The 1,150,286-nt window shown below is 41.1% G+C and overlaps 8 protein-coding genes, 2 long non-coding RNA genes and 2 pseudogenes across 22 annotated transcripts; 6 read left to right on the top strand and 6 right to left on the bottom strand.

Moving 5' to 3' along the window:
* Positions 1 to 99,110: 99,110 nt before the first annotated feature.
* RDH10 (retinol dehydrogenase 10) lies at positions 99,111 to 127,759 on the bottom strand. The gene is made up of 6 exons (XM_070802697.1): positions 127,471 to 127,759; positions 125,611 to 125,846; positions 104,838 to 104,936; positions 103,502 to 103,647; positions 101,530 to 101,661; positions 99,111 to 101,423 (listed from the first exon to the last, which is right to left on the bottom strand). Exons 1-6 carry the CDS (start codon positions 127,757 to 127,759, stop codon positions 101,300 to 101,302), a joined length of 1,026 nt encoding a protein of 341 aa, XP_070658798.1. The 3' UTR covers positions 99,111 to 101,299.
* A 1,493-nt stretch (positions 127,760 to 129,252) lies between these two features.
* RPL7 (ribosomal protein L7) lies at positions 129,253 to 132,891 on the top strand. The gene is made up of 7 exons (XM_070802698.1): positions 129,253 to 129,397; positions 130,073 to 130,181; positions 130,450 to 130,616; positions 131,098 to 131,235; positions 131,335 to 131,444; positions 131,776 to 131,985; positions 132,553 to 132,891. Exons 1-6 carry the CDS (start codon positions 129,384 to 129,386, stop codon positions 131,982 to 131,984), a joined length of 747 nt encoding a protein of 248 aa, XP_070658799.1. The 5' UTR covers positions 129,253 to 129,383; the 3' UTR covers position 131,985; positions 132,553 to 132,891.
* A 4,289-nt stretch (positions 132,892 to 137,180) lies between these two features.
* Positions 137,181 to 167,807, top strand: C14H8orf89 (chromosome 14 C8orf89 homolog). Of its 9 annotated transcripts, XM_070802689.1 has the most exons (8): positions 137,608 to 137,872; positions 144,103 to 145,264; positions 150,529 to 150,695; positions 153,187 to 153,340; positions 156,386 to 156,482; positions 158,767 to 158,821; positions 165,473 to 165,511; positions 167,511 to 167,807. In XM_070802689.1, the coding sequence occupies exons 3-8, from the start codon at positions 150,569 to 150,571 to the stop codon at positions 167,657 to 167,659; spliced, it is 621 nt and encodes a 206-aa protein (XP_070658790.1). In that variant the 5' UTR covers positions 137,608 to 137,872; positions 144,103 to 145,264; positions 150,529 to 150,568; the 3' UTR covers positions 167,660 to 167,807. The 9 variants fall into 9 exon arrangements, with proteins under 9 accessions (XP_070658791.1, XP_070658796.1, XP_070658793.1 ...); XM_070802690.1 differs by lacking the exons at positions 137,608 to 137,872; positions 144,103 to 145,264 and adding an exon at positions 137,181 to 137,198; XM_070802693.1 differs by lacking the exon at positions 144,103 to 145,264 and having other exon boundaries at positions 137,607 to 137,872; positions 153,250 to 153,340.
* Positions 167,808 to 259,178: 91,371 nt separating this feature from the next.
* LOC109569462 (thymosin beta-4-like) lies at positions 259,179 to 259,778 on the bottom strand. The gene has a single exon (XM_070802687.1). It carries the CDS (start codon positions 259,741 to 259,743, stop codon positions 259,609 to 259,611), a length of 135 nt encoding a protein of 44 aa, XP_070658788.1. The 5' UTR covers positions 259,744 to 259,778; the 3' UTR covers positions 259,179 to 259,608.
* A 29,518-nt stretch (positions 259,779 to 289,296) lies between these two features.
* SBSPON (somatomedin B and thrombospondin type 1 domain containing) lies at positions 289,297 to 323,206 on the top strand. 2 transcript variants are annotated; one of them, XM_070802686.1, is made up of 5 exons: positions 289,297 to 289,602; positions 301,735 to 301,963; positions 313,119 to 313,209; positions 314,850 to 315,026; positions 319,360 to 323,206. In XM_070802686.1, the coding sequence occupies exons 1-4, from the start codon at positions 289,389 to 289,391 to the stop codon at positions 315,021 to 315,023; spliced, it is 708 nt and encodes a 235-aa protein (XP_070658787.1). In that variant the 5' UTR covers positions 289,297 to 289,388; the 3' UTR covers positions 315,024 to 315,026; positions 319,360 to 323,206. The 2 variants fall into 2 exon arrangements, with proteins under 2 accessions (XP_070658787.1, XP_070658786.1); XM_070802685.1 differs by having other exon boundaries at positions 289,303 to 289,602; positions 301,735 to 301,929.
* Positions 323,207 to 330,741: 7,535 nt separating this feature from the next.
* Positions 330,742 to 373,804, bottom strand: TERF1 (telomeric repeat binding factor 1). 2 transcript variants are annotated; one of them, XM_070802683.1, is made up of 10 exons: positions 373,448 to 373,804; positions 366,280 to 366,375; positions 359,551 to 359,672; positions 355,079 to 355,165; positions 351,541 to 351,690; positions 350,527 to 350,639; positions 347,414 to 347,473; positions 345,869 to 345,960; positions 339,896 to 340,002; positions 330,742 to 331,898 (listed from the first exon to the last, which is right to left on the bottom strand). In XM_070802683.1, exons 1-10 carry the CDS (start codon positions 373,752 to 373,754, stop codon positions 331,722 to 331,724), a joined length of 1,311 nt encoding a protein of 436 aa, XP_070658784.1. In that variant the 5' UTR covers positions 373,755 to 373,804; the 3' UTR covers positions 330,742 to 331,721. The 2 variants fall into 2 exon arrangements, with proteins under 2 accessions (XP_070658784.1, XP_070658785.1); XM_070802684.1 differs by lacking the exon at positions 347,414 to 347,473.
* A 7,750-nt stretch (positions 373,805 to 381,554) lies between these two features.
* LOC139187046 (U6 spliceosomal RNA) lies at positions 381,555 to 381,669 on the bottom strand (annotated as a pseudogene).
* Positions 381,670 to 408,087: 26,418 nt separating this feature from the next.
* On the bottom strand, positions 408,088 to 886,671 carry KCNB2 (potassium voltage-gated channel subfamily B member 2). Its single transcript, XM_070802681.1, has 3 exons — positions 886,079 to 886,671; positions 855,171 to 855,841; positions 408,088 to 422,575 (listed from the first exon to the last, which is right to left on the bottom strand). Exons 2-3 carry the CDS (start codon positions 855,747 to 855,749, stop codon positions 420,419 to 420,421), a joined length of 2,736 nt encoding a protein of 911 aa, XP_070658782.1. The 5' UTR covers positions 855,750 to 855,841; positions 886,079 to 886,671; the 3' UTR covers positions 408,088 to 420,418.
* A 69-nt stretch (positions 886,672 to 886,740) lies between these two features.
* Positions 886,741 to 933,310, top strand: LOC139186917 (uncharacterized). 3 transcript variants are annotated; one of them, XR_011570606.1, is made up of 5 exons: positions 886,741 to 886,822; positions 887,533 to 887,605; positions 892,309 to 892,413; positions 932,426 to 932,667; positions 933,001 to 933,310. It is a non-coding gene; the product is annotated as an uncharacterized lncRNA (long non-coding RNA). The 3 variants fall into 3 exon arrangements; XR_011570604.1 differs by having other exon boundaries at positions 932,426 to 933,310; XR_011570605.1 differs by lacking the exon at positions 886,741 to 886,822 and adding an exon at positions 887,068 to 887,426 and having other exon boundaries at positions 932,426 to 933,310.
* A 38,951-nt stretch (positions 933,311 to 972,261) lies between these two features.
* LOC139186810 (uncharacterized) lies at positions 972,262 to 975,892 on the top strand. Its single transcript, XR_011570417.1, has 2 exons — positions 972,262 to 972,548; positions 973,301 to 975,892. It is a non-coding gene; the product is annotated as an uncharacterized lncRNA (long non-coding RNA).
* A 118,231-nt stretch (positions 975,893 to 1,094,123) lies between these two features.
* Positions 1,094,124 to 1,149,673, top strand: TRPA1 (transient receptor potential cation channel subfamily A member 1). Its single transcript, XM_070802680.1, has 27 exons — positions 1,094,124 to 1,094,583; positions 1,099,979 to 1,100,138; positions 1,102,807 to 1,102,982; positions 1,113,733 to 1,113,840; positions 1,117,572 to 1,117,680; positions 1,117,865 to 1,118,010; positions 1,118,468 to 1,118,604; positions 1,121,306 to 1,121,354; positions 1,124,090 to 1,124,189; positions 1,124,828 to 1,124,928; positions 1,126,463 to 1,126,632; positions 1,126,719 to 1,126,883; positions 1,129,317 to 1,129,431; positions 1,130,683 to 1,130,849; positions 1,133,638 to 1,133,731; positions 1,135,651 to 1,135,710; positions 1,136,237 to 1,136,335; positions 1,138,022 to 1,138,092; positions 1,138,672 to 1,138,834; positions 1,139,971 to 1,140,060; positions 1,141,814 to 1,141,983; positions 1,142,538 to 1,142,667; positions 1,143,317 to 1,143,499; positions 1,145,388 to 1,145,456; positions 1,145,795 to 1,145,908; positions 1,147,871 to 1,147,971; positions 1,148,803 to 1,149,673. The coding sequence occupies exons 1-27, from the start codon at positions 1,094,476 to 1,094,478 to the stop codon at positions 1,149,005 to 1,149,007; spliced, it is 3,360 nt and encodes a 1,119-aa protein (XP_070658781.1). The 5' UTR covers positions 1,094,124 to 1,094,475; the 3' UTR covers positions 1,149,008 to 1,149,673.
* On the bottom strand, positions 1,110,843 to 1,111,575 carry LOC139186915 (ADP-ribosylation factor 4-like; annotated as a pseudogene).
* Positions 1,149,674 to 1,150,286: the final 613 nt, after the last annotated feature.

Genomic DNA, 1,150,286 nt, shown 5'->3' with positions numbered 1-1,150,286 from the left:
AAAGTGAATCAGCTGTAAGTATACATATATCCCTTCCCTCTTGAGCCTCCCTCCCACTTCCTCCTATCCCATCCCTCTAGGTCATCACAGAGCACCAAGCTGAACTCCCTGTGCTATACAGCAGCTTCCCACTATCTGTTTTACACATGGCAGTGTATACACATATATATATGTGTGTGTGTGTGTTAGTTTAATTGTGTCGGACTCTTTGCAACCCCATGGACTGTAGCCCACTAAGCTCTTCTGTCCATGGGATTCTCCAGGCAAGAACACTGGAGTGGGTTGCCATTTCCTTCTCCATATATGTATATATACATATATATGTACATTATAAAGCATGTATATATATATATATATATATATTTATATATATATATTTATATGTCAGTGCTACTCTAAAAAAAACTATTCAAACCAGCAATGGGAAATACGTTTAAAAACTACAGGGAGTTTCAGAGAACCTAAGAGCAAAAATGAAGAAGTGGACTGGAGTCATGAAGTACAAGGCTATGCGGAAACCAGGAAGCTCTCCTTCTCTCTCTCTCTCTCAATTCTCCTCCCCTCTCTGAATGTGTGAATCATTTCTCTCTCCATACCAGCTCCTGCTTCTCAATTGCACAAACCAGAGAACCTGGCTACCAAGTTCACAATCACCCGAGGGAACCCTGAGTCTCTCTGTTGATTTCATTCCCTGAGTTGTGGGAAGGAGCTCCTGCTTGGCTCACCTTGGACGGATGTTCACCCCTGACCCCTGTTGTACAGATATGACTGCCTCAACTCAGCCCCTTTGGAACAGGACAGAGTAGTCTTCAGAGAAGCAAGAATCGCTGTTTAGGGAGAAAACCCAATAGTTACCTGCCTTCTGGGAGGGAGTTGTGGGGGACAAGCTTCATTACAGTCATGTGCTAGTTCTTCCTTTCAGTGTAAACAGTGAAGCTTAAATCAGTGAGGAAATCTCTCCAAAGTCATAGACTGGTCAGAGATTTATGAAGGCTGTATTGTTTTGTTTGGTTTTCTTTAATCCTTTCAGTCTTTAGTTTCAAGGGTCTGATGAAACACAAAGTTATCTTGAGTGAGTCACAAAACTACCTAGGTTAAAAAAAAAGAAAGAAAGCTTCCCAGTGATCCCAAATTGGTGGTGGTGGTTTACTCATTAAGTCGTGTCTGATCCTTTGCACCCCATGGACTGTAGCCCACCAGACTCTTCTGTCCATGGAATTTCCCAGATAAGAATATTGGAGTGGGTTGCCATTTTCTTCTCCCGGGGAGTCTTCTTGACCCAGGAATCGAACCCAAGTCTTCTGCATTATAAGCAGATTCTTTACCACTAAGCCACAAGGGAAGCTGATCCCAAATTAGTCTATTTTTTAAAGCCCCCTTTCCTTCAGCATGAATAATGAGAAAATTAGGCAGTAGAGGGGTCATCCTTTGTTGGTGATAACAGAACCAGAAGCCTGACTGCCACATCCCTACTTTTGTCATCCTGAGTGGATTTTAAATGTCAGGGCATTGCTGATTGTTACAACTGAAGTGGCTACAGATGGAGGCCATCTTGGTTTAGTTTTCCTTCAAACTTTACTTCTAAGTATAAGGGAGCTCCAAGAAGAGAGGAGACTGCGTTATTTAAGTGGGTGGGAGAAAGCGGACAATAGAGATGATCAGAAATTTGGATTCAAAAGTATAAAGTAAAGGAAAAAGAGGTAACAGCCTTTAGGGAAAAAAAGAACAGAGAAAAGCTGTGAACAAAACTCATTTATTTCAACTAAACATGTTTTTAAAAGTAGATTGACGTCTGACATTAAATTTCATTCTGACCGATCACTGAGCAGCTGAAGATATTGTTTCAACCTGTGTTGTTGTTTAGTCGCGGAGTCCTGTCCAGCTCTTTTGCAACCACATGGACTGTAGCCCACCAGGCTCCTGTGTTCATGGGATTTCCCAGGCAAGAATATTAGAGTGGGTTGCCATTTCCTTCTCCAGGGGATCTTCCTGACCCAGGGATTGAACCTGAGTTTCCTGCATTGGCAGGTGGATTCTTTACCACTGAGCCACATGTGTAGGTCATAATTATTGGATGCAAAGATAATTAGAGTTTCTGGATTAGATTTTTTAGATTGTATGCAAATTATAAACAGAGTTTCAATAAAATATGTTTTCTGTGATGAGGGGGAAGTAAAGTGGGTGAGGAAGTCAAGATATGTTGGAGAAAAATGGAGGAAGTGGAATGTTCTGGAGAAAGTATCCATGATGGGAACAGATTCAGTGATCCCAGCAGGTAAGTTTCTAGATGCTTTCACCTCAACATCAGGAATGAGTGGTTAACATCTGTTTCCTTCCGAGCCTGCCACTAAATCTATATGTGTAGTCATTTTCCAGAAAGGTGTTTGGCCATTCAGCCTTCCTCATCCCCAGAGTGCAGGGGGAAAGAACTAGGTCCTTCTTCACCAACTTTAGAGCAATATCAAGCCCTCAGCTTTGGCACAGATCAGGCTTGGATGTGAATTCCAAGGAGAATTTAGCTGTTGGGGTTATCTCTGATATCAGAGAAGGTCAGGACTCTTTTTCGCCTGGAACCAGAGTAGCTTCCACAGTCATCACAACATAACACACAGCAGCTGTTCAAGGGTTCATCCCCACTATAGCCACTGCCTCTGTCTTAGGAGAAGAAGACACTACTAGCCTGGAAATGTCTGTCTAAACATATCTTTCTAACCATAATCAAATCTTAACATATCCATCAATCAGCAAATATAGATTGAATGTCTATCCCTGAGTTACTCATTATGGGGAACCCCTGAAGCTTCAAGTAATGTCCCTATCATAAAAGAGCTTCCGATCCAACTGGGAAGATAAAATGCCAACCAGATACACAGAGGGGGAAATGCAAGAAGACAGAAACAGATACACTTCATTAGAAATCAATTTCAGTTTCTTCTGCTTTCACAGTGAGTATGAGAAGCATCATGGGGAAACAGACCAGTGATCCAGGTTTTGATTTGAAAAGAATGTCTACTCTGAATTCCCGCTTTCCTTAATCTGGTGATCTGGTTCAACCAACCTGCAACCAAAGTGCTGTAGGAACTCAGTTTGCATGGTTCCTTTTCCTGGGGTAAGTCCCTGTGATAGCTGAGGCTTTATGAGCCACCACCCTCTCCATGGTCACAGCTTCTACCATCACCACCAGCCTTCCCAGCTACTGGTATATAATCCTGATCTATCCTTTACCAAGAAAACTGTTGGATATGGTTAAGAGTTGGGATTCCTAGACTGCCTAGGTTCAGCTCAGCTTTTCCACTAACTCCCCCTGTATTTTCAGGTTAAGTTCCTATAACTTTTCCAAGCCTCACTTTCTTCAGCTATAAAGTGAAGATGGCAGTGTTGTTACATGGGTTAAATAAATGAGTTTTATGAATGAAGACATGTAGAGCATTTTGGATTTCCCTGGTGGTCCAGTGGTTAAGAATTCACCTGCCAGTGCAGGGGACACAGGTTCAATTCCTGGTCCTGGAAGATTCCACAGGCCACAGGGCAATGAAATCCATTCACCACAACTTCTGAGCCTGCGTGCCCTAGAGTCCATGCTCCGCAACAAGAGAAGCCACAACAATAAGAAGCTCCCTGCACTGCAACTAGAGGAAGCCCAACCACAACACCGAAGACCCAGCACAGCCAAACATTTAAAAAAAACATGTAGTGTTTTGAACTGTATTCAGCACAGAGCAAGTACCTTATAACATGAGTTATTACAATAATTATGAATCAACCACTGTGTGCCAGATAAAAGTGCAGAGAAGAAAAATAGGCTGCGATGAATAAGGCACAGCCCTGTTTGGCATCGGGGAATTTTTGTTTCTTAAAGGCAGTCGTAAAATATGCACACAAGTAAGTACTACTCCAAACTGAATGTTCTCAGAGATGTGGGCCAGGGAGCCCCTGTGGACCACTCAGATAACAAGATCATCATTTTTGATATGCCTTCTCCACAAAGCCAAGTGTCTGCGGCTCCTAATGCCTCTTGGGATTCATTTGGTGAGAAGGACCCACAAGTGGGTGAATTACTTCTCATGAAGGGATTACACATTTCCCACACACCTCATGCTACACCTTCCACTCTAGATTCCTCAGACGACCAGGGGATGATGGCGGGCGAGGACTACCAGTGACCCAAAGAGGCACACACAATGTCAGTAGTCAGGAACCAAGGCTGGTGAACTGATACTGAGATACCAGGCTGGCCTTGGCTTTTGTCGTTAAGTTTCTTGGTGGTAAACAGAAAGAACTGTAGGGACTTCTCTGGTGGTTCAGTGGTTAAGACTTTGTGCTCCCAATGCAGGGGGTCCGGGTTCTATCCCTGGTCAGGGAACTAGACCCCACATGTCACAACTAAAAGATCCTGCTTGCTGCAACTAAGATCTGATAATAATATTCAAAAAGAGAGAGAGAGAGAACTGTAAGTAGCCCTGTCCTCATGGCCCATATGGAAGAGTCAGTTTATCTCTCTGTTCTTTCTGGTTACAAGTATGCCCTCACCATTGTGGTCCTTTTCCCTTGTTTCTTTAGTATACCGTCCTGAGAAGGAGAAGTAGAGGCCCAAGAAGTGGGTAAGCTTCCCAGGTGGCTCAGTCGGTAAAGAATCTGCCTGCAATGCAGGAGACGTGGGTTCCATCCCTGGGTTGGGAAGATCTCCTGGAGAAGGGAAAGGCTACCCACTCCAGTATTCTTGCCTGGAGAATCCCCATGGACAGAGCAGCCTGGCAGGCTGCAGTCAATGGGGTCCCAAAGAGTTGGACACAACTGAGCAACTAAACACACAGAAATGGGTAATAAAGGATATTTACAATGGAGTAGAGATAAAGAGGGTCCCAGTGAGGGTGGCAATGGGAGGAGGGAGAACAGGGAACATAAAGAAGGTAGACTGGACAGGCCCTGATTGCCAAATGGATATAGGGGTGGAGTGAGGGGGATCATCTAGGCTGGCTCCTGGGCTCTGGCTTGGGAAGCCAGATAAGTGGCAGTATTATTCATTAAGATAGTAAATACAGAGGAAGAGCAAGCTGGTAATGAGTTCAGTTCTGGACTTGTCAAGGCTGACATGCCTGCAGGGCATCCAGAGAAAAACCTTTAGTTGGTAACTGAGGATGTATCATGAAAGGTCAGGAAAGACATCACAGTTTAAGAGAAGATAAGCAATAGCATGTAGGTGGTAACTGGTGACATGTGTCTTAAGAAGATCCTCCAGACAGATCCCATAGAGTAAGAGAAGAGCAGAAGGTCAAGGGTCAAGACTTGAGAAGCACCATCATTGAAGACACAGAGAATAGGAGCTTATACAGGTATCTGAGAAGGAATGGCCCTGGTAAGAAAATGATGGCCAGGGGAGATCAGGATGGTTAACAGTGTCAGCTGCCACAGAGGGAAGTGACTAAGCAAGAAAAGACAGAAAAAGAGCCCCTACGATCTGGCATGAGGAGGTCATGGATGACCTTTATCAGACTGTTCAGAAAAGAGGAGGAGAAGGATATAAGGAAGGGTTACCTGACTCTCTTTTTGAGCGACAAGCCAGCTCCTCAAGCCAAATCTATGCCCGCTGTCTTCTAGCTACTTGATATACTAGTACATTGGATACAAGGACCGTACATTGGTAGTCTTGAGTCAGACGTGGCTGAAGCAACTTAGCACATGCTCACATAAGTTGGCACAATTTTCTGAAGGACAATTTGGCAATGTGTATTCACATATTGAGACTTCCCAGGCGGTGCTAATGATAAAGAATCCACCTCCCAGTGCAGGAGACGACAGAGACATGGGTTTGATCTGTGGGTCAGGAAGATTCCCTGGAGGAGGAATTGGCAACCCACTCCAGTATTCTTGTCTGGAGAATCCCATGGACAGAGGTGCCTGGCAGGCCACAGTTCATGGGGTCGCAAAGAGTCAGACACAGCTGAAGCGACTTAGCACACACATCCACATACTGGGCTTCCTTGGTGGCTCAGATGGTAAAGAATTTGCCTGCAATGCAAGAGACTTGGATTCAATCCCTGAGTTGGGAAGATCCCCTGGAGAAGGAAATGGCAACCCACTCTAGTATTCTTGCTTGGAGAATCCCATAGACAGAGCAGCCTAGTGGGCTACAGTCTATGGAGTTGCAAAAGAGTCGGACACAACTGAGTGACTTAAAAACAACAATTACTGTGCTTGCAGGGAGGCATGTAGTCCAGGCAGGATCCAGGCAAGGTCAGCAGTCAGTCAGAAGCTTGCTTTCCTACTTCTGAAGCCTGAACAAGACTACCCCCATTTTAACTTCCCTAACAATGGTTTAAACTCAATTGGGAGTCAGCCTGGTTTGGGGGTCTCCTCAGCAAGAGTGCTGAAGGTGACTGAGGTTGAGAGGATGTGGCTTGTTCGGGCAAAGATCAGGACACATTGATTTCTACAGAAAGGCAATCATTAGGATTGAATGGGGACTACAATGACTGTAAATGGTCACTCCCTCCACTGCATTTCTTTCCCCTCCCCTTGAGACTGGGCTGGCCCTGTTCTTGCTAAATCAATAGAATCTGGTAGAAGTGACATTGTGGCAGTTCCAGACCTAGGTTTCTGGGTCCAGCCTCCTGTTTCTTCTCTGTTGGGTCACTTCTTCTTCCAGCTCTCACTAGAACCCAGCCACCATGCTGTGAGAAGCCCAAGCCATGTGGAGAGGCCACAGCCATAGTCACAACACATCAGTCAATAGTCCTAGCTGAGTTCCTAGCTTGTCTCCACAAGACAGCCGGCATCAACCAGCAGCCATGTGAATCAGCCATCTTGAACACTCCAGCCCAATAAAGTCTTGGATGACCACAGCCCCAGCTACCATCTTGTGGAGAAGAGATACCACCCAGCTAAGTCTAGTCAACCCACAGAATTGTGAGAAATCATATTCTTCCATCTCTGGGGATGATCTGTTATGCAGTTTTCAGTAACTGAATAGTTTGATCTGTATTTTCTATGGATTTGAACCCAATGCTAGGGTAAACTGGCGAAAGCAACCCTGAAATCACGCCTTGGCGTCCATCTCTCTGCACAGAAGCCTCCCACAGTTCTCTGTAAGGAGCAAAACAGGACTGGTGTTCTCTTTCACTCTGTCTCCTTGTGAGTGAGTGTCTCAGACACAGGGGTGGGGGCACCGAAGGCCTGGGAAGTTCCAACTGGAGTAGAGGGGGAGGGGTCTTCTTTAAATGAGTGAGCAGAGCCACTCGGGGCTGGGGCTGTTTTTACTCAGGCAGTGAACGCAGTACTCTTTTTTTTTTTTTTTCAGTCAGTCTCCGTAGGAGAGGGCCAGATGCCAAGACTAGGTGAGCCCAGATGGCTGAGTTCCCATTCTTTCTTGCGTTGAAGGCCAGTTTCAGTTATGTGATGTGACACTTGATCACAACCACCGAGTGTTTGTGGCCTTAGTCAGCACCACTGATTGGAATCGCCCAGCCCCGGGTGGGCTGCGAGGCCCACTCAGCCCTGCAATCACTTCCAGCCTTTTGGCCACCATTAAGCTCGAGTGCCAGGCCACCATGATGGGCTGTCTCATGCTCTTAACTGCTGCTCTGTCTGTGTTAACGTTTCCTCAATATCTCATCTGTAAATTCCTCAAGGACAGGGTGGAGAAGGAAGTGGCAACCCGGTCCAGTGTTCTTGCCTGGAGAATCCCAGGAACAGAGGAGCCTGGCCGGCGACAGTCCATGGGGTCGCAGAGAGTCGGACATGATTGAAGCGACTAAGCATGCACACAAGGACAGGGATTCTGAACAGATTCATTTTGGATTCTGAACTCTGGGTTGGGTAGATCAGCAAGGATGACAAAAACTTGAAGCACCTCCTTCTTGTCTCATGGGAAAGGAAAGGGTTAGTCGCTCAATTGTGTCCGACTCTCTGTGACCCCATGGATTGTAGCCCATCAGTCTCCTCTGTCCATGGGATTCTCCAGGCAAGAATACTGGAGTGGGTTGCCATTCTCCAAGGGATCTTCCTGACCCAGGGATTGAACGCAGGTCTCTTGCGTTGCAGACAGATTCTTTACCATCTGAGCCACCAGGGAAGCCCTCATGGGAACCCAGAGTCAATACCAGTTCACTGGGAGAGGACAGTCCTATGGACCCGGGCTTGAGCTTGAAACAAGAGTGCCTCAGAAAGTTCTGGTTCAGTCACACTGACCAAAATTCCATTTTTCCTACTGGGTTGTGATACTGTTAAAAAGCATGCTTTGACTCATCAACTCAAACAAATTGGTTTATAACAGGCACAATTTGCCTAAAGCCCACACTACTGTTGTAACTCTTTGTATTTCAAATTTAATGTAATTTCCAGCCTGTTGGTTGTATTGTTTTCCTATTGTCTGGAACACAAATGATACCAGGAAGATCCTATTAGGAGGAAAAAACAAATTTAAACAAGGTGGTCTGTGGTGAGTTACCATGTATGGAATTAATTTCACATCCAGGTTTGGATGATCTCATGAATTGTTCTTTTGGCTGGCAATTTCACCCTAACCTGCTAGATCGAATTATTTCCTTGTAATTCAGACCCCCTGTGTAGCCCTTAACGAAGAACACATTGTATGTCTTGGCCAGCGTGGCTGGTGGAGGACACATGCCCACAGTTGTCTGAGAGCCGCCAGCACTGAGCTCAGCCTCAAATCCTCAAGGGACAATCCATGATACTGTCGCCAGAGCATTGTTACAATGTCAGGGCTGGGGAGTGGGGGTGGTGGTGGTATGCGGGGCCAAACAGAGACAGGAAGAGACCCCTAGAATGCTGAGACTGACACATTGTGTTTATACCAATGAGAGCTGTTTCAGAGAGTGTGACCCAACACCCATAGAACAATGGGGCCCTAGACTTCTATGGCATCTCAGAAAGACAGTGGTTCAAGACACCGATCATGCCAACCCCCACCACAGGGCAACGGGCTTCTGTGATTGCCTTTGGAGGCGTGGTCCTTGGGAATTTGGAGGACAAAAATGGGCTTTTTCAGGCCAAGAATCTCAGATCCTTCTACTCTAGCAGAGAGGAACTCACAGGAGAATGAACCTCTAGAAATAAAACCTGCGTAGCTGAGAGTCCTTTTGACTCTGTGCAGGCTTCTCAGCTGGTGCAGTGGTGAACAAACCACCCGTTAATGCAAGAGGCTCGGGAGATGCCAGTTCAAGCCCTGGGTCAGGAAGATCCCCTGAAGGAGGCCATGGCAACCCACTCCAGTATTCTTGCCTGGAGAATCCCATGGACAGAGGAGCCTGGTGGACTATAGCTCGTAGGGTCTCAAAGAATCAGACACATCTGAGGGGGACAAATTCTAACCCAACCCAGAACCAAACCTCTGAAAGCTGACCATGACCCGATCTCAAGCCCCGAGGTGAGAGAGCCCATCTCAGTGGATATCTTTTTCTTCCTCTGAAATTTGCAAATAAAACAGCCTTTTAAGATCTGTTGCCTCATTAAAGATGGTGGAAACTCACCCAGAAACCACCTCTGCAGCTGAACCCATGGCCCTGACTCCTCCTCTGTGTCCAGGTCCTGTGCTCACCATCAGCCCAGTTGGAAGAGGATCATTTTCTCCCTTCACTTGGCCACCCTTGTTGGGCAGGCAGGGCCTGATTTGGCCTGGGAGCTGTCAGCACATGCCTCTGAGATGGTAGAGAAACACAAACTCTTCAGAGAAAAGTGCTCCGTAGGAGCGTCGCCATTTATGGAGTGACTAATCTTCTCAGTTTGCCCAGGACAGGAGTCTCCCGGGATGTGGGACTTTTAGTACTAAAACTAGAAACACCAAGCAAACCTGGACAGCTGGTCCCCTGCACTGCCAGTGTCCATCCTCCAGGAGCAGAGAGAGGAAATCACAAAGGTGATATGTCTCCTAATGCCAGAGAAGAAGAATCATACGAGAAGGGTCTAGGTTATTCTCACCGTGGTTCTCTGCCGCCTCTTGGAGGGTGCACCTCCCCAGGATCGCCTGCTTCGTAATCTCACACAGAGGCAGTTTGGAGGCTTGGCAGCCCAAGGGTGTTGTAAGATCCACAAGAGCTGGTCAACAGATTTCTTGCTGCCTGAGGCCATCTGAGCATCTTTATAGGATTCTGAGTCAGAAACCTAGGTTTCGTCAAGGGTAGGACCTTTGCTAATTCTGGAAAAGATACACAGATTCTCTGGAGGGGAGACATTTGTTTTTGTCAGGAGATGGTGTGTCCTACCAGGAAAGAATGCACAATACAGGAAGCACAGGCTCTGTCACGTGGGAGCCCCGAGCCCTGTCTGCACATTCGAAGCATCTTATTCATGGCCCAGGCCACTGAGGATGGAACGCCAGCATCCCAGGTGTTCTCTTTTAACTACCTGCCCCAATCCTGCTTCACCCACCTCCAAAATCATGGACTACACAGAGTGCTCAAAGTCACAAACAGGGGCATTTAAGTAGTAATGACAGGACTTCCCTGGTTAAGAACCTGCCTGCCAATGCAAGGGATAAAGTTTCAATCCTTGGTCTGGGAAGATTCCACATGCTGTAGGGCAATGAAGCCTGTGTGCCACAACTACTGAATCCGGAACACCTACAGCCTGCGCTCTGCAACAAGAGAAGCCACTGCAATGAGAAGCCTGCACACCACACCTCAGCATAGCCCCCGTTCACCACAACTAGAGAAAGCCCATGTAGCAACGAAGACCCAGCGCAGCCAAAAATCAATAAACAAAGAAGCAATGACAGTGAGATTTCCTGCTATGTCCAGTTCTTGGGGGAGAAGGCAATGGCAACCCACTCCAGTACTCTTGCCTGGAGAATCCCATGGATGGAGGAGCCTGGTAGGCTGTGGTCCACGGGGTCAGGAAGAATCTGACATGACTGAGAGACTTCGCTTTCACTTTTCACTTTCATGCATTGGAGAAGGAAATGGCAACCCACTCCAGTGTTCTTGCCTGGAGAATCCCAGAGACAGGGGAGCCTGGTGGGCTGCCGACTATGGGGTCGCACAGAGTCAGACACAACTGAAGCAACTTAGCAGCAGCAGCAGCAGCAGCAGTTCTTGGGAAGCTTATCCACCTACCTGGCAAACTCAAAAGTTGGAACATCACTAGGGCAGTGCTGAAATGACATACTCGACTTTCTGCAACCAGAAATTCTAAGGAACATGAAAAATCTGCAGTCCTCTCTGGATTTTGAGAGTTTTGTTTGGGGACTAAAATTACTGGTCACCTAACTCACTGAGCCCCAGGAGATGAAGGAGGAGAATCTTTCAAAACCTGAAGTTCTGGGACCTGATGGTCAATGATCTGATCCCCAAACATTCTGCAGCCTGATTTTATGCTAGTCTTCTCTCCAGGTGTTCTAGGCCAGGTCAACTTATCTTCTCTTTGTCTTCTGAACAGGCCTGGCCCTGTCCTGCCCCCATATTTTCCTCACCACCTCCTGTCCAACTCGTCCGCCCCTCCCCCTTCCCTCCTCACCCTCCTCTGTGGGGGCAGCTCAAGCCCGCCTCCTGCATGAAGCTCTCCAAGATTCGCCAAACTCTGTCTGCCCAAACTCATGGCAGAGGCTGCCTTACCTTCTCTCCTTAGCAGATGGTGAGCCCCAGGTCCCACACTTTGGATTTTGTTCTTGTTTGTTTTGTTTTGTTACATTTCTTTATTTTGGCTGCACTGGATCTTCATTGCGGTGCACAGGCTCAGAAGTGAGCTGGCTCAGTACTTGCAGCTTGCCGTGGTCCTTATTTGCAGTATGTGTGTTAGTTGCTCAGTCATGCAACCCCATGGACTGTAACCAGCCAGGATCTTCCATCAATAGGGTTTTCCAAGTAAGAATACTGGAGTGGGTTACCATTTCTTTCTCCAGGAGATCTTCCTAAAGCAGGGATTGAACTCGGGTCTCCTGCATCAGAGGTAGACTCTTTATTGTCTGAGCCACCAGGGAAGCCCCCATAGTTGTAGTATGTGGGATCTTAGTTCCCTGACCAGGGATTGAACTGGACCCCCTGTGTTGAGAGCTTAACCACTGGATCACCAGGAAGTGCCCCACACGTTGTCCTTTAAGTGGCCACGTGTGCATGCCTGTCCCCCTCAAGAAACTGTAAGCTCTCTGAAGGCAAGGTCTGTGTGTCACTTTTCTGGACACATCCAGCCATATCTGACCCAGAGGAAGAACTCAGATGTGATTGCTGATATCATTGGATCAAATGGAAACCCCAGTTAAAACCCAGTAACATAAGCATCTGCTTTGTGACCCAGACATTCCACCCAAGAGAAATGAACATCCAAATGCCTGTCCAAGAATGTTCACAACAAATCTATTCTTAACTGCCCCAAACTGTAAACAACTCATCAATAGCAAATTAGATAAACATACAAAGGATCATAGAAATTCATCATTTGAATGAATCTCCAATGCATTATACTGAGTGAAGCCTTGCACAAAATAGTCCATACTAAATGACTTCATTTTGGCTTCCCTGGTGGTTCAGTGGTTAAAAAAAAATCTACCTGCCAGTGCAGGAGACACAGGTTCGATCCCTGGGTTGGGAAGATCCCCTAGAGAAGGAAATGGCAACCCATTCCAGTATTCTTGCTTGGAGAATCCCAAGGACAGAGGAGCCTGGCGGGCTCCAGTCAATGGGGTCACAAAAGAGCTGGACACAACTTAGTGACTAAACAACAGCAACCACAAATGACTTTATTTATGTAAAGCTTCGAAACAAGCAAACTTGTCTCATCTATGATGAAAACATTCAGAGCAGCGCTTGCTCCTGGGGGACAGGATGGGAGATCAACAGGGAAAGGGGCACGAGGGAAGTCTCTGAGGTGATAATAATGTTCTGGGTACATGTATTTGTTAGACCTCAAAACTAAATACTTAAGATTTGTTCATTGCATGGAAGATAAATGCTTATCTCAAAAAACTTTAACAAATATTGAATATTATTAATGTGCATGTTGAAGAGGGGAAATATACTGATGGGCACAATTTACTTGCAAATACATCAGAACAGAAAGTGTATTGATGGATGGAGAGAGGGCTGGATGGATAGATAAATGGTGAAACAAGCATAGTAAAAAAAAGCGTCACATAACAGCCGGTGCTGGTCACCACCCAAACCATCGCCTTTAGTGCTGCCTCTGCCAAAGAAGAGGAGTTGCAAGGAGAAACACCTCCTCTGACTGGGCTTTAGGGAGGAGGTGGGGTTGGGGGCCAGCAGGTTCCTAGGGAGCCAGGAGAGAGGCAGAAGGGAGGAGTGAAGCTGGAGTTTCAAGGGTGCAGGGAAGGCAGAGGGAGGAAGGAATTTGCTGGAGCATCATGGCTCAAGGATCTGATCTTCAGCTGCTGTCCAAGGGCTGCACCCTCCTTGGCACATGCCAAGTACAGAGAAATGTTAAGCAGATGGCATGCTTCTGGGCTCGCCCCATCACTGGGCCTACCGCCCTTGAAATCCAGGGTCGAATTCATGGTTCCGAGGACTTTTCTTAGGAAACACTGATAATCCAAACCACGTGTAACCTCACTCCTCCCTTTGATAGGGTGGCTGGGCTGGTAGATCAGAGTGGAGCCATGGATTCAGTCCATCTAGATTTCAGCAGAGGTTGCACACTGGCAGCCCTCCGGCTGGACCCAGCCCACAGATGTGCTGTGTGTTTTGTTTGGCCTCCCCTAGGTTTTTTTTTTTTTTTTTTTTTTTTAGTTTAGTTGCCAAGATTTTTTAAATCACAGAGGATCTGGATTGTCTGCATCTCTTGAAATGTTGGAAGATTCAGCAGCCAGGAGCCTGCATGATGACAGTTGGCAGGAAGAAGTGGCAGCAGCTTTCTCAGAGGCCTGGCCCTCTTTCACTCCTGTCCCACCAAGTCCACCCTATGGGCTGGGGCATACCAACCTGTGGGTCTTACGTCACTTGTGTGGACAAGTGAGAAGTCAGTGTTGGCTGATAGTAACACTAAAGTAACCTTAATGTGATAAATATTGACTGAGCAATTAACTACCCAGAGTGTTTGGTCCTGGGAACACAGTGGAGAACAACTTGGTCCCTTTTCTAAAGGAAGTTACATCCTAGAGGAATAGATAGAGGGAGAGAGAGAAGAAAGGAAGGAAGAGAGTAGACAGAGCTAGGGAAAGGAAGGAAGGAAGGAAGAGAAGGAGGAAGGAAACAGTCATTACAAGCTGTGGTAACTATTCTAAAGGGCCTAGAGGAAAGAGAAGATACTATACAGCAGAGTTTGGGGCCAGGAAGCTGGCCCTCGACAAGCCGATGGGGAAGATCTGTCTGGGGTGACATTTCTTTTTTTTGGGGGGGGTGACATTTTTAAGTGAAGCTCTGAAGGACAAGGAGATCTGGGAAAGATTGCTAGACGAAAGGCCATAAATGAGGAAGTGTTTGGGTTCTTTCAAGAGCTGAGAGAAGTCTACTGGCAAGAGTGAGAGATAAGGGAGCAGGATAAAGGTGGGGAGATGGGCAGTGGATGGGACTTGTAAACCAAGTGAAGTGCTTAAATTTCATTCTGAGTGCAGTAGTAGCCATCGAAGGTTTCGGGTCAGAGAGAGACACAATCAGATTTAGGTTTCATAAAACCAATCTTGTTATTAGTAGGGAATATAGCCAAAGGTCTCATTGCCAGTGGCAAGTAAGACATGATGGTGTGTTGGTTAATGGAGGAAAAAAAAAAAATCCCAGGGCATTCTGGAGGAAGTAATTTCATAGCTGGTTGCAGAAGGAGGTAAACCTGGAAATTCTATCCACTGGCTGCATCAACATGCAAATGGAGGGATTTAGACAAAGATTGACTAAGATGATACTGTTCAATCTTGGCTTCTTCCAAGATACAAGACATTTTCACATAAATTATTACTTCCTTTGGTAGCAGAATGTAATCTAAACCAGTAAGCAGTTCATGGCAAATAGAAACTGCCTGAAAATTCACATACATTTTGCATTCTAGTCTATAATTTTTTAAAGCTATAAATGACATAGTATCAACAACAAAACAAACAATAAAAACACCCAAATATTCCTCCCACTGACCCTGGTTAATGCCCTTAACATTGGCTGCACATTGGAATCACCTGGGAAGCTTTAAAGAAATGCTGTTTCCTGGGTTCCCCTCCCAGACATTCTGACTTAGTTGTTCTGGGATATATTCTGGACATCTGGATTTTTAAAGCTTCCTGGTGACTCTAATGTGCATGTGTGGTACAGAACTGCTTGTTAATCCAAGGCAGAGGTTCCCAAAGCAGCAAGGGCATGATGCAGAAATGTGCAAGAAATGCAATTTTCTCAGGCTCTACACCAGACTTACTGAACCCAAAATTCTGGGGGGTGGGTCTCAGCAAGCTGCGTTGTAATCAGTCCTCTGGGTGTTTTACGAGCACCCTGAAGTTTTAGAATATCCCTTTTGATTATGCTTTCTAGATCTGATAGACAGGGTGCCTGATGAACTATGGATGGAGGTTCATGACATTGTACAGGAGACAGGAATCAAGACCATCCCCAAGAAGAAGAAATGCAAAAAACAAAATGGCTGTCTGAGGAGGCCTTACAAATAGCTGAGAAAAGAAGGGAAGTTAAAGCAAAGGAGAAAAGTAAAGATATACCCATTTGAATGCAGAGTTCCAAAGAATAGCAAGGAGAGATAAGAAAGCCTTCCTCAGTGATCAATGCAAAGAAATAGAGGAAAACAATAGAATGGGAAAGACTAGAGATCTCTTCAAGAAAATTAGAAATACCAAGGGAACATTTCATGCAAAGATGGGCTCGATAAAGGACAGAAATTGTATGGACCTAACAGAAGCAGAAGGTGTTAAGAAGAGATGGCAAGAATACACAGAAGAACTGTACAAAAAAGATCTTCACGACCCAGATAATCACGATGGTGTGATCACTCATCTAGAGCCAGACATCCTGGAATGTGAAATCAAGTGGGCCTTAGGAAGCATCATTACGAACAAAGCTAGTGGAGGTGATGGAATTCCAGTTGAGCTATTTCAAATCCTGAAAGATAATGCTGTGAAAGTGCTGCACTCAATATGCCAGCAAATTTGGAAAACTCAGCAGTGGCCACAGGACTAGAAAAAGTCAGTTTTCATTCTAACCCCAAAGAAAGACAATGCCAAAGAATGCTCAAACTACCGCACAATTGCACTCATTTCACACGCTAGTAAAGTAATGCTCAAAATTCTCCAAGCCAGGCTTCAGTAATATGTGAACCGTGAACTTCCTGATGTTCAATCTGGTTTTAGAAAAGGCAGAGGAACCAGAGATCAAATTGCCAACATCCACTGGATCATCAAAAAAGCAAGAGAGTTCCAGAAAAACATCTATTTCGGCTTTATTGACTATGCCAAAGCCTTTGACTGTGTGGATCACAATAAACTGTGGAAAATTCTGAAAGAGATGGGAATACCAGACCACCTGATCTGCCTCTTGAGAATCTGTATGCAGGTCAGGAAACAACAGTTAGAACTGGACATGGAACAACAGACTGGTTCCAAATAGGAAAAGGAGTACATCAAGACTGTATATTGTCACCCCACTTATTTAACTTCTATGCAGAGTACATCATGAGAAATGCTGGGCTGGAAGAAGCACAAGCTGGAATCAAGATTGCCTGGAGAAATATCAATAACCTCAGATATGCAGATGACCCCACCCTTATAAAGAGCCTCTTGATGAAAGTGAAAGAGGAGAGTGAAAAAGTTGGCTTAAAGCTCAACATTCAGAAAACGAAGATCATGGCATCCGGTCCCATCACTTCATGGGAAATAGATGGGGAAACAGTGGAAACAGTGTCAGACTTTATTTTTCTGGGCTCCAAAATCACTGCAGATGGTGATTGCAGCCATGAAATTAAAAGACGCTTACTCCTTGGAAGGAAAGTTATGACCAACCTAGATAGCATATTGAAAAGCAGAGACATTACTTTGCCAACAAAGGTCTGTCTAATCAAGGCTAGGGTTGTTTTTTCTAGTGGTCATGTATGGATGTGAGAGTTGGACTATGAAGAAAGCTGAGCTGATGCTTTTGAACTATGGTGTTGGAGAAGACTCTTGAGAGTCCCTTGGACTGCAAGGAGATCCAGCCAGTCCATCCTAAAGGAGATCAGTCCTGAATTGGAAGGACTGATGCTGAAGCTGAAGCTCCAATACTTTGGCCACCTGATGCAATGAACTGACTTTTGGAAAAGACCCTGATGCTGGAAATGATCGAGGGCAGGAGGAGAAGGGGACGACAGAGGATGAGATGGTTGGATGGCATCACTGACTCAATGGACATGGGTTTGGGTGGACTCCGGGAGTTGGTGTTGGACAGGGAGGCCTAGCATGCTGGGGTTCATGGAGTCGCAAAGAGTCAGACACAACTGAGCAATTGAACTGAATTGAACTTTAGCCTTATAAGCTCAGACATGCAGTATTTCAACTGATCCTCACTTGGGAAGGTAGATTGGGCAAATATTGTCATTTCCCCCTGATCTACAAGATGGGCAGATAGAGGCAGAAAGAGATTCTGTGATTTGCCGTCAATAGCAGACCAGAGACCCAAACCCAGGTCTTTTGAAGGCAGAACAGAGGTGGGTGTTTACAACGACCTCTGCCTATGTGCTATTCTCATCAGCTAACAGGTCTGCAACTGCCCTCCACCCCTGCCCCTGCTCAGGAGGTGGATACAGAAACCTGGGCCTTGGGGAATAGGGTAGAGAGTCAGCAGACTTGTTCTGTAAAGGACCAGGCAGTAAATGGCCCTGTGGGCCACACTGTCTCTGTCAAAACTACTCAACTGGGCCACTGAAGCAATAATGTGGCCATAGACAGTATGTAAATGAATGAGTGGCTGTGTGCCACAGAACTTTATTTAAAATGTAGGTGGGAGCCTAGATTTGGGCATGGAACTAGGTTCTTCTTGCTCTGCAGTTAAGGCCTGGGCCAGGCTTCCACTTAGTAGTCACCCCCTGTCCACTTGTAAGCATTGTTCATGGAGCCCAAGACAGCCTGCTGTGTGTTGCTCCAAGCTGGGGAGTGGTGAGAGCTGAGACCCAGTGAGAGGAGTTGGAGACGTGGATGGAGACAGAGATGTGAATGGAGATGGGGCAGGAGATGGAGATGGTATTGGGGATGAGTTTTCTGGCATCTCTGCTTTAAAATATATATTTATTTTATATATTTATTTTTGGCTGTGTCAGGTCTTAGTTGCAGCATTTGGGCTCTTCATTGCCGTGTACAGGAACCTGTCTAGTTGCAGTTGCCCCTTCAGATCAGATCAGATCAGTCGCTCAGTTGTGTCCAACTCTTTGCAACCCAATGAATCACAGCACGCCAGGCCTCCATGTCCATCACCAACTCCCAGAGTTCACTCGGACTCACGTCCATCGAGTCAGTGATGCCATCCAGCCATTTCATCCTCTGGTGTCCCCTTCTCCTCCTGCCCCCAATCCCGCCCAGCATCAGAGTCTTTTCCAATGAGTCAACTCTTCGCATGAGGTGGCCAAAGTACTGGAGTTTCAGCTTTAGCATCATTCCTTCCAAAGAAATCCCAGGGCTGATCTCCTTCACAATGGACTGGTTGGATCTCCTTGCAGTCCAAGGGACTCTCAAGAGTCTTCTCCAACACCACAGTTCAAAAGCATCAATTCTTCGGTGCTCAGCCTTCTTCACAGTCCAACTCTCACATCCATACATGATCACAGGAAAAACCATAGCCTTGACTAGATGAACCTTTATTGGCAAAGTAATGTCTCTGCTTTTGAATATGCTATCTAGGTTGGTCATAACTTTCCTTCCAAGGAGTAAGCATCTTTTAATTTCATGGCTGCAGTCACCATCTGCAGTGATTTTGGAGCCCAGAAAAATAAAATCTGACACTGTTTCCACTGTTTCCCCATCTATTTCCCATGAAGTGATGGGACCGGATGCCATGATCTTTGTTTTCTGAATGTTGAGCTTTAAGCCAACTTTTTCACTCTCCACTTTCACTTTCATCAAGAGGCTTTTTCGTTCTTCTTCACTTTCTGCCATAAGGGTATGTGTCATCTGCATATCTGAGGTTATTGATATTTCTCCCGGCAATCTTGATTCCAGCTTGTGTTTCTTCCAGTCCAGCGTTTCTCATGATGTATTCTGCATAGAAGTTAAATAAACAGGGTGACAATATACAGCCTTGACGTACTCCTTTTCCTATTGGAACCAGTCTGTTGTTCCATGTCCAGTTCTAACTGTTGCTTCCTGACCTGCATACAGATTTCTCAAGAGGCAGATCAGGTGGTCTGGTATTCCCATCTCTTTCAGAATTTTCCACAGTTTATTGTGATCCACACAGTCAAGGCTTTGGCATAGTCAATAAAGCCGAAATAGATGTTTTTCTGGAACTCTCTTGCTTTTTCCATGATCCAGAGGATGTTGGCAATTTGATCTCTGGTTCCTCTGCCTTTTCTAAAACCAGATTGAACATCAGGAAGTTCACGGTTCACATATTACTGAAGCCTGGCTTGGAGAATTTTGAGCATTACTTTACTAGTGTGTGAGATGAGTGCAATTGTGTGGTAGTTTGAGCATTCTTTGGCATTGCCTTTCTTTGGGATTGGAATGAAAACTGACCTTTTCCAGTCCTGTGGCCACTGCTGAGTTTTCCAAATTTGCTGGCATATTGAGTGCAGCACTTTCACAGCATCCTCTTTCAGGATTTGGAAGAGCTCAACTGGAATTCTATCACCTCCACTAGCTTTGTTCGTAGTGATGCTTTCTAAGGCACACTTGACTTCACATTCCAGGATGTCTGGCTCTAGGTCAGTGATCACACCATCGTGATTATCTGGGTCGTGAAGATCTTTTTTGTACAGTTCTTCTGTGTATTCTTGCCATCTCTTCTTAATATCTTCTGCTTCTGTTAGGTCCATACCATTTCTGTCCTTTATCGAGCCCATCTTTGCATGAAATGTTCCTTTGGTATCTCTGATTTTCTTGAAGAGATGTCTAGTCTTTCGCATTCTGTTGTTTTCCTCTATTTCTTCACATTGACCGCTGAAGAAGGCTTTCTTATCTCTTCTTGCTATTCTTTGGAACTCTGCATTCAGATGTTTATATCTTTCCTTTCTCCTTTGCTTTTCGCTTCTCTTCTTTTCACAGCTATTTGTAAGGCCTCCTCAGACAGCCATTTTGCTTTTTTGCATTTCTTTTCCATGGGGATGGTCTTGATCCCTGTCTCCTATACAATGTCACGAACCTCATTCCATAGCTCATCAGGCACTCTATCTATCAGATCTAGGCCCTTAAATCTATTTCTCACTTCCACTATATAATCATAAGGGATTTGATTTAGGTCATACCTGAATGGTCTAGTGGTTTTCCCTACTTTCTTCAATTTAAGTCTGAATTTGGCAATAAGGAGTTCATGGTCTGAGCCACAGTCAGCTCCTGGTCTTGTTTTTGCTGACTATATAGGGAGAAGCTCTATACAGTCAGCAAAACAGAGATCATTCTGTCGTTTTTGAGACTGCATCCAAGTACTGCATTTCGGACTCTTTTGTTGACCATGATGGCTACTCCATTTCTTCTGAGGGATTCCTGCCCACAGTAGTAGATATAATGGTCATCTGAGTTAAATTCACCCATTCCAGTCCATTTCAGTTCGCTGATTCCTAGAATGTCAACATTCACTCTTGCCATCTCTTGTTTGACCACTTCCAATTTGCCTTGATTCATGGACCTGACATTTCAGGTTCCTATGCAATATTGCTCTTTACAGCATCGGACCTTGCTTCTATCACCAGTCACATCCACAGCAGGGTATTCTTTTTGCTTTGGCTCCATCCCTTCATTCTTTCTGGAGTTATTTCTCCACTGATCTCCAGTAGCATATTGGGCACCTACTGACCTGGGGAGTTTCTCTTTCAGTATCCTATCATTTTGCCTTTTCATACTGTTCATGGGGTTCTCAAGGCAAGAATACTGAAGTGGTTTGCCATTCCCGTCTCCAGTGGACCACACTGTGTCAGGTCTTTCCACCATGACCCGCCCATCTTCGGTTGCCCCACGGGCATGGCTTAGTTTCATTGAGTTAGACAAGGCTGTGGTCCTAGTGTGATTAGATTGACTAGTTTTCTGTGAGTATGGTTTCAGTGTGTTTGCCCTCTGATGCCCTCTTGCAACACCTACCGTCTTACTTGGGTTTCTCTTACCTTGGGCGTGGGGTATCTCTTCAGGGCTGCTCCAGCAAAGTGCAGCCATTGCTCCTTACCTTGGATGAGGGGTATCTCCTCACCGCCGCCCCTCGTGACCTTCAACGTGGGATAGCTCCTCTAGGCCCTCCTGCGCCCGCGCAGCCACGGCTCCTTGAACGTGGGGTTGCTCCCTCGGGCCGCCCCTGGCCTCGGGCATGGGGGCGTGGGGTAGCTCCTCCCGCCCACCACCCCTGACCTCGGACGCTGGGTATCTCCTCTCGGCCGCCCCCCCTGACCGCGGACGCGGGGTAGCTCCTCTCGGCAGTTCCTGTGCCGTTGCAGTCTGGTACTCTAGGCCGCTGCCCCTGACCTCGGACGTGGGGTAACTCCTCTTGGCCGCCGCCCTTCGGGCATGGGGCCTCCCAGCTTCTGCCCCTGACGTCGGACGTGGGGTGGCTCCTCTCACCTGCGCTTAGTGCGCCAGTCGCAGCCGCCTGCCTGCAAAAATGACGAATTCTGTTTTGTTATCTAATACATAGGCCATATTCAAGTTTCCACAGTGTTTTATAAATAATCTGAATTTTTGCCTTCATACCTACTTAACACAAGGTGTTGTGGGAATGAATTAAGTGACCAATACAGAGTATGTGACTGAAACTGATTCTGTCTTGAGGTCCAGTTTCTAGAGCTAGAGATCACTGTGAGAGGCAGCCCAGCTGAGTGGCTATGATCATGAGCTCAAGCCAGGTCAGTGCTTTCGAATCCCATCTTTGTGACCTTGAGTGAGTTATTTCACCCTTTGTGGCCCAGTTTCTTTACTCTATTGTAAAGTTGTGGTGAGGAGTAAATGAGTGATATATATTAAGTGATATTAGACACATTTTGTGTCTGGCATGTAGTAAGTTTTATTATGTTAGTTCATTAATAACGAAGCCTAAAGAATCTCTCCCTTTTTACCATTAAGAGAAGCCAGTGGAATTGGATGGAGAAAATCTACAGGCATAGTCAAAAGTAGTTTCTGTGTTTTAGGACTTCTTAGAGAAGGAAGTGTCAGAGCTGAAACCAACACAACTATTTATTTGAAAGGCCTAATTGTCTGTGAAGTGTGAATGCACATGGGAATTCTTTTAATCTCAGATAAAAGAAACAAAAGAATAATACCCCCAACACATATACACACATACATACATAAAACCATCTTGCTTATGTTTTACAGCATAATTAGTATCATTAGAATCTCAAGTATCTGAAATAGTTGCAATTTGCCTTTACAATGTCACTCAAGTCTTTAGGTATTCTTTCTTTCTGACTCTTACCATTAACAATTTGTTAAGGTATCTGTTTCAACACCAAGGTATAAATTCTCTAAGAGCAGAGACTACAACTCTTCATTAGTGCCTAGAAAATAGTAGATGCTCAATAAATATGTGCTGAATTAATATATGTATGTGAATGAATGACTATATTCTTAAACAAACTCTAGAGACACTCACTCCCCTCTAGGCCTGTGTGGGTATTTTCTTTCAGACTCTTTATTAGAGCAGTCAGTGAAGGAGATATTTCCTTGGTTAAAGTGAAAGTGGCCAATGTTGATTTAGGAGGACAAGCAAATATATGTGAGCCTTTGATGTCTATGAAGCATCCTGTGGTATCTGGAATAAAAACCATTTCCCAAAATAGTCCCCCATTAAAAGTAAAGAACACTGCGATGGTTCATTTTATGTGTCAACTTGAAAGAAGGGCTGAGGGAGGCCCAGAGAGCTGGCACAACATTATTTCTGGATGTGTCTGTGAGGGTGTTCCTGGAAGAGATTGTGCATGTGAGGCAGTGGGCTTCGTAGAGAAGAGAACATGTCCTCACCAATGTGAGTGGGCCTCATCTAGTCCACACAAGGTGAAGGAAGGGCGAATCCCTGCCCTGGGACATTGAGCTCCTGGTTTTCAGGCCTTTGGCCAACAGCAGATTGTAGAATTTCTTGGCCTCTTAACTATGTGAGACAATTCCTTTAATAAATCTATCTATCTATCTATCTGTCTGTCTGTCTAGTTACCTATGGATTCTGTTTCTCAGAGAACCCTGATACAAACACATCATGGTTGATTATCCAAAGTCTGTTTGACCTCATATAATTAGCCTAAGCCTTTTAGTCTAAACCAACTAGGTAATTCTGTTCTTTCAGTGATGGCTCAGGGACCCTCACACAAGTCAGTTCTGTCTCGTGGGACACAAAAGGAAGTCTCTAGAAGGCTGCTGGATAAGTTTCATCTCTCCCTTGAGAAATACCATGGTACTAGATGCTATTTCTTCTTCTAATGCACATTGTCTTATCTGGATACACCACCTGGAAGAGCTGTATCAACAGTATGAAAATGAAGCCAGTCCAGCAGGGGCAGAGCAGAGAGATGGAAAGAGCCTGAAATGCTGATCAGTGATGCCATTAAGGAATTAAATCAAATAACCTGAATCCAGGTCTACCCAGCTTTCTTCTTTCATAAGATAATAAATTTTCTAATTATTTAAGTCAGTTTGAGTTAGAGTGGTGTCCACATCAGACAAAAGCACTCTTAAATGCTAGGAAGTATTATATAATCATAGATTGTTATTGCTGGAAGAGAACTTGAGATAATCCAGTTTAAATGTCTCATTTTTAAAATGAGGAAATGAAGGTCCAGAAAGATTTACAGATTTGTGTAAAGTCACAAATAGAATGAAAAACAGAACCGGAGCTGAATCCAGTCTTCAGACTCTTACTTACTACTTGCTGAAACTTGCTGCTACTGCTAGGTCGCGTCAGTCGTGTCCAACTCTCTGTGACCCCATAGATGGCAGCCCACCAGCCTCCCCCATCCCTGGGATTCTCCAGGCAAGAACACTGGAGTGGGTTGCCATTGCTTTCTGAAACTTGCTAAGTAGCTTCAGTCGTGTCCGACTCTGTGCAACCCCAGAGACGGCAGCCCAGCTGGCTCCCCCGTCCCTGGGATTCTCCAGGCAAGAACACTGGAGTGGGTTGCCATTTCCTTCTTGTAATACATAATTTCAAGGTCAAGAAAAGGGTAACTAGAGAATAGACATGTTTTGATTATATTTACCTGTAACTGCTCTCTGGAAGCTTTTGGAAAACTTTTGCTTTTCTAAACAGATACAGCTTCATTTTTCTTCTTCCACTTTCTTTTCTTCTGGAAAGAAGACATGATGCCTGGAAGACATGATGTCAGCCATCTTGGATCCATGAGACATAAAGCCAATCCACTTAAAAGCAGAGTGAAATGATAGGAGCCTTGGAATCTCCTCACCAGTTCCAGAATGACTGATGTGAGAAACATGTTCACATTTGCACAAGTTAGGTTTATGAAACAAAGTCAAAAGCATTCTTAACTGATACTATTAACCATTTCTTTCATACCACACACATTCCAATAGATTGTCACTGACTCCACCAACCAGAACTCAGCGAGAAAAAATTTTAAGGATTATATGAATTTCCCCTGCATTTACTATTCTTAAAATGTATTTGATTCATTATTTTATTTTCTTTTGAAAAAATTTTAAACCTCCACAAAAATTGTGAGAATATAATAAACTCCTAGGTACTTTTTGTCTAGGTTCACCAATTGCTAGTTAATGTTTTGCTACATTTCTCTCTTTCTCTCTCTGTTTCAGTGTCTATTTATTTCTCTCTCTTTAATATGACATATATAATTTTTCTGAACTCTTTGAAAATAAGTTGCAGACATCTTGAAGTTTAACCTCAAAATATTTCTATATGTATCCCTCAGAATCTGCCTGCAATGCAGGAGACCCAGGTTCTATTCCTGGGTCAGAAAGATCCTCTGGTGAAGGAAATAGCAACCCACTCCAGTATTCTTGCCTAGAAAATCTCATGGACAGAAGAGCCTGGCAGGCTACAGTCCCTGGGGTCACGAGAGCCGGACATGACTTAGCATCTGAACCAAAACCATCCTTCAGAAACTAGGATCATTTCATGTAACTGCTATTTAATTCTGAAATTCGGGAAATTTAATTTTGGTTCAGTACTGTTACTAAAACATGGGTCATGTGCACGTTTCACAAACATCCCAATGCTGTTTATGGTGACTTTTGTCTTGAGGAAAATCCAGTCCAGGATGACACATTGCATTTAATTGTCATGTCTCTTTAGTCTCCTTTATGCTAGAATGGTTACTCAGAATGTCCTTGTATTTTACAAAAAAATTTTTAAAGAGAGAGAACTGGCTGGTTGTTTAGTAGAATTTCCCTCAACCTAGGTTGATCCTATAGTTTCATCGTGATTAAACTCAGGTTACACGTGTTTGGCAGGAACACACATTGGTGATGCAGCATCCTTCTCAATGCATTGAGTCAGGAGGGACAGGCCAGTTTTACCTCTTACTAGTGGAGTAAACTTTAATCAATTGATTGCAGTGGAGTCCAGCTTATTCTTATAAATCTAGTTCCTAAGCTCTCACTGAGACAGATAGTCATCTTTCTTGAGTAACTAGTAGCCTACATGGAGTCATTCCCATGGTTTCTGGGATAGACTTTGAATTACAGGGCCCTTAGGCAAGGGAGGGGTTCAGGATGTTCTTCAAAAGTGGGATTTGGAATAAGCAGAGATCACTCCCTCAAAATTCAATAAGCCCATTGCCAGATTGTTTTGCAAGTAGGTGGGAAAGGGTTAATAAGGACACAGGCCATCTGTTTTCCCTTAAGGAGAGTGGAGCTTCCCCAAATATCACTGCTTTACACCTGAAGAAGTTAAATGGTCTTGTTCCCATGGAATCCCCAACCAATGTAGCCCTGACCTGTGATTTATATAAAAAGTAGCTGTTCCTTAATTTTCCCCACAATGGCTTCATTCTTACCTTATGAACCTGCTTTGTCAGTGTTCACTTTGATTTATAGAAGATTTCAAACTCCCCAAATAACTATTCCTTTTCTTTTCATTAAAGTTAATCCCCACAAAGACACTTTCATCCGCTGATTAGTCATGCCCCAGTGAACCTTGCTAACCAGAGGCTAAGTTATTGATGTGTTAAAGATGTAATCTCTAAGTCTTGGGACCACTGAAGAAACCCCAACATGTTATTTGACAGTCAGAATCTCACAATGTATGGCCTCCTTTGAGTAGCCTTGGTTGCACGCGTTCCTTGGGGTCCATAAATCTCTCTGGCCCAACGGCCTGTGAGGGCTGAGTTATTGTGGGGCCGAGTTTAAGCTGCCAGCACACACTGCCCTGCACCCCAGGAAGTCCTGGTGCCTTCTCCAGACTCCAGTTTCCATTTCCAATAACATGTATCCAGCAGCAAATCTATTATTACACGAGAAGCAGCAGCTCATTGTTTTGTGCCCTGCCTGTGGCCTTCCTCATAAATTTGCACAGACCTACAAGTCAACTTCCCAGATGGCAACTTCCCTCATAGCTCAGTTGGTAAAGAACCTGCCTGCAATGCAAGGGACCCAGGTTCAATTCCTGGGTCAGGAAGATCCCCTGGAGAAGGAAATGGCAACCCACCCCAGTATTCTTGCCTGGAGAATCCCATGGGCAAAGGAGCCTGGCAGGCTATAGTCCGTGGGGTCACAAGAGTCGGACATGACTTAGTGACTAAACTACCACAAGGCAACTTCCCAGGTGGCACTAGGGGTAAAGGACCCACCTGCCAATTCAGGAGATATAAGAGACTCCGGTTCAATCCCTGTGTCAGGAAGATCACCTGGAGGAAGGAAATAGCAACCCACCCCAGTATTCTTGCCTCTAGCTGTGGCAAGCGGGGGCTACCCTCCTGTTGCGATACACTAGCTTCTCATTGTGGTGTCTGCCTCTGTTGCTGAGCATGCGCTCTAGGGCATGTGGGCTCCGTATTTGCGTCTCCCAGGCTTTAGAGCGCAGGCTCAATAGTTGCGGCTTAGTTGGATCTTCCTGGATCAGGAATCAAATCCATGTCTCTTGCATTGGCAAGTGGATTCTTGACCACTGAGTCACCAGAGAAGCCCTGACCCTGGCATTTGATCCAAGTTCTTGTTGTTTTTCAAATAACACTCATGCTATTAGCAGGCAGTTCTGTAGTCAGAGGGCAGGTGGGCTCCAGCAGGGTCTGTGCTCAGGGTATCACCAGGGTGAACTCCAAACGTTGGCTGGACTTAGCTCAAGGCTCAGGGGTAAAGTTGCTTCCTGGATCATTCAGGTTATTGGCAAAATTCAGGTCCTGTGGTTATAGGACTGAAGTTTCCATTTTCTTGTTGGAAGTCAGGACCTGCCCTCAGAGTCTAGAGGCCACTCACATTTATTATCAGGTGGTCCCCTCCATCTCACATCAGGAAATCTTAAATCTTTCTCACGTTGAATCCTTCTGCCTTCATCCTCCGCCAACAGTTGGAGCAAACTTCCACTGAGTTCAACAACTGGCCCACATTCTCTTTATTGAGATGAATCTATTAATCATGAGCTTGGATGCTGGAGTAATGTCAAACGGCTATAGAATTTTCTAGTGGCTTACTGTTAATTTCTGTACCTAACTCTTTGAGAACAAAATATATTTGTTCTTCATCTTTGGTTCTGGCACAGAGCTCCTAAAACCCTTGAAGTATACTAAGTGATGAGAGAGATAAAGGTTTCTGTTACCTTAATAAGATGACTTTTGGAAAGCCATTAGGTAACCCAAGAATGCAGACTGCTTTCCAGGAGAATAAAGCACGTGATTAGAGGAGTAGACTTTAAGTCCCACCCTTGACCTCTGGGGAAGGGAGAAGTCTAAAGATTGATTTCAATCACCAATAGCCAATAATTTAATCAATTGTGCATCTGTGATGAAGCCTCCATAAAAATCCAGAAGGACAAGGTTCAAAGAGCTTCCAGGCGGTGAGCATGTGGAGATTTGGGGGAAATGGGAAGCTCTGTGTCTCTTCCTGCGTACCCCTCCCTGTGCATCTCTTCCATCTGGCTGCTCCTGAGTTATATCCTTTAATGATAAACTGGTGATCTAGCAGGTAAATGTTTTCCTGAGTTCTGTGAGCTGCTGTAGCAAATTAATTGAACCCAGGGAGGGGAATTGTTGGAATTGCTGATCCTGAAGCACAGGTGATGGACTTACCTGCTTGTCCAGGGGTTAAGAATCCACCTGCCAATGCAGGGGACATGGGTTCGATCCCTGGTCTGGGAAGATCCCACATGCCAAGTAGCAATTAAGTCCTCGAGCTGCAGCTACTGAAGCCCATGAGTCCCAGAGCCTGTGCTCTGCAACAAGAGAAGCCACCAAAATGAGAAGTCCTCACACCGCAACTCGAGAGTAGACCCTGATCTCTGCAACTAGAGAAAGCCCTCAAGCAGCAACAAAGACCCAGCACAGCCAAAAATAAATAACTAAGTAAAAATTTAAATACATACATATATGCCGCTGCTGCCGCCAAGTTGCTTCAGTCGTGTCTGACTCTGTGCGACCCCATAGACGGCAGCCCATCAGGCTCCCCCGTCCCTGGGATTCTCCAGGCAAGAATACTGGAGTGGGTTGCCATTGCCTTCTCCAATGCATGAAAGTGAAAAGTGAAAGTGAAGTCGCTCAGTCGTGTCTGACTCTTAGCGACCCCATGGACTTTATATATATATATAAGAAGCATAGATGACAGCCTGGAAGTTGTCCTCTGAAATTGGGGATGGGTAGTTTTGTAGGGCTATGCCCTTAACCTATGGAATCTGACACTACCTCCATGTATATAGTGTCAGGATTGAATTAATTGCTTGATGATGGAGAACATTCCCACACATCAGCCTTGGGTGCGGAATGGGAGCTACAGATAACCAAAGTCCTCCTCGACCACCTTCCTCCAAATACCACCTTTTCTTTCCAGGACAAACCTGGTTGTAAATTGGAGGGTATACATCCAGCCCACTTTTAACACCTTTTGTGTGCTGTGTGCTAAGTCACTTCAGTCAGGTCTGACTCTTTGAGACCTCATGGATTGCAGCTTGCCAGGCTCCTCTGTCCAGGGGATTCTCCAGACAAGAATACTGGAGTGGGTTGCTGTGCCCTTCTCCAGGGTTTAACACCTTACATATGTTTATATGCACCCCCAGAAAATTCATAGAATTGTTTCATATAAGTGTCTTTATACAATTTATTTCCATACTGTACATATAACGGGATATACAGTGGAGCTTAGAGGACTACACTCTGTGAGGTTGCAAAGAGTTGGTCATGACTAAGTGACTGAGCATGCATGCACATATAATATGAACATGGCTTTTATCACCTAGCAGTGTATTTTGGGCTTCCCTCATAGCTCAGTTGGTAAAGAATCCACCTGCAATGCAGGAGACCCCGGTTCGATTCCTGGGTCAGGAAGATCCCCTGGAGAAGGGATAGGCTACCCACTCCAGTATTCTTGGGCTTCCCTTGTGGCTCAGCTGGTAAAGAATCCGCCTGCAAATCGGGTAGACCGAGGTTCAATCCCTGGGTTGGGAAGATCTCCTGAAGAAGGGAAAGGTTACCGACTCCAGTATTCTTGCCTGAAGAATTCCATGGACTGTATAATCTGGGGTCGTATAGTCCATGAAGTCGCAAAGAGTCAGGACACAACTGAGTGACTTTCACTTTCACTTTTTGTTGATCCATATAGATGTGATTTGTCTTCCTGAATATACTGTGTGTTGTTCTATTTAGGCATTTCCCCCCGTAATATACATTTATAACTTTTACATTTACAAGCAATGCTGCATTGGTCTTGCACATGCCCCCTTGAATGTCTCCAGAGAAGCTACCTAGACTTCTAACTGATGATCATGGAGTAGCAAATCTAAGTGTAATGTATACATTAAACAGCTGCCCCAAAGGGCCAAGTGACACTAATCTATGGATCTAATTGAAACTCTCTGAAGTTTCCCTGCCCCACATCTTCACCAGCACTGATATGATCCCACTTAAGTATTGCCAGTCCCATAGGTGTGAACTGAGGCTTCATTGTTTTATGTTTCCCTGCATACTAAAGAGACTAACTCCTTATGTTGTTCATTGGCCATTTATCTGTTTATATTCTTTAACCATTTTTTTAAAATAACATAATGGCTATCAACGTATCTACCTTGTTTGCTATGTATCTTTTAAAAACATCTTTTATTTATTTAGCTGCACTAGCCTTCAGTTGTGGCATAAGAACTTTTAGTTGAAGTCTGTGGGATCTAGTTCCCTGATCAGGGATCAAATACAAGCCCCCTGCATTGGGAGCCCAGCATCTTAGCCACTGAAACACCAGGGGAAGTCCCTTAACCATTTTTAAACTGATTTATTTGTCTTTTTCCAATTGATTCATAAGCATTCTTTATATTCTTTTTACAAATCCTTTGTTTGCTACATAGGTTGCAAATTCTTTTCTCACTCTGTTGCTAATATTTTAACATTATTAAGGGTGTCTGTTGTTGTAGAGAATCCTTCATTTTGAGGTAGTGAAATTTTTCATGCTTTCCTCTACAGTTTGTATTTGAGGGGACTGGAATACAAACAAAGAGAAATTGTTTTTGTCACCAAGTAAGGTGATAGACAAGGAGAAACGCAGACACTGGTACCCGAGAATCTTTGAGTTCTCTTTCTCATCATTTCTGAGGACTGCAAGTTGACATCCTCTTGGTTCTGAACTCCACTTTCTTCATGTCAAGCTCCCGATCTAATTGGCTTCCCAGTCCAGGGCTGGTGAGCTTGAGCTGGCAAACAGTTCTACCCAGAACCCAAGTCCTCAGCCTTGGTTTGGTCTGCAGCTCCATTTCTTAAGGTCTGCTGGTTCAGTCCCCAGATCCATGTTGGCAACTGCTGGTGATGCACTCCATAATTTCCCATTTTATTGGAAACCCCAGCCCTAACTTCTGTCCCCAGATTCCACATTGGGAACAGCTGGTGGCAGCTGCAATTCCCCATTTGTTTGGAAGCAGTCTGCTGTCCCCATTCTTTGGGGTCTGTTGGTTTAATCTTTCCCCCAGTCTCCAGTCCATGTTGAAAATTACTGGTGGTATGCACAAGGCCTTGTACTGGCCACTCCATAGTGACATCTGTTTGGTTAATGCTGGTGTCCACAGCCCTGTTTATTCACTTGCTGTTGGTTTCTCTTAATGTGCATGTAGGGTAAAGCCTAATGTAAATCTCAGAAGCCAAAAAATTGCAAAATTTGTGGGCACAGGTGGGGCATTTGAAAGCTGTTAGAGTTAACCAAGTGCAAACGTAAGACTCCCATGTTGGAATAAGTTGGTCATGAAACAGGTTAGATTGATGCGAGATCACCTGTCAATCTCAAGAAAATGTTCCTGCCACAAGTACACTGTAAAACACCACACAGTGCGGTGATACAGTGATACATCTCGTTCAGAATTAGTTTGGCTCAAAGGATAAGCTGATTAATTGATTGGTTGATTAAAAATAGTATTCTTAAATTCCAAAAAGTTGAGCATGCCACCTTCTGCTTATTTTGCATCTAAGAACTATAGTCCTGGAAGCTGTAAATATCTTGAAAATGTTAAAATATTACTAAGACAACCTAGAATTACACTGGTCATTATGGGAATGTTCCAGTTACATGGAATCTCTCATTTAAGAAGTGCACGAAAAAGCCAGGGTTCTCAAATTTTAAAAAACTGAGTAGGATACTTATTTTAACTGACATGCAGAAGACTCCAAAAAGGCTTCAAAAATCCAAAATAGCTACTTTAAAGGATTTGTTGCAAAAGGCCAATGAAACACTAAAATTTAAGAGGTGCCTAAAACCAACTATAAGAAGGGCATAACTCCTGTTGCTCTCCTCAGCGTCTGTGATTTGAGCACGCATGCTAGTAATCCTCTAGCTGAATTGCCCTTTCCACCCTGAGGAGACTATTAAACAGTTATCTTTTTAAAATAAGACCGTCACCAGGGATCCTTCTCAGGTACATTTTACTCTTTGGCAAAAGGCTGAACTAAGGGCCATAGTTGAAGAATTTTTTAAAGTCAGGAAGGATCCTCAAAATGTTTTGTAAATGGATCGTTTCCTGAGATAAGTGGATTCATAAAAAGGCAGAACTTAGGATGGGAGGGTGCTGATCTGATGAATGCATGACCGTAGCTGAGCACTTGGAGAGGATTTTGGAACAAGAGTGTAAACAAAGCCCACCAGCTCAGTGGCCTCTCAGGCACTCCTGTAACAATACTCCCAGGGGCCTCCCATATGGCCCCTCTCAGGGTTAATGAGTCTCTGAGGGATTTTCTGGTAAACTGCTACAGTGTTCCCTTCAACAGCCAAGGGAAACTACAATGAAAATCAATGGAAAACCCTGCCAAACTCTAGTAGACGCCAAAGCCTGCAGAGGGGTTCCTGGGAAAATTGGCAAAAGACAGCTAAAGGTAAGAATCCTTACCACAGTTTGCTCTCCCAAATCTCTGCCTATAATACCAGATAAAGAGAGAGGAAAAAAAAAAGCCTTTTGCACCCTCTCTGGGGATGCCTCTTGAGTCCATGGGTTGTCACAAGATAATTGAAGATATTGCCTGACAGGAATTTCTGTACACTTTCTCCCCTAAATTAAATGTACCCAGAGGGAAAGAAAAATATTCCAAAGAGAAAGCTGTAATTCTTTTGGTTTCCTTCTTAGTTGGAAATCTTCTCCCTGATGTAAAAAAGCAAATTAAGAACCATGCAGTTGCATGAGCATTCAGCCCCTTGGTATCACTTAGGCTACAACCCAGTTCTTCCTGTTTCTGTACAGGTGAGCGTGATTGTTTAAGAGGATAGTTGGACTTTGTTTTTAGAGCTGCATTTCTGGTCTTGCAAAGAATTGTAGGATAAAGAGCATGTGTGTGTGCTAAGTCTTCAGTCATGTCCGACTCTTTGCAACCCCATGGACTGTAGCCCACCAGGCTCCTCTGTCCATGGGATTCTCCAGGCAAGAATACTGGAGTGGGTTGCCATGTATGCCTCCAGGGGATCTTCCTGATCCAGGGATGGAACCTGTGTCTCTTTCGTCTCCTACTCTGGTAGTCAGATTCTTTACCACTAGCGCCACCTGGGAAGCCCGTAGGATAAAGAGAATTGCTTCTAATTCTTCGGAGAAACTTACTTAGAAACAGGAAGCAAAGGGTAGGACAAGCTCTGAGCAGAAAGGCACAAAAAACGGAATCCTTTATTACCTATCATTGGGATTGATCTTTTAAAAACCACTTTTGTAAACCGTATAATATACAAGTTAGATCTTAATTAGATCTTCAGTTTTGTAAAGAGGAACATTAAGAACTCTGGAGTCTGACAGATCTGTCCTTGTGCACATTATTTTACCTGTAAGCCTCATTTTTCTGATCTGTAAAATGGAAATAATCGCACCTTTTCGTTGGGTGATGATGATAAATGAGGCAATGCATTTTAAATTAGTTCTCTGACAAAACTGTGAGCCTTGTTTCTGAGAGGCAAATACCAACCTGATAGGGATGAACTACAGAAAATCTCAACGAAACTGTATGTTAAGCCTGGAAAACATATATTCCAAAACATATGGTTATCATCTTCATGAAAATCCTGGGTTTCTTTCAGCAACATAAATTTCATTTGGGGGTACCACTCTCACCCGGTGATATGAGCTTGAAACCTGGGACTCATGCTTGGAGGCTCAGCTCCCTCCTCCCCCTCTCCACCTCATGTCATCTACTCATCTATGTAGTCTTATCTCCAATATTAGTCCAAATACTAGTCACTTTTTCTCTCCACCTTCCAACCCTTACTTTAGACCAGGGATTGGCAAACTTTTTCTGAAAAGGCTCAGATACACAATATTTTTTGCTTTGCCAGCCTTATAGTCTCTGTCACAGCTACTCAACCCTGCAGTTATAACACAAACTTATAACACAAACAACCATGGACAATTATGTAAAAGGATGGGTATGGTTGTGTTCCAAAAAAACTTTATTTACACAAACAGGTGGAGGGCCAGATTTCCCCTGCAGAATGTGATTAGCTGACTCTTGATGTGATCTCTTAGGGATTAGGACAGTGGCCCCCAGGCCTTCCTGTAGGCCTGATCTAATCTTCTGTCTCCCAATTGGAAACCTTTCAATGGCTTCCCATTTATTTTTGCAAAAGGTGGTCTTGGACCACCACATTAAAACACTGAGCTACTTTTTAAAATACACAGGTCCAGGCTCTTCTCTGGAGCCACTAAAAACAGCATCTCTGGGGATGAGCTGGGGAGCTGGATATCAGTAAGCCTCCCGTGGAATTTGAATGCAGCAGTTCTCAAAGTGGGGTCCGTGGATCCCTGAGGGCTCACCATTGGCTTTGGAGAGGAAAGAATAATGGAGTGTGTTGTGGGGTGGGAGGAAAGCCTCTCAGAGAAAGTGATAGCTGAGCAGAGGCCTGAAGCCACCCTGGGCGTACCACTGGGGTAAGCGTTTCAGGCAGACAAGTTGAAAGCCCCTAGGTTGGTGTGTCTGGTGAGGCAGGCAGAGTGGCTAGTGTGGAGGGAAGGGGCAGTGAGAGAGGAGGAGATGAGGCCAGAGAAGGGACCTGGGCAGACAGAGTAGAAACAGCTTTGTTGGTGTTGCTCTTTGGGCTTCCCTGGTAGCTCCACTGGTAAAGAATCAATGCAGGTGACTCCCATTCGATTCCTGGATCGAGATGGGATTGGCTACCCATTTCAGTATTCTTGTTGCTGTTCAGTTGCTAAGTTCTGTCTGACTCTTTGCCCTAACTTAGCTTTAACTCAGAACAAAATGGAAGCCATTGGAGACTTTGAGAGGTCAAATTATGCGAGCTATTCCAGGAATTTAGCCATCTTTCCCTCCGACCTCACACGCTTCTTTCTTTTCTTCCTTGATATCTGAGCACTTCTCTCTCTCCCCTCTGTGGGCTGCAAGTGCCTTGAGAACCCAGGCTCTGTCTTACCTGCCTTCATCCTCAGCACGTGGCAATGCCCGAGGAGACTCAACCAGCACCGACGCAGGTAAAAATGCCTTGTCTTCCTCCGTGGCTAGGTTCTGATTTTGGTTTGGTAAGAAGTTCTTGAGAAAAAACTTGCACTCGTTTTCAAAAGAAGTATCAAAAAAAAAAAAGAATTTCTTTTCCTATGACTTGCTTAACAGATGACATATTATCTTTCTCCAAAAAATCCCGTCATCAGAAATACTTCACCAGAAAACCAGCAATCAACATGCCTTTCCTTTGTGATCACAGATACATGTGAATTAAAAATGAGTATTTTCCGGAAGCAATTCCGTGGCATTCAAGAAGTAAACCCCGCGCTTCTGGATCGGGTCATCTGGGAGTTTCACAATTCTTATTTCCGCTCTTCTCAGAACGTAGCTGACCTCCCGTGTCGGCGTGACTCCTCCAGCTCCCTGTGAGGATCTTTCCGGGCAGCGTTTTCCTCAGCACCCATCCGAGGATGGAACGAGACACTGTTTTCCCTCCTCACAGGAGCGGCTTCCAGGCCTGACACCCCAGCCTTGCAGGCTCAGAGCCCACTCTCCATTCTGGCTCCAGCTCCTCTTCCTTCCTGACTTGAAAGCCAGTTGCCACAGGATTGGAAGCCTAGGAGCCCAAACACACCTGCCTGTGCAAGCCACCGGGAGCCTGGTTCTCCACCCCTGTACTTCCAAAAATGAGCCGGGGGAAGAAAAAGTGCCCACATTCCTTTCCAAAGCTTGAAGCATCATGAACTCGAACGGAGGAAATTTTAGAAAGAGGAATGTCACTACTCAAAGAAATCATAGTACTTATTTTATTTCTTTTAAGAATTAAAAAAATTTAATTGGGGAAAGGATAATTGCTTTACAATGTGTTAGTTTCTGCTGTGGGACAAGGTGAATTAGCTCTAAGTATACGTAGGTCCCCCCCTCTTGAACCTTCCTCCCACTGCCCCCATAGTATTTTATTTAGCATATATTTGTGTGTATGCACGCACATGTGAGGTTCACACAGTGCTTTTGTTCCCACCAGGAGCTGTCTGTTCTTTTTATCTGTATTTATAAGAAAAAGTCTAATAGCTCCTCTTGTTCTAAGAAGTCATTTCCCTTTGGGACGGCAGCTTTCAGAAGAGCTGACTAAGAGCTTCCGTAGTGCAGGAGGATCTGTGATGCCTTCGCTCTACACTGGAAGCTGCAGTGTGTTAGGAGCCCCAGGGGCAGGGGCTGTCGCCCTTTTCTGTTTATCTGTTTGGTCCAGGGCCTGTTATGTGGAAGGGATGCTCCATTAATATCTGTAAATGGAGGCGTGTGAGATATTACATAATTTTAAAAGGTTAACCTATTTAATCCCTAATATTTCCCTCTACCCCATAACCTGTGTTCCACCCGCCCCCAGACAGGTAGCCATGGAGAGTCCTTCATTGTCTCCGGTAAGGTACATTGGGAAGGTAGGATTTTTGAGGGAGCTTTGGGCAGAAACCATTGATTTGGACAAGTTCCTTATGAATTAGATTTCCTGAATTACAGGAGAAAAAGTAGGGAAGTAAGGAGGGGCAGGGAAGTAGAAGCTCCCTGCCTTCTCTCTGCCGGTATTTCTGTAAGTCATATCCCAGGTTGATAGCTGATAGCACAAACTCCAGGTATGTTTGAAGAACCTGAGAGACAGGAGACTGGAGATCTGGCCTAAGGCTGAGCCCAGACGGAGTTGGATATCAAGGTCCCAGAGCAGATCTGGCTATGATGGCCTCACCTGGGAACTGAAGGATGTTCTCTGTGAGCAGAAGGCAGTGTTGAATGGGGACACTTGCCTGTGTGGGCCCAGCCACAGAACACTCCTGGGACTGTAGGGGACAGCCAAATAGCTGGCAGCCAGCTGACCTCTCTAATGGCTGAGATCGGAACAGAATCTGGCAGAAAGCAGGCATTTAATAAATATCCATTGAACTCATGTGTAGAGGTGCTCAATGAATATTTCCAGTTTTCTCCACTTTGTATACAGTTTAACCCACTATGGGGGCTTCCCTGGTGGCTCAGATGGCAAAGAATCTGCCTGCAGTGCAGGAGACCTGTGTGCGATCCCTAGGTCTGGATGATCCCCTGGAGGAGGAAATAACAACCCACTCCAGTATTCTTGCCTGGAGAATCCCATGGACAGAGGAGCCTGACAAGTTACAGTCCGTGGGGTCACAAAGAGTGGGACACAACTGAAGCGACTAGTTTAGTTCGGTTCAGTTGCTCAGTTGTGTCTGACTCTTTGCGACCCTGTGGACTGCAGCACACCAGACTTTCCTGGCCATCACCAACTCTCAGAGCTTGCTCAAACTCATGCCATCAAGTCGGTGATGCCATCCAACCATCTCATCTTCTGTCATCCCCTTCTCCTCCTGTCTTCAATCTTTCCAGCATCAGAGTCTTTTCCAATGAGTCAGTTCTTCACATCCGGTGGCCAAAGTATTGGAGCTTCAGCTTCAGCATCAGTCCTTCCAATTCAGGACTGATCTCCTTTAGGATGGACTGGTTGGATCTCCTTGCAGTCCAAGGGACTCTCCAGAGTCTTCTCCAACACCACAGTTCAAAAGCATCATTTCTTTGGCACTCAGCTTTCTTTACAGTCCAACTCTTATATCCAGTCATGACTCCTGGAAAAACCATAGCTTTGACTAACGCTTTTACTTTTCACTAACCCACTTTGTGTGTTACTCATCTATAAAGTGGAGACATTCTAACACCCTTTCTAGAGATGGAAGAAATAACTCATCCATTGGTTATCACCCAAGCACCCTCCAAGGCAAAGTAGGAACTGGTGTAAGACATGCTCCCAGAACTCAGTATTTACTGTTTGGGAGGACAAGGCTCGGGGAATAAAAGGAGAAAGTAAGAAAAGTGAAAGTATAAGAGCCAAACAAGGCTGATCATTATTATCAGAGGACTAGAGTGGAGGGACAGATTATGGAGGAGGGGAATACTGAAACATAAGTAGTATTGAAGTGAGAGAGGAAATTTCCTGGCGGTCCAGTGGTTAGGATGCTGAGCTTTGACTGCCGAGGGTCTGGGCTCCATTGCTGGTCAGGGAACTAAGAGCCTGCAAGCCCTGTGGTGTGACCAAAAAAGAATAGAAGTGAGAGAAAGAGGGAGAGATTATGGAGAGGAGGAGGGAAGGTGTGATTCAGGAGACTGGGTTTAACACGGAAGCAAGAATGGTTACCTAATTGGCAGGCCCCAATACAAAATGAAAATTCGGGTTCCTCTGTTCAAAAATGTAGGTTTCAAGACAGTGCAGTGGAGTACTGAACCAAATGTACTGCCCTCCTGCGTCCTTGGGGCCCTGTGCCACTGCCCAGCTGGCACCCCCATGAAGACCCTTACACCTCCCCCACCCCCGCCTCACCTTGTGTAAGCCTTGAGAACGCATCGAGAGATTGTGAGCAGGGAAGACTAGCTGTCTGCTGCCTCCTGGATAAACAGGGACAGGAAGTGGCCAAGAAGGGGCATTCAGTTCAGTTCAGTCGCTCGGTTGTTTTCGACTCTTTACAACCCCATGGACCGCAGCACGCCAGGCCTCCCTGTCCATAATGGACTCCTAGAGTTTACACAAACTCATCTCCATTGAGTTGGTGATGTCATCCAACCATCTCATACTCTGTCGTCCCCTTCTCCTCTCGCCTTCAATCTTTCCCAGCATCACGGTCTTTTCAAATGAGTCAGCTCTTCGTGGCCAAAGTATTGGAGTCTCAGCTTCAGCATCAGTCCTTCCAATGAATATTCAGGATTGATTTCCTTTAGGATGGACTGGTTGGATCTCCTTGCAGTCCAAGGGACTCTCAAGAGTCTTCTCCAACACCACAGTTACCTATTAGGAAATCAATGGACTTGGCAAGCACAGAGCAGGTTGGTGGTTGTAGAAATGGGAAGAGAAGGGAGGTTGTGTGACGTGACGGGATGTAACAGCCTCCATGGGCCGAGTTGGGGAAGGGCCCAGGCCCTCTTTGGTGACATCACAGCTTGAGCCTGGGTCTCAGAAAAAGTTGGAATCATCGAGAGAAAGAGGAAGTGTGGCAAAGGGAGCTGGCTTTGGGAAACCAGTGAGCAGGGAGCAGTTTTAGTCATGCTGATTATGAGATAAGGGAGGGCCTCCAGGGAGAAATGGCCCTGTGTCCCACTGGCAGCTGAAGATGAGACAATAAAGTCCAGGTTTGGGAACGCAGATTCGAAAGAAATGTGTTGTGTAACTGTTGAGATTGTGAGGCCGGATGCCATTTCTCAGAAATTGAGTGGATAGATAAGCAGGGCGCTAAAAAACAGATGAGTGCTTTAAAATAATATTATCTGCCACCACTTAAAGGAATTGGGCAATTAGCCACAATGGGGGTTCCAGCAGCCTGGTGGAAGGTTTTACCAATTGCTATTTCCACAGGGTGGTTGTGCAGAATAACAAAATCTGTTTTGATCTTTCAGGGCTCTGACGTGGTAAAAAGAAAAAAAAAGAAAGAAAGAAGGAAAAGCAGAAATATTGCTAAGAGCTTATGAGCATTAATTGTCAAAGGGCCCTTGTGCAGGTCCCCTCCACCCCCACCCCCCACCTTTTCCTCACTTTTTAATGATCCATTTATTTTTCAGGCAATTCTTTCAGGAATTTGAAAGTTTAAGCAGGGGTTACAAGAAGAACTAACAGGAAATGTCTCATCTTTCCAAGTTTATTGTTGAGAGTGGCCAGATGTCATTTGTTTGTGAGTGGGAAATGGGAAGTTAGATCACAGAACCTGAAATTTAAAACTTCGTGTTAAAAAAAAAAGAGAGAAAAGAAAAGGGAGTGGAGAGGAGAAACACACACAGGGAAGCCACTTTGCCTCCTGTGTCTTCTGTTAACAGTGTAAGGGAGCAGGGCTCCTAGCAAGATGCTAATATGAGAACATGCTTTACTGTCTGCAGGCATCGCTGTCTTCAAGGTCTATGTGCGAACAGCTGGTGTCCGCCTGGCTGGCCGGGGTGTTTGGGAGCTCTCTGTGGATCTGCTGTAATTATAAACCCCATGAAGGGCCAGGAATGGAGGCCAGCCTTCTTACTGGTCATCATGCCCCAGAATAAAGACTGAGAAAGCAACTTACAAAGAGTCGTTCAGTATTCAGCGCTTACAGAAGCAATTATATTAAATTTTTTAAAAGATTTATATTTTCAACCTCTGTGGTTTAAACTCTGGGTCAAACACTTCCAGACTGTTCGGGCTAGCTGGCTCAGATCTGGCCCCCTTGTCTCTAACTGCTCACTGACTGTCCCGGAAATACCCTCTTCCTTGTCCCTCCTCGCTGTTGCTCCAGTGGGTTTTGGCAGGCTCCCTCTCGGCCAGGTGTTTTCCCAGCAGTTGCTATGGCAGCAAGCTACAACAGAGGTTCTGAGGGGCTTGGAATTGACAGGCTGGAGGTGGGGCCCGAGTTCCTGTCTCCAGCCCACGATTTGCTGATCCATCTGTCTTCCTCAGAGAGAGAGCACAGAGTCCAGGATTGCACTTCCTTAGAAGATGACAGGCTCCAGACCAGACACACAGACGTGAACTTGGACTTGGTTACTGGATCGCTGGGCCAAACATGGGACACTTAGCTGGATGAGAAGATACAGAGCACAGGGATCCAATAGCAGAGCAGAGCTCAGACCTCCTTGGCCAATTTTGCAAAAGAAAAGGAAAAGCCCCCACCTAACCTGCCAGGCTTTCAAGGGCAACAGAAAAGATTTTCTTCAACCCCACCCCTCTCTTCCACTCAAAGGTATTGAGAGGGCTTTTCTTCCTTGGGCTCTGCCTAAGATCCTCAAATTCCCATTTCAGTCTCTTTTTGAGATTAAACCATTACAGTGTCATTTGTGCAAATACTGAACAGAAGACAGAAGAAGTCAGCCCATTGACCATGCTCATCTACCCCACCTTGGTTACCTTAGCACTGACTGCCATAGTGCCCAAGGGAAACACAAGAGACAAGTTCACATAATACAATCACACACACATGTAATATACATGTGAAAATGAAAGTGTTAGTCACTCAGTCGTGTCCGACTCTTTGTGACCACATGGACTGTAGCCTGCCAGGCTTCTCTATCCATGGAATTCTCCAGGAAACAATACTGGAGTGGATAGCCATTCCCTTCTCCAGAGGATCTTCCCAATCCAGGGATCAAGCCTGGGTCTCTTGAATTGCAGGCAGATTCTTTACCATCTGAGCCACCAGGGAAGCCCATAATATACAAATATGTATTCTATATGTGGTGGTATGTGTGTGTGTGTGTGATTGTATAATAAAATCTACTAGTTCAACCTTTTTTCAGTGTGCAATTCAGTGGTGTTAAGCCCGTTCACAATGTGCAACCATCACCACTACCCATCTCCAGAGCTTTTCATCATCCCAAACAGAGAAACTCTGTACCCGTTAAATAATAATTAACTATTTCTCACTCCCCCAAATCCCTAGAAACTCTAATCTGCTTTCTGTCTCCATGAACTTGGCTACTCTGTGCTGCTATGCTGTGCTCAGTTGCTCAGTCATGTCTGACTCTTTGCGACCCCGTGGACTGTAGCCTGCCAGGCTCCTCTGTCCATGGGATTCTCTAGACAAGAATAGTGGAGTGGGATGCCATGCCCTCCTCCAGGGGATCTTCCCAACCCAGGGATCAAACCCAGGTCTCCCACATTGCAGCTGGATTCTTTACCACCTGAGCCACAAAGGAAGCCCAAGCACACTGGTGTAGGTAGCCTATCCCTTCTCCAGGGGAACTTCCCATCCCAGGAATCAAACTGGCATCTCCTGCATTGCAGGCAGATTCTTTACCAGCTGAGCTACCAGGGAAGCACTTGCCTATTGTATGTACCAACACATAAGCTTTTAGAAATAACTTCGTTGTTTCTGTGAAAATAAATGCATTTTTTATACAGGCCTCAGGAACCTAGAAACATGCAAAGGAAAATCATTTCATAACGTACCATTGTCAACATTTGATGAACACCTTCCCCAATGTCTTTGTGTGTGTATAGACTTATAGAACCATAGGAAGAAAAAGGCGGAGTCAGATAGATAAGCTCTTATGATTTTTTAAAAAAAGATTTATTTTGCGGCTCCTCTGGTGGCTCTTTGGTAAAGAATATGCCTGCCAATGCAGGCGGCATAGGTTCAATCCCTGGTCCCGGAAGATCCCAGAAGCCGAGGAGCACCTAAGCCTGTGCACTACAGCTCCTGAGCTTGGGCTCTTGAGTCCAAGCACCACACCTAGAGAGCAGCGCTTACTCGCTGCAACTAAAGAAAAGCCCACGCAGCCATGAAAACCCAGTTTAGTCAATAAATAAATACATTTTAAAAATTAATTTTTTTTAAAGATTTATTTTTTTATTTATTTTTGGCCATGCCATGTGGCTTGTGGGATCTTATTTCCCGGACCAGGAATCGAACCCAGGCCCCCTGCAGTGGAATCGTGGATTTCTAACTACTGGACTGCCTGGGGATTCTCTCCTCTTTTATAAAGACACTTGTTATTAGTTTTAGGGCCTACCCTAATCCAGGATGAACTCATCTCAAGATCCTTAAATTAATTAGATCTGAAAAGATTTTTCCCAAATAAGGTCACATTCACAGGTTCCATGTCTTTTTCATTTTTGGAAGAGGGGGGGTGGACATTCAGCCCACGGTAAGCAACAACATGGTAAACAACGACAGTATCCATTAATGAGATAGTGGACAGAAAGGCTGTTGAGTTAAACTTCTTGGGCTTTTGAAGGTACCACCCTGTTGGAGATGGGCTCCACCTCCCAGAGTCATGACCATACCAGAAACTGCAAATGTCTCTACCTTTCACTCTTACATGTCATTTCTCTCTATGGGGCTAGAAATGCACATCCTCAGATGCTGACTAGGGGGAAAAATAAAAACAATAAAGCTCAAGCCCCCGGAATCTATGTCACAAGTCTATATATAATGCTCTCCTGATCACACAAATAGGAACAAAGGAGTTTTGTTTACTGTTTTGAACTGTCCCCAAGTTGACTGGATATCTATGGAGTTGGAATATCTGAAAAAATATTTTTGGAAAGTCAACTGAAGTCTGGTCTAGAAGGTACATGGAAACCTGTATCCCTTTGTCTGAGTTTGTGCCTCTTGCTAGGGATGTGGTGGCCTGAGGCCTGAGGTCTCCAGGTCTCCAGGAAGGTGATGCCAGTGGGTAGATTCTGGTTTTACTTTGTCCAAGAAACCCTTGCCCACTGACCCTCTGCCATAATAATCCCTAAAATTCTCCTCTTCTTTTCTTTCTAGTCCATCTCCTACCAAATTTAAAGAGGCTTAAAACGGATCCTTTTTTGGTACCAAAGAGTTTCTCTTGGACAAAGTCTTTTTCCTCATCTTGTCTGATTCAGAGACCATCACCTCCTTGAATCCTTGCCTACTCACCCCAGGCCTCAAAACTCAAGCCTTCCTCCAAAATCCCAGAGGCTTTACTGCTATACTGCCCACCAGAACTTAGCACACAACTCATCACTGATGCTGAAAGAAGGATGGCGCAACATCTTGTCTCCCTGTCTTCCATCTGGATGTGAAAACAACTGGGTGTGAGGAGTGTTGTTTGAATGACACCTGAAGTTCCCAGGTATTCCTGGAACCCCACCCCCACACCCCCGCAAGATCAGCAGGAAAATACTCAGAATTCAACTGCTTCATAAATTTAATTCATTTTAGAGTAGTTTTTTCCCACTGATTTTTAGTTATCCTCAAAACTGGTTGTCAAAGTCCCTAGCTTTGCTTTTTTCAATTTTATTTTTTTTTTAAGGATTATGGTAACCAACTTTGTGTTAACACTCTACAGTTTGCCGAGTATATATAGTATCAGATCAGATCAGATAAGATCAGTCGCTCAGACGTGTCCAACTCTTTGGGACCCCATGAATCGCAGCACGCCAGGCCTCCCTGTCCATCACCAACTCCCGGAGTTCACTCAGACTCATGTCCATTGAGTCAGTGATGCCATCCAGCCATTTCATCCTCTGGCGTCCCCTTCTCCTCCTGCCCCCAATCCCTCCCAGCGTCAGAGTCTTTTCCAATGAGTCAACTCTTCGCATGAGGTGGCCAAAGTACTGGAGTTTCAGTTTCAGCATCATTGCTTCCAAAGAAATCCCAGGGCTGATCTCCTTCAGAATGGACTGGTTGGATCTCCTTGCAGTCCAAGGGACTCTCAAGAGTCTTCTCCAACATCACGGTTCAAAAGCATCAATTCTTCGGCACTCAGCCTTCTTCACAGTCCAACTCTCACACCCATACATGACCACAGGAAAAACTATAGCCTTGACTAGACGAAACTTTGTTGGCAAAGTAATGTCTCTGCTTTTGAATATGCTATCTAGGTTGGTCATAACTTTCCTTCCAAGGAGTAAGCGTCTTTTAATTTCATGGCTGCGGTCACCATCTGCAGTGATTTTGGAGCCCAGAAATATAAAGTCTGACACTGTTTCCAATGTTTCCCTATCTATTTCCCATGAAGTGATGGGACCGGATGCCATGATCTTCGTTTTCTGAATGTTGAGCTTTAAGCCAACTTTTTCACTCTCCACTTTCACTTGCATCAAGAGGCTTTTTAGTTCCTTTTCACTTTCTGCCATAAGGGTGGTGTCATCTGCATATCTGAGGTGATTGATATTTCTCCCGGCAAGCTTGATTCCAGCTTGTGTTTCTTCCACTCCAGCGTTTCTCATGATGTACTCTGCATAGAAGTTAAATAAACAGGGTGACAATATACAGCCTTGACGAACTCCTTTTCCTATTTGGAACCAGTCTGTTGTTCCGTGTCCAGTTCTAACTGTTGCTTCCTGACCTGCATACAGATTTCTCGAGAGGCAGATCAGGTGGTCTGGTATTCCCATCTCTTTCAGAATTTTCCACAGTTTATTGTGATCCACACAGTCAAAGGCTTTGGCATAGTCAATAAAGCCGAAATAGATGTTTTTCTGGAACTCTCTTGCTTTTCCCATGATCCAGCAGATGTTGGCAATTTGATCTCTGGTTCCTCTGCCTTTTCTAAAACCAGATTGAACATCAGGAAGTTCACGGTTCACATATTGCTGAAGCCTGGCTTGGAGGATTTTAAGCATTACTTTACTAGCGTGTGAGATGAGTGCAATTGTGTGGTAGTTTGAGCATTCTTTGGCATTGCCTTTCTTTGGGATTGGAATGAAAACCGACCTTTCCAGTCCTGTGGCCACTGCTGAGTTTTCCAAGTTTGCTGGCATATGGAGTGCAGCACTTTCACAGCATCCTCTTTCAGGATTTGGAAGAGCTCAACTTGAATTCTATCACCTCCACTAGCTTTGTTCGTAGTGATGCTTTCTAAGGCCCACTTGACTTCACATTCCAGGATGTCTGGCTCTAGGTCAGTGATCACACCATTGTGATTATCTGGGTCGTGAAGATCTTTTTTGTACAGTTCTTCTGTGTATTCTTGCCATCTCTTCTTATATGTATAGTATATAGTATAGTTGTGTATAATTTGATTTTTTTTTTCAAAAATATCTATTTATTTATTCATTTGGCTGCCGTTTTAGCTCTGGCATGCAGGATCTTTAGTTACAGACTGAAAATTCCTAGTGGCAGCATGTGGGATCCAGTTCCCTGAAAAGGGATCAAACCCAGGCCCCTTGCGTTTGGAGCTCGGGGTCTTAGCCACCGGACCACTAGGGGAGTTCCAGCTTTGCTCTTTCTAAATACCCCACAGTGAGTTTTATTAGTATATTTGTATTTGTGTTGTTTCAGAATGTGAAGCTTCACATTCTGGGGTTTGATACCTCTTTATCTGTCACTGACACTATAGTCAGAGAATCAGTGTGATAGGGACTACTAGTCATGTATTGCTTCTTCTCAGCTCCTTTCTGCTGGGAAATGAAATAGAATTCTCTAACGTCCCACATGCTTGGTGTACCCACCACCCAGCCTTAGTCATCACATCACCTTCCTCAGTGGTCTCTACTGACAGCGCACACTGAACCCACTCGAGTCAGGCACTGTTCACCTGCTTTTACATGGAATTTTAAGAAATTGAGGTATAATTGACATATAACTGCATTGGTTTCAGTTGTACCACATGATTCAACATATGTATGTGTTGTGAAAATGATAACCACCATAAGTCTAGTTAACATCCATCACTATACATTTTTTCTCCTTATGATGAGAGCTTTTAAGATTTATTCTCCTCAGTTCAGTTCAGTTCAGTTCAGTCGCTCAGTCGTGTCCGACTCTTTGCAACCCCATGAATCGCAGCACGCCAGGCCTCTCTGTCCATCACCAACTCCCAGAGTTCACTCAGACTCACATCCATCAAGTCAGTGATGCCATCCAGCCATCTCATCCTCTGTCATCCCCTTCTCTCCTGTCCCCAATCCCTCCCAGCATCAGAGTCTTTTCCAATGAGTCAACTCTTTGCATGAGGTGGCCAAAGTACTGGAGTTTCAGCTTCAGCATCATTCCCTCCAAAGAAATCCCAGGGCTGATCTCCTTCAGAATGGACTGGTTGGATCTCCTTGCAGTCCAAGGGACTCTCAAGAGTCTTCTCCAACACCACAGTTCAAAAGCATCAATTCTCCTAGTAACTTACAAATATAATAATGTTAACTATAGTCATCACGTTGTATATATAGCCTCATGACTTACTTGTCTTATAATTGGAAGTTTGCACTTTATGACTACCCTCATCCATTTCTCCCATGCCCCCTACCCACTGCCTCTGCCAACCACAGATCTGCTCCTATATCTATGATTTCTACATCTGTGAAGTTTTCTGGTGTTTGGTTTGGGGATTTTTTTAGCTTTAACATGTAAGCGACTATATGGATTTTGTCTTTTTCTGTCTGACTTATTTCACTTAGCGTAATGCCCTCAAGATCTATTCATTTTGTCACAAATGGCAAGATTTTCTTCTTTTTGTGGCTGAATTATGTGTGTATATATATATATATGTATGTATGTATAGTGCTAGTCACTTAGTTGTGTCCAATTCTTTGGGACCCCATGGACTATGGACTACCAGGGTCTTCTGTCCATGGGATTGTCCAGGCAAGAATACTGGAGTGGGTTTCTATTTCTTTCTTCAGGGAATCTTCCCCACCCAGGGATCAAACCCAGGTCTCCTGCACTGTAGGCAGATTGTTTACTGGCTGAGCCATCAGGGAAGCCCGTGTGTGCGTGTGTGCATCCATGCTACTGCTTCAGGCGTGTCCAACTCTGTGTGACTTTATGGACTTGTAGCTGCCAGGATTCTCTGTCCATGGGATTTCCCAGGCAAGAGTATGGAGTAGATTGCCATGCCCTCCTCCAGGGGATCTTCCTGACCCAGGGATCCAACCCGAGTCTCTTGTCTCCTACATTGACAGGTAAAGTCTTTACTGCTAGCTCCACCTGGGAAGCCTGTGTGTGTGTGTGTGTGTGTGTATGTGTGTGTGTATATATATATATATATATATATATATGTGTGTGTGTGTGTGTGTGTGTGTGTATATATATGTATATATATATATATAATTTTTTTGCCATTCATTTATCAATGGATACTTAGGTTGTTTCAACATCTTGGCTATTGAAAACAAAGCTGCAATAAAATGGTGATGCAGGTATATTTTTGAGTTAGTGTTTGGGGATTTTTTTTTTTTATAAATACCCAGGAATTTATTGGATCATATAAAATGAAGAATTGTTGGATCATATTTTTATGATCCATAAAATATGGATTTCTAAATTTAAAATATTTTTATTTTTTAAATGGCTTTATTAATTTAATCTATTCTATTTTTAAAAATTAATCTATTAATTTGTTTAAATGGCTCTATTTTTAATTTTTTGAAGAAACTCCATACTGTTTCCATGGTGGGAGCAACAATTTACATTTCCACCAACAGAGCACAGTGTTCCCTTTTCTCCACATTCTCACCAGCATTTCTTTCTTATGGTTTTTATAATGGCCATTCTAACAGGTATGAGGTGATATCATCATTGTTTTGATTTCCATTTCTCTGATGACTAGTGATGTTGAACAACTTTTTATACACTTGGTCATCTGTATATCTTTTTTAGAAAAATACCTATTCAGATCCTCTGCCCATTTTGAAAACTGGATTGTTTGTTCTTTTTGCTACTAAGTGGTATGTGTTCATCATATATTTTAGATATTAACCACTTCTCAGATACGATTTGTAAATAGTTTCTCCCATCAATAGGTTGCCTTTTCATTTTGTTGATGGTTTCCTTTGCTGTGCAGAAGCTTTTCAGTTTGATATAGTACCAATTGTTTATATTTGCCTTTGCTTTTGGTGTCAAAAAATCATCGCCAAGATTGATGTCAAGAAGCTTATCATGTATGTTGCTTTTGCATGAATTTAATTCTCTCAGCACAGCAAGGTGGTGAGTTTCATTTTGACTCCATTTAAAAATGAGAACACTGGAGTCCTGCAAGGTTTAATCTCCCGCCCAAGGTCACAGAGTTGGACCCAGACACCTCGCCTAGGAGGCTGAGCATCTGGCCACATTTCACACTCTTGGTTGGCCCTGACTACAGTGTCAATCTGCTGTGTCATGAGCCCAACCCACTAAGGCAAGGGAGCACCAGCTATAAGGTCACATTTTGCCTCCAGAAGAGCTAGCAGACACCTCAGCAACATTCAACTGGGGTGTTGTGAAGTGGAATGTAAAATACAAGACACCTCAGTTAGTACAACTAGAATCCCATGGGTTAGGACGCAGGCACTGTTTTTATCCTTACTTCACTCATGAGGAAATTGTAGATTTGAGTGACTTGATTTGCCTAAGGTCAGCCAGGGAATAGGTGGTAGACACAAGATTTGAACCTAGTTCTTCTAACCCTGGTGGGCTTCCTGGTGGCTCAGCAGTAAAGAATCTGCCTGCAATGAAGGAGTCGTAGGAGACATGGGTTCAATCCCTGGGTCAGGAAGTTCCCCTGGAAGAGGGCATGGCAACCCACTCCAGTATTCTTGCCTGGAGAATCCCATGGACAGGTGAGCCCGGTGGGCTCTAGCCCATAGAGTCACAAAGAGTCAGGCACCACTGAAGTGATTTAGCACACATGCATGCTCCTATCCCTGGTGGGCTTCCTTGATGGCTTAGCAGTGAAGAATCCACCTGCCAATGCAAGAGACACAGGTTTGATACCTGGTTTGGGAAGATCCCCTGGAGAAGGAAATGGCACCTAGCTCCAGTATTCTTGCCTGGGAAATTCCATGGACAGACGAGCCTGGTGGGCTACATACAGTCCATGGGGTCACAGAGAGTTGGACATGACTGAGCAAGCTGGTTTTAGAAAAGGCAGAGGAACCAGAGATCAAATTGCCAACATCCGCTGGATCATCAAAAAAGCAAGAGAGTTCCAGAAAAACTTCTATTTCGGCTTTATTGACTATGCCAAAGCCTTTGACTGTGTGGATCACAATAAACTGTGGAAAATTCTGAAAGAGATGGGAATACCAGACCACCTGACCTGCCTCTTGAGAAACCTGTATGCAGGTCAGGAAGCAGCAGTTAGAACTGGACATGGAACAACAGACTGATTCCAAATAGGAAAAGGAGTTCGTCAAGGCTGTATATTGTCACCCTGTTTATTTAACTTCTATGCAGAGTACATCATGAGAAACGCTGGACTGGAAGAAACACAAGCTGGAATCAAGCTTGCCGGGAGAAATATCAATCACCTCAGATATGCAGATGACACCACCCTTATGGCAGAAAGTGAAGAGGAACTAAAAGCCTCTTGATGCAAGTGAAAGTGGAGAGTGAAAAAGTTGGCTTAAAGCTTAACGTTCAGAAAACGAAGATCATGGCATCCGGTCCCATCACTTCATGGGAAATAGATAGGGAAACATTGGAAACAGTGTCAGACTTTATTTTTCTGGGCTCCAAAATCACTGCAGATGGTGACTGCAGCCATGAAATTAAAAGATGCTTACTCCTTGGAAGGAAAGTTATGACCAACCTAGATAGCATATTGAAAAGCAGAGGCATTACTTTGCCAACAAAGGTCCGTCTAGTCAAGGCTATGGTTTTTCCTGTGGTCATGTATGGATGTGAGAGTTGGACTGTGAAGAAGGCTGAGCACCAAAGAATTGATGCTTTTAAACTGTGGTGCTGAAGAAGACTCTTGAGAGTCCCTTGCAAGGAGATCCAACCAGTCCATTCTGAAGGAGATCAACCCTAGGATTTCTTTGGAAGGAATGATGCTAAAGCTGAAACTCCAGTACTTTGGCCACCTCACGCGAAGAGTTGACTCATTGGAAAAGACTCTGATGCTGGGAGAGATTGGGGGCAAGAGGAGAAGGGGATGCCAGAGGATGAGATGGCTGGATGGCACACTGACTCGATGGACGTGAGTCTGGATGAACTCTGGGAGTTGGTGATGGACAGGGAGGCCTGGCATGCTGCAATTCATGGGGTCGAAAAGAGTTGGACACGACTGAGCGACTGATCTGATCTGATCTGATCTGAGCGACTAAACAACAGGAACACACTTTCCCACAAATGCTGGGGCAGAGCCTACTTGGTCTGCTTTGCTCATGTGGATGAAACTCACTTCTCCCAGAACATCTTTTGCTGCCCTCTTGTCTGAAATCCCAACCTGCACCATACTCCAACCCTGCAGGAGGTCTTCCACCAGACAAGGCTTGCTTTTTATTCCCAGCACCAGGCTGAAAGAATGTGTGGGTTTGCTTTGGGTAAGGAGTTTTTCCCCAGAAAAATCCCAGTTAACATGCAAATGTGTGGCCTGGCAGAGACACCTGAAATTTAATGGTTTCCTCCCAGAGAACAAGGATTTGAAGGATGACTTGATAGGACTGAAGTATAGAGGTAAGGGAAGCCCTCAAGTTTAGGGAAATGCCCAGGGAAGAGAGATGTGCCCTGGGGAATTCAGGTGCAGGTTGGGAGTCACGGACATTGTGAAAGAAGGAAGAGGAAGTAGTCCAGTCCCAGGGGTGGAATAGGCTCCACCCTCTTCAATGTCAAACCTAGACAGCATATTAAAAACAAAGATGTCACTTTGCTGACAAAGGTCCGTATAGTCAAAGCTATGGTTTTTCCACTAGTCACATATGGATGTTAACAGTTGTCCCATAAAAAAAGCGGAGCACCAAAGAATTGATACTTTCAAACTGTGGTGCTAGGGAAGACTCTTGAGAGTCGCTTGGACAGCAAGGAGATCAAACCTGTCAATCCTAATGGAGATCAACCCTGAATATTCATTGGAAGAACTGATGCTGAAGCTGAAGCTCCAATACTTTAGCCACCTGATGCAAAGAGCCGACTTATTGGAAAAGACTGATGCTGGGAGAGATTGAAGGCAAAACGAGAAGGGGGCAACAGAGGATGAGATGGTTGGATGGCATCACTAACTCAATGGACATGAGTTTGAGGAAACTCCAGGAGATAGTGAAGGACAGGGAAGCCTGGCATGCTGCAGTCCATGGGGTCACAAAGAGTCAGACAACTAAACCCTTCAATATCACCTGGGCAATGTCATTCTGGCTGGTCCTCAGGACACAGAGTCTGATCACCTCCTTAGATAAGGGGTGAGGCTCACTGGCAGTTCTTCCCAGTTCCAGAAAAAGATAAAAGGTTCAGGTTCCCCCAAGAGGGTCGTAGGAACAAGTTCAGTTACAAGCCCACTATTCAGTCAGAATCTCTTTTGCGTTCATAGAATGGCTGATCATGAAAAGAGGGGCAACATCACACAATCCATTTCTTACCCCCTCCTCAAGCTCATGAAGCAGCTCTGCCCACATCATCTGCAGGCAAATTTTCTCCCACACACACCTCTACTCATGGTTCTGAGGCTTATTCTTTCTGTTGAAACATACTGGACATCTTTCACTGTCAATTCACATAGATTTACTGTCATCTTTCAAAAATAGTTTCACTGTATTTCATCACACGCCATACCAGACATACCACAGTACCCTAAATCAGTCTCCCACTCATAGACACAGCTGCCTCCAACGTTTTTGCTGTTGCCAGCAGTGCTACGATGAACATTTCTGCACATGGAGCAGCCTTGTTTGTAAAAGAAATTCCACGAACCACTGTGCTTGTTCTTACCATGGCTTTTACTTACTCTTGGAAACCCGGCTTGGAGCTGTCCTCCAAGCCATGCCAGGCAACAGATGAATCATTTTGATAGGGTTCCTGAGCCAACGTCAGTGAAAATCCGGACCCCACAGAGTAGGCCGCCTGGCTGGCCTCTTGCCGGTCCTTCTGGGGAACGGAGGCACCCCTGAATCATTTTCTGTAATGCCAAAGGAAATCCCCAGATAAGACCGACACCCTCATGCCTCACAGAAGGCGCTCCCCGACTCCCACGGAGATAAACAGATGAGTGCTTTCTTAATCAGAATTCACGGTTTTCCACGGCCCTCGAGCGCTGCCAAAAAATCTCTCTGGGCTCATTGCTGCTGCTACTGCAGCCAGATTCTGTGCTTCCTAGAAAATCGTCATCCCATTTACTGTTTATTCTTGGGGTGGATTATTAGTTCCCAAAAACTGGTGTAGTGATAAAGGTAGTTTTTCAGTAAATCTCATGGGACTCCTACGTGATGGGGAAAAGATGTTCTTCATTTTATGTTTTCTATTTTGTTTTTAAGGTGCCAGAGACTAGGAAACCATAGCTCCATTTTTAGATAGTGATAAAAGCCAGTGATAGACAATTCTAGAGAACCCCATGCTGCTTTACAATCATTGGCATTAATTTGCTAAAAAGTCAGGATAGCGGCTGGATAGACAGAGAGGAGAGCCATTTGCTCATTATACATTGGAGTGTCCACATTTCTCATAGTTGTCATTTGCAGTCTTGATTTTTGCCACTTCTGTGAATCTGTGGTACCATTGCTGCTGCTAAGTCGCTTCAGTCGTATCCGACTCTGTGCGACCCCACCAGGCTCCCCGTCCCTGGGATTCTCCAGGCAAGACCCATTAGTTTCCTACTATTTTTAATAACTATTTAAAACACAGTTTCATCCTAATTAGTATCTTAAATAATAGGTTTGGCATGCTGGTTGTATTTTTCCTAAAGAATATTAAAATTAAAAATATTAAATATCAACTAAAATGTTATCAAGTCCTGAAGAGCGGCATACTTCGATCAACACCAGACTGGAGTGGATTCCAGATGTCAGCATCTTCTTTTCTTTGTTTTGACTGCGTTGGGTCTTCATTGCTGTGCTCAGGTTTTCTCTGGTTGCTGTGAGGAGGGGCTACTCTTCCTTGCAATGTGTGGGCTTCTCAGTGAGGTGGCTCCTCTTGTTGTGGAGCACAGGCTCTGTCTCAGGCTTCAGTAGTTGCAGCACGCGAGCTCAGTAGTTGTGGTCCATGGGTTTGGTTGCTCCATGGCACAGTGGGCTTTTCCCAGACCAAGGATTGAACCTTCATCCTCTGCATTGTCAGGTGGACTCCTAACCACTGGACTACCAGGGAAGTCTGCCAGTGTCTTCGAAGGTTAACAAAGGCTTGGGAACTCTTTGGCGGTCCAGTGATTAGGACTCGGTGCATTCTTTGCTGGGCTCTGGGTTTGATCCCTGGTTGGTGAACTAAGATTCCACAAGCCTTGTGGCATGGCCGAAATACATACATACATAAAAATAAGGTTTTAAATAAGGTTTGTGGATGCTAAGTTGCTTTAGTCGTGTCCAAGTCTTTATGATCCTACGGACTGTAGCTCAACAGGCTCCTCAGTCCATGGGATTCTCCAGGCAAGAATACTGAAGTGGGTTGCCATGCCCTCCTCCAGGGGATTTTCCTGACCCAGGGATCGAACCCAAGTCTCCTTCACTGCAGGCGGACTCTCCATCCACTGAGCCAGCTGGGAAGCCCAAGTAAATTTTAATAAGGTTAAAATAAGGTTAAGTGAAGTAAGGCTGAATACTGTTTAGACCTCAAAGCATTGCAGTGTCTATTTGCATTTAGACAACCTACTTTTGAAAGGCAGCGTAGCTAGTTGGAAAAGGCATGAGCTTTGGAGTCATGCCTACTTATAAATCTTTGTGGCATTAGACAAGGTTATTCATTTGTAAAGTTGGCATATTAAGAACCACTTTACAAAGTGTGTAAAGTTGAAATGAGATAATAAACATAGATGCCCACTGCAGGGAAGGTGGCCATACCCACTGGTGGGCAGCATGACCTGCCAGGCAAGTGCAGATGTGGTAATCACCCAAGTACAGACACATTCAGCTGATGGAAACGTGGACAAACCTGTCCCAGCAGGGCCTTCTCAAGATTAAATTTAAAACCAGAAGCCTCTGAAAGAGATTTGAAGTCATTGGAGGAGTCCTGCTCCCAAGGCTTAAGATAAGAAAACGGGACACAATCATAAACCCATCAGGAGGTGCTTGGGAGGCATCCTGCCTTCCAAAGCTTCCTTTGGATTACTGGAGTCGTTCTCGCTAATGCCCAGGGTTCTGAGCTCATGTGAGAACCCACAGATGAACTAGAAAGTGAGGTGCTATAGTTTGATATTACTGGGCATTTCTCCTGCAAAAGGGAAAGACGGAGTCCAGTGTGAAAATATTTAAATGGGAAAAAGCAGTAGAGCTTCACAGTAAAGAGTGTGGGCTCTAGACCTGATGCCTGGATTTGAATCTTGCTTCCACCAGCTACTAGCACTAGAACAGCAAGTGCAAATGCCCCAGGGCAGAAATGTGGCTGGGTGTCGGGGGACAGCAAAGAGGCTGACGTGGCTGGAGTGGAGTGGACCGAGCAGGAGAGTTGCAGGATCTTGAGCCCTATGCATCCCCAAGAAGAGGCACTTACAGAGACCACGATGGGAAATGTGTCCCCCACCTGTGGCTGGAGCTGGGTGACACACATGAGGTCGGTTGGACCTTGAAATCCATTATGAGGGCCTTGACTAGTAGCCTGAGATGAGAAGATATTCAAGATCTATGAGCAGAGGAAGGTGTGATCTGACCTACTCTATTATGCCGAGTTTATATTAGCCATATCGCAGAACTGGTCCCACCTGTTCATGGCAAATAGATGGGGAAAAAGTTGAAGCAGTGACAGATTTTATTTTCTTGGGCTCCAAAGTCACTGTGGACGGTGACCACAGCCATGAAATTAAAAGATGCTTGGTCCTTGGAAGCAAAGCCATAGCAAACCTAGACAGTGTATTAAAAAGCAAAGACATCACTTTGCTGACAAAGTTCTGTATAGTCAAAGCTATGATTTTTCCAGTAGTCAGGTCAGGATGTTAGAGTTAGACCATAAAGAAGGCTGAGTGCTGAAGAATTAATGCTTTCGAACTGTGGTGCTGGAGAAGACTCCTGAGAGTCCCTTGGACAGCAAGGAGATCAAACCTGTCAATCCTAAAGGAAATCAACCCTCAATCTTCATTGGAAGGACTGATGCTGAAGCTCCAGTACTTTGGCCACCTGATGGGAAGAGCCAACTCATTGGAAAAGATCCAGATGCTGGGAAAGATTGTGGGCAGGAGACAAGGGTGACAGAGGATGAGATGGTTGGATGGCATCACCAACTCAATGAATATGAGTTTGAGCAAACTCCGGGAGGTAGTTAAGGATGGGGAATCCTTCATGCTACAGTCCATGGGGTTGCAAAGAGTCAGACAGGACTTAGCAACTGAACAACAGCAACAACAACAGTATCACAGAGCCAGGGTCTATTTCTCTAGGTCTACAACAGAAGTCAAGGCATGGTGGTTCTAATACTATAACAGCAATAATTATGCAACTTTTTGTTCCTAAAAGGAAAAATATCATGGATTTTCTGGTCCCAATTAAGAGGGTTCACTGCAGAGTCTGGAAAGTAGAAACAGAGGGGAGCAGATGGCCTCAGAACACTGAGACCTGACCTGAGTCCACCGTGGGATATTGGGAGGAGAAAACAGAACCCATGGGCAAGCACACTGGACACACAGTAGGTCCTCGGAGCTCTTTGCCAGGACTAGCTGGTTTCTGAGTGTTATTAAATGGGGACTTCTTTCCTTGGTTTCAGGAAGTTGTCATGGTAAACATTCCGGCTGGCAACACCAGCAGACTGTGATAACCATATGAAATGTGATTGTAGATTCATGAACACACTGATGGAGTATGGCAGAATTCCAGACTCTCTTCACCCCATGTCAGTTTAAGTGCAGTGATATCTATTGTCTTTTTGAGCAAGGGGGTGGAAGAAACAAACAAAACTCAAGAAATTCGGGGGGGGCGGGTCTCAGGCACCCCCCCTTGTCAGCCTCCGTTAGATTTTGCTGCTCTGTGCTGGTCCTCTGTCGTCCTCCAACAGCCTCCACTTGGTGTGGGGTCTGCCCTCCCTGACCCCTGTGGGTGGGGTGGGACCGGGTGAGGGGCTGCGAAGGTTCCACACCAGCTGAGCAACCACAGCCCTCACGGAAGATGCGCTCAGAGGGGGTGCTGAGAAAACAACTCGGCTTCCTGCAGAGACTTCAGAAGCCCACACCCCGTCTACCGCTGCACATTTTTGCAGCTGAAGGAGAAACTGTTGGAAATGGGAGTTTCCCTGATGTCACTGGGATGAGGCCGGTTGTGTTATTGGAAGACATCAGGGAGCTGGCTCAGGAAGGGCTGGGTGGGAAGTGACGTAACGCTGCACAAAGGCTACGGGCTCTTTGCGGAGGCAGGTCAGGTGGGGCCCCAGGGTTCCGAGTTGACCGAACTTTCACCTGTATTTCCTGCAATGGAAAGTTCTAGTCCTAAGACTAGAGCGTACGGGGAGTGGAGATTCAGAGACACGGATGAGCAGGGCAGGGAGAGTTGTGTGAGGGTCTCTTCCTTTCTCCCCTCATCCCACCCTTCTCCATCCCCAAAGAAGAAAACCTTTGTCTTATTTACTCATCTTGGTGCTTCTAATTCCCAGTTTTATTCGATTCTGCTAGGGTAGGTATCTTACCATCCCAATGGGAGTCCTTTAAAGATGCCTGGAACACTGAAAGGAGCCAGAGCTCCTTGGAAAAAGAGTTGCTTTCTGATCGAAGGAAGAAATGTCCAAGATGAGTCTACATGATTGTGCCAGAAAGCAGGGAAGCCATCAAGAGCTGGCCCGGGGACTTCCCTGGTCCAGTGGCTAAGACTCCATGCTACTAATGCAGGGGACCTGGGTTCGATCCCTGGTCAGGGAACTAGATCCCACATGCTACAACTGAAGACCCCACTGTAGCACAACTAAGACTTGGCACAGCCAAATAAATTAAATGCAATTAAAAAAAAAAACCTGGCCCAGGAGCCAACTGGAGAGTTCTACTGGCCAAAGATGGGAAACTTTTAGCATCAAAAAGAATAATGACTGCAATGTATTGAAAGGTGGCAAAAACAGAAAACTCAAAATTTATAATGATTTAAAAAACAAGCTCCTTATTGGTCACTATTAGAGGTTGTTTGGGTACCAATGAAAATTGATAAAAATGAGAATATCCCACCTTTCCTTCATGAACAGTATGTCATAGTAGCCAAAGATCTGGTAAGATAAAGTTCATCTTTACATCAAAATTCTCCCTAATAACAAGGAATAACAGAACTAAAAAATCATGACTTTTGCAACCCCTGATAAGATAATGGATTTAGAAATGATCATCAATGGATGCTAAAACTATCTAGTGAAAGGTTAACAGGGAATTTTAAAATAGGAAAGCTAAAACAACATGGTTCATAATCTGTATGAACTCTTGTATTTGTCTTCAGAGAAGTAGGAATAGATAGTTACAATAAGACATTTTGGAAATGATCTGGGAAATTTGAACTTTGGAACTGAGTATTAGAGTATATTAAGGGTTTCTTGTTTATTTTGTTAAAGGTGGTAGTGGCATTATGGTTATGTCCTTTATTTTTATTTTATTTTATTTTATATCTTTTGGCCACACTGTACTGCATGTGGGCTCTTATATTCCAACCAGAGACTGAATCCATGCCCACTGCATTGGAAGCACAGAGTCTTAACCACCGGACCACCAGGGAAGTTCAGGTTATGTCTTTTAACACGTGTTTATCTGTTAAGGGCACATATGTAAGTTTTTGTGGGTAAAGTCATATGTCTTCTGGTTATTTTAAAAGTGCTCAGAGCAAAAAAGTGTAGGGGATGGATGAAACCAGATTGATTAAAATGTTGATTATTATTGAAATTAGATGGTGAGGATGTAGGAGTTCACTATATTCTTCTCTCTGTTTCTTATAAGTTGAAAAGTTCTAGAATTTAATTTTAACTAAATGACCTTTTGCTATATTTATAAATAATATACAATAGCTATTTCAAATCCTGAAAGATGATACTGTGAAAGTGCTGCACTCAATATGCCAGCAAATTTGGAAAACTCAACAGTGGCCACAGGCCTGGAAAAGGTCGGTTTTCATTCCAATCCCAAAGAAAGGCAATGCCAAAGAATGCTCAAACTACCGCACAATTGCACTTATCTCACCTGCTAGTAAAGTAATGCTCAAAATTCTCCAAGCCAGGCTTCAGCGATACGTGAACCGTGAACTTCCAGATGTTCAAGCTGGTTTTAGAAAAGACAGAGGAACCAGAGATCAAATTGCCAACATCCGCTGGATCATCAAAAAAGCAAGAGAGTTCCAGAAAAACATCTATTTTGGCTTTATTGACTATGCCAAAGCCTTTGACTGTGTGTACCACAATAAACTGTGGAAAATTCTGAAGGAGATGGGAATACCAGACCACCTGATCTGCCTCTTGAGAAATCTGTATGCAGGTCAGGAAGCAACAGTTAGAACTGGACATGGAACAACAGACTGGTTCCAAATAGGAAAAGGAGTACGTCGAGGCTATATATTGTCACCCTGCTTATTTAACTTCTATGCAGAGTACATCATGAGAAACGCTGGACTGGAAGAAACACAAGCTGGAATCAAGATTGCCGGGAGAAATATCAATAACCTCAGATATGCAGATGACACCACCCTTATGGCAGAAAGTGAAGAGGAACGAAAAAGCCTCTTGATGCAAGTGAAAGTGGAGAGTGAAAAAGTTGGCTTAAAGCTCAACATTCAGAAAACTAAGATCATGGCATCCAGTCCCACCACTTCATGGGAAATAGATGGGGAAACAGTGGCGACAGTGTCAGACTTTATTTTTCTGGGCTCCAAAATCACTGCAGATGGTGATTGCAGCCATGAAATTAAAAGACGCTTACTCCTTGGAAGGAAAGTTATGACCAACCTAGATAGCATATTCAAAAGCAGAGACATTGCTTTGCCAACAAAGGTCTGTCTAGTCAAGGCTATGGTTTTTCCAGTGGTCATGTATGGATGTGAGAGTTGGACTGTGAAGAAGGCTGAGCACCAAAGAATTGATGCTTTTAAACTGTGGTGCTGGAGAAGACTCTTGAGAGTCCCTTGGACTGCAAGGAGATCCAACCAATCCATTCTGAAGGAGATCAGCCCTGGGATTTCTTTGGAGGGAATGATGCTGAAGCTGAAACTCCAGTACTTTGGCCACCTCATGTGAAGAGCTGACTCATTGGAAAAGACTCTGATGCTGGGAGGGATTGGGGGCAGGAGGAGAAGGGGACGCCAGAGGATGAGATGGCTGGATGGCATCACTGACTTGATGGGCTTGAGTCTGAGTGAACTCCAGGAGTTTGTGATGGACAGGGAGGCCTGATGTGCTGCGATTCATGGGGTCGCAAAGAGTCGGACACGACTGAGCGACTGAACTGATACTTAATTATACAGTTGAAATACATATTTTCTATAAGAAAAATTACAATGATTTTTAACACTTCAAAAGCTATTTTTATTTTTAATGCCTGGGAAAGGTAACATGAGAATTGGTTTATCAGGTGAAGGTGCATGAAATCATAGAAGGCAGAATACAAAGAAAATGGGAAAGAAGCTAGCAAGACGCACACCCACCCCTGTGGGTACCAGGTTGTCCCTGGGTCTCCGGTGAGGAGTGCAGCTGGATCAAGGCCAGTGCAAAGGCACCAAATTCCTAAGGAGGGAGGGAGAGTTGGCAGGGCTGTACCACCTAAAGAAAGCCTGAGACTGGCTAGAGGGTCACCTGGGGCCTGCCAGTTTAGCATCCAGATAGACCTCAGTGGTGGGTCTCAGGGCTATTATTGGTATATCTGGATGTACTAGGCCCTAAGAAGAAAGCTGAGCATCATAGAATTGATGCTTTTGAACTCTGGTGTTAGAGAAGACTCTTGAGAGTCCCTTGGAGTGCAAGGAGATCAAACCAGTCAATCCTAAAGGAAATCAATCCTGTATATTTATTGGAAGGACTGATGCTGAAGCTGAAGTTCCAATACTTTGGCCACCTGATGTGAAGAACTGACTCCTTAGAAAAGACCCTGATGATGGGAAAAATTGAAGGCAGGAGGAAAAGGGGACAACAGAGGATGAAATGGTTGAATGGCATCACTGACTTGATGGACATGAGTTTGAACAAGCTCTGGGAGTTGTGATGGCCAGGGAAGCCTGGCATACTGCTGTCCATGGGGTCTCAAAGAGTTGGACACGACTGAGTGACTGAGCTGAACTAAGGCCCTAAGATGATGAAGTGTTAGTCACTCGGTCATATTTGACTCTTTTCGACCCCATGGACTGTAGCCTGCCAGGATTCTCTGTCCATGGGATTTCCCAGGCAATAATATTGGAACAGGTTGCCATTTCCTCCTCCAGGGGATCTTCCCAACCCAGGGATCAAACCCAGTCTCCTACACTACAGGCAGATTGTTTATCGTCTGAGCCACCAGGGAAGCCCATAAGATGATGAAAGAAGATGAATAATCACAATTTCAGTTTGGTCATTTAAAGGAGCTGAATCATTAAGAATCAGATAACTCTGTCCACTGAATTGCATGTTACAGGGAACCAATACCCAGTGGGAGAAGGTGGTGGTGACTGGTTTCATCAGGCTGGGACACTTCCTGATACATCTGTCTCCACCAGAGCAGATACTGCTCATCAGTGGCACATCACTTCCTTAAGACAACAGGGCCAAAAATATAGACATGTGCACTCCTGATTTCATCTGTTGTAGGAGTCCTCTCCTGGCCACCTAACCCTCTTCCTTTTTCCATATCTTTAATGAGGTCGTGGTTGAGCCAACCCCTCTGCTTAGAGGAACTTTTCTTTGTTATTTTATTTATTTATCTGGCTGCTTCAGGTCTTAATTGCAGCACATGGGATCTTTTGTTGCAGCACACAGACTGTCTAGTTGTGGCTCAAGGGCTCCGAAGCACCTGGGCTCAGTAGTCAAAGCACACGGGCTTAGTTGCTCTGAGGCATGTGGGATCTTAGTTCCCCCAGGAGGGATTAAGCTTTCCACATCCCCAGCATTGCAAGGAGGATTCTTAACCACTGGACCACCAGGGAAGTCCCTTGTAACTTTACTTTTATAACAGGTCTCAGGGGGCAAACCCTTTCCCCTCTCCAAGATCTGATCAGATCATTCATGTTGCCCTTCCGGGTCTAGACAAGGATGGTACTAAAAATTAACTGTACCCATGATTTATGTAGCCTAACATTAAAGAAAATGGGCTCTGGAGCCACATAGGGACTGTGTTGCAACCCTGCCTCAGCGGTTGAAGTGTGACCTTAAGCAAATAGCCCTTCTGAGACTTGGTTTCTTGGAACTTCCCTGATGGTGAAATGGTTGAAACTGTGCTTCCACTCCAGGGGGCACAGGTTCCATCCCTGATCAGGGAACTAATATCCCACAAGCCATGCCGTCAGAAACAAAACAAAAATATGTGGTTTCTTCAAAATGCATACCTCGACATTATTCTGAAAAATGGATTAAATAGAGCATCTGCTAAAATGCCTGCTGCCTTGTAGGTTCTTAATAAATGATAGCTTTCATACAATGACAGCTGTCAACAACAATGATAGTTGTTGTGTTATAACTGCCACCACATAAAGAGTTGACCCTGGCCTTAGTTTTGTACACGGAGGCTAAACTAAATGCCCAAACTAGGAATCCTGGATCTGCTTGCACACACTCTCCAAATGCAAATCTGGGGCATTTCCCGATGGAATTAAAAGTGTGACCAAGCTGTGGAATACAGGCTAATCCTATAAACAAAGTATATTTGACAGGTCAACTCTGCTTGTTTCTCTCATCTAGCAACTCCAGGTGGCTGCAGTGGGCAGGAAGGGGTATGAGAAAGAAATGGAAATGGTTAACCTCAACCACAGTGTCCAATCAGCACACTTGGAGTTAGTTTGGAAGACCACACCCCTTCTTGTTCCCCAGCAACTTGCACCCCTGTGTATCCTAAACCCCCACCATACAGCTGTCTCCTGCCCCAGTAGTCTCCTTGGCAAGATGGTATTAATGACTGATAACGCTTAGTGGATCATGCTCAAAGGGACAATTGCTTTTGAATTCAGCATAAAGCTCTAACTTAGTTCAAAATAATAAATGTGTAATGATTTGTGTCAGAATCCCTGAGTGCCTGGCACCTAGTAGGTGCTCAATAACTATTTGCTAAGTGATTAATGGGGGGAATTTCAGGCAGTGGAGTGCGTGGCTGAGGGACATCCTTTAGGCCTGGGGACTTTCCTAGGACCATTCCTATCACTCTACGGAGGGTGGTTTCCTGTTCCAGTTACTCAGAAGGCCAGCCCTTAGGAAGGGCACCAGACGAGCATTTCTTTAAGGGTTGAGGCTGTAGGAGCTGTAGGTTTCCTGCTTCACGGCCCTTTAGAGCCATTAAAGTTTCGCTTCGGTGGATGGCTTCCCAGTGGGAGTGATAGAAAGCTCACCACTTAAGTCACTTAGGCTTTGGCTGCCCATGCCTGAAAAAAGTGCCCTTGGGACTGATCCTGAAGTGCCTGAGGATAAGTTAAATGGCTTAATAGATCCTGGCAGCTTGAGAAGGGACTAATGGTCCCACGTTAATTGGGTACACAGAGTGAAGATGAATCTCTGAAAAGGTATTTCAGATTTGCCTGTTCAGCTCTCACTGGCTTCAGAGCAGCTCATTGCTCGACCCCAAACTGATGCTGATTATTAATGAAGTATAAATGCTTAGAGATTAATATTTGCATCGACTCCATATTCCTTATCCTCTTGTTCGCCCCTTCTGCAAACACGGAGTGAGTGCCTACTGTGTGCCATGCGTTGGGCCAGGGTGTAGAGGTAGATGACGTCACTATCTCTGGCCCCCTGAACCTTGATTCTAGAAGGCAGAGGAGGAGACTAAGAAACAAAGAGATGGGTGCCTTGTTGGGTGCAGATCCAAGAGAGGTGCAAAGGAAGGAGGAGGGGTGGTCCTGCCTGGGCTGGTGGATGGCAGCGAGGCTACCTGGTTGTGTGGGGACTGGAGGAACGAGGTGGAGGCAAGAGAGAGCTCCTGGCAGGGGCAGCAGTGCACCGACAGAGCCTGAGCGCTTGACTCTAGGGATGAGGAGTCGCAGGGGGCACACATGAGCCGAGGGAGGGAGTGCAACCTGGAAAGATGGGCCGGAGGAGTCTCAGGTGGGACTGTCACCAGAGGACTGGACCCGGACGTGCCATGCACTCAGCTTTGCATTCTGAAAGACACGGACCAGAGTGTGCAGATTGTACTTGAGTGGAGGTGAGACTAAAACCAGGGAAACCCCTTACAAGGGTCAAGGATGTGAAACAGGTTCTGAAGCAGTGTTGCAATTCTTCCTGGTCTTTCTGAGCTTGCTTAACCTCTTTGAGTGCCTTCTTCAAGGTGAGGAACACATGATAAGTAGAGGCATATCTCAGATGCTTTGGTTGCAATCTTGAACTGGCTCAGGCAAAAGAATTGATGGGAAATCACATGTTTCAGGGAATCCTCTGGGCGGTGGGAATGCTTGCTGCAGGGAGGCTCCTCCGTATCTCACTCATTTCTGCTCCCAGCTGAACATTAATGTTTTCCTGCATGTTCCCTTACTCTGCATGGCGTGCAAGCATGGCCCCTGCCATGACCACACCAGATCTCAGTGCTTCCCCACCAGAAGTGCCTGCAACTCTGCGTTTAGTTCCACTTGAAATCCACTGAGGAGCAAGGTACGAGATACTGGAAAACAGTGACAGCTTCCATTCCAAACTCAGAGTTGTATCCTGAAAAGGAGCATTTTCTAAAAGTATGGGTGCAACGGAGTGCAATTCCCAGAAAAAGAATAGAGATGCTGGGCAGATAACCATTAGGTCAACTTTATAAAAATACTTTATAGATACAAAGCACCCTGCAAATAGAAGACTTCATTCACTCTTTGAGAGTGGGACTTCTTTGGACTCATTTCTAGTTGCAGTGTGTAGAGTAGATACTGACACATTATAATACTGATTAAAATAGGGACTTCATAAAAAATTTGTTGTTGTTCAGTCTCTGAGTCATGTCCTTCTCTTGTGACTTCATGGATTGCAGCCCACCAGGCTCCTCTGTCCAGGGAATTCTCCAGGAAGAATACTGGAGTGGGTTGCCATTTCCTTCTCCAAGGGATCTTCCCGATCCAGGGATCAAACCTATGTCTCTTACATTGGCAGTTTGGTTCAGTTTAGTTGCTCAGTCATGTCCGACTCTTTGTGACCCCATAGACTGCAGCATGCCAGGCTTCCCTGGCCATCACCAACTCCAAGAGCTTGCTCAAACTCATGTCCATCAAATTGGTGATGCCATCCAACCATCTCATCCTCTGTCATCCCCTTCTCCTCCCACCTTCCATCTTTCTCAGTATCAGGGTCTTTTCCAATGAGTCAGTTCTTCTCATCAGGTGGCCAAAATATTGGAGTTTCAGCTTCAGCATCGGTCTTTCCAATGAATATTCAGGACTGATTTCCTTTAGGATGGACTGGCTGGATCTCCTTGCAGTCTAAGGAACGCGCAAGAGTCTTCTCCAACACCACAGTTCAAAAGCATCAGTTCTTCGGCGCTCAGCTTTCTTTAGAGTCCAACTCTCACATCCATACATGATTACTGGGAAAACCGTAGCTTTGACTAGATGGACCTTTGTCAGCAAAGTAATGTCTCTGCTTTTTAATATGCTGTCTAGGTTGGTCATAGCTTTTCTTCCAAGGAGCAAGCCTCTTAATTTTCTGGCTGCAGTCACCACATGCAGTAATTTTGGAGCCCAAGAAAATAAAGTCTGTCACTACTTCCATTGTTTCCCCATCTATTTGCCATGAAGTGATGAGACTGGATGCCATGATCTTAGTTTTTTGAATGTTAAGTTTTAAGTCAACTTTTTCATTCTCCTCTTTCACTTTCATCAAGAGGTTTTTTAGTTCCTCTTCACTTTCTCCCATAAGGGTGGTGTCATCTGCATATCTGAGGTTATTGATATTTCTCCCAGCAAGCTTGATTCCAGCTTGTTCTTCTTCCAGCCCAGCGTTTCTCATGATGTACTCTGCATAGAAGTTAAATAAGCAGGGTGACAATATACAGCCTTGACATACTCCTTTCCCAATTTGAAACCAGTCTGTTCCATGTTCGGTTCTAACTGTTGCTTCTTGACCTGCATACAGATTTCTCAGGAGGCAGGTCAGGTGGTCTGGTATTCCCATCTCTTGAAGAATTTTCCATAGTTTGTTGTGATCTACACAGTCAAAGGCTTTGGCATAGTCAATAAAGCAGAAGTAGATGTTTTTCTGGAATTCTCTTGCACTGGCAAGCAGGTTCATTGCCATCTGAGCCACCATGGAACCCTCATAAAAAAAATGGTATGGGGTTATCAGATACTGTAGATGGAGTTAGGAAAATTATCAGACAGCATACACACAGGGGAGTCAAACTTCATCAGGGATTAAACCTCAAGTTCACATGCACTGTGGAAATGACATGTAATCGAAATAATCCTTAAAACCCTCCTCCCTCCCCACAACCCAGGGAGACACCATATTGAAATACCACTGACCATCTCTCAGTAAGTTTGACAGAACTGTTTGCCCTCCAAGTTGGAACAGACCACTGTTTCCTTTGATTGAGCACCAGATAGCTTTTGTTTAAGAGTGATGCTTTCTGAAAAAACATGAGTCCCACTCAGCATGGTGAGATGCCCAGGACAGGACAGCAGATGCCGTTTGTCCATCTCATGCTTTCTCTGAGTGTGCTCACTGTTGTTGCAGAGCACAGGCTCTAGGGCAATGGTTTTGGACGTTGTGGCACGTGAGCTCAGTAGCTGTGGCTCCCAGGCTCTAGAGCACAAGCTCGGTAGTTGTGGTGCATGGGCTTCGTTGCCCTGCAGCACGTGGGATCTTCCTGGGTGAGGGATCCAACCTGTGTCTCTTGCATAGGCAGACAGATCCTTTACCACTAAGCCACCGGGGAAGCCCTTAAATGTGCTCACGGAATGCAATGGCAGATGGAATTGCTTGCCTGATGTCACTGTTATTTTTATTATTCTCAGTGTTACTGAGAGTTGCTGAACATACGTAGTTAAAATCATGTAAGTCTACTAAGTTCTCTCATTTGTTTGCTTGTTCATATACTGTCTGGTGCCCATCTACTAGAATGAATATTTAATGAGTTTGAAAGTGCGTCTGCCCTGCTCACTATAGACTCTCCTAGCATCGTTTAGTAAGACTTCAGTAAGTACATGTTGAAGGAGTGATCTTATTGCTCCAGACACCTTGCTTGGTACTGAAGGGATGGATGTGGAATGGGTGGAGGGATAAAAAGACCAGTGAAACTGGCCTTTCCCTTGGGGGCATGGTCAATCTGATAAAGTTCATCTGAACTACGAAGTGCCTGAAAAGACATAAAAAGACAATAGTAGCGAGCAGGAAGTGTTCACTGTCAATGAATAATAGAAGGAAAAGTTCTGGTGGACTCTTAGAGGAAGTAGGACCTATCTCTAAGGACCATCTTCCTGCTTTTCTACTCAACTCCATCCTGTTTGCTTCTCCATTCATCCAGAGAGGTGTCAGCTTTGCATCCTGGAGCAAGTTCAAGCCCAAGGATTTACTTCAAACATATGCTGGTGCTTGGAGCCTGCTCAGGCAGGGAGGAGTTCTCACACTGGCTGGTGATCAGTTAATATCAAATATCAGATTTCTCTTATCTGAGCTTGACAAAACCTGTCATTGCAAGGACTAGTTGTGATAATGAGGTCTTAACTTGGTGACCTCCTGGGGTAAGGGGGTCTTGCCTTCTTCCCCAACCATTGCACATCCCTACTTTGTGAGGAAAAACCCTGGGCTGTCCGACTGCCCGTGTGAGTTTACAATCCCTAATTCCGGAGGAGAGCTTCTGGGGACAGCCCCACCTCTGTCCTCACTAACCTGCCCATCTGCTCACAGATCCTCTTCTGCTTTCAGAGGCAAGACTGCGTGACCCACTCTGGTCTGGGAAGAGTTTCTGTGCTGGTGGCTGTGAACTCGTGTCCTGATGGGGACCAAGTAACTGGGATCCTGGGTGAGTACAAGGGTGGCCAGGTGTTCACCGTCTAGAAGGGGTTACTTGCTTTACCCGAGGGCCAGGTCACTTACAGCCCATGTGGAACACAAAATTTATTTTATTTAATTGCAGAAAAATTAGAAAGTATGCGTATGTAATCACTGTACACGGGTGTACAGTGTACATTTTGAGAGCATTTTTGAATTCTCTTTCTCTGTATATAAATATACAAATACAAAAAATAAGATATTGTCATTTTGTAACCTGCTCTGTTTTTACTTTTACCATATCGCAGAATCTTTCGATGTTGAGAAATACAGATTTGCCATGTTCTTTTTAACGGTTACATAATATTGTGCCATCATTTAATAGCCTCCTATCATTGGGTATTTCACTGTTTGGCATTTGGGGGCTATTATTAATAGGCAGTGCTGTAATAAATCATTTTGTCCATGCTATGTCATTCTTATTTGATAATTTCCTTAAAAGAAGTTCCTAGAAATAAGATTGTAGAAATAAAGGGTAGGCACATTTTAATGTTGGATCAATTTATATCCTGCCGGGATAGATTACAGGGCCACCAGTGAGGCACAAACATTGTTTCTGTCTTTACTGCTCTGAGCTCTTTTGTCCTTTATATATGTGTATATATAAAATATATATGTATATAATATTAGTATATATTATTATATATATTATTAATACATATATTGTATGTATATATTATATAGTATAAAATATATATAATATATATAATACTATATATTATATAGTATATATATATAATACATAAAATATATATAATATATATGATTATATATTATATATATTTTTGACTGTGCTAGGTCTTAGTTGCTGCCAAGGGCTTTCTCTAGTTGCTGCAAGCAGGGGCTGATCTCTAGTTGTGCATGGGCTGCTCGCCGTGGTGGCTTCTCTCGTGTGGAGCGCAGGTTGCAGGGCGCTCAGTAGTTGCCGCTCACAGGCTCTCAAGCACAGGCTCAGTAGTCGTGGTACATGGGCTTTGCTGCTTCATGGCATCTGGGATCTTCCCGTATCAGGGATCGGCCCCGTGTTTCCTGCACCGGCAGATGGATTCTTTAACACTGGGCCATCAGGGAAGTGCAGCTCTTGTGTCTTGTATCAGTTTTCACTTTTTACTTCTCGTGAGTTTGGCCATTTTTTCATACGATGAGTGTTTCTTTAACTCTTCTTTTGAGGATTGCCTATTTGCGGAGGAATTTTTAAATTAATTTGATTTATTTATATATTTAGGTCTTTATTGCTGTGCACCAGCTTTCTCCAGTTGCGGTGAGTGGGGGCTACTCTCCAGTTGCAGTGCAGGGGTTTCTCATTGCGACGGCTTCTATTGTTGTGGAGCATGGGTTCAAGGGCATGCGAGCTCAGTAGCTGTGGTGCAAGGGCTTAGTTGCCTCATGATATGTGGAATTTTCCAGGAATAGGGATCTAACCCATGTCCCCCGCATTGGCAAGGTGGATTCTTAACCACTGGACCACCAGGGAAGTCCCTGTGAAAGATTTTTAAATGAGAAGCAAAGTGACTCCAATTTATATGGTCAGACAATTTGAAGTATGTGGTTTTACTAATGTCCACCTTTTCTTTCCTGTATTTTCCACCTCTTCTGTCTGATCCATGCTGTTCCCATCCCCATCCCCCATCACTGCACATTCAACATTGGGTTCCCATCCCCTGGCCTATGCCTGCTGTGGCCCGTGGCCAGAATGACACACCACCCCCATCTCCATCCCCAAATTGCTTCAGGCATCCCCCAGGACAAGATTTGGTCCATATTTCAATCTGATTAATGCTGATAAGCCTGGACTGAGCTGAGCATGAAGGGGCTGAAAATGAATGAAACAAGGACTTCTCTGGCAGTGCAGTGGTTAAGACTCTGTACTTCCAATTCTAGAGCTGTGGATTCGATCCCTGGTCAGAAAGCTAAGATCCCACATGCCTCCAGGCCAAGAAACCAAAATATAAAACAGAAACAATATTGTAACAAATTTGATAAAGACTTTACAAAAAAAATGAATGAAACACAATTATTATTCTCAGGAGCTGAGCATCTATTAGGAGAGTCAGACAAACCATACATCACTAATGCAAGGCAGACTCTGAGAGGTCCACTGATACCAATGAAACAGATCTGAAAGAGGAGATTCTAATTTCCACTCTTGGATCTCAGATGATTTCTTACAGAAATTGAGATTTGAGGGTAAAGGTATTTTAGCAGTAGAGTCTAATAACAAGAGCAACCGCTTACTAAATAACTGCCATGTGTCAGGTTGGGACATATGTTATCATTAATTCTTTTAACAGCTACACACAGTAGGCATTATTCTATTTTACAGCTGAGGAAAGAAGGCCTCAGTGAGATTCAACAACCCGCCCAAGGCTTCTGGGTTGTGTTAGAGTGGGGATTTGAACCCAGGTCTGTCAACATTGTTTTGTCCTTTTCCAGTTACTCTTTGAACAAAAGTTGTAGGATCGAGACTATGTAGAGCACAGGATTCTTGGGGGATCTTGAGCTGGGCCTTGTCTCTTGTCCCTACTGCCATCAAGGCTCAATTCAGATATCACCTCCTCCAGGAAGCCTTCCCTGACTTCCTCAAGTTACCTAGATGTCACCCATATGCCTCCCTTCAACACACACATTTGTAGGTGTGACCATGTGTCTTCTTTTCTCATGGATTTACTCACCAAATATGAATTGCCTACTCATTGCTTTCTGCACATTGGATGGTAAGCTCCTTGAGGGTGCGGCTGCATCTGGTTGTCTTTGTATTCCCAGTTTGTGAGAGAATGACAGAGTCACAGGGGCACTGCGTGTGGAGAAGAGGGAATGAGTAGGCTTGAAGCGTCTTGGCAGGATTTGGCAACAGGTCATGGGTGGTAGATGAGAGCTTCCCTGGTGGCTCAGCGGTAAAGAATCTGCCTGCAATATAGGAGCCACAGGAAATGCGGGTTCAATGCCTGGATTGGGAAGATCCTTTGGAGGAGGGCATGGCAACCCACTCCAGTATTCTTGCCTGGAGAACCCCATGGACAGGGGAGCCTGGTGGGCTACAGTCCATAGTGTTGCAAAGAGTCAGACATGACTGAAACGACTTAGCATGCATGCATGCAGACATGTGTGCACACAGAGATGGAAGAAATCTCTGAGTTGCAGGGTAATGGGGAAGAGGGATGTGGAAGGAGGAGCAGGATGACTGGATGGTCCCCACCCCTCCCACAGGGGTAAGGAGTCCAGGATCAGGGAGGTGAAGCCATTGGTTTTATCTGTGTGTGTGTTGCTGCTTGGGCTTTTCTCTAGTTGCAGCGCGTGTGGGCTACTCTCTAGTTGCCATGGCTTCTCTTATTGCGGAGCTCGGGCTCTAGAGTGCGCGGGCTTCAGTAGTTGCAGCTCCTGGGCTCTAGAGTGTGGGCTCAGTAGTTGTGGCACGCCAGCTTAGTTGCTCCAAGGCATGTGGGATCTTCCCAGCCCAGAAATCGAACTGCATTTGGCAAGTGGATTCTTTATCACTGAACCACCAGGGAAGATCCTGTTTTGGTTTTATAATTATTTTTTAAATTAAAAAAAATCTTTTGGTAGTTCCTCGAGGCTTGTGGGATCTTAGTTTCCCCACCAGGAACTGAACCTGTGTCCCATGCAGCGGAAGTGCAGAGTCCTAACCACCAGACTGCCAGGGAATTCCAAGGTGAGGCCATCTGAAGTTCACAAGTCTAATGCCATCAGGGACCCATGATAAAAGTAATGTGGGTCTGTGGGTGAACTCCTTGCCTCTGGTCTGAAACTGTCTGGGTCCGAGTTCCAGTTCCATCACCTGACCCTCTTTGTACCCCTGGCAATGTGGAGACCTGTCTGTGTCTCAGTTTTCCTCATTTCTAAACGAGGCTTTAATCCTACTCTGACAGTGGGGGAGGATGGAGCAGAGACTGTGTGGGACCAGGGCTCACACCATTGTCCTCCCAGCACCTCAAGTTCTGCCTCAGGTGCAGAGTATAAGCAGAGTGTGCACTTCTACTAGGGGCTTGAACCGGCTCAGCCTGAGGCTGAGCTTGTGTTGCTAAAAGGCCTGTAGCTGAGGTGTGTGTGTGTTTGTTTAAGGTTTTGGGCTCTGGAATCACAAGTCCTGGGTCAAATCTCTGCTCCAAACTTACTCCTGTGGAATCTTGAATTTGTTAACTAACCACTCTGAGCTTCAGATTTGTTTTTTCCATATGAAACAGGGATGATAATAACAATAGTATGTGCCTCATAAAGCAGCCTATCCTTGGTGACTCAAATGGTAAAGAATCTGCCTGCAATGCGGGAGATTCAGGTTCGATCCCTGGGTTGGGAAGATCCACTGGAGGAGGGCATAGCTACCCACTCCAGTATTCTTGCCTGGAGAATCCCATGGACAGAGGAGCCTGGTGAGCTACAGTCCATGGGATCGCAAAGAGTCGGACACGACTGAGCGACTTTGACATTCACATAGTGTTGCCTGTAAGAGTTCACGGAGATGTTAATAGTATATGACTTCTCATTAAACTTGCACATTTCTCTGTGAGTCCCCTTGTGCTCTGACTTCTGTGCAGGAAACTGATGACTGCTCCCCTCCCTGCTGCCCACCCCTCATCCCTTGCACACAGATCTCCCCCCTGCTCCTCAAGTTGACTTTCATCTTGGGGCCTGTGCATTCACTGGTCCCTTGCCTGAGTTCTTCTCCCCTGAGGTCTTTGCCAATTTTTTAAAAAAATTATCTATTTAGCTGTACTGGGTCTTAGTCGTGGCTCACACTCTTAGTTGTGGCATGTGGGATCTAGTTTCCAAACCAGGGATCAAACCCAGGCCCCTTGCATTTGGGAGCTAGGAGTCTTAGCCACTGGACCACCAGGGAAGTCCCAGTGTTTGCCAATCTTTCTCCCTCACTTCATCAAGTCTGCTCAGTGTCATCCCCTTCTCGGAGCAGTTTCCCTGGATCTCCCTACCACACTTGTTTCCCTCCAGCCTACCCTGTCACTCCCTCTCCTTTGCTATTCTTTCTTGACTAGCCCTTACTTCATGCAGTATTCACATTTATTATTGTGTTGTCTCTCTCCTGGAATGTAAGCTTCATGAGCATAGGGACCTGGTCTGTCTCCTAGAAAAGCAATCGGCACAGAGTAGGTGCTTAATAAATGCTTGTGGAATGGACCTGTGAAAAAACAAATTTCTTAGCACCCGCTAAGAGCGTAACCGATTAAATGGTGGCTGTTGTGCCTCTCAACGTTGTCGCTACTCCTACAGAAAAGCAGAGTTAATTGGGTTAGGGAGAGAACTCTAGCGTATAGTGCGTGGTTTCAGATCCCAGCTCTGCCTTTTTCTACCCATACAGATGACTGTATGTTCCCCGGCCGTCACCTTCATGGTGTTGTGAGGAGCAGATAGGTCAATGGTGTGAGGCCCTAGGGCAGCTTGTGGGCAGAGGAGGCATGTTAGTCATTGTTATCATGGTGTCCATGGTTCACACTCGGCCACACTCACCCGAACACTCAGGTTTTCAGAAAAGCAGATGCCAAACTACGTTTCTCCTCTTTTCTATACTGTACATTTTGGTGTTACTTCTTTTTTCAATAAAGGTAAATTCAAATAACATTTGGACGTGAATACTTCAGTGGCATTTGGTATATTCATAACATTGTGCAACCATCGACTCTACAGAGTTTCAAAAGGTTTGAGTCATTCTAAAAGGAAACCATATATCTATTAAGAAAGCACTCCCCAGGCCTCTCTCCCTCCAGATCCTAGCGACCACAGATCTATTTTCTGTTTCTGTGTGCTTACCTCTTCCGCATAAGATATCATATAAATGGAATCATAGACTAGATGACATTTTGTATCTGGCTTCTTTCACTTAGCATAATGTTTCCAAGGTTCATCCACATTGTAGCAGGTACTGATACTTTGTTCCTTTTGATGGCTGAATAATATTCCATTGAAAGGATATAAGACATTTTGTTTTTGCCATTCTTCCATTGATGGATATTTGGGTTCTTTCTGCTTTTTGGCTATCTATGGACATGTGTGTACAATAATCTGTTTGAATCCCTGTTTTCAGTTCTTTGGGGGACTGTATCTAGAAGTGGAATTGCTGGATCATATAGTAACTCTGTATTTAACTTTTTGAGAGACTGTCAGACCATTTTCCAATGCAGCTGCACCATTTCACATTCCCACCATCAATGGATGAGGGCTCCAATTTCTCTACCAACACACATCTCACCAACACGCCCCTTCTGACTTATTGATGATAGCCATCCTAGGGGGTATGGAGTTGTATCTCACTGTGGCTTTGATTTGCATCTTCCTGTTGATGAATGACACTGAGCATCTTTTCCTTCACTATGTGTTGTTGAACCAGAGGCAGGACTTGACTCAATTGTCTGGTCTGAGGTTGTGCTTCATTGAAAAATGCACCGGAGACTGATTCTTCCCTTGGTTTCCCTTCATCATCAGACGTGAGACTGGCTTTCTGGGTCCTGTTTCACTTTCATGTGTGGCAGAGGAATTGGAGCCCAACCTCCTCTGTTAAACTGGGCCATCAGCCCCTGACTCAAAGTGTGGGCAAGTGAGAAGGAGGAGCAGCTGGGTGCAGACTCCGAAAACAGATTATGGGTGTTCTAAGCCTGGCTCTACATCACCTCTATGACTTTGGGCTGAATGAGTCACTGCCTGTCTCTGTGCTTTTGTGTTTGCCTGTAACTGGGCTTAATAATAGTAACTGCCTCATGGGGTTGTTGTGAAGATTAGATGAGTTACTATATGAAAGCCAGCACTCGGTCAGGGTGTGCAATTATTGTCCCCAGCATTCTGAATGTCAGCTTCAGCTAGCCACGGCCCATCTAGCTCAGGTTTATCCTGCTCAGCTCCCCAGCTTTCTTCAAGTTCTTTAAGGACCATCTTCCATTGAACTACATAGGGACTCTCTTATCTGTTGTTTGGCTGTCTTCAAAGCAAAAAAAAAGAGTGTGGTCTCAGTTCATAGCTCCTATTGTGTCAAAGCAAAACTTTGATGAAACTCTTTGAACAATGTGCGGCTCTGATCATCAGACATGGGGCCAGGAACATGGAATGGGAGAGGTAGAATGTGAAAGGCCAGTGTAGTCCCCTGGACCACAGCTGCCTGGGCATGATAGGCAGAAAGGAAAATCCACTCCCCCGCCTCTATCTCAGCACCCACCACACCATCTCTGAATCCTGCCCCGCCTCTCACTGGACCTCAGTCCCCTTGGCATGAGGGTTGGCCAACCTCACCTCTACTCTCAAGAAATGCTTCTGGGACTCCGCCTGGAACCTGTCCTAACAATGGCTCCCTATGCCACACCTGCGCTTCCTTCAGCTCCCCTGATTCTCTCACACCCTCCCCTCAAGCCTTAGAAATCCTAGGCAGGAAATCTCTTTCTTTGGGGAAGAGAAGAAAGTCCCTTTGAAGGTCTGCATTTATCATTCGTTTCACAGCCTGCTTTGCAGCCCCAATGAGCAAAAATTGTTTTAGCTGCTAGAGAACATTCTAGCCAGGAGAGGAAGCTAGGCAATGGACGGAGAGTGAAAATGAGGGTGGGATGCTACCCACAGCAGCATAACCAGTTCTGGTCTCAAAGGCACATCTGGGGTGCTTGGCTAGAGCCATCCATGCTCCGGGCGGGACAGGTCAACTGCTTCTGGATAATCCTTTCATCCAGCAGCAGGAGCTCTAAGGCTCTGGTCCAAATGCTTGCACACTTGTAGCCACGTCCTCATCTGAGGAGCAGGTGAATGAATGCATTCTGTGATCAGCACAGTGTCCCTCTGGCTCTGATTAGCTTCGTGAGCTCTTCAAGCTCAGACTTCTCCAATGACCCACCCACGAGAGCACAGCCCAGGCTCTTAATTCAATGGATACCCGTGGAGATCCAGCCTGGAGAACCCCAGCCCAAGGCAGGCAGGAAGATCCATGGCCTTCCCAGGGCAGGCCTGAGACTCATACATGGTTCCTTACTCTACTCTCTGGGCTTCCAGAACTTCCCAGATGCTCAGCTGTGTCCACCCATCTCCGCGTTGGTAAATCAGGGATGTGGGTTGCAAAGACTGGAAACCTCATTTTCCCACAGCTTCCAATTCAAGTTCCTCTACTAGACCTCACCTTGAACTATGTGTAGATTTATTTATTTTGAAAATATTTTATTTATTTATTTGGCTGCATCAGGTCTTAGGTATGGGACATGGATGTGCAAACTCTTAGTTGTGACAATGTGGAATCTAGTTCCCTGACCAGGGATCAAACTCCGGCCCCCTACATTGAGAGCACAAATTCTTAGTCACTGGACCACCAGGAAGGTCCCCTGGCTGTTTCCTTTGCTTAGAACACTCTCCCCCCAAATTTCTATATGGCTCATCCTCTCCCCTCTTATAAGTCTTTGCTCAAAAATCACCTTCTCAGTGAGACCCACCCCATTCCCCTTTATTTTCCTCCAGATCATGTAACATCTTCTGTGAAAGTGTTAGTCACTCAGTGGTGTCTGACTCTTTGTGACCCCCTGGACTGTGCCTCTGTCCATGGAATGTACCGGACAAGAATACTGAAGGGGTAGCCGTTTTCTTCTCTAGGGGATCTTCCCAACCCAAGGATTGAACCCGGGTCTCCTGTATTACAGGCAGATTCTTAACTGTCTGAGCCACCAGGGAAGCCAACATATTCTGTAATTTTACTTTCGGTTTGTGTTTACTGTCCATCTCACACCATGACCATGTGAGTTTCCTGTGGACTTGTTTTATCACTGAAGCATCCTATGGACCTGAGACCAGGCCCAAACAGCTCACAGTAAGCTTGCATTAATTATTTGTGAAATGAACTAGTAAATTACTGAATAATTTGTAAGGTACCTTTTAGTTCTGTGGGCTTCCCTGATAGCTCAGTTGGTAAAGTATCCGCCTACAATGCAGGAGACCCTGGTTTGATTCCTGGGTCGGGAAGATACACTGGAGAAGGGATAGGCTACCTCCTCCGGTATTCTTGGGCTTCCCTGGTGGCTCAGCTGGTAAAGAATCCACCTGCAGTGCAGGAGACCTAGGTTTGATCCCTGGGTTGGGAAGATCCTCTAGAGAAGGGAAAGGCTACCCACTCCGAGTTGGACACAATTGAGCAATTTTCACTTTTAGTTCTGTGAAGATGGGAATTTGGCTAGTGAAGGGAAAGAAGTCTGTATTTGGAACCAGAGGGCCTAGGATTGAGTCCCAGCTTTGCCACTCAAGGTAAGTTATCTGAAGAACTTTAGCTGAAAATGTAGGAGTCTCAGTTTCCTCATCTGTAAAAATGGGGTTGATAATAGACAATGTTTGTTTTGTGTTTGCTGTGTTCCAACACTTAAAAAGCACATTGCCATTCTTTTAAAAAATTATTTATTTATTTATGATTTTTTCAACTACACTGGGTCTTTGTTGTGGCATCCGGGCTTGTCTAGTTTTGGTGAACACGGGCCTCTCTTGTGGCCCACGGGCTTACTTGCCCCACAGCCTGTGGGAGATCAGTTACCCAACCAGGGATCAAACCCAAGTCCCCTGTGTTGGAAGTCAGATTCTTAACCACTGGACCACCAGGGAAGTCCTGCACATTGCCATCTTAAACAAGTTCTACCGGGATGATCCCATATTACGAATCTCCTGATATGATACAATATTTAGTACATTATCACCTATGATGCATTCTTGCCAAAAATATTTAACCTGAACCTAAACGACCCTTTTGGCCTAACTTCTAGTTTACAGGAAAAACAGAGATAGGGGGACATTAAAATAGTGTCAGGAAAAAAAGACAAATTCATAATTCAGGACATTCTTCAAGACAACTGAACCTGGAAGAACATCAGCTACATGAAATTAATGATAAAGATGAAGAGTTGTTCCAGATTAAATAATATAAAGAGACATGCAATGCATGACTCTTGCTTGGAAAGTAGTTTAAGAAAGCACTGGACTTCTCTGATGGTATAGTGGATGAGAGTCTGCCTGCCAATGCAGGGAACAGGGGTTCCATCACCAGTCCAGGAGAATTCCACGTGCTGCCGAGCAATAAGCCCGTGCACCACAACTACTGAGCTGGCATGCTGTAACTACTGAAGCCTGTGGGCCTAGAGGCTATGGTCTGCAACAAGGCAAGCCACTGCAATGAGAAGCGTGTGCGCCTCAACAAAGAGTAGCTCCCACTCATCGCTATTAAAGAGAGCCTGAGTGCAGCCACAAAGACCCAGCGCAGCCAAAAATACTAAAAAATTAATTAATTAATTTTAAAAAAGAAAACACCATTTACTTAGGCAAAAACTAGAAAAATAATACAACTGGTTGAATGGATATATAAACATATATATTTTATAATAGAATATGATGTAGCAGTACAATACATTATACAGCATGATATTCTGGTGTGCAGCCTCAGTTGCTTCATTTGTGTCTGACTCTTTGCGACCCTATGGACTGTAGCCCACCAGGCTCCTCTGTCCATGAAATTCTCCAGGCAAGAATGTTGAAGTGGGTTGCCATGCCTTCCTCCAGGGGATCTTCCTGACCCAGAGATCAAACTCGCATCCCCTGAGTCTCCTGCATCACAGGCAGATTCTTTACACACTGAGTCACCTGGGAAACCCACAATTTTCTATTTAGGTATATAATCGGTTAGATATCTGGGCCTAATCATATCAGATTTGGGGTATGTATGGCTCAGAAGTTAAAGCGTCTGCCTGGAATGCAGGAGACCCAGGTTCAATCTCTAGGTTGGGACGATTCCCTGGAGAAGGAAATGGCAACCCACTCCAGTACTCTTGCCTGGAGAATCCCATGGAGGGAGGAGCCTGGTGGGCTACAGTCCATGGGGTCGCAAAGAGTTGAACACGACTGAGCGACTTCACGACACAATGACAACGAAACAATGTACTGATGCATCACACTACGGATATGTATCTCAAAAGCATGTGAATTAAATAAATCAGACCCAAATGAAAAAAAATCGATGGGACATACATTTGAGAACATTTGAACATGGACTAAGAATTTAAATGATTTTAGGAAATCCTTAGGTTTTCTGTTTGTTTGCTTTTGATTTGGCTCTGCCTCACAGCTTGATCCCCTTCCAGGTATTGAACCTGCCTCTCGGCAGTGAAAGCACAGAGTCCTAACCACTGGGCCATCAGGGAATTCCAGGAAATCCTTGTTCACGTTGTCAGGTGCAACATGGTGGTATGGTTCTATTAGAGAAAAACCTTACTTTTAGGAGATTTCTAGTGAAGCATTTTGAGATGAAGTGTCGTGATATCAGCAAATTGCTTTATGGTGTTTCTGTTAGATGATAGATAAACAGATGATAGATAGATGACAGACGGAAAGTGTTAGTTGCTTAGCCATGTCTGACTCTTTGTGACCCCATGGACTGTCGCCCACCTGGTTCCTCTGTCCATGGGATTTCCCTGACAAGAATACTGGAGTAGGTTGCCATTTTCTTCTCCAGGGGATCTTCTCAACCCAGGAATCAAACCCAAGTCTCCTGCCTTGCAGGCAGATTCTTTCCTGTCTAGCCACCAGGGAATCCCAGATAAATAGATGTAAATAAAATCAGTATGGCATGAAGTTTGCAACTTTTGAATCTAGGGATAGGTGTATGGGTGTTTATTGTACTGTATGTTTTTTGATTTTTTGTGTGTTTGAAAATTTTCAAAATTGAACACTGGAAAAAGATTCCATGGAGCCTCTGTGTTTACACAGCAGCAGGAATCAGGGAGAGGAACACATGGCCCCAGACGGCAGCCCGTAGTGGTGCCCGGCTTGCCCTCCCTTGCCACCTGCAAAGCCCTGGGCAGCCCCTCTGCCACTTCTATAAAGTGCAATGATCAGTGACTTGTGTGATGTCCTAGAGGGGAGATCGGTGTGTGAAAGAGACATTACTTGTGTGTGTATTAGTCACTCAGTCGTGTCCAACTCTTTGTGACCCCATGGACTAGAGCCCACCAGGCTTCTCTGTCCATGGAATTCTCCAGGCAGGAATACTGGAGTGGGTTGCCATTCCCTTCCCCAGAGGATCTTCCTGACCCAGGCATCAAACCTGGGTCTCCTGCATTGTAGGCCGATTCTTTACCATCTGAGCCACCAGGGAAGCCCAACAATACTTGTGGTTACTTTTTAAAAAATTCTGCTCAATTTAAATAATACTTTGAGGAAAACCCCCTAATTTTCCTTAAGCTTTTAAGTTCAACTGACAACTCATTATTTTATTTATAAATCTAGTAAATTTTAACAATCACTCTTAAAGGGGCTTTTTACATTGTATTAATCAAATCCCCTTATATATTTTACATTGGATTTATAAATGTAACATATTTGGCTTTATTTATAAACACTTCAAATAGCTAACAATCAGAACATTCCCCAAGACTAAAACAATCCTAATAAGTATAATAAATTAAACTTAAAAATCCAATGCATCTCAAGTTCTCATAAACATTCCAATATTGTTTACAAACCTAGTAAAATCACAAATCTAAACAATTACTCAATTACACATTTTAAATTGGAATCATGAGGCTAATATATTAGATTCTTTAATGCCAACGCCTCTTAAACATTACAAACACTCAAGATGCCCAATATACACAAATCACTGCAAATCCTAATAGAGGAGTATTAATACTTAGGTTGAATCCCTTCCAAGGACAAAGACACTTACACATGGAGGAAACAGCAAAACTGAAACTAGCAAGTTGTAGTACCCATCTCAGTGGACTGAGGTGATTTTACTGTGGACTTAGGGTCCAGTTTTCCTTGTGACTCACAGATGCGTTGACTAGAATTCTTGCGTTGTGGAGGGGGTTGGAATCTCCAGGATTCTAGGTATATGTCACCCAGGTCTCTATGTGGTCTGAGTCTGTAACTTCCTGCACCAGAGTTGCTTCATCTTTTTTATTTGTTGCTTCGATTCTGTTAGAGGGGTTTCCCGGGTGGCACGAGTGGTAAAGACCCCATCTCCCAGTGCAGGAGACGTAAGAGACTCGGGTTTGATCCCTGGGTTGGGAAGATCCCCTGGAGAAGGGCATGGCAATCCACTAGAGTATTCTTGCCTAGAGAATCCCATGGACAGAGGAGTCTGGTGGGCTATGGTCCATAGGGTTGCCAAGAGTCAGACACGACTGTGTGACTTAGTACACACATACACTCTGTTCAGAATCCCCCCGCTCCCATATATTCTTCTTGTCTAGGAGGACCACAACTCTCAGAGCTACTTAATGACACACATTTGCATTGTTTGTCTAACTCCAGACTTGAGATCATAAAAGTCATGCTAGGGCTCTGAACCCACTTACTGCCTCTGTCTTATGCTAAGGCAGCAGCTTGCCCAGCAAAGTCTCTGGGGCAGGGCACGGGTCTCTTCCAACTCAGATCCTCCCAGACTATCTTGGCTGTTGCCACCTCCCCATAGTTCTGCATGGGTAGGAGCAGGAGGCTCTTTACCCTCAGACCCCAGAATCAATGTTCTTTCTCGACTTCTTCTCCATCTTCCCCCTGTGAGATCCTCAGCCCTGGGAGTATTTCTGTGGAATAAGGGTGAGTGGGATCACTTTACTCTTCTTAAACCCTCTGATCCCAAATGCTTTGTGTACGTTCTTCTTTCCTCTAAGGAATGTTTCAAATTCATACATTTTTAGAAGGCAAATGCAAGAAGGGATTCACGGATTTCTTTGCTTTTATATCTTCTGAATTTAGAAAACTAGGAAGTACTCAAACATGCAAAACAAGAATAAAAGTCAATATAAAAAGTCAGCATACTCCGTTATTCTACCACCCAGTATATTAGAGTTTAATGATTTTCCATTATTTCCTTCAGGTGTATGTGTAAATAGGATTTCCCTGGTGGCTCAGACAGTAAAGAATCTGCCTGCAATGTGGGAGACCTGGTTTCCATCCCTGGGTTGAGCAGACCCCCTGGAGGAGGAAATGGCAACCCACTCCAGTATTCTTGCCTGGAGAGGCTCATGGACAGGGGATCCTGGTGGACTACAGTTCGTGGGGTTGCAAAGAATAGGAAAACTACTGAAGTGACTTAGCACGAACGCACATATACATATATATACTTAGAAAAAGACCAAAAACATTATACAGTTGAAACCCCTGCACACTCAACCCTCATCTGATCCTATTCTTTTCTCTCTCCTGGGGCTAGTACTATCTCGTTTTGGTGCTTAGCATTTTGTGGATGCTTTCATAGTGATTCTTATATTTAATATATGCATCCAAGAATAAGCATAAAATAATTTTGCATATTTTTGAACTGTAAATAAATGACATACTGCATCTCTCTACAATGTCCTTATTGTATTCAATAATACATTTTGAGACTTACACAGGTTGACACATATAGCCATAGTTTGTTCCTTTTTTCACTGCTTTATAATAATCCATTGAACGAGCATATCACAGTGTGTTTGTTCTCCTCTTGAGGGACATTTTGATCATTTCCAGTCTGTTTATACAAGTATATTACATTGGTTGTTCTTGTTCGCATCCTCTTGTGCATGTATGTGAGGATTTCTCTAGGCTTTTTATCTAGGGTGGGGTTGTAGGGTAACGCTGTGTGTGCCGCTTGAATTTTTCTGGAGATGTCAAAGGTGGTACACTCTCTCCAGCAATGATGAGAGTTCCTGTTGCTTCACACTCTGGACAAGGTATTGTTAGAGTTGTTTCACTTTTGCCAGTAGTGATAGGCATGAAATGGTATCTCTTTGAGGTTTTATTCTGGTTTTTAATAAAAACAGTTTTTTTTTGTTTAGTTGCAGCGTGTGAACTCTTGGACTCCCCTGGTGGCTCAGATGGTAAAGAATCTGCCTACAATGCAGGAGACCCATGTCAGGAAGATCCCCTGGAGAAGGGGATGACTACCCACTCCAGTATTCTTGCCTGGAGAATCCCATGGACAGAGGAGCCTGGTGGGCTACAGTCCATGGGTTCGCAAAGAGTTGGACATGACTGAGCGACTAACTTTCACTTTCACACGTGAACTCTTGGTTGCGGCATGTGGGATCCAGTTTCCCGACCAACGATTGAATCCAGGCCGCCTGCACTGGGAGCTCAGAGTCTCAGCCACCGGACCACCAAGGAAGTCCCTCCTTGTGGTTTAAAATCCCATTTCCCTGATTATCAGTGAGATCTGCTTACAGCTCCTTTGCTGTGAGGTTTTCTTCTCCTGTGGCCAAGAGCAGGGCACAGCCCAGCTGTTTGAAGGTGGGGGGCAGACACAAGAGTTGGAAGGAACTGATAGCTTCAACAACATACAAAGGATGAATTTTGTTTTGTTATCCTGTAAGTATACAGTGGCTGCCTTGGCAGCAGGAGGGTCCACTGCCACTCTGTTGCTTGTCTATCTTTTCCTTATCACCCCTGCACTTCCCTCTCCAGCAAAGCTTCACTTTCCTAGTCGTCTATAACTAACCCGGAGTATTAGATGAGGCTTACTTGCCAAGGGCTGGGAAATCCTCGGCTCCACAGGTATGGTACCTGCATAGAAAGATCTTTATCTCCAATCAGTGAGCTTTGTTTGGGTATCAGTTCCAGGTTGGAGCCAATTTTGTGGGATAAGCCCTGCAAATCTTGACATTCTGCCTCTAGATTTTTTTAACAGCATGTAGGATCTCAGTTTCCCTGAAGAAGGATTGAATCTGCATCCTCTGCATTTGAAGCACAGAGTCTCAACCAATGGATAACCAAAAGAGTCTCTAAAAGCTAGGATTCTAAATACACTAGACTCATTGGAAAAGACCCTGATGCTTGGAAAGATAGAAGGCAGAAGGAAAAGGGGATGACAGAGGATGAGATGGTTGGATGGCATCACTGACTCAATGGACATGAGTCTGAGTAAACTCTGGGAGACGGTGAAGGATAGAGAAGCCTGGCATGCTGTAGTACATGGGGTCGCAAAGAGGCGGACACAACTGAGTGTAAACAACAACAACAGATACTCAATATTTCCTGGGAAGATGTGAAGACTTTCATGGAATTCTAACTCTTGGACAGTGTCACTTTTTTATACCTATAGATTTTTTAAAATTGTTATTTATTTAACCGGAGGATAATTGCTTGACAATATTGTGATCATTTTTGCCATACATCAACATGAATCGACTATAGGCATACATATGTGTCCCCTCCCTCCTGAACCACCCCTCCACTTCCCTCCTCACCCCATCCCTCTAGGTTGTCACAGAGCGCTGGCTTTGGGCTCCCTGCTTCATACATCAAACTCTCACTGGCTATTTTACGTATGGTAATGTATATGTTTCAATGCTGTGCTCTCAAATCGTCCCACTCTCTCCTTCTCCCACTCTGTCCAAAAGTCAGTTCTTTACGTCTGTGTCTCCTTTGCTGCCCTGCACGTGGGCTATACCTATTGATTATATGACTCCCTTCCCCACTGACTGGGGCCATTTCTTTTTCACAGAGAAACAAAATGGTATTAAAATTTCTATCACTTCTTCTCTATCTTAATGTACAAAAGCCATTAATGCCTTGTGAGTATAAAGGAATCTAGCTGGCATCTGGTCTTCTCATTTGGTCCAAGAACTCCCTTAAGTATGCCAGTTTCTTGACTTGTGGAATTCAAATTGGGCCCCAGCAAATTTTAAATAATGGCATGTCTTCTTCAGTACGCTGCATGAATATTCAAAACCACGAATGTGAAAACTTGAATGGTAAAGGTTTATTAAGCATGTTCACGTATTCTTTTTTAAAAAGAACTTCACTGAAATAAAATTTATGTACCATACAAATCACTCATTTAAAGTATGTAATTCAGGAAATTTCCTGGTAGTCTAGTGGTTAGAACTCGGCGTTTTCACTGCCAAGGGCTGGGTTCAATCCCTGGTTTGGGGACCTAAGATCCCACAAGCTGCACAGTGTGACCAAAATTAATAAATAAATAACGAGTACAATTCAGTGATTTTTAGTCTATACACAGAGTTGTGCAACCAACGTCAAAGTCCATTTTAGAGCATTTTTATCACATCAAAGAAAAACTTCATGCACTTTGGCCATCACTGCCCAGCCTCCATATCTGTTCCTAGTTGTAAGCAACTGTTGATCTAATTTCTGTACCTACAGTTTTGCCTGTTCTGGACATTTCATACAAACAAATGACATGGCAATGTGTCATCTTTTGCACCTGGCTCCTTAGAGTAATGTTTTCAAGGCTCATTCAAGTTGAAGCCTGTAGAGCACATTCATCTGTTGATGGAAACGCATATTGTTTCCGCCTTTTGACTATTGTGAATAGTGAGTGCTACAATGAACATTCCTGTACAAGTTTTCACTTAAATACCTATTTCTAAGTCTTTGGGGTATATACCTAGATGTGGAATTGCTAGGTCATGTGGCAGTTCTTGGGCTTCCCAGCTGGCACTAGTGGCAAAGAACCCACCTGCCAATGCAGGAGACATAGGAGACTTGAGTTCGATCTCTGGGTTGGGAAGATCCCTGGAGGAGGGAATGGCAATCCACTTCAGTATTCTTGCCTGGAGAATCCAATGGACAGAGAAGCCTGGCAAGCTACAGGACATAGGGTCACAAAGAGTCGGATATGACTGAAGTGACTTAGCACACACACACCCACGGTAATTCTTGGTTTAAATTTTTTAGGAACTACCAAATTGTTTTCCACAGCAGCTGAACCATTTTACATCTCCACCAGCAATGTGCAAGTGTACCATTCTCCCACATCCTTGCCAAAATTTGTTTTCTGTTTTTATTGTTATTTTTATTATGATAGCCACTCTAGTGGATGTGAAGTGGTATCTGATTACGATCTTGATTGGCGTTTCTCTAATGACTCATGACATTGAACATCTCATGTGCTTGTTGGCTGTTTGCAGATCTTTGGAGAAATGTCTATTCAAGTTCTTTGCTCGTGTTTTAATTGGGCTGTTTGGTTTTATACAGTTGAGTTGCATGTGTTCTTTCTGTAAACATTTTCTGAGCATAAATTTTGTGTGAGGCATGGGGGAGTTACATGGGAGGAGAAATACAAAGATGGATAAAGTAAGATCCCTACCTTCTAATTGCTTGCAGCAGAGATGTGAACAGTGAGTACCCCCAGCACAGACCTGGCACTCGGAGAGTTCAGTGGAGAGAAGGAGACTGCACTTCTGGTGGAGCAATTTGGGGGCCCCATGGAAGGTGTGAGCCTGGGACCCCACATTGAAAGTGGGAAAATGGTAGAAATGACCTGGCCAAAGCTCAAAGATCCCCATGTGGCCCGCATGCTCAGTCATGTCCGACTCTGCCATGCTACGGACTGTAGCCTGCCATGCTCCTCTGTCCTTGGGATTCTCCAGGCAAGAATATTGGAGCAAGTTGCCATTTCCTCCTCCAGGGGATCTTCCAGGCCCAGGGATTGAACCTGCATCTCCTGCACTGGAAGGTGGATTCTTTACCACTGAGCCACCTGGGAAGCCCAAAGACCCCCAGGGAGATAGTAAATCCAGGAGAATGTTGGGGACAGAGGTGGGCGGAAGCATGTAGGGGAGGAGGGATACATGAATGAGATGATACACATTTAAAAATCGACAAGATGAGGAGAAGGAAATGACAACTCACTCCAGTATTCTTTCCTGGAAAATTCCATGGACAAAGGAGCCTGGCAGGCCAGTCCATGGGGTCACATGACTGAGCATCCACGCATAAGGGGGGGTGGAGGGAGATGGATTGGTAGCAATAAACAGGTAGAACTAAAACAAGAAAAAAATGGACAAGATGAAGCTACAGAACACAGAGTAACAACAACATGAATGGAAGTTTCGTCTGAGGATTTTAAGTGTTCGGAAACTGAGTACCAACCTATCAGGAAGTGTCCCCTGGATGCGGCAACAGAGCGGTTGTACCAGTTTGTGGTGGGGCTGCTATGACTCAGGTATGTGAGTGTGGCTGAGAAAAGGCTGCCTGAAGACCTTGGAGCCCAGAGAAGTCCTGTTTCCTACTAGGGGACTTCTGTCTTAGCACCTGGACCACTCTGCAGAGCCAGGATGACTGGTGGTCTGCCCCTGCCTCTGGGTCCCCTCTCTGTTTGTCTGAGCCCACTCTGTGAGCTGTCAGTCCTGGCCAGGCCTCAGCTTAGTGGTTTCTGGTCATGCCTCGGGTCACTTCCAACCCAGATGAAGGGCCAGGACTCCTGAGAAAAACCACAGTGGCCTCATTACCTTCCACCCCAGACCAGTGAGAGAGCTAGCTCCCAACTTGGAAAACTCTCTCCTCAGTTTGGGAAGGAAAATAGTGGTGCAAAGCAATAGCTCATGTGCCCTGAAGGCCTTCTCGGTGCCAAGCCTTGGGAGGAAACCAAGACTCAACCCTGATTTGCAGAGAGCCCTGGTCAAGCTGGGATCAACCACATAGAGGTGTAAACAGCAGCTGAATTCCCAAGGTTGCTCAGAACCGGCTGTCCCTCAGGACTGAGGGGTGTTCCTAATGACCTGGGAACAGTCTCTGGCCGTGAGCACTTTCCTAGGAGCATCTCTAGAGACTCGTGGGGAAAAGGTGCTGTATTTCATGTGAACATGTTTGATGTTGTGAGTGGGGTGCAGTCTGGGAGCTGGAGAAGTCACTGGAAACTGGAGCCGGCAGTGTTAGAGGCTTAGAAAGTACACCTGGCAACAGCCTTTGCAGTGTTCATACAGCAGTCATTTCCTCTGAGTGTCCGGCCTTCCGTCCCCTAAGGATGTGTGTCCTGGTCACCTTTGCATCCTCACTGCTCAGCATGGGGCATCAGCTTGTAGTGCTTGCCCTGTGATTTCTTCCTCTCTTGTCACAGGCAAAGATAGCATCCCGTAAGGAGAAAATCTGCTATGGTCACTTACGGGTGAAATGTCACCTTCTTCATAGTGGCCCCAAAGGCCGGGCCATCCAAGTGTTTTTTGTTTAAATTGTAGTAAGATACACAAGTGGGGTTCCCCAGTGGTTCAGTGGTAAAGAATCTGCCTGCAGTGCAGGAGACTTGGGTTCAATCCCTGGTTCGGGAAGATCGCCTGGAGGAAAGCATGGCAGCCCACTCCAGTAGTCTTGTCTGGAGACTTCCCATGGACAGGGGAGCCTGGAGGGATACAGTCCTCAGGATCATAAAAACTCAGACATGACTGAGGTGACTGAGCACACACACACACAGATACACAGTTCAGGTCAGTTAAGTCACTCACTCAGTTGTGTCTGACTCTTTGTGACCCCATGGACTGCAGCACACTAACTCCTGGAGCCACGCAAACTCATGTCCATTGAGTTGGTGACGCCATCCAACCATCTCATCCTCTGTCGTCCCCTTCTCCTCCCACCTTCAATCTTTCTCAGCATCAGGGTCCTTTCAAATGAGTCAGCTCTTCAAATCCAGTAGCCAAAGAATTCGAGTCTCAGCTTTAGCATCAATCCTTCCAATGAATATTCAGGACGGATTTCTTTTAAAATGGACTGGTTGGATCTCCTTACAGTCCAAGGGATTCCCAAGAGTCTTCTTTAACACCACAGTTCAAAAGCATCTATTCTTCAGCACTCAGTTTTCTTTACAGTCCAACTCTCGCATCCATACAGGACCACTGGCAAAAACCATAGCCTTGACTAGACAGACCTTTGTTGGCAAAGTAATGTCTCTGCTTTTTAATATGCTGTCTAGGTTGGTCATAGCTTTTCTTCCAAGGAGCAAGCCTCTTAATTTCCTGGCTGCACTCACCATCTTCAGTGATTTTGGAGCCCCCCAAAATAAAGTCTGTCACTGTTTCCCCATCTATTTGCCATGAAGTGATGGGACTGGATGCCATGATCTTAGTTTTTTGAATGTTGAGTTCTAAGCCAACTTTTTCACTGCCCTCTTTCACTTTCATCAAGAGATTCTTTCGTTCCTCTTCACTTTCTGCCATAAGGGTGGTGACATCTGCATATCTGAGGTTATTGATATTTCTCCTGACAATCTTGATTCCAGCTTGTGCTTCATCCAGCCCTGCATTTCTCATGATGTACTCTGCATATAAGTTAAATAAGCAGGGTGACAATATACAGCCTTGACATACTCCTTTCCCAATTTGGAACCAGTCTGTTGTTCCATGTCTGGTTCTAACTGTTGCTTCCTGACTTGCATACAGATCTCCCAGGAGGCATGTCAGGTGGTCTGGTATTCCCATCTCTTTCAGAATTTTCCACAGTTTGTTGTGATTCACACAGTTAAAGGCTTTGGCATAGTCAATAAAGCAGAAGTAGATATTTTTCTGGAACTCTCTTGCTTTTTTGATGATCCAGCGGATGTTGGCAATTTGATCTCTGGTTCCTCTGCCTTTTCTAAAACCAGATTAAACATCTGGAAGTTTGCAGTTCATGTTCTGTTGAAGCCTGGCTTGGAGAATTTTGAGCATTACTTTACTAGCGTGTGAGATGAGTGCAATTGGGCGGTAGTTTGAGGATTCTTTGGCATTGCCTTCCTTTGGGATTGGAATGAAAACTGACCTTTTCCAGTCCTGTGGCCACTGCTGAGTTTTCCAAATTTGCTGGCATATTGAGTGCAGCACTTTTAGGATACACGAGTATGGTACAATTTACCATCTTGACCATTTATAAGTTTCCAGTTCAAAAAAATTTTTTTCTGACCGCCCTACATGGATTTGTGGGATTTTAGTTTCCTTACTTCCATCTCGGATTGAAACTGGGCCCTGGCAATGGGAGCATGGAGTCCTAACCACTGGACCACCAGGGAATTCCCAAGTTTACAGTTTAATAGCATTACACATATTCACATCGTTGTGCAATCAGTCTCTAGACTTTTTTGTCTTGCAGAACTGAAACTTTGTACCCATTAAATAAATTCCCATTTCCTTTCCCCGCATCCTGGCCTCCTAACCATTCTCTAACAACCAACATTCTACTTTCTGTCACCTTGAATTTGATTACTCTAGGTACCTCGTATGAGTGGACTCATACAGTATTTGTCCTTTTGTGACTTGTCTATTTCACTGAGCATCATGTTCTCAAGGTTCATCCCTGTCGTAGTATGTCTCAGAATTTCTTGTCTTTGTAGGGTGGAATAATATTCCATTGTATGTCTATACCAAATTTTGTTTATCCACTCATCTGTCAATGGACATGTGGGTTTCTTTCACTTTATCAGTCAGTCAATCAGTCAGTCGCTCAGTCTCTTTGCCACTCCATGGACTGCAGCACGCCAGGTATCCCTGTCCATCACCAACTCCTGGAGTTTACTCAAACTCATGTCCACTGAGTTGGTGATACCATCCAACTATCTCATCTTCTGTCATCCCCTTCTCCTCCTGCTTTCAATCTTTCCCAGCATTAGGGTCTTTTCCAATGAGTCAGTTCTTCACATTAGGTGGCCAAAGTATTGGAGTTTCAGCTTTAGCATCAGTCCTTCCAATGAATATTCAGGACTGATTTCCTTTAGGATGGACTAGTTGGATCTCCTTGCTGTCAAAGGGACACTCAAGAGTCTTCTCCAACACCATAGTTCACCATCAATTCTTCGGCGCTCAGCTTTCTTTGTAGTCCAACTCTCACATCCATACATGACTACTGGGAAAACCATAGCTTTGACTAGACGGACCTTAGTTGGCAAAGTAATGTCTCTGCTTTTCAATATGCTGTCTAGGTTGGTTGTAACTTTTCTTGTGAATAGTGCTATGAACATAGGTTACAAATACCTCTTTGAGGTGCTGCTTTATTTTTAAAATTTTATTAATTTTTTTGTATTTGGCTGTGTTGGGTCTCCATTGCAGTGCTCGAACTTCTCATTGTGGTGACTTCTCTTGCTGCTGGTGGGCTTTAAAGCATGGGTTCAGTAATTGTGGCACAGGGGCTTAGTTGTCCCAAGGCATGTGGGATCTTCCCAGTCCAGGGATTGAACCTGTGTCCCTTGCATTGGCAGGTGGATTCTTTACCACTGGACCACCAGAGAAGTCCTTGAGACCTGCTTTTAATTTTTTTGGATATATATAGAGAAGTAGAATTGCTGGATCATATGAAAATTCTATTTTTAATTTTTTGAGGGACCATACTTTTTCCATAATGGCTGCAGCGTTTTACATTCCAGCATGCAGCTGTTTACAATAGCACGCAGGTGTTCCAGTCTTTGAAATACCTGTTCTTCTAAGACTGAGGTGTGCTCTTTAAATAACTTATTTGAACTTAGAAATACAGAAACATTTTCTTTCTTTTCCTTTTTCATCTTCCCACCTCCCAGATTGTAGCTGGTGTGGTTGCAAATGAATCTGGTTTTTGGAGATCTTATACAATGAGAAAATACTAGAAATCCCAAGGCTGATTAAGGAATCTGCTTCAGGCTACAACACTCCACTGCCTGGGAGGGCCAAGTAGACTGGCCTGGGGAATCCTACAACTGTGTATGTTTCTGTAGTCCACCATCTCCTCCTCCCTTCCTCTTAAGCTGACAATGAACTGATCTGTGAAGTTTTTTTCTCCCATCCGTAGAGCACTACTTCTTCCCTTCTAAGAGAAGTAATTTCAAATGGACAGTTCTTCATTGAGAACCCAGATTGTGCACCCTTTTTATCCTGTGGCTCTCGGAGCTAAAACCTAGAATTGCGATTGAAACTTGTTCCTGAAACCTCCATCCCAGAGAGGGGATCCTGCTGGCCCCTCTCTCCAGAATGCGCTGCGTTGCATCTGGAGCAGGTAAGAAGGGATGGTTTCTGGCTTTCAGCTGGCCTCGGGAAGGTCCTCGGGGACAGACTCCAGGCGGTGGTGGAGCAGGAAGTCAGAGCAGCTGGAGGAACTCTGGTTAGGGAATCTCCCCCGGGGCCACAGCTTTTGCTCTGTCTAGTTCCTTCCGTGACAGCCGGATTCATTTCTTCACTCCCTGGCCAGGTTCTCTGTTTCCCCGGCTCACAGTCCAAGGTGGGCGGGGGTAGGGGGGTGGGGAGATGGCTTGAGGGGGCAGGGCAGGGGTGGGGGGAATCTCCCTCCGCTGCTTCAGGAATGCTGAGGGCAGCAAGTTGGACTCCAAAGGCTGTCATGAGAAAAGCATCTTCGGTCCCCTCCTGGGAATGTGGCAAAGATCCTCTAGCATCCATCTTGCTGTAGCGCCCAGAAAAGTCTGACAATGCTGTTGCCAAAGTCAGAGCAAAGCCATTGAAAATGAAAAGTCAGATTCTGGACAATAGAAGCATCTATTTCTTCTTTCTCTTTTCTTCTTCTCCTGAAAAAGATAAGCTTTCCATTGTCACTTCAAGACAGAAGAAAATGATGTGTTAGGGGTCCGATTCAACTTCTCTGTGTCTGCCTTAATGTTCATCTTTTACAAAATGTGGCTAACTTTTGTTTTTCTTTCTTGACTTTCCAAGCCTGGTGAGATACTCAGAGGGGTTGGGAGGGCCAGCATCGGTGGAACAGCATCTATAGGTGCTTCACAAACTTTTCTCGTCTTTAGAACCTTATGTACTGGTGAGGTTGATTGGAGTAAAGTCTACCAAGGGCACGTGAATACAAAATTCCTTTGTCCTCATAATTCCTTTAGAAGCAATAGAGCAGGAAAACAACTGCTTTAATGCGCACAAGATTTGGGAAAGTTCCTTTTTATTGCATGGATGAGATGGCCACCAGATAAGATGTGAAAAACACAAAGGTCATTCAGTCAACATTAACTGAGCGTCTAACTGTGTGCTTGGCTCTATTTGATCTGCTAGGACTAGGACGGTTGAGATGAATAAATAGGACGGTTGACCTCAGATGTACAAATAATTGCAACATAGCAGATTCCATGGGGTTACAAAGAGTCAGACAGGACTTTAGTGACTAAAACAAACAAAACAACAACAGATTTTTGTGTTATAATAAAAAGACATATATATTTGTTCTTTGCCCCCAGTTCCTGGCATAGAACTCTTAAAACCTTTGGAATTTCAGGAGTGAAGTGTCTTTTGTTATTCATAACAAGCCCCTTTCAACTAAGCCAGAGTTTATGCTAATGAGTTGACTTGAAGTTGGCAGTTAGATGGTTTCAAGGAGGGGGTTGGCCTTGCCTAGAGAGTTGGAAGTTTCAACTGCCATTCATCCCCTCCCACCAGCAACCTCTTGGGTAGGAAGAGGTGATGGAAATTGAATTCATCAGTGCCAATGATTTAGTCAATCTTGCCTACATAATAAAACCACCATAAAAGTTCTTTTTCTTTTTGGCCATACCATGTAGCTTGGGGGAATCTGAGTTCCCTCACCAGGGATCGAACCCCTCTGTAGTAGAAATACCGAGTCCTAACCATTGGACTGCCAAGGAATAAAAATTCTTTTTTTTTTTTTTTTTAACTTTTTATTTTGTATGACTTCCCAGGTGGCACTAGTGGTGAAAAACCTGACTGCCAATGCAGGAGACATGGCTTCAGTCCCTGGATTGGGAAGATCCTCTGGAGAAGGAAATGGCAACCCACTCTGGTGTTCTTGCCTGGGAAACCGCATGGACAGAGGAGTCTGGTGGGCTACAATCCATGGGGTCGCAAAGAGCTGGACAGGACTGAACTTCTGAGCAGGTTAGCCGATTAACAATGTTGTGGTAGTTTCAGGAGAATAGCCAAGGGTGAAAATTCTGGAACTATGAGATTTGGAGCGCCTTCAGGTGAGCATACACCTTGAATGCTGGAAGGGCGGTGTGTCTGGAGAGGGTACCACCTTTCCCCTCTGCATCCTTCATCTGTGCAACCTTTTCATCTGGCTGTTGATTTGTATCCTTTATAATAAACTGTTATCTTAAGTACAGTGTTTACCTGAGTTATGAGTTCCAGTGAAGTAGCAACCCCAAGGGGGTGTTGCAGGAACCCCTGACTGTGGAGTCAGCTGGACAGATATGTGGGTAACCCAGGGCTCCCATTTGCAGCTGGCATCTGAAGTGGGGGCAGTCTTGTGGGACTTAGCCTTTAACCTGCGGGTCTGTGGTCACCTTGAGAGGTGTCAGAATTGAAACTGAACTGTAGGACCCCCAGTTGGGGTCAGAGAGCTGAGAATTGCTTTGGAAAAACCAAACGGCATTACAAACAAGGCCTCTGTTCTTACCACCATGACTATCATTACTGCTAGGCTGAACCCTATGAAATTGCCTTTTTTGTAAGTAAAAATAATTGTCACAGCATTTTGATATAATTCAACCTAATGCCTTTTCTTCAGCATTTATAATTGGTAGCAGGCACAATACTGAGTGCTTTACGTGAGTCCGCTTGAATATTCCTCACAATATTCTTGAGATCAGTACTACTGTTATTCCCAGTTTATACTTGAGGAGACTGAGACTTCCAGAAGTTAAGGAAAAGGCCGAGGATAAATGGCCAGTGAGAGGCAGACCTGGTTTTGATCACAGGCTGTATGTCAGCAGACTCTGATATATGCTCCATTCCTTGGGCTGCCTTAGCAGAGTGTCACAGACTGGATGCTTTTTTTTTTTTTTTAATATTAGGAATGAGAGTAAACTTTAATAATAGTTCACACGTTAAAAAGAGTAAATCTACGATGAGTACATTTCTTTGTGTACCTAATGAAAAAACACACAGGGACTTCCCTGGTAGTCCAGTGGTTAAGAATCCGATCTGAAATGCAGGGGATCGAATGTTTGATCCCTGGTCTGGGAACTAAGATCCCACTTGCCACAGGGCAGTTAAGCCTGGGAGCATCCAGGAAAGATCCCACATGATGTAACAAAGATCCTGCATGCTGCAACTAAGATCTGACACAGCCAAATAAATAAATACAAATAAATATTAAAAAGAAAATATATACAATGAAGTGAAATTTAAATACATATACAAGGCGATTTTTTGTGCGCTAAATAAAACACATCATTTATAAATAAATGTACAGCATGTGGGATCTTAGTTCCCCAACCAGGGATCGAACCCATGCCCTCTGGAGGGGAAGCATGGAATCTTAACCATTGCACCATCAGGGAAATTCTTTTTATGCCTCTTTAAAAAATATATTTATTTATTTGGCTGCTCCAGGTCTTAGCTGTGGCATGTGAACTCTTAGTTTTGGCATGTGGGATCAAGTTCCCTGACCAGGAATCGCCCTCAGACCCCTTGCATCGGGAGTGTGGAGTCTTAGCCACCAGGGAAGTCCCCCTTTTATGTATTTTTGACCGAGAGGTTTATATTCTATATTAAATCATAAGATAAAAGAAGTTATAGATGGTTTTGGTTAAATGTATTCTCTCACAGTTTCAGAGGCTAGAAATCTGAAATCAGGGTGTTGACAGGCTTGATTCCTTTTTGTTAGGCTCTGGGGGGAAATCTGCTCCTCCTTTCTTTCTCACTGTCCTTGCTGGCAATCCTTGGCATTCCCTGGCTTGTAGCCGTGTCCCTCCCATTTTCGCCTTTGTCATCACACAATCTTCTCCCCATAGGTTTCCATCTTTCTCAGAAGAACTCCAAGTGATTGGACTGAGGGTGTCCCTTCTTATAATACAAACTCATCATGATTACATTTGCAAAGCCCCTATTTCCAAATATGGTCACATTTACAGGAACCAGGGGGTTAGGGGAGAAGGAAATGACAACCCGCTCCCATATTCTTGCCTAGAGAGTCCCGTGGACAGAGGAGCCTGGTGGGTGGCTGTCCATGGGGTCGTACAGAGTCGGACATGACTGAAGCGACTTAGCATGCGTGCATGCATTGAAGAAGGAAATGGCAACCCACTCCAGTATTCTTGCCTGGAGAATCCCAAGGACAGGGGAGCCTGGTGGGCTGCTGTCTATGGGATTGCACAGAGTTGGAGATGACTGAAGCGACTCAGCAGCAGCAGCAGGGGGTTAGGAGTTCAGCACGTTATTTTTTGGGGGGGTTGGGGGACACATTTTGATGCACACAACGTTGAGCTTCCATGGGGAATCTATGGCTTCAGGATGCTACATGCCTGTGTTGCTGCCAGGATTCCAACCTGCCCATTGGCCTCCTGGATCACACATGCCCTTTACAGAACCAGGCTAGCTGGGGTGACAGTGTGGGTACAGGCAGAGGGCTGGAAAGGAGGAGCCAGGCTCCTTCTCTGTGGGGGAGGGGAGGTTGCAGAGGAATCCAGGTGGACCACCCAGGACGTGTGGGCAAGGCAAGGGGGCATTTTTCATGGCTGTTGTGAACACACATCTCTCCCTGCAGTATGGTTTAAATCACCTTGACAGGAAAACCTCAAACGTAGAATCTGAGCTGAAGATGCTTTGTTTTTCTTGCTAATCAGTTCTCTTGCTTTCGGTGAGTGGTTAGAAAGATTTCAACATTTGACAGCTGAAAAGCTTGTTGGAAGCTCTTGGAAGACATCTTGGGAATGCTCTACAGAAATGCAGCAAGTTAAATGAGAACTAGAGACCCAGTGAGTAGAATTCATGACTACATATCCTCAATACTTGTCCAAAGAGACAGGGAAATGTGTTAAGCACTGTTGTATGATAGAAACTGCAAGGCCCAGGAAGAGTCACGAGAGAGTACTTAGGACTGTGGTCACAGACAGCTCTGGCCTTGAATCCTGGGAGAACTGGGGAGTCCCCGGATGTTCATCTTGATCTTGGGGACCTGCCTGGAGTAGATCTTGTGTAAGAGTTCAGTACTTGAGGGAACCAGAGAGGAGACTGTCTCGTTGAGCAGACTGATAGAAGTTGGTTCTGTCCCATCTTTTTTGGCAAGTCACAAGGAGTTCACTTGAACTAACAAGTATCCATTTGGTGGTACTTGGAAAGCACTTTGGTTTTCCCCCGGGTTCTCATGAAACATGGCCTCACGCATTTAAGCAAGTCATGCTTCTGAGGCCAAGCCAACAAAATGGTCAGACCACAGTCTCCAGCCTTCACATAGAAAGAAATTCTCCTCTGGTCATTTCAACAATGACTCAGTTACTAGGAGCCCAAATACTCCGGTAGATAGCCGCCATGTGCTATCTGTTAACACTGCCCTTCACCTTCTGGGCTTCTGCCCCAGGGCTGGCCACACAGACTCTTTTTCTTGGGCCAGACGGAGGTTTCTTAAGTGTGACTCAGACTGGAGATTAGGTCCAGGCAGAGGAGATAATTGTTTCTAGTCTGGTTTCTCCTTGGGAGGAGGAAGTTCCCGTTGGAACTTTGCTCAGACGTCAGCCTTTACGACTCTCCCCTCAGTTGCTCTCTCACGTTCCCCAGGTTTTGAGCCCTGGACCTTCTCATTCTGTGCTTCCCCACTCCCAGTTTCCGTCCAGAGTCCCAGCACCCACTTCTCTCCTGGGGGCCAGGGCTAATGTCCCACTTTCTGTTGGGAATGGAGTGTCAGCTCAAATGCAGTTTTTCTTAGATTCCCTGCTGGCTCGGCTGTTCCCACTTAGAAATGACCTGGCTCTGTCTGACTTACTTCACTTAGTATGATAATCTCTAGATCTGATATTCAATGTCTTCTGAGCTTCCCAGGTGGTACAGTGGTAAAGAATCCACCTGCCAATGCAGAGATGCTAAAGATGTGGGTTTGGTCCCTGGGTTGGGGAGATCTCCTGGAGTAGGAAATGGTGACCCACTCCAGTACTCTTGTCTGGAAAATCCCATAAACAGAGGAGCCTGGTGGTCCATGCGTCTCAAGGAGTCAGACATGACTGAGCACAGCAGTGTATAATGGAAAATCATATGAATCATATGAATAACTACATCTAGGCCAGCTAGAAGTCCAATGTGCTCTCCATTGTGCCACACAGCCAGTTAAGGAAAAGCATATGAAAAAGAAGATATATAGGTGTGTATAACTGAATCACTGCTGTACACCTGCAACTTATGCAACATTGTAAATCAACTAGACTTCAATTTAAACAATTTTGTAAGTTAAAAATAAAAACAGGGACTTCCCTCGAGATCCAGTGGTTAAGACTCTGTACTCCCAATGCACAGGGCACGGATTTGATCTCTGGTCAAGGAATTATTAATAGATCCCACATGCCACACAGTATGGCCCAAATATAAAAAAAAATAAAAATAAATTAAAAAGTAAAAACAAAACTAAAAACAACCTGGCTTTTGACTCGAGAGGCTCCAGTCACTCGAGCCTAAGCCAGATCTTGTGGGCAATCAGCTGTTCGGTCTTACAGAGTTCTCCTACCTCCTAAACTCTCACTGTGTTATTTTCCAGTCTCACTGCCAGGCTGGCTCGCAGGCCCGTCACCGCTCAGCATCACAGCTTCCCTCCTGACTGCTCTCCTGGCTCCCAGCAGCTCAAAATTCTTACAACAACTTGATTGATGCTCTTAACTCCCCAACTCTGCTCCTGTTACTTCCCTGCAAAAAAAACCTCCCTGAGCTTCCCTTTTCTCTCCATCAAATGAAGCACCCCTTCCTCCTCCCAGAATGAAGGCTTCTTTTCAAAATGGGCCTTTTGTCGTGGGGTTGCATGGCACTCCCTTCATATGTTGTTTCAGGCATGATGAGTGTTATATTTGTTTTTCAACCTCTGGGCCTTTCCTGATCATTTAATTTATCCCTTGCAGCATCACGCTCTCACCCTCATCTCCATCTGTTGCATCACCAACCTGCAGGGCTTATCTCAGGTGCCTCCCCACCTCACTAAGACCTTATCACACCTGAGGTTAATCTGTGGTATATGCCCAGAAAGGTACATGTATTTGAACTTGCGTGCAAACTGTATGCTACTTGAGTCCCTGGGCCTAGTAGATGCCTGGTTTATCTGTTAACTGAGTGTGGACAAATGCTGGCTTTATGCTCCCCGCCCCGTCCCAGCCACTTCTGGCCCATTACAGCCTTGCTTTCTCTACTCTTTTTAATCAGACACAGGCAATAAATTTGGCATGGAAAGGACTACACCCCCAACCCCCCAACCAGCCCCCACTGATTTTATATTTTGTTGGAGGCAAAAGCAAATTTCCAAGATTCAGGTCAACACCAATTTCAAATTCTTTCTGCCAGTTGGAAAAGAAAACTTTGAAAAAGACATTTGACTTTTTTTCTTCAACTTGGGGAAAAATTTGAAAGCTGTTAGCCTTTCAAGGAAACAGGATACTTAAAAACAACAACAACAACAAAAACCCACCCACCAGCCTGGCTTTATGTAATTCAATCCTGTCAAGCTCATTTAATCTTTTGTGACAGAACAACAGACCTGGTAGATCAAGGGGGGAAACAGTAGTTGGAATTTATCTTTGCTGCCTTCGAAACTTTTGATTCCTGGGTTCCACTCAATATGATTATTATTAAACTGCTTGAGAGGTTAGAGAGAACCAGTTCTAGCTAGGGGACAGAAGTGGCCTCCCTAGGGGGTCAGCCTTGAGCCCAGTTGCCCTAAACAGTGCCTGAAAGGGCCAGACAATGGAAAAAGGTAACGTATTCCAAGTCAGCATTAATCTCAAAGTGGAATTGGGGGTGTCAATGAATAATCAGCCAGAAAAGCAGCCTTGGCAGTTACTTAAATGATCAACAGAAGTGGGCAGGGTTGACTAGAATAGAATTCACTTTTGGGGAGAAGAGCATCATTAATGTACCTATAGCTTAAGAACAGGAGACTGAAGTCAAGCAGTGCAATAGGTAGGAATCCTGCAGCCCTGAGCTTGCTCTGACTCAGTCCCCTTCCCAACTTCACAGCTAAAGATGGGAAAGAGAATTTGGATGACATTCAAGGAAGAGTCACAGAGGTAACTGAACTAAGGCCGGGACATGGGAATTGAAGACTTATACCAAAAAGTTAACTAAATTTTGTTTATTGAATTTAGAGACGGACAACCTTGTCAGGGCAACAACAAACAAGAATAGAAAAAGGTTTAAATTACAACATATGAGAATGAAATTAAATGTAGGGCAGACTTGCTTTATTGGAACAGATATCTCATAGGATGGTTGGAGGGTGCTAGGAGTTAACTGACAGGCACACCTGGAGAACCCCTGAAAATACGTCTCCACCTCATGTTGTTATATGAGGTTTACTTCAAAGCACAGTTGACTCTTGAATAACGTATGTTTTGAACTGTGCCAATCTACTTACACACAAATTTTTTTTCAGTAGTAAATTCCATAGTACTACACAATCCATGGTTGGTGGAATCAGTAGATGGGGGTTGGGGGAACAGAGGAACCATGGATACAGGGGGCTGATTATCAATTATACATGGATTTTTCACTACATGGAGGGTTGATCCTCTAACCCCCATGATGTTTGAGGGTCAACTGGACTTAAAATCCAAAATGGAAAATAAGAGATAGTCAGTGCCTCAGTGGCTTCAAGTTTAGTTATCATTTATACAAAGAAATTTAAACACTGAATAAAGCTATTTCTTAAGACGAGTGCTGGGGACACTAGCGGTGAGGCAGTACTTTCCTATGTGTGGATACATGGCAGAACTCATCTGTGGTGCAGCCAGACAACACACAGGTAATGGGGTTCTTTCTATTTCCCCACCTTTAGTACCAACAAGCCCATGATAAAGTATCTAATCTGGGAAGATGGTAACATGGGAAATGTGAGTGCAGGGCTCCCTAACCTACCAGTGTCCCTGAACACAAGCCCGTTCAAACATGTTTCATTACTGAGTGATATGGCAAAGAAAATAAGGACACAGTGTCTGTCCCAATAACACTGCTGATAACTAATGATCACACAGTCATTTGTATGTAAGTTGTCTTTAAATTTAATCACTCCTTTATAAAATCTCCCAATTAATTAGTAAAAGATGGCTTATTTGAATAGCCTAAAACATTGGCCGCTATTTAAACAAGACATTCTAAAAAAGAGAGCAATCACATAATAGTTTATAGTAATTTACAAGTGGATGGTATACATTTAGATACAGAGGTAGAAGTTCACTTTTACAACGTTTCACTAATACACATTTACCAAATTCAAGGCACAAAATAGTTTGCTTTACAAAAAAATACTGTAAAAATGTCATTTGCTGTTCTACAATGTGAATAAAACTTTCAAAAGAATCTTTACACCTTTCCGTATGTATTCCATAGTGTAAGATTTTTTCCCCCTTGCTAATCATAGTTGGCACAAAAACAGGGACGTTTTTAAGTGCACAAGTTCTCACTTTTAGAAACTGTTTCTTTGCAGAGCTGCTATGTATTCTAGATCAAAGTCCAACCAAAGAAATGAAACACAGCAACTTTCTTAGGAAAGGGCACTTTCTGTATGCAGCAAAATTCACAGGTAGAAAATCTATGATTTTTTTTTTTTTTTTGGATAAGTAGGTCTCCGTAAGGAAAGACCTCAGATATACATTTTAAAATTCGACCAACAATTTGGTCGTTGTGACTTTAACAAAGAGACCTGATCACATGACTTTACTGTAACAATCAGACATCCTCTACTTCCAATTGATGGAGATTTCAAAATGCCTTTTTAAAAGGGCTGTATATATACACACACCATGAAAGAGCCACACAGGCTTTGCAAAGCTGAAACTTAGAAAACATGAGAAAATACAGCACTGTCAGTCCTTGAAGTTGCAAGGGTGTCAACTTGCTAGAGATTAATTACAAGAATTAATAAACTCTATGGGAATGAAGGAAAACAAACACATGAAACACACAGTCATTATCATCTTGAGACTTCCTGTTCATTCCAAAAATAATAATAATAATGGTGGCCTGGCGACGTCACACAGCCGTTGTCTAAAAGACTGGACTGGTCTTAGGGTTCTGCCTGCAAAGGACCCCGTTGGCAACGACTTAAGCTCACTTCTGCTGATCACGTTTTCCAAGTACTCTAGTCAGTTAATTTACACTTTATTTATTCTTGTAAAAAGCTGATTTGAAAAAAAAAACAAAAAAAACATGGATGTAGAATCCAGAGAGTATCAGTCAAGCTGATGTGGGTCGGACTAAGATATCCTGATCGTCTTCTGGTAGAAATGATATTCCATACAAAAAAGACCCTCAGATTCCGTTTTTCGCTTCGTTGTTGTTTGTGGCTTGTTTCCTTTGAGCGATAAAGGGGTACATACACTTGTCTGCTCCTAGGAACCGATACATGCACACAACTGCTTCAAAAGGGAGGATGCTGGAAAAGGAAGAGTCACAGTTAGCAAACGTGAGATATGTTGTGTTTGTTAAATTACAGGGTGGGTGTGGGAAGGCCCGCCGAGGGGGGAGGCCCTCACACTCACCTCTTCATGAAGGTCACGATGTACATGAGGCGGGGCGTGCAGATCATGGGCTGGTCGGTGAGGATGGCCTTCATGGCCTGCTTCACGCAGTAGTCGGGCTTCAGAGGGGGCAGGAAAGGCTCGATTTCTTTCCTGGGAGTTACACATTCAAGATTAAATTAAGAATTCACATAAAATATGGAAGGCTGGAAATACGTATCAAAACACCAAGGGTGATGTTATCTGAGCAATAGGATTTACAATCTGTTTTGTTCACTTCGTTGTGCTTTCACTGTATTTTCCAAATTTTCCTACTGGGAACATATTTTATTTGCATTGTCTGGAAAACAAGTTTTTTTTGTTTTTTTTTTAATAAAAGAAAAGCAGAATTGGTCTGCTTTTCTGTAAAGTGAGAAAGTTGTGTTTTCAAAATGCCTTGGAATGTATTTCAAATTATTATTATTTTTTTCTTTCAATTGAAAAAAGAGAGGGTGTCTGACATAACAAACAGTAAACCCAAACAGGATGCCAAATTAGCATTAAGTGTAGTTCAAATGATGGTGTGTAAACACCGACATAAACCTTCCTGAGAGAAAGAAAATTCAGCTGTGTGCCTCCCTGGATGCCTGGAGAGGAAAAGCCCGGGGCTTTTTGGGGGGGTGGGGGGAGGAGTGAGAGGGGTGGTGTCTCTGAAATGAAGTGCACGGGAGACAGCCTACCTTCAGCTGAATTCATCCAGTTTCCCGTAGAAGTAACTTAACAGAATTTACCCCCCTCACTTTTCATTGTCCAGCCCCCAGAGCAATGGACACCCGCTGTGATGCTAAATAGGAGACAGAGCTCCTCAGACCCTCTGCAACTGGTTCTTAAGTTTGTAAGAGGCAAAAGCCAAACCAACACACACACACACACACACACACACACACACACACACAGAAAAAGAGGTGGGGTCCAGTCCACTCCCAGTCTGGACCTGGACTCAGCCTGAGATTGAAATGATTCAAGCCACCTCCACTTACTTCACAGCCGGGCCAGGTTCAGGATGTGTCAAGATTGGCCCTGACCCACGGGGAACTGGCTCACTTATCTCACTTTGTCTTTCAAATTCATCTAAGCAAAGATCTCGCAGTGAGCATGTCTCCGCAAGTGTCCTCTTCGTGAGTCACGGCTTTGTTTATTCTATGTAGCTCGAGTCAGATGTGACTTGACATGGCTATTCCCACGTGCCTCCTTTCAAAGTGTGGGGGTGTTTTATTTCATTTGTAGAAAATCTCAATGTTTCTTCTCATTCTGTCAGAGTGACTCTAGCTACAGACACTCTCTGCAAAAAGGAAGTTCCCAAATGTGGGAAGGGTCTTTTTGGAAGAAAGGCCACCCTCCTCAGTGGCAGTGACACTGTTCTGTATCCAAACCAAAGTCACATTTATGTGCAAACATGGATGTTAAGGGGCTTCCCAGGTGGTGCAGTGGTAAAGAACTCTCCTGCCAATGCAGAAGATGCAAGAGACGCGGGTTCAATCCCTGGGTTGGGCAGATCCCCTGGAGGGCATAGTAACCTGCTCCAGGATTCTTACCTGGAGGATCCCACGGACAGAGGAGCCTGGTGGGCTACAGTCCATAGGGTTGCAAAGAGTCGGACATGACTGAGGGACTGTGCACTAACTACATTGATGTTAAAGAAAGAAAATCACTTCCAAAGTAGTAGCTTCTAAGTAAAATCCTAGGTATTTGCTCCCTGAAGGACAGAGAGGTCGTTTCCTACTGATGCTCCTTGCCTTCTGCAAATTAATACCAGCCCTTGCTTGTCAATCACACATGCATCAACTTGACAAACCTTGACCAATGAAAACTACACGTGAGCTAAAATGTCAGCTGTGGAAGTGCCAGGCTGCTTACGGTTGGAGATCTGACTGATTTCACATAGTCTCCCAAGATGAAAAGATGGTTTGTTAGAACTGCTAATCATCAGCATTGAGGCGGGTCCTTTACTGACCTGATTCGGCAGCCCCTGAACATGCCAGTGTCCACCAGGTAAGGGCAGACCAACGTTGTTTTAATTCCATCCTTCTCTGCGGCCTTTAACTCATGGCTCAGGGATTCATGAAAACCCACGACTCCAAATTTACTGGCGCAGTAGTCCTGGGGGCAAAGCACAGAGGGCAGAGGTACTCAGCATAGTGCACATTCCGGACCAAGCCCCAGGTTGCCCCGTTACTCAGGTTACAAGTCTGATACAAAAGGTTACAGGTGACTAAGCAAAAAAAAGGAGAGCATTCTAAAAGACGGGTATCTGATGTGGTTTGGTGCAGAAATAATATTTTCAAAGCAACAGCAGAAACAGATGAACACTTTTTGCCACATCAACGAAGTATCAGATTACTTTGGGGGAAGTTACCACAAAGGAGTCTATGAAAGCTAACAAGCTGGGGCTAAAAATGGAGAGAGGCTCACTTTGAAGTGTCTGGAAAATTTACAAATGGCCTCTTGTTCAGTAAAGGAGACTGAAAAACCAGTTTGTTTAAATTAATGCTAGGAGAACAAAGGAGACTAGAGCTGGAGTTATGAGCTGTTATGATCCAATTTTCTTTTTAAGGGCCAAGTGAAAATGGAAATGATAACTCCACCTTGTAAAACTTCAACTAGAACTCAACCTAAGGACTCACGGTATAGAAAAGAAGTTCTCCATTATCCAACTTTAAATGTAGGAATGGAAATGTACAATACAGAAGCCATCCTTGCGCATCCTTTTGCATATTCGCATGGGCTGATGTTTCCTATTTTCTGCTACAGGCACCCGTGGGACAAACACGGAACAACACACATATGCATGCTTTGTAACTTGAAGTTGGTGAAGAACAGGGTCTGATTAAGCCCAGTTCCACAGACTTAACATGCGGACACCTCATACCCACCCTAACCATCTCATCTGATGAGATAACACAAGATAGCTCACTTTTGACAAGCTGACCAAAACAGAGTGTCAACCTTTAGCCTCATTTATCTGTTCTCTGGGGCACTGCCAGTGCCCTCCAGTCTCATCTTGACCCTGTGTCTTCCCACTGTTGTCAAGTAAAACTGCTAATGAGAATGGGGCCACACTGAGGACCGGCCCACCTACTCCTGCTGCTGCCGCTGGTCTGTCAAACTAGTGTAAGTTTATGGCAGAATATGTAGAGGTGGTGGGTGCTGGGGTGCACTCCACAAACAGCACACAGGTAGCTTCCAGGGGCTCGTAGGAAAATGAGGGCAGCAGGCATGCTTCTAGGACTGTAGTGTATTTGTGACGAGATGAACTGATTGAAAGAAGGAGATGCTTTATAATGACAAACCTCAACTCCAGCAGTGCTGAACAATCCCAAGGAACTTGCAACTGTCACAATATGACCATGATTAATCTCCAGCATGGTAGGAAGAAAAGCCTTAGTGGTCTGCAAGAAAAGGAAGATGTAAGCTTCAGAAATGACCTATGGATTTCACCTAAAAAACAAAAAAACAACGAAACCAAACCAAACCCCACCAACTCAAGATCATGAAACAAAGTTTTATCCATATAATGCTACATTCCCCAATTTGTTTTAAAATATTTCCCATTTATCAAAAACAGACGATCCCTGAAGCGTCCTGGTTCACTTAGCACCGTGTCATTGGCATGGCAAGCCTATCACAAGCCATGACCCACAAGACTGTAACACAAGCGCTTTCGGGGACCATGTCCAGAGATGAAAAGAAAGCCATTAGGAGAGGCTCTTTATCACCTTTCAAGTGAGTTATCTGCTAATCTAAACTACTCCTGGGTCAGAGATCTTTTCATGCTTGTGACAGCTGAGTGCAGCATCTCATGGTCTGGGAGGGACCTCCCGCTGCCCACAAATAGGAGGCTCCTGTAATGTTTGCCTCATGACTACGTCTACTCAGCAACAGACCCATGAAGGCTGAGATATTCCAGCAGCATCTTCAAACATCCAAGCTGTATTATCAGAGTCTACTCACAGGAGGTAAAGTATTTTAGGTGTAAAGAAAGAGGGTAAAAGTACAGAATAGTTTTAATGAAAACTGTGTCCTAACGCTAACTTCACATGACAACAGCTCATGGCATCTGACTGACCCAGCTCTGCTGTGGGGTTTCCTGGGGAGTGTCTTTCCCGTGGAGGCAGGTGACCAGCCCTAGGGGGACAGAGCATGTGGCAGAAGCTCCAGGGCAGTGGACCCAGAGGTGGCATCCATTTCTCATTTCACTAAACTTCTCTTTTCCCTCTAGCTTTCATGCCTTCAAGACACAAAGCTGTAATTTTTCTTTTTTTAAATTACTTCAAATTGCTTAAGATAATCTATTAACTACTCCACTAGGCTCCCAACAGTTTTATAACCTGCTTCCTAAAAGAAAGCAGCAAAGAGCAATCCATCTACTGCTGAGTTATATCCCACTGCCAACACAGCTTCGCATGATTTATGAAGTTAAAAAAAAAGCCCAAACACTACCCAGTGGACTTAAAGAAGAGTTGCATTCCCTCCTCAGAGGATTTTCCGGTTAAGACATCACTGAATTTTTGCACACGTATATGATTTGCTCTGATAACTTTTGTGTGGACAAGATCAAACAGTCATTCCATTAATTTTGAAGTTTTTTCCATGTTCCAACCCGTGATGCATTGTCAGATGAAATTTTGTGAAGCAGCCCAAGGTCTTCCCCAGTCTGACTCCTGATCATCATATAACCCCTTGGTCCCCACTTACATCCATGGTGGGCTCTGCACTGTTGTTCCCTGAAAGTCGCTCAGTCATGTCCGACTCTGCAACCCCATGGAATTCTCCAGGCCACAATACTGGAGTGGGTAGCCCTTTCCTTCTCCAGGGGATCTTCCCAACCCAGGGATCGAACCCAGGTCTCCCTCATTGCAGGCGGATTCTTTACCAGCTGAGCCACAAGGGAAGACCAAGAATACTGGAGTGGGTAGCCTATTCCTTCTCCAGCGGACCTTCCCAACCCAGGAATCGAAGAGGTGTCTCCTGCATTGCAGGCAGATTCTTTATCAACTGAGCTACTAGGGAAGCCTGGGTCATGCTTATTCTCATCTGTACAGTTTTACCCGTGAACTCAACTCTTTTCTGACAATCTGCCCCCAAAGTCTTCTTATAAAACTCAAACTGTAATATCAATCACGTATTTACATAGCCTCTCATGCTTTTCAAAGTGCTTTATGTTAATTATGTCATCGGAGCCCCTTAAAAATTCTCTAACACAGGTAGTTAAGAGTGTTAAGTCTTCAATGTTATTCCACTCACCTTGACTTTGTCCATATAACCAGTATCATTCACTGTGACAAATAATTATATGTTCTGTGGTAATTTGGGTTTTTTTAATTGTTTTCAGTTTACAGCACCTGCAAACTCTAGGCTTTATAACTTGTACATGAGCACTATATCACAGAATTACAATAAAGTAACATCACAGGGAAACTTATCTACATCAATCTAAACTAAAAACACATCCTTCAGTACTCATGCCTATGAGCCTTCTTTTAAATATCTGATTATAATCAATTGTTTCTAGATTAGCTCAAAAGTATAAAATTTAGTCTTGACGTTATTCAGAGATCACTTCTAAGTATTAATAGTTTCCCTCGTCTTGGAAGAGAAGGATAGATTTAGCATGAAGGTCCTATTTTTAAGTTAAGAAATTAGAAGGACTTGAGAGTAAATCCTAAGCGATTACACACAGTACAGAATACTAGCAGGAATCTGCTATGTGGTTATAACAAATCCGAGTCGCTGACCGTGGTCATCCCCAGCCTGTGTCCATGCTAACTCTACCAGGTGGCCAGCCCTCCCCAGAAACCCAGATGCCCAGTGGGCTGGCTCTAATAACTTCTCCATGTTGGTGCTTGCAGGTGTTAAAGGACTAATCCATATCCCAGCACATATGAAGGCAGGTAACTGTTTTAAGTTCCTCACTGTTTTTAACTTCTTGCAAGGTTCTAAAACGGATTCATGTCCCCTCTAGCCCTGCTGGAATTAACTTATTCCTTCAACCGGTATTTCTTGAACACCTATTACATGCAGGACCTGATTACGATCTGGCCAAGCAATGATGGGGAACACGTGAGCAGGTCTCATTCCTGTCTCTAAGCAGACTTTTATACTCAGATGGCACCAGTGGTAAAGAACCTGCCTGCCAATGCAGGAGACAGAGGAGGTGTGGGTTCGATCCTTGGGTTGGAAAGATCTCCTAGAGAAGAGCATTGCAACTCACTCCACTATTCTTGCCTGGAGAATCCTGTGGACAGAGGAGCCTGACGGGTTTCAGTCCATGGGGTTGCAAATAGTTGGACATGACTGAAGCAACTTGGCATACTCACCAGCACCAAACTGTGTTACGTCAGTACAACAAATAGAAAACAGTTCTGGTTCATCCTTCACAAAAGTAGCGTGCTGCAGCTGCATATGCTAAAAAGTCTGATTTGAACCTGCTTCCCCTCCCACCCCACAAAGCAGTTTGGAGGGACATTTAAGCTGCTGGGTTTGTGCTTAAAGGAAATAAGAAAAAAGAACAAGAGAAACAAAAGGATCCAAATATAGCTATGTGACTAAAGTCTTTTCCAACTGTGTGTTGTAAACATATTTTTTAGGGAAACTGGCTTCATTTTAAGTAGCTAGTAAAGTGTGACACAGGTTTGTTTGTTTTAGTATGAAACTTTCTTTAGAGGGAGGGGTTGATTTTTTTTTTTAAAGGGGTGTGGCAAGTCAAAGATTCTTGTAAAATATGTGACTTCTTTTCCCCATCCAGGGACAAATTTGGCCTTCTATAGAAACAAAACCCAGTGTGTCATTATGCTTTTTTACCTTCCAAGGCAAAGGCCTATGTTCATCTAGAAAGGCTCACTACTTATAGGTCTAACACTACAGTTACTACAACTCCTAGCAGACCAGGGACAACACACCAGGCGCTGAGGAAACTGGGAGGGGAAGTGAGCCATTCAAGGGCTGGGTGGCCTTGGGACCCCTACTGATTGCCTTCCAAAGCTGGTGGCCACCACTCAGCTCCTCCTGGGTGCTGGGCGGAGGCAAGCCTGGGGGAAAAGCTTTCATACCAGGGCCGCTCAGGTTTCTTTTTAAACCCAAGTTTGCACGGCTCAGGCTGGAGCCTGATCCACGTGACTGAGCACTGAGGCTGTTAATCATTTCCTTTGCTGCCTGAATGGAGGCGAGCAATTACTGCCCAGGCGTTCTTTCCACAACCAAACCCCTGCCTTGTGTCTGGGGCGCATTACCACATACGCTTTGATCAACACGAAGCCTGGTCCTCATGTTAGGAATAAAAAAAAAAAAAGGCTGTAAATGGGTGGCGAGAAAGCATCGTGTTCTCAGGAACTTTCCAGAGTAACCCGACAAGTTTTCCTTTCTAATTACTCTTGCCCTCAACAGTCTGGTGGGTGACATCTGAGATAGCACATCATATTCTGTCCTTGACACGGTTTGACAGCACAAAGAAACCTGGCACTTTGTAATGAATTACTAATGTGCACAAATATCGTAGCACGCGTGAGGGGGGACCAGCAAGAGGCGAGGCGCTGGTTGCCATGACACCAGTCAGTTCAAGCTCAGGTTCGTGATCTTCAACTTTGTCTCAGACTCGTTAGAAGAACATAAAGAGCAAATCTGCGGCTCACACCCAAAAGGTGTGAGTGTAAATTCACGCACGGGCTGCTCACAGTGAATCTGAGAGGGGCAACTCAGAGAGCCTGCTGAACACCGCTGATGGATGAATTATCAGGAGTTACCAGCTAGTCAAGGGATCTCTAAAGGAAGTACATTTCATCAGTCACCAGAGTTAGCAGGTCCCAACGGTAGCTGGCAAGGTTAGCCTGATGCTTAGCCTAAGCCTGACTGTGCTGATGGGGACTTCAGGTCCTATTTGGTGGTGATGGTATAATCGCTGAGTCTCTTTGTGATCCTATGGACTGTAGCCGGCCAGGCTCTTCTGTCCAGGCAAGAATACTGGAGTGGGTTGCCGTTTCTCTTCCCCATCCAGGGATCGAACCTGGGTCTCCTGCACTGTAGACAGATTCTTTACTGACTGAGCCACCAGGGAAGCCCGCACTCCAAAATCTGTCCTCTTATTCAAATGTCTGAGACACGGGGGAGGACATCTAGTTTGTTATCAGGAAAACGTGATTGACTCTTGAGCAGGGCAGGGGTGGGGGGGCTGAGTCAGCAACCAGTATATACCAATTTGTATGTTCAGTGAGACAACTTAGAGTTGGAAGGGACCCAGTGGGATTAGTTTATCTGCAAAAGAGAAAACTTTTAGTAATGGACTCTGGCTAAAAAGTGTGATAAGAGACTTTTGATTACCTGTGTTGAATTTTATCACAAGACTCCAATATCATAACCTGCAACTGGCTGACAGGGTTGCTATGTGACTAAAAAGAAAAGAAAAGAAAGAAGAAGGATATTCAAATGGACACTGACATTGCTATGAAAACATGCTTCGCAAGTTTAATATCTCCATAGCTCCTCAGGGTTCCTCTTCAAAGCATTGGGACCTTTGAAAGATAACTGTAAAGGTCATATTTATAATATAAACAAGAACTTCTTAAACAGAAGTGTGACTGGACATAGACATGACATGTCATATCTTGAGAAATCTTTGAGTGTTAGGTTTACGCCAAATTAACTCCCAACAGTTCCAACCCTCCAGACCATTCTTGGTGCTCTTAATGACAGACTGCAATGCAGAGCCTGCAGCTGCACTGTCAGGACAAATTAACCTAAAGTTAAACAAAAGAGAATGTGAAGAAATGCGGTATCCGGCAAAGTCTGACTCGAGAAATTTCGAGATTGATGACATTTTAAAGGTATAGGTAAAACACTCAGAATATGTTTTCCATATTTTCGAGTTTTTCGAGGTTAATGGACACTGAGCGAGGAGCAAAGCTCATTTCTCACAGTAGGAAAAGGCTACATCCTCTATTTTTGTGCATTTACCTGACTGTCCTGCGGTTAATTCAAGAAAAGGCATCTTAAAAAAAAAAAAAAAATCATTTTGAAGTATTTCTCTCTCACCTGAATGTCCAAAAATAACACAGAAAACTTTCATCTCTAAGTGAAGTCGCTCAGTCGTGTTCGACTCTTTTAGACTTTATGGACTGTGGCTCGCCAGGCTCCTCAGTCCATGGGATTTTCCAGGCAAGAGTACTGGAGTGGGTTGCCATTTCCTTCTCCAGGGAGTCTTTCTGATCCAGGGATCAAACCGGTGTCTCTAGTGTCTCCTGCACTGGCAGGCGGGTTCTATACCACTGCGCCATCTAGGAATCCAACACAAATTCAGAAATTCATGTAATGCGATGACAGCCCTTTTTCCCCTTTCCTGTTTGGGTATGTTTGTAGAGACAAGAAGGATCTCCTGACAAACTGTGCAATAGAGTCTCAAAGATACTGAAGGCTGGAATGAGTCTCAGACTTAACAAGATCAAAGTCTCTATGTGCTTGATATAAAATATTCTCTCTTTAGGTATAGAGAATATGTCATAATCATCAAATTCCTATCAATGTTACATCTACTGTCCTTTTTCTGATTATTCTCAGCCCACAGGGATTGGTTTAACATTTAGAGGCATCAGCAGTTAATACCTAACACACATGCATGAGTCTACTCCTGCAGTTGCCCTGCAACCAAGAAGCTAATAAAAGAGCTGGGCTTTTCAAAGGAACACCTAGATGATGACACCATTAGTTATTCAGCAAAAATAAATGCTTCATTAACTTGCCTTCCCACTGTTAAAACATAGGATGGATCTAGCTTGAGGCAGGGATTCAGATATCAACATTCCCTGACACTTCAGAGTTCACTGTGCAGAAATGCCAGAAAGGAAAGGACTTAAAAACTCAATGTGTCTGGAAAGTACACTGGCCTTTACTGTCCAGAGACCACATAGTTCTGTCAATCACTTAACCTTCCTTGTTAATTGACCTCTCTTGGCTTAACTCATTTGGGAGACAAAAAGGAGATAGCCAAGATTTCTTAGCTCAAAAGTGTGATGATGGCTTATATCCAATCATTCATCCTTCGATTCCCACCACATGTTCAATACACAAGTCTTAACACTGAGGTATTACTTGCCTAAGACTCTCATAAATGACTCAGTAAGGTATCAACTCCATTAGCGCAGTTGCCAGCATCTGGTGAGCAGCAAAAATATCTGTTCATTAAACATTTATATGTTGTCATGACTGTGCCTTTTACAGTAAGATAATTTGAATCCATGCCTCTCATCTAGTAAAAAAAAATTACAATCATTTTTCTGTCTTTTACTTGAGTCCACAGATGCCCAGTGTGTTAAAAGAAACGATGGAAAAAAAAAAAAAAAAAAAGAGCAAGACAATGAATGCTGCCCACTGGTTCCGAAATGCTACATTCCCTGACCCTCCCCCAGCTGAGTTCTAGATGATCAAAGGAGTATGCCATGAGCTCCAGTTTGCGCCCCTTCCCCGATTTAATAACTCTTTATAGAACAGTGAAAATCGCCCGAAAAATTGCAAATAGTCTGCTAACAACAGGTTGTCATTAATCCCTTTGCTTTGCTTTCACATCACCGAAAGTGTAATAAAGACAGATCTTCCCAAGGGCAGGGGCTTCAATTCTGCTCCAGAGACTGGTAACCACTTCCGGGAGGTTCATCCACAGGCACAAGGGCTCAGCCACTGCCTAGGTGGCAGGACGCCCCCCACCCCCACCCCACCCCCGCCGCCAAACCACAGCCCAGCAAGGCCCCCATGATCACTTTCTGTCATCTCTTGTACTTCATATGTGCAAAGAGTTCAAATTCTTCTCTACCTTCTAGGGTGCTTATTGTAGGAGTCTTTGTAAAAAATCAAATCTTTACCTAAACTCAAGGTACATCTCATCAAGAGCTTACTCCTAAAAACTTTCCTTATTCTTAGGCATGCACTGTAACAATTCAGAACTCACTCACTGTGTATGAGGGTCTATGAGGCACCTGTATTGTGCTAGGTATTGTTTAAAAACATCTTTGCAATCGCATGGACTGTAGCCTGCCAGACTCCTCTGCCGATGGGATTTACTAGGCAAGAATCCTGGAGTGGGTTGCCATCTCCTCCTCCAGGGGATCTTGCTAACCCAGGGATCAAACCCACACATCTTCTGCACTGGCAGGCAGATTCTTTACCACTGAGCAACCTGGGAAGCCCTTCTGAAACAAACTTAAGGATTGTAAAAGCCATGTTTTCTAGAAATCGGTTCTCAAACTACGCTATACATTGGAATCATCTGGGGAAGTTCCTTCTGATGCTGGGGCACACCCTAGACCAGTTATATCCCGGAGGGAGTCCAGCACCGGAGCCAGCGTTCCCCAGGTGACTCTGTTGTGCAGCTGCATTTGAGAGCCTAAGAAGAGAGTCATCTTGCCCTTAGCGCCACTGACATTTTGTGTTGGATGATGTTATGCTGTGGGAGGGCTGTCTTGTGCATTGTAGGATGTTAGGCAGTATCTCCGGCCTCTACCCACTAGATGCCAGAAATAACCGCACCAGTTCTGACCCAGGAAAATGTCTTTAGATGTGGCCAAATGCCCCTGGGGAGGAAGAGTCCCCATGAGAACCACTCTTTAGAAGGAATTCGCACATTAGTAAATTAGGTTCCATGTGGTCCAGTGATGATTTTTTCTGAGCTCTAATTCTCATATTGTCATCACATTTTCTAGCTTTGAAAGACATTCTAGACTTTTAAAAAAAAATCACAACTTAAATTCACAACTTATATTCAATCACTTGTTGATTGGGTTAGGCTCAAAAGCCCATTCTTTCTGGTTTACATGTCAAAACCTTCACCACTGTAGCACTCACTTCAGAAATACTGTTGAAGGTAAATAATGCTGACAATTTGCAGGGACCAGGAGTGGAGGAGGGGGATGCACAAGAGGCAAGGCCTCTGCCCTCCTGCAACTTGTTTTCAGTTGTTTTGGTCCTAGGCAGGAAGAACATAGCTCTTCAGCACACTGTGAAACTCCACCCTGGGCACAGCAACCAAGGGGAGGAGTGGGCAAGAGAGCATCTTTTAACAATGGCCTGGAACCACAAAAACAAAACAAACAAAATCCTAGACAAGGATGGACCCCAGCATCCATGGTCTGGCATTTTTCTAGTCTACAAAATTCCTAAAGGACTAACTAGCTCTGGGGAAAAAACATGCAGAGACTACTGAGAAGGTGGGAACGGAAATACACGCTCAAGAGCAGCTCCTCCACTAACTGTGGTGCGACAAGAACCACTTGGCATCTAAATCAAGGGCAGACCCTGACCCAGGAGGTCCGGGAGAGGCCTAAGCCTCCTAATGTGCAGCCTGGCAGGTAACACTACTGCTCTGGACCGCAGGCTGAGCAGAAGGTTGCAGTGTGAGCCAGCTAATGTCTACTCCAAATGTCAAGTGGCTTCAAATAGATTTCTCCTAGAAATTCAACAAAAAAGGCAGACTAATTTCTCTGCCCTCTCTCCTATCTGTGTTCTCTGAACCAGGGTATCTGGGGTTGAGAGGTCCTGTTCTTCACTCCACACATCCTTTCCCCAATAATGTTTTGTCAGACAAACACCAGTTCATATTGATGTCAAGAGCCCTGGGAGATTTGTATGGACAACGATGGGAGCTTATAGGTTGACTGTTTGGTTTGAATGTGTGTGTCCCTCCAAAATTCATGCTGAAACCTAATGCCCAATGTGATGTTGCTGGGTCATGAGGGTAGAGCCCTCATGAATGGGATATGTGCCCTTGTAAAAGAGACCCTTCCCCCTTCCACCATGTGATACAGCAAAGACAGCTGTCTAGAAACCAGGGAATGGGTCCTCACCAGACAACCCATCTCCCAGAGCCTTGACTTTGACCTCGTCCAGCCTCCAGAACTGTAAGCAAAAAGTTCCTGTTCTTTATATGCCCCTTAGTCCATGGTACTCTGCTCAAGGTGCCCAAATGGACTAAGACACCCCCATCCGCATTAGAACAAGCTCTCAAAAAGAGATCCAGTAGACTTCAAAATCCTTTCCCCTTATCTACAGAGCTTTGATGGCTTAGTTTTCAAGGCAAGGAATTTAGACCTTTTTAGCCTCAGTATTCACCTTTAAAAATTTTCCACATTTATTTTTTGAGGTTTTCATGCTTTGATTAGCCTACGAGAAAACCCTAATAGGAAAAGAACTATTCCTTTAAAAATCAGATGCTTAGTCCACAAGTTGGGACACTATCAGCTGGCCAAAGCTGCACAATTTTGAGAATCCATGATTACATTTTCTAAGCAAAGCTCGTGGAGTTATCTGGAATTCTGATCTCATAAGATTATTATATAACAGAATAAAGGTTTTACATTTTCCAGGAGATAAGCCTAGAACAAACCAACAAAAACCAAAACTCAAATCACACTGTTAATTGACATTTCAGTACCAAGTATTTACAGAACTTTCTTCAGCCGGTCCATCTAGAAGAGCCCTTTTTATTCATTACTTTCTGTGTCTGTCAGTGCTGACCTGCAAATTAGGAAGAGAAGGAAGCTGGGTGGCTAAGGATATACCACACTCTCCTTAATGAAGTAACCACCTCAGCTACAGACGACAGAAAATTATGGAAAAACACATGAACTGGGCTTTAGTAATAAAATTGTAGTGTGGTACTGGTTTTTTATAATTTTACATGCTTATCTAATTTATGGAGCAGACTTTTGGGGATATTAGGGTTAATTAGTCATTGCTAAACTAACCATGCTAATTAAAAAAAAAAAAAAAGAACATTTAAAGGTGTATTCATACATTATACCACAGGGCACAAGCCTAAGTGACTCACAGGAGAATTTACCTTAGAACATGTGGCCTGGAGAAGTATCTGCAGAGCTACTACACTGAGGTCCTGGGCTTCCCTAGTGGCTTAGATGGTAAAGAATCTGCTTGCAATGTGGGAAGACCTTGGTTCAATCCCTGGGTCAGGAAGGATCCCCTGGAGAAGGGAATGGCTATACTCCAGTATTCTTGCCTGGAGAATTCCATGGACAGAGAAGTCTGATGAGCTACAGTCCGGGGTCGCAAAGAGCCTGACATGACTGAGTGCTCACACACAAACTAAGGTCCTGGGCTGAGGGTCTAGGTCCTAGATTCTTCCTTCCCCAGTGGAGCCCTTACGCAAGTCCCATAGCCTCTCTCGGTTTGTCTCCTCATCCATAAAAATGTGGATAATGGCTCTACTTAATTGAGAGTTGCTGTGAGGAGCAAATGAGAGAAGAGCGTTCATGAAAGGGTTTTGTAAAATTTAAGCGCTATATAAAAGTACAGTAAATGCACCCAAGGCTAATCAAGCATATATTTATAGGGTACTTGGGTTAGAAGTGCTATCTATTTTTGGTTATGTTGTTTCTTCAAGTTCCTGCCAGTTCCAGGTTCTTACCATGTATGGTTCCCAGGCCCCCTGCCCTCCGGGCAGTGTCAGACCACACTTCCGGCAAAAACCCCGCACTGGACCACCAGAAGCGGTCTCACACACCCGGGGCTGAAAGCTGCCCGCCCTCTTCCTCCAGGATCCTGGGAGATGCTCAGAAACAACAGACACTTTCCAGTAACACTTCTCTTCCTCCAGAATCCTGGGAGATGCTCGGGAACCACACACACTTTCCGGTAACACCTCTTCTCTTCCTCCAGGATCCTGGGAGATGCTCAGAAACAACAGACACTTTCCAGTAACACCTCTTCTCTAATCCTTTTCTTCAGTTCTGTTCTAAGGGTCAGAGAACTACCGTTTCAAAATACAAATGACACTGTTTGATGAAGGGGAGTCCAGCAAATATAAAAATACTAAAAGTCAGTCTGAACTATTTAACAATAATTTATCAGACCTGAGGTTTCTCTTTCCAGAGAGATTACAGAACTATCCTCATTAAAGAGAACCTTGAGAAATCAGTAGGGGGCAGTATGTTAATTACAATTTGCAGGTGGGAAAAAATTCAGGCTTTGAATTTGAAGTTTTCACTTGTCCTCAAGCTACCCATGTGCTTACATAAGTTACACCACAAATATTTTCCCAGTTACACTGATTTGGGAAGTGTTATTTTGAGCCTCATTGTTTAGAGTAACACTGAGAAGCTGAACCGTGTTAATATTCAGCAATTCCAGTACTAAGCCATTTGAAGGCAAGGCAAGAAATTCACATTTTTATGCAAGCGGCAAATGAGAAACACTTTGGTTTCCACAAGCCCCCCAAAATGCCAGTGCTTCCAATTTTAACACTGCTGCCACCTTTCACACATCTTTGTGGGATCTTTGGAAGTTTCACCCACCAAGTCATGTTGTGTTTCCAAATGTGAATTCACTGTAAGTGCCTTGTCAGTTGGGCTCATTTGACAGCACTCAAGTTTGCGGCAGTAATTGCCCTTCCTTGTTCAATATTCTAGCAGCATTTGCTGCCGTGTTGGAAGTCTTATCATCATTATGAGAGGATATTCATTTTTTTTTTTTTCTCCCTGTGGTTCACTTAATTTTAGCTTCAGAGCATTTAGGAAAATGGTCCCTGACAGGTGTGAACTTGAGTTTTGAGGGACTTGACAAATAAAGTGAAAAAGAAAAAGAAACACCCCGGGAGCAGGCCATGCTGGATAAGAGCAAGTAAAAGACAGTGGCATCCTTTTGTCAGAAGGCATGCCCGCCGGTGCTGTGATGGCGTAAGCCTGTGCAAACCCAGAGGTCCAGGTGATGGGAACTGGCTGGCCAGGTATGGCAGGGTGAACGAGATTAGGTCCTAAGGCCATGCTCTGACAACAATTACTCTAAACAGTGGTGTCTGATCAGGGTTAGACCACAATCTGGGAGGTTCTCTGAGACAGCCCTATCATGGGACCCAGCTGTATGCTTTACCTGTCTACTGTATATTTTCAAAGAAAGAATTAAAAGATTCCATCCTCTGAGTAACTTTCTGGTTATGCTTACAAGGGGTCTCTGCCTAGGTCAGTTGATAGAACTTTAAGAGGGGGTTAGTTCTTTGAATAGCCAACTACACCAGTAACTTCTGAGATAAGAAATCACTAATTAAACCAAGGGAGATTAACACATTTTAATCCGATCCCTGGAGTTACAGGCTCAAAACACTGGATTTAACCCCTGCAGCTGAGGCAGGGAACAGGTCCCTATTTCTTAAGGACTCTCAAGAGTTTGTCACACTCCAGAGATGAACAACAAAAGGCCCTTTATCTTGGAACAACTAGTGGCTCTGTGTGGGGAAGGAAGACATAAATTCACCCTGCCAGGACACCCCCTAGTGGAATTTCAGCATAGTACAATTTGGGGGTCCAAAACCATCCCCCGTGTTTTGGACTTAACACAGCCTCTGGAGCACTTTTCCAAGTCCAGAGGCTGTAGCTGCACCAATCATGGTCAGGAGCCTTCTTCCTCACTGAGCACTCCCACACAAGCGCACGAACCACACACATCATCTCTCCATCCAGTCACATAGGCAGATTGCCGGATTAGGCAGAGACAAGTTGCCTACTTATCATCATTTCAGTTTCTGAAAGAACTAGAACAAGAATTTTAGATGAATCTGCTATTAATATTCCTTAACTCAAGGGGGGAAAAAAAACATTAAAAAAGAGTTTCCTACTGAAAAAAAATTATTCCCCCTCCCTATTGAGGGTATTAAACTGCTTGGAAGGAGTTTTCCGATTGTCACATCTTACGTATGTTCAAATTACTCAAGTCAATTCACTAGAATTTGCCAAAGATCCTGAAAATCTGAAAAATGGTTAAGGTAAAGATAAATGTTGTTTTCAAACTGTGGTGCTGGAGAGGACTCTTGAAAGTTCCTCGGACTGCAAGGAGATCAAACCAGTCAATCCTAAAGGAAATCAACCCTGAATATTCACTGGAAGGACTGATGCTGAAGCTCCAATACTTTGGCCACCTGATACGAAGAGCTAACTCATTGGAAAAGACCCTGATGCTGGGAAAGACTGAAGGCAGGAGAACGGGGTGATAGAGGATGAGATGGTTGGATGGCATCACCGGCTCAATGGACATGAGTCTGAGCAAGCTCCAGGAAATAGTGAAGGATAGGGAAGCCTGGCCTGCTGCAGTCCATGGGGTCCCAAAGAGTCGAAGACAACTCAGTGACTGAGCAACAACAAAAGACAAATGTAGAAGAGAATACACTGAGAATGTGAGCAGTTAAGCATTTAAGCACAGGGTCTGCAGCCACGCTCTGGGCCACGGTGACCTGATCCTGCAGCCAATCGAATGGCTAAGGACTCTGCCAGGTGCTCCCCACTCAGTCTTTCTGAAAAAGCTAGTCCGGCAGTGTCAGCATTAGCGCAGGTTAACGAATGCTGCCACTCTGACGTGCCCTGTAGGTTAATGTCTACTTGGGCAGATACTGGATAAAGCCCTGGATGTAGAAATAATGAAGGAGAAAAGAACATCAATTTTGCTTCCAAAAACCAAGATTAAACAGCACATAATCAAACAAGAGAGTGCCATTCCCTGAACAAGGAACATGCAACTATTCTATTTCACAAAGACTGCCCCCTTTGGTATATCAAGACCCTATGAAGTTAATGTGAAAAGATTTCAAATGTGTTCGTTTTTCTTTCTCAGGAGTAGTGATACATTTTGTCTGAACTATTCAACTTTTGTCCCTGAGGAAGACGGGACCCAAATGGTAGGAGAGGTGAGTGTGCCGGCCCCTTCAGGCCCAGTGAGGCGATGGGCTTGGCAGGCAGGTGGAAATCGGCTTTGGAAGGCTGGAGCTGCCATGCTAACGAACCTGGACTTCACTCTGTGAACAATATGGTCACGCAAGGGCTTGGGGTAAGGTTCTAGTCAGCATAATCTTTAAGTAGGCATACGAGCAATTCAAGTCTGCTTAGGTACCCTCAGGTTGGCGAACAAAGGCTGGAAACAGGGAGAGAAGTTCACAGATTCTTTGCAGAGACCAGGCAAGAGGTGACGGAAGCACAGAGGAGGATGTGGCAATGGAAAGGAGAGGATCAAAGTACACAGTTTGGTGACCCACGAGTGTGTGCAGGATGGAGGATTAAAGACATTGCTGATGTTTCCAGGCCTGGCATCTGCCACACACCAGGGGATTCAAGACGGGGCAAAGAGGAATCGCTTTCCATTTTGAGATTTGCTGGTTTTAGGGAATGCATGGAAGAGGCAAGACAGTTGTATGAACTTGGGAACTCTCAGAAATCACAGTCAAAGCCACTGAAATAAAGAGACTACCCAGCTTGAGGAGCACAGTGAGAAGCGGTCTGAGCATGCCATACTAGACAGCCCTCAGATCTTGGAAGCAGGGAGAAGAGAGAACTGGGAAGATGAGAGGAGAAGCAGGAGAAAGTGGGCTTATCATGGCAGCAAGAGCGCCAGCATCTCAAAGAGATGCTTGACGGGCTCACTTTCGGTAGAAAGGTCATGCCACACACTGGATGTGGCCATTAAATAAGCCCCTGCCATTTTCTCATATGACATCGGTTACTTGGCAGTTGTTTTCCAAACAACTGAGATAACCAGATTACAACATATATCAAAGGTGCTAGGAAGATTTTTGTAGGATGGTTCCCTGCTCACACCGGTTACTTATCATGTCATAGATGTTTATTTCTAGTAGCACTAGATTTGGGTCCAGCATGTAATGCATCAAATATAGACACTTGAGCTCAATGAGCACGTGATCTTATTTTATGTTAGGAAAGAAGGCTATGAAATGACCCTGATAGGAATGTACAGAGTTCCAGGTACCCAAGCAGTTGCTATCTAAGAGACATTTTACTCGGTTTTTAACTGTGACCATGAGAATAACATGAAGTATGCTGACCCTATGTCAGTTTACAATTCGGTCCAAGACACAAAAAGTTTATTGCAGAAGCTCAAAACATTTGATGTTTATGCATATGAATTTATTTAATAACAAACGCCAGCTTTAGTACAGACTTGAAAATGCATTACGACTTTCACATTTTTAGTCGCTGTCCTAAGACAGGAAAACAATACTCTATAAAATATTTACCCTAAGAATTCTTAATATTACATTTTGGAGGAGGAAGTATCAGCTACATAGTTTTATAAGAATACTTTAGAAGTGATTTTTTTTTTAAATTCCAAATCCAAGAAGCCACAAACAAAACTAGATTTCTCTAACCAGAGGACAGAGGAATACAGTATTTGAGATTAAAAACCAATAAATCACGTAAGAACTTCAACATTAATGATTAGGGACCATTCATGAGATATTAGGTACAACCATAGCACTAATGTCTTTAAGTGCTACATTACTCAGATCTAACTGGTAGGCTTTTACTTTTCCTGGATGGATTTTAACTAAATAGACTTTAGACACTTGGATATAGATAAATGCCCAATTCAGTAATTAGTATTTTAAAACTGTGAAACCTTTTAAGTTAAGTGGTCTATTAATTAACTACCAATTATCTTGTCTGACTATCATATCAATAGAAGTAAATTACCGACTAGCAATTTGACAGATTTAGCCCTTTACCATGCAAAATTTCTTTAGAACATAAAAAGGCCTGGAGTTAAATGCTTTTGCTTCCCCCTTTTGGTTAATCGGGGATCAATTTGCTGCTCATGTATAAATGCCAAATGCAGCTCTTTGGTCAAAAAGGACCTACAGATAAATTCTGTCTTTTAGAAATGACAAGTTATGATTTTTTTTTTCCTTTTAAAGATTCCCTTTAAAAATAACAAGTGAAGCAAAATATTAATGTTTTTTGGAGAAACATGGGTTTGTAGCTCCTATGTGGAGGCCAGTTCTCCATATTTCAAAGGATACTAGAGAAGTATTTTCAAGTTTCTGCCTTTTACCCAGATACAGAGTGAGTCTGAATAGATATGGTTTCTCTGATTTATGCCAAAAGTCAAGAGCATTGTATTGCACACATTCCCATGTTCTTGTCCTAACTGAATGTTGCACAACAGATGATGCTGATTAAAACCTACCCACTAAATCTATTACTTCTTGACTGGTAACCAAGACAAGGTTCCGAGGAGAGCTGCTGGGCTAGAAGAACCCTGAGTATCATAGCTTTGTGAGCCCATGGACTGTAGCCTGCCAGGCTCCTTTGTCCATGGGATTCTTCAGGCAAGAATAGTAGAGTGGATTGCTGTTCCCTTCTCCAGGGGATCTTCCTGACCCAGAGATCAAATCTGGGTCTCCTGCATTGAGGGCAGATCTTTCACTGTCTAAGCCACCAAGTAAGCCCAGAGCAGACCGGAAGGCTGTGCAAAATAATGCTAAGTACTACAAATACTTCTAATGGGTATGGAAATAGGTCCAAGGCTGAGAAGCAAGAAAGGAATTGCATCACAGACTTAGAGAATGAACTTATGGTTTCCAGGGAATGGGGGAAGGATGGGGGGAAAGGATAGTTAAGGAGTATGGGATGGACATGTACACACTGCTGTATTTAAAATGCAAAACCAACAAGGACCTACTGTATAGCACATAGAACTCTGCTCAATGTAATGTGGCAGCCTGGATGGGAGGGGAGTTTGGGGGAGAATGGATACATGTACAAGTGGCTGAGTCTCTTTGCAGTCCATGTGAAACTATTACAACCTTGTTAATTGGCTACACTCCAGTATAAAAGTTTAAAAAAAAATCAAAAAAGAAATGAACCATGGCCAGAATCCTCTCCTTGAGGCTCAGCTAGAAACAGGAATGACTGCCATATATTCGAACTGAGCTGATTTAAACTTATCTATCAACCACCAGCCTTGCACCAACAAGCAGAGTCAATATACTATAGGAAAAAGCAAGCTTACAGGTGGGCCGGAGAATGGAAAAGTTGTGGATGAAAACAAAAGGAGAGACACGCGGTAACAAACATAAGATCCCTCACTTTGAGATCCTGTCAATCTTCCGCAGCTTGAATTAGTCCAACATAATGCTTACCTTTTGAAACTTCAGAAGCCAGACTCATGGGAGCATTCTCTGAGTAGGTGATCTTCTAAATATTTAAGCAGAAGCCTAGCCTCTACTATCAAACATTTACTAAGTGACTAAGAGTAGAGTTCTGTTCCTGGCAGAGGAAAACAAACAGAGGTCCGTAACAAGTTGCCTTCAGACAGCGTGCCATCTACCTGGGGCTCCGGGGGAGCAATGGATCAGGAGGTACCCCAGAGAGCACACAGCAGGCACAAAGGACGAGGACGACAACAAACAGCACGAGAGATCAACAGAAAGAAGAGCTCAGTTATTCAGCTGCAGCTTCATCAGAAAACAAAGGGCTGGACAAGATGGTCTCTCAGGATCCTTGTGGCTCCAACACATCAAAACACGAGAAAAGGGCCAGAGTGAGGATGCAGGTCATAGGAAGAACCTGAGCTAGCTCTGAAAAGATGTCTAGAGCGGAGCAGACGGCCTTCCAGGCCGGGGGAGTGGTACAAGGGGTGGTTTGAAATCGGAGCACCCACAGTGAACATCCACTCGGTTTCTAGTTCATTGCCTATGACTGTAGAGCTGGGTCAGGATCAACACACTGCTGATTATGTTATGAACACAGACATCAACTGCTACTTAAAAAGTCTGGCTCAAGGTGACCTGTTCCAGTCACTGAACGAGTCTTGGCTCAGATGATCCACTCTTTAAAATGTATGGGGCAACTACTTTTCCCCACCCGGATGCAGTAAAAAGACACTGTGCTAGTTACCTTTTTCTGGAAGGAAAGCAGCACACGACAGTACATCTTGGAACAGTTACCACGAACATTTTCACCTAAGGGGACTACTGGAAGGGAAGCTGAATTCAGGTGGTTCTTAGACTACTTGATGCCCTCCCCCAAAGAAATCACTATAAAATTATAGTAAGTTGTCTTCTAAATGTTGGCTTGCTAGATTTCTTCCTAAATGGTTTGTAAGTCTTGGCAAGAAGTCAGAAACTCCAACTCTTAAAATGAATTTTCTGACTCAATTTTGAAAATAAATTCTGAGGTTTAGATGCTTAAGGGAAAAACAGCTGGAGAATTCAGGAGCCTCCCATAGTTTAATATGAAGTGACGTCATTCCTGTCAAAGCGTCCAAGAACTCCCTAAATTGTGCAGTTAAACAACATTTCCAAGCAAAGGAAGGACTCTGGGAAGGTGGCACATTCCTCTTTGGTAGAGAGAGAGATTTGGTGCCACAAAAATTTTTCTGTTCAAAATTTAATTTCCTCCTTAGGTTAGAAAGTCTATCAACTGATGTGCATTTTTAAAGCTGAGGCTATGGATTTTTTATGCCTAAGATACTTGACTTGGCTCTCTTTTTATAGGATGTCTGACAAAAAGAAGCTTTCCTCTTACTAGTACCTAACTTCAGATTGTACAGGGTTTTTCTAAAAATCTGGTTATGTGTGACATTGTACAATTCAGCAAAATAATCAAGCAGGGCAATTGGGCACGGTGGTTAAACTTCAGAGTACTTTGTGGAGGTAAAGGTTCACAGTTTGGAAATGCATCATCTCAGAAGTGACTGGGAAAAAAAGAACAATCCTGGTGCCCATGGTTCATAACTAGTCAACTGATGGCTAGAGCTCTGTTTAAGAATGACAAATGGACTGAAATCAGATGCAGTTGCTAAGGCAGCCTCATCCTCACCAGGTTTTAAATATGAAAACTACAGTCTACCTGCAATTTATGTACATCTTTTATTTCAAGTGGTGGCTATTTGATTTACTCCAAATTATAAACACACAAGATTCCTGATGAACTGTGTTGCCAAGTTTATTCTCTTGCGCTGGCTTTTACCCACCTGATCAGCTGCCCCATTTCTGCGGCCCCCACGGGAACAGAATTTTTATTCAGTGTCCCATTCCCACTGCGCACCACACATACGCATCTACGTGTGTGCACGCGCACACACAAAACACACTTGAAGCCCTCCAAACTGTATTTGGCAACCTTACGCGCTTAAAACATAGGTATGAGTTAGCGTCTGTCATTTACACATTCATTTTTAGAGCTTTGGAAATGATTTAAAGCTCACGCTTGAATATACAACACTGAAATGAGCTTCTGCGGGGATCAGAGAAATGGCTTACTGTTCAAGGAGCAATGTTTCAACGAGTACTTCTAAAGCCAGATTAAGTTTTTAAGCAGTTGCTAAAAAATTAATGAGGTTTAATGTGACCTATTTAGGAGAAACAGTTCTTTATTGTGTTCTGTTAGAAGACTAATCCGCCTATGAGACAACAAATAAACAAAAATCCTATTTCCTTATCCCTTCTTTATTGGATCCCACCTGCCTACAAAAGTAAAAGGGGGTTAGAAGACCATAAAGTGGGTCAAGAGCGTACAGTTAAAGGGGAGAGCGTCACGCCTACTGTTAGAAAAGGTCAGCTGGCACACCGGGATAAGTTATGCCCCCGAGCAGAAGGCCCTCTCTCTCATCTATTTAGATGAGGTAATAGTTCTATGATGACTGGAGGCTGAAATGGTTCAAGTCCCTGTTTTGCCAGGTCTCAACCCCTCTGCCCCCTACAGAGGGACTCTGTGGTCCTTTCAGAGTGACTTCTTAGAGATATATCTTCTAAGCTGAGAAAGTTCTGAGATATGCCCCAATATGCCACAGACCCTGGGGATAGTCAGTGGATGGTAAGTGGCTGCCAGGGTGGCCTGACCACTCCCACCGGACCACAGATGCTGATCTCAGAATCTTTGGCGCTTTCTGAAATGTGGCTCAGCAGTAATTTGGAAGCCTAAACTCTGACTTTAGGAATTCATAAGAACAACTGATGTTTTACAAACTCAACAGAAAGTAAAATAAACAAACCCAGGGTTTTATACTCCCTCTTGTTATTTTTATGGCAATCTTTCAAACTAGTTCAAAATGTTCAGTCCTCTACCCTCTCCAGAAGTTCTGAATTGGGAGTGGGGGGCGGGGGGAGGAAAACAACCACTTAATAGTAACCAGCATACACTGTAATTCACCAGGGGGTGAAGAGAGAGTTGGAAGGAAGCTTTGTGGGTGAAAGAGTGCAGGTGGCTTTCAGGCTGGTACTGAAATCTTGCTCTTTCCCAACCTTCTTGCTGAGTATGGCCCAATAATAAAAACAAGGATGTTTATATTTACCCAGAAGTGTGCGTGGCAATTGACCATCATGGTTCTCTCAATGAGCTCATCGGGACATTCCAGGAGGTGATGCCCAGACACCACACCGGCGTTATTGACCAGGACAGAGACCTCACCGACTTCCTTCCGGACCCTTTCCGCTGTCAGGTAGACGTTCTCCCTCTTTCCCACATCACAGGTGTAGGTAAAAACCTGCAAGTTACAGTGGGGCAGAATTTCTTCCTCACCATTCCCAGCTGTCCTCAGAAGTCCAGATGAAGGGAAAAAAAATGGAACAGAGAAGGGACAGGAGGGGGGGTGCAAAACATGAGTCACGTGGCCATAGTAGGACAAAGATCACACAAAACAAAAATACTACAGTGAGCTTCAAGTTTCTAACACCATAAGGCTTGCCAATGACTGCACTTACAGCTGCCTTCCTCCCTCTAGTCTTTGGGAATTATAGCAATTTACTGGATAACTTTGCTTAGGGGAAAATCATGTAATTGTGACCAGCCCAATACAAGTCAGACCTCATGGGATTGGCTTTCTGGAGCTAAAGACACCTGGAATGAACAGATCTCAGCCCAGAGAGTAACACCTCCTCCTCCCAAACACACACACACAGACTCCTCTTTGGGGGGAACAGTGGTCAGAAGCAGCTCTTACTCTATTTAGTCTGTCTGCGAGCCCCGAGGCTCACAAATCAAAACTGTAATTAATAATCTGAACTCAGCCAAAGTCCAGAAATGAACCGAATTTGTTACAACAAAGTGAGGATCACACTGATTGGTCCTACCTGGAGTAGCTAAAACCCCCAAGCAGCAGCCTTACATAAACTGAGTTGACAGGTAAATGTGTGATTTTCCTGTATAAGAACTCAATCTAAAAACCTGATCTCTTCTCTGGAAAACAACCACCTTTCTCTTTTAGGTTTGGGCAGGGAGCACAGAAATCTGTTTGCTACCCTCATACCAATGGAGATGTACCAGTTTTAACCTTTGATTTTCTGACATAAAAGACAGGTGCCAAAAATTTTGGTGACAAATGATCGATATCGGGGAGGGGTGGTGTACAAGTTAATTCTCCCAATATAATTCGGTGTTTTCTCTGGAAATGAAAAAATTGTCAAAAAGCAAGAGCCATTATCAAATCCAGACCGATACTTATGGTCGGTTATGTTTTCCACTTTGGCTTTTTTTTTTTTAAGTCTCAGACTCAGGTTAGTTAATAAATACCCAGAAATGCAGATTTCCTAAGGTTATCAAAAACATGGAATTAATTTTACAATAAGGCTTAAATCCTTCAAGCGTTTTCCCTTAAGAGGCCGGGTGTCTTTCAGTCGGGCTGAGTATGTAACTCAAGCACTGACTTAACATCTCCGGTGCAACAATGTTAATTATTTTCCCGTGGCTAAACCTATAGTGAAATCATCAATGCTGCCCTCGTCTCAGCCCTTCAGACAGCAGTAACTTACGCGTATGTATCAATGAGAGAGTCTGAGAACAACTTCCCAAAGACACTAGTTTCTCCTTCCCAAACGAGACTGAGACATCTCTTTAGGATTCAAACCGGGGGTCCCAAGTTCCCTTGCCCTGCTTAGACTCTGAGGGCTTAGGAAAGCCCACAGTCTTCCCCAAAGGGACTGGACCTCCGTTAAGACCGGGCTTTGGCACACTTTCTCCCTTCTGATACAGAAGGGCTCATGCCCCTGATCAGGGGGCAAATTCCACTCGCGGAAGCCTGGGCTGCAGGGGGTAGGGTGCTCTTCCTCGAGAGCAGGACCGGCTGTGACAGTGGGGTTCCGGCGCCCTCAGGGGGAGGGCGCGGGGGTGGGAAGAGGCTCGACCCAACAATGCCGCGGGCGCCGGTCCGAGTTACCTTGCAGCGCCGCGGCGTCGGCCGCCTCCAGGTCGCGGTAGATGTGGCGCACCATGCCCGCCGTCTCCTCGTTGCTCTGGGTGTTGATGTCCCAGAGCACCAGCAGCGCCCGGCGTCGGGCGAACTCGAGCGCGAAGAGGCGGCCCAGGCCGCTGCCGGCGCCCGTAATGAGGCACACCTGGCCGGCCACGCTCTTCTCCTTGGGCCGCACCAACCAGCGCGCAGCGGCCAGCACGAACGCCCAAAGCACTTTGAAAGTGACCACGAAGAACTCCACCACGATGTTCATCGCGACGTCCCGGGGGAGCCCCAGTACGAGCCCAGCGCCTGCGTCCGCCCCCCTCCCCGAGCTGCCCCGGGGGCGCTGGTCAGAGCTGCTGGGACCCGAAGGCTGCGCCCCGCGCCCGCCCTCGGGGTGCCCGCCGGGCTGGAGTGCGCGGCGCCGCTCCCCGCTCGCGCGGGGCCACTCCCGCCCGGGCTCGGCGCGGTGGCCCCAGGCTGTGCCCGGCTCGGCGCCTCCTGCCGGCTGCCGCCCGCCGGTCCCGGAGCGCCCGCCCCGCCGGCCGGTCCCGCTGCAGCGGCGGTGACAGCCGCGAGTTAGGCGGCGCGCGCGGCTCTCATGGCCAACGCGCCGCCGCGGGTCCCTCTCACTCCGGGCGAGGGGCGCGCGGCGAAGACGGCACGGGTCGGCCGGCCGCCGCGGGAGTTGTCAACTTGACCCAAGTTGCGAGAGGATGGGAGAGTGGGGTGCGGGGCAGCGGGAGCGCCGGGAAGAGGGGACTCGATCGGCGCCGGCGAGCGCTCCCCCCGGCTTGCGGCTGCCTTCGCGGTCTCGTGGACCCTGGCCCTGCGCCCCCCCGCGGCTGTCACTCGGGCACCGGGTTCCGCAGCGCAGCGCCGCTGGCGAGTCGCTGAGCCGCCAGCCGCCGCTGAGCGGGCTCCACGCTCCGCGATATATAACCCGCGACCGGGAAGAGCCGGCGGCGGCATCGGCCCTCCCCCAGCTCGGCCCTCCCCGCCCGCCCGCCGTCCGCCGAGCTGCGGCGGGGCAGCCCCTCTCACATGGCCGTGGCCGCAGCCTCCAGCCCTCCTTGCACCTCCCATCGCGGTTCACGCCCCCACCCCCACCCCGCCGTGGGTTGTCCCGACCTCCGCCCGCCAGGCCGGACAGTCGGCAGTGCCCGGGCTGTCCTCCTCCGGCCGTCCGGTCCTCGCTTTTCCCCCGTCTAAGTCACTTTCGTTAACCCAGGGGTTCTGGACGGCTCCGCCGGCGATCAGGCGCTGCGGAAGACAGCCCTGCTGTCTGGAGGAACGAAGACAAGGACCTCGGCAGCGCGGCAACTAGCGTGCCGGTCGGCCTCTGGTGTTAGCGAAGGGCCGGGAAGGCGGCCAAAAGCCGGGAGCAGCCTAGAATCGTAGCTGGCCCTTTGGATCGAAGGCCTAGAGGCTCCCCATTTACCCGGCTCGGACCACCACCGCCGCGCTTCCCTTCAGACGCTGACCGGCGTTGCCCTTTCGGCGGGCGGGCCTTGAACGTGATGCATGCCGGGATTTGTAGTTCGCGCCCCGCCGGCGTGTCGTTCGCATATATCACTGGGTAGAAGTCGAGCCATATCCTGTCGACGCAGCCTAAAGATTAGGACCCCGAATAGTCAAGGAATCGGCACTCTTTGCTCTCATCGTATCGATTAGTCTAGCCAATGCATTCATTTTTCCCATACACATTTAACCCGAAACTTGATCGTAAAGAGGCTGAGTCAGGCAGTTCTTGGTTCTGCGTCTGCGAGTCGAGCTCTTAGTTCCGAGTTCTTTTCTGGCTTATCTCGAGACACCTATGAGTCGTGGGGCTTCACGCTCGCTGTCTTTAAGTGGACAGCGCGCATGCGCCAACTTCCTCTTTCCCAGCTGGAACCATGGAGGGTGCAGAGTAAGTTTCTCCTCGTCGTCTCGAGTATCCTCCTCCATCCCCGAAACCAGAGCCCTCCAGTCTCTGTCTCCCTCGATCCGTCTGTAGCCTGTATCTTTGACAACATATCTGTGTGTTTGTGACGCGCTGTGACACTACTGGTGGTCTCAAGCTAAAATGGGATTCAGGAGGCCTTGGGGAGGAGGTCTTGGAGGTACCGGGAACAAGGTGTGAGAGCTGAATATATATGGGGTTGGCGGATTATCCAGTTCCTCGTTCTAGGAGGGAGGATCAGAACCTCTGAATTGGGTTCTTCCTTAGCTGGCTTTTGCCCTAACCGTCCCTGGTATCAGGCCTTTGCTTAAACATGTGGAACTTGAGGTTTGAATCGGGGTGGTGGTTGGTGGTTTGCGAGTCGCACTAATAGTCTAGGGATCAGTGTCTTGGGGCAGTCTTTTACTCTGTGTTTCGCTGTCGCTATTTTTGTTGTCTTGGGACCCCGGCACTGATGGTAGGTTAAATGGGAGTTTATTGTCTTTATGACTCGTTTTAAAGACAGTGGCCCTTGTTAGACGTAAAGATTAAAGGCTAGCATACTAGAACAGTTGAAGGTACGTTGAGAGCGTGCTCAGTACTGAACGGGGAGTGATGTAGTGGTGTGGGCCTTTTAACTCTTTCTCTGTCTGCTGTTGTCAGAGAGAAGAAAAAGAAGGTTCCTGCTGTGCCAGAAACCCTTAAGAAAAAGCGGAAGAATTTCGCAGAGCTTAAGATCAAGCGACTGAGAAAGAAGTTTGCCCAAAAGATGGTAAGTAAACTTTTTGACGCACCAGTAAGGAAGAGGTCCTGTGATTGAAAATCAGTTGGATATTTTTAACAAGGCTTATTTCAGCTACTGTACCAGTGTGGTTAACTTTTAGAATGATGTTTTCTAATGAAGTTGGTGTCTTTCTCTTGGAATGTTAATATATATGGTGGTGAGAAAGTTTCAAGAGAAGAGTATTCTCTTAACTGGTATTGCTAATTGTGTTTGGGAGCCAAAAAGCAAATGAATAAGAATAATGTTGGTTTTTCAGCTTCGAAAGGCAAGGAGGAAGCTTATCTATGAAAAAGCTAAGCATTACCACAAGGAATACAGGCAGATGTACAGAACTGAAATTCGAATGGCTAGGATGGCACGAAAAGCCGGTAACTTCTATGTACCCGCGGAACCCAAATTGGCGTTTGTCATCAGGATCAGAGGGTAAGTTCAGTTTTTATTGCATTCTATTCTTAAAGGGAAAGCTGTCCACTCAGCAAAATTTCACATTTGTGGGGACCTTGGTTCTCATACACTGGAAAAGAAACTTGAATGGTAAGTGGAATGGGGTAGGGGAGTATTTTAGTGATGATAAGCCCTGTGCCCAAAGCATCTGTCCATTCTCTGAGCATTTGATTTCAGTGTCCTGGAGAATGACTTAAAAGAGATCTATACAAAAGGAAGTAATAAGAGCATTGGGGAAGTTTTTGAATATGAAAAATACATATCAAAAGACTGTTTCCTTGCAGGGGAGGCAAGTTGACAGGTGATAGAATACAGCTATAACTAAAGGAAAAAGTGGTCTTGTAACAGGAGATTATTCCTATTTGGGTGTGACGTGTTGCCCCAAAATGTTAGTTCCCTGTCTTTTGATTGTAAAAGTTTTGATAAAAGCTAAAGGAATTTTCTGTGTTTTTCCTTGCAGTATCAATGGTGTGAGCCCAAAGGTTCGAAAGGTGCTGCAGCTCCTTCGCCTCCGGCAGATCTTCAACGGCACCTTTGTGAAGCTCAACAAGGCGTCAATTAACATGCTGAGAATTGTGGAGCCATACATTGCATGGGGGTAGGTGTCTTGGACTTCTTTTTTGGTAAACGAATTATAGAGGTTTTGACAGTGATAGTCTTATTTAGTCACTATGCCTATTTTTCTTTTCGTATTTAGGTACCCAAATCTGAAGTCTGTAAATGAATTGATTTACAAGCGTGGTTACGGCAAAATCAACAAAAAGCGAATTGCCCTGACAGACAACGCATTGATTGCTCGATCTCTTGGTAGGTTCTGCCTTTTTGGGGAAAGGTAATTATTATAAAATTTATTGTATCAGACAAGCTGTTTTTTGGTGTCTTGAGAATAGCCTGGCTATTCTTACTGTTTAAGAACCTTCCCTTATTCCGTATACTGTTTATGGAAAAAGGGAAGGTGTGATTTTACTGGCTTGAGCTGTATCTTTGTATGTAAAGCCTCATATTTCCTTCTTTGTTAATTTCACTCTTGATTTACCTTTAACTCTGTTACAGCCTATATATACTCTTTAATGCTTAAAATGTAATAGTCTCAAAATAAACAATTTTAATAATCTTAAATAATTTTAAACACGTTCAGGGAAATATGGAATCATCTGCATGGAGGATCTGATTCATGAGATCTATACCGTTGGAAAACGTTTCAAAGAAGCAAACAACTTCCTGTGGCCCTTTAAATTGTCTTCTCCACGAGGTGGAATGAAGAAAAAGACCACCCATTTTGTAGAAGGTGGAGATGCTGGCAACAGGGAAGACCAGATCAACAGGCTTATTAGAAGGATGAACTAAGGTGAGCAACTACATCCAGAAAGAAGTTCACTTAATGCTAGAGTAAATTGAGGAGAAGGCAGTGGCACCCCACTCAAGTACTCTTGCCTGGAAAATTCCGTGGACGGAGGAGCCTGGTGGGCTGCAGTCCATGGGGTCGCTAAGAGTCGGACACGACTGAGCAACTTCGCTTTCACTTTTCACTTTCATGCATTGGAGAAGGAAATGGCAACCCACTCCAGCATTCTTGCTTGGAGAATCCCAGGGACGGGGGAGCCTGGTGGGCTGCTGTCTATGGGGTCGCACAGAGTCGGACACGACTGAAGCCACTTAGCAGCAGCAGCAGAGTAAATTGATCTAAATGCTGATAAGGATTTCATTGAGTTGGCATTTAGTGGGGGAAAATCAACCATGTAATATGATCACAGTTGATTTGGTTTTCCCTTTTGAGGACATTATGGAGAGAAGAAAAGTCCTGTTTCTTTTTTCTGTTTCCACTTTTAAGTAGGAAACAATTGGTATTGATAACTCCTGGTATATGTTAATTTTTAATTATTATGTTTAATGGGGTTTTTTTCTTTCCTTTCAGGTATCTACCAGGATTATTATTGTAATCTGGTTAATAAACAATCGAAACAAATTGAAATGTACTGTCTTGGTTGACTTTTATCTTTCCTTTGCAAATCTTGGTGCGAGAAGATTAAGTCAAATCAACAGCCTAGCCTCTTGGATGCAAAACTTAGGGTCCAGCCTGTGTCTTGTGAAAAACATTCCTTGGGTTTATTGAAAATTTTCCTGTACAAAAAACAATCCTGATTTTCCATTTTCAGTTGGCCAAACTGGGTCTAATCTAAGAAAGCCTATGTCACAGACTTTTGTGCATGATAAAAAGTTCAGTTTACAGATTAAAAATGTTGCAGAAATTCCATTTTCTCAGGTTTTGACTTGCTTATAAAATGGTAATCTTAATGTCAGTTTTCTTTTTGCATTTCACTCTTATTTTTGCTTTGCATCTTCTACCCATACTTCAGTGAGTGTTTAATATTTCTACTATGTATTGTGTGTAACAAGAAGAAAGGAAATTTGTGCCTGTGAATGTAATTTATAAATAACACTCCCTACATAACATGGAATACATATAAGTAAAAAGTTTTACTATCCTCACTGATTGAGCCAAGGGTATGATGCAGTATGAATTTTTATAATATTGTACCAGAATCATTACTTTTTAGTATGTGAAAGTTAAGTATATTTAAATACAGTCTTGGGTCTTGAAAGCTGTTTATCTGTGAGTTTAGGGTCGATGAATCCTTGAAGGAAATTAAGAAGGTTGTTTATAACCAATGTTACATAATGAGTATCAGATATTTTGCAAGAAATTTAATGTTTTGGTAAACAGTTGGATCTATGTTTAAAAATCATTAATTTCTTGGTGGAGCGTGAAAGTCTTAAGCTCTGAAATTACCTATTTCATTTTACTGCCTTGATAAGTAAATACACCTGATAGTCCCCAGTCTTTGCACATCCCAGTATCCTGAAAGGTTGAAATGGCTCAGAAGAAAACGCCTGGTTACTGTGACAGTGGTTCAGGTGGCGTTTGGCTAACTACCTTAGGCATGGGAGGGTGGGAGGGTGGAGGGAAACAATGTAGGATTTGCAATAGTAATAGGAATGGTGTTCTATGTGGGATGGTATTTTAACAATGCCTCTTATACAAAAAAAGAGCAGTTTGGGGTTCACAGCAAATTTCCCATGTATCTTCCTATGCCCAATACCCAGTCTCCCCCACTATCAACACTGAGGGGCATGTGTTACAGTCCTTGGATGTTGACACATCTCCCAAAGTAGCCAGGTTTTTGAAGCTGGTGAGGATAGGAAGATCCTAGATATATGGAGAGGAAAGAAACTGTTTGGGCTGTACAGGTCTTCTGCAGACAATCAATCCTAGAAATTGAACTCTCCACATAGTTTCCAAATGGGTTCAGAGGATAGGGAAGTGTATGAGAGTTTGTAAGTGAGGAGGATACCATCTGCCTTCACAGGAGTGTAAGGACTAAAAACACATGAGAATATTTTGTGAACTGTTAGAACCTGCTGAAATGCAGCTTAATGCCTTATTTTACTTAAACTCACCCAAAATCTTTCACTTGCTATGAGATCACCAGAAAGCTAACCAGCCTCGTTGAAGAAACTCTGGGCACCCAGGTTCCACTTACGCAAAGATTGATCTCACGTAAGGACATTGCAGTTGTAGCCTTCAAAGCTCCAGCTTTATTATTATTAGGTCATCTCCTGGCTACCCTAGCCATAAAGTTTAACTGTCTGTTGCACTCACTGGCTTTTAGCAGTGTTACCCTGGTCTTGGCTTATCTTTGAGGGTTTCTTTGTGGTAAATGATTAAGAGTGCTGGCTCTGGAGCCAAACTGCTTGAATTCATATCCAGCTTCCACTTAATTGGGCTTCCCTTGTGGCTCAGCTGGTAAAGAATCTGCTAGCAATTGCCGGAGACCTGGGTTCGATCCCTGGGTTGGGAAGATCCCTGGAGAAGGGAAAGGCTACCTACTCCAGTATTCTGGCCTGGAGAATTCCATGGACTGTAAAGTCCATAGTGTCGCAAAGAGTCAGACACCACTGAATGACTTTCACTTTTCCACTTAATAATTTGAGTCATTAAATTACTTCATCTCTTGTTCCTTTGCAAAATAAGGGAAATAGTGGTAACTAATATAGAATTTTGGTGAAGATTAAAGTATGTCAGGTCATTAGTGCCTGGTCCAAAGTGCTAAGTAAATGCTATTTGCTCTGTAACTTCAGCATTGAGAGGGATGTACAAAGGAAAATAGCTCTGCTTTCATGTGTTAGTCTAATGGGCAAAATAGACTTAAAGATGGTGAGATAAGTGCTACACAAGGATGTCCCAAGATGTGACAGATTCTTATGTCCTTGGAAACCACCTCCTGGGGAAGATTGACAACTTTCTGCCCCTGCTGTTTTCGTTGACAGATTTGTTACCAGCCAGCCAAAATCTTACTCTAAGTCAGTCAACTTTTTAAGGTGGGCAGTTTTTTTTTTTTCCAATCCTACACAGTGCCTGACATAGTTTACACTAAGTACTTGTTTTCTATTACTATAAAAAATTACCACAAACTTAAGTGACTTAAAGCACAAATTGTCAGAAGTTCAAAATCAGTTTCACTGGGCTAAATCAAGTCAACACCCCTTCCTACCACCTTAAAGCTCTAGGGGAGAATCTGTTCCAATTTCCTCTTCCTCCGTCTTCAAAATATAGTCTCTGCTTCTGTCATTTCTGGCCCTTAACCTCCTGCCTCCCTCTTCTGTGGTCTCTTGTGATGAATGCTGGGCCACCTGGATACCCAGGATAATTCCGAAGCTCAAATCCCTTAATAAAAGGTAACATCTATAAAGTCTACATAAAGCAGCTTACTCAAAACTTCTAGGAATTAGGGCAGGGAGATGTTTGAGAGGGCTTCTCCTTGATCCTCAGGCTTCCGTGATAGCTCAGTCTGCCTGCAATGTAGGAGACCCAGCTTCAATTCCTGGGTTCGGGAGATCCTCTAGAGAAGGGAATGGCAATCCACTCCAGTATTCTTGCCTGGAGAATCCCATGGACAGGAGCCTGGTGGAATCGCAAAGAGTCACAGACTGAGTGACTTACACACTCCTTGATCCTTAATTTATGACTCAGCTATATTTTCTTTTGTTCCTCAAATGATAAGCTTCTAATGTAGAGTCTTGGCACTTGGAATCTTATGTCTAGAACATTCAGCCACGAGATCTGTATACTTTTTTCATTTTGGAAAAAGATATCAGACACATCTCTTCATATATAAACTTTTTTGTATTTCATAGCATCTGTTACTATCAGAAATAAAAATTTCCATTTGTTAACTTGTTGCTTAACCCAGCCACTTCCATGTTTGAGTATAATCAGGTTTGAGTCTTAACCTCTGTTCTAGCAGTTAAAACAGTGCCTGGTGCCTTGCAAGGGCTTTGGTTTTTTAGATTGGCTCAAGCTTTTTAAGTAGCCATTTGATGATAGCCAAGGGGGAGGGGGGGCAATAGCAGACTCAAAACATACCTTTTAATAGTAAGCATTTGACACATTAAGTATTAGTGTATATTTAATACACTGATATTGATATTAACCATCTGAGTGGGTGGTTCTCCACTGTCTGAGTGCAACCCCAGAACTGAATTCTTAATTTATTCAGAGGTAGGCCTAGGGTTTTTCCCTTCAAAGTCGCCATATGATTTTTAATGTGCAGCCTACTAAGTATACCACTTTTTTGTTCAGTAGCTCAGTTGTGTCCAACTCTGCAACTCTGTGGACTGCATGCAGCATGCCAGGCTTCCCTGTCCTTCACCATCTCCCAGAGTTTGCTCAAACTCACATTGAGTCAATGATGCCTTCCAACCATCTCATCCTCTATCGTCCCCTTCTGCCTTCGTTCTTTCCCAGCATCAGGTGGCCAAAGTATTGGAACTTCAGCTTCAGCATCAGTTTTTCCAATGAATATTCAGGGTTGATTTCCTTTAGGATTGCCTGGTTTGATCTTGCTGTCCAAGGGACTCTGAAGAGTCTTCTCCAGCACTACAGTTAGAAGGCATCAATTTTTCAGCGCCCAGCCTTTTTTTATTGTCCAGCTCTCCCTTCGGTACATGACTACTGGAAAAACCATAGCTTTGCCTATACAGACCTTTGTAGGCCAAGTAACGTCTCTGCTTTTTAGTATGCTGTCTAGGTTTGTCATTACCTCATATTTAGTCAACGGACTAATAACCTTCCTGACCCCTGGGATCACACAACGAAGGGTTTAGGTTCCAGGTGTAATGTGAGTTGTAATGTGTAATGTGAGTCCTTAATCAGAGGAGCTAGGAAAGATTAGTATCGAGCTTAATGAAAACGGAAAAGTGGTATGCTGAGAGCAGTTTCAGCACTTCGGATTTTGTGGAATCCGAAGGGCTAAACTTGCAACCCCAGTGGAGAGGTCAAGAAATAGGATTTACAACAACTTGGTAAGAGCATATATAGGCTAAGTCAGGCTGCTAGGCTTCCCCGCCGAACCTTCTACCGAAGAACCTCGACAAAGGAGGCGTAGAACGCAGAATTCTTGAGGGCACGGTGAGGGAAACGAGAACTCGGGACGACGGAGTCACAGAGATTGGCTAGTCAGGTACTGCTGGTCTAGACTCATCAGTACTCTGGAGAGCCTGGTTAGTTTGAATCTTAAAATGCAACCCAGAGAGCCTCACCTCACCAACCTTGTCCAAGTGCCCACTACCCACTCCATCTATAGTACGTGGCACCACTTTAATGCCGCACTGACCTGCTGTCGGGACTGAGTCTCGTTTCCGCAGACTCCTCCCACCCCACCCCCTGCAGCCGTGATCTCGCAGGCGGCGGCACCCTAGAGTAGTTGTCCAGTAAGTCCTGGCTGCCTCCCGCCGCCCAAGCACCATCCTGGCGCGGCACCCTGACCCCCGCGGCACGCCCTCAGGTGACCGCCCGCCGGGAAGCTCCCGGCGCCTAGCAACGGGCGCGCGTAGCGGGCGGGCGGGGCGGCAGCCGTATCACCCGCATCCGGGCCCAGCAGGGCGGGGCTGAGCGGCGGGCGCGCCGCCCTCCAGAGCGTCGCCGGGCTGCCGGCCGCCGAGCATGTTCGCCCCAAGAGCGGCGCCCGAGCGAGCGCGCGGCCGCCCGCCCCGCCCCGCTGCCGCAGCTCGGCCCGTCCCGGCCGGGGGTTGGGCTCGGCGCCGGGCCGCCGCTGGCTCCAGCGCGGTTCGCTGCCCCCGCTGAAGCCGCTGCGGGAACCGCAGACCTGGGCGCCGCCGCCGCGGGCCGGGCCGGCGAAGAAGCTTCTCTCGTCCACGGCCGAGCTGCGGGGACAGTGAGTGCCACCGGTTCCGGTGCCGGGGGGGCCCCTCCAGGGACCTCCCGGGGGGTAGGGGTGGCCTAGAGTTAGGCCTGCAAGGGAGGTGGGTCGCTGAGGTCACCTGGTCCGGCCCCCTCCCATCCAGGGGAACCAGCTTCCTGACGCACGTGGTCTCCTGATTCTCTTGGCGAGGGGCTGGCCGGGGACCGGGCTTGAGGACCTGACGGAGGCTGCGGGCGGGGCCGGTGCAGAGACGTGCGAGTAAGACCGGGCGAAGAGACCTGCCTTTAGCATCGAGGCCTTCCCGCACTCCCAGCACACTCAGTGGGCCCTCGAGTGGACACACCCTTACGGGTTCGCCCTCCGACCCTCCTAGGGCTTAAACTGAAGAGGGGATTGAATGTGTTTCTATTTTCTTCGACTACTTTGGCATCTCCCTTCCTTCCCCAGCAGCACTTTGGATGCCGACCGTGTTAGTCACATAGCTCTGGCCCGCTTTTCATTGCCATTTTTCCTTGTCCCACTTATGATTTACCTATATAATTTGTGTATTTATTACTTTTTTTCCTCGAGGGATTAAAAATGCTAGAAAAGATTTGTGCGACGCAGGTGGTCTGTTCTGTCGTACTGGTCATCTCATTCTACAGCCTTCCTAGGGTCATAGACATGAAAACTGGAGCTTTTCCATAGATAAATGAAAATTTACAACCATTTTCAGGGCTTCCCTTGTGGTTCAGCTGGTAAAGAATCCGCCTGCAGTATGGGAGACCTGGGTTCAATCCCTGGGTTGGGAACATCCTCTGGAGGAGGGAGAGGCTACCCACTCCAGTGTTCTGGCCTAGAGAATTCCATGGACTGTATAGTTCATGGGGTTGCAAAGAGCTGGACACGACTGCGCAACTTTCACTCACTCACTCAGGGTATTATACTTTCTGAAGTGTAAGAATCCCTGTTTGTTATCTTTATTGACTTTTTATCTACATTGTTTTTTAAATCAATTTTTGTTGGATCATTTGGGCTTCCGTGGTGGATCAGACAGTAATGCATCTATCTGCCTGCAATGCAGGAGACCCAGGTTTGATCCCTGGGTCAGGAAAATACCCTGGAGAGGGGAATGGCTACCCACTCCAGTATTCTTGCCTGGCGAATCGCATGGACAGAGGAGCCTATAGTTGCTTTATAATGTTTGTTGAGTTAGTTTCAGCTGAACAGCAAAGTGAATCAGCTATAAGTATACATATAAAAAGAGGGAATATAAAAAAAATAAGTATACATATATTCCCTCTTTTTTTGGATTTTCTTCCCATTTAGGTCGCTACAGAGCACTGAGTAGAGTTCCCTGTAGGTTCTTATTAGTTATCTATTCCATATACAGTATTAATAGTGTATGTATGTCAATCCTAACCCCACAATTCACCCCATCTACATTTTTAATGGTGAGTTTAAATCTTACATTACATGGCATTTCTTCTAAAATACTTCTGACATTTTTTTTCAAATTCTTATATTTTTGAAATTGCGTTATAATACAGTTGTATTTCTTATTCAAACAGCACTGAAGTATACAGACTTAAAGATGAAACCCCTTAGTTTCTACTCCTTTACTTTCCAACACTTCATAGAGTTAATTTAGTATTTATTCTTTCATTCTTTTTACACTTATGTTTTTGATCATTAATGAAATCATATGGATTCTTTTGAGAAATTACCTTTTTAAGAAGATATGGAGAATACCTTTCATATCAGTTTGCTTGCATTCTAAGTTGCTTGCATCATGTCCAACTCTTTATAACCCCATGGACTGTAGTCCACCAGGCTCCTCTATCCATGGGATTCTCCAGGCAAGAATACTGGAGTGGGTTGCCATGCCCTCCTCCAGGGGATCTTCCCAACCCAGGCATCAAACCCACATTACGTCTCTTACATCTTCTGTATTGGCAGGTGAATTCTTTACCACTGGCACCGCCTGGGAAGCCCCTCATATCAGTTTACTTAGAGCTTCATTGAATATTTCATAGATGTGTCATATAGATGTATAATCATATGGTATAGATATATCATAATTTATGTAAACATCCTTAAGTTTGGTTCCAGTTTTTCTTTATCACAAACAATGCAATAGTGAACACTCTTACACATGGGAACAGTTTTATAAAGTGAATTCCTTGAAGCAGAATTGCTGGGTCAAATGTAATTAAAAAGACGTTGGTGGAATCTTGCTTTCCAGAATGTCTTTACTGATTTACATTTCCATAAACAGGCTGTGGTGAAAAAAAAACAAACAAACCTGTGTTTATTAGTATTTAAAAACAATAGTTCCCACTTATTGAGTGTTTATTACATGTCCAGCACGGTGCTGAGCACTTGGCATGCATTTAAAAATTTAATCCTCACCAACTCTGTGAGAGTCAGAGGCACTGTTAATTTTCCCATGACCCTATGATTATGCAGCTTTTAAAGAGCAGAGCCAAGATTAGAATCCAGGTTCATTTAACTGCAAAGCTTGTGTTCTTTGTTGGGTCTGAATGCCTGGTCAGTAGTTGACAGGGAACTGTTTCATTGGGTGGTTTGAGGATTCAGTGAGATGATGTGTTTGGTGTTACAGTATTATTAATATGTAGTTTCTTGCTCTACTAATTCCTGTAGAATTGGACATGATTCCGTTTTTTGCATGATTCTGGTTTCCTCTGGATTATTTCCCTCTCTAGTCACTTTTCTGCATCCTCTTTATCTTCCTACCCATCATATATCTTAAGGGAGTCTGGCTTTCTTCTCCCTCAAAAATCTCCGTTGCAAATCTAGTCCAATCTTGTTCTCAGTTCTCACCAGTAAATAGATAACTCTTAAAAACTTTATCTCTAGGACTTCCCTGGTAGTCCAGTGGCTACAGTCCGCCCTCTCAATGCAGAGGGCCTGGGTTTGGTCAGGGAACTAAATCCCTCATGCTGCAAGTAAAAGATCTCAAATAGTGAGATGACAATGGGAGATCCCTCATGCTGCAACCAAGATCGAAGACCCCACATGCTGCAACCAAGACCCAGTGTGACCAGACAAGTAGATATTAAAAAACAAAGCAGAACTTCATCTCCGAACCAAACCTATAGCCCTCAATTTTCTGTAGCTTAGATCCACGTTATATATCTCCACCCCCATGTCCTATACTCATTTTGTCTAAAACAGAGCTGCTTGGCGTCTTTGACTCTCCAGGGCTTTATTCACATCTTTTTCTTTTTTTTAATGTGGACCATTTTTAAAGCATATATTGAATTTGTTACAATATTACTTTTTTTTTTTTAAATGTTTTGATGTTTATGTCCATGAGACATATCAGATCTTAACTCCCAATTGAACCCTCACCCCTTGCATTAGAAGGTGAAGTCTTAACTACCAAACTGCCAAGAAGTCCCCCTCCTTTCACATCTTCCCCATCAGGGCCTCTACCTGCATTTCAGCTGATCTAAATTCTATCTAAGTGTCATTTTCCAGTTTATTTCAAGTATTTTGTGAGCCCCCTCATGAAAATTATATCTCCCTGCTTTGAACTCTTCTAATGTGAGATAATGTATGTATCTATCTGTCTAGCTCTCCTAAGACCTTAATGTGGCACTTTGCCTTATAGCTGTGTGAGTGGCTACTGTCTTTCCTTCTGGGCTGGAAATTCTGTGAAGGCAGAATCTCTAGTTCACCTTTGTATTTGTCATGCACGTAGCACTTTTATCGTGCATAGACTTGTAGATAGTATATGCTTAATGAACATGTTTAAGGAAGAGAGCTAATATATTCACCCTCGGGAATAAAAGATTGCGTGTATTTGTGTGAGTGCTAAGACACTTCAGTCATGTCTGACTCTTTTCGACCACATGGACTATATAGCCCACTAGGTTCCTCTGTCTGTGAGATTCTCCAGGCAAGAATACTGGATTGGGTTGCCATGCCTTCCTCCAGGGGATCTTCCCAACCTAGGGATCTAACCCAAGTCTCTTATGTCTCCTGTATAGCAGGCAGATACTTTACCATCTGAGCCACCAGAGAAGCCCTATGTATTAGGGTATTGCTAGCTATAATGACAAATAGTCCCAAACATTTTTTATATAATGTAGAAATTCATTTCTTACAGGTCACTTCCAAGGCAGATGTTCCTGATCAGCAGGCAGCTTTTTTCCCATTGGTACTAGGATCAAGGCTTTTCCATTCATTAGCTTCACTGTCGGTTTAAGTGCAGCCTGTGGGAGGGAAAGGAGGAAGTATGGAGGAAGCAGACCCAGGGGAATTCCCTGGTGGTCTAGTGGTTAGGGCGCTGCACTCTTACTACAGAGGGCTCGGGTTCAGTCCCTGGTCAGGGAACTAAAATCCCACAAGCTGAATGGCTTCAAAAAAAAAAAAAAGCAGGCCTGCTTCCTGTAAGCTTCTTGCAGAAAGTGTTACACATTGCATTCACCTGCATTCTAATCAAGGGTAGGTGGCCACTTTCTAGGAACAACTCTATTCTCCAGAGGAAAAAAGAACTTGGGGCATCCAGCCTTCTCTGCCACAGTTCATTTCTATTTATCAAAATCTGTGGGGCTTTGCTTGCAGATACCTTGCTCAAAAACAGAACAAAACTTGGGCTACCCTGGTGGTTCAGTGGTAAAGAATCTGCTTGCCAGATTAGGAGACACGGGTTCAATCCCTGCTCTGAGAAGATCCCACATGCAGCGGAACAACTGAGCCCCTGCGCTGAAACTGCTGAGCCCACGTGCCACAGCTACGGAAGCCCATGCGCCCCAGAGCCCGTGCTCTGCAACAAGAAGCCACTACAGAGAAGCCTGTGAACTGTAACTAGAGAGTAGCCCCCACTCCCCACAACTAGAGAAAGCCTGCACAACAAGGAAGACCCAGCACAGCCAACAATCAATAAATGATTAAAAAAAAAACCAAAGCAAAACTCTCCTACTGCCCTAATTTGGTTAGGTCAGCAAAAGCTCTGTTGTCCCACAAAATCTAAGCATAGATTTATCATCAATGTGTATCATAATGAACTGTAATCGTTCATTTACTGTTCCCCTGAGTAGAGTGTACACTTTGCATCTTATTCATTTTTGTATTTCAACTCCTAACACAGTGACTGGCATTGTGGATACATAAGCAACTAGCTTTCTCAATAAATCCACAGCTTGCCTTTTTTTAAGTTCATTTGATTATTTTGGTTTAATCAAAGCTAAAAATAAAGGTAATATTACCATCTACTCTTTGATGTTGGGCTGTTTTCAGTCTTTTTGCTTTTCTGTTATAAAAAATTGTTGGATTTGACGTCCTTGAAGGTAAATATTTGCATGTATCATTGATCATTCCTTTAGGATAAACTGGAAGTGGGATTTCTGGGTCCAGCGTATATTAAAAAAAAAAAAATCGACCCCATGGACTGTAGCCTGCCAGGCTCCTCTGTCCATGGGATTCTCCAGGCAAGAATACTGGAGTGGGTTGCATTTCCTACTCCAGGGGAATCTTCCAGCCTAGGGATCGAACCTGGTCTCCTGCATTGCAGGCAGATTCTTTACCATCTGAGGCTCTTGGGAAGCCCAAAATATATAAAATTATAAAGACATAAGTATGGCTAGGTTGCTCTCTGGAAATATCACACTAACACTTACAGTGAAATCTTCTGAGAGTACCTGCTTCCTTGAACCCCATCTTACACTGTCTAGTAGTAGAGAAAAAAGTCTGTACTATTTTCAGGACAGAAGTCATAGCTCATTATGTTATTTTGCTTTTATTTGAATATTAGTGAGGTCAAACCTTTATTGGCCATGTATGGGTTTTTCTTTTTTTTTCCTGTAACGAGTTATCTGGTTTTTTAATTAACACACTGTCTTGGGCTTCACTTGCTTATTGACTTTTAAGTATCTTTACATACAAAAGAAATTAAATTCTTCAGTTCTTCATGTCATTGTTTGAAACATTTTTCTGGGAACTTCTGGCCAATGTGGCAGAGGAAGCGGACATGGAAGAGACTCCACTTGGCTTCCCTGTATTTCAAATGAGGGGTAAAGTGTATTAAGATCATTTATGGGCATGTGGCTGAGCTAGGAACCAAAAGGAGGAAATCCCCAGGTGGCAGAAATGAAGGAAAGCTCACACAGGAAGGCAGTGCTGAGCATCTGCTGGGAGCTGAGAGTCACAAAGGAGTCCTGTTCCAGTTACCATGACTGCATCACAAACTTCTCCAAAACGTAATGGTACAAAACAGCCCTTTATTGTGCTCACAGATGCTGTGGGACCGTGCCGGAATTTGGATATGGCGGCAACAGCTTGCCTCTGCTTCGCCATGGCTGGGGCCTCGCATGGAAGATTTGAAGGCTTAGGTCTGGGAACACCTGCAGGCAGGCTCACTCCTCCATCTGGTGGCTGATCCTGGCTGTGGACCGAGACCTTAGCTGTGGATATCACATGGAACCTTTCTATGGTGGCCTCTCCCTGTCACTTAGCTTCCTCACAAAATGGTTTTTGTTGTGAAGTCACATTATCACGTGGTTCAGGGACCACAGTAGAAGAAATTGGTGTATTGACTGACCTGATACCTCTGAAACCCAGGGCCAGGCACAGACCATTTGAGAGCATATGGAGAGATGTATAGCGGTTTCCACAGCTCAGGGAGCACTGTTGTCCTGGAGATAGCAATCTCTCTAAAGATGAGCTTGTAGGGGCTTCCCTGGTGACCCAGTGGTAGAGTCGCCTGCCAATGCAGAAGACGGGTATTGAATCTTTGGTCCGGAAAGATCCCACATGCCCTGGAGCAACTAAGCTGGTGTACCACATTAAACCTGTGCTCTCAAGTCCAGGGGCCACAACTACTGAAGCCTGGCAGCTCTGAAGCCCATGCTCTGCAACAAGAGAAGCCACCACGATGAAAAGCCCGTGCACCACAGCTAGAGAGTAACCGCTGCTCGCTGGAGCTAGAGGAAAACCACGCAGCAAGGGAGACCCAGCACAGCCGAAAAAGCAAGCAAACCAGAATCCCACCTTCCAATGCAGGGAACTCGGGTTCAATCCCTGGTCGCGGAACAAGGATCCCACATGCAGCTAAGCCTGCAAGCCACAACTAGAGAAGCCTACACACCACATTGGAGGCCCGGTAGAGCCCAAAACTTTTAAAAAATAAAAATGAGCTTGCAGTCAAAGGTTATAAATCATACAAGGAATCCACAAGACCCAGTGGATGCAGCAAATGGGAGATCTGTGCTGAAAAACTGAAAATAATACACATCTTGGAAAAAAATGTTACAGTATTTAAGGAGATGAAGGGATGAAAACCATAAGGCAAGAATGGGACAGTGTGACTAAGAACAGGAAAAGATCTAAAACTGCACACTTAGCCAGAAGGGTAAAGCGGAAGAGTCACTGAGTCAAGCAGTGCCTCCTGGACTCCAGGTATTAATTGGTTCTTGACCTATAATAATAAGAATCATGATGATTATGGTAATAGCAGCTATCATTTGTTTCTATATGTAAAAATACCTTCTGTCATCTGTACTGAGATTCTTGTTTGAGAATTAAAGCAGTATACTGCTCATATTCTGCTGGACCATTGCCGAATAGTTCCTGTGTTACATCATCAGACTTGTGTGTATGTTCGTTCCCCCATCGTGTCCAGCTCTTTGCAACCCTGAGGACTATAGCCCATGAGGCTCCTCTGTCCATGGGATTCTCCAGGGAAGAATACTTGAGTGGGTAGCCATTTCCTTCTTCAGGGGATCTTTCCGACCCAGGGATCGAACCCTGGTCTCCCACAGTGCAAGCAGATTCTTTACCATCTGAGCTACCAGGGAAGCCCATTATATTATCAGACTTGGAGGGAAGTAATGACACGTTCTCATTTTTAAATTGTTACTTTGCCTTAGCCAGTGTGGCAGGCCTGCTAAGGTTTACTCACAGTGCCTATTCCTTCATCTTTCTAGTAAAAGGACCCCTGATTTTTAAGCTGGGTACATCATGCCCAGAGCGGATGACATTTTTCATGACCCTTTACAGCTCAGTGTGTCCACGTGGCTAAGTTCTGACCAATGGGATATAAGTAGAATTGTGTGTATGACTTCCCAGAAGTAGCTTTAAAGAAAGGGAGAACGCCTCTCCCTTTTCCCTTCCTTCTCTCTGTAAGCTGGAGCTCAGTTTGGTATTTTTTCAGTTGTGGAGAATGCCTATCATATCCAAAGGTAGAAGAAGTCAGATAGTCAAGTCCTCATCTGCTTTTTCTTTGTTTTGAACGCTCACTACCATTCACCTGAACAATTGCAGTAATTTCCTCATTGACCTTCTCGTTCCCATCTGCCTTCTAATATTGCTCAAGTTAAAGCAACATTTAAAAATCTTTAGGCCTAATCCTTCAACAGCTCCCACTGTTATATCTATGGCCTCCAAAATAGATGCATGAACCCCAAGATATAAGCCATTTGAAAAGAGAATAGAATTCCTGTTGCATATATAATTTACGTTTCAGAAATTTCACCTAGTAAGTACTCAGTAAAGGCTTATTGAATGAATTAGAGGAGGAGCTGACCAACTCTAGTAAAATATATATAGTATATATTTTAGACTTTATGGGCCACTGTTGCAGCTACTCAGCCGGGCTTATTGTAGGCCAAAGGAAGCTGTAGAAAATAGGTAAATGAACGGACACTTGTTTCTTTGTTCCAATGCATGTACTAAAACACGTAGCGGGCTATTGTATTTCATTCAACATATCCACAATTGTCATTTTAACATAAAATCAACATGAAAATTCTTAATGAGATATTTTTGCATTCGTGTAGTCTTTGAAATCGGGTGTGTATCTCTCACAGCACATCTCAGTTCCAACTGGCCACATTTCAAGTGCTCAGTAGCCACATGTGGGTGATGTCTGACAGCAGAGGTGCTGAACACACATCTTCTGCCTTTGAACGTGCCAACCTTATTCTGGTTTGTGGGCCCTTTGTACTCACTTTACGTGACGAGTGCTCTCACTCACTCATCATCTTCACACATCTCTGGCTACTTCCTGCCTGTTCAGATCTCAGCTCGAGATCACCTCATCTAGGAAGCCGCCTCTACCACCCCATCTGAAATATTCCTGCCCCTTGGCATAGTACCGCAATGAATTCCAGTCAGTCCTCATTATTCATGGATCCCATCATTGGCTAGTTCTCCCACTCATTAAAGCTTAATTTGTAATTCCAAAATCGGTATTTGTGCATTCCTGCTCATTTGCAAATGTGCAGAGTGGCAAAAATTGGGGTTGGTTGACATGTAATTCCTAGTGGAGGTCAAACAAGGCAATGCTCTGTCTTGTTTCACCTCACACTACAAACAAGTGTCCTTTTCACTGTCTGCTGCTGCTGCTGCTAAGTCGCTTCAGTCGTGTCCAACTCTGGTGTGACCACATAGACAGCAGCCCACCAGGCTCCCCCGTCCCTGGGATTCTCCAGGCAAGAACACTGGAGTGGGTTGCCATTTCCTTCTCCAGTGCATGAAAGTGAAAAGTGAAAGTGAAGTCGCCCAGTCATGTCCGACTCTTCGCTACCCCACGGACTGAAGCCCACCAGGCTCCTCCGTCCATGGGATTTTCCAGGCAAGAGTACTGGAGTGGGGTGCCATCGCCTTCTCTGTTTCACTGTCTATTCAGGGTCATATTTTTCACACTATTGTGCTTTTTGTTAATTTCACTGTATGTGTCGTACTCCAGTGCTGTATATTGTTCCTAAGTGCAGGAAGACTGTGCTGCATCTTACAGAGAAAATATGTGTGTGTTAGAGAATCTTCTTCAGGCCTCAGTTTTGGTGCTATTGGTTGTGATTTCAGTGTTGATGCATCAACAATATATATATTAAACAAGGTGTCTTTAACAGAAGCATACTCAAAAGAATGTTGTGTATTGATGGGTTGATTTTTCTGTATGGTATAAGATAAGGGTTCAACTTCATTCTTTTGCACTTGGAGATCCAGTTTTCCCAATGCCATTTGTTAAAGAGACTATCCTTCCCCTGTTGTGTATTCTTGGCACTCTTGTCAAAAATCAGTTTACTATATATGTATGGGTTTATTTCTGAAGTCTCTTCTGTTCCATTACCCTATATGTCTGTCTGTATGCTGGCGTTATATTGTTTTACTCACTTCAGCTTTGTGACATCTTTTGAAATCAGGAAGTTTGTTGTCTTCAACTTTCATCTTCTTTTTCTGGGTTATTTTGGATCTTCTTTTTCTAGATTATTTTGGTTATCTGGGGTCCTTTGTGGTTCCATATTAATTTTTATTTATTTAAATTGAACTATAGTTGATTTATAATATTAGTTTCAAGTGTTCAGCAAAGTAACTCGGTTATATGTATATGTATATATATCTTTTTTCAGTTATTTTCCATTTTAATTTATTATAAGATATTGAATATAGTTCCCTGCACTATACAGTAAATCCTTATTGTATATATATGGTAATGTGCATGTGTTAATCCCATATTCCTAATTTTTCCCTCCCTCTTTTCGCCTTTGGTAACCATGATTTTTTTTTTTTCTATGTCTGTGAGTCTGTTTCTTTTTTGTAACTAAGTCCATCTGTACTTTTCTTTTAGATTCCACATAGAGCGATATTGCATAATATTTGTCTTTGACTTACTTTCACACTTAGTGTGATAATCTCTAGGTCTATCCGTGTTGCTGCAAATGGCATCTTTCATTCTTTTTATGACTAAATAGTATTCCACTCTATGTAAGTTCCACAACTTCTTTATCCATTCCTCTTGTTAATGGGCATTTATGCTTCTGTGTCTTTGCTATTATACACACTGAGATCTTTTCTTTTCGAATTAGAGTTTTCTTTTCTTTTCGATTTAGTTTTCTCCAGATATATGCCCGGGAGTGAGATTGCTAGATCACATGGTAATTCTGTTTTTAGTTTTTTAAGGAGCCTGCATAACTGTCTTCCATAGTGGCTGTACCAATTTACATTCCCACTGACAGTATATGAGGGTACCCTTATCTCCACACCCTCTCCAACATTTACTATTTGTAGACTTTTTGATGATGGCCACTCTGACCGGTGTGAGGTGATACCTCATTGTGGTTTTTATTTGCATTTCCCTAATAATTAGAGATACTGAGCATCTTTTCATATGCATTTTGGCCACTTGTATGTCATCTTTGGAAAAACGCGTACTTAGGTCTTCTTCCCATTTTATAATTGGATTGTTTGTCTTGTTGATATGGACTTGTCTGAGCTGTTTGTATATTTTGGAAATTAAGCCTTGTCAGTTGCATCATTTGCAAATATTTTCTCCCCGTCCATGGATTACCTTTCCATTTTGTTTATGGCTTCCTTGCTGTGTAAAAGCTTATAAGTTTGATTAGGTCCCATTTGTTTACTTTTGCTTTTGTTTCTATTGCCGTGGGAGACCGACTTAAACATTGCTACAAGTTATGTCAGAGAGTGATTTGTCTACATTCTCTTTTCGGAGTTTTACAGGGTCATGTCTTATATTTAAGTCTTTAAGCCATATTTGGTTTATTTTTGTGAATGATCTGAGTGTTCACACCTCATTGATTTACAATCCATATGAATTTTTGAATTGTTTTTACTACAATTTTGAATTGCTTTACATTGGAACTTTGATAAGGATTGCATTGAATCTGCAGATAGTTTGTTTTTAGTGTATAGAAATGCAAATGATTTTTGTTTCTTGATTTTGTATCCTGCAACGTTCCTGAATTCCTTTGTTAGTTCTAAGTTTTTTTTTTTCCTGGTAGAGTCTTCAGAGTTGTATATGATCATGCCATCTGAAAACAGGGACAGTTTTACTTTTTTCTTTCAAATCTGGTTGCCTTTTCTTTCTAATTGCTAAGGCTAGGACTGCCAGTGCCACGTTGAATGGAAGTTGTGAGACTGGGCATTACTACCTTATTCCTGATCTTAGAGGAAAGCATTCAATTTTTACCTTTGATTATGATGTTAACTGTGGGCTTTTCATGTATAGCCTTTTTTAATGTTGAGATAATTTCTCTCAGTTTCTTGTTTGTTCAAAGTTTTTATCATGAAAAGATGTTGAATTTTATCAAAAGTTTCATGCATCTATTGAGATGATCGTGTAATCTTTAAAAAATCTCTCATTTTGTAATGTGATATATCATTAGTCAATTTTAATATATCAAACCATCCTTGCATCTCAGAGACAAACTGCATTTGGTCATGGTGCATAATGGTAATATTTTTGAGAGAATCCTAAGCATTACATTGTCTTGTAGATTATTACTTGCTGTTGATGGAGAAAGAAATGGCAACCCACTTCAGTATTCTTGCCGGGAGATTTCTATGGACAAAGGAGCCTGGTGGCCTACAGTCCATGGGGTCGCAAAGAGTTGGACACGACTGAGTGACAACACACACTTGCTGTTGGATTTTAAACGTTTTATGTTGCCAAATACCTGTAACCTTGAATTTGAAAGAATTCATTAAAATATTTAGAAGAAAAAAGTCTTACAACTTATTTTAGCTATATTCTTGAAGGCCTCTTGCTTTAAATTCCCAAGGGTCTGTATTTACATGTTATAAGTAAACTTTTCATTTAAATCTATATTAATATTTATATGATGGAAAACAAATTATAAAAATGTAATTTCTGAAATACCTTTTTTGTTCCTTTTGTATTTTGTGTTGTGAATCTGATGCAGTATCTCACTTTCATCAGCACTGTTGAAAGAAGAAGAAAAAATGCCAGTGCTGTCTCCTGAAATCAAATGTGAGCCTTCTAATGTCACCAGAAATACCCTTGGTGGTGGTTTTCTTTTTGAGAGTAGTTGGAGGAAAGCAGTGTTAGAAACACAAAAGATGAGGAAAGGTAACTTCCATATTTACTTATTTTACTTAATAAAATGTAGAAGTTGTGCCTCATTTACGTATTTACATATACCTTTTTACATATACCTTTTTAAGCAGTCAAGAGATGTTAAATAATTTCTGTAACATTTATGTAAGAAGGATAATACCTTAGGCTTATGGAAAAGAGAAATGGAAGCAGATTAGAAATAACTTACTGAAGGCATTTCTGTAAATCACGATAGAAACAAATTCTGAAGACCTAAGCTTGTTACCAGTGTAGTAGTATCTCTGTTGGATCATACTTCTTTTTATGCGTAGTGTTTATTTTTAAATACCTCATGTTGTTTTTTATATTTTAAAAAACCCAAAACTTTAGCAGAACCTTTTTGTATTAATAATTCTAACCAAAATTTTACTTTTTGAGTGAGTTATGTGGAAAGTATCTTATATCTTATAGTTGCTCACTAAAGACTAACCTGAGAACTGTCAAGCTGTATACAAATGTAAAGCTTCCCCCTTAATTTCAAACACAATTGTATTTCCTATTTACCCTGAATTCTGCCTTCCCCTTTATTGATGGAGATATAATTCTTGAAAGCAGCAAAATTCAGACATTTTTGTGTGTTGCTGTGTTTGTCAGTGTTGCCTCTAGTGTCCCAGGAAAGGTGCTCAGAAGACACCAGTGTGTCTGTTCTCCTACCTCCACATCTAATTGCTGAAAAAAGACTCTATGATTTTTGATGAAGAGAAACTAATTTTTTTCCAAAAGAAAAAAATCAAAAGTTGCAAAATAGCATTTTGAGCATATAACTCCAGTCCCATTAAATACTCTTTCTATTTCTGTGCTACATTTACTTAGTAGAGAAAGCTTGAAAAATAATTCTCCAAGTTTAAAAATCATCCAAAACTTTAATCTCTTAATCTGTTTTTTCCACTCACTGTCATCATTTTGAATTTGGTTGTTGTTAACATTTTGACAACCTGTTTTACCAGTGATGTGCAAGGTCAGTCGAAGAAGCCATCTTGATACTTCAGATGTTGCTCTTTATACGTTTGGTGTGGAATTTTGCAGAGAGAAAATTGAAATCAGTGCCTGAAATGGAATTCTTTTCTCTCTCATTGCTAGCTCAGATAATCCTATATTTGTGCCTCTTGATTATCACACAAAAGTAGGAAGAAGGAAAGATTTAAAGTACCAGATACTGTAAGACTCTTGAAAGTGTTTTTAAACTCTTTAAAAACTAATTTTTATTAAATAAATTTAATAATTTCATAAATTTAAATAAATTAATTTGCTTTATAATTTTGTGTTATTTTCTACTGTACAGCAGAATGAATCAGCTATACATATCCATACATCTCCTCCCTTTTAGACATCCTTCCCATTCCAGTCGCCGCAGTGCACTAAGTAGAGTTCCCTGTGCTCTACACTATGTTTTCATTAGTTGTTTATTCTATGCTATGCTAAGTCACTTCAGTCGTGTCCGACTCTGTGCGACCCCATAGACGGCAGCCCACCAGGCTCCCCCTAGGGTATATGTGTCAATCCCAATCTCCCAACTGCTCCCACCCGCATGTTCCCCCTTGGTATCCGTATATTTGTTCTCTGTGTCTGTGTCTCTGTTTTGCAAATAAGATCATCTATACCACTTTTCTAGATTCCACGTACATATGTTCATATATGATATTTTTCTTTTCCTGACTTCACTCTGTATAGAGTCTCTAGGTCCATCCACATCTCTACAAATGACTGTTTTGTTCCTTTTAATGGCTGAGTTCCTTTTTATGCCATATAAAGGAATGTATAGCTGATTCCTTTTATGGCTGATGGACATTTAGGTTGCTTTAATGTCCTGACTATATACTGCTATGAGTATTGGGGTTCATTGTATCTTTTTGAATTATGGTTTTCTCTGGTTATGTGCCCAGTAGGGTGATTGCTGGTTCTTTTTTTAAGTTTTTTAAGGAAGCGCCATACTGTTTTCCATAGAGGCTGTATCAGTTTATACTCTCACCAACAGTGTAAGAGAGTTCCCTTTTCTCGATGACTTCTCCAGCATTTTTTGTTTGTAGATTTTTTGATGGCCTTCTGTGTGAGGTGATTCCTCATTGTAATTTTGATTTGCATTTCTCTAATAATTAATGGTGTTGAGCATCTACTCATGTGTTTGTTGGCCATCTGTAGGTCTTCTTTGGAGAATAAGCTGTTTTTCCATGTGAAGGTATCTAATGTTCTGGGAATTCTGGTTGACCAAAATAATGAAGGCAGAGGACAGTGATGACTCTGGGAGATCTGTGAAGCTCTCCTTCCTTCTTCTAGTATTTAGCCCCATAATGAGCTCTTCTCTACTGTCCCTATTCTAGGAATTGAAAGATATTCTCTTGGAAAAGATGTTAGCTCAATTACAGTAGCTTAATTTTATTTTCTTAATGACTGATTTAGTGTAAAAGAAGTTATATACATTTAATCAAGAAATAATACAGATGGTTATAATACTATTTTAAATTAGAATACACCACAGCATTTGGTCTAGAAGAATTCAAAGAATGTGTCAAAATGCCATATTTACCAGGATTGCAAAATTGCCAAAAGAGTGTAAGTTCCACTCCACTAGAGTTTCGTAGAAGACTCCTGCATGCTGATACCGAGATGCCTCCTGTCAGGTAGGTTATTTCTACTTGATTTTCTTTTGTTGAATATTTATTTGAAGTAACACTAGTGAATACAGAGATTTTTCTGGCTAGTGAATCTAACTCTTTCTTGACAACTTTTTTTTTTGCATAAGGGATTTAATTTTTTAAAATCTCAATTAGCAATTTTTATTCAGTTTGACCAGTAGGTACTTTTTTCTGTTTTCAAGTAACATTGCCAGAAAGAATTTAAGAACTAACTTTAAAAAAAAAAAAAAAAAAAAACAACTTTTATTGCTCTAGCATAGATTGCTCATGAGAATATTGAAAGTTTTAGCAATATAAATAAACAAGGTCTCTACAATAGGAACCAGCTTCTGTACCCTAAATAGAGAACCTTGTTTCATTTCTAGTTTGATTGAAGTGGTGTGAGGGGAAATTCTGAATGAGAATTCAGCCTAATGAAGAGCTTGTATTGCCATCAGATGAAATGAGTTTGTCAACCAGAAAAGTCCCACTGACTTTGAATTCTGGCATTTAAAAACATTATTATGGATACCTTTCCTTCTACAAATCAGATAGCATTAAAAGAAAACTTCTTTCTCCAAAGGGACCTAAAAATTAGTAAGATAGTCTCATACCCCATTTGGTTCCTGCTTTTATTTATTTTTTCATGAAGTATGTGTTGAATGTGTAGTACTCATTCACTTTGCCAGCCTAAAAAAGATGAAGCATTTTCTTTTGTTGGATATTTATTTGTAGTAACACTGCTGAATGTAGAGGTTTTTCTGCCTAATGAATATAATTCTTTCTTGCCAGTTACTCTCTTTAGTGGAAAATGCAGATTTTCATATTTTCTCCTGCTGTAGGGAGCTTTAAAGATATCTAGTTATACATGGCACACACATAATTGGAATTTTAGAATATATATCTAGAATATATATAAGTTTTCAACTAGTGTTATTGGTCTTGTTAATTACTCTTGAAGTAAATTTTTATAATATAAAGAACTAGAATATACTAAAAATGAAAAGTTATAGTTTATATCTGAATTATGAAAATAAATAATTTGAATTTTGTAGAAAATCTGGAGAAAAAAATAAAAACAATTATTTGATAGCTTACCCATTTTAACATACCCATTTTTATTCTTAGAGCTTCTCTTCTATCATCCTCTATTTTCATGGATTTTTATTTGAGTTGTGATTTTAGTATAATTCCAATTTTTTATTCTGGCCCTTTTTACTTAATATTACATGTGTACAGTTTTTCCATATTACTACATAATCTTCAAACAGTCCTTACTGGCCACATTATAAAATATTTCATTGTTAGATTCATAGTTTATTTAATTTTATTTAATTTTCCTGTCATTGCTTTGACTTTTTTCACTTTGTAAATGACACCATAAATGAACAATAACACACATAAAGCTTTTGCCATTGTTTTTAATATCATCTGAGGACAGACTGTCAAGCTATAAAATATAAAAACCAAAATCATTCTTTCTGAAGTGAGGTTATAATGAAATAAGGCAGATAGTGAAGGACAGGGAAGCCTGGCATGCTGTAGTCCATGGGGTCACCAAGAGTTGAATGCAACTTAGCCTGAACAAATGCAGAATCAGAGAGGGTAGAAGAGAGACAGTGAGTTGCTAGTGGAGCAGATGGTAGCAGTTAAAGAGGATGGATGGCGGGGATGTAGAAAGAAGAGAGACCATTGAAAACATGCATGTGAAAGCTACTGAAGGACAGTGAGTTTCTTTTATTATCAAGATACCTGTTTCCCTGACACTCAGCTCACCCTTTGAGTAAAAGTGTGTAGGGCTGCACACTTGGCCTTGTCTCAGTACAGACCAGTCTTCTTTCAATCACATGACCATCTTAAAGAAACTGCAAACCCAGAAAGCATCCCCTGAATTAACCCATTTGATTTTTAGATTTTAAGTCTTCATTTGGCTTCCTACCTTTTTCATCGGATTTCAGTTCATTATTTTTTTCATTTACAATTTGGCTGTATGTGAAATGATTTCTTAATATTTTACATTAACTTGAGTGTGAATTTACTTACTTTAATGAAGAATAATTTGAATATATACATTCATGTTATGACAAGTGTTCTTCAGACACAGAATGGAAGAGTGGTGGCTAAGAACCATGCTGTTTACGAAGTGCTTCAGATCAGATCAGATCAGATCAGTCACTCAGACGTGTCCGACTCTTTGCGACCCCATGAATCGCAGCACACCAGGCCTCCCTGTCCATCACCAACTCCCGGAGTTCACTCAGACTCATGTCCATCGAGTCAGTGATGCCATCCAGCCATCTCATCCTCTGTCGTCCCCTTCTCCTCTTGCCCCCAGTCCCTCTCAGCATCAGAGTCTTCCAATGAGTCAATTCTTCGCATGAGGTGGCCAAAGTACTGGAGTTTCAGCTTTAGCATCATTCCTTCCAAAGAAATCCCAGGGCTGATCTTCAGAATGGACTGGTTGGATCTCCTTGCAGTCCAAGGGACTCTCAAGAGTCTTCTCCAACACCACAGTTCAAAAGCATCAATTCTTCGGCACTCAGCCTTCTTCACAGTCCAACTCTCACATCCATACATGACCACAGGAAAAACCATAGCCTTGACTAGACACACCTTTGTTGGCAAAGTAATGTCTCTGGTTTTGAATATGCTATCTAGGTTGGTCATAACTTTGCTTCCAAGGAGTAAGCGTCTTTTAATTTCATGGCTGCAATCACCATCTGCAGTGATTTTGGAGCCCAGAAAAATAAAGTCTGACACTGTTTCCACTGTTTCCCCATCTATTTCCAATGAAGTGATGGGACCGGATGCCATGATCTTCGTTTTCTGAATGTTGAGCTTTAAGCCAACTTTTTCACTCTCCACTTTCACTTTCATCAAGAGGCTTTTTCATTCCTCTTCACTTTCTGCCATAAGGGTGGTGTCATCTGCATATCTGAGGTTATTGATATTTCTCCCGGCGATCTTGATTCCAGCTTGTGTTTCTTCCAGCCCAGCGTTTGTGCTTGGTGGACGTAAATATTATTTCTTTTTCCTGTGTCTTTATTTTAGCCATTCTACTGAGAACATATCAAGTTGCCTACAAGTATTTTATTCTCCTCTACATATTGCACAACGCCCTGTGAAAGGACAGTCTTGGCAAAGCAGGAAAGTACTCATTTTTGTCTGTCTTGTATACAATCCCTTACCCTTTAAAAAAAAAAAAATCTCTGTATATATGGATATTTGATTTTATACTCTGATAAAAGTTTAATGTGTTTTTAATGTGTTTTTAAGTTTCTTTAGTGATAAAATTTTTCAGTGAACTGCAAGATGATGTATTGTGGTAATGTAATTGAAAATAGTCCTAGAGGTGAAGTGCATTTAAAAGTTACAGTTGACTATTCTGCATATGATATGATAAACTGCCATCAGCTGTCATACTAGCAGACCTGAAGCAATGATTTGTAAGTTTAATTCCATTAAATTAATATTATGAAACTGACACAATATGACCTCTCAACTCACCAGTGTTATCTTTAAAAGTTCTATGCAGCCAAGCACAAGATATTTGTTCTGATATTTGATACTGTTTTTTTAAAAATGTATGTTCTGTGTTTTTTGAGGACGTGACGCTAGTGGTAAAGAGCCCATCTGCCAAGGCAGGAGATGTAGGAGACGCAGGTTCGATCCCTAGGTCAGGAAGATCCCCTGGAGAAGGGCATGGCAACCCACTCCAGTGTTCTTGCCTGGAGAATCTCCATGGATAGAGAAGCCTGGTGGGCTGTAGTCCATAGGGTCGCAAAGAATCAGACACAACTGAAGCGACTTAGCACAGGCATGCACAAAGCCCTTCACACTAAGAAGATTAATCATAGAATTTCAATTGTCTCTCAGAAGGTGCAAGAGAATCTGAGGAGTATCTTTTTTTTTTTTTTTTCTGAGGAGTATCCTTAGGGACCACTAAAAGCTTATTACATAGCAATCAGTAAGGCTGGTCTTGAGTTCCAACCTCAGTGTAAATACTAGGTATACTTACCTCAACTGTACCCATATTTGATGTCTAGGAGAGGTGATGTTGCCATGGTAATAAGTTGCTCCGATACCTCCAAGCAGCCATGTAGGCTGACTTTGTTTAGTGTATTACATGGATTAAGAATGAATATATGTTTTGATTGGATAGAGGGGAAAAAAGTTATAGCTGGTTTGTAAGTTTAGTGTACTTACAAGAAATTTGGAATGCTTATGAGTTATCTTACCTACGGCCAATTTGATCATGATGTATTTCCTCTAATAACTTACTCATTATCTAGGTTATTTGTAGGAATAGAAGTTGATTATGACAAAATTCCAATTGTGGTAATTAATAGGTAAAAAGAGCACAAATAACTGATAGTTGGTATCTGGCTTAAAAAGAGTGAAAAGGCTGGCTTAAAACTCAACATTCAAAAAACATTGCATCCAGTCCCATCACTTCATGGCAAATAGATGGGGAAACAATGGAAACAGTGAGAGACTTTATTTTCTTGGGCTCCAAAATCACTGCAAATGGTGACTGCAGCCATGTAATTAAAAGATGCTTGCTCCTTGGAAAAAAAGCTATGACCAACCTAGACAGCATATTAAAAAGCAGAGACATTACTTTGCTGACCAAGTTCTGTCTAGTCAAAGTTATGGTTTTTCCAGTAGTCATGTATGGATGTGAGAGTTGGACCATGAAGTAAGCTGAGTGCTGAAGAATTGATGCTTTTGAACTGTGGTGATGGAGAAGACTTCTGAGAGTCCCTTGGACTGCAAGGAGATCCTAAAGGAAATCAGTCCTGAATATTCATTGGAAGAACTGATGCTGAAGCTGAAGCTCTGATCCTTTGACCACCTGATATGAAGAACTGACTCATGGGAAAAGACCCTGATGCTGGGAAAGATTGAAGGCAGGAGGAGGAGGGAATGACAGAGGATGAGATGGTTGGATGGTATCACCACACGATGGACATGAGTTTGAGCAAGCTCCAGGAGTTGGTGATGGACAGGGAAGCCTGACGTGCTGCAGTCCATGGGGTCGCAAAGAGTTGACTGAGCGACTGAACTGAACTGAACTGGTATCTGGCATATCTAAATATTATGCTAATTAATCTTAAGTCCCTTCCTCTAGCATTCCCTGAATCATGATTAGTTATAAGTTCAGATAAAGGTGGGAAAAGGATGACATAGCACTCACCCGTTGGTAAAATTTGTTAGCAAAAACCAAGATACTGAGTTGGTTCATATCTGCCTCTGATGTGGTTATTTGTGATGGAAGGAGTTTCCTTCCTTTAATGTTTATTTAATTTTTATATGATGTCCTTCAACAAGTGAATTTCACTGAAAGCAAGCTTCTTGTCTCAAAGTATTTTAAAAAATTAATGTACCCTGGATTTATATAAAGTGAATTTATGAAAATATATAATTTTAGGTTAAAGAAGACTAAGCCCACATGTACTGTGACACCACTTCAGGAGAAATCAAAAGGTAAGCTGGATCATCTTTTTCTCCTACGACTTGTCTTATGAAGGGTGTGAAAATACTTATCTTTTTTAAAACTTCCTTTCTTTCCACTGACTTAATTGTCTTTGTTTTGTCAATTTTTCTTTTAAGCTGTGCTTGTTTTATCAACTTAAGTGCATGTTGTGTTCACTATATACATGCCTTTATCATGTCATGTTGGAAGATGGAGCGAATAAACAGTACCTCTCAAAATGAGGAGGCACCTTGAGACCGAAAACCAAGGCAGACAGTGCCATTGAATCAATGGATCAGCTTATTATATGGTGACTTATTCACAGGGTGGGAGTTCCAGGGTGAACGACGACTGGAAACATCTGTAGCTGCACTCTGCATTACCGAGTGGCCGTTGGACAAATTTATAGTTAACCTAGCGTATGGGGGTATATGCTTAGAAACAGGAAGAACATTCCTAAGTCAAGATTTATGAATGGGTAACTATTCTCATGGGTGTCAGGAATATGTCAGGGAAGGTCTTCATCATTGTTTGGAGACCACCTGGTCCTTATGATTTGTTGTTGTTTAGTCACTAAGTCGTGTCTGATTCTTGCAGCCCCATGGACTGTACCCCGCCAGGCAATATGGAAAACAGTATGGAGGTTCCTCAAAAAAATTAAAAATAAAGCTACCATGTAATCCATCAATCTCAGTACTGGATATATTTCCAAAAGAAATGAAATCCATATCTCAAAGAGATCTGAACTCACATATTCACTGCAGCATTATTCACAACAGCCAGGATATGGAAACAACCTAGGTGTCCATTGACAGATAAATGGATAAAGAAGATGCAGTGTATATATATATACCCAATGGAATATTACTTTGACATAAAAAAATAAGGAAATCCTACCTTTGTAACAGTGTGGATGAACCCAGAACACTTTATACAAGTGAAATAAGTCAGATAGAGAAAGACAAATACCGCATGGTATCACTTATATGTAGAATTTTTTAAAATGTCAAACAGAGACAGGGTAGAATAGTGGTTATCAGTGAGTGGGGACTGAGGAAAACGGGGAGCTGTTTTGGAGATATAATGTACAGCATGGTGACTGAAGTTAGTAATACTATATGGTGTATTGAAGTTTGCTGAGCAAGTAGAATTTTAAGTGTTCTCATCTCCTCTGCTCCTCAAAAAGGTAAACAAGTAAGATGATTGATGTGTTAACTAACTTAATTATGATAATCATTTTACAATGTATATGTATATCAAGTCATCAGTGAGTGAGTGAGTGAGTGAGTGAGAGTTGCTCAGTGTTTGACTCACTGCGACCCTATGGACCATAGTCTGCCAGGCTCCTCAGTTTGTGGAATTCTCCAGGCAAGAATGCTAGAGTGGGTTGCCATTTCCTTCTTCAGGGGATCTTCCCAACCCAGGGATCGAACCCAGGTCTCCTGCATTGTAGGCGGTTTCTTTACTGTCTTACCAGGGAAGCAAGTCATTAGTGGTATATTTTAAACATACACAATTTGTATCATATATGCCTCAATAAAATTGGTAAAATATGGAAAACTATATTATAGGATTAGTAAAATGAAAGATAGAGCATTATGAAAGTACCCAATTAAAGTGAAGAGAGAAAGATAATACAGAACAGAATATGCAAAGACAATATGTGATAAGATAAAACTACTTTACACATGTATAATTCTAATTCCAGATTAAGAGGAGCAAGAGAAAGTGAGACAAGCAGTATTTACTTACTGGCTGAGAATTTCCCAAATTGACTGAAAAATACCAAACAATGGATACAAAAATTCTATGAACCTCCAGCAGAATAGCAACAAAGAAAATCATAGTTAGTCACATTATAGTAAAAAGGCTAAATATTAAAAAAAAAAAAGAAAAAAGATAAGTTCTCTTCCGCAGAGCAATGGTAAGACATACAACTGACTTTCCAATGGAGACAATGGAAGCAAGAAGACAAAGCAGTGGTATTTTCAAGTGCTGAATGACAGTAACTGCCAAACTCAATTTGAATATACAATGAAAATATCCTTAAAAGTAAAAACAAAATAAAGACATTATTATTCAAATGGAAGTTGAAAGATTTAATTGTCAGTAGAGCTACACTAAAAGAAATATTAAAGAAATAATGATACAAGAGGAAAGCATGACAACTTGTAAAGGAAAGAGAAGCAGTAGCAGTAGGATTATCTTAAGAAGTTTAAAATATATGTAGAAATGAAATACAGTAATACCACAGAAGTGGGATGGGGCATACATGGAGTTAAAATGTTGTAAGCTCCTTGCATTATTTGAAATATAGTAATTAAGTTAAAGTAGATTGTAGGGACTTCCCCTTGGTGGTCCAATGGTTAAGACTCTATGCTTCCTGATTGGGGAGAAGATCCCACACACCACATAGCACAACCAAGAAATAAAATTTCTTTTAAAAAGTCAATTGTAATATGTCAAAGAGGTATGATAAAATCTGTATGATAACCACTAAAAGAAAAGGATACAAGTAACAAGATTATAGGGAAATAGAAAAGTAAAAAATATTTAATCATCTCAAAGCAAGAAAAGAGGAAAAAAAGAAATATGAAATAGGACAAATAGAAAACAACTAGTAATATTAAAATTAAACATGCAATAAATACATTGGATATAAGTGGACTAAATATTTCAGCTAAAAACAAAACCCATCAGACTAATAAAAATAATTATATGCTGGTTATAAGAAGTGAAGTGAAGTGAAGTGAAAGTCGCTCAGTCATGTCTGACTCTTTGCGATCCCATGGACTATAGAGTCCATAGAATTCTCCAGGCCAGAATACTGGAGTGGATAGCCTTTCCTTTTTCTCCAGGGGATTTTCTCAACCCAGGTTATAAGAAGCACACCTTAAAAGGGCAGGAAAGATCGAAAATAAAAGGATAGAAAAATATAAACCATGTAAATGGTAATTAAAATAAAGCTTGTTATAGCTACACTAACATCAAACAAAATAAACTTCAAAGCAGGAAGTATTATGCACAGTAGAGTGATATTTCATAGTAACAGAAGGATTAATACAACAGAAAGATTTAACCATCCTAAATTTGTATGCTCTATTAACATAAAATACACAAAGATCAAAGGAATATAATGAAAAGGAAAGTAGACATTATAGGAGATTTTTAAACAAATATCAAATAAGACTGCAGTGGAATTAAACTAGAAATCAGTAATTAAAAATAATTATAAAATCCCACAGAGGTTTGGGTATTAAGAAATGTACTTTTAAGTAACTTGTGAGTCAAAGGAGAAATACAGTGGAATTTACATATTAGTTTGAACTGAAGGATGATGAAAATATGATACGTCAAAACTCCTCAGGTACAGTAAAAACATAGCTTTTAGGGAAACTTAAAGCATGAAGTACCTGTATTAGAAAAGATGAAAGGCTTAATAAGCAATGATTTTAATATTAATCTCAAGAATTTAACAAAAGAACAGCATATTAAATTCAAAGAAAATGAAAAAGTAATCAAGAGCAAAAATCAACAAAGTAGAAAACAAATATTCAATCAGGAAAAATCAACAAGAGCCAAATGTTAGTTTTTTAAAAACATGAATAAAATTGATAAATGTCTAGCAAGACTGACAGGAGAGAGAGATTATCAGTATCATATAAAAAAAAAGAAACCACAACCTAGCAGAATTGGCACTGGTAAATTCTTCCAGCATTTATATATTTATTTTTAATTGGAGGATAATTGCTTTACAACTGTTGTGTTGATTTCTGCCATACAGCAACACAAATCAGTCATAAGTCTACGCATATCCCCTCCCTCTGGAGCCTCTTTCCCACCCACCCCTCATCCCACCCTTCTGGGTTGAGCTCCCTGTGCTATATCGCAGCTTCCCACTGGTCACCTGCTTTACACAAGGTAATGCATGTATGTTGATGCTGCTTTCTGTCTGTCCCACCCTCTCCTTTCCCCGCTGTGTCCTCTAGTCCTTCCCCTGCACCTGCATCTCTATTCCTGCCTGCAAATAGGTTCATCAGTACCATTCTTCTAGATTCCACATATGTTATGTGTTAATATCCGATATTCGTTTTTCTCTTTCTGACTTACTTCACTCTGTATAACAGGCTCTAGGTTCATCCACCTCAGTTCAGCTGACTCACATTCATTCCTTCTTATGGCTGAGAAATATTCCATTGTATATATGTATCATAACTTCTTTATCCAACATTCAATTTTAAAAAGCTGTGTGATATAAATAATTCCAGAAAATAGGAAAAGAAGGAACACTTGAATACCCATTTTATCAGGTCACTAACCTTGATTCTAAAACCTAGCTTTGACCTTATAAGAAACTTACAATTATAGACCAATTTTTCTTAAGAAAATAGAAATAAAAATTCTAAACAAGACTTATCAATTCAAATTCAGTGATATATAAGAAGGATAATGCAACATACCATGTCAGATTTATCTAAGAAATGTGAGATTGATTTAACATTAGAAAAGCAATTGATGTCTATCATCTTGTTAATAGAATAAAGGAGAAACTGCATATGTTCTCTTTAATAATTGTAAAAGATATTTTAATAGGATTCAATATTCATGATTAAAAATATTTTTAGCAAACTATGAGTAGAAGGGAACTTTCTTAATTTGATAAAGATGGTCTTTAAAAAACCTACAGTAAACAGTACACTCAAACAACTAATGGGTCAAAGAAGAAGTCACAAGGGAATTTTGAAATATCTGGGAACAAATAAAAATTTAAAAATGCAACATACCTATAGATTGCAGCAAAAGCAATGTGCTGAGTGAAATTTATAGTGGCAAACACATTAAAAAAAAAAAGGATCTTGAGTGAACCACATAAACTTACACCTCAAGGAATTAGAAAAAGAAGAATAAATTAAGCCCAAACTTAGCAGAAGGAAGAAAATAATAAACATTAGAGAAAAGACAAATGAGCTTCCTTGGTGACTCAGTGACAAGAATCTGCCTGCATTGCAGGAGATGCAGGATCAATCCCTGGGTTGGGAAGATCCCCTGGAGAAGGAAGTGGCAACTTATTCCAGTGTTCTTGCCTGGGAAATCCCATGAACAGAGGAGCCTGGTGGGCTACAGTCCATGGGGTTGCAACAGAGTGGGACATGACTCAGTGACTAAACAGCAAAAACAACAAAGTGAAACAGAACAGAAAACAAATCAACAGGACCAAGACTCAATTTTTAGAAAAGATAAAGTTGACAAATCCTCGGTTACACTAGAAAAAAACAGAGAAGACACAAATAGTTAAAATTCGGAATTAAAGAGGAGACATCATAACTGATTACAGAAATAAAAAGGATTATAAGAAGCTACTGTGAACAATTATGTCAACAAATTGGGGAACCTAGAAAAAAATGGGTAAGTTCATAGAAACGTACAGCCTACCCAGACTGAATCATGAACAAGGGACAGGCTGTGCAGAGCTGTAGTAGAACTATTGAGGAGATTGAAGCAGTTATCAAATACATCCCACAAAAACAGTAAGTCCAGAAGTCTAGGATAAGAGGACTATAGTTTTAAAATTTGCACATTTGCTCATATCGTATTGGTTCACACTCACTAACAAAGCTATACTTAGCTCTAAAGCAAGCTGAGAAAGGTAATCTCTCCCTTTTAGCTGGCCTTGTCCTCAGCTAAAATTCTGTTTTGGAAAGAGTAAAAAGTTTTGAAAAGATCATTAGTAGTCTGCCATAATTCTTTTACGATTAAAATTTATAGCTTTCTCTTGCAGATATTTGGAAATGTAGTTAATTTTTACAATTTAATCTTCCAGTCATCCACCTTGATAAAGTCTCTTGTTATTTCTTGATTTATGTTTTATATTGTGTATATATATTAATATATGAAATATATAATTTTTTAGTTCTTTGTGTAGATTACCATATGTGAATGATGTCAGTTTTATTCTTTCTTTCCAAAGGTTTTTCCTACCCCCCACCCAAGCTTTCATTTCTCTAATTTTACTAAGCTGACTGGGACCACCAATACAGTGGTGGATAGAAATGAAAAATAGGCATCTTTGACTTGTTTCTGATTTTAAAGGAAACTCCCTCAATGTTTTCTCATAAAGAATGATGTGTAGTGTATGTTTTGCGTAGATATCCTTTATCAAGATAAAGAAATTCTCTTTAATTTGCTCAGAGTTTTTTATTTTAAAAACAAATGAAAGTTTAATTTTATCAAACATTTTCTTCTGAATTGATTGAAATGATCTTGTGATATTCTGTTTAATTTTCTAATGTGAAAAATGACATTTGTAGATTTTTTTTTAATGTTCAGCCAGTTTTACATCCCTGGGATACTCACATTTAAGGCATAATTCATTATCATTTTGTGTACTACCATATTTAACATTTTGCTAGGTTTTTAAAATCTATCTTAATGAGTGAGACTACCACTAATTTTCTCTTTGCCTGAATTCAGTGTCAAGATTATAATGCCTTCAAGAAATAAACTGGGGAGTATTCTGCTTTTTCTTTTCTCTGAAGGATATGACCTAAAATTGGAATGACTTCTACCTTGAAAGTCTGATAGAGTTCATTTGTAAAATTATTTGGATCACTTGTTTTCTTTAGAGGAATTTTTTAATATTAATTCAATCATTTTAATTTTAGGACTCTTAAGGCATTGTAATTCTCCTTCCATCAATTTTGGTAAGTTATATTTTCTAGAATTTTGCAGTTTTGTCTACATTTTCAAATTTATTGGCATGAAGTTTAGTTTTTGTTCCATCTGTACTTCTCCTAATATTAGTTATTTAGGTCTTCTGTTTTTTTTCTTAATTAATTGAACCAGAGAATTTCCCTTTTTTATTAGTTTTTTCAAGGAAGAATTTTTATCTTTAAAAAAATTTTTCTTTTTGTAAGTTTGTTTTCTACTTCATTGAATTTTCTTTCCTGTATTACATCTTTCTTCCATATTCTTTTGGAGAAGGAAATGGCAACCCACTCCAGTATTCTTGCCTGGAAAACTTCATGGCCAGAAGAGCCTGGTGGGCTATAATCCACAGGCTCGAAAAGAGTCACCCGCCACCGAGCGACTAAGCACATCCATATTCTTTGGGTTGTTCTTTTCCTAATGTATGTCTTATATTGAGCTTATTAATTTCAATCTTCTTTTCTAAAACAGGAATTTTAAGGTATAAACCTTTCTATGTACAACTTTTGCTACATCACACAAGTTTTGTAATTTTTCTTTATCAGTTAGTTATAAGTATTTTTAATGTTTATTACAGTTTATTTTTGATGAGTGAATAGTTTAGAATGTGTATATATTTCTAAATATTTGAGAATCTTAGAATTTATTGTTAGTTTCCAATTTAATTGCATTGGTCTGTATGATACCAGTTCTTTGAATTGTTTTGAGGTTTGCTTAATGCTTGCTCAGTGCTCAGTCTCTCAGTTGTGTCCGGCTCTTTTTGACCCCATGGACTGTAGCCCTGTTTTCTCCTCTGTCCATGGGATTTTCCAGGAAAGAATACTGCAGTGGATTGTCATTTCCTTCTCCAATAATTCTTAGAATCTACTTTTTGCAGCCAGAGACTCTAAGTGTCCAGTTCATTGTACTGCTAAGAACTGGAATCCTGCTCAGCTCTTCCCCTCTACTCTTTCTCTGAAATTTCCACTCTAATTACACACTGAAATAAAACAAACAAAAATACCAACTGCATTGGAGAACTGAAGACAGTTTTTATTTTTGGCACTTGAAACTGCAGTTAAATAATAGTATTTTAAAGAAATATGGATCAGTCTATTACTATTAAAGCCTTGTATGTTTCTAAATAGAAGAATTTATACATATTACATAGGAACTTTGAATGATGGATCTTGATTTAAATCCTGCCTCTAACAATTTCTAAACTCTTTTTTAAATCTGTAATCCAAGACAGTACTAGTTACTGACTTCATAGTATTGATGTGTAGATGATATAGATGAAAAATACTTGACATACAAGAGATCATTCAATTAATGTTATCTATTATTATTGTTATTATTCTCCTTCTATAATAGAAACTTCATTATTGCTGTTTCAGTGAGTGACTTATTTTATAACTTTACTGTTTTACTTCACTTAACATTTATGAGAAATGGTTTTATTTGGAGATGATAACAAACTCTGATTTAGTTTTATATCATTAAATACCGGCATTGAGCATTTTTGAGTTCAATATTTTTTGGATGACTTGTCATCCCTGTGGCTCAGGCGGTGAAGAATCAGCCTGCAGTGCAGGAGACCCAGGTTCGATTCCTGGGTCAGGAAGATCCTGTGGAGAAGGGAATGGCAACCCACTCCAGTATTCTTGCCTGGAGAATCCTCATGGACAGAAGATCCTGGCAGGCTACAGTCCATGGGGTCACAAAGAGCTGGACAGGACTGAACGACTGAATGCTTTCACTTTGCCATTCCACTCACTTAGAAACTTAAGTGGCTTTCATCTCTACTTCAAAGAATGTGTTATATGAAGAACTGATGTTGCTGCTGCTAAGTCGCTTCAGTCGTGTCCGACTCTGTGTGACCCCATAGACAGCAGCCTAGCGGTGTTTAATGGTCATTTGAGGAAAAGATATTTCATTTGTACTCTAAAGAGAGTATCGTTCATGTGTGCTTAATTCAATTGTAATAAGTGTTTTTTGTTTGTTGTTTGTTTACAGGTTCTGGCTTCAGCGATCCTCTCGCTGGAGCATCATCTCAGTACTTACAAAGACTTTCCAACATGGCCGTTTTGGAGTATGACACCATTCGTCAAGAAACAAGCAAAAAATCTAAAAAGAGCAAGAAACGAGAGCTTCGAGACTGCTGATTATCATACACTATGATGCTTTCTTCACTGACTTTTAAAGTTTATATTTTTCCTTTCTTTTCTTTTTTGATATGTGATATGATGTGCAATGATTTACATAAAAATGGAAATGTAAATAGGAAATAAATGTTTTCTGTTATATATGAAATATATTGTATTTTGTTAGTCTCACAGAGACACTAAGATAATTATTTTTATAGTTGATACACATAAGCATAAGAAAAATTTTAGTATGTCAATTTTATGCACATCAGTTACACCTTTGGATTCTATTTGATAAATGCTTTTTGAGTGTCTGTCTGTACGATGAGCTTTGCTAGAAGCTGCAACAGATACAAGAGTGAGTCTTTGTTTTGGGGGTTAGAAAGCACCCAGTGAGAGCCTCAACTTGTCCCTGCTTGAGTTTGGAAGCAGTTTTGAGATAAGTATTCAAGCAGATGAAAATGAGAATATTCGCTTTGTTTGCTGATAAAACTTGGAAAGGAAATGCTGCCTGAGATGTACGGCGGCAGTGGATTTCCTAACACTGAACATGAGAATTGAGCAAATGCACATCAGGTATCGCTGATGTGCGACAACCTCAGGCTCACCTGCTCAGTCAGGCCTTTACTGCCAGGCAGAACAAGGCATCGCTCCTGCATACATAAGGCATCCCTGAAAGGAAAGGGGATGGAAGAGAGACCCGCTGTACCTCTGTCGGGAGGAGGAAGGTCTAGGTCGAGAGGAGAAAACCTTCCTCAAGATAGCCTGAGGAAGGACTTGCCTGGCAGTCCAGTGGTTAAGACTTGACTTTTCAATGCAGGGGTGCTGGTTCAGTCCCCTGGAAATTTTTTCTTTCATTGCATCTTTGAGTATTCACTCTTTCTGTCCCATATTTTTGAATTCTCTACTTCAGGAACACCAAATATGCTTGAGATCATCTTTATCTGTTTTAAATATCTGGAGTACTAGAAACTTAAGATTTGTCAATATTTTTCTCTTTATTTTCCGATTAATCTGTGGGACTTTTTTCTCACCCAGCTGTGCTGGCCATTGATGATTTTAGCGTTTCTTTCAGGTCAAGAATTCGCCACTGTGTCCGGCAAGATGAGGGTATTATTTTCCCTTTCACAGACAGAGAAATTGTGATTTAATAACTTACCCAAGTTCCCAGAGCTCTCAGGTTCCACAGCCTGTATTTGAACCTGCGCTGTCCTGAATCCCATGTCCCTGCTTTCTCCATCACAGTACAGCTTCTTTGAAAATGTCATCTTGAATGTCCTTCCAGCTCAAAAAATGCTCATGGGCAGGTCCATACCTGCCCTACTCAGACTCAGCCATCAACAGCATCTAACTGATGGGCCATTTGTGTTGGGCACTTGAGGAGAGCTGTGTGAACAAAGTCAACTGTCCCTAATTCCTCCTTCTTCACTCCATTTAGGATGTGAAGCATCAGGGGAGAAAGAGTTTAACTTTCCCACCTCAGGAAATCAGGAGGAATATTATAAACCCTAAGGTATAGTTTAAAATTTAAATAATCACTGGCATCTTTGTAGTAATTTGTGGTTTACAAAGCACTTACAGTCACATGATCTCATTAGCGCCTTGAAAGATGAGGTTACATGGGGCTGTTATGTATGGACACTTTCACTGATGATGATAGTAGGGGGTTCCCATCGTGCCACATGGCTGCTGACAAGCAGCTCCACAGCACCTGGTCATCAGGAACACTTTATAAAGCTCCTTTAGGTCCATTGTAGACCCACATAATCAGTCATATAATTTCAAGTGCTTAACATGTATTTGTTTTTTCTACCCGGGTTTTTCTCCTTTGAAAATAAGCGTGGACTGCCCATTGGAATTATGAACTAGCTCCTATTGGGATAGGTTTGGGGTGTTGAATAGATGACCACTGTCAGCAAATAGCCCTAACTGAACTAAGGTCTGCTTTAGAATAAATATTTGTGATTCCTCAAGCAGTTTTTACCTCTTAATGTACAGCTTTTTCAGAATGCTTATTATGGTCTGTATCCTGATTGATGCCTGTGTTTAAAGAAGTATAGAAATTGCCACCAGAACCTGATGATTCCACCAAACTGTTGAGCTAAACACAGGAAATGTGTGAGTTCACATTTACGGACACAACTTACTTTCCTCGGAATATAAGTGGACACCTATATAAAATGGACACATGAGGGGAAGAATGCTTTTGATGCATGGAGTGTTTTTCTTGGGTCATTTGTTAATCTCATACTAAAGAGATATCAGCCTGTCATTTTTCTACAACTCCACAAACGAGAATAATCCAAGATAACATGCAAATGAAGAGAAACCAAAAACCTAGCTCCCAAAAATGACCTGGTGAAACAATGCCATCAAGGAGCTCATCCTAAAGTTGATAACTCTGGGGGCTGTGACAGATTTGAAGTCTATGCTTATAGAGCATTGTTTTGGCAACAATAAAAAGATGGATGAAAAGAAAGGGCATTCTGACCCATGACAAGTCAATGTAATTTAATACAAATGTATTTTAGAAGATTAAGTGCATTCAAAAATTGATTTACATTTTCGAAGATTTGGCACATAAACTTGAAACAATTTCAGATGACTATCCACCCCCCAACTACCAATCCTATTTGGACTATCCCTCCTGAGATCCAGCCCAGGGTCAGGGAGGTGGCCTCAGGGGGCCAGACTGAAGCCCCACATGGCCAGTTGGTTGCTGGCTGTCACGTGTGTTGCTATCAGAGTGGACTTTAGATCTTCTAGTCACATAGTATCTTTGCCCAGCCAGATGGAGTTCTGAGAGTCAGGTTAGAATAGAGGCTAACACTTGGGGTCTGATGTCAGGCTGCACGCTTACCAAGTTACTTCAGTTGTGTCTGACTCTTTGCAGCCCTATTGACTATAGCCCGCCAGGCTCCTCTATCTGTGGGATTCTCCAAGCGAATACTGGAGTGGGTTGCATGCCCTCCTCCAAGGGATACTCCTGACCCAGGAACTGAATTCACATCTCCCGGAAGCCCTGATATCAGGCTGCCTGGGGTCAAATCTCCACCCTGAAACTTGGTAGCTGTTTAACTGTGGTCAGGTTTCTTTGCTTCCCCAAGTGTCATCTGGAAAATTGAGATGTTAAAAAAAAAACACACATACAATAATACTAACACCTCCTTCTCGGGGGGTGTTGGGAGTGTTAAGGAAATAATGTGTATAAAGCTCTGAACCCCATGTCTGCCACTTGGAGTTTAATCTTTATTTTAATCCTTGAGGATGGTTCCCATCTTGGCGTGTGGGGAGGGCGGGTGTGGGAAACAGATGCCCTACAGAATAGCTCTGTAAGCCAAGAAGAGCTGATCAAACACTCTCCCCAATTTGGAAGGGGTTGAGTGAGATACAGTTACAAATTCCTGATTTTCTTTTCAATCTTGGCAGAAAGGGTATAATTTTAATAAGATGAAAGGGGGCTTGCAGGCTCCTGACAACAAAGAAAATCACCACTGTGTTTGAGCCTTCTCCGAATAGTCTTGAGGAACCCGATTAAGGAATCTGGAGTGAAGGGAGACCCTGGTGCTCCCCACTGAGACACGGTTTGCCCTTTGGGGTGCAGGGAGCAGAGAGGAACCCAACTGGAGTCCTCTTTTGATAACTGCTGAGGTTAAGATAGGGATGGTGGTGCAAGTGCGTTAAGACTTTTTCCAGTATTCCTGAGCTCTCCTGCCAGGCTGGCGGCTCTGATGTCTTAAATGAAAGTGAAAGTGAAGTTGCTCAGTCGTGTCCGACTCTTAGCGACCCCATGGACTGCAGCCCACCAGGCTCCTCCGTCCATGGGATTTTCCAGGCAAGAGTATGACCTGTTCACAATTGCGAACTTAGGGAAAAGTGAGTATGTCCCTACTCCGTTTTGGAAAGATAAGTAAATACTCGTATCAGAGTTCAAGTGTTGATACATACTCTCTTCAGTGAACTTTTACATTGGACGTTTTCTTTCCCCTTCACTTTCCAAGTAAAGAACAGCAATATCCAACTCATGTTATTTTGGTTCAAGAAAACAGCAGAGGGACTTCCCTGATGGTCCAGTGGTTAAGACTTCACCTTCCAATGCTGGGGGTTCGGGTTCTATCCCTGACTGGAGATCTAAGATCCCACATGGATTGAGCCCCAAAAAACAAAATACAAAACAGAGGCAATATTGTAAACAAATTCAATAAAGACTATAAATACGGTCCACATCAAAAAAAAAAAAGAAAACAGCAGAGAATCTGATTCCTTTACACACACTCCTGCCAGGCTGTCTCTTCCTTTCAGTGTTTTTCTTTTTTCTTTATTCACAGCTCTGTTGCCCGGTGTTTAACATGAATGCAAGAAAGACACATATGAACAATGCACTTGAAATTGTCTGTCATGAGTGACTTAACTATAGTATTCTGTTTCTGTCTTGAAAGCAGTTGTCTCCGCTCCCCACCCCCACTCCCTTAGTTGCCAAGGAAGTATTAATATTACTAGAAGTCTGAGAACAGTGAACTGTACAAGTTGTTACCTACTAAGAGGGAGTATGACATCTCCATGGAGACCTGTGAACTGAGGATGGATACAAAGCAGGTGACATTTACAGGATGCACAGATTAGTAATTACCATTGTTGTCTGCCCTTTTGATATCAGATACTAAACATTTAACCAACATTGTTTCATTTATTCCTCATAGCAGCCCAGTGAGCCAGGTATGATTGTTATCATTATTATTCTCATTTAATGACCTGGTTAACCACAACATCTAAATCAGACATCCTAGAGTGTGAAGTCAAGTTGCCTTAGGAAGCATTATTGCAAACAAAGTTAGTGGAGGTGATGGAATTCCAGCTGAGCTATTTTAAATCCTAAAAGATACATATTAGGGAAATAGGGAAGGACAGGGAAGCCTGGCATGCTGCAGTTAATGGGGTCACAAAGTATCAGACACAATTTAGTGACTAAACAACAACAACTGGATATGTAGGATCTTACTTCTCCAACCAGGGATTGAACTTCTGCCCCCTGCATTCGCAGCACAGAGTCTTAACCACTGGACCACCAGAGAAGTCTCTTTTCCTGTTACGGTTTAAACCCAGCTTCATATCAATAAAAGTGGGGAAGAAAGCAAGAAGTATGATTTTCATGATCACTCTTTTTAGAAAAAAGTTTATCTTTCCAAATATTCAAGAGCATAATTACTCTGAGTCATGGCGAATTTCTGGCCATTGAGTTCCCCACTAATGAAGGAGAGGAATCCTCTTTGTAATTATAGAGGCAACCCTTATAAGAAGTGTCTCTGGCAAGTGGAGGTGGGACTTTTGAATATTTCCTTTATCTTGGGAGGAAAGAAATTTTAAAAACACTTCAAGATAAAATAGATAAGAGAAAGAGTAAACTCATTGAGGTTTTTTTTTCTTTACTCTTTATCATTCAAATAACTTCCATGAGTTAGTGTGTGCCATGCAAAGAATTCACTGGAAAACTATTTGTGGCTATTTACAAGGTCATTCTATTTCATAATTGTAAGCTTTCAAATGGATGTTAATAATGAACTCCAGATGCCAAATAAAAAACTTACTGCATGTCATAACTCATAGGGCTTCCAGTGCATTCCAGTCTTTACATCCAGTACTCAATTAATGATGCCATTAAGCAAGTTAGAAACTACAGCCAAAAAAAAAAAAAAAAACTTACTTTGAGGATGCTCTTTGGGATAATGCTAGGTCTGCTGAAAATTCCCTGGATGGAAAAAATAGTGGAAGTTCTGAAACCCCCAGGACATCTCCTCACAAAGTTTGAGTGATTTGGTGCTTTAATTTTATGTTTGGTTCCCTGAGCCTCTCCCAAAGGATGAGTTCTGTCCAGTCCTGGCTCCTGACCCACTCAGAAAGGTCCTCAGAGAAAGAATAAGTTTCTGGAATGAAAGAAAGACAGTTGCAATTCAACCTTTCTTCTCTGGTGATCAGCACGAGAGGTAGACCACAATGCATGTGTGCTAAATTGCTTCAGTCATGTGCAGCTCTTTGCGACCCCATGGACCGTAGCCCACCAGGCTCCTCTGTCCATGGGATTCTCCAGGCAAGAATACTGGAGTGGGTTGCCATGCCCTCCTTCAGGGTATCTTCCAGACCCAGGGATCAAACCTGTGCCCCGTCCATCTCCTGCATTGGCAGTGCGTTCTTTGCCACCGCTAGCGCCACCTAGGAAATTCAGTCCACAATACTCCTAACAGAACGATTTCATTTAAGGGACAAGAGGAGATGATGAAACAGAAATACAAAACCATAATTCCAATGCCAAGGAGAGAAAAAAATTAGCATCAATTTCCCACTTCGACCTCTTCTGTTTAAGAGTCTGAACTGCCTGAGGAATCACAGGGCTGGCCATTATCTTGAAACAAGAATTTGTTAGGCGCATAATGATGTGCGTTCTCAACCATTTTGTGGATTTTGGTTTTCAATGCCCCTCTTTCACGTTCTCTCGAGTTTTTCCAGGCCAACATCTCTCCATCCTGCAGCCCTACACACGGCCAAATTCATTTGACATTGGATGACAAACTGCATTTGAATTTGCAAGGTTGAAAGGTCAAGGCTGTTCTCTATGAGTCAACCAGGCTCCCTCCCAGTGTATCAGTCATGGGGCTCTGTTGGAATGTTCTCTGAGCTGCTGCCTTCTTCAGTTATCATGAATACCTAATTCAGAACTGACTTAGATTTCTAATTACTGGCTCCATCTGAAGGAAGGGATAAAATAATGCCAGGGGATTGACAAACCTCAGCGCCTGGTGCATGCTAAGTCACTTTAGCCGTGTCCGACTCTTTGCGACCCCATGGACTGTAGCCTGCCAGGCTCCTCTGTCCATGGGATTTCTCTGTGCAAGAGTACTGGACAGGGTTGCCATTTCCTTCTTCAGGGGATCTTCCCAACCCAGGGATTGAACCCAGGTCTCCTGCATTGCAGACAGATTCTTTACCATCTGAACCACCAGGGAAGCAAAAAAATGAGGCTTTTTGGGAGGGGTGGGGGAAATGGGAGGGAGGTTCAAGAAGAATGGGACATATGTGTACATACATCTGATTAACTTTGTTGTACAGCAGAAAGTGTAAAGCAATTATACTCCGATAAAAGTTTTTTAAAATAAATTTCAAAAATGAGTTTTCATAGACCCTTAGTAGTATATCACAGATTATAAGTAAAATACTCAGGAAATTTTTTTCCAAATACTTATGAGCTCTAGCAGACAAACAACTGAAATGCTAATTCAAGTGATTTTTACATAGTCATTTATGGAGAACATTTCAAGACATTTACTAGGTTGTACTAAGATCTCTTTCTTCAACTAAGTAGTTATTCACGCCTTCTTTTCTTTTTAGCCTATGGCACTGATTGCCCTAAATTAAATAGTTTTTCAGAAATGTCTGTTGATAATTTTCTCAAACATTATGATAGTCACCATGTGTAGTTTAGTTATTACATGTATATTAGAGTAATAATTCTATAATAAAAATTCCATAATTCAAACTTTCCCCTTCATTAAGTATTTAATAATTGCTACCATTTATTAAGCCCATATTTTATTAGGATGCTAAATGCTTTATATCCATCATTTAAAAAAATTTTTCACCAGCCCTGTGATGTCAGTATAAATATGATATTGCAGAAGGGATTCAGAGAAGTTAAGTGACTTGCCTCAGCTCACTCAGCAAGTAAGTGGCAGAGGTGAGATTCAAACACAAGTCCTCCTGATCCCAAAGCCAGGACTTTTAACCACTGTGATGTACCACATTCATGACATGGTTAAACTCGTGTCTGAATGGGTAGAATTTTTACTGACCATATCTATGCCCTCCAAGGTATGGTCTCCATTCAGTCCTTCAGCAAATACTAACCCTGCCCTCATGGACATGTAACAATGAAAGGAGAACCAAGGTTAAAGTCAAAACAAAAGGTAATATAGCTGTGAAAAGAAAGGAAGCAAAAAGCAAAGGAGAAAAGGAAAGGTATACCCATTTGAATGCAGAGTTCCAAAGAATAGCAAGAAGAGATAAGAAAGCCTTCCTCAATGATCAATGCAAAGAAGCAGAGGAAAAGAGTAAAATGGAAGACTAGAGATCTCTTCAAGAAAATTAGAGATACCAAGGGAACATTTCATACAAAGATGGGCTCAATAAAGGACAGAAATGGTATGGACCTAACAGAAGCAGAAGATATTAAGAAGATGTGGCAAGAAGAACTGTAGAAAAAAGAGCTTCACGACTCAGAAAATCACGATGGTGTGATCACTCACCTAGAGCCAGACATCCTGCAATGTGAAGCCAAGTGGGCCTTAGGAAGCATCACTATGAACAAAGCTAGTGGAGGTGATGATGGAATTCCAGTTGAGCTATTTCAAATCCTAAAAGATGATGCTGTGAAAGTGCTGCACTCAATATGTCAGCAAATTGGGAAAACTCAACAGTGGCCACAGGACTGGAAAAGGTCAGTTTTCATTCCAATCCCAAAGAAAAGCAATGCCAAAGAATGCTCAAACTACCACACAATTGCACTCATCTCACACGCTAGTAAAGTAATGCTCAAAATTCTCCAAGCCAGGCTTCAGCAATAGGTGAACCATGAACTTCCTGATGTTCAAGCTGGTTTTAGAAAAGGCAGAGGAAGCAGAGATCAAATTGCCAACATCTGCTGAATCACGGAAAAAGCAAGATAGTTCCAGAAAAACATCTACTTCTGCTTTATTCACTATGCCAAAGTCTTTGACTGTGTGTACCACAATAAACTGTGGAAAATTCTGAAGGAGATGGGAATACCAGACCACCTGACCTGCCTCTTGAGAAATCTGTATGTGGAAAATTCTGAAGGAGATGGGAATACCAGACCACCTGACCTGCCTCTTGAGAAATCTGTATGCAGGTCAGGAAGCAACAATTAGAACTGGACATGGAACAACAGACTGGTTCCAAATAGGAAAAGGAGTACGTCAAGGCTGTATATTGTCACCCTGCTTATTTAACTTGTATGCCGAGTACATCATGAGAAACGCTGGGCTGGAAGAAGCACAAGCTGGAATCAAGATTGCAGGGAGAAATATCAATAACCTCAGATACACAGATGACACCACCCTTATGGCAGAAAGCGAAGAACTAAAGAATCTCTTGATGAAAGTGAAAGAGGAGAGTGAAAAAGTTGGCTTAAAGTTCAACATTCAGAAAACGAAGATCATGGCATCCGGTCCCATCACTTCATGGGAAATAGATGGGGAAACAGAGGAAACAGTGTCAGACTTTATTTTTCTGGGCTCCAAAATCACTGCAGATGGTGATTGCAGCCATGAAATTAAAAGACGCTTACTCCTTGGAAGGAAAGTTATGACCAACCTAGATAGCATATTAAAAAGCAGAGACATTACTTTGCTAACAATGGTCCATCTAGTCAAGGCTATGATTTTTCCAGTGGTCATGTATGGATGTGAGAGTTGGACTGTGAAGAAAGCTGAGCACCGAAGAATTGATGCTTTTGAACTGAGATGTTGGAGAAGACTCTTGAGAGTCCCTTGGATAGCAAGAAGATCCAACCAGTCCATCCTAAAGGAGCTCAGTCCTGGGTGTTCATTGGAAGGACTGATGTTGAAGATGAAACTCCATACTTGACAGAGGATGAGATGGTTGGACGGCATCACTGACTCAATGGACATGGGTTTGGTAGACTCCGGGCGTTGATGATGGACAGGGAGGCCTGGTGTCCTGGGGTCGCAAAGAGTCGGACACGACTGAGTGACTGAACTGAACTGAACCTTAGGAAAGACTTGTTAGCAAGTTTATGAATCAGATTTTGATAGTCAAGTATACAACAAACCCCCAGATCCTGTTTGCTTTTCTTGGAATGTGAAAGTACTGACTAAAAGATTTCAGTTCAGTTCAGTCTTTCAGTCGTGTCCAACTCTTTGTGACCCCATGAACCGCAGCATGCCAGGCCTCCCTGTCCATCACCAACTCCCGGAGTTTAACCAAACTCATGTCCTTCGAGTCGGTGATGCCATCCAGCCATCTCATCCTGTGTCGTCCCCTTCTCCTCCTGCCCCCAATCCCTCCCAGAATCAGGGTCTTTTCCAATGAGTCAACTCTTCACATGAGGTGGCTAAAGTATTGGAGTTTCAGCTTTAGCATCAGTCTTTCCAATGAACACCCAGGACTGAGCTCCTTTAGGATGGACTGGTTGGATCTCCTTGCAGTCCAAGGGACTCTCAAGAGTCTTCTCCAACATCACAGTTCAAAAGCATCAATTCTTCGGTGCTCAGCTTTCTTCACAGTCCAACTCTCACATCCATACATGACCACTGGAAAAACCATAGCCTTGACTAGACAGACCTTTGTTGGCAAAGTAATGTCTCTGCTTTTTAACATGCTGTCTAAGTTGTTCATAACTGTCCTTCCAAGGAGTGAGCGTCTTTTAATTTCATGGCTGCAATCACCGTCTGCAGTGATTTTGGAGCCCCCCAAAATAAAGTCGGACACTGTTTCCACTGTTTCCCCATGTATTTCCCATGAAGTGATGGGACCGGATACCATGATCTTCGTTTTCTGAATGTTGAGCTTTAAGCCAACTTTTTCACTCTCCACTTTCACTTTCATTAGCAGTTGTTGTTCATACTTTTGTAGAAGGCAGAAGACTTTCATTAAAGTGATAATTATGGTGAATGTGCAAACATCTTATTTTTTTGTTTTTCCATTACATTTTTTCTTTTTTTTTGGCCATGGCTCAGGACATATTGGATCTTCATTCCCTGACCAGGGTTGGAACCCACACCCTCTGCAATGGAAGCTCAGAGTCCCAACCACTAGATGCCCAGACAAGTCCCTTATTCATTTTTTTGAATGCACACTTTAGTTCACACTTTAGTTAAAGTGAAAGAACCTAAATCTGTCCTTAAAAGGTTCAAATTATAGATCCTAATAAATTCATTTTAATTGATCTTAATCTGTTCCTTGGACTTCCCTGGTGGCTCAGATGGTAAGGAATACACCTACAATGCGGAAACCCTGTGTTGGGAAGATCCCCTGAAGGAGGGCATGGCAACCCACTCCAGTATTTTTTCCAGGAAAATCTCCATGGACAGGGGAGCCTGGTGGGCTGTTTAGATACATTTCATATATGACGATGTGGGAAATTCAATTCTTCACATATTTCTTGATAGTCTACCTGTACCATTTCGTGAGATGGATGCTGGAGATGTCTTTCTTTAGGGACTCATAGGTAGCGAATCAGGTATATGCAATGAGTCTGGAATGGAATTTTTTAAAGGATGGTTATGAACATTATGAGTCATATAAAAATGTTGGCTTGAGCACCATCATGCCAATATTTGGCACCAACAATGAGAGAATAATAATAAAAACATGAAATACTTTCCTTCCTTCTGCTTGCTTGAGTTTGATTTATTCTTCTTTCTTTAGTTTGTTATGTAGTTGAAAGTTACCTTATTGATTTGAAATCATGGTTTTTTTTCCCATTTTTAATTTTCTCATATAAGCATTTTGTGCTATCAGTTTCCCTCTAACAACCACTTTAACTATGTCCCTCTAGTTTGGGGATGTTACAGTTTCTTTTTCATCTTAATAAAAATATTTTCTGATATGTCTTACTAATTCCTTTTTTAACCAAGGATTATTTACAGGGAGGTTGTTTAAGAAGTATTTATTGATGTTTCTGGATGTGATTCTGTTGATTTCTAGTTTTAAACTATTGTGGTCAGAGAACAGAATTTTTGAATAATTTTAATTTTTAAAAAATCATGGAAGCTCTTTTCAGGATATGGAAGCAACCTACATGTCTATCAACAGATGAATGGATAAAGAAGATATGGTAATATATACAATAGAATATTACTCAGCCATAAACAGGAGTGAAGTTGGGTCATCTGTAGTGAGGTGGATGGACCTAGATTCTGTCCTATAGAGAGAAGTAAGTCATAAAGGGAAAAACAAATATCGTACATGAATGCATATATACAGAATCTAGAAAAATGGTACAGATGAACCTATTAGCAGGGCAGGAATGGAGAAGCAGCCATAGAGACAGACGTGTAGACACGGGGGGGACGAGGAAGTTAGGACGATTTGAGAGAGTAGGACGGACATGTATACTTCGTGTGGGAAGTAGATAGCTAGCAGGAAGCTGTCAGAAAGCACAGGAAAACTCAGTGCTCTGTGATGACCTAGAGGAGTGGAATGAGGGGGTGGGAGGAAGGCTCAAGAGGGAGGGGATACATGTATACTTATAACTGATTCACTTTGTTGTACAGCAGAACCTAACACAGCACTGTAAAGGAATTATACTCCAATAATAAAATGAAAATCATGGAGGCTTTTCTATGACTCAGAATATGGTCTATCTTGGCATATGTTTCATAAGCATGACAGGTGACCATGTATTCATTCAGATGCTGTTGTTTAGCATGTTCTCTAAATGTCAGTTAGATCAACTTGCTTAATAGTGTTGGTTAATACAGTCTTATTGATTTCCTGTCTATTGTCTATCAATTATTTAGAGAGAAGTTTCAAATTTTTCAATTATAATTGTGTGTGTATATATATATATATTTTCCTTTTTGTTCAGTTTATGCTTCAGGTATTTTGAAGCTCTGTTAGGTGCTTGCACACGGGGGATCATAATGTCTTTTTGATGAATTGACCATGTTGTCATGACGCAAGGTCTCCCTTTAACGTTGGCAATATTCCTTTTTTTTTTTTGTCTGAAATCCACATCATCTGATATTAATGCACCCACTTCTGCTTCATTTCGAGTAGCAATTTCATGGCATATCTCTTTTTCCACTCTTTGACTTTGAACTAGTTTGTGTTTTCCTATCTTTCAAGTGGGTTTCTGGGACTTGCCTGGTGGTCCATGGGTTAAGACTTTGCCTTCCAATGTAGGGGTGCAGGTTTGATCCCTGGTTGGGGAGCTGAAATCCCACATGCCTTTTGGCCAAACACACACACACACACACACAAAACAGGAGCAATACTGTAACAAATTCAATAAAGACTTAAAAAAATGGCCCACATTAAAAAAGAAAGCTCTAAAAAAGTACCAAAAAATGAGTTCTGATGGAAAGTATTAATATATAGTTGGGTCTTGCTTTTTATCCAATCTGACAATCGTAGCCTTTGACTTTGGCTTTAGCGCTACACCTGTGTCACTAAGAGGGCCTCTCTCTGGTCTCTTGCTTTTTCTTCAATCTTTCTCATCAGCACCAGCTACAGGTCAGTGGTAAAGAGCTTGCAAGTGCAGAATTCTCCTGTGTCTTGTGGTCCTACCTACTCCAAACTGATCGGCTAGCCCACACTGGCTTTTAAGAATATGTCAAACTATTAAATAACGTCTTTCTACCCACTTGAATGGCAGCCACCTCTTCCTTCCTTACTTGGAACAATATTTGTGTCTCTACTTGTGACCTCAATTCCTTGATGTGTTCAAGAAAAGTTACGATTGTATAGATTATCTGCCATTTTCTCATTGTTGGGGAAGCTATGTTCTCTTGCATCCTAAGTGCAAGCTGAATCTTCCTGGAGAGTTTTAAGCAGCAAAGTGATGCTATCTGATTTATGAAACTGGAACCTATTATACAGAGTGAAGTAAGCCAGAAAGAAAAACACCAATACAGTATACTAATGCATATATATGGAATTTAGAAAGATGGAAACAATAACCCTGTGTACGAGACAGCAAAAGAGACAGTGATGTATAGAACAGTCTTATGGACTCTGTGGGAGAGGGAGATGGTGGGGAGATTTGGGAAAATAGCATTGAAACATGTATAATATCATGTATGAAACGAGTCGCCAGTCCAGGTTCGATGCACAGTACTGGATGCTTGGGGCTGGTACACTGGGACGACCCAGAGGGAGGGGAGGGGAGGGAGGAGGGTGGAGGATTCAGGATGGGGAATACGGGTATACCTGTGGCGGATTCATTTCTATATTTGGCAAAACTAATACAATATTGTAAAGTTTAAAAAAAAAATGTTTAGCTGAAAAAGCTCTCTCTGGCTGCTTTGTGCAGAACCCACTGAGGGCAGGTATGAGTGGAAGTGGGGAAACCATTGAGGAAGCAAGCAAAGCAGTTTAGTTATGAGAGTGGTGGCCTGCACAAGGGTGATGCCAGAGGAGAAAGAGGGATTTGAAACATAGTTTAGAAGTAAGTTGAGAGGATTTGATGATGGGTGAAGGGCAGAACTCAAGGATGGCTCCTAGGCTTTGTTTGACCAAAGGAGTAAATGTTGGGGCCATTTATTAATAGGAAAACCGATCTTGGGGTGGCAAGTCAAATTCTGTGTTGGAGATGTGAAGCCCTCAATTAAGGAGAGGGGTCGAGTCAGAAGCTAGATACTCAAGTTCAGAGTTCAGAGGAGAGTTCTAGGTTGACCATGTTCCTGTAAGAGTTAACAGTGTAGAAATGATATTTATAAAGTCCTGGGACTGGCTGAGGTTGCTCAGGGAAAGGAGATGACAGAAGATGTAGCCCATTTGGCATAGGATGGAGGAGGGAGCATAAAGGAGACAGAGAAACAGTGGCCAAGGGCACAGAGGGAAAATTTTAATACAACCCCTGGAAGGAAGATTTTAATCTAGACTTGGTAGGAATCCATAAGTCACAAAAACATTTTTTCATTCAAGAGAAGCTTCAGACAATGAAGCTCTATTCATTCATTTGCTTGTTAGGTAAATAAGACTGCCGATTGTTTTCGGAATCTTGGGCCCAGGCTCTTCCGGTGATCCAAGGCAGGAGTTGGCCACAGCTAGGAGGCATACGGGTGCTCTATAATAGGGTTTCTTGTAGTTCCATGTGTCCCAGGTGGTTCAGTGATTAAAAACCCGCTTGCCAAAGCAGGAGACACAGGAAATGCAAGTTTGATCCCTGGGCTGGGAAGATCCCCTGGAGAAGGAAATGGCAACCCACTCCAGTATTCTTGCCTGGAGAATGCTACAGACAGAGGAGCTTGGTGGGCTATAGTCCATGGCGGGTTGCAGAGAGTTGGACACGACTGAGCTACTGAGCACACAGCTGCATGCTGGGGTATCTGACCGAAACTCTATTAAACTTTGCAGGTAAGCTGCACGTGTCAGAGGCTTGATCCTCCTCTTTAAATTTTAGTCTCTCCCTCTGAGGCAGATGCTTCCTGGCTGCATCACGGATTCCTTCCTTGGTCTTTGCATGTGTTATTGTGAAATCTAATGCTTCTTCAGAGGAGACATGCTCTATTAAGTAAGAGAAATGTGGCTAAAGGAACATAATAATGAGGCTGGTTAGATGTTTTTGTTGATGGTGACCTTTCTACTTAACCCTGAGAATGTGTTGTTTTGAGTTTTAAAAATAAATCATAACTCTCACATTTCTTTCCTTTGACCTCTGAATCACATGCAGACTTGCACTATGTAACACAGGTTAGAGAGAAAAAAACGATTGGTATGAATCTGGATTATTTTTTTCCAGGCAGTTGAGAACAATATTATGCCCCTCTCAAACCTTCTGATTGAGACAATGAGACAGACTGGACGGAGCAGGGTGGGGTTTTTGTCTGAGAGCACTAGTAGGATCCAGGTGCGCTCAGTCGTGTCCAGCTCTTTTGCAATCCTATGGACTGTAGCCTTCCAGGCTCCTCTGTCCATGGGATTCTCTGGGCGAGAATACTGGAGTGGGTTGCCATGTCTTTCTTCAGGGGATCTTCCCAACCCAGGGATCAAATCCATGTCTTCTACGTTTCCTGCATTGGTAGGCGAGCACGAAACACCATGAATTCTGCTTCTGTTTCCCAACTACTATAAAAGGCCACCGTTTCGACACACCCCTAGTATACAACAGTCTATTCCAAGTACCTGTCAATAAACACATTAGAAATGAATTCTGTTTGGACTACCAGGCACTGCTCTACAGTCCAAGTTATCAGCTTTTCCTCCCTGAAGATAGGCATTTGAAACTCAATTTGATCTTTATCCCGTCCCTCGGCACCTAGAAAGTCATTTATTTTCAGACATTATTTTTGGTTAGTTTGAGTATCTCTGTCATCTTGTGCCATCATAAGGAGCTTGGTTCTCTCTGCTAACTCCAGTGAATGGACCACCATACCAGGCTGGTTACAGGTGGCATCCAGCAATTAATTTCCCAAGATGCTCTTCTTCACCCACTCTGTCCCTCCATTTCTGCCCAGGAGAGTGAGCCAGTGATGCGCCCGGTGGGACTGTAACGTAGACAGTAGGACCACAATGAGGGGCATTTTTCTCTTCTACAGAATCAAGATGCTTCACTCATTGTTTTGTGTATTGCTTCTCTTGGTGTTTTGTTTTGGTTTATTTGGCTTTTTTCTTAATCTCTGAGAAAAATATGAATAATTAAAAGCAAACTGTGATCACTAGCAAAAGTTTTATCACTTGGCTCTTTTTCTAGGAACCCAGAAAAGTTCTTTTTCAACTTCTTGGCTGAAGTTGGAATTTGAAAGAAAAAGCATTTCAGATTTTATGGAACTCAGATGTCCAGCTTGGAGGGGGTGGGGAAAGGTGGGAAGAGCAATTTCCTGTCCCATCTCTTAAAAGCTCCTTGAGTTTGGCTTGAATGTTATGGAAGCCTGTTGCTCTCTCCAACAGTGTGCAAATTCCCAGGGAGACAGAAGAAAGGGGGTCTTCTGGCTCCCCATTCTTGCTTCCAAACTGGTTCAAGTTGAAGGTCTTCTTGCCATCTGCGGGTGTTATTTTTGTTTTGTGTTGTGACAACACAGACTTGGAACTTTGCCCCTTTCTTTTGTTCACACATATGAGCATACACACACACACATACACAACCACTTGAACAAGACAGGTGGGTGAGTTGCAGACTGAAGATGTTTGATTGGAGTGGAGATAGACTTCAAGGCAGTACAACTTCACATTTAATATTAAACATCCTGGTTGTATTAGTCAGGATTCTCCTAAGAAACAGAACCAATAGGGTGTGTGTGTGTGTGTGTGTGTGTGTGTGTGTGAGTATGTGTAGAGAGAGGAAGAGAGATTGATCTATATCTATAATCTATATCTATATCTTAATCTACCTATCTAGAGATTGATTTTAAGGAATTGGCTCATGTTGACCAGGTTGGCTGCAGGTTGACAAGTCCTAAGTCTGCAGTTTAAGTCTGAAGGCCAACAGAATGAAATGGAAGAAAGATCTCGTGGGGCAGTTCAACTGCAAAGGCCACCCACTGGCAGAATTTCCTCTTGTTGGGGTGTGTGTGAAGGTGTGTGTATGTCAGTTTTTTCTTCTAGTCAGATCTTCAACTGACTGAATGAGGCCCACCCACACTATGGTGGGCAATCTGCTTTCCTTTAAGTCCACCGATTTAAATGTTAGTCTATCCAAAACACCATCACAGGAACATCACAGAACAATGTTTAACCACATATCTGGGAACCTCATGGCCCAGACAAATTGACATAAAATTAATAGCCACCCCAGTTTTCAAGTCTTTTCCTAAAGCACTGAGTTGGTTAATATCCCAGTCTCTGCTCATCTCCCACCCCAAATGCCTGCTTTTTAACCCTCTGAAGTCTGGCCACCTCTCTTGCTTACTTGAATCTTCAGGGTCTCATCTTCCATGCCCAAAAGGCTTATCCATGTATTTCCTTGAACAAAAATTGTTTCCTCCCTTAGCTTACCGGGGCCAGATGGCAAGATGACCATTTTCCCCACTCAGTTACATGTATAAAATTGCAGTCCATGTAATGGCCATTTAAAAACCTTTCAGGATGTCCTCTTTTAAAGAAACTGAACAGTCATTTGCATTTAATAAAACTGTAATAATTTTTAAGGAGTCTATTAAAAGGATAATTCCCTTGTACATTTAAAACATAATAGTGTATAAAGTTTGGTTCCCCTGCATTCTCTCAGAACACACTGATAATTTAAAAACACTGACAACTAAAGTTTGCCTTTTATCAAGCAAGAGTTCAAGGTGTGCAGCCTGAAAGCTCAAGTGCCCTCGTGTGCTTTGCTTCTGCACTGGGTCAGCTCTGCCTCATGCTCCCAGCTAAAAATACCTCACTCCTGGCCAACCCTAGAATGGCTGGGGATGTTAACTACTTAGAGGCAAAGATTTTTTTTTCCTATGATTTTGCATTTTTCATTATTACTCACATATATATGTATATGTGTATATATATATATATATATATATATAAAGATGATAACAGCCAACACTTTTGAGCGCCTGCTCTGGGCCAGGGCCCTGCATTAAGTACAGTATATGCTTTATCTCACTCGATATTTACAAGTCACTTTTTTCAAAAAAATACATTTTATTAAAGTATGGTTGACTGACAGTGTTGTGCTAATTTCTATTTTTCAGCAAAGTGACTCAGTTATACATATATATGTTAGTTGCTCAGTCATGTCGAACTCTATGTGACCACATGGACTGTAGCCTGCCAGGCTCCTCTGTCCATGGGATTCTCCAGGCAAGAATACTGAAGTGGGTAGTCATTCCCTTTTCCAGGGGATCTTCCCGACCCAGGGATTGAACCTGGGTCTCCTGTTCTGCAGGTAGATACTTTACCAGCTAAGCCACCAGGGAAGCCCCATGCGTATATACATATATAGATTCTTTTTCATATTATTTTCTATCATGGTTTATTATAGGATATTGAATATAGTTCCCTGTGCTAAACAGTAAACCTTTTTTTTAATCCATTCTGTATATAATGGTCTGCATCTACTAATCCCAATCTCCCAGTACTTCCCTTCCCTTTGACAACCGCAGGTCTGTTCTCTATGCCTGTGAATCTGTTTCTCTTTCACACATAAGTTCATTTGTGTCAGGTTTTAGATCCTACATAAAAGTGATATGTAATACTTGTCTTTATCTGACGTACTTCAGTTAGTAGGACAATCTCTAGGTCCATCCATGTTACTGTAAATGGCATTATTTCCTTTTTTTGTATGACCGGTATTCCATTGCATATATGTACGTGTGTGTGCATATATAAAGAAAGGCAATGCCAAAGAATGCTCAAACTACTGCACAATTGCACTCATCTCACACGCTAGTAAATTAATGCTCAAAATTCCAAGCCAGGTTTCAATAGTACGTGAACCGTGAAATTCCAGATGTTCAAGCTGGGTTTAGAAAAGGCTGAGGAAGCAGAGATCAAATTGCCAACATCTGCTGGATCATTGAAAAAGCAAGAGCGTTCCAGAAAAACATCTATTTCTGCTTTATATGCCAAAGCCTTTGACTGTGTGGACCACAACAAACTCTGGAAAATTCTGAAAGAGATGGGAATACCAGACCACCTGATCTGCCTCCTGAGAAATCTGTATGCAGGTCAGGAAGCAACAGTTAGAATTGGACGTGGAACAACAGACTGGTTCCCAATAGGAAAAGGAGTATGTCAAGGCTGTATATTGTCACCCTGCTTATTTAACTTATATGTAGAGTACATCATGAGAAATGCTGGGCTGGAAGAAGCACACCTGGAATCAAGATTGCTGGGAGAAATATCAATAACCTCAGATATGCTGCTGACACAAACCTTATGGCAGAAAGCGAAGAACTAAAGAATCTCTTGATGAAAGTGAAAGAGGAGAGTGAAAAAGTTGGCTTAAAGCTCAACATTCAGAAAACAAAGATCATGGCATCCAGTCCCATCACTTCATGGCAAATAGATGGGGAAACAGTGGAAACAGTGGCTGACTATTTTTTTGGGTTCCAAAATCACTGCAGATGGTGACTGTAGCTGTGAAATTAAAAGACACTTACTCCTCAGAAGAAAAGTTATGACCAACCTAGACAGTGTATTAAAAAGCAGAGACATTACTTTGCCAACAAAGGTCCATCTGTTAAAGCTACGATTTTTCCAGTAGTCACGTATGGATGTGAAAGCTGGACCATAAAGAAAGCTGAGTGCCGAAGAATTGATGCTTTTGAACTGTGGTGTCGGAGAAGACTTTTGAGAGTCCCTTGAACAGCAAGGAGATCCAACCAGTCCATCCTAAAGGAAATCAGTCCCGAAGACTCATTGGAAGGACTGATGTTGAAGCTGAAACTCCAATACTTTGGCCACCTGATGCGAAGAACTGACTCATTGGGAACGACTGATGCTGGGAAAGATTGAAGGCTGGGGGAGAAGGGGATGGCAGAGGATGAGATGGTTGGATGGCATCACCAACTCAGTGGACATGAGTTTGAGTAAACTCTGGGAGTTGGCGATGGACAGGGAGGCGTGGTGTGCTACAGTCCATAGCGTCGCAAAGAGTCAGACATGACTGAGCGACTGAACTGAACTGAAGTGAACTGATTTATATATACATATACACCACATCCTCTTTATCCATTCATCTGTCAATGGGCATTTAGATTACTTCCATTATCTGTCGTGAATAATGCTGCTCTGAACATTGAAGTGCATGTATCTTTTTGAATTAGTTTTGTCTAGATACATATGCCCAGAAGTGGGATAGCTGGATTGTATGGCAACTCTATTTTTAGTTTTTTGAGGCACCTCCATAGTGTTCTCCACCGTGGCTACACCAATTTACATTCTCACCAACAGTGTTGTCTCCAACAGGTGAGTTGACTCTCCAACAGGTGAGTCTCCACACTCTCCAGTATTTGTTATTTAGATTTTTAAAATCACTCTTGTTAGGTACTTTTATCAGCTTCATTTTAAGGATGAGGAAATGGATATTTGACTACTGTTTACAAGGTCACACTGCTGTTAGATCTTGAAGCTGGGATTTGCATCCAAAAGGATCTGCCTCTAAACTAAGCCAATATACCAGGCTCTCTCTTAGCCAATGTGGCGACACTCCAGGCTCTCTCTGATCATGCGCTGAGTATTCTGCTGGATTCTGCCTATAGCAAATCTGTTTTTGCAAAACTAGCGATTCAATCAAATCACATACTTAGCCACTTTGTAGCAATTTACAATAAAATTAAGAATTTTTTTCCCTCCTGAATCCCTTTTTGCAAATCAACTTTAGTGTGTGGGAGGGATCCCCTCGGGAGGACACAGCTCTTAAGACTCCAGCCTGCAGAGTCTCGTGGAACAAAATTCTGCCTCTTTCAGCAGCTTGGGGCCAGTGTTGGCATTAGCATGGTGTTTTTAATGGCAAAGGTTGAGGCATCATTCTCCAAGGCTGCCACCTGCTCACATGTCTCAGTGGGTGTTATCTGTCTTGTTCTGAGGGACTTTTAGAGAAGAAGATTCTTGGACAGCTTCCTCAGAAGTTATTCCAGAACTTTAGACTCTTAAGAGTCCTTTGGACTGCAAAGATATCAAACTGATCAATCCTAAAGGAAATCGACCTTGAATATTCACTACAAGGACTGATGCTGAAACTGGAGCTCCAGTAGTTTGGCCACCTGATGTGAAGAGTTGACTTATTGGAAAAGTTCCTGATGTTGGGAAAGATTGAGGGCAAGAGGAGAAAGGGGAAACAGAAGATGAGATGGTTAGATAGCCTTACCGACTCAATGAACATGAATTTGAGCAAACTCCAGGAGATAGTGGAGAACAGAGGAGCTTAGCGTGTTGCAGTCTATGGGGTGGCAAAAAGTCAGGCTAGACTTAGCTACTAAACAAAGCAAAGTGAACAAGAATTATCAAAGTCAAGACAAATAGAAAAACATAAGATAGAATGACAAGAAGAACATCCAGACTATCACACCAGAGAGGACTTGTGATGATATCCCTGATATCTACAGAGAAGAGAAAAATGAGAATTGTCACTTGGTATTTCTCTTGTTGCCCCCGCAGTAGGGGGCACCCCGTGGTTTAGTTGCAATACTATTGAGCTCCTTTGAGCTCTTGGGAGATTGAGAGGAGGCGAATGCATTGCACAGAAAGTATCTAGGCCGGAAGTGAATGATCCCAGTGTCGGGGATAAGAGCAGCCCTCTACTGCCCTGGAGAGAGAATACTGCCCACAACGGAGGTGGGGACCTGGGCCCACTGGACTGAGAAATTCAGCAGCCGCTCCAGCAGCATCACAATTCTCCTTCCCACCAAGGAGCATGGGAAGCTAGAGATCTGCAGGACACACTGAAGAGCAAGACGGCCTTCTGCTCAGCACATAGGAGACTAATCAAGAGCAATCAGAGCCCAAGAAAGCTGTAGTGACCACCGCAGCCTAAGGGTGGAGGGAGGCCCAGCTGGACCATGCTCCTCCCTTCTCCATGCAGATGTTGGTGAGGGAGGCTACCAGATGGGCAGGAGCAAATTAAATTTTAAAATTTCTCTAAATAGTTTCTTTTCCTTGTTATCCAAGTAAAACACAATGATTGCAAAGGAAAGAGTGAAGGAGGGAAGAAAAGGCAGGAAGAAAGAAGGAAGGAACGTAAGGAGTGGGGGGAAGGAAGGAAGACAGGAAGGCAGAAAAAAAAAGAAGGAAAGAAAAAAGGGGGTTGCCCCTGGGGGAAGCTGGATTGAAGGACATATGAGCCATATTGGCACCATTTTTTACAACTCCTGAATCTATAATCATTTCCAAATAAAAATGAAGAAGGAAATCCCATAATTCTACCCCACAGAAATCACCACCATTACTACTGCAGCATACGTCTTTGGTTACCTGTGCCTGTAAAATTTGTTATAATGAAACAAAGCATGATAAACTGAATGAGAGCTACTTACAGAGTAGGAGTTAAGTCACTTAGCAAATGTTTTGACTCGTTATAAAGTTTCCACTTTTCCTCCATGTAAAATGACATCTAGCTCTGAATTGAGAGGACCCCACCTGACATTAAAGACTGTTGCTTCAAATGGACAAAACCTCCATAAGCAGCCCGCTTAGGCAATTCTGCCTTAAAATGTGAATTTCTCTCTGGGTATCCTATCCTTCTCAGTTTCCCCCAGAAAATATTGCTTTGAGGCTGGGAAAACTTCCCATTTAGGGAGGAAACAGTACTTATACAAAAGCACCTAGTATAGCCAGTGAAGAATGACATAGCAAGAATAACAGGATTATAGAAAGAGATTTAAAAGAAACCCATTTCCTTAAAACAGAAGATAAAAAAGAAGATGTGGTGAGGGGTGTGTGGAATAGGCCTAAAAGAAGCCGAGATTATGTGCCACCTTAACATCTGAAACCAGAGGGCTTTGACTGGCCTCACCACAAGTTCCTCCCCATTCTGCTCCATGAATAAAGTGCCTTAGCCAAGCCACCCTCCAGGGAACCAGCCACAGTGCCTGCTTATCCCAGGGTACTGGGCTTCCATTCCCTGGGCGCCCATAGAATTATTCAAACAAGTCAATCACATCCTCCCTTGGGAACCAGGCAGGCACCCCATCCTCTTGATTCTACAAAACCTGCCTCCACAGCCCCTGCTAATTCATTCTGTTCCCAAGTGTGACTCACGGAGGGGTTCTGTGTGACGGAGTCCTCTTCCCCTGGGCTGTGAGTATAGGTGACTAATTAGGCCCTGCCCATCTCCTCTGTCCAGTGTTGCTATAGAGTGTTTGGCTCTCCCCCAAACCCTACGGCGGACCGGATCCTTCACCAACAGGTCAAAGAACCAGGGATCAAATCAGGGTGGGGTCTCCATCAGCTGTGGGAGTCTGACCCATCCAAAGAGTTTCATGGCCTTGGGCAACATGCTCCGTTTATCTGTGTGTGTCCCAATCATAAACCAGAAGCTGTTGGAGATTGTTGCATCACTTCTGTTTGCTTGATTTACTAACATTTCCTCCCTTTGTAGAGGAAATATCAACAAATCCAGGGTTTGCCTTTCAGGGGCGGCTCGGCCAGGGTGGGGAGAGCCTCTGCAGCAGCCTGCTGGCTGTGTGGGAGGCGGGGGCGGGAACCCCTAAGGGACAGCAGAGTAGCTAGCTGGGCTGCAGAGCTGGAAGTGACACATGAATACATCAGGGCCACAGGAGGAAGGCCGCTCATTATCCCTGAGTGTTCCTACTTTCTCATTAGTGAGGTTTTTCCACATTAAATGTGTAAAAGGGCATGATCACAGGCGTGCTTTGGAGTTCTAGGCATAGCTGAGTAATTCAGAACAGGCGTTTTCTATCCGAAGGGGCAAATAAAAGGAAAGGCTAGGAAAACAAGCTGCTGGGATTATCTTTCCTTCAAGAACCAAAGGAATGAGAGTAAATAACTTCACTAAAGAAGAAAATGTCCTCAGCTATGTTTGGGGATCATTAGTCTCATCCATCCTTTCAAAGACCTTCGTGTGTTTTTTTTTGTGGGGGCGGAGTGTCTCCCTTTGATCGTTTACAATAACCCTACAAAGTATGCGTGCCCAGTCGCTCAGTCGTGTCCGACTCTTTGTGACCCCATGGACTGTATCGTCTGCCAGGCTCCTCTGTCCATGGAGTTTTCTAGGCAAGAATACTGGAGTGGGTTGCCATTTCCTTCTCCAGGGGATCTTCCCGACCCAGGGATCAAGCTTGTATCTCCTGCGTCTCCTGTACTGGCAGGCAGATTCTTCACCGCAGTGCCACCTGGGAAGACAAAAACATTTTCCTGACTGGGAACTGAACCCAGGCCATGGCGGTGAGAGCACCGAATTCTAACCATTGGACTACAAGGTGGAGCAGCAACTTAATATTTGTTGAGGACAGTAGGAAGCAGCACAGACATTGTTCCTCTCAGATACCAGATAAGTTAACAGTATAAGCATAAGTAGAACTCCAGTTCCCTGCCACCATCCTACTACAAGGAATGCATGTGGTGCAGATTCCTTTGTAGACAGTGCCAATCACCACTGCGTCAGCGCCAGCAGGAAGAGATGTCATTGGGAAACGAGGAAGGCTGGTCCTCAGGCAGGGTCTCACGGACTGGTAGTGCCTTGGGGTCCCATGGGCCAAGAGATTCAGATGTGCAGTTTCAAAAACTGTTCAGGCCAAGGAGCATACCTCCTGCTCACCGAACTTACAAAGACTGACACATCAACCAGATTTCCAACTGGTTAGTTCACGAGCTGATCCACGGCTGCCAAGTGATGTGGAAGTGTTTGTCATTTGTCCAGTTTTAAGAGGCATTTCCCTCCTCGTGCTTTAACATTTCGGACACAGGTTTCATTCTACAAGCGCTGTCAGCCGACAGCAGCTCCAACATAGTTGCTGTTGCCTGCAAGGAGATGAATTTGGTTATTATTTCTTGTAATGTGCCTGGAAAACTGCAGCCATTCATACTTCAGCCAGCAAACCAGTGAGGACCTCTTAGGAGAAGGAATATGAGTCACGATTCTTTTGTTATTATTGTCATTTTGGGTTTTTCCCCTTTCTTTTTAAAATTTACTTTTTATTTTATTTTTTTGAGTCATTCTACTGACATCTATCTGGTAAGATCTAGAAAGCACTGGAACCAAAACCCTCCAAATTGGTGTTGACAGCTTGAGAAAATTGGAAGAAAATCTGAGTGGATTTCTTAGTAGAACACATTTTTTTTCTTTCTCATAACATTTTATTTTGAAAATTTTTAAACTTATGAAAAAGTTTTAAAAATTATTTGGTGAATACACAGATACTTTTCCCCCAGATTTTCTCATTGATATAATTTAGAGACATTTGCCTTGCCTCTCTATCTGTTTTGGGGGGTGTTTAATTGCTTGCTGGATCATTTTGAAAGCATGTATCTTTTAGGAACAAGGACATTCCTCTAGATAACCATATACTATTATCATATTCAAGAAATTTAACACTGATATCTTAATATTATCCTATATACAGCCCATGTTCACATTTCCAGTGGAACAAATAGGTTTATCAGTTTTATTCTCTTTTAAGAAATGCTATGTCACCTATATTGTTGAAAGGTAGAGGATGACTGTGTAGGAAATACCAGAGACATCAAAGACTTTGAATCTAAAAAGGATTCAGAGAATTAGACAGCAAATACAAAGAAGTCTTAGGAGGACATTTTGGCCATGTTATTTCCCTTCCATTTTTCTTCTCATGGATGCACAAGACTTGATGTATAGTAAAATCTGTGTCTTAGTAAGTCAGAAATCCTCTAAGTGATTACACACTGAAGTAATATGAAAGTGTCACATTCTAGTGTAATTGGCAGAATTGTTTTTTCTTTGTGGTAAAGCCCTGATGCTGAGAAAGATTGAAGGCAGGAGGAGAAGGGGATGACAGAGAATGAGATGGTGGGATGGCATCACTGACTCAATGGACATGAGTTTGAGCAAGCTCGGGGAGATAGTGAAGGACAGGGAAGCCTGGCGTGCTGCAGCCCATGGGGTCGCAGAGTCGGACGTGACTGAGAGACTAAGCAACAACAACAAAAAGAGGATGTAGCAGACAGCCTCTCAACTGTCTCCCCCCAACTCCACCACCCCTGGCCATAAAGACATGAGTACCTAGCCTGGGCTGAGCCAATGGGAGAATTCTAGGTTCTTGGATCCTGACCCAACTGGGGTTATTCAAAATCCTCCTCCAAAAATCAGTCATGTTCTCAAGGTGATGGAAGAGAGAAGCTCTGCAAATAGAAGCTCTTTCAAAGGGGTTTGTTATTTTTGAATTATGTATCTGGAGAGGCCAGTATGATTTGACTTTGCCGAGAGAGAGAGGGTGCTATTTCTTCAAAATAAAGGCAAGGATGGAGAGACAGAAGGAAACGGGTAGAGATGAGAAACAGGAAAAGAGAAGTCTGGTGGTGCTGGATCCTCTGTTCCTGAAGGGCCTCTGTCCCTGGTTTCTATAGAAACTCTTCCTTTGATATTATGAGGTAGATCCCACCCCTCTTTAAAAATCTGGCTTTAGTTGGTTTCTGCCACTTGCATCCAAAAGCCTCTTGACTAATGCAGCCATGGTATCCCTCTCCGAGCTAAACAACGGTCTCCGTGCACTGTCAGGGACACTCAGCAGTGCCTTTTGTTTGCTTACAACTCTGTAGTTTCCCTCTAACAGTTTTTGCCCACAAAGTATATTTATTTTTAAACAACTGAAAAGACAAACAGAAACTTTGCTCCTAGCCGGTATTCTTTTTATTTCACCACTGCTGAAATTTACACTGGTGCCTTCATTTACACACACAGAGGCCACATACACGTACTCACACAGCACACAGATACAACATGTTACTAGGTCTAGATCACAGGTTTCAAGCTCAAATAATTAACAGGGGTGAAGCGTGTAATGTCAAATGAATGAGGAGAGGCAGATGGACAGTCTGGTAATACAAGGGGCGGTGGAAAGGCAGCAGCAAACTGAAAGGAGGGTGCCCTGTCTAAAGGCAGCTAAATTCAAAAGAGAACAGCAGCAGCAGCAGCACGCAGGTCAGAGTAACCAAGCCTGTGATTCGGGCTGCAGGCCGCCTTCTTGCAACTCCCATCCTACACTGTGATTACTTACCTCCCTCTCTTAGAGGGCATTTGGTCATAAAGAACAGAGTTTCACTCAAGATAGCTCGTATAAGTGGCCATTGCTTAGAAGAGTAGAGCAGATAACTGATTGGACACAAGATCCAAATTATTACCCAGCCTCATGGGAACAGGAGTGGGCACTGTCTTGCGCCAGGGTTTTTCTCTGTTTCTGATTACTGTCTGCATAGGGTCTTCAAAGCCTCGAGGGAGAGTTGACTGGCTGCTGGTCAACGGACCAGACATCCATCCCTTGTCTGATAGGCGTATGTTGGAAAGGAGGTCATGTACAATCTTGGGCACCTAAGCTCTGTCTTCAGCAGAGGCTCCGGATGGGGGTTAAGCTGGGGCTGGGCTGGGGCAGGCGGTTAAACCTCATACAGTGGCTTTGTCGCTTCAAGCATCAACTCCAAAATAAGTTCAGATTCAGGGCATTTGCTAACTTTGCATATTTTCTTAAAACTTTTTTCCAATCTGATAGAACATGTGGGACTCTTTAAAAAAATTTTTGGGGCCATGCCTTGTAGCATGTGGAATCTTATTTCCCCAACCAGGGATCGAATCTATACCTCCTGGATTGGAAGTACAGAATCTTAACCCCTAGACCACCAAGGAAGTCCCCATGTGGGACTTTTAATAGGGAGTATGTATGTATACGTACCGTCTATTAGTCATCAGTGAACATTCTTCTGGACTTACACTGGGTCAGCTCTTACAGCCTCTTTTCTCTGTCCCCCTGGTGATCATACATCTCTCTTCTGCTTATCCCCACAATAGTCCTGCCTCATATTCTGCACAGATTAGTATAAAATGTCTAGTTTCTTCTACCTTAGGACAAACCTGAATATCATCTCTTAATTAATCTTTTCAAAGAGCCACTGCAATTATATCAGTCTTCTCCTGGGCATGTACTATGGTTCCCTACTGGTTTTTGGTCCTAGAAAAGTGAATTAACATCTCTGGATCTTGTACTTTATTATAAAATGGTACAATAATAGCAGTCTAGTAGAGCTATGGTCAGGACTACAGACAATGCCCATATGCCCGGGGCAGTGCTTGGCAGAGTACAGGTGTTCAATCAACGTTCGTTCATACTTCACATTTTGGTTCCCTTTCCTGAGTCCACATCATTTCCACAAAGACCTCAAGCTCCTTTAGAACATTCTCTTGCTTTCTTCCCCTTTATTACCTACAGCCTCGGAGCCTCTAGATGGAACAATCTGGCCCCCGGTACACACTCAATGAGGCTCAGGCAATGAAGCTAAAAAGTGAAAAACGAAAGTGTTAGTCACTCAGTTGTGTCCAACTTTTTGCAACCCCAAGGACTGTGGCCCACCAGGCTCTTCCAAAATGTGGCGAGACCAGTTATTAGAAGTGGAAGGGAGTGGGGCCCTGTGGCCAGGAAGCAGGTCACTGTCGTGTTTGGTCCAACCCAATGCCAGGGGCGGGGTGGGGGGCGAGGGAGAAGCCTATCGTTTCTGAGCCTGCAGGTTGACTCCTAGGCTCTAGTAACGTGCCCTCTGGTTTCCTGACCCTGCTCAAGGTCACACACACGTGTGACACCTTCCGTAGACTCATCACCCCAGGATGAGGACTTTGGACTCTTGTACCTCAACCCGGGTTTGATCCTTGAGTTGAGAAGATCCCCTGGAGAAGGAATGGCCACCCACTCCAGTTTTCTTGCCTGGATAATTCCATGGACAGAAAGAGTGGGACATGACTGAGCTACTGACATACGCACTTCTCCTCCCAAGACAGGACGAGGAAACTGCATGGTGGAAGATGAAAGAGCAGTCAGTGTAAACTGCCGACAAGTCTGAGTTTGCATCGACAAATCGCCACTGTGGTTTGGCCCCCTGGATACCTGGTGTATTCAATGTCCTTCCTGGGTTACTCACTTGACTTCAAGGGCACTGTTGTAGGGACACCATGGAAATAAGGACAAAGGAACCTCTGCCACAGGGCCCAGGCTTCTGGACACCACGAAGAGCTGGGGCTCACCCAGGATGGATGTGGTTTGGGAATGGAAAGGTCTGGGTTATTCTGGTGCCCTGCTAGTGGTATGAGTACCCCTTACCATGCCCAGATTGTTCTGTCTTCGTCTTTTCAAATAGTTTTTTCAACTTCTGCTCCTTCCTTCACTGTTCAAGCCTTTTTTATGTCTCCTGTTTCAACTCCTCAGATAAGAGGATTTGAGTAATTTACAAGGTCATTTTCATTCCTGAAGGCAGTTTTGCCCCAAACCACATCACAGGTGGCCCCTAGGTCCTGAAAGGGTTACCCCAGATCTAGTGCCCACCTGATCCAATAAGCTGTGGCCAGGGTGGAGGGGTCCCAGGCAGCACGAAGGCACCCACGGGGACCACAGAGAGGGAGTGGGTTTGTGACTCAGGACTCCCTATTTCTACCCTCATCCCACAAAAGACGTCAAGAAATAGTCAATACTTACGGAAAGTTGACTTCCCTGGTGGCTCAGATGGTAAAAGCGTCTGCCTACAAAGAGGGAGACCCAGGTTTGATCCCTGGGTTGGGAAGATCCCCTGGAGAAAGAAATGGCAACACGCTCCAGTAGTCTTACCTGGAAAATCCCATGGACGGAGGATTTTACTGCTTCCCCCTTTCAATTCAAGCTCCACAGTACTGCTAAAATGCTCTTTGTATATGCAGATTAAACCCCATCAAGAAAAAAAAAACCTTGCATTGGTTTTCTATTACCTTCAAGCTGAAATCTTAACTCCTTGACATGGCATTCAAGAGCCTTATGATCTGCTTACAACCTTTCTCACTGGTCACATCTTGAGACCACTTGCATTCTCCACTCCCCACAGTACACACCTACACACACACACGCCATGCATATAAACATCTTCTACGCTGCTGCTGCTGCTGCTAAGTCGCTTCAGTCATGTCCGACTCTGTGCGACCCCATAGACAGAAGCCTACCAGGCTCCCCCGTCCCTGGGATTCTCCAGGCAAGAACACTGGAGTGGGTTGCCATTTCCTTCTCCAATGCGTGAAAGTGAAAAGTGAAAGTGAAGTTGCTCAGTCGTGTCCGACTCCTAGCGACCCCATGGACTGCAGCCTACCAGGCTCCTCCATCCATGAGATCTGCCAGGCAAGAGTACTGGAGTGGGTTGCCATTGCCTTCTCTATGTCCAAATTTTGCAGGCCCCTGAATATATGGTATCCTTCCATGTCTGGAGGCCTTTCTAGAATCCTTTGCCTTCTGTCTCTCTGGTTTAACTCCTATTCATACTTTGGGATTCAAGTTTCTCTCTCTTTTATAAAATAATTTTCTTTATTTATCTATTTATTTATTTGGCTGCCTTGGGTCTTAGCTGCAGCACAAGGAATCTTGGTTTTATTATTGGGGGCCTTTTGTTGCAGTGCAGGGACTCCCTAGATGTGGCCTGTGGGCTCTGGAGCATGCAGGCTCAGTAGCTGGAGCACATGGGGTTAGCTGCCTTATGACATGTGGGAGCTTAATTCCCCGATGAGGAATCAAACCCGCGTCCCCTGCATTGCAAGGTGGATTCTTAACCATTGGACCATCAGGCAAGTCCCAGGGTTTAAGTCTCTTAACAAAATCTTCCCCTATGGTTCAGAGTTGACTGGGACGCCTTCTGTCGTGGACCCATAGCCTATGACCCCACCTGGAAAAACTCACCATACTTCTTTGTAACCATTGATGTACTTGTTATATTCTCTACTGAATTACAGATTCACGGGGGTCAGGAGCTATATTTTATTCACCATGATATCTTCCCATTTTGTGGGAGATCAAAGTTTTTTTGAATGAATGAATTGCCTCCAAAATAGGTTCCTGTCGCAAAAGCAATGACATGAAATTGAGAACAAAATCTTTGGAGTCTTGAGTCCCATCTCTTCCAGTCTCTAGCTGAGGGGCCTTGACCTCTGCGGGTCCTGCATTGCTTGTTGGGTAGAGTGAAGGGTTAGGGGTTGGGGGTGTGGCCTGAAGTCCTAGTCTCTGGGCTCTAGATTTCCAAGGACCTGTGTCCATGTAGGGCCAACCACAGAGCGTAAACAGACCTTCCTGGCTCAGGGCAGCTAGTCACCAGAGATAGGACAAGACGTTACTCCTTCCTCTCAGTATGAACGACATCGCCCAGTACTGCTTCTCTTTGGCATTTTTATGAAATAGTGCCTTGACTCAGTTTGTTTTCTGTAGTTGGCCTTTAAAAAGGACAAGCTTTGAACTTGGCAACTAGCAAAAAGGGAAAGAAATGGGACTCTGTCTACCCATCTATACTTTATCATTGTACCATGACTCTCACTACTGATTCCCTTTTCTTTTAAACTTTTCTTTTGAAATATTTTTAGATTTTTTCCACTTGATTTGGAATTTTTCTGGGCCCAGTAGTGTCCCAAGGGCTTTCTTCTTTTTCATGATCGTATAAAATTTCTGAAGGACCATGAAATAAATGGATCGCCCAAAGCGCATGTGCTCTAGACAAGGAGCAGTTAAAGCCACCCGTTGCCACGTCTGTTACCCAGAAAATGTTGAACTGAAGCCCAAGCAAGTGATTTCAGTTAGTTGTTGACTTCAAACCCATTGTCTTTCAAGTTTAATATTGGTCCGCCCGGTCACGGTGGCCAACCGCACTGAAGACAAAATGAAGACGAGGTGGATTACTGGCCTCCAAGTGCCCCTTAAAGGCAAACGTTGCCTTTGATTTGTGTTTTTATGTGGCTATTCTCTGCCATTACGGTGTTCAATACCCCTTGCCCTGCTTGCCAGAGCTGAGTTATTGGTGGGGGAGTGTTCACTCCCCTTCTGAGGATAAGCTTTTAATCACCTACAAAGAGCAGTTGGCTGCCTCTAAAAACACTTCAATAAAGTGGGATTCAGCCGTCGGCCGGCTCAGCCCTTGTCGGCCCCAGGCTGCCTTGTGCCAAGATGCATCGAAGCCAGAAACGAAGGTCAAAAAGTTACTAAGGGTTGGCACGTTTTGCTGGCTGGCTTGTTTGGTAGATCCTTATTAAAACATAGGTGAAGGTTGGCCGGCTTCTTTATCGCTTTTATAAATACTGTCCTGTCCATTTTCATTCCTTTCTTCTCTGCCCACTTCTGCCGAGATGGTTGTGACGGGGGATGGACGAGCTGAATGCATCGGTACAGCTGTCAGCTTAGAACAGGGATTCCGGGCGTCCCACACGATTAGTGCTGATGGTGCACATCAAGGGGGTGGTGTTATGAGATCACCTGATGGTGCACATCAAGGGGGTGGTGTTATGAGATCACCTGGAAGCTGGCCAGATGGACCAGAACAGTTCTGCCTAAACCCTTCCCTGGAATCCCGCGCTTCTGCAGGGTTCCGAACAGCGGCTAAACTCTGCGTCCACTAGATGGCGCAGTGATACTGGGCTCGCGCATCCGGGCGAGTCTCTGGGTCTCCTACACGTAGTGTTCCGGGCTTGATCTCAAAGTTGGAGATCAGTTATGGCAGGGAGCTGGGGACAAACTTCCTGAAGTTCTATATCTTGGATCTATTTTTTCATATACCCATTGTGAAAACTGTGTGGATTTCGTAAAACTCTGGACAATAATTGATGATGAAAGTGTAAGTCACTCAGTCCTGTCCAACTCTTTGCACTCCCATGGACTATACAGTCCATGGAATTCTCTAGACCAGAATACTGGAGTGGGTAGCCGTTCCCTTCTCCGGGGGATCTTCCCAACCCAGGGATCAAACCCAGATCTCCCACATTGCAGGCAGATTCTTTACCAGCTGACCCACTGGGGTAGCCTCTTCCTTCTCCAGCAGATCTTCCCTACCAGGAATCCAGCTGGGGTCTCCTGCATTGTAGGCAGATTCTTTACCATCTGAGCTACCAGGGAAGCTCTAATTAATGATGAGGAATCATAATACCTAAAACACTTGATTGTGTAGGAGAAATGCCATATAAACGGGATCTAGCCATCTCTGATACTTAGAAAATGCATTCTAATAGTTTTGGGGGAAATATGTGGCTTAACTAACTCTTGTGTTATCCCAGGTAGTAAGTGCTTTATTGGCATTCATTCTGTTAATCTTTATAATAATTTATGTGTGTGCGCGCGTGTGTGTGTGTGTGCTCGGTAATTTTGGACTCTTTGTGACCCCATGGACTGTAGCCTGCCAGGTTCCTCTGTCCAAGGAATTTTCCAGACAAGAATACTGGAGCTGGTCGCCATCTCCTACTCCAAGAAATCTTCCTGACCTGGGGATCAAATGCAAATCCCTTTGTGTCTCCTGCCTTGGTAGGTGGATTCTTTACCACTGCACCACCGGGAAGCCTATAATAACTTTATGAGGGAAGTGCTATTAACATACTCATTTTACAGACAGGAACATTGAGGCACAGAGAGGTTATGTTACTTGTGTAAAGTCACAGAGCTAATAAGTGATGAAGCTGAGACCCAAACCTTGAGAGTTTCAGCTCCAAAGTTCATGCTCTTAGAGACTAGACTTCACAAAAGAGAATTCTAGGGAGCTCCGCCAAATAAGCTTTTATGCTCTCTCATGACAAAGGAAAAAGCTTAGGTTCTAAGCACCTTCCTCCCTATATCTTCTCTTTAACATTACTGCCCTCAGACATCAATGCTATGCGTCAGTGTATCTGTATTTTCATGTTCTGATTCTACAGCCAATGTTATTTATTGTCCTTACACAAATTGTGCTGCAATAGCATAATTTTTTGGCTTTCTATTTGGAACGTTGCTTTAAAAAAATTTTACTGATTTTCATTCTGACTTTCAGTTTCAGACAGGAAAATTAACATGCAAAGTCATTTCTCCACAAAAGGATGCTTAGAGAATTTACTCCTTTATTCATGCCTCCATTTATTCTGTGATGTTGACAGAACGTGTGCAGTGTGCTTGGCCTGAGTTTAGAGCAATAACTCAGGCAAGTTTGCCGCCTCCACAGCACTCAGAGTTTGATATGGGGAACATTAACAGAGCTTCGAACAGTTAAGGGTGGGGGGCTGCCTAAGTCTTTGGGGCAGTGGGTCAGCCTTCACAGAGGACAGGACACTTGTGTGGAGGCATAAAGGAATAGCAGGGATCCTCTAGGTAAAAACACAGCATCCCTAGGGAGAAAGAACATGTCCCCAATGCTTAGACACTGGAAGAGATGAGCCTGATAAATTCCCAGAGTCTGGTCACCAAAGCTCCCCATGAATCAGTCAAAGATGGAACTTTATTCTCTAGCCGATGGAAAGCCACAGTGAGCTCTCCAGGAAGGAAATGATACCATTAGATTTGTGTTTTGGGCAGAAGACTCTGGTCTGAAGGATGGACTACAGGTTAGAGAGACAGCAGCCACAGGACTTGATAATGAAATGAATGCAGGGGCTGAGGGAGATGAAAGCATTCAACAAGAGGATAAGTGGGTGGGACTCCCATGGTGGTCCAGTGGTTAAGAAGCCACCTGCCAATGCAGGGGACACATGTTTGATCCTTGGTCTGGGAAGATTCCATATGCCAGGGGGTAACTAAGCCTGTGAGCCACAACTATTGAAGCCCGTGTGCTTCCCTCACCCTGCAATGAAGACCCAGCACAGCCTAAAGAAATAAATGAAAAAAAAAAAAAAAAAAGAGGACAGTGGGTGAATGGGGTGCCATTAATCAATATGGAAACTGAAGGGCAAGAAGAACATGCTCAAGAGGATACCTAAGTTTCATTTCAAATGTATTGCAGTTGAAGTGGACAGTGAAGTGTCTCTAAGGATCTGCACCCTGTGGGGAAAGTCAGGGATGGAATGGTAGAATTTGGAATTATCTACACTTTGGTGGGGGTTTCCCAGGTGGCACTCGTGGTAAAGAACCCGCCTGCCAATGCAGGTTAGACCTAAGAGACACGGGTTTGATCCTTGGGTTGGGAAGATCCCCCAGAGGAGGGTATGGCAACCCACTGCAGTGCTCTTGCCTAGAGAATCCCATGGACAGAGGAGCCTGGTGGGCTGCAGTCCATAGGGTCACAAAGAGTCGGACACGACTGAAGCAACTTAGCACGTAGCACGCACAGTGGTGGAGGCTGAAACCGGGGGTGGAGGGTAGGGACTGTGGGGGGATGGATGTCCATTACAGCATCTGATAAAAAGTATGAACCGTTTCATCCAGTTTCCCAGTGTTTAAGTATTTAATATCTCATAGATCTCTCTGTATTTTTTTTTTTTTCACCTCTCATCACAACGGCTCCAGGAGGTAATGAGAGAATGGAGCAGAGTACGATATCTCCAGGATTTCTTTGGGCTTGCCTTTCTTTCCACACAAAGCCTGTGCACATTGCACATTCCAAGATATATCAAAATCTGGTGCGGAGGGAGAAGACACTGAGCTTTCAATCACATCATTTACAGACAACACTCCACCTCCAGCCCCTGAGTGAGACTCCAGCTTTTTGAGAAACTGGAAAGAACATGCTTCATTGGCAGGTGAAGAAAGGGAGGGAGCTGGAGCCAGCTTCAGGCTTGTTTTATTTTAAAACTGCATAAATGTTTGAAATGTTATGTGTAAATTTGCTTTCAGGCCACTTTTCGCGGTAAGCAGCCTTGACAGTTAACCGTTAGGCTTCTCTGGGATGCCGGAAACGTGTTCTTTTGGAGAGCACAGCAGAAAGTTGCTTGCTAGTTGCACGAGGGGCAAGGCTGGTGGGTTTGCCATCTGCTCTCATCTTTGGAAAATGGAGGAATTGAAGGCAGCCGAAGAATTGATGCTTTTGAACTGTGGTGTTGGAGAAGACTCTTGAGAGTCCCTTGGACTGCAAGGAGATCCAACCAGTCCATTCTGAAGGAGATCAGCCCTGGGATTTCTTTGGAAGGAATGATGCTAAAGCTGAAACTCCAGTACTTTGGCCACCTCATGCGAAGAGTTGACTCATTGGAAAAGACTCTGATGCTGGAAGGGATTGGGGGCAAGAAGAGAAGGGGATGCCAGAGGATGAGATGGCTGGATGGCATCACTGACTCGATGGACGTGAGTCTCAGTGAACTCCGGGAGTTGGTGATGGACAGGGAGGCCTGGCATGCTGCGATTCATGGGGTCGCAAAGAGTCAGACACGTCTGAGTGACTGATCTGATCTGATCTGATCTGTGCTAGCTTGTGGGAGAAATTAAACAGGAGATACTTTATTCCCCCAGTCTCAGGGGTTTTGTCATGGTTGTTGTTGTTTAGTAGCTAAGTTGTGCCTGACTCTTTGCAACCCCATGGACTGCAGCCTGCCAAGGCTCCTCTGTCTATGGAATTTCCTAGACAAGAATACTGGAGTGGGTTGCCATTTCCTTCTCCAGGGGATCTTCCCATCCCAGGGACTGAACCCATGTCCCATGCATTGGCAGTCAGACTCTTCTCCACTGAGCCACCAGGGAAGCCCAAATCCAGTGACTTACAAACATTGACTTCTCCATCATATACTATGGAATGGACACAGCTCTGTGCTAAGCTGTGGACTCACTATGGGTTGACTTCTAGAATCTTCCTGTTTTGGGACCCGGGTTGCAGGAGCAACTCCCAACTGCAACATGCTGTCTTGTGGCAGAGATAAGAAACACGAGAGCCAAGCCATGCACTCTCCCTCCAGTCCACTCCTCGGAAATGGTGTGCATTGGGCCCCACTTGAATTTTATTGGACAAAGCAAGTCACATGGCCAAACCCAAAGGGTTGGGTCATAAGAAAAGAAGAGGTGAATGCTTGTGCAAAGTAATGATAGCTGCCAGAGGTAATCATTCTTTCACCAAATATTTACTGAGTGCCACCATTGTGCTGGAAATTGATCTGTGGAAATAGATCTGCTCCCTGCCCTCATGGAGATTACAATCTCACTTGGGACATAAATGATGAGACCAGAAATTACAATAAAGGTAGAGCCCAGTCCCAGATTTCAGACCCCTCACAAGGGAGTGGAGGCTGCAGAGAACACAGGATGACAGCCAGAGGATGAATTACTCCAGAGTGTCATCTCTAATAAGGCCTAAACCATATTTCTCCCTGCATGGGGTAGGGAGAGGTTGAGAGATTCTGTTCTTGAAAATTCAATTCAGGTCTGAGACCTCATAAGGCCTTCTTTGCTGAGATAGTGTCAGGTAACCTGTCAGGTTACCTGCCTTGACATCCTTTGTCCCACCTGCCACCTGTAAACCCAGCCCCACCTCCCTTCCCAATCTGGCCAGGTCCTGAGTCAGAAAGCACTTAAATAGATCCAGCTTTGTATTTGGGTGCTGAGGATCAAGTTGTTGTTCAGTCGCTCAGTTGTGTCTGACTCTTTGCGACCCCATGGACTGCAGCATGCCAGGCTTCCCTGTCCTTCACAATCTCCGGGAGTTTGTTCATACTCATTTCCTTTGAGTCGGTGATGCCATCCAGTCATCTCATCCTCTGTCGCCCCCTTCTCCTGCCCTCAGTCTTTCCCAGTATCAGGCTCTTTGCATCAGGTTGCCAAAGGATTGGAGCTTCAGCTCCAGCATCAGTCCTTCCAATGAATATTCAGGGTTGATTTCCTTTGGGATTGACTGGTTTGATTGCCATGTTCCTAAGCTTTTCCCATAACCTTCCAGATTCATCCATACCATCATGCCCATACTTCTCTGACCCAACAACCCAAGACTCCAGCCCAGTGATTCCCTTCATACCTGTTGGGTCCTGAGTCCCAGGGTTCATAAACACCATCATTCCCTCAACACCTTCACAGAGGCTGTCTCTCTGAAGACTCTTTCCTGTGGGTGCCACTTCTGCAGGACTGGGAGACTGGGAAATGTTCTCCTTACTCCCCAGTGTGGCTTCCTGTACTCTGGTGTGGCACCTTATGCTCCTTTGAAATGAGAGATTCTTGATTGTACACATGTATATGGCCCCACCAGGGTCTAGGGAAGACCCTGGCAGAGACTGACTGCTACTTTTCTTCATATTCACTACTTAGTGTGACCAAAATGTTGTGCAAGGGACTTCATTGGTGGTCCAGTTTAAGAATCCACCTGTCAATGCAGGGGACACGGGTTTGATCCCTGGTCCAGGAAGATTCCACATGCCACGGAACAACTAAGTCTATGCACCACAGCCACTGAGTCCCTGTGCTCCAGAGCCTGGAACCACATCAAGAGACGCCACCAAGATGAGAAGTCCGTGCACTGCGACTAGAGAGTAGCTCCTGCTCACCGTGGCTAGAGAAAGCCCATGCACAGCAATGAAAACCCAGCACAGCCAAAAATAAAAATAAATTAATACATTTTAAAAATACTATGCAAGTATCAAGAAGTGGGTTCGTGCACACAGGTGAAGACCCAGCGAGGGGATAGTTTTGAAATCTGGTAGTTCATGTGTTTCCATCAATGACTGGTTCAAATTTACCTTTCATATGAGTTCTTGGCATCAAGAACAATAAGCCTGAGTGTTGGGAATCCAAGGTCACAGGTGAATATAAATATATTCTAGAGAAATTACACAGGTCTAGTTAAGCTGAAATTAAGCCTGCCAAGTGGGGAAGTAGCTCAAGCACCCTTCTGCAAAGCTTTACTAAGATTTATTTGGAAAGTTATGGTCTCTCCTGAAATGAATCCACAGATTGCCTTGCTCTGATTACAAGAAGAACATTGAGGTCTTTATGAACAGTCATCGTTGGATTCCTGCCCTCCTTAAGGAGATTAATTAGGTAAATTTCATTACGGTAACACCAACTTTCTTGGAAAGAAACCATCCAACTTTAGAATGACTCTGAGTTTATATCTGGAAACTAAGCAATGTTAATGTTTACAGTTGAGAATGTGAAACATTAGGTTTTAATAGATGTTGATGTCATTCTTGGCATCCTGCGATGATATAAACTACTCTGCGAAGAGGTAACACATTGTTAAATGTAACCAAAATGCAAAGAAAGAAGTTGAAATGTACACACACAAGGTTCAATTCTGCCTCCCACTTTCCCACCCTGCAGCTGCCATCTGAGCTGAACCAGAAAGTGGCAGTTGGCACGCTCCATCTATCACAGATGTGTAGATAGAGAGATGAAGGAATCTCTCCCATTCTGTTTAGTGATTTGCTACTCTGGTATTTTTAAACAGGGCCAAAATGGCCAAGGAAAGAGAAATCAGTTTTAGTCCTGGTTCTGCCACTTACTTGTTGCATGACCTAGGACTGTGGTCCCTGTACCTTGGCAGTTTCCTCATGCCCAAAGTGAGAAGTCTAGAATCCCTGGCCTCCAATGACCAGCATAGTACTCTGTTTCAAAGATAAACCTTCTGCCACTTGTGTAGGTTGCTGTAACCAATTTTTGACCACCCCCCTTAAACCCTAAGGGAATCTGTGAACTTAGGGGCTGACCTTAAACCCTGAAGTGGGCCCTTGTGCCCTTGAACTTGCCTCATGACAGCCAGGCGTTGGGACATTTCTGAGATGGCCTCAGACACAGACTGTATACAAACTTACTCGACCTCCCACCTCCCTCTGCCCTAAGTACAGTTTCCAAGGGGTGCGTGCCAAGTCACTTCAGTCGTGTCCAACTCTGTGACCCTATGGGCTGCAGCCTGCCAGGCTCCTCTGTCTGTGGGATTCTCCAGGAAAGAATACTGGAGTGAGTTGCCACTTCCTCCTCTGGGGGATCTTCCTGACCCAGGGATCGAACCTGCATCTCTTACATCTCCTACATTGGCAGGCAGGTTCTTTACCACTAGCACTGGCAAGGCAAGCAGGGTGAGCGTCTTACACGTAATTGCTAAAGGAAGTTCAAATGTGCTCAGAAAATGAAATTTTGGGACACAGCACAGAATTTCTTCCTTAGAACTGGAGAGAGGGTCGTCTCTATGATTTTTGTTAGTGTCCTTAAAATCATTCCACATAACAGCCTCCCATAAGTAGGCTACTTTGGTAGGAGTTTGCAGGAGTGGCGGCTGCACGGCACAGGAGCGGCCAGAGGATATACCCCACGTCCAAGGTCAGGAGCAGCGGCTACACTTTCCTGGAGCAGTCGTGAAGAGATACTCCATGTCCAAGGTAAGAGAAACCCAAGTAAGATGGTAGGCGCTGAGAGAGGGCATCAGAGGGCAGACAGACTGAAATCACAATCACAGAAAACTAGCCAATCTGATCACATGGACCACGGCTTTGTCTAACTTAATGAAACTAAGCCATGCCGTGTGGGGCCACCCAAGATGGAGGGGTCATGGTGGAGAGTTCGGACAGAATGTGGTCCACTGGAGAAGGGAATGGCAAACCACTTCAATACTCTTGCCTTGAGAACCCCATGAATAGTGTGAAAATGCAAAAAGATAGGACACTGAAAGATGAACTCCCCAAGTCCAAGGTGCCCAATATGCTACTGGAGGTCAGTGGAGAAATAACCCCAGAAAGAATGAAGGGATGGAGCCAAAGCAAATAGAATACCCAGTTGTGGATGTGACTGGTGATAGAAGCAAGGTCCAATGCTGTAAAGAGGAATATTGCATAGGATGCTGGAATGTTAGGTCCCTGAATTAAGGCAAATTGGAAGTGGTCAAACAGGAGATGGCAAGAGTGAATGTCGACATTCTAGGAATCAGAGAACTAAAATGGACTGGAATGGGTGAATTTAACTCAGATGACCATTATATCTACTACTATGAGCAGGAATCCCTTAGAAGAAATAGAGTAGCCATCATGGTCAACAAGAGAGTCCAAAATGCAGTACTTGGATGCAGTTTCAAAAATGACAAAATGATCTCTGTTCATTTCCAAGGCAAACCATTCAATATCACAGTAATCCAAGTCTATGCCCCGACCAGTAATGCTGAAGAAGCTGAAGTTGAATGGTTCTATGTAGACCTACAAGACCTTTTAGAACTAACACCCAAAAAAAGATGTCCTTTTCATTATAGGGGACTGGAATGCAAAAGTAGGAAGTCAAGAAACACCTGGAGTAACAGGCAGGTTTGGCCTTAGAGTACAGAATGAAGCAAGGCAAAGGCTAACAGAGTTTTGCCAAGAGAACACACTTGTCGTGGAAAACACCCTCTTCTAACAACATAAGAGAAGACTCTACACATGGACATCACCAGATGGCCAAGACCGAAATCAGATTGATTATATTCTTTGCAGCCAAAGATGGAGAAGCTCTATGCAGTCAGCAAAATAAGACCGGGAGCTGACTGTGGCTCAGATCATGAACTCCTTATTGCCAAATCTAGACTTAAATTGAAGAAAGTGGGGAAAACCACTAGACCATTCAGGTATGACCTAAATCAAATTCCTTATGAGTATACAGTGGAAGTGAGAAATAGACTTAAGGGACTAGATCTGATAGACAGAGTGCCTGATGAACTATGGAATGAGGTTTGTGACATTGTACAGAAGACAGGAATCAAGACCATCCTCAAGAAAAAGAAATGCAAAAAAAGTGAAATGGCTGTCTGAGGACGCCTTACAAATAGCTGTGAAAAGAAGAGAAGCAAAAAGCAAAGGAGAAAAGGAAAGATATACCCATTTGAATGCAGAGTTCCAAAGAATAGCAAGGAGATATAAGACAGCCTTCCTCAGTGATCAATGCAAAGAAATAGAGGAAAACAATAGAATGGGAAAGACTAGAGATCTCTTCAAGAAAATTAGAGATCCAAGGGAACATTTCATGCAAAGATGGGCTCAATAAAGGACAGAAATGGTATGGACCTAACAGAAGCAGAAGATATTAAGAGGTGGCAAGAATACACAGAAGAACTGTACAAAAAAGAGCTTCACAACCCAGATAATCACAATGGTGTGATCACTCACCTAAAGCCAGACATCCTGGAATGTGAAGTCAAGTGGGCCTTAGGAAGCATCACTACGAACAAAACTAGTAAAGGGGATAGAACTCCAGTTGAGCTCAAGTTCATATCCTAAAAGATGATGCTGTGAAAGTGCTGCACTCAATATGTCAGCAAATTGGGAAAACTCAGCAGTGGCCACAGGACTGGAAAAGGTCAGTTTTCATTCCAATCCCAAAGAAAGGCAATGCCAAAGAATGCTCAAACTACTGCACAATTGCACTCATCTCACACGCTAGTAAAGCAATGATCAAAATTCTCCAAGCCAGGCTTCAGCAATACATGAACCATGAAATTCCAGATGTTCAAGCTGGTTTTAGAAAAGGCAGAGGAACCAGAGATCAAATTGCCAACATCCACTGGATCATTGAAAAAGCAAGAAAGTTCCAGAAAAACATCTGCTTTATTGACTATGCCAAAGCCTTTGACTGTGTGGATCACAATAAACTGTGGAAAATTCTAAAAGAGATGGGAATACCAGACCACCTGACCTGCCTCTTGAGAAATCTGTATGCAGGTCAGGAAACACAGTTAGAACTGGACATGGAACAATAGATTGGTTCCCAATAGGAAAAGGAGTACGTCAAGGCTGTATATTGTCACCCTGCTTATTTAACTTGTATGCAGAGTATATCATGAGAAACACTGGGCTGGAAGAAGAACAAGCTGGAATCAAGATTGCCGGGAGAAATATCAATAACCTTAGATATGCAGATGACACCACCCTTATGGCAGAATATGAAGAAGAACTAAAAAGCTTCTTGATGAAAGTGAAAGTGGAGACTGAAAAAGTTGCCTAAAGCTCAACATTCAGAAAACAGAAGATCATGGCATCTGGTCCCATCACTTCATGGGAAATAGATGGGGAAACAGTGGAAACAGTGTCAGACTTTATTCTTGGGGGCTCCAAAATCACTGCAGATGGTGATTGCAGCCATGAAATTAAAAAATGCTTACTCCTTGGAAGCAAAGTTATGACCAACCTAGACAGCATATTCAAAAGCAGAGACATTACTTTGCCAACAAAGGTGCGTCTCGTCAAGGTTATGGTTTTTCCAGTGGTCATGTATGGATGTGAGAGTTGGACTATAAAAAAAGCTGAGTGCTGAAGAATTGATGCTTTTGAACTGTGGTGTTGGAGAAGACTCTTGAGAGTCCCTTGGACTGCAAGGAGATCCAACCAGTCCATCTTAAAGGAGATCAGTCCTGGGTGTTCATTGGAAGATCTGTTATTGAAGCTGAAACTCCAATACTTAGGCCACCTGATGTGAAGAGCTAACTCATTTGAAAAGACCCTGATGTTGGGAAAGATTGAGGGCAGGAGGAGAAGGGGACGACAGAGGATGAGATGGTTGGATGGCATCACCGACTCAATGGACATGGGTTTGGGTGGACTCTGGAAGTTGGTGATGGACGGGGAGGCCTGGCGTGCTTGGTTTATGGGCTTGCAAAGAGTCAGACATGACTGAGTGACTGAACTGAACTGAACTGAACTGTCAGTTTCTAGCATGACTTGATTTTCCCTCAATTTGATTGTCTAGGGGAGCACTAGGGCCTGGTCAACCTTTTTGTAATGACCTGGTACTAAACTTGACCCCCTCATTCCCCAAGTTATAGGATGTATTTCTGAGGTCCTTCCTACATTATCTCTTATCTGTAATGCTGTGCACAACCAAAGCCCCCAAAACAGATTTGCTGAGGCCTGGAGAGTCCAAAGGGACCCACATACCAGGAGAGGGTCAGTCCTCCCAAGAAAGAAGGAATGTTGAGAATTTTTGCACTGACTGCACACACCCTCAAGATACCGTATTCTGTTCTGGATTCCACGAATTTAGAGCGATAGGAAAAAACAACACAAAAGTTCAGAGGTGAGCCGTGTGGTGATGAATAGATTGGAAAGTGTTACTTTATGTGTGAAGATGGCAAAAGTGGGTGCGTTCACTTTGGGGAAAGATAGTGGAGGAGGAGGATTGGGGGTCACCTTCAAGCACATAAGGATTATTTTATAAAGACCAGAGGACATTTGCTGTTCACAGAGGAAGAAACAGGAGAGGCAGACACGCGTTCAGGCCTGGGTGGATTCAGCTGAGGGGAGGAAGGCTAGTCTTAGTGGTCAAGACTGAGATGAGACCAAGAAGGCTGTCACATGCCCTCGTCTGGGAGCCTCTTGCTCATTAAGCTGAATTCTCTGACAGCAGCAGAGGGACTAGATGAGACATACACTCACCCCAGTAACTCTGCTTTTTCACCAAAGGACAACTAAAACCCGCCTACAGGCTTTCCAGGTGGCGCAGCGGTAAAGAATCCGCCTGCCAATGCAGGAGACACAAGAGATGAGGGTTCGAGCTCCGGGTCTGGAAGATCCCCCGGAGAAGGAAATGGCAACCCACACCAGGATTCTTGCCTGGAAAATCCCACAAACAGAGGAGCCTGGAGGGCTACCGTCCATGGGGTCGCAGAGAGTCGAATACCACTGAGCGAAGAGGCACGAGTGAGCACAGACTTACAGAAAACAGTACTGTGTGAAAGCAAGAGCATGAGAAGAAAAAGAAATGTTTTAACTGTCAGCTCCAGGAATTTTGAGTATGAGAGCTGGGGATAGGGCGGGGGTCTCAGAACCTGTGAACACCCAGTTTTGCTTCCTTCAGGTAGTTCTGAAACCACTGATAAGAGTGAGCTGATTGTTATCTCAAGCTTCCAGGATTTTAGGATCCTATCACTGCTTTGGAAAGAGAATGTTTATCTATAAACTCTAAAGGAACGACTTCTTCTGTTCCATAGGATGCTTGGAAAATGAGAACAGACAAGACTTTTCAAGGTCAAAGGTCTGAGCCAACAGTGAGAGTTGATTTGGCTGTGAGTTGCCTGATTTGTGGGCTTCCCAGGTGACTCAGATGGTAAAGATTTTGCCTGCAATGCAGGAGACCTGAGTTCGAGCCCTGGGTCAGGAAGATCCCCTGGAGAAGGGAATGGCAACCCATTCCAGCATGGAGAGAGAAGCCTGGTAGGCTACAGACAGAGGAGCCTGGTGGGCTACAGTCTGTGGGGTCACAAAGAATTGGGCGCAACTGAGCGACTAACACTTTCACTTGCCTGACTTGCAATATGGCTAACTAGTTTCTGTGTCTGCATGTAATAATAGCTGATGCCACTCTGAGTTGTGTTTCTTGGCACTCTTGTGTCCTTAGTCACACAGCGATGGGTGGTGGGGTGGGCAATGGCTGGAGGACTCCTTCATCTGTGTTCCTGACCCCCATCATCACTAAGGACTGTGTCACTGCAGACCAGCCACCCAACTTTGAGACTTCCGTTTTCCCTTCCTGTAAGATGAAGCCATTACAATAGACCTAGAGTAGACCAAAACTAGAAACATGCGTGGGCCCTAAATGTCAGGCAATTTGTGATTAAATGTCCTATCGTTACCCTCCAAATGCTACTTGAACTCATATTCATATTTATTGACATTACATTAAAATGAATACAAATATTTCTTTATATTAACTCACTTCTACTTATATAAATCTATTTAAAAGGTAACTGTGTATCTTACCATACAAGGACAGCTACCCCACTTGCCATAAATAGAAAGTAAATACAATGAAAACAAAACTAAGGTATTAAATTCTAGCTGGTAATGGCTGCTTGTCAAAGACTGAGCCCGAGGCTTGCCCTTATTAAAAAGGGAGATTAGAAAGTGTTAGAAAAATCTTAAAGATATATGAGTCCCAAACTAATACTTTCTCTTTAACAGAATCATGAGGGTTGAAAGAAACTTGACTTGGGTAAGAAAACTTTCTATTTTGATATAATTTCAAACTTTCCCCCAAAGGTGTAAGAATAGTATAAAAAACTCCAGTACAGTTTTTATCCACATTTACCAATTTTGAACATTGACCACATTTGCTTTATCATTTACACTTCTCTATATACATTTATAATGTTTTTTTTTTTTCTGAATCACTGAATAGGTGCATGTACATGCCCTTTGTACTTCAGTATGTATTTCCTAAGAATAAGGATATTCTCTGTTATAACCACAGGGAAATAATCATATGCAGAAAATCTAATATGGCTGCAACATTTCTCGATAATTTGATTTTGTCAATTGATCCAATAATAACATTTATAGCATTTTTTCCCCCAGTATAATAGGCACTAGTTCAGATCACATTGTGCATTTAGTGGTCATTTCTCTTCAACCTTCTTTAATCTGAAACAGTTCCTCAGCCTTTTCTTTGCATTTCATTCTTGAAGAATGCAAGCTAGTCACTTAATAGATTGATCCTCAGTTGTCTGATGGTTCCTCTCATTAGATATGGAAAAGATGGGCATACTTTTTTTTGTTGGAGTGTAGTTGATTTGCAATGTTGTATTAGTTCCTACATACAGCAAAGTGAATCAGCCACACATATACATATATCCTCTCCTTTTTGGATTTTCTCTCCATTTAGGTCATCACAGAGCACTGAGTAGAGTTCCCTGTGCTCTAGTCAGTTCTCATAGTGATCTGTTTTATACATAGAAGGGAATGGCAATCCACTCCAGTATTCTTGCCTGGAGAATCCCATGGACAGAGGAGCCTGGCGGGCTACAGTCTATGGAATCACAGAGTCGGACATGACTGAGTGACTTACACACACACAGTGTATATATGCCAATCCCAATCGCCCAATCCATCCCTCCCCCCAAGATGGGCATTATTCTGATTCTGAGCTATTTAATGCCATGTCCATGTTCTTATGATATAGTGTCTTTTATCCCAGCAAGAACCACCCACACCGACAGTGAGACTGAAAGAGATCATGTCCACTGTTCCTTTTCGGACCTTTTCGTTTATATTTCTGAAGAAAGCCAGATGCTGGTTTTAAGCAAGTCACATTATCTATAATGAATCACATCATCTGCAGTATTTCATGTTGTTTCTGGTGCTACCAGATGTTGAATAGACAGCCAAGAATCGAAAGAGAAGTTCTTCATCCCTTTCTCTGTCTCTGACAAGGGTTGGTAATGCCTTTTATTTGAGAGCCAGGCGTGACTGGGGGAGAGAGAGTAAAGAGAGGGCAGGATGCATGAATTATATGCAGAGTGGATGATGGCAGCAGTAATTCCTGCTCAGTGTGAGCTCCATTGTGAACCAAAATGGGAAATAAATAATGGGAGAGAAATGGCCCCTGGTGAGGAGCTATTTGGATCAGAATATAAGTCTTCACAAGCACTTATGGAAGCAGGCAACAGGTGGTAGCCAAGGAGTATGATTCAAGTCTGCTGCCTCCTCTGCTACATGAATTATCTAATATGTAGAATCAGAAAACCAACTCAAACTAGCATCAGTTCAGTTCAGTTCAGTTCAGTCACTCAGTCGTGTCCGACTCTTTGCGACCCCATGAATCGAAGCACGCCAGGCCTCCCTGTCCATCACCAACTCCCGGAGTTCACTCAGACTCACGTCCATTGAGTCAGTGATACCATCCAGCCATCTCATCCTCTGTCATCCCCTTCTCCTCCTGCCCCCAATCCCTCCCAGCATCAGAGTCTTTTCTAATGAGTCAACTCTTCGCATGAGGTGGCCAAAGTACTGGAGTTTATAAAAATAATTTATCAGCTCACTGATTAGGCTTCAGGAATGGCTAGATCCAGGAGCTCAAATGATATCATAGGGAGTGTCTGTCAGTTCTGCTTTTTTCTATATTAGTTTCCTCCTCCATATGGATAGAAAACTGCCCCCAACTAACTTGCATATGAGTCCTCCAAAGTGGACTCTACCCTTTGCTGTCCACCGGAAACTATCACAACATTGTTAATCAGCCATACTTCAATACAAAGTAAAAAGCTAATAAAACAAAACAGAGTGGACTCTTAATGACCTGGATTGAGTCAAAAGCCCATTGTTGAGCCCATTATTGTATTTAAGAAAATGGGATATTCTAACTGCCCAGGTTGTCCCATATATCTTACATTCACCAAGGAATCAAGGCATGTGATTGAGAATGCTACTAAGCGTCAAAGAGGCAGTTCACCCAAGGAAAGGATGTTATTCAAGGAAAAAAAAAATGAATGGATGTTCACTACAAAGTTGGGATGTACTACAGAGGATGAGTTAGTGAGCTCTCCAATGTTGTATGATGAAGAGTTGGTACAGTGTATTAGCTAAGAACCAAGCTTTGGGTCTGAATCCTTACTAAGTTCTATGGCCATAGGCAAGTGCTCTCTGAACCCTGGTTTCTTCATCTGTAAAATGGAGAAAATACTTTACCAGATGATCAGAGTTCTTAGTTGCAAACAAGTATTCCTTGACTTAGTTCAAGCAGATAGAGATTTATTAAGAGACAGTAGATGAGCACATATATACAATGGAATATTAGCCGAAAAAGGAACAAAATTGTGCCATTAACACATGTCTAGAGTCTGTCATACAGAGTGAAGTAAATCAGAAAGAGAAAAACAAATACCGTACGTTAATGCATGTATGTGGAGTCTAGAAAAATGGTACAGACAAACTTATTCACAAAGCAGAAACAGAGACTCAAGCATAGAGAACAAATATATGGACACCACGGTGAGAAAGAAGGGATAGGATGAATTGGGAGATTGGGATTATCAATTTTAAAATAAAGCTTTGTGAGTAATAATATAAAAAGATAGTAGATGGCTCATAGGATGTCAGAGGACCTAGAGAAATGGGCTCTGGGAGTACATTTCCGGGAATATCTCCCAGAATGATTCTCTCTCGTGGACTTGATCGAGGCATTTCTGCTTCCATCCCACCATTCGAGGTGCAGTGGTGTGGAGGTTCTGTCTACCCCAGAAACACCATGCCTCCACTGGCAACTTTGCTGGCCAAGCAGAAGCCTCTTTGCCACACCGGTTTCTCTGCTCAGTTCACTCCTGAACCCAACTCTCTCAGGGGTGTGTCTGATCCCTGAAACTGTGTTGACATACAGGGTGGCTCTATGGTACGTGACCGGGGTGGGTCCATGCACAGGGCTTCTTTCTCAGCAGGGGCTCATGCTTGATTTAATGGTCTGCTGCTGCTGCTGTCTTGAGATTCTGAGTGATCTTATCTTTGAACTTGGCTTTGTGTGCGAAGTCTGATGGAGCGGTACAACAGTTGGGTGTGCAGAGAAGTGCTGGGCAGCAGTATATCAACATGTGGGCTCAGGTGTGAGGGACATGTGTGCCCTGAGTGGTTGGCTTGGATGCCCAGTGCCCTGGCCCAGTCTAGGGCACCGTGAAGTTCTCAGGTGGCAGGCGGGCAGGGCTTGGGTCCGAATCGGAGGTGGTGAATGCACCAGTGACAGCGAAACAAGGAGCAACTGTGGTGGCGGTGGCCACTGCCCGGGAGAAGGAAAGGGTTCCACGCGGGGCCAGGCAGGGGCTGGGTGCAAAGCAAGGTGGTGTGTGTCTTCTTGCATCATCTGTACAGATAATAACACAGTGAATTGAATTGAATCTAGATTCTCCAGCTTAAAACCAGGATGGGAACTGCTAGCACTTAGTAAGTTGTTACGAAATAAAAGCCACTGGACTTCCCTGGTGGGCCAGTGGTTGAGAATTCACCTGCCAACGCAAGAGACATGGGTTCAATCCCTGGTCCGAGAAGATCTCATATGCCACTGGGCAACTAGGTGCATGTGCCCCAACTACCGAGCCCCCGTGCCCCCGAGCCTGTGCTCCCCAATAGGAGAAGCCACTGCAATGAAAAGCCCTGTGCACCACAACTAAAGTCCCTGCGCAGCAACAAGGACCCAGCACAACCAAGAATAACTAATGAAACAAATAAAAATTAAAAAAATATAAAAGCCATGCACATGTCAACATATACATGTAGACATTGCAATAAAGCATACTAGGAAACAATCGGAATTCTTCAAAGAATTTAGAATCTCTGATTTTTAAAAATGCTGCAGCATCACAAAGCCAATGGCGACAGGGTTAGAGAGGAAAATAAAAATTTTTAAGATTGTCATGTTTGATGGAAAAGAACATTCATTTCATGTAAAAGAACATTCTTTTCAGGCTCCTCCTCACAGAGGAGCCTGGCGGGCTATAGTCCATAGGGTTGCAAAGAGTTGGACATGACTGAGTGAGCATGCATGCATGCATTGAGGATGAACCAGTTATTAACAAGGAAGATAATTTTTATGATTCACTTTTCTTTGTATATGAAGACACTGTGAGGGAATGTATAAACAGGTGTGTTTTGAATTATGCACAAATCCTGGGACCGCTTTTGGCTTCCTGTATGATCTCAACAAGCGATAGGAATTGTCAAAGGAAACATTAATATGTCATTGTATAAATTTGCATTTAAAATTAAATTCAGACTTACACAAAACTGGTTTGTAAGAGGAGTTAAATCTTTTTTAGAAAATTTATTTTGTAAGAACCAGGTCTAGATGTACTAAAATTTGGATTCCAAATAATTTATCAAAAAATATATCCCAGTGTTGTCAGAAACTATAAACTACTCTTGCTCTGTGCTCAGTCATGTCTGACTCAGTGACATTTTGGACTGTAGCCTACCAGGCTCCTCTCTCCATGGGATTTTTCAGGCAAGAATACTGGAGTGGGTTGCCATTTTCTACTCCAGGGGCTCATCCCAACCCAGGGATTGAACCTGTGTCTTCTGTCTTGGCAGGCAAATTCTTTACCACTGAGTAAACAAAATTATTCTTAGCAACTCTAATAACAGTGGCATCAGAAAAGTCCTCAAAATTAAAAATTATGAAAAGCTACTTGTAATCTTAGCATTTGCTAAGAGCAGCTGACTTCATTTTGATTATATTGATTGAAAGCATGTTAAAAACATAAAATTTGAGAAGCTAATAAGTGAATTTTTAGAAAAACAAGTTAGAAAAGTCTTAAGATCAGTCAAGATACTACATTAATAAAGTATTTTCCTTGTAATATTTAAAATTAAGGCACATTTTTGCAATTTATAAATTTATATTCTTATTAATATATCACTATTTACCCCATGGTATGTTTTATGAGTAATAAAATATTTTTAAAGAAAACAGATTATATTTTGGTGCTTTTAACTTTACCTTTTACTCCTACTTTTTAATAAAGGACCTCACATTTTCAAATCTTACCAGGCCCCACAGACTATGTAGTTGGCTCTGGTTATATGCCTATAACTTAGCTGTGAGTGAAGTTGGCAAGTAGAGTTTGGGGAGGTGGTTCCTATAAATATGTTGAGAAGGGCTTCCCAGGTGGCACAGTGGTAAGGAATCTGCCTGCCAATGCAGAAGACCTGGGTTCGATCCCTGGGTCAGGAAGATCCCCTGGAGGAGGAAGTGGCAAGCCGCTCCAGTGTTCTAGAGAACTACTGAAGTATTTCTGGGAAATCCCATGGACAGAGGAGCCTGGCGGGCTATAGTCCATAGTGTTGCAAAGAGCTGGACATGACTGAGTGAGCATGCATGCGATGCATTGAGGAAGACTTCATAAAGCAAGAAACCATCTAGTCAGAAATGACACATTATCAGCAATCCCATCTTATTTATTTTCTCTCTTGGTTTGGGTGGCCCCAGAAAAGCCTAAAAGAGGATTAGATCACAGCATTAATCCTGCCATTCAAAGCAGGCTCAGCAGATCCCAAAGGCCAGGGTGGTGCATTAAACTGAAACTGGCTGTCTTCTAGCTGTGTAAGGAGTGGTTTCCCTAACTCCGCATGGCCCCCTGGCTCCAACTCAGTTTTCTCCATGCCTCTGGGCACCTGCATGCCTCCCAGAAGCTATTTTTGTTCAGTGATGCTTTCCTAATGCTGCTAATGCACAGAGTGGATGAACAGAAAATATTTACCTTTCTCAAAGGTAACTTCTTGATCTAAAAGGGTTAGTCATTTAGTCTGGCGCCATTTGTATGTTCATCGAATGACTAAGTAATCCTAGAATTCTCCACAAATACCCTGAGGAAGAGGAACAAGTTGTTCTAGATTGAGGACTGAACTTGAACCTGTAAATCAGAAAGCTCCTCTCTGAGACTTGGCCAAGATACACTCGCTGTCAGTGTGTGGGTCTTGCTTTTCTACGCCCCAAAGGACACCATGAATACATACATGTGTGGATGGCCAGTTTCCTAAGATTAACCTCCTTGTGTCTCATTCCTGCCCACAGATGGAGCACCAAGCTCCCTGGGAAAGCCTGGTGGCTACAAAAGGAAGACTGACTGGTCTTGCCCCCATGGAAGGAGGCCACTGCGGCCCCATTTGTTAGTGTTTTAGAGATGGCTGAGACCAGTTGCTCCAGTTTAGAGAGGAGAATCCTCGTTGGTTGGAGGTAAGAGTTGGGGGTCGCCTGAGTCCGGGGCTCATCTACGCCTTCCCCCACACTGCTTTCCCCCTGTCAACACCAAGAAAATAGCAGTCCAAGGGTAAGTATCAATGGGCTTAGAGCATCCGTTCATCCTGCTCTGTGGTGACTTCTTAGCCTGAAGCTTTCACAGCAGGGAATGTAAAGAAGGAAAGCTCAAGACCTGAATATAGCTACTTAGATTTACAACAGGATTGTTTTGGGGAGGTGGAACTGGGGTAGCTGTCAGAAACTTGCTTCAGGCTAAGATTGGGAAAGGAAGAAAGTGAATATGTATGCTATCTTTACATACGAAGGGGGAAAGCCATCTGACTTTGGCATCCCAAGAAATCTGTGTAGGTGTATGTGTTAATGTGTGAGTGTGTGCATATGTGTAGTGTACATACAGTTTGAGTGGCAGTTGTGGGATCACACTACTGGAAGAAGCCCCAACGCCACCACTTACTAGTTGAGCCCTCTGAGCAAATCAAGTCCTGCCGTCTTTCTAGGCTTCAGATTCCTTAGTTGTAAAGTGGGAGAATTCTAGAAGCTCTGTCATGGGGACATTGTGAAGATTAAATGAGATTATCTGTGCAAAGCACTTGGAGCCATGCCTGGCTGTTGGTAAGTGCCCCATGGAGGTGTGCTGTTATTTCATCAGACAGAAGCTGTGACCCATCCTTCTCCAGCTGTTGGTTTTCCGGGATGCCTGCCCACCAGCTATGATGCCTCGCTGTGCACAGAGCTAACACCCTCCCCTCTGGATTGCATGCCAGCACTTTTGCACTTGAAAAGGACCAGCCCACCTAATAGGTTTCTTCCTTCATGGGGCGATACCTGGTTCCCCCACCCCCACCTCAAATGTGCCCCTGAAAAGGGTTGACAGGGTCAGATGTCCACCAACCACAGCTTCTCCTCTCACCCCTAAATGAAAAATATAGTCTCCTTCCCTCAATAAAGACTCTTAAATTTTTTTTTTATTTTATTGCAGTATAGTTGATAAATGCCTTCCCAGGTGGCTCAGGGGTAAAGAATTCGCCAAATGCAGAAGAGACTCATGTTCGATCCTTTAGTCAGGAAGATCTCCTGGAAGAGGAAATGGCAACTCACTCCAGTATTTTTGCCTGGAAAATTCCATGGACAAAGGAGCCTGGCAGGCTGTAGTCCATGGGGGTGCAGAGAGTTGGACGCAACTGAATGTGCATGCACGCACGTAGTTGGTAAATAAGGACTTGTGTCTGAATTTTCCTATGAAATAAATGAGTTCTTAGGGCTTATTCCTTATAGTAGATTTTTTAAAATAAAAAGTGCCTTTTGTACAACTAGAACAAGATCACTTCATTGAATAGAAGGTTTTTTATCTATCCATAGTGTACAGCAAGCAATCTTGTCCCTTGATTCTTCTTTTTAATCACTTTATCAGCCTCCTGAATTTCCTGGCCTTTGTGCTCTGGAATTGTAGCTACTGAAATGTGTTGACGAATCCAGGCTGCAATGAACTGACTGGGCACCCAGAGTCCAACCCTTCTGAGGCTCCAGGTGGAGGGGGAACAGCAGATGGCCAGAAGACCTGGGGGTCTATGGCTTCAGGGAAGATTCTAGCCTAAGGCAAGAGTTGACCTAATCACTAAAACAGGAAACCCTGAAGGGGCAAAAGCCCACATTGAAAGATAGGAGAGAACTATACATGTATAAGGGCTTCCCTGGTGGTGCTAGTGGTAAAGAACTGGCCTGCCAATGCAGGAGATGTATGAGACACAAGTTCAGGCCCTTCCCTGGGTCAGGAAGAGCCCTTGGAGGAGGGCATAGCAACCCATTCCAGTATTCTTGCCTGGAGCATCCCATAGACAGAGGAGCCTGGCGGGCTATATGGTCCATAGGGCTGCAGAGTAAAGCGACTTAGCATGTTTATATATATATATGCTGCTGCTGCTGCTGCTGAGTCGCTGCTTCAGTCGTGTCAGACTGTGTGACCCCATAGACGGCAGCCCACCAGGCTCCCCTGTCCCTGGGATTCTCCAGGCAAGAACACTGGAGTGGGTTGCCGTTTCCTTCTCCAATGCATGAAAGTGAAAATGAAAAGTGAAGTGAAGTCGCTCAATCGGGTCCGACCCTTAGCGATCCCATGGACTGCAGCCTCTAGGCTCCTCTGTCCATGGGATTTTCTAGGCAAGAGTACTGGAGTGGGGTGCCATTGCCTTCTCTGAAATAATTGTTATTGAGGTTTTTTTTTTTTTAATGATAAAACACATGCCATATTGAAAATACAAATAGTACCAAGGTAGTCATGGTAAACATCTTGCTGAGAGCCCTCCTCTATTCGCTATGTCTGTGTTGGCCTGTTTACCCTACAAAATTTGAATCACGAGTCTATATCCTGTCTTTTTTTTTTAAAAAATAGCATTTATTGTAAGCACTTAAAAATGTCATTATAAAATATATGGAAAGCTGTTTAGGGGCTGTCCACTAGTCTGTTTTTGTTGGAAATTTAGGTTGTTTCCTATTTTCTGTCATTATAAATAGCTCTGCAAGGAAAGTTTTTGTACATAAATCTATGTCTGCCTCTCTGATTATTTCCTTAGGGAAGATTCCTGGAAGGGGAATTACTCAGAACTCTGGCCTCATAAATAAGAGAATTATGAAAAAGGGAAGGGGAAAATTCAATAAATTAAATGAATTGGGTTGCTTGACTCATTCTAACTGAGAAAATAAGAAACACCTGACCTCCTCTGGGGCTGAACTCATGGTTGCAGACATTACTCAGGGAGGTCGTGAGGCGTGGCAGAAAGAGGACCAATTAGGAGCCAACTCTGGGCCCACTTTGCTTCTCTTCACAGCCAGGAGCTCTGCAGCAGCCTCTGACGTGTTCTGCTTCCAGTTTTTTGTGTCAAGTGGGGACAGAATAACTGCCCTGCCTACTCTCCAAGAGGTCGTGAAGGGTCGCTGATGGAATCTATGTGAAGGGTTCCGCTAGGTGGGGGCGTGCTGCTTCTTCTGTGAAGTTGGTTTCAACTTTCCAAGGCTAGGCAGTAAAGAATCTCCCTCCAACCCAGGAGATGTGGGTTTGATCCCTGGGTCAGGAAGACCCCTCGGAGAAGGAAATGGCTACCCACTCCAGTATTCTTGCCTGGAGAATTCTGTGGACAGAAGAGCCTGGCGGGCTATAGTCTACGGGGTTGCAGAGTTGGAAACACCTGGGTAACCAACACTTTCTATTTCACTTTTACTTTCCAAGGATAAGTCAGTAACCTTTAATGCTTTCTCCAGGCTCTTTACTATTAATAGCATGTGTAATGTTGAATTACAGTGATATGTTTGTACTTCTGTTCCTCCAGCTGAGTCTGAGTCTTACTCAGATTTTCCCCCCACTGGTGCTCAGCAGAGTGTGAGGCATGCAGGAGGTGCCCAATTTATGTTGACTAAAAGAAATTGTAAAGTGCTAAATGAATGTTATATCATCCATCAGCATTTATTAAACACCAATTATCTGTCTGAACTCAAGGTTCTCACGTGACAGTATGGGTGTGCATGCGTGTGTGCTTCATCATGTCCAACTCTTTGCAACCCTATAGACTGTAGCCCACCAGGCTCCTCTGTCCATGGAATTTTCCAGGCAAGAATACTGAAGTGGGTAGCCATTTCCTTCTCCAGGGGATCTTCCTGACCCAGGAATCGAACAAGTGTCTCTTGTGTCTCCTGCATTGACAGGTGGGTTCTTTACCAGCTGAGCCACCAGGGAAGTCCCCACATGATGGTAAAACAAACATTTTAAAATTTCACGTACATTCACTAAGTGCCCAATTGTTGATGCAGCTGTGAAGTGCTGCAGGAGCCATAGCTGAGGTGGTGCTGCTCAGGAAGGTGTTCTTGGACCAGACCTGGGTTTCTGAGACCTATTGGTCTTAGGTGAGGGGAGAATAAAAAGATGTTATCCCAGAAAGTGGGACTGTGTGAGCGAAGGTGGTCCAGTGCAGTGTCCTAAAATGGAGTCTGGTGTACAGTAGGGGACCTTCCCAGGTGTTGCTAGTGGTAAAGAACCCGCCTGCCAATGCAGGAGACGTAAGAAATGTGGATTCCATCCCTGTGTTGGGAAGATCCCCTGGAAGAGGGCATGGCAACCCAGTGTTCTTGCCTGAAGGATCCCATGGACAGAGTAGGCTGTGGGCTACAGTTCATGGAGTTGCAGAGTCAGACACAACTGAGCATGCACACACTCATGGAGCAGGGACCCCAGGAACACTTACTGAGTAAGTGAGTAAAGAAGACAGCTCAGCATTTTGAGAACAAGATGGCCAAATGTGCTTTTCAAAGGGACCATCTATATCATCAGAGCAAAATTAAGATGTCACCAGCAAATATTCCTGGAATGTCTAATCATCTCACCTGGTTCCCAGTGCAGGTACGAGTGCTGTTTAGTTAGTTTTCCTCCATGCTGTGTGTAAAGTCACCTTGGATCTTCAGCAGATCAGTGAGAAGGGATAGCTGCTCTGTCAGATCAGCTTCCGTGAGGAAGTGACCTGCAACTCTGAAGGGTCCTTCTGCTTAGCCCACTGTTCCCTCAGAGAGATTTTAAAAAGTCACTTTGTCCATTCTGTTCTGACTGATATGGTCCAAACCCTCGATGTAGAAGTCATATTGCTGGCCAAAGACTAAGAATCAGGGGTTGTAAGGCATTATCACAAAATCATCAGTAAATAGCCCAGTAATCACATCAGATCATATATTTTGCCTTTCAGCCTCTTACTTTAGGTAAGATATTCAAACTATCTGGAAAAACTGGGTCAAAGAGTGACATTTTTGAGTTAAAATTAGATTCAGCTGGAAAGCAGACAACCCCTCCCCACCCCCAAAAGAAGTTAAACAAGATAGTAGTCTGGCTTTCTCATATATAAGGTCGTCCAGGGTTTGTGGGTTGATCACATTGTCACCAGACAATACAAATTCTTTTCTACCATATCTTCTTCCTTCCCTTGGCTATGGCCTACTTCTTTATGTCCAGGATGCCTGTGCAATTTCAGCCATCTCAGCCACTTTCCAAACAGTGAAATGGAAGAAGGGAAGGGAGCAGGTGCAGTTTCTTCGTATTACAGAACCTCAGAGAAATTCCACAGCACACTCCTGCTTATGTCTCAGTCAGTTCAGTTCAGTTCAGTCACTCAGTTGTGTCTGACTCTTTGCGACCCCAAGGACTGCAGCATGCTAGGCCTCCCTGTCCATCACCAACTCCCAGAGTTCACTCAAACTCATGTCCATTGAATTGGTGACGCCATCCAACCATCTCATCCTCTGTTGTCCCCTTCTCCTCTTGCCTTCAATCTTTCCCAGCATTAGGGTCTTTTCCAGTGAGTCAACTCTTCGCATGAGGTGGCCAAAGTATTGGAGTTTCAGCTTCGGCATCAGTCCTTCCAATGAATATTCAGGACTGATTTCCTTTAAGATGGACTGGTTGGATCTCCTTGCTATCCAAGGGACTCTCAAGAGTCTTCTCCAACACCACAGTTCAAAAGCATCAATTCTTTGGCACTCAGCTTTCTTTATAGTCCAACTCTCACATCCATACATGACTAATGGAAAAACCATAGCTTTGACTAGACGGACCTTTGTTAGTAATGACTCTGCTTTTTAATATGTTGTCTAGGTTGGTCATAACTTTTCCTCCGAGGAGTAAGCATCTTTTAATTTTACGGCTGCAGTCACCATCTACAGTGATTTTGGAGCCCCCAAAAATAAAGTCTGACACTGTTTCCACTGTTTCCCCATCTATTTGCCATGAAGTGATGGGACCAGATGCCACGATCTTAGTTTTCTGAATGTTAAGTTTTAAGCCAACTTTTTCACTCTCCACTTTCACTTGCATCAAGAGGCTTTTTAGTTTCTCTTCACTTTCTGCCATAAGGGTGGTGTCATCTGCATATCTGAGGTTATTGATATTTCTCCTGGCAATCTTGATTCCAGCTTGTGTTTCTTCCAATCCAGCGTTTCTCATGATGTACTCTGCATATAAGTTAAATAAGCAGGGTGACAATATACAGCCTTGACGTACTCCTTTTCCTATTTGGAACCAGTCTGTTGTTCCATGTCCAGTTCTAACTGTTGCTTCCTGACCTGCATACAGATTTCTCAAGGTCAGGTGGTCTGGTATTCCCATCTCTTTCAGAATTTTCCACAGTTTATTGTGATCCACACAGTCAAAGGCTTTGGCATAGTCAATAAAGCAGAAATAGATGTTTTTTGGAACTCTCTTGCTTTTTCCATGATCCAACGGATGTTGGCAATTTGATCTCTGGTTCCTCTGCCTTTTCTAAAACCAGCTTGAACATCTGGAAGTTCACGATTCATGTATTGCTGAAGCCTTGCCTGGAGAAATATCAATGACCTCAGATATGCAGATGACACCACCCTTATGGCAGAAAGTGAAGAGGAACTAAAAAGCCGCTTGATGAAAGTAAAAGAGGAGAGTGAAAAATGTTGGCTTAGACCTCAACATTCAGAAAACTAAGATCATGGCATCTGGTCCCATCACTTCATAGGAAATAGATGGGGAAACAGTGGAAACAGTGTCAGACTTTATTTTGGGGGCTCCAAAATCACTGCAGATGGTGACTGCAGCCATGAAATTAAAAGACACTTACTCCTTGGAAGGAAAGTTATGACCAACCTAGATAGCATATTCAAAAGCAGAGACATTGCTTTACCAGCAAAGGTCTGTCTAGTCAAGGCTATGGTTTTTCCAGTGGTCATGTATGGATGTGAGAGTTGGACTATGAAGAAAGCTGAGCGCCGAAGAATTGACGCTTTTGAACTGTGATGTTGGAGAAGACTCTTGAGAGTCCCTTGGACTGCAAGGAGATCCAAACATTCCATCCTAAAGGAGATCAATCCTGGGTGTTCATTGGAAGGACTGATGCTGCAGCTGGAACTCCAATACTTTGGCCACCTCATGCAAAGAGTTGACTCATTGGAAAAGACCCTGATGCTGGCAGGGATTGTGGGCAGGAGGAGAAGGGGACGACAGGATGAGATGGCTGGATGGCATCACCGACTCAATGGACATGAGTTTGGGTAAACTCCGGGAGTTGGTGATGGACAGGGAGGCCTGGCATGCTGCAGTTCATGGGGTCACAAAGAGTAGGACACGACTGAGCGACTGAACTGAAATGAGAAGTTTATGGCCCTAGTGTCTTGTGCATTAGCCTGCATATGTAAAAAATATATAAAATACATTTATGTTTATTTAGTTAGGGTGCTAATATTTGAATAGGTACCTTTTGTTTAGAAAATTTAACAATTATTTATAATTGTCATAGTTATATTTTTCAGATTCAATGATTTTAGCCTTATTTGTTGTGAAATATAGCACACACATAGGAAAAATGTATAAAGTATAATGTAATTTATTTTTTGAGTTTTTTTTTTAATGTGGATCATTTTTAAAGTCTTCATTGAATTTATTTCAATATTGCTTCTGTTTTATGTTTTGGTTTTTTGGCCACGAGGCACGTGGGATCTTAATTCCCCAACGAGGGATGGAACCCACATCTCCTGCATTGGAAAGTAAAGTTTTAACCACTGGACCACCAGGGAAGTCCAACTTATTTTTTAAATAAAGTTTTTGAGTGCTTCTACATCATTATTTTGGAGAAGGCAATGGCAACCCACTCCAGTACTCTTGCCTGGAAAATCCCATGGGCAGAGGAGCCTGGTAGGCTGCAGTCCATGGGGTTGCTAAGAGTCGGACACGGCTGAGCAACTTCACTTTCACTTTTCACTTTCATGCATTGGAGAAGGAAATGGCAACCCACTCCACTTGACTTTCTCAATATTTCTGTGAGGACAGAAGGGGAGCCATCTGTATTGTTACCCACGTTTGTTAAGAGAGAAGCTAGGACAGATCATTTTCCCATGTTCAAAGCCAGTGGTGGGTGGAGGACTTGAGCCCATGTTCTGTCCCCAGAGCCCATGATGGTCTGATTCACATTTTGCATTTATCTGATTTAGCATTTATCCAATGCTGCCTCTCTCAGAGGCTGTAGAGATCCTGTGAAATTTGGCAGAGACAGAAAGAGGTTGAGTATAAAGTTCTGAAAAATGATTGGTAAGTAAAAATGAACTGAAGGAGTGGTAGCTGCTGTAGGTGTTTAAACATAAGCGATCCGGAGAGCTTGGAGTAAATGCGGCATGAATTACCCTTCGGGATAAACAGTGTCTAGTGGAAGGGACGTGAGAAACCACTCTCATAGATTTAAGATTTTACTATAAATGAAATAAAGAGGGGGGAAAAAAGGACACATCCTTGGCAACCGTTCCTCCTTGCCACTATTTTTGGTTCCCCGTCCGAAGAAAGTTCTCAAGATTTCCTTGTAAGGACAAAAGAAAAAAAAATCACGGTGTGACCCCCCTGACCTGAGCAGAAACAACCATGAGTGAATATTCTCTTCTCCAGCAGTTGGAAAGAATTGGTTGCAGACTGGAAAATCTTCCCACCCACCCACAAAGGGCATAAACTGACAAAATCGCTTCAACAATCTCGAAACGTGGTCTCTTGGAATCATCATGCTCTCCATTTCAGATATGGAAAGCCCCCCAGGGTTTGCAGAAAGGGAGCACCCTAAGACGGAGGCTGCCTTTTCTTCCTTAAGTAGACATCGGATCTGAGCCCTTAGGAGAGATGTTTGATTATATGTATTTCTCATAAATGCTTTCATTTGTGGAATGTCTTCTAGTTGGTGGAAAGAAACGATAAGGAGAATGTCTTGCTCCCATGTACTTGGAGCTGGGTTCTATTGTGTGAACAAGTTGCTGAGCAATAGAAATAAAGAGTAATTCTTCTCCCACAAAGGAATGTTCAGTGAACCCAGCTTATTTATTTATTAAACACACACTTAAATAATGTTTATCAGAGTGCCAGCTGAGCACTGGACAAATACTAACTCATTTCATGCTCCTAACAACCCTTCGAGGGAGCTTTTGTTTTACTGGTGAGGAAACTGAGGCACACAAAGCTTAATCAACTGGCCCAAGGTCATAGAACTTGTCAGTGGGCACAGGGCTATGCCCTGGAACCCACGAATGCTCCCATCTTTCTGTTTATTGAAGTCCAAGAAAAACATCTATTTGAAGATAGAAGAACTTGGGGGCAAAGTTTATTGTAAGATGTTTATCAAATCCAGTGCCCTGTATTGTGGTTGTTTGGTTGCTTGGTCATGTCCGACAGCAGCTCCATGGATTGCAGCAAGCCAGGCTTCCCTGTCCTTCACATCTCCTGGAACTTGTTCAAACTCATGTCCATTCAGTCGGTGATGCCATCCGACCATCTCGTCCTCTGTTGTCCCCTTCTCCTCTTGCCTTCAATCTTTTCCAGCATCAGGATCTTTTCCAATGAGTTGGCTCTTCATATCAGGTGGCCAAAGTATTGGAGCTTCAGCTTTAGCATCAGTCCTTCCAGTGAATATTCGGGATTGATTTCATTTAGGATGGACTGGTTTGATCTCCTTGCTGTCCAAGAGACTCTCAAGAGTCTTTTCCAACATCACAGTTCAAAAGCATCAATTCTTTGGCACTCATCTTTCTTTGTAATCCAACTCTCACATCCATATATGAGTACTGGAAAAACCATAGCTTTAATTATACGGATCTTTGTTGGCAAAGTAATGTCCCTGGTTTTTCATATGCTGTCTAGGTTTGTCTAGGTTTGTCATAGCTTTTCTGCCAAGGAGCAAGCATCTTTTTTTTTTTTTTTTTAATTTTATGGCTGCAGTCACCATCTGAAGTGATTTCGGAGCCCAGGAAAATAAAGACTGTCACTGTTTCCATTGTTTCCCTATTTGCATGAGGAAACAAATTTTTTTTTTTTTTTTTTTTTTTACCATTGAGCCATGAAGGGAAGCCCCAGAAGTTCTCTGAACCCCTTCAATTAAAGTTTTTATGGAGGCTTCATCACTAAAAAGGTTTTCACCAATAACAGGAGGTTTTCACTGAAAAGAAAACTCCATTTCTCTCTCTCTTGCTACTGCTTCCATTGCCCAACATGGGTTTTTTCCCCACATTGATCATAAGGCAAGTGTGGGGGAAGCATAGATCTTCTGTGACCTCTCTAGGTGCCCCATTCTCCAAGTCATCATCAACTCAAAAGTTCTCTTTGTTTTGTCGTTCAGTCATTAAATCCTATTCGACTCTTTGTGACCCATGGACTGTAGCCTGCCAGGCTCCTCTGTCCATGGGATTTCCCAGGCAAGAATCATGGAGTGGGTTGCCATTTCCTTCTCCAGGGGTTCTTCCCTACCCAAGGACTGAATCCTCATCTCATGTAATGGCAGGCAGATTTTTTTTTTTTTTTACCACTGAGCCATCAGGGAAGCCCCAGAAGTACTCTGAACCCCTTCAGTTAAGGTTTTTATGGAGGCTTCATTACATAGGTGTGATTGATTAAATCATTGGCCATTGGTGATTAACTCAGGTTCCAGCAGCTTCCACCCCCGCCCCCCCACTCTTTCTGGAGATGGGGTCAGGAGAGGAGGGGCATGCTGAAAATTCCAGCCCTCTAAGGAAACCAGCCTTCTACCTATCTCCTCTATCCTTAGGGGCTGTCCAAAAGTCAGGTCATTAACATAAACACTGGTGTGGTGGTAAGGGACTTATGAATATCAAAAGCTGCTCCTTCCACCGTATTGCTCTGGATCTGTTTTGGGAGCCAGGGATGAAGAACAAAATATAGTCTTCTTATTTGATCACAATATTACCATGGCAGAGTATTCAATTCAGAGAAGGCAATGGCACCCCACTCCAGTACTCTTGCCTGGAAAATCCCATGGGCGGAGGAGCCTGGTGGGCTGCAGTCCATGGGGTCGCTAAGAGTCGGACACGACTGAACGACTTCACTTCACTTTTCACTTTCATGCATTGGAGAAGGAAATGGCAACCCACTCCAGTGTTCTTGCCTGGAGAATCCCAGGGATGGGGGAGCCTGGTGGGCTGCCATCTATGGGGTCACACAGAGTCGGACACGACTGAAGTGACTTAGCAGTAGAGTACTCAATTAGTGGTTTTGGGAAGGAAGGAAGAGAGGGAAAGAAAGTAGAGAGGAGGGAGGGCAGGCAGGTGGCAGCATCTTTAGACACCAGGAAGAGAGCACTGGTTTGAGCATTATCTCAAAAAAAGAAAAGATGATGCTACTGAAGGGAAGTCGCTCAGTCATGTCCAACTCTTAGCGACCCCATAGACTACAGCCTACCAGGCTTCTCTATCCATGGGATTTTCCAGGCAAGAGTACTGGAGTGGGGTGCCATTGCCTTCTCCACTGAAGATGAAGCTATATCTAATCCTCTTTCCTCATCTCTTTCATGAGGATTATCACAGCTAACTTGCATTTGTTTGTCTGATATAAAGAAAGAAAGTGAAGTCACTCAGTCATGTCCGACTCTTTGCGACCCCATGGGCTGTAGCCTACCAGGTTTCTGCGTCCATGGGATTTTCCAGGCAAGAGTACTGGAGTGGGTTGCCATTTCCTTCTCCAGGAGATCTTCCTGACCCAGAGATTGAACCTGGGTCTCCTGCATTGTAGGCAGATGCTTAACCATTTGAGCCACCAGGGAAGTCCTTGTTTGATATAAATATATATCAAATCAGATAATACCTGTGGTGTAAGTACTTTATAAAAAAGCAGACTGATATGTACATGAAGCTTTGTTGAAATTATTATGACCAGACCAGCTCACTTGTTTTTGTTTTCAATTTTTCCTTATGCCACCCTTCATTTGACTTTGGGTTAAAAAAGAAGACTCAAGAAAAAAAAAATCCTCATATTCTCCAGAAGTCATTAAAACTAGCTACTAATCTTTTTCCCTTTGGCTGAACATTCCAAATATGACACCACTTCCCCAAATGCAAAACATTCATTATTTTAATGATACTTTTATACAGGAAACACTTTCTGAATGGCATTCATCCAAAATCTTAAAGTACACTAATCTTCAAGGCTTGAAAGTGTTTTACTGGCTTGCAAACTCTTAAACTTTCTGTTTATCATGAAAATAAGGATGACACATGTATGATTATCTGCTATCTCCAATGGAAGAGTGTTATCTACATGAAGCTTTAGTTCTCACTTAATCACAGACACATCCCCTTTGAGGTGTCACCTGTCTCTACCTGGGAGGGTTTCAACTACAGACTTTAGGGGCACATCTGAGGAAGTCTAGGACCAGAGGAGGGACTGTCTGGATCTCTGAAAGAATATAAGCTTTCTATGGAGTCTAGGCTCAAAGTCAAATGTAACTTTTGAGCTTATCTCTTTTCGTGTGTTTCACCCACATTTTTCTCTGTCCTCTCAGTGTGGATAATTGAGATTTAGCCACATTTTAAATTCCTCCTTCCCTGTTCATTCCAACCAGAATTCCACCCCTACAATTTCAGTGAAACGGCTCTTAGTTGTCCAAGTCACTAGACATATTTTAGAACCTGGGCAAACAATCAGGCCTTGACTTTGAAGATGTTGTTGACCCTGGATTAGAGACATGGGTAAACAAGCAGTGGAAGACACACTTTGGCAGGTGTTTGGGAACAGAGTGGACATCAACTGACCCGTCTGCGGTGGTTGAGATGGGTGGGCAAGTTCTCTCAACATTTTCCATTCTTTTGGTTTCTAGAATAATGCCCCTTGGTTTCTGTCTCTCTGATTACTGTGTCAGTCTCTTTACAGTTCTGCTTCCTCTATTCATCCCCTACATGTTGGTATTACTCAGGTGTCCAGACCAAGTCTCCTGTTCTTGTTTCTTGGGCTTTCTTAGGACAATCTTATCCATAGTTCTGGCTTCTGCCCCAATAAGTTGGTGACATCCACATTTCTGTTTTCCATTGTGTATCTCTCTTTTTGGCTCCAGATTTACTTGACTGTGTGTTCACCTGGGTCTCCCACAGGCATCTCAAACCCAACACATCCCAATCTGAACCCACCATCACAAACCTTCTTCTCTCCTCTGTTGCCTATTTCAGTGAATGGCACCACCATCCACCGCTCCCAGTTACAAACCCAGGAGTCATCCTTGACTCACACAATCACCAGATCCCATTGGTCCTGCCTCCTTACTGCCAGGTGAGCTGTGCTACATGCCTATCACACTGTCCACAGAATCAGAGTCCTGCTCCATACAGCCTTCTGGGACTGGCACTCAGGTGTCTCCTTCACCTGTTTCCCCGATACCTGGGCCTCACCTGGTGACACTTCTTGGTGAGAAGCATTTCCATTTTGGATGGTAATGTGATTAGATAGGCAATGGCGGCCTGCTCTTGTGGGAGGGGAGTGGCTCCTACTCTCTGGCGCTGTAATCTTTCTCTGATATCTGTTCTTAAATGCCCTGTTATTAGCAGCCAAGTCATAAAATGGAAAAATAAATCTTAATCTCTTCCTTAAGAGGAACGAGGAAAGTATTATTGAAATGGAAAACATGATAGAGGAATAGCTTCAGATTGTTTCCGATGTTTGGGAAATTCTGACCAGGGCAGAGTAGAGGATATTTGTATCATTTTTTTACATTTAAAAAAGTTTAAAAATAAACAACGACTGTAAGATTTTGAAAGAAATTTCTTTGCAGAGACCAGAAAGACTGGGCCTCCTGTAGTGTTATTTAGAAACTTGAATCCATGAAGCCAGTGTGTGGTTGAAAACAGGGAAACTATGTTTGCAAAGATATGACTTCTCATCGTGTTTGGATCTGAGTTAGTTATAGGACTTTTTCATTGTTATGCATTGCAAAACTGGCATAGAGAAAAACTTGACCCGGGGGTTGAATAATTTTCTGTAGTGAACAAATAATTCCACACAATTTATATAATGATGAATCAGATGAACAGTTAATTTACCATTTACGTGAGCAAATTCTGGGCCCTAAAACAAATGTATTCTATAGATTAAATAAACAATTCCCTGTTTTACATGCTTTGAAATTTAAGTTTACATTCCAGAAATATTGTATTTAATGTTTAGGACCATCCTAGGTGGAAAAACCCTTGAAGAACTTATGAATATTTTAGGAAACTTCTTGTTTCTTCTTAGGAAACATAGTAGTGGTCCTAGCTCATACCATTCAAATGTAAAATAAACATAAATAAGAAACTCCTTGTTTCTTCTGAGGAAACATAGCAATGTGTCATGGTGCATGTCATTTTTCCTCCGTCTGATTTCTTTGTTCTTTAAACTGCTGAGATTACAGGAATAAACAGTTGTTCAGACCACCTGTCTATTAATGACTAGTACTTGACACAATAGGATTTTGCCCCCAAGACATCCAGTTGATGCTAACCTATAATTTCTTCCCATTTTAGACAAGACAGAATCAAAGTGTTTATGTCTCTATTTTATCATCACTGTATTTAATCAGTTGTTGTATTTGAAAGTTATATCTTTTCCCACTACAAAAATGATCCTTCCTCCCTTTGTTTCTTCCTTTTTTCTTCCATTTCTCCCTCCTGCCCTCCCTTCATTCCTTCTTTCTGTCTTCAACAACTATTATCTGAGCCCCTAATCTGTCATACAATGGATGTTGGAGATGAAAGAATAGTTCAGACATAGATTCTCACAGAGGAGGCTAGTGTAGTGGAGAAAGCAGATGTGCAGAAAAAGTCATAAAAGAAGTAAGTGCAGTGATCAAGACACATACAAGGAACACAGACAAAAGCCAAAATAAAGGGTAGTTGTGACTGCTCTGGTGGTCTGGTGGTAAAGAATCTGCCTTCCAGTGTAGGGGCTGAGGGTTCAGTCTCTGATCAGGGAACTAAGATCCCACATGTCGTGGGGGCAACTAACCCCCCGCACCACAACACAGAGCCCACATGTCACAACAAAGACCAGACACAGTCAAATAAAGTAATTGATTGATTGATTGATTAATTAAAAAATAAAAGAAAGTTGAGGATCCATCAGGAACTGCCTCCCAGCAATGAGAACCTGAGCAGGTAAAGGAGGTTTGTGTGTAAGAGAGAAAAGTGCTCCAGGCTTTCTGGGACAAGCAAAGAACAGAAATCTGAAGTCATAGAGTAAGGTCAGAGAAGAAAACCAGGTCATCATATCTAGAGTGTGAATTGTGAGGCAGGAAAGAAACAAACAAAGTTAGAAAATTGTTCAGGTGCCAGATTGTGGAGACATATTAAAGAGCTTGGATTTGATTCAATCAGAGTAGGATAGACTTGTGGGATCTGAAGACTGAAGACAGAAAACAATGAAGAGATGATCACATTGGTTCAGGAAAGGTAAAAAAATGTGAGGTCCAAAACTAGGGTGGTGAGGAGGGAAAAGAGCCCAGAAATATTTAGAAAGTAAAATTGGCAAATGTAAATGATTGTTGGACGCTAGGGAGAGGAAGTCCACGGGTGGAATCTAACTGCTAGGTTTCTAGTTTGTGTGCTACCAGCTAAGGCAGGGGGCGGGCGGAGGCAGATACGCTGGTTTAGAAGAAAGCATAGTGAGCTGTATTTTGGACATGTTGAGCTCGAAATGTCAGTGGGGTATGAGGTAGATGTGTCCAAAGGTGGTTGGGTATATAAGCCTGGAGCTTGAGAGAAAGATCTGAAGATTTAGACTTTTGAGTGATTGGCGTGTATGTAGTATTTAACATCCAAAAATATAATAAAATCATCAGTGACTGCTCTGGGAAAGTATGGAGGATAAGAGAAGCAGTTGGATAAGGGAGAGACCTTAGAAACAGCAACATCTGAAGAATTGCTAGAGCAAAATAATGGCCACAAAGAGGACAGGAAGTAATGGTCAGAGGAGCATGAAAACAACTGAAGGAGACATCATCATAGACAGTACCGGAGGGAAATGTCTCAAGGAGAATGAGAACAAGACTCTACAATAGAGGGATTTCCCTGGTGGTCCAGTGGTTAAGAATCCACCTTGCAAGTCAGGGGACTCCGGTTTGATCCCTGGCTAGGGAACTAAAATCCCACATACCTCAGAGCAACAAAGCCAGTGCCTAAACTAGAGAGCCCATGGGACACAAAAAAAGATCCGGCAACTAAGACCTGAGGCAGCCAAAGAAATAAATAGTTTTTAAAAATGTAAATGGGCTAAATTAAAAAAAAAAACTATACAATAGAGGAGAGGCCCATAAGGTTTTGACAGTTAGAACTTCATTGGAGAAAGAGGGAGAGAGTTCAAGAAGGGGATGAGGAGAGAGGTGGGAGAGAGGTTTAAGAGGGAAGAGACATATGTACACCTATGGCTGATTCACGTTGATGTATGGCAGAAACCATCACAACATTGTAAAGTAACTATCCTCCAATTAAAAATAAAATAAAAAACTGTAAAGAAATTAAAAAAGAAGAGTAGGGGAAGCAGAAGTCACACTAATATGCCTTGGGGGGGAAACAGGAGCTGACACTTAGAATCATATTCACTGATTGTAGAAAGTTTGGATGAGAAAGAGAAGAGAGAGAGATGTGATAGTAATCAGAGGGGAGTTGAGAGAGATATTTGAAGAACTGGAGCTGACACTTAGAATCATATTCACTGATTGTAGAAAGTTTGGATGAGAAAGAGAAGAGAGAGAGATGTAATAGTAATCAGAGGGGAGTTGAGAGAGATGTTTGAAGAACTGGTGTGGTGGAAATGAAATTTTGAGAGAGCTGCTTTGTAGAGAGAGTAGAATGTTGCAACTTAAGATTTCTGCTATGAAAACAGTTCTAGGTGATAGTAAGATTCATGGTGTGGCCCTAGGAATATATTGATCATTAAAGTTAAAGACATCATTAAAGTGAAAAAGTATAGGACTGTCTAAGCAAGGACATTGTATCTGTAATGTACATACAAGTGTCCCAGGTTCGTGAGAGAATCTGAATGTAATAGGAATCTGTGAACCAGACTCCGAAGACTTTAATGATGGTAATTGCATATCTTAATCAGGTGATGTGTTTCTAGGGACTGCTGCGAGTTCTTTGTATATATTTAAACCCTGTGGGACTGGTGTTGGGGAGAGGAAAGGCTTCTCTGAGCAATTCGCACTTGAGCTGTGTCCTCAATAAAGACCAGAAATCAGTCACAGGACGATCCCAGGGAATAGTAGAGGGAGCAGCAAGTTTAAGAACTTTAAGGTGAAAATCATCTTGATATGTGTAAGAGACACAAATGAAACCAGTGGATGAATGAGATAAGACTGGAAAGGTAGGAAGGGGCCAAGTCAAGTCGCCCTCCTGGGTTATGACAAGGCAGGGTTGGATATTATTCTGGTGACAGAGGAAATCCATGGAGCATTGTGAGCAAGGGAATGACTGCTGCTGCTGCTACTGCTGCTAAGTTGCTTCAGTCGTGTCCGACTCTGTGCGACCCCATAGACAGAAGCCCACCGGGCTCCCCCGTCCCTGGGATTCTCCAGGCAAGAACACTGGAGTGGGTTGCCATTTCCTTCTCCAATGTATGAAAGTGAAAAGTGAAAGTGAAGTTGCTCAGTCGTGTCCGACTCCTAGCGACCCCATGGACTGCAGCCTACCAGGCTCCTTGGTCCATGGGATTTTCCAGGCAAGAGTACTGGAGTGGGGTGCCATCGCCTTCTCCAGAATGACTGCTAGGAGTCATTTATCAATGGATTCCTCGAGCTCCTGCCTGTTCGAGGTCTTCTGAGCCAAGGCATTTACAGCCATTGTTTGTATAAGGAGATCTTCCAGGATAGCAAAGCTTAGAGATTTTCCTTCTTTTCTCTGGAGACATCCCAGAGTAATAAAGATAATGCTCTTTCCTTTTGCTTCTTGGAGGAGTTTGGCTTAACATGCCAAGATAATGAGTAATCTCTCTCTTTAAGAGGAGGATGGGCAGGTTACTAACAGCCCCATATAAAATCAGATTTTCCTGACTTCAGAGTTCCTCTCTTCTGATACACCCCGCTGCATGTGCAGGTATTGTCTGCGTTGTCATGTTGAAGAACCAAAGCAAGATATAGCTCTGGCTACTGCTCCTGCTGTGAGTAAGAAATGATCTTTTTCTCTGAATCAGAGATACAGTGATCTCATATCTTCTGTTGGTATAAGTTGATAAACCTGTGATGTGGTAGGCTAACTTGTTAGCTCTCAAGTGGGGCAAAATCTCAGACCCTCCACAGTGTCTGATTTATCAAGGACCTAATCCAATTTGCATTGGGAAAGGATTTTATAATATCAAAAGGAGACGGAGAGTTAGAGAGCTGAGATGCTTTGCCTGAGATAAGGTAGACCAAGGTTTTCAATGGGACTTCGAACAAGAGAAAGTTTTGTAGGTGCTTTTTTTAGTGCTTTTCAGAAGAAACCATCTTGGCTACTCTGAGTTTCTCTTCTGAACCCCCAGGTATGTCATCATATAGTTCCTGTTCACAGATTATTCATACCAATCTTCTGAAAGAGGGCTATGTTCTCAAAAGGTGATTCAAGTAGACTCAAAGAGATAGAAAGAAAACTTAGGGTTACCAAAGGGCAAAAGGAGGAGAGGATAAATTAGGTATTTGGGACTAATATATGTTCTGTGCTCAGTCGCTCAGTTCTGTCCAGCTCTTTGTGACCCCATGGTCTGTAGGCTTCCAGGCTTCTTTCCAAGGGATTTTGCAGGCAAGGATACTAGAGTGGGTTGCCATTTCCTTTCCCAGGGGGTCTTCCCAACCTAGTCTCTCGCGTCTCCTGCATGGGCAGGCAAATTCTTTACCACGTAGCACCACCTGGAAAGCAACATATACACACTACTATGTATAAAATAGATTAAGAGCAACCACTGCATGGGAAATAGATGGGGAAACAGTGGCAACAGTGTCAGACTTTATTTTGGGGGGCTCCAAAATCACTGCAGATGGTGACTGCAGCCATGAAATTAAAAGACGCTTACTCCTTGGAAGGAAAGTTATGACCAACCTAGATAGCATATTCAAAAGCAGAGACATTACTTTGCCAAAAAGGTCCGTCTAGTCAAGGCTATGGTTTTTCCTGTGGTCATGTATGGATGTGAGAGTTGGACTGTGAAGAAGGCTGAGCGCCAAAGAATTGATGCTTTTGAACTGTGGTGTTGGAGAAGACTCTTGAGAGTCCCTTGGACTGCAAGGAGATCCAACCAGTCCATTGTGAAGGAGATCAGCCCTGGGATTTCTTTGGAAGGAATGATGCTAAAGCTGAAACTCCAGTACTTGGAACACCTCATGTGAAGAGTTGACTCATTGGAAAAGACTCTGATGCCGGGAGGGATTGGGGGCAGGAGGAGAAAGGGACGACAGAGGATGAGACGGCTGGTTGACATCACTGACTCGATGGACGTGAGTCTGGATGAACTCCGGGAGATGGTGATGGACAGGAAGGCCTGGCGTGCTTCGATTCATGGGGTCGCAAAGAGTCGGACACGACTGATCGACTGAACTGAACTGACAGGGAACTATATTCAATGTCTTTAATAACCCATAATGGGAAAAATCTGACAAAGAACACACACATATATATATATATGCACATATATATGTGTATATTTAACTGCATCACTTTTCTGTACATGTGAAATGAACACAGAATTATAAATTCTATTTTAAAAATTCATATTAAAAAAGAAAAAAAAAACTTTACTGGGTTTCCCTGGTGGCTCAGTGGTAAAGAATCTACCTGTCAATGCAGGAGACATGGGTTTGATCCTTGATCCGGGAAGATCCCACATGCTGGGGAGCAACTGAGCCTCTGTGTCACAACTATTGAGACTGTGCTCTGGAGCCTAGGAGTCGCAACTACTGAAGCTCATGAGCCTAGAGCCTGTGATCTGCAACAGGAGAAACCACAGCAATGAGAAGCCCTCGCACTGCAACTAAAATGAATGTGCTTACTCGTTGAGTCATGTCTGACTCTTTGCGACCCCATGGACTGTAGCCCTCCAGGCTCCTCTGTCCCTGGAGATTCTCCAGGCAAGAATACTGGAGCGGGTTGCCATGCCTTCCTCCAGGGGATCTTCCAACCCAGGGATCAAACCAAGGTCTCCTGTATTGCAGACAGATTCTTTACCAGCTGAGCCACAAGGGAAGCCCAAGAATACTGGAGTGGGGAGCCTATCCCTTCTCCAGTGGATCTTCCCAACCCAGGAATCAAACTGGGGTCTCCTGCATTGTAGGTGGATTTTTTTTTTTACCAGCTGAGCTACCCAGGAAGTCCCGGCACTTCATCGTTGGACTGAACAATGAAGACCCAGCACAGCCAAAAATAAATAAATAAATTTATTTAAAAACAACAACAACAAACAAAACTTTGCTGATTAAAGGTTTAAAAAAAACAAAAAGGAATTTGAAAAACAGCCCAATGGAAGGCACACACAGAAAGTCAGGAAGTTCCGCCATGGACTTTATGGAAAACAAGGTGAATAGACTAGTTCTAGGATTCTTTTTGAAAACAAGAGGATGCCTGATGGATTTCTGTTTGAACTGAGTTTACTGAGAAAAGGAGTTCCTGTAAAACCGTCCTCACATTGTGTGAAACCAGCATCTGAAGATGCAGCGAAACCTTGCCGCTCTTCTCTCTGTCCGGGACCGGATGCCTCCAGCCCACGCATGGCAGAACTGCCTCCCTCCGGATGCAAGGCTCAGCTGGTGTGGGAGACTGTGTTCGTTTCATGTCACCTGGAAAGAGAGCAGTCAGACAAAGGAGACTCTCTGGAGACCTCTTTTTCTGTCTTTGTTTTGACTATGCATGTTGAACACAAAGCAAGTGACACCTTTGACAAAACTTAATATTTCCAGGTCCTACTGAACATCTGCTCTTGAGTAAAGAGCACTATTTGGATCCAAAACCAAACCAAAACCAAACAACAATCCGAATTAAGGAAGGGAATCTTGTACCTTCTTTTGCAGGGTCCTTTCCCCTCTTATTGATCTCTAAATTCTCCTGTAGTCTCGGGGTTTACAGTTGGTATTTCTATCATGGATTCACATCTTCAAAGGAATTTATTACTTTCAAATTTGTTCTGCATTATGCTGCCCCTCACTGCATTGGTGTGCCCTGTTTCAGAAATGGGGAAACTCCTAAGAACTGATCCTTTGGATAAATTACAGTATTCTCTGGGTGGCCATCAAGGCAACGGATCTCAACCTTTTTTATTGAACATCTTACCAGTTATTGGGTGAAACAACCTTGTTTTTTTTTTAATTTTAAATTAATTTATTTATTTTAATTGGAGGCTAATTACTTTACAATATTGTAGTGGTTTTTGCCATACATTGACATGAATCAGCCATAGATGTACATGTGTTCCCCATCCTGAACCCCTCCTCCCACCACCCTCCCCATCCCATCCCTCAGGGTCATCCCAAGGCATCAGCCCTGAGCACCCTGTCTCACCTGGACTGGTGATCTGTTTCACATATGGTAATATACAAGTTTCAAGGCTATTCTTTCAAATCGTTCCACCCTTGCCTTCTCCCACAGAGTCCACAAGACTGTTCTTTACGTCTGTGTCTCTTTTGCTGTCTCACATATAGGGTCATAATTGCCATCTTTCTAAATTCTACATACATGCGTTAGTATACTGTACTGGTGTTTTTTTTTTTTCTGACTTATCTCACTTTGTATAATAGGTTCCAGTTTCATCCACCTCATTAGAACTGATTCAAATGCATTCTTTTTAATAGCTGAGTAATATTCCATTGTGTATATATACCACAGCTTTCTTATCTATTCGTCTGCCGATGGACATCTAGGTTGCTTCCATGTCCTGGCTGTTGTAATCTGGGCTTTCCTGGTGGCTCAGTGGTAAAGAATCTGCCTGCCATTACAGGAGACACTGGTTCGATCCCTAGGTCATGTAGATCCCCTGGAAAAGGAAATGGCAACCCACTCTAGTGTTCTTACCTGGAGAATCACATGGGCAGAGGAGGCTGGTGGGCTACAGTCCAGAGGTTGAAAAGAGTCAGACATGACTTAGCAACTAAATAACAAAACAAATATCTATAAGCCACTGCATCTGTGGGAATTTGTTGTAGCAGTGTTAGAAAACAAATATGCTTTATATGCATCAGAACACCTGACAGGCTGATTAAACTCCAGATTGTTGGAGCTCGTTGCCCAAAGCTTCTGACTTAGTAGGTCCTGATTGATTGAGGCCTGAGAATTTCAATTTCTAATAAGTTTCTAATAAGCAGATGCTGATACTGGTGGACACTTTGACAATGTCTGCTTTATCTCACTGAAGCCCTAAACTGCAGCAGGTTATTCAGCTTTGAAAATGTTCCATTTTATTTATTCATACCCTTTAGTTTGAGGAATTCAAGAGTGAAAAGAGGACTTGAATGACTGGGGATCATGAAGCAGTGTTCACACTAAGCATGCACACAAGTTTGTAAAAGTCAGTTTCACTCCCTGTGGCATGAGTCTCGGGATAAGTCTGTATCAGAGAGATCAGTAGTGGCCTGTGCAAGAATGAAACTAGATAACTCAACTAGAAAAAAACCCAACAACCCAACTGAACAATGGGCAGAAGACCTAAATGTCTTCTTTAAAGAAAATATACAAAAAAAAAAAAAAAAAGAAAATATACAGATGATCAGTAGGCACAAGAAAAGATGCTGCTGCTGCTGCTAAGTTGCTTCAGTCATGTCTGACTCTGTGCGACCCCATAGACGGCAGCCCACCAGGCTTCCCCGTCCCTGGGATTCTCCAGGCAAGAACACTGGAGTGGGTTGCCATTTCCTTCTCCAAGGCATGAAAGTGAAAAGTGAAAGGGAAGGCGCTCAGTTGTGTCCGACTCCTAGCGACCCCATGGACTGCAGCCTACCAGGCTCCTCCGTCCATGGAATTTTCTAGGCAAAAGTACTGGACTGGGGTGCAGAAAAGATGCTAAGCATCTCTAATTATCAGAGAAAGGCAAATCAAAACTACAATGAGGTACTTCCTCACACTGATCAGAATGGCCATCATGAAAATGTCTACAAATAACAAATCCTGGAGAAGGTGTGGAGAAAGGGGAACCTTCCTACACTGTTGGTGGGAATGTAAGTTGGTGCAGTACCTATGAAGAACAGTATGGAGGTTCTTCAGGAAACTAAAAATAGAATTACCATATGACCCAGCAATCCCACTCCTGGGCATATATCTAGACAAAACTACAATTTAAAAAGACACATGCACCCTTATGTTTATAGCAGCACAATTCACAATAGCCAAGACATGAAAACAACCTATGTGTCCACTGACAGGTGAATAGATACAGATGTGGCACATATATGCAATAGAATACTACTCAGTGGCAAGAAACAAAATAATGCCATTTGAAGCAACGTGGAAGCAACTAGAGATTATCATACTAACTGAAGTAAGTTAGAAAGAGAAAGACAAATACCGTATGATATCACTTAAATGTGGAATCTAAAATACGGCACAAATGCATCTACCTATGAAACAGAAACAGACTCACAGATACATAGACAACAGACTCGTGGTCGCCAAGCAGGAGGGAGGGTGGGGTAGGGATGGACTGGGAGTCTGAGGTCAGTGGATGCAATTGTTATGTATAGACTGGATAAAAACAAAGTCCTACTGTGTAGCAATATCCTGGGATAAATTATAATAGAAAAGAATTTTTAAAAGAATGTATGTATGTATATAATGGAGTCACTTTGCTATACTGCAGAAATTAGCACCTGTAAAGATGGGCTCGATAAAGAACAGAAATGGTATGGACCTAACAGAAGCAGAAGATATTGAGAAGAGGTGGCAAGAATACACAGAAGAACTATACAAAAAAGAACTTCACAACCCAGATAATCACGATGGTGTGATCACTCACCCAGAGCCAGACATCCTGGAATGTGAAGTCAAGTGGGCCTTAGAAAGCATCACTATGAACAAAGCTAGTGGAGGTGATGGAATCCCAGTTGAGCTATTTCAAATCCTGAAAGATGATGCTGTGAATGTGCTGCACTCAATATGTCAGCAAATTGGGAAAACTCAACAGTGGCCACAGGACTGGAAAAGGTCAGTTTTCATTCCAATCCCAAAGAAAGGCAATGCCAAAGAATGCTCAACCTACTGCACAATTGCACTCATCTCACACGCTAGTAAAGTAATGCTCAAAATTCTCCAAGCCAGGCTTCAGCAATATGTGAACCGTGAACTTCCAGATGTTCAAGCTGGTTTTAGAAAAGGCAGAGGAACCAGAGATCAAATTGCCAACATCCGCTGGATCATAGAAAAAGCAAGAAAGTTCTAGAAAAACATCTATTTCTGCTTTACTGACTATGCCAAAGCCTTTGACTGTGTGGATCACAATAAACTGTGGAAAATTGTGAAAGAGATGGGAATACCAGACCACCTAACCTGCCTCTTGAGAAATCTGTATGCAGGTCAGGAAGCAACAGTTAGAACTGGACATGGAACAACAGACTGGTTCCAAATACGAAAAGGAGTACGTCAAGGCTGCATATTGTCACCCTGCTCATTTAACTTGTATGCAGAGTTAACCATGAGAAACACCGGGCTGAAAGAAGCACAAGCTGGAATCAAGCTTGCTGGGAGAAATATCAATAACCTCAGATATGCAGATGAGACCACCCTTATGGCAGAAAGTGAAGAGGAACTAAAGAGCCGCTTGATGAAAGTGAAAGTGGAGAGTGAAGAAGTGGGATTAAAGCTCAACATTCAGAAAACGAAGATCATGGCATCTGGCCCCATCACTTCGTGGCAAATAGATGGGGAAACAGTGGAAACAGTGTCAGACTTTATATTTTTGGGTTCCAAAATCACTGCAGATGGTGACTGCAGCCATGAAATTAAAAGACGCTTACTCCTTGGAAGGAAAGTTATGACCAACCTAAATAGCATATTCAAAAGCAGAGACATTACTTTGCCAACAAAGGTCCACCTAGTCAAGGCTATGGTCTTTCTAGTGGTCATGCATGGATGTGAGAGTTGGACTGTGAAGAAGGCTGAGCACCGAAGAATTGATGCTTTTGAACTGTGGTGTTGGAGAAGACTCTTGTGAGTCCTTTGGACTGCAAGGAGGTCCAATCAGTCCATTCTGAAGGAGATCAGTCCTAGATGTTCTTTGGAAGGACTGATGCTAAAGCTGAAACTCCAGTACTTTGGCCACCTCATGTGAAGAGTTGACTCATTGGAAAAGACTCTGATGCTGGGAGGGATTGGGGGCAGGAGGAGAAAGGGACGACAGAGGATGAGATGGCTGGATGGCATCACTGACTCGATGGACATGAGTTTGAGTAGACTCCGGGAGTTGATGATGGACAGGGAGGCCTGGTGTGCTGTGATTCATAGGGTCACAAAGAGTTGGACACGACTGAGCAGCTGAACTGAACTGAACTGAAATCAACTATACTTCAATAAAAATTAAATTTAAAAAAGAACATAATTAAGGGTAACCACATTGGGCTGCGTCATATTCTTTGTGGTACGGAGCTGGATTCCACAACCCAATCTCTCAGCATGGCCTTAATCCCCAGCATGGATGGAGCCCAGAGAGTCCAGAATGACAACATTGATCTTGATTTTCACCTGAGTTCAGGTCTCACTGTTTTCTCAGGTTTCACTACATGTCTGCTATTGCACAAATTCTTCAGCTTTTCTCATTCTCAGTGGACCTTTTAAAGCTCAAAAATATTAATAGTTCTATATGGTGAATGGAGTCTCCAAACCAAAGCCAGGTTGGTTGACAAGGGTGACTGAAGAGGCTTCTTATGGTCACTGGGCATCCTCACCTCACATTGAGAGCAGGAGCTTGGCAAGAATGGACAACTGTACTCTGGGTTATTTTTCAAAGCACATTCACATCTTTTATCTCATCCTGTCACAAACATTTGGAGAAGGAAATGGCAACCCACTCCAGTGTTCTTGCCTGGAGAATCCCAGGGACGGGCGAGCCTGGTGGGCTGCCGTCTCTGGGGTTGCACAGAGTCGGACACGACTGAAGCGACTTAGCAGCAGCAGCAGCAGTCACAAACATTAATGACAAAAGTCAGGAAGGGAATACAGGCTTCCTGATCTTTAGCCCCATGTTCTGTACTGCTTATGCTGCTGTGACATTTTTTCTCTGCCTCTAGATCAATGTCCAAAATGCTGTTGTATCTATAGTAAAGACAGAGCTAGAGAGAAAGAGAGAGAGAGGCAAAGAAAGAGAGAGAGAAAAGGATACACACTACACACACAGAAAGAAAGAGGGAGACAGAGACAGAGAGAAGGAAAGAAAGAGAAATAGAGACCGAGAGAAGGAGAGACAAATAGAAAAAGAAGGGGGAAGAGGAAGGGAGAGAACAAAAGGAGTAAAAGAGGAGAAGGAAACAGAAAATAGAAACGAGAAAGAAAGTAGAAAAGAAATAGATAGTGAAACTCCTCAACAATTTAGAAACATAACTCTGTCTGTGAATGGGATTACAGGCATCCTTCAGCATCCATGGGGGACTGGATTCAGGACATTGCTCACTTCCACCCACACCCCGTACCCCCTAACCTCCCACCCCTGCTGTCTGTCCCTGCAAATACCCAAATCTATGGATGCTCCAGCCTCTGATAACATACACACAAAAGCCTGGTACAGCTGGCCCTTCAAGCTCACCTCCTCCGCTCCCTGGTTGGCAGGATCTGAGACAGCATGTTGGCAGCTTACCTGTGGTGTCTGCAGGCTGTTCTGAGTCAGGCTGGAGGAAGGATGAGGCTAGGAAATGACCCGGACACACTGACCATCCCTGGGTTCTCAGGAGTCCCATAAAGTCCCCGAGATCACTCTCAGATAAGGTCAGAGGGAAGCAGGAGAGAACAAAAGTTGGGAAAACAACCTTCCCCATTCTTTTTCAGTGTTGTCTTAACTATTATAAGATTAAGGTCAAGAAATCTTTCCACAGGGAGTGTGGATCAATGTAACACTACTTGAATGGTGGAACGACATTTTTCAGAGGATAAAATAAGACCAATTCTGAAGGCTTGCTGTAACAGGTCAGTTTGGCCAGGCTTGGGGTCCGGGAGGGGCGAAGGTGGGGAGGATGGCAAAGTGGGAATTACTATCTCATGTTACAGGTTGCCCTGATTTGTTTTGACTCAGCATTTAGAACCATCTCACTTTTTGTTTGACCCTTGTCTATACCACTCCTGTTCTCTGTGCCCACAAACTTTCCTCTTGAGGTCCCTAGGCCCCTGGCACAGCAGCTGGTGCATTGCAGGTTCTCAGTAGGTGAGGGGTTGTGTAGAAGGCAAAGAGATTCTGCTCCTAGGAAGGGCTAATGCCAAGGGTGCTTGCCCCTCATTTGGTGGAATGTGGGTCATGGGTAAAACGGATAGATAGACAACATGACTTTGGGTGCCTCAAAACTCTGGACTTCTGTATTTCTTGTGTACTTAGAAAACTTCAACAATACCAGTATCTGCACTGGAGAAACGTTTATTAAATATATATACTGGGGCTTCACTGGTGGCCCAGTGGTTGGGATTCCACCTTCCAATGCAGGGGATGAAGCTTTGATTCCTGGTCAGGGAACTGGGATCCCTTATGCCATGGGGCACCTAAGCCTGTGCTCTGCAACTACCTAGCCTCTGTGCTCTAGAGTCCCTGCTCTCAGCAAGAGAAGCCTGAGTGCCACACAAAGACCCAGGGCAACCAAAATTTTAAAAATAAATAAAAAAAAAACCAAATAGAAATAATAAAACCTTTTAAAAAAGATTTATAGTAAATTTCTTTGTTAGAGACTTATAAATAGCATTATTATTTGTCTTGAACATAAGGTTCCAATTTTCTGTTTTCCTCTTTACTTAGTTAGATATCATAAATCCTAATGACTCTTACTACTGTCATATCTCACTTTGCAAAATTGAAAGGGCACATTTTTAGAGTTCCGAAAGAAAGTTAGATTCCTCAAATGAATGTATACAGCAAAACATCAATTGCCTCTACCCAAGGCTTCCCTGGTGGCTCAGATGGTAAAGAAAGTGAAAGTGAAAATCACTCAGTCGTCTGTCCGACTCTGAGGACTGTAGTCCATGGAATTCTCTAGGCCAGAATACTGGAGTGGGTAACCTTTCCCTTCTCCAGTGGATCTTCCCAATCCAGGGATTGAACTCAGATCTCCCACATTGCAGGCAGATTCTTTACCAGCTGAGCCACAAGTGAAAACCAAGAATACTGGAGTGGGTAGCCTATCCCTTCTCCAGCGGATCTTCCCGACCAAGGAATGGAACCAGGGTCTCCTGCATTGCAGGTGGATTCTCTCAGTTGGTAAAGAATGCGCCTGCAATGCAGGAAACCTGGTTCCATCCCTGGGCTGGGAAGATCCCCTGGAGAAGGGAATGGCAACCCACTTTAGTCTTCTTGCTTGGAGAATCCCCATGGACAGAGGAGCCTGGCGAGCTACAGTCTGTAGGGTCACAAAGAGTCAGACATGACTGAGCCACTAACACTTTCACTTTCAAGATGTATATTATAAAGTATCAAAAGTTGTTTTTTCCAAACTTTCCACAATATCATCTATCAATTCATAAGCTCTGAGAGAGCATATAAAGCTTAAATGCTTCCTGCGGTGATAGTGTTTGGTTGTAAGCAAAGGAAGGAAAAATAGCTGGAAGTTCTACAGAGAAAAGAGAGATGAAAAGGGGAAAATAATATCACTGTGAAATAAAAAGAAAATGAAAATATTTGACTTTGATCAACTATCAATGCTTTGTGGAAAACAAAAATCCAAAAATCCAGTGTTACCAATTTTGCAAGATTTGCCAGCTTCTGTGTTCTTCTTCTTTTTTTTTTTTGGCTGTGCTAGGTCTTCATAGTTTCGAGAGCTTTTCATAGCTTGGAGAGCTTTTCTCTGGTTGCGGGGGGTGGGGCTACTCTCTAGTTGCGGTGCACGGGCTTCTCCTTGCCACGGCTTCTCTTGCTGTGGAGCACAGGCTCTGGGGTATGAGGGCGTCAGTAGCTGCGGCTCCTGGGCTCTAGGGCACAGGCTTAATAGTATGGCACATGGGCTTAGTTGCTCCCCAGCGTGTGGGATCTTCCTGGATCAGGGTTTGAACGTGTGTCTCCTGCATTAGCAGGCAGATTCTTTACCACTGAGCCACCAGGGAAGCCCCAGCTTCTCTGTTCTTGAGGAAGAGAGCGAGGGACTTGCTAAGAAGAATGTAGCATACTGCAGAAACTGAATTCACACTAAAGCAAAAACCACCCAGACTTGTGCAGAAATTTCCATATCTATCACATTTCCTGGAGGCTGGGACCTGTTCAGAAATATTTACATGTGTTTCAGAAAAGAACTTTAAAGAAATAACATTTCAAGTAAGAAGTTACATAAACTCAAGCTTCAGCTAATTTTTCAAAACCTACTTTCAGCCATACTATTCAGCCATACTAAGGATGATGGCAAAATAACAACACTTATCTTCTTGGGCTTCAAAACCACTGCAGACAGTGATTGCAGCCATGAAATTAAGACGCTCCTTGGAAGAAAAGCTGTGACAAACCTAGACAGTGCATTAAAAAGCAGAGACATCACTTTGCTGACAAAGGTCCATATAGTGGACCGTAGGTCCAGTAGGTCCAATAGTCAAAGCTCTTGCTTTCCCAGTAGTCACGTACGGATCTGAGAGTTGGACCATAAAGAGGGATGAATGCCAAAAAACTGATGTTTTAGAACCGTGGTGCTGGAGAAGAGTCTTGAGAGTCCCTTAGATAGCAAAGAGATCAAACCAGTCAATCCTAAAGGAGATCAATCCTGAATATTCATTGGAAGGACTGATGCTGAAGATGAAGCTCCAAAACTTAAGCCACCTGATGAGAAGAGCCAACTTATTGGAAAAGACCTTGATGCTGGGAAAGATTGAGGGCAGGAGAAGGAGGCAACAGAGGATGAGATGGTTGGATAGCATTATTGACTAAATGGACATGAATTTGAGCAAAGTCTGGGAGATAGTGAAGGACAGGAAAGCCTGGTGTGCTGCAGTCCATGGGGTCACAGAGTCGGACATGACTGAGCAACTGAGCAGGCACTCACGCTAAATAATTTAGGGATAAAATAGCCTTTAAAATACTTCAACTGGTTTTTCTGTGGGCATAATATTGATAACTTCCCTTCACAGTTGCTTCAGTTCAAACTCAGTTTTCCTAACAGTATGTTTGAATGCTGATGGCAGTTTTCTAGTGGAGAGGAGAAAACTGATGATTCGGGGTCGGGGGAGGGATAATTTCTGGAGAAATGTCCCTGAGGGACAAGAAGGTGTGTGACTAATCCAGGGCTATTGACTCAGAAGGACCCTTGGACCCAGGTCAGTCTACAAAGTGTTTGTTGACAAGGTAAGTGCAGAAGTTGAAAGTATACATTCTGAAATAGCAATTTGACAGAATAATTTGATGCCCACTGACTCTAGTCATTTTTAAATGAGGCTTATAAAAAAGATGGGTTTTCTGTTACTTATAACTGATGTAATATTTCTTACTTTGCCATCACCGTTTCTGGGCTTCTTAACCCAAGTTTCAGATGGGTTATATCTAAGACAACCATTGTTGAACAAGGGAATTGCCCACAAATACACACATAAATATATTCATGCATGTATCATGCATGTGTTACACACATCTGAAGATAGCTCTCATCAGATGCCTGTAGTGGTCTATGACCCACGAAAGGCTGAAGCAGCCTTGCCCTGGATTGCCTTGGACGAATCCTCTATACTCTTCTTTGACTTGCCTGTGTGGATACTTTCTTTCCCAGATTTCCAACTTAAATGCCAATTCCCAGTCCTACATATTTGTGTGGCCCCATCACTGATAGTCATTTAAGCACAATGTCTTGGTTGTCCCCTCCTCACTCTGCCAAAAGGGAGCTTTGAGGCTGAATATTACAAGGAAGCCAAGTTTCCCCCATGATGGCCAAGCTCCCTCCCGCCCACGGTGGGGGAGGGGGCACTGGGAGAGCCCTTCTAAATCCTCAGGCTCTCACCCATCTTGGTCCTTGGGACACAATTCTTTTTGGCTTGGCTGCTCACCACACGATTCACTGTTTAAACAAATTCCAGAAAGCACATCAATTATTACTAATGAATTCCAAATCAAATCATCCAGAACTACAAAGGGCCGCCAGATGTTTAGGGCAAGGAGTAAAGAGCCGGTGGGAGGCGTGGGGAGAGAGAGAATTCTTTCCCACCGCTCTATTAACTTGGATCTGAAAGCTATAATTTATCAGGCACCTGACATACAGAAGGATCACACACATTTTAAAATATTTCTTGGAGATTGTCCAAACATTAATTTTATTGTGGGATATTGCTTTGTATTGATGCCATGTCTAGCAAAAACTTTTCAGACCTCTTTTTGCATTTAGGTCTGATTTTATTCTTATAGTGTCTGAGTGAAGAAGCAAGTTCTTGTTTTTCCAGATGAGCAAATTACAGCAAAGGTTTTGGGGGGTTTGTTTTATGGTAGGATTTTGTTTAGAGACCAGATGTTCTGAGAATAGGACACTGCCATTTCCAAACAACCAGTGAGCTAATTGACATGAAAACTTTGCAAAGTATAAAGTTGCTAGGGCTCACATGAAAGGCTCCCAACAGGTTTCAAGGTGTGTATCTGAATGAGATATAACCAGAAATAGGAGTCAGCTCTGCAGTGGTGAGTCTCAGGTTCAAAGTCGGAAAGTGGGATGGCCATGGGCAGTTGAATATCCCTGAGGTTGGGGCCCCTGACAGGGGAAGAGGGACCAGAGGCTCTTTAAATACTAGGATGCCATCAGCAAAGACATGGGAAGGCTTTTCCCTGTGTACCTAGGGTCAGCTGGCCAGCAGTAAAGTACTCCTGAGCTGATTCCTCTCTGAGCAGTTTAATTTCCTCCAGAAGCTTCTTCCATCATCAGGCTGATGTCAAGATTTTCAGTGGCATCTTTGGGTCTAAAACAAAACCCTTCAAATGGCCGTAATCAGTCTCCTGCAAAATATGGATGACTTTTGAGGTGGTTAATGGACTTCAGAGTGAGAAAGAGGGAATCATGGTGTGTGAGACCAAGAAGGGAGGTTTTTCCAGGTGAAGGACCTGGTACGCAGAGAGGATCAGAGATTCACCAAGGACCTACACTTTCTTTCTGGATGTTGAGGTGATTGTTGGTTTATGAATTGCTTTCTTCTGCTTTAGTTTCATTTTTATGCTCATTCAAAAGACTTTTACCTCCAGTGGGTTTTGTGGGCTTCCCTGGCAGCTCATATGGTAAAGAATCTACCTGCAGTGCAGCAAGACCTGGGTTTGATCCCTGGGTCGGGAAGATCCCCTGGAGAAGGGAATGGCTACCCACTCCAGTATACTTGCCTGGAGGATCCCATGGACAGAGAAGCCTGGCAGGGCTATAGTCCATAGGGTTGCAAAGAGTCGGACAGAACTGAACAACTGACAATTTCACTTTTAGTGGGTATTACGTATTTAAAACTTGTGGTCTCAAATCTTGGAATGAATAAGAATTAAGTTTTGGTTTTTGCCTTTTCTGCTACATATTAGTTCAAATAACCAAATTTTCTTTAAAGGTAGATTTCTTTCTTCCTCATCTTCCCCTTCCTCCTGCTCCTCCTCCTCCTCTTCTCTTTACAATAACACATGTTAACTCTCTCAAGAAGTGTTCATAGTTATAGCCTCGTGGAGAGAAAAGTCATAGTGGCTGCGCTTTGGTTTCTGCTGAAAGAACTGCTGAATAAGGCTGGGTTTTTGTTTGCAAGTGCATTTCATGCCGCATTCCATCTCGACAATACATTTGATTTATCAACTCTAAAAATAAGACACGCTTTAGAGAAAAGATGTGGGCTTGGTCAGGGTGAAAGTAACAAGATAAACAATCTCTTGCAATTACTAACATTCCAAAATCATTTTCCATGGTGACCATCAAGCCAAGAGCTACCAAAACCATTTTCTTTCATTTGCACTGTACATATCAATGCAAAACAAAAAAGAAAAGAAAAACCCTACTTATTGAGTCAAGGATGTATTTGTTTGTTTTTTAATTCCAAGATCAACTTTCTAATCATCCATTTCTTTTAGAAACAATGGAATGATCATATAGTTAGAACAACACCTTGCTTCTTTCTCTTCCTTCTCTCCTCTTCTTGACTAGGTTTTATTTTTATTTGTTAATTTTTAAAAGTTTTTGGCTACACTGTGTGACTTGCAGAATCTTAGTTCCCCAGCCAAGGATCGAACATAGGCCCTCCATACTGAAAGTGCAAAGTCCTAACCACTGGACCACCAGGGAATTCCCTTGACTGGATTTTAAATTAATTTTTACTTTAAAATAATACATAAACATGTTCATTAAAAATTTTAAGTTTTTAAGACAAGGATCATATGATATTTCTTATTTGTGGAATCTAAAAAAACACACAAATGAACTTATTTACAAAACTGAAATAGACCCACAGACATAGAAAATAAACTCATGGTTGCTAAAGGGGAAAAGGCAATTAAAATAAATTAGGAGGTTGATATTAACATATACACACTACTGTCTATAAAATAGATAACCAACAAGGGCCTACCATATAGCACAGGGAATAATACTCAGTACCTTACAATAATCTATAATGGAAGAGAGTATAAAATATATATATATATTTATATGTATATGTATAACTGAATCACTTTGCTGTGTACCTGAAACTAATTCTACATTGTAAGTTAACTATATTTCAATAAAAATTGTAAAATAAATGTTTACTTAAAGCTGAAAAAATGTAAAAAAATTTTTACAGTGCTTAACATGTAGATTATTATTCTGAATTTTAAAAATAGAAGCATATCAAAGGGCAGAGAAAATTGTCTCTCCATCAAGTTCTTTTCTGACAAATATCACGACTCTCTTCATCTGTTGGTGCAAGTCACCAAGTACCATGCCTGAAGTAACCGAAACCTGATGTTTTGGCAGAGTGATGGCTTTGAAGAACTGTGCCAACCCTTTTGAGAAACAGAAGTGCTGAGTGGAAGCCCCCACCAGACCTTCTGAATCATCAAAACCTTGTGTTGAGGCTGACTTTCCAACAGAGTAGTCATTCAACAAACACTTACTGGGTGTCAACCCATGTGCCAGGAGTTGAATTTCAAAGGCGAGGGAGATGTGGTCCCTGTCTTACAGGATTCTGCAGTCTCGGGCTCTTCCTCTGTGAAAGTGAACTGCGAGTTCCTAACCAGCTAGGCTGCTGCTGGAATTAAATGAGAGATGTGTCAAGATTGGCAACCAGCACATGATACTCAAAACGGGTAGCTATTTTTTGTTGTCATTATTCAGTCACTCTCTGGCCTCCAGATGACAGCCCAACACCCTGACATCTGGGGCTCAGAGTGGATTCCTGAGTTCAGCGTGTATATACATGTGTGTGAGTGTGTGTGCGTGCATGCATGTGGAGCATTGGGAAGAAAAAGACACGTCAGTCTCTTCCAGAGATTCTCTGTCTTGGCCCTGTTGGCATTTTAGACTGGATGAAACTTTGCTGGGGCGTCCTAAGCATTGGAGGGTGTTTAGCAGCATCCCCATCCTCTACCGATTAGACTCCAATGCCCCCCACCCATTAATAGTTCCCATCAGAACTATTCCCAGACATAGCCAAGTGTCCTCTGGGAGGGGCAGAACCCACCCTGAAGTTGAGAACCACTGCTCTACCCAGTGGTCTTTAACCCCTCTTGCTGCCAATCAAATACATCACAGAGAAGGGGATGATAATTAACCTGTGTCAATTACTGTTGCATTGAAGTTTTCCAACATGTGCTGACTCAAACAGAGACCTGCTTCAAAGGACAGACCTTGTCAAGGTTCTGCAGGCTTTCACTCACACTCTTAGCAGCACAATGCTCTTGACTTTTTGAGTCCAAAATGCTGCTCCGGAATATCTCACTCTCCAGGCTTCCTGACCGGGCACACCTCTCTTTTCCTGCTCACAAGTCTGCTTTTTTCTCTGCATTTGTGCACGTGACATTGTGACTCTCTCGTCAAGCTCCCTTTCTCATTTTTCCTAAGCAGACACACTCTTGACCTCTCCCTGGTTCCTCAGGATGTCTCTGTTCTCACCCCCACCACGGCTGGAAGAGCCTCCCACATCCTTCCTGCCTGATCACCCCTGTCTCTTCCTTACAGATCCTTTTCCAGACCATACTCCGCAGGGACGGCTTTCCTAACTCTCTGTCTAGCAATATCTCTTCCCTCCAGCAACTTTCCCATGGATCATATCTATCCACCTGTTGATGAAACAGGCTCTGAAAAGAGCATCATTTGACATGCCTAATGGAATAACAGGTGATTAAAAGACGAGGAAACTTTCACTTCTCTCTGCCCTTTTTCCTGAGTTGTATTTGCTTGGGTAGTTGTGAATTTCACAGTTGTCTCTAACACGTATCTTGGTCAAACATCCACTTGTTCTAGGCCCACTGATACTTCAAAAATGAAAGTCTATATGCTAGGTGGCTGGCTGTTTACAAAGTCCAGTTAGTATCAGGCGTGAACCACAGACTCAAACTCCAGAGCAATTTGCTCTCAATCTGTTCCTTGCCAGTTTTACTCTCTGCTTTGCTCCAAAGTTGAGAGTTGTTTTCCCAACTCCTTTCTATTTCCTGGCATTTAGTTCTCCAGTTTGTGACAGTTTCTTATAGACTTCAATTCTTGCTAAAAAGTTACAAGCAATTTTTAATGAGAGGAAAAAACTTAAAAGAAAGGGATAGGGAGGAAGTAAAGGCATGGAAGTGGGTGGGGGAAAGACAGCTTTGGGATGAAAAAGGTGTATCTCATGCTGATGACTCACTCATATTAAAACGTATTAAAGTTTTTAGGTTTATTAATACATTTCATTGAGCCAATAATATCCTCAAAGGCTACTTAGCATACTTTTGGGAAGAAGTTTGTGCACATCCTGTGCTTAATGAATCTAGTTACAAAAAACTTTTCTCTGTGTAATTGGATTGACTTTTTGACATTTTCTTCTGTGTTAAGTATAGAACAGATTGATGAGCTTTCTTTTTTTTTTTTTTTAAATCCCTGGTGAGCAAATTTGGTGCCCTGGTTTTCTTTAGGTTACACCTGATGACTTTTTATTTTTTTCTCAATTAATTTATTGTTACTTGAAGGATAATTATTGTGTTGATTTCTGCCATACGTCAACATGGATCAGTCATAGGTATACATGTCCCCTCTTCCTTGAGCCTCCCTCCCACCCCATCCCACCCCTCTATGTTATCACAGAGTCCCGGTTTGAGCTCCCCAAGTCAAACAGCAAATTCGCACTGACTGTCTGTTTTACAAATGGTGGTGTGTATGTTTCCATGCTGCTCTCTCCGTCCACCCCGCCCTCTCCGTCCTGGCCCGTGCCCTGGGCCCACAAGTCTGTTGCTATGTGTTTGTCTCTACTGCTGCCCTGTAAACAGATTCATTAGTACCATCTTTCTACTGATGACCTTTGAAATATTTGTTCATCTATTTGGCTGTGCTGGGTCTTAGTGTGGCATGTGGGATCTATTAATAGTTCACTGACTAGGGATGGTACCTGGGCCACCAGCACTGGGAGCACAGAGACTTAGCCCCTGACCACCAGGGAAGTCCCTACACCCAGTGACTTTTTTACGAGGCATTCAGCAGGTTCACCTATTTTCCCGATGACAGTGGCATGAACAGTCATAGTTCTTTCCATGGAGTAGCTGGTTTTAGTCCTCCTAAAGCTGCACCCCTATTCTTCTTCTCTATCGCTAATCCCATTCATTACTGAAAATTCTCCGTTTTTCACTAAAATTTGTCCATTTTACCTGCAGGGGTGCTTATTTTTGCCCACACCTATTTTTGTAGATAAAATTTAAAGGCTCTCACATGCTGGCTACTGTCTTGAGAAAGTTTAGCTCTGTACAAAGTAGTTCATCTTCCTGTCCTCATAACCTTCAAAAATTCTGGAGTAAAAACCAACCTAGAAACCACCTTTTAGAAACAGGGGAAAAATTTGAGCTGATGATTGACTCAGTCTAACATTGTCCCTCTCCTGATGCCTGTCATCTGAATTGGGTTTAAATCCCAGCTTCACCACTTTCTAGCTAGAGGATCTGAAGCAAAGTCACTTAATGCCTTTTAAACCTTGGTTTTCTCCTCTATGAAATGTATTGCATTGAATTTTTATGATGATTAGATGAGTTAATAAAGGTTGTTGTTGTTTAGTTGCTATGTTGTGTCTGACTCTGCAACCCCATGGACTATAGCCTGCCAGGCTCCTCTGTCCATGGAATTTCCCAGGCAAGAATACTAGAGTGGGTTGCCATTTCCTCCTGCAGGGGATCTTCCTGATGCAGGGACTGAAAACTCGTGTCTCTTGCATTGGCAGATGGATTCTTTACCACTCAGCCACCAAGGAAGCCTGTTAATAAAGGTAAAAGCACTTAAAACAGTGTCTAGCACATAGGAAACACACAGGGGGCTTCCCTGGTGGCTCAGATGGTTAAGAATATGCCTGAAATGCAGGAGACCTGGGTTCAGTCCCTGGGTTGGGAAGATCCTCTGGAGAAGGAAATGGCAACCCATTCCAGTATTCTTGCCTGGGAAATCCCATGGACAGAGGAGCTTCAGATCAGATCAGATCAGTCGCTCAGGTCGTGTCCAACTCTTTGCGACCCCATGAATCACAGCACTTGGTGGGCTATAATTCATGGGGTCGCAAAGAGTCAGACCATTTGAGCAACTAACACACACACACACATAGCACATAGTCAGTACTCAATACATGTGAGCTTGGTTCTTCTATGGGATTGGGATCAGAGGATGGCATCTCTTAGGATAGGGTCAAGGTGAGAGATAGAGTCAACATGCTGACCCTCACTGCTCTCCCCAAATTAGAAAATACCAACCGGGAATAGTTTTGTGAAGCAATAAACATCACTATTTTCTCTTTTTTTTGGCCACACCATGTGGCATGTGGGATCTTAGTTCCCTGACCAGGAATTGAACTTGCACCCTCTGCACTGGAAACCCAGAATCTTAACCACTGGATTGCCAGGGAAATCCCCAACACCACTTTTAAAAAGTGAATTACAAACAGTACCATTAAAATATGGGCAAACAACTTGAAGGCATTTTCTCAAAGAAGGTATACAATCAACCCTTGAAAAACATGGGTTTGAAAACATGCATCTACTTATAGATGGATTTTTTCAAAAAAATATATGCCTATTATAGTACTACATGACCTGAGGTTGGTTGAATCTGCATATGCAAAATCTCAGGGTCAATTGTACAAATGGCCAATCTACACACACAAAGACATTCAGAATTATTAGTCATCAGGGAAAGGCAAGTCACAACCACAGTGAGACATCACTTCACATTCACAAGGATGGCTAGGACCAAACCAAAACAAAGAAACAAACGAAAACCAACACTGACAAAAAGGGAAATAGCAAGTATCAGTGAGGCTGTGAAGGAATTGAGACATGATGGGACTGTAAAATGGTGCAGCTCCTGTGAAAGACGTTTTGGCAATTCCTCAACAAATTAGTGAAGGCAATGGCACCCCACTCCAGTACTCTTGCCTGGAGAATCCCATGGATGGAGGAGCCTGGTAGGCTGCAGTCCATGGGGTCGCTAAGAGTCAGACACGGCTGAAACAACTTAGCAGCAACAAGTTAGTGTAAAATTACCATGTGATTCTATAATTCCACTCCCAAGGTATAAACCCTATTGAAAATAGGCATTCAAACAAATACATATGTACGTGTGTGTTCACAGCAGTGTTACTCACAATGGCCCAAACAGCCTAAATGTCCATCAACAGATGAATAGGCAAACAAAATACAGTATCCCCATACAATGGAATATTATTCAATCATTAAAAAAGAATGAACTATGCATACATACTTTTATACAACCTGGATGAACCATGAAAATACTATGATACAGAAAAGAAACTAGACCCCTAAAAGTCTCACATAGTATGATTCCATTTATATGAAATACTCAGAATAGGTAAATCCACTGAGACAGAACGCAGGTTGGTAGCGGCCAGGAGCTAGAGGTAGGAAGATTTAGGAGTAACTGCTTAATAGGTACAGGGTTTCCTTTTGGGATTATGAAAATGTTTTGAAACTAGATAGAAGTGATGGTCTCACAATATCATGACTGTACTAAATACCACTACAGTCTAGCTTTTATTATCCCCATTACAGCCTCAAATATTCTGGTGGTAACTAAGTGTTGTTCTTTTTCTTTTTTTTTTCAGGTTTTAAAACTTTTTATTTGCATAATAAAAAAATTGTGCATTCCAATAATTAAAATCATTTGAACAACAAAAAAAAAATGGCACTCTGATTAAACTGCATTTTACAGCCCGCAGAACACCTTGGACCAGCTTTTTACTCTAGATTTCACTGTCGTCCCACCCAGCTTCCTCCTTCACCAACATGCAAGTTCTTTTCCTTCCCTGCCAGCCACACAGGCAGATGGGAGAGGCAGGCGCGGCCTACGTTGTCAGTAGTTCTCCATTCTTTGATGTGAAAAGGGGTAGCACAGTCATTTAAACTCGATCCAACCTCTTTGCATCTTACAAAGTTAAACAGCTAAAAGAAGTAAAATAAGAAGGCAATGCTTGTGGAATGTACAGTGCATACTGGTGGCGCACGCTTCATTACGACTCGCCTGCTTGCTTCTCCTGTTCAATCGTTTCTTTCGAAGGCAGTGGATTTTTCTCTTGCGTTTCCGTTTTCTTCAATTTCGACTTATCGAACTTCTCAATCTCAGCCATATTGGGTTTGTCAGACATGGTTGCAGAGGGCGCGGAGCGAACTGCAAGCGAGTGAAGTCTTTTTTTTTCTTCATCATCTGTCCAGCTGTATAAAACCGAATTGCACTGAGTCTTGTGTTGAGTTAGCCAACAATTCAGTTGGCTGAATTGTTCGTGTTAAAGTGGTTGATTTTATGTTATGTGATTTTCACCTAAATTTTAAAAAACTGGAGTGAGTTACTCACTTGCCAGTGAGGGTGATTTTTATAGGGGATTTAATACTTCATTGAGATGGAAGACGTATTTTCTAATGTATTTTAGTCAACATTAGAAAAGTTTGCAGAAATATTTTCTTTAAAAAGCGAAAATCCAAAATGAAACCGGTAGTAAACTGTGGACTCTAAGTGGCTTCGCTATTCTCTCTGCCATGGCACAGCAGTGTACGTGGCCTCCCTTGCTGTGAGAGCGGTCCTAGCATTGAAATCTTCCAACGTGTTCTTATGGTACGCATTGTAATACACACATTGAGTGCTCTAATCCAGAAGGGAAACTAACTAGTGGGGAGAATTTGGTTGTTCATTTGTGAGGATAGGGCTTTCCACTCATTTCCCACTCATTTCATGATGTCCTACTGGAATAGAACTGATTTCAGAACAACCATTAGCATCAGTAGATGAAAGGATGAAGAAGACATGGCACCTGTATACAATGGACCATTAATTAGCCATGAAAAGAAACCAAGTTGTGTCATCTGAAGAGATGTGGATGGACCGAAAGTCTGTCAAACAGAATGGAGTAAGTCAGAAAGAGAAAAACAAATATCATATATTAACGTGTATATATGGAATCTAGAAAAATGGTACAGGTGAACCTATTTGCAGGTCAGGAGTAGAGATGCAGATGCAGAGAACGGATATGTGGGTGTGAGGAGGGAAGGGGGTGGGTTGGGAGACTGGGATTAACATATATACGCACTATCATGCAGAAAATAGCTAGTGGGAACCTGCCATATAGCACAGGGAGCTCAGCTTGGGGCTTCATGATGACCTAAGTGGGTGGGATGGGGATGGAGTGGGAGGGAGGTCCAAGAGGGAGGGGATATATGTTTATATATAGCTGATTTACTTTGTTGTACAGGAGAAACTAACACAACATTGTAAGCCAACTATACCCCAATTAAAAAAAAAAAACACAAAACAATTGTTAGCTAATCCAAATGCCCCTTTTGACTGCCAACATAGAACCTATGAAAGTTCAGTAAGATCTGTGGTTTTAACCACCTAAAGCCTCCCAGTGTCCACAGGCCACACCGTATTTTCCACTATGTCCCACCTCCAATTCATGTGTTGCTTCAGCTTAGCTGTCCTTGTTCACATTGAGACTTGCACTTTCCTATCTCCTATCCTGATGTTCAAGCTGGTTTTAGAAAAGGCAGAGGAACCAGAGATCAAATTGCCAACATCTGCTGGATCATTGAAAAAGCAAGAGAGTTCCAGAAAAACATCTATTTCTGCTTTACTGACTATGCCAAAGCCTTTGACTGTGTGGATCACAAGAAACTGTGGAAAATTCTGAAAGAGATGGGAATACCAGACCACCTGATCTGCCTCTTGAGAAATTTGTATGCAGGTCAGGAAGCGACAGTTAGAACTGGACATGGAACAACAGACTGATTCCAAATAGGAAAAGGAGTACGTCAAGGCTGTATATTGTCACCCTGTTTATTTAAATTATATGCAGAGTACATCATGAGAAACGCTGGGCTGGAAGAAGCACAAGCTGGAATCAAGCTTGCCGGGAGAAATATCAATAACCTCAGATATGCAGATGACACCACCCTTATGGCAGAAAGTGAAGAGGAACTCAAAAGCCTCTTGATGAAAGTGAAAGTGGAGAGTGAAAAAGTTGGCTTAAAGCTCAACATTCAGAAAACGAAGATCATGGCATCTGGTCCCATCACTTCATGGGAAATAGATGGGGAAACAGTGGAAACAGTGTCAGACTTTATTTTTCTGGGCTCCAAAATCACTGCAGATGGTGACTGCAGCCATGAAATTAAAAGACGCTTACTCCTTGGAAGGAAAGTTATGACCAACCTAGATAGCATATTCAAAAGCAGAGACGTTACTTTGCCAACAAAGGTTTGTCTAGTCAAGGCTATGGTTTTTCCTGTGGTCATGTATGGATGTGAGAGTTGGACTGTGAAGAAGGCTGAGCGCCAAAGAATTGATGCTTTTAAACTGTGGTGTTGGAGAAGACTCTTGAGAGTCCCTTGGACTGCAAGGAGATCCAACCAGTCCATTGTGAAGGAGATCAGCCCTGGGATTTCTTTGGAAGGAATGATGCTAAAGCTGAAACTCCAGTACTTTGGCCACCTCCTGCAAAGAGCTGACTCATTGGAAAAGACTCTGATACTGGGAGGGATTGGGGGCAGGAGGAGAAGGGGACGACAGAGGATGAGATGGTTGGATGGCATCACTGACTCGATGAACATGAGTCTGAGTGAACCCTGGGAGTTGGTGATGGACAGGGAGGCCTGGCGTGCTGCAATCCATGGGGTCGCAAAGAGTCAGACACAACTGAGCGACTGATCTGATCTGATCTTTGGTTATTGTCCAGATTTTATGACTGCACTAAAGCCCAAATACTCCAGTGGTGACTAAATGTTCTTTTCTTTATTATTTGTCCAGCTCAATGGAACCAAATTACACTGAGTCTGGCTTTGATGCTAGTTGACTGGCTCCTTTCCAGGTGATAATTATTGAAGAATTTGTCTTACTATTCGATATTAATTACTCTGTGTGGGCTTCAGTGGAAAAAATAGTCCAGAGATGGAATGTGACATTGGAAACAGGCCCAAATCCTGAATATTATTCCCACCAGACCAGGGTGTGCTGAGCTTTTTAACCCTGGGAGGAATGATGGAACGCTCACGGGTGCCTTTAGAAGACTTAAGAACCTAAAGAAAAAAATGGGAAGAGCAAACGAAGAAGGACCAAAGTCAGTGGATGGGTGTGGAGGGCACAGGAAGGCAGTGACTCTTGGAACATCACATGAGCAATAAATGGTCACTTTACACGTATTTGCTGTTAGGAGGCATAATGGTTAACTGAACTTGGGGATCAGAACATTATGGGTTATAACTGAAGCCCTACTAGAACTTGCCTAAAGGCAGGCTATCTAACCCCTTAGATCCCTAGTTTTCTCATATGTAGGATGAGGATAAAATTGACAATAGTGTATTTAAAAAACTTTTTTGGCTGCACCCCATAGTATGTGGGCTCTTAGTTCCCCAACCACGGATTGAAGTCATACCCCTCAAATTGAAAGGTGGAGCCTTAACCACTGAACTGCTGGGGAAGTCCCTAGCATATCTTTATTATGACGAATCTTTCAGCGAATGTATGGAGGATCTCACCACACGGTAGGTAATCAATAACTGATGCTGTTTGTGCAGCCATTTACCTTTTTTCTCCCGCTGACCTTGCTGAGGTACTTAAGATGACCTCTTTAATTTTGAGCTATTAATACTGAGCTAAGCAAGTATTCTTTTTCGCATATTATTTATTTTTGGTTGCTCTGGCTTTCTCTAGTTGCGGTGGGTGGGGGCTGCTCTTCATTACAGGCCATGGGCTTATTGCAGTGGCTTCTCTTGTGAAGCGTGGGCTCCAGGCCCCCTAACTTCAGAAGCTGCAGTACCAAGGCTCAGTAGCTGAGGTTCCTGGGCTCTAGAACGCAGGCTCAGTAGTTGCGGCACATGGGCTTCATTGTTCTGCAGCATGTGAAATCTTCCTGAAGATTTCCAGATTCCAGATTCCAGATTCCAGATTCCAGATTCCAGAAATCCTGGAAGAGGGATCGAACCCGTGTCCCCTGCATTGGCAGCTGGATTCTTATCCACTGGACCACCAGGGGAGTCCTATGCAAGTATTCTTAAAACAAATGTTTGTTTTTGTTGTGCTGATTCTTTTTTGGTTTTGGACTAAACTCAGTCTGAGTTCTAAGATGCTTGTCTGGAAAAGAGGGAAGGGATGAAACTGAACCGGAGAGTCACTGTGGAGCCAAGAGGCCACACAGGAGACTGGACAGCAGACAGGTGTCCCAGAAGGTGCCATGGAGGAGAAGCAAGAGTTAACAGGATGGAGAAGTGGGAGGAATGTTGGAGCCTGAAAGATCCCCTGGCAGTGGTCTTCGGGCTGGAACCTGGTAATAGAAAAAGTCATTTTTTCCTCCGTGTGTTTCTTCCCTGTGTGTCTTCTTTCTTGCTCACACAGGGCATTTCATTTCTGACACTTTGGTCACCAAATGTGTGGAGGGTTTTCTCCACAACAAGAAGGACACCAGGTGAGTGTCCCACAATTTAATCAATTCTGACACTGTCTGCCCAGAGATGGCATCAGATTCCACAGGGTGAGGGTTCAGTCCTACAAGATTATCTGTCCCATCCCCCACCACACACACACACACACACTCCAGATGCCAGTTGAAAGCCAAAGTTGTCATCTGGGCTTCTGACACCCAGCTGTAGATTGGAGGTTCTAACAATCCCCTCCTTGGGTTTGATTACTTTGCTAGAGCAGCTCACAGAATCCAGAAAAAGAGTTTACTTGACTCTTACCAGTTTATTATCAAAGAATATGATAAAGGATATAGGTGAACACACAGATGGAGGAGGTACATGTGGCAAGCTAGGAGGGAAGTGTGTGTGCAGCATCTGTGTTCTGTCTGGGTACCACTCTCCCAGCTCTAAAACCTGTTCACCAACCCAGAAACTTCCTTGAACCTGTGCTTTGGGGATTTTATGGAGGCGTCATCACAGAGGCATGATCAATCGTCAGCTTTATCTGCAGCCCTTCTCCTTTCTCAAGAGAAGGGGGAGCGGAGCGGCACTCCTCCCACCCAGGAAACGACAAGAGTTTCAGGGGCTCTGTGCCAGGAACTGGGGGCAGAGACAAATGTACATTTTTCCATTATTTCATAAACACATTACCCTGGAATATACAAAGTCTTTCCAAGAGGCTCACAGATATCTCTTTAAAAAATATTTATTTTGGCTGTGTGGGGTCTTAGTTGTGGCACGTGAGTTCTTTTAGTTGGCACTCAAACCCTTAGTTGCAGCATGTGTGACCCAGTTCCCTGACCAGGGATAAAACCCGGGACCCTTGCATTGGGAGTACGGAGTCTTAGCCCCTAGACCATTAGGGAAGTCCTGCAAATAGCTAAAGCTATCAAATTCAGTCGTCAACTTCTTCATATGTCTTTGCCTAGCAAGGGACCTGTAGGCCAGAAGATGCTCAGCCTACCTCCACATTTATAACTGTCCTTCATCCATCCAAAGTAAAGATATCATCCATCTCTAACCTAGCAACACTGCGCTGTCCTGAGTCTGACAACCTCTAGAATACCTAACAAAGGACCTTTTGATGTATCGTATTGGCAATCATGGACTTCCCAGGTGGATCAGTGGTCAAGAATTCATTTGCCAATGCAGGAGACACAGGTTCGATCCCTGGGTCAGGAATTTCCGCTGGAGAAAGAAATGGCAACCCACTCCAGTGTTCTTGCCTGGGAAATCCCATGGACAGAGGAACCTGGCAGGCTACAGTCCATGGGGTTGCAAAAGAGTCAAACATGACCTAGCGACTAAAGAACAATGATTGGCAATGATGTGCAGAAAGTGAGTGATTCTAACAATCAAGGGACACACATTTTTCCAACTCAGATGGTTTCCAAATACTTACTTTCAATAAAATTGAAAGATGACCTTTTTCAGTTGTAAGCTGATTACAGAAGACTCTAAAGGAGTTCAAAGAGTTGAGGGACTTTGCTATAACAAAGTATCTTTCATTTTCATATACTTATTTGTATGAACATTTTCCCAGTTCTCACATAAAAACAAGAATAAAATGTATACCAAGCCCATCTCATTATAGCAATATGGCTACATGAATGAATTTTTAAAACCCCCAGCTAAGTCATTATTAAGTGATATATTTAGGCTGCCTTAATTTATAGGCAACCCACTCTGGTTCTCCTTAGCTCTTTCACACAGCTCAGTTGAGTTAATTAAAGGAAGAGTTCTGCTTTTTCAGTGGAAAGATGTTATGTAAGTGGTCTCTTGAACAGTCAGAACTCAGTTAATTACAAACACAAAATAGTTCAACTTTCTTACCTAATTGTTGCCTTTAAAAATACTCTGTCAAATCCCCTACCCTCACAGATTTTGGGTCATCTTGAGCTTTTAAAAAGTTGGATCAAGTTCAGTCCAAAATGAAGCCTCATATCCAAATTGGCTTTGTTCTGTGCTACTCCACTGAAAGATTCTCTTTCCCATTGAATAATTCACTAAGAAACATACACTTCACAGCTTCTTCCAACCTCAGATGAGGCCATGGGTACACTGATGCACTGGTTTTCAAAATGTTTGTTTATGCACCACCCTCCACCAAAGGACGTTTTAAACTTGAGGTAAACCCTCATGAGGGTTTATCTGTAAACCCTCATGTGTGTGTGTGTGTTAGTCACTCAGTCTTGTTCGACTCTTTGTGACCCTATGGACTGTAGCCCACCAGGCTCCTCTGTCCATGAAATTCTCCAGGCAGAGATACTGGAGTGGGTTGCATTTCTTTCTCCATTAAGCCCTCATGGTTCAAGACAATTTGACTTCTAAAATTTTTTCTCAGTGATATAATTTGTTGTAACTGATACAATTTCTATTGTAGTATAAATATTGGTACTCAAACATACACTATTGTATTATTCTCTTATATATATTCATTGAACTATGAATACCATAGTTATTTTATAACCACTGTCATTCATTAGTAAAACATGGAAAAACCCTTCTCTCATCGTGGGAAAGTTTGCAATGTTCCTTTGCTTCCGTGAACTTGTATTTCCATTCCACTTCTCCCATAGAATTTTATCTTATTATCTTGTTATGCTTGAAAGTTTAGGAACCACCCTATCACAATGTTTTATAATAAAAATATGTGTATAAACTTAAATGTCTAGGTCTCTTATGTCTCTAAGACTGTTTAACTTTTATTCGACAGTGAGTTTTCAAATATTATAAGGATTGATCAAAATGACATACACATGTTAAAATATTTAAATAAATAATGTTGTTAAACATAAAACATACAATTTTATTGGAAATATATTTTGTTTTTTCTCCTACTCCCCTAGCCCTATATTGCCCCACCCCCATCACCGATGACCACTGGTGTTTTCTTCACATCTGGAGTCTGCTTTTTTTTGTTATATTCACTAATTTGCTGTATTTTTTTAGATTTCACATATAAGTGATATCATACAGTATTTGTCTTTGTCTGACTGGTTTTACTCAGCATAATGCCCTCCAAATCCCTCCATGGTGTTGTAAATGGCAAAATTCCATTCTTTTATATATTCCCAGGGGGCACTAGTGGTAAAGAACCCGCCTGCCAATGCAGGAGACATGAGACTCAGGTTTGATCCATGGGTCAGGAGGAGGGCATGGCAACCCACTCCTGCATCCTCCACTCATGGCATCAAACTCAGGTTTGATCCTCCCCTGGAGGAGGGCATGGCAACCCACTCCAGTATTCTTGCCTGGAGAATCCCATGGACAGAGGAGCCTGGCAGGCTACATTCCATGGGGTCACAAAAAGTTGGACATGACTGAAGCAAATCCATTCGTCTGATGAACACTTAGGTTGGTTTCCTATCTTGGCTATTATAAACAATACTGCTATGAACATTAGGGTTCATGTATCTTTTTGAATTAGTGTTTTTTTTTTTTTCTTTTAGATTCCTGGGAGTGGAACAGCTGGGTCTTATAGAGGTTCTAATTTAGTTTTTTGAGAGCCCTCTGTAAGATTTTCCACGGTGGCTGCATCAATTTACATTCCTACCAATAGTGTACAGGGGTTCCCTTTTCTCCACGTCTTCACCAATATTTATTAGCTGTATTCTTTTTGATAAGTCATTCTGACAGGTGTGAGGTGATTTCTCATTGTGGTTTTTGATTTACATTTCCTTGATGTGACGTTGAGCATCTTTTCATGTGCCTGTTGGCCATCTGCATTTCCTCTTTCGAAAAAAACATGAAACACACAATTTTATTGGAAATATGTTTTAGAGAGCTTCCAGCTTCTTTCCCAGCACCATCCTGACCATGATGATCTGCAGACAGTGAAGCAAATTTCAGGAAAAGAGCTTCTTTCTCTCTAAGAACAGAGCTGAGTAGTGGTGGGCATGAAAAATTGTGCCCAGTCATGTTCCAGGAGCTACCTTCTTCCGTGGGTCACTGAACTTCTTTTAATTTCTGTTTCCCATCTTTGTAAACTGAAGGTAATACAATACATGCCCTGTTTCCTGCTCAGGATTGTAGAAAGTTTCACCCAAGATAATGTAGAAATGCCTTGTATGCAAACAAAACACAATTGCTAATGACTGTTATTAGTAAAGGAAAGAAATGCCCTTCTCTGAAATGTTGGCCTCTGAGGCCTGGAATTTAAATTGCAGTTTTGATCACTATAATGCTCACTTAAGCTTGACCTGTTTGAAGCTTATCAGTATACAAGATATTAAAATAAATTAATTTTTCTAAAGAAAATGACAAGAGACCTTTAGAGATCTTTGAAATAATCTTTAAAATTAAAAGGATTCCTGTAAGCAGAAGAAAAAAAAAAAAGGATCAGGAAGCCTGGTGAGCTGCAGTCCACGGAGTCACAAAGAGCTGGTCACAATGTAGCAACTGAACAACAACAAAAAGCCAAAATGACTCAGGGTTCATGCTAGCCAGAAGCTGGCTCTGGGTTAGCCCCCAGCTAGGCCCTGGGATCCAGAAAAGCCAGCCACCCACTCCTCAATCAGGAATGAACTGTGAGTCACAGACTCACCACCCTGTGTACACACAGCCCCGCAGCTTCTGGTTTTAAGGACCTTTCATCCGAGGCTCTTGGATGTGAGAGAAAGAGAGGGACCTCTAAAGAGTAAACAGACAAGGAAATAAGCAAGTGAGGGGGAAAAAAGGAAAAGAAAAATACAGACAAGCAGCATGTTTGAAGTCTCCCATCTTGATTCCATCAGTGAAATCCCCCAGAGAACCTACAAAGTGAGCGGGCGGGCTGGGAGAGGAGGTGGAGGTGAGGTGGGGCCGGCACTCTGCTGACAGATCCCCCATCTCAGCTCCGCTTTGAAGTTGACCTGAACGATCCTTTCATCGGGTTCTCAATATCGCCATGGCTATAATTTAAACTTGAAACAGGAACAAAGTGTTTGTACTATTGAGTAAATCCTCTGCTCCAAGAGCAGCTTCTCCGGTGCACATGGCTTCTCTCTGCTCTTCTCGGGGGTGCATTTTGCCTCCACGCTTCCCACACACATCTCGAGGATGCTTCACTCTGTAGAGCAAGTGGACACATACGTCACGATTGAGCGTGGCTTACAAACAGCGAATGATTAATAATAAATTTCTGAAGTTTTTCTTCCTCCTCCCTCCTTTCTTTCTTCCTTCCTTTTTTTTCTTGCCTCTCTTCCTTTTTTTCTTAGAAGAACATTGTTTTCAGTCTTTTGTTTTCTTTCCATACTAGCACAATTCTATTACAAATGTAATGCTCATTACAAAATATTAGGAAAAATACAAACAAGCAAACATAAAAAGATCAAAACAAAACCATAGACTACCTCATGCTAAAGTAATCTCAATTAACATTCTGGTGAAAATTCTTCCAGGCCATCCATCTCCCTGTGTCTCTGTGTGTGTGTCTGTCTGTATGTGTGTGTGCTAAGTTGCTTCAGTCGTGTCTGACTCTTTTTGACCCCGCGGACTGTAGCCCGCCAGGCTCCTCTGTCTGTGGGATTTTCCAGGCAAGAATATTGGAGTGGGTTGCCATGCCCTCCTCCAGGGGATCTTCCTGACTCAGGGATTGAACCCATGTCTCTTACATCTCCTACATTGACAGGGGGATTCACTACTAACGCCAGCTGGGAAGCCCTTGTATGTGTGTATTCACCTACTGATGATTACTTGACTAGAAATGAAGTTTCTTGGGGCTGATAACTTTTCTTCCCCTCATTTTGAGCCTTTAAAATATTTTTATTTATTTATTTGGCTGCCCTGGGTCTTAGTTGTTGCAGGATTTTTATTTGTGGTGTTCAGGATTGTAGTTGTGGCCTGTGGGACCTTTAGCTAACTCTTGGACCCCATAATACAACATGATTTTCAGATTAAAGGATCTGAATAGATGTGGAAGTCAGAGCTTCCTGAACAGGTTTTGTCTGATCTCATCTATGTGGTATGATTTAAAAGTGTGAAGTAAGGGAGCCCCCAGTGAGGACATCATGAATAGCCTCCTCCCTAGCCCTCTCTGGTCCCTACACTTTCCAAGAGCCTGTCATTTTTGTGCTACAGGAATCCTGGGAAGATTCTCAAAGAGAAATATGCCTGCTTACAGATAGTACACCAAACTCTTATCAGGCTTTTAGTAACCATCAGTTTCTGGGAGGAGAGGAAGGCTTTGATCAAGGTCTGGGTTGGGGTGGAAGAAGTGAGGAAGAAAAGAGAGTTAAGGGAGGGGAAGATTAGGGAAGAGGCTGAGTCTAGAGACCTCCTCCAGTGTGATGGATGTTCCAACAGGAAGGAAACACACAAACGTGTGCATGCATGCACACACATGCACACACACGGGACATTGGAAGGAAGGATTAGTATAAAGATCCAATATTATTAGAACTATGGGGAAATAGCTCAGTTGGTAAAGAATCCGTGTGCAATGCAGGAGACCCTGGTTCGATTTCTGGGTCAGGAAGATCTTCTGGAGAAGAGATAGGTTACCCACTGCAGTATTCTTGGGCTTCCCTTATTGCTCATCTGGTAAAGAATCTGCCTGCAATGTAGGAGACCTGGGTTCGATCCCTGGGTTGGGGAGATCCCCTGGAGAAGGGAAAGGCTACCCACTTCAATATTCTGGCCTGGAGAATTCCATGGACTGTATAGTCCATGGGGTGACAAAGAGTCGGACACGACTGAGTGACTTTCACTTTCACTTTCATGGGGAAATGAAATGAAATATAGCAGGTCTTGAGCAGATGGAAATTCAAGAACAGAGGTCCCTGTGTTTCTTCTGCCTCTCTTGTTCCTCTACCCCTCAAGCAATGTCTCCTAATCACTCACTTGGCATTTGGCCCCAGATGGCCTCAGGTCCTAACATCATGACCACCCTAGTCTGGTACCCACTACCACTGACAGCTATTTCTGTGTCTCTCGATTCACATTCCACAGGGTGGTGGCTCTGAAATCTGACCGCTGAAATCATTTGAGGCTTTGTAAACATAGATTCCTGGAGGTCTGTCCCAGACACTCACTCAGCCTCTCTGAGGAGAGAATAGGAGACTCACTGCTCTGACTGTCAGAACTGCTGATGGTTGCCCTGGGGTCAAGTGTCCATCCAAGGACACTGAACTGCGGCCAGGGTGGGTGGGCTTCAGGACGAATGTGGGGCCATTTCAGGGTTGAGATCAAGGAAAACAATAACACTTCTTTGTGACTCTGCGCCTTCCGATCCATCCTCTACTTGCCACTGGGAGTTGTTTTTTTTTTTTTAATTTATCCATCAGGTCATGCTCACAATCCTTCAGTGGATTTTCTATCTTTTTAAGATAAGGATCAAAATCCTTAATATGGCTCACATAGACAGAGAGGTGAGGGTGGAACAGAAACAAAAACACACAGGAAATGCTAACTGCAAAACTGCATATCTTGTGACCTGGATTCTGGCTTGGATTCTGCATAATCTTGTCAGTCCTATAACTTCTCTGGCCTTAGTTTTCTCACTGTAAGAGGGTGAGGTTGGATAAGATACTCTAACTTTCAACTTCAACATTTTGATAGTTTTTGAGTCTGCACCACTGTTTGGGGGATAAGAAACCATTCTAGGGTTGGAGATAGGATTTGGTTGAGAGAGTAACATGGGTTGTGAATACTTTCACATCATATTAACTGGGGAAAAGTAACAGTGAGAAGTCAGTGGTAATGGAATACTCTGTTTACTAGATACTGACCAAGTCAAAGACACAAACAAAACAAGCATATTCTTTCTGGCTTTGAGGACACTGTCAAATGATGAAGGTGAGCAATTGGGATTCTGAGAGTGTTTTTGCAAAAGACTCACTCTAAAGCCTGCTTACAAGTGTGTCCAGGTTTTAGCTCCGACAGTACATGGTAAATGCTGAAACAATTTAGTTCCAAACAAACTGAAGAATTGCTACAGGAGGAAATGATGTGAAACTAACTACCAAGAGAAAATTAAAAGTCTCTAAGGATGACTGGTCACATTGCCACTCGTAATAGTCATGTGTAGAGTAGATGAAATAGTATGTCAACAATTCATTGGTTGAATGATTATAATGACTCTTGTAAGCTGATGAAGAGTCTTGAGTTGCAATTTTTTAAGCAACTTCAGAAGTACTTCATTCATTTCCACTGGTCAATATCCATATCCCTGAGGTCAAAGATGGCATCCATCACTTTAACATACTTGGGCCTTCAATAAATTCCAACAAATTCATAGCAGTAGATGGAGGCCAGTGGTTGGATGGAAGATGCTCAAAGACTCTTTCATCTGATATCCCACTTCCCAATCTTACATCTACTTTTGAGATTGCCCCCAGTGGTTCCCCAGTTTTGAGGAGTGCCCTTTTCTTCTGGAGGCCAGCCTTTCTCTCTCATCATTCAACCTGCTGTGAAGTTTTACCTTCATCATGAATGCTGTCCTTGAGACTTCCCTGGTAGTCCAGCGGCTAAGACACTGCACTCCCAGTGTAGGGGGCCTGGGTTCAATTTCTGGTCAGAGAACTGGATCTCGCATACTACATCGACTAAGAGTTCCCATGCTGCAACTAAAATCCCGTGTGCTGCAACCAAGACCTGGAACATCCAAATAAATATTCTTTTAAAAAAAAAGAATGAGGTCCTTTACTAGATAGGTTGGAGATGATGCCTTCTGATTCTTAACGTTTAATTGGTGGCGCTAGTGGTGAAGACCTTTCCTGCCAGTGCAGGGGATGTAAGAGATGCAGGTTCAATCCCTAGATTGGGAAGATTCCCCTGGAAGAGAGCATGGCAACCCACTCCAATGTTCTTGCCTGGAGAACCCCATGGACAGAGGAGCCGGGTGGGCTACAGTCCATGGGGTTGCAAAAAGTTGAACAGGACTGAAGGGACTGAGCACGTGTGCACATGCCATCTTCTGTGCTGCCACAGCATCTTATAAACACTATGACTACAAGGCTTAGAGTATGTTATGCCCATCTGCTCCTCTTGATCTCATGTTTCTTTAGAGCAGACATCATGACCACCTGTGTTTGTATTTCCCACACCTGCCACAGTGCACGCTTCGTGCTAAGTCACTTCAGTCGTCTCCGACTCTCGGCGACCCCGTCAGCCTGCTCTGTCCACAGGGTTTTCCAAGCAAACATACTGGAGTGGGTTGCCATTTCCTCCTCCAGGGTATCTTCCCAACCCAGGGATCAAACCCACATCTCTTACATCTCCTGCACTGGCAGACAGGTTCTTTTCCACTCCTGTGGTAGGAAACCCTACCACAGTGGCCAGCGCACAAATACTTAGAGAAGGAGAACTGTATCAACAATGGAGCCAGTAGGGGGCGGTGGAGAGGAGGAGTTACCATCTCAAACGGACTTTTATACCAACTTATTTTATAACAGTTAAAATGCTACACGCTGACGATGAAAATAGAGCAGAATACAATATCGTCCAAACACAAGCGATTCAAACAGAATCACTCTGTGTTGGAAGTATTTATTTTGAATGTTGGTGCTCGGAAAAGAGAACAAACTGGTTTAAATAAATGAGAGTGAGGAAGTTAGGAGGTTCTGGACAGAGATCCTGAGTGTTCTAGGGAGTCGCTCAGACCTCCCCCCAGGTCAGGCTTCTTTTCCCTAGACATGCCCATTCTTTTTAATATAAACATATTCTTACATTTTAATGCTTAATGCATTTTATTTTATTTATTTGTTTTTGTTTATTTATTTTAGGCCTCACCCCGAGCCATGTTCTCCAACCTGGGATCTAGCCTGTACCCCCTGCACTAGGAATGCAGGGTCTTAACCTCTGGACTTGCCCAATCTTATGTGTTTCCATTGTATAAGGTAATTTTCAGATTGACAAGGCAGGTAGAAGGAAGAACAGGAGAAAATGAGAGTTTAAAAAAATGCCTGAAGGAATCTGAGCAAGTTGGAAGGAAAGAGGAGCGAAGCTGCTATGGGTTGAATTATGTCCCTACCTCTACCCCCAAGTTCATGCACTGAAGTCCTAGTCCCCAGAACTTCAGCACGTGCCCTTATTTGGAAATAAGGTCATTGCAGATATAATTAGTTAAGTCGAAGTCATGAGGGGGGGCCCTGAGCCAATATGACTGGTGTCCTTATAAAAAGCAGAAATTTGGACACAGAGACCCACCAACAAGAAAAACATCACGTGACTATGGAGACGACCATCCACAAGCCAAGGACAGAGGCCTGGCACAGATCTTTCCCTCACAGACTCAGAAGGAACCAACCCACTGACACCTTGATTTCTGGCTTCTGGCCCCCAGAACTGTGAGAGATGATAGATGATAAATTTCTGTTGTTCAAGCCACCCAGTTTGTGGTATTTTGTTACGGGAAACCCTAGAAAATTAATCTAGAGATGAAAGAGAATGTATGTATACACATAAAAGAATGATTTCTTGGGAGGGAATGAACAGAATGGTGAACTGTGAAATACAGAGGCAGAGAAGGACCACTGCGGAAAGTCAGGTCTGATGAAGAAAAGGAAACATTTCCTGGGGCTAGCCAGCAGATGGCGCTGTTGATCGGAACAGCTCGCAGGGGTGGGAAGAGAAATCCTGTCTTTACTATCTGTTGGACTTTTGCAAGCGGAGTAGCCCAGACCCGTAATTGCTGGACATGCAGACTGCTGCCAAGCTGTGTCCAGCATCTTCTGTGATTCTTGGAAGGCTGTGAGCAAAGAATTGTGGGAAATATTTCTGACGGCTGTAATTTAGACGGGCTGCACAGAGTGGTATGTGTGCATGGAATTTAAACTTTTGCTGCAACTGACCAAAATGCAAACTCCTAGAGGCTTTGAGACAGTGGCTGTGCTATTCTCTTTGCACAGAATCTAACACAAAATTAGAAGATGGTTGTTCGTGGTGGTAATACTTTTATCCTTTTGAGTTTACTAAAAAGATCATTTTTCCTTAAACAATTACATTTTTAAGTCAATAGTATTTACATCTACTTAAATCTCTGAGGCATGCTCTCCAGTTTACTTCTTAGAATATTAACAGCTAACACTTTAATATAAAATTTATATATATGAGGACTTCCCTGGTGGCTCAGTGGTTAAGATTCTGGGCTTCCAGTGCAAAGGGTATGGGTTCCATCCCTGGTCAGGGAGCTAAGATCCCACATGCTGTGTGGCATAACCAAAAATGATAATAAATAGATAAAAGTTATTTATATGAAGAATCCCACAGTGACCAAGTAATAACAATAAGTGCTTACCAAGCTCTTTCACCCAAGAGCTCTGTTATCAAGGTAGATCTTATGGTTCCTGAGACTCATGGAGTTTAAGTACATGTAGGGAGTAGCAAAACAAAAGACTCAGTTCTTCCAACTCCAAATTCAATATTCTGTTGATCTTTAATTAAATATTTAAGAATTTTAGGAACTGCTGGAAATACAAATCAAAACCACAATGGGATATGACACTTGTCAGAATGGTTGTTATCAAGAGGAAAGAAGTGTGGGTGAGCATGAGGAGGAATGATGCCCTTGTCCACTGTTGGTGGGGATGTAAATTGGTGTAGCCACTATGGAAAGCAGTATGCAGGTTTCTTAAAACTAGAACAGCCATATAGTCCAGCAATTCCACTTCTGGGTATTTGTCCAGAGGAAATGGAAAGATTAGGAAACATATCTGTAGCTCCATGTTCATTGCAGCGTTATTTACAATACCCAAGACAGGGAGTCTTCCTAGGTGTCCATCGATGGATGAATGAATAAAGAATCGTGCAGTCATGCTAAGTCACTTGAGTTGTGTCTGACTTTTTGTGATCCTATGGACCAGGGCCTGCCAGGCTCCTCTGTCAGTGGGTTTCTCCAGGCAAGAATACTGGAGTGGATTGCCATACCCTCCTCCAGGGGATCTTCCCGACCCAGAAATCGAACCTGTGTCTCTTATGTCTCCTGCATTGGCAGGTGGGTTCTTTACCACTAGGGCCACCTGGGAAGCCCGGATAAAGAATATGTAGTATATATTATATACACAGTGGAATACTACTCAGACATGAAAAAGAGGAAATGCCTGCCATTTGCAACAGCTTGGGTGGACCCTGAGGGCATTATGCTAAGTGAAATAAATCAGACAGAGAAAGGCAAATACTATATAATCTCACTTATACGTAGCTTCCATGATGGATCAGACGGTAAAGGATTCGCCTGCCATGCAGGAGACCTGGGCTCAATCCCTGGGTCTTAAAGATCCCCTGGAGAAGGAACTGGCTACCCACTCCAGTATTCTTTCATGGCAAATTCCATGGGCTGAAGAGCCTGGTGGGCAGTTCATGGTGTCACAAAGAGTCGGACAGGACTGAATGACGAAGCACTCACAGACTTCCCTATAGTCCAGCGGTTAAGAATCCGTCTTCCAATGTGGGAGACACAGGTTCTATCCCTGGATGGGAACTAAGATCCCACAAGCCTCAGGGCAACTAAGCCCATGCGCTCTGGATCCTTTATGCTACAACTAAGACCTGATGCAGCCAAATAGATAATTCTTTTTTTTTTAAAGAAACGGAGCTCATCACTACAGATGATGGTTGCCAAAGGGTGGGAGGTGGGCAAAATGAGTAAAGGTGGGCAAAAGGTATAAATTTCCAGATATAAAATAAATAAGCCATGTAAATAAGGCATAGAATGTACTAAATTGTGACTATAATTAGTAATGCCATATGTACATTTGAAACTTGCTAAGGGAGTAAATCTTAAAAGATCTCATCACAGGAAAAAAATTATAACTAAAAAAAAAAGAGAGAGAATTTAAAGAACTGATAATTGAAAATAATGCCATAGGGTTCAATGTCTTCAGTTACCTCATAGTCTAAGTATGCACCCTCCGTCAAGATATTTATCATAAAGAACCTATGAAATTGTAACAGAAACCCTGTGTTGATTATATAATTAGTTCTCTGAGTAGAAAAAAATGTAGACTCTTGAAATTGCACAAAACATGTTTGAACGTCTCAAGTTTGGGCAAGTTCTTTAACACCAACAATCTTCAGTTTCTTTAACTGTCAAAAATAAGTAGTAATACTTCCTTCATAAGAGTCAATAAACTAAAATACAATTAAGTATGTAATATGGTGTGGAGACAGGGATCAAGACCAGCCCCATGGAAAAGAAATGCAAAAAAGCAAAATGGCTGTCTGGGGAGGCCTTACAAATAGCTGTGAAAAGAAGAGAAGGGAAAAGCAAAGGAGAAAAGGAAAGATATAAACATCTGAATGTGGAGTTCCAAAGAATAGCAAGAAGAGATAAGAAAGCCTTCCTCAGCGATCAATGCAAAGAAATAGGGGAAAACAACAGAATGGGAAAGACTAGAGATCTCTTCAAGAAAATTAGAGATACCAAGGGAACATTTCATGCAAAGATGGGCTCGATAAAGGACAGAAATGGTATGGACCTAACAGAAGCAGAAGATATTAAGAAGACGTGGCAAGAATACACAGAAGAACTGTACAAAAAAGAGCTTCACAACCCAGATAATCACAATGGTGTGATCACTCACCTAGAGCCAGACATCCTGGAATGTGAAGTCAAGTGGGCCTTAGAAAGCATCACTACGAACAAAGCTAGTGGAGGTGATGGAATTCCAGTTGAGCTATTTCAAATCCTGAAAGATGATGCTGTGAACGTGCTGCACTCAATATGCCAGCAAATTTGGAAAACTCAGCAGTGGCCACAGGACTAGAAAAGGTTGGTTTTCATTCCAATCCCAAAGAAAGGCAATGCCAAAGAATTCTCAAACTACCGCACAATTGCACTCATCTCACACGCTAGTAAAGTAATGCTCAAAATTCTCCAAGCCAGGCTTCAGCAATACGTGAACCGTGAACTTCCTGATGTTCAAACTGGTTTTAGATAAGGCAGAGGAACCAGAGATCAAACTGCCAACATCCGCTGGATCATGGAAAGAGCAAGAGAGTTCCAGAAAAACATCTATTTCTGCTTTATTGACTATGCCAAAGCCTTTGACTGTGTGGATCACAATAAACTGTGGAAAATTCTTTAAGAGATGGGAATACCAGACCACCTGACCTGCCTCTTGAGAAATCTGTATGCAGGTCAGGAAGCAACAGTTAGAACTGGACATGGAACAACAGACTGGTTCCAAGGGAAAAGGAGTACGTCAAGGCTGTATATTGTCACCCTGTTTATTTAACTTCTATGCAGAGTACATCATGAGAAACGCTGGAGTGGAAGAAACACAAGCTGGAATCAAGCTTGCCGGGAGAAATATCAATCACCTCAGATATGCAGATGACACCACCCTTATGGCAGAAAGTGAAGAGGAACTAAAAAGCCGCTTGATGAAAGTGAAAGTGGAGAGTGAAAAAATTGGCTTAAAGCTCAACATTCAGAAAACGAAGATCATGGCATCCGGTCCCATCACTTCATGGGAAATAGATGGGGAAACAGTGGAAACAGTGTCAGACTTTATTTTTCTGGGCTCCAAAATCACTGCAGATGGTGACTGCAGCCATGAAATTAAAAGATGCTTACTCCTTGGAAGGAAAGTTATGACCAACCTAGATAGCATATTCAAAAGCAGAGACATTACTTTGCCAACAAAGGTACGTCTAGTCAAGGCTATGGTTTTCCTGTGGTCATGTATGGATGTGAGAGTTGGACTGTGAAGAAGGCTGAGCAGCGAAGAATTGATGCTTTTGAACTGTGGTGTTGGAGAAGACTCTTGAGAGTCCCTTGGACTGCAAGGAGATCCACCCAGTCCATTCTGAAAGAGATCAGCCCTGGGATATCTTTGGAAGGAATGATGCTAAAGCTGAAACTCCAGTACTTGGGCCACCTCATGCGAAGAGTTGACTCATTGGAAAAGACTCTGATGGTGGGAGGGATTGAGGGCAGGAGGAGAAGGGGACGACAGAGGATGAGATGGCTGGATGACATCACTTTCTCGATGGACATGAGATTGAGTGAACTCCGGGAGCTGGTGATGGACAGGGAGGCCTGGCGTGCTGTGATTCATGGGGTCGCAAAGAGTCAGACACGACTGAGCGACTGAACTGATGGTGTGGTGGGCCTCCCAGGTGGCGCTGGTGGTAAAGAACCTGCCTGCCAATGCAGGAGCCGTATGAGAAGTGGGTTTGATCCCTGGGTCTGGAAGACTCCCTGGAGGAGGAAATGGCAACCCACTTCAGTATTCTGGCCCGAAGAATCCCATGGACAGAGGAGCCTAGCGGGCTACAGTCCATAGGGTCTCAAAGAGTGGGAAATGACTGAAGTGACTTAGCACACATGCACACGTAGTTGGTAGAACCAAGTAGGCCTTAGTAAATGGTAGTTCCTTTATTCTCTGTAAAGAAGTGAGTATCTGGAGGACTAGCGTACAAAGAACATGTTTTCTCTGTAGCAAATTTCTAGGATCAAGGTCAAAGTCATAATACGCAGCATGGACTGCCTCACACCCACACAGGCCTCCAGACATGCCAGTGAGCACACTGGTTTCCCACTTGTCTCAGAACAAGTGGAGTAGGAACATTCCTCTCCCTTGAATGGAGCACATTTCTCTCTGGCTTATCGGACAGGAACTTCTGGGGACTTTGTGCTTTTGCTGACTTAGTGGGAGTTGCACACATAGAAAGAAAAAACAATCCACTATAAAAATCCCCACTGTGGCTCAGAGAAGGTAATTTTACCGTAAAAGGAGTAAATTACTTGACTTCTTTAATGTTATCCAGATGATTTTCTCCTTTTCATTTTTTTAAGGTTTGCTTATAATTCCACACTATTTCCTCGCAGCTCGGGCCCAACTTGGGCACAAGCCAGAGCTTCAACCCTTGCCCTAAACAAGTAGTGCCGAGCAGAAGTGTTCTGGCTGTGCCTTTTAGATTTCAGAATCCCATTTTACATGAACCTGTTTCATGTGGAGGAATGCTATGTAGTTCCCAAAGTGTTTAAGGTATATTAATTCATAAACTGTAGAGCTGGAGGTACTGAGGGAGTCAGACAGACATTTTCTGTAAATACTCAGCTAGTAAATATTTCCAGGCTTCCCAGGTGGTGCTAGCGGTAAAGAACCCGCCTGCCAATGCAAGAGACAGGAAGGATCTGGGTTCAGTCCCTGGGTGGGGAAGATCCCCTGGAGAAGGAAACAGCTACCCATTCCAGTACTCTTGTCTGGAGAATCCCACGTACAGAGAAGCCTGGAGGGCTACGGTCCATAGGGTCTCAAAGAGTCTGACACAACTGAAGCGACTTAGTGGACACGCTGTAAATATTTCAGGCTTTGCAAGTAGCACAGTTTCTATCATCTGCAACTGCTCTGCCCTTGAAAGTGAAGAAAGCTATAAACAATGGGTGTGGTCATGTTCCAATAAAATTTTTAGGGACACTGAAGAGTGAGATTCATTTGCTTTTCACATGATACCAAAAAATCTCTACAAACATTTTTCCTTCAGTTCACAAGCTGTACAAAAATTGACATAATTTGTCTAGCCCTGAACTAGACGATTATAGTTCACAGAATCAGTGTTGGATCCATGGAAGATTTTAGAGTTTCTAAAAACCCTTCATTTGATAGCTGAGATTCTGGAACACAGAGAAATAGTTTCCTCAAAGTCATACGTTAGTGATTTATGGGCCAAAATTCCTATTATGGGCCATAATTCCCATCTCCTGATTCCTAAATCAGATTTTTTTTTTTTTTTGACTGTACCTTGTGGCATGTGGGATCTTAGTTGCCCAACCAGGGATCAAACCTGTGTTGCTTGCGTTGGAAAGCAGAGTCTTAACCTTTGGACCTCTGGAGAAGACCCTAAATCAGATTTTTTAAAGTATTTTAAAAATCTTATTTCATTTTTTAATATTTGACTGCACTGTGAGGCATGCAGGATCTTAGTTCCTTGACCAAGGATCGAACCCATGCCCCCTGCAGCGGAAGCTTGGAGTCTTAACCACTGGACCACCAGGGAAGTCCCTAGATTAGACTTTTCAAAACCATGTCATTCTACAATAATCTTCATGACTCATACACACTCATGCAAGCATCTGCAATGAATCCATAATTAGTCTGTGGACATAAATGTCTGTCTGCAAATAAGCCCTTCTGATTTCAACTTGGAGAGTCCTGGACTCTGCAAAAGGACTTCTTTAACTGTGTTACTTGCAGCCTAGTATTAGGGGTAAGGAAAGCATACAAGACCTCTCTGTCATGACTTATATCTCTACTTAAGTTGAATATTAGTATTTTTGAGCTAAAAGGGTCAGTGGAGATTTTCTTGGCTCACACCTTCAAATTATTTAATAGAAATCAAGGACCAGATAGCCTAAATGAACTACCCAAGGTCATTCAGTGACAAGATTTAGAAGCCAGGTCTTTGGATTCCCAGTAAGGAGCTGTTGCAATTGTACCTTATAGTCTGACAGCTTGTGAATATGAAATTGTTTATGAAAAGCAATTTTATTGCTTATAATTAAAGCATGTCTTGTGTTAATGTTCAGAGAACATGTATAATAATCATTGATCACCAAACTATTCTTATATATCAGGAACTAAACTAGACATTATATAATCCTTTCCTTCTTTATCTCTTTATTTCATTTGGCAGATCAGGAAGCTGAGACTTAAAGTGTTTACAACTGTCTATTCCATATTATGTAGCCAGTAAGTGACAGAACGACAGTTCAAATTCACTTTTCTTTTTAAAACCTGAACTCTTCACTTTCCAGGTCACCTCTTGTGTGCTCTTGTTTTAAGCCACAATTTCTTGTTTTAAGAAATTGCAACAAACTGGTATAAATTATAAGGGGGATTTATTGGGGCATGGAATTACAAGATGAAAATGTGACTTCAAATGTCATTAAGTCAGAGCCCTATAAGCCCTGGCTTTGTCTTCCCTGGCTTGTTGACTAAGATCTCAGGTGGCTTCACATAGGTCACATCTGTCCTCAGGCATATCCAGTGAGCGTAAAGGTGAAACTAAATCATCTATGGGCCAAACAAGCATCCCGATCCTGAGGCTCTGATTGCACAATCCCACACCTGGATCATAGGTTGAGGATGGAATTAACCTTAGAACTCATCACTAGCACTCCAGGTGAGGTTAAGCCACCCAAAATGAATTGCTGTCACATAAGAGAAGGAAGAGGTACTCCCTCTGGAAGGGGAAATCTGGGGGCTGTTAAAAAAGAAGTGAAGAATGAATATTTTATAGGCAACCAGTGAATTTACCACCTTCATAGCCACTGTACATTTATTTAGTCGATGAATACACAAAAGATCAAAGATACAAAATTGGCAAAAGATAAAAAATTGGTCAAAGATACAAAATTGGCATCATAAACCTTGATAATGGTAACATTCACTGATTTCTATAAGGTGGTAGGGGAGGAACTGCTCAACGTCCATGAAGCACACCAATCTTTAGCAAGCATCTTTGGATTCTTGCCTGCACTTTAGGCATTATTGAACAAATAGGTATCAGCCGATTAAGTCATACCTCCCAGGTATGTGAGGTTTTCCTGGGGACTAAGTCTGCACTTTGCAGAAAGACAGAAAGGAAATAGTAGTGACCCAATTCAATCTCCCCTTGCTTGCCCAGCTCCCCTGTCAGTCATCTCAGACACTCCCATCACCTCTTTTTAGAATAGCCCTCATCACAACATGCTGTGATGAACTGTTATAAGTCTACTCTTTCCATGAGACCTCAGTCTCCTTAGGGAAGGACCAGTTTTACCTATCTTTGTCCATCAGCCCAGAGTAACATCTCACCCACAGGAAGGGAATGACTGCACAGATAGAATGACTGCAGTGCTAGCCACGAAGGAAGGATCAACTCGAGCCCTGGAGTGCTGGGGAGGTCACTTAGCTCCTCTGAGCCTGCTGCGCTGCGTGTGCGCTCAATGGTGTCTAACTCTTTGGAACCCCATGGACTGTAGGCCTCTGGTCCATGGAATTTCCAGGCAAGAACACTGTAGTGGGCTGCCATTTCCTACTCCCAGGTATCTTCCCGACCCAGGGGTCAATCCCGTGTCTCCTGTGTCTCCTGCCTTGGCAGGCAGATTCTTTTCTACTGCTCCACCTGGGAAGCCTCCCCTCTGAGTCTCCTCTCCAACACAATGAGAAAATTGCCAATACCTGCCCCATGGGGTTTCCTGCAAAGTACATTATAAAACGTAAAGTGTGATGAAAGTGCTGTTTCTTTAGATTTTTCATTAATTCTCAGATGCATGTTTTCACGTTTACCAACTCAGAAACTGAGATCCATTCTTGCTGTGTACTGAATGCATATGTTTCCCCTGTATTCATACGTTGAAATCTATGGATTTCCCTGGTGGTCCAGTGGCTAAGACTCTGTGCTCCCAGGGCATGAGGCCTGGGTTCCATCCTTGGTCAGGGAACATAACCGAAAGTTCACATGCTGCAACTAAAAATCCTGCATGCCACAGAAAAAATTGAAGACCCAAGTGCCACAGCTAAGACTTGGGGGTAGTCAAATAAATAAACAAGTAAAAATTAAAGTATTTTTTAAAAAAGAAAAGAAATCTAATGCCCAAAGCAATGGTATTAGGAAGCAGGGCCTTTGGGAAGTTATAGGTCCTTGGGAGGGAGATAAGTGCCCTCATGAAAGAGACCCCAGAGATCCTAGTCCTTTGCCATGTGAGGTTACAGCTAGAAGGCACTAGCTATGAACTAAAAAGCAGGCTCTCACCATACACTGATCTTGGGCCCACAGACAGGTGAGGGATAAATTTTTGTGGTTTATAAGCCACCTGAAAAGAAAGTGAATGTGAAAATCACTCAGTCGTGTCCGACTCTTTGCAACCCCATGGACTATAGAGTTCATGGAATTCTCCAGGCCAGAATACTGGAGTGTGTAGCCTTTCCCTTCTTCAGGGGATCTTCCCAACCCAGGGATTGAACCCAGGTCTCCCAGATTGCAGGTGGATTTTTTTTACCAGCTGAGCCACAAGGGAAGCCCAAGAATACTGGAGTGGGTAGCCTATCCTTTCTCCAGGGGATCTTGCCAACTCAGGAATCAAACCAGGGTCTCCTGCATTGCAGGTGATTCTTTACGAAGTGAACTATCAAGGGCCACAACAGTTGATGGTAAGCCACCTAGTTGATGGTATTTTGTATGGCAGCTTAAATATACTGAGACAATACTGCAATCCACGAATAAGTATGCACAATATTTTAATCAACAGTGTTTTGTCTTATATATTATATCTTAGTAGTATAACATAAAATAATGGTGAATCTTACAATTAACTATGTCTGACTGTCAATAAATTATGGGTTTTCCTGGTGACTCAGATGGTAAGGAATCTGCCTGCAGTGCAGGAGACCAGGTTTGATCCCTGGGTCAGGAAGTTCCAGTATTCTTACCTGGCAAGTCCCATGCGCAGAGGAGCCTGGTGAGCTACGGTCCATGGGGTCACAAAAGTCAGAGACAACTGAGCAGCTAACACTTTTACTTTCAGATATCCATGCACTATGTTGCCTCTGACAAATGCCCCCAAACCTGCCTAAGAACCAACTATTCTATTTCATGTGGAATCTAAAAAAACAAACAAACAAACAAAGGACTTCCCTGGTGACAGTGAGTAGGAATCCTCCCACCAATACAGGGGATGTGGGTTTGATTCCTGGTCCAGGAAGATTCCACGTGCTGCAGAGCAGCTAAGCCCCTGGGTCATGATTACTGAGCCTGTGCTCTAGAGCCCAAGAGCCGCAATGACTGAAGCCCTTGGGCCTAGAGTCTGTGCTCCCCAGCAAGAGAAGCTTCTGCAATGAGCCCACACATCATAAGGAAGAGTAGCCCCCACTCACTACAACTAGAGAAAGCCCACACACAGCAACGAAGACCATTATGACCAAACATAAATAATTTTAAAGAGAAAATAAATAAACATAACTAAATAGAAACAGACATAGATTACAGAGAACAAACAGATGATTGCTAGAGGCAAGAGGGCTTTGGGGAGGATAATGAAATGGTGAGGGAAATTAAGAAGTGCAAGCTTTCAGTTATAAAATAAATGAGTCATGGATGTGAAATGTACCATGTGGAGAATACAGTCAATAATTGTGTGATAGCATTGTAGGGTGACAGATGACAACTAGACTTATGATGGTGATGATTTTGAGATGTATAGAAATGCTGAACCATTGTGTTGAATACCAGGAGCTAACATAGTGTTTCAGTCAATTATAAGTCAAAAAAATATATAAAAAACAGATGAAACTATTTGCAAAGCAGAAATAGAGACACAGATTCAGAGAACAAACATATGGACACCAAGAGGGGAAAGTGGGGTTGGGATAAACTGGGAGATTGGGATTGACATCTATACACTGCTTTGTATAAAATGGGCTTCCCTGGTGGCTCAGACGATGAAGAATCACTTGGAGTGCGGGAGACCTGGAATAGGTAACTAACGAGAGCCTACTGTACAGTCCAGGGGAAAACAAATTCATAAAAAAAGAGATCAGACTTGTGGCTACTGGAGGCAGGGGATGAGGTGGGGTGGGAAATTGACAGGCAAAAGCTACAAACTTCCAGTTATAAGACAAATAAGTACTCAGGATGTAATGTACAGTATGATAAAGGTAATTAACACTGCTCTCCATTACATATTAAAGAGAGTAAACACCTTGAGTCCTCATCACAAGGAAAATTTTTTGTTCTATTTTGTACATGTTGCATCTATATGAGATGATGGATGTTCATGAAACCTATTATGATACATGTGATGATGTGTGTGGTCAAATCGTTATATTGTACACCTTAAACTTATCCACTGCTCTATCTCAATTGTTGTTTAGTCGTTAAGTTGTATTTGACTCCTTTTTGACCCCATGGACTGTAGCCCACCAGACTCATCTGTCCATGGGATTTCTCAAGCAAGAATACTGGAGTGGGTTGCCATTTCTTCCTCCAGAGGATCTTCCTGACTCAGGGATTAAACCCCTATCTCCTGCATTGGCAGGCAGATTCTTTACCACTGCACTACCAGGAAAGCCCTGTATGTCAACTGTATCTCAGTAAAACTGGAAGGAAGAAAAAAAGAATCAATTCTTCTATTTATCAACCTCAAGAGATTGCCTCCACAGCCCTCAGAGCATCCTGGACGCCTTTTATGACTCCCTGCCCATCCATCTGACATATATCCAAACCTTTCTGGAAATTATTCGAATGTTCATTTCCACACATTTAGTGCAGCACTCAGTCTTACTTGTCCCTCTGTTCCGTTACCCTCTCACCATCACCACTACCAAGCTTTAAGTAATGGGAAGAACTCTGCAATATTTTGGAAATATTTAGTTTTGTCACTAATTAGCTAGACGTCTAATCTCTGTCATCTGTGGTACAGGGGTACCAACATTTCCCTCACAGTTGTGCAAGGTTGGATGAGATCATATATGTGGACGTCCTTTAAAATGACTGCCTTCTGAAATCCAGTGAACAGAAAGGCCTCCCTCCCCCTCTGTAATTTTACCAGTCTTGGGCAACGTCCAAAAACAACGCTTTAGAAGAAAGTGTCTTTTAAGGTGAGTTTCGTGAATTCCTATACTCGCCGCACATTCACTGGGGTGATTTCTGTTCTCTTAAGATCTACAGGACATGGAAAACAAAGTGGCTGATTGTTGCAATCGACTGTACCCAGTTTCCAGTAAGAATGTGAACTCCACAGCTTTAAATGTCAGTGTCCCCTCGACTCTGCCTTCCGGCAAGAACTGCTTCCCTTGCAGGGGCCGGCTGGAGAATCTTATCTTGATGGTTTCAAGGGAGTACAAGATATAACTTGAAACTGTGAGTTTTCTTTCAAAGTCACCTACCACAGACAAGCTCCTTTTTATGTTTGGTAATAGGAAGTAATCATTTCCATCCAGCTCTATGGACAGAGGAGCCTGGTGGGCTGTTGTCCTTGGGGCCACAAAGAGTTGGCTGAATGCACGCACACACAGTACTCAACTGACCAGTGGTTGGTTGAATCTGTGGATGCAGAATCCGTGGATACTGGGGTGGGGCGACTGTACTATGCCATTGTACTGAAGACACTCGAACACCTGTGGATTTTGATATCTGCGGGAGAAAAGAGGGGGCGGTGTCAGTCACGGAACCAATTCCCTCACCACTGGCAGAAAGAGGGATGGCTATATTTGCAGTATCTTCTTTTTAACTTTGTGCTTCCCCCTACTTTGTGTGTTAGTTTCTCAGTCGTGTCTGACTCTTTGCGATCCCACTAACTGTAGCCCCCCAGGCTTCTCTGTCTATGGAATTCTCCAGACAAGAATACTAGAGTCGATTGCCATTCTCCTTCTCCAGAGGATCTTCCTGACCCAGGTATGGAACCCTGGTCTCCTGCATCGTAGGCAGATTCTTTACTGTGTGAAGAAGTCCTTCCCCCTACTTTGCACACAATTAAAACAGGAGTTTGTTTCTTACTTGGTTTTAGGCTTTAAATGACGAAGTGGGAGCGGGGTGGGCATTAGGACACGATCTAATTGATATCTAATGACCACTTTGTTCTCAATTTACTCACATCACCTCATTTCTATAGACAACACACAGCAATCTTAAAAGTTAGTATTCTTTATTTGAGATGAGAACACTGGAGGCGAACTGTCCAAGATCATAGAGTCAGAACTGGACCCAATCTTTCTGAACACAGACTCCCAACTTCCTGTTTTTGATTTTAGATTTTGGGTTTTGTCTGGTTATAAGGAAAAAGGGATGATAAAAAGTATTTGAGGAAGCATTGGGCATTGTATTTTTAATTCTCTTAAACCGGAGGTCATCTTCTTCTACTTTCTGTATCTGAAAATGAACTTGTCAGTGGAGCATTTATGTTTTCCTGGAACAAGTCCAGATTCTTAAGACATTACAGAACAAGTCTCTAGCTAAAGGCATTCCATAAAGCAGACAGCCTTAGGGAAGACGTGGGAGATAAATTACATGAATGAGTTAGTATGAAGATGCTAATAAAATGTACACACACAGGTAAAAGCAAAGGGTATAATTTGCTGACAAAGTTATTTAATATCAACTACCAAGAACTAAAAATATTAAAAAGTAAATCTTTTTAAATTAAATTGCAAAAAGAGAGACTTACCTAAAGAGGAAAATAAGATTATTTCCAAGCCTGAGATTTATTAGTATAAATAATCACAAAGAAAATATTTCTTTTTTATTTTAGAGTGTGTTTTCTTTGGACAGTGGGGGAAAATTGCTTTGTACCCTTGTCAAACTTCATCTGTGATTTCAGTTTATAAGATACAATTCTTATAAAAGATTCAATCTTTTTCATGTCACAGCTTTTTTGCTTAATTTTTTATGTGTGATTATTGTATTGTTTATTTTCATAGCCAAGTTTTTTTTTTCCTTTTGCTACTTTTCTAGTCTCTGAAGAGTAACAGGAATTCTTTGAGAAGTCTTCATATGAGAAAGGAAAAAAAAATTCTGAAGTTAATTAGATTTCTGAGATACAACTTTATGGTCTCAGTTTCTTACAAAAACCATGAATAGTTTAAATGTTTAAAAACATAAAAGAAAATGAAACTTCCAGAACTATTTGGTTAACAAAAGGAATACAGAAAATATATTTGGAGAAAAAGGTGGAAGAAAATGTCTATACGAAGTTAGGATGGCGCTTGATTAAAGCGGAAATTAATTCTACAGTACCATCAAGCAGAATTTCTTTGGGGAAATCTGCTTTAACAGAAAGCCAGGCACCGTTGGTAGTCTATGTATCATTAATTGATTCTTCGGTGAAACAAAGTGGCATTTTCCTCGGGCAGGAAAAACCCATTAGAAAATGCTGCAGAAAGAAAGGACCTTTCTTCAGTCTTATCTCTCGATTCAGTGGCCTGGGGAGGTTGCGGAGGGGAACTGGGTGTCCTGGGAAAAGTACATCGTGGCTTTCTGGGCTAAGTCTGGGCGAGCCATGCGACTGAGCCCGGTTCGTGCCCATCGAGTGCGATACGGCTCCTGGCTTCGGAGTCAAGCTGCCGACTGGCTAACCTGTCCCCAGAAGTCAGGAAGCAGAGTTTGGAGCCAGGACATGTGGCCGCCCTGGCGGGGCGGCTGGTGGGCCCGGTCGCTCCCTGAGATCCCAGAGCACCTGCTTTTCCGCTGCCTTCCGGCCTTCCCCGCGGGCCGGGCCATGGGCGCCGTGGGCAGGGGCCCGGGGTCCCGAGCGTCGATCGCGGGCGCCGGGGGCGGAGGCGCCCTCCCCGCCGGTCCCCGCCCGGCTCCCGACGGGCGCGCCGCCAGGGCCGGGGTGGGGCGAGGGCCGGCGCGGGGCAGGGCCGGGCCGGGCTGCTCCGGGGCCGGCGCTCTCCGAGGAACCCCGGCACTTGCCCCGAAGGTGTGCAGAGCGCGCGCCATGAGGACACTGTGGATGGCGCTGTGCGTGCTGGCGCGGCTGTGGCCCGGGGCCCTGGCCGGCTGCGCGGACGCCGGGCGCTGCTGCCCCGGCCGGGACCCCGCCTGCTTCGCCAGCGGCTGGAGGCAGGACCGGGTCTACGGGACGTGCTTCTGCGACCAAGCCTGCCGCCTCACCGGGGACTGCTGCTTCGACTATGCCAGGGCGTGCCCAGGTGGGTGGCAGGCTCGAGGGTGGGCAGCTGGCGGTTCGCCCGCAGCAGAGGGACGCAGGTCCCACACTGGGGACCGCAATGCCGGAGCCAGGCTTTCCTGGGCTCATCTATTCCACCCTAGACGCCTCCTCACCCCTACCCGCCCCACCCCCCCGCCACCTGCCCCATTCAGGTCCACCCAACTCTGTGCTAGGGTCCTCCAGCCCCTTGCATCCAGGTCCACCCAGCTCTTTTTGTCCTAGGGTTCTCAGCCCGCTCTCTCTAGGTGCTCCCCAGACTCTCCATCCTAGGGTCCCCCTGCCCCCTCCACCCAGGGATCTCCAGTCTTCTGGACATACAGTTCCAAAGCACCCCTTCCCACCACGGCCTGGCCAGAGGGGCCTAGAGCCCGCGTTCTGGAAGGGCACAGGCCATCTCTGTCTAGTGAAGCCCTCCACTTGGGAGCTCCAGGCCTGGTCTGGCCACCTTCTGCCTGGAGACATGGCGCTGACAGGTGCCAGGGGAACGCCCCAGGCCAGTTTCCACAGGGGTGCTTTCTTTTAACCCTTAGCTTTCAATCAAGAGGGGGTGAAAGGAGGAACGTGGCGCCAAGGCCTGGCTCTGGGAGGGTGCTTTCTTCTGGAGAAGGAGTTCCTGGAGTACCACAGTTGTCCTCACCTGCACTCTGGCCCGTTGCACAGCCTCTTCCTCCTATGAGGTGTTCCATATATTCTTTAAATTCAGTTGTATCCATATAACAGGACTAAGGGTTTTATCTCAGGGTTCCTAGTATGTTTCATTCTTGCTGGTTTTCCTTTAGGTTCAGTCTTTTTAATCTTTAAACCTCACACAGTATAGGCTCCTGGTATAGATGTGATAAATGCCAACTTAATTAAAAGGTAAAGGAAGACGTGGTGAGAGTAGTCCTGAAGAACAAGGCATACTTGAGAAGAAGCCAGGTCTGGAAAGAAAAGTAGCCCTGCTCCCTGATAATCACAACACCCCCAAAGCCACACATGCATTAGGGCTTAACCTCAAGGATCCTGGTGTGGTGGGAGCCTCAGCATGTTCCTGGAAAAGGAACCTGCAGGGCTATTATTCCCCAGGTACCTGGATGCCTGGTAGAGAGTAGCACCCTTTCTGCCTCTTTTTAGGCAGGGAGAGGCCACGGGCCCATGGCAGGATGGTCAACCAGGCCCGCTGCTGAAAACACAGTTGAAAAAACATGAAGTTTTTTTTTTTTTTTAAATCTTGATTGAAAGCTAATGATACATCTCAGAATATTGATTTTTTTTTTTTTTGATAAGCTGCTTTCCTGCTTCTGCACCAAAGCCAGGGCACTTTACTACCCAAGTAAGGTGAAGAGTCAATTACTTAGGAAATGCCGTAGCCTCTGGCCAGGTGCCCCTGCTCCTCACAGCATCCCTCCCAAACTCCTATTTGTCTCGGTTCCCTGGATCACTTGAGCGAAGCCTACCCACTATGGCAGTCTCTCTCTCCAAATCTTTTTTCTCTCTTGAGCATTCTACCTACATTTTAAAGGGAAATACAGAATTCCTGCAGTTCAGTCTGTGGTAAACACAGTGATACAAAAACCATGAAGACACAGTTTCTGCCCTCCTGAGTCCAGCAGGGAAACACACATACAAAACCGTCTGCCACATGCTCAGTGGCAAAACAGTGGATCTGGGAGGCCAGAGAGGAAAAGCTCAGGAGACCGGAGGAATTCAAGGACGGCTCCTCAGAGGAAGTAATGGGCAAGCCTAGTCACAGAGAATGAGCGAGAAGCCTCTAGAAGGAGGATGGGGGTTCTAGGAGGAAAGCATCCATGGCTGTTCAGTGTTACCTGTGGGCAGCAGCCTTTTGTGCCAGTGCTAGGCCAGGCCCTGACAGTCACCTGATGAACAGGACAGACAGTGAACACAGCTAGATAGGTGAGTGTCAGGAGGAGAACTGGCCTTTTCATGAGCCCTAACAATGCTGTGAGGAATTCCAGAATCCTCCAAGTCTCTATTTGGTCAAAAATAAATCCCTCCTTTTTAGTCCAGGAAGCAGAAATACTAAAACAAAGGCCTGTCATTTCAAAGTGAGGATTTTGGGGGAAGGTGATAGCAGAAGAGAGAAGACTTTACCATCTCCCAGAGAACTCAGAAAAAAATCCTGGGCTCTTTGTGCTTAGGGAGGGCTGGGGCGGCGGACGAAGAAACCCAAACCAGAAAAGGGAATGGGGCCTGATAGGATTTTTAAAGGAGTATTTTCAGGAACCTTAAATGCCCTTCCCAAGGGAGTTAGCAGAGGCTCTCCCAGGCCTAGGCAGAAACAGGCTTGGGATGGAAAAGGCTCCTCCGTGATAGATTCTCTGCATCTGGAGTTTTGGGGACAAGGCAGCAAGAAAATAGAGACAACCAGGGACTTCCCTGGTGGTCCAATGGCTAAGACTCCTCCTTCCCAGTGCTGGGGACCTGGGTTCCATTCCTAGTTTGGGAACTAGATCTCGGAGAATCCTGCAAATACAACCTGGCACGGCCAAATAAATAAATTAATTAAACTGTTTCTTAAAAGAAGAAAGAAAATAGAGACAGTTGGAAGGCAGCCACTCTGTGAGCCTGAGCCTTCTCAGGCCTCCACGCTGAGGGAGAGTGAGGGGCAAGACGGAGCTGAGCTGCTTGGCTTCCTTGGCCCTGGGCCAGCATCACAACCATGCTGTGTGTTTGGGGAGAAGGTGAGGTGGGCTGGTATTGGTGTTTCCCAGCTGTAGGAGCTGGGACTTTCAGAGGGCTTTCCCATCACAAAGTTAACACTAGTGGGGAACAGAATGAGTCAGAACCCATGACTACCTGCTTTCAAGCTGCCATCAGCCCCATCTGTCTGTGCCAACTCATAGCTGTGATTTACTCCTGGATAAATCAAGGTGCAGCAGCTCAAAGCTCCCAGTGACTCGGTGTACACAGAACCGCTCTGCCTCTGAGAATCTTGTTTGCTTCTTACCTAAGGATGCATTACCTGCCAATGCTGCTGGAAGCAGTTTTGTCTGAAATGACATTACATGTGAATGAAAAAGGTAACTGTGTCAATGGAACTTACCTCTAGCCCTTCTGATTTTTTCATCTTGATAAATGCATTATTGTTATTATTTTTTTGATGTGGCTAAGAGATGAAGTACTGGAAATTTTTTTCTAAATAGAAAGTTATTTTTTTACTCAGTAAAAATAAGTTGGCTGTAAAGACTGACTAAACTTTCAGGATTTCCCTGGCAGCACAGAGGTTAAGCCTCTATGCTACCAATCCAGGAGGTGCAGGTTTGATCCCTGGGCAGGGGACTAAGATCCCACATGCCCCACAGCACAGCCAAGAAAACACACACACAGACACACAGACACACAGACACACACACAAACCCAGAATGACTAAGCTTTCCAACAAAAAATAAGTTCTGAAACTAATCATCTCAGAAAATCTCATTAGGGTGATGGCATGGGTTTCAACACCCATAATGTATGTTCATAACTACTCCACATCCCCAAATGATAGAAAATTCACCATTGGCTGAGCCTGAGCAGATATGGGAAAAGGCCAAGAAGCCAGATCCAAGTTACCCTGCCCTGAAAGAACTTTCTGGAAGACTTGCTTATCAGGCTCCTAACGCCCAGGCTCCAGCTCATCAGCTGTGTTCACAGAATCTGCCTTCTAAGACCATAGAAGCAGTAAGTTGCACTAGATCTTGGATGAGCAACTTAGGAAAGAGTAATCATAAACTCAAGTGAAGCAGGACAAAGAAACGAGTAGCCTATATGGGGCCAGTCTCTTCTGCCAGATTGATGGGGAATCTCGGAAACCAACTAGGGCTTCCCGGGTGGTGCTAGTGGTAAAGAACCTGCCTGCCAGTGTAAGGAGATGTAAGAGACCAGGTTCTATCCCTGGGTCTGAAAGATCCCCTGGAGGAGGAAATGGCAACCCACTCCAGTATTCTTGCCTGGAGAATCCCATGGACAGAGGAACCTAGCGGGCTACAGTCGGTGGGGTCACAGAGAGTCAGATACAACTAAAATGGCTTAGCACACAGCACTAGGAAATCAAGTGGCCAAAATCTGCTGACATCTTAACTGGAGGGAGCAGGGGCACCATGCTGGAAAATACAGGCTCCCAAACTCACCCCCCAAAAAGGACGGCACAGTCCATGATGATTTAAAAAATCAAGACTTCACTGGAGCCGTCATGGCCTGAGAGACAGTGTGTGGCTTCCCCCGCCTTTGTCCCTGCGGAAATAACGAGCAGGGACTGGCGCCAGAATTTGACATGATTTGGCTGCAGCCCTGGGTGTGCAGTCCAGGAGGGGAAAGTCATCCATGCTTACCCAGCACTTACTCTGTGCCAGGCCCTCCTCTCTAAGCAGCCTCACAGCTCTCAGTTTCCTTAGGTCTCACAACCCACCAAGGCATTCTCCATTTTGACCTCATTCTACGAATGAGCTAAACAAGCGCAGAAAGGTCAAGCAGTTTGTCCAAAGTCACACAGCTAAAAAGTGATGAAGTGACATTTGAACTCAGGGGCTCTGGATCCAGAGCCCACAGGTTTAAACATTAGGTTTTCACTGCCTCAGGGAAATGAGGCTTTTTGGGAAGCTGTGGACTTTGCAGAGCAGGCACCATATAAATACTGGTAGAGTGAGTCTTTTTTTTCTCCATCAATTGTGTGCCTCTCGAGGGCAAGAAAATGTGCCCTGCTCCTCTTTGAAATCCCCTAAGAGTTATTGCGGAGCTTCCCAGGTGGCACTAGAGGTAAAGAACTTGCCTGCCAACGCAGGAGACATAAGAGACAGCGGGTTCAATCCCTGGTTCGGGAAGATCCCCTAGAGTAGAGCATGGCAACCCACTCCAGTATTCTTGCCTGGAGAATCCCATAGACAGAGGGGTTTGGCGGGTTATACTCCTAAGGTCACAGAGTCAGACATGACTGAAGCAACTGAGCATGCACACACTCAAGAGCTTTTGCAATGTTGCTAACAAACGATTGTCCAAAAAAAATGGGACCGACCACTCAGTGCCTCTGAGGCATATCCACATGTCCTTTTTAAAAATGATAGTTTCCTTCCTTATCACAAAATATATGTTTGTTGCAGAAAGTGTGGGAATGCACAAAAGGAGAACAGAACTCACCTTAGAAACTTATTACCTAGAAAAGTATCATTATCTTTTTTATTTTTATCCCTTTCCCCCCCACCCCAGGTTTGCACGGTGTCTACAACCCTGTTTTTCAAAGGTGACAGTTCATTTCACTGTCCTGCTAGCATTTCATAAACTTGTCCAGTTAATATCTCAAAAGAAAAAGCAAAACAAAACCAACCTATCAGGGACCAATAACGTGGTTTCTGCAAGAGGAAACAAATACTTGATCATTTTATTTATGCTTTTGAGGGGCTCCATAGGCACTTGGGCAATTTTTATAGTCTTGTTTGACTTTCAGAGAAGTTGTGACAAGTTTCCTGGGAAAGGGGCACATATGCAGAAGGAGAGAGAAAAAGGCAGATGACATAAATTTAAAATTGTGTCACCCAGGGGCTTCCCTGGCAGTCAGTGGTTAAGACTTCATCTTCCAATGCAGGGGGTGTGGGTTCGGTCCCTGGTCAGGGAGCTAAGATTCCCACATGCTTTGCAGCCAAAAAACTGAAACATAAAACGGAAGTACTATTGTAACAAATTCAATAAAGACTTTAAAAGTGGTCCACATAAAACAAAAAGATCTTTAAAAAAATAAATAAAATTGTGTCACCCTGAGGAATGTGTGTGTGTGTAAGGGACTGTTTTATTTTTCCTTCATAGGCTTTTTTTTTTTTCTTTCAGTTTTTGGCTGTGCTGTACAGCTTGTGGGATTTTAGTTCTCCATCCAGGGATCAAACCCAGATCCTCAGCAGTGAGGGTATGGAGTCCTAACCACAACCACCAGGGAATTCCCTTCCATAGACTGTCGAGAAACAGAAGCCAAGCATCAATGCTGCTGCTGTGCATAAAGTGCAAAAAGAATATTTCCTTAGAAATGGTTAGGGCTAAGAACTGATTGGAACTTTAAAAAGTGAGGGAGAAAGTGCTTGATCGTGGGTGGCCTTCACCTTTTAGGTGGCAAAGAGCCAGGCAGGCAGGGCCAGATTACAGAGAGGAAAGTTTGAGTGTCTGATTAACCAAGGAGAGGCTATAGGAAGATAACCAGGCCTTACATTAAGAAGAAATAATCCAGACTGTATTCATGAAATGAAGGAGCTTGCCCTTCAGCTCAGTTTGCTGCTGCAGCTGCTGGTGTGTGTGTGTGTGTGTGTGTGTGTGTGTGTGTGTATTTGGCATCATCAAGGAAAAACATTAGAAAAAAAATTTTTAGATTACCCTTTGATACCTACAGGACTTCCCTGGTGGCTCAGATGGTAAAGAATCTGTCTGCAGAGCAGCAGACCTGGGTTCAATCCTTGGGTGGGGAAGATCCCTGCAGAAGGGAATGGCAACCCAATCCAGTATTCTTGCCTAGAGAATCCTATGGACAGAGGAGCCTGGCAGGCTACAGTCCACGGGGTCGCAAAGAGTCGGACACAGCTGAGCGACTAACACTTGATACCTACAGTTGAAAATAGTGTGTGTAATTCTGGTTTCCACCTCTATCTGGACTGGGAATGGGCCTGGGGAAAGTTGAGTGGGAAATCTGAGAGGGAAAGTGTCTATAGAAAGACGGGTCCAAAAGCTGCGGGGCAGGGGTCTACTGGAACAGTAAGTCCACGAGTGGCTCAGACGAGATACACACAGGGGTTTTCCCACCGTATTCTGAAATCCTTGAGTGAGGGAAATCAGGCTCAAATAAAAGGAAATACCACCTCACCCCACAGATATTAATGCTGAAAAAGCTTGTCACTTTCAAGATGTGGTAATGCCAGGAGATATAAATGGATTAAGAAGGACTTGATGGACTGTGGTTGCTGGGAGAAACTGGACTCTACGTAACCTTAAGGAGCAGAGAAGCAGTGCTCCTTCCAGGGGCACTCTTTGGGGCCACCATTGCCAGGAGATCCCAGGCAACTCTGGCCCAGGTTAGGAATTTCTTCTGTGTTTGGCTCTGCGAGTTTCTGACTTTGTTCTTCCTCCGGCTTTCCTTCACACCCTGGAGCCTCTGTCAGTCCTTTGGCTTCTTATTGGGTTGGGCAAAAAGTTCATTACAGAAAAACCCAAATGAACTTTTAACCCAACCCAATACTTATGATGTGAGCAGGCCAGAGTCTGTTTCAATGTAGAATTTAATTTAGAAAGGAGGAGGACCTGGTCTAATGCCATTTCATTCATCCATCTGACAATTTATGGAGCACCTGCCATCTGCCAAGTGCTAGGGATGAAATACAAAATGAACAATAAACAAAATAAATACATATGTATTCTGAATTATGGGCTTCCCTGGTGGCTCAGAAGGTAGAGTCTACCTATAATGCGGGAGACCCAGGTTCAATCCCTGGGTCAGGAAGATCCCCTGGAGAAGAGAATGGCAACCCACTCCAGTATTCTTGCCTGGAAAAGTCCCATGGACTGAGGAGCCTGGCAAGCTACAGTCTATGGGGTTGCAAATAGTCAGACACAACCGAGCGACTTCATTTGGTTGGTATTCTGAATTATGGAGATGCTAGAAGGCAGGAAACACTGAGGTCTGAGAGGAAATAATTTTGTGGGGTGTGTGTATGTGTGTGTGTGATAAGCCGGTCAGGGAAGGTCTCCCTGGAAAGGAAATAGTTCAGCTGGGACCTCAAAGATGAGCCGAACCCAGCCATGCCCAGTGTGGGAGGAACATTCCAGCAGAGGGAACACACAGCCAAAGGTCCTGAAAAAGCATGAGTGGGTGTGGCAGGGGCAAAGGGGCCACCGTGGGCAGAGCTTGGAAAGAGGTGTTGGGGAGTGGGGGCTGGCTCCCAGTGGGAGTGGCAGGCAGGCACAGGCAGGTCACCCAGGACTTGGTGGGCCACTCAGGGAGTTTGAATTCTATTCCAAATTCAATGGCAAAACCTTGGAAGGAGTTTTAAAAGCCATTGAGAGAGAGAGAGAGTAGTGGTACATCTTTTGAAGTAATTTTACTTGGATCCCACTTGTGTTCAGTCACTCAGTGACTGAACTCTTTGCGATCCCATGGACTGTAGCCCGCCTGGTTCTTTTGTCCATGGGATTTTCCAGGCAAGAATACTGGAGTCGGTTCCCATTTCCTTCTCCAGGGAATCTTTCTGATCCAGGGATCAAACCCTCATCTCTTGAGTTTCCTGCATTGACAGGCAGATTCTTTACCGCTGAGCCACCCAGGAAGCCCAATTTTACTTTGATATGACTGGGTATTCCCCTTAGAACATGGGGAAATATCCCCTACTCTTGTGTGAAGATTCATTACTGAACTGTTTAACTTACTTTTTTGCTCTTGGCTGTTCTCCCTGTGGCTATGGTGGGGACGTCTGATAACCAGAAGGCTCCAGAGGGAGGGACATGAGCTGGCACGTATGGGGAAAGGCTTGACGGTTCCTTCCATTCCGGATCTGTCCACTTGCCACTCCCCAGTGACCCCAGAGCCAGAGGCATTCACTGCACCCAAAGTAGAAGCTTAGACATCCCCTTCCTACCTCTGTTCTCTTCCATGTCTGATTCTGTGTCCATTTCCCATTCCCTTATACGTCCTGGGATCACCTCCCAAGTAAATTGCTCTCAGTCAGATCCATGTCTGAGGGTCCACTTCTGGGGAAACTCACCTGAATGTTATGTGGAGTTGAAACAAAGGAGAAGAAAAAGGCTTGCAGTGCTTCTAGGCACCCATTAAATCTAGGCTTCTTTCCTCTAAAAAGGATAGGTGGTTCCATTAAATTCAAACAAAGACCCGGGGAAGCTGCAGTGAGCTTGGAATCAGGAGCTCTTTCTGCTGGCTAGGTGAGAGTCTGCCGGCCCCCAGTGACAGCCAGTGAAATGTGAAGGATAAGAAAGTCATGTGAAGAAAGACTGTTTTGTTATGCTGTATACAGATGTGAGTTAGGTGAGCTTTAGTGGGAAGGTAACAAGAATACTAATGGAAGAGTTCAAAAGGAAATCTGTGTCAAGTAGCTGAGATATATGACTTGTGGTAATAAATCTGTCAGAAGTTTCTGTTCTCCCAACCTCCATGACCAAAGATTGCTTGTGATCTGTGACAAATTGCAATCCAAAGAATCAAAAGTTCACAAATTAATCAAGATGAGAATCTTTTGTGCAGAACAGGAATAAATACTTCAGACTCATCTTCCAACTCAAAATATTTTGTGGAACACCTGTCTACTGGTGAAACTCTACATGAACTTTTTTCACTTTGTTTGACAATGAAGACCCCAAGATGTTCTTGTTCGGGGCCCAGAACTTTCTGATTCTCCTTATGAGGCTGTTAAAATCATAGATTGGGCTTCTCAGGTAGCGCTAGTGGTAAAGAACGCTGCCTGCAGTGCAAGAGACTTAAGAAACGTGGGTCCAATGCCTGGGTTGGGAACATGCCCTGGAAGAGGGCATGGCAACCCACTCCAGTATTCCTGCCTGGAGAATCCCATGGACAGAGGAGCCTGGCGGTAGGGTCACAAAGAGTTGGACATGACGGAAGCCACTTAGCACATACATACAAAGTCATAGATTAGGAAGAAAGGGCATAGCATTTTGCCAAGGACAAATATTAACCAATAGGAACAACAATTGATTCAATCATTCTGTGATTTGAGGACTTTACCTATGATTCCCAAATAAATAAAGATTTATGAGACAAGACATAAATGTTGAAGAAATACTGGGAGACTAAATTCATCCTCCTATGTCAACTGTTACCCTATGGATAATGTACTGTTGTCGTTGTTCAGTTGCACAATAGTGTCCTACTCTGCAACCCCATGGACTGCACCACCCCAGGCTTCCCTGTCTTTCGTCGTCTCCCAGACCTTTGCTCAAACTCATGTCCATTGAGTCGGTGATGGATAGGGTATAACCAAGGCCATATAACTAAGTTTTGGGTCAAAGCCATGGCAAAATTGTATTTTATACTGCCTCCAAATGTTTAATTTTTGAAACAAGTGTATATTTTTAAAGTGTATTATTAAGTGTAGTTCAAGCATAGGACTAACTAAACTCAGGGATGAAGAGATTTGGGGGAAGAAAAAGAGTTATTAAAGGAATTAAGGACAGGAGGTGTCCTTCTCAACTAGCTCCTAACCTGAAATCCCCTTAAATGCCTTCTGGTTCTATGGGCCAATTGAATCACAGGGCTGTGAAAATAAAAAGGGAAGGTTAACAAGAGATAATGAGCAGGAAGTGACCTGTTATTGATTTTCCAAAGGATGTGTGCATGGCAGATATTGGAAATGAACTCTGGTGTGGCTCATTCTTGCCTCCTTAGATTGTTGACATGTGATACCTATAAGGCTTTTTGTCTGTTTTGTTTTTAGGTTCACAGGATTTTATTTTATTTTATTTATTTGCCACATTGCAAGGCATGTATGATCTTAGTTCCCTAACCAAGGATCAAATCCGGAGCCCCTGCAGTGGAAGCACAGAGTCTTAACCACTGGACCACCAGGGAAGTCCTACCTATAAATTTTTAGATGATTAATAAAAGCAGTTTTACAGCAGTTTGACACTCTTTAGTTACTGACTGAACTTTATGATGTATGTTACCCTTTTCATGTCATGGGTAGTGCTACCGAATGATGTAGCTTCCAGACACCACGAACCCTAAACTAGAGTGTGCCGAAAGGCAAAATGCGTTTTCAAGTACAAATTGTCAGAAGTCCCATCAGATTTCAAAGAAGTTTGGGTGTTTTCTTGGTGAAGACTTTGAAAACTTGAATGTATGAGGGTGATTGGAAAAAGTGGGTCATGTTTTTGTGGGAAAGGAATTTTGGCATCCAGTTCAGGGTACATCTTCTGTTCCTTTGTTTTTCTCTTTTCTTATATCCAATTTCAGGTCTTCAAGTAATTCAACTTGAAAACTCAGTACAGTCCTTTTAAAAGACTTATTAGGATTTTAAATGAAAAAGTTAAATATGCAACCACATTGATTTTTACAGTCATGGGCAGAGAACCAAATTCATCCCCTGACTCTGCCCCCATGCCTGACCATGGGTATTCTTACCCTCTGTGGGCCCTGGTTGCTGATCTCTAAATGTCACCTCGTATAGTGTATGAGTCCCTGAGCCATGGAAGGTGAGAATAGAGCACCAGGAGAACCCTACTGGATAGGGGTCATTGGTGGGGCCCTATGCCATGTCTTAAGGAGGCACATTTCCTGATAAGAATTGACCTGGGTAAGTGATGGGATGGTGGGAGAAGTGATTGGTGGGAGAAACACCTGTTTTGTTTTTTTTTTTTCCTGGCTTCACTGGGTCTTTGTTGCTGCACATTGGCTTTTTCTAGTCTCAGGGAGCAGGGGCTATCTCTGGTGCGGGGTCTTCTCGTTCTGATGGCTTCTGTTGTTACTGAGCAGGGTTCTAGGGCCACTAGGCTTCAGTAGTTGCCAGCTAGGGCTTAGCTGCTCTGCAGTATGTGGAATTTTCCCAGACCAGGGATGGAACCTGTGACCCCTCCATTGACAGATTCTTAACCACCAGCCCACCAGGGAAGTCCCACCTTTTCTTTTTTAGAATTTATTTCCTTTATGTTTTCTACAATGAATGTGTATTACTGCTATTGTTTAGTCGCTACGTTGTGTCCAACTCTTTGCGACCCCGTGGGCTGCAGCGCACCAGACTTCCCTGTCCTCCAACAATGAGTGTGTATTACTGTTGCCCTAAAAATATTCTGGACAGAGGATGATAAAGTTACAATCAAAGGAAAACAAGGGCAAAGAGCTGATCTAACACTGGACTGTAAGAGGAAGTACCCTGAAGGCATCAGTCTCTTACTCGGGTGGGTCCTGGCTCAGATCCACCTTCATGATCCGGGAACATCCGCCCGTCTCTAAGGGATACCCATTTATCAGTTCACCATCAGGGTGGGTAGCGTCAGTGTCAACCTTGTGCGTTCCTCCTGATCCACCGCCGGTCCCGGCACGATGTATGCACAGCCTGAACTTGACTGTGTGTCTTGGCGGGAACGGCCTGGCAGGCGCTGGCTGTGCTCAGGTGTGCGTCCCCATCGTGCTGTTTTTCAGCTCGCCCGTGCATCGTTGGGGAGTGGAGCCCCTGGAGCGGTTGTGCCAGCCAGTGTCGGCCCACGGCGCGCGTGCGGAGGCGCGCGGTGCAGCAGGAGCCTCAGAACGGCGGCGAGCCCTGCCCGGCCCTGGAGGAGAGAGCCGGCTGCCTGGAGTACGCGACGCCGCAGGGCGAGGACTGCGGGCATGCCTTCGGTACCGCGCTTTCCTTAATTGCTGTCCCTGGGTGGTGAGCATCCAATGCAGGCACTGCAGGGAGCGGGGTGGGCCAGGCTGCGCAGAGGAGATAGGAAGCTCAGGAAGTGTTAGATAATGCCTTTATCCATCAGTTGCACTAAAGCCCTCCCCAACACCCGAGCCAGCCCTTCCCATTTATAGCTTGTAGGTGGGCCCCTCCCGCGCTGCAGGCGCCAGCTGTAAGGGACCGTACGCTGTGGTGTTTAGCAAACTCTATCAAGCTGACCACAAAGGACTTAAGGTAGGATGAGGCTATTTCACACAGGATAAGATGCGTCCAGTAAGGATAACTGGATTTCACCTTTCACCGCCATCCCTGTTTAATCAGGGACACTCGCATACCTGTGAAAATAATAGAAAAATTAGAAATTCCTGTTGTTGGTGTTTAGTTGCTCAGTCGCGTCTGACTCTTTGTGACCACATGGACTGTAGCCCCTCAGACTCCCCTGTCCATGGGATCCTCCAGGCAAGAATACTGGAGTAGGTTGTCATGCTCTCCTCCAGGGGATCTTCCCGAGCCAGGGATGGAACCTGTATCTCCTGCATTGCCCTCGAATTCTTTACCACTGAGCCACCTGGGAAGCTCAACAAATTCCTAAAGCATGATAAAATGATTCTCTTAAAAAACCTGTTTCTCCTCCCAGACCAACTGGGTTGGGGCTGATGTGATGAGATTTTTGATTTGGGAAGACTGTTTTGCTTGTGGGCTGGCCCAGGAGACCCAGAGTCAGCTCCTTCATGAGTTGGGAGCCATGGGAAACTCACAAAGAAATTAACAAAAAGGCCAAAACCGGTGTGTTGATAGGGGTTGAATCTGATAGAGCAAAACACTGACTTCTCAGGGTAGCAGAGATCATGTTTTTTTCATAGGAACCTGGAAAATTCCACGTCAGCGTGATCCTCCGAGTTGTTTTGCTCCTTTGTTCTTTCCACACACAAGTGTTTCTTCAGAGTCTCCTGGATGCCAGGCACTGGGCTGGGTGCCAATCACAGTGGGGAGAAAAGTTGCTGTGAAACCTGCTGTCAGGTAGATCACAGTCTAGCGGGAGGGGAAGATGATAAGCAGATCATCCTAGGAAACTAGTCCCAGAGAATTACCACTGCAATGATAATTCAGTGGTAAATCCAACGGGGTATGGAACAAGGGCTTGCCTATTGGCTCAGTGGGTAAAGAATCTGCCTGTAATTCAGGAGACACAGGACATGCGGGTTCGATCCCTGGATCGGTAAGATATCCTGGAGGAGGAAAATGGCAACCCACTCCAGTATTCTTGCCTGGAGAATCCCGTGGACAGAGGAGTCTGGCAGGCTATAGTCCATGGCGTCACAAAGATTTGGATGCGACTGAGTGACTAAGCACTGCAAGCATAGGATATCATGTATGGAACAAGGGAGAGGTGTAGTGACTTGTGAGTGTGTATTGCAAATACAGTCTGAGCCAACAAGGAGGTCCCATGTGTGTTATAAATAGATTCCTTGGTGGAGGAGGGGATCCACAGAGGCTAGGAGGGGAGGGACTTCCCTGAGGATATGATGAGGCTAAAAAATGCAGAACCATCCAGGTAGAGGGAACAGCATGGTGAGCCAGACACTCAGGTTGGGGGTTGGGGGTTGAGGATCTGGGGACCAGTTTAGGAAAAACTCATGACCCCAAGAGGCAGTAGTAACACACAATGACCTTACAGGCTGTGTGAGAGAGGATGTTCAAAGGTTGCACTATGGCGATCACCATCCAGAGGGGGAACAGAAGAGTCTGCCAGGAGTTCGTGCATCCAGTTGATATCAACTAAGTAGCATGGTTTGGAGTCCCTGGGTGAAAGGGCTTCATAGGGCAGGTGTCATGGTGGCTTGGGGTCTTGCAACCATAAAGATTTACCTAATCAATGGCCAGCAGACGTTGGGTATATTTCACAGGATATGTAAAATTAGGATCTAAATGGCTAAAAGTCTGCTTGTTTGGCTATTTTAAAAACAATCGAATGCACAAAAATTTTAGTTTAGTGCCAGTAGAGTTTTGTCTCATTTTGTTTATTTTTGGCTGTGCTCAGGCTTCTCTAGTTGCAGAGAGTGGGGGCTACGCTTGTTGTGGAGCGCGGGCCCTAGGGTGCAGGCTCAGTGCTTGTGGCACATAGGCTTAGTTGCTCTGTGGCATGTGGGATCTTCCCGGACTGGGGATCAAACCCATGTTCCCTGCACTGGCAGCTGGATCCATTAGAAAAAACAATGGCACCACTTAGTTACAGGGATAGGCTGCTAGAATGTATTCCTGCAGCACAGGCTGACCCTTCAGTGTGGCACCAGGGTGCTCAGCCCCCTTCCCAGGCCTGGGTCTCTTCATAGCAGGATGATAATGCATAACCTTCCATCCTTTTGTATTGTCCTCAGTTTCCTTCATCAGGGTCTTACAGTTCTTAGAGTACAAGTCTTTCACTTCCTTGATTCAATTTATTCTTAGGCATTATGTTCTTTTTGAGGCAATTGTAAATTACATTGTTATGTTAATTCCTCTTTCTCATAGTTTGTTACTAGCCACAATGTATTTTTGAGTATTGAATTTTTGGGTTGTACTGGGTCTCCGTTGCTCTGTGGGCTTTTTTTCTAGTTATCTCAAGCAGGGGCTGCTCTAGTTGTGATTTGTGAGCTTCTCATTGTGGTAGCTTCTCTTGTTGCCAAGCATGGGCTCTAGGGCTCGTGGGCTTCAGGAGTTGCATCATGTGGGCTCAGTAGTTCTGGCTCCCAGGCTCTGGAGCACAGGCTCAACAGTTGTGGCACACAGGCTTAGTTGCCCCATACCATGTAGGATGTTCTCAGATCAGGGGAACCTGTGTCTTCTGCATTGGCAAGCAGGTTCTCTACCACTGAGCTACCAGGGAAGTTCCTGTGTATTGATTTTGTATCTTAAAACTTTATTGAATTCATTAGTTCAAACAGTTTTTTTTTTTTTTTTTTTTTGGTGGAGTCTTCAAGGTTCTCTATGTATTAATAGTATCATGTCATTTGCAAATAGTATCAGTATTATTACTTCCTTTTCGACTTGAATTTATTTTAAAAAATTTTTTCTTGGCTCATTGCTGGGACTATGACTTCTAATACTTTGCTGAATAAAAGTGGCAAGAGTGGGCATCCTTGTCTTACTCTTCTCTTAGAAGAAAAGTTTTCAGCTTTTCACTGTTGAGTGTGTTAGCTGTGGGCTTGTCATAAAGAAAGAAAAGAAAAGTGGCTCAGTCGTGTCTGACTCTTTGCGACCCCGTGGACTGTAACCTACAAGGCTCCTCCGTCCATGGGATTCTCCAGGCAGGAATACTGGAGTGGGTTGCCATTTCCTTCTCCAGGGGATCTTCCCGACCCAAGGATTGAACCCTGGTCTCCCGCATTGCAGGCAGACACTTTAACCTCTGAACCACCAGGGAAGCCCTTATGGCCTTTATATGTTGAGGTACATTCCTACCGTATCCAATTTGTTGATATCAACATCATAAATGGATTTTGAATTTTGTCAAGTGTTTTTGCATATCTGTTGAGATGATCATATGATTTTTATCCTTCATTTTGTGAATGTCTCACATTGGTTGATTTGCAGAATCAATGAAACCATCCTTGCACCCCTGGAATAAATCCCACTTGATCATGGTATATGATTTTTTACTGTATAATTACATTCAGTTTGTTAGTGTTTTGCTGATGCTTTTTGTGTCTATGCTCATCAAGGATATCGGCCTGTAATTTTCTTTTTTTGTAGTGTACTTGTCAGGTTTTGGTATCAGGGTAATGCAGGCTTCATAAAATTTGTTTGTAAAATTTTCCTCCTCTTTGATTTTTAGGAAACGTTTGAGAATGATATTAAATATTTTTTTTTATGTTTTGTGGAATTTTCCAGTAAAGTCATCTAGGCCTGGGCTTTTGTTTTTTGGGAGTTTTGTGTTTTCATTATTGTTTCAATTTCCCTATTAGTAGTCAGCCTATTCAGATTTTCTGTTTCTTCATAATTCAGTCTTGTATGAATTTATTTGTCTAATTTGTTGATGTATAGTTATCTGTAATAGTGTCTTATGATCCTTTATATTTCTGTGGTATTAGTTGTAACTTCTCCTTTTTCATTTCTAATTTAACCTGTTGGAATCGCCTCTTTCTTTCTTGGTGAGTCTAGCTAAAGTTTGTCTATTTGGTCTGTCTTTTCAGAAAACCAGCCCTTCATCTCATGGGTATATTCTACTAATTTTTAAGTCTGTGTTTATTTTCACTCTGATCTTTATTATTTCAGGAAGCAGTGAAATAATATTTTAATCCTCTTGGAACAAGGACTTGATAAACTGTGAAACAGCCTACCAAAATGCAGAAAACACTAAAATTAAAAAAAAAACCACTAAAATTAAGCAAGTCACTCACAGGAAAACACCTTTTAGAGAAAAACACGCTTGGTGTTGTATTATTGTTGTTCAGTCGCTGAGTTGTGTCTGACTCTTTTCGATCCCATGAACTGCAGCACGCTAAGGCTTCCCTGTCCTTCACAGCATCCCAGAGCTTGCTTAAACTCAAGTCCATCGGGTTGGAGATGTCATCCACCATCTCATCCTCTGTCACCTCCTTCTCCTGCCCTCAGTCTTTCCTAGCATCAGGGTCTCTTTCAGTGAGTTGGTTCTTTGCATCAGGTGGTCAAAATACTGAAGCTTCAGATTGGTCCTTCCAATGAACATTCTGGGTTGATTTCCTTTAGGATTGTGTTAGCTTTTGTCAATACCTCAGAAAGCTGGAGGCAGTACATTACCACAAACTTAGTGACTTAAACAACACAAATGTATCATCGCACAGTTCTGTAGTCAGAAGTCAGACACAGGTCTTACTGAACTTAAACCAAGGTTGTCAACAGGGCTGAATTCCTCTCTGATTGCTCTGACGGAGAATCAGTTTCTTTGCATTTTCCATCGTATGAGAGGCTTTCTTTTCTCATGGTCCCCTTCCTCCACCTTCCCAGCCAGATCATAGCATCTTTCTGTGCCTGTCTTCAGTCATAACATCCTCCTCTAACTCTTCGAAGGACCATTGTGCTTACATTCAAGCCATCTGGATAATCCAGAATAATCACCCTATTTTAAGTTCAATCGAGTAACATCTTTAATTTCTCTTTGCCATGTAACATAACATATTCACAGCTTCTGGAGATTTGGACATGGACATCTTGAGGGAGGCATTATTTTGCCTGTGATGGACAGGGAGGCCTGGGGTGCTGCGGTTCATGGGGTCGCAAAGAGTCAGACACGACTGAGCAACTGAACTGAACTGAACTGAACTGATGGATATAGAACAATGTCATCTCTCTGGGTTTACACATGAGGACATTGGAGCTCAGTGAGGTAACAGCATGACAGGTGATCTCATTGCCCTAAATCTTGTGTTTCGTCCCTTAATAGTGTTTTGCTTTTAAGCATTATCATTAGTTGTTATGATTATAATTATATTGAAAATTAATATTGATAATGTAAATCAATGAATTTACAATATCAATATGAATGTTCAATTGATATTAATATATTATTATAATATGAATGTTAATAATATAGAAATGTTAATACTATACAAATGTTAATAATATTGATATATTATTATTATATTGGGTTGGCCAAAAAGTTCATTCAGGTTTTCCCATGATATCCAACAGAAAAACCTAAACAAACTTTTTGGCCAATCCAATATTTTAAAATCACAATTACAGAGTCTGATAACTAAGTAGAAATATAAAGGCCATGAAAGGCCAGTGAATAAAATACAATTATGAAGACACTCTAATTAATGATCAAGTAGCCATTGGTGGCTCAGCAACAAAGAATCTGCCTGCCAAGGCAGGAGACAGAAGTTCGATCCCTGGGTTGGGAGGATTCCCTGGAGAAGGAAATGGCAACCCACTCCAGTATTCTTGCTTGGGAAATCCCATGGGCAGAAGAGTCTGGTGGGCTGCAGTCCATGGGGTTGCAAAAGCAGTGAAGACAACTTAGTGACTAAACTCACACACAGCCTTTGCCCTCTTCCAGTTTCATTTAATGTGTATCATGAGTAATCCAGAAGCATATATTATGTGTTTGTTGCCCATACTGACTATTGTTCATATGGGTTTTCCTTCTGCAAGATCACTGTGCATTATTATGAACTGTATGATTCTAGGCTGGCGTTATTTGTCAAATTTTCATTCCATTCTCTTCAACACCATATCTACAGACTAGTGGTTCTAAGTCTGCTTTTGTGACACCCCGTTGTGTCAGAGGGCTTTATGAAATTCTCAAAGCAAATGTAATTTACTTTCACATTCAAAGTAAGTACGTGTGGGGCCACTCTTTTAGAAGTGGAAGTTGCCCTAAAAGCGAACAATGGTAGGTTGATGGGATGCCAGAAAAGTTGGCAAATAGTCTGTTAACAAAGAATCTATTACATTGAATATTGTTGCCAGGAAGGGGAGAGGCAGGAGAATGGGCATTTATTGAAAGCTTTTGTCCTGAAGCACCAGCTATGTGCTGCCACACAGAAGCAGAAGGGAGACTAGAGGCAAAAATAATTTCTAAATTACCTACTGCTCTTAGTGAAAAATTAAATTTGTGGGGAATGTTAAAAAATGGAGCTAGCTCAGAGTCCTCTAGGTGATCTGGTTCTTGGCTTGTTTACTTTAGACTCGTGCCAAAGGGAAGGACACCTCCTTAGTAGAATATGCCATCCAACCAAGCTTGGGCTGGAGGGGCCAGGACACAGAGGAGACAAGGTCCAGGGTTCCTGCTCAATTCTATGATTGGTCTTAACCACAGAGACTCAACACTGAGTTTGAATTGTTCAATTGTTCAGTTGCTAAGTCATGTCCCACTCTTTGCAACCCCATGGACTGCTATACACCAGACTCCTCTGTCCTCCACTATCTCCTGGAGTGTGCTGAAATTTGTGTCCAGTGAGTCAGTGATGCTATCTGACTGTCTTATGCTCTTCTGCCTCCTTCTCCTCCTGCCCTCAATCTTTCCCAGCATCAGGGTCTTTTCTAATGAGTCAGTTCTTCGCATCAGGTGGCCAAAGTATTAGAGCTTCAGCTTCAGCATCAGTCCTTGCAATGAATATTCAGGACTGATTTCCTTTAGGATGGACTGGTTTGATCTCTCTGCAGTCCAAGGGACTCTCAAGAGCCTTCTCCAGCACCACAGTTCAAAAACATCAATTCTTTGGCGCTCGGCCTTCTTTATGGTCCAACTCTCACATCTGTACATGACTACTGGAAAAATCATAGCTTTGACTATATGGACCTTTGTCTACAAAGTGATGTCTCTGCTTTTGGATAGTAGGTCTTAAAAAATAGACTTGATTGTCTGTACTGGGGTGCCTGCTTGGTCATTTACTATTTATTTTCCCTTAACTTCCATGAGCCTGTTTTCTGATGAGAAAACCTCTGTCTAGACAGAGCTTTGGTGAAGATCGGTGATGTAGACTATGAAAGCACTTTGCAAATATACAAGGTGCCCTCCTGCCCCAGGCCCTCCCCGACCCCTGAGCCACACCTCCTGCCCATCCCCCAGCTTGAGGGGGCTCCGAGTGTCAGGGCTAACCTTTCCCCGCTTTCCTTTCCCCGCTCTCACTTCACAAAGGGACAAAAAGGGAAAATGGAACCAAATTTAAGCAATTTATCAGTAATACGCTGCCGTATTGAAACATTAATATTAATAAACTAGTGAAACTTTGTCATCTGTGTTGTAATAGAGTCAGACTGCCACACTTTTGAGCCTGGAACATGTTTCTTATGCTCTCTGGACCACAGTTTCCTCATCTGTGAAAGGGAAATAATTGGTCCTATCTCAAAGAATGGTTGTGAAAATTAAATGATTAAAGAGATGGGAATACCAGACCACCTGACCTGCCTCTTGAGAAATCTGTATGCAGGTCAGGAAGCAACAGAACTGGACATGGAACAACAAGACTGGTTCCAAATCGGGAAAGGAGTACGTCAAGGCTGTATATTATTACCCTGCTTATTTAACTTATATGCAGAGTACATCATGAGAAACACTGGGCTGGATGAAACACAAGCTGGAATCAAGATTGCCAGGACAAATATCAATAGCCTCAGATATGCGGATGACACCACCCTTATGGTAGAAAGCGAAGAACTAAAGAGCTCCTTGATAAAAGTGAAAGAGGATAGAGAAAAAGTTGGCTTAAAACTTAACATTCAGAAAACAAAGATGATGGCATCTGGTCCCATCACTTCATGGCAAATAGATGGGGAAACGATGGAAACAGTGAGAGACTTTATTTTGGGGGGCTCCAAATCACTGCAGATGGTGACTGCAGCCATGAAATTAAAAGACTCTTGCTCCTTGGAAGAAACGTTATGACCAACCTAGACAGCATGTTAAAAAGCAGAGACATTACTTTGCCAAAAAAAGTCCATCTAGTCCAAGCTATGGTTTTTCCAGTAGTCATGTACGGATGTGAGAGTTTGACTATAAAGAAAGCTGATCACCAAAGAATTGATGCTTTTGAACTGTGGTGTTGGAGAAGAGAGTCTTGAGAGTCTCTTGGACTGCAAGGAGATCCAACGAATCCATCCTAAAGGAAATCAGTCCTGAATATTCATTGGAAGGACTGATGCTGAAGCTGAAGCTCCAATACTTTGGCCACCTGATATGAAGAACTGACTTATTGGAAAAGACCCTGATGCTGGGAAAGATTGAAGGTGAGAGGAGAAGGGAACGACAGAGGATGAGATGGTTGGATGGCATCACTGACTCAGTGGACATGAGTTTGAGTTGACTCTAGGAGTTGGTGATGGATGGGTGATGGACAGCCTGGCGAGCTGCAGTCCGTGGGTTTGCAAAGAGTTGGACACGACTGAGCGACTGAACTGAACTGAACTGAATGCATGAAAAACACTTACTCAGAAGTGCATCACTGGTAGCTGTTAGTTTTATTATCTCAGAACTTTTTCTTCGGATTTCATATGAGAAACTGTAGTCCTACACTTACCCTCTACTTCCTAACCAAGCGTTTTTTCCCTTGAGCTATATATTAAGTGCATTGCCTTTGAACTTTTGTAATAATATGCGCAATACAAACTAGGAGCTCAGGTAAATGTTTTGAACTAAAGAAACATATTCTGAAAATGTTATAGTTTGACTGGTAGGATGCTATAAGGATTTAGCAGTAAGTGTATTCTTTACTTAGTGAATAAGTCCATATGTGTGTCAAAAGAACAGAAATGAAAACAGTCCATAAGAAAATGAAAACCCTTTCGATGTTTGTTTCTGATAATTAGGTCTAAGAGAAACAGAAGGATCCTGACATACATGCATTCACTTCTCCTTTTTGATTCTGTCCGTGAATTTTGGAAGTTCCAAAGCTACGGTCACATTTAGAAAGAATGACATGTTCTCTTCGGAAAACAAACATGCTATCACAGCAAGAAAGAGCCACTCAGCTGGGTGTCTAGAGCTTACACAAGATGTGGGTAGTGTTCAGACAAGAGATTAGATGCCCAGACACATGGGACACGAATGTGCCTACAACTCTTAGGACCAAGTGGCTATGCCTGTCTTATGTTTCCATGTAATAGAAAAATGACATCTCATTCAGAAAAATCTAAAGAATTCAGGCTGCCACCTCGTGGCTGGAAGGAACTTAGCAAGATGAACATATAGGCTTGAAGCATCTATTTTGCTGCTGGTTCCCCCATGACCTTGTGCTCTTGTTGATGACTTGGGCATCTCACAAGCCAATCTCAGTTGGTATCTCTTCTTCCCAGAATGGTCCAATTTCTGAAATAAGAGGTCAGAAGGATAGTAGAGCTTTCTCAGCTGCAAGATTCAGTATAGGAACAGAAGACCTCAGGGAAATAGGACCTGTGAAAACTCATGGCAGTTTCATGACTTCATTCATTCATCGACCCATTCATTCCTTGAACACATATTTGTTGAGCATGTGAATATGTGAGGGCTACCATGATGTTCAAGGCAAAACCCTGTCTTCCTTGAATTGACAGCAGGATGGAATCAAGAGATCGTCCCCAGGGGCTACACAGAGCAACAGATGCCCCCACCCCAGACTTAGAGATGAAATAGGAGGAAGGCAAAATAAGAGGGAAGAGGTGGAAGGAAAGGGTTTCTGGCTGTTTTTTTTTTTTTCCTCTGACCCAGAGTATCAGAAGTGAGGGTGTTGGGGGGGGCGGTGAGGAGGAGAGACCCTTCGGGACCTTCCTTCCCTGAAGTTGGAGTGGGGACAGCACCGTGCTGGCCAGCACCTGATGGTCACACCCTGGGCTGTGTTGTTGGTGGCGAAGCTTCCAGGCTGTGGTTATCAGAAAACCTGGGAGCATTCACTCTTCCTTCCTTTGCTGTTCCTGTTTTTCCCGTTCTCATTTAGAAAGGTTGCCTTTTTCTTTTTTTCTCCTTCTACTCCACTTTCTCTCTTGTTTTCTTCCTCTCGCCTTTATTCCTTTTCTCTCTCTTGCCTTATTCTTTCTACTTTTCACTTTTCTTCTCTGTTTCTCTTCTTTTCATAAAAAAACAAATCTCCCTTTCTCTATTACCTTACTTTTTCCCTTGGTTCCCCCTACCCCACCCATCTTTTTATTATTCCCTCTGCTTGCTGCCCCCACGCCTCCCCTCACCCCCTGGCCCCTACCCGCCACTTTCCTTTGTACATGGTGAGATCACTGCAGACAAGCGTGCCCCTCCCTGCCCAACTGTGCTGCATGAGGCTTTATGGAATTTGGTTCTGGGGTCTCTGGCTTCACCTCCTTCACTCCTTGGTGGTGTCCCATAGATTTAGGGGTAGAGGGATTTATTTTTTTAACACCCCAAACATTTTGTATTGGGGTATAGCCTGTAAACAATGTTATAGTTTCAGGTGGACAATAAAGGGACTCAGCCATACATATACACGAATCCATTCTCCCCCAAACTCCCCATCCCATCCAGGTTGGCACACAACATTTAGCAGAGTTCCCTGTGCTCTATGGTAGGTCCGTGTTGGTTATCCATTTTCTGTATAGCCGTGTGTCCATGACCTTCCCTAAGTCCTTAACTGTCTAGGACTGAAGGGCTTTGGATGGGTTTGAAACCAAGTTTGGGAACAGTTGCTCTGGAGACTTCAAGCTGCACGTGTTCAAGGTCATTCTCCTTTTCCAGTCCCTGCCTTTATAACTACCTCTGCGTTCAACAAGGAGCGAACAAGACAGGCGGCCTCCCCACACTGGACCACAAGCACAGAGGACGCTGGGTAATTTGGTATTATTTGTTTTTCTCATGTTTTTTCCAGTCGGATGGTCAAGTCAGTTCACGAAGGTAACTCTTTGGGGTGGAATTTCTTCTGGTATTGTTCATGTACTTCGAACAAATAAAATGTGACTCTTTGTCCCAGAGCTGGGAAATACTTGCCCCTTCCCTGTTTTATTTTGGTGGAAGGGGCTAGAAATATTTTGTCTCTGATCCCTAAGAAGAAACATCCTGTATAGAAATGAGATGGTATATTTTGCCATTCACACTAAGGATGCTCAGCTTATAGTCTTTATGGAACCGTGGACTCCAGCACCACCTCTGTTTGTGAATTTGAACATGGCCCCCATCTGAGGTCTGAGCCTTTCTGTCAAGACCTAATGGCTCAGAAGGAACCTCCGTTCTCATTAGAAGCCCACTCTTCTGCTGTTAGAATAGGGACACCAGACGGCTGCATGTTCAAATCCCCACACCACCTCTTACTGCGCCTCAATTTTTCCTTCTTATAAAATGAGAATATTGATTCCTACAGCGTGGGGTTGCTGTGAGAATTTAATGAGCAAATATCCTTGAAAAAATGTCAGGGTTAAGCTGTCTGAAGCTGACTGAAGCTGCATCATAGATTTCCTACGTTAGTACCTTAAAGTACCAAATAAACTTTACCTACCATCGTTAAAGATGTTCTTTGAAACAGTCTCTCTAAACACTTCCCATCTAACTTATTACAATTCGTAATTATATGGATTAAAACACAAGAGCCCATTTTAATGTAGTTAGAACCTAAAATGCCGTGCTGTTTTGTTTCCCTGAAGAATTGTAAAATTGTGTTGCTTTTAAGTACAAAACTCTGAAATATTCATCCATGTCTGAATGCACCCCTGGGGCCTTCAGGGTCTAGTCACATAATATAATGCTAGAGTTTTCCACAGCTCAGTGTAAGGTGACTCTAGTCTGTTACAGAAAACTGTGTCTCAGCTTCCCGTGTCCTTTCATCTGTGATGTCCAGTATAACTCTGATGCTTGACTCTGAGTCAGAACTCACCTCATTGCCCCAGATTATGTAGGTGAGCCGGGAGAGCGGGTATAGGGAAGGTCCCGGGAATGGTGGTGAGGTGCTGGCCTGGACATCTGGGACCAGCCTTCCTGGGGCTCACATGTTCTCAGACTCAAGCAAGTTCTTGTTCGATTTCTGTAATTCATTAAAATCTCCGCAAAGTTATCAAGGGCAGTTTTCCTACTGAAATGTGTTTTGAGACATAATTTCACGGTCAAACTAGATAGGACACGAGATAAAATTTGTGCAGTATGGTGTTGACCAAATAATTCAACCATGGATTGAGAAACAGCAAAAAGGTTCAGTTGTCAGATGTCAAGAGTTCAGCGAGTGAGAAGCTTGACCAGGCCTTCTGTGACCTGTGACAAGGCAACACCCTACCTTCCCCGGGCTGTCAGGCATCCTCAGGGGGTTCCAGCCTTCCTAAGACTTTCTACAACATCAGGGCACTTCTTGTTGTTCTTGTTGACCAAAAAGTTCATTTGGATATTTTCATAAAGTGGTATGGGAACATGCGAATGAACTTTTTGGCCCATCCAATCATTACAATTACAGCAAGTGAAATTGCTCTTTTTTTTTTGTTGTTCTAGATACTGTATGGAGTTCAAGACAGAGTCACTGACTCACCACTGTGCCCTGGAAAATCGCCCCCTGACCCGATGGATGCAATATCTCCGAGAGGGCTACACAGTGTGTGTGGACTGTCAGCCTCCAGCTATGAACTCTGTGAGCCTTCGTTGTTCTGGCGATGGCTTGGACTCTGACGGGTAAGGCAGAGAAACTGGTTGGAGGATTTCTCTTGGCCCTCATTTGGGGAGACATGTCCTTTTCATGTCATGCACAGCAGACCAGTATTCGATTTGGGGAGTCACAACAGTGGGGAGAAACTTCCATTTGGCCGTTCCAGAGTCCAGGACCCAGTTCACATTCTAGGACTTAGAGGTTCTGTACCAGAGAGGTGTGGGTGAATTTGGATATTGGGGCTCAGACCAAGGTCTCAAGGGACCGTCAGAGACCTGCCTCCAAAGCAGCCATAGACGCTATGCAAACAGATGAGCTTACCTTTGTTCTAGTAATACTGTATTAATGGACACTAAAACTTCAATTTTATAGAATTTATATGTATCATGAAATAATCTATGAATTGCTTTCAGTTCTTTAAAAACATAAAAATCATTATTTTTATTACTATTTTTTAAAAGTCGAGGTAGAGTTGATTTACAATATTATATTAGGTTCAGGTGTGAAAGTGAAGTGAGGTAAAAGTCGGTCAGTCGTGTCCAACTCTTTGCGACCCCATGGATTTATACAGTCCATGGAATTCTCCAGGCCAGAATAGTAGGGTAGCCTTTTCCTTCTCCAGGGGATCTTCCCAACCCAGGGGTTGAACCCAGGTCTCCCTAATTGCAGGCAGATTCTTTACCAGCTGAGCCACAGGTTCAGGTGTACAACATAGCAATTGAAAAATTTTATAGCTTATACTCCATTTATGGTTATTATAAAATATTGGCTGTGTTCTCTGTGCTGTATTCTTGTGGCTTGTTTATTGTATACAGAGTAGTTTGTGCCTCTTAACCCCCAACCCTAGCTGTCCCTTGCCCTTCCGTCTCCCCACTGGTAACCACTAGTTTGTTCTCTGTATCTGTGAGTCTGTTTCTTTGTTATTTTCACTGGTGTGTTTTGATTTGCAGAATCCACATACAAATGATAATACACACTATTTGCCTTTCACTATCTGACTTATTTCACCAAGCATAATCCCCTGCCGATCCACCCATGTTGCTGCAACTGGCAGGATTTCATTTCCTTTATGTCTGAGTATACCACATATTCTTTATTCATTCAACCATTGGTAAACACTTCTATGCTTTCATGTCTTGGCTATTGTAAGTAATGCCGCTATGAACACTGGGGTGGCTGTATGTTTTTGAATCACTCTTTTCATTTTCTTTGGATATATATATATATATACAGGAGTAGAATTTCTGGATCACATGTAGTAATCATTCTTAACCTGTAGACTACACAAGGGGTGGGTGGGCTGGATTCGGCCCATGGGTCGCAGTTTGCTGAACCCTGTCCAGATGATTCATAACCACAGCAAAATTTCAGAACCACTGCTCAGTGAGGCAGTCACAGTCATGACTAAGATAGTATTGGTGGGCCTAGTTTTGCAGGATCATAAACTCTTTTGATGTTCTAAGCACTCCATTTTAATATGGGGTGGGGTGGGATTTCCTCACACAGCATGAAGCAATTCATGGGACACCAGGTTGGCATCCAACAATTTAACTTAATTCTGACACTTAATTCTAACTTAATATCAGTCCTACCAGACTGCTCCCTCCTGCCACCCCCTTCAAATACCAGTTTCCAGCTCAGGCTGTGTTACCTGTTAACCTGTGCTTCTGACTGACTGGCTATACATCAGAGATTCCGTGATCTCTTCCTCAGGTCTGATTAATTTGCTAGAGGGGCTCACAGAACTCAGAGACACATTGACTGACTAGATGACCGTGCATGTGTGTGTGCTACGTCACTTCAGTTGTGTCTGACTCTCTGAAACCCTGTGGACGGTAACTGACCGGGCTCTTCTGTCCATGGGATGCTCCAGGCAAGAATATTGCTGAAGTGGGTTGCCATGCCCTCCTCCAGGGGGTCTTCCCGACCCAGGGTTCAAACTCGTGTCTCTTATGTCCCCTGCATTGGCACGCCAGTTCTCTATCACTAGTGCCGCCTGATTAGATGACCAGTTTATTGTAAAAGGATATAATTCAGTAACAGCCCAATGCAAGACAGGGAAGAAATATGGGGAGGGGTGTCATTCTCCCCACCTCTCCATGTGTTCACTTACTTAGACACCCTCTAAACCCTGTCCTTTTGGCTTTCCTGAATGGCTCACTATGGAGGGTCATTGATTGAGTCATTGGCTACTGACTGATTCAACTTCCAGCCCTTCTCCCATCCCTGGACCTTGGGGTTGGGGGTGTGGAGCCATGAATTCCAACCTGCTAACCACCTGGTTAATTCTCTTGGCAACCAACTCCCAACTTCAGGTGCTTCCAAAAATCTGCCTACTCACATAAAAAGATGCCTTTATCACTCTCAACATGTAAGAAATTCCAATGGCTTTGGGGACTGTCAGTTAGAAACTGGACAAAAACCAAATACACATGAGAAATATAGTTTAGTCGCCTGGATGGCCAAATATGTTTCTTGTAAATTCAAATATTGCATAAATCTACAGAAATCTAGATTGTCCAAAAGAATTGACCCTTGAAAACATCTTACCTTTCTAAAAACCCATTCTAGTCCTGTACTTATCTACCAGTTAAATCCAGTAACATTATTCATAACTAAGAGACAGGTAGAATTGGTGATGTATGGTTTATGGCTTTTAAAAATGTCAGATGGAATTGGTAAAAATATAGATTAGAAAGAAAAATGTGGACCTTTCCAGTTAATCATTATTCCCAGGGCATATTTTAGTATTTAATAACTTGAACTTATGTTTATTAGTCTCTTGTGTCCAACAGCCTCTATATCGAGTATGCACACTAAGAGTGAAGTGGGTAAAGAATTCACATGAAACAGAAACTTAATATGTAGACTTAATATTTTCCTGACTACCTCATCCATATTTTGACTTTAAAATGAATATTATAATTTAATATGTACCCATAAAGCACCTTCAACCCTGGCTGAAGTTCCAGTGACTTAAAAAGTAATAATTTCAATAATAAGGGCTTTTTTCTTTTCTCTGCTCACATTTTTCATTATGGGATCAAAGAGTTGGAAAGGATTACAAGGAATCATTTGGTTCAGTCCCCTCTAATTTAAATGTACACAAAACAGTACCCAGCAATCCCACTACTGGGCATATACCCAGAGAAAACCATAGTTCAGAAAAACACATCACTCCAACATTCATCGCAGCACTATGTAAATAGGCAGGACATGGAGACAACCCAAATGACCATCAACAGAGGAAAGGACAGAGATGCGTTACATGCATACAGTGGAATATTACTCAGCCAGAAAAAGGAAGGAAATTTGGTCATTTGTAGAGATGTGGGTGGACCTAGGGACTGACTGTCATACAGAGTGAAGTCAGAAAGAGAAAAACAAATATCATGTATTAATGCCTATATGTCGGATTTAGAAAAATGGCATAGATGATCTTATTTGTGAAACAGAAATAGAGACACAGACATAGGGAACAAACATCTGGATGCCAGTGTGGGAAACCGTGGGAGATGGGATGAATTGGGGAGATATACACTATTGATACTATGTATAAAATAGGTAACTAATGAGAACCTATTGCATAGTTCAGGGAAACCTACCCAGTGCTCAATGGTGACCTAAATGGGAAGGAAATCCAAAAAAGAGCCAATATATGCATACGTGGAGAAGGCAATGGCACCCCACTCCAGTATTCTTGCCTGGAAAATCCCATGGACGGAGGAGCCTGGTGGGCTGCAGTCCATGGGGTCGCTAAGAGTCAGACACGACTGAGCGACTTCACTTGCACTTTTCACTTCCATGCATTGGAGAAGGAAATGGCAACCCAGTCCAGTGTTCTTGCCTGGAGAATCCCAGGGACGGGGGAGCCTGGTGGGCTGTCATCTCTGGGGTCGCACAGAGTCGGACATGACTGAAGCGATTTAGCAGCAGCAGCAGCAGCTGATTCACTTTGCTGTACAGTAGAAACTAACACAACTCTGTAAAGCAACTATACTCCAGTAAAAATATACTAAAAAACCGTACACAAAACAGAAAGTCATTTTCCTTTATGCAACACTTCATATACTCAGAGCAACTGAGAGTCACGAATGCAGTGACCTCAAACTACAGTTCTCAATGTGCAGGGTAGGGAGAGGTCCTCAAATAAGGATTAAATGGTAACTTGTTTTGACAGAACCCCAAGAAAAGAAACAGTTGTGTTGTGATGATGTTTGTTTTTTAATTTCAATTTGTAATGCACTTAAAAACTTCAAGTGTTAACCTTTTAAAAAAAAACTTAATTTATAATTCTGTAAATTAGAATCATCTTCGGTTTGCTTTAGTGTAACTCACATTTTCAAAATATCATTTCAGAAATCAGACCCTCCATTGGCAAGCAATTGGCAATCCTCGATGTCAAGGAACTTGGAAAAAAGTTCGGCGGGTAGAACAGTGTTCTTGTCCAGCTGTTCACAGTTTCATTTTTATATAGATCTTGATATAAATATTTTAAAATGTGTTTGTAAACATGCTAAATACTACCAAGTCATATTCGATGCTGCATAATCCTTTGAAAACTCTTTGGCCTAAAGTTCCTAAATGTATGTCTTTTCCACATTCTGAAGCAGAGAAAGGAAATTCAGGGGGCCAGTTCTTAAGAAACACAGTGCCTTTATTTTTATTTTTTACTATGTTGAGGACCCAGTCTAAAGTCTCCTGTAGTTTTCTGACCTTGGCCTGTCACTTGGAGTCTCCTCATTGAACAGGTAGTCCTCTGGACACAGAGTAAGTCTGTTTGCACTAAAATGACTACATTTTATTGGTCCACTTACTGGTAAGTTGTCATTTAAGGGTACTCATGCTTTGAATCTTGGGTTCTTACTTTCTGTTCTGTAATCTCTTAAAAACTTCTTGCCTTAAAAAATGTCTACAGATATATGTACACGCACGCGTGCATTTCCCATATATTATTCCACAAATTCTGCAATAATAATTTCAAGCAAATTTGTCACAAGTAATTTCCCACAGGACAAATTGTTTGAGATTTAGTAAGCAAAACCAACAGCTCTACTAAATATACCTTTTTTTTTTTTAATAGAAGAAATTTTCTTCTGTTAACTGAAAAGCGTCAATCAAATGTTCATTCTAGGTCAGTACAATTCCTTTAAATGTTTTAATTTCCATGAAGTGAAATTTTGGCAACGATAAGTGAAACAATTGCTTTAATTATGAACATTCTACCATCATTAGCATTGAAAATTATTTCCAAGGCATAAAGCCTGAAATTGACTACAATAATTTTGGAGTCCAACTTCAAGTTTAATTGAGGTAAACTTATTACTTTTTTTCCCCCCTATAGCACAGGTTTTCTTTTGTCTGGAGTAGAAGGTAGAGGCATAGATTATGGAAGGCATAGATTTATTACAGATGATATGATCCCCATCCCCACCCCAACTCTACAAACACAGAAGTATTAGTTTCCTTATTGTATGATTGGAAAATCAATGAACCAGAGACAAAAGGCCTTGTTGAAGAATCTGGACTGACAGAGCCAAATCTTAGCTTCTCATTCAGAATTTAGCTTCGATGAAGAGTCTAATGTTGCCAAAGACTGTTCGTAAAAGCAAAGCCCTTTTTATTTCTGAAGCAAATTTTAAACTCAGAATATTTTCTTCAGAGAACTGAATCTGGAGATTTAAACTACAGGTAAACCTCAGAGATAGTTGAGTTTGGTTCTAGACCATCACAATGAAGTGAGCCACAAAATAGTTTTGGTTTCCCGGTGCATAAAAAAGTTACATTTACACCATATGTTTGCAGTCTATTGTGTGCAATAGCATTATGTCTAAAAAAAAGTACATAGCTTAATTAAAAAATACTTTATTGCCCAAAACTACTAACCATCATGTGAGTCTTTAGTGAGTAGTAACAGCAAAGATCACTGATCACAGGTCACCTGGACAAATATAATAATAATGGTGAAAAAGTTTGAAATATGCTAATAATCACCAAAATGTAACACAGACACACAAAGTGAGCAAATGATATTGGAAAAATGGCACCAAGAGATTTACTCAATCTAGGGTTGCCACAAACCTTCAGTTTGTAAAAAAAAAAAAAAAAAAGGTAATATCTGCAAAGCACTATAAAATGAGGTGTGCCTGTATATGAAATTCCTTTGATTTCATATGTATAAAATATGATTTACTAAAATACCTATTTCTTGGCACTTATCATGTAATGAATGATATAATGACAATAGCAAGTTTAATAGGGATGGAAAAGTTCCCAATATTTAATGCTGAGAGTAGCAATATTTCTGAGAATGTATTTGTTTAAATGTCAGGACAGTTTTGGGGTAAACTAAATTCTTCATAAATTAACAATAAAAATTTGAGTCTCATCAGAGTTAGAAACTTCAACTATCAGCTCAGTATTAACATTTCAAGACCATTTCTAACATTTGTAAAACAAAACTTTTTAAGGCATACCTGGGCAATTTTCAATGTTACTTAAAATTTTATACCAGTAAATAAACTTTTTTCTGGACAAGTCAGAGAATAAACAAAAAATTTCACAAAAGCCAAAAGAAAACATTTTAGTTCAACTATCAGCTCAGTATTAACATTTCAAGACCATTTCTAACATTTGTAAAACAAAACTTTTTAAGGCATACCTGGGCAATTTTCAATGTTACTTAAAATTTTATACCAGTAAATAAACTTTCTGTTCACATTTTGAAAAACTCTTTACTTGTTTGGCTAGAAAATACCCAAGTTTTCTGGACAAGTCAGAGAATAAACAAAAAATTTCACAAAAGCCAAAAGAAAACATTTTAGAATTGATAGGCATATGTATGATGACTAACAGCAATAAAGCTATGATGTATTTATGGTTCCAATATGCTATAACATTCAGGATATTTGAGTTGTATAAAATCAATTTTTCAAATTACATATTTAGCTTTCACTACATGACCATTAATTATTTTCATATTGAAGCATATTTTTGTTATTTCTATTCTTATGAAGAATTTCAAGGGCTGGAAGACATAACTACTAAATAGTGATCTTGAAAAGCTTGTTATTACTTCTAGCAAAGCCCACGGAAACAGTACAAAACTGAAACAAACTGCAACATGTGGTCTAAATGATGAATGAAGAACCCCTAATTTTTTATTTTCAGAGATAAAGATCAAGGAATTTAAGACTTCTTTGGTATTCCTTTTTAATGAGTACGTTAGAGTTGGAGTCCTTTCCAATGACACTCTACAATGATTTACAGGCTCTAGCACTACTTAATTGGAGAAGGCAATGGCACCCCACTCCAGTACTCTTGCCTGGAAAATCCCATGGATGGAGGAGCCTGGTGGGCTGCAGTCCATGGGGTCGCTAGAAGTCGAAAGCGACTGAGCGACTTCACTTTCACTTTTCACTTTCCTGCATTGGAGAAGGAAATGGCAACCCAGTCCAGTGTTCTTGCCTGGAGAATCCCAGGGACGGGGGAGCCTGGTGGGCTGCCGTCTATGGGGTCGCACAGAGTCGGACATGACTGAAGCAACTTAGCAGCAGTAGTAGCAGCAGCAGCACTACTTAATAGGCTGCTTTTCAAAAGTGCATGAGAAAAGTAATTTGAACAAAAGTAGATATACCCACTCAGGAAAGCAGGGGAAAGGAATTAAAGATGGTGATCATTTAGTAGAGAAAAGCTGGGGGAGGGGAAATGAGAAAAGAAAGGAGTAGAAAAAGGAGCAAGGTGAACTATAATCTCATTGTTCTTTTTGTAGGGTCTTTCTCGGAATTTAAAAAAGTTCTTTCTTTATTTTTGTGTGTGCTGGCTTTGTTTCTGTGCCAGCTTTCTCTGGTTGCAGGGCGCGGGTTTCTCACTGCAGTGGCTTTTCTTGTGGAGCACAGGCTCTGGCGTGGGCGGGCTCTGTAGTTGTGGCGCACGGACTTAGTTGCCCTGCAGCCTGTGGGATCTTAGTTCCCAGACCAGGGATCAAACTCATGTCCCCTGAATTGCCAGGCCTATTCTTAACCACTGGACCACCAGGGAATTCCCTTTCTTGGGATGTTTTTATCTGAGAATGTTGAAATTATGCATACATAGCAATAGCAATAACTTAAATTGTTTAGTTCTACTCTGGCATAAAAATTGTAATTACCATTTCTTCTAGGAATACACCAAAATGATGTAATATAAAACTAGTTCTGCCCTCTAAGACTATTCTGGTGAAGGTTTGTACAAATAAGTGTAAGATGGTTTAGAAAACCTGAATATTCTGATGAATATGTGGAAAGGGAAGTGAAACTTCTAGGTCAAGGTGACAGATGGATAAACATGTTTATCTTCTTCCTCAACTCCCATTGAGATTATAGGATTCATGGAAAAGTCTGTAACAGAGAGTCTATAACACAGATGAGAAGGCAGGGATGGAATCAGCTCATAGATTTTGAAGAAACTTTTTGAAGATTGAAAGGACATAGGATTCTATGGATGGATAAACCAGAATAGAGGGACTATACCTCAGATGGTAAAGCGTCTGTCTACAATGTGAGACCTGGGTTCGATCCCTGGGTTGGGAAGATTCCCTGGAGAAGGAAATGGCAACCCACTCCAGTACTCTTGCCTTGAAAATCCCATGGATGGAGGAGCTTGGGGCAGGCTACTGTCCATGGGGTCGAAAAGAATTGGGCACGACTGAGCGACTTCACTTTCACTTTCACCCTTTAAAACATGTAGAAAAGAAGATGGAGGTAGAGCCATTCTTCTTGGGGTGTGGCAGTCCTACCAAGTACAAACAAAATGGATTTTAAAACTCCCCACCCCTAGAGACAAACTTGTGAAATTTAAAATCAAGGATAAAGAAAAGACTATAAAATCTTTCAAAGAAAGAAAAGCAAATTACCTACAAAGGAACAAGAATTCCCATGAGAAACAGCAGTCTTCTCATCAGCATCAGTGGATACTTGAAGTCTAATAGAATAAAGCCCCCAAGTTCTGAAGGACAATAATTTTGAAACTAGAATTTCCGTATCATTCAAGGCACTGATTAAAGTGTGATGGCAAAGATTCAGCCTTTCAAAGGTGTAGAGATTCAGAAGCCTTATGAAATGGTCCTCAACAGGGTGTTTTTTTCTTTCTGACTTTTTATTTTGTATTGGAGTATAGCTGATTAGCAAACAATGCTGTGGTAGTTTCAGGTGAACAGTGAAGGGACTCAGCCATGCATGTAATGTATCCATTCTCCCCCAAACTCCCCTCCTGTTCAGGCTGCCACATATCATTAAGCAGACTTGCCTGTGCGCTACAGTAGGTCCTTGTTAGTTATCCATTTTAAATATAGCAGTGTGCACCTGTCGATCCCAAACACTAGGATACTCTTCTCAATTAAACATGGCAGGTTGACAATATATTTACCTCCTTTACCTCCAGATTCCCAATAAAATTACAGTTAGAGGATTTTTTTTAAAAAAAGACAAAGAGTATACTGATAAGGAGATTGAGAGGGAAGAGCCTGAAAAGAGGTGGCTGCAAAGTTTCAGGACCAGTGAAGCAGAAGAAAGGAGAGTCAGCTGCCTAGAAGAGGGAATTTCAGAAAGCAAGGTCCTCTCCAGTGTCCCTGGAATGTAGTCTTAGCCTCTAGACCACCAGGGAAGTCCTGGGGGACCCATTTTACAGTGCCATTTCCCTTGCCACCCTCGCCCAGACTGAAATGGAGTATAGTTAAACAGGGACGCCGAAAGACTGTCTTCTTAGAGGAAGACTGATCTGGAAACAAATCTCAAACTCTCCCCTTCTCCCCAAGGAATTGTGGGAACACTGCTTTAGGTCTAAGAGGTTGTCACCAGTCAGCTGTCCTGTGGATCTGCAGCCCAAATTCTCATCACCAGGCTGGGCTTTAGAAATCTCACACTGCTAATTCAGTTTCAAAGTGGTTCTAACTGACAAAAAAAAAAAAAAGAGAGAGAGAGAGAATTAAGAGAAGTTCCCAGATTTGGAATTAACTGCCTATCAGAACAAAGTCCAGCATAATTCAGAGGAAGAAAACAAAATCTAGACCTCAAAGTCATCGGTCAGCAAACTACAACCTGCAGGCGAAATCTCCTATAGTTTCTGTAAATGTAATTTACTTGGAACACAGTCAGGCCCATTTATTTGCATGTTTATGTCTATGGACCATTTCAAGCAGACTTGACAGAAACCCAGTGGCCCACAGGCCTAAAATATTTCATCTGGCCCTTTACAGAAAGCTTGCTTACCCTGGCTTAGATCATTGACATTTAATGTAATTACTCGTGTGGCTGCATTCAGGAGCACCATTTGTTTTTTTGTTAGTCCTTGTGGTTTTGTTGGTTTCTGCTTCTTGTTCCCCCTTCTCCCTGCTTTTGCTTTCTTAGGGATTATTTAAATAATTTTTACTATTTCAATTTATATATTAGTTATATATGTGTATTTTTAAAATGGTTGCTCTAGGGGTTACAATATCATACCTAATATTTTATAATAAAGGTAACAGTTAATGTTATTCCTCTTTAAACATTTATTCAGCTACATTGGGTCTTAGTTGTGGCATGTGAACTCTTAGCTTTAGCATTTGGGACCTGACAAGGGATTAAACCTGGGCCTTCTGCATTGGAAGGGCAGTCTTAGCCACTGCACAACCAGGAAGTCCCTAGTATTATTCATAATATTACATTTCATGTAAATTGGAAAAGCCTTGCGGGCATAAACTGGAAACTCAGAGAATGAATCTAAAAATTGACAATGGGCAGACCTTACATGACAACACTGAGCCATAACCTCTGTGGCAATCAGTTTAGAAAGGGAAAGGGAAAGGGAAAGGGAAGTCGCTCAGTTGTGTCCAACTCTTAGCAACCCCATGGACTGCAGCCTACCAGGCACCTCCGTCCATGGAATTTTCCAGGCAAGAGTACTGGAGTGGGGTGCCATTGCCTTCTCCAATCAGTTTAGAAAGAGGAACTGAATTCCCAAAACTATCTACCCAGAATGGGCAGGACTCAGTTGATGACTATCAACATCCCATTTTTTTGTCCCTACTTTCAACTTAAGAGCAGAGAAAGCCAAGTATGATCCCCAAAACAATCATATAAGATGCCTGTTGCTAGCTGGCCAGTCTCCAGCTTCCTCATGCCAACAAGCTCCAATCAGAGCATGCCTGAAGCCTTAGTTTTTTACTACAAAGCTTTCCCACTATAAACATCTGCCTGCATCTCTGCCAAACGCAAGTCATGGTGGCTGGCTTCCTTAATATAGCAAGCTCTGAATAAACAGCTTATTTGTTTTCATTTTTGAGTGGTTTTATTTATTTCCACAACTCAAATATTTGTGATATAAGGAGGAAGCACAAGCTGGAATCAAGATTGCCGGGAGAAATATCAATAACCTCAGATATGCAGATGACACCACCCTTATGGCAGAAGGTGAAGAGGAACTAAAAAGCCTTTTGATGAAAGTGAAAGAAGAGGGTGAAAAAGTTGGCTTAAAACTCAACATTCAGAAAATGAAGATCATGGCATCTGGTCCCATCACTTCATGGCAAACTGATGAGGAAACAGTGGAAACAGTGGCTGACTTTATTTTTTGGGGCTCCAAAATCACTGCAGATGGTGATTGCAGCCATGAAAAGACGCTTACTTCTTGGAAGGAAAGTTATGACCAACCTAGACAGCATATTAAAAAGCAGAGACATTACTTTGTCAACAAAGGTCTGTCTAGTCAAGGCTATGGTTTTCCCAGTGGTCATGTATGGATGTGAGAGTTGGACTGTGAAGAAAGCTGAGCGCCAAAGAATTGATGCTTTTGAACTGTGGTGTTGGAGAAGACTCTTGAGAGTCCCTTGGACTGCAGGGAGATCCAACCAGTCCATCCTAAAGGAGATCAGTCCTGGTTGTTCATTGGTAGGACTGATGGTGAAGCTGAAACTCCAGTATTTTGGCCACCTGATGCAAAGAGCTGACTCATTTGAAAAGACCCCGATGCTGAGAAAGATTGAGGGCAGGAGGAGAAGGGGACGACAGAGGATGAGGTGGTTGGATGGCATCACCGACTCAATGGACATGGGTTTGGGTGGACTCCGGGAGATGGTGATGGACAGGGAGGCCTGGCATGCTGCAGTTCATGGGGTCACAAAGTCAGACACAACTGAGTGACTGAACTGAACTCAATTATATAACCTTACTTTGTAGAAATGCAAATGAACAAGTATGGCTATATACAACATGAATATGTTGAGCAGGGGTTAAAAAAGACAAAGAATACAGAGTAGTTCATTTCCTTAAATCAAAAAGAAAATCAGGACTTCCCTAGTGATCCAGCAGTTAAGAATCTACCTGGCTATGCAGGGGACATGGGGTCAATCCCTGGTCTGGGAAGATCCCACATGCATGGGGGAACTAAGCCCATGTATAAGCCCATGTGCCTAAGCCCATGCTCCACAACAAAAGAAGCCACCACAATGAGAAGCTTGTGCTCTGCAACTAGAGGGTAGCCCTGCTCACACTCACAGCAACTAGAGAAAGCCCGCATGCAGCAAGGGAAGACCCAGAGAAATAAAAAATAAATAAAATTAATCAATTAAAGAAAAAAACCAGATACTCTGCCAGCCTTTGCAGCTTGGCTCTGAGTTGGGTAACTCATTCAACGCTGAACCAGGCCACCTATAACTAAGTCTGCCTTAGCCTCCATCTCTGGCACTTATGAAGCCTAAAGATCACACAGCATAGAGGCCTAGGGTACTCGCAGGTCTTTCCTGAGACTGTGTCTAGTCCTGGGCACAGGGGCCTGGTCTTCTGGATTCCCTGGTTTTCTCAAGACTTTCAAAGCCTTTACCTACCACATACCTTAAATTTCATGCAGCCATATTAAAAGATGCTTGTTCCTTGGAAGAAAAGCTATGACCAACCTAGACAGCATATTAAAAAGCAGAGACATTACTTTCCCAACAAAGGTCCATCTAGTCAAAGCTATGGTTTTTCCAGTAGTCATGTATGGATGTGAGAGTTGGGCTCTATAAAGAAAGCTGAGCGCCGAAGAATTGATGCTTTTGAACTGTGGTGTTGGAGAGACTCTTGAGTCCCTTGGACTGCAAGGAGATCCAACCAGTCCATCCTAAAGGAAACCAGTCCTGAATATTCATTGGAAGGACTGATGCTGAAATTGAAGCTCCAATACTTTGGTCACCTGATGGAAAGAGCTGATTCATTGGAAAAGACCCTGATGCTGGGAAAGATTGAAGGCAGAAGAAGGGTATGGCAGAGGATGAGATGATTGGATGACATCACCAACTCGATGGACATGAGTTTGAGCAAGCTCCAGGAGTTGGTGATGGACAGGTGCCGGGGTCCAGCCCCGGTGGGGTCAGGGGCTTTGGCAATCAGGAAACAACAGCTTATTTAAATGTTAACTAAAGATATAAAGAGTGGTTAAAAAAGGATAGCTCAGTGAGGAAATTCAGTGGAGAAGAGGCTGAAATAAGGATAGCTCAGTGAGGAAATTCAATGGAGAAAAGAGGCTGAATAATTCAGCCAGAAGGTGAGAGAAAGAACGACATGGGGAGACCAAGCTTCGGTGAACAAGGCCTGCACTTTATTTTCCAAAGTAGTTTTTATACCTTAAGTTATGCATAGAGGATAATGGGGGAAGGGGTAGAGTCATGCAGTAAGCCAGGCTTTCTTCCTGCAAACTTATCATATGCAAAAGTTTAGGTGATTTGCATTATCTTCTGGCCCGGAGGCCTGTTACCATTTTAAGACCCTTTCTTCAGAAAGCTTATTTTTCTCTAAAGGTGATTAGTCAGGCACCACCCTCCAAAAGCATTAGATGAAGTTGCATTCCTACAGGGCAAAGGTGTGGTGGGCTCTAACAAGAAAAAGAATTAACTCAAGGGTCCAAGGTTACAAACATTAAAGCTACCACTTACACCAATTATATTAATCAATACACTGCCAGGGACACAGCAGGTAAGGGATATGGAGACGTAGCAGCAAACCTTGGCCCAACAAGTGAAAAACCCTTCACCAATACAATTTCTAATCAATCTTTTAACTGCTCAAAGGAATCTGTATTTAGATAGTTTAGAACATCTCATGCCTCTCACAGTTGGGAGGCTCTGAGCAATCACATGTGGCCGGAAAAACCTATTCTGGCAGGCTAGAGGAATCCCAAAGGAGTTTGTAGGTTGAAACATTGTCACACCCAGGAATTATTAACTGGAGCTGTAAGTTAACTCTTTTTTTTTTTTTTTCAGAGAGAGGTAGTGGGGGACAGCCCCCCGTAAAGTCAGAGGTGTAGGTGAGAGCACAAAGCAGAAAGTAGGCAGATTCTGGTTTTGGGGGTGGATGCTCGAGAATTTCCAGGGGGACTCCTGAGGATTGATCAGGCCTTTGCGTATGCTGAGCCTCCTTCCTCATGACCTTTGCCACGGGCGGAGCTCCTGCTCCCCGCAGACAGGGAAGCCTGGCATGTTGCAGTTCACGGGGTCGCAGTTGGACACTACTGAGCAACTGAACTGACTTTCTTCTCCAGGCTCTTCAATCTGTCTGCTGTCTCCGACCCCAGGCAGATGTAGGCACCACTTTTAAAGCCCATGAGTTCATAAGGGGCAAAACAAAGGCAAATCTCTGAACCCTCAGGGAACTGCCAGACATGGAAACACTCCACCACAACTCTGAGCACAAGGTCTGTGTTGGCCTCTCCCCCATCACCAAACTACACCCCAACACATATCACTGGTCCCTCAAGCAGGCTAAGGAAAACCACCAGAATGCGCTACAATTTAGCAGCCTCTTTTTTCCATTAAGCACCCCCCATTTATTAGATTCGTTTCAAAAAGTTGATTCTAATATTTTTTTTTGCCAGCTTAATATTTGCTTCAGAAAAAGGAAGGCTCTCTGGAACTCCCCACTTTGTCACTCTCTATGTAACCTTTTTAATGACTGTTTTAGAAATGAAGGGCAGATTAGTGGTTGCCAAGGGTTGGAGGAATGATGTAGGAGAGATGACTGCCAACAGAAGGGATCCTCATGGTGTTGGAGTATCTTGCCTGTTGTAGATACATGCACCCACACAAGTGATAAGTTGTTTGGAATTACATATACCGTACACATGTGGTACAAGACTGGGAAAATCCAGGTAAAACTGAAGATTTATATCAATAATCTGATGGTGACTTACTGTGGTTTAACTGACACTGGGGGAAGCTGGAGCAGGTGTACAAGGACCTATTATTTCTTACAACTGTATGTGAGTCTAGATGTCTGAATAAATTTCAGTTTAAAAATTCAAAATATTCAGATAAAAATGAGGAAGCATTTAGGAATACAATAACCCAATTTATTTCACTTTTCTATGGGTCCACAAGTTATATAATAAAAATCTATGCTTACATAAATCTATAACAGTTCTTTAATTAAAAATAAAATTCTAAGTAAGAAAGCACCACATTATAGCATAATTCATAGTGATCTTTTTTAGTGGCACATGAAATAACCGAGCATCTTACAGCTCTTGGCAGTTTAGATTTGATGATTTAGGGTGTCTGGAAAGAGGCTGACAAACTGGTCTATTTTGGCTCATAAATAAAAGCCATCAGCTTTGGCACTGATCATCAAAATGTCTGCAGTAAACACGATGACGGTAACCAGTACTGTAGCAGGACAGATAGAACCAGGAAACATTATCCACGTTTTAATTTATTATACATATAAGACAACAAACTCAGGAACAATGAGAAAGTAATGTATAAAACTTTAATAAGAAAAACAAATGACAAAATAATTACTTAATTTTTGTACAAATACTTAAGCATTTTCACATACTTGTTAATAAAACATACATAACTCAAAATGCTAAATAATTCTAGTTTTTGACAAATTCTCTAAAGACCATGTTGGTAAAAACTCAAAAGTTGTCCAATAAGGTGTGCAGGATCTTGTTTATCTACTATTTATCATAGACATTAAAATTATTATGTTTAAAGCCAATTTAAACATTTACAGAATGCCATTTAGGCCCGATATTTATCTAATTAAATGAAAATATCGGAGAAACTTATATTTATGGCACCAGGTTATAAAGAAGCTTTATTTAAACTATCTCTGTCAAAGTTTTAACACCAGAACCAAAGTCAAATGTACCTAAATGAAACATAAGCTATTCTTGGTAGTAGCATAAACTTTGTCCTATGGGTATTACATTTTCAAGTTTTTTCCTTTATATGAAACTACTTAAAAGGAAAATTTAAGTATATCTCATAGATTACTTTGTACATTTATCATTCTATAAGCTAATGTGTTAGCAATTAACGGATTAAGGTCATAAATCATTACGCCTTATGTCAAAGGCCTCTTATTCACTGATTTAGAAACTTCACTCTTATATGTGTCACAGAGTTGAAGTCAGCCCACACATATACAGCAGGTTAACAGCAATATATTTTTCCTCTAATCAGGCTTTCACTTTTTTATTGGAATAGGGTTTGGAGGTAGGAGGATTGAAAGCACTAGGGTTCAAAAAAATTTACTTTTTTTATCAAAGGAAAAAGATTCTTAAAGAATACAATGACGGTAATGCTCTTACAGCACAAATTCTCATACTGAGTAACTGTGCCACAGAAAAAATGTTGTAATGCTTTAAACAGAATTTTGACCAACTTTCAAACAACATGCAGTGATTAGAGTGTTAAACTGTCATCTCATCAAGCTCTGCAAACACTCTCAGTCTTCACTGTCCGAACAGATCAGTTTTAGCTTCTTCATAGTCCTCCATCTGTCTTTCAACATGACGCTTGTCCGGTTGTTGAATTCATAATGTGATAGTATTTTAGACCAATTTCCCTCTCCATATTTCCTCACACCAGATCTCAGATTCTTGTCTTCTTCCCAAAGCCATGCCTTTTGATGAAAAGTAGGACAGTTAATCACAGAACCAGTTCTTGACAAACAGCATTAGTTTCAGGTGGACAACATAATGATCCAGTATCATACATATTGTGAAATGATCATCACAGTAAGTCTAGCTAACCTCTGTCAAAAGTGGATAAAAAGTAGAACAGTTATTCACAGAAACAATTCTTTAACATATCTAAATACAAATTTTTAAAAAACCAATATGTTACAATTTCTTAATGGTGGAAGAGATTCTGTGAACATATCTTAGATTTCTGTAAGAACTTGTGGTGATATTATCAAGGGTCCTGACTACATTATGCATGACACACTATGGCTCTTCACAATAAACTGTGGAAAATTCTGAAAGAGAGGGGAATACCAGACCACCTGATCTGCCTCTTGAGAAATTTGTATGCAGGTCAGGAAGCGACAGTTAGAACTGGACATGGAACAACAGACTGATTCCAAATAGGAAAAGGAGTACGTCAAGGCTGTATATTGTCACCCTGCTTATTTAATTTATGTGCAGAGTACATCACGAAAAATGCTGGGCTGGAAGAAGCACAAGCTGGAATTAAGATTGCCGGGAGAAATATCAATAACCTCAGATATGCAGATGACACCACCCTTATGGCAGAAAGTGAAGAGGAACGAAAAAGCCTCTTGATGAAAGTGAAAGTGGAGAGTGAAAAAGTTGGCTTAAAGCTCAACATTCAGAAAACGAAGATCATGGCATCTGGTCCCATCACTTCATGGGAAATAGATGGGGAAACAGTAGAAACAGTGTCAGACTTTATTTTTGGGGGCTCCAAAATCACTGCAGATGGTGACTGCAGCCATGAAATTAAAAGACACTTACTCCTTGGAAGGAAAGTTATGACCAACCTAGACAGCATATTCAAAAGCAGAGACATTACTTTGCCAACAAAGGTTCGTCTAGTCAAGGCTATGGTTTTTCCTGTGGTCATGTATGGATGTGAGAGTTGGACTGTGAAGAAGGCTGAGCACCAAAGAATTGATGCTTTTGAACTGTGGTGCTGGAGAAGACTCTTGAGAGTCTCTTGGACTGAAAGGAGATTCAACCAGTCCATTCTAAAGGAGATCAGCCCTGGGATTTCTTTGGAAGGAATGATGCTAAAGCTGAAACTCCAGTACTTTGGCCACCTCCTGCAAAGAGTTGACTCATTGGAAAAGACTTTGATGCTGGGAGGGATTGGGGGCAAGAGGAGAAGGGGACGACAGAGGATGAGATGGCTGGATGGCATCACTGACTCGATGGACATGAGTCTGAGTGAACTCCGGGAGTTGGTGATGGACAGGGAGGCCTGGCGTGCTGTGATGCATGGGGTCACAAAGAGTCGGACATGATGGAGCGACTGATCTGATCTGATCTGACTATGGCTCTGCTGCCCCAAATCAGACAGCTATAAGGTTTGAGAACTAAATACAAACCCAATTTGTCTGACTTAAGCCCATAATGTCTCTTAAAATTCTATAGCTGTTAATAAAATTAAATAATTTAAATAAAATAAAAATTTATTAGTTAATTAAAATAAAATTTAATAAAATAAAATAATTTAATAAAATAAAATAAAATTCTACAGCTGTTAACAGGTTAGAGATGTGTCCCTCACCCTCTTCCTCTCTCTCATGCGTGCTCAGTCATGTCCAACTTTTTGCGACCCCATGGACTGCAGCCGGCCAGGCTCCTCTGCCCATGGAATTCTCCAGGCAAGAATACTGGAGTATTTCTTCTTCCAGTATTCTTTCTTCCTCCAGGGGATCTTTCCAACCCAGGGACTGAACCCGAGTCTCCTGTGTCTACAGTACCGGCAGGTGAGTTCTTTACCGCTAGTGCCCACCTGGGAAGCCTTAGAGATGTGTAGAATTCATATAATACCAAATAGAACTTATGAATATTTAATTCTTCCCTAATGAACTCAGTGAAAACCCTGTTCTATGTTGGGCAAGGTAGACACACACATAAAACTAAAATCTTCTCACTTTCTCCAACAGACTTCTGAGAACTCAACTAACACAAACTAATTAAAGATACATTATTTTGTTTTTGGAGAAAATGATTAAAAAATTTTAAAAATCAAATTCTGTATTATACATAGAAAAAATTACTGATACCTGGCATTTGCTAGAGGTGACCAACTAACTATTCCTTCTGCTGACATGCTGAGAAGCAATACGTAGGGTCATCTGAATGATTATTTACTGTTTCTGAACTACGAATGCTTTCCCCAGCTGACTCACATTTGGTTTAAAAATTCATCCATCATCAGTCATGAAAGGGCAAATACTGAATGATTTCACTTACGTGAGATATCTACAGTAGTCAGATTCCCAGAAACAGAAAGTAGAATGACGGTTGCTGGGAACAGGGGGAAGGGAAATAGGGGGCTGTCTAATAAGCACCGTGTTTCAATTTCGCAAGATGAAAAAGCTCTGGAGGCTGCTGTACGACAGTGTGAACGCATTTAATGCCAGTGAATCATACACTTAAAAAACAATTAAGGTGACATATTTTATGCTATGTTTTACTACAAATACATTTTTAAAATCAATAAAGGTCTTGAGTAGACAATTCTCCAAAAAAGATATATAAATAGCCAATAAGCACTTGAAAACATGCTCAATGTCACTTAATCATTAAGGAAAAGCAAATCCAAAACCCTAGAAGATATTGCCTCAAACCCATTAGGAGGTACACCATGAAACAAACAACCGAACACAGAAAATAACACGTGCTGGTGAGGATGTGGAGAAATTGGGACTCTTATGTGTTCTTGGTGGGAATGAAAACTTGTGCGACTGCAAGGGAAAACAGTGTGGTGGTTCCTCAAAAATTAAAAGCATCATGTGACCCAACAACTCTACCTGTGAGTAGAATTCTATATTCTTTTGTATACAGCCAAAAGAACTGAATGCAGAGACTTGAAATTTGCACACTCCTGTTGACAGCCGTATTACACATAACAGACAAAAAGTGGTATATAAATACAATATCATCAGCCTTAAAAAAGGAAGATTCTGACACATACTACGAGGGAAATGATCTTGTCCTCAAAGTAAATGAGGACATTATGCTAAGTGCAAGAAGTCAAATACAAAAGAAAAAATACTGTAGATTTCCACTTATATGAGGTACCTACAAGAGTCAAATTGAGAGAAAGTAGAAAGTTGGTTGCCAGATGCTTGTGAGGGTGGGGTGAATGAGACATTACTGTTTAATGGTTACAGAGTTTCAGTTTTGTAAGATAAAAAGAGCTCTGTGGATGAATGGTGGTAATGGTAGCACAGGAGGTGTTTAATGACACTGAACTATACACTTTAAAATGGCTAAGATGGCAATTGAATATTCATTGGAATATTGGACTGATGCCAAAGCTTCAAAACTTTGGCCACTTGATGCGAGGAGCTGACTCATTTGGAAAAGACCTTGATGCTGGGAAAGACTGAAGGCAAGAGGAGAAGGGGACGACAGAGAATGAGATGGTTGGATGGCATCACTGACTCAATGGACATGGTTTGCGCAAACTCCGGGAGATAGTGAAGGCCAGGAAGACTGGTGTGCTGCAGTGCACGGGGTCACAAAGAGCTGGACATGACTTAATGACTGAACAATAACAAGATGACAATTAAAAAAAAGAGGAAAAAAAAAAAAAGAATCCAGCTCAACTGTCTGACACACCAAAAAGAAACTCAAGGTGCTTGTAGACAAACATGAGATCAAAATTATCTTGTGTACAACTCAGTGCCATAAAACTGGCAGTGATTATCATGCCAGACTTCCTACAGAAGTCTGAGCTGTCGCCTATCAGCAATGGTGCTGCCTACAAGTGTAAGACTACTCACCTTCTAGACAAAGACCAACATCTGTCCTATGACCTGTCCTGTCGAGCCAGCCCACTTCCCTCACCAGTCACCACTCCTAAAAGCCTCACCACACTGCTCATTACTAACTGACACAAAACCAAAGGAGATATAAATTCTGCATGTGTGCAGTAAGGAGTTTAAAGGGGAGAGGAATGTACTTATTGATTAATCTCTGGGTTCACGTAAATCTTCTGAGAATGTGATGAAGGCTATGGATCCATTTTGCAGACAAGTGAAGATACATAAAATTTTACATGAAATTTCAGGAGCCATTTAGAATCCCCTTAAGAAAACCTATCAATTCTATGGTCCTTCAAGTTAAAAATTTTTGTTGTATAAGAAGCTGCCACACATTTATTCTGTTTTAAAAAGTAGCTTTTGATTTATGCAAATCTCATATAGATAGCTGGAGAAGGCAATGGCAACCCACTCCAGTACTCTTGCCTGGAGAATCCCAGGGACAGAGGAGCCTAGTGGGCTGCCGTCTATGGGGTAGCACAGAATTGGACACGACTGAAACGACTTAGCAGCAGCAGCAGCAGCATATACATAGCACTGTTTCCTTGTTTTAATCTCAGTAATATTTAATACAGAGCACAGATGATATCTGATAAAATACAAAAGCCTGTTTCTCTGAAGAAATAACGTTCTCTGCTTGAATACTAGGTTCCTGAGTGCAACCAAAGTTTAAATGGTATTTCCAGTAGATCATATACAGCAAGGGTTAGGCAGGCTACTGCCCCCTGTACAGCACCGGAGCTAAACAATGGTTTTTACATTTTAAAAAGTTGTTTTCAATAAAAAGAAGAATACGTGACAGAAACTGTATATGGCTCACTGCTTTATACAAAGTTTGTCAACCTCTGATCTAGAAGTTATAATTTTGTCAGTAAAAGTTAATTGAAAACCACAATGTTTAACATTAAACATTTAATTTTTTTTTCTTCCATTGAAAACGAGCAACTATAACTTGATATATTATTGTTACTTCATGATTATGGCTTATATTGTTTGATCTGAATGCTTTTTTATACAGTCCTTGCTTAATTTCATCTATGATTTAAAGAGGAAAAAGTCTTAAAAAACACCATATGGAATATATCAGTAATCATATAGCAAACAGAAACTATACTCTTCCATCCCTGGTTGGGGAACTAGGATCATGCAAGCCACACAGCGTAGCCAAAAACAAAAACAGAAGTTTAGAAAACTTAGAGGTCAACCTCTATTGTTCATAGATGGAACTGAATAAGTGACACAATGGACTTATCAGTGTTAAGATTAGAAAGAAAATATAAGGATAGCACAATTTTATAAGTCTACTTTTTTGCTTAAAACTCTTTCATTTCTTTATTTTGTACAGGTGACCTATTATACTAGATTCTCGTCATAATGACACCTGGTTAACTTAGAGTCTAAGATAATGTATTTCAGGACAAAAGCAACAACTGTGCCCTTGGTACTATTCTCTTTTTGTCTTTTGCTTTTCTTGAGAAAAATAAAATTAAATCCAGCCATGCCCATAACTCAAGATATAGACAGCATGGGACAAATTAAAATGCACCAATCTTTTCTTTCCTTAAGGCTAAAAAGTTATACAAAAGTTATATTTTTAAATTGCATATCATTTTTAATGCCTTTTAGAAAAAAAACCCAATGTTTTAAAAATGGTATCATTTATTTACACCAACAGAGTCCTTGGATCTAGTGCTATGTCAGCAAATGGCACAGGCATTTTGCACTTTCTTATCTGTTGAAATGTATACATTCTAGCCTAGTTTGGTCTATTTTTAAAGCCTGATTTGGTGTAAATAATCAAGTCAAAAATGGAAACTTTGAAATATGTAATGAACAACTATCTTCCACTGGTCCATGTAAATAATTTCAAAAGCATCTATTTTATCTGATAAATAACAAGTCTATACTTTGGAGAAGGGATTGTTTCTTACAAGGCCACTAGGCAAGCTATAGGCTTGCTCTACCATATTCTCCAGTGATGACCTGATGACTCAAAGGTCTGCTCCTACCTACCCCCTTTATTTCTCTCAGATGAGAGAAAGCCAGAGCTAAAGTGGTGACCTCTCTCTCCCATGACACAAAACCTTCAGATTGGCTTTGTTCAGGAATATGGAGATCTCAGACCATAATGCTGAGGAAGCTGCCAGAGGCTCAACTTTTCTAGAAACTGAGAACCAGAGTAGTCCCCAAACAGAAAGAAAGCTTGTGTGTGTCTCTGAGAATAGAACCTACCAGTTTTCTGCCCGTTTCCTTTCTGCCTCAGAGGAAAGATATGGGAGGCAAACATAATCATATAAAATACTAATTTTAAAAAAGCAGCTGGATTTAGAGACTTGATTTCTAGTCTTCATTATAAAGCACATATTCTTGTGGGTTCACAACTGAGTATTATGTATTGGCACCATCCAACGCAGGACATTTTTTCCTAAGGGCCAACTGGATTTTTCCCCCTAAACAAAGCTTTTATACTGAGCAGATGCTGTGTCACGATTGTGGTGGTGCAGTTTTGATATCCTCTAAAGTTTATGGATTCATAAAACAGGAAAGAGTAAACCATAAGTCTGAAAGCACAGTCCATTCCTCCCACCGTCTGCAGTAACGTGTGGATGTTACTTTAAACAGTGTGCCCTTGTGCTGCTCAAGTCCAGCTGGTCTACCACCCCAGGGTCCATATTTAAACATCAAATGATTGAGAAAAGGGGCTTTGGAAGAGCTTTATGAACTGAAATATCCTTCCAGTTCATCATTCAGATTCCTCAACAGGAGTTGGGAATAACATTCTTTTCATCTTTCCTATCTTTTTTCTCTTACTGTGAAAAATAATAGTCGACCTCAAGACACAGACTGAACGCACTGCCTGCTGAGACAGGACTGTGGGTTTGTTTCCTGGTCATACCTGCATGTTGGTGCTCAATGTAGCGTAGACATGTTTTAAAATAAAACAGATGATGTATATTAAACAGTGATATCATTTATAATTTAAAAATACTGTATAATAATTCCCATTACATACCATCCATGGGGAAAAAGTCTTTATTGTTGAAAGCCATTTACTTTTCTTCTGAATAAATTTACAAAGGAAGGCCTCTTTTTAAATTGTGATAAGGCAGGCAAATATGTCTTTGTTTGTTTAACATACAAATGCAGGAGAAAGAAACTGTCCAAGACTACTGCAGTCAAAATTTTTAAAGAATCCAAATCTCAATACAAAATAAAATAAAATTGGTCACTCATCTAACAAGTTATCCCACCAAAATGCCAACAGTAGAAAGCTAAAAATAAAACCAGACACAGAATTTTTGGCATAATAGTGATAGACAATATCACCTGTATTTAATTGTGCAGTTGATATCCCATATGTTGTTTCAAATATAAAAAAAAGAGAAACTGTTTTCTTGATGTATATCTCTAAGTAACACCTATAATTCCATTTAGAACTGTTACCAGAAGAACCAAAGGGAAAGATAAATATATAAGGTAGAGACTTTTGGATTTTAGACCAACCTGGAGAGTCCAGGACTTGATCCTACCCCAGCATATCAACAATGAACCATTTGCAAATAGCTTATCAAAAAAGAAAATCATCTTAAATAATTTACTCATCTTACTGTAAACAACTAGAAAACCAGATAAAATAGAGTAAACAATGATTTCAGCAACTAGAGATAGCACAGGACTATAATCACTGTGAGAAAAAACAAATGAGTGAACCCTAAAACTGACTCAGCTTTCTGAATAGAAAAATTCTGTATCAAATGGTATCTCCTTTTTTAAAGCACACAAAAATCTTAAACTGAACCTATGTTAGAAAGATATGAAAATAAGTTTATCATGTGGATTTAAGTTTTACCCTACATCTGATGAACGGACTGTAGGATGGATAATTCTAAATAAATGTCATTAATACCCAAGATTATCTTTAAAATGTGAGTGAACTCTGAACAGGCATTTTGATCAACTTATCTAAGGTGGCAAAGAGGAAACATTTTATTCTCAAGATTTTTTTAGAGTTGAACAGAAATAATGTGAAATAATCACAATTATTCCTTATGACTTTAATATACATTAAGCATTATTAAATTAAAATAAACAAGTACCTGTTTTTTCCTAGACCGATGCTTTTCAGGAGTTACAGGCTGACTTTTTAAAATACGTGTTCTCTTACTTTCAGTGGCTCGTCTACTGTTCTTTTTCTTTCTTCCACCTAAAAGCAGAAACACTGTCATCAAAAACTGTCCCACATTAAAAGAATTATATTTTTAAAGGTTATCATGAAATTCCTATTTATTTTATAGCTATTTAAAAAAACCTGTTTAATCTTTTTCCTTTGAATCTGGAAGCAGTATGGTATAAATGCAAAAATCAGCCTTTGAAAATCAGGGGGCATGTGTTTCCTTTCCAACAAGGGCTTGGCAGAATCGCTCCTGCAGAGGGTGGCAAGAAGGGGCACTCTGCCATCAATGAGATGGTGATCAGAGATGACACCATCAACATCCACAAATATATCAATGGAGTAGGTTTCAAGAAGCACCTGTGGGGGCTTCCCTGGTAGTCCAGTGGTTGAGAATTTATGTGCCAATGCAGGAGACACAGTGTTCAATTCTTGCTCCGGGAGGACCCCATATGCTGTGGGCAGCTAAGCCCAGGTGCCCAGAGCCCAGGCTCTGCAATCAGAGAAGCCACAGCAGTGAGAAGCCCACACACCATAACGAGAGTTGCCCTGAAGCCTGCACACAGTAGCAAAGACCCAGTGCAGCCAAAAAGAAAGAAAGAAGTCCCTCTGGCACTCAAAGAGATCTGGAAATACGCCACGAAGGAGATGAGAACTCCGTATGCATGCACTGACCGTGGGCTCAACAAAGCTGCCTGGGCCAAAAAAATAAGGAATGTCTCATACTGCATCTAGCTGTGTGCGGTTGTCTCAGAAAATGTAATGAGGATTCATCAAAGAAGACTTATATATTCTTTATCTATTTAACTACCACCACTTTAAAAAAATCTAGATAATGTGAATGAGGACTAACTGCTGATTGTCAAAGTTACAGAGCTTCAAAAAAAAAAAAAAGAATGAAAAAAAAATCAGAGGGGATGTGCTTTGCATCTTGACTCTTTCATGCCTTTGAACAAGCCATTTCACCTCCCAATGCCTGTCTTTTCATCATCTGCAAAAAAAAGGAATATTTACCTTATAGGATCATTGTAGTTTCTTAAAATAATGTTTAAGGAATATCTGACACAGTGTAAGAAATAAATCTTTCTCTCTTATTTACAGTTTAGTAAGATAAATGTATATGCAACTGAAAAGAAATAGAATGGTCATTATTGAAAGAAAATTGTATATATATAGTTGATCCTTGAATGATGCGGTTTTCAACTACATAGGTTCACTTATACAGATTTTAAAAAATAAATACAGTATCTGTTTTCATTTTACAAATCTTTTTAAATGTGCAGAAAAGTTTATGTTCGATTATATATGACAATATGTGGAATCAAAAGAACTAGGGTTTGAATTCTGATTTTATGCCACCTGTTTCAGCTGCCTACCCTCAGATAAGTCACTTATCAATCCCTTTGTTTCTGAGGCAGAGAGAGCAGTATGTGTTGACTGCAAAGAGTTGGAGCCCCTCATCCCTACTGTACTGTACAGAAACCTAAAAGAATCTACACATAGAATTTAAAAAGGGTTTAGCAAGATGGTTCCATACAAGATCAATAAACAAAACTCAACAGTATTTCTGTACATTAGCCAACAGTTAAAATATTTAAATAATCAAAAGATAATATTTACAATAGTAATGAAATATAAAACATGCTTAGGGATAAATCTAGCAAAAGTAGTCAACATCTACATGCAGTAAATTATAAAGTTTTACTATATTTGTAAGTGTGTATACACACACATACATGCTGTAAGAAAAATATACATAAGACAATCTAAATAGAGAAATGCTTTTGTGCATAGGAAGACAATATAAATGTGTCAGCTCTCTCCAAAATTATCACAATGTAATTTCAAATAAAATTTCAATAGGGTTCTTTGTAGAACTTAACAAGATTATTCTAAAATTATGTCTTAGGAGAGGTAATTAATCATAAGCTCTGAGCATTCCTGTAGTTCTTGCTAAGACTTTACTAAACAGTTTCTGCAGTTAGTCAGGTACCTAAATAGGTCACCAGAACCACAGGCTGACCACCATGTAACTACTCTCTCCTGGAGAAGGGAACTGGATTATTTGCTACAATGTTTTGCTTGTTGCTTACTCAAAAAGTACCCTTGGGCCCAAGTTCCTCTTTGCAGTACAACCTACAGCCTGTGCAGCATCTACCTGGGTGCATTACGCTGTCTTTGGGACCTGGCGAGGGAAACCAGCACAACTATGCTGTTACCATACAAAATCTGCTGTACTGTAGCAAACTGTCCTGTTCCGACCCATTAAGTCTCGTTGTACACTTTCTGGCACCTATGGAGTGGTAGCAGCTTCACTGCTTGCAATCTTTTATGAAGTTTCCTCCCGCCCCCGACAATATGGAAGACCAAAACACCAGCAATACTTAAGATGTTCCTAAAGAATAAGAGGATGATGAAGGAAATTACTCTGTCACATACTGAGTTATTTCTAAACTACAGTAATACAGATGATATGGTATCACTGCAGCGGGAGACCATATGTGTTGTAAGGCTAATGGAAACCACACCAGTTATGAACAGAGATTTTCATATTGTGAATTGTTCAAACAGGTGCTAGAGGACTAAAAAGGCAAAAATAAATTAACAGATTAACAATGAAGAGAAATTCATAACCATAGCTGGAGACTTCAATACTTCTTTCTCTCAGTAATTAGTAGAACAAGAAGACAAAAAATAAGCATGCATATAGAACATCTGAAAAGCACTATGAATCAATTTGACCTAATCGACATTTATAACACTGTATACTCAACGACAGCAGAATTCACATTCTTAAGTGTATATATATCAACAGTCACCAAGGTAAGACCATATTCTAGGCCATAAAGCTAGTTTTAAAAAAGAAAAAGAAATCCTACAAAGTATACCCTCAGGCTGGAACAGAATTAACTGTAAATCATTAATAGAAAAATACCTAGAATATCTTTAAATATTTGAAAATTTAACAAACAGCTTCTTAATAGTCCAGATGATCAAAGAGAAAAGTCTCAAGGGAAATAAAAAATACATTTTGATGAAAATAAAAATATAACATATAGGGATGAAACTAAGGCAGTAAGTAATAAAAGGAGAATTTATAGCATTAAATGCACAGTTTAGAAAAACTGGGCACCTATGAAGAAAAAGCCACTCATATACAAAGGGAGGCGAGTCAGGTTGATATCAAGACTGTCCACAGCAACACTCATCAAGTTAGAAAATAGAGAAACAAAATCTGTAAAGTTGTGAGGAAAAGTATTTCCAAAGAATACTATAGTCAAATCTTTTTTTTTTTTTTTGCTAATATCACCCATTACAGCTAAAATCAATCAGTAGTCTAAAGTTTATATTTACTGTTATAGAGGCAATCTGACCCAAGCTATCAAAGCATTTTTTATTATTTATTCTTTATTTTGAAGGAATCATAGTTTACTGATATATTTCTTATGAGATAGCATTTATGTGAACTTCATTGAATCCTTCAGTTTCACCTCTTAAAAATTAAATGTAAATATACGTTTAAGTACATATATAACCTCATCACTTTTAACTAAATTTTTATTTGCTTCGATTCTATCTGACCCTTGAGGCAGTTTATCTATCTCAGCATTTAAGGACATGGGCTCTAAAAAGTCAGAAATGTTATTGTGGCTCTGGTTCTGTTCATGATCTATAATATATGACCAAGGGCTTTCTACACTTAACCTCTTTTTGTCTTGGCTTTCTCACCTGTAAAACGGGGGTGATTAAAAAACAAATGCACTGATTCAGATTGTTTTGAGGATTAAGTGAGTTTATGAGTAAAAAGCTTCTAATTCAAATATTAATCATTTCACCGAATACTGGTGAAATTTTTTTGCATAGAACTTAAGTGATGCAAGAGATGCAGCAGATGTGGGTTTGATCCATGGGTCAGGAAGATCCCCCAGAGGAGGAAATGGCAATCCACTCCAGTATTCTTCCCTGAAAACCTTCATGGATAGTGGGGTCATAAAGGGTTGGACATGACTGGGACTAAGCATGCGCATGCACGCACACACACACATGTATATATTATATATTACTAACAGCTAACAAAAAGTTAAGAAATGTACTAAAACTCACAGGAGCGCCTGTTTAATATCCACAGTCACTGCCAAACCACTCTACAAAGAGATTACAGTCTTCATCAGTCTAATTACTGATCAACTACAGTGTAGAAAGGTGTATGCTTCCATTTCTCTGAACTTTGTATTATGAAATTAAAAGTCCAGGAAAAACCCTCCAATTATTTTAGTTTAGAATTAGGACTCCAGTGCTCACTTTGGCACCACATACACTAAAATTAAAGTTTTGATTCCTAGTCATTTGGCAGCAAATACAGTAAAATTAAAATTTTGATTCCTAGTCATTCCTAGGAACTTCACCAACATGAAGCAAGTATTTCTTTGCCCTATCATTGGCCATCTGCTATGAATAAATTTATTCAATTAATATTTACTGCTTATATTATAGCACAGGGAGCTCTACTCAGTACTCTGCCATGGCCTATATAGGAAAACAATCTAATACAGAGTGTATACATGTATCTGTAAAACAGATTCAACTTGCTGTACACCTGAAACTAACACAACATTGTAAATCAATTATGCATCAATAAAAATTTTTTTAAAGTTTTACCACAGGTCTACCATATACCTGGCATCAAGGTGGTACATCTATTATTTTTATATTGATCATTAAGTATTCAGATTTGAGGCAAAAAGATTTTAAAATCTTTGCATTAGAACACAATAGGTTCAATAAACATTTTTTGAATGAATGCATATCAAGGAGGAATTTACAATCAAATTGTAATTGAAAATAATTATGGACTGCTTTTAAGATTTTTTTGGTTACAGTTGTTTTTTTAATCTAGCAATGTTTTTTATAAGGATAATAAACTCTAAATGCAATGAGGAGAGTAGTTAGATTCTATATATAGCCATCCTCATAATAGTCATGGATTCTGGTATTTGAAAATTCACCTACCTGTTGAAAGCTGTAAATCAAAAATCAAAACTTGCAGTGCTTTTGTGGACATGCACAGAGTGGCAAAATACTGAGTCATGTTCCCAGCTGAGGTTAAATGAGGTGAAGCTCTGTCTTCCTATTTCAGTTCCCACACTAGAAATAATTCTTTTTACAGTCTATTTAGTGCTGTATTTTTGGGCTTTCAGGAGGTAATTTTGCTGTTTAAAATGGTTCCCAAGTGTATTGTGGAAATGCTATCTAGGGTTCCTAAGTGCAAGAAGGCTATGTATGATGTTCCTTATAGAAAAAAGTATGTGTGTTAGATAAACATCATTTAGGCATGAGTGACAGGGCTGTTGGCCGTGGATTCAATGTTAATGAATCAATGGTGGTGGTGGTTTAGTTGTTGTCGTGTCTGACTCTTGTGACCCTGACTCTTGCAGGCTAATGGACTGTAGCCTGCCAGGCTCCTCTGCCCATGGGATTCTCCAGGCAAGAATACTGGAGTGGGTTGTCATTTCCTTCCCCAGTAATGAGTCAGTAATATATAATAAACAAGGTGTCTTTCAACAAAAACACATAGAACAAAGTTATATTTTGAACAGTTGACCAAAACGTTGTCACCAGAGACTCAAAAGAACCTAACGCTGTACTCCTCTGTAAGTGTTTAGTATTCACTAAGTGTTCAGGATGACTTTACAGAATATTACCATAAATAACAAGCACCAACTCTAACTTTCTAAATTAAGCACCACCTCTAATTAACTCTATGAACCCAAGGGATTTAATCCCTTTGTGTTTTCCTTTTCTGAAGTATGTCTGCGTGTTGAGGTGTTAGGTCAAGGGTTGGACTGCTCTCTAGGAAGTATCAATTATCCACTCCTAAACCTGTAATAAGTGTACTTACTTTGAGGAGTTTCCACTCTTTCCTCTTTCTTATTAAAATCTTGTTGTTGGTTTCCACGTTTCAACTTAGATAAGAAGAGATTTCTGTGAGACCTAAATCAAACACAAAAGCTCGTGATTTGTTCTGCAAAGACTAGAAAGGCTATGGGAAAAGGTAGAGGATTTGTCTCCATCTCTATCTAGGACCTGCTTCTACTTTGGCCTGTTTCCTTTGGTGTTCCCCTTGCTCAGTACCCCATCTTAACCTTTGATCTCTTTAAGCTTTTTGTTGTCAAGACTTTCTGCTCTCCCATCATTTATTTTCTCCACTTCATTTACTCAGAAATCAAGATCCTTCTGGCCTTTCAATTGGAGAAATTTCAAAATTCTTTTACACATGATGGTAGATATCATGATTATAGATTCTGAAAAAGGGCTTTTTGGAAAGGTAAGATGGTTTGGAAATATAGGAAGGGGCAGAAATTTTGGACAATTCTGCAAAGTTTGTATTATTATAATTTATAAAGGAGCAAACTAAAATAAGAGGGGGAAAAAGTTCACTTAAGCTTAGGCAGCTCTTTTATTATCACCTAAAATCTACATCTTTACCCCTGTAAATGCTAATGCAACCACAAATGTGTTCCCTCCCTTCTCAAATTTTCTGTGTGCTCTGGAATGCCAGTCTCAACTTCTATGCCTTGTCTAAAGTTTAGCTCTCCCCTGGGTACACCATTTCTCTGTTTGTGGCCTTGAGTAGAGATTAGCTTCATCTTCCACATTCCATGAATCAGAGGGTTTTGCAGGTGGGTCTCTATACTTCCTGTTTCCTAATGTCACTTTCAGGATTCTGTTTCCATAGAAACCTCAGCCTTTGAGGATTCATGCCATTGAGGCATATTGCCATTTACTGTTTTCCATAATCATTTGTTATCCTTCCAAAGCACTTCCCATCATTCACAGATCTTTTTCTAACTGCTGCCATTACCATGAATTATTTCCATGTTTACATGAATAAACCAAATAACATCCTTGCCCCTTAATTCCTCATCTCCAGTGACCTCCTCCACACCAAATCAGCCACCCCCTTCCAAGGTTCCACTTAGCATCCCAACTGCTCTATACTTGGCAATCACTCATGTAGACTTTCTGCTCTGAGTATGCTACACTGTCTGTTAACAAAATTTCTAGCAGATTAAAGAGTTTTTAAAATAATTTCTTAAAATCAGGATTTGGGACATTATCAGAAATGTAACCTCCATCCCTTTCCTGCCCTAGCATCATGCCCTTGTTTCTGACAGATTCAAGTTTACTAGTTATCTGCTTTAAATTCAAGGACTCCCTGCTTGTGTGCTCCTTGCAGAAACAATGTGAGACAACCCAGGATCTGAAGAGGCAGGTCTCCACAGTTTGCCATTTCAAGGGTCTTAATATCTGTTGAGGTCTTAATATCTTTGTGACATTCTTCAAATCATAGCGTTTGCATGCAGCTATTATAATCTACATAAGTTTGCATGAATTGCTTCAAAGATTTGAAAAGCAGAGAAGAAAAATGTCAAATTTACTTCACCTCAATAAGGATACTGTACCCCATGAGGATTCAGTTACCGCAGACTGTCTGTCACTAACACTTTAAAAGAAGAAAACATTTGTAAGAATGCAAACATAAGAAATTGTTCATAAGGATAGTACTTTCCACACAGTCAAGTCAAATTTCAATTTATAAAAAGCATCTCTGGAAAGAAACTCTGGTAAAATTAGGACCTTTACGTAGTCCACTACAACATGGCTTGTTTTTGCCCAGATGTGCTTTTCAGAGACACCAAATCAATGTCTTTCCCAAACGTAAGTTCAGCAGAGGTGATGCTATAACTGATCATTCACAATGTCACTCTTTCAGAAACCCTCTCAAGGGTCTTTATTACTATGAATTTCTTATCCTACCTAACAGTCTCCAACTGAACTTTTTATAAAATTCTTCTCCTTTGCTATAGTTAAAATTAGCTCCAACAAACACAGCAGGATCATTTACAGCTTCATGCCTTCATCTGGAACTGTTCCTCTCTACTGAAAGGAAATCATTTCCTCTCCCTCCCACCAGTAAACCATCCTCTGAGCCCAGCTCCATGCTCACACTTTCTAGAAGCAGATCATCAACTCCTTCAGCATTTAAGTCTATCAGTGAACTTTAACAACAAATTATGTAATGTCTACTACTGTTTTTGTTTCAAGTTTATAATTCTTATTGCCTCAAACAGTTTATAAGCTTTGCCAGAAGAAAATATTTTTTTCATCTAGTACCGACAGCATAAGCATTTCATCTTTCCTAGCATCTGTCTGACTTCAAAATCACACTTTTGATCCTACCCTTGTTTTACTTGCATCTTATTGATTCTTGCTTTGAAACTGGTGAATTTGATTCCCAGGATGGTTTTAATATTTGCTTGATTCCTAATCTTTACTCTGTATCTAGTTTTTGGTTTTTCTCCTGGTGTCCAGTACCCTACAAGATTTAACGTATGTCTGGTAATGAACTAGGCATCAAGGATTCAAAGCTATTTAAGAACTTTCAAAGAATTCTCCATCTAGAGAGAAATCTACAGGTAAACAGGTATGTTACTATCCAAGATAAGCCCTCCTAAAGAGGTATAACTTGGTGCTATGGAATACAGGAAGTAACAACTGCTCAGAGCTCAGCTAGATTTCTTATAGGTGATCTTTCAGCTAGACTTTGAAGGGCAAACAAAAGCAAACAAAAGAGGATAGAAAAGATGGAAATTTAAAACTGAAGCAAGAGTCAAGGCATGAAAGAGCTTGTAATATTTGAAAACCAGGGAGAAGTTGTGTTGTTACAAAGTGTCATGTATGTGGGCAGGGAGGGGTTAATGCTTAGGGATAAGGTGTATATGGAAACAAACAAACAAAACCCAGAAAGGGTCTATGTAAGGCTTTGTAACCCGTGCCATAAAATCTAACCCATTTATAAGGAAACAGAAAGCTAAGAGAGGTTATTAAGCTGGGAAGTGAGTTAAATGGATTTATTTTAATGGAAAGCTAACTCTGGAAGTCATGTCAAGGATGGATTTTTGCGGCACAAAGCTAAGTAATAATCTAGGCTATGAACAATAAGAATGGATTAGAGAAGCATTTCTAAGATGGAATTTATAACACTTGGAGAGATAACTGGATGTGTGAGGGGAAGGAGAGTCAGGGTACAGACAGACAAGAACTGTTTTACACAGTGACTGAACTGCGTACCAGAAGGGCATCTGAAATAAGTGGTAGCACTATATTAAGACAGTATATAGGAAACATTCATTATCTGCAAGAATCATGGTAAGTTCTAATTTTATTTTACTTTAAAGCAGTACTATAGAGGGCAAGAAGTCCGGGCCACAGAATTTACTGGGTCTTAGTATTACTAAACTTTGATTTCCTAAACAAAATGAAATAACCAAGCCAATAAAAGTGAAATCCCTACTTCTCAAAATGGGTCTTAGAAAAAAGTCAATGAGAAACAAGACTTCAATGGAGCAGTGAGGAGTAGATCACGTTTTGACAGGCAGGGACAAGAAGAACTGTAAGACTGATGTCAGTCCTGAGGTGTGACCAATGTCACATCCAGCCAGTTCAGACTCCAACTCCCACCTCTAAATCAGTAGTTAAGATGGGGCTCACAGCACTTAAGCCATGGTCCTGAGAAGAGAGTGATACTACATCCACTGCCAAATACATCCATACAGAAACCACAACGATTTGACTATTTGGCCTTGGTTTAAGGGTGGATGAAGAGAAGGAATGGACCACAGGTTCAATATAAAAGATCTTTATAATGGTAGATTTTATTGTCTTCAATAGAGTTAGTTTCTAAAGCCAAAGCAAAAGATAAAAGTCAATTCTGCAAAAATTACCCTTGAAAATCCCTAAAGAAGAAATAATTTTAGAAACTGAATTCTTTGCTCTCAATATGTAGGAATGACACAGCCTGCTTCCTTCCAACACTGGAGCAAATCAGTGTCTGCACTTGTTCACCAGATGAAGAGTTAGCCTGCCCTTAGACAAAATGAAGGGCTTCCCTGGCAGCTCAGTGGTAAAGAATCTGCTTGCCAATGCAGAAGACACAGGAGAGGCGGGTTCAATCCCTGAGATGGGAAGATCCCCTGGAGGAGGGCATGGCAACCCACTCCAGTATTCTTGCCTGGGAATCCCATGGACAGAGGAGCCTGGTGGGCTACAGTATACAGGGTGGCAAAGAGTTGGACACCACTGAAGCGACTGAGCACGCATCATGCACAGAGAAGATGAACAATATTTTAACATATCAGAATAACCCTCAGTGCCACAGTCACATGAGGGCATGCAGGATTTGAGAACTAAGGGACACAGATGATTCAGGCTTCCAGCCTCAATATTGTTCTGGAGCTCATGTTCATCATTCCCAGTAAATGATATCACACTATCTACACAGTACTGTTTTCTCTCTACTCTTGCTTAGCATTTGCAACAGAATTTGCATAAGCCATGATGTAACTCTACAGTACTTCCAAATATACAAATGTTAGTCATCAGTAAGGCAATACACCTACTGCTCAAAAATTATTTTTGTTAACAACAGCTCACTACCATCACTTTTACATAGATATTACATTCATAAGACAAAAATGTACTAATGAATTTACAAACCTTTTTCCTGTATCCAAATTAGTTTCAGTTGCCAATTCAACATCTTTACCATTAGGTTTATCTTCAGAATATGTTGTTCTTGCTCTTTTAGTTTCCACTACTTTTGCTGCTGCCTTAAAAAAATGGGGATGTGGGAGAGGAAGGAATGCAATAAGCCATTAAAAACAAATAGCATTAAATCAAGCCTTCTAGTTATTTGATAGTCATAACAAAAGTATCTCTTCACAGACCAATAAAGGGCAGTGTATTGTTTCCCCAAGTACCTGTGACATGACAGTCAGCCACCTGCTTGGTTTATAAGCATTATGGAGAAGGGCTTTCCTTGTAAATGTACTTGATACACACAACGTGCTGAAGAATATTTTTTTCCCCCTTTGAGTGTGCTGGGTCTTAGTTGAGGCATGTGGGATCTTTAGTTGTGGCCTGTGGGATCTAGTTCCCTGACCAGGGATTGAACCCTGGTCCCCCTACTTTGGGAGCGCAGAGCCTTGGCCACTGGATCACCAGGGAAGTCCCTATAGATAATTTTAAGATAAAACGTTACTTAAACATATATATATATATGTTACTTAAACATATATATATATATATATATATAAAACATATTAAAACTGGGGCTAGGACAGGATAAAATGTGATTAAAAAGAAAATTTCTGTAGTAGCCCTTCTTCAGTCCAACTTGACTTTTCCCAAAAATATGCTAAAATTTTCTTTTAAATTTAATTAGATTAAAACTATTTCTTTTTTACTTATTTCTCATTTCATTTTGCTAAGTTTCCCCTCAACTTTTTATTGTGAAAAATTTCCCTCAAGCCTTACTTTGAAAAGTTGAAAATACTACATAGATCAGAAATAAACTTTCTTTTAGATGCACTAACTGTAACATTTCACCACACTATTCTATAAAATCACTAAGTAAAATTCTGATTAGTTTTTAAGGATTTCTATTTCAAGTATTCTCCTTTATTTTAACAATGTAAGTCTATGTTTAGAGCTTCTCTGAAATACGCATACCTTCATTAGAAACGTTGATGATTTTTCATTTAGGACACAATTCACATAACTCTTAATTTTCTCCATCATGTGGTTATAGCTGAAGTGTTGAAAAAAGGAATGAAATGTATCTTTCTGAGAGATTATCGTAAGCAATTTCCTTTTAAAAGGCTAAAGAAAACAGAAGAAACATAAATCACAAATAAGATACTAGAAATTCTGTCATATTGTTTAACTGAAAAAAGTCACTAAGCCAAAACCCAAGATTTTACAAAATTTCCCATTTTAAATGCCCACCTATATATTTTTGACAAAAAAATTCTTATTTTACACATATATAAATATAAACCTAAATATCTATGATCAAGTTTAAGAAATAAAACATTATCTATTTAACTGAAGTCTTATTATCATAATCTGATGGCACTCCTTGTCCTTCCTGGCCTTCTTCTCAAGGTAAGCAGTATCCTGAGTTTAGAACTTAGCATATCCATGCATTCCTTTACACTTGTACTACATATCTACGCACCCATAAACAATGTATAGTATTGTTTAGCACGGTTTTAACTTTATACAAATGGTGTTATACTATGTGTATTCTTCTGAAACTTTCTTTATTCTGCTCAACTCTGTTTATGATATTTACCCACATTGATTTGACACTTATAGAATTACTAGTTACTTTCACTATTAAACCCTGGAGAAGGAAATGGCAACCCACTCCAGTATTCTTGCCTGGAGAATCCCATGGATGGAGGAGCCTGGTAGGCTGCAGTCCATGGGGTTGCACAGAGTTGGACATGACTGGGCAACTTCACTTTCACTTTTTTCACTGTTAAATAGTAGTCCATTGATCAAAAATATCATCTATTCATCTTTCCTTCCAGCCTGTGTAAGTATTTAGGCTATTTTCTATAATCCACAATTCTATTAAACATTTTTATACATGTCTTCTTGTGAACAGTACAAATTTTTCTTAGTTCTTTCAATGCTGATTGCATAATTAAGCTATAAAGCTTAAAAAAAAATTATCTCTCAAGCTCTATCTCAGAGCAATTTTTACAGTTGGGCCTGAATTTTTTTTGGTTTTTATTTTTTAAGTAAAGCTTCATGACTTTAAAAGCATATAGTGAAAGTAAGAACAGTTACTCTAGGGTATTTATCTAGAAGTGGAATTGCTGGAATGCATGCTTATTGATTTTGCTAAAATACTCACTGAAGCTGAATTACCAATTTATAGTCCTGAGAGGAAGGTATAGCAGTACTATAATTTCTCCACATTTTGAGCCAACTGTTGGTGTTCTAAGACATTTTAATCATTGCCACTCTGAGGTGTAGAAAATATTATTTCAAAATATTACTTGGTGCATGCGTGGTGCGTGTTTTAAGTTGCTACAGCTGTATCTGACTGTTTGCAACTCTGTGGACTGTAGCCCACCAGGCTCCTCTGACCATGGGATTCTCCAGGCAAGAACACTGTAGTGGGTTGCCATGCCCTGCTCCAGCGGATTTTCCCGACCCAGAGACAGAACTGTGTCTCCTGCGGCTCCTGCATTTCAGGTGTATTCTTTACTGCTAAGCCACTAGGCAGCCCATATTACTTGGTACTGCTCTGATAACAAGTATTAGTGAGGTCAGCATTTTCTCTTTATGTTTACTGGCCATAAAATTTCCTCTTCTGTGAAGTACAAGCAGAGTGGATAGTCACCTCACAGTGCTAAGTTTTTAGTCACCTAAACCTAGGTTTTTAGTCACCTAAACTGACTTAGGTGAGTTTTTAGTCACCTCACAGTGCTAAGGCAAAAAAAATTAGGGCAAGGAACCCAATTAACATCAGGTTTTCAGCTGAAATCTCTGGAGGAGTACATCCTAGGAACAAGGGCAAATTAGAGATAGAATGAGCCTTACTAAAAGCTCTGTTTCTCGATGAATTAAAGTGATTCCCCTCTCCCCCATACCAGTATGTGAAAAGGTACTCAGCTTCATTAATCATCAAAGAAACAGAAATTAAAACCCAATAAGGTAGCACTATCTCACTGCCAGAATGACTAAATACTTGCCAGAGTGACTAAAATGAAAACCACAGACATTGTCTGTGAAGCAACTGGAACTCTTTCACACTGCTGAAAGAACTGATATTGCTACTTTGGAAGACTGTTTCACCGTATCTACTAAAACTGAATATGTGCATATATTTATAACCTAACAAATCTATTCCTAGGTATTATCCAATAGAAACACATATAGTTGTTGTACAAAAGACATGTAAAGGAATCTAACAGCCAAAACCTGGAAATAACTCAAATGTCCATCAACAATACAATGGATAAACTGTAGTATATTTCTACAATGGAGCAATGAGAATAAACAAACAATTGTTATAAGCAATGCTGTGGATCTTTCTGACAAACAGAAACCTGCTATATGATTATATTATATAAAGTTGAGAAATAAGTAAAGCTAATCTTGGATGTTACATGTTAGGAGAGTGGTTACCCTTGAGAAGGTGGGAAGGACAGTGACTAGAGTGTGCTGGTGATGTTCTATTTCTTGATCTAAGAGGTCATCACACAAAGTATGCTCCTTTTGTGAAAATACATCTACTTATGCTATAAGTATTCTACTAAAGGTATGCCACTGTTCAATTAAAAGTTTACTAAAAACTGTATAAAACTATGCTTACTTCTTTGATAAACTTAATTGACTCCCACACCACTTTGTTTTTAATACTTAAAAATTAACTTCTATTGACCTTGATATTACACATACACAGAAAGACTAGTGATCACCTAAGAAACCATTAGAAAAACAGGCAAGTTATAATGCATTCTTCCATACCTGTGCTGCTCAATATGGCAGCCACTAGTCATGCAGTCCTTGAAATGTGTGAGCCCTGAATTTAGACTTAAGTGTAAAAGTCTAATTACACTTCTAAAAAGTCTAAAAACACCTCAGATTTCAAAGACTTCGTATAGCTGTTGCTCAGTATTGGTAGGGAATTGGCCCCAGAACTCCCCTCTGATACCAAAATCTAAGGATGCTCAAGTCTTCTATATAAAATGGTGCAGTATTTGCATATATCCTACACACATCCTTCGGTAAACTTTAAAAATATCTAGATAACCTATAACACCTAACCCAATGTAAATGCTAGGTAAATAGTTACCAGAGTGTGGCAAACTCAAGTTTTTCTTTTTGAAACATTTTGGAATTTTCCCCCCAAATATTTTCCATCTGCAGTTGGTTGAATCCCTAGATATGGAAACCAGGATACAGAGGGCTGACTGTCCAAAAAAGGGAGTGCAAAATATCTCACCAATGCGTTTTCACATGGATTGCTAAAAAAAATTAGCTTTACTTGTTTCTTCTTACTTTTTTAATGTGGCCACTAGAAAATTTAAAAATCACATCCATCACTGGCATTACTTTTCTATTGAACTAGACTTTTCTTTTAAACTATACTGTTTAAAAGAGAAAGCATTTCTTTTCCCTCCCAATGTTTTTTTCAATTTTTCTTATTCCAAATAAACAGCTCTAAAATCCTAATGTAAATAATTACCGTGTAAGAATTTGGGTCACCAAATACTCTTTCAAAGACTTCTTCTGCTTCCTTAAAATTGCCATTTTCCATGCAAACGGCTATAGCCTAAAAATCAGAATACAGACAAATCAGACAAATACATATCTTGGATTGCTTTTTAAAATATCTAATTGCTGTTTAATATTAAAATAACTCAGGTAAGGTTTAAACTACTTCATCTAAAATATTCTTACACAGTTTAACAATTCTGATTTGATAAATGATATATAATAGCTTTTCAAAGATGAAATAACTGTGGTCCAAAAAGACATGAAAATTTTTGACTAGCCTCTTCTATTTAATTAATAAATTCAGAGCTACATTATATATATTGAGGACTCACCAAAATAATAATTTTAAACAAAAGGGAAATAAGACAGGAGGCAGATGGATGGTATTTGAGATGATTAGGAGAGAGATATATATATAGGTATATAAAATTTGCCATTTAGGAGCCTAGGAAAATCACTAATAGAAATGCAGGAAGCCAGATGCTTTTGAATAAGCATTTTATAAACAGGCCTTTTTTATTTCCCCCAATTGATTAAAAAAAAGAAAACAAAACTATTTCGTATTCAGGTAAAGTCAGCAAAAACAAGACCAAGAGCTGACTGTGGCTCAGATCATGAACTCATTATTGCAAAATTCAGACTTAAATTGAAGAAGGTAGGGAAAACCACTAGACCATTCAGGTATGACCTAAATCAAATCCCTTATGATTATACAGTGAAAGTGACAAATAGATTTAAGTGGATTATATCTGATAAATGGAGTGCCTGAAGAACTATGAACAGAGGTTCATGCAACTGTACAGGAGGCAGTGATCAACACCATCCCCAAGAAAAAGAAATGCAAAAAGGCAAAATGGTTGTCTGAGGAGGCCTTACAAATAGCTGAGAGAAGAGAAGCAAAGGCAAAGAAGAAAAGGAAAGATATACCCATTTGAACACAGGATTCCAAAGAACAGCAAAGAGAGATAAGAAAGCCTTCCTACGTAATCAATGCAAAGAAATAGAGGAAAACAACAAAATGGGAAAGACTAGAGATCTCTTCAAGAAAATCAGAGATACCAAGGGAACATTTCATGCAAAGATGGGCTCAATAAAGGACAGAAACAGTACGGACCTAACAGAAGCAGAAGATATTAAGAAGACGTAGAAAGGAAACTCAGAAGGACTATACGAAAAAGATCTTCATGGCCCAGATAACCATGATGGTGTGACCACTTACCTAGAGCCAGACATCCTGGAATGTGAAGTCAAGTGGGCCTTAGGAAGCATCACTACGAACAAAGGCAGTGGAGGTGATGGAATTCCAGCTGAGCTATTTCAAATCCTAAAAGATGATGCTGTGAAAGTGCTGCACTCCATATGGCAGTGAATTTGGAAAACTCAGCAGTGGCCAAAAGACTGGAAAAGGTCAGTTTTCATTCCAATCTCAAAGAAAGGCAATGCCAAAGAATGCTCAAACTATCACACAATTTGCATTCATCTCACACACTAGCAAAATAACGCTCAAAATTCTCCAAGCTAGGCTTCAACAGTACATGAACCGTGAACTTCCAGATATTCAAGCTGGATTCAGAAAAGGCAGAGGAACCAGAGATCAAATTGCCAATATTGGCTAGATCATAGAAAAAGCAATAGAATTCCAGAAAAATGTCTACTCCTGTTATATTGACTACTTCTGAGAAAGCCTTTGACTGTGTGGATCACAACAAACTGGAAAATTATTCAAGAGATGGGAATACCAGACCACCTGACCTGCCTCCTGAGAAATCTGTATGCAGGTCAAGAAGCAACAGTTAGATCTGGACATGGAACAAGGGACTGGTTCCAAATTGGGAAAGGGGTATGACAAGGGTATATATTGTCACCCTGCTTATTTAACTTATATGCAGAGTACATCATGAGAAATGTTGGGTTGGATGAAGCACAAGCTGGAATCAAGGTTGCTGGGAAAAATATCAATACCTCAGATGCAGACAACACCACCCTTATGGCAGAAAGCAAAGAGGAACTAAAGAGCCTCTTTAGTTGAAAGTGATGAAAGTGAAAGAGGAAAGTGAAAAAGCTGGCTTAAAACTCAACATTCAAAAAACTAAAACCATGGCATCTGGTCCCATCACTTCAAGGCAAACAGATGGGGAAACAACGGAAACAGCAACAGACTTTATTTTCTTGGGCTCCAAAATCACTGTAGATGGTGATTGCAGCCATGAAATTAAAAGATGCTTGCTCCTTGGAAGAAAAGCTATGACCAACCTAGACAGAATATTAAAAAGCAGAGATGTTACTTTGCCAACAAAGATCTGTCTAGTCAAAGCTATTGTTTTTCCAGTCATTATGTATAGATGTGAGAGGTGGACCATCAAGAAAGCTGAGGCCGAAGAATTGATGCTTTTGAACTGTGGTGTTGGAGAAGACTCTTGAGAGTCCCTTGGACACAAGATCAAACCAGTACATCCTAAAGGAAATCAATCCTGAATATTCATTGGAAGGACTGATGCTCAAGCTGAAGCTCCAGTACTTTGGCCATCTGATGTGAAGAACTGACTCATCTGAAAACACCCTGATGCTCGGAACGATTGAAGGAAGGAGGAGAAGGGGACAAAAGAGGATGAGATGGTTGGATGGCATCACCGACTCGATGGACATGAGTTTAAGCAAGCTCCGGGAGTTGGTGATGGACAGGGAAGTCTGGCATGCTGCAGTTCATGGGGTCGCAGTCGGACACGACTGGAGCAACAGAACTGAACTGATAGCCAATTAACAAACAATGTTGTGATAGTTTCAGGTGAACAGAAAAGGGACTCAGCTAGACTTACATGTATTCATTCTTCCCCAACACCCCTCCCATCCAGGCTGCCACATAACATTGAGCAGAGTTCCATCTGTTATACAGCAGCACCTTGGTGGTTATCCATTTTAAATATAGCAGTGTATAAACCGGCCTTTTTGATACCATATGTGGTTATAGGACCACCACTACCATCTGGATAGGCTTGTAAATTTGGGCAAACCTCTTGGGGTCTTGGTTTCTTAAAATGGGGAAAATTATAGTATCTATTTCATAGGGTAGTTGTGAAAATTAAAGAGTTACATATGAAAGTACTTATAAAGACAGCTGAGTGCCTAAGAATTGATGCTTTTTAATTGTGGTGTTGGAGACTCTTGAGAGTCTCTTAGACTGCAAGGAGATCAAACCAGTCTATCCAAAAGGAAATCAGCCTTGAATATTCATTGGAAGGACTGATGCTAAAGCTGAAACTCCAATACTTTGGCCACCTGATGCAAAGAACTAACTCATGTGAAAAGACCCTGACACTGGGAAAGACTGATGGCAGGAGGAGAAGGTGACTGCAGGAGGGGAAAGGGACGACATAGGATGAGATGGTTGGATGGCATCACTGACTCGGACATGAGTTTGAGCACGCTCCGGGAGCTGGTGACGGACAGGGAAGCCTGTGGGCTGCAGTCCATGGGGTCAAAAAAAGCGACTGAAGTGACTGACTGATGAAAGTACTTAGAACAATATCTTCAAATAGTAAGCAATATATTATTACATTTTTGCTATGTATTTCATGGTAACCTGCTCAACTTTATACTAGTATATTTAACAAAGGCTGCTTCCCCTAGACCTCCAAAAGTTTGGGATAATGATAGATCCCTTTGGCCTGAGTTGAAATTCTTAAAAGCAGCAGTCATGTTTTTGCCCATTTTCTTCAGGCTTAATTCTACTTGACAGTCACCACACGATCAATGATTAATTCTTGAGAACATGGGACACCACCTGGATTTTAGTTTAACTGTGAAAATCTTGAGAACGTGCTTTGCCTGTAAGCAAAACATATTTTCCCTTCTGTCTTTGGATGACTTTCTTTAGTTTCTCACTCTTCAAAAGGCCACTTGTAAAATTCTCTGTATCTATATAGTTAACATTTTACATTCTCTCTTTTTAATTTTACATTCTCTTAATCACAAAAATCCATTTCATTTTCTATCATTTGATAACCTTGAGTGGGAGAGCACAAACCACTGGTTTTTTAGGTTTAGTGATCTTTAAATAGATCTGATGGACTGTAGCCCGCCAGCCTCCTCTGACCATGGAATTTTCCAGGTAAGAACACTGGAATGGGATACCATTTCCTACTCCGGGGGATCTTTCCAACCCAGGGATCAAACCCATGTCTCTTGCATCTCCTGCACTGGCAGGTGGATTCTTTACCACTCACGCCACCTGGAAAGCCCGTTTTCCAAAGTGGGGGCAATATGCACTTAGGTAACAAACATTAACTCCAGTTCTTAGAGCTCATGTCAAATTTCTAAAGAGAATAATTATATTGAATTTTACTAAAGGTTCATTGTCCAACAGTAGCTCTTAGTTTCTTTAAATGTCATGCTTTTATTTTCTAGGAAAATAATAATTATAAACATAAAGAATACTCATACCTGAATTTTAATTAAATTCTCTATTTCTTCATGAAGCTTGTCATGCTCCTTTTCAATTGAAGCCCAAATCATCAGGGCTGATTCCAAGGGTGTAATTCGTTCATCACTTTCAAACTGTGCATCTTTTAAACCAAAATAAAAACAAGTACCTTAGAAAACTATGAAGAACTTAACTTTGTTAATTTTTTATAAATTACTTTCTTTAAATATTGACTGATTGTATTCTATTTGCCAGGCACTGCTCTTATATATGCTTGTTTAGGAAAGATTTTTCAAATTAATTTCCTCATTAAAATCAACTTAAAATAGAAAATGCCAGACAAGTTCATAAAACATTTGAAGCTTTTCTGTGCTAAAATATTTAAGGACTAGTTCTTGGTGGTTCAATAGTTGAGAATCTGCCTTCCAATGCAGGGGACTCAGGTCTGATCCCTGGTTTAGCACCTGGGATCCCGTGTGTTGTGGGGCAGCTAAGCCCACACACCACAGGTATTGGGCCCGCACTGAAACTAGAGAAAGCCCACACACCGCAACAAGAGAAGCCTGTGCACCACAACAAAGACCCAGAGCAGCCAGTATGTATACATATGCATCGATTTTAAGAGCTGAAAAAAACATAAGGTACCTTTACATAAGGTATCACAGTAACAGAATTCTTAAATGGTTTATAAGTCTAACTGCAGTGTAACAAACCTCAAATAGAAATCTGATCTTAGCATATACTAATTGAAATCCTTATTATATATTTTGTGGATATTTGAAACAGGCATTCAGGTTATCTCTCTACCAACATTCTTCCAATTATCAAGGCTTAAAAATCTAAGGAGTCACTGTTTTACTCCTGTTTCTCATCACCGTATCTGTTGCAATATATTATACAGTGGTTTTAAAAACTTCAGAGTTTATTCCAGACTCTATCATTTATCATCTTTGGGGTGCTGAAAAGCTATTTCACCTCTCTAAGTCTCAGTTTTCTCACCTATAAAATGCCACAATTGTAAATACTATGTGAATATTTAATGAGATAATATTTGTACTGCTGTTAAACTTTCTTAAAACAGAATTTTGATCAGGTTATCCTCATGAAACACTCACTGTGGCTGATAACTTGACAAATTACACACAAACTTCTCATTTCGAAATTCTGAACCTTCACCACGTGTGCACTAATCTATTCACTCAGTATATATTACAGCTCATTTCAATACTCATCTTTCCTAAGAAGTCTTTCTTGATTGACATTATCCAACCCTTCTTGCTAATCTACCTTCCTTCTTATAAATGTGACATACAGAAAAACTGTATGTATGTTAGATCTTAACTTAAAAGACTTTACAGTGTAGAAAAACAAGTATTGTATATTAACACATATATATACAATCTACAACAATGGTACTGAAGGGCAGGAATAGAGACTCAGATATAGAGATATGGACACAGCAAGGGAAGGAGAGGGTGGGACAAACTGAGAGCAGCACTGAAATATACACAGTGCCATGTATAAAACAGATAAGATAATGAGAAGTTGCTATATAGTGCAGAGAGCTCAGTCTGGTGCTATGTGACAACCTAGAGGGGTGGGATAGGGTGGGAGGTGGGAGGGGAGGTCCAAGATGGAGGAGACTTGTATCCCCATGGCTGATTCACGTTGTTGCATGGCAAAAACCAACACAACATTGTAAAGCAATTAGGCCTCAATTAGAAATCAATAAATCAAAAAGAAAAATGATAAAAAAACTTTACAGTGTAGACTTTCACTTTCAGGTAGGATGCATGAAAGTGAATGCACCAGGGCAACACTCTCACCATCACCAGAAAAAAAAAATGGGGACAAACTGCAGAATCATGTTGTTGAAGACAGGAGACAGCTGTGCAAGCTCTGAGAACTAGGTGGAATACATCCTAGAAAGAGATTCCTTCTCAGGTGAGCAGATGATTCACAGCTCTTTTCCTCCCTGGGCTACTTTGCTGAAAAGGCTGAAGATCCAGTGTGCTCCAGGTAGGGAGGCTTTACTGGGGTAAGAGAAAGAAGAGCTTCTGGTGGTTTCCTTGGGGCTAGCACGGTGGACTGGAAAACTAGAAGAACTGAAAACACATGGCTAGCATTTCCCCACAAAGCTTTTGCTGAGTTCTGGGGCAGTGCAGGAAGCTGGGGTGGAGAAGTACGGAAAACTTTCAGTTGTACAGATCTTAAGATAAAGTCCCATGAGAGGGTGGAGCCTGCCATAAACAAAAGTTTCCCCTTTAAGACATTTGCCATATTTTAAAACCAGGTGGAGCAGGTGACTATAAAGTTAATAAGGCAGCCACTGCTGCTGCTGCTGCTGCTAAGTCACTTCAGTCATGCCCGACTCTGTGAGATCCCATAGACGGCAGCCCACCAGGCTCCCCCGTCCCTGGGATTCTCCAGGCAAGAACACTGGAGTGGGTTGCCATTTCCTTCTCCAATGCATGAAAGTGAAGAGTGAAGGTGAAGTCACTCAATTGTGTCCGACTCTTAGCGACCCCATGGACTGCAGCCTACCAGACTCCTCCATCCATGGGATTTTCCAGGCAAGAGTACTGGAGTAGGGTGCCATCGCCTTCTCCGAAGGCAGCCATTAGCTATATGTAATTACTGGACAGTTAAAGCATTGTTAATCCAAATTGAGATGTACTTTGACTATGAAATACAAACCAGATTTCAAAGACGTACTGCAAAAAAATTAAATAAAATAAAGGTGGTAAAATATCTCGTTTTATATCAATCATACGTTGACGTATATTTTAGAAATACTGGGTTAAATAAGACATTGTTAAAATTCTACCTATTTCTACTTTACTTAATATAGCTATTAGAAAAGTTTTGATTATATATGAGGCATACTTTGGGCTTCCCAGGTGGCACTAGTGGTAAAAGAACCAACCTGCCAATGCAGGAGATGTAAGAGACTCCGGTTTGACCCCAAGGTGGGAAAGAACCCTTGGAGAAGGGCATGGCAACCCACTCTAGTATTCTTGCCTGGATAATCCCATGGACAGAGGAACCTGGCGGGCTATAGTTCATAGGGTTGCAAAGAGTCAGACATGACTGAGTCGACTTAACTTGCATGCACATGGCCTACTTTATATTTCTATTAGGCAGTGCTGCTATACAACAACCACTAAAAAAATAAGCAAAAGGGTTATATATAGCTGAAAACCCAATATAAATTAAAATGAAATTTTAAATGCTGCCTGACTTATTTGAAATATACTGATTCTTGTTCACTAACCCCGGCCTATTATATCTAAGACGCGCTCTGGGGAACTTCAAGATTAAACCATGGAGTCACACACAAAATAGGAAATTTTTTGACCCTTTTTTGATATCTTAAAGACATTAGTCGTTTAGACTATGGTAACTGTGTGGTGACTCTTACTACTGCCACACATTACTAGCAACTATCATATTTGTAACCTCTTGTTGAGCTTGATTTCAGCACTTATTCAATAAGGGAATATGATTTAAACTATAATATCTCTTTCTCTTGTCCTCATAGTTTATTTTAGATTATAATGGCCAAGCCTGGCTCAGTTTATCAGTAATGGCTAATATTTACAGCACAGTCATTCTGACGCTACACAAGCCAGAACTGGATTAGTGAGAGTCCTGAAAGTGGTACTAACAGGCTGGGATCTCCTGTAACACAACATGTTCATAAGTAAACAGCTTCATGTAATACTGTCTACCACTAGAGACTGTTGGGAAAGCCTTTTGTAAATTGCAAACCCCAATATAAATATGCAATTATCTGCATCAGAAGGTCCTTTAAATGACCATGCTGTAAATATTAGCCATTAGTGATAAATCGAACCAGGCTTGGTCATTACAGTCCAAAATAATCTATGAAGACAAAGGAAAGAGATATTATAGCTTAAATCATATTACCTTATTAAAGTGCTGAAGTCAAAATCAAATGCTCAGTCGTGTCCAACTCTTTGCAACTCCATGGGCTGTAGCCTACCAGGCTCCTCTGTCCATGGGATTTTCCAGGCAATAGTCCTGGACTGGATTGCCGTTTCCTTCTCCAGGGGATCTTCCCAACCCAGGGATCGAACCTAGGTTTCCCGCATTGTAGACAGACGATTTACCATCTGAGCCACCAGGGAAGTCCAAAATCAAATAAGAGGCTTCAAATATGCTTGTTGCCAATAACGACAGTAGTAAGAGACACTAAAAAGTTACCATAGTCTAACTGAGTGATTATGCACTCAACTCCTTATTACAAAATTCAGACTTAAATTGAAGGTAGGGAAAACCACTAGACCATTCAGGTATGACCTAAATCAAATCCCTTACGATTATACAGTGGAAGTGACAAATAGATTCAAGTGAATTCTATCTGATAAATGGAGTGCCTGAAGAACAGAGGTTCATGCAACTGTACAGGAGGCAGTGATCAAAACCATCCCCAAGAAAAAGAAATGCAAAAAGGCAAAATGGTTGTTTGAGGAGGCCTTACAAATAGTTGAGAAAAGAAGAGAAGCGAAAGGCAAAGAAGAAAAGGAAAGATATACCCATTTGAACGCAGGATTCCAAAGAATAGCAAAGAGAGATAAGAAAGCCTTCCTACATGATCAATGCAAAGAAATGGAGGAAAACAACAGAATGGGAAAGACTAGAGATCTCTTCAAGAAAAATTAGAGATACCAAGGGAACATTTCATGCAAAGATGGGCACAATTAAAGATAGAAACAGTACAGACCTAACAGAAGCAGAAGATATTAAGAAGAGGTGACAAGAATACACAGAAGAACTATACAAAGAAGATCTTCATGACCCAGATAACTACAATGGTGTGATCACTCACCTAGAGCCAGACATCCTGGAATGTGAAGTCAAGTGGGCCTTAGGAAGCATCACTACAAACAAAGGCAGTGGAGGTGATGGAATTCCAGCTGAGCTATTTCAAATCCTAAAAGATGATGCTGTGAAAGTGCTGCACTCCATATGGCAGTGAATTTGGAAAACTCAGCAGTGGCCAAAGGACTGGAAAAGGTCAGTTTTCATTCCAATCTCAAAGAAAGGCAATGCCAAAGAATGCTCAAACTATCGCACAACTGTACTCATCTCACTCGCTAGCAAAGTGATGCTCAAAATTCTCCAAGCTAGGCTTCAACAGTACATGAACCATGAACTTCCAGATGTTCAAGCTGGATTTAGAATAGGCAAAGGAACCAGAGATCAAATTGCCAACACCAGCTGGATCATCAAAAAAGCAAGAGAGCTCAGAAAAACATCTACTTCTGCTTTATGGACTACATCAAAGCCTTTGACTGTGTGATACAACTATGGAAAATTTTGCAAGAGATGGGAATACCAGACAGCCTGACCTGCCTCCTGAAAAACTGTATGCAGGTCAAGAAGCAACAGTTAGAACTGGACATGGAACAACAGATTGGTTCCAAATAGGAAAAGGAGTACGTCAAGGCTGTATATTGTCACTCTGCTTATTTAACTTATATGCAGAGTACATCATGAGAAAGGCTGGGCTGGATGAAGCACGAGCTGGAATCAAGATTTCTGGGAGAAATATCAATAACCTCAGATATGCAGATGACAACACTCTTATGGCAGAGAGCAAAGAACTAAAGAGCCTCTTGTCCGTCTAGTCAAAGCTATGGTTTTTCCAGTAGTCATGTATGGACGTGAGTTGGACTACAAAGAAAGCTGAGCACCAAAGAATTGATGCTTTTGAACTGTGGTGTTGGAGAAGACTCTTGAGAGTCCCTCGGACACAAGGAGATTAAACCAGTCCATCCTAAAGGAAATCAACCCTGAATATTCATTAGAAGGACTGATGCTGAAGCTGAAAAACTCCAATACTTTGGCTACCTGATTGGGAAGAACTGACTCACTGGAAAAGGCCCTGATGTTGAAAGACTGAAGGAAAAGGAGGAGAAGGGGAAGACAAAGGATGAGATGGTTGGATGGCATCACCAACTCAATGGACATGAGTTTGAGCAAGCTCCGGGAGTTGGCAATGGACAGGGAAGCCTGGTCTGCTGCTGTCCATGGGGTTGCAAAGAGTCAGACATGACTGAGTGATTGAACTGAAATGAACTGAATGTTATCTTTAAAACAGAGTATATGGAGCATGGTTTCCTACCAGCAGCATCAGAATCATCTGGGAACTTATTGGAAATGTAATTCATCCTACCAAATCAGAAATTCATAATGGGGAAGGAGCTACATCATTCTGTTTCTTAACAAGTTCGCTAATTATTCTGAAGTAAGCAAAAATTTGAGAATTGTTGCTCCAAAAAGATAGGGATATTTCCTTTACTAGCTTTAAATATGCTTGTGTATAGATGTACAGGCCAAATACAAGTGGGAAAACTCTCAAAAAAAACCCGATAGCTCCCATCTCTTTCTGGAGAAGGCAATGGAAACCCACTGCCAGTACTCTTGCCTGGAAAATCCCATGGATGGAGGAGCCTGGTAGGCCTGCAGTCTATGGGGTCGCTAAGAGTCGACTAGGCGACTTCACTTTCACACATTGGAGAAGGCAATGGCAACCCACTCCAGTGTTCCTGCCTGGAGAATCCCAGGGACAGAGAAGCCTGGTGGGCTGCCGTCTATGGGGTCGCACAGAGTCGGACACAACGGAAGCAACTTAGCAGCAGCAGCAGCATCTCTTTCTTCTCATCATCACACCTTCAGACATAGACTGAAATATGTTCCATATAAGATAAAAACATACTTACCAAGGGTTTTTCCAGCTTCAATTCTTGTCAAAAATTGACATACGTATATAGTTCTCAGTTGATAAGCTGTTAGACTGGACAGTCCATGAATAATAGCTGAAAGTGAATAAAGTAAATTTTATTAAAACATTAAAACAAAACTCCAAACTTGGCCCTGCAGTACCTCTGTGTGGTTTGCTGAGCAATAAATTAACGAACGTCACCCAAAGATTATCATAAATTTAGAACTGTATGCTTTATTCCCAATTTTTAAGAAATCAGAACAAAAGTGAGTAACAATGAACACTTTACCTTCAAAATAAAACTGATGTTTCATACACAGAATAATAAATCTTTAAAACTACGTACTTTCACAGGTACCACTCTGTACTAATGAAAAGGGAGATTTAGATCCAAACTGTAAAATATGCAAATCATTAGATGGAAACTTATTTTCTACCTTAAGATGCCTAACGTAATAGGAAATATATTACTCTCAAGGTTTCAGTTGAATGAGAGTCTCTTTAGTTTACAAAACTTTATTCTAAAACATGTATTTATATTAACCTCCCCAATATGTGAACACCCACCCAGTGTTATGCTAGGTAATGAGTACCTACAATGATGAGTAAACCATAATCCTGGTTTTCAGTGAGTTTACTATGTACAATGAAAGACAAAGATTAAATTAACTAGTCCTGCAGCTGCTAAGCAGATGAAACAAATATTTATTTTCATTGATTTCCTCAATTTTAATAATGCCATAGCCTTACGCTATACTGGAGATTATCTGTACCAAATATAGTCATAAAACAACAGGATTCAAAAAGAGAACAAAACTTATATAAAATTTAAACACAACTTATTCAATATTTACAGAATATCTACTGTTGGCCAATGGTAGGGACTCATGACTGAACGATAGACAGCCCCCTAGGAAGGTCTTAGTCTGAAAAGACACAAATTAAACAAAAATGTAGGCAGGTGACTAACTAAAATTTTAATGTCATAAAGGGTAAGTATGGTATAGGAGCAAAACAGAAGAAAAGCCCAATCTATTCTAGAGAAGAATTGCTCTTTGTATCTATTAGGCATAAAACAAAACAATGAAAATCTACTCAAGTTGAAGCCAGCTATCTGTTTTTTCCATACCTGTAATCAAATACTACTGACAGAAAGACACCAGAGGATCTAATGGCCAACAACAATAACAACTATATTTAAGCAATTACTAAAATACCAGGCACCTACTTTAAGCCCCGAGCAGTGGTTTTCAACTGGGGGTGTTGTGACTCTGTCCCCTAAGGGACACTTTGCAATGTCCAGAGACATTTCTGATTGTCACATTGAGACATTCTGATTGAGTGGGAGGGGGCTGCTACTGCACCTACCGGTTGAGGTCGGGGATCCTACAACGCACCAGTGACCTCCACCCTGTCCCCTCTTCACCCTCAAGCACACACAGAATAAAGAATTATGTGGTACAAAATGTCAACATGCTGAGCTGGAGAAACCTTGCTTTACAAATACCAGTTCATCTGCTTCTCTGAACAGCTCTATGAGGTAGACGCCATTATCACTACCATTTTACAGATGTGGAAACTGGTGGTATCAAGTCCCTGCTTCAAGGCTTGTGATGATAAATAAGCAGAGCCAGGAATCAAACTCAGACAATTTACAAGGATTCCCTGGTGGTCCAGTGGTTAGGACTCTGTGCTTCCACTGCAAGGGGCACAAATTCCACCCCTGGTCAGGGAATCAGGGAACTAAGATCCCACAAGCTGTGCAGCCAAAAACACAGACATACACACTCACAAAAACAAACAAAAAACCACAGACAACTAACGATGGAGCCCAAGCTCTTAATCACAATCCTACACTGCCTCCCCCGATGGAGACAAGTTAGGAGTATCAGTCTGGAAAAGGCATTATCTGACACAAGTGAGGTGGGAGAACAATTCTGAATTTGAATGAAAAAGCTAAGAATTTCTAGTAAGCATCTAGAGTTGCATATGTTTACATTCTTGAAAAGTGTAGTAAATGTAATTCTATAAGAGATAAAATGGAGCCTGTCAGTCAAAAATGGCATATAGAGACAATGTTAACTTCACAGTTTGTGTATCTGTCATTGATTCAGCGATGCAACTTGGAAAAGAGTTCACTCTTTCTGGATTTTGGTGCCTTTGAGAGTTGGACTGTGAAGAAAGCTGAGCACTGAAGAATTGATGCTTTTGAACTGTGGTGTTGGAGAAGACTCTTGAGAGTCCCTTGGACTGCAAGGAGATCCAGCCAGTCCATTCTGAAGGAGATCAGCCCTGGGATTTCTTTGGAAGCAATGATGCTAAAGCTGAAACTCCAGTACTTTGGCCACCTCAGGCAAAGAGTTGACTCATTGGAAAAGACTCTGATGCTGGGCAGGATTGGGGGCAGGAGGAGAAGGGGACGACAGAGGATGAGATGGCTGGATGGCATCACTGACTGGATGGACGTGAGTCTGAGTGAACTCCAGGAGTTGGTGATGGACAGGGAGGCCTGGCGTGCTGCGATTCATGGGGTTGCAAAGAGTCGGACACGACTTAACGACTGAACTGAACTGAACCTTAAAATAATGGAGGTGACCTAGATTATTCCTTGGGTCTTGGGCGAGAACCTTAAAAGGTCTTTGTTTTTTGTTTAAATGACTTTTTTTTTTTTTAGAATGGTTTTAAATTTACAGAATGTTGGGAAGATAATAGAGTGGTGCATGCAAGGTTGCTTCAGTCGTGTGCAACTCTTTGTGCCCCATGGATTGTAGCCCACCAGGCTCCTCTGTCCATGAGCTTCTCCAGACAAGAATACTGGAGTGGGTTGCCATGTCCTCCTCCAGGGGATCTTCCCGCCCAGGGATCAAACCCGTGTCTCTTACATCTCCTGCACTGGCAGATGGGTTCTTTACCACTAGTGCCACCTGGGAAGCCCCAAGATAGTAGAGAGGTCCCATATAATACTCTCCATCCAGTTTACCCTGTTATTAGCATCTTACATTAGCATTGTTACATTAATTAACCAGTATCGATACATTATTATCTAAAGTCCACCTTTACTCAGATTTCTTTAGTTTTTACTTAATATCCGTTTTCTGCTGCAGGTTCCCATCCAGGGTTCAGTTCAGTTCAGTCACTGAGTTGTGTCCAGCTCTTTGCGACCACATGGACTACAGCACGCCAGGCCTCCCTGTCTGTTACCAACTCCCGGAGTTTACTCAAACTCATGCCCACTGAGTCGGTGATGCCATCCAACCATCTTATCATCTGTCGTTCCCTTCTCCTCCCACCTTCAATCTTTCCCAGAATCAGGGTTTTTTCAAATGAGTCAATTCTTCACATCAGGTGGTCAAAGTATTGGAGTTTCAGCTTCAGCATCAGTCATTCCAATGAATATTCAGGACTGATTTCCTTTAGGATGGACTGGTTGGATCTCCTTGTGTCCAAGAGACTCTCAAGAGTCTTCTCCAACATCACAGTTCAAAAGCATCAATTCTTCGGTACTCAGCTTTTGTCACAGTCCAACTCTCACATCCATACATAACTACTCATACCATAGCTTTGACTAGACGGACCTTTGTTGGCAAAGTAATGTCTCTGCTTTTTAATATGTTGTCTAGGCTGGTCATAGCTTTTCTTCCAAGGAGCAAGCATCATTTAACTTCATGGCTGCAGTCACCATCTGCAATGATTTTGGAGCCCCCCAAAATAAAGTCTCTCACTGTTTTCATTGTTTCCCCATCTATTTGCCATGAAGTGATGGGACCAGATGCCATGATCTTAGTTTTCTGAATGTTGAGTTTTGAGCCAACTTTTTTACTCTCCTCTTTCACTTTCATTAAGAGGCTCTTTAGTTCTTCTTTGCTTTGTGCCATAACGGTGGTGTCATCTGCATATCTTTATTGATATTTCTCCTGGCAATCTTGACTCCAGCTTGTGCTTCATCCAGTCCAGCATTTCTCATGGTGTACTCTGCATATAAGTTAAATAAGCAGGGTGACAATATACCTCCTTGATGTATTCCTTTCCTGATTTGGAACCAGTCTGTTGTTCCATGTCTGGTTCTAACTGTTGCTTCTTGACCTGCATACAGATTTCTTAGGAGGCAGGTCAGGTGGTCTGGTATTCCCATCTCTTTTAGAATTTTCCACAGTTTGTTGAGATCCACACAGTCAAAGAGTACCACGTTACATTTAGTCATCATGTCACTTTGGGCATCTCCTGGTTATAACAGTTTCTCAGTCTTTCCTTGGTTTTGACGACCTTGCGGGTTTTGAGGTATTTTGTAAACTGCATCTCTCTATTAGGATTTGTCTGATATTTTTCTCATGACTAGACTAGGGTTATGGGGTTTGGAGAGGAAGATCACAGTGGCAGAGTACCACTTTCATCACATTATATCAAGTGTACATGCTACCAACTATCACTGTTGATGCTGACCTTGAGTACCTGGGTGAGGCAGTATTTGTCAGTTTTCTCTACTTTCTTCCCCTTTCTATACTGTGCTCTATATAGCCCACATTTTAGGAGTGCGGACTTACACTCCACCTCCTTGAGAACAGAGTAGAAACATGAATTACCTGGAATTCTTCTGCATTGGACATCTGTCTCTTCTCCCACTTTATTTATCCCAGCATTTATTTACATCAGTGTGGACTTTATGGATGTTTTAAAGTAATTTGGGTTATAATCCAAAACTCCAGTTGACCCTTTAACAATGAGGGGGTTAGAGACACTGACCCTCCAAGCAGTTGAAAATTCCAGTGTCGATCCTCTGAATGCATGGTTTAACCAACCAGATTGTGTAGTAGTGCAGTATTTACTACTGAGAAAAAAAAACTGGCTTGTAAGCAGACAGGTGCAGTTCAAATCTGTGTTGTTTAAGGGTCAACCGTATTTTCATTTTCTTGCTTATGTCTGCCAGGGCTATTGGGAACTCTTGCAGTTGGCTCCTATGCCCCTTTGTGCTGCCATAACTGTGGAGCTTTGTTTCTTTGGGGGTTTTGTTTTGCTTTTAGTACTGCCCTACTTTTGTCACAAGATGCTCCAGGTTCAAGTTGTATATTTCCTGTCCCTGTCCTGGAATCAGGCCATTTCTATGGAAAATGGTATTGGAAACCAATACCTGAATGCACTGGAAGGACTGATGTTGAAGCTGAAGCTCCAAAACTTTGGCCAACTGATGAGAAGAACTGACTCACTGGAAAAGACTGATGCTGGGAAAGATTGAAGGCAGGAGAAGGGGATGAAAGAGGATGAGATGGTTGGATAGCATCCTGACTCAATGGACATGAGTGAACAAACTCCAGAAGACAGTGAAGGACAGAGGAGCCTGGTGTGCTGCAAAGAGTCAGACACCACTGAGCAACTGAACTGAACTGAACCCTGTCTCTAGTGTTATCTGTGACATAGGGGAAAGGTTGTTGGACTGGAAGATAAGGCAGATGTCTGGACCAACCCTCGTAACCTATCAATGCTTTAGGTTGTTTAGATCACTCCTCCATAAACTGAGATTTTACTCACCTCACTCATGGGATAACTGTGAAGCTAAAATGTGTCAACATGGTTTTCTGAAATATTTAATTTTCTATTAAATTCTATCTTGGGGGTTGTGGTCCGCTGCAATAAGCTGAGAGCCAACTCCAATAAATATTAATACCAGAGTATCTTTCAGTTATCATTTAAAAAGCCAGCTAGCCTTCTGTAGGCATCAATATCTTTGCCCATCATTCACAGGCTTTCTTGCATAGGTGGTAGACTTCATTGTCAGTTACTTTCATTGTGAAGCCTATACTGAGCAGCAGGCTCAATGAGGGCTTCCCTTGTGGCTCAGCTGGTAAAGTATCCGCCGGCAATGCGGGAGACCTAGGTTCGATCCATGGGTTGGGAAGATCCCCTGGAAAAGGGAAAGGCTACCCACTCCAGTATTCTGGCCTGGAGAATTTCATGAACTGTATAGACAATGGGGTCGCAAAGAGTCAGACACGACTGAGCGACTTTCACACACACAGGGTCAATGAGGTTTAAACAGCTCATAGAGTAATACAAAACAAGGTCTCAGTGACTTGCTAAAAGAAAAAAAAACCTTTTACAGGAGTACCTCAGAAAAAAGCAAGAAATGCAAGCACCCGGGAGAAATATCAATAACCTCAGATATGCAGATGACACCACCCTTATGGCAGAAAGTGAAGAGGAACTCAAAAGCCTCTTGATGAAAGTGAAAGAGGAGAGTGAAAAGTTGGCATAAAGCTCAACATTCAGAAAATGAAGATCATGGCATCTGGTCCCATCACTTCATGGGAAATAGATGGGGAAACAGTGGAAACAGTGTCCGACTTTATTTTTTGGAGCTCCAAAATCACTGCAGATGGTGACTGCAGCCATGAAATTAAAAGACGCTTACTCCTTGAAGGAAAGTTATGACCAACCTAGACAGCATATTGAAAAGCAGAGATATTACTTTGTCAACAAAGATCCCTTTAGTCAAGGTTATGGTTTTTCCAGTGGTCATGTATGGATGTGAGAGTTGGACTGTGAAGAAAGCTGAGCGCCGAAGAATTGATGCTTTTGAACTGTGGTGTTGGAGAAGACTCTTGAGAGTCCCTTGGACTGCAAGGAGATCCAACCAGTCCATTCTGAAGGAGATCAGCCCTGGGATTTCTTTGGAAGGAATGATGCTAAAGCTGAAACTCCAGTACTTTGGCCACCTCAAGCCAAGAGTTGACTCATTGGAAAAGACTCTGATGCTGGGAGGGATTGGGGGCAGGAGAAAGGGACGACAGAGGATGAGATGGCTGGATGGCATCACTGACTCGATGGACATGAGTTTGAGTGAACTCCGGAGTTGCTGATGGACAGGGAGGCCTGGCATGCTGCCATTCATGGGGTCGCAAAGAGTCGGACACGACTGAGGGACTGAACTGAACTGAATCCTTTTATCAACTCAACGGGTTATTCTCATTTTACCAACTAGTAAAATTTATGAATCTGAGAAAAACTGAGGAGCCCATGAGAGGCGGAGGCGGGATTCGAACCAACGATTGACTTCGAGCCCGGGGCCCTCAGCAAGCAGCCAGATCCCCGACCCCTGAGGTACAGCGCTGCAAACCAGGCCTCAGTCGCCCACCGCGGTTCCCGCTCCCGGCCCGGGCGCGCCCAGCACTCACCCTCGGCGCTGTCGCGAGTGCGATGGAAGTCGTCGGAGCGGCCGTCACGGAAAGCCCGGCAAAGCGAAACGCAGAGGAAATCGAGCATCCAGCCGGCAGCTACCGCCTCTGCCTCAGCCATCAGGCCCGCTTCCTCCTCCTCCTCAGGGACCCCCGGCTGTACCTGGCAGTCGAGCAGTTCTTGGCATTCAAACTGCTCCTGATCATCTGTCACCGTGTCCGCCACCCGCTCCCCCGGGGAACCTGCATCCTCCCCGTCCGCACGCCCTCGCGGGCTCTGAGCCGCAGAGGCGGTATCCTCCGCCATGTTAAACAGCTCGCGCAGCTTCTGGCCTTTCCGGCGCAGAGCGACTACTGGCTCGCGCCGCACGGGGCGAGCCTACGGCGGGAGGCCTCTTCCGCCTGAGAGAAAACACCAATCACACACCGCCGGGATGGGCGAGCGGCTCGAGCCTGGCTTCGGATTGGCCGAGACCTGCTCCAGCCTCTGCATGTTGAATTCACCCGCCACCCTGCAGCGCCGCTTTGTTGGTAAAGTAGACGAGTTCAGGCTAGACCCGGAGAGGACTGGAGGTGGTTTTGTTCAGTGGCTCAGTCGTGTCCGACTCTTTGCGACCCCATGGATTGCAGCACCCCCGGCTTCCCTGTCCTTTACCATCTCTCGGAGCTTGCTCAAACTCATGTCTGTTGAGTCAGCGATGCCATCCAACTGTCTCGTCCTCTGTTGTCAGTCTGCCTTTAGTCTTTCCCAGCATCGGGGTCTTTTCCATTTTAACTAACCGTATTGTTCTAGAGGATGTTGCATTTTAGCACAAGAATAGAATAGTTCCCCAACCTCCAGGTGGGGGAGGTGTTTTAACTAGAAAAAACATTTTTAACTTTTCCAGTTAAAATGGAAAAACATTTTACCCGTTTGTGCTTCAAAAGAGATAGATAATTAAAATGTCACTATTTTTCGAGCATAAGACTTTAAATCCTAGTGTACTCTTAACAGTTACTATGCAATCAGGAAGCAAAACTCTTTCAACAGACAGATTCGTGCTTTTCCAATCTTAAGGAGCGCCAGAATCAGTCCCGAGGCTTGTTGGGCATCACACCTATAATTTTTGTCCTGTAGGTTTGGATTGGGATCCTTGAATCTGCAAGTCCTTTGTTCGCAGGTGAGTGATACTAAGGCTGCCAGTTTGGGGACCAAATTTTGAAATTATTGCTCTAGAAAGAGTAGGTTATTATGGAAAAGAATTTCAGTCAGGACCTGAAATAGATTATTAAAATTCAGCTTGTACAACAGAAAAGTGAAAGTGTTAGTAGCCTCTGACTCTTTGCAACCCTGTGGACTGTAGCCTCCCAGAGTCCTCTGTCTATGGGATTCTCCAGGAAAGAATACTGGAGTGGGTTGCCATTCCCTTCTCTAGGGTATCTTCCCAACCCCAGGATCCAACCCAGGTCTCCCACATTGCAGGCAGAGTCTTTACTGTCTGAGCCACCAGGGAAGCCCCGTGGCTTCCTGTATTCACAACAATAACTGAATACTTATTTTGAATTTTCAAACTTACCTTGGAGCACAAGAGGGGACTGAGGGGAGAGGAGCCTGGTTATGTTCTATTTTTCTATGTAGGTGACAGTTGCATCAGTGGTCACTTTATGAACATTCATGGAACATGATATATGCACTTTTCAGTATGTGAGTTATAATCGAATAAAAAGCTTCCTTTAAAACCCTGTTTATAACATATCCAGTGTTGTCAAACCCTTTATATTTTAATGTTTCACATTTATTATTGCCTTAAGGCTGAAATGTTGAGTCATCAAAGGACTATATTGCAGCCCTTAAGAATGCCTAAGTTGGGGACTTTCCTGGTGATGCAGTGGCTAAGACTCTGTGCTGCTAATGCAGGGGACCTGGTTGGAACCCTGGCACAATGATCATTGAAGATCCTGCCCACTGCAGCTAAGACCTGGCACGTTTGTGTGTGTTAAGTCACTTCAATTGTGTCCAACTTTTTGTGACCCTATGGACCATAGCCTCCTAAGTTCTTCTGTCCATGGGATTCTCCAGGCAAGAATACTGGAGTGGGTTGTCATTTCCTTCTCTGGGGGATCTTCCTGATCCAGGAATTGAACCCATGTCTCTTATGTCTCCTGCATTGGCAGGCTGGTTCTTTATCACTGGCACACCTAGACCTGGCACAGCTAAATAAATAAATATGTTTAAAAAAAAAAAAAGAATACCTAGGTTGGGATTCCCTTACCATATATACCTATTAGCTGTGTGACCTTGGATTAACTATGCCTCGGTTTTCTCTCTGTTTACTGGTATACTAGTAATACCATCATTACAGCCTCCTTGGAAAGATTAAAGGAATTGATAAATGTAAAGACGTTAAAAGGAAACCAGGTACTAGGTAAGGGCTCAGTAACATTAGCTGGAAAAGCAGGACATTTGTGCTACTCAGAAAAAGAGTAGTGAGTCAGAAGGAATTGTTCCTTCAGACTCCAGTAGTCCCATGAAAAGTAAGTCCTATTTATAAACAATATAGAGGACTAGGCCTAAGGAAATAAAAGATGAGGTATAAAGAAAATGACCCTAGATGAGGGTCAGATTTCCACTCCACTTTGAGGCAGTGGACACAATGTAACATTACTGGTAAAGAAGCTTCTTACTCATAAAGAGTTCTTCCCTTTGCAGAATTTGTAAATTAGTAAGGACTGAAGGAATGTGCAGCCATGAAATTAAAAGACGCTTACTTCTTGGAAGGAAAGTCATGACCAACCTAGATAGCATATTCAAAAGCAGAGACATTACTTTGCCAACAAAGGTTCGTCTAGTCAAGGCTATGGTTTTTCCTGTGGTCATGTATGGATGTGAGAGTTGGACTGTGAAGAAGGCTGAGTGCCGAAGAATTGATTCTTTTGAACTGTGGTGTTGGAGAAGACTCTTGAGAGTCCCTTGGACTGCAAGGAGATCCAACCAGTCCATTCTGAAGGAGATCAGCCCTGGGATTTCTTTGGAAGCAATGATGCTAAAGCTGAAACTCCAGTACTTTGGCCACCTCATGTGAAGAGTTGACTCATTGGAAAAGACTCTGATGCTGGGAGGGATTGGGGGCAGGAGGAGAAGGGGACGACAGAGGATGAGATGGCTGGATGGCATCACTGACTCGATGGACGTTGAGTCTGAGAGAACTCCCGGAGTTGGTGATGGACAGGGAGGCCTGGCGTGCTGCAGTTCAAGAGTTGGACACGACTGAGCGAGTGATCTGATCTGATCTGATCTGAAGGAATGTGTGGAACTAAAATGAGGCAGATTTCAGGATTGGAAACGTGTTAGACAATTCTAATCCTAGGCTCCCCTAATGGTTCAGATGGTAAAGAATCTGCCTGCAATTCGGAAGACCTGGATTGGATCCCTGGGTTGGGAAGATCCCCTGGAGAAGGGAATGGCAACCCACTCCAGTATTCTTGCCTGGAGAATTCCATGGACAGAGGAGCCTGGCAGGCTACAGTTCATGGGGTCACAAAGAGTCGAACATGACTGAGTGACTAACACAATCCTTTAGAGCTTTGAAAATATTTATTAGATCTTGGTGGCCCCTTGAGATTTTTTAGACTGGTATTTCATGTATTATAAGATTAGTATATGACTGTCAGACAATAGGCATCAATGTTGTACTGTCGCACCCTGTAAGGGCATGCAGTTTGTTAAATGCTGAAGTCCAGGCTGACTCTCTGTGATCACATAATTTTGTTGCTTTATTTAAAAAAAAAAAAAAAAAAGTCTTCTGGTGTATGTATTTAACGAGTTGCCAGTTAGCCAGTATTTTTAATAAAATACATCTGCCCAAAGTGAAAGCGATAAGAACATTGTATAGGAGTATAAGGATATGTCTACAAACAGCTGGGGACCCAGAGGAAGAATGCTGTTTCTATTTCCTCCTGGAAATGAGCCAACTCTGTATGATGCAAGGTATCCCGGTGATGTTTTCTACCCCTGAATAAAAAATAAGGGGAAATCTCTTGACAGCACAGCACTAAGAAATACAGTCTATGGACAGTCTCTACTTATTAAAGCCTCTGCTAAATTTTTTCAACGTTCTTTTTAAAAAACAATTTTTTTTTTTGGTCTTGCTTCACAGCATGTGGAATTTTAGTTTCCTGACCAGGATAGAACCCACACCCCCTGCGTTGGAAGCAAGGACTCTTAACCAATGGACTGCTGGGGAAGTCCCAAGTCTCTAATTATTTGAGTGAATGACCCTGATATGAAATTTTCAATTTTCTAGGAGCTTCATTTAAAAAAGAAAAAGCTGAAATTCATTTTAATATCATAGTTTATTTAACCCAAAATATCAGGGCTTCCCTGGTGACTCAGTGGTAAAGAACCTGCCTGCCAATGCAAGAGACTCAGGTTGGATCCCTGGGTTGAGAAGATCCCCTGGAGAAGGAAATGACAACTCACTCCAGTATTCTTGCCTGGCAATTCACATGGAAAGAGGGAGCCTGGAGGGTTATAGTTCATGAGGTCACAAAAGAGTCGGATACAACTTAGTGACTGAACAACAAAAATATCAACAACCCAAAATATCATTTCAACCTGTAATCAATATAAAAATGATTGAGATATTTTACATTGTTTAAATGTCTTTGGAATACAGCATCTATTTTACATTTATAAACATCTGTTTGGAGTTGTCATGTTTCACGTGCTCAAATAGCCAAATATGGCTAGTGGCTATAACTGTAGGACAATTCAATACAGTACAGGTAGAAATTCAGGCTCTGGAGTCAGAGATTTTTATTTGAATTCTTTCTCCACAACTTTCTAAAGCACAATTAGGGAAATTTCTGGTTTTTAAAAAAGTATCAGTTTTTTACCCCCATGGACTTCTCAGAGCTACATACTAATCTATACACTAATATGGATTATGAATTTCTAAGAAAAACATAGCATAAAATATATGCTCTAATTTATCATTACACTCTTTTTTTCACATGACAACCTATATAATTATTGTACCAATAAATACACTTTAATGCTGTAAACTACTATACCAATATATACAGATACCAGCTATTAAGATGATTCCATGATCTCTAAGGGGAATTCCCTGGTGGCTCAATGGTAAAGAACTCTCCTGCAATGCAGATGCCGCTGCAGATGTGGATTCTATACCTGGGTCAGGAAGATCCCCCGGAGGAGGGCATGGCAACCCACTCCAGTATCCTTGCCTGGAGAATCCCATGGAGAGAGGAGCCTGGTGGGCTACAGTCCATAGGATCGGAAAGAGTTAGATGCATGTGGATGTGGACTTGATCTCTAAGGGTTACAGTAAACTCAGTATCACTTGATCCAGTGGATCATACCCTCTTCCTGGATACATTTTCTTTATTTCACTTATAGGATCCATCCTTTTTTAATTTTCCTCACATCTCACTAGTCACTTCTCTTCAGTTTTTAAACTTCTGGATACTCACAATGATTTTCCAGTTGATCTTCTCTCCTCCCATTGTTTAAAATTGTCAACGGGAATTCCCTGGTGGTCCAGTAGTTAGCACTTTGCACTCTCAGAGCGGAGGGCCTGGGTTCAATCCCTAGTTGGGGAACTAAAATTCCACAAGCTGCACGTGGCAGAGCCAAAAAAACTAAAAAATGAAATAAAATAAAATTGTCAAGATCCTGTTGAGGGACTTCCATGGTTTTCCAGGGGTTAAGAATTTGCCTGCCAATGCAGGGAACACGGGTTCGGGAAGAGCCCACATGCCTCAGAGTGGGCTAAGTGCCTCAGAGCCCTAAGCCTGCTGCTGCTGCTGCTGCTAAGTCATTTCAGTCGTGTCCAACTCTGTGCGACCCCATAGATGGCAGCCCACCAGGCTCCCCGTCCCTGAGATTCTCCAGGCAAGAACACTGGAATGGGTTGCCATTTCCTTCTCCAATGCATGAAAGTGAAAAGTGCAAGTGAAGTCGCTCAGTCGTGTCTGACTCTTCGTGACCCCATGGACTGCAGCCCACCAGGTTCCTCCGTCCATGGGATTTTCCAGGCAAGAGTACTGGAGTGGGGTGCTGTTGCCTTCTCCAGCTAAGCCTAATGTGCCACAACTACTGAGCCCATGTGCAGCAATGCTATCCTGAAGCCCACGCAGCTAGAGCTTGTGCTCTGCAACAAAAGAATCCACACAGTGCAAGCAGAGAGCGCCCCGCTTTCAGAAACTAGAGAAAGTGAGAGAGTAACAGGCAGGAAGGCCAAAGGTCCCCAAGCGGCAGGAGAAAATAAACTGCAAGTGGCAGATGTTTTTCCCCTACTCTACACAAAATTAAAAGAGCCTTCTTTTGATTCTATGTTGATGACACCTGGTTCTGCCTTGAGCTAACCAATGCATTTTTCTTACGTTAATGAAACTGTGTATTTGCTTTGGAATTTGCCTTTCTTCAAAATGGTTCTGCCTAAGATTAATTTTTTCTTTTCTTAAACCTTGGGCTGATAATGGCTCAACAAACCAGTATTCCTCTCAATTGTTTTATGGCCAGGGGGATGACACACCTCATGCCATCCTGTCTCAAAAGTGTATATTGTGGGAGAGGGGCCCTGTGAGATGGCTAAACTCCCTCTAGCCTTGAGCTGTCTCTCTTATCTGATTAATAGCTTTCTAACAGACATAATGGGTTTCCCTGTGGCCCCAGTGGTAAAGAATCTGCCTGCAATGCAGGAGAACAGGGTTTGATCCCTGGGTTGGGAAGATCCCCTGGAAAAGGAAATTGCAACCCATTCCAGTATTCTTGCCTAGAGAATTCCATGGGCAGGGGAGCTTGGTGGGCTACAGTCTGTGGGGTTGCAGAGAGTCGGACAGGACTGAGTGACTAACCCAAGCAACAGACATAAAACACCTTGCTAAAAACTAGCAAAGGGGCACTCTTTCTGTTCCCTTCTGATGTCTATGTCAGAAGCTTTCCCTATCTCTATTACACTTTAAAACAACTTTGCTACACAAAAAGCTCCAAGTACCCCGGATCAAAATTCTTTCCACTGAAGGTCATGAATCCTGGCTTAACACATGACTGGAAGCACCAACCTTTCAAAAGGCTGCACAGCAGTGAAGACTGCTGCTCTTCCTCGTGGTGCACAGGCCCTAGGATGCCAGGGCTTTGGTAGTCGCAACCCTCGGGCTCAACAGCGTGGACTCAGTAGTTGTGATTTGGGGCACTTAAGTGGCAGGCGGATTCTTAACCACTGGACCACCAGGGAAGTCCCATAAAATCTTTTTAAAAAGAAAAAATTCAGAGTATAACAGACCTTCTGTGTGTGCTAAGTTGCTTCAGTCATGTCTGACTCTTTGCGACCTCATGGGCTATAGCCACCAGGGTCCTCTGTCCGTGGGATTCTCCAGGCAAGAATACTGGAGTGGGCAGCCATGCCTTCCTCCAGGGGACCTTCCTGATCCCTAAGGGATCCCCTAAGGCTCCTGCATTGCAGGCAGATTCTTTACCGCTTAGCCATCGGCGAGCCCACAACTGGACCTTAGTACTAAATAAAGATTTGACCAGCATTGCCTTTCCAAATTAACCAATTATTTGACTAAGCAGACTGAATTGACTACTTTTTGTCAGCCCTGGTGATACCTATACTCTTTCCATAGAGGTCACTATGTAACAAATTCTTTGATTAAAAAAAAATATATATATATAGTATAATTCCTCCCTTGCAAAGATTTTCAATTAAAAAAAAAAAAAAACTGAAATTCTTACTAGCTCCCTTGTAATCCAAGTAGGCAGAGGAGCCAAGCATGAGATGGGATGAGGGCCAGAGATCCAAGAAGCTGGTGTGAAAGCTACTGCACAAATACAAGTAACATTCATGCATGTGGCTTAGTGTGTTTGCTCTTTTGGTTTCAGGAATTTCTTCCGATTTCAAAAATCTAAGATTCCACTCCTTGCTCCCCACAGAGTGCTGATGTGATACCTGCTCGGACTAAACCCATATGAATCAGGAAGCTTACAGCAGGGCACCACTCAGTTGGAGGATGATGTCTTCTTCTGAGTCTGTCTTTCATGGCCTTTCTTTTGAGTAGGAGAGCCTGGACTTCTTTCTGTGACAGCTTTTTTAATTTTTTTAAAAATATTTTAATTTTAATATTTCACAAATTTGCATGTCATCCTTGTGCAGGAGCCATGCTAATCTCTGTATTGTTCCAATTTTAGGATATGTGCTGCCAAATGAATTGAGCATGACAGCTATATTTTTTAAAAAAGCAATAGTATGGGAATTTCCTGGTAACCCAGGGCTTAGGGCTCTGTGCTTTCACTGCCAAGGCCCGGGTTCAATCTTTAGTCAGGGAACTGCTGCTAAGTCGCTTCAGTCGTGTCTGACTCTGTGCGACCCCATAGATGGCAGCCCACCAGTCTCCCCCGTCCCTGGGATTCTCCAGGCAAGAACACTGGAGTGGGTTGCCATTTCCTTCTTCAATGCATGAAAGTGAAAAGTGAAAGTGAAGTCGCTCAGTCGTGTCTGACTCCTAGCGACCCCATGGACTTCAGCCCACCAGGCCCCTCTGTCCATGGGATTTTCCAGGCAAGAGTACTGGAGTGGGTTGCCATTGCCTTCTGCGAGTCAGGGAACTAAAATCCTGCAAACCACACAGCAAAAAAGTAAATAAGTAAAATAAGCAAAAGCAAACACTTTCAGGCCTCTGGAAGCCCAAACCCAGAACAGCACAGCATCCGTTCTTCCATGCTTAGTTGGTCAAATGGAGCCATGAAGCCATTACAGATTCAGTGGTGGACAAGTAGGCTTCACTTCTTGATTGGAGGAGGAATATGCCTGCATCAGGATGAGATGAACTGTTGAAGGCTAGCCTTGTGAACAGGGCTTCCCAGGTGATGCTAGTGGTAAAGAACCTGGCTGCTGATGTAGGAAATGTAAGAGATGAGGGTTCGATCCCTGGGTTGGGAAGATCCCCTGGAGGCAGGCATGTCAATCCACTCTGGTATTCTTGCCTGGAGAATTCCATGGACAGAGGAGCCTGGTGGGCTAAGGTCCTAGGGTAGAAAAGGGTCAGACATGACTGGAGCAACTTAGCACACACCCACACATTCTTGTGAACCACATACCAGAGTGTCTGACTGAATGTGGAAAAATCAGACACTGGAGTCAAAGGGTTAGTCTAGGGTGGTTACCCAAGCAGAGCTGTATCTAACAGCCAAAATGACTCAACATGAGAGAGGGCACCTAATACGTGTTGTTGTTCAGTCATTCAGTCATCACCATGGACTGCAACACACCAGGCTTCCCTGTCCTTCACCATCTCCCTGAGTTTGCTCAAACTCATGTCCACTGAGTTGCTGATGCCATCCAACCATCTCATCCTCTGTCATTCCCTTCTTCTCCCGCCTTCAATCTTTCCCAGCATCAGGATCTTTTCTAATGAGCCAACTCTTCAAATCAGGTGGCCAAAGTATTGGAGCTCAGCTTCAACGTCGGTCCTTCCAATGAATATTCAGGGTTGATTTCCTTAAGGATTGTCCTGTTTGATCTCCTTGCAGTCCAAAGGACTTAAGAGTCTTCTCCAGCACCACAATTCAAAAGCATCAGTTCCTCGGCTCTTAGCCTTCTTTATAGTCCAGCTCTTACATCCATACATGACTATTGAAAAACCCATAACTTTGACTATTCATTTGTTCTAGCTACATTTCAAATCCTTAGCAGCCACCTGTGGCTGTGCTGTGCCGTGCTCAATTGCTTCAGTCATGTCTGGCTGTTTGCAACCCCATGGACTGTAGCCCACCAGGCTCCTCTGTCCACAGGATTCTCCAGGCAAGAATACTGGAGTGGGTTGCTGTGCCAGAATACAAATGTTTCTGTCAAGTAGAAAATCAAGTAGAAGGAGACAACATAAGAACAACAGTTGAGAGTAGGTAGACTGTTCTGCATATGGCATTTTCCTGTTAGCTGGCTGTGAGATGGTCAAATAGGAACTTCTACAACCTCTGTAGCTGGGGGGAATGTTTAGCTTTTACACAACAAGCACCGTGGAGGCCCATGTGTCTTCCCCAAAGGTCTTTCGTCCTGACCAGACTAATGTAGAATCAATCCTCCCACTAAAAGGATGAGATCATAAAATACCCCTTTCATTACCACAACCTGGGCAGAACCCAGACAGATGGCCAGACAATATGGAAGCTCTAATTAGGGAGAGAAAACTGCAGGACCTCCAAAATAGAAGGAGACATCTTCCCTTGGTAGTAACTAAGCAGTTGTAGGCATTTTGCAGAGCATTTTGGAAGAAAATAAAGGCTTATTTTTGTCTGAGTGTGCTATACAAGGTCCTGGTGAAATTCTACTGCTCCAAGTGCTTTTTTTTTTAAAACCATACATTCTACAGGGAAGTATTTTTGGTTTTGATTTTTAAAGGCTTTGAAGAACTTCTGCTATTCCTAACCCTGGAAGGACTGAAAGTGAAAAACATTTCGATTTTATGCACTTAATGTTCTGTGGTCCATGCAGACTCTCTTGACAACCTCTAGTAGTATTATGACAGTAGCAAAGGTAATAATAATAAGCAGCTGGTATTTAAGAGAGACATTTAGCTTTTGTAAATGGATGTTCACATTTATTATTTATTTTTATCTTAGTTTGTCTCCTTGGTGGAGCTGGGTTTCCCATAGCTCATGCAACTCTAGATATGCTATAAGTATCAGAAACTGAAACAGGAAATTCCCTAATGGACCAGTGGTTAAGTCTTGTGCTTTCACTGACAAGGGCCAGGGTTCAATCCCTGATTGGGGAGCTAAGATCCTGCAAGCCATGGTTAGCCAAAAACAACAAAAAAAGAGAAACTGTGCAAAAGGAAATGATGGCATCTTTGTGTGTATTTCCTTTTAATTATTTGGGCATTTTATTATTCTCTTCTCCAGTTTGAAAGTTCACTATTTTTAGTGAAAAGCAAAAAACATCACATTTGGAAGGCAAAATTTAATTAGAACCTAAAAATGCTAGTTTTGTTCTTCTATTGAGAGTCATTATTTCAGTAGTTCCTGTATGTGTTCCCATTAACACACAAAATGAAAAGTTGTGTGTTATGGGTTTAATTAGGCTTACTATTTAAACTGTGTGTTCAGAGATTATTAAGGTTTATTTAAAGCTAATGAGTACAGTGGTCTTTAATAGTTGACTCAGGGAAGGAGAGAAAGGGTTAAGGGAGCGCATTCCTAACTCCCCCACTTTGGAGAGCTGCTGTGGAGCGCGGCTATAAAGACCCCCTACCCCTGAACTGGGACTGCCCTAGTGGTCTGGTGGTTAGGACGCCTTACTCCCAAGGCAGGGGGCATGGGTTCAGTCCCTGGCTGGGGAAGATCCCGTATGCCCAGTGGCCTGGCCAAAAAAAAAAAAAAAAAAAAAATCCCCACCGGTTCCCAGATTGCAGATCAGGACTGTGTGGGGCCTAAAGCTGTTACTCCTTCAGGGACTCAGAAGGGGTCTTGTAATGAGATGCTCTGAAGCTAATGCTGTACAGTTTTTTTTAAAAAACTATGTTAAGTAGTTTTTATGTTAAGTTTTTATGTTTTTATGTTAAGTAGTTTTTAAGTATGTTAAGTAGTTTTTAAGTATGGAGAAGACAATGGCAACCCACTCCAGTACTCTTGCCTTGAAAATCCCATGGACGGAGGAGTCTGGTAGGCTGCAGTCCATGGGGTCGCTCGGGCATGACTGAGCGACTTCACTTTCACTTTTCACTTTCATGCATTGGAGAAGGAAATGGCAACCCACTCCAGTATTCTTGCCTGGAGAATCCCAGGGACAGAGGAGCCTAGTGGTGTGCTGTCTATGGGGTCTCGCAGAGTCGGACATGACTGAAGCGTCTTAGCAGTAGCAGCAGTAAGTATGTTTAGTCTATTCCCGAACATGGTACAAATATGGATTTCTTTATTTTCTATTGGAAAAACACCAGTTGACCAGTTAATCTGCAGCCTTAACTAATCTCCTAGGTGATAGCACTAAAGATTTTTCTTCAAAAAAATAAGGAAACATTTGAGAGGTATCAACCCACAAAAATGTTACAAAAGAAAATAATACTGTTAAGGTTGTGATAAAAGTGATATCAAGTGACTCAGTTTTGTTTTTGTATCCGACAACAACCGTTGTATCCAACTCTTTTGCGACTCCCTGGACTTTAGATCGCCAGGCTCCTCTGTCCATGGGATTTCCAGGCAAGAATACTGGAGTGGGTGCCATTTCCTTCTCCACTCTGTACAGTTTCATAGGTAGTGGGTCCTGCTGGGGCTGGAAGAGTGATGAGGGCTGGGCTCCACTGAGCAAGACAGGTGAGTGGGAAGAAAGACTGCTGATGATAGATGGGAGCCAGTCTTCCAAAAAGATTGCTTTCCAAAACAAAAATGAATACTCTGCTTTTATTTTTCCAATTTTTAGTCACAGCAATTCGAAAATAGCAACAATTATAGGGCACATTTCATGCCTGGACAGAAAACTTGAACAAAGTGAAAAATGGTCTCTGGGTCTTTCTGATACTTGAATATTTTCTGCCTATTATTTTGCTCTTTTTGAAAAATAAACCTAAATTGTAGTGAAATAGTATCAACTGAAATTTGACTCTGTTTTGGGCATTTTTTTTGTCACAAGTTTAAAAGGAAAGAAATTACAAATTTGAGATTTGTACTCAATCTGGTTGTCTTTTCCCTGCCTGAACCCAGCAGGGAAATTTCAGAAGCCTCAACACAGCTAAAGATGTGGGAGAAGAGAGTAGGTTGCTGTTCACAAAAGCAGTGACTCCTCATGCCGCTGTGTTGAGAGGGTTACAACACAGTAGCTGAAGACAATGGTGTAAATGGCAATAAGAAAACACTTGTTAGCTCTCATTTATTCTCTGAGCCTTAGCCTGAATGTCTAATCCTCTAGAGACCTTCCCAGGAACTGCTGAGTGCTTATCCTCTGATCTCCCTTGCTCAAATTTTTCTTAGGCTACTCAATGACTTGCTCATTTAACCTTTAAGTCCAGAAGGATAAGGAGTATGCTTTAAGGCTTCCCACCAACCCCGCTTTGCTTTTTAACACCCTCCCCCCCACCCTCAGTTGCTAACTGGTTTATGATAGACTTTTAAAAATTATATGGAGGCATTATCATTTACATAAAATAAGATGCACTCATTTTAAGGCACTTCTATGGATTTTTGATAAAGGTGTATGCCTATGCAACCAATAATTGCCTTTTTCTTTCAACACTTTAAATGTTTCACTTCATTTTCTTCTTGCACATGTGGTTTGTGATGTAATTTTTATCTGTGATTTTTATCCTTGTTCCTCTAGAGGTAAGGTGCTTTTTATTCTGAGAGATGTTGCTTGCTTAGTAATGGCCAACACTTTTACTAATATAACAGTATCAGACACTTCATGTATGAATTCTGTAATGCTCACACAGCCCTATGAGGCAGGGTCTTTTATTACATTTACAGAAAAGGCAACAGAGAGGTTAAGCAATTTGCCCAAAGTCACACAGGCGTAATGGTCAGAGGCAGGTCTTGGACTAGACACTCTGAATCCAGTGTCTACCCTCTAAATCAATACACTCCAGTATCTGTGGCTTAGAGATAGGCTCCGAGGAACAAAGCCAGATAAAAGAAAGACTTTTCTAGCGTTTATAGAGCGATAATAACAAGCAAATTTTCTGTGGAGTCATTGCTATTGTTCTCAGAAATCACAGATGTGTAAAAGAGAATTTAGAGATCACCCAGGCCAATGCTTTCATTTTTACAAAGGAACTGAGACCCAGAAAAACCAAACGCTAGAGTCAAATGTGGCAAGAACAAGTTGTTGTTGTTTTTTTTAAATACTCTGAAGTCGCAGATAAAATGAGTTTTAATTTAAAGATACAAAGTTGAATAAAAGAAGAAATTTCTTAATAGAGCAGTTAAGCACTGGAGCAAAGAAAATTATGGACGCTCTTCAACTTCCCTAATGATTGAAGAGGTGTTTGCCTAAAACAGAGGCGATAAACCTGGGACAGGTAGCCATCTGTTGTTTTCTCTGTCCAGTTTCCATTCACTCTTCCCTTAGCAATGACATCCTGGTTTTCCTCAGGGAAACACTGCCCTCCCACCCTCTCTGTCCACGTCCATACTTGGGTGGGGATGATCTTTCCCAACCCGGCCAACCAAGGCTGGGCCAGTCGGCTTTGCATTCCCTTGGGTGCAGTGATTGTTCAGCATTGGACAGAGCATACAGGCAAGGAGATTCATGTCTGGGAATATTAGGGAGGCATACGTTCTCATTCGAGTTTCTGAGAGAACACTTGTTGGGAAGAAACTGCTTGAGAATGGAGCCAACATAGAGAAAGCAGAGGTGACAAAGGGTATCATTTGAGCCGCTGGATCCAGCCCTGCCTAAGACAGAAATCCCTGCATTTTTGGATTCTTGAGTCCATATGATTGTAGTCATCGGGAACGTTCATCTGGTGCTTCTTAAGTGTCAGGCAATGCTATAGGCGCTGTAGGTGAATTATCTCATTTAGTTCTCACAACAGCCCTATTAAACTGTTATTATTTCCATTCTATAGAGGTGACAGCTGTGGTATGGAAGGGTTAAATCAGTTGCGTAAGGTACAAAGATAATAAATGGTGAACAGGAATTTGAATTCAGGCCATCCAACTCTTAGACTCAAATTTTTATTTTTATTTTATTTTTTTTTTTTTTGAGAGGGGTCAGCAAGCTTCCAAAACGCCTCAGCAAAGCCCAAGGACTGATAGGAAAGAAGCAGCGAACAGCTGACCCGGGCTGCGTGGACTTGGGGACTCTCAAATTTTTAATCATCTACATTTTCATCAGAGTCTAAAAAACAGCTCTGGAGACTCCCATGGTGGTCTAGTGGTTATGAGTCTGTGCTTCCACTGCAGGGCCTGTCGGTTTGATCCCTGGTCAGGGAACTAAGATCCTGCATGTAGCTCAATGTGGCCAAAAATAAATAAAATTAAGTAAAATAAAATAAAAACCCAGCTCTGATTCAAAAAAAGACTAAAACCCACTACCATACACTTTTAACGTACAGGAAATAAATTGTTCCAGATCTCTTCTATGATGATAGCTGCAGTTCTATATTGCATTGCTTTCATAGTTTCCAAAAACAAAACAAAACAAAACAAAAAAACAACATGAGAGCTGACTTCATTTTTAAGTCTTTGCATCCTGGTTCATCAGAACAAAGAGAGTGGTTCAAACTTGCTAAAGCAATCTTTTCCTTTACAAATTTAAATCAGCCTGATTTTTCTATTGATGATTAAGCCACTAATAATACTTTGGGTTTTAGAATTGCTTGGCCCATTTAAAATTCTTGTATCCTCTGAGTCCCCTCACTGTTCACTTGAAACTATCATAACATTGTTAACTGGCTGTGCTGTGCTTAGTCGCTCAGTCGTGTCCCATGGACATGACTCCATGTTTGGCTCACCAGGCTCCTCTGTCAGTGGGGATTCTGCAGGCAAGAATACTGGAGTGGGTTGCCATGACCTCCTCCAGGGAATCTTCCCAACCCAGGGATCAAACCCAGGTCTCCCGCATCGCAGGTGGATTCCTTACCATCTAAGCCACCGAGGAAGCCTACGAATACTAGAGTGGGTAACCTATCCCTTCTCCAGGGGATCTTCCTGACCCAGGAAACCGGGGTCTCCTGCATTGCAGGCAAATTCTTTACCAGCTGAGCTACCAGGAAAACCCTGTTAATGGGGTATACCCCAGTACAAAATAAAAAATTTAAAGTTTGGAAAAAATAAAAAAATATTGCAGCCTCATTGTTAATCAACTATACTCCAAAGTAAAAGAAAAGTTTTTTTTTTTAAAAATTGCAGCCTGAAAGGCAGTGTAGACCATTTCTCAGAACTAAAGGAATTCCCTCTAGTGCAAATCCCTTATTTCCTGGGTCGCTGCTTCCATCTTTATTGGTCTTTCTGAGGGTGGCTCATTCATAAAACAGTTACATTTATGAAGTCTCCGAAATGGGCTTCTGTTCTCACAAAGAGGAAATGGTTCTTTGGAGAATAATGGCTGATTACCTGTTCACCGAGAGCAAAGTTTTCCATTTGCACAAAGAAGAATTTTTAGCCTGTTTTAATGAAATTTCTTTCAGTGCTTCAATGTCTAGGAATTTCCCAGGGTAATTTCAAGTAAACGTAAGAGAAAATTCAAGGGCCTGGAAAGTGTTTGAGAGGTGGTTTTGGAGGCACATTTGGAAGCAGAATGTTCTCAGTTCAGAGTCAGCACTGCAGGGCATAGAATCCATTGCCTTACCTTCCCCTGCTCCTCAGTCCTTTTTACCTTATAAATATTTCCCGTTAAACTCTGACCCTAACACAGAGATAAGAGCAAGGTGGGCTGTGATCAGGGTTAAAGAAAAGGAAGGAAGATGAGCCCAGATGCAGCACCCCTATCTCCATGTCGTGCATATCTCTGTTTAGATTATCTGTTACTCTCTTGTATCCAGCTGCAGCCTTTGCCATGTTGACTTAAAAAAAAAAAATTTGCACCGTGTGAGAATTGAGAGTTAAGTTTTATTTGGGGGCAAAATGAGAACCGCAACCTGGGAAACAGCCCTTCGGGTAGCTCTGAGAGCTACCTATTCCAGAAAGGCAGAGGGGAAGGTCAGCATATATGTGATTTTGGTGCAGGGGAAATACATGCAACCAGGCACCTATTTTTCCAGATGATTTTTCTAGTCTCATGAAGTTTTCTGCTAGTCACAAGAAACAGTTGTCACCATGAAGGATTTTCATGCTTTTCTAGATATGCAGAGATACAAGAATAGGACTCATAAAATCAGCCCCTGAAAATATCTATCAGAAAACCTGTCCTGTCAGTTCCCCCGCCCCTGCCCCCTGGGACAGAGTACCTCATTTCTGCTCTCTACCCTGAACTCCTTCAGGGGGTGTTGAAAGTCAGCATCTGCAGCAGCACATGATTTAATCCTTATAGAGATAGATGGCAAGGGCCCATGGCAAGTGCCAATTTGTAGACACCCACTTTACTGAAACTTTTTCAACTTTTTTTTTTTAAAGTTTCAAGTGAAAAAAATTCAAATTGTGCAAAAAATTTACAGCAAAAAGTACTACATCTCCTCCCTCATCCAGCTCTCAATGCTCCAGACTCTTTCCCAGAGGCAACTCTGGTTACCATTTCCCTTTTTAGTTAGGAACTTGTTTTTGAAGTGGTGATCTAGGGACTTCCCTGGTGGTCCAGTGGTTAAGAATCCACCTTCCTGTGCAGGGGATGCAGGTTCAATTGCTGGTCAGGGGACTAAGATGCCACATGCCTCAGGGCAGCTAAGCCCACGTGCATCTCTACTAGAGAGCCCACAGTCTGCGAGTAAGATCTGACACAGTAAAAAATAAAATAAATACTTTTTTTTTTTTTTAAAGAAGTACTGCTGCTACTGCTAAGTCGCTTCAGTCGTGTCCGACTCTGTGCGACCCCATAGACGGCAGCCCACCAGGCTCCTCTGTCCCTGGGATTCTCCAGGCAAGAACACTGGAGTGGGTTGCCATTTCCTTCTCCAATGCATGAAAGTGAAAAGTGAAAGTGAAGTCGTTCAGTCGTGCCTGACTCTTAGCGACCCCATGGACTGGAGCCTACCAGGCTCCTTGGTCCATGGGATTTTCCAGGCAAGAGTACTGGAGTGGGGTGCCATTGCCTTCTCTGAAATAAGTACTAACTACCTTAAATTTACTTACTTTCTTTTTTTTTAAAACAGCTTTATGCAATTTATTCTCTGTACTGGGATTAGTGTAACCACCTGGATATTCATGGTGCAGGGGAGGAAAAACTTTCTCTCTACCCTCCCAGATTTGATAGCTGGATCTATGAAACAAACTGACAATGGGCAAATTGATGGGAGAAAATGTCTACAAATTTATTTTTATTTTTTTAGGCTGAGCCCTGTGGCATGTGAGGTCTTCGTTCCCCAACCAGAGACTGGATCCATGCCTCCTGCATTGAGAACACGGAGTCTTAACCACCGGACTACCAGGGAAGTCCCTACAAATTTATTAATTTTTAGTATTACATGCACAGGGACATCACATGAAAAATGAAAAAGTGAATATCCAAAAAAAAAAATCCAGGAGATTTGAGAGCTTATATAACATTTTAACTGGGGAAGATGAGAGATATTGGCCTTTTAGGGGAGAATAAGTGAGTTTTAGTGATGATGAATGAATGGGTGCCAAGAAAGATAGATGGGAGGTATAACAGTTTATGACAAAGTTTGTCTGGGTGTGGTATCAATTTCTAGTCTCCTCCCCATGAGAAGAGTCCAGTCTCCCCCGGTTGGTGAAAGAGGGGATGGGAGGATGGGGAAAAATTGTTGGTAGGGGTCATATGACAATTGAGTTCCTTTTGGAGGATCTGTCTTTAGGCAGATAGGAGAGTTCAGAGAAAGCCTTTCCCTACATTTGCTATTCTTTAACTACTTTCAGCTCAAAATAAGTCAATACATCAGTGTATTTGGGGTGGCAAGTCTTAAATTCCTTCAAAGGACATTTAGGTCTCTTCAGTGTTGCTCTTCTAAACTAGGCTACAGTGGGATTTCCCTAGTGAGCCAGTGGTTAAGACTCTCTGCTTCCACTGCAGGGGGTGCTGGTTCAATCACTGGTTGGGGAATTAAGATCTCATGTGCTGTGCTGTGTTGCCAAAATTAAAAAAATTTAAAAAAAACCCTAAAATAAACTAGGCTGCAGTGAACTTCATACACATGTAGTTTTGCTCATATGGGAACATTTCTTTAAGATCAATTCCTAAAGTATGCATTCCTAGGGCAAATCAAATTTTCATCTTTTAATAGATATTGCTAAGTTTTCCTCCAAATAATTAAAAAAATTTGTTTATTTTTGGCTGCACTAGGTCTTCCTTGCTGTGCTCAAGCTTTCTCTAGTTGCAGTAAGTGGGGGCTACTCTTCTTTACTGTGCGTGGGCCTCTCATAGCGGTGGCTTCTCTTGTGGTGGAGCATAGGCTCTGGGTTCATCAGCTTTAGTAGCCGTGACTCATGGGCTTAGTTGCCTTGCAGCATGTGGGATCTTAATTCCTGGACCAGGGATTGAACCCAGGTCCCCTGCATTGGCAGGCAGATTCCTAACTACTAGACCATCAGGGATGTCCCTCCTCCATATAATTTATATGAATTGATACTCCTACAGTGTATAAGAATGTCATTTTTTTTTATGTTCTAAATATGAGGAGATACAAGAATTAGGCTTATAAGATTTGCTCCTGAAATTATCTATTTGAAGACTTGTTTTGCCAGTTTTTCCCAGAGCACAGAGTGCCTTATTTTTGCTCTCCATCCTGAACACCTTTTTGGAGAGGTGCTGAAGGTCAGCAGCTGCAACAGCACATGATTTAATCCTGGTAGAGGTAGATGGCATGTGTGAAGCTTACTGAAATGAATTAGAAATACCCCAGAATAATAGGATAGTTAATTCTTAATTAACCAGCAACTAACCCTAACCCTAAGTTCAGTTCAGTTGCTCAGTCGTGTCTGATTTTTTTCGATCCCATGGACTGCAGCACACCAGACTTCCCTGTCCATTACTAGCTCCCAGAGCTTGCTCAGACTCCTGACCATTGAGTAGGTGATGCCATCCAACCATCTTATCATCTGTTGTCCCCTTCTCCTTCTGCCTTTAATCTTTCCCAGCATCAGGATTAGTTTCTAAGGAGTCAGTTCTAAGGAGTCATGTAATCTTTTTGAGTAGTTATTTGGTATGTCAATCATAAAGGAGATCAATGCTGAATATTCTTTGGAAAGACTGATGCTGAAGCTGAGACTCCAATACTTTGGCCACCTTATGTGAAGAGCAGACTCATTGGAAAAAACCTTGATGCTGGGAAAGATTGAAGACAGGAGGAGAAGGGGATGGCAGAGGATGAGATGGTTGGATGGCATCACCGACTCGATGGACATAAGTTTGAGCAAGTTCCAGGAGATGGTATAGGACAGAGAAGCCTGGCTTGCTGCAGTCCATGGGGTCCCTAAGAGTCCGACACGACTGAGTGACTGGACGACAACAACAACAACAGTTTGTGTGTGTGTGTGTGTGCTCAGTCATGTCTGACTATGAGATCCCATGAACTGTAGCCCACCAGGCTCCTCTGTCCATGGAATTCTCCAGGCAAGAGTACTGGATTGGGTCACCATTCCCTTCTCCAGGGGATCTTCCAAATAAGACAACAGGCCCAAAACAGAGCTGCTTATACTACACCCCACATCACCAAGCTGAAATTTGATTACAGTTTCGACTCCTCCAGAAATGGAATCTTAAACCATGTCCATTAGAAATCACCTGATCAGCACTAGTTAGGTCATCTGCCTTATAGATGTCCCCTGTTGTCCCCAAAATGAAAATAACTTGCAATCACCAACCCATTTTTTGAACTTAATGTAACTGCCTTGTTCCCATTCCCTTCTGCGTATGAAAGTTTTTAATTTTGGACAGCTCCTCTGAGCTCCTTGCTATCTGCTAGACTGGATGCTGTCTGATTCAAAGGGATCTTTGCTCAAATAAACTCTTAGAGTTTTCAAGATGCTTTTTAAACTTTTAACAAGAGGAACATTATTTAAACTTTACCAAAGAAAGCAATTCTAACAGACTCATTCTGTGTCATCATTCTGAAAGGGACGAGTAAAGGTCACTCTAAAACATGCCACTTTGTTGTGTGAATTATTTTTAGCTGAAGGCAGCAAACTCAGGAAACACTTTTACTTCTCCCTTAACTATGTAAAAGAATATAGATGGGGACCTGGCCCAGACATTATTATTATTATTATTATTGTGGCCTCGCAGCTGGTGGGATCTTAGTTCCTGGACCTGGGATCAAACCCAGGCCCCTGGCACTGAGAGCACCAGGTCCTAACCACTGGACCATCGGGGAATTTCTTATTACTGGAAAATGACTCTTTATTAGAAATTCTTATCTGCATGGCAAGGGAGACATCTAATTACCAAACATCTATTTTTCTTATTGGCCTGTGAATTACCTTCCTCACACTTGAAACCCTGGCTCCCACCCCACTCCTTAGTTCAGGATAATATGCAAGCTTCAACTCCCTGACTGTCTTTGAGGTCTCCTATTTTTTATGGGGCTCCCAAGTGTACAAAGTTCCATTTTTTTCTTATATTAATCTATCTTATGTCAGTTAAATTACTAGACCAGCCAAAGAAGGGTGGAAGGAAAATTTTTTTCCACCCTAGTAGTTCTGACTCTTACTTCTTATTGGTTGTTAGTCTAGGTAAGTTGTTCCCCGCCACTTCCCTGGTGGCTCAGTGGTAAAGAATCTGCCTGCAATGCAGAAGATATGAATTTGATCCGTGGGTCAGGAAGATCCAGGGATGAGATGGAACTGGCAACCCACCCCAGTATTCTTACCTGGGAAATCCCATGGACAGAGGAGCCTGGTGGGCTACGGTCCATGGGGTCGCAAAGAGTTGGACACAACTTAGTGGCTAAACAACAAGAAGTTGTTCTCAACTGTCTGGCAACATTTTTTTTCCATTAAAAAAAAGCAAATTGGCTTTATTCATTGACTCAAGAAGGAGGCAGCATCCCATTTAGCAAGCAGAATGGCATTCAGAGGCATTGCACAAGATGATGGTAGGTATTTATAAGTAGAAAACTGCATGGGTCACAAAGGTTGTTAGCAAAAGAAAAGAAAGGATTGCTTCAGGATAGGTCATCTTCTTTTGTGGGGTGGGGCAGGGGGCAGAGAATGGCAGGAGTTTTATTATTTCCTGACTAGAATCAGGAAATGCCAGTGGTTTAAAATTCCACTCCTGGGAGAGGTGGAAACTGCAGTTAGATTGGGTATTAAGTCTAGGTGGGGCTTACCACAAATGACTCCATTGTGAATTTGTGTATTTCTTTTTAACAATTCACCCCCTTTTTTTTTTTTTTTTCTTTTGCAATTCTTTTTTTATTTGGAAACAAAATATTTATGTTTTCCTTGTGTCCTCAAATCTACTTAGTCAAAAATCTGCCTCCACTATATCCTTCCAAGTGTCTACTCACTGACCACATGTCTACTTTGGGTAGGGACAATGACAATAATAGCTAACATTTACATAGCATTTGCCAGGTGCTATTCTTTTTTTTTTTTTTTTTTTACATACACATGGAAATTTATTTTAATTATGTAAAACATTATATAGTAGCAGACTCATTCACTTAAATATAAACTTTTTTGATTTCACAGTCATAAGTCAAGTCAACAATTCACCCCTTTTGATCAAACTCTCAACCTGAGAGATGTGATAAAAATGTAGGCCTTGGTGTCGCCCTCAGCCACCACTTGGTAGGCTCCGTAGTCCTCTCAGCTTTTTTGGTCTTTGATGTGGTGTCCATTGGTTGTGGCTTTTTGCTTAACCCTTGTGATGGTCACAGGTTATGGTTCCAGTTCACAGTCTCTAAGTCTCTAAGTCATTCTCTTTGTTCCCTTTTTGAGCTTCCTGTAGCAGGGTGATCGTTTGTCTGGTGGTTAGGGGCTTTGAAGAAGCATTTAAAGCTTTTGAGAGAATAACACATCAGGGGGATTTATTATCATAACTATAAGCAGGATAATTCCCAAGGTTTGAAGTATACTTCAGAGTCACACTCTTGAAGTCTCAAACCAATCAAACAAGTCAAAGAAAGACCTTGTTGAGAGAGCCACTTTCTTCTTCTTTTTTGCCTCACAGCTTGCAGGATCTTAATTCCCCCACAAGAGACTGAACCTGTGCCCTCTGCGTTGGAAGCATGAAGTCTTAACCACTGGACCACCAGGGTAGTCCTCCTGGCAACATTGTAAATTATTTCCATTGGGGAGTGCTACTGGTATCTAGTATTTGAGGGTGAGGATGCTATTAAACATCCTGTAATCACAGGATACCCCGCGACAACAAAGAATAGCTCCACTAAGATGAGAGTTGAGAATGCAAACGGATGATAAACACCTGTTTAGATAGAGAAAAATAGGCTTGAATGGCTCCCAAACCAGAACTGAAGTGAAAGATGCTTTTTTTTTCTTTTATAAATATATTTCTTTTTTATTTATTTTATTTATTTATTTGTCTGCACTGGGTCTTAGCTGTGGCATGTGGGATCTAGTTTCCTGACCAGGGATCAAACCTGGGCCCCCTGCACTGGAGTGCGGAGTCTCAGCCACTGGACCACCAGGGAGTCCTAAAGATGTTTATTTCTGAGTTCAATACATTCTGCTTTGCTTCTTTTCTTCTCTAAATTTTGGGCAGAAATGCTCCCTTCATTTTAAGACTCTAATTTGTTCAAAATTAACCTAGGGTATTAGCCAACTGTGGGATCCAGGTCTGCTGACATGCATACCTTTACTTCTCTCTTTTAAAAACAACCAGAAAATAATTATTATATTTTGGCTGCACAGTGTGGCTTGTGGAATCTTAGTGCCCCGACCAGGAATTGAACCCTGCACCCTGAGCAGTGAAAGTGCAGAGTCCTCTTCCCTGGATGGCCAAGGAATTCCCAAGAACCAGATTATTATTGCTCCTTCACTTAAATCTTACTCTTCTTCCCTGCCTTATGATCCAGAGCAGTTAATAACTTTAAAGGATGTCTGCATCCACTCTATTTAATCTAGTGGGTGGAATAATTTTGAGGGGGAAACAATAGCTAATTTCCATTTTCATATTGCATCACAAAATGACGCACCTCCCCGTGTCTGTTACAATGATCCTGACCAAGTCATATCTACCTTGTCTGTTAAAATGATCCTGACCAAGTCATATCTACCTTCAACACTAACGCCTCAAAAGTAAAATTGCTGTTTTGTACATAACCTCATGCCTCATAAAAAAGATACTGTTATATCTATTTCAAGATTTTCTTCAATTTTCAGTTCTTACATAAGGAAAGAGTTGTTTGGTGACACCTGCCTAAGTTTTATTCTACCTGTCCATTCTATATAATTTTCAATATTATGTTTTGACTTTTATTAATCATTTTCCCATGTGTGTATGTGTATGTGTGGCATCATTAGACATGCTTAAACTATGCTAATTGGGCACTTTGGGCTTAGTCGCTCAGTCGTGTCTGACTCTTTGTGACCCTGTGGACCGTAGCCCACCAGGCTCCTCTGTCCATGGGGATTCTCCAGGCAAGAATACTGGAGTGGGTTGCCATGCCCTCCTTCAAGGGATCTTCCCAACCCAGGGATCAAACCCAGGTCTACCGCAGTGTAGGTGGATTCTTCACCGTCTGAAGCACCAGGGAAGCCCGTTTTAGCTTAGTAACACTAAAACGTTTTGCTTATGAGCTTGTTGATGGCAGGGGCTGTGAATCTCAGAGGCTGTTTTATCACGAAGTTCCTGAAGCTAAAACCTTAGGGTGCCTCATAGTTATAGTTATTTCTTCTGAGCCTCATGTTCACCTCCAGGGACTTGGGGAGGAAGAAGCCCTAGCCACACACAGAAGTCATGACCTGCTGCTTTTGACTGGAAACTTTGGAAGCAAGAATACTATTTGAATAATTTAGATAAGAAATGAGGGTCTGAATAGGACCCAACAAGACTCAAAGGAATGAAAACAATACATGGTAATTTAGAATTGCTTTTCATATGCATTGTGTGCTATTGTTTCCACTTGGCTTTGTATTACATGAAAGGAAAAAAGTTCACACTAGCTTAAATTGTAAAAGGAACTTACTGGGTCAAAAGAATTGATGCTTTGGAACTTTGGTGTTAGAGAAGACTCTTGAGAGTCCCTTGGACTGCAAGGAGATCAAACCAGTCGCTCCTAAAGGAAACCAGTCCCCAATATTCATTGGAATAACTGATGCTGAAGCCGAAGCGCCAATATGTTGGTCACCTGATTCGAAGGGCCAACTCATTAGAAAAGACCCTGATGCTGGGAAAGACTGAAGGCAGGAGGAGAAGGGGATGACAAAGGACAAGATGGTTGGATGGCATCACTAACTCAATGGACATGAGTTTGAACAAGCTCCAGGAGGTGGTGAAGGACAGGGAAACCTGGTGCCACCCATGGGATCACAGAGTCGGGCACGACTGAGCAACTGAACACCAAAGTTGGTTCAGAATGTGAAAACTCCAGGGTCAGTAATAACATCAAGTGTGGCCTATTTCATAACTCAGGCCATGTGATGACCACAGCCCACAATCTCTTCATCCCTCTACTCTGCCATCAGTGGGGCCTTCATCCCTCATCACTTCCCTGAACGCTAACCACTCTAGACTCCTCTGCATCACTAAATTAGAGCTGCCTCAGTTTCAGGCTTCTTGCATAACTTTGTGTTTCTCTTTAGGAAAAATCATAGGAAAAAAAATTACATACAAAGAAGCCTACGTTTTAGGTTGCAAAAGGAAATCACAACAAACTACAAATGTTAAAAGCTGACAAATATCAGATTATTACAGAATCAGCATCATACTTTATTATTAGTTGACTGGCTGATATATATGTCTAGAATATCTTCTTTCTACATGTTAGGCTATATAATCTTTGAACAGGACTCCCCAGGTGGTGCAGTGGTAAAGAATCTGCCTGCCATTGCAGGAGACCCAAGAGACCTGGGTTCAATCCCTGGGGTGGGAAGATCCTCTGGAGTAGGAAATGGCAACCCACTCTAGTATTCTTGTCTGGAAAATTCCATGGACAGAGGAGCCTGGCGGGCTACAGTCCATGGGGTTGCAAAGAGTCGGACATGACTGAGCACACAATCTTTGAACATCTCTTCAAATGATGATTTTGTAATATTTTCTGTAGAGAATATAGAAGTTAATTCAATCTTTCACCTATTAGAGTTGATTTTTAAATTTTATTATTACTTCCAGCTTATAAAAAATTTTCCCCCTACTGTTTCACAACTTGTTTTTGGAACTATCCCTTTTGCAAATTCCTCCATAGTTTCTTGCTTAGGTGAAGTATGAATATTTGCTGTTTCCAGAACACACCAAACACTTTTGTATCATTAATCACAGTGTTCCTCAAACTGAGTGTATTATTCTCCTTTCTTGGCTTTTTCAGAAGCTTGTTAGCATGTAAGTTGCTTCCTTTTTGAAGCCTTCTGAGATTTCCTTACCTAATTTCTATGTCTCCTGCCGTGTCACTGCACTCTGCCTCCACTTCTCTCTCAGTATTTACTTTACTTTGTCTTTTTTTCTGTTGTTGTTGTTGTTTTAAATTTTTTGGCTGTGTAGTGAGGCATTTGGGATCTTAGTTCCCTGACAAGGGATTGAATCTGCACCCCCGCAGTGAAAGTGCAGAGTCTTAACCATGGTAATGCCAAGGAAGTTGCTCCTTCTTTTACAGATGACAATTTACAGGATATCTCATAAAAGGGTATAGGCTCTTCTGGGGCAGATGCTGTGTCAGTTTCTTCTATGCTTTCCCCACAAAACCTGGCATAGTCCAAGGATCCCAGCTTGGCATGACTCATTTAGTGAGTCCTTATAGGTATTTTCTAAAAAGAGGTGCCTAGCTACCACCCACTTTGACAGTCTTAGGTTCTGAACCATTAATCTTGACTTCCTTAAGATTACTGGTGCTCTCATCTTTATAGGATATCAACTTTTCCTTCCCCCCTTTTCCATTCTTATCTTGCTCTTTGGATGAAGGCACTTTTCATTCAATAAATGTTTATTGAGCCCCTTCCAGGTATTGGAACTGATGCCGAATACATACCTGGCCTCTGTGTACAGGTATCTAACCAAATCTCAGAGACAGATTTTTGGGTGTAGTAGAAAAAAAATGGCTTTATTGGTTTGCCAGGCAAAGGGGGACAGCGGCCTCCTACCCCTCAAAACTGTATGTCCCAACCTGGGAGGATTTGGTGAAGTGTTTTATGGCAGTTGTTCCAGGGCAGGGTTGCTGATAAAAATTAGAGTGTGTGCAGGGCCTGCACGCTTTTAATCTGGTCCCAGGTGGTCTCCTCTGGAATGAAGATTGCTGTGATTAAGGCTCAGTCATGTCCAACTCTTTGTGACCCCCATGGACTATAGCCTGTGGGCTCCTCTGTCTGTGGGGTTCTCCAGGCAAGACTATTGCAGTGGGCTGCCATGCTCTCCTTCAGTGGATCTTCCCAACCCAGGGATTGGTTGGTTCCCAACCCATCTCTGTGGTGTCTCCTGCAGTGGAGACAGATTCTTTACCACTAGCACCACCTGGGAAGCCCAAAGAATGCTAATATCTTCCATTTGTTGGGGTTTTAGCTCTGTTAAGAGCTCAAAGATATTGTTATGTATATCCCTTGAGGGAGAACCAGGGCTTACCTGGTGGCTCAGATGGTAAAGAATCTGCCTGCAAGGAAAAAGACTCTGGTTTGATCCCTGGGTCGGGAAGATCCCCTGGGGAAGGGCATGGCAACCCACTCCAGTATTCTCACCTGGATAATTCCATGGACAGAAGAGCCTTGTGGGCTACAGTCCACAGAATCGCAAAGAGTTGGACATGACTGAATGACTAACCCTTTCCTTTCCTGTATCCCTGATTAGTAACTGTTCAAATCTGCCCTTTGGATGTTAGGGAAGGTTATGGGGACTGGAGTCTATTCTCTACAAGAAATGGGAGGCACTGAGAAGCTTCTGTGCCCAGGAACCGCATAATGTCCTGCTTGGTTTCACAACTAGAGATGAGCAAGCAGTTTAATCTTTGCCTGCATGAAGTGCTTATTCTGGTTGGGGTCGGGTGGTAGGAGTGGGAAAAACAAACAACAAACAAGTGAACAAATAAATACATGAGAACATTTCAGAGTGTGATAAGTTCTAAGGAAAATAAGCCAGGAAGATGTGATACAGAACAATGTGGTTAGTGGTCAAGAGCTAAGTAGTGGGGAAGGCTTGACATCAATAGGTACTTATCTTCTCTACTAAGGTCACTAGAGTTGTCTGGGGTGATGCCCTTCCTGACTCCCCAGATCCCATGTCCCATTCTTGGCACTGCCCCTGATGATGTGAACAACAGACATGGGGCCAAGAAAGGCTTGTACTCTTGAAGTGGAAGCATCCATTTAATGTAGTCAGTGCTCTGCTGGGAGCTGGGCAAGGTCTCTGAGGAGCCGCAGTGCTTAGGACTCATGATATGCTAGACTTTCTCTTCTGGGTGATTTTTTCCAAATGCCATGCAAAAGGAAAAGGAAAGAAACAAAGACTGAAAATTCTGTCAGTGAAAAGATGGGAGACTCCATATCTTTTTTTCCTTCTATAGCTCTTGATTTGATAATGATCTTAATAATTTGTAAATTGCTATTCCAGCTTCTTAGTTCTCCTGTGCCCATTTTTTTTTTCTTCTGTTTCAGCTGGCATGTGCTTTCTCTTTCTCTAAGTTAATCAATGGAATATGGAATTCTAATTTATTTGGGAAGAGGTATGTCAGTCTTACTCTGAGTGATGGTGGAGATGGGGACAAAGAGCCTAATAGGTGGGACTTTGCCTTATAGTCAAGGATTTAAAAACAGATAAGTCCAGGTGGTTCTATGTAACAGCACATAAACACTGGGAATGACATTATCTAAAGATGAGAAATAAGAATGGGATTTTCCTACTTAAAGCTCTAGCTTCTTTGGGAAATGGCTTTATAGTAAGCATTACAAGGACATTTCTTGCTGAAATCAGGTGCAACATAAATGGTATTTTCCTGAATTATAATTAGGAATAATTTTGAATTCCTATAATGGAAAAATGTTGTCTAATATTATTCATAGTTTTTCTTTTTTTAAAAAGAACACTGGAATTTCAAAATCAACTGGTTTCTGCAAGTAATAAATGTTCATGAAATTACACTCATCCTAAAATAAGGCATTTTGCCACAAACTAATTGATCTGTACACATTACAGTGAGTCATCTGTGTGAGTTTCCAGGACTTTACCTTTGCAACCATGTCTAGCTCTTGCATTGAGGTATTTTTTTTTTTTTTTTTGCATTGAGGTATTTTTGACAGTCATTCTCCAAACAAGATTTGTGCTTCAGCACAAGTAGATGGGTGATTAATAGAAGTTTAAAAATATGTTTTTGCAAATTGCTTGCTGCCCCTCCCCCCTTTGCCAATTTGTCACCTGTGCTAAGTGGATACGGAGACAATTTAATGAATACAATTTACCACAGACTTGAGCAAAAAAATAAATTTGATTCTGGAGCACCACAAATTACAGAATCTCGGAAATGAAAAGAACACTGAAAGGTCATCTGGTTTGTCCTTCTTCATTCAGACAGGTTTGCACTTCTCATTATAGCCTCGCAAGAATCTATCCTAATTCCAAAGACATCCTGGGAAGCCGATTTCACCAGCTCTCTCGTTATCGCTAATGTGAAGCATCCATCACTTGTAGAAAATTCGTCTGAAGGACATCTAATTTCCTCACATTGGAGTTTATTCACATTTCCTTTAAATGAGTCTTCAGTGATGACCACATAAAATTTCTGTTAACCAACTGCTCTAGGGAAACGAAATTGCGGAGGTAGTGCTTATAAAGCTCTCAGAACAGGGTGTGGCATGTAATAAGCTCTCTTGACACGTTGCTACCTGCTAGGTCATTTCAGTCGTTGTCAGATTCTTTGCAACCCTGTGGACTGTAGCCCACCAGACTCCTCGGTCCATGGGATTCTCCAGGCAAGAATTCTTGAGTGGGTTGCCATGCCCTCCTCCAGGGTATTTACCCAACCCAGGGATAGAACCCATGTCTCTTACGTCTCCTGCATTGGGAAGCAGGTTCTTTACCACCAGCAGCACCTGGGAAGCCCTCCGGACACATTAGTTGCCAGGATAACAATTATCATGATCATCACTAGAGAAGGAGAGGTCAGAGTCCCTGTCTGGTATAAAGGAACATGAAGTCGTTTTGGGATTATCTGTTTTGCCTGCCTGGTAGTAGTTGACTTAGCTATTGTATCCTGGCTCACTAGAAAGGAGTGTGTAATTAATTGTTGACATAGGAGCAGGCAGGGGGCTAGAAGGAATGGCTACACTTGTGCCAGCTGTTTGCCACTCCCTGATGATGTCTACAAGTTCTTTGGGGGCAGGGAGCCCATCTTATTAGTCTTGAGTTCTTGGTACTTAGCATAATGCCTAGCACAGAAAGACACAGTATGTAATAAACACTTACACATTAACTATGATAAAGATCACTCAACAGAATTTTTATGCTATCATGTGAGTATGATTGGGCTTTCCAGGTAGCCCTAGTGGTAAAGAATCCACCTGCCAATGCAGGAGACATAAGAGACTAGGGTTCAATCCTTGGATCAGGAAGATTCCCTGGAGAAGGAAATGGCACCCCACGCCAGGATTCTTGCCTATAGATTCCCATGGACAGAGGAGTCAGGCAGGCTGTATATAGTCCATTGAGTCGCAAACAGCCGGACACAACTGAAGCAACTGAGCACAAGTGAGTATTATTCCTGTATTCCAGTATGGTGTTATAACTAAAAAAATTGTTTTTCTTGTATGTACTGCTGTTTCTCAGGTCAGACCTATTTCTGTTTTTGTTGTTTTGTTTGTGTTACTTTGGCAGCACTGCCAGGTATCTTAGTTCCCCAGCCAGGGATCAAACCTGTGTCCCTTGCAATGCAAGCCCAGGGTCTTAACAACTGGACTGCCAGGGAAGTCCGGAGGCCTCTTTCTGTCTTTTTATTTTAATTTTTTACTAAAGCATAGTTGATTTACAATGTGCTAGTTTCAGATAGGTGTATAGCAAAGTGCTTCAGTTATACATATATGTAGATCTATTCTTTTTGTGTGTGTCCATTCTTTTCCAGAGTCTTTCCTCATATTTTTTAGCCCTCTTTTATCCTCCACCCCCCCACCTTTTTTTTTTTTTTTTTTTTACTTTGGCCAGAGTGGGCGTGGTGACTGTGCTCTGAAGGTTATCTGTGAGTTACAGAGACCAGAATTAAACCTTGTGTCTTGATACATCCTTGAGCCTTGTGATGAATTCTGTGTCAAGCTCTGTGCCCATGCTTCCTGGTGGCAGGCTGGTTTCATTTGTATGTGAAGCATGATGAAGTTCAAAGTCAGGGAAGGTTTTACAGGGTTTCAGCCAATGGAATCAGAGGCTTTCACACAAAATTTTGCCCTGATTATGGTTGTTACCCACTTTGCAAATAGAGCTCTAAAGTTCTTGCCATGGAGCTTCATCATCTTATAAAACCATCAGAGGAGCCATACAGGTTGAGAAATGAAAATACTGGCACTCAGTTTTGGCTCTGGCACCCTCTCTGCTATTCGGCATCAGCCTGATTCACATTGTTAACCCATCTGTTTTCATGAGGTTCAATATGGGAAGGATGGAGAAGGAAGGAAAATCTTTTTTCATTTGCTCAGAGTAGATGCCAGACTACTATGTCTCTTCCCATCTCCATCATTTTTGTGGCCCAGATCGTGCACTGTAGGGTTCATTTTTCTAAGGCTGAGGGTGGAGGCTAAATGGGATCCACTGGAGCAGAGAGAAGGGACCAGACCAAAATGGTGAGAGTTTAGGCTTCAACCAGGTCAACAAGGGGGAGGAAATGAAGGTTGCATCTGTACCATTTCTTGTGAGAGAGATGGAATTCTAGGGATGGGTGACTCTACCCTTGCTTCTCTCTTAGTCTGTTTCCTGAACTTTCTGAGAAGTGCGTGTGTGCTAAGTCATTTCCATTGTGTGTGACTCTATGCAAACCTAGTCCTCCAGGCTCCCCTGTCCATGGGATTCTCCAGGCAAGGATGCCAGAATGGGTTGTCATGTCCTCCAGTAGAATTTGGAAATGGAGTGTGGTGGACAAGATTGAGAAGCTCACATGGGAGAGGATTTGTATTTCCTTCCTTGGCTATATGGCCCTTACCCAGTGCCCTCCCTCTGGGTGACCAGAGAAGCCAAAGGACATTTTGACTGGAAGGGCCACTCCTGCATGATACAGTTAAGCCTGGAAAGAGTGTGGGTACAGTAGACTTTGGTGGTCGTTCCTTCCTGATCCACAGTTTGGACCTTGAACTTCAACCCAGAGGGAAGGGCTCTTGCAGATTGATTGGTGAACACCTTGCTCCTGGTTGAATTCTCAGAATCCAGCACTGAGTTTCTCTACATCGCCTGCCCCAACCTCTTATGCCCCAAAAAATGCACCTTTTATGTACTTCCTCTGTTAACCCTGGAGGAGGGCATGGCAACCCACTCCAGTATTCTTGCCTGGAGAATCTCCATGGACAGAGGAGCCTGGTGGGCTACAGTCCATGGGTTGCAAAAAGTTAGACATGACTGAAGCTACTTAGCTCAAACACCTCTTTTAAATGAAATGACGACCAGGAGGGGGCCCTCTTGCTTTAGGAGGATGGTGGTGATATTTGAGCTACGAGGAGCACAGGGAGGAAAGTTTCATTGAGTCCAAGGCCAGCCGGTTCTCCTTGTCACTCTTCACCCCTCTATCTTCAGGACAGGGGTTGGGTGTAGAGACCAGGCACTCGGCAGCTATAGCTGTACTGGGTCACAAATACGATGGCAACATTTTATTTAATATTAATAGCCATCTCTTACTAATTTAACTCAAGAAAGTGTCCTTGACTTTAAGAGAAGGGAAATGCTGTTGTAGAGAGTTCAATCTCTCACAAAGTATCATCCTCAAAACTTTTAGACTATTAAGGAAAGGTCTTTCAGGTAAAGACTGTAATGCATGTCCCTAGGGGTCTATTAACAAAATGAGGAAATTTTCTTTGATGGAAAGGCAGCATAGCAAAGCAAGAGGTTTTTTTTGTTGTCATGGTTTGTTTAGCCGCTAAGTCCTGTCTGACTCTTTTGTGACCCCATGGACTATGGTCCTCCAGACTCCTCTGTTTATGCGATTTCCCCAGGGAAGAATGTTGGAGTGGGTTGCCATTTACTTCTCCAGGAGATCTTCCTGACCCAGGGATCGAACTCTTGTCTCCTGCATTGGCAGGCAGATACTTTTCTGTTGGGCCACCAGATTAATGCATGTCCCCATGCTCTATTAGCAAACAAAATGAGGAAATTTTCTTTGATGGAAAGGCAGCATAGCAAAACAAGAGCTGACATTGACCTTGTTAGGTAGTTAGAATAGGAAAAAGGAGTCCAAAATGGTGGTGGCTAAAAGACAAAGGGAAAAGCCCACAAAAATAGAACAAAGGAAGGTCTGAGGACCGGAGTGAGGACCTCAGACAAAATAAACAGCACTCCTGGCTAGTCCAATTTACATAGGGCAGGCCCAGGGGGAGGAGACATAAAACGAGGAGCCAAAATTGGGCTGGGGACCTCTCTTCTCGTGTCTTTTGGGTCTGCATGCCCTCATGCCTTAAGGATATATTTTCCTTTACTTTCTAAATAAAACTGAGCTGTAACACGGAGCTGTAAACCCTGGTCCATCAGAGGGCTGTAACGCTGGTCTGTCTGTTGCTTCACATTTTTGTTGCAACAAGACAGAACTGAGGAAATTACACACTCCCCTGACAACCTCAATGGTCAGACATCCAAATTCTGCAGCCGAGCTGCCTGGGTTCATGTCCTGGCTTTACTAGCTGTGTGACCTTCGGCACGCTACTTAACTTCTCTGTGCCTCAGTTTCCTCTTATGTAAAATGAGGATGTTAATAGAACTAGTATTGTGAGATTTAAATAAATATATATACAGGACTGGACACATGGTAAGTGCTGTAAGTGAGGGACAGGGAGGCCTGCCATGCTTCAGTCCATGGGACCACAGAGTTAGACACGACTTAGCAACTGAAAAACAACAAGTGCTATATGAGAGTTTATTAAATAAATAAACCTCTCTCCTTACTATCTGTTCACCTCTTACGTTGGAGAGTCTGACTCTACTGGTAGTCTAATCATTTCTCTCCCTGGCCAGGAAAGATGGGCTTCCTTGGTAGCTCAGCTGGTAAAGAATCCACCTGCAATGTGGGAGACCTGGGTTCAATCCCTGGGTTGGGAAGATCCCCTGGAGGAGGGCATAGGCAACCCACTCCAGTATTCTTGCCTGGAGAATCCTTATGGACAGAAGAGCCTGGTGGGCTATAGTCCATGGGGTTGCAAAGAGTCAGACATGACTGAAGTGACTAAGCACAGCACAGCAGCCAGAAGGACTGGCTGTACAATCTGTGGGGCCTAAAACAAAATGAATATACTGGGTTCCTTACTGAAAAATTATTCAGAACTTCAAGATGGTGGCAGCAGGGCATTAAATTGAGTGCCAGGCTCTTCTGAATATCCATACTTCCGTGTGACTGCTTGAGTCACACACCCACAGAGCTGATTCTGGGGTCAGAAATCAAGGCTTGACTTACCCAACAAGGACTGACCAGATTGGCTTTAGGAATGGCAGTGGGAGACTGTCTCAAAATTCTGTGATGGTCTTACCCTAGTATTTTGCAAGGTCGTGTGCATTGAATTTTTTTTTTTTTTTAATATAAAGCAAGTGATGCATTTGTAGGCTGTCTAAAAGGATTCATTTGAGAAGAATACTTTAAATGGTAATGGATCCAACTTTTACTTTTTGCCAGGCTTTGCAGTTTTATCCCTCACTTCCTCCAAAGAGCTCCCTGCCTCAACAGTCAGTAATGAGGTGTTGAGAAACCATGGATTGTTGGGTGGCAGGCGTGGATGCCATGCTCAATGTGAAGTGGCTTCATGCAGAGAACTGAAATGACACAGATGATTCATTTACACATTTATTTTCTATCTTGCTTATTCTACCAGACTGGAATGGAGAACAATGCCAGCAATTTTATAGACATTTTGACATAAGGTAAACAAGTATTTTGATGTTGAACAATTGTACAGACTACTACATGCATATAAGGATGCCGATTGGTGCAGAAATATTGAGTTGATTAGCAAAACTACTGATACAAAAATCACATTTTCTTTTTATGGAGTTAAAGTGCAGAAGATATGGGAACATTGATACAAACACCATTAAATGGGAGAGAAAGGCATTGTATTAATGGTGCAGGATGGACAGCTGCACAAACACAAGTATGCGAAACCGTTTCCTCTTTACAAAACTGAAATAAAAACATCTTGTTTGCAAATAGGATGAAATAAAGCATGTTGAGGCAGATGAATGAGACTAGACAAAACTTACCACTTATGCATACATAAGCTCTGGCTTCTATTGAGAGTTTGTATTAAAAACATTTCAATATAGTATGAGATGAAATGCTAACCCTATTATGTGTGTAAACCAGACAGGATAACCCAACTGAGAAATCTTCAAAAATAAAATACTTGATTGTGCTTCTTTTCCCCTGCAGCGTTCAGAGCATTCATAGATAGTATGAAAACCCTCTAAAACATTAAAGTTAATAAAAGATAGTGATGCTTCATGTGACAGTCCCTATAAATCTAATACCATATGTAGCTTGGAAATATGAAATTGTATTACTTAATGTATATGGTAATTTTAAGAACTATTATTTAACTTTGAATTTCTGACACTATATTCCTTAGGTTTTAAAAATTGTTATGAGTGTTTTTTAATCTGGGAGATGTTAGGAACTCAATAGACATTATTAAAATCTCTACAGCTTGAGACAAATAGAATCAGGTTGTTTATCAACCTATTTTACAGGGAAATCACCCACAATCATTCCCAGGAAGGCTTTTTATGTGCATTAATTACTGATACTTTTATAGCTTCACTGTAAGTTTTCATAAAATTACTTTGTGAATATTCACAGAATTGTCCTGAGTTTAACCAGAAGATAATTCTAACATTAAACATTGAATTAATGAGTTTGGGGAGTTAGACACATTGTTTTTAATAGTTTATAACTCTAGTTAACCAAAAATGCATAATATATGACTCTGGTTAACCCAAAACGCAGTAAATTCAGGCTCTACCTCCTGATCCTAAAAGCACTCATGTCCACATGCACACAGACCAACATGACTGCCTTCACAAAAGCCAATCAACTTTTCAAAAAATGTACACTATAAACTTCAGTTTCCTCCATTTAACTCACTTGGAGATTTGCCTTTCTCTTTTAGTTTTTCTTTTTTTCTTTCCTCCTCTCTCTCCCTCCCTTTCCTTACCTCCCCTTCCTCCTTCCTACCCCCCACATCCCTCCCAAAATGTTAGCCTTTGAAAGTCTATATATGTTTATTTTATATATATCTGACTTTAGCTTTTGAAGACTAAAAAGAAAATAACATATACTTGACACTGGACATCACCAGATGGTGTCATTTCTGAGGAATGTCTACTTTGACTAGTGAGAAGAGCTAATGTCAAACAGGTAAGCCTTCACCACACTATTCTTTCATTTTACACATAATAGTGGTGAAAGAAACCATTTAAGGCAGGTCTACATTGGCAATGGGAAATAAATTAAGCAGTTAACTGGAAATATCAGCAGCTAATGCTCTTTAGTTCATTAACAGACAACACTTTTAAAACTGAATTACTCGACATATTTAGACTATGTAGATATGATGTAGAGATTTGTATTACAAGCCTGAAAAGACACTTAAAAAATACAACTTCAGTGTTTTGTAGTAGAGAATGCACAGATCAAAATGATTCAAACAGTGAGCTGTTCCACTAAAGGTGTTATTGCACTGCCTCAGACCTTTTTTTGGCTAGATATTGAGTAAGCTGTTTATAGTTACTTTTGTACCGTGGTCTATGTATGTGATGCCGTAACGTAGTGTATTGACGTGGTAAGATGAGACAGTCATACTGGCAGCTTTAAAAAGCAGTAGACATAAACAGTCAACACTGAGTTTTTACATAAGCTACATAGAGGCAGGTAATAAATACATTTAGTGAGCTGGTTGGGCAGCATAATGCTTTATCTGAATATTATTCAATAAGCTAGGAACTTGATTTTTTTAGAAAACAGGTAGGAATACAGTATTTGTTAAGCTATAACTAAATAGTAATAAAAGCTAAGCTGTCATGCAGTTATGCTTTAGAACATGGGTTTTTTTTTTTAAAGCATCATAATATGTTGATTGAAACCCCGAACTAAGTAATGTGTTACACTAAAGCTTTTGTAAAATTACTAGGCGAAGAAACAAAAACAAAACAAAAAAACCCAAATAAACAAAATTTGCTAAAATCAAAGTATTATTTTCCATTTACCAATGACACATACTGGATACTCGGAAAGCGAAATTTTACATATCTTGGAAATTCTTTTGCAGAGTCAATAGAAGATTGATCCAAAGTAAGTCTGTCTTTAATGCAATGTTCAAGTTAGTTGCACTCCCCTGGTTGCACAGTGACTGCCCTGATTTGGCTAGAGCAGTTACATTTAGTCAGTGTAAGGACTAGGTGTGCAGCATTATTTGTAGTCCTTGGTCATCATCACTTACAGGAAATAGGGGCTCAAGTTAAATTTTTGTAACTTGAAATTATAAATAAATTGAAAGAGAAAACAAGCCTCCTTCTCTGTTACCTTTCTTGGTCAATAAGGTTTCAATATAAAAGAATAAATAAATGATGACAGTCTATACTTCTTTTATTTTAAAACCAAAATTTAATTAAGAATATTTGAATTCTGAAGGCTTTTGCTTTCATTTTGGTTTAATCTGGTAAATAGCCAATTATGGTAAAGCTGGAATAAAATTCAGTTATGAATTACTTTATGAAATACATCCTTAGGTTTGCAAGTGTTTAAAGCATAATAATGGAGTGATACATTGATATTCATATAATGACTAATCATGTTTAATTCTGTGGTAATAAGGATGATGTAAAAGGCTTCAAATATATAGTATCTCTAAAGTCTTAGTAATTGTAGGAAGCTGATATATCTCTAGAAAAAATTGACATTTGTCTACTGAATATTAAAAATCTAAGGCTGCTAGGTAAAAAAATTTGCATTACGTAAGTTTTCATAGCATGTTATTTGTCCAAAAAATGTCAATCTCCCTTTAAAGCCACATGAAATGGTTTCATATATAATATATGTATACATATATATATATAATATATAGCAAATAAAATGCTGTCTATTTTATGGTAACAGTGAGTAAAAACTTACATTTACACTCATACACACATGTAAAATTTTGACTGTTTAGGAAGACACCGAAGAATTTTAGAAGACTAATTAACACACAAATGTGAGTTGAATGCTTTCTTTTGAAACACTCAAATAAAATTCCTCCTATTTGTCTTCAGGTATTGTGCTTGGTGCTTTACTATATACTACCTCATTTAATTTATAATAGTCTTTAAAAAAACATTTATAGTAAGATGAAAAATACTAATTTCAAATGACCACCTAAAGATATTTTTATATAAAAAACTTAAATTCTAATCCAAATATGACTTATTTTTCATTGGATGTAGAGTAAAGCACTATTTTTCAGTATGGCCTTCTGTCCATATCTAATATCCCCTGTTAAATTTTTTTTTTTAAGTTGCCATTATGATTTTGGCTCAAGAACCATATTGAAACTACCATACCAATATCAATTTTCCCTGATGAAAATGTTTGTTAGCACTAAAATAATGAAAAGGATAATACTGGTATTTCCTTTTTGTATACTTCCCTGAAAACACACACTAATTGGTTACACACAAAATTTTAGTGGAAGTTTGCATTTAGGATGGTATCTTGTGATAAGTTAGTGAATGGGGCACCATTTCTCTCATCAACCTAGAGGTTCAAGAAATTAATAGAGGCTTTAACAATTATTGTTCTTTGTTAATAGTAGGAGAAAACATTGTGTCATTGCTTTGTTGATCAAATCATATTATGACATGGTGTAGAGAGTTCTTTTGTCCTCAGGCTTCTCTAAGATTAGTGACCTTGACTTTGGGCTCCAAGTTGCTACTGCCCCTGGTTCATTTGGTCCTGCCCTTGACTTGACCCTGAAGACCTGTGTAACCAGGCAGATCCGAGGGAAGGATTGCTAGTGATAACTGCAGAGAAGAGAGGAATGAAGAATCTGGATGATCTGATATGAGATTTGATCAAAAACATGTGTTTCAGAATCAGGAAGATGAAACTTGAAAGGAAGGTGGAAGGGAGTGAGAAGATCAAGTCACTGCCACAGATGGTTTCCACTCTACATCCAGGGCACAGAACTAGTATTAGTAAATTGCCCAATAACCTTCCCCTTTCAGCTCTTCCTCCCACTTCCCTCACTCCTTCAAACAAAACAAAGCAAGCAAGCGGAACCATAAGCAACAATATGAAACAGAAAAGCTTTTGGATTGAAAGCAAGGTGTTAAGAGCAGACATAAGTTAAATGAAAGGTTTTATTAAAAATGCTTCAGTGTGCTAATGGTACCTTATATTTACTTAATATACCTTTTTATACATTCAGTGTTGAATTTTTAATGTTTAATATGCTGCTTTAAAACTGTATAAGTTTAAATTTGGCTATTGGACAAACCCAGTGTTTTATAAATTGCAGGTTTTTTTTTTCTTTCTTTGGCTTTGAAACAAATAGGAAGATTTTGTAAATTTTTTAGTGAGATTTTCATAATATATACACATTTGTTACTTCTGGTGATAATATTTTTGTTGGATAAGTAATTTGGGTACTATTAGAACATATTACCTTCTGTGTATCTGTTTGCTTTCCAAAACTCCTCCCCATTTCAAGGAAACATTATGTGACTATAATCTGGAGATTAAAACCACAGCCTAATCCATATGCTGCAAATAAGAATATTAGAAGCATCTTGGTTTAAAGAAAATGGCAGAAATCTGGCTGTAATTCAATTTCTGGCCAGTACCCACAGATACGGCTTGGAAGTTTAGAAGCACTTGTGTTTTTGCCAGGGTAATTCAGGGGTACTTCAGGTTCTACCTTTAAGTAGAATGGAGACTGTGGATTTGTCCTTACAGATTTGTGATTCTTAAAAAAGGCTCCACTTTGAGTGCTCTTCTGTCTTTTCACTAATGGCAGAAAGGTCAATGTAGCATTTACTAATGTGTATTCAGAGTGCAGACTAGGACACTTCTAAACATTTAGTTAAACTTGTGACTCGTTTTAAATTTGGAGACAGCAGGTAGAACCACTTTGAAAGTGCTGTGCAGAGGGTGGCAACTATTTTCTCAGATATTTTAGAATAAGAAAAAGAAAACAGAGAAATGATCGCTGGAAAAAAAAATAACTTGGTTGTGATTTTGACTCTATGCACGGGTAATGGAAGGTGGAAAATGGTCCAGAACTTTCTTTCAAGTCCTCCTTACCCCCTCCTTTCTTGGCAAATGGAATTCCACTTTCTTTCAAACTGACCACTAGAGGGCACTCAACACAGACTGAAAAAGCAGGACAAGCCGGCTCCTGACATCCTTTGGGAAATCTGTGTATTTACTGTCTGTTACCAGTATTCTGTGTCTATTTCCCTGAGTCTTAATTTTGAAAGTCTATATTGCTTGGTATTCAATCTAAAGTCTTTTTAGGTTGAAATGGAGCAAAAATAACACAAAGAAAACCTATTCAGCTATATCACTTGCCAGCTTGCCCACGATGGAAGGGAGATAAGCTACATTGCTAGATTGGCATTAAGCTTTCCTTACCAGCAGGTGGTGATGGGTTCTCCCACAGCATACAGGCTAGGATTTAAACAAAATCAAACAGAACAGTTAAGGGGTATAAAAACAATGATTTTTCAACATTGTTTTTTTGCCAGAATCTTATATCTTTTGGCTGAAGTGGGTAATATCTACACTAAAATAAATTATCACTAACTTTCAGACAGCTACTATAGTTTTAAGCATGGATGTTTAGAAAGCTTATGTGGTGGTCATTCAGATTCTAGACTAAGGAATGAAAATAAATAACAAATCTGAGAAAAAATAAAAGTGGATTACAGAAATTCTCAGACAACAAACTCAAACATATTGCCATACTATTTCCAGCTCAAGCTATGGAATTAGATTTCACTTGGGAACATAGTCTCTTTAAATATGAAATCTCTGCTAGAGTGTGAAACTGAGGGAATGAGCTGTGCATAAATTAACTTCTGGTATAAGGTAGACAGTAAATGTTTGTTTAATGAAGTATTTTACCCCAGAAATATGGAAATATCTGTTAGATAATAAGAACTAATTTCTTCAGGAGAGAGATTAAAGCTGGAATTATCTCAATCGCAAATTTCATGTTAATAAGCAGTTTCAATTACATACAAGAATTACATACACACACACACATACATGTACCAAATATAAATTTCTTGGCTTAAAAACACATTTAGTTTACCTACCTATTTCTCAGTCCTTCTTCTTTTTGGAGGGTATTTGTATCTTTTGCTGGCCTTGGATTATCTCACTACTAAAGCCAATTCCCCACCTTCCTTTCTTTGTATGTATATTTATAGTTTAAAACTCTTTTAGACTTAATAAGGAAGAGATTATGCATTAATGGCAATGGTAAACAGGTTTATGAAATTAAGTCAGGCTATTTTAAAAAGTCAAGTAGAAGCAATGGTAATTGACATCACTAAAGAATAGCATTATATTACAATAAGTGCTAACTTTGATAATATAGAATGTTCACCAAGATTTTGGAATTGAGACCTTTCCCCTTTCTTATTAGGGATGGGCCTTCGAGTGTTTCCAATTTTTACTTAGATTTTGTAGTCTCTTCTTTCTTTTTTAGTTCTGTTTTGGTGAGGGCAGTTGAAGTGGGAAAACACCCAATAGATTTTCAAATTCACATGGACCTAAGTGAATAAATCCCTTGAGTCAAGCTACACCATTTTTGATTACTGAATTTTAAACACTTTCCATTTAGAAATTCTGAGGACTAAATACAGAATATTGATAGACTGCTAAAATGTTGCCTATAGTCAAGGGGAAGTAAGAAAAAAACATTAAGATGCTTAGTTTTTAACCAAATAACCATCAACAAACTGTTAAAATATAAAATTTGCTACAGACTTTTTCACTGGTATTAAATTTTGCTCTACTTATTAGTGATAGACTATTATTAGCTACTTTGACAAGTAATATATCTAAGAATTATTTTTCAGTTTACAGGTAATAGGGAAAGACAACTCATAGTTTTACTCGATCAGATTAACAATTTGTTACCTCAAATGTAAATTTAAACTGTCATTCAGAAATAATTATGCATCAGACTTCCATTCATACGATCCATTTATTTCTTAGGAAAACAGTTCTTTGGAAAAAAACATTTCACTTGTTCTTGTCACATACTTCCCTGGTTTGATAACTGAATGATTTTTCCATATTTAGAAGAGATACTTTCCAGTAACCCAAAGGATCCTCAGCCTGGTTTTATTATTAATGTTATGTGCTTTTTGACCACGCCACATGGTATGAAGGATCTTAGTTCCCTGACATGGCATTGAACCCATGCCTGTTGCAGTGGAAGTGCAAGAAGCTTGGAATCCTAAGCACTGGGTGCCAGGGAAGTCCCCTCAGTCTGGTTTTAAATGAGTAGTAAGTCCATGAGGCTGGGGGCTGTACCCAGCACCAAGCACCAAGCACAATGCCTTCTGTAGAATATAGGAGTGCTCACCTCATGTTTACTGAATGAATGAATAGTGAAATGCCAATCAAATTCTATTAGACAATACTTTTGAACTTAGATTCAGTCATTCTAAAGTTCTTTATTTTTTTCTAGAAAATCAGTGACTTCCTTCAGTCTTTGCCTAATGTGTATATCATGAGTAATAAATCCTTCTCTTTAATACAGAGATGTGTCTCTTATGACCAGAATTCCAAAAGGGCAAATGTATGTGTTAAAGACAATCAATGTCATTTATCTCAAGTCATTGGCATTTGGCATGATCCTCTGCTGCTTTAAACAAGCTGCGTGACAATAAATACACCTCTGTTTTTATTTTCATTATTTTGAATATTAATAGAGAAAAAACACTCCTTAACTCAACAGACTTTCCTGTAGTTCACTGGAACACTGGACGTGAAACCACAGGATGTGAATGAGGTCTCGTTCTACTCTTCAACAAGTTCAAGTGTGAATCTGAAGAAGATTCATAACTTCCCTGGTCTTCTATTGATAAATAACAACTGATTCAGAAGGCTGTTCTGAGGATTGCTGCTAAGTCACTTCAGTTGTGTCCGACTCTGTGCGACCCCAGAGATGGCAGCCCACCAGGCTCCCCTGTCCCTGGGACTCTCCAGGCAAGAACACTGGAGTGGGTTGCCATTTCCTTCTCCAATGCATGAAAGTGAAAAGTGAAAGTGAAGTCACTCAGTCGTGTCCGTGTCTTAGCGACCCCAGGGACTGCAGCCTACCAGGCTCCTCTGCCCGTGGGATTTTCCAGGCAAGAGTACTGGAGTGGAGGATTAAACATGACCAAAAACTCTAAAATATTCTACATACTTTTTTCTTTACAAATTTCAAGAGAAAATAGTTGAGTTGTTGACTTTCCTCATGTCTACACGACTAAGACGCTTTTGACAAGAAATTAATGGGAACAGACACTTGGCACATCCTCATCTTGTTACCAAATCCAGCTCATATCAGGATAGTGCTAGATCTAAATGCCTGCTTCAGAGCTGTTGGCTGTGCCCCAGTGAAGAAATTTCTAGTGGAAATGTTTAGAAACTAATTAAATGAACTCTAGGGAGTCTGGGTGTCACTCTTGCATTTGGGATCCAGCCCAAGACGTATATCCATGTACCCATTTCTATCCTCTTATGATCGATCTCAAGCTTTGAGTTAAAACAATCTTGTGGCAATTTACACCCATTAGGATAGTCAGCAGAACTGAATTAACCATACCTGGGACTGTGTTATTTTGAGTTCTTTCAAATAGCCTTTCCTCATTGATGTTTGTCCCTGGTCACTGAGCTAGGTGATAATGAATGGGCTCTCCCAGCAGCGGAAACCTCCAGGGTCCCTCAGGGAGTCAGTCTGTGTCCCTGCCACTTAAACAGTGCTTCTCAAACTGGGGGTGTATTTTCCAGGGAATACAAAAAGAGGTATATAAAGTTAAATGAGTATCCATTTCAGTAGTTGGTGAGTACTGTAAGAAAAAATATCAATTCTTTTATATTGAAACATATGCTATGAAGTAAAATGCAGCATTTTCATGACTTTTTAACATAAAACATAAGACTTTGCAAGATCTCTGTGCTTGGCAAATACGTTCATCCTCTACATTAGAGGCAGTTAGTTCACTGAAAAGGTTTAGGATGCAGTGCACAAGAGCATTCTAGGAACCCCTGGTGCTTTCTTTCGAAACAACAAAGTAAAAAAAAAAATTTTTTTTTTTTTGAGGAATGTTTTATTTTATTTTTTTCCTAGCTGAAGACGTTTGGCTCAGAGGGACTAAGAAGAATCGAAGGTTAAATTTACCACAGGAGGTTCTTCAAAATTCTTTAAAACTTAAAAAAATATATTAACAGAAAAAAGTTTTTAGGGAGAAATCTTTTGGGGAGAAATGTCTAGAATTCCTTATCTAGGAAAGATTTTTAATATTAAGCATTCTGGAGCAGGATTCTCAGGTAGAAGGCCTAATGGACACAAGACAGGTTGGCATTAGTAAACTATCAGATAAATTTTAAAAAACGAAATTCATCAATACAGAAACATCAGAAAATAACTGCTTCATGAGACTATGTAAAGAAAATAATTTTCATGACTTATTTGCTATTCATCTAACAGCAGATATATCTCTTTACTTGAAAAACTATATATAGAAAATTCAGACACTCTAGTTTTACAAAAACTGAGCAATATGTAGTTTTAGACACTGAAATAAGTATGACTAATGTAAATATCAATGATTAATGACCATACACTCTTAAAAGTTGTGTTTTGAAACAAACATAAAAACCATTAGGAAATTCTAGTAAGAACAATGAAAAAAATGCTTAAAATTATTTTTAGCAGTACATGGATTTCAACTAAGATCCAACCTGGTTTTCTTATCTAAAGATATAATGACCAGATTTTGTTAATAAAGACATGTTATTCCTTAAAGCCTTAAGTTCGATTCTAAATTTTTGGGTTGTCTTTTTCTGATGGTTTTTTTTTTTTCTTTAAAATATAGAGTAAAATTTGGAATGTTTTTCCTTAAACAAAAAATTGTGCTTTAAATTTGGCCCAGAATTTTCCTGTTTCCCTGAACTATACACCCACACCCACCCAAACATCCATACACACATACAAAATATATAATTCGGAGGCAAAACTTGGACATTCCTGAGAGCTCAAGGGATCACATTAATTTGAACTCTTAAGGTAACTTAGAAATAATTTGTCTTAGTTTTTATTGGAGTAAAACTGAGGCTAAGAGAGGTTTTCAAGATTCACCCAGGATTACCCCGCAGGTAGTTACATTTCTGGAGCTAGAACTTTGATTTCCTGTAAGGCAAAGTGGATCCAAATGAGCTGGCTTCTAGCACAGTCTGAACCAACAAGACAGCCACCAGCAAATATCCTGTATTTGTGTTGATACGACACTCAGGCATGTCCAGCTCTTTGCGAGCCCACGGATGGTAGCCGGCTAGGCTACTCTGTCCACGGAATTTTCCAGGCAAAAAAACTGGAGTGAATTGCCATTTCCACATCCAGGGGATCTTCCTGACCCAGGGATCGACCCGCGTCTCTTGCGTGTCCTGCACTGGCAGGCGAATTCTTTACCACTAGCGCCATCTGAACTGAACTGAGTGCCGACTACCATAACACCTGTGCATTTCGCGGCTCTCAGTAAAAATGGTGGAAATATTGCTTTCAATCCTCCACCACTTGGGGGCGCTGGAAACGTGAGGGTGTGTTTATAGGTGCTGCAATTACAGGATGGTGCCGCTGGAGTTTGCAGCTCTCCTCACCTGGCAGTGTTCCCTCCTCACACTGGGAAATACTGAAAGACCCATTATCAGGGCAGCGTTCTTTCCATGTACCTCATTTCCAGACCCACCTCTATGTGGTCGGGGTGGGTGGGGTGGCAGTCTGACTTAAATTGCTCTGCTTTTAGTGTGCTAAAAGTCACTTTTTAGAATTCCCATTTTGACATATGTACATTCTATCTTTAGGTTTTTAGATAGAAAAGGTTATGTTGGATACAAGTGGAAAGTAGTCATCTTTAGGTGGCCAATATATAGTTTTTTGTTTTTGTTTTTTTAAAGAACTGATTTACAGAAGTGAAGTGCAATTAAAAAAAAGTTTAGTTGTGTAATATCACCTTTTAAGTATGTTCAGATTTTTAAAAAAATGCATTTCTGTACAGGCTGTGACATGATACATACTTTTCCCCACAATATTAGGGATATGTAATTGACCGGCAAAATTTCAAGCCTCAATTTCAAGTTTTTGGATATCTGGTCATTATATCTTGCCTATTTTCATGATTTATAAATAAAACCACAAATGCCACAACTAAGCAGAAGCAAAAAAGAAAAATGCACCCTGTGAGTCATATCATCAGTCAATAAAAATACTGTATTCCTTTAAACAAATGTACTTATAAGAGCTTTATAACCCAAAGCAAGATATGTGAGATGGTTTAAGAAGAGGTTGCAGTTTTGCAACAAGAAGTCTGTACAGCTCCTCCAGGCAGTAGTAGTGAAGGAAGTGCCTGTGTCTCAGAAACTTGTTTCCGTCTGTTCTTGACACTTCTGCATCCCAAGCCCCATTATTTACAAAGTTATGCATTTTGCAAGCTCAAAGCACCTTTGCGCCTCGCAATTATGAACGCATGCAATGACATTTCATCCTTTCATGTGCAAATTCTAAAATTCATCATAACAGAAAAGCTCACAGTCGAAACTCTGCGATTTGAAATGAAAGGATCAAAAATGTCAGACATGGCAGAATACGGTTCCTAATAGAGCTCTCTTTATTTGTTCACTGTTCTTCATTTTTGTTTGTTACAAAAATGGAGTCTTGATTCTTTATTTAAACAGTACTGAAACTAAACTGTTCATGCCATGCAAAAATAACATTTTATGCACTTTTTTGGGGAGGGAGGGGCTTCCCACGTTTTAGTTCACAGGCCTTATTAACCGCATTTTTAAGAAACAAGTTTTTTTGTTTTTGTTTTTTGTTTGTTTTAGTGTTATTATTGCTTTTGTAACTAGTCACATGCTGGTTTCACGTGTGGGGCAGTAACCTGTGTCTCCCGGGTTGGAATGAATTTCTGGGGCAAACAAATGGTTTTCCATCTTGCACCCTTCTTGACTGTTGTCCTTTTTCACTTCTGCTACACCATGGTAAATGTCTTGTCTACAGTTGTGACTTGTGTCCTGGGCAGAGGAAGAGCCCACACAGGCCTCTTCTCTTAAAGGGTCTCTTCCATCACTAGGCTTATCTGTCAAGCAGTTTGGGCTGGAGTCTGCCTGCTTGTCCGGCCTCCTGGTCCCCTGGAGCTCTAAGAAGTCATCATCTTCCCCCGTGTCGATTTCCGTGAAGCTCCTCCTCTCTCTGGCGGAGAAAGTAAAGAGTTTCTGCTTGGGAAACCGAGGCGTCAGCCCTTTGGAGGGTCCTTGACAATGAACCTCAGCACCCAGCAAGGGTCTATCTCCCTGGGAGGGGGTTTCTTCTAAGAGAATGGTGCTGATGAGCTGGGGTGCGGTGAGTGGAAAGTCCGCCGCGGTGACCGGCAGCGGCCTGGCTGTGCTGGGCGGGGTTGGCGGGGCCCCGCCTCTGCTGTCCTTGAAGTTGACCTTGAGCGATCTGGACTTGAGCGGGTTGCTGCCTTTCAGCGAGCTCTTGGGGCTCTCGGAGGCACAGTCCGTCGGCAGAGGGCCGTGGGGCCCACCTTGGGGGCCACCAGCGGCGTCGAGGTTCACAGTTATGTCGATCGGAGCATATTCTGGGGTGGCCTCCCTGACCGTGGGCCCCTTCTCCCTGATTAGGGCTAAGAAGGGGGGAGCCCTGGCTCTTTGGTGCTCTTCTAACCCGGCCAGGTCGGGTGGGAACTTCATCTGCAGGTGGGACGCAGAGGGCGGCGGCAGGGGCGACCTCTCAGTCTCCGTGAAGTCGGTGGCGCAGCTGGTGAAGCTGTCGATACTGGATGTGCTCTTCATGTCCACGACGCCCTCGGTCTGTGCCACCGCCAGCTGCTCCTGCGGGCAGACCACCTCCTCCATCTCTATCTCTTCCTCGTAGGTGGACGGCCTCTCGGCCTGCTCCTGGCCATCGGGGTTCGGGTGAGAGTGAGGCTGCGTCTTGGTGATTTCATTGTACAGCATCTCCAGCTTCTGGGCGCTCAGATGCTGCGGGCTGGAGGAAGAAGTGTTGTTAAGCTGTTCATGGGAGTCTTTCTGGCTGACCTCCTGGTACTTATTCTCGTAAGACTTGTTGGAGCTGGTTTCTGACAGAGCCTTCCTGGCCCACTTCCACCGGCTTGGAGAGAGGTGATTGTCATCCGTGGAGCCCTTGGTGTTGGCCGACTCTCCCGTCTTCTCCACGGCCACGTCTATCAGCTCCATACTTCGAGCAAAGGCGTCCTTTAAGTTCATAGACACGATGCTTCCGTTCCTCTTGGCACGCTCCAGAGCCTCTCTCCTCTTAATGGCTTTCTCCTGGCGTTTCTGCTCTTTGTAAAACTCAGAAAAATTGTTCACAATGATTGGGATGGGAAGGGCGATCACCAGAACCCCTGCGATACAGCAGAGACCTCCCACAATCTTCCCTAATAACGTTTTTGGGTAGATATCTCCATAACCGACAGTCGTCATGGTGATGGTGGCCCACCAAAAGGAAGCCGGGATACTGGTGAACTTGGTGGCATCCTCGTCCTTCTCGGCAAAAAATACCAGGCTGGAGAATATCATTATCCCCATGGCCAGAAACAAGATCAGCAAGCCCAGTTCATTGTAACTCCGCCTGAGGGTGAAGCCCAGGGACTGCAGGCCCGTGGAGTGCCGGGCGAGTTTCAGGATCCGGAGGATCCGCATGATCCGGAAGATCTGGACCACGCGGCGAACATTCTGGAACTGCAGCACACTCTTGTTGGACTCCGTGAGGAAGATGGTGACGTAATAGGGCAAGATGGCCAGCAAGTCGATAACGTTCAGCGGGCCTTTGAAGAACTTCCATTTGTTGGGTGAGGACAGGAACCGTAAAAGGTACTCCATGGTAAACCAGGCGATACACACGGCCTCCACGTGAGCCAACTGGGGGTTGTCATTGGGCTGTCCGAATTCATCCATCTCCTGCAGCTCCGGCAGCGTGTTGAGAGACAGTGCGATGGTGGAGAGGACGATGAACAAGATGGACACGATAGCCAAGATCTGGAAAAGAAAAGAAAGGCAAGTCAGTAGGGCCTCTTAGTTGCTTAGGCACAGCCAGGAGACTTAGGGGTTCACTGTTTCTTAAATGATATGCCTTGTTCAAAGGTATTCCAAGAAGGTAACTTTACAAACACATTCACTTCTTATGAGTTCATTTCACTTAAAAGCCTAATATGGATAAAATAGGCAACTAATGGGAACCTACTGTGTAGCACAGGGAGCTCTATTCAGTGCTCTGTGGTGACCTAAATGGGAAAAAAATCCAAAAAAGAGGTGATATATATATATATGTACACACACACACACACATAAATAGCTGATTCACTTTGCTGTACAGCAGAAACTAACCTAACACTGTAAAACAACAATACTCTAATTAAAATTATATATATATATATAATAGATAGATATATATATAATAAACCTAATGTAACATACCTTTAAATTCTATGGTCTAATCCATTTGAAAAAAATCCACCCCCCTACCTTGCCCATTGTTCCTAGACCCCTCTGAAAGAGTTTTCGGGGAACAATCATCTCCCCTCTCTTGTGTGTGTGCATATGTGCTCAGATGTGTCCTACTCTTTGCAACCCCATGGACTGTAGCCTACCAGGCTCCTCTGGAGCAGTTTGCCATACCCTCCCCCAGGGGATCTTCCCAACCCAGGGATGGAACCTATGTCTTTTGCATCTCCTGCACTGGTAGGTGGATTCTTTACCACCTGAGCCACCAGGGAAGTCCTCCCCTCTCAGCTATTTGTAATTTTTCTCTCTGAACCACCCAGTGTATGTTTCTTTATGTAAATTGCCATACCTGCTATAGAAGCGAGAAAAAAGTCATGACTGCCAGAAGTTTTATTCTAAAGAGCCAGACACAACTGAGCGAATAACACTTTCACACTTTCCAGTGGTTAAGACTCTACCTCCACCTGCAGTGGGTGCAGGTCAATCCCTGGTTGGGGAGTTAAGATCCTACATGCCTTGAGGTGTGACCAAAAAAAAAAAAAAAAGGAAAAAAGGATAAGTGACTGGTCACTGATCAGTCAGTGATCACAGACCTATATGTAGAGAGATAACAAGGCCTTGGTACAGCGATGCTTCCATGGAACAAATGTGATCTGTCTGGCAAGCACTGAAGACAGAATCAAGTCAAGGAGCCTCCATCCTGGTCCATGTGGCCTTCTGGCCAGACTCATGAAGGAGAAGAAGATTATGAGCTAACTTCATTCAGTTGAGAAAGGTTTCATAAAGAAGAAACTGATGATTGTCCAAGGTGATCTCGGTTCAGGGCAGAGGAATAGCAGAGTGATGTCAGCCATGGAAGGAAAGAGGAAGCATTCAATAAGAAGTAAGAAGAGGGACTTCCCCAGCAATCCAGTGGTGACTCAGACAATAAAGAATCTGCCTGCAATACAGGATACCCAGGTTCAGTCCCTGGGTTGGGAAGATACTCTGGGAAAGGGAATGGCTACCCACTCCAGTATTCTTGCCTGGAGATCCCATGGACAGAGAAGTCTGGCCAGCTATAGTCCACAGGGTCGCAGAGTTAGATGTGACTGAGCATACATGCATACAATATTAATGTATTAAGAAAATATACAAAACTATTATTTAACGTTTGAAGGATTAGTAAATTTTATGCTTAAAAATAAAGATGAGAGAGAGGGCCTCCCTGGTGGTCCAGTGTCTAAGACTCTGAGCTCTCAATGCAGGGGACCTGGGTTCAATCTCTAGTCAGGGAACTAGACATCACATCCTGCAACTAAGAGTTCACATGCTGCAAGTCAAGATCGCACCACAACTAACAGATAATGCATGCCTGGAAAATGATGGAAGATCCCGCCTACTAAGACCCAGCGCAAGAAAACAAAGCAAAAGGCTACAGTCTATGAGGTCGCAAAGAGTCAGATACAGCTGAGTGAATAACACTTTCACATTCTGCAGTGGTTAAGACTCCACCTTCCATTGGGTGCAGGTTCAACCCCTGGTTAGGGAGTTAAGATCCTACATGCCTTTCGGTGTGGGGAGAAAAAAAAAAAGGAAAAAGAGGATCAGTGACTGAATTTTGGTCAGTCATTCTGACCTCTGAGCTTGATTTTATTGTTTACTATGTGACTTTGGGCAAATGACTTAGCCTCTCTGTGTCTCAGTTTACAAATCTGTCTAATGAAGACGGCACTTACAGTTATTTCATGGCTTTGTGAAGATCGTGGCACACATATGTCGCTAAGTAAATAAATGTAGCTCTGAGAAAAATACCCTGACACTGTTTAATTTAGACATTCAATGTTCAGTAAACAATGATTAAGTATCTTGAGGTGACACAGCTCAGTAAACATGAGTCTGTGGAAAAAATGAACTATAACTGACATTAGAATTTGTGAACTTCTCTCCTCTTTATCTTTCCAAGTTTCTCTACTTTTGGCTCCTTATTCTGGCTCTTTTCTTTGCTTGTGCCTCATTTATACCTTTCATTGTTTTTTCTTCCTGTTTTTTTCCAACTCCCACCTTTCCTCTTAGATCATTATAAAGGAAAACCATAGTGTTTCCAGAATGCACTATAGATATTAAGTTAAGATTTACGGTTTCTTAACTTAGAGAACAGCACTTAATTACTAGTGTTTTATATGTTTTTTCTTAAACAAAACTACTTTTTACCTGAATATACTTCAGGAGTTCCTTTAAACATGAGAATCAATGAATGGCATTGGTATAAAGGCTTGCTTCATCTACGCCGAGAAACTTTGAAGGCTAAAGTTAGAAACACCCTCAAGAAGGTTTAAATAAACCCATGGATAATGGATTCAGGATTCCCAGGTGGCTCAGTGACAAAGAATTTGCTTGCCAATGCAGGAGAAGTAAGAGCTGTGGGTTCGATCTCTGGGTTAGGAGGATCCCCTGGAGGAGGAAATGGCAACCTTCTTGCCTGGGAAATCCCATGGACAGAGGACCCTGGTGGACTACAGTCCATGGGGTTGCGAAGAGTTGAAAAAGATGGAGCCACTGACCACACAGTGGATACTGAGGGTTTATTAAGGACAAGTCAGGAATGCTCACCCTGAAGCTCTACCCTCAGAGGCTAGTGGAAAGGGGATATTTACAATATTCCATTACAGAAATATTCTTGGGAAGCATTGGTCAGATTGCATCTACTTTTATGTTCTTACCATAAGGAACTAGGTCCTTTTCTATTTCTAGAAGGTCATACTGTTGCTAATATACCTTTGAGCATTTTTAAATACTGAGATTGCTACCATCATTCTTGCACTGTAACCCACAGTCCAGATTTTTGATTTCTTCTTATCTGCTTACCTGCCCATTTCGATGCATTTTATTTAGGTTTATCGCCTCCAAGAGCAAGAAAAAATAGAAATACAAATGAAACCATTTTCCTGTCTTTCAACCTTTTAGACAAAGAACAAAGCAGGTCAACATGAACCTTCAATTTGTCTTGACTCCACAATCCAAACTAGATCATAGGTCAGTTTACTTTGCTATCTAACTTGGGAAATAATGGACATTGTATAATTCTAATACAGTCTAATGGTCTAGTTGATGGCAACTGAATGAATATAGCTACTTTTCTGCTGCTGCTAAGTCGCTTCAGTCGTGTCCGACTCTGTGCGACCCCACAGACAGCAGCCCACCAGGCTCCCCCGTCCCTGGGATTCTCCAGACAAGAACACTGGAGTGGGTTGCCATTTCCTTCTCCAATGCATGAAAGTGAAAAGTGAAAGTGAAGTTGCTTAGTCATGTCTGGCTTTTCGCAACCCCATGGACTACAGCCTACCAGGCTCCTCCGTCCATGGGATTTTCCAGGCAAGAGTACTGGAGTGGGGTGCCATCGCCTTCTCTGGTAGCTACTTTTAGCACCTGAGAATTTAGCATGTACACAACATAATTTGGAGTACATTCTTTTTTAATATTTATTTATTTGGCTGCACTGGGTTTTGACTGCACTGGGTTTTGACTGCCTGTGGGCTCTTTAGTTGTGGCATATAGGATATAGTTTCCTGACCAGGGATTGAACCCAGGCCCCCTGCTTTGGTAGCATTGAGTCTTAGTTGCTGGACCACCAGGGAAGTGCCATGGAGTACATTCTTGAAGAAAAGGGATTACTAAAGGAAAAAAAATTCTGATACTCAAGCCCTTAACAATTCCACATTCATGTTAAAGAAACCATAAGGTATTGAAGTGCATGATTTTTCTGTCTCTTGTTCAAATTTAATCTGTCAAAGCCCATTTGCTTTCAATGTAAAAGAATGGCTTATTTTAAATATCTCGTGAAACTTGGAGTTCTCCCAGAAAGACAGCATCTTAGACAAATCATTCAGTATGTACCAAAGATGATGTGTGATGCAACAAACCAAATGCAAGGTTATTGTCTTAGGATAGAGGTGTTTTATTTTTTTTTTTTTGAACACAATAAATAGAACAAACATGCAATTTTGCTCTAAACTACAGGATACATGTCTAAACATGGATATTTACTTTAGTACAGCAAACCCTAATGACATTTAGGTATTGCTTCATTTATCATAACCGTGCACAAGTTAGGTTTTTAACCATGTTACCTCTAATAACCAGTCTCTAGAGCTGGCTATTTTGGCCCCAGCAAGTAGACTTATGTTTGTACATGGTAAAGGAAGCGGAAATTCCAAACAATTACCTATGTGATATCAGTCAACTCCCTTGGAATTTGGAGTACGTAATTTCCAAGTTTCCTTTCACCTCTAACATTTGGCAATTTTTTCTAAACTAAAATATTTTACTAATTCCATTCACATCTGCAAACCAAAGCAAAGGATAGTTACAGTTGATTCCATCATTTTGGTTGAACTGCCAAAATATAATTTTGTTGCTTATAAAATAAAAAAAATTCAAATGAGAAGGCTTTTTAAACCATCCCACTGTGTAGGTTCCAAGCATTTAGTTCCCGGGAATAGACATGCTTTCCAGAAAACACTTTTCTTCCCTTTTGCATTGCCTGAATAATGATTTAATTCTTCCTTAGACACAGATATTCAGAGGATCACATGGAGTTAAGAACAGGGCTCCCAGCACTGGTGTTACTGAGTCCCCAAAGTTGGTTGCATTGATTTCTGTTTGTGTAAGGTACTGCGAGATTTGCCTCTATTTACCAACTAGTTTTTTTTTTTTTTTTTTTTTAATAACTTTATTGGAGTGTACTCAGATGGTAAAAAAATCTACCTACAATGCAGGAAACCTGGTTGGATCCCTGGGTCAGGAAGATCCCCTGGAGAAGAGAATGACTACCTACTCCAGTATCTATCACAATATTGTTAACTGGCTATGTGCTGTACTGTGCTCAGTCACTCAGTTGTGTCTCTTTTGTGACCCCATGGACTGTAGCCCACCAGGCTCCTCTGCCCATGGAGTTTTCCAAGTAAGAATACTGGAGTGGATTGCCATTTCCTCCTCCAGGGGAACTTCCCAACCCAGGGATTGAGCCCGTGTCTCCTGAGTCTCTTGCATTGCAGGCAGATTCTTTACCACTGAGTCACCTAGGAAGCCTAATTAACTTTGATAGTTAATTTACAATGTTGTGTTAGCTTCAGGCATGCAGTAAAGTGAATCAGTTTTATATATATATATATATATATGTATTCACTCGTTTTTAGATTCTTTTCCAGTATAGGTCATTACAGAGTATTGGGCATAGTTCCTTGTACTATACAGTAGGTTCTTATTAGTTATATATTTTATATATAATAGTGTGTATATATCAATCTCAATTTATCCCCCTCCCCCACTTTTCCCCTTGTTAACTGTAAGGTGTTTTTTTTTTTTTTTTTTTTTTACCAACTTGTTGATTTCATATCCTTTGAAGTTAGCAGATGTTTCCTGGTGGAAAGAATATAGGACAAGGAATTAAATCACACACATGGCTCTACTTCTACTGGCCATGCAGACCAGCCAGTTTCTTCTCCAGACTCAGCACCCTCAATCTGCAAAATGAGGTCCTTCCTATTTGCCCCTCGCCTGCCTCAGAGGGTGGTTAAGGACCAGACTAGATCATGCACAGGAAGCAGCTATAAAATGTAAAGTACTATACTAAAGAAATGCTGGAGATGTGTCTAGAAGAAGCTGTTGGTCAGCATTGGGAGGGAATGATGAACATAGCTGTTTCCCCCCTACTTAAATAGAATTTCAGACGTAGTTTGTATTTGAAACACTTACAAGCACATTCTTTTACCTAACCAGTGGTTCGCATGTCAAATCCAGATGCCTGGGTTTTCCTGAGAACTGAATGATCTAGTCTGCCAATACTTAAGTGCTGGAATGAGGTTGGGTGGGTGGGTGCATGAAACGGGTAAAGTTGGTCAAAGGGTATGAACTTCTAATCATAAATTAATAGATAATCAACAAGGATCTGCTGTAAAGCACAAGGAACTCTACTGAACATTCTGTAATAACCTATATGGGAAAAGAATCTGAAAAAGAATGGATATACACAAGTGTATTACTGAATCTGTTGCACACCTTAAACTAACACAACATTGCAAATCAACTACGACTCCAATATAAAATAAAAATTAACTAAAAAAATAAAATAAATTAAGTCCTGGGGATATACAGCATGGTGACTATAGTTAGTAATACTGTGCCGAATATTTGAAAGTTTTGAAGACAGTAAATCTTAAAAGTCGCATCACAGGAAAAATGAGATGATGATGTTATATGAGATGATGATGTTATATGAGATGATGGATGTTAGCTCAGCTCTTTGTAGTCATCATTTCACAATACAGGCATATATCAATTCATTATGTTGTACAACTAAAACTAATATACTATTATATGCCAATTATATCTCAGTTAAAAAAAAGAGATGGACTGAGGTTGCTTGGGGTGAAAACTTGACTTGTTTTGAGTCTTAAAATACACAGACTATTTTCAAGCTCCAGCAAGTGATAATCTGTATTCACCGATTTGCAATACTTCCTTCAAATGCATGGGAACTGGGGTACCTTGCCCTGAGGTCAGTGCAGGTACTTTCTCTCTTTCATCTCCCCCAAACTCTCCTTCCTTCTTTGACAAATGTGTGAGGAGAGGTGAAAGTGAATGAGTTGTAGCTCTTCTGCTTTATCTTCTTAGTGGAAACAGACAAACAAACACAACAACAACAGAAACCTTATCAGCAGTAGAAAACAGCATGGGAAAATGTGATGATAAGAATTTTCAGGAGAGGACTTCTCTGGTGGTCCCAGTGGTTAGGACTCCATGCTTTTAATGCAGGACAGGGGCAGGTTCGAACCCTGGCTGGGGAAGCAGGATTTCACATGCTACAGAGCATGGCCAAAAAATTAAAAAAAAAAAAAAAAGAATTTGCAGGAGAACATCAACTTATTTAAGTTGTCAGGAAGAAGGTCTGTGATGAGCATTATTAGAAACATGAAACATTTTCTATTTTCAGAAAAAGGGCAAAGCACAGTGACATTTCTGAGCCTATAAGCCAAAGACCAAACCATTTGTTGAGGGAAGAAGTGAGAAGTAGGTAAAAATATCATGACTTTCATCTACCTATCTTCTATTTTGAGCTGTTCTCAGAAGCAAACCAGAAAAAAAAAAAAAAAAAATCCTGTGATTTTCACCGAAGGAAGAGCCATCCAGGACTGTTGCTGTTCTAACATTTCATATTCGTTGAAACTGTGGTGCTCTCCTCGAAGGCTGGGGGCCCTTGGTTGATGCTCAGCTTTTTCTTCTCCCAAATATCCCCTTTCCTTCCTGGGACAACAGAGATTCTGTGCTTAGGTGCTTTCTGGTAATGAATCCTCTGTGGGCTAGCACCACATGACTCATGCAAAGGCTGAACATCCCCGAAAGGCTCAGTTGATTTTGAATTATTTTGGACTCATGGATAACGTGAAGCCAGGAATTCAATCCTTTCCCATTTATGGACTGTTGAATGAGGGGTTTGAAGAGAGTCATCCACATAGAAGTTGATGTCAGCCAGAAGCCTGTGCGATGCTTTTCATCTGGGGTGGGTGGTCAGTGAGAAGCAATTCAGTTCTGCATAGTATCAAAAATTTTTTAAATTCTCTAATATAAAACCAATTTTTTTTTTGAGGAAGAGTTTTTGGGCATCTTATGATGAAAGACACTGTTTTAACATTTTCTTGGTATCTCCTGAAATATGCCACATTTCCCTACCCATGATATATTTCCTATATCATGGGTATATTCATGGGTATAAATGAATGGGTATATTCATGGGTATATATTTCCTATATCATGGGTATAAATATATTCCTATATTTAAAAGATTAGGTTTTAGGAAGCAATTCATTAGGTAGAAGGCTGGTGGAGGGAACTTTAACCTTATTCACAGTAACTCTGAAAGAAAGGAGCAACAGTGAGATGGAGACACCTTTAATCTTACACCCACTCCAGTGAGTAGACAACCTCTTTGTAGGTAATTTGTTCTTACAAAGCCTTCAGGGGCCAGGAAGTAAACATGAAGATGAGCCAGGCTGAGCTCCCTGTGTTATACAGCAACTTCCCGTTAGCTATCTATTTTACATGTGGTAATGTGTATATTTCAGGGCTACTCTCTCAGTTCGTTCTACCCTCACCTGCCTTCGCTGTGTCTACAAGTCTGTTCTCTATGTTGGACAGAGTTTTGATCTGTTAACACCCATAAAGCCTTACAACCTTCTTAAACAATCATTTGACAGTTTCACAGAAGATAGTTTTGCTTCTCAAATGGGGTTTTTGGATTACAGAATGGAATAACTACCTATTTTCTTTCTATAGAATTGCTTGCAGTGCCTAACACAGAGCAAATACTTTGAAAATCTATTTTAAATTAATGAATAACCAAAAAAAGAAGAGAGAAGTCCATAGAACTGGAGGAAAGGAGACTAGATCTTGAAGAAGCCAAATGTTTTCTAATCACCAAAGAGGAATAAGATAGGTTCTTAGTCATTTTCTCTTGCTTCCACATGGTCCAAAGTCAGCCTAAAAGCTTTAACCAACAATAGAATTTTTTAACACCAGAAATCCATATTACCAATAGCTCATTTTGTGATAACAGACCAACTGTACAACTTCAGCAACATAATCTTTTCCTAGGTAAGCTCTGTAATTTTATTAATCCTTTCTTTTTCATTATACTGAGCAGATTACTTTTTTTTTACCTTATTCTTTGAGAAGCCTGATTTTGACTATATATTAGCTTTGGGCTTCACCTTCACAGAAGGGTACGTTTTCTTAAAGAAAAGTGTTGTGTTCATTCTATGTCACATTTTTTTTTTTCCTGAGAATTTCTTGGAACCTCAGTTAATCCAAACAGTGAATAAAGTGATAGTTCCATGTATAGATATGGGTGGATTCAGGTTTATGGGATAAATGTGAAGCCACTGAGAAGAATTAATAATGTAGGTTATATATTAAAAAGTACATACATACAACTATACTTCAATAAAAGAATATCAAAGAATAAGAAAAAAATATACATATATATCACTGTCCCAGGTAACTCAAAATCAGAGAAAAGTCGCAAAAACTTCATAAAAGTGTAAACTTAACAAATATTGCAGATTCCATTTAATACTTATTTACAAGTATATTTTGTTAAAATACTGCATCTATATAAATATCTTACGTGTGTGAAGACCTAAAACAAGACAATGAAAAGAAGTTTCCTTCCCTTTTCTCCTTCTTACCAGTTTTCTAGTTCTTTGGAAAGACAATTCATGAAAACCGAGGGAAGGAAAAAACAGATTTTAAACATCTAGGATGTTTTGAACACTAGAGTATTTACAGTTCCATCCAGATATAATAACATTCTTCCCTTTCCTGTTGGAAAAGTGTTTTCCTTGGTTCTCAGAACAAGTCTAATCAAAACTCTTCTTTTTGTGAAAGATGGGTAGAAGTTTCCATACAGAAAGGGGGTTATAGGGCACAACGGGCTGAGAGGACAGGGTAGGTGAAGCCTTAAAGCCCAGAATTAATTAATTTTGTATGAGTGGGGCATCCATAGGGGTCCATGGTGATTTCAGGGCTGCTGCATGTAAGAGTGAAGGCTATGCACAGAGGGCACCAATGGAGAGAGAAGAATGTGAAAGACAGGGGGCTTCCCTGGTGGCCCAGGGGCTCAGACTCCATGCTCCCCGTGCAGAGGGCCAGCTTCCATCCCTGGTCAGGGGACTAGATGCCACATGCCACAAATGAGGCCTGGCACAGCCAAATGAATAAATTAATATTTAAAAAAGTAAAAACGAATGTGAACGATGTCTCTGTCATTTGTTCAGGAAACAACCTTCACAAGCTGGCAGCCCTGGTCCCAGGGCCCCAGGGAGGCTGTGAGATTGGATGCAGGTGGGACACTTCCGGGAAGTCAGGCAGTGGGCAAATTCTGAAGGGTGCTAGATGTGCCAATGGAGAGTTTGGTGGGTTTCCTTTTGAAGACCAGTTTTCCTCAAAATGTGGTCCCTGAACCAGCACATCAACATTATGTGGTAACTTGTGAGAAACACCGATCCTCAGGCCTCACTCCACACTTGTGCTGTGCTGTGCTTAGTCACTCAGTCATGTCCAAATTTGTGCGACCCCGTGGACTATAGCCCACCAGCCTCTTCTTGTCCATGGGGATTATCCAGACAAGAATACTGGAGTGGGTTGCCATGCCCTCCTCCAGGGGATCTTCCCAACTCATGGATCCGAACCTAGGTCTCCCAAATTGCAGGCGGATTCTTTACTGTCTGAGGCACTAGGGAAGCCCCTGCTGAATCAGAAGCTCTGGAGAGAGGCCCAGCATCTGTTTTCACAAGCCCTCTGGGTGACTCTGATGCTCCTAAAGCAGGAGGCCACTGCTGTAAGGAGGAAAAGCCATAGACACTAAGCAAGGGAAGGAATGCTCAGCTTGCGTTTAGGAAGAGCATAAACTAGGATGTGTGGGACAGATTGGTGTAGTGTTGCAAATGAAGATAACTGAAGTTTCTGTTGCAAGGGTGGCAGTATTTACAGTTGACCCTCCACATCCATGGGTCCTGCATCCCCGTATAGGGAAGGCCGGTAGTACTACATCATTTTATGTAAGGGACTGGAGTATCCATGGTTTCTGGAATCCAGGGGTGTCCTGGAACCAATGCCCTGCAGATGGTGAGGGACCACCATATAAATAAAATCACAGCCTTACTTGCTGTGGAGTTGGAGACTCTAGGACTCTGCCATGTTTATGACTAAGTTTATCAAGAAGACTGAGTAGCCTTGACAAATCTCCATTATTTTATCTTATAAGGTAAAAACTCTGAGTGATCCATGACTTAATCATCCTAAGTCTTTGAAAATGATATATCTGCATCTCAAAAAATTATAGGGACTTTCCTGGTGGTCCAGTGGCTAAGACTTTGAGTTCCCAATGCAGGGGTTCTAGGTTTGATCCCTGGTCAGGGAACTAGATCCTGAGTGCTGCAACAAAGACCTGGCACAGACAAATAAATAAATAAATAAAAATAAATATTAAACAAATTCTAGTAGTTGCAGTGGTAAAGAATCCATCTGCTAACGCAGGTGACACAAGAGACGTGGGTTGGGAAGATGATCTGGAGCAGGAAATGGCTACGCACTCCAATATTCTTGCCTGGAAAATTCCATGGTCAGAGGAGCCTGGTGGGCTACCATCCATGATCCTGCAAAGAGTCAGACATGACTGAGCATGCACATAACGAATAAGAACTTCAAGTTTCAAAATAGAAACAGGTAAATTTCTCCCTGAGAGTGAGACCACAGTTTCTTGCTACCTGAAAATATTATGAAACACACACTCTATTGTTTGCCAGAACTATTTTCTTTTGTAAAATTTTACCCTAAGTATACATTCTGAAATCACACAGGGCAAAGACTAGTTTAAGAATCCATTTATGCTAGCTGGTCCATGAAAGCATGCTCATTTGTTGAATTACTTCTCACCCACTCCAACTTCCAATTTCTGCAAGGAAGTCTCCTACACTTCCAGAATTAAAGTGCCATTAAAAACTGGCTGTGTTCCTCTGACACCTAGTCGGCCTCATCAGCTCATCAATCACCATTAACAGGGAATGGCAAGGATTTATTTCCACCATTATCTGTATATATAAAGACTGTGTCCCAGCAGCTTCAAAGAAAGAAAACAACGAAAGAAGTAATGCAATCATTATTTTTCCTTTTAATGAAGCTCCGCAGTACACCTCTTCTAAAAAGTACTTTTGGGGTCAACATCATTAAGACCACATTATAGATTGCCAGAAAATAGACTAGGGAAATGCTGAAATGAAGCTGCCTGCCAAGGTAAAGTTGAGATGGGAGATAAACCCAGCTGTGCCTGCAGAAACATGCATGGTTCACCTTCTACCTGCTGCTGTGGGCAGGCTTTGCTGTCCCAGGGCCACTGGGCTTCAGCAGTTCATGGAGGCTTCTGTTACATGGATGACAGGTGTTCATGTCAAGAAGCCAAGCATCACAAACAAGGGCCTTTAATGGACCTTGTTTGACTTCTTTTGACAGCAACCATGATTTGATTGGGCTCGAGCTCTTCTGGACTTCTTAGGGAATAAGGAGATGTTTATTGGGCAAAGAGGTCCTGCTGTTTATAGCTGTCTGAGGTGAACACTTTCTACAATCACAAAGACTTACTCTGATCTGTACTGAGTTGTTCCTGGGTTCTATCAGGAAGGCTACTTAAGACTTTGTCAATCAAAATGTGGTCCTGGAACTATCGACATCACCTGGAGATTATTGGAAATGCAGAATCTCAGGCTCCATCCCGATGGCTCACTGAATCCGAATCTATTTTCACAAGATTTCCAAGTGATTCAATGCACATTGAAATTTGAGAAGCTCTGATCTCAGACACAAATACATACAATACTTATTTTAATTAAAATACATATATATGTTTAGTTTATTAAAAAAATCGGCTTAGGAGGCTCTTCTGTAGATTTTTAACCAGTGGATCTCAGTTTTGGAAACAGGGGTGAGTTGTTTGACCTTGCAAAGATTTTCAACCCTGTTCAGAGGTTCTAGGGTGGGTGGATGTAGTTAGCTAGAAAAAGCCTTAAGGATGATGCAGAAGTGGCCTCTAATCCTGCCTAGACATCCTCTTTCAGTCTTCAGTTGGCAGTCATTACTTTATCTCTTTATTTTAAAATCATTTCTTTATTATGCTCTTGACTGCTCTGGATCTTCAGTGCTAAGTTCGGGCTTTTTCTACTTCCAGCAAGTTGGGGCTACTCTTTGTTGCAGAGGATGGGCTTCTCATTGCTGTGGCTTCTCTTGTTGCAGAGCATGGGCTCTTAAGTGTGCAGGCTTTGTAGTTGTGGCTCACTGGCTTAGTTGCTTTGAGGCATATGGGACCATGGATTGAACGAGTGTTCCCTGAATTGACAGGCGGATTCTTAACTATGGGACCACCAGAGAAGTTCCAGTCGTTATTTTAAATACTTTCATGTGCTTGGCAGTAGAAAGAACACTGGATGAGAAGTCAGATGACCTGACCTTTCTCCTAGGCCTGCATTATTAAATTAACTGCATGACCTGAGTCAAGACATGGAAGCTCAGTTTCATTAGGTATCAATTCAGTTCAGTCGCTCAGTCCTGTCCAACTCTTTGCGACCCCATGGACTGCAGCACGCCAGGCCTCCCAGTTCCTCACCAACTCCCGGAGTTTACTCAAACTCATGTCCATCACTCATGTCAGTGATGCCATCTAACCATCTCATCCTCTGTCATCCCACCTTCAATCTTTCCCAGCGTCAGGGTCTTTTTAAATGAGTCAGCTCTTTGCATCAGGTGGCCAAAGTATTGGAGTTTCAGCTTCCAATGAACACTCAGGACTGATCTCCTTTAGGATGGACTGGTTGGATCTCCTTGTAGTTCTTTATGTATAGACTGGGATTAATCATGACAAGTTCATTAACATGACTAGGGTATAGTGATGATGAAATGACATAATTCATGGCAGTATTTTGGCAGTTCTATAGAAATGCCAATATTTGTATGATCCAAGTACCTTTAAAAACATGGATTCTAGGGTTTGGGGCAGAATTATAAATGAGTACATAGTGTTAGTGGAGAAGGCAATGGCACCCTACTCCAGTACTGTTGCCTGGAAAATCCCATGGATGGAGGAGCCTGGAAGGCTGCAGTCCAGGGGGTCTCGAAGAGTCAGACATGACTGAGAAACTTCACTTTCATGCATTGGAGAAGGAAATGGCAACCCACTCCAGTGTTCTTGCCTGGAGAATCCCAGGGATGGGGAGCCTGGTGGGCTGCCGTCTGTGGGGTCGCACAGAGTCGGACACGACTGAAGCGACTTAGCAGCAGCACATAGTGTTAGAGGCGGAAGAACTGTATTCTTACCATTTCTTGTTTGAAGTTAGCACTTTATTCTTTCCTATGAAATTGCCATTTAGTTTGAGTATGTGGATGTTGCTGACTGGTAGGTATGGTTTAGTCCTTTGAGAAAGTCAGCCTACCGAATTGAATAGTATGCCCCCAAATTCATGTGGGCTTCCCTGGTGGCTCAGTGGTAAAGAATCCACCTGCCAATACAGGAGATAAACGTTCAATCCCTGGGTTGGGAAGATCCCCTGGAGAAGGAAGTGGCAACCCACTTTAGTATTCTTGCCTGGGAAATCCCATGGACAGAGGAGCCTGGCAGGATGCAGTCCACGGGTCGCAAAAGAGTCGGACACGACTGAGCGACTAAACAGCAACAACAAATTCATGTACACCCAGAACCTCAGAAAATATTTGGGAATAGTCTTTGCAAATGTGATTAGTTAAGATGAGGTCGTATTTGACTAGTGCTAAGTGCTAAGTCACTTCAATCGTGTCCAACTCTGTGCAACCCCATAGACGGCAGCCCACCAGGCTCCCCTGTCCCTGGGATTCTCCAGGCAAGAACACTGGAGTGGGCTGCCATTTCCTTCTCCAATGCAGGAAAGTGAGAAGTGAAAGTGAAGTTGCTCAGTGGTGTCTGACTCAGCGACCCCATGGACTGCAGCCTACCAGGCTCCTCCATCCATGGGATTTTCCAGGCAAGAGTACTGGAGTGGGTTGCCATTGCCTTCTCCGCATATTTGACTAGGGTGGATCCTAAATCCAACAACTGTCCTTATAAGAAATCCAGAGAGACACATGCATGGAGGGAAGATGGCCAGGTAACAGTGGAGGCAGAGATTGGAGTTTTGCAGCTGTGAGGCAACGCATTTCAAGGACTGAGGGCAAACATCAAAAGCTAGGGAGAAGCGAGGGAGGATTTCTCTTTAAGAGTTTTTAGACACTTTGATTTCAGCCTTCTAGCCTCCAGAACTGTGAGAGAATAAATGTCTATGTTTTAGGTCACCCAGTTTGTGGGGTTTTGTTACAGAAGCCTTGGGAAATTAATACAATTCAGTTGTATTGTTCAATTAAAGGGTCCAGTATTTAATGAGAGGCAGTGCTCAGAACACTCAAGGAGCCATTACATGTATTCCCTTAAATAGTGAATTTCATGTTATTTGCAAAGGAGAGGGAAGTCATAGGGGTTTGGAACCCTAGTCAACAGGAAGAACAGTTCCTAATTGAGAAAAACTAAGTTGTATTTACTGTTGGAAATAAATAGCTATGATTTGTTAAGTAGGTAATTAACACCTGCATTCTAAATAGCAGCCCAGTACAAGTTAGAACATGTGGGTCTGGAAGCTGCAAAATTCACTCAAACCAGCGAGATGTAGGAAAAAGATAAATAAGGATATTCTACAGAATACCATATTAGAATGGTCAAGTTAGCAACAAATTAAAAAACCCAGTTGATGTTAGGAAATTGAAAAACCCAGTTTTAGGTGGATGGTAACTAGCACTGTGCTGGTGATCACTTTTTGGCATATAAAAACACCAAATTATAATGCTGTACAGCTGAAACATTAAAATAAAGAATGATGAGGATTATTTAATCACTAGTCACATTGCCCTTAGCACTAATTTATACTTTTCTTTTATGTGATATAGTATGTACATTATATATTATATACATATTACATCTGTACATACATTAGGAGAAGGGGTGACAGAGGATGAGATGGTTGGATGGCATCACCGACTCAGTGGACATGAATTTGAGCAAATCACTTCAATACCTGGGGAGACAGTGAAGGACAGGGAAGCCTGGCGTGCTGTAGTCCGTGAGGTCACAGAGAGTCAAATACGACTTAGGGACTGAACACCAAAATGTATTACATATGCCCCTGATCCAATGCTTTATGTCTCAAATTCTAGTAAAATATAAAAGTTTTTTTGGGGTGTTTTTGTACAAGTTATGTATACTAATACACTTTCCTTCTGTGATCATTAGCACCAACACTCCCCAAATTATGATAATATAGAGAAAAAGTAGCCTTAAAAAAAAAACAAACTCTTCAGTTCTGTAGTTAAAATTCAGTGCATAAATAAGACAGCATTGGTTGTTAGTTTTTGGAGAAATTTGCTATAAAGGAAATAAGAGAAATGGATCTGTAGCTATAAATGAAGGTGGAGCAACAACAAAAAGCCTGATAAATACTTTTAAAAAATGTATTGGAGTATAGTTGATTTATAGTGTTGTGTTAGTTTCTGATATACAGCGCAGTGTATCAGTTAGACATATATATACCCACTCTTTTGTAGATTCTTTTCCCATATAGGGCATTACAGAGTACCAAGTAAGTTCCCTAGGTAAAAAGTCCCATTTTAAATACTTCCTCTAGTGGTGGTTTGGAGAAGGCAATGGCACCCCACTCCAGTACTCTTGCCTGGAGAATCCCTTGGGCAGAGGAGCCTGGTAGGCTGCAGTCCGTGGGGTCACTAAGAGTCGGACACAACTGAGTGACTTCACTTTCACTTTTCACTTTCTTGCATTGGAGAAGGAAATGGCAACCCACTCCAGTGTTCTTGCCTGGAGAATCCCAGGGACGGGGGAGCCTGGTGGGCTGCCGTCTCTGGGGTCGCACAGAGTCGGACACGACTGAATCGACTTAGCAGCAGCAGAAGCAGCTAGTGGTGGTTTATAAGTTAAGTGTGGTGGGAAGTTTTCATGCTATACCATGTATAGCATGTACCCCTGTCTCTGTTATTCAAGCCTCTAGTAAGCATGTCCTACCAGACCAGGGTGGCAGCTAACTCTGAACAGCTCCCTAGAATGGCGTTTTTCAAACTGTGAGTCCCAGCCCTTTTATGGGTCAGAAGTTCTGAGAGTCAGAATCTGCATTAAGAAAAGTATAATAGTTGGGAATTCTCAGGTCGTCTAATGGTTAAGACTCCACACTTCCACTGCTGGGGGAATGGGTTCAATCCCTGGTCAGAGAACTAAGAACCCACAGGGCCACCAAAAATAAAGAAAATATCAGGAAGGGTAAATAATGTTTTGTAAAGTGTTGATTTGTATGTGTGCATGTGTATGTGTGTGCACTGGGTCAGAATTCCTACCCTCGAGCGACCATAACAATTGCATGCACCTGCATGCATGCTCAGTCGTGTCTGACTCTTTGCGACCCCATGGACTGTAACTCACAGGCTCCGCTGTCCATGAGGTTTTTCAGGCAAGAATACTGGAGTGGGTTGCCATTTCCTCCTCCAGGGGATCTTCCCAACCCAGCGACCGAATCATTGTCTCTTGTGTCTCCTGGGTTGGCAGGTGGATTCTTTACCACTGGCGCCACCTGGGAAGTTAATAACAATAGTAATAGTTATTATTAAATCATATTTGTTATTTTATTCTGATGATCCATATAAAGGTAACATTATCCTCATGTTTCCTAAGCTGAGCTTTGGATAATTTCTGTCAATGAGAGAGAAGGCAGGTCACCTTCCATGTTCCCCCCAGCCCAAATACAGATCTTTTAGTTCTTCTACATGACTTTGACAACTTAGATATTTGTGTATAGCTTCTGTGTTATTTTTGTATTGATCCTTTCTTAGTCCTGACATTTAGATTTCTGACCTTTTATTTATTACTGTTACTCTTTGGGGTTTGAATGGATTCAAGTGATTTATTTCATAATATTTCCTAGAATGTAAGTTGGGGTGATCAATTTTTATTGATCACTAGCAAATCTATTTAGCAAATCTTTGTTATAAGGTTTATATGGTTATAAATCTTTGTTATAAGGAATTGCTATAGATTGAATTATGCCTGGGCATTACTGCCAGTTTAGGACATTTTTATTAATCTCTTAATTAAACAATTCAAGATTTAACAGAAGTTAATATTATTGATAGACCATTGATTCATATTGGTTTCTACATACTATGTGGGTTTTTCAATTATGTGATCTGACTCAAAACAAAAGACCCAATTTTTGATTAGGTAAGTGTTGATTTGACACATTTACACATTTAAATAAACTAAATGTTTATTTAGTTATATATGACTTAAATAGTTAATTTTAAACAATTGATTCCATCAATTTAAACTACAACCTTAGCTTATAGGTCACATTTTGGACTCAAATCAGCTATGAGGCATCTACTCTCCAGGTAATAGACCTGAAAAGGTCATGATTAGAGCTTAAATATATATAGCACCTAGTAGGTAATTATTTAATGGTGGCTAAATTGCATGTGTTCCAAAGATAGTTTTTAACAGATGAAGATTTAAGTTTATAGTGATTCCTGGTTAGCAAGGCAAAATTCAATCAATAAAGTATTTAGTCTATGTATAAAAATACACTGATTTTATCATGAAAAATGCCCAGATAAGTTTCATATATAGCCTAAACATTCTCATGATTGAATTTCTTCCTTTTAGGTAGAAGTTTATCAGTTTTTTACCTACACATGGACACTGTCACAGCCTCTGGCCATGCCTTTTTTCTTGTAGCCTGTAAAATATGCACCAGATGCAAAGTGGGGTGGAAAGACAAGTGTGAAAGCTAACACATCCCATTCTTTCTTTTTTAAAAAACTTTTTGGTTTGTATTGGGGTAAAGCTGATTAGGTGGCTCAGTGATAGAGAACCCACCTGCCAATGAAAGAGATATAGGAGATGTAGGTTCAATCCCTGGGTCAGGAAGATCTCCTGGAGGAGGAAATGGCAACCTACTCCAGTATGATTGCCTGGGAAATTCCATGGACAGAGGAGCCTGGTGGGCTACAGTCCATGGGGTCGCAAAAAGACACAACTGAGTGACTGAGCACAGCACAGCACATAGCCAGTTCACAATATTGTGATAGCTTCAGGTGAACAGTGAAGGGACTCAGTCATACATATACAGGTATCCATTCTCCCCCAAAACTCCTCCCCCAATCCAGGCTGCCACATAGCACTGAGCAGAGTTTCATGTGCTCTCTAGTAGGTCCTTGTTGGTTATCTGTTTTAAATGTAGCCGTGTGTACGTGACAATCCCAAACTCCCTAAATTATCCCTCCCCTCATTCTTCCCCCTGACAACCATAAGCTTCTTCTCTAAGTCTGTGAGTCTGTTTCTGTGTTGTAAGTTCATTTGTATCATTTCTTTGTAGATTCCACATATAAGGGATGTCATACAATATTTTTCCTCTGTTCTTACTAATGATAGGAAGGAATATCTCTGCAGAAATCTATGTGTGTTGAATTAGGCCCCAATTTAAAGGCTACATCTTTTTAATAAAAGTCTTTCTTGATCTCCATTGTGATAATCACTTCCTGCTTTGGTTTTCAAAATGGGATTCCTGAAAGAAGATGACTTAGTGGACAGGGCTATGGGAACCCCATCCCCAGGACAATTGGGTGGAGCTGTCCTCCCCTGTAGTGCTGAAGATGCCTAAGTATGTGAAGACGTGAGCATTTTTGATAGAAGTACTTGAATTCTGTGGTGGAACATATACACACATACAGATGCATGCATTTATATACACAAGCAGGTGTATTTCTCCTTTGGAGATGATGATAAATATTGTTAGCTGTGTTTGAGGATATGTGTGACCAAAAGCCCTTTCCACACTATTTCAGTTCAGTTCAGTCACTCCGTCGTGTCCGACTCTTCGCGACCCCATGAATCGAAGCAAAGCCAGGCCTCCCTGTCCATCACCAACTCCCAGAGTTCACCCAAACTCATGTCCATCGAGTCAGTGATGCCATCCAGCCATCTCATCCTCTGTCGTCCCCTTCTCCTCCTGCCCCCAATCCCTCCCAGCATCAGAGTCTTTTCCAGTGAGTCAACTCTTCGCATGAGGTGGCCAAAGTACTGGAGTTTCAGCCTCAGCATCAGTCCTTCCAATGAACACTTAGGACTGGTCTCCTTTAGGATGGACTGGTTGGATCTCTTTGCAGTCCAAGGGACTTGCAAGAGTCTTCTCCAGCACCACAGTTCAAAAGCATCAGTTCTTCGGTGCTCAGCTTTCTTCACAGTCCAACTCTCACATGCATACATAACCACTGGAAAAACCATAGCCTTGGCTAGATGGACCTTTGTTGGCAAAGTAATATCTCTGCTTTTCAATATGCTATCTAGGTTGGTCATAACTTTCCTTCCAAGGAGTGTCTTTTAATTTCATGGCTGCAATCACCATTTGCAGTGACTTTGGAGCCCCCCAAAATAAAGTTTGACACTGTTTCCACTGTTTCTCCATCTATTTCCCATGAAGTGATGGGACCAGATGCCATGATCCACACTATTAACTTACAAATAAAAGGCTATGTCATTTGTGGCCACAGTTGTTGTTTGTAGAGTTGGTTATGGAGGACAGCTTTGTCTTTTAGGCTTCTAGGCCTCCTAATTGTTAGGCCAATTTTGTATATGCCAAGAAATCAATACTGGACCTCTCAAAACAGGCAGAGAGCATGACTAAACATATTATACTAAAGTAGCACATCAAGCTGCAAACTAATGTTAGTCGCTCAGTTGTGTCTGACTCTTTGCAACCCCATGGACTGTAGCCCACCAGGTTCCTCTGTCCATGGGCTTTTTCAGGCAAGAATACTGGAATGGGTAGCCATTCCCTTCTCCAGGGGATCTTCCCAATCCAGGGTTCGAACATGGGTCTACCTGAATTGTAGGTAGATTCTTTACCATCTGAGCCACCATAGGTTCTAATGAGCCCAGGTTATCATCAACCATCTATTACATTAAATGGCCTCTAGGAGGCTGAATGGAGAAGGAAATGGCAACCCACTCCAGTATTCTTGCCTAGAGAATCCCATGGACAGGGGAGCCTGGTGGGCTGCTGTCCATGGGGTTGCACAGAGTTGGACACGTCTGAAGTGACTTAGCATGCATGCATGCATTGGAGAAGGAAATGGCAATCCACTCCGGTGTTCTTGCCTGGAGAATCTCAGGGACAGAGGAGCCTGGTGGGCTGCCGTCTATGGGGTCACACAGAGTCGGACACGACTGAAGCGACTTAGCAGCAGCAGCAGCAGCAGCAGGAGGCTGAAAGTTTTGGGCAGCAGGAGACATGGAATCATCAGTTTTCTCACCATATCAGAGTACTTTTTATGGCTTTGGATCATTTAGATAAACATGATAAAATATACAAAATTCATTTTGCCATATTATTTACACATTGGTTTAGAATTCCCTAAAAAGCATTTTCTAGGATTTGGTCCAGGTCTGAGTAGGCAACCCAAACAAGGCCCACTGAATATGTGTGTAATTCTCATCAAATTTTTATTTGTGTGTATGCTTAGTTGCTCAGTCATGCCCAACTCTTTGTGGCCCCATGAATTATAGCCTGCCAGTCTCCTCTGCCCATGGAATTTTCCAGGCAAGAATACTGGAATGGGTTGCCATTTCCTCCTCCAGGGTATCTTCCCAAGCCAGGAGTCAAGCCCATATCTCTTGCGTCTCCTGTATTGGCAGGCTGATTCTTTACCACTAGCACCATCTGAATATTTATGCAAATTTAAATCCTACAAATGCCACCTGTGGCCCTTAGAGTTTCTAAGTCTTATTCCCTAAGACATTAAACTGAAGGAAACAAATTCTAAGCTTTCTATATAAATGAGTCAACATAGTGATAATAATAAGAAAAACCCTATGGTGTCATTCCCACAGCCCCATCCTCTCATGGCATAAATAGTAGGTGTTTGCTTCTGCAAGTCTCAGCAGACAAGAGAACAAAGCACAGGCAGATGATGACCTAGCACTGCTGCAACCGACACAACTTTTAATGCTGCTTGGTCTATTTGCTTTAAAGTTTTCATCCTAATGATACGGTTGGGAGATTGTCAGGTACCACACATTTGGCAGACACACAAAGAGCACCAAAATTCACAATCAGAATAGGCTGAAAAGAACTAATTTGCTCTCTGCAAAATCACAACTGCTGCCAAGTCGCTTCAGTCGTGTCTGACTCTGTGCAACCCCATAGACGGCAGCCCACCAGGCTCCCCATCCCTGGGATTCTCCAGGCAAGAACACTGGAGTGGGTTGCCATTTCCTTCTCCAATGCAGGAAAGTGAAAAGTGAAAGTGAAGTTGCTCAGTCGTGTCTGACTCTTCGAGACCCCATGGACTGCAGCCTACCAGGCTCCTCCATCCATGGGATTTTCCAGGCAAGAGTGCTGGAGTGGGTTGCCATTGCCTTCTCCGCTAACACTATGTACTCATTTACAATTCTGCCCCAAACTCTAGAATCCATGTTTTTAAAGATATCTGGATCATACAAATATTGGCATTTTTATAGAACTTTATAACTGCCAAAATACTGTGATGCATTATGTCATTCATCATCACTATACCCTAGTCATGTTAATGAACTTGTCATGATTAATCCCAGTCTATACATAATGAACTGCAAGGAGATCCAACCAGTCCATTCTGAAGGAGATCAGCCCTGGGATTTCTTTGGAAGGAATGATGCTAAAGCTGAAACTCTAGTACTTTAGCCACCTCATGTGAAGAGTTGACTCATTAGAAAAGACTCTGATGCTGGGAGGGATTGAGGGCAGGAGGAGAAGGAAACGACAGAGGATGAGATGGCTGGATGGCATCACCGACTCGATGCACGTGAGTTTGAGTGAACTCGGGGAGTTGGTGATGGACAGGGAGGCCTGGTGTGCTGCAATTCACAGGGTCTCGAAGAGTTGGATACGACTGAGTGACTGAACTGAACTGATAAGCCTGATATAACTGGAGGAAAACGTTTCGGTACAATGAACCATCATTCTTTTAAAAATTTGCTGCTTATGCAATACAGTATGTTCATGCTGGCTATTTATGCTATTTATTGTAGTGTGTATGTTAATCCCATGCCTCTGCCCCATTTCCTCTTTGGTAACCATAGGTTTGTTTTTGATATCTGTAAGTCTGTTTCATTTTTAAAAAATTAGATTCCAGATACGAATGATATCATATGATATTTGTCTTTCTCTGACTTACTTCACTTAGTATGATAATCTCTAGGTTCATCCATGTTTTTGTAAATGACATTATGTTCATTTTTATGACTAAGTAATATTCCATTGTATATATGTACCACATCTTCTTTATCCATTCTTCTGATGGACACTTAAGTTGCTTCCACGTCTTGGCTATTGTAAATAGTGCTGCAATGAACATCAGGGTGCAATATGTATTTTCTGATTATGGTTTTCTACAGATATATGCCCAGGAGTGGGATTGCTGGATCATATGGCAGTTCTATTTTTAGTTTTTAAGGAACCTCCATACTGTTCTCCACAGTGGTTGTACCAATTTACATTCCCACCAACAGTGTCGGAGGGTTCCCTTTTCTCCACACCCTCTCTAGCATTTACTGTTTGTAGATATTTTTGATGATGGCCATTCTGACCAGTATGAGGTGATACCTACTTCAGTATTCTGTGATAACCTATGTGAGAAGAGAATCTGAAAAAGAACGAATATATGTATATGTATAACTGAATCACTTGCTGTACACCTGAAACTAATACAAGATTGTAAAGCAACTATAATCCAATAAAATTTTAAAACATAAAAATTAAAAAATGACTGCTTAAATAAATGGTATATAATATCATTTTTTTTCCTCATCTCAACCCCATTGGCAGAATAAAAATTCTGCTTGAACTAAAATGAAAACATTTGGCTTTATTCATTTGGCACAACATTGCCAATTCAGGACATTTTAAATAGAGTTGATTTATGGACTAGGGCTCAGGCTTTTAACTTTGGAATTTAGTCTTTATTTTCAATAAAATGACCATATGCTCATTTAAGGACAGTATGAATAAATTCCTTCTCATTTATATTATCTGTTTTTTGGCTTTCTTTTTTATGTGAACATTATAATAAAAGTGATATCTCATATATTAATGACTGCTGTTAGCCAACTGATTATAGTATTCTCTTTCATTTCACTGAAAGTATATTTGGTGCTAAATTCAACTTCTTTTTTTTTTTTTTAATGGAAGAGGAAGAATGGCTTTATTTCTTTGCCAGGCAAAGAGGGAAAAGTTGGCTAGCACTTCAAGAGTTGTGCCCCCTAAATTCAATCTTTTGATTCTTGGTTTCTCTTAGCCATAGACGGGTGTATCTCATTTTGATTTATTCACTGTCTAAACAGTTATATCATTTTTCAAGTTTAGTACTCACTGAAAAGTCTCACAAGGAAATGTTTTTTCTCTTAATAATTTACTGCTCTTTATGTCTATAAACTTCCTTTATAACTAACAATTTTTATATTAAACTAACTTACAAAAGCACTTGAGAGTAAAGATGATTACAAATCAACCCTTAATATTAAACAAATCAATATAATTTCTTATACTATTATTAAACAAATTAGTATTAACTTAATATTAAACAAATTAGTATAGGGTTTCAGGGGCTTCACATAAATCTTGTGGATTTTCTCCATGGATTTCCTGATTCTAAAATAGTCGAATGAGACATGAGACCAGTTTCCAACCTCCTAGGTGATATTTCTACCTACATACCCATTGGTCCCTCTAGCCCTGGAGACAGTTGGAAAAGGAAATTCAAGATGTCACCCTCTGCCCCAAATTAAAGTTTTCCCCCAGGATGTCTATGTCTAGATCTATGTTTACGTATAACCCTTCTCCCTAAAGCGCCACATCCAAGTGCCTAAATTCTCTTTTTTTCAGATTTATTGAATTTAATGAAAACTATTTCTCAGAACAAACATCATTTTTTAAATCTAATTTTATGTTTGTTTCTGTATCCCTTGTCTCTTGAATTGGGAATGTATGCATACTTACTGTGCATGAACTATTCACATTTGAAAACAATAGTTACATGATCTGCTATTACTGATAACTGCACATATCAAATATTAATCAGGTAAATCATGTTAGGAAGGCATCTTTTTATTATTAAATTATTATTATTATTTAAAACAATTTCAGAATTGGAGCATAATTGCTTTACAATGTTGTGTTAGTTTCTGCCATACAGCAACATGAATCAGTCATAATTATATGTGTATGTATATATATCTCCCCTCCTTCTGGAGCCTCCCTCTCACTGCCTCCCCATTCCTCTAGGTCATCACAGAGTACCAGGTTGGGCTCCCTGTGTTATACAGAAACTTCCCATAAGCTGTCTATTGTACAGATGGTAGTATATATATATCAATGCTACATTCTCAGTTCATCCCACCCTGTCTTTCTCCTGCTGTGTGCACAAGTCCATTCTCTACACCTATGTCTCCATTCCTTCCCTGCAAATAGGCTCATCAGTACCATTTTTCTAGATTCTCTATATATGCATTAATATATTTGTTTTCCAAGTCCCTAAAATCTCTTTGTGTGTCGGTGCTAAGCCACTTCAGACGTGTCCAATTCTTTGTAACCCTATGGACTATAGCCCACCAGGCTCCTCTGTCCATGGGATTCTCCAGGCAAGAATACTACAGTGGGTTGCCATTTCCTTCTCCAGGGTATCTTTCTGACCGAGGAAATGAACCCATGTCTCTTATGTCTCCTGCACTGGCAGGCAGGTTCTTTACCACTGGCACCACCTGGGAAGCTAAAATCTGTTCACTAATCATTTAAGATATTTTTTCCCCAATCCATCTCTTCCCCCACATCCTCTGTTAATTCAACTCCCCAACTTTTCATTTCTAAACAACTGCATGAACCTTCTAATTGTTCCAATTACCTCCTGTCTTGCCCATTTACTTTCCAGGGATGAGACGGATGTGGGAGAAGAGGGAATTCAAGGGGTGGAGGATGTCTTTGTTGCCCTTGTCTGTCTCACTCTTCCAGTGGCTTCCAGCTACTACCGCAGAGATTCACAATTTGTCTCGTCTCTTCCTCGGGATTAAAACTCTTCAAGGGTCAGGACAGATCTGATAAGAGACTTGTTTTCTTCAGAACTCCAAACACAATGCTCACACTTGGTACTTAAATAAAACTTAACTGGTAGTATTCATGAATTTATTTTAATATTCAGTGAATTGGGAGATGGGAAGGACGTACATGCACTATTGACACTCTGCATAGAATAGATAACTAGTGAGAACCTACTGTATAGCACAGAGATTCTACTTAGTGCTCTGTGGTAACCTAAAGGGGAAGGGAATCCAAAAAAGAGGTGATATATATGTATATATATACATCAGCTATATATAGCTGATTCACTTTGCTGTACAGTAGAAACTAACACGACATTGTAAAGCAACTATACTCCAATAAAAATTTTAAAAATTCAGTGGTATATCTCAGTATTCAGTTATATTCTCAATGCCAATCTACAGATCTCTCATGAAACTGTTTTAAATTCTTTCATCCCACCCCATAGATGAAGCTATCTTGTTTGGATCACTGGATGTTAATGACTTTTGTATTATTCGACTGCACTCTTTGGAAGACACATTCTCTTACTTTGACTGCACATCGAAACTAAAACCAAAGAAACTATTACATCCCAACAACCCAATTGAGGACAATTTCTTCTAGAGTCATCAAGACTTTTCAATTATACATGGTATGGCTAGGAAGTTTAGAAAGTCTAATCGGAATCCAAAGTGTTTTAACGAAGGAAACCAAAGCCAAGAGGTGAATTTGCCATCTCCCTACAAAGTTTTCTCCTCTCTTAAGTGTCATTTTCCATCATCGATTTCCTCATCTCTCCTTTCCTAACTCTTTCTCCCAGAAGAAACTTAGAAAAGTACAATTTTCAATGTACAATTCCAGCCTCAGCCAGCCGACATGGTATAGGAGAGAATTTAAACTATTACATATTCATGACGTTTTTGATGGGAAGAGTGTCATCTCTGGGGACTCAAAGTAACGTCTGAGTATCCCAGAAGAGACAAGAATGTCTGATCTGATTACACCAGGTCTGACTCCTGGGAGCTGCAAGCTGGAAGGGAAGCACCTGTCTAGGGCCAGGCTGAGGCATCTAGAGTGCTGAGCGTCTTTTTTTTTTTTTTTAAATTTATCTTTTTATTGAAGAATAATTGCTTTACAGAATTTTGTTGTTTTCTGTCAAACCTCAACATGAATCAGCCATAGGTATACATATAACGCCTCCCTTTTGAACCTCCGACCCCATCCCACCCTTCTATTGTACATGATACAAACTGTTTGAGTTTCCTGAGCTATACAGCAAATTCCCATTGGCTATCTATTTTACATATGGTAATGTAAGTTTCCATGTTACTCTTTCCATACATCTCACCCTCTCCTCCCCTCTCCCCATGTCCATGAGTTTATTCTCTATGTCTGTTTCTCCATTGCTACCCTGTAAATAAATTCTTCAGTACCATTTTTCTAGATCCCATATATATGCATTAGAATATGATGTTAATCTTTCTCTTTATGACTCACTTCACTCTATATAATAGAGCATCTTGGTTCCTGAATGCTTTGTGGGAGAATCCTCTCTCTTACCTCTCTTTGGGATGCCAGTGTTCATTCAAGGTCTTAAAAAAAATTATTTATTAAATGTATATGTTCAGTTGTTCTGTTGTGTCCGACTCTTTGTGAGCCTGTAGACTGTACCTTGCCAGTCTTCTCTGCCCATGTGATTTTTTCAGGCAAGAATTCTGGAGTGGGTTGCCATTTTCTTCTCCAGGGGATCTTCCTGACTCAGGAATCGAACCTGGGTCTCCTGCATTGCAGGTAGATTATCAACTGAGCTACTCTGCATATGTATCTAGGCTTCCCCGATGGCTCAAGTGGTAAAGAATTTGCCTGCAATGCAATGGCGACCCACTCCAGTACTCTTGCCTGGAGAATCCCATGGACGGAGGAGCCTGGTAGGCTGCAGTCCGTGGGGTCGCTGAGTCGGACATGACTGAGCGACTTCACTTTCACTTTTCACTTTCATGCATTGGAGAAGGAAATGGCAACCCACTCCAGTGTTCTTGCCTGGAGAATCCCATGGATGGGGGAGCCTGGTGGGCTTCCGTCTATGGGGTTGCGCAGAGTCGGACATGACTGAAGTGACTTAGCAGCAGCAGCAGGAGACGCTGGAAACTCAGGTTTGATCCCTGGGTGGGGATGATCCTTAGGAAAAGGAAATGGCAACTGACTCCAGTTTTCTTGCCTGGAGAATCCCATGGACAGAGGAGCCTGGCGGGCTACAGTCCATGGGGTTCCAAAGAGTCAGACACGACTGAGCACACATGCACAGACATACATGTATATCTATTCTGTTTCAAATTCTTTTCCTATTTAAGTTACCACAGAATGCTGAGCAGAGTTCCCCTTCCTAGTAGGCTAGTTGGTGATCTATTTTAATATAGCAGTGTGTGCATGTCAATCCCAAATTCCTCAGTTGAGATCTTCTGACTTGAAATGTTAGTGTGAAAGCCCATAGGGGCCATGCACCCAGGCTGGCGTTTGTACCCAAACAGAACTAATTGATGCAAGATCTTAAGATGTAGCTTGGTATTCCTGGAAGACAGAATGGATATCCTGTGCTTGAGTTGTTATATAAATAGATGGAGACTTCTGTTTTTTTTTTTTTTTTACCTTAAAAATGTAATATCTGAAGGGGAGATTCTGTATCTTACTATTACACTGTCCATATCCAATGTATTTCAAATAATGGTGAGAATCTCTGTCATTCCTTAAATAACGGATAAAAATCTATGCAGTGAGGCTCATTCTCACCAGTAGGTGTCTCTATTCCATCATGTTCTCCCCCACACTTGCCCAGGTTTCTCCTGGAAATGCAGACGTTACATAAAAGGCACCTATCTATGCTTTAGAAATCGTACACTTTAAAGAGAAGATAAAAAGTGACTTCTCTTTTTACTTATACTCACTTTAACTCTGAATTTGGCCTTGTTTGGCAGCTCTGGTTGCCGATAAAGTTGGAGGGAGTTTTAGAGATGAACCTTTCTTCACTCCTTGGTACTTAAATTAGCTTTGTAGCTAGGCTTTATCTCACTTGAATCAGTGATGCATTTCTGAGAAAAATAGCAATAACTAAGTTTTTAGGTATGTGAGACTGCTCAAAAGGTCAGATTCTTTCTCTTAAACATTTATTCCCTTGCTTATAAAATAAAACCCTGGGTTTAGTGTCCTTATCTCAGAAGTTAATTATTTTTTTCTGGGGAGACTGAGGGCAGGAGAAGGGGGAGACAGATGATGATATGGTTGGATGGCATCACTGACTCAATGGACATGAGTCTGAGCAAATTCCAGGAGACAGTGAAGGAGAGGGAAGCCTGGAGTGCTGCAGTCCATAGGGTTGCTAAGAGTTGGAAACAACTTAGTGACTGAACAACAACAATTTTTTAAAAATATTTATTTATTGGCTGTGATAGGTCTTTGTTGCTGTACATGGGCTTTTTCTAGTTGCAGTGAGCAGGGGTTACTCTCTTGCTGTGTGTAGGCTTCTCATTTCGGTGGCTTCTTTGTTGCAGAGCACAGGCTCCAGGGCATGTAGGCTTTAGTAGTTGGGGCATGTGGGCTTAATTGCTTCGTGGCATGTGGGATCTTCCCAGACCAGGGATCAAACTGGCGTCCCCTGCATTGCAAGGTGGATTCTTAACCACTGAGCCACCAGGGAAATCCTCAGGTGTTTATTACTGAGAGATGGGCAACAAGACACTTAAATATGTAACCTCTGGCTCCAGGCTATCTGGGTCCAATTCCTACCCGTGCTTATTACTGGGCTGATCTTCCTTGAGCTATTCATTCATTTTGTACCTCAGTTTCCTCACACATAAAAAGGGGACAATGATAACACTAGCACTACATGATTAAGTTGCTATAGAGGATAAGCATCATGTCTAAAGTTGTTAGAACACTACGTGGCACGTGATAGGTTGTATCGGATATATACATGTTTTAAAAACACAGGATATGAAAAGTAAAAAATAAAAATACATTTATATGAAAAATAAAAGCTAGTTCTCGCTTTCAAGTGAGTTAATAAGTAAGGTTACTGTAGGGCATATGCCTGCCTTCTTTGTGACTTCTCAAAGCCTATGGATGTTGGAGTAATTAAACTGTAAATATTGTGGAGGTTTTCCCTGAACTTAGTTGTTTTGACTACCTCACGTATTTTCATACAAGTGAAGAGCCACAAGCCATTGTCCATGCACTACAACCCACGATGATCTTGTCCCTGAGAAGCTGGGTTTAATGCCTTGAGTTGTTATAAACACAGCTTGAAAAGTAGGGAAAGGGAACTAAACTAAAGGACTAAATCAATGGGAAAATGACCCACCCTGAAGATGCACAACAATTTTCATGAACTAGCACAGCAGCCATCCTGATGCTTCAGGCAAACATTGATGGGGACATAAATTAGATGGAGTTGTTGTTTTTCAATTGCTCAGTCAAGTCTGAATCTTTGCAGCCCCATAGACTACAGCACACCAGGCTTCCCTGTCCTTCACCGTCTCCCGGACTTTGCTCAAACTCATGTCCATTGAGTTGGTGATGCCATCCAACCATCTCATCCTCTGTTGCCCTCTTCTCCTCCTGCTCTCAATCTTTCCCAGCATCAGGGTCTTTCCCAGTGAGTGGGCTCTTCACATCAGGTGGCCAAATTATTGTAGCTTAGCTTCAATGTCAGTCCTCCCAATGAATATTCGGGGTTAATTTCCTTTAGCATTGACTGGTTTGGTCTCCTTGCTGTCCAAGGGACTCTCAAGAGTCTTCTTCAGCACCATGTTTAAAAGTGACAACTCAGCATTTATATGCATCAGCTCATACCAGTGTCTCAAACGTGTTTGAAAGGGAGCACAATGATCATCCTTAGTTTACAGAAGGGAAGAAGGAAAGGCCAAATGCTGAAGAGCCAAGCACAGAGCTAAAAACCTGACATATGTTAATTCACATCATCCTCCTTCCTACACTGCCAGCTGATTCCGTGGTCCTTGTTATACAAAGTGGGAAATGGAGGCACAGGGCAATTAAGTGAATTGCCCATAGCTAGTATGTGGCAGAGGCAGGACTTGAATCTAGGCAGCCTGGCTCTACAGACTGTCCTGGTAGAGAAGGCATTAGTGCACTGGCGTTCAAACTTGACATTGTACAGTGGGAATCACTTGTTGCAAGTCAGCCCTATTGGGATGATGCTGAAAACTAGGGATGGTGGGGACTGACTGGAAAACCCTGGCGAAGAAGCAGTGCTGGCTAATGAGAAGGGATCTGACTCTGGTTTGATCACTGATGCTTGTCTAAAAACAAATCATTTGGTGCCTCCATCCCCTTGATTGTTAAGTGTTATTTCTTGGTGAAAGACTTTGAATGGTGTTTGCCTGTGTGAGTGTGTGTGTGCGTGTGTGTGTGCTTGTGTGTGCCTCTCTGTGTGTGTGCATGTGTTTGGAGGGATTAAAGCTTGTTTGGTTTGGGGCTAAAGGCCCCATACAGTGTTCACACAAGGATAAGTACATTCTGAGTGCCACTCAGAAATCTGTATGTTCTCTCTGTCAGCGTTGCTAGGAAAACAAGGCTGGTCTCGAATCCACAAAGGTCATGGAGAAGACCCTGAAATGAAGTGTAGAGACGTAGGCTCTTGTCAGAGCTCCTGCTCAACAAAGACCTTATCTTGGGAAAGGTCTCAATGGGAAGATGAATTCTCCACGTGACTATGCGGGCAATGCAGAGAATTGCTACAGAGGCTATAGAGAGTTTAATTCCTTTTCAAAAAAGCCTTGAGAACAGAATAAACACATTATGCTTGGCTGGTGTATTCAAGAAGCCTGCTCTATAGGAAAAGACTTTTAGAATGATTCTTTCCCCTTTCCTTTGCCAGTGCCTGTCAACGCACGATAAAAAACTAGAATGAGGGGGTCCACATACCAGCCCTGAAGGTCTTTTTTGTTACACTGAAGCAGAGCATTGACGCAAAATCAAGTTTCTATAGTCAGAAAACATTTTTAACTTTCTCCTGTGCCCTTCCCTTGGACTGTTTTTTGTTTTTTTTTTTGCGGGGGGGAGGGAGTCCAAAAAAGTGTTTTCATAGTAAATGGTAATCCCTATCTACCAACTCCTCTCAATCTGCTATAATCTTGCTTTGTCCCTGCCCCGATCCCTGGGTCAGGAGGAGGACACAGAAACCCTCTTCAGTATTCTTGCCTGGAGAATCCCATGGACAGAGGAACCTGGCAGGCCACAGTCCACCAGGTCACAAAGAGTTGGACATGACTGAAGCCACTGAGCACGCATGCACACATTCTTCCTGGAGCTCTTGTCTCAGGGGTCACTGATTCTACTTGTCCCAGAATTCAACATCACTTTACAGCCCTTACATTTCTCGACCCATTGGTATGACTGTACTCTACTGACACTCTTCTGGAAACTTCTTTCCTTGGCTTCCATGATGTTTTGGCACTCCCTTCATTTTCTTTTTATGCCTCCCCTCCTACCCCTGGCTACTTCCCAGTCTCCACTGTGTATGCCCTTTATGTATTCCTTCCATATTGATGTTCTGTTAGACATTCCTCTTTTTCTTCATCATTTTTTCCCAGTGGTTCCCGATCCCACCTACACACTGGTGGTGCTCAAGTCTACATTTCCAGGTGGATGTCCTACTCCACTACCACTGCCAGGAGGGATTCATTGTGGCTAAGTGCTACCACCCACCACTAAAGATTGATCGAGGCTAAGCATTATCTCATTTATTTCTCCCAACATCCTTTGAGGCAGGTAATATCATTATCCTAGTTAATGATGAAGAAATAGGTTTAGTAGTGTCATGTCCAAGCTCACACAGCTCATAAGGGACTTGAACTGAGGTCTCCTCTGACTCAAAAGCCCAGGTTGCTATGAACTGTGCCAACACAGGAACGATGATCAACCACAGCAATCACAAAGACCACGGAAAATTTCTGCTGAGTCCCAAATCTGTTGACCCAACTGACAACTGAGCACTGCCCCTGGCTTTTTACCCAACACACCTCAAACCAAATTCACCATTTCTCCTCTGTCAACTAAATATTCTTCTTGTGCTTGCTCTGTACAGTGAAAGGCCCCACTGTCCCACAGTGATGCCAGCATCCAGGACACCGCCTCTATTCTCCCCTTGTCACCCGAAGCTTGACAAATTGACCTCTTAAATATCTCTCATACCTGTTCATCACTCCCCATCAATCCCTTCTGCTGCTCCCAGAGCACGGGCCCCCATCATCTGGCCCAGATGAATGCCTACGCTTTGGGACTGTCTTTTCTCCCTATGCCCTGTTCCTACTGAGTGTGTGGGCCTCCCTGGAATCAATCAACTTTCCAAAATGTGAAGCCCATCTCCCATCACCCTCCCCATAGAGCTCAATTCCTGATGTGGATTACGAGGCCCTGTGTGATCTTGCCCTCTCTCAGTTCTACAGACTGTCCATCACCTCCCACTCCTTTGTCTCCTCAATCACGTGCTTCCCCCTCCCATGCTCTAGAGTCCCTCTTGCTTCCTCTCCCATGTTCGTTCTTGCTTCTGAGTCTGGGCACCTGCCAGTCCCTTCACCTGGTATGTTCTCCTCCTCCACCAATGAACTCTTGACTTCAGCTGGCTCCCAGATTAGACCACACACCCTCTGGGACCCCATGTTCCTTAAGACCAGGATGGCTGCTGCTCCATGTGCCCACAACCCTCTGTGCCTTTCCTATCAGGATACTCACTGCCCTGAGCTGCACACACTCATTGGCTGTTTTGTGCATCAGTCCCGAAGCTGTGCACTTTCAGTGGCCACATCCACACCCATCTTCCTAATCCTTCTACCCCCACTTCTGATACATGGCCTGTGCTTTATAAATCTCAGTTGACTGACTGCATGACACAACCCAGAGTTTCAACCTTCTTGAGGCTGCCTGGGAAATGGCCAGGAAGAAGCGTAGCAAACTGGCATCCTGCTGATACAGTCATGTGTGTTAGCCCAAGTTTGGATCAGTCCGTGGCTCAAGGCTATTTCTGCTGCACGGGTCCCCTGAGTCAGATGATTTTTACCAGCCAGGCCCTCCTCTCCCTATAGAAGGGGCCCATCCTCTGGTGGGTATTCCTACAAAGGTTATTAATCTCCTAAGAAAGCAGAGGGCTGTCTGGATTCTGTGACTCAGTCCCTCCACTCTGTTGTTCTGCAGCTGTTGCCTTTGTATAAACTTCATCCTGGAATGTGAAGTCAAGTGGGCCTTAGAAAGCATCACTATGAACAAGCTAGTGGAAGTGATGGAATTACAGTGGAGCTATTTCAAATCCTGAAAGATGATGCTGTGAAAGTGTTGCACTCAATATGCCAGCAAATTTGGAATACTCAACAGTGGCCACAGGACTGGAAAAGGTCAGTTTTCATTCCAATCCCAAAGAAAGGCAATGCCAAAGAATGCTCAAACTACCACACAACTGCACTCACCTCACACACTAGTAAAGTAATGCTCAAAATTCTCCAAGCCAGGCTTCAGCAATACTTGAACCGCGAACTGCCAGATGTTCAAGCTAGTTTTAGAAAAGGCAGAGGAACCAGAGATCAAATTGCCAACATCTGCTAGATCATCGAAAAAGCAAGAGAGTTCCAGAAAAACATCTATTTCTGCTTTATTGACTATGCCAAAGCCTTTGACTGTGTGGATCACAATAAGCTATGGAAAATTCTGAAAGAGATGGGAGTACCAGACCACCTGACCTGCCTCTTGAGAAACCTGTATGCAGGTCAGGAGACAACAGTTAGAACTGGACATGGAACAACAGACTGGTTCCAAATAGGAAAAGGAGTACGTCAAGGCTGTATATTGTCACCCTGCTTATTTAACTTATATGCAGAGTACATCATGAGAAACGCTGGGCTGGAAGAAGCACAAGCTGGAATCAAGATTGCCGGGAGAAATATCAATAACCTCAGATATGCAGATGACACCACCCTTATGGCAGAAAGTGAAGAGGAACTCAAAAGCCTCTTGATGAAAGTGAAAGTGGAGAGTGAAAAAGTTGGCTTAAAGCTCAACATTCAGAAAACGAAGATCATGGCATCTGGTCCCATCACTTCATGGGAAATAGATGGGGAAACAGTGGAAACAGTGTCAGACTTCATTTTGGGGGGGCTCCAAAATCACTGCAGATGGTGACTGCAGCCATGAAATTAAAAGACGCTTACTCCTTGGAAGAAAAGTTATGACCAACCTAGATAGCATATTGAAAAGCAGAGACATTACTTTGCCAAAGGTCCGTCTAGTCAAGGCTATGGTTTTTCCAGTGGTCATGTATGGATGTGAGACTTGGACTGTGAAGAAAGCTGAGCAATGAAGAATTGATGCTTTTGAACTTGGACTACAAGGAGATCCAACCAGTCCATTCTGAAGGAGATCAGCCCTGGGTGTTCTTTGGAGGGAATGATGCTAAAGCTGAAACTCCAGTACTTTGGCCACCTCATGCGAAGAGTTGACTCATTGGAAAAGACTGATGCTGGGAGGGATGGGGGCAGGAGGAAAAGGGGACGACAGAGGATGAGATGGCTGGATGGCATCACTGACTTGATGGATGTGAGTTTGAGTGAACTCCGGGAGTTGATGATGGACAGGGAGGCCTGACGTGCTGCGATTCATGGGGTTGTAAATAGTCAGACACAACTGAGCGACTGAACTGAACTGAACTGAAACCTCATCATCCATGACCTGGACACCTCCCTGCTCTTCCTGCTCTGAACCACCCCCCTTTCCCAGGCTGCCTTCCGTCCTGCCACCTTGGGGAGACTCCTGAAACACTAACCTGGTCGTTGTTGTTTTGATATTTTGTTGGCTTCTCACTGCCTACAAGATAATGTTGAAACACCTTAGCAAAGCTGTTTATAATTAAAAACATTTTTTTTGACTGTGCTGCACAGCGTGTGGGATCTTAGTTCCCCAGCCAGGCTTAAACCCCACCCCCCCGCCCCCCCACATTGGAAGCATGGAGTCTTAACCACTGGACCGCCAGGGTAGTACCAAAAGCTGTTTATAATTTTGCCCCAAACCCTACTTTCCCACATTGAGCAATGCTTAATTCCCCATAGTACGCTATGAGCTCTTGGAGGAAAGAAAGTATGCTTCATTCATTAATCCATCTATGCATCATCTACCAAGCAGTTCACTAATTGATGGAATGTTGCCATGTGCTAGGCTCTGGATAAACTAATGAGCAAAATCAGACATGGTTCCTGTTCTCCATTTGGGGAGACAAACATTATTAAAATAACCAATGGATCAGCTTCGGTTCAGTTCAGTCGCTCAGTAGTGTCTAACTCTTTGTGACCCCATGAACCGCAGCATGCTGGGCCTCCCTGTCTATCACTAACCCCAAGAGTCCACCCAAACCCATGTCCATTGAGTTGGTGATGCCATCCAACCATCTCACCCTCTGTCGTCCCCTTCTCCTGTTGCCCTCAATCTTTCCCAGCATCAGGGTCTTTTCAACTGAGTCAGCTCTTCCCATCAGGTGGCCAAAGTATTGGAGTTTCAGCTTCAACATCAGTCCTTCCAATGAACACCCAGGACTGATCTCCTTTAGGATGGACTGGTTGGATCTGCTTGCAGTCCAAGGGACTCTCAAGAGTCTTCTCCAACACCACAGTTCAAAAGCATCAATTCTTCGGCACTCAGCTTTCTTTATAGTCCAACTCTCACATCCATACATGACCACTGGAAAAACCATAGCCTTGACTAGACGGACCTTTGTTGGCAAAGTAATGTCTCTGCTTTTTAATATGCTGTCTAGGTTGGTCATACCTTTCCTTCCAAGCAGTAAGCATCTTTTAATTTCAGGGCTGCAGTCACCATCTGCAGTGATTTTGGAGCCCCAAAAAATAAAGTCTGACACTGTTTCCCCATCTATTTCCCATGAAGTGATGGGACCAGATGCCATGAACTTCATTTTCTGAATGTTGAGCTTTAAGCCAAGTTTTTCACTCTTCTCTTTCACTTTCATTAAGAGGCTCTTTAGTTCCTCTGCACTTTCTGCCATAAGGGTGGTGTCATCTGCATATCTGAAGTTATTAATATTTCTTCCGGCAATCTTGATTCCAGCTTGTGTTTCCTCCAGCCCAGCGTTTGTCATGATGTACTCGAGGCTGAGGTTCTCTACAACAAAGACTGACCTAGACTGTGAGTGAAGGCTACTACCCTGAAGAAGTGATGGAACACATAAAGGATAAGAAGGAGTTAGGTAGGAGTAGAATGAAAGGTTTATATTCTTTCACTGTTCAAAGCTCTCCTTCAGTGCATGGCAGAGGAGAGATGCTCAAGAAATATTTGTTACATGAATTAGGAATGGTGGGAAAAAACATTCACAGAAAAGTCAGTTTAGACCAGGAAGTGTCAGCAGAAGAGATGAAAACAGTCTCATTTCAAGGGGAGAATGACAGTTTCTGTAGACAGCTGTACAAGTACTAGCGTCTCAGGAGGCTGGGGAAAAAATGATTCTCTACCTCTATCAAATAGCAAGGAAAAAATGAATTGGAAGTTAAATGTTAGAAGTGATTAATTCCAGAGGTAAACCTTTATCACATCACATTCAGTGGATACTTAGGCTAAATTTTTAAAAAAGTCTTTATTGAATTTGCTATAACATTGCCTTTGTTGTTTATATTCCTTTTTTTTTTTTTTTATTGCTGTGAGGCATGTGAGATCTTAGCTCCCCAATCAGGGATCAAACTCGCATCCTCTGCGTTGGAAGGTGAGGTCTTAACCACTGGACCACCAGGGAAGTCCCCCAAAGCTAATTTTTAAATTTGTCCATTGGGTTCACAGTCAGTAGGGAGTTCTACCCTCGGCTACTCCTGAATCTAAATGACTAAATATACTGACATCTAGACAGAGGGGGCTCCTTGGTGGCTCAGGTGGTAAAAATCAAACCTGGGTTTGATCCCTGGGTCGGGAAGATCCCAGGAGAAGGGAATGGCTACCCACTCCAGTATTCTTTTATTTTCCCCAAACTTATTTATTTTTATTTGAAGGAAAATTGCTTAAAATATTGTGTTGGCCTCTGCCATACATCAACATGAGTCAGCCATAGCTATACTTGCCTGGAGAATTCTGTTTACAGAGGCTACAGTCCTTGGGGTCGCAAAAGTTGGACACGACTGAGTGACTAACACACAGGCAGAGGGGCACAGATGCTTTCAGGACCTACCTCTGGCATAGTCTGACTCTGAAACTTTTAAATACAGCTTTGATTTCTTATTTGCAAATATTTTTTTTTTTGCCTGTGTTCAGAGATATCAAAATGAGTCCCTGTATTCCTCTAGGTCAAATTCTGCTTTTAAGTTTGCATGAAGCCTCTAGGCAGAGACTTCAAGCAGGGTCTGCTCTGTTGAGCGTACTTGGATTGACTTTATCTGCTGAATCCATCTTCCACTTTGCATAAAGCACAATTTTCTCTTAAAAAACAGAATTTTCACTGGTTTATGAGTACTCTAGCTTGGATGTATTTATTGAAGATACTTCATGGTTGGTTAATTCTTTGTAAATAAAAGTAGCAAGGAACACATACTTATCAGTGTGTGCCTATTTCTACTTGCAAGCAAACAAACATTGATTTGCCTCTCTGCTATTAATGGAAGCGTTCTTATGGTGGTACTGATTGTACCACATCTCAGGTTATAATATCAGGAGACACATCTTTGTAATCACAGACACCCACAGTCATAATTGCCCGATGTTTCCTTCAAGGACAGGTAATCTGAGGTCACAACTGGTAGTTCTGATGGCAAAAGTGTGATATTTATAATGGAAAACTTAACATTAATTAGAAAGCAATCAAATGACAAGGCAGTCTTTGCTGTCGGGAAAGATATATTTTAAAAAGTCAAAACGTTGTGAGTCACTCTCTTACAATGCAATTCTCTATTTTGGCTCCACCTCGTTAATTTGCAAACCAACTTCTACTCTAAGAGAGGAAATGATTTTCTGTAAAAATCCCCAAAGCGGCTTTCTTTCACTATGTCGTTTGAATTCTACCGGGTATCTTTTAAAACTCTTTTGAAACTCCTGAATATTTTAGTTGTAAAGAAACTGAGACAAATACTTCTTCTAAATTATCAATTATCATGTTTAATTTTATCTAATCTTAGGATTAGTGGAGATGATCCAAATCTTTTCCTGGAAATGTTTTAGATACTAGCTAGAGCTGTAAGAGCTATAGGGGAATAAAAAGCAAAGAATTCATTGGCTTTTTAAAATAGGAATCTTAGGTTAAAAACTATAAAAGCCTTAAGAAATGAAGGCATCAGAAAATGAATATTCTCTAGTGGAGAAGAAAGAGCAAAAGGCATAATGCCAGGTTCTCACTTTGCTTTGTATTTTTTCCTCCCCTAAAGCTTCTTTAAATAGAGTGAACAGTTTTACTTATATGCAGAAACGAAGCTGAAGATATTCATATGAAGGTACAAATGGCAGCACCAGGGCTGCTTGACAACTTCACAAAAGCATCAAGGGAAAGAAGAGAGAAAATTGAATAGTGGCTTGCTTCTGCTGATGGAGAAAAAGGTCTCGTTAAGGATGAATTCTGGGGATTTGATCCTGAACTGTCCCTACTCTGGGCAGTGGTCCTGAGGGATTCTACACCCTGGATTTGCATCTCAAATAACTTCTGTGAATTCCTGGTGGCCTGGTGGGTGAGCACAGCTTTCTTCATGAGTTCTGGACTGAGTTGAATAATCAATCTTTCCAAAGTTCTTGGTGGCTTCTGGGTTCAAGTGAGATTGCTGCAACAGACTTCAGGCATCTGACTAAAGACCCCTCTGTGAGAAGCAAGCCTGCCTCATACACAAAGCAGTTGAAATGCTCTATTTTCTGATGACCAATCAGTGGCATTACAACACCTGTGCTTTCAGGAAATCAGAAGCAAAGACCCACAGCAGAGGTCTGTGGTCACCTGCCGTGAGCGGTCCCACTGCTCTGCAGAGGTGTCATCTGTCTTCTTTTGCTAAGAGGATTCTTTCTTATAAAAATTTCCCACATCATTAAAATTCACTTAACTTTCTAATCTGCTTATAGTTTTGTGTTGTGTTTTCAGTTCTGTCTGACTCTTTGCGACCCCATGGACTGTAGCCCACCAGACTCCTCTGTCCATGGAATTCTCCAGACAAGAATACTGGAGTGGGTTGCCATTCCCTTCTCCAGATCTTCCTGACCCAGGGATTGAATTCAGGGCTTCAGCATTGCAAGCTGATTCTTTACTGTCTGAGTCAGCAAGGAAGCTTATTATTTTAGCATATAAATGTTTCCTTAATGTCCTGAGTTTTGTCTCTATATTTTGAAATTATACATCCAATATATATTTTTCAGTCACATCTGAATGGCTAAAGTGAAGTGGAGTACTGCAAGATTCTGTTCATTGGGAACCTTCTAGGTGGTCAGCCTGGACGGAGAGATAGGAGAAGAGAGATCCCTCCATAAGGCTTGAAGAGTGCATTTCATCAGTCTGCAATGAGTTTAAAAAATATTCCACTATCTCCCTTTCAGAAGCCAAGCTTAACTTGGAAAAGTTTTTGAGAAACTTCTAAAGACATGGGTTCTTAGACCATTTAGATAAAGCATTTGATGGAGCAGGAGTCAGAAACTCATTGAAAGTGAGGTTGATACTTGGCAGGTGGTTTTATGGTTAAAAAACAATCCTGTGTGATTCTCCAGATCTTGTGGAAGAGTTCAGTTATAGTTGCCGCCTACCCATCTATCCACCCATCCATCCGTCCAAGGTTTATCTCTATACACGGTACAGGGAATACAAAAGTGAATAGTACAGGTTCCTGTCCTCTAGATGTTCTATTCTGGTGAGAGGAGAAGGGAGAAAAGGAGGAGAGAAGAAAGTATAGGGTAAGAGATGAAGGAGGCATTTGCACAAAGGATTATCATACAGTGCAATACATTTTCAAGTATAAGTTCATATAAAGTACTATGGGAGCACCAATAAAGGCTTTTTTTCCTAAACACCAAAGCTACTTACAGGCACCCAGCTAAGCTAATTTAATTTGTATTACATATACACTATTGATAGAATGTATAAAATAGATAACTAATGAGAACATAGCACAGGGAACCCTACTTAAAGCACTGTGGCAACCTAAATGGGAAAGAAGACCAAAAGGGAGGGGAAATATGCACACATACAGCTGATTCACTTTGTTGTACAGGAGAAACTAATGTAACATTGTAAAGCAACTATACTCCAATAAAAATTAACTTAAAAGAAGACCATCAAAAAAATTGTATCTTAGTTCCTTTCTCTTGTCTAATTGTTAAAGAACTTTGAAATGTCCAAGATCAAAAAATGCGGAGAGATTAATATTATACAGAATGTGGACAAGTCACTTTAGTTAACTGAATTGCAGAGACTAAAATTCTCTGTGTATTCTTAAAAATAAGCATTGTAGTTGTTCATCTTAGTAATGCTATACTTACCTGTAAGCACATCAATATTGAATAAAAATAATTGGCAATAAAGCTAACTTCTGTATACAAAAGCAAATAATTTAGATAAAAACACAAAGAGCTGAAAATGGAAAAAATATTGTATAAAGATAAGAAATGAAAAATGGGAATATTTCAATTATTCTCTACTTCTCAACACCTTTAAAAAATAACCCAGGCATCTATTTTTTATTTATACTACTCATATAGGATTTAGCCTGCTTTGGACTATGGTTATTTGCTTATATTTACCCATGGTTTTATCTCCACTATTAGGTAATTATCTCAAGGGCAAAGATCTGTGTCTTCTTCATCCAAGTACTGCATAAAGTAAGTTTTTGTTGTATTTTATGTGTATATATAAATATAAAGAAATATATATTTTATTCTTCAACCCAAAATAGGTAGAAATGGAAACATATGTTATTTAATATGTTAGGATCTTGATCCTGATCGAGATTGCAGGATCTGGCTTCTTAGATGTCTAGCTTCCATGGGGAAAATCATCTTTTCAGAGATAACCTTTGATTTAGGGTCATGGAATACTTGAGCGGTGTTTCTAGCATTTTGAATCTCATTCTGTGGCAAGAAACTGGCATCATTTCCCTTAAATAGTTTCAAAATGTCAATTCAAGCATTTCAATATTTGCCTTCAAAACAATTTGAAACCAAAATAATTTCAGACTAGATATATGAATAAAACTAGAATTTTTACTTCCTGGCTTCCTTCAACTTCCAAAATCACAGACATCTGAATTTTAGAGTGAGAAATGAAGGAAGAGATTACCCAATGAAGAAAACAGAGCCTTGCCAAAGGTCACGGATCACTAGCAATGACACTGCACCTTGCAAAACTCTGATTTCCCGATGTCTCCTTTGTACATCTTTCTACTATATATTTCTTCACATATGGAGAAAAATAGAACGCAGGAAAGAAATATCCCATTTCCCTTACTAGTCAGTTATCAGTGAAAAAAAACACAAAACAAATCAGTAATAGTATCCCAAATACTGATGGTATCAATAGATATCACGAATAGCCCTAAATTGTATTATTTCCTAAAAGCAGATATGTCTTTTCTACAACAGCTGGGTTTTTCATTCATTTAACAATTCGCTTATGACCTCTTAGGAAATAGGCTCTATCAGAGTGAAATAATAGTAGACATCTCTTTCAGTAAGCAAATAATTTGGTCAGCTCCAAATCTATCCCAGGGGACTCCAATGTCCCTTCTGATAACTTTGCCTCTAAGCTTCTCAATCTTTTTAACTTCATTTCCCTTCCAATTCAGTTGTCAACTCCCATGGCCCCAAAAGGACCTTGCTCTCGTCTAGCACTGCTCTGTATCTGAAATCTCACACTCTAAAATTATACATTCTGATAGCTTCGTGTCCAGCTAGAGTTTTCTTTTTTCTTCTTTGTATGTTTTCATTTTTTAAGCATTGCTTTTATGTATGTGTGTGTTTTTATTTAGCTTATTTATTTGGCCACACCACACAGCATGCGGGATCTTAGTTCCCCAGCCAGGGACAGAAACTGTGTCACCTACAGAGGAGTCCTAACCCCTGCATCACCAGGGAAGTCCCTAGCTTCTTCTCTTCCCACAACACCTGTCTTTGACTCTTCATCCATGGCCTTATGTCCTTCATTAGACCCTTCTTAGCTTCATTTCCTTCATCCAGCTTAGAGTCCATTCTTTTGACAATACCTTCAATGCCCTGTCTATTCCACTCCAACCCCGACACAGAGTAAGTCAACCACTTGCACTTCTAAAGTCCTGTACTTGTCCATGAAACATTGCTGAGGAAATCTGCTCTACTATTTGCTGACTGATGCTAGGAGAAACTCAAAGACCAGAGTTTAGGCTGAGCCTTCAAAACTGTTGATTAGTTCTGCCCTACCTTGTTGCTCAGCTTCAGTATTCAGACACTTCCCTTCTCTTCTCCAGACACCAATTCCACACTGAACCTCTGTCTCGATTTGCTGATGACTCTGTTTTCAGTTACAATTTCAATAGAAAACAGAAATACTAGACTGGAAGTATCTCAAATTACTACCCTGCTTCTCCAACATAACATCATCTGCACTCGATTTTCACTGCTGATGGGAATGCAAAATGGGAGAACCTCTATAAAATGGAATACAGCAGCATCCAGCTTTGAATCAGCAAATCTACTTCAAGGAATCTATTTGAAAGATAAAATGGCAAAAACACAAAGTGACTTATGCACAAAGCTATTAATTTTAACACTGTTTGTAATAACAAAAGACTGGAAAGAGCCCAAATGTTCTTTAGTAGTTTAAACCAAGGAATATATACAATGGAGCACTGTGCAGCTGTAAAAAAGAAATGGGAACTATGATGGAGTGATCTACAGTGTCCATTCAGTAAAAAAAAAGTGTAGATGAAAGTTACAATATGCTATTTTTTGTTTAAAAAGGTGGTGAGGAATTGATACATGAATGGATAAAGAAGATATGGTATTATACATATACACAAATGGAATATTAGCCATAAAAAGAATGAAATAATGCCATTTACAACAGCGTGGATGTAACTAGAGAGGATCATACTGAAGTAAGTCAGAAAGAGAAATACAAACACCACATGATTTTGTATGTGGAATCTAAAATATGACGCAAATGAACCGATCTGTGAAACAAAAACACAATCATGGACATAGAGAACAGATTGGTAGTTGCCAAAGGGAAGGGGGGTTGAAGAAGAGATGAAGTGGGAGTTTGGGGTTAGCAGATGTAAGCTTTTATATATAGAATGAATAAACAACAAGGTGCTACTGACAGAGAACTATATTTGATATCTTATAAATCATAATGAAAAAGAATGTATAAAAGTGGTGAGGATGGGACTCTATGAACATATTTGCTTATATTTTCAGAAAGGACAATGTGTGGCTGTCTGACTCTTATGTATTGACTACTGCCCAGATGTCCCCAGGGCAGAGATCAGTCTCTGTTTTTGAAACGCTGCTACTGTTTCTTGCCAACCACTGCTACAATGCACTGAGATGGTCATTCGCCTTGGATAGTCTGCTGCATCCTCCTCTCTGCATCACCAGAGTCATCCTCCGTAGCAGGCATCTGTGCCTCTCCCAGCAGATTCCAGGTCTCTATTCTCACTTGGCAGGCTCTCTGGATTCCCACAACCCTCTCTGACCTACTGCTTCCAGACTTGTTTTTTAGTCGCTAAATCGTGTCTGAATCTTTGAGACTCCCATGGACTGCAGCCTGCCAGTCTCCTCTGTCCATGGCATTTTCCAGGCAAGAATTCTGGAGTGGGTTGCCATTTCCTTCTCCAGGGGACCTTTCCAGCCCAGGGCTTGAACCTGCATCTCCTGCAATGACAGGTAGATTCTTAATTGCTGAGCCACCAGGGAAGCCCACTTCCAGACTAGAGTGATGCAAAGGGGCAAAACAATGAAATAAATAAATGATGGTTTCAAAACCAATGTAGAGGCATTCAGGACTATGTTAAAGTTACTACTTAAAAATGAAATCTGGGACTTCTTTGATGGTCCAGTGGTTAGGACTATGCTTCCACTGCAGTGGGCATAGGTTTGATGTCTGGTCAGGGAACTAAGATTTTGCCCACCTGCTGTATGGCCATAAAATTAAAAACCAAAAAAAAAACACAAAAAACAAAACAAAAGAATCTATGCTTTGTTGTTTCTGTATTTAAGCACAAAAGTCCTTAGCTAAAGCAATTGCCCTTTAGTTAGGCAAATCACTTTCCTGGAGCAAAAAAGATAAAGTAAGCTGACAGGCTCTTGCTTGGAGAAGTCTGTAAATTAAAGAGAGTCTAGAATAAACGTATCAGAAGTCAAGCTCATTGCTATATAAGAGGAAAAAAACCCTTAGAATTCTATTGCCTTTGCATAGTTTTGGGTCTATAGTTAATATTCAGGAGATAATCATTAAATATTGGTAGAATTTAAATAGTTCTTGTAAAGTTGCTTGAAATGTAATGTTTATGAGCCCATAAAGCAAAAACCTTTGATAATAAATGTCTAGGAAGCTTGGCAAAATTGGAAAGGAATGTGAAAGAGCGAGGGAAACTTCTGGCTTGGTTTGATAAGAGTCCTGGCTTCATTTCAACACATTTGGTGAGTAGAGTTTAAGCTAATGTTGCTTTGGCCTCTGTAATGCAGTCCAGAAAATAACTATTTATTCTAGACAAAATAAGTGTTCAGCTTTTCAATGTCAATGGTATTTTTTGCCTATAGTTGTAATCAGTCAGACACCTCAGTAATTACAAAGAATCTTCCTCAATTCCTTCCAGAGATGTTCGTCAGTCCTTGTTAGACATGCAAATCCTCTTGAATTCCTTAGAGAAATAAATCCCCATTTAAGAAGACAGAATTTGAAGTATGAAACGGGAGACAGATAAGACAGTTCCCAGAGTCCAAAGGCTGCTTTTAAAAAAGCCAAGTGATCCTTAAAAATCTAGAGCTATCAGAGGTGACTGCTTTTGAAGTGCACTGGCTTTCTAATTGCCCAAAGCACCTCAGTCTTTCATCTGGAGTCTGGTACAGTCTCCTCCAAGACACATGGAGTCCTTCCATATATGAGAATAGGGTGCACCCAAGAAGTCAAAATGATAAATAAAGAACACAGTCTCAGGCTGAGAATTTCTTTTACTAATGGGATTTTATATAGAGTTCCCATATTTTGGCTTCATTTGAAACAGCCATTTTTCCTCCCCAAATGATAATGCTTTCAGCGGGTGGACATCAGGACAACCCAAATGAGAGGGAGTACTAGAGACAGGAGCTTTTGAATTAATGAATTTGGGACAAGTAGACAATCAATGTGAGTAATTAGGATCAAGCCCCCAGCTTTGGTTGTGCATGCATGGCTTACAGTGCCAGTCAAGGAGCTAATTTTAAATGATTAGCCATCACTGTCTTTTAAATAGGTTCTTGAATAAAGCACTTAATCTTGATCTATGATTACACATGCAAAACAAGGCAAGGGGATTCGAATATTCTGTGAATGATTCAAGCAGAAGATGATTTGTACTTCAAAGATCTTGATGGGGTGAATGATGTTTTTTTTTAATATTGGATGTTCAGATAATTTCTGAGATTGTCTACTAACTTGTTAAACTAGATAAGTTAGCATATGGAGTTCTTAATTATCCAGTTTTATTATTATTACATCAAACAGTCACATGAACTAGGTAATTTTCTCTCTTCACTTGATTTTGCATTGTTTTATTAGCTTTCCATTATCTATGGAATGAAGTTTAACAAAAGTTTTGAAGGCGAATTGTATTCTAGGTGTAAGAAATGGTATAAAATTAATAAGGTATGGTCTCTGTCACAGCAGAGAGCCACAGATAGGAAAAATCAAGGCAATTTCCTATATTGTAACGACTTAATGAAAACGTTCAGCCTGGAATTGTCTGGAATTTAGATAATACACTGCTGCTGCTGCTGCTAAGTCGCTTCAGTCGTGTCCGACTCTGTGCGACCCCAGAGACGGCAGCCCACCAGGCTCCCCCGTCCCTGGGATTCTCCAGGCAAGAACACTGGAGGGGGTTGCCATTTCCTTCTCCAATGCAAGAAAGTGAAAAGTGAAAGTGAAGTCGCTCAGTCGTGTCGACTCTTATCAACCTCACGGACTGCAGCCTACCAGGCTCCTCCGTCCATGGGATTCTCCAGGCAAGAGTACTGGAGTGGGGTGCCATCGCCTTCTCCAAGATAATGCACTAACCCTACTTAAATTTGTGCATTCACAGGCACAACCATAGTCTGTATTTCCCATAAGATGGTCCAGAATAGCAATAAAAAATGATTTAAAATGCCAATTAGGGATAAATAGATATTAACAATTAAAGGGAAAAGAAATTTTTGGTCTTGAGTTCTTTATCAGGCTGACAATCTGAGTTTCTCTAAGTGACTCATGTATTGACTTTTTCTTTTTAGAGAGAGATTAGGTCTAGAAGAACCCTCAATTAAGATACTGTGTCAAAAATCAGTCATTTTGAAAATGTATTGCAAGAAATAGAATTTCTGACTCTTTAATACAGTGCTTGCTTTTGAAATATTCTCTAGATCATTGACATTAGCATATTTGATCTCATAATTTAGTGCTCAGCAGTCTGATACTTTGTGGCTGACAACATCAGATATATGAGGATGATTTTTGTATATTTACAGACACACATACCTGCACAAATGTAGAAATGCAGAAGTTTCATACACAAGGATGGAGAGTCATACATAATTATGAATCTGAAAAGGCTACTTAGCTCACTGTCTGGGCTATAATTACAGTGCTTCATTGACTTAATTTATGGAATATCATTTAGTGTCAGCTTTGTGAAAGATAATGTACTTGAAGGTGGGGTGGACACAGAAGTGAAAGATATTCATTGTATCTGTCCTGAGGGAGGAGAAAATTTAGTGACAACTGCTGAACCTGCAGCAATTCCCATAGGAAGAACTTGGGTGATGGCATTGTTCACAAACAGGCTTATGTAATAGACAATCAGAGACGGTGTCGACTTTCTGGAAGATGGACTGGCTGAAACTTGTCATCAGAGTCAAGCTTATTAAATATCAATATCCACTTAAGAGGGTTTCCTGAGCTAACAGTCTCTTAGTTTGGAACATTCAGCAAAACAAGCTCTGCCAGAGTCTAGATGATGCTTCATCATAACTCCTCTCAGAGACCCAAGGAAGTTTACAGACACTTAACTTGGAAACTTGAAAAAAAAAGTTGAAGGATATTATGACCTGCTCATTTGATGAGCTGTAAATGACAACTTAAATGGTTATGAAATAGAAACTTAAGATTAGGAACAAAATCTATCCCCTAATCAGCAACTGTATGAATTAGCCCAAATATTTTAAAATGTATCCAGAAATCATTCAAAAACACTCTGTACCCTGTTCTAATACGGGCAGGCTGCTGGTCATGGGTGTTGGCCCAAACAACATTAAAAGCTTTGTTTTGTCTTACCTTCTGTGAAAGGTTTTCTGTAATAGGTTTTCAAGACAAAGATTCACTTCCTCTATGCAACACTGAGTCTGTGACTCTTATTTGTCTCTTTCATCTTCACCCCTTGTGCTTCTTAACTTACTCTACAACATGAAGCTTTATTCCACTGTGTTCATTCTCTACTGCAGCTTTAACAATTCATTATGTGCTATGCTCAGTCACTCAGTTGCAAGGACTGTAGCCTGCCAGGCTCCTCTGTCCATGGAATCTCCTAGGCAAGCATACTGGAGCAGTTGCCATTTCCTACTCCATGGGATCTTCCTGACCCAGGGAATGAACACATGTCTTTGTGTCTCCTGCACTGGCAGGTGAGTTCTTTAAGACTCTATCACCTGGGAAGCCCCACAATTTACTACCAACTTAAAAGACACACATTGATATCTGACAGTTCTGTCATTCAAAAGTTAGACACAGGTGTGACTGGACTGAAATCAAAGTGATGGGTATTGACAGGGGGTGGTCCTTTTTAGGAGGGACACTAAGGGGAAATCTATTTCCTTGTTCTATGCAGCTTCTCAAGGCCACTGGTCCTCCTTGGGGACCAATGGCTCCCTTTCCCATCCTCAAAACCAGCAACATTGCGTTTCCCTACATCTTTCTTCTATTATCACATCTTTCTATGACTTTCTTTTGACTTCTTCTACTTTTAAGGACCCTGTGATTACATGGGCCTACTTGGATAATCCAGGATAATCTCCCTATTTTAAGATCAGCTGATTAGCAACCTTAAGTCCATTTGCAACACAACAACACAAGAGAAGACTCTACACATGGACATCACCAGATGGCAAACACTGAAATCAGATTGATCATATTCTTTGCAGCCAAAGATGAAGAAGCTCTATACAGTCAGCAAAAACAAGATCGGGAACTGACTGTGGCTCAGATCATGAACTCCTTATTGCCAAATTCAGACTTAAATTGAAGAAAGTAGGGAAAACCACTAGACATTCAAGTATGACCTATATCAAATCTCTTATGATTATACAGTGGAAGTGAGAAATAGATTTAAGGGACTAGATCTGATAGACAGAGTGCCTGACAAACTATGGATGGAGGTTCGTGACATTGTACAGGAGACAGGGATCAAGACCATCCCCAAGAAAAAGAAATGCAAAAAAGCAAAATGGCTGTCTGGGAAGGACTTACAAATAGCTGTGAGAAGAAGAGAATTGAAAAGCAAAGGAGAAAAGGAAAGATATACCCATTTGAATGCAGGGTTCCAAAGAATAGCAAGGAGAGATAAGAAAGCCTTCCTCAGTGATCAGTGCAAAGAAATAGGGGAAAACAATAGAATGGGAAAGACTAGAGATCTCTTCAAGAAAATTAGAGATACAAAGGGAACACTTCATGCAAAGATGGGCTCACTAAAGGAAACAGAAATGGTATGGAACTAACAGAAACAGACGATATTAAGAAGTGGCAAGAATACAAGAAGAACTGTACAAAAAAGATCTTCATGACACAGATAATCACAATGGTATGATCACTCATCTAGAGCCAGACATCCTGGAAAGTGAAGTCAAGTGAGCCTTAGGAAGCATCACTATGAACAAAGCTAGTGGAAGTGATGAAATTCCAGCTGAGCTATTTCAAATCCTAAAAGATGATGCTATGAACGTGCTGCACTCAATATGCCAGCAAATTTGGAAAACTCAGCAGTGGCCACAGGACTGGAAAAACATCAGTTTTCATTCCAATCCCAAAGAAAGGCAATGTGAAAGAATGCTCAAACTACTGCACAATTGTGCTCATCTCACATGCTAGTAAAGTAATGTTCAAAATTCTCCAAGCCAGGCTTCAGCAATATGTGAACCGTGAACTTCCAGATGTTTGAGCTGGATTTAGAAAAGGTAGAGGAACCAGAGATCAAACTTCCAGCATCCGCTGGATCATTGAAAAAGCAGGAGAGTTCCAGAAAAACATCTACTTCTGCTTTATTGACTATGCCAAAGCCTTTGACTGTGTGGATCACAACAATCTGTGGAAAATTCTTCAAGAGATGGGAATACCAGACCACCTGACCTGCCTCTTGAGAAATCTGTATGCAGGTCAGGAAGCAACAGTTAGAACTGGACATGGAACACCAGACTGGTTCCAAATTGGGAAAGGAGTACGTCAAGGCTGTATATTGTCACCCTGCTTATTTAACTTATATGCAGAGTACATCATGAGAAATGCTAGATTGGATGAAGCACAAGCTGGAATCAATATTACCAGGACAAATATCAATAACCTCAAATATGCAGATGACACCACCATTATGGGAGAAAGTGAAGAACTAAAGAGCCTCTTGATGAAAATGAAAGAGAAGAGTGAAAAAGTTGGCTTAAAGTTCACCATTCAGAAAACTAAGATCATGGTATTCGGTCCCATCATTTCATGGCAAATAGATGGGGAAACAGTGGAAACAGTGTCAGACTTTATTTTTTGGGGCTCCAAAATCACTGCAGATGGTGACTGCAGCCATGAAATTAAAAGATGCTTGCTCCTTGGAAGAAAAGCTATGACCAACCTAGACAGCATGTTAAAAAGCAGAGACATTACTTTGCTAACAAAGGTCCGTCTAGTCAAGGCTATGGTTTTTCCAGTGGTCATGTATGGATGTGAGAGTTGGACTGTAAAAAAAGCTGAACGCCGAAGAACAGATGCTTTTGAACTGTGGTGTTGGAAAAGACTCTTGAGAGTCCTTCAGACTGCAAGGAGATCCAGCCAGTCCATCCTAAAGGAGATCAGTCCTGAGTATTCATTGGAAGGACTGATGTTGAAGCTGAAACTCCAATACTTTGGCCACCTGATGGGAAGAGCTGACTCATTTGAAAAGACCCTGATGCTGGGAAAGATTGAAGGTGGGAGGAGAAGAGGACGACAGAGGATGAGATAGTTGTATGGTATCACTGACTCAACGGACATGAGTTTGAGTAAACTCCAGGAGTTGATGATGGAAAGGGAGGCCTGGTGTGCTGTGGCGTATGGGGTCACAAAGAGTTGGACACGACTGAGTGACTGAACTGAACTGAACTGATAACATGTTGACATATTTGGGGGATTAGGATACAGATGTCTTTGGCGGGCCTTTAGTATGCCTATCACATTATAGAAGGCTAGCCTAGAGGGCCACAGCCATAGGGTTGCAATGAGTTGGACATAACTTAGTCACTAAACAGCAACAACAATGGCTGTAATTCCTTGTGCTATAAAATATACCATTGTTACTTATCTATTTTGTACATAGGAGTTTGTATCTCTTAACCCCATAAACGTCTCTTGCCCCTCCCCATTCCCTCTTCCCTCTGGTAACCACTACAAACCATTTGTAAGTTTCTATAACAATAGACACCTGGATCCAAAAAAAAAAAAAAAAAAGAAAGCGGCTAGACTTTTTGGTATTGGGTAGCGACTGAGCGACTTCGCTTTCACTTTTCACTTTCATGCATTGGAGAAGGAAATGACAACCCACTCCAGTGTTCTTGCCTGGAGAATCCCAGGGATGGGGGAGCCTGGTGGGCTGCCGTCTATGGGTTCGCACAGAGTCAGACACGACTGAAGCGACTTAGCAGCAGCAGCAGCCATAACCTAAGGCTTCCCAGGTGGCTCAGTGAGTAAAGAATCCTCCTGCAATGCAGGAAACACAGGAGACATGGATTCGATTCCTGGGTCAGGAAGATCCCCTGGAGGAGGGCATGGCAACCCACTCCAGTATTCTTGCCTGGAGAATCCCATAGACAGAGGGACCTGGTGGGCTATAGTCCATAGTGTCGTAAAGAGTCGGATGCGACTGATGTGATTGAGCACACATGCATGCACGCAGACATAACCTAAACCTTTTTTCCTATGTTATCTGCTAGGTGACCAGAAAAAAAGGTGAGATGATAATATGACACTTGCTTTAATATTACTTGTTTCAATTAATTTTGGTAAGCAGTATACATAAGGATTGAATAAGGTGATACACATATAAAAAACACTTCGCGCAGCTCAATTAGTCTTCTTATTATTTTGTGAAAGGTATTATGATTAAATTTTAGTTCTGAATTGTGTTTACTAATATTGTGGGCTTTATATGTTAAAATAGGTAGAAGTCCTAGAAGTGCAGGTTGTTTTTCAGTCCTTAAGTCATGTTCTCATGGACCATAGCACATCAGGCTCTTCTGTCCTCAACTATCTCCCAGGTCAGTTCAGTTCAGTTCAGTTGCTCAGTCGTGTCCGACTCTTTGTGACCCCATGCACTGCAGCACACCAGGCCTCCCATTCCATCACCAACTCCTGGAGTTTACTCAAACTCACGTTCGTAGAGTCGGTGACGCCATCCAACCATCTCATCCTCTGTCTTCCCCTTCTTCTTCCTCCCTCAATCTTTCCCAGCATCAGGGTCTTTTCAAATGAGTCAGTTCTTTGCATCAGGTGGCCAAAGTATTGGAGTTTCAGCTTCAGCATCAGTCCTTCCAACAAATATTCAGAAGTGATCTCCTTTAGGATGGACTGGTTGGATCTCCTTGCAGTCCAAGGGACTCTCAAGAGTCTTCTCTAACACCACAGTTCAAAAGCATCAGTTCTTTGGCGCTCAGCTTTCTTTATAGTCCAACTCTCATATCCACACATTACTACTGGAAAAACCAAAGCTTTGACTAGATGTATCTTTGTTGGCAAAGTAATGTCTCTGCTTTTTAATATGTTCTAGGTTGGTCATAGCTTTTCTTCCAAGGAGCAAGCATCTTTTAATTTCATGGCGGAAGTCTCCATCTTCAGTGATTTTGGAGCCCCAAAAAATAAAGTCTGACACTGTTTCTATCGTTTCCCCATCTATTTGCCACGAAGTGATGGGATCAGATACCACAATCTTAGTTAGCTGAATGGTGAACTTTAAGCCAACTTTTTCACTCTCCTCTTTCATTTTCATCAAGAGGCTCTTTAGTTCTTCACTTTCTGCCATAAGGGTGGTGTCCTCTGCATATCTGAGGTTACTGATATTTCTCCCAGCAATCTTGATTCCAGCTTGTGCTTCTTCCAGCCCAGCATTTCTCATGATGTACTCTGCATATAAGTTAAATAAGCAGGGTCACAATATGCAGCTTTGATGTACTCCTTTTCCTATTTGGAACCAGTCTGGTGTTCCATGTCCAGTTCTAACTGTTGCTTCTTGACCTGCATACAGATTTCTCAAGAGGCAGGTCAGGTGGTCTGGTATTCCCATCTCTTGAAGAATTTTCCACAGTTTATCATGATCCACACAGTCAAAGGCTTTGGCATAGTCAATAAAGCAGAAATAGATGATTTTCTGGAACAATCTTGCTTTTTTGATGATCCAATGGATATTGGCAATTTGATCTCTGGTTCTTCTCCCTTTTCTAAATCCAGCTTGAACATCTGGAAGTTCACGGTTCACGTATTGCTGAAGCCTGTCTTGGAGAATTATGAGCATTACTTTGCTAGTGTGTGAGATGAGTGCAATTGTGCAGTAGTTTGAGCATTCTGTCTCCCAGAGTTCACTCAAAACCATGTCCATTGAACTGGTGACCCTATCTAACTATCTCATCCTCTGCTAACTCCTCCTTTTGCCTTCAATCTTTTCCAGAATCAGGATCTTTTCCAGTGAATTGGCTTTTCACATCAAGTGGCCAAGAATTGGATTTTAGTTTCAGTGCCAGTCCTTGCAATGAATATTCAGGGTTGATTTCCTTTAGAATTGACTAGTTGGATCTCCATACTGTCCAAGGGACTCTCAAGAGTCTTCTCCAGCACCACAGTTATTAATTCACAGGATTAATTCTTTGATGCTTAGCCTTCTTTATGGTCCAACTCTCATATCCATACATGACTAATGGAAAAACCATAGCTTTGATTATATAGACCTTTGTTGGCAAAGTGATATCTCTGCTTTTTGACTTGCTGTCTAGGTTGGTCATAGCTTTCCTTCCAAGGAGCCAGTGTCATTTAATTTCATGGCTTCAGTCACTGTCTGCAGTGATTTTGGAGCCCAGGAAAATAAAATTTGTCACTACTTCCACTTTTTTCCCCTTGTATTTGCCATGAAGTGATGGGACCAGTTGCCATGATCTTAGTTTTTTTAACGTTGAGTTTCAAGTCAGCTTTCTTTCTCTCTCTCTCTTTTTTTTTCAGAAAAAGTGAAAAAGAAGTGCAGGTAAAGTGTCTACAATTAGGAAATGCACAAAATCACACAATAATGCACTCAAAAGAGTTGAAAAGAACAAATCAAAGATATATTTTCTGCCCCATGCTGGAATGGAAAATAAATTTAGCATAATAGGATTTGGGACATGAAATGTGTTTATCATGCCCAGATACAGAACTGATGAGTGTGAATTTTTTTTTAATAAGCAGAATAAATGTCAGGACAGATAAATCTGTCACAAAAGCAAACAGAATCTCTTCATAAATAGAAAATCACACGGAGACACGGCCATCCTGTTTTTTGTCAACTTGCATAAACCTCCTTTCTTTCGTCTGTCCTCGGATCGAAATCGCCCACATCCATCATCCTGAGGTCAAACCAGATTTTCTGGTTGTGCAGGAGTCCAAGACAAAACTTATTAACGATTCCCGGGGGGTTGATCAGCTGGCAGTGCAAAGCTCATAGTTCCAGAAGTGAAACGTTATCATGGCCGTTTCCTTAAGCATATTGCTGCCTTTAAAGATTATTTTGCATACTTGTTTGAACAGAAGTTTAATTTAATTTACAACCTAATGGCTTTGTGTCCAGAACTATCAGACGGTAGACAAATCTTCACAGGCAACAACTTTCACAGAGGATTTGGAAAAAAATTAAATAAGATGAGAATGAGATATAGAATTAGAATACAAGGGGGCACAGGAGAGGGAAAAGGGGAGAGGCTGTGGAGTCTTGTGGTGGTGGTTTAGTCGCTCAGTCATATCCAACAAAATGCAATCCCATGGGTGCAGCCCACCAGGCTCCTCCATCCATGGGATTGCCCAGGCAAGAATACTGGAGTTGGTTGCCCTTTCCTTCTCCAGGGGCTTTCCCCGACACAGGGATTGAACCCGAGTCTCCTGCATTGACAGACGAGTCTTTACTTACTGAGCCACCAGGGAAGCCTGAGGAGTCTTGTACTCTCGTTCAAATTCTGTCTCAGTCACTTTTCAGTGACATAAACCTTAGACAAGCTATGCGACCTTTTGGAACCTCAGTTTCCTCATGTAATAAACCAGGAATGATCTGCCAACTTTTCAGGCTATTGGGTGTTCAGTGAGGTTATTTATGTGAATCACATGATGTGTTCTGGGTACCTAGTATGTGGTCCCAGATTACCTGAGAAGATTCAATTTCCTGTGGGGAATGGGGGAAGAAAGAAAGGAAAGGATCAAGTAGGCTTAGATATTTGTGGCAAGGCCTTTTAATTTGCTGAAGAGGTGATTTTAACTTTTTACGTTATATTATGGCATGGCCAATTAACAGTGTTGTGATAGCTTCAGGTGGACAGCAAAGGGACTCGGCTATACATATACATGTATCCATTCTTCCCTAAACTCTGCTCCCATCCAGGCTACCATGTAACATTGAACCGAGTTCCATGTGCTATAAGTAAGTCCTTGTTGGTTATCCATTTTAAACATAGCAGTGTGTACATGTCCATCCCAAACTCCGTAACTATCCTGTCCCAGCAGCTGTAAGTTTTTTCTCTAAGTCTGTGAGTGTGTTTCTACTTTATAAGTAAGTTCATTTGTATCATTTAAGATTCCATATATAAGGGATGTCATACAATATTTCTCCTTCTCTGTGACGAGGTTCTTTTTGACTTTCCATGGGTGGTGGTGACCCTGCTGGAAGCTTCTCGCTCCTGCTGTCACTCTTGTTGATATGGGGCCCTGTCCCATGGTCATCGCTCCAAGAAGCCCCTTCCATACACACTTGGACATTGTTCTCTCTTCTTTCCAACTAGGGAAGAGCAGAGACTGTCCAGCATCCCAGGAATCATGTGGTGAGAGCCCCATAGTGGGAAAATATTGATTCTGAATACTCTCCAGTGGGAGAGTTTAGGATGCACAGTCTAAACAGAACTTAGGGGACAACTGCAGATTTCCTCTCCTACAGGTATTTTCAAGGGGAACTCACAGTGGAGTGGAACAAAGCTGAGGGTGGGGAAATGATGGCTTTGGCTTTATCCCCATTTCCAGCCCACCTCTTCTTTCAAGCTTTCTGGCCTCTTAGACCAGACACCACACCTTCACATCCAGGTCCCAGGCTCCTTAGTTCTTCCCTTTCCACTTGGAGCCAATTAAAACTCCCACAGGATCAGCCACCCATTATAAGGATGGCATTTGACTAAATTATTCACACTAAGGAATAATGGTTGATAGTGAATGTGATGTTAATTCCTGAGTGGATCTGATTTTTTAAAAGGAAAACATCCCTAGGTACTTTTGGCTTGCACATCCCTTCAGATGAGGCTGAAATGTCACCTCCTCTGTCTGGACCATGACCAGCTTTAGTTAAATCTCAGAAAATGTTCCACAATGCAAAGATTTATGAACCATGAATGAATGGTTAGTGAAATCATGCATTCAACTAGTCATTTATTCATCAAAGTGCTTGTCTGCACTTTAGGCATTGTATGGAAGTGCTAAAGTGGATCTGTAAAACCCCAGTTTACCTGAAATTTTAGCCTTGTTTTCTTTTTATAAACTATTTTTATTATTTATTTAGCTGCACTGGGTCTTAGTTGCTGCACACAGGATCTTTCATTGTGGCATGAGGGCTTAGCTGCCCTTCAATGTGTGGGATCTTAGTTCCCTGACCAGGGATTGAACCTGTGTCCCCTGCATTGGAAGACAGACTCTTAACTACTGGACTACCAGGGAGGTCCCAGCTTTGTTTTTCTTGATGCACATCTTAAAAAAAATTTTTTTTTTCTTTTTTTGGTTGTGCCACATGGTAAAAAAATTTTTGGTTGTGCCACATGGCATGTGGGATCTTAGTTCTCTGACCAGGAGTTGAACCTGCAACCCCTGCATTGGAAGCACAGAGTCTTAACTACTAGACTGCCAGGGAAGTCCCTCTTGATGCACATCTTGCAAAGGAGATGGGTCATCTACAATCTAAGCTGGGTACCTGACATTTCTGAGAATTTTCCCCTATGAACTCTGTCCATGAATAATTCTATTAGCATATCCTTTTGCTATTAATTTTCCTCATTTTCAACTCTTACTACATGAGCATGTATGACAATTTTAAAGACAGCAATGGAACTTTATTTAGGATCTTGACAGTGCCCCTGTTCCCGTCCTGCACATGTACAACTACCCTGCAGTTGCAAACAGTAAACAGTATCACCTCCGGCTCTGTTCCTTAAATCTGCTTCTGACATTGCTGCATCATGACGAATCTGCCCACAATCTTCACGGCCCAAGAAAACAAAACTTATTTTACATTAAAAATACACAAGCAGCATGATTTTATAACCAGTAAGATATTTGCATCAGTGCTGGAAACTGGAGTTCCATTTCATCTATGTAAGATACTCTAGCCTGACATGATCAGAATTAAGGTAGGTGATAATACTGGCCATTCCTCCTGTGCAGCCATGTATCATATGGCTTCAGTCTTCCTTACACAACTGTTTTGGCCCTGAGGACAATGGGGTTTCAGCCAAGAGTCTCATGGTGGGAAAGCTGTGCTCGGGATTCCTGAGAATTCTTCAGTGTAATCCAATCTTAAAATGCATGTAATGAGTCGCTGCTGTTGAAAGTTAATTTTCTGCCAACAGACTGCAATCTACACTAAAGAGACTAAACTTAAATACACAGAAACAGGGCTACCTCCAGCATTGGTGTCGATAATTATTTATGAGCAAAGCAGTGGAAGCAGTGAAATGTACTGGAAAGAACATGGACTTTGAAGCCAGAGGCTGTTCCTTCCATTCTTACTATCTGATATTGGCCCTGTGTAACTTCTCTAGGCCTCAGTGATATCATCTGGAAAATGGGGGTAGTGGTGAGGATTAAATAAAATAATGTGTATCAAATTATTCAAATTTCATGCACATCCATATTTCCTGCCCATGTCTGGGGCTGTGATTCCTGTGATGTCTAGTGGGAACAGGTGTGGTAGGTGCTTATCAGGGTGTGATAGAACAGGGGAGGATACCCAAGGTTCATAGGTATGAGGAGCATTAGATTGGTGGCCTGAGACTTACTGGTTCTGAGTTCTGTCTCTTTGCTGCCACACTCTATACATTCCTCTATTAAAGCACAATCATGTTTGTTATGATTGCCAGTGTTTTTGCTTCCTCAATAGACTTGAAGCTCCGTCATTGTCTTGCTTTTTCATCTCTGTAGTCCCAGTGTCTGGCACTGTTGGGGAGAATGAATGAAATAACTTAGGTTTTTGTATTTGGGTAGATTAGCCATCTGTGGTTATTTGCTGAGGATGTTCTAGAACAGTAGAAGCTGAATCTGACCCTTTGAGAGATGCTTAGAGAACTTGTTCTCCAACCCTGTCCTTTCCTCCCCTTTCCAAGCCTAATGAACAATGAAGATGAAAAATAATAGGATTTGTTTGGGTGTTGAGTTTTGCATTTATCACTTCATTTTATTTATTGTTCATATGTTTTTATTTATTTCTTTTTGATTATGGAGATGTCTGTTTTCCTCTCTTTTCCTTGAGAGAGGCTATGGTGAGAATGCACATTTAAATTGCTTTTTTATTTTTCGGTGTCCTGTGATACTATATAGCCTGGCGGGCTACAGTCCATGGGGTCACAAGAGTCGGGCACGACTTAGTGACTAAACTACCACATGATACTATGTTTTTAGACATGGCGAGTGTGTCTTTTTACTTGGATAATGAGAATCTCTCCATTTAGGGATGCTGGGAGTCGTCACATAGAAGAGCTGTGAAGGATTTTCAAACGTGAAATATGATACAGTACTGGTGCTATGGCACTAATCTTCTCCCTCCCCCCTGATGAGCACGTGGTGCTTCCTGTCAGATGCTGGGGAAGCCCTACAGAGCGAATACTCCTTATTGTGCTGTGCAGCTCTCAGAAGTAATCCAGAGCATTTCCCTCAGGTTACAGATCCTGAGTAGATTTTCCAAGTCCCAGAGTTAGTGTTATACAAACTGCAATTTGTGAATCCCAAATTTCATAAGAGCAGTAGCAGCAGCAGATGGAGAAAATACATTTCTAATTCATTTAAAACCTGCTCCAAGAAATGAGTTCTCCCTGTACTCTTCATACTGTTATTTTTCTATATGTCTCTTCTATGCCTTCTAAATAAAATAATTATGAAGGAGACTAGCTTATGCTTCCCTCTGCTGAGAGGCAGCAGCAGTTTATGTTCTGTGGTCTTACTGGGGAAACATAATAGGAGTCTCTATTACTGAGGAACAAGGAGTTTAATTTTGTTGTTTTGCAAATCTGAGGCACAAGGGATAGCAAGTAGCTAGGTATAATTTACCACCACATTTCTTACTTTAAAATGTATAGCTGTGTCAAAAGTAATAGTCAGTTTGGGTCAAAGGCTTAAGGAATGACTTCAGCCTTGGTCCTCCATTAATTTTACATATAAAGCAAAGTTTTAGAAGCTTCTTAAAAAACCCCACCTTGTATAATCATGACTGTGATTATAGGTAAGTTAAAAAATTGACTGACTGGAAATCATTCAAGAAATCTTTATTAGGACAAGAAGTAAAAGTGTTAGTTACTCAATCACGTCAAAATCTTTGTGACCCATGGACTGTAGCCCACAAGGCTCCTCTGTGGCTGGAATTCTCCAGGTAAAAATACTGGAGTGGGTTGCTGTGGCCTCCTCCAGGGGATCTTCCTGACCCAGGGATGGAACCCAGGTCTCCTGCACTGCAGGCAGATTCTTTACCATCTGAGCCACCATTGTTAGGAGATGGTCATGTACAAAACACCTGATTAAAGTGTAAAGACTCTTTTCCAAAATAGCTTAAAACCTGGGAAATGAGATAGACTTTATTTGTTGGGTGAATCTTCCAAAGAGAGCCCTTCAGGGTGAGGAAGACTTGTGATGAGCTGGTTCTCTCCCTCCAGTCTATATCTGCTTCCTTCTGTGGAGAGAAGAAGTCCAAGGCCCTGGCCGAGGTCTGGGTTTCAGAGTTGGACTTCACTGAGTGAGAGGAGTTGGGGCCAGGATTGGGTTGGGTACTGTCTGTGGGCAGAAGTAAAATAAGATCCAAGAGGCACGACTGGTTAAGTTAGAGAATAAAGCATTTAGGAAAGTAGAGCTTGAGATATCTCTGGAGTGACACTTTACTCTGGAAAGACACCTTGAGCTCTGCCTATGTGCAGGGGGCGTGGTACATCCACTCATCCAGTTCAGACAGAGTTTCTTGATTGGAAGCCCTCCTCCTGTTCTTGGCTAGACATTGGGTCCATCTTTTGATATGCTCAACAAGGGTAACTGTTTGAAATTGGACTATCCAAGAAAGTCAGGAATTAGGTCAGACCTGCGCAAAAAGACTAAATTTATTGTCATTTGGTAACATTTTCTCTACTAAACTTATAATGTCATTTGATAAGTTTTTCTCTACTAAACTTAGATGTCATTTGGTAAAATTCTATGTGTTTTTAACAATATTTTCCACCTCTTAGTTCTTAGAGGACTGTTCACTAAGTAGTCAAGATCTATCATGAGCCTGACCAACTTTCAGATATACAAAACTGTGTAAGATGTAATAGTAGGTTGTATTGTTTCAGGCAAGCAGGTCATTCTGGGGTGGAACAGGGTATTTACTAATGCTGTGGCGTCCTTCTAAGGTCCACAGTCAGGTTCTCAGCTCCCTCACTTGGTGGCTCAGAAAACAGTTATAGATAGGAGATTCTCATGAGGCTGGCTTAGGGCATCCTTCATAATCCCCTTTCACTAATACAGATCAACCAGAAGGTGTCCTTTGTCCTGGAGAGCTTGCCTGTGGAAGCAAAACGCTTTTGGCATGGGATAGATTCTCCTGCCTAAGCAGATCTAGCTGGTGGAACATGTGCCATTCCTGGAAAATGAGTGCCCGGCGTCTGTTTCGTGTGACCTTGGTTAAGCCATGAGATTATTCTTTTGTCTCTCTTCAGTGCCACTGGATAGCTATTGATTAATATTTACTGAATGTTCACAATGTGCCGGCTGCCACTGTGATGAAAGCTGATTATCTGTTGAAATTGCTGCTATTTTGTTTGGCTGACAGAGTTTGGGCTATTCGAAACTTTCTGAGGCAGTTGGGAAGGTCATTGCCAGGGGAAGTGCTAAGGGCAATTACCTCACAGCAGTGGGGCAGCTCTGGGCTTTGTGGGGATAAGCCAAATGAGCTCAGAGTGCAGGAAGCCCTGCTCCGTTCCAGAAGGAACCTGCTTTGGCAAAAGGATCGCTTTCTGAGCAAAGAAAAATAGCTAATGAGGATTTATGCTTCCCAGAGAGATGCATGCTTTATGTCCAACTTCTTGGGGAGACACACGGTCTAGGAAAGAAAGAGGAGATTTTTTGAGGTAGAACTTTTGGCTGAGAGCCAGAAGGTTGTCACAGGAATGCTGTGCCTGGTTCCCACCCACTTTCTGTTTTATTTACTCTTCTTTGTGGTATCTGAGAAAGAGACAGATAGACTAAAAACAGCCTTTAGGATAATAGAAAAGTGATGAGATTTCTGAGGTGCAACAAGTCCCCAGATTATACAAAGTGATAATGCACACTGGGGAGAGGGGTGGGGTTTAGGAGGGCAGGGCACAAAGATTAGGAGCAAGGGAAGACGCTCGCAGGGCTTCCTAGGTGGTGCAATGGTAGAGAATCTAACTGCCAATGCAGGAAATACGGGTTTGATCCCTTGATTGGGAAGAGCCCCTTCCTGATCAAGAAAATAGCATGGCAACCCACTCCAGTATTCTTGCCTGGAAAATCCCATGAACAGAGGAGCCTGATGGGATACAGTCCAAAGAGTCACAAAGAGTCAGACACAACTGAAGAGACTGAGGATGTGCACACGAAAAAGCTCACAGGCTGCCTTTGTAGATAAGCACAAAAACATACAAATAAATACCTTAAAAGGAATATGTTTTTCTTTTAAAAAGCTTAAACAATATTTTAAGATACATGAAATTTAGCAATTAAAATTATTTCTGATATAGGGAAAGAGAATTTATGAGATATGAAGGTAGGGAAGCATAAAAAGTTTTTTTTAAATTCTTCTAAAACAGCCCTAGGTTTGGGAGATGGGTTTTGATGGTACTCCAAGTTGCAACATTGATGTCTTTAGTCAGAATTAGAAAAATACCAGGGAAAATAGATTAAAATGCCAGGAGACAATCTTTCTGGCAGCACAGTCTACCTAAAATCATGCATATTTAGAAATAACCCTACTTACCATCTCAGAATTCAATTAAAATTTCAAAATTATAGCAGAAGAAATTACTATTCAGAGTTGAGCTTTGTGATAATATGTGTAAATGAAAAAGTAAAGAAAAAAAAACAGGAGAAAGAGAATATGGAAGAGATGGGAATGGAGGAACAGAAATTGTAATAGAAAAGTATTTAAATTATAATGAGGATGTAACTACTGACACAGTATAAATAAAAAAATAAAGTAGTATGATGTACATTTTAATGCTAATAATATTGAATACTAAGATAAAATGGATAATTTCCTATAAAACAACGAAATGCCAAAATGACTCAAGGAGAAGTTGAGAGTCTGAATACACCAACCACCATTTAAAAACTTAAATCAGTAAACAGAAGCCTAACTTTGCCCAAAACACACAAAGCCAGAATGGTTTTACATGTGATGCTTAACAAATCTTTAAGGAACAAATAATCTGTTTATTACAGAAACCATTTTAAAGAATCAGAAAAGACAAAGCTACCCAACTCATTTGGCTAACAAATAAAAGTGAAAAGAAAATACAGGGAAATTATAGACTAATCCCACTAATGAATATGAATGTAAAATTCTTAAAATATTAGCAAATTAGTTCAGTGGTATGACTAAGGAGAATTTAGTCAAGGAATGCAAGCATATAAAGACTTAAACACAAGACACAACATCATAAAACTCCTAGGAGAGACTATAGGCAAAACATTCTCTGACATAAATCATAAAAATGTTTCCCCAGTCAGTCTCCCAAGGCAATAGAAATAAAAACAAAAATAAACTAATGAGACATAAACAGACTTACAAGCTTTTGCACGGTAAAGAAAACCATAAACAAAAGGAAAAGACAACTTATGGACTGGGGGAAAGTATTTGCAAATGATGCAACCAACAAGAACTTAACTTCCAAAACAACAAAAAAGCAGATTTCCCAGTTGGAAAATAGGCAGAAGACATAAATAGACATTTCTCCAAAGAAGACATTATGTGTGTCAGTTGCTCAGTTGTGTCACAGGTGTGGGTTGCCATTCCCTTCTCTGGGGGATCTTCATGACCCAAGGATCATGCCTGGGTTTCCTGCATTGCAGGTAGACTCTTTACTGTCTGAGCCACCAGGGAAGTGAGGTCAAAGAAGAGATATAGATGGCCAATAAAGACATACAGATGGCACAGGAGAAGATGATCAACATCATTAATTTTATTAGAAAAGTGAAAATCAAAACTACAATGAGGTACCACTTCACACTGGTCAGAATGGCCATCATTAAAAAGTCTACAAATAACAATGCTAGAAAAGGTGTGGAGAAAAGGGAACCTTCCTACCCTATTAGTGCAAACATAAGTTGGCACAGCCGCTACGGAGAACAGTATGGAGGTGCTTCAGAAAACTAAAACTAAAGTTGCCATATGATCCAAGAATCCCACTCCTCGGTATATATCTGGACAAAACTATAATTCAGAAAGATACATGCACCCCAGTGTTCATAGCTACACTATTCACTATAGCCAAGACATGAAAGAACCTAAAAGTCCTTTGACAGATGAATGGATAAAGAAGAGGTGTCATATATATATATAGATACACACACACACACACACACACACACACACACAGGAATACTACTCAGCCATAAAAAGAACAAAATAATGCTATTTGCAAGAACGTGTATGCAACTAGAGATGATCACACCAAGTGAAGTAAGTCAGAAGAAGAAAGACAAATACCATATGATATCACTTATATGTGGAACCTAAAATAAGACACAAAGGACCTCCCTGGCAGTTCAATAATTAAGACTTCATGATCCCTGGTTGGGGAGCTAAGATCCCACATGCCTCATGGCCAAAAAACTAAAACATAAAACAGAAGCAATACTGTAACTAATTCAATATAGAACAAAATATGACACAAATCAACCTGTCTGTTAAACAGAAATAAACTCACAGACAGAGCAGACTTGTGGTTGCCAAGGAGGAGGGTGAGAAGGATGAGTAGACTGGGAGTTTGGAGTTAGTAGATTCAAACTATTACACATAGAATGGATAAAGAATAAAGTCCTACTGTATAGCACAGGGAACTATTCAGTCTCTTGGGATAAATCATAATGGAAAATAATATAAAAAGAATGTACAAATATGTGTGGCTGAGTCATTTTGTTGTGCAGTGGAAATTATCATAGCATTGTAAACCAACTATATCTCAATAAAATTAAAAAAGGGACCATGGAACTGAGGGCCTCAAAGCTTTAAAAAAGGAATGCAAACATAGTTAATATCTAATTAGTTAATATTTAATATCTATTCATGAAATATTAATGAAATATAATAAACATTATATGTCATGAAACATGATCATATGAGTAGACACTGCAAAAAATTTGATAGCATTTGATACTCATTTAGGATTAAGGATTATTATTAAACTACAAATAAAGAGAAACTTTAAAAAAATCTCTTTAAAACAACATTCTAAGTTAATCTATAGCAATGCAATGACAGTCAAAATCCTAGTAGAGATTCTCATGATATACTGCAAGTTGATCTTAAAATTCTCACAGAAGAGCAAAAGATTAAGAAGAGTTATGGGATGAAATATACAGCATAAGGGATATGGCCAATGATATTGTAACAACTTTTATGAGAACAGATGGCTATTAGACTTATTATGGTGATCATTTTACAATGTATTTAAATGCTGAATCACTCCACTGTACACCTGAAACTAACATAATGTTGTATGTCCACGATTATTTCCATAAAAGAAAAAGAAGAACTAAGGTAAGTTTGAAGTACAAAAAATAGCTGGAGTTGCCATTGTTATGAAGCCTTCCTTGGTAACTAAGGCATGTGATGGTAATATGGGGTAGATTGAAAAGCACCAGTGAAACAGCATAGACAGCCCAGAAACAGCCCCAAATATACATAAAAATACTAATGAGGACATACCGTATAGCACAAGAAACTCTACTTAATACACTGTGGCGACCTGAGTGGGGAGAAGTCCAAAAGGGGGGGGATGGCTGATTCATTTTGTTGTACAGTAGAAACTAATACAACATTGTAAAGCAGCTATGCTCCAATAAAAATTAATTAAAATACATATATGATAGAGATGATATTGCAATCTGTGGAAAAAATAAAATCTTTAATAAAAGTGGAAAATTAATAGATTCCTGTTTCCTAATAAACACAAATTCCAGAGGGATCAAGGATTTAAATGTAAGGAGAAAAAACTTTAAAACTTTTAGAAAGGAACACAAGAAAATGTTACTCTCAGTGTAGGGAAATATTTCCTAAATAAGACAACAGAAGCATAAGCCATAAAGAAAAATATTAATAAACTGAACTACCTTAAAATCCAAAACCTCTGACAACTTTAAGATTCTTAATCATGGGAGACAACTCTAGACTCTTATCAACCCAGAGAAGAAGTTGAGAGGAATCTACATAACAAATTTTACTAAAATAATACTTCTCTTCCATTATTTTCCTTCACACTCTTACTTTTCCACAGTTTCTTCTCCCTAAAAGCCTAAACCACTTTTCCTTTGTCTGGTCACTTCTCTACAAATTCACTGTTCTTTATTAAGACATTACAAAGACTCAAATTTCTAACCACCCCTCTCTAAATTTTTCCTTCATGCATGTGGGCTGCATGTGTTAATAAAGTTTTTTTTCTTATTAATTCCAAACAAAGGACTTCCTATTATGAAAAAAAAAAAAAAAAAAAAAACCACCACCACCAAGAGAATAGAGGCATAGAACCTTCAAAAATTTGTTACTGGAATTAGAAAGCAGGTCTACTAGCCAATACAAAGAAGGCAACCTGATAGGGAAAAAGTATAGAATCAGTGAAAAGGCAGTTCACAGTTCACAAAGGAAATTCCCATGGTTCCTAAATACATTAGAAGATGCTCGACTGCTGTAGTAATCTGAAAAAAAAAAAAAAAATGTACACACTCACAAGATGTCATTTTATCCTCAGATTGGCCCAAAGTAAGTCTTGATGATGCCATGTAGGGGAAAGAAAGAGGAAAGGAAGTCCTCTTACATGACTGCTTAAGAGCTAGACAACACAGGCATTTAGGAGAAGGATTTGGCGAGACTATAAAGGTGAGGAAGTGCTGCCTTGTGACTCACAATTGTATGTGCGGGAAGACAGCTACAGGAACACTCACTGCAGCACTGTTGGTAATGACAGTGAGTTGGGAACAATTCATAAGTCCATCAAGAAGAGATTAAAATTAATCCTGCCATATCTTCCAGTGGAACCCTACACAGCACTTAAAAAGGAACCTGTATGCAATGGTTAAATCTAAACAAGGTTACTTTAAATAACAGAGAGAAAGATAATCTAGGCATCTGGTAACCTCTGGGAGGTAGGAGAGGAGAGTGACCACAGTGGGACGCCTGTACTACTTTATTCCTTAGGAAAAAACAATCTGGAGGTGGCTAGCTTTGTGTAGGTTTCAAATGTTTTAAGTCAGAAAGAGAAAAACAATAATAGTATACTAAAGCGTATATATGCAACCTGAAAAATGTCACTGATGAACCTATTTGCAGGGAAGGAATGGAGACACAGACTTGTGTCTTAGAGAATGGACAGAGAAGGGGGATGAATTGAGAAGCACTGACATGCATACACTGTGCTGTCCTCAGTCACTAGACTCTGTCTGACACTTTGCGACCCCATGGGCTGCTAGGTCCCTCTGTCCACTGGGATTTTCCTGGCAAGAATACAGGAGTGGGTTGCCATTTGCTCCTCCAGGGGATCTTCCCAGTCTAGCCATCAAACCCGAGTCTCTGGTGTCTCCTGCATTGGCAAGCAGATTCTTGACCACTGAGCCACCTGGGAAGCCCTGACATATATACACTACCATGTGTAAAACAGATAGCTACTGGGAAGCTGGATATATGACACAGGGAACTCAGCTTGGTGGTCTCAGATGATGACCTAGAGGGGTGGGATTGGAGGGGGAAGAAGGATCAAGAAGGAGCGGATATACATATAGTTATAAGTGATTCTTGATGTTGTACAGCAGAGATCAACACAACATTGTAAAGCAATTACCCTCCAGTTAAAAAAAAAATCTGGGAAGTGGGTAGGTTATGCTGTTCTTTGTTCTTTTTTATAGATCTGAAATAATAATAAAAACAAAAGCAAAGGAACAATAACCAACAAGTTGCTTTTATACAATTAAAGGGCAAGGGCAGAATTTCTTGGGAGGTCCAGTGATTAAGACTCTGCGCTTCCACTGTCAGGGTCTTGGCTGGATCCCCGGTCAGGGAACTAATATTCCACATGCCATATGACCTAAATAAATGAATGAATAACTAAATAAGTGGAAGGGAGAGCAAGGGGCAGTGAGTAAACTGAGAGGCTTATAGCATCCTTTTCGTACTGTTCATGGGGTTCTCATTTGAATGCAGAGTTCCAAAGAATAGCAAGGAGAGATAAGAAAGCCTTACTCAATGATCAATGCAAAGAAATAGAGGAAAACAATGGAATGGCAAAGACGAGAGATCTCTTCAAGAAAATTAGTGATACCAAGGGAACATTTCATGCAAAGATGAGCACAATAAAGGACAGAAGTGGTATGGAACTAACAGAAGCAGAAGATATTAAGAAGAGGTAGCAAGAATACACAGAATTATACAAAAAAGATCTTCATGACCCAGATACCCATGATGGTGTGATCACTCACCTAGAGCCAGACATCCTGGAATATGAAGTCAAGTGGCCTTAGGAAGCATCACTATGAACAAAGCTAGTGGAGGTGATGGAATTCTAGTTGAACTATTTAAAATCCTAAAAGATGGTGCTGTTAGAGTGTTGCACTCTATATGCCAGCAAATTTGTAAAACTCAGCAATGGCCACAGGACTGGAAAAGGTCAGTTTTCATTCCAATCCCAAAGAAAGGTAATGCCAAAGAATGTTCATACTACCACACAATTGCACTCATCTCACACACTAGCAAAGTAATGCTCAAAATTCTCCAAGCCAGGCTTCAACAGTACGTGAATCGTGAACTTCCAGATGTTCAAGCTGGATTTAGAAGCTAGAGATCAAATTGCCAACATCTGTTGGATCATTGAAAAAGCAAGAGAGTTCCAGAAAAACTACTTCTGCTTTATTGACTATGCCAAAGCCCTTGAATTACAACAAACTGTGGAAAATTCTTCAAGAGATGGGAATACCAGACCACCTGACCTGCCTCCTGAGAAATCTTTCTGCAGGTCAAGAAGCAACAGTTAGAACTGGACACGGGACAACAGACTGGTTCCAAATAGGAAAAGGAGTACATCAAGTTTGTATATTGTCGCTCTGCTTATTTAACTTATATTTCACATCATGTGAAATGGTGGGCTGGATGACCACAAGCTGGAATCAAGATTGCTGGGAGAAATATCAATAACCTCAGACATGCAGATGACACCACCCTTATGGCAGAAAGTGAAGAACTAAAGAGCCTCTTGATTAAAGTGAAAGAGGAGAGTGAAAAAGTTGGCTTATAACTCAACATTCAGAAAACTAAGATCATGGTATCTGGTCCCATCACTTCATGGCAAATAGATGGGGAAATAATGGAAACAGTGACAGACTTTTTATTTTTGGGACTCCAGAATCACTGCAGATGGTGACTACAGCCTTGAAACTAAAAAGCTCTTGCTCCTTGGAAGAAAAGCTATAACCAAACTAGACAGCATATTAAAAAGCAGAGACATTACTTTGCCAACAAAGGTCCGTCTAGTCAAAGCTATGGTTTTCCCAATAGTCATGTATGGATGTGAGAGTTGGACTATAAAGAAAGCTGAGTGCCAAAGAATTGATGCTTTTGAACTGTGGTGTTGGAGAAGACTCTTGAGAGTCCCTTGGACTGCAAAGAGATCAAACCAGTCAATCCCAAAGGAAATCAGTCCTGAGTATTCACTGGAAGGACTGATGCTGAAGCTGAAACTCCAGAACTTTGGCCACCTGATGCGAAAAACTGACTCATTTGAAAACACCCTGATGCTGGGAAAGATTGAAGGCAGGAGGAGAAGGGGACGACAGAGGATGAGATGCTTGGATGGCATCACCGACTTGAGGGACATTAGTTTGAGCAACCTTCAGGAGTTGATGATGGACAGGGAATCCTGGCATGCTGCAGTCCATGGGGGTCGCAAAGTCAGACACAACAGAGTGACTAAACTGAAGAGCATCCTTGCAGCCAGATCAGTGAGGATATAAAGTGTCTGCATCCAGATGGTACTCAGCAGGATATTCCCAAGGGAGGCTGGAGCGCAGGAGATGCCCAAAGGAAGACTGACAGCAAGAGGAATCTGCCTGTTAAACTGCCATTAGATCCTTGTTGGTGGCTGGCACCCCATTTAATTGCTATGTATTGTCACCATGCGGTGGTTTAATTTTCTTCTCAGTGCATTCCTTTTTTTTTTTTCAAAACCTGATGTTCTGAGATAAGGAAACACTGGTGATTTGATCATGTATTGATGTGAGAGTTGGACTATAAAGAAAGCCGAGAGCTGAAGAATTGATGCTTTTGAACTGTGGTGCTGGAGAAGACTCTTGAGAGTCTCTTGGAGTGCAGGGAGATCAAACCAGTCAATCCTAAAGGAAATCAGTCTTGAATATTCATTGGAAGGACTGATACAGAAGCTGAAACTCCAATACTTTGGTTCCAAATCAAACATGTTCTCAGCCATGTTCTCAGGCTCTCACATACCAGCCCTGATAGGGAACCCAGTTTCACATCAGGCTGTAAAAAGCGGTTGGAGATGGGAATGCCTTCCAGGCCCAGGTGAGTCACAACCAGGAGTGAATCAGGAGAGAGGCCTGGGGAAGAGGAAGACTGTGGGGAGTAGCGGGGATGGTGGGGAGCGGAGACAGTGTCTAAAGGCTGTGGTTACAAATTTAGCTGACTGCTGCCACAGGAAATGAGGGTGTCTTCAGATTCGCCAATTCAAAGGAAGCCAGAAATATGGATTTTAAAAAAGTGACATTTCCTGATTTTTAAATATTCCAAGATCAAACCAGTCAATCCTAAAGGAAATCTAGGACAGGGAAGCCTGGCGTGCTGCAGTCGATGGGGTTGCAAAGAGTCAGACATAACTGAACAACAATGAAATGTTCCAAGTAATTCACACATTTCTTAAAATACTGTGTAGGACAAGACAACAACAACAAAACATAAACAAGCTGCTCCCTGGGGCTCTCTGCCAGCAGACCATCTTGTTTGGAATCCAGAGAATGCACTGGGTCCTGCTCATTACTGCCCCCCTGTGGCAGAGGACCCCTGAGTGCAGGGCAGTGATAAACACATGCACACAAGCATCCACGCACACTTGGCCCTTGAGAACTGATACAGTTAAGATGGGCCGAGTCAGCTTTGGGTAATCCAAACAGGACCATGAAATGAGTTGGGATGGTCACCTAGAGATGACCCAAGTTCTCCCTTGGCAGTAAGTCCCTCCTCATCCCCTCACTCACTTTCATTCCATGGGGGACCCCTAAAGGCATGTGAACTTTTATAACAGCTAATTGAAAACGGAGAACCCGAGGGCCAGAGAGATAAAGGTGACAGGTACGTGGGCGAAATCATCGCCTGCTGTGGAGGAAACTGACGAGGGCGCTGTTGGGCACATGTGTGGCTCAGGTTCTAAAGGACACCCGAGTGCCTTACTACATTTTTTTTGTTTTCTTTTAAGAAGAGAATACTGCTGCAGCATTAGAAGAAGAAATTCAGAATTGTTATGGAACTGCTCTCATTTGCAGCTATAAAAAGGAATGTACATTTCCCCAGCCTACTGAAATGATAACTCTGGGTTTTATTTTTGGAAAAAGTACTTTTCATCTTGTAAAAAATTAATGGCCTTTGAGTGACAGGGAAGCTCCAAGTGGTTTTCATTGGCTCTTCTTCGGATGCAGCAGAAGGTGGAGGTAAAGACCAGTGCCTCCCCTCGCTCAGAGGGTGGACTGGGGTCAGAGAAAATGTTCCACTCCATCTTCTGTGTGCTTGTGCTTAACAAACACGGGTTTTTTTCTCAGAACCTCTCTGAGCTGGGGGCAGAGCAGAGGTAACCAGAGTTCTGCATAATACTGCTAATGTTAACAATTAATTTCAATTTTTTGTTTTTGGCTGAGGCACATGGCATGTGGGATCTTAGTTCCCATAGCAGGGATCAAACCCAGCCCCCTGCATTGGAAACTTGGAATCTTAACCACTGGACCAGCAGGGAAATCCCGACAATCAACTTCAGTGCAGTTGTGATTGTCAGTCTACAGATGTTTGAGTGTCTTCATTATTTTTCCTTCTGAGATTTGAAAGAAGCAGAGATTTCTTTCCATTTGAAGCTAATATAAAATAATCACACATCTGATCATGAACAGAAGACTCAGAATGGGGCTTCTTGGATTTGACTGTGCATGGAAATCATTTGGGGATCTTGTTAAAAGTACAGATTCTGATTCTGTGTGCATGGTGGGTGGGTCTGAGATGCTGCAGAACTATGAAGCCTCCAGGTGATGCTGATGTTCCTGGTCCATTGGGTGAACTTTGAGGAGCAAGAGTCAGAGCTAAGAGGGGGTGGATGGGAGGCGGAAGACGCAGCATCCTTTTTGTTTTTTGTTTTCTTTCCCCCTCGGAGGATGGGCCTCTCTTATCCTTGCCTGGGAAGATAATCTGTTATCTGAGCCTTGTGGCAGGAGGTCCCTAGCTGGGTTGTGGTTGATGATGCAGCAAGGGCCCAGGAGGAGCCACGTGTTCCTCTGCGGAAAACTGCAGTGCCATCTACATTGTTTTCTGAAGGGGCAGCTAGGGAGGAGGTGAGCCTAAGATCAGAGGTTCTCCCTAGAAAGAAGCTCCATGGGCTCACGAAAGCACCAGCTGTGTGTTTGCTGGGAGGTTGTGATGGGTTGGGTAAGTGAGAGACAGGAGGAAAATTCTGCTCATCTGTTCCAAAATTTTGCCTCATTGCAGACTGAGTGGAGTGGAATGAGGCCCACGGTGCCAGGCCTTTTGGCCCAAGGCCCTGGCACACAGATGGTGTCCCTGTCAGGCCTGCCCCCTCCTATATCTGATTCGGAGGTGATGAGGGTCTTTGGGCCCCAAACTACCGCGACAGATGCTGTTTGGTTCTAGAAGCTGAATAAGAGCCTCATCCACGATGTAAACATTTCACCTGCTCGGCTAGTCTTGTTGTGGCTCTGTTGTTTAGTTGGTTAGTTGTGACCAACTCTTTTCAACCCTATGTGCTATAGTCCACCAGGCTCTTCTGTCTGTGGGATTTCCCAGGTAAGAGTACTGGAGTGGGCTGTTGTTGCTGTTCAGTCGCTCAGTCGTGTCCGATTCTTTGCAACTCCATGGACTGCAGCATGCCAGGCTTCCCCATCCTTCACCATCTCCTAGAGTGGGTAGCCATTCCCTTCTCCAGGGGATCTCCCTGACCCAGGGATCAAACCTGGGTCTCCTGCATTGCAGGTGGATTCTTTACCATCTGAGCCACCAGGGAAGCCCTGTCATGGCTCTACCTCTGAACAACTTTCTTCCTCCAGGTCTAGGCATCCACCTTGCCATGTTTGAGCTGACAGTCTATGTACTTATTTACTTTTGGCTCTGCTGGATCGTCACTGCCGCACGCGGCCTTACCCTAGTTGCAGTGTGCGGGCTTCTCACTGGTGGCCTCTCCTGTGAAACACAGACTCTAGGATGCTCGGGCTTCAGTAGTTGTGGCACATGGGCTTAGTTGCTCTGAGGCTAGAGGCATCTTCCTGGACCAGGAATTGAACCCATGTCCCCTGCATTGGCAGGTGGGTTCTTATCCACTGCAGCACCAGGGAAATCCTGAGATGATAAACTTTTGATGGGTCGGGGCTGGGGTGCACTCCCAAGGCTGGCCTTGCCTGCAATTCAGGCATGGTGGGAGGGGAGAAGCTTTAGATACAGACTTGGGTAGAACCTGTACTTGCCAATAGTCTATCAGGATGTCCCAGTGGGGGAGTTTCACTCAGGGCCACCTCAGACAGGCTGAACTTCTGTTCATCAGTGGTTGGAACAGAATGGAGCCTTGTGCTTCATTTGAAGATATCTTCAACAACTGTGCAATGTCTCCAACTAGTCTTGCTCACTCTGGGCCAAGTCACATTACCTAAATAATTTGGGGCCGTGCTGAAGATTTTTTTTTAAAAAATGAGAATTATGCAAATTACACAAACTAAGGGGGAAAAAAATTAAAGACAATGTTTAACAGACAAAAGAGCAAATAACCTGAATTCATTTGTAAATTGAAGATATGACTGAACACGCGCAGGCCAGTCCACACTTGCCCACTGATGCTTCTTCTGGAAATAAGGAAAAGGCTATATGCACTAGTTCTAGCTCATGGAATACCAAATTGGTCAAAACTGCAGGCAACGTATTATCTATCAGAAAACAGGAGTTTCAGGAGACTTTCTTGGTAGTACAGGCTTCCCTGGTGGCTCAGATGGTAAAGAATCTGCCTGCAATGAAGGAGACCCAGGTTCAATTCCTGGATTGGGAAGATCCCCTGGAGAAGGAAATGGCAACCTGCTCCAGGGTGGTAGTCCCTTGTATTTGTGTCTCTTGGTCACAAATAAATGAAGCAGCCCCAATCTGCACAGCGTATGGCTCGCCCACCTATGGAGGGAGAGGAAATGTCTACACTGGAGTGCTGGCCATTCTGGATCATTTTCAAGTGAGGATTTTAATGAATGAGGGTTTCGAAGATAAAGGTTGTTACTGAGACCCCTCGAGTGGCATGGTAGGATGTGGAAGTAACTGGAGGGCTCTAGGAAGAGGATAAAACTTGATCTGTGTTAAGCCAAGTATGGGTATTGGCCAGTTCAGGACACACAGCTGAGCTTATGTGATCCACTCAGCCAAAGAACTCTTACTGAGCTCCTACCATGTATCTGGGGAGGTGCTGGGAATTCGAAAAGGACATGCAGACACAGTCTATATGTGGAGGAGACATGACCCTTTAAAAAGATGCAGAAGAGAGCTGGCCCACGTGTAGAAAAGTAAAAGCTGTGGTCAGTGCTAAGCTAACCCTTTTGCATATTTTTGAAGATTCTATGCCAAGACATCCTTTGCTCCTTGATAGTTGAATTGCTTTATGCGAATAAGATAAGGTTAGATCCAAGTTGAAGACCACATTTTGACTCTACATTATATTTTTCATGGCAAGATAAAAGTTTCTGCTTTGAAAAGCTATTCTGTTCCATGTAGAATGTCTTGCTATGATTAACTATTATATACCACTCAGGACAATTTACAAGTGACAGTCATTTTCAGGGCAGAAATAAGAGTCAGAAACCTCCACAAATTATAAGTGAAATCGAAAGACTTGCATTCAGTTTTTTTTTTTTCCCCCAAATGAAAGCTGATTAACATCCAAATACCAATCAAGGGACTCTCCCGCCACACACTCGATAACCACACCACATTAGCACTGATGGAGGAAAGGATAAAACTGTAAATGATGTACATCAAAGAAAGCCAGTGAAAGAGATCTACCTTTGAAAGGCTGATGAGGGGGGGCAGTGTTTGGAATGGGGGCTTTCTGACAGAGCTATTTGCTGGAGAAAGATGGTCAGTGTCCTTTCTGCTGAGAACGTCAGTCAATTATCATCACAGCTGCACGGCAGAGATGCCAATTTATTCTCAGATGCTGTCAAAGGAGCAATTTTCACAAAATGCACCAACTACTAATTCTCCAAAGACTCTCTCCTGTAACAGGCAAGTGGTCACAGCTTCAAAGATTCAACAGGCTGTGTGATACTGACAAGCCGACGTGAGCATTCTTTACACTTGAGCACGTTGTTTTTGAACACTGAAGGGCCATTCTCCAAAGCTGGGAGAAGAGCATGCAGGACTGGTTCCATCACTGAGAAACTCCAATATTTGGTCCTGATTCTTCTCCAAGGTCCAGTGGACCTGTATGATGATTCAGTCAATCCAAGAATCATGAGAGGAATTCTCAAGTCTGATTTGATTAAGATACCATATAAATTTCAACTATTCTATTGTATCTGCCTGGTTGGGCTTCTTGGTGGCTAAGTGGTAGAGAATCTGCCTGCCAATGTAGGAGACAGGGTTTGATCCCTGGGTTGCGAAGATCCTCTAGGGAAGAAAATGGCAACCCACTCCAGTATGCTTGCCTGGGAAGTCCCATGGACAGAGGAGACTGGTGGGCTACAGTCCAGGGGGTGGTAAAGAGTCAGACAAGATTTAGTGATTGAACAACAACACTGTATCTCTCATGATACAAAAGTATCATTTTCTCAACATCTGCTAGCTGTATGGTTAACAATAGATATTTAAAATAAAATAATTGGGAAACATTCATTAATTTACTCATTCAAGTAATATTTATTGAAAGCCCTTAATTTGAGAGTCTTACACAAAGAGGAAAAGAAGAACTTTGTGGGGGAAGAATGGAATTAAGAGTATTTCAGCATGAATAGAGATTCAGATTGGCTATAAGAGCAAGTGATTGGCTAAGTTCAATTCAATTTTTAAGCATTTGCTGACTGTCTATCGTATACAAACACTGGGATAGAAAATGTGGAAGATATAAAAATACAAGGAATGTGTACATACCAGAAGCCTTCAATCTAAGATACTTACATATTGGTGAAAGTTATATTTCAGGACTATTAGTTACAATCTCCTCATATAAAGTATTCGTTATTTTGTCTTGAGCTGCCTTTGCAATGCTTTTCACCATTAAGTACACCGGTGGAGAAGTCAGTGGAATGTTGAAAGCGTTGTGAGGCATTCATTCAAGAAACAGCTACCAAATAGTTTTTGCGTGCCAGGCACTGGCCACTTCCCTCTACATAATTTTCAGCTTCTCTGGTAATAACAATAATTACTGTATGTAATGCTGTTAACTATGATAAACATGCTTCTACATCCATTATCTTATTTGTTCTTTCAGCAATCTGGTGAGGTTGGCTGGGAGGATATGATTACAGATGATGAAACTAAGACTCAGAAAGGTTAAGTGTTTGGCTCAAGGTCACACAGCCAATGCATTAAAAAACAAAACAAAACCAGAACTAGAAGCTACCTCTTTGGACTCCATGGACGTGTTTTCCTATATCACACTTGCTGTCACTATTAATAGCTACATTTACTTAGCGGTTTAAAACAGGTGGTAGGCAAAGTATGTTGTATATGTCTCCTTTAAATCCTCATAATTGCAGTTTATGAGGAAGCTGAGACTCAGGAAAATTAATTTCCAGAAAATCATGCAGCTTAGGGGTGGAAGAAATGACACAAGCTATCACCTTACACTTTCCCATTCTGTCTTACCTTGTTTTCTTTAGAGAAAAGATAGTATGAATAAAGGCCAAATTCAAGATCCTGATGCTGGGAAAGATGGAGGGCAGGAGGAGAAGGGGACGACAGAGGATGAGATGGTTGGATGGTATCATCAATGCAATGGATATGAGTTTGAGCGAACTCTGGGAGATACTGATGGACAGGGAAGCCTGGTGTGCTGCAGTCCATGGGGTAGCAAAGAGTTGGACATGACTTCCTGACTGAACAACACGTTCTCCTGGACTCGGTTGCCTTGTCCTCCAGGCACAGTGCCCACTGTGCCCAGGACTATGACATTTCTCAGTTTAGTTCAGCCACTCAGTCGTGTCCAACTCTTTGCGACCCCATGGACTGCAGCTAGAGACCCACTAAATGTTTTTTTTTGGCCATACCACGTGGCTGCAGGATCTTAGTTCCCTGACTAGGGACTGAACCCAGTTACACAGCAGTGACAGCTCCAAGTCCTAACCACTGGACCACCAGGGAACGTCCAATGTTTTCATTTTAAATTCACTGAAAGTCATGGACCTCCCTGGTGGTCCAGTGGTAAAGAATATTCCAACCAATGCAGGGGACACAGGTTTGATCCCTTGTCCGGGAAGATTTCACATGCCTTGGAGCAACTAAGCCCGTGTGCCACAACTACTGAGCCCATGTGCCTAGAGCCCTGTGCTCTGCAACAAGAGAAGCCACTGCAGTGAGAAGCCTGCGCACCTTAAGAGAGTAGCCACCAATCGATGAAACTGGAGAAAGGCTGTGCACAGCAATAAAGACCCAGTCAAAATAAATAAATTGATTAAAAAATACATAAATCCAGTTAAAATCAGAAGAATAAATGAATATCACAACTAATTTATAATCCTTGCCTGAATTATATTCTAATGCAGCCATAAAATATAATTTAAAACATGTTTTTAACAGAGGAAGTGGTCCACAAAAGCAAATGTGCCTAGGGCCCATGAAAGTCAAAATATAGCCCTGGCACATCCCTGGTGGTCCAGTGGTTAAGGCTCCATACTCCCAGTGCTGGGGGCCTGGGTTTGATCCGTGGTCAGGGAACTAGATAGATCCCACATGCTGTAACTAAAGATCCTGAGTGCCATAACTAAGACTTGGTGAGGAGTGAAAGTGTTAGTTGTTCAGTCGTGTCTGACTCTTTGCAACCCCATGGACTGTAGCCCACCAGGCTCCTCTGTCGGTGGAATTCTCCAGGCAAGAATACTGGAGTGGGTTACCATTCTCTCTTTCAGAGCATCTTCCTGACCCAGGGATGGAATCTGGGCCTCCTGTATTGCATGCAGATTCTTTACCAACTGAGCCACCAGGGAAGACCAATAAGTCTCTTCATAACAGGGTCCTTATTAGAACTGGGAAACCTGAATATGTAATAATTAAACTGAAAAAATGAGAATAAAACCAAAACCAACCTCCATTGGCTTGTAGATTACTATTTCATTGATTAATGATGTGGACATCTGCCATGTTCATTTAAAAGGACTGGACAGAATCTTGCCTGTGAATCCTGATGTCACCCTTATGATGTAAAAGATGGAAAGAAGGTACCAGCCAAGTAATGTTGGACTATACCTAGAGCTAGCGCCCACTGCTCCTCTGCTCCAATCTAGAAATTAACAGTGGTGATATCACCTTCACCTGACAAAACACAAAAAGAGGCTCTGAAAAGGGAATGCTGTCACCTGATGGATGGTGTGTTCAAGGCACACCGTACCTATTGAGGGCTGATATCTTACTTTTAATGTCAGTGGATTTATTGAATTCACCTTACTGAAACCCCAACAAGAAAAACAAAAAAAAGTGTCCCACCTCAGTAGTTAGATTCATGAGAAATGTGGCCTTTTTGGCAGCATGTGGGATCTTAGTTTGCCAGTCACATAGCAAACCCATGTTCCTGGCACTGGAAGCATGAAGTCCTAACCACTGGACCACCAGGGAAGTCCCTAAATATCTCTTTTTAGATAACAGACTCACTTGACTAATTTAAGTTTAAATAAGAGCCATTATTTATTATCAGGAAGAAATTCTGTGGCCTTATGGCAGAAAGTGAAGAACTAAAGAGCCTCTTGATGAAAATGAAAGAGGAGAGTGAAAAAGTTGGCTTAAAGCTCAACATTCAGAAAACGAAGATCATGGCATCTGGTCCCATCACTTCATGGCAAATAGATGGGGAAACTGTCAGACTTTATTTTTCTGGGCTCCAAAATCACTGCAGATGGTGATTGCAGCCATGAAATTAAAAGACGCTTGCTCCTTGGAAGGAAAGTTATGATCAACCTAGACAGCATATTAAAAAGCAGAGATATTACTTTGCCAACAAAGGTCCGTCTAGTCAAGGCTACGGTTTTTCCAGTAGTCATGTATGGATGTGAGAGTTGGACTATAAAGAAAGCTGAGCACAGAAGAATTGATGCTTTAGAACTGGGTGTTGGAGAAGACTCTTGAGAGTCCCTTGGACTGCAAGGAGATCCAACCAGTCCATCCTAAAGGAGATCAGTCCTGGGTGTTCACTGGAAGGACTGATGTTTAAGCTGAAACTCCAATATTTTGGCCATCTGATGCGAAGACCTAACTCATTTGAAAAGACCCTGATGTTGGGAAAGGAGGATAAGGGCACGACAGAGGATGAGATGGTTAGATGGCATCACCGACTCAATGGACATGAGTTTGGGTAAACTCTGGGAGTTGGTGATGGACAGGGAGGCCTGGCGTGCTGCGGTTCATGGGGTCGCAAAGAGTCAGACACGATTGAGTGACTGAACTGAACTGAACAGCTTTAAGACCTGCTCACCAAGTACTTACCACCCAGAACAAAGCTAAGAACAGTTTTCTATAAACTGAGTAAACATTCATATCTGGAGCTACCTGGCATCTCATATGAAGCCATATGCTGCACAACATGGTATTCAGTGGTAGATTCATCAGGTGTTATTGTGTAGATAGAATGACATCTAAAAAATAGAGGATAATGAAGAAGCTTATAAACTGGTGAACAATTGATTGAAAGATCTCCAAGTCATGGACTAACGCATTCATTCTTCTACTTATTCATTCATTCATCACTATTTAGTAAGCTCTTACTCTATGCTAGTCAGGGTGCCAGACATAGTCTGGGATGTATAAATTCCTTGGAATTCAGAGCTGAAAAACAGAGTATTCATCCACAAGGAATACATCTTTTGTGAGAGTGTGCAATGCAGGTATAGGGAGGAGGTGATGAGAGCACAGAAAAATGCACCAAGCATACAGTGTGGGGTTAAGAAGAGGACACCTGACCTGGATCAATTTCAAAGCCTGCAATTGATTTAATTGGGAACCCCACCCTTAAAAAATAATACTTTCCCACCTGCTTTAAACCATTAAAAAATAATAGAGATGAGAATTTTGCTTCTCTTTTAAATAATAATTCATAGAGTGGAAGGTGTCAGTAGAGGCAGTCATGGTTGCTGGTAGGAAACATACTTTCCTCTCTGAATGTCCCTGCAAATGGATCCTGAGAGGTTCAAGAATGTTATCTGGATAAAAGTATATTCCAAATAACTTATTCTGTGTGAAATGTGCTCAAACAGAGCAACTGTAATGATCAGAATATTCTGAGTCTTCCTTTCAAGCTTTTAACTCTCCAAGGCAAGTAACTCTGATCTGGAAAATGTGATAACTTCAGGATCCTGTGTATGGCTATACAGCACTTGATATGCCATAGTGTTCAGTAGAAACTGAAACTGGGTAATTGAAATTGAAGTAGAAATAAGTCTGTGCAAATACACTTAAAGGTGAACTTCCCATCTTTGAAGCTTGGCTCTTTTGAGTTTTTTTTACAGGAGAGTCTACTGAACGTGGAGCTCTTCAGTGCTTGGATTGGATGATAATTTTGTTTGCCAGTAGAATGCTCTTGGTCATTAATGGATGTGGTAATGATGGCTTGTCAAGTCACGCACGAGAAGAGAGATGTGAATGTATTCTAGGAGCCACGTGGTACAAGTTTCACAATGAGAATTTTTTTTTTTTAAGTCATAATGCTCAACACACTCAGATTTAATTTGTTGGCCTTTTCCATTACTGACCACTCTTGGCAGTCCTCATTTTCACCATCTGAATGTAAATGTCAATTCTGTAAATCTGGTTCTGGTCGAAACTGATCATTAATTGAACCAATGTTTATTGAGTGACACAATGGGACAGGTCTTGTGCCAGGAGCTAAAGATCTGATGATAAACAAAACATCATGACCCCTGCCTTCATGGATATGACAGTATAGGGTGAGGGGAAGATGATAACATACAAACTTACAAACAAACAAGTTGAGCACTATTAGGAAATGGGGACAAAGTAAAGTTAGAGAAGACGGGAGGGGGAAGAAGGCTACAAAGGGTGATTAGGGGGACTTCCCTGGTGGTCGAGTGGTTAAGGATCTGCCTTCCAATGCAGGGGACACTGGTTCCTTCCCTGGTGGGAGAACTAAGATTGCACGTGCCCTGGGGCAACTAGGCCCACAGGCGGCAACTACTAAGCCATTGTGCTGCAGCAAGAGAAGCCCCTGTGCCACAACCAGAGAAAAGCTGCACGCCCCGTGAAGAGCCCTCACACCACAGTGAAGGCCCTGTGCAGCCATCAGGTACTGCTCGATAAGGAGGTCACTTCAGAGGAGACCCGAGGATAAGTCAGAGCTGAAGAGCAAGAAGACAAGTATTCCACACAGAAGCGTAAAAGGAGTCTAGTGTGTTGTTAACTATGATGTCAACAGCTTTTAAGAAGGAAAGCCTTTTATAACTTGGGGAATTTTTTATAAATAATTTAAATAACATAAGCAACTAAAGAGGGGAGAAGACTAACATTTTCTAAGCAATTTTTACACATCAAGGACTATTCTAAGGGATTTAATAATGATAATTATCACAATCATCAAGATCATTATGATTACTTATTATTATATGAAATAATAGTTATTAATTTAGTGAGTGAAAAGCAGGAGACATGGGTTCAATCCCTGTGTTGGGAAGATCCCCTGGTGAAGGGCATGGCAACCCATTCCAGTATTCTTGCCTGGAAAATCCCATGGACAGAGGAGCCTGGTGGGCTACAGTCCATGGGGTTGCAAAGAGCCATGCGTGACTAAGCAACTACACACAGCACAGTACACAGCACATGCCCTGCGCTATCGGTACTTGATGCTTTCCAATTGTGCTACTGAAGAAGACTCTTGAGAGTTCCTTGGACTGCAAGGAAATTAAATCAGTCAATCCTAAAAGAAATCAACCCTGACTATTCATTGGAAGGACTGATGCTGAAGCTGAAACTCCAATACTTTGGCCACCTGATGTGAAGAGCTGACTAATTGGAAAAGACCCTGATGCTGGGAAAGATTGAAGGTAAAAGGAGAAGGGGGCAGCCGAGGATGAGATGGTTAGATAGTATCACCAACTTAATGGACATGAATTTGAGCAAACTCTGGGAGATAGTGAAGGACAGGGAAACCTGGCATACTGCAGTCTATGGGGCTGCAAAGAGTCGGACACGACTTAGTGACTGAACAACAACAGGTACTCGGTATATATTTTCTCACAAAATCTATGCAATAAAATATGCCCTTGACATTCAAAGGAGAATTCCAGTCTTTCTGAAAGAGGCTTGAGAAGAATCACACACACACTCACACACACACACAAAATGTTAGTTTCTCAGTTGTGTCTGACTCTTTGTGACACCCCATGGACTGTAGCTCACCAGGTTCCTCTGTCCATGGAATTCTCCAGGTAAGACTACTGGAATGAGTTGCCATTTCCTACTCCAGGGGATGTTCCTGACCCAGGAATCTAACCCAGGTCTCTTGTGTCTCCTGCTTTGGCAGGCAGAATCTTTACCACTGTGCCACCTGGGAAGCTATATGTATACATATATGCCCTCCCTCTTGAGCCTCCCCCCTGCCACATCCCACCCCTCTAGGTCATCACATGGCACTGGGCTGCGCTCCCTGTGCTATTCAGTAGCTTCCCACTATCTATTTTACACATAGCAGTGTGTATATGTCAATCGTACTCTCCCAGTTCATCCTACTCCCTCCCCCGCCATGCCCACATGTACCTTCTCCATGACTGCATCCCTATTCCCGCCCTGCAAATAGGTTCATGTGAACCGTATTTCTAAATTCCACATATACGTATTAATATATACTATTTTTCTCTTTCTGACTTCACTCTGTATAAAAGACTCTAGGTCCATCTGCATCACTACAAATGACCCAATTTCATTTGTTATTATGATTGAGTAATATTGCATTGTATATATGTACCATCTCTTCTTTATACATTCTTCTGGTAATGGACAAATATTTAGGTTGCTTCCATGTCATGGCTATTGTAAATAGTGCTGCAATGAACATTGGGATGCATGTAACTTTTCAAATTAGAGTTTTCATCCCTTCCAGATATATGCCCAGGAGTGGGATTACTGGGTCATATGGTAGTTCTATTTTTAGTTTTTTAGGGAAACTCCATACTGTTCTCTATAGCGGCTGTATCAATTTACATTCCCACCAACAGTGTGAGAAGGTTCCCTTTTCTTCCCACCCTTTCCAGAATTTATTGTTTGTAGATTTTTTGATGATGACCATTCTGCCCAGTGCCTCCCACATTTCTGAGTGGAGGTGACATAAGCTGAGATGGTTTTATGGCTCTAACTCTGCCAAAAGCAAGATGAAATGAGTGGTCCTCAGAGGTGAGCCAAGGGCGGGCTCTAATAATTCTGGGAAGAGACTCTGAAGGCCTTTGCCAGGAAAGTGGCCAGGGTAGAGCAGTGAAGGCAAGAGTGGCCACGTAGGAGAGCTCAGCCAGGCTGGAGGTTTGGGGAGAGGATGAGTTCAGTATTAGAGATTTTGATTTGAAGTGTCAGCAGGACACACACGTTTCTTAAGTATTCAATGCTGGTTCTGATTCCTTCTCACACCTATTTCATTAAACCGAACAGAATCCCTTCAGAGAGACTTAATTAAAGAAGGCTGCTCTAAGAGAACCTGGCCAGCGGCAATTCCTATTCCTTCACAAATGCTCTTAAAGAAACATCAGATGGTTAATCAAGCTGGGCAATGAGAGAAGTGCTGGGAAAGGCTCCACATCACATGCTATATCAAGAATCCTATCACAGTTATATTCTGCGGTTGGGTTAATTTCCATATCTGTATTGGTAAATTACATGTCAGGACACATCTGCATTCACTGAAAGCAACAGAAACCTTCTCTACCTCTACCCTGGGATCATTAGCTCAGAGCTCACGCTCCTCTGACAAGTGCACACTGTAGGTAATAAACACTCTGGTTGACCATAATGGAAGTGGCATAAATTATTTATACCTCTTCAACTCGAGAAGGTGTCCACTGAAAGAACTCACATAGAGCTTTTGCTTTTTTTTTTTTCCCTGTATTTTTTTTAATGAACCAGGAGAGAGAAAGAGAAATTTTTTCAGAATAAATAGCCCACTTTAAAGACATAAAAGATGGACTTTATAACAAAATACCAGCTTCATATTTTCAAAGGTCTACTTAGCACATGTTTCTCTTGATAAGCAGCATGAGAGGGCTGACACTGGTCCTCTGGGAGGACAGCAGTAGACACTGGCCTCCTCAACTTGATGAAGAGAACCAATCCATTTAGTGACTTCTGTATTATTTAGACTCTGATTCTACAATCTTAACCAACACCCCACATTTCTGCACAGGAGCTACACTTGATTGGAATCGGGATCAGGGATCAGTTGGGGCAACTGGGAGGCATGCTGTAATCGGGTTTTAGAAAACGGTGATTTTTCCTTACTCGGCCATCTGGTTGAGTGTGCAAAAAGTGGATATGTGCTTTTGAAGTATAGTTCATAAAATGCCAACACTTAGAGTATATATTTTTAAATTTTATTGAAGTATATTTGATTTACAATATTGTGTTTAATTTCTGCCGTACTGCAAAGGGACTCAGTTATACACATATATACTCTTTTACATTATAGTTTATTATAAGACATTGAATATAGTTCCCTGTGTTATACAGTAGGATCTTGTTTATCCACCCCGTCTGCTAATCCCAGAGGCTTAGCATCCCAACTCTCAGAACATGGACTGCTGTTGATGATATGATGGTGAGTACCCAGGTGGGATGACAGCTTAAAGGATGCTATGCTAATAGGGAAGCTGATACAAAAGCCTAATTTTTTTTGGATGTATTAACTGATTTGAGTTTTTGCATAATACTCTGATATGAATTATGAAATCCATTAAAATATACAAAAACCTAATAAAAATTCTACTACTTCAGAATTTATTATCATTTTGACAGGACCAAGCTGGGTTGGCTTATTTTTGCTTGGTAAAACACTTTCTTAATAGTGTAAAATGAATAGTGCAAACCAGATTGCAGAGGGAATGTTTAAAATACTTAAAGGACAAATTGTTTTCAGCACTGACAAGCCCTGTAGGAGTGCTGTTTACATAGAAACAAATGACATGCTGCTCATAAACCATTAGAATTTGTTAATTAAATCAGATCTTCCCTACCAGGCAACACTGAATTGGCCTAATTTGAGTTATTATATGTTTTTTTTTCCCCCAAGTTAATTTTTATTCGCACTTCCTAACATTCTACTGTAATTAAAAAGAAAACTATTTGGAAGAATTCAAAAAAACACTATCTTTGTGACTCTGGGTGGGTGTCTTAATTGCTCTGAAACTTTGTTCTCTCTTAGGTCAAGTGAGGCTTACATACTAACCTTCATAGGTTATTGGGAAGGGAAGATACTACAGTTATAAGTAAAGCTACTAAAACTACCAGGCCTCTCTGGTGGCTCAGTGGTAAAGAATTCGCCTGCCAGTGCAGGAAATACAGGTTCGATCCTTGGGTTGGGAAGATTCCCTGGAGAAGAAAACAACAACCCACTCCAGTATTCTTGCCTGGGAAATCCCATTGACAGAGGAGCCTGGTGGGCTACAGTCCATGGAGTCACAAAAGAATTGTGCAGGACTTAGCAATTCAACAGCAACAACAACTAGAACCGCCATGGCCACTACAAGCACATAATGAGAGACCATTTGTGTTTCCATCTAGATAGTCTTTGTGTTTCAGAGGTGAAATTCCACTCAACTGAATATAACACAGTCTCATAAACTGGAGAGAAAGTAAGCAGGGATCGTGATCTGCCACAAAAAAGAGTGAAATTCTGCCATTTGCATGAGCATGGATGGACTTGGACGGTATTATGCATAGTGGAATAAGTCAGACCAAGTAAGACAAACACTGTCTGATATCACCTAAGTGTGGAGTCTAAAAACTGAAACAAACTAGTGAATATAAAAAGAAAGAAACTCACAGAACAAACTAGTGGTTACCAGTGGGGAGTGAGGGGAGAAGATTTAGAGGTACAAATTATTATGCATAAAACAAATAAACTACATGGATATGTCTGAGGAGCGTAATCTTCTCGGTTCTGTCTCCTCTCAACAAAAATTTGAAGTGACGGACATTAAAGCCCTCGGCATGTCACAGCTCTCAGACAGACCGTGTTACACCTCTAGGCTCTCGGACAGACCATGTTATAGCTCTCGGGTCTCGGACAGATCAGTGTTACAGCTCAGTTTTATTTTCTCAGTTTTATTTAGAAAATAAAAGGAAAATACATCCTTGAGGCATGCCAGGAGTGCTGTTTGTTCTACTTGAGGTCCTCACTCCAGTCCTCGGACCTTCCTTTGTTCCATTTTCGTGGGCTTTTCCCTTCCTTGTCTTTTGCTAAGTCACTTCAGTCATGTCTGACTCTTCGTGACCCCATGGACTGCAGCCCACCAGGCTCCTCTGTCCATGGGATTTTCCAGGCAAGAGTACTGGAGTTGGGTGCCATTGCCTTCTCCGTCCTTGTCTTTTAGCCACTGCCATTCTGGACTCCTTTTTCCTATTCTAACTACCTAACAGATATATTATACATGGGGAATATAGCCAACATTTTATAATAACCTTGGAGTTGTTATAAGTGGAGTATAACCCTTAGAATTGTGAATCAATATTCTGTACACCTAAAACTTATATAATGTTGTAAATCAACTAAACCGCAATAAACAGAATGGTGATTTAATTATAACAATATTAAAAATAACAACTTTCATTTACCGAGTACTAGCTTTTTGGGAATCCTCATTTTATTGATGAGAAAACTGTGGAAACTCCTGTCTTTACAACTAACTGCTAAATCTAGTGGCCTAGACTTAGAAAAGGAAAAGATTCTCAGTAAAAACAGCATCTTAAAAATCACCAACTCTCTTGATGAAAGTATTCTGGAATATTTCATGCTTTAAACATTTAACAGAAATTAAAATCTTTAGAGGTATTAAGTTTTGTGTAAATATATTAATAAAGAAATGGACTATACACTTAAAGGCCACTTTTAACTAATGGCCACAGCTGGCAAAAATACAGGCAAGTTTATGACTTTCATATTAACATCTCTGTTTACACTTGAAAACTAATGATTTGTTTAATTAAATAAATTCAATTTGGCTTGTCTCTGAACTTGAAGAAGCTGGGAATGGTGGCCATTTCACAAAGTTTTTCAAATTTCTAGTGTTTCTCAATGAAATAAAAACCAAACCAAACATTTTAACTTGGTAACAACTCTGAGAAGGACAGTCTCTGGCCACAGAAGATATAAACAATATTCTTTACAGAGCATTCATGGCACATTGGGACTTTCTCAATGGTTCAGTGGGTAAAGAATCTACCTGCTTATGCAGGAGACACAGGAGACATGGGTTTGATTCCTGGATCAGGAAGATCACCTGGAGGAGGAAAAATGGCAACCTGCTCCAATATCCTTGCCTGAGAAACCCAATGGACAGTGGGGTCGCAAAGAGTTGGACACGACTGAGTGACTAACACACACCACACACATACACATACACGTGTATATGTGTAGCAGATTCATTTTGCTGTACAGCAGAAACTAACACAAGACTGTAAATCAACTATACTCCAGTAAAAATTAATTAAAAAATGAACTAACATGCATTTAATTGGAAAAAACTTAAAACCCAAGTTTTAAAGTATATAACAGACACTAATTACTGGATTAAAGCAGGGAAGGCATTTCTGGAAAGAAGGATAGCATAAGCAAAAGGCTTAGAGAAAACAGCCATCATTAAATCAGGAAAACAAAACCAGTCTGGAGCCCTCTTGAGCTTTTTGGCACATCTATTTCATAAAGCTGATAGTACAGACAGTAAGCCATTTTCCTGATTTGGTAGAGAAGGGAACTGCTAAGCAACCTTATCCTTCCTGTCCTTCCAGAAGGAGAGTATTGGCATGGACACCAGATGACCCCAGAATCTACAAAGAATTCTATTTGCAGATTTTTGTCTGGACTCTGCTTACACAATTCTAGCCTGGGTGCCATGGATCACATGGCTCCAGGGACCATGCTATCTGGCAGTAGAATTATGCTTGATGTTTGTGCAAGAAAGCAGAGCTTGCATCTGCTCAGGGGACACAACCCAGGCTCAGATATTTGCACAAACAGGCAATTTAGTCCCTAAATTTTGGCATTGGAGTAGGTTTTTTTTTTTCCTTCCAAAGTTGAACATGGATCCCAGACTCTGTATTTCTCTTTCTATGTAATTAATTATTTCTCTAGCCAGAGAATAACTAATTACTTAGTCTAACCAGACTAATCTAGAACAGACTATAACCGGCTGGCTTTGCATGCCCAGTGGGCTTCGTCTCTAGGCTTGTTTCTTTGTTTCTGTGGGGGGATCTTAGTTCCCCAACCATGGATTGGACCCTGGCCCTCAGCAGTAGAACCTTGGAGTCCTAACTACTGGTCCAGCAGGGAAGTCCCTAGGTTTGGTTTTGAAGGAGGTGACATTTGTTTCTGGTCCTCATTCTTCCTTTTGTGTCTCTCTTATACTTACTGGTTGACCTGGGCTGCCAGGCACTTTTCCTGCTGTGTCCTCCATTTCCTAACCCTCCTCCTCCTCATCTTGCTCTGCAAGGACACCCTGTCTTCTAGACCCTGGGCACCAACAATAGTGCGACCCTCATTTCCATCAGCCTACCTGCAAAGTCTCCCTAAATGAACATAAAACTAGATTCAAAACAGTGTTCTTTCTGTATAAGCTTCAAGAAGCATTACTGAGGGTCCCATCCCCCAACCAAACTTCCACTCTTTTTTTTTTTCCCCAAATTTCCACTCTTAAAACCATTATAGGGAGAAGTTCTGCGGCTTCCAATGACCAATAAAGTATCATCAAAAAGGAGATGCCTCAGTAGATTTCTGGGCTTCCCTGGTGGCTCAGATGGTAAAGAATCTGCCTGTAATGTGGGACATCTGGTTTGGATCCCTTGGTTGGGAAGATCCCCTGAAGGGAATGGCAACCTGCTCCAGCATTCTTGCCTGGAGAATCCCATGGATAGAGGAGCCTGGTGGGTGACAGTCCATGGTATCACAGAGTCGGACACGACTGAGTGATTAACACTTTTACTTTCACTAGATCCTTAGAATAAGGAACTGAATCAGTTAATTCATGTCAATAATCACATAGTAAACACTCCCTGAGCAGTTCTGGAGGAAGTGTGGTCCAGGAATTAAGAAGGCAGGCTTTGAAACCAGTCTGTTTGGGTTTAAACGTCATCTCTGAGACTAACCAGTGGTGTGATCTTGAGCAAGCTAATAGCCACCTGTGTACCCACAGGCTGAATGTAGGATAAAGGAGTTAATAGGTGTAACATACTCACACATAGTAAATGCTCAATAAGTGCTTGTTAAAATAATATCTTAATTCAAATTACAGATGGAGCAAATAAGGTAAATTTCCCATATTTTGACAGGAGATCTCTGTGGTATGTGGCCTTTTGGTACCCTGAAGATTACTGCATTCAGTGGCTGCATCCTTCCCAGCGTCTGCTTAAGGGAACTTAAAATTTTTTTTAAATTTTACTTTTCACTGAATTATAATTGACTTAAAATGTTATGTTAGTTTCTGGTGCAGCAAACTGAATCAGTTGCATGTGTGTATATATATATGTGTGTATATATATATATATATATATATATATACATACACACACACATATATATTCTTTATACATGTTCTTCTTCAAATTCTTTCCCATTATTGTTTATTACAGGATACTGAATGTAGTTCCCTGTGCTATACAGTAAGACCTTGCTTATCCATTCTGTATATAATAGTTTGCATCTACTAATCCCAAACTTCCAATCCTCTGTCCCGAATTTCCCCTCCCCTTGGCAACCACAGGTCTGTTTTCTATGTCTGTGAGTCTGTTTCTGTTTCATAGATAAGTTCATCTGTGTCATATTCTAGATTCTACCTATAAATGATATCACGTAATACTTGTCTTTGCCTGGCTTACTTCACTTAGTAGGATAATCTCTAGGTCCATCCATGTTGCCACAAATGGCATTACTTCCTTCTTTTTTAATGGTTGAGTACTATTCCATTGTATATATGTACCACATCCTCTTTAGCATTCTTCTGTTGATGGACATTGCTTCCATGTCTTGGCTATTGTGAATAGTGCTTCAGTGAACACTAGGGTGCACGTATCTTTTCAAAGTAGAGTTTTTCCAAATATATGCCCAGAACTGGGATTGCTGGATCATATGGTAGCTCTATTTTTAGTTTTTTCAGGAAACTCCATACTGTTTTCCATAGCGGCTGCACCAATTTACATTCCCACCAACAGTGTAGGAGGAAGTGAACTTATTTTTTTTAACCGTTTAACCCAGTACACACACACCCACACGTTGATTTCATGACCCCTTTTTCAGTTGTGTGCCTGAGTGCTAAGTCGCCTCTGTTGTGTCTGACTCTTTGCAACCCTGCAGACTGTAGCCTGCCAGGCTCCTCTGTCCATGGGGATTTTCCAGGCAAGAATAATGGAATGGGTCACCATGCCCTCCTCCAGGGGATCTTCCCGACCCAGGGACTGAACCTGCATCTCTTGTCTTGTGCATTGGCAGGTGGATTCTTTACCACTAGTGCCACCTGGGAAGCCCAGCTGGGACCTGCAATTTGAAAACAGCAGCTGAGAGGGCAGCTCTGTACAGGTGAATGCATTCAGTCCAGTCAATTTCCTCAAGCCTGAGTCATACAGATAATGGCTTCTCCCAGGACAATTGATAAGCCAGTTCCATAACAATCTTTTCCTAATATACATTTAAAGTCATTCACAGAAAGAGAAGGGACCTTAGAGAGTCTGGTGTTACAGAAAATGTATGGAATGGGGTAGGGGGAAGACCTGACATGTGTGCTCTGTTCTACTTTCTTCAGTATCATGCTGCTGTGGCTAAGTCGCGTCAGTCATGTCCGACTCTGTGCAACCCCATAGACGGCAGCCCACCAGGCTTCCCCGTCTCTGGGATTCTCCAGGCAAGAACACTGGAGTGGGGTGCCATTTCCTTCTCCAATGCATGAAAGTGAAAAGTGAAAGCGAAGTCGCTCAGTCGTGTCCGACTCTTCGAGACCCCGTGGACTGTAGCCTACCAGGCTCCTCCGTCCATGGGATTTTCCAGGCAAGAGTACTGGAGTGGGGTGCCATTGCCTTCTCCCCAGTATCATGAATGGATATGAATTAGTCCCTTAATGTCAAAGTCTGCATTTTCCCATTTGTGAAATGAGGTGCTTAGGTTCTTTCCAGTTTCTAACACTTAACTTCACAAACTTTAGGGATCAAAATTCAAATTTAATGAAACTATATAAGTAAAGTGTTTTGGTTTTCTTTTTTTAAAATTTCCAAGCTCTGACTTGGAACACTTTCTCATCAATTATTTAAGCTTTTTGGATTTGGGCACAAGTGAATTAATTATTTTGCTGGTGTGAACTTGGTCATTTGCCAGGTAAATGGGAAACCTTTCCTTCCAGGGTCATATTATTTCATCCTTCAAGAAGACACATCATGCTTTTGAAAAAGATACTTATCTCTTCTTGTGAATTAAGAAGAGGGCAAGGGACTTTGCCTTTTAATTTCCTTAATACCTTAGGGGTAGGTATTTTAAGCAACGTCTTTTAAAATATATTTCTTCAGACACCAGCAAAGGTGCTTGCTCCAGGTAAATGGAATGACAATGTTATGGAGGCAAGTATGAGCATTACAGTCCAAAGAGTCAGTTCTTTATTTAAAGGACTCTGGCCATTATTTGTCATTTAGGTGGTATTACTTTTAAAACCCAGCAGAGATATATGTAGAATCTTAAAAAAAAAAAAGGGGTACAGATGAACTTATTTACAAAACAGAAAAATGTTCAGAGATGTAGAAAACAAACTTATGGATACTGGGACTAAAAAGGGTATGGATAAATTGGGAGATTGGGATTGATATATACACATTACTATATGTAAAACAGATAACTAATAAAGACCTACTATATAGCACAGGGAACTCTACTCGATACTCTATAATGGCTTATATGGAAAAAAATCTAAAATAGAGTGGATATATGTATATGTAGAACTGGACATGGAACAACAGACTGGTTCCAAATAGGAAAAGGAGTACGTCAAAGCTGTATATTGTCACCCTGCTTATTTAACTTATATGCAGAGTACATCATGAGAAACGCTGGGCTGGAAGAAGCACAAGCTAGAATCAAGATTGCCGGGAGAAATATCAATAACCTCAGATATGCAGATGACACCACCCTTATGGCAGAAAGTGAAGAGGAACTAAAAAGCCTCTTGATGAGAGTGAAATAGGAGAGTGAAAAAGTTGGCTTAAAGCTCAACATTCAGAAAACGAAGATCACGGCATCTGGTCCCATCACTTCATGGCAAATAGATGGGGAAACAGTGGAAACAGTGTCAGACTTTATTTTTTGGGGGCCTCCAAAATCACTGCAGATGGTGATTGCAGCCATGAAATTAAAAGACACTTACTCCTTGGAAGGAAAGTTATGACCAACCTAGACAACATATTGAAAGGCAGAGACATTACTTTGCCAACAAAGGTCCGTCTAGTCAAGGCTATGGTTTTTCCAGTGGTCATGTATGGATGTGAGACTTGGACTGTGAAGAAAGCTGAGCAATGAAGAATTGATGCTTTTGAACTGTGGTGTTGGAGAAGACTCTTGAGAGTCCCTTGGACTGCAAGGAGATCCAACCAGTGCATTCTGAAGGAGATCAGCCCTGGGTGTTCTTTGGAGGGAATGATGCTAAAGCTGAAACTCCAGTACTTTGGCCACCTAATGCGAAGAGTTGACTCATTGGAAAAGACTCTGATGCTGGGAGGGATTGGGAGCAGGAGGAGAAGGGGACGACAGAGGATGAGATGGCTGGATGGCATCATCGACTCGATGGACATGGGTTTGAGTGAATTCCAGGAGGTGGTGATGAACAGGGAGGCCTGGCATGCTGCGATTCATGGGGTCCAAAGAGTGGGACACGACTGAGTGACTGAACTGAACTGAACTGAACTGGTAACTGATTTGCTTTGTTGCACACCTGAAACTAACACAACAGTGTAAATCAAATATACTCCAATAAAAATGAAAACACCCTAAAAACAAATCAACCCCCTAAAAAAGCTCAGAAGAGAAATAGATTAAAAAAGAGAATCAATATAAATGGCTGATAAGCCCATGAAAAGATGTTCAACCTCATTAGCCATCAGGGAAATGCAAATCAAAACCATGAGAAACCACTTCACCTAACCAAGATGGCTAGTATCAAGAAGACAGACAATAAGAAGTATTGGTGAGGACATGGAGACATTGGATTCTTCAAACACTGGGAATGGAAATGTAAAATGGTGCAGCCTTACTGGAAAAGAGCCTGACAGTTCCTGGAAAGGGTAAGCATGGAGTTATCATATGACCCAGCAATTCCTCTTCTAGGTATTTACTTAATAAAAATTAAAATATATGTACACAAAAGGTCATTATAGCATTATTCTCAATAAACAAAAGGTAAAGAAAATGAAAGTCACTCATTCGTGTCCAACTCTTTGCGATCCATGGAATTCTCCAGGCCAGAATACTAGAGTGGGTAGCCTATCCCTTCTCCAGCGGATCTTCCAGACCAAGGAATTGAAATGGGGTGTCCTGCATAGCAGGCAGATTCTTTACCAACTGAGCTATCAGGGAAACTCAAAGCCAAAATGTAGAAATAACCCAAATGTCCATTAGTTGATGAATACATAAATAAAATGTGATAGATCTATACAATGGAATATTATTTGTTAATAATAAGAACTAAAGTACTGATACATGCTACATTATGACTGAATTCTGAAACCATTATGCTATGTGAAAGAAGCCAGGTACAAAAGGCTGTATACTGTATGATTCCATTTGTATGAAATGTCCAGAATTGGCAAATCTATAGAGACAGAAAGTAGATTAGCGGTTGTGTAGGGCTGTCAAGGGAGATGGAGAAATTGGAGGGTGATGGCTAAGCGATACAGAGTTTCTCTTACAGGTAATGAAAATGCTCTAAAATTGATTGTGATGATGAATGCACAACTCTTTGACTATACTGACAAACACTGAATTGTATCTTTTAAATGGGTGAACCGTATGGAATGTGAATTATATCTCAATAAAGGTATTATTTGAAAAAGTCATCAAGGACTTCGTTGATGGCCAAATGGTAAGGTCTCTGTGTTCTCAATTCAGGGGGCAACGGTTTGATCTTCGGAAGGGGAACTAGAATCCCACATCTCATGTGGCGCAGTGAAAAAAAAAAGTCACCAAAACATTGAACACTTACAAGAAAAGAGTGCTTCATGGTGTCCCCTACTAGCACTTTCCATTTTGCTTGCTATCCCTTGATGAGTCTTGAATCTTAACTTCTTTTGATGCTTCTTCCTCTACAAGATGGCAATAACCATAACAAACCACTCTACCCTCTTTCTTCCTTATAGGGAACTAGGGAGACCAAACTCTTTTGTGTCCTGGATTCACACTGAGATTCTTTTTTTTTCCTTAGGAGACTCATGCTTTAAAAATTGGAGGTATTATCATGAAAACCAAAGATTTTAGGGTCCATCTAAGAGGACATTTTGCAGGAATAATCATTCAGCATTTGTGTAATCCTATATCTGTGATGGGGAAAAACAAGATTAAAGGCTCCATTCTTGAAGCCAAGAGTAATTTACATGAGATAAAGGGTGCAGAAAACAGAGAACATTATTGCCCTTGGAGAACTTGCCCTTATTCAGGGAAAGTTACCAGGGAGAGGAGGAGCTTACAGAAGTGTAAGACAATATGCGCTCACAGGAGGAGCAGAAACCACAATAAAAGCCAGATTCCCAGGAGGTGCCCTAGAAGTCACTTTGCAAGGCCACTGGTAATCTTAGTAGGTCCCAGTGAGGACGCCTTAGAGAAATACTGTGACAACTATCTTGAAACCTCATATACTGCCCACCTTGTTTCCAGATCTTTTCCAGATAAGCTTCATTGTACAAAAGGGCTGTGAGGACAGTGTTAAGCTCTGGAGAAAAGCAAGTTTGTGCGGCCAGTTTAGCTCTGCAAAGTGAGAATATTCCCACTCATGTCTGTACCCTCACACTTTAAAAATGCAGGTATGGAAAATTATTTAATGACCTCAGTAAAAAAAAAAAAAAAGCTCATTGCATATCATAAAGTTACTCTCTGATCCAAGCATTCTTTTTTTTTTTTCCTGGAAAAAGAACTCTTCTTGTTATAAAATTAGTGTAGTGCTTTTCTTAATGGACTTGATTATGGTCTTCTTTTAAGATGGATCTTAAAATTATAATATACATCTCATAAAATATTATTGGGATGGTGCAATTTAATTTGCTGACTCTTTTAAACATATTTTAAGACATATTCTTATTTTTAAAAATGGGAAATAGGTGATTTAGAAATGTAAGAATCAACATGTGGATTTGTGTCACCATTCCTTCTGCCAGTTCAAAGCATTATTTGTATGTATCTTATGATTTGTTATGCACGTAGAAAGGTAATGGAACTAGTAAAACCTTCAATTTTAACACTGAGGCCAAACAAAAGGTTTAACAACTTTTCCAATACAACTTTAAATGTCAGAGACTGAACTCCATTTTAACTCTAAAGGTTACTCTTTAAAGATAGGCTAAGATTACCTTTTCTGATGGGCCTGGTGGAAAGACAGATCTGAGTTTGTAGCTTGACAGATCTGAGTTTACATCCTTTGTATACCGCTTATTAACATATAACCTTGGGCAAGTTACAAAACCACTCTGAGTTTCAGTTTCTTTATTGCAAAATACCCTGTTGGGAGAATTAAATAAGATAATATACTCACAGGGCCTGAAAAATCCTGTTTTTCAGTGAATGTCTGCCTTCCAAAGTTACTGCACTTTAATAATTGGGTTAAACCCAGTCTTGTTTTTTCACTGTGATTAATGAAATCCCATAATTAAAAAAAAAATTCTTCATTCTTCTTTTCTCTTTCATCTATTTACTGCCTGTCCTCTTGCTCTGTGTTTTCTGTTTCACCCACCCACCTCCATCTCCAGGCAGACATCTGACCACGCCTTCCCCAGTTTCAATCATGTTAACTGATTGCCACCAACCATCTCTGCTGCTGCTGCTGCTCCTAAGTCGCTTCAGTCATGTCCGACTCTGTGCGACCCCATGGATGGCAGCCCACCAGGCTCCCCCGTCCCAGGGACTCTCCAGGCAAGAACACTGGAGTGGGTTGCCATTTCCTTCTCCAATGCATGAAAGTGAAAAGTGAAAGTGAAGTCGCTCAGTCGTGTCCGACTCTTAGCGACCCCATTGACTGCAGCCTACCAGACTCCTCCATCCATGGGATTTTCCAGGCAAGAGTACTGGAGTGGGGTGCCATTGCCTTCTCCGAAACCATCTCTAGCATCTGTCATTTTAACATTTTTGTCTCTTTGTGAGCTGAGCTCTGGCCTCCTCTTCCAGTTGCACTAACCACCAACCTACCCTTTATATTCTACCCTCCACTTGTAACAAACTTCTTCCAGTTCCTAGAAAGACTGGAAGCTTCCAGAAGCCAAGACCACCACGTGTGAGTCACTCGGTCATGTCTGACTCTTTGGGATCCCATGGACGGTAGCCTGCCAGGCTAGTCTGTCCATGGTATTCTTCAGGCAAGAATACTGGAGTGGGTAGCCATTCCCTTTTCCAGGGAATCTTCCCAACCTATGGAGCACCATATGATCTCTTAAATTTGAGTCTTCTGCAAACTCTTGCCTTTCCCTGGACTATTCTGCCCCTTTCTACTCAACTGCCCAGCTCCCACTCATCCTGCAGTTCTCATCTTAATAACCTCTCTTCTGTATGCGTTCTCTGACTCCCTGGATCAGGTTCCATCCTGTAACTAAAAGCTTTCTAACATTTCACTGTGTATATCACAGACTGGTTAAGTGTCTGACTTCCCCCAAAGGCTGTATGCTCCTCCAGGGCAGGTATTGTAGAGTCCCAGGGCCCAGCACAAGATCTGCACATAATAAGTGCTCAATAAATATTTACTGAACAAATGAGTAAAAGAATGAATGAAAAAAGGTTCTATTTCTCAATAAACACATGTCAGTCCTTGAACTAGAAGCAAAGGATAAGTAGGCATGTTAAAGAAAATCAATGTCTTTCTATTCATGTTGTTTACTTCTGTGTTTCCGTGTATATCTCTGGTTGGGGAAGGGAAGCAGGCTCCTCGGTTGAGTCTCAGTCACTCTGTGATAGTAACAAATTGATCAAGCGAGATAAGCTGTAAAGCTGATTCTGGGAACAAGGGAAGAAATGGTATTACTAGCAAAATGTTCCAGTTGTTGGCTTCTCCCCGAAATAGGAATATTCCCTTTCAGAATTTAAAAAAATCATTGCATTGTACATTGCTCTGTAACCGCATCCAGCTGTCTCATGTCACCTGCAGTTTCAGAACCAAGAAAAGTGATTTATGAAGCATAGAGGAAATCCTGATTTTTTTCCCAGAGATAATAATCCTTAAGCTATCACCAGATATTATGTAGAAACTGATGGAAAATTTTGTCCCATCAGCACAGAAAGTCAAACCAGATAATTCAAACCTCTGAATTCTCAGACAGTTAACTCCTTCAAGCTTTTTTCAGTGAGATCTATGTCAGCTCTGTTAAATTGTTCTCAGGGGTTTTTGGTTGTTGTTACTGGCCTTACCTGGATGTTTTCTAGACCTACACTGCCCAATGTAATGGCCACTAGCATCGTGTGGCTACTGAGGACTTCAAATGTGATGAGTCCAAATTGAGATATGCTGTGAATTTTAAGTACACACTAGATTTCAGACACTTAGCAAAAAGAATAGAAAATATTAATAATTTTTATATTGTTTACACATTGAAAGTGAGAATATATTGAATATATTGGGCTAAAGAAAATATACTGTTAATGTTAATTTCATTGGTTTATTTTTTTACTTTTTTCATGACGTGGCTTCTAGAAACTTGAAAATGTGGCTTGTGTTATTATGTTTCCATTTGACAGTGTGGGTCTAGATTCCTGGACAGTTGATGCAATGGTCTGGAGAGCGAACTGACTCACTGTCTGCTTAGTGTTAGTTGCTCAGTCACTTGGTTGTGTCCAGTGACTAGTTATGCTTGTCCCTAGAGATACAAAGACAGAATGGATCATGGACTTGCTTTCGTGGAACTTCACATCTAACCTAGAAGGGAGTTATGGATATCTAACTGTATAATTTTAAACATCATGGAAAATTCAACAAAGAATATGGAAGGATGATATTGGGACACAGAATAGTGGCAGGTAACTGGTGTGGGATGGGCAATGAAAGGCTAAGAAAGGCTTCCTTGGGGAGGGGTTGTCTGACCTGAGTGTTGATGAAGAGGAAGGGCCAGAAGATGGAAACATTATGGCCTGTGCCAACTCTGAAGACAACTTTGGTGAAACCAAAAGCAGTCTGGAGTTGTAGCAACGTAATGATGCAGGCAGAAATGAATCATGGAGGTGGAGAGACAGTCCAGTCCTGAAGAGCTCTGTACGCAAAACCAAACTACAATGTCGGGCATTATTATCTAGGTCTTTCTACTCTGCCATCTTCTCTCTTGTCTGCCATATTATGAAGGAGAATATATTTTAGTCTTAACGAATGTAGCTGTATGATGAAGTTCTAACTGCTTTTAGTTGTCTTGGTGTCGCTTTAGAGCAATTCAAGATGGACTAAGGGTGACCTCTGAAAGGCACTAGAGGCACCTGTGAAAGGCATTGCTCTAGAGGGATGAGTTCAATGGAGCTGAGAGGTATTGGTGAGTCCCTACTGGGAAGGCCTCCTGCACCTAAAGGGCACAGCCCCTTGCATGCAGAGGACACAAAATACATTTTCATTGGTTTAAGATGACTCCTAGTTGAATGACTTTCTTCCCTTTGTAAATTCTGCTCTGGGTTTTGAAGGGTTATTGCTCTTAGACTTAATGCTTGCCATCATCTCAGGCCCTCTGCCTTACCTGAGGACCTGGTTCCCTCCTGCCACAGTGGCTTTGCACATGCTCATCTTGTGAAGCACTTCTTTTCTCTACTTTCCTACATTTCCTCCAGTATCAGCTTAATGATTCCCTCTTTGGGAAGCTTCCTCCGGTCTCTTCACAGTGCCAGTCACAATTACATAGACTCATTCTCTGGTTCAGTTGGTCTCACTGTCTACACTGCAGACGTGAAGAAGGTGGGGTTTTTTTTTTTTTGGCTGCACCACACGGCATGTGGATGTTAGTTCCCTGACCAGGGATTGAACCCATCCTTCTTGCAGTAGAAGCTCAGTCTTAACCACTGGACCACCAGGTAAGTCCCAGGTGGGCATTCCTTATGTTTCTGAACACCAGGTTTTTAAAACACTGCTTGGCATCTGGATAAACATGAAGCTAAGGAATGAATTCTAAATCTTTAAGGCACTGCAAAAATCTGAAAAAGTGCTGGTCTGAGGTGAGCCTTCATAAAGCAGCACAGTCCTTAGGCTAAAAATGAACATCAAAAGTTAAATTTTAAATAGCTTTTTTGTAACATTTAAAAAATATAATGGATGTCTGAATATTATCTGAGTTGCATTTGCTTACTGTGCATGGAGGAATTTTATTTTTCCTTTTTAGGAAAAATGCATAATATTCCAAAGGTGGTTTGATTCAGCTATAGTAATGACATATTATCTTTCCTGATTAAGGCTGACAGTTCAGGAAGCAATTAGATGCTGTGACTAGCTAAATAAATAATAAATATCCCATAAGTAAGTAAAAAATCTTTTAAGAATTGAAGCAAAATAGCCCTAAATGTTTCTAAGTTAACTGGGAGGAAATATTTTAGACTTACGGATGAGTTGTCAATTTGTTTTTTGCTTACACTAATCAGAGAATGATATCCCATAGTAGGGAGGGTGAGATAACAAAGCAGAATATAGTAGAAGTACCCATCTAGTTGCATGGAAAAACACCACTTAAAATTTTAAAATAAATAGAACTTGAAAGCAACTGGGAAATTTTCCATTCAAGGCAGGCTTATGAGAAGGTGCAGAAAAGGGTTTTTCACCTTTGATGCACTCAAAAGGGGTGTATATAGCACAACTTGGGAGAGTGCAAAGTGTCAATCCCAGAGAATTAAAAAAATCAGCTTATTATGCAATAATAACATTGCATAGAGCAATAGCTAACATTTTTTTATTTGTTTAACAAATTAATTATTTGTTTAATTCTTTCAAAGATACAAAGCACTTTCATAAAATGTGATCTTATCATTGAATTTGAAGAGCTGCCTCACTGGAAAAGACCTTGATGCTGGGAAAGATTGAAGGCAAAAGGAGGAGGGGCAGCAGAGGATAAAATGGTTAAGTATCACTGACTCAAAGAACATGAATCTGAGCAAACACTGGGAAAGAGTATAGGACAGGAAAACCTGGCATGCTGCAGTCCATGGAGTTACAGAGTCAGGCACAGCTTAGCCACTGAAAAACAACATGACTAAATTCTCACATTCCTATTAGTCAGCTATTACTTCCATTTTACAGATAAGGAAAATGAGGCTCAGAGGTTAGGTGGAATCTTAGGGCAGGTTCCCTAGAGGTGAGCCTGAGAGAGGGGTTCTTGTTCAGTAATGTTCTGGAAGTGCACTTGCAGGAGAAGGGTTTTGAAGAAAGCAGGACAGAGCAAGGGAAAAAAGTTATGTGAGCACATGGTCCTAGCAGGTGACAGCTTCAGCCTGACCCACAGGGAGCTCTGGAGTCTGTTGCATCCTAGAATTGGTCCCACCTTTAGGAAGGGAGGTGACCTTTTCTACCCCCATGCAAGCTGCCCTGAGTGAAGAAAGGGCAGGATTGTAACTCCCTGGGCAAGTCAGCTCCTCTTGGACTTTTGTGAACAGGGAGCAGCTCTGCTCTGCTAGCAGCCAGCACTCAGAGCAGTTGAGCATGGATGTACCGACTCAGTAAAGGGGATCTGGTTGAGGAATAAACAGTGTCTATTATAAGCAGGTTGCCGAAGATAACTCAGATAATAAGTATCAACTCTGCTTTGTTGGATCCAAACCTGCTGATTCCAAATTTAGTGTTCGTTTCAGTAGAATTGAATAGAAAACAATGATTTCACATTACTGGAAAAAAAAATAGAGGCTTATTGCTATATGCAGAAGTGGATTTATTAACCATATATTAGTGAAAACACTCTCCAAACAGTCAAATAGCCAGTGTTTTTGATGTTATTGGCTACATGTGTTAATGAGAAAGCATTAAAATCATAGATTCATTTTCTGAATTTTATGTATGTGAAATCCTGAAGTAAATAATCCATATTCATCTAAAAACTGACCTGATACCAGTCTTGACTGTATAAATCACAAATGGCCAAACTTCTAAAACCACAAGTGACTAAATAGTTTGTTAATACTTTCTCCCTGTTGTTGGGCATTCATTTATAGAATACTTTTGCATAGAGAAATAAGATTGAAAAATTAACCATCAAATTCTGTTGGCGCTTCTCCACTATCTGTGCAGGGAATGATTATACTAAACCTATTCAGTTGTAGACTTTCCACTGTAGAATATGGCTATTGATTGCTTTTGCATCCCACATAGATATTTAATAATATGCTCTGCTATAAATCTAAGATTAATGTAATAGAGCTATAGGGTCTGCAATATTTCAACTGTGGTTTGTATCATAGCAGCATGAGAGTAAGCAAAGCAATAAATACAATGGAACATGTAATACTGCTGACAAATAATATAAATCTCTTTTTTGATCAGTAGAAAGGTCGTAGAAATGGTCACGAAAAGCATGATGTGACAATGAAAAGAAGATATATCATCTTCCTTTGTTCTAAAAGTCATGTCTGGGAAGAAAATCTCCTTCAAAGGTATTTTAAAAACTGTTTAAGTTATATCTGTAAGAACTGGCAGCCTTTTTAATGAGTGCACATTAGTTAATAGTATTTTTAAGCATCATTAAGGGAATCTCAACCAAAACTTAAGATATGGCTCTTTCATTTAATTTTTAAGGAGCAGAAAGTTTTTTTGAGAGTAAGATTTTAAGATCCATGGTAAGCATTAAGCTTTGGTGACAGAATTAATACCTTTTCTCATGATTTTCCTGACAAGATTTCAATAATGAAGAAATTCTCTGAGAGTAAAAATCATTGGAATAAATTTCATATTAACTTACATTATCTAAAGCAACACTGTCCAAATGAAATATACTGTGAGCCACTGGCATAATCTTAAATTTTCTAGTAGGCACATTAAAAAGATGAAAAAGAAACAGGTGAAATCAATTTCAATAATATATTTTATTTAACCCAATACTTCTAAAATGGGCTTCCCAGGTGGTGCTAGTGGTAAAGAACCCGCCTGACAATGCAGGAGACACAAGAGACACAGGTTCAATCCCTGGGTTGGGAAGATCTCCTGGAGGAGGAAATGCCAACCCATTCCAGGATTCTTGCCTGGAGAATCCCCATGGACAGAGGAGCCTGGTGGGCTACAGTCCATAGGGTCACAAAGAGTGAGACATGACTGAAGTGACTTAGCATACTTCTAAAACAGGAGTCTCTATAGTTGACTTTTGGAGACATTCTACCTTCTTCCATAGAAAGGATCAGTATGTTTGTGTGTTTTATAAGCTTTGCTGCATTAACTTTAGGGTCTAGTAAGAAAATCAAGTTTGGTGATCATCAGCTCTTTTTATGGGATGTACTTTAAAGTCTGTGTCTGAGAGCCATGAGTTTGGTATTGCCATGACCATGGGAGTTATTCATTGTAGACATATATTGGAGGATAATGAGAGGAGTTGTATGGCATACAGAATAGAATTAGACATTGCCACAAAAACTGGATTGCCAATCAAAGGACAATCACAAAGACGGTACAAGATCAAATGACTGTAAAAGAAGGAATCTTTAAGATTGATACTCATACAGAAGTCCTATGTTATAATTACACAAATACATACACACATACACACACATGTATACACAAAATGGGAAGTGATTTGAATAATTAGCCTTTCTCAATTTATGCCATGTATTAATTTTCTGCATCTCATTCATACAGGGTTATCAAACTATTCCATTAAAATTTCTTCTCTGGCACTCATACATTAACTGGAGTTTGAGATTTACAGGAATTGTGTGAAGAGTACTGTACATCATAAAAGTCTCCATCAAATAATTTCTTTTTATAAAGCAGAATCTGAGTTTTGTATCAGAAATTACTCAACTGGCTCCTCTGGGTACAGAGGATTTTGTGATTTATTAAATCAAAATGTCCAAAACAGTCTTAATATGTACAGTCTTTAGATTACGCAAAATTAGATCGATACACAACCATATCTGATAATTTGCTAGCATCATATTTAACATTCACTTAATGAACATTTGTCTGGTGTCACAAGGGCTTCCCTGGTGGCTCAGATGGTAAAGAATCTGTCTGCAATACAGGAGACCTGGGTTCGATCCCTGGGTTGGGAAGATCCCCTGGAGAAGGGAATGGCTACCCACTCCAGTATTCTTGCTTGGAGAATTCCATGGACAGAGAAGCCTGATGGGCTACAGTCCATGGGGTCACAAAGAGTTGGACGTAACTGAGCGACTGACACTTCACTAGGTGTCACAACAGTACCGCTGGGGTATGGAGTCAGACTAGGATGGTCCTTGTCCTCAGATCATAGGATTCTGTTTGATGAAGTGCTAGATGCTGTAGACTACTAGACGTCACTGAACCTCGGACAGCAGGGCTTTACTTCTGCACACAGCATCGTTGGACACCAACCTGCAGATTCCAAGCCTCAGTCTTTTCCTTTAAAAGCACATATATTTTAAAAATTGAAGTACAGTTGGTTTACACTGTTTCAGGTATAAATCAAAGTGATTCAGCTATATATACATATATATAAAATCTATTGTTTTTCAGATACTTTTCCATTATAGGTTATTACAAGATATTGACTATAGTTCCCCATGCTATACAGTAAGTGCTTCTGTTTATGTATTATATACATAGCAGTGTATATCTTTTAATTCCAAACTTCTAATTTATCTCTGCCCACCTTTTCTCCTTTGGTAACCATAGGTGTGTTTTCTATGTCTGTGTTTTGTAAATAAGTACATTTGTATCTTTTATTTTTAAGATTTCACATATAAATAATATATTTTTGTTTTTCTCTGTTTGAATTACTTCATTTAGTATAATCCCTAGGTCCATCCATGTTGGTGCAAATGGCATTATTTTATTCTTTTTTAGGGCTGAGTAATATTTCATTGTAGATATGTACCACATCTTCTTTATCTATTCATCTATTGATGGAAATTTAGGTTGCTTCCATGTCTTGGCTATTGTAAATAGTGCTGCTCTGAACATTGGGTACATGTAACTTTTCAAATTAGAGTTTTTGTTTCTTGCAGATATATTCCCGGGAGTGGGGTTGCTGGATTGTATGATAACTCAATTTTTAGTGTTTGAGGAAACTCCACACTGTTTTCCACAGCAGCTGCACCAATTTACATTCCCACTAATAGTGTAGGAGGGTTCCCTTTCCTCCGCATTCTCTCCAGCATTTATTTTTTGTAGTGAAGTCTCAATTTTTTTTTTTTTTAAGATTGCCTCCCAGGCCTCATGTTGCATGATGGTGGTAATAGAAAAACAAAGATGTCTTGTGCTATTGAAGAACTATTGACAAATGGATACCAGGAGAGCTTCTGTTTTTAAAAAGCGATTTTGGCTAGCTCTTCTCCAAAGCAATAAACAGATTTAAGTTTCTCACTCTAAATGTCTATAAATTTTCAATAACAAGAGGATTTTAAAAAGTAAGCACAGCGCTGGTTTATATGATCTATTTTAAATGATGATTGACAGGCAGAGAGCTCATATTCGAGAAAAATGGATTTTATAGTCATATAATATTTGTGCTTAGAATTATAAAGAAGGTTAAGAGAAATATCCCAAAGAAACTGAAAAGAATTGTGATTTACATAGTATAAAATAAAGAATTACAAGGCTGGTGAGGGAAAACCCTCTTTTTTTTGAGGCTAAGAAAAAGAATAGTTAACAATTAGCTGGGTCTTAAGATAAATAATGTGTGTGCATATGTGTGTTTTATGGGTGTATATTAAATAAAGTCAAAGATGATGAAAACACTGAAAGATAAAAAAAAGAATATTAGACGTAAAAAAAAGTACAATGCCTTTAAAGTATTAGGCTTTTAATTTCAAATTTTTTAGATATTTTTAATGAAAACATTTTCAACTCCTTGAGGTTAGAAATGGGGTTCTTTTTCAATACTTTAGCTCCAGGATTTATTTTTAACTTAAAAATTTTTTTAATTGTTTTTTGCCTCACCACGCAGCTTGTGGGATCTTAGTTCCCAGATCAGGGACTGAACCTGGGCCCATGGCATTAAGAGTGTGGAGTACTAGCCACTGAAGCCCAGGGGAATTCCCCAGTGTCCCCAGTGTTTAATACAGTGGCCAACTCAGTAAGTTTTCAATAAATAATTGTTAAATGAATAAGTAGATGGATCAACTAACAAATTATTTGAATAATAAACTTTAAGAGAAAGTAAATGAAAATGGCATTATTTAGAGTGATTTTGTGTCTTGCTTTGTTTTAGGTACTTTACATAGTAAGTCACAGATCGGTCCTTTAAGGCAGTGCTACTTACAGTGTGGCTCATGGACCATGCCCAGATGCAAATTGCTTTAATCTGTGACAAGATAATTTCAATATTGAAGTTGAAGGTAGGCACTGAGAATTTTTAAATAGCAATTTCCCACTGTCCAAACAGCTAAGAGCATGATCTTTATCCTAATTTATCATTTATTTATTTTTAACAAAAGTATTGGTCCATAACAAACTAGAAACTACAAAGAAAGGAAAGAAGAAAATAAATCAGAAACTGGTCCTTCAGCAGGGAGTTTGAAAAGCCCTGCTTTGAAGTATGTGCTATAGTCTCCGCTTGACCGATAAGGAAACTGAGGTTGGTAAGTCAGGTAGCCAGTAAGAGCTGAGATTGTTGGGATCAAGGGCTCCAATCTCCTTCCTATCTGGAAAACAGACAAATCTCCTATGTAGGGCTTGATTTTATGACCTATTTTTATTGATAAAATGAAGATAGAAAGCATCTGGTTATTTTTCTATATTTCAAATGTAAATTGAGCCTTGCTTGTGTAAATAACAGTCTCCCCAGCAGCAGCAATGTTTAGGATTCATGCCAGAAACAATGTAACACAGCGAGAAACACACACATGAAATCAATGGAAAGGGAGACATGGTAAGCAACATGGCAGGGCTGGCTTGTGATATATAATGAGTATTGGGTCTTTCCTGGCAGTTAAGACTCCACCTTCCAAAGTGGATGATGCGGGTTTGATCCCTGCTTGGGGAACTAAGTTCCCACATACCATGGGGTGTGGCCAAAAATTAAAAAAAAAAAAAAAAAGTGAATCAGTGTTAAGGGAGAGGGAATCTAATTTACTTCCCACAGGGACCTCTGTTCTGCCCTAGCTCTTCTGCTTCAGCAAATATCAAGGAGGGTCAGTCTATTTATAGTGAGTTGGGGAACTGAGCCCACTAGCTAGGCTTCTTGGGGAAAACATTCATTTACTGAGTCCCTCAATCAGCCTAGACTATCCAAGGTTCTTGTGGCAAACATGTTGTTTGCTGTTTGTCCCTTATTTGGATGATCACTTTTATTTTGCGTTTCCTTCAGTTTGAGCATAGTGAAATTTAGGGACTTCTGAGGAAACCAGAGACTCCTAGGTTGGTAGCATCAGGTAAGTCTTTCAATTGAAATTAAAATTTCATAGTTTACATATTTAAAATATCTCCTACCCTTGACTGGTTGTATAAATGCAAAAGGAAATACAAAATCTTGGTGGGAGAATACTGAATTTATGAACATGTTAATATATATCTAGGAAACAAAACCGCTAAACAGGCAATTAAAGACTGGAAACTGTAAAGCAACTTGTTTGCAGAAGCACCTCACAGGCTTAGCGATGAGACTGAAAGATGCCTGCAAGGTTGGCATCCTGGGAGGTCCCATGTTCAAGCACAGGCCGAAAGGCCGCTTGGGGGCGATGTTGTAAAGGGTGAGTTGCTGCTCTGAGAAAGACACAAACAGGTCAGAGAATAGGGCAGGTATAGAGTGGTCTTTCGATTGATCACCGAGAGGCCATTTAGCAGTAAAGATGTCTCTGGTTTCAAGAGTACCACGTATGAACAATTCTAAATACATCAAATGGATAAATCTGGGTTAACACTCCTTTCCATAGAATTAGAAGCCACCACGTTCCTACTTTGAACTGTAGTGCCCAGGCTGGATATTTTACTGAGGTCCACCATGAATATGAAGCATGGGAGAGAATGGTTGATAATGTTTTGGGCAGTGAAAGTAGAATAAAGTGATTAACAGTAACAGAGTAGCTGTCAGATTCCTTGGCATAAGGGTAGCCATTTGTGAAATGGACACCCTAATTTGTAAAATTTCTAAAAAACAATGAAAATTCCCAGAAGAAAGAGTTAACTTAGGTTGACATTACTACTTGCAACAAGCATTTATCTGCTGCTGGGCCACAATAACAGGTGTGCCATCCCTTTTGCAAAATATCGCCATCTTTGAATTTTTTCCCCAAAGAAAGCAGCTTTTCCACAATCTTAGTTATTTCATTTATGATAAGGGAAAATGGGCTTGTTTTTTAAAAAATTAATTTTTGTCTGAGTATAGTTGTTTCACAGTCTTGTGTTATGGGCTTGTTTTATTTTTTTTTAAGATTTTTTTTTTTTGATAAAAAACAACAAAATTCTATAAAGCAATTATCCTTCCATAAAAAATAAATTAAAACAAACACTTATTTTAAATTGGAGGATAATTGCTTTACAATATTGTGCTGCTTTCTGTCATACATCAACATGAATCAGTCATAGGTATACATATAGCCCCTCGCTCTGAAACCTCCCTCCCACCTCCTACCCCATTCCAACCCTCTGGGTTGTCACAGAGCACTGGGTTTGAGCTCCCTGTGTTATACAGCAAATTCTCACAGCTGTTTTACATGTGGCAATGTATATGTTTCCAGCTACTCTCTCCATTCATCCACCCTCTTCTTCTTCCACTGTGTTACGTATATACAATGGAATATTACTCAGCCGTAAAAACAATGCATGTGAATCAGTTCTAATGAGGTGGATGAACCTAGAACCTATTATACAGAGTGAAGTAAGTCAGAAAGAGAAAAACAAATATTGTGTATAATGCATATATATGGAATCTAGAAAGATGGTACTTTTGAACTTATTTGCAGGGCAGCAAGGGAGATGCAGACATATTAAAAAATTTTTTTTTGATGTGGACTATTTTTAATATCTTTATTGAATTTATTATGATATTGTTCCTGTGTTTTGGTTTTTTGGCTCTGAGGCATGTCCTTAGCTCCCTGAGCAGGTATTGAACTCACACCCCCTGCATTGGAAGGTGAAGTCTTAATCACTGGACTACTAGGAAAGTCCCTGGGTTTGTTTTAAAATAGATTTATTTGCAAACTGTAGCCAGTTTATTTTTATTTTTATTTTATTTTTATAGGAGAAACGTGTTGGCAAGACCTCAGCTTCCCTCCTGAAGGAATCAAGCATCAGGATTACATACTGTAGCCAGTTTAATAAAAGCAAAAATTATAGCTGCGATGTGACAATTCTCAGTAGTTTCTCCATGTGAATTTTTTTGAATACGAGTTTCTGTTACTTCTTTTATAGGTACTTGGCAAATTCAAGAGAAGACAAACAATGGCATGAGAATGGACGTGAAATCGATCTGGTGTTGACATTTTAACTCAAAATCTAGAGAATTCTTTGAGCAAAATATCATCGTTGAAAATTTTGCTGCCATACTCCAAAATGAATGAAGGATAGGATGTTACATATGAATTGTTATGAAGACCCAAAGAAGAAGCCAGCCAGCTTGAGACTGACATACACTAGAAGAGCCTAGCAGGGATCCTTGTATACTTGCAGCTGTTTATATTTGCGGTTTATACAGTGCCTTTGGGGGTATAGTGACTATTGGTAGGGTTGTTGAAGGGATAACTGAGTGTGGGAATGAAGAAGTATTTTCTAAAAATGAATTTGCAAAGGTCAGGCAGGGGGTAGTGCTTGATCTGATTTATCAAGTTTGACTGTCTACACTAACTTCATTATCAGCTACTTTTGAAATTTCAGCTTGAGTTGATGCATGACATGTATTAATATTTCCTAGTTGTGATCTGTACTTTCTAGGTTGCATATACCTCCAAGGTCTTCGGAAGTCACACATCTGGGAACTCTTCACATGGAAAACATTAGAATAAGTACAGGTGCTTATTTTGAAGAGCTCTGAGTACATGCGAAGAACTGACTCATTGGTAAAGATCCTGATGCTGGGAAAGATTGAGGGCAGGAGGAAAAGGGGGAAACAGAGGATGAGATGGTTAGACAGCAACACTGACTCAACGGACATGAGTTTGAGCAAACTCCGGGAGATAGTGGAGGACAGAGGAGCTGGTGTGCTGCAGTCCATGGGGTCGCAAAGAGCCGGACATGACTTAGCAACTGAACAAACATAAGAAAAAAGCACAGTCAAGTCTAGTTCCCATAAACTCTCAGTGCCAACTGTCAGAGAAAGAGGCTATTAGTTTATAGGTTATCCTGCCAGAGTTGTAATAAAGAAAACATGATTCTCAGAACTCTTTGTCATGGGCACCATCCATCTTTCTTTCAGCATTTTAGTTTATGCCTAGAATTTTACCATTTTTTTCCTATTGCTTTCTCCTTCCCGACAAGGCAAAGTGACCATAACCTATGAAACCATACCTGGTTTTAGTTTAACCAGATGGTGAGGTATACTACTTCTTCCTATAATAAAATACCTTTTTTCTAAATTAAAACATCTGAAAACCCCATTGTACTTGGCATTAATGTCATGTCTCAGCAGTGCCCTTGTTATCTGAAATATTTTGAACAAAGTGGGTTTGACTAGTGTTTGCCTGATTAACTTCTGCCCCGCATGCGTGCTTCACTCACTTAATCTTTCCCCCTAGTAAGGCAGGACCTCGGAACTACTCTTGAAAGGTACAATTGTTCTTGGAACATGAGGAATGAGCCTCACTAGAGGAACAGTCACTTGAGAACTCAAGGACTAGCACGGTCCCCTTTGTCCTGCCAATTTTCCATTCAGCACTGGCACAATTTGGAAAGATCAATCGCCCTATTTTCAGGGCTCGATGCAGAGTGACAGAAACAAGAAGGTGATGCTATATATATTTCTAGCATGACTCCCTAAATTATATGCAAAGATGATGATTAATTTTTTCCACAATAGTCATAGTAATTATTTCCCTGGAAGGTCCCTGGGGGTACCTCACCTCATTTCCTTTATAGAAAGGCCCGACTAGTTGGCTGCATCCTTCATATCCACCAGTATTCTGGGTACGCAGCTCACTCCACACTTCCTGGCCAAACAGTGGACTGAAGAAGCCTCAGGAAAGTCACAGCTCATTGGAAGGCTGCACCAGGACTGGCTTGGAGTGTGTGTTTGAGGACTCCCAGCAAGGAATTTTGGTTTGGTTCTGTTCAACATCAAAGATCTATTAAGTTGTGAGTGCCTCTTATGCATGCATACATGATAAGTCGCTTCAGTCATGATCTGACTCTTTGTGACCCTATGGACAGTAGCCCTCCAGGCTCCTCTGTCCTTGGGATTTTTCAGGCAAGAATACTGGAGTGGGTTGTCGTGCCCTTCTCCAGGGATCTTCCCAACCTAGGGATCGAACCCATGTCTCTTCTGTCTCCTGCATTGCAGATGGGTTCTTTACCACTAGCGCCACCTGGGAAGTTCCCCTCAGTTAGGCCCAATAATGAGTCCTTCAGAACAGGGTCTCCCAGGAGGTCAAATCAAGGCAGGCCTGATCCAAATACATGTCCTACCTACTTCATCACAAGTTGTTTTCCCTTATGAATTGCTTTTCTCTTCCACTAGTAATGTTTCTCCAAACATTTCTCTAATCAAAATTCGACAGTCATCTCACAGTATGTAATCTATAGGGTCAGATGTCTCTTCTTCCCATATTTCTTTTTTTATAATTCAATTTATTTTCCATATTTCCTTATCATTCTCATGAGTTATTTTTACCACTTAGAGACCTGATAGAAGGTGGAACTCAAGGATGTTAAGAGATCAATGCAAACTTTAACATTTAACACATGTGGTTCCTGTACAGGTTAAAAGATTCTAACATAGCCTGATAAATAAATAGATAATTAGAAACAATTAGTTTATATGGAAAATTGAATGACTCACAAAGCCACAAATGTGTCTTTCTCAGTTAAATATCACTTAAAAAACTCGTATGCACCCCAATGTTCATAGCAGCATTGTTTACAATTGCCAAAATATGGAAATAATCAAAGTGTCCATCAGGAGATGAATGGATAAAGAAAGAAAATGTGACATATATATGTATACTTTTGTATCTTCTCTGTTTCACGTCCCCTTTTTCCAAATCCAAACTACCCTGGTTAGATCTTCATATTTGACTTCATTTCTTCCCCCAAAAGAGAAGTGCATTCTGATCTAATTTTCTTCAGCTTTCCACTTCTATTCTTCAATCTTTTATATCATATCATACTTACTCTTTTTTTGATCTCTCCTATTCTAGTTAGAAACAGTCTCTTCTCCTTTCCTAAACCAACAATTCCTTCAATGCTCTTGATTCTTGTTTTCCCAGATCCTTCTAAAACTTTACCATTATTTATTTATCTTTGGGCTTCCCTGATGGCTCAGCTGGTAAGAATCCACCTGCAATGTGGGAGACCTGGGTTTGATCCCTGGGTGGGACGATACTCTGGAGAAGGGAATGGTTACCTACTCCAGTATTCTGGCCTGGAGAATTCCATGAACTGCATAGTCCGTGGGGTCGGAAAAAGTCGGACACTACTGAGTGACGTTCACTTTCATTTATCTTTAGGATAATCGATATTTCTCCTTCCACTAACTTCTCCTTTACCTACTTCTGGGAAACAATTCTCCAAGGGTCTCTGGAGTTTCTCCACGTCTGTGAGCAGACGCATGACTCCCTTTGTTCTGGACCGTTTCCCCCAAAGATTTCTGGATAGCAAATAGCCTTGGGAGATAGAGACAATATGTCCCTTCAAAGCAAAGGGTAAGTTTGCTTACCATTCATTATGAAAGATTTTGGATCCTTAGAACTAGGGTTCATCTCCTGTAATACAATCCAGGTGTTACCTAGTCTTCTCATGCCACCTGGAAAGAAATGGGCCTAGGGGAACAAGTACAAGAAAATGCTGATGCTCTGGCCACTGCTACTGCTGTGAGTGATAAAGTTCTTTGACTCCCGGCGAGTATGCTGCTCATGTTGTAAGAGTGTAAGGGCAACATCATACAACAGTGACTCAGAACCTGAGGATCTGGTTTGTCATGTGCCTCAGTCAGCACGGCTACTAAGAGGCTATGGAACATCCCCCATATGATGTATTATTAAAGCAGAAGAAGACTAACATCTATTTAAAATTGATGCTTATTTTATGGCATTGATACATAAGGAGAGAAAACAGAAACTGCTTGAATTCAAACCCAAATGGTTCAAGATTTGAGCTAAAACTTGGGCAAGCTTGGGGATTTTAACTGAAGTTGCAGAGTATCTCGATCTCCACTCCTTTCCAAATGAATATTAAACTCTCAGGCCCTGAGTTTCATTATTCAAATTTTTGTTGCTTTCTTTCACCCAGTGTCACAAAGATGTTACAGATGTTGCCTGGGTGAGGTTAATATGGCATCTGAAGCGTGAGCTGGGAGACCAGGTGCTGATTCTTAGCTGTGGTGTGACCCATGGGAGGACACAGGCATGTATGCCTACCTGCCAATGGGGCGATGTCTGCTCGAGTCATAGGACTCACAAGTATTCTCAAGGCAGGAATACTGGAGTGAGTTGCTATTTCCTTCTCCAGGGGATCTTCCTGACCCAGGGATTGAACCCATACCTCTTGCATCTCCTGCATGGGCAGGTGGATTCTTTACTACTAGCTCCCAAGCAGATATTAAACTGTAAGTCACTATGCACCCAGATTTAGGAGAATAAATGAAACATGGAAGAAATTACTTCTGGAATGAGAGGAATGGATAGTAATGACAATTTAAATAGTTCTTACACGGGCAAGAGGTTGGTTGGCCCGTTCTATTTAGTAGATAATGTCCCGTGCTCAGTTGTTCAGTCGTGTCTGACTCTTTGCAACCCTTATGGATTACAGCCCATCAGAGTCCTCTGTCCATGGGATTTCCCAGGAAAGAATACTGGAGTGGGGTGCCATTGCCTTCTCCAGGGGTCTTCCCAACCCAGGGCTCGAACCTTCATCTCCTGCATTGGCAGGCAGATTCTTTACCACTAAGCCACCTGGGAAGCCCTAGATAATGTCCCCAGGACCCTTTTTTCCATTGTGAATTTTCAGTAGGATGGGTTTTGAATAGCCCTGTGTAATTCTCTTTGGATACATGCATCTTGATGAGCAGCTGTGGGAGAGCATCTTTCCACACATGGGGACAAATTATGTTTTTGGTTACCTTCTGAGCAGGAAAACAAGGATTTCTGTCCTTTTATCCCTCCCTTTCTTTTTGGAAAATATCTATGAAGACAATTTTCAGCTCTAAGAATTTCTACTGTTATAGCAGCATGAGGAGGAGTACGTCACAGGAAGCCAAGAAGGCTCTGCTGAAGTGGGTTGTGTTCCACTAAAAGCATAAGACATAGTGAAGCAAAGAGGTATGATCCTGAAAAACACTGGATAGTTTCAGTTGAAAAATAGTAACAATTTTTGATGACCAATTATGGAATAACTAGTTTTTGTTGCTGTTGCTTTTGGCAACACTTTTCCCACTCCCCATCTCTCCTCCTCTTCCTACTACCATTTACCCCTATAAAGAATAAGAATTCCTGACACAATTTCTCACTTTCTGTCACTCAGAATTCACATAAGAATGTACACCTACATCAAAGATTACAAAAGAGCAGGCACATACAAAGAATCATGTGGATGTTTTAATTTCAAACAGATACATTATTATTATTATTATCATTTAAATCATTTAGCTGCACTGTGGGGCATGTGGGATCTTAGTTTCCTGATCACGGATAGAACTTGCATCTTCTGTATTGGAAGTGTGGAATCTTAACCACTGGACCACCAGAAAAATCACCAAAGCCTGGAAAAAAGTTACAGAGCTAAAGAGAACAATATATTTACAGCTAATATTGGACCTGTGCACGGTGGAAAAAATGTGCAATTAACAAGCACTGAACCTGTGTTGTAGTTCTGACCCATCCTTGAGTACTCATGTGACCTGAGGCAAGTTGCCTTACTTCTGTAATGCTTACATTCCCCATCTGTGAAGTGGTATAAACGGTATCTTCCTTATAGAGTTGTGGTGAGAATTTAGGAGAAGACATTTAAAAAAAAAATAAATTTCTTCAAAGAATTGTTCCAGTGTTAATCCCCTCATTATTATTCACTTTGTTTCTCCTTTCCACAGGGGCTGTCTTAGCACTGCAGCAAAGAACACAACCCTGGCAATATGAGTAGGTTTCTATTCATTATGAAGATGTCAATGGGATCCAGTCTATGCACCAATTATTAATAAAGTCATTTCTGTAGTCTAGGCTGATTTTCCAAAATAATGTGGAGAACTGAGTAGTTTATTGAATTTGGTTAAATGTTAACATATCTGGTGAGCATCTCTCTGTGCATAAATAATGTAAGACTGTCTTCAGTAACAATAATTCAGGCCTCCAACATCTTTAAAAGTTGGTGGAATACTTCTGGGAAGTATTATCCAACATAAATGTCTGACTCAACTGTTCACTTTTCAACAGATATAAGTTAGTCTTTGGGGGTAGATATTCAGAATTTTCCTGGGTAGAGCCATGATCAAGCAAATGAAATTACAATGAATCATGAGAGACCTGGAGGGGCCTTGGAGTTAGTGTCAAAAAGAGAAGAGTAACTCTTGAGAGTCCCTTGGACTGCAAGGAGATCCAACCAGTCCATTCTAAAGGAAATCAGCCCTGGGATTTCTTTGGAAGGACTGATGCTAAAGCTGAAACTCCAATACTTTAGCCGCCTTCATGCGAAGAGTTGACTCATTGGAAAAGACTCTGATGCTGGGAGGGATTGGGGGCAGGAGGAGAAGGGGACGACAGAGAACGAGATGGCTGGATGGCATCACCAACTTGATGGACGTGAGTTTGAGTGAACTCTGGGAGTTGGTGATGGACAGGGAGGCCTAGCATGCTGCAATTCATGGGGTCGCAAAGAGTCGGACACAACTGAGCGACTGAACTGAACTGAACATTAACCTGGAGATAATGACCGTGTGCAGGTATAGCCCTCATGCATTTATGTTTAATAATATTATGGTGATCTGAATAAGGCAAAAATAACAGCAGCCATGAAATCAAAAGATGCTTGATCCTTGGAAGGAAAGCTATGACAGAGCTAGACAGCATATCAAAAAGCAGAGACATCACTTTGCCAACAAAGGTCCGTATAGTGAAACTATGGTTTTTTCAATAGTCATGTACGGATGTGAGAGTTGGATCATAAAGAAGGCTGAGAGCCAAAGAATTCATGCTTTCTAATTATGGTGCTGGAAAAGACTCTTGAAAGTCCCTTGGACAGCAAGGAGATCAAACCAGTCAATCCCAAAGGAAATCAACCCTGAATATTCACTGGAAGGACTGTTGCTGAAGTGAAAGCTCTAAAACTTTGACCACCTGATGCAAAGAGTCTACTCCTTGGAAAAGACCCTGATACTGAGAAAGACTGAGGGCAAGAGGAGAAAGGGGTGATAGAAGATGTGATGGTTGGATGGCATCATCAACTCAACGGACATGTTTTTGAGCAAGCTCCAGGAGATGTTGAAGGACAGGGAAGCCTGGTGTGCTGCAATTCATGGGGGTCAAAAATTGGTGGACATGACTTAGCAGCTGAACAACAACAACAAATACAAGGAGTTATTTTCAAACTATCTAAAATGTTAAGCTTTCTCTCAGTGCTACAAAAGCAGAGCCACCGACACTATTGCTAGTTCATGTTTTACTTTGGGACTTTTGCTTAACTACTACTAGGGCTTTCTAGGTTTAAAGTATTAAAGAACGGGTGAATATAGCATCCTCATCCTTAGAGGATTTGGAAAATGAATTATCTCAGCTTGGCTTGGAAACTATAGAATAGAATATATTTTTAGCATAATAAACCTTTTCAATCCTTCCAAAAAAAAAAAAAAAAAGATCCATAGAAAGAGCAAACAGATGGAAGCCCATGTGCTGTTCTGTAACATGTCCAGGGTTTTAAGATTGGATAAACACTGAAACCCTGCAGGCGCAAATCTGTCCTTTCTCAAATGAAATCCTATGAGATGAGGAGAGCTGCTCTAATCAACTACACACATTAGAAAAAAATCCAGGAACTCCTTCCAACTTCTCTGCTCGGGCCGTAAGATAAATAGCCTTGGAGCGTGGACCTTAATCCATTTCTCACTGTTGAAAAATATGCGTATGTACTTCTAGGATACTTATTATTGCAACAATCCAAGCACTCAGGTTATTAGATCAAATAGAAAACTGCACTGAAATATTGTAAAAACTAGGTTTAATTTCCCATATGTTCACATCGTGTAATTTAACAAGACACTATAATAGTTTAAGGCCAGGAATACAATTTGATTACATTTTTTCAACCGTCAGTATTTGAGTTGAATCCACATGAGAAAATTGCTTAGAAATGAACTTGTGTTTTTTGACCTTGTTCTCCCCTCACATATTTCATATTACTCCTTGTGTCAACCTTTTTCTTTTTCTATGTGGCTGAAATTAAGAAGATATTGTGTTGAAGAAAGAATAATATTTGAATGCCACAGACATAATGGGAACTTTCCTAGGGAAGAAATGAGGCTTTTCTGAGACTTGTACCTACAACTTTTGGTACCAAAACCTATTTATAAATATCAAGGAGGCATTCACAAAGGTTTGCTGAATGACTAAGTGAATGAATAAAAAGTTGGCAGTTAGGATCTCTTTACAACTCTCGGGAGCTGGTGTAGCAATTAAGAGAGGCATTTTTCTCATTTGGTAGCATTGAAACATACACATAACCATATGTAAAATAGATAACCAGCGGGAATTTGCTGTATGACGCAGGGATCTCAAACTGGGGCTCATGACAACCTAGAGGCGGGGATGGGATGAGAGGCGGGAGAGAGGTTCAAAAGGGAGGGGACCTATGTCTACCTATGGCTGATTTCATGCTGATGTAGGGCAGAAACCAACACAACATTGTGAAGCAATTATCCTCCAATTAAAAATAAATTAAAAAGAGAGGGGTTTTTCTCATTTGTCCTTAATTTACTCACTTCTTTTAAAGTCATGCTTAAGGAAATGTTTGACCGGAATTTTTCATCATGGCAGGTTTAAACAAGCTTTATGATGTATTTTTTAAAAAATATATATATTTATTTATTTGGCTGCACCAGGTCTTAGTTGTGGCACGTGAAATCTTTGAGTTGTGGCATGTAGTGTCATTTTTTTTTCAGTTGTGGAATGTGGGTCTAGTTCCCTGATGAGGGATCTAACTTGGGCCGCTTACATTGGGAGCATAGAGTCTTAGCCACTGGAGCACCAGGGAAGTCCCCCATCATGTATTTTAAAGGGTAAATTTGGTTTCCTGGATTAAAAAAATCCAACAATGATCAATACTTGTTTAAATGCTTTAGAATTGTTAGTTACTATTGGGATAATAATTTATTCACTTAATCACCACATACATTCATTTGCCAGATGCAGGGGTTTCAAGGATGAACGTGTCACATCCTTTCCATTGAGCAGCTCAGAGACAGTGGGAGAATGGAGGGAGGGACACATATGTGGACAACTGCACAGGGTAGAGTTCCGAGGTGGGAGAAACCCAGGGTGCTGTGAAACAATGCCACTCAGCCTGGGTTAGGTATGAGAAGCAGGCAGGCTTCCACAGACTTGAAGGGTACAATTACTACACATGCAGGCCAGGAATGGGCAGTTGAGAGGGCACAGAGGAGTTACGTAGTACAACATGACTGGCTTGGAGGACTTAGGTCTGGAAAAGAGGACCAGGGCTGAGACAGAGGGCGGGAAGAGGGAGGAGATGAGGCCAGACAGGCAAGAGAGGTTAGAGCCAGAGATGAGCTTCAGGGTGAGCTTCAAACCAACTGTAACTCTGCCACATCTGAGAGGTTCACTTTCATTAGTAAGGAAAAAATAACAACTCAGTGATGATTGCACATACCCTGAGAAGGTAGACATTCCAAGTATAACCTAGTTGAAAGTGCCTTGAATTCACTAGGAAAAAGAAGAAAGACCTGGGATTATGAATGTTATTAGGTCAGCTCACACACTGATTATTTAATGGATTCCTGCTGCTGCTGCAGCTGCTAAGTCACTTCAGTCATGTCTGACTCTGTGTGACCCCATAGACAGCAGCCCACCAGGCTCCCCCATCCCTGGGATTCTCCAGGCAAGAATACTGGAGTGGGTTGCCACTTCCTTCTCCAATGCATGAACGTGAAAAGTGAGAGTGAAATCACTCAGTCATGTCCAACTCTTAGCGACCCCATGGACTGCAGACCACCAGGATCCTCCGTCCATGGGATTTTCCAGGCAAGAGTACTGGAGTGAGGTGCCTAAGTCACTTCAATTGTGTCTGACTCTGTGTGACCCGATGGACTGTAGCCTGCCAGGCTCCTTTGTCCATAACATTCTCCAGGCAAGAAAACTGGAGTGGGTTGCCATTTCCTCCTTCAGGGGATCTTCCTGACCCAGGGATCGAACCTGTGTCTCTTAAGTCTACTGCATTGGCAAGTGGATTATTTACCCCTAGTGCCACTTGGGAAGCCATTTAGTGGATTAACTGTGGAAGGAAGTCTCAGTGTGAAGCTGACTTCCCAAGATACATCCAAGTTACTTCTCCCCTTCTCCTTTTCCTCCTGAGCAAAAGATGCAAGCTAAATTTACTAATTTCGCCTTCACCTGCCATAATAAGGTCAATCTTCCCCTGCTAAGTCAGATGCTATACTTAAAAATCAAACTTATTCTTGAATTATCTAATGTTACAGATATGCCAGCCAGTTTCTTTTCATTACAGTGGCAACTCGTCAGTGATGATAATAGCAAAGACATGTTCAGTGCTGTTTGATTCTTCCTCTGCAACATTCAGATATAAAACAAACACAGCAGAGAAGGAAAAAGCAAAAGTAACAGAAAGATTCTATGTAGCTATTACTGTTGCGTACATTTAGCTACCGTAAATGGCATAGAAATGGTGTAAAGGGAATAGGCAGCGACATATGTGGAAATTTTAGCTGAGAGCACTTTGGGTTTTAATTTAGTGTTCAAAACCATTGAGTAGTTAGATAAAAAAATTGATTCCTTTCAAAACACGGGCTTTTTACCCTGCAATGTCATTTCTCAGTAGGGAAAAGACTTGAGTCATTTACTTCACTCCTCCAGCCCCCTTCAGTTTTCTATTTCCTTTAAAAAGAAAAACCTCTAAAGATAGAGAGATTTACCATCCTTGGTAACCTAGATACACATTCTCAGGATATATATAAATTCATCTCTCATGCTACAATTTAAACTTATTTTCTTTTATTCTTTCCTCAGTGAAGTAAGGGAACATCTGTCTGCAACCCTTGTCATATGTTTGAAAACTATTCTTATCACCCCTCAGTCTTCTCTTCTCCAAGTGAAATACTCCTCAAGCCTTATCTTATTGTTCATAGATGTCAAAAATTTTTACTCTGTTTTTGCTTTTGTTAGAGTGGGAAACTCCAACATGTAGACCTTCTGCTGTAGTTGGATTTAAGCTCCATGGAATCCAACTGGGAAAGAGTCAATAATTTGCAGTTGAAACTTCTGCTATTCCTATTGTGCATTTGTTAGAATTAGACTCTTACTGACTCAGTGTTGATTGGAGTACCAGTGTGATAAATACTCGATACAAAGTAAATATAAGAAAAATCTGCATATGATATTTGGATTAGAATATTAGAATCTGGATTCTAAAGAAAATACACAAAGCTAGAACTCACAGCAAATCAGAACCTTGAAAAGAGAGTTAGATACCTCACAGCCACATATACAAAAATTAACTTGAAGTGGATCAAGACATAAAAGTAAGAGCTAAAACTATAAAACCAATAGAAGAAAACAGAGGAGGAGCTTTGTGACACTGAATTCAGCAACGGATTCTTGGCTTGGATATGACACCAAAAACTTTGGCAGCAGAAAAAAAAATGAGCTGGACTACTTCAAAATTAAAAACTTCTGTGAAACAAAGGGCATTGTTAACAGAATGAAAAGACAGTATATGGGGGAGAAAATATTTTCAAAAATAATACATCTGATAAGGCATTGATATCCTGAATGTATAAAGAACTCCTATAATTCAACAACAAGAAAAATCCAATTAAAATGGGCAGAGGATTTGAATGAACACTTCTACAAACAATATGTAAAAATGGTCAATGCACATGAAAACATCACTAGTCATTAAGGAAATGCGAATCAAAACCACATATGAGATACCACTTTACACTCATGATGGTGGCTACCACACACACACAAAAAAAAGCAGAAAAGAGGTATTGGGAAGGATCTGAAGAAATTGAAATGCTATCCATTACTGACAGGAATGTGAAATGATATAACCACTGTGGAAAATGGCATGGTGATTTATGAAAAAATTAAAAACAGAATTACCATATAATCCAGCAATTATCCTTCTGAGTATAGACCCCAAGAAAGTGAAGGCAGGGACTTATACAGATATTTGTATGCTCATGTTCATAGAAGCACTATTCGCAATAACCAAGAAGTAGGAGCAACCCAAATGTCCACTGATGGATGAATGGATATAGAAAAAGTGGCACACAGATACAATGGAATATTATTCAGCCATAAAAGAGGAAGTTTTGACACTTGCTACAATATGCAGAGTACATTATGAGAAACACTGGGTTGGAAGAAACATAAGCTGGAATCAAGATTGCTGGGAGAAATATCAATAACCTCAGATATGCAGATGACACCACCCTTACGGCAGAAAGTGAAGAGGAACTAAAAAGCCTCTTGATGAGAGTGAAAGAGGAGAGTGAAAAAGTTGGCTTAAAGCTCAACATTCAGAAAACTAAGATCATGGCATCTGGTCCCATCACTTCATGGGAAATAGATGGGGAAACAGTGGAAACAGTGTCAGACTTTATTTTTCTGGGCTCCAAAATCACTGCAGATGGTGACTGCAGCCATGAAATTAAAAGACGCTTACTCCTTGGAAGGAAAGTTATCACCAACCTAGACAGCATATTGAAAAGCAGAGACATTACTTTGCCAACAAAAGTCCATCTAGTCAAGGCTATGGTTTTTCCAGTGGTCATGTATGGATGTGAGACTTGGACTGTGAAGAAGGCTGAGTGCCGAAGAATTGATGCTTTTGAACTGTGGTGTTGGAGAAGACTCTTGAGAGTCCCTTGGACTGCAAGGAGATCCAACCAGTCCATTCTAAAGGAGATCAGTCCTGGCTGTTCTTTGGAAGGAATCATGCTAAAGCTGAAACTCCAGTACTTTGGCCACCTCATGAGAAGAGCTGACTCATTGGAAAAGTCTCTGATGCTGGGAGGGATTGGGGGCAGGAGGAGAAGGGGACGACGGAGGATGAGATGGCTGGATGGCATCACCGACTCGATGGACATGAGTCTGAGTGAACTCTGGGAGTTGGTGATGGACAGGGAGGCCTGGCATGCTGCGATTCATGGGGTCGCAAAGAGTCAGACACAACTGAGCAACTGAACTGAATTGAACTGAACAATATGGATAAAAGTTGAAGGCATTTTGCCAAGTGAAATAAGTCAGTCACAAAAGGCCAACAATTGTATGGTTCCACTTATATGAGGTTCCTAGAGTAACCAAATTCAGAGATACAGGAAGCAGATGGTGGCTGCCAGGAGTTGTGGGGAGGCAGGAATGAAGAGTTAGGGTCTAGCGCATAAAGAGTTTGAGTTGGAGAAGATGAAAAGTTCTGGAGACACATGGTGGTGATGTGTCTGCACAGCATTGTGAATATACCCAGCACCACAGACCTGCACATCTAACGACAGTTAAAATGGTAAATTGCATGTTATGTATATCTCACTGAGGGAGCTTCCCGGGTGGCTCAGTGGTAAAGAATCCGCCTGCAATGCAGGAGATACATGTTCAACCCCTGGATTAGGAAGATCCCCTGGAGGAGGGCACGGCAACCCACTCCAGTATTCTTGCCTGGGAAATTCCACGGACAGAGGAGCCTGGCAGGTTACAGAACATGGGTCATAAATAGTCTGATACAACTGAAGCAACCAAGCATGCATCACACATATCTTATCAGGACAACAACAACAAAAAATCAGAGTGTAGAAGGGAGAGAGAGAGAGAACTTTGAGGAGGCTCTCTAGATCCCAGTCTTTCCTGGTACCCACCCACCTTCCCCCAGCCAGGGGGCTGCCAGCTTTTGCACTGAAGGTCTAGTGGGGGGCAGACACTGTGGGACATAGCTACAACTAAGACACCATGAACCAGCACATCTGGAGACAGACTCACTGCTTTGGTCTCAGGACTGTAGAACTGCTGCTTTGAGATGACTGCGTGCGTGCCAAGTTGCTTCAGTCGTTTGAGATAAGTACTTGCAGAGTTTGGGGGACAAGGGACATAAGTGTCTATGGTCCAAGCAGGAGAGAGGGTTGCTGGATTTTCTTAGATACCACCCACCAGGACTGTCTTGGGGGTAACAGGACGCCAGCAGTGATGGTCTGCATGTACAACACAGGGTGACAGTCGGGGGTCTAGGAAGTGACTATTGGGCCACTTTGGGAGGTCAGGGAGTAGGGCAGGAGAATCCAGTGGGGTGCTCCAGAGCGTCATGGACACACAATGTGAGAGAGTCACAGAATTCAAAGGGACAGCAGGAGATTAGAAAGAGCATTGCCTTTTCCCCTGACAATTCAGTTTTATTTTATTTACATTTGAGAGCATAATAGCTTTACAGTATTGTCTTAGTTTCTGCTGTATAACACAGTGGATCAGCTATATGTGTACATATATCCCCTCCCCCCACGCCAGTGGTGCTAGTGGTAAAGAATCCACCTGCCAATGCAAGAGACGGAAGAGATGTGAGCTCGATCCCTGGGTCAGCAAGATCCCCTAGAATAGGAAATGGCAACCTGCTCCAGCATTCTTGCTGCAAAATTCCATGGACAGAGGAGTCTGGTGGGCTACCGTCTATGGGGTCACAGAGAGTTGGACACGACTGAGGGACTGAGCACAGACATCTCCTCCCTCTTGGATGTCCCACTTTCCCCCTCCACCCCTCTGGGTCGTCACAGAGAATTGAGCTGAGCTCCCTATGCTATACAGCCACTTCCCACCAACTATCTGTTTTACACATGGTAGTATATGTATGTATGTGAACCGTGAACTTTCAGGTGTTCAAGCTGGATTTGGAAGAGGCAGAGGAACCAGAGATCAAACTGCCAACATCCGTTGGATCATTGAAAAAAGTAAGAGAATTTCAGAACCACATCTACTTCTGCTTTATTGACTACGCCAAAGCCTTTGACTATGTGGATCACAACAAACTGTGGACAATTCTGAAAGATATGGGAACACCAGACCACCTGACCTGCCTCCTGAGAAATCTGTATGCAGGTCAAGAAGCAACAGTTAGAACTGGACATGGAACAACAGACTGGTTCCAAATCGGGAAAGGAGTACGTCAAGGCTGTATATTGTCACCCTGCTTATTTAACTTATATGCAGAGTACATCATGAGAAATGCTGGACTGGATGAAGTATAAGCTGGAATCAAGATTACCGGGACAAACATCAATAACCTCAGATATGCAGATGACACCATCTGCAGGGAGCAAAGAACCAAAGAGCCTCTTGATGAAAATGAAAGAGGAGAGTGAAAAAGTTGGCTTAAAGCTCAACATTCAGAAAACGAAGATCATGGCATCTGGTCCCATCACTTCATGGCAAATAGATGGGGAAACAATGGAAACAGTGACAGACTATTTTTTGGGGCTCCAAAATCACTGCAGATGGTGATTGCAGCCATGAAATTAAAAGACGCTTACTCCTTGGAAGAAAAATTATGACCAAACTAGGCAGCATATTAAAAAGCAGAGACATTACTTTGCCAACAAAGGTCTGTCTAGTCAAGGCTTTGTTTTTTCCAGTAATCATGTATGGATGTGAGAGTTGGACTATAAAGAAAGCTGAACGCTGAAGAACAGATGCTTTTGAACTGTGGTGTTGAAGAAGACCCTGAGAGTCCCTTGGACAGCAAGGAGATCCAACCAGCATATCCTAAAGGAAATCAGTCCTGAATATTCATTGGAAGGACTGATGCTGAAGCTGAAGCTCCAATACTTTGGCCACCTGATGTGAAGAACTGATTCATTTGAAAAGACCCTGATGCTGGGAAAGATTGAAGGCAGAAGGAGATGGGGAAGACAGAGGATGAGATGCTTGGATGGCATCACCAACTTGATGGACATGAATTTGAGTAAGCTCCTGGAGTTGGTGATGGACAGGAAAGCCCGGTGTACTGTAGTCCATGGGGTCACAAAGAGTCGGACATGACTGAGCAACTGAACTGAGCATATATATGTTAATCCTAATCTGCCAATTCATCCCATCCTCCCCTTCCCCCACTGAGTCTACAAGTCCATTATTCATGTCTATGTCTCTGTTTATAGCTGTCTTTTGATCGTCAACCACACCAGCTACAAGAGGGGGCTCCATCGAGTCTTTGAAGGACTGGTGCAGGCTTCTTGGAAAACCCCTAGAAGTGAAGAGTGAGGCCACTGGTCCCCAGGGCGACGTCTGGGTTGAGGTCTGGTCTTATGTGTGTGTTCCCTGTGTCACCTGTGATCATGGACTTAGTTTCTTTGAACCTCAATTTCTTCATTTCTAAAATGGAACTAATTATATTATTTACCACCTTGATGGTTTTTAGAATTAAGTGAGACAATGAAAGTAAGTGCTGAATTTGCTGTTTAGTCGCTAAATCGTATCCGACTCCCCAACCCCATGGACTGCAGCATGCCAGGTTTCCCTGTCCTTCATCGTCTCCTGGAAGTTGCTCAAACTCACGTCCATTGAATTAGGATGCCATCTAAATAGCTTATCCCTCTGTTACCCTCTTCTCCTCCTGCCTTCAATCTTTCTCAGCATCAGGATATTTTCCAATGAGTTGACTCTTCATACCAGATAGCAAAGTACTGGAGCTTCAGCTTTAGCATCAGTCCTTCCAATGAATATTCAGGGTTGATATCCTTTGGGATTGACTGGTTTTATCTCCTTGCTGTCCAAGAGACTCTCAAGAGTTGTCTGAATAAATGTGAGCTATAAGGACTATCATGAGCATAAAAAATTACAGGTGTGGGCCTCTAGAGACTTTAGTTTCCAACAAAGAGTATTAAGACTCTTTTATCTGAAAACCTGGAAAGTGGCATTCGACAAGGAGCTTGGAAGCAAAGTATGATAAGCATCTAAGCCCCAAGTCCACTGAACTCAGATCAGCCTTGACTAGGGCAGGGGACGTCCTTTGTTGGGCCTGTGTGGGGGATGGGGGCTGTGCAGAGATTTCAGGAGCCATGGAGAACCTGCTTCTCTTTGGCTGGATTTGCTTCATAAAGCCTTTTCCATGGCAACAGGGAAACACTTGCAAAGAACTGCAGCTGACACTGTGAAAAATATCTCCTCTCTCAAGGTACTCGAAATTGCACAGCATGACTCACGATGGCTTTCTCTTTTGGGCTATCTGCTGGATCATAAATGTTGAGCAAACAGAGGGTATAAAAGCGGTTCCTAAGTTACAGAGATGCCTTATGAGGGAGACAACATGTTCACAAAAGTGGAGAAGGATTTGCAAAATGACTGGTTTAGGATATGAGGGAGTGCTTAAGTGAACAAACATCCCCCACCTGCTTTTTAAAACTTTTATCTTACATTTGGGGTACAGTTGACTTAGTTTAGGTGTGCACTCCAGAATTCTTACCTGGAGAATCCCATGGAGGAGGAGCCTGGCAGGCTACGGCGCCCGGGGCGGCAAAGAGTTGGGCACAACTGAAACAACTTAGCACCACACTGAAGTATACAGCCTGTAGCACAGAATTCGAAAACACTGCCTCGAACTTGTTCTCTGTTCTTTCACATCTGTGTCTTGTCTTTGCAACTAGACTGTCACATCGTTCAATACATAGACACCAAGCAGCACTTGGCACATATGTGGTACTGGCCTTCTCCACCAAAGAACTTACCAGAAGAGAAGAAACATAAGACAAGTTAAGGACAATGCACAATGAACCAGCAAACAATACAGACTATGACAAGCGTCATAAAGGAAAAGGTATCCGTTTGTTAATGAGAAAGGGCAGCAGCTACAGGAGCACACGGCTATTCCCTGAAGTAAGGCCCTTTACAATGACCTGGAAGTCACCAGAGAGTTTCAAGAAGGATGGTGACAAGATCAGATTGGCAAGTGGATTGGCATGGAGCAAAAATGATATCAAGATACTGGTGGGCAGGCAGGTGCAGTAGCTGAGGATGAGATGTCAGTAGGGGAACAGGGGATGAAGACGCGGGAAAGATGGTGTGTGTGAGATACATTCAGGTGCTGAAAACTACCTTAGGCACTGAACTCGGTAATTGATTTAGGTTGGGGGAGGGGCTAAGGAAGAAGCAAGAGGAAAGGATGGCCTGTGCTTTCCTTTCTCTTTATTGATTTTTCTTCCTTTCTCTTTTGTTGTAAAGAAACATCAGTGACTGCTTACAGAGGCAAGTTTAATGGGACTACATTTTATTAATCATAGTCTAGTTTTTCCAATTCCATACATGCTCAGGATGCGTGTCTGTGTGTGTTTTAACCAACTAATCAGTTAGTGGAGTGTAGAAACTTCCTTGGGATGAGATTGCCAACTTCAAATTCTTCAATAAATTTTGATATTTCACTTTTGTGTAAAATGTTAACAGTTGTATTGCATAGTTATTGATATCTCTATAGTACAAACAGGTTCAGAGCAGTTAAGTGTCATCCAAGGTCATCTAGCTACAAGGCGTCGGAGCCAGGACTTGAACTTAGGTCTTTATACCTGAATTTGTTGTCTCTTCATCCCCCTTCCAGTGGGTACAGGTCTTTTTCAGTCATGTGCTAGAATACAAAGTAGTAACCAGACTAATCATTAGTCATATTGATAATAACTGAAGAAGTGAAGTGAAGTCGCTCAATCGTGTCCGACTCTTTGCGACCCCGTGGATTGTAGCCTACCAGGCTCCTCCCTCCATGGGATTCTCCAGGCAAGAGTACTGGAGTGGATTGCCATTCCCTTCTCCAGGGGATCTTCCCGACCCAGGGATCGAACCCGTGTCTCCTGCATTCCAGGCAGACGCTTTAACCTCTGAGCCACCAGGGAAGCCCCTTGATAATAACTACTGCACCTTTATTTAAGACTTTTAAAGAATAGATCAGGGGATTTTACAAGTAAACTCAACAATCCTTACAACATCCCTCATGAGTACATGGGGCCACGATGATAGTTCTTGGTACTGGATGAGAATGTGAGTGGGAGGGTTCAATGTATATTCATAGTTAAAGGCAAGTCATAACAGGACAAAGTCACTAACTTCTTTGTTTTGTCTATTTGAGAATATTGTTTTTTTAGAAATGAAGTTTGAGGAAGAAAATATAATCCAAATTCAATAGAATTTTAATTTAAATCTCTAAGAAAAGGATGCTTGAACATCCTAAAAAATACTATAATAAAATCTTAGTAGATGACAGTTCTTTTCAAGGAGATTAGAAAAAAAAAATATATTTGACTTGTATGAAAAGGATGAATAAGAATGGAAACATGCCCTGGACTTTGTAGCAGGAGCGTCTCAAAGGAAGCAGATAATGTTGAGAAGAAGCTAGCAAAACCAATGAACTTTAGGAAAATGGGATGGTTCTGTCTGAATAAGTCAGAATGAGTAAAATGGAAAGTTATTATAAACCGATCTGATAGAGGGACTCAAAAACGGGGGTAATAAATTTAGAGAGGACAAGCTGAACAGTTTAGAAAACTTCAAGAGGTAAAGAAAATAATTAATTTGAGGGGAAAGAATTAGAAGTAGAAATAATCAGAAATTCACTATGATGCTATCTTACAAAGGAAGAGAACTGAAAAGTTCAGACTACCACAGAGCAAAATAAGTCACAGCTTAGATAACAGGCAAGCATTTCTAGATGCAGTTCTGCAAAAGAGAGACAGACAAAGGCAACGTAACTACTTGCAAATCATGCCTTATTTTGAGTCTGAAATTGAAAATCCTGCCTTGAATATGTTTGAGGAGCCCACCTTGGAAATCCCACATATTTAGAGAAGTTCACTGTGCGAATTAATTGGAATGGAGTTCATGGAATAAATATACTATTTAGGGAAATGGAAAAGTTGACTTGTGAAGCTGTTTATTCAAAAGATATTTATTTATCACAAAATTACTTGTAATAAAACAGAAAGGAGAGGAGCTGTGAATAAAAGGATTATAAAGATTTAATTAATGAAATGTGAGGAATGAGAGAACATTACAGAACAAATACAGTGTCTCTTGGTACATGATAGGTGTACCAAGGAGTGTACAAGGAGGGAAAGAAGAGGAAGAATTTATGTTAGGCTACTAAAGGGAAATGTATAGCCTGAAGCCCAGCACCAGATTAAGAAAGCAAAGCGTTTCTAAAATATCATCATAAGGTATATTCACTCAGTATCAATTAACTGAAAAACTTACATCGTAATTACCTAAACGATTTCCCCGCCCACCTGGCCCAGCACTATGTTAGCTCATATTACTGTGTCCTAAAAATAGCGATGTGTGAAGGAGGTATGAGTCTGCACTTCCCAGGTGAGCCCAGGAAGTTAAAGTGAGGTTTTCAAAGTCAAAGAGCAAGTCAGGAGTGGAACTAGCATTGCATTCGTTTTATTTGCTGCCCAACTGTATAATTATTCCAAATCAAATTCACTCCTAAGGAACAAAGAATATTGGACTTGATATGAGTCCTAATGCATTTTAGTAGGAGCAAGAGTTTGACTGTCAGAAAAAAAATCTTGACATTACTGAAGAAGTTATATAATATTTTTGTTCCTCTGTGGTGGTAGGCCATGATATTAAATTTCTTTTTATTTTTGTTAGAGAATAATACATTCACATTGCTTACAAAGAGAATGGCTGAAAGAATTTTTCCCATTAGAAGTTAGAATGATGGCACATTTTAAAAAAACTTTCTATTTTATATGGGAGTATAGCCAATTAACAATGTTGTGATGGTTTCAGGTGGACAGCAAAGAGACTTGGCCATACATGTACATGTATCCATTCTCCCCCAACACCCTTCCCATCCAGGCTGCCACATAACATTGAGCAGAGTTCCCTGTGCTATACAGTAGGACCTTGCCAGTTATACATTTTAAATATAGCAATGTGTAAATGTTGGTGTCAAACTCCCTAACTACTCCTTCCCTCCATTCTTCACCCCGGCAACCATATTCATTCTCTAAATCTGCAAGTCTGTTTCTATTTTATAGATAATTCATTTGTATTATTTTTTTTCTAGATTCCAAAGATGTCATATTATATTTCTCCTTCTCTGTCTGACCTATTTCACTCAGTATGATAATCTCTAGATCCACCCATGTTTCTCCAAATGGCATTATTTCATTCCTTTTAACGGCTAAGTAATTTTCCATTGTATATACATACCGTATCTTGTTTATCAGAGTGGCAGCACATTTTAAGAATGAAACTCAAAGGCTATGAATCTGGCATTAAATTATGGGCCATTAACTCTATTGGGTAAAGCTATATATCATATCCATCCTTCTATACATTTCTTCATTTGTAAAATGACAATACTGTTAATCAATCCCTCCTCTTCAACTCAAATTTAGCCTGTTTGATGACAGAGGAGGCATTATGAAGATGTTTATGAAACATTTCATTGGCATAAAATTTAATATATGAATTATTTTTTACTTAATTAGATTTAAAAACAGAGAATGTGCATAAAAACATGTGCAGCAGTACTGCAATGAGAAAATGGACAGATTTCTATAAGGAGAGAACTGCAAGTCATTATAATCATCTTCATGTTTTTAATTTGTCACTGAGGAATCCCCAATTAAACTGATTGGTGCTGTTTCTAACAATAAATAGAGCAGGAAGGTCGACAAGTTGGGGAGAAGGTTTGGTAAGTCACCCATTAGGCCTAAGAGAAACAGTTCTTTGGGCTTTTATTGGGAAAGTCACTGAAAGAAATGTTCATACCATAGATGTTGACTGACTATTGGAGTCCAATCAGAAAAGGTGAAAAGCAAAGGACATACAAATATGACCATCAGAGAAGTTAAGAAATGATGACATTTCACTTTTTGTAAGAGCAGAAACTCTTCACACCAAAATCTAAGATATTATTGAGTCAACAATTGGATTATTCTGTTTCCTCCAAAAGCATTATAGAAAAATCAACGACTATTTGGGATGTTCTGGAAGGCAATGGCACCCCACTCTATACTCTTGCCTGGAAAATTCCATGGATGGAGGAGCCTGGTAGGCTGCAATCCATGGGGTCGCTGAGGGTCGGACACGACGGAGGGACTTTACTTTCACTTTTCACTTTCATGCATTGGAGGAGGAAATGGCAACCCACTCCAGTGTTCTTGCCTGGAGAATCCCAGGGACGGGGGAGCCTGGTGGGCTGCCGTCTATGGGGTTGCACAGGGTCAGACACGACTGAAGTGACTTAGCAGCAGCAGCAGCAGCCATGTCATTTAAAGATGTCAGTTACTGTAGACATTGCTTGTTCTTCAGTTTCTCCAGACTAAGCCTTGAATGAACGCACCTGCTGAGTGAGGTGGAGCGCTGGGGAAAAAGAGGACAAGGCTATTTTAAGTACCACTTGTCAGAGCCCTAACCAAAGTTTTGCCCAATGAATCACAAGTTGCTCCTTCAGAAATATAAAACCACTGAGAACTTGTCATAAGCACAAATTCTTTTGTTCATTCAAAACCCTTTTCAAGGCTTCTCCATGGACAGTGCTTCTCCTTCCCCTTGGACGATTATTTTTCTATAGGTTGCATCCTCTTTTAGGATCTAACACACTAGAACATATGACAGTTGGGTTTAAGAATTCTCCAACTCTGTACACCAGTCAGAATGGCCATCACAGTAAACTCTACAAACAAATGCTGGAGAGGGTGTGCAGAAAAGGGAACCTTCTTATGCATTTGGTGGGAATGTAAATTGGGACAGCCACTATGGAGAACAACATGGAGGTTCCTTAAAAAACCAAAAATAGAGATACCATATGACTCAGCAATCCCACTCCTGGGCATATACTCAGAGAAAACCATAATTCAAAAAGACATGCTCCCCAGTGTTCATAGCAGCACTATTTACAATAGCCAGGACATGGAAGCAACCTAAATGTCCACTGACATAGAAATGGATGAAGAAGATATGGTACATATATACCAGTGGTCCCTGACCATTTTGGCAGCAGGGGATGATTTCATGGAAGACAATTTTTCCATAGATTAAGGGTAAAGGGGGTGGCTTGGGGATGATTCATGAACATTGTATCTATTGTGCACTTTATTTCTAATCTAATGCCATGATTGATCTGACAGGAGGTACCAGTCCATGACCCAGAGGCTGGGGACTCCTGATATATAAAAGGAGTTTATTTATTTTTTTTTACTCAGCCATAAAAAGAATGGAATAATGCCACATGAAGCAACAAGGATGGAACTACAGATTGCTAAACTGAGTGAAGTAAGTCAGACAGAAAGACAAATATCATATGATATCACTTATGTGTGGAATCTAAAAAAATGGTATAAATGAGCTTATTACAAAACAGAGTCACAGATGTAGAAAGCAAACTTACAGTTGCCAGGGGGGAAGAGAGGGATAGATTGGGACTGAGATATAAACACTACTATATATAAAATAGATAACTAATAAGGACCCACTGTATAGAACACGGAGCTCTACTCAATACTCCGTAATGATCTATATGGGAAAAGAATCTAAAAGAGAATGGATATATGTATATGTGTAATTGATTCATTCTGCTGTATGGTAGAAACTAACACAACATTGGAAATCAACTGTACTCCAACAAAATATTTTTAAAAAGAATTCTCCAACTCTAGATATTTGCAGAATTCATTGACCTCTTTGCTGCAGCCATGAAAGGAGGTGGGGGGGTGGGGGATGGGCAGGTGGTAGAAAAGCCCTTCTCAGACATACAAAGACCTGGACTTTCTCTATGTGAAATCAATAGTCACAGAGGGCCACTATTGATCTGGTTTGTTTTCCATAGGGAAAGGAGCCAGCAATGTATTTAATTTCACTTCTCCTTTAGCAGAGGTTTCAAAATTAAAGATGCTTCTAGAATCTGTAATGGAAGAATTCCATTAATAAGGAGCAAGAGTTGTGGGTTTAGGGTGAACTTGGTAGGGTATTCCTTAAGGAAAAGACATTATTCACAAGTTCGGATCATGAAACTATCAAAATGTTCAACACATCTATACAATCTGATTAAACCATTTCAGAGGCATATTTCCATTTAATTCGTCTGCTGCCAGGCTACTTGAGAAAAATGCTGTATTTTGTGCATATTTTGGACGAACTGCTTCAAAACCTTGACAATATGTTTAGTTTGCATAAATCAGGCAAAACATATTTTGTTTTGTTCAGCATGCTCTGAACTTTCACAGTTATTTCATTATCTGTTCAGATGGTCCCCCAGCCTTGCTTCAACTGAAAGGGAAATTGTAAATGTTGTTAAAATAAAACCCGGCTGATGCATTGGCAGCTGTGCAATTTGCAAAGACCCGGGTTCAGGGATCTAGCTTAAATCCAAGAAGCTTATCTTCACTAACTTCTCACGGTGATGAGCATTACTATTCATCACATTTTGCAGAAGTCTGTCCAATCTTTCCTCTTTAAGGAATCTATTTTCATTTTAGAAGAATCCATCTTATCCCATCTTCCCTTCTGGGTCTCAAGCATTGCTGATCCTAAGTTTTTTCCTCTGTATAAAATATCCTACAATTTGTCTTTATGGTGATATACCTTCAAGTCACTTAATTGTGACAACTTTTTCTTTTCTGTTTTCTCTTATTATTATCTTTTACCATTAATTAAAGAAAACTGTATTCAAGGATTTTTTTTTCTTTTATATCATGTCAATTTCTCTGTATCTTTGTTTAGTTCTTTTTTTAAAAATTTTATTTTATTTTTAAACTTTACATAATTGTATTAGTTTTGCCAAATATCAAAATGAATCCGCCACAGGTATACACGTGCTCCCCATCCTGAACCTCCTCCCTCCTCCCTCACCACACCATCCCTCTGGGTCGTCCCAGTGCACCAGCCCCAAACATCCAGTATCGTGCATCGAACCTGGACTGGCATCTCGTTTCATACATGATATTTTACATGTTTCAATGCCATTCTCCCAAATCTTCCCACCCTCTCCCTCTCCGACAGAGTCCATAAGACAGTTCTATACATCAGTGTCTCTTTTGCTGTCTCGTACACAGGGTTATTGTTACCATCTTTCTAAATTCCATATATATGTGTTAGTATACTGTATTGGTGTTTTTCCTTCTGGCTTACTTCACTCTGTATGATAGGCTCCAGTTTCATCTACCTCATTAGAACTGATTCAAATGTATTCTTTTTAATGGCTGAGTAATACTCCATTGTGTATATGTACCACAGCTTTCTTATCCATTCATCTGCTGATGGACATCTGGGTTGCTTCCATGTCCTGGCTATTATAAACAGTGCTGCGATGAACATGGGGGTACATGTGTCTCTTTCCCTTCTGGTTTCCTCGGTGTGTATGCCCAGCAGTGGGATTGCTAGATCATAAGGCAGTTCTATTTCCAGTTTTTTAAGGAATCTCCACACTGTTCTCCATAGTGGCTGTACTAGTTTGCATTCCCACCAACAGTGTAAGAGGGTTCCCTTTTCTCCACACCCTCTCCAGCATATATTGCTTGTAGACTTTTGGATCGCAGCCATTCTGACTGGTGTGAAATGGTACCTCATAGTGGTTTTGATTTGCATTTCTCTGATAATGAGTGATGTTGAGCATCTTTTCATGTGTTTGTTAGCCATCTGTATGTCTTCTTTGGAGAAATGTCTATTTAGTTCTTTGGCCCATTTTTTGATTGGGTCATTTATTTTTCTGGAATTGAGCTGTAGGAGTTGCTTGTATATTTTTGAGATTAGTTGTTTGTCAGTTGCTTCATTTGCTATTATTTTCTCCCATTCTGAAGGCTGCCTTTCACCTTGCTAATAGTTTCCTTTGATGTGCAGAAGCTTTTAAGGTTAATTAGGTCCCATTTGTTTATTTTTGCTTTTATTTCCAATATTCTGGGAGGTGGGTCATAGAGGATCCTGCTGTGATGTATGTCAGAGAGTGTTTTGCCTATGTTCTCCTCTAGGAGTTTTATAGTTTCTGGTCTTACATTGAGATCTTTAATCCATTTGGAGTTTATTTTTGTGTATGGTGTTAGAAAGTGTTCTAGTTTCATTCTTTTACAAGTGGTTGACCAGATTTCCCAGCACCACTTGTTAAAGAGATTGTCTTTAATCCATTGTATATTCTTGCCTCCTTTGTCAAAGATAAGGTGTACATATGTGCGTGGATTTATCTCTGGGCTTTCTATTTTGTTCCATTGGTCTATATTTCTGTCTTTGTGCCAGTACCATACTGTCTTGATAACTGTGGCTTTGTAGTAGAGCCTGAAGTCAGGTAGGTTGATTCCTCCAGTTCCATTCTTCTTTCTCAAGATCACTTTGGCTATTCAAGGTTTTTTGTATTTCCATACAAATTGTGAAATTATTTGTTCTAGCTCTGTGAAGAATACTGTTGGTAGCTTGATAGGGATTGCATTGAATCTATAAATTGCTTTGGGTAGTAGTTCTGACAAACTTTTAATATTAAGCTTTCAAATCCAGGGTCTGCTCTTGGGGTTTGCTCTCAGAGTTTTAGGAAATCCTTCATGCCTTTTCCTGACCTTGCCCAAGGACAGAGTTGGCTTCATTCTCTCTCCTGTTCTGTGGAATCCTTCAGGCAAAATTTTCCGTTTGGACAAGAAATCTGGAATACTGGAACTAGACCTTAACATGTTCCCTTTTATTTTAAAACATAAGATATGAAAGATAAGATTTGGGGATTAGTCAGTAAAAAACAAAGTGTTAACTTAGAGTGGGTCCCTGTTCGTTTGCTTGTTCATTCATGTGTTCAACCAATATTTATTGAGTAGCTCAGGTGCTGTGATAAGTGATGGGGAACAGCGGTCAAAGGTCCCTGCTTTCTCCGAGTAAACGGTCTATGAGGCATAAAGACAAACAAAAGACTGGTAAGTGCTACTAAAGGAGAAAGTGCATGTTATATTATGGTTAACACTTTATCTTTAAGAATGAATAGGATGGAATAAAACCTAATTTTCCTATCCTTTTAGCTCTTATGTCTGAATACATTCTGGGGCTAGTTTGCACTAAAAAATTAAAATATTCATTAGAAACCTTTTCAGATCATTCCAACTCCTCTGCTTCTCTCTCTCATTTCCATTTTCTTCCCTCCCCATATAAAAAGGAGGATGTGCACAGTATTTGCTTTAATGGCTAGCGTTGCTTGTCACTCTTACCTGGGGAAATTTTGTGAAAGGGCAGGGATCATGCTGGAACAGACATGCTACAGTTTAAACTGTACATTTTTTGCAACTCCCCCTGTCATGATCTTTAACTTACCAGGAATTCTCCAGTCTCTATAAATACAGTGTTTCCTTTTTCTGCTCTGCTTAAGTCCTCTTTATCTATTATTGACTTTTTGATTGACTTCTTTAATTTTTCAGTAATTACTCCAGTTCAACCCACTGTTTTCTCTGTAATTCACAAACTATTCTTTGGCTCATTACCTTGCATTATGTATGTGGAACAATTATTATTCCACACCCTTAGAGATGTCATTTATTAGAACTATGATTATATTATGTCAATTTCTCTGTATCTTTCTTTAGTTCTGAAAAACTTTTAATATTAAGCTTTCAAGTCTGGGGTCTGCTCTCAGGGTTTTTGGAAATCCTTCATGCCCTTTTTGTTGAATAAAGCTGCAACATTACAACTGGAAAACATTTTTAAGTTTAAAAAGTGCATTATGACTTTGTTAGAACTTTGCCCAGTATTGATTGGAATCAAAATTGACCTCACTAGGTTGATTTTATCCTCTGAATGAATGAAATCTTTGACCACTTAAAAACTTTCTCTTCCTTTTATTTATTTTTTAAAAAGAGAGTCTTATCATCCAAATTAGCCAAAGCTTTACTAAGCACTGTAACTTTCCTGTGTGGTTTGCACAGAATGTCTAAAATGATAATATTAGGAATTAGCAAGTATTGATGAAGATATTGGGCCTCCCTGGTGGCTCAGACTAGAGCAAATGGAACTCTGTCTGCTGCTGGGGGAAGTGTAAATGAGCATATCCACTTTGGAAAACCTGTTGGCAGTACCTGTAAAGGTGAACATCTGCCTATTCTATGGCTTAGTAATCCCACTCCTAGGTATATATCCAATAGGAGGATAATGAAAAATCATGGACAAGAATGCTTACAGCAGAATAAGAATTTATAATAGCTCCAAACTGAAAAGTACCCATGTAAGAACAGATAAATAAACTGTATTGTATTCATACAATGTAATACTATACTACCATGAGAACTGAATGAACATATGTCAACATGACTGAAATTCACAAACATAATATTGAACAAAATAAACCAAATACAAAAAAGAGCATATACTATACGATTTTATTTACATGACCGTAAAAACTGGTCAGTCAGGAGAGTATTCATTGGAGGATGGTTGAAGGGCCGATGGTTACATGAGTGTGTTTAATTCATGAAAATTAACCAAGTGTTCATTCTCTCTGTGTGTGTTTTTCGGTATAATTCTATTACATTTACAAGGAGAGTGAAAGAATGGGAAATAGAGAACATAAGGTGAGAGAAAATGAAAGAATGGAAGAGAGAGAGGCAGACAAACACTGGTGAAGAAACAAGATAATTTTTTTTTTTAAAAAGAGACCTTCCCTGGTTGTCCAGTGGTTAAGAAGCTGCCTGCCAAAGCAGGGTACATGGGTTCGATCACTGGTCTGGGAAGGTTCCACATGCCATGAGGCAGCTAAGCCTGTGTGCCACAGCTTCTGAAGCCCCATCGCCTAGAGCCTGTGCTCTGCAACAAGAGAAGCCACTGTATTGAGAAGCCCAAGCACTCCAATGAAGAGTAGCCCTGGCTTGCCGCAACTAGACAAAGTCCATGTAGAGCAAGAAGATCCAGTGTAGTAAAAAACAAACAAACAAAAAAATAAATAAATGAAAAATAAAAACAAAAAGCCAAATACCTTATAAAAAAAAATAAACAAGATGCTTCAAATGTGTTTGGGACACTGGGATGAGCTGATGCATATAAATGCTCAATGTGCTAGAGAAGACTCTTGACAGTCCCTTGGATTGCAAGGAGATCAAAACAGTCAATCCCAAGGGAAATCAACCCTGAATATTCATTAGAAGGACTGACACTGAAGCTGAAGCTCCAGTACTTTGGCCCTAAGGAGAAGAGCTGACTCAGTGGGAAAGACCCTGATGCTAGGAAAGAGTGAAGGCAGGAGGAGAAGGGGGCAAGAGAGATGTGATGGTTGGATGGCATCACCAACTCAATGGACATAAGTTTGAGCAAACTCCAGGAGATGGTGAAGGACAGGGAAGCCTGGTGTGCTGCCAGCCCATGGGGTTGCAAAGAGTCAGACATGACTGAGTGAATGAACGACAACAATCTATTCACTGCCTTATGGGTAGAAACCCAGGCAAATGAGTAAATTTGACAGTGTTTACTGTTGACAGCCCTTTCTTTCCCTTTTGGGATCACCTCATTATTCTCACTCTCATGGAGATAGGGATCTTATAATCTTCACTGTTTCTTTCTCTGTAATAAATTACCATCTGGAACAGATGTGCATCAATTGTTTCTTTCCAAGTGTAAACAAAAAAGATGTTTCATCTCTCCCAAGAGCAGGCACGTTTTAAGACTTCATGTGAATCATTTATACGTACACATGTATCCACTCATTTTTATATTCTTTTTCCAAATAGGCCATTACAGAGTACGGAGTAGAGTTCCCTGTGCGATACAGGAGGTTCTTATTACTTATCTATTATATATATAGTAGTGTGTACATGTCAGTCTCAATCTTCCAAATTATCCCTCCCCCCTTACACCCCTGGTAACCATGTTTATTTCTACATTTGTAACTCTATAACTGACTCACTTTGCTGTATACCTGAATACAACACTGTAAATCAACTGTATTCCAATAAAAATAAAATCATAAGCATTGGTTGAGCATAGTTCATTGTTTCCTTTAAGAAAACATTCTTTTACGATTCCATATATATGTATTAATATATGATATTTGTTTTTCTCTGACTTACTTCACTCTATAATAGGCTCTAGGTTCTAGAAAGATAATACTGATGAAGCTATTTGCAGGGCAGCAAAAGAGACACAGACATAAAGAGCAGACTTGTGGACACAGTGGGGGAAGGAGAGGATGGGATGAATTGAGAGAGGAGCATTGAAACATATATATTACCATATGTAAAATAGATAGCCAGTGAGAATTTGCTGTATTATACACTGAGCTCAGATCTGATCTCTGTGACAACCTAGAGGGGTGGGATGGGGTAGGAGATGGGAGGGAGGTTCAAGAGGGAAAAGACATGTATACCTATGACTGATTCATGTTGATGTATGGCAGAAACCAACAAAATATTGTAAAGCAATTATCCTTCAATTAAAAATAAATAAAAAAGAAACCATTCTTTATGCTTTTACGATAGAAACCTATAACTCCATTTTGTACTGATTATTTTCATGCTTATCATGTCCATTAAACCATGAGTTCCTTGAAGGCCAGGATGATCATTCATTCACCTCTTTATCATTCACTACCAGTAGCGAAGCAATCCATCAAGCCCGCTGGGAATTTTACCATATCATTAAAGACCATCTAGTTCCCATGCAATTTATACTTCTCCAAAACATAGAAAAATAAAGAACGCTTCTAAATTCTTTACATGATGTCTGTAAAACCAGCATACTCAAATATGGCAAGCACTGCACAAAAAAGAAAAGTAGAGCTTAATAGAACTTATGCCTAGAAATATAAAAATCCTCTACCAAATTGGACCAATTAGAATATGGTAGTGGTTACAGGGTCGGACACGACTGAAGTGACTTAGCAGCAGCAGCAGTGGTTTAGTCGCTAAGTTTTGTCTGACTACTGTGGCTCCATGGACTGTAGCCTACCAGGCTCCTCTATCCCTGGGATTCTCTAGGCAAGAATACTGGAGTGGGTTGCCATTTCTTTCTACATGGGATCTTCCCAACCCAGGAATTGAACCCGGGTCTCCTGCATTGCAGGCGATTCTGGCAATACATTAATATAGTAAAATGTCATGACTCAGTAGAGGTTAGTCAGGAAATACAGAAAGATTGGTATTAGGAAATGTATTAATACCATTTATCATATTTACAGACTTAAGGAAAACATGATTATTTTCATAAATCCAGAAAAGGTAATTCTCTAAATTCAGAAACTATTTTTTCATTAAAAAATTAAAGTAAGAATTGATAGCTACTTTTTTGACATAAAAATATATCTCTATATCTTTATCCAGCCATCCATTTATCCATCATCCATATCAGCCAAAAACTGGTATCAAAATTAATGGAAAAACATAAACAGCATCCCTGCTAACATTACAGATTAGACAAATACCCACTATTACTACTGTTATTTAACAAAATTAGACAAGGAAAAGAAATTAGAAATAAAAACTGGAAAGAAGGAGATAAATCTAATACTACATTTATGTAAGAGTCTTTATCTAGAAAACCCAAGAGATTCAACAGAAAAAACATTACACACAATGAGAGAATTCAGTAAGCAGTAACATCAATGAATAGAAATCAAGTCTTTGTATTTAAATACAAGTTAGAAGATACAATGAAAGAAAAGATCCCATTTAGAATAATACTCCCAAAGACAATACTTAATGAGAAATGTGGGAAGTTAAATGAAATTTAAGACATTTCTGAAGGACACAAAATAAAAGTTAATAGATGTAAAAGCATCTCATACACTTGGGATCAGCATACATGGCAACAGAAAGCTGTCATTCCTCCTAATTGAATTTATGAAATTAACATAATCCTAATAAAAAATATCAATCCGTTTAAAGAAATGAAACTAGCTGATTCTAAAACCTATATGGAAAAGAAAATAACCAAGGAGATCCATGAACATTTTAAGAAAGAAGAGAGAGAAAATGGGACTAACCCTACCAGATGTTAAAACAACCTATGATGCCTTCATAATTGAATCAGTGTGATATAAGCACCTGAATAGATAGACCAATGGAAGATTGAAAAAATCAATCCCGTCACTTATAGGTCTTTATATATGACAAATGTCTCATTATTAGGATAAAGGGTCATCCATATGGAAAGATCTGGATCCACTTGTCACAGGATGAATTCTAGATGGACCAAGAATTTAAAAGACAAAATATCTTTATAAACTTGGAGGGGAAAGTCAATTTAAATTCAGACTCAAAATCGGGAAGGTTAAAAAAAACACAAAAAAGAAAACAGATGGATGTTTCTTCCTTACCTGGCATTGTGTGTACTTGTTTCAGATAAGTGAAGCTTATTTCCTTAAGTAAGATGTTAGTTGAAAAAGAAATGGTTGAAAAGATAGGATAATAGAGGACATAAATATAATTTGGACAGATCTCTTTTCATGAGATGATGATTGTTCATCATTTCTCTTTGCTTTTGACAATTACAACAGCTATACAACACACTGGACCATAATTTACATACCACGGGTTATGTAGCTGATTCTCTGCCTTTATGACTGATTCCATCACATTTTAAATACTTAAGAATATCTACCCAGAGACATGTCAGCTTTAGATTGGGATGTTTAAAGAGGGCCCCCATGCTTTCTCTCTTCCAAGCAGGAAAGCTGCTTGATATGAGGTTCCAAAAAACTTTGAAAAATAATACCTCTTTTTTTTATAGATGTCTTTCTAATAAATGCAAAAAAATGTGAATTACTGCATTAGAGGATACTCTTCAAAAACTTGGGAATAGATGATGTATTAATCAGTTTGTTCCCCTCTAATAGCTACATTATAAAATGAACACACAACCGGTCCCATTCAGGGATATTCAGGCATGTCACCTTAAAGACTGTGTGTGCTTAGTCGCTCAATTGTGTCTGACTCTTCGACCCCATAGACTGTAGCCTGCCAAGCTCCTCTGTCCATGGGATTCTCCAGGCAAGAATACTGGAGTAGGTTGCCATTTCCTTCTCCAGGGGATCTTCCTGACTCGGGAATCAAATCTGGGTCTCCTGCATTGCAGACAGACTCTACCAACTGAGCTTTGAGGGAAGGCCTCTGCACCACTATCTTAAAGACAAGTGGTGCAAAGTGCAAAGATGAGACTAGACCACAGCTGGTGGAAGGTACTTATTTAACTAAACACAGAAGGAACTGACATGTCCATAAGAGAGAAGTTGGTCAACAGTGGACATATAGACAAAGAAGAGCAGAAAGATAAGGTCTTCACCATAGAGGAGTCTGCAGGATTCCTTTCCCTCTGATGGTGACCATGCATCCTGGCCAGAGACAGTTCAGGTTTGTGGCTCTAGCTGTTCTTGCTCAGTCAGATCCAACTCTTGACAACCCCATTGACTGTAACATGCCAGGTTTCCCTATTCTTCACTATCTCCTGGGGTTTGTTCAAACCTGTGGCTCTTGTTCTGGTGAATTATTCACAGCACCTCCTTTCATTCTCAGAATAAAATGGACGATAAGTTACAAGGGCATCCTATCCCTAAGCCTTCATCCTTCTCAGTCTCACCTGTTTCCTCACCTCTGTTTCCTTGGTACTGAACCTTCTCTGATAAGTCTCTTCAGACTGTGATGATCTGCTCTCATCTCTGATTGGCATCTTCACAAGATATTCCTTCTCCCCACAAAGCATCTCAGGTGTAAATAAGGTGCCCATATTCACCTCAATTTCAGTTCAGTTGCTCAGTCATGTCCGACTCTTTGCAACTCCATGGACTATAGCACGCCAGGCTTCCCTGTCCATCTCCAACTACTGGAGCTTACTCAAACTCACGTCCATCGAGTCAATGATGCCATCCAACCATCTCATCTTCTGTTGTTCCCTTCTCCTCCTGCCTTCAATCTTTCCCAGTATCAGGGTCTTTCCCAATGAATCAGTTCTTCACATCAGGTGGCAAAGTATTGGAATTTCAGCTTCAGCATCAGCCCTTCCAATGAATATTCAGGACTGATTTCCTTTATGATGGACTGGTTGGATCTCCTTGCAGTCCAAGGGACTCTCAAGAGTCTTCTCCAACACCACAGTTCAAAAGCATCAATCAGTTCTTCGGTACTCAGCATTCTTTATAGTCTGAATCTCACATCCATACATGACTACTGGAAAAACCAAAGCTTTGACTAGATGGACCTTTGTTGGCAAAGTAATGTCTCTGCTTTTTAATATGCTGTCTAGGTTGGTCATAGCTTTTCTTCCAAGGAGCAAGTGTCTTTTAATTTCATGGCTGCAGTCACCATCTGTAGTAATTTTGGAGCCCAAGAAAATAAAGTCTCTCATTGTTTCCATTGTTTCCTCATCTATTTGCCATGAAGTGATGGGACCAGATGTCATGATCTTAGTTTTCTGAATGTTGAGTTATAAGCCAACTTTTCCCACTCTCCTCTTTCATTTTCATCAAGAGGCTCTTTAGTTCTTCTTCACTTTCTGCCATAAGAGTGGTGACATCTGCATATCTGAGGTTACTGATATTTCTTCCTGTAATCTTGATTCCAGCTTGTGCTTCATCCAGCCCAGCATTTCACATGATATACTCTGCATATAAGTTAAATAAGCAGGGTGACAATATACAGCCTTGATGTACTCCTTTCCAGGTTTGGAACCAGTTCGTTGTTGCATGTCTGGTTCTAACTGTTGCTTCTTGACCTGCATACAGATTCTCAGGAGGCAGGTCAGGTGGTCTGGTATTCCCATCTCGTGAAGAATTGTCCACAGTGTGTTGTGATCCACACAGTCAAAGGCTTTTGCATAGTCAAAAAAGCAGAAGTAGGTTTTTTTCTGGAACTCTCTTCCTTTTTCCATGATTCAACAGATGTTGGCAATTTGATCTCTAGTTCATCTGCCTTTTCTAAATCCAGCTTGAACATCTGGAATTTCATGGTTCACGTATTGTTGAAGCCTGGCTTGGAGAATTTTGAGCATTACTTTGCTATCATGTGAGATGAGTGCAGTTGTGTGGTAGTTTGAACATTCTTTGGCATTGCCTTACCTAAAAGCTAGGCTCTCCGGGAGCTTGACTCTATAGGTAAAAACCATCCAAGTAGGAGTCAGGGTGAGAACGATATTAAGCCAAGGGAATTTTAGTGTTTTTGTCCCATTGACAACAATTAAAATAGTGATATAACTGTAGTCATAGTAATGGATGCCAAGATATGCTTGACAGCAAAAGATATAATGGGCTTCCCTGATGGCTCAGATGGTAAAGAATCCGTCTACAATGCAGGAGACCAGGGTTCAATCCCTGAGTTGGGAAGATCCCGTGAAGAAGGGCATGGCTACCAACTCCAGTATTCTTGCCTGGAGGATTCCGTGGACAGAAGAGCCTGGCAGGCTGACCCCAGCCTGGCAGCATGGGGTCACAAAGAGTTGGACACGACTGAGAGACTAACAAAAAGTATAAAGAAAAATAATAAAAAACAGAGGCCAATATCTTTGGAAAAGTAATTAGCCAATTCTTTCTTTCCTGTTTGCTCCTTTTTGTGAGCAAAAAAACAGACCAGAGCTACCATATGATCCTGCAACCCCACTCCTAGGCATATATGTGGAGAAAATCACAACTCAAAAATATACATGCACCTGAATATTCATTGCGGTATTATTTACAATAGCCAAGACATGGAAGCAGCCTAAATACCCACCAACAGATGAATGTACAAAGATGATGTGGAGCATATACGGAGTATAACCCAGCCATAAAAAATGGAGTGTAACACACAATGGAGTATAACTCAGTCACAGAGAAGGAAAAACAGTGCCATTTGAAGCAACAGGGATAGACCTAGAGAATATCATCCTAAGTGGACTAAGCCAGACAGACAAACACATGACATCGTTTATATGTCGAATCTAAAAAAATAAAAATGATATAAATGAACTCACATCCAGAACAGAAATAGACCCACAGATGTATGGTTACCAAAGGGACATAGCAGGGAGGGATAAATTAAAACTTTGGGATTAACATATACCCACTGCTCTTATAGGGCTTCCCGGGTGGCTCAGATGGTAAAGAATCTGCCTGCAGTGCAGAAGACCCGTTTTCATCCTTGGGTCAGGAAGATCTCCTGGAGAAGGGAATGGCTACCCACTTCAGTATTCTTGCTTGGAGAATCCCACGGACAGAACAGCCTGGCGGGGTATAGTCCATGGAGTCACAAAGAGTTGAACACGATGGAACGACTAACACTTTCACACTTTCACTACTATAGATAACCAATAAGGACCTACTATATAGCACAAAGAACTGTATTCAATATTTTGTTATAATCTATAAGGAAAAATAATCTGAAAAAGGATATACACGTGTGTGTGTGTGTGTGTATGTGTGTGTGTGTATGTGTGTGTGTGTGTATATATATATATATATAAAGAATCTAGTTTATACACCGTTTTTGTGTTTCCTGTCTAGAGAATATCCTTTAGTATTTGTTGGAGAGCTGGTTTGGTGGTGCAGAATTCTCTCAGCCTTTGCTTGTCTGAAAAGCTTTTGATTTCTCCTTCATACTTGAATGAGATCCTTGCTGGGTACAATAATCTGGGCTGTAGGTTATTTTCTTTCATCATTTTAAGTATGTCTTGCCATTCCCTCCTGGCTTGAAGAGTTTCTATTGAAAGATCAGCTGTTATCCTTATGGGAATTCCCTTGTGTGTTATTTGTTGTTTTTCCCTTGCTGCTTTTAATATTTGTTCTTTGTGTTTGATCTTTGTTAATTTGATTAATATGTGTCTTGGGGTATTTCTCCTTGGGTTTATCCTGTTTGGTACTCTCTGGGTTTCTTGGACTTGGGTGATTATTTCCTTCCCCATTTTAGGGAAGTTTTCCACTATTATCTCCTCAAGTATTTTCTCATGGTCTTTCTTTTTGTCTTCTTCTTCTGGAACCCCTATGATTCGAATGTTGTAGCGTTTAATATTGTCCTGGAGGTCTCTGAGATTGTCCTCATTTCTTTTAATTCGTTTTTCTTTTATCCTCTCTGCTTCATTTATTTCTACCATTCTATCTTCTAATTCACTAATCCTGTCTTCTGCCTCTGTTATTCTACTATTTGTTGCCTCCAGAGTGTTTTTAATTTCACTTATTGCATTATTCATTATATATTGACTCTTTTTTATTTCTTCTAGGTCCTTGTTAAACCTTTCTTGCATCTTCTCAATCCTTGTCTCCAGGCTATTTATCTGTGATTCCATTTTAGTTTCAAGATTTTGGATCAATTTCACTATCATTATTCGGAATTCTTTATCAGGTAGATTCCCTATCTCTTCCTCTTTTGTTTGGTTTGGTGGGCATTTATCCTGTTCCTTTATCTGCTGAGTATTCCTCTGTCTCTTCATCTTGTTTAAATTGCTGAGTTTGGGGTGTCCTTTCTGTATTCTGGCAGTTTGTGGAGTTCTCTTTATTATGGCGTTTCCTCACTGTGTGTGGGTTTGTACAGGTGGCTTGTCAAGGTTTCCTGGTTAGGGAAGCTTGTGTCGGTGTTCTGGTGGGTGGAGCTGTATTTCTTCTCTCTGGAGTGCAATGAAATGTCCAGTAATGAGTTATGAGATGTCTATAGTTTTGGGGTGACTTTGGGCAGCCTGTATCTTGAAGCTCAGGGCTGTGTTCCTTTGTTGCTGGAGAATTTGCTTGGTATGTCTTGCCCTGGAACTTATTGGCCCTTGTGTGGTGCTTGGTTTCAGTGTCGGTATGGAGGCAATTGATGAGCTCCTGTCAATGAATGTTCCTTGGAGTCAGGAGTTCCCTGGAGTCAGGGTTTGGACTTAAGTCTCCTGCTTCCGATTATCGGTCTTATTTTTACAGTAGTTTCAAAACTTCTCCTTCTATACAGCACCACTGATAAAACATCTACATTAAAGATGATAAGTTTCTCTACAGTAAGGGTCACTCAGAGAGGTTCACAGGGTTACATGGAGAAGAGAAGAGGGAGGAGGGAGTTAGAGGTGACCCAAATGAGATGAGGTGAATCAATAGTGGAGAGAGTGGGCTAGCCAGTAGTCACTTCCTTATGTGCACTCCACAACTGGACCACTCAGAGATGTTCACGGGGTTATACAGAGAAGAGAAGAAGGAGGAAGGTAACAGAGGTGGCCAGAAGGATAAAAGGGGGGAATGAAAAGGAGGGAGACAGATCCAGCCAGTAATCAGTTCCCTAAGTGTTCTCCACCGTCTGGAACACACAGAAATTCACAGAGTTGGGTAGAGTAGAGAGGGGTTAGGGAGGAGACACAGGCGACCTGGTGGAGAAAAAGGAGGGTCCAAAGGGAGAGAGAGCAGTCAAGCCAGTAATCTCACTCCCTAGTGAAAAATGGGTCCTGAAGATTGGGTCCTTAAAGGTACAAAATTGGTAACAAATACATAAAAGCAAAAATTAAAAATCTAGAGTAGAGTTTGGAATTTCAAAAATACGATGTTAAAGAAAAGAAGAAGGAAAAGAAAGAGAGAAAGAACGAACAAACAAAAACAAACAAGGTCGTGAAAATTATACGAACCCAAAACAATAAAGTAAATGGCAACGGGAACATACTTATCAGTAATTACCTTAAATGTAAATGGGTTGAATGCCCCAACCAAAAGACAAAGACTGGCTGAATGGATACAAAAACAAGACCCCTACATATGTTGTCTACAAGAGACCCACCTCAAAACAGGGGACACATACAGACTAAAAGTGAAGGGCTGGAAAAAGATTTTCCATGCAAATAGGGACCAAAAGAAAGCAGGAGTAGCAATACTCATATCAGATAAAATAGACTTTAAAACAAAGGCTGTGAAAAGAGACAAAGAAGGTCACTACATAATGATCAAAGGATCAATCCAAGAAGAAGATATAACAATTATAAATATATATGCACCCAACACGGGAGCACCACAGTACGTAAGACAAATGCTAACAAGTATGAAAGGAGAAATTAACAATAACACAATAATAGTGGGAGACTTTAATACCCCACTTACACCTATGGATAGATCAACTAAACAGAAAATTAACAAGGAAACACAAACTTTAAACGATACAATAGACCAGTTAGACCTAATTGATATCTATAGGTCATTTCATCCCAAAACAATGAATTTCACCTTTTTCTCAAGCGCACATGGAACCTTCTCCAGGATAGATCACATCCTGGGCCATAAAGCTAGCCTTGGTAAATTCAAAAAAATAGAAATCATTCCAAGCATTTTTTCTGACCACAATGCAGTAAGATTAGATCTCAATTACAGGAGAAAAACTATTAAAAATGCCAACATATGGAGGCTGAACAACACGCTGCTGAATAACCAACAAATCACAGAAGAAATCAAAAAAGAAATCAAAATTTGCATAGAAACGAATGAAAATGAAAACACAACAACCCAAAACCTGTGGGACACGGTAAAAGCAGTCCTAAGGGGAAAGTTCATAGCAATACAGGCACACCTCAAGAAACAAGAAAAAAGTCAAATAAATAACCTAACTCTACACCTAAAGCAACTAGAAAAGGAAGAAATGAAGAACCCCAGGGTTAGTAGAAGGAAAGAAATCTTAAAAATTAGAGCAGAAATAAATGCAAAAGAAACAAAAGAGACCATAGCAAAAATCAACAAAACCAAAAGCTGGTTCTTTGAAAGGATAAATAAAATTGACAAACCATTAGCCAGACTCATCAAGAAACAAAGGGAGAAAAATCAAATCAACAAAATTAGAAACGAAAATGGAGAGATCACAACAGACAACACAGAAATACAAAGGATCATAAGAGACTACTATCAACAATTATATGCCAATAAAATGGACAACGTGGAAGAAATGGACAAATTCTTAGAAAAGTACAACTTTCCAAAACTGGACCAGGAAGAAATAGAAAATCTTAACAGACCCATCACAAGCATGGAAATTGAAACTGTAATCAAAAATCTTCCAGCAAACAAAAGCCCCGGTCCAGACGGCTTCACAGCTGAATTCTACCAAAAATTTAGAGAAGAGCTAACACCTATCCTGCTCAAACTCTTCCAGAAAATTGCAGAGGAAGGTAAACTTCCAAACTCATTCTATGAGGCCACCATCACCCTAATACCAAAACCTGACAAAGATCCCACAAAAAAAGAAAACTACAGGCCAATATCACTGATGAACATAGATGCAAAAATCCTTAACAAAATTCTAGCAATCAGAATCCAACAACACATTAAAAAGATCATACACCATGATCAAGTGGGCTTTATCCCAGGGATGCAAGGATTCTTCAATATCTGCAAATCAATCAATGTAATACACCACATTAACAAATTGAAAAATAAAAACCATATGATTATCTCAATAGATGCAGAGAAAGCCTTTGACAAAATTCAACATCCATTTATGATAAAAACTCTCCAGAAAGCAGGAATAGAAGGAACATACCTCAACACAATAAAAGCTATATATGACAAACCCACAGCAAACATTATCCTCAATGGTGAAAAGTTGAAAGCATTTCCTCTAAAGTCAGGAACAAGACAAGGGTGCCCACTTTCACCATTACTATTCAACATAGTTTTGGAAGTTTTGGCCACAGCAATCAGAGCAGAAAAAGAAATAAAAGGAATCCAAATTGGAAAAGAAGAAGTAAAACTCTCACTATTTGCAGATGACATGATCCTCTACATAGAAAACCCTAAAGAGTCCACCAGAAAATTACTAGAAATAATCAATGACTACAGTAAAGTTGCAGGATATAAAATCAACACACAGAAATCCCTTGCATTCCTATACACTAATAATGAGAAAACAGAAAGAGAAATTAAGGAAACAATTCCATTCACCATTGCAACGGGAAGAATAAAATACTTAGGAATATATCTACCTAAAGAAACTAAAGACCTATATATAGAAAACTATAAAACCCTGGTGAAAGAAATCAAAGAGGACACTAATAGATGGAGAAATATACCATGTTCATGGATTGGAAGAATCAATATAGTGAAAATGAGTATACTACCCAAAGCAATTTATAGATTCAACGCAATCCCTATCAAGCTACCAACAGTATTCTTCACAGAGCTAGAACAAATAATTTCACAATTTGTATGGAAATACAAAAAACCTCGAATAGCCAAAGCGATCTTGAGAAAGAAGAATGGAACTGGAGGAATCAACCTACCTGACTTCAGGCTCTACTACAAAGCCACAGTTATCAAGACAGTATGGTACTGGCACAAAGACAGAAATATTGATCAATGGAATAAAATAGAAAGCCCAGAGATAAATCCACGCACATATGGACACCTTATCTTCGACAAAGGAGGCAAGAATATACAATGGATTAAAGACAACCTCTTTAACAAGTGGTGCTGGGAAATCTGGTCAACCACTTGTAAAAGAATGAAACTGGACCACTTTCTAACACCATACACAAAAATAAACTCAAAATGGATTAAAGATCTAAACGTAAGACCAGAAACTATAAAACTCCTAGAGGAGAACATAGGCAAAACACTCTCCAACATACATCACAGCAGGATCCTCTATGACCCACCTCCCAGAATATTGGAAATAAAAGCAAAAATAAACAAATGGGACCTAATTAAACTTAAAAGCTTCTGCACATCAAAGGAAACTATTAGCAAGGTGAAAAGACAGCCTTCAGAATGGGAGAAAATAATAGCAAATGAAGCAACCGACAAACAACTAATCTCAAAAATATACAAGCAACTCCTACAGCTCAACTCCAGAAAAATAAACGACCCAATCAAAAAATGGGCCAAAGAACTAAATAGACATTTCTCCAAAAAAGACATACAGATGGCTAACAAACACATGAAAAGATGCTCAACATCACTCATTATCAGAGAAATGCAAATCAAAACCACTATGAGGTACCATTTCACACCAGTCAGAATGGCTGCGATCCAAAAGTCTACAAATAATAAATGCTGGAGAGGGTGTGGAGAAAAGGGAACCCTCTTACACTGTTGGTGGGAATGCAAACTAGTACAGCCACTATGGAGAACAGTGTGGAGATTCCTTAAAAAACTGGAAATAGAACTGCCTTATGATCCAGCAATCCCACTGCTGGGCATACACACTGAGGAAACCAGAAGGGAAAGAGACACATGTACCCCAATGTTCATCGCAGCACTGTTTATAATAGCCAAGACATGGAAGCAACCTAGATGTCCATCAGCGGATGAATGGATAGGAAAGCTGTGGTACATATACACAATGGAGTATTACTCAGCCATTAAAAAGAATACATTTGAATCAGTTCTAATGAGGTGGATGAAACTGGAGCCTATTGTACAGAGTGAAGTAAGCCAGAAGGAAAAACATAAATACAGTATACTAACGCATATATATGGAATTTAGAAAGATGGTAACAATAACCTGGTGTACGAGACAGCTAAAGAGACACTGATGTATAGAACAGTCTTATGGACTCTGTGGGAGAGGGAGAGGGTGGGAAGATTTGGGAGAATGGCAATGAAACATATAAAATATCATGTAGGAAACGAGTTGCCAGTCCAGGTTCGATGCATGATGCTGGATGCTTGGGGCTGGTGCACTGGGACGGCCCAGAGGGATGGTATGGGGAGGGAGGAGGGAGGAGGGTTCGGGATGGGGAGCGCATGTATACCTGTGGAGGATTCATTTTGATATTTGGCAAAACTAATACAATTATGTAAAGTTTAAAAATAAAATAAAATTGGAAGAAAAAAAAAATAAAAAAAAAATAAAAAAAAAAATAAAAAAAAAAAGAATCTAAAAAAGAATATATGTATGTGTGTGTATATATATATATATTTAAAGAATCTGAAAAAGAATATACATGTGTATATATATACATAAAAAATCTGAAAAAGAATATATGTATATATATGTATATATACATATATATATATATATATATAAAACAATCATTTGCTGTCCACCTGAAACTAACACAACATTGTAAATCACTTCGAATTTAAAAATGTTTATTATTGTAGGCCACAAATGCATTATGATTATTTATTATGAAGCATTACTGTGGCAATAGATAACTGAAAAAAAGTCATTCCTATATAGTGGTATTTCTTTTAAAAGAAAGATTACACTGTAAGAATGGCATCTGTTTCTAAATTTTTTTTTGTTGCTCTTATTTTTTTAAATTTTTATTTATTTATTTACTTTACAATATTGTATTGGTTTGCCATACATTGACATGAATCCGCCATGGGTGTACATGTGTTCCCCACCCTGAACCCCGCTCCTACCTCCCTCCCTTAAGGTGGAAGGTGTGATGTCAGCCATCAGTTGGCCCCAAATATACTGGAGAATCTGGAGTATTTGCAGTCTTTTGGAACAGGCGTCCTTGTATACTGATTATCCTTGTCAGAGAAGTGACAGAGGACATAGTTGGGGGCAATATTCATACTATGAAATCATTTTGAAAAAAGTATTTCTCTAATAAAATTGAAAGGAGAAGTCTTTCTCTGTCTCAGAGACCAATGTCCCAGAGCTCATCAACCTTCCTTGCTTTGAATTCTCCAGAGTCATGGTAGCTTGCTGCATGGAGCTGCCAGGGAGAGGAGCTCCAAGTTCAATGCTCTCTTTTTGTTCATTTCAATTTTAACTTCATTATAATCTGTAAAGGTCACATATACCTTTGGGTGAAAATAAGATTTATAGGGGGAAGGACAATTACATTTTATATATTAGAGGAGAAACTGGTTTACGGATATTGCTTAACATGTTTGCCCTAGACTTATGGTTGCCGGAGGGTGGGGGGAGGGATGAATTAGGAGCTTGGGGTTAGCAGATGCAAACTACTATATACAGAGATGGGTATAGTGTATAGCATGGGCTTCCCAGGTGGCGCAGGGGTAAAGAATTCGCCTACCAGTGCAGGAGATGCAAGAGACCTGGATTCAATCCCTGGGTCAGGAAGATCCCCTGGAGGAAGAAATGGCAACCCAGTCCAGTATTCTTGCCTGGAAAATCCCATGGGCAGAGAAGCCTGGTGGGCTACAGTCCACTGGGGTCACAAAGAGTCAGACACAACTGACTGTGTGCACACACACACTCACTGTATGGCACAGGGAACTATATTCAGCATCCTTTAATAAGCCTTAATGAAACAGAAAAAAAAAGTTTGTCTTGGGAAACAGAAAGAGTATTTGATGTTTGGACTTTATCTCCACATGGACCAGAGTGGACCATCCCCAACCATCATGCAGAGAGGAGCATTTCAATGAAAATACTAGCTCATAATTTACGAGATGTAAAGGCTGCTTTTTTGATTGCTTGAAATGACTAATGTGTCACAGAAGTCTTGAACACAAAAACTACTTCATGCAGTATTTGTTCGAGAAATATCCACTGAGCGCTCTGCTTTAGCCAGATGCTGTGCTAGAATAGCAATCTTTCATGATCCTGTCCTCAAGCATTGTATAGTCTAATGAGGAAGATAGGCATTAATAGAGTAATGAACCAAATAGTTGTAAAATTATAATTGTGTGAACAGTGAAAGAGTCCCCACCTTTGAGACGTTCTGAGTAGCACCCTCTGCAAGGTTAGTATTTCAAGGCCACCGGACTTGGTGCTATGAGTGTATAAAATGAGATGTGATGCAAATTTAGGTTGCAGAAAATTCCCTCAGGTCAAAACTCTGGGCCTGGAGGATAAGTAGGCATAATGGAGGTGAAGTGCTGTCTTGAGGGTGGGGTGGGGCAATACATCAAGTACATGGTATCTCTGTTTATTCTCCCATTAAATGATCTAATCCTCAATGGTATTAAACCATTTCTCCCAAACACACTAAAAGTGTGTTGTGATTAACATTTTCTAACTGCAAGCATCCTCCAGAACATTTTTCCAGTTCACAAACAAAGCATATGAATTCTGGATCATGTTCAATGCTAGTGTGCGGACTAGATTACAATGACTCTTCTTAGAAATGAAGACTCTACTTAACAGTTTTCATTCAAACACTGAACTGCTTATTACACGCCAGGTATGATACCAGGTGTCTCCCTCCAGACATTCTCCCATATATTTTATTTATTTTTAATTGAAATACAGTTGATTTACAAAGTTTCAGGTGTACAGAAAAATGATTCAGTTACATGTATATATATATAAAATTGGGTTGGCCAAAAAGTTAGTTTAAGTTTTCTATAAGACCTTATAGAATTCTTTTTTCAGATTCTTTTCCATTACAGGTTATTACACGACATTGAATGCAGTTTCTTGCGCTATACAGTAAATTCTTGTTGTCTATTTATTTCATACATAATAAATAGTGTGTATCTGTTAAACCCAAATTCCCAGTTTATTCCTCCACCACCCCTTTCCCTTTTGGTAACCATAAGTCTGTTTTCTATGTCTATGAGTCTATTTCTATTTTCTAAAATAGTTCATTGGTATCATTTTTTTAGATTCCACATATAAATGATATTATAGGATATTTGTCTTAGTCCATTTACTTTGTGTGATAATCTCTAGCTCTATCCATGTTGCTGCTGCTGCTGCTGCTGCTAAGTCACTTCAGTCGTGTCCTCCTCCACTGCATGAAAGTGAAAAGTGAAAGTGAAGTTTCGCAGTCGTGTCTGACTCTTAGCGACCCCACGGACTGCAGCCCACCAGGCTCCTCCGTCCATGGGATTTTCCAGGCAAGAGTACTGGAGTGGGGTGCCATTGCCTTCTCCGCCATGTTGCTGCAGATGGCATTATTTCATTCTTTTTATGGCTAAGTAATATTCCATTATATATATAGGTGGCGCTAGTGGTAAAGAACCCACCTGCCAATTCAGGAGACATAAGACATGTGGGTTCAACCCTTGGATTGGGAAGATCCCCTGGAGTAGGAAATGGCAACCCACTCCAGTATTCTTGCCTGGAGAATCCCATGGACAGAAGAGCCTGGAAGGCTACAGTCCATGGAGTTCCAAAGAGTCAGACAAGGCTGAAGTGATTTAGCATACATATCTATCTATCTATATATCCCCTAAATGGATCACAGCCTTGTTGTGGTGAAGGGGCTTGCATAACTCAATGAAACTATGAGCCATATTGTGCAGGGCCACCCAAGATATACTACATCCTCTTTATCCATTCATCTGTTGATGGACATTTAGGTTGCTTCCCTGTCTTGCCTAATGTGAATAGTGCTGCTATGAACACTGGGGTGCATGTATGTTTTTGAATTAGAATTTTCATCTTTTCTGGAACAATGCTCAGGAGTGGGATTGCTGGATCATGTGATAGTTCTATTTTTGGTTTTTTGAGTTCTATACTGTATGGAAAACACTTTCATACTGGATTCCATAGTGGCTGCATCAATTTACATTCCCACCAACAGTGTAGGAGCATACCAGTTGTTGTTTAAATTTATGATACTGCTGCTGCTGCTAAGTCGCTTCAGTTGTGTCCGACTCTGTGCGACCCCATAGACGGCAGCCCACCAGACTCCCCCGTCCCTGGGATTCTCCAGGCAAGAACACTGGAGTGGGGTGCCATTTCCTTCTCCATATGATACTACTGTATATGAAGTAGATAACTAATAAGGACCTACTGTATAGTACAGGGAACTTTATTCAATATTCTGTAATGATCTGTATGGGAAAAGAATCTAAAAAAGAGTGCATAACTGATTCACTTGGCTATACAGCAAAGCCTAACACAACATTGTAAGTCAATCATACTCCAATAAAAATTAATTAAAAAGAACACCTAAAAGAAAGATTCAAATATAAACAGAGAAAATAAATTAATAAAACTATGACATGAAACATCATTTGGCAGTTCAAACATCTGTTGTCATCTGAAGATTTTTATTTAGGAGCATTCATTCAGTTCAGTTCATTTCAGTTGCTCAGTCGTGTCCGACTCTTTGCGACCCCATGAATCATGGCACGCCAGGCCTCCCTGTCCATCACCAACTCCCGGAGTTCACTCAAACTCATGTCCATCAAGTCGGTGATGCCATCCAGCCATCTCATCCTCTGTCGTCCTCTTAGGAACATTATGAAATGTCAAAAATATTATGAAATAATTACTACATAGATTTAGATGCTTCTGATCAATGTACGTATTCTGACATATGTCAGTGACATGCAGGGAACTGCAGACAGAATTCATTCAATTTCATGGTTTTGGAGCTCATATTAGAAGACTATGTTTGAGAGCAGAAGTGATCCCCGGTGTGTAAGAGGTAGTGAGGTCAAATTGAAGGCTGTATGTAACCAGATTCAGAAACACTGCCACCCGAAGTCTCTTGGCTTGTGTGTAACTGGCACTGAAACTCTTGAAAAGGTTACTGCTGTTTAGTCACTAAGTTTTGTCTGACTCTTTGGGACCCCATGGACTGTAGCCTGCCAAGCTGCTCTGTCCATTGGGTTTCCCAGGCACGTGGGTGGCCATTTCCTTCTCCAGGTGGGTATTCCTGCCCCAGGGATCGAACCCGTGTCTATTGCTTGGCAGGTTGATTCTTTACCACTGAGCCACCCGGGAGGCCCACTGACAAGGTGAGCACCAGGAAAATTGCCCAGGTTGGATGTTTTAGTGATTTTTCAGTTCTTTTAATTGCATTTCTGCTTTACTAACTGGGTTTGCCTTTCTGATTCCTTCGCTCTGGTTTCATATTTCTCCCGAAGTCCCTTACTAACTCAATAGAGGATTTAGAAAAAAACTCACTTTCTTTGGGTTTATTTTTTCCTTGGTTTTTTCTTTCATTTACTTTTTTTCCTGAAGAACTATGTGACCCAAACTGAGACATACATTCATTCTCATCTCACATTAATATGGTACAGAAGTGGCTGCCTTTCCCCTGCCTGGATGCAGTCGAGATGTGGTGTTTTCTGATTTGTGCTGCTAAGCAGTTTCCTGGGACCCAGTGGGCAAGTCAAACACCAATATCTGTGTGAGCCACAAAAGGCAGACCTCACCTTTGTGATGCTGTGAGTAGAATCCCAAGGAAGGTTAGTCTGATGTGTGCAAAGGAAGATGGAAGGAGGAAGAACAGAGCTGCTCTCAGAACCAAGCAGAATGTCTAGAAGTGGAAAGGTGCCTGGAGACGCTGTGCATAATGTCTCGATTAGTAAGAGGCATAATAGTAACTCACATCTGCCAGGTATGTCAAGTTTACAAGGGCCTACTCACTGAGGAGTATATTCTGTGATTCTCACAACAACCTTGGATTCCAGGAAACAGCTCACTTGCATTGGCTGGCACATTGTATATGGATCATATACTTCATCTCAAAAGCTCTTTGGGGACCAGGCATGTTTTGAGATATAGGACAGAACAACACTGTCTGTGTGCTGTAAAACCATAGCTTCCCAAAACAGCTATAAATCTTCTACTGATTGTTGCTACTGCTGCTAAGTCGCTTCAGTTGTGTTCGACTCTGTGCAACCCCATAGACGGCAGCCCACCAGGCTCTCCCATCCCTGGGATTCTCCAGGAAAGAACACTGGAGTGGGTTGCCATTTCCTTCTACTGATTGTTAGTGGGTGCATATTTAGGCCTGGTGGTTGTGTTAAAAATCTCAATTATTCTTCTTCTTAGGGAGATCTTTGATGGTGGACTGCACTCTCAGAAACGTCTCTTCCTTTTTCCTTTGTGGCAGACTCTTCATTCTGGTTGTGATGAAAATGTATGGGGTGGTGGGGGAGGGGAGAAGACAGGAAACCACGTGATCACTCTCTCTAGACCTTTGAGTCTACTTCTGCTCTTTGTTCTGTGCTTCCTCAGTTATTTCCTTCAGGGTACTTCTAACAATCCGGGATTACTTTGCTAATTTCTTTGTTGTCTGTCTCCCTCATTACAATATGCACTTCATAAGTGTAGAGACCTATGCACACCACGTCCGAGGCGTGTGCCTGATACAGGTCTGTACTCGGCTTTCAAGAAATGCCAGCTGAATGAATGATTGAAATCATCCTACATTCCTCTATTAAGGGTTTCCTTCTGCTATATCTTCGATTAAAACACTGGTCACTTTTCATTAGTTGGGGGCCTGAAATGGAGTAAAACCACAGAGTTCACATAGTCGAACTCCACCATTTAACAAATGAAGAAATTGAACTGCACAAGTTGTGGTTCTTTCCCAAGGTCAGAGCCAGGACTAGAGCCAGGTCATGTTTCCTCATCCATCTCAGTGCCCTTCTCACCTCACCCTGGCTGCTCATAGAGAAACAGGGCTTCCACAGAGAAGGACCATGTTTATAAAAGGTTCCAACCATCAGTCCTCTTTGCACAAAGTTTACCCCTGCAGGGCTCCTCACAAGCACTGAAGAGAAAAGTGAAAGTGAAAGTCGCTCAGTCGTGTCCAACTTTTTGCAACCCCATGGACTATATAGTTCATGGAATTCTCTAGGCCAGAATACTGGAGTGGGAAGCCTTTCCCTTCTCCAGGGGATCTTCCCAACACAGGGATGGAACCCAGGTCTCCCGCATTGCAGGTGGATTCTTTACCAGCTGAAAGCCACAAGGGAAGCCCAAGAATACTGGAGTGGGTGGTCTATCCTTTCTCCAGCAGATCTTCCTGTGAACAGGGGTCTCCTGTATTGCAGACAGATTCTTCACCAACTGAGCTGACTGAAAAAGAAGCATGCTATAAGCTGGTTTGTAAATTCCAAGACATGATGATGTGGGTAGGGTCCCATGCCTTGAAAGCAAGTACCAACATTTTGATTGGTTACATTATCTAAAGAACCAGACTGAAAATGGATTTGAGGTTGAGAGAAGCATGAATCATCCTGGTAAAACTATGGATTAAAAGGCTAATTTAGAACATCACTGAGTCAACAGATTGGGCTAACCATACACACACACACACACACACACGTGCTCAGTTGTATCTGACTCTTTGGAACCCTTTGGACTGTAGCCTGCTAGGCTCCTCTGTCCATGAGCTTCTCTAGGCAAGAATACTAGAGTAGGCTGCTATTTCCTTCTCCAGGGGAATCTTCCCAACCTAGAGATCAAATTGGCATCTCCTATGTCTCCTGCATTGCAGGCCAATTCTTTACCTGCTGAGCCACTGGGGAAGCTATATATGTGTGTATATATACATACACACATATATATAGACACACATACACATATATATGCATGCATGTATATATATATATATATATATATATGTATGGAGAAGGCAATGGCACCCCACTCCAGTACTCTTGCCTGGAAAATCCCATGGATGGAGGAGCCTGGTAGGCTGCAGTCCATGGGGTCGCTAAGTCGGACATGACTGAGCAACTTCACTTTCACCTTTTGCTTTCATGCATTGGAGAAGGAAATGGCAACCCACTCCAGTGTTCTTGCCTGGAGAATCCCAGGGACAGGGGAGCCTGGTGGCCTGCCGTCTATGGGGTCACACAGAGTCGGACACAACTGAAGTCACTTAGCATATAGCATATATATATATGTATATATCTGACTCTTTCCCAAGATCTTTATTTGCAGCAGGAATAGCTCAACAACACAGCTGTATGCAGGAACACAGATTCGCACTTTAAGATAATGTTCTTAAATTCCATCTTGTCATTTCCTTAGGGGCCCCACACCCCAACATGTCACCTTTGGAAAGCAAGGACAACAATAATCTCTTTCTCATGGTTGTCTGATTTCACAGATGCTAGCTCTGTGACTAGAAACATGGCCAAAGGGAGAACGTTTACCTCTGCAGAGGGAGGACAGAGATCTGGAGAGGACATCTCCTTCTTAATATATGTGATCTGCTGAACTTTATTTTTCCACTTTGCTATTGTAAACCGTCTGGCTTGTGATCCTAACAATTACAATAAGTAACAATGACTGAGCAGCTACAATGTGGGAAGCACTGATATGAGTGCTTCATAGATACTACCCCACGTGAACCCCACAATTATCTTTGTGGTGTGAGGGTCCACCTTCGCCTGTGAAGAAGCTGAACTTGCAAGTGGTAGAACTGGGATATGAACTTGGGCAGTTTGGCACCAGTGCCCACCAACCAAGTCACTGTCATGTCTCCTCTTTAATGATTTGAAGTGATATTCTCATTGTAACATTTACGCTAAGGACTAAAGACCACTACTCTGTGAAACCTTGGGATCCAGTACTTTCTTTTTTCTTTCTGTTTTTTGGGGGAGGAGGAAGCCAGTACTTTCTTTTCAATACTTCCACTTGATCAGATCCTTAGTTGTCCCTCCCAAGCCGCAGCTCCAGCTCTGAGAAGCAAGGACACTGTTTTGCATCTTGGTATCGCCAGTTGTCAGCACAGAAGCTGACAAGTACAGATAACAGATGTTCACATAGTCTTTGTTCACTGGGTGAATGAATTTTCCTAATCGATTGCCTTTCATTTTGTTAATAATACAGAAAAACCTTACCAGTCATCTTCAAATGTTATGGCTTAATTAGTAGTTAATTTAGCTAAACCTCTGGAGAGGGGGGTGGTGTGGACAGCAAGGAAGTAGAAAGGAGCCATAATATTGATTAAAACCTTTGATGTGAGTACAATAAGATACTAATACCAATCTTCATCTGCAGAAGAATCAATTTTATTTTATTTTTGCTGTCCCCAGGCACTTACATCTTCCCCACTGTGATCCTATTTTTCAAGTGACCATTGACAATTTCTATATCGTGGTGATACTTTTTAACTCAAAACTGTCTCAATTTCCTCTTTGTTTACTATGGAGAACAGTATGGAGGTTCCTTAAAAAACTAAAAATAAAACCCCATTTGACATAGAAATCCCACTATCGGGCATATACCCTGAGAAAACCATAATTCAAAAAACACATGTACCCCAATGTTCAGAGCAGCACTATTTACAATAGCCAGGACATGAAGCAACCCAGCTGTCCATCAACAGATGAATGGATAAAGAAGATGTGGTATACAATACACATACAATGGAATATTACTCAGCCATAAAAGGGAATGAAACTGTCATTTGTAGTCATGAGGATGAACCTAGAGTCTGTAATACAGAGTGAAGTAAGTCAGAACGAGACAAACAAGCATCATATATTAATACATATATATGGAATCTAGAAAAATGGTATGGATGAGCCTATTTTGTAGGGCAGGAATAGAGACGCAGACATAGTGAATGGACTTGTGGACACGGGGAAGGGGAGGGTGGAACAGACTGAAAGAGCAGCTTTGACATATATATATACTTGTATGTGTAAAACAGACAGCTAATGGGACATTACTCTACCGCATAGGGAGCTCTGCTTGGTGCTCTATGATGACCTACAGGGATGCAATGGGGAGGTGGGAAAGAGGTTCTAGAGGGAGGGGATATATGTACACAAACGGCTGATTTACGTTGTTGTACAGCAGAAATTAACACACCATGGTAAAGCAACTACACTCCAATTAGAAAAAAAAAGCTTAGACTTTTTAAAAAGTATCAATTTTCCAGGTTCTGTATTCCATCACAGTAGTGAGTAAAGAGGATAATATGCAGTTGCATGCAGGCTTTACAAAGAAAAACAATAAAGGAAAGGAAGAAAGCAGGTATATTGGTTCTTGTTGGCTGTTGTGCTGAACCACTGAGCAAGGCCCCTAAAACATTTCTCTTGCCTCCCTACAATCTCTCTCCACTTCAATATACAGCATGCCTACATGCTAAGTCATTTCAGTTGTGTCCAACTCTTTGTGGCCCTATGGACTGTAGTCCGCCAGGCTCCTCTGTCCATGGGATCTCCACTCCCATACTGGAGTGGGTTGCCATGCCCTCCTCTAGGGGATCTTCCAGACTCAGGTTGTGTCTCTTACACCTCCTGCATTGGAAGGTGGGTTCTTTACCACCTGAAAATGAAAGTGAAAGTCACTCAGTCGTGTCTGACTCTGTGACCACGTGAACTATACAGTCCATAGAAATTCTCCAGGCCAGAATACTGGAGTGGGTAGCCTTTCCCTTCTTCAGGGGATCTTCCCAACCCAGGGATCAAAGCCAGGTCTCTGCATTGCAGGCAGATTCTTTACCAACCGAGCTGTTTACCACGTGGGAAGCCCCAAGTATTTGCGCTGCTGTTCTGCTATCAGAAACATGATCACAACAGTCTTTCTCTATCTTAAGTCCTTTGATAGCTCCCCAAGGCTTGGGAATGAGTGTAACTTCATATATGGCCCCACTCCCTAGTCATCACAACTAGACTCAACTTCCTTTCCAGACCCTACCCACCCTACTATGTCCTCTCATATCCCCTCACCCTTGTCATACTGAATCACTGTTTTGTTGTTGTTATTTTTTTGAGAGGGGGAACAAGCCACTCTCACATGCCTTTGCACAGAGTTATCTCTTGAAAATGTCTTCCTGTTGACACACACATCCTTCTCCTCCCTGAATGGAAAGGTAAAGCTACTGCTCAAGGTCAGGCCCACTCATCACCTCCTCCATGCTTTTTCTGCTCCGCCAACCCCATCATCACAGCAGCCTGGTTGGAGAGCAGCTTGTAACTCCTCATTTATGCTTCCTGCTTCTCTCTGCCTTTGCCAGACATGCTCACTATGTCCCAGTACTGGGCTGTCATTCACATTTCTCTCAGTGTTGTGTCCACCTGACCTTACATCAAAACTATCTCGGAAACACTCAATACCGGTGTCACTGTCCACAGGCACCAACATTTTCTCCTTGTCCTCCAGACCTGTGAAGTCACAGGATTACAGAGAGGAGGCAGTATTATTATGTCCCATCTGTAGAGCATGATGGGCTTCCTAGGTGGTGCTAGTGGTAAAGAATCTGCCTGCCAACGCAGGAGATGCAAGAGTGTAGGTTCGATCCTTGGGTTGTGAAGATCCCCTGGAGGAGGGCATGGCAACTCATTCCAGTATTCTTGCCTGGAGAACCCCATGGACAGAGGAGCCTGGTAGGCTACACTCCGTGGGGTCCTAAAGAGTCAGACACGACTGAGCAACAATAACAACAACAGCTGTCAGCAGGCCATGACCACATTTTCCCAGTGGAAATCAATTTTCAGTGGAAGATATTTCAGATGTTCTACTGCATTCATCAAAAGAGCAAAGGAAACCATTTTTCTGATGTGAAAAAGAGAAGGAAGCTGCTTACATGTCTACTAATTAGGTCATTGTTACTTACCCTGAGCCTGAACGCTAACCAGAAGTGAAAACCATAATGGATGGCAGAGATTGTTAGTCTCCATTAGGGGTGTCAAACATGGCATTTGACAACAGCACTGGCAATAATGTGCGTCCCTAAGAGGATGACCGAATTCATTAACACATTGATGTCAGACTTCAGAGTAGCTTTTAGCTGCAGAGTTTCAATCTTTGTCATCCCCAGTCAGATATAAACAAACAAGTGATTGAAGGGAGAAGGGCTACAGAGACCGTTGTTATACACATAAATGACCCAACCAACTTTCTCTAAGTTGATTACAAAAGAAAATGAACATCTGTTCTTAGTACATTGCAGTATGTATTTAATTAAAACCAACATGATCTCAGCAGAGCAGAAGGAAGATCACTGATACTTTGGAGTGTATGTCAACCCAGACACAACACTTACAGAGACAAGGATTTTTCTCTGCACATGTGACTTTGCAGACCAGAGGCGATGCTCTGTGTTATTCTAAGAGCAGGGACTCTATGAGTGTAACCATTGCTATCAATAATTAATGCCACACATCTATGCATTTAGGGATTATTTGTCATCTCAAAGTCTTTGCAAATTGCCTTATTTGCCCCTCTAGGATGGAAAACACTGCATCAATTACTGAAAAATATTCAGCTCTGTGGTAGAGCATCACAGCTGTCTGATACCAAATAACAGCACAACACAACGATTGAAGAGAAATGTAGTCAAATTCTGGAACCAATTAAAACTATGGGGATAAATGAGGTAGGAGGAATGTAATTAGCCAAATTGAGATCCAGGCAGGCTAACAGGACTAATAATAGCCTCATCTTTTACAGAGATTTAATAAGGAAATAAGTTGCTTAATTTTTCCTTCAAATGTTAAGTTTTTCCCTCCGTAGAGTCTGGAGGAAGTGGCTTAAATGACTCTGCATTTGTTTTAGCAAATGTGTTAGATGGGAAATGAGGCCACTTTGCTGCTTTTTTGTTCAGTCTCATAGCCGTCAATGGCTCCATCTGGAAAACTTCCACTCCTGCTCCAAGGCTGATTACAAGCCACTTTTTCTTAGATACATTCTCTGATGTGCCTAGATACATAATCTCCTTCTTGGAGGCTTTACTGCCTTTATCCTACACCTACAGGTGCCCTCATTATATTATGTAATGAGCCCTGGTGGCTCAGGCAGTAAAGAATCCGCCTGCAATGTGGAAGACCCAGGTTCGATCCCTGGGTCAGGAAGATCCCTTGAATAAGGGAGTGGCAACCAATTCCAGTATTCTTGCCTGGAAAATTCCATGGACAGAGGAGCCTGGCAGGCTATAGTCCAGGTGTTTGCAAAGAATCGGACACAACTGAGCAACTTTCACTACTGAGGTGGTGGGAAATCTGTCTTCCTCACTTAGACCTAAGAGCAGGTGCCATGTTATTTATTTTTAGATATCCAGTGCCTCAATCCATGCTTAATAAATATATTTTGAAATCACGAAATGCTCCAGAAAAAAATTAGGGGTGCTGAAAAATATTTAGAAACAAAATGATCTACACAAATAATGTTATCCCTTTGCTTCCATGCAAACATGAAGAACAGACTTAGGTTCACTGTGAGGAAGGGAGAGGGTGGGATGACTTGAGAGAGTAGTATTGAAACATATACATTACCATATATAAAATACATAGCTGGTGGGAATTTGCTGTATGATGCTGAGAACCCAAAGCAGGTGTTCTGTAACAACCTAGAGGTGTGGGATAGGGAGGAAGTTTAAGAAGGAAGGGGGCATATGTACACCTATGGCTGATTCATGTTGATGTATGGCAGAAACCATCACAATATTGTAAAGTAATTATCTGCCAATTAAAAATAAAATAAAAATTTTAAAAAGATTGTAGACATTACATTATATGTATTTTACCACAATACATATAAAATTTATATTAAAAAAAACATATCCGAGGGGGAAATGGGGAGAGGGATAAATTGGGAGATTGGGATTGACATATACACACAGTGTTGTTGTATTAGTAGCTCAGTCATGTCCGACTCTTTGTGACCCCATGGACTGTAGCCCACCAGGCTCCCCTGTCCATGGAATTCTCCAGGCAAGAATACTGGAGTGGGTTGCCACGCCTTCCTCCAGGGGAATCTTCCCAACTCACAGATGGAACCTAGGTCTCCTGCATTGCAGGCAGATTCCTTACCATCTGAGCCACCAGGGAAACCCCATATACACACTGCTATATATAAAATAGATGACTAACAAGGACCTCCTATATAGCACAGGGACTCTACTCAATGCCCTGTAATGACCTATCTGGGAAAAGAAACTAAAAAAGAGTGGATATATGTATATCCATTCACTTTGTTATACAGCAGAAAGTAACACAGCATTGTAAAGCAATTACATACTCCAAAAATTTTTTTTAAAAGTAAGGTGTTGTATTATTCAACCTTTAAAATTTAGGTCTAAAACCTAAACTATAGTTGGTACAACATCCATCTTCCCAAGGGAGCTCACCAAAATCGGGTTCAGGGGAGATCAGTGAATATATTCTATTCTTTTTACAGACAGATAAAAGGGACACTGCTGTCAATAAAGATACCTTAGGTTTTTAGGATAACCATCTAAAAAGGGGGGTCTGTGATGACCCAGTGTGCTACATAACACATCTATTTCAGTCCAGTAATGGCATCGTTGAAACACAGGGCTCTAGAAGGACTTGGTAATGGTCCCATCCTCTCTAGGTCTAAGAGGGATTTATCAATAGCTTGCATCGTTTCCCCTAAGAGGAAATGTAAGATTTAAGTCAGGATTTTCCCCTTTCATCTTTTGAGCCACTGGTGAATCGTCTCACACAGAAAACAGAATGAATGTAATGTGAGGAAAACAATATGAAGAGCTTCTTGTACCAACCTCAGATGGAATAAAAGTTTCCTTCTTTCAGGAAGACTCTGAACCTGCAGGGAAGTTTGAACTCTTGGATGGCATCCTTATTATTGGAAGCCAAACACCAGAATATTAGGGGCCATTTTTATCATCAGTAAAAGCAACATCACTCTGTGAAGTGTCACTTCAGAAGGAGAGTCGAAAATTCTGTTATGATAATAAACACAACGGCAGCCAATGGCATCCTTGGAGGGCGGGTTAGGGGACAAAAATATCTATGAAAAGGGAGTAGAGATTGTGTCACTGGCAAAACTTACTCACTGACTCCCAACACACAAATTTGGCTTCCTGGGTGGCGCCAGTGGTAAAGAATGCGCCTGCCAATGCAGGAGACGTAGAGACATGGGATTGATCCTGGGGTTGGGACCATCCCCTGGAGAAGGAAATGGCAACTCAGTTCAGCATCCTTGCCTGGGAAATCCCATAGACAGAGGAGCCTGGTGAGCTACAGTCCATGGGGTTGCAGGAGTCGGACATGACATAGAGACTAAACCACCAACAGAAGGTAATGGACCGTCTATGGAGTTCTAAGATAAAATCGTATTTTCTCAAATATGGAGACTTAGGGAGCTAGAGACACTGACTCAAGTGGGCTACTGGCCTCACCGGGGATTCTTTACAAACATTCATAGGAATAAACAAGCTATCTCAGGAATATTTAATTCAAATTTATTTAATAATCAAAAATTATGGACATGTAGTGTCCCGTAATTAAAGACAACGCCATAAACACTCATGAATTATAGCTGAGTAAAATGAAGAAGTGTAGCAAGTTGTATTTTCCACTGAATACATTTTTTTTGAAGGAGGAATACTGTTATATTCTAATGACATGATGCTTCTTCCAACCTGGGTTTCTAAGGGCTTTTTTCCCTACTGTCTTCTTCAACCTATGAAGATATTATGAAAAGCAAAACAATGAACATTTATGCACATACACACATACACCTCAAAGTATTTCATGGACACTTGGGTAAAAGCCCGATTCTCCATCTAAACATAGATAGTTCTGATCATTTCAGTCCCATGCTCAAAAACTCTCCAAATCTAAGGCTTACAGATGAAACTCAAACTTACTAACTTGATTTTCACACTGGGCCAGCCCCAACCAGCCAGCCAGATGGCTCTTATTCTCCCTTTGCACCAATGCACGAGGCAAACCCTTAGCCCTTTTTGTATGCCACAGTGAGGTCTTCCGGTTTCTGGAAGTGCTAAAGAAATTTATTTTATCAATATTTTGAAAGTAAACATATGAAAGGCTAAGGAAATTTATTTCATCAGTGTTTTGAAAGTAAATAATTTTTATTTAAATATTACTATGTTTTGTGAAGTTCTGAAGACCAAACATGTATTGGAGAATACTAATAATGTGGTTAGGGGCAGTGTGTTTCGGTTGAAAAGAGTCAAGTCCTTTCCAAATATTTATCTATTGTTTAGTTTTTTAGACTGGAGGTCAGAAGGAAAGTATTATTATTTTGCTGTATAGTTAAGACATTTAGCTATATCAAATACCTTGATTTGCTCAAGGTATCAGCACTAGACTTATATTGAGGAAAAAGTTATTCTCCAGTACATTTCATCTGACTTTCTGAATTATGCAAAACAAGGGTGGTGATATGACCAAAGGTCATCCACAAGAGTTGAGAAGATGGTAATGGGCCATTCTCTCACTGTCTTCACACAAGGTATGTGTAGCTGGAGTGTCTGCAGTTTTGAACTAAGGCCTCTAATTAAGAAAGCTGTGCCATGAGATTCCCATTTTGACACAATAATTGAACCCAGCTGAGGTGGTGTACGTTGAAGAGATGGTCTTAGAGAAGAACCACTCAGGAGACTTCAAGAAGAGAGATAGTAAGAGATTCTCTTTACTTATATGTCACTTCCTTGACTCACCAGATAGTCATGTGGGAACATGCTCATCCTGAGCCTCATCCCCTAAAAGTCCATTCCTTATAGGAATCTGGCCAACCATCTGTATCAATCCACTAGAAATCTACCACGCTGAACTGCATGGTGTAGCATCCTTGCTACTCAGCTCAGTTCAGTTCAGTTGCTCAGTCATGTCCGACTCTTTAAGACCCCATGAATCGCAGCAAGCCAGGCCTCCCTGTCCATCACCATCTCCCGGAGTTCACTCAAACTCACATCCATCGACTCAGTGATGCCATCCAGCCATCTCATCCTCTGTAGGGCAGGTCATATTGTACCAGTGGGGCTGGATGAAGTTGGGAACTAGAAATGGAAAAGAAACCAGTAGGTTTGTGTGTGTGTGTGTGTGTGTGTGTGTGTGTGTGTGTTGGGGTGGAAGGTGGAGATGGGCCTGGCATGAGGGGGAGTGGGCTTCCATTATCCCACCAAAAAGAAATTCACCATTTATTAACATCTTTGACTATCACAATTCCCAATTGGCAGAGTTAGGTTTTATCCTCAGCTACTTTTAGGTTGGACAAGACCCTGATGCTAGGAAAAACTAAAGGTAAAAGGAGAAGAGGCAGCAGAGGATGAGATGCTTATTTAGCACTACTGACTCAACAGACACAAGTCTGAGCAAACTCTGGGAGACAGTGAAGGACAGAAGAGCCTGGTGTGCTGCAGTCCATGGGGTCACAAAGACACAACTTAGCGACTGAACATCGACAAAGTTTTAGGTTTCCAGGAGTAGAATGACAGAATAATTAAAGGAAAAGACCACATTTACAAGCACTTATTGAACAAGTCTATAAGGAAGGCACTGCTCTCAGTGCTACGGTATATGTGATAAAAAAAAAAAATACGTGAAGAATCTGTCTTGAGGAAAAGCTACAGTTCCAGTGGGTGTGTCAGAGCATTCATACTTGGGTCCCTGAAGAACTGCATGTTGGTTTCAGGTTACTATTGAAAGACAGAGTTTTGGGGTGACATACTATCTTTGTAAGCTGGTCTTAAGCCCCAGTGAAGGAACTTCCCATGGGTATCACACATTGGGGTTAAGCCTGCAGAATTCCAGACCTAGGGCTATTTTCTTCAAACCTATAAAATTGCAAAAGATATAGGTTGTCTCTCAGGATCAGGGACAGACAGAATTGTTGTAGGTTTTCCAAACTTGATTCATCATATAGCATTCTGATAAAAAATAATTTGAAAGAAAGGACTCATTGTATGCATGTTAAGAAGGGAAAAGATGGGCAAAGAAGGGCAAAGAATATTGCAGATGACAATTGGTGCCGGGAAGGCGTTCAGAAAATGGTTTGAGATAGATACAAAACTTTAAAAGTCTTGACCATAAGAAACAATTAAGAAAACAAGCAAAAGACAACAAAAGCCCTCTTTTAGCTCTTTGTCCACCTCTTTCTCCCCGACTTTCCAAAAGACTATCATGGGGTACATCGCAGTAGCATTACAGACAAGCCCTTGGGAGTTGTCATGGACTAGCCACGGCTGCCAAAATCATCATCTAGTTCAGGCCACATTATTGTGGCCGATGTGGGTAATTGGTTTCGCAGAGCCATGCTTTGTCAGCAAAGGATTACCCCAGATGAATGAGAACACGTTCTAAACCTGGCAGGTGTTGGAGGTAAAATCCCACAAGCCTCATCTCACAGTATTAAGCTACTCCTCTTTGTAGCACATTTTCTTGGTGATAGAAATTAAAAATATAAGTAGAATAAATTGATCAAATTAGAGAAGTTAAAAGCTGAACTTCTTAGTCTAGGCAAGCACCACTGGACAGGCTTCCTCTGAGCACACAGAGCCTGGAGGGATCTGACTCCACCACAAATGGGATCACTTTTTGTTTTTGAATTGCACTCACAGCTTTGCTGTGGCTGCTAAGTTGCTTCAGTTGTGTCCAACTCTTTGTAACCCCATGGACTGTAGGCCTCTAGGCTCCTCTGTGCATGGAGTTCTCCAGGCAAGAATACTGGAGTGGGTTGCCATCCCTTCCTCTAGGGGATCTTCCCAACCCAGGGATTGAACCTGCATCTCTTATGTCTCCTGCATTGGCAGACAGCTTCTTTACCATTAGCGCCACCTGAGAAGCCAACACTCACGGCTTTAGGGGTAATTTATTGTCAGTGTTTTGTTAGTAAAGCATGGAACTAGAAGTTCCAGTTTCTGAGATGATAAAATAGAAATATTCATATCACTGTATAGGTACTTTTTCAGAAGTCTTAGTGGAGACTGCATTGATAGATCCTTCAAACATCTTTTTTTTTTTTTAATTAATTAATTTAGTTGGCTGCTCGAGGCTTCCCTGAGTAGTGCAGTGGCAGAAGAATTCGCCTGCCAATGCAGAAGACACATTGGTTGGGAAGACACTCTGGGTTGGGAAGATCCCCTTGGAGAAGGAAATGGCAACCCACTCCAGTATTCTTGCCTGGGAAATCCCATGGACAGAAGAGCCTGGTGGGCTACAGTCCATGGGGTCGCAAAGAGTCAGACACGACTGAGCAACAGAGCACAGATCTTAGTTGCAGCATGTGGGATCTTATAACTGAAGCATGTGGGATCTAGCTCCCTGACTTGGGATCGAACCCTGGGGCCCCCTGTATTGGGAGGAGGAGTCTTAGCTACTGGACCACTGGGGAAGTTCCCAAACATCTTTTAAGACACTCTGAATAATACTTTCAAATTCAGGTAAATAAGGATTTTCCTTTAGAGATGACAAATGTCATTGCTGGCATCACCTGAATTATGAAAGGAGGAGCATAAAGGATCTGAAGTTATTGTCTCATCTCATACCTCATATATCATATCATGTCATCTTTACTAACCTACAGAGGTCATGGTGTGCACAATTTGTAGCTTATAGAGACTTTCACATATCTGATCCCAATTGACCACTGCTGCTGCTAAGTTGCTTCAGTCGTGTCCGACTCTGTGCGACCCCATAGACGGCAGCCCACCAGGCTCCCCCGTCCCTGGGATTCTCCAGGCAAGAGTACTGGAGTGGGGTGCCATTTCTGGATTCATGTAAAAACAGCTGCAAGAATATCCAGCAAACTTTCTGTTCAGTTGCTGCTGCTGCTGCTAAGTCGCTTCAGTCTTGTTCGACTCTGTGCGACCCCATAGATGGCAGCCCACCAGGCTCGTCCATCTCTGGGATTCTCCAGGCAAGAATACTGGAGTGGGTTGACATTTCCTTCTCCAATGCATGCATGCATGCTAAGTCGCTTCAGTCATGTCCAACTCTATGTGACCGTATGGACAGCAGCCCACCAGGCTCCTCTGTCCACAGGATTCTCCAGGCAAGAATACTGGAGTGGGTTGCCATTTCCTTCTCCATTCTGCTCATTAATTTTCAGATAAATAATAACTTTTCTGGAAACTTGCAAAGTGCAACTGGAATTCCCTATGTGAGTCATATGCACACAGAAGCATACTTTCCAGTTGGTGGTAAGTGATAAGTAGCGATAAGAATTTGGTGACAGACTAAAGTTCTCATTTAATTACTTTAGCCACAGTAAGATCTAAAATATCCTTGTTTGGCTTATTTATTCTGTGCAACAGATTAAAAACTATTTTCCTGATATTCATTTCCAGAAGAGTTTGATAGAATATCTTGATTTTGTAATTTTTAGTAAGTTGAGGGCAGGAGGAGAAGGGGACAACAGAGGATGAGATGGTTAGATGGCATCACCGACTCAATGGACATGAGTTTGGGTGAACTCCAGGAGTTGGTGATGGACAGAGAGGCCTGGTGTGCTGCGGTTCATGGGGTTGCAAAAAGTCGGACACAACTGAATGAGGGAACTGAACTGAACTGAGAGTAAATCTGATTAGACTGAATAGGTACATAAATCCCAACCTAATTATGCCCTGCAAGTTTACAAATTCTCACACTGAACCAGTGAGAAGCTGAAAATCATCATTACTTCAAAATTTGACACGAATCAATATTTTGAAACTGTCCTAAAGTCCCAGGAATAGTGATGAAATAACACATTTGTTTTCTATTCTTTTGGAAAGTTACCAAATTTCTAGCTGTACAATTAACATCAGCCAGCTGTTTGCTTCAGTAAACAGGAGAAAATGTACTTAGCTCTCTATCCATTTAAATCAAAGATCATCTTTTTCATTTTGCTCTTCTGTATTTGTGATGAAAACCCAGGAACATGTAAGACATGTTAGATATTGGTTGTAAAGAGCAAACCTGAATCTGTAATAGTTCAAACACAGATGATCCCAATGGCTACAAACAGGTGGTCACCCCATGACAAACAAACCTGAACAAATATTTCCCTCGGTAAATATTTCCTGGTGATATAAAAGATCATGGGTCATAAATGTGATGCTCAATGTAAGGCATGCCAGATGGAGCCTTCAAAGGGCGACTCTTATGATCTATTTATGACTGCAAGAAGGGAGCTTTACTTCTGTGGTCTACTTTTTCCTGGGTGTTCAATGCTATAGTGCAAGTTGAACAACAGCTTCTGAGGACTACGTATTCATCTTTCCGTCACTGTGAACAAAAGACTCACCTTTTTACATACACTTTAAAATTACAGGAGCTAATTTTGTTACTGATGCATCATTCTAAGCATCTGTGAGCGAGACTCTTGCTCACTTGATGTAAGAAGAGGGACAGAAATATGCTGCTCCTAGCAATGCAGACACATAGAGAACAGACTTATGGACACGGTGGTGGAGGGGAGGAAGGAGAGGGTGGGATGGATGGAGAGAGTAACATGGAAACATACATTATCATATGTAAGATAGAGAGCCAATGGGTATTTATGGTATGACTCAGGGAACAGGGGCTCTGGGCTCTGTAACAACCTAGAGGGGTGGGACGGGGAGGGAGGTGGGAGGACGGATCAAGAGGGAGGGGACATATGTGTACGTACGATTGATTTATGCTGATGTTTGGCAGAAGCCAACACAATTCTGTAAAGGAACTATCCTTCAATTAAAAAAAATAAGTAAATTAAAAAAAGGAAAATGCTGTTTCTTTATCATGAACATGAATAATGGTAGCCTGAACGTTTTTTGACTCTGTTTAGCATGTGCTTAGAGTCATCTTCAGGGATTCTGCACTATGTTAATTTTTTACAGTTGACCTTAATATGGAACACTCTAGGACATTTGAGGGATGAAATTCTAGTTCTAATTTTTTGGTTTATTTTTGGAAATGAAGATCTCTGATGACTAAAGTCAAGGTAACCATAATCTGTGTCTGATTTTTTGTAGTCATTAAAACAGCTGGCCCTTTTTAATTTTGAACAAATTAAAGTTGCTTTTAAATATCTTACAGGACTTCCCTGGTGGTCCAGTGGTTAAGAATTGCCTTCCAGTGAAGGAGATGTGGGTTCGATCCCTGGGCAGGGAAGTAAGATCCCACATGCCCTGGGCCAATGAAGACCCAGGGCAGACAACACACACACACATACACACACACACAAGAAAACAAACAATATAAAACTTAATGTTCCACTCACATTATACAATCTTCAGTAGATATCTCAAACTAGCAATAGAAAACAATCAGATAATTTATTTGATAGTTCTTTTTATGAATTTGTATGTCTATTTCCAAAGTAGGTCGTTTGATTAAATTTCTAGCTTCCCCTATAACTACTGTTTCTTACATATCAACTCTCTTAGGTACCGCTGAATTTTTAAAGAAAAAGGGAAGTCGAAAGTCTGCAAAATTTACTGAGTCACTGTCTACTTTGGAATGTATTCACTTAGTACTTTAGAAAGAAATGTGGATCCATATGCTTTTTTCTGTGTTGTTATCAGAATTCTAAATCTTAGTTATATTGTAACGATGCTGCATTTTGCACACCACACATACACATCCCTTTAAAATCTTCACCTATATATTTTCAGTCTAGATCTATTTTTCAAAAAGATCCAGTCCACTTACTCACTTACTCAGATCCAGTGAGGCTGATTCCATACTCTTTGCCTATACCACATCAAGCCTGACCATTTCTCCCTAGCTGGTCCAGAATAGGACAAACCACCACCATTTCTAGTCTGAAATGCTGCAATTGCCTCTTAAATGATTTCCCTCCTTTTGATCTTGTTGCATCTACCCCAATCCGTTTTCCTGAGTGATGCCACCTCCTTGCTTAAGCCTATTCAGGTAGTTACTTCTCATTACATGTAAAATAAAATTCCATACCTGGCTTTTAAAGCCTCGCTTGAAAGTGAAAGTGTTGGTCACTCAGTCATGTCTGACTCTTTGTGACACCATGGACTGTAGCCCGCCAGGCTCCTCTGTCCATGGGATTCTCCAGGCAAGAATACTGGAGTGGGTTCCATTCCCTTCTCCAGGGGATCTTCCCGACCCAGGAAAGGAACCCAGGTCTTGCGCATTGCAGGCAAATTCTTTACAGTCTGAGCAGCCACCAGGGAAGCCAAAAGCCTTGCTTAGTAGGTCTCATTCTTTTCTGCACATGAGAAACATGTGGAGAAAACTCATGCTGAAACCCCTGAGATTTTTAATCCATGGGTCTGGGGTGGGCCTAGGCTTGTGTTTTTGTTGTTGTTGTCTGTTTTGTTTGTCTGCCCCAGAATGAGGAGTCAGGGTTGAAAATATTTCCTATATGACTGGTCATCTGCCCATCTCTATGCCCATGTGTCCTCTGGTTCTTGCTTTCTTTCTTGATATTTTAGCTCCAGTGGCCTCAGCCATACTAAGACCATTTCTGCCTGGAGACTCACTCTCTCCCCAGATTTTCATAAGCCTGGCTCCTCTTGTCATTCAGTTCTTAGCTCCACTGTCACCTCCTCAGAGACGGCTCCTCTAACCACTAACTCCCAGGTAACCACTTGCTGGATTTTATCACACTCTGTTTTTCTGTCATAGTCCTTGTTGCTTCTAGTCTGATTGTTCCTTCACTTCTGCTGATCCCTTAAGATTGTAAGTTTGACAAAAAATACTTAAAATATGATAGATTGCCAACAAATAGTTGGTAAGTGAACAAATCAATGTGGTGTCAGTAAGTATGAGAACATATGAAAGAATATTTGAAACTTTTCTGGAAAATCTGGGGCATTTTTGTTGATTTGCTGAATTTTTAACTTTAAAACTGCATCGGCAGTTTCTGGTTGGAAGCATCATTCTTTGGTTTGAGGAGCGGAGAAAAAAGAGGTTCTTTTGTTTCCTCAGTGTTCTAACTGCTTAAATTTTATGGTATTTAATCAGCCAGGATCAAAAACACCCTGGGACCTATAGTTTTATTGATAAGGGTTATTGACCCATCACCAGGCTGTTTTCCATCATCTGGCTGATGATATACAGAAGATCAAGGCAGGTCATTTAACTGAGGATTTTTGTCTGTCTTGTAAACAAATGATTTAGTTCTGAGTCTATCATGGGGTGATCACATGGTGGAACTCAGGGATTTTTAACCTTGGCTGCACATTAGAACCTTCCGGGGAATTAAAAATGTGTACATATTCTTGGATTCTACAAGAGGATAATTAAAATAGAAGTTCTGATTATAAGGCACTGGCATTTTTAAGTTTGGTTTTTTTTTTTTCCTGAGGCTTCCTCAAGTGATTCACTATGCAGGCAGGTTTAATAGACAATGACAGTCAACAAAATTTGGCCTGGGGCAACAATGAAAGCTTATTAAATATGCTAATACAGGTAGAACATATCTCCAACAAGAGAAATTCTTTGCCGACAACCGGGATGTTAACTTTTTACCTTGAGACACATTGATTTTTCACTTCATTGTCTTACTTTACAAAGTCACGAATGCTATTAGTGGGCATTTTTTTTTTTTTTTTGAGGAAAAATATTTTTAAAGGGCTGATTAAGCTGGAGAAATGCAGAACATGCAATGTCTTGAGAGGGACAGAGGGGTTTTGTTAGCTCAACTATCTGGCAGCAAGAAGGCGGCCTGGGACAATGCAGAGACTAGGCTTCAGGCAAAAGTTGAGTTTGACACTGCAGTTTACCAGCTCTGTGACCCTGGATTAGTTACTGGGCTTTTCTTAGCCTCATTACTTTTTGCTGCAAAAAACAAACAATAACACTTCCTCATTGGATTGTTACAGTAAACATGGGTAAATATGGATAGTGTATTAAAGGGCCAGGCATGCCTGGTGATTTTTTTCTTTCTCTCTCTGAATTGCAGGTATGCCCACTGATTGTTGTTTAGTTGCTAAGTCCTGTGTGACCCTTTTGCAACCCCAAGGACTATAGCCTGCCAGGCTCCTCTGTCAATGGGATTTCCCAGGCAAGAATATTGAAGTGTGTTGCCATGTCCTTCTCCAAGGAATCTTCCCAACCCAGGGATCCAACCCACATTTCCTGCACTGCAGGTGGATTCTTTACCACTGAGCTGTACCCACAGACAAAAGAAGCATTTAAATGTGGACTGTTACTGATTGATTTTTGCCAGGACAAATTTCACTTTTAGGCCTAAAAGGTGTTATCTCATCTTACCCTAGGTCTTTTCTCATCCTCACTTTGCAGGTGAGTGTGGATCACCCTGGTGCCTCCTACATAGGTAAACAAGCCAGGAAACTTAGAAGTGAAAGACCCATGAATGTGTGCTCTCAAATGATTATCAGTCAGCATTTCATGAAGAAGAGAGGTGTCTGTTCAGTGTGACTGGCTAAACGGGGCCCTGTCAACCCACTGAGGCTGGCTTTCTCATCCTGCCCATGGTCTTCCTCGAAGGAGTGAGTGAAGCCTGGATGGAGGCGCTTTTCACAGCTCATCAGCATCCCACAGGGGGTCAATGTGAAGATGAATGCGCTGTGTGCAAATGTTCACCCCTGTTTCTTTGAACTCTCCTGTCTGAAGCTTAGAAAAAGGGGTCTCTGTTACCGAACCAAACTTGGGTCCGCTTACCCATGCACAACAAAGCCAATCTACTGACACCAGGTTGTGGTGAAGGAAAGGGTAGCATCTACTCCTCGTCAAGCAAGGAGTTCAAGGCAGCTCGTGCTCAAAACTCCCGAACTCCTTGCTGAGTTTCACAAAGCATTTTTATTTATTTATTATTTTAAATTGAGATACAGTGGATTTACAATGTTCTCATAATTACTGAAGCAAACCATTTTTTTAATGATTAAAAAAAGATTTTTTTTTTTGAGGGGGGAGCTGCATGGCATGCAGGATCTTAGCTCCCCAACCAGGGATTGAGCCCATACTCCCTACATTGGAAGTGCAAAGTCTGAACCACTAGGCCACCAGGGAGGTCCCTGCAGCAAAGCATTGTTAAAGACAAGGTGAGGGAGGGGAGTCTCAGGGTGTGTGATAAGATCATGCACAATTCTGACTGATTGATGATGAAGTAAGAAGGTGGTGTCCTAGAGGTTAACATTATCAATCTTGACGCTCCAGTGGGTCTGCTGCTGCTGCTGCTGCTAAGTCTTGGGGTCATCAAATAGTTGATGTCTTCCATTTGGTGGGGGTTTTAGCATCGCTAAAACAACTCAGGAAATGTGTATCAGATGCTGTTATTTAGGTACTTCAGAGAGGGATTACTCTTGCCTGGAAAATCCCATGGACGGAGGGGCCTGGTGGGCTGCAGTCCATGGGGTCGCTAAGAGTCGGACACGACTGAGCTTTTGACTTCACTTTCACTTTTCACTTTCATGCATTGGAGAAGGAAATGGCAACCCACTCCAGTGCTCTTGCCTGGAGAATCCCAGGGACGGGGGAGCCTAGTGGGTTGCCGTCTATGGGGTCGCACAGAGTCAGACACAACTGAAGCGATTTAGCAGCAGCAGCAGCAGCAGCAGAGAGGGATTAAAGCCCAGGATATAAGGGAGGGGGTCTGTCCTAGGAAGCTCTGTAGGATCCTGCTCAGTTACATAATTGTCTCTAACATCTTGCCTCATATTAGCTATCCTGAACATTTCAGTCAAATCTTGGTGATTTCTCCCTCTCAATGTCCCAAACATGCAAACCTTCGGGAGGAATCATTTGGTTACTCTTCTTCTACCTGGTCATTGTGTATTCATGGAAATGCTCAAGTAGGATGTGTTCTTGTTCAGATCATTAACAGACTAATAAGACATTTGTGTTGACATTGATAGAAAAAGCATAATAAAAGCAGACTGAACCTGATACTCTTTAGGAGAGATATTTTTATAAATGCTTTTATATTAGCTGGACATAAAGTAAGCATAGGAAAATCTTATATATGAATTTTAAGTGCAAACAGATTTTGTGTATCACTAGCAAATGAAGCAAAACTTAAAAAGGAATGTCTGTATGGTGTTTTTCAAAGGCCTTTAAAGTTAAGATTCTGTTTGATCCTTAACAGTTAGGATATTATTAAAAACATTAAATGTAATGGGGAAGACCCAGCAGAGCTCCCTTGATTCTGCCTCCCTGATGGCTACTGTCACAGAACCATCCTTCCCCCAGCACCCAGGTTCTTGAAAACATACTTGTTGCCTGAGGTTTTCATTCCTTCACTTTCATGACCCACTTCAATTTGGCATTTGTCCTCACATTCTATTGAAGCCACTGCAGCAGTGTCACCAGTGACCTCCTAATCATCAATTTCAATGGATATTTAAGAGATCCTCCTTACTTAACCTCTGTGGCACTGAATCCCATTACCCCCTCGAATTCTCTTGGCTTCCAGAATGCGCCTCTCTCCTGGTTCTCCAGCCTTCTTGACCTCCCCAGGGTCTTCATCTACTCTGTGTTCCTCTGAGAGCTGATCTGGGTGGATTATCTTTCCTTGAGTTGGTCCCCTGGGGCCTTCATTTTCTGCCTTGAATTGAACTGTCACCTACGGATGTGATGGTAGCTCTACATGCCCTCTTTCCAGCCCTGATGTCTTCCTTGGAGCTCCTGAATCCATTTCTGTTTGTCTACAGGTGACACTCACTTAGCTATCCCATCAGCAACTCAAAGAAAATCATTCTAAAGGGAACCCCACCATTCCCCCCTGAACCCAAGCCTCCTCCTGTTTTCCCTCCCTTGCTTCAGAGCACAGAACTGCACTCCATTCTCTGAGCTAGAAACCTGCGAGTCAGTGTTTTCACTTGACTTCTATCTGATTAGCTACAAACTACTGTCAAGACTGGGTTTCCCAAGTGGTTCAGAGGTAAAGAATCTGCTTGTCAATACAAGAGATGCCAGAGACATGGGTTCTATCCCTGGGAAGGGAAGATCCCCTGGAGGAGGAAATGGCAACCTACTCAACTACTCTTCCTAGGAGAATCCCAGGGACAGAGGAGCCTGGCAGGCTATAGTCCATGGGGTCATAAAGAGTCAGGCATGACTGAGCGACTGAGCATGCACACACACTGACAAGACTTTCTTGAATGTACTTGCAGTAGTAGGCTGGTCTTCATTTCTCTAAATGCTGCAACTCTCTGATACACTATCCTCCATAGCCCAGCTATCTTGATCTATCAAAATACAAAGCATATCTCATTTTGTATTACCTTCTGCTCAAGAATCTTCAGGGTCCTTTGGGATAAAGCATGACTTCTGTAGGTCTTTGAGCATGGGTTCTCACACTGATCTCACAAAGGGCCATGCCCTGATACATGTCTGACTCTCCATGCCTAAAGAAGCTGTATTTCTTTATGTCTCTCAGCCTTGCTACATTCTTGCTTCCTCCTCCTCCAATTGGACAATTTCGTTTATTCTAAAAGATCCAGCTCAGGAATAATCTCTTCTATTAAGTATTTCCCTGGCTCAGAGGGACTTAAATCCTCTTTTGCGCTCCAGAGGAAAGAGGTAGCATGGACTGTGCTTATGAAAATGCCCCTTAGGACTTCCCTGGTGACCCAGTGGTTAAGAATCCACCTGCCAATGCAAGGAACATGGGTTTGATCCCTGGGCTTGGTCTGGGAAGATTCTGCATGTTGCAGGGCAACTAAGCTCATCTACCACAACTACTGAGCCTGAGCCTGCTCTGCAACAAGAGAAGCCACCACAGTGAGAAGCCTGCACACTGCAACTGGAGAGCAGCCTCTGCTCACTGCAACTAGAGAAAGCCCAGAGCAGCCAAATAAATAAATAGTTTTTAAAAAAGAAAATTAAATGCCCTCTGAAATTAGACACAAGTGAGTTCTTCTGTGAGCTCAAATACTTCACAACTCTGAGCCATTGGACCAGACACCTAATCTCTCTAAACCTATAAAATGTTGCCAGTAAGTCCTTAACTCAGTATTTTTATAAATATCAGATGAGATGATGAATATAAAACAGTTGGCATGGAAACTGGAATATCAAAGTAAGCACCCAATAAATGATATTTATTATTACATTTTCACAGCAGTTAATCTGACAAAAAACAACTGTGTACTCTTTCTGATTTATTATATTACTTACTTACCTGTTTGCCTTTTCCAAAGGTCTCCGAGCTACTGTAACGTTATGCTCTAAGAACTATATGCTCTGATCTCTTAGTGTTTGTCAACAGAAGGTAATCAATGATTTTTTTCCCTTCCAGTTTTATTGAGGCATAATTGATAAACAGCACTGTATAAATTTAAGGTATACAGCCTAATAATTTGACTTACAGATATCATGAAATGATGACCACACTAAGTTTAGTGAACATCCACCATCTCATATGGATAAAAAATTAAAGAAACAGAGAAACTTTTTCCCTGTGATGAGGACACTTAGGATTTCCTCTCTTAACTTTCATATATGGTATGACATTCTGCAATGTTAATTGTATTTATCAGGTTGTACATTACCTTCCTAGTTCTTACTTATCTTACAAGATAATTTTGTACTTTCTGACTGCCTTTTTAGTGAATGAATAGAAGAACAAATGAATGTAAAATTAAGGAGAACAAGTCTGATTTTGCTTGATATTTATTATATCAAGAAATCTCAGACTAGCTATTGAGCAACATTATATTAGCCTTTGATAGATCCTCTGAAGCAAGTAGATGAGGAGGTCATTTGTAATTTGACCTTATATGTGGATCTAGAGAAAAAAGAAATTAACACTTGGAAGTTTCATACAGTGGATCAGTTGACTTAGGTATGGAACTAAGATTTTCTCCCGAATCTACATCACTATGAACTGAATCATTTTCTCTTTTTGGGTTCAACCTACATGTCGCATCCCAAAGCTACTTCTAAGTTCCAATCATTATAACTAGAGTACAAATACACCTGATATTATCAACTGAATTGTGTGCCCTCAATTTATATGTTAAATCCCTAAGCCCCCAATGTGATATTATTTGGAGAGAGCATAATTAAGGTTAAATCAGGTCATAAGGCTGGGGCCCTAATCCTGTAAGATTGATGTCCTCATAAGAAGGGGAAGAACACCAGAGCTCTCTCTGTCTCTTTGCACATACAGAGAAAATGCCGGGTGAGGACACAGTTAGGCACCACCTGTAAGCTGAGGAGAGGTCTCAACAGAAGCCAGCCCTGCTGACACCTTGTTATTGGGCTTCCAGCCTCCAGAACCATGAGGAAATAAATGTCCATTGTTTAGGTCACCCAGTGTGTGGTATTTTGTCATGGCAGCCTGAGATGCCATGACAAAGTTACAAGTTTGCTATAATAATAAAGACATAAACTGATATTGTTTTTTAAGGGTTAAATGTACTACCATACATGAACCCTATGCCAAGTTCTTAATATGCATTATTTATTAAATTCTTTTGACAAATTTAAGAAGTGGATACTAGTTCATTATCATCATTTTACAAATGAGGGAATGGAAGATCAGAATAGTTAAGCAACTTGCCCAAAGATGCAGACAAGAGGTCTCAGTTCTGGAATTCAGGATGCCTGTCTTCAGAGCCTACGTGTCCAACTACCACATTATACAAGGAAAACAAATTATCTGACATGAGCAAGAACAGTAGTTAGTGGTTAATAAAAAAATTAAAGTAAGAAAATTAGTAAGAAAAAGAATATTGATATGAAACTTAATATGCTGCTTTAATGTAAAATGCATAAATGCATATGCATAATGTCTGTGTGTGCTCTAGAGAGGTTGGATGGGGAGGAAGGTGGGAGGGGGCTTCAAGAGGGAAGGGCCATATGTATACCTACTGCCAATTCATGTTGATGTATGGCAAAAACCATCACAATATTGTAAAGTAATTATTCTCTAATTCAAAAAAATATTAAAAAATGCACATTCATTTGCCAATATTTTACTGGGCGGGGAGGAAGAGACGACAAGGTGATGATCATTTCTTTGATATAGTATTCTGCGTTATCTTTCTTCCATAGACCATACTCTGAAGTGCATCGTTAACAATCTCATTTTCATCCTTTCCAAGTGGAGTGAAAGACCCATGCTAAGCAATTTATATGCCGATCTCTCTCAATTTTTATATTTCTCCTCTTTCCAATCTTTTAAAGCTGCCATTGTGCTCTGCTCAGTCACTCAGTCGTGTCCGACTCTTTGCGATCCCACAGAGTGTAGCTGGCCAGGCTCCTCTGTCCATGGGATTTTGCAGGCGAGAATACTTGCACGGGTTGCCATCTCCTCCTCCAGGGGATCTTCACAGGGATTGAACCTGTGTCTTCTGCAGCTTCTGCACTAGCAGGTGGATTCCTTACCAATGAGCCCCCGGAGAATACCATCCACACCTCATTCAAAAATACTCACTTTAGTGTTCATAAAAGTAACAACCCATTTTCACTGTACTTGTATTTTACAGGTTTATATACTGTTGAACTGAGTCCCATAAACACAGTAATTTCAAATGGCATAAACAGGTTGGGAAGCAAATACAATAGACTCTTAGTAATGGAACCAGGGGTTTTGAGGGTGGAGGAGGTGAGTAGGTATCTTCTTAGCCCTGAGTGGTCAGTATCTCTGGGACCAGTCAGTCTATGTTAGAAGAGAACTGAAAGCTTGATTAATCTGGCTATATGGTTAAAGGGAGTAGATTAAGAGGGCTTATGCTGGAGTGATATACATTCCCCCACACCTCTGACATGTTTGAAAAATGGTATCATATTTATTTAGGCTTCATAAGACAGATTTTGGGCTTCCCTGTTGGTTCAGACAGTAAAGAATATGCCTGCAATGCAGGAGACCTGGGTTCGATCCCTGTGTTGGGAAGATCCCCTGGAGAAGGGAATGGCAATCCACTCCGGTATTCTTGCCTGGAGAATTCCATGGATAGAGCTACAGCCCATGGCGTTGCAAAGAGTTGGACACGACCAAGTGTCTAACTCCCCTCCCCATGCTAGATTTTAATCTCAGTGTTTTTTTGGAGTGCCTTTCTGTTCTTGGGCAAAGCACCTATCATTTCATGGTTTACTTCTCGGATCAGCGAAAGTAAGAGTCATTTTTTATTTTTGGCTGCGCTGCATCTTCGTTGCTGCACGTGGGCTTTCTCTAGTTGTGGCCAGAGGGCTTCTCTTGCTGTGGAGAACGAGCTCCAGAGCATGGGCTCAGTAGTTGTACGGCACAGACTTAGTTGTTCTGAGGCACATGGGATCTTTCTGGACCAGGGATTGAACCCATGTCCCCTTCACTGGCAGGAGATTTTACACTGGGCCAACAGGGAAATCCAAGACTCATTTTCTAACTAAAATTAGAGGCAAAAACGATGAGTCCTTCATCAGTTTGTTTATAGTCAGCAAATAATTAGTGTGGAACGTGCTAGCATTCAGCTAGAAAGTATAAGCTTTAATCAATGATGTCCTGTCACCTTCACTTGTGAATTTATATAAAACATGATATTCCTGAGCCCTTGGAGATGTGCTCACGGTGAAGAAAAATGGGAAAAGTGATGCCTGTTCTTCTTTAAGAGCCTTTTTTCAAATGATTGAATGTTATTCTCTCCTATTTTTATTCCATTTCCTTAAAGATGGTTTTTATTTTAGGATAGACATCATTAGTTTTAGATGCTCAGAATGAAGCAAATCTAGGCCTTCAGAAGATATCCTTAAGTTATTCTGGCCCTGAGGAAGCCCATCTGAATTGTCTGATTACATTAAACAGTCGGCCCAATGAATCCAACAGAGGAAGAGTGGAGAACGATGCACTCGGTGATAATTCACAGCTTCTGAACTGAGCTATGCCTGAGTTTACCCACGGAAAATCTGCCGTTCCAGAAAACCTCATGTGGCAGGCAGTCTAGTCTCACACACAGAGCTTTAGGACTGTTGTTTGAAGACTGATTACACAGGCAAGTGGGGAGAGGGTATTTTCTTCAGGAGTAAGGTGTTAGGGACGTTCTTAAATGAGGGTATTCTTTTTCAGAGGGTCCCAGTCACTGAACAACCTTCCAGAAGCTATGTATTGTATATTAGCCATTCTAAAATTGTATCTAATCATAGATTTGTCATGCAATGCCTTAGGGATTACAAGCACTCATGAGCAAAATGATTTTTTAAACTCTAAATAATTATTAGTAATGAAATGTATAATTAATTATTAGTAATGAAATAGATATCTATGTGCATATATATGAATGGCTTCCATCTGTATAGCAAACGATTTGTTACTGGTAAGTGTCACACTCTGTGTATCATCAGAGATGACTGTATATATTTTAAAAGATATGGCTATGTCAAATCAGACTGTAATAATTGTTTTTGTGTTTATAATCGTTTAACATGAAAATCACTCATATAACTTTTGATTTTGTAAGTAGATAAACATGAGCATACTAATTGCAAAGATCTGAATAACGCCTCCTGGCTTTTTTTGTTTGTTTTCAGGGTTTTTTTCCTCCTTCACATTTAATTATGAACAACTCTAATTCTGCAGAAAACTAGTGACCTTTTTGTGTCTGCAAGCCCCATTTTCATATAGAAATACTTATGAATTTAAAAATGGCATTGCCCTTTTCAATATGCTGGTTGTGGGGAAAGGTTTCATTAGATGTAAACCTCATTTTGTGTCTCCTCTGGCACTTAATGACATGGCTGACACACAGTAGGTGCTCAATAGTTATATCTTCCACATTAAGTTCCATGAGCTGTTGAAATCATTATCAGAGGAAAACAGGTTATGGAGACAAAGTTCCTTTACCTGAGGAGACAATCTACCAGAAATTCTGGATATGGACCAGCAAACAAATGATTTATTATTCACGGCAGGTGTCTATAATCACACAAAACAGAATGCTAGAAAAATACCTGATGAAATGCTACTGTCCTTCCTCAGGGCATAAAACTTCTTTCAATAAAACATGGTGAAACCCGAGCCAATGTTTTTTTCTGGTTTTATCTGAATTGTTAACTGGATTAATGGTATTTTCTTCCCTGAAGATGGAGAAAAAGGGGCACCGGATATTTTATTATTTCCTTAGTGCCTTTCATCACCCCCAGGATGGACTTGACAGTCCTAGGCAACAGCAAGAAATGACTAACACAAATTTAGGCAGTTCTCAATTATTCAGAAGCTCATTATCCAGTATGTGGGCTGTTTATAATTCTTTTTTTTCCGCCTCCCTTTCTCCCACGTATTTTTGTTAGGAAGCGAAATGTAAGGAAATTAAATGCTTATCAATATAGTTCCTCACTGGTTAGCCGCTTTGATAAAATATTCAGGGTAATTAATTTCTACAATAAGGTTTGGAGATTATGGATTTAAATTATCCCTAGAAATCCTCAGGTTATTTTTAAAATTGTTGCAGCAAGTCACATTTCCCTTATGTTGAAAGCAGTTTAAATGGAGTGACATTGGATTGTAGAGGTTTTTTGTTTTTTGTTTTTTTTTTAAACTCTGAAGGCCTAACTAAATAATTGTAAGTAATAAAATATGGACTAAAATACTGATGGTTTCCATCCATAGAACTCACAATGTATTTTGATGACACAGTCAAACATAGTCAGATGTTTAAGATTCTTATCTCCTTCAGCAGACCTGAACTGAGCATGTGCTTAGTGGCATGCTCTGGGCTAGAAACTTAAGATGAATTAAACAGTCCCTTCCCTGCAGATCTTGGTCTTCTGAAACTCCCTGGCATCCGAATCAATAATTATAAACTAATGTGGTGACTACAGTGGTGGAGACCAAAGGGACCATATGGAATGCTTAGCATTGGTTGCATAACCCAGCCTAAGGAGGTAGGGTTGGCTTTCAAAATGGCAGGCAGCTGGACTTATTTTAAAGGATGTTAGAACTCATGGGAGGGCTTCCCAGGTGGCACTAGTGGTAAAGAACTCACCTGCCAAGGCAAGAGACATAAGAGACGTGGGTTTGATCCCTGGGTCAGGAAGATCCTCTGGAGGAGGACATGGCAACTCACTCCAGTATTCTTGCCTGGAGAATTCCATGGACAGAAAAGTCTAGTGGGCTATAGTCCACGGGGTTGCAAAGAGTTGGACACAATTGACACAACTTAGCACCCAGTATGCATAGAACTCACCGGAAGGACTGATGCTGAAGATGAAGCTTCAATACTTTGGCCACCTGATGGGACGAGCTGACTCACTGGGAAAGATCCTGATGCTGGGAAAGACTGAGGGAAGGAGGAGAATGCAGCAACAGAGGATGAGATGGATGACATCACCGACTCAACAGACATGAGTCTGAGGAAACTCTGGGAGATAGTGGAGGACAGAGGAGACTGGTGTGCTGCAGATCATGGGGTTGCAAAGAGTTGAACACAACTTTGCAACTGAACAACAATAAGAGGGAAAGGACAGCATTTAGCAAGGCCATGGAATCAGAAATACTGTGGTATATTCATAGAAACATGAATTTGTTTCTACTCATGGTGTGACTGGAAGCAAGTTTTATAACAATCTTGGACCATAACTTCTCATTTGGCCAAACTGCTATGTGTATGACATACAGCAGTGAACAAGAGGTAGGTCTTTGCTCTTAGGAGCTCACATCTATAACTTCTGATACTGTGAAGAAAACAAACAAGATGAATGGGACAGAGGGCTAGGGGATGTGGCATGGGCAGGCATCTTTAGATAGTGGAACAGCAAGAGCCTCTTTGAGGAGGTGACATTGAACCATGATGATCAAGGATTTCCTTGGACAACTTTGGAAAGAGAATTCCCAGCAGAGAGACCATCCGTCACAGAGGTTTTGAGGTAGGAGTAAACCTGAACAAGCCAGGACCTGAGAGATGAGCGATTTGTCTGAAGAACAGTAAGAAGAGGAGAGATGAGTTTGGAGAGTGAGCCCAAGGTCAGTCTTGCAGGACCTTGCAGCCTAGGGTAAGAGGCTGGATTTCTTAGGAAATCACTGTTAGGAGGGCAGGAGTTTACGGCCTAAAATGGTCACAGTGGTTGCTGTGTGGGACATAAATGATGGGGGAGGGGTGGAAAGCAGAAGTTAAGATTTCTTGTAAGAGACTAGAAATGAGGTAACTTGATTATTTTGTAATATGGGAGCAAATGGATCCCTTTAAAATGTTTGTAAAGTGCTTAGAACTGTCACAGGAAAGAGTTCGGTTAAGACATGACATCAGACGTATCTATATTGTAGATACACACATCAGATGGTGTTGCAGAAGGTAAATGTTAAGGCTTCTTACGACTCTAATTAGCTCTGAATCCATGACCATTCTTATGCACAGTAAAAACATTCTCTTTCTTGTGCTGTAATGAAAACAACTGCTTAAAAGATTCTTAAACTTAAAGTAAGGTCAAATGTAAAGCAGAAAAATTAATGAAAGACCCAGAGGGAAAAAAACTTAAATGAAAACCTCAATACTCTCTTCAAAATCTTTTGCCATGGTCAACAGAAAATTGTCAATATAAAATTGAACTTCAACTTGAATTTCACTCCCAGCCAGCAAGATGAATATTGAGAAAATTACTTGAGTGAAGTGGGTCTTACTCAGGAGTTATCCAGAAAAAGTGGATGAGAAGAGCCGCTTAGGATGGGTGACTAAAAAGGATGGCCATAATAGCATGGGGTCATATTAATAACAAAGCACTTCTGGCCTGGGGTCTTTGCAGAGTTTGCGTGTGTACTCAGTCGCTCAGTTGTGTCCGACTCTTTGCAATCCCATGGACTGTAGAGGTTTAGATAACCAAAATGAAACAACAAGGCAATTCCTTGTACACTGTCTCATCTTTAATCAATTCTGAGTAATTAAATTGATAGCCCTGGAATTCTTAGTAACATGAGGAGTTGACACACGGAACTGACATATGTAATCAAGAACTTCTTCACATCTTATACCAATGTGCTGTTTAGAAAGGGTAGACTTTTCTAATGTGATTTAAACACAATGATAATCAAAAGAAACTTTAGTCTGAAAAGAGAATTAAAAAAAAGTTGAAGTCTAGTTAATTTACAATGTCATGATAGTTTGAAGTGTATAGCAAAGTGATTCAGCTATACATATATATGTATATATTCTTTTTAGATTCTTTCCATTATAGGTTATTATAAAATACTGACTATAATTTCTTGTGCTACACAGTAGGTCCTTGCTTTTTAATCTGTTTTATATATAGTAGTGTGTATATGTTATTCCCCAACTCCTAATTTATCTCCTCCCCATCCCGCCTACTATCCCTGTTGGCCACCATAAGTTTGTTTTCTATGTCTGTGAGTCTATTTCTGTTTCACAATTAAGTTCACTTGTATCAATTTTTTAGATTTCACATATGTGCTATCATATGATATTTGTCTTTCTCTGTCTGACTTACTTCACTTAGTATGATAGTCTCTAGGTCCATCCATGTTGTGTAAATAGCATTATTTTATTCCTTTTTATGGCTGAGTAATATTCCATCACACACACACACACACACACACACACACACACACACACACACTCTCCCTCTCGTCTGCTTTATCCATTCACCTGTTGATGGACATTTAGGTTGCTTCAATGTCTTCAATGTCCTATTGTAAACAGTGCTTCTATGAACATTGGGGTGCATATATCTTTTCAAATTAGAGTGTTCTTCAGATATATGCCTAGGAATGAGATTATAGGATCACATGGTAACTCCATTTTTACTTTTTAAGGAATGCCCACACTGTTCTCCACAGTGATGGTACCACTTTACATTCTCACCAACAGTGTAGGAGGGCTTCCTTTTCTTCACACCCTCTCCAGTATTTATTATCTGTAGATTTTAAAATAATGGCCATTCTGACTGGTGTCAGGTGGGACCTCGTTGTAGTTTTGACTGGAAAGAATTTCTTAATGTCTTGAAACAATTAAATCAGACACTGAAACAGGTTTAAAACCTGGTCCCAAGTTTGGGAAGCTCTTTGGTCTTGAATGCTTCATATCTACACATCTCTTTCTACTTGAGAATGCTAACATTTTTCAGTAGCTAAATGATGTCTGTTGTCATTTTATAAAAGAAATAGGTGAAAATAATGCAAAATGAGATGGGAAACATACATTAACCCTATAATGAAATGATGTCAGCATCAGGATCTTACAGATATATTGATCTTTATTTGTCAGTTACCTCCTATTCTCAATTCTCTCTGAGCACAGAGACGGTTGGATGTTGTAGAATAAAGTCACAGTGTCTGGGCTGAGAGGTGAACACAGGGTATTTGGCTTCTGGCTCTGAATTTCAACCACTAGATTCCACTTACAGCTTTGGACACTATTAAATAACATTCCAGATGGAGGGACTCTGATTTATAGTGACACAGCAGCTTTATCTATAGTAACTGCTCGGAATAAATGGGTGGGTCCCTTCTCGCTCTCAAGTATCATGCATAGTAATTGGAGGAAGGGCACTAGATAAATCTCAATAATATTCTCAGACTAAACTCATAATCCTGAAAAGTAGTGGAGGATATTGAAATACTGGGTCCCTGGGAAGCGGCAGTCCATTTTTATACAGCTCTCATATATTCAATTTTGTGCTGAGCCGAGAAGGAACTATTTGGTTTGACTCACCCTCTATATCATTCAGTCAGTGCTGTTTTACATGTTCTGATCTGGCACCTTTTCTTCATTTATCTGTCATTTTATATTCTGAAATCGTCATGCTGCTTTTAAAAAGAAGAGCTCTACAGCCAGATGGTAAAATTTTTCTAAGATCCATAAAATTCATTGAGGACTGTCAAATCAAATCTATGGACTGAATTCTGGGAAAGAGTAAATGAAAATGAATGGGATCACAATTGGAGAACCACGTCAAGTGTATTTTGAAACCTTCTTTTTCTTGTCCCTGTTGGGGACAAGAGCTCAGGCACCAGGCACTTTGCAGCTGGAGAGACTCTGAAATAAAGATGTCAGCTTTCACCACCTATTCACCCCAAGAAATGGTAACATTCTATGTTCAAGCTGTCCTGTGTGCAGATCTGTGCATGGCTGGAATTTTAGCCTTTGTTCCTGTAGTCAGCATTGAAAAGCAAAAGTGTTAGTCACTCAGTTGCGTCTAATTCTTTGCAACCCCATGGTCTGCAGCCTGCCGGGCTCCTCTGTCCATGGGATTCTTCAAGCAAGAATTCTGGGCTGGGTAGACATTTCCTTCTCCATGGGGTCTTCCCAACCCAGGGATCGAACACAGGTCTCCTGGATTGCAGGCAGCAGACATTACTTTGCCAACAAAGGTTCGTCTAGTCAAGGCTATGGTTTTTCCTGTGGTCATGTATGGATTTGAGAGTTGGACTGTGAAGAAGGCTGAGCCCCAAAGAATTGATGCTTTTGAACTGTGGTGTTGGAGAAGACTCTTGAGAGTCCCTTGGACTGCAAGGAGATCCAACCAGTCCATTCTGAAGGAGATCAGCCCTGGGATTTCTTTGGAAGGAATGATGCTAAAGCTGAAACTCCAGTACTTTGGCCACCTCATGCGAAGAGTTGACTCATTGGAAAAGACTCTGATGCTGGGCGGGATTGGGGGCAGGAGGAGAAGGGGACGACAGAGGATGAGATGGCTGGATGGCATCACCGACTCAATGGACATGAGTTTGGGTGAACTCTGGGAGTTGGTGATGGACAGGGAGGCCTGGCGTGCTGCGATTCATGGGGTCGCAAAGAGTCGGACACGACTGAGTGACTGATCTGATCTGATCTGATCTTTACTGTCTGAGCCACCAGACAGTAGGAACAACAGTAGGAAGCCTGTTGTCAGCACTAGGGGGCGTTGAAAACATTATCTTTCAAATAGAGATCACTGCTTTCCTTTAGGGGCTTCCCAGGTGGCGCTAGTGGTAAAGAACCCCACTTGCCAATGCAGGAGACGTAAGAGACATGGGTTCGCTCTCCGGGCTGGGCAGATCCCCTGGAGGAGGGCATGGCAATCCACTCCAGTATTCTTGCCTGGAAAATCCCATGGACAGAGTAGCCTGGTGGGCTACAGTCCATAGTGTTGCACAGAGCTGGACATGGCTGAAGCAACTCAGCACACATGCCTTCCTTTAACAGAGGACTGTGGAATAGAGGAGTGATGCTACTGCACTATCCTTTGCTTTGCAGGCTGAGAATAAAGCCCACCTTTCTCTTCTCGAGCCTCCTGTGTGCCAAAGCCTTTACTGGCTTCCACTTGGAAAGCAATAAGCCAGGCTGTGACAGAGCCACAAGCCAAGTGAGTGTTGGAGATTTTCCAGCAGTTTGTGTACTTGCTGACTGGGGCAGAGGGAAACACCATGAAGCTCAGTGATCCAACTACTTATAATTGGCTGTTGGGTACTACCTGGCTCCTTACCATCACCTGCTCTGCAGGTAGCACTGGCAGCTATGCTTAAAAGGGAAGATGTCAGCCAAACTCTACGCTTGGCTTTCTGAGTGACCCAGTAGGAAATAAGGCTACAAAGTTGGGTTGGGATTCTAATAGCTTACTTTGTTATTTTGAACTATACTGAATCCAAATGATTTCTAGAGAAAGGAGAGGCTGAATCTAGCCACCACTGAATTTCCCCCAAACCAAAGGGATGTGCATGCTCACCCTCCTTCAAGAGTGGTGAAGTAACATAGTTGAACCTAAAAGACTGGTAGGAAGCCAGAAGCCAAATAGAAATTAGTTTCTTTTCATAAATCTTCATTTTCCAGGACTGTAAAAACAATAATACCTCTGTGTGAAAACTCATTTTTGCTTTCATAGTTTGAGAACTAAGCAATATAACTGTTGGCTAGAAAGGAGACAGTAATAATTATAAATATCACACAGTGAGCGATGGTACAGTTATCATACGGCCCACCCACAACAGCTATTAACTCTCCCAGATGCTATTTTAGACAATACATTTTTAGTCTAATGTTAGTTTATAAGTACAAAGCATGGAAACAGTAGCACTTCTGATATTCTGTGCTAAAGAAAAGAAAATGGGTGGGGGGAAAGCCCCACTTTATTTAAGATGTCTGAAATAAAGGGATTTTTAACGTAGGAGAAGACTTAAAATGAACATTATTGGCGTTATCTTCGGAAGAAGTAGCAAATTACAGGCTCAATAACAAATCAATGGATATATAAACTCCAAAAAGACTGTACCAGCCAACTGTTTGGAAGGGCTGCATGTATATTTTTTTTGTCTTAAAATCAAGCAAAAGGTCATATATCAATATCTCAGGATATTGAATATAGTTGCTTGTGCTACATAGTAGGACCTTGTTGTTTATCCATTCAATATGTAATAGCTTACAGACTAGCTCCTCTTTTTTCTACTGTGACTACTGAACCTGAATATGAAGGAAAAAGCAGGTATTTTAAGCACGCATGCTTGCATACATGCTTGTGTGTGTGCACACACACATATACAACATTTTAAAAAGTATTTCTAATACAACCATATGGTGTATTCATTTACCACTTTTTAAAAATCTGGGATTCTAGAAAGTCTTCAACAAAAACATGGTGGCAAGAATTAACTGGGATTATATATATATATATATATTTTTAATAGAAGCAGTGTTTATTAGAAGCAGAATACGTGTGGAAGAAGCACATGGGCAAACTTGGAGTGAGTTGGGTGCTACAATGGGGCGGCTTAGGTTGCTTAGATGGGAACAGTTTTCTGCGTTATCTCTGGCCAATCATCTTGAAGTGTCTATGGCAATGTTTTTTATAAGACCAATTTTATATACTGAGGATCAGGGCACACTAAACGTGAATGACTTTTCTAAGAAGAAACATTGACTGCATGGGCCACCGACTTCCTGCCCCAGGGGGCTGCCCTACATGACTTAGCCTGCTGAGTCACCACAGCTCAAACCTCTCATAATCTCCATCATTTCCAATTCCAAAGAGGGTCAAGAGATAATCATCCCCCGCCACACGCCCCCTCAATCTAAGAGCTTCAGCCTCTCATTTGCCAAGGGCCACATTAAACGGGTTCAGAAAATGACTTAGTAGCACTTTGCAAATATGCAAGGCTCAAATGACAACAAATAGGATATTATGCAGCAGTCTGTTGAGCTTAATGTTTATGTAGCACTAACTATTTTGCCCCTAGGCACTTGATTCATTGGTACAACAGTGTACTACAAACAGAGGGAGAGAGGAGATGCTACTTGAATTAACTAATAATGCTCTGATGTGATAAAGATTTCATTAAATGTAGGAATTTGTCTTCTTTTTAAGATGATTTCTACATTTCCTATGAATTTTCTGGGGTCATTTAAAGCATACACAGATTTAGATCAAATGTAACCAAGCAGGTATCCTTTCTCAGGATAGAAAGAAAGTGAAAGTGAAGTTGCTCAGTTGTGTCCGACTGTTTGTGACCCCATGGACTGTAGCCTACCAGGTTCCTTTGTCCATGGGATTTCCCAGGCAAGAATACTGGAGTGGCTTGTCATTTCCTTCTCCAGGAGATCTTCCCAACCCAGGGATTGAACCCAGGTCCCCCACATTGTAGGCAGACGCTTTACCGTCTGAGCCACCAGGGAAGTCCTCTCAGGACAGAGACCTCCCCAATATCCTCTGCTTTCACTCCTCTCTAAAGTCACAGATGCTAAAACCACCACCAAATGAAAGAAATTAGCTACTTGATGACCACGAGCATGGAACCCCCAGACCTACTGGCATCTAAGCTATTCAGTTGCTAAGTCGTGTCCGATTTTTTGTGACCCCATGGACTGTAGCACAACAGTCTCTTCTGTTCCTGGGGTTTCCCCATTGGAGTGGGTTGCCATTTCCTCTTCCAGGGGATCTTCCTGGGCCAGGGATCAAACTTGCATCTTTTGCATTGGCAGGTGGATTCTTTACCACTAAGCTACCAGGGAAGTCCTAACCCCTGTTACCTCACCATCAACCAGTCAGAAAACTGTGCATGAGCTGACCATATGGCCTGTGACCTCCTCCCTCATCTGGACTTTAAAAATACTTTGCTGAGGGACTTCTCTGGTGTTCTAGTGGCTAAGACTCCACGCTCTCAATTGGGTTTGATCCCTGGTCAGGAAACTAGATCGTACATACGGCAACTCAGAATTTGCATGATGCAGCTGAAGACTGAAAATCCTGAGTGCTGCAACAAAGACCTGGCAAAGTCAAATAAATAAATAAATACTTTCCAAAAATGAAAAAAAAAAATGCTTTGTTGAAATCCGTCACGGAGTTAGAGTCTTTTGAGCACTAGCGTCCCTAGACTCCTTGCTGGGCACCCTGCAATAAATGTGGCAGTTTTCCTTCACTACCACCCTGTGTCAATAGCTTGGTTAGTTACTGCTCGAGGGTGAGCACACCCAAGTTTTGCTTGGTAACACAAACAACAAATCATAGAGTCATAGAATGTTAAAGCTGGAAGAAACCCCAGAAGCCATTCAACTCCCTCTCATTATCCAGCTGAAGATGTAAAGCTCAGGTCCAAGGTCGCTCAGGGGGCTGGGAAGACGGCAGAGGGCCCTCCCACCCTAATGAGCTTTCCTCTGCAGTCTTTAACCATGGCCACGATCTGGATGTGATTTACAGAGCTGGATTACTGCATGTTGATTTCTGAACTGTAGGTCACCATCGTCACCCCAGGACCCATCCTCGGCCACAATAGAGTCATCTCCCTCAGGCTCAGCCCCCAAGTCCTCACCCTGCAGATGTTTGGACAGGATCCCATTAGCAGCAATCAGAGAAACACAAATAAGGTGCTGTGAACTAGGAATCTTACATTGAAAGAGCCAAAAACATTCACCAGTGGAGTTGATAACATCCTCTTGAGATTCCAATGCCCACACAAGCCAAACATATGTAAATAAGGACTGGACGATGAAAAAAGGGCCAAAACATAGGAAATAATTAAATGGTTTTTAAAAGAAGGGCACAGCCTGGGATTCTGTAGTGTAAAATGAGGGTACCTAGCTGTTCTCACCTACAGGTCATTTTTGAAAAGCTCATTCATACACTTGCCCTCCCTGCTAGCCCCCCACACCGATTTGTTAATAAAAGGCTGGGGGGATGAAGGAGGGAAGGGGGCAAGTGGTTTTTAGCTTTTGCTCCAAGGCTGAGGGGCGTTGCCATTGGATTGTTTACTGTGAGTCACATAGTAGAGTCACGCATCTGTGTTTTTTAAATATCTATTTACTTAAAGGGAGAATAAAGAACATGCGTTTAAAAATACATGCATATGTCTCGTGACTGAAGTGAGAGCCACAGTTCCTGTTAGGTCAAACTGTTCCTATTCTGAAGGAATCCCTCGAGCCTTCTCAGTATGGGAGGCTCTAACAGAGGTCAAAAACTGGCAGCCTGGGGCCACAATCTGGCTTTATTCTTTAAGCACAGTACTTTTAAACATTGGAATTTGAGTGCCTTTTGACACTGCCTACATTCCCCATTCTCTTCGGGGGCCCACCACCACCTCCGTTTGCTGGCTGGGGCCAGTCTCTGGAGGACAGTTTCAGGGAGGAAAGGGAGGCTGTGAGAGGCCCAGTCCAGGCAGGGAAGAGCTGACCATCTTCCGGGTCCCTGCTCTGCCCCACGGGGACAGAAGTCAAGGAAGGCAAGTGAAGAGCCCCCTATGACCTGGAGCTTGTAATCTTGGGCTCAAGACAGGAAGTGAGGTGTGATCCCTACCTTGGTGTCAGCATTAGTGGTGAGCTGGCATCTCTGGTTTCTTGACATCTCACCCATGTGGTGCTCTCAGCTGCTTAAATGTTTCTGCGTGGCCAACTGTTAATGGGCTGCTGCTCTCTTTTCAGTGCAAACCAGGTTTGGATTGCTGTCTGCCTCTAGAGCCCCTCAGAGAGGGGATTTCCTGAGTTACAGTCATGAAGAATTTCAACGGGTCTCTATATAGGAGGCACTGGAGTGAATTAATAGTAGACTTGTTATTAATACCTCACATTATTATATTTGTAGTTTGGTTTTGCCCTCACTGCCAAGTATAACTCCAGGGAAATATAAATTTAGACTAGGGCATGAGAATGTTCTTATGTATATGTTTAATGCTATGCTATGCTATGCTAAGTCACTTCAGTCGTGTCCGACTCTGTGTGACCCCATAGACAGCAGCCACCAGGCTCCCCCATCCCTGGGATTCTCCAGGCAAGAACACTGGAGTGTGTTGCCATTTCCTTCTCCAATGCATAACCTTTTTATTGTGATATAATTGATGTATATCCTATTAGTTTCAGATGCACAATAGAATGAGTCTATATTTGTATATATTGTGAAATGATGGCCATAATAAGTCTAGTTAACACCTATCAACATACATAGTTACAGTATTTTTTTCTTGTGATGAGAACTTTTTAAGATTTACCCTCTTAGCAACTCTCAAATATGCAATACAGTATTATTAGTTTTAGTCACAATGCTGTCTGTATACATTAATGATTTATATATATATAACTATAATGATAGAAGATGAAATGATTGTGAAAAAAAGAGCTAAAAGTAAGACTGCAGAAATAGTTCATAAATAACTCCTTTGGTTTACCTACAAGAAAAATGGTCAGAATGGTACAATCATGATGAGTGCAGTCTTTGTAGTCAGACTGCCTGGGCTAAAATGCTGACCCACTGTACCTGTGGCTGATCTCAGGCAAGTTATTTTTCATGCCTCAGTTTCCTTACCTATCAAATGGGGATAGTAACAGTAACAATCTCATATGGTTATAAAGGATTTCATGAGAAATGCTGTAAAAGCCCTTTGCATGATAGTGTACAATAAGCCCTTGGTAATTTTAAAATTATTGCTATTATTGCTAATGCTAATATTTAGTATAAGTAAAGACTTGCATACTTAGCAATGGCTGGATATATTTTTGATAGTCATGTGTATATGCATGCTAAGTTACTTTAGTCTTTTTTGACTCTTTGTGACCCCACGGACCATAGTCTGCCAGGCTCCTCTGTTCATGGGATTCTCCAGGCAAGAATAACAGAGTGGGTCGCCATTCCCTTCTCCATGGGATTTTCTTCCAACCCAGGAAGATCTCTTACGTTTTCTGCATTTCACTTTGACTTGATAGTCATGATAGGATGTTAACGGCTAGAGGCCAAGGATGTCGCTATATATCCAACAGTGCACAGAACAGCTCCCACGACAAAGGATCAACAGTGGTCCAAAAGGTCATAGTGCCAAGGCTGAGAACCCCTGACTTAACTCACCTATAGGTGCAACCTGCCCTAGATTTGGGCAGGTTGCTAAGTATGCAAGTCATTACTTATACTAATGCTGGTTCAGTCAGGGTGCTCTAGCCAGTACCTTAGTGACATAAACCTTGCAACTTAATGTGCTCAGTCCTTGAACTCCAGGGCCTGGTCCTTGCCTCTCTTTCTTATCCCATGTCCTTGAGTTCCTCCTCTGATTTCCTGACTGATGTTCTGCCTGGAGTCTTCACTTTTGTCCGAGTCCTTCAGGGACTGAAATCCTGATTCTGTATTCTGGTCCTCTGGGTTCAATTTTGTAGCTTGTCATAGGGTCTTCCTGATGCCAACTACTTATCTGTTTCATTTTCTGCTCCTGGGCCTTCCTGAAGACTGTAACGATTAGATAAACATGCTCACCTCTCAGATTTCAGGGCCTGGACTTTCTCTTTATTATATTCTATCAAATGGTTCGCTCTGTAGGCTCTTAAAACCATAGTTCTGACTTTTGCCAGCAAAGTGATGTCTCTGCTTTTTAATAAACTACCTAGGTTTCCATAGCTTTCCTTCCAAGGGGCAAGCATCTTTTCATTTCATGGCTACAGTCACTGTCCACTCTTGAAACACCCAGACTTTTGAACATAGCTAGACTTCACTCACACCAAATCTTCCAACCACACTCTCCTTGCCTTTGCACTAATCCTGCCCCTAACTCTAACCCCTAGGTCTTTCTGGTCTCTGTCCTTGCCTGGCCTGTCCTAGCAGCCCCTCACTGAGACCTGACCATCAGAGAACATAAATTCCCCATCTCACACTCATCCTTCAACAATACAAAAACATTAGGCTGACCTCCCCATAATTCATACTTATCAGATAGTAGTTTACATTTAGATAATCCAGGGAAAAATCAGCTCCTTTAAAAGTCACTTAATAAAATACAATCTTGAAGGTTGATGGGGTGAAAAGCAGGACTCTAGAGCTCAACAACAACAATAAAAAAATATAAAGAGAGGAAATCACTTTCATGTGCAGGCAGGTAAATTAAATATTTAAGAACATACCACAGCAAAACTGGATGTTTTTCAAATGAACAGTTCTGTGAAAAGAGGCTTAGGTAACTACTGGTGTTAACTGCTGGAAAGGTTAATTACATATCCTCTTCCCCGTTTTTATCATCATAACTCTTTAGTGATGCATGCTTTCCTTAATTATACAGCCTTGTCCATTTCCTGTGTAGTAATTGCAGTCTCAGATGACTTTTCTGGAGAAACCACCAGACTTCAGCTGAAGCCGGTTCTGGTTATGTCCCAGCCAGTAACTGGGAGCCTTTTCCTTCAACAAGGCACAAATGGGCTTAAACACATGTAGCTGAGTTCCCGTCACAAAGGAATGTTTTAAAAATATCATTTGGATGGGTTTAAAAAGAGTACAATTTCTTCAGAGGTTAATGCATATTGTTTAAAGAGAACACGCGTCACTGTGTGGTTTGGCCAAGGACTGAGTTCAGAAGCTTTTACGCATGCTGAATACACATGATCCTTTTCAGTGGACTGCCTCTGTATTGATTCCTGAAGTGAAACAAGAAATCTCTCTGGCCCTTGTAACGATAACAGAGATCACTGATTGAGCTCTTAATTTGTATGGGCCAGCATAGCCTTTTCCACGGATTATCCCATGTAATCCCCACAATGGCTTTATGAGGTAGGTGCTATTATTATCCAGATTTTACAGATCAAAGAGCTAAGGCTTCAGAAAGTAACTTGCCCAATATCATACAACTGGTGAGTGACAGCAGACACGGGGTTTACATTCAGTCAAATGACTCGGCTCCAGTATGCAACTGCTTTGCTATTTCCCTTCCCATTGATTTGAAGATTTTATTTATTTCTCATGACATTTAGTAACATTTTCTTGCTCTGTTTAATAAGTAACAGCATTTAGACTTCCCTCCTTTAACAGCAAAGTTAACACAATCACAAACATATATATAATGTATACACATACAAAGGTCCTTCTAGTCAAGGCTATGGTTTTTCCTGTGGTCATGTATGGATGTGAGAGTTGGACTGTGAAGAAGGCTGAGTGCTGAAGAATTGATGCTTTTGAACTGTGGTGTTGGAGAAGACTCTTGAGAGTCCCTTGGACTGTAAGGAGATCCAACCAGTTCATTCTGAAGGACATCAGCCCTGGGATTTCTTTGGAAGGAATTATGCTAAAGCTGAAACTCCAGTACTTTGGCCACCTCATGCGAAGAGTTGACTCATTGGAAAAGACTCTGATGCTGGGAGGGATTGGGGGCAGGAGGAGAAGGGGACGAGAGAGGATGAGATGGCTGGATGGCATCACTGACTCGATGGATGTGAGTCTGAGTGAACTCCGGGAGTTGGTGATGGAGAGGGAGGCCTGGCGTGCTGCGATTCACGGGGCTGCAAAGAGTCGGACACAACTGAGTGACTGAACTGAACTGAACTGACACACATACACCTATATCAGTTCAGTTCAGTTCAGTCGCTCAGTGAGATGGGAATACCAGACCACCTGACCTGCCTCTTGAGAAACCTGTATGCAGGTCAGGAAGCAACAGTTAGAACTGGACATGGAACAACAGACTGGCTCCAAATAGGAAAAGGAGTACATCCAATATTTTTTTGACTCTGTGTATAAGTGATATAATATGATATTTGTCTTTCTCTGTCTGGCTTACTTCACTTAGTATAATCTCTAGGTCCATCCATGTTGCTGAAATGATGATTTTCTTTTGTTGTGGCTGAGTAATATTCTGATATATATATATATATACACACACACCATATCTTCTTTATCCATTCATCTGTCAATAGATATTTATGTTGCTTTCACGTCTTGGCTATTATAAATAGTTGCTGCTATGAACACTGGGTTGCACTTATCTTTTCAAATTAAGAGTTTTCATCTTTTCTAGATACATGCCCAAAAGTGGAACTGCTGGATCATATGGTAATTCTACTTTTACTTTTAGGGAACCTCCACACTGTTTTCCATAGTGACTGCACCAATATATATTCTCATTCTCAATAGTACATGAGGGTTCCCTTTTCTTCACGTTCTCATTAACACTTAAATCAACTGGATCACAATCTTGGTAATCAGAAACCAGAAATCTGTGCTCTTAATGCTATTTGAGTGATTCTAATTGGGATCCGAGGCTGAGAGTCACTGCTATGGGGCAGTTTCTTGGTATGTCCCAGGAAGCTTGTCCATCATGCTGGGCCTCTTATTCAAAAGTCTGGGACAGGTCCCACTCATTATTCACAAGCATGCCAAGATATTCCAATGTATGTGGTCCTTAGACCATATTTCAAGAAGCAGCTTTAAGAATGAAGGAGGAAAACATCTGCCTCAACTTATACCATAAATTGGAACTTTAAAATGCTTCTTACAAGGTGAGGTTCCATATCAGCAATGATCAGCTTCACCTTGGAATGTGTTAGATTTTTAAATTTGGGGGTCCCACCCCAGGTCTAAAGGAAATCAACCCTGGATATTCACTGGAAGAACTGATGCTGAAGCTCCAATATTTTGGCCACTTGATGCAAAGAACTGACTCATTGGAAAAGACCCTGCTGCTGGGAAAGAATGAATGCTAAAGGAGAAAGGGATGACAGAGGATGAAATGGTTGGATGGCATCACTGACTCAATGGACATGAGTCTAAGCAAACTCTTGGAGATTGTGAAGGACAGGGAAGCCTGGTGTGCTGCAGTCCACGGGGTCACAAAGACTCAGACACGACTGAGCGACTGAACAGCAACAACAACTGCTGATCTAGAGAATTACCAACTCTGAAAATGGGGCCCAGCAATCTATGTCAACAAACCCGCCAAGGTGATATACTCTCAAGATTGAGAGCCACTAAGATAAAGTGCAGCCTTAATCACACATGCATTTAAAATATACTAATTAGTATGATTGATTATATAATAATCAGCTTGTCTGTGCTCATCTCAACTCTACAGATAGATACTCAAGGTTATCTTGAAATGAACTATTTTCCATTAAGCTATTCTGACCCTCAGAAAGACTAATGACATACACGCACAGCTGGAACAACGATATCTTTGAGGCAGAAGGAGGTTAAAATTGAACAAGATTTGGATATGACTATTCTCACCTTGGGCTTCCCAGGTGGTACAAGTGGTAAAGAACCCACCTGTCAATGCAGGAGAAGTAAGAGACTCAAGTTCGATCCCTGGGCTGGGCAGATCCCCTGGAGGAGGGCATGGCAACCCATTCCAGTATTCTTGCCTAGAGAATTCCATAGTCAGAGGAGCCTGGTGGGTTACAGTCCATAGGGTCTGAAAGAGTTGGACACGACTGAAGTAACTTAGCATGCACTCATCCTCACACTGGTTAGAAAGGAAATACCTTCTTTAACTATATATGAGCATAAAACAGATTGACTGAAATCAACAGAGAACTTGCCATTATAGCTGATTAATAAAGTGTGTCAGAGAGTACAAAGGTGATGAAACTCATGGCAAATTTATCAGCACAGCACACAAATGGAAATCAGATAATTCCATCTGAAGGCTTCACAAGCTCAGGTACTTTTCCCCGCAATTATCACACAATGGAACACAACTGTCAACCAACGATCCCTGGTAACAGTCCCTCTGACGGCAGAGGCTGCGCAGCCTGTCAGGGACAATAACCAGTGGAGGTTTGAGCCACCATTTCCCACAGTGTAAACAACACTGGCTGGTGACTAGACATATACTTCCCCTCAATTTACAGAGTTATGTGAGTCTCTTTCTGCTTTATAGATTCTTGGATATTCCCTAATTGGGAACTGTTGGGTTTATAAACTTTGCCAGCTAAATTGTGCTAAAGGAAAAATGTCTTCCCCTTTGTGGTATTTGCCATAGTTAGTTCAGATTCTGTGTTAGGGGAGGGGCCGCCACCCTGGCATTCCCCGATAGGGAATTTTTCATAGCATATCTTCAGTTCAGTTCCGTTCAGTCGCTCAATCGTGTCCGACTCTTTGTGACCCCATGAATCACATCACGCCAGGCCTCCCTGTCCATCACCAACTCCCATCACAAACTCACGTCCATCGAGTCAGTGATGCCATCCAACCATCTCATCCTCTGTCGTCCCCTTTTCCTCCTGCCCCCAATCCCTCCCAGCATCAGAGTCTTTTCCAATGAGTCAACTCTTCTCCTGAGATGGTCAAAGTACTGGAGTTTCAGCTTTAGCATCATTCTTAGAGAGGGATTTTCCCAGAATAGATACTAACTCTATTTTATTATTCTGTCCAGCAGGAAAGCACCAAAAGCAAACTAAGTGGTTAGTGTTCACTTTCCCCTTGATAAGTTTCCAAAAGTACTTTCCTAATATATGCTACGGGCTTCCCAGGTGACTCCATGGGAATGAATCTGTCTGTCAATGTAGGAGACTCAGGATACTCAAGTTTGAGCCCTGGGTGGGGAAGATCCCTTGGGTTGGGAGGAGGGAATGGCAGCCCAATCCAGTATTCTTGCCTGGAAAAATCCTATGGACAGAGGAGCCTGGAAGGCTACAGCCCATGGGGTTGTAAAGAGTCGGACACAACTGAGCAACTGAGCACGTGAGCATAATATATTCTACATAAAGAGCAAACAGAACTGAGTAGAAGTACTCTGTGATTCCTACTGTGTATTTTCTCAACCTGGAAGAAACATAGGCAATTTACAACTATACACAATGGTCCAAACCAGTAGGTGTCCTGCCTCCATCATCAACAGTCCAACAGATAATTCAGAACTCAGGGACAGCACTACTGAGAACTGGAGGCAAAGTGGACAGGATCGCCTCTTTCCCAGCACTGTCTTCCCACACCCCACACTGCTTTGTTGAAATAGATCATTTCTGAGGTTGGTACAGGCTGTTAGCAGTAGAGATATTAGAATATGATTTCCTTCTTTTGAAACAACATTTTATTCTAAAATCAATGCCATGACTTTCATAGCTAATGGATTTTGTTGGTATGCATTCATCTGCTGCAGAGAAAAATCATTGCTTAAATCAGCTGGCCCCAAGTAGGATTGACTAAAGCAAGGAAGATGGTATTCTTGTCAAAGCTACCTCATACTCCAATTGACATATTGTATTTTAGTGCTGACAGCTAAAGGCTAGAGTTCTGATTAATCCATTTTCCTCTCATTATAAACACAATCTCTTCCCTGAAGGTTCCGGTGATCACTCTACCAAGTGTGGAACCTTGGCAGAGCAATGCTTATCCTTTGGTGGCCACTGTGTATACAAGAGAGAAAGAGCTAGTTTTGTTTTCCAAATCTCCTTGGGTATTGTTGAAAGAAGCTCATTTGTAAATGCATATGTTTTAACAAGCTCAAGGCTGTATTTTGTCTCTCTTGTCTGTGGGAAAAGGCAATGTTGGAGGGGAAACAGGTATGCAGTTCATCCAAAGCATGACAGATACTTGCTGGGGAATCATTTCCAAGTCTTACAGTGGGGCAGCACCCAACACAGGGCCTGCAGGACTGGGCACAGAGGAGGGGTGGGGCTGGGCTGTGGGAGTCAGAAATCATAGATTGACCCTGCTCCTGATAATCTCAGGCTGAACTATCAAGATCACTTGCAAGCTTGTTCTCCAGGCTGCTATGGTTTAAAGTCATGACTATTTTTGAGATGCTAAGGAAGTGGCAACCCATTCCAATATGGTTGCCTGGGAAATCCCATGGATAGAGGAGCCTGGTGGGCTACAGTCCATAGAGTTGCAGAGTCAGACAAGACTTAGCAACTAAACAACAACAACAAGGTTTCACAAGGTTGAAAGCATCCCAAGTTACCCAGTGGCCAGTTTGATATTCAGCCACTAAATACAGTTGGGAAGAAGGGAAGGGGTGGTGACAGTGCCCACTAAGAATTGGCTTCAAGTCGTGTAACACAATGACTAGAGTTAACAATACTGTAATGTATATTTGAAAGTTGCCAAGAGAATAGATGTTAAAGATTCTCATTACAAGAAAAAAATCGTTTAACAAGATACGGTGGTGATGTTGACTAGTCTTACTGTGGTAATCACTTCACTATTTAGATATAGAGCAAATCATTATGTTGTATATCTTAAGCTTATACAATGCTTGTTAGTCGCTCAGTTGTATCTGACTTTACCCGACCCCATGGACTGTAGCCCACCAGGGTTCTCTGTCCATGGAATTCCCCAGGTAAGAATACTGGAATGGGTTGCCATTCCCTTCTCCAGGGGATCTTCCTGACATGTGAATTATATTTCAATAAAACTGGGAAAAAATCTCTTCCTGTTTATGGGAAAAAAAAAAAACTGGCTGAGTACAACAGGGAGGTGATGAGTTCTACATTTATTTCTCAAACCTGATAAAGATATATAAATGAATTCATAATCTGAGAGTAGAAAGAATTTGGGAAATCACTAATCTCCCCAATTCAGGACTTAGGTACCACTGTGATATGGACTCTAGTTGAGGCCAACTCTGCACAGCTCAAAGTAAAGCATTGCCAACACCAAGTGAATCTGGGGAGGAAAATATGAAACTGTATTCTATACGATCTGTTTTCCTGAGGTCTGTGAGCTCGAGACCTGCTGTACGTTGTGAGTTACTGACCTGACTTATCCTAATATCATAGTTTTCAAACTTCAGCATGCAGCAGAATCACCTGGAAAGCTTGGTAAAACACAGGTTTCTGGGTTTCTGATCCTGATCATGAGTTTTTGATACAATAGGTCTGGGATGGGGCCTGAGATCTTGGGCAAAGGAATGTCTCACTTGTTCTAACTGAAGAATGTGGGTTTCAGTACAAGTCTCCATCTTCTAAGTTGTTTGAATGTTTACTCATGAAAAGGAAAGAGAGAAATATCTTTTCACAAACTCTTTTGAGTCAGATGCTTTCATACCTCATTCAGTGCTCACAACAACCTGACAGACATCACTGTCCCCTTCTTAGTTAGGAGGATAGAGGCAGAGAGGGGTCAGTGCATTTGCTTAAGTCCTGGAAAGTCTTGAGTGCTTAGGCTCAAATTCTTGGTTGGTTGGTTTGGCTCCAAACCTGGAGACCTTCCATGGCTTCCAGACCTCTCCTTACACCAGCTTGTTTTTATCTTTGTAAAGGGGATCTTATAAACCCCCGGGGAAGAAAAAAAAGCAAGACTAGGCAAGGCATGCATCTTAGTTGACTATGTGGACTACTGATTCATTAGCTTTAGGCAGAGGCTATCTAAATTGCTGACGCTCCACCCCAGCCATGCTGAATTTCTGTGTTTCTGCCTGCCACATGGGTAACCTTATCTGATTTCTGATGACTCTGACCCGGACCTTGACTCTGATCTGGTCTTGTTCAGGTATCTATCCAGTCATCACCCCTGGTCTTTGAACAACCAACTTATCTTGAAAAGACTGCTTATGAATCTTCTCTGAAATACCATTGCCTGATGTGCTACCTGCCTATGATGTTGCCACTTAGAAGTGGGGCAAAGTCCCTTCACATTTTCCCTATCTTAAGGAACACTGAATTGCTCGCTTCTTTTTTCTTTTTAAACTGCACTGGGTCTTAGTTCATCATGTGGGATCTTTCATCACCACGTGTGAATTCTTAGTTGTGTTATGTGAGATCTAATTTCCTGACCAGGGATTGAAACTGGGTTCTCTGCATTGGGAGCATGGAGTCAGGAGCATGGAGTCTTAGCCACTGGACCACCAGAGAAGTCCCTTGCTCACTTTATTTTTAAAAGTATTTATTTATTTATTTATACATTATATTTGACTGTGCTGGGTTTTCATTGCTGCTTGGTCTTTTTCTCTAGTTGCAGTGAGCAGGGGCTACTCTCTAGTCGCAGTGCACAGGTTTTTCATTGTGGTGGCTTCTCTTATTGCTGATCACAGGCTCTAGGGCGTGAGGGCTTCAGTAGTCGTGGCTCCGGGGCTCGAGAGTACAGGCTCAACAGTTGTGGTGAATGGACTTTGTTGCTCTGCAGCCTGTGGGATCTTCCTGGACCAGAGATCGAACCTGTGTTTACTGCATTGGCAGGAGGGTTCTTTACCATGGAGCCACCAGGGAAGCCCCCTTGCTCACTTTTAATAAGCCATGTGAATCCTAGCTTTCCAGATCAGCTGTGTTGTAGTTTGGCTAATTTCATTCCACACAAAGACAGAAATACATGTTCTGTCCAAAGCCCTGAACACCGTGGTTGCATAATTTTAGGCGGCTGTGGTAGGAGAGAGAAGGCGGCAGAGTTAGATCAGAGAACCCAATTTAAATTCTCAAGACCCTCTATTAATATTTATTGAGTGTCTGCAGGAGGCATGTTCCTTTGCAGGATGCTTCCCAGATTATCCAGGTTTTTTTCCCCATAAATTCTCATTAATACATGTAGGTCTTAATTTCCAATAAAAATATAGGGAGGTGGTATTCTTTACTCCTCAGGGTGAGTTTCATTTCCATATTTTATAATGCAATATAACATCATAAAATAGAATAAACGAGCCGAGAATGAAAAGTTTTCTATTAAAATTAAGAAGATTCATATCCTTCCTTCTATCCTGCCAACTCTTTTACTCACCAAAATAAACAAAACTCTTTTTTTAAGACGAGAGGGAAAGCAACTTTCTACTTTGCTCCTCACTCTCTCCCTCTCCTGGACACAACATAACACTTTTCATTAGTTCAGACTAAGTTCATTAAACAAAGGGGCGAGAGCCCTAAAAGTTCTTCTCGGAAGATATTGCTGTGACTTTATCCTCATTTTCCAGCTGCCCTTTAATTATCTGGCAGAGCTAGGGCCTGTAATAAGATAAACCAGATAAATAGCACTTGGCATATTTTAAATAAATGTCAACCCAGGTTAGTTTGGGAAATTCTGCTTTCTCCTCCATGCATGGAATGCCCATGGGAAATAACCAATGTTCTTCCTTCAAAAAATATGGAACTGTGGGCCCTGAGTTTCCAATGACTGCCAACTCAATCACTATTTAATCACTGTGAAAAGATTATACCTCTGGAACTCCAGCTGCGACTCTGTCTACCTGATAACCTGCTGCAACCATGAGAAGAGAAAGTAAAACATCCTCCTTTTGAGAGAAAGATGGAAACTGAGAGGCCTGGGTAGTGAAAACAGAGCAAGATGATCTTCTTGAGTGGAAAGAACCAGGAACCTTTACTCTTAGAAAGTAGGAAAGTGCCATCTAAAAGCAGGCTGGCATTAATTTTCATAATGATGAGTCATTCATTAGCTCTGTGATTATATAGCTGTATTTAGATCTCTGTTTAGAAACACTGCTTTCGAACTTGGTTGGCTCATTCTTTTTCCAGACTCCTTGACTGCCTGGGCTTTGAACTGCTGCCACACCTGCTCAGCACAACTGACTTCACAGTGTTGTCTGCTCCTATACCTGGGCTGCCAAGCACAAATGGAGACAATAGCCCAAGCAGGAGAGCTGACACTGCTACAAATGTCTAGCCTCTGTGTCAACTGGACCACTATTATTATTTTTTTTTTTTAGATTTTTTTGACCATTTTTAAAGTCTTTATTGAATTTGTTACAATATTGCTTCTGTTTCATGTTTTGGCCTCAAGGCATGTGGGATCTTAGCTCCTCAACCAGGAATCAAACCCTCACCTCCTGCATTGGAAGTCTTAACCACTGGACCACCAGAGAGGTCACTGGTCTCCTCTTTTATTTCTCCTTCATCTGCTTCCTATTCTATTCTCCTCTGTGGACATTCCAAAAGTTTACTATTCTCCTCTAGCCTCCTTACCAAACTCCTGCTCCCTTTTGCTCAGTAGATACCGCAAGTCCTGCTTTGTTTGGAGCATGGGGAAGGAGTGCTTCTGCTGTGGGCAGTCTCCCAACTTTGTGACTGATCTAGATGATGGCTGAGAAAGCCTCGGCTCCCAGGACTTTTCTTGCTGTATCTTTGATTTTTCCCTCTGTACCATGTACATCCCACAGGACAGCTGACCTTGGCTTGACTTCACTGGTAACCTTTGAACATGAAGACTGCTCTCAGTTTTCTTGACTTTGAAGCTTTACCCTTCTTGGGGTGCCGCTCACACTCACTCTGTGGCTCCTTCTGTTCCCTGTAGGCTCATTTGTCCTCTGAAGCATTAACTCCCACTGCACCAACCCTGCCTCCTACAAGGAAAAGGTCAAAGGAAAATGTTTTTATTCCATACCCTTCCTTCCTTAGAGAAATTGTCCTTGTTTCTCTAGGCTCACAAAAAAATGAAACAAAACAAAGGTGTCCCTCTGGCTTGAAGTTCTACCATCTCTAGGTACCATTCCGTCTCTACCCGCCAGGATCCTCGATTATGCATTTCCTTCTTGGAGTTTCAATCTCTTCCTTGGTACTGATTCCTTCCTTGTAGCTTATAAACATGGGCTTCCCAGCTGGCACTAGTGGTAAAGAACCCACCTCCCATGCAGGAGATGTAAAAGATGCGGGATCGATCCCTGGGTTAGGAAGATCCTCTGGAGAAGGGGATGGCAACCCACTCTAGTATTCTTGCCTGGAGAATCCCATGGAAAGAGGAGCCTGATAGGATACAATCTGTGGAGTCGCAAAGAGTCGGATACGACTGAGCGGTTTAGCATGCATACACGCAGCTCACACACACACACACACACACGGTTCTTTCCAGGCATTCTTCTCCAGCCACCACTGAGCAGCTTTCTCCCCATTCACAGGCAATTTTTCAGAAGAGCATCTATACTTGTGGCCTTACTTCTATCTTCAACCTCACTGTGGTTAGGCTCCCACTGCCAACTGCTCTGCTAAAACAGTCTGACCTAAGTCATCCTTGATCTCCATGTGGCCAAAGTCAATAAACACGAGACTTGATCTGGCATTATCATCTGACCTGCTCATTAATTCTCTTCCTGGAAGTGTCTGCTCCTTTGTGTTCTGTGACACTTTCTCCTTCCACCCTTGCGATTCCTCAGTCTGCTTTGCTGGCCCCTTCTCCTCTGCCCCACCTGTGCTTGCCAGAGCCCTGCTCTCCCCATGCCACCTGCTCTCTCAAGACAATCTCCTTGACCCTCAAGACTTTAGGTATCATTTCATGCCAATGATTCCCAAACGTTATCTCTAGTCCACCTCTCTCCTGAGCATCTGACACTGCCACCTGGATAGTTCTAAAAGCATCTGACATTTAACACATCCAAAACCAAAATCAGATTTTTGCCTCTTCTTTCCTTCTTCATACTGATTTTTTAAAACTTTATTTTTATTTAGTTTTAAGTTTTATTTTTAATTGGAGGATATCTGCTTGACAATACAGTGTAGGTTTCTGCTGTACATCAATGTGAATCAGCTATAAGTATACATGTATCCCCTCTCTCTTGAGCCTCCTTCCACTTCCTCCATCCGTCTAGGTTGTCACAGAGCGCCGAGTTGAGGTTCCTGTGTTATATGGCAGCTTCTCACTAGCTATCTATTTTACCTAGAACCTGGACCTTATCTAGGTTCCTTCCTATTTTAACTCCCTATCAATTTCCCCAGGCTCCATTGATTTCACCTTTCATGACTGCTTGAGACTGCCTCACCTCTAGGTCCCTGACTGCTCGGATCCTCTCTTACCTGACCTACTGCAGTATCCTTTAACTTAGCTACAGAAGGGTCAGAGGTCATTGCTAGAATGTCACAGCTTCCTGTACTCTGCTTCCCATTAAATCAGTGGGTTTCAACTTTGGCCAAATATTGGAATCAAACATTTCAAATCAAAGGAAACTTTGAAAAATACTGATGCTGGGATCTTATCCCCAAGCTTCTACTGTAATTAGTTTGGGGAAAGTATAGGTATTGAAATTTTAAAAACTCCCCAAGTGATTCAAATCTTGTTGAACTTTGAAGTCTAGGTTGTGAGCTATGGCTGTTGACCACTGTTCACGTAACTGTGGACCGTCTGCGCATATCGGCTCTGTGATATAAACCCCCAGCTTATATGCATGTAGAATACTGGTGTAGGATGTCACACAGGCAATACTCAGGGTGGAGGGTAACTGGGGGTGGGACAGAATGGTCCAGAAAGGGAGAAGGCCACAACAGCAGGAAGTGAGGGGGAGCCATTGACCTTGCCAACTGACTGGCCTGTGCAGGGTCAAAGATACTTACTTCCTACAAGGCTGCTACCTGCTTCAGCGCCTGACCCTGACTGCACAGCCCAGGGAACACCTCTGGCCCACATTGGGCTGGGCCTTTTCTTAGCACAAAAGCTTTACTCTGCCCACTTCTGGGCAGGGTCCACTGTGAGAAGATCCAGAATTTTCTGGCAATCCGGACTTCTGGACAGGTTTCCTCAGCTGGTCTCTGCAGGATGGAGATGCCGCCCATTCCATACTCCTCCCCAACTCTCATACTGCAGACATGGAGATGTTGTGGTAAGTAAAGCACTAGGCTTGGTAGATGAACCATTTGCCTTTTAACTGAGAAGGCAGCAACAGTGGGAAGTGAGGGGGAGAATGGAAACTTTCTCATGGCTCAAGAAAGCCAGAACATTTGCTTTATAAAACAAGCATCCATCTCCCGTACAAAATGACAACAAAGACCTCTAACTCACATAACCAGGTACTTTAGATTGAATCATGCTCCCTAAAAAAGTATCTGTTGAGATCCTAACACCCGCTGTCTTAGAATGTTACCTTGTTTGGAAATAGGGTCTTTAAGGTGGTCACCAAGTTGAAACAAGGTCATTAGAGAGGGTAGTAATCCAGTGTGACTGGTGTCCTTACAAAAAGAGGAACCTTGGACACTGAGTCAGACCCACACAGAGGGAAAGGTCTCTGAAGACACACACAGAGAAGGCCATGTGAGGATGGAGAATTGCAGTGACGCCTCTATAGGTCAAGGAATGCCAAAGATTGCCAGCAAACCATCAGAAGCGAGAAGCAGCAAGGGAGGATTCTTCTACAGCTTTCAGAGGAAGCATGGTCCTGCTGACATCTTAGTTTTGATCTGCCAGCTTCCAAAACTGTGAAAAAAATACACTTCCGTTGTTTTAGGTCACAAGAGTACATGAATGCTAAGTTGCTTCAGTCATGTCCAACTCTTTGCAACCCTCTCTGGACTGTAGTCAACCAGGCTCCTCTGTCCATGGGATTCTCCAGACAAGAATACTGAGTGGGTTGCCATGTCCTTCTGCAGGGGATCTTCCGCATCCAGGGATCGAACCTGCATCTCCTGTGACTCCTTCATTGCAGGCAGATTCTTTACTACAGAGCCAGCGGGGAAGCCCCTTTAGGTCACATAGTTCATGGTATTTTGTTTCGGCTGCCCTAGGAAACTAATAGAGCAGGTAATCACTCCAGCATCAGAGAAGCAGGTTCTCTGAGATAAATTCTAGCCCAGGAACCTTCTGGATCAGGGTGTACTGCTTGGTGATCTGAACCTCTCCTGCTTCTTTCCTCCACTGGCTATTCTCTGCAGACTCAGTTCCCTTCCTACCGCTACATGTGGTCTCTTCAGAACTTTTGGGGTCAAAATCTGTAGAAGCAGGTCCAAAGGCTTACTCACTCTCCTTGCAGACAAGGCTGTTGTTGTTGTTCAGTAGCTAAGTCCTGTCTGACTCTGTGACTCCATGGACTGCAGCATGCCATGTCTCCCTGTCGTTCACTATCTCCCAGAGATTGCTCAAACTCACATCCATTGAGTCAGTGATGCCATTCAATCCTCTCGTCCTCTGTCGCCCCTTTCTCGTCCTGCCTTCCATCTTTTCCAGCATCAGGGTCTTTCCTAATAAGAGACAGGGCTACTGCTTTATAAATGATTCTTGCTACCATCTAATGCTTGGCAAAATGGCACTAGCTCTCACATATATGATCACTTTTAATTGTCACATTAACTCCATACCATAGGTAAGTTTTCTCCACTTTAGGATCCAGAAGCTGAGGTTCAGAAGCATTAACTTTGCCAAGGTATACAGCTACTCAGGGCAGGCCTTGGAGTCAAGCCCAATCCCAGCTGGCTTCCAAGAGCTGGCCAGCTTCTCCCCAGCCAGCTCCCTCCCCAGCATGGTGACTTTTCAGGCTCTTGATGGCACAGACCTCACTTCAGAAAATAGCAGCAAGGACTCTGTGGGCATCTCCCTGCTAAGTAATCAGTGACAATGGCCTTTTAAATACAGGCTTTGTGTTCAATCTGGGGACTTCTTGCAGCTGTTCTACTTGATGAATGAGACATGATCCCTCTCTGGGTTATAAAGCACTTAACAGAGGGTTTAATCAATGACCAACCAACCTCTCTTAACTGTAGTTATGATGGTAGGCCTGAGGACCCAAGCTCTCTCCAGTCTGTGTGTGTGTGCTCAGTCACTCAGTTGTGTTCGACTCTTTGAGACGCAATGGACTGTAGCCCACTAGGCTCCTATGTCCGTGGGATTTCCCATGCAATATGGAGAGGCTTGTCATTTCCTACTCCATGGGATCTTCCTGACCTAGGGATCAAACCCATGTCTCTTGCCTCTCCTGCATTGGCTGGCAGGTTCCTTACCTCTGTGCCACCTGGAAAGCCTTCTCTCCAGTCCACCTCTTTTTAAATTGAGTCTTTTCATTTGCTGTTGCATTTTAAGATTTCTCTGTGTATTCTGAATACGAGTCCTTTGCCAGGTTTGATGATCTGCAGATATTTTCTCCCAGGAGAAAGTGTCTCCTGTCCTCCATGGGACTATAATCTCACAGGAGGAGACAGAAATGCCACCCTGACACCAGCACTGGCGCTGGGGACCCTAGCCTGGTCAACCTGGGGTTACCGTTCCTTCTTTTGCTTCATTGAGACCCTGTGACTATGTGCCTTCTAAGCCATAATAACAAAAACTCCCAAGAGATAACCACAGTTCACCAAGAAAATACCCAAATACACATTTTATTTCTTTATTATTTTTAATATAAAATAGATAACCAAAACAGACATTTAAGATGTTAATTCTTTGTCCAGACCAGTCTGTAATTAGTCTAGATATTAATATTTGCTTGGATAGTTCAAACAATATGGATAAGCTTATATGCAAAGTTGTTTTCTCAAAGAACAGTGACAATAGTCATCTGTTCATTCCTCTATTTATTTATTTTTAAAAATTGATTTTTTTGACCACCCTGTATGACATGTGGGATCCCAGTTACACAAGCACTGACTGAACCCCTGCCCCCTGCAGTGGAAGCTCGGGGTCCCAACCGCTGTACCAGCAGGGCAGTTGCTCTTTGCTTATTTTACACAACACCTGCCTTTGAATCCACAGGCAGTCATACATTTTCCACACCAACACTGAACTGAGGAAACCATTATACAACCATGTGCAGGTGAGACTGGATTCAAAATTCAGGGCAGACACCTGTAAAAAAACCTCAGGGAGTCTTTTTCATAGAGGCTCAGCTCAATGGATTAAAAAACTTTCAAAAAAGTAGTAAACCACCAATAAATGGCTATATTTTTAGAGACTCATTATCTGAGTAATTACCTCATGTAAACCATGCTAGTATAAAGTCAGATACTTTTTAGCTTATATTTGAATGCTGAGAAATATTCTTTAAGGCTCTGACCACAAAAGAAGACTCCTCCATGACGTAACTGACATCCATTGAGAGGTCTCAGCCTCTTCTGCAAGAAAGATGTCCTTGCTTGACCACAAATAAGACTTTGCCCTTTGCTCCTTCTAGAGCAAAATGGGGGCTCAGGCTTTCCTGCAGCACCACTCTCTATAAAAGCCCATTCTTTCATAGTGATGGGTTGGTTCTCTAGAGTGTTTCTCTTTGTTTTAAATTCAGAACAGGAAAATGAGATTTGTTTTGTGGCCCAGTTTGATGAGTTTTCACACGTGTATGTAGTCGGTCCTCTGTATCCTCAAGTTCTGCCTCTGTGGATTCAACCTGCTCTGGGTCAAAAATATTTGGGGAAAAAAATTCCAGAAAGCTCCAAAAGGTGAAACTTAAATTTGCTTCATGTTGGCAATGATTTACATAATGTTTTCATTGTATTTACAAATATTTACATGGAATTTACATTGTATTAGGTATTATAAGTAATCTAGAGATGATTTAAAGTAAATGGGAGGGTGAGTGAAGGTTATGTACAATTACCACACTTATTTAAGGGACTTGAGCATCTTCAGATTTGGGTATCTGAGAGGGTCCTAGAACCAGTCCCCCATGGATACCAAGGCATGACTGTATTCATGTAACTACCACTATAATCCAGATACAGAACACCTCCACCATCCCTCGATACTACATTTTGTAGACACACCATCCCCTAATCTGGTAAAACTGATCTGATCTCCATCACTGTGGTTCTGTATTTTACTGAATGTCATATAAATAGAGTTATGCAGTAACATAACTTCCAAATAGCTTTCCAGGCAGGCAAAACCATTTCTAACTTCTACCAGCAGTTTATGAACGTTCTAGTTGTTCTGCCTCTTCGTCAGCACTTGGTATTGTCAGGATTGTTCATTTCAGCCATTCTAGCAGGTGTCCAGTAGTATCTAATTATGGTTTTAATGTGTATTTTCCCTAATGAACAAACTCATGAGGCATCTATTCACGTGCTTATCTGCTATTCATATTCCCTCTTTGGTGAAATGTCTACTCAATTTTTTTTGGCCTTTTCTGTTGCTTTTTAATGTAACTAAAAAAAAAAAAAACTTTACTTTTTAGAACATTTAGATGAACAGAAAAATTACAGTGACAGTAGAGTTCCCAAACATCTTAAACTCAATTTCTCTTATTATTCACATCTTCTACTAGTGTGGGACATTTGCTACAATAAATGAAGCAATGTTGATACATTATTATTAACTAGAGTCCAGTTTATTCAGGTTTCCTTAATTTCTATCTAATGTCCTTTTCCTGTTCCAGGATCACATTTGTCATCATACCTTTAGCTTCCTCTTGGCTGTGACAATTTCTCAGACTTTCCTTGCTTTTGATGACCTTGATAATTCTAAAGAGCGCTGCTCAGGCGTTTTGGAGAACACCTCTCCATCAGGGATTGTTGCATGCTTTTCTTATAATTAGGCTGAGGCTATGGTTTTGTGGGAGGAAGAGCACAGAAGAAAAATGCTCTTCTCACTGCATGGTATCAAGGGTGCCTATTAGCGACCTGACTTATCACGTTGATGTTGACCTAGATCACCTGGTGGGGTATGTTTGTCAGGTTTCTCTACTGCACAACGGCTCCTTTCCCCTCTTTTCTATACTGCAAGCTTTGAGAGGAAGTCACCGTGTGTAGCCCATACCTAGGCAGTAGGCTTGAAATTCTTGACAAGATTCCTAATCTTTTAGTTGATTCATTGATAACACAGTAAGGAAATGTTAGCATTTATGTATAGGGATGTTGGGGAGATTATTAATAAATAAGATAATGTATATTATAGAGTGCTTAGCACAGGGTGGTTCGTTTCCTCCCCCGGAAGATAAATGAGCTGTATGACTGGGGTGAGCCTAGCTTCCAGGGGAAGTGGGTGATGGGTTCAGGGGTCTTTATTATTTACTTATATTATGCTTTTATAAGTACATATAAAAGTATGTATGCCAAGTACACATGCCTTTTTGAGTGTGTCAAACATACATATTAGAAAAATCTTTTAAGCTATATTATGGTTTTGCCAACAAAGGTCTGTCTAGTCAAGGCTATGGTTTTTCCAGTAGTCATGTATGAATGTGAGAGTTGGACTACAAAGAAAGCTGAGCACCGAAGAATTGATGTTTTTGAACTATGGTGTTGGAGAATACTCCTGAGAGTCCCTTGGACTGCAAGGAGACCCAACCAGTCCATCCTAAAGGAAATCAGTCCTGAATATTCATTGGAAGGACTGAAGTTGCAGCTGAAACTCCAATATTTTGGCCACCTGATGTGAAGAACCAACTCATTGAAAAAGACCCTGATGCTGGGAAAGATTGAAGGCGGGAGGAGAAGGGGATAAGATGGTTGGATGGCATTACCGACTCAATGGACATGAGTTTGAGTAAACTCCAGGAACTGGCAATGAACAGGGAGGTCTGGCATGCTGCAGTCCATCGGGTAGCAAAGAGTTGGACACCCCTGAGCGACCGAACTGAACTGACTGATATTATGGTTTGGGGGTCTAAAATGTTACCTTCCTGTCTGAATAGTTCTAGGCAACAAAAAACGGGTTGGATTCTAAGTATTTATACTTAAAAACAGTTGCTGACTCATTTCCTGGGCTGGGGGATGATACTATATATAGAGAGAGAGCCCATAAAAATACAGTGACCTATTTCTTACTATAAAACACACTTATTCACCAACTAAAAATAACTCATACCACAACATTCCAGAGAAAATCACAGATTAGACTAGAATCTATGAGTGGATCTGGAAAGCGTCCTGGATTATTGTAAGTGCAAGAGTACTAAGTATTAATATAACATATGTATCAGAATGGGCTTCCCTGGTAGCTCAGCTGGTAAAGAATCTGCCTGGAATGCAGGAGACCACGGTTCAATTCCTGGGACAGTAAGATCGCCCGGAGATGGGATAGGCTACCCACTCCAGTATTCTTGGGCCTCCCTGGTGACTCAGACAGTAAAGAATCCTCCTGCAATGCGGGAGACCTGGCTTCGATCCCTGGGTTGGGAAGATCCCCTGGAGGAGGGCATGGCAACCCACTCCAGTATTCTTGCTTGGAGAGTCCCCATGAACAGAGAAGCCTGGCAGGCTACAGTCCATGGGGTCACAAAGAGTCGGACATGACTGAGTGACTAAGCACAGCACACGCTGCACAGCATGTATCAGAATAAGCCATTATAATAAAAATTGTGTTTTATGTTTTTTTCTCCCAATTTGTAAAATAAACCAAAGTTAAATTTGGTATGCTGTATTATCTGGTAGGATTGGAAAAAATATATATTTATTTGTTTCTTGTTTACTTATTTATTTCAGTCTATTCACTCTCCCCCCAAGATGAGTCTCCTCAAAGGTCTGCAGGTCTTTGAAACAAAAAACAGCTTGAAGTTCACCATGCCATAATAAAATATTATAATCCTAATCAATAATAGTCTGGTCTTCTAGTGGATATGGTACACAATTATCCAGCACAAAGAATGGTTGTAAGCATCTGTTGAAGCTTCTTTGATAGAATAATGCTGAGGTACATAGAATCAACTTAGTGGCCACACTTACTTCAGAATCTTTCTTAATTCAAAAAACCCCACCATTTAACATTTTATAAGACTTGATGAGACTTAAACATACGAGGAAATAAATGTCTAGAATGTTAAAAAAAATACGGCCATACACATTCATTTTAAATTGAGAAAATTGATGTGCACTTCTAATCAGTATTGTAGTTCTCATGTTCTTGTTTACTCCTTCCTTGCCTTTTTTTGATCTTACTATCTGTGAGTCCCACCCTGTCCTCAACTTTTCACTGTAATTTCACACTTGACCGAAGAACAGGGGATCTGAACAAAGCTGCTGATATGTAAATAACAGCTTTGAAGATGGAAGTACCAAATTGTTCCTAAACAGAAGAAAAACTGCAGTTGCTTTGGTTGAATGTCTCAGTATATAATTTCAACTGTTTTCTAAAATAAAGAGTATATCATCTAGGTTTGTGCTTAGTACTGAGCATGAGAACATTCTAGTTTATTATGATTATTATGATTATTTCCTTTGCTTTTAGGAATAATCTTTATATTCTTCCAAAATTGTGTGGATTTTTTTGTTTTAATTGTGGTTCTTAAGTCTTTGGATTTGCAAATTCTAAGGACTTATGAATCAGAACCTAAGTAATCTCTAATCCAGGAAATAAATTTGATTCTTTTACAAAACAGGAAGGCAGATATGTAAATAATCAACTAATGCTCTTTAGAGAATCAATCCACTTACACTGCAGAATTTAAGATGACTAATTCCATGTCTTTGGTCAATAATATTGGTTGCCACTTTCTATTATGGGACACTGAGTGTACTCAAAAGGTCTCAGAGTTTTGCTATCAAAAAGTAGTTCAAGGCAGAGCAATATTAGCAAACGTTGTGGGCTGGTTAGACATGCAGAGCTTCAGGCCCCTCCCTACTTAATCAGAATCTGCATTTTAACAAGATTTTCCAGGTGACCAGAATTGCCAAATTTAGCAAATAAAAAGACCAAATGCTCAGGTAAACTAGAATTTCAGGTAAACAATGATTTTTTTTTTTTTTTAGGACAAGTATGTCTCAAATATTATAAGGGGTCATACTTATGTAAAAAAATTATTTATTGTTTATCTGAAATTAAAATTTAAGTTGATATCCTGTATTTTATCCAGCAATCCAATAGGTGACTTGTATAAATGTTAACTGACATGAACTGATAAATGTTAAAGCTTGAGAAATAGAGTAAGATCAGTTTTTTCCTCCCTAAAGATATTTAAATATTTGGGTTAGTTCTAGGACTTTATATAATTACATGACATATCAAAGCTAAACAAAAGAATTTTAAAAATGATCTTGATGGTAAAGGGCCTATGATTAAGAGACCTCTTCCTAACCCTATGTAATAACCACATTTTCTACTTTCTGTATTTGATGTGTTGACATTAAGGCTTTGCTGACCCTGGAAGAGTGCCCCTCCCAGGGATAGCACATTCTTAGAGATAGCAAACAAATCTCAGAGGAGTGTACCTTTCATATGCAAACTAACCAATCCAGAGAGTATTCCCCGACACCTCCATTTCTCAGATTTACACTCTGGGTCACTATTCTGCTCTAATCCTCCCAGGGCCAGATGCTGAACAACCACGGACAGCCCCCACACCCAAGTACCTGCTGAAAAGAATCAAACTATCCAGTCTAAGCCTGTTAACCCGGCCTCATTCAGTCCTTCCAGTGGAATTGACAATACAGATTCTTGCCTTTATTTCCTCCACTCCCTTTGACACCTAACTGACTGGTGCTTCCCCATGTGGCCCTGCGTGGTATGCATGCCTCCTGTTTCTTGGGATCTGTAAGTATAAAAAGCTTCTTCCTTCATGACAATCACGTTCATGTCTATGTGTCCTATCACACCTGATTTAAACAAACCCCAGGTCCCCATCCAGAACACCCCACTAGGGACTTCCCTGGTGGTTCAGTGGTTAAGAATCTGCCTTGCAATGCAGAGGATGCATGTTTGAACCCTAGTTGGGGAACTAGGATCCCACATGTCATGGAGCAACTGCCCAAGCACCACAGCTACTGAACCTGTACCCTCTGAAGCCTGTGTGCCACACACAGAGTTTACGTGACACAGCAAAAGATCCTGCGTGACACAACTAAGACCCACTGACGCAGCAAAACAACAACAGTAACCAAAACCACCACCAACAAAACACCCCACTAACCCTTTAAGATGATGTCACATTTCCCCGGAATTGTGATCAAATAAACCTTTACTTGGAATGGCCTGGAATGATGTGGAGGGGTATTACACTGAAGTACCAAGATAATAACATTTAGGTAGGAGAAAATTCAGTTTTCTGGACAGTTAGTCTACACAATGCTTGGAAACATTTGGGTGATTCAATTCTGTGACTTTCCATCTAGAACTCAGCTGTCATGTGGCCATCATTTTCCACAGAGTTCTTCAGGTCAGGGCAGGCCAAGCAATCAGAGAAAGATATATTGCAGTGACTTTAGAGAGTGGTGTAGTCATTTAGAAGCTACACCTCACAGCTGTCACCCAAGTTGGGAAATGGGCGAGGGAGTTTCTTTGCACTGCTCAAGGTCATCTGGAACAGTGGTACATAAGGGCACACATCTCCCAATCCATTATGCAATAAGACATGAACTTCTTTCCATCATCTTTCCATTGAGTCACCCAGGTTTTGTTGTCATTGTTGTTGTTGTTGTTGTTGTTGTTTTTGGTGCTTTTTGCTAGTACACAAAGCAAATTTCAAAAAGTTGACTTTAGACTCCAATTCTAAATGTTAAGGACACAGAGGTTCTATTTATGACCACATTCAACTGGACAAAAGGATAATCTAGGGTTGCCTTTATCTCATTGTTTTTCATAATATTTATGTCATTTGCACAGTGTAACATTTGCTAGGCATAAGCAAATATCCAACTTGCACTCAGAAGAGGACAGAATAGAATCATGGTCCTTGTCAGCTAGGAAGGAAGCACATAGAAATTCTGTGTGGGAAAAAAAAGTGTGAAGCCGAGAGATGGGCAATGTGAATCTATAATATCTTTATAATGACGCCTTAAATTCCATGACTCTAGACCGCTAAAATTTCAAGCAATGGGTACTGTTTCTTCCTTACTCAAGCAACTGTACTGAATTGTACTCAGGACTGGTATAGAGAATGGGAAACTGATTGCAAATCTAACTTGAGGAGTTCTACTGTATAATAAAAAATTTGAGTGGACCTTGTGTCTAGTTCTTGGGAGGGAGCCTCTAAGCCCCTAGAATTTCCAGTGTGATTGGAATGTCTTCCCGGTTGTCATGGTGGGCCCCTCAGGCCATACCTGAGAGTTTGTGCTAATGAGGTGACTCAGGACAGGTCACAGCAGAAGGACCATCTCTAAGGACCATCCTGCGAGGGTAGAAGCTTTGAGCCACATGATATTGATTCATCCCTGGAGAGGACTCGGGGCTGGAAATTAACTGCAACCTCCCAGCCAGTAATTCAATCAATCATAGCTACTTCCAAAACTCCAAATAACTTTGAACACTGAAGCTTGGGTGAGCTTCCCGGATTGGTAATTCTCTACATATTGTCACACATCAATATGCTAACTGGCTAATGCATCCCTGAGGATAACAGAAGTTTCATGGTTGGAATCCTGCCAGACTTCGGCCCTATGTGTCTCTTCTAATTTGTATCCTTCTGTTATCGTAAAACTATTATCATAAGAACAGTGCTTCCAGTGAGTTCTGTGGGTCTTTTTGGTGAATTTTTGAAGGGGTAGTGTGAAAGCTTGAATTTGTAGCCAGTTGATCAGAATCAAGGATGACCCTGGGGACCCCCAAACTTGTGGCTGGTGTCAGTCTGTGGAGGACTGTACCCTTAACCTCTGGGCATCTAGGAATATAGATGCCTTCAAATATTCATATTCATCTTCTCCTTCATTTCTTCTCTTCTAATTAACACTACACATATGTTTAGGACAGAAAACTCCTTACTGTTGTTGTTCAGTTGCTAAGTCATGTCTGACTCTTTTCAACCACATGGACTGCAGCATGCCAGGCTCCTAAGTCCTCCACTATCCCCATGAGCTTGCTCAAATTCATGTCCATTGAGTTGGTGATGCTACCTAACCAACTCATCCTCTGCTGCCCCCTTCTCCTTTTGTCTTCAATCTTTCCCAGCATCAGAGTCTTTTCCAATGAGGTGGCTCTTCTCATGAAGTGGCTAAAGCATTGGAGCTTCAGCTTTAGCATCAGTCCTTCCAATGAATATTCAGGGTTGACTGTCTTTAGGATTGACTGGCTTGATCTCCGTGCAGACCAAGGGATCCTCAAGAGTCTTCTCCAGTCTTACCCTTATTGTATATTTATTTTATTAATGCAATTTCATGCATGCTCACTTCACTCTGATTTTGCCAAAGATTAGCTTAGTTTCTTTGCCTGGGTAGGCTGGGTTCTTGGCACAAGATCTCTCTAGATGGGGGAGGAGAATGGATCACAGTATGTATATTTAATCTAGAAGGTGAAAGACAAGCTGTGATAGTAAAGTGCTGCCTTCTTTTCACCTGTGTTCCATCTCCTCACACACAGTCAAACAGGACCATGCAGCTGGGTCATGTTGGCAGGAGCTGCAGCAGAGCAGGGACAAATAAATAGGATCAAGTGGATCAGCCTACGGGGCTACTGCAAATAGAATAAAATCCAACCACCTCTCAAGGGCAAGGGGAACTTAGGCTCTGGCTCACCTCCACGACTTCCTATCATTGTGCATTAGGCTCCTTTCCTTCCCCTCAACCACTCTGAGTTTGCTCTTGCTTCAGGCCCCTGGCACTCATTTTCTCTCTACCATGCTCTTTTCCTGCAACTCATATGGTGGCTCCTCCTCAGCATGTACATTTCAGCTCCAAGGTCACTTCCTCCCTGGTCATACTTGATAAAGCACTACCCACCCCCTCCCTAGCCCCACACTGGAGCTCCTCCCCAGCCCATTATTTGGTTAACTGTTTCTGTAGCATTTATTGCTACAGATACTGAGGAGGTATTGATGTGGTTACAATCTTGTTTCCTGTTTCTATGCCTCCCACATACACCACCATAACATAAATGACAGGGACTTTGCTTTGCGTTGTTTACACCAGATCCTTGGCTCACAGAAGAGTAAGCAGCAGCTATCAGTGAACAGAGCATTCACCAGGTGCTTTCACTGTGGGGGGTGGAGTGAGACCTACAGGACACGTCCAAGATTCATTTCCTCCCTTGAGGAACTGTGGAAACTGAGTCACATGTATAAATGAAATGGAGAGCTCCAATCATTTCTGTGGTTGCTTCTGTTCTCTAAATGTTGTTCAGGGTTGTACCCTTGGCCTTATCTGTCTTCCTGCTTCACAAATCTAGCCTTTCGCAGACTTCAAATAGTATCCCTATGCAGCTGATTCCTAAACAGTTCCCAACAATCTTAGCAAAATATCATAGGCCTTTCCCCGCCTCCCTCCCTCTCTCTTTCTCTTCCTTTTGTTTATTTATTTTTTAAAAATTAACATTGTCTCCCAGGAAGTATAAATTAGAGGCCAAAAAAAGAATATAAAAACTGATAAGGAAATTGAACAAGAACATGTACTGCAGAATAAGAAGGAAAATAAGATTCAGAGCTTCAAAATTTACTAAACTTATAAAATGAAATATAAGGCCATATTAACTCATGGAAAAAAACATAGTAAAATTATTTTTTTATATTATTCTTAGCACACAGCTTTATCAAGACTTAACAGAAGTGATTGATATGTTTTAAAGTATAGCTGGATTTGTATAATAATAAGTAAAACTTTGAGGAATTTGATAGCATGTATACAAAATATCATAATTGAGCTGTAGTATTAAAGGCAGAATAAATATCAACGGTTAGTTGCCTGTCTCAGAGGAAAAAAGTAGAGAAAGCAAAGAACTTAAAAATGAATTAAAATTTATCCAATTTAGAATCAAATAAAAATGCCATAGGCCCGGCACCAAGGAATATTCTTGGATTGGAATTTGTTCAATACCCTAAATTTAACCAGCTGCAATTCCTCTTTAAGTGCCATCCAATACAACTTTTTGAAATAGAGGGTGAGCATTTAAAGAGAAATTGGTATGAAACAAAATCTCCCTGGAATATCTATTCTTTAAGACAAAGAGATGCAGTCTTTTTCATTATGCTCAATGTATGTTATAGAAGGCACAGGTCCTAGTTAGGAATGACATAAAAATGCACAATCATTGTTTCATCCTAGACCATAACTGCCTAGCTGCTTTCTTGATAGCTCAGCTGGTAAAGAATCCATCTGCAATGTGGGAGACCTGGGTTCTATCCCTGGGTTGGGAAGATCCCCTGGAGAAGGGAAAGGCTGCCTACTCCATTATTCCGACTTAGAGAATTCCATGGACTGTATAGTCCATGGGATTGCAAAGAGTTGGACACGACTGAGCGACTTTCGGAGAAGGCAATGGCACTCCACTCCAGTACTCTTGCCTGGAAAATCCCATGGATGGAGGAGCCTGGTAGGCTGCAGTCCATGGGGTCGCTAAGAGTCAGACATTACTGAGCGATTTCACTTTCACTTTTCACTTTCATGCATTGGAGAAGGAAGTGGAAACCCACTCCAGTGTTCTTGCCTGGAGAATCCCAGGGATGGGGGAGCCTGGTGGGCTGCCGTCTCTGGGGTTGCACAGAGTTGGACACGACTGAAGTGACTTAGCAGAGCGACTTTCACTTCATAACTGCCTAGAATATTGCCACATTTATAACTCGTGGTGGACAGGCAACTTCATTTTAAAAAAATTTTATTTATTTTTAATTGGAGGATAATTGCTTTACAATATTGTGTTGCTTTCTGCCATATATTCATGTGAATCAGCCATAGGTACACATATGTCCCCTCCTTCTTGGACCTCCCTCCCACCTCCCACCCGGTCTCAACACTCTACCTTGGACAGGCAACTTTAGTATCATCCAGATGCCCCTTGCTGGGAAGGGGGGTGGTGAGCCAGTCAGAGAGGCGAAAGGCCAGCTTACCTTTGCCCCTGGCTCTGGAATGTGGTAGGGAAGGGTAGAATGTGCCAGAGGGCCTGGCGTGCTGCAGTCCACGGGGTTGCAAAGAGTCAGACATGACTGGGTGACTGAACAACAACAACAACAAGGGTAGGAAGTGTCATCCATGACAAATAAAAACCCCCAGGCTGCACCAACCATGGGTACAAAGTCTTTATTCCTTATGGTGTTAGGAATACTAAACAGAGAGAATCTCTAACCTAGCCAAAACATTTCTCAAGTGTGAGAGTAAAACACATTTTCATAAAAAGACTGTGAGAAAGATCATTACAGACTTGTACTTGAAAGAATTACTAAAGAATGTATATCAAAAAAAGAAAACTGGAAGAAGAAATGGAATTCAAGGATCACCAGTGACAAACCATTATGTATAAAGTAAATAAGCAGCAAAAATACATTATACAGCACAGAGAAATTTAGCCATCATTTTGTAATAACTATTTTATTTTTTTATTAAAAAGTTATTTTATTTTATATACGAATATAGTTGATAAACAATGTTGTGTTAGTTTCAGGTACACAGCAAAGTGTAACTTTAAATAGAATACAATCTGTATAAATATTGAATCACTATGTTGTACACCTGAAACTAAAAGAATATTGCAAATCAATTATAATTATACTTCGATAAAAAAGATCAATTGTGAACAAATGTTTTTTTTAAACTGTGGCACAATCTGTAGAAGCCTTAATTGAAGCCACAATCACAATGCAAGAAGGTAAAAACAGGGTAGCAAAAATAAGCACAATTTTAAATAATAGCATAGACAAGAAAGTCACTGATTCTGTCAATGGAGTTAAGAAAGAGGTGACTTTTGAAATGAGGATCAAAGGATGAGCAGGGATCATCCTTTGATGATGAACAGGCAAGAGGAAGAAGGAACTTTTCAAAGGCAAAGTTCCTAAGTCATGATGGCACGTGGCCATTGTTCTAAAATCTGCAGAGTAGCCCATGAACCAGGTGCTCCCTAGGAAGCTGCAGAAAAAAGGCTGGAAAATCTGGTCTTGTTCCTCTCAAACCGATGTCATCAGAGGCAGCTTGTGCAAAATGCAAGATTACAACTCTTAGGAAGACAGAGAAGACATATGAAGTTTAAACATCATATTAGAAATAATAACACCAAATTTCATCATTAGGGAGCTTTATTTCCAAGATTATTTTAAATAGTCATTTTATTATTTTCAAAAGACCTCTGTTCTTTTTCTTTCCTCTAGATCCCATGGAGGTTTATTATCCCTGGGACTCTATTTAAGAGGATGGAAAATTTCTCATTTATTGAGGTGATTTTTTTTTCCATTTTCATAATCAAAAGGAAATTGCGAGTATTTCAGCTCACAGTTAGAAAATGGATCTGAAAAGTGAACATGCCTTGGGAAGAGAAAAATACATCAATTCAAACCAGTAAGAGATGGAAGACATCAATCAAAATATCTAGAATAAAGTTATAATATGGAGGATGTGATAGCCCATTGAGTAATTAAGAATTCATTTTCTTCTTATTGCAAATGCTACCTGTTGAGATTCAAAACCATTTAGTCACATAAGTTCCAAAATGCTTTACTTTTTGATTGGTTCTAGCTTGTGAACTGTGGTGTTGGAGAAGATTCTTGAGAGTCCCTTGGACTGCAAGGAGATCCAACCAGTCCATTCTGAAAGAGGTCAGCCCTAGGATTTCTTTGAAAGGAATGATGCTAAAGCTGAAACTCCAGTACTTTGGCCACCTCATGTGAAGAGTTGACTCATTGGAAAAGACCCTGATGCTGGGAGGGATTGGGGGCAGGAGGAGAAGGGGAGGACAGAGGATGAGATGGCTGGATGGCATCACTGACTCGATGGACGTGAGTCTGAGTGAACTCCGGGAGTTGGTGATGGACAGGGAGGCCTGGCGTGCTGCGATTCATGGGGTCGCAAAGAGTCGGACATGACTGAGGGACTGAACTGAACTGAACTGATTGATCTACACAAGATCATCTGAGGATTAAATTAGGTGTTTGGGATTTAAAGATACCCCGAAAGATTTTCTTTAGCTGTAATTCTGATTGAAGCACTCAGAGGAGAATGCATGCAAGGCTGGCCAAGTATATTGTAAAGAAAGTCAAGTTTGTGCTTCTCCATCTGAGCCTTGGACCATCCTTCACGGTCCTCTCATATCTTCCTCCTGAGAACTTGCTCTTTGAGAAAGATTTTATGAACATTATTCATATTAGGTCAGAATAATTACTAAGGCTTAACGGGGTGTCTTTCCCTGCCATATTTACTTTGTATTAGGGGACACTGGTCTCAATTTCTTAATGAAGAATCTGAGGCATTAGCTAGTGTGTTGAAAGGTGAATCTTGATCCGGGACATTCCAACAGCCCTAGCATTCAACACATAGGTCCTTGCGTGTAGCTCCTAGCTATAAATCTGGTTCTGAGCCTGTTTCAGAAAATGACATCCTATCAAATTGTGCCATGTACAATACTATGTGCCAAATGGACATCCAACAAGAAAATAATGAGTGATTGATTGATTGATCTTCCTTTTATCTTTAGAACAAAATCCAAATTCCATACCAGTTTAAGGGAACCCATTTAATTTGGTCCATGATTATTTCTCCAGCCTAATTTTCTGGTACTTTATTATCTGAACCCAAAGCTGCAGTCCTAGTCAATCATAGGCAATTTTCCAGGTTTATCATCTTTATTTTTTTTTTGCACCTTCAGGCCACTTTCTCTGCTTGAAATGCATTTCCTACTGTCTTTTGCTTAATTCCTATGGGAAGGGAGGAGGGAGGAGGGTTCAGGATGGGGAACACGTGTATACCTGTGGTGGATTCATGTTGATATATGGCAAAACCAATACAATATTGTAAAGTTAAAAAATAAAATAAAATAAATTAAAAAAAAAAGTCTCCTCCTCTGGGAAGTCTTCCCTCATCCTAAAAGATTTTTGCGCCCCTCCGTTTTGTTTCCCTTGTATCTCTGTCTTTAACCATATGATAGCAATTTCTCATTGTACTGAAATCTCTTATATATTGGCTTAGTTGCTTCTCTGGTGGCTCAGACGGTAAAGCGTCTGTCTGCAATACAGGATACCCGGGTTCGATCCCTGGGTTGTGAAGATCCTCTGGAGAAGGAAATGGCAGCCCACTCCAGTATTCTTGCCTGGAAAATCCCACGGACGGCGGAGCCTGGTAGGGGTCACAAAGAGTTGGACACGACTGAGCGACTTCACTTCACTTCTTATTATTTTACTTTTTAAAGTAAGGATGAGGATCTGAATTTTATTAACATTTGTGTCTCTACTGCTTAATGTGAAACCTAGGCATACAATAGGAGTTCACTAAATATTTGTTGAATTCCCTTGTGAGGGTGGAGGCAGATGGCAGGTGGATTTTCTTCAAAAGGATAGAAAGATGTGACTCCAAGAAAAGAAATTATAGATCCCAATAGAGTGGAGTAATTATGGGACAATGCCTGTGACACCATTCAAGAGATAGGTGAAATAAACCTATCAACTAAATCTTCCATTATGTCCTAAAGCTAGGACCTATTGCTTCATATTTGAAGTAAACAGAAAAGTGGATCTTTTAACCCTAATAAGTGGCATAGTTGGAATATGTAAATAATTTCTAAACTATTAAAATGGGAGATGATTATCCATAAAGAATACTTCAAAGTTGAAGTGAAGTCGCTCAGTCGTGTCCAACTGTTTGTGACCCCATTCTCCAGGCCAGAATACTAGAGTGGGTAGACTTTCCCTTCTCAAGGGGATCTTCCCAACCCAAGGATTGAACCCAGGACTCCCACTCTGCAGGTGGATTCTTTACCACCTGAGCCACAAGGGAAGCCCAAGAATACTGAAGTGGGTAGCCTATCCCTTCTCCAGGGGATCTTCCCCATCCAGGAGTCGAACCAGGGGCTCCTGCATTGCAGGCGGATTCTTTACCAACTGAGCTATCAGGGAAGCCCAAGTTATACTCCTTCTAAATGTGATGTCTGGATGAAAAGCACTGCCTACATCATCACGTTCTTTGGCGCCTCTGTTGAAAAAACACTCTCAGGCTAGAAAAGTGATGTAAATTTACATGATAAAACTATTTTTAATTTAATTCTTAGTTCTGCTTGCTGTTCTTTTGCCAGGAAGTCTCAGACTTGACTCCCTTTGCCCTGTTACTGAGTTGCAAAATGATGCCAAAGCAACCAATTAATTTATATCTCCATATGTTGGTTGTGTTCTGATCACAGTAGGGCACTGAAGGGTGAGCTGGTAATGGTTCCGTTTTTTCCCAGAGACTGGGGGAGGGCAGGCAGGGTTTCTCGTGAGTCAATGGCCCGGGGCTGGCTCTGAAATGGAGAAGTGAACCCTGGGGAGAGCTGAGGAGGAGGAAACAGACTTGGGGCTGGCAGGTGCTATCTTAGAAGACAGCTTAGACAGCTGACCTTATTTAAGCATCAGGAAGCAATCTACAAGTCATTTCCAGTAGAATGAGCAATCAACTGAGGATCTGACTATCAACTCCCAGAAGGACTTCCTGTCTAGAGTCATAGTTCAGGGCGAGCTGCACGGGTCGGTACACACTTTTCATAAATAACAGAAAGAGAGACATTTGTAGTTTGGACACCATAGGTAATTATTTCCTCTACAATGAGGACTCTTAACCTTGTTTTGAGGGGTCATAAAGCTTCTGAGAAGTTGATGTATATCAAAGATTACATTCTGGGGAAAGCACATGATTCCCCACACATACAGAGCATTGGATACCCGGTGACCCCTTGTCAGAGAGCCCCTCAACCTGAGAACTCTTTTAAGGAAACTATAAGACTGTATTTGGTAAAAGTTTGTCAATTTGAGTAAAGGGAAATATTCTTGGCATAAAGTCTGAAAATTCTTGATTCTAAACATGTGGTACAAGTCTAAAGTGAGTAAAGGGCTGCCGTGTTGAAAATCAGCAAAGTCCCTCCCCTCACTCAGAGTTTTTAGTTGCATCTGCAGAGGTGCTTCTATAATAAATTACAGCAGAAACGTCATCAAAAGTGAGGATTCTGAAAAACAAATGCTCTGAGACTTAATGCCTTCTAAAAGTCTGAGATTTATATATTCTTCTGAGGAAGGGAATCCAGACTATTGTCTATTCTCGAACACACAGCAGGACAGTTCTCCACACCTGTCATTCCATACTCACCTCCATTTCTGTGTGTAACTGCCAGGTTCAGTTCAGTTCAGTTTAGTCACTCAGTCGTGTCCGACTCTTTTCGACCCCATGAATTGCAGCACGCCAGGCCTCCCTGTCCATCACCAACTCCCGGAGTGCACTCCAACTCACGTCCATCCAGTTGGTGATGCCATCCAGCCATCTCATCCTCTGTCATCCCCTTTTCCTCCTGCCCCCAATCCCTCCCAGCATCAGAGTCTTTTCCAATGAGTCAACTCTTCCCAACTGCCAGGTAGTACTAATTAATTTAGTAATCCTCTCAGCAATCCTATTGCTGAGAACCTGATTTACTCATAACTAAGGTCATGATGCCTTTCATGCTGTCAGGAAGTTGGTAATTATAGTAGTGGAAATGAAATATTGACTCAGGCTATCTCCTGGAAGACATCACAGAAAGGATCTACATTCTCTTTAAATATGCTATTGAGAACATTTGTCATTAGCTAATTTGCATTAATGAACACTGGCTAAGTAGGCATGTTTACAAGCTGTGAAGGTGTAACCTCATCTCACAATAACTCTGAATTGAAGCCAAGATTTTAAGCAGAATAGGCAATTGATTTTGCCCATAAGGAGCACTCATTACTTAATATAGTTGGCAGATTCCATATGTTATCAATTACAATTAATAGTCCTTATTTGGAATGCAAGCACATTGTTGTTTAGCTCAGAAGTTATTTGCAAACTCAACTACAACCCAAACTTATGTAAGGAATCAGCTGCAGGTATCACTTTGGGTAGCTGCCAAGTTGTGTCTGACTCTTTGTGACCCCATAGACTGTAGCCTGCCAGGTTCCTCTGTCCTCGGAATTTCCCAGGCAGGAATACTGGAGTGGGTTGCCATTTCCTACTCCAGGGGATTTTCCTGACCCAGGGATTGAACCCACATCTCCTGCACTGGCAGGTACATTCCTTTACTGCTGAGCCACCAGGGAAGCCACAGGTATTATTAGATTTTTGCATAAAAGTCTTATTTTTGTTCAGTTACTAAGTCGTGTCCGGCTCTTTGCAACCCCATGGACTGCAGCACTCCAGGCTTCCCTGTCCCTAACTATCTCCCAGAGTTTGTCCAAGTTCATGTTCACTGAATTGGTGATGCCATCAAACCATCTCATCCTCTGCCACCCTCTTCAAAGCTGCCTTTCCCAGCTTCAGAGTCTTTTCCAATGAGTTGGAAATTCACATCAGGTGGCTAAATTCTATGATGCTTAAATATCTGAAGAAAAATATTTGTTACTTGTTATAAAGTATATTTTAAATAACCATTTTTTATGTTTAGTCATACAAACACAAACAACCACAATGAAAAAAACAAAGAATAATAATGACTGCATTTCAAATATTACACAGTTCTGAAATTGGGTTAGTATGTATTACACACATGTAAATATAAGAATAGAGATGGGTTTTTATAATATATCATATGGAGTTAGGGTCTATTGCAGTAGAGTTCTCCCAAAGAAATCTCTGACAATCAGAGTATGTTAATTCGACTCATTTGTGTGTGTGTTTTATTTTAAAATCATTCCTCTATTTTTTGAGATATGATTGACATGCATCACTATTTAAGTTTCAAATGTTTCAAAATGGTTTAACTAAAATATATTGTGAAATGATTACCACAATAACTTTTGTTAACATCCATCAACTCATATAGATATAATAAAAAGAAAAGAACAAAAAAATTTTTTTCTCCTTGAAATGAGAACTCTTAGGATCTATTCTCTTAACAACTTTCCTACATATCATATGTAGTATTAACTATGGTTATCATATTGTATGTTACATCCCTAGTACTTTTTAATCTTGTAACTGCCAGTTCATACCTTTTGACCACCTTCCTCCAGTTCCCCTTCCCTGTATCATCACCTCCGGCAAATACAAATCTTATCTCTTTTTCCTTGGGTTTTGCTTTTTTTTTTCAGATTCCAAATATAAGGGAGATCATACAGTATCTGTCTTTTTCTGTACGACTTATTTTATTCAGAATAATGTCTTCAAGGTCCATTCACGTTGCCACAAATGGCAGGATTTTCTCATTATTTTTATGCTGAAATATATATCTTTATCTATATATATGTATATGGAACAACATTTTATCCATCCATTTGTTGATGGACATTTAGGATGTTTCCATGTCCTGGTGATTGTAAAAATGCTGCTATTAACATGGGAATGCAAATCTCTTTTCAAGTTAGTGTTTTTGTTTCCTTTCGATATATTCCCAGAATTGGAATTTCTGGACCATACATTAGTTCTACTTTTAATGTTTTGAAAATCCTCCACACTGTTTTCCATAGTGGCTGTACCAATACATCAGCATTTGCTATCTTTTATCTTCTTGATGATGGCTTGAGGTGACATCTCATTGTGGTTTTGATTTGCATTTTCCTATAATGAGTTACATGAGCATTTTTTTATGTATCTGTTGGTCATGCATATATCTTCTTTGAAAAATGTCTACTCAGGTCCTTTGCCCATTTATTATTTGGATTAATTGTATGTTTGTTTTGCTACTGAGTTGTATGCATTCTTTACATATTTTGAGTATTAAACCCTTATCAGATGTATGGTTCACAAAATTTTTTTCCCATTCTGTAAGCTACCTTTTCACTTTGCTGATTATTTTGCTGTGTAGAAGCTTCTTTGAGGAATCTCAGTTGTTTATTTTTAATTTTCTTGTTTATGCTTTAAGTGTTAACCCCCCAAAATCATTGCCAAGACACATGTCAAGGAGCTTTCATCCTGTTTTCTTCCAGGATCTTCATGGTTTCTGGTCTTACATTTAAGTCTTTAATCCATTTCAAGTTAATTTTTGTGAAAAAAGAAGTACCATTTCATTTTTTTTTACATGTGGATATCTAATTTTCCCCACCATTTATTGAAGAGACTGCCTTTTCTCTATTTAGTATTACTGGCTCACTTGTCAAATATTGATTGCCCATATCTGCTAAGGTTTATTTCTGGGATCTTGATTCTGTTCCATTGATCTATTTGTCTATTGTTATAATTTGACTATCATATTTACCTCCATTTCAAATTTCAGTCATAAACTCTAAGTTAACTTAGAATATATTTTCCCTATAGTTTTTTGATTAGACACTTTAGAAGAGGGGATCAAAAGAGTGGACTTAAAGGTAGAGGATGGTAGGAAATGCTTCTGAAAACCAAACTCCCTTTTGTTTTTTCCAAGTAGTCATTTTGTCAGAAAAAATTGTAAGGAGATCCATGGTTCAGTAAAGAATGAACACTCACATTTGTCACGACTCCTTAATAAAAAATTAGTCATTTTATGTTTCAACATAATGAAATTTATCTTGTTGAATTTTGTCAATGAGAACTCTTGGGACTGAGCCAAGGTAGCAGACAAATCTTCAGGGGCCCATCATAAATATGGAATAATATAATACTCGTTGACAACCTTATTGCAGGACATTTTGAGGCCAGATGTATGTCAGGATTCAGAAATTTTTTTCTTAACAATGGAAAGGCAAAAGGGTGCATATACTGAATACCGCATAACACTGCCAGCAGGAAACCCAAATCAGTAGAATTTCTGCAGAGAAATGTTTCAGTATTCACACTAAATTGTGTAATTATGCAGTAAGGAAAGGCTATCAATTCAGGCCAAATATAATTGTCAAGGGAGTTTATGTGTAAACCTTGGGAAATCGTTCAGTCTTTAGTGTTTTGGAGATTTTGGAATTGCAGATTAAGGACTGTGGTCCTGTGTGGACATCCGGAAATTATGTCTCTAGCATCTATATTCTGTAAGCAGGAGCAATAATCAAACAACTTGTCTATATACTTGCAGTCTGATTACCTGGGAAGCTCTAATTTCTGTGAAATTTGAACTTTAGTCATTCCTATTCAGTTTTTGTAATCTATTTTGATGGCATCCATTAAGAACAATCTCACTGGCATCTGGGCAAACAAGGAGATTAGGGATTGGCAATCTAGTTTGTTAAATGACTAGCATTCACATCATGCATATCCTATGCATATTCCTGGGCAAACAGTGAGATTACTGGTCCCAGAAGACAGTCCAGGGTTGCTCTTTTCCTTAGTAAACTAAAGAAATGAAATATATTAGTCCAGTGTTCATCAGCCCCTGGAGCCATCATTAAGAATATAAAGATTAGCCTCCTTGAAGGAGAAATGGGCCTCAATCTCTGAGTTTTTTCCCAAGTACCTGGATGACTCTGATACACAATAAAGTCTGAGAATCACTGATGTTGACATTGGATCATAGAAAAAGCAAGAGAATTTCAGAAAAACATCTACTTCTTCTTTTTTGACTACACCAAAGCCTTTGACTGTATGGATCACAACATTGTGGAAAATTCTTCAAGAGATGAGAATACCAGACCATCTGACCTACCTCCTGAGAAATCTGTATGCAGGTCAAGAAGTAACAGTTAGAACTGGACATGGAACAATGGACTGGTTCTAAATTGGGAAAAGAATAGGTCGAGACTGTACATTGTCACCCTGCTTATTTAACTTATATGCAGAGTACATCAGGTGAAATGCCAGGCTCGATGAAGCACAAGCTGGAATCAAGATTGCTGGAAGAAATATCAATAACCTCAGCTATGCAGATGACACCATCCTTATAGCAGAAAGTGAAAAGGAAATAAAGAGCCTTTTGATGAAAGTGAAAGAGGAGAGTGAAAAGCTGGCTTAAAACTCAACATTCAAAGAAAGAAGATCATGGCATCCCATCCCTCCACTTCAGGGAAAATAGATGGAGAAACAGTGGAAACAGTGACTTCTTGGGCTCCCAAATCACTGCAGGTGATGACTGCAGCCATGAAATTAAAAAATGCTTGCTCCTTAGAAGAAAAGCCATGACCAACCTAGATGCATCTTAAAAAGCAGAGACTTTACTTTGCCAACAAAGGTCCATGTAGTCAAAGTTATGGTTTTTCCAGTAGTCATGTATGGATGTGAGAGTTGGACCATAAAGAAAGCTGAGGACCGAAGAATTGATGCTTTTGAACTATGGTGTTAGAGAAGACTCTTGAGAGTCCCTTGGACTGCAAGGAGATCAGGCCAGTTAATCCTAAAGGAAATCAGTCTTGAATATTCTTTGGAAGGACTGATATTGAAGCTGAAACTCCAATACTTTGGCCACGTGACATGAAAAACAGACTCATTAGAAAACACCCTGATGGTGGGAGAGATTGAAGACAGAAGGAGCAGGGGACAACAAAGGATGAGATGGTTGGATGGCATCACCGACTTGATGGACATGAGTTTGAGCAAGCTCTGGGAGTTGATGATGGACAGGGAAGCCTGGTATACTGCAGTCTATGTTGTCACAAAGAGTCGGACATGACTGAGTGACTGAACTGAACTGATGTCAACAGTATCTTGTTACCTTACAGTCTCACCTTTCTAATGTATTGGAGACCTTCACCCAGGCTGAGAATCAAGGCTTATGTTGAGATTCTTAAGGGAAATGAGAAACTATTGTCCCTTTCTGTAAGATACACAATGACCTTCATGAGTAAAATAATCAGTCTTACTGGGAAATGATATGATTCCAACGGCTTATAATCAAATTACATGTGAGAGCCCCAATATTATCTATAACAAAGCAAAAGAAATAATCAAAAAGTCACTTCCTGGTGACCAATTCTTATTTGTACAAATTCAAATTATTGTGATAGAAAATGGAATCGCACCCCTGGATGCTGTTTAAAATTGTAAAGATTGCCTGGATTGGGGAGTCTGCGATTTAAATAGCCAGGGCGGTAGAAAGTGACTATAATTTGACTATGAATCATGGTGATGTTCACAGGAAGACTGTGACAAAAAGACAAAAGGGCCTTGCTGTCCATAATAAACCACTGAATTGCCTTCAGATAAACGCATCTTGTCTTTTGAGTGGAAGCCACCTATCAAATTTCCCCCGCAGCCTGCTTTGATGATAGTAATGAAAATGCACTTTGTACAGCACGAGTTGCCTAATTCATTAGCACAAGCCTGCAGTGGACCACCTGCCTGGCTCCAGGGGAGAGAATAAGGGCGAAAACAAAAAGTTCGTATTTTTCTAAAATGGCTGACCTTTATCTGAAACCATTGAAAATCTTCCTCTACTGTGAGATGCTGTATGCACCAGTCAGCCAGATAGCCCCCTAGAGCACACCCCAGCACAATGGCACTGATTTTCTCTTTAAAGAGGTCATCATCTCAGTCTGGATGCTTGGTCCTGAAGCCTCAGAGGAGAGGGCAATGAGTCTCATTCAGCTCTCTTCTTCCAGGGACACATGGGGACATATGCATTGCCATTGTGCTATGGATTCCATGGTTCAACAGTCATCATCACATCCAGGCTCTTAAAAATAACTTTCCAGTATGGCCAACAGGTAGGGAATGTTCAAACAATTCTTCAAAAAGGTATTTTCAAAGCACCAAATGATGCAGATGTCCTACTTTTGCATCAGACAGTCTAACTTCATATAAAAGCTCTTTGAAAGCAGGGACTCTAGTTGAACCAGTGGGATGACAATGGGAAAATGTTTTGAAATGGTCAAAATCAAGGTTTCATCATAAGAACAGAGAGCATAGGCCGCATTGATGTACTGATGTGAGCTCATTTTCTCACTGAAGCTGCCCTGCACAGAGGGTGTCTGTGCTGCCAATCTAAAGCCCTTTTGAAACGGTAATGCTGTGTTTGCTGTCTTGATGGATAAAATACCTTTATGCTGAATCTCTGCTTGGGTTGACGGTGAGATTATTTCTACATCTTAAAGGGGTAGCTAATTCCTAACCTAAATGTTGTCTATTCCAGATTGCACATAATAAATACTCCCATAAGCAATCTTCCAGATCAGTTCAGCAGCCTGGGAAAAGATGGAGGAAGGGTTGCCTTTAAGAAAAACCAGAAACTATAAAAAGAGCTGGATCAAAAAAAAAAAAGTAGACTCCCAATAGCACACCCACTGAGGTTGGGCTGACAAAAATAGCCACTTGCACAGATATAGTTCCCTTCAATGTCAGGCTTCCCTCTCCAACCACCCTGACTCCCTCCCTCCTCCAGCTCCTTAAAGGATTTCTATGGTGCATTCAGGGCTCCTAGCAAGCACCTTAGAGTCATCAGCACCAAATGCAAGGCTGTATCGGAAGTTATAGCTAAGGTTGCTGGCTCAGAACATTCCTCCTTCTTCTCTTCCTCCTCTCCTCTGGTTCCTCATCCTTCCCTCTCCCTTCTCCTCCTCTTTCTCCTTCTCTTCCTCACTGTTCCAACAGCTGCCTTCCTGGGAAGGCACGACTTTTTCAAATATAATTTTTATTTGTTTATTTGGCTGTGCTGGGTCTTCATCGCTACGCAGGCTTTTCTCTAGTTGTGGTGAGCAGAGGCTACTCTCGAGTTACCCTGTGCAGGCTTCTCACTGAAGTGGCTTCTCTTGTTGCGGAGTTCAGGCTCTAAGGTGTGTGTGCTCAGTAGTGGTAGTGTCTGGGCTTAGTTGCTCTGTGGCATGTGGGATCTTCCCGGACCACGGATCGAACCTGTATCTCCTGCACCTGCACGTAGGTTCTTCACCACTGAGCCGCCAGGGAAGTCAAGAGATGACTTTTTAGTGCTAACATTTAGAATATGTGTGCAAGGTGCCAAGCACTGAACCAAATACTTTGATACACAACTTCTTGAGTCCTTCCACAGCCCATGAGGAAATGGCAGCTCAGGTAAATAACTGGTTCAAGGACACACACTTAATTAGAGGTCGAGCAGATTCTGATAGTGAGACATAGAGCCCTGTTTTCGGCCATTATGCTGTGCTGCCTGTTTGGTCAAGAATGGAAAACTCATGACACATCCAGGTTAGTGTCCTCTTGGGGGGAGGCGGGGGCGGGATTGCCAATTAGTCCTACAGCTGGCTCTCCACCTCAAACCAAAACCAAAATTCTTGAGTCTAGCTGACTTGTGTTTAAAAAAGATAATGTAGGTGAAGATTAAAGAAATAAACAAATGCAGTTTTGCTAAAACTTGGAATACACCATTAGGTACATGTCTTACAGGTGAGAATGGAGTTTTAGCTCTTGGTATAACATCTGTCCATGCTAAATGACCATGACCCTAATATTTGCCAAGCCTCCCTTCTTTCTTATCTTCCTTTTCTCTCATCACTTTCTCTCTGTTTTCCCCTCCCTATTTTCTCTCTTACAGATTCATTTATTTATTCATGCATTTATCTGTTCTATTATCAATTCAGTGCTTTCAACATACCAGGTTCAGAACTGGGGGCTGGAGATACAAAGATACAATGATGGTCCTCAAAGTACTTAGCTGGGGAGACAGAGAAGTCACCATAACAGTGCAGGCTTGTACCTCTTGCGACGCGACATCACATCAAGAACTGTCCAAGTTCCTAGGATGGGTAGTCAGCCCAGCCATAGGCAGTACAAAATGCTCTTTCATGGCTTATTTTTAAAAGCATGCCTATGTTTAATATTAATCTCAGGTATAGCTGAGAAAACAGGCAACAGAAGAAAGTCATTCTTATATAAACTATTCCTTTCCTCAAGTCCACAGAATCCCCACCAGTAGCTTCAATATCACACTCATTGTAAATATGGGCCTGGTGAGAGGTTCTAAGTACTATGTTAGCCAATCAGTCCTTGTGGTCAAAAATTTTTTGAAAAAAAAATCTGTCTCTCTAGTAGACATCTCAGTTCTACTAGTCATACTTCCTTGTAATGTCTAAACATCCAAAGGATAGAAAGTGAACAGTACAATGTTGCCAAGTACTTCTTAGAAGCCTGTAGGCTGTCTCCCAGCAGTGCAATCAGGACAGAGTGAAGACTGGCTGTATGACCACAGCTTGGGACACAAAGCAAGCTCTGCCTCACTTTCCCTTGGGAACTCTGGAGTCTGAGCTGATAGACCAAGAAACTACAGTGTTCATGCTAGCCAAAAACCTGACCCTGACACATAGTAAACTGACCTAGAAGAGACAACTATGGGATCATTTAAAGAAGCAGCTCCCAACAGAATAAAAGAAAACATCTTCCATGGGAAATGAACAAAACACCCTGTACCATATAGAACCAGCTTCATGAGCGTGGCTCCAGTGACTCCCAATCAATGTATCCTCTTGGCATCTGAAAGAGAAGAATCAGCAGGGAACTGAAATCCAACTGTGTGAAAATGTCTTCCTTTCTGCAAAGATAATTAGCAAAATTCACAGGCACTATCAGATGCCATGTGACTTCAGCAGAGGCTGTCTTTGGATAACTGGCTCCTAGTAACCAAATTGGCCCCAGACTGACAGGATTGTCATGGCAGGGATCCAGCTTACTGGGCATGATATCAACTCTGATTTTAGAATCAGAGTTTCTAAAATCAATGATCTGTTCAAACACAGAACACTTTCTATGAGAAGTTCTGTTGATCTTCTATTAAATATCTATCAATTTGTGATGTGTTTTTCTCCTTTGCTCCTTTCTCACAGCTGTCCTGAGAGAAGGAGACTTTATCTCCCCACATTGCCAGAGAGACAAGAGAGGCTGAGGAAGGTTAAATGATGTGTTCACACCAAAAATTGAGCACTGCCCTGCATTTGTGAGGAAACACCAACTGCCTCACATTCTTGAGCAAGTGGCCTTGCTCTAATCAGTTCCTAAACTGGTACCTTTTATAGGAAGTGTCTCTCTTCTTGTTTGTGAAATATTTTTACAAACACAGTAATACTTGGTTGATGGGCAAACTCTCTTGGCAGATCCCTCCATGTTTAACTTATAATGATGACTGATGTTCAAAATGAGGATTATAAGATTCTGTAATGCCTTTTGAATCATTAAAAAAGAAAATTAAATTCTGCCAAATAAGGATTTTTGTCTGCAGTGTATTTTATTGTATGCTACTCTTAAGTGAACAATTTATCATTGACATATATATAGGCTTTCTAGGTGGCACAGTTGATAAAGGATCTGCCTATCAATGCAAGAGATGCAAGATGTGGGTTTGATCCCTAGGTTGGAAAGATCCCCTGGAGTAGCAAATGGCAACCCACTCCAGTATCCTTGCTTGGAAAATTCCATGGACAGAGGAGCCTAGCGGGCTACAGTCCATGGGGTCACAAAGAGTTGAACACAACTGAGCATGCGCATGCACACACACACACACACACACACACACATGTGCGTATAGGATGACTTTTTTCTTTTTTTGCAAAGGAGACATCTCATTTTCTTAAAATAAAGGACAATACATATATAATGTAAGATGCTTTCCTCTGACATTCTCTTTCTTTCCTGCTTATCCATCCTTCCAGCCAATTTATTCTTACAGGTCTAGTCTTTTTAGTGTGGGTTCCTCACCACTGTACCAGAATTATCAAAAAAAATCTACATCTCACTTCAGTGAGAAAAAAATCCACGTCTCACATCTGCTTTCTAGTGGTGATTAGAATGGCACAGGACAGAAGGGGTTGGGGACGGGGGAGGTTTCCAGTCAGTGAAGGTGGCTGAGGAAATTTGGCTTCCTGGTCAGGAAAGTTACCTCTGGCATCACTGTTTTTATAAAAGAGAACATCCTCTCTTGGTAGGAAATTTCCAAATCATTTATAGTCCAAAGCAATTTGTTTTGGTGAGAGTTAGCTGCAAAATTTCTTGATAGTAAACTTTCAAGAAATTGGCTAAGTTGGCTGGTCTTCAGAAGTTTCAACCTTGAGTTTGATTATATCTTTAATTCTAATGTTTTTTTTAAAAAGATATGCTACATTTTTTCTCTTATGCATATTGTGTTTTACATATATGATTTAACTTTGTCATTTTCTCTTTTGAGATTCAGTGTTGAAAGTAAAAATATCAGATATAGAGCTCATTGCTTTTTCCCTTCAAGTTTCACTGTTTCATGGGAAGGGAAAATCTGAAAAAGGGACATTGATTGTGAAGAAATCAGACAAATGAATAAGTCTGTGAGTTATTGCCTTATTATACACTCAGTAAGACTTTGCTGGATTAAAAAAAGGGCAACCACAAGAGGTAAAATTTAATCAATCATTAAGATAAGCATTATACACTGTGTTCTTTCTTAATATACTTTTAGTATTCAATTGACATTTCCCTTGAAATTAATACAAATTAATCTAGATTTCATCAAAGGCTATTTTAGACATCCAATTTTGGTGTTTTGAAATAAGTTTGGAACTGTAATCACTGCTTAAAAATAAGGACAGTTGGAAGGAGAAATGTGTCAAAAGCAAACCCATGAGCGTGCTTTGGGGTCTAGCCAGCTCTGAAGAAGCTCAACTCCTCTCTTACTGTCCAGGAGAATCTGAAAATTCTGCTACTAATGTATAGCCCTGGGCCTCTGGCTGGAGCAGACAGAATTGGGGGCCTCTCTTATGTGGGGATGATGTCTAGGGGCATCAAAAAGGAATCCTAGATTAAATAATGTCAGTAAAAACAACAGTAACTCCAGAACTAGCAACATTTCTCTCCACTTGGTTACTAAAGATTGCAATGACCATATTAAAAGTTTATTCTTGGCCCCTCATGAAAATCCAAATATTCGTAGGAGCAGCTGAATATTAACAGCTATTTTTGAAGGTCATGAACATTTTTCTTCCTGAGAAACTTTCCAAAAAGGGAGGAGGTGTTTGAGAATATCCTGATATCAAGTAAAACTTCATAGGACTATCCTTCACTGCAAATGCATCTTTCTCAGTGGAAAGAACCACAAAGAGTACCCATGGCTGAACAGGAAAAGGCCTCCTTGTTAGTTTTCATTTGAGTCAGTTTGTTAACCTTCAGGTTCTTTGTCTAGAATCCTGGAGCTGACGCCCCAAGTAACATTTTCAAATTGCAAACAGAAAATAGACTACTGGAATGATATTCACCTAAAATTCTTTGAGGAATAACATCAAGTATAAACAGACAGTTTGCTCTTCTTTCTGCCATGCTGCCCTCTCTTTCTTGCAAACTACTCATGATACTTCAAGGTTCTGCTTGCTGCTGCTGCTGCTAAGTTGCTTCAGTCATATCTGACTCTGTGTGACCCCATAGACAGCAGCCCCCTAGGCTCCTCTGTCCCTGGGAGTCTCCAGGCAAGAATACTGGAGTGGGTTGCCATTTTCTTCTCCAAGGCTCTACTTAATGAATGTTACTATTTTTCCTATAAATTCTCATGTAATATTTCCCCTCCCCTTTGAAGTGAAGTGAAAGTTGCTCAGTTGTGTCCAACTCTTTGCGACCCCATGAACTATACAGTCCATGGAATTCTCCAGGCCAGAATACCAAAGTGTGTAGCCTTTCCCTTCTCCAGGGGATCTTCCCAACACAGGGATTGAACCTGGGTCTCCTGCATTGCAGGCAGATTCTTTACCAACTGAGCTATCTATCAGGAAGTCCTCCCCTTTACCTCACAGCAAAACAAACAAACATTAATTAGGGTGTTAACTAAAGAAATGGCAATCCATTCCAGTACTCTTGCCTGGAAAATCCCGTGAAGGGAGGAGCCTGGTAGGCTATAGTCCATAAGCGCCTTCTCTAAGGTATAATTACTTTTTTAATAGTGCTCTTTTATATCTCCAGGACAGCATGTATCACATTATACATCATATCATAGGTATTTTTCTACCTCTGGTGGTCCCACTGGACTCTGGAGACCTCCAGGGCTATCGCCCACTTTGTATTCTCAAGTACAGTGCTTGAAATACAATGCGTATAGGTGTTCATTGAGGGTTTGTTCAATAAAGTGTTTGTCGTTCTCTAAGCTACTCCTGAATGATTGTTCACTCATCTAGCTCTTAAAACACAGCACATTATTAATATAGCAGGGAATTAGATAAAGAAAACAAGACCAGAAAATATTGGCAGTACTAATAGGAATAGGGGGCAATGCAATTTATGACATTTCTTTCTTTCACTTTATATTTTACCACACTGTGAGGTATACGGGATCTTAGTTCCCTGACCAGAGATGGAACCCATGCCTCCTGCACTGGGAGTGAAGAGTCTTAACTACTGAACCACTAGAAGTCCCTATGATATTTCTTGATCAGGCTTTCCATGAAGAATAACTGAGTATCACACTGCCAGGCTAAATGAAAGCATTCTAGATTGTATAGATTTTTGACCCGGATGTTTAGTCAACCATCCATCCATCCCAATTTAAAAAGTGAGCAGAAATGTCAGGAGAACAGAGTCAGACTGAGTTAGACTGAGAATAAGGTACAACAGACACTTCCAGAAGCTCTGGAATTGAAGAGAAGGGTTAACCTCCATTTCTTGCATGATTTCTCAGCTACAATGTGGTCAGGTAAAGGGACATTTATAGCTGTCCCAAGAAAGAGACTGTGTTCTGTCTCCTGCAGTTCTGAACTGGTTTTCATGCTTACCAAAATAGTTTAGTTTTCCTTGAATTTGGGGGTAAATAATCTTGGTATTCAAATAAAGTTTAGAAATGGAAAGATGGTATTGCTAAGATTATTATTATGTACACTTGATAAGATTGTTATAAAATAGCTACATAAAGAATTATATTGATTCCTTCTTATATAATAGTTCCAGCCCCTCTTCAAAGTTCTGTTGTATGTTTTTCAATAGTGGCCTATGACCTCTTGCTTCTTCTTCCTTGTGACGTAGTCTGTTATGGATTTGTGAGCCACCAGGCTTTTCACACTAAGTCTTTGTAATCCAGTCATTTCTCCAAGCTTACGGTCACCCTGAATAGCTTCTGACAATGTATGAGGGCAAGGATAAGTGTTCCATAGAAGGCTGCAACCTCAACCTAGGTAACGAGATATAGCTGTGCCAATACTTCCAGTAAGATGCCAGGATATAAGGACCTCAACCATGCGAAGGGCTGGAGGTCACCCAACAAATCAAGAGACTGGTAGCTTTTAAATGTAAGCTATAAAAATGCTTCCCTTTTATGAGTGCAGCACAGTTATACGGATGTACTATTGTAATGAGCTATATGGCAAAAAGAAGACACGGAAGGGGAGCAAAAGTCTTGGTTAATGAGCTGACTGTCCCAGCCAAAGGGAGATAAGGCACATACTCCTGTTTCTGAGTTTGCAGTGTAACTGCCAAAATATTTAATAGCCAGACAAAATTTCAAATTGTGCACAGATGGAGGAAATGGGTGAGTGCACTAGGGATTTAAAATTGGTCTAAAAGGAGGTGTAGAGAAGTCAAGCCATACCTTTGAAATAACTCATTTTCTGTTTCAAACATTCCTCTTCATTTTGTTTCATTTTCTAAAGGTCTCTTTAGCTCATTAAAACATCTTTCTCTTTCTACTTGTTAAAGATTTCCTGGTTCTTTTTAGCTTACTAGTTTTTTTTAATCCAATGAGCAAAAATATCAGAAAAATTGGCAAGTGAAATAGTGATGAGATAAAAAGTAGGAAGAGAGGAAACAGAGCATTTCCTCTGGGCGGGGTTCCTGATGCTACTGGAGCTTTGGACTTTGTCTCTTGGTACAGTAAGAGGCTGTTGGATACAGTTGGGTGCTCTCAGCCTTCATGGGGAAAGACTCCCAGGTCTGAGAAACTGTCTCTTGGACTGCCTCTTCATTTTCAGTGTCCTTCCCCAGGTGGGTGTGAGTTCACTAACGAACAACCTCAAAAGCAAAACAGCAACAAAAAAATCTGCTAAACTTGTGTTTCTAACTTCAAAAGTAAAATATATTCAAAACCCAGAACTTATAAAATATGGAAAAGCTCAAAGAAAAACTGATGAAAAGTAATCTTGTAATTCAATCATTCAGAGATAACTATTTATTCATATTTTGGTGCCTGACTTGTATTTTTCAAAAATTGATACATATTGTTTATGTAGGTGACTGTATTGGTTTTAAAAATACAGTGCTATATGTAATACTGTTTTTAGCCTGCTTTTTTCACTTAAATGCAATGGAAATATTCCCATACATGTCTTTTACAGACTGACTATGATGCCACAATAATCGACATATGGATTTAGCATCTTTTATTTAACCAATGTTCTACTCTTGGATATTGTTTTAGTCTGTGGGGGCAGTCATAACAAAATACAGCAGAGACTGTGTGGCCTCAACAACAGAAATTGATTTATTTATTTTCTCACAGTTCTTGGAGCTGAAAGTTTGAGATCAGGGTGCCAGTATGGCAGATTTCTGATGAGAACTCTCATTCTGAATTGTTGATGGGCATCTTCTCATTGCATCCTCTTGGCAGGAAGGGACAGACAGAAAACATGGTCTCTGGTGTCTTCTTAAAAGGTCACTAATCCTTTCATGAGGGCCCTACCCTCTTGACTTCATCGAAATCTAACTATCTCCCAGAGGTCCCACCTCCAAATACCATTGCCTTTGGAATTAGGACTTCAACATACGAACCTGGGGGAGGCACAATTCAATCTATTGCTGGTGTTTAACCTGTTTTCAGTTTGTCTACTATAATCATGTTGGATAAACATCCTTAGATACATCTCTCTATGAAGAGAAAAATCTCTTTCTTTGGCATAAATTCATAGAATAACTGGATGAAAGGGTATGGGCTGTGAGGTTTTTTTCTCTGATTAATTTATGATAACCAAATTATATCCTCAGTTCATTCAAATTGAATGAACTCAGTTTACAAACAATTATTGGGTTGGCCAGAAAGTGATGTTATGGAAAAACCTGAATTAACTTTTTGGCCAATCCAGTACTGACTGTGAGTTACTGTAAGTACCAAAAACATTCGATAACTCTTTCTCCCCATGAGTTGATAATCTGGACCCAAGGACGACGAATGGAGGCGGGTCAGGTAAACTAATAAGGAGAGTTGGAGCACTCTTATTGTCCTTCTCCTCTACAGAGCCAGTTCATCTCAGCAGGATGCAGAGCTTATTCATTTGTTATACATACTGTCAATCTGCCTCTACAAAGTCTATGATGTCCTATCGGCAGAAAAGAGAGTCCACTTCCCTAAGTGTCTGTTCAGTTTTGAAGATTTATTGGACTGATTTAACTTTCAATTGCTCCCTTTGTGCTTCTTCTCTAAAACTGTTAGTAATCAATTTTCTGGCTCAGTGCCTATAACTCTTCCACATGACAACAGACATAACTTTCTTTAGATAGAGAAAGATGACAAAATATATGCATTCACCACAAATACCCTGTTCTGAGGCACCATGAAGAAGTAAAATTTTAAAATATTTAATATCTCTTGCCTATAGTTTAATTTTGGAATAATCCCATGAGAGGAAAAACCACTAATGCTACCAAAAGTTTAATTTTCTTATCTAAAATATATGATACGGTTTGTTTTAATGGAGAAGGGGAAGGGTTGATCTTCTAAAGATGTTAGGTGAAACTGAATCTTAAACAATTTTGTGGAAGTGATTTTGACATCTCCAGTGTTATGAAAAGAATAAAAGTCACATTTGTTTGGTGTTAATGCTCTCAACTCTAAACCATTTCTCTAAATAATACATATTTTTATTTATTTATAAATACATTTATAAATAAATTTATTTATTTATAAATAAATAATAAATATTTTCTTTCAGAATGATAACCTGTGACTTCTTAATAAAGAGAAGAGAAAGTAATATATTTATTCTGTATTAGGTATCATGCCAGATTCTTTCAATTATGTTATCTCAGGAAATTGCTTTTATTTCTTACAACTGCCTTATATGGTAGGGTTATCAACTTTAGCAAAAAAAAAAAAAAAATTGGAAGCCTAATTAATTGGAATTTTAGATACACAACAAATAAAAATTTTAGTATATCTCATGTGATATTTGGGATTAACTTCTGCTAAAAATTGTTACTCTTCTGAAATTCAAATTTAACTTGGCATCTTCTGTTTTATTTGGCAGTCATAGATAGGTACAGTGATTCACATTTTACTTTCCATACTGTGAAAATGAAATGACAGGGAAAGAAACCAAATAAAGTCACCACTGTTTGTCTCAAAAGATCTGGACTCTCACAAATTAAGGCATTAGTTCTCCAACCTTTAGTTTCAAAATCTTATGGTATATTTGGCTTGCTTTTTTTATCTCCACTTTAAGTTTGTCCAAAATGATACATTCACTGTTTTTCATTTCTAAGCCAAGGCACACATTAAATGGAGAAATAGCTATACAAATGGCATTGAAATATTAATTCGCTTAAAGATTGATTTTTCTGGCCATAACCACTCACTCATATTTAATTTACAGAACTGCGGGTACACAATAAAAATACAAAGCGGACAGTGACACATGATATCCTCAAGTAAGATTATGAAACACTGTCATCATACTATGACAAGAAGGCAGAGCAAATAGAAGGGCAAGAGGCTAACTGGGAAGAGAAAAGGTGAAGCTCTAACTCTTAAGGGAAGAGTTAAATAAAGGAAGGAAGAAAGAAATATTAATTCCCAGGCACAAGATGCAAACATCACCAGCAGGTAGACGATGAGGATTTACTTTAATCTGCCCAAGTGAATGGATCCAGTGAGTGATGATGGGATTAAACTTGCACATGGGGGACTGTCTGACAAGACACAGCCAAGCCTTTTAGCCCCTTTATATAACTGCCAGGGAGAGAAAACTGGTTTGGAATATTCCATGACCAAATGTCCTTGGATAGGCTTGGGCCATCCTACTATTCCTTGGTTCTCAAGAATCCTTGTTCAACTGACTCTGGATTGGAAGACATGACCATGACCCTGAGCCTTTTGCATTTTGAGCCACTGGATTATGAGAAAGAGGAAGAAATTGCATCTAGTATCTGAGGCTTAGTTCATGCTGGGGGCCTAACAGTTTAGGCAGAGGAGGGCCTGACACTTGAAAGCAGAGTCAGCGGCCAAAGGGAAGGTAGAGCCCATGGGTTTGCCAGGCATTGGATTCTAGGGCTTTGTGGAAGCTGTGCTGTGGGCCATGGCTTCCTGATGATCCGAGCATGAACATGGCTTGAACAGGAGACAACTACCAATTCAATGATCCCCACATGCTGCAACTTTGACAAGTACTACAGAAAAGAGACATGCTGAAAAATGAGTAGTTAGCCAAGCAAAAAGGGTAGGAAGAGGGACTTCCTTGTTGGCCCAGTGGTGAAGACTTTGGCCTCCTACTTCAGGGTGCACAGGTTGGATCCTTGGTCAGGGAGCTAGATCCCACATTCTGCAACTAAAAGTCCTGCATGCTGGCTGAGTGCTGCTACTAAGACCTGGCACAGCCAAATAAATAAATAAATAAAAGGTAGGAAAAGAATTCTGAGCAGAAGGCACAGTCCCAGAAAGGCTTGACCTAGGAGGGCACCACACATTCCAGGGCTGGAAGGGGGGCCCCTAGCTGATGCAGAGGGCACAGCAGGAGAGGAAGGCAGACAGCTGGTCTTGCAGGCCCTGTGGGGATTTGCCTTAGCTGTAGGGGCAATGAGAAGCTCGTCAGGTATTTAGAAAAGAGGGCACACAGGATCAGATTGACAATTTGGAAGCTCACTCTGCCTGCAAGGTGGCAAGCAGACTGGAAGAAGGGGCCCATGAATGCAGGAGGTAAGGCTGCTAGGGTGGCAGGCTGTGAGGGTAGCTTGAATTTCAGGTGATGGTGGGGAAGTGCTTTCAGATTTGGGGAGCAGTGAGGAGGCAAATCAACAGACCTGATGATAGATTCCTCAGTGATCAATGCAAAGAAATAGAGGAAAACAACAGAATGGGAAAGACTAGAGATCTCTTCAAGAAAATTAGAGATACCAAGGGAACATTTCATGCAAAGATGGGCTCGATAAAGGACAGAAAAGATATGGACCTAACAGAAGCAGAAGATATCAAGAAGAGGTGGCAAGAATACACAGAAGAACTGTACAAAAAAGATCTTCATGTCCCAGATAATCATGATGGTGTGATCACTGACCTAGAGCCAGACATCCTGGAATGTGAAGTCAAGTGGGCCTTAGAAAACATCACTGCGAACAAAGCTAGTGGAGGTGATAGAATTCCAGTTGAGCTATTTCAAATCCTGAAAGATGATTCTGTGGAAGTGCTGCACTCAATATGCCAGCAAATTTGGAAAACTCAGCAGTGGCCACAGGACTGGAAAAGGTCAGTTTTCACTCCGATCCCAAAGAAAGGCAATGCCAAAGAATGCTCAAACTACTGCATAATTGCACTCATCTCACACGCTAGTAAAGTAATGCTCAAAATTCTCCAAGCCAGGCTTCAGCAACACGTGAACTGTGAACTTCCTGATGTTCAAGCTGGTTTTAGAAAAGGCAGAGGAACCAGAGATCAAATTGCCAACATCCGCTGGATCATGGAAAAAGCAAGAGAGTTCCAGAAAAACATCTATTTCTGCTTTATTGACTATGCCAAAGCCTTTGACTGTGTGGATCACAATAAACTGTGGAAAATTCTGAAAGAGATGGGAATATCAGACCACCTGACCTACCTCTTGAGAAATCTGTATGCAGGTCAGGAAGCAACAGTTAGAACTGGACATGGAACAACAGACTGGTTCCAAATAGGAAAAGGAGTACATCAAGGCTGTATATTGTCACCCTGCTTATTTAACTTACATGCAGAGTACATCATGAGAAATGCTGGACTGGAAGAAACACAAGCTGGAATCAAGATTGCCGGGAGAAATGTCAATAACCTCAGATATGCAGATGATACCATCCTTATGGCAGAAAGTGAAGAGGAACTAAAAAAGCCTCTTGATGAAAGTGAAAGAGGAGAGTGGAAAAGTTGGCTTAAAGCTCAGCATTCAGAAAACGAAGATCATGGCATCGGTCCAATCACTTCATGGGAAATAGATGGGGAAACAGTGGAAATAGTGTCAGGCTTTATTTTTCTGGGCTCCAAAATCACTGCAGATGGTGACTGTAACCATGAAATTAAAAGACGCTTACTCCTTGGAAGGAAAGTTATGACCAACCTAGATAACATATTCAAAAGCAGAGACATTACTTTGCCAACAAAGGTTCGTCTAGTCAAGGCTATGGTTTTTCCTGTGGTCATGTATGAATGTGAGAGTTGGACTGTGAAGAAAGCTGAGCGCCGAAGAATTGATGCTTTTGAACTGTGGTGTTGGAGAAGACTCTTGAGAGTCCCTTGGACTGCAAGGAGATCCAACCAGTCCATTCTGAAGGAGATCAGCCCTGGGATTTCTTTGGAAGGAATGATGCTAAAGCTGAAACTCCAGTACTTTGGCCACCTCATGCGAAGAGTTGACTCATTGGAAAAGACCCTGATGCTGGGAGGGATTGGGGGCAGGAGGAGAAGGGGAGGACAGAGGATGAGATGGCTGGATGGCATCACTGACTCGATGGATGTGAGTCTGAGTGAACTCCGGGAGTTGGTGATGGATAGGGAGGCCTGGTGTGCTGCGATTCATGGGGTTGCAAAGAGTCGGACATGACTGAGTGACTAAACTGAGCTGAACTGATGATAGATTCCAGAGATTCAGTAAGGAAGCCAAGGAGGGTCCTGGAATATCCTGCTTGCTTCACTGTGAAGACCAGGATGTTGGTCACTAAGAGGCAAAGTCCAGAAATAGAGCAGGAAAAGGGATGAGAGTGCATTGGTTTCAGAAAGACTGCATTTGGGCAGTCCAGAAGGTTCTCTCCAGTAGGAGGATGTCTATATGGATTTGGAGCTCAGAGAAGGACCACAGAAATCATTGGTTCAAGTATCTATGGCCTGAGGTGCCTCAGAGGGTGCATGCATACTTGTTGCACAGGGTGGGAGCCAGCAGGGCAGAAGGCTTTAGGCCGAGGACCCATTCAGCCTCGATTCTACACATGTGGGCTCAGTGTCTCCACCTGTTAGATAAGAATGATGATGCAGGGTGGAGCTTGGGTTCCCATTCCATGACTTCATGCATACAAAGTCTACTTCATAAACTGTAGAGTCCTACACCAATACTGAATGGCTTTTGCTAACCATTGAGCCAGTGTTGCCCTCCTGTTCCTTTGCTTCTGATAGTCTTCCTATCTGCTATCTTATTCTTACCTTCTTTCCGGTAGTAGGGACATAATAATATTGAGGGCCTATTAACTGACAGATCTCATGTTAGATAGTGGGAATATGGCTGGAAGAAAAGATGCTTACCCTCCTGACACTTCTATTTTCAAGGAGAAAAAACCACATCAAACTCATTCTCACAATATAACTCATTGCAAGAGTTCATCAGCAAAGACAGCAACCCCCAGATAATGGAGTGTAACCTAGGCTTGAGAGAGATCTATGAAGAAATGCTAAAACAAGGCACAGAAATAGCAGCGTACACACAAGAGGCAGCCTGAACCAGGAATGGGATAAAAAATGTAAAGCTGACAGTCCTCCTCTTTCGGGAATTTCAGTCTGTCTCTAATGCAGGCATAGCCTCACTTGGAGATAATGACCAAGTCCAAATCTAAGCTGCGCTGTTTATTTGAGACTAACTTCACCTTTGTCTTTTCCTTTTGCAAAAGGCCCCACTCAACTAGTTGTACCATCTCTAGATGTCAGGAATTAATATAAATAGAAGAAAAATTCTTCAGCAAATTTATAATACAAATACTTGGAAAGTTATGAGACATTTATAACATAAAGTATTTAGATTAGCTGATGATATATACATAGTATCTAGGGTAGACCATAGACTACTGAGATTGAGTATCTAGAAACCAAGGCGATGCTCCTGTTGAATGTCTGAATCCAACCTCAGATCAAGCATATGCCATCATTGTACTGGGCCCTGGGGATATCAAGACAAATAGTCCCATGATTGAGTAGGGGAGGGAGGCAGTGCAAATAAGTATAGTGCAGTGTGATGAAGTCTACAGGAGAGATAAGAGGGTAATGAGAACACAGTGGGAGAAACCATTAAATATGACCATGAGAGATTCTGTGTAAAGGTAGAAGAGTTTTGGAAGGAGATTAACTTGGCCATGATGTGTTTTTGGAAGGAATATTTGAAGATGTGTTTAAAGAAGTCAGGAAAAACTTTAGTGGAAATGTTCTGATACAAATTAAGAGAAACAATTATTAGATGAAGAATTATAGCAAGATGGCAAGGGTTAAGAATCCAGAGAAGTTTTCTCCACAACAGATGAGAGAAAAGGAAGAAGGATAAAAATCAACCACACATGACAACCACCTCCTGCCCTCTGACCCCTCCAAGCTCAGTCTTGGCAGCAAAGGTGTCTCCTTCCTAACACCAAGGGCTTCCCCGGTGGCTCAGATGGTAAAGAAGCTGCCTGAAATGCAGGAGACCCATGTTCAATCCGTGGGTCTGGAAGATCTCCTGGAGAAGGGAATGGCAACCCACTCCAGTATTCTTGAATGGAGCATTCCATGGACAGAGGAGCCCGGTGGGCTATAGTCCATGGGGTCACAAAGAGTCAGACACGACTGAGTGACTAACACTTTCACTTTACCAGCACCAAGATATTGGTGTACCTTGAAAGAGCAGAAATGACTTGTATCTGGAGGTTCAAGAACTAAAACATCATCTCAGAAGAAAAAGGTAACATAAAACATACTTAAAAACAGAATATGTGGTTTAGGGTCCAGTTTCTCAAGGTCAGAACATTCAAGAAGATGAAATGGATGAGGAGCCCAACCTTAGTCACTCATGAGTTTGGACTCCCATCTTTCTTTAATTCCATTCTTTATCTTGAATGCTTCAGAGCCTCTGAATGTTGTCTTCAGAATGCAGAATGGAAGAATGGCCATCTTTTCCACTATTTCCTTTAACTAATTTTTCCCTGTTATATTTTCTCATAAATTCAATTTTCCTAGGGTTTTCCTTTTGTCTTTTTTGGCTCATTACTTTTCAGTTAGAATTTGTTTTCTTTAGCCTCCTTTGTCTTCCTTCCTTCCTTCGTTCCTTCCTTCCTTCCTTACTAAAATACTACAATTGCCAGCTGTCACCACCCACTCATGACATCCTCCTGGTATAATGTGACTGAGCAGAAGCAAGTGAGAAATGTGTTTAACTCTCAGGCCCCAAAGCTTCTTTCTACATTTCAACTACAATGAAATCTGTGGGAGGGCGTTTGTAATGACTTAGGTAGATAGAAAATTAAGGGATAATGCAGAATTTTTTTCCAAAGAAAATATATTTTGATAGGAAAACCCCAGCCACTCTATGAGCCAAACCTGTAAGTGTTTAATTGCTAAATAATTGTATTTAGTAAAAAAAAAAATACAACAGCATATTTTCAGCAGAAGAGATCTGAGATGAGAGGGATGTTACCATCCTCTATATTTTAAAAGATTCATAAATTAGATGGTATTATGGTTGGCGTCACCAAGACAGTTTTGTTCCAGGGGACAGGAGAGCAAGGGCCATGCCTTCCTAGTGCTTCTACTGTTTCCACAAGGATGTCAGGAATTATTGGGAGTTGTGTTCTTCTTTATGGAAATGGGGTCACAAAGAGTCGGACATGACTGAGTGACTAACACTTTCACTTTACCAGCACCAAGATATTGGTGTACCTTGAAAGAGCAGAAATGACTTGTATCTGGAGGTTCAAGAACTAAAACATCATCTCAGAAGAAAAAGGTAACATAAAACATACTTAAAAACAGAATATGTGGTTTAGGGTCCAGTTTCTCAAGGTCAGAACATTCAAGAAGATGAAATGGATGAGGAGCCCAACCTTAGTCACTCATGAGTTTGGACTCCCATCTTTCGTTAATTCCATTCTATATCTTGAATGCTTCAGAGCCTCTGAATGTTGTCTGACTGACACCACCAGGTTTGCAGCAGGTAAAATCAAAAGAAGTCCAAAACAGTGATTATGGAGAATATTTCATTCCTTTCTTAATAATAGACATTATTCCAGGTGAAAGATACATCAGTCAAGAAACTAGACACAAATGTCTATCATACACTTTGGGTCTCATATTAGTATTATTGTCATAATCCTTCTAACATTTGAAGGCTTCAAGTCAACTGAAAGGCAGAAAAAAAAAAAAAATGACTTCAACTTAAGACCTCACCAATTTACTCCCATCTCTGAATTTTTCTTTTTTTTTTATTTGTAAAAAAGAAAAAAAAAACCGTAATAATAATAATCTTATAGATTTGTTATCATAACAAATAATTTTCTGACCAAGTGGTTATGGAACTTTCAAACATTAAAGCACATAAACCATAGTGCAAGTAAAGCTTTGACCACCATCTGTGGCAAATGAGAAGCATTCAATAAGTGAGAGCTATTGTTACATTATTGTTACAGAAGAAAACCACATTGTCCAACCCAAGGTCAAAGGACCAAATCCACGGAGGTGTTTGGCCTTCTGAGTTAAGCTACCGCAATAAACGTTTTCCAAACAAAATGCATATTGCAGGAAAAAAAGAGGGTAAGAACCCTGCCATTGCACTAGTAGGATTCAGGGAGTAAAAGACTACTACTCATTTTACTAGCAGGACTGTGAACATCACAGCTGATGTGGCACTTGGCATGTCTTTAAAAATCTGCTCTGCTCTTTTTCTCCTTCTTCCCCTTCCCCACCTTCCCCTTCTCCTTCTAGGTTGAACTTGCTTACGTGAGTCTACAGAATGAAACACAGATTATGAATTATTTACTTTCCCTTTTATGAATAGTAACCATCACTAAAGCAAATTAAAAGCATCACTGGGCACATATTTAGAATAATATGCGTAATACATAAATCAACACTCTTATTAGGACAGAAGTCAAGTTAATTAAATGAGCCCCTTATGCATCCAATGTTTGACCCTCGCATATGCTCTTTCTTCCTCAGGACCACAGCAGGTCACCCTTTGTTGCCTGGCTAGCATCTAGTTGTCATTCAGGTTACATCATAAACACAATCTTCTCTAAAGGCCTCTTATGACTGCGAATAATTGAAGACGCTTCCCTCATATATGCACCTGTGCACCCTTTACCAGAGATCTCATGAAATGTTCCTGAAGTTGCTGGTTTATGTATCCGACTCTTCAGTACGAACGTATAGACCTTAAGTGGAGGCTGTGTGCCTGGACCTCACTAAGAGCCTGACACATGTAGACCGTTTGGCGGTCATTAATGCTGTTCAAAAATATTCTCGGCTCTCTGCCTCCAGGGCTCGCGGTAGGATGGCACCTCCTGGCTTACTGTGTGGTTGTGCTGGGCTGTGCAATATGCTCTGGCCAGTGAGTCGTGAATGGAAGTGACAGGTATCACTTCTGGGTCAGACCAGTCCACTGCCAGGGCGAGAGCCTATCCAGCACTCTTTCCCTCTGCCGTGGGGACCAGCAATGTCCAGACAGTGGCTGCTCCCTCCGTCTGGGTCTTGGAGGGAGGAAGATGGCTGACTGTGATGACCGTGTAGTGAGAGCAAAAAGCACATCCTTGTCCTTGTGGACTCCTGAGATTTTGGCATTGTTGTTATTAGAATAACTTAGCCCATCCTGATACATGAATTCCATGATACTGATGAATAAGAAGGAAAAGGGAACCCTCTAACACTGTTGTGGGAATGTAAATTGATTCAGCCACTATGGAGAACAGCACGAAGGTTCCTTAGAAAACTAAAAATAGAACTATCATATGACCCAGCAATCTTATTACTGGGCATACACCCAGAGAAAACAACCATAATACAAAAAGAGGCACGCACCCCCGATGCCCACTGCAACACTGTTTCCGATAGCCAGGATATTGAAGCAATCTAAATGTCCATCAGCAGAGGAATGGATAGAGGAGATGTGTGTGTGTATACATATATAATGGAATATTAGCTGTAAGAAGGAACAAAATTGAGTCATTTGTAGAGATGTGGATGGAGTTAGAGACTGTCATACAAAGTAAAGTAAATCAGAAAGAGAAAAACAAATATTGTATATATGCGGAATCTATAAAAATGGTATAGATGATCTTGCAAAGCAGAAGGAGAGACACAGACCTAAACAACAAATGTATGGACACCAAGGGGGAAGGAGGATGTGCAGAAGGCACTGGGAGATTAGGATTGACATATGTGACATACGTACATTATTGATACTATGTATAAACAGATAACTAATGAGCACCTACTGTACAGCTTGGGGTGACATAAATGGGAAGGAAATCCAAAAAAGAGTGGAGATATATATATATATATATATCTGGTTCACTTTGCTGTACAGTAGAAATTAATACAACATTGTAAAACAATTCTATATATAGTTGTCTAGTCAAGGCTATGGTTTTTCCCATGGTCATGTATGGATGTGAGAGTTGGACTGTGAAGAAGGCTGAGCACCGAAGAATTGATGTTTTTGAACTGTGGTGTTGGAGAAGACTCTTGAGAGTCCCTTGGACTGCAAGGAGATCCAACCAGTCCATCCTGAAGGAGATCAGCCCTGGGATTTCTTTGGAAGGAATGATGCTAAAGCTGAAACTCCAGTACTTTGGCCACCTCATGCGAAGAGTTGATTCATTGGAAAAGACCCTGATCCTGGGAGGGATTGGGGGCAGGAGGAGAAGGGGACGACAGAGGATGAGATGGCTGGATGGCATCACTGACTCGATGGACGTGAGTCTGAGTGAACTCCGGGATTTGGTGATGGACAGGGAGACCTGGCGTGCTGCGATTCATGGGGTCGCAAGGAGTTGGACACGACTGAGCGACTGATCTGATATATATATAATAACACAGTGCCCATTTGCTTAAATAGACTTCAAAGGTCTTTGAATACATGACCTGTCTTTCAGGGAAGCCCATATATATATTTTTTTTTTCTCGTTTTTTTTGGCTGTGCTGTGTGCGACTTGCAGGATCTCAGTTCCCCAAGCAGGGATGGAACCTGTGCGCCCTGCAGTGGAAGTGCAGAGTCCTAACCAATGAGAAGCCCATACTTTAAATTTAGTGTCTTCCTAAAATCTCTAGAGATGACCAGGAATACATCTGGATGTTTAACAATGCCTTGATTAGGAAATTCTTCCCTGCATCTAACCAGGGAGGTAACATATGGTGTGTTTTTGACAATACGGAAGGGTCCTCTGTGACTTCATGATGCTCTTGGCTCTCATTATCTGTGTCTTTAGAGAAATCATTTATCATTTCCAAATACTGGCTTCTTACTTGGGAGTCATTATGAAACCCAAAAGAGATAAATATATGAAACAAAGTAGACTTGCAAAGTATTAGCCATGTCTCATGGCATGTGATTTGAAGAGAATGAGAAGGCATAGGTGCCCCTAAATTGCCAACATTATCTTTGCGCTGGTATCTAAGAGCCCTTTATGAAATTTAAGTAATTTTGGGATGGATTAAAATTAATTAATCACTGCCCTAAGATATCTGCCAGCTAAAGTGGTCCTGAGAACACTGGGACACAGGATGAAGGTGTCTGGAGGGTATGGATGTGTTTCAACAGACTCTCCGGACAGGTAAAGGCAGACTGAAGGCCAGCAACACTTAGGGGAGTAAGGACTTTCCAGCTATCATTGGTGGTAAAGAATCCTGCCAAAGGAGAAGCAAGAGCCAGGTGTTCAACCCACTCCAGGACTCTTGCCTGGAAACTCCATGGCTGGAGAAGCCTGGTGGGCTACTGTTCATGGGGTCGCAAAGAGTCAGACATGACTGAGCACACACACACACACGCACATACACACACACAACACTTAGGAGTTGGGTAACTGACAGGGCAAGACATGGCGAAGTCAAAAATTCCATTTCATGGCTTCATCCAGGGTCAGGATAGCTGTTTCCTGTGGCTGAGAAATCACTGGGCTGTAAGAGGATCCCTGAGACCATTCTGGGTAAAAAGTAACTTACTGAGCAGTTCCGCTGTCATCAAAAAAAGCCATACTTGACAAGACGGCTGAGAGACTGAAAGACTCTGATTCTTTATGTAAGTCGGCTAACCATTTCCGAACAATTGAAGAACTAGGGGATCTTCTTTTGACCTTTTTTTTTTTTTTTAACAGTTGAAGGGATAGAGACAGGCTAGGAAAATTTTTCTTTTTCACTTCATTCTCTCTCTCTCTCTGTTTTGTTTTGTTTTGTTTTGCTTTCAGTAGGGAAAAAAAAATAGTATTCCTATTTCTGCTCTTGTAGACATTTAACCAGAGAGGTTAAACTCAAACCACTGGCTGCTTGCTGAAAATATGAGCAGTAAAGAGGCAGTAGATAAAGTCAGTACATGGAGATGGCAATGTTATCAAAAGGTAAACGATACGTCACTTTTTTCAGCATCTGCGATTTTTTATTAGCTGTTCCCTAACAACCTGGCAGGGTATATATATCCAAGTTACACGTCAGGCTACTGATGTCCGTGAGGTAGAAAGGCGATCCTGAAAGAGAGTTTGAGTTCTAAAATCTCTTATGTCACTGAGACTGCTGATAAAAATAGGGTAGGGATAAGAATAACCATATGCCAGATTCTCATTCTTTAAGTCAGACTTTCGGAAACACTTTGCTTCCATTTTTATGAAACACAGAGGCAGGAAGACATTACTGTGAAGTCCAAAGGTTGGAACCAGGAAAACCATTTGAGCCTATGTTTCTGATATAAATCTGCACTTGCTTCCCTGCAAATGAGAGGGAGGAAAGGGCAGACTCAGGAAGATCCTGAAATCAAAGCCTGAAGAAGTAATCACTCTTCCCACCCTTAAAGGGTAAAATGTCTGAATAATTAATACTGGTGGCAGAAAGCTTGCAGAGAGATTTGAGGTTTGTTCCAACCCTTGAAGTGAGAAGCATTAACTCTGTTAATGCACCAGGAGATGGCATTCCCCCAAATCAATGGCAACTTCCAGTTGATACTCGACTATTGATTCTTTATTGTACCAGGATAAGTCATTTTGGATGACCTCAGCAAATCAGAACTGTAGACTTGCCTCTACTAACAATTAGCTGTTTCTTCTACAGCCACACTGTTGAAATAATGCACTTTCCAAAGAAAGATGAACTAAGCAGAATAGATAACCCAAATTCTACTTTTCATAAGAAGCCAAATTTCTTCCTACCATCAATGCTGGGAATCATTCATTTGCCCACCAGCCAAGGCCTACTCTCCAACTTTTCCCTGTTTACTCTGGGCCCTGGAAGGCTGACTTAAATGGACCACAGCAGTAGGCTCCCAAGCCCTCCTGCTTTCTTTGTAGACTGGCCACCTTTTGGGAGATGCCACACTGCCAGAAGAATAGCTGCAGTGAGCCGGGGAGTCACAGTGGTCTTGCTGCACCCCTCACTCAGGGACCCAGCTCCCATTGGACTCTCTCTCTATAGTCCTCTCTGTATCTGGGTTCTGGTTTCCTCAACTCTTCAGACTTTGGGGTGAGAACAGAGCCCAGTTATTCCCACTTCCTGGAGCTCCCCTCACCCTGTTTCACCTGAGTCTCTTTCCTACACTCTCCTCCAATCACCCTAATTTGAGTGTGCTGTTTGGTCTGTCTGTCTTGCTGGCTGAGAGCCTGACTGATAGTTTTATTTGAAAGTGAAAAAGTGTATTTTACAGGACATATCTTGATGATCTGGAAAACAGGAGAAAATTAACCCTGAACAGGAAAAACATTCAACTTTATTTGTGTCCTATCTTTCTTAGTAGAAGATGTGCCACTTTTAGTTTCTGAGCTCTGAATAACCTCTCTTTGGGGCGTGGGATTTTTATGTGTGACGACTAATGTGCCTGGTGCAACTGGGCTCACAAGCGTGGGGTCAGGTTTTCTGATACTCTCTAGCTTGTACGGCCAACCCATCATGCCTTCTCTTGTTTTGTGAAGTGGAGCTAAAAAAAGCCCCCAAACCATGCAACCAAAACAAATGATAAGCAATGCTTGAAGATCAATGACCAGATAGCTAAAGGAAAAAAGAAATATAGGGACAATTAGGAGGCTCTTTCAGAATATAAGGGCATCTACCAACCATTCTTGATCCCTCCTGGGCTCCCAAGAAGAATTTAAATTGCAGCATGAGGAAGCTAAATTAGAGATTTTTAAAGAAGAGTCATTTTCTGTCTATAAAGGTTACTGTCTTTTAAAACATATAAGTGGGACAGTAAGGAAAGCTGTGAAATTACTTTCTTGGAATGTCTTTGAGAATTAGGTTCTTACCTCTCTGGGAGGGTTCTGTTCTGATTCTCTTGGAAGGCAAGGTTTGAGATTAAATGATCTATCAAGGTCCTATCTTAGCCCACAGAGTACTAGTCAGAAAGCACCAAAGTTTATAAGACAATGACAGAAAGGGGTGCCAAGTTGGTATTAAACAAAGAAGCCCTAGAGTTGATCATGAAAAGCAGGTGGCACCTGTGGGAATGTGACTGAAAAGAGAACCAGACTGATGATGAGCAGCAAGCAGCCTAGACAAACACAGAGTCATGAATAGAGATGGGAGCTGCAGGCAACACAATGGCAAAGCAAGACCACTTCTTGAAAAAGTTTTGAGAATTATATGATTATGAATAACGAGACCCATTGTTATTTTAACAAACTTGGAGTCTAGTCATTATTCTCCTTCGAAAGGGGAGGGTTATGTAATGTAAAACCTAGACGCATATTTTTCATCATGCATGAGATGATGAAAATCCAGGTCATGTTTATTTTTCTAACTTGTTGAGTGATTATCACAGCATTCTGTATGGATAGAAACAACATGATCCAGGGGATGGTAGAAAAGTGAAAACAGAAACAAAAATAAAAACACCTATGAATCCCTGTGCCTACTTGAAGATAAACCTGTCTCCATGAAACTAACTGGTAACTGACATCTCTGAGGAATTAAGTGGTAATCCTGATGCCTGATGAATTCACAGTCACCTTAAAGGAAGGGCATTATAGTCAATTTGAGTAACTTGTGGACTATACTTTTTTTGTTGTTTTTTACTTCTAAAAAAAATTGCAGTGAGTGGTTTAAACCAATACTTTGAGCCAAAAGCCTTGCACTTCCATCTACAGATCCATACCATGTATCAATATTGCGCTAGCAGATCAGTGCCCACGTTATTTTTGATTGTGGAAACTCAGGACTTTAGCTGGCCAGAGAGAAGGACCAGAGTCCTCAGATGATGCTTAGGCTCATTCTGATCAGACACAAGCTCATGGCGCAGCTCAGGCTGGCTGCCGATGAAAGGTCTCATCTATTCTCTTTCAGATGCTCCAGAAACATGAACACCACTGTATGTGACCTTTTCTCTAAACAGACATTCTCAGACTGACCCCTTCTCTTCTTGTCTTTCCATTCCCAAGAGGCTCAGCATCCAAGAGCCAGTACCATGCCCTCTCAGTTTCCCGGCCAGCCCAGCTCTCTCAGTTTCCTACAGTTGATCTGCCCATATGTCTTTCAGTTTTGCTTTGGCCACAGAAGGTCCTCCTCTGGGAGTTTCTGTCTAACATCTGTCCCTACCCTAGCCACACCTACCTACAGCTCTTCCCAACTGGGCTCTGGAGCTCTCGGGGCTGACTTTCTGGCTCAATTGTCTAGCCAAATCCCCAAAGCATATTTCAGTCAGAAACTGGATCCCAGTCTTCTCCCTCTGAGTTTTCATCTGAGCCTCTTGGCACTCTCATTTCTCTCACTGAGGATGCCTAGATACCATTATCTGCTCACAAAAGTTCTGGAAGCAAACATCTCACTTCCATGCTCCATATACCATACAAAGCAACTCCACTGTCTCTTAAGACCCCTCCTCTACATCTGTCTAGACCTTGTATTATTTACTGACATCCCTCCGTGCTCTGGCTTACCTGGCTTGATTGCTTCCCTCCACCCTCAAACTCAGTTTTAGTGGGTTCTTACTGACTACTGAGCCACCTACCACCACCATACTCACTGTTATGGCAGAGAAGAGAAATTACCCATCATGTTCATCTTTAAAGAAACCAAAATGACTTACGAGTAAGATTTGCTCCTTCACAGATACAGTGTCTCAGAGGTTCTTAGTCTTGTCTTCCCCTCTATCCATCAGTAAGACCTAGCTTAAATTCCTTCTAACACTGCATTTTACTCTATGTTTATATTCTATCAGAAAAACTAGATTGGACCAATTGTGGGAATTCTTTAATGGAGCTGGTCAGTGGGGGAAGGGTCTACCTATAGAATCTAGTGAGGAAGATCACGTTGTCTTCAGTTCAGTCCAGTTCAGTCACTCAGTCATGTCCAACTCTTTGCGACCCCATGAATCGCAGCACGCCAGGCCTCCCTGTCCACCAACTCCCGGAGTTCATCCAGACCCATGTCCATTGAGTCAGTGATACCATCCAGCCATCTCATCCTCTGTCGTCCCCTTCTCCTCCTGCCCCCAATCCCGCCCAGCATCAGAGTCTTTTCCAATGAGTCAACTCTTCGCATCAGGTGGCCAAAGTACTGGAGTTTCAGCTTTAGCATCATTCCCTCCAAAGAAATCCCAGGGCTGATCTCCTTCAGAATGGACTGGTTGGATCTCCTTGCAGTCCAAGGGACTCTCAAGAGTCTTCTCCAACACCACAGTTCAAAAGCATCAATTCTTCGGTGCTCAGCTTTCTCCACAGTCGAACTCTCACATCCATACATGACCACAGGAAAAACCATAGCCTTGACTAGATGGACCTTTGTTGGCAAAGTAATGTCTCTGCTTTTGAATATGCTATCTAGGTTGGTCATAACTTTCCTTCCAAGGAGTAAGCGTCTTTTAATTTCATGGCCGCAGTCACCATCTGCAGTGATTTTGGAGCCCCCAAAAATAAAGTCTGACACTGTTTCCACTGTTTCCCCATCTATTTCCCATGAAGTGATGGGACCGGATGCCATGATCTTCGTTTTCTGAATGTTGAGCTTTAAGCCAACTTTTCCACTCTCCTCTTTCACTTTCATCAAGAGGCTTTTTAGTTCCTCTTCACTTTCTGCCATCTTAGACATTATAAGGCTGTGTGCAACAGGGAGGACCATCTAAAGAAACCGGTTCCAAGGATAATAAATCTAGTAGAACTATTTTACTGGCAAATAGCTCCAGCTTCAGTTCCATAGATGATTAAGTAAAGGAGAGATTGAGGAATTGAAAAAATATCTTAAAGGGATTCACTGGTATAGAAAGAAAGAGTCCTGCATTGATTTAAATTGCACTTGGACTTGTTACATCTCACAGCTTCACAGCTGGAGTCACCATTAGATTCCTCATCTTTAGAGAGATCACTCAAAGGAGCAACTGTTGATTGATTTTTCTTCAAGCCTACTCCATATTTTTGAGTGCTGGGTTAGAGAATCCTTCTAAAGACTGAAGTCATCTCAGAGATGCACTGCTTATCCTATCCATACTAAGTTCACGACTGTTTCGCTGTTTTACACACACACACACCCCCCCACACACACAGACACACACCAGCTTTCTCTGATACTCCCACTCTGAGAGAGAGCTGTAATTTCTTTTGGATTAAAGATTCCTAGCAAATACTTTAGGGAAAATAATAGCACCTATTATTAGTTGCTTGAACTTGGGTAATTTACTTGCCTTTCTGACCTTCACTTTCCTCATCTATAAAATGGGGACATTCACAGAGCTCATTAAATGAGATAGTATTTTGCTAAAGTAGTCTACAGACAATGAAGAATGAGTCAAATGTGAGTAGTCATTTCCACTCCACTTTGGTGGTGCCCTACAACCTTTATATAAAAGGTTATTTGCTCAATAAATGTCATCGACTAAATGACTGATAAAGTAATTTGGACCTGAACTCTCTCAATTAACTCCAGTAACAGAGGTCTGTTTTCCATGGTCATTGACATTATCTAAGAATAGATTTTTCGAGCTGGCTAGTTTACATGTGGGATATGTCCTCTCTGGCAGCTGTGCATTGAGAATTCAAACCCAGATGTGTCTTTGGCCTCGTTCTGGAAATTTACCTACTATGTTTAAATTTTTAAGCACAGAATCAAAGGCAGTTGCTTCTTAGAGTGACATGAATAGGATGATATTTGGAAGCGGTATCTACTCTCCATGAATAACAAGCTGTTCAATCCAGTGTTTCCTCCCTGAGCACAAACCATTTGCATGGGTGGGAGTTTGATGATGTCATACTTCTTGTTCCACAACTACCCACATAAACCATTTAACTACCTATTACAGTCTTTTTTTTTTTTTTTTTTACTATTCTTTGTAGTGACTGGTGGAGTGTGGCCCAGCTTTCCCCCTACCCTTACCTCAGAACTGAAGCCCTCCTCATCTCAGAGGCTGGAAGTATTGGCAGCCAGTACAGGTTTCCCAGTTGGCTCAGTGGTAAAGAATCTGCCTGCAATGCAGGAGACCTGGGTTCGATCCCTGAAATGGAAAGATCCCCTGAAGTAGGAAATGGCACCTCACTCCAGTATTTTTACCTGGAAAATCCCATGGACAGGGAAGCCTGGTGGGCTACAGCCCATGAGGCTGCAAGAGTCAGACATGACCTAGCGACTAAACACCAACAAAACTCTCAGCTGAGATCCTTTCTAGGGATTGTTTAAGGTGGAAGAGAGTCATTTTGCCCAAGGTCACATCTCTTTCCAGAGGACAGCCTATCCCCAAGGAAGGATCACAGTAGAAAGGCCCACTCCTCTCATCCCAACTGTTGACAACCGTCAGAGTGATCTGCAGGATCAGCAGAGGCCATGGTGGTGACATCATAGTTCTACTTCTTCCTCTGCCCAGTCGTGCTCTCCATGATCCCCAAGGATCACTTTGTAATAAATCAGTGCTTGCAAATCAGCATCTCAGAGATGCTTCTCCGGAGCTGGACCTTCATACCCTCCCGTCTTCCAGGAGGGAGTGCTTCTAGTATTCTTACCCAAGACGATGGCCAAGCTCACTCCTTCCAATAGCACAGTAACCAAGGTTAGAACCTGTGGCATAAAATGTGCCTCTAGGACAAGAAAAGGCCTTTAATTCCCACACCCTTCTCTCACTGGTCTTACAATGAAGCATTTATTGATATTTGAGAAGAAAATGGCAACCCACTCCAGTATTCTTGCCTGGAGACTTTCATGGAGAGAGGAGCCTAGCGGGCTACAGTCCATGGGGTCACAAAGAGTCTGAGTGACCAATACTTTTATTGATATTTACATATGAGCTCTCAGTTGCTGCCTCAACAAGATGAGAAGCAAACCCAGAAGCTTTCTGGGTAGAACTGGGCCAGGAGAGTGGTTCCCTAATGCTCCTCAATGGCCCAGAGGTGAGGCCAGGCACCTGGGAGGAAAGACAGTCCAAAGGCGGGCAGCATGGCTCTGAGGAAGCATCACTGGAAACCTACAGCCCTGCTGGACCCCTCACGCCATCCCCTAAACCTGGTGACCCGAATCCCTCCCAGGCCCTTTCCAAACCTCTTCTAAGGCATAAAACCAGCTCTGCCTCATCACCCTCATCCAGGGCTGTGTCCACCAGGCTGAAGGGGGTCCCATAAGAGAGCTCAACATTTAACAGCCCAGCTCACTATTTTTCTAGCGGATTCTTGGCAGAAGCAGGCTTTTAAATTAAACAAATGTCATGGTTCAGTTTCTTCACATCATTTCTTTCCCTCTAAGAGTGGTAGCCTGAGATAGCAAGGGCCTGAGAAGGTCAGCCCTCGCCTCCTCTCTGATGTTCAGGGAGCCTGTTTCTGAACGGCCACCAGAAAATAGGCATGCCCTATTTTCCAGACTCTGGGGGGAGAAAACACAGAATGAAAGAAAATCAGACTTCTGCCTGAGACAAATCTGCAACCAGGGCACATATAGACCGTGTTCCTAATTTTAGGACAGCAAGAATAAGAACAGGTATAGACTCTGCACGGCTGGCACAGTGTGCTTGGTGTTATTTGAGGATGCACATTTCTGTCTGTGTTCAGGAATTCCTATCTGTCTTGGTCCCAGAGGGGAGTTCTCTGGAAGGGACAAGCTGAGAGTGGGGAAGAAGTCAAGTTCCTTGGAAATGACAGCAGTCCTGAGTGAGTTCTTCCACCCTCAAACAGGCGTGTTCAGGAAATTTGAATCCAGGAAAATCAACTGATGTTTGGGTTATGTGTGCCCACTAATGAGATCATGTTTTGATACAGCACAGGGGCGGGTTTCTGACCCCATTGCCAATAACAAAGGATGAAAGTTTGTCTAATGTTTTGCATTTTGCTAAGTATTTTGTACTCAGGATGATCGTTGTAGGAGGAAGTTAGAAAAAGGAGGAGGAAGTTGTGAAAAACCTACATAAAGGGATGTGCTGCGTGCTAAGTCGCTTCAGTCATGTCCAACTCTTTGTGACTCCATGGACTGTGGCCCACCAGGTTCCTCTGTCCATGGGATCCTCCAGGCAAGAATACTGGAGTGGGTTGCCGTTTCCTTCACCAGGGCATCTTCCTGACCCAGGGATCCAGCCTATGTCTCCTGTGTCTCCTGCATTGCAGGTGGATTTTTACCACTAAGACACCAGGGATGGGTGTAATAGAAAGTGTCACAGCTCACGTTACATCTATACACAATCAACATGCTGTAGGATGCAGGGCAGTGAAGATGCTGGAGGCTGCTGTAACGAATACATAATTTGGTTACTAAATGATATCCATTGCTGTGAGCTTGTGTTTACTTTTATATTGCCAAGTTAATCTCTTACATAATGAATGTAAGGAAAATGGTTATAGTATTTTTAATGTGCAAATAACAATGCTTATTCCACAATGAAGTTTATTTTTAATCTGAAATGTGTTAGAGTGGTGGTTCTCAGATCTTAACATGCATCAGAATCACCTGGAGAGCTTATACGAAAAAATATCACTGAGCTCCAATTCCCTAATTTCAAATTCAGTAGTTCAGTTCTGGGCCTGAGCATCTGCAACTTGAACAATTGCCAAGTGATGCTACTGCTGCTGGTCCAAGGATCACACTTTGAAAACTATATAGTTTTAGAGAAGCTTATTTAAAGAACCTGTGGCACATACTTTCTTGTTTTTATTCAAATGCTGCTGCTGCTGCTAAGTCACTTCAGTCGTGTCCGACTCTGTGCAGCCCCATAGACGGCAGCCCACCAGGCTCCCCCGTCCCTGGGATTCTCCAGGCAAGAACAGTGGAGTGGGTTGCCATTTCCTTCTCCAACGCATGAAAGTGAAAAGTGAAAGTGAAGTCTCTCTCTCGTGTCCGACCCTCCGTGACCCCATGGACTGCAGCCTTCCAGGCTCCTCTGTCCATGGGATTTTCCAGGCAAGAGTACTGGAGTGGGGTGCCATTGCCTTCTCTGATTCAAATGCTACTTCATGTTAAAAAAGAATCACTTTTTATGTTTTTATAGACTGAAGGTTTGAGTGCCCTCCAAATTCATATATTGAAAGCTAATGCCCAAAGTGACATTATTTGGAGCTGAGGCCTTCTGGAATTGATTAAGTCATGAGGGTGAAGTCTTCATGAACGGGATTAGTGCCCTTATAATAGAAACCCCAGAGAGCTCCTTCACCCCTCCTGCCATGTGAGATACAGCGAGAAGATGGGTATCTATGGGCCAGGTTTCAGGCACCCACAGATACTAACTCTTGATCTTGGGCTTTCCAGCCCCCAGAGTTGTAAGAAATAAATTTCTGTTGTTTATAAACTACTGACTTTATGATATTCTGTTAAGCAATCCAAGTGGATAAAGAGATATGTCACCAATTGCTCCTCAAATTATCTGTTTTGAGAGCTTGAATTTTCTGACTTTGGATTGGCATTAAGAGGGCCCTATTTCTAAGGGTTGATAACTTCCTGGGTAAAATTTTTGCTGAATAGTATGTAGAAGGTATTTAGCTGAAGAATCAGGTACTGAAAAGATGTAGAAAAATATCTAAGGTAAACATAAAAATAAATGATGATGATAGCTGACATCAGCTGCACACTATGATGTGAGCCTTTCCCAAGCCCTGTACAAGTATTACATCACTTAATATGCCCTGAAATTATAGGAAGTGGGTCCATCCCATTTTTTAAAACTAGAAAGCAGAGGACACATTTCACATACCATGAAAAGTGAAGTGTTTGGTTATTTATTTGATGTATGTATTTTGAGTATAGACTTTGAAACACCCCCCAAAATGCCAAAGGAGAACATAATAAACTTCAATAAGGTTACCACCTTATGATGTTTACCTTGATTAAACAGTAATTTGCTCAGATCAAGAATTTTCAGTATTTTGTATGAATGACTGGGATTATTTAAAGTAGCATTCAAAGTTTACTGGAAGATAACCCCATTATAGATGGACACAGAAAAGACTTAAAAAAACTTTCATTACACAAGGCCGCTGGTTTCACATGCTTTTCTCAGAGGGACTAATATACAGGAAAAATAAAACCTTTTCATCAGGAAAAATAAAACCTTTTCATCTAGAAAAGGTACTTGATGAAAAGAAAGGATTTTATCAAAATAACAAACTTTTAGCATGTCTGTGGCTCACGAAGGTCCCTAAAGTTTAGCAGGGTGACTCAAACAGAAAATTGCTTCTCAAACAGGAAAACAGAATCTAAGACCAGATGGTTGTGCTTTTTTAGTTCCCAGTTTCCTCCTGGTGCTCTCTCTGTCCACAGCTCCTTCTGATATGTTCTTCCCATCCAAGTCCTCCTATCTCTACTTGAGGGTTCACGTCAGATACTTATTGTCCAAGTCAAGGAGCCTTAACCTGCAGCCTAGCACGTCCCCATCCCCAAACACACATACACACATATATACTTCACACACATACACACCTCACACACATACACACCTCACACATATCACATACACACCTCACACACATACCCCCACACACATATCACATACACACCTCACACACACACACCACACACATACTTACCTCACACACATAGTCGCACACCACACACACATCACACACAAATACACACCCCCACACATACACACCCCACTCACAAACGCACGCCACACACACATCACATACATATACACACACACCACAGATACACACCTCACACACATACACACCTCACACACACACACACACACACCACACACATATATACACCTCACACACATACACATACCACATATACATACACACCTCATGTACATCCACATGGCATACACACATATCACACACATAACATACATATATACACACCACATATACATACCACATATATACACATATACCACATACACACATACCACACATCACACAAATACACACATACATCCAGTGCTTCCATAAACTCTTTGAAATGATATGCTTAATGAGAGGTTTACTTTTCTTGAAAAAGATCCAAAACTCTTCTCAGGCTTCAAGAGATTCATGTTTTCTTTAATTCCCCAAACTGAAATCAAGTCTCCCCTCTGAATTATCCCATCACTTTAGACAACTCTCACATCACTTAGCATATGAGTTCAGGTGATTCCTGCTTTCTTTCTCTGCTAGATTATAAACCTCTTCAGGACAGGATACATATCTGATTCACCCCTGGGTTCTTGCCAAAGCACTTAGCGCAGAGAAAGCCCTTAATAAATATTTACTGAAGGCAGGAAAGAATAAAGGAAGGAAAGCAGGGAGGGAACCTTCAAACACTATCGGATTTATTCCCGGTCCCCTGACAAGGTTACACCAAACCACCTCTGACAGATGACTCTGCAAGTGGCAGCTACTGAATCACTTTAGAAAAATCACTTTTTCAGTGTGGCTCACTGGCTACAGCCTAGGCTCACGATTCAGTGACTCTCTTTTGCTCACTAATTTGATGTTTCATCTTATATAGCTAATACTTAATTTGCAAGAAGTCTTGGAGAAGACAAAACAGACACAAAGTATTAACCAATTAGGACAAAGAAATTTGTTGGAATGGTGTGACTGTCTGTGTTACACAATGACCAAAGCTCTGGCAGGAATTCATTCAGGGATTATGGATATACTCGTGCGTCAAAAATCAGTTCTAGGAAATATATCAGATGAGCTAAATTACTCAAGAAAAGAAAAATTATACCAGAAAAAAAAGTGTTTGGTAATGCTCTTGTTGATTACTTTGCCTTTGTTGCCTAGGGGAACTTTTTCCTCTGAACATAAACTCTTTGCATGGTTGACTTAAAGGAGACATTCAGTACTGGTTAAGAGGCTTCTTTTTTTTTTATTTTAAATGCTTATTGGTTCGATGACTTGATTAACTTTTAAAATCTGTCATCTCTGGAAACACTTACCATGGCCTCATAATCACGTGCAGATGGGAAAATTCATCACTCTTTAAGGAAATACCATGCTTACTTGAATACCTGGTTCCTACTTTTTGAAGCACATATTTTATTGTATTGAAGTAAACTATTTCAGAGCTTCCCTGGTGGCTCAGGCAGTAAAGAATCTGCCTGCAATACAGGAGACTGGTTCGATCCCTGGGTCAAGAAGATGCCCTGGAAAAGGGAATGGCAACCCACCCCAGGATTCTTGCCTGGAGAATCCCAATGGACAGAAGAGCCAGGTGGGATACAGTCCATGGGGTCACAAAGAGTCAGACACGACTGAGTGACTAAGCACAACACAACACAAACTATTTTAGGGCTCACTGGTGGCTCAGACAGTACAGAATCTGCCTGCAATGCAAGAGACCTGGGTTTGATCCCTGGGTTGGGAAGATCCCCTGGAGAAGGGAACGGCAATCCACTCCAGTATTCTTGCCTGGAGAATCCCGTGGACAGTAGAGCCAGGTGCACTACAGTCTGGGGGTTTGCAAACAGTTGGACACTACTGAGTGTCTAACACTTTCACTTTTCAAACTAGTTCTAGAGGGTGAACTTTCCAGGTCAAAGAAACGTCATTAAATATTCTACTTTCATTGAAATCTGAATTTTTATTTCATTTCCTTCTCAGAAATGGAGGAAAGAAACAGTGGAGGCAGTAGAAGAGAAGTTGAAAGTTCTTAACAGCTAACAAACAACTTGCTTATGTTAAGTGCTTACTTTATGCCTAGAGATATGTTATTTCCTTAATAGTGATTGCATCATTTATTCCTCAAAAATTCTCTTTAAACAGGGGATATTACTAACCCATTTTATGGATGAGGAAATATGGGTTCATAAGTTTAACTGTTCAACTTTATATAGTTAAGTTGATGATTTAACTGGGTCAAAAATTCAGGTGTCACTGTTTTCAGGGGCAAAATATCACTTAAGAGCTTGAAACATAGTCAATAAGGTGAAAAAATGAAATGTTTATTTTGTTAAAAATGCTCATATTTTAACTTTTTAATGAGAAAAGTTGGAAACACAGATGCTATAAAGCTGTTCATTAAAAGTAGAGGCCATTACTACTTCTTGCTTGATCCAGATAATGTAGGTAACATATTAAACTCCGTATTTTGTTTTATATTCAGTATTTATAAAGAAATACAAAAAATAATAATTAAAAAACAAACCAAACAAAAAAGAAATACATTTACCAATGGTTCATACCCATGAATTAGTATATAATTTTTCATATTTTGTTATAACTGACAAGATTTGAAATCACTTTATTTTTTAATGTCTGTGTAGAAGTCACCACCTTCTAGAACATTTTGATCTAATTTTTCCATACACATTAAAAAATGCTGTTATTTAAAAACTGCTGTTACATGATAGATTTATTTTTGGTCTTTAAAATGATTGCTTAAGGCAGCTTTCTCTTTAAAATGCAGGAATACATAAATGGAACAAATCCGTACAATATATAATAAATCCTGATGATTTCTGAATGCTGCAGACGGCTTACAATAGAGAAACAAAGGGAAATACACATGTTTATGAGTACACAGATGAGTGAACATGTTGCACATGCAAACTCGCTGATTTGACTCTAAAACCCAGGCTTCTTCCCAGCCACCTTATGCAAAGTAAAGGGCTTTGCATGCCTGCAAGAGGCTATTTTAAGACCTGACCTTTGTAGAACAAACAAAAATTAAATTAGCCCTCAAGTAGTTCCATATCCTTTAATAGTTCATAATGTAGTTATGCTACAATTATCCCTCTGCCTCTCCTAAGGATAATAGATGACACAAAAATGCACACATTTAATACTACATTTCTATTTTCTTTCCCTATGTATCTATTATTTCATCCTCAGAATAAACATTTCATATTATGTATGGAATAATGGTCAATTTGAATGCAAGTTTGCCTGCTGTTCAACACAAGGGAAGCAGAATATTGAATTGTAAACCACAAGAGCACATCTGGGGGAAAATCCAGACCTAGGAGTTTGCTGATTTCTAGGTGAGCAGACTTGATGTTTTCTGTACGTAGGGGTGACAGAGACCAGGGGCGCTCTTGCTCTCTCCCCGCCACCCCCATCCTTTGTTTCTCTCTGCTTCTCCTTTCTCTCCTTTCTCTCCTTTCTGAGGACATCCAATCCAGATGGAAACCCTGCGACCATCGGTAGAAGTAAGCTTCCTCCATAAAGGTGACACTGGCTCAATTTTCTGTCATTCAGAGAATATTTCTGGAATATTATGAAACGCCTCTATACTTCTGAGCCTGGGCCCATTCCGAGGCAGGATGAGCGACATTTTTTGGTACAGGGAGTTGTTGCCTTTTTTAGAACGCAGAGCTGGCCCTCTCTCTGGCTGTGGGGTGGATGTGAAAGTTGACAGAGTAGGATTTGTGCTCCTCGTGTGACCTGGCCTCTCAGCAAGTCCCAGAGAACCTCGTCCAAGGGCACGGGAAGGACAAGGCTTGGCATAAGCAGGTGTGCTCTGAGACACGGCTATAGATGTGACTGACGGTAGTGCTTCTATGAAAGAACATCCAAGCACCCAAGGCGTGCACTCCACTCTGAGCAGAGGACAGATAAGAAGAGTGCTGTGGGAGGCGCATCTTCCTGAGCCCCTGTCCACCGTCCCCCTGTAAATACAGATACACACACACACACACACACACACACACAGACACCCCATCCACAGGCCTAGCTGATGATCAGCCAGTCACCAATGGAAGGAGGCAGAGCAAGAGGGACTCCACTGCTCTGCATTTGTTCAAATTAGAAAAGGCAGCTAATTATGGTGACCAAAAGACGGTTGTCAGGGAAAATGATATCATGATATTATGATAATCACAGTATTCTAGTTTTTCATTATCAGCAGCAAGTTGCATAATTTCACCATTAGCAAAGAGCCTTCAAACAAAATTCATGAGACACACATTACCAGCAAGCACTACCATTTGACTTAAGATTGATCAAAGAACTAGGCTTATCCTTATAATAACTTTAAAAAATTATTTATCTTTGATTGCGGCACACAGACTTCTCTCTAGTTGTGGCATGTGGGCTCTGTAGTCGCAACAAGGGCTTAGTTGCCCTGGGGCATGTGGGATCTTAGTTCCCCAACCAGGGACTGAACCCGTGTCCCTCGAATTGGAAGATGAGTTCTTAACTATTGAACCACCAGGGAAGTCCCAAAGACTTAGGCTTGTTCTTAGTCCACTAGTCTTGAATAAAAACAATATAAAATGAGGAAAGACATCAGTATATTTTAAAATCCAAAGAATAATACCATATTTAGTACCAATAACTCCCAAATTAGGAAAAAAACAAGTATTATGAAACATAGTTTCAGAAATAAAACAGAAAGCTATTTTACATAATATGTGAGATTATGTAGATGGGATGGGATGAACAGGGAGCATTTTGATGGGTAAAGCCTAGAAGTCAAGTCCCACATGTATCTTTATCCCAAAACACAATCCTTGGATGTTGGCACGATGTCATATGAAGACATTAGAACCCACTGGAGATGAAGACCTTTACCACTAAATCTTCCCAATAATGGCAAACCATATTGTTAGGTGGGAAAAATGCAGGGACCTGTCCATCTATCCCACAAGCCAGGTGCTGCTAGATTGGGATAATGTTTCTTAAACTACTCATGGTAAAGAATCTGCTTCCCCCAACCCAGTCCTTCACAGATTGATACTTCTGTCAAATACAATAGAAATCAATGAACAGAAAAGTGAATTTTAAAAACCAAAGATGTACAAAATACACACCCTCAATTTTATCATTAGATTCAGCAGGCATGTATAAACTGTTATAAAATGTTTACTTGCCATTTCTGCATTATCTCATCACAGACCACTGACAAAAAACTCACTTTACATAGCACCAAAATAGGAAGTTAGAGATCTTTGACCTCTGTATGTGGAAATATTAAAGGACAAGAAGGAAAAAGACAGTGATAGGAATAAAGTAGAACCAAGCATGGAAATACTAATGAGAAGATGATAACATCATGACATAATGTGTTGCCATGAAAGTTCCCTGAAGATTGGCTTTGAAGAATCAAGAAACTTCTAGGCTGTCTGTGAGAATCACTGGGCTTGAGAACTTTGAGGTTATCAAATGAAACCTCAGTGGGAAATAATATGAAAAAGAATATATAGAACTGGATCACTTTGCTGTACAGCAGAAATTAACACAACATTGTAAATCAACTGTGCGTGTGCCAAGTTGCTTCAGTCATGTCTGACTCTTTGTGACCCAGTGGACTGCCAGGCTCCTCTGACCATGGAATTCTCCAGGCAAGAATACTAGAATGGGCTGCCACGCCCTCCTCCAGGGATCTTCCCAACCCAGGGATCGAACCTGCATTGGCAGGTGGGTTCTTTACCACTAGCACCACGTGGGAAGCCCATAGTTTAATCAAAATAAAATAAAAAATGATTCCTGAGCTGCTGTATTTGCATTACAATGTAATTGCATTGCAATTAACCTGTGACATCTGTAGAAGTTGAATATTAATACAGCAAACAGATTAGCTCCTTAGGCAGGAGGAAAAACTACCAGTTACGTTCACTGGAGTAGTTATAAGGCTTACTAACTGCTGAGATTCCAGCAGGTTGTCACCTGGAAGTTTCCCATTGTGCAGTAAAATGGCATTAGTTCAAGTAGGTAAGACTCTTCTTTTTAACTGCAACTTCAGCATTGGCTGTTACGAGAGGATTTAAGTCAACTGGTTACTTGTCCAAAGTGATAAAAGGTATTCTCAGAGCTAGGAGACTTTATTTTTATTCTGTGAGAAAGTTTGGTGCTCGGAGAAACACAGAGAAGTCTGCTGCCAGAGCTTGCTTTAGAGTCTTATAGGGAGCGACAGGCGCTGGGGAAGACAAAGCCTATTTTTTAAAAAATGTCAAGTTATATAAACACTTGATTCAAAAGGGAAACAGATTAAATGTCCCATATGGGAACACATGTATACCTGGGGTGGATTCATTTTGATATTTGTCAAAACTAATACAATTATGTAAAGTTTAAAAATAAAATAAAATTTAAAAAAAAAAAAAATAAAAAAAAATAAATGTCCCATAGCCTAGGGCAGTTGAACCAGCCCATCGTATGAAAATGGGCACCGAGCCGACCTGATACTCGGTTCCATCGCCATAGCAGGTTCAGGGTCTGCCCTGGATGCTTCTAACAGGATACACACTCAGCTACCCTCAAGACTCCTTCTATGCATCCAGCTGTCCTTATTTTCAGGAGGATGGAACTGGAAGCCTTGGCAAATGTGAGAATTACCATTCCTCTCTGATTTTAAAATAGGAGGGAATCTGTGGGATCCTTCTTGGACCTTCTGCATTGAAAGACTCACCAGATACTTCTGGCTGCTTCATGGATTCTGAAGCAAATAATCAAAGTATTGTTTTATAGTTTGAATATAAGGTAGTATAGCTATGCTTCTGATGACACAATGAAATAAAGTGGTCACATACAATTTTTGTGGCAAAGTCCTACTTAAAGCTGATATTGGGTGCTTCTAAAGATGAAGGTCCTGGCCAACTAGGACTTGGTTGTTGTTTTTAAGAAGGTTCAAGTCTAGTGGGGATGATAGACAAACCAAGAATTAGAGAAAGTGCAAAGGGCTAGAACAGATGCAGGCATGTGTGAGGACCCTGTAAAAGGCAGAAAGATTTTTGTGGGAAATGAGAGTGCTTAGTTTTGGCTTTATTTCATTAAAGGAGGGATCTTCAGCTGGTCTATAGCCACTGAGATGATAGTTGATTTAACTGATGACAGTTGGTAACGACAGCGATTTGCTTCTTGGGAGAGGAGAAAACAATAATTATCAAATCATGTGGTTCCTAGCATTTGACAAATCCACTTCCAATGGATTCAAGATGAAAATCATGTCCATTTCCACATAGCAACCACTCATAGGAACAAGACACTTGCAATAAAACTCTTCTCATGTTTCAAAGCTCAATGAATGTAGAAAATATGACAGGTTGACTTCAGAGAAGTCTCTCTTACAGTATCAAACTCTGACTGTATAGCTTTAAACTGTTAAGAATTTGAACATTTTTTCATGTCTAGAGCAAGTTTTAATGTAGATTTTTTAGGGAATGAATAATTTCAGGAAAAAAGGTTTCAGTGTCACAAATAAAAGAAACTGGGAACCAGTCTGCTTCCCAAATATTAAATATATATATAACATAGGTAGGGATGCAAAGCATAGACCAGACTCACAATCAGAAGAATTTTTCTTGAATTCCAAAGCTCATGGGGTTTCCCTGGTAGATCAAATGGTAAACAATCTGCCTGCAATGTGAGAGACCCAGGTTCGATCACTAGCTTGGGAAGATCCCCTGGAGAAGGAAATGGCAACCCACTCCAGTATTCTTGGCAGGAGAATTCCAAGGAAAGAGGAGCCTGGTGAGCCCCAGTCCATGGGGTCACAAATAGTCGGACATGACTGTGAGACTAACACACACACACACAAAGTTCATGTTATTTCCACAAAGAAACACAACCCAAATGTCCACCAATCAGTGAAATGATAAATCAAATGTCATATATTCATATTATGGAATGCTGTTTGGTAATAAGAAGGATTTAAGTACTTTGTCTACACAACAGGTTGTTGTTCAGTCGTTCAGTTACATCCAACTCTTTGTGACACCGTGAACTGCAGCATGCCAGGCTTCCCTGTCTTCACCATCTCCCGGAGCTTGCTTAAACTCATGTCCATTGAGCTGGTGATGCCATCCAATCATTTCATCTTCTTTCGTCCCCTTCTCCTACCTTCAATCTTTCCTAGCATCAGGGTCTTTTCCAATAAGTCAGTTCTTTGCATCAGGTGGCCAAAATATTGGAGTTTCAGCTTCAGCATCAGTTCTTCCAATGAATATTCAGGACTGATTTCCTTCAGGATTGACTGGTTTGATCTCCTTGTATTCCAAGGAACTCTCAAGAGTCTTCTCCAGCACCACAGTTCAGAAGCATCAATTCTTTGGCGCTCAGCTTTCTTTATTGTCCAACTCTCACATCCATACATGACTACTGGAAAAACTATAACTTTGACTAGACAGACTTTTGTTGGCAAAGTAATGTCTCTGCTTTTTAATATGCTGTTTAATTTGGTCATAGCTTTTCTTCCAAGGAACAAGTGTCTTTTAATTTCATGGCTGCAGTCACCATCTGCAGTGATCTTGGAGCCCAAGAAAATAAAGTCTGTCACTGTTTCCACTGTTTCCCCGTCTATTTGCCACAAAGTGATGGGACCAGATGCCATGATCTTCGTTTTTTGAATGTTGAGTTTTAAGCCAGCAATTGTGTGGTAGTTTGAGCATTCTTTGGCACTGCCTTTCTTTGGGATTGGAATGAAAACTGACCTTTTCCAGTCCTGTGGCCACTGCTGAGTTTTCCAAATTTGCTGCCATACTGAGTGCAGCATTTTCATAGCATTGTCTTTTAGGATTTGAAATAGCTCACCTGGAATTCCATTACCTCCACTAGCTTTGTTCACAGTGATGCTTCCTAAGGCCCACTTGACTTCGCATTCCAGAATATCTGGCTCTAGGTGAGTGATCACACCATCGTGGTTATCTGGGTCATTAAGGTCTTTTTTGTGTAGTTCTTCCATGTATTCTTGCCACCTCTTCTTAGTATCTTCTGCTTCTGTTAGGTTTATACGGTTTCTGTCCTTTATTGTGCCCATCTTTGCATGAAATTAGTATCTCTAATTTTCTTGAAGAGATCTCTAGTCTTTCCCATTCTACTGCTTTCCTCTATTTCTTTGCATTGTTCATGTAGGAAGGATTTCTTATCTCTCCTTGCTATTCTTTGGAACTCTGCATTCAGATGGGTATATCTATCTTTTTCTCCTTTGGCTTTCACTTCCTCTTCTTCCCACAGCTATTTGTAAGGCCTCCTCAGACAATCATTTTACCTTTTTGCATTTCTTTTTCCTGGGGATGGCTTTGATCACTGCCTCCAGTACAATGTCACAAACCTCCGTCCATAGTTCTTCAGACACTCTATCAGATCTAATCCCTTGAATCTATTTGTTGTTTTCACTGTATAATTGTAAGGGATTTGATTTAGGTCATATCTGAATAAAATCGCTTATGATACACAACAGGGTGGGGGCTCAAAAACCTTATGCTAAGCAAAAGAACTGCAACACAAAAAATCATATAAGTATTGACTATATTTATGAAAATGTCCCCAAAAGGCAAATCTATAGAGACAGAAAGAAGATCCATGTTTGCCTATAACTGGGTGTGGGAATGCCAACGGACACAAGCTTTCTTTTGGGGGAAATGGAAATGTTCCTAAATTAGGGCACAGTAAATAGCATTCAACTCTGCAAACACACTAGAAATTGTTGTCAGGTACACTTACAACAGGTGAATTTACGGTAGCAACTTTTACCTCAGTAACACAGCTGTCACTCAATACATATTTATTGATGAGCAGTTACATGAATGAAACAACTTTTAAACTATCTCTGTATATTTATCTGTCTATTGATCTATCTACCTAACTATATTAATTGAATATATCTATATCCACCTATACACTTATCTTGACTCAGTTTTCAGATTATTTATAAACATCAGATCAGATCAGATCAGATCAGTCGCTCAGTCGTGTCCGACTCTTTGCGACCCCATGAATCGCAGCACGCCAGGCCTCCCTGTCCATCACCAACTCCCGGAGTTCACTCAGACTCACGTCCATTGAGTCAGTGATGCCATCCAGCCATCTCATCCTCTGTCGTCCCCTTCTCCTCCTGCCCCCAATCCCGCCCAGCATCAGAGTCTTTTCCAATGAGTCAACTCTTCGCATGAGGTGGCCAAAGAACTGGAGTTTCAGCTTTAGCATCATTCCTTCCAAAGAAATCCCAGGGCTGATCTCCTTCAGAATGGACTGGCTGGATCTCCTTGCAGTCCAAGGGACTCTCAAGAGTCTTCCTCAACACCACAGTTCTAAAGCATCAATTCTTTGGTGCTCAGCCTTCTTCACAGTCCAACTCTCACATCCATACATGACCACTGGGAAAACCATAGCCTTGACTAGACGCACCTTTGTTGGCAAAGTAATGTCTCTGCTTTTGAATATGCTATCTAGGTTGGTCATAACTTTCCTTCCAAGGAGTAAGCGTCTTTTAACTTCATGGCTGCAGTCACCATCTACAGTGATTTTGGAGCGCAGAAAAATAAAGTCTGACACTATTTCCACTGTTTCCCCATCTATTTCCCATGAAGTGATGGGACCAGATGCCATGATCTTAGTTTTCTGAATGTTGAGCTTTAAGCCAACTTTTTCACTCTCCACTTTCACTTTCATCAAGAGGCTTTTTAGTTCCTCTTCACTTTCTGCCATAAGGGTGACATCATCTGCATATCTGAGGTTATTGATATTTCTCCCGGCAATCTTGATTCCAGCTTGTGCTTCTTCCAGTCCAGCGTATCTCATGATGTACTCTGCATGTAAGTTAAATAAACAGGGTGACAATACACAGCCTTGATGTACTCCTTTTCCTATTTGGAACCAGTCTGTTATTCCATGTCCAGTTCTAACTGTTGCTTCCTGACCTGCATACAAATTTCTTAAGAGGTAGATCAGGTGGTCTGGTATTCCCATCTCTTGAAGAATTTTCCACAGTTTATTGTGATCCGTCAAAGGCTTTGGCATAGTCAGTAAAGCAAAAATAGATGTTTTTCTGGAACTCTCTTGCTTTTTCGATGATCCAGCGGATGTTGGCAATTTGATCTCTGGTTCCTCTGCCTTTTCTAAAACCAGCTTGAACATCAGGAAGTTCACGGTTCACATATTGCTGAAGCCTGGCTTGGAGAATTTTGAGCATTACTTTACTAGCGTGTGAGATGAATACAATTATGTGGTAGTTTGAGCATTCTTTGGCACTGCCTTTCTTTGGGATCGGAGTGAAAACTGACCTTTTCCAGTCCTGTGGCCACTGCTGAGTTTTCCACATTTGCTGGCATATTGAGTGCAGCACTTTCACAGCATCATCTTTCATGATTTGGAATAGCTCAACTGGAATTCCATCACCTCCACTAGCTTTGTTCATAGTGATGCTTTCTAAGGCCCACTTGACTTCACATTCCAGGATGTCTGGCTCTAGGTCAGTGACCACACCATCGTGATTATCTGGGACATGAAGATCTTTTTTGTACAGTTCTTCTGTGTATTCTTGCCATCTCTTTTTAATATCTTCTGCTTCTGTTAGGTCCATACCATTTCTGTCCTTTATCGAGCCCATCTTTGCACGAAATGTTTCTTTGGTATCTCTGATTTTCTTGAAGAGATCTCTAGTCTTTTCCATTCTGTTGTTTTCCTCTATTGTTTTGCATTGATAGCTAAAGAAGGCTTTCTTATCCCTTCTTGCTATTCTTTGGAACTCTACATTCAGATGCTTATATCTTTCCTTTTCTCCTTTGCTTTTTGCTTCTCTTCTTTTCACAGCTATTTGTAAGGCCTCCCCAGACAGCCATTTTGCTTTTTTGCATTTCTTTTCCATGGGGATGGTCTTGATCCTTGTCTCCTGTACAATGTCACGAACCTCATTCCATAGTTCATCAGGCACTCTATCTATCAGATCTAGGCCCTTAAATCTATTTCTCACTTCCACTGTATAATCATAAGGGATTTGATTTAGGTCATACCTGAATGGTCTAGTGGTTTTCCCTACTTTCTTCAATTTAAGTCTGAATTTGGCAACATAATATAGCTCAAATTAAAGAATAAGTACATTACATTCCCACACTTCTTTTTTCATATGGCAATTATAATCTAAAGTAGTTAATTTATTTATTCAATATTTATTTAGATGGCCTAGCACTTTGCCAGGCACTGAAATGCTGAGTACAATGAGCCCTGGTCTCTGCCCTCAAGAAGCATATGGTATGGTGGGAGATAAGTAATGAATAACTAGAGTAAAATATGATGAATACTATGACAAAAGCATTTGGGCACTGAGGGAATGATGATGAATTCTCAACCAAGTCAATCCAAGAAGGAATTAATTACATAGTAATTAGCTGCTTGATAGCTCAAGAAGGACAGCCATTCCAGCAGAAGGAACCTCATGCAGGTAAGAAATAGCATCATGAACTTGGGGAAGTGTGTAGGTTCTGTGGGTTAAGGTGATGAGGGCACCCCTGGTACCAACAGGAAATAAGGCCAGAATGATGGACCAACATCAGTTCAAAAATGACCTACTGTGACCAGCTAAAGATCTTGGAAAGGGTCTTTGATTCTTTTAATCTGAAAGTTATAGAGCCCATGAGGAATTTCAAGCTGGTGGATGAAAATCAGATGAACATTTTAGAAAGATCATTACCATCTCATTGTGGAAGACAGATAGCATAAACCTTATGGAGGTGTTGTACATGCAGTGGTGTTCTCAGCTATCTTCTGGGGCTTTGTCTCCCAGGGTTCCAGACTTTGATTACAGTAACCAGGACTTCAGTGGCCGTATTTCCTCTCATGGACTCTAGTCTGCCCTGCCCTCTGTGGTCAAGACTTCTCCAGCTGCCCTGCACAAGAACCTCCTCTTTCCCCTTGACATCAACAAATCCAGCTCCCAACAACAGCTGCCCATCAGGCACCTGGGGCAGATCAACTCTGAGTCCCTGGGCCTTGGTATGGGGTGGTATCATGCATCTTATCTTAAAACCTGGAAGGGTGGGATGGGATGGGAGGGAGGTTCAAGAGGGAGGGGACTTTTGTATACCCAAGGCTGATTCATGTGGATGTGTGGCAGAAACCAACACAATATTGTAAAGCAATTGTCCTCCAATTAAAAATAAATATATAATAATAAAAGACATTCTACTAAAAGCACAAGGGCCATGTCTCCCTTTCCAAGACCAGTACATCTTTCCAGAATGTGATACTGTAGAACCATCACTGCTTAAGGTCAAAGTGTAATTACTGAAACAAAATTTTAGTTGAAAAAAACCAACTAACTCTTTAACTCTCTGGAATGATATAGCTTGTGACCTTAGCTTTAATGGCATAATACTTCAAGATGATGGTTTATTTTTGTATTTTTACTGCTGCAATCTAATTGTCAATGAGTTCCATTGCTGGTGCCCCTACCCCACAGAGACACACACATGCCCTCCCACAAAGCAGCACACTGGCTGCAAATGACAAAGAATAAATCTCCTTGGACAGTGTTCTCATCATTCATTGCAGGAGAGAGATGACAAGTCAAGCTTGAAAACAGGGTAAGTATAATATACACACAAAATTAACTTATGTGAGGAAAATTTTCTGTTACTGTCACACAGGCTAAGATTTCCACTGGTTGATGGCAATAAAGCTGCAAGAAAAAAACACTAATACTGCTCTCCCTATATGCTCAAAAGATATGAGAATACCATAAAAACACTTACAATGATTGATCAGTTTTTAAAAATTATTTTGTGTTCAAGAACAGATTTTTTTAATTTATTTTTTTATTGAAGGATAATTGCTTTACAGAATCTTGTTTTCTGTCAAACCTCAACATGAATTAGCCATAAGGAAACAGTGTCAGACTTTATTTTTTTGGGCTCCAAAATCCCTGAAGATGGTGACTGCAGCCAAGAAATTAAAAGACACTTACTTCTTGGAAGAAAAGTTATGACCAACCTAGATAGCATGCTGAAAAGCAGAGACATTACTTTGCCAACAAAGGTCTGTCTAGTCAAGGCTATGGTTTTTCCAGTGGTCACGTATGGATGTGAGAGTTGGACTGTGAAGAAGGCTGAGCACCAAAGAATTGATGCTTTTGAACTGTGGTGTTGGAGAAGACTCTTGAGAGTCCCTTGGACTGCAAGGAGATCCAACCAGTCCATCCTGAAGGAGATCAGCCCTGGGATTTCTTTGGAAGGAATGATGCTAAAACTGAAACTCCAGTACTTTGGCCACCTCATGTGAAGAGTCGACTCATTGGAAAAGACTCTGATGCTGGGCGGGATTGGGGGCAGGAGGAGAAGGGGACGACAGAGGATGAGATGGCTGGATGGCATCACTGACTCGATGGACGTGAGTCTCAGTGAACTCTGGGAGTTGGTGATGGACAGGGAGGCCTGGCGTGCTACGATTCAGGGTCGCAAAGAGTCGGAACGACTGAGCGACTGAACTGAACTGAACTGATATATACATTTCCTCCCTTTTGAACCCCCCTCCCATATCCTGCCCCATCCCACCCCTCTAGGTTGATACAGAGCCCCTGTTTGAGTTTCCTGAGCCATACAGCAAATTCCTGTTGGCTACCTATTTTATATATGGTAATGTAAGTTTCCATGTTACTCTTTCCATACATCTCACCCTCTCCCCTCCCCTTCCCATGTCTATAAGTCTATTCTCTATGTCTGCTTCTCCATTGCTTCCCTGTAAATAAATTCTTCAGTACCATTTTTCTAGATTCTGTATATATGTGATTTATCTTTCTCTTTCTGACTCACTTCACTGTGTATAATAGGTTCTAGGTTCTCATCAGAACTGACTCAAATATGTTCCTTTTTATGGATGAGTAATATTCCATTGTGTATATGTACCACAACTTCTTCAACCATTTATCTGTTGATGGACATCCAGGTTGCTTCCATGTTCTAGCTATTGTAAATAGTGCTGCAACAAACAACGGGATACATGTGTCTTTTTCAGTTTTGGTTTCCTCAGGGTATATGCCTAGGAGTGGGATTGCTGGGTTATATGGTGGTTTTATTCCTAGTTTTCTAAGGAATCTCATACCATCTTCCATAGTGGCTGTATCAATTTACATTCCCACCAACAGTGCAAGAGTGTTCTCTTTTTTCCACATCCTCTCCAGCATTTATCGTTTGTAGACTTTTTGATGATGGCCATTCTGACCGCTGTGAGGCGATATCACATTGTAGTTTTTGATTTGCATTTCTCTAATAATGAGCAATGTTGAGCATATTTTCATGTGTTTGTTAGCCATCTGTATGTCTTCTTTGAAGAAATGTCTGTTTAGGTCTTTTTCCAACTTTTTGATCGGGTCGTTTGTTTTTGTGGCATTGAGTTGTATGAACTGCTTGTATATTTTGGAAATTAACCCTTTGTCAGTTGTTTCATTTGCTATTATTTTCTCCCATCCTGAGGGTTGTCTTTTCACCTTGCTTATAGTTTCCTTTATAGTGCAAAACCTTTTAAGTTTAATCAGGTCCCACTTGTTTACTTTCTTATTTCCATTACTCTAGGAGGTGGGCCATAGAGGATCTTGCTTTGATTTATGTCAGAGAGTGTTATGCCTATGTTTTCCTCTAAGGGTTTTATAGTTTCTAGTCTTACATTTAGGTCTTTAATCCATTTTGAGTTTATCTTTGTGTGTGGTGTTAGGAAGTGTTCTAATTTCGTTCTTTTATATGTAGCTATCCAGTTTTCCCAGCACCATTTACTGAAGAGGCTGTCTTTGCCCCATTGTATATTCTTGCCTCCTTTGTCAAAAATAAGGTAACAAAAGGTGTATGGATTTACTTCTGGGATTTCTATCTTGTTCCATTGGTCTATATTTCTCTTTTTGTGCCAGTACCATACTGTCTTGATGACTGTAGCTTTGTAGTATAATCTGAAGTCAGGAAGGTTGATTCCTCCAACTCCATTCTTCTTTCTCAAGACTGCTCTGGCTATTTGGGGTCTTTTGTGTTTCCATATAAATTGTGAAATTTTCTGTTCTAGTTCTGTGAAAAATGCCACTGGTAATTTGATAGGGATTGCATTAATCTGTAGATTGCATTTGGTAGTAGAGTCATTTTCACAATATTGATTCTTCCTACCCAGGAACATGGAATATCTCTCCATCTGTTTATGTCATCTTTGACTTCTTTCATCAAAGTCTTATAATTTTCTGTGTACACTTCTTTTGTCTCCTTAGGTAAGTTTACCCCTAGATATTTAATTCTTTTTGTTGCAATGGTGAATGGTATTGATTCCTTAATTTCTTTTTCTGATTTTTCATTGTTAGTATATAGAAAAGCAAGTGATTTCTGTGTATTGATTTTGTATCCTGCAACTTTGCTAAATTCACTGATTAGCTCTAGTAATTTTCTGATACTATCTTTGGGGTTTTCTATGTACAGTATCATATCATCTGCAAACAGTGACAGCTTTACTTCTTCTTTTCTGATCTGGATTCCTTTTATTTGTTTTTCTTCTCTGACTGCTGTAGCTAGGACTTCCAGAACTATGTTGAATAATAGTGGTGAAAGTGAAGACGCCCTTGTCTTGTTCCTGCTCTTAGGGGAAATGCTTTCAGTTTTTCACCATTGAGAATAATGTTTGCTGTAGGCTTATCATATATGGCCTTTACTACATTGAGATAGGTTCCTTCTATGCACATTTTTTGAAGAGTTTTAATCATAAATGGGTGCTGAATTTTGTCAAAGGCTTTTTCTGCATCTATTGAGATTATCATATGGTTTTTATCTTTCAATTTGTTAAAATGGTGTATCACATTGATTTGTATATATTGAAGAATCCTTGCAATCCTGGAAGAAACCCAACTTGATCATGGTGTATGAGCTTTTTGATGTGTTGCTGAATTCTTTTTGCTAAAATTTTGTTGATGATCTTTGCATCTATGAACAGATATTTCAATACATCACCATCAAAAACTATTAACATCAAAGAGAGACTTAGATTCTTTCATTTCAAAGTTAGGGAGACATCATCAGCTTCTTGTCAATGAGAGGGGATGCTCTTTATTATTCTCAGTAGCATCCCTAAGTGACCTCACACCAAGCATCCCAGGTAATTGAAGCTAGGAAGTGAGCATTCATGTGGATCAGACTCCCCAGGGAATTCTACAGGAATCTCCTAAACATCTCATCCTCATTATTCTATGTCACTGAACTTGGAAAAAGACCACAATTGTTCTGGAGAGCAAAGCAATTTTATGCTGGCTATTTAGGACACACACTTAATTTTAAGTATTGATCTAGGTAAACACGGTATAGGTTTAATCTCTGAGTTCTGTGCTTCAGGGTTCTGTCTTTAAAGAAAATCACTCTGGATGTGTAATTCTACTACCATGGGGTGAACAATCATTTCAAGCCTTAGAAAATTACTTACCACACAGTGACGAGAAACAATTTCTTAGAGGTCATGACAGAACACTCAGTGATGTACTGTGTTTGGAGGTGAAGTTTGTTTTCAGATCGCTGACCATGCTAGAAAGATAACTTACTGACTGCTTTTTTAAATACCAGCTTACTGCCCTGTAGCTTTGCTTCTCCTTCTCTTTCAAGTTTCTGAGGCAGAAATCTCCAAAAGAGAAAGATCATACTCTGTCCACTTTGAGAATCCCAGAGAGAGCTTGTCAAGACTAGTATAAAGATGTTTGTGGAAGGGGCTACACTATGACAGACCCACACTACAAACTCCATCTAAGTCTTAGATCTTAAAAAGATAGATCATTTTTCTGACAAAGTAGTAAGTTGAGATCTTGACAAGGCAATAAATTGAAAAAATATGTGTTTTGAATTGTTCAGTCACTCAGTCGTGTCTGACTCTCTGTGATCCCATGGACTTCAGCACACCAGGTTTCCCTGTCCTTCATTGTCTCCGGAGTTTGCTCAAACTCATGTCCATTGAGTTAGTGATGCCATCCAATCATCTCATCCTCTGTCATCCCATTCTTCTCCTGCCCTCAATCTTTCCCAGCATCAGGGTCTTTTCCCATGAGTCGGCTCTTCACATCAGGTGGCCAAAGGATAGGAGCTTCTGCTTCAGCAGCAGTCTTTCCAAGGAATATTCAGGGTTGATTTCCTTTAGGATGGACTGGTTTGATCTCTTTGCTGTCCCTGGGACTCTCAAGAGTCTTCTCCAGCACCATAATTGTGTTTTGAATAGGAAAAATATAGTCTCATAGCGTTTCAAACCAAAAGGATTGACGTGAGGAGAACTCTCCCTCTTGTGTGCTGCTCTTCTGGCATCTTCAACTTTCTGTTTCCACAAATGAATCCAGGTGGCATACTCTCCAGCATTTGAACCTTCTCATATTGATATTCCCTCTGCTGTCTCTTGCTGACCCTGTCTCAAGCCCTCTGCCTCTCACCTGCAGGACTCAGCTTGAACATCCTTTCTCCTGGGTTACCTTCCTCCACTCCTATATGTAGCTATATGCCCTCATGGCTCCTGGTACTTTGAATGTCAGAACTCTCACCATTCCTCATTTTTTAACACCAGGTGTCTGTCTTTCCCTATCAACCACAAGCTGGTCAATACAACATGTTGGTCAATACAACATGGTACCTCCATTTTCCATGGACAAGACATAGCAGATAGCAGGAACTCAAATATTTATTAATAAATTCATTTAAAACTTCCCCAGCTTTTATGGACAGGCACTTTGCATATACTGCTTTTAGAACTTAGAGTTTAAAAGAGAGAGACTGTCAGAAACACGGTGAGGAAAAACACAAAACAAACCACTGTAAAAACATGGGATGCTGGTTATGAGTGAGGTTTCCCCAACCTCAAGCCATTCTTCCCTGAGGTCTATACGTACCAACATGCTCTGTCACAGTCAGTGCTAAATCAGAAGTTTTTTTTTCTTATATCTAAGAATGGCATATTATGCATTGACTACAGCATGTTTCAGAACAGCAATAGAGACCTGTCATACAATGTTTCTTGCTTTTCTTGACCTTAGAGAATTTATCATTTTTTCATAGCCTGGAAATCTCCTAAATGTGTGTCGACATAAGTTATTTAAAGATGAAGGATTAAGAGTGTAAAAGAGTAAAGACTATGTTTATTCACAGCACGGAAGCACAATAAAGGTGACATTTATATTATATTGGGTGCACCTCATAAAGTTGGGCTTCCCTAGTGGTTCAGATGGTATAGAATCGGCCTGCAGTATGGGAGTCCTAGGTTCGATCCCTGGGTTGGAAAGATCCCCTGGAGAAGGAAATGGCAACCCACTCCAGTATTCTTGCCTGGAAAATGGCATGGACAGAAAAGCATGGTGGGCTACAGTCCATGGGGTTGCAGAGTCAGACATGACTGAACGACTAACACCACCACATAAAGTAAACTTGCATACATTTATGTGAATATCTCTGTATAGAAGTGCATGCCTCATACATATACTCAGTGACTTTCCAGATCAAACACTGAATAAACCTGTGTTGGTCCAGTTCTTAACAAATTCCAAGCTTTCTAGTGTGGGTTGATATTGGCTGTTGGTCACTGATCAAATATTCTTTTCAAATCTCACATGCTCAAGAGCTCCCCATGGTACCAGGATGTACTGTACTAGGAATGTGCTTTTTTTAGAGAAAAGGGATTATTTGAATCTCTACAGATTTATCAAACCTACTTGCAGTTTGAGGGTAGGGAGGTGTCAGGCAGGGACAGATGACATTCCTTCTTTTCTCTCACTCTCTCTTCTTCCTTCTGCCTCTTAAATACGAATTCCAAGGATTCTAACCTGGCTCTCTTTTCCTTTTCCACTCTGCCTGGGCCATCTTGTCTTCACCAAGGGCTTCATTACCACCTATACATACACTGAGTGAGTGAAAATCACTCAGTCATGTTTGACTCTTTAGCCCACCAGGCTCCTCTGTCCATAGGATTATCCAGGAAAGAATACTGGAGTGGGTTCCCATTTCCTCCTCCTCCAGAGGATCTTCCTGACCCAGGGATTGAACCCATGTCTCCTGTGACTCCTGCCTTGGCTTGGAGATTCTTTACCATTTAGCCACCTGGGCTAAATCTCCAGCCAAGACCTCAGCTAGGTCTCTGAATCCTTTTACCCCACTGCCTCTGGGCTGGCACCATTGGGAAGTCCCAGGGAAATATCAAGTTAACACATCAAAAATGCAGCACCTTATTTTTTGTTTCCTTTCTTAGTTGGTTCAAGCCAGAAACCCGAAAGCCTCTCAGAATTCTAATCCTCCTTTATGTCTCATGGTCAGCTAGTCAGCACATCCTTTATATTTTGAATCTAGAATTCTGTCTCCTTCTAACTCCACCAATGCTGCTCATAGGCAATGTTGCCATTCCTCTTCACTGATGACTTCGCTCTTCTCTCATCCAATCTGTCCACGGTCTCCACAGCCAAGGAATTATTCTAAAATAATTTTTTATGCTAATATCTTTCAATCTCTATCCATTGTTGACAAGATAAAGTACAGCCTCAAAAATACATAATAGAAAGCCCTTTATGATCCAACCTGTCCAACCCCATCTTCTGCTGCTTTCTAATATGTGAGTTCCTTCCTTCTTTCAAATCTTCCCTGCTCTGTACTCCCCCAGCCCCCTGTCCATACCTCCAATAATGTGGCCTTAAATTAAATGAGAAATGGCTCTCACGTGGCCCCTTCCACAGCAGGCATCTGCTCTCTTTGGCTGTGCAGAGTCTGTTCTCTCTTCTTTAGGCAGCAAAACTCTGGAGTTACTTGGGATCCACTGGAGGGCCTATCAAGGTGCTCCACCTTCCCTTCCCAAGGAGTGGACTCCTGACCTAAACCAGACCAATCAGAAGTTCTTCCCAGAATTTCCACTTGTCCATTTCCAAATGGATAAGAAGTAGAGGCAATTCTCTTTGGTAGCAGTATCTTGGTGGGACAGTCCATTCTCTGCTCTAGATCCTGGGAGTTATCCTTGTCCCAGGCATTCCTAACATTTAGTTCTTATTTTGATCCTTTTTTTTTTTTTTTTAGGCTGGGGTGTTTGCCCCACTCTCTCCCCAAACACACACACACAGAAACCCAAACTGAAAAAGCTCTTGAAAATGGAGCTTTTTTTTCTTTCTATACTGGCATGGCACAGTGCCTAGAAATGAACAAACATATATGTAATTAATTAATGAATGTGTGCATACACGAATAATGAAAACCCTTGAGAGGGAGCTGGAAGAAAAAGATGTCAAAGGTACTGACATTGTTTCATGGTGATAGCAGGGTACTTGAGCTATTGTGTCTCTTTACCTCCCTAATATTCACTTCATATTTCCTGACTACGGAGAAAAGAATAAGCGCTTTTGCATTGTTGTTAAGTTCAAATTCAAGTCCATTGAGTAGGTGATGCTATCTAACCATCTCATCCTCTGTCACTCCCTTCTCCTTTTGCCTTCAATCTTTCCCAGCACCAGGGTCTCTTCTAATGAGTAGGCTCTTCCCATCAGGTGGCCAAAGTATTGGAACTTCAGCTTCAGTGCCAGACCTTCCAATGAAAATTCAAGGCTGATTTCCTTAAGGATTGACTGGTTTGATCCCCCTGCAGTCTAAGGAACTCTTAAGTCTTCTCTCTGGCATTATGTCAGGATAAATGCTGCTCTTGTGAGCATCCAACATATTATTTCACCAGCACTAGACCACATGATTCTTTTGATTCTCTTTCTATGTAACATGATACAAATACACAAACAAATATGGAAAAAGAATAACGTCTAATATTTAGCTGTAACCTTATCTCAATGATGGTATTTTATCAAATTTGCCCAAGTGACAATTAGAATTAAGCTCAAGTGCCAACGACTACTTGGATCACTGTGTTGAGAAAGATCCTGAGACTGAGTCAGATGACACAGTTTCTAGTTTCTGGGATTTACTAGAATCGACTTTAGAATTTACTGTGTGGACAGGATGAAATTAATACTGTAATTGGCATATTCTTTATAATTCTAGTCAGCAGTATTCCTAAATTCTAGAGGGCATGGTACAATAATTATATATATTACTATATAATATATTATACATGCTATTATATAAAATTTAGAACAATATAATATATTCTGTTGCCTTGATCTACAACCACCTAGTAACCAGTAAATCAGGTTGAATTTTTCAGGAGAATGCTAGCTGAGGCAGCCATACTCCAGAGGACATTTATCATGTCTGAATCCAATATTATATATTTAAGAAGCTAAGCCTTAGTTATTCACTAGAAGGGATTATGCTTCATATAAAAAATCATATCAGACAGGTTAATATTAACATGTTATCTGAGGAAAACGAAACATACAGGTCTAAAAAATAGGAAAATTGAAACCTTCTCATTACTGCTTATAAAGTCAAATGTCTTGGTTATCTGAGCAGAACTAAAGGTTGTAAATTCTTAACCCCCAGATGCAGATAGTTTTCAAAAGAGCGCTAATTGAAAGATCAGGTACCTGAAGTCATTACACTCTCATCTTGGTTTTCTCTTCAGTTAATAGGTTATCCTTTCACGTGGAGCAAGTAGACTACTTTCTACTCGGCTGAGCCCATCTGACGCTTTGGGAAAACATGCAACTGCAAACACACTCAATTGAGGCAGGCAGTAAATGCCATCTGGGAAAACCTCCCTTCTCAGCGAGCTGCTTATCTGACTTGCCAACGTGTGGGCTGGTATGTCCCTTTTAACAGGCTCAGAATGAATGAATGGCAGCAGGATAAGTGAGGATGAAAAATGAACTGAAGGTGGACTTCACCTACAGTGACTGAATTCAGGTAGCCAGGACCTGCAGAATTGCAGAATCACTGGATACTCTCAGAAAGCAGAGATTGTAAACAGGAGACCATCTTGACCTCTAACAACCATAGCAGAAGCAGATCTAAGACCTGCCATCTGGACTGAAGAGCCAGGGGTGCAAGCATTCAACAAAGAGGCAGAGCAACAGGAGACCCAAGAACAGCAATTCTCCCCACTGTGCAAAGGAGACCATTGCACTGGACTTTTGCATCATAAACTTCCTATGCTATAACCAGAAAGTCAAAGCTCCCAGAAACCTTAGCCTAACTGATCCGTATCTACATATATTCAGTCTGAACCCAAGAATTCAGGGGCTATTTCCTTACAAGTAAAATGCAAAATAACAACAATAAAAGCCACTGGAAAGGGGATCCTCCTGTACTGTCAGTGGGAATGTAAATTGGTGTAGCTATTATGGAAAAATGATATGGTGATTACTTTAAAAAGTAAAAATAGAGTTATGATTAAGCAACCCCTCTTCTGGGCATATATCCAGAAAAGACAAAATCTCTAATCTGAAGTGACACATGTATCCCAATGCTCACAGCTACACCTTAGAATTGTATGCATGTGGTATACACACGCACACATACAATGGAATATTGCTGCTGCTGCTGCTGCTGCTAAGTCGCTTCAGTCGTGTCCGACTCTGTACGACCCTAGAGACGGCAGCCCACCAGGCTCCCCCGTCCCTGGGATTCTCCAGGCAAGAACACAGGAATGGGTTGCCATTTCCTTCTCCAATGCACGAACGTTAAAAGTGAAAGTGAAGTCGCTCAGTCGTGTCCAACTCCTAGAGACCCCATGGACTGCAGCCTACCAGGCTCCTCTGTTCATGGGATTTGCCAGGCAAGAGTATTGGAGTGGGGCGCCATTGCCTTCTCCGAATAGAATATTACTCAGCCATAAAAAGAATGAAATCTATGCCATGTGCGGCAACATGGATGGACCTAGAAGTTATCATACTGAATTTAGTAAGTCAGATAAAGAAAGACAAATAACATATGATATCACTTATGTGGAATCTAAAAACACGATACAAATGAACTTGTTTACAAACAGAAATAGACTCACAGACATAGAAAGCAAACTTATGGAGACTCCCCTGGTGGTTTAATGGTTAAGACTCCAGGCTCCCAATCAGGGGGCAGAGGTTTGATCCCTGGTTCAGGAAACTGAGGTCCCACAAGGTAAGTGGTGTGGCCGAAAAAAGCCTCTTCTAATAATTCTCGTGGAAAGTGACTTTCAGGCTCAACATCTCCCCTATATCATCTCACTCTCCCCAGACAAAACTTATTTCATTTCCTGATTTCCCATTTCCTTCATTTCTATCCTCTAACCATTTCCAGGGTGGACTTATTTTTTACATTACGCTTAATATAAAACCAGTTATCAATTCTTCTTCACCTTTGCCAAGTCAGATCCTCTATTTCTTTTAGCTTCCAGTCTGGAGGCTGTTCCAGGAGGACAGAGGTGGGGTACAAGAGCAGAAATTGGTGCTTAGTATATTTAATCTTCACAATCTGCCTTTAAAAAATTATTTTATTGACATATAGTTGATTTACAATGCTGTGTTCATTTCTGCTGTACAAAAGTGATTCAGTTAAACATATGTGTGTGTGTGTTAGTCGCTCTGTGGTGTCTGACTCTTCACAGTTCCATGGAGTATAGCCCACCTGGCTCCTCTGTTCATGGGATTCTCCAGGCAAGAATACTGGAATGGGTTGACCTTTTCTTCTCTAGGCGATCTTCCTGACCCAGGGATCAAACTCAGATCTTCTGTACTGCAGGCAGATTCTTTACCATGTGAGCCACCAGGGAAGATTTATATATGTATATTCTTTTTCATATTATTTTCCTTTATGGTTTATCACCGGATATTTAACACAGTTTCCTGTGCTATACAGTAGAACCTTATTGTCCACAAACCGCCTTTTGAGGCAGGCTCTATAATATGGAGGCAGTGAGGCTCTGAGAAGTTTTAGATTGTGTAGCAAGCCTCATCCAGGACACAGAACGTAAGCCACAGTTCAAACCCAGGTAGTGGGCTCCAGTCCCAGACTACACCATTCTGCCTCTAGCACTCCTGAGAGCCCAGGATGCCACCGCTAAACACTGCATTTATCTCATTAGCCATCAGTAAGGACCTTGTGAGCTCAGTCACATCCTCGCTTTACATAGGAGGTTTCACAGCCAGCAAGCAAGCTCAAAATCCACACTCTTTTCTACCCTGTAATGCCTCCTGCCTTACACCTGGACGGTGCGAGAACCTCAGCCCTGCTTCACCGGATGTTCTACTCCACAGTGTCTCAGGAAGGACCACCAAATTCAGGTTCATGTCACTTCCTGGATCAAAAGCTTCCAACTCCCCCTCCCTCTGCCCTGCTGCTTGATGGCTTTTATGTAACAAATTCCAATTTCATGGTTCTGGCATTCAAGGCTAGGTGAGAAAATAAGAGCGGCCCTGCTTCATTGTCTGACCCCTCTTTTTCTGATGTCATCTCCCCTGGCTCCCTCACCCTGAGGTTTTCCACCTCTTAACTTGACTGTCTTTACTCATGCTGTGGCCCTTTGTCTTAAGCTCTTCTAAGGCTTCATTCCTTAGACTATAGATGAGGGTAAGCCCCTAAATGTCTCAGAGCTGAAACTGTGTTATAGTGCTCTGAAAATTCCGGTAATGCAAATCTTACTAAGCATTTGATACTATTAAACTAAGTTTCATGCTAAGAAAGGGGTGACACCTTAGTGAAACTTGGGTATCATTTGAGCTTTCAGGATGTGAGTTGCATTATCGATCCTGGCATACTAGAACAGGATGAATAAAACAGGATCCATTACACAGTGATGCATCATTCCATTAGAGATGAGGATTGGATCAGACAGGAAGTTATCACCTGCCAACAACTGCCATATGATCAGAGAGCAGGCTTCCTAGGCAGTGGGGTTGGCTCAACAGCTGCCAATGTCATGTCTCACATGGATGGTCAATTCTGCTGTTCACCAGAAATGGTGTAGTAAGTCCCAGATCAGGGATTTAAACTGATGCCAGGTCCCAGGAGCTACTCAAAGCCATAGGATTAAACTTGGTTCATCTTTGATTTAGTTTTGAAGATTCAGAGAAAAGTGTAATAATTGAACTGAAAGTATCTCCTAATATTTTATGTCAAAATATAAAAACTCCATCGACTTATTATAGAATAGTTCAGAAAATTACATAAATTTTTAAAATTACTTCTTTGGTTTATACAGCCAGACTCTTGGGAGTGTATGTTGCCATCCTTGGATATTAGAGGTATTTCACTGGAAAAGCTTGAGAAATATTGCTGCCATGTGCTAAGTATTATGGACCAAGACCAGTGAAATCTAGTTATCATGTGATGAAAGGCTCTTGCCAGACCAAAGAGCATGTCCTATTAATACATATGAAAAGAAAAATGTTTAGAATTGCTTTTATGTGAGTCCATGCACAAATAAGAACACTGTCCATGCTATTCTATAAAGCTGGATGTTGCTTTTACTGCCTTAACTTATTTAACTGAGGTTTCACAATGTACCTTGAATCTTCTATTAATAAAACATGATTTAGTTATCATATTTTGGAAGATGTGCCATCTAAATCCCTTTAAAACAAATCTGCCATGGAACAAGATTATAGCAGAATCAATTTGGGTCAGGATTATAGCTTAAGATTAAAAATCTAAAGCCAAAAAATCAACTGTACATTTAGCCTTTCAAAACCATTTACCATGTGATGAGCACTCATCTAGATATCAAGAAAACATAAAGAGAGAGAGCTTTTTCAGAGAGAATCACCATCAAAATCCACACAGGGACACATGGCAGGATCCTACGTGGATACGTCAGAGCACTGAGTGAAATACAGAAATACCAGGCTGTACTTGGCAATGTAACCTTACCAGGTAAATCCTTGACCATTCAATAATTCATTCAACATACACTTGCATGTCAGGATCTCTTAAATGGTCCATGATACAAAATAAAGTCCCTGACTCCAAGAAGCTTTGAGTGTTCTTTTATAGAACAGTCTTATGAACTCTGTGGGAGAGGGAGAGGGTGGGAAGATTTGGGAGAATGGCATTGAAACATGTAAAATATCATGTATGAAACAAGATGCCAGTCCAGGTTCGATGCACGATACTGGATGCTTGGGGCTGGTGCACTGGGACGACCCAGAGGGATGGTATGGGGAGGGAGGAGGGAGGAGGGTTCAGGATGGGGAACACATGTATATCTGTGGTGGATTCATTTTGATATTTGGCAAAACTAATACAATTATGTAAACTTTAAAAATAAAATAAAATAAATAAAAATAAAGTAAGATGGATAGACGGTGAAGGGTCAGGGTTTGGTCAGGGAAGTCTCTCCAGTTTGATGACACTTTTGCACTTGAAGGGAATGAGGAAGAATGTCATGTGACCAACAAGTGGAGGCATCAAAGGCAGAGGAAACTGTAAAGCCTTCAAGCAGGATCATGCACGGCAAGCTTGGGGGAAAAAATCAAAACACGACCCAAAGCAAGGCTGTGGTGGCTGGAATAGAATAAGTAAAGAGCAAATCACATGGAACCCAAGGGTCATGATAGGCACTTTGCATGGGACTGAGATGGAGCCCACTGGAGATGGTGACTTGATCTAGGCTTTGTGTTGAAAGGATTATCTAGGCAGCTGTGTGGAGGGTAGATTGTTGTTGTTGTTTAGTCACTCAGTTGTATCTGATTCTTTTGTGACCCCAAAGACTGTAGCCTTCCAGGCTCCTCTGTCTATGGAATTTCCCAGGCAAGAACACAGGAGTAGTTGTCATTTCCTACTCCAGAGGATCTTTCCAATCTAGGGATTGAACCCATGTCTCCTACATTGGCAGGGGGTTCTTTACCACTGAGCCACTAGGGAAGCTGGAGGGTAGATTACAGGGCAATTATTAACACTGTATATCTTTAACTAGAATACTCCTGCAGTATTTATTTATATTTATTATCTCATGGTTCCAAAGACTGGAAGTCCAGGATTAAGATGGTGGCAGGACCACACACCTTCTGCTTGCTAGGGGAGGATCTGTTCCAGGCCTCTTTTCTAGCTTTTGCTAGTCCCTTGGCTAGTGGCAGCTCAAGTCCAGTGTTCACAGTACATTCTGCTTGTGTGTCTGGGTCCAAATTTTCCCTTTTTTTTTTACCAGGACACCAGCCACATTAGATGAGGGGCCCATCCTTATCCAGCATGACCTCACTTTAACCAATTACATCTGCAATGACTGATACTATTTCCAAATGTGGGTACTAGGGTTAGGATCTCACTGTGTGAATTTTGGAAGGCTACAGGGCAACTCATAACAGGAGCCAATGCAAAGTGGAAAGACTGGTGTTTATAAGAGGAAGGAACGTGTGCGGATTCAGAAACAGAGACCGGGTGTGGATTCAGATACAGATGGAGGGTTAGAGGTGGCACCAGTCTGTGAAAATTCTCTTCTGATTGCTTCTATTGATATTTTCACAGTGAAATACATGGCAATGTCAACATTTGAAGATTCATCCCAGTTTTCCCAACAAACCTAAACCTCTGCTGAATACTCCCCAATCCAACTATAAGTGAGTTCTACTACCTTTAAATGTGAATTCCATTATCAAAAAAAAAAAAAAAAAGAGAGAGAGAGAATGGTGGTCCAAAGGTTAAGAATCCATCTTGCAATGTAGGAGACATGAGTTCAGTCCTTGGTCAGGGAACTAAAATTCCACATGCCATGGAGCAGCTAAGCCCATGGGCTGTAACTACTGAGCCTGAGTGCCAGAACTAGAGAGTCTGTGCCCAGCGACAAATGATCCCACGTGACACAACCAAGATTTCTCATGCCTCAACTAAGACCCGACACAGCCAAATAAATAAATATTAAAAGCAAAACAAAAGGTACACAATGTATACAATTCAACAAAGCTTTAACTGGAATTATAATTTAAGGAATTATGATTTAGTGTGACATGAAAAGGTTTTGAATGTTACCTCTAATAGTGGGTTAATGGATGTCTAAACATCAGATAATGGCAGGAGGTAATAGCAAGAATATAGGAAGCAGACAAAATATATCAGAAACAGATATCCTCCTCAAGTCATGAAAAATAAACTGAAGTCTTCACAGGATGCTATGGGAGAGAAAAAATATTAACATGGATTTCAGTAATCCCAGAACAGAGGCATGACAATTTTACTATCCATAGCAGTTGAGGTGGATGCTCATTGCTCATTGGCCTCAATACTTTTATGACTTACATGAACTATTTTCAAGTTCTTTATGCTTAGCAATTACTGCACTTGAATTTGCACTGAAGACTCTGGCCAAAGAAATACTGTCATTTTTTCACAAGTTTCACCTTTAAATATTCTTGTCCCATGAATATGTGATAACTGGGCTGGGGAGGTGGAGGTAATAGATGATGTGAACAAAAACAGTGTAAGCAGTCTGCATGTTTGCTGTGTTATTGAAAACATCTCTGCTCTAAATGAATGTTTCCAATGTTACACTTTTCCAAGGTTTAATTCTTATCCAGTGCACTCACATAATTGCTACTAGCATTTGTGTGTGTGTCTTGAGTGTGTAACGAGGAACAATGGATTTCTTATACCAGTTAGAATGATCTCATTCCATAAATAAAAATAAGACTGCAGATGGCCTTATTTCTGCAATGAGTTCCCATTAATGTCAGTGAAAATGGTGGGAGTGGACCAACGGTAATATACGGCCAGCAATCACCTAGACTCCAGACACAGGAAAATGGAAACATCCATTATGTTGTCAGCCTGTTCATACCCAGGGGAATGGCACTGAATTTTTTTCTTATTGCATATTTTGTTCAATTTCCCTCAATATTGCTTTGAAACAAATTGAGCAAAGATTGTGCTCATTGCTTCCATCAGAAAACTCATAAACATAAAAGCTTTGATTAAAAAAAAAATTCTTGGCAAAGACACTTAAATACTTTTTATTAAGTTTTCCCCCAACGTACCTACATATACTACCTTGCTTAGTGTTAAAAGCAATCTTTTTTTTTTTTCTGTTAAATTTCATATTGTTCTCTTCCAAAATGCGCTGACTGGTATTTCAGTTCCCATTAGTCATTTCTGCATTTAGTTGTATGTAAGCAAAGGGAAAGACTAAAAGAAAAAATAGAAATCAATTCCTCCAGCAAAGAGAAACCATAGCAGTTACTTTTGGGTTGTTTTAAGGAGCATATTTGATTTCCCAGACCCATATAATATTATCTTTTTTCCTTCCATAGAAGAGAAAAATCCTTATTTTTATTTGCTGTGACCATATCCAATGTTCTATAATAGCAACAAGGGTACTTTTCTAAGTAGCCTTTGCACTACCAGCACAGTTTCATAGCTACATCCTTATAATTTCAACCTACAAAAATCCTTCTTTATGAGTCAGAAGTTAAGTTGTTTTAATTACCATTCAACACGTGAATTAAATACTTAATAGATACCAAATGCTAGGGCTACAAAGACAAATGGCATGTCTCCTATCACCAATAATTAAGTTAAAAACTTCACACTGATTTAATCAATAAAAAGAATTACAGGGGACTTCACTGGTGGTCCAGTGGTTAAGAATTCTCCTTTCAATGCAGGAGCGGCAGGTTCCATCCCTGCTCAGGAAACTAAGATCCCACATGCCTCGTGGCCAAAAAACCAAAACAGAAAATAGAAGCAAAATTGGAACAAATTCAATAAAAAGACTTCAAAAACAGTCCACATCCAAAAAAAAAAAAAAAACCTTAAAAAAATAAAGAGAATTACAATCTTTACCATGATGGTATTTGGAAAGCTTCTTTTCATTTATACTGAACTTTTCTTTGATAAGTTAATGGGACTGATGAATGAAAAGTACTATATTTGTAAAGTATGATTGTACACTACCTTCTCAAGAGTGTAAAGTTACAAATGGGAACTAACTAGATTCAGAATACCATTATACTCTGTCAAAACCCAAGTAGACTTCGACATGTCCTTGACCTTTGATAGAACCTGTAACTTGAAATGTTGTTGACACAAGTGGTGTTTAGAAAACCAAATGAAAGAAAATCAGAAGGCTGAGTAGAAAAGAATGACACTTTTGATCTCTCTAATTCTTTTAAACAACCTATTGAGGTAGATTTTATCATCACCATTTATGGAAAAGAAAATTAAGGCTAAGAAAAGGTTAATTAACTTGCCCCACAGCCATAAGAGATGTGCTTGGAATCCGGACTCAAGCATCTGACTTTATAGCCTATGACCTTATCATTATGCTATCACATCTCTTTCTAGAGATGGGTAATCAAGTGGCTAAGGGAAAATGTCTGCAGGATGACCAGGGAATGAATTGCTGCACTAAGGCTACTAATAATGTTTTTTTTTCTCTTTCATGTTTTCACTGTGGTAGAACATATCCAACATATAATTTCCTATTTTCACCATTTTAGGTGTTCAGTTCAGTGGGATTTAGTCCATTCACTTCGTTTTGCAATCACTGTCACCATCCATTACCAGAGCTTTTTCATCATCCTAAACTGAAACTCTGGACCCATTAAATAACTCCACATTCTCCCCTCTCTCAAGCCCCTGGTAACCACAGATCTATTTTTTGTTTATTTGAACTTGACTATTCTAAGTACCTCATTTAAGTGGAACTACCAGACCATTCTGAAGGAGATCAGCCCTGGGATTTCTTTGGAAGGAATGATGCTAAAGCTGAAACTCCAGTACTTTGGCCACCTCCTGCGAAGAGTTGACTCACTGGAAAAGACTGTGATGCTGGGAGGGATTGGGGGCAGGAGGAGAAGGGGACGACAGAGGATGAGGTGGCTGGATGGCATCACTGACTCGATGGACATGAGTCTGGGTGAACTCCGGGAGTTGGTGATGGACAGGGAGGCCTGGCGTGCTGCGATTCATGGGGTCGCAAAGAGTTGGACATAACTGAGCGACTGAACTGAACTGAACTGATCCAATATTTGTCCTTTTGTGTCTGTTTTTCTTTACTCTGCATAATGTTTCCAAAGTTTACCCCTGTTGTAGCACACATCAGAATTAACTTTTTAGAGTTGGATAATACTCTATTATATGTATATACTACCTGTTACCTATTCATTTGTCAATGGATATGAATAATGCTACTATGAATTATGCTGCTATGAACAGTGGCATACAGATACATGTTTGAGTCCCTGTTTTCAGTTCTTTTGTGTACATACTCAGAGGTTGAATGGCTGGGTCGAATGGTAGGGTTCTATGTTCAACTTTCTGAGGAAGGGCTATACTGTTTTCCACAAAGTTTGCACCTTTGTGCTTTCTATATTCCCACCAATAGCATTCATGTCTCCACATCCTTGTCAACACTTGTTACTTTCTATATTGCTTTCATTTTTAAATGAATTACTTTATTACAGACAGGACCTGAAAATAACAGAAAGTCAAAGGAAAAGTTGCTCACAATCCCATCCTGAAATCAAATCAATGAAAAATATGCATGATATCCACCACATATAAAATTCTATCCATGATGTTACTAGGAAAATCAAACATGTACACGGACAGAGCCTGGAAGATGACACTATTCAAAGAGGGTCTCAGGCTCAGGCCCAACCAACCTAATCTCCACCAAGTTTCAGTGACTTTTAAAGGTGATTCAGCTTAGATATTATAGAAGAAAGAGACCCAAAGCGCAAACCCCACCTAGTCTCCTTCTCCCTGGTGCCAGTCTACCCTGTGAAACATTTGCAGGTCTCTGTGGCAGGCAGATGTTCTGTTAAAACTGTGACATGGCCCCTTGAGGCTGACAGAAGGGAATGAATCCAGCCTATGCATTTGCCTCTGAACAAATGGTGATTCATCTGTGGTTGTTTGTACACATGTATGCTTCCACATTTCAATGATTTCTTCCTTCCCTAGCCAACCTGCTAAATGCAACAATTAAACCAGCTTTGCATGCATTATTGCCAGGCTGGAGTCTAATCATGTCAAATGTAGGCTGCCAGCTTCTCCTGCTAAAAGCAAGAGGCACTGGGAAAAATGGAAATTGAACAATAGTCTGGTATACTCTCCACTCAGTCTTGGATGACCTTCAGCAGGAAAGCAGACAATGGAATCAAAAGAACATGTTTTCCTGTTAACACAGAGCAACACCAAACCCACAAGACATTACTGATTCATGCCCTGGGCCAGTCCCTGTCAACCATGGTATTTTTTTTTCTTTTTTGATAATGCTACTAACTTCTAAATTGCAATGTATTGACCACAATGTAATTATCAATATATTGATAATATACTAATTTTTAAACAGTAATGTATATATGATACAAGTTATAAGAATGTGAAGAAGTTTTTATGGAAAAGATTTTAATGTATTGGTTGCTGCTGCTGCTGCTAAGTTGCTTCAGTCGTGTCTGACTCTGTGCAACCCCATAGATGGCAGCCCACCAGGCTTCCCGTCCCTGGGATTCTCCAGGCAAGAACACTGGAGCGGGTTGCCATTTACTTCTCCAATGCATGAAAGTGAAAAGTAAAGTGAAGTCTCTCAGTCGTGTCCGACTCTTCGCGACCCCATGGACTGCAGCCCATCAGGCTCCTCCGTCCATGGGACTTTCCAGGCAAGAGTACTGGAGCGGGGTGCCATTGCTTTCTCCATAGGTGTATTGGTAATGTATTGGTAGATAATGCTAAAACATAGGTGGAAACCTTAAATCACAAACCAAAGACATGTTGGGCTTAAAACAGCAAAGCATGATCTTATTTGCAAAACAGAAATAGACTCAGATGTAGAGAAGAAATATATGGATACCAAAGGAGAAAGGGAGCATAGGAGGAATTGGGAGATTGGGATTGACATTATATACACTATTGATACTATGTATAAAATAGATAACAACTGAGAATATTCTGTATAGCACAGGGAACTCTACTGAATGCACTATGGTGACCTGAATGGGAAGGAAGTTCAAACGGAAGGGAACCTACATGGATGGCTGACTCATTTTGCTGTACAGTAGAAACTAACACAACACTGTAAAGCAACTAAATGGCAGAGCCCAGCACAATATTGTAAAGCAATTATCCTCCAATAAAATTCTTTTTTAATTAATTAAAAAACAAACAAAAAAAACCCCAACAAAGCTGTCAATGAAAAATTGACTGAGGTATCCTGAATATGCTGGGGATGCATGCTCAAGTTCAAGTGCCGGACTGTACACTAAGTGCATATTTAGCCCATTAGCTACATAAGAAACTGCCAAATGGCTTTCCAAAGTGGCAGAAACGTACAAGGGACCTGGTTTTCCACTCCCTCACTAGGATCTGGTGTTTTTACCTTTAGCCATTCCAGATAGGCATATAGTGATATCTCTTTGTGGGTTTAATTTGCATTTGCCTAATGGCCATTGATGTTGAATCTCATTTCATGTGCTTTTTCCTTTCATGTGCTTATACCTTTAGGGGAAATATCTGTCCATGTCTTTGGCCATTTTCTAATTTTTGTGTTTGTCATTTTACTGTTGAGTTTTGAAAATTCATTTTATACTAGAGATACTATGTCTTTGTAGACATATGGTTTGCAAATACATTCTCCTTGTCTATAGCTTATCTTCTCATCTTTTAAACAAGGTCTTGGGGACTTTCCTGGTGGTCCAGTGGCTAAGACTTGCCTTCCAACACGGGGGGTGTGGGTTTGATCCCTGACTGGGGAGCTATCCAACATGCCTCACAGCCAAGAAACAAAAACAACAACAACAACAAAAAGAAGCAATATTGTAACAAACTCAACAAAGACTTTAAAAATGGCTCACATCAAAAAAAAAATATTTTTCAAAAATATCAAGTTCTTTTGCAAAGCAAAATATTTACTTTTGTGTGGCTCAATTTATCAGCGTTTCCCTTTGGGTATCTTGCTTGGTGCCAGGTTTAACTCTTTACCTAGTACTAAACCCTGAAAAATTTCTCCTATTTTTCTATAAAAGTTTAAGAATTTTACATTAAGTTTGTGATCCATCTTGAACTAATTTTAAGGTATGAGGTTTAAGACAAAAAGGTGCATTTTTGTTTTTTTTATATATGGATGTCCAATTGCTAAAACATCATTTGTTGAAAAGGCTGTCCTTCCTTCAGTGAAATGATTTTGCACCTGTTTAAAAAAATCAGTTGAACATACTTGGGTCATTCTATTTGTGGTTTCTCTTATTCTGTTCCTCTGACCTATATCTCTCTCCTTCCACCAATGCCACACTGTATTGATTACTGTGATTATATAATAAGAATATGAAGAATTTTTAAAGGTCATGGGATCCCCACTTTAAGCAGGAGACTTGCACTTAACACTGAGATTTACACTCCTAAAGTGCAGTGCAATGAACCAGGAACTTGACGGCTTTGGAGACCTCAGAAATTATCGTCATTAAATAAAACAGAGCAAAAGACAACATAAGCTGATCTTTCACTAGGACATAAAATGAAACTATCTTGGGACTTTCCTGGTGGTCTGGTGGTTAAGAATCTGTGCTTCCAATGCAGGGGGTGTGGGTTCAAGACCTGGTTGAGAAACTAAGATTCCACATCCCACATGCCATGTGGTATGACCAAAAAAAAAAAAAAAAGTCCACTTGCTCTGTATCTTAAATGACAACTAAAAGAATAAATAAATAAATAAAACTATCTTATTTGATCAAAAATGCCCCAAACCTTATGGTACCCCTGGAATTGTCTCCCAAAGAACAATGTGTTATTGTCAAATTTTATTAAACCAGCCATAATTCAGGATGTGTTTGTGTGTTGATAATTGCTGGTGTGGAGAAAAGTGTATGTTAATTTTCTGCAACTGTACTGGAAATGGCTATGTTAATAAGTTTGAGGAAAAAGAGTTAGTTGGGTATTGTCTCTTTTATGGCTCTAAATAGAGAGATTCCATTATTTTTCTAAATCATTTAACTCAATTAAAAACAATAATACTGTAGCAAAATACTTTCCAGAATACCTTTGAATTTTCAACGATCCAGCTGCCCTTAGACATGTAAGCAAATAGGAAATCACCAGTGAGCCACTTGTCACTTTCTTGCCAAGGTACATATAAGAGTGAGGACCACCCTTGCTTTCACTGTAACAATAACTTATTGCAATTTGTAACAGTTATTTATTTAACTTCCTGAGCTTGCTAAAACTCATGTCCATTGAGTCAGTGATGCCATCCAACCATCTCATCCTCTGTCATCCCCTTCTCCTCCTACCTTCTATCTTTCCCAGCATCAGGGTCTTTTCCAATGAGTCAGCTCTTTGCATCAGGAGGCCAAAGTATTGGAGCTTCAGATTCAGCGTCAGCCCTTCCAGTGAATATACAGGACTGATTTCCTTTAGGATTGACAGTCCAAGGTCCTTGTAGTCCAAGGGACTCTCAAGAGTTCTCCAACACCACAGTTCAAAATCATCCTTCGGCTCTCAGCTTTCTTTATGGTCCAACTCTAACATCCATACATGTCTACTGGGAAAAACACAGCTTTGACCATAGGGACCTTTGTGGGGAAAGTAATGTTTCTCTTTTTCAAATGCTGTCTAGGTGCTAGTCTCTACTGTACAGCAAAGTTAATCAGCTATACATATACATGTATCACTTCTGTTTTGATTTCCTTGCCATTCAGATCATCAGAGTACATTAAGTAGAGTTCCCTGTTCTATATTGCACAGGTGTATTCTTGTGATCATGGCAACAAGGAGAGGAAACAGAGACAGGAAGGAGTGTTTTCAAGCTTCTGCCTGTGACACAGCTGTTAACATGACATTGGTCAAGGCAAGTCCACATGGCTAAATTCAGAATCAAGAGGTAGTGAAATGTACTCTACAAGTTCAAAGGTAGGAACTGCAAGATCATATTGACAAAGAATCTGTATACAGAAAGGAGTGAAAGATGGAGACATGAATGTTAATAGTCCAGTACACTCACCTCCAATATTTAGGCTGTGATGGGATTTTTCTTATTACAGTTTCTGGGCAAGGACCCCTTTTTAGTATGACCCCATTACAAGTCTCATAACAAGTATCTTGCCAGCCTATAACAACTCCAGAATAATAATAACTCAGTCCAGTGCCTAACACAGAGTAACTGTTCAATAAATTCTGGATGACTGAGTTAATCAAGAATGAAAGACTCTGCACGTTGCCATGTTAAATATATTGTAACAGGATTAATTAGCATAGGAAGAGTGTTCTGTGATTTTCTACATTTTTCTCTGTTGAGGTGACTGCATATAATGTATATAACAAATATTAAATCTGCATCTTTTTTGGGCAAAACTCAATGGTAAGAACTTGTGGAAGGTGAGTAATACCATTCTAGTGAAAAATCAATAGGCAAGATGAAAAATCAATCTCTCCACCCTGCCTAGAATTCTGCAGGGTGCATAAAATATCTTTAAATAAGAATGATCTGTAAGATCGGCTTCCCTTATGGCTCAAACAGTAAAGAATCTGACTGCAATACAGGAGACCCGGGTTTGACCCCCAGGTCAGGAAGATCCCCTGGAGAAGGGAATGGCAACCCACTGCAGTATTCTTGCCTGGGAAATCCCACGGACAGAGGAGCCTGGGGTCACAAAGAGTCAGACATGACTGAAGGACTCACACTTTCACTTTCATAAGATTTCATTCAGCTCTGAAATTCCACAATTTCATTATTTTAGGTACAAAATAATGGAAGGCTGAATATAAGTACCAACACTAACAGATGAATTTAAAAGAAAGAGAGGTCACACACACTTGTGGTTAGAGAACAACGTTTTCAAGGGAAGGTATCATTTAAGGACTGCAAGACTTTAAAAACCAATGGCGGCCGTGAAGGAGCAGAGTTAGGTGAGGGTGGGCATACTTAGGGCCAGGGAGTGATTCAATTTGTTTGGGACAAGGGTGAACATGGACAGATTGATAGGAGACAAACCCAGAAAGACAGGTTAGATCTATACTGCTTATGACCTTGAAGAGCAAGTTGAAGATTTTGTATTTATTTCTGTAGGTCTAATCTTTCTAAAGCATTTCTCCATGCTTTAAAAAGACCAGTCTGGATACAACTGCCTTATGTAGGGAGACAGGGTGGGTAGATAAGTCCGTGAGTTATTGAAATTGTCTAGGTGAGAAACAGTGATGATCTAAATTAGGAAAATGAGAGTGAAGAGGCTCTGAAAGAGAGAGAACTGTAAGAGAAGAAAAACCCAGTGTCCTGCCCATTAAATCTCTCTTATTTTTTTTAAATTAGGAAACCAGTCAAATTATATGCCAAATTTATATATTCTACAGTAAATGTTAGTCCTCAAAATTTCCCGCAAATTTTCTATTGAAATCAGTTTATTCCACATTCTAGCTTTACCAACAACAGAGATCCTTGTCATAGTAATTAACCTTGACTGCATCACTACAGTAATGAGAAGCTCAAATTGACTTATCACTAAGAGCAGTGCCCAATCATTAGAAGTACTTCACCGGTCATTCATCTTTCAGCAGGCTGAACTGACCACCTGGCTGTCTGAGGGTAATCTAATCTTTTGATGACTAATGAAGTCTTCTAGACCATCAGCAAAGGGAGATAGAATCTAGGCTTTCAGTGCTGTTAGCAATTCACAGATTGTCATGCTCAGTCTTCTTATCTTATGAATGAGGAAGCCAGGGCTCAGTGAGCTGTGCTCAAGTGATCCGGCTAACCAGCAGTGACACGGAGCCCAGCTCTCTTCACCATGCTTTGAGCATCATGATGTTCTTTGTATGGTACTGTTAGCATGCAGGCTTCCCTCATAGCTCAGTCAGTGAAGAATCTTCCTGTAATGTGGGAGACCCAGGTTCGATCCCTGGGTCAGGAAGATCCCCTGGAGAAGGAAATGGCAACCCACTCCAGTATTCTTGCCTGAAGAATCCCATGGACAGAGAAGCCTGCCAGGCTACCTTCCATGGGGTTCGAAGAGTCGGACACGACTTAGTGACTAAACCACCACCACACCACCATTAGCATGCAGGCACATTTACGTCTGTTCACCTGACCAAGTCAATATTCTCAACCCTATGACCTTCAACTAGACTATAAAACATTAGAGACAGAGAGCTGCAGGTAGTATAGTAAAGCTGGTATGGGGTAGATTTAGGTCAGGTTGCAAATATTGGCTGGTTCCTAATTCTCCAAGACTCTGAATGACAAGCCATGGGATCTGCCATCCTTTGAAACAGAAAATATGAAATCATGAAATAGTGGAAGGTTTATTTTTTTTTTTACAGCTCTGTGTTTTATTTTAAAGTACTACATTATCTTAAATTCTTGTTCAAAATTTGAATGAAGTACATGTCACATGATTTTTTTTTTACTATGAAAGAAAACATTTTCTGAAAACTGCCATAGACTTTTTTCAAGACTTCAAAACTGAGAGAAGTTTCTGTTTTTTCTAGTGACATTTCTAAAATTATACACATCACTGTGAATCAGAGTCTTTGGGATATATTTATCTCTTTCTTCTCTGTCAGATCTCCTTGAACTGAGAAAGTTATCTTTTTATTCAGTTATTTCTGTAACCATTATTAAATATTTTAGTTAAATTCAAAACAAAATGTTATATGTACTCTAAAATCTTACTAAGCTATGACATATTAATTCTACTGAACTCTCTGAAGAGCATTGATTCAAATAAAATGTAAATGTCATACATATGCAATTCACAAAGCAAAGGGAGGTATGATCTAAGAGCTCTAATGGATCTTGAGCTACGTTGTGGTTCCAGGAAGAAGTTACAAGGAATAAACTGCTTTCCTTCAAGGCTTGCCCTTCTACCTCACTCACAAAGTGAGTGCTTCACAAACACACACATGAAGAGCCTGCAAAAAAGTGGGAACTGCCTCACCAGCCAGGTAGCCTGGTCAACCTGACAGGTTACTCATATGACAGCCAGAATATCCTTCTATCTGACTCACAGATTAGATAATGAAAAGTGAAAGTGAAGTCGCCCAGCCGTGTCCGACTCTGCGACCCCATGGACTGTAACCTACCAGGCTCCTCAGTCCATGGAATTTTCCAGGCAAGAGTACTGGAGTGGGTTGCCATTTCCTTCTCCAGACAATGAAAACATTCGTCAAAATTACAAATAAAAACCAAGGATTCAAATGCATACATAAAAATAATAGCTCCCATCATTAAAAAAAATGTCTTTGGGGTAATAATCAGATCTCAGACAATGTACTGGGCAACACACACAGTCAGCATCCTTAGGGATCTTCTAATCTAGCTGAGGAGACAGACTATAAGCAAGTAAATAATCACACACAAACATAATCATCATTTGAGAGAAGTACTACAAAAGATTTAATATGGTTCTATGATACAAAGTAATGAACGACTGGACCTGCTCAAGTATGGTGGTCAGGAAAGACCTCTCTGAGAGGTGACATTTAAAATAAGACCTAAAAGATGAGGAGGAAGTACCAAATGCAAAAGCCTAAGGAGCAAAAGGGCTTGTGCTATTCTAGAAATACAATATGATTAATGTCTAATAAGGGATTGACTCAGGAAGCCTGGATTGTTCAAACTCTTCAAAGTCCAAAGAAAAGTCTGGTCTTAGATCCGTTCTTGGCATATAACCTCTACGCCCTTGGGATGACCTGCCTGATAAGAGTGTCATTGTTTAGCTGGGGCTGTGGCCCCCAGATAGTTTGTGTAATTGATGGTGGGGTCCTTAGGCCGTGTGGTATCAGTTTTGCCTCCAGAGAGACTAGAGGCTGAGTAACTAAGGTCTGTCACACAGGTGTTCCATGCTTATGCAACTGACCCTAGCTGCCCCAGTAAAAACCCTGGACACCAAAGCTAACTTGAGTTTCCTGGTTCACAATATTTCACGTTGTCACATAAATATATCACTGCTAGGAGAATTAAGTGCTGTTTGATGCCACAAAGAGAGAACAACTGGAAATTCATGACTAGGTTTCCTAGAACCTGGTAGGCTGTACAGTCCATGGAGTCACATAGAGCTGGACATGACTGAGCCTAGCTAAAGGTTTGCCAATTTTGTTTATCTTTTCAAAGAGCTAGTTATTACTGTCATTGATATTTTTCTAATTTAGTCTCAATTTCATTTTTTTCTGCTCTAATCTTTGTTATTCCTTCTTTTTATAGATATTATGGGTTCGATTACAGACCACTATAATAAAGTGAATCACATGAATATTTGGTTTCCCAGTACATATAAAAGTTATGTTTACACTATTCTGTAGTGTCTTAAGTATAGATTATGTCTTAAAAAATGCATATACCTTAGTTAAAAAAATTTATTGCTAAAAAAGCTAACCAGCATCTGACAATGCAGGATGGCCACAAGCCATCAACTTGTAAAAAATGCAGTATCTGCAAAGCGCAACAAAGTCAAGTGCAACGAAATGAGGTGTGCCTATACTAACGGAGAAGCTTTTTTTATTTTTCTGGCTCCTTGAGGTGAAGTTAGGTTATTCACTTGAGACTTTTCTTGTTTCTTGAGATAGACTTTTATTACTACAAACATCCCTCTTGGAACTGCTTTTGCTACATCCCATAAATTTTGGTATGTTACATTCCCAATTTCATTTGTTTCAAGGTATTTTTTTGTTTGTTTGTTTTCCTTCTGATTTCTGCTTTTATCCACTGGTTGCTCAGATACTCCCATATTTTAGAGGAGCAAATCAAGACTTATTTGAACATTCAGATAACTTGCCATACATACCTCAGTTTCTCCCTCTCTCTATTTCTGTTTCTCTCAGACACACACACACACACACACACACCGTTAAGTAGAAGAACAAGAATTCAAATATCTGGTTCCAAAATATAGTTCTCTGTTCTACTTCAATGTCATAGAAAGAAAGGAAACTAAAACTATAAAATAACAAAATAAACAACAAAGCAGGCAACGATTGAAGAAACGAAGATCAGAAAAAAATACACACAGAGCAGTTGTCAATGACATAAAAGTCTTTCCACTTCTTATTTGAAAGTCACACAAAAAAACCCCATAAAATTGTACACTGAATAAAATATGACACCATAAGATATTGCTCCCCTGACATTTCATTCAGAATTCAATCCTAGCTATTTTTTTTTGAATCTATAAAATCAAGGTACTAGTATGAAAACTGCACTTGATAAAGAACTCAAATGGAGAAGGAAATGGCAGCCCACTCCAGAGAATTCCACGGACAGAGGATCCTGGCGGACTGTGGTCCATGGGGTCACAAAGAGCCAGACACAGCGGAATGACTAACATGCACTATGAACTCAAAAGTGCTGTACAGAGTGTTATCCATATTAGCCACGACTATTTTATTAAAGTTTGTATCTGTATAATAGCTTTTCTTTGTATTAAGTGTATTATTATTGTTACTTTTGTCATAGAGAAAAGAAAGTTGAAGATGTCCACGGGCAATTTAGAAAAAATAATCTTGAAAAAGAACATATCTTTCTGATTTTACTTAAAAAAAATAGAGATAGCAGTCATGGTAGTGAAGTAGTGGCAAAATATGACTGGAAAAGGATGAGGATGTTAAATTCTCTTCACGTGGACACAGTGAGCCATTTCCCTTCTCTCCAAGTGCACACAACCACTCTCCTTATTCACCGTGGTAACCAGTTTATTTTCACAGTATGGCATCTGGTTAGGAGGGGAAATTTTGACTGTGTTTAATGATTAGCTTGACAGTCTGTTTTGACTGGGGCTATAGGTTCTTTTTTAGTTGAATAAAACATAATCATCTGGATGGAACTAAATCTTTGCCTAGGACAAACTCAGTCCATAAAACCAAGAATGATTTAAGAATGAATTCACCTATGTTAGTTTCCATGATGGTAAATCTGATTGACTTCAATGAATACCTGTTGTGTATTTACTCTGTGCCAGGGCATCTAAAGTTCTGAGGATATAATAGTGAATAAGAGATTTCCCTTCAAATAAACTGATGATCTGCTACTACAATATTATCTGTGACACTGATTTTAAACAATTCCTATTCTGGAATTCCATAGATATATTTTCATAAATATGGTTCATACATTTACTTTAACTTTTTAAATGGTGACATGAAGGACAAGCAACAGGTATTTTACAGGCTTTCTCTGTTCTTCCAACCTTTTCTCCCTGAAAGTACCCATCTCAGTTCATGACAATTTCATCCTCCCTGTTGCTCCAGCTAAAAGCCTGGCGACATCCTTGTCTTCTGTCAGCCAAGCCCCACACCAGCATCTATCCGCATCTCTCCATGTCCCAGCAACTACTCTAGTTCCTCTTGTTTGGTTGTTCACAGCTGCCATATCAGGAATCTCCCTGATCCTTCCTATCTCCCTTGATCCAATCCTCAGCACAGCAACTCAAGGGATCACTCAAGTACATCTCAACTCAAGTACAAAGGTGGATCTGATCATGGCAATGTATCTCTTTGTCAATACCCTCTGGTGGCATCCCAGCTCATGTGCAGTGAATGTCAACCCTACAAGGTTCTTTCAAACTTGTTCTCCTGTATTCTCTCCACCCACCCACCCCCTGGCTTCCTCTTTGACCCTTTTCCTCTGTTCTTAGCACTTCTGCCTCCCTGACCCCTTTGATGCCTGCTGAACACTAAAGTCACTTCCTCGGGCTTTTGCCTTTGCCATTTCCCCTGCCCATGTTCACCAGCTTGCATCGACAGTCTTGCCTGATCACCCCACTTAAACTTGGCAATACCCCAACAAATCCACAACTGCCTCCCTGCATTATTTTTTCCATAGCAGTTATTGTTTTCTAACATACTATACTTTTCATATTCATTTTGCCTATTTCTCTCCACCAAAAAGCAGTACCAGGTGGACAGGAATTTTTGTTTTGCTTAGTGTTGTATTTTCAGGACCTAAAAGTGACTGCCATGTAGTAGGCACTCAATAAAGACTTGTTATGTGAATGAGTATTATAATGAGAGATGTTTCTATGTTTTGAGTCAGAAAGCATAGTCTAGGCTTTCAAATAACAGATCCTCCAGAGTGCTGTCTGTGCCATAAAAGATGATGGGATGCAAGCGGCATTTTATGTTGCCCCTTGGCAACAAGGTCATTAATCAAAGCAGAAATGACGGAGAGGGATAGAGCTATGAGTGGAAGAAGTGACAGGTGTTTGTAGATGCTGTCTCTGATATCCTTATGGCACTGCATCCTCAAACACAGAAACAATGAAGCCTGACTGACCTCCAATCCACCTCTAGCACAAAATGTGGGCAAGCTCCGCCTCAGACGAGACCACTTTACCTCTACCTGATCCCTGGCCTGGCCCTGCAGAGTCCCTAGAGGAAGCTTGCAGAGTAAGAGTCAGGAGGCAAAGCTGAAACAGGGTGGAATAAGAAGCTGAGAGAGCCAGCAAGCCTCATCCTTATCTCCTGGGAACTTACAGCTCTGAAAGCCCAGGTGAGTCACACGATGCCTGCAGTGAAAATGAATTCCCCTTTTAACAGTAACCTAAATCACAAAACCAGATCTTATCCCAAAGCTTAAATAACCCAACTTTCGCATTCAAAGAGAATTTCATTGAAAACAGGGCCCCATCGGAAGCACCATGGACAAGGTGTGTTTATTTATGCAAAGAAAATCATAAGGAAGCAATGACGTTGCATGCACAAATCGACAAACTGCAGCTGCTTTCCAGAAATAATCCTTTAAGACATTTAAGATCTTTGTTTATAAAATAAACAATAAAAGTACAGAAATATGAAAGCTATTATTTTATTGGTATGAAAGTCATTCTTTCTAACTGATCTACCTTCCATCTTTCTCTACTACAATCCATTGTAAATGAATAACCATCTTAACTGCATTCACCTCTTATCATGTTTTGTTGTTGTTCAGTTGCTAAGTCATGCCTGACTCTACAACCCCATGGACTGTAGCACACCAGGACCCCCTGTCCTTCACTGTCTCCCAGAGTTTGCTCAAATTCACGTCCATAGCATTGGTAATGCTATCTAACCATCTTATCCTCTGCCACCCCTTCTACTTTTGCCTTCAATCTTTCCCAGCATCAGTGTCTTTTTCAATAAGTTGGCTCTTTGCATCAGGTGGCCAAAGTACAGGAGCTTCAGCTTCAGCATCAGTCCTTCCAATGAATATTTACCCTCTCAATACCTCCAGTGATTTTTTGTTATTTAAAACACTGGTTAAAATTTTATGTTTAAGCAATAGAATTCTTTCTTAAAAGTAAGTGCTGAGACTTCCCTGGTGGTCCAGAGGTTAAGACTTTGCCTTCCAGTGCAGGTGGAGAAGGCAGTGGCAAGCCACTCCAGTACTCTTGCCTGGAAAATCCCATGGACAGAGGAGCCTGGTAGGCTGCAGTTCATGGGGTCGCTACCAGCTGGACACGACTGAGAGACTTCACTTTCACGCACTGGAGAAGGAAATGGCAACCCACTACAGTGTTCTTGCCTGGAGAATCCCAGGAACAGGGGAGCCTGGTGGGCTGCCGCCTATGGAGTCGCACAGAGTCGGACTCGACTGAAGTGACTTAGCAGCACGGGGTGTAGATTAGATCTCTGGTCAGGGAGCTAAGATTTCACATGCCTCATGGCAAAACAAAAAACAAAAAACCCACAAATAAACAAACATAAAACAGAAGCAGTGCTTAATAAATTCAATAAATACTTTAAAAATGGTCCACATAAAAAATTCTTAATAAAAAGATTTTTTAAGTTTTTAAAAAAAGAAACAACTAAGGACAAAACCTAAAATCGCACTCCTGTTTCTCAGTTTCCCACAGGAGAAGGCTGCGAGCTGTTTCTTAAACGGACTCAATTTCCCCTTTCAGCAGAAAATTTGCAACCCTCAGACTCCAATTTTTGATGACGTAAAAGCTAATAAACACCTAGAAGTGGTTCAAGATTGATAAACTAATTTTATAAGACCAAATAGAAGCTTTAAAATAATTTTTATGATCTGAAAACACACTTTAAGAGAACAAAACTTCTCAAAATTTTCATGCCTAATTCTTAACATTCTAATGAGTAACTTCCATTGTCTGAAATTAGTTGCCCCAAAAAAGATACAACTAGATGTTTTAAAGTGAGTACGACTTGCTCTTGATTGTTAAATAGAATGCCTATCTAAAAGTTTTAGTGTCATGCTAAAATACAATGTAGATAAAAGCAAAAGTGCTCTTCTTTAATGAGGTGTGGTGGAAAAAGCTGAGAAACCAGCTGACTCATTCTTATAGCCACCCTTCATCCCCCAAGCCAACAAACATCACACACACACATTTGCAAGCATTATGGCTCAGTGGAGCTGTTTGCAGAACCTTGGCCTGAAAAATTAAGTATTGTAGCTTTTTTTTTTTTTTTCATTCAGCTACCCAAGACCTTCCACAAAGGATGACCCCAAATTACCTTCCCATTATTCTCTATATCCAATATCTATCCCATGTTAAGCCAAAGCTGCCTACTTGGTGTTACTTGGAATGTTTTCTTGCTTTCATCATGCCATGCACGTCTCATATCATTAAAACTTAGATCAGAATCAAATACCTTCTAGCTTTGCGCCTCAGGCAGGTTATAAAGGCCTCTAAAGCCTTTGTGAATCTACCTGCATCTGAAGGAACTGAAAACAGAAGTGCCCGTCTTGTAATGTTATGAGCTAACCCATCAGAAGCAGTCAGCAGCCCGCCTGGATGGCAGAAGACGGCGGTAAACGTTGACTATGATCCCGTGCTGGGGGTCAGCCCTTCACAGGGGAAGGCGCTCAGGTGGCGCGGAACTCCTGCCACTGCAGGGAGAGCTCTAGGATCATCAAAGACAATCTCTCTGAGTATCAGTGCCCTGAAGAATAATACCACACCAGACATTTCACCTGAGGCAGAAAAACACTGAAAATCGTAATTTCCTTACTCACAGTTGGGTTCATATTCTTAAACCGTGTGGACTTAAGAAAATCCCACTTATTTTTTCCTTGGTTTCTTAAAAGTATTTATTTATTTGGCTGCACTGGGTCTTAGTTGCGGCACACGGGGTCTTCCTTGCATCAGCGGGATCCTTCACTGTGGTGCACAACACATGTGGCTGCCCCTTGACATGTGGGATCTTTGTTCCCTGATCCAGGACAGAACTCACACCCTCTGCATTGCAAAGTGGATTCTTAAGCACTGGACAACCAAGGAAGTCCCTTTCCTTAGTTTTTAAGGGTGCAATCCAAGAGAAAAGAAGAAACCCTCCAGGAGCCCCCCTGCACCCTCCCTGTGCTGTGCAAAGCAGGCCTGACACAGACGAAGGAGGGCCTGCAAGCACCTTTCTGTTACTCCCATGGGCAGGCTGAAGACTTCAGAGACACAGAATAAAATGTCTATTCAGGAAAATCAGAAGCACTGGCCAGGTTGCTGGCCTGCAAATCCTCCCCAGCAAAGCTGCTCAAAATGACACAGAAAGGGTCCTAGTGTGTTATTGACCCCCTTGCATGCATGCGTGCATGCTAAGTCACTTCGGTCATGTCCAATTCTTTGTGACCCTATGAACTGTGGCCCATCAGGCTCCTCTGTCCATGGGATCCTCCAGGCAAGAATACTGGAGTGGGTTGCCATGCCCTCCTCCAGAGGATCTTCCTGATCCAGGGATCAAACCTGGGTCTCATGTCTCCAGCAGTGGCTGGCAGGTTCTTTACCACTAGCACCACCTGGAAGCCCTTGATACCCTTAGTTCTTGGGTAATCAGGTAGGTCTGGGGGATCTGGAGCCCTGGGCCATCCACCTCCTCCGGCAGCCTCCGTTCATGTTCCCCAGTATTCTGCGAAATGATCATCTCCATATTCTGTCAAGTGAGGATGCTGAGAGCTGTCTATCTTCTTTGCCTCCTTTGCTGAGGTGTGTGCTGGTTACTCTCCCCGGGGTTGGTTCTTGCAGGAATGTTTTTCAGTGTTAACTGCAGTCTGCTGTAGCCATGAGGGTCCTGGAGAATGAGGCAAGTCAGCAGTAGCCTTGGGGTCCTTGGAGGATCCACAGATGGTCTCGATGCTCTGAGCTGGCCCTGGACATGCAGATCTGGGCAGAAGCAGTGCTGCCTGGGCCCTCAGACCAGGCCCTAAGTCCCACCCATTGCCATGGAATGACTGTATTAGACGGTCATGGTAGGTCTACTCTATGCAAAACAAAGAACTGGTTACTGGAGTCTCTGCCCTTCAGGAAGAAGGACATCAAATGCTTCTTAAATAATATTTATTTATTGGGTTTCCCTGGTGGCTCAGGAGTAAAGAATCCACCTGCCAATGCAGGAGACAGGAGTTCAGTCCCTGGTCTGGGAAGATCCCACATGCCTCAGAGCAGCTAAGCCTGTGTGCCACAACTATTGAGCCTGTGCTCTAGAGCCTGGAAGCCTCAACTACTGAACCTGGGTACTGCAACTACTGAAGCCCGTGTTCCTAGAGCACGTGCTCCACAGCGAGAAAAGCCACCATGACGAGACGTCCATGCACTACAACTACAGAGTAGCTCCTGCTTTCTAAAACTAGAGAACAAACCCGTGCAGCAATGAAGACCTGGCATAGCCAAAAACAAATAAAGTTAAAAAAATTATTTGGCTGCACTGGATCTCAGTTGCAGCACTCAGGATCTTTTAGTTTTGGCATGAAGTATCTAGATCCTTGATTAGGGATTGAATCTGGGTCCCTTGCATTGGGAGCACAGAGTCTTAGCCACTCGACCACCAGGAAAGTCTCAGACATCAAATTCTTGAGCAAGTGAGCCTCAGTGGAAAAAAAAAAAGTGAAAGTATTAGTCGCTCAGTCATGTCCAACTCTTTTTGACCCCATGGACTGTAAAGAGAAGAGCTAAAAAAGTCCAGCTCTTTACTTGGGTTTACAATAGAGCCTTTTAGAAAAGGTCTTCAAGAAGAGGAATTTAAATATTTAGAAAAGCCAAACTGATGCCTGAGATGACTAGAATGATCCAATCTTTAGAAGGTGTATCAACACACATCCAATTTCAAGTAGCTGCCACTAAAACAGCCTTCAAAAGACATCAGAAAAATGAAGAACTTCATAGATCGCTAACAGATGCTTTGGATGAAAATTCTACTGCTTAAGGAAGCACAAGCTGCTTTCATAAGAGACTGAGAGATGAAAAAGAAGCACGAACAAACTTGTTCAACAGAACAAAATAGTAGAAAACTCTAAACTGCCCACAGGACAAATTAAAATGGCCAGAAACATCAAATGAAACCTCCAGATGACCTTTGGCTAAAGAGGAGAGACTGGAGTGCTCTTGATGAAGCAACACAAATAGTGGAAACTTGGAATTGGATATAATGAAAACATCCAGAAATGGAGACCTTGTAGAACAGGGATCAAAAGTGGTTTTGAAGGGTGTTCTCTGGTGGTCTAGTAGTTAAGAATCTGCCTGCCAATGCAGGGTTCGATCCCTGGTCCAGGAAGATCCTGCATGCCATTGAGCTACTAAGCCCATGCAGCACAACTACTGAGCCCAAGTGCTGCAACTCCTGAAGCCCGCATGCCCTACCTAGAGCCTGTGCACCACAAGAGAAGTGACCACAATGAGAAGCCCGTGTGCCACAATGAAGGGTAGCCCTCACTCTCCACATCTAGAGAAAGCCCGCTTGAAGCAATGAAGACCCAGTGTAGTCAAAATATATAAATAGATAAGTTTAAAAAATGGAAAAAAACAATTATTTGATTTTAAGAAAAGTAGTTTTGAGGAAACCAGTTGTATGGCTGGGTCAAATACATATTGATAAAAGAAAAAAGAAAGTAAATGTGCCTCTAATTAACTGAAGAAAATAAAATAATCAATGAACTTAAAGATCATATCAGAAGTCTCCAAATAGAGAAAGATTTCCTGCAGTTAGAAAAAACAAAAGGAAATGCAGAAAGTCCAGTAGAAACATTAGATCTTTTCTGAGCTGCATTTTTAAAAAATGGAATGAGTTTTCAGCAAATATTGAATTTAAAATTAACTTAACTCTTAAAAATAGAGGTGAATCTTTCCAAAGTTGATACAAAATGATCTGTGCATGTAAAGAGCTGGACATCTATAAAATACAAGCCAAAATTCTTTTAGCAAAGTTCGCATGAATCAGTAACTCTTATCAAATCCAGTTTATTTCTCATGAAAGAAAGTTATGGTGATAGTTTGAGAGTCCTGCTGGTTGAGAGAAAGTTCATTTAGCTTAAGAAGAGGAAAGGCATACATTAGACAATTTAATGTCTAAGAATAAAGATTGCCAGGAGAAATATCAATAACCTCAGATACACAGATGATGCCACCCTTATGGCAGAAAGCAAAGAAGAATTAAAGAGTCTTTTGATGCAAGTGAAAGAGGAGAGTGAAAAAGTTGGCTTAAAATTCAACATTCAGAAAACTAAGATCACGGCATCCAGTCCCACCGCTTCATGGCAAATAGATGGGGAAACGGTGGAAACAGTGACAGACTTTATTTTCTTGGGCTCCAAAATCACTGTAGATGGTGACTGCAGCCATGAAATTAGAAGACGCTTGCTCCTTGGAAGAAAAGTTATGACCAACCTAGACAGTATATTAAAAAGCAGAGACATTACTTTGCCGACAAAGGTCCGTCTAGTCAAAGCTATGGTTTTTCCAGTAGTCATGTACGGATGTGAGAGTTGGATGATAAAGAAAGCTGAGCACCAAAGAATTGATACTTTTGAACTGTGGTATTGGAGAAGACTCTTGAAAATCCCCTGGACTGCAAGGAGTTCAAATCAGTCAATCCTAAAGGAAATCAGTCCTGAATATTCATTGGAAGGATTGATGCTAAAGCTGAAACTCCAATACTTTGGTCACCTGATGCAAAGAACTGACTTATTGGAAAAGACCCTGATGCTGGGAGAGATTGAAGGCAGAAGGAGAAGGGGACGACAGAGGATGAGATGGTTGGATGGCATCACTGCTCAACGGACATGAGTTTGAGCAAGCTCCAGGAGTTGGTGATAGACAGGGAAGCCTGGCATGCTGCAGTCCATGGGTTGCAAAGAGTCAGACATGACTGAGCGACTGAACTGAACTGAACTGAGACAATTTAAACATTTTGAAAGTATACTTCTGTCCTTGATGTTGGAAATGGGGCATTTGGCAGAAGCTTGCAAAGATCAACAAGGAATCCTCTGAATGACCAGATCACCAAGAAACAAAGGGCATCTAACAATGATACCAGGCACAGGAATTTAGGTCCAGCATTCTGGGTGGACCAGATGCCCCAACAGAACCAGCACTCCAAGGGGAGAAGCCCTCCATGAGGTCATTTCTGTCCTGATGCAGCAAGTCCTCAGTGAGACCGGAACTTCTCCTTCGGCTCCTTGTGCTGGCACTTGGTACCTTCTTTTGAGTCAACCTTCCAACCTAAATGGGAGCCATGGACTGGAGCACTGTTTCTCCATTTTGTGGCCCCATCAGTGGTCAGATGTTCCCCAGCATTCCCAGGAGGTAGTTGCTCAGAAAGGAATCCCCTTTTCTTCCTCTGTTCTTAGAAGTGAGGGCAAATTTCCCTAGGGATCGTCTGGGGATTTTCTCTCCAGAAAGGGACTTCCCTGGCCTGAAACATCCTCTATGGACATTAAGAAAAGTCACTGCACCAAGCTCTGGGTTTGGTCTTCCCTTCACACATCCTGAAAGCAGAAGAGAGCCACCTTCTGAATGGATCCCATCATAATAACATTCTTTCTGAAGGTCCAGAACCTCGGCAAGATACTTTTTCCCCTGGAAACTAAAATAATTTAATGTTTTTGCTATTGTTTGTAGTGCCATTAAATGATTATGGCTCAAATGGAAGATTGATAAGATTTTAATTCTTAGAATAAAGTTGCATCACTGTAGATTATTGAAATGTGACTCTTGTAGGTTAACTACAGCTATGTAATTCCATCAATAAGTAGTATAATTACAGCATTTTTATTGCTGTTAATAAGTCCATTAAAACCATCCAAAAAACAAGACTTTATTTATTTCTCTTAATATAATTTTGAATTTTTTTCTCTTGGTTTTATTGCTATTATGTAATGATTATACAATAGTTCAAAAGGAAACTTGACAGGATGCCCATTCTTAGGAGAATGTCTTACAGATATACATTAGATAAATAATGTGAATAATAAAATAATAATAAATGTGAATCTTATTAATACACTTTTTTATCTTATTTGATTTTTAGAGAGTTTAATATTTTCATTAAAACTACTTAATAAATCTCTCCTGCTGACACAGAGACTGTTTTTCTTCTAAAGTAATTTTGAACTTCCCCTCATTTACTGTAGTAATTATACAATTGCTCAGTACAAGTGAGACAGAATTCTTAGAATATTTTATAAATGTAGTTTAAAAGTGAAGTTCATGAGTAAATGCTTCATTTCTTTTTCTTTTAAATAATTTAAAGATAAAATTTCCAGTTGTTGCTGGTTAACAAGTTCTCTATAATATGAACTGTAGTAAGAGCTTTATATAAACAATCTTGCAAATAGAGGCATTTGAAACTCTATTCTGTATAACTGGGGCTGAATTTACTCAAATGACTACATTTAACTAAAAAGTTTTTGTTTAAAAAATCCCACTGCTGGGCATACACACTGAGGAAACCAGAAGGGAAAGAGACACGTGTACCCCAATGTTCATTGCAGCACTGTTTATAATAGCCAGGACATGGAAGCAACCTAGATGTCCATCAGCAGATGAATGGATAAGAAAGCTATGGTACTTATACACAATGGAGTATTACTCAGCCATTAAAAAGAATATATTTGAATCAGTTCTAATGAGGTGGATGAAACTGGAGCCTATTATACAGAGTGAAGTAAGCCAGAAACAAAAACACCAATACAGTATACTAACACATATATATGGAATTTAGAAAGATGGTAACAATAACCCTGTATATAAGACAGCAAAAGAGACACTGATGTATAGAACAATCTTTTGGACTCTGTGGGAGAGGCAGAGGGGGGGATGATTTGGGAGAATGGCATTGAAACATGTATAATATCATGTATGAAACGAGTCGCCAGCCCAGGTTCGATGCACGATACTGGATGCTTGGGGCTGGTGCACTGGGACGACCCAGAGGGATGGTATGGGGAGGGAGGAGGGAGGAGGGTTCAGGATGGGGAACACATGTATACCTGTGGAGGATTCATTTTGATATATGGCAAAACCAATACAATATTGTAAAGTTAAAAAATAAAATAAAATGGTAATGCATTGTTGAAAAAAAAAAGTCTTATTCATCTTTATATATTCATAGGAAGGACTGATGCCGAAGCTGAAGCTCCAACACTTTGGCCATCTGATGCAAAGAGCAGACTCATTGGAAAAGACTGTGATGCTGGGAAAGATTGATGGCAGGAGGAGAAGGGGGTGACAGAGGATGAAATGGTTGGATGGCATCACTGACTCAATGGATATGAGTTTGAGCAAATGCCAGGAGATAGTGAAGGAAAGGAAGCCAGGCATGCTGCAGCCCATGGTGCTGCAGAGTCACCACTTAGTGACTGAACAACAACAAAATTCATCTTTAACATCTTATCTTTAGTGGTTTCCTTTCAGGGAATTTATTTTGGATCCTTTTCTGTAATTTCTTCCTGTAAACCCTCATAGTACTTTGCACTTCTTTAATTGTATACTATCTTGCTAAATGTTTGTCTAATTGATCACTAGCCCTATAGATTATAATTTAATTGGGTGTAGGGAGGGAATATGTTTCAATTTATGTATTAGAGAAGGAAATGGCAACCCACTCCAGTATTCTTGCCTGGAGAATCCCGTGGACAGAGGAGGTTGGCAGGCTATAGTCCATGGGGTCACAGAATCAGACACGACTAAGTGACTAACACACACACACACACATGTATTTTATACTGGTCCTTTGAACACAGGAGTATCAGAAGTGGTAAATAAGTGATTTATTAATTGCAATTAAAGTCGCTTTAAGAAAATATGATAACATACAGAATAGTTTTCTAACACAATAAAATAGAGCTGATGCCAGTTATCACAGAGAGGATGGGGGTTCTATCCCACATGTGTGCTTACAGAAATGGACCATCAACTTTTCTGTCTCAGGAAGTATGACTCCTCCCCTAGAACATCCTCTGAATTTGAAGGTGAGCTGCTGGTCCTAAGTCGAATGCAGAGAGAAAGTAACCAGGTAATCAAGAAAACCTATGGGCTCTACTGCAAAAAGCTTCCACAGTACCTATGCTCCTTCTTGCCCAGGGGAGAATTATTTACAAACACAAAGGACTGTCTGCTTCTACTCCTTAATATGAAACTTCCTGCTAATACAATGTGAAGGCTTTAAGCCATAATGTTTAGAAAAAGTCCAAATTGTGAAGCTCTAAGGTTCTCATTAGAATGGTAACTTGACAATATTGCACATTTTTCACATAATAAAACAACGTCAGAAAGTTTATCCAGATATCGAAAGACAATATATGTGTACAATTTGGATGAGTTAACATCATAATGAAAGCCTTCACTTTTGCACTTCTTGGCTTTTGTGTGTCATTATTATTATTTATGATTTGAATGCTGACAGCCAATTCAGCATTGCATAAGCCATAGAGTAAGCACGACTTCCACCTTGGGGCTTATTGAATGAATAGCACAGGCAAAATATCTCATATTAAAACTCTCCAGAGGTAGCTGACTCTCAAAGGCACAAGGAGCTTTGTCATTAAGACACTAGTCCCTTTTCTTTATCCTTCTTGACCATTTAGCTTAATTTGTGCCCCTCTTTGTTTGGAGAAGATCATTGAAACAATGAAAGAAGATGTTAATTTTCCTAAAAAAAGAGTTGGTTGGTCTGGTGTTTCAGTGTTGCACATTTGAAAGCAAATGGGTGAATAAGTGAAAAAAAAAAAAAAGATCATGACTATGAGAATTAAATTAAAGCTCATTTCCCTCTGTACTTTGGTACATGCAGGAACTTATGTTTAAATGTCCCTTCCTCCCTGACCTTCAGCTCAAATCTCTACCACTGAGAAGTCTTCCTTGATCTCTTATAAGTCACACCTATTGAAATTGTTTATCTCCCACCTGACTGTGTATTCCCTGAGTGTGGGGAGAGTGTCTTATTGGCCAGGTGTCACCAGCATCTAGCACTGAGTGCTTGGCAACTATGTATAAACAAAAACAAGAAAGGGCTGAGTCCTTTCTACACAGCCAATAAAGATGTGGTACATATATACAGTACAATATTACTCAACCACTAAAAGGAACAAAATAGGGTCATTTGTAGACATGAGGATACAACTAGAATCTGTCATACAGAATGAAGTAAGTCAGAAGGAGAAAAACAAATATTGCATATTGATGTATATACGTGGAATCTAGAAAAATGGTACAGATGAACTTATTTCCAAGTTGGAATAGCAATGCAGACATAGAGAGCAGATGTGTGGACACAGCGGGGCGGGGGAAGGGGGGACAAATTGGGAGATTGGGAGTAATACATATAAATGACCGTGTGTAAAATAGATAGCTAGGGAGAAGCTTGCATAGCACAGAAAGCCCAGTCCAAGGCACTGTGATGACCTAGGGGATGGGATGGTGAGGGTGGTGGGAGAAAGGTCCAAGAGGGAGGGTATATAAAAAAAAAAAATATATATATATATATATATATATATATATATATATATGCATATAGCTTATTCACTTCATTATACAGCAGAAACTAACACAGCATTGTAAGACAATTACATTCCAATTAAAAAACAAAGTGATATGACTAGTGAAATTTCTACCCTTCTATTCAAACTCTTAATCATGATTATGAATACTTTCTATCCCCTTAAGTAATCTTGCAAATCATGTACACACTAGCCTAATGACCAAGGGCTTCCCTGATGGCTCAGTGGTAAAGAATCCGCCTGCCAGTGCAGGAAATGTGAGTTCTATCCCTGGTCATGAAGATTCCCTGGAGGAGAAAATAGCAACCCACTCCAGTATTTTTGATTGAGAAATCCCAAGGACAGCAGAGCCTGTCAGGCTACAGTCCACGGGGTCGCAAAAGAGTCGGACAAGACTTAGCAGCTAAGTAACAATAACTATTGACTAAATGTATGAGGGTCAAACCATGCATTGTTTGATTGACCTTCCTTCCAATAAACCAAACCTATTATTGGTTTATTATTTGGAGACCTGGGTTTGATCCCTGGGTTGGGAAGATCCCTTGGAGAAGGGAATGGCAACCCACTCAAGCATTCTTGCCTGGAGAATCCCATGGACATAGGAGCCTGGTGGGCTACATACAGTTCACAGGGTTGCAAAGAGTTGGACATGACTGAGCAACTAACACATACATATTATTAGTTTAGAGGTACTCTGCTTACTTCAGGAATTTGTAATTTCGGAGAAGGCAATGGCAACCATTCCAGTATTCTTGCCTGGAGAATCCCAGGGACCGGGGAGCCTGGTGGGCTGCTGTCTATGGGGTCACACAGAGTCGGACACGACTGAAGCGACTTAGCAGCAGCAGCAGCAGGACATAGCTGTGTCTCTTCTTCACTCACTAATCCTGTCACACACCTTGAGTCTTTTCTAATTCAGTACTCAAGACTTTGCTTGATAGTAGTTTCTTCACTGTGTCCTTTGTTTTTCTCCTGAAACTCCTATTACATAGACTTTGAATTTCTCACCTTCTCCTCCCTATCTTTTCTGTCATAGTTTTCCCTGATTTATCTTTCTGTTCCATGTTCAGGGATAATTTTTCAAGTTAGTATTATTACTCACTAATTGTTCTTTTTCATATCCATTCTGATGTTTACTGCCTTTTTATTGACTTTTTAAAATTTATTTTTAATTGGAGGAAAATTGCTTTACAATGCTGTGTTAATTTCTGCCGTACAACAACATAAATCAGCCATAATTATACATATATCACCTCCCTCTTGAGCATCCCTCCTCTCCCCCATTGATCATCCCTTCCCTCCCCCTATCCCTCCCCTCCCTCCATTTCACCACTCATCACAGAGTGCCAGGCTGGGCTCTCTGTGTTTTATAGCAACTTCTCACCAGCTATCTATTTTGCCCATGGTAGTGTATATATGTCTATGAACATTTCTTTATTAAAGCAAATGGCCGAAGAAACTGAAAATGCAGTTAATGATACAAAGACTCCAATTATTAACCATTTAATGTACACATGTACCTAATACCTTATCTTCCACCCCGTGGATGATCATTTGAGAGTCCATGAAAATATTTTAAGTCACTTCAGTGTTTAAATGGCACTTATTTTTATTTTGTATTGGGTTGTTGTTGTTCTTTAGTCGCTAAGTCATGTCTGACTCTTTGTGACCCCACGGACTGCAGCATGCCAGGCTTTCCTGCTCTTCACTGATTCCTGGAGTGTGCTCAAATTCATGTCCACTGAGTTGGTGATGCCATCTAACTGTCTCATCCTCTGCTGCCCTCTTCTCCTTTCAATTCAGTTCAGTTCAGTCGCTTAGTCACGTCCAACTCTTTGTGACCCCATGAATCATAGCACACCAGGCTTCCCTGTCCATCACCAACTCCCAGAGTTCATTTAAACTCATGTCCATCGAGTCAGTGATGCCATCCAACCGTCTCATCCTCTGTCGTCCCTTTCTCCTCCTGCCCCCAGTCCCTCCCAGCATCAGGGTCTTTTCCAATGAGTCAGCTCTTCCCATCAGGTGGCCAAAGTACTGGAGTTTCAGCTTTAGCATCAGTCCTTCCAATGAACATCCAGGACTGATCTCCTTTAGAATGGACTGGTTGGATCTCCTTGCAGTCCAAGGGACTCTCAAGAGTCTTCTCCAATACCACAGTTCTTGGTATCAATTCTTCATTGCTCAGCTTTCTTCACAGTCCAACTGTCACATCCATACATGACCACTGGAAAAACCATAGCCTTGACTAGACGGACCTTTGTTGGCAAAGTAATGTCTCTGCTTTTTAATATGCTAAGTATTGATTACTTATCTCAATTTGTGTCTTGTACTCTTCCAGAAGTTGTGGTTGGGTATCAGAAATATATAGTATTATTTATGCTATGAGGTAGTTGATAACCTCCAAACTTTACACTAAAATGTAAGATAACACCTATGATTTGGGCAGCCTAAGATATGCTTCATGATGGGTGAACGTCCAGAGAGACTGTTGGAAGTATTAAACAGCCCCAGGGAAGCATATGAATCTGTTGTCTTTTGGGAATGATGACATTTGCCCTGGAACAGAACCAAAGAGAAATAATCTGGACTGAACGTTAGAGCCCAGTTAGAATCCTTGGTTTGCCTCACTGTCTGGGTGACTTCATTTTATCTACCTATGAAATAGACAGCATAATGCTGACCTAGTTGGGTAATTATGAAAATTAAACAAGATGGCACACCCTTCAAAGTAACCTGTGGTCTAAGAAGTACATTCTGTAATCTTGATAGTATTCCCCTTCCTCTTTTAACCACCCAAATTAGCTTTTATGAATGATTCTAAGTTAGAAACAGAAACAAAAGAACCCAGATATCTTCTTCTTTGGACTGTCAACATTAAGTCCAAATTAAACTTCTCTGCTTGGAAATAACTCTTTAAAAGATAAATCAACAAATATATAGTATAAGCTGGACATATATGCCAGGTACATGTGGCTTTTTTTAGAGGGCCAGATAGTACAGATTTTAGGTTTTGTGGACCATACAGTCTCTGTAATGACTATTCATCTTTGCTGTTAGGTCATGAAAATGGTCATAGACAACATGGAAACATATAACTTTGATTGTGCTTCAATAAGACTTTATTTAAAAAAAAAAAACAAACAGATGACAGGCCAGATGTGGCTGGTAGAACAGTTTGTTGACTCCTGTCTTAAGTAATACTGAGATGGAGAAGACAAAGTCTGTGACTTATTGGAACTTATATTCTGGTCGGGACAATAATGAATCAACAGATAAAAACACCATAAAATGGCAGATGGTATTAAAGGGTCACAAAGCATACGAAAAGCAGAGCAAGAGAATCAATAGTAATGGTGGAGGAGGGAAAGGCTATTTACATAGGGTAGTCAGAGAAACTCTCTGAAAAATGATTAAGAAGAAATGGGTAAAGTGAAGGAGCAATGCCACGTCTACATGTTGAAAAGAGATTCAAGGAAAAAATTGCAGATTCAAAAGCTGTGACATAGTATAACAGTTTGAATAGTGGCTCTCCAAAAGGTGGCTCAGTTGATAAAGAATCCATCTGCCAGTGCAGGAGACCTGGGTTCAATCTCTGGGTCAGGAAGAACTCTTGGAGAAGGAAATGGCAACCTACTCCAGTATTCTTGCCTGGGAAATTCCACGGACTGGCAGGTACAGTCCGTGGGGTCGCAAAGAATTGGACAACTGAGTAACGAAACCACCAAAATATATGTCCACCAATAACCTTGCAACATGACCTTACTTGGAATAAGGGTCTTTGCAGGTGAAAGTAACTAAGGAATCTTGAGATTATCCTGGGTTAAGGTGGACCATAAATCCAATGACAAATCCTTAAAGAGAAGAAAAGGGGAAATAGTCACAGAGAGAAAAGGGGAAAAGGCTATGAGAAACAATCTACTCCAGTAGAGACTGGAGTTATGCAACTACATTCCAAGGGATGCCAGCATTCACCAGCAGTGAGGAGAGATGTAGGGAACAGATTTCCCCTTCACTGGGGAAGGAAGAAATCAAGAAAGCACAACTCTGCTACCTCTTGATTTCTCTGCATAACTGTGAGAGGACACATTTCTCTTATTTTAAGCCCCTTCACAGTAATTTGTTAATGCAGCCCCAGGAAACTAATACAGATGGAAACACTCTTGATATGTTCCAGGAATAGCAAAACCAGTGTGGCTAGAGCCAAGAGGGCAGAGACAAAAGAGGTAATCAGGGTAGATATTCCCAGCTGGTCCTAGTGGTAAAGAACCTGCTTGCCAATGTAGGAGACATGAGATTCAGGTTCCATCTCTGGGCCTGGGAGATCCCCCAGAGGAGGGCATGGCAACTCACTCCAGTATTCTTGCCTGAAGAATCGCACGGACAGAGGAGCCTGGTGGGCTACAGTTCAGTTCAGTTCAGTTGCTCAGTCGTGTCCAACTCTTTGCGACCCCATAGACTGCAGCATGCCAGGCTTCCCTGTCCATCACCAACTCCAGGAGCTTACTCAAATCCATGTCCATCGAGTCGGTGATGCCATCCAACCATCTCACCCTCTGTCGTCCCCTTCTCCTTCTGCCTTCAATCTTTCCCAGTATCAAGGTCTTTTCAAATGAGTCAGTTCTTTGCTTCAGGTGGCCAAAGTATTGGAGTTTCAGCTTCAGCATCAGTCCTTCCAACGAATACTCAAGACTGATTTCCTTTAGGATGGACTGGTTGGATCTCCTTGCAGTCCAAGGGACTCTCAAGAGTCTTCTCCAACACCACAGTTCAAAAGCATCAATTCTTCGGTGCTCAGCTTTCTTTATAGTCCAACTCTCACATCCATACACGACTACTGGAAAAACCACAGCTTTGACTAGACAGACCTTTGTCGGCAAAGTAGACTCTGCTTTTTAATATGCTGTCTAGGTTGGTCATAACTTTTCTTCAAAGGAGCAAGCAGCTTTTAATTTCATGGCTGCGATCACCATCTGCAGTGATTTTGGAGTCCCCCAAAATAGTCTGTCACTGTTTCCATTGTTTTCCCATCTATTTGCCATGAAGTGATGGGACCAGATGCCATGATCTTAGTTTTCTGAATGTTGAGTTTTAAGCCAACTTTTTCACTCTCCTCTTTCACTTGCATCAAGAGGCTCTTTAGTTCTTCACTTTCTACCATAAGGGTGGTGTCATCAGCATATCTGAAGTTATTGATATTTTTCCTGGCATTCTTGATTCCAGCTTGTAATTCATCCAGTCCAGCATTTTGCATGATGTACTCTGCATATAAGTTAAATAAGCACGGTGACAACATACAGCATTGACCTACTCCTTTTCTGGTTTGGAACCAGTCTGTTGTTTCATGTCCAGATCTGTTTCTTCCTGACCTGCATACAGATTTCTCAGGAGGCAGATCAGATGATCTGGTATTCCTATCTCTTGAAGAATTTTCCACAGTTTGTTGTGATGCACACAGTCAAAGGCTTTGGCATAGTCAATAAAGCAGAAATAGATGTTTTCCTGGAAGTCTCTTGCTTTTTTGATGATCCAACAGATGTTGGCAATTTGATCTTTGGTTCCTCTGCCTTTTATAAATCTAGCTTGAACATCTGGAAGTTCACAGTTCACATACTGTTGAAGTCTGGCTTGGAGAATTTTGAGCATGATATTGCTAGCATGTGAGACGAGTGCAATTGTGCAGTATTTTGAACATTCTGTGGCATTGCCTTTCTTTGGGATTGGAATGAAAACTGACCTTCTCCAGTCCTGTGGCCACTGCTGAGTTTTCCAAATTTGCTGGCATATTGAGTGCAGCACTTTAATAGCATCACCTCCAATTCATAGGGTTGCAAAGACTCGGACATGACTGAAGCAACTTAACATGCAAGCACATTGAAAATATTTAATGACTGACCTGACAAGGGCATCCACCAATCAGAACAGACTCCAGTTAATAAGTTCTGCCAGTACCAAATGACATTTTCAGGCTGAGAAGACTGGAGAAAAGATTTGCAGTCTGTGGAAGGAAGTCTAAAGTTTATTTGGAAAGTGTGTGTGTGTATGTGCTCAGCCATATTTCTTTGTGACCCCATGGACTGTAGCCTGCCAGGCTCCTCTGTTCATGGGATTCTCCAGGCAAGAATACTGGAGTGGGTTGCCATTCTTACTTCAAGGGGTCTTCCTGGTCCAGAGATCGAACCCATGTCTCTTGCATCTCTTGCCTTAAATTGGAAGATTCTGAGCAGGGGAGGGACATGATTTGAAGTCTGACTTTAAAAGGATCATTCTAGACACTCTGTGAGGGACTTGACTGGTGGCTCAGTGGTAAAGAATCCACCTTACAATGCAGGGATTCAATCCTCATTCAGGAAACTAAGATCCCACATGCCACAGGGAGGCTAAGCCTGTGTGCCACAACTAGAGAAGCCTGTGCATGGCATTGAAGAGCCCATGCACCACGAGGAAGGCCCAGAAAAGCCCCTAGAACAGCCCCCAAAACATGCTATGAAAAAATGACTGAAGCAGAAGGGCCAGAGATGAAGGGGGACAGACAGCTCTTGCAGGAGCCTGGTCATCAGGGGGTAACTGCCTGACTCAGGGCTACCACACAAGATTCTGCAGGCTTTGCACAGTACAGCCCATGGGTGCCATTCACAGTGTGAGCATCATAAACTTCTATGTGTACTATAGTAGCTTTTCAGCAGATAGGGGAAGATGTTTCTTGTTTGGAGAAAAAAAGGTACAGAATAGCAATTTTCCAAAAGATGGTTGTGTCTTGAGAAAGGGATGCCTTTCAAAAATTTGCACGAAGGCTACTGATACTTGGTCCCTGGGGTAGTGGTGAGAAGGTACTGAGGGCATGCATAGTCACTCGGTCGTGTCTAACTCTTTGCGACTCTTTTAGTCCACCAGGCTCCTCTGTCCATGGGATTCTTCAGGCAAGAATACTGGAATGTCGTGCCATTTTCCTTCTCCAGGGGATATTTTCAAGCCAGGGATTGAACCCCCGTGTCTTCTGTGTCTCCTGCTCTGCAGGTGGATTCTTTACTCCATGAGCCATTGGAGAAGCCCAAGAAGGTACTGAAAGAAGGTTAAAAGGTCGATTATGGAGGCAGAACTGGTGCAATTACTACCATTCAGAGTGAGAGACAGGAGAGTCAAGAATGTTTTATTACTTTTTTGATTTGAGTCACTGTGTGACATCATTTACTAAGATGGGGCAAATGGAATAATACCCATATGGTGTGTCTGTGTGGAGTAGTGATGGATTCAAAGGTTACTTCTTTCCTATTGCCTTTGAGATACCTGCTAAACATCCAAATAGAGAGTCTGAGTAGAAAGTTGCCTATACTAAATAGGGGTTACTTTCTAATCAACTCTTTTATAGCATTAATGTATCTTAAAATAATGTAATGAGTTGTCATTACATTTCCCTCTGTGTAAAGTTGATTGGATGGATCAGATGTGAATCCAACACCTAAATTAAAAATAAAAGTAATGTTCAAAAGGTGCTTGGAATTGAGTGTGATTATCTAGCAAAATTTATAGTGGATGAACCACATCTGGACCTAGAGCCAAGTCACTGCTGTGCCTTTTATCACTGGTGTGTGTGGCTCAGGGCTGCCTTCATTGACTTCGGGCCTTAGAAAGTCTCTGTGGACATTAAAGTCAAGTAATCTCTAACAGTAGGCATTTAATGAGTTGTTTTAGCATTGGATGGTAAGTTCTTCAAATTCATAATTCCACTTCACACTGCCTTTTTAATCCAACACCATCTTCACTGAAATGCAACATTTGAAAGAATCTCCTAGAGAAAATTGCTTATTATTCCTTTGACCAAAGAGTCTCTCTGAAAAATTATTTACTTTGGAAATAATGACTTTAATCAACTGTAGGTCAAGTTGGATGTTAATAGAAAGAGGAACTTTTAAAAACAATTATTTTTGTAAAGCTTGTAGAAAATGCAACATGCTGCGTAATTGTATCATGGGTAAAATCCGAACCTGTTTCTACTGGAAGAAAAGCATTAGGTTCCTGCTTTGTCTTTTCCTCATCCCCTAGACTCTCCTCAGCGAAGTTTTCTCAATGAATGCAGAGCCCAGGAAAAGGCATTTTTCCAACACTTCCCACAGGCTTGTGACACGGTAATTCTAGGGTTTGGAAAATTAATGTCAGTTTTGACACCGATGCTATCTTGAAGTTCCCAAATGTATCAGTCTATTAAACAGGCTTTGGCTGCCATAGAGTAAATATAAAAGTGTCTCTGGGGAGATTGAGTCATTTTTACTGGTGGAGGGGGGTGGATCTTTACATCTATATCTTTATTTTTATGTTTTCATCAAAGCTTAGAGACACTGACAGATGAATTCTTTAGAAAGTATGATAAATGCTGGCTTTCCCCTTAAAAATAAGCAAGAAAATATACCTTATAAATCCTGAAACCTCTCTTTTTCAAGCAGACTGTCACAGATACGCCCACTCATCAGTGCGTTGACTAAGTTGGTGACAAGATCTTGGGATGCAGGATGCCGAGGTGGCATGAAGGGACTGGGTCTCTGTGCAGATTGTCAACATGAGTTTGAGCAAATTCTGTAATCTCTCTGAACCTCAGTTTCCTCATCAGCAAAATGGAGACTGTTGTAAAGATTAAATGAGAAAATGCACTTGAAATGCATTAACTCAAAGATAGAACTCTTTCCTGTCTCTTTTTGTTCTAAGTCAGAGAAAGTGAGCAGGAGTAGAACTCTTAATATTAGAAAAAGGCAGCCACTAAGTGGGAGCTGGAGGATAGAGCTGAGGCATCCAGCAGATTGAAGTCTCAGGTTTGGATTTGTAAAAAGTGTCGAAGGTGGCCCTGAAACCTGGAATTATCAGTTGAATGGACTTCTGAAAATAAAAGCAAGTATACAAAAGTGATTTATAGGCAGAGGAAATAAAATAGCTACAAGATATCAACTATCTCCTGCCCCATGAAAAATACATTTTATTTAAGGAATTAAATGCTATGTGACTATTTTGGGCTTCCCAGGTGGCACTAGTGGTAAAGAATCCACCTGCCAATGCAGGAGATGTAAGAGATGTGGGTTCGATCCCTGGGTTGGGAAGACCCCCTGGAGGAGGAAATGGCAACCCAGTCCAGCATTTTCGTTTAAAGATTTCTAGGTGTAGTTTTTCCTTTCCATGGATCTTTACTTTTTTATGATCCACCGCAACATGAAGTGGGTTAGAACACTCACCACTCTTATCTAGTCCTGCTTCCAGGCTCACTGCCTTCTCATTGCCAACTGACCAAGAACAGACTCACCACCATGGGAAGAACCACCTGTTTAGTGAGATGCAGGTGTCATTCCTTTGGTTGCAATGGAATGATCTGGCCCTGCTGGAGTCATTCCAGGTGGCTCTCTGAATCACTTGATTTGATATCATATTTGGAACAGTTCAGAATCCTCACAAGGAGGAAAAGATCACTGTGCTGAGTGGTCTGCTGAGATTCTAATGGGATCCAGTCCATGGCAGAGGCCTTGGAAGATTTTCCCAGCAGGCTGCTGCATGTCTTGTTTGACTCCACATCTCCATCACTAAACCTATTCCCACATATTTTGAGTATACTGAAGTCTACTCTTATTAATGATTAATGAGAAACACTACTTTTAAATGGCCCATACCTCATCTTCCAATTTCCCTCCTGCAAAGTGAAGTATATCAAATTCTGTAAGTGAACAGAGGTGGTATTCCCACATCCTTTGCAGAAATGTTTAGAATGAGACAAACAACAGACTGTCAGTGATAAATCACTTAAAAATAGAAATCCATACCCATAAATCCAGCACAGTATAGTACTGGAAACTGTTAATGAGAAGATGACAAAATAAGCACAATTTATCCCATTCTCTAAAATACAGAGGAATAATATAAAGCATATTCTTAGGCTATCAGATATGATGAAAATCTGTTCTTTTAAAAGTAGACCCCCCCAAAAAAAAGCTTTCACAGAACAACACAGCAGATATAGTTTTGTATTACACACATTTCTGTAAAGACAAGAAAAGTATACAGTACAAAATAATCCAAATTTAAAACACCTTGTACAATGTAAAGTCTCAAATCAAATCAAATTAGTAGCAAAAGTATTTCTTATGAAGTGAATGCCTATTATATAATATTTTCTGTTGGTTCTTAGATATTACTACTTGCTCTGATAAATAATGCAGTCTTCTATCTGCTTATAAAAGCTCTTTAGACAGGTGTCACTTCTGAATCAGCAATTTCTCATTCCTTTTCTGATATGCATTATTCCACATAGATTTCTCAAGATAGACTAAAAAAATCTTATGTCCTACTTAACGAGGAGAATTCTGGCTTGTGAACTAAAAGTAGATGGAAACTGAATATATTAAGGAACACCCATTCATTAACATTTTACTCCAACTATAATCATCTATTATCTGAAAAAAAATATATATATATAAAACACGCACAGTGCAGCAGGAATCTATTGAAATTTCTAATGCATCTGATACAAAAGTATTATTGTGCAGTTTAAAAACTAAATCTTTTTACTTTAATCTTAAAGTAAACCACTGATATCTTCTGAAAACAAGCAACTGTCAGCAAGGTGTTTATCAAAGGACAGTTCAAATCTCACTATTGATTCTCATAGGTTATGTGACACTGAAGAACTAAAGCAAGGCTTAAAATCAATCTTTCTGTTGCTTTCTCTGAATCAGATACCGTATTCTTTTCTATGGAGACATAATATCTTTGGTACAGAGACCTAGCATTGTGAGAACTGAGAACTACAAAACCCCCTGGGCAGAAAGTACTGTGAGCTACAGAAACCCTTGGGCACGGACACTCCATTCAAACTCCTGCACTAAGACACTTGACCAAGCTTGAGTAGGGCTTCTCCCAGTCCAAGGTGGCATCCCTGGATGACTCAGACCCCTTGTGACTCCCTGCCTTGAAAAGCTCAAGGCTATCAAAACGATTTACTGTTTCTTCTAGCAACAACCTGAGACTAAGCCCCTGACCTCCTTTTCTCAGAGTGCTTATTAAAAAGGACTTATAATTGTGAATCTTTCCTCTGTTTCTTTGAGATGCAGATGTACCTTCTACAACTCAAGAGCATCTTTCTTTCCATAACCTGGAGTCCTTTGAAATGTAATCCTTAGTATCGTGCATCGAACAATTATGTAGTTTAAAAATAAAATAAAATAAAATAAAATAAAAATAAATAAAAATAAATAAAAAAAAAAAAAAAAGAAAGAAATGTAATCCTTAGGAAGTTTGGGAGAAGTAGGAGAATAGAATCTTTTCTTTTTTTAAAAAATATTTATTTGGCTGCACTGGATCTTAATTGCAGCATGTGGGATCTTTAGCTGTAGCATGTGGAATCAAGTTCCCTGACCAGGGATTGAATGTGGGTCCCCTGCATTGGGAGTGCAGAGTCTTAGCCACTGGACCATCAGAGAAGTCCCTGGGAGGACAGAATCCTAACTCTGACTCTCCTGGAGCTTTTCCCTTCATTCTCCCTTTAAAATGCCCACTTATCTCTGTGCATTTCCCAATTCTGAATGGAGTCGGCAGTTAGTGAATAAAATCTGTTTTCATCATTGTAACTCATGTCCAGCTTTGTCTGACAGCACCAAGTCCTTGCTTTTTCACTGAAATATATAATTTCATCGAAATGTCATTGAAGATATTTTTGGGTAAGGATCTAAAGAACTGTAAAGAATGTGTGTGCTTTTTTAAAGCAAAGTGAAGACTAGTGTGTTTGTTGATGTTGAGTTGATTTTTAAATGTCTCTTAATTTCCTTGGTACTGAAAAAGTCATAACAAACTCGATGAGGGCGATTTTTTAAAAAGAGGGAAAGTAGAGTTACCAATGACCCAAACAGTTAAGAATCCAAATAGGAGGAATTCATCCAGAAATGGCAACACGGCCAGTAAAAGGAAGGCAGTTTCCTCATGTTCTTCTCCATCAGTAGACAGTGCTGGGCTGGGAGGCAGAGTTGGCGTTTGTAACAGAGTTTGCTTTGCCACTATAGGATTTTATTTTAAGACATGGGAGATTCTCTTCATGCTGCCAGTGCCTCATGTATCCTGCCAACCCCCTTGCTGCAAAAAAGCACGAGGCGAGTGTGTTTACAGCGATGCAGGGCAGGTCGGGGAATTCTGGGATCGATTTTTAGTTCTTCCTTGTATTTACTGAGTGATCTTAAGGTTACTCAACCTCCTTTTGTTTTGGAACTTCAGCCAAGAAAACAGAATCATTATATCTTTTCTTAGAAGATTTCAAATGCTTTCTTATAAAAATGTATTATTATTTTGTGTCTCCGTGATCTTTCTCAGAATCGAAGAGTCTCTATCAGGAATTGTTGAGAGCTGTGATAAATGGAAGAAGATGCCATTTTCCCAACTCTTGGACTAATTTTAAAAAGTTAGGAAAGGTATATTCCCCAAACCATACATTATTAAATGGGTGTTTGGGCTTCCCTATTGGCTCTGGTTAGTAAAGAATCTGCTTGCAATGCAGGAGATCCAGGTTCAATCCCCGGGTTAGGAAGATCCCCTGGAGAAGGGAATGGCTACCCACTCCAGTATTCTTGCGTGGAGAATTCCATGGACAGAGGAGCCTGGCAGTCCATGAGGTCTCAAAGAGTTGGACACAAATAATACTTTCACTTCCACTCCTTCCACCTTAACTGCCTAAAAGAATTTAGATGAACAGCCTGTTTCCAGAATAGGGCTACCATGGAGATATCTACAAAGAATATGTGCTAGGTGTACTGGGAAACACTTTACCCCCACCATAGGATCTAGAGATCAGAGTCCTCTTTGTGTCCCATTGTCTCTGCTTGGTCCAGCAAACGTTTGTTTACCAAAAATTTGCTTTTCTATCTCAACTCTCTCCCTCCCCTGTGAACTCCCAAACCCCTATCCCCAACATGCTCCTTTGTCTTTAGTTGAAGACGGTATTTAAGGTTAGAGCTTCATTTATTCTGAGGAGTTACTCAATTTCCTGGGTTTCTCCCAGGTATACATGATATTAAACTTCTATTTGATTTTCTTCTGTTAATCTGTCTCATAGCAATTCAATTCTTGGACTGTCTTGAGTAGAAGACAATTTTTTCCTCCCCAACAGTAACCATCATTCTACTTTTTATTTTTATGTATTTGCCTACTCAAGGTACCCCATCTGAGTGGAATGAGTCATATGATACTCACCCTTGTGTTGTGTGGCTTATTTCTCACTTAGCACAATGTCCTCAAGGTCCATCTATGTTGTAGCATGTGTCAAAATTTCTTCCTTTTAAGACTGAATACAAAATTTTTTTTTAAGGCAGAAGTTTAAGTTTATTAATCACAGGTTTTATTATAACTACTCTCAAGTGTGAAAAATAAAGGGTGACTAACGAAAATTTAGACACCACCTCTTGTTGGCACTTTCACTGGATGTGCCAAAGGGTGGGAGTCTTGCCTGAATCTGAATCACCTGATTAGATGGAGTTCACTGGAGAAGGAATAACAGATATAAGAAGATAAGAGCACCACCTGGAGAAGTCAAAAATTGCTTTTTGACCTAATTTTGAGGAAGTATAACCTCTATTTATACTTTGGAACAGACTGGTTCCAAATAGGGAAAGCAGTACGTCAAGGTTGTATATTGTCACCCTGCTTATTTAACTTATCTGCAGAATATATCATGCAAAATGCCAGGTTGGATGAAGCCCAAGCTGGAATCAAGATTGCTGGGAGAAATATCAATAACCTCAGATATGCAGATTACACCACCCTTATGGCAGAAAGCAAAGAAGAACTAAAGAGCCTCTTGATGAACGTGAAAGAGTAAAGTGAAAAGCTGGCTTAAAACTCAACATTCAGAAAACTAAGATCATGGCATCCAGTTTTCAGTTTCTTGAAAGAATTCAGTTCTGAGGGATTATCACTGTATTTCCCCATAAGAAGTAAGGATTTGAGGAAAAATATTTATCTCTTAACTAGATTTCTTGCAATATATGAATTATAAAATGTGAACTTCCAGATGTTCAAGCTGGTTTTAGAAAAGGCAGAGGAACCAGAGATCAAATTGTCAACATCTGCTGGATCATCGAAAAAGCAAGAGAGTTCCAGAAAAAAACATCTATTTCTGCTTTATTGACTATGCCAAAGCCTTTGACTGTGTGGATCACAATAAACTGTGGAAAATTCTGAAAGAGATGGGAATACCAGACCACCTGAACTGCCTCTTGAGAAACCTATATGCAGTTCAGGAAGCAACAGTTAGAACTGGACATGGAACAACAGACTGCTTCCAAATACGAAAAGGAGTACGTCAAGGTTGTATATTGTCACCCTACTTGTTTAACTTATATGCAGAGTACATCATGAGAAACACTGGGCTGGAAGAAGCACAAGCTTGAATCAAGATTGCCAGGAGAAATAACAATAACCTCAGATATGCAGATGACACCACCCTTATGGCAGAAAGTGCAGAGGAACTAAAAAGCCTCTTGATGAAAGTGAAGGAGGAGAGTGAAAAAGTTGGCTTAAAGCTCAACATTCAGAAAACGAAGATCATGGCATCTGGTCCCATCACTTCATGGCAAATAGATGGGGAAACAGTGGAAACAGTGTCAGACTTTATTTTTTTGGGCTCCAAAATCACTGCAGATGGTGATCACAGCCATGAAATTAAAAGACGCTTACTCCTTGGAAGGAAAGTTATGACCAACCTAGATAGCATATTGAAAAGCAAAGACATTACGTTGCCAACAAAGGTCCGTCTAGTCAAGGCTATCGGAGAAGGCAATGGCATTCCACTCCAGTACTCTTGCCTGGAAAATCCCATGGACGGAGGAGCCTGGTAGGCTGCAGTCCATGGGGTCGCGAAGAGTTGGATACAACTTCACTTTCACTTTCATGCACTGGAGAAGGAAATGGCAACCCACTCCAGTGTTCTTGCCTGGAGAATCCCAGGGATGGTGGAGCCTGATGGGCTGCCATCTATGGGGTCGCACAGAGTTGGACACGACTGAAGTGACTTAGCAGCAGCAGCAGTCAAGGCTATGGTTTTTCCAGTAGTCATGTATGGATGTGAGAGTCGGACAGTGAAGAAAGCTGAGTGCCAAAGAATTGATGCTTTTGAACTGTGGTGTTGGAGAAGACTCTTGAGAGTCCTTTGGACTGCAAGAAGATCCAACCAGTCCATTCTGAAGGAGATCAGTCCTGGGTGTTCATTGGAAGGAATGATGCTAAAGCTGAAACTCCAGTACTTTGGCCACCTCATGCAAAGAGTTGACTTATTGGAAAAGACGCTGATGCTGGGAGGGATTGGGGGCAGGAGGAGAAGGGGACAATAGAAGATGAGATGGCTGGATGGCATCACTGACTCGATGGACATGGGTTTGAGTGGACTCCGGGTGTTGGTGATGGACAGGGAGGCCTGGGGTGCTGCGATTCATGGGGTCACAAAGAGTCGGGAGCGACTGAACTGAACTGAAGCACTAAATATCAACCAGAAATTAAAACACATTCAAATAGCAATATTAATGCATATATATTATAATTATGTATATGTGTATTATTATGTATATATATTATTATATCTTCCTGACCCAGGGATTGATGTTGGGTCTCCTGCATTGCAGGTAGATTCTTTACCAGCTGAACTACCAGGGAAGCCTTTGTAATAAATTAAACATATATATTTGAATATACAGTGCTTTTTGAATATTCTGATATATCTGTATCAGATTATGATAAATTTATAGATACCTAGAAAAATATATATCTAGAAAATTGATTCAGACCTCAGAAACACTCCCTAACTCAACCTGGTAGATCTTTTATCTCTTTTAAAATGAAGGTGAAAAATTCTGCTGTTAACTTTAATGAAAAATCTAAAAAAGAGAAAAAGATAACAATAATTGACATTCCATTGGCTGGTGGCCTAATGTACCAATTTGTAGTCTGTGAGACAGGATATGTATTGAATACCAATGACAAGTTGGAAAGACCCATCGATGCTCTCTGTCATCTACTAATCAAGATGATTGTTGATGGATCAGTATCTAAAATTGATAAAGGCAGGAAACTGATATATCCATTTGGAGATTTATCTTCAAGTAGGTGTGGTTCAATTCATGAGTGCTTAAAGCTGGCGAGTGGAAGCATCAGAACACAATCTGCTTCCTTTTAGAGATCACCAGGCAGTTTAGCTACCAGAATGTAGAGCAGTCCTGAGTCCCATCTGAAGCTCCAGCTGAGCAGGCCACCCATAAGTTACCCTAAAATAGGAGCCCAGAAGTTTTGATATCACTAAGAGCCAAGCCAAGTGAATCAAAGTGAACTATATATAATACTTTCTCTGGGGATGCCTTCAGCAGTAGAGGAAGACGGCAGGTTTGTTACTAGGCTTTGCTAAGATAGAACCGATGTTGTGAGATATATATATATATAAAACCATGCATGTGATAGCAGAAAATGCACTACTGCTGTCTTGCAGTTGCTTCTATGAAGAGTCCAGGAGCTCCTTCAAATGGGACATATTTCAACCACAGGACATATAATCTATGAGAAGGCTTCTGTAAAGTGGCACGGGGCAGAGATCTGGAATATACACTCAGTATGTGCATGCGTGCTCAGTTGCTCAGTCATGTCAGACTCTTTGTGACCCTGTGGACTGTACCCTGCCAGGCTCCTCGGTCCATGGGATTCTCCAGGGAAGAATACTGGAGTGGGATGCCATGTGCTCCTCCAGGGGATCTTCCCCACCCAGGGATCAAACCCAGGTCTCCTGTATTACAGGTGGATTCTTTACTGCTGAGTCACTGGGGAAGTCCCATGTATTCAGCATATGAAATGTCAAGTGTTAGGGGATGAATTTCTGCCTCCGTGAGATGTGGTTCTTGTGTAGGAGACAGGCTCTAGGATTCTACATTATTGCACACTAGACTCAATCAGTACAGGTGTGGTACTGATTAGGCTCCGGGAATCTCAACATGATGCTGTAACTCAATTATATTGCATAGAGACCACAAATATAATTTTTCCAATTTCTAATAAGATGAGTTTGTAGGAAATCCTGGCACCATCAGCTTTTCTTTTTCAATGTATTTTTATTTATTTATTATTATTTTAAAAATTATTTATTTTGGCTGCACTGGTATTCGCTGCAGTACAGACTCAGTTGTTGCAGCACAGGGGTTTGGTTGTGGCTTCTGGGATCTTAGTTCCCTGACCAGGGATTGAACCCTGACCCCCTGCACTGGGAGCACAGAGTCTTGGCCACTTGACCACCAGGGAAGTCCCACCGTCTGCTTTTCTCCACTGCAATCTGGGGCATTCCTGTCTCAGTCCCTTTGGCTTGCCTAATAGGGGCACCAACAGGACTACTCCTGAGGTTGGGGTCAGCAGACCTGGATTTGAGTCTTGACTTTCACTTCTTTTGGTCAAGCCATTTAACTCCTCAAGTTATCAGTTTCTTTATTTGTAAAGCAAGACCTGATGAGATAATGTAAATAGACAGTTTAGGGAAAGGGTGCCTGGCATGTAGAAAATTCTCAACAAATCTTGATTGAATTGTGAGCCAATACAGCTAGAGACCCAACCAAATGCTTGACACAAATTTAAATAGCATTTAATAGATGGCAATTACTATCTACTTTATATCCCAAGTACTGTGAGTAAGATTCTACTCAAAGGCCACATTTATGTTCTACAGACAAATGTATGCAGTTTCTAATATGACAGCTCCAATTTGGCAAAGCTTGTTCTAATGCTGTAGGAGCAATGATATCATTACGTTTGGGGTTTGGTGTGTGGCATCACCATATAACATTGCAAGATGAATAAATGTTTCATCCTTTGTTTCTTTCCCTTTTGTTGAAAAGACTTCAACCTGTACCATCAAGACTGGCCAAACTGTGACTAAATGGTGTAGGACAGAAATCGGCTAAGTAACCAGCTAATATTATCAAGCAGTATAATTCACAGCAAAGCAAAATAAAACCAAACAAAAAAACCAGAACAAAGCAAAGAGATATTTGTTCTGCTTAGAGCAAAGAGAAAATTTTCCATCAGGTATAGTTTCCTTTGCTCATCCAGAAGTCCACTCGTCTTCAAAAATCAGTACCCTATAGGAAGTGTCTAGCATCTTTACACTTTCACGCTAGGGGTTCATGGCATTAAAGAGTATTTTCCGGAACAGAAAAACCTAGCAGTGATCAAACGTGACACAAATTCAGAAGGAAAAGATGAGTAAGCCTCAAAAACATGCACTGTATTCTTATCAAAAGGTAGACCAACACATCTTAGAGTGAATGGTCATGTTCAATTCCAGACAGTATTCATTTGAAGAGAAGGGGGTGTGGGATTTTAAAAAACCAGGCTCTAATATGGTTGGTATGGTTACAGTACACATGGATATTTAAAGTTCTGGTATGAATTATTATTTTCAGGGCATGGAAACATTTGGTTCATGTACAGTGCAAAATCCACTTTCAAAGAACATGACATTTTACACACAAATTTAGATGGCTGATCAATATGTTATCATTATTTATTCACTGCACACACATTGCAATGAATGAAGGGCCATTCTTTCCCCAGATGTTCAACCAGTATAAACTACTGAACCTATAATGGTTAATTCCTTTGAGTAGTCCCAATTCAGCCAATTTCAAAATGCTGGGAACATGAGGGAAAAGTTTGTATTTAAACTTCTTTTCTGCATGTTTTTGCAGGGTTATTGTTTTCTCTGACTATGGTTGGTCTACTTACACGTTTTCTCGATAGGCCTCTGCTCAGAGCAAAAAGTTTTTCCATCAGATGTAGTTTCCTTTGCTCACACAGAAGTCCAGTCGTCTTCAAAAATTAGTTCCATATAGGAAGTGTCTAGTGTCTTTATACTTTCTCATTAGGGATTCATGGCATTACAGGGTGTTTTCCAGAAGAGTAAAACCTAGCAGTGATCAAAAGTGATACAAATTCAGAAGGAAAAGATGACTAAGCCTCAAAAACGTGCACTGTATTCTCATCAAAAGGCAGACCAACACATCTTAGCAGAGTGAATGGCCATGCTCCACACTGCAGAGGGAGGGATCTTCCTCCCCATGGAAGATGTGAGTCACACAAGCAGGTGGAGAGAAAAAAACCTCAGGATAAATACTAAATGGTATCAGTCTAGATTAGGGAGATTTAGGGATTGATATCACTCCAGTACTCTTGCCTGGAAAATCCCATGGATGGAGGAGCCTGGTAGGCTGCAGTCCATGAGGTCGCTGAATCGGACACGACTGAGCGACTTCACTTTCGCTTTTCACTTTCATGCATTGGAGAAGGAAATGGCAACCCACTCCAGTGTTCTTGCCTGGAGAATCCCAGGGACAGGGGAGCCTGGTGGGCTGCCGTCTATGGGGTTGCACAGAATTGGACACAACTGCAGTGACTTAGCAGCAGCAGCAGCAGCAGCAGCAGGGGTTAATATCCAGTAGTCACATATGAATGTGAGAGCTGGACCATAAAGAAGACTGAGTGCCAAAAAATTGATGCTTTCAAACTGTGGTGTTGGAGAAGACTTTAGAGTCCCTTGGACAGCAAGAAGATCAACCAGTCAATCCTAAAGGAAATCAACCCTAAATACTCATTGGAAGGACTGATGCTGAAGCTGAAGCTCCAATACTTTGGCCACCTCATGGGAACAGCTGACTCACTGGGAAAAAAACCCTGATGCTGGGAAAGACTGAGGGCAGGAGGAGAAGGGGATGACAGAGGATGAAATGGTTAGATGGCATCACTGATTCAATGGATATGAACCGGGAAATGGTGAGGGACAGAGAGGCCTGGTGGGCTGTAGTCCAAGGGGTCTACTTACAGGACTTGGCGACTGAACAAACAAACAAACACAGGGTCTAAAGTGTGCCATATTGTTACTTTTATCCTTGGATGACAAGGAATTTGCTTGTTTCACACCTTAAATTATGTTCCAGGGGTTTCTAGCCCATCACATTCCTCCCCAATCAAACAGAAGATGCTCCATAAAGATTCTGTCCTTCCTATCCTTACTTCCGTTCTTCCCTTCTTTACCTCCAAAACTGAAGGTTCAAGATGTTCTGTTTACTGGCTCTGAGTGGAAAGGGTACCAGTACGGTACAGGAAACACAATGAAAACATGATCTTGAACCAGAAAACAGAACAGCCTCTTCAAAGCTGGCATATAGGGAAAGGAAAATAAAGTTCTGATAGGTTAGCTGAAATTTCGTTTCCTTTTCTTGGCAGGCTCAAAAGCCGTCTATCGGAAAGACAAAATAGCTATTTCTTGACAAGGCTGAAAGCTTTAAAATGTGCCTTTTTTTTCTTCTGGTTTTAAGTTCTCTACATTCAGGCTTATTTCACATCTTATATTTTTTCAACAAAGTACTCCAAAATATGTCTCAACTCTATTGGCAAAAGTACTACACAAACTCATGCAAAAAAAAAAAAAAAAAAAAATGTTCTCTGTGCAGAAAGGCTGTGAAGATTGCAGGATCAGCAGCAGGCTCTTATACTTTTACTTCGCTATTTTGATATATTATTTCACAAGACAAGTGCTGTCAAGTTCTCAAAACTGGTTAAGAAAATCCCTCTGCTACTGAGATAGGCTTTCAGGTGATGACGGATATTGTTGCGAGTCCCTCCCCGATACCCACTGAGCAGGTAAAAGATGCAGTGGACCTCAAAGCCCAGGTGTTAGGAACCAGGTCATACAAGCTATTGTAGGTTTCTTTCTCATGTGTATCAATGCCATTTCCCTTTACTAGACCAGAAGTTCTCTGAGTCACTGCTCACCCCACTGTTTCCTTTTCAGTGATGGGGTGTACCATCCAGAATAGTGTTGTCTACTAGAGATAGAAAGAGTCTTATATGTAATTTTAAGTGTTCTAATAGTCACACGTTTTAAAAACTTTTTACTTTGTGCTGAGGTATAACCTATTAACAATGCTGTGAAAGTTTCAGGTGAACCGTGAAGGGACTCAGTCATGTACATACATGGATCCATCCTCTCACAGACTTCCTTCCCATCCAGGCTTCCACATGACACTGAGCAGAGTTCCATGTGCTGCACTGTGGGTCCTTTTTGGTTTTCCACTTTAAATACACCAGTGTGTACATGTCTGTCCCAAACTCCCTAATTCTCTCTTCCCCCCACCCCACCCCCACCAATCATAATTTGTTCTCTAAATCTGTGAATCTCTCTCTGTTTTGTCAGTTTACTTATATCATTTTTTTTAGATTCCACATACTTTTAAAGGCATAAAGAAATAAGTGGCATTAGTTATAATAATACATTTCATTCAACAATATATCCAAAATATCAGTTCAATATATAATTTAATATAAATTAATGAAATTACATTTTCCTTGTTTTACATACATTTTCTAAAATCTGGCTTTTACAATTATAGTGCATCTTCCTTCAGACTAGTCACCTTTCAGGCATTCCATAGCCACATATATCCAGAGGTTATGATACTGGACAGTACAGAGCACTTTTCCTCTTTACTTACATAACTAAATCCTACTCAATTAAACTTCAATGATCATTCAAATCCTAGGTCTTAATGCAGTCCTGTGTTCACAGTATATGATGAATAAGTAGTTGACAATTCAGTGAGTAAGTATTTCTGTCTTATGGATGCATATGTCATAGCTTCATATGAAATATTTGGCGTTATATTTAGTACTTAGCACCAGTTCAGCTCTTCACTTGTTCCAGGCACTGCATTAAGTGTTTTTACAAGACATTATTTTATTAACCTTCATGACTAGCTTGTGAGGCCTGATTGTGCTCATTTTACAGATGAGGAAACTGAGTCATAGATACATAGCTTGCCCAGAGTCCTCCTGTTAGTGAGAAGCACTGTCAAGACTCAAGACCAGGCAGCCTGATCACCAAATTCCAGTGCACACTCGCCATCACACTCTCTTGGTATACAGATGGCTCATCAGATCAGATCAGATCAGTCGCTCAGTCGTGTCCGACTCTTTGCGACCTCATGAATTGCAGCACACCAGGCCTTCCTGTCCATCACCAACTCCCGGAATTCACTCAGACTCATGTCCATCGAGTCAGTGATGCCATCCAGCCATCTCATCCTCTGTCGTCCCCTTCTCCTCCTGCCCCCAATCCCTCCCAGCATCAGGGTCTTTTCCAATGAGTCAACTCTTTGCATGAGGTGGCCAAAGTACTGGAGTTTCAGCTTTAGCATCATTCCTTCCAAAGAAATCCCAGGGCTGATCTCCTTCAGAATGGACTGGTTGGATCTCCTTGCAGTCCAAGGGACTCTCAAGAGTCTTCTCCAACACCACAGTTCAAAAGCATCAATTCTTCGGCACTCAGCCTTCTTCACAGTCCAACTCTCACATCCATACATGACCACAGGAAAAACCATAGCCTTGACTAGACGAACCTTTGTTGGCAAAGTAATGTCTCTGTTTAATACTCAATTTCACTGGTTTCTAATTTTACATGGTATACAAACAGAGGTTAAAATGACTTGATGCGGGTTTCCCTGGTGGCTCAATGATATAGAATCCGCTTGCCAATGCAGGAGACACAGGTTCAATCCCTGACCTAGGAAGATCCCTAGTTGCTGCAGAGCAACTAAGCCAGTGCACCACAACTATTAAGCCTGTGCTCTAGAGCCCAGGAGCCACAATTATTGAGCCCACACACTGCAGCTATGAAGCCTGGACGCCCAAGAGCTCATGCTCTGCAACGAGAGAATCCACCATCAATGAGAGGCCCATGCACTGCAACTAAAGAGTAGCCCCCACTCTCTTTAACTAGAGAAAAGCCTGTGCAGCACTGAAGGCCCAGCCCAGTCAAAAATATATAAATAAATAAAATAAAATAAGTACTGGGAGCATTTGGGCTTCCCAGGTGGCACTAGTAGTAAAGAACTCACCTGCCAACGCAGAAGACTTAAGAGACATGGGTTTGATCCCTGTGTCAGGAAGATCTCCTGGAGAAGGAACTGGCAACCCACTCCAGTATTCTTGCCTGGAGAATCCCAATGGATACAGAAGCCTCTTGGGCTATAGTCCATTGGGTCACAAAGGGTCAGACACAACTGAAGCAACTTAGCACCAGCATTGGAAACATTAGCAATGAGAATAACTAAGCAAGGAGTCAAGACATAGCCTAGGACATTTAGAAAGTCCATTTCTTTTCCTGACATAAACGGATATAATCCATATCTCTTGAGTAGACAGTTAAGAATTAAATATGTGGGCTTGTTTGGACCTACCTAGGTAGTAAACAGAAAAATAAGTAAATTGGAAGATGTTTTAGAAATGGGGCTTTAAGGGATGTGAAGATGGAAGAATCAATATAGTGAAAATGAGTATACTACCCAAAGCAATTTATAGATTCAATGCAATCCCTATCAAGCTACCAACGGTATTCTTCACAGAGCTAGAACAAATAATTTCACAATTTGTATGGAAATACAAAAAACCTCCAATAGCCAAAGCTATCTTGAGAAAGAAGAATGGAACTGGAGGAATCAACCTGCCTGACTTCAGGCTCTACTACAAAGCCACAGTCATCAAGACAGTATGGTACTGGCACAAAGACAAAAAAACAGATCAATGGAACAAAACAGAAAGCCCAGAGATAAATCCACGCACATATGGACACCTTATCTTTGACAAAGGAGGCAAGAATATACAATGGATTAAAGACAATCTCTTTAACAAGTGGTGCTGGGAAAACTGGTCAACCACTTGTAAAAGAATGAAACTAGAACACTTTCTAACACCTTACACCAAAATAAACTCAAAATGGATTAAAGATCTCAATGTAAGACCAGAAACTATAAAACTCCTAGAGGAGAACATAGGCAAAACACTCTCCAACATACATCACAGCAGGATCCTCTATGACCCACCTCCCAGAATGTTGGAAATAAAAGCAAAAATAAACAAATGGGACCTAATTAAACTTAAAAGCTTCTGCATAACAAAGGAAACTATTAGCAAGGTGAAAAGACAGCCTACAGAATGGGAGAAAATAATAGCAAATGAAGCAACGGACAAACAACTAATCTCAAAAATATACAAGCAACTCCTACAGCTCAATTCCAGAAAAATAAATGACCCAATCAAAAAATGGGCCAAAGAACTAAACAGACATTTCTCCAAAGAAGACATACAGATGGCTAACAAACACATGAAAAGATGCTCAACATCACTCATTATCAGAGAAATGCAAATCAAAACCACTATGAGGTACCATTTCACGCCAGTCAGAATGGCTGCGATCCAAAATTCTACAAGCAATACATGCTGGAGAGGGTGTGGAGAAAAGGGAACCCTCTTACACTGTTGGTGGGAATGCAAACTAGTACAGCCACTATGGAGAACAGTGTGGAGATTCCTGAAAAAACTGGAAATAGAACTGCCTTATGATCCAGCAATCCCACTGCTGGGCATACACACTGAGGAAACCAGAAGGGAAAGAGACACGTGTACCCCAATGTTCATCGCAGCACTGTTTATAATAGCCAGGACATGGAAGCAACCTAGATGCCCATCAGCAGATGAATAGATAAGAAAGCTATGGTACATATACACAATGGAGTAATACTCAGCCATTAAAAAGAATACATTTGAATCAGTTCTAATGAGGTGGATGAAACTGGAGCCTATTATACAGAGTGAAGTAAGCCAGAAAGAAAAACACCAATACAGTATACTAACGCATATATATGGAATTTAGAAAGATGGTAACAATAACCCTGTATACAAGACAGCAAAAGAGACACTGATGTATAGAACAGTCTTATGGACTCTGTGGGAGAGGGAGAGGGTGGGAAGATATGGGAGAATGGCATTGAAACATGTATAATATTATGTATGAAATGAGTCACCAGTCCAGGTTCGATGCACGGTACTGGATGCTTGGGGCTGGTGCACTGGGATGACCCAGAGGGATGGTATGGGGAGGGAGGAGGGGGGAGGGTTCAGGATGGGGAACATATGTATACATGTGGCGGATTCATTTCAATATTTGACAAAACCAATACAATATTGTAAAGTTTAAAAATAAAATAAAATTAAAAAAAAAAGAAATGCATGCATCTTCCAGTAGGGAGCAATTAAGTCTATTATTACCAGCAGAACCATTACAATCAAAATAATCATCCCCAAATTAAACCATATGATGGGATGTTGATGTCTCAAATTTTAGTTAAATAAGAAAATTTTGTTAGATTGTAAAGGGAGAATTCAGGCAGTCTCATGAATGGCATGATTACTTACACAAAGTAGCTATTGTCTGATATCCTACACTTTTGCTTTCGTTTTAAAAATTCTTGTAATTCCCATTGTCTCTTTAATCTCCTCCCACACCCTTTACCCCATCCTGCCTCCCATCCACACTGCCTCTTCCAATAGGGGAACATCTATAAACAATCACTATGTAAGTTTCCAAGATTATAGCTGGGGAGGGCACCTAAAACCATCTTATTTTGCTTTTATACCTTTTCTTTTTTTTTTTAATTTAAATATTTTAATTGGAGGCTAATTACAATAATGTATTGGTTCTGCCACACATCTTTTCTGAAGACTGGTCTTGCACTATTTGTAATATAAAACTGAATTAATTGATTCATTTATAACAACATCATTTAAAAGACCTTGGATTTAGAAGATAAAGTTTTTCACCAAAATCATAAAGACCATTGGTCTGTATTGAAGTCAATGATGACATAACATCAATGGTCTACACACTGTAATTAGATTCCTTGTCCCTAATACATTTTTATCATGAGTTATTTTATGGGCTTTCTTCTATTTTTCAACTAGCATCTTATTTTATAGAGATTAAAAATAGAACTTTTAATGAAGTTTTAATTAATGGCCCTCAGGATTAATGTTTTCAGCCCACTGAGTTGAGTACTATTACAGATATCCACTGAAAGTAACACTTTCTGAAAGGCCAGGATATGATTTTTTAAAGGACTTCACTGTGATAAGACAGGATTCGGGCTCTTCATTTCCATAATACATTCTGACACCAGGTCACTGACAATCAAAGTACAACTCAGCAAAATGGAGGACTGGCCCATGGGTAAGACTTTGCTATTCATTTTCTCATTCTTCCCTGACTCGTTTGTTCCACAGCACATCTTTAGCTCTTCCTATGTGTCTGGCGCTGGAGACAGACTTGTTCCCAATATTGGAGAAGTCACTTTGTTTCAGGAGACAGGTATACAAAGAATAGTCAGTATCATGTGCGTGCGTGCTTAGTCGCTTCAATCCTGTCCGACTCTTAACTCCACGGGCTGTATCTCACCATTCTCCTCTATCCTCTATCTATGGGATTTTCCCAGCAAAAACACTGGAGTGGGTTGCCAAGCCCTCCTCCAGGGGATCTTCCCGACCCAGGGATAGAACCCGTATCTCCTACATCTCCTGCATTGCAGGCAGATTTTTTTACCTCTGAGCCACCAGGGAAGCCCAGCCAGTATCATAATGGCAAGCAAATCCTAGAATTGAGGTTAATGATTGCCATTCATTGGACAAAGCACACATTTGTCTATTCCTCCACTCTAGCCTAACAGGCGCCCCTTTATCATGGATCAGGATTATCGCCATGCCGTTCTGCTGCTATAGTTCTAGACACACACAATGATACATTTGATCACCTGCTCTTGAAAAACTAATATAAAACAAAAACTATGACATACCCATGCACATCCAGGTCTGTCTCCTCTGTCATCTGCTCTCCTTCACTTGATACTGTGGCATCTGTCTACCCTTTTAGGGTTCCATTCTGCATTTCTATGTTTAGTCTAATTCTCTGTTACAGGAAAACTCTGAGTGGTTCTGAACCCTGAGTGGTTCTGAACCCTGGCTGTACTCTAGATTAACTTGGGGAACTTAAAAGTAGATTCATGCCAGGACCTCCCCCCGTGAAATTATGCTTCAAGTGGCCCATGCTGTGGTCCCAGCACTGACTTGCATTTTCTTTTCTTTCAGCTTTATTGAGATATAATTGACATACAGTTCTGTGTAAGTTTAAGATGTACAGTATAATGACTTGATTCACTTACATTGTGAAATGATTATCATAGTAACTTTAGTTTCTGTTGTTCCCTTGGTGATTCTAGAAAACAGCCAGGACTCTCAAACTCTACTCAGTATGAAGCCTGATGAGCCAAACTTGGATGAAATCACAGACTTTCCTTCCTATCTCTGCATAACCTTGTATAGGCAAGAATTAGTGAGCAGAGTATCTGGGGGAGAGGCAGAGGGGAAGCCAAAGGAAAGAGGCTCTGTTTGTTCAATAATAACATAAGGCAACCCTCACAGCGGGAGGGGGAGAGATCTCAAACCAAAGAAAGAAAACATTAACTACTAAGAAGTTTTAAAATACATGACTATATGAGAGCCGGAAATGTTTTTCTGCCTGAAGGTTGAGGTGCCGGTCATCAGTAACCAATGGTGGACGTCTCATCAATAGATGTGGGGCCTGTTTCTTACATTTCTGGGCTTCCACTGTGAGTAGTAGAACCAACTGATGAACAATCACTTCTGGGTCAGAATCTGGAGTTGTGCAGCTCAAATTTCTTCTAAACAAAGACCAAGCTGGGGGAGGTCATGTTCCTCATCCCCAAAGACAGAAGACCCCAAAATTCTGGCTTCCTTTGTATCATGATGAATTTATTAATCATTAAATTATCTAGATTTTAAAGACCAGTTCCTATTTTCAGCTTGTGCTGTCACTGGAGGTAGAAAGAAGTTGCAGGAACTTCCCTGGCAGTCCAATGGTTAGGACTTGGCGTTTCCACTGCAGGGCGCCCAGGTTCAATCCCTGGTTGGGGAACTAAGATCCCAAAAGCCATGAGATGTGGCCCAAAAAAAAAAAAAAAAAGACGGAAAGAAAGAAAGGAGCTGTCTAGGTGATCATTTTACACACAGGGCATGCCTAGAGCCAATAATGAGAATTCAAACATGATACAATGACCTACATAAGTTGGGTGATGAATTTAATACCATCTAGGACTGATGTTGAAGCTGAAACTCCAATACTTTGGCCACCTGATGCAGAGAGCTGACTCATTTGAAAAGACCCTGATGCTGGGAAAGATTGAGGGCAGGAGAAGAAGAGGACAACAGAGGATGAGATGGTTGGATGGCATCACCGACTCAATGGACATGGGTTTGGGTAAGCTCCAGGAGTTGGTGATGGACAGGGAGGCCTGGCATGCTGCGGTTCATGGGGTCGCAAGGAGTCAGACAGGACTGAGCGACTGAACTGAACTGAACTGAAGGTTGACCTTGAAAGTACTTCCGTGGGGCATTTATCCTCTAAAGCCATGAATGGTGTTTTGATTTAGAGTTTTTCCATCTGAGGGTGGAAAATGATGTCATGTAGTAGGAAAAGTTCCAGGGTTTTTCAGAATAACCATGTGTCCAGCCTGGTCATCCAACCTCTCCAATAAAATTCCTTCAGCCATAAGATAGAAAAAATTGCATCAAAAGGCTTCTAAATTTCTTCCAGCTCTAAAAGGCTAGGAATTGATTGAAATTGGATTTTGAAGGAGTTTGGGGGAACTTCTGGCCTGTGTGTGTGTGTGTGTGTTCATTTAAGAGATAGAAATTAGACAATACTTCGGAGAAGGCAATGGCACCCTACTCCAGTACTCTTGCCTGGAAAATCCCATAGACAGAGGAGCCTGGTAGGCTGCAGTCCATGGGGTTGCGAAGAGTCGGACCCGACTGGGCGACTTCACTTTCACTTTCATGCATTGGAGAAGGAAATGGCAACCCACTCCAGTGTTCTTGCCTGGAGAATCCCAGGGACAGCGGAGCCTGGTGGGCTGCCGTCTATGGGGTTACACAGAGTTGGACATGACTGAAGCGACTTAGCATAGCATAGCATAAGATTTTAAGGCTGACTTGAAAATACTTGTGTTTGCCTTACACAAGCAAACTGCAGCATTAGAAATAGTCATTAAAAGAACTGAGCTTCTACAAGAGGATTTTCTGGGACTGGGAAGGAGATTGTGACATGGTTATTTTGGAGAGACGCCAACTTGTGAAGCTTGTGGCCAGGGCCCTTGGTGGAAATAGCTTCTAGGGATTAAATAGCAAAAGGCATAATTTCACAGAAGTTTATTAATATTTTGTAAGTTTCCATATACCTACAGGAGAAAAGTTTTGGGTATTTAGTTTTACTATAATGTGAAAGATAAAAACAGAAGGGAAAAAAAGACAAGATGATGAAAGAATAGGCTCTGACACATTTCAAATCTATAGGATATTAAATGATCCCTCATAGAATCTCGAATTGCTGCCACAGAAAAAGAGTGATAATTCCAACAATAACAAATGAGTTTAGGATTAATCTGTGCTAATTGCTTTCCACTCTTTTCTCCCTCAGTCTTCAGAACTACACAAGGTTGGCATTATTATTATTATCATCCCATTTTACAGATGAGAACACAAGCGCCCAAGTCTCAAGTCTGATTAGAAACAAGGAAACAGCTACTCATGACCCTTTAATCCTTTACCTTATTCCTCATTCTGTAGCTTGTTCACTTCTTTTTTAAATATCACCCCTCAATTATCTTCAAATCTGGTCTCTAGTTGGCTCTGCAACACTGAATCTATTTTGGCTCCTCACTGTTCTCATATGAGGTTGATGACAAGTATTTGGTGACTTGGAGGCTTAACAATCTTTTAGTTAAATGTTTATCAGTGCAATTCAACAATTAAATGGAATTTATAGGTAAAGGAGATGAGAGAAGAGGGACTTGGCAAGGTCTTCCAAAGTCTAGACATTTAAAAAGTGTGTGTGTGGTTAGTCATGTCTGATTCTTTGTGACCCCATGGACTATAGCCTGCCAGGCTCCTCTGTCCATGGAATTTTCCAAGCAAGAACACTGGAGTGGGTTACCATTCCCTGCTCCAGGGGATCTTCCTGACCCAGGGATTGAACCCATGTCTTTTGTATCTCCTGCATTGGCAGGTGGAGTCTTTATCACTGCACCACCTTGGAAGCCATATATGTATATAACTGAATCATTTTGTTGCACACCAGAAACTAACACAACACTGTAAATCAACTAAATTTCAATAAAGAAAAGGAAGAGAAAGGGAGGGAGAGACACAGAGAAAGGAGAGAATGACTGGAAGCTCAGCCATGGGCACTGGGGCACGTGTTTGCACATAAGTATCACTAACCACACCACACATACCTCCTGCTTCTAGAGCCTTCTCTACTTCTTCCAGTCTCCCAGCCTTCATACATGCTCATGATCAGCTAACAGGGATCATCTGGTAGAAAAGAGTGACGTGACTGCATCCCTCTGGATGGATTGACAGCTCTAATTTCCCTACAAAATAGATATCTTCAGAAGGAGGAGGAAAAGCTTGCTGTTTACAAAAGCAATGAGCTAAGCTGTGAAATCCCTTAGTACAACTTGCCAAGGAAAACCAGATTAACTCTCTCCATGCATGTGTGCTAAGTGGCTTTAGTGGTGTCTGACTGTCGCGACCCCGTGGACTGTAGCTTGCTAGGCTCCTCTGTCCATGGGATTTTCCAGGCAAGAATATTGGAGTGGGTTGCCATGCCCTCCTCCAGGGGATCTTCCCAACCCAGGGATAGAACCTGTGTCTCCTGCATTGACAGGTGGATTCTTTACCACTAATGCCACCTGGGAAGTCCAACTCTCTCCATACAAGCCTCTAAAAAATATAGAGTTTATTTACAGGAGGGCTATTCTTTGCAGTCTGGTTTAACCCAGTAATGTTATCAAACACTGGGTAACCCCAGGCCATACTGTATAGTAGACCATTGCATCCTCGCCTACCTTTGGTTACTGTTAGCAGAGACTGAGTCAAAGGCTTAGCATATCCATCACCTAGTAATGACAGTAGGAACACTGTAGCTCCAGAATTACTATCAACCATGTGAATCACCCCAAGAAGCATAACTTCTTCATATAAACCATGTGCTTGCTCAGCAAATGCACCTTCCAGGCAAGAGCATCAACCCTATTTCCCCTTCCAACTCAATGTTGCCCATGAGACCTCCCTGTAAGGGAAGTGATTTGGGAATTAGATGAGCTTGAGCAAGCTCTGGGAGTTGGTGATGGACAGGGAAGCCTGGCGTACTGCAGTCCATGGGGTTGCAAAGAGTCGGACGTGACTAAGTGACTGAACCGAACTGAATTATGTCAAGCCTGAAAGACAGCAATTCAGCCTTAAGGCACGTCAGAGCTTATCAGTGGCAGAAATGGGTCAGTACCTGATTTTTCTGGATCCTTGGTCATTCTTCTTCTCTGACTGCTTTCCCTACTTTGAACAAAAATGAAGATCTGATCTTTCCTAAGATCATTTCAACTGTCATGACAAAGATTGCTCTGAGAGATCAAATCAGGACTTGACTTATAGAAGGGAGAACACTGCTGTAGTAAAGGGCACGGTTTTTGTGTCAAAGAAAACTTGGTTATAGCCTTTGCCTCTGCCTCTTGGTAACTATGGGACCTCAGGCAAGAGGAGTCCAGGCAACCTCTCTGGGGTGCAGATTTCCAACACACAGGGATCGGAACTTTCCCTACCATACTGTTGCTTGGCTGCAGTGAAGACGGATGAAGTAAAGTATACAAAGCATTCAGTAAATGCTGCTGTCATGATTACAACCTGATTGAATCAAGTGAAAAAGGATTAGACCACACTAGAGGAAAACTGCATCCCTGGACTTCTCTGGTGGCCCAGTGGATAAGAATCCACCTGCCAATGCACAGAACACAGGTTTGATCCCTGGCCCAAGAAGATCTATGTGCCACAACTACTGAGTCTGGGCTCTGGAGCTTGAGCGCTGCAACTACTGAAGTCCATATGCCTAGAGCCTGTGCTCTGCAATAAGAGAAGCCACAGCAATGAGAAGCCCAAGCACAGCAACTAGAGAGTAGCTCCTGCTTGCCGCCACTAAAGCCCAAATGCAGCAAACAAAGAACTAGCCTAGCCAAAAATAAGTAACTAAATTAAATCTATTAAAGAAAAACCATATCCACTTATTATAGATACTTGTCTGCAAATAGGTTACTAATTTAGATTTTAAAAAGTTTGCTTACTCTCAGTTCACGAAATACCTTTTAGTAATCCTTATTTGCCATAATGAGTGAGACTTCAACCACCTCTTTTTGAGAGACAATCCCAGGATCTTCATAAATTATCCTTTTACCTTAACCCATCAGAGATAGGTACTATGTTCCCTGTTTTACAGAGAATACTGTGTGATAGGCCTGAATTTGTGCCAAGAGTCAGGATTCGAACCCATGTCTTCTGATCTCACTGCTGTTGTCTCAGGTTCTCTGAGTATCAGAAAACTTACAATAGGAGCTAAGCTTTGCTGAGCACGTATGTGTGCAGAGCACTGTCTTAATTAGATCTCCTCACAAAACACAATTATCTCTGATGGATTTCTACTGTTTCCATTTTATAGATGACAAAACTGAGGCAATAAGGAAATTAAGGATGTGTCTTCCAATAAACAGGGCTTTCTCAAACCCGTGTTTACCAGTCAATGATAAAGAATCTGCCTGCAATGTAGGAGATGCAGGTTCAATCCCTAGGCGGGGAAGATCCCCTGAAGAAGGGCACAGCAACCCACTCCAGTGTTCTTGTCTAGAGAATCCCTTGGACAGAGGAGCCTGGCAGGCTTCTACAGTCCATAGGGTCACAAAGAATCTCACACAACTGAAGCAACTCAGTATACACACACACATTCCCCATCAGCACAAATCATTAAAACACATTGCCTCATTCCTTAATTGTACCTAAATACTTTGAACAAATTATCTTCCTTATGCTAATCCCAAAGTGACACACCTAGTAGGCAGAAAGGGATTAGAAACCAGACTGTGTCTCTCTCAGATAACAGAGGCTACAGAGAACACACTGATTACACGATACTTTTGGTCAGAAGGGAGGCGGCTAGGAGTTGTTCTACTCTGAATGCTTTGTCCACACAAACTCATCTTTTCCCTTTGATAATTCATACCCCAAATTAAGTTTTAGCCCCTTTCTGTTGAGTTAAATATGGTAGTGTGTGTATGTGTGTAGATGCCTTTGCAGTGGACCTCCATCCTATAAAAGTAGCAAGAGGCAGACCTGATGATACTAGAGGTGAAGATATAAATCCAAAGACCAGGAGCATTTCCCACTGTCACCCAGTGAGAGAAAGGTGCTCTTCATTCAATTCTGGGCTCCGTATTCCCAAGGATCACATGGACTCCCTCTGGGGCTTTTTCTGTCAATCAGGCAAACTCAGCTGAGTGACAGGCTGAAAAGTCAGTCACTGGGAACATAATTCTGTCCTTTTGATGATAACCACACCTAATCCTGATGACTCAGAAAATTACCTAAGTTGAATTATATTGCTTTAGAAGCACTCTCCGGAGAAGGCAATGGCACCCCACTCCAGTACTCTTGCCTGGAAAATCCTATGGATGGAGGAGCCTTGTAGGCTGCAGTCCATGAGGTCCCTAAGAGTCGGACACGACTGAGTGACTTCACTTTCACTTTTCATGCATTGGAGGAGGAAATGGCAACCCACTCCAGTGTTTCTGCCTGGAGAATCCCAGGGACGGGGGAGCCTGGTGGGCTGTCCTCTATGGGGTCGCACAGAGTCAGACACGACTGAAGCAACTTAGCAGCAGCAGCAGCAGAAACACTCTCAAATCTTTCGATCATGAGAAGTGACAGATACATGCCTCTCGGCTGTTGCCTCTGCCTACCTTTAATCAGGATTTGCAGCTTACTGCCAAAGAGGAGAGGAAGCCTATTTGAGTGCACCTGTGGCAACAGACATGGACATGTGGTCACCACCCCAGGAATGCCCAGCCTCACACCAAGCCTCAGGCATCACAAAGCATTCTGAAAGGATTAGGCTTCATCTGTAGGCTCGAATGTGAAGCTTGTGTCATCCATCCAGACCCAACCAGTGGGCATGGACACAAAAGCCATGATTTCAGATTCACACTGCCCACACCAGTTCCCAAATACAACAAAAGCTAGCATGTTTCTGGGCTTCCCTTTGAACTCCAGGTGGCTTTAAAGAGATGTAGAGAAGGGAGAGAAGGAAGAGAATATTATAGTCCAGCCCCGAACGTCTCCCTATTAACACAAATCATCAAAATGCATCATCTCATTCTCCAATTGTACCTAAATGTTTTGAAAAAATGATCTTCTTTATGCTAATCCTGTCATCAGGACCCTATTTGGATCCAAATTTGAACTTGATGTGTTTTCTCATGAACTTATTATTCTCTTTAATTAGATTTGAGTTGATGAGAACTAGTGGCTTTCTTCAAAGTTGTTCTTCCCCTGCTGAGGGAAGACAGCACAATTAAAATTATACTGAATCCCAATGCCAAGAAAGAAAAGTATAATATAATTGAGTTATTTGACTTTCCCTATAATGAAAACATGTGTTGTTGTTGTTCAGTCACTAAGACGTGTCCAGCTCTTTGTGACGCCATGGACTACAGCATGTCAGGCTCCTCTTTCTCCACTATCTCCTGGAGTTTGCTCAAATTTAGGTCCACTGAATCAGTGATGCTATCAACCATCTCATCCTCTGTCATTCCCTTCTCCTTTTGCCTTCAATCTTCCCCAGCATCAGAGTCTTTGCCAATGAGTCAGATCTTCATATCAGGTGGTCAAAGTCTTGGAGCTTTAGCAACAGTCCTTCCAATGAATCTTCAGGGTTGATTTCTTTTAGGATTGACTGGTTTGATCTCCTTGCAGTCCAATACAAATATATTTAATCTAAAAATCACAATTAGTTAGCATAAGAGCTTTCTGTTTGGAAATAAATCCATCCCTTTTCTTCATAGTCTGAACTCCTACCACAAAGTGTGGCCTATGGACTTGCAGGGGTTAGGTAGCACTTGGGAGGTTGTTAGACATGTGGAGTCTCAGGTCGCAGTGGAGGTGATGTTTAACAAAGTACTGCCATAGTGGGAGACAGCCTGGGGTAGGGAATAATGAACACACCTTTGATCTCTAGCGGCTAATTTTGTCAATGGAATATTAAGCATGCCCATTAGCTGCGTTGATTCAGTTTTCTAATTAAATGCTTACTAATTAACTGCATGATTCTTCTCATAGTAACAGATTAGGCCAAATCACGATGTTATCATTGATGAATGAAAACATTCTCTCACAGCACAAGGTTGGCACCATCATACTTACTATCTGCCTCAGTGGTAGGGCTGTGCCATTCAGCGGTGGCCACCAGGGACTGTAAGTATATAGTTCATAGAATTAGCATCCTGAAGCAAGGGTCAGCAAAGTTCTCTGTAAATGGCACATGGCAATTATTGTAGGCTTTGTGGACTAAATGGTCTCTTTTCCAACTCCTTAGCTCTGCCGATGGAGTGCAAAGGCAGCCATAGACAATTTGCAAATGAATGTGTGCAGCTATGCTCCAATAAAACTTTACTGGCACTGAAAACTTGACTTTTATTTTCACATGTCATGAGATATTCTTTTTCTTTTGATTTTTTCAACACTTAAAAAATGTGAAGACCATTCTAGGCTTGGAGGCTATACAGAAATAGGCTGTGGGTTGGCTGACCTTATCCTGAAATTAAGGCTGTTCTCGCACAAAGGAGTTTAACTGATACAAGGCTGAGCACTGAGATGGATCAACAACTCCTTCAGGCCATTATGAATAATATGGAAGGCAACTCAGTAGGAATATCTTTTTTTTTCAAAAGGAATGAAATCTTTATTTGTCAGAACTCTAGTTTGACAACGTTTGTTCATGTACTGATATGAATGTCTGACAATTTAACAATTTTAATTACAATGCTACAGTGGGCTGAATTATGTCCCTGCCACCCCCACCACAGATTGTTAGAGTCTTAACCCCCAGCATCTCAGACTGTGACCTTATTTGGAAACAGGGTCTTTACAGATGTAATCAAGTTAAGATGAGGTCACTGGGGTGGGTCCAAATTCACTATGAGCAGCATCCTTATCCAAAAGGGAAGTTGAACACAGACATGCGCACAGGAAGAATGCCATGTGAAGACAAAGGCAGAAAGGGAGGTGACATGGCAGAAGCCAAGGAACACCAAAGAAGGCCAGAAAACCATCAGCAACCAGGAGAGAGACATGGGACAGATTCTTCCCCACAACCCCAGAAGGAATCAGCCCCGCTGACATCTTGAGCTAGAACTTCTAGCCTCCAGGACTGTGACCCAATAACTGTTCTACTCTTTAAGGTCGTGGTCCCTAACCTTTATGGCATCAGGGGCCAGTTTCATGGAAGACAGTTTTTCCATGGACTGGGGAATGGAGGATGATTTCTGGATGATTCAACTGCATTGCATTTTTTGTGTATTTTTTTTCAATTATTATTATATCAGCCCCACTGCAGATCATCAGTCATTAGATCCCAGAGGGTGGGGACCCCTGGATTAAGGCACTCAGTTTGTAACACTTTGTTAAGGCATCCCAAGGAAACTGACACTAATGTCCTTATTCCTCTTAGACTTGGGACATAAAGGAGAGTCTCTAAGTATCCTCTGTCCCCTCATTTGCCAAAATAACTGCAGGTTGGTAGAAAGAATGATGCTAACAAATCTGATGACCAGTTTGCTCTGTGAGGAAGAACATTAATCTAAAGTCTGGCTTTTTTATTCATTATGTTAAAAAAATAAACATCAGTGAGGTCAAGTCAGTAGCTGGAAATGCGCATGCTACCTACACAGGTCTGCCAATAGAGTGGTAGCTTGATCAACTGCACTAAATGTAAAAATGAAATGTAAATTGTGCCAAAGGTATAAAAATGAAGAGTTCTAGATTTGGAGTGGACTGGAAGTAAAAAAGAACAAAAATTCTGTGGCTGATTAACTTCCTGACCTGTCACATCTCTCCATCTGTCTGTATTAATAATTATGTGAATCTTATTAAGTACTGTGGACAAGAAAAGAAGTCATTTGAAGATTAAACTCCTGTAACCATTACAACTAGCAGTGGTGATAAACACTGAACAAACGTTTGTGGAAAACGTTTGAAAAATCGTGAAATCATCCCCAGAGGTATGGGGTGTGGGCATGTCTGTGGGGCCCTACCCAGCTCCTTTCAGCTGGGTAAGGTTTTCCTTACTCATCTAGCATTTATCATGGCTGAAACCATGCAGAAAAAAATAAAAAATACTCACACTGTTCCCTAATGTATCAACTGTGTTTTCAAAACAAGTGTATAGCAGAACTGACTAGACCTCGCTTTTTGACTCTATACAGAGTCTATACATTTGACTCTTTCTACTGTTTCCATTATACAACATTCTATGTGGGTGGAAAAATATGATGAGATGTACAGAAAAATCCAAATTCAGACACTCTATAAAGTGTTTTTCATGTTAGTTGTTATGCCCCACCCCCACTTGTCTTTGTTCCTTAGTGACCTCCTGCTCTACATCCCTATTGGGATCCTTTTAATTTTGTATTCTCTTCTGCATAAAACTCTGCTTTCATGAAAGAGTGAGCTAAACTGATTCTTACTAAAGTATACATGACTGATAAGGTTAAAGGACTAGGAACAATTTCACGGAGATCAAAGCTTCACAGTAAAGGAATTTAGAACGTACTTCTGGATATTCAGTTCAGTTCAGTCGCTCAGTCATGTCCAAGTCTTTGTGACCCCATGAATCGCAGCACACCAGGCCTCCCTGTCCATCACCAACTCCCAGAGTTCACTCAGACTCACATCCATCGAGTCAGTGATGCCATCCAGCCATCTCATCCTCTGTCGTCCCCTTCTCTTCCTGCTCCCAATCCCTCCCAGCATCAGAGTCTTTTCCAATGAGTCAACTCTTTGCATGAGGTGGCCCAAGTACTGGAGTTTCAGCTTTAGCATCATTCCTTCCAAAGAAATCCTAGGGCTGATTTCCTTCAGAATGTACTGGTTGGATCTCCTTGCAGTCCAAGGGACTCTCAAGAGTCTCAAGGGTGAGCTGTTGGAGGTAAAGTGATCTTTCATACTTCACTGGTAGCACACAATGGTCATCTACTCAAAACAACAGGCCTCAGTGTCCACATTCATCCTGGCTGTGTGAGGAGTGCTGGGTCATCAGATGCACGTCTGTATCTCGGCTCCTCCTCAACTGGGTTGTTTGAAAGAGGAGTCCAATGTCCACCCCATCAACCCCAGACATCCTTCATAAGGTTGTACAAGGAACAATTGGAAGAATATGGTTTCTGGCCTCATGCTTATCATGTCAACCATAGGCAGCATATATGATGGCTGAGGGCTCCAGCTCTGAGATCAGACTGCCTGGATGAAAATCTGGGCCCCACCACATCCTCTTTATTGTTATTTGGGTATGTCCCTGGGGCTCTCTGAGGTTCAGTTTCTTCATTTATACAATGGAGATAAGGAATACTAGACAATACAATGAAATAAATATCAAAATGCTAAGCACAGGGTCTCGACAGAGCCAGGGCTCAACTGTTGCTGTTCAGTTGCTAAGCTGTGTCCGACTCTTTGAGACTCCATGGACCACAGAGTGTCAGGCTTCCCTGTCCTTCACTATCTCCTGGAGCTAGTTCAGATTCATGTCCATTGATTCAGTGATGCTGTCTCATCTTCTTTTGTCCTCTTCTTCTGCCCTCAATCTTTCCCAGCATCAAGGTCTTCTCCAGTGAATTGGCTCTCTGCATCAAGTGGCCAAAGTATTGGAATTTCAGCTTCAGCATCAGTCCTTCCAATGAATATTCAGGGTTGATTTCCTTTAGGATTGACTGGCTTGATCTCCTTGGTGTCCAGTGAACTCTCAAGAGTCTTATCCAGCACCACAATTTAAAAGCATCAATTCTTTGGCCCTCAGCCTTCTTTGTGGTCCAACTCCCACATCCTTACATGACTACTGGAAAAATTATAACTTTGACTATATGGACCTTTATCAGCAAAGTGATGCCTCTGCTTTTTAATAGGCTGACTAGGTTTGTCTTAGCTTTTATTCCAAAGAGCAAACTCCATATGTGTTAATAATAACCAGGAATTCAGTGTGATCTAGCTCTGTGCGCACCCTCTGGACAAACAATACAAATATTAGCCATTTAGCTGCATGCAACACAATATACATGTAAGCTGCCCAAGTATATTCTGAATGTGATGGGTATATCTTATTTTAAAAGACACTTATATTTATTCCATAGAATGTGGCCTTAGTTTTGTGGTTTGCTGAATAAAGCACAGGCTCCTATTTCCCAAGAGACTAGCAGTACAAAACTGCTGGATGGATGACCCATGGTGGGATATGACCCGTGAGCTGGGCAGAATCAGGCTGCCCATAAAATCAGGTTACTTGTGTAGAGGTTCAAGCTGAGACCTTGTCCCCCCTTAGCTCTCCAGCCCAGACAGCAGAACTAATGTGCCTGCCAGATGAATAAATGTGACTTCAATGTTCCGAAGGTGCAGAATGATTCTAGGTGTTCCTTTAGACAGTAGTCTTTCTATAGAAATAGAATCTCCAGGCTAATTTTCAAATTGCTTTTTTATTCTGGTGACTTTAGGCAGTTCGGTCTTTAAGCTTTGAAGTACCTTGCTTTTGAAATGGCTCTGTATACTGTGTGACCAAATTACCAGGCACTGCAGAGCTCTGATCCTGAAGCTGGAGTCTGCAGACAACTCCTTCTCTCTCCACAGCTGACCAAGCTGTCCTCATGGTCTTTCCTTAAATAGGATCACCTGGTAATTCAATGCTAGCATTTGTTCAGAATAAAATTTTTTTTTTCTCTCCTTTGGACCAAAAACAAAATCTTCAGATGTAAACTATCTGCCACATTAAAAATAAAGATTTTAAGCAAATTTGGGTTTTCTTTCTTATTTAGCTGAAGCTATTGAACTTTTGACTTTGAAATTATAATTCACATGAACTAAAGCTTCTAACATTCTAGATTATTCAAATGCAAGCTCCCTGGGGCAAAGATTGTTTTGTCCATTCCCCCATTCCCAACACCTCAAACAGAATCCAGGATCCTGTAGGTGCTTGTGTTAGCTTTCTATGTGTGTGCATGTGTTCTCAGTTGTGTCCAACTCTTTGCAATCCATGGACTGGAGCCCGCCAGGCTCCTCTGTTCATGGGATTATTCAGCAAGAATATTGGAGTAGGTTGCCATAACTTTCTCCAGGGAATCTTCCCGACCCAGGGATCGAAACTGTGCCTCTTGCGTGTCCTGCACTGGCAGATGATTCTTTACCACGGCACCACCTGGGAAGCCCCTAGCTTTCTGGTAACAAATTACCATGAACTTACTTAGTGATTCCAAACAGCAAACACTTATTATCTCCCAGGTTCTGTGGCTCAGCAGTCCAGATATAGCTTGACCAGACACTTGGTTAGGGTCTCAAAAGGCTACAATAAAGATGTCAATCAGTGCCGAGGTCTCAACTAAGACTCAACTGGAAAAGGCTCTGGTTTTGTTGGCAGAATGAAAATTCTGCGATACTGGAAGCTGCAGTTTCTTACCAGCCATTGGCGGAAGCTTCCTTGGGTCTAGGAGCTGCCATGAGCCCCTTGCCATGTGGGCTCCCAACATAGGCAGTCCAGGTCTTCAAAGGCAGCAGGGAGAGAGAGAGAGAGAGACTCCAGCAAGATGGATGCTGCGATGTTAACAAAACCATCTTGTACATCTTTCATCCCATTGTATTGGTTTGAAGCAAGTTGCAGCCCCATCCACACTCCAGGGGACAGCATGACAGAGGATGTGAATGAACACCAGGAGGTGGGAGTCATGGGGAAACCCTAAGAGTCTGTGCATCCCAACTCTTCATATGCTGATCCAATGAATGAATGCCGAGCCAGCATCTCTAGTGAGCATCTAGCTAGTGTGATCAAATAAGCTTACACTTTGAATCTTTTATTTTGTAACCAGTAGATACGCAATTCATTCTTTAGTTAAAACACATCTTGAGCAACAATAATCTGTTAAAAGCCATCTCAGGCTTATAAAAAGAAAGTTGGGGCAAGGTTGTAAATGTATCACAGAATCATAAGTCATGTTTTTAGTTAAGAAAGTGTCTCCACAAACACAAAGGGATAAGGCGCTGTAGCCATCGAGGAAAGGCCCCAAATGAGTGCTTCCTCTTTCAGGCTGTCCTCCCACATCTTCTGAGCGCATGGATAACTGGAGAAGTTTTGCCTGAGAACTGTCCAGCTCCATATGCTTTGAAGGAGAGGCTAGTACAGAAAGCAAAGCAGGCAATGGGCAGAATAAAGATACTGGGGAAATCAGTGTGTGCCTGCTAAGTCACTCAGTAGTGTCTAACTCTCTGCTACCCCATGGACTGTGCCCGCCAGGCTCCTCTGTCCACGGGGATTCTCCAGGCAAGAATACTAGAGTGGGTTGGCACACCCTCCTCCAGGGGATCTTCCCAACCCAGGGATCGAACCCGCATCTCTTGTCTCTGTATCGGCAGGCGGGTTCTTTCCCACTAGTGCCACCTGGTAAGGAGTATGCCTTTGTAATACAGTTCATGTTGAAATATTTTACTAACATGAATAGAATAGATTTATATATGCTAAAGTGGAGAAAAGAGAAAAAAGGAGGAGGCATGGTTTTCAGTTCTCTATCTATTAAGTGATTTATAGGATAAGCTGCTGACCAGCTTAACCACTCTACCTAATGAACACAGGCTTGTGAACTGATGATAAAAGCCCTGAAGCATCTGGCCATCTGTGAAAGGAAGGGGTGACCGTGAGGGCACCAAGGGAACAGTGGCCAGATTGGACACGTTATGCAAATGGCAGCGTGCCTCTGAGGCCAGCTCTCGTGGGCGTGACCCTTCACACCTGAGACTCTGAGTTCCTGACTTCTCGTCTATCAAACAGGGAGAGAGAAAGACCTACCTCCAGGGGTTGTTGTGAGAATTAGTTACAGCAATGCACTTAGAATATAGCCAGGAAAATAAGTGCCAGCTCTAAGACTTAGTATTATCTGTCACAAAGACAGATTTAAACTTATTCAACTGATAATACCTTCTTTCAGAGAAACATGAAAAGTAGGGGGGAATGTGTAAGTTTACTCTGATATCCTTAGAAGAAACCATATTAATCTCCTTAGAAGAAACACATATTATATATTAATACATATATATGGAATCTAAAAAAATGATACAAATGAACCTATTTCCAGGGCAGGAACAGAAATGAATACATAGAGAACAGATATGTGGATGAGAAGCAGGGCAGAGAGAAGGGTGGGATGAATCGGGAGATTGGAATTGACACATATACACTGCTACTACTGCTACTGCTAAGTCACTTCAGTCGAGTCTGACTCTGTGCGATCCCATAGACGGCAGCCCACCAGGCTCCGTCCCTGGGATTCTCCAGGCAAGAATACTGAAGTGGGTTGCCATTGCCTTCTCCGACATATACATTACCACGTGCAAAATAGATAGCTAGTGGGAATCTGTAGTATAGCACAGGGAGCTCAGCTCAGTGCTCTGTGAATACCCAGATGGGTGGGATGGTGGGGTTGGGTGGGAGAGAGGTACAAGAGGGAGGGGATATACATAAACTTATAGCTGATTTACTTCGTCGTACAGTGGAAACTGGCACAACATTGTAAAGCAACTATACTCCGATTGAAATTAAACAAATATCCTTAGAAGAAACCACCATTACTAAGAGCTATTTCCTACCTGCTCTCCAAATCGAAAATGAACTGCAGCCTACATGTTGTGAAATGTTACAAATGAGTAATCTCTGTCATCTGGTCCAAGGTTCCTACATGCTGGTTGCCTCACTCCTCCTAACTTGTTCACAAGGTCATGACATGTCTCTTTCCCCTAACACTCTATCAACCTACCTTCCATTTGTAAAAGCATTTTTGGTGTTTCATTGTCCCCTGAGCTGAATCCAAATGATGTGGGTTCTCAAGCTCTCTATTAGGACAAACTGGTAACTCACTTCACAGCCTGCACTTTCCTGTCCTTCATCTCCACTTTCCCTGTTTCCGTGAATGATGCCTCAGTTCTCTTCCCCACCCTTCCTCACTGTCTGCTTCCTCAAGTCCATGGATGCCTACCATCCCCCACGTCTGCTGCTGCTGCTGCTGCTGCTGCTGCTGCTGCTGCTGCTGCTAAGTCGCTTCAGTCGTGTCCGACTCTGTGTGACCCCATAGACGGCACCCACCAGGCTCCCCCGTCCCTGGGATTCTCCAGGCAAGAACACTGGAGTGGGTTGCCATTGCCTTCTCCAATGCATGAAAGTGAAAAGTAAAAGTGAAGTCGCTCAGTCGTGTCCGACTCTTAGTGACTCCATGGACTGCAGCCTACCAGGCTCCTCCGTCCATGGGATTTTCCAGGCAAGAGTACTGGAGTGGGGTGCCATTGCCTTCTCCGATCTTTCAAGTCTAGTCCTCCTCAAAGATGGAGGTGAATCTGTACTCCTGGAGCCATGTCAACTCTACAAGGCAAAAGACGAGAAAAGCCCCTCAACTGTGATGGGCATGTCTGTGATCTCAGTCAGTAGAAGCAATGTATTTACTTCTTCCAGCTTTGGGGATAATTGTTTCATCCGATCAATACAGCCAGAGAAAGTTAACCTCAACATTGATTGCCTCTGGTTGGCTGACTGGCAGAGAACTCTTGACAATAGAAATGAAGCAATGAGACAATGTCATGATTAACAAGCCAATCAATGAAGATACACCCCAACCACCACCATGAAACCTCCAGTTCCCTTCTTCTCACACTCTTCTGATTTTTGTAAAATCAGAACAGGGAAATTCAACCTCAGAGGGATTCAGGTTCTCACACAAGCCCATATGATGAGTTCAGGAAGGGCTGAAACAGATTCCAGGTCCCAGAAGTGCTGGGACCAGGGCTCTGAGAGTCATGCCACAGGACTCTCCAGGGTTCCTCCAACTCCAATTATGATGCACTGAGCACCTCAATAGATAGAGGTCTGAGATGCACCCACCCCCTTCAGATCAAATTCTGCTACATGCAAATTACATGTGAGTTAACATTCCAATACGGAACAGAACAATTAAACATTAGGGTTCTCTTATCAGATTCTTTAGACGTTCTTATGGCATAAACTGCAAAAGTGAAAGTGTTAGTTGCTCAGTAGTGTCTGACTCTTTGCAATCCAATGGACTGTGGCTCTTCAGGCTCCTCTGTCCATGGGATTATCCAGGCAAGAATACTGGAGTGAGTTGCATTCCCTTCTCCAGGGGATCTTCCCACCAGGGATCAAACCTGGGTCTCCCACATTGCAGGTGGATTCTTTACCACCAGGGAAGCCCAATACAGAACAGAACAATTAAACATTAGGGTTCTCTTATCAGAGTTTTATGGATTCTCATGGTGCTAAATGTAGATCAACTTTTCAAGAAAAGTTGGGTTTACTCATCACAGTAGGACTTATTCATCTAGATTATTCATATTCCTCTGCATTAGTATCTTAAGAATTTTTAAAATCTGTCTGAAGTGTTCTGATAAATAAATTAGTCACTTTTGGAGGCTTGACACAAGAGGAAATGACTTTCATCCCCATTTCACTTTGGGTGTGTAGAAAGATGTTTATTCAATCACATGTCATCAAGGTAATATTTACTCTTAGATTTTCTAGCAGGTCAAGATTACTCACATTATTTCAACTGTGGTGTATAATGGTAGATTACATTAGTAACATGTCTGAATGTCTCCTAATATTTTAGACTCAAAAAGTGTTCCAACTGGCCTATATATTCTTGGATAATAATAAAAGACTGTCTAAATTCATATTCATAAGATGAGTTACAGAGGTGGTGGGTTTTTATTTTGAAATCATTTATAAAGCATTTTAAAAATGTTTATAATCCGTTGAAGCCAAGCAACGATTTTTATCCCTGTTTTGTAGACCAGAACAAAACCCTAAGAACTGTATAAGGCATGTTTCTATTCCTTTGTGCATCATTCCATGAAGATTGGAATAACAAGATGCATTTCATTTATTTATCAATTTATTCTTATCACTTCACACAGGGATTGGCCCATTGTGGATATTCATTAAATATGAGCTAAGGAGAAATAATTTATTCAAATAGTTTAGACATAATTTATTCAAACAGATTAGGGATAATGCAAATTAATGTTTTAAAAGGCAAACTTAACTATAAGTAATCAAATATAGCACATTAAATAACAACAAAGCAGGAAACATTGCCTGTGTATATATCTGGATTTACATGAGCACTCTCATCAGATGTGTGAATACAGCCTCCAACATTTAGACAACTTTTCAGTAAACTTGCAGAGTGAATTTCCAAAGATGATTAGTTTAAGTTATGGATGTCAACAGATCTTTATTTGATTTTGTAATTCATTGAAGACTGTAGTCTAAATTTTATTAAAACTGTGGTATTGATCCTGGATTATTTCTAGTTTATTATTTTAAAAACTCTGAGTGAAGGGTCAAGTAATATTGTTATTATGGTAAAACAAGACCAAAAAAAAAAAAACAAACAACAACCTTTGTGGGAAGCAACAGAGAGAGTCATTAGCTGATTCCACCTTTCTAGGTTTTAGAATAGAAAGATCTGGAAGCTGGGATGCGGGCTGTGTGAGGGGGACCAAGATGGGGATATGGAGTGGCCATACCCTCCAGGTATACCAGCAGGTGGCAGAAGTGCCTTGGTCGTTACTGAAAGGCTGGGTTTAAATGATTCTCAACAAATAAAAAATTCAGATCAGAAAGAGTTAAGAGACGTAGTTCTACTGAGATTCTTTGGAAAACTACATTTGCATAAATTTGCAGTCTTCTATCAATATAAAAAGGAGACTCATATGTCATTTATACAGAATCACTCATGTTCATCATAATATATTTCTTATTCTAGAATATTCACATATAAAATGGTTAGATTTCTCAGAAAAACAAAAGTCTCAGACAGACACAATCCAGATACCATGGGAATAGGGAGGAATGAGGAGTCATTGTGTAATGGGTATAGAGTTTCAGTTTTGCAAGACAAAAAGAATTCTGGAGATTGGTTGTATATTATGAATGTATTATACTAAATATTACTGCAATATATATACAAAGATAGTTAAAATAAAAAGACAAGGTCCTACTGAACAGCAAGGAAATCCCATGGACAGAGGAAACTGGCGGGCTACAGAATATTCAGTCGCAGAGAGTCAGACATGACTGAGTGACTGAGCACTATATACCAAAATAACTACATTCAGTAGTAATAAACTGTAATGGAAAAGAATCTGAAAAAGAATATATGTATGTATGTATAACTGAATCACTTTACCATACCCCTGAAACTAACATAACATTGTAAACCAACTATACTTCAATAAAAAATGGTTAAGATAGTAAGTTTTATGTTATGTGTTGCTGTTCAGTCACTCAGTGGGTCCAGCTCTTTGTGATCTCATGGACTGCAGCACGCCAGGCTTCCCTGTCCTTCACTGTCTCCTGGAGTTTGCTCAAATTCATGACTGTTGAGTCAATGATGCCATTCAACCATCTCATCCGCTGTCACCCCCTTCTCTTCCTGCCCTAATTCTTTATGTTATGTGTATTTCAGCATAATTAAAATGAAAAAATCCAGATATTCACTTCTGCATTCAAGGACCTAACACATGATGCACTGAGTTAGTATATCTGAAACAAAATACTATAGGGCTGGACAACCTTGGACAGCAATTGCTTCCAAAAGAGATGCTTTGGTTAGAAAGGGACATTGGGATTTATCACAGACAAATCCAAGAGGGCACAGCAATGCCTCTCTCTACTGCACTTGTTCATTCATTTGAATCCCTTTATTTCCAGAGAGTTTAAGATCCATTCATTCCTTGTACTCAGCACTAATGATACTGTTGATATTGCAGAAGAGGGACTCAAGATCCAATCAGCACAGACAGTAAACCTGCATGTTTCTTTCCAGTTTCTGCTGGAGGGGTACTTACTGGTCAGGTCTCTGAGTGGAACATCTAAGCTACTTGTTAAATCTCCTCTTTAGTGAACTGTTTCCCCAGTAGAGTAGTTAGAAAACTTTATCTAAATCAGAACAGGCCAATAGAAAGACACGTAATTTAAAATTTCTATGTCACATTTCAATAATTTCAAGACTATAAGCAAGTGACATTAATTTGAATAGTACCTTTCATTTAAGACAATACACTGAAGATTTTATTTCAATATGCAATCAATATAAAAATTTTTGAACAAGGTTTTTCACGTTTCTCTTTTTATTTTTTGACCAAGGTTTCAAAATTCAATGTATACCTTCCACTTGTAGCACATCTTCAATTCAGACCATCTACATTTGAAGGGTTCAGTAGTGACCGTATTGGACACCACAGCTATAAGTATCAACACATGCCATGAATGAATGTGTAAATCCTTTAAAACGTCACATCAACAGAATGACTCACTTTTATTGTTGCAGATTTGAAGGTTATTTTAATTGTTGACTAAAACTAATAGTGTCTGTGTACCATGAAAATGTGGAACACAGGTTTTTGAAGGATAAGATTCAGATGAAATAAAACTTGAAGATAATAAAGGAATGTTTTAAATGACTCAATCCTTTCTCCAGTACTTTGTCTTAGTATCAATAGAAAAACCAAAAACATTGATTTTGGTTGAAATAATCTTTTATTAAAATCTAGTTTTTATCAGTGAGATAGATGTATGACAACACAGCAGTATTCCTATATTTAAGCTAATATTTAGGGTGAATTCCTTGATAAGAAAAGAGAAGAGCTTCTCCAATTCAAAGGGGTGTTTGTCATTGTTTAGTCTCTCAGTTGTGTGCAACTCTTTGTGACCCCCATGGACTGCAGCCTGCCAGACTCCTCTGTCCATGGGATTTTCCAGGCAAGAACACTGGAGTGGATTGCCATTTCCTCCTCCCGGGAATCTTCCCCATCCAGGGATCAAGCCCATGTCTCCTGCACTGGCAGGTGGGAAAGCTCTGATTTGAAGGGTATGAGAACCTCAAAAATTGTTGAGGGGCTGCTATTTGGTGTGATCTTGAATTGACTCCTCCCTTTCAAGGTCCTCCACTTGTGATGCTTTAGGCTCATTTTCTTATGCATGGTGTGCAGCTCTCCAGGCTGGGGAGATAACGTCAGTCTGTATCGCCATCTTGGCAGGTATTTTTAGCTTCTCTGTCACACAGATGCAGCCACACAAGGGGCTGTAGAGAAGCAGCCGTGTGTGGAGTGGCTGCAGGATGCAAGTCTCCCCGCATCACTGCTGCTCTTCCAGACTGTGAGCCCCAAAGCTGTGCTTCCACATATTTAGGTGTCTCGCCAAGGAGCCTGAGAAGCTTAGATCACGCTGTGTGTTTTCTAAAAAAAGGCTGTATTCCACACTTGCCAAAAATCACTCTATTTTTAATTGGTTGTTTATTTTTTTTGAGGGGTGTGGGGGAATTCAGTGTCTGGGAAAACCACTAGATGGATCATTTAGAAGTGAGAGGAAGGCATGAAACCAGATGATTGAGACCAGTGGGGTCAGCTTGGGCAACATCTGGGAGCTCTAGAAACTGGTCTGTGTCCTTTCTGTTTCCCACCTTGCCTCCAAGTTTCTCAGCTAGAAAACATCCTCATGTCACCTTCTGCCTGCAGCCTGGGAACCCTGCTTTGGACCAATTCTGTAGATATCATTTGGCTTTCCAAGCTTTCAGCAGGTAAAGAATCCACCTTCAATGCAGGAGATGCAAGTTCAATTCCTGGGTCAGGAAGATCCCCTGGAGAAGGAAATGGCAACCCACTCCAGTATTCTTGCCTGGGAAATCCCATGGACAGAGAAGCCTGGCAGGCTACAATCCACGGGGTCACAAAGAGTCAGATATGAGTGAGCACACAAGCACAACAGTTTTTTTAAACCTTTTTTTCTCCCTTCCTAATCAAACCTTATCACAGAGCTCCACCCACTGCCAGACAAACTGATAGGTAATCTCATAAATCTTGTTCTAAGGCTCCAGCCTTTCCTAGATGGTAGTTTCTCCCCTGGTGTCAAAAGGAAACACCTGTAGCTCCAGTTCCCCAAACAGAGCTGGGTGATCACTGATGTATGTTTCAGATGGAAGAGGAAGGCAGCCAAGGGAACATCATTTTAGGAAGGCAGGGCTTTGGGACTCAAATCAGGTTGTACCCATTCCTCCATCCATCCCTAGAGAGGCTCACAGGACTCTCATCTTAGAAGGGCAGGTTCAGTTCCCATGCCCGGTCATTACCATTTGGTCCTTCCTTAGCTTCCAAGGTGAGCAGAAACCAGTGCATCTGAGAGTTATAGTCCAGTAGAATGGAAACACAGAAATGGACAATAAACCAGGACTTCCCTGGTGCTCCAGTGGTTAAGACTCCCCCCTTCTAATGCAGGGGGCAATGGCTTGATCCCTGGTTGGGGAACTAAGATCCCACAAGCCACATGGTGCAGCCCCATAATAAAATAAATAAACAAATAAAATGGACAGTAAACCATGGCTCTTTTCCATTAGTTGGCACTTTTATAATAGACCATTACTTTTTATTCAGTCACTATTTCACAAATTCGTCTGCAGAAATCACATTTAGAGCTGTAATCTGGCCCAGGGTGTGAAGACGTAGAACTTTGGGAGAGGAAGGAATTCTGGAAGCTCACAAAGGATGCCTGAGACCTGAGAAATTTATTTAAGCCCCTCCAAGCCTCCCCTACCTGGGCTTCCAAGATGGCTCAGTGGTAAAGAACCAGTCTGCTAATGCAGGAGATAAAGGAGACATGGGTTTGATTCCTGGCTGGGGAAGATGCCCTGGAGGAGGAAATGGCAACCTACTCCAGTATTCTTGCCTGGAAAATCCCATGGACAGAGGAGCCTGGCAGGCTACAATCCATGGGTCTCAAACAGTTGGACATGACTGAGCATGAACACACACAGACCTTAAAAGGAGTGATCTGGCTATATGTGCTAACCTATAAAGATGCTTATCACCTAGAAGCCTCCTCCAGCATTTCAGTGTAAGGCAAAGCATAGGAGGTACAGCCCTGAGGAAGTGGTGTCCTTCATACCAACCATGCCCAATACATTAAGCAAATGTTCATTAGGCTTCCTTCTTGTGCCAGGTGGAGCTTTAAGAGCTGCATAGAGTTATAACCTGGACAGAGGGAATTCCTGTTCTCATAGCTTTACATTCTAGTGGGAAGTGGGAGAGAGTACATGAATAAAGAAATAGGAAAATTTCAGACAGTGCTACATGCCACAAAAATAAAACCAAATAATGTGATGGAAGAGAGAGGGGATCTTTTACATGGTGGGATTAATTCTTAGTACAACACTGAGTATTTCAATAAAGACTTGAAAGGAAAAAAAAAAAAGGCCTAAAAACTGGAATTTTACATGGAAGCATTCTGGAACATACCTGACTTTGGTGGTTAAATTCGATAAATTTTAGAGACAAAAAAGCCCAGTGCAAACCATTCTTCACACTCAGGAGGTGTCAGATGGCTCTTCTGTTGTTAGCTTCCACCCCTCATAAATATTCCACTTCTACCACCAGAATCCATCTTACCTTTAAAATGCCAGCTCTGTTTCCACTACATGTCTACTTTTATGGCTATTTCACATTTTCACTTGAAAGATCTGAATGGCCAGGAAATAGAAGATGACAACTCAGAGAGGTCCTACACTTAATTATGACAAAATCTGTAAATTGAAAAGGAATCCTTTAACACAACATTTAAAAAAAGAGAAAGGGTGACAGACTGGTCCACTGAGCACTTTAAAATATCTTAATCTTTTCAAATAGCTCAGAGAAGCTTTTAACCCTTGTCACTATGTAAATTTAGGTTTCAAGAACTAAGGATAATCATTGGGACAATCCGCACAGGGCAGCTGACATTCAAACAGCAATACATTATTTTCTATGTGACTGAGACTTAAATTATCTTCCGTCCACGGACTTTATAAACTTATTAAAGCAAGATTATGATACTTGAAGCTGTGAACTTTAGGACTCTAGTGAGGATGAATCTGCTTATCTTTCCTCTTTAATCTGTTCTTTTTTTTCCCATTCACTTTTTAAGTTGCTCTGGATCTTCGTTGCTATGCTTGCTTTTCTCCAGCTGCAAGCAGCTGGGGCTACTCTTCACTGTGGTACATGGGCTTCTCATTGCAGTGGCTTTTCTGGTTGCAGAGCACAGGCTCTTGGCACATGGGCTTTAGTAGTGGCAGCTCCTGGGCTTTAGAGCAGAGGCTCAGTGATTGTGGCACACGGACTTAGTTGCTCCTCAGCGTGTGGAGTCGTCTCAGACCAGGGATCGAACCCATGTCCGCTACATTGACAGGTGGATTCTTATCCACTGTGCCACCAGTGAAGTCCCATTTATTCACTTTTTTGAAAAGAGTATGCTTCACGTGGGCCAAGAAAATTCAATTTATAAGTTAGAGTATCTTTTCTTTTTAAACCTTAGTAAATTTCTTATAAACTTTCCAAGTTTTAGTGTATAATACAAGTAACCAGAGTTCACAGCCTACAATAAATACCTCTTTTCTACTTTATTATTTCTCAGTAACCCCCCCAAACATACCCAACCCTCAGTGGTTTGGTCTCTTATGGGGCAGAACTGCCTTTTTCAAAAAGTGACCAAAGAACCAGCTTATGCTAACCATCCCCTGCATGTTTGTGACCATGCAGATTCCAGGCTCTACCATGGGTCAAAAAAATTAGACTTGGGTCCTGAAATCTGTGTTAAACCATCACCTTGCATGCGTGCTAAGTTGCTTCAGTCATGTCCAACTTTTTGCGACCCTATGGACTGTAGTCTGCCAGGTTCCTCTATCCATGGGATTTTCCAGGCAAAAATACTGGAATGCATTGCCATGCCTTTCTCCAGGGGATCTTCCTGACCCAGGGATCGAACCTATGTCTCTTATGTCTCCTGCATTGGCAGGTGGGTTCTTCACCACTAGAACCACCTGGAAAACCCTGGAAACCCCAGCACCTTAGGTACTTTGCATGCAATTGAAAATCCAAATACTGGAGCATAAGATGAGTTTTGTTTTCTATCTTGAGCCTGGCATGTCCCTCAGTTTATGATTTCAGAGCCAGGAAAAGCAGGGTTGTTTTTTTTTTTTTTTTTAAACACACACCCACAAAGACAGGACCACAGATTACCAAGTGCTTTCACATGCAGCACTCTATTTGATCCTCACAACCACCCTCAAAGGAGGCAAAAGAGATCTTATGATTTTTGTTAAAAGATAAGAGAACTAAGGTTCAGAGGAAAAAATAAATGCTATGCCCACAGCATATAATTTGTAAGAGGCAGACTGAGGGCTAGATTCCAGGTCTTCCACAGAGTCCTGTGCCTTCCCCACCCACTCCAAACATGAAGTTCAAGGGACAGCTCACAGCTAGTGCTATGTGGGAAGGGGTTATGTTCACGGTTGTGAACTGCTGCTGCTGCCCCAGCCATGCTGTCACCTGTCAGCTTTTCAGGGACAACACAGAGTCCCTACTGCAGACTGAACTGTGTTCCTCCAAAATTCATCCAGTAAGGTACTAACCTCCAGTATTTGGAGATGGAGTCTGTGAGAAGTAATCAGGTTTAGATGGGATCATGAAGATGGGGTCCTCAGGATGAGATTAGTGCCCTTGTAAGAGGAGTGTTGGAGAAGACTCTTGAGAGTCCCTTGGACTGCAAGGAGATCCAACCAGTCCATTTTAAAGGAGATCGGTCCTGGGTGTTCTTTGGAAGGAATGATGCTAAAGCTGAAACTCAAGTACTTTGGCCACCTCATGCGAAGAGTTGACTCATTGGAAAAGACTCTGAGCTGGGAGGGATTGGGGGCAGGAGGAGAAGGGGACGACAGAGGATGAGATGGCTGGATGGCATCACCGACTTGATGAACGTGAGTCTGAGTGAACTCCGGGAGTTAGTGATGGACAGGGAGGCCTGGCGTGCTGTGATTTATGGGGTCGCAAAGAGTCGGACACGACTGAGCGACTGAACTGAACTGAACTGAAGAGGAGACATAACAGAGTTTGCTCTCTCATTCTCTCTACCATTTGAGGGCTCAGTGAGAAAGTGACATTTTTTTTGTTAGCCAGGAAGAGAGCTCTCACTAGATAGAATACAACCATGCTGGCACTCTGACCTCAGACTTCCAGCTTTCAGAACCCTAAGGAAATACATTTCTGTTGTTTAAGTTACACTGTCTACAAAATTTTGTTATGGCATCCCTAGCTGACTAAGACAGTCCTTGTTTCTTAGATATTTTTGGTACTGTAAAAGTATTTTGGCATTCAATCACCTAAAGGTCGTATGTTCCACTGTGTGGTCCTAAGTAATTATGATGTCTCTCCAGGTTTCCATGGAAACAGTATCTCCTCTGAACATTTCTGTCAGGATGGAGTAGGGACAAGAAAGTATTCAAGAAGTGAAATAACTTGTTTCAGAAAGGACAGAACCTGTAGAAAATGGGCTTTGAGTATCTAGTCACAGGTGGCAGATTTAAAGTACCCTGAAGCAATTCTCTTTGTTTAAGTTATACAAGAGCATGCACCCCTATAAACACCCTTTCTCCAGAAAACAGGGCAAGAACTAATATCAGATAATTGCAACTATCATGTACCAGAATCTCTCCCATGCCTGATCCTGTATTTTACTGTGAGATGTTGTTTAGTTGTAAGAACAACATGGTCAGGTGGGGAATATTCATTTAATAACAAGAGAAATCAAGTTTCAAAGTTACAAACCTTGCCTGCATTCACAGAGCTATTCTTGCAGAACTAGACTCTGAATCTAAATTCTCTCTGAGCCTATCTTTAACATCATGCATTGGCCCTTCAGAACACCAACAAAAATTCTTCAATGGCAGGAGCTATAATGAAGAAATACATCAGAAATAAGTTTGAACGTGGGTGGAGGAGACTGGTAGGCTACAGTCCATGGGGTCACTCAGAGTTGGACACGACTAAGAGACTTCACTTTCACTTTTCACTTGCATGCATTGGAGAAGGAAATGGCAACCCAGTCCAGTGTTCTTGCCTGGAGAATCCCAGGGATGGGGGAGCCTGGTGGGCTTCCCTCTATGGGGTCGCACAGAGTCGGACATGACTGAAGCGACTTAGCAGCAGCAGCAGCAGCCTTCCTATTTGGCATTTAATCAATCTCTAATAAAACTATTTTTATGCCATCAACAGTGCTGGAAAAGAGGCTGTGATGGAATCAGAAACAAGAACTACTTAATGTACACTGTACATTACACACTTTTACAAGAACAAAACTAGTTTGGATCAATGGTGCGACTTGGTACATTTCCCTGCCTGTCCTACCAGGAAGACAGGCAGCATTTCTACAAGAGAATTTGTGCCAACTGACTAAAATTAGATCGTCCACATTTATGCTTTGAGTTGGTGTCATTATCTCAGTGGCAGTGTGGGAGTTTAAACCCATAATCTCTGTGTATTTAGAACGGATAAGACCTGATTTGCATAACTGCAAGAGCTCAAGAAACCACTTTGCCACATTATTTCATTCTGGTGATGAATTTTCAACGTGGACCGTTCAGAATTCCTCGGGAGAGGAAAGGAACTCTACTAATTAAATGACTAATGTACCAACTGACAGCAACTAGCAAGTCCAGCATTGAATGACATTGGGTTACAATGTGACTCTATCAAATGTGTGAATATGGGTTTCAGGAATCCCACAATGGCTAGGACAGCCCAAAGTGGGATGACGGTTCCTTCTGACAGCATGCTGACACTGAGGCAGTGCATCTCATCAGTTGGGCACACTCCATAGATGGCCAGATCTTAATACAGAGCAAAGGGATTTTATTTTCACATTTTTTTCTCCTAAGTCAAATGCTGCAGAAACATAGGGCGAATGAGAAACATTTTTTATAACCACATTACACAAAGCATCATAATCTGTCAGTGACTCAACCACATATTGGATAACAGTGTGAAAGGTATTTAAAACTTTTTCTTGAGGAATATAAATTCATACTCATCATAGGCACAGTAGCAGAGTTCTTAGGAATTTGCAGAGGCCAAATGTGATAGCCCATTTTTTTTTTTTAGCCTGTTATGACTGAACTCAGCTGCAAGATAATTGCCTATTCATAATCCACTATTTTTACTTTAGGTTTCAGTTTATCTTTCTAAAGTCAGATTCACTCTGTCTGGTCATAGTGTAGAACACATTTTAATGTTACAGTGGGACAGAAACAAATTAGTCCATATGTAGCTATGGAGAAGTTCTTGACCCACTGTCATTTAGTTGCCTGTTATTCTATAATGCTGTGTGTGTGTGTGTGCATGTGTGCACACGTGTATGAATAAAATGACATTCACTTTATAGAGACACTATTTCCACAGGGAACCATATCTTCTAACAACACCATTATGTCTAATTTTCCAAAACAGTGTTAAAACACAGAGAATCTAACTCTGCAATCTACCTAAAAGAATATTCCAGGTTTTCTCACACTGCACTTTATTAAAAAAATATAATTCCTAGGTAAGCTAAAACTTAAAAACACCAAGGAGTTCTAAGGACCAAAATAATCTATGACTTGGGAAAAATCAATGACTTCATCCAGCAGTATTCAGACATCCATTCTACTTCCACAAAACCCAAGGCAACTGCTTCTATTTATCTTGTTCTAGACTTTGACCCTGACACCTGGCTGCCAGGCGCTGCCTGGTTCAATGTGTCGAGCTTCACTAAGAAGATCTGAATTAGAACTAGATTTTCAGAGGAGCATGTTTCAAACCCCTATAGTACATTCCATGAAATAATTTGCTTAAAAGAGATGGAAAACTTCAGGGAGGAAGAAATGGGAGCAAAATTTAATCAGTTGGAAATGACAAAGAACTGGACGTGATAATTTCTTCTAAAAATTCAGCAGCAAGTCTTCAACAAAGTTTTACTTCCCTGTATTTTCAAGATGATGTTGTCCACGTTTACATTTACCAAAAGGTCAGTAGAGTGAATCGTGAGTTATTCTTCACCCAGAACCCAGAATGGCTGAGTCCTTCAGTCTCAGAACAATAAGGAACTTTATATATGCTAGCAAATTAAGTTTGGACAGGCCAACAGTCAGGTTTTCTGTGTGAATACTTAGGGTTGCTGGAACAGCTATGTACTGAGAAAAGTCACAGAATATATTGATGATGAGTTTTAAGTAAACCACGGGACTGATAATAACATTGCTTTGGGTATATGAGAGTTCCTGACATTCAGATAGTATCTTTTAAGTTTATATGCTCCATTTCATTTGAACTCAATAATAGGTGAGCTGGTGTTATTTTTTTCTACTTTAAATTATAGTTAAGTAAGTTTTTAAACATGTTACAGGCACATTTATTAATTAGTTTGCTAATTAATTAGTATCATTTAATCCTTATCACAATCCAATCACCTCCATTTGCAAATGAAAAAAGAGCGGATCGGAAAAGATCAATGGATTTCTCAAAGTCTGGCAGTAATGGATTTCTCAAAGTCTGGCCACCTAGGATATTAAGTCCAACTGGAGTGAGCTGAGGCCTAATATTTTCTACTCTTGTACATAACAAGTACAAAGCAAAAAGTTAAAATTGAAAGAACCATACTATGATCTTCAGGTGTTGCAAAATGAAAGGTTCATTGCAATGAAAGCTGTCCCTTCCACTGTCACTTGTAAAGAGCCAGTTGCAAAGCAGAAGTCTACACAACCCGATTTCATCCATTCATGTTGCCAAATGAGTCATGTGTGATTCACAAGGCAAGGGAGCCCTTCTCATAACAGGATGTATAGACTATTAAAAGAGTATATATTGCACAAAATAAGTATTACCTATGACTAAATGTTGATAGATTCAGGTATGGGACTTCAATACGCCAGGGTCTCCAAAAGCCAAGAGTTGCAAGCTTGAAAGTGGTGAGCTCAACTCTAATCCCAGGGTAGTGTTTGGAAACAGTGTATGTGTGTGTGTGTGTTTGTGCATGCATCCTCAGTAGCTCAGTCCTGTCCTACTCTTTACGACCCATGGACTGTAGCTCACAAGGCTCCTATGTCCATGGAATTTTCCAGGCAAGAATACTGGAGCAGGTTGCCATTTCTGACACCAGGGCTCTTCCCAACTCAGGGATCAAACCTACATCTTTTGTATTGGCAGGTGGCTTCTTTACCATTGTGCCACTTGGGAAGCCTTTGGAAACAAGAGTAACCCCATCCATATTAAAAAGATTTCCTTATGTTGGTTACCTCTGTAAGTGTATTGGCAAAATTAACACTGCTATCTATTTTGGAATAGCAGTCAAATCTGAAAATGATGTCTTAATAGCAAGCATATGCCTAATTGTCAGGAGCTTATAAGAAAATACTAATAACATTCTGAGAGTTGAAATATGGTCTCAGTTTTAGGATTTATAGCACATGCTTTCCCTTTATTCTGTGCTCCATTCTCCCTACAAATGACAGATACACGAATTTACAGTAATCTCAACATACACACCTTGATTCTTTGAGCAAATCTGTTAATCAGTACCAGTGACGAAAGCAATGTTCTAAAGGTGGTTGCTTAAATCCAAGGCAGTCTGTCATTACCAATTTGAGACAAAACCATTTTCCTTACAAATCTGATCTCACTGGATTTGGCCTAAGTCACCCAGTTATCCTGTCATGACCCAAGCTGTCAGTCTTATTCTTGTATGTTTTAAATTACCAAAATCCTGTGTTATGTAAACCATTTGTCTTATGAATCTACCCAATCTAATTGTTGACTTGTCTTCATTTTCCTTTTGGAATGATTTTATTTTTAATTTAATGATGTCTTAATCCTTTACTTTCATTTTAAAAGGATTTAATAATAGACTTACATCATATGATTGGTTCTGAGAACTGATGAGTTAATATACTTGTAAAGTACTTAGAACCATGCCTTGTATATAGGAAGTGCTGTATAGTTTTTTTTGTTATTATTAATGTTATTATTAACTGTCCAACATCCGCTGGATCACAGAAAAAAACAAGAGAATTACAGAAAAATATCTACTTCTGCTTCATTGACTACACGAAAGCTTTTGACTGCATGGATCAGGACAAACTGTGGAAAATTCTTAAAGACATGGGAATACCAGACCACCTTACCCGCCTTCTTCAAAACCTGTATGCAGGTCAAGAAGCAACAGTTAGAACCAGATATGGAACAATGGATTGGTTCCAAATCGGCAAAGGAGTACTTCAAGATTATATTATATGTTTATTTAATTTATATGCAGAGTACATCATGTGAAATGCTAGGCTGGATGAAGCACAAGCTGGAATCAAGATTACAGGGAGAAATATCAATAACCGCAGATATGCAGATGACACCACTCTTAAGGCAGAAAGCAAAGAGGAAGTAAAGAGCCTTTTGATGAAAGTGAAAGAGGAGAGTGAAAAAGTTGGCTTAAAACTCAGCATTCAGAAAAGGAACACCATGGCATCTGGTCCCATCACTTTATGGCAAATAGATGGGGAAACCATGGAAACAGTGACAGACTTTATTTTCTTGGGCTCTAAGATAACTGCAGATGGTGATGGAAGCCATGAAATTAAAAGACACTTCCTCTTTGGAAGAAAAGCTATGACCAACCTAGACAGCATATTAAAAAGCAGAGACATTACTTTGCCAACAAAGATCTGTATAGTAAAAGCTACAATTTTTCCAGTAGTCATGTATGAATGTGAGAGTTGGACTATAAATAAAGCTGAGTGTGAAGAATTGATGCTTTTGAACTGTGGTGCTGGAGAAGACTCCTGAGAGTCCCTTGGGCTGCAAGGAGATCAAACCAGTCAAACCTAAAAGAAATCAGTCCTAAATAGTCTTTGGAAGGACTGATGCTGAAGCTCCAATACTTTGGCCACCTGATATAAAGAACTGACTCATTAGAAAGGACCCTGATGCTGGGAAAGATTGAAGGCAGGAGGAGAAGGGGATCGCAGAGGATAAGATGGTTGGATGGCATCACCAACTCGATGGACATGAGATTGAGCAAGCTCCGAGAGCCAGTGATGGACTGGTAAGCCTGGCATGCTGCAGTTCATGAGGTCTCAAGGAGTTGGACATGACTGAGCAACTGAACTGAACTGAATGTTACTATTAGGCTTCTCCAGTATCTCAGATGGTAAAGAATCTGCCTACAATGCAGGAGACCCTGGTTTGGTCCCTGGGTAGGGAAGATCTCCTGGAGGAGAGCATGGCTACCCACTCCAGTATCCTTGCCTGGAGAATTCCATGGACAGAGGAGTCTGGCGGGCTCCGGTCCATGGGGTAGCAAAGAGTTGGAGATGGAAGTGTTATTATTACCACAATTGCAATACTAGATCACACCTCTGTTCTTTTGCTAGGTATGACTTGTTTTGAAAATTTCAGGAAGAGACAAATCAATTCATGTCTAGGCTTTTAAAAACAATGCTTGGTAAACACAAACAAGAAAAAATATGAGATGAATCTTCATAGCATCATCAATTAAATAGCTAAAAGTCAAGATTTTATATCAAACTTTGTTCATAGCTTGGAGTCCAGTTTGCCAGCACACCAGTTAGAAGATGAGATCTCACCAATTTAAGCAGGAAGACTGGACTGTTAAACCCTTGAAGCTGAGGTGATCATATTTCAGTACAGCATATACTGTTCAAGAGGTGATCTGAAGTACTTTAAGAGTCATCTTCTCTTGTCTTCCCTCCAACAATTCCCTGCTCTGATTGTTTCCTCTTCATTGAGGTGTAGATTTTCCCCTGTTGTCTTATCGTAACTCTATGGATAGAAAGGTCACCAAATTCTTTTTTTTTTTTTTTTAGGTATAATTAATTTATTGTATTTTAACAGAGCAAGAAAAATCTATTGTAGGTTTTTAGGCTCCTTTATATAAGAAAAAAGAAGCTGTCCAGGACTGCAACCTGTGGACCTATTCCATGTAAATTGCAGCCCCTGGATCACAGAGCTCTGGGTGAATGGTGCCCTGAATGTAATGAGGCAACACTGAATATGTCTAGATGACAATGTTTTATTCCATTGCAGACTTTAATGAAAAGTGATGGAGATAAATGCTCACTTGTGCATGATACTTGATGGTCTACAATATTTTACAGATTTTCCAAGAACTGCAAGTAAAATTATACTAAATTGAGCCTAACTGGCATTGTAGCATAAATATTAAATATTTCTTTCTTGCTCTTTTTTGCCTGATACCAGATTTTATAGTACAACTCTGATTTTATCTGTGTCTGGTGGCTCAGATGGCAAAGAATTTGCCTGCAATGCAGAAGACCTGGGTTCAGTCCCTGGGTTGGGAAGATCCCCTGGAGGAGGGCATGGCTGCCTACTCCAGTATTCTTGCCTGGAGAATTTCATGGACAGAGGAGCCTGGCAGGCTACAGTCCATGAGGTCGCAAAGGGTCGGACACAACTGAGCAACTAACACTTTCACTTTTCACTGTAGCTTATGTTCAAGCACAAGTAAAAAGGCTGAGGAAAACACATTAATAACATTTATTGTAGGTAAACTGTTGTACTTAGTGGGAAAAACAAAGAAGATTACAAACCCTGATGTTGACATCTATTATGTTACATGTTTTACTTGTTTTCGTTTATTGAAGTATAGTTGATTTGCAATATTGTGTTAGTTTTGTGTGTGCACCAAAGTGACAGTTATACATTGGGTTGGCCAACAAGGTCATTCAGATTTTTCCATAAGATGCAATGGAAAAACCCAACGAACTTTTTGGCCAACTCAATATATATGTATAAATATCTCTTTGTTTTCAGATTCTTTCCCCTTATAGGTTATTATAAAATATTGGGTAGAGTTCCCTGTGCTATAAGGCACATTATATATATAATAGTGTGTTTACATTAATCCCAAACTCTTATGCTACATTTTTGAATTAGAAGGAATAAAGTTTTTTTTTTTTGGTAGAGGGCAAATGTAACATAGTTTATAAAGAAACTTCTTGGAAAAATGTTAACTGAAATTTTATAAATCAAATTAACGAAAAATACTCTCAGAGAGTTTATTATTTTTCAGCATTACTTTTAAAAATGACTTTTAAAAGCAAATAATTATCACCTAATACCATGTTATCATATGTGTGTATGCACTTGTGAGTATGTGTGAGAGGGAGAGTGTGTGTATGGGTGTGTGTAGGACTTATTTGGCCTAAAAACCATGGACCCAGCTTACAGCTTTGGTCTTTCACCAACTAGCCATGTGATCCCGAATAACTTTTCTTAAATATTTTTGGATTCAGTTTCCTCATCTGTAAAATTAAAGGGGTTTTGAACCATAAACTCCAAGATTTCTCTTCATTCTAATAGTCCATGAAACAATTCACCTAACTTCCCACCACATCTCTCAAGCTTAAAGTTATACATCCACTGTAGAAAATTACTTATTTTATATAATTGCACCAAATATGAATGGCTACAGAAAGTCAATTGTTTGTACATTTTGCTCCTCCTTATAACTATCCTCTGACAATCTCTGAATGACTGGCATCTTATGATAACTGTAAGTTCAATGGGCCAGGTCATGAAGCTCAAAGCAGGTTCCTGGCTTTGAGATAATTTATCTGCATAGTGGTGTTTAGTATCCAGCCCCTTGACTTGTGTCTCACCCTTTCATTTTCCAAACACGATCTCCTCTAATCTTCTGAGGGAACACACTCTAATTGTCATTTTCTGTTGGTCTCCTTTGCTGTCTTCTTTGATCCACTCAGCTTCTCAATGCTAGCAGTGTCCTCGGGGTATTTCGTGGGCTCCCTTCCTTCTGTCTACGCAGACATATTCCAGCTGCTAGGCTGATACCAGCAAGCATCTCTAACTCACACCCTCTGTTTCTCCATCTCCAGCTCCACTACTCTCATCCAAGGCCTGAGCATGGCTCACTTACCTATGTCACAGTCTCCCAACATTCTCTCTGCTTCTCCTCTTGCCTTCCTAAAGTCTACTTTCCACCAGCAGCCAGAGTGATTTATTAAAAGTTTGAATCAGATCTCATCACATCCCTGCTTTAACACCATCTAATGTCTACCCGCTGCAGTCAAAACCAAGTCCAGTCAAGTCGTTGGCTGACTGCTCTGTGTTATCTGGTCTCCTCCCACTTCTCTGATCATTCTCATTTCCCCATCCAGGTCACCCTTGTCTCTACCAGGAATGGCTACCCCACTGAGCCTTCTTTTCACTTAAGACTTTGCAATCATACAATTTGCAAAACAGATTATTTCAGTTTCTACTTCTTTGGTACTACTTGATCAATTTGTAAATTTACTTCAAGCCCTCTGCCTTTTTTCAATTGTTAGGTTAGCATTCCTCTTGTTATTCTGAAATACTAGGGATATGACATCTTTATAGTTTTTGTTGGAAAGCTAGTCTTAAAAATTATTATTTTTATATTCCTATAAAAATAAATTTGACTTAATTACTGCTTTATCTATAATTTTATGCTCACCTGCCATCATTTACAACTTTATTGAGACACATATCTTGACAGAGACAAGTTGAAAGTGGAGAAAAGATTCATTTGGAACATTTCTTTCCAATGAAATTGGTCTGCAAGTAAATTAATTTGTGTGACATAAGAGGCTTCCCCACAATCTTTTTGAAGCAGTTTTCAAAGTATTAAAAACACTCCACTTAATACACCTCTCATAGTGTACTCATATAACATCTAACTGGTGACAGACATTTCTTTCCTTAGTAACAACTTAGAAAGCTGTTCTAATAGGCCCACATGGCTTGCTTGAAGTAATTATTCCCTTTTTCTCCCATGAAAATTCTTTAAGGCCACGTGATAGTTAAAAGTCTTCATGTTTCAGATTTGTACTAGTGACACAAATGGGCCCAAAGAACAAAACCAAAAGCTGTCACCACCACAAAAGCCCGAATGATGTCTTGTGTGGAGCCCCAGTGCAGCTGAGACACCAGCCAGCTGCCTAGGAATGAGATGACCCTGTGGGCACTGCCATTACCATTACACCCCAGCTGTGCTGTGTCAGGCTTGCTAACAAGCACAGCAGCAATGCGATGGGGTGTTGCATTTCTTCCTGACATTCCCCCTAAGCGACTTTTTACAGCCTCATATTAACCTCATCTCCCAGCCTTGCGCTGCAAGTCCTTTCTTATTGCGAATTTGAGAGGCACACAGCACGGCGAACCCCACTTAGGCTGACTGGCTGTCTCCACAGTGACAGCACAACAGGAGCCAAATAAAATATTCTAAGCAAGGCTTGCTGCTAAAGTCATGAGAACAAGAGGAAACCAACTTGGCATCAATATGCAGTCACAGAAAGCTTGTCAAGAATGTTGAAAACCATATTCTCCTCCTTCACATAACACAGGAAAAGGTGTGATTGATGGCTAGTTCATAAAATCATGAAAGATACACTCTTTTAAAAAATCATGTTCTTTCCTCAGCATTCTAATTCCTGATGGAAATGACTTTTGGAATTTAAGTGAAAGGACACAAAATTCAAAACTATAAAAATGATCTGGGGAAAAAAACAGAATTGCCAAAAATGTTCACTTAAACAGGTACCGAGGGATTAATTAATACATCTAATTGAAAGGCATTTCTCAGCAATTAAAGTATTCATGGTTCTTTGCTAGGTGATTTTGGGGAAAAGTATATAGCTTTCATTATTTGAGGACCTATTATATGCAAGACATATAGAAATTCTTATTCTTACAACAACCCAGCAAAATTGGTATCATTTGTCTCATTTTACAGATGAGGAGACTGAGGCTCAAAAATAACACAGAGGCTCTTAAATGTGTCTGCTAAGTCAATTCAGTTGTGTCTGACTCTTTGTGACCCTATGGACTGTAGCCCATCAGGCTCCTCTGTCCATGGGATTCTCCAGGCAAGAATACTGGAGTGGGTTGCCATGCCCTCCTGCAGGGGTCTTCCAAACCCAGGGATCAAACCTGCATCTCTTCTTTTGCATTTGCAGGTGGGTTCTTTACCACTGGGATACCACATCCTGAAGTTGAACTCAGGGCTTTTGTTTTTCTTGCCATTGACTCCTTCTGCCATATCACACTGTTTCTCAAAATAAGGTATAAAAATCAAACAACTTGCTCTCTATCCTAGTGGAAGACATACACAGACACATTAAAAATAGATTGGAGACTACCTATTGACTTAATTCACACAAAAACCCTATTAAAAATCATTATTAAGATCATCTTAAAGGTGAAGAAACTGAGGTAGAGAGAGAGAATTCATAACTTGCTCAAGGGCCTATAGGTATTCATATCCTAGGGCAGCTCTAACAAAGTATTGCAAACCAGGTGGCTTAAAACAACAAATATCTATTCTCTCCCAGTTCTGGAGGTTGTTAAGTCTAAAATCAAGGTGCCAGTGGGGCCAAATTCTAGAGGAGAATCTATTTCATGTCTTTCTCCTATCTTTTCCTATGCTGCTACAATCTTTGTGTAGATTGTGCTACAATTCTTGTGTAGACACATGACTCCAGTCTCTGCCCTTCGTGGTCACATGGGGCTCTCCCTACATCTTTTCACATCATCTTGCTTTCCTGTCTGTCTCTGTGTTTCCTCTTCTTATAAGGACACCAGTCATATTGAATGAAGGGCCACCTTACTCCAGAATGAACTTAGCTAATTACATCTGCAGTGATCCTATGTCTAAATAAGGTCACATTCTGAGGTTGCAAAAGGAGGTGAATTTCCAGAGGTCACTATTCAACCTAGTACAGCTAGTAAGTTGTGAAACCAGGAGTCCCTCTGGCTCAGACTCCATGCTTGTGAACACTGTGCTGTGACACCTCTCCAAAACATCAGAAATGACCATCAGCAAAGCATGACCCACTCCTGCATTGGTGGCATAAGCACATGTTATGAGACTGTGTGGCAGGTGACATGTGAATGGAACCTTGAAAGATGAATAAGACATCCACTTTCAGTAAATAGGTATGGAGGTAACGGATAATATCTAAGAGGAGGGACTTGCCTTATAGTCCAGTGGCTAAGACTCTGTGCTCCCGGTGCAGGGGACATGGGTTCCATCTCTGGTTGGGAGTCCGTCCCTCGATCCGACATGTCACAACTAAAGACCCTGCATGCCACAAGGAAGATCAAAGATCCTGCATATCACAACTAAGACCCGGCACAGCCAAATAAATAAAGGAAAATATCTTAAAAACATCTGAGGAGAGAACTGCTAAGTAAGGTACATGATTGGGCAGGGGTATGTTGTGTTTGAGACAGCATGGCCAGAGCACACTGGGGCACAGTGAGTGGTACAGGGGTGGGGCAGTGTTGGGAAAGAAAGGGTGGATACTATGGTGGAAAAGAAGATTGAGAAAAAATGATGGAGGACCTCATGTATCAGGCTAAGGCATTTGGATTCTGCCTTATAGACCTCTTGGAGCCATTAATGAGAAGTGACACATCACATATATGCCTTAATACAGTATATCCCCTATATACGAAACTTCAAGTTGCTAACTTTTAAAGATGTGAACGTGCCCCTGTATGCCAACTGTTGTACTTTCCTGTTGTACTTTTCATGGTTCTGTACTGTAAGATTAAAATGTTTAATCCTTTGTGTTTGTTCTTTATGTATTATTTGTGTAAAATGTTTTTTAAACCTATCACGGTACAGTACTATATAGCCAATTGTACTTGTTGGGTACCTGGGCTAATTTTGTTGGACTTAAAAACAAATTAGACTTATGAACACACTCTCAGAACAGAACTCATTTGTATGTAGGGGATTTACTATATAATTATTTGGGAATACTATTTAGGAGGCTATATAGCGATGTTCAGAAGCTAAATTCCAGAGGTAAAACTCCAGAAGATAATGTATTTGGCTGAAGGGAATAAGAGAAGGCTGGAATATACATTCAGTTTACAGGGGATATGGCCTGATGGCCAACGACTAGTATGGCTTTCTTTGGCATGCTTAATCACAGAGGAAATGAAATCGATTAAACTATCTGTGGCAGATTAAAGATACCCATGAATTCTTTGATACACCTTCCATCTAGGGAAAGGTTTATGCTCCATCTAGAGAAAGACGTCTAGCTTCCATCTAGAGAACGCCATGTTCATTCGTGCCTCCTCTCCTTGATGTTGGGTGAGCTCCACAATGTGCTGGGATTTCTGTGGCTAAGTCATTAGAAGCTTTGAAGTTCCCATCTGGGCTTCTTGGAAGGCTTACTCTGGTACACTGGAACTGCCATATAAAAAGTATGACAATACTACTGGAGAGATGATGTAGAAAAACTCAAAGATTACATGGAAAAGGAAGGGAGCCTGTATGATTCCAGCCTTCCAGCTGTTCCCATGTAGGCGCCAGGTTTGTGAGCAAAGACCAGTCACAGTTGCCAGCTGAATTTTACCAGCTGACCTCAGTTGATGCCGCCTGATATGATGAAGACCTGCCAAACCATGCCCTGCCAGCATTCCCAAACCATGAAGCTGTGAGTCAGAGTAAAATGGTTGTTGCTGAATACTACTGCTGTTTAGGATAGTTTGGAAAAGACAACTGGAACCCACCCATAAAATGGGATGGCATGATTAATTTAATCTCTCACACAGATGTTATGTACAGCTAAGTGAACAAATATGAAGACAGGTGACAGAAATCAAAATAATTTGAAATGTGCATTCATCCTTTGATTAAAATTCAGCAGGGCAGCAAATACTCTAATAGTGATTCAGTAGTGGATACCAGCGGAAAAAATTCTATTTATTGTGTTATGCAACTCAAAGGAGGGAAAAGAATGAAAACAAAATTCAGATCGCTTCCCCAAATTTAGTTGAGTACAATCACGACAGACCACTCAGTTACCAAGACTTAAATGCCAAGGTTCATTTTCTCTTAAATTGTTTTAAAAATGGCTGGAGCTGCCTAATATCAGTTATTAGTACAAAGAATAGAGCTTCTAAGCTAAATAGAACATTCTGCATTTCAGGAATGATAACAAAGCTTTTCCAGGGCTTCCACCCACACACATAGAATGAACAAAAATAGAGCCTGTCTGGAAAAGTACAAGCCTTCATCTACTGGCTTGTTGACCAAACTTCAGCTGCAATTCTGTGGACCTAAGCAAGTTAAAATAAACCCACAAATTTGGTGGTTCTTGTGGTAAAGAACCTGCCTGCTAATGCGGGAGATGTAAGAGACACGGGTTTGAATTTCTGGGTCAGGAAGATCCTCTGGATGAGGAAATGGCAGCCCACTCCAGTATTCTTGACTGGAGAATCCCATGGACAGAGGAGCCTGGTGGGATACAGCCCATGGGGTTGCAAAGAGTCAGACATGACTGAAGTGATTTAGCATGCATGTGGAGCTTCAGTTCATGACTCCTTTTCCTCATTAGGTGCCTACCAACATCATGTAGGATTGTTACCACTCTCAACAAATTGTTTCTGTGTTAGCATGTCCTATACCAAAGTAGATTTCAAGCTATCCAGGTCAAGAAACCAACATATTTCAGGAGTTAAGATTTGCCTTGTGAGGATAATAGTCATGTTTCCAGTATTTGGTAGCATGCCTGAGTATCTGCCTTTAAACATTTATCAGTGGAAGTTAAGTCATCAATTAAGTTATAAGAAGTCAAATTGCTATCTAGCAGTCAGTGTAGGGTTGAGTCTGCAACTCCATATGTAAGTGGTTACATGTTCAACCTAGAGAAGTTTAATTCATCACCTCAATATCACCACCAAAAAGAAGCTAAGAACATTTATAATCACCGCTTCCTACATTTGTTGAAAAGTCCATGCCTCTAATTATGCCTCCTTTTCCAAACCCACATGGCTCACAATCCTCCCCTTGCTCTAAATCATGAGAGGCAAATGCTAATTGATAGAGGTCTTATAATCATATTTTTTATACTCTCCACTGGAATATATATTAACAACTTAATTATCAAAGTTTTATCTTTAGGATCACTTCATGAAAAAGAATGCTGATTAAAGAGAATCCTTTGCTGGCAAATATAATCCTTTGCTGCCAATGTAATTGACACACATGGTGAAATTCAAGTACATCGATTCCTACTGAGAGATAAAATTATGATTAAGAGAATGTTAATGAAATGCTCTTAATTTGTCAACTAAAGCATATAAAGGATAATTAGTGATACGCCGATTCTTTCTTTTTATAGGTAGTAATACAATATTGAGACCAAAACACAGGATTTATTGTAACTAGAATATATGATCTTTATTTCTTTTTTAGTGTTTATGACTTGGAGCCTACTGGCTGGCTCCAGTAGTTTTAAATTAATGATGAATTTTAGAACCTTGGTTTCATGACCTTAATATTCTCATGAGGTCAGAACAATCTTAACCATATCATTAGAGCTGATCCACCCAATACAGTTTTTCTAACAATGATTTGATGAAGAAAATAGTCTCTCTGTAAGGTTTAACTTTAAATAAGCTGGGACAGATTTAAAGAAAGACTACAAAGCCAATTTCTATATTGCAAGGATATTTTCATTGAGTAGTAGATTTTTGTTTTAAAAAAAAATTTTATGAAAATTTTTTTATTGTGCCTTGATGACATATAGATGCCTTAGCTAAAACAAAACAAAAAGAAAAACCCAAACTGTAAGTCGATTCTACACTTGCACGTTTTTCATGCAGTAGCTCGATATTCTTATTTATGAAAAGAAAGCATGCCAGCTTCAGACAACATAAAAATGGGAATAAGTTGGATGCATGGCAGCACTCCTGCAACACTGGGGCAGTAGTACAGGCAATATATCAGCAGAAAATCCTTAGGAGGTAAACCACATGCTGATTCAGGCATCACATTTTGATACCATGTATATGATATTTGGAAAATTCCAAAAATTAGGCATAGTAAATACCAATGGCAACAGCAGATGAGTTATTTAGCTCAACACAGAAAATATAATACAGTGGGTTGACCAAAAAGGTCATTCAGACTTTTCCCTATGATGGTATGTAAAAACCCGAATGACCTTTTTGGCCAACCCAATAAAAAGCTATATCATGAACCACTTTCTTATCTTTGCAGAATATATGCAGAACACAAAGCAAAATACCACTGAAAATTCTCTCTGAAATTAGGTAAATGTAAGTTATAAATAGAACATAAGTTCTTGAAAATTCTGGGCTGTTAGCAATGACTGCACCTTCTTAATAACAAAGATTAATATCTCTTGAATGCTTACAATGTGCCAAGCACCTAAAAGCAACTCATGCATAATATCTCATTTAAATTTCACAACACTTAAATGAGATGTTGAAATCATCTCATTTATTAGCTGCAGAGACAAAGGCTAGAGAGTAAAAGAACATGCTACATCTGTGGAAATTTGGCACCAGAGCAATTCAATGACTTCTGGTCACAGAAGCTGTAAATGGCAGAGCCACCATAGTGTCAGATCCTTCTCTTAACAACCATGGTATACAAGGAAAGTCTGAGTAAGTCTCTAGGTAATCCATTTTTACTTGCTTTGTATCATTTACAAAAATCATTTATCCACCCTTAACTTCAGTATCTCAGTTGCAGATTGGGTATAACAGCCTCTACTTCACAGGGTCACTGTGAAGATGACACGAGCATATGTGTAAAGTAACTAAGACAGCACTTAGCACATAAAAGATGTCAAATAATTATTTTCAATTTTCCTTGTATTTATATTTAGTTTATTCCTTCAAGATGAATGGAACATCTACTTTGGGCAAATACTGTGCCAAATATTAGAGATTCAGTGATGAACAAGGTAAATGTGTTGCTTATTCTTGAGACTGAGTCAGCAAACATTTTCTATAAAAGCCCAGACAGTAATTTTTGCTTGTTTTGTAGGACATAAAAGTATCTATCTCAACTACTCAGTTGTGCCATTATAGTGTGAAAGGAGCACAGAAATAAGCATGGCTGAGTTCCAATACCATTTTGTTTACAGAAATAGGTGGAAGCTGGATTTGGTCCATGGGCCATCACTGGCCAAGCCCTGGTCAAGACCATTAAGTAAGCTGTTACCTTAGAATGTAAAGTGGGATACAGGACATACAGGATATGATGGGAACCCAACGTGGCAGGCCACTTAACTCACTCTACGAGTATCAGAGACTTGGGTAAGAATTAAAACATGAGTAGAAATAGCAAGAAGGACTTCAGGAAGAAGAAATCAGAAGGTCCAGAGATAATGACCCATTTGAAGGTGATTATGTGAAGAAGTTCAAGGGCTAGGGCAGAGTGGGTAGAAATGATGGTGGGCAGGGCAGGCTAGGCCAGCACACAGAAGGCTCTATGAAGGAGTGCAGAGCTGATGCTAATGGGAAGAGGTTGATGTTTCACCTGGGCAGTGAGAGAATCAGATTGCAATTACCTGTAAAATGGCAGCACCCTCAGGGACTGCTGAACTATGAATAATTCCTTCCACTAAACAGTCCCAAGTGGCTGAATCTGTTGTCTTTGGATTCGTTTTTCAGTTTTTCTCTCTTCTGTTGCCAAGTGTTTGTCAACCATCACTTTCAACTAATATCAGTACACTGAGGAAATTTCTTCTAACCTAATTTGCTACTTCTAGTCTGCTATCATATTCAAAACTATTCAAATGCTTTAACTTTAAAAAATTAAAAAAATTAAATAAATTGACTGAACTTTCGTATGTAATCAGGGCAGGGATGGAGGGCTTCTGGATTCTGTTACTGCAACCTGGGTTTCCTTAGTTGGAACTGCTGAGTCAAGCAAAAGTCCCACCATATTGAGAGCATCTAGCTTGCTGAAATCTGAATAGCTTTTCTACTGACACATTTATCTAGCAAGTTTGATCATTATCAAAAGAAAATTCTAGGCTATTCCACCAAAATAAAATATCTACTTTGTTTCCATAACCATCAGAATCTACCCAAGGTGTCACTTCGGGTATCTCACCAGCTGTATCTCCAAGACTATTCATGACAGACAAAAGCAGTTTAAAATATTTTCTGCCTGATTACATTTGTCAATTTGGAACAGAGATTATGGTGAACGCACATTTGAAAGATGGTGGGTAGTAGGGATAAGGGACCAAATTGTTTTGATTCTGGTGGTAGAGCTGGATTTTTAACTTTTCAAATTGAAAACATCATAAATTTTTAATAATAAAGAACCTGTTTTATCTTCTTATTTCCACTTCCAAATTCTTTGAAGGTTCTCATAAATATCAATGGAGCTGAGTCATAGGCAATATCAAGATGAGGCATAAAACTAGATTATAATTTCCTGCTAGATTCTAAATTCCTTGAAATTGAGGGTAATTTTATTCATCTTTCTATCCCCTACAGTATCTAGTATAATACCTTGTTCAATTAATTACTGTTGAGTAGAGATAAGTAAAACAACCTTCACTGAGACCTAGTGATTAACATAGAGCTTTTCTTTTCCTTTCAATCTGAAAAAATAAAAAGAAGAAGTTTCCATTTGCTTCCTGTCAGTCCAATAAACTGAGCAAAGCCATTTGGCAGACTGTGGCTCATTCAATATTTATGAAATTAACTATAACCTAGCAGATTCAATCATTTTAGATGCCCTAACAACGGTCTTCACAATTGATCACCACATAATCAATTCAACCATGGAAACCAATTACGGCTCCAGATCAAGAAGGGGTTATTGGAAATTCACTGATACCCTGAAGTGGTCCCTAAGCCCCCTGGTTCTATATCTCACATCATCAAGACAAGAAAGTTGTCACAGTATAATCCTGACCTCACATCATTCTCAATTATTTTCCTGAAGTTGCCCAGGAATTAAAACAAAAATAGTAGAGGAAAGGAGAAGTGATCCATTCTTCACCTATCTTTTTTCCTGCTGAATTGAATTTTTAACATCTTTATCTTTAGTTACTAAGACCCCAGAGCCACTTTCTGTGGCCTGTTCCTTAGCCAAGAAGAAGATCTAATACACTGGTTCTTTCCTAGACCGAAACTAGTTTACACTGAGAACACAAAGAATTTAATGAAACTCTTCTCAGAAGTCAAAATACTTCTCTCTACATAGATATTTAGGGCTCAGTGTATCTTTTTAAATGTAAATATTATACAAACTTTAAAAGATGTCTACAAACAACCATGAATTCTAAATATAGTAGTTGTTATTTTCTAGTTTAAATTATAACCACCAACTATCAAGCATGCCAGATACTCAATGTAATCAAAGAAAACGTCTTTGTATGTTATTTTCTCTTTTGACAACTTTACCAAAAAAAAAAAAAAAAAGCCTAAAATAAAAGTCTATACATTTCAAAGTAGCTCAGATTTTAAAATCCTTTATTTTTATTCCCTCAGATTCTCTTTACAGATGCTTATACCTGATACTTGCCCTTTTCTTCAGGGGTGCTACTGCTGCTAAGTCACTTCAGTCGTGTCCGACTCTGTGCGACCCCATGGACTGCAGCTTACCAGGCTTCTCAGTCCATGGGATTCTCCAGGCAAGAACACTGGAGTGGGCTGCCATTTCCTTCTCCAATGCATGAAAGTGGAAAGTGAAAGTGAAGTCGCTCAGTCGTGTCTGACTCTTAGCGACCCCATGGAATGCAGCCTACCAGGCTCCTCCATCCATGGGATTTTCCAGGCAACAGTACTGGAGTGGGGTGCCACTGCCTTCTCCCTCTTCTGGGGTACAAAACAAAAATAACCTGGATGGGTATTTTAGCCTTAGTATATCAGGTTATGTTAGGCTATGCTGCTATAACAAAAACAAGTGAAAAAAAAAAACCACCAAAATCTCAGATGCTGAATACATAAAAGTCACTCATTTTCATCACATGGGATTAACATGGACCTTGAGGGGGTGTTCTACTTAACAGGGTCACAGAGAGACCCTGATTGATGTAAGACCCATTGCAATACACACGTCCATATTCATCAAGACAGGATAAAAAAGGAAATGTGCCAAGTGCATATTGTATCTCTGCCTGTCCAGAAGTGATACTAACTTCAGTATTCAAATTTCAATGGCCAATGCAAGTCATATAGCCATGCATCATTTGAAAGAAATATTTGTAAATATGCATAATGATTACCACAATTTTAGGTACACCAAGAATCTAGAAATGAACCATTTACACTATATATGTATATATATATACACATATAAGTTAAATATATATACACATTTTGCAATATTAGTGTTAGAGAAAAAAGCCTCAAAGCAAGTTTTCACTCTATTATTAGCTCCATTTTCTCTCTTTTAGAGGGAAGTAGAAAATCACAAAGTCATTCTTAACCCAAGTGTGCATTTTATAATTTCTTTATCATGAAACAAAAAGAGAAGATGAGTTTGGGGTAAAATTTACAAATCAGAAGGTTCCTATGTATCAGAGCATGAGCAGATGAATAATCCATTGAATCTTTCATTTTGGCTCACTACAACCTAAATATATCCAGTACTTGAGCAGATGGACACAGCATAATTCAATAATAATGTGAATCTCTAAAGCCAAAATGTAAATTTCTTATGCTTTAAGTTTTGAATGTATACTTTGATGTAGCTAAATATTCGTTTTAGAGATTATCTAGTTCTTAGTTACATAAGCTTATGTAAGATCATTCTCAGTGAAACTATTCTTATAATTCAAAAGGCTAACATTATAATAGGAAAAGCTTCACATAAAATAATAACCCAAAGAATTTTATTTCACCAAGTATCTACTGAATGTCTACTAAGCCCTATGCTACTTGCAAGGGCTCCAAAGTTGAATGAAATATGACTCTGATCTTCATATTCTCAATACACTGAGAATCTGGTCTGATTGTCCTTCAGTGACTTTTTTCCATTGTGTGTAAAAATCTTATCTTCCTTGCATCCTCTCCTTAAAATCTTGTGAATTCAAGTCTATCCAAACAGAAAAATTTGAGGAGGAGGAGGAGGAATTGGATTGAGAAACAGAAATATAACTCCTAACTTTCCACTGATGACTAAACATATGACAGGATTCTGTGGTTTTGCCATTAGGATTTCTAGAATAATTTCTATTTCCATAGTCGGTGACATACTTAATTTCTATTACATTTCCAAGTAAGCTTTAAAAGAAGCTTATTTTACAGCTCAGTCCCAGACTATCAATGTATTGTAAGTTGATGTTTGTAACTGTAAAGAAAACGTTGGCTTCAAACCCACTAATATGCTATTGGATGCCCTAAAGGATACAGATCAGTATCTGGCTATAGAAATCACTGCTTATGTGATTCACTGTATTTGAAGTTACCCAGAGCCTTCAATCAGAGAAGGCAACGGCAACCCACTCCAGTACTCTTGCCTGGAAAATCCCACGGACGGAGGAGCCTGGTAGGCTGCAGTCCATGGGGTCGCTAAGAGTCGGGCACGACTGAGCAATTTCACTTTCACTTTTCACTTTTCACTTTCATGCACTGGAGAAGGAAATGGCAACCCACTCCAGTATTCTTGCCTGGAAAATCCCAGGGACAGAGGAGCCTAATGGGCTGCCGTCTATGGGGTCGCACAGAGTCGGACACGACTGAAGCGACTTAGCAGCAGCAGCAGCAGCAGCAGCAGCAGCAGCAGAGCCTTCAACAGAGAAGGCGATGGCACCCCACTCCAGTACTCTTGCCTGGAAAATCCCATGGATGGAGGAGCCTGGTAGGCTGCAGTCCATGGGGTCGCAAAGAGTCGGACACAACTGAGCGACTTCACCTTCACTTTTCACTTTCATGCATTGGAGAAGGAAATGGCAACCCACTCCAGTATTCTTGCCTGGAGAATCCCAGGGACAGGGGAGCCTGGTGGGCTGCCGTCTATGGAGTCGCACAGAGTCGGACACGACTGAAGTGACTTAGCAGCAGCAGCATTGGGAAAGTATACTTAGGAAGAACTATGGTTAGAAGGGATAGTCAAAGATGTTAATTGCAAAGAGCTTAATGAACAAAAGGTGCTTCCAAGCAAAAAGGGCAAAAAGATATTTAAAAGTTGAACGAAAGTTTCATTTTTACCCTTCCCAAGATGTGATGCATATTTAAAAAGGCTTTCCTCTTCCTTTGCTGTATTTGTCCTTTGTCAAATATCATACTTTAAGTCAAAACCAAAGGTTTTAGCTACCATAATGAATAATAATAAAATAAAGAGCAGGGTTATGGACATGGTATGCTCAGCTGTGACTTTTAACTTTTGTTTTTGTTTTCACTTCAGTATACACGTAGTTACAAATACATATCCTGTACACAGCCTGAGAAATAAAAGGAAGACAAAACCTCAGGGTTTTTTTCTCAGTCCTTACACTCAAAGGAAATGGAAATGTGCCATTTCTAGGACTTGGGAGAATGCATTTACCTTGTGTTCGTAGCATACAGTTCACTTTCATTAAGCATTTTTAAAAAATAAAATGTTAGTGTTACCTCTTGCAAACTGAAAGAAAAATCTTACAAGGTATCAAAGGGCTCATTTGACCCAAATAAACCTCAGGTGTCACCTTATTCCAGTCCTTGCTACACTAACGTCAAAGCTCATTATGCAGTGGTAGAAACGTATTCTGAAAGGGTTCATATTTCATGGACCATGTGGTGTATCTGTCATAGGACAGGCTGGTTACCATGGTGAAAAGTGAGCTTTTCTTTTAAAAGAAGTAACTTTGCCCTTTTGCTCACTGGTATTAGCTTCGTTCTGGTTCCAATGTTCTTTCAGAGATGAGAAAAAAAAGATGAAAGCAGCAGGAAATGAGGAATAAGGGGAATCATCTCAGGAAGACACCTCCATTCTTGTATTGCTTTTGGACTTAGCGAAACTCAAACAAATTACAAAGCAGATAAAGGGGGTATACATATTTTACTTGTACCACATGGTACTTAAAAAGGAGATAATTCTGAAGTGATTAAATTACCTATGGTTCAAATGGCTATAAAATTTTGAAGAATATAATGAATGACTCTGGGTGCTTATGGCTCCAAATGGAATTTAATTCAGGGATCCTGAATTCTCTCACTCGCAGCACCTCTTCTGCAAAACATCATTTTCTGTGGCCTCATTTACTATATTGCAATGGAATTCATACATAATGTAACTAACCTACCTGCACACTCATTCTCTAAACGATTTATAAGAACAAAACTGTAATATAAAAGAGATAAAAGGAAACTAATTTATATTAAATAATTTGTGTTTCCATAATTATGACCAACCTAGATAGCATATTGAAAAGCAGAGACATTACTTTGCCAACAAAGGTCCATCTAGTCAAAGCTATGGTTTTTCCAGTGGTCATGTATGGATGTGAGAGTTGGATTGTGAAGAAAACTGAGCACCGAAGAATTGATGCTTTTGAACTGTGGTGTTGGAGAAGATTCTTGAGAATCCCTTGGACTGCAAGGAGATCCAACCAGTACATTCTGAAGGAGATCAGCCCTGGGATTTCTTTGGAAGGAATGATGCTAAAGCTGAAACTCCAGTACTTTGGCCACCTCATGCGAAGAGTTGACTCATTGGAAAAGACTCTGATGCTGGGAGGGATTGTGGGCAGGAGAAGAAGGGGATGACAGAGGATGAGATGGCTGGATGGCATCACTGACTCGATGGATGTGATTCTGAGTGAACTCCGGGAGTTGGTGATGGACAGGAAGGCCTGGCATGCTACGATTCACGGGGTCACAAAGAGTTGGACACGACTGAGCGACTGAACTGAACTGAACTGAATATAAATGTTCAAGCAAGACAACTGGAATGAAACAGTAGCACACCTGCACTGAGTTGTATGGTCACCATGAATGTAGTGTCTGTAAGTAGGCCTAGTTAGCAATTCAAATACTATGAGCAGTGTTATTACCAATGATGAGATCTGCAGAGATGGTGAACATCTCCTGTAAAATTCAGAGCAAGAGAAAGAGCACAATCATCTTTAGATTTACACTTCAGTTGTGTTCCCCCAAAATTCACTGTTTATTGAAACTGGGATTAAAAATATGTCAACAGTTAGGTTCTATGTTCAGGTAATTAGATATGCTTTCCAACTCAATCATTTCTTCCTTATGAGGGACAGTTGGGTGCCTGGCAGAGGGCTGAGGATTCAGTCCTTACATACTAAGTGTCAACAGTGTCACGTCCTGAACACACGCTATCTCTGTAGGTAAAGGTGTCACCACCACCCCCACCAATGAGAACCACTGTTCTAACCTACATGTTAAACTGAAAGGAAAGTACTACATTGAAAAGTTAAATATACATATTTTAGAAATTTCTCCATACCACAAACTTTTTTAAAGCTTAGATATAATTGACATACTAACATTATCTTCAGGGTGTACAGCATAATAATTGGATTTCACTGGTGCCTCAACCGGAATTTGTCTGCAATTCAGGAGACCGGGACAGGAGACCTGGGTTTGATCCCTGGGTTGGAAAGATCCACTGGAGAAGGGAATGGCAACCCACTTCAGTATTCTCACCTGGAGAATTCCATGGACAGAGGAGCCTGGCGGGCTACAGTCCATGGAGTCACAAACAGTCAGACACAACTGAGCAACTGAGCACTTACTAACCTCACTTACAAACCAAGAGTGACCATCAAGTGTGAGGATTATACAGAGTGCCACGAGAAATTTAAGATGAAAAACCCTTACTTTCAGTGGTGATATAATCCAACTTTGTTAAAAGACAGAATAAAGACATTATAACATTGACATCATAAACAAAATATATATTTTGTTTTGTAATTTATAAAAATTACCTTTACTAGGGCTTCCCTGGTAGCTCAGATGGTAAAAAAATCTGCCTGCAATGCAGGAGACCCTGGTTCAACCCCTGGGTTGGGAAGATCCCCTAGAGAAGGGAATGGCAACCCATTCCAGCATTCTTGCCTAGACAATTCCATGGACAGAGCAGCCTGGTGGGCTACAGTCCATGGGGTTGCTAAGAGTCGGGCACAACTGAGCAACATCACTTTCACTTTTCACTTTCATGCATTGGAGAAGGAAATGGCAACCCACCCCAGTATTCTTGCCTGGAGAATCCCAGGGACAGAGAAGCCTGGTGGGCTGCCATCTCTGGGGTCACACACAGTCGGACACGACTGAAGAGACTTAGCAGCAGCAGCAGCAGCAGCCTTTAAGCAGAGTCAAGGAACCTTGAGTTCCTCCTCAAGTGCTATAGATATTCTGATCCATATCTTTTGAGCTACCTTGTAGATACCAAAACCCCAACCATGACATCAGCTGTTCTATCTTACACAATTCTGAGAGCTGAACTCAAGGAAATGGGAACAACTGACCTTGGAACTGAAGAGTAGCTGTACTAAAAACAGTCAAGATGATGCTGATCAGACCAGTGCATGACCAATTTCAAGATGACTGTCAGACCTGAGTGTGCTGGGGTCTACACATAGCCCTGCAAATTTCACTGTGCACCCCTGATATTCCCCTTTAAAAGTTCTCACCCCCTGATCAGTAAGGGGGGAATTGGTTCTTTGGGACATGAGTCCACCTTCTCCCTAGGACTGCTGGCTTCCTGGTAAAGCTATCTTTCCTTTTACCCAACACTTGGCTCTCAGTATTGGATTCTTGAGCAACAAGCAGTCAAAACGTTGACTCAAAGCAAACAGATACTTGCTGAGACAAAAATGACAAATAAACCTTCCAAGTGGATCAAAGTGGTTTATTTGCCATCATCCATGCCATACAGTCTGGGGATATAGCATGCCATACTCATACATGCAAGGGGTCACCTAACGCTGTTGCATTTCATAATAAACTGTGGGTGCTGGCTCTGGTTGCCTGCTCAGTTTAGCTGGACCACCTTTCCAGCATTTAGTACAATCTCCTTATTGCTATGCTTTCTTCGTTTCCCCACACTGCTCCTTACTAGAGCAGTGTGCGCACTGAGTCAGTTCACACAATTAGACTATAGGTTCAGGGTCCAGCTTGGTCACTTATTAGCTATGTGACTTGGGGCATGCTTCTTAATTTGTCTGTGCTTCTGTTCCTTCACTTAGTAAAATGGTAAGAAAAATACACCAATCTCTTAGGCTTGTTGTGAAGACAAAGTGACTCAATCCATTCAGAGGTTAGAATAGTGCCTAGGGGAGAACAAGAGCTCATTATAGTGTTGGCTATTGTCATTGGTCCCAGGGTTCAAGTTAAAATGTGAATGATATTCAAGCGGCTCTTTTAAAGTGAAGAATCTCAAAGAGTCTCAGAAACCTCAGGCTGGAAGAAAACTTACAAATTTAAAATCATAAACTCTAAAGTGTGTTGTTAAGAAAATTTATGAGAAAGATAGAACGTTCAGGTTTGAAAGGACCATGTTTCATGGCACCAGTTCTGTTCTAATTCAACAACCAGGAAAATGGTTTTTCAGTAAATGTGTTCCACCAAAACAGTGCACATGGAGCAGAACATTAACTGTTTTCTTCAAATGGATGGCTTTTTGAACCCATTCTCTTTCTGGTTTTAAATGAATCATAATCTGAGATATTTTACAGCAAAACATTAAAATTCCCTAAAATTCAGTGAAGCATTAAAAGTCCCTAAAATTATTAAAAAGAGTAAATTATTGTGCTTTGCAGAAAACCTAGTAGTGATAGTGACAAAATTGAGCTATATTTATTTTCAGGTATCTGTCATGTAAGGCAACAGTTCCCAACCTTTTGGCACCAGGGACCGATTTCATGGAAGACAAATTTTCCATGGACTGGGAATGGGGGGTGGTTTCGGGATTATTCAAACGCATTACATGTATTGTGCACTTTATTTCCATTATTATTACATCAGCTCCACCTCAGATCATTAGGCATTAGATTCTAGAGGTTGGGGACCCCTGTTGTAAGGGATACCATGAACACAACTAAAAGAAATACTTGCAAAAAAAATAATAAATAAATGAATCATGTGAATAAAGTCAAGTCTGGCTCATATATAGATGTTCGATACAAAGTAATCTTTAGCCTTATTCTCCTCACATAGTCAAGGTGTTGTAACAATTCTAACAAATACAAAGTAACTTTAAAACAAAGTTTCACTCTATTTTGGAGTTTACATTTTCCATATTTCTACTAAATGCTACAAAAGTATATATAGAGGTAGTACATTTCTTTTTTCCTTCCTTCTTTCCCAAAGCCACCATTCAAGAATACCTATCATGTTCTTATCACTAAAGTAGGAGCTGGAAACAATAAACTAAAAGGTTTACTCCTTGTCTTCAAAAAGTTCTCACTCTTGAGGCAAACAGGCTGGGACACACGGATTGGCATTTGGTGTGAAAAATGAGGTGAATCTAGCAAGCATGGTGCTAGAGCCGGGCTGATGAGCTGGTTTCCAGGTTACAAAGTCAAGATTTGCTATTTCTTTGTTGTCCAGTGTGTACATACTGTGCAAATTCAGGGGGGTGGGGGTGGGGTGGGGGGAGAGAACTATTTCTTCATGACTATCATGCACTATTGAACTTTGTCAAATGGAGAATTTAAGATTTCATCTTTGCTTTCAACAGGTCATATCTGAATAAAGAACTCAAGGATGCTAACCTTAGGACTGAGGGCACCTGGAAATTTGAGAGGACAATATATGTAAACTATCCTTAGAGTCTCTGGCATTGGGTCAATCCTAAAGGAAATCAACCCTAATATTCACTGAAAGGACTGATGCTGAAGATGAAGCTCCAATAGTTTGGCCACCTGATGCGAACAGCCAACTCACTGGAAAAGACCCTAATGCTGGGAAAGACTGAGGGCAGGAGGAGAAGGGGACGACAGAGGATGAGATGGTTGTATATGGCATCACCAACTCGATGGACATGAGTTTGAGCAAGCTCTTGGAGTTGGTGATGGACAGGGAAGCCTGGTGTGCTGCATTCCATGGGGTTGCAGAGTCAGACACAATTTAGCGACTAAATAACAGTAATCCTTAGAGTATAAAGATGGTACTTCGTCATGAATAGAAAATTAAATACATGTTCTCTGGATGGTATCTTAGTCCTAGGAATCCAGGATGCTTTTCATAAACATATTATGATCAGATTGTTGACTGTAGTTTTCTTTCTTTATTCAAGGATTATTTACACTGTCTTGATAGCACAGGTGATGGAGTCACTCAAAGCAGAACTGGAAGCTTGGAAATGCCCTGGTTTTGTTTCTTAACATCTCTCAGCTTTAGTTTTTTATCCTCAAAAGTAGGTAGAAGAGCACCAAACTCAGGATTGTGTGGCTGAAATCAGATAACACGGAAAGTATCATAGTGGACAATTAATGCTTGTCTCTTTCCTTGCTACCCATCTTTCTGCATGACCATGTCATCAGGTTCCTCACTTTGCTTAGTTCTTCCTACAAAGATTTTTTTTTTTTAACTACGTGCAGAAATTACGGGACACTCAACAGATTTGTTTTTAAAATATCAATCAATGTATTTTATTGTCTTTTTGAAGATCTAGTTAAATTACCTCAGCGGAAAAGGCAATGGCACCCCACTCCAGTACTCTTGCCTGGAAAATCCCATGGACGGAGGAGCCTGGTGGGCTGCAGTCCATGGGGTTGCTAAGAGTTGGACATGACTGAGCGACTTCACTTTCAGTTTTCACTTTCCTGCATTGGAGAAGGAAATGGCAACCCACTCCAGTGTTCTTGCCTGGAGAATCCCAGGGACGGGGGAGCCTGGTGGGCTGCCATCTATGGAGTCGCACAGAGTCGGACACGACTGAAGTGACTTAGCAGCAGTAGCAGCAAATTACCTCAGAGCTTCTGTATAAAAAGAGAACCCTAATATAGGTGCCACCTGGAACTCCCATCTTTAATCACTATAAAACAAAAACAAAAACAGCTACAAATGGAAACTACAATTGTCATTTCTCAGAGATAGTCTTTCAAAGTCTAACAGGACCACAGAAACGGGTTCTGCTTTTGTAAAACAGTCTGATGTACTTCCAAGCAGTTAATTTTGTAAAAACTTTTTCTTCTGCAGTAAGGAGGCAGGGATGCGAATGTTAGAGTTCATTCTGCTAAGCCTGAGGCATCAGGCAGTGTGGACATTTCTCATGCTCCACATGGAGAAACATCAGTATGTCACTTTTCAGGAATGCTGGTGGGTTAATAAAAGTCTACTCAGAGTGAGAGAGAACATAAGAATTAGCAATTAATTTTTGAAGAGATCTGACTAGATAGAAATGCCATACCCTTTAAAATGTTTCAGACTACTGCCTTTTCAAACTGTTGGTTTGAAAATATAGATTTGAAAAATATCAAATGACAAATTCAAACAAATGTCCCTGCCGTTATTTGGCAGAAATAAGGTATTTTCCAAACCTGCTCAGAAAAACCCAGTAGACATCTGTTATAAGAAATCATATTCTTTCATAATTGTTAATATAGAAAATTTACTTTCTTCCAGTTCTTCACCATTGATGTCATTTGCATTTAAAGAAATCATTCAAAAACTAGGGATTTACTGGGCTTCCCTGGTGGCTCAGAAGGTAAAGCGTCTGCCTGCAATGCGGGAGACCTGGGTTTGATACCTGGGTTGGGAAGATCCCCTGGAGAAGTAAATGGCAAAATCCCATGGACGGAGGAGGCTGATAGGCTACAGTCCATGGGGTCGCAAAGAGTCGGACACAACTGAGCGACTTCACTTTCACTTTCACGGATCATACACTTAATGCTTTGAAACTGGAACGCTAATTTGAGTATTAGAGAGAGAAAGAAATATGGACGAGAACTTTCAACTCTCACACAGCTTAAGATCTTCCTCAGAATATGAACACACATCCACAGATAACTCATTTAAGAAAAAAATAGAGAACTCCCCTGTGGTCCAGTGGTTAAGAATGTAGGAGACAGGGGCTCGATCCCTGGTCAAGGAATTAAGATCCCACAAGACTTGGAGCAGCTTCCCTCATTGTGCAGATGGTAAAGAACACACCTGCAATGCAGGAGACCTCGAGTTCGATCCCTGGATGGGGAAGATCCCCTGGAGAAGAGAATGGTTACCCACTCCAGTATTCTCACCTGGAAAATTCCATGAAAAATGTAGCCTGGCAGGCTAAGCCCATGGGGTCACAGAGAGTCAGATACACACACACACACACACACACACACACATGCCATGGAGTAACCAAGTCAGTGTGCCTCAGCTACCGCACCTTTACACCACAACTAGAGAGTACGTGCTTGGCAATGAAAGATTCTGTGTAACTCAACGAAGATCCTGAGTGCAGCAATTAAGACGCAACACAGCCAAATAAATAAATAAGTATAAAAAAACCCAGATAACTCAATGCATGGAGATCTCTTAAAAGAAAACTTTATTGATTGAAATATGATGAGCAATTCCTAGGGAATTAGTTGCAACTTTTCTCCCTATTGCGAGAGAATTGTCTAAAGAGCTTGAAGGCATCTTTTGCCTACACTCTGTTACTGACGATAACAATCACAACAGATCCCCTTATTGAGTGCTCACTGTTCACCAGGTAGTCTGCAAAGCCATGTGACATGTCTTACATCAGTTAATCCCCAGTAAGACCTGTGAGCCAGGACTGTGACCCCCTCATGTTCCAGATGAGGAACATTCAAGGCATGAGGCGCCCCCATGCACGAAGCCAACCAGTCCTCCAGCCCAGAGCCACAACTTGCAAGGTGACATTCCAGAGGCCCCTCATTACCACACACTCCTTCTAATAACCTAGATCAGGGGTGCTCACCAAATTGGGCACCAGGAAAGGGGCAAAGGCTTTTGTATGTTCAACAGCTCCAAACTGAAGGTCTTGATGGTCATTTTTGTCAACAGCAAGTAACCACAAAGCAAACACCATTGTGTGCTCTGGGACTTGAGATGCTCTAAAGGTACGTAGGTGCATGCACGCTCAGTTGGGTCTGACTCTTTGCAACCCCATGGACTCCTCTGTCATGGTACCTGCCAGGCTCCTCTTTCCCAGGCAAGAATACAGCATTGGCTTTCCCAGGCAAGAATACTGGAGCAGGTTGCCATTTCCTCCTCCAGGGGACCTTCCCAACCCAGGGATCAAACTCGTGTATCTTATGTCTCTTGCATTGTCAGGCGGGTTCGTTACCACTAGGGCCACCTGGGAAGCCCTACAAGTAACAAAATGCCCATGAACTGCTTATTGCTTGCCTATATTTATTCTGTGTTTTAAGATTAGTAAGAGTATAACTATGTTCGTTCAGAGTTTGAGAGATTCTTTACAACGGCACCAGCTAACCATGCCTTTTTCATTAACCTGCCCAGTTAACAAAGATCACACAGATATTTGCTACGGCTTTCCCTAGAGACAGCCCATGCTCTTCAGGAGGTGGAGAGTGGCTTATAAGATTGTCAGTAGGTGGATCCTCATATGATAGTCTCAATCTGATCTAAATTAGATACATAAATAGATAGATATTGATATAGATACAGACATTTTTACTTCTTATAAGTCATTACTATTTATAATTGTTGAAATATTTAAATATATATTTATGTACAGAAATATCAATATACATTATACTTGTTTATGGTAAAGCTAAGATAGGGGGAAAAAGCGTCTTCCATTTTGTTTGTTGTTCAGTCTCTCAGTTGTGTCTGACTGCGACTCCATGGACTGCAGCACGCCAGGCTTCCCTGACCTTCACCATCTCCTGGGGTTTGCTCAGACTCACGTGCATTGAGTCAATGATTCTATCCAACCATCTCATTTGAATCAAATTATCTCTGGGGGGCTGAAATGGGAGAAGGCCCTCAGGGATGTCAGCTCTGCGCCTCATTCCAGGCACTGAAGACAAATAAGGCCCAGGGTATTTCCTTGACTTTGGACTTCTCTGCTTTTGTGGAGGTTCTCCCCTGGTGGTTCAGACAGTAAAGAATTTGTCAGCAGTGCAGGAGATCCAGGTTTGATCCCTGGGTGGGGAAGATATTCTGGAGAAGGGAGTGGCAATCTACTCCTGTTTTCTTGACTGGAGAATTCCATGGACAGAGAAGCCTGGTGGGCTACAGTCTATGGGGTCGCAAAGAGTTGGACACAGCTGAGTGAATAACACTTTCACTTTCAAGTTTATTTGTGTCTGGATTTTTTGTCTTTTAATCTGTATTTGTCTATCTTCTCTGATCACTTAAAAAAAAAAAAAACCTTCCTTAGATGTCCCTTAAAAAGGTATATGGATTCCTCTGTGCCTGCTTTTATTTTTTTCCCAAATGTTTCTTTTTTTAAAAGATTTCTTTTGATGTGGATCATTTTTAAAGTCTTTATTTAATTTGTTACAATATTATTTCTGCTGTTTATGTTCTGGTTTTTTGACTGTGAGGTAGGCAGGATCTTAGCTCCCTGACCAAGGATTGAAACCACATCCCCTGCATCTGAAGGCAAAGTATTAACCACTGGATTGCCAGGGAAGTCCCAAAAGTTTTCCTTTTTTCAGGTATCACCAAACAAGTTAATTACTTAGAAGGAAGACTGAGGACACACCTACCTTTGCTAGCATCCTTAGATTGGTTTATGCATGAAAGAAATTGCTTTTTTCCCTGAAATATTCTATTAACTGTTGAAACCTAAATTTTGACAATTTTTCTCCATAAAATAGAAGGTGGCTAGGACAAGCTTCCCTGGTGGTTCAGTGGTAAAGAACCCACCTGCCAATGTAAGAGATGCAGGTTCAATCCCTGGGTTGGGAAGATCCCTTGGAGAAGGAAATGGCAACCTACTCCAGTATTCTTGCTTAGGAAATCCCTTGGACAGAGGAGCCAAAAGAGTCAGACCTAACTTAATGAATAACAACAACAAAAAAGGACAAGGTACCCATAAACCCCAATATTAAGATAAAAGACACAGAATGTAAGTATTGTAGATGCTATTTTGTTGAATTAATAATATACTCCTTCATCCTATAACAGTTTGTCATCGAATATGACTCACTGTCTCTCCAGAATTATTACAAGAGTCTCCAGCTTCATCTTTCCCCCTTGCTAAAGTCCATTTTAGTACAGGAGCTAGAGTGGGCCTGTGATGCTGTGAGTCATATCACCATGGCTTGGAACTTGTCCCTGGTTCCCCTTCTCCCTCAGGGACAAGCCAAAAGTTGTAGGATGAGCTGACAAAGCCCTCCAACATCTGGATGCCTTTTCTGTCTCTAACTCCAACTCCTCCAAGGCTCCACCAGGCTCCCCACACTGCAGCCTTCTTGCAGCCGACTAGGTTTCTCAATCTTGGCACTACTGACAATTGGGTAGATGGTTCTTTGTCAAGGGAGCTCTTTTGTGCATGGTAGGATACTCAGTAACATCAGGCTTCCTGGTGGCTCAGACTAAAGAATCTGCCTGCAATGCAAAAGACCAGGGTCTGATCCCTGGGTCAGGAAGATCCCCTGGAGAAGAAAATGGCTATCCACTCCAGTATTCTTGCCTGGAGAATTCCATGGACAGAGGAGCCTGGTGGACTATAGTCCATGGGATTGCAAAGAGTCAGATATAACTGAGCGACTAACACTTTCAGCAGCATCCCCATCCCCCTGTCCCCACCAGATGAGAGGAGCTGCTGCTGCTAAGTCGCTTCAGTCATGTCCAACTCTGTGCGACCCCATAGACTGCAGCCCACCAGGCTCTGCCATCCCTGGGATTCTCCAGGCAAGAACACTGGAGTGGGTTGACATTTCCTTCTCCAATGCATGAAAGGAGAACCCCTTCCCTAATGTGGAAAACCAGGAAAACCTCCTGACAGTACCAAACATTCCCTGAAGGACAAAATCACCCCAGACTGAGGATTGCTGCTGCTAGTATTGCTTCCACCGCTGACTGGAACCCCCTCCCCCAACATCCACAGGCACACTTCATTCCTTCAGAACTTTGCTCAAAAATAACCATTTCAGTGAAGCCTTCCCTAGAAACCTGATTTTAAATGAAACCACCAGGCCTGAGTCATTGCTTAACCTTATTTCTTTCTTTGTTATTGTTCAGTGGCTCAGTCGTGTCTGACTTTCTTGTGACTACATGGACTGTAGCCCACCAGGCTTTTCTGTCCACGGGATTCTCCAGGCAAGAATACTGGAATGGGTTGCCATTTCTTCTTCTAGGGGATCTTTCCGACCCATGGATCTAACCCACATTTCCTACACTGCAGGAAGATTCTTTACCACTGAGCCAGCATGGAAACCCATTTCTTGCTTTCTTGCATTATTTCTCCCCATGTCATTGATCACTTTTTATGGTTATACTGTTATTTGTTTATTTTGTTTATGATCCATCCCCTCACTCAAGAGTGTAAATTTCATGGTGGAGTCAGCGTGTGTCTGTTCTGTTAGAGGTTGGCTCCCAGCACTTAGAACAGAGCTTGGTGTTGCTCTGGAAATACTTGCTTAATAAAATTACAGTCATCAGAAGAAATGACCATACACACCTCCTCTCTTTCCTACCTGCAAAATCCAGATTTTACATAATTTTGTTTTTTTATGTGTTTTCCTATTTGTTTTTAACATTAAGAATGCTCAAAGCCTGTGACTCTCCTCCACCAACTATAATAAGCATTTGTGTCATGGTTATTTTATATGCTAATCACTCCAGTTTCTTCTATTTTTCTACTCATAGTTCCCTTTTTTTTTTTTTTTTTCTTTTATCTGTCTACCATCTATCTAGTCTATCTATTTTATCTTTGGGACTTCCTTGGTGGCTCAGTCAGTAAAGAATCCACTTGCCATGCAGGAGACCACATGCAGTACAGGGTTGGGAAGATTCCCTGGAGAAGGAAATGGCAACTCACTCCAGTATTGTTTCCTAGAGAATCCCATGGACAGAGGAGCCTGGTGGGCTATAGTCCATCAGGTCACAAAAGAGTCAGACATGACTTAGTGACTAAACCACAACCAGGATAATATCTGTTCTATCTTCCTATTTAGTCTATCTTCCCATCTAGCTAAGGGATCAATTGATCTATCTACCTACAATCCATTCAGTCATTTGCTATCCTGTTACATTATTATAGCTCTGTAAGATATACTGAATAACTTAGGGGAAATGAGATGTGGTAATAAATGTCCTTAATCAAGAAGGTGATTTTTAAAGCGGTAATCTCAATTTTTAAATCAGATATTTTGATTTTGAAAGAATTTTTATTATTTTATTTTAAATGTGCACATTAATAAACTAATGCTCTGCCAAAGGCCTGTCTCAATCTTAAACTCAGAAAATGGCACTCCTCTGAAAAAGAGCAATTAAAAACCATTTATTTTCCCAAAAACAAAAAAAACATTTATTTTCCATAAGTACCTGTGTTTTTCTAACCTCCCCCAAGTCATTATGGCATTTCTAAAAAAACTGGGGAGTTTTTGAGTTTCAGAATATCAATAACCTCAGATATGCAGATGACATCACCCTTATGGCAGAAAGTGAAGAGGAACTCAAAAGCCTCTTGATGAAAGTGAAAGTGGAGAGTGAAAAAGTTGGCTTAAAGCTCAACATTCAGAAAATGAAGATCATGGCATCCGGTCCCATCACTTCATGGGAAATAGATGGGGAAACAGTTGAAACAGTGTCAGACTTTATTTATTTGGGCTCCAAAGTCACTACAGATGGTGACTGCAGCCATGAAATTAAAAGACGCTTACTCCTTGGAAGGAAAGTTATGACTAACCTAGATAGCATATTCAAAAGCAGAGACATTACTTTGCCAACAAAGGTCTGTCTAGTCAAGACTATGGTTTTTCCTGTGGTCATGTATGGATGTGAGAGTTGGACTGTGAAGAAGGCTGAACGCTGAAGAATTGGTGCTTTTGAACTGTGGTGTTGGAGAAGACTCTTGAGAATCCCTTGGACTGCAAGGAGATCCAACCAGTCCATTCTGAAGGAGATCAGCCCTGGGATTTCTTTGGAAGGAATGATGCTAAAGCTGAAACTCCAGTACTTTGGCCACCTCATGCAAAGAGTTGACTCATTGGAAAAGACTCTGATGCTGGGAGGGATCAGGGGCAAGAGGAGAAGGGGACGACAGAGGATGAGATGGCTGGATGGCACCACTGACTCAATGGACGTGAGTCTGAGTGAATTCCGGGAGTTGGTGATGGACAGGGAGGTCTGGTGTGCTGCGATTCATGGGGTCGCAAAGAGTCGGACACGACTGAGTGACTGATCTGATCTGATGGAAAATTTGATGGCTGAGTCTACATTTATTTTGAGTCCAATTCTTCCTGAGCCAAATAATTATTTGCAATCAAATACATTACTGCTAATGCATCATAATGACAGGCCTTTAGGAGGTCAATGATCTGTGTGCAATGTCATACCCTACCAACAGATACTCAGATAAGAAATAGCAGCCAGTGAGCCCAACCGGAAAACACAGAGTGGTAGTCTGATCATTTCCCTCTCTCATAGCAGAGTCACTGTCTGGGAACAAGAATAGAGCTATTTTTAGCCACTCAACTTTCAGGCAATTATATTAATATTGGTGATTAACACGAAGGCAACCATCAGGGGAAGAGCAGTGAACACAAAGGCTACGCTGTAATCAAACTTCAGAATGGTCAGTGTATTCTTTTTATTTTCATCATTTCCATAATAGGACCCATTTCCTCAACATAGACCTTTTAAGATTTAAATTTTAATTTGTATTCCAGGTTCCATTTATCTCACATATCACTGTTTGGATAAATCAATAAACATTAATTTAATTAGCTGCTTTTCAAGGGTTTGGTTTTAAAATTGAGATGAAAACAATTCCATCTACACGGATGTTGTATTCATAGTCTAATGAATTATTTGAAGTGCAACAGAAGAATACCCAATGTTTATGTAAAAACAATTCCTCCTGGTGATAGCTCAAGATGAATTCTTGTGAGTAATAATGGTAATAATAATGATAACTCTCAGATGTAATATGTTCTATTTTCATGGACCAGGGATTCAGCTAACTAGTTCATTTAATCTTCACAGTAACTGTATTAGGTACAGATTGGTATCATTTTCACTGTCCTTCTGGGAAGCTGAGCTGTGGCAAAGTCACCAAGTTGGCTAAGTGGCTGGGTCAGCGCTCCATCCCAAGGTCATCTTACTTCTCAGCCTGTGCTTCTCACCCCTGGGTCATCTCACCTACCCAGCAGCTTCCCACCAGCCACTGATAGGTACAGGCCCAAATGCTACCCACCTGTGACCTTCTGTGGGGCTGTGGCCCCTCAGGTGGGTACTCAAGCCAGAGCAGTACATGGCCCTCCCTCACCCCTCCAACCCAGTTCCTCCTCCTGACAGCTTCCCTAATGTCCCATGCATGCATCAGGTGCCTTAATCCCTTTCTTTCTGCCTTTATTTATACTTTCTCCCTTTTCTCCAAGTATCTTTCTGTCCTTCCTACTTAATCCTCTCTCATTTACAAAGCTTTCCCCACCTGTTAAAAAAGGACACGATTCGATCCTTTCTCTGAAATGCTAAATGCCATATAAAATGAAAGTTGACTCAAATTTATGGGAATTAAGAACATGCTCTGATCATTTTCTATCAAGTTTCTCTCCCTGAAAATTGCATGATCTCTTCAAATATGCCTTTTCCTCTGGGCAGTGCACAAATAAATAATGGCAGAACTGGAAACATACTTTAACTTGACAGTTTCCTTTTATAGGGGAATTGCAAGAATTAAATTATAATATGATGGGAGGGGAGTTTGGAGGAGAATGGATACATGTATATTATGGCTGCCTTTTTCGGTTCACCAGAAACTATCACAACATTGTTTGTTAATTGGCTATGCCTCAATACAAGATAAAACGTTTTTAAAAAACTCAAAAACTGAAATGTGATAAAGTCAAAGGATATAACAAATGAAAATAAATTTACTCTTAGCAGTTATCTCATTAAAATTCCTAGAAGACATATATAAGGCTTAAAGTTTTCTGATATACAAAGTAACTCTTCAAACAATTATTTTATGAATTATTAAATTGAAACACATCAAAATTAATTCATAAAAGTAATAGGAATTTAAAAAAATCTTAAAAAATCAAATTATGAAATTCCATCAGTACAGTGACATATCAGAATAATATTTGAACATATCTGATGACCAAGGGGCATGTTGATAGCAAACAGTTTTGAGACAAAAAAAGAACACAATTTCTATAAAAAAAAAAAAAAACCCAAGCTAAAAGTTTCCAGGAAATAACTTTTTGGGTTACAAATAAAAGGAAGTTCTTCCTTAAGGTGATATCACTATGATTCTTTTAGCTTTTGTAGTAAAAACAAAGATTCTCGATCTCCCTGTTCACATTATGCCATTAAGAATTTGTTCTTTCAGACTCTCTTAATATTCCTTCCAAAGGACATCATATTGGAGATGTGTGCTGTGGCGTGCTAAGTCGCTTCAGTTGTGTCCAACTCTTCGTGATTCCATAGACTATAGCCCTCCAGGTTCCATTATCCAAGGGATTCTCCATGCAAGAATACTGGAGTGGGTTTCCGTGCCCTTCTCCAGGGGATCTGCCTTAACTTAAATCTTGAAATTATCCACATTTGTGACTTTCTTGAGTAGTGGGATAACACGGCTTGGGCCCAAGGTCCTCCAAAGGGTGGATGATTGAACGTAAGGAAAGAACCTATCCATCTTCTAGAGGGCACGAAAGGACCACCCATCCCCTGGGGTACAGATCAAGCCCTCCTCCCCTGGTTCACACACAGGCTACCTTTTACCTATGATATGAGTTCCCAGAACCTGCAGTTCAGATGAAATGAGCGATCTCAGCAAAAGCAAGCCTTTGAAAGCTTGCCTTTCAGCAACACCTGATGCCTTTCTTTGCATAAACTCGGTGGCATACAGAACAGCCTGCATGCTACTCTAGATGGAGAATTTACACAAAGTAAAAATGGGAAACCCACATCTGTGGCTCTCAAAAACATAAAGCCATCTAAAATGGGTGAGATACTCAGCCTCCTTGAACTGCCTAAAACAAACTGAGCATTATTCAGGTCTCATCACTGGGCTGAGATAATCCACCTCTATCTATATTGGTTAATCTTCATAGAGAAACAGAAATACAATGAAACACTGGTCTTGTCACCATGTCTGCCCTCCACTGTCATTTGCAGGCAGGTACTGAGTGGCCACTGTGTTAGGTGTCAGGAGCTGAAGACAAAGCTTGGAGTTTGATCCCTCAAGTGTGACAACCTAGCTGAAGATGTGACAAGGCTCAGATAGAATCTCTAGATTACCAGTATAAAGAAAGAGTGAGGAGAAAACAGGAGGGAGAATCAGGTGGACATCATAGGAGAAGGTCATCTGAACAGAGAAACAAGGAAGGAAAGAGATAGGGCAGAGGGCATTCCAGGTCAGGCAAGCAGTGGTGGCCACAGGAGTATGCCAGGTGCGTGCAGGTGTGGCTCTCGCCGGTGTACTCAGTGCAAATAAGTAACAAAGGTTTTCCTTTTGGATCGATGGACTGCTTGTTGAGTGCAGTAGACACCTGTCTAGACCAGTGCCCTGGCTTCAGGGAGGGTTGATGGTCTGGAATAATTGGAGTCCAGTGTATGAGGAGTGGTAAGGCATATGGCTGGATAGAAGGTTGGATAGGATGAAGCTTAAACGCAAAGCTAGGGAGTTTGAACTAGGCTGCAGGAAATGGGAAATCACTGAGGTTCAGAGTTCAGAAGTGACCCAATCAGTGGCACATATTTTAAAGGTAATTCTATTGGTTACATGGAGAATAGGCGAGAAGTAGTGAGGCAAATGACGTGAGAAAGTCCAGTCAGTGACACGGCCACCATCCAAGTACGAGACAATCAAGGCCTTGACCAGGCCAGTGGATCCAGCTATCTCAATGGAGTTAAAAAAATAAAAAGATAAATAAAAATAAAAAATTAAATGAAATTAAAAAAAGAAAAAGAATAGGATAAGTAAAGGCAAAAGAGCTTGCAGTAGGGGCAAAGTAGACATTTAGTGGAAAAAGGAAGGCTCCATGGTTGCGATCAGAGTTCAAGAGGTGGGAAAATGGTTGTCATTAGAGAAGAAGATTTGAAAGATAATTTCCTTCCTGTGCTAAGTTGCTCAAGATGAGGAATATTAAAGCTGGAACTGAATGACAGGTAGTCGTCCCCAGTGACACCCAAGGGGTACAGTAAGAAGATGATTTTTAGCCACAAACCAAAGTCTTCGATGACTCTTCAGCTGGGACAGGAACACTGGACGATGATGAGAAAGCACTGATAAACACAGCTGGACAGGAAGCGCCATGGGAAAGTCAGGCTTCCAACAGAACAGATACAAATCCCAACGTGCAACTTAGCGAGGGGCAATACTCACGGATTTGATATTTCTGAGTTGCAGCCCTCTTAACTGTATAACGGGATTGTTTCTTTCATGACATTGATATAAGGTAGCGGTAGGCAAATTATGGCCCACGAGCCAGATCCAGGCTGCTGTCAAGGTTTATTGGATCCCAGATAGGCCCATTTCTTTATGTGGGTCTGGCTCCTTTCACACTAGGAAGATCTAAGTAGCAGTGACAGAGACCATCAGAGGCCTCCTAAGCTGAAAACATTTACTACCTGGCCCTCAACAGAAAACATTTGCCGACCTCTGTTGTAAGGTCAACGTGAAACATCTCCCAATTCTATGTACGGCACACAGCAGACACCCAATATAAATTCTTTCCCTCCTGCCCTTTCAGGAAGGTCATCCTAATTACTGAAGGGACAAGAAAACGTGGCCTTCACATCATGACTCTGGACTTCAGGGAACAAGGTTTGTTTTTTACCAGGTTGTGAAGGAGGAGCTATTGTTAGAATAAAAAACAACTGGCTCAGGATAAGAGACAGAGTGAAAGTGTAGCAAGAACTCTGGTGATATTAGGAAGTGATAGCTAGAGCTCACAGAAGACTTTGAAAACAAAAGTTGGTACAGCCTTGAAAAAGCATCTGTGACTGTGTGTGTGCTCAGTTGCTTCAGTCGTGTCTGACTTTTTGTGACCTTGTGGACCATCTGTCCATGGGATTCTCCAGGCAAGAATACTGGAGTGGGTTGCCGTGCCCTCCTTCAGAGGATCTTCCAAACCCAGGGATCAAACCTGCATCTCTTATGTCTCCTGCATTGGCAGGTGAGTTCTTTTATCACTGGTGCCACCTGGAAAACCCATCTGTGACTGTATCAGGTATCAATTAACCACAGTCTCTTTCCCCAGAGTTAAATTTCTGTTTAAAACAGAGGCTTCATTTCATGGGCAGAGCTCATGGATTAAGAGAGGGAACAGGGTGGGTGAAGAATCAGTTTCTCTCAAACAAAGAGGAAAAGTACTATTAATATTTTGACATTGCTTTTAAAGAGTTGAAAAGAAAAAATACCTACCAACTCTCAGGCTCTGATGCTTAGGATGAAGAAACATAGATGCCTGTTTATAAATTAAAGACAGAGACTCCCCTAGTGGACCAGTGGCTAAGTCTCTGAATTCCCAATGCAGGGGGCCCAGGTTCAATTCCTAGTCAGAGAACTAGATACCACATGCTGCAACTAAGATCTGGCACAACCAAACAAATAAAATTAAATATTTAAAAAATTGTAAATTCCAGACAAAAATGAAGTCTGGATTTTTTCAGGATGCTCTCCCGTCTCTCATCTGGACTCTTCACTGTATTCAATTTCGCTGACATCTGGTAGCTGTCATCTCATGAAAAGATTGAGAGCCAGGCTAAAGACAAATGTGAAATCCATATGGAGTCAAATTAAATGGAAATCAATAGCTGTTCAAGAAAGTGTCACCCATCCAGATGGCTAATAAACACATGAAAAAAGGCTCAATATTGCTTATTATTAGAGAAATGCAAATCAAAACTACAATGAGGTATCACCTCACACTGGTCAGAACGGCCATCATCAAAAAATCTACAAACAACAATGCTGGAGAGTGTGGAGTAAAGGGAATCCTCTTGCACTGTTAGTGGGAATGTAAATTGATACAGCCACTATGGAAAACAGTATGGAGATTTATTTAAAAACAAGGAACAAAACTACCATATGACCTAGCAATCCCAATACTGGGTGCATACCCAGAGAAAACCATTATTGAGAAATACACATGTATTCCAATGTCCATTGCAGTGCTATTTAAAGTAGTCAGGACATGGAAGCAACCTAGATGTCCATTGACGGATGAGTGGGTAAGGAAACTGTGGTACATATATACTATGGAATACTACTTAACCATAAAAATGAACAAATTTGAGTCCGTTCTATGAGGTGGATGAACCTAGAGCCTGTTATACAAAGTGAAGTAAGTCAGAAAGAGAAAAACAAATATCGTATATTAATACATATAAATGGAATCTATAAAAATGATACTGATGAACATATTTGCAGGGCAGGAATAGAGACTCAGACATAGAGAACAGATGTGTGGGCACAGCAGAGGAAGGAGTGTGAACGAACTGAGAGAGTAGCATTGAAATATATACATCACCATGTGTGAAACAGATAGTTAACGGGAGTTGCTATGCAGCACAGGGAACTCAGTTTGGTGCTCTGTGAAGACCTAGAGGGGTAGGATGAGGTGCGAGGGACGTTCAAGAGAGGGGGGATATGTGTGTACCTATGGCTAATTCATGTTGATGTATGAAGGGAAACAATACAACATTATAAAGCAATTATCCTCCAATTAAAAAAAGAAAGTGCCGCCCAAACAGGCCTTGATGAGGAAGACTCTGGAGGGAACCTGCAGGGCTGTGTGTGGAGCAAGCAGGGGAACAGGGTTTCTTTTGTATTCCCGTGGAAGCGCTGACCCAGGTGAATGAGCTAAGAAGCAGGTATGTAAGCAAAGAGGACAAGCAGAAGGTGAGCCTCCTCAGACAGACAGGAAATAAGAGCTGAAAGGAAGCAATAAAGACATTGCTTCCTTTGAGTTGAGCTGCAGTGAGAAAGGCATTTGGATATTTTTCAAAGTGCCCACTGGTGGCAACCTGGCACCTTGGAGAACTTTTTCTTAACTAAAATTACACTGTGAGGCCACAGCATCACAGCTAGGTCAGAATGTCTGATAAAACAGCACAGACTATCAGCTGATCTTCAGACTCAGTTTCAGATGTATGCCTCAAAGGGCAATGGGGTAGAAAAGTTCATCAGCACTTTGGCATTCGCCGTATAACTTAACAAACACAGGCACCTACAGAACACAAAGCAATTTTTTCCGTTGTAACATTTTTTTTCCAATAGATAAGCATACCCAATATAATGTTATTAATCAAATAAGCCTATCAAATGGTTTGCTCTCCTTTAAGCTACTTCATGTATAATCTACATACAAAACTTTGGGGGAAAAAAAGTGTAGGTGATTAGCACTTTGTAAACACGCCATGCAATTTAAAATATTTATAATGGCTCATGAGCAAGACTTTGAAAAATAAATACCAGTGCTTAAAACAGATCTTTGCTTTGAATTTTAATATTACTCATAATTCAATTACTTTACTTATATAATACAGTAATTTTCACACCTGCAGAACTCATTTACGAAATGTAATAAAATGTACTAGCTTTTGTACATAGCAAATATATAAGCATAAATTCATGTTCTCCTAGATTCTAGCCTACCATTTCATATTCCTTTCATTGCATATGTAGTTCATTGCATCCGTAGTATAGCAAATTATCACCTTTTTAAAAACAAGATTTCTTACCAGTATTTTTCTGCCTCTAAACTAAAAACTGCACTGAAATAGAACCCGATGCTTACCTTAAGGATATTATACAGGGTCTCTGCTAGTTTTCCACTGTATTAATGAAATACATCTAATTTATCACAGTACAAATCTGCTGCTATACTTCATAGACAGTGGTGTGATTTACTTTCCAATTCAACCAAATTCTGGCTGAAACAGCGTGTTTGGACACCAATGTATAAGTTAGATTGTTGTTTAGTTGCTAAGTCATGACTGACTCTTTGCAACCGCACGAACTATAGCCCGCCAGGCTCCTCTGTCCATGGGATTTCCCAGGCAAGAACACTGGAGGGGGTAGCCATTTCCTTCTCCAGGAGACCTTCCTGACCCAGGGATAGAACTTATCTCCTGTATGGCAGATGGGTTCTTTACCACTGAGCCATCAGAGAAACCCACAAGTTAGATAGTCCTATACAAAATGTTGCCAAAAACTTAGAGTTAACTCCAAGATGCAAACTAAAATACGAATTAAAAAAAAAAAAAAACGAATATGAGGAACACATTTGGCTGTGGATTTAATTTAGATGACACCAGATAAGATAACTGCACACCAACATCTAAAATCACACTCTACGTTTTATATTAACATTAAATAAAACAATGATCAGAAGGTTGGAGATTCTTTCATTCATATGCAGATATCCTGAGGTTGACTGCAGTGAAGGATGCTCCAATCAAGCAATCCCATTCAGAGCTGCGCTGGGATTACTTGGCCGTCCTTGTCCTGCTGTGGCTTAGGCTTGAGGAGCTATTTAAAGTAGCATTCAACACTTGTGGTTATGTCGAGAGTGACTCAACAAGACATAAGTAAAGGCATGAAATCCAGGGTGGCGATGACCTCTAGCATCCTGAAACAAAATCCTGGGATACTAATGAAAATACTTCTTCCTGCTATTCTTGGACCATTAGAACACTTCCATGGACTTCATGCCCAATCAGATTAGCTTTATATTTAACTACAAACTTTATATTCTGAACAAGCTGTCTTAATTGGATGACAAAGCTGTACCTATCTTAAGTTACCAAACACAGGTTGAAGCTCATTGCATTTTTGTGCAGGTGGATTTTTATAATACATTCTAATGGAGAGGTAGCATTGTATTATATTGAGTTGACCAAAAAGTTCCTTTCAGTTTTTCCATAACATCGTTTGAAAAACCCAAATGAACTTTTCAGTCAACTCAGTATATGAGAAACACTCTCATACACACACACTCCAGAACTGACCTAGTTCAGGTGACACTATGTGAAGGCTGCTGCTGCGTGGTTCGCCCACCCAAGACACAGAAACTTGACCACAAACATCAGTTGGAGTCATCTACTTGATAGCTGGTAATATCCAGAACTGTTTCATTTAAAGCTTTATAAAGACATTAAAGGGGATGACTTTAGAGGGGAAAAAATCCATTCATTTTCTGCATTAGCTAACGAGCTAACTTAAACACGGATGTATACACAGCTGCAAATGAATAATACATAGGTGCAGAGTCCGATAGCGCTCTGATGTTCACTTTCAGTGTCTCCTGGAAAAGTTTTAGAAGGATGAGAACAAACACCTTCCTCCTCCCCCACTTTCCCATTGCCCATCACTGTAGTTCTCTGTTCCCAGCTGATCGATGTCAAACAGCTTTTTTCTAGATTGGTTATGTTTGTGTGTCGACTGACAGAACAATTGCTGAGAAGTCTCTGTCTCTTGAAATTCTTCAGAGTTCTCACTGTAAACTATAAAGCTATCATCAACTACAGTGTTACAGGTATAGGAAATACAGCTTGCCTCCAATGTCACATACTCCATGGAAAATGCTGGCAGCCGTGACCTGGGAACTCTTTTATCCTTCTCTGCTCCGCTGCAGAGGTAGGAAAGGTTTTAACGACCACCCTGGCTACTGGTGGACAAGAAAAATTTTCACTCTGACTGATGCCTTAAAAGCTCTTATCACTCTTATTATTTTTAAATAGGATATTTTAAATGAAGGATGTGTCCTGTATGAATCTCTATGATACCATAGGATCCCCACCCCCCCATAAAATATAGGAGCAGTTAATGACAGTTAGTATATATGACAACCAGAGGAAAAAAACAGATTGGGAGAAGGTAACAGTGCCTGGTGGCCAGCTAAACTCATTAAGTCACTAGTTGCTACAGACAAACCTTACATTATACAGAATTCAGATTTATACCTCACACATTATAGATTATTGAATGTCATGGTACTCTGGGGGTTACTCTCAAATAGCATAAAACCATCAATGCTAAATCAACGTCAAAATTAAAAAAATTTTATCATAATCTTTGGTTATTTCACAAATTGTACATTAGCAGCAAGGATTATTTTTCCCTATGTAATCATATTTTGATCAAAAGGAATTTTTATTTCAGTAATTTATCTAGAATCAACTTTGATAATTATTTAAAAAAAATTTTTCTTATCAATGTTCAATTCACATCTGTATACAGAGTCTCTGTGTTAAGAATGGTTCTTACTTTGAGTCAGTAAACAAGTTTCTCTAAAGACAGATGGGTAAATTTTTCTAATCATGAACACAAAATTTTGTTTATAAATTTCAACTCTATTATTAAATTGTTAGACTGTCATTTTAAAATTAAAATTATGCAAAGCATTTTGCAAAATATGAAGCATTCTCTATTGTTACTGGGACAATTTAAAATATGTTTTTTCTAGTGTTATTTTTTGCTTTAAATTCTTTTTTGTTATTTTATTTGAACTCCAAGTGTATGTATTTCTCATGAACTGTCTCTTTTGTGGAACAAGGTGGAAGCTTTGACCAGTTAAAATAAAGAAAGTGCCCAAAACTTTTTATTTTTGATGATTCAATTTATACAATATTTAATATAAATAAAAGCTCAATATTTCATATGCAATATTAATATTCAAATTGGCTACTTTGACATTCCATAATAAACAAGTATTAACAAGTTCTTTGGAAAGAGAGTATTTCATTTCATTCTATATGACAAATGTTTTTGTCAAATATGTCAGTGGCTAGAAAAAAGGGAAAGATCAGCGAAATTCAGAGCTCCAATGCAACTAACTGCTATATCTGTACCATATTCTTGATTAGTTGTTCAGTCATGTCCGATTCCTTATGACCCTGTGGACTGTAGCCTGCCAGGCTCCTCTGTCCATGGAATTTTCCATGCAGGAATACTGAAGTGGATTGCCATTTCCTTCTCCAGGGAATCTTCCAGACCCAGGGACTGAACCCATGTCTCATGCACTGGCAGGCATTGGCAGGCAGATTCTTTGCTGCTGAGGCACCAGGGGAGCCCATGTCCGTACCATATCACAGCACTAAGGGATCGTTACCAGGGTGACCTGAATATCCTAACACACCAGGGGAAAAGTTAAATAGTAACAATATAAATACACATGGATGAGGCAGAGACTAACCATCTCCTGTGGAATAAAAGCAGTTACAAGACGGCAGTATCATACAATTAATTCGATGAAATTTTCAGGGCAAAGTTCCACTAAACCAAAGAGTGCTTAAAAAGCTAATAGGACGGGCAAGCTGTCCAACGTCAAGGCATATACATCATGGGAACTTTCTTATAAATTCTTATTTGGAAAGTGTTGGTTTAGCTTATTTTTTTTAAACGGGAGATAAAGCTCAGATAAGAATACTTAATCTAAAACATTATTCAAACCATTCTAGAGCCTTCCAAAGTGGAGAGTGTTAAATATTGTGACCATTCCTTCATAATACTTATGCTTACCTAAAGTAGTACATTTGTCACTTTATAAAGTCTCTCACTTGAAATAAAGAAAACAAATCTGTTAATAACCAAAGCAGTGTACGTGGATTTTTAAAACTAGAATATTTAAATACTACTGATGTTCTGAGATAACATTAGATAATGTAGAAAGAACTCTTTAGTTGTTTTTTGTTTTACTTTGAAAATGATAATTACTTATTGAGGTTTAAAAATCAAGCTTTAAAGGAATCTGAATGTCTTCTTTTAGTATTTAATGGAAACTAGTGATTTTTCAAGAGATGAAAATTAAGACTGCTCTCTTAAGACATAACCAAGAAGTAAAGAGGAAATGAAACATACACGATTTGTGGATAATTTCTTTTTTAAAAAATACTCTCGTGTAAGGTGATCACATGGCTTATTGTTCAAATTGGGACACTTTTTAAGAATGAAAGGAGATGTTATTAATAATTAGAGTAGGGCAAAAGTCTAACAACTTTAACTGGGGTATTCTCAGCAAAACCAGGACTTATGGCCCCCTCTGCTAAAAGCACCAGAGAAGGCAATGGCAACCCACTCCAGTGTTCTTGCCTGGAAAATCCCATGGGCAGAGGAGCCTGGTAGGCTGCAGTCCATGGGGTCGCAAAGAGTTGGAGAGACTTCATTTTCACTTTTCACTTTCATGCACTGGAGAAGGAAATGTCAACCTACTCCAGTGTTCTTGCTTGGAGAATCCCAGGGACGGGGGAGCCTGGTGGGCTGCCGTCCATGGGGTCGCACAGAGTCAGACACGACTGAAGCGACTTAGCAGCAGCAGCAGCAGCAGCAGCAGCAGCTGCTAAAAGCACATGGGATGTGAATTTTCTAGCAATTTCTTCTTTTTTCACCTTTCTCTTTCTGATCAAATGAGGCCAAGTGGACAAAGAGTGGTGTATTTTCAGGGCAGCTTTTTGGGAAAAGCAGAGATGCATGGATCTGGAACCAAACAATGGAGTAACTGAGCCATCTTCATCAAAGAGAGGAAGGTGGGAGGGATTTTCAGGAGGGAGGGGACATACGTACACCTATGGCTGATTCATGTTGATATCTGGCAGAAACCAACACAATATTGTAAAGCAATTATCCTCCAATTAAAAATAAATAATATTCTTTAAAAGCCCAATGTTGTTTTCTACCTTATCTGTTTTATTCTCTTATACCTAATTTCCTCCAGACTTTCAGCCTGTTAGTCTTCATGGATTATATATTTTAAAAAAGAAAAACTTATCTCCAATTGAATCATCCACAGACTGGCCAAGTTCTGTTAACTCCTTTGAGCACCTCCAAACCCTTGTGCCCTGTTATCAGAAAAATGCAAAAACCTAACCTGTGCAGCTGGAATGCAGAAAGGAAAGGCCAAGAAGCGAAATCAGCAAGCATTCAACACAGAAACAGCATGACCAGTGCACTAATTAGGCCACTGACGATTCAAGGCAAGAGCTACAGTACGCTCAATCCACAGAGGGGCCCAACGCAGGGAGACTTCTGTGTGTATTCACATGGCAGTGTTTATTTTGGGTCACCCATTTATGGTTTTGATGGTTACTGTTACTGTTAATCACTAAGAAAGTTATCAGAAAGCTAAACTGAGGGTTTTGTATGAGCAGTGTTGTTCACCTGACTATATATAGAGAGAGACATATATATGTGTATGTATATATGTGTGTGTGTGTGTGTGTGTATAGCAGAGAATTATGCATGTGTGTGTGTGTATATATATATGTATATATACACATGCATAACATGTGAAAGTTCTCTTCTTGGACTAAAAGAAAATAATTTATGGCTCTGTTTTCATACCTTTCTTTTTTCATTCAAAGCATGAGACTAACTGATCCACATACTATAAATAGAATCAGAATGTTAAATATTCTTTTCCTCCTGATGAATGCACAGGAGTTTTGTTTTATTTGGATTTATTTTCTTTTTACTATTTCTGTGACTTGAAAGGTCTACACTCTAATTCCATCAGAATAGAGAGGGCGGTTATCATCGAAGGGCGACGAACAGGCACCGTTTCCTGGGAAACTCATAACTTTGGTCTCTGGCTCCTCAGAGAGCTGGAGGCCTGGTGACAGACTGCAGACATCTATCCTGGCCAACTTCCCTCTGGATCCAATGATAACCAAGGTTTTCAGACCCTTCCTATGCTTGCTCTAAGGACTCTGCTGCATCCCACCAGTGATGGTGGCCACGTGAATACCTTGGAGCTCATAAGCCAGAAGCAGGAAACACAGTCATTGCCTTCTTCCATTCGATGCATTCTCAGTGTCATTGCCAAGAGGAGAAAATTGGTTCTTGTGGGGAGGGGTGAAAAAATTCTTAGCTATTTCAATAGTTTGTAGCCCTTCAGTGTCGAACCTGACAAAATCATATTCCTTCATATGCAGTAACTTTCTTTAGAGAGAATTTAAATTTAGCTTCATTTTTTCCTTAGGGGGTCATTACTGAAAAAGTTAATAATTCTTTACTCAATCATCATTTCCATTTTCCTGAGGATGAAAGAGAGACAGAGAGAGAGAAGGGGGGTTGGGGAAAGGGAGGAGGAGAAGAGAATAGGGAAAAGGCACCCCTTAAAAAAAGTGGCAGCTGAGGGGAAATGGGGAAACTGAAGAGAGAGAAGCAGATGATAAACAGTAGCCCCCAGTGACCCAGGATCCTGTCCAACAGGACCCTTGGGTGGCTCTCTCTGTGCTGGCTCAGATGAACAGAAGTGGCAGAAGTGACAATGTCCTTATATTGTTCTTATTAAGACTGCTTACAGTCTGGTTTCCTGACCCGACCCCTGGGATCGACCTGTTGGCTGCCCTAACCACAGCTGGTCGGCTTAGAGTAGGTACTTGGCCTAAGCTGAACACTCCCCCTGAGATTTCAGACTTGGGACAAACTGAGGATTGAACTTGTCCCTGCCCTGGGAGTTGAAACTGGGATATTTCACATTCAGGAGCTACGGACACCATGCTGTTCTACTACTGCTATTGGCAGCACATTTCTTTTACTTACAACCAAAGACACCTAGTGTTTCTCTGGGGTCTCAGAGGGCAAAGAGTCCGCCTGCAATGCAGGAGACCGGGGTTCAATCCCTGGGTCTGGAAGATAAGGGAATGGGAACCCATTTCAGCGTTCTTGCCTGGAGAATCCCATGGACAGAGGAGCCTGGCAGGCTACCATCCATGGGGTCGCAAAGAGTGAGACATGACTGAGCCACAAACCCTTTCACTTTCATAGACACTTAACTCAAATAAGCAAGACTTAAGAAAGAAAAAGTAAGAAAAGAAAAAGTGTCTTTCACTACCATAACCAACCCAGGGGTAAGGGTAAGGTTCCTCATAACATGGGAGACAAGCAGGAAATGTACCACGGTAACCCTTGCCCATAACTCAGGGAGGTTCATTCTGGGAAGCTGCCTCACATCTTCTCCATGCCTGTGGCTTCTTAAGACTTCTCACCTTCCCTGGAATAACAGACCTGTACCAGACCTCTTGGCTCCCAAAGTTATCCTAGATCTCCCCACCATGCCCAGTAACAATCCGCCAGATGGAAAGCAGAATTTCACACGAGAAGGCTATAGAGCACTGTCTGCACACCACGTCCACTTCCTTGCCAGGTTGAGGTTTGCCTCTTGGGCTCAGCCATTCCTAATTGGGTTTGTCTGAAGACCCACCGACTTCCTTTGCCCTTGACCTTCCTCAGATACCCTAGTGAGGGTGCTGTACTGTACTGAGTCTGCTGCTGCTGCTGCTGCTGCTAAGTCACTTCAGTCGTGTCTGACTCTGTGCGACCCCATAGACGGCAGCCCACCAGGCTCCCCCGTCCCTGGGATTCTCTAGGCAAGAATACTGGAGTGGGTTGCCATTTCCTTCTCCAATGCATGAAAGTGAAAAGTCTAGTCCCCTCCAACTCTCAGATGGGCTGTGCATCTTCCTGGCCGTTTTTCATCCCAAAGGCTGATAAGCCTGGCAGCCATAGAACCATTTCCCCTAAATTAATGCTTTCAAACACCTCTCAGACCTGAGTCGCTGTAAGCAGTATTTAAAAGGGAATCACTACTGCAGTTCCTTTGGGAAGAGGCCAAAGAGAAAAATAAAATGTTTCCAATTCAGAAGCTGACTAAATTGCTCTGGGCTGGAAGAGGTACGGGATCACATCTAATTCCAAATCACTGCCCAGGAAACTGGCAGCCAGTTAAGCCCATCTCTTCCCCTTGCATGTTCCTATGACAAGCATCCCAGAGCCTGCAATTCCATGTGGTGGTAACCCAGAGACTGGTCTCAACCACCCCCCCAGGCCCATTTGACTGGACCCCACATTCACAAATAGTCTCAAATGTAAACTTTATACATTATCTCTATGGGAGGGAAAATTTACAGCCACCAGAGACACAGGATAGACAAAGCCCATCACACAGACATAAACTCAGGTCCCGTTACTAGATGATACCATGCCCCCCAAAACACTTTGTTTTTCACAAAGTGTCTATTTTGGGAAAGTACAATTGTATTTCATGGTATTCTATAACTGTGTAAAAATGTTAATTTGTTAAATATAGACATTTTAAATATATCATGCTTTTAAACTCTATTTGCCTTTTTTTTTCACTTACTAATATACTATAAAGTTCAATGAATAGAAATGACACCAAGGAGCATGTTCTAAAAGAGCTGAATCATTACTGTCAGGGTCATACCCAGAGATGGTGTGACCGATCAGTGGGCCTTGCAATAATTTTATATATCACAGCGGATACCCCTAGGACAGACTGAACAATTACTACATAATAGATTACTGAGTATTTATTCCATGTCAATGAATAGATATTTTAACTTACTATGGAATATTTGATAGAAAATGTCGAATTTTTCCTGCTATACTAGGGATTATATAATTTCATAACATTTATATTTTACTACAGAAATATTATAAAATACAGAAAAACCAAAGAGACAAAAACAAATATTTTCTAGGATATGAAATCCCTGTTTAATCTAAGAGAATATTTATTAAATTTTGGAGAGAAGGGAATGATTCTACATGTCCACTCTAATGTGTGTAGTGCACAGAGAACCATCTATAAACATTCAATTGAATAAGCAATAACCGATGGCAGCCCACTCCAGTATTCTTGCCTGGAGAATCCTATGGACAGAGGAGCTTGGTGGGCTATAGTCCATAGCGTCACAAAGAGTTGGACACGACTGAAGCGACTTTATACACACACACACACACACACACACACACCCAATAACTGAAAAAGCAAGGTAAACAGATACTCTCCTCCAAAGTTATCTTACCTCTCAAACAAGTTAGAAAAAAACCACAGATTCCAAGCATTCCTGCATAAGAATTTCATAGCACAAGCAGGATCCTGATGTACCTATAACATAGTGAGAGCTAGAATACAATCCTACTGAAGCACTGACAAAATGAATTTTCCCCAAGTTATAAAAATACTATTCACCCATATTCACACACACATCACATTAACTCCCCTCACCAATAATTATTCTAGAAAAATAACAAGTTAGATGACTAGAAAAGAGTACAGGAAAGGTAGTTAGTGGTTTGTATAAGGCATCATTCAGAGCTGTTTCTAAAAGGCTCCAAACCTCAGACAAATGAACAATACTTTCACTTAACTACCATGCAATCAAATGTAAAGAATTTGTATAATATTTCCCCATTCAAACAGAGAGGGAAATGTACACATTTAAACAAACAAACACAAATCCTTCATGAAAATTCAGTAGAGAATCTACTTAGGCTAGCAGAGATTTGCTTAACTTGATTAATAATTTGGAACCATATTTATTATTTACAACTTCACAAAATCTTCCAAAACCAAAGTCCTTGGCTGCTGGGTATAGTTTTCAGGTAGATATCTGTGCAAACATAATCTGAAGCAGGTTTAAATACTCTGATGTAGAGGGGTGTGTATATGTGTTATATTATATACAACTATATACAATAGGCCATTATCAACAACACCTTCTTAGAGATCAAGACATGGCTTTGTGTCTAAAATTTAGAGATTAAACAAACTCTGTCATCTCAGGAATGAAATTACTGACATTATTGCATCCTTATCAGGAATTCTTCAGAAACAATATGTACATACTTGAAATTTTTTCTATAACAATACTTAATTTTAGATGTGTGTTAATAATGTTATCAGCAAATAAATCAAATTGGCCTTTCAAATTTTCTTTGATTTAGCTGCTTATATTTGGCTAACTCCCTCTGGACCATCTGGTGGTACAATGATTTTTTCCTCAATTGCCTAAAATCTTGAAAGAGTTCATTTGACACCCAAAATACTCCCCTAAACCCAGAATTTATCTTATTCAGCTTCAAAATTCACTCCATGTTTTTAGTAGTAACTCAAATGTGTAACTTAAAGGTTTGACATTGGAAGAGAAGTAACCTTTCTCAACCAAAGTCCACATCTCTCTCTTACAGATAAAACAAAAGGAAACAAATTATTCATAACTACAAAAGACCTAGTTGAAACCTTTCATTTGCCACAAAATGTGCATTTCCTCATCATGAACAGCAGAAATAACATTTCATTCCATTTAGTTCCACATCCTGGCCAGAAAGTAAAATGCCTTTATAAGTCAAAAGATGCAAAACTAGAAATATCAGTCAGTGCAAGAAGCAGTTTTATGATAGTCTGCATCCAGTTGATAATTTATGTTATTTACATGCTGTAAACTATTATGGAGAATTGTAATTTTCAGTCAAAGGCACACAGAATCAATTACATTTCCATAATTTTTACTGTTTATAAGAAAAGACAACTGGAAAAAAAGACAGTAAGTAATCCAAAGAATTTATAGGATTATTCACTGTTTTCTCTTCTCTACTCCAAATTCCATTTTCATCTAATTGGCACAAAATGTCAATCCTATGCTTCTGCAGCTAAAGATGACTCTTTGGGCTTTTTACTTACAATTCATACTGAAATAAAGAACTAAATATATGCAATGAAAACCAGTTTCTGCTAACTCTCAAAGCTCCAAATAGAGTTAGATAAACACTGTCATGCAATTGAATTAAATTCTGAAATTAGTGGCCAAAATTTTTACTCTTAGATTGAGATGTATCCAAGATCAATGGAAAAATATGAATTGACCTTCCTTTTCAGCCAACACTTTATGATCTGAGATATGGGAACATCTCAATTGTGAACACAATTATACACCAACAAAAACAACACTGTTAGAGCAGACCTCACAGGAGGGGGTCAGTCGATCCACGCTGACACTGATTCACCCCTTACACTGCCTCATAAGGCGGATCCTTCCTCAATGGGGGCCCCCAGCCCTGCTGGTCTACACTGGACCATGCTCTCCAGTCTCTCCTGCTCCTCCAGAGGACCAGGCCGGGAGGCACCTCCTCCACTTTCAATGACAGCACCGAACTTCATTCAGGATGGTGCCCAGGCCTATCTGCAAGACTCCACACGGATGGATCTGAGTTCATGTTCTCCCCTCAGCCTTCAAGTCACCAACCCCAGACGGCATCTGGGTGGTCAGCAGTCTTCAACATCAAAGCACCTAGGCTGTTCCCAAGTAACAAAAAACACTTAGGAAAGAGTAATGTCACTGTATGCCTTATCAATAAGAATAACTCAATTTCACTCCATAAGATCTTGGAAAGGACGTCTCCCTGCATAGACACCCTATGCTACGTCTTACCCAAACATCTTAAACCACGAAAAGCATACTTTCTAGAATATAGGGACCGCCTTTTTGAACCACGCGTAAGAAAGTCACACTCTTGCTTTTCATACCTTGGCAGCCACGGACGAGTTGGGCTTCTCCAGCAGGTCCCAGAGTTTCTTTCTCTTCTCAGGGCAGCAGGTGTTATCAAACTCTTCACCCTCGCGTTCCCGCATGGTCTCCGCCTCCCGCCGCAGTTCTTCGTTCATCTGCTCCTTCTTTTGATGATACCTGGCTTGGCAGCACGACTCTAAGTAGATCTCATCGATCCCCCAGTAATCAAGCTCTTGGCCGAAAGAGAGAGCGCACATTTCTTCCATCATGTGGAGTTTCCCTGTCCGGTAGAAATTTAAAATGGAAGTGAAGGCTCCTGGGTGCCGATCGAAGAAATACTCGTTCTCGTTCAGGTTGTAGTCATCGCACACCTCCAGGAGGCTCTCGTGCGTGTTGCAGTCCCGGAGCTTCCCCAGGCGGGTCCTGGGCAACCGGTCCAACGTTCTCCACAGGACCTCGTGGTTGAGGCCCCCCACGTTGATCTTCACCCTCCGGGAGCACGTTTTGCTCCTAATGATGTCCACTGGTTCCGGTGGAAGAGAAAGTGTCGACCTTGACGTCTTCCTGTTTAAGCCAGGGGGAACCTTCTCTGCCATTTTGGACTGCACAAAGGGTCCTCAAAAGGATGCGCCGCTGGAAGGTCAACTCAAGCTAGATCCCTCTGCGGCAGGCATTTCCACGGATGCACCTGGAAGAAAGCAACCATAAAGCCTCTGGTTACTTGCATTTTTCCTAAAGCATTTCCTGTTCTATGAGATCACTCCGCTGTTCGTGCACAACCCGGAGGTATAACAATAATTACTGTGTATTGATGGAGATGTACATCTTTGCTAAAACTTAAAAGGCATAAGGAAGAAAAGACCACACAATGTACTATGCAGAAGAAGCTGTATTCAATTTTTTATACACCTATAGGCAGACAGCTCCCAAATTTGTCACTGGAGACCTCTTTCTCAAGCTTTGAACTATCCTTGTGCTGATCAACTCTTCCCAAATGAAACGCAGGCACATCAGGCTAAACCCAGCACACCTCCAACCTTCCCCATCAGTTCATGTTCCTTCTCAGATGTGTGGTCCTCTGCACCCCCACACTGAGCTAGCTACCCAAGCTAAAACTCTAAGAAATTCCCATCTATCTGTCCACATGCAAATAAGCACCAGGTCTTAACCAACTGAACCTCCTGAACATTGCTTAAGCCCTCTGCCTATATTACCCAGTCCCTGTTACTCTGAACCATGCTGTTCAAACTCTCAGCATCTCTTGCCTACATTTCTTTGTTTAAAACAATATTTTTATCATTATTTATTTATTTTGGCTGTGCTGGGACTTCGTTTCTGTGTGGGCTTTGTTCTAGTTGCAGTGCAGGAGCTTCTCAGTGCAGTGGCTTCTCCTGTTGCAGTGCACAGGCTCTATGGTAGGTGGGCCTCAGTAGTTGCAGTGTGTGGGCTCAATAGTTGCCACTCCTGGGCTTTAGAGCACAGGCTTAATAGTTGAGGCACATGGGCTTAGTTGTCCCACGGCATGTGTAATCTTTCTGGAGCAAGGATGGAACTCCTGTCTCCTGCATTGGCAGGTGGATTCTTTACCGCTGAGCCACCAGGGAAGACCCCTTGCCTACATTTCTACAGTAGCATCTGAAACTATATCCTGAGCTCTGGTTTTGTCCACATTAAAAAAAAAAATTCTCTGTATAGCTTCTAGAATGATCCGCTAAGAAACAAATCTGATTTAACCATGCTTTAATCCCTACAAACATCCAATGTAACTGGCAGTATAAAGTCCCCTGAGCCCTGGCAGATGTGACCTACCTCTCCACCCTCACCTCTCATTCCTCCTTCATCACTGTACTCCAGCAACCCCAGACTACACACACTATTCTGTTTCAAGCTCCTGGCCTTTGTTTATGCTGTGTCCTGGAAGGTTTGACTAACTTCAGCTTGCTCTTCAAGACTCAGTTCAAACATCACCTCCTCCAAAAAGTCTTCCATGATACATCTCTGCTAGGATCCTGAAACTCTGTGAGTGTCTATTCTGCTTCACCACACCACTGCAATCACACCTTTCCCAAGGATACTGGGAGCCCTGAAAGACAAAGACTATTTTCTCTGTTACATCTTTATCACTGAGCACAGTTCTTACATATTGTGAGGGTTTGATAAATGCTAAATAGTCAATTGTTTAATTGTTCTCCACAGGGCAGTTGATAAAAGACCTAGTAAGGCTAATGTATATGGCTGGAAAAATGCATAAATGGAATTAATTGGATACTTGCCTAAAATGCATCTATATTTACATGTTATGTGTATATAAGTTTGTGTGTACATAGGATATGTCAGAATGTGTGTGTGTTTACATTCTTTGACCCACAGCTCTTTTCTCCTGTGGACTAATTCTTTAAAACATGACTGTTTTAGTAGTCCCTCTTATTGATCTATTCTTCTGATCTGCAGCAGTAAGCATCTTCTTATTTGATCTTTCTCTATAATGTTTTTGCAGAAAACCATGGTGCTTCAAGCAATTCACCTCAAACACCACTTTTAATGTAAAACACCATGTTTCACACAGGCAATAGCTTATACCAAAGGGAAAAGCTTTTAGATTTAAGAGGTCCTTATAATTAGAATTCTCTTTTAAGATACACACCAATTTTACCATGTCTTTGGTCTCTCCACTCCTATAAGTTAAATTTATTTCTCCACCTGGAAGCCAAGTATTCTCGCAAATGAAAATAAGTCAAATTTATGAAAAAATAGTGCTGGACACTGTAAGAAGTATTTCAAATATGGCCAATAAATATACTTGACATGGGAGTTTTTTCAGCTACATAGATACAGAAATATTAAAAGCATATACATATACATTCTCATTGCAGATGACAAAAATGCTTATTTTTACAATAAAGGAGAATTACAATAATTTGGGTAAGTATCAAATCCTCTAAGCCTCAATTTCTTAATCTAAAAAATGAGGATAATAGTATCTACTTTATAGGCAGTGTTTAGACAATTAAATGAGATACTTTATGTGAAGTGCCCATTACAGGGAAATATATCTGAATAGAATAAAAAAACTCACATTTCTCCTGTTTTTAAACTTATTTTATTATTATTATTATACAAATTGTAATACAAATTACAAATAATTTAATACAAATTCCATGGAATTTTCCAGGCAAGAAGACTGGAGTGGGTTTCCAATTCCTCCTCCAGGGGATCTTTTCAACCCAGGGATCAAACCTGCATCTCCTGTGTCTCCTGCAATGGCAGGTGGGTTCTTTACCACTGGCACTACTTGGGAAGCCCTCACATTTCTCCCGTCTTACCTTCCAATCAACTACATGAAAACTATGATCAAAAGCTATACCAGTGTCTATTAAATAAATGCTAGTATTTAATTTTTGTATGCATATGTTCAGCCTCCTCTAGTGGATTTTAAGCCTATAAGGCCAGGAATTCTTGGTCTTATATTTTCTCCACCGAGCCCTGTACCCACACACATAATGGGTACCTTATAGCACGTATCTTTGATGCCACTGATGCTCATGTCCAACTTTTGTATTCAGATGATAATGGACTACACACTACACATCAAATAGCATGTGAGAGAGGGCAGAGTAATATTGTGTGTGTGTGCTCACTCAGTCATATCCGACTCTTTGCAACCCTATGGACTGTAGCCTGCCAGGCTCCTCTGTCCACGGGGATTTTCCAGGCAAGAATACTGGAGTGGGTTTCCATGCCCTCCTCCAGAAAGCAATATTAGGATTGGGCAAAATAAATGAAAATATTACAGATGGATAATTCAAGTGGTGAATCTGAAGTGTCTGTTCTCCATCAAATAACTCAGTTTCAGGTACAATGACATCTCAGGTACTCATACAGATTATGTGACCAGTCCACATGAATAATAAGCAGGAAAGCTAATCCATTTTTAATTTGGCAACAAATGAGCATTACAATGAATTCACTCTTTGTGAAGTAGGACTTTAATGTGAAGAAGAGAGATGGTCTTTGGACCAATTATGGTATCATACAAGAGGTTTTTCAGAAAGAGTGAGAGAAAACTCCAATGGTGTACAAACATCTCATGTTTACGGTCAAGGGTTTAGTGTGACTTCCTTTCTTCTAAAAGTCATTACTAAAAGCATAAATACTCTGTCACAGTCACTGGTAAGTCACCATTTTTCTTAAAAAAACTTCACACTCATGACTTACAGTGAATTTTCCTTTTTGTAGAGTATGTGTCAAGTGAAGAGAGGTCATAAGACTTAAATTTCAAAGTATTTTCTTTACTAATCAAGAACTTTCTGTTATAAGAAATCCAGCACTGATTACAAAACCCACAATAAAAGACAGCCTGAAATTCAATGCCCTTTCTTCAAAGCAGGGGTACAGAAACTTAGCATGAGTGAATACAGTCTGTTGATCTTATTTCTTAAGACTTAAAGATGCTTTGTTCTGATTATTGTTAATGTGGTTAAATTTTTTTATTCTCCCTGGACAGAACGTTCTGCTTATGACTTGATAAAGAGTAGAGTGAAGTATGTCAGAAAGAGAAAAATAATTATCACATTTTAACACATATATGTGGAATCTAGAAAAATGGTACAGATGAACCTATTTGCAAAGGGAACAGCAACACAGACATAGTGAACAAAAGTATGGATGCCAAAGGGGAAATGGAAGTGGATGAACTGGGAGATTGGGACTGATACAGACACACTACTAACACCATGTATAAAACAGATAACTAATCAGAAAACCTATGATGGAGCTCAGGGAGCTCTACTCAATGCTCTGTGGTGACCTAAATGGGAAGGAAATCCAAAACCAAGGGGATATATGTATATGTATAGCTGATTCACTTTGCTGTACAGCAGAAATGAACATGTTGTAAAGCAACTATGCTAAAGCTGAAGCTCCAATACTTTGACCACCTGATGCAAAGACTCACTGGAAAAGACCCTGATGCTGGCAAGACTGAAGGCAAAAGGAGACAGGGGTGGCTAAGGATGAGGTGGTTAGATAGCATCCACTGACTCAACAGACATGAATTTGAGCAAACTCTGGGAGATAAGTGAAGGACACGAGAGCCTGTCCATGGGGTCACAAAGAGGTCTACATGACTTAGTGACTGAACAACAACAATTGTTGGTGGTCGTTTAGTCACTCAGTTGTGTCTGACTCTTTATGACCCCCATGGACTGTAGCCCACCAAGCTCCTCTGTCAATGGGATTTTCCAGGCAAGAATACTGGAGTGGGTTGCCATTTCCTTCTCCAGGGGATCTTCCCCATTCAGGGATCAAATCCCTGTCTACTGCACTGCAGGTGGATTCTTTACCACTGAGTCATAAGGGAAGCTGAAAGCAATTATACTCCAATAAAAAGAAATATTTTTTTAATTTACAGCAAAAAAAAGTAGAGGCTCAAATATAAGTTGAGGCTCAATATACAAGTTCTTGACCATTGCAGAATTGTGACTAGTGTTCAGAGAGTTAATCAGGCTTTCAGAAGAGTTGTAGGACACAAGTGGTCACATTTGTAAGCCTCTCATTCAGGTCAAGTGCAGAACCTAAGCCCTGCTCAACAGTCCCTTAGAAACTCTCTGAGCCTTTCTGTCTACCACCCCACCCCCCGCCCCCCATCCTTCTCCCTGCTCTTTCTTCCTCTGTATTTTTCTTTCTCATTTTTCCAGCTCTATTTCCCCACCCACGGCTTATCTCCCTTTGGTTCCTCTCCCTCTCTTCTACCTAGTTCCCTAGATCTTTCTATCCTCACCATCTCTAACCAACCACAAAAGCAAAACTCCATCTTTTCAGACTTGTATATACTTCATGAAGTTTTCTACACCCTTAATAAGAAAACCCTGTGAGCTGAAAATACCATGTCTCTCTCCAGAAGAAGAGAAACACATCTAAATTGAATTGTTTTGTATGGAATGTTGTATGAGATCACAAAAGAGGCTCTGCTCTGAGGCTCATGACCCCTGGGTACAGTGGGGCTGTTCCCAGCATCCCCTTCACCTTTCTGGTTGGGCTTCAGGTTCTTCACACATCCAACCATGGCATTTCCATGCCTACTATTCTCTGATGTCCTATGACACTTGGTTGATTTTTTCCTCTTGTTATGATTCTGTGATTGTTATCACCCTTCCCCTCCAATCACCATCCTTACTTTAGATAGAAATAAAAGATAGAAATAAACATAATATAGTGCTTCAGAGTCCATGAAAACTTTTTCATGTCCAGTTTCTTAAGAAAAGTTGGCTTTCATATTTCATTTCAAGAACCCTTTAATATTTATCAAGGCTTGAAACAGACTACATTCAGAACATCATGAAAGTTTCATTCATTTTATTTAGTGTTTTTAACTTTCCATTTTAAATCTATATTCTTTTCTGCCATATTAATTTTATTCCTAACAATGAATCTGTCCATTCCCCTTGGGTTAGACACTGTGTCTTGCCACTCTTGAGAGCTCACAAAATTTACGTTTTTAATTTTAGTAATGAAAGTGAACATGGTGCTATGTTTTCCCACATTTAGTTTTATAAGTGAAATGATGTCTGCCATAATAATTTTATCCCATGAGAATCAATCATGAAGTTCAATTTAATATATAAATTTAATATAAAATGTAATAATTCCTTGTTTAAACTCTGGAGATGTTATACAACAGTGTAGAATTTATATACACAAACAGCTGTAAACTGAACATGCATTTTTATGTCAAGGGCAGAATCTCAGTGAATCTTTTCTTGGGGTAGCTTGCTAGTTTATTTCACCTCGTTGGATCAATTGAAAGTCAAGCTTGCAACAATCAGTCGACCAGTGCAAATGTACTAAACATCTCTTCATTAGTCTGTTAGAGGAAAAAAGCGACTCTCGGAACAATAAACAACAACAAACATTCTCGTTTCTGAACAGCTGCACCAGGCTCCTACCAGCAGCATGGAATTAAGCTGCCACCCATTCAGCGCTAAAGCTGACAAAACACAACATGCTGATCATGGCATCGTAATTACAGCTTAAGACTCCAGGTCCGAGGCAGGGAATGGGGTGATTTTTTTTTTTTCACTGTAGTCTCAAAAATACTACCATTATGTCATATACTTGACACTTCCTTCGTGGAGCAAGGCAGGATAAGTCCCATGTGCGATTCTGCACAGATGAAAAGCAAATCTTTCTAAAAACCTAAGTGATGTTTAACATTTCATTTCTGTGTTGCTGGTACATGCTGAGTACACATTTGCAAACAAGCAGCACTGAGACCTTTAAATCTAAATCACTCTGTGTATATATAGCTCTAAAGCGTTTTCTTAAATTTTCGTGTACGGTATTAAGCAGTAAATGCCTCTTTTTTGTAACAGCTATTTCTGTTTCAAAGAGACACACAAAGATTATTTGCAGTAGCTATCTGGATAGACAGGCACTATAGCTGAAAGGTAGTTGAAATTTAACCAGTACTTTAAAAAAAGTTAGTACACACTGAAATTTTCAAAAGCACCTCCAGAATTCACTAAAGAAAAACAATACATTTATAAAAAGTTAAACTAGATTTATTTGAGAAAGACAGATCCATAGTATTTCAAAGCAATGTCTGGGAAACTTTCAGCTATCCTAAGAAATTGAACATACATGCTGAAGTACTTGAGAACTTGGCCAGAAATACTATTGAATTTATATTGTCTATTGTCTTTTAATATGTCAAGTTCTAGTAACATTGTCCTTGTCCTCAGAAAGGTGGAAATAGCATTTCACTTCTGCAGTCAAAGGCTGCTAATATCAATAGGTTCCTTGATTTTAGCACAAGTATTTACTCCTCAGTTTAAAAAAAATCCAAGACTTTTATCCTTGATATAACCCAGGCTTTTTTTAGATACACTCAAACCAAATCCTAAAAGCTTTGCTTTCAGTGGTCAAAGGAAGCATTGTGTTGCAGTAAGAAGGGGAAAAGACAAGACAATAAGTAGAATATGCAATATGAGCACCGTTCCATATCATCGATGTTTCCGACTAGCCAAATTTATAAATAAGCTATTTTATTTAGACAGGTAATATGAATTTTCTTCATCAGAAGAGAGAACTATTTAAAGAATTAGCTCCTATATATACAGTTGCTATAATTAGAGAGTAAAACACTAGTTTTGCCTTTAGAAAAATGGCCTTTCATAAGACATAGCTCATAAAAAATCCTTCTCTACACTGAAAAATACAACACTAATGTTATAATGCATCTTAGACCTTCTATAAGCTACAAGGTCTAGTAGTGGCTTGGAATGCTCAGTCTATTTCATGACCCACCAGAAAAGGCTCAAGCTTTTATCTGAGCATTCAGCCATTCAGCTGGTAGAAGACTGTCTATTATGACAGTAAAAGTGCCCTTTATGTGGGAGTCTAAGACATGTTCTTTTACAAGTCTCCTTTTGCAGAAGTCTTCCCAAAGTTACAGTAGAGTGCAGGGGATAAATAAAGATGAAAGTTGATAAGAAAAGTAAAAAAGGCAACAAACAGAGAAACTATTGGTACCACTGAAAGGAATGGGAAATGAGGCTGGGCCACTCTGTAATATTCTGGTGTAAGTAATCACAACCTTCATTCACTACCTGGAGTTCTCTGTGGATGATACAACCTTCTATTTGGGTGATGGACTTCAATTTCATATTCCATCTTGGTGTGTGGCATCAGTTAGATTCAGTCTCTATGAAACCAAGTTTTAAAATGTTCATGAAGCCTTGATAGGATTTGGACACCTTTCTTAGGTTTCTTCCAATAAAATTAGATTTTAGATCATGCAATGTTTGGTCTGGAATGTTCAGCAGTAAGATTCTACACAAGGGATATTTCTCAATTGGGCTCTGTCTCATAGTAAAAATATACTTTTCAATTATATTCTGGTGCCTTACTTCTCCCCAACAAATACATGGTAAACAATGGAGCTTTTATTAAAAGTTCCAATACTGAGTCTGATTTTAGGCTAGTCTCTATGACTTAAACATATACCCTATGCTTTAGATACCCCCATGTTTGGAAATTGGAATCACAGTATATTGGCAGAAGGGATCTTGGGGATGACCTGGTCCAATTTCCCTATTTACAGCTTTTAAAACTGAGATCCAATGAGTCACATGACTTGGCTGACCTCTCTCTGGTAGTGACTAAACTTGGACCAGAACCCAGATTTACAGACTTACGAAGATTTACTACATAAGTCTCTTTCCATTACACCCCAGCTCATCATTCTTTGCTTTTCACCTTCTAGTGGAAGTTTTAAACAGTTTCTGTTTCTTTCTCTACTCCCCATATCAAAATACTGGATTCAAACAATACTAAAGTGAAGTGTGTTATCTCCTATACATTGCTTATTTCTTTAGAGTAATGACTATAGTCCGGCAACTTGACTGTGGTCTTCAGAAGATGGATGCATTTCACAGAATTGTTCTTTCCTTGGTTCTGCTTCCCTAGTGCCAATGTTTAGGATAACTACTTCCTTCCACTCACTTTGGACCCCTCCAGTTGGTTCTGAACACTGCGACCCAAACACTGGCAGGTCTGGACCATCCCTACTAGAAGATGTGTCCATGCTTGCCAGTCTCAGGATAGAAACAACAATACAAAACTGTAAGGTCTGACTTCTACTTATCTCTGCAGTTCAGTACCCTCTTCCCTCTCCCTCTATGTTCTAGCTTTCTGTTTTGGCCACACCTCAGGGCATGCAGGATCTTAGCTCCCTAGCCAGGGATCAAACCTGTACCCCCTGCAATGGAAGCATGGAGTTTTAACCACTAGACCACAAGGGAAGTCATTCTCTATTCTTTGATTTGATTTTTCTTTGATTTCTTTCTTTCTTTTTTTTTTTTTTTTACAATTTTTAAAATAGATTTATTTATTTTAATTGGAATAATTGTTTTACAATATTGTGTTGGTTTCTTCCATACATCAACATGAATCAGCCATAGGTATACATATGTCCCTTCCTCTTGAACTTTCTTCCCACCTCCTGTCCCATCCCACCCGTCTAGGTTGTCACAGAGCTCTGATTTGAGCTCCTTGCATCATACAGCAAATTCCCACTGGCTATCTAATTTTATATATGGAAATATATACATTTAAATTCATTCCACCCTCTCCTTCCCTCATTGTGTCCACAAATCTGTTCTCTATATCTGTGTCTCCATTGCTGCCTTGCAAATACGTTCATCAGTACCATATTTTACACATGCCATTTGCCTTCTGCCCCAGGGAATTTGCACATCTATTTTCCCCCCTCTTCCTTTTCAGATTTTAACCCAAAAATCATATCTTAGTTGCTGTGCTGTACTTAGTCACTTAGTCGTGTCTGACTCTTTTCAACCCCATGGATTGTAGCCCACCAGGCTCCTCTGTCCATGAGTATTCTCTAAGCAAGAATACTGGAGTGGGTTGCCATGCCCTCCTCCAGAGGATCTTCCCAACCCAGGGACTGAACCCAGGTTTCCCACATTGCATACTGCAGGCAGATTCTTTACCATCTGAGCCACCAGGGAAGCCCATATCCACCCAACTTCCTTGACCATACAGTCATCCTTCAATTTTAAGAACTTATATATAAGCATATACCTTTACCTGGAGCACTCAACAGAAGTTTTAAATCTGTCAGGAAGAGTATTTCAATCATTTGATTTATACCCATCCTCTCATCTCCAAGTTTCTTGAGGGCAGGGATCAAGTCTGATCTTATTCATCACTGTATCCCAGGTGCCTGGCATTCAGTAGACACACAATGAATACTATGTTATGTGAATGAAAAAGTCAGTGACTGCTTTATTTAACATTTATTTAACAATCCTTTTCTTCTTCCAGCTACTTCATATTATGTGCCACTTCCCAAATCCAATATGACTTTCTCATATGAAATGTTCTTTTCCACATTCTCCATCTGCTAAACTCTCACTCTTTATTAAGTCAAGAATAAATATCTTTGGATTGCTCTGGAAGTCCAGTGGCTAAGATTCCAAGCTCCCAATGCAAGGGGCCGAAGTTTGATGCCTGGTCGGGGAACTATTAATAGATCCCACGTGCTGCAAACAAGACCCGGCGCAGCCGAGTTAATTAATTAAATATTTTAAAAAAGAAATACTTGTTCAGGGAGAATCCATTGCTTCTGCCATAATGGGTTAGAAGTTCGTTCTATCTATTACAATGCTTTTCTCATTTTCTCTTTTCTCATTCCACTTAGAATTCTTTCTTGTTCATTCATTCAGCAAATATTCATGAGACTTTGCTTGAGGCACAATCTCTGACATCACAGAGTTTACATCCTAGTGGAGGTAGATAAACATGCTATAAACATACAGGAGCAATTAACTACAGAGCCAATAAAAGCTGCAAAAGAGAAGGTTTCACGTGAGCTTTAAGTGAAAATACCTTTTTGGGGCTGTGAGTTCTTAAAAGTGATGAACATCTCATCCATATCTGTATCTTTGAGATGTGAGTGCTTACCAAATGTTTGTGGACTATCCTAAAGAGTGAATGAGTGAGTGAATAATGAATTTCAAAGCACTGCTATCCTTTTTCTGGCCACATGTTTTGGCTAACATCATCCAATATCAGTTAATTATGGTGATTTACAATTTGTTTAGATGTTCCCCTGGCCCTTATTTGCTTATTTTAATAAGGCCTAGGCTCAAAATAAAGGATGGATTTTCTGGAACTATGTAGGGAACAAGCAAAAAACAAGTAAGACTCTAATAATTACTGCTGCCCCAAAGTGGAATTTGCTGCCTCAAGGCACTCCTGGGCCTGTTAATGTCCAGGCAGACCCCAGGTGACCATCAGTTCTGCTGAGAAATGGACAAGATTGCCTCTTATTGCCAAGGTGCCTCCTATCCCTTAAATTTCATGGTACTGTGAGATTTCTGAGTAACCTCAAGAATTCCAACTGGACATTCCAACAAGAAAAAGTTCACTTGTCAGTTTTTTAAGTTTAAAATTTGGCAAAGATGAATTTTCAATTTCTCAGCTTATACTCACTCCTAGGAAAAATATTCAAGCCAGAAAAGACATTATAACAGAATTGTTAACCAATAAAAGGATGAAGAAAATAAAGTGTGTAAGTTAGTGAGTCTAAATTTTTTCTTCAAAAGATGAGCTTATACACTTCAATGATGAACTTTTCTCTTTCATATTGTCAATGAAGCCTGTAACAGTGGGTAAAGCTTAATCAGGGCTTCAGTGGTAAAGAATCAGCCTTCAATGCAGGAGACATGGGTTCAATCCCTGGATCGGGAAGATCTCTTAGAAATGGCAACCCACTCCTATACTCTTGCCTGGGAAGTCTCATGGACAGAGGGACCTGGTGGGCTACAGTCCATGGGGTCACATAAGACTCAGACACGACTTAGTGACTAATCAATGACAACAAAGAATAATCAAAGGACTTACTTCACTGTGTATAATAGGCTCTAGGATTGAAGTAAGTCATAGAGAGAAAAATAAATAGTATATTTTAATGCTTATATATGGAATCTAGAAAGATGGTACTGACGAATCTATTTGCAGGGCGTCCATGAAGATGCAGACAGAAAACAGATTTATGGACACGGGGGGGTAGGGGAAGGAGACAGTGGGACAAATGGAGAGATATATTCACTTCATCTGTAAAATAGATAGCCAGTGGGAATTTGCTGTATGACTCAGGGAACTCAAACCAGGGCTCTGTGAGGGGTGGGGTGGGATGGGATGTGGGAGGGAGGTTCAAGAGGGAGGCAACATATGCATACCTATGACTGATTCATGTTGATGTATGGCAGAAACTAACACAGTATTGTAAAGCAATTGTCCTTCAATTAAAAATAAATATTTTTTTCTTTTTAAAAATTTTTTACTTTTATTTCTTAACTAATTTATTTTAATTGGAGGACAATTCAGTTCAGTTCAGTCACTCAGTCGTGTCCAACTCTTTGTGACCCCGTGGACTGCAGCACACAAGGCCTCCCTGTCTATCACCAACTCCCGGAGATTACTGAAACTCATGTCCACTGAGTCAGTGACGCCATCCAACCATCTCATCCCCTGTTGTCCCCTTCATTATTGAGATACTGTGATGGTTTTTGCCATACCGAAATTTAAAAAATAACAATAATCAAAGGAATGACTCTATAGGAATGGAAATACAAGCAGGCCAGTATTTGTGCTGGGAAAATAACTTAAGGTGAAAGGCAGAAACCTTTCCCAAGGTATTCAAATCACAATGTATAGGTGGCCACGTCTTCAGACTCAAAGCAGACGACTGCACAAATTAACCTTTGGATTCTCAGTGTGGCCACGTCCATTGATACCCTTACTTCTTTTCCTCATGGTGCATATTCAAAATATTGTGTTCTCAATTCTAGCATTAAAAAAAAAAAAAAAAAAAACCAGCTTCTAACAAATCAATGGTACCCTTCATTAATGAATCCAATTTAAAACATCAGAATGTGTCACAAATAATTGTATGCTTGATTTACCCCCTCCCTTGTGCATTAAATAAAAAAGGGAAGAGGTTCATTGGACTATAAACATCCACGTCCGCATCCCTTATGAATAATGTTTTCCATCCGCCTTTGTCATCAGTGAGGATCATTAAACAGTATTTATTAAGCATCCATCTGTGTATGGCACTTTATAAATATTCCTCCCTGTGCCTCTGCCCCCTTTCTCAATCTACCATGTGTCTCTGTTGTAGAAAATGCTAGGGAGCTACAAGGATAATAAATAATTAATGGTAAGAATGTAAGCCAGATGGATGGGCTGACCTACTAGCATCTATGAATCTTAGGATGTTAAATTTACTGCTAATAATATAATTTAGCACAAATTGATAAGAAAATATCAAAGCATCTGATGCAGAAAAAATGAGCTCATTGTATTCCATCAACATTTTCTAAAACACACATGTGACAATTAGGGACCGCAGATGGACTGACTGAAGCCCTGAGATTATGTGACTTGTACCAGATGAAACAGTCTTGAAATAAATAATATGGAAAACAGTGTGGAAAAGTCAGAAAAATTACGGCTGCAACAGTATAACTGGGAGTGTAACCTGAGCGAATAGTGAAAATATTCAGAAATAAAGCAAAGTCATTGTTTTCACTAAAAGGAGTAGAGTGGTTAAGGATGGTGAAATTATGAATTTCCTCACCTTTTTCAGGTTTTCTTTAATGTTATTCTATTATTTTTTTCTTTAAGAAAAAAACTAGTTATACAGGTTTTAGAGATGGAGATATTTAAAACACTCTCTTTCACCTTTGCAAGCCTCAGGTAGTCAGGATAATAACAAAAGGGCAGGAGTGCATGATAAGTCACTTCAGTCATGTCGAACTCTTTGCGACCCTATGAACTGTAGCCGACCAGTCTCCTCTGACCATCGAATTAAAGGGAATGTCAGTGTAAAATCAGCTATTGCTATTGAGATTTGCCATTTGAATTTTGTTTCAGCTTAAGTTCAAAATGTCCCTAAGAAAAAACTATTTCCTAGAAGGTAGGGATGTTCTTGGAGTTGTAGCTGAAGGACAGCCAAAGTTATGATCTCATTTGCTTTGTGACTTTGGTTAATAATTAGCATTTTTATCACCTACCGCATATTGAGGGATTATTACACACAGCCACTGTGCTATTCCACTTAATTCTCATGAGAATTCTCATTAATTCTCAATCCTCCTTGTGGGGAAGATTAGTATCTTTGATTTATAGATAAAGAAACTGAGGTTCCAAAATGTATGTACCTTGTTCAAGATGACCTAAACACTAAATGTTTGTTCCAGGATACCAGCCCAGCAATGTCTCAACTCAAAGCCCATGCTCTTAATCTTCTAAGATTCTGGGGGTTTTCCTTGAATGGCATGATTCTGAGTGCCTCAATTCAATGAATATATAGAAATATGAGACCAATACTGTGCAATATTTTTAGCACAATACAGAAGGAAAGAATGAATCTCAGATAATTTCTGTAACACTATGTCTATCTATTAGCTTAGATGTATAAAATATATTAAATGGAATAATTTCCTTGTGGATATGGTTGGGACGGCAATTATTTCCACAGTTATAAATTTTCACAAAACAACATAAATTTTAGTGGGTGGCTTTAAAAGTGATGCTGTTCATCTCAGTATTGAGATCCACAGTCAAGATGGATGCTTTAAAATATTTTTTAAATGTTAAAAATATAAAATTCACAATATTTGAAAGGCAATATTGGTAAGTTTAAATGACCTTTCCAGGGTCCACTCAGCATCAAGACTAGAGGCCAAGTCTCTTATTCCATGTTCTTTCCACTGGACCCTGACACCTTAGAGCTTCAGAAATAAATATACAATTAGAACGATGAAGAGAAAAAATGTGCAGCAGGAGACATCTAGCTATTTCACACCCAGTTAAATGTATAAATACTGATGAGTTGAACCTAATTATTAATGATTCCTGACTACAACATAAATCTGTAATTTCTACTATTCCAATAACAGTCAGAACAGGAGATCATTGCTTCAAGTAACACATACTGATTTAGATCCATGATTCCTTTCTCATACCCCTCCTTTCAAAACAATGTGTCCTTGGCTATTAAGATATATACTGTATGCAGGGGGTACAAAATTGTGTAAAGGTACCCTTGTTCTCAAAAAACTCATTGGATTACTACAACGAAATTACAGAAATTTTGGATTTGTGCTTTTAGCATGTGGTTGTTATATGTGGTTGTTGTTGGTGGTTTAGTCACTAAGTTGTATCCAACCCTTAGACACCAAGGACTGTAGCCCATTAGGTTCCTATGTCCATGGGATCTCCCAGGCAAGAATACTGGAGTGAGTTGCCATTTCCTACTAGGATCTTCCTAACCCAGGGATTGAACCCATGTCTCTTGTATCTCCTGTTTACAGGCTCAGAAAATATTATGAACTTAACTATCTTAAACCTAATTAAGCCTTCCTACCTGATTTGAACATACTGATGTAAGGAAGAGAAAGGTGTGCAACACCAGCTAGTGATGAAGAAGTCTTAATTCATGAGGCTTTGTAGAATACAGTCTTCATTTATGAGACTGGTAGCCTTAGCCACCATTTGAAATTTAGAAAACTCTTTAAGATCTTAAATGAATTAATGAATATGATGAATGATTTAATTCATTCATTCAACAATATTTACTGCACACCTAATAAATACCAAGCACTATGTTCCAAATGCCATAAAATGCCTGCAAGAAAATGGCTCCCTGGATTAAAAATAAAGGCAAAAACTCTCAGTACAATGTTATACTTCAGCTGAATATATACATGAGTACAAACTAGGTTTATTATGCTGGAAACCAAGTATTTTGCTGGGCCTGAATAAAACCAGAAGTTAAGTTTAAGAAGTAGCTTTTTAAAAGCTTCTAAGCTTTCTATGTGCACTCATTTCTACAAAACCTAATGAAAATGCTCTCCTTAGATTTAGAAAAGACCAGGATTCCAAATTTAAAATGACATTTATCTCCAAAGTAAATTAATATTTAATGAGAGTCTGATTAATAATTGTGATTTTATGAACTGGAGACATTTAGCACAAAAGCCCCTAGACACATTTGTTCTATACAGACTAGGGAAAAGGGCTAACAGTGGATCATCTCTTTCCAAACGTTACTTTACTGTTATGTTTCAGACTTTTTCCTTCTAAACACCACTTGGTCCTTCTGGTATTAGCTTATTGGAAAGCTTTTCATTTGTGAAAAACAGGATAAGAATTCAAGAGATCCAGTCCCATGAGAACTCTCAAAGGATTAAGAAAGACGATAATGTTATCTAGGTGAGAGCGGTGAAGAAGAAAAAAAAAAAGAAAGAAAGAAACAGTTCAGTGTTCACCTTACATTTTTTTACATATTAAATACTGAAATTATTATATCTGTTAACACTCCAAAAATGTATCAACTGGCCTATAAAGAGCTATCACCATTTCAGATACTTTTTTTTTTTTGCTAATGAACTGAACTGCTCTTTGTTAATGATCTGAACTGATAAAACAGATTTTGTAAATAAGCACAAAATAAAGAAATCAATATGTGAGAGTAAAGGAACTTGCTAAAAGACACAGTGTCACATCTGTCATTTTAGAGGTTAGAAAGGAAATAAGGACAGAGGAAAGAGAGAGAGGGAAAAGGCAAGGGAACAAAAAAAGAAAAAAAAAAAATCCAAGTTGGAAAATGTTGGTGTGAGATAACGTTTTACTTTTCTATAATATTTTCCATTTTGTCCAGTTCACATAGAGAAAGAAATGCCTTCAATAAGAACAATTCCTATGGATAGAAACAAGACACAAGAGATCCTTTGCTAGAATGTACTGGAAGAACTTCATCAGTGTCATAACAGGCACTGGACTCCAGACATGTTAATAGATGGCTAACTGGAGGCCAACACTGGTTATATATGGATTATTTGTAGAATTTAAACCACATTGCTTTTGAAGCTTGGGGTTTCCTAAGCCAGGATCCAGCCCCGGCTCTAAAGTAATTCATGCTAATAATAATCTAGCTCAGCACTAGCACTGACTCATACGGTAACCAGCAGCTATAGATGACTATTTAAATTTAAAACTTAATTTCTCAGTCTTACAAGTCAATTTCAAGAGTCTGACAGCTTATGTGGCTAGTGGCTACTACTGGTGAGCACAAATATAGGATTTTTCCTATATATCACATTAAACTCTATTGGAGAACACTGGTCTAGCCAGACTTCTGTAAAGTTATGAGGCTAAGTATGTTCTGAAGTAGGGGTGAGAGACAAATTCTATTGGAAGTTCCATGTTCTGCCTTGTCTGGATCTCATTCCACCAACTGTCTCCATCCTTAGCAGTGGCAAACCATGGACCTCCGTTTACAAACTCTCCTCTATCCCAGCTTCTAGGACCACCTGACCCTTGTCAAGAAGAATGTGAACATTATGTGGGTGTAAAATAGCAAGATCAAACCAGTCAATCCTAAAGGAAATCAATCCTGAGGACTCACTGGAAGAACTAACGCTGAAGCTGAAGCTCCAATATTTTGGCCACCTGATGCAAACTGTCGACTATTGGAAAAGACCCTGATGCTGGGAATGATTGAAGGCAAAAAGTGAAGAGGGCAGCAGGGGATGAGATGGCTGGATAGCATCACCGATTCAATGGACATTAACTTCTGCAAACTCTGGGAAACAGTGAGGGACAGAGAGGCCTGCCATGCAGCAGTTCATGGGCTTGCAAAAAGTTGGACGAAACTTAGCAACTGAACAACAATGGGTGGCAGTTCATCACCAGGCAGACTTGCTCCCGTCCTGCTCTGCCCAACCCCGGCCCGCAGTTCTTAGTAACTGTGCTCTCGGTGCTGTTTGGTGACCTAGAACCTAACTCAGGGCCCAGTTCCATCCACCATTTGTGGCTCCACCATTGGATCAACAAATAAACAATGAGCATCTGCTACGCACCTGGAGGTGCGGAGGTATGACCAATAAAGTAGTGAAGAAGAAAGAAGGTCCCTGTCTTTATTGGAGTGATATTCTCACACAGGAAAATGACATTTGACAAATAATTACCCACAGTTTAACAGCAGAATTGGGGTAAATGCTACAACGGAGAAAACAGCTAGAGACTGTCACACAGAGTAAAGTAAATCAGAAAGAGAAAAATATTGTATATTAATGCATATATGTGCAATCTAGAAAGATGGTACAGATGATCCTATTTACAAAGCAGAAATAGAGACACAGACATAGAGAACAAATGTATGGATACCAAGGGGGAGGGAAGGTGGAAGCAACTGCGAGATTGGGATTAACACATCTTCAGTTATATCTGACTCTTTTGCGACCCTATGGACTGTATAGCCTGCCAGGCTCCTCTGTCCATGGGATTCTCCAGGCAAGAATACTAGAGTGGGTTACCATGCCCTCCTCGAGCGGCTCTTCCCAATCCAGGGATCAAACACGAGTCTCTTATGTCTCCTGCATTGACAGGCGGGTTCTTTACCACTAGCGCCACCTGGGAAGCCCCAATACTATGTAAAAATGGATAACTAATAAGAACCTACTGTATAGCACAGGAAACTCTACTTAGTGCACTGTGGTGATCTGAACGGGAAGGAAGTCCAAAAGGGAGATGATACATGTGTACATGGGGATTTTCCTGGTGGCTCAGATGGTAAAGAAAATGCCTGCAATGCGGGAGACCTGGCTTCAATCCCTGGGTCGTGAAGATCCCCTGGAGAATGGAATGGCTACCCACTCTAGTATTCTTGCCATGAACAGAAGCCTGACTGGTTATAGTCCATAGGGTCACAAAGAATCAGGCATGACTGACACTTTCACACATGTGTATACACATGGGTGATTCATTTTTCTGTACAGTAGAAACTAACACAACACTATAAAGCAAATATAGTCTGATAAAAAAGTTTTTTTAACTAAAAGTATGATTTTTTAAGGGAAAATAGAAAACAGCTAGAAAAGACAAGATTGAAGAAACATGCTATATTCTGGGACTCCAAGAAGACTTCTTTGAACAAGTGACTTCTGACCAGATATGAGAGACAAGAGGAAGAGTTAAGAAACTGGAAGAAAGCATCTGAATAACTACCTGTGCAGGCCTCAGGGCAGGGAATCCCAGACACTTGAGGGGAACGAAAAGAAAACCAGAAATTATAGCAGCAAAGGAGGGGCATGTGGGCCTGAGATGACAGTGGCAGGCAGGGGCAGACTGACCAGAGCCTGTTATGAACAACTTTATACTAGTGATGTTTTCAAAATGAAGGAGGAATATAGTAGCCCCCAAGTTAAACATTTAGGGCTTTACCCTAAGAAAAGCGGGAAATCATTTAAGGGTTTTAGATGGATGAGTGATATGATCAGATTTGCCTTTTATCAAAAAACCAAAGAACAAATGGATTGAAAGGATAAGAAGAGGCACTAAGAGTCCTGGTAGTAAGCTTTAGTAGAAGTTCAGAAAGAGATGTTGGTAATTTGATGATGGTACAGGAAATGGTCCTCCCCACTGTGTCTGAATCCCTGAGTTGATTACGTGACCATCACGTGGTTTTCCTAACACAGACCTATGTCTCAATTGGTCTGAACTCTTGCTAGCTACTTAAGACAGACTTCTTCCTAAACTTTAAAGCATTTGATCCTATGGCTGGGTCACTCTAATCCTGCCTGCCCTGCCTGCCCCTGTCTGTCTAAATCTCCAAATCTTCCCTGTTCCCAGAAGACCTCTCCCCTATGTGGTCAGGACTTCCCCCATTCCCCCAGTACTCCATCAGTCTAACTTCCTGCCTACCCGGTACAATCTGCCATCTGTCTCCATTCTCTCTAGATGCCATGTTTACCGACCTGGTTGATCTCCTTTTAGGATCCTCTTATTCTGACATACTGAGTGCTCACTGCTGGAAAACAAAAGGAGAGAGTGGGAAAAGAACCAAACATCAAGTACTGGAATCTGCAAAAAATAAACCCAGTGATTAGAATCAGAGAATCAAAGTATCTCTGGGTAATAATGGAGGCAGAATGGCCCAGCTCCCCTAGTTCAGCAAAACCACAGCCTACATGCCATTCTTCACTTCAGAAATGCCATCCTCACCCTTTCACCTTCAGGAATCTTGCCTCTGCCCATCACCTTTCCCTTCCAAATAGTTCATAAGGAAACACGGCACTTTGGAATGGATAGAGGGAAAATTTTATACAAAGAGATGTGAAGAAGAGTCTAGAGAAAGAGAAAGGCCTGGCAAATGGCTGGTATGTGGACCCCAAACAAATCTGGGCCAGTGAGCAAACCCCCATGATGAGAAATGGTAAATATGTTTCTAAGAGCAGTGGCATTTAACATTTGATTAGAATTAGTTTTTTGTCTATGGTATAATTACCATCCTTTATCCCAAAGCACAAAGAAAGGCAATGCCAAAGAATGCTCAAACTACCGCACAATTGCACTCATCTCACATGCTAGTAAAGTAATGCTCAAAATTCTCCAAGCCAGGCTTCAGCAATATGTGAACCATGAACTTCCTGACGTTCAAGCTGGTTTTAGAAAAGGCAGAGGAACCAGAGATCAAATTGCCAACATCCACTGGATCATGGAAAAAGCAAGAGAGTTCCAGAAAAACATCTATTTCGGCTTTATTGACTATGCCAAAGCCTTTGACTGTGTGGATCACAATAAACTGTGGAAAATTCTTCAAGAGATGGGAATACCAGACCACTTGATCTGCCTCTTGAGAAATTTGTATGCATGTCAGGAAGCAACAGTTAGAAGTGGACATGGAACAACAGACTGGTTCCAAATAGGAAAAGGAGTTCGTCAAGGCTGTATATTGTCACCCTGTTTATTTAACTTCTATGCAGAGTACATCATGAGAAACGCTGGACTGGAAGAAACAGAAGCTGGAATCAAGATTGCCGGGAGAAATATCAATAACCTCAGATATGCAGATGACACCACCCTTATGGCAGAAAGTGAAGAGGAACTCAAAAGCCTCTTGATGAAAGTGAAAGTGAAGAGTGAAAAAGTTGGCTTAAAGCTCAACATTCAGAAAACGAAGATCATGGCATCCCATGGGAGTCCCACCACTTCATGGGAAATAGATGGGGAAACAGTGGAAACAGTGTCAGACTTTATTTTTCTGGGCTCCAAAATCACTGCAGATGGTGACTGCAGCCATGAAATTAAAAGACGCTTACTCCTTGGAAGGAAACTGACCAACCTAGATAGCATATTCAAAAGCAGAGACATTACTTTGCCAACAAAGTTTCGTCTAGTCAAGGCTATGGTTTTTCCTGTGGTCATGTATGGATGTGAGAAGTTGGACTGTGAAGAAGGCTGAGCGCCGAAGAATTGATGCTTTTGAACTGTGGTGTTGGAGAAGACTCTTGAGAGTCCCTTGGACTGCAAGGAGATCCCACCAGTCCATTCTGAAGGAGATCAGCCCTGGGATTTCTTTGGAGGGAATGATGCTAAGGCTGAAACTCCAGTACTTTGGCCACCTCATGCGAAGAGCTGTCTCATTGGAAAAGACTCTGATGCTGGGAGGGATTGGGGGCAGGAGGAGAAGGGGACGACAGAGGATGAGATGGCTGGATGGCATCATTGACTCGATGGACGTGAGTCTCAGTGAACTCTGGGAGTTGGTGATGGACAGGGAGGTCTGGCTGCTTCGATTCATGGGGTCGCAAAGAGTCGGACACGACTGAGCAACTGATCTGATCTGATCCCAAAGCACTCAGCCAGAGTCTGTTATCTACAAGACCCTTATATTAACAATGTTTTAGAGCAGTGGTCCTCAACCTTTCAGCACCAGGAACCGGTTTCATGGAAGACGATTTTTACATGGAGCAGAGAGGGACGATTTTGGAAAGATTCAAGTATATTACATTTATTTTACACTTTATTTCTATTATTATTATATCAGTTCCACCTCAGATCACCAGGCATTAGATTCCAGAGGTTGGGGACCCCTGCTTTAGAGAATGAAGGAAAACTTCTGGTAGTTCTGGAAGTCAGGGTCAAGAGCCAAAGACAGGACAGGAGTAGATGGGGGAGATGCCATCCATAGCATGGATTAACTAGTGACTGAATGTAATTTAAACGCTTTATTCCCCTAATTTATTCTGGAGGAAGAAGACAACAGTAGGGAACAGCTGTCTACCTAAGCTTGGGTTTCAATTTTGTAAGAATGAGTTGTTACTACGACATTCCTATTAAGTCAGGGATAATAGTTCCCAGTCCCCTGCATCTAGGTGGGCCATGCATGTGACTGGTTGTCATCAGTGGAATACAAGAAGTGTTATGGTTGTCACAGTTGAGCCAGGCTGTCTAAGAAGTTGATGTCTTTTCAATGCATGCTCATTTTCACTCTCTCTCCATTTGACTGTTATGCAGGTGAGAAATAAACACACATTATGTTTAGCCACTAACAGTTTGGTTCATAACAGGAGCTAGCATCATCACAAATTATTGTGAAATGGACACCTTGAAGTGGGTGCTGCATAACAAAAATCTGATTATGTAGTATTGGCCATTGACAAGGAAACAGAGACCAGGACCTGGAACCCTGTTATGCCGTGGCAAAACTATGCTAACTTAGAGGCCAGAACTGTAGCTGTAGAGGATATGGTTGGAAAGAGCCAGAATGCTAGTTAGTATGTGATGGTTGCTCTTCACTGTCTATACCAAGGTATTACAAGATAATGGATGAGCTAATGAAAGAATTGGCTAGTTTGAGAACAGAAATAAGGGCAAATAACCAAATTTCAGAAGTATAAGACTACAAAGCTGAAACAATTCACTGCTTCAGGGACTCTAATGGTGAAGAATGACACTGAAAAAGGCTTTGAATAACACATGTCCGTTAACACTTCCCAGTTAGACAAAGAGAATCAGCCTTGCAGCAAAGATCTGATTAATGAAGTTACCTAAGCACCCACAGGTTTCCTTGGTGACTCAGAGAGTAAAGAATCTGCCTGCAATGCAGGAGACCAGGGTTCGATCCCTGGATGGGAAGATCCCCTGGAGGAGGAAATTGCAACCCACTCCAGTATTCTTGCCTGGAGAATTCCATGGACAGTGAAGCCTGGCAAGCTACAGTCCACGGGGTTGCAGAGCAAACACGACTGAGTGACTAACACACACATAAGGACCCAAGCCTGTTGCTTTAAATGACCCTAAAATAACCACGTGAGACAAAGTGGGGTTGAGACATGAGCAAAGAAATGAGGCAAGTTCAAGAATTATAAATAGGAAAGAACTTACGTGGTAGTTAGTGGTGTAACTGACAGCAAATAGATATGAAAGCTATGAAGACTTTGAGGGAATTGTATTGTCAAAGAAATTAGGAGGCTAGTTCCTAGTGACAATAAAACAACCTCAAAACATCCAAACTTATACCAGTAAGAAATGGGCTAAGAAAGTATTGGCTTGGCCATAAAGTTCATTCTAGGCTATTACCTCTCCCTAAAGTGTTGTCCATCTGCCTCTTTTGAGCCCGGAGAGTGCTTACTCATCTCTTAAAAATTAGCTTAGATGTCATGTCAACTCTTAAGTCTTGTCTGACACTCCCATGTAAAAAATGAAACTCTCATAGTTATGATCAGATTAGTCAGCCTCACGTATTGTGGCTACTATTAGCTTGTTTCTAGAGCCTAGAAATACACAGGGTTGAATTTTTTCTGTTTATTTTGTTTATTATGTAGTCCTCCAAACTTAACTTCTTACTAAAAACTTAGTGAAGTCTGATTTTTCAAAATAGCTTAACTGTGCATTAGAATTGGAGTGGCTCCTGTCAATGGGAGAATATAGTTATCATCAGTGTTGCTAAATGGGATTAATACAATCTTTTGGGACAACTCTTCCAAACTGTTAAGTAGTTGGATGACAAGGCCCAGGAATGCAAGAAATTCAGTGTGGGTAGAAATTCGGTGTTCTCCATTATTTTACATTTTCATCAGACATTTACATAAATGAAAAACTTGCTTATTATTATTTGACTAGATTTTAACCTTGCTGAATACAAAATATTTTTCCATAGGAATGTTTTAATGATGTAACTACCACATTTAGAACTTTACCAGGATCTGCTCACCATTTTGAAAAGTCACATCATCCACTATAATGCTGCTCATATCAACTGATTCACTGATACAGGACACCCACATCTGTTTGCAATGATAGCTGTCACACTCAATGAAGATATTTACTTCATTTTTATCTCAAAATGCCGAATTTCCAAAAGTGTCACTAATATTCAGTTGGATATTTTCTCTGAAATCCAAATTTATGCACTTGTAAGTAGCAAGCATCTGACTGCTTTATGACACCTTTTAGTGCAGTATACCTAAGTGTATACATATTGATAGACTTGAAATTTGCATAAGCTGCTTTCCTTTTATTTTTTCTATTACAGATAGAAATTTATATTGATTTTTAAGACGTTAAACATGTGTAGGTAGGTTATACCATCTGTAAATATCATTCCAGGAAAGTAAAAGGGGCATTACCAAATATCACTTGATATAAAGGGGACATTGGGTCTGATGGAGTAGAGAATCATGATCACATACATCTATGAATTCAAAGAAATCATGTATATATATATATATTTTTATTTTTTTTTTTTTTTACTCTGGGGATGCTCCTGTCAGGCAGCTACTCAACTGAACTGCCATTCTGCTCCACCAATAGCTTTTATGACATTTTGTTATGACTTATATGTCTACATGTGTAGGCTGTGAATGTTTGATGTCTTTTACTCATATTTATGTCCCCAACACCTAACTTAGGGCTTGACACAGAGAAGGGGCTCACTAGACACCTTAAAGATGAAATAACAAATGAAAATATTGAGAAGTATGCAGTCCTTGGCTCTCTGCATAGAACTCTGAATCAATTATTCAACATTTTGCCTATACCAATAGTATCAAGCGTTCCTCATTCTGCCTAATGTTGAAGTCAGTTACATACAATTTTCTCAATTTTCTCTCCTCTTTGTGGGTCCAGTCAGTACTGTTTTACTCTGTATCCTAAAAGAACCCTGCACAGAAGCAGCAGTCAATAAATAATATTTAAATTTAATTATTCCCTGGGAATATCCCTATATATAATGGCTGTGTTTTTAGTACTAACAGTACTATACTTCAGGTATATTATTGATTAAATGGTATTTGTAGATTGGTCCGGAAACCAAAGCATCATCTAAAGTATTGTTTCTATCAATTTATTACAAGTTCCAAAAAAACCCAAACTTTTAAGATCAACTTTTAAGCTCCAAGCCAATTGTAGGTTAGAGTTATCTATTCAGTGGGGCTGGGTGGGTCTATGAGACCCAACATCTATGAGAAAAATAAAAATGCCATTCAGTCATGATGATGTATCTAAATATTTGATTGTATGGCATCCTGCAGGCAATATTTAGCCATTTTATCTTCCAAATTTAATCCAGATGGCATTTTTCACATAAAAAGACACAGCGGATATTTAGAAAGAGATTTAAATGTTATAAAAACTTTTCTTGATGAAAATCTCATTAATTTATGATTTGATTTGTGCTTTCCTGGTTTTATTACAGTTATTTATCACTTAATAAAATAAATGCACTCTAGACAATATAGTAGAAAGCAAATCTATCAAGTGAGTATATTCCAGTTTCTATCAATATATTGAGGGAACATTTTACAGAAGAAAAAGTGGGGACATAGAAAATTGTATTCAAAACTAACAATTTCTTTTCAATATATGAATATATAATTATAAAAAATAAACTAAAAATATTTACAACACTATACGCAAAATAATTCACTTAAAAAAACCTAAAACTAAAAATAAACTATCAGTAGAAATTGAACAGTCAGATTAACTGTCTCAGCCAGCGTTAGTCTCTATGGTCACTATAAGGGCAGTACTTCCTAATGTTTAAGCATTAATTCTGAGAAAATTCTACTCATCTTTTTAAAATCAGCCTCTAAATTACCTTCTTATTTCAAATTCATAATGAGAGTTTCGGATTTTTTTCCTATTTAAAATGAAGTCCCTACTTTTAGTCTTTTCCAAGCATCCTGTGTCATAATAACTACAGTATCCTTTAATGGGAGCATATAGCTCCATAATACGGAGAAGGCAATGGCACCCCACTCCAGTACTCTTGCGTGGAAAATCCCATGGATGGAGGAGCCTGGCAGGCTGCAGTCCATGGGGTCGCTAAGAGTCGGACACGACTGAACGACTTCACTTTCACTTTTCACTTTCATGCATTAGAGGAGGAAATGGCAACCCACTGCAGTATTCTTGCCTGGAGAATCCCAGGGACGGGGGAGCCTGGTGGGCTGCCATTTATGGGGTCGCACAGAGTCGGACACGACTGAAGCGACTTAGCAGCAGCAGCAGCAGCAGCTCCAAATAAATCTAGGGCCTGCAAACATCTTTCCTCATTCTGCCAGTGATCACACTTCTTAATAAATAATATCATAGTGGTTAAGTGAAGCCAGAATGCTTGGGTTCAAGCTTGACTGTATCATTGACTTCCTATGTGACTTTAAATCAGAAAAGTCTCTGTAATTTAACTTTTTGTCTATATAATAAAGCATATTAGTGATAGCTGGCTCATAGGGTGGTTGTGAGAATTAAAATATTTAGTATTTATAAAACACTTAAAAGTGGCTCAACTGTGTGTTATAAAGATAATAATGAAAATAAAATACTTTTATTGATGTAAATAAAATAATATAAATGTTATTTATATTTTATTTAAATATTTATATATATTAAATATATTAAAATTTTAATATATTTATATAAAATAATAATGCTTTAATTTCTATTTTAAATTTTTAATAAAAGTTATTATTATAATATTACTATTTTCAGTAATTCCCCAATGCATAGACTGAAACACATTTTCATGATCCTCTTCCTAAATCTGCCTTAATTAACTTATTAAGTGTGAAATCGTGAAATGTATCTCTGTATGAAACAGATCCCTGATTTTGAATTCTACCTACAATTCTTCAATTATTTATTCAAGTTTTACTGTCTGTACTACAAAAAATCCTTGAGGAGAAGGGACTCTGTCTTCTATCTCTTTTGCGTTTATTATATTGTAATCTCCTTATACATACCTGAAAGTGTTAGTCACTCAGTCAAGTCGAACTCTTTGTGACCGCATGAACTGTAGCCCACCAGGCTCCTCTGTCCATGGAATTCTCCAGGCAAGAATACTGGAGTGGGTTGCCATTTCCTTCTCCAGGGGATCTTCCTGACCCAGGGATTGAACCCAAATCTCCCACATTGCAGACAGACTCTTTACTGATTGAGCCACCAGGGAAGACCTAATACACGCATACCTAACGAATATTAAATAAATTAATGAATGAGTTAGTGACTGGATACATGGCCTTAAGTCAGACAGCATAAATTGGTACATTTATACCTACAGGAACAGGAAATTTCCCCTTAAAGATAACACAGTAGGATTTGGCTTATACAAGGCAAGGAGCCCCGAGTTTTACACTCTTGCCCTTTTGCCAGACAACCTGGATTTTTGGTGAAGAGTTAGTGGAAATATATATATTAGAATCTCAAGCAGGAAACAAGCAAAGAACCAGACAGAATGGGCTACAGATTCCAAGTACAAAGATACTTGTAGTAGATGACTAAACATTTTAAGGCTGTGCTGCTTTATAAAATATATCACTTCAGGAGGAATGAGGCCACAAACTCTTACCTCAAAAAATTCTTTGAACTTAAAAATATCACATATAATGCATGTATACTCCCCACACCTCTGAAGCCCTTATGAAAATAATAAGCATCAGAATTTTATGTAAAATCCACTTGACAAATATAGGCAAATCTCAAATAATATTACATTTTGAAGTAAATGTAAAGTCTTATCTTTATATATTTCTCTTAAAATGTTCATGAGGAGATGCCCTATCAACTTTTATGATACATACACACACAAATATACACACATACATATACATATTACAAAAGTAAACAAAGTACTGATAAAAACTGGAAATCTACAAGATAATTCCATTCTGATCCAATGCATTTTTGCTTGATAAATTATAAGGAAGTAATCAGTTCCTTGAAATTGTCTATCTCTTAGAGAGACTAATTCCTAAGAAGTGTATGTATATATATACACACATACATGCATATATATACACATATATGCATATATATACACACACATACACTGGTCTCTTTGAACACCATTCCAAAATGCCGGATATAAATTCAAGAAAAAAATTTTCAATGATTAAAGACCATTTTCCACAGATACACAGGCAGATATGTAAGAAACCTAGATGGATATCATATGCTCTTAAAGTTGCCAACACTGTGACTGAAAGCCTGCCTATCTTTTCATTTTACTTCTCTAGCAGACAGACTTACTTTCGTTACCATACTGGAAATGACAAGGACAAGTTCATGTTCACAGCTGCTCCAAGGCATCAGCAAGGAAAACTTAAAAGCCAAACAGAGAAGACCAGCCAAAGTAGTAATTTTCACTAATCTCATCTGAATATTCAGCAAACATGTATGCCTGGAAGACTCAACTGTGGGATTTGAAGACAAGTGAGACTGAAAATAGTTTCAACAGATGCATGGATTGATTCTATTTAGAAAAACACAGGAGAAAAAGAAAAGAAACACTAGAATTGTCAAAGGGGCAGGCAATGGAGTTGCTCTCTGGAGTGGTGTGTGTGTCTGTGTATGAGGGAGGTTGGGGAACACTAACATGGAGAGGGCAGGGTGAAGGCTAAAAGGAGGGAGAACACAAAGAGAACTGCCAAGTGATTCACTCCTTTCTCCAAGAGTCTGAGTTGTGCCAGAAAAGAAAAAGGAGTGCATTAGACACAACTGTATTTGTGATAAACAATTGGTCTGAACCTGACAGCATGAGGGAAGGGAGTAGAATGTTTACGTGGTGGAGGCTTGATCAATCTTTTAGGTGATGAGGTTACTTTTCATTCATTGGGGGAAAAGGTGTTGATACACCGTGTCTTCCAAATTCTCAGAAACCCTATGCAGCCACACAAGTAATCACGTATTTATGCCTTACATTAAGAACACCACCTCTGGTAGCAATTAAATGAATAGACACACCAAATGCATAGACATACCAAATTACTGAACTAAGTTCTGATTAATTTAAGAACCAAGAACTCTCTAGTCTAGATGTCTGTAGAGCTTGTTCACATATGACAAGTAAGCTTTGTACAACTTTATATTTACTGACACACACACCCCTCTAAAGAGTGAAATAAAGTAAAACTTCATTCTATACCTACATAAATTTTTAACTGTTACACTTTTTCAAAACCTTTCCTGTAAATTATTCAATACTGACAGACTTTAGATTTTTGACTAGAATTTCTCTTTCTCTTGTTCTATGAAATGTGATTATCTCAATTGATGCTTTTTGATAAATAAACCAAGAGACCTCTGTCCCACACAATACTACACATTTAAAAACAACAATAAATCCTGGTTTTCCCTTTGAGCTGAGCTTTAAAATATCAGATCCCCCTCAAAATTCCAAACCCCATCAATGCAAACACAGAAATGTGAAATGCTATTTAAAATATTGACATTATTGCATAACTTGACTCGAAGGGATGCGGAACCTGCATGAAATGAACCCAAGGTCTCTCTGTGTATGCTAAATTTTTCAGTGTAATCTATTATTATAACACTTGTGCAGTTATAAATGATCCCTACATGGCATGTCTTTGCATACTGCACACTGCCAATTTTTATGAATGAATACACAAAAATGCTCATAATTCGAGAAAATGGATGGCAGCATACTATTTTGAAAATGGTCATTAAGCACTGGAAGCAAAGGATGAGACAAATGGTCAAGTGTCTTTTGGTGCCATGCAGGGCAGCTGTATTCCCGAGTTCCCTAGCAGAGTGTGTTGGAAACAGCCATGAAGCTCTTTCCTTAGAGACTCATTCTGTCTCTCAGAAACCGTGAGCTACAGAACGGAGACCTTGCGTCGCTCGGAGAACAGAATGTATGCACGTCCCTGTGTTCTGAGGAATGTTCATACATCAGAGACATCACACTCCCCGAATCCGGTCCCACAAGTGTGTGCATGTGAGTGTGGCATTTATCAACAAACGAACAGAAGGCAAGGAGAGCTCATCGCCTAGAAATAACATCTCCCATCCCTTCCCAGGCAGCCAGCTGGGAAGCTTTTCGGGGGCTAACACTTGAGCGCCTTCCCCACGGGGATGGAGCCTTGCATTTAATAACCCTCTAGGGCTAAGACAGCTTTGTGTGTAAGTCCACTCGGTGCCATATGGCAGTTTTCAATTCCTTTAGCAACTCAATTCTAGCTAGACTGCCCGCAATGATTCATTCTTAAAGGAAGACCCCTTGGGGCTGAGTAATGCCCCCTCCACTTACCTAGCTCCCACCGACCCCGCTCGGCAGGCGGCTCGGGCTCCACAAAGAGCTGTGGGATTCCCCGCTCCCTCCGGGGCTCCTCTCCCCGCGACGGTCCCCTTCGCCAATGATCTGTCGCTGGAAATCCCCCTCCCCTCCACGGAGAGGAGGGTCTCCCCGGCTGGCTGGAGCTCTTGCCTTTTTTTTTTTTTTCCACCCTCTCTTTACATGCCTGACTCTGGTTCACGATCTCTAGTAGGAAGGCTCAACGGAGAGGCGGCGGGAGGAAGGAAGCTAAGGCATCCTTAAAAAGAACAATAATCTTCAGAGATCTTCACCCCCTTCCCCATCGCGGGTCCCCATTCCCCTGCCGCCGCCGGCGGCGCCCAGACCAGAGAGGGCTGGGATAGAAAAGGAAAAAAAATCGAGCCGGGCTCAGCTCGCCGCGCGGAAGGAGCCGGGAAGGCGAGCGGCTCCAGCCGGGGGAGTTGTCGCTCGCTCGGGCTGCCCGCGGCGCGGCGGCCGGCGGGGGCGCAGGGCGGTGGGTGCTTGGTGGGTGTGTGTCTGTGGCGGAGCCGGGGAGAGGCTGGGCGCGGGAGGCGAGGCGGGGCGCTCGGGGGCGCCGGCTCGGGCGCGCACACCCGCCCGCGGCCACCCCGCCTCGCGCTCCGCCTCCTCCCGCGCTCCGCGCGCCCGCGGACTGGAGCGGCGGCCGCCGCCGCCGCCGCCTTCTCCTCCTCTTCCTGGGCGCCCGCAGCTCTCGAGGTTGGCGGCGGGCCCGGGTGGTTCGGTGCGGCTGGCGGGGTACCGCCGGGGACGCCCGGGCTTGGCCAGGCGGCGCGGGAGCGGTGCGCTCGAGCAGGGACAGCGCCGGGGTGTTCAGGGCGCGGCCCCGGGGCGCCGGCGGGAGGGCACCGCCCACACCTCGGCGGGCACCTCCCACACCCCTCGCGCGCCCGCCGCTCCCGGCTGCCCCGGGCGGGCTCCACACCCACCTGCTTCCCTCAGCGGCTCCGGCTCCACTGAGCCGGAGGGTCCGCGGCCCCGCGGGCGCCGCGCACGGGGCGGCGGGGAAAGCCCGGGGCGCCCCGGCCAGGATGCGCTTGGAGGCTTCGCGGGATTCCCTGGACCCCTCTGTTTTCGGCCGCGGAGTTATCCCCCGGCCCTCCCCACACACCCCTGACCCTGGCCCGCTGCTCGACCCCGGGGGACTGGGGAGAGGAGAGCCAGCTCCTGAGTGATGACCCGGAGTATCCCCAGGGAAGGAGCGCGCGGGTAACGAGGAGCGCAGAGAGGATCCGACTTTCCTCCGAGCTCCTCCAGCTCTATTTGGGGGCCGTCGCCAGCTCAATAATCCCCGCTTTCCCAGGTTTGAGGGAAAAGCCTGGTGGGTGGGAGCCGTAACTCTGACTACCCACAGGGGCGCTATTCATACCCTGACTTGCTTTCTCTTGCCCGCTCTCCCTGCCGTCTAGAGAACTGTGCCAAGTTCCTCCTTGGAGAGGCAGCCAGATGGACACCCAGAACTTTCCGTATCTTCGTGTCGAGGTAAAGACGGGATAACTTGAGTAACAACTTCACTGGGCTCTCTGGGTTCCCGACCCATGAGACCCTCAACAAGCACGGGGTAGAGACAGCCTCCTTAGTTACAGAGGCTTTCACAAAACAAAGTAGCTTGAAACACCCCTTTACCAAGAATGCAGGCCGTGACAGTGTATTTAGAGTTGGGACTCCTGAGTTTCTTTAGGCCAAGAAAGACGACTATTGAAGAAGGTCCGTGTTGATGTTTGGTAGAAACCAATTCAATACTGTAAAACAATTATCCTTCAATTAAAAAAAAAATTTTTTTAAAGGTCCAAATGTACCCAGGTTTAAAGGCAGCTCACTTAATCCTTGCTTCTCTCTTAGCCTTCATATACACTGTAATGCTCCATCATCTATCATTCTCTACTCTTTGACTTCCCACATGTCCACGGGCCTTACCTTAGGTGCTTTTTTCGACATGCCAGATGTTGGGCAGGATGTTTATTATATAAATTGGCCTTCTGCATGCCATCACCCTAAGCCCAGGACCTATCCTGGCCCACTACTGTTCTCAGGGTTTCTCAAGTAGGAACCCTAGGAAGAGGAGATCCCCAGACCTTTATTCGCAGCCCTGACCTATTCCCAAGCTTCAGCCCCACATTTCCAGGGACCTGAAGGATGTCCATTCCCATACCTCCAATCTTTCCAGTCTCCTATACACACTTCCTACAGATTACTCTGCCCCAACCACAACCCTGACCATATCATTTCGCTGGTCACAAATGTTCCCTGGCTTCTGCATTCCCTACCAATCAGTGTCTGCACACTTATGTGCCATTTCACACCAGAGTTCCTCCTGGGATGTTCTCTCCCAGTCTCAAGTCCAAATCATTGCAGCATTTCAAAGCCCAAGTAAAACTCTGCCTCCTCTGTGATCCCTTCCTTATGAGGGACATAGCCCTAGGGCTTCCCAGGTGGCGCTAGTGGTAAGAACCTACCTGCCAATGTAGGAGACCTAAGAGAGGTGGGTTCCGTTCGTGGGTTGGGAAGATCCCCTGGAGGAGGAAATGGCAACCCACCCCAGTATCTTTGCTTGGAGAATCCCATGGACAGAGGAGCCTAGCGGGCTACAGTACATGGGGTTGCAAAGAGTCCGACATGACTGAAACGACATAGCATGCATACATGAGATAGCCTTATCTCTTTAAAGAAATAGCACCTTCTGCTTCTTACAGAGTATATGTGTTTCCTGTATACAAGTCTTACCATTTTAAATGTTTATTCAGGGTAGAGTCCATATCACTTTGTTTGCATTCTTTATGTATAACCCAAAGCCACACATATAAGAGATACCTATTCATCCAACAAATATTTATTTTTCAATTTTTCTCAGGAACTCAGTAATTGTTAAATGGGTGAAATATGCAAAATCTTTTGCCCAGCAACACTGCTTGATTCAGTTTGAGGATGTGCCTAAATATAAGTGGTGTGATCTTTCATAAATTTTATAGATGATGAAAATCCCCTTACCTTACTAGCCCCACATTAATACCACTGATTACCTTCAATGAGAATTTAATTATTTGGCAAGTGTTTGTAAAAAAAAAAAAAAAAAAAATTTTTTTCCCTTAAGTTTCCATTAGGGTTCAGAAATCTGAATCCATTTTCCTACTAAGCTGTCACTGACCAAGAGAACAAATTATCTACTGGGTGAAACACACTGCTGCTATCCCCATTAATGAGAAGTAGTACGCTTCCCATGTGGTGCTAGTGATAAAGAATCTGCCTACAATGCAGATTAGAGGAAAGAGACTGGGGTCCATCCCTGGGTCGGAAAGATCCCCTGGAGTAGGGCATGGTAACCCACTTCAGAATTCTTGCCTGGAGAATCCCTAATGAGAGAAGAGCCTAGTGGACTACAGTCCATTGGGTCACAAAGAGCTGGACAGGACTGAAGTAACTTAGCAGTATGCTAGAAGTAATTATTACCCATCATGCTCAAGTCTTATCTGTAACTATGCAATGACATGGGAAAACAAACTTTGGAAATAAAATCGAATTCCACATACAAAATTACTTGTAGTTCAAATGAATTACAGAGAACAACTCAGTATACAGATTTTTTAAAAATAGCTGACTCCTCAATATGCATAGCTTGAATTCTAGATGGCTGCAAAACCTCTTGTGTTGATCATCACCATGTGATTTCACTGCCTTAGTGTGTATCATTTTGTATTTTTGTAGTTACTCTCCAAAAAAAAAAAAAAGATGAAAAGGATCTAGCTGAAAAGTCAGACATGTTTTCACATTACTCCTTAAGTCAGGGGTCCCCAGCCTCCAGGGATCTAATGCCTGATGATCTGAGGCAGAGCTGATATAATAATAATAGAAATTAAGTACACAATAAGTATAATTTGCTTGAATCATCCCCACACCATCCCTCCTAGACCCCCTCATCCCATCCTTCACTCTTCGTGTGTGGAAAAATTGTCTTCCACAAAACTGATTCTTGGTGCTAAAAAAGGTTGGGGACTACTTCCGTAAACTATCTTATTTTAACCTTTATTGATATTTATGAAAATGTTCCTATTGCTTGTATTTCAATTTCTCACATTTATCATAAGATTTGATGAAATTGTATTAAAAGTAAAAAGGAGAAATATCTGTTTAAAATGTCAGACTGCTTTTCTCATAACACTTGGTGAAAAAAAACCACTTCAATTTAAGTTTAACCTGAAATACTCTTATGTGCTATCATTAGATCAATTTAGATGAAGAATGCATTGCCTCATAAATCTGTGCTGGTGATATTGGAATATTTATGTATATAACACAATATCAAGAAAAGTAGGTTTTTTGTATTTTTTGTTGAATATGATATTTGAAAAATATTTAATCTGAATAACATCATTACTGACGACATTTTAACCTATCAAACTGAAATTTTCATTGGCAAGTTGACTTACAGAAAGAGTCTGTATAGATAAGAATAAAGGCTGAAGAATGAACATATTTTAAAATGTTAAAAGCAGAAAGGTAAGAATTTACAGGTTTTTGGAGACTAAATAATTAGAATTTGATTTAAATTTATTAGAGAATTTAAATGGAAATATGTTTATGACATGGGAGTAAAATCAAGGCAAAACAAAATCAAGTTTAAAAGAGACTTTAGGAATGATATAAACCCTACTGAAGGAAAAAATACACAAATACAAATGTAAATGTGTGTGTGTGTGTGTGCATGCATAAATTCTGGAAGGATGTGCATTAATAACTAAAAGAGCTGTCTTCAGAAGTTGAGAAGCGTGTTTTGTTTTATTTGGTATAACACCTTTATACCAAAAGATAGGTGCAAATTTATTTTCTTTAAACATCAGCACCATTATACACCAAATATGTACATAGATCAGCACTGTACTTTTTAATGGGGAAAATACTGCTGTGGTGCTCCTTATCATACAAGAAAACCAACACTCAGGGGTGATTAGAATTTATCACATTCTTACATCTAAAGTGCCTTCTTTTTCATGGCAAACTAACAATGTTGGAAAACTGGTCAATTTAGAGTAACAGGATCCTAGCAGCCACTGAAATCCTACACTCACACATGACATTGAAGGCTTGAAAAATAAATGAACTGCTTATGTGTTCTTCATTGAGGAGCTACATACTAGCTTACTGATTCTTTTGAATTTAGTTAACACAGATTTGACTGTCCTTTGAAGATTTAAAGTAAGTGATAAGCTCCGATATGACTGTACTTGTTTTTGTTTTTTTTTTTTACAGTTCCTATAGTGAGCATGAACTTTTGGGAAAATGTTAAGTGCTTAAACACCACTTTTTTTTGCTATATAGTAGCTGGAACATAAGTACAGTGTTTGAATCCATCCTTGGAGCTACTTCTTAACGTCATTAGTATCTAAGCAACCTAGTTAGTTCTTAGCAATCCATGAAATTGAGGGTAAAGAATTTCTGGGGCCAGTTAACTGGAAATTCTAAAAATATGCCAGATAAAAAATATTTAATCATGTTTTTCCAGGACATGGTAGAACAGGGTCAGATTCCTGGCCGAATCTGAACCCATCTCTATTACATATTTGGGCTTCATTAACAACAGGTCAGTTTTACCAAGACATTGCAACATGTCAGGCATTACATTCTTTACAGGTATTGGCTAATTTAATCCTGATTATGCCTTTTGAGGTAGATACTATTATTATTATTATTTCAGTTACTGAAGAGAGTAAGTGAATCAGAGAAAATTTGCATTATTTGTCCAAGATCACATTGTCAAAATTAGAATTTGACCTAAGATAGTGTGATCTTCGGAGAAGGCAATGGCACCCCACTCCAGTACTCTTGCCTGGAAAATCCCATGGATGGAGGAGCCTGATAGGCTGCAGTCCATGGGGTCGCTAAGAGTCAGACACGACTGAGCGACTTCACTTTTACTTTTCACTTTCATGCATTGGAGAAGGAAATGGCAACCCACTCCAGTGTTCTTGCCTGGAGAGTCCCAGGGACGGGGGAGCCTGGTGGGCTGCCGTCTATGGGGTCGCACAGAGTTGGACATGACTGAAGTGACTTAGCAGCAGCAGTGTGATCTTAAAATTCTAGGCTATTTCCCTTTATCTTACTCCACAATGATAACATCTTCCTTCCTGTTTCACAGATTGTCTCAAGTTCATGTGGGAAATAGTATATCAGATATTATTGTTAATTTTTAGGATGAAAATCTGGTTAAAACAAATGTAGACGTTGACAAGCACAATCTACAAAAAGGAGAGAAAAGGAAAAGAAATAACCTATTGGTGGTCCTCAAAGGGATGGAGGTAGGACATGCATCTTTTGTTTTTCTAATAGACTGATGCCGATTCAGCCCCACCACTCACTAGTTGTCTTCATGACATTTGTCTGAGATTTGATGTGCCAAGGTGGGGCACGTTTGGGATGAGTCATGTTGCCATGAACTAGGATGAAGGCTTTCAGGCTCGCATAGAGGTTATCTGTGTGGATCATGATCCATGCAGACGGACAGAACAGCTCCAGATTGTGAACTGGCACAGTGGATCAGAAAGCTTCTGGGGCTCTTAGAATAATCTGGGCTTTGGGTAAGTAGCCAATGGATAATCTCTTGTAGAAAAAATACAACCGATCACAAGTGAAAGAACCCTCTTAGCAAATACAAGGACACTATTCTTGGTCCCAGACTTTACATTATTATAAGCAAAAAGATAGAATGATAGAACATGTCCCTTCTGGCTAAGTAAGGACTTTGTCTCTCAGAAGCCAAGATCACAGCCATGGCAAGCAGGGTTAAATCAGTTACTCACAGTCTTCTCGGAGAAATTTCTGAGTAGACCTAGGACTCTAACAAAGCAATTGGGTTTAAATTGTGGCCAATACTGTAACAGTGCCTTTGTTCCCTTCTGACAGTGAAGCCTGAGCTGACAGTAAATTCAACAGAGACATACTCCGCAAAGGGCCACTCTCAGACTGAGAGTCTGAGAAAAAGTAATGCTGCCATATTTCTTGGTCGTCCTTGTCATTAGCACTCTTGCACCTGTAAGACCTTTGCTGTACCATGTAGAAAATTCTGATCATGAGTGAGATCCACAGTCTGACAGTTATCATTTCTCACTGCTAATTCAGGTAGTGCTTCAGGATTTTGTTCTGAGTAAAATAGATTATGGTAGTAAATGTAAAATCAAAAAATTTTTAAAGCACCCCAGCATTGTTAATTCAGTCAAATTACATCAAGAACTTAACATAAGTAATTATTGAAAAGCTTTTAGTGTTAAAGATGATAGATGTGAATAACTAGTCAAAACTGATCAACACGTATCGGAAGGCATACAAATTTAAAAATAAGCATATTTTACTTAAAATACACTACAGAAATAAAAGGATGATTTTCTTCAAGAATGCCAACCTTTGCTTAATCACTACTAACAAATTGTCAGTTTATGGAATTAAATATATATGCTCATTATGGCACTTAGTATTTTACTTTGTATAATATCATGTTATATATTATATATATTATTTGAAGTTAAATACTGTCGATGTGCATCTTAGGTGTTTGGTTCTCTTTATTAGTCTAATCCTTTTTGACAGAAAACAACAGAATTATGTAAAGCACTTATCCTTCAATTAAAACCTAAATAAATTTTTTTAAAAATGAAGACTTCTTTCAACAAACACAGGCATGTATTTCTGAACACAAGAGCAAGTGATTTTGACTGGAATTTAAAATACATAAGTGAAAATGTTGAAAAGACTATTTTTTCCTCACCTCCCCACCCCTATTTATACTCTGTACTTGTGTGTGTGCTGAGTCATTTCAGTCGTGTCCAACTCTTTGTGACCCCATGGACTGTAGCCCACCAGGTTCCTCTGTCCATGGGATTCTCCAGGCAAGAATACTGAAGTGGGTTGCCACGCCCTCCTCCAGGGGATCTTCCCAACCCAGGGATTGAACCCATGTCCCTTAGGTCTCCTGCACTGGCAGGCGGATTCTTTACCACTAACACCACCTGGAAAGCCCTATTTGTCGTCTATGCAGAGCTAAAGCAGGTCCAACCAGATTTTAGAGTCTGTCATAGTTAATGTTTGATTTAGCTAATTGCATTACCTATAGAGATAATCAGATATGGGAATGGAGAATTAAACATGGAAATTCAGCCTGTGAAATGAGTCTAATTATCATGAAAGCCGCCTACTTGGACTCTCTGCTCCTGCCATCACGGAAGTCCCCATACGGCCCCAGCAAGGATCAGTTCACATGGCAGTGTGTTGGGAGATGTTAGTGTCACTGAAGAAGCAAGTCTTCATGAGCTCTAACTCGACCGTGATTTTGACTGGAATTTAAAATACAGAAGTGAAAATGTTGAAAAGACTATTTTTTCCTCACCTCCCCACCCGTATTTGTACTCTGTACCTGTGTGTGTGCTGAGTCATTTCAGTCGTGTCGGCCCTTCTACCACGTAAGAAAGTGAGTTCAATAGAAAATTAACTTCTCCTGAGAACAGCAACAAAAATTAAAACCACATCCCTCCCATGGCTCCTGCTAATTCGAGTAGGGGGGTGAACTTTTACCTGCAGAAATCAGTTTCTCTTCTTCCCTCTGTCACTACGTATGTTTACCTCCAAAACTAGCCCCTGATGTTAGCTGGGGTTGTCCATCACAGTACCAGGTGGGCTTAGCTAGTGGTAGTACACACAAAGTGTGTCATTCTCCTATACTGCTTTGAATTCCTAAATGTAATAGTTACAACAACTGCGTTTGATAACAATTGACACAAAAGAAATCTAGTATAAGCATCATCACCTTTTCTACTATGAATTGCATTAATTTAAAACACTTCTGGGAATTCCCTGGTGATCCACCAGTTAGGACTTCATGCTGCCACTGCAGGAGGCACAGATTTGACCCCTGGTTGGAGAGCTAAGATCCTGCAAATTGGGGCCAAACAAAACAAAACAAAACACACACACACACACAGAAAAGCAAAATAGTAAAACATTTCTAATATCTATATTCCAATGAGAAATCTTTAAAGTTCAATATTTTGCACAAAGTTCATTTGGAAACTTGAAGGGCACTGTACAAAGGATGTCATAAAATTGGAGGAGACTGTTTTCATATGGGATTTCCCTGGTGGCTCAGACTATAAAGAATCCTCCTGTCATGCAGGAGACCTGGGTTTAGTCCCTGGGTTGGGAAGATTCCCCTGGAAAAGGGAATGGCTACCCACTCCAGTATTCTTGCCTCCATATGTATGTAAAATGAAATTTACCTGTTAAGAACTGCAAGCTCAAGAGAGTTTCTAGGAACAAGAATTTCAACACAGAGTCAGGTTTTCATCTTATACAATTTTCTGTATCGCCTATGGCAATTACCAATAGTTGTAGAACTGGAAAGTAGTGCAAAAATAAAAAAAAGAAACATTAACAAAAAAGCAGAGTGGGTAAATTGAATTTGTTAAATAGTGAATGCTGAGAAAGGAACACTTTCCTATCTCTTTACAAACTCTCCAGTTTTTCCTCAAAGCATGAGATTTGAGTGTCCTTAGATAGTATTATTGTTTGGTTTGCAGAGTTGGAAAATACTTCTGGGATCTCCATTTGAAAAATGTGGCTGTTGACATTTAAATGACTCTGTTATGATTTGACCTGGAAAATTATGGTCAGATTTGTACACTTTATTACCAGAAGAATGTGAGCAGATTAAAGGGAATTTATAAAAGACTAAATAAGTGATTAAAAACGAAAATAAGAGGGGAAACATTACAATTGTACTACCTGAGTGGAAAACAGAGATTTAGAAATCCTAGGTCTGAGGAGGTAGGATTGAGATTATGTTCTGTGTCACAAAATAAATACAACAAAATAATGAGATTAAAGATAACCAACATTCCTGTTTTTAAAACATCCATTTTACAAGATATTTAAAGTTATTGTAAAATATTATTCTTCTCAAAGTATTAAATACTTACAGTAAGCCCTTTAAAAAATAAGAAACTTATTTTTATTTATTTATTTGGCTGCTCCTGGTCTTAGTTGCAGCACATGGGATTTTTAGTTACTGCATGTGGGATGTAGTTCCCTGGCCATGGATCGAACCCAGTCCCTCTGAATTGGGAGCTTTGAATCTCAACCACTGGACCACCAGGGAAGCCCCAGTAAGCCCTGTTTTAAAACAAAACAAAGCAAACTACAATGACACTTAGACTTAAAGAATGTAACCTGCTACTGCTATTTTTGAAACAGATGACCAGCACAGACCTGTGTATGGCACAGGGAACTCTGCTTGATGTTATGTGGCAGATTGGATGAGATAGGAGTTTGGGGGAGAATGGATACATGCATATGTATGGCTGAGTTCCTTTGCTGTGTACCTGAAGCTATCACAATGTTGTTAATCGGCTATACTCCATATAAAATAAAACGTTTTAAAAAAGAATTTCACTTGCTCATAATAAAGAGCTACTTTTCTTACTCTCTCAAGAAAAAAGTATTTATCCTGAAAATACTTGCTTCTGTGAAAACCACCTAATAAATATGATACTTTATTTGATCATTTAAATAATAAGGCACATTATGTAATGTATCTTGGGGCCTCATCGTATATTGAAAATATATAGCTATATCATGTAATAAATATTAACATTATTAAATACTTAGACTACTTATTGTTTCATCCATAATTATGGTTTAGAGAATTAAAATTCTAATAAGAATTATGTCTGAATGAAAACTTACTTGACAATGTCAGAGTAAGTAATTTCTATACAAAGCACTACATTTTCTCCTTAAGAAATTTATAGGTTTAGCCAAGTTTTTGGCATTCCTATTGATATTCCTTCCGTCTTTCCTTCCTATTACACTCTATGAACAATTTTATAACTATCACAGCTAGAGTGACAGATTTAGTAGGTAAAAAATATATAGTAATTTTTTCTGCAACTTAGGTTAGCCCTTAGAAAATGGCATGAAAATGATAAAATTAGGAAAGATAGAATCACTGCTAACCACATCTTCTCTCTGACATCCCTGCTTTTTTCTCTCTTGGTGGTCATCACTGCCTCTAGAACCTTCATCTAGATCCAGATGACTCCCAAAGTCATCTTTTCTAATCCCTGATAATTGCAATTAGTGTTACATTTCTGACTGCCTCTTGGAGGCTTCCAGTTGGATATTATGCCATTGGCTCAAGTAAATTTATCTGAAACAGTTCCTCCTCTTGATCCCCAGTCCTGCAGATTCCCTATGTTCTTCCACTGTCCTGCATCAAAGCTTTTGCGTGTATCTTTTTTTATTAATTGGGGTATAGTTGCTTTATGGGCTTCCCTGGTGGCACATTAGTAAAGAATCTGCCTGCCAATGCAGGAGATGAGGGTTCAGTCCTGGATTAGGAAGAACCCCTAGAGAAGGAAATGGCATCCCACTCCAGTATTCTTGCCTGGAAAATCCCATGTATGGAGGAGCCTGGTGGGCTACAGTCAAAGGAGTCACTAAAGAGTCAGACATCACTTATCAACTAAACAACAAAAACATAGTTTTTGTTTCATGTTTTGCTTCATAGTGTTGTGTTCATTTCTGTTGTACAAAGAAGTGAATCAACTACGTATATATGTGTATTCAGTGTGTATGACAGTCTCTAGGTCCATCCACATCACTACAAATGACCCAATTTCATTCCTTTTTATGGCAGATTAATACTCCACCCTATATATATATGCCAGAGAAGGCAATGGCACCCACTCCAGTACTCTTGCCTGGAAAATCCCATGGACGGAGGAGCCTGGCGGGCTGCCGTCTATGGGGTCGCACAGAGTCGGACATGACTGAAGTGACTTAGCAGCAGCAGCAGCATATATATATGCCACATTTTCTCCATCCATTCATTTTTCAATGGACCCTTATGTTGGATCCATGTCTTGGCTATTGCAAATCATGCTACAATGAAACACCTCACACAAGTCAGAATGGCCATCATCAAAAAAGTCTACAAATACTAAATGATAGAGAGTGTGTGGAGAAAAGGGAACCCTCTTGCACTGTTGGTAGGAATGTAAATTGATACTGCCACTATGGAGAGCAGTATGGAGGTTCCTTAAAAAAAAAAACAACCCTAAAAATAGAACTGCCATATGACCCAGAAATCCCACTCCTGGGCATATAGCCTGAGAAAGTCATAATTCAAAAAGACCCCAGCAGGCTGGTGTTCATGGCAGGCATCTTAACTCATTGCTTTCTCCTTCCCAATTCAGTTACCAAGTCCTCTGACTTTTCTTTCATAAAGTCTCTTAACCCAGTGTCACGGGCACACACACACACACACACGCACACACACACATGCACACATGCACACACACACACACACACACGCATGCACACACACAACGACTTCATAGTTTACCTCATTCCCACAATTCCCTCCAGTGTGGATGGTTCGATTCTCACTGTCATCTTCCCAAAACACGCCCATTATTCCATCACACCTGGCTTTAAAAACAGTTCCCTTCTTTCAAATAAACCCTCAATCCCTTACCCTGAGGTTCAAACTTTTCTCTGACTTGACTCCAGCCCATATTTCCACCCTCACTGCTCACTCATAGTCCTGTCCTCACGATCCCTTAAAGCGAGCTTGCAATCCCGAGCCTACACTTTGAACCGCACCACATTCTTATTTTGTAATACTCTCTCCTTCCTACTCCCTCAATCAGAATTCCAAAAATAATAATCATCACCTAACTAATAATCATAATCTCACTCCCTGAAGTTTTCCTTGACTCTTTTAGGCAGGAGAGGTTTTGTTCTCTCTTAACCTATATCACATATCTGGTACTCATTTATCTTAGAAAATGGTAGTGTTTAGCACTTAGAACAACATACTCTTTTCTGAAAAAACAATGACTGAGTGATAGTCACTCAGTCATGTCTGACTCTCTGCGACTCCATGGACTGTAGCCCATCAGACTCCTCTGTCCATGGAATTCTCCAGGCAAGAATAGTGGAGTAGGTAACCATTCTCTTCTCCAGGGGGGGTCTTCCTGACCCAGCAATCAAACCTAGATCCCCTGCATTACAGGAAGATTCTTTATCATCTGGGCCACACTCTTTTCTACCATATATTATATTGAATGCCTAATATGTGTTAAATGCTATCTCACCATTGCTTTTTATAGAGCGCTGCAAAGGTCATCTGTTTCTCTGATTAGATGATCAGCGACTTGAGAGAAAATCGGTAAAGAAAAACCACATACTTTGAAATTACAATCATCTAGGAAGTTCAAAACAAACTCAAGATATCTCTGTGAGAGTGGGCGGGTTACTTAGCTTCTCTAAGCCTCAGGTCCCTTTTTTGTGAAAAAAAGAAAAGGATATACCTGTCTTGAAAGCTTGTTTTAGAGGCTAATTAAACTTATATATGTAGAGATATCACCCACAGAAGGCACTGAGGATACGCGTGTTCTCCTTTCCCCATGAAAAGTGAAAGTGAAGTCGCTCAGTCGTGTCCGACTCTTTGCGACCCCATGGACGGTAGCCTACCAGGCTCCGTGGTCCATGGGATTTTCCAAGTAAGAATACTGGAGTGGGCTGCCATTTCCTTCTCCAGGGGATCTTCTCAACCCAGGGATCGAACCCCGGTCTCCTGCATTGCAGACAGACGCTTTACTGTCTGAGCCACTAGGGAAGCCTTTCCCCATATGTCCTCTAAAAATCCTACTCACAGTGGGGACTTGGTCAAAATTAATTGGTCACAAAAAATTTGTAGCAATTTAAATGTTTAATATTTCTTAGGAAAAAAAAATTTTTTTTTCTCCCTAGAGCAAAAGCATACATGAGAGATTAGAGAATAATAGGGGTGACAGTGTAGGTTGGTACAAGACAGAGGAAAACCTGGACTGTCAGGCCATGGGCTATTTTCCACGCTTAAACTGAAACAAGACATGCTGAAATATATTCACCCAAGAGTCATGTGAACTGTTAATCTCTTTTTAATTGGCCCTCATTGCAATATGTGGGAAATAGCTGGAAGGGAACACAGATAGGTGCTAGATATTTGTAAAAGCATGAATTCCCTTTCAGAAGACTGGGCTAATGTTCTGATATTGATAATGAATAGCTGTGTGACCCTAGGGAAATCCTTTACCTCTCTGAGCGTCTGTTTTCTCATATGTAAAATAGAATTAATAATTCCTTTCTCATGGAATGTCTTTGAGGCTTAAATGAGATTAAATATATAGTATATAATACATAAGATGTAATGTACTGCATGTATATAAAATGTTAAAAATGACATATATGTTCTGTTTGATAGGTGATAGTATCATTACCATTAGATTTGATGAGATATACAACATGGTTTGTAACTCTCCACACACAAAAAATTAAGATTTCAGTGTATGTTTATGGGAGTTTCCCTGATGGCTCAGCAAGTAAAGAATCCGCTTGCAATGCAGATGTGGGTTTGATCCCTGGGTTGGGAAGATCTCCTGGAGGAGAAAATAGCAATCCACTCCACTATTCTTGCCTGAGAAATCCCATAGACAAAGGAGCCTGGTGGGCTACAGTCCATGGGGTCGCAAAGAGTTGGACACAACTGAGCAACTGAGCATTATGTTTGTGGTGAAATGGATGTTTAATAGTAACGATGGAGTTGAATCCCATGTTAGAGAAGGGCTACAGCTACAAAGAAAACAACAAACCAAAGGCAGTGACCCCTAAGAGATGGGCTCATTCAACTGTTCTTTGTCCTTTTCTTCTTTTTCTGGTCTCAGTGCTGCCAGATTTCAAAAGAAGGCTGAAATTCTATAAAACAAAATAATGTAATTTGACTGTTTACTAAATATATAAGACAACATCGACTGCTAGAAAAAAGTAATAGCATTACATCAAGTTAAATTAAATCCAGTAGGCAGAAAATTCAATAGAATGTTGCAAAACAAAAGCATGCATTTTGCTTTGAGCTCTAAGGAGCAGCAAGGGAATGGTAGTACAGAAGTCCCCGTGTAGAAATGTTGCCTTGTGTTTCTGTATTCGGATGTGGGAAGAGTTGACAGTGGTACCTAGCCTGAGCAGCTAGGATGTCGGATGCAAAGGCGGTCAGGCCCCAAATCTTCTATGGCTTTAAGGGGCATAGATAATTCAATACAAATGTGTAAACCAGCCAACTGAAATTACCTACAAATTATAAACAGAATTAAGACACAAGCAATAATGTTTCTTGATATCATTTAGGGGACATTCATCACTGACTTTTTGGTTACAGAAAAGGTTATGTTTCTTTGGTAACAGTAACAGAAGAAGACTTGTAGACAGAAATAAGCTTATGAATGTCTGGATTGTACAGTTGATTATGTACATAGAATATTTAGCAGACAACTCAACTAAGGTAATATCACTAGCTTTCTTCTCACCTAAAATGAGCTCAGAGTATAAGGACATGAAGAAAGTTTACTTAAAAGTCTCACTTTTATTATATATTTTAATTATTTCTGGTTTGTATTTAAGCCTTCAGGCTTGGTAATCTTCCCATGTAAAGTAAGGAAATGAAAAATTGAAACACATACCACTTTTAATTAAAATTCTAGTATCAAAAGATATTGAGCAGTCTCCCTTGATAATGTCAGCCCCAACTGTGCTTTTGTCTTTACAGTTAGTGATTAGTTTCATGCTGTTTTTTATATTAGGATCTATAGTGTTCGGTTAGGGAGTAAGACTTCACTATTTCCAAGTTATAACATAGCATAAAAATAAACAAGTATCCACCTAGGATTCAAATTCCTTATTAGAATAAGTATAGAAGATCCTGTCTTGATAATTTGATTGGCATGGCCAGTTAGTTGCAAAACTCTAAAGGTTGTAAGAATGAGTTATTTTTGCACACCATTACTAATCCTTAGATTTCTAAACAGATCAAGTGTCTATAATTTAAGTTTGAAGCTTTGTCTATATTTGAAAATTTAAGGGAAAAGGCCCCATGGAATTTCTTAGGTCCTCAATTGTTGTTGTTTAATCACTAAGTTGTGTCCAACTCTTTTGTGACCCCATGGACTGTAGCCTGCCAAGCTCCTCTGCCATGGAATTTTCCAGGCAAGATTACTACAGTGGTTTACCATTTCCTTCTCACAGAGATCTTTCCTATCCAGGGATCAAACCTGCATCTCCTGCATTGGCAGGTGGATTCTTTACCACTGAGCCATTAGGGAAGCCCACATCCTCAGTCAGCGTGTCTTATTTTAAAAGCACATGCTAAATTGCTAAGAGCTTTCAAGAATCAGCTGTCAGTAGACTTTTCACTGGCAAAGAGACTTCAGCGTTCTAAGTAAAAATGATTTTCAACCTAGAATTCTATACTTGGCTAAACTATGAATAAAATCTAAGGGAAATTAAAGAGATTTTTAGACTTTCAAGGACTCAAAATACTTTCTTTTCATTTATTATTTAACATACAGTCTAAGTAACTTTATTTCTTCAATATTATTATCAGTTTTTTCAACTTCAAACTTTTTTGATTGAATTTCATTATTCAATATATGTACATATACATACATTGATGTACACATATGATGTAATACTGTACATCATACATCCATTAGATGTACAGTATTATTCAAGTATGGATGTGAGAGTTGGACTATAAAGAAAGCTAAGTGCCAAAAATGATGCTTTTGAACTGTCGTGTTGGAGAAGACTCTTGAGAGTCCCTTGGACTGCAAGGAGATCAAACCAGTCAATATTGAAGGGAATTAGTCCCGAATATTAATTGGAAAGACTGATGCTGAAGTTGAAACTCCAATACTTTGGCCACCTGATGCAAAGAACTGACTCATTTGAAAAGACCCTGATGCTGGGAAAGATTGAAAGCAGGAGGAGAAGGAGTCGACAGAGGATGAGATGATTGGATGGCATCACCAACTTGATGGACATGAGTTTGAGCAAGCTCCAGGAGTTGGTGAAGGACAGGGAAGCCTGGTGTGCTGCAGTCCATGGGGTCGCAAAGAATTAGACACGACTGAGAGACTGAACTGAACTGATTATACAAGTTACAGGTATAGAATATAATGATTCACAATTTTCAAAGGTAATACTCCATCTATAGTTCTTATAGTTATTATAAAATATTGGCCATATTCCCTGCATTGCACAATATAACTTTGTAGTTTATTTTATACCTATTAGTTTGTACCTCTTAATCACCTCCTCCTATATTGCCCCTACCCTCTTCCCTCTTGTTCTCAAAATCTATCTGTGTTGTAACATATTTTGAAATGTCTCTCCTTTTAATGGATGAATAATATGCCATTGTATGTATATTACTCATTTTGTTTATCTATTCATCTGTTAATCTATATTTAGTTTGTTTCTACCTGTTGGTTGCTGTGAATAATGCTGCTGTGAACACTGGTATACAAACATCTGTTCAAAGCCCTGCTTTCAGTTCTTTTTGATAATACCCAGGAGTGAAATTCCTGGATCTATGGTCCATGGTAGCTCTATGTTTAATTTTTTTAAGGAGCTGTCATACTGTTTTTCATAGCAGCTGCATTATTTTACATTACCACCCGTCTATGGGGTTGCACAGAGTCGGACACGACTGAAGTGACTTAGCAGCAGCAGCAGCAGCAATGCACAAAGAATTTCTCCAATCCTTGCCAATATGTGTTATTTTCTGGTTTGTTGTTGTGTGTTTGTTTACAGTGGTCATCCAAGTGGATGTGAAGTGGTATCACACTGAGGTTTTTGATTTTCATTTCCCAATAATTAGTGATGTTGAGCATCTTCTCATGTGCTTACTAGCCATTTGTATATTTGCTTTAGGGAAATGTTGGTTCTTTGCCCATTTTTAATTGGGCTTTTTGTGTTGAGTTGTAAGGGTTATTTATATATTCTGGATATTAATACCTTCTCAGATGATTTGTATGTGTTTTCCCATTCTAGTCATTGCCTTTTCAATTCCTTGATAGTGTCCTTTGATGGCATAAAGCCTTTTATTTTGGTGAATTCTAATTTATTTTTTCTTTCATTGCCTATGTTTTTGGTGTCCTACCCAAGAAATCATTTCCAAGCTCAATGTGATGAAGCTTTCCCTGTATTTTTTCTTCTAAGAATTTTATAGTTCAGGCATTTGATCTATTTTGAGTTATTTTTCGCATGTGTGTAAGGTTCAGCTGAGTGCCGAAGAATTGATGCTTTTGAACTGTGATGTTGGAGAAGACTCTTGAGAGTCCCTTAGACTGCAAGGAGATCCAGCCAGTCCATCCTAAGGGAGATCAGACCTGGGTGTTCATTGGAAGGACTGATGCTGAAGCTGAAACTCCAATACTTTGTCCGTCTCATGCGAAGAGTTGGCTCATTGGAAAAGGCCTTAATGCTGGGAGGGATTGGGGGCAGGAGGAGAAGGGGGGCAGAGGATGAGATGGCTGGATGGCATCACCAACTCAATGGACATGAGTTTGGGTAAAGTCCGGGAGTTGGTGATGGACAAGGAGGCCTGGCGTGCTGAGATTCATGGGGTCGCAAATAGTCAGATATGACTGTGACTGAACTGAACTGAACTGAAGGTTAAGGTTAAATTTCATTCTTTAAAATGTGGATATCCAGTGTTTCTAGAACCATTGATTGAAAAGACTGTTCTTTCTTCACTGAATGCTCTTGGCACCCTTGTTAAAAACCATTTGACCATATATGTAAAGGGGGAAGCTTTCTCTTCTTATTCCATTCGTCTTGATGTCTGTTCTTATTATGCTCATCAGTTCTTAAACAGTTACTTAAAGACATGTTCCAACTAAACTAAAAAAAAAAAATAAAGGACAAGATAAGCATTTAGGAGCCAGAAGTCCCTAATCAGAATAAAAATTGTGTACAATCCCCAAGTGGTAGTTATACTAAGACCTAAAGAGTAACCAGTACACATTTGAGCAAGAGGTCAGAGATTTCCCAATGCAGAAAAAGAGTCAGTTGATTAAATAGAATTAGAGTGTTACCAGCTTGAGAATATAGTAAAGACAAGTGATATGGTAGGGCAGAGAAAGGAGGATCTATTTGAACTTAACTGCAGGAATGTTTTCTTTGAATGGCACAGCAGCAGTGATGTGACATGGGATCTAAGAGGAAGGAATGTAACCCAGTCCCACAACTGGATTCTACAGGAAACAGAATTTACATATTCATAACACTGTAAACTTTGAGTTGTAAAGCAGTACCCCCATACCCATTTACCTTGGCTAAAATAAGGCAAAAGATGACTGAAGACCTTTGAGCTTAGTTGGAGAACAGTGGGAAAACCACAGACAAGGAAACTGCTTACTGACCACCTCGTTGCACTGAACATCACACAGGTGCTTTGAGGGACTAGATGACCAATCAGTGAACTTTAGACATTAGTGACCAAAAAATCCACCACATGTAACAACACCCAGAACTTCCCAAATCTGCACAGTGACCTATCAAGACAGTCATGCCTGTGCAGAAGACCCTTGAAACTTCCCTTTACCCTTCCCCGATCTTTACTCAACTCCAACACCTTCCAGTCCCCTCTTTGGTGAGAAATACCCTACTCAGAAGCCAGTCAAGAAGACAGGGCTGAACTTTGCCTCCTGTCTCCTTGCTTGGCTGCCCCGCGATAAAGCCCTTTCCCCGTTCTTTCCCTTGAGCAGAGGGCCTACTTGCTCAGATACAGTTGTTCACTAAAATTTCAATTTAAAAATTAACCCATAAATTATATATATATATATATATATATATATATATATACACACTACATGTAAAATAGATAACTAATAAGGACCTACTGTAAAGCACAGGGAACTCTACCCAATACTCTATGACCTAAATGGGAAAAAAATCTAAAAAAGAGTGGATATATATATATGTTCAACTCAGTCACCTTGCTGTACAGAAAAAACTAATACAACATTGTAAATCAGCTATACTCCAAAAAAATTTTTAAAAACAAGCCATAAACAGAGACTTAATTGTACTCCAAGAAAGAATGTAAAGTTTATCCACCTTGACAATATAAAAAGTAAAAAATTAGGAGATGGGGTTGGAGTTGAAGAGGTAGAAAGCCTGTGTAAGTGTCTTGATGTTTATAGGGAGGGGTCAAGAGGTGTTGGCTGTGGCTTTTGGACCAGCAGGTGGAGGTTTAACAAGCTGTTTAAAATTGCAGAGGTGGGTCTTCCCTGGTGCACCAGTGGTTAAGAATTTACCTTCCAAGGCAGGGGGTGCGAGTTTGATCCCTGGTCTGGAAGCTAAGATCCCACGTGCCTCAAGGGAAAAAAACCAAAACAAAGAACAGAAACAAATTGTAACAAATTCAACAAAGACTTTAAAAATGGTCCACGTCAAAAAAATTATAAAAAATAGAAATAAAATTGCAGAGATGTCTAATAGAAGAGTTATAAATAATGATAAAACATGGGGAGGTAAGGAAAAAAGGAAGGTGAAGTAGGGAGATGCAGAGGAGGCAAACCTTCATCTTTCAGTAGCAAGTCAGACGATACCATCGAAAAAGCTGTAAACACACACACTAATGAGCAAGTTAAAAGACTGTTGAGACATCCCAAAGGGGCTAGAAACAAGTATTTTTAAAGTTTTGCCTCTAAAGAGTGAACTAGTGAGTTGTAAAGATGGAGCAGCAAGCTCTTATTTTCATTCTAAGCCCTTCTGTTTGATGATTTAACCACATGCATATCTTGCTTTGATAGTATAAAGTAAAATACAAAATACAATTCAACGTCCCAGGCAGTCCGGTGATTAAGACATCCCCTTCTGGTACAGGGAATGCAGGTTCAATCCCTGGTCAGGGAGCTAAGATCCCACATGCCTCTTGGCAAAGAGTCAAAACATAAAACAAATAATATTGAAACAAATTCAATAAAGACTTTAAAAATGGTCCACATCAAAAAATCTTTAAAAAATGCAAAGCCAAATGAAAAGAAAATAGATCAGATTAAAATTCATAAATCAGAATAATTGGAAGTACTGATTTGATTACAAAATATTATTTAATTTACCAAAGATTCAGTGATGGGCATATTTAAGCAATGTGGGTGCCATCTGCATTTCATTGTTAGTCCTGACCTGCTTGATGAAGATGGTCTTCAAGCTGAAGCAATAGTAGTAGGCTATTAAAGATTCATCTTAAAGTGATGAAATTAAAATGTAAATCATTTGGTTAAATGAGTTTCTTAAAAAATTCAGTTCATAAATAGCTTATTTGTAAAGGGAAGGCAATTAAAAATGCTGAGATTATGTCTGAGTCTATTATTATAGCAAAGTTTCACTGATCCAGAACCCAAGTATCTGACCCCTTAATCTATCATGGAAGACACACCAGAATCAGAGTATAAGTGATGAAATTATTTATTTATTTGACTGCATTAGGTCTTAGTTGCTGCTCTGCTTATTTGCCCTTCCACATGTGGGATCTTAGTTCCCCAACCAGGACCAAACCTGCGTCCCCTGCATTGGAAGGAGGATTCTCAACCACTGGACCACTAGAGAAAATTCTTTTTCACCCTTCGACAAAATTCTTAAGAGACCAAACCTCCATGTCTCTGTATTTTACCAAGACAGCTTCTCATCTCCCTTTAGTTAGATATATTCATAAATATTGATATTTATATAGACAAATAACCCTAAATTTGGAGAGAGGTTAGCTTTCCTGGTGGCTCAGACAGTAAAGAATCTGCCCGCAATGCAGGAGACCCAAGTTCAATCCCTGGGTCAGGAAAGATCCCCTAGTGAAGGGAATGGCTACCCACTCCGGTATTCCTGCCTGGAGAATTCCAAGGACAGAGGAGCCTTGCAGGCTACAATCCATGGGGTTTCAAAGAGTCAGACACAACTGAGGGACTAATACTTTAACTTTAGCCAATGTCTACCTACAGAATATTTTTAAAAGTAGGCAGAAAAGGGAGTATAATAGGAGATATTTGACAGTATGAAGAATGACTACTAAAAACAAAGGAAGAGACATTAAAAAAAAATAAGGCAGACACAAGAGCTTTAAAAAATAGCAATTAGAGGTGTTCAGTTTGCTGACAAATCATCCTTCACACCAAAAACCCCAAGGAGATGGTGCAGCTTCAACATTGCTGTGATCGCTACCTGTACGTTGACTCTCAAATCTAGATTTCTAACTTGGACCGGTCTTCTGTTCTCCAGACATGATTATTCAACTACCCACTGAATGTCTTCAGCTGGGTATGTCACAGGCCACTTGGATTTCCTCATCCTCATTCTATTCCCAAAGCTGCAACTCCTGATTTCCTATCTCAGTGGCAAAACTCCAGGGCACTGATCTGTATGGTTTAAACATGATTTCTTCTCTTTTGAACAGATTCTCAGCTGAGAGAAATGCCTTAAAAATACTCATTTGCAAGACCCAGTAGCTGAAGCATCACGTCCTGAGTTAAGACTTCCAGTCCTTCCTGGATCTCCAAAAGGTCTCCCTTATACTCTGTTATACAGACATTTCTTGCTGTGCTTGTAACACAGCTTGTGCTTGCTGTGCACTTGAATCCCTCTACTAGACTGTAAGTTCCTTGAAGGTACAATCCGTATCTTAATTGCCATTGCCCATAGTCCCAGACCCCCACTATCTGCTCCATGAATGTTTACTGAGCAAATCAGCGAGTTATATAGAAGATATCAAATTATTTTAACAAGAGCAAAAAATATTAACAAGAAATTCTCGAGTGGAGAAAATGCAAATATATAGTAAACATAGGAAATATGCTCAAACTTACAAGTTGTTAAGAAAATGCAAAAAACAAACAAAACCAACTGATAATCTGGAATGCCAAAGATGGAAAAGGTTGATAACTTCTAGTGTTGGCCAGGACACATAGAACTGGCATTATTGTATACAGTTGGTAGAACTGAAAAATTTACAACTGTTATTGCAAGCAATTTAGTGTTAGTTATTAAAATGTAAAACATATACTTTTTATTTATTTATTTTTTGCTTCCCTGATAGCTCAGTTGGTAAAGAAAAGTGAAAGTGAAAGTAACTCAGTTGTGTCCGACTCTTTGTGACCCTATGGACTGTAGCCCTCCAGGCTCCTCTGTCCATGGGATTCATCAGGCAAGAATATTGGAGTGGGTTGCCATTCCCTTCTTCAGGGGATCTTCCCAACCCGGGAATCAAACCTGGGTGGTAAAGAATCCGCCTGCAATTCAGGAGACCCTGGTTCAATTCCTGGGTTGGGAGGATCCCCTGGAGAAGGGATAGGGTACCCACTCCAGTATTCTTGGGCTTCCCTTGTGGCTCAGCTGTTAAGGAATCTGCCTGCAATGTGGGAGACCTGGGTTCATTCCTTGGGTTGGGAAGATCCCCTGGAGAAGGGAAAGGCTACCCACTCCAGTATTCTGCCCTGGAGAATTCCGTGGACTATATAGACCATTGGGTCACAAAGAGTCGGATACGACTGAGCGACTTTCACTTTAACATACATTTTTTGATCCAGAAATCTCACTTCTGGGAATTTATCTGACAGAAATAAAAGTGCAGCAATTCATTATAGAACTGTAGTTAGAATTTCTTCCAAACAAACAGCAAACAAACAAATAAAACCAAAGTTTAAAAATAAAATAAAAAAAAAAAAGAATGGAGAGGATAAAGATAAGAGATTTATCCTATTATAATCTTAATACAATCATGCCATATCTTTTATAGCACAAATTTAAATCTTTTGAGGACAAGAGCTACTTTATGTGACCTCTATAAATGCTTTTCACAGAAGAAATTCAAGTAATGTCTACTAACGAAGATCCAGTGTTTTATGAAGCCACTCCCATTCTGAGAAGTGGCTTTAATTTACTCTTGTAAACAGATAAATGTGTTGTTTTAGCATAATCTGTACTCTGAAAAGATTTTATTGATAAACTTTGTGTGCATGCTCAGTTGCTAAAAAAAATAAAAAATAAAAATAAAACCACTCCTAGAAATCTAATCAATATGAACATCAGTAGAGAAAATTATGATACAGCCATGAAAATAAAGTGAAAGTCACTCAGGCATGTCTGACTCTTTGCGACCCCATGGACTATATAGTCCATGGAATTCTCCAGGCCAGAATACTGGAGTGGGTAGCCTTTCTCTTCTCCAGGGGATCTTCCCAATCCAGGGATTGAACCCAGGTCTTCCTCATTGCAGGCGGATTCTTTACCAGCTGAGCTACTGGGTAAGCCCATGATACATCCATACTGTGAAGAAAAACAAATCCATGTGTGGTTACTTAGAAAAAATTGTCCACGATATACTGAGTCAAATATTCAGTTTCAGAAAATATTTATATTATGATACAATTTTTAAAAATACATGTATATATTCTTGCATAAGCAAAATAAATATATAGAAAGATAATATTGCCAGAAAAGAAGGATAGAAGAATAATTTTGCTTTATGTACTTCTGAGTTATTTGAATTGTTTTTATTTTAAAATGAGTAATTTTAATATATGGAAAAGTACAGAAACTAACAGACACCTGTCTACCCATCACTTAGGTATATCAAATGTCAATATTTTGACATATTTGCTCCTGCTCTTTTTTACAAAAGGAATGAAGTGTCATAGATAGAGCTGAAGCCATTTCACCCACATCCCAGATCCCACTCTTCCTCCCACTCTCCCCAGAGGTAACCATTATCTTAATGTGGGATGGAATCTTTCCTATGCGTGACTTTTTTTCCTTTGCCCATCCCCTGCCAGCTGTCTGTTTTTAATCAGTATATATGTTTCTATTAATCATGCTTTTGCCTTAGAGAGCTTCAATTCATCAGTGTTAGGATATCTGTGAATGATTTTATAATTACTTGTGCAAAGATGCATTCATAAACAATCAAGGTCTTTTTTTGTGTGTATAAGTTAAAATAAATGGCAGCATTTTTTTCTGTCTTTGCCTGCTACTTGCTTTTTATATTCAGCATTCCTTTCCAGCATTATCCATATTGATGTAGTTAATTTATTTTAATTGCCTATAATGTTCTAGTATACAACCTTACCAACATTTATTTGTTCTGCCATTGATGGAGATGAATGATGTCATGCATATTATTTATATCTTTCTTTTTAAGCATTTTTAATTAAAGTATAGCTAATTTACATAGTGGTGTTTCAGATATACAGCAAATGATTCAGTTATTTATATATATATTTACTTGGGGTTTCCCAGGTGACTCAGTGAGGTAAAGAATCTGCTTGCCAGTGCAGTACATGTGGGTTCGATTCCCGGGTCTGGGAGATCCCCTGGAGAAGGAAATGGCAACCCATTCCAGTCTTCTTGCCTGGGAAATCTCATAGACAGAGGAGCCTGGCAGGCTACAGTATGGGGTCCCAAAAGAGTCAGACAGGGTCGAGGAAACTGAGGTGTATATATATATTTTTTCAGATTCTTTTCCATTATAGATTATTACAAGATATTAAATGTAGTTCCCTGTGCTATACAGTAGGTCCTTGTTTATATATTTTATTTATAGTAGTGCGTATAGGTTAAGCCTAAACTCCCAGTTTATCCTACCCTTTTCTGCTTTGGTCACCACAAGTTTTGTGTCTATGAGTCTATACCTGTTTTATAAATAGCTTCATTTCTATCTCTTTTTAGATTCCACATAAAAGGGATATTGTGTGATATTTGTCTTCCTTTGTCTCCCTAATTTCACTTAATATGATAATCTCTGTATGTTCCAGGGTCCTCTCTAGGTTTGTAGCTAAAAGTGGAATTGAAGGACCATACAGCCTTTCTATTGGGTTGATCAACTTTTTTTTTTTAATTCCTCACCTTTTTATCCATCGACTGGCTTAGTGTTATAGATTCTTTTCTTATTGATTTAGTAATTATCCTTACATTTTTAACATGCAGGTTTGACTCTAAAAAACTAATAATAATCAAAAGATCTGACTTCATCTTGAACAATAGAAGCATCTTAGAATTCATGGACTTGACTTGCTGTGCTTCCTATCTTCCTGTCATGGCTGTGAAATATTTTAGCTTCATATTCTTTTAAAATATTTTAACTTCAAATTAGTCTTTGCTCTTGTTCTTACAGTTAATGTTTATTTAGATTTATCCAGATGTTTCCTAATGTCTTTGTTTTTCTGTGCTCCATATATATCCTAGTCCTTTCATGATCAATATACCTATTCCTACAATAGTGTGCTCATTTCATATGCTAGCAAGGTAATGCTCAAAATCCTTCAAGCTAGGCTTCAACAATACGTGAACCAAGAACTTTCAGATATACAGCTGGATTTAGAAAAGGCAAAAGAACCAGAAATCAAATTGCCAACATAGAAAAAGCAAGGGAATTCCAGAAAAACATCTACTTCTGCTTCATTGACTATGCTAAAGCCTTTGACTGTGTGGATCACAACAAACTGTGAAAAATTCTTAAAGAGACAGGAATACCAGAACACCTTACCTGCCTCCTGAGAAACCTGTATGTAGATCAAGAAATAACAGTTAGAACTGGACATGAAACAACAGACTGGTTCAAAATTGGGAAAGGAATTCGTCAAGGTTATATATTGTCACCCTCCTTATTTAACTTATGTGCAGAGTACATCATGTGAAATGCCAGGCTGGATGAATCACAAGCTGGAATCAAGACTGCTGGGAGAAATATCATCAACCTCAGATATGTAGATGATACCGAAGAGGAACTTAAAAGCCTCTTGATGAAGGTGAAAGAGGAGAGTCAAAAAGCTGACTTAAAACTCAACATTCAAAAAACTAAGATCATGACATCTGGTCTCATCACTTCATGGCAAATATATGGGGGAAAAGTGGAAACAGTGACAGATTTCATTTTCTTGGGCTCCATAATCACGCCGTGATAGCTCAGTTGGTAAAACCTAATGACATCTGCAAACAATGCAGGAGACCTCGGTTCGATTCCTGGGTCAGGAAGATTCCCTGGAGAAGGGATAGGCTACCCACTCCAGTATTCTTGGGTTTCCCTTGTGGCTTAGCTGGTAAAGAATCTGCTTGGAATGCGGGAGACTTGGGTCCAATCCCTGGATTGGGAAGATCCCTAGGAGAAGGGAAAGGCTACCCTCTCCAGTATTCTTGCCTGGAGAATTCCATGGACAGAGGAGCCTGGCAGGCTACAGTCCATGGGGTCACAAAAGAGTCACACACAACTGAATGACTAACACTTTCACTTTCTTTTTTTTCCCACTATATCTTTATCTCTCAGTTTTACAGAAATGCAGAAGCCAATAGCCCTACAATTCTGTCATGTTTTGCCTAATGACATTTTTATATTCTGTTGAAATAAGAGAGAGAGAATGAAAACAAAGAGCTCCAGTTCTGAAAAGATCAAACCAATAAGCCAGAAATGTATGTAATCGCCTAGCTACTCCTATGTATTGGTATTTACATGTATGTGTATATATATATATAATATAAATGCTGCTGCTGCTAAGTCACTTCAGTCGTGTCCAACTCTGTGCGACCCCATAGATGGCAGCCCACCAGGCTCCTCAGTCCCTGGGATTCTCCAGGCAAGAACACTGGAGTGGGTTGCCATTTCCTTCTCCAATGCATGAAAGTGAAAAGTGAAAGTGAACTCGCTCAGTCGTGTCCAACTCTTAGGGACCCCATGGACTGCAGCCTACCAGGCTCCTCCGTCCATGGGATTTTCCAGGCAAGAGTACTGGAGTGGGATGCCATTGCCTTCTCCGATTATTTTTATATATTAAAATTTATTTTATTTTTATATATTAAATTATATATATTTATATCAATATTTATGTTTATATGATTGTGGTTCCTATGTGTATTTGTGTGAGGAGCATGAATATAAGGAAAGACCATTCATTCCCACACTCATTTTTCTAATACCATCCCAGGTGGCCCGAGTAGTAAAGAACCTGTCTGCCAATGCAAGATAAGAGGTTCAATCCCCGGCATGACAACGCACTTCACTCTTCTTGCTTGGAGACTCCCATGGACAGAGGAGCTTGGCAGGCTATAGTCCATAGGGTCTCAAAGAGTTGGACATGACTGAGCAACTAACACTTGCACTTTTTTATGTGCTAGTTCATATCCTGCATTCTCTTGGGTCCTTTACATTATATACTGATGGGCTGTTTCTTTAAATAAGCTGAAGCCCACAATTTATCCAGATTTCCTTAGTTTTTACCTGATGTCCCTTTTCTGTTCCAGGAGTCCATCCTGGATGCTACATTACATTCAGATGTCAGGTTCCTCTGGGCTGGACATTTTCTCAGACTTCCTTTATTTTTGTTGATTTTGAAAATTTTGAAGAATACTGGTCATGCATTTAGTACAATGTACCACTGTTGGGATTTTTTCTGGTGTTTTTCTCATCATTAATGTGAGGTTATGAGTTTTGGAGAAGAATACAGAAAAAGAAATGAAAGAAGATCCACTTACAAAAAGCACCATTCTCATCACATACCATCAACATGATTTATCACAGTCAGTGTTAGCCTCGGGCACTTGACTGAGGGGGTGTTTGTAAATTCCTCCACTGCAAAGCTACTCTTATTTTACAGTTAATTTTTATTTGATTATAGTTGCTTTACAATATTGTGTTAGTTTCTACCATACAACAAAGTGAATCAGCTGTGTGTGTACATATGTCCCCTCTTTTTTGAATTTCCTTCCCATTTAGGTCACCACAGAGTACTGAGTAGAATTCCCTGTGCTATACAGTTGGTTCTCATTAGTTATCTATTTTATACCAGTGTCAGTAGTGTATATATTTGTCAATCCCAATCTCCCAATTCATCCCACCTCCCTCCCCTGTTTGTTCTCTGTGTCTGTGTTTCTATTTCTGTTTTGCAAATAAGATAATCGATACCATTTTTGCAAAGCTACTCTTTTCTCCTCTTTCCCCACTGCACTCTTTGGAAGGCAGTCGCTGTGCACTGCCCACACTTAGGGGATGAGGACTTATGCCTCACCTTCTTGAGGGTGTTGTAGTTGTAAAAATCACTGAAGTTCTTCTGCAGAGAGGATCTGTCTTTTCTCACTGTTTGTCTGTTTATCTATCATTCATGTCAGTATGGACTCATAGATACTTATTTTACATGTTAGGTTATAATCCAGTACTACCTTATTTTCTTGCTTAAATTATTACAGCTTTGGCCACTGGGAGCTGTTGCAATTGACTCCTGTGCCCTTGACATCCCCATTATTGGTGCCTTTTTGGCACTTTCTTTTTTTTTTTTAACTTTTTGTTGGAGTATAGTTTTTTACAATGTTGTATTGGTTTCTGAAAGTGAAAGTGTTAGTCTCAGTTGTGTCCAACTCTTTGTGACCCCATGGACTGTAGCCCACCAGGCTGCTCTGTCCATGGAATTCTCCAGGCAAGAGTGGGTTACCGTTTCCTTCTCCAGGGGATCCTCTCGACCCAGGGATTGAACCCAGGTCTCCTGCATTGCAGGCAGACTCTTTACTGACTGAGCCACCAGGGAAGACCTGTATTGGTTTTTGCTGTACAGCAAAGTAAATCAGCCACACATATACATATATCCCCTCTTCCTTGAGTTCCTTCCCATTTACGTCACCACAGAGCACTGAGTTCCCTGTGCTATACAGGAGGTTCTCATTAGTTATCTATTTTATACATAGTAGTGTATATATATCAATCCCAATCTCTGATCCATCCCACCATCCCCCTCCCCAGAACTTTCTTACTTTCTGGCACTATAAGATGCTCACCGTGTACATTTATTGTTCCAGTTCTATAATCAGGATTTCTCCAAGGCTCCTCAGTTCCTTTTATTGAAGAATGGTAGAGAAATGAAGATCTGAACGTTAGGTGTGCTCATTGCTGCTGGAGTGTTTATTTCTAGGGCTTCTCGGTTAACAGAGCCAGAAATTCTGTAGGTGCGGAGAAGGCGATGGCACCCCACTCCAGCACTCTTGCCTGGAAAATCCCATGGATGGAGGAGCCCGGTAGGCTGTAGTCCATGGGGTCGCAAAGAGTCAGACATGACTGAGCAACTTCACTTTCACTTTTCACTTTCATGCATTGGAGAAGGAAATGGCAACCCACTCCAGTGTTCTTGCCTGGAGATCCCAGGGACGGGGGAGCCTGGTGGGCTGCCGTGTATGGGGTCGCACAGAGTTGGACACGACTGAAGCGACTTAGCAGCAGCAGCAGCAGCAGCATAATAACTTACCCTGTATATTTATTTGTATCTACAGGTCTATCTGTGTATACATCTGTATTTGTATTAAGCTAAGTAGGAGTTCACACTGATGCCTCCAGTTCTAATCTATTATCACATAGATCATTCTAGTTTTCTCCCTTTGTTTGTCTGTAACGTTCCACTTCCAATGGAGAGAAACCTGGCTCCCACCTTCTGCCATCCATTTACTTAATTGTCTAATTCCAGGATCCATGTATAGTGGTTTCAGTTTATAGGCTTTTATTGAAGAAAGTTGAAGCCAATTATTTCATTCCTAAGTGCCATTATGGACTGCCCATAAGAATGGCAATAGGCATCTATCTGCTATTATTAGTGCCATTTGGCGAGTGTTAGGAAAATTAAAATAATCCTCAAATATTTGTCTTACATGTAAATGGATTCTATTCGATTCTACAAACATTTGCAAAGAGCATCCCATATTATTGACAGGTACAGATGAAGGTGTCGGGCGGGGGCGGGGGGGGCGGTAATGAAGGGGAGCCTGATAGGTATTAAAATACTTGCCCAGCAAAAAGGAAGGACAGAAAACTTTACCTTGGGGAAGACAGAGAAGCTTTACAGAGCTGATATTTGACCTGAGCTTTGAATGCTCATGCTCAGTCGCTAAGTCGTGTCCGACTCTTTGCGACCCCATGGACTGTAGCCCGCCAGGCTCCTTTCTCCATGGCATTTCCCAGGCAAGAATATTGGAGTGAATTGCTATTCCCTCCTCCAGGGGATCTTCCTGACCCAGGGATTGAACCCACAATCTCCTGCATTAGCATGTGGATTCTTTGCCACTAAGCCACCTTGGTGGCCTGGGCCTTAAATAAAAGCAGACACTGAAGAAATTCAAGAAAGACAGAGAGATGGAGAAAGGGGGAGATAAAGAGGATCCTGGGTCAAGGGAACAATATGCACGAAGGCACAAAGGCATGACAGTGCACATTGTTCTTAAAAAATTCTCAGTATCCCATTTACGTTCTCCTAATAATATCCTATGGCTGCTTAGTGACATTATTTCCTGGTAAACCATAAATATGAATGATTAACGGAGGTTTATGCTTTGGAAACACAGTGACATTTATAACATCTGCACTATTTCCAGTGTGGGGCAAGCAGTGCAAAAGTGACTTACTAATAGCATCCTCTGAGAATTAGCTTTTTAAACAACAGACATGGAGATTATGCCTGAGGAAGCGATGGAATAATTAGGTTTGTGATCTCTTGGGTCTAATGGAACAAATCACTTCATTTTTTTTACTTGAAATTAGCCCAATGATTAAACCATACTTTTAAAAATGTCAGAATATTATCCTACCCTTTCTGAGTGAAAGTTAAAGTGTTAGTCTTTCAGTCGTATCTGACTCTTTCATGACCCCACGGACTGTAGCCCACCAGGTTTCTCTGTCCATGAGATTCTCCAGGCAAGAATACTGTAGTGGGTTGCCATTCCCTTCTCTGGGTAATCTTATCAACCCAGGGATTGTACCCAGGTCTCCTGCATTGCAGGCAGATTCTTAACCATCTGAGTCACAAGAGGAGTCCATATGACCTAAACACTGTATAATCTTCTCCAAGGTTATATGAAAATGGAAAATTAATTTTTTTAGGAGTTAAAAGGGCAATCAGCAAAAATTTATTTATTGTATCTGTTTGGGTCTATCATACTTAGTAACTTGTTTTTGTCTTATTTTTATAAAAGTAACCTGAATCCCTATATAATGACATTATGCCCACATGTTCTTTCTCTTTGTGGTTATCATCACCATTTCCTATTTATCACTGTAATACCCATCAGCGTTCTCAAATCAGAGCCGTCTATTTTCAATACCTAGAATTCTTTACAACATCAACTTTAATCTAAAGTGATCCTCTTGAAAATACCATCAATAATTTTAACTTCATTCCAAAATGTTGGGTTTAAACCTAGAAAATACAAAAACATGGAGCCTAAAGTTTTTAAATAGTATGAAAAGGCAAAATGATAGGATACTGAAAGAGGAACTCCCTAGGTCAGTAGGTGCCCAATATACTACTGGAGATCAGTGGAGAAATAACTCCAGAAAGAATGAAGGGATGGAGCCAAAGCAAAAACAATACCCAGTTGTGGATGTGACTGGTGATAGAAGCAAGGTCCGATGCTGTAAAGAGCAATGTTGCATAGGAACCTGGAATGTCAGGTCCATGAATCAAGGCAAATTGGAAGTGGTCAAACAAGAGATGGCAAGAGTGAATGTCAACATTCTAGGAATCAGCGAACTGAAATGGACTGGAATGGGTGAATTTAACTTAGATGACCATTACGTCTACTACTGCGGGCAGGAATCCCTCAGAAGAAATGGAGTAGCCATCATGGTCAACAGAAGAGTCCAAAATGCAGTACTTGGATGCAATCTCAAAAACGACAGAATGATCTCTGTTCGTTTCCAAGGCAAACCATTCAATATCACAGTAATCCAAGTCTATGCCCCAACCAGTAACGCTGAAGAAGCTGAAGTTGAACGGTTCTATGAAGACCTACAAGACCTTTTAGAACTAACACCCAAAAAAGATGTCCTTTTCATTATAGGGGACTGGAATGCAAAAGTAGGAAGTCAAGAAACACCTGGAGTAACAGGCAAATTTGGCCTTGGAAAACAGAATGCAGCAGGGCAAAGACTAATAGAGTTTTGCCAAGAAAATGCACTGGTCATAGCAAACACCCTCTTCCAATAACACAAGAGAAGACTCTATACATGGACATCACCGGACAGTCAACAGAGAAATCAGATTGATTATATTCTTTGCAGCCAAAATGGAGAAGCTCTATACAAGTCAGCAAAAACAAGACCAGGAGCTGACTGTGGCTCAGATAATGAACTCCTTATTACCAAATTCAGACTTAAATTGAAGAAAGTAGGGAAAACCACTAGACCATTCAGGTATGACCTAAATCAAATCCCTTATGATTATACAGTGGAAGTGAGAAATAGATTTAAGGGCCTAGATCTGATAGAGTGCCTGATGAACTATGGAATGAGGTTCGTGACATTGTACAGGAGACAGGGATCAAGACCATCCCCATGGAAAAGAAATGCAAAAAAGCAAAATGGCTGTCTGGGGAGGCCTTACAAATAGCTGTGAAAAGAAGAGAAGCGAAAAGCAAAGGAGCAAAGGAAAGATATAAGCATCTGAATGCAGAGTTCCAAAGAATAGCAAGAAGAGATAAGAAAGCCTTCTTCAGCGATCAATGCAAAGAAATAGAGGAAAACAACAGAATGGGAAAGACTAGAGATCTCTTCAAGAAAATTAGAGATACCGAGGGAACATTTCATGCAAAGATGGGCTCAATAAAGGACAGAAATGAGATGGACCTAACAGAAGCAGAAGATATGAAGAAAAGGTGGCAAGAATACACAGAAGAACTGTGCAAAAAAGAGCTTCATGTCCCAGATAATCACGATGGTGTATCACTGACCTAGAGCCAGACATCCTGGAATGTGAAGTCAAGTGGGCCTTAGAAAGCATCACTATGAACAAAGCTAGTGGAGGTGATGGAATTCCAGCTGAGCTATTTCAAATCCTGAAAGATGATGCTGTGAAAGTGCTGCACTCAATATGCCAGCAAATTTGGAAAACTCAGCAGTGGCCACAGGACTGGAAAAGGTCAGTTTTCATTCCAATCCCAAAGAAAGGCGGTGCCAAAGAATGCTCAAACTACCACACAATTGCACTCATCTCACACGCTAGTAAAGCAATGCTCAAAATTCTCCAAGCCAGGCTTCAGCAATATGCGAACCGTGGACGTCCTGATGTTCAAGCTGGTTTTAGAAAAGGCAGAGGAACCAGAGATCAAATTGCCAACATCCACTGGATCATGGAAAAAGCAAGAGAGTTCCAGAAAAACATCTATTTCTGCTTTATTGACTATGCCAAAGCCTTTGACTGTGTGGATCGCAATAAACTGTGGGAAATTCTGAAAGAGATTTGTATGCATGTCAGGAAGCAACAGTTAGAACTGGACATGGAACAACAGACTGGTTCCAAATAGGAAAAGGAGTACGTCAAGGCTGTATATTGTCACCTTGCTTATTTAACTTATATGCAGAGTACATCATGAGAAACGCTGGACTGGAAGAAACAGAAGCTGGAATCAAGATTGCCAGGAGAAATATCAATAACCTCAGATATGCAGATGACACCACCCTTCTGGCAGAAAGTGAAGAGGAACTCAAAAGCTTCTTGATGAAAGTGAAAGTGGAGAGTGAAAAAGTTGGCTTAAAGCTCAACACTCAGAAAACGAAGATCATGGCATCTGGTCCCATCACTTCATGGGAAATAGATGGGGAAACAGTGGAAACAGTGTCAGACTTTATTTTTTTGGGCTCCAAAATCACTGAAGATGGTGACTGCAGCCATGAAATTAAAAAACACTTGCTTACTCCTTGGAAGGAAAGTTATGTCCAACCTAGATAGCATATTCAAAAGCAGAGACATTACTTTGCCAACAAAGGTCCATCTACTCAAGGCTATGGTTTTTCCAGTGGTCATGTATGGATGTGAGAGTTGGACTGTGAAGAAGGCTGAGTGCCGAAGAATTGATGCTTTTGAACTGTGGTGTTGGAAAAGATTCTTGAGAGTCCCTTGGACTGCAAGGAGATCCAACCAGTCCATTCTGAAGGAGAGCAGCCCTGGGATTTCTTTGGAGGGAATGATGCTAAAGCTGAAACTCCAGTAGTTTGGCCACCTCATGCGAAGAGTTGACTCATTGGAAAAGACTCTGTGCTGGGAGGGATTGAGGGCAGGAGGAGAAGGGGATGACAGAGGATGAGATGGCTGGATGGCATCACTGACTCGATGGACGTGAGTCTGCATGAACTCCAGGAGCTGGTGAACAGGGAGGCCTGGTGTGCTGTGGTTCATGGGGTCGCAAAGAGTCGGACACGACTGAGCAACTGAACTGAACTGAAGCTAGAGTTAAAATTTTATCTGTTACATTAGAATAAAGAGAACTAACTCTAAAGCATAAAGGGATGAATTTAGAGCATGGAAAGTTCCCTTTATGAATTAGAGCTTCAAGGTGAAAGGTACCTGCATGAATATATCAATTCATTGATGTTTGGGGATAATTTGTTAAAGCAGTAAATACTACCCTAACTAATCTACCAATTCTACTAATTCTACTAATGAAAGGATTAGTGAATCATTCAAAGTTAACTTCTTAGTCATATATGAGGTTTTTCAAGGAATTCATATAGGAGAGATGGGAGTGGGAAGGGATGGAGCAATTGTATATAGAAAATAGCATGAACAAAAGTGTAAGAATCTGAAAACGTGATCATATAAAATATTTTCAGTCATTCAGTATGATATCATATAATATCACATGTTAATTATATATTACTTATATATGTATTTTTAGATGTATAATATAATGATTCAATTTTAGTATATGTTTCTTAATGATCATCACAATAAGCCTAGGTAATGTCTGTCTCCATATGTGTTACATACATAGCAGTGTTTTTTAAATATAACAGAAAAAATGGAAAAGAACTAAATATTATTCATAGGGAATAAATTGTGGTCTAGCCACATAATGAAATATTATCTAGCAGTTAAAAACCCCTGAGAAGTGCTTTCACTTGTGACAATAAGGATAGATTTAAAAAATAGGTTGAATCAAGAAAACTAAGTTGAAGAGAATTTTATTACAGTATGGTAGAATTTATTTAAAAATTTGAAAATAAAAAATAATATAAATGTGTATATAACAAAATATAAAAGATTACATTGAAGAATATGTGACATTTTGATAGTGGCTGGCTCTGGGGAGAGAAGAAAATGGAACTGGGGAGGGAGAATTTAAAGTACTTCCATTTTATTTATAATATTTTTCTTTATAAGATGCAAAACCCCACAAAAATGAATTGGACAGAGGTATATTACAATGCTAATAGGTAGTGACTGTGGAAGGTAACACTTTGGGCAGTATTTTTCCTAGTCTTCATATATTTTCTCCATTTTTCAAATATTCTAAAATGACCAAGTATTACTTTCATAATTATCCCTCTATTTTTTAAAGCCATTCATGTCATAGGAACAATCATGGCAACCTTCACTTTAGAAGAAAAGCTGGGTAGCAGTCAGAGGGGACATGAGGGAAGCCTTATCAGCTACATCTACTGTTCTTTCCTAGTCAGGTGAAAGCCAGTGGGCTTACAGAGAGATTGATAATTTATAACAGTAGGATGTTCTGACTTCAGCAATGCTTATGGTTCTCTCCTATTTTGTACTGAGTGCATGAATCCCTAGTGATTGTGTACATATTTAATATATGTGGTCTACTTTTAGCCGTGTTCAGAAAGAAAACTTTCTGGTACTCTTTCTTTTTTTTTTAATTTTAACTTCTGAAGTACATTTACAGTTTTGGTACTCTTTCTAAATGTATTATGCCCTAATTTTTTCCTCCTCCTGAAAATCTTCTCACGCTCCCACACTTAGATCTCTTAAATCAACCTCTCTTTCTATTGCCTTCTTTCTCATTCATCATTTTTTGTCAAACCAATCAAGCCAAAAGGCAGCCTGTCACAATGAGAGGAATATGGAATTTGAAATGAAAAACAGTGGATCTACTTCTGATTACTTGCATGACATGGAGCACATGACCATCTTTCTGTGCCTCAGTTTATCTCTCAGTTGGAGAAAGTATCACCTGGACCTCAGGTGAATGACTTTGCCAGAATAACCAGATCACAGCTGTCAATGTGATTTGTAAACTAAAAAAAGCCCAAGTCAAGGTTTACCAGCTTTCTCAAAATAAATGAGCAGCTCTAGGATATCCAGGATGGAGGAAGGGTATAGTCATGTCCTTGATAATCAATGAGCTGAACAGTTTGAGGTGTTCATTTCAGTTCAGTCAAAGTCGTGTCCGAGTCTTTGTGACCCCATGGGCTGCAGCACGCCAGGCCTCCCTGTCCATCACCAACTCCCGGAGTTTACTCAAACTCATGTCCATTGAGTTGGGGATGCCATCCACCCATCTAATCCTCTTTTGTCCCCTTCTCCTCTTGCCTTCAATCTTTCCCAGCACCAGGATCTTTCCAAATGAGTCAGCTCTTCGCATCAGGTGGCCAAAGTATTGGAGTTTCAGCTTCAACATCAGTCCTTCCAATGAACATTCAGGACTGATTTCCTTTAGGATGGACTGGATGGATCTCCTTGCAGTCCAAGGGACTCTCAAGAGTCTTCTCCAACACTACAGTTCAAAAGCATCAGTTCTTCAATGACGTGTCTCTAAATGCAAATTACTAATTAATCTATGAGCTTGTACATGGGACACCCTGCTGTTCAGGGTGTCCTGACCACTCAAATCCATCAAGCAAGTCAGTGACCCCGGTACATTTCTTTTTAGCTTTACATTTTTCTGTTCTTGGACTGACTTCTTGACCCACATCCCATGAATTCAATTGCATACTGCCACAGTCCAAACCAAATAGAAATGTGCTAATATTAATAGTCATTCATTCGTTCAATTTTAAATTAATTTTTTTTCTCTTTTTTATTTTTACTTTTCACCAGTATGTACTACCTATTTACTCCTTTTTAATTTAATTTTTATAATTTATTTATTTATTTTAACTGGAGGGTAATTACTTTACAATATTGTGATGGTTTTGTGATTTAGGCACTTGTCCTTGTAGAAGAAGTGTGTTAGTCACTCAGTCATGTCTGACTCTTTGCAACCCTATGGACTATAGCCCACCAGGCTCCTCTGTCCATGGAATTCTCCAGGCTAGACTACAGGAGTGGGTAGCCATCCCCTTCCCCAGGGGCTCTTCCTGACCCAGAGATAGAACCAGAATCTCCTCAATCGCAGGCAGATTCTTTACTGTCTGAGCCACCTTGTAGAAGGAAACAGGCAATAAACTCAACCAGTCAGGAAATTATATAAATTGTTAGAAAGTGATCTATACTATGTGATATGGATGTCATAAGGCAGGGGGAAGGCTAGGGAATAAAAGGTAGGACTGCCTTTTGATAGGATGGTGTTGAGACCTGGAGAGGCTGCCTCAGGTCTTCAGCTACAGGAAGTACATATTTGTTTTCTTTTGCTCCTGTAAAAAGTTACCCCAAACCTCCTGTAACAAGTTACCTCAAAACAGCACATGCTGTCTCAAGGTTTTTGTAGGTCAGAAGCCTTGGGTTGGCTTGGCTGGTTCCTCTGCTTTAGGTCTCAAAGGGCCAAAATCTAGATATAGACAGGCTTGGACTCTTATCTGTGGGCTCTGGTGAAGAAGTCGCTTTTTGGCCACTCAAGTCTTGGGCAGAATTGGTTCCCTGCAGTTGTAGGACTGAAGTCCTCATTTCCTTGCTGGCTCTCAGCTGGAGTTCTCTCAGCTTCTAAAGGCAGCCTACATTCCTTTAACAGCACAGCAAGGCCTTCTCATGCTTTGAATTTCTCGGACAACTTCCTGCTACAGTTCTGCCCTTAGTGGGAGAAAGGTTGTTGCTTTTAAGGGTCCATATGGTTATACTGGTCTGTTATCCAGGATAATCTTCCTACCTTATGGTCTCTGACTTTAATTACATTGGTAAAAACCCCTTTTTTGCTATGCAGTGGAACAATTACAGGTCCTAGGGATAAGGTTGTGAGCATCTTTGCGAGGACATTATACCTCCCACAAAGTTTAAGGGCTCCAGCTGCTGCACCAAGGAAGGTCCATGCCTGGGACACATGAGATTCTCTGACAGCTGACTTTTGGCTTTGGGGCTTCCCAGGTGGTGCAATGGTTAAAAAAAAAAAAAAATCTGCCTGCTAATGCAGGAGATGCAAGAGACACGGGTTCTATTCCGGGGTTGAGACGATCCCCTGGAGAAGAAAAAGGCAATGCACTCCAGTATTCTTGCCTGGGAAATCCCATGGACAGAGGAGCCTGGACAGAACTACAGCCTGGGCTGTAGTTCATGGGGTCACAAAGAGTTGGACTGAAGCAACTTAGCAAGCACATTTAAGAGATATCGTGTGATTTTTGATCCTGTTTCCTCTGTAAAATGAAACAAATGATATGGACATAACGAGCATTCACACACATGCACGACTTTGGCTTGAGGACTCCATGAGGGTTTTTTGGAACCTTTCTTAAATAGTGCATGGCTTTCTAGGACTCTGTCACCCAACCTTCTTTTCCTCTCCCCTTCACTTGGGTCAGGCTTACATCAAAGGAATTTTCCCTAGTAAAGTCCATGCACACTGAATCCCATCTTGATGTCTGCCTCTTAGAAGACCTGAACTCACAGAAGTGATACACCAGTGGAGACAGGCAGGTAGGAATGAACATCTGGGCTGGGCTCACCCACCACCCAGCAGCAGATGGAGAAGATGCTGTGCTGGTTGGTAGGAGGGACACCAAATTCCCTGACATGTGATATCATTTCCAATCCTAAATATTTCACTGGGGATGATCTAGAGATGAAAATGCTGTGGCAGGTGTAATATATGGGCATTGTAAAAAATCGGGGGAGCATTGCCTATAAAGACATCAGAATTAGTCAGTTACTGCTAAGCTGTGTTCACACTTTACAGAAGGAAAATGAAAAAATGGGGCTGTCAACAAGTATGACAGTCTTATGGCTTATAAAGAAGCTTTTATGTCCTATAGTGGCAGGGCAGACACAGGCTTAAGGTCTAATTGTTAGAGTTGCAGGGATGTTTGAAATCAGTCAGTGCAAGTCTACTTTGCAAAGTCAAGGGATCCTGAAACATGGAATGGGGATGTCTTAATGAATGCCCCTGAGGATGTGGGCTATCTCTGCAAGCCCACACCCTTCCTCCCAGACTCTGTGGGCTTGCCTAGGTAGCCCACTCTTTCATCATAAAAACTAACCCCTCAGTTAGAAGGTGCTGCAAAAGCCTCTACCCCACAGACTGCACAGTCTCAGGCACCCCAACTTCCTTCCACCTCCCCTGGGGATCAGACTTACATCACAATCTGATGATTCTCTTAGCCTTTTCAAGATGTCTACCAAAATGTTTCTAAGAGGAGTTTCCCCTAAAAAAATCCTTCCACATCTGACTTATTTTTCGTGTCTATTTATTGGAAGATCCAGATAAACAATGGTGGTCAAGGAGGGTCTCAGTGAAAAGGTGACGTTTGAGCCCAAGTCAGCAGGAGGTGGAGGCGGCTAGCCATGAGGGAATTGGGAAAAAAACATTCCAGGTGAGGAAACGGCAGCAGCAAAAGCCTTGATGTGAGCCCTCCCTGCTGTGCTCATAGAGACCGAGAAGGCCAGTGTAGCTGGAGAGGAGGCGATGGGGACCCATAGGAGCAGGCAGCCTGGCACCTGGGCTTCCCAGATGGTGCTAGTGGTAAAGAATCTGCCTGCCAGTGCAAGAGATGCAAAGGATGCAGGTTCAGTTTCCGGGTTGGGAAGATCTCCTGCGGTAGGAAAGGGCAACCCATTCCAGTATTCTTGTCTAGAGAATTTCATGGACAAAGGAGCCTTGTGGGCTACAGTCCATGGGGTCCCACAGAGTCAGATACGACTGCATACAGCACACAGCATAGTAGTAGGCAAGCTCAGGGAAGTAGGCAATTGGGAGCCTTTTACTCTGAATGACAAGGAAAGAAATTGCAGGATTTTCAGCAAAGAAATTACATGGCATAGCTTAAGTTTTTAAAAATCTTTTTAAAAATTAAAGTATAGTTAATTTACAATGTTATGTTAGTTTCAGGTGTATAGCAAAGTGATTCAGTTATCCATATATATATTACAGATAGTGAATATAATTCTGTGTGCTGTACAGTAAGACCTTGTTAGTAGTGTGAATATGTTAATCCTAAACTCCTAATTTATCTCTTCCCCTCCACTCTCCCCTTTGGTAACCATAAGTTTGTTTTCTATGTCTGTGAGTCTATATCTGTTTCATAAATAAGTTCACTTATATCAGTTATTTTTTAGATTTGACATGTAAGTGACACCATATGATATTTGCCTGTTATGATAATCTTTAGGTCAGTCTGTGTTGCTGCAAATGGCATTATTTAATTTTTTATAACTGAGTGGTAGTCCATTGTGTGTGTGTGTGTGTATATATACCACATCTTCTTTGTCCATTCACCTATTGATGGACATTTAGGTTGCTTCCATGTCTTGGCTGTTGTAAATAGTGCTGCTCTGAATATTGGCGTGCATGTATCTTTTCAAATCAGAGTTTTCTCTGGATATATGCCCAGGAGTGGGATTACAGGGCCATATGGTAACTATTTTTAGGTTTTTAAGGAACCTCCATACTGTACTCCATAGTGACTGCACCAGTTTATAGTCCCAACTACAGTGTAGGAGGGTTCCTTAAATTCATTTTTAAAAGGCTCTTTCCTGCAGCTCTTTGAGAATTCAATTGCAGGAGACCAAAGGCAGAAGCAGAAATATCAGTTAGAATACTACTGGAAGATCCAGGTCAGGATGATGGAATCAGCCGAGGGTGGAAGCTACAGAAGTGATCAGAATGTGGAAGTATTCTGAAGAGAGTGACAACTGAATTTCTTGAAGGATTGGGTGTGTTCTGCAAGAGGAAAGATGGTGACAAGAATGCAGATGCCACTTGATGAAACTGGAGAAAGGGGAAATTGCTTGGGGAGATCAGGAGTTGGGACATGTTAAGTTTGAGACATTTATTTAGCACGTACATGGACATGTCAAATGGCTGTTGGATGTATGAGTCTGGTGTCCAGGAGACAAGTCTGGGCTGGAAGCATAAATTTGGGAGTAGTTGGCAGTAATATGGTATTTAAAGCCATGAAACTAAATGAGCTCACCAAAGAGTGATTGTGGATAGCAAAATCACGTAGTGGATAAAATCATGTACGAGCAAGAATTTGTGAAAGCGAAAAGTGTTAGTCACTTGGTCGTGCCTGACTCTTTTCGACCCTATGGACTGTAGCCTGCCAGGCTCCTCTGTCTTTTGGATTCTCCAGGCAAGAATACTGGAGTGGGTTGATATCACCTCCTCCACGGGATCTTTTCAACCCAGGGATTGAACTCGAGTCTCCCACATTGCAGGCAGATTATTTATCATCTCAGCCACCAGTGAATTTGTATTACTCACAAATATCTATGTTCAAAAAGCACCAGAGCATCTGTATGATTTTTCTCTACAGCTGAAGTTCTATGATGCAAATTCTCAACCTGTTCACTGTATATCTCTGTTTAAGAAGCAATGTATTTTTTTACCTCCAACTTTCCTAAGTGATTAACAAAATTGAGAACTATAGTGAGCAAAAATGATTTTTATTTTCACAAATTATTCCACGTGTAGAACTGAAACCTAATGTTAGAGCTCAAGGCTAATTTGCTTATTAGGTTCATTTCTGTCTATATTTTATTCCTGAATTACATTCATCGTATTTTCCGTTTTCTTCTTTTTGGCTGCATTAAGACTAATAAAATCTATCTCCCTTATTATACATATTTAAAATTTGTGTTAACTGTTTAGAATCAGTCTTCACTGAATTCTCACAGGGAAATTTTCCCACATGTACTTCACAGAACAGTACAAAGGAAACTGTATTATTTCCTCCATCAGTGGAGGAAAGATTTATTCAGTGAATATCCCCAGCCTGTTCTTCAGGGGAGCATTGGTACGGTATTGCAAGGGAGCTCTTCAGAATTCCGTCTCACTCATGTTCATTCAAATTCATTCATTTGAATGAACTAGTTCATTCAAAATACAGTAGATGACATCTCATTTTTACTTTATTTATATGCCATGTCTCTTGGCTTTTGGGATCTTAGTTCCCTGACAAGGGATCAAACCCAGGCCCCTGGCAGTGCAAGCACGGACTACTGGGCCATCAGGGAACTCCCAGTAGATGATACCTTAGTGGAAGAGCCTTATAGACTCATGAATGTTTGGAGCTAAAAGGGATCACAGTGATCACTGACTCCCCCTCATCTTATAAATCAGTGGATCAAAGAAGAATCCATTTCCAAATATTGGCAATTCTTGCTTGTCTGTCTGCTTTCCCCATATATTAGGTTCCTAGGTCTGCTGGATAGGCTTCAACAACAAGAATTCATCTTCTCACCGTTCCAGAGGTCAGCACTCTATAAAATCAAAGTGTCCACAGGGCCACACTCCCACCAAACACTTGAGTGAGTGAGTGCTAGGTGACTTCAGTCATGTCTGATTCTTTTCGACCCTGTGGATTGTAGCCTGCCAGGGTCCTCTGTCCATGGGATTCTCCAGGCAAGAATACTAGAGTGAGTTGCCATGCCCTCCTCCAGGGATCTTCCCGAACCAGGGATTGAACCTGCGTCTCTTATGTGTCCTGCATTGGCAGGTGGGTTCTTTACCACTAGTGCCACCTGAGAAGCCCAAAAGGCTTGAGAAAAGTATCCTTCTCTGCACCTTCCAGCTTCGGGTGTCTCCCTGATTTGTCACAGCATCACTCCAGATTCTTCCTCTGTCTCCAGTCTCTTCCTCAGTGTTTCTGTGTCTCAGAACTCTCTCTCCTTTTTCTAAGAAAGACACCAGTCATTGGATTTAGGGTGGACCTAAGTCTGGATCCCAAGATTTTTAACTTAGTTACTTAATTACATCTGCAAAGAATCTATTTCAAAATAGAGTCATATTCATAGGTACCAGGAGTTGGAATTTGGATATATCTTTTGATGAGGGGTATTGTTTAATCCATTACACCATCCTTCCTTCTTTCCTTTCCTTCTTTCTTCTGTTCAATTAACTTCTCCCACCAGTTAGATCATTTTATCCTTTCCTGCATCCCTTTAATTCCCATCTATTCCTGACTATTTGTTGTTGTCCAGTCACTCAGTCATGTCTGACTCTTTGTTGCCCCATGGACTGCAGCACACTAGGCTTCCCTGTCAATCACCAACTCCCAGAGCTTACTCAAACTCATGTCCATTGAGTCAGTGATGCCATCCAACCATCTCATCCTCTGTTGTCCCCTTCTCCTGCCTTCAATCTTTCCCAGCATCGGGGTCTTTTCTAATGAGTTGGCTCTTCTCATCAGGTGGTCAAACTATTGGAGCTTCAGCTTCAGCATCAGTCCTTCCAGTGAATATTCAGGGTTGATTTCCTTTAGTGTTGACTGGTTTGATCTCCTTGCTGTCCAAGGGACTCTCAAGAGTCTTCTCTGGCACCACAGTTTGAAAACATCAGTTCTTTGGTGTTCAGCCTTCTTTGTGATCCAGCTCTCACATTCATACATGACTACTGGAAAAATCATAGTCTTGACTATATGGACCTTTGTCAGCTCTTTAAGAAGGTCAGAATCCTTCTTTTTAAAAAAGGGCTTAGAACAGAAGGGTTAGTTGGCTACCTCTACATTTGGCCCGGAGTAGCTATAGTTATAGTCCATTATCTCCCTCCATCTACTCTGTAATTTCTTTGTTTTTCACTCCGTAGGCCACTCTGGTTTAGTGGCCTACGTGGAAGAACAGGAACACTAATCCCTAAGGACTCTGAGCCTTTGGTTATCTTAACTTTACAGGCTGTGGTCCTGGCAGTTGTTATGATGCAAATGGAAGTACCAGGAGATGTTTTGGTGAATCTGCCATATTCCTCCCTGGTTCCACTACATAGCAGGGCCCTTAGCTTGTCAATTATCAGGGCTGATTATAACTGGTCAGCATAATGGCCTGCTGGTCTCCCAGCATGAGGATCTCAAAGAAAATGGTTATAATCCAGCTTTGGGTTCAGGGGACCAAAATGTGCCCCATCTCCATTGGAACAAGGGCTTCAGTGTCAGCCAGCTATTACCATAGAAGACACTGCTTCAGAGCTCAGTAGTCTCCAACTGTAAACATGTATTACACACAGAGATTTCTTGGAAAAACTCTGCTTCGGCTGCCTGTCTGCTGGCTGGCTGGAGTGGTTCTGCTCTGTGTGTCTCTTTGTGGGTGTGACCTGGAGAGAGACAACTTCCATGTGCTCCAGTGGGACCCTTGGAGCTTTCAATTTTAGCAATGCCGTAGTGTTTTGTAACTGCTTGTCTGAAACTGTCAGATTTGGAGGACAAGAATTTTGTTCTAGTTGGCTTTTTCTTTTTTTGGTTGTTGTTTGTTTTCAGGGCTTGGAATATGTGTGAATGCATATTACATTACATTACATTGCACTTTAAGATTTACTTTATCTTTGTAGATTTTTAATTCACATGTCCTCTCTCTATTTCTTCCCCCAATGAGACATTTGTATTTTTCTTGCTGATTTTACAAGAACTCTTTATGTATGGGGATATTAAATCCCTTGCAGTGAACATCTCCCTTTAGAGATGATTAAAATGAAGGGTTGGGACTTCCCTAGTGGTCTAGTGGTTAAGAACCTGCCTTCCAATTCAGGAGACATGGGTTTGATCTCTGGTAAGGGGACTAAGATCCTGCATGCCATGGAGCAACTAAGCTGTCCTAGAAAAGATGCTTAACCTCTACCCTTCATTTTTATTCTAAATATTTTATTTACTTATTTGCCTGTCTCGGGTCTCAGCTGTGGCACACAGGGTCTTTGTTGCAGTGCTCGGGCTTCTCTGTAGTTGTGGAGTGAGGGCTCCATGACTACTGAGCTTGAGTGTTCTAGAGCCCTCACCCCACAACTAGAGAGAAGCCCGAGTGCTGCAACAAAGACCCTGTGTGCCACAGCTGAGACCCGAGACAGGCAAATAAATAAATAAAATACTTAGAATAAAAATGAAGGGTAGAGGTTAAGCATCTTCCCTAGGACAGCCAGTGAGAGTGAGCAGAAGGGTTTCCTGTGTTGATATAAACAACTCTCACTGTCACCAAAGAGACTTAACTGACTCCCCATCTCACTGTACACTTATGTCATAGTTGAACTCCAGATGATATTTTGATATCATTAAAGATGGGTGTGGGGAAGTGATATGAATAAAATTAACAAGTGATTTGGATTTGTATAACTCTAGTATCAAGTTTCTTCCTAACTAGATTATGAAATCTTTGCAAGAAGAGAATATTTAGAAAATATTTCTTTTATCTCAGTATCTCCAGTGCAATCACACTGTCCGGTATGTAGCAAGAACTAGTTCAACATTATTTAAACATCAGTTAGTCAGTAGTCAGAATTTTGAAACAGTGGAGGACTTCAGATACTAGGCCCTGAAGAGTTTCCTAAACTGTCTTCTGTCTTTTGCAACAGTAACATCAAGAAGGGCTTCCCAGATGGCTCAGTGGTAAAGAATCTACTTGCTAATGCATGAAATGCAGGTTTGATACCTGGGTCAGGAAGATCCCCAGAGAAGAAAATGGCAACCCAGTCCAGTATTCTTGCCTTGGAAATCTCACGGACAGAGGAACCTGCCGAGCTACAGTCCCGAGGGTCGCAAAAGAATGGCACACGACTTAGTGACTAAACAACAACAACAACAATATCAGGAAAGGGTAATTCCACATTCAAAAATTTGAGAGGTCCAGCATACGCGTTTTTCTAGAGTTATATTCATTAGCACCCTAAAGGCCCTGAAAAATTCTGCCATTAAGAAACATTTTACTTTGATTAATCTGGTGTGGAACACTCTTTCTCTTTTTCTTAATTAACAAAATGTTAATGTTATACTCAAGACTATTTGGGAAGAGTGATTCTGTTCTAATCACTAAATGCAATAGAATATTTAGTGAGCTAGTTCAACTTCTCCCAGCTGGTTGATAGCAGAGCTGGGGCTAAAATCAAGTCTCTTAACTTTTATTCCAATGTTTTTCTTTCCACTGTAACAGGCAGCAATTGTCGCTTAATGATAATTATGGGTGACAACAGTTGGAATGCCTCTGCTGCTAAGGGAAGGCGATTAAAGAGAAAAAAAGCATCATCAACACTTTATGGAAAACTTTTTAAAGTGATTATTCATATTGTATGTAAAAAATCTAGGAAAAAAAAGTGTTTTCATTAGTAATTCACTATTAATTAAAATGCATGTCATTCGAAGTAGTGTCAATTGATGGTGTATTAGAAAACTCTTTGCTATCTGGTGCATTGTGCCTGTTTATATCTCCTTAGTGGAATTTTAATAAATCATCATAAGGGTGACTTTAATGGCTTATTTGAAGAAAACAAAGAATATCTCTTTCAGAAAGTCAGAAGGAAAATTGGATGGTGGGTGTCTAAATCAAACATTAAAGCTAGTATTAGAGGTCTGTTAGAAAGAAATTTTCTATTCCCCAGGAGCTATTGAGGCATAAGCAAAGTGGAACAGAAGACCCAAATGAAGTCTTTCTATTGCTTAAAAAATTGAATCTTTACTGATTTGAAGAAAGCTAGCGGAGAAAGTTATTATTTATTGAGCATTTATTTTTATCAGATATAATGTGTTATTTCACTTTATCCTTATAATATTTGTGAATGATGAACCGCATTATCACCCTCTTTCTACAGACAGAAAATTGAGGCATGGAGAGGTTAAGTAACTTTCTCTAGGAAGCATAATTAGGAAGTAATATGAGTGCCATTGGATCTCAAGCTTCAAGTTCTTTCATCGTTCTTTATTACATAAACTATTATTAACTTTCAAAGAAAAGTGTTGAAACAATGACCTCAGTTCCAAGTAGGTGTTAGAGAATGTACTGGACATGTGGTTCATCAGTCTCATTCTGGGTCTTCGATGGAGGTGTCTGATGATGCCTCAGTTCAGTTCAGTTCAGTTCAGTCACTCAGTTGTGTCCGACTCTTTGCGACCCCATGAATCGCAGCACACCAGGCCTCCCTGTCCATCCTGCAAAGTCTACATCTAGAGGATGAAGCTGAACCTCCTCTGGGATCCAAGCGCTTAGCCTTCAAGGAAGCAAACAAAGATAAACACAAATGAACACCACCAACCACAAAAAGGATTACTCAGAACAAGAAAGAAAACAATGAAAACTAGAAACAAAGTTGGTTAATTTTTTCATCTCAGCCTTTCTTGGTAAGTAGAGCATAAAGTTGTCATAAAATATCAGATCAGTCATTGAAAAGGAAATTTTTAAAAATTAGTATTGCTGTTTATGTACAGAATAATCAAATGCCCTTCTCAGCAAGTCCAGAAGTTTTTCTTCAGGAATGGCTCGGCAAGCCAGTGTGACTAATGATTGCATTTTGAAACAGACTAAGGCAGACACCTTACATGAATACTGGAAAAACCATAGCTTTGACTACACAGACCTTTGCTGGCAAAGTAATGTTTCTGCTTTTTAATATGCTATCTAGGTTGGTCATAGTTTTTCTTCCAAGGAGCAAGTGTCTTTTAATTTCATGGCTGCAGTCACCATCTGCAGTGATTTTGGAGCCCAGGAAAATAATCTGTCACTGTTTCCATTGTTTCCCCATCTATTTGTCATTAAGTGATGGGACCAGATGCCATGATCTTTGTTTTTTGAATGTCGAGTTTTAAGCCAGCCCTTTCACTCTCCTCTTTCACTTTCATCAAGAGGCTCTTTAGTTCCTCTTTGCTTTCTGCCATAAGGGTGGTGTCATCTTCATATTTGAGGCTATTGATATTTCTCCCGGCAATCTTGATTCCAGCTGTGCTTCATCCAGCCTGGCATTTTGCATGATGTACTCTGCATTTAAGTTAAATAAGCAGGGTGACAATATACAGCCTTGACGTACTCCTTTCCCAATTTGGAACCAGATTGTTGTTGTTCCCATGTCTGGTTGCAACTGTTGCCTCTTGACCTGTATACAGTTTTCTTAGGAAGCAAGTCAGGCTGTCCGGTATTCCCATCTCTTAATGAGATGGGAATACTGGACAGTTTGTTGTGATGCACACAATCAGAGGCTTTGGCATAGTTAATAAAGCCGAAGTAGATGTTTTTCTGGAACTCTCTTTCTTTTTCAATAATCCAGTGACCTATGGTTTTTCTAGTAGTCATGTATGGATGTAAGAGTTGGACCATAAAGAAAGCTGAGTGCCAAAGAATTGATGCTTTTGATCTGTGGTGTTGGAGAACTCTCTTGAGAGTCCCTTGGACTGCAGGGAAATCAAACAAGTCAGTCATAAAGGAAATCAGTCCTGAATATTCATTGGAAGGACTGATGCTAAAGCTGAAGCTGCAATACTTTGGCCACCTGACACGATGAACTGACTCACTGGAAAATACCCTGCTGCTGGGAAAGATTGAATGCAGGAGAAGGAGATGACAGAGGATGAGATGGTTGGATGGCATCACCAGCTCAATGGACATGAGTTTGAGCAAGCTCTGGAGTTGGTGATGGACAGGGAAGCCTGGCATGCTGCAGTCCATGGGGTCACAAAGAGTTGGACACAACTGGGTGACTGAACTGATGGCAGATACCTTAATGTCTGTATCTCTTTGGACTGCATCTTCGTGTATTCATAAGAAAAGGAGATGATTAGTATTATGCCGAATATCTTCATTAAATACAGTTTTAATCTCTGATGTGGAATATCTGGACAATAATGAATGAAGATGCAATTTTCTGAAATTGTCTTCCTCTTTCCATCCACATAGATGACGGGCTAGCATGTGATCCTCAGTAATTCTTCCCCATCCTTCACTGACCTCTGTTCTTTATGCTCACTCAGTCATCTTAGTTCCATCTTAGCCTTTGACCTCTTGATCCATCTCTTACATATCAGAGTCTGAACCATCACTTCTCGTCCATTCTCTCTCCCATTTCTTTGTCCCTATTACATCAAAGCTAGTGGAGGTGATAGAATTCCAGTTGAGCTATTCCAAATCCTGAAAGATGATGCTGTGAAAGTGCTGCATTCAATATGCCAGCAAATTTGGAAAACTCAGCAGTGGCCACAGGACTGGAAAAGGTCAGTTTTCATTCCAGTCCCAAAGAAAGTCAGTGCCAAAGAATGCTCAAACTACCACACAATTGCACTCATCTCACACTCTAGTAGAGTAATGCTTAAAATTCTCCAAGCCAGGCTTCAGCAATATGTGAACCGTGAACTTCCTGATGTTCAAGCTGGTTTTAGAAAAGGCAGAGGAACCAGAGATCAAATTGCCAACATCCGCTGGATCATGGAAAAAGCAAGAGAGTTCCAGAAAAACATCTATTTCTCTTTATTGACTATGCCAAAGCCTTTAACTGTGTGGATCACAATAAACTGTGGAAAATTCTTCAAGAGATGGGAATACCAGACCACCTGATCTGCCTCTTGAGACATCTGTATGCAAGTCAGGTCAGGAAGCAACAGTTAGAACTGGACATGGAACAACAGACTGGTTCCAAATAGGAAAAGGAATACGTCAAGGCTGTATATTGTCACCCTGTTTATTTAACTTATATGCAGAGTACATCATGAGAAACGCTGGACTGGAAGAAACATAAGCTGGAATCAAGATTGCCAGGAGAAATATCAATAACCTCAGATATGCAGATGACACCACCCTTATGGCAGAAAGTGAAGAGGAACTCAAAAGCCTCTTGATGAAAGTGAAAGTGGAGAGTGAAAAAGTTGGCTTAAAGCTCAACATTCAGAAAATGAAGATCATGGCATCCGGTCCCATCACTTCATGGGAAACAGATGGGGAAACAGTGGAAACAGTGTCAGACTTTATTTTTTTGGGCTCCAAAATCACTGCAGATGGTGACTGCAGCCATGAAATTAAAAGACGCTTACTCCTTGGAAGGAAAGTTATGACCAACCTAGATAGCATATTCAAAAGCAGAGACATTACTTTGCCAACAAAGGTCCATCTACTCAAGGCTATGGTTTTTCCAGTGGTCATGTATGGATGTGAGAGTTGGACTGTGAAGAAGGCTGAGCGCCGAAGAATTGATGCTTTTGAACTGTGGTGTTGGAAAAGACTCTTGAGAGTCCCTTGGACTGCAAGGAGATCCAAACAGTCCATTCTAAAGGAGATCAGCCCTGGGATTTCTTTGGAAGGAATGATGCTAAAGCTGAAACTCCAGTCCTTTGGCCACCTCATGCGAAGAGTTGACTCATTGGAAAAGACTCTGATGCTGGGAGGGATTGGGGGCAAGAGGAGAAGGGGACGACAGAGGATGAGATGGCTGGATGGCATCACTGACTCGATGGACATGAGTCTGAGTGAACTCCGGGAGTTGGTGATGGACAGGGAGGCCTGGTGTGCTGCGATTCATGGGGTCACAAAGAGTCAGACATGACTGAGCGACTGATCTGATCTGATCTGATTACATCTACTCAAACTGTCCTAATTATTTCAGACTGTCACTCTATTCTCCCTTCACTTTCTTCCCTCCTCAACCAATTTCATGTTTAGATGGATCTAAACTTCAATCAGCACCACCCTAGATTCCTCAAAACTTAACTTTCCTGCCTTCTTCTTCCACCTTTCCTCCTTCTCTGTCTTAGATTCTTCCCTCTCACACACACACCAACCTGTGTAACTCCCTGTCTACCTTCTCTTCTGTTTTTAGGCTTCTAGTTTCTGCAAAACAGAGACCACAAAACCATACTGATTAGGTACCCATTTGATGCTACCTGTGGAACACTGATTAATTTTATAGCTATATAAGACTGTTAATGTATAATCTTTCTCCCTTAGATATTTTCTTATGGAAACATTCATGTGTATCTTCCTCGTGCTGACCACTCTCCTGTGCTTTCAGATGATGAAAACTAGCCTTGCAGACTGAGCTCTCCACCCTCAACCAATGAGTCTCAGTTCTTCACCTGTAAAATCTCTCAGTGGGAGTGTACTGTCTGCACAACCTTCAGCTGAATATATTTGTATAAAGTTCCCCAAAAAAAACCCAACCATATGAACTACCATATGACCCAGCAATCCCACTCCTGGGGAGATACCCAGAGAAAAGCATAATTTAAAAAGACACATGCACCCCAGTGTTCATTGCAGCACTATTTACTATAGCCAGAACATGGAAGCAACCTAAATGTCCATCAACAGAGAATGGATAAAGAAGATGTGGTACATATGTACAATGAAATATTACTCAGTCATAAAAAGGAACAAAATTGGGTCATTTGTAGAGATGTCAATGGACCTAGAGACTGTCAGATAGGGTAAAGTAAGTCAGAAAGAGAAAAACAAATATCATATGTTAATGCATATATGTGGAATCTAGAAAAATGCTATAGATGAAAGTGAAGTCACTCAGTTGTGTCCGACTCTTTGTGACTGTAGCCTACCAGGCTCCTCCATCCATGGAGTTTTCCAAGCAAGAGTACTGGAGTGGGTTGCCATTTCCTTCTCCAGGGGATCTTCCCGACCTAGGGATCGAACCCAGGTCTCCCACATTACAGGCAGACACTTTACCATCTGAGCCACCAGAAAAATGGTATAGATGATCTTATTTGCAAAGCAGAATTAAAGACACAGAATAGAGAACAAATGGATGGCTACCAAGGGGGAAAAGGCCAAATGTATGGATACCAAGGATGAACTGGGAGATTGTGATCGATATATATATACTATTGATACTATGTATAAAATAGATAACTAATGAGAACCTACTCTATAGCTCAGGGAACTCTATTCAGTGCTCTGTGGTGACCTAAATGGGAAGAAAATCCAAGAAAGAAGAGATATATGTATACATATAGCTGATTCACTTAGCTGTACAGAAATTAACATTATAAAGCAACTATACCCCAATAAAATTAATTTTAAAAAATATCTATGTAAAATGTGCTATGAACTCCATCTTGGCCTCCCTTTCAGCCATTATTTGATGCTTCATTGAACCATTTCTACATGTAATGCCTGACAAACGGTGTACCACTGATAGTGAAACTCCTGCAATTGAGCAAAAAGGAAGAATCATGCTTTTTTTTTTTTCTAAGAAAGGTTTAAGTTTTTTGAGGTATAAGAAAATTGTATAAGTAGAATGTCTTTGATTTCAAATAACAGAAAATTCTGACTTACAGTGATTTAAATAATAAATAAAAATATATTACCTCACCTAATGAGAGGATAGGTTTCAGAGTTGATACAGTGGCTGAATATCATCAAGGCCCTACGTTTTGCATTTTTTTCTCTGCCTCCTCCCTGTGTTAGCTTTCTCTCAGGCTGTCTTGCCTTAGTGCTATAAGATGGCAGCAGTGATTGCAGAGATAATCAAGAGACAGCAGTGTTCAGAGACAGAAAGAGACTGTCTGTCCCTGGGCCTCCTTCTGTGTGTGTGCACGCTCAGGACTTCCCCAGTAGCTCAGCAGTTAAAAAAAGTAAAGTGCTTAGCTCTGTCCGACTCTTTGCAACCCCACGGACTATAGCTCGCCAGGCTCCTCTGAACATGGGATTCTCTAGGCAAGAATACTGGAGTGGGTTGCCATGCCCTCCTCCAGGGGATCGTCCCTACCCAGGGATTGAACCCGCGTCTCCTATGTCTCCTGCTTTGTAGGCAGATTCCGGCCTTGCCTAGTGGTTCAGATGGTAAAGAATCAGCTTGCAGTGCAGGAGACCTGGGTTCAATCCCTGGGTTGGGACAATCCCCTGGAGAAGGGCATGGCATCCCACTCTAGTATTCTTGCCTGGAGAATCCCATGGACAGAGAATCCAGGCAGGCTACAGTCCATGAGGTAGCAAAAGGACCTCCTTCTGTCGGTGAGCAAAACTATCCCTAGAACCCTCAGTGGAGTCACCATCACCCACCATGACTACCATGACTGGCTGTCAGTTACAATTTACCTTTGGAGTCAGAAGTGTGGAAAAGTTTGGACACCCAAGCAACTCCAAGGGTAAATCTTAATTAGCTCTAACTAAACTGTCAATGAGAGTCATGATCCATTATTACTGGTTCCAGTGTATGAGGGTCCTAGTTCTAGTGACTCTTCTTGCTACTTCTGTGCCCTTCGTTGGTGCACAGGAATCAAATTTGCTACCACAAGACCTGAAAATACATTATGCCGTGTTCTGAGATCCTATCTGCTGGCAGCTAGGATCTGTTTTTGTCCTTGTGGGTCTGACCCACCATGCCATCATCCTGTTTGTGCTCTGTCCTAGTGGCCTTGTCTGTTGATATACACCATAGAGTCATTTCTCTCCCATTGCTCTCCTCCTTTCCTGGGGGAGATGCTCCGGCCTCCACTACTATCAGGTCCTACAAACCTCTGTGGACCTCGTGTGATCACTTCCCATCCTATACCCTTTCCTCGTCTCTCCCAGAGCCCAGGCCAAATGGCACAGAGGTTGACCAGTGTCTAAACTCCTTTTCCTCTCATTTTATTCCTGCTCTCATCCCTCCTACTTCAGGAATCTTTGTACAGTCTAATTGGTAAGAAGACACTCTGATTTATCGTGATTTTATTTGCACCAAATTCTTTCTGCACTTAGTCTTATTAAACTCAAATAGCACATGTGTTAAAAGAGAAGGAGCACTTAAGACTGTCAGAATCTTAGAAAGCTTCATGGAAAAAGTTTTTGAGAGGAGAGTTAAGAATGAGTAGGAATTTTCAGGAATATTGGGGTAGGAATTCAGAATATGGAGACAGTATGTCCAGGAAGAGGGTCTTCTATGAGCAGGCATAGAGTTGCATGAGAACATGAGGTAAAGTAACTAACACTGGTGGGAGATGAGGCCAAGCAGATAAGTAGAGGACTTGGGGGCAAGACTTTCATAAGGCATTTTCATCTTATCTTTTGATGAGACAAGGAGCCATTGAAACACTTAGCACTGAGGCTATAACATGGTTCATACTACACTATAAAAAGCTCTCTGGCACTGAACTGAAGGGATGACTAGGGGTGGGTAAAATTTGAGACAGGGAGACCACGAGGAAGTTCTTGTTCTTCTATAAGGGAAAACTGATGCAGGCCCACAATATGTTAGTAGGAAAATGACAAACCTAGATAGAATATTAAAAAAAAAACAGAGACATTACTTTGCCAACAAAGGTCCATATAGTCAAAGCTATGGTGTTCTCATAAAGCTATTGGAAAAGACCCTGATTCTGGGAAAGATTGAAAGGGGGAGGAGAAGGGGATGACAGAGGATGAGATGGTTGGATGGCATCATCAACGCGATGGACATGAGTTTGAGTAGGCTCCAGGAGTTGGTGATGGATAAGGAAGCCTGGCATGCTGCAGTCCATGGAGTTGCAAAGAGTTGGATACGACTAAGTGACTGAACTGAATTGATGGTTTTTCCAGTAGTCATGTATGGATGTGAGAGTTGAACCATAAAGAAGCCTGAATGCCAAAGAATTGATGCTTTTGAACTGTGATGTTGGAGAAGATTCTTGAGAGTCCCTTGGATAGCAAGGAGATCAAACTTGTCAATCCTAAAGGAAATCAATCCTGAATATGCATGGAGGGACTGATGCTGAGGCTCCAATACTTTGGCCACCTGAGGTGAAGAGCCAACTCACTGGAAAAGACCCTGAGGCTGGGAAAGATTGAAGGCAGGAGAAGGGGATGACAGAGAATGAGATGGTTGGATGGCATCATTAACTCAATGGACATGAGTTTGAGCAAGCTCCGGCAGATGGTGAAGGACAGGGAAGCCTGGCATGCTGCAGTCCATGGGGTTGCGAAGAGTTGAACATGACTGAGCAACAAAGGAAAATGGTGGTGGGATGGGTGGATATGAAAGGAAGAACTGATAGAAATTCATGATTGATTCAATGCAGAGTGAACGGAAAAGACAAATTTAGGGCAACTCCCAAGTCTCTGGCTTCAGTAAGGGGATGATGGTGGTATCATTATATAAGGTAATGAATGTAAGTTATAGGTATGCTTCTGGGGAAGATAAATCCCTTCTTGAACATGTTGCTTCAGAGAGTGTTCGAGTAGAGAAAATATCAACATTGGCCATATGGATCTGAGACAGGCAAGTCATTTGAGTTGCTATTAATTTGGAAGTCATAAACAGCAAGGTTATAATTAAAATCATGAACAGGCATAAGATTGTCCAGGGATAATATATAGGGTGAGGAAGGGAGGGGAGTAATGAGGAAGTTGGAGAGGAGAGGGGATCTTGAGAATACTTCCACGAAGAATGAGAAGGCTTCAGAGGATACTAATGGCAATCAAGGAGATGACCTGGAGATAGAGTAGACATGAAAAGTGAGGGTAGAACCAGATTTGAATGGTTCAGAAGTGAATTATTGCTGTGTCTGCAAGTTAAGCAATCTTTCCTTTGAAATATCTAATTTTCTTTCTATCCCATCCAATGTACTTTTTGAAAAGTCTCATATTGTATTGCTTTATCCCCAGGAGTCTAATTTGTGTACTTCCTGTTAGAAAAAGAGGGTTCACCTTGAGTAAAAAAAGAAAATCTCCAGGAACCCTAAATTCATATGTCCATATTTGCCATCTCATTTTTTTCCTCTTTCTGGTGAAACTGAAGTGCTGATTTGGTAGGGAAAATGATTTTCCCAACTTTCTTGTCTTAACAACTTTATGAATCTAAACTTTATAATTTTCAATGTGTTGTAGAAATGGAAGAAGTTCCATGAATTTTGAAAAATATTTTCACATATAGGAGAAAATTTAGAATTATTTTCATTGCTCCTTTACATATTAGATAATCCTTAATGGTTCAATTGATGATTATAATTACATTTTAACAATAAAGTAAGTTAAAATAATACAGTGTACTTTCACTTTGATTTCATTTTCTTAAAAATAAAATACTCACAATAACATAGCCTATCTTTCCTGATTTGCCAGGCAAAGCAGAAATAAAATCATGCTGTCTGTGTATAAGGTAAAAATTAACTGTTGTGACACTTCATATTTGTATTCCTCTCTTATCTTCTACATTTTATAAAACTAAAGAGTACTAATTAAAGTTACTATACACTTGAGGAACTAAAAAGAGGAAGAGATCCTTCAATATAAATATTTGATCTAAAAGAATGAGAACAAGCTAGGACAGTATAGCATGTGGTTTAACTAAGTTTTATATAATGAATGAAAGAAACCGAACTAGTTAGCCATAATTTAGGGTAGCTATGACACTTTGAAATGTACAAGAGATGCATAATAAGCAGAGAACCATAAAATATTTGAATCTTTTCAAAATAACTTCTTTACTAATAACTGTATGATTTATAATGTTGTCTATGATGCAGACACAATCACTATTAATGTACCACAATGTTTTAAAATCTCAGAGTCATTACCCTCAAAAACCTTAGTTCTATAAATATTCCTGCCTCATTCATTTTGTCATACTGTGCAGCACTGAAATAATATAAAGTGACATTTACTATAAAAAGCATACCTCTATGTGTGTTACAACATATATGGCTATCATAAAATTCCAAGCACAAATAGAGACATCTCTGTGACATGTACCTATTTATTTCAGAAAAGGCCATTTGGGAGTTTTTAATTAGCCTAGTAACCTATCTAAACTTGTCAAGATTATTACAGGCTGCATGGAAGATAATTATACTGCAGATAATTTGTGCAACAAATATTTGCATTCAATCTACGAACAACTTTCCCAACCCTTGAAATAGTCATAAAAGGACATGCTAAGTCACTTCAGTCATGTCCAACTCTTTGTCTGTAGCCCACCAGACTTCTCTGTCCATGAAATTCTCCAGGCAAGAGAATTGGAGTAGGTTGCCATGCTCTCCTCCAGGGGATCTTCCTGATCCAGGGACTGAACCCATGTCTTGTGTCTCCTGCATTGGCAGGAGGATTCTTTACCACTAGTGCCACCTGGGAAGTCCCTAACGCCACCTGGAAAGCTCATAAAAGGACACTAACCTGTAATTGGGCATCATCTTTTATATACAGAGAGAACAGAGATGAAATTATTTCTTCTCATCATTTGTAGGGTGTCTTTCAAGTGTTTTTAGAAAATGAAGTTAAAAATTCACTGTGATAAGAAAAATGACATCAAAAAATCAACATAATAACAAGTTGTTTATTTGAAAATTAATAAAGTAGATAAACCTATGGTGATCTGGGAAGCCCTGGTGGTTCAGTGGTAAGGAATCTGCCTTCCAGTGCAGGAGATGCAGATTCGATCCAAACTCAGGAAGATCCATTGAGCAAGGGCATGGCAACCCCCTCCAGCATTCTTGCCTGGGAAATCCTATGGACAGGAAAACTTGGTGGGCTACAGTCCATGGGGTTGCAAAGAGTCAAACACAGCTGAGTGCACACACACATACATCATGATCTGGAGAAGTAAGAAAAGACAAATGACATTGGAAATGACAAAGCATATGTAGTAGCTATGGATCCAGCAGAGTTTAAAAAACAGCTGAATGACATTAAAGAAGTTATTCCAATAATTTTGCAAAGATAAATGAAATTTATATGTTTCTAAGAAAAAAGTGACTTACCTAAAGAACTTCAAGAAGAGATAGAATCTGAAAATATATACAATCACTAAAGAAATTGAATTAATAGTTCAAATTCCTCTAATAAAGAAAACACTAGGTGTAGATGTTTTTATGGATAGGCACCAACATACACTCAAGAAAAAGATCATTTCATTGTTTATAAAGTTTTCTAAAACACAGAAAAGAAGGGAACACCCCCTGTGGTAGATGATGGTGGTGGTCTTTACTTTTCCTTCTCTCTCTAGAATAATACATCCCTGCTCTACCCGCTCTACTCATATTGCCCTTCTTCTGTATAGAGAGGAAGAGGGTTCTGATATCTCTTTCTCTTCTTTTAAGGACATCAGTCTTATTGAATTAGGATCCTGCCCACATGACCTCATTTAACATTAATTAGTTTCTTAAAGGAGCTATCTCCAAACACACTTAACATTGGTTGTTAGAACTTCAACTCATGGATTTTGGGAGACACAATGCATTCCATAACAGTGAGAATAGAAATCCATGGGAACTCATCTTCTCTTGGTGGTGGTATGTGTGGCAAATTGTCTCAGCTATTTTAGAAAACATTTGACAGCACCCCAAAGATTGAAGTTGTACATTCCCTGTGGTCTAGCGATTCCACTCCTAAGAGTAAGAAATCCTTAAGATTGCTCTATTAAGCAAATAAAAGCACAAGACACCTAGTTAAATTAAATTCCAGAGATTTGACAAATAAATCTTGGTATATCCCAATTTTGCATGGGGCATACTTACATTCAAAAACTATTCAATTTTTTCTCCAAAATTCAAACTGAATTGGATGCTCTGTTTTATATTTGGCAACCCTAGAAACTCATGCATGTATGCTCCAGGAAGCATGTACAAGATTGCTCTTAGGAACGTTGTTTGTAACACAAAAACAAACAACCTGGAAATAACTCACACATTTATAAATTGTGAGGTATCAGACTCTAAATGTGGATAAGCTCTTTTTATATGTATCCTCTGGGGGGAATATCAGAAGCTCAATACTGAGAGGAAAAAAGCAAGTCACAGCAAAAATGTACAGGAAGTAATCCCACCTGTGTGCTTAGCTGCTCATTGTGTCCGACTCTCTGCAGCCCCGTGGACTGTAGCCCACCAGGCAAGAATACTGGAGTGAGTTGCCATTTCCTTCTCAGGGGGATCTTCCCAACCCAGGGACTGAACCCACATCTCTCGCATCTCCTGCAATGGCAGGTGGATTCTGTACCACTAGCGCCACCTAATTTCACATTATGTAGCTTCAAAATGATGCAATAAAGAAACAGTATGTTTTCAAATATAAATGTGGGAAAACAATGCAGCAAAGTAAGAGAAAGAAGAACACAAAAGTCAGGGCGGGGATTACTTCTGAGCAGAAAGAATGGAGATGAGGTGGATGATGCATCGTTTCTTAAGCTGATTGCTGAGAATGTGAGTTTAGGGTTTGTTAGTGTAATCCCTTCCCCACCACTGCCAGCAAGCTCCCCAAGGGGGCATAGTCTTGTTCAGTGTATCCTCCTGACATCAAGCCCAATGCCTGATACAGAGTGAATTTGGTGGTTGATTGTTAACTTTCACATATAAATTCAAAATAAATTATAATAAATTAATTCTGAAAGGTTTCAGATTAGGTCATCTGTAACACTGCCATGTTACAGTGTAACTGCAGCCATGAAATTAAAAAACGGTCCTTTGAAGGAAAGCTATGACAAACCTAGACAACATATTAAAAAGCAGAGACAACACTTTGCCAACAACGTTCTGTCCAGTCAAAGCAATGGCTTTTCCAGTAGTCATGTATGGATGTGAGAGTTGGACCATAAAGAAGGCTGAGCACCGAAGAACTGATGCTTTTGAACTGTGGTGCTGGAGAAAGACTCCTGAGAGTGCCTTGGACTGCAAGGAGATCCAACCAGTCAATCCTAAGTGGGAATCAACCCTAAATACTCATTGGAAGGACTGTTGCTGAAGCTGAAGCTCCAATGCTTGGGCCACCTGGTATTAAGAGCCAACTCATTCAAAAAGACCCTGATGCTGGGAAAGATTGAAGGCAAAAGGAGAAGTGGGTACCAGAGGATGAGATGGTTAGATAGCATCACCGACTCAATGGACATGAATTTGAACAAACTCCGGGAGATGGTGGAGGACAGGGGAGCCTGATGTGCTGCACTCCATGGGGCCACAAAGAGTCGGACACAACTTATCAACTAAACCACAACATCTGTAACAAGTCATTCTCTAATTAGGCACTTTTTCTTACTATGAACACTTGAGTGATAATGGCAGTTTTGAAAACATTCTCAGAGGCGTATAAGTAAACAGTGGAATTATATGGTGCTGGCTTGTTTAATCTTTTCTAGGATCATACCAGTCCCATCAGTGCATGAAGGATTTTCTCCATGGTAACATTTCCTTGAATGCAAAAGCTTTGTGGACTTTGAAAGCACTCAATCAGGGATGCTATTCCTGCCAAATCCAAATCTTGATGAATTAGAACCTTGAACCAAAAGGAAATTGGTTATACCTCATGTTCTGTGTGTTGGAAAGAAGACACAGACTATGGCCTGTGGATCTCTGCACTTTTTAATTATTGCTGTAAAAGACTGGTACACAATATCTTCTCTAAGCAAGGAACAAAATATGACAAACATATGCTTTATTTTTGTATATCAGAACAAGAGGAGAGCCAATTGACTCTTGTCCCTTCACTCTGCTAAAGGATACCATGCCTCCAACTTGCAGGAGAGCTTATAATTTATAAGGGTAAATGTTTGATATGTCTCTAAGACTAATTGAAACATTTGGGATTACTGAGACATGCAAACACTGATATGAGTACAGATAAACAGGATGGAGTGCCCATAGTAAGCTATTGCTACAGCTTTAATGCCATGGATTAAAAATAGAACATCATTTGAGGTATTATAGACTATCCAGTAATAAAGGTAATTACTGATAGATATAAATATATGATTTTAGACACATTCAATTTAGAAAATATTTATTGAGTGCCTACTCTGTGTTGGGCAATGTTCTAGGCTCTATACAGTGATCAAAACAAAGTTCTCAATCCTTGTGGAATTTAAATCTGAGCCGGGAGGCAAGACAGATAGTTCAGTTCAGTCACTCAGTCGTATCTGACTCTTTGTGACCCCCATGGACTGCAGCACGCCAGGCGTCCCCGTCCTTCACCAGCTTTCAGTGCTTGCTCAGACTCATGTTTATTGAGTTGGTGATGCCATCCTTCTCATCCTCTGTCATCCCCTTCTCCTCCAGCCTTCAATCTTTCCCACATCAGCGTCTTTTCAAATGAGTCAGTTCTTCGCATGAGGTGGCCAAAGTTTTGGAGTTTCAGCTTCAGCATCAGTCCTTCCAATGAATATTCAGGACTGATTTTCTTTAGGATGGACTGGTTGGATCTCCTTGCTGTCCAAGGGACTCTCAAGAGTCTTCTCCAACACCACAGTTCAAAAGCATCAATCCTTCAGCACTCAGCTTCTTTATCGGAGAAGGCAATGGCACCCCACTCCAGTACTCTTGCCTGGAAAATCCCATGGACGCAGGAGCCTGGTAGGCTGCAGTCCATGGGGTCGCTAAGAGTCGGACACGACTGATCGACTTCAATTTCACTCTTCACTTTCATGCATTGGAGAAGGAAATGGCAACCCACTCCAGTGTTCTTGCCTGGAGAATCCCAGGGATGGGGGAGCCTGGTGGGCTGCCGTCTGTGGGGTCGCACAGAGTCGGACATGACTGAAGTGACTTAGCAGCAGCAGCAGCAGCAGCTTTCTTTATAGTCCAACTCTCACATCCATACATAACTCCTGGAAAAACCGTATCTTTGACTAGACGGACCTTTGTTGGGAAAGTAACGTCTCTGTTTTTAAATATGCTGTCTAGGTTGAGTGAGTGAGTGAGTGTAGTCTCTCAGTCGAGTCTGACTCTTTGCGACCCCGTGGACTGTAGCCACAGCTACCATGCTCCTCCGTCTGTGGGGTTCTCCAGACAAGAATACCAGAGTGGGTTGCCATGAGGATAGCCAATATAGTATAAATTGTAAGGTGATGATATTATAGGAAAAAAAAAAAAAAGAAGAGGAGGAGAGTGGGATAATGGTCTAATATTTTGGATAAATTAGTCAGGTTGAGTAAGTGTCATAGAAAACAAGAGTTAAGCAAAGAATGGTTGGAGGTGAGGGAGTTAGCTATGCAGATGTCTGAAAAAGCATTCTGAGCAGACTGGTGGCCCATGCATGTTTATTTTTCAGGGAACGGGAAGGAGGCCAGAATGACCAACATGGTAATTAGTTTATTGGTTAAGTTAATGCAATAAAATCTTAATGGCTTATCAGAACAGAAATCTAATATTTTATTCACATAAGTCTGCTTCATTCAGGAGCCCAGGTTGATGACAACTCTGTTATCTTCAACAGGTGACTTTCAAGGTAACCTTGGATGTTGATATCCAGCAGGTGGTAGAAGAGAATATGAAGAATTACAAAAAGAGTTTTATGGGCCGGGGTTAGGGTGACTAACTCCCCATTTGCCTGGGAATGCTGGGTTCCCCAGGATGTGGGAACAGGAGTAGCTGGTAACTGTTGGCCAGACCTAGAAATGCCTTGTGGTAGGTACATGTCTTGGCCAGAAGTCAGTTGCACATTATGCAGGGAGACATGAGGTCCCATCACTCTCATCCCACCAATACCTCTCCCCCGAGAAGAATGATTCCCAAAAGCAATAACTATAATGTATGCCTTTAAAGATTTTTTTAATTGAAGTATAATTGACTTACAATACTACATCATCTTCAGATGTATGACATAGTGATTTGATATTTTTAAACATTACAAAATGATCACCATGATAAGCCTAGTTACCATCACCATACACAATTACAGTGTTCCTGACTATATTTCCTATGCTGTACATTGCATCCCCAGTGACTCGTTTATTTTATATAATGTGTGTGTTTGCAGTGAGTGGAAAAGCAGTGATTGAAAAGGAAAGGATACTCTAATAACCACTTTAAAGACCTCTGCCTGCTATAGACTCCCCAGTGTCTTCTCCCTTTTCCCTTTTATATCATAATTTCCTATTATGGAACATTTGAAAGAGTACTTAAACCAGTATAAATATTGCTTTCTTATCATGGACTAAACTATAATTTCTTAATTTAAGTTCATGCCTTTGTGAATTTTTTCAATAGCGAGATCTAAATGTTGGAAAACCCTGCCATCTGTTAACATCGACTACTGGTTTGAAAACAAAGTGAAGTAAGCCCTGTGAATATGTGTAAGTCAAGTTCCATAATAGAAGATTGAGTAGACATTAATTATCTCTCATATTCATGAGATACTAAAGATATCAACCAATAAGTATGAGACATTGTTCATTTCCTTAATAACCTTTTAAAAATGAGATGCTATAGAAAAAAACCATACTGATGGCAGTGTTAAATTCCAGAAGATAGAAAAAAAATATTTTTAAACAAAGGAGACTAGGACAAACCAGGCAGAAAAACCCAATAGAAGCAATAAAATAAAGAAAGCACTATGTAATTTTGAGATTAGAGACAGACCTAATTCCTACCAGGTTTCCCTAAAAGCTGGGTAACAATAATTAGTGAGGTCCAATTATACTTCCCATCAGGTAAGTTTATGTTTTAGATCTGCTCTCTCTAAAAAAAAAAAAAAAAAAAGCGCTAAATTAGCAAATTTTTACCGCTGGATAAAGCACTGTGTGTTTATATACAGAGAACAATTCATATTCATTGCTCACATATTTATTCTTCATAAGAACATGGAGGTTCACCTCTTGAAAACTCCAACATTAGTGACTATTTCTTGTATGTGTCTGGAATTGCTAAAACTTCCTTCTGAGGCCTGAACCAAATATTTAATTAATTTCATATATTGGCAGCTTTGCAAGGACCTAATTAGTGTATTCTGATTTTATTCATAAATTAAGAGGAGAATGACTTTCCTAATCTGATTAGTGGGCTCTGGCCTTGGTTTCAGGGTACATCTAATGAATATAAGAGTATATTTCCTTTTACTAGCATATCATCACTAGTGAATAAAGGAGTTAGGCTATATTCATGATGCTTATAACATTAATGAACTTCATATAAAACAAAATTTATTGGTGCCCATTAGTAAGCAGACACCGGAGAAGGCAATGGCACCCTACTCCAGCACTCTTGCCTGGAAAATCCCATGGGTGGAGGAGCCTGATGGGCTGCAGTCCATGGGGTCGCTAAGAGTCAGACATGACTGAGTGACTTCACTTTCACTTTTCACCTTCATGCATTGGAGAAGGAAATGGCAACCCACTCCAGTATTCTTGCCTTGAGAATCCCAGGGACAAGGGAGCCTGGTGGGCTGACCTCTATGGAGTCGCACAGAGTCTGACATGACTGAAGCGACTTAGCAGCAGCAGCAGCAGTAAGCAGACACAAATTTTAAACAGGAGTTAAAAAGACCAGGGAGGTGGGAGGTGGGTTCAGGATGAGGAACACATGTACATCCATGGCGGATTCATGTCAATGTATGGCAAAACCAATACAATATTGTAAAGTAAATAAATAAATAAAACTAAGATTAAAAAAAAAAGGGAAAAAAAAAGAGCAACCTCAATTTCCTTATTTCTGACTTGAATGATACGAAAATGAGCATCCCTAGTGATGGATATCACTTATTTATTTTTAAAAGATTTATTTGTTTATATTTTATTTTTTGTTATGCTGACTCTTTGTTGCTGCCAGTGGGCTTTCTCTAGTTGCAGTGAGTGAGGACTATTCTTCATTGAGGTGCACAGGCTTCTCACTGCAGTGGCTTCTCTTGTTGCAGAGCATGGGCTCTGGGTGTGTGACTTCAGTGGCGCACAAGCTTAATTGCCCCATGGCACGTGGGATCCTCTTGGAGCAGGGATTGAACCCGTGTCCCCTACATTGGCAAGCACATTCTTAACCACTCAACCACCAGGGAAGCCTAGATATCATTTAACTGATAAAAACTAAAGAAAGGATTTGCATTGCATTTCCTGTCAATTCTCAACTTGATACAAGACCCTCACAGCTGGGGCCATGGACTCTACCTTTGGAATCACTGGTCTTCAGACAGACTAACATCTTTAGACTCCTGACTGTAGGGCCTTTGAAGTCTCATTCACAGAAGAGATGATAATATTTGAGGCTTTCTGCTCCTATCCACTCTTGTTCTTTGTCTTCTGTGACTATATTTTAATTTTTCACTTTTTAAAATTTTCTAATTTTTTTAAATTGAAGTATAATTACTCTATAGTGTTGCATCAGTTTCTGCTATATAACCAAATGAATCAGCTGTATGTATACATACATTCCCTCCCTCTTGGACCTCCCACCCACCCTACCCCAGTCCCACCCCTCTAGGTCTTCACAGAGCACCGAGCTGCACAGAGCACCGAGCTGAGCTGCCTGTGCTATATAGCAGCTTCCCACTAGCTCTCTATTTTGCACCTGGAAGCCTGGTGGGCTGCCCGCTATGGGGTCGCACAGAGTCGGACACAACTGAAGTGACTTAGCAGCAGCAGCAGCAGCAGTGTATGTATGTCATTCCATTCTCCTAATTCACCCCACCTCCTCTTCCCTCTCGTGTCCGCATGTCCATTCTCTATATCTCCATCTCTATTCTTGCCTTGAAAATAGGTACCATTTTTTTTAGATTCGGCATATATGTGTTATCTTTGGCTCTTTGCATTTGCACACTGCTGAGAGGAAGACAGGACCCTCCATCTATAATATTTTGGAAAAGGAAGTTTCTTTTTTCTATCTTTAGTAAGCTGTGCTTGGGCTGAAATCCCAAGTGCTCCTCTAACTCCCAAGTTGCATTCGCTGAACTTCTTTTAATGATACTGTTCTGGTTTCAAGAAGTCTCAGGTTCAGCATCAGTCTTGGGAGATTGATCAAGACTAGCACAGCTGTGGAACCATGATGTCACTGACAGTATTTTCTTCCTGTCCTTGTTGGCTAGTGTAGTCATCCCTACCATTCTGGTCTCAAAGTCCATTTCCAATTTGTTCTAAGTGAGGCTCTCAGGTTTTTATGCAGAGTAAAGAATTATGATTTTAGAATATAAATGTATAAAGGATTATATTTTAACAGCTTTGGTTATCATGTGGAGTAATAACAATAGTATGTGCCAAACTTACCATTTACTAAAGTCTTTGTGGTTTCATTTAAGTTCTCACAAGTAATATCATGGAGTAGAAATGATTATCCTTTGTATTTTACAAATACAGAGTTTTAGCAATTTTTTAAAACAGTACTGAAGTTGAATCTATTTGCATTATATGGGGGAGAGGGGATTCTCATTTAAAAGTCTTATTTTTATGAATTACATAGATTACCACTTCAATTTTCTTCTCTATTTTGATATTCTGAGCTACATCTCCATTTCAAAGGCAAAGTATACTAGGATTAAACAAATAGCCCTCCATATCCATATGTTTGACATCCTTAGATTCAACCAATTATAAATCAAAAATATTTAAAAAATTAATTTTAATTTTCCATGTACCAGCAAGTATTTACATAACATTTACAACTATTTATATAACATTTACGCTGTATTAAGTATTATAAGCAATCTAGAGATGTCTTAAAGCAGGGGTCCCCTGCCTCCCAAGATCTAATGCCTGATGAACTGAGGTGGAACTGATGTAAAATAATAGGAATAAAGTACACGATAAATGTAATTAGCTTGCGTGCACGTTGCATCACTTCAGTCATGTCTGATTCTGTGCGACACTAAGGACTGCCAGACTCCTCTGTCCATGGGATTTTCAGGTAAGAATACTGGAGTGGGTTGCCTTGCCCTTCTCTAGGGGATCTTCCCAACCCAGGGATCAAACTCGTGTCTCTTACATTTCCTGCTTTGGCAGGCTGGTTCTTTACCTCTAGTGCCACCTGGGAAGCTTAATGGGCTTAAAATATCCCAAATCATCCCCCCACCCCCAGCTTATGGAAGCATCGTTTTCCATGAAACTAATCCCTGGTGCCAAAAAGGTTGAGGACCACTGTGTTAAAGTATACAGGAGGATGTGTGTAGGTTCTACGCAAATATTTTACCATTTTATATAAGGTAGTTGAGCATCTATGGATTTGGGTATCCATGGTGGGGGCGTGGTTCCTGGAGCCAGTCTGCAATAGATACTGAGGGACAAAGGTATATGAACTGGGCCCAGATTGGATCCTGCAACAGAAAAAGAATATTAGTGGAAAAGCGGGTGAAATCAAGATAAAGTTTGGAGTTTAGTTAAAAACATGTACTGATATTGGTTTCTCAGTTTTGACAGTTCCACCATGGTCATGTAAAATCTACCATTAGGGGAAACTAAGTGAAGAGTAGAAGGAAACAGTCTCTATGACCTTTGCAACTTTTCTATAAAAGTATTCCAAAATAAATTTATTATAAAATAGCAGAGTGGAGAGTTGAGACATTCTTCTCTGTCCAGTACACTTTGCCCTTTAGCAACAGTGATAAGGTCTTGAATTGCTGATACCCAGAGGGGGGCCTACTTCAAATCAATGTTTTTAGAAGTCCTATCATATTCAGAAAATGCTACACCTTATCCTTCTATTTTAATGCATAGGTTTTATTTGTTTGTTTGTTTTGTTTTTATTTGCTTTAACAAGGCTTTCAAGTGGGGGGACAAAGAGTAATGGAAAAGGAACTCCTCCCCATTCTTTAACATTCTGAATTGTAAATGATGGTACATTGGTAAATCCTGGTATTTAGTGAGCTATCAGTGGAGAGAAATATTTGCAAGCCTCTTCTTCTCCATAGGCTTCTCACAGAAAGTGTACCCTCCTCCAGTGTTTTGTCAAAACAAAACAGCAAACAGCTGACTCACTGGGGAAAGACCCTGATGCTGGGAAAGATTGAGGGCAGAAGGAGAAGGGGGCGGCAGAGGATGAGATGGTTGGATAGCATCACTGACTTAATGGACATGAGCTTGGGCAAACTCTGGAAGGTAGTGGAGGGCAGGGAAGCCTTGTGTGCTGCAGCATCACTGACTTAATGGACATGAGCTTGGGCAAACTCTGGAAGGTAGTGGAGGGCAGGGAAGCCTTGTGTGCTGTAGTCAATGGGGTCACAAGAGTTGGACCCAACTTAGTGACTGAACAACAACAGCATCCTTCTCCATGAAGCTCCCAAGGGACACACTTGCAATTGTTATGGTAGCAGGCAGGTCCCTTCCTTCCTAGGGGCTCCCGCTCAACACTGCCATTCAGAGCTCTCTGAGAAGCTGTGACTGAGTCTTATGGTCCAGGGGAAGTCTCTCCCCCTTTCCAAGGCCAAGCTCACATCAAGCCCAAGTGCAGGAAACTGAAGTAATGAGACCACTCAAGTGTGTGATGTTAGTGTATTTATATTTGTAACTGAAGATTCCCAAGTTTATCAATGAGTTCAGGTCAAACAAATCCTCATTTCAGATGGTGGGTGGGCACCTTGTAGGATTTGGTGAGATTTCCCCAGCATCTTGCTCATGCAGAACCTTCTGATCTAAGTCTCTTGGGGACCATCGGGCGCTGAGCATCCTGGGAAAGTTGACTCTCCAACCACTTTGTGTGTGTGTGAATAGCTCAGTCGTGTCTGACTCTTTGTGACCCCATGGACTGTAGCCCACCAGGCTCCTCTGTCCATGGGATTCTCTGGACAAGAATACTAGAGTGATTTGCCATTCCCTTCTCCAGGGGATCTTCCTGACCTTGGGATCAAACCCAGATCTCTCACACTGCAGGCAAATTCTTTACTGTCTGAGCCACTAGGGAAGCCCCCAGCCACTTTAGAGCAGGTTTAAAGAAAGAATATTGAAACCTGATGAATGTTTTCCCTTTGTCTATCCCTAATCTAAATGCCATGTTTCTACCTAATTCCTCCATGTCAAGGTGTTGGCTCATATACTGACATACTGACATGTTCCTGCCTTTATCAATTAGCAATTAAGCAGCATTTGCAAAGCAGCCAATTAAAGATTACATATTGTCAAAATGCCTAAAAGCCAGAAACCCAGCAGGCAGGAGTCATGCAAGCAATGCCCCTCTGAGTGATTATTCTTGTTCAAATCCTTCAAGTATTAAGACTTGTCAAGCTGCCTTGAAAATACTTATTCCTGGGTAGATACTGGTGGGGTTAATGCAATTGAGTTCATGAGGAATATTTTTTAAGAAGCAAAAGCATTTAACATATATATATAAACATGTCAGTTTCAAACAATACTGATAAATTTTCTTTCCCATAATTAAAAAAAGACCTAAATAGATCCTTAGAATAATCCAGATGAATTAGATACTTAAAAGTAGATATATTCTACCATTCTAAGATACAGCCTATTTACAAAAAAGCCATGAGTTTGACTGAACATACTGAGGTCAATTAAAGTTACATTGTCCCTCTTTTTTAATTTATAAATGCCTATGTTAAAAAAAAGAAAGAAAAATCAATGTGTTGTAGGTCTATATGTAACCTATTCCTTAGTCTCATGTTAGAGGTATGTTATAAGAATGAATATTTTACTTGGCTTCAAAATGTCTTATAAGAAAAATAATACTTAACTGATCAAGTCCTTACTCAAATGCTTGTGTTATGCATCATGACATCATATGCTTCTAAATTAATAATAATTCTCATTGTAGAAAAATAGAGCGAATTTATATTAGTCTTAGAAACTATTAATAGCATTGTAAATTTATGAGATGATTTTAACAGAAAAAAATTATAGAAGAATATAGTTATTTTAATTGTAATATTACTAACTGTAGGGTGAGAAAGGGAGGGCCCGTTGGGGTAGACTATGTTATTATAACTTGTTACTCACAATTTCTTTTTGATCATTTCTTTAGTCTCTGAGATGAAATGAGTTACTAATTAAATTGGTAAACTCACATATTGTATATGTTTAGAAATGTAATCACATGTTGTCTTAGAATTACATTAAACATTTTGGAATCACTGTTGGAAAAACAAACAAACAAACAAAGTTACATTCCCGTCTGTTATTTGATAGGTTTTAATAGTATGGTGGCTCAGTGGTACAGAATCCGTCTGCCAATGTAGGAGATGCAGGAGATGATGGTTCGATCCTTGGGTTGGGAAGATCCCCTGGAAGAAATGGCAACCCACTCCAGTGTTCTTGCCTGGAAAAGTCCCATGCAGAGAAGAGCCTGGCAGGCTAGTCCATAGGGTTTGAAAGAGTCATACATGACCGAGTGACTGACCACCCAGGCAATAGTATTAAACAGTAATGTGACCTGGGTAATCACCTGAATTTCAGTTTTCCTATTTATAAAATTTGAATGGTGACAGACACGTGGCTCACTGGATAGTTTTGCCAATTTGCTACAAGGCTGGATGTTAGGAAATACTGACTTTTCCTCCTTGCCTGCTTCTTTACTTTTCTTCCCCATTCTTTCTGCCAGTTCCCACAAGTGTTGACTGCCCTGACTACAGGTGTGAGGAAAGGAATAAATTAGAAGTAAATAAATGTCTATTGGATTTAGTTTTTTCCAAAAGCATAAGCTCATAGAGAGTTTGAGGTTTTTACAAAGAGAAGAAGAAAGGAGTGTGCGGGTAAGGAAAGCATCTGGAAAAACTTAGAGGAAGAAGGATTTCTCTAGGATCACACAGATACCCTGTGATTGTGAGAGGAACAGAGAGAGGTCTGTGGATTTTGAAAGCAGCCAGTGTTCATGCTTCTTCCTGGCAGGGCCCCCTGAGGCAGCAAAACCCCAGAGAAGAATGACTACTTGATAGTTTCAGGCCAATGAGACCCCAGGACACCTCAAAACAGTTCCTTGTGACCCAAAAGTAGCTGCAAAGCAGCTGAGTGTGTCCCGAGCTGTGAAGTCATGTGAATGGGAAGGATGTACATTTCAGCGGGAATCTGTGAAAATATATGATCAATGAGCAAAGTTTCCCCTATTCTGTGTCCTTTTTCTTTCTTTAACCTTGGAACAGTTTCACAGTTCTAGGCTTGGTAGGAGAGAAAGTCTTAGAATGACTGACATTAAGTTTCCTGCCAGCCGGAGGGATGGGCATTAAAATAAAATTTAAGTTAGATGATATTTATGATATTTATACCCACTCACATGTAAAACATTCAGTGTGACCTCAGGTATATGCTCAGTTAACACTACCTGTCATTATTTATCAACTTACATTGACAACTATAAAAAGGATAATGTAAAAAAAATCTAATTTTCTTGTATCTTTTTACCCTCCAGTATGAGACTATAGAGGAAAAGGAAATGGCAACCCACTCCGGTATTCTTGCCTGGAGTATCCCATGGACAGAGGAGCCTGGTGGGCTGCTGTCCATAGGATTGCAGAGTTGACACAACTGAAGTGACTTAGCATGCATGCATGCACTGGAGAAGGAAATGGCAGTCCACTCCAGTATCTTGCCTGGAGAATCTCAGGGACAGGGGAGCCAGGGGGCTGCCATCTATGGGGTCGCACAGAGTCAGACACGACTGAAGTGACATACGAGCAGCAGCAGCAGCATGAGACCATAGTCTATAAGAGATGAATTTTCAAATACTGGTAGTATTTTCTCTGAACCTGAACTTGGAATTCATTTCCCATTACAATACTTAACTAATGACCAAAATGATTGAGATAGCTTTTAAAGCACCGGAGGAGGGGAGGAAAGGGGTCAGTGGCCAAATAAGACTGTGTGGTCTGGGGACTTCCCTGATTGTGCAGTGGCTAAGACTCTGTGCTTCCAATGCAGGGGGCTGGGGTTCCATCTCTGCTCAGGGATCTAGATCCCACGTGCCTCAGCTGAGAGTTCACAGGCTGCAACTACAGATCTCCCATGTCACAATAAAGATGGAAGATCCCTTGTGCCTCAACTATGACCCAGTGCAGCCAAATAGATAAATATATTTTAATTTTTTTTAAAAAAAGACTGTGCAGGCTGGAATCAGAATTTTACCCTTATTTAACTGGAGAAGGATGGAACCTTATTCCCTGATACTACATAGACATCCAAGGGCATTGGAACTGTTTTTGTTTTGCTTTTGGTGTTTAATTTAGCTTTGAGTGCTGGAAATCTGAGTAAATAATAAATTTGGGAGTAAACAATAACTTTGATGGGTTTGGTGGAAAAGCAATGAATTGAGATTTAATGGGATTTGGTTCTTGGCAATACGTTTTCTGCTCTATGACCTAGAGAGTGTGTGCAGGTGGTGGTGAGGGCAACAGATATGCCTTAAGTATCGAGCAAGTGACACCAGCTGCCTACCTCCAGGAGCAGCAGGTGCTGTCAACCCACTGCATCATTTGCATTGTTTGTAGATGTTGGGGTCACCAAGAAAGACACAACTCACACAGGCACTGGATGGAACAATGCTTGACTCATAGAGAAGAGACAGAGCAGGATTAGCTTCAGTGGTGAGTGTCAGTCCCCCATGGCCAGTGGGTCTCACCCTGCAGCTGACATAGGGAGATGGCTTATGCTGCAGCCAAAGGATCTTGCTCTTTTTCTACAGGAAATAGAAACAGCAGGGGGTTGACCAGATGCCATCTGATGCACATGCTTAGGTAAAACAAAGAAATACATGTCAAGCCTGGAACAGGGGGAAACATTTCCAAGCAAAGAGATATGCCCAGAACAAGACATTAAGAGTTCTTTATCTCTTTGTAAGGACAAATTCTAGGCCAAGACACATTCTTCTGTGACCATGCCGAGGTCAAAAGTCCATGTGCACATGACTACCTGTTCCAACATCTTGTTTCCAACAATGGCTGGTTTGTTTTTAACCCATTTTCAAGTAGTGTCTTGCCTGGTGCTATTTTTTTGCCTTCTCAATGTTTAGATTGAGAAGATTCTCAATCTTCTTAGGCTTGGAGATGTGTTTGGGGGGTATATATCAAGTTACAAAAATAACTTGGAGTTTGTATCCAGGCAGAGGAGAAATTATGGTTTTTCTATTTGAATTCTTCCAACATGTATCTGGTTCTATTAGTCTGGGCTAGGAACTCTCCCATGGGTACTGAGCAAAGAAAATTTGAGCAAAAGGTAGAGGAGATAGAGGTTGTCTTTGGATTTCTCCAGAGTTTATTGCAATGCCCAGTCCTAACCTCTAGGGACTCAGTGTCCAGAGGGTACCTTCAGTTGTTTTGGGTCCCATTAACACAGAGCTTCAGGTTTCCCAGGTGGCTCAGTGGTAAAGAATCCACCTGCCTCTGCAGGAGATGCAGGTTTGATACCTGAGCTGGGAAGATACCCTGAAGTAGGAAATGGCGGCCCACTCCAATATTCTTGCCTGGAAAATTCCATGGACAGAGGAGGCTGGCAGACTACTGTCCATGGGGTTGTAAAGAGTCAGACACTCACGAAGAGGCAGACACGACTGAATGACTGAGCACACACAACACAGAGCTTCATTGTAGACCCAAGGTGACCGACCATACATCTTGCTTACCTGGGACAGCCTTCATCTGCCTGTCTTACCTCCCAAATGTCAATGTCTCTTTTGTTCTTCAAAATGGCAATAAGCTAATTTGCTTAGCTGCTCATAATAAACACTTGTATTGCAGATTGTAGACATATGGCCTTTATAACAACAGATGAATGTGCCCCACAATTTAGGCTGTCTCAGTGAGGGGAGGTGCATTACTGTTCTTTAATGCCCCAGAACCCAGGGTTCCATATGTCCTGCTAAGAGTGCTACATTGAGAATACTGGAACCTCCAATCTAAAACTAACTCTGATAAGAAAACCTCAGTAATACAGAATGGGAACGAAACTGATGGACAAGTCAGAAGGTCAGATAAGGTGGAGCCTCCTGGAAAAGCCAAGGAACTACTCTCACCATCCTTGGTTGACCGAGAAGTTAAACCTAGGAAAGTAAAAGTCAAACTTTTTACCTTTAAGTCATAGAAATAAGGGGAGGAATGGCTTTCTCTTGATTTCTCTCAATCTATCAAGATCTTAACTTTTTGTCACTCTGTTAGGCAGAGTTGAGTGAAACCAACAAGGACATTGACAACTATTAAAGATTTTCTTAGCCACATGGTGTGATCTTGGCCAACTGACTTAAGTCTCTGGATTTACTTTCTCACCTGTAGAACTGTAAGTGAACAAGACAAATGATGCCTTTGGATTATTTTAAAAATAGTTTTGAACTTGCAGACAGGCTGAGGGAGTCTGAGATCCACAGAAGTCCCTGACTATACTGAGAACTGCTAACTTAAACCATGAGATTGTGGAAAGGATTAAATGAGATAATATACTATAAGGATTTGGCACCATGCCTAGTCAATGATAAAATCCTCAAAATGTTAACTGTTGTTCAATTTAGTTACTGGGAGTCACAAAACCACTCATAACACTGAGGAGGAATTCTACCCTAATGATACTGGACATGATTATATTATAGCTCAGAAGGTGTCAGATCAGTGCATTTTCTACCATACTTTCTGCCTAAAGTGGCTTTCAAAATATGCAGATGTTGGATTTCTAAGACCATCATTTCATTTTTTTTAATAGTACTTATACCTTTATATTGTATCTTATAGAATAAAATTTATTTTTAATCTTAAACATAATTTTTATCTCATGGTGGGAAATTTAAAAATTATAAATGCAAAGAATAATAACACATTCAATCTCAACTATTGAAAGAAGCCACAGTGAACATTTTGATGGGTTTTCCACTGGTCTTTTATTTTTGTCCAAGCATATTTAGTTTAGGGCTGTTTATGACATACAAATTAATTGTTTCCGTAATTTCTATCTGAATTAGTAAGCTTTTACAGCTAAAAATTTGTTTGGTTTTTACCATAGTCTTAACAATTATTCCAACTTCTGATTTCACAACTTATCAGGATGTCTTGCATTTATGTCTTAATTCAGCAGAAAGATGGAGAACCTTTCTCTCAGCCCCTCAGTTTCATGGATTCATTGCATAAGTAGCAACTAGCAAGTGAAAGGTAGTATATTAATAGCTGCCTCCAATGAAACATGACATATAGGACAGGTTATCAATAATAATAATAATAAATTATAGACTTTTTTTTGGCCATGCCAGGAACCACATGGAATCTTACTTTCCCAACCAGGGAGCAAATCTATGACCCCTGCAGTGGAATCACAGAGTCCTAACCACTGGACTGCCAGGGAATTCCTAATTATAAACATTCTTGATTAAAATTTTTTGTTTAAACTTCTATATATTTAACAATATTCTCCTAAATATTTTAACAGTATATCTTATTTTAAAAACTTTTTTATTTATGTGCTTTTCTAGAAAGCTACTTATTGCTGTTACTATTTTACTAAAGATTTCTTAAACAACGATTTATTGTGCCCCCTGCGTGCTAAGTAAGGTGCTAGATCCTCGTAATACAGTGGTAAAGAAGGGAGCCATGGTGCCTTCAGGGAGTTTACAGCCCAGTGGGGGAGACAAAAACCAATCAAGTAAACATAGAAGCAAACAAAATGCAAATTGTATTGTTTCCAAAGATAAAAGAATAAAGATAAATACAAGGGTCACACAGAGAAAACTACTTTAGGTAGATGGGTTAGGGGTAGCCTGTCTATAGAGATAGCATTAAATTAAGAACAAAGTAATCAGTGGTATTGTGTCCAGTAAAAACTGGGAAAAGACCCTCCCAAGGGGAGGACAGCAATCTGCCTAAAGAAGCTGAGGTGAAAAGAGGCCAGGTACCCTGGGCCAAACCAGAGAGGGCCGTGCACTGGAAAGATGAGTGAGCCGGGCCTGATGGAACTTGGGTCTGGGCTGGACCGGTTAGGAATCAGATCATTGTAGGGCTTTTCAGGCTGATGGTTTTAAGGAAGAGAGGGATAGAATTTGGTATTTTGGCAAACATTCTTGAGTAGAGTTGTGCACAGGAGCTTTGACCTAGCCCAGACAGGGTGAAGCCAGCAGATATGGAAAGTGACTGAAGCCAAGCTGTGCTTCGAAGACAGGTGGACGAGCCTTAGCAATGGATCGGCTGCGGCTGTATGCAGTTGTGAGAGACAAGAACAGGACTTAAGTTTCCATTTTAAGTAACTGATGGAGGTGCCATTTATAGAATGAGAAAGACGAAAGGAGGAAGATGATTGCAGGAAAGGTTGAGAGGTCCATTTTTGGATATACTGTTCTCACACTCCTGATTCAAGGCCATTCCAGCTCCACACAGAGGCGGCCCTGCACAGGGTCCATGCTCCCATTGTGGTGATTGGAAAACGTGTTGCCAGGTAGTTGAACGCGGAATAAATCTGTAGTACAGTATTAATGGCTGGTGGCCAGTAAAATGTTAGGAGACATTTACTGTGTTAGGATTCTTTCTCTTTTGAGTGGCAGAAACCCAATTTAAACTCACGTAATCGATAAAGGGAATTTATTGCCTCATGTATCTGAAAAGTTCAGAGTGCCCCGGGCACAGCTAGTGTGGTTCTCACCAGATTCTCTTTGTCTCCCTGTTTCTCCTCTGTCTCTCTGTTTCTCCCTCTGTCTCTATCTATCTTGGTCTCTTCCTCTCTTCCTTTTGTGTTGCTTTATTCTCAGGCTCTCTCTTTCTGAAGGAAAAGATGACCTCTAACTTCAGGTTCACACAGTCCTCATAGTTCACAATCTCAAAGGAAGTGGAAGAACCTCTGCCCTGGGAGGGCTCCCATGTCATGTGCTCCTGATTTCTAACTACCTCAGGAATGGAGTTACCTGGACCACGTGATCACTCCTGGGCAGGGCAGAGTTGCCTCCATTACAATCACAACAAAAAGGTTCTGCCCAGAAGAAGAAATTCTGGGCAGGCTAAAAACTGGTCAAAAAACAATGATTGTTTCAGAATTGTTATTTGCTGGTCTTCTCTTCAGTCGTGTCCAACTCTGTGCGACCCCATAGATGGCAGCCCACCAGGCTCCCCTGTCCCTGGGATTCTCCAGGCAAGAACACTGGAGTGGGTTGCCATTTCCTTCTCCAATGCATGAAAGTGAAAAGTGAAAGTGAAGTCACTCAGTCGTGTCCAGAATTTGCACTGCCAGACCAGTTGCCTATCAAAACTGTGTATCTGTGAGTGCTCAATTGTGTCCAACACTTTGCGACTCCATGGACTATAGCCCGCCAGACTCCTCTGTCCATGGAGTTCTCCAGGCAAGAACACTGGAGTGAGAGGGTTGCCATTTCCTACTCCAGGGGATCTTCCTGACCCAGGGATGAAACCCACATCTCTTGTGTTTCCTGAATTGGCAGGCAGATTCTTTACCACTAGTGCCACCGGGAAAGATAGATCATGACAAATCCTCAATGTCTGTACATACAAAAATGCTTACATTCCTGTTTATAAGAGTAGAAGACATACATCCACTCTATCCAGAGATGATACCAAGTAGTCAAGCTATAAATTAAAAAAGGTGGTAGAAAAGGAACTCTAAACAAAATAATAGTCTCAGGATGTAGGGAGTGGGTTGAAAGTATAGATGAAATAAAAAGGTAGAAGGTTGATCATTGTTGAAGCTGGTTGGGTAATAAGTACATGAGGGTTTATTATACTCTCCCACTATGTCTGCATATGCTTGAATTTTTCCTTCATAAGAGGTAAATATTTTTAAATGGTGGAGACTGGCAGTGAGTGATGGCACAATGCATCATTTTTAAAATGACAACTGAAAATTATTGTTTTATGTTTCAAGATGTCATTCTTCTCAGACTCCTGAAATAGCATTATACTGTGTGCTTGGTATGGAAATCAGATGAGAATCTGTATTAAATCCATCCATCATACTTCATAATTAACCAATTACCTGAGACAAAGGATAAGGTTAAAAAATGCAAATAATATTATAATATTCTCAGCAAATTTCTCTAAAAGACAATAATATATGTTAGTTGTCATAATGGAAATGCCACACATTAGGCCTGTCTGCTTCTTGGCTATAATTTTGACCTAAGGATTCCAGGATTACAGTATATTAGAAAGGAGACAAAAGTTCACGTGGAATGCATTACACTATTGTGTTTAATACATAGAGAACACCAGATATTTCCTTTAAAAAAAAAAAAGGATAGATTATACTTTGGAGTTCCACCCATAAGGTAAAAGAGAGAAAAACATAACCCAGTCTAGTAATTACTCGTCCCTAGAAATTCCTGTGTGGTTCTAGAGATGAACTTCCCAATGCTCTTTATTTCACTTAAGCTTTTTATCCCACTCCAACATATGAATGAACAATAGCTAGGTACAACAAAAAAAATTTTATAAATTTAATGGCTCTTGACCCTGGTTTATAGATTTGGGTAAATAAAATGTTTTTCTAAGGTGTCAACCAAGAATAATCTAAGCTTCTATCTGGCTTTACCTATCAACTTTATACCTGACATGTCTACATTTCTCTCTCTCTTTTTAAACTATATCCAGTGGTCAAACATGGGTACCCTGAGATGAGTTTATCATTTTTGTTATTTGAAAAAGATTTAGGACATAAGAGGTTTAATATTATACTTCAGTTTTATTAAGCTTAGAAGTAGCCTCTTTCAATTTTTCGCTTTGAATGCCATCTCACTAACTAGGCTATAGTACACAAATATGGGAGAAGGCAATGGCACCCCACTGCAGTACTCCTGCCTGGAAAATCCCATGGGTATGTGTGTGTTGTGTATGGTACCTTTTGACACACAGTGGTGTCAAAAAAGAGAATTAGGCCACACCCATACAGTAAAATGGTGCTCAGCGTGTTATAGACATTTTGCCTCTTTTATCTGAACCATGTTTCCCCTCAGTGAATCCTTCTGTTGATATCTGTGACTTGCCTTACCTGTCCCACTGCTTGCATGAATGCAAGGAGAGAAGAAAATCAGGAAATGTCCTCTGAGAGCAGCGTCTTGGCCAGATGGCATGCTCATCTTTAGTTCTGCCATATTAATTGCAAGCAGCACCTGAGGTGAAGAGGATCTGGGTCTTTTGTCATTTGCTGTCTGTTTCCATGGTCCTTTGTTTTTGCTTGGTAATTGATATGATTGGTATACCCAGAGGAACTTTTGAGCACTGGGCACAGATTTTCACATCCAAAAATAAACAAATAAAGAGGTTCCAGCCAATTTCACTGAGTGGGGATGCTCAGTACAGTCAAGTGGGATGTAGCCACACAACAAGCATGTGTTAAGTTGAAAAATGTGCTCCTGCATTGATGTATTTGCTTCTCTGCTACATTTGGCAGCAAATACAAACCCTTCCCAACTTAGCAATTTCAGTTCCTTCCATTAAACTATCCACGTTCATCTCTTTTGTTTTTCTGACCATCTGTGCACAGAGACTTCTATCATAAAATTCATAAACATTTTTGCTAAACTAATCAATTTGCCATAAATCAAAGAAGGAAATCCTTTCCAAAATCCCCCAAATATTGTAGAAAAAGGGTAAAATGCTTATTTTCTCTCTCTTTGGAGTTAGATTAACAGATGAAACAAGATCACACATTTTCGGTTCATTATTGTTTCTGACCAATATTATAGACATATATAGTTTCTCCTTGAGTTCTTTAAAACATATTGAAGAAATTATGGCTCATTTTATTGCTTAAAGGGTTTGAAGTTTGTAATTGCACCAACTAACCTGTAGTCTAAGTCCCTAAAGCAAAATATTACACTCTATAGACATTCAAAGATAATTTGAATGAACAGATTAATAAATGAACATTGCATATTTCATTGAATTATAGCTATTTTTTAAAAAATGCCCAACACAGGCCCAATATATATTAGGCATCCAATGGATTTGAGGTAAAATTAATATGCATATAAAAATAGCTAGATAAAGTAGATATAAATCAATGACTTTATTCATGAGTATATTGATTCAACAACTATTTGTTGAGAATTCACTCTTTCCCAAGAACAGTAGTAAAACTGAATAAAATAGAGATGTAGTCCCTGATCTTGCAGAATATTTATGCTCTGGGGACCTTAACCCAAGATTTGCATTTAGGATAGTGTGATTGGGGAAAGCACTTTGAGAAAGCCATGTTGTATGAGACAGTATGTTGTTGTTTGTTGTTGAGTTGCTCAGTTGTGTCCAACTCTGCAACACCATGGACTGTAGCCCACCAGACTCCTCTGTCCATGGAATTTCCCAGGCAAATTACTTGAGTGGGTTCCTATTTCCTTCTCCATGTAAGAGTATAACAAAGAGAAATTCTGACACTAGAGAAGCCATATTTAATCTGAATCCTAATGGATAAGCAAAATAGATATTTGGGAATAAGGTGTCACTGATGCACTATTCTTGACAAAATGTTTAACCCAAATCTAATCTTGAGGAACAAATCAGTTAGAGCTGGATTGTGTGAAGTTCTTCAAGCTAGAATGTTGATGGGGAAATTGTGAGCAATTGATGACTAGATAAAATTTCGCATTATAAGCACTTGTATTAGCTATCTGTTGCTGTGTAAAAAAGTACCCAAACCTAGAAGCTTAAAACAATAGTAAATATTTATTATCCTGTACAATTGGGCTTCACAGGTGGCTCGGTGGTACAGAACCTGCCTGCCAATGCAGGAGACATAAGAGACGAGGGTTTGACCTCTGGGTTGGGAAGGTCCCCTGGAGGAGGACATGGCACCACTCCAGTGTTCTTGCCTGGAAAATCCAATGGACCAAGGAGCCTGGCAGACTACAGTCCATTGCATCACAGAGTCAGACACGACTGAAGCGACTTAGTGCACATCCCATACAGTTACAAGAGTTAGGAATTCACGACCAGCCTAGATGTATGGTTCAGGCTTTAGTTTCTTTTTCTATGAGTTCATTTGTTTGTTTTTGAAGTATAATTGACCTTTAAGACTATGTTAGTTCTTATGACACAGCATAGTGATTTGTTATTTCTATATATTTCCAAATAATCACCATGATAAATCTATTTACAATCTATCACCATGTATTTACATAATTATTGACTATATTCCCTACACTGTACATTATGTCCTCATGACCCATTTATTTTATAACTTGAAGCTTGTACCTCTTAATCTCCCTCACCTAATTCTGTCTGACCCCCAACAACTTTTCCCTTCTTCTGGCAACCACCTGTTTGTTCTCTATCACTTTGTTTGTCTTTATTCATTTGTTTTGTTTTGTTAAGAATCCACATGTAAGTGAAGTCATACAGGATTTTTATTTCTTTGTATGACATTTCACTCACCATAATACCCTCTAAGTCCATTATAATTACATCAAAAAGAACAAAATATCTAGGAATAAATCTAACTAAAGAGGTAAAAGGCCTGTACTCAGAAAACTATAAGACTCTGATGAAAGAAGCTGAAGATAACATGAACAGAAAGATATACCATGCTCATGGATTGGAAGAATTAATATTGTTGAAATGTCATACCTTCCAAAGGAATCTACACATTCAACACAGTCTCTTTCAAAATATTGATGGTATATTTTACAGAACTAGAACTAACAATTGCAAAATATGTATGAAAACACAAAAGACTCCAAATAGCCAGACAATCTTGAAAAAGAAGAACGAAGCTGGAAGTATCATGCTCCCTGATTTCAAACTATAACACATATCCATGGTAATCAAAACAGTGTGCCCTGGTACAAAAACAGATACATAAATCAATGCAACAGGATAAAGAGCCCAGAAATGAAGCTGCACTTACGTGGGCAATTAATCTACAACAAAGAAAGCAACAATATACAGTGGAGAAGAGACAGCCCTTCAATAGTGCTGGGAAAACAAGACTACTTTCTCACACATATACAAAAATAAATTCAAAATGGCTTACGGACTTAAATGTAAGACCTGAAACCATAAAAATTCTAGAAGAAAATTCTAGAAATTTAGAAAATTCTAGAAAATTAGAAGAAAATTAACTCTTTGGCATTAGGCTTGGAAATGCTTTTTTCAATATCAGGCAAGGGAAACAAAAGCAATAATAAACAGACGGGACTATATCAAACTAAAAAGCTTTTGCATAAGGAGGGAAACTATTAACAAAATGAAAAGGGGCCTACCAGATGGGAGAAGATGTTTGCAAATGATACATTCAATAAGGGTTAATATATGAAACATGCAAAGTGCTCATGGGGAACACATGTATACCTGTGGCGGATTCATTTCGATATTTGGCAAAACTAATACAATATTGTAAAGTTTAAAAATAAAATAAAATAAAACAAAAAACAAAAAAAACCCCAAGCAACTTGATTAAAAAATAGAAGATCTGAATAGACATTTTCCTAAAGAAGACACACAGATGGTCAATAGATGCATAAAAAGATCTCAAAATCACAAATCATGAGGTAAAAGCAAATCAAAACCACAATGAGATATCATCTCACGACATGTCAAAATGATTATTATCAAAAAGAAAATAACAAGTATTGGTGAGGGTGAGGAGAAACGGGAACACTTGTGCACTGTTGGTAGGAATAAATAGGTGTAGACACTATGGAAAACAGCATGGAGAGTCCTCAAAAAATTAAAAATAGAACTGCCATCTGATCCAGAAATTCCACTCTTGAAATGTCTTTAGAAACCTGAAAACACTAATTTGAAAAGATATACACACCCCTATGTCCACTGAAGCATTATTTATAATAGCCAAGAGATGGAAGCCTCACAAGTATCCATTGATAGATGAAGAGATAAGAAAATGTGATACACACACACACACAAATATTGCTCAGCTGTAAAAAATTAAATCTTGTCATTCTGCAACTTGGTCTATTTAAAGATTGTTGGACTTCAAGAACTCCAGGGAAAGTAAGCCAATACCAACTCCACTGACAGGTTTTTCACATCAATAATACACTGTCGGGCTTCCTTGGTGGCTCAGATGGTAAAAAATCTGCCTGCAGTGCAGGAGACTCGGGTTCAATCCCTGGGTTGGGAAGATCCTCTGAAGAAGGAAATGGCAACCCACTCCAGTATTCTTGCCTGGAGAATTCCATGGACAGAGGAGCCTGGCTGGCTACAATCCATGGGTTCACAAAGAGTCAGACATGACTGAGTGACTAAGACACACACAGAAGACTGCAAACTTAAAACAGTCAAGATTCAACTATCTTTAGAGAACATGTGTTTTTTTTTAGCACTAGGCACAAACACAAAATTATATTTCTCCTATGTCACAGACTTTAATATTGAAATAATCATGTTAATGTGTAAAAAATACTTTTGAAATTATCAATTCTTATGTAGTTCTATGACCATCATCATAGAAAGGACACCTTAACATTTAGGCCTCTGTTAATTAGTTAGCTTCACCATGTTTAAAATGACTCATTGTAAAGGGTAGTGAAGCCAGTCATTTGTCACATGTATATTATAGGGGAATAAAATTTGTCCCCCCCAAATGTATCTCTTTGGCATACAAATTATTTCAAGCTGAAAACAATTAAGGGCCAAAAGGCTTGGGAATAACTTTTGACCTTTTCATAACTGCTTTCGAATTGTGGTGCTGGAGAAGACTCTTGATAATCCCTTGGACAACAAGGAGATCCATCCTAAAGGAAATCAATTCTGAATAGTCACTGGAAGGACTGATGCTGATGTCGAAGCTCTAATATTTTGGCTACCTGATGCAAAGAGCTGACTCATTAGAAAAGACCCTGATGCTGAGAAAGAGTGAAAGCAGGAGGAGAAGGGGGAAAGAGAGGATGAAATGGTTAGATAGCATCATCAACTCCATGGACATGAATTTGAGCAAGCTCTGGGAGATAGTAGAGGATAGAAGAGCCTGGCATGCTACAGTCCGTGGAGTCACAAAGAGTCGGACGTGACTTAGTGACTGGAAAACAAAACAATATTTGCCTAAAGGAATTTAGATAGAAGGCCTATTCCTTAAATATTACTAGAAGTATTGCTGGAGATGTCTGCAAAGAAGATGGGCTAAGTGTGGTAGGGGAAACTGACAGGCCCTGAAGATCAGAGTCCTCTCTGTGTCCCCTTGTCTCTGAAGGGCCAGCAGATATGTGTTTATCAGACCTTTGCTTTTCCATCTCCATGTGAATGGCCTTGCTCCCCTTTGTAGTCCCAATCCCCTACCCCCAACATTCCCTTTGTCTTTAGTCAAACACCGTATTCAAGACAAAGGCTTTGGCCATTTTTGTGACCATTTTGCTCAGCTTTCCTGAGTCTTTCCCACGTCTTGTTGTTGTTCAATTCCTAAGTTGTGTCCAACTCTGCCACCCCATGAACTGCAGCACACCAGACTCCTCTGTCCTTTACTATCTCCCAGAGTTTGCTCAAACTTATGTCCCATGTCTACATGTTATGAAATTTTTGTTTGAGTTCCTCTTGTTCATGTCAATTCAACTCTCAGACCAGTCAGAAGAACCTAGAAGATTAAAGGAAAATTCCTTCCTCCCTGACCAAATCATGTACCTTAGTAAGTTTGAGGGGGGGGAAATGCCACATAGAATTAGATGTTCAAGATTTCCCTAATTATTACAGGGAGATACATTTCTCCTTGAGAAAGTCATCAGTTACTTTCCAACATTCTTTTTAAAATAATCCAAAGATCTCTTCTTCTTAGAGTCCCACATTGCTAAAAGCACTAGTTTCAACATCTCTCAGATTTTTCTAAGGTTCTTTGGAGGAAACCAGCAAGCATCCTTTGACATGAGTTGTTAAGATTTTCACCAGTCACAATATGCTATTATGACATTCAAAATTCAAAATATTTCCCAAAGGCAAAGAAAACTGGAGTGACAGGAGAAAATTAAGTCCAGTTAAAATACATATCATACATCATTAGAACAAGGGTACATTTTCCTCCTAAAACAATGAGCAATATTGTAACAATTCAGTAACTTTGGTCTCTTGAAAACCACTAATCAAACAGTAGCATTGCCCCAGTTCACTGCTTAAACACTGTGGTGCTCGAAGAAATTAATAATTGAATTCTCTTGGGATAGAAGAGCATTTCGAATAAAAGAATTGAGTTATAAGAATGGGAAATAAAAAATGATACTGATGAACCTATTTGCAGGGCAAGGATAGAGATGCAGACATAGAGAACAGATTTGTGGACACAGCGAGGGGGAAGGAGCAAGTGGGAAGAATTGAGAGAGTAGCTTTGAAACATACATTACCATATGTAAAATAGATAGCTAGTGGGAAGTTGCTGTATAACACAAGGAGCTCCCTGGTGCTCTGTGATGACCTAGAGGGGTGGGATGGGGTGAGGGGAGGGTTGGAGTGAGGTTCAAGAAGGAGGGGGCATATGTATACTTATGGCTGATTCACATCCTTGTTTGGCAGAAACCAATAACAACATCGTAAAACAATTATCCTCCAATTAATTTTCTTAATGTAAAATAAAAACAGAGATAGTTTTGGTGCCAACAATTTCCCCTGCACCTTGATGATTTTGTCTGTCTGCAAAACTGTTAAAATAACTAGAACCCAGTTTTCTAGACATCTGTCAGATAATGAATCTGAGAATGATTGAAATCTTGTAAGATGGCTGACCAATGAGTGTTTTTCAGAGGAATTTGTGCCATCCTACATTTGCCTGCTGTGGGGTTTTTCCTGCAACCCAAAGACCAGAGGGTGATTAGTAGCAAGCTTAAAGGAGTGTGTCTGCTTTCCTGGTATTTCCAGCAGTGGAAGCGCTGGGTGATTTTAGGGTTTTGGAAATTTTCTTCTCCTTTTGAAATGCTTCTGTTTAACATCACATAGTTATGAAGACAATCCCCCACTTCTAAGAATAGTTTCAATATCAAAGCTTTGATAACATCCAAAGCGGAAAAGCCCATCCCTGGGCTATGCTAAAGCTAAATGAAAGACCAGATCTAAACTTTGCTCACAGCATCACAAATGCCTTCATGATAAAGCGCTGTGATGTCACAATGGTGTGTGATACCACCATACATATGAGACCAGAAAAGTGATTGGACTAAAAGGGAGAGACTTTGATTTATATAAAAACACTCTGGTGGTTATCACCAAGGATGGCAAATGAAATACAGAAAAAAGCAAGCGTGTGTTTTCTGTGAAACGTAAAGCTCTTTTGAATTTATGGTAGTGCTCTTTGAAAACTGCAAGAAATGGTAAGGGGGGATCTTTTTAAAATTTGTTATTGAAATATAGTGGGTTTACAATATTGTGTTAGTTTCAGATGTACAGCAAAATGATTCAGGTATATGTGTATATGTATTTTCATATTGTTTTCTGTTCTGGGTTATTACTAGATATTGAGTATAGTTCCCTGTGCTATAAGCTAACCTTTGTTTTTAATCTATTTTATGTGCAGTAGTTTGTATCCGTTAACCCCGTACTCCTAATTTGTCCCTTATTTACCTTCTTTTCCCCTTTGTTAACCATAGAATGGGGCTTCCCCGGTGGCTCAATGGTAAAGATGCAGGTTCAATCCCTGGGTTGGGAAGATCTCCTGGAGAAGGAAATGGCAACACACTCCAGTATTCTTGCCTGGGAAATCCCATGGACAGAGAAGCCTGGTGGGCTACAGTCCACGGAGTCATGAATTGGACACAACTTAGCAACTAAACCACTACCAACAACCATAGAATGTAATTCAACCCTGAAAAAAAAATGCTACTTGTAGTAATATGGATGGACCTAGAGAATATCATACTAAGTGAAGTAAGTCAGACAGAAAAAGACAAATATTGTATGATATCACCTGTATGTGGTATTTAAAAATAATACAAAAGAGAAACGGACTCACAGACATAGAAATCAAACCTACAGTTAAATGGGGATCTTAAAAAAGTTAAATTGTAGCCAGTTTGAAATGACAATGCTATATATTTTATAAAATTATTTCCTTTCTTATTTGTAGACTGCAACTCTATACAGAAAAGAAAAAGGCAAATGCACCTCACAGAGAACTGGGACACTGTGAATCATCTACTTTTGAATTCTTAAAATTGGAAATTAGAAACTTATGAAGGATTTGTAGCTATGCTTGGGAAATAGTGAATTTAAATCTATCTGTCCGTCTATGTGCTGTGCTTGGTCGTTCAGTCATGTCTGACTCTTTGAGGCCCCGTGAACTGTAGCCCACTAGGTTCCTCTGCCCATGGAATTTCCCAGGCAAGAATACTGGAGACGGAGGATCTTCCCGACTCAGGAATCTAACCTGCATCTTTTGCATCTCCTGCACTGGCAGGCAGATTCTTTACCACCAGTGCCACCTGGGAGGCATATTTTCTATGGCACTGTCCCATTAATTTATTTATTTGTATAGTCAGTCAGTCATTCTGGAATATTTTGAGCCTCTACTGTACGCCAGGTTCTATTGCTGTTCATGGATAATGCAAAAGTGGGCATGTTGGACATGATTTATGTATGCACAAAGTTTACATTCTGGTGAAGGAGCAAACAGCCCACTCTTAAAAAAACACACAGAGAAAACTGTGTATTAATAAGCGGTCTGAAGAAATTAATAGTTTGAGAAAGAAACTAAGAGAGGGTGACCTATTTTTGACAGAGGGGTCAGGGATAGCATAAGAGTCATATCAGATGAAACTGGAAGTGGAGGAACCATTCCAGAGATGATGGGGAACCATTCCAGAGAGTAGAGAGGGCCAGTGGTGATAAGGAGCAACAAGGTATGGACACCTCTGTGGTGCTTGCTGATTGGGTGATGTGAGGTCAACAGAGATTTATTGGTTTGCTTTAAGGGAGATATTAGAGTCTACAAGTGTGCTGATGAAAAATGACCTGATGGAAATTGACTGGTGAGGCAAGAGTGTGTGCTTTACCGAGGGAGCAGAGCCCTTCGGATAGTGAGGATGTGTGGCTGAGTGGCTGTCAGGGAATAGGACTTGATGGGAGGAGAACATCCACCGAGGAGGATGCAGAATGTGAGTTGTGAAGCTCTGGTGGAAGGAAGGGGAGGGGCTCTGTGTCTGATGGTTTCTCTTTGCTCAGTGAAATATGAGAGAAGATGCAGCTGTGAGAGAGAGTTGTGGGGTTGTGTGAAAGAAACGAGAGAGATGTGAAGTCACATGGAGCCTCCCAGACAAACACTGACACTTTTGATGTGGTTACATCCCATCATTATAGGACGTTTAGCAAATTCCCTGGTGGCTCAGGTGGTAAAGAATCTACTTGCAGTTCAGGAGACCCAGGTTTGATATCTGTGTCAAAAAGATCCCCTACATGGCAACCCATTCCAGTATTCTTGTCTGGAGAATCCCATGGACAGAGGAGCCTAGTGGGCTACAGTCCATGGGATCGCACAGAGGTGGACACAACTGAGCAACTAACACTTTCACACTAGCGAAATCCTTGACCTGTACCAGGTAGATACCAGCAAAACTTCCATTGAGTCATGGAAACAGAAGGTATCTCTAGACATTGACATATATACCCAGGAGGAAAAAACTGCCTGTTTGAGAATCACTGCCCTAAAGCTACCACCAAAAAAAGAAAGTATAACTAATAAGCTATGGAGAAGATGAAATGGTGTAAGAAATACTGGATTAGTTCAAAAGAAGGTTGGAAACAAAGGGAAAAAGGAACAAAGAATAGATGAAACAAATAGAAAACAACTGTGAAGAGGATGGATTTAAATCCAATTATAGTCATCATTATGCTAAATTTAGGTGGTCTAAACATCCTGATTAAAAGACAAAGATTATCAAATTGAATCTAAATGTAAGACTCAATTATATGTGCCTACAAGAAAATCCAATTTAAATAGACAGATGTAGATGTTAAAAGAGAAAAGACAGAAACTGTACATAGCATGGAAAAACTAATTATGAGAAAGCTGGAATAAATATGTTAATATGAGACAAACTGGACTTCAGAACACAGGATATAGCCAATATGCAGAGATACATTACAGTATATCAACTCATCAAGAAGACATAACAATCTTAATGTGTTTGTCCTTAGAGCTTCAAAAGGTATGAGCAGAAACTGATAGTTAAAAAGAAACAGTCAAATCAACAATTAACCTGGTGACTTCACAACTGATCTTTCAGCAAATGATGGAAAGAGAGGTTTAAAAAAATCAGCAAATATATGGAAAATCAAAACATCACTATCAATCAACTATACTTAATTGTCATTTGGAATAGTTGACTATTCTGCTACTCTCAACAGAAGACATGACATGATTACACTACCGGGTATAAAATAGAAAGCTAGTGGGAAGCTCTGTATAGCACAGGGAGCTCAGCTCAGTGCTCTCTGTTGCCCTAAAAGGGTGGGAATGAAGGTGGGGTGGGAGGGAGGTCCAAGAGTGAGGGGATATATGTGCACATATAGCGGATTCACTTGTTGTACAGCAAAAACTAGCACAACACTGTAAAGCAATTATATTCCAATTTTTAAAAATTGGCCTCTGAATTGAGATGTATGTAAGTGCAAAATATGTACAGAATTTTGAAGATAGAGTAAAAAAGAAGGGATGTAAAATATTGCACTAATTTTTAATATTGATTAATGTCAAGATGATAATGTTTGGATATATTTTGTTTAAATAAAATTTCCTATAACAATTTAAAAAATAAAATTAAAAAATAAAATGTGTATGGAACATTTACCAAATTTCTGGATCATGAAACAAATTTCAACAAATTAAAATGATTGAAATCACAAAAAATATGCTTTATGACCATAATAAGATTAAATTAGAACAGAAAGATACCTGGAAAAATTCCAAAATGTTTAAAAGTAAACACATTTCTAATAACCCAAGCATCAAAGAAGAAACCAGAAGGTACTTAGAAGTTAGTTTGAACTGAAAGAAAATGAAATAGATCATATAAAATTTGTGAGATGCTACTAAAGCAGTGCCTAGAGGGAAATTTATGGCGTCAAATGTTTATATCCTTTCTTTCCAGAGTGGGCTTCCCAGGTCCCCTAGTGGTAAAGAACCCACCTGCCAATCAGAGACCTAAGAGACACAAGTCAGTCCCTGGGCCGGGAAGACCCCCTGGAGGAGGAAATGGCAACCCACTCCAGTATTCTTGCCTGGAAAATCTCATGGACAGAGGCACCTAGTGAGGTACAGTCCATAGCGTCACAAAGACTGAAGCAACTTGGCATATCTCACAGCACACATGTTTATATTAGAAAATAAAAATAAAAAATAACTTTTTATTTTATTGGAAAATAAAAAAGTTCTTAAATGAAGGAAAAAATATTCACCTTAAAAACTAGAAAAAGAAGACGAAATTAAGCACAAAGCAAGAAGGAAGAAAATTAGCAGTGTTAGAGCAAAAATCAACAAAATGAAAAAGCAATAAACTAGTAAGTACAGAGGATGGAATGGTTGGATGGCATCATCAACTTGATGGACTTGAGTTTGAGCAAGCTCCAAGAGTCAGTGATGGACACGGAAGCTTGGCCTGCTATAGTCCACGGGATCTCAAAGAGTAAGGCATGGGCACCTGAAATGAACTGAATAAAGAAAAAGCAATGAATTCAAAAGTTGGTTATTTTTAAAAGCACAACTCATTTGATAAAGATCTAGTCTGTCTGATTAAGAAAAAGAGGGAGAAAAACAAATCACTGAATTAGGAACAAAAGGGGACCATCACTACAGATTTTATATACATCAAAGTCTAGCAAACAAATATTACAAGCAACTTTATGCCTATAAATTTGATAACTTGTTATGCAATGTGCAAAATCCTGGAAGGACACAAATTTCCAAAGCTCACCCAAGAAGTAACAGATAACCTGAATAGCATTATATCTACTGAAATAATTGAATTTGTAGTTAAAAATCTTCCCATAAAGAAAACTGCAGGCCCAGATGGCTTCACTGGTGAATTCTACCAAATGCTTAAGGAAGAAATAATACATATGCTACACAAACTCTTCCAGAAAATAGAACACAGATTAAAAAAAAAAAAAAAAAAAAGGCCTTAACAAAATGCTAACAGACTGAATCCTGCTAGCTATAAAAAGGATAGTGCTTCATGAACAATTGGGGTTTATCCAAGGATTGTGAAGTTGTTTCAACATCCCCAGATCCATATAATTCACCATTTTAACTGACTATAAAAGCAAAACCATGTGCTCAGCTCAATAGATACAGAAAAATAATTTGACAAGATGCAACATGCATTCATCATCAAAGTTCTCACTAAACCAGGAACAGTAGGAAACTTCTGGAAGCTAATAAAATTTATCCATGAAAAGTGACAGCTAACATCAGACTTAATGGTGGAAGTCTGAATGCTTCTCCTCTCAGATAAGGAACATGGCAAGGGTACCCATTCTCATCACTTCTATTCATATTTTTTGGAAGTCTTAGTCAGTGAAGTAAAACAAAAGAAAATAAATACAAGGATGTGCTCAGTTGCATCCAACTGTTTGCCAGGCTTTTCTGTCCATGGAATTTTCCAGGCAAGAATGCTTTTTATTCCAGGGAATCTTCCTGACCCAGGGATTGAACTTATGTCTCTTGCATCTCCTGAATTGGCAGGCAGATACTTTACCACTAGCACCACCTGGGAAGAGGTAAAAATAAAAGGATACACACTGGAAATAAAGAAACATATGTCTTCATTTGCACATGATACGATCATCTATATAAATAATCCAAAGCATCTACAAAAGTGCCTCTGGAATTAATAAATGAGTTTAACAAATTCACAGGACAGAAGATAAATATGAAAATCAATTGTTTGCCTATATAGTAGCAACAAGCAATTAAAAATTAAAGTTTAAAAATCTACACCATTTATAGTAGCATTAAGCCAGGAAGTATGTATAGAGAAACTTACCAATATATGTGTAAGACATAAAATATTAATAAAACAAATCTACCTAAGTAAAATCAAAGAAGTTCTAAATAATGGAGAAATATGCCATTTCACATGCCAGAAAACTAAAATTTCCTTAAATGTCAATTCTCCCCTAATTGATCTATAGGTTTACATATGCCATCACAATCCCAATCAAAATACCAGCATATTCATTTCTAAAAATTGATAAACTTTCTATAAGATTTATTTACATGGAAAATCAAAAGACCTAAAGTAGCCAAATTTGGGTAAAAGATAAAGTTAAGGACCTTCCCATGACCTGATTTTGAAATTTACATTAAGCTACAGTAATTAAGACAGACTGGAAAGATATATAAATCCATGAACCTGAATAGAGTTCAGAAATTAACTTACACATATACAGATGATGAACTTTCAACAAAGATATGGAGGTAATTCAATACGGGGAAGATAGTCTAACTAAAGAAGTGATTAATGATTTAAATGATTTGACTTGTGTCTCGCATCTCCTGCATTGGATAACTTGATATTCATATGCAGAATAATAAATTTTAACCCATGTTTCATGCCTTTAAAAAATACAACTCAAAATTTATCACTGTCATGGATGTATTCCACAAAGCCATGAGCCTTCTGTAAAAGAACATAGAAGAAAATCTCATGACCTAGAGTTACAAAGAAGTAAACTACAAAAAGTACAAACTATCCATGGCTTAGTGGTGAAGAATATGCCTACAATGCCAGCCAATGGAGGAGACACATGTTCAGACCCTGGGTTGGGAGGGTCCCCTGGAAAAAGAAATGGCAACCCAATCCAATATTCTTGCCTGGGAAATCCCATGGACAGTGGAGTCTGACGGTAATGACAACCCTATATGGAAGACAGCAAGAGACACAGATGTAAAGAACAGACTTTGGGACTCTGCGGGAGAAGGTGAGGGTGGGATGATTTGTGAGAATAACATTGAAACATATATATAACCATATGTAAGACAGATGACCAGTGCAAGTTCGATGCAGGGCATCGAAGTTGAAGCAGGGAACTCAAAGCCGGTGCTCTGGGACAACCCAGAGGAATGGGGTGGGGAGGGAGGTGGGAGGGAGGTTCAGGATCGGGGAACGCATGTGCACCCATGGCTGATTCCTGTCGATGTATGGCAAAAACCACCATAATGTTGTAAAGTAATTAGCCTCCAATTAAAATAAATAAATTAATTTTAAAAATTACTGCTCTTTGAAAGACATTCTGAGGAGAGAGTAGGATTAGTTACAGACTAGGATAAGATAGATATGTTTAATAAAGGACTTGTACATTTATATATTAGAATAATACTAGCCATAAAAAGAATGAACTGCACATAACGCAACAACACCTCAAAAGCATTCTGCCAAGTGAAAAAAGTCAGAACAAAATAATCCACTCTGTATGGTTCCATTTATATAACATTTTGTAAAAGAAAAAACTAAAAGGGGGAAAAATCAGATCAGTGCTTGCTGGGGCTGAGATTGGGGAAAGTACTGATTTGCAGAAAAACAAGAGGGAACTTTTGGGGGTGGTAGAAATAAATGACAAAGTATTCCAAAGTGGTGATGGACACATGACAATACACTTTTGTCTAAACTCATCAATCATTTAAAGGGTGAAATTTACTGTACATAATTTATCCAGCAATAAACCTGACCATCTCATCTCAGAGACAGACAAAGAAATAAAAGAAATACGAGGTTTCTGTACTGTTTACCACTCGAAGTGTAAGAAAAAAAGAAAAGAAAAGAAATTTTGCTGTAACAATTTCAACAGGAAAAATAAAAAAAGGAAGCAGTAGCAGAAGTTAATTTCCTACCGAGGGTTTTCAACATGTCAGACACTGTGTTAAGCATTTTCCAAGCACGGTTTTCAATTAATTCCCACAACAATATATAATAATAAATGAGGGAATATTATAGAACAGGAATGGTAATAGTATTTATGGGTTAAACATGAAGATTACATTTAGCGGTATTTGTAAAGCACTTAGGAACTTCCTGGCATATAATCAGTGGTATGTAACTCTTGACAAACCTATATACAGGTCAGGAAGCAACAGTTAGAACTGAATATGGAACAACAGACTGGTTCCAAATAGGAAAAAGAGTACATCAAGGCTGTATATTGTCACCCTGCTTATTTAACTTCTATGCAGAGTACATCATGAGAAACGCTGGACTGGAAGAGGCACAAGCTGGAATCAAGATTGCCAGGAGAAATATCAATAACCTCAGATATGCAGATGACACCACCCTTATGGCAGGAAGTGAAGAGGAACTGAAAAGCCTCTTGATGAGAGTGAAAGAAGGAAGTGAAAAAGTTGACTTAAAGTTCAACATTCAGAAAACGAAGATCATGGCATCTGGTCCCATCACTTCACGGGAAATAGATGGGGAAACAGTGTCAAACTTTATTTTTTGGGGCTCCAAAATCACTGCAGATGGTGATTGCAGCCATGAAATTAAAAGATGCTTACTCCTTGAAAGGAAAGTTATGACCAACCTAGACAGCATATTCAAAAGCAGAGACATTACTTTGTCAACAAAGGTTCGTCTAGTCAAGGCTATGGTTTTTTCAGTGGTCATGTATGGATGTTAGAGTTGGACTGTGAAGAAAGCTGAACGCTGAAGAATTAATGCTTTTGAACTGTGGTGTTGGAGAAGACTCTTGAGAGTCCCTTGGACTGCAAGGAGATCCAACCAGTCCATTCTAAAGGAAATCAGTCTTGGATGTTCTTTGGAAGGAATGATGCTAAAGCTGAAACTCCAGTACTTTGGCCACCTCATGCGAAGAGTTGACTCATTGAAAAAGACTCTGATGCTGGGAGGGATTGGGTGGCAGGAGAAGAAGGGGACGACAGAGGATGAGATGGCTGGATGGCATCACTGACTCGATAGACATGAGTTTGAGTGAACTCCGGGAGTTGGTGATGGACAGGGAGGCCTGGCGTGCTGCGATTCATGGGGTCGCAAGGAGTCGGACACGACTGAGCGACTGAACTGAACTGTGTGTTAAATAACTTAACATAATTGTATTATTGAGAACTCTGTGTGGGTGAGAATATTGTGACTTTGCCAGGTTGAGGGTCCTGCAGAAGCTTGATGGTGATGGTTTAATCAGTGAGTTGTGTTTGACTCTTTTTGACCCCTTGAACTGTAGCTCGCCAGGTTCCTCTGTCCATGGGATTTCCCAGGCAAGAAGACTGGAGTGGGTTGCCATTTCCTTCTCCAGGGGATCTTCCCAACCCAGGGATCAAACCCAGGTTTCCTGCTTGGCAGCCACCTGGGAAACACTGTTGAGCATGTCACTTAACTGCATACATTTCCCTGTTGGCTTGTAATTATCAATAAGATACAACTTCAAATTCAAATACAAAATATCCAGGGGCTTTCACTTTTAGCCTCATTTCCTGCTGTGTTACAATCTCTTCTCTCTTCTATGATCCATGCTCTCTCCTGCCTTTCTAAGCTCATGTTCTACCTATTGGAAAAACAGACCTTCTGCACAGACATTGTTGTTCAGTTGCTCAGTCATGTCCAACTCTTTCCAACCCCATGGACTGCAGCTCGCCAGGCTTCCCTGTCCTTCACTATCTCTCAGAGTTTCTCAAACTCATGTGCATTGAGTCGGTGATGCCATACAACTGTTTCATCCTCTGTCATCCCCTTCTCCTCCTGCCTTCGATCTTTCCCAGAATCGGGGTCTTTTCTAATGAACTGGCTGTTTGCATCAGGTGGCCAAAATATTGGAGCACAGACATTGCTCTGCTTGAAATACATCTCTAATTTTGCTTCTTTGTGTTAGGAATGCTTTCAGCTGTAAAGTAACAGAGAACTTGACCCTTGATTACAGTGGTTTAAACAAATCAGGGTATATTTTTCTGCAAGACTTTAGTCTTCCATGGCAGGGCATTCCAGGCTGCTCTGGTGGTGATTTAACTAGAGGATTGGGGACAAAGGCTCCTTCCATCTCCCTGCTCCCTCCTCTGAGGCTGTTGGCTTTTGCCTCTGCTGTGTCTCCTTCCAAGCATTGTATCTGTGTACCATGCAGACAGAGGAAGGGAAAAGCAAACAGTTGCCTTCTAATTATAAGGTGCTGTCTGCTTAACTCAGGAAGGGTTGCTTTTCCACACGTCTAGAAGACTCTTGAGAGTCCCTTGGACTGCAAGGAGATCCAGCCAGTCCATTCTGAAGGAGATCAGCCCTGGAATTTCTTTAGAAGGACTGATGCTAAAGCTGAAATTCCAGTACTTTGGCCACCTCATGTGAAGAGTTGACTTATTGGAAAAGACTCTGATGCTGGGAAGGATTGGGGGCAGGAGGAAAAGGGGATGACAGAGGATGAGATGACTGGATGGCATCACTGACTTGATGGACGTGAGTCTGAGTGAACTCCAGGAGTTGGTGATGGACAGAGAGGCCTGGTATGCTGTGATTCATGGGGTCGCAAAGAGTCAGACACGACTGAGTGACTGAACTGAACTGAATGTGACAGATTGAACCCTCTGATGGCTAAAAGGACAGATAGTACTAGGACTGGTTTAAATCAATCCTGATATATCCCACAGGGACTAGGGGAGAGGTGATCTGTTCACCTCATTGATCAGGGATCCTTGTGAGGTTTTTGAAAATGTAAGTTTCTGTTTTTAGGGAAGAAGGGTTGTCTTAAATATGAATCTGCTGTACCCACAGAACTCATTCATCCTTCATGGCCCACTTGAGATGACAACTTTTCCATGAAGTTGTCCTCATCTCGCCTCCAATGAAGTGGGTCATTTTGCTATCTATACTCCTGGAGCACTTGATGTTTAGCAGCAATATTTATCATAATGTCATGATGATATCTGTCTTCTGACTTATTTTTCTTTCCTGGACTTCATTCCCTTCAATTCTGTCTAAATCAGGTTTGCATCCTCAAGATCTAGACTCCTGGCTAGCTCAGAAAGTGACCTTTTACCTGTGTTGAATAACAAGTTGGACTCATGATCCTAGGAATCAGGAAGACACGATCATTCTCAATTATGTATAATAATAACTCACATACATGTAGCACTTCCTGTGTGCCAGACGCTCTCCAAAGGACTTTACATCCTGGAACAATCCCATAAGGTAGGAGGGACTTCAATTATCCTCAAGCTATGAATGAGAAACCTGGCACACAAAGACTTCAGGTGACTTGTTCATGGTCATACACTTAATAAGCCATGGAGCTAGTCCAGCTCCAGAGTTGATGAACCATGACGGCGTGATCTACAGAAATCTGTTTAACTTCCCAGAGCTTTTGCTTTATTCACAGTATATTTCTCACTGTGGGGAAGCAGGATAAAATCCATCAGGATCATCTAGACTGCATAGAAATCTTTATCTGCAGAAATATGGACTATCATAAAACCACAGACTTTTATAGTCATATAATCTAACTTTCTAACCCATGCAATCAATCACCCAACCAACTAACCAATACAGATTTATTGAGTGCTTACCAGATACCAGGCACTGAGAGTACAGTAATGAGCAAAATAAGCCTAGTGGAATAAATGAGTATTAAAGAAAATTATTTGATAAATATATAACTGAAAATGATAAAAATAGTATGAAGGAAGCATTCATAATGCATTGAGTATAATGGTAGTTACTTATTTATTTATAATCTTTTTGGCAATGTGGCATGTTCCCCAACCAGGGATCAAACCCACATCCCCTGCATTGGTAGCATAGCTTCTTAACCACTGGATGACCAGGGAAGTCCTCAGTTCAGTTCAGTCGCTCAGTCGTGTCCAACTCTTTGCGACCCCATGAATTGCAGCATGCAAGGCCTCCCTGTCCATCACCAATTCCCGGAGTTCACTCAAACTCACGTCCATCGAGTCAGTGATGGCATCCAGCATTCTCATCCTCTGTCGTCCCCTTCTCCTCCTGCCACCCAATCCCTCCCAGCATCAGAGTCTTTTCCAATGAGTCAACTCTTCACATGGGGTGGCCAAAGTACTGGAGTTTCAGCTTTAGCATCAGTCCTTCCAAAGAACACCCAAGACTGATCTCCTTTAGAATGGACTGATTGGATCTCCTTGCAGTCCAAGGGACTTTCAAGTCTTCTCCAACACCACAGTTCAAAAGCATCAATTCTTCGGCATTCAGCTTTCTTCACAGTCCAACTCTCACATCCATACATGACCACTGGGAAAACCATAGCCTTGACTAGACGGACCTTTGTTGACAAAGTAATGTCTCTGCTTTTGAATATGCTGTCTAGGTTGGTCATAACTTTCCTTCCAAGGAGTAAGCGTCTTTTAATTTCATGGCTGCAGTCACCATCTGCAGTGATTTTGGAGCCCAAAAAAATAAAGTCTGACACTGTTTCCACTGTTTCCCCATCTATTTCCCATGAAGTGATGGGACCAGATGCCATGATCTTCATTTTTTGAATGTTGAGCTTTAAGCCAACTTTTTCACTCTCCTCTTTCACTTTCATCAAGAGGCTTTTGAGTTCCTCTTCACTTCCTGCCATAAAGGTGGTGTCATCTGCATATCTGAGGTTATTGATATTTCTCCCAGCAATCTTGATTCCAGCTTGTGCTTCTTCCAGCCCAGCCTTAGGAGTTACTAATTTAGATGGATTTGTATTTTGAGCCACTCAGCCAATCATGAGGAAATACATATAACAGTAAGTGATTGAAAGCAAGTCTTGAACAATTATTTACGGATTATCTCAAATGACATTGCTACTTGAAAAATCAAAAAAAAAAAAGGTAAAATGATTGAGGGATGATAAAATTTACTTATGAAGCTGTTTGCCTTGAGGCCTTGAAATGGCATTGTTGTTTTTCAGTTGCTAAGTTGTGTCCAACTCTTTGTGACACCATGGACTGAAGCACACCAGGCAGCCTTCCCTGTCCTTCACCATCTCACAGAGTTGGCTCAGACTCATGTCCATTGAGTCAGTAACACCATCCAGCCATCTCATCCTCTGTCATCCCCTTCTCCTCCTGTCTTCAGTCTTTCCCTACATCAGGGTCTGATGTTCAGCATCAGGTTCTGATGTTGCGATAGCATAAATCTTCCTTTTTAAGATAGCCTGTGCACCTGCCCTAGTGATCTTTTCCCCTCTCTACACCCAGCTTGTGGTTGACATTTCTCAGCAGTCTTGATGGTTATGGGACCATGACTGGAAGCATTCAAGATCTGGAGGAATTTCAATTCATCATTAGTCTACTTTAATGAAGTTTCTCCTAACATTTAGCTGCTTTATCCCCTGGTACTACTCTTGCTCTCTGAACTATATGAGACCAGCACTAATTAATGGCTCAAGGCCTCAATGAGAAGTTTAAGGATGGTACCCAGTGATGTAGGTGTGGATGGCAGAGCCCCTGCCTAGAGGACTCACATGATGGCCAGACTTGGGTGAATTTCCAGTCTAAGAAATAAACTCTTGGTCTTGCAGAACCAGACTATTTTTTGGAGTTCTAGAGTTCATCGGACTTGGGAATCCTGATTTAAATTTACTAAATAAGCACCCAAGAATCTGAAGTGTCTAACTAGAAATATAACTTATTAGCAGGTAATAAGAAATCTACTTGTCTAAATATAGCAGTCAGCTGGGTGAGGGTCATTTCTCCCTCTGGGAAGAATCTGGTAAGCCAAATTTTAACATGATAATGGGGAGTATAATGACAAAGCAAGAGGAGTGAGCTGATACTTTCCAATAAATACAATTGATACTGTCCTTTAAATATATCTTGAATCCATCTACTTTTCATCTTTCCTGCCTTCACTCCACTTCTGGATACATCATTTCTTTTCTGGACTCTACTGTGATGGCCCACTTACTGCCATATGAATTAAAGTGAACTCACTGAGACATAAATCTGATCATTAATGTTTTTGCTTGAAATTTTTGATTGGCATTCCATTCTTTTTATGACAATTTCCCAACTCCTTTACATGAGTGAAGCCCCTGAATGGTCCAGACTCTGCTAACAATCCAGCCTGCTCTCTTGATCATCCCTCACTAACACTGAACTAGTCAAGGACTTTTAGTTCCTTCTCGAGGGCTATAGATAGTATTCTGAGTCATATCCTGTGAGCTGTTTTGTAGATACTGAAACCGCTACAAGGTGGAAGAAGGGGTACATGACGACCAGGTTGTAGCCATGACATAAGCTGCCACAATTCTGAGAACTGGCCTTAAAGAAATGGAGACAAATCAACCTGGAACTGAAGATTAACTGTACCTAAAACAATCAAGATGATGTTGGTCAGATCACCACATGACCAATTTCAAGGTAACTGTCAGAGCTCCCTATGCTGTTTTTGCACGTAGCACCCTCCCTCTGTCTATAAAAACTCTTGCCCACTTGTCAGTACCAGGGAGTTGGTCTTTAGACAGGAATCCACCCTTTTTCCCCTTCGTTGCCAGCATCAGAAACAAAGCAAACTCTTCTTTCCACCAACCTTGCCTCTTTATTGCCTTTAGAGCAGCGAGCAGCCAGACCCTACTTTTGGTTATAGGACCCTTCTCTATCATAGTGTCCTCATCCTCCTATTGTCCTGGGCCACTCCTACAGATCCTTTGAAAAGAAACTTAATCTTTATTTCCTCTGAAAAGCCATCCTGGACTCACTCTTACTCTCACTGAGTTTCTTCTGCTGTGTTTTCCCACAGCAACTCTTTTTTCCCTAGTTACATGCTGTTTTGACTTTTCCCCCCACTTGATTATATGGCTGATGAAGGCTAGGGTCATTAGTCTCTGAAGGTTCTGGAAAAGTGGAATACATGTCTAACTTCTTCACCTAGTACTTTGAGATTCAACTGATGCAAAATGACATTTTATTGAATAAATACATACATTCCAATATTCATTAGTATCAACTGATGATGAAGTGATTATATATTCTCATGTTTGCCAAGGAACTCGTGGTTCACTTCTCAATGTCTTTTCTGAACCCAATGCCAAAGTGTGACTCTTGGGTTATCCTTCATTAAAAGAAATCTCTTTATTTCCCCAAGATAAAATCTCTCATACATTATTTTAGATACTTAATTGGCAATAGTGAGTTTATTGACAGATTCTTACTCTCATTTCTGGAACAAGAAAAAATACTGTCTCCAGTGGCCATTTGGAGTATCATTTGTTGCTGTTTATTTAGGACCCATTTTGTACTTTCAACATTAGGGGTCCTTTGCTGTTACCCTTGCCAATGTGAAAAGCCAAGGCACTCATTGCTAGCATAATAGTAGCAGAGCTGATTCCTGTCATTCTGAGATAATGAGAACATTAATCGGAAAGAATAAGATCAAGCTAGGGAGGGAAAGATTGCCCTTTAGAAGGATATTGTTTCCGAATCTGGATCTTCACAGTTCATTCTCCTCTCTCTGTCCCAAATGGCTTTCCTTTTTGTTTTAAAAAAGAAAAGCAAAAAGTAAACTAAGTTGAAGAGTGAAAGAAAGTTATTGAATCTAACTGAAATTTTTTTTTATTCCTCAGGACTGGTCATGATAATTTCCCATGATACCTAGACATGATCCTCCATTTTGTTTGAAAATAGCAATTTTCATTTCCCTCTAGGGCTGTTCTTAAGTTTCAGGCAGAGGTACTTATTTATATTTGAAACTTTGAAAATCATTAAATGCTTACTAATAAATTTCTGAAAATACAGTATTCTAAAAAATAAATACACAGTTTCTGTATTAATCAGCCTTTGCTGAAGAGTCAAAGAATTTAAAACTTCAGCGACTCATAATTATACATTGATTTCTGGATCACATTATAGGGGATGAAGGCTGAAGGAGCAGTCCCTGTTTGGGACTTGCTGTTCTCATGGCAGAGGTCAGAAATGCAAAAGGCTGATCCAATGGTGCAATTTCATCAGAGCATCTCCTGGGATAGAGAGCGTGCATGTCTATTCACATTTCACTGTGCCAAGTTGCTTCAGTTGTGTCCAGCTCTTTGTGACCCCAAGGGCTGTAGTCTGCCAGGTTCCTCTGTCAATGGGATTCTCTTGGCAAGAATACTGGAGTAGGTTGTCATGCCCACCTCCAGGGGATCTTCCTGACCCAGGGATCGAACCCATGTCTCTTATATCTCTTGCATTGGCAGGTGGATTCTTTACCACTAACGCCATCTGGGAAGCCACATTTTCACTGGCCAAAGCCAAGTCACATGGCTAAACCTAGAGTCAGGAGGCCAGGGAGGTATAACCATCTTACAGTTATGAACCAAGTGAATTATTATAAACAATAACATTACCACAATGGTGATATAAAAACACCACTTCTGCTAAAATTTTCACATTTAGGTAGGGCTAATTTATTACAACTTTTAATTTTCAGTTCATTTCAGTCACTCAGTCATGTCCGACTCCTTGCGACCCCATAAATCGCAGCACACCAGGCCTCCCTGTCCATCACCAACTCCTGGAGTCTACCCAAACCCATGTCCATTGAGTTGGTGATGCCATCCAGCCATCTCATCCTCTGTCATCCCCTTCTCCTCCTGCCCCCAATCCTTCCCAGCATTAGGGTCTTTTCCTATGAGTCAACTCTTTGCATGAGGTGGCCAAAGTATTGGAGTTTCAGCTTCAACATCAGTCCTTCCAATGAACACCCAGGACTGATATCCTTTAGGATGGACTGGCTGGATCTCCTTGCAGTCCAAGGGACTCTCAAGAGTCTTCTCCAACACCACAGTTCAAATGCATCAATTCTTCAGCGCTCAGCTTTCTTCACCATCCAACTCTCACATCCATGCATGACTACTGGAAAAACCATAGCCTTGACTAGATGGACTTTTAATTTTAGTATCTACATAATTTTAGATTTCAAATATTTGCTCAAAAGAATACTTTTCATGAAAAGTATCTTTCATGGATGTATAATATTTTATGAAGGTAAGGAACCATAATTTGTCTATAATTTGGCCATTTAAGTTTCTTCCAATCTTTTGCTCCCATTATAATCACTAATGGTGTTATGAAAATCTTTGTCTGTAATTTTTTCCTGGACATAAAATCTTTTCTTTTGATTCGGTGCCCAGAAAAATAACAGACTTGAAGAATATGAATTTAGAGTTCATACATTAGAATTCTTAAGATAATTTGAAAAATTTCTGTCCAAAAAGGTGGTAACAATCCAGACAACCCCAGCGCCTAAAAGGGAGGGTGTGCAAAGTCAGAATAATATTTGGACCTCCTGACAGTTCTATTTCTCATGGTCAATTAATAAATGAGCATTCTGGTTTAAAAAAATGTAACAATTTGACTCCTATTTGCAGTGTATAAGAAGGCTTATTTACCAAATTCTTATCAGCAGTGATATTATTAATGATATCAAATGCTTCCAAAACTATTTTCTATGCCATTCAGGCTAGAATACTGGAGTGGGTTGCCATTATCCTCCTCCAGGGGATCTTCCCAACTCAGGAATTGAACCCAGGTCTCCTATGCTTCCTGCATTCCAGATGGATTCTTTATATGCTGAGTCATCAGAAAAGCCCCATGTATATTTTAGCATTCCTTTTATTTTCTGCATCTCTTTTCTCTATCTGAGCCTTTCTTTCTCCATGGGGCTGAAATGTCACTAAGGGCAGAACTCTGTTCTAAGAGTCCCAAGAGTATTGTCATCTTTTTGCTCTCTTTCCTATCAGATCTTGCTGCCTTTTTTCCTAAAATATGTTAGCCCTTTATATATAAAAATTAATCATCCTTTCTGGTATAACAATGCTTTCTTCCAATGTGCTGTTTGACTCTTCGTTTCTATTATGTTTTTAAGTTAGAGGTGTTTAGGTGTTTTATGTGGATAAAGACTTTCAATCTTTTGTAATTTCTCTTGTTACATCCACATGTAGACATTTCTTTTAAATGTTTGATGAATATTTGGTTCCATTTTTCTATATTCTTTAATTTTATGTCTAGTTCTTCAGTTTATTTAGAATTTTCTCTGTTGTAAGGAGATAAGAAACCAGTATTTCTCCACAATGGTTGATGAAGTTCTTCCTTTTAAGACACATAAGCTCTCATGCATCTCTTATCAGAATTGATGGGGTTCTGATCGGAGTTACCTTCTAATGAGTAAAATTAAATGAACATTATGTATTTAATATTTTAAGCTACTTAAATTCTTAAAATATCTTATATGATTAAAGGTTAAATCACTAAAGATTGATTCACCTTTATTACTTTGGATTATCACAGACTATACTCCAAATCCATGTTCATGGTCTCATTTTTCTAGAAAAGCACAAAAAAACCTGGACAGATAAGCACAGATCTATTACTCCAAGTAGAAAAGCAACCCTTAGCAAGCTCCCTAATGTCAGTGTGTCAGGACAGCCAACTTCATGTCTGAAGAAACTATGTAGCTCAGAATGATGTAATCCAAGTCACTGGAATTTGAATTGCAAGGGTCATGACCAGATTGCACATAGTATTGTGGCTGGAATTTAATATGAGGTAATGACTGTTGTTGATTAAACATTGTCCCCAAGAGGCACTCTGGAGTCAGGGTGACCTCGATCCTTCAAGGATGACTTCACCCGGAGAAAAGAGACAGAAGGGCCTATGGAAGATGCTGCTCCAAAACCCTGCAATGAGCACCTCGTGGCTCAAATTATAGACTCTGGAAGAAGAAAAGCATTGCTCTCTGAGATCCCACTATAAAATCTGCTGTGTAATATCATGTCTATAGTTAACAATATTATCTTGTACATTTAAAAATGCATTAAGGGGGGTAGATCTCATATCAAGTGTTCTCATCACAATAAAAGCTAACAACAACAACAACAAAAAAACAAAAAATGAAAAAAATCCAAAGGGGCAGAAAAAGACTTTTGGAGGTGATGGATATGTTTATCACCCAATCCGGGGTGGACATGTTTGTCAGAACTCATCATATGGTATACTTTAAACAACTGAAATACAGTGTTTTGTATTTCAATTATAACCTCAGTAAAGCTGTTAAACATAATCTCTGTCTTGGGGACAAGCTGTTGGGTACTTTCAGAGAAAAAGAGTCTATTCCAGGACTTTGAAATCAGGGGTTTGGACTCTGGTAAGAAAATTCAGCCACCGGATATGAAGATAAACACCATCTTAGCAAGTCTTTAGTTGCCCAGGACTAATCTGGAACAGTATATGTTGACCAAGGAGGGGCAGACCGCAAGCATGGCGGGCTTAGGAGAGGCTTTGAACCATATGGCTTGGAAACTCTGCTCTAAGCTGATCATGGAAGCTCTTGAGTCTTACAAGTAAAACCATTTTAATTTTACAAGCCTGGAAATGTCATACTGTCCAGTAGGATTTATTTAGATTTGTCAATAAATACTCACTTAGAGCCTATTAATGGATGCTAGATGCAGGGGATACAACTGTGAACAAAATAGACATAATCCCCTCCCACCCCCACTATGTTGTTTACAGTGTAAGGGAGAAACAGGTGTTAGATGAGAAAGTATAAATAAGGACTTAACCCATCACAGGTAAGCAAAGTGGTCTTTATACCAGGGTATAGAGTTAATGCCAGCATGTCAGCTAGACAGTGAATGCCTGCCAAAGCTGCTGCAGGTGGTGTGTGCGTTTTTTTTAGATTCTTGAAAATGAAGATAACCTCAGCCTTATCCCTTTTTTTCTCAACTTGAGAAAATAATTAAGCCTTTAGTTTCATTAATTAAAAACAAGTTACTCTACCCAAGTTTCCTCAGTTTCCTGTCTGTGGTTAGCAGAATAATGATCTTCCAAAGATGGCCATGGCTTAGTCTCCAAAGTCTGTGACTATGTTACATTACACGGCAAGAGGGGATTAGGTTGCAGATGGAGTTAAGGCTGTGAAGAATGACTTTAGGAAAATGATCCTGGATTTTTCAGGTGAGGTCAAGGTAATAACAAGTGTCCTTAAATGCGAAAGAAGGAGGCAGAGGAGGGTCAGAGTGACGTAATGTGAGAAAAACTCAACTGGTTGCTGAGGCTTTGAAAATGTAGGGAGGGGGCCATGAGCCAGGAATGTGAACACTTTTAGGAGTTGGAAAAAGCAAAGAAACATAGTTTCTCCTAAAGTTTCCAGGTAAATGCAGCCCTGCCATGCTATTAGCTCAAAGGGACCCAGACAAGACTTCTCAGCTCCATAACTATAAGGGAATAAATTTGTGTTATTTTCAGTTATTAAGCTTGTGACCATTTGTCATAGCATGCATAGAAAACTAAAACACCACTCTAATATTTTCATATACTCAAAGCTCCTTTTTCCAAAAAAGCTTCTTTTTCCTTTTCTAAAGCTCCCTTTTCTGTTCTTAGTTCAGAAGAACATGATTTCTTTTTCATCTTCAAGGTAATCTCTGCAACTGTAGACCATATTTTATTCACAATCTTCTCTTTTCTTCGACAGTAATTTCTGTAATATCCCACCTACTCAGCCTATATGGAAACTTTCTTTCTCCTTCAAAAGCTGGTATGAAATCTTTATGAATTTCACTATTCCACTTTCTAATAACTTTTCTGGAAGCTTTTCCCATTGTCATCTAAATCATGGAAGAGAGAGCTAAGGAGCCTTATGCAGCACAAAATGAGCAGAAAGACTTGTCCATCTTCTGAGTGGAGGAATTATTAGTCATTTTTGTTCAGTTACTAATTTCAAAACTGAAACAATGGAAAGGTCAAAAGATCATATGCTTATTAAAGGAACTAGAATTAGAATGGTGACTGGAGAAAACCAGGGAGACCCAACACCTGAATCTTGGCAAGACCTTTTGGCAAAGTCTTCACCATATCCCAGTGGCTCAGAAGGAGAAACACTGTCTTTAGATGATAGTTCAAGACTTGTTCTTGGCTGAACTCAGCCCTAAGTTTGCTAATTAATGACTCAAGTCAAAGTGGTGAGCACTCTCCAGTTGGGATAGATTTGTGCAGAAGCTCCCCAGTGCCCCCTTGCCCCATCCCACTTCAATATCCTGTCATTTTAATTATCAGAAGGCTGCCACGTATTGGTAATGGAATCAAGGGAAGCCAGCTGCCCAGTGGGGGCACTAAACCCATAGCAACATGGTGCAGTTAGGGTGACGGTTTTGTAGTCTCACCATTATCCTCTACACTGTAAGGCCATTCAGTTCCAGGCTCTGTCCTAGAGGAGAGTTGTTAGAACACTGTGGCAGTCTCATTACAGGGTAGTCACCTCTGAAAAGGCCCCATACTTTGGACTTGTCAACAGAATTAGTGGAAGCTACCAAGATTTTTTTTTGCTTTCCTATCTGGATGTGTACTACAACCTAGGTTATCTACTAAATATTTTGGTCTTTCTTTTAAAAATATATCTCAGTAAGACTAAACACTTTTTCATCCCTCATCTAAAGCTGGTTAACTTTTCCTTTGCTCCTATAAAGGAAATTAAAAAAAAGTCTTTTGTGCTTTAACATTATATGAAACTAATGAAGATTCACTTTGAAAAACAATTGTGCCCCATCCCACTTATTCTTCAGCATGTTCTCATGCTGAAGCATCAACTCCTTCCAGCTAGTGTTGTCAGACTTATACCACCAAACTAGCAAACACCCCTTGTCAGCTCCTGAAGGTGGAGAGAGCCATGGGCTGGACAGACAGCCCTGTGTGTAGCTCCAGGGGCAGAGTAGGGGTGGACAGATGGATGCTACATCAGGGCAAGTTGCAGCTGAATTTATAAGGGAAATTTTCTCAGCAAAATCACAGTCATGGAGAATGCTCCCTCATGAGTCTCTAAGCTCCCCCTTCCAGGAATTTTTCCAAATAGGCCAGTGCAAGAGAGACCAACAAGGCAAGGAGGGTCGGATTATAATTATATTATTTGCAACTCCACATCATTATGAATCTACATTACTCTCCTCTTCAAGTTTCCTGGGGCATCATCAATACATTTGTGTTATGTTACTTGAAACTAAAGACCCTCAGTACTATTCATCCTTTGAAGTTCAGAGGATATAATCCTCTAAAGTATCTAGAACAAATAAGTACAGAAACCTGATGAGTCACCTCAGAGATAACCCACTTGATGGATAAAGCTTTTGCTGATGAATTAAAAGTAGCTCCTAAATATCATCAAAGAAGTGGTCATTTAATTCAGATAAAATGAATGTAAACAAATTACACCTAATTATTAAACAATATGAATTGTTTTTCTTGTTTACTGAAATAGCATATGCTCACTGTCAAAGGAAATCATGCTTTACAAAATATATCAAATTAGCAAGTAAGTGTCTCATGTTCTCTTGGAGATAACCTGTTAACAACTTTGTGTATGTTTATTCAAATTTTTTCTATGCACATGCCAATATATCAAATTAATTAATTTCAAAATATTTCCATGACAGAGGAGTATTATATAACATCTTTTAAAAGAAGAAATCTGAGTCGTAATACTGCTTTTCTGAGGCTCTTTTCTTTGTGAATCAAAGAAAGATGTTATATAATATAATGTTATATATTAATCAAAGAAAGATGTTATATAATATAATATATACACAGTGTGTATGCTCAGCTGTGTCTGATTCTTTGCAACCCCATGTGCTATAGCCCACCAGGTTCCACTGTCCATGGAATTTTCCAGGCAAGAATACTGGAGTGGGTTATCATTTCCTACTCCAGGGGATCTTTCCAACCCAGGGATGGATTGGCAGGATGTAGGGAGAAGGCAATGTTTGGGAATTCTACTTCAATAACAATAAATTCTAAGCACCTATGAAATTGTTCTGATACAGTGACATATAATTCATTAAAGGGAATACTCTGGATAATTAGATATATTATCAAATATGTGGGTGTGTATGTCAATCACTTAGTTGCTACAAAATGAGAACTTGCAGACATTGCTGCAAGAGATGTAATTTAATACAATCTTTTTGGAAAACCATTTGGCAATGTGCATTGAGTCTTGGGCTTCCCTGGTGGTTCAGATGGTAAAGAATCTGCCTGCAATGCAGGGGACCTGGGTTCGATCCCTGGGTTGGGAAGATTCTTCTGGAGAAGGAAATGGCTACCCACTCCAGAATTCTTGCCTGAGAAATCCCATGGACAGAGAAACCTGGAGGGCTACAGTCCCTGGGGTTGCAAAGAGTTGGACGTGACTGAGCGACTAACACTTTCGCTTCACTTTCATCAAGTCTCAAAACTAAGTTTGCACCCTTATATTTACCACTATTCAGTTCAGTTCAGTTCAGTTCAGTTGCTCAGTTGTGTCTGACTCTTTGCGAACCCATGAATCGCAGCACGCCAGGATTCCATTTTATGGGAGTAAGCCAATGTGAAGGCAAGAACCACTTTGCAAAAATATTTATTCAAGTATTACTTATGATACCAGAAAATTGGGAATGATGTAAACATTCATTATCCAACAAAGGTATGGTACAATTAAGTTGTGGTTTATTAATTTGAAGGGATATTAAACAGCCACTGAAGATGATGTTTGGGGAGCACTTAGAATCATGTAAGAGAGAGGTTCCTAGCATGCTGCATGCATCCATAGCGTCGCAAAGAGTCCAACTCGACTTGGCGACTGAACAAGAGAGAGGTTCATGTTAGAGTACTTGGGAATTTTTTGAAAGGTAAGTTATACAACTTAATATTCAGGATGATCTCAATGACATATATATATATATATATTCACTTATTGGAATATAATTGCATTACAATGTTGTGTTAGTTTCTGCTGTGAAAAGTGAATTAGTTATATGTATACATATATCCCCTCCCTGTTGGACCTCCCTCCCACCCCACCCACCATCCCACCCCCTTAGGTCATCACAGAACACTGAGCTGAGCTCCCTGTGCTATACAGCAGGTTCCCACTCGCTGTCTGTTTTACACATGGCAATGTATATAGGTCAACGGTAAGTTTTATGTCTCAGTAGCTGCAACAATAGTAGCAGTAGGGGTAGGGTAGTAGTATAGTAAACTTCAGGGGCATTGTCCAGGGAACAGTAGTTCTCTTTCACTAACAAATGCTCCTCTACCCACACACAAGGACCCTCAGCACCCATGTTATCTTATCTGAGTGCTCCCTTCCCACAGCTGATTGCACAAAGGAGGGACTCTTGGCATGAGCTTGGGGAAAGTGATTGACCATTTCAGGAACCAAGGCTTGATTTTAATAAGTGGTAGAAAGAATAAGGTGTAGAGTTGGGACCTATGGGTGACCATATTTGACTGTCAGTATGCCAAAGCGATATCTGATTGGGAAAGATCCCTTGGAGGAAGACATGGCAACCCATTCCAGTATTCTTGCCTGGAGAATCCCATGAACAGTGGAGCCTGGTGGGCTATGGTCCATAGGGTTTCAAACAGTTGGACACGACTGGAGTGGCTCAGCATGCACACATGCCAAAGCCAAGAAAACCAGGCTACAAAGAGAGAGGACAGAGCCTCTGTTTGCTAGGTTCCCACTTGCTTCTCAATTTCCAATATCAGTTGCTATATGTTCTGCTAACCTTATTGTTCCCTGGATCATCCCTAGTACTCTACATAAATTCTTATTTTTGTTTAAATCGACTCTAAATGGGTTTCTGTCATTAATACCCAATAAATATGGGATAAACAAATACATATAGAAAACAGTAGCAAGAGATTTTCAGAATGCTCATGGTGGTGAGAAATGGCATATAATTTTATTTTCTTCTTTATGCTTTTCTGTATTTACAGTTCTCTAAAGGGAGCAATATAACTTCCATAATAAAAAATGATAAACAGCATTATAAGAGAAGGAAATATTTATTTATAAATAAATCTTTGGGTTTTCCCCTTATAATAGAAAGAGCTTCATTGCAAAATATGTTACTCAAATATTCTCAAATGTAACTATTTCCAGCAGTGAAAAAACAGCCCAGTATTATATGGTTGGTAGGGTTCTCATCACAGGTCCAGTGAGTCCCTAGGTTAACTAAACCCCAGATTCAGAGATAGTGTTTTGGTCTAGAAAGAGGTAAGATCACCTTTTCTGCCTATGATTGGTTCCTAAATGGGCTTGTGACCTGATGTGGGCCAATGAGGTTGAAGAAGAAGCTTCTAGGATTTTTTTTTTTTTTTTTTTGGTACTCTTTTTAAAGAACTTTAATAAGAATCCTCTGGGAAAAAAAAGAGAAGGAAAGAAACAACCCTCTGACCCTTTGTGGGGGAAGTTGTGTAGAAAGAAGACCCAGAGTAGCGCTACAATCTTATTCCAAGTCTGAATCTGAGTTCTAGAGAGAGGAAAAGTAAGAGAACTGCAGCCAAATGCAAATGAAGTTGCTTAGTTAATCTATCTTGAAGCCCAATTTACCTTTAGACCTCCAGTTAAGTGAGTCAATAAGCTCCACTGTGGCTTAACCAGTTTGGATCAAACCTTCTGGGTTTCAGAGCCAAAGCTTTCTAATGATATATCTATGAATTTAGATTTGTGAAAGTGGAAGTGTTAGTCGCTCAAACATGTCCAACTCTGCGACCCCATGGACTGTAGCCTGCCAGGCTTCTCTCTCCATGGAATTCTCCAGGCAACAATACTGGAGTGGGTTGCCATTCCCTTCTCCAGGGGATCTTCCCAACCCAGGGATCAAATCCAGGTCTCCTGCATTGCAAGCAGATTCTTTACTATTCAAAAAGTACTGTTATCAACTCACACAGTTATTAAGATCTAGTCCAGCACTTTTATTCGCCTCCATTTATCTCTAGCCCATTCTTTCTGTCTCTAAGTCAGTTTCTCTTATTTTCAGCGTATTTCAATATGGCTCAGTTTGTAAATAGCACATGTGTGGAACCCAGTCGAAGACATTTATTAAGCCCAAATCTGCTATTTCTTCTAGTTCTCTTTGACCACATATCTATATTTTGCTGATCTAGTTCTCATTGACCACATAGCTATATTTTGCTGACCCTTTACTGCCTTTCCCTCCCATCCACTTTCCCCCATCCTATCCCCAGCTGGCACCAAGAGGCAGTTATGCTTTTCTTTCATTAAGAACACTGCCACAACTCCAAGAAATCATATTGCCTACACTTTTTCTGGGCTTCCCAGGTAGTTCAGTGGTAAAGAATCCACCTGTCAATGCAGGAGCTGCAGAAGATGAAGGCTCGATCCCTGAGCTGTGAAGATCCCCTGAAGGGGAAATGGCAACCCACTCCAATATTCTTGCCTGGAAAATCCCACGATTAGAGGAGCCTGGCAGGCTACAGTCCATGGGGTCGCAAAGAGTTGGACACCACAAAAGTGACTGAGCACATACCCTCTAGCTAGTGCCTCCAGCTTTCTCCTCTTTTGAAACTGAGCCCTAGGGTGCATCATTTTCTACCTTGAGTTGACCTCTTGAAGTCAATTGAGAAGAAAAGTGGATATATATTGTAGTTATGTATTCTATCTTAGTTTGTGTTGGTTTACTCTAAACAGCTTGTAAGGAAACAGGTAGAATTAAAATTAAACCAAAATTTTCATGGGTCATAGATTCCAGGGTGAAGTGGTATAATCAACATTAATGATGATGCTCCTGCAGAAAATTTAGCTATGAGAGCCCTTAGGAGATCTGATTTTACTAAGTCCTAGTAAATCAGTCCCACTTATGTAAGACATATTTATTCAAGGGCTTTATATCTGTTCACCTGCTAATCAATTGAAAGGAGAAATATAAATCATAGAGAATGATTAACGTGACAGGCCATGGAAACCCAACACAGAAGCAAATTAGGAAAACTGTATCTTAGACCTCAACTCTCCAACTCCCTGCTGCTGCTGCTAAGTTGCTTCAGTCATGTCCGACTCTGTGCAACCCCATAGACAGCCTCCTACCAGGCTCCCCCGTCCCTGGGATTCTCCAGGCAAGAACACTGGAGTGGGTTGCCATTTCCTTCTCCAGTACATGAAAGTGAAAAGTGAAAGTGAAGTCGCTCAGTCGTGTCCGACTCTTAGTGACCCCATGGACTGCAGCCTACCAGGCTCCTCTGTCCATAGGATTTTCCAGGCAAGAGTACTGGAGTGGGGTGCCATTGCCTTCTCCATTCCCACTCCCTAATACCATGCAAATAAGCGAGTTTGCACAATAGCAATTCATGTGATTTATAGATTTTCCGTAACCTTAATATATGTTTTAATGACATATGTACATAGTTTGAGTTCTCTCTGAGAAGATTCTACTTTATTTGTCCAAGTATTTCTGGCTTTTAAGTAATGGAGAGATAGGTGTCTAGTATAATACCTGGTATATCATAGGCATCGAGGAATATTGAGTCAGTGAGTACCAGGGGATTGTGGTAATCACTGAATTAAAGCAGCAGATTAAAACAATTTCTAGCACTTGAGAAATTCCACAAAAATAAAGCTAATTTTGCAGAGCTGATTTGATGGGAATACAATCAGAGTCAGTCACACATGATAGAACCATTGACTTGATTAAGGAATACAAAAACCAGAATCTTACAGCTGAATGTCACATAGAAAACTCTCAGCATTCACTGGTTACTACTCAGGGAGCAGAGGAATCAATGTCTTCAGTAGACCTAGAAAGAAGAAGCTGTAGTTAACTCTCAGACTCAAAAAGTTTTCTCCAGAGGGTGGAAATTTTCATTTTCTATTGCTTTGTAGGTGTGCTTTGAAAGGTGGGCTGAGATATTATTTAGCATCATTGGAATGTATTATGCAATTTGACCTTTGTCTCAAGTGAGGAAAGGTTTTATTTTATTTTATTTTTTTAATTAATTTTATTTTATTTTTAAACTTTACATAATTGTATTAGTTTTGCCAAATATCAAAATGAATCCACCACAGGTATACATGTGTTCCCCATCCTGAACCCTCCTCCCTCCTCCCTCCCCATACCATCCCTCTGGGTCGTCCCAGTGCACCAGCCCCAAGCATCCAGTATCGTGCATTGAACCTGGACTGGCATCTCGTTTCATACATGATATTTTACATGTTTCAATGCCATTCTCCCAAATCTTCCCACCCTCTCCCTCTCCCACAGAGTCCATAAGACTGTTCTATACGTCAGTGTCTCTTTTGCTGTCTCGTATACAGGGAATAAAGCACACATTGTATGGTAAATTTACCTTTCCCTCATACTTATTCTATTTGCCACTAACCAGGGTCTTTATTTGAGAGTTCTCAGGTGGCTCAGTGATAAAAGAATCCACCTGCCAATGCAGGAGATGCGGGTTTGATCCCTGGGTTGGGAGTTCCCCTGGAGCAGGGAATGGAAACCCACTCCAGTATTCTTGCTTGGAAATTTCCATGGACAGATGAGCCTGGCAGGCTATAATCTGTGGGGCCACAAAGAGTTGGACACGACTGAGCACACATGCAGGGACTTTAATAAAACTTCTGTTTCACTAAGACTAAAAAGGATAGATATTTTCGCCGTTAAACATTTGTTGAGAATTTCTTACATGCCAGGCATGGACCTTTTATAAACAGTTTTGATGGATGGGAAGACATCAGTGTTGGAGAATATGAGTAATATGCATAACAACCAGAATGGAATAGATCTATGGAATATAATCCTTGACATTGTGCAACTTTTAGTTGAAGACACCACGACAGCCAATCATACACAATTATAATCAAACAGAAATTTGTTTTATGTAAATATCATAAGAACGGGAATAATTATGTAGGGCTGACTTCATGGTATGCAAGCTGCACTCAGAAGAGCCTGAGATTGTTTCAAAGCTCTTTTGCTATTGCCTTAAAATTCATAACAATGATGGGAACAGAAGGCTTCTCATTTTGGTTTTTACACTGGACACCCACAAATTATAGAGCTAGTCCTGTTCTCAGATTGAATTCTGAGATTATATATTGGGTTGGCCAAAAGGTTCATTTAGATTTTTCCATAAGATGTTACAGAAAACTGGAACAAACTATTTGGCCAACCCACTATGTACTATATTATCCCCTAAATAGACATGTTCTTTTTATCACAACTGTGAACTAGTTTATTCACTAAATTTTAGGATGAAGGCTGAGCATCAAAGAACTGATGCTTTTGAACTGCAGTGCTGGAGAAGATTCTTGAGAGCCCCTTGGACAGCAAGGAAAGAAAACCAGTCAATCCTAAAGGAACTCAATCCTGAATATTCATTGGAAGGACTGATGCTGAAACTGAAACTCCAGCACTTTGGCCACCTGATGCACAGAGCCGACTCATTGGAAAAGACCCTGATGTTGGGAAAGATTAAGGGCAGGAGGAGAAGGGGACGACAGAGGATGAGATGGTTGGATGGCATCACCGATTCAATGGACATGAATTTGAGCAAACTCCAGGATATAGTGAAGGACAAGGAGGCCTGGTGTGCTGCAGTCCATGGGGTTGCAGAGTTGGAGAAGACTCAACAGCTGAACAGCAGCAAGCTTTAGGATTTACTTTCTTACTTGTGAGGTCTTCTTGTGACAAATTCATTCTCAATCTCTTATTCTCTTCTAGGACAATATTGTAAATCAACCCTACTTCAATACAGGAAAAAAGTATAGAGAGGTAACCCTACTAAACCCGACAACATGAGTGACTGTGAACTGTGTTTGGGGTGGGGAGGCAGGGAGATGGTTCAGGTGGAGAAGCAGCATTGCAAATGCCTAGAGACTAGCCTATTCACTGCCCTGCAGACATACCCAGAAGTGGCCCCGCCTTGGTCACAGAATTTTTTCTGCATGAGGGGAAATGCCTGCAGTGAGATATGAATTCATCAGTTTGGTTTAATTACCAGAGAGTGAAACCATATGAGCTACCCAATTTATAAAATAAGCACACAGGACTTCCCTGGTGATCCAGTGACTAAGACTCTGTACTCCCAATGCCAGGGGCCTGGGTTTGATTTCTGGTCAGGGAACCAGATCTCACATGCTGCAACTAAGACCTGGCCAAACAAATACTTAAAAGAAATATGAACAAACAAACAGTAAATAGCTCACAATTCTGTAGGTAGAACCACCATTTGATCTGAAACATATTTGCTTTGTAATCCAAGTATTATCTGCCTTGGAAACCTCAAGTTCTTTAGAATTTGGGTTAACTTAATTTTACAGCTTTTGAATTTATTAATAAATGTTTCAAGTTCCATTACATATGTGATGAGAAAACCAGTGCCTTCTACCACCTTGTAAAACATACCTGAATGCACACACGTGCACATATTTACAGATGCACCAACGGGTATCTTCCCCAGGAGGGCTTGGGATCACCTTTCTCCTGTCCATTCTTGCTTTAATTTTCTTTTTTCTGTTGAAGTCTTGAGTTTCTGCTCCTGTAGGTGGTCTCTTCTCTGGCCCAAGTTGACCATAATGTGCATTATAGATCCTTTTACCTTGTGTTCCCTAAACAACCCCAAATATGAGGTTGCTTTATGTATTAAATAGCACTTTTATTGAAGGCTTGTGGGTTTCTGCAGCAGCCACATTGTAGGATGGCCCAAAACTACAAAGTGCATATTAATGGCATCTTTGTTCTTTAAAATCCTTTATCGAATTCACCACTGTTCATTTCCCGAGGCTGTCTTCCTCCCCAGGCCTTCTGCCTAATACTGGCTTGTCCCCCACTGCGACTCCAATCCTCCTTATACATCAGTCACACACCCTTTCCTTCAAGTGGCACTGGAAATTTCAAGTCTCTACTTGATTATGTGAAGCAATGCAAACCCATAGGCTGACTATATATTATACATCTAAGGATGATATAAGTATATCAAGAAGATTCACCCAAACAAATTTACATGGAACTCATCAAGAACTTGCCAAGATGTGAAATTTCACCCTTTCTATCTTTCCATCTCCTGTAGTTGTCTCTGTAAGTAAAATTGGGAAGTATAGCGGTTTATTCTCCCAGTGATAAAAGTCATACTCCCCTCACCAGAGAGCAGAAGGGATGTTAGTCTGGGTTTAAATAGGAGCTTGGCCCTCCTCTGGTTGGCTAACGCCACTGCTAACAGTGAACAGAACTGGGATTAGCTTGTTACACTGTAATTTTAGGGTTTGACATTTTTGTCAGTCAGTAACAGTGTAAGGCATTCCTAAAAATAATATTTAAGCACTTAAAAAAGGAGGCATATAGAGACAAACTTAAAGTAAAAAGTATAAATACAAGTTTTAAAATATATAGTCAGTCAGGAAGAGGACTTCCCTGGTGGCTCAGCTAGCTGGTAAACAAGTTGCCTACCAAGGCAGAAGATGCAAGAGAGGTGGTTTCAATCCCTGGGTTGGGAAGATGCCCTGGAGAATGAAATGGCAACATGCTCCAGTATTCTTGCCTGGAAAATTCCATGGACAGAGGAGCCCATGGGGTCACAAAGGGTCAGACACTACTGAGCACTCACATGTGCGCAAGGAGACAAAAAAATCTATTGTGATTCAGAAGAAACAGAGATGCAACATTGATTAAAACTTGGATGTTAAGAATGAAAAGTTTACAAATAATAAATGCTGGATAGGGTGTGCAGAAAAGGAAATTCTCCTACACTGTTGGTGGGAATGTAAATTGGTACAGCCACTATGGAAAACAGTATGGAGTTTCCTAAAAAAACAAAACTAAACTAAAAATAGAGTTACTATACGATTCAGCAATCCCACTCCTGAGGCTATAACTAGGAAAAATTAAAATTCTTATTTAGAAAAGATACATGCACCCCAGTGTTCATAGCAGCACTATTTATAATAGCCAAGACATGGAAGCAACCTAAATGATCACCAATAGACTATTGGATAAAGAAGATGTGGTTTAGTTCTTAGCTCAGTCGTGTCCGACTCTTGCGACCCCATGAATCACAGCACGCCAGGCCTCCCTGTCCATCACCAACTCCCGGAGTCCACCCAAACCCATATCCATTGTGTCAGTGATGCCATCTAACCATCTCATCCTCTGTTTTCCCCTTCTTCTCCTGCCTTCAATCTTTCCCAGCATCAGGATCTTTTCAAATAAGTCAGCTCTCCGCATCAGGTGGCCAAAGTATTAGAGTTTCAGCTTCAACGTCAGTCCCTCCAATGAACACCCAGGACTGATCTCCTTTAGGATGGACTGATTGGATCTCCTTGCAGTCCAAGGGACTCTCAAGAGTCTTCTCCAACATGACAGTACAAAAGCTTCAATTCTTCGGCGCTCAGCTTTCTTTACAGTCCAACTCTCACATCCATACATGACCACTGGGAAAACCATAGCCTTGACTATACGGACCTTTGTTGGCAAAATAATGTCTCTGCTTTTTAATATGCTGTCTAGGTTGGTCATAACTCTCCTTCCAAGGAGCAAGCGTCTTTTAATTTCATGGCTGCAATCAACATCTGCAGTGATTTTGGAGCCCAGAAAAATAAAGTCTGACACTGTTTCCACTGTTTCCCCGTCTATTTCCCATGAAGTGATGGGACCGAATACCATAATCTTATTTTTCTGAATGCTGAGTTTTAAGCCAACTTTTTCACTCTCCTCTTTCACTTTCATCAAGAGGCTTTTTAGTTCCTCTTCACTTGCTGCCATAAGGGTGGTGTCATCTGCATATCTGAGGTTATTGATATTTCTCCTGGCAATCTTGATTCCAGCTTGTGCTTCTTCCAGCCCAGCATTTCTCATGATGTACTCTGCATATAAGTTAAATAAGCAGGGTGACAATATACAGCCTTGATGTACTCCTTTTCCTATTTGGAACCAGTCTATTGTTCCATGTCCAGTTCTAACTGGACATGTTGCTTCCTGACCTGCATACAAGTTTCTCAGGAGGCAGGTCAGGTGGTCTGGTATTCCCATCTCTTTCAGAATTTTCTACATTTTATTGTGATTCACACAGTCAAAAACTCGGCATAGTCAATAAAGCAGAAATAGATGTTTTTTTGGAACTCTCTTGCTTTTTTGATGATCCAGATGTGGTAGATATATACAATGGACTATTACTCAACCATAAAAAAGAATGAAATCATGTCATTTTCAGCAATGTGGATGGGCCTAGAGATTATCATAGTAAGTAAAGTAAGTCAGTCAGAGAAAGACAAATATTATATGATATCACTTATATGTAGACTCTAAAAAAATAGTACAAATGAGCTTATTTACAAAACAGAAACATAATCATAGACATAGAAAACAAACTTATGGTTACCAAAGGGTATAGAAGGAGGAGGGATAAATTGCAAGTATGGGATTAACAGGTACACACAACTGTATATAATATAGATAAACAACAAGGTTCTACTGTATAGCACAAGGAATGATTTTCAAGATCTTGTAATAAACTATAATGGAAAAAGAATATATATGTGTACATATATGTATAACTGAATCACTTTGCTGTACATCTGAAACTAATATTATAAATCATCATATTATAAATCAACTCTATTTGAATTAAAAAAATTAAAAAATAACAAAACACATTTGTAAAGTATAACTAGGCTAATGAAGTCACTCCATACCTTGTATGTAATGACTAGATGCTTTTTTAGAGTTGAAACTATTCCATTTCAAAATTTATCTGTAATTAAGTTAATCGTGGCATGGCTATATGCATTGTAGATTTGGTAAACAATTTTGCACACAATATCATAGCATTTCTATTTCTGATTTACTTTTGTATGCAGAGGAAATGATCTGCTTTAAAACAATCTGACAAGACACAGGGTCGTGTATGACTATCCCTGTCATGTGGTTATCACAAGAGTATAAGGACCTATTTGGGTAATTCTTTTGCCATGAGACCATGCGTGCCTGCAGCATGGGAACTGGACCAAACTGGTCTTTCTCCCTGACAGCTAGTACAGTTTCTAATACATGGATGTTCAGTAAAGTGTTTGTGTTAGTTAAACAAATAAATGACCAGTGTTTAAACGAAATCAAAATGAATCTAGTGGGAGTTTAGTGGAAGTCAGCCCAGTAAAAATCAGACATTTAGAAAGAAACTATTCAGTGAATGGGTTTGTACTGGTTTTAGGATAATTGTTATGTTAGTTTTATCTATCCTAATTTCATTCCGTTAAATGAGAGAAACCTGCCTGGCCCTTCTTATTATCGATACATTTTGATAAATGCAGAATGTCTGTATCACAAATTGGTAGAAAAGCCCCCAGAAATGTGATTATATGTATTTTTGATCCTTTAAAAATAATAGTAGTGTTTTTCTCCATTCTCTAAAGAGACACAGTGAATATTATCACCTAGCTCTTTGAGGGCCACAGAAGCTTAGAGCCTAAACTATGAAATTCTGCTCTGGTTCAGAGCGTGGAGTGCTTTCTGGAGCATAGTTAAAGCAGGTTGGTTTCCTAGATGCCTGTCCCTTCACATGGACATATCTACATTCCAAACCTGCAATTATAGCATGGTATCATCACATCCTTCTATTCCAGAAAATGTTTCAACCAATGAAGACATGTTAACTTTATTTTGAAACAAGATGATTCCTATGAAAACATCTGTCTTTTAACCTATAATGCTGGTATGTCACCTCAGGCTCCAGGAATTGGGCTGACGATGGCCAGTCTTGGGAGATATGAGGGTTGTGTATGAAGACGGGGCACTTACAGCAGACACGGGGCTGGGTCAGGGTGGCCTCAGTAACTGCACTGCTGTGGAAATTTTGCATCAGCCCTACACGGAACAGCAGGCTTGGTCATTACCAGTCAGAGGCACTTTATGAAACGGGTTATCTTTCTTTAGGGATGAAGCATGGTAGTTCAGAAAGTATTTATTTTCCTCTAAATATAGTCTGATTAAGAATATCAAACTTATTCTCATTAACGAAGGCAGGAAAATGCATGTTCTGATGGTTAGGACATTGACTGGACATAGACTGGACATAGACTTTCCAGATTCACAGTGTGGCTCAGTCTGCTGTCAACCTGGGACACGTTAGTGAACCTGTCTTTGCCTCAATTTTTCCATCTGTGAAATGGGATATCTTGATTGCAGTGTTTGGGATAGGATAAAATGAGACAATATTTGTATAGGTCTTAGCATGATGCCTGGCACTGTAGATAATAAACAAAATTATATATATAGGTATATATATATAATTGTTGGAGAAGGAAATGGCAACCCACTCCAGTATTCTTGCCTGCAGAATCTCATGAACAGAGGAGCCTGGTAGGCCACAGTCCACAGGGTCACAAAGAGTCAGAAACGACTGAGCAGACTTCACTTCATATATAATTGTATATTATGTATATACAGTTTTGTGTATTTATATATATATATATATATATATATATCAGAGAAGGCGACGGCACCCCACTCCAGTACTCTTGCCTGGAAAATCCCATGGACGGAGGAGCCTGATGGGCTGCAAAGAGTCGGACATGATTGGGCGACTTCACTTTCACTTTTCACTTTCATGCATTGGAGAAGGAAATGGTAACCCACTCCTTGCCTAGAGAATCCCAGGGACGGGGGAGTCTGGTGGGCTGCCGTCTATGGGGTCGCACAGAGTCGGACACGACTGAAGCGACTTAGCAGCAGTGTGTACATATATATATATATATATATATATATATATGTTCAATTAGACATGACTGAACGACTGAGCACAGTTGTGCCTAATTCTTTGCAACCCCATGGACTGTAGCCCACCAGGCTCCTCTGTCCCTGGAATTTTCCTGGAAAGTGTACTTGAGTGGGTTGCCATTTCCTACTCCAGGGGATCTCCCCAAGCCAGGGATCAAACCCACATCTCCTGTGTCTCCACACTGGCAGGTGGATTCTTTTACCACTGTGCCACATGGGAAGCCCATATATATAGCTAGAAAGATATATAAATAGATGAATGGATACAGATAAAGATATTTAGTTAAAATTTGATATGAAGCCTCTTAAATACCAATATGAAATTTATAAATCCCTTCAACATTAAAATAACCATATTTGATGCAACATGATATTTCTCCATATAATATAACCAAATCAGGAAGCATCTCCAATGGAAGGTAAAGAAAGTCTGTAATTAAGATCTGTCCCTCCCCATTTACTAATTTTGTAAGGATTTGAGCAAGCCACTTAAGTCTTCTGATTTTCATTTCTTTTACCAGTTAAATGAGGATGATAGTGCCCATCTCACATTGTTGGTGTGGTTTAACTGAATGAAATGGTAAACCTGTAACTGCTGAGCACCTGTAATGGTTATTACAAGTATGTAATTGATGAATGTGCTTTTAACTGAATGCAAAAGAGGTAGATAAAAATATCATACACTCCTTTTAGCCTTCAAATTAATTTGTGGCAGCTTAGCAGACACGCCCCTGATGAGATTTACAGAGAGGAATATATTTACCTGGCGCAGAGAGGCAGTTTTTGATTTCTCATTCATAAATCTTCAGTGATCTCACTAGGGGCTTTCTGTTAGATAAATTTGTTAACTCATCCTACAAGTATCTCCTGACTACTATGTTTCAGGCACAGTTCTAGGAGCTGGAGATACACTAATGAAATATGACCTTCATGGAAGCCACACTCTATCCGGAGGAGAGGCAACAAGTTGCAAATAGAAGGAAAGTGAATTACATCGTCTTTAGAAGGTAGATATTTGTGGGAAAAAGAAAATAGAGAAACGAGGGGAAAAAAAAAGAAAAAGGAGAGCACAATAAGAGGATAAGAAGGTGGGACAAAGTTTGTAATTTTAAGTGGTCAGTGAGAAGTTGAGATGTGGACAAAAACTTGAAGGAAGAGAGGGAGTCAAATAGTGGGATGTCTGGGACGGAAGTGTCCCTGGCAGAGGCAACAGCTACAGTGAAGGTCCTTAACTGCAGGACGGTGGGGGCATATCCTGAGATTTCCAGGCAAAGTCAAGGGGTTCAGAGAAGAGAGAGAGGTTGGTTGATTAATTATAGACATAATGAAGAACCAGATTCCCCAGGTACCTTACAAAGACTTTGACTTCTTTTCTGGTGAGGCGAGGTCCATTACAGGGTTTGGAGCACAGTCCTGGCCTGGTCTTACCTACATTTTAAAAGGATCACTCTGAATGCTGTGCTAAGAAGACTTTATAGGTGGATAAGATGCTGAAGCATCTCAATAGCTCAATGACAAAGAATCTACCCGCAATGCAGGAGATGCAGGTTCAATCCCTGGCTCAGGAAGATCCCCTGGAAGAGGGCATGGCAACCTACTCCAATATTCTTGCCTGGGAAATCCTATGGACAGAGGAACCTGGTGGGCTACAGTTTGTGGGGCCACAAAGAGTCAGACACGACTAAGCAACTGAGCACTGACTTGGCAAGCAGAAGAAACAGGGAGACTACTTAGGAGCTGTTGCTGTCACCCCGGTGGGAGGCCATGATGGCTTGGACAGGCTGGTGGCCATAGAGGCGGCCATGGAGGTGGCGAGCAGGTCCAAGATCCTTCACCCTTCTCCAGAAGCCATGCCTCTAGAGTCCTGGATCTGCTCTTTTCTTTTTCATTTTAAAATTCTTTTTATAATTATCATATTTATTTTTTATTTTTTGACCTTGCATGAGGCATGCAGGATCTTGGTTCCCTAACCAGGGATTTACCCCTGCATTGGAAGCATGGAGTCTTAACTGCTGGACTGCCAGAGAAGACTTTCTCTTCTTTTCTATCCAAACCCATTGCTCCAGCAATTCGCCCCTTACTTTGCAACATCAAATGCACACTCTCTGCTAGAGCATTCTCATTAGCGTACAAATACATTATTCTTCTTCCAACTTAAACAAATGTCCCCTAGTCCCACTTCTTACCCAGCTCTTGCTACATATCCTTGCCTCTCTCTACAGTAAAACTTCTCAAAATATTTTCCAACTGATCTTTTATAAACCAAGGCCGAAGAAATCTGTTGCTCCCATTTTGCCGCCCATTTGCTCTTGCCATGGTCACCATTGTTTATCTGATGATTCATTGTCAGTCTTTCTCGAGCTTGACTGTCAGCTCTTGCTGAGTATTTTATTGTTAACTCGGTTAAGCTGGGAGCTCCCTTTCCTAAATTCTTACCTCTGTTTAGTTCCAGGTGAAGAAGACAGTGGCTTGTCTCCTCAGGGAGCCATTGCTCTGAGATATGATAGACCAATGCACCTTGCTTTTCCTCTCCTCTACACTGCCTCAAGCTTGTCTTCTTTGCTGCTGGTCCTGCTGGCCAACAGACACCCCAGACTTACCACCAGCTAGTGGCTGTGGACCCTACACAGGGGGTAACTACACAGGGGCCATAGCTTCTCATAGACCGCTCCAGAACCTTCTCCTTCTTGGTCTTATTTTTGCTGCTGGGCCCACTTGAGGTCCATGGTCATGATTAATTCGGACAGAATTTGTCCCTATAATAGCAACACTAAACTGGAAACAGCCATCTTTTCTCTGCAATATGTTGACTGAAAAAATGCACACAGCATGAGAGCTGTGAGTTAAGTTTTATGAGGGCTATTGCCCTAGAGACAGCATCTCAGATAGCCTTGAGGTACTAGCCCCAAAGAGATACAGGGGAAGATCAGTGTTATATAGGAGTTTAGTAAAGAGGGGTGTGTGCCGTCAAGCAGGCATTTTGCCCGAGCCTTGCTCTGGGTCATCAGCAGTAGATGTCACTGCTAATAATTTTAGTGCTTTTCTAGGTATGAGGAAATGCAAGAATTGGGCTCATAAAAGTCTTCTCCTAAAAAATTTAACTATCTGAAGGCCTGTTCTGCCAGTTTTTCCCAGAGCACAGTGCACCTCATTCCTGACCTCTACCCTGAACTCCTTTCAGGAGATGTAGTGACACATGTGGAGAAGGAAATGGCAACCCACTCCAGTGTTCTTGCCCGGAGAATCTTAGGGATGGAGGAGCCTGGTGGGCTGCTGTCTGTGGGGTCGCACAGAGTTGGACATGACTGAAGCGACTTAGCAGCAGCAGCAGCAGTGGCACATGATTTAATCCTTGGAGAGGCAGATGGCATGTGCCAAGTTTTTGTTGGCAGAGTCTAGGAAACCCAGAGGTGAGTATGGGCTTAAGGGGAAGCTTTGCACCAATTCTTATAATTATCTATTTTAGGAAAATTATCCAGTATCCTCATTTCCAATTTTGAAATGTGTATGCCATCCCAGCCCTGGAGGAGGGCAATGGCAACCCACTCCAGTACTCTTGCCTGGAGAATCCCATGGACAAAGGAGCCTGACAGGCAACGGTCCATGGGCTCACAAAGAGTCAGACATGACTGAGCGACTAAGCTCAGCACACACAAGCCATTCCAGATCTAGTGATCACTCAAATGCTGTGATATGAATTGGAGAGCTGTTTGGAAGTGGGGAACTCGTAGGAAATGATGACTCCTGTACTGGGTTAGTTCCCAGTCTGGAAGATTCTCCTGTGTGACTGCGGAGGTAGGGGATGGGGGGACATTTTTCAGACACTTCCCTAGGGATGCAAGCTGCTTGGGAGGAATCATTGGATCCTTCGGTGGAGTTTTAGAACCTCCTTCAGACCATGGGGCTGATTTAGTGAGGAGTTTGTCAGCGCTGGAACGGGCCTCCCAGAGTGAGCAGAGTGGCTGAAAATGCTATACCAGCCCCTTAGTCACATCAATTTTCTACATACCAGAAAACCTAGAGTGAGAAATCTGGTCTCAAGTCCTGCCTGTCTCCTGAAACACCATACCTGCTAACTACCTCCTCCAGTGTGAAGTAATAATTGTCCAAAGAAGCACTTTGCAAGTATCCAAGGACACCTCATCCATAAGCTGAGGGAACGTGAAAAGGAAAGGTCTAAAATTCCATTAAGAATCCCCTGAGTCACCCATCTTCCTCCCTTCTTTTAGTTCATGCTGTGCAACTTTAGCTCAGTGGGTTTTCTAAATTGTTCCGTTAATTTTGGCTGTTTCTAGATAGCCATATTCTAGGTGAATCATCAGGAAAATTGAGGATAACAGCAAATAGCACACTGCTCTACTGTGAACCACTTAATCAGCTCTTTAAAGAAAAGACAAGCAGGGTACTTCTTCACTACATGGATGTTTCTGGATAATACTGAACATGCATATGTGTGTATACATTCATACATGGAGTGTATGTGTGCTGTGATTATTGATGGAAAAACATAGTAACTTTGCTTTGTTTCATACTTAACTTTTCTGCATCCCTATATTTTCCTAGATGAGTACAAAGAACACATATATTTGACTGTTCAGTTATTACACACTTCTTATGTTATTTTCTCTTCTTGATTTGACTCATTGCCGTTTTGATGCCAATAAGGAAGATCTGTGTATTGTCAAAGGGTAAACGTGATAAACAGCAGACAAGGAAGGGTTACTGTTTCAATCTATCCCAGGGTAAACAATGAGAATAAATATTGCCTTATTTGTTCATGATCTGAGGTATCAGCTTGCCACTATTCAGGAAATTTTATCGTTTTAGATTAAGAAATCTATTTTGTAACCTGTTATTAAGCCCCACATTATGATTACAAAGGATCGTATTTTTCTGTCCTCACTCCCACGTGGTTCTGCCTTTCATGCAATTTGAACAATAGACCCGCATTTTTATTTTCTAGAGAATTTAGAACCAGACTTCTACCAGGCAAAATGGCATTCACCCCAGGCTAGAGAGCATCGGAGTGATGAGCAGAGTGCACAAAAGATGTCCTGTTATCATCACCCAAAGGAATGTTTTAATTGGTCGCTCGTCCTTTTCAGAAAGCTGAGTCATTCTCCAGTTAGCTGTAAGGTAGGTTCTTGCAATCAGATAGAAATCAAATACCAGACATCCTATTTTCTGTGTCTTTGTATCCCCTGCAATGTCTTAGCAGTGGTTTTGAGAGAGATATAAATAAATGAATGGTTGGATAAGCCAATGGAATTAAACTTTTCAAACTGAGGTATGTAGACAGAGGGAAAATAACGTGAGAACGGAATGATCTGTAATAAAGGAGAGAGCAGGATTTCTCAGCCTCAGCAGTAATGATAATTTGGGGAGGAAAGTTTTGGTTTCTTTTTCAGAGGGAGGAAAGCGTGAGCTACACTGTGCATTGGAGGATGTTTGGTAGCATCCTTGACCTGTACGCACCAGATGCTGGTAGTGACCACCAGCTATGTCTCCAGTCATTGCCAAATGTCCTTTGGTGCCTAAGAAGAGAAGCAAGAGTGGTGTGTGGAGTAGGGCAAAATCACCTCTGGTTGAGAATCACTGAGCCAATTTCTTTTTAACCAGAAGAGCTGGGAATAATCAGAGTTCTTTTAATACACACGAGGCAGAATGTACATGAAGAGTCATGCTGAAAAGAATAACATTACTATTGAATTTTCATTTCAAATTTTTTAATGAATTACAGAATCCAGATTGTAAGAAAGTATACCAACTTCAATATGCTTTTTACAACTATTCTAATTCCAGTCAGGTAAATAAAATTTTTTTTTGAGTCGCTCTGTCATGACCGACTCTTTGTGACCCCAGGCACTATACAGCCCATGGAATTCTCCAGGCCAGGACACTGGAGTGGGTAGTCGTTCCCTTCTCCAGGGGATCATCCCAACACAAATTTGAAAAAGACCTGCAACAGGGCATTATGCAGGCATTTGTATGTGTATTTAGAATATTCTCGCTCTTCCTAGTGGCCATATAGTTAGAGAGAATGTGAATTCAGTGAGAGAAGAGAACAGTCCTATCTTATATATGAGTGTAAACCCAACTGATAGAATAGTGCCAGGCACGAGAAAGGCAGTCACTTCAGTCGTGTTCCACTCTTTTGCGACCCCCATGGACTGTAGCCTGCCAGGATCCTCTGTCCATGGGACTCTCCAGGCAAGAATACTGGAGTGGGTTGCCATGCCCTCCTCCAGGGAATCCTTGATCAAACCCATGTCTCCCATGTCTCTTTCACTGGCGAGACAGTTCTTTACCACTAGCACCACCTGGGAAGCCCAAGAAAGGCAAATAACAAATGTCAACTGAATGAATAAATGAAGGAAGGAAGGAAAGGAAAGTGGCTTCTCTTTTCCAGATTTATTACCAAGGATTCTGTTGTGTGTTGACTGAGTCCAGATATTAAGATTGAATCCATCTGTTGTTTTGAAGATTATTATAAGCTAAAATATGAGTTTTTGTTGGATTATAGCTTTCCGTCTATGTATGAAATGTATAAGGTTTCCAGTTCCTTCTGCAGGTGATTATTTATGTCATGATTACTCTAAGTAATTTTTCTTATAACTGAAGAAGCAAAAACACTTGAGTAACCCACCCTCTTCCCAGTGGTATTCTATGTCTGCCTGGTCAGTTAACTGGATCCTAAATAACATGAATAAACTTTCTTATTTATTAAAATTTGTAATGCAATTTACAAACAACTCTTCTACAAGAATTTAAATTGAAAGAAATGAAGCAAGTTTAGAAATACACATATACAATGTTACATATGTAACATGGTTCCTGATAAATTGCTAGGTTGTGATATATGAAATTATTGGTGTTTGTAGATCAAAATGGTTAAACCTAACAGATAAAGAGATCACATACACAGGGAGAGAAGGAAGGAAAAAAACTTCCTTCAAAGAATAGATAACATAGCAAATGTCAGCAGAGAAGGGAGTTAAGGCCAAGTGTTCCTAGAAGACTTTCTGAGCATAATTTAATGAATTTTTCTCCAGAGAAGATCATTACTGCCTCTAAGGATGCCTAGATTTAAAATATATATTGAGGTAAATCTACTCTCCTTTCTTATCCAGTCTTCCCCCCTCCACCCACTGCCGATTTATACACTATTCAGTGTCTATTCACATTGTTCAGGGACTAACAACTAGAAATATTGGAGAGAAAGTTCACTGTATAATTCAGTCATAAGCTACTCTTTATTCCTTTTACTACACCCAAAATGATGTTTTGGTGACACATTTTGGCTTGGTTTGTTTTTCATTTTTGAGCTTTGGTAAAAACATGGGCATTCATCTGTCTTCAAAGAGAATGCCTTACAAACCATGTTTCTGTCTTTTAAAAGGCCTCCTGCCTTCTAAAAGAGTGCTTTCAGAAGTGCTGGGTACTAGTAAAATTAATTCTTTGGGTACATATTTAATACAGAAAATCTGTACATTGAAATTGATTATCTGCTTTTCTATATGGTTTTTTTTTTTTTTTTTTAAATTTTCTGAGTATCAGGGATTTCCTCTCTACTTACATTTATATGTGCAGACCTAAAAAAGTCGACTACTAGGTGTTTCTCCAGCAAAGATGAGTTTATTTGGAATCAGTGTGGGTACGTGTGTGCTAAGTCGCTTCAGTCGTGTCCAACTCCTTGTGACCCCATGGACTGTAGCCTAGGAGGCTCCCCTGTCCATTCTCCAGGCAAGAATACTGGAGTGGGTTGCCATTTCCCTCTCCATTGGAATCAGCAGAGAATTGCAATTTTAGGCCTGCAACCACAGCTTACCATGTGCAAATTTCCCCCTCAAGACCCAGGTCTCCTGCATTGCAGGCGGATTCTTTACCAGCTGAGCCACAAGGGAAGTCCAAGAATACTGGAGTGGGTGGCCTATCCCGTCTCCAGCGGATCTTCCCAACCCAGGAATCCAACTGGGGTCTCCTGCATTGCAGGCGAATTCTTTACCAACTGAGCTATCAGGGAAGCCAAGAACTATCATATGATCCAGCAATTCCACTTCTGGGTATTTTTCTGAAGAAATCAAAAGCACAAATTCCAAGGGTTAGTGTGCACCCCTATGTTTATTGCAGCATTATTTACAGTCGCTAAGATATGGAAACAATCTCAGTTGCTAAGATATGGAAACAATCTAAGTGCCCATCAGCGGATGAGTGGATGAAGAAGGTGTGCCATCTATCTGGGTTACATTGCAGCAGCTCATCCTGGAACAATTTTAATTCTGAAAAAGACCCCATTTGCATCTGTGAGTAAATTGCTTCTCTAGATTGATCCCGAAGAACATCTTCTGGAACCATGGAGCTAAACTACAGCACCTACCACATGGGTAAAGCCATACCTGTTCTTGGAACACTAGCAAAAGTCAGAGGGAAGGTAGGAAGAAATTCTGATATCAGCCCTCTAGAAATTGGTGGCATACATTGTTTGAGGCTGGATATTGCCAAAAGATAGCAATATATATGCATTGTAGTGAGAGCTTATTACAGTTAGGATTCCAGAGAAATTTCCATGAGAAACCTCAGGCAAGGGAGACTTTGAGTTAGCATGCCATTGTCTCTGGACATAATATATCTTTTACAATTGGTGTCTTTCTTGGTAGGGGAAGGAAACCTATGGCAGAAGTGTCTGCACATGCTGTTATCTGCTTTATTTGCCAGAATATAATCCAGTATTGATCTTATATCAAATAGACAATTAAGCCACCTATGGAAGCCACAAGCTACCAAAATTCCGTATCTCCTATAAGGACAAAGCCAAGAACTTGAGCATGATAAGACACTGGATGGTAGCTAGAACAGACCACAGAGATATTAAAATGCTAGAAATGCTCTAGATAGTGGAGTACGGACTGAAGTTTTTGTGTCCTTTTTTGTTATCCACAGTCTGGGAACATTTAGTGCTCCAGTGTCTTTGACTGATAATCAAAATGATACTTCTCTAAGTTTGCACATTGAGACCTGCATGAAAATCTACCTATGGCTGCATAGTCCCAAAGTCTGGTGCTTAAAAAACATTATTAATTTATTATTGTGTTCCATGGTTCTGGAGTTAATAGAGTTCAGCTGTGGTGGTGGTGGGGTGGGGGGGATGTTCCTCATCTGTGGTCTCCTATGCAGTTAGTTTGATGGTGACTGGTGACAGAGTTATTTGAAGACTGCCCTCACATATGTGGCCTCTGTGCTCAGATGGCTGAGACACCTGGAACTGGACAGGCGTGTGTCCCATACAGCCTCCAGAGTGGCTGGTTTGGGCTTCCTTACAGTATGGTGGTCTCAGGGTGATTGGATGTCTCAATGGCAGCTAACTTCTTCTGGAGTGAGAATTTCAAGAAAACTAGGTGGAATCTCCAGCTCAAAACTCCCACATTGTAACTTCTGCAGTACTCTTCTGATCAAAGCCACAGGCCAGCCTAATTCAAAGGGGTAGAATAAAAGACTCCATCTCTTGCTGGAAGAAAGGTATCCTCAGACAAGGAGGGAAGAAGCTGATGCAGCCATCTTGGAAGCAAGCTACCACGTACCTGCATAAACTTCATACCTGCATTAATATTACCTGGGCAGGAGCTCTACATTTTAAACAAGTACCCCTAGAAATTCTTAAGTGCACTACATTTTGAGAATCAGTTTAGTTAATATTTGGTAGTGGTTGGAGCTCTTATTTAAAATTTTTACCATAAATTTAAAGAAAAGATGAGGAGATTCTATTTATAGGTTTGGAGCCAAAAGGCTGGTTCATCAAGTTGTATAGATGAACATTACCAAGGAGAAAGTGTAACCACTATTAAAATGATTGACTTCTGGGGCTCTTTACTATAAATTCACACTGATTAGAGTTCTAAAATAGGACTCAAGTCCTCTTTATCAAGGCTTAGAAAGTGTAAGAAAGAAAAGAGTGTATTTTCAGGGGATAGCAGCACCTTACAGGAAGTTTATTCTCAGCTTTAGTGAGAGGTTTTCCAGTAGTTATGTATGGATGTGAGAGTTGGACTATAAAGAAAGCTGAGCGCTGAAGAATTGATGTTTTTGAACTGTGGTGTTGGAGAAGACTCTTGAGAGTCCCTTGGACTGCAAGGAGATCCAACCAGTCTATCTTAAAGGAGATCAGTCCTGGGTGTTCATTGGAAGGACTGATGTTGAAGCTGAAACTCCAATACTTTGGCCACCTGATGTGAAGAGCTGACTCATTTGGAAAGACCCTGATGCTGGGAAAGATTGAAGGCGAGAGGAGAAGGGGACAAAAGAGGATTAGATGGTTGGATGGCATCACTGACTCGATGGACATGAGTTTGGGTAAACTCCAGGAGTTGGTGATAGACAGGGAGGCCTGGCGTGCTGCGGTTCATGGGGTTGCAAGGTCAGATACGACTGAAAGACTGAACTGAACTTAGGGAGAGGATGTGATGTGAGTTGGGGAGTCCATTTACAGCTACAAGTTTGGGACAGGTTGACCTTGCACCTCCAGTCAGATTGTTTTCAAAAGAGGTGACCACTCTTTCTTGTCAACTACAGATCGGGGTCAGGTCACACATCTCGTCCAGAACTTAACAAGCAACAGTCTCTATGGGGCGATCGTAAAAGGGCACAAGAATCTAGAGACAGCCTTTAAGCCAATAGGAAGCACAGAAGCTCAAAGGAATGACCAGGCATCTAGGTTCCACAAGTTCATCCCATGCCCATCATTGAATGAGGCTCCACACTATTCTTCCTTAACCCTACAAAGAGTGAGTATTACAGCCATCTCTGCATGATGATAGGGAGAATGGAACACCAGCTTATTCACCATTGCTCAGTGTCCTGAGCCCCAGGTCCTTGAAGGAGAAATCTGACAATATTACAATTATATAAATTAGCCAATAAAATAAGTTAGCACATAAAAATTAATCTTTGTGTTTCAATACAATAAAGTGACTGTGTTCAACCAGGGCACAGAATGGAGCATCAGAGAACAAACCACTCATGAAATGAAATAACAAAAGAACCTGGCTTAGCGCTTCCATTATCTGGCAGGATCTTGATGGCCTGATCTGCACAATCTTGAAGATAAACAATTTAAAGCCATTTAAATTAGAATGTGAAATGAATTATAATGACCCATCCTCTTCTCCAAATGTTTTAATGTCCACAAAATTCTAACAAAGGAGATATCTCAGCTACTATAAACACAGAGTCTGTCTATGACGTTAGGAGCTATAATATATTATGACTTAAGATTATGATAAATTATAGAAGTTCCTTCTCTAAGAAATACTGCAGAAATAAGTAATGTGAGTATGAAATACATGAAAGCAGAAATATTTTTTTATCCTCATATTACTGTTAATATGGGCTTCCCAAGGGATGCTAGTGGTAAAGAATTCACCTACCAATGCAGGAGACATGAGACACAGGTTCGATCCCTGGGTTGGGAAGATCCCCTGGAAGAGGGCATGCAACTCACTCCAGTATTCTTGCCTGGGAAATCCCATGGCCAGAGGAGCCTGGTGGGCTACAGTCCATAGAGTCCTAAAGAGTTGGATAACACTTGGACACAACTGAGGTGACTTAGCACCCACGCACTGTTAATACAGTGACTGAAATGTGAATAACTTGAAATCAGGAAAAGATATATCAATCCTGCCTTGCAAGGTGACTTTCTATTGCTCCTAATACAATAAACAGTCTGTTTTTTCTTTTTTTTCAAGAAAATTCCCTTGAGTATGGACTATGGCTGGGGAGTCAGTTCAGTTCAGTTGCTCAGTCATGTCCAACTCTTTGGAACCCAAGGACTGCAGCACACCAGGCTTCCCTGTCCATCACCAACTCCCAGAGCGTACTCAAACAAATGTCCATCGAGTCAGTGATGCCATCAAACCACCTCATCCTGTTGTCCCCTTCTCCTCTCTCCTTCAATCTTTCCCAGCATCAGGGTCTTTTAAAAGGAGTCAGCTCTTCACATAAGGCGGCCAAAGTATTGGAGTTTCAGCTTCAGCATCAGTCCTTACAATGGATATTCAGGATTGATTTCCTTCAGGATAGACTGGTTGGATTTCCTTGTAGTCCAAGGGACTCTCAAGAGTCTTCTCCAACACCACAGTTCAAAAGCATCAATTCTTTGGTGCTCAGCTTTCCTTATAGTCCAAATTTCACATCCATACATGACTACTGTAAAAACTGTATCTTTGACAAGATGGACTTTGTTGGCAAAGTAATGTCTCTGCTTTTTAACATGCTGTCTAGGTTGATCATAGCTTTCCTTCCAAGGAGCAAGCATCTTCCAATTTCATGGCTACAGTCACCATCTTCAGTGACTTTGGAGCCCCCCAAAATAAAGTCTGCCACTGTTTCCATTGTTTCCCCCTCTATTGCCATGAACTGATGGGACCGGATGCCATGATCTTAGTTTTCTGAATGTTGAGGGTTTTTTTAATATAAATTTATTTATTTTAATTGGAGGCTAGTTACTTTACAATATTGTAATGGTTTTGCCATACACCAACATGAATCTGCCACAGGTGTACATGTGTTTCCCATCCTGAACCCCCCTCCCACCTCCCTCCCTATACCATCCCTCTGGGTCATCCCAGTGCACCAGCCCTAAGCGTCCTGTATCATGCATCGAACCTGGACTGGTGATTCATTTCACATATGATATTATACATGTTTCAATGCCATTCTCCCAAATCATCCCACTCTTGCCCTCTCCCACAGAGTCCAAAAGACTGTTCTATACATCTGTGTCTACTTTGCTGTCTCACATACAGGGTTATCATTACCATCTTTCTAAATTCCATATATTAGTATACGTATAGTATTAGTATGGTATAGTATGCGTTAGTATACTGTATTGGTGTTTTTCTTTCTGGCTTACTTCACTCTGTATAATAGGCTCCAGTTTCATCCACCTCTTTAAAACTGATTCAAATGTATTCTGTTTAATGGCTGAGTAATACTCCATTGTGTATATGTACCACAGTTTTCTTATCCATTCATCTGCTGATGGACATCTAGGTTGCTTCCATGTCCTGGCTATTATAAACAGTGCTGAGATGAACACTGGGGTACACGTGTCTCTTTCAATTCTGAATGTTGAGTTTTAAGCCAACTTTTTTATTCTCCTCTTTCATTTTCATCAAGAGGCTCTTCAGTTCTTCTTCACTTTCTGCCATAAGGGTGGTGTCATCAGCATATCTGATGATACTGCTATTTCTCCAGGCAATCTTGATTCCAGCTTGTGCTTCATGCAGTCTGGCATTTCACATGACGTACTCTGCATATAAAGTTAAATAAGCATGGTAACAATATACAGCCTTGACATACTCCTTTCCCAATTTGGAACCAGTCTGTTGTTCCATGTCCAGTTCTAACTTGCTTCCTGACCTACGTACAAGTTTCTCAAGAGGCAGGTCAGGTGGTGGTATTCCCATCTCTTTTAAAATTTTCCAGTTTGTTTTGATCCACATAGTCAAAGGCTTTGGCATAGTCAATAAAGCGGAAGTAGATGTTTTTCTGGAACTCTCTTGCTTTTTTGATGACCCAACAGATGTTGGCAATTTGATCTCTGATTCCACTGCCTTTTTGAAATCCAGCTTGAACATCTGTAAGTTCACAGTTCACATACCGTTGAAGCCTGGCTTGGAGAAGTTTTAGCATTAGTTTGCTAGTGTGTGAGTTGAGTGCAATTGTGTGGTAGTTTGAGCATTCTTTGGCATTGCCTTTCTTTGGGATTGGAATGAAAACTGACCTTTTCCAGTCCTGTGGCCACTGCTGAGTTTTCCAAATTTGCTGGCATATTGGCACTTTCACAGCATCATTTTTTAGGATTTGAAATAGCTCAACTGGAATTCCATCACCTCCAGTAGCTTTTTTCATAGTGATGCTTCCTAAGGTCCACTTGACTTCACATTCCAAGATATCTGGCTCTAGGTGAGTGATCACACCATCGTGATTATCTGGGTTGTGAAGATCTTTTTTGTACAGTTCTTCTGTGTATTCTTGCCACCTCTTTTCATATCTTCTGTTTCTGTTAGGTCCACCCCATTTCTGTCCTTTATTGAGCCCATCTTTGCATGAAATGTTCCCTTGGTATCTCTAATTTTCTTGAAGAGATATCTAGTCTTTCTCATTCTATTGTTTTCCTCTATTTCTTTGCATTGATCACTAAGGAAGGCTTCCTTATCTCTCCTTGCTATTCTTTGGAACTCTGCATTCAGATGTTTATATCTTTCCTTTTCTCCTTTGCTTTTCACTTCTCTTCTTTTCACAGCTATTTGTAAGGTCTCCTCAGACAGCCATTTTGCTTTTTTGCATTTCTTTTCCATGGGGATGGTCTTGCTCCCTGTCTCCTGTACAATGTCACGAACATCTGTCCATAGTTCATCAGGCACTCTATCTATCAGATCTAGGCCCTTAAATCTATTTCTCACTTCCACTGTATAATCATAAGGGATTTGATTTAGGTCATACCTGAATGGTCTAGTGGTTTTTCCTACTTTCTTCAATTTAAGTCTGAATTTGGCAATAAGGAGTTCATGATCTGAGCCACAGTCAGTTCCCAGTCTTGTTTTTGCTGACTGTATAGAGCTTCTTTATCTTTGGCTGCAAAGAATATAATCAATCTGATTTCAGTGTTGACCATCTGGTGATGTCCATGTGTAGAGTCTGAGGAACCCAGGGTTCCTCAGGTGTAATTAGGATGGGAGCTTTTTAGGGACCCCAGGCACCTTCGGTCGCAATTGTCTTGAGAATCTGACCCTGGGGCCTACACCTTGGAGGGCAGTCTCTTCTCGAGTATGGTCCTTTGCAGACCATAGGGTGGCCGGCTTAGATGCCTGAGGCAATCCCGCTTGAGATGCCCTTCCTTTCCACAGTAATAACAAATCCATCCATTTTCACCTGTGTCCCTCTGGGCATTTTTCCTCAGGCTGTTTCAGAGCAGATATAATAGCTGTTGTTGGGACTTCAGTCTTTCCCTGGTCTTTTTTCTCTCTTTTTTTTTTCCCCTTGTATTCTCTACCGTAATATACAGTCTGAGCTAGCTGCAACAGTTTTCTAAAGACTGATTTGGTCCAAATGCCTGTTTTTGTAACTTAATGGCAGATACCTGGAGCCAACTGAGTGAGAAATCTATACTTTAAGGTCATTCCTCCTTCTGGACTTTCAGGGTGAACATCAGTAAACTTGCGGAGAGTCTCCCACAATCTCTCTAGGAATTTATCAGGAGTTTCCTCCTCTCTGTTCTTTGTCAGCCAACTTAGCATAGTCTAAAGTCTTAGTATGCATTTGCTTGAGTCCTTCAAGAATACATCTGGCAAAGTGGTTCTGATCCCACCTTCTTTTAGCCATGTTATAGTCCCAGTCTGGCTCTGTTGTGTGAACTGCTTGGCTCCCAGTAGGGAGGAGGGCTATTTTGTGTTTCCTCTTTCCCCTTGTCTCACGCTCAAGCCATTCATCTCCAGAAGTACAAGCTTCCCCCAAAACTCATGTTTTTGAGTCAGGAGTCAGTGTCTGTCCCAAGATATGCATTACATCTCTTCAAGTAAGGTCATAAAGTAAAGTTGGTCCCGTAAAGTCTTCTGTGTACTTTTTCAATTCTCTAGTCTCAACCACAACTGAGACTGTGAGAATTTCTACTGAGACTGAGGCAACCCCTTCTGGAAGGGTGCCCTGATTCTTAGCCTGTTCAGTTGGGAGCCCTGAATACAGGAGCAAAGTAAGGGAGCAGGAGGGAGCTGAAGATTTCACACCCAAATCTGCACCCTTAAGACACAAGTCTGGCATGTCTCACAGAGAGATAAAGAGCAACATATATGGTACTTCTACCCATTTCTCTTGTTTTCTACAGAACCGATCTAATTGTAAAACAGTATTACAATTGAGACCCTTCAACCAGCCAGTGTTCCCCATCTTCCAAAGGATACTGTGGCCATTCAATATCACAGAAAAAGATTGGGCTTTTTTTTTTTTTTTTTAACTCAGGGGATCAAACTTGTCCCAGTTTTTAAAATACATTTTAAAGGAGTGGTTCTGGAACTGCTAGCTCCCATCTGTAAGACAGAAAAATGCGGCATCCACAGCCATGGCTTCTTTCCATTGGAAGTGTCCTTCCCTGCTCTAGATTGGGGCGGGGGGGGGGGGGCCGGGGGGAGGGGTGTATAGACAGACTTTCCACCAAAGCTTTCCTTCCCTGGTCGGACTTAGTCTGCCCCTTACAGACACAGGTGCAGTACTTGTCCCTTCTGGGTCTACCCCTGAGGTGGGGTGGAGATGCACCAGGGGTAGACCTGATGGCATCCCAGATTTATTTCGAGTTCCATACCACCAAGACCTTTTTTTCATTTCCCCTTTTCCTCTGACGCCTCTCGGGGTGGAACAGAGTAGCTTTCCAGGAATGTTTCCCAAGCTAGGACTCCTAGGGGAAGCATCCATCTTACGTGTGCTTGTGCACATTCCTGAGTACAGTCCTGACCACAGTCGAAATAGTGAGTCATAAAGGGATGCACAGCAACCAAGATGTCCTTCCTGAGTGTCCCCACGCCAGTATATGTGATAGCAAAAGAGGTGGTGGAGGGTCGGTCAGTGAGGATAAAGTGATTTTTGCCCTCAAGCTACTAGGACCAATCCTTCCAGTTCATTTCCACAGATTCTACAAAAGGAGTATCTAAGGAGTGGAGACAAAAGCCATCAGAGAGCCTTCTCTGGTCTGCTAAGAGCTAGTACTACCAAAAGAAGAAGCCCATTGCACTTCCAATCTGACCAGATCCTGCAATTCCCAATCTGTGTCCTCAAAAACGTCATGATCACCAGCAGTGCTTCTATCCACATAGATCAGAGGCACAGTCATGACAAAGACTCACTTTCAGGTCACTGGCCCCTGAGGCAGGCAACCAAGAAAGTGACCTCTAGCCTGAGAAACGTTCCTGGAGTTAGAGCTCCACCTCACTTCCAAACATGCTCTTGTAACTTTCAGCTCCTAGCAAGGCTAGGTGCTTCCACACATGGAGTCTAAGTAAAAGTACACAGTAATGGCATGAATCACAAGTCCCTTGAAAGCCTATGATCCAGCAGATTGGTTAGTAGTTCAAATTCTTCATGCAGTTACAAAATGGTCAAAGAGACCAGGAAAAGGTGACCGAGAAAGGAAAGTTCGGTCCACATGCTTTCCCCATCTCTGGCTGCTCCCCTCGCAGGGATGTTGGGTGTCTCTTGGCATTAGCAGGTCGATATAAACCCCCAACAAGGCTCCATTTTGGAGACTACCTTCAGTCATTATGAGGCGCCCCAAAACTGCAGAGTAGGGCTCATCACTTGCTTCGCACAGGGCGTGTCATTAATTTAAACAAGCACACTGTAGAGTTAGTAAATTAAAGCAGAAAATGTGTATACTGAGAAGGCAGAGAGGCCAGAGCTCTTGAATGTTCTAACCTTGTCCTGAAGATCCCAGATGAGCTCCCAAAGTGATAGCTTATGGTGAACAGTGTCGGATTCGTGATCTCCAAAGAAGATTTGACTTAGGGACCAGGGACCAGACTTGATCACTCAAGAGCTTTTGTGTAGCAGTTTTACTGAAGTATTAAAAAGGGACAGAGAAAGCTTCTAACATAGACATCAGAAGGGGGATGGAGAGTGCCCTTAAAGGGTCCTTTTTTTTTTAACCTTTACATTTATCCTTATTATTCTAAACTGTTTACTAATTCAACCTTGCTTAATCTTCAGGAAATCCCTGTAAGGTAAGTCAACATTATTAAACTGAGATACAGAAACATTAAATGATTTTCCCCAAGTTCTTGCATAGAAAACCAATGCTAAGAGGCAGACTTAAAAGAAAAAAGGTTCATCTAATGGACCATTTTCTCTCTGGACTTTGAGTTTTATAATAGACTTTATGTTTTATAATAGACTACCAAGAGTTTTGAAAGTTGATAATGACATTTTGAAGGTATCCTTGCCTTCTAAAAGAATAAAGTAATGAAAGATTGATGTGACTTCACATGGAAGCAATTATTTCTTCACAGAAGGGAAGTGACCAGAGAGTACCATTTTATGGCCTAGGACAAATGCAATGTAGTCAGAGACAAGGGCACACAAAGGCACCTTTCTCCTTCAGTGATGATCTGCCATTTTCCAGAGGAAATTAAACAGCAAAAAATGGACTGCAACATGGTCAGAAAGGTGTGCTGCTGTCATCTGAGACTCCAGAGACTTGAAGAAGAGGGGAAATGGAGTGCAGGGGAAGTGGTTTCTTAAGGCTCTGTTAGTTTTCTGTGTATGCATGCTCAGTCGCTGGGTCATGTCTGACTCTTTGTGACCCCATGGACTATAGCCTCCCAGGCTCCTCTGGGATTTCCCAGGCAAGAATACTGGAGTGGGTTGCCATTCCCTTTTCTGGGGGATCTTCCTGACCCAGGGATTGAACCTATGTCTCCTGCATTGTAGGCAGATTATTTACCACTGAGCCACCTGGGAAGCACGAAAAACATTAGTCTAGATCAGTAAATAGTTAATTTACTTCTAGGAAGCCTACTTTTTAAATGAACATGAATTTTTGAGTCTTATGAAAATGATTGTTAGTTGGAAAAAAATCCTTATCATTGGGTCTATTTTTGGTATAAAGGGAAGAAAGATGGTTGGGATTATTGGATACAGAAAGGATTTAGGAAGAAGAACTGAATAGATTTGCAATGGTGTTTTTTTCCTTTAATCTTGATGTAGTGGTATAACATGACTTATAATGGAACTGAAAATTGTATTTTTCTTGAAGTAAGTAAGAGAATTGCTTACTTTGTACATATACTCTGCTCTTTGCTTGGAAGTGTCAGGGTTATACTGAAAAGGACTCACATCATTAAAAGTTTTTTAAGAGCTGGAGTGGGGTCTGGTGATAGGAGTGAGGATGAAGAAATAATAACATTAATGTCAAAGAAAATCATTACTCGGAATTTCTTTGGCTGAGCTCTTGCTGGGAACTTACTCGATCGCTGAAAATAGATTAGACATGCTTAATTTGCTTTAGGTCAAAGTCTTCATTAAAATGAGAATTTGCTATTTATTTGCCTTGAGAATTGTGAAATTTTCGATTCAATAAGAAATAGTGATGGTGATGATCTTAAGATACATTGTGATCCATCCTAGAAAGTATAAATACTATTTTCAAAAGAGTAAACAAGCAATTTGGGAAAAGAACAAGATGTCACAGAACCAGGAATGGTACTAATGGTGCTGTTCTCACATTCTTACAGAATCTCTCATTCAAGCATCTAACAAATTAGATACAGGAGACAACTTGTTCTGAGGAATCAGCTCTATGTAGTAGAGAAATTACAAAGCTGCACTCAATGTCTAGCAGCTTTGGGCTTAACCTTCAGCCACCTCATTTGTCTTCCTCTGTATTATCGTCATGTCATTACCATCTGCATCATCATCATTGTCGTCACCTCTGTGTAGAGAAATCTCTAAACTAACTCTCCTTTGTCACTAGAGTTTATCGTCCCATGATTTTTAACCCTTTTACCTTGTTTTCTCATTATGTATTTAAACATCAGAAATTACATTTTCTGTTCATTTGTTCATTCTAGCTACACAGGTGAAGCTGGATGTCTAAAAAAATGTGTTGTAATTCAAATGTAGTGAAGACTAGAATCCCATAGGTAGTAGGACACAAGGATCAACTAGGTATTCTGGGGCCATTTATGCCAATGGATGGAATCAGCCATCTTTTTTATCTCCTCCTGAAAGTGGTCTGCTGGTTAGGTTAGAAGCATAGGAATTGGCTTTTCTCTGTGAGACTATATACTTTCTACTATTTGGAACACTTAGGACAGAATATTGCTATCTCCTGTTTCATTCATTGTCTGACTGATCTGTGAGTTTTTTGAGGACATCAACTATACTACTTCTTGTTTAATATTATATCTATAAAACTTAGGTCAATACCTCACACCAAGTTGTGGAGCTCAATTTTGTTTGCTTGTTGAATTAATGAATCCCTGGTGGCTCAGGCAGTAAAGAATCTGCAATGCAGGAGACCCGGGTGTGATCCCTGGGTTGGGAAGATCCTCTGGAGAAGGGGATGGTAATCCACTCCAGTATTCTTGCTTGGAGAATTCCATGGACAGAGGAGCCTTGTGGGCTACAATTCATGGGTTTGCAAAGAGTTGGACACAACTGAGTGACTAACCCTCGATACTTGATTATATAGTCACTGCTGCTGCTGCTGCTGCTGCTGCTGCTGCTAAGTCACTTCAGTCGTGTCCGACTCTGTGCGACCCCATAGACGGCAGCCCACCAGGCTCTCCCATCCCTGGGATTCTCCAGGCAAGAACACTGGAGTGGGTTGCCATTTCCTTCTCCAATGCATGAAAGTGAAAAGTGAAAGTGAACTCGCTCAGTCGTGTCCAACTCTTAGCGACCCCATGGACTGCAGCCTACCAGGCTCCTCCATCCATGGGGTTTTCCAGGCAAGAGTACTGGAGTGGGGTGCCATCGCCTTCTCCATGTACAAATCATAGTTAAGGTGTGTGCATGTGTGTGAGTGATCTTGAGTTTGGTGTTGGCCTTTGTAGTTCCATGTTACATCTAATATAAACATGGACCATGGTTCTAATTCATCCAAGTAAATTAATTGTGAGAATTATATTACAGCAAATGTTGCTTCCTGAGCAGAGTAGAATCAAGCTGTCAAAAGTGATCGGAAGTTTTAAATGATCCCTCCAGCTTTTAATTTTACATATACACCATTAAAGTAGTATGAGGCAATAAATGTGGCTTGCAATATTCTTGATTATCAGTGATGGTTTCATTTAAAAAGAGCAGATAGTAAATTGAAATACACTTCACTCCCCCACAAATTTCAGTTAAATTGAATTGCAAAGTTCAAGTTTTATGTGAACAAAAAAGGCCACTGGAAAGGCCAATATAATTAAAATTCAATTAATATCTTACATATATTTTTGAGCCTACAACAAATTATCCATTGTATTTTGGCAATGAGTAAATTGCCATTTGTCATAGAATTAGCCATTTACTTTCTTCTCCAATTTCAAAATCGAGTAGCAGTCTGATTATATTCATTTCTTTCTTGGTTGAATTCATATGTGCATTTTTCATTCATAGTTCTTGTGAGATTCTCTGATTAATATTTATTTACTAAGCTTTTTGAAATATGAACTTTTATAGGTCAACTCCATTAGAGAAATAATTGGGTTCTTTGCCAACATCAGAATGTAATAAGTGATTGTAAATCAGCCTTTTGAACAAGGAGAAAATTAAGATAAAGTGTCTATTATGGAAAAGGGGGTTGAGTTTGTTTTTAGACTCCCCTCCCAGCAAGAAAAAAATTCCAAGACTTTGCTTTCAGTTCCTTTCGGGTCTTGAAAAGACCTTGGGGACTGATTTGATTTTACATCGACATGTAAAACCATGGTTAGGTTAGCGTGACAACATTTGGATTAATAATTCTTTTTTGAGTAAATTGAGCAATAAAATGCATTTATAATAAAAATGTATATATTGTTCACTCTATAATAATTATGTATGCTGTCTCATTTAATACTTACATTTAATCTGTGAGAGGTATATTACTTTTCCAATTTTTCAGATTAAGAAACTAAAGCTCAGAGATGTTAAGTAATTTGTCTAGGGTCAGAACATAATTTTGCTGGCAAGCAATAAACATAAGAGCCATGAAGTTACATAGTTTGAGCAAATTCTGGGAGGTACTGAAGGACAGGGAAGCCTAGCACGCTGCAGTCCATGGGGTTGCAAAGAGTTGAACAAGACTTGGTGACTGAACAACGACAAATGAAGTTACATACTTTTCATCTGCTTATTGAATGCTATTTTCATTCAACAGCCTTGTTCTATGCACAGTTGTTCAAACTATGCAAGACTGGTTCCTAATGAAAACCTTGAAATACAATAATACAGTTGCCAACTCAATGTTGTTAGCTCAATTGTTTTAACACTAAACATTTATCCAATTATACCTTGCATTTCTTGATAGTAATTTCAAATTTTAATTATACTATCATATTGACTAAATTTGGGGTTATTTCCCCCTAAAATAAACATGTATGTGACTGTAAATCTGTGGACTTTGGGTGGAATATCTCCTTGGGGCCATCGCTCCCTATCAGATGGCCTTGCAAAAAAGGCCTGGTTGCTATAACTGAATTAGTCTCTCATTCAGACTAATGAGAGACTAATTTAAATGAATTAAATATGCTATCTGGTATCTATGTGATATAAATTAGAGCTGAGATTTATGAACATTAGAAGCATAAGAGAAATTCCTAACCATCAACCATTAAGGCATCTCCTGATACTGCCCAGCAATCCTTCCGAGTTTTCCTAGTCTGTGTGTTTCATTATTCTCCACTGTGACTATTAGAAAATTTCCCCTCTCATCCTAAACCTCTGTTCATAGCAACTCCTGCTAACTCTCAGCATCCTACTTTGCAGAGAAGATAGGAATATTAGATGGCATGGCAGGCAGACCATGGTATGATGGGCCCCAATGATCACCACCTCCTGCTGTTCACACACCACTGGGACTTGCATCTTCCAGGCAGGCTGTATTGCTTACTTGGCTATGCTATGCTATGCTAAGTCACTTCAGTCGTGTCCGACTCTGTGTGACCCCATAGACGGCAGCCACCAGGCTCCCCCATCCCTGAGATTCTCCAGGCAAGAACACTGGAGTGGGTTGCCATTTCCTTCTCCAGTGCATGAAAGTGAAAAGTGAAAGTGAACTCGCTCAGTCGTGTCCGACTCCTAGCGACCCCATGGACTGCAGCCCACCAGGCTCCTCCATGCATGGGACTCTCCAGGCAAGAGTAGTGGAGTGGGGTGCCATTGCCTTCTCTGGCTTACTTGGCTACCACACTTTAATGAATCAAATTGCCTCTGGTGGCAGAATTTCTAAACTGGCCCCTAAAAGATGTTGAGTTCAAATCCCCAGAACCTATGAATATAATCAGATATCACTCTCATTATTATGTCATGTTACATGGCACACTTGACTGTAAGATATCTGGGTGGGTCTAATCTAATTGGTTCAGTTTAGTCTCTCAGTTGTGTCCAACTCTTTGTGACCCCATGGACTACAGCATGCCAGGCTTCCCTGTGCATCACCAACTCCTGGAGCTTGCTCAAACTCATGTCTGTTGAGTCAGTGATGCAATCCAACCATCTCATCCTCTGTCTCATCCTCTCATCCTAATCTAATCACATCAGTCTTTAAAAACAATGATCTTCTTCTAGCTGATGGCAAAAGGGGAAGTTAAGAGAAACCTGAAGCATGAAAAGGATTCACCACTTCATTGCTGACTTTGTAGATGGAGGGGACTATGTGATGAGTAATCCAGGTGGCTTCTAGGAGCAAAGACCAGTCTCCAAGTGATGGCCCACAAGGGAACACAGACCTCAGTCCTACAGCCACAAAGAACTGGATTCTTCAAACAATCTGAATAATCTTGGAAGGGAGTTTTCCTCTTTCGAGTGGAAGTCAGTGTTAGCCTCTGGTCAACAGCTACAAACTGAGCCCTTCCACCCAATAGTCACTGGGGAACTAAACTCTACCAATGACCACATGTACCTGGAAACAGTTTCTTCCAAATCAGAGGTGTTTAAGGCAAATATAATAGTAAATTTAAGATGAAGAACAAGGCCTGCTTTTAGATGGGGTCTTAGCGAAGGACTGATCTGGTACCAAAATTAAGATGTCAGACCAGCCAGGATGAAAACAAAGAGATCACAAATGGAGTCAGAACTTGGAGGTAAGAGTTACTTTCTTGCATCTCAAGGAGTGACCTCAAGCCACAACAAAATCCTTACCAAGTGAGACAGAGATACTAAAGCCTTAAGGCCAATGCAGAGAAGTTGTTGAACATGGAAAGGCCTGGAATCTTCTGCCCTCCTATATGAAAAATGAAGGCCACTACTGATCTTCTTGATTGGCAGGTCACTTAAGGGAAGGTAATAATCAAATCTGTCTGTACAGTCTTGGGAAGAGACTGCAATCACCTGACCTAGAATATAGTTGGAACACCAGGAAGACCCAAACACACACCAACAACCAGAAGATATTCCATTACTTCACCATTAAGTCATTTACACTGCAGTGGTTTCATCTCAATATATTCAATGAGAGTAAAGAAGATATGGTGGCTCAGGGGTAAAGAATCTGCCTGCAATGCAGGAGCCACAGGAGACGTGGGGTGGCTCCCTGGGTTGGGAAGATTCCCTGGAGGAGGACATGGCAACCCACTCCAGTATTCTTGCCTAGAGAATCCCAAGGACAGAGGAGCCAGGCGGGCTACAGTCCATAGGGTTGCAGAGTCAGACATGACTGAAGTGACTTAGCATGCACACATGCAAAGAAGATATGATATATAGGCCAGGGTTTGTCATCTAAATACTGATTCATTCTCATTGTTGCTCTTGAATTGTGAGTCTCACCTGTACCAAAACATAACTTTATGTACAAATAAACCACATTTAATTATTTGATGTGATGCTGGATGTACATGATCTTGTACATATGTTGTTGTTCAGTCGCTAAGTCATGTTTGACTCTTTGTGACCCGATGAACTGCAACACACCAGGCTTCTCTGTCCTTCACTATCTCCCTGAGTTTGCTCAGACTTGTGTCCATTGGGTCAGCGATGCCATCCAACCATCTCATCCTCCTTCGCCTCCTTCTCCTCTTGCCCTCAATTTTTCACAGCATCAGGATCTTTTCCAATCAGTCAGCTCTTCACATCAGGTGGCCAAAATATTGCAGCTTCAGCTTTAGCATCAGTTCAGTTCAGTTTCTCAGTCACGTCTGACTCTTTGCAAGCCCATGAACTGCAGCATGCCAGGCCTCCTTATCCATCACCAACTCCTGGAGTTTACTGAAACTCATGTCCATCGAGTTGGTGATGCCATCTAGCCATCTCATCCTCTATCATCCCCTTCTCCTCCAGCCCCCAATCCCTCCCAGAATCAGGGTCTTTTCCAATGAGTCAACTCTTCGCATGAGGTGGCCAAAGTACTGGAGTTTCAGCTTCAACATCAGTCCTTCCAATGAACACCCAGGACTGATTTCCTTTAGAATGGACTGGTTGGATCTCCTTGCAGTCCAAGGGACTCTCAAGAGTCTTCTCCAACACCACAGTTCAAAATTATCAATTCTTCAGCGCTCAGCTTTCTTTATAGTCCAACTCTCACATCCATACATGACCACTGGAAAAACCATAGCCTTGATTAAATGAACCTTTGTTGGCAAAGTAATGTCTCTGCTTTTTAATATGCTGCTTAGGTTGGTATAACTTTCCTTCCAAGGAGTAAGTGTCTTTTAATTTCATTGCTGCAGTCACCATCTGCAGTGATTTTGGAGCCCAGAAAAATAAAGTCAGCCACTGTTTCCCCATCTATTTGCCATGAAGTGATGGGACCGATGCCATGATCTTAGTTTTCTGAATGTTGAGCTTTAAGCCAACTTTTTCACTCTCCTCTTTCACTTTCATCACTTCCAATGAATATTCAGGGTTGATTTCCTTTAGGTTTTACTGGTTTGATCTCCTTGCTCTCAGAGGGACTCTCAACAGTCTTCTTCAGCACCACAGTTCAAAAGAGTCATTTATTAAACATTACAGAAAATTATCTCTTACTCTAATTTTGTCTCTCAAAACCAGAGGAAAAGAGGAAAACTATAAGAAAAAGAGGAAGATGCCCTGGAGGAGGACACGGCAACCCACTCCAGTATTCTTGGCTAGAGAATCCAAGGATTCTCTAGTTTTTCCTCTCAAAACTAGAGGAAAAGAGTCTACTATTCCATATATGTGTCAAGAATAAACTAAATTTTACAAATCTGGAAGTATCCATTTAAAATCATATCAACCATGGCTCATATCCAAGCATCAACACTTTTCTAGCTAAGTGATCTTTGAAGTGTTATTTAATCCCTCAAATCTATTTTCTCCACAGGGAAATGAGATAATAATGTCTCCATAAGAGGATGGTTTATACAACCTGGAGGAGGGAATGTGTACAAATTGCTTCTCAGACCATCATAACCTAACAGAGACTAAACTAGGTCAGTTTTCCTTCCTACTTGTTCTAATAAGGACTTATATGGAGAGGGGAAGATCACTGAGGGGTTGAAAGAATGTTATTGGCAATGAAAATATGTTTTTCATTAAGGGGGATTCACATTTAAGGGACTTCCCTGGTGGCTCAGATGGTAAAGAATCTGCCTACAATGGAGGAAACTCAGGTTTGATCCCTGGATCGGGAGGATCCCCTGGAGAAGGAATGGTACCCCTTCCAGTATCTTGCCTGGAGAATCCCATGGACAGAGGAGCCTGGTGGGTTACAGTCCATAGGGTGGAAAAGAGTTGGACATAACTAAGCAACTAACACTTAACACACATTTAAAGTCAAGTCTTGATATATCTATGGACCAATCTCCCTAAGGGATATATATCATAATGGTGCCCTAAGAAGTTCTAAAGGAAATCAGTCCTGAATATTCATTGGAAGGACTGATGCTGAAGCTGAAACTCCAATACTTTGGCCACCTGATGTGAAGAACCACCTCATTGGAAAAGACCCTGATGTTGGGAAAGATTGAAGGTGGGAGGAGAAGGGGATGACAGAGGATGAGATGGTTGGATGGCATCACCGACACGATGGACATGAGTTTGAGTAAACTCCAGGAGTTGATGACGGACAGGGAAGCCTGGCATGCTGCAGTCCATGGGTTGCAAAGAGTCAGACACGACTGAGCGACTGAACTGAACTGAAGTAGTCAGAACATTTTTGCTTGGGTGAGAATTCTAACTTATAGATATTAAAACATAGCATTATTTTTACTGAAGTGTGTTAAGTATATGAAAAATAATTGCCTGGATGTTATTTTTTAATTCTTGAAACAAAGGAAGAGGGATTCTGTTTAAATGTTAGTATTTGTGGAAATGCCTGTGACTCCCCTTTATTTTTAGCTCCTAGTAGCTGACAGTTCTAGCTCCGGGGGATGACTGTGCAAGTGTTTTCAGTATTTACCAAATAGGACTAAGTAAACAAAATAAGTGTCTGACAGGAAATCGTATTCACAGAAGTCAAACCACTGAAATCTGCTGTGTGAGGAAATGGAAATGAATTAGAAAAGAAGACCATTGAACTCTACCGACTGTTCAGTTCCGCGTAAACCATGTCCATAAACCGTGAGAGTCCCTTGGACTGCAAGGAGATCAAACCAATCAATCCTAAAGGACATCAACTCTGAATACTCATTGGAAGGACTGTTGCTGAAGCTAAAGCTCCAATACTTTGGCCACTTGATGCAAAGAGCTGACTCATTGGAAAAGACCTGATGCTGGGAAAGATTGAGGGCAAAAGGAGAAGGTGGTGACAGAGGATGAGATGGTTAGATAGCATTACCAACTCAATGGACGTGTATTTGAGCAAACTCTGGGAGACAGTGAAGGACAGGGAAGCCTGGCGTGCTGCAGTCCATGGGGTTACATAGGGTCAGAGATGACTTAGTGACTAAAAAACAACAACAAATTGCATCAGAGGGAGTTGAGAGGCGACATCTCCTGTCTGCTGGCAGAAGTCCTGTGGGGATGACGCCTATCTGTGAGGGCTCTTCTGCAGAAAACTCCAGTGTCTCTTAGGCCCTATGCTTGTAAGTGACACTCTGCCATTTTCACCGTATCCTAGAGTTATGCATGTTAGCTTGAGTCTGTGTGGGAGGGGACTGCACAAGGGTAGAGTACTGGGAGGCGAGGACCACTGGAAGCCGTCTCAGAGGCTGTCTCTGAGAACACCATTGCACAGTTTATAGATGAAGGTAGGACTATTGACAAATAGGTGCAGGGCAAATGAATGTAAGAAGAGGCAACAGGAGGGATCAACTTCCTCAATTTCATGAAAAGCATCTACAGAATTGATAAAGATGTAGTACACGGTGGAATACTAGTCAGCCATAAAAAATCAAATAATGACATTTGTAGCAATGTGGATGCAACTAAAGATTATCATACTAGGTGAAAGAAGCCTTGATGCCAGAGGAGAACCGAGGAAGGGTTAAAAACAGAGGGTCCCCAAGAAGGAGCACCTTCCACAAGCGCTCTTCTTAATGACCCTTTTGGGATGAAGGGCACCCTACTCCTGCAGCTTTAGACCAAGATTTAGAGGGACATAGGGAGGCAAAAACACATTCTGCATCTGGCCCAAACCTTCCTGTTATCTAAATAAGTTGCAGATAATGTCTTTCATATACTTGAAAATCTCTGCTTTGCTTTTCTGTTTTTTTTTTTTTAACTGAAGTATAGTTGATTTACAATGCTGTGTTAATTTCTGTTGTACAGCAGGCGACTCACTTATATGTATACATATATATTCTTTTATAGTATTCTTTTCCATTATGGTTTATCAAAAGATATTGAATATAGTTCCCTGTGCTATACAGTAGGACCTTGGTGTTCACCCATTCTATTTATACTAATTTGCATCTGCTAACCCTGAAGTTCCAATCCATCTCTCCCCCAGCCCTTCCCCCTTGGAAACCACATCTGTTCTCTGTTTGTGAGTCTGTTTCTGTTTCACAGATGGGCTCATTTCTTTCATGTTTTAGGTTTCACATATAAGTAGTATCACATGGTATTTGTCTTTCTATTTCTGACTTTTAGTACGATAATCTCTAGTTGCATCCATGTTGCTTCAAGTGACATTTCATTCTTTTTTATGGCTAAATAGTATTTCATTGTGTGTATGTAGGTGTGTGTGTGTGTGTATCTTCTTTATCCACAGAATCTCTGCTTTGAATCTCACTTTTATTAGCCTCAATTTTAATAGAAGCTAGAAGAATTCTAATCCAGCATTTTCTCTGGGATATTGGCGGGGGTGGGGGGTGCCATGGTTCTGATATTTTATGCTGCTGACCCATGAGAGTTTTAGGTCAGGTGAACAGCTTGCAAAACATCTCAATGGTCCTGCTTTTTAAAGACTTAAGAGACCTGTCTGTTATCATCGCAGCACTGTTTATAATAGCCAGGACATGGAAGCAACCTAGATGTCCATCAGCAGATGAATGGATAAGAAAGCTGTGGTACATATACACAATGGAGTATTACTCAGCCATTAAAAAGAATACATTTGAATCAGTTCTAATGAGGTGGATGAAACTGGAGCCTATTATACAGAGTGAAGTAAGCCAGAAGGAAAAACACCAATACAGTATACTAACGCATATATATGGAATTTAGAAAGATGGTAACGATAACCCTGTATACGAGACAGCAAAAGAGACACTGATTTATAGAACAGTCTTATGGACTCTGTGGGAGAGGGAGAGGGTGGGAAGATTTGGGAGAATGGCATTGAAACATGTGAAACGTCATGTATGAAACGACATGCCAGTCCAGGTTCAATGCACGATGCTGGATGCTTGGGGCTGGTGCACTGGGATGACCCAGAGGGATGGTGTGGAGAGGGAGGAGGGAGGAGGGTTCAGGATGGGGAACACATGTATACTAATTAAATAATTTTCTATTAAAAAAAAAATAGAATATATTGTTCCGTTCTTTCTTCTCCCACAGCAGTTTGTATATGTGTGTATCTGTAAGTATTTCTAGAGGCTTCTAAAATTATTTGTTTACAAGTCTCCTCTCCATTAGTGTTAATTCCCTGAGGGCAAGAACCTGGTATTATCCATGCTTAAACTCTCAGCACCTAACAAATGACTGATACATGGCAAGTCTTCAATACTTACTTGTAGTGAATAAATAAATTCTGGCATTCCTTTACAACACTTGCAAGGATGGAAAGCCAGGAATGATTGGAAGGGAATTTATATAATTTGCATATCCATATAATTAAATATACATTGAGTTTGTTTTTGTTCAATAAATTTTTACTGAATATCTACAGGTACCAGCCAATGTTTTAGGTAAAGGGGACACACAGATGATTATGATATTACTCCTTCTTGAGAATAGTTCAAAATAAATTATTAATTTAACATTTTTTTTCTGGATAAAAGAAGTGGCTTGACATGTCTTTGGAGCTGATTGTGTGTCTGTTGGCAGTTATTCCATTTGTGCATATGATGCCATTTGAAAGGGTTTTCTTGTTCTAATATAGAAACGACTATCAGTATTACCAATAAAATATTAGACAAAAGGCAATGCGATTTTTAAAAAGCCATTCATTTCTCTGGACTATATAGTTTGGTGAAATTATATACTTTGTGTCATGACTAACTTAAGTAGAGTATTGCAGTTTAATAATTATCTATTCATATATTTGATTTTTGCTTATCCCTTGATTAAATGGAACTTTCGAGTGCGTGTTGCTTGTCTCAAAAGTCCTCTGGTTATTGAACCATTGCTGCCATCTAGTGGGAGAATTTGGTGTTTTGAAAGAAAGACCATGCCTCCAAAAAATTAGTATTATGATCATAATCAAATTTTTATTACCATGAACCACCAAAATTTAAATCCTTTATAATACTGAATTACAATAAAATTAAGTCCTTTAAAACATTAACATTCTAACAAATCTTTATTGATATATACATATATTATCATTGTTTGGCATGTTTTATCTTTGCATTGTTGTGCTCATGGTTATACAAAATATTTCTTTTCTATTCTTTGGCATTTACTACAGTTAGATGATTAAATTGTAATTCTATATGATTAATTTCACTCTTCCTTAACATTAATCAGATATTTTACAATGATAAAAGTTATCTTTCACACTTCATTATTCAATCTAACAAATCTTTCAAATTCCTTTTATGATGTTTCCTCTCTGAACTGTAAAAGCAGAAGACACCCATCTTCTTGAGCTGATGGTTCCAATGAATTAACTCTTGGGAGGAGCACCGGTCACCATTGATCCCCACATTCAGGTGATGAAGCTTAGAGGGAGACCAGGACACGTGACAGGGCTGCATGCAGATCTTGGAAGTTATATGTTATATAGAAAACCAGTTCAATGGTAATGGGAGTAGTTAAGACATTTTTTAAAGAGGAGATAAAGATAAGTTATTGAGGGCTCAGCGGTAAAGAATCTGCCTGTAATGCAGGAGCCGTAGGAGACATGGGTTCAATCCCTGACTCAGAAAGATTCCCTGGCAACATGCTCCAGTATTCTTTTTTTTTTTTTAACTTTACAATATTGTATTGGTTTCCAATGGACGGAGAAGCCTCGTGGGCTACAGTCCATAGGGTCACAAAGAGTCAGACATGACTGAAGTGACTTAGCATGCATGCAAAGATTAGTTTCTCTCAAATATTGTTAGAAAATAGTCAATCTACTATATCTTTTTCTGCAGGAGAGTCATGTGGATGAATTCACACACTGGCAAGTAAACTGTCAATCTCTCTGAATGAGATAAAAAATACTAGTGTAAAAATACAGGTATCTAACCAGGAGAGCGAGGACACTACCTTTTCAGCAAACACACAAACGAAAGTCACCAAAATCTCTAAGCACAAAACAAGGAGAATTACTCAGAATAGTATCAGTTTTGGCAGGCAAGTAAAATCCATATTGATGATTGATTGATTACCTTTTTATAAGACATTGACACGTGCAGTTCTTATGTAACTTAAGTAAAACGTAATTGTGATCATCAAAAATCATTATTGAGCACTTACTTTGTGCCAGCAAACACTGAGATGTGAAAAAGGCTGAGATTAGTCTCTATTATCAGAAGAAAATAGATATAAAGAGTGATGCCAAAGGAGAGTGGCAAAGGCAGAACAGAAAGAACTTTTAATTGACATTAACTTTGTCGGGCTTTTCTCTCTCTTTGAAATTCAGACTTACAATCAATAAAACTGTGTAAATAAAATACAAGGCAGCTGGAAGAAACCGAGTTATAATTTATTCTCTCATCTTCCAATAAACATCTAGTTAGTACAGAGAAAAGAATATGTATTAATATTTTAGAATCCTCTTAGGTATAAGAAAACAAAAAAAAATCCCACAAAATTGTTTCTTGTGTCAATTTCTCAATATTCTACAACTGAAATTCCTTTAAACATCATCAAAACTGTTTTGAAATGTTAAACATGCACACTATCTAGAAATTTTTAGTGGGGAAAAATGACTTAAGTAATTCAAACATGAGAGAGAAATTTATTCTTTATTGAAACTAACTCATCAAAGCAAAACCAACTCATTTTTAGAAAATACAGTTCAAAGATGGAATGATAAACACTGTAATTGCAATGGCAACATGTGTAAAGAAAGGTATCCTTGGGGCTGACAACGTTTACACTGAGAGTCTATCAAATGGGGATGCGTGACAGAAGGTACTTGGTTTGCAAAGTACTATTGAAATGCTATTCAGTTTAACTTGAGTGGATTGACCTTTGTTTCCACATGTGAATGGATGTAGTGAGCCAAGATTCATAGGATCCTTTGAGGTACATGTCTTAACAGCAGGAGTAACTAGAATAAAAACATCTGTAATCATCCTCTGCGGATATTGACCAACCACTCCCTTATGAGATAGTCTGTTGATGTGCATAGTGTTTATCTCCGTGTCATTTACAGAAAAGAATTGTGAGCCTCTGTGTATGAGTCTTCTTTTCTCAGCTATTTGGAAGGCCTTCTCAGGCAACCATTTGCCTTCTTGCATTTCTTTTTCCTTGGCATGGTTTTGGTCACCACCTCCTGTATAATGTTATGAACCTCCATCCACAGATCTTCAGGGACTCTGTCTATCAGATCTAACCCCTTGAATCTGTTTGTCACCCCCACTGTATAATCATAAGGGATTTGATGTAGGTCATACCTGATGGTCTAGTGGTTTTAAGATGTGTTTAAGATACGTTTAAGATCAATAAGATGTGTTTGTTTTCATATATATACATGATACTTTTTTTCATTATATACATATATGTTATAAAAATAGCCTCACATGATGATCACGGAACTGCAGTCAGCATGTTGGTGTTCCAGGTGAGTCAAAAGTGAAGTTCCAGTCAAAGGCCAGCAGGCTCGAGATCAACAAAGAGCTGATGTTTAAGTTCAAGTTCGAATGCAGGGGAAAAAAAAACAAACAAACAGTGTCTCAGCTGAAAGACAATCAGCAATCAGGCAGGAAGAACTCCTGTTGTCTAGGAGAGAGTCAGCCTTTTTGTTCTGCATTAAACCTAAAAATTGCAGAGATAAAAATACGGAAGACATGATAAGGAAAAGATATGAACCAACACATTGATTTAATAAATGTTTCCTGAGACTCACTAAGTGCCAGTTCAGTTCAGTCGCTCAGTCGTGTCCGACTCTTTGCGACCCCATGAATTGCAGCACGCCAGGCCTCCTTATCCATCACCAACTCCCGGAGTTCACTTAAACTCATATCCATCGAGTCGGTGATGCCATCCAGCCATCTCATCCTCTGTCGTCCCCTTCTCCTCCTGCCCCCAATCCCTTCCAGAATCAGGGTCTTTTCTAATGAGTCAACTCTTCGCATGAGGTGGCCAAAGTACTGGAGTTTCAGCTTTAGCATCAGTCCTTCCAGTGAACACCCAGGACTGATCTCCTCCAGAATGGACTGGTTGGATCTCCTTGCAGTCCAAGGGACTCTCAAGAGTCTTCTCCAACACCACAGTTCAAAAGCATCAATTCTTCAGTGCTCAGCTTTCTTCACAGTCCAACTCTCACATCCATACATGACCACAGGAAAAACCATAGCCTTGACTAGACGGACCTTTGTTGGCAAAGTAATGTCTCTGCTTTTGAATATGCTATCTAGATTGGTCATAACTTTGCTTCCAAGGAGTAAGCATCTTTTAATTTTGTGGCTGCAATCACCATCTGCAGTGATTTTGGAGCCCAAATAAATAGTCTGACACTGTTTCCACTGTTCCTCCATCTATTTCCCATGAAGTGATGGGACCAGATGCCATGATCTTAGTTTTCTGAATGTTGAGCTTTAAGCCAACTTTTTCACTCTCCTCTTTCACTTTCATCAAGAGGCTTTTTAGTTCCTCTTGACTTTCTGCCATAAGGGTGGTGTCCTCTGCATATCTCAGGTTATCACTAAGTGCCAAGCACTCACTATTCTTGGTATAAGACAGAGGGCAGTGAACAAAGACAGATCTCTTGGCCTCATGGAGTTTATACCCAGTGACAGAAAGACGGTAAAAAATTAGAGTATATAGACAATATTATTTCAGAGAGAGCTAAGGGCTGGGAGGAAAAGTAAAGCTTACCAGTGACTGAAGGATAACATGTTAATCTCTCAGTCGTGTCCAACTCTGTGGCCTCATGGACTGTAGCTCACCGCTCCTCTGTCCATGGAATTCTCCAGGCAAGAATACTGGAGTGGGTAGCTATTCCCTTCTCCAGGGGATCCTCCTTTACCATCTGAACCACCGGGGAAGCCTCTGGGTAGGTACCCTAAGACAGGGTGGATGAGCAAATTCTAAAAAATCACGTCTATAACTTCAGCTTTACGTTTATAACTTCCTTTTCCTTACTACTCATTGGGTTATATTTGCATCCAGTTAACACTTCAGCTGGTTAGGATTACCTAAATACCCCAAACTTTCATTCTTAAAGGATCTAAGTGAAAGTGAAAGTGTTAGTCACTCAGTTGTGTCCGACTTTTTGCAACCCCGTGAACTGTAGCCCGCCAGGCTTCTCTGTTCATGGGATTCTCCAGGCAAAAATGCTGGAGTGGGTTGCCATTTCCTTCTCCAGGGGATCTTCCCGACCCAGGGATGGAACCCAGGTCTCCTGCACTGGAGGCAAATTCTTTACCATCTGAGCCACTAGGAAAGGATCTAAGTTCTCAATAATTTTACCTTAATTGAATTGCCACTGTCTTCTTTACTTGTCATGGATACATCAGAGGGTATCCCATAGAATCCTCTAGACTTCAGACACACCCCTCCCTTTCTGTCCTTATACAGCAACAAACAAATTTCATTGTGCTATTTGGGATCTATAACATTAGCTACCACAGCGATCTCATTTCTAAGTCTATGTGTGGTGTTTTTTGTTTGTTTTTATTGAATTTTTTTTTTCTTTTACTTATCTGGCAGTGTGGGATGTCAGTTAAAGCAAGCAGGGTCTTTGATCTTCCTTGTGGCATGCAAACTCTCAGTTGTGGCATGTGGATTAGTTTCCTGACCAGGGTCCAACCTTGGCCCCCTGCATTGGAAACACAGAGTCTTAGACACTGGACCACCAGGGAAGTTCCTCTCTTCTTTGTTTGTTTGTTCTACAGAATGATAACACACAAATGACTAAGTGGCCGTCCCAGTTTCCAACTGGAAAATAATTGTTACATCCTCAGGGGATGTATCAGAGTTCAAAGCTATGAAGTTGGGAAGTAAAAATTTTGTGACTAAGTTATTAGGTATATTAGATAAACCCTTCCTGTTTTCATGCTTGGTCTTACTGTGGGAGGAAACAATCAAATGGTTGTTGCCAATTTTATGTACACACCACATCCTATTGGACACTGTGGAGAAACTGCAGAAAATTAGCTCTACAGCTGAGGTTTCAGTAGGCCAATTCTATCTCTGAGAGCTCAGTTGGTAAAGAATCTGCCTACAATGCAGGAGATCCTGGTTCGATTCCTGGGTCAGGAAGATCTGCTGGAGAAGGGATAGGCCACCCACGTAAGTATTCTTGGGTTTCCCTTGTGGCTCAGCTGGTAAAGAATCCACCTGCAATGTGGAAGACCTATGTTCGATTCCTGGGTTGGGAAGATCCCCTAAAGAAGGGAAAGGCTATCTACTCCAGTATTCTGGCCTGGCGAATTTCATGGACTATATAATCCATGGGGTCACAAGGAGTCAGACACCACTGAGAAACTTTCACTTTCATCTAGAATGGTAAGAGCAATAAAGAATTTGACTGTGGCATCATTGTGTCTCTTCTCTTTTCATAAAATGAGTTTCTTTGTTCTGAAGCCATGCTGTATGGAAAAACAGGACGGTAAGCATGGCACCACACATGAAGATGTTAGGACAAGTGTAGTGGGCAAAAATGCAAACCTCTATCCAGAATGAGCATCTAATGAGGGCATGCAACTGTTCCCTGGAAGGTAGGAGGGATCCACAGTAATCAGCCTCCAGTGACGGTGGTATTTGTTTCTGCTACCAGCAAGCTGGGCAGCCAGTGATGCGGCATTCAGATCAGCTTTAGAGCGGAGGACCCCTGTTGTCCAGCTTCTGTGTTTTCTCTGTCTTTGACTTGTACTACTCAGTCAGTCAGTCGTGTCCGACTCTGTGACCCTTTGGGCTGTAGTCCACCAGGCGCCTCTGTCCATGGGATTTTTCAGGCAAGAATACTGGAGTAGGTTGCCATTTCCTCCTCCAGGGGAAATTCCCGACTCAGGGATCGAACCAGTCTCTCTTGCATCTCCTGCATTGTAGGCAGATTCTTTACCACTGCACCACTTGGGAAGCCCAGTAACTAATACTAACTGTTTAAGTCAAAACTTGTAGTTTTTTAGGCCCCATCTTTCAGGCCCTCATCTGAGTGGTGTTACAAGGCTGTGGTATCCACTTCTGGTGGCTACTGGATGCTTCACACATTCATCTGTAAACCAGGCATGAGTTGGTTTTTTTTTTTTTTTTTTCTTCCTTAGTAGGCAAGATGGGGACTGTGATAAGTCAAGTGAGACATCTAGCGCACAAAACTCCAGGAGGCATCTACTCCTAGGATCATGTAAATACTATCCTTTGTGAAAGGAAACAAGAAATACTTGCATGTATTTACATTAGCAAAAGGAAACAGGAAGAATAAAAAGTAATGAGACTTGTTACCTACAGGGGAGGTGTTAATGGGATGGACTTGATGTAGAAGTAATGACCTTTTTGTGTAGTTTGACTTTTGAAGCCATATTAATGTTTTTCAGACTAAAAATAACAAAAGAAAAGCATCAAAGATGAAGGAGAGAATGAAAGAGTAATATAAACAAAAACTAATGTATCTAATTTCATTTCAGATGAATAACATAGCTGCCCAGAAGGAGGAAAATGCAATTTTGAACAGAAAACAGTTTTGTCTATAGATCCTTAAAGACAAGAGCTATTATGGTTATTAAAACAATATTAACCTGGTAGGTTTGTTTTCCCTATGGTGTGCATTAGTGGTATTGAAACTGCTTTTACTTTTTTCTGTGATTGAGCAAATAAGCAAATGCACTGATAAAAATGGACACCAGAATTCTCATTGTTGGAAAAGGGGGTTAAAAATACAGAAAGGGAATTCAGCAACATATCAAAAAGCTCATACACTATGATCAAGTTGGGTTTATTCCAGGGATGCAAGGATTCTTCAATATATGCCAATCAATCATTGTGATACACCATATTAACAAATTGAAAGATAAAAGCCATATGATAATCTCAATAGATGCAGAAAAAGCCTTTGACAAAATTCAGCACCCATTTATAATTAAAACTCTTCAAAAAATGTGCATAGAAGGAACCTATCTCAATGTAGTAAAGGCCATATATGATAAGCCTACAGCAAACATTATTCTCAATGGTGAAAAACTGAAAGCATTCCCCCTAAGAGCAGGAACAAGACAAGGGCGTCTTCACTTTCACCACTATTATTCAACATAGTTCTGGAAGTCCTAGCTACAGAAATCAGAGAAGAAAAAGAAATAAAAGGAATCCAGATCAGAAAACAAGAAGTAAAGCTGTCACTGTTTGCAGATGATATGGTACTTTACATAGAAAACCCTAAAGATAGTATTAAAAAATTACTAGAGCTAATCAGTGAATTTAGCAAAGTTGCAGGATACAAAATCAATACACAGAAATCACTTGCTTTTCTATATACTAACAATGAAAAGTCAGAAAGAGAAATTAAGGAATCAATCCCATTCACCATTGCAACAAAAAGAGTTAAATATCTAGGAATAAACTTACCTAAGGAGACAAAAGATCTATACACAGAAAATTATAAGACACTGATGAAAGAAATCAAAGATGACATAAACAGATGGAGAGATTTCCATGTTCCTAGGTAGAAAGAATCAATATTGTGGAAATGACTATACTACCAAATGCAATCTACAGATTTAATGCAATCCCCATCAAATTACCAATGGCATTTTTCACAGAACAAGAACAAAAAATTTCACAGTTCCTGAATAGCCAAAGCAGTCTTGAGAAAGAAGAATGGAGTTAGAGGAATCAGCCTTCCTGACTTCAGATTATACAAAGCTACAGTCATCAAGACAGTATGGTACTGGCACAAAAACAGAAATACAGGCCAATGGAACAAGATAGAAAGCCCAGAAATAAACCCATGCACCTATGGGTACCTTATTTTTGACAAAGGAGGCAAGAATATACAATGGGCAAAGACAGCCTCTTCAATAAATGGTGCTGGGAAAACTGGACAGCTACATGCAAAACAATGAAATTAGAACACTTCCTAATACCATACACAAAGATAAACTCAAAATGGATAGACCTAAATGTAAGACCAGAAACTATAAAACTCTTAGAGGAAAACATAGGCAGAACACTTGATAACATAAATCAAAGCAAGATCATCTATGACCTATCTCCTAGAGTAACAGAAATAAAAACAAAAGTAAACAAGTGGGACCTGATTAAACTTAAAAGCTTTTGCATTGTAAAGGAAACTATAAGCAAGGTGAAAAGACAACTCTCAAACTGGGAGAAAATAATAGCAAGTGAAACAACTGACAAAGGATTGATTTCCAAAATATACAAGCAGCTCATACAACTCAATGCCAGACAAACAAACAACTCAATCAAAAATGGGAAAAAGACATAAACAGACATTTCTCCAAAGAAGACATACAGATGGCTAACAAACACATGAAAAGATGCTCAACATCACTCATTATTAGAGAAATGCAAATCAAAATTACAATGAGTTATCACCTCACACTGGTCAGAATGGCCCTCATCAAAATGTCTACAAACAATAAATGCTGGAGAGGGTGTGGAGAAAAGGGAACGCTCTTGCACTGTTGGTGGGAATGTAAATTGATACAGCCACTATGGAAGATGGTATGGAGATTCCTTGAAAAACTAGGAATAAAACCACCATATGACCCTGCAATCCCACTCCTACGTGTATATATACCCTGAGGAAACCAAAATTGAAAGAGAAACATGTATCCCATTGTTCATTGTAGCACTATTAACAATAGCTAGAACATGGAAGCAACCTGGATGTCCATTGACAGATGAATGGATAAAGAAGTTGTGGTATATATACACAATGGAATATTGCTCAGCCATAAAAAGGAATGCATTGGAGTCAGTTCTAATGAGGTGGATGACCTAGAACCTACTGTACAGAGTGAAGTGAGTCAGAAAGAGAAAAATAAATACCATATTCTAATGTATATATTTGGAATCTAGAAAAATGATAGTGAAGAATTTATTTACAGAGCAACAATGGAGAAACAGACTTATGGACACGGAGAGAGGGGAGGAGAGGGTGAGATGTATGGAAAGAGTAACATGGAAACTTACATTACCATATGTAAGAGATAGCCAATGGGAATTTGCTGTATGGCTCAGGAAGCTCAAACAGGGGCTCTGTATCAACCTAGAGGGATGGGATGGGGACGGAGATGGGAGGGAGGTTCAAAGGGAGGGGATATATGTATACCTATGGCTGATTCACATTGAGGTTTGACAGAAAGCAGCAAGATTCTGTAAAGCAATTATTCTTCAATAAAAAATAAATAAAATTTTTAAAAATACAGAAAGGGAGGCGGCTAGAAGGAACTTTGTGGAATTGGGTTGGAATTTAGAGGTATCAGTATAAACTGGTGGTTATGGACAGAGACATAGAAATGTATGTGTATATGCATAACTTATTTCTAGCTCTTTCTTCTGAGTTCTTGAAGCAATGATTCAAGAGAGATTGAGAGGTTGAGTGGTTCCAGTAGCAATGAGTGCACATAAAGCTCAGATCTTGGCAACTTAAAACAATTTGTCACTATAAAACACTATTAGAAAAGTCATTGATTAAGGGACTGAAGCAGAGAAGGGACAAGAGGAGCTTGGAATTTCTCACTGGACCTGAAATTAAGGAAGATCTTAAAGAATGATGTGCGTGCATACTAAGCCACTTCAGTCACATCTGACCCTTTGTGACCCCATGAACTGTAGCCCACAAGGCTCCTTTGTCCATGGGGATTCTCTAGGCAAGAATACTGGAGTGGTGCCGGGAGCCGGTGGGAGGCACTCTGCCCATGGCAAAGGTCATGAGGAAGGAGGCTCGACATACGCAAAGGCGGGATCGAGCCTCAGGAGTCCCCCTGGAAATCCTCGAGCATCTACCCCCATAACCAGAGCCTGCCTACTTTACTACTTTGTGCTCTCACCTATACCTCTGACTTTATGGGGGGCTGTCCCCCACCACCTCTTTCAGAGAAGGAGTTAACTTAGAGCTCCAGTTAATAATAATTCCTGGGTGTGACAGGAGTGTTTCAAACTTACAAACTCCTCTAAAGGTTCTCTAGCCTGCCTGACAGGCTTGTCTGGCCACATGTGATTGCTCACAGCCTCCCAACCGTGAGAGGCATGAGATGCTTTAAACCTTCTAAAAACAGGTTCTTTAGAGAAGTTAGAAAACTATTAGTATAAGTATAGTAGGCTGATTAGAAGTTGTATTGGTGAAGGGTTTTTCATTTGTTTAGCCAATGTTTACTGCTAAGTCTCCACATCCCCTGCCCTTATACACATTAATGAATATATAGAAGAAATAAGTATTAACCTTTGATATAAATCACGTTAGACCTTAGGCTAAGTAAATTCTTTCCTTAACTAAAACCCACTACACCCTCACCCTATAGGAATGTAACTTTATTTGGGTGGCGTCTGTTTTAAGAATAATCACCCCTGGAGAAATAAGTGTTGACTGACCGCTGTCACAAGGAGAGGGTCATAAATTGTCAGCAGGCCCCCCTGGCCAGAAGATGATGTAACACCCCTAAGACCTCTGTATACATTTGTATGAAGCACCTGACTTTGATAAAAGTCAGGACTGCTGTCCCCACGTGACTTTGGTATAACACGTCAGTGTATAAAAACAGACTCTGGAAAATAAAGAATTGGGATCAGTTCCTCGAAATACTGGTCTCCCCATGTTGTTCTCTCTCTCAAACTCTGGCTGAGTCTCCATCTGGAGCGTGGAGCCCGCCATGCTTGCTAATTATGCCTGGGCTTCTAAGATCTGACCGGGGAGGCCTCAGTGTCTCCTCTCCTTCGGGAGAACGGAAGGATGCCTGTGGCCTACGTAAGTGGTGCAAGCTTCTTGTCTTAAGTTTTATTGGTTTCCCGAGTAAACCAAGCTACTCAGCCTCTTTTCTCCACTGAATTTTCCTACTGAGCTATCCTCATTCTAGTACTCTTTATATCTCTAATTAACATTTAATTAAAGCCAGTGTATTCGCCGACACCGTCCCCACTTTGAACTCCCTGGATCAGCCAGGGCTGGACCCCGGCAGAGTGGGTTGCTATGCCCTCCTCCAGGGGATTTTCCCAACCCAGGGATTGAATGATGGGCACATGTCAAAAGTGCAGATGCCACCCTAACTGAGAAATCAAAGTTAACCTTCCCTGTAATGTCACACATCATGAGTCTCTTGTTAAAATGCCCTGAAAACAGTACAACTCTCTTCTGAACTTTCCTGGCAAATATGTATATTAGCATCAAATGATGAGGAAACATCAGCTAAAGCTCATACGGAGGAGGGATTCTACAAAATTATCAAGTCAAAGAAAGACTGGAACCATTGCAGATCAAAGAATATCATCTAAAGAGGCATGGTGAGTGTATACAATGTGTGAGCTTTTCATGTGTAGCTTCGTTTGCAGGTTTTGAGGCGCTAAAGAATTCAGCAACTTCTGTATTGTTTTCAAATGAGCAGAAAACATAATAGGGGGTTGGTATCCCAGGGAACTATCTGGGTGCAAGGCTTGTTATATTTTGTCTTATATACAAAGCAGATCTGCCTTATGTACAAAGCTTTATGTACACCAAATTTTATTTATTTTAATCAGATTAATCTCCAGACTATTTGCCTGTCTTGTTTTCCATTCATCTCTAGGTTCTGTTACCTAAAAGGATATAATTTTCTTCCAATTTTATTTTATCTTCATCTCCAAGTATGTATCCTTCCCACTGCGATGTACAAAAACACAATTTTAGGTGTGAAGATTTTTTGATTAATAGTATATATGTGAAATCTTAGTTTCTACCTATGTGTGTGTGTGATCCTGCTCTTTGCTACTCCCTGAACTGTATAGGCTCATCTGTCTATGGAATTCTCCAGCAAGGATACTGGAGTGGGTTGCCATTTCCTTCTCCAGAGGATCTTCCTGACCTCAGGATTGAACCCACGTCTCTTGCATCTCCTGCATTGGCAGATGGGTTCTTTACCAGCTGAGCCACCTGGGAAGCCCATGTAGGGTTAAAAATGTAAACTGACCTTTTTGAAACAGATTTCAACGATGTGGATTTTAACAGTGTTTCTCACTAAACAGTATGAAGAAATCCTCTGTGTATGTCAATGTATGTCAGTGACACACAAAAATATGTTTAATAATTGAATCATTCCCCAAAAGGGTGGATATTCTAACTAGAATGCTAAAAGCTTTGGCGGGTGATGGAAGTTTGAAGTAGAGCTTGGGACAGATGAATTGCTCTGCATTATAGCTGCCTGAGAATTGTGAGGAGGGAAACAAAATGCAAGGTCTGCTGGCATCCACCGGATGGGGAGGTGAGCTGAGATGCAGGATGCATCACAGCATAAGAAGTAGGGGATTGGAAAGGGAGTGGTCCAAGAGGAATTTTAGGGCAACAGGTCTTGAGTGTGATTCATAAATCTCATAAAATGCTTAGGGTACTTGGAGCTGTGGTAGAAACTAAAGAAGAGGCGTAATTCCGTGACTGACACGGTGTGGAAATCATAAGGCTTTGTGGATGAGGGCACTGTAGACAACTGAGGTCCATAAGGGCACTTGGGCATCTTGTAATATGCAAAAGAACCCATCTGTGGATATGTTCCTTTATGGGTCTTGGTTTGTGGGGTGGGGGGTGGGGGTTCATGTTTTTCTGTAATATAATGACTGGTCAACAGTCATTTCCTGCCCTTTTTCTTTACTAAGCCATTTTTACAATGGGACAGTTTGATAAATTTGGTAAATATCTGAGGCTAGTTCACAGGCAAACAAAGTCATAAGTAGATGGGTAACAGTCTGTTCACTGGTTTTCTCTAAATAGATACAATGAGTCACATCTTCCCCTTGGTTTACCATCTGCTGTGATTTAGAAAGCAGCCCTCATTTAAACAAGACTTAATTTTTTTTTCTCTTTCTTTGATTATTCTTGCATGAGAGAAGGATTGGCCTGGGACTCACACTTTAATTTATTTCTTGTTGTACATGATAAATCCTTATTGTGCTATGTCAACCCTTGTCTTGCCACCCTGTACAAATCACTTAAAGGGGGCATCTATAGCAAGAGTACCACTGAACTGTCTCTACAGATGCAGCCACGAGTGTGAGCTCATTTGCTCAGCCGTATCCGACTCTTTGTGACCCCATGGGCAGTAGCCCGAGAGGCTCCTCTGTCCATGGGATTCTCCGGGCAAGAACACTGGACTGGGTTGCCATGCCCTCCTCCAGGGGATTTCCTGACCCAGGGATTGAGCCCAGGTCTCTTAGGTCTCGTGCACTGGCAATTCCTCTCTCCTAGGGAGTGTCTGTGATGCTCCCTCGCCATCACTATCTGGCAGAACTGATTTTACTGTTGATTGTCACAGCAGACACTTGAGATGAGCTACAGGTCACTTGGGATGATTTTGTAAAGAAATCTGTCATGACTGGGCAGTTGGGCAGAGAGGTTGGGACAATCTGAATATAGGAAAGTCCTATCCAGAGCTGCCATATAATTTTCTTCCATATAAGCTTACCTTCTATTTTCTATATGCTATGATGAGAGAACCAGTTCTTACAATTTGATCATGAGTTTCATTCAAAAGTTTTGTAAATGGACTTCCCTTGTGGTCCAGTGGGACTTCACACTTGCAATACAGGGGGCCTAGGTTCAATCTGAGCACCGAGGAATTAAAGTTTTTGAACTGTGGTGTTGGAGAAGACTCCTGAGAGTCCCTTGGACTGCAAGGAGATCCAACCAGTCCATTCTAAAGGAGATCAGTCCTGAATATTCATTGGAAGGACTGATGCTGAAGCTGAAACTCCAATATTTGGCCACCTGATGCAAAGAACTGACTCATTGGAAAAGACTCTGATGGTGGGAAAGATTAAAGGCCGGAGGAGAAGGGGCTGACAGAGGATGAGATGGTTGGATGGCATCACTGACTCAATGGACATGAGTTTGAGCAAGCTCCAGGAGTTGGTGATGGACAGGGAAACCTGGCGTGCTGCAGTCCATGGGGTTGCAAAGAGTAGGACACGACTGAACAACTGAACTAAATGACTAGGTTTCAATCCCTGATCTGGGAACTGGATCCCACATGCCGCAACTAAGGGATCATGTGCTACAACTAAAGATTCCCCATGACGCAGCAAAAATCAAGGATCCTGTGTGCCTTGACTAGGACCCGGTGCAGCCAAATAAATAAACATATATTTTTTAATTTCATAAAACTTTTGAGCATCTACTGGGTACAGTCATTGAATAAGATAAATTCCTTGCTTTTAAGCAGCTGAGTGAGCAAACCAACAATTGCAATTGCAAAGACAAAGATATACAAAGAGCCTGAGTAGGGTGATGTGTTCTAACCTGGGAATTAAAAACAGAAGTGTCTTAGAGGAAAGGGTGCCTGAGTTGTGCCTGAATAAGGAGGAAATAGTCAGGAAGTGGGATGTGTGTCTGGGGGTAGGAGTGGCAGACCAAGGTCCCAAGAGTGGGAACAATATGAATAAATCCTCAGAGGTTTGAAAGGAAATGCAGTAAGGTGTTCAGGGAGGAACAAGCATTGCAATCATGGCAGGACAAAGCGTGAGGCCAGAAGGAGAGGAGTCAGGGCTGGATAGTTAGTGGAGTGGGTCACGGAGCAATGCAAGAGGCTTAGCGTTGATCCTTAGGCAACTCGGGAGACACTGGAGAGTATAAAATGGAGAGCTGTCTTTTAAAAGACATGGTTATGTGGAGGAAGCGCTGCAAGTGAACAAAATAAGGAAACCATTGAGAAGGTTGCTGCTGTGCGAGAGAGATGATGAAAGATTGAACAGGGCAGTAATTACAAAGATGGAGAGAAGGGAGTTGGGCTTGCAAATTATCAGGAGCTAAAATTAATAGAACGTGGGGATTGATTACATTATGGAACAGAGTGAAGGAGCCCAGTACCTGCCGTGGTAACTGGTTGGCTGTAATACAGTCTATTTGAAGAGCCCACTTAGTGGAATATAAATTTAGCCTTGAGTACTTTATCAGAGCTCATCAAGTAGAGATATCCACTAGCCAGGGGTCCCTAATCACCAGGCTATAGACCGATCCTGGTTCATGACCTGTTAGGAACCAAGCCCTAGAGCAGGAGGTGAGCAGTAGGCCAGAGAGGGAAACTTCATCTGTATTTACAGCCACACCCTAATGTGCCTGAATCATTCTGAAACCATACCCCCTCCCACCACTGGTCTGTGGAAAAATTGTCTTCCATGAAACCAGTCCCTGGTGCCAAAAAGGCTGGAGACTATAGCACTAGGCAATCAGATTTGTGCTGAGTGGCATAGCCAGGTCAGGGATGCTGCTACAGATTAAGAAATCAACAGCAGAGAAATGGGAATTAAAGCCCAGGGAGAATGTGTAGAACACAGAGGTCAATGGTCAGAAGCAGCAAATGGATGGAATGACCAAACAGCAATAACAACAACAGAGAAAATCCATCAGTATAGACAAGGAGGAAGGCAGGGATTGGGGGATGATGGTGGTGAGCTTTAGAAAGAACCAGAGGGAATCCTGGGAATATATCTAGAGAAAACTCTAATTTGAAAAGACACATGCACCCTAGTGTCCACTGCAACACTATTTACAACAGCCAGGATATGGAAGTAACCTAAACATCCACATGCAGGCATGCCCAGTCACTTCAGTTGTATAGGACTCTGCAACCCAATGGACTAGAACCTGCCACAGGCTTCTCTGTCCATGGGATTCCCCAGGCCAGAACACTGGAGTGAGTCACCATGCCCTCCTCCAGGGGATCTTCCTGACCCAGGGATTGAACTTATGTCTCCTGAATTGGCAGGGAGGGTTCCTTACCACTAGTGCCAGCTGGGAAGCCCAGATAAAGAATGCGGTATATTACAATGAAATATTACTCAGCCATAAAAGAGAATGAAATGATGCCATATGCAGCAACAGGGATGGGCCTAGAGAATGTCATACTAAGTAAGTCAGGAGAAAGGCAAATACCAAATAATATCACTTATACGTGGAATCTAAAAGAAATGACACAAATGAATTATTTACAAAACAGAAATAGATTCACAGACATTGAAAAAAAACTAAGGTTACCAAAGAAGAGTGGGGAGAATAAATTAGGAATTTGGGCTTAATATATACACACTACTATATACTGACTAGATAACCAACAAGGGCCTACGGTAATCACAGGGAACTATACTCAAAATTCTGTAATAACCTATAAAGGAAAAGAATTTGAAAAAGAATATGTATCTATATATAACTGAATCAATGTGCTACATACCTGAAACTAACACAATATTGTAAATCAACTATACTTCAATTAAAAAAAAGAATATTGTAAAAAAGTTTAACTCTGAGGCAGTCTTTTCTGACTAATTGAACTGACGATAGTTGCTGCTGCTGCTAAGTCGCTTCAGTCATGTCCAGCTTTTTGCAACCCCATGGACTATAGCCCGCCAGGCTCTTAGTTTATGGGATTCTCTGGGCAAGAATACTGGACAGACTGCAATGAGCAAGCTTTAAACCTCAAAGTAACATTGGTCAGTTTGATGTTAGGAGAAAAGTTTTGATCATTTGATCAACTCACTTGTGCTATCTAGAACTGTATTCTCCAGGAGGGTAGCTACTACCATAAAAATTAATTCGTAGTAAATTAAATTAAAAATTGAGTCCCTCAGCAGCATCACACACTTACCCGGAGTGCTACCTACTAGTGGTATGAACAGCATCAACGCATTTAAAGTGCTCAAAGGCCACATGTTTTGGACAGAGTAGGTTCCCAGGTGGCTCAGTGGTAAAGAGCCAGCCTGCCCATGCAGGAGACACAGGAGACGTGGGTTCGAGACCTGGGTCAGAAAGATCCCCTGTAGGAGGAAATGGCAACCCACTCCAGTATTCTTGGCAGGGGTAAGAATAATCCATGGGGTTACAAAGAATCAGACACGACCTAGGGAATAAGCCCGCAAGGTATAATAGTACCACCATGGTTGAAAGTTCCATTGGATGGTACTTACCTAGAAATGACTCCTTGGCCTGTTACTGCCCAAGGAAGGAGCCAGGTGCTAATCAAAATGCCATTCACTAGTAGAAAAACTGTAGATGTGGTTACAGTGATTGTGTAGTCCTTTGTTCAAAATACAAAGCAATACAGTATTAGGATTAGAAACCTTTAAGATCGGAATTACATGGAACTAAATACAGTATTTAGCCATACTGAATAAGTGGATGTGAGTTCTTTTCCCTTCCGTGTTCCGATACAATAAACTCTGGATGCACTGCCATCACCTGGGGGTTAGGAAAAGTGAACTAAGTCTAAGCGTTTGAAATTTTGCATTTACTTTCTCAAAAATTGCCAAATAAAACAGTAGATGCCTATTGTGTGTCAAGGCTACTTTGCTTTTAGAAAAAAAAAAAAATCACAATCTCTAATTCAAACAATGATCTAAACTGTTTAAATTTTCAAAATATAAAATGAGAGGTCAAGAGAGCCCCCAGATACTGTTCCCCGGGGGGGGGGCGGGGGGGGCGGGGAAGTAGTTCAAACATTTTAAATATGTTCTTAAATTTGTGCTTTTTTATAAATCATCCCTCGTATTGGAGAGCAGTAATGCTAGCTTCTACTGAGAAGCAAACAGTAACAACCAAAGTATTATAAGGAAATTAATATTTATTATGGTAATGGATTAGAGGAAAAGGTAAGAGTTCACTAAATAGCTTATTTGCTATTATATTGATACTATTTTTAATAATCAAACCATTACCCAGGAGATGCTGGCCAAGTAGAAGATGCTGGCCAAGTAGAAGATGCTGGCCAGTCTGGATGACCGAATCATGAGGCTGTGTGGTAAATAGTTACTGCCTGGTTAACAAACAGGGGACTCTAAAAGTCTAATTGTGTTTTTGTGAGTGTGTGCGTCTGACATTAAATTTTGAATCTTATTGCTCAGGAAGGACAGAAGGAAAACAAAAGCAAAAGGAAAAGCTTTGTTCTGAAGGTGTCCAGCAGGGGGCATCAGTGCTGCAGCTACAAGCATGCTTTCCATGACCCCAATTGAAAGAGGCTGGTTTATGATCAACCTTCATTAACCATTTCTCTTTCTGACACGAAGCAAGAAGCACAATCTAAATATCGATATCTTCAGGATAAATCTACTTTCATCCTGGGAATGACTGATTTTAAACATAACTTACAGAAAGCTTACATACAGCACCGGCTTCAAAGTCTTGAACGAATGTGGGGGGCGGGGCTAGAATAAGCACAGTCCAAACAGGAGATAAGACGATGGACCACTTTCCACTCTAGGAGAAGCCATCTGGGAAGAACAACTCTTTTCTTTTCAAACTCCCCTTTACTGTCAGTTCCATCTCCTCAGCATGTCAGAAGAGAAATACATTTCCATTCTAAAATACAAAATCCGCCCAACCTTTGTTCCCACCAGCCACCATCCAATTTACTCCTCTCTTTATAATCCCCAAACTTCTTGAAACCATGATCAACACTTTCTCATCTCTCATTCACTCTTCAGCTCCCCTTAATCTGTTTCCCACCCTTGTGTCTTTCAAATAATCCTCCATGGAGCCCAAAGGGAAATTTGCCCAACTTCAAATCTCCTTGTGGTTAAACCTCTAGTCACTTAGGATAGAGTCCAACTCCTAAGCAGAGAATTAGGGTTGCCTCCCTCGCTGACCTTCTCTCTCACTAGCAGTCCCCAACTGCATCAGTTCACAGCACACACCATGCCTTTTCTCATTTCTGTGCTTTTGTTCATACTCTCTTCTCTCCCTGGAATGCCTTAACATTCTCCTTTCCCAGATTTGTCTGAATTTTCCTACACATTATTAACATCAAGCTCAAATTCTTGGAGGAAATTTCCCTAACTGGAGGAATTTCCCTAATTCCCCCAGTCCTACATGAATAACTGAACTCAGATCCAAATTTCTTATAATCCCCTCTGTGTCTATCTGGGAATATATTTATTAGTGAATATGTTAATTATCTGTGTCTGTATTATAGTGTTTTGCTTATATGTCTGTCTTCCCTTTCAGACTGAGAATTGCTTTAAAGAGGAGGTTTGGGAGTTTAATGATTCACTGAAGACTCCAAACAAAAACAATATTACAGTAAAATATTTTGCTTTATACACATTATTGAAAACTTTTTAAAAACATCTACTGCTGCTGCTGCTAAGTTGCTTCAGTCGTGTCCAACTCTGTGCGACCCCCTAGACAGCAGCTCACCAGGCTCCCCCATCCCTGGGATTCTCCAGGCAAGAACACTGGAGTGGGTTGCCATTTCCTTCTCCAATGCATGAAGGTGAAAAGTGAAAGTGAAGTTGCTCAGTCGTGCCCGACTCTTAGCGGCCCCATGGACTGCAGCCCACCAGGCTCCTCCGCCCATGGGATTTTCCAGGCAAGAGTACTGGAGTGGGGTGCCATTGCTACCTATGTAAATACAGACATTTATGGTTATTTCCAAAAAATTACTGTAGTGGAAGAATCATGGAATTACTTAATCTAGGAGCCCATTATTTAGAAAGTAATGGAATATGGTTTGGGGGGAGAAAAAGCAGGCAAACCTTGGAAAATCTAATGGTGAAAAGATGGAAAAAACAAAGAGAGCATGAGAAATATGTAAATAAGGCCACTACTGTGGTTACTACTATTACAAAGTATCGTGCCCATTGGTATGCTAAAAAATTTGGAAATACAGTAAGATAAATATTTTCTGGAAAACTACCAAATTGCTTCAGTATGAAGTATTTAATATGAATGGACTAATAAGGATCAAATTTAAACATTTATCAAATTGCCTACATAAAATACTTTCAATTTTTACAAGTGAATTATTTAAATATTTCCTAGAACATTTATGTGCCATTAAATTGTTTCGGAACATATGAAGTGGTAAAATTCACAATTCAGCCTAACAAAGCAAACATAACACTTATATCAAAACCCAATCCTTAGCCCTCAAACAAAACGGAAGATTCATTATCTGGAAAGTCATTAGTATTCAGTATCTCAAACTTGAAGAAAAAATTATACAAAATTTTCAACTTTATCATAAGGATATTTAATTAACTTAGATGACTATTTATAAGAAATTTTCTTTTAATAGAATAATGGTCCTTAAATATAATAAAGAGCTTCAAGTGTGGATTTTGATAAATTTATCATTTTTTCATTTTTAATGAAAGATCCAATGGTTTCAACTTTGTATCTTGAAAAGAGAATGTGGTAAAATGTTTTGAAATCCAAGTTGTCCACAATTATTTGGTGAACAACCCCGTGTTACAGCTCACAGGATATTTATGCAGACAATTTTTATGCCAGGTTGCGGTTCTTCCACAATAGGTCTAGATGATTTCAAACTTTGTGATTCTTTCCCTGGAAGTTATGTCTATATAATTTTGGAACTAAGCAATATGTCTATAAAGTATCCTTAAAATTTTGGTGAATATTTTCCATACCATAAAAAGAAATTATATGAAATACTGATGGAACAGTTTGTTTAAAAATGATTTAAAGAATTAGAAATATGAATTTTCTCTTTGTCAGGAGTAATCCAATAGTAGTTATGTAGTTATGTTATCTTTGCAGCATGATGCTGTTAATAAACATGAACTGCTAAAATATCTTAACAAAACGTGATGGGCCACCCCTCAGCCTCTTATTGACCTTTGTTCTTAGAGTTTGAGAGTGGTAAGTAAGCATTCCTAGACGTTAGTCAGCCCCGTTGCCCCAAATTAAAGCTGATTAAGAAATAAAACAAACTCCTCCCTCCATGGGATTCTCTAGGCAAGAGTACTGGAGTGGGTTGCCATTTCCTTCTCCAGGGGATCTTCCTGACCCAGGGATCAAACCCGGGTCTCCCGCAATCCAGGCAGATGCTTTAACCGCTGAGCCACAGGAAGCCCTAAAACAAACTACTGGAGGTGAAAAACATCAGTTTACATATTGATGAAGCTAGATGGGAGACACAAGACCAGGGGAGGCTGCCAAATAATTTCCTTGCTGAGACTGACTTTCCCTTGGTGACTGTATTGCTCTCCTGCTGTGGGCAGAGCTAACCATGGTAAACAGACCTCAGGAAGAGCTGGAACTGCCTTGCCTAAAAGAGACCTGTGCCTGCTGTCCTTTTTCCCTAAGCTCACCAATGAGATCAGCTATTCTCTTTCCAAGTGAAAGAGTGAGTGAGGTACACCGCTAAACACTAGAGAAAAGGTGTAAGTTCCCAATTTGTAGAGAACGGTTGCTTCTACCAAGTATATTTTCAGTAAGGTCTTAGAGAAGACACCATTGATCATTAAATTATTTCATGTTTTAAGATTACATTTAATTTATAAGGTTAAACAACTACGGCTTAAGCAAGAAGGAAGCCAATGTTCCTTTTATTAAAAGACATCAGATACCGGTAGCACAATTACTTTAGCAGCTACATAATCATCCAAGGTCCAGCCTTCTTTCTGCTATTTGCTCTACCAATCCACTTCCTCCTGGCACAGGAAGGATTCTAGAGCTCTGGCCATTATATCAAATCCACATTGAATATGGAAGGAAGAAAGAAAGAAGAGAAGTGAAGAAGAGTATGTTCTCTTATTCAGGAAATTTTCTCAGAATGACACATGACCAAATGATGCTTTTGTATTTGATTTCTTTGCCAAAACAGTGAATTACTGTCCCTGTTGCTAGGAAGTCAGGAAGGTTATTTATCTGTGCCCAGTTAATACTGGGGCCTTATTACAAAGCACCAAGGGGTGAATGTGTTTGGGAAGCAACAAGCAGAATTTGTCATGTTGATCAAGCAACATGGAAAAGAATCAGTTCAGCTCAGTTCAGTCACTCAGTCGCGTCCAACTCTTTGCAACCCCATGGACTGCAGCACGCCAGGCTTCCTTGTCCATCACCAACTCCCAGAGTTTACTCAAACTCATGTCCATTGAGTCAGTGATGCCATCCAACCATCTCATCCTCTGCCTCCCCTTCTCCTCCCACCTCAATCTTTCCCAGCATCAGGGTCTTTTCAAATGAGTTAGTTCTTTGCATCAGGTGGCCAGAGTGTTGGAGTTTCAGCTTCAGCATCAGTCCTTCCAATGAACACCCAGGACTGATCTCCTTTAGGATGGACTGGTTGGACCTCCTTGCACTCCAAGGGACTCTCAAGAGTCTTCTCCAACACCACTTTTCAAAAGCATCAATTCTTCAGTGCTCAGCTTGCTTTATGTGAAAAAATAATGGCAGCTAATTTCCTCCGCTGAAAAGTTTTTAATCAAATTCTCTAATGTATTTATTTATCTGCTTATTTTTGGCTGTTCTAGATCTTGATGGCCCTGCGCGGGCTTTCTCTAGTTGTGGCAAGTGGGAGCTACTCATTGTTGCAGTGTGTGGACTTCTCATTGGAGTGACTCCTCTTGTTGCAGAGCAAGGCTCCAGGGCACATAGGCTTGGTAGTTGTGGCACAGGAGCTTAGTGGCTCCCTAGGCATGTGGGATCTTTCCAGACCAGGGGTCAAACTCATGTCCCCTGCATTGACAGGTGGATTCTTAACCACTGGACCAGAGGGGAAGTCCCTCACATCTTTTTAAATTAAGTTTTTACTTTTACTTTGTTTTAAGTGCCAAAAAAGGTCCATCTAGTCAAGGCTATGGTTTTTCCAGTGGTCATGTATGGATGTGAGAGTTGGACTGTGAAGAAAGCTGAGCACCGAAGAATTGATGCTTTTGAACTGTGGTGCTGGAGAAGACTCTTGAGAGTCCCTTGGACTGCAAGGAGATCCAACCAGGAGATCAGCTCTGGGTGTTCTTTGGAAGGAATGATGCTAAAGCTGAAACTCCAATACTTTGGCCACCTCATGCAAAGAGTTGACTCATTGGAAAAGACTCTGATGCTGGGAGGGATTGGGGGCAGGTGGAGAAGGGGATGACAGAGGATGGATGGCATCACTGACTTGATGGACGTGAGTCTGAGTGAACTCCAGGAGTTGGTGATGGACAGGGAGTCCTGGCGTGCTGCAATTCATAGGGTTGCAAAGAGTCGGACACGACTGAGCAACTGAACTGAACTGAATAGCATATAGTTACATGATAGTTTCAAGTTGTCAATCAAGCTCTTTGTAAAACCAAAATTCCATGAACATGGGAGCCTGGCACGCTGCAGTCCATGGGGTTGCAAAGCATCGGACATGACTGAATGAGTGAGCACACACACACAAACATTTTATTCACATGATATTTGTGCCAGTTTCTCAAGTCCAAGAGGAAGAGAAAGTGAAACAACAGTTTATATTTCAGTAATGGAAAAGCAATCAGACCCACATAAGTATGACAGCTTCTCTCTTTATACTTAGCAACAAGTGTCCCTTTTTAGGATCACTATGCATTTCAACTGTATATGCCAGATCAAGATCAAACCCTTGAACCTGAGCCAGTCCAGGCTCCTATAGGGTTAAATTCAGGTTCTACCCAATCCTAGGGAACCAGTTCTAACTAACCACCCTATGGATGGAAAGAGAAGAATCCTAGAGGTTAATATGCTGAAATCCCCAAGTTCTTCCTATCTCCATAGTGACTTAGAGCTTCATATTCTTATTTAGATTGGACACATTCATGCTCAGCAGACAGCCTGGGACTAAGCTGGTGTGCACTCAAAATCCAGTGAACTCCAGGAATCTCTGAGCCTCTACAGAGGCAAGCAAGGAACACTTTTTCCAGATGTTGCCCCCTTCCGTTCAGTCAAAGTACACATTGCAATTCTCTGCTTGGGTGGCTGAACAATGCCATTCCTGACAAGGGGGTGCCATTTGTTTTATTCCTCTGCAAACACAACATTCTTGCTCCCACAGGAATCCCACCTGGAACAGTAAATTTCAATATCCTTGACTACAGTCTAGTTGCTTCTGCCACCTACCATTACGAGACACCTTTGTTTACTTGCCATTCCAGGTAACTAATTAAATAACAGCTTCAATTTGCAGCAGATGAACTCAGACTTTCCAGTAAATATCAACTCCCATGAATTCTGGAAAAGGAAAGAGAACACAGGAAGCTTTCATTTCTCTATGTGGTATCTGCCTGGTGTGCAAGTCAGTGGTCGTAATGATCCCTAAGCACTCTAAGTGCTGATCATTCTTGTTTTTCCATGACTCGGTCTTTTGCTCATTAAACCCAGCAGTAAATATGACTTGGATTTAAGAAATCTGGATAACAATCCCTGTGCTTCTACCAACTAGTGATGTACTTTGTGCAAGTTTCTAAATTTACTTGTCTGTTTCATTTTCTAAAAAAATCCAAAAGTTGGAATAGATAGCTTCTCATCTCATTTTCAATTCAAAAATTCTGACTTGAACTTTTTGAAATTCGTTCTTGGATGATGTCTAAGAGAAATGTATTTCAACATTTTCACATTTAAAAGAGGCAATCTGCTTGAAAGGAAACAGATGTAGGTGCAACATGGATTTCATTAATCCTATTTGTAAATCTCCATTAAGTAAGAGCTGTAACTTGTTGATTTCCAAAGTAGGAAAGAATTTTTCATAATTCAGGTTGAAATATTGTATCCTCAAAGGAAATTTTGGCAAAAGATCTGTTTAGCACACAGCTGATGAAATGTGATCATGTAGCCAATGGCTTTCTTAATTTTGTAAATCTTAATGCTCTCACTGCTACAGCACTAAACACGGTTGTTAGAGGCAAAAAGGAAAATACATCTATTGAGAAAGAACAAGCATTTTTTCCAAGCGTAAATAAAATCTGATAAACTTGGAATAAGGTTAGAAAGAAATTGAATTGTGCAACAACATCACCCCATGAACTCTTTCTTGGATGAGTATGTCTGCTGCTGCTAAGTCGAGTCAGTTGTGTCCGACTCTGTGCGACCCCATAGATGGCAGCCCACCAGGCCCCTCCGTCCCTGGGATTCTCCAGGCAAGAACACTGGAGTGGGTTGCCATTTCCTTCTCCAATGCATGAAAGTGAAAAGTGAAAGGGAAGTCGCTCAGTTGTGTCCAACTCTTAGCAACCCCATGGACTGTAGCCCACCAGGCTCCTCCGTCCATGGGATTCTCCAGGCAAGAGTACTGGAGTCGGGTGCCATTGCCTTCTCCATGAGTATGTCTACAGAACCACAAACCAGAGGCCCAGCAGAGCAGTATACAGTAGTTTCTTTCACAGGGAGTAGGAATAAAAATGTGAAAGTGAACTTTATGAGAGATATTATAGGTCTAAGTGGATTGAATATTGCAAAGTTGATATGGATGGGTCAGATAGTTCTGCTTTCTGCTTGTGGGTATCAAGTGCTGAAAGTGAAAGCAAAGTCACTCAGTTGTGTCCGACACTTTGCGACCCCATGGACTGTAGCCTACGATGTTCCTCCATCCATGGGATTTTCCAGGCAAGAGTACTGGAGTGGGTTGCCATTTCCTTCTCAGGAGCATCGTCCCAACCCAGGGATTGAACCCAGGTCTCCCACTTTGTAGGCAGATGCTTTACCATTTGAGCCACCAGGGAAGATGAAGGAAAGAAAGTGAAGTCACTCAGTTGTGTCCGACTCTTTGCAACCCCATGGACTGTAGCCTACCAGGCTTCTCCGTCTTGGAATTGTCCATGCAAGAATACTGGAGTGGGTTGCCATTTCCTTCTCCAGGAGATCTTCCTGACCCAGGGATTGAACCTGGGTCTCTCACATTGTAGGCAGACGCTTTACCGTCTGAACCACTAGGGAAATCCAAGTGCTAGTTCTACCCAAATGTGGTACACGGGCACCAAGGATGCAGAAATATCATCATTCTTAGTGATGAAGTATCCTTAGTAACAAACTGAGAAGTGTTAGGCTGGACTTGTAGGTTAGGGGAGCAGAACCCTGACCACAGGGGAACCTCCAGGGAAACTAAACGCCATGATAGTGGGAATGGAGGGATGAGAAGACAGATGAAGCCGAGAGGGAGTACACAGGGCGGCTTAGGGCACTGCCTGATTTGCATCCACTTGCACTAGAAGACAATGGCAACCCACTCCAGTACTCTTGCCTGGAAAATCCCATGGATGGCGGAGCCTGGTGGGCTGCAGTCCATGGGGTCGCTAAGAGTCAGACACGACTGAGCGACTTCACTTTCACTTTTCACTTTCATGCATTGGAGAAGGACATGGCAACCCACTCCAGTGTTCTTGCCTGGAGAATCCCAGTGACGGGGGAGCCTGGTGGGCTGCCGTCTATGGGGTCGCACAGAGTCGGACACGACTGAAGCGACTTAGCAGCAGCAGCAGCAGCACTAGAATTAACTGTAGCCCCTGCTAAGCATGATGGGGAGGAGATGAAAGTGCAACTGAAACTCTGCTATGTTTGGGAAAAAACACTACTAGGAGAATGAATATAAACAGAGAGATTCTTTTTTTTTTTAATTGAACTCTAGTTGATTTATATAAGGTGTTAACTTCAGGTATATGGCAAATTGATTCAGTTATATATTTATATCTATATATCTTTTTTTCCGATTCGTTTCCATTATAGGTTATTACAAGATAGTGAATATAGTTCTCTGTGCTACCCAGTAGGCCCTTGTTGTTTATCAATTATATAATGGTATACATATCTGTTACAAAATACACATTTTTAAAACATTTTTTTAATGTGGGCCATTTTAAAACTCTTCACTGAATTTGTTATAATATTGCTTCTGATGTTTGTGTTCTGGTTTTTTGGCCACGAGCCACTGGGATCTTAGCTCCCTGACCAGGGATCGAACCTGCACACCCTGCACTGGAAAGCGAAGTCTTAACCACTGGACTGTCAGGGAAGTTTCCATAGACTCTTTATTGAGAGGCAATTAATGATACAGTGTTATACTTCAGGCGCTGTGGTTCCTCCCCTGATATTCTCCCCAACCCTTACCAAGGTGCATTTCTTGGGACTCAGTCTTAGGCTCTCTGCTTTCACTCCTCCTGGCCCACTACCAAGAGCTCTTTTCATTTACATAATTTCATCTGATTCCCCGCTCCCCAGAGAGGGCTCTCATCTTGCTTTCTCTTCAGTTCCCTGGGGACAGGTACTTCTTTCCTGGTTAATTTCACCCATGTGCCCCTCTATTTAATACCCTGTAAACATTTTTGGGGCTCCAAAATCACTGAAGATGGTGATTGCAGCCATGAAATTAAAAGACGCTTATTCATTGGAAGGAAAGTTATGACCAAACTAGATAGCATATTCAAAAGCAGAGACATTACTTTGCCAACAAAAGTCCATCTAGTCAAGGCTATGGTTTTTCTGGTGGTCATGTATGGATGTGAGAGTTGGACTGTGAAGAAAGCTGAGAGCCGAAGAATTGATGCTTTTGAACTGTGGTGTTGGAGAAGACTCTTGAGTGTCCCTTGGATTGCAAGGAGATCCAACCAGTCCATTCTAAAGGAGATCAATCCTGGGTGTTCATTGGAAGGACTGATGCTAAAGCTGAAACTCCAATACTTGGGCCACCTCACGCGAAGAGTTGACTCATTGGGAAAAAACTCTGATGCTGGGAGGGATTGGGGGCAGGAGGAGAAGGGGATGACAGAGGATGAGATGGCTGGATGGCATCACCGACTCGATGGATATGAGTTTGAGTGAACTACGTGAGTTGGTGATGGACAGGGAGGCCTGGCGTGCTTCGATTTGCTGCGATTCTTGGGGTCGCAAAGAGTCGGACGTTACTGAGCAACTGAACCCAACTGAAACATTCTATTATGGTCTTGAAATGTCTACTTCTTTGTAAGTGTTCTCAGTATTTTTCATTAGGGTGCCTTATGTAGTTCAACAAGACTGAACTGTTTGGAATTGGAGACAGTATTCTTAGGAAAGCCTGACATAAGAGCTGGATTCAGAGAAAAAGTGATCATGTAAGTTAAAGTGCACTTGCTATTGTTGATTCGTAGGATGGTGCCTTGCCTACGGACAACTGAGATGTTCGGAAACCTCAAATTTCTGGGGACACAACTAACAGACACAAAATAAGCTGAGAAAAAGTACTGAGAGAATCTAAGAAACCCCAATAAGTGTCCCAGCATCCAAACACCAGTACTCATGAATATTTCACCTGTGGTGTTTAGTCCCGTTTCTGCTTGTTTGCAGAGGAATCAAAGAAGTGTGAGTGCCTGGTTTCTACAGGAGATTAAAAGAAGCAAAATAGTTAAAGTATGTACAAAGCAAGAATAGGTTAATAAGGATATATGCAAAGATACAACGTCTAGGGAAAAGGCAGAAAAAAATGAGATTCTTCCATGTCCTGGCCATTGTAAATAGTGCTGCAATGAACGCTAGGCTATATGCATCTTTTGGAACTATGGGTTTCTCTGGGTTTATGCCCAGGAGTGGGATTGCTGGGTCATATGGTAGTTCTGTTTTTAGTTTTTTAAGGAACCTCCATACTGTCCTCCATAGTGGCTGTACCAATTTACATTCACACCAACAGTATAGGAGGGTTCCCTTTTCTCCACACTCTCTCCAGCATTTATTGTTTGTAGATTATTTTTTGATGATGGCCATTCTGACTGGTGTGAGGTGATACCTCATTATAGTTTTGATTTTACTTTCTCTAAAGAATTATGATACTGAGCATCTTTTCATGTGCTTTTTAGCCATCTGTATGTCTTTGGATAAATATCTGTTAGATCTTCTGCCTGTTTTTTAATTGGATGATTTGCGTTTTGATCTTGAGCAGCATGAGCTGTTTGTGTATTTTGGAGATTAATCCCATGTTGGTCGATTCATTTGTAAATATTTTCTCCCATTCTGAGGGTTGTCTTTTTGTTTGGCTTATAGTTTCGTTTGCTGTGCAAAAGTTTTTAAGTTTAATTAGATCCCATTGTTGTTGTTGTTGTTTTCTTTGGTTTTATTTTCATTACTCTAGGAGGTGGCTCGGAGAAGGCAATGGCACCCCACTCCAGTACTCTAGCCTGGAAAGTCCCATCGATGGAGGAGCCTGGAAGGATGCAGTCCATGGGGTTGCTGAGGGTCGGATACGACTGAGCATCTTAACTTTCACTTTTCACTTGCACGCATTGGAGAAGGAAATGGCAACCCACTCCAGTGTTCTTGCCTGGAGAATCCCAGGGACGGGGGAGCCTGGTGGGCTGCTGTCTATGGGGTCACACAGAGTCGGACACGACTGAAGTGACTTAGCAGCAGCAGCAGCAGGAGGTGGCTCAAAAAGGGTCCTTCTGTGATTTATGTCAAACAGTGTTCTGCCTATGTTTTCCTCTAAGCATTTTATAGTGTCTGGCCTTACATTTAGGTTATGGAAGAAAACTACATGTTCATCAACAGAGGAGTGGATAAAGAAGATGTGGTACATATATACAATGGAATATTACTCAGCCATTAAAAAGAACAAAATAATGCTATTTGCAGCAACATGGATGCAACTAGAAATTGTCATACTGAATGAAGTAAATCAGAGAAAGATGAATATCATATAGTATTACTTATATGTGGAAGCTTAAAAAAGGGTACAAGTGAATTTATTTATAAAACAGAAGTAGTCACAGATGTGGAAAACAAAGTTGCGGTTACCAGGGAATAAGCAGGGGGAGGGATAAATTGGGAGATTGGGATTGACATTACACACTACTAGATATAAAATAGATAAACAATAAGAACCTGCTGTACAGCCCAGGGAACTCTGCTCAGTACTCTGTAGTGGCCTATATGAAAAAAGGGGGGGGGGAGAAAAAGAGTGGCTCTACATATATGTTGGCTTCCCAAGTAGTTTAGTGGTAAACAATCCAATCCACCTGCCAATGTAGGAGACACTGGTTGGATCCCTGGGTCAAGAAGATCCCTAGAGAGGGAAAAGGCAACCCATTCCAGTATTCTTGCCTAGAGAATTTCATGGACAGAGGAGCCAGGTGGGCTACAGTCCATGGGGCTACAAAGAGTCGGATATGACTAAGTGACTAAAAACAATAACAAGAAATATGTATATGTGTAACTGATTCACTTAGCTGTATACCTGAAACTAACACGACGTTGTAAATCAGCTATATTCCAATAAAGATTGTTTAAAAAACCAGACTCTCATGTGAGATTCCAAAAGAAAAATTGGGGGCAATTTTAGTGACTTTTTAGTGTAGGGACAAATCGCCATATTTTTTGACAGAGTCTATGGTAATGGCAATAACAAAATCAGAACAAGACTTTTTTTTTATACAGATGAACATATTTTCAACAGAAGTTAAAGACAAATAGCTTTTAAAGTAAGTTGCTAAATACAGACTTTAGTCAGGAAAAAAATTATATCCAAAGGTTATTTATTGATAGATAACCTTTTTAAACTTTTTTTTGTTTGTTTTTTGGAGTATAGCTGATCAACAATGTTGTGACGGTTTCAAGTGCACAGCAGAGCAACTCAGCCATACATATACATGTATCCATTCTCCCCCAAACTCCCCTTCCATCTAGGCTGCCACATACGTTGAGCAGAGTTCATAAGCTATAGAGCAGGTCCTTGCTGGTTTTCCATTTTAAATATAGCAGTGTGTATATGTTCATTCCAAACTCCCTAACTATCCCTTTTCCCCCACCCTTCCCTCTGGTAACCCTAAGTTAATTCTCTAAGTCTGTTTGTCTGTTTCTGTTTTGTAAATAAGTTCATTTATATCATTTCTTTTTCAATTCTGCTTATAAGAGATGGCTCAGACGGTAAAGCGTCTGCCTGCAATGCGGGAGACCCAGGTTCGATTCCTGGGTCAGGAAGATCCCTTGGAGAAGGAAATGACAATCCACTCCAGCACTCTTGCCTGGAAAATCCCATGGACGGAGGAGCCTGATAGGCTACAGTCCATGGGGTCGCAAAGAGTCGGACACGACTGAGCGACTTCACTTTCTTTTCACTTTGTAAGAGATATCATAATATCTTACAGAAAAACCCAAACGAACGTTTTGGCCAACCCAATAATTACGTAGTTACAATGAGTAGGATGGGTCCCTAATTCAATGACTGGTGTCCTTATCAAAAGGGGAAGTTGGGACCTGGAGACAGATGCATGCAGGGAGAACACCATGTGACAAGGGAAGCAGAGATGGGGACAAGGCTTCTATCAGCCAAGGAACACCAAAGATTGCAGGCAAACCACCAGGAACCATGACAGAGACCTGAGGCAGATTCTCCATCACAACCTTCAGAGGGAACCAACCCTGCTGAACACTTCATCTTGGACTACTAACCTCCAGAACTGTGAGGCAATACATTTCTGCTGTTTAGGTCACACGGTTTGTGGTACTTTGCTATGGTAGCCCTAGCAAACTACTAGAACCATTGAGCCAGTTCCTTAGGAAGAATTAAAACTCATTACCAGGCTTCCCTGGTGGTTCAGACAGTAAAGAATCTGCCTACAATGTGGGAGATCTGGATCCAATCCCTGGGTCGGGAAGAGCCCCTGGAAAAGGGAATAACAACCTATTCCAGTGTTTTTGTCTGGAGAATCCCGTGGACAGAGGAGCTGGTGGGCTCAAGTCCATTGGGTCACGAAGAGTCGGACACAACTGAGTGACTGACAAACACTGGAACACTGCTGTATTGAACTTACAATGATTGTATTCCTAGAACAGGATAGGTGGAGAGAAGGAAAAAGAGTAGGTAATTAGGCTTTCATTAATTTTATTGTTCTATTTCTACACACGTATGCCTACCTGTCTACCTAATCTCCTTCTATAATGTAGATAACTGCATAGAAAACTGTCCATCAATCTTATTCCATGAATGGGATCAGTCACTCTCAATGCTTCTTGCTGTTGCTGTAGTATGTTCTAAGCACTATTAAAGATATTCATTTTCAAGATTCTGTGGGCCAGGGGGTTGGTCAATTAAATGGTGTGTCTCATGGAGAGACATTTTAACTACATTCCCGCTGGGGGTGCCACGAATCAGATCCAGGAAATTAAACAACTGTCTCTTGAGCAACTATTATGTACAGGGCTCACTGTGAGGCATTTGGGGACAATACATATATTAATAATTAACTACTGAGCTGGACATTAAGGGGACACATACATCATATTTGAAGCTTTTCTTTAATAATATGCTGAATGGAAAAAAAGACCCTGAATCACAGAGCCAAGTCATGGGCTGCCTCCTTTGAATTTATGATGGGTTTTATACCTCCAGGTTTTGGCAGACCCAACCACAGCAGTTCTGTCCTTCTCCTCCCCATATAGAGGTCCATTCCCTGGGGTCCCTACTTCCTGCCCAGTGAAGCCCTATCCCCTGGAAACATAATGATAATAAAGTTAATTTATTATTGTACAATTAAAATAACTCATTTACGTATACCTCTTCCATTGATGAAGGGCCAGGGTATCTTCCCAACCCAGGTATCAAACCTGCATCTCCTGTGTCTCCTGCATTGGCAGGTGGATTCTTCAACCACTGAGCCACCTGGGAACTTGCCTCCATATATATGTGGAAGAATATTTATTCATTTATTTAGGGATAGTTTTATTATGAAATAGTCATTTTCCTACTTGTTTTCTTTTATTTTTTCAGTGACTTTCTGGAAGATGTTTTATGAAACACTTTAGAAGTCATAGCTACTCTTCTGGGTTCAAGAGGCACCCGGGTGATAAAAACTTCCCATACGTGATATTTGATCTTGCCAGATAAAAGGACTTCTTTTTATGCTCCAAAACAGCCCTCTATTTCAACAGCATCATTTAACTCCAGTTAGAAGGGGCTTCTGGACTTAAATGCTAATGAAACTATGGCAGGAAATAATTTGCTTTATTAATGCAAAGAGATGTCAAATGCAATTATAGAAGTAGAGAGCAAAAATTATTAAGATTTTGATGGAAAGATTATTCAATCTGAATCTGTTCATTAGAATCCACTGTTTTGTTATTAAATGGGTTTGCATAGAATGTTTTCAAAGTAATGAGAGCCCCTTATATGAATGTGTCTGGATCAAGCCATGGGGGAAGCTCTTGATATATGTTATTCCTCAGTTATTCAGCATGATGAAATGACTTCTCTATTCAATAAATGGCATGATATATGAAGATGAATGATAACTGGAAGTCAAAACAAAACATTTAATTCAGATTTTATAAAGATCCTTAGTTACACTGTTTAAAATATAAATTTGTGTGTTAGTCGCTCAGTCGTGTCCATCTCTATGTGACCCCATGGATTGTAGCCCACTAGGCTACCCTCTGTCCATGGGCTTCTCCAGGCAAGAATACTGGAGTGGGTTGCCATTTCCTTCTCAGAGGATCTTCCCAACCCAGGGATCAAACCTAGGTCTCCGGCATTGCAGGCAGATCTTTTATTCTTTACCATCTGAGCCCCAAAGAAACCTCAAATATAAACTTATCTCCTCCAATAAGACAGTCATAAATTCTGGATCCTAAAAATATATTATTAACTTCTACCCCCCAAACCCTTTTATTCTCATTGCTCTCCAATATAACCTAATTTGTGTGACTGAATGTCTCGATGACGTGCCTTTCTAACTAAAAATTGATAGAAATTTTATCTGAGAAAAGCTTAAATGGAAATTTCTGTAAAGAGTTGGACCTGAGATCAAAGTGGACTGAGAGAACATTTTTTCTAATGGGCTTCATTTCAGGAACTCAGCTGATAGCTGATTCCCTGGTAACGGGTGCCACTCCCAGAGGAAAAGTGTGCAAATGATCTGAACCCAAGAAAGCAGGGTATGCTGTTGGAAAGCTAATGAGTTTTAAAAGCCTCATCTCCATCTAGTGAGAACCCTGATGGGCAGCATTAAGCCTCTGGAAAATGAATAGTGCTCTCTGAGAGCACAGTTTTAATATTATTAACCTTCTTATAGTGAATTGAAGTTTCTTGTTCAGAGAAGTGCTGAGGAAAACCTCAACCCCGTTGACCTGTTGAACTGTAATAATGTAGATACTTGAGAGTGGTGGGGAGCAGTAGGCGAAGAGCTTCAGTAATTGGAAACTGATGTAGCAGTGAAGGGAATGGCAACCCACTCCAGTATTCTTACCTGGAGAATCCCGTAGACAGATGAGCCTGGGGGTACAGTCCACGGGATCACAAAAGAGTTGAATACAACTTAGCAAGTAAACAACAACAGCAGCAAAATGTAAAGGGTTCTCCTAACAGAGTTCAACATCATTGATAAAGGAGAGGAGATTGCCCAAGGTCCTCAGAAGTTAATCGACAAATCCCGGCTAATGGAGCTCACTGTGAGCCACTATTGGTACATCGTGACATTTGAGGCAAACCCAAACTTCTAAGACGCTAGAAGCAGAAGTCCTTCTTGATATATTCAATCCTGTTCCAATGCTTTAGGAGAAAAAATATTAACTTTCATAAGAAGCATTCCCAGAAGGATTCTGTAATCATGTAAGATGAAGACATCCTTATCCAAATGACCTTTGTAGTTTGAACAAGCCAGAACACTGAGAGTCTCTGGATACGACGATAGGGTCACAGGTGCAGACCTGGCCTCCAGCTTCCTGCTTTTTTAAACCCATCCCAAGAGAACATCTCTTGACTCCTAGAGTGCCTTCTAATCCTGTTGTTGTTGTTGTTTAGTAGCTAAATTGTGTCCAACTTCTTTGGGACCCCATGGACTGTAGCCTGCCAGACTCCTCTGCCCATGGGACTTTCCCAGCAAGAATTCTGGAGTGGGCTGCCATGCTTTTCTCCAGGAGATCTTCCTAACCCAGGGGTTGAACCTATGTCTCTGGCGTCTCCTGCATTAGCAGGTGGATTCTTTACCACGGAGCCACCTGGGAATCCCAAACAACACCTCCAAAAGAGTGTAAAAACAACCCATAGAGTGGGGGAAGATATATACCTGGAAAAAAAAACTTTATACCAGAACATACAAAGAGCTCTTATCAATCAATAAGAAAAACATAGACATACAAAAATATTTATAAAATATTTTAACATATACATCACAAAAAGAGGATATCCAAATAAGCAATAAACATATAATAAGACCCTCAACTGCATTGTTTTTAAGGAATTGCAAATTCAACCACAATATATCACAATATTCCCATCAGAAATAAAAAGTGAAGAAAGACAGAAAATATCAAGTGTTGGCAAAAATGTGGATAAAGTGGAATACTTAGACAATGCAGGTGTGAATATCAGTTGGTATAATCCCTTTGGTAGGCCATCTAGTGCTATCTGTTATAAATGAACGATACACATCCTATAGCCCAATCCTTCTCAACAACAACAAATACAATCAACAACAAAAATATGAATATACGTTCCTCAGAGGACTTGGCATAGAACTATCACAGTGGCACTAGTTTGTAACAGTAAAAAACCTGAAAATTTCAAATGTCACTCAATAGTAGAATGGATTAGTAAATGTTGGTATGCTCACACATTGGAATGTATTTGTACAGCCATGAGAATGAGTGATTTACAACTACTTAAAAAATTCCAAATTAATTCCCAAATATTGAAAAATCCTCCTAATATTGAATTAAAAACCAAGGTACATAGAAGTGTTCCATTTATATAAATTACATAAATTAGCAAAGATACGATGTGAGAAGCCAGGATGGTGATCACCCTTGGGAGAGTGGGCATGGGGAGAGGTGTTCCAATAGTAAAAAGAGACCCAAGTGGGGTCTCCTGAGGTTCTGGTAATATTGTGTTTTTCCCTTTGGATGCCAGTTTCTCAAGTGTGTTCAAGTCAAGGAAAATGAGATTTCCCTTACCAAGTTTTTTAAGAGTAGACCAAACAGTATAATGAACCATCATGTATCCATGTAATCATACTCAGCTACAATGATCAGTTTATGATTAATTTTGTTTCAAAGATACTCCTACTTCCCACTTCCCATATTGCTTTGAAGCTAATTCCAGACATTATATCATTTATTTCATCTGTAAATATTTTAGTTAGTATCTCTAAATCACATGACTCTTTTAAAAACAGAGCTGAAATGCTGGAGAGGATGTGGAGAAAAGAGAACCCTCTTACACTGTTGGTGAAAATGCAAACTAATACAGCCACTATGGAGAACAGTGTGGAGATTCCTTAAAAAACTGGAAATAGAACTGCCATATGACCCAGCAATCCCACTGCTGGGCATACACACCGAGGAAACCAGAATTGAAAGAGACAAGTGTACCCCAATGTTCATCACAGCACTGTTTATAATAGCCAGGACATGGAAGCAACCTAGATGTCCATCAGCAGATGAATGGATAAGAAAGCTGTGGTACATATACACAATGGAGTATTACTCAGCTATTAAAAAGAATACATTCGAATCAGTTCTAATGAGGTGGATGAAACTGGAGCTGATTATACAGAGTGAAGTAATCCAGAAAGAAAAACACCAATACAGTATACTAACACATATATATGAAATTTAGAAAGATGGTAACAATAACCCTGTATGCGAGACAGCAAAAGAGACACAGATGTATAGAACAGTCTTTTGGACTCTGTGGGAGCAGGGGGGGGATGATTTGGGATGAATGGCATTGAAACATGTATAATATCATATAAGAAATGAATCACCAGTCCAGGTTCAATGCAGGATACAGGAAGCTTGGGGCTGGTGCACAGGGATGACCCAGAGGGATGGTATGGGGAGGAAGGTGGGAGAGCGGTTCAGGATTGGGAACACGTGTACACCTGTGGCAGATTCATGTTGATGTATGGAAAAGCCAATACAATATTGTAAAGTAATTAGCCTCTAATAAAATAAATAAATTTAAATTAAAAAAAAATAAAAACAGAGTTATGGTAACATTATCATACTGAAAAATTGGCAATAATTCCTTGATATTATAAAAAAAATCAGCATTCAAGTTTTCAAACAGGGCATATACACAATTCGTTTTAGAGTTAGAGAAGTTCATCCTACTTGAAATTCACTCTTCTTGAATGAAGTCCATTTCAAATGGGATCTGATTCTCACATTGTTTTCCTGATTTTTTTTTTTTTCCATCTATTAGTTCAACCCTACGATCATCTATGGGGCTTTCCAGGTGATGCTAGTGGTAAAGAACTCGCCTGCCAATGTAGGAGGCATAAAAGACATGGGTTTGATCCCTGGTCCAGGAAGATCCCCTGGAGAAGAGAATGCAATCCACTCCAATATTCTTGCCTGGAGAATGCCATGGACAGAGCCTGGTGGGCTACAGTCCACAGGGTCACAAAGAGTCAGACATGACTGAAGTGACTTAGCATGCATGCACCATCATCTATATACCTAAAAGCAAGCTTAGTTGTTACTAATGGTTTGTTTGATGAATAAATGACAATGTTTCCTGAATATTAGATACACAAACCCACACACACATAAATACACATATTCAAACTCTATGTTAAAAATATCCCCCTTTCCTATGGGTCTCTATGATAGACTTTTATAGTTTTGTTAACTATCTTTTACAATATTCTGTTTTTCAGAATGATGCATGTGAGCAAATAAATTAGAAGAAATTGCTTTTTAAAAATCAATATTTGAACTTACAATTAGAAGAGGGTTCAGAAGATAATCAAGGCAGAAGATGAAAATTTTGCTTTCTGTAGAAAATTATAGGGCTTCCCTGGTGGCTCAGATGGTAAAGACTCTGCCTGCAAGTTAGCTTTGTGGATTCAAGTGACATATAATAATACATGGGACATGTTTATTGCTGTGCTTTGGACATTTGTATAAAGGAATTATGGTGGTTCTTGAGTACAGGATGTTTACACCAAATATACTCTCCTTAATGATGGCAAAAGGTATTTATATTACCATGACCTGTATTTACTCCACAGGTCTTGATATTGGGAGCTCTGAGTCATCAGTAAGGAAGCTGGTCTAAGCCCTGGAAATACAGTGATGCTTTGCTAGATAATGTTTCCATGAGTAAACTTTTGTGGTGACAAAAGCAGAAGAGTGCTTTGGCAGAGTTGTCAATACGGACTCTTCCCTCATTGTAATTGGCCCCGGCAAAAAATAAGTAGGGCATGGAAGAAACTCCAGCCGGTTGATTTTATTCTTGACAATATGGGTGAGTTCTCCTGTCCCAAATAAAAAATGAAGTCAAAATTTGGGAGCTAATCTCCTTTAAAATTTTAATTCTTCTTCTTCCAGCACCCAAGAGGCATCTTCTAAATTTGTGTCATTTTTAATACGGGGGGATGATAATGATAAGGGCTTTTTGATGCTGTTCTTTTGTTTTTAGAATGAGTTACTAGTATTCTTCCTGTGTCTTTAGTGAGAAATTGGGAGATGCTATGTATTGGGAGATGTGATACTATGATTTATTATATATATATGTATATTATATATGTATATTTGGTCTTTGTCCTCTTTTCTGGCAGAGAGCTCCTAAAACCATTGGAATTCCCTACATGTTGAGACCCACAGAGGTATCTTTTGTATTGTTAATGTGGTTTTGGGGAAGTGGGTAGGTAACTTAAGGATGGGGGATGGTGTTCATTGGAGACAACCACATTATTAGAGCGTTAAAACTTTCAGTTCCACCCACTGACCCTTAGGAAGAGGAGGGGAGGTCAAGTTCAATGACCAGTAGCCAGTGATTTCATCAATCATACTTATGTGATGGAGTTTCCATTAAAACCCCAAAGGAGAGGGTTTGGAGGACTTCCATACTGGTGTACACATGAAGATCTGTGGAGAATCTAGAGAGCGCAGAGAAGCTTCATGCCCTTTCCCCATAACCTTGGCTTTGCCTGTCTTCATCCAGATGTTCCTGACTTATATCCTTTGATAATAAACTGGTCATCCAGTAAGTAAATTTTTTCTCTGAGTTCTGTGAGCCACTCTAACAAATTAATTGAACCCAAGGAGGAGGTAGTAAGAACCTCTGATTTATAGCCAGATGGAAGGACAGGTAACAAGCTGGACTTGTAACTGTCATCTGAAGTCCAACAAGAGGGTCGTTGGGACCTCCAATCTGTAGCCAGTGGTCAGAAGCACCAGTGACAGCCCAGGCTTGCTACTGGCATCTGAAATGGGGGTGGAGGGGTACTGTGGGACTGAGTGCCCAGCCCGTGGAGTCTCGTGCTACTCCCAGTAGATTGACTTGTAGGGCACCCCAGTGGTGTCTGGAGAGCTGTTCGTTAGTGTCCAGAAACCTCTTCTGCCAAACATTGATACTGGATCCAAGAATCTAAAGAGAAGTACTGTTTTTAACTGCAAGGGAAAAGGTCTTTATTGTTATACTAACAAAAAGTACAGAGTAGACCAATTTCAAAGTTGCTTCAGTAGCTCAATGATCATGTCACAGACACAGATTCTGTTCATCCTTTGGTACTATTCATGTCCCAAGCTAACAAAAGGAGGTAGGCAGAAAGAAAAGGGCCTTTCATATGGTCCTTCTTCAAACAAAGAGTAAAGTTATTCTCAGAAGCCCACCACCCCCAGCCAACCTTCTCAGGTCTCAAGTTCTAGTTGTTCATACCCAAACCAATCACTGGCAAAGTAGAACAGGATTATCTGTTCAGTTCAGTTCAGTCACTCAGTCGTGTCCGACTCTTTGTGACCCCATGGATTGCAGCATGTCAAGTTTCCCTGTCCGTCACCAACTCCCGGAGCTTGCTTAAACTCATGTCCATCGAGTTGGTGATGCCATCCAACCATCTCATCCTCTGTTGTCCCCTTGTCCTCCTGCCTTCAATCTTTCCCAGCATCAGGGGATTTTCTAATGAGTCAGTTCTTCGTATCAAGGTGGCCAGAGTATTAGAGTTTCAGCTTCAGCATCAGTCTTTCCAAAGAATAGTCATAATTAGACCTATTATGGTTTAGTCTCTGGGGCTTATCAAACAAAACTCAGTATTATCAAAGAAGAAGATGGAATGGAATGTCCTGGGTTGCATCATGGTTTTCTTCAATGCACCATTTTGAACAAAGTCCTCACACGAGGTTTCCAACCTTGCATGTGTCAACATATGTTATACACCAGATGTAGAACAACAAAAACCAACATGAAAAGAAAGAAAACCAAAAACAACTTTTTTATTAAAACTTTTCATGCACAGACACAACAGTATACTTTATTTGTCTATCTATTTTATGGAAGGTTTATGAGCCATGTCACTTTAGTAAACTTGTTCTAGGTCAAGCATGAGTTGAGAGGTAGATAATATTTAAGCAGACATTTTCAATCCTACAGCACTACAAAGAATGGATAGGAAGGAGTACTAATAGATGAACGCAATTTCATTACTATCATAAAAAATAATTAAAATATTTACCTCTGAGGATATTTCATCTTCAGACACCAAGTCACCAAGAAGTTTCCTGGACATCAAAACAACACTGTAAAAATGTATCAAAGAACTCAAAAGATAGCCCGAAAATCCACTGAAAGAAGGAAAAATCAACAAGTGGAGTTGGAGATTTTATCTTGGTTACTATTCCGGAACAAACACATCTGAGCTTATCTTCTCCCCAGATATGTATTTCATTTGCTAAGATAGCTTTTCTGATGTTTAAAATTTTTTCATGTGTCTAGACAGCCTTGTGGCTAGGCAGCAACCCTGTGAAATAGTGATGAGGCAACTTTACAGATAAGCAGGCAACATTTGGTAATATAAACACCTGCTCTATTAATCCTAATGGAAGATTAACATCTGCACAGAAAGAAAATTAGTAGTTCAAACAGGGAGCATCAACGTCGGAGGTATGCAGTGCATCCTTGGTGCCAGATTGGCCAGCATTTTGTGGGACTACAGTCCATAGGGGAGCAGAGTTTTGCTTGTTGGAACAGATGGATGGAACTGGATCAGATTATTCCCATGAAGGTGACTGAAATTCTCATTAAACAATGCTCTCTCAAGAGGAAAAAAAAAAAAAAACATATAAATCTAGAAACGCAGGGTGCAGGAGAGAAAGTGAAAGGAAGATAGTACTGGGAAGCAATTGGGGGATAAGAAGAGATGAACTGGGCCGCCATTTGCGGTTCTACTGCCCCCAATCAGACTCATGATCCCCTGCCTGTTGCGTGCATGCATAGTCAGTTGCTCCAGTTGTGTCTGACTTTTTGCAAATCTATGGACTGCAGCCCGCCAGGTTCCTTTGTCCTTGGGATTCTCCAGGCAAGAATACTTGTTTGGATTGCCATTTCCTTCTTCAAGGGCTCTTCTGACCCAGGGATCGAACCCAGGTCTCCTGCACTGCAGGTGGTCTACTGCATTGCAGGCAGATTCTTTACTGCCTGAGCCACCAAGGAAGCCCTCTGATGTATACAGTAGGAACTTGCTGTTCATCTATTAAGTGATTTATAAGGAAAGAGGGTAATGATGTTCACCTTGACTCTCATTTTGATCTTTATTAGAGATTAACTGGTTATCTCCCTTGGGTCTGTGCTTGAAACCTCCCAACGAGGACGGTACACAATTTGTCCAATATTAACCCTAACTTGGATTGATTCTGTGCCTTCCCAAGCAAGAATGTAATTTTACTTTGTTTCATTTTCTTAAACCACAACACAGGAAATTTATATCTGGAAGGATTGACTCTTGGGGAAGCAATTTGTCTGGGAAGTTTTTATTGAGCTGAGTCAAGATGAATCAGACTACGAAATTTCAGTGTTTACAGCTGAAAATAACAATTGCATGATTAGCGGGATGAAAGGAGGTGGTGAGGCAACTTGATGATGCGTGGAGATTATTAAATGTTGGAGTTGGCAGTAAGGATGCCAAGGAATATCTATCCCTGCATGCATGCATGCTAAGTTGCTTCAGCTGTATCTCATTCTTTGAGACCATATGGACTCCTCTCTCGCCAGTCTCCTCCATCCATGGGATTCTCTGGACAAGAATACTGGAGTGGGTTGCCATGCCCTCCTCCTGGGGATCTTCCCTACCCAGGGATAGAACCTGTGTCCCTTACATCTCCTCCTTTGAGAGGCAGGTTCTTTACCACTAGCGCCACCTGGGAAGCCCATCTCTGTCCCTAACAGTCCTTAAAAGTCATATATTGGATTGGCCAGAAAGTTTGTTTGTTTTTTTCCATAACATCTTATGGACTTTGGGAAAGGCAGTCTCCCGTTCTATGCCTAAGCTTTCTCATTTGTAAAATGGGAAAAAATTAAGGACCTATTTTCATAAGCAGTCATGAGAATTCAATGACATAATAAATCTAAAGTACTGAAATGAGATAATAAGTATGAAATCTGGCTCATTGTGATCATCAATAAATGTTAGCCATCCATCTAGTGTAGACCATCTGGTAATTGTGATAAATAACTTGTGACTCTGGAATAAAAAGCATAAGGTATTGCTTCCCTTTTGTTAGAGTGATTCAATTAAAAATATTATAGTCATTTCCCTCAATGGTTTATCTTATTCCCAAGAACCTCAATAAAGCACCTTTGACTTTAGAAGAGTCCAGAGGAGTTCAAGATTAAATGTTTCTCCATCTGAAAGGTTCATAATGGTCTGCCTTGTATTGAACTCCTAATGCTTTCTCCTATTACTAAAAGGATCATCAGCATAATAAATAAGCATTTTTGTAATGCTGCTCATAAAACGCAGATTAGGCTGCACAGAATTGTGTAGTTTGAGAACATTTTCTCATACACTGTCTAATTTGCTTTCAACAGAATGCTAGTGGGGCTGGCTTTACTTCTGTTCATAAGAAGTCAGAAAATCAGAGAAATTACCAACCGAGGATTACGGAATTGCCAGATGGCATGCTGGGACTCAGACTTTGGTTTTCTTACTTCAACTTCCATGTCATTGCATGACCTTTGATCTCCTGGCCTGGAAAAGCCTGGATTAATAGAGCATGTGGGGGATCTTCTATGGGTGGATGGCATTTTGGCCATGAGTTTGCTTATTTCCTACTGGGGCCATAGACCAACCTTTGTAATGTTCTGTATATGGTCTCAAAGAGTCAGACATGACTTAGTGACTGAACAACAACAACTATATTGGTCTATAGTTGTTTTAATTTCTAAAATGAAATTACTATATTCATTTCATCCCTGGAAAGTCCACAGAAAAACAACACCAAAACAACTAAATGTGAAAAACAGTTACTTCTTTTCTTCCCCTCTGTAATTGTTGTTCAATCTCTAAGTCATGTCTGACTTTGTGACCCCATGGACTGCAGCATGCCAAGCTTCTTTGTCCTTAACTATCTCCCACAGTTTGCTCAAATTCATGTCCATTGCGTCAGTGATGCCATCTAACCATCTCATTCTCTGTCATCCTCTTCTTCTTTTGCCATCAATCTTTCCCAGCATCAGGGTCTTTTCTAATGAGTGGATGTCTCGCATCAGGTGGCCAAAGTATTGAAGTTTAAACTTCAGCATCAGTCTTTTCAGTGAACATTCAGGATTGATTTCCTTTAGGATTGACTGGCTTGATCTTCTTGCAGTCCAAGGGATTCTCAAGAGTCTTCTCCAACACCACAATTTGAAAGCATCAATTTTTCATTGCTCAAACTTCCTTATGGTCCAACTCTCACATCCATACATGCTGCTGCTGCTGCTGCTGCTAAGTCACTTCAGTCGTGTCCAACTCTGTGCGACCCCATAGACGGCAGCCCACCAGGCTCTGCTGTCCCTGGGATTCTCCAGTCAAGAACACTGGAGTGGGTTGCCATTTCCTTCTCCAATAAATGAAAGTGAAAAGTGAAAGTGAAGTCGCTCAGTCATGTCCAACTCTTCGAGACCCCATGGAGTGGGTTGCTATTTCCTTCTCCAATGGATAAAAGTGAAAAGTGAAAGTGAAGTCACTCAGTTGTGTCCAACTCTTAGTGACCCCATGGACTGCAGCCTACCAGGCTCCTCTGTCCATTGGATTTTCCAGGCAAGAGTACTGGAGTGGGGTGCCATTCCCTTCTCCACATCCATACATGACTACTGGAAAAACCATAGCATTAACTACACAGATATGCTCTCAGGGTTTATGAAACCTTTTATTCCAAGGAGCAAGCATCTTAATTTCATAGCTGCAGTTATCACCTGCAGTGATTTTGGAGCTCAAGAAAATAAAATTTGTCACTGCCACTTTTCCTCCTTCTATTTGCCATGAAATGATGGGACCGGAAGCAACAATCTTAGTTTTCTGTATGTCGAGTTTTAAACCAACTTTTTTCACTCTCTTCTTTCACCCTCATCAAAAGGCTCTTTAGTTTCTCTTTGCTTTCTGCTATCAAAATGGTATCATCTGCATACCTGAGGTTGTTGATATTTCTCCAGGCAATTTTGCTTTCAGCTTGTGATTTATCCAGGCCAGGATTTCATATGATGTACTCTGCATATAAGTTAAATAAACAGGGTGACAATATACACACAGCCTTGTCTTACTCTTTTCTCAAATTGGAACCATTGTTGTTCCATGTCTGGTTCTACCTGTTGCTTCTTGACCTGTATACAGGTTTCTCAGGAGACAGGTAAGGCGGTCTGGTATTCCCATCTCTTTAAGAATGTTCTATAGTTTGTTATGATCCACACAGTCAAAGGCTTTAGCGTAGTCAGTGAAACAGAAGTAGATATACTTCTGGAATTTCCTTGCTTCTCTAGATCCAACAGATGTGGCAATTTGATCTCTGGTTCCTCTGCCTTTTCTAAATCCAGCTTGAACATCTGGAAGTTCTTGGTTCATGTAGTGCTGAAGCAAAGTTTGAAGGATTTTGAGCATAACCTTGCTAACCTGTGAAAGAAGTGCAATTGTGTGGTAGTTTGAACATTCTTTGGCATTGCCCTTATTTGGGATTGGAATGAAAACTGACATTTTCCAGTCCTGTGGCCACTGCTGAGTTTTCCAGATTTGCTGACATATTAATGCAGCACTTTAAAAGCATCATCTTACAATTTTTAGCTCAGTTGGAATTCCATCACTTCTACTAGCTTTGTTCATAGTAATGCTTCCAAAGGCTCACCTGATTTCAGATTCCAGGAGTCTGGCTCTAGGTGAGTGACCACACCATCATGATTATCCTGGTCATTAAGACCTTTTTAAAAAATATTTCTTCTGTGTATTCTTGTCATCTCTTCTTAATCTCTGTTAAGTCCTTACTGTTTCTGTCCTTTATTGTGCCCATCCTTGCATGAAATGTTCCCTTGATATCTCCAATTTTCTTGAGGAGATCTCAGCTCCTTAGGATATCTTAATATACTACCTAGTATATAATTTCTGCTCAAAAAAATGTTTCTAAGTTAATAATTGACTGACAATGAAAATGCATTAGAAACAGAAAACAAAGGACATATCAGATGGACCATCTCCAATCAAGTTGTCATATTTGATGTACAAAGCTAGTGTAACTTAAAAGATATTACAGCTTTCACAAAGTATCTTGTTAATTACTTTCTTAAGAAATTTATTTTTCTTAAAATAATGGCAGACTCAAATATATGCTTATGGCATGAGGCATTTGTCATATTCTATTTTGGATAATTTTCTCTTGAACAACTCAGTTTTGTCCCCATTTTACTGGTATATAGCACATTTTATATGTGAATGACAATGTTGCAAACTTTTATATACTTTTCTTGGTGATCCATCTTTTATTCAGTAGAAGGATGGTGATTAGTTTCCCACAGAAGCTAAACAACTCTCCTGAGGGTACCACTTGTAACTAGTTTGATTTGTGATATTACATTATAAGAGTAAGTGAGATAAACTTTAAGCAATAATAAATCAGGTGACTCCTTTTCAGTAGCCAGTAATCAAATTTCAAAGCTCAAAGTATGAAAACTTTGTGTTCACTCATCATTTATATAAGGTAGTCTAATAAAAAGACACAATATTGACTCCTAGAATGAACCACCCCTTGTGTAATTATGTATGACTATAAAAGCGGGTGCAACCTACGGACTCTGTGAGAAAAGGAACAGCTCTTTACCTGGGTAACATCAGGTACAAGACGCCAATTTCCATGAATAAAGGTAAGCATGATTTTTATTCACTATCTTATAACTTTAAGATTTTTAAATGTCCTAACATTTCAGATGTTAGGTGAGTCAAGTTTTCTGATATAGGAAATTAACATAATGATAATACTAAGTAATACTTCAAAGGCTAGTTTGTGTTTCACCTCTAAGGAATGTAAGTTCTCATTTTATATTTGATGTTGCTGCTGCTAAGTCACTTCGGTCGTGTCCGACTCTGTGCAACCCCATAGACAGCATCTGACCTAGTTCCCATCATGAATTGGATGAAATAAAAACTTCATTTTTACATATAATTTTATTCAAATTGTTTGAGCTATGGTTGTCCAGAATTACTGAGAAGCTTAATTAAGACTTGGAAATCTAAAAAGGTTTTCTCTTTACAGACTGGGAAATTGAATGTATTCTTAAAACAATAAAACAATAATATTTCTATATACTGAAAATACATCGAACTGCAGATATTATTTGTGTTAACAGCTTAAGATAAATTCAATAAGACATTTTCATATATTAGTTTAAAATATCCTTGTGCTTAAAAGGTTCCATATACAATCAAGTTATTAAGGTAAATAGCAGAGGTGCCTTCTATTGTACTTTTACTGCCCCAGTCAACAATGACCTTGGTATAAATGAATTAAGTGTATAGCAGGTAAAGTTGTACCACAGAGGCTTTTCATAATCATCAGGGAGCTTCAACTGTACTTTCAAATCCTATAGAGTAACACTGCTAACATGAGAAATGTACCATTATCTCCTTCATGGGAAGACATCATGGAAACGTATTTAAAATTTTGACTGTTGCTTCAGGTTAAATAGTTAGAAATAAAAATTCAGAACATGAAGATTAACCCACCATCTGATTAAGCTTTATAGAATACAATTTATAGGAATAGAATACAAGTAAAATAAATTTATATATCTTACTTTATTCTAAAATTTGAATTACTATTTGCCATGACACAATTGACTCTTAGCAAGGTTTTCTTGGTCTGGGGGCCAACTTAATTAGCTTTTTAAAAATATCTCACCTTTGAAATAACCTTATCAGATTTGCATTTTTATTAATTGCACTAATAATCTCTCAGACCACAGTTGCCAAGGGCCCTGGTATGGGGCTGGTTTGGATAATCTGTGTCTATCCGTTGGTCTTCTGGGAGATAGAGAGGGAAAAATCTGCTTCAGGCGGCTTCTCTGTATCAAAGCTCATGGACAGTCTCTGATTCCTGATAGAAAAGAGTACTTCCCAGGTGTCCACAGTAATATGTGTACGGTGTGTGCGTGTCCGTGTGTCTCTGTGCTTGGGCATGTACGTGTGGCTCAGACAGTAAACAATCTGCCCACGATGCGGGAGGCCTGGGTGTGATTCCTGGGTAGGGAAGATCCCCTGGAGAAAGGAATAGCAACTACTCCAGTATTCTTGCCTGGAGAATTCTACAGACAGATGAGCCTGGCGAGCTATAGTCCATGGGGTCGCAAAGACTGAGACACGACTGAGCGACTAACACACACACATATGTGTATAACATCTATATATCTGTGTTAAGCAGAATTTTCCATTTGGGACTTTGCTGTCACCAAACTAATGACATGGCCTAGTGAGAAGTAGAATTTATTAAATATTACTTTCTCCCCTTCCTCCCAAACTCAACCCTTTTCTAATGTAACTTAATCATTTCAAGATGCACTATACAAAAAAAAAAAGTACATTTCCACACAAGTTGGCAGACACAGGATAAAATTTTTTAAATTACAGAGAAAATAAGAGAAAGTGATTGAATTAAGATAGTTGTCTGAGACACATCTACTTTCTTTCCCATCTGAAAATGTGAAATAATAATTCTTTTTTAATAAAGAGAAAATCCAAATGAAAGCAGAAAAAAAAATGCATGCAACCAACAGTTTAGAGATGTTAAAGGATTCTGGAAAGGTGGGAGATCAAAACTACGTCATGAAATTTTATAGAGCTAATAGAAAACTCAGTGATCATTCCGACGGTCATAAACTTGGAAGAGTGGTAGCTTTCAAACGGTAGAGAAATTTCTCTTTCTTGATGAAAAAAGAGATAGAAGAGGAGAGAGAAACAGCTTTGATGACATTCAGTCCCAGATCAATCTGTCTTACACTAGTACATTACATTAACACAGACTTTTTATTCTATGAGCCAGTCAATTCTACTAATGGTTAAGCCAGTTTTGGTTGTGTTTTTCTATTATCTGCCATGAAAAGATACCTAATGTTGTAGATACAAAAGAAGAGAATGAATAAAATGGAAGACAGTTTCTCAGAGCAAAGAAAATCATTAGATTAGAAGTACCACAGAGTTCAGAACAAGGCAAAATAGAAATGCCTCACTGAGTTACATATTGGTGAAATTTCATAACACTTAGAATAAGAGGAAAATCCTAAAACATTCCAGAGAGAAAAATAAAACAAATTACCAAGAAATGAATGATAAACAGATTGATATAAGATACTTTACCTGTAAAAATGAATGATGAAAGAGAAAAATAAACTCTTCAAATTTCTCAGAGAAAATGACTTTGAAATAGTTTTATGTCTATTAAAACTATGATCCAATCAGTTCAGTTCAGTCACTCAGTCGTGTCTGAATCTTTGTGACCCCATGAACCACAGCACGCCAGGCCTCCCTGTCCATCACCAACTCCCGGAGTTCACTCAAACTCACGTCCATCGAGTCAGTGATGCCATCCAGCCATGTCATCCTCTGTCATCCCCTTCTCCTCCTGCCTCCTCCTGCCCTCAATCTTTCCCAGCATCAGGGTCTTTTCAAATGAGTCAGCTCTCTGCATCAGGTGGCCAAAGTATTGGAGTTATCATCCAATAGGAAGCCAAAATAAGGAAAGTTTTAGACATGTAGGGCCTAGAATTTCTTACCACCAATTTCTCTTCAACAAATGTTTCTTCTTTAGAAGAATCACTTATATACGGAATGCAGGAAAAATTCATATGACTCTAAGAAAAGGAATGATAAGGATTGTGAGAAACAGTAATATAAAAATAATGATACAATTTACAATTATCTAAATACTTTTATAAAGCTTAATTTTTACATCTGAAACTAAAACCCTGGATATATTAATATGGGTTATGGGGATAGTCAGCAAGAGAGAAATGTAAGCTGTTGTATTGTAAATGGGAAGATATAGACAAGCATTAACTTTTGAGATTGACAAAAATCTTAAGTGAGGAATAACAACAAAATATTTTGATTATTTCCCATCAGAGATAATGGAGGTCAATGTAATAACATTTAAAGTGCTTAAAAAATCTTGAGTAAAAGTTATACATCTAGCAAAATTATCCATTAATAATTTTTTTCAAGCAGAACAGCCTGACAAGAAATTCTAAAGGAAGTTCTTCAGATTGAAAGGAAATGATACCAGATTATTGTGCAAGTCTACTGGAAGAAATGAAGAGCAGTGAATATGGTAAATATTATAACACTTTTATTTTGAGTTATATAACATACATAGATATAGTATATATCCATAAATGCATTACAAATAACAATAATAGTATAAAGATGGGAGAGGAAATGGAGGTGTATTGGAACAAAGTTGATATAGTTTACTGGAATTAAATATGTACTAACCTGAAGTAGACAGTGATAAGCTGAACATTGTAATCACTACACAAAGAAAATAACTTATTAAAAAATCTACCAAAGAATAAGAATAGTTTGCTGAAAGAATTGTTGAACACAAAAGAAGTCAGTAAAAGAGGAATAGGGTAGAAGAGAAAGATATGAGACATAGAAAACAAATATCAAAACAGCAGTACCACAGAAACAATTACAGTTAATTTCAAGGGTTAAATATAGTAATTAAAAGACAGAGACTGGAATTGGATAAAAGAGCAAGATTTAACTTGACACAATGTATTAGAAACACTTTAAAGATACATAAAGGATACAAAAAGGTCTACCACGTAAACAATAAATATAGGTGATCCGGAATAGCTATCTCAGACAAAATAGACTTTAACACAAAAAATATTACTAAAGACAAAGAAAGAAATTTCATAATAATAAAAGGGGAAATGTAACAGAATAGTAATAATTAAAAATATGCATACATTTAAGAACACACAGCTACCCAAAAAGAAGTAAATCCTGAACAAAACTGAAAGAATAAATCAACAATTAACAGTTAGAACTGTGGGCTTCCCAGGTTGTGCAGTGGTAAAGGATCTGCTTGCCAATGCAGGAGACGTGGGTTCAATCCCTGGGTTGGGAAGATCCCCTGGAGGAGAAATTGGGAACCCACTCCAGTATTCTTGCCTGGAAAATTCCATGCACAGAGGAGACTGGTAGGCTACAGCCCATAGAGTTGTAAAGACTCGGACATCACTGAGCACGCAGGCAAACACACAGTTATAACTGGAGATTTTATTATTCTTCTCTCAACAACTGATAGAAGAATAGACAAAAAGTCACTAAGAATATGGAAGACATGAACACTGCTATAAACCAAATGGACTTTAAAACATGCAAAAACATTACCAAGAGAAAGAGAAAACGCATTCTTTTGAAGTATACATGAAACGGTTTCTAGGAGAGACCACATGACATCCACAAAACAAGTCTCAGTGACTTCACATTTGAATTTAGATGCACTGAAATCATACAAAGTATTTCTCTGACCACAACCAGATTGCCAAAAACAACAGAAAGAAATCTGGGAAAACCCCAAATACTTGGAAATTAAACACACATTTTCAAAAAATAACTTGTGAATTAAAGAAGAAGCCACAAATGTAAACACAACAAATCATGAGATTTATTGGATGCAACTAAAACACTGCTTAGAAACTATCTTGTAGCTTTATTTTTTTTTTACATTTCACATCCATATAATTTATTAATTGGATGACTCCTTACTATTTTTTTAAAGCTGTTCTCTATGATAATACCATTGTTTTAGATACATAGTACAATTTGTCTACTGCTTAGAATAGTTTTCCATTTATTTCATAACAAAATGGAAATCAATTGATGTTATCTTTAGATTCCACTACATTATGAAGCTATTACCATCAATATATTTTATCTACTGACCATGAGATACAAGAAGTTAGTCTCCTAAAGTAATATCTCCTTCAGAAAAATAATGAAAATAGTAGGAAAGCCCTATCATGAATTGCTTGCTTACAAATACAAGATGTCACTGACTAGAGGATATTCCATGATTGAGTCATGATTTTAAATATTTTATGGTAGTAGCTCCTTAAGAATTTAATAATGATTGTGAGTTCTCCTTTCCAAATTCCAAGTTTTGCGATTTTTCCAACTTCCCTGAGGCTATCATTCATAAGTATTAAACAGTATTAAAAAGGTTAACAATATCTGTTTGAAGAACTTTAAATGCTTATATTCAGTTCAGTTCAGTTCAGTTGCTCAGTCGTGTCCAACTCTTTGCGACCCCATGAATCACAGCACGCCAGGCCTCCCTATTCATCACCAACTCCCGGAGTTTACTCAAACTCATGTCCATTGAGTCGGTGATGCCATCCAACCATCTCATCCTCTGCCGTTCCCTTCTCCTCCCACCTTCAATCTTTCCCAGCATCAGGGTCTTTTCTAAGGAGTCAGTTCTTCGCATCAGGTGACCAAAGTATTGGAGTTTCAGCTTCAGCATCAGTCCTTTCAATGAATATTCAGGACTGATTTCCTTTAAGATTGACTGGTTTGATCTCCTTGCATTCCAAGGGACTCTCAAGAGTGTTCTCCAACATCACAGTTCAAAAGCATCAATTCCTCAGTGCTCAGCTTTCTTTATAGTCCAACTCTCACATCCATACATGACTACTGGAAAAACCATAGCTTTGGCTAGACAGACCTTCGTCTAGTAATGTCTCTGCTTTTTAATATGCTGTCTAGCTTGGTAATAGCTTTTCTTCCAAGGAGAAAGCATCTTTTAATTTCATGGTGACAGTTACCATCCACAGTGATTTTGGAACCCCCCAAAATAAAGTCTGTCACTGTTTCCATGGTTTCCCCATCTATTTGCCATGAAGTGATGGGGCCAGTTAGGACTGGACATGGAACAACAGACTGCTTCCAAATTGGGAAAGGAGTACATCAAGGCTATATATTGTCACCCTGCTTATTGAACTTATATGTAGAGTACGTCATGTGAAATGCTGGGCCAGATGAAGCACAAGCTGGAATCAAGATTGCTGGGAGAAATATCAATAACCTCAGATGTGCAGATGACACCACCTTTATGGCAGAAAGTGAAGAAGAACTAAAGAGCCTCTTGATGAAAGTGAAAGAGGAGAGTGAAAATGTTGGCTTAAAGCTCAACATTCAGGAAACTAATATCATGGCATCTGGTCCCATCACTTCATGGCAAATAGATGCTGAAACAATAGAAACAGTGACAGATTTTATTTGGGGGGGCTCCAAAATCACTGTGGATGGTGACTGCAGCCATGAAATTAAAAGACGCTTGCTCCTTGGAAGAAAAGCTATGACCAACCTAGACAGCATATTAAAAAGCAGAGACATTACTTTGCCAACAAAGGTCCGTCTAATTAAAGCTATGGTTTTTCCAGTAGACATGTATGGATGTGAAAGTTGGACTATAAAGAAAGCTGAGTGCTGAAGAATTGATGCTTTTGAACTGTGGTATTGGAGAAGACTCTTTTTTAAAATTTTATTTGTTTTTTATTGAAGAATAATTGCTTTATAGAATTTTGCTGTTTTCTGTCAAACCTCAATATGAATCAGCCATAGGTATACATGGAGAAGACTCTTGAGAGTCCCTTGGACTGCAAGGAGATCCAACCAGTCTATCCTAAAGGAAATCAGTGCTGAATATACATTGGAAGGACTGATAGTGAAGCTGCAACTCCAATACTTTGGCCACCTTATGATGCGCAGGACTGATTCATTTGAATAGACCCTGATGCTGGGAAAGATTGAAGGCAGGAGGAGAAGAAGCTGATAGAGGATGAGATGGTTGGATGGCATCACGGATTCAATGGATATGAGTTTGAGTAAACTCTGGGAGGTGGTGATGTACAGGGAGGCCTGGTGTGCTGCAGCCCATAAGGTCCTAAAGAGTTGGACATGACTGAGTGACTGAACTGAATTGAACTGATGGGACCATATGCCATGATCTTAGTTTTCTGAATGTTGTGCTTTAAGCCAACTTTTTCACTCTCTTCTTTCACTCTCATCAAGAGGCTTTTGAGTTCCTCTTTACTTCCTGCCACAAGGGTGGTGTCATCTGCATATCTGAGGTTATTGATATTTCTCCTGGAAATCTTGATTCCAGCTTGTGCTTCATCCAGTCTAGCATTTCTCATGATGTACTCTGCATATAAGTTAAATAAGCAGGGTGACAGTATACAGCCTTGATGTACTCCTTTCCCAATTTGGAACCAGTCTGTTGTTCCATGTCCAGTTCTAATTGTTGCTTCTTGATCTACATACAGATTTCTCAGGAGGCCAGTAAGGTGGTCTGGTATTCCCATCTCTTTTAGAATTTTCCACAGTTTGTTGTGATCCACATAGTCAAAGGCTTTGGCCTAGTCAATAAAGCAGATGTTTTTCTGGAACTCTCGCTTTTTTGATGTTCCAACAGATGTTGGCAATTTGATCTCTTGTTCCTCTGCTGTTTCTAAATTCAGCTTGAACATCTGGAAGTTCACGGTTCACATACTGTGGAAGCCTGGCTTGGAGAATTTAGAGCGTTACTTTGCTGGTATGTGAGATGAGTGCAATTGTGCGGTAGTTGGAGCATTCTTTGGCATTGCCTAGAAGGCGATGGTACCCCACTCCAGTACTCTTGCCTAGAAAACCCCATGGATGGAGGAACCTGGTAGGCTGCAGTCCTTAGGGTCGCTAAGAGTCGGACACGACTGAGTGACTACACTTTCACTTTTCACTTTCCTGCATTGGAGAAGGAAATGGCAACCCACTCCAGTGTTCTTGCCTGGAGAATACCAGGGACAGGGGAGCCTGGTGGGCTGCCGTCTATGGGGTCGCACAGAGTCGGACACGACTGAAGTGACTTAGCAGCAACTACCTACCCTTAAATGCTCTCCAGTGTAGCCTGCAGAGTAAGCAGTCAACAAACCTTTATTCAGTGCCTGCTCTCTGTCAGGTCTTGGGTCCACAGGGCTCTTATGTTAGGCTCTGGAGATTACAGGTGACTATGACAATCCAGAGTGTTTAAAAGAGCACGAGTGCTCAGTCATGTCTGACTTTTTGGGACCCTATGCCTGCCAGGCTCCTCTGTCCATGGAATTTTCCAGGCAAGAATACTGGAGCAGGTTGCCATCCCCTTTTCTGGGGGATCTTCTGAACCCAGGGATCGAACTCCTGTCTCTTGTGTCTCCTGTACTGGCAGGCAGATTCTTTACCACTGTGCCACCTAAGAAGCTCCCCAACTGCCAAAAGAGTGTCAGTTAAATTCAAGACTGTGTAGAGTAATTAGCTTTGGAAGGAAGTTTTTTCTTTCTAAACTTGTGCCAGAAACATAGTGGCAACATGTGGCAAACATACTTTCAGTGGCTATATTATTTGTAGGTAGATGCAAAACTAGCCTCTCTCACAGAGAGTAGACACCTTCCACTCCACAATTACACCAGCCCTGTTGATTAATAACTCAGCACTGGCCCATGAAGATAAGCCTGTTCAAACAGTGCAGAGGGTAAACAAGTGGATACTAGTCATCATGATTTCTTGTATAATCTAACAGTCATTTTATTAGCCCGGCTGAAACACCAGTCCCTGAGGGGATTAGTATTGTTATGCACAGGAAATGGGGCCAGAGGTTCAAAGTGACTTCTAATCCCTCAACCCACTGCTAGGATTTAATCACTCCTCTTTTCTTCCCTAGTAGCTCAGCTGGTAAAAAAAATCTGCCTGCAATGCAGGAGACCGGGTTCGATCCCTGGGTTGGAAAGATCCCCGAGAGAAGGAAATGGCCACCCACTCCAGTACTCTAGCCTGGAGAATTCCATGGACAGAGGAGCCTGGCAGGCTACAGTCCATGGGATCACAAAGAATCAGACACGACTGTGAGACCAACTTTCACTTTCTTTTCTTTTGGAAAGATAAGTTTTTCTAAAAACCTCTCCAGCTCAAAGAGCCTTCTACAATGATGCAGCACAGGAAGCTGAAGCCTGGTGACTTTTAGCTGGGAAAACAAATAAACCTATTCATTTATTTTTGAAATTTGGGTTTGCCAAATGGTATATGAGATCTTAGTACCCCCACCAGTGATCAAACACAGGGCCCTTGCATTGGAAGCCCGGAGTCTTAACCACCGGACTGACAGGGAAGTCTCACAACAAACTTTTTTTTCACTGTGTTGAAATAGGATTTATTTGAAACAGTTTTTTGTTAAAACAAAACAAAACAAAATGTTAAGTTTGGCTTTCAGCACATATCCAGGTCACTGTAATGGCCTTTAGAAATATTAAAATCTTAAACATCAATGAACACTCCAAGTCCTCCTTAAACATAATATGACAAGTTTCACAGTCTAGTACTCTTGAAGGCAAAGTTGTGTCAGATCTCACAATCTTGACATTTTGTGGTGTTTATCATTTAAGAGATAAATGAAACCTTCCCCCCAAACCTGCTGTAAACATCATCATTACCTCAAAACTGTATGTAGTACTATGTGCCAGGAAGAGAGAGAATACAGAGGTCTGTCAATTCTGCATTGCATAGAAATAAAACTCCACTAAAAGCCTTTCATTAAAAAATGTAACAACTTTCTGCTTTGGTTTGCAAGAAGCCAGGACTGATCTCAAAATTGAAAGCCTTAGAACACAATGCCTCTAATTCCAGGGTATTCTTTTGATTTACACCCATTTTACAAGAGTTGATTGTCCCACTTTAAGAATGGTCTGAGTATTGTGATTTTCTTTTTTAAATAAATATATAAATTAAAAAATATTTAAATAATAGAAAAATAAACATCTTCCCAGTGTACCCAGCCACTCTCTTGTCATTCTCTCCCCCGTCCGTCCCGCTGCTCGCCCCTTCCTTTCTCTCTGATTGCAGGACAGGACTGGGGCTCTCAGGGTTTTTATTATGAGTCTAGATTCGGTGGAGACACTCTGATCTGACACCTAGACTCAAGGGTGCGCTGCTGCAGCCGGTTGCGCTTACCGCCCGGGGACACACATGGCGCGGCCTCCCCCTGGCCGCGCGTGGACACGATGGCGCGTCCCCACCCCTGCACGCGCCCCTCCTGCTTCCTGCCCTACAAGTAGCCCGAGCCGGGCAACTCTGGCCAGAAGTCCTCCCGGCCTCACGCAGAGCAAACCTCCTTTCTCCCGGGGACCGCCGTGTGCGGAAGAGCTCTGAGCTCCGGCGCGGACTCCAGCGGCGCCCGCGCCGCTAGCGCCCAGGCCGCGCCCGGCGCCGGCTCACGGCGACTGTCTCGCCCTAGGTGCCCGCGCCCGCGGGGAGCAGCTGCCGCAGGTGGCGTTCGGGGCGTGGTCAATGAGGCGAAGCCTGAGGAAGATGCTGCGCCCCGGGGAGAAGAAGGAGCCCCGGGACTTCGTCTGCCTGGGAGTGGAGGACCACAAGGACAACAGCAATGACTTCAAGGTACCCGGGCGGGCGCTCGCAAGTCCGGGCGCGGGTCGGCTCTTCCTAACTTTACCCTCCTCGACTCGAAGTTTCCTAGCGGGCAGCCCCGGGATGGGAGGACCCGGCCAGGTGAGGGCTGTCTGCTTGGGGTGTGCGTGCGGTCCAGGATGGACCTCGGGAAGTGGGGAACTCGGGGAGCCGCGTTCTTAAAAGGCGCCCGCCAGCAGGTGCCGGCTTTGTCCTTCCTGTTTGCTTGTTTGTTCACCCTGCTCTTGCTTGTGGTGGGCAGCTGCAGCGTGAGGAGATCTACCCCCAAAGTACCGCTAGCATTTGGCCGCAACTGCCTGGTGCCAAAATCGGAACCAGTTTTGGAGTGCGTGCTGTTCTCCTTTTTACAGATTTTATTTAGAACCAAACAACTAGATGGCTGAATCTGGCGGTCGGAGAGCTAGCTGCTCAATAGGAGTTTGGGGTTCTAGAAGCATGCTTGTCTTGCGGAGGGAAATGGAAGCAGAACCTAACAGTGAGGTGTTGCAGGGATTGGAGGACGGGTGGGCAGACTCCTCCAGGGGCTGGGGCAGTCAGTCGGAAGGGACTTTGAGGGAGGAGACCCTTCGAAGCTAGGTAGGTGGTCTTCCGGAGGTCCCAAGGACTAGGATGGGGCTTCTGTTTCTTTTGCGGATTCCAAAGTCGCTTTGACCAAAAGGCTGCACCAGCTCAGGTTGCTGCTGGCTGATGGTGCTAACTGAGGGCGGAGGCTATCGGATGCTCAGAAAACTCATCGCTGGATGCCTCACGTTGTCAGTAGGAGGAAACATCTCTTTTTAAACATTAAAAGAATTAAAAGCTCTCTCCAACGCCACCACAAATGTCTTTGCATGGTGAAACCATTTACACTTGGATTTGCTCATGGAATATATTTTGGAATACTTTCAAAATTAGCCGCTGGAGATGTATCTCATTCTTCTTAGCAGCTTTATAATATTCCCTTGTATGAATGTGTTATGCTTTACCAGACCAGCATGTGTGTGTTTGTTTTGTTGTGCTATTACACACGTGATTGAGTGTCTGTGGGTGTAGATATGGCTTCCTCTGTCTACAGTACCTTAATGAGTATGTTAAAGGCCTAGTAGGATCTAAAGTCACCTATGGGCTTAATTTTGGTAGAAATTGCCAAGTTGCCCTCTAAATAGGTTAGGTGAATAGACAGTGTTTTTAATTCTGCATGTGAGTCAGGCATGCATAGAAAATTACATAAAACCACACACCAGGCCTCCCAAGGTGCATCCAGATTAAATCCAGATTAAATACTTTTCCTCCTCCTTAATATTAGTATAATAACTATGGTCTTTTAGCTTAATACAAAGAACTGAAGTTATAAGTGAATGTCAAACACTAGGATAGCATCTTTGGAATTAACATTAAGGGACTGGAAAAAAATTTTTAATTTTGAAAATCACACCAAATGTACTTTCTTTACTTATCAATGTGGTCTCTGTTTTCTGGAGATAATCAGTGAAGGAATTTTGCAATACAGTGTCTCAAACTTACTTTCTTTGTGTTTTTATTTGTCTTTGTTTAGTTTTCTTGCCTAAATCCAGCAGAAGCATTTATGTTATCTAAGGCTTTTGAAAACCACAGTCAAGCTTGTAGATTGAGGGATTTATACATTTTATTTTGTTACCTGACTTTAAATCATCCTGTAGAAATCTCAGCAGTGAGAATAATTACAAACGAATACATGTAGCACTCTGGAGAGTTCTGAACTCTAAGGATTTCCTCATTAAGAAGACGTGGTGTACAATATTTTCTCCAGCATGCACACACATCTCAGGAATCCTGACAAAATCGAAGTATGGCAGAAAACTTACAAGATTAGAAATGTGGAATATGAATCATCTGACTGATGCTTTTAATCTTTTCCAATGACTTTCTTTCAAGGGAGTTAATACTTTAGCATTGGGCCTTAATTTCTCATTGTTATGGGCTTCCCTGATGGCTTAGACAGTAATGAATCCACCTGCAATACAGGAGACCTGGGTTCAATCCTTGAGTCGGGAAGATCCCTTGGAGGAGGAAATGGCTAACTACTCAGTATTCTCGCCTGGAGAATTCCATGGACAGAGGAGCCTGTCAGGCTACAGTTCATGGGGGGATTGCATCGAGTTGGGCACGACTGAGTGACTAACGCTTACCTTACTTAATTCTCGTAGTTATAATCTCCCATTTGTTAAAATCTCTCATTGTAATAATTTCCTTCCTTTTTGCCCTATACTGCTTATATGTATTTCATTAAAACCACCTAAAACAGGTGTATTTGATACCTCCAGTTTAAAGAACTCAGAATTAGCTTCTTTAAACGTAATAGGAGAACTAACCAATCAATCCTAAAGGAAATCAACCCTGAATATTCATTAAAATATTGAATAATCATTGGTGCTAACGCTGAAGCTCCAATACTCTGGCCACCTGATGTGAAGAGCCAACTCATTGGAAAAGATCCTGATGCTGGGAAAGATTGAGGGCAGGAGAAGAAGGGGGAGGCAGAGGATAAGATGGTTAAGAGAGTGTCACCTACTCAATGGACATGAATTTGAGCAAACTCTGAGAGACGGTGAAGGACAGGGAAGCCTGGCGTGCTGCAGGCCATGGGGTCGCAAAGAGTCAGACACAACTTAGCGACTGAACAACAACAACAAACGTGGTCTAGTCTGTTACATCCTGTATCTAGTCATAGAGTTCAGAACCGGAAAGAATGTGAAGTGACCTGTGACAGCAGAAAACTCTATTGACTGAATGTGTAATAACTTGTCTAGATGACATCCTTGACTTTCAGTACTTTCTTTAAAGAAATCTCTTGGAAGCCTAGGTAACATGCCGTGAACTAAATTCAGACAGCACATCTGATGAGCTTGTATAAAATATTTAGATGCTTTGTTATCATTGTGAACTCAGCAGTACCTCATGAGCCTCTGAACCCAGGCCTGGCTGTCAAAGAGTGTGTAATTGGGTTTGTGTTGACTGCACATCACTGAGTAGACCTGTAAATTGCTCTTTTTGACACTGTGGGGTAGACGAGAGAATTCCTTTATTATTACTGGAAGAACGTATCAATTTCAAGTGCTATAATACTTCCTAATAGAGTCAGGTAAACTTCCTTTGATGGGGTGAGACATTGAAAAAGAGCCTACTTCTGTGAAGAGCTCATTTTAAATCTATTACTGAATATATATAAATTTGGAAATTTCATACCTTGTGAGAATGAATCAAAAGCAGAATATCAACACCTCGAAATTTCACAAGGAAGAGATATACTGTCATCCATGATAAGTCATCTTTAGTGCAGTTATAATAAAGAATATAAAGAGCATGAAGAAAACAAATCTTAGAGAAAATTTAGATATTCTAGAAAGTTCTTTCTCCCCCCTGACGTCAGTGGACATTAATGTCTGTTTGGAATCATACTTTTCCAGGCCAGTGACAACTGCCAACTATGCCCAAAACTTATGGAACTTGTCCTGCAAAGTTTGTTTTTATGATCTGGAAACTTTATCACACAGTTTCTCTATCACAACTTCAGTCTCCACTGTATGTTGGATTTTTGGCATTCATCACTCAGACAAAATCTGTATTCCATATACCTTCCATTCAAATTCTAACTTCGTTCCTTACTGTGTGCCTTTGGGTAAACAATGTAACCTCTCAGTGTCTTGATCTTTGGTGGTAAGTAAGTACACAGACAGTAGAAACAGTGAGAGACTTTAATTTTTGGGGGCTCCAAAATCCCTGCAGATGGTGACTGCAGCCATGAAATTAAAAGACACTTGCTCCTTGGAAGAAAAGCCACAACAAACCTAGATAGCATATTAAAAAGCAGAGATACTACTTTGCCAACAAAGGTCCATCTAGTCAAAGCTATGGTTTCTCCAGTAGTCATGTATGGATGTGAGAGTTGGACTATAAAGAAAGCTGAGTGCCAAAGAATTGATGCTTTTGAACTGTGGTGTTGGAGAAGATTCTTGAGAGTCCCTTGGACTGCAAGATCAGACCAGTCCATCCTAAAGGAAATCAGTCCTGAATATTGATTGGAAGGGCTGATGCTGAGGCTGAAGCTCAAGTTCTTTGGTCACCTGATGTGAAAAACTGACTCTGACTGGAAAAGAGTATTGGAAAAGACTCTGATGCTGGGAAAGATTGAAGGCAGGAGGAGAAGGGGATGACAGAGGATGAGATGGTTGGATGGCATCACCAACTTGATGGACATGAGTTTGAGCAAGCTCTGGGTGTTGGTGATGGACAGGGAAGCCTGGAATGCTGCAGTCCATGGGGTCGCAAAGAGTCGGACATGGTTGAGCAACTGAACTGAACTGAACTAAACTAAATGTTAGCCCTTCCTGCCTGCAGAGAACCATGAGGCACTGCACCTGACCTGACTTGGCCTGGTTCAGAATCCAAGTCATCAAAAGAGGGGGGATAGTTCATTCCCAGAGGAGAGTGGGCAGCTGTTCAAGATAACTGACCAAGAGACTTACATCACCATCCTTCAGTATGATTCTATCTCCATTACTTAGGAACACATTGTATGGGAATTGACTATCAGCAGAAAGGCCAAAGAAAGGACAGTAATTTAGCTTCTACTCTTACTCCTTGCATTCACGAAAATCTTTTTTCATCAACTAGAATCCCTTATGCTGTGGTTTCAGTACATTTTTCACCTAGAAGAGACAATGCCTCTATGTTTTCACTCTACTTATTTTCTTCTCAGCTCGCATCTATTACATTTACTTCCAAACTCTTCTCAAGGCCTTTATTTCTACAGCATATACAGGTTTGGCATCAGAAAATCAAATTATTTATTTAATGTGCTTATCAATGTAAAAGCATTTGCAGACCTGGGTTCCATCCTTGGGTCAGGAAGATCTCCTGGAGAAGGGAATGGCTACCCACTCCAGTGTTCGTGCCTGGAGAATTCCATGGATAGAGGGGGTTGGCGGACTACAGTCCAGGGGGCCTCAAAGAGTCACACATGACTGACTAACACTTTCACTTTCTTTCTATATGTCTAAGAATCAGCCAGGCAATTAAGGAGACACAGGTTCGATTCCTAGGTTCAGAAGATCTCCTGGAGTAGGAAATGGCTACCCACTCCAGTATTCTTGCCTGGAAAAACCCATGGACAGAGGAGCCTGGCGGGCTACAGTCCGTAGGGTCACAACGAGTCAAACACAACTGAGCATGTATGTTCTGGGGCATGCTCTATATGTCTAAACATTTTGTGTTCTTCAGAAAAAAAAATTATTTACTTTATCATAAGCACAAGAACTAGCTTGGATGATAATCCTTTGACAATGAACTTATTATACTAAGTTTTATATATGCTTATTTAAGGTAACAATTTTGTATATACTTCTAGGTGGTGTTCGAGGGAAACAAATGCGGTTTACAAAACTTTGTGAAGAAACAAAAGAGATTTAAAAAATATGATGATGTGAATGCCTCACCTTTGCACCATGCTGCAGAAGAAGGTCAAGTGGAGCTGATGGAGATGATTGTCAATGAATCCTCCTGTGAAGGTAACAGAACTTTACAGCTAGTGCTATGTATTTCATCATCTCATTAGACTCATTTGGAAAGAGTGGAATGAAGTGATTCTGGAGGGTTGATTAGTTCCAGATTATAAAGGGCCTGAATGTCTCACTCAGGAATGTGGTCTTTCCTCCAGCCAGTGCCCTTCAATCTTTTCCACAGAAATACTGCAGAGGACGGTGCAAGGATCTGGGGCAGCCCACTGCCAGTGCAGATTTTCTTTGCAATTGCATGATAGATCATAAAAATTAATGTGTATTTCATGTATTCTTATATACTGTTTCCACTGAGGTCATCACATACTTAAATTGCTTGCTTGAAGTATGCACATGCTAAGTCACTTCAGTTGTGTCTGTCTCTTTGGGACCCTGTGGACTATGGCCCACCAGGCTCCTCTGTCCATGGGATTCTCCAGGCGAGAATAGTAGAATGGCTAGCCATTTCCTTCTCCAGGGGATTTTCCCGACCCAGGGATCGAACGCGAATCTCTTATGTCTCCTGCATTGGCAGGTGGGTTCTTTACCTCTAGTGCCACCCTTATCGTGTCAATAAAATTGACACCCCAAGAAGATGTCACATCCTCCCCAGCCTTGTGCCCCCAGCCTTCTCTGAGAAACTCAGCTGTAGTTGATAAGGAAGCAGGATGACACAGAGATTTAAGCAGTGAGGTGGTGTAATAAGACCATTATTATTTAAGGTAAGATGAAGGTCAGTTAAAAAGCTATTTTAGTAGTAAAGAGAAGTTGAGCATCCACTAGGGTTTTGAGATTGGAATAAGGAGAAAGGGAGAGATTCAGGGGCTATTTCACATGTAGAGTGGAAAGTGCTTGATAAAGATTGAATGCAAGGAGTAAGTGATGAAAAGGTGTACTGATGTTGACATTCTTAATTTAGGAATTAGATTAATAGTCTAGCCATCTGGAAAAGAAGGTTTATAAGAAAACAGAAGAAAAGTGAATGTGAGGAAATAATTTAAATATGGTCATACTGAGTTTAAAAGGCCCAGGGGACATCCACTTGAAAATTTCTAGTAGACTTGTAGCCTAATACCTTGTATCTAGTAGACCAAAAATATAGAAGGAAAGGGTCACACTACAGGGCCAGTATTGCATAGGAAGTAGCTCAAATTGTGTAAATGAATGAAAATCCTTTAGAAGACCATAGAATTGCCATTGAAGGTGGCTAAGGGTAAAACACCAATGCTCAGGGTCAGAGGGCAGAGGAAAAGCCAGAAAAACAATGGTGAAGACAGTGATGCATGAGATTGATGGCACATGAGCCAAGGGAGAGATTAGTTAGAAGGATCAGGTACCACAGAGAGATAACATAGAAAGGAGACACAATAACCTTGACATTAGAAGGCCTCCTGACCTCTGTAAAAGTGATTTATGAAAAGCAATGGTGGTAAAAGCCAAATTCAAGTTATTTAATTGATGAGTTGGAGTTTGTAAGTTTTGGCCATGGTTTCATGAGGTTTGGTGCTAAATGAAATGCTGAGTGTGGTGCTTTGTCTTGATCAGACAGAATGGTCAAGGGATGTGTGTGAGTATGTGAGAGAGAGAGAGTATGTGTGTGTGTGAGTGTGTGTGTGTGTGTGTGGTTGAGAATGAGGCACTGGAGTGACTGAGAGAAGATAGTGGGGAGATAAATGTTAAAAAGGAGAGAAATGAGAAATATGGCTGCAGCAGGATTCCAGGCATTGTAGGTGGTCCTTAAGTCATATTTATGAATGAGCTCTTTTCCCTTCTCTTCAGACATAAAAATATACTACCACCAATTAAAATGGTTGATAAAGCAGATGGTAGCGTCTATTTTAGAGCAGATATAAAGTAAATCCTGTAGTGTCAAAGGGCATGCTAATCACAGGGTAAATAATACAATGATATATTGTAGAAGTATGTCAAAATCATGTATGGCATCAAGGTGCACAAGCTCTAATTCTAGTCTTGTGTTTGTTAGTGGTGCATCTTTTTTCTCACTAACATTTTTTTGAACCATTGCTAAAGGCCAAACACCCCATTAAGATCTTTAAGGACATGATTTGATATTCTTCTCCTAAGAATATTGCAAGGTGTACCTATCTGTTACACTCCTTTCTCTTCCTCCCTCCCCTCTTTCCTTCCTTCCACCAAATTTGAATATGAGAAAGCTGAGATTCAAAGAGCTAAGTCAGCTTACAGAGCTCTTACTGGCTGCATAATGTTGGCAAGATTTTGAACCTCTCTAGTCCTCATCTTTCTGAAAAATGGTCACGGCCCCTTGTGAGCTATTAGAGGGTTGGATGATATAATGGTTGCGTGGAACTTAGAGTTGCCTGGTGTAGAGTTGTTACTTTTATATAAGCTCAATGCTTTGCAACAAATCCCCCAATTCATAGCACAGATAAAAGCATGTAGCAATAGGAAGACCTATTTCCTATGGATCCTACAGATTGACAGCTAACTCATTTGACAAAGTCAGTGCCATCACTGACATGCAGCCCCGAAGGTGTCTGTTAGATGTTTTTGAGAACTGAAGCTATCTTTTTATTTCTCCTAAAGAAGGTGAAGCCTCTACCATGGGACTGAGCACCGAGCTTTGCAGTAAATAGGCATGCAGTAGGTGCCGAGTACAGTCCAAGCAACGTCTCACCTGTATTTTGCTGTCTTTTTCTAGTACTGAATGTGATGGATGATTATGGAAATACCCCACTGCACTGGGCCGCAGGAAAAAACCAGGTGGAAAGTGTTAAGTTTCTTCTTCGCAAAGGAGCCAACCCAAACCTCCGAAACTGCAGCATGATGGCCCCGCTGCATGTGGCTGTGCAGGGCGGGTACAATGACGTGATGAAGGTGAGCTTGCTGGTGGTCCCCAGGCCGAGCAACGTAGCATGGGCCGGGCCTCAGGTCCAGCTATGTCTGCTTCGTCCAAAAGGCCAACCTCGGCTGCCAGGGCCAACAACATGTGATGATTTTAAAGTTGGCTTTTCTTCTGACCAAAACCATCTCCATAGTGATCGTGATGATGATGACGTGAAGAATAATAAGCACCATCTTATTTTCTTGATTAGTTCTTATGTATCAGCTACCAGCCTTTTTCTGTGTTTAGGAGCCTTCTGTGTTTTTGGTTTTTAAATCCCCATTTTAAAAAATCTATAAAATAAGACCATTATTATCCCCATTTCATAGCTGAGGAAACTGAGGAAGAGAGTGAATTAAATAACGTGCTTAGTTAGTGCGTAAGAGTTAGGAGGCGAAAGCAAGAGTTAGGAAATTTGTCTTCATTTTTATGTTTCTCAAGTCAGGGTTTTACTGCTTTTACCTGGCTGATTGAATGCTTCAAAAAAAGGAGGTGACCAGTGCCTCCATGAAGAGAGGAAATATAATTAGGATTTATTGTTTTTGTGAGAGTCAGTGACAGGCCTTAGTGGATGGCATGTCTTAACAGAAGACATAATCATAATATGGGGAAATTTCTTAGTATTTTTTTAAGAGAGTGAATTGGGTCAAATAGAGGAAGCCTTGAGAAACGCAGTTTACAAATGAATTATATTCTAGAAATTCATTTCTGAGGTAGGTAATTTGGACCTTGCAGTAAATTTTCCTTTAGGAAAAACGTTGCGAAGGATGACATGGCTGTTGTGTCACAGTTCTGGCTGCTATCACAGAAAACCACAGACCCAGTGGCGTGAACAACAGCTGTCTCTCACAGCTGTGGAGGCTGGGTTGTCCGAGATTGAGGCACTGGTGGATTTGATATCTGGTAAGGGCCTGATTCCTGGTTCATAGGCGGCCTTTGTCTCTCTGTGTCTTCATGTTGAGGAAGGAATGAGAGCTTTCTGGGCTTTCGTTTATAAGAGTGCTAATCCCACTCGTGAGGGTTCTGCCTTCATGACCTAGTTCAGTTCAGTTGCTTAGCCGTGTCCGACTCTTTGCAGCACAATGGACTGCAGCACACCAGGCTTCCCTGTCCTTCACCAACTCCTGGAGCTTGCTCAAACTCATGTCCAGTGAGTGGGTGATGACATCCAACCATCGCATCCTCTGTCGGCCCCTTCTCTTCCTGCCTTCAGTCTTTCCCAGCATCAGGGGCTTTTCAAAGGAGTCAGTTCTTCCATTAGATGGCCAAAGTTTTGAAGTTTCAGCTTCAGCATCAGTCCTTTCAATGAATTTTCAGGACTGATTTTCTTTAGGATGGACTGGCTGGATCTCCTTGCAGTCCAAGGGACTCTAAAGAGTGTTCTCCAAGACCGCAGTTCAAAAGCGTCAATTCTTCGGCACTCATCTTTCTTTATAGTACAACTCTCACATCCATACATGACTACTGGAAAAACCATAGCTTTGACTAAACAGACTTGTTGGCAAAGTAATGTCTCTGCTTTTTAATATACTGTCTAGGTTGGTCATAGCTTTTCTTCCAAGGAGCATGCATCTTTTAATTTCATGGCTGTAGTCACCATCTGCAGTAATTTTTGGAGCCCCCAAAAATAAAGTCTCTCACTCTTTCCCCATCTATTTGCCATGAAGTGATGGGACCGGATGCCATGATCTTAGTTTTCTGAATGTTGAGTTTTAAGCCAGCTTTATCACTCTCCTCTTTCACTTTCATCAAGAGGCTCTTTAGTTCTTCTTTGCTTTCTGCCATAAGGGGTCATCTGCATATTTGAGGTTATTGATATTTCTCCCAGCAATCTTAATTCCAGCTTGTGTTTCATCCAGCCCAGCATTTTGCATGATGTACTTTGCATATAAGTTACATAAGCAGGGTTACAATATACAGCCTTGACTTACTCCTTTCCTGATTAGGAGCCAATCTGTTGTTCCATGTCCAGTTATAACTGTTGCTTCCTGATCTGCATGCAGATTTCTCAGGAGGCAGGTCAGCTGGTCTGGTATTCCCATCTCTTTAAGAATTTTCCATGGTTTGTTGTGATCTACACAGTCAAAGGCTTTGGCATAGTCAATAAAGCAGAAGTAGGTGTTTTTCTGGAACTCTCTTGCTTTTTCAGTGATCCAACGGATGTTGGCAATTTGATCTCTGGTTCCTCTGCCTTTTTTAAATCCAGCTTGAACATCTGGAAGTTCACGGTTCAGGTACTGTTGAAGCCTGGCTTGGAGAATTTTGAGCATTACTTTGCTAGCGTGTGAGATGAGTACAATTGTGTGGTAGTTTGAGCATTCTTTGGCATTGCCTTTCTTTGGGATTGGAATGAAAACTGACTTTTTCTGGTCCTGTGGCCACTGCTGAGTTTTCCAAATTTTCTGGCATATTGAGTGCAGCATTTTCACGGCAACATCTTTAAGGATTTGAAAGAGCTCAGCTGGAATTCCATCATCTCCACTAGCTTTGTTCTTAGTGATGCTTCCTAAGGCCCACATGACTCCACTTTCCAGGATGTCCGGCTCTAGGTGGGTGATCACACCATCGTGGTTATCTGGGTCAGGAAGATCTTTTTGGTATTGTCCTTCTGTGCATTCTTCCCACCTCTTCTTAATATCTTCTGCTTCTTTTAGGTCCATACCATTTCGGTCCTTTATTGTGCCCATCTTTGCATGAAATGTTCCCTTAGTATCTCTAATTTTCTTGAAGAGATCTCTAGTCTTTCCCATTCTATTGTTTTCTTCTACATCTTTGCATTGATCACTGAGGAAGGCTTTCTTATCTCTCCTTGCTATTCTTCAGAACTCTGCATTCGGATGGGTATATCTTTCCTTTTCTCCTTTGCTTTTTGCTTCTCTTCTTTTCTCAGCTATTTGTAAGGCCTCCTGAGACAGCTATTTTGCCTTTTGCATTTCTTTTTCTTTGGGATGGTCTTGATCACTGGCTACTGTACAATGTCACTAAACTCTGTGCATAGTTCTTCAGGCACTCTGTCTATCAGATCTAATCCCTTGAATCTATGTGTCACTTCTACTGTATAATTGTAAGGGATTTGATTTAGGTCATACCTGAATGGTCTAGTGGTTTCCTCTACTTTCTTCAATTTAAGTCTGAATTTTGCAATAAAGAGTTCATGATCTGAGTCACAGTCAGCTCCCAGTCTTGTTTTTGCTGATTGTATAGAGCTTCTCCATCTTTGGCTACAAAGAATATAATCAATCTGATTTTGGTGTTGACCATCTGGTGATGTCCATGTGTAGAGTCTTGTCTCATGTTGTTGGAAGAGGGTGTTTGCTATAACCAGTACATTTTCTTGGCAAAACTCTGTTAGCCTTTGCCCTGCTTCATTTTGTACTCCAAGGCCTAATTTGCCTGTTACTTCAGGTATCCCTTGACTTCCTACTTTTGCATTCCAGCCCCCTATAATGAAAAGGACATCTCTTTTGGTGTTAGTTCTAGGAGGTCTTATAGGTTTTCATAGAACCATTCAACCTCAGCTTCTTCAGCATTACTGGTTGGGGCATAGACTTGGATTACTGTGATATTGAATGGTTTGCCTTGGAAAGGAACAGAGATCAATCTGTCATTTTTAAGACTGCACCCAAAAACTATGTTTCTTCTCTTGACTTATGAGGCTACTCCATTTCTTCTAAGGGATTCTTGCCAACAGTACTAGATATAATGGTCATCTGAGTTAAATTCACCCATTTCAGTCCATTTTAGTTCACTGATTACTAAAATGTCGATGTTCATTCTTACCATCTCCTCTTTGACCATTTCCAATTTGCCTTGACTAATGGACCTAACATTCCAGGTTCCTATGCAATGTTTTTTTTTTATAGCATCGGACTTTACTTCCATCACTGGTCACATCCACAACTGTGTGTTGTTTTTGTTTTGGCTCCATCTCTTCATTCTTTCTGCAGTTATTTCTCCACTCTTCTCCAGTAGCATATTGGGCACCTACTGACCTCGGGAGTTCATCTTTCAGTATCATATCTTTTTGCCTTTTCATACTGTTCACGGGGTTCTCAAGGCAAGAATACTGAAGTGGTCTGCCATTCCCTTCTCCAGTGGACCACATTTTGTCAGAACTCTCCACCACGACCTGTCTGTCTTGGGTTGCCCTACGGCATGGTTCATAGTTTCATTGAATTAGACAAGGCTGTGGTCCATGTGATCAGTTGGATTCATTTTCTGTGGTTGTGGTTTTCATTCTGTCTGCCCTCTGAGGGATAAGGACAAGAGGCTTATGGAAGCTTCCTAATGGGAGAGACTGACTGTGGGGGAAACTGGGTCTTGTTCTGATGGGTGGGGCCATGCTCAGTAAATCTTTAATCCAATTTTCTGTTGATGGGCGGGGCTGTGTTCCCTCCCTGTTGTTTGACCTGAGAGCAAACTATGGTGGAGGTAATGAAGACAATGGCAACCTCCTTCAAAAGGTCCCGTGCATGCTCTGCCACACTCAGTGCACCATCCCCGCAGCAGGCCACCACCGACCCACACCTCTGCCAGAGACTCCTGGCCACTCAGAGGCAAGTCTGGGTCAGTCTCTTGTGAGGTCACTGCTCCTTTCTCCTGGGTCCTGGTGTGCAGAAGGTTTTCTCTGTGCCCTCCAAGAGTCTGTTTCCCCAGTCCTGTGTAAGCTGTGGCGGCTCTATGGTAGGGTTAATGGCAACCTCTTCCAAGAGGACTTATGCAATACCCAGGTCTGCTGCACCCAGAGCCCCTACTCTGGTGGCAAGGCACTGCTGACCCGTACCTCTGCAGAAGACACTCGGACAGTCAGAGGCAAGTATGGCTCAGTCTCTGTGGGGTCTCCTGGTGTACACAAGGTTTTGTTTGAGCCCTCCGAGTGTCTCTGGTAGGTATGGGGTTTGATTCTAAACAGAATTTCACCCCTCCTACCATCTTGCTGAGGCTTCTCCTTTGCCCTTGGACGTGTGGTATCTTTTTTTGGTGGGATCCAACATTCTCCTGTCAATGGTTGTTCAGCAGTGAGTTGTAATTTTGGAGTTCTCACAGGAGAAGATGAGCGCACGTCCTTCTACTCCATCTTGTAGACCTACTGCTAAGTCGCTTCAGTTGTGTCCGACTCTGTGTGACCCCATAGACGGAAGCCCACCAGGCTCCCCCATCCCTGGGATTCTCCATGCAAGAACACTGGAGTGGGCTGCCATTTCCTTCTCCGATGCATGAAAGTGAAAAGTGAAAGGGAAGTCACTCAGTCACGTCTGACTCTTAGTGACCCCATGGACTGCAGCCTACCAGGCTCCTCCGTCCATGGGATTTTCCAGGCAAGAGTACTGGAGTGGGGTGCCATTGCCTTCTCCGTTGTAGACCTAAGCACTTCCCAAATGCCCCTCCTCTTAATACCACACTGGGGATTAGGATTTCGATATATGAATTTTGAGGGACAAAAACATTCAGTTTATCACACCACATCCAAACCTACTCAGCCTATAATATACCAACAATACCTCAGGGGTGTCCATGAATTCCATGCTTCCTTAGTTCAGACCCCTTCCTCTCAGCCCCCTGAGTCCTTGGCTCCTGTAAGCCAGGCAGAGAGGGTGTGAGAGGAGCCCCCTCTCCACTCTCCCCTTGTGCCCTGTATGTAGCCTTGCCATAATCCTTAGCACAGGGTACCGCAATCAAATGTTCACATGCTCATTTCCCGCTCTGACTGCTTATACTGGAAGAAGACACTGTGTGTGACTAATGGAACATCTCCAGTCCTCAGCATTGCTGCTAAATGATGGCTTTTGAATGAATAAATTAGTAACTAGGCGTCCTGGCTGAAGGGCAAGGGGAGAGTTTAAGTATCTGTGCCTAAGAAGACAAGTCAGAACAGCCCCTTGCAGAGGTTATTGGAGAGGCCTTTGGCAATAGGCTGTCAGTTTCTGTCGATGTCTGCGTTATTCATGAGCCTGATGCTACTTCTGTATCATCTGTGCTGGGCCACCAGTGAGTGCGGACCCCTCCCCCCGAGAGATGCCACGTTTCCCCAATGAACTCTTGTGCTTCCTCTGAAGGCTCTTTTCAAGAACAAATGCCCATTGACTTAATTAATCTCACCTCTGAAAGTGTGATTTGGGAACTCAAAGGCAGGTTACAGTTGAAAGCTACTGTTAACTAGAAATCAAATCTTCAGGCTAACAAATACAGAAGGATAGGTATCACACTGAAATAGAAGAAAGTCTAGAAATAAACCCATAACTGATTTACAAACTAGATGGTGGGTATAACAGATTTTCCTTTGACACCAGAACAAGAAAAAAAAAAAATAGGGTTGTAAGGGAACTGAAATTAGTTGTCTCTCCTTTGCTTAGTCTTACCAACCATCACTTCATCAAAAGATGTTTTCAAGCCCTTTTGCTTCACCAGAGAAGAAGGAGAAGGAATTTAGGAGGGTCTCTCTGTGTGCTTGCATCCTCAGGGCCTGCCTGTCCCATTTATACCACCTACAGTCCACCAGGTTCCCTCTGTCCATGGAATTCTTCAGGCAAGAACACTGGAGTAGATTGTCATTCCCCTCTCCAGGGGATCTTCCTGACCCAGGGGATTGTACCCGGGTCTCCTGCATTGCAGGCAGATTATTTACCTTGTGAGCCACAGGGAAGCCCTATTTATAATACCAGCTTTTGCCAATTTCAGTCTCCATTATCCAGCCTTCCCCCAAACCTTCCACAGCTGCCTTGTGGTTGTAAAGTAAACAACTGTTACCCATGTGTGACCTTGTGTGACCTCAAGTTCTTACACACATACCACTGGTGTGCATAGTGTTTCCTGGGGCACATTGGACCGGGGTTGGGGGCTGGCCTTGCTTCTCGGTAGCCTGCAGGTCTTAGTTCTTGGCTTAACCCCAAAGGATACAGTTGGACCTCCCATGAGGCTTCCTGGATTCTCATCACAGGGATCTCTGGAGGTCTCACCTGCCAGCCTCCAGACTTGTCTGGTCATGACTGAGCTTGAACTAGACACACAGTTTATTGTTTTTTTTTTTAATGTTTTTTTTTTATCATTTTATTAGGAATAATTCCAAATGGGTTATGAAGAAAACTTATTCATTGAGTTTGATGAGTTTTCCAAAAACTCTTAATGAAGATATGTTCACCAATAAACAATAAAACATCAGCAGAACTATCATATACTGGGCAAAGAGTCAGGCTGATACCAAAAGCAACATGCAACATAAAAAAGATACAATATAAAGGAAGACAGTCTGCTGAGGATTAAAAATCATCTCCATATGCACTCTTTGCATCTAGCACAGAACTAATTATCAAATCCAAACCACACAAAAGTAAGCTTGGCTGATGGAAGCCAGGAGTCAATAAAAATGGAGGGAGAAATTGAAGTTCCTCAGTGCAAGATCTGAATAGTGTTTTAGAGCATTTCCCTGGCTGGTACAAGCAGTATTAAAAAATCTTTTTGGTAAGGGGGAAAAATAAATTCAAATGGAATGCTACAATTTTTAAAATCAGCAGACTGTCCCAGGAATGATAAAGGTATCATTAAAGTAGCAGGGGGTAACTTTAAAACATTATTCCTTGTGGGCTCAAAAAAAAAAAAAAAAAAAAAATTCAAAATGGATTTATTTAAAAGGTGTCACATTAGCTACCTCCAGGCATTTAGGCTTAAGCGAAGTAAGAGGACACTTTTTTCCCCCAAGTTAAGGAGAATCTCTTTAAAACCAAGCATATTGCTAAATGGCAACATTATACTTGGTAAACAATAATTGGCAACAAAATAAGTTTAAACGCAATAATATTCTGCCCAAACCAGTCCCAGATACTGTTTAATAACCAAGATGCAAACTAATTTTGTTGTAACAAGCCTAGACCAATTCTATCAAACATGTCCTTGGTTAGATATCCAGCTTCATTTAACGTTTTGAAAGCTCATTTGACAGCCAGTCAAGTCCCTCATACAGACTGGTTCCTTGTGTAGCCCAAGTGGCTTGAACATACCATGTTCTGTTAAGAAGGGACTGAAGACTAATTTATCTGTCCAATTTCACTAATGGCCATAGCATTCGGCAAGTCCTGTTTGTTCGCAAAAAGCAGCAACACTGCATCTCGCAACTCATCTTCCTGAAGCATTTTCTGCAGCTCTTCTGCTCCTTCCTGAATTCTTTCACGATCATTGCTATCTACCACAAAAATAAGACCCTGGGTATTTTCAAAGTAATGTCTCCAGAGAGGCCTAATTTTATCTTGACCACCAATATCCCATACTTTGAAACAAATGTTCTTATATTCTACTGTTTCCACGTTAAAACCAATGGTAGAAATGGTGGTGACTATCTCCCCTAACTTCAGTTTATACAGAATGGTCGTCTTGCCAGCAGCATCCAACCCAACCATCAAAATGCGCATCTGCTGCTTGCCGAAGAGGCGGGAGAAGAGGGAGGAGATGGTGAGGGGCATGGCGGTAGTGACACTTGGAATGGGCAGGAGCAAAAGGGGTTTGGGGCGTCCCCGGACCTTCTCCTTTTACGCTCCCAGAAAACTCAGCGAGAAAAGAGCTGCTGAGGAAGAAAGACGGCTGCGGGGACGGTTCGCTAGCCGGCGTGTCCGAAGAAGCTCCCGGCCAGCGGGGTGAGGGCCTGCTCCGCGACTGGCGGGGCAGCTCCGGCTCCGGCGTTAAATCTTTCGCTGTGCCACGTCACGAGGCAGCCGCGGCGACTACTGCAGCGGCCCGGCCCCTCCAACGCGGCCAGATTCGCGTCACCGCCGCCCCTTCCCCCTGCGCTTCCGGGCGCTTCCCCACACACAGTTTAGTTGCACTCTCTGGGCCCCCTGCCACCTACACTTTAACACAGCTTTAGGAAAGACTGCTAGTGGCAGTGAGAAGAAACACCCTAATAGAGGCTCCAGATCTAGGAGCTGTGATTCTAAGAGGGCAGAGATAAAAAAAAAAAACAAAAAACCTCTTCTTGTGGACTTGGGTAGATTACTTCACATGCGAATCAATCCAGACTTTGTTAAGAACAGAAGGCGATGCCTCAGGTCCATTGACTGAACTGTGTGTTCTTATTTTCCTTCATCCATAATCGTCCTGTGTGTTCTTATGGCCTAAAATTCCAGTGTGATTTTCCTTTATGAGAAGAGCTGATTAGTAAGCCTGATTCATCTGCTGACGTATCAGGACACATTCTATTAACTAGCAGCTCTGTGTGTCTTCTTTTGTAAGTCAGAGTTTTTAGGAAACAGCTTGTTTAATAAATTCTTTCTTAGTTGTGAGCACATGATATAATTTTATCAGAGTCTTGCTGCAAAAGAAAAGGTCTTTAGCAGGCTAATTCAGAGATTTCTCTTTTGAGGGAGACATTTATGTAAGAAAAATTTTGTTAGAAGAAAACTAGTTCAAGATCAATAGATTCTTAGCCAATAATCAGCTGTGAGTCAGCCAGATGAAGGGGTAACAGGTCTTCAATTAAATCCCATTAGAAAAATTGCTTAACCATTTTAGCAGGAATTCTCATTTCTTATGTCGGAGAAAGAGTTTCTGGTTCCAGACTAAGTTTGAACCGATTGAGTTAAGCTATATCTCTGTTACATGAGACTCTTCTTTCCTGGAAGGAACGGGGTTTTAATGGACATTTCCCAGAATACTTGCAATCTGGGTCAAAGAAAAATGTCCAGATGGGAAAAGGAAACAGTTCCCTCCCATGTTTGCTTCCCACTCCCTTTCTCTCTTCTCTCTCTCCTTCTCCTTTCTTACATTCCTCCCTTATCACCACCCACACATTCTCAATTTATTTTTTGGCTCCATCAATTTATTTTTGGTAGATATTAGTTAATCTCATATATTAAAATCACATATCTGGAATCTAGAAAAATAGTACAGATGATACTATTTGCAAAGCAGAAATGGAGATGCAGATGGAGAAAACAAAGGTATGGACACCAAAGGGGGAGTGAAAAGTGAAAGTGAAGTCGCTCAGTTGTGGCCGACCCTGTGACGCCATGGACTGTAGGCCACCAGGCTCCTTGGTCCATGGCATTTTCCAGGCAAGAATACTGGAGTGGGTTGCCATTTACTTCTCCAGGAGATCTTCCCGACCCAGGGATTGAACCCAGGTCTCCTGCATTGCAGGCACATACTTTACCGTCTGAGCCACCAGGGAAGTCCAAGGGGGGGAAGAGGGTAAGATAAATTGGGAAACTGGGATTGACATATATACACTATTATGTATAAAATAGATAACTAATGAGAGCCTGCTGTATAGCACAGGGAACTCTACTTAATGCTCTGTGGACACCTAAATGGGAAGGAAAGCCAAGGGAGAGGGGATATATGTGTATAGCTGATTCACTTTGCTGTACAGCAGAAACTAACAGAATGTTATAAATAAAGCAACTATACTCCAGTAAAAATTATATACATATATATAGCTTACTTAATACAAGTGAAAAATATTTAGTGAGCAATGTTAACTAGTATTTACGATTTTTAGTCTATTTTCAATTCTACAACTCCATGTTGGCTTAATTTATGACCTATAGAAATTGCCATTATTTCATCTATATGAGAAATTTTTGTAGTACCCACTAGGTACAAGGTTTTATGTCAGATTTCACGGGAGACTGATGGAAAAGATGAATAAGGACATGGTTCCTGGTACTGAAAGCTTAACATCCAGTGGAAGACAAATACCCTATTTGAAAACCTGCAGGTTAACTTTTGACTGACTGTTCCCTCTTTTAAATGTAGGTCTTGATTGAGCACAGCAGTACTGATGTTAATCTGGAAGGAGAAAATGGAAACACAGCTCTGATAATCACATGTTTCACAGACAACAGTGAAGCCATGCAGCTTTTGGTTTGTATTTTATTTATATTTTTTCCTGTTTTCTTTATCCTTTAGTACAACATGAATTTTTGTTCTTTAAAACAGCTTTCAGGGACTTCCCCGGTGGTTCAGTGGTTAAGACCCCATGTTTCCAATGCAGGGGACACAGGTTCGATCCCTGGCCAGGGAACTAAGGTCCCACGTGCCATGTGGTGTGGCCAAAAAATAAAAAATAAACAAAACTATTTTCAGTTTCTCTTTTAGCAAAATATAAAATGTAGAAAGTGTGTCAGAAAAAAAATAGTTCTATGAGTTTGAGTACATGTTCACACCCCTTAGAGCTTCCTTGATGGCTCAGCACATAAAGAATCTGGCTGCAATGCAGGTCACTAGGGTTCAGTCCCTGGGTCAGGAAGATCCCCTGGAGGAGAGCAACGCAAGCCACTCCGATATTCTTGCCTGGAGAATCCCATGGACAGAGGAGCCTGGTGGACTGTAGTCCTTGGGGTCACAAAGAGTCGGACACAAGTGAAGCAACTGAGCACACCTCTTAAATCTTAAGAGTCTGAAATTTCTTCTGGAAGACAAATAGGAAAGCATTACAGAAAACGTGAGATGACTGAAGTGAAAAGAAAATATCGACAAGAAAAATTAATGTGAAACTGGTAGTCAGACCTAGAATGAAAGTGAATGTGAAAGTCATTCAATCATATCGGACTCTTTGTGATCCCATGGACTACTGGGGTGGGTAGCCTTTCCCTTCTCCAGGGGATCTTCCCAACCCAGGGATCAAACCCAGGTCTCCTGCATTGTGGGCAGATTGTTTACCAGCTGAGCCACCAGGGGAGCCCAAGAATACTGGAGTGAGTCGCCTATCCCTTGTCCAAGAGTACTTCCTGACCCAGGAATCAAACTGGGGTCTCCTGCATTGCAGGCAGATTCTCTACCAGATGAGCTATCAGGAAAGCCCAGAATACAAAAGACAAAGCATAATGGCCTGTATGTGCATAACGGTGAATCATACTTGGGACTCTGAGCTTCTGAATCATCAAAGGAAAGATGAAGATTGTTATTTGCAAAATTATTGTTGGGGCCTGAAATAAAAGCCAGGAGAAACAGCCCCATATCTGTTTCCAAGATGAGAAGAAACAGCTGCCATAGGTTCTCAGAAAGGGACCCTTGCATGATATAATGACTGAGCTCCTCAGCCGTAGCTCAATGAGAAGAGCCAGCCTTCTCTCCAGTGAGATTTCTCGGGATGATCCAGTCCGACTCTTCAGGTGTCTATCACCATGGCTGAGTCCTGCTCCACGGAGTGCCCCTTCTGAGTGTGGTATTAGAATTTCATCAAAGAGCTTTCTTTTAAATATTCCTCAATCACTTGTACATTATTCAGGCCAGATTTTCTATTTTTAGCACTTGATTTTCCCTCTCCACCACCTCCAGGGAGTAAATAAAATGAAATAAAATAATTTCAGACTATCTATGGGCTATTTCAAATTACAAATACCTTCTAACATATTTACTAAATATACTTGGATGAAAATATATATTCTTATAAGCTGTCATGATTGGACCAAAAAAAGAATTTAAAAAGATTTAACTTTTTTTGGTCCAATCATGACAGTTTATACTGGGAAATTCCATGGACAGAGAAGCCTGGTGGGCTAGTCCATGGGGTCACAAGAGTCGGACACAACTTAGCAACTAAACCAACAACCAGCCAACCACAATGGAAAAACCTCAAGCAAAAATCAATAAAATTAGAAATAGCAAAAGGATTTAATTGAATATGAAAGAATTTTTAAATGGCAAAAGATCAGTATGCAATACTATCCTAAAAATTTAGAAATGATTTTTAATGGATAAATGTGCTGTGCTTAGTTGCTCAGTCGTGTCCGACTCTTTGTGACCCCATGGACTATACATAGCCAGCCAGGCTTCCCAGTCCATGGGATTCTCCAGGCAAGAGTACCATTTTCTACTCCAGGGGATCTTCCCAACCCACAGATTGAACCAGGTCTCCTGCATTGCAGGCAGTTATACTCTTTACCATCTGAGCCACCAGGGAAGCCCAATGGATAAAAAACTGAAAGTAATTAAAGTGTTAAAATTGACTACAAAATTAAATATCTGTGAGGAAAGTATTAGGAAAAAAAAGCATTGCTAATACTTTGTTAAAGCTCTGGAACCAGCTAATATATGCTTTTATAGATTTTATAGTTTCTTTCAAACTTGCAAAGAAGTTTCTGTTTCAGGTAATCTTCCTGTAGCACAAGAAAAGAGTGACATTGTGCAGATTAGTTTTATAAAGTAGACATAATAACTCCAAAACCTGAGAGCTCCCCCCAAAGAAAAACATAGATCAATTTCACATAGATGCAGTCTTAAAAATACTAGCAATTAATTCATCAAAATAATGAAAAGTACCATGTAATACCACATTGGCCTTATCCAGGGACTGAATGGAGAGTTCAGTATTAGATTAGATTATAATCCCTTGATTGACCTGAGCTAACAAAGCATATGATTATATCGATCTGTTTATCTTTAAATGGATATAAAATTATCTGTATTTTCACAGATTTATAAGAAAAAGACAGTGCTCCATAGAAAACTGGCAAGGGGCACATAAAGTTTATTTAATTTCTCTAGTAATCAAAGAGGAAGATATTAAAACAATGAGTTTTTTTTTAAATCTCTTAAATTGAAAGGACAAAAATTCCTTATTGATTGAAAATGTAATGAGTGTTAGAAAATGTAATGAGTTGGGGAATTTCATTCACTGTTGGCACAAATGTATTTTGACTCATCAATACCAATTCTTGGAATACATCTCAGGGAGATAATTAAAGATATCATTGATATTAACATCAGTGTTATGTATAGCAGAGAAAACTGAGAAAAAGTTGAAATTCAGTAATAGGGATTCATTGTATGAAGTTTTATGTACCCCCAAATGGAATATGTATTTAATAAAATCATGTAATTTAAGAATATTAAATAAAATACTTTTTAAAATGATGTGATCACATAGTATACATGTAAATATTACTTATGCAAAGAAGACAAAATATTGTCTTCTAAAATGTAAAACAACAGTGTCCCTAGAAAGCAAGATGATACATGTATTTGCTTCTTCACACTTTTTTACTTTTTCAAAATCTCTCATTTTGTGGTAAGAGGTACTTAAAACTGAAATCCAGTGTTCTATAGAAAATGGTGATTGAGAATGGTTGACTTAGAGGTGAAGGTAATATACCATTCTGTTCATTTTAACAACTTTTTAGTAGAGAACATTCATTAGTGAAAATGTCTGATTTTCATGATTTAATACAAGTGCTGGTCTAATCATTTATTAATTGCACAAATGACAGGAAAATGATCTGGGAAATATTATCACTTTATTTGTATAAGGAAATGAGAATGGGTATAGGAGCAATCATGATAATGTTTTTTAAAATCTCTTTAATTTCACTAAAAAATGTGTTGACTTTGGTGGAAGATCAAGTTGAAATTTTTGTGTCTATGTTGTTACTTTGTCATTAGAAAATTTAAAGTGTCTCTAGTTCAGAATGTTAGCCTAGTTCCAAAATTACCTTTTTGTCCAGATTTCATACCATAAAAAGCTTTTCTATGTAACTAATTTTACATAGGCACAGAGTAGCGAAAAGTTATGGGAGAGGCATATAAATACTTGTCCGTCCTTGTGACGGGTTTATCTTTGTCATTTACTTCTTTTGTTCTTTCTTTTGTTCCAGTTAAATAAAGGGGCTAAGCCATGTAAATCAAATAAATGGGGATGCTTCCCTATTCACCAGGCAGCATTTTCGGGTGCCAAAAAATGCATGGAAATAATATTAAAGTTTGGTGAGTAGAAGCTTTCCTCCATTATATACTATAAAGAAGCCTATTTTGGTGGATGCTATTGAGAAATATTTAATATGATTTATACCTGGGCTTTTATGTAAGTCTAAAAGTCGTTTCTTCTTTTTTTTAAAAAATACCTTTTAAAGAATACCTATATTCTCTTGAATTTTATTTCCTCCTAAAGGTGAGGAACATGGGTATAGCAGACTGTCTCACATTAACTTTGTGAACAGTGGGAAAGCCAGCCCTCTCCACATGGCAGTTCAAAGTGGGGACTTGGACATGATTAAAATGTGCCTGGACAATGGTGCGCAGCTGGACCTGCTGGAGGTAACTGTTCAGATTCCTCCTGTAGAATTGTTCATGTTCTATTTGCCAAAGTGCCCTACAGCTCTTTCACAGTTAATTTAGATAGATGTTACTTCCTGCTATTCATGCAAAAGCAGAACAAGAGATTCTCTCAAATTTTAATCTATCTAAAGAATTTTGAAAGCTACCAAAGACAATTGCAAACACAGATACAGATACAGTAGAGATAAAGACACTGATGATAGAAGCTAAGTACAGTCAGAGCTGTCAAGAACTGTCACCTTGCAAGGAAATACAGTTGCTAGCTATGACTTTTATATTGAGGCTTCTCAGTAGGTGAAACTGATTACTCTTTGCCATCTTAAATTCCATACTCCTTGATTTTGTTGGACTAGGAAGAAAAAAACAACTGAATTTAGGTTTGATCCTTAAATTGGGACGGAATATTGATTGATGCTGATATCAAAACTCTTTACAGAAAGGGAAGTGCACAGCCCTTCATTTTGCTGCCACCCAGGGAGCCACTGAGATTGTTAAGCTGATGGTATCTTCCTATTCTGGCAACAGCGATATTGTTAATGAGGTGGATGGAAATCACGAGACACTGCTTCACAGGCAAGTTTCCCTCCTATCATTCTGAGTACAGATTTTTTGTCTTTATGTATTTAATTAAGAAGACAAGACAAAGTTACTGCTTATGGTAGCAGAGACTCCATAGTTCAAAAGAAAAGAGCAGAGATGACAAAGATCCTGTGGTTCATCTGCAATCTCTATGTTCCTCTGGAATCAAAAATACAAAGTTGAACAGATTTTCATAGGATAAACTCTCCAGTGGAATATTCTGGATCAGTTCTTTGTCCAGTGGCTATAGGCTCGATTCACTTCCTATATGCTCAGGAGGTCAACATACACAGCTTTTCAAAACCTTTCTAACCTGTTCCAGGTCCTCACGTGTGTGTTATCTTCATTCTCAGGGGGGATAATGGAACAGATACATATGAGTGGTCCACTTTTCCCACCCGATTTCCCTTTCCACGTAGTCCCACAATTACATGTAAAAGTTCTCAAAACATATATGTACTTAGTCTTAAGGAATGATAGCCAAGCTCCAAAGAAGATAAATACTTCTGTTGAGTTTAACAGAAATACACATCAGATAAAAGCATCTGAAATTATAGGCTTACTAGCTGCTAAGACAGGAAACAGGCAGTGTAGACTGAGTGTTCAGTTCCTTGAGAAGACAAAAACTGGCTGTTCCCTATGTGAGTTAAAGAAATGGCTGGGAAGGGGCTTTGCTGTCTCTCTGTCTCTATCTCTTACCATCTCTGTCTCTGTCTATCTGTCTGTCTGTCTCTCTCTATCACACACACACACAACACTCATGGAGGCAGAGCTAGAAGCTTGGAATGGCAGAAGAAGAACTGAGATAGTCTCAATAAGTAACTGAACCAAGAAATCTACACTATCCCACAGTGAAAAAGAAACACTAGCTACCAATATAAGATCTGGTTCTAAACTGGGGAGATGGAGGCGTGAGTGTACACATTAGCAAAACCACTAGCCATAATAGGCTACACATGAACAGAAGGAACTCCAAGGAACTTCCATGCAGGATGAGTTTGCAAACTAAAATTTCATAGCATAAAGGAAATTCATAAGATTATGACAATCAAATCGACAAAAGGCTAATTTACTTCCAAAGGAAAAGAAATAACAGGGCAATTTATAAATAATTTCATAATAAAGGTATTTAAAACTTTCAGAAATTTAAAAGAAGGAATGGTCAGTTATGTAAAGTAAATGTATTAAGAGAAGGCATTATGGAAAACAAATTGGCATTTATGAATCAAAGATTGATGATGTGAAAAAGATGCAGTTGGAAACCCTAGACAGGAAAAAAAAAACCAAATATTGAAATAAAACAAAAACTCAGTAGATGGATTAACCTCTAGACCAGATATTTTTCAAACTACTACACGTTAGAATCCTGTGAGGAATTTATAAAATCCCAACATTAATTCATACTCAGATTACATCAGAATTGCTAATGACTCTCAGGAATTTTTAAAAACCCTTTGTGATGCCAATGTTTAGCCAATTCAGAAATCTGAGTTTAGTGATCTGAGTTTAGTTAAAATGTGTACATTTACCCTAGAGCTTTAATATACAAATATGCACAAGAAGGAGTTATTTTAGGATAACAGACCCATCTACCTGACCAAAAAATATACTTAGCCTGGTGACTAGCTGGACGCTTTCAACTTGAGTTGGCTGAAGATTTCTTGGACTGGTTCAGTCCAATTCTGATGAACCTAATGCTGATCTATGATCCTGGAATGTCCTTTTAATAGCCAGTGACATTGGAGTTCATCTTGAGCTTCAAAGGAAAGTTTGTTCCTTGATCTACAGCTTCTTTTGCTACTGTAGTGCAAAGATCTCAGTGGTGTGCAGGCCACACTTGGAGCACCAGAGCTCTAGACTGAGAAGATACAGAACAAATCGAATGGGGCCTTAAATTAACATTATTTGACTCTTAAAATTACTCAATATATCTAATAACATTTAGAATGTAACCTCTTGTGAATTTTGAATGAAAATTGGCAAGCTGATACTAAGACTTATACACAGAACGTTAAGAATAGAGGAGATGATCTTGAGTAGGAACAAAGAAATAAGATTTGCATTAGGAAACAGACTTTTAAATCATTGGTATTAACATTTGTTATGGTGATGCTTTAATATAGATTAAAAATCTGTATTTGATGTATTAATTAACATTATCCTTATGGCTGCTTGTGAGATGATACCAAGTGACTTCAATTACATCCATCGGGTTTTTTTTGGCTTCCTAAAACTTTAGGAACGATAACACTGCCTTGTTAACTTTTGCCAACAAAGGGGCATTGTGAACCCTGCAGGTAAATCTTAGCTGTACCTTGTATGCAATTGTTGCTATTTCTCATGGTCACAGTGGTAATAGCCAGTTTTTTGGCCTTTATTTTAAACTCTTAGGACAGATTTTACTCTTCACTTCAGAACATGTTCATGATGGTTTTTTTACAAGGAGAAAATAGGTTTGCAGAAAGATGAGGAAGAAAATCTTGTGATGTATTTTATCTTTCTCTATTACTCCTACTTGAAAAGTTACCCTAATCAGAATCCAATTGTAGATTTTGAAAGGTTATTAACTCTCTAGCCTTTTATCATGTTATTCAATGATCCTTTAAACTCACTTTCTGAATATATTGAATAGTAGCTTTATTGTGTATATTTATATCAATAGTTCCTTAATATGCTTATAATTCTCTTTTTGCAGAGCCTCATTATTTGATCACCATGAACTAGCTGACTACTTAATTTCAGTGGTAACTATTTCTTTGACAGATTTATTTTTTATTACTATTTACGGTTGAAAAATCATATAATTACATACCATGGATCTTCAAAATTCAATCAAACTTTTAAAATTGGGTTATACTTGCTTCACAATATTGTGTTAGTTTCTGCTGTATGATTAAGTGAATCAGCTACGAGTATACACACATCCTCCTCCTCTTGGTTCCCATTCCCCCATCCCATCCATCTAGGTCACCACAGAGCACGAAGCTGAGGTTCCTGTGCTGTTTTACACATGGTAGTATATATGTCTATCCCATTCTCTCAGTTCATCCACCCTTTCCTACCCCTGTGTCCAGACATCTGTTCTCTACATCTTCATTCCTGCCTGCAAATAGGTTCATCTGTACCATTGCTCTATAATCCACACATATGCATTAATATACAATAGTTGTTTTTCTCTTTGATTTCTTGCCTACAAGCAAAAGAGTTTACAAAAAGATGATTGATACATTTGCAAAACATTTTGAAAATTTTTTCTATGTCTTTAATTTTGTATCTCTGAGATGAGGGATGTACACTAAGCTTACTGTGATAATCACTACATGATATCTGTAAGTCCAATTATTATGCCACACACCTTAAACTTATTCAGTGCTATATGTCAGTTATGAAAATGAAGGTTTTAGTCACTCAGTCGTGTCCAACTCTCTGTGACCCCGTAAGCCCACCAGTCTCCTCTGTCCATGGAATTTTCCAGGCAAGAATACTGGAGTGGGTTGCCATTCTCTTTTCCAGGAGATATTCCCGACCCAGGGGTCAAACCTGGGCCTCCTGCATTGCAGGAAAATTCTTTACTGTCTGAACCACCTTGGAAGAACTGATGCTAAAGCTGAAGCTCCAATACTTGGCCACCTTATGTGAAGAGCCAACTCATTGGAAAAGACCCTGATGCTGGGAAAGATTGAAGGCAAAAGGAGAAGAGGGTGGTGGAGGATGAAATGGTTAGATAGCATCATTGATTCAATGGACATGAATTTGAGCAAGCTCTGGGAAATAGTGGAGAACAGAGTAGCCTGGAGTGCTGCAGTCCATGGGGTCACCAAGAGTTGGCCATGACTTAGCGACTGAACAACAACATGTCAATTATATTTCAATAAAACTAGAAGAAAAAAAGATACTTGATACATTCACAAATAGGGTATATTGTATATGAATGCATAATGGCCAAACCTCATTGCCAGGAAGCCAGAAGTACCAGAGTATACTTTTGATGCCCATATCAATGCATTTTTTGTGGGGAGTTGATAGGTTCATGGCAAGGAATGCTCTCCTGTGACCCAGTCCTGGGAAAGGGTCAGGCTTGTTGACTCTGTCAACCCCTCTTCAGTACAAGTGGCTTGCAGGTGGAGGCGGGACAGAAAGCAAGTGTGCCCTTCACCTTCCATTATAATCTTCTACCCCTGCTGCCTCCGTGCCAGCTTTCAAACAATGAAAACATGAAGAACTAAAAATACTGTCCAAGGTTTGTTACAAGTGAAAGCACAAGACCTTTTTCACTCAGTCAGCTTTTGGGTTCAATTTTAGTAAGCCCTTTCTACAGATGAGTCTATGATGTATTTATTTAAGCCCCATCATATCAGTAATGAATGGAGTCTGGCTTGGAGTATTTAACCTGTGCTTGTTGTCAATAGCAACTATTGAAATTGTGGTATTTACATAGGAGAATCCCTGGAAGACTCATTATAGCCCAGAGTTTTGTTATTCACAGTTTCCTGCAAATATAGCCCTCTCTTCTGTAAGAGGATGGCAGGACCTCTCTGATCACTATCAGGCTGCCCTTGTCATCTGTATTCAGTGGGTCCCAAAAGAACAGGATCCTAGCCCCAGTCGGAGTTTAAGCTATTTTTATTACCCTGTGCAAAAGATAGAATTCTTTCCATGAACTTTTAAAAAGTTTTTGTTTCTTGTCATATCAAATATTATAACCATAATATGTAATGGTAAATACCAACTTATTCCCTTGAAATATATATATATGAGATGTGATTTCTTAAATGCAAACATTTTTTAACATTTGACTAAAATTTTACTTTAGGATTTGAATGATTACAATTCAGTTATTTCAGTTCATCTGTTTCAGATGAAGTAGAGTTTTTAAAAAGAGAACAGTTGTTTTTTCATGAGTTATAATTAACATGTACTATTATGTGAATTTCAGGTGTAGAGCATGATTCAGTATTTGTATACAATGAAAAGTGACCACCACAGCAAGTCCAGCTACCATCTGTCACCATGAAAGTTACAAAAATTTTTTTTCCTTATGATGAGAGCTCCCAGGATCCACTATCTTGGCGATAGAAGTGAATGATTTCTTGTGAATGCTTTTAAAATGACAAATGAAATAAACTTAGATTTTTTTTAACCACAGATATTTAACAATCTTCTCTTACAGTGGGAACTAAACTAGTGATATAGGTCAACATTTTATGATTTTGGCAGGAAGATAGATCTACTGCCAGATGTCAGTCAAAAGATTAACATGTGAGAAAGACTTCAGTTGTTGAAGTTAGAGAATAATGCCTTGATTTTCTCTATGATTCATGCAACACGAATTACGGGGAAATGTCAAGCAGTCATGTGCGTGAGTGCTAGCTGTATTTTGGACATTCTGTCCCAATGAATGAACACTAAGTTACAGACTGTAGTGTGAGCTGTTTTGTCTGTTCATAGGCTCTTTGTTGAATGACTTGTTTTATTTTAGGGAGCAGATATTGATATCACCGATTCTGAAGGACGGTCTCCACTTCTATTAGCAACTGCTTCTGCATCCTGGAATACTGTAAATTTGCTCCTCTCTAAAGGTACTAAGAGGGGCTGAACCAGGCCTTTAGAACTGCTACTCGGTTGGTTAAACACTCAGTGTCCATTTACTGTGTGCCAGGCTGTGGGCCAGGTGCTGTGAACACAAATGGGATACTTCCCATAACTAGAATAATTCTCAGCCCAGTAGGGCATAATACTTGGAAAGATAACTTCAGAACAAGAATTGATAACCTTTGTAAGGGGATGACTACATCCCAGGCATGTCACTAAACACTTTATCTGCATCCTCTCAGTGAACCAATCCACCTGATGTAGGTGCTATAACTGTTCCCATTTTAGATACTAACCCAGTCTGATAATGAAGAAAAGAGATACCTTCACCTCCTCTCCCTTGATCTCTAATCTCTCTATAATTCTATTTTATGTGTTAAAAGATGAGACCTCATATATTAAATAATGTAATAAATCACACATTCTCTACCCCTTGTACACACACATGCACACTGCAAGATAAACACATTTTAAACCATGTTTAGTTTTCTTACCTAAATAAAGTTCTCTAACTTAAACACTGGCAAAGTTTTAAGTCAGTCTTTTATTTTCTTACATTGAAAATCCACCATAGGCTATGCTTTAAATAAATGAGTAGGAGTTATATTTATATTGTGCTTTTTAGGTGCCCGTGTGGACATAAAAGATAATCTTGGACGTAATTTTTTGCATTTGACTGTTCAACAGCCTTATGGATTAAAAAATTTGCATCCTGAGTTTTTGCAGGTAATACATATGTGTGGATTTCCATAAAATGAGTTGGGTTCAATAGAGGGTAAAGTGATTTCATTTATTATGATTTTTATTCCTTTGAAGGCTGAGTCTGGAATTTAAATTTTATTTTTAAAGAAAGATGTCATATTTGAATATTTACAACTTAGTAGAAGGCAATGGCAGCCCACTCCAGTACTCTTGCCTGGAAAATCCCATGGACGGAGGAGCCTGGTGGGCTGCAGTCCATGGGGTCGCTAAGAGTCGGGCACGACTGAGCGACTTCACTTTCACTTTTCACTTTCACGCATTGGAGAAGGAAATGGCAACCCACTCCAGTGTTCTTGCCTGGAGAATCCCAGGGACGGCGGAGGCTGGTGGGCTGCCGTCTATGGGGTTGCACAAAGTTGGACACAACTGAAGCGACTTAGCAGCAGCAGCAGCAGCAGTGATGATTATGATAATGATAATAATAAATTACATTGGGACTGTTTTCTAAGTTATGGAGAGTTTCCATATGTCCTTATCTATAATAGAATGCCTTTCCTTCACTCTTGGACCATTATGAATTGTGTATCAATTGAGAAGTCAAGTACATGAGTGAATTAGCAGCACTTCCTAATCAATGAAGAAAAACTACTCAGCATGCTTGTTGACAAATTGAAAACATTATCTCTATATTTATATTCACCAACTAATATTTACTGAGTGACTGTTAGGTACATTTGAAGTGCATCATACTTTTTTAATAGATTTTAATATAGTCTGTGTCTTAAAGAGTCAAATATATTTGAATATCTAAAATATAAAATGTTTATGGATTGATTTAAGCTGCTCATTTGCCATTTGATTTTTATTTAAAAGATGAAGTGATGTTAATTTCATTTAATTTTATTCATTTTTTTAAAGTGACACTAATTTAACAGTTTTGCTAATTTTGACTAACAGAGCACATTAATATTAAGCGGTTAAGTATTATTGGGCTGGGCATGGGGGGTGAAATGAAGGGAGAGATGAGAAGGTTGGTTTGTGGTCAAATAGAATTTGGAAAATGCTGGGTTTAAAATATTAAATACATTTCCTATTCTTAGGACTTCTCAGCGCCTTTAATACAGTAATACACATTATAGGGAGACAGAGCACACATCTTCATCTGCATTTATTTTACTCTAGTATCCTTGTGTGTGTTTTTAGTTGTTCAGTTGTGTCCGACTCTTTGCAACCCCATGGACTATAGCCTGCCAGACTCCTCTGTCCATGGGATTTCCCAGGCAAGAATACTGGAGTGGGTTGCCATTTCCTTCTCCAGGGGATCTTCCCGACCCAGGGATCGAACTCACATATCTTGCATCTCCTGCATTGGCAGGCAGGTTCTTTACCCCTAGCATCACCTGGGAAGTCCCTAGTATATAACCCTTAAGGTTATTTATACTTTCCACTCAGGTGTATATATTGGTCCTTGTTAGAACATACTATCCTATAAAATAGGTTGAAAAACTCTGTTAGCATCATCACGGAGTTATATTCAGAATATCCATCTTTCCCATAGATGCAACATATAAAAGAGCTGGTGATGGACGAGGACAATGATGGGTGCACCCCTCTGCACTATGCATGTCGACAGGGGGTCCCTGTCTCTGTAAACAACCTCCTCAACTTTAATGTGTCCATTCATTCCAAAAGCAAAGATAAGAAATCACCCCTGCATTTTGCAGCCAGGTAAGGGTCACTTTAAGCGACATACAAGCATGTCCTCTTTCTGTTAAATATTTGCTTTGAAAATATCAAACTTTTTTTCTTTCAAGTTATGGGCGTATCAATACCTGTCAGAGGCTCCTGCAAGACATAAGTGACACGAGGCTTTTGAATGAAGGTGACCTGCACGGAATGACTCCTCTCCACCTGGCTGCAAAGAATGGGCATGATAAAGTTGTTCAGCTACTTCTGAAAAAGGGCGCATTATTTCTCAGGTGAGGATATAAGATTGCAATATTTACATCTTCTTTGTAACTGGCTAGACATTGTCAGGCTTTTTTTATATTTTATTTTTGATTATAATATCTCCCTTTCAATCACACTAAGTACTTTTACCCATTTCACTTAATCCTCAAAACATAACATGCTTTATTAAATATTGAAAGGGAAGTCAGTATTATTTCCAACTGAAAACACTGAGGTTCATAGAGCTGAAGGCCTTGTTCAGAGTCACAGAATAAGTGGCTTTGTGTAATTTCCAGAATCTTTGAGATATCCCTTCTCCTATATACCTTCATCATGCTATCAGCTGTTTTGGCAGATACAAGGCAGTGTGTTTTTACAGACACACACACACATGCTATACAAATCAAAGACTCTACATCTCATTCAGTATGATGACTGATGGACATGAAGAACTTCCTTTAAGCTGCAACATGAGACATAAAAATTTCCTGAATTTCACTACAAAAGAAATCTAACACATGAAACAAAACCAAGTTAAAATGTGCTGTGCTTAGTTGCTCAGTTATGTCTGACTCCTTGTGACCCCATGGGCTGTAGACCGCCAGGCTCCTCTGTCCATGGGGATTCTCCAGGCAAGAGTACTGGAGTGGGTTGCCATGCCCTCCTCCAGGGGATCATCCCAACTCAGGGATTGAACCCAGGTCTCTTGCATTGCAGGTGGACTCTTTACTGTCTGAGCCACTGGAAGCCCAAGTTAAAATAATTAAGTACAATAAAAAGTGGCATCATTAAATGACATCTTTGTAAAAATAAAAGGAAAACCCAGAAGTGTTTCATAGATGTATGATGGGCTAATTTCTAATTGCACCAACATGGTAGCAGAGAGTTTATTAGGCTAATGTTAAAAAACACATCTCTTTATCAGAGTACCAACCCCAGCACAGCAATGATGCAGCCGTGAAATGAATGTTCTGCTTAGCTCCTTCCTGCTTCCAAATGAACACCAGGCAACAGACTTGCAAAGGGGACCCTAGGTGAACCCAGAAGACAAGAGCTCTTGCATAACTATGTCATAACTGTAATAGCGAGGTGTCTCTTGCACCTAATACGGTTACTCACTGGCCCTGAAATTAAATTGTATCAGTATCTCACACATTTTTTTCTATGTCTAATTTGGAAAAAAGGCAAGTGTTCACTGTATTCATATCTTGAATTTCTGAGAGAAAAGACAGACATTTTCCTAAAGGATCAAGTAAGAATTTTTGAGAGTATGAGAGGAACAATCTCTTTAGACCTGAACTTTTAGAAAAAAAAAGTGGCAATAAGCTAAGCATCTTCTATCCATGTTTTGTATAATGATATTATTATTATAATGATCATCATTATTATTATTAGCCATGAATGGTAACCACAAGGACTAATAACACCATCATGGAAAATTTTTGATACAATATTCAGTGAAAGAATAAAGCAATATTGAAAATAGTGTGTATAAGTACATTACAGCCTTAAAGAAAATATGTATGACACAGACATGCTAACTCCAGTTTCACTCACCCGAAGTGTTTGATAATGTGTTTATAGACTTTATTTATTTTCTTTTATAATTTTATTGAGATTATAATTGACACTGTGTAAGCTTAAGGGGTAAAACACATGTATCATGAAAGGGTTACCACAGTAAGTTCAGCGAACACCCTTAATCTCATACAGATACCAAAAAATGGAAAAAGAAAAAAAAAAGAAAAAAATTTTTCTTTGTGATCAGAACTCTTAGGGTTTACTCTGTTAATGTTCATTTATAACATACAGCAGTTTTAATTATATTTATTCATGTCATACACCACATCCCTAGTATTTATCTTATAACTGAGAGTTTGCAACTTTTACCCATGGATTGCAGCCCACCAGGCTCTACTGTCCATGGAAATCTCCAGGCAAGAATACTGGAGTGTGTAGCCATTACCTTCTCCAAAGGATCTTTCCGACCCAGGGATCGAACCTGGGTCTCCTGAATTGCAGGCGGATTCTTAATCATCTGAGCCACCAGGGAGGCCCTCATCCAATTAAGCTTGAAATTAACTCATGTTTAATTAACCAGGCAATACATATTTGGGCTTCCCAGGTGGCTCAGATGCTAAAGAATCCACCTGCCAATGCAGGAGATGTGGGTTTGATCCTTGAGTTGGGAAGATCCCCTGGAAAAGGAAATGGCAATTCACTCCAGTATTCTTGCCTGAAAAATCCCGTGGACAGAAGAGCCTGGTGGGCTCCAGTCCATGGGGTTGCAGAGTCTGACACAACTTAGCAACACAATAACAACAATACATAATTACTTGCTAGAACTCAAATATCTCAGGTATGGTTTGTTTTCTCTGATCATCAGACCCACTTTCAATTGGGAGGTGTCCTTCCCCTTTTCATCTGTAAGGTAAATGCACACGTTTTCTCTTCTTTAACAGTGACCACAATGGCTGGACTGCTTTGCATCATGCTTCCTTGGGCGGGTATACTCAGACCATGAAGGTTATTCTTGACACTAACTTGAAATGCACAGATCGGCTAGATGAAGAAGGGGTATGTACTGTGTTCCTCATACCTACCCCAAATCTTGGCATAGAGGAACCTTCCAACATTGCCAGAAACCTTCTTTTCTCTTCTTGGGTTCCTATATTGGGAACCTATATTGGGTTCCTCACTAACAGTCTGCATAATAAGGGATAGTTAGGGAGTCTGGAATGGACATGTATACTTGGAGTACAGCTGATGAACAGCTGTACTTTTATTTTGGAGTACAGCTGATGAACAATGTTGTGATGGCTTCAATTGGAGAGCAAAGGGACTCAGCCATACATATCCATGTATTCATTCTCTCCCAAACTCCCCTGCCATCCAGGCTGTCACATAACACTGAGCAGAGTTTCCTGGTAGGTCCTTGTTAGGTCCTTGTTAGTTATCCATTTTAAAGATAGCAGTGTGTACATGTCCATCCCAGACTCCCTAACTATCCCTTATTATGCAGACTGTTAGTGAGGAAAGAGTCAAAGGGGAACAGAATAAGGAGACAGCCCCAAGGGGTGGATGTATGTTGAGGACAGCTGGTGAGTCTCTCAGAGGCCTGTTACAGGCCCACGTGAATTGATGATAAAATTTTCACCCAAGGGAAATGAAGAGAACAGGGGTAAGTTTTCCCTAAAACTAAGCATATTTGATTTGAAAGACTGTCCTTCAGTCCACTATAATGTCCTTCATTCTTTTTTGGAGAATGAGTATTGAAATGCACGTTCTTTCACGAAATGACAGAGCCTAGAGGACTATCATTGCTTTTTAAAATGCCTTTTTGTGGCAAAACTAGAGACTGGCAACCTTTTATCAACCTGTGATTTTTTAAAAATTTACTTTATTTTTGGCTGTGCTAGACCTTTGAAAGAGCATGGATTTTTCCCTCTAGCTGCGGCAAGCGGGGGCTACTCTGCAGTTGTGGTGCACAGGTTTCTTCTCCTTGTGGTGGCTTCTCTTGTGGAGCACAGGCTCTAGGTGCGTGGTTTCCGTAGTGGTGGCACAGGCTCAGCAGTTGTGATGCAGGAGCTTTGTTGCTCCACGGCACGTAGGATTTTCCCCTATCAGGCATCAAACCCAGGTCTCCTGCATTGGCAGGTAGATTCCTTACCGCTGAGCCACTGGGGGAGCCCCAAATTTTAACTCTTTGCATTAAATAGTTTTGTTAATAATATCTTAAGCAATTCAACAGTGAAACAAAGCTGTAAAATAGCCAAAGGATGAGTAGCCTTTGTCACTGGATTGTCCGGGTTCTGTTTTCTCTGAAAGAACACCGCGCTTCACTTTGCGGCGAGGGAGGGCCATGCCAAAGCCGTCTCCCTGCTCCTGAGCTACGATGCTGATGTGGTCCTGAACAAGCAGCAGGCCTCCTTCCTGCACGTTGCAATCCACAATAAGAGAAAGGAGGTGGTCCTCACGACCATCAGGAGCAAAAGGTACGCTGCCGTCCTGCCCTCAAGTATCTAGTGTCCTCCGGCACTGGGGATAATCCGAGAGGAAGAAGGAGGAGAAAAAGAATCAAAGTTTCAGCTGTCGATCACCATTTTTATTTATTTTTCCTTTTTTTTTATTGAGGTTTAGTTGATGTGCAATATATTATGTAAGTTCCAGGTGTATAACACAGTGATTCACAATTTTTAAAGGTTATATTCCATTTATAGTTTTCTAAAATATTGCCTATAATCCATGTTGTACATTATATCCTTGTGGCTTATTTGTTGGATACATAGTAGTTTGTACCTCCAATCCCCTACTCTTATTTTGTTCTTCCCCTCTTCCTTCTCCCTCCTGGTAACCACTGGTTTATTCTCTATATCCACGAGTCTCTCTTTTTTAAAATATTCACTAATTTGTTTTATTTTTAGTTCACATATAAGTGATACCATAAAGCATTTGTCTTTCTGACTTATTTCTCTTACCATAATACCCTCCCAAGTCCATATGTGTTGTTATAAATGGCAACATTTCATTCTTTCTTACAGCTGAGTAATATTCCATTACATCTATCTATCTATATGTATATACACACACACACACACACATATATATACCACATCTTTATCCATTCATCTGTTGATGGACACAGGTTGCTTCCATACCTTGGCAACTGTAAATAATGCTGCTTTGAACACTGTGGTACATGTATATTTTTGAGTTAGTGTTTTTATTTTTCCTTAGGATTATATATCCTGTATACCTATAAACCCAGGAGTGGACTTACTTCATCATATGGTAGTTCTAGTTTTAGCTTTCTGAAGCACCCCCATAGTGACTGTACCAATTAACATTCCTACCAACAATGTATGAGGGTTCCCTCTTCTCCACATCCTCGCCACCATTTGTTATATGTGTTCTTGTTGACAATAGCCATTCTGACAGGTATGAGGTGATATTTCACTGTAGTTTGAATTTGCATTTCTCTGATGATTAGCAGCATCTTTCCATGTGCCCGGTGGCTATCTATTTGTCTTCTTTGGGAAAATGTCTATAGAGGTCTTCTGTCCATTTTTTAAAATCAGGTTGTTTGTTTTTTGATGTTGAATTATATGAGCTGCATCATATCATTTGAAAATCTTTTCTTCCATGCAGTAGGTTGTCTTTTTGTCAATGATGTCCTTTGCTGTGAAAACACTTTTAAGTTTCATTAGGTCCTATTTATTTTTGCTTTTATTTCCCTTGCCTTAGAGACAGATGCAAAAGTCAACATTTTAAAATGTCAGTTGTTTCCCTAAAGTTTTTAATGAACTCTTTGAGTGACCACAGACACCCAAAGAGTTGCTTAAACTCTCTGGTCTTCAGTTTCCATTTCTAAGTGATGGGAGCACAGACCCACTTCACAGCACTCTTGTGAGGCTCCCAGGGGTCAGGTGTCTGTAGTCTGTGGCACCATGGTCTTCTCAGGCTAACTCTGCCCTGACTCACCTGAACTTGCCTGAAGCTCTCCTGCCCAATGGAAACCCCCAAACTGGATGTTGGTGAAAATATTCTCCAAGGTAAATCCCTATTGTTACCAGTGCCAGGAAATGAAATTTCCTTTAGCCCATGATATTGTGTGGCTGTGGGTTTTTTTAAACTGTACTCTAAGGAGTTTTAATGATGAAGTTGGAGGGTAGTTTGTCCCATGTCTCAAACATAATCTGTTCTATGTATTAGTCATCACAGATCGATTCTCACCAAGGCCCAGTGTCCCCCAGTAGTGGACTCAGAGATGAGCAATCTCATATTCATAGCAGACCAAGCCTGTGTTTTGGAGCATGGGAAGTCTCCAGGTCCCCTGGCCCATTTCCTTAGAAGCACTCATCAGTGCAACCTGGAGTTTTCTATTGATGGTACAGATATCCTAGATGGACTTTACTGATAGGGTTAACAGAAAATATGTCTGGGTAGCTTTTAGAACTAGCCTCCTATTACAAAGATAGGATCTTGGAGATAAATGGGCTCTTTTTTACTTCCTGTTATAGATTTCTTTCATTCTTGGTATCATAAACATCTCCTTATCCTGTCCAACCAGATGGCAGTAAAGAAAGATGCAAATCTGTGATGTTCTCACAGAGCCCGTGCTTATTAATGTACTTAATACATGTTGTTCTTATTTAGTTGTGCAGTCATGTCCTGCTCTTTTGCAACCCAATGAACTGTAGCCCACCAGGCTCCTCTGTCCACGTGATTTCCCAGGCAACAATACTGGAATGGATTGCCATTCCCTTCTCCAGGGGATCTTCCCAACACAGGGACCGAACCCACTGTCTCCCGCTTGGCAGGCAGATTCTTTACCACTGAGCCCCTGGGAAGCCCTGACACATGTTACTTTGTAGTTTAATTCAATACATGATGTGTGCCTGGGTTAAAGGTAAAGTGTCATGCTCCCAGTACTATGTTGCTGTTGTATGTTTGTGAATGTGGGTATCTCCATACAGCATGACCAGCTTTGAAAGTAATGCCCCTTCATGACTTCAGGGGGAAATCAAGGTCAAAACCTACCTTCTTGAAAAGGCATTTAGATAAAGAGTCAGAACAGTGATTATAACAGCCATCCTTGAATTTGCACACATTTCTAATTTCCATGAATGAACAAGGACTCTATTGGATTGATTTCAGTTCACATATTGATTCCATTGGAACCAATCAGTTTCTCCTAAACATAATAATCTCGAATTTCAACTGGTAGTTCTGTTGTTGCACACAACAGAAAGTTTAAGAATTGTGTTTATTATTTTTTTACAGATGGGGAGAATGTTTCAAGGTTTTTAATCATTGTTCTCCTACCAATAGATGTCCCGTTATAGAACTGGTAGAATACCTCCCTGAATGCATGAAAGTAAGTTCTAAAAACAAAAATCCTTTGGGTATATGCTTGGCATGTAATAAAATGTGAAGATTTATTGTTGTAATTACAACCTAAACATAGTAATTTCCATCTTTAAAGTTAAGCGTCTAGTTTTATATAGGCTACAAGGGAATCTAGCCAACAAATTTGAGAAGGACCTACTTGGATTAAAAAATCCTGTTAGTGGTTACGTGCAATGTAGGAAAATATGTTAAACATATTTTTTTTATTCAAACAATCCAAGTCTAGAGCAGAGAGCACTAGTGGAGGTTGCCAGCTGAATAAAGCCTCTAGATGTGGGGGTTTGGGGGCATGCATGTGATTGTTTCAAATTTGCATCTATTAGTTGCAAACATGATTTCAGATTTTGTCACTCAGTAATTCCAGTTGTTTGGATCTGTCCTAATGAATAATCAGATGTACAGAAAGATTTATATGCAATGATGCTTCCTGCAGCATTATGAATAGTAAAAAGTTATAAATATTCACATATGGAAAACATAGAAATTATTCCAAAATGCTAATAGGAATTACAGTTGTGATTATGATTTGGTTTTTCTTTTCTTCTTCATGTTACTATATATTTTCTAGTTCATTTTCTATAATGACTTGGTATTATTTTCATATTATGAATTTTTTTTTTAACTAGGGGGAATTAAAAGTCTTTTAGTTTAGCCTCACATCACATATTTGTATAATAAACACAATCCTTCCCCCATGACCCTCCCCTTCCTCTGGTAGCCCAGCCTTCAGTTTGCCTACGCTGGTTATTACAAAGCTTTCAAACTGTAATAGCCAGGCCTGTGTCTGGTTCTTCCTTGCACAGCACAATTGACTGGACTTGTCTTTCTTTTTCATGATGTCTGTTATGACTCCTAGTACTGCTGCTGGGTCAAGATCAACAGAGACTGCCTCAACATTTTTAAGTTGCCTTGGTGCTTGAGACCAGCCAGGACAGGCATGCCCTCCCAGTGGGGCTTGAGTTCCTGTGTCTCCCCTTCAGGGTGCTGTCTAACCCTCTACTGTTGTGTCCTGCAGGTGGGGTCGACCAGATGTCCCAGGAACTCTAAGGGACCCATTAATGGGGTTACCTGGGGCTTTGTGTCCACATCTGGTTTCAGGAGGGCAGACTGACTGGGCAGAATTTCTTTCTCAGGATCATGATTTGGGGCCACCAGAAAGGTCCAAGCACACAGATTTGGGGTTACTCAAATTGTTTATGTAGTAGACAGGAACCCCCACAAAATATCTGTCCCTACACTTCCCAGGGGAGGATCTAACGCTTAACTCTTAAGTGATTTCTCCCTTAACTGAGCATCTCGAGGGCGTCCAACTGTTTGTCATTATAATATCCGTGGCCTAACATCCTGTCCACACCACTTTGGATGTGAACTTTGTCAGTGTTGCTCAGTAAGCCAGGTACAGAAGCAAACATAATATTCCAGGATCAGGTACAGGATCAGATACAGAAGAAGCAACCTAGACTGTGGGAAGAACTCAGGACTCAGCTGGAAGGTCTCGGTTAGAGACAATTAAGTTATCACTAGAAAATGCTAAGCAAAGGAATCCTCAATCATCCACATATTTTCTAGGAACCCAGAAAGACATCAAGTTTTAGGCAAAGCAAATGGAATATTTCTTACCTAAAATTTAGTAAATGCAATTTCATTCTCAGGTGCGTATTTTTCTATATCACTTGGTGTTGCTGAGGCATGCAGTGGTACGTGTTAATTCTTCATGTTTTAGACTTTTTTCCTGAATGACTTAGATCATAGTGTACAAGACGTTGAGGTACAAGAAGCAAAGGAAGGGGAAGGTAATATCGTGGGTATTATTTTAGAAATGGGACCAAATTCCGTCTTGGATCTAGTCTCCTGCCCAATAGCTTTGCCAGTCTTTTTCTCTCAAAGGTACTTTTAGATTTTTGCGTGATGCCCTCCACAGAAGACAAGTCCTCCCAAGACTACCATGTAAGTTTATTTTATCATAATAACTTGAAATGCATTTTAACTCTTTAAGGAATAGTAAAAATAATGTTACTAGAACTCCAGAATCTCAAAAGATGGTAATTGTCTTCATTTCTCATATTATTATATTATCTACTTATGAGATAATTTTTCCCTTGGATCTTCAGTTTTCTCTCATGATTTAATTGTTTCTAACAGTTTTATTTAGCCTTATTATTTATATCTTTATATTTTCTTGTGTAATATTGCCTGAAGAATGAAATTCTAAAAGAGCTAAGTGGTCTTTCTAGAAGGCATTTTTCCCCACAACTAGAGAGTTATTAGAAAGGAATCAAATACCCTGTTGGCACATTTATTTTTTGAAATTAATACAGAATAGCTTATTTATTTTTCTTCAGGTTAAATGGCTCAACTTTATTTGAATCACTTAATTTTCAGCAGAATGATAGGGTTGCATATTTAATGTGTTAAGAAGGACTTTGGGGGCCTATGCTAGACTGCAATTTTTAAAAATTGTTATCTTCTACAGATCGAGTATAATTTCACATATCTTCAGTGTCCATTAGAATTCACCAAAAAAGGAACACCTGTACCGGACATCGTATATGAGCCTCTTTTAACTCTCAATGTAAGTCCACTATTTTCCTTATTCAGGTAGTTTCTACATGAATTCTGTGATGTTTTGGTATGATAGTTCCAGGAAGGAGTCTGGAGAGAATTCCAGATTTATGGTTTGATCTCTGTGTATGCCATGCAGCCTAACTCTTTATTTGTTAGTAAAGAAAGCAATCATACAAAATGATTTGTAATTTGGTGCCCTTAAAGTTCCACACTGTTGATCACCTTAGTCCTAATGGTCATGCTAGACCTGCCCAACCCAGAATCCAATAAACCATAAACAACACAGGCTGACCATCAGCATCTGCTCCTACCTCCATCCACTTCAATGCAGACATACTTATATGAGTTTCCAACAGTATAAAAACCCCAGGAAAATGCAGGGGGTGACAGTTTACAGTCATTGATTCCAAATTCAGCTAACCACTGGCCTCCAGGGTAAACGCAAACCTCTCAGCAGCTCTTATATCCTTCTGGAAGAGGGAACCCAATCTGAAAGCAGGCACTAATCACACAGTTTGGACCCAAATTTCCCAAGAGACTGGATCCAAACCAGTTCTTATTCCAAAGAGTGCTTTTACATTTCTTGTAAGTGAGGTCATGAAAGCCATGCAGACAATCTGCTTCAGGATAAACCAGGAGTTTCAAACTCAAATAACTGCAGAGGAAAACAGGTATCAGATGAGTGGGTTTCTGGTCTAAAAGGACAGCAGCTACTAGTTTCAACAGATTTTAGCCACGTGGAGCAGCAGACTTGTGGTGTAAATATTGGCAACACAAAAGCTTGTGTGCATGTGAAAGAAAACATTTGAAGGCTGGATGGCAAATGGTGGTGTAGGATCCAGATTTGTTCTCCCTAATATAGTAACTGAGCCACATGTGACTGCTTAAATGAAAATTAATGAAAATTAAAATCAAGTTAAAAATTCATTACTTCATTTGCAGTAGCCATGTTTCAAGCCCTCAGAAGCCTATGTGGTTTGTAGTTCTTTTGCTCAACAGCATAGATATAGAAATTTTCATCACTGCAGAAAGTTCCATTGGACAGCACTGTTCTAGATCAATTAAGAACTTTCATTTACCTTAAATGAGTTCATTTCCCTACGTGGAAGGCTTTGATACAGACCATGGTACCAGCCATCACCTAATGTGAAATCTAAAAGGCTGGCTGATGGGAATTCCTGGCTGTCCAGTGGTTAAGACTCCCCCTTCCAAGGCAGGGAGGTGCCGGTTCACCGGTCCAATCCCTGGTCGGGGAGCTAAGATCCCACATGCCTCATGGCCAAAAAAAGCAAAACATAAAAAATAAACAATATTGTAACAAATTCAATTAAGATTTCAAAAATTGTCCACATCAGAAAAAACAATCTTTAAAAGGCTTACTGAGGACTTGGAGTGTGAAGGAAGAAGAGACATGTGGATTTTATGCCTGTAAGACTGGTGATGACAACTGACTTTCACATCTGTTCTATGCAAATAATTTTAGCATCTGTATAAAATGATTCTCTCTAGCTTGTGTTTTTTTTTAAAGAAATATATTCTTGATATAATTTTTGATTTTTCAAAGTTTCTAAAATAAGGAAGTGTTGTTTTGATAAAATCAAAATAAAGTTATAAAGCCAGCAAACAAAAAGCTGAGTTTATACTCAAGAGTTTAATGTGATTGTATTTTTATTGATCTTTCCTTATTTCTCAGGCAATGGTGCAACATAACCGCATAGAGCTTCTCAACCACCCTGTGTGTAAAGAATACTTACTTATGAAATGGTGGGTATTAAGTAGTGTTTCTTTTGAATGTTGCTCTCATTAAATTTATTTAAAATCTTACAAAACAAAAAATAAACTGACCCAGTAATATTTGATTATAAAAAAATCTTCTAAATAATTTTAATGGTATCTGAATACTTTATTACTTTTAATGTTTTATACTTTAAAAAGAAATATGTCAAAGGCAAATTTTGGTATTAAAATGTTGATATTAATTTATCTTTGGCATTAAATGAAATATTTGGGGGGATCATTATATAAAACACAAAGGAGCATTCCTGGGCTCTGCAGTTTGGCAGACAATGAAGTAACAAGAGTATTCCTGGGAAGAGCATTCAACTTGGAGTCAGAGCTAAAGTTCCTTCCATTAATTGGTGAGAGGTTTAAAGTAAGTCATAATTTCCTAGGAAGTCATGATTCCTTTTCTGGAAATGAAAAAGGTGAATTCCAAAATCTTTCAAGTTCAATGAACTTATCAAATACATTTCCAAAAGAGACTATAACTCCTGTTTCTGCAGGTATCTTAACTGAATATTTGTGGTTGAAACTACTCAGTTGTGGTTTGCTTATGTTTTGTAGGTTGGCTTATGGGTTTAGAGCCCATGTTTTGAACCTAGGATCTTACTGTCTTGGTCTGTTTCCCATGACCTTTCTTGTTGTCAGTATCAGACCAGGTATGGCTTTCAACTCAACTGGAATCATCAATGAAACTAGTGACCATTCAGAAATTTTAGACACCAAGGTATCTTCAATTGGTTTTTATATTCCAACTTTTTAAAACAAGAGATTTTCAGAACTGTGGGCATTTTTTCTTTAGAAAACACTTTAACCTCATAATAAATCTGAACTATCAAGACTTTGTTTAATACAAAGAGCTTATAGAATTCATATATGTAGCAACTTCTAAAACCCTTTGTAGAATGAGAGGGAATATAAATAAATAGATCAATAAATGAGCTTATCAACTAACAAAAGGAATTGACATGTATGAGAGCCAGTGTACCTCACATGTATAAGGTGACATGTACCTGGCTTAGATGGGTGCTGAAGTATAAAAATTTAAAATAGGATATACAAGGAAGAGGGCTTCCCTGGTAGCTCAGCTGATAAAGAATCTGCCTGCAATGCAGGAGACCCTGGTTAGATTTCTGGGTCAGGACAATCCCCTGGAGAAGGGATAGGCTACCCACCTCAGTATTCAAGGACTTCCCTGGAGGATCAGATGGTAAAGAATCTGCCTTCAATGCGGGAGACCTGGGTTTGATCCCTGGGTTGGGAAGATCCCCTGGAGGAAGGCATGGCAACCCACTCCAGTATTCTGGCTTGGAGAATCCCCATGGACAGAGGAGCCTGGCAGGGTACAGTCCATGGGGTCGCAAAGAGTCGGACATGACTGAACAACTAAGCATATACAAGGAAGCAGATTTCTAGCTGCCAAGGATACTGGGGAGGGGGAAATGATGTTTAGCAGGGACAGTATTTCCATTTGGAGATAATGAAACAGGCATGGAACTAGGTAATAGCTGTATAACATTGCGAATGTACTTCATGCCACAGAATTGTATGTTTTAAAAGGTAACTCTATATGTAAAATGTAACATTTTTGAAATGTAAATTTTATGTTATATGTATTTTACCACAGTTAAAGAATATTATATAGATCCTTTAGAATTCAATTGGCAACCTCTATTAATAAAGACATTATGAAATGACTGTGTTGTCTTTATATTGGCATCACAGGAGTTTTCTGTTTAAAGCAAAAATGGACAGTACCTAGAAATAAAAGCAGATAAAAACAAATGTTTAATAGTGAAAATGATGAAGAAAAGTGTTGTTTTCTTTGATATCCTTTATAACTGTTTATCTTTTTTGTTTCAGAATTCCTTTGCTATAAATTTCTGTATGATTTTAGTTTTGCTATCAAGTATATTAGGTTACTGCAAAGAAGTGGCCCAAATTTTCCAACAGGTACATGATATGTTTTATATCTTTACAGTAGCAAATATTTTAATATGCAAAATATAGATTAATTGCTAAACAATTATTGAAACAATTTATGTCAGAATAAAATCACATAGCTGGATGAATGTATAAATCAGAAATACCAAGTATAAACTCTTAAAAATGTAGAAATTACATGATTTCAGATAAGGCTCCTGCATTGGATGGTGCCTATTTGATTTATCTGAAGCAAGTGGTTCCAGTTTTATTAGTATGTATGTGTCTACCCAGCTTCGATGAACTTTTGGAAGACTTTTCTGTTTTCTCTGAGATATATTTCATATTTTGCTAACACACAGATTTTTTCAATTTGATAATTTTAAGTGTCACTGTTTACAGAGATAATTTAGGTGTAACTGTTTATTTGGCTTAAGACTCCATTTCAAATGGATCTTTGAATTCCTTTCCTAATAGGAATGCTTTACTTTATTAGATAAAATTTCAAGTTACAATGAAATTGGGGAACGTTTCTATTGCATAATTTTTACAGGTGTCTCAGTGGTAAAGAATCCGCCTGCCAATCCAGGAGACTCAGGTTTGATCCCTGGGTAGGGAAGATCCCCTGGAGAAGGAAATGGCAACCCACTCCAGTATCCTTACCTGAGAAATCCCATGGACAGAGGAGCCTGACCTGCTACAGTCTGTGGAGTCACAAAGAGTCAGACATGACTTAGCAACTAGACAACAATGACAACAATGTCTTTTTAAATAGGTGAACACACATTCAGATCAGACCCAAGGTTTATATAAATTATGTGTAGGTCTTTGATGCAGTTGATAAATGGCATCAATCATTTATCTCTCAGGGTAGAGGCTTTAAGTCTCTCATTATTCATTTTTTGGTATAATTTTGTGTTTTTTATAAGTCATATAGCTTTTATACAATGCCTCATTTTCTGAAAGAATTTACTATATTACATGATATAAGCACAAGGATATTTGCATTAAAGAATGTTAGTAGTAATAACAGTGCTTTGCATTTGTCTGATATTATACATCACAAGTACACACACACACACACACACATTTCCACTAAATTGTCACAACTCTGAGAGTTAAGACTGTGTTGTTCCACTGTTCCTTAAATGATTTAGGGCATATTATTTAATATCTCTTATCATTATTTTTATTTTTTAAAGATGAGAATTACAAATGATAGTTTATATTGAACTGTAAAGTTGTATGATTTTTTTATTAGTTTTGGTCTCCACAGTTCCTTATTGATATGTAAATTATCTACCCTATAGGAAATCTGATGCTCAAAACATGAAATATTTAAGAATAGATGACACCAAATCATTATGGTAATTAAGTCTTAGCACCCCAAACCTCCTTAGAAGCAGCTTTAGTTCATTTTCCTGAGAAATCCATGTGCATGTCCTTATATAGACAGAAAGGAATTACTAAAACAACTTGCACCCCACAGGAGTTTCCTTAAGATGCAGTGAACTTTATGAGTAAAGCCTCAAAACTTATAGAATTGCTTAGGCTCCCAAAATGCCAGGTCAGCAGGAGAGGCTGGGGCACCTCTAATACTGATCTGTACCCAAGACTCTGAGTTAAGTCCAGGATGGCAAGAGCTGGTGGCCCCTTGGTCATAAACTTCTCACCAGCTGTAATGCTGGAAAAATGTTGTTACTGGTTACATATATATAACCATCCATAAGTTGCCAGGTCTCAGGCTCTACGTGTGGTAATTCTTTATTCTTTGCAACCCCAGAAAAGGAATTACTTTTTGGATAAGGACAACGCAGCCGAATGGATCATCTACACAACCAGCATCATATTTGTGTCACCCTTGTTCATCAGGATACCAGCATATGTGCAGTGGCAGTGTGGAGCAGTTGCTATTTTCCTCTATTGGATGAACTTCTTACTGTATCTTCAGAGGTAAAACCAGCTTGAATGACTTCTACATCCTTTGTTGTTTTAGTTGTGTAGTCACTAAATCACGTCCGACTCTTTGCAACCCCATGACCTGTAGCCCGCCAGGCTCCTCTGTCCACAGGAATTCCCAGGCAAGAATACTGAGTGGGTTGTCATTTCCTTCCCCAGGGCATCTTCCCGACTCAGGGATAAAACCCATGTCTCTTGCGTCTCCTGCATTAGCAGGCGAATTCTTTACCACTTCACCACCTGGGAAGCCCGTAAGCAATTGGTAGCATTGATACTGGGAAGCTGTGAATAATTTTCAGTGGCCAAGTGGTAAAACAATTCAAGATAAACGTTAGGAAGAAGTGAAAACAAAAGAAACAGAGCAGTTTGACAGTTTGAAAATAAAAGGCTTGACTCTTCACAAGTTCTCGTGTCCCTGTGTGAAAGTAGATGGCCTCAATGATCTCATCTATGAACCTTAGTACCTGGTGCCTCATTAACTATTGACACTGAATGAAATTCAGTTTCAGCACAAAAGTGAATAAATGTAATTTTCAAAACGTCCCTAGATTTGAAAAGTGTGGAATTTTTATCGTGATGTTGGAGGTGATCATGAAAACTCTGTTGAAATCGACAATTGTGTTTGTCTTCCTTCTCGTGGCTTTTGGACTCTGCTTTTATGTGCTCCTGAATATCCAGGTGAGGTATTTGCATGAGTCGTTGATTTTGTTGCTGTGAATACTGGGAATACATATTTATACTTAAATCTTAATGGTGTACAAAATTCATAATAACCTCACAATATTTGAATATTTTTTATCTGATATAATAGCATTCACATGGTTTTTATCACAGGGAAAAGTAAATGACTTTTTCCATTGTCAGGAAGTTTATGTGTAGTGCATGATGATTTGTTACATGTGCAGAAAAGATCTTTCTGATGACTTTTGTTGTTGCTGTTGTTGTTTAGTCACATCCGACTCTTTCGTGACAATATCAACTGTAGCCCACCAGGCTCTTCTGTCTATGGGATTTCCCAGGCAAGATTACTGGGGTGGGCTGCCATTTCCTCCTCCAGGGGATCTTCCCAACCCAGGGAATGAAGCTGTGTCTCCTGCTTGGCAGGCAGATTCTTTACCACTGAGCCACCAAGGAAGCCCTTTTGATGACTTTACCACCAGTTTGTTAGTATTAATAGTTCTTATTACTGTATTTCAGTAGCATATTCTTATGACTATTTTTTTAAAAAGTATTTTAAATGTGATTTCTATCATTTTACTCTCTAGGGAACATTTTTTTTCATTATATACAATTTGAATTTCATTTTCCCCTTACTATCTTTTCCCAGGATGCTTTCAGCTCTCCATTCCTTTCTATAATCCAGACCTTCAGCATGATGCTAGGAGACATCAATTATCACGATGCCTTCCTAGAGCCATATTTGAAGAATGAACTGGAGTATCCACTTCTCTCCTTTGTACACCTTATCATATTCACCATGTTCGTCCCAATTGTCCTCATGAATTTACTTGTAAGTAATTTATCCTATTGTTTGCTGTCAGTAGATCACTTGGGACATTTAAGAATGATAATGCTTCGTAGCCTCTTTTGTCTCCTTTCACGAAGGGAGAAGAGGAACTGCTATAAAATTCATTCATTCAACATTCATTAGTACCTGGGGCGAGCCAGGCAGTGTGAGGTTAGGAGATGCTAAGATGCATCTATTTGGCAAATATTTACCAAGAATCTACCAAAATGCCAGACACTGATCCTGGCCCAACAGCGGTGAACAAAACAGACCAATACCCAGCCCTGACATGACTATAAACTTGTCATGAAGATGAGTAGTAAACAAATAAATATGTAGCCTGACATCACCCCTAAATGCCATGAAGAAGTACAAAGTATCGACAGAGTAATAAGGTAATGATGAATGGTGAGTGCTGCTTTGCAGTTGGGCTGAGGGTCAGAGGTTAGGCAGAGACCTTCATGGAGTGGAAGATTAAGACCTCATCTCTGCCCTAGAATTTCTCATTGACCCTCTAGAGATTCAAGCGGGGAAGAGTTGCTCATGCAGAGGGCGTCGGCAGCATTCAGCTGCCACGTCTGAGCCAGTCAGAGCCTGGATGACCTCAGCAGACACAGGTGTTCTCTTCCACAGAGAGTGTGCTCCAGCCACAGGCATCTTGGTTGATGCAAACAGAAATACATCCCAATTCAGGGTCCATGGGGAGCCTTCACTGGCAAAATTGTTACTGAATGTGTGACTGTCCATAGAAATAAATATTTATAGATAAATTAAATGGACAAGCACACATTCAGTACATTTTGTCTGAATCTGACTATACAGCAGAGACTGTGCTAGGCTGTGTTGATGGAAAAAAATAAATAATAATACAGACTACTCAATGTTTTGATTCATGCTGTTGTTGAGTCACTAGGTCATGTCTGACTCTTGCAGTCCCATGGACTGTTCTAAGCACTGGGCATACAGTGGTATCCTGGGCAGACAGAGTCCTTCTCTCATGGAGTTCACTTGACTCTGAGCTCCTTGAGAGCACGGACTGGTTTTTTCTCTCTGGCTACCACCTGTAGAAGGCTGATTTGGCATAGACAGGTACGAAGTTCCTAACAAGTGATGAGAGAGTGAGTGAATGTAGCTGATTTAATTCAGGTTTAGTAGAACTGAGCTGACAGCTTACCTCACTTAATTCTACCTAGCCTTGGATTTCTAGAGGGAGATTTTATCAGAGCCTCACCTACCTTTAAAGTGTACCTTTTTGTCCCCAAATATATGGAAGATATAAATTCCTTCCATTCCCTCAGTTTAATGTTTTAGCTTTTCCATGATGTCAGGTCACTCTTGTTTCCCTCAAGTGCTCAACTCCTGGAGTTTGCAACCATTTTGCATGGCTACACCAATCCCAGGCTTCCCTTGTGGCTCAGCTGGTAAAGAACCCGCCTGCAATGTGGGAGACCTGGGTTTCTATCCCTGGGTTGGGAAGATCCCCCAGAGAAGGGAAAGGCTACCCACTCCAGTATTCTGGCCTGGAGAATTCCATGGACTATATGTAGTCCATGGGGTCTCAAAGAGTCAGACACGGCTGAGCGACTTTCACTTCACCCCTGTCTTGTCCAAAAGTAAAATATTTTCATTTTAAGTTACGATGAAGTGCAGGTTAATCTGTGTGCCCTCACTTTTCATGAGAACACGTATGACTACTGGACCCACTGATGTGACCACCACTGTTGCAAAGGTCTACAGGCTTTTGCAGGCTTCTGTACGGCATGTAAGCACAGTGTCTTAAGGCCCTGCTAGTAAATTTCAAGCCCACTCTGACTGTAGTCAAAGGGACAACACACAGACTTTTAGATGAGTCATTAAACCAATAGTGATTCGCTGCCCTGTTGTCCTTCAGATTGGTTTGGCAGTTGGTGACATTGCTGAGGTCCAGAAACATGCACTGTTGAAGAGAATTGCCATGCAGGTAAGTGTTCTATTCCATCATGACTTACTGAACTCACTAATGACTTCCCAATTATTCATGGATAAACAGTGCTGATTTCTGAGAACACCGTTATTTAATACAGGCATTGTCTGAGCCCTGAGAGGCACCCCACCCTGCCGGTTCTTTGTGTCAGTGGAGCATTCCTGCTCTGGTCTGAGAGTCAGTAATCATAAAAAAGATTTCCCCCAACAACCTCAGCAGAGAAACTGGGTAATTGCCTGAGCCTCTTTCTATGTTGGCATTTGGCCAGCCAGGTAGTTAGAGGTTGGACCAAGAACGTCAGTGATTCTTGTCAATAAATCCCAAACGTACTTTAGGTGGAACTTCACACCAGCTTGGAGAAGAAGCTGCCGCTCTGGTTCCTACACAAAGTTGATCAGAAATCCATCATCGTGTATCCCAACAGACCCAGATACAGCAGAGGGATATTAGTAAGTACATGTGACAAATACTGTCATCAATCACATGATATTGACATTCATTCTTTGTGTTATCCCTAAGGGTGCCTGTTTATGGGCAAAGTTCCCGTCTTCCAAGTGGCTCATCCATAGCCTCCGTGTTAAATACGTACCACATCCCCCCAGTGAGAGCAGAGGGTGGGTGGACCAGTGTAGGTATACTTCATTTCTTCTTCCTAGTCACATGTGACTCACATATGTGTGCAGATATGTGTGTACATATATAGAATACATGTGTATATATACACAGCTACTTACACACACAGGGAGAGTGTGCTATTGCTATTGCTAAGTCACTTCAGTCGTGTCCGACTCTGTGTGACCCCATAGACGGCAGCCCACCAGGCTCCCCTGTCCCTGGGATTCTCCAGGCAAGAACACTGGAGTGGGTTGCCATTTCCTTCTCCAGTGCATGAAAGTGATAAGTGAAAGGGAAGTCACTCAGTCGTGTCCGACCCTCAGTGACCCCATGGACTGCAGCCTTCCAGGCTCCTCCATCCATGGGATTTTCCAGGCAAGAGTACTGGAGTGGGGTGCCATTGCCTTCTCCACAGGGAGAGTGTACATTACAGAAAATATACAAAGTATCAAAGACTGGACAAGGCTATTGCATTATAATGGAAAAGGAACTTATACTAACAGTCAGAAGTACTGGATTCTAATTCTTTCTGAGTTCTTCATAGGTTGAGTTTCCATTATGTAGTTATAAATGATAAGGTCAATCTCAGCATGGGCTTAGGCTTTATTCTGCACTACATTATTTTTGTTTGATTTCTCTCATAAATGTGGTTGCCATCACCACTGAAACACAGAAAGCTCAGCAGCTAATTCTCTGGCCTGGAGCTCATTGAGTTCCAGGCTCCTGTAGCCAACAGTCTATATGACATCTTCTCTGGTGTATCTCCAAGGTACCTCAAATACTGCTGTTCAGAACAAACTCATGCAAAGCACACGTACAATCTCTACTCCTCTTGTTTCACCTCCTCCCAACATCCCCTACAGGCAGAGGGTGAAACCATCCCATCTTTTCCCAGACCTTCATGTTTCACTGGATGTCAGCACCAGTCATTTGCCTGTGAGAGATGTCGTCCATCTCCTTTCCCTTTCTCACCTTCACAACCCAATTGATCCCACATTTGGTCCACCTGACTTCCCATGTGGCCTGTGCAAGTGGCCATCTTCTCTTTCCTGGATGGCTACAATTACCTCATTCCTGGTCCTTTCACACCTGCCCTTGACCCTTTGCGGTGCACTGATGGTTTAAAAGACATTAAAAAGCTAACACAATATTGTAAAGCAATTATCCTCCAATTAAAAATACATAAATTTAAAAAATATGTATAAAAAGCAAAAAATCCTATGATAAACCATTATGGAAAAGAATAGTTTAAAAATGTGTATGTAAGTATAATCAAATCACTTTGCTGTACAGCAGGAATTAACAACATTGTAAATCAACTACATTTCAAGAAAAATAAATAAGAAAAAAGACACTAAATTAAAAAAAAAAAACCTGTATTTCAGAAATTTCCCCATGTGACATTAAGTTGTGTTGGATAATGGTGCAGAGCAGTTTGAGAGAAATAACAACCAATCATGTGTGGAATTCCGCTATTTGTGTTGGATGTTTTTAATGAGAAAATATAATATGGTTCAGTCACACCTTTTCCTAAACAATCCCCTATTCCAGTTTATTCCACCTTCTATATTAACTATACATCTTATACATCCCTCAGTTACATGTGTGACTTCATTTTATGGCTGTGTATATTTGTCTACTTCTATCAAGAGGCTGTGAGCTCCTTGAGGGCCATGATTGTGTCTCTGAATATTTGTGCTGGCATGCCCAGCTTGTAGCTGACTGATGGCACCTGTTCAGGAACTAGTTCTTGAATGGAGTTCTACCTGAATAACTGTTAATCTCTTATCCCATAGCGTGGTGTATTTCATTATATCTTTTGCCCCCATGAAACAAGACAAGAAATACCAAATGTTGATACATCTTTAGAAACAGAAATAATGAAACAAAAGTACCGGTATGTATTTTTCCTTTTATCTATATTAAAAAAATTTAACACTCTTAATGATGAATAGTAAAAGTCTATATTGTCTAATTGTGTTTATCTATATTGTCATGCTTTAATTGATGATGTGGCTAGTATACTGAGAATTTTGAGACTGTTTCTTTTTAGACCCAACAACTGACTTGCTGCTACTGACAGGTCATTTTGCCCAACAGTATCCTAAACTGCATTCTTCATCAGCTGTCTGAATTCTTACATCAAAACTCTATAAGCTTTGAGGATCCCTGGAGAAACTATGCAGTGTTCAGTGGTGAAGCCTGAGGGCTTCAGGGCTAATTTACCTGCTTTCAAAGACCTATTCAACTGTTTTCTAACTACACGATCCTAGGCAAGGTGTTTAACCTTCCTGTGCAACTAACTGTGTTTTAATCTTTAAAATGGGGATGAAAATTAAACTTCGGAGAACCACTTAAACTTTTAAAATATGTATTCATTAAGAGGATCATGACTACTGAAAGTGAAGTGATAGTCACTCAGTCGAGTCCAACTCTTTTCTACCTTATGGACTGTAGCCTCCCAGGCTCCTCTTCCCATGGGATTTCTGTCCATATTTTTTCCAGGCAAGAATACTGGAGTGGAGTGCATTTTCCTTCTCCAGGGGATCTTCCCAACCCAGGGACTGAACCCAGGTCTCCTGCAGTGCAGGCAGATTCTTAACCATCTGAGCCACCAGGGAAGCTCTTGGTACAGTTAATCTGATCTAGAACCCAGTACGAAGGTTTTCTGTACTCAAGGACTGGAAGGATAATTGAAAATTAACCCATGAAATGTATTTCCTTTCAGGCTGAAGGATCTCAGTTCTCTTCTGGAAAAACAGCATGAGCTTATTAAACTCATCATTCAGAAGATGGAAATCATCTCTGAGACAGAGGATGAAGATTACCACAGTTCTTTTCAAGACAGGTTTAAGAAACAGCAGTTAGAACAAAGGAATAGCAAATGGAATTGTGTATTGAGGGCGGTAAAGGCAAAAACACACAGCCCTTAAGTATTAGTTGTCCAACTGCGCAATGGATTCCTGATGGTCAGATGGGGGGTTATGTGACTTACTGGGTCTACATTCCAATTTGACAAGAGTGAAGAAAAAGCAGAAATATGATTCTGATTTCACTATATGTGAAATCATGGTTCCTGTATTCTATATAAAAGGTAGACTCTCTGTTTCTCTTCATATTTTCTGCCAGTCACTATGTACAGGGATTATCCTTGCTAATAAGTTCAGGTTGGACTTTACCTCGAATTATCTGAGTGGGTAGAAAGCTCATTTACTAGAACACACATTGTAATGATAAGGAGTAATATGTGTAATAACTATTAAGCTAGAATACAAATGTCAATACTGGATCCCTGCTTAATAATTTACAGTAGGGAAATGCATTCGACAATGAAGTATTGAATTAGATCCTACCACTTGGTATTAAAACGCTGTGTTGAAAAACTCTGTGCATGGAACCCTGTGTGCTGTGTTCCCACCAGAATAAATTCCCCACCTTCAGGCTGTTCCTAACACACCTGATGTCACGTTGAGATGAGGCCCCAATTAATAGACCTTCTGTTATACATGAATTTTACTATATGTAGCGTCTGTTATTTCTGTATATTTTGTTTGCTGCTGATGACAATAAATGTAAAATCTATATAGTCACCCCAGGGATTATTGTGTAAGCCTTCTATTATTAATACATTTATTTTTGAGATTTGCAAAAACACCTCCATCATCTATGTCCTTTTTCTTCTGATGTCCAGTACAAAGTGTGATCAACGCCTCATCATTGATCTTTCAAAGTCCTTCTCTTGTTTCATTTTCCTCTTCGCCTCAAGTCTCATGGTACTCCCTGCCCAGGAAACACCCTCTTTAATGAACGTCTTTGACCGGGTATGCATTTTTGTGTTGTGTTGAACAGTGTTAAGTTTGGGGTGTGTTTTTACTTACATAGGTGATTTGCTATGCCCTCTTTCTTACTTCTTATTCTTACTTACTTCTTGTTCTCTTGCTTACTTCTTTCCATTGGACATTATGTCTGCAGGACATAACTGAGTTGCCCCCTGTCCAGTGAGTAAGAACTCCGACAGCTGCTCACTGTCATGGTGTACACCCCGCAGAGGACTCATCTCTGCTCCAGAGATGGACACAGTGGTGTCCTCCCTCTTCCTCCATCACACACATTCCCAAACACTGTCATACAAACAGGTCGAGTGCTGAGAGACAATATATATTATGAAAAAAACAGACATAGAGAATAGACTTGTGAACACAGCAGGGGAAG

Source organism: Bos indicus, chromosome 14, assembly GCF_029378745.1.
Source record: "Bos indicus isolate NIAB-ARS_2022 breed Sahiwal x Tharparkar chromosome 14, NIAB-ARS_B.indTharparkar_mat_pri_1.0, whole genome shotgun sequence".
NCBI classification, from domain to species: Eukaryota; Metazoa; Chordata; class Mammalia; order Artiodactyla; family Bovidae; genus Bos; species Bos indicus.
Note: the sequence above shows the minus strand (reverse complement) of the source record. Positions and strands in the feature narration are given on the sequence as shown.

Bases quoted from the DNA above. Each gene is read 5' to 3' on its own strand.
- RPL7 (XM_070802698.1), top strand. The intron at 130,617-131,097 runs GTAAGTTCAGTT...TTTTCCTTGCAG, and splicing joins TTTGTCATCAGGATCAGAGG to TATCAATGGTGTGAGCCCAA. The intron at 131,236-131,334 runs GTAGGTGTCTTG...TTTCGTATTTAG, and splicing joins GAGCCATACATTGCATGGGG to GTACCCAAATCTGAAGTCTG.
- TERF1 (XM_070802683.1), bottom strand. From the start codon at position 373,754: ATGGCGGAGGATACCGCCTCTGCGGCTCAGAGCCCGCGAGGGCGTGCG. The intron at 351,691-355,078 runs GTAATTATTTAC...TGTTTTCTTTAG, and splicing joins GTGACCCAAATTCTTACACG to CCTTTTAAAAGGAAATTGCT. The intron at 347,474-350,526 runs GTTTGTAAATTC...CTTCTTTTAAAG, and splicing joins AATTTGGATACAGGAAAAAG to TGTTAGTGACAGACAGTCTG.
- TRPA1 (XM_070802680.1), top strand. From the start codon at position 1,094,476: ATGAGGCGAAGCCTGAGGAAGATGCTGCGCCCCGGGGAGAAGAAGGAG. The intron at 1,124,929-1,126,462 runs GTAATACATATG...TCTTTCCCATAG, and splicing joins TGCATCCTGAGTTTTTGCAG to ATGCAACATATAAAAGAGCT. The intron at 1,145,457-1,145,794 runs GTAAGTGTTCTA...AACGTACTTTAG, and splicing joins TGAAGAGAATTGCCATGCAG to GTGGAACTTCACACCAGCTT.
- KCNB2 (XM_070802681.1), bottom strand. From the start codon at position 855,749: ATGGCAGAGAAGGTTCCCCCTGGCTTAAACAGGAAGACGTCAAGGTCG. The intron at 422,576-855,170 runs GTATGAAAAGCA...TTTCTTTTCCAG, and splicing joins ACTCGTCCGTGGCTGCCAAG to ATCTTGGCTATCGTGTCCAT.
- RDH10 (XM_070802697.1), bottom strand. From the start codon at position 127,759: ATGAACATCGTGGTGGAGTTCTTCGTGGTCACTTTCAAAGTGCTTTGG. The intron at 101,662-103,501 runs GTCAGTAAAGGA...TGTAACTCCCAG, and splicing joins TTCAGGGGCTGCCGAATCAG to GAAAGAAATCGAGCCTTTCC. The intron at 101,424-101,529 runs GTGAGTGTGAGG...TTCCTTTTCCAG, and splicing joins ATCGTGACCTTCATGAAGAG to CATCCTCCCTTTTGAAGCAG.
- LOC109569462 (XM_070802687.1), bottom strand. From the start codon at position 259,743: ATGTCTGACAAACCCAATATGGCTGAGATTGAGAAGTTCGATAAGTCG.
- SBSPON (XM_070802685.1), top strand. From the start codon at position 289,389: ATGAGGACACTGTGGATGGCGCTGTGCGTGCTGGCGCGGCTGTGGCCC. The intron at 301,930-313,118 runs GTACCGCGCTTT...CTCCTTTTCCAG, and splicing joins GGACTGCGGGCATGCCTTCG to TCCCTGCCTTTATAACTACC. The intron at 313,210-314,849 runs GTAATTTGGTAT...TTGTTGTTCTAG, and splicing joins ACAAGCACAGAGGACGCTGG to ATACTGTATGGAGTTCAAGA.
- C14H8orf89 (XM_070802690.1), top strand. From the start codon at position 150,569: ATGCCAGTGCTGTCTCCTGAAATCAAATGTGAGCCTTCTAATGTCACC. The intron at 150,696-153,186 runs GTAACTTCCATA...ATTTTAAATTAG, and splicing joins AACACAAAAGATGAGGAAAG to AATACACCACAGCATTTGGT. The intron at 158,822-165,472 runs GTAAGCTGGATC...TTTTAATTTTAG, and splicing joins ACTTCAGGAGAAATCAAAAG to GACTCTTAAGGCATTGTAAT.